We start from the raw sequence: 978,729 nt of genomic DNA, 5'->3' as shown, positions 1-978,729 counted from the left end.
TTAGAGATGGGTTGCGTCTCTCTGATGAGCCACTCCAGAGCTTCCTGTCTGCCCTGTTTCTGCAGTTCCTTCCCGATCACATCTCTGCAGGTCAGGTGGTAATTGTTGAGCCAGTCACACTCTTTGTCTGTAAGAGATTCCACATCTATCATTTTGGTCTGGATCCGAACCAAAGTTAGAGGCTCAAAGGTCAGGCTTCCCCGGTTATTGAAATTATACTTGGTCTTCACGGGAACCACCAGGACTACATTCTCAATGCAGATCCCAAAAGCCCCATCTTCATAATATCCTGGCTCATCAGTGACAATCATGCCTGCCTCCAAGGGCTCGTCAGAGAAAGTTTTATAACTAATGCCGCACGGACCCTCATGATCATTCAGAAAAGATCCAACACCATGTCCTGTTCCATGCAGGTAATCCAGGCCAGAATCCCATAAAGCTGAACGGGCAAAAGAGTCCAGAAGGTGGCCTTTGGTTCCAGTCGGGAAAATGGTTGCACTCACAGATATATGGCCCTTGAGGACATATGTGAAGCATTCCTTCTCATAGGCTGTAGGGGTCCCAAAATGCATGGTCCGGGACACATCTGTGGTTCCATCCTTGATTGAGCGCCTGAGTCAATGAGGTACACCTCATCCAGTGACAAGGTCCTATTCGTCTCAGGGACCGGGGCGTAGTGAATGATGGCGCCGTTGGGTCCCGTACTGGAAATTGTGGGGAAGCTCAGGTCCACAAAGTCAGCCTGTTGCCTGCGGAATTCCTCAGCTTTGTCAGCAGCTGAGATCTCTGTCATGCCACCTTTAGGAACCTCTTTCTCCAACCAGTTAAAGAGTTCACAGAGGGCAACAGCATCTTTAATGTGAGTCTGCCTCATGCCTTCTGACTCGGCTGCATTCTTCACAGCTTTGGCAATGCAGATGGGGGTGTAAGGCATACAGCAGTGGTGATCCTTAGGGATGGCCTCGCTCACGGCATAGCTGGCCTTGTCGCTGATCCACACCTTCTCCCTCGGGGAGAGGTCGGCACACAGGGACTTGAGCTGGCTCAGGATGGACTTGTAAGGAAGCACCTGGATTCTGTATTCAGCCTCCAGGCCCAAGTCAAGAAGCAGGTGCTCCTTCACACTAGGGGCATCTATGCGGTCCCCATCGATGAAGAGCATGATCGTCTCTAGTCCTATGATTGCATAGGAGAAAAATACTGGATTGTGCTCCACATCTGATCCTCGGAGATTGAACAGCCAGGCAATCTCATCCAGGGCAGTGACCACAAACCACACAATGTTCCTCTCCGCCATTTTCAACCGAAGGTCTGCAATCTTGTCCTTCCAGGAAATGCCTGTATAATCCAAGCCCAGCGTGAGGAGGGCTTTACAGGGGCGCTCAGGACGGTCTGTCCAGATTTTATCGACAAGGTTCTCCTTCACAGGAATGAGGTGGTGGCCAGCACTTCGCAGGACCTTGGCCATCTTCTTCCAGTAATCTGTAGGAATGATGAGTGGGTCTACACCCACCCTGGATCCTTCAGGAAGCACACTCACCAGCCAGTCTTCCTGAGTTGGAGTGTCCTTCAGATCCATCTTCATGAGTGTCCAGTTGCTGTCCATCTGCTTGGCAGCCTGCAGAAAGTAGCGCCCATCGGTCCACATGGCTGCATGCTCCCCAGTGATGATGGCTGTGCCCGCAGAGCCATCAAATCCAGAGACAAAGGCCCGCCGACAGTCACATGGAGCAATATACTTGCTCTGGTGGGCATCCCCCGACGGGATAATATAGGCCTGGATTGGTTCCGTCATGTACTCCAAATTCCTCATGGCTTGTCTCAGCTGCCGAAGCAGCTCTGAAGTCACCTTTGGAGCCATTCTGCAACCTGTTTTCCCACCTGTGTCTCCTAAGTGTATCACCTCGTTAGGTTCAATTATTCTTAGATTTCTCAGCTGAAAATCCTGGTGATTTGCCCTTACTCGCGGTGGCTTTCTGGAGGCTGCCATTCGGTGGTGGCGTGCCCCGGCCCACGTCAGGGGAGCGCAGACCAGCTGATCACCCCCGGAAAGGCAGGAAGAGTGGGATTATTTTTCATCCTGTCACCTGATTTTTTTTTTGTGCCCTTGAGCAAGAGATATAATCCCTGTATAAAAAGGGCATAATAATGCCCACTTCACAGGGCTGTTGTAGCAGTTTAATGAGAGCCATATTTCAGACTCTCTGGCTCACACCTGCCGCTCAGTAAATGTTGGTTTTTTCTTTTGTTTCTTATTTATTCATCCATTTATTTATTTATATGTAGTGTTGAGGATTGAACCCTGTGCATCACACATGCTGGGCCAGAGCTCTACTTGCCCCTTTTTTGTTCTTTTCTTAAGGTGGGCAAGTAGAGAGAGAACAAAAGACATATGAAAGTTTTTCCTTTTTGGGTCTCTCTCTCTCTCTTTTTAAAATACCTCTATTTTATTTATGCATTTTTATGTGCTGCTGAGGATTGAACCCTGTGCTTCATATGTATGAGGCAAGTGCTCTGCTACTGAGCTATAACCTCAGCCCCTCTTGGGTGTCTCTTGATGACAGGGAGGCCTTCCTCGAATAGGGTGAGGTTTAGCACTTACATGCTCAGAAGGGGAAAGTAATTTGTGATTCTGTAGCTCGAAGCCAAAGAGTTCTGGAGAAGTCATTTTGGTAGTCTGTTCCTTCCCAGCGGTCCCATGGAATATCTCCTGTCTCGAGCCTGTGACCCTAGGTCCCAGCTCCTGGGAGACATGATGAATGCAGCACAGCCAGGAGAGGCATCCTTCTCCATCCATCATCTCCTGTCTCGCTTAGTGGAGCCATTTGCTTGCCAACAGGTAAGCTGGAGGAGATGGATTACATGTTGTCAACACGGTAAGTAATAGGATGTTGTGGTCATTCTTCTGTGATGTAGAAGTGAGAAACGTTTAAGCATTTCAACTTACGAGCTCAGGAAATGGATATTTATGGTTCTTGACTCTCCCTCCTCTACCTGTCTTACTAGTTTTAAAATTACCACCACAAAGTGCCTTATTCACGTTTTAGTATTTCCTTGGCACAAAAGTATCTGGAGGAAAAAAAAAACACTCTATAAAATTCAACGTTGCTTTGCATAAACAAATATGGCAGACTGAGATCTGTTGTTGGGGTTCCTTGGTTAGTTCTGTTAGATGATCTCCAATCGAAGAGCAACTCTTGGGCAGTTCAGAGCTCAAGATGTATAAAACCTCAAACCTGGGCTTTGCGTGTGTTACAGAAGAGGACTGGAAAAAGCATAGGCTCTGTGACTCAGGAGATCTGGGTTTGAATTTGCATTCCACTTTTTGCTACACATGTGACCTTGGATAAACCATACTGAGCCTAATTTTCTTATTAAGTTGGAGATAATAGAACTGGTTCTCTCTCTCTCTCCTCTCTCTCTCTCTCTCTCTCTCTCTCTCTCTCTCTCTCTCCTCTTCCTTCCTCCCTCCCTCTTTATCCCCCACCCATTCCTTCCTTCCTTTCTTTCATATGGGGGATGGAACCCAGAGGATATTTATCATTAAGCCACATCCCCAGATCTTTTTTAGTTTTAATTTTGAGACAGGGTCTTGCTAAATTTTGCTGAAGGTCTTGCTGAATTGCTAAGGTTGGCCTCAAACTTGTGATACTTCTGCCTCAGCCTCCCAAATCGCTGGGATTATGGGGATTAGCCTTGTGGCTGGTGGGAGCAATTTTTTTTTTTTTTTAAAGAACATGAAGAGATCTGTCCAGTGGCGAGAGAGGTGTGTTGAAGTCTCCCATGATTATGGTATGGTGGTCTATTAGACTCTTGAACTTGAGAAGAGTTTGTTTGATGAACATAGCTGCACCATTGTTTGGGGCATATATATTTATGATTGTTATGTCTTGTTGGTGTATGGTTCCCTTAAGCAGTATGTAGTGTCCCTCTTTATCCCTTTTGATTAACTTTGGCTTGAAATCTATTTTATTTGATATGAGTATGGACACTCCTGCTTGTTTCCGAAGTCCATATGAGTGATATGATTTTTCCCAACCTTTCACCTTCAGCCTATGTATGTCTTTTCCTATCAAATGCGTCTCCTAAAAAAAAAAAAAAAAAAAATGCGTCTCCTGTAGGCAGCATATTGTTGGGTCTTGTTTTGTGATCCATTCTACTAGCCTGTGTCTCTTAATTGGTGAGTTTAAGCCATTAACATTTAGGGTTATTATTGAGATATGGGTTGTTCTTCCAGCCATATTTGTTTATTTATGTTACTAAACATGGTTTGTTTTCCTCTTTGATTATTTTCCCCCCTTTACTGTCCTGCCTCCCACTGTTGGTTTTCATTGTTATTTTCCATTTCCTCTTCCTGTAATGTTTTGGCGAGGATGTTTTGAAGAGATGGTTTTCTAGCTGCAAATTCTTTAAACTTTTGTTTATCGTGGAAGGTTTTAATTTCATCTTCCATCCTGAAGCTTAATTTCGCTGGATACACAATTCTTGGTTGGAACCCATTTTCTTTCAGTGTTTGAAATATGTTATTCCAGGATCTTCTAGCTTTCAGAGTCTGTGTTGAAAGATCAGCTGTTATCCTGATTGGCTTACCCCTAAATGTAATCTGCTTCCTTTCTCTTGTAGCTTTTAAAATTCTCTCCTTATTCTGTATGTTGGGCATCTTCATTATAATGTGTCTAGGTGTGGATCTCTTATGATTTTGCACATTCGGCGTCCTGTAGGCTTCTAGGATTTGGGATTCTGTCTCATTCTTCAAGTCTGGGAAGTTTTCTTGTATTATTTCATTGAATAGACTGCTCATTCCTTTGGTTTGGAGCTCTGCACCTTCCTGTATCCCAATGACTCTTAAGTTTGGTCTCTTAATGTTATCCCATATTTCTTGGATGTTCTGCTCATGGTTTCTTAACAGTCTTGCTGAGCTGTCTATGTTCTTTTCCAGTTGAAATACTTTGTCTTCATTGTCTGATGTTCTATCTTCTAAGTGTTCTACTCTGCTGGTAGTATTCTCCATTGAGTTTTTAAGTTGGTTTATTGCTTCCTGCATTTCTAGGATTTCTGTTTGTTTGTTTTTTATAACCTCTATCTCCCTGTATAGTTGATCCTTTGCTTCCTGGATTTGTTTGCGTAATTCATTGTCGAAGTGATCTTTCATTGTCTGATTTTGCTGTCTAATGTCTTCCTTGATACTCCAGATCATCTGAAGCATGTATATCCTGAATTCTTTATCTGACATTCCATCTGCTGCAGCTGTTACCTCTTCTAAAGTTGTGTTGACCTGCATTGCTTGTGGTCCTTTCTTTCCTTGTCTTTTCATACTGCTTGCGTATCTTTCCTGCAGGCGCGGGCAGCGGCTCTGCTCTCTCCTTATTCCAATTGGGGTGTCGTGGCTACCACGCCGGCAGGTCACTGGGCCTGTTCTGGGCGCTGGCGGCGGCTCTGTTCTGCCCCTACTCCAATTGGGGTGACGAGTGTACCACGGCAGGCCACCGGGCCTGATCCGCCGGTCGGTTGCAGGTTTGCCTACCCTCCAGGCCCGGGCGGCGGCTCTACTCTGCCCCTACTCCAAATGGGGTGACGTGTCTGTCGTACCGGCAGGCCACTGGGCCTGTCCCGCTGGTCGGTCGCAGATCTGCCCACCTTTCGGGCATGGGTGGCGGCTCTGCTCTGCCCCTACTCCAATTGGGGTGTCGTGACTACCCCGCCTGCAGGTCGCTGGGCCTGTTCCTGGCACGGGCGGCGACTCTGCTCTGCCCCTACTCCAATTAGGGTGGTGTGTGTACCACGCCGGAAGGCTCCTGGGCCTGATCCGCCGGTCTGTCGCAGGTCTGCCTACCTTGGAGGCGCGGGCGGGGGATCTGCCCTGCCCCTCCTACCACGCCTGTGGACCCCTGGGCCTGATCTGCAGGTTGGTCACAGGTCTGCTCACCCTGCGGGCACGGGTGGCGGTTCCGCTCCGCCCCCACTCCAATTGGGGTCACGTGGCCACCACACCGGCAGGGCCTGATCCGGGCATGGGAGAAGGATCTGCTCTGCCCCTACTCCAGTTGGGGTGACGTGTGTACCACACTGGCAGGCCACTGGGCCTGACCCGCCAGTCTGTGACAGGTCTGTTTACCTTGCAAGCGCGGGTGGCGGCTCTGCCCTGCCCCTCCTACCACGCCCATGTACCACTGGGTCGCGGGTCTGCCCACCTTGCGGGTGCGGGTGGCAGCTCCGCTCCGCCCCCTCTCCAATTGGAGTCACGCGGTCACCACGCTGGCGAGCCGCTGGGCCTGCTCCGGGCGCTGGCGGCTGCCAGGCTCCTCCCCTCTGGCTCGACGACAAATTGAGGAGACTCGGGTGTCTGTGCCTCACCCCCCCTACCAGGAGACCAACTGTTTCTGTCGCCGCTGGTATTGAGCAAACAAAAGTTGAATAAGGAAACTATAGAACTCAATAACACAATTAATAACCTAGACTTAATTGACATATATAGAGTATACCACCCAACATCAAGCAGTTATACTTTTTTCTCAGCAGCACATGGATCCTTCTCAAAAATAGATCATATATTATGTCACAGGGCAACTCTTAGACAATATAAAGGAGTAGAGATAATACCATGCATCTTATCTGATCATAATGGAATGAAACTGAAAATCAACGATAAAAGAAGGAAGGAAAAAGCATACATCACTTGGAGAATGAACAATAGGTTACTGAATGATCAATGGGTTATAGAAGACATCAAGGAGGAAATTAAAAAATTCTTAGAGATAAATGAAAACACAGACACAACATATCGGAATCTATGGGACACATTGAAAGCAGTTCTAAGAGGAAAATTCATTGCTTGGAGTTCATTCCTTAAAAAAAGAAAAAACCAACAAATAAATGATCTCATACTTCATCTCAAAATCCTTGAAAAAGAAGAGCAAAACAACAGCAAAAGAAGTAGAAGGCAAGAAATAATTAAAATCAGAGCTGAAATTAATGAAATCGAAACAAAAGAAACAATTGAAAAAATTGACAAAACTAAAAGTTGGTTCTTTGAAAAAATAAACAAAATCGACAGACCCTTAGCGATGCTAGTGAAGAGAAGAAGAGAGAGAACTCAAATTACTAGCATAAGGGATGAAAAAGGCAATATCACAACAGACACTTCAGAAATACAGAAGATAATCAAAAAAACTATTTTGAATCCTTATACTCCAATAAATTAGAAGATAGTGAAGGCATAGATAAATTTCTTAAGTCATATGATCTGCCCAGATTGAGTCAGGAGGATATAGACAACCTAAACAGACCAATATCAATTGAGGAAATAGAAGAAACCATAAAAAGACTACCAACTAAGAAAAGCCCAGGACCGGATGGGTATACAGCAGAATTTTACAAAACCTTTAAAGAAGAACTAATACCAATACTTTTCAAGCTACTTCAGGAAATAGAAAAAGAGGGAGAACTTCCAAATTCATTCTACGAGGCCAACATCACCCTGATACCTAAACCAGACAAAGACACTTCAAAGAAAGAAAACTACAGACCAATATCTCTAATGAACCTAGATGCAAAAATCCTCAATAAAATTCTGGCGAATTGGATACAAAAACATATCAAAAAAAATGTGCACCATGATCAAGTAGGATTCATCCCTGGGATGCAAGGCTGGTTCAATATACGGAAATCAATAAATGTTATTCACCACATCAATAGACTTAAAAATAAGAACCATATGATCATCTCGATAGATGCAGAAAAAGCATTCGACAAAGTACAGCATCCCTTTATGTTCAAAACTCTAGAAAAACTAGGGATAACAGGAACATATCTCAATATTGTAAAAGCAATCTATGCTAAGCCTCAGGCTAGCATCATTCTGAATGGAGAAAAACTGAAGGCATTCCCTCTAAAATCTGGAACAAGACAGGGATGCCCTCTCTCACGACTTCTGTTCAACATAGTTCTCGAAACACTGGCCAGAGCAATTAGACAGACGAAAGAAATTAAAGGCATAAAAATAGGAAAAGAAGAACTTAAATTATCACTATTTGCAGATGATATGATTCTATACCTAGCAGACCCAAAAGGGTCTACAAAGAAACTATTAGAGCCAATAAATGAATTCAGCAAAGTGGCAGGATATAAAATCAACACGCATAAATCAAAGGCATTCCTGTATATCAGCGACAAATCCTCTGAAATGGAAATGAGGACAACCACTCCATTCACAATATCTTCAAAAAAAATAAAATACTTGGGAATCAACCTAACAAAAGAGGTGAAAGACTTATACAATGAAAACTACAGAACCCTAAAGAGAGAAATAGAAGAAGATCTTAGAAGATGGAAAAATATACCCTGTTCATGGATAGGCAGAACTAACATCATCAAAATGGCGATATTACCAAAAGTTCTCTATAGGTTTTATGCAATGCCAATCAAAATCCCAATGGCATTTCTTGTAGAAATAGAGAAAGCAATCATGAAATTCATATGGAAAAATAAAAGACCCAGAATAGCAAAAACAATGCTAAGCAGGAAGTGTGAATCAGGCGGTATAGCGATACCAGACTTCAAACTATACTACAGAGCAATAGTAACAAAAACAGCATGGTACTGGTACCAAAACAGGCGGGTGGACCAATGGTACAGAATAGAGGACACAGAAACCGATCCACAAAACTACAACTATCTTATATTTGATAAAGGGGCTAAAAGCATGCAATGGAGGAAGGATAGCATCTTCAACAAATGGTGCTGGGAAAACTGGAAATCCATATGCAACAAAATGAAACTGAATCCCTTTCTCTCGCCATGCACAAAAGTGAATTCAAAATGGATCAAGGAGCTTGATATCAAATCAGAAACGCGCCGTCTGATAGAAGAAAAAGTTGGCTATGATCTACAGTCGGTGGGGTCGGGCTCCAAATTCCTCAATAGGACACCCATAGCACAAAATTAATAACTAGAATCAACAAATGGGACTTACTCAAACTAAAAAGTTTTTTCTCAGCAAAAGAAACAATAAGAGAGGTAAATAGGGAGCCTACACCCTGGGAACAAATCTTTACTCCTCACACTTCAGATAGAGCCCTAATATCCAGAGTATACAAAGAACTCAAAAAATTAGACAATAAGAGAACAAACAACCCAATCAACAAATGGGCCAAGGACCTGAACAGACACTTCTCAGAGGAGGACATACAGTCAATCAACAAGTACATGAAAAAATGCTCACCATCTCTAGCTGTCAGAGAAATGCAAATCAAAACCACCCTAAGATACCATCTCACTCCAGTAAGATTGGCAGCCATTATGAAGTCAAACAACAACAAGTGCTGGCGAGGATGTGGGGAAAAGGGTACACTTGTACATTGCTGGTGGGACTGCAGATTGGTGCAGCCAATTTGGAAAGCAGTATGGAGATTTCTTGGAAAGTTGGGAATGGAACCACCATTTGACCCAGCTATTCCCCTTCTTGGTCTATTCCCTAAAGACCTAAAAAGAGCATGCTACAGGGACACTGCTACATCGATGTTCATAGCAGCACAATTCACAATAGCAAGACTGTGGAACCAACCTAGATGCCCTTCAATAGACGAATGGATAAAAAAATGTGGCATTTATACACAATGGAGTATTACTCTGCATTAAAAAATGACAAAATCATAGAATTTGCAGGGAAATGGATGGCATTAGAGCAGATTATGCTAAGTGAAGCTAGCCAATCCCTAAAAAACAAATGCCAAATGTCTTCTTTGATATAAGGAGAGTAACTAAGATCAGAGTAGGGACGAAGAGCAGGAGAAGAAGATTAACATTTAACAGGGATGAGAGGTGGGAGGGAAAGGGAGAGAGAAGGGAAATTGCATGGAAATGGAAGGAGACCCTCAGGGTTATACAGTGGAGGGGGTAGAGAGAGAGGAGGGGAGGGGAGGGGAGAGGTGGGGAGGGGGGAGGGTGGAGGATGGGAAAGGCAGCGGAGCACAACAGACACTAGTATGGCAATATGTAAATCAATGGATGTGCAACTGATGTGATTCTGCAATCTGTGTATGGGGTGAAGGTGGGAGTTCATAACCCACTTGAATCAAAGTGTGGAATATGATATGTCAAGAAATTTGTAATGTTTTGAACAACCAACAATAAAAAATTAAAAAAAAATTTAAAGTAAAAAAAAAAAAGAAATCATGGAGAAGAGAATATTGTATGTATTATATTTGACTGAGGAACTGCTCTTATTTTTTAAATTTCATAGCATCTTCTGATATGGATATTGATGTATGGCACAGAGTTTGAGAAACATTGTTTTGGTGTGGAAACATTAAAAAGGGTCTGTTAGCAAGTTTACCTCTATTATACAGATTTGCTATTGAGTAGGTTAAGTTATATCCATATCTTTCTAAATGCCTGTTTTAAAAACTCAAAAAAGTATGATTTTTGCAATAATTTAAACTATCTGATAAACCAGAGGTTTCCATCCTGGCCCCTTATTTCCTAGATATCTTTAAAGTTAGTACTTGGAGGCTATTGGTGAAAAAAGGCAGAGAACTCTCTCCCAATGACAATACTTATGAATGTGTGAATAGCATTTTTCTTCAAATTTGAAATGCTGCTCTTGAAAATAAGATGTTAAAAGAACTCAGGGATCTGTGAAGGAGAATCCCTCTTGTATAACAAGAAAGGCTCAAGATGCTAACTCGGGAGCATGCTTGAGTGATAGCTCAGAAGCCTTAAGATAGAAAGCACCATGTGTGTTCCTTGCTGTGAGCATGAACTTGAAGAAAGTTGGCTCTGATTGGATTCACAGCCACAGCTCTAGGTTTAAGATTCAAGGACAAAATGTATGAATCTGGCTGGATACATTGACTGAAATCAATGATGGACTCTCCATTTTGATAATGAGGAAGTGAATATTTGTAATGGCTATTTCTCTTGCATAGCTCTCAGATGTAGTTGCAAATTAAAGAAAAAAAAATAAAGAACATGAAGAGGACTGGGGCTGTGGCTCAGTGGTAGAGCACTTGCCTAGCATATGTGAGGCCCTAGGTTCGATCCTCAGTACCACATATGAATAAATAAATAAAGTGGAAAATCCATTGGCAACTAAAAAAAAATTTAAAAAAGAACATGAAGAACACCAATTGTAAAAGGAAAGTTAAGAATGTATGTTCATAAAAAAAACAATAATATTGAGCAATCTTATTCTCAATCTTACTCTAATTACCTAAAGAAAAGGGGATTCAATTAAACTTTAGGTTTTCTATTTCTTTTTTCTTTTTTTTTTGTGCTGGAAATTGAATCCAGGTGCATTTTACCACTGAGCTACATCCCCATTTCTTTTTATTTTGAGATAGCATCTTGCTAAATTGCCTAGATTGACTTTAAATTTGTGATCCTCCTGCCCCAGCCTCCTGAGTCACTGGGATTACAGGTAAGGGGTTTGGCTATTTCTTTTGTTTCTCCTTCCTTCCTTCCTTCCTTCCTTCCTTCCTTCCTTCCTTCCTTCTTCCTCCTCCTCCTCCTCCTCCTCCTCCTCCTCCTCTTCTTCTTTATATCAGGGATTGAATCCAGGGGTGCTGAGCCATATCCTCATTTGTTTTCATTTTTATTTTTTAAATTTTGAGAAAGGGTCTTACTAAATTGCTTAGGGCCTGGCTAAGTTGCTGAGGCTGGTTTTGATGTTGGTGTTGGGATTTCCCTCTGCCTCAACCTCCTGAGCTGCTGGGATTACAGGTGTGTGCCACTGTGCCTGGCTCTTACTTTCTTGGTACTGTAGTACTTGCTAAGTAAGTGCTATTCTTTCTTCCTTCCTTTCTTCCTTCTGTCCTCCCTCCCCCCTCCCTCTCTTCTTTCTTTTCTTTCTTTAGTTCTTCTTCTTCTACTTTTCTTTCTTCTCCTCCTCCTCCTCTTCCTTCTCCTTCTTTTTTTTAAGAAAGAAAAAAGATTTATTATCCATAATAAATAAGGAGATATGGATGAATGGAAAAAAGTGGCATATATACACAATGGAATATTACTCAGCAATAAAAGAGAATAAAATAATGACATTTGCAGGTAAATGGATGGAGTTAGAGAAGATAATGCTAAGTGAAGTTAGTTAATCCCAAAAAACCAAATGCTGAATATTTTCTTTGACATAAGGAGGCTGATTCATAGTGGGATAGTGATCGGGAGCATGGGAAGGAGGGCGCGTGGGGTTATTAATGATGGTGGAATGTGATGATCATTATTATCGTAAGTACAGGTATGAAGACACAAATTGGTGTGAATATACTATGTATACAATCAGATATATGAAAAATTGTGCTCTATATGTGTAATAAGAATTGTAATGCATTCTGCTGTCATATATAAATTACAAAAAAAAAAGAAAGGAGAAAGATTTATTATCCACAGTGAGTAAGGAGATCACCAGAGGTATCTACAAAGTGATGCTTTCCCAGAATAAAGGAAGCATGGAAGCATGAAGGTTTTATTCTGGGAGTCTATACATATGCATTTTAAGTGCAGGTACAGTCTTGAGCATGCTTAGTTTAGGATGTATGCTTTTTTTAATTGATTTTTTATTGGTGTTTCACAATTATACATAATAGTGTGATTCATTGTGACATATTTGTACATGCACATAGTATAATTCATTCCCCAGTACCTCCCCCACCCCCTGGTCCCCTTCCTTTACTGGTCCCCCTTCTATTTTCATGAGAATCTCCCTTTCCCTCACTTTTTTCTCTCAAGCATCCACATATGAGAGAAAATGTACATCCTTGAGTTTACTTAACATAACTCTCCCAAGTTCTGTCCATTTTCCTGCTAATGACATAATTTAAATTTTATCTATGGCTTAATAAAACTCCATTGTGTATATATACCACATTTTCTTTATCCATTCATCTATTGATGGACACCTAGGCTCTTTTTATAACTTGGCAATTGTGAATTGTATTGCTGTAAATATGGGCATGTATGTTTGTTATGGAATGCTGACTTTAGTTCTTTTGGATACATTCTGAGGAGTGGTAGAGATTATCATTTTGTGATCCCTGTCCTAGTCTTCTGAGGTCTCTATACTCCTAGATGTTTATCTATTTATTTATTTATTTATTTTTTGCTGGGCTTGGTGGTATATGCCTATACCCAGTGGCTCAGGAGGCTGAGGGAGGAGGATTGCAGGTTCAAAGCCAGCTTCGGCAACTTAGTGAGGCCCTGTCTCAAAACAAAAAAAAGTGGGCTGGGGATGTGGCTCAGTGGCTAACCCCCTGGGTTCAATCCTGGTGCTTAAAAAAAAAATTGAAACAGAATTTCTGAGGTCACTATGTTTCTAAGGCTGGCCTTGGCCTCGCGATTCTCCTGCCTCAGCTTCCCAGGGAGCTGGAATTACAGGAGTGTTCCATCACATCTGGCAAACTTTAAGGATGTATGTTTAAGTAGAAAAAGCATGAAGAAGAGAAAGGCAGTAATTACCACAAGCAGTTTTCTGCTGGAGCTGGACAGTACCGCATCGGTCGAGCTGAGTGGCATCTCAATCTGAATCTCTGTTGGTGGTTTGGAATCAGCCATGACCAGAATATTTACGTCATGGAAACGAGCAAGTTCTGCAAATCTCAGCTGTCCTGATCTCCTTTTCCCCTTGAAGAAAGAGCTGTCAAATATTAACCAGCACACCTTTGCATGAAAGTCACGACAATATGACCTTTAGTGGGCAGGGGAGGCTAGGTATTGGGACAAGCATATTTGGGTCTTTCCTGTATCTGTTGTATAGCCCAGTAGTCTTTTTCTTCTCTTCCAAGATTTAATGTGAATTCAATAAGGCAGGAGAAATAAATAGATAATTCCTGGGGAAAGGGAGAACCATCAGAGCCACCCTGTTCGCTTGCCTTGCGGTATGGATCTTTGGGAAAAGAATGGAGTCAGTCCTGTCCTGGGGTATATGAGGTAGAAGATGCCAGAACCAACTGTGGATCAGCATCTCTGAGATGAGGCTGAGATGCTGAGATGAGTCTGTGTATGTGAACCAGAGAGCTGAAGGGGGAAGACAGCAGAGGGATATCCATAGCTCCCTGAGCACTGATGGGCTGGGCCTGACTCCTTCCTGGACCACAGTGCCTTGTTCAGGGACCTGGATTGAAGTGGCATCATCCCAAGATGGACCAGACCCATTAGGACTGCGCAGGGAAAGACTTCAGCAGTGACGCTGTGTGACAACAAGAAGCAGTTGCAGTGGCAAATGGATCATGACCGAATTCTCACCTCATTGAATGTGAGAGCAGGATTGATCCTTTTGGATGAGTAGTTCCAGAAGGGGGCAGGGGTGCATTTTGTGTGACTGTTTCAGTCAGGGCTGTATCAATGGATTCTAAAACCAGTAGGTGCAAAGTTCTTAGGTAAACAGTTCATTCATGTGACCTAAGCATCACCTCTCAGATTACTTTTGAATTGTAAAAGTAAAATGTATTTTTACATTGTAGAGCTCTGGTGGTCTCCACCTTAACCATGTGGTCAAATGTAGCACCACTATTGTAAACAACCAGCGCTATGTACCTCTTGGTGGGACACAAGAGTATGCAGAATATTGTAAGGTATTCTTGACAAATATTGTTAACCCAAGTCTGATAAAGGCCTTAGGCCAAACTTCCAGATTACAGGTTACAGAGGGGACAGAGAAGCCTGAACAGAATAAGAGGAAATAACCACACAAATTCAGAATGTGGGACAGTTAACATCACAGTTGGCCAACACTCTTTAAAAAGTCAGTGTCATGCTGGGGGCTCACCTGTAATACTGGAGACTCAGAGGCAGGAGGATCTCAAGTTTCAGGCCTGCCTGTGTGACTCAGTGAAAGACCCTGTCTCAAAATTAAATAAATAAATAAAATTTAAAAAAAGGCCTTGGGATGTAGCTTATTGTTAGAGCACCCCAATTCAGTTCCTAGTAACTCCCCCCAAAATCAGCATAGTGAAAAATGTGTGTTGTGTGGGTTGCTCTAGTCTAAACAACTGAAGAGTTATATCAACCAAATATGATAATTTGGAAAATAAAAGTAGCCATAAAAATAAATATGGGACAGGTGCAGTGGTGCAGATATGTCATCCCAGCAACTAGGGAGGCTGAGGAAGGAGGACCTCAAGTTTTAGGCCAGCCTGGGCAATCTAAAAATAACAAAAATTTAAAAGGTCTGGGGATATATGGGGATATAGTTCGGTAGAAAGGGGCCCCTGGGTTCAATCTCCACTACAAAAACAAAACAAAACACATGTAAATTTAGAAACAATTTTGTAATTAGAAGTTGGGCTAGATATTATATGGCATTAGGATTATTGTTAATTTTCCTATGCATGATATTAATACTGTGGTCATAGAAGAGGATATCCTTATTTGCAGGAAATAGATGTTAAAGTCCATAGAAGTGGAACGCTTTGATGACTGCAGCTTGCTTTCATCTGGGTTCAGAAGGAAATATTACAGAAAAAGTGAGGAAGCAAATAGACCAAAATGTCAATAACTGTTGGATGTAGATGGAGGGTGTCAGGTGTTTGTTTTCTTGTTCTTTCAATGTTTCTGTATGTTTGAAAATTTCCTCATTAAGTGGTAGAAAGGAAAAAAGAGGGAATGGAGAGTTTTGAGGGGTGAGTTGACTTCTAGCTACAAGATGTGAGGATTCAAAGAATTTGCTGGCAAAACGAAGAGATGTGACAGCAGCTGTTCCCTATGCTTGTGGAACAGTGTTCCTAGTTCAATAAATAGATGAATCCTGTCCAGTGTGACAGAGAGTTTTTGTGTTGTCCCATGGGGTCCTGATGAGAAGGTCTACTTGCTTGAATGTGTGTGGCTTTCTCATCGGTGGCCAGCCCTTAGGGAAGTGGAGGTAGGGACACAGATCTCCAGACACACCGAGATGACTGGCGGGATTCTTCATCTTCGTTTGCAGGCAGAGCTCACCTTTGGAGGGCTGGAGAATCTTTGGTTTGCAGGGGACTGGGAGGGTGCACAGACTGTTCACATTATCCTTGCTCAAATTCAGGATCTGTCTGACTTCAGAGCATGAGTTCAGCAGCTGTGGAGGAGGAGCGAGTGCCTGCTGCCTGAGACACCGTGGTTCTTACAGCTGCCAGCCTCATTTCTTCCACAGACAGATGTTTCAAAACGACTATGTGTGACTCCCATTTTGACAGCCTGCAGGGTGTCTCAGGGCTTTACAGCTGCAAGGACAATTGGTTCTTAACTCCTTCTTTGCAGATTCTTCCCTTGGTGACTGTGGATGAGTTTCAGGAATTCCACGAACGCCTTTAAATGGTCTTCCAGATAGCAGCTGCAACACCCCCACCCAGTCCAGGAAGGGGTCTTAGTAGGTCCTGGGAAGTGTTATAACTCCAGAAATTTAGGAGCCACTGATCTAGTCCAACCTTTAAGCTCCACTTAAGAGAGAAACAAAGAGAGCATATTAGGAAAAATATCAGTTTTTGGAATATCTGCATAGCATTATAGAACTGACCTTGTTTTCTACCACCGCAGACTGAGCTAATGGCCCAGTAAAATTGGTTGAATGAAACAGAGCCACTAGGGAGCTTTTGTTGCCAGCACAGAAACCCCAAATAGCAGAGATGAGTCTGGATGAAATCCCTAAGAAGAGAGACAAATTTAGGAGCAGTCCCTCAGTCTCCAGAAGCCAGTTACATGGGGGAGATCAGCTAGGTTCTTTTGCTCGGATTATATCTGAGCTCTGAGGAAAAAAAATCATTGCAAAATATCCTTGCCAACATATTCTATTCCCTTACCTGCTCTCTTCTCTTCCTTACCTACCCTCTCTACCCCATGTTTTAAAAAAGACAGAGATGGAGAGCCCTTTAGAAGAACCTACACAAAAGAGGGAGCTCAATTTTCTTTTTGAAACAGAGAAAATGAAGCTTTATTGTGTTTACCAAATAAGGTAAGACAGGACAGGTGGGCATAGGCTGAGGCAGGAGGATTTTAAGTACCAGGCCAGCCTCAGCAATTTAGTGAGGCCCCGAAGCAGCTTTGTGAGATTCTGTCTCAACACAAAACAAAACAAAAAAAGGGGGCTTGGATGTGGCTCAGTGGTAAAATGCCCCGGGGTTCAATCCCCAGTACCCGCCTCTTCCATGCTACAAAAAAATAAGAAAGGACAGATTCTCTAAATTTGACTTGAGAATGATGAGTGTGGGCGTGGGGGAGTAATTATAACCAAGAACAATGCCATTTAAGTAAAGTTGAAAAGGTCTTAAGTGTCTGGGAGTCCTGAGACCTCTTCTGCTCCCGGTGGTGAGAGGTCATGGGTTGGGAGGCATGCTGCCCTCTACCTGCAATCTCTCTCCTGGCTTTTCTTGCTCTCAGTTCCTCAGGAGCATCCAGTGACTCGGGGTCTTCCAGAGACCATTCTACTCCAAACATTTTCCCATGGTCAAGTTAGCTTTCATGAAAAATTTTAAATATCCCCTCAGGGACATCTGTTGGATTTTATATACAAAGATATCTGTTCCTTCTAGATTGGGAATGCATGAGGGAAATATTCAGACATAACTTACTGGGGGAAAGTGCTGTGGTGGGCAAAGCACATAATGGCCATGATTCCTAGAATGATTTTGAGGCTAGATCCATTTTTGGGTAAAAGATCCCAGGTATTTTTTATTTTTATTTTTATTTTTTTGTGTGTGTGCCACTAGGGATTGAACCCAGGGGTGCTCTATCACTGAGTTATAGCCCCAGCCCTTTTTATTTTTAAATTTTGAGACAGGGTCTCATTAAAGTGCCATATGATCCTTGGGCCTCAGCCTCCTGAGTCTCTGACATTACAGGCATGCACCACAGCACCGTGGTACAATGGCACTCTTATCATGATATTTCTGGGATTACATTTGAGACTCACAACCTTGGAGTCATCTCCAGCTTTTCCCAAATCCTTATTGTGTCTATCTAACTCATTCTTGTACATTTAAACTATTCTGTGCCCCTTTTTATTTCATTTGCAAGCCTGGTCTGTTTGTTTCCCATTTTGGTTTCAACACCATTTCCCCTTTCAGGTCATCTTTAGTTCTCACCTTGATCAAATTTCCTGAACTCATCTCTTTCCACTTAAGACGTGTTGGCATGTGCTGCAGTCGCCGTGGTCCTACACCTGTTTTTCTGTGCTCTGTTATATCTTCATGCCATTGTGACTTCTCTTGTTCATGTTATGTTCTTTTCCTTGAATCCTTCCCCCTCTGCCTCTCTTTTGCCTCTTGAAATTCCACTCATTCTTCAAGACTGAGATGTTCAAATGTCATCTCTTCTGAGAATCCCTCCTAAACTTTCCTTTGACCTCTCTCTCTCTCTCTAGTTATTGAAAATTTGAATGTACATTAAAGCACACCCTGTACTCTGGACAACTTTGTTTACGTGATTTATTTATGGAGCTTTGAAAAGTCTGATTTGTATAGTGACATTTGACATTTGTGCTTCTGCTGGTGGGGAATTTGCTGAAGGTGGTACTGTGCATTTCTTTCTGTGTGCAGGCATTGAGCTAGGTATTAGGAATGTGTCAAGGCTCTCAGGGTCTGGCTGGGTAAACTTCCCAGTATCGTGTAGTTGGTGATTTCTATGTTGGAAGATACATTTGAGCCTTGAAGCATAGTCAGGAAAAGAGGGTTCATTGTGGTGGGAGAATACATCACAGAGGCAGAGTTGGTTGAGTTGTGACTTGGATACATTATTTTAATAATTCTGAGCACTTGTCTTTTTTTTCATATTCTGAAGCCAGGATATATTTTTTTGATCAATGCATGCATTTAATGTGGCAATGTTTCTCTCCCATCCCAACTTAGTGAGACCCTATCTCAAAATAAAAAATAAAAGGGGCTGTGGATGTAGCTCAGTGGTAAAGCACTCCTGGGTTCAATCCTCAGTGCAAACAAAAAGTTGCCGAGGCTGGCCTTGACCTTGTGATCATCTTGCCTCAGCCTTCTGAGTTGCTGGGATTCTAGGCATGAGCCATATGCCTGGGCAAGAGTCTGGAATCTTTCTGATTCCTCCGTTGCTCCTGTCTCATGTCTATATTTCTTTTTCATTTCCTTGGCAAACTGACTTTCTCTGCAACTCAGCCAACACATAGGAACATAAACACATAGGCCTTAAGTTCTGCTTTTGTTATCCAAAGATTGCCCCTCTCATGTCTGGTCCAGATTCCCAAGGGAAGGACTCTGGCACTCTCAGGTCAATGCCACCTTTGTCAGGGATATAGCCAAAGTTATATTTGTAACCAAAGGGTAGTGCCCTTCCACATTGTATTAATGCTAGCGGGGCGGGGGCATTTCAAGGGAAGTTCAGCTGAGCATACACTAAAAAATAGTCCTCTATGAAGGATGACGGCTTACCAGGAAATTGAGTAAGAGGGTGACATTTCAGAGAAAATGTGCTAGTACTTAGTAGTTTTCAGATATTGAGTATCCAAGGTGTATTTTTTGAACTGATGTATTTCTTTAACCCCTCCCCCCCACATTTGTATATTTATGTGTGTGTGTGTGTGTGTGTGTGTGTCTGTGTGTATGTTGCTGGGGATTAAACCCCAGGCTTATGTTTGCAAATGTTTTACAAATGAAATATGCCTTGCTGCCCACCGCCCCATGCTTTTTTAAAATTTTGAGACAGGGTTTCACTAAGTTGGCCAGGCTGGCCTGGAACCTGCAATTATCCTTCCTCAACCTCCCAAGGAGTTGGGATTGCAGGCATGCCCTACTGCATCCTGCTTCTATGCCATATTATTACACACCATGTTCTTTTTGCCTAGAATTTAGTCATTGCTTTCTTATCACAGAATCAGGTTCTAAATCTGACTCGGCACTGATGTACAAAATGATGAGCTCCATTTCTCCATCTAGGGTAGGAGAATAATAATAAAAATAACCTCACAAATGTGTTGAGAAGAATAAGTGAATATGAGGGATTGTTAGACTTGCTAACACATCTCCTGGTGAGTCCTCTGCTCTGATCAGGTTGGGCTACTTCTGCTCTTCAAATGTTTGTCTCAATGATTCTCATGGCTTATTGTAGTCAGCTGGGACCCAAAGACCTGACAATAACAATTAGAGGAAGAAAAAATTATTTTGGGGCTCATAGTTTCAGAGGTCTAAGTCCATAGAGAGCTGACTCCTTTGCTCTGGGCTTAAGGTGAGGCATAACATCATGGCAGAAGGGTGTGGTAGAAGAAGTGCTCAGAACATGGAACTAGGAGAGAGAGAGAGAGAGAGAGAGAGAGAGAGAGAGAGAGAGAGAGAGAGAGAGAGAGAAACACTCCACTCACCAAGAAAGAAACATATACCCCAAAGGTACACCCCCCAGTGACCCACCTCTTCCAGCCACACCCTACCTGCCTATAGTCACCACCTAGTTAACCAGGGGATTAATGAACTGATTAGGTTAAGACTCCCATAACCCAACCATTTCACCTTTAAACTTTCTCGCATTGTCTCACACAAGGGCTTTTGGGGATACCTCACATCTAAACCACAACACAGCTGAAGCTTTGTTTCTCCTTGGAGGCCTGCCTTGGCCACACCTGACTCTACGCTACCCTCTTCTTTAGTCCCACCCATTCCTTTAGGCCCTGCCAGCCTACCATGAAATTCATCCTTTTCTCTTAATTCCAGGAGAATTTCTAGTCTGTTCAACAAGGAGTCTCTGAGTAGATTATTTAGTCCAATTTCCTACCCGAATGTGTGAAACCATCCACATACTGCCTTCCTAGTGACCGTTTTGCTTCTACTTGAACAGTTTCAATGTTGATGAGCTAAACTTAGGCTGTTCATTCCCATTTTTTCAACAGCTCTAATTAAATAACGAAAACATGCAATTATCTTTTTAGTCATGACTGTCTTGCCTTTTTAATAAAAATTTCAGTTCTTCCAGAGGAACAAAGCAGTGTTCGAAAGGCACTGATTATATTTATGCCTAAAATTATAATTTCATGACATTAGTAGTTAAACCATTTCTACCATTTTCCTTTTCTTTTATTTTAACTTTACCATTCCTGAGGAGACAACTTGCTTAAGTTTATTGAGATGATGCTTACAACAGGTTCCTTTCATTTTCTTTTTTATTGTAGTTAATGTATCAATTGTACAAACTAATGGGATTCACCATTATATTTCTATACATGCACATATTGTGCATTTATCATGTCCATTTACCGTGTGTGTGTGTGTGTGTGTGTTGCTGAGGATTGAACCCAGGCCTTGTGCATGCTAGGCAAGCACTCTACCAACTGAGCTATATCCCTAGTGCCCTCCAATCACCTTTCCTTAATATTCTCCCTTCTCGTTCTTTTCCCCTCAGCTCCATTCCTAGTCCTTAATAGTCCCTCTTCTGCTTTCCACTTTTTAAGTTTTCGCATGTGAGAGAAAACATGAGAGTCTTTGTGTCTGGCTTATTTGACTTAACATGAGGTCCTCCAGTTCTATTCACTTTCCTATAAATGACAGGATTTTTATTCTCTCTTATGGATGAATAATATGCCATTGTGTACATGTACCAAATTTTCTTTATCCATTTATCCATTGATAGGCAATAGGCTGACTCCATATCTTGGCTATTATGAACAGTGCTCTAATAAACATGGACATGCAGGTCTATTTGTATGCTGACATCATTTCTTTGGATAGATACCAGGGAACGGCATAGCTGAATCATGTGGTGGTTCTACTTTTAGTTTTTTGAGGAACCTCCACACTATTTTCTATAGTGACTGTAGTGATTTACATTCTTACCAAGAGTGTATAAGGGTTCTTTTTTTTTCTTCATGCTTGCCAGCATTTTTTTTGTTGTTGTTTTGAAAATAGACATACTAACTGGAGTGAGATGAAATCCCACTGTGGTTTTGATTTCTATTTCCCTGATAGCTAAAGATACGGTGCAATGTTTTTTTTTTTTTTTCCTGATGTGATGGCACATGTCTCTGATCCCAAAGGCTCTGCTCTGGAGGCTGAGACAGGAGGATGGCAAGTTAAGGCCAGCTTGGGCAACTTAGCAAGACCCTGTCTCAAAACAAAATTTAAAAAACCTGGAGACATAGCTCAGTAGTAGAGCCCCCTGAGCTCAATCCTCAGTAATACACACACACACACACACAGAGATATTGAGAAATTTTTGGCTGCTTGTATTTCTTTTGAGAATCCACTTTTTAGATTTTTTTGCCCATTGATTGATGGATTGCTTATTTTTTGTCAAGTTTTCAGAGTTCTTTATATATATTCTGGTTGTTAGACCTCTGTCAGCTGAATGACTGGCAAAGATTTTCTTCCATTCTGCAGGTTGTCTCTTCACTTTCTTGTTTCCTTTGCTGTGCAGAAGGTTTTTAATTTGATGTAATCCCATTTGTCAATTCTTCCCCCAACCCCCCTTTTTTTCTTGAGCTTTTGGAGTCCTATCCAGGAAACCTTGCCTGTGCCAATATTTTGAAATGTTTGCCTGTTTTTTCTCCAATTGTTTTAGAGCCGCATGTCTTACATTAAGGTCTTTGATTTTAAGGTAACAGGGATTTAGTTTTAATCTTCTACATGTGGATATCCATTTTTTCTCAGCACAATTTGTTGAAGAGGCTGTCCTCTCTCCAGTGTATATTTTTGGCATCATTGTTGAGAATCAGTTGGCTGAAGATGTGTGGATTCATTTGAGTCCTGTATTCTGTTCCATTGGTCCATGTGTCTGTTTTAATGCCAATACCATGCTGCTTTGGTTAGTATGCATTGATATTAAATATTGTGATACCTCCAGTCTAGTTCTTTTTGCTCAGGATTGCTTTGGCTATTCTGGGTCTTTTATTCTTCTATATGAATTTTAGGATTTTTTCCTGGCCCTGTAAGGACTGTCATTGGTATTTTCTGGAGGATAACACTGAATCTACAGATCACTTTGGGTAGTGTGACCATTTATTTTAACAATATTAATTCTAGTTCATGATCATGGTGGGAATCTTTTCACCTTTCAGTGTCTTCCTAATTTTTTTTCAGTGACTTGTGATTTTTATTGTAGAAGTCTTTCACATACTTAGTTTTTATTTCTAGGTTTTTAATTTATTTTGTGTGTGGCTATTGCAAATGGTATTACTTTCCTGATTTCTTTGTTATTTTATTATTGCTATGTAGTAAAACTGTTTTTTTTTTTTTTGGTGTTGGTGCTGGGGATTGAACCCAGGGCCTTGTGCATGTGAGGCAAGCACTCTACTAACTGAGCTACATCTCCAGCCCAAAACTGTTGATTTTGTATCCTGCTAATTTTAATGGATTTGTCTGTCAGTTCTAATAGTCTTTTGTTGGAAATTTTAGGTTTTTCTATGTAAAGAATCATATCATTGCAAACAGGAATTATTTGACTTCTTCCTTTTCTCTTTGTATGCTTTTTATTTATTTCTCTTGTATAATTGATCTGGCTGAAACTTGTATTACTATATTGAATGAGGGTGGTGAAAGTGGACACCCTTGTCTTGTTCCTGATTTTAGAGGAAATGTTTTCTGTTTTTCCCTATTCAATATTGTATTGACTATGAGTTTGTCATATGTAGTCTTTATTATTTTGAAGTTTGATCTTTCTATATCTAATTTATTCAGGGCTTTTATCATGAAAGATGTTGAATTTTATCAAAAGCTTTTTCTGAATCTTTTGAGGTGATTGTATGATTTTTATCCTTGATTCTATTTATGTGCCCTATTTACATTTATTGATTTGCATATGTTGATCCATCCTTACAATTGTGGAATGAAACCAACTTGATCGTAGTATATGATCTTTTTAATGTGCTGTTGAATTTGATTTGCAAGTATTCTGTTGAGGATTTTTACATCTATATTTATCAGGGAAATTTATTTATGTTTTTCCTTTTTAGTTGTGCCCCTTTCTTTAAAAGCATTTTTAAAATTTATTTTTTTAATTGTACTTGAACACAATACCTTTATTTTATTTCTTTATTCATATGTGATGCTTAGGATCGACCCAGGGCCTTGCACATGCTGGATGAGTGCCCTACCGCTGAGCCACAACCCCATTAGTTGTGCCCTTTTTTGGTGTGTGGTACTGGAGATTGAACCTATGGATTGCTCTATCACTGAGCTACATCTCTAGTGATTTTTTATTTATTTATTTATTTTTGTAAAACCCAGAAAGGCTTTACAACTGAACCACATCCCAGCCCTTTCATTTCTTATTTTGAATTGCTTAGAACTTTGCTATATTGGCCTTGAATTTGTGATCCTCCTGCCTCAGCCTCCCAAGTTTCTGGGATTACAGGCATGTACCATCTTAGTAGTGTCTTTGTTAGGTTTTGGTAGTGGGATGATGCTGGCTTTGTAGAATGAGTTTGGAAGAATTCTTCCCTTTCTATTTTTTGGAACAGTTTGAGGAGTATTGGTTTAAGTTCTTTAAAAGTTTGGTAAAACTCAGAGGTAAATGTTTTCATTTCTGGGTTACATTTTTGGTTGGGAGACTTTATTATTGATTCAATATCAATACTTGTTATTGATCTACTTAGGTTTAAAAATCCCCTTGACTTAATTTTGGTAGGCCCAGAAAACTGTTTATTTCTTTTAGATTTTTCAATTGATTGGCATATAGTTTTTCAAAATATTTCCTAAAGATACCTTGAATTTCTGTAGTGTCAGTTATAATATCTCCTTTCTCATCTCTAAATTTATTTATTAGGGTCTATGTTTTTCCTTTTTAGTTGTGCCCCTTTCTTTAAAAGCATTTTTAAAATTTATTAAAAAATTATCTTTTTCTTTTGGTCAATTTAACTAAAGGTTTATCAGTTTCTGTTTCTCTTGTCAAAGAACCAATTCTTTGTTTCATTGATCCTTTGTTCTTTTAGTTTCTGTTTCAGTTACTTCTTCTCTGATGTTTGTTATTTTTTGCACCATTGTGCCTGGCTCATTATTTATTTTTGATGAATTTTCCCCTTGATCAATATATATTGACCTTATTTGTCTGTTCTAATAAACAAATCAGACCTATTTGTCTGATTTTATATTTAAGTCTAGTGTTAGAAATAGGTGTAGCTATTACAGCTTCTTTTCAGATTCCATTTGCTTGGAATATCATTTTCCACCTTTGGAGGTGAAGTGAGTTTCTGGTAGAAGCATATTGATGGGCCTAGTTTTCAATCCATTCATTCAGTTTGTGTCTTTTAATTGAAAAATTAAGACCATTTACACTTAAAGTTAGTATATTGACAGATATGTATATGTTCCTATAACTGATTGATTATCTTCAGGTTGTTTAGAATATTCTTGGTTCATTTCTTCCTCTTTTATTCATTTTTATAGTTTGATGGTTTACTGTACCATAATGTTTGATTCTTTTCTTTTACTTATTTGTGTATCTACTCTATTACTGTAATTTGTTCTTTCATGATGGTGTTTATCTTTCTTTCTTTATGAATATAAAATTCTCTTAAATGTATTTTGAGGGGTGGGAATGTAGCTCGGTGGCAGAGTGCTTGCCTTTATGTGCAAGGACTTCAGTTGAATTCTCAATACTGGAAAAACAAACAAACAGAATAACCCAAAAGAAAAAAAATTACTCCCCTTTAAATATCTTTTGTAATGCTGATCTAGTTGTCTTAAGTTCTCTTAGTTTATGCTTATCTTAGATGGTCTTTATTTCTTTTCTCAAATCTGAAGGATAACCTTGCTGGATATAGCACTCTTGGTTGGCAGCTATTTTCTTTCAGGACTTGAGATACAATATTCTCTGCCCTCCTGGCCTGCTGTTAGTCAATTGAGGCTGCATTTAAATGTGATTTGGTGCTAAGCACAGTGGTACACTCCTGAAATTTCAGTGACTTGGGAGGCTAAGTTAGGAAAAGCACAAGTTTGAGGCCAGCCTCAGTGACTAAATGAGTCTGTCCTAAAATTTAAAAAGGGCTGGGGATGTAGCTCAATGACTGAGTACCTCTGTGCCCAATCCCCAGTACTACAAAACAAACAAACAAACAAACAACATACATACCTTTGACTTGGCACTTATCTTTTGCTGATTTTAATATTTATTATTTGTCCTGTACTTATCCCAATTTAAACTACAATATGTTGTGCAGAGGTTCTTTTCTGTTCATGATAATTTGGGATTCTAAATGCCGTCTGTTCCTGGATTTCAGTGTCTTTTCAAAGGTTGGGAAATTTTTTTACTATTATTTCAATGAATAGTTTTTTGGTTTTTGTTTTAATTTTTTTAGTGCTTTCCAACTGTAGCTCTTCTGCCTTGGGTATACTGATAAGCTGGATGTTTGATATTTTAATGGTATCTCAAAGATCTTGTATGTTCTTTTCATTCTTTCTTATTTTTTCATTCTGTCTGAATAATATTTTGAAAGACTTGTCTTCAAGTTATAATATTCTTTCTTCTATTTGATCCAGTTTGTTGCTGAGGCTTTCAACTGAGTTTTTAAGATCTGACTTATTAAACTTTCATTTCTAATATTTTTTGTTTGCTTCTTTTTCAAATTTCCTCTTTCTTTACTGAAATTCTCATTCATGTCCTGCATTGCATTGTCTTCCTTAATTAATTCAATTGTTTATCTGTATTCTCTTGGATTACATTGAGCTTTCTTTTTTCATCCATTTTTATTCCTTTTGAAGTACTTGGAATTGATTCTGGGGCTTTGCATATACTAGGAAGCACTCTACCACTGAGCTACATACCCAACCCTTTTCATTTCATTTTGAGACAAGGTCTGGTTAAGTTGTTCCGTCTGGCCTTGAACTTGTGGCCTTGAACTTCTCTGTCTCAGCCTCTTGAGGAGCTAGGATTTTAAGCGTGTGCCACTAAACCTGGCTTCATTGAGCCTTCTTAAAACCATTCTTTTGAATTTTTCAAAAAGGATAAAGAAGGACACTACACACTGCTCCAGGGAAACATATACCAACAAGACTTAACAATTATAAATATATATGCCCCAAACAGTGGAGCATCTATGTTCATTAAACAAACTCTTCTCAAGTTCAAGAGTCAAATAGACCACAACACAATAATTTCAGCTGACTTTAACACATATCTTTCATCACTAGATAGATCTTCAAAAAAAAAAAGCTGAACAAAGAAACTATAGAACTAAATAATACAATCAATAACTTAGACTTAATTGACACATATAGAATATTTCATCCGTCAAAGAATATACTTTCTTCTCAGAAGCACATGGATCCTTCTTTAAAATAGACCATATATTATGCCATAAAGCAACTCTTAGCAAATATAAAATAGTACAGATTCTACCCTGCCTTCTATCAGATCATAATGGAATGAAATTAGAAATTAATGATAAAATAAGAAATAAAAGCTACTCCAAAACCTGGAGACTAAATAATATGCTACTGAATGAACATTGGGTTGCAGAAGACATCAAGGAGGAGACTAAAAATTTTTATAGGTGAATTCTTTATCTGGCATATCATCCACTTTCCTATCTTTGGAATCTGTTACCAGAGAGTTATGACCATCAGGAGATGGCATATTACCTTATTTTTTCCTTGTTACATTATTTTTTCTTTTTGATTCTAGGTTGAGATTTGTGTGTCTTTTGGGGTAGAAATCTCTTCCACTTTTAAGTGATGGCCTTCTTAGTAAGTGGCTTTCTCTTTATGATGTACCTTGCGATTTGATCTGTTGTACAATGTTGAGATTATTTCCATTTAGAGTCCATAATGTAATCTCTCTGTGGCTCCTTTGGCTGTGATTGATGGTTTGGACAGTGCATAATATGTTGGAATCTGAGGGACCCACTGTTTCTGTAGGTCTTGCAACCATGGGGACCCTCTGGTCATTCAGGCAGGTGTGGTATAGACAACAGACTATGTAGGGTGCACCCTCTGTGGAGTGGAGGCCCTTATCAGGTGATGGGGTTTCCACAGGTGCTTTTGAGAGAGTCAGGGGCCAGTATCATAATTTATTCTTTGAGACAGTCACATCCAGTCTGTTCAGCAGTGTGTGATCTGACAGAGGTGGCGTGACAGATTCAGTACCACACACACACACAAACAACATTAAAAAAAAAACAACAACAACAATAGAAAGTAAAAGGGGGAAATAAAATTAAACAAAAGATAAAAGTAAGGTTAACAACAACAACAACAACAACAACAAAAAGCATAAAATAACTTTCTTTTTTTTTTGGTACCAGGGATTTAACCTGGGGGTATTTAACCATTGAGCATTGAGCCACATCCCCAGTGCTTTTTATTTTTTATTTTGAGACAGGGTCTTGCTAAGTTGCTAAAGGTGGCTTTGTACTTGAGATCCTTCTGCCTCAGCCTCTCAAGCCTCTGGAATTACAGGTATGCACCATTGTGCCTGGCAACATTTTATTTTTTTTAAAGGGGAACAAAAAAGAGAAATTTTTTTTCTTCTCTCTCAAGATGCTCAGATGAGGGGGTGAGGGCAAATGATTGTGAGATATGCCAATCAAATCTTCTCTCCAAGTCTTAGACTGCACAACCCGTGATGGAAGAGTGGCTAGGCTATTTCATCCCCCTCCCCCCTCTCCCATCCTTTCAGTTACAGTGCCAGCCAGGTGATGAGCAAGAAGACTTTGTGGCTGAGGCTTAGCTCTATTTTCTCTCTGCTTCACTGCATATTGGAATGAGCTAGCAAGACTGCAGAGGGTACCAGGCAAAGACTCTGTCCAGAGCTTTTTATGCTATGCCCTCTAGGGATGGGGCAAAAGCTACCATTTTTGTGTGTCTCCAGAAGCCTCTGAGAGTGCATAGGAACAACGGAACAGCAAAGATCTGTGCAGGATGAAGTGATGTATAGATCTGAAGACTGCTACATTCTGGTGCTCTCTGATCTGGGGTCCCTCAGTGGGTCTGGCTGTTCACTCCCCGGTTCTCAGAGGGAGCCCCTGAGCCACTGATTTTAGAGGGAAGCACGTTCTGCTCTCTCTGTTGCAGTCTGGTTTCCCACAGCTCAGGACTCTCAGTGGTTTTGTGTCAGAGTTGCTTCCCTAAGCCAGGTGTCTCATGAGGTGGCTACTCACCCAGGCAGTGAAGTGGAGTGAACTTGAGATCCCAGAGATAGGAAAATTGAGGGGATCTGACCCCCCTGAGCAGTATAAGCTCAGAATATAGAACTGTTCTCAAGATGGCTTCTAATAATAGCACCCTAAGAGTTCTCTGGGAAATGCAAGGAATTCTTCAAAGCCAGCTCTCTGTGTAGATCCCACGTCTCTTACCCGTTTAGACTGTGTGTGTCTGCAAGGTGCCAGATTCTGTGTTAATGAAGCTCCTGGGGAGTCCCTTTCAACTACACCCCTCCCTTGGCCATACTGCTCTACGATGGATTGGTGCTGGGGCACTCTGTTTCTCTGGCAATTCTGTTATCTAAACTCTGTGGGTGTCACTCGGTGTTCATCACTCAGCTGTTGGATTACAGGTCTTACCACACTGCAACAACACCTGTTGTTTTGGTTCTATCTTGTGAAGAAGCAGGCAAGTGTGGGTGTCTCCATTCTGTCGTCTTGTCCACCTGGACTAACGCTGAGTTTCTGAACACAAATGCCAAGAAAAACCTCCTGATTGGTGTCTCTTGACAGTTGATTGAACTCTACTTAGGTCACTTTAGGTTGCTCTTATGCAGCACTTGAATTTTTGAAACAAGCCTCTGTTGCAAAACTTTTACTCCTTTTTGGGAATTTCTTCTGTTTTTTTTTTTGACTGTTCACATACAAATGCATCCCTATTTATATATCTGGTTTATCTGGTTTGGTTTTTACAAAAATTGGGATAAGATCATAGATTTTTTTTTTAATGAAAGCTGAATCTAGAGGTGCTTTACCACTGAGTAACATCCCCAGTTCTTTTTATTTTTTATTTTGAGACAGGGCCTTGCTAAGTTGCTGAGGCTGTCCTGGAACTTGCAATCCTCCTGTATTAGCCTCCTGAGTTGCTGGGATTACAGGTATGCACCACTGCACCTGGCACAATGATTTAAAATTTTTAATGGCTCTGTGTCATGGCATAATTGACTTTTGTCCTATTGATTAACACATGTTGTTTCTGATTGATTCTTGGATTAGAATTCCTTTACTTTAAAAGATATTAAAAAGATAAATGACCACTGTACTTCTGTTCATAAATTCACTGAGTATTATGGGTTGATTTTTGTCTCCACAAAATTTGTATGTTGAAATTCTAGCCTCAAGCTAGAATGTGATCTAAGAATGAGATCTTATTTGGAAATAGGGTCATCAAAAATGTAACTAATTAAGATAAGCTCAGACTAGAGTAGGGTAGACCCCTAATCTATGATGAGATGTCCTTATAAGAAAGGGAAATCTGGAGACAGAATGTGCACAGGAAGAACATAATGTGAAAATGAAGGCAGAGATCAGGGTGATGCTTCTACAAATTATGCAATGCCAATATGGTTAGAAAACACCACAGTGTGAGCAAGAGCATGGGGCAAATTTTCTCTCATAACCCTAAGAAGGAGGCAACCCTTCAATACCTTAATCCACTTCTAGCCTCCCAAACCATGAGATGACACATTTTGGTTGTTTAAGCCATCCAGGTTATGATACTTTGTTAAGTACCATAATTTGCAAATTAATACACCTAATTTTAAAAAAAGCGACTATTAAGTATGTGAGACAAAGAATACCAGAGCAATAGGTTATGGTTTTGAGTGATAGTCTTTCTAGGGTGATTGTGTGGTGTCATATTGTCTATTCCAACAATAGGTTAAAAGATAACAAATGTGATAAAGCCCAAAGCTTTGAGGAAAGGCCTTAAACTATAAGAAAGCAGTATGCCGAATGGGTAAAGGCCAAATTAACAACCAAGGATCAGAAATGGTTAAAAAAGAAGTAATAACTGAGAATTCTAGTGATAAGAATGTGGTAATGCAGGTCTCATAGCCTGGAAAACCATAGTATGGTTTTTAACTGAGTAGGATAATATAAAACAAGTAAGTAATGATAAATTAGCTCTAGAGAATTTACACTTACCCCTACCTCCATCAAGGGGGGGAGGCCTGGGTTGGCTTAAATCTGAGATTTTGGCAGCAAATGATGGTTGACTTGATTTTTTAGGGCACATCATTGAATGTCGTGTGTCATACATGAATATGTATATTCACGAATATGGGCAAATTGCTTCCCGAAAACTGTATCAGCCATTCCATTAAAAAATTGACTAGACAAAGCTAATGGGAGAAGTAAAGATAAAAGGAATTAGTTGGAGCCATGCCCCATTCTGAATACTGGGATCCATGCTGGGGATGCAGCCCATGAATACGAGACTCCCGGATGAAGCACTGTAACATTTGGGTGTTTATTAAAATAATATTCTCTTTACCTGAACTGTCTTCCCTTGCTGATTAGTTAACCTTTCCCTGTACTTCAGGGTACATTCCAGCACAGCCTCTTCCATAAAGCCCTCATTGTCGCAGAACATTGTCACTCCTCTGAACTCCTAAACTCATATTTTTCATGCTCTATTTCTTAGGCAACTAAATGGCAATGATAAGACTGTATAAGATTACATTTTCATTATAACTTTAAAAATCCACGAGAGTAAGGACTTTGCTTACTTTATTCATCTTGACACTCCACTGGACACATAGTAGTTATTTAGAATACATTTTGAATTAAGAAACATCTCTCTCTATACAATTTCTCTTCCCATACTATTTGAAATTAAAATATTTGATTTATAAGGGCGGGGTCATTGCTTATTTTTCTTATCAGGTACTGCAGCCAGGATCACTTAATAGAAATGATATTTAGATCCTACCCCTATCTCTCAGCTTTTCCAAAGCAAATCCAATGGAAGACAATCAATATATATTTTTAAAATAGATAATGAAATCATGCTTGCTGTATAACTTTAAAGTAGAGACCAGTTTGATATGTCTCTTATTAATCAAATTGCTACCCTAAGCTTTTCCTACTTAGAAATTCTAGAGCTGCCATTACAAAAATCCTTTAACACAGGGTTCCAAGTCTCCAGTGCAAATGAAGGCAGTTCAGGTAATGTTAATGAGTGACAGAAACCATAGGTGAGAAAGAAGGGAGTGCTGGGGACTGAAATGTATGCTTCTTCCAAAGGGATATGCAAGAAGCCATGGCTTAGGTTTTATTTTACCAGATCTTCACATTTTTCATGAGGGGCCAGAAATCTAGAATAGATGTGAAACTTATCAATATTAAAATGTTCAATGTTTTTTTAAAGCACTATGCTAACCTGTAACACCAATTCTCTGCTGGTTAGATATGACCCGTAGGCCACCAGTTTGTAACCTCTGCGATGCATGAAGTACTAGGAAGTTATCTCTATGAACCCCCAAAGTTCTCATCCTGAGTATGGTGGAGATCAGATGGAGACAAATAAATGCACGAGAAAGTCCAAGTCATGTTTTGAACTACTGAGTTTTTTTTTTTTATTGCAAAACATTTGTTACAGAAATTTCAGAAAGATTTTCCTGTGGTATCTGCCAACTTCTGCTTTGAATTATATATCTACACAAACAAGCTCAAAGTGCAATGTGAATCCAATAATAGACCTTTAAAAAAGAACAATTCCTCTAAGGATTTATATATATTCATAGTGTCAATAGATATGCAAACCTCTGTCTATCCATATGCAAAGAAGGAAAAGATGTATATATATATATATATTTAGTAAACCCAATTTCAAAATCATTTTATTTATAGGAATTCATTTAAAAATGATATCTGAATAATTTCCCCCATTATAAACTATGGTTAGAACATTTACAAATGAGACTCTAAGTGCTATATTATGAAATGGCTATGAGTACAGTATACTGCACGGACTGTTACACACAGCGGTAGCAGCAATATAAACTCAGGTCAGATCCTGTAGTGACAGGAAGCAGGTAAGTCTTCACACAATGTTATGTTACCCTCTTCTGAATCTCCCTCACAAGGATGTTTGGGTCCAGAATGATGTGGCTATCAAATACACATGCATATATCACCCAGGGGAACCAAAGTAACTCCAAATAGAGTCCCTTTTCCTTGTGTATTTAGTTCTCAGTGTATTTCATGTGCAGCTTTCTAAATTGGAATCAAGAAACTGATCCTGACTGGCTCTAAATCAGAGGTCTCAAACCTTTGGGAATGCTGCTGCTGGCAGACATATTTGGGTGGCTAGCACAGGGATTGAAAACCTGAAGATGAGCCGAGTGCAGAGGCACATGCCTGTAGTTCCAGCTGCTAGAGAGGCTGAGGCAGGAGGATCACCTGAGCCCAGGAGATGGAGACCAGACTGGCAACCCGGTCTCAATGAAAGGGGGGTGTAAGAAAGGACGCCTAACTTTGAATGTTTTTGAGGTGGGATATGCATTTTCTCATGTTTTACAAATGCTATTTCTGTTGTCATTCATTCTTCTCTCTCTCTCTCTCTCTCTCTCTCTCTCTCTCTTCCTTGAGATGGGTCTCACCATGTTGCCCAGGCTGGTCTCCAACTCATGGGCTGAAGTGATCCTCCTGCCTCAGCCTCTCCAGTAACTTGGCCCATAAATGTCTAGTCTTTCTGCTGTCTTCAGGCCCATTCCCACCTTTGCATACTGGATCTGGCCCCCAGATTGGGTTTGCAGGCCCTCACTCTAGCTGCAGATGGTGGGTCCTGATGATGTGTCAGAAGTTGGTGGAGATGTGAGGGACACTTGGGATTCAGAAAGGGAAAGAACTGGATGAGGCAGATGCAAGTGCCAGCCAGTTAGGAGAGGCTGAATTTGTGGGAAGATCAGGCCTGGGCCAAAGCCTGAATGTTTGGCTTTTTCCAAATACTTGCTGTTTTGGCTCACTCTGTTGGGGTCCACAAGGTACTGAGGTGATAGAATCAATGACCTGTTGGTCTCACATAAAAAAAGGAGCTGTGTTGGACTAAGAGGAAAGGAGGAAGTAGAGGGGATAAAGAAGGCTGTACCCCCAGGCCCAAGGCTGATTTACCCCAGCGTGTCCCACAGCTCTTAGTAGCCTGCCTCTCTCTGAGGAAGGCTGGGGTCATGGCTGGCACTGACGCTCTTCAGAAAGCCAATGAACTTCTAGATATCATATCTTGTTCACTTTTCAGCATACACAGTGCAAATGGGCAAATGTGCAGTCCTAAGGTAGCTGGTTAGACTGGGCGAGTTAGGGAAAGGCACACATTTACCTCACTTTTATTGCATCTGGATAACCTGGTCACCTAAATCCTCTCTTAGACGACACACAGAACTTGTAACATCTTCCTTTTATTTGCAGTGATAGGAGCAAGGAAATTATCAGAGAAAAGATAACACGAAGGCCCTCTGAAATGAATTAAAACCCAGAAAAGACAAGGAAAAACAAAATCTTGTTTTTCTTAAATCAGAACCAACTCCTTTTCTGGCTGACTCCAGTCTGAGAGTCAGCCAAATATTTGGTGAAAAGAAGAGAAAGCTAAGGTCAAGGAAGGCTAAGAGTTCTCCCCACTCAATTTAGGAGCAGTTGCTGTGCACCTGGGCTCTTCTCTTTTCCAGGTGTTAAAGAGCTTCTCCTAATAAAATGGTGATTTCTTTAAAAAAGTCAGCTCTTCAGAGTCACCCAGTGCTCTGTCACCTGCCTCCCACCCAGAGGTCAGGCTCATCCGCAGAGCGCAGAAAGCCACAAGATAAGGAGGGAGTCACATACCCTAGTGCAGAACCACTCAGTCACGTGACCCATGCACTTCTGCCCTGTCACAAATTGACCTTTCATGTTCATCTCTGGTGAAGCAATTTTCAGTCCTAAAAAAATCTGAAGCATGCTTCTCATACCATGGCTGACCAACGCCGAGACCTTGGTAACCCCAAGTGGTGCTGGTTTGCCATCTCTGGGTTCCCTATCATGCAACCTGTGGTTAATACTTTATTTCATATTACTTGTTTGGAGGTTTACAAAAAAAAAAAGAAAGAAAAATTGAAAAACCCCTTGATTCCTTGTTTTTAATTTAAAAAATGAAACATAATCCCTAGTGTAAGAAGCCCGACAATTTGAGTGAGTTCCTAACTGGTTTAAGCATCGCAGCAGGCAATAGTAAAATGTTAAGTGCCTTAGAAAAAGTCAAAAGAAATGCATAAAGCAGTGCATGCATTTTGTTGACACAAAATTAAGACTGGGTTTGGAGAGGAATTACTTCATTTAAGTCACATTGTTTAAGGACAGTGAGTTATAAATGCAATATCTAGGCCAAGTATATAAACCACCTACATACTAGCATCACTTTAACTAGAAATGACATAATGTCACTAAATGAACATATTTATAAAATACTATACAATGCCTCTGCATTGGGTCAGCAGATGTAAACAAACAGCTAATTCAACTGGAGTTTAAAATATTATTTGAAGTTCATTTGTCGTATACTCTTTTGCATAACATGCCAGTTCATCTTTCACAAAATCACAACTTGCCTACCACAGCTTGCAGGACTTGGTAGAGGAAGTACATCAGCTTATACAAATATTTTACAGTGGTCTGAAGGAATATGAAAAACAAAGTGGATCGGGAACAAAAATGCCCATTTCACGAGGAAGCTAAATAACATGGAATAGGGAACATAATTAATCCTTGCAACATGTGCTTCTTTATTGAATGTTACAGATTTATAAATGATTATAAAGCTGTCCTGTAACGTTCATTAATACAACCACATGCTACAACTATGCTGGGTTAAACACGGGTTACATATATGTTTACATATGTTTTATAATACAGCATTGCCCAACATATCTTATGGTATAGCCTACAGATATAGCATGATGGATGACTGGATAATATTTTATTATCTTTAAAGAAATTAAACAGCCCAAACATTTAGGAAGATTAGACTGTACAGCCTCAGAAAGAAGAAAAAAAAGTACTATCCAGTTATCTACCATAGTATCTATAGAAACCATATTTTAGAATACATTTTGAAACATTCAGAAGAAACACACTTTGTGTTTTTACAAGTACATTTTTTCCCATTTAATTATACTTATATATATTTTTTAAAAGGGGAACTTTCAAAGTGCTAAATATTGTCCTGGCCTCAGAAGCTTAGACTTAAAAAAAATCCAGTTCTGTAAAGTGCTGTGTTCTGACTGCTAATACACCTTTTGGCTTGCAGAAATACAAAAACTAGCCATGCCAAGTGCACTCAGCTTTCCAGCTCCTCGTTCAAAGCCGTTATATTTTTCTAACGATAAATATAAAGTATGTTGGTTAATCAGGAAACCTTCACAGTCATTTTCATAAAACATCCTTAATTTTTTTTCCGAAAAGAACAAGCAATTTAGAACAAATCATTACCTATAGTAGTATATAAAAATTGGCACCTCTGAAGCAGATGATTAAACAGAAGCTATTTACTTCCTGGAGCTATGACTTTATTTACCGTCCTCAATAACTTGCTGCTCATGAGTTGCTTAATTCACATAGACAGGTAATTAATGCTCCCTCAATCAGGGACATGGTGGAATAAATGAGCTGAGCACAACCTGACTGTACAAGGCCGCAGAATCGATGCCACGCTGGTGCACAGAGGACCCGGAAATGGAAAGAGACAGAGATCAACAACTCACACACACACACACACACACACACACACGCATGTGCACAGGAAAGAGATGGCTTGTGAGGATTACGCAGTTTGTGTCTAAAGTCATTTGAATTTGGTTTATACATGTCACACACTTCACCAAAGATGTTAACGTTTAGTTTCATGCACAACCAAAGAACCAGGTGTTTACAAGATCAGGACTGTTAAGTATTTAGTTTCCCAGGTCCTGTTCCTTTTCTCTCTGGAAATCATGACGAATGGAAACACATGCGCTCATCATTTCTTTCCCTCACTTCCAATCTGGTCCAGAACGAGGCTCTGGAGGTGCTTGTCCTGCTCTATGGTCAAAGAATGGCTTCACCTCCTTGGATTCCTCCAGAGACTCCCACAGAGAGCCTTCAACTTTGTGAGTGTGCTCACCGCTTAAAACCATCAAAACATTAGCACGTAAGGGTATCCAACTAGTCACATCTAATCTAAGCAATGAAAATAATGAAACGGTGGTTCAAATCTGGTGCTGAGACTTGGCCTTCCTGAGAATCACAGGGAAATGGTCTTAAGATGTAAAGTGCCTATTGCAACTATACTGATTATGAGCAAATGTCATTCCTTTTTCTCATTATCAATCAGTATAGACCAGGAGGTTATGGACTTTTTAAAGTTATATTGCAACTTCACATGTATGTACATTTTTAGGGAGTTGGGGGAGAAGACAGTGTGTTCATCAGATCCTCCAAGGGACTCATCACTCTAGGAGGTTGAAAGACGGCTGATTTATTCTCAGACTGAAAGCATATCTACTGAGAGGGAAAACTCCAACATAGGGCCCAGTAAAGCGAAACTGTCTCCAGAACAATTATAAATGAAGGGCTTGGGTATTTGTTATTGAGTGCCCTACCTACTAAGGAGTATAAGGAATGCAGAAGGAATTCTTTACACACGTGACCTTGTCACTTTGTACCAAAAAGCTTGTTCAGTTTTTTTCTTTTTTAATATTTAAAGGCTAGAGGTTTTTGTCAATAAACTTACTTGATTTCTCAAAATGGGATATAACCTAATGTTTACAACTACAATTGAAAAAAATAACCAGGTAGGATCTTGGGCCAGGAACATGAAGTTATTTTTCTTAAAGGTTTCATTCTTTTTAAAATTTCAATGATCCAAATAGGAATCTGAAGATTTGGGGTCAAGATTTCTTTATGTCACTTCAAACCATGACTGTGACTTTAGAAGAGAAGCTTATGCTTATGCTTCTATTCTAGAGTTCATCACACTAGCTGGTTTAGAATTGCACATCTATTCAGATTGTACTTGGTGTAATAGCTTTGTGTGGGAGAAACCAGAATAAAGGCAATATCATGAGAGTGAGTGTTTTTGGACAAAAAGGGGCAGAAGGCAGGGTGAGTCATTTTGACAACTGTTATTTGGTACATGGAAAAGTTAAGGTGATCAGAGATTTAAAAAGTCATAGTTTCAACATTTGGTCTAATGGTAAAATGAACTCTTTCAATGGAACTTCTTGGATATTAAAAAATCTTGGTTATACCTCCAGGAGATAGAAAAGTCCAAGCCTCTTAAGAAAGCTCTGTATGTCTGTTTATATACTATATATAAACATGTGTTGCTATGTAAATGCATATATATGTATATAAGCAGCATATACTAGAGAACTCTTTATATGGTTTATTTGCTTTCTATTTTGGCCTACTATATCTTTTTTTTTATAGCTCTGTATATAAGAAAAATATTCATGGCATGCCTGCAACTGATGGCTTTGGATTGATACCAAACTCCTAGTCAATTCTAAAGTTATTTATGGTTTTGAAACTTCCTTAAAAAGTACTTTGGAACATTTCCATAAAAAAGATACCAGCCCTTGAAAAATTCCAATTAAATTTATGCTGAGCTCAGATTAGATGGCAAAACTCTAGGTATGAAAATAGCCACATATAACCAGGTTTTTGTATACAAAATGGCCATACGATGAGTGGTGTGAAAAATTGGCAGTTACACCTTGAGGTGATCAAAGGACGCAGTAGGTGGAGTCATGCATATGAAGAAGGTCACACAGCAGCACAACACATGACATGAATGGAGAGAATACAACAATATTCCATATGGCAATTTTAGGTTAGTTCTGCTCACTGTTTTTTTTTTTTTTAAGTTCAACATTACATATTCAATGAGTGAATTCACTGATGACAAGAGAGATACAAAATAAATTAAGAAATATAAAGTTATTTAATTACATTCATCCTGAGCTTGCTTGACTATACTGGAATGCCCACCATATATGATATACATCATGTGACTGTTGCTTCTAACATCAACTCTTCTATCATTTCCATTGCAAGACCAAAAGGCATTTCTGTTCCCTTATTTTCTTCAAAAAAGATAAAACAGTTGTGGCACCAGAAGTGAATATATAAGAGACAGGTGAACTATGACTGTTACCTTGTTTTTTTCTTTATAATGACCAATTACAGAAGTGTTGGCATGAGAAGGATGTGGGACGTTAGGTAGAACTGCTTGCTGCCGGCTTATACTGAATAAAAAGGATGCTCTTCATCAGTCACCAGTGATGGAGCCAATGTGAAAAGAAAACAGAATTGAAGTTTAGAATATCTCATTTTGTATGCTGGCTATTTTATTTTATTTTGCAATTTAGCCCTGCATCCTAAAGCTCTTGATAATGGGTAGAAATCACAAGATGCCTCCTGGCGTTGAGAGTGCTTGAAGCCCCTTGGTTCCCCAGAGCTCATGGCTTTCTGCAGTGACTGGTGATACACATTCATCTCTAACCCTTCTTCTCCCCCCATCCCCTCCCTACCCAGCAAGTGTGAACATGCTCCAACTACCCTGTGTTTGGCACTGGGTCAGATCAAATGTTTTCTTGATCTGTGGCCCAGAAGTCACCTTTGATTTAACATCTCCCAACACATTGCTTGTTTTGCTCAGCTAAGAATAAAGCGGGTGTGATTCAAGGAAGGGGGAAAAAGGTGGAGTTTGGGGAGAATTTAGGGCTGGATTCTCGAGCCTCCTGCAAGGCATGGTAGGAAGAGTTAGTTGTGCTTGCTTTCAAAGCTGTGGAAAGCCGACGTTCTGGACAGTCTCCTCATGGACAGGCTGTCCCCTCGGCCATCCGGCTTGGAGGACTTACTCCTCTGGAAGGGATTTCGCAGGCTTGCCGTGTTCCGCTGCCTGTCGAGCTTGTCACTGATAGAGAAGCTCTTCCTGGTGTGTGCATATGGCACGCTTGGCTCCTCTGCTGAGTAGCTGTTGGCACGCTCTATCTTGGGAACCGTGATGTTGTTGGATAGGTTTCTGTCTGAGTTGTCACCCTCCTGGGAGGACATCGCGATGGCTGCTCTCCGGCCTCTGGCCTCATTCTCCTCACTGTCAGAGCTAGGGTGGCTCAGTTCTGCTTCTCGCTCAGGATGACAGCAAGATAAGTCCTCTACTTTATCGCCAAGACCTCCGGGGAAGGTGGCTCTGTCTGCAATCGCTTGAGGGGTATTGACACACCTCGTGTCAATACAGTCCGTAATACTTGTATATTCTGCTGTTTTCACAGGCACCCCAAAGTTGGCGTAATAACTCCTCGAAGGAGAAAACATAAAGCTATGAGATTTCACTATGGGGGCCTCTTCTAGAAGAAAGGGTGTGGCGGCTAGGTAGCGGCTACTCTTGGAACGCTCAATGGTGTGATACATAGGGGGGTCTGAGTCCCAGGGGTTTTGGCATTCTGGAATGTGGGTATAGTCTGAAGAAAAAGATCTAGTGTCCATGGAGGTGATGTCTTCAAAATCGATGCTCCGGCTTGGAGGTCTGTCTGTGGGTGCAAGGGTTACATAGGCACTGCTTGAAGGGGCTGTGGAAGGTGCTGGAACCGAAAAGCTTGGCTCTCCCAACCCAAGGATGTTCACGGAATTGTCCAGAGGGTCTATGTCACAGTGAAGCTCATCCATGGCAGAGACATAGATGTCTATGCATGACGATGGTCTTCTAGAATCAGGAACAATGGCCAAGGTGTTTGCAGGGGCTGCAGGAGCTTTGGATTCTTTTGCTACTGAGTGGGAACTAGTAGCTCGGTGTAGGCTCAGGGACCTTTCTTTAAAAATACTTTCCAACTTTTCTATACCACCTTTGTCTTTCATATTGACTGAATAGAAAGAATGGCTTCGCATACGGGGCATTAAGGTTGGAGAGGTTGGGGACATGGTCTCCTCACCTGCAGGGTCTATACTCTCTTGGAGCTTGAAGGTGTTTCCCTCCTGGCTGTTGAAGCTGCTCTGGCGGACGATGTAGGCTGCGTCTGTGCAGTCCGAGGAGGTCCTCGAGCGTATCTTGTTCGACTCAGCTCGCTCCAGACCCGTCAGGCGCTCCAGGGCTGTGGCCATGCGCCCGATGAGGTCCTCAAGCTGTGCCAGCCGGATGTCCACGGTCTGGAGTGAAGCCTTCATGGAGTGCTCTCTCTCATTGACCTCCTCCAGCCGCATGGACATGTTCTCTACCCTGTATGAAAAGGAGAGAATGACAGTCCCTTGGGTCAGGTTCCTCTCCTGGGGGTTTAGAGAGCAAGGATAGAGGGCATCAAAGCTCAGCTCACCTAGAGGCCACCAAGACTCTTTTCCCAGAGGGAATCTGAGGGATGACAGGTAGTTAGAGGGGCTGAGGAGAAAAGAATGGCATTGATGTGTTTGCTGAGAAATAGAATTAAAATCTTTTTGTGCTGGAGGATCATCCAATCTGTTTGTTTGTTTTTGGTACTGAGGATTGAACTTAGAGGCATTCGCCCACTGAGCCACATCCCTAGCTCCATTTTGTATTTTAATTAGAGACAGCATCTCACTGAGCTGCTTAGTGCCTCGAAGTTGCTGAGGCTGGCTTTGAACTTGCAATCCTCCTGTCTCAGCCTCCCAAGCCTTTGGGATCACAGACATGCACCATTGTGCCTGGCTCGTGTGTGTGTGTGTGTGTGTGTGTGTGTGTTTTGGTGATGCTGGGGATTGAACCCAGGGAGGACCTTATGCAAGTGAGGCAAGCACTCTATCAATTGAGCTATATCCCCAGCCCCTCCATCGTCTTTTTAAAAAAATTTGTTTCAATATGGGACCATACTGTTTTTTCCCAGGCTGGTCTTGAACTCCTGGACTCAAGTGAGCCTCCTGCTTCAGCCCCCAGAGTTGCTGGGACTATGGATATGCACCGCCAGGCCTGGTGTAGTAGGTTTTGTTGTTTTAGCTTTTTTGTTTAACATATCCTAGGTGCTGGGTTCTATTAACTTGCTGGAGCTAGAAGAACAAGAAAGGGTAGAGCAGTTTTATCCCTTTTCTATTATTTTCAGGGCCATTTATATACGGTTGATATTTGAAAAAGAAAAAGATGCTCTTTTGGCATAATTGCACATGAATGATCACTGGTCCAAGAGCTGTGCAATCTCTCCTCACTGCCTGTACCGTGGGGCCTCTCTCCCATGATCCACCTCCCTTTGGCCCCAGGATCCAATGTCAGAGAAAACTAGCAGGTGAGAGATGGAGCTGAGGTGCCAACAGCTGGCAGCAGAAGACCTGTTGTAGGCAGGAAGCTGGACACAGACTGAGGAGCCCAAGGAGGACACAAGGAAGTCAGGGGGTATAGGAAGAAGAGGTTCTTCAGGGAAAGTCAGGAGAAGCTGGCAGGAGCCCCAAGAGTGAAAACAACACGGTCCCAGGGAATGGAATCAGGGGAGGAAGGACTACACAACAGGGCTGAAGAATCATTCTTCACCAACTTCAGTCTCCTCTGGGCTCTCAGGTGCGTTGAAATGTAAGCCTTTTCTTTTGGTACTGGGGATTGAATTTACAGGCACTATACCACTATCTTTTATTTTGAGATAGGGTCTCAGTAAGTTGCTAAGGCTGGTCTCATACTTGGGCTCCTCCTGCCTTAGCCTCTAAATAGCTGGCATGTGCCACCATGCCTAGCTGGAAAGTTAGTCTTGCCTAAAATAATAATAATAATGAATTGTCTCATGCATTTTCCTGCAGAACTCTGGGTGTTCTTGACTATGTAAACATCCAATTGTCTGAGACATTTAAGTCATGGACCTAATAGGGTTTTTTAAAAAATAAAAGGGGTAGTGATTTTTTTAAAAATGAAATATCCTAGAGTCCAATTTACATGTTTAATATGTAACCAGAGTATTTCCCTTACTCTTTTAAAAATTCTTCTTGAAAAGTTAAGTTAAACAGGTATGTATCCCATATAAATAGGCCTGAGGAGCCAACCAGGGGTTTTGGGTCATGATTGTAGCCACTAGTTGCTGATTTTGATCGAATAACTCAGAATTTAAAATGGAGGTGATGAGAACTTATGGATCAACAGGGATCCCCAAGGTGACATACAGTGACCAAGTATAAAAAAAAAAAAGAAAAAGCCCTATGGAAAACAAGAGGTTCCATGCAAGGAACTCTTATTTATCTTTCCCTCTCTGAAATCTCCAAATCTTGAGTGGCTCATTATGGCATAATCACCAACAGGGTCCAGGAACACACGATGTGGCAGGTGCCCAGGAAAGGGAGCAAGCTTTCAGTGTTTCTAATTTCAAATCTCTGTATTGGGGTTGCCTAACATAAAGGTTGAATTATGTAATGTTCTCTGTACTATGTAGAATGTGCACAGGTAACTTAGAATGATTCAACCACATGTATCTGTCCCAATGTGTATCTACATAATACACATATGTGTATCTGTCTCTTCTCTACCAACAGAATGCAATCAGGACATGTGACATCTGCTGCCACTCCGACTCAGAGAGGGCATGTCCTGGAGATGTGTGAGATGGGCAATATGGATCGACTCATCCTTTGGTCACACTCTCTTCCCTCGGGCACCCCAATGTTTCTGTTGTGCTGAGTGCAGTTTTGGTGTTGAAAGATATTTCTTTTTAATATGCTTCCAAAGGCAAACAAAACAAAATAAAACAAAACAGAAAAGGACAGCAACAGGAAACAATCAAAATAAAATCTCCAGACAAGTGCAGAAGAAGCCACAAAACAGAATGAGGATTGGCGCAGGGTACCTGGGCTTGGTCATGAGGGCATGTTGATTCTCCAGGCCTATTACTCCAGAATGCAGGGAGGGTAGGCTCTACACTCTGTTCTGGGTTTCTGCAAATTGCTCACCTTTCTCACCCTCTCTGAGGATGGGGCTCTGTAACCACCCAGACAGAACTGGGTCTTGGGGAAGGGTTTGCAGACACAGGCTCCCACCCAGTGCTATAGTTCCCTACTGTTTCTCTATAGAAGGAGTTGGTGACCTGGTCACAGTGCGTTCACATGTGCTGCTGTCTGCAGCTCCTCACTCTAGTTCCCCGAAGAGACAAAGACTTCCTGCCTTCTTCTTCTCCTTCACCTTCTTCTTCTTCTTCTTTTTTTTTTTTTTTTTTTTACTTAGGATTACACCTAGGGGCACTATATCACTCAGCTACATTCCCAATCCTCTTTGCTTTTTATTTTGAGACAGAGTCTTGCTAAATTTCCCAGGCTGGTCTTGAATTTGCAATCCCCTTCCTGCCTCAGCCTCCGGAGTCTCCAGGATTACAGGTGTGCACCATAGCATCTGGCTTTTCTGGCATCTTAACACTCCTTCCTCCCGACCTTTTTTTTCCTTCAAGGTCTAGGGCTTTCCCAAATTCAAAGGCATTTCAAAGGCCTGTAGATATAAGCTTTGGAAAGATGCCCGAGCAATGGTTATGTGCTTACATGGCATAATTTTCTGGGACCCACATAGCTATCTGTCCATTAATAAATAATTTTTTCCAAGGCCTCAGAATGGGAAAGACCTTCAGATTTGTAGCTATTTCCTCTGCTTTCCATTGCTTCACATGATATCATCACAAAATGCTCTCTTTTTAGTGACAAATGTGTATAAAATCTGCATGGCTTTAAATTTTTTTACTACTGACTTGGTACCTATGGATACAATCACTCAAATGCATACACACACACACACACACTTACACACACACACACCACACACACACACACACATATTCATTTAGACTGCATTCTCCAAAGAAATAAAGGGCCAGGGTTATTCATTTAATTTCTACATTCAGTAGAGAATGTATGAAGTGGATAAGCAGGCAAAAAATGTCATGTTTTTCCAAAAATGTCATTTTATGAAAGCTAAAAGTGACTGTCTTGAATCTTAGAATCCTGATTCATATTAGATAAAGTCATCAATATATATTTTTCTACACTATTTATAAGTAGCTTTTGCCATTTTCATATTGCAAATGGCTAAAATGTAAATCTACACTCATTCTTTGTTATACTCTGAGTGTTCTTTAGAACAATAGTTCCCAAGTACACTAGGATTGAGTTTTTGTAAGTCTACAATAAAACAAGAACAACAAGAAAATATATGAGCATTTGCATAAATCTATTGTAGTAGATTTAAAGGATTCTCTTCTTTTTATTTGGAGATTTTTTTCCCTACTGGCTCTCAAAACTACTTGGTCAATGAGATCTAAAAGTATATAACCACAGGGTAGAAAAACCTGCTTTTATTTTATTTTAGTTTTTATCTTGTTCTATAAAGAGCAAAAACCAAAACAAAACAATTCTGGGGAAAAACCCAATAATGATTCTCACTAATACACAAGTCTCTTGCTGTTGTTTATCTGGAAAGTACTGAGTACACATATAAGCTAGGCCCTAGTACCATTCTACTCTGCCAGAGAAGATGCTCAGTGCTCAGTGAAACTGTCAGAAAAGTGTAAATTCAGAATGAGTCTCTCTTGGTTTGTGTCTGGGTCAGAATTTTCTAGTTACTGGTCTGAGACAGCAGCGCCAGCCCTGGACTTGCCAATCTCTGCTGTCCAGGAGGGCCGCTGCTACTGCCTGCTGAAGAAGCCTAGATCTCCAAGACTGGATTTGATCCATAGCACCTCATGCAATGTTCTGTCCTCTCAGAAGCTCTATGCTTTCTTGGAAAATAAAAAATAAACACAAGGGGTCTCTGATTGGGGATCGTAAGAATGAATTCAATGGGTAAAGAGGACCACGCCATAAAGCATCTGCAGGAGGCATGTGCCCAGGGAACACACCTTTCTGAAGTCACCCGTATCCTCTCATCATTGGATGAGTTGAATCGATCATCCTTTTCTCTGAAATATTCCTCTATGCACTGCTCTTCAAAATCGTGTACTTTTTTGAGCTCGTCATCAGTTATGAAGAGTTCTGTGGAAAAAAAAATGAGAGCCATGAGGCAGGGAAACAACAGTGATGGCAGGAATCTGTGGGCCTAATGAAGTTCCTAATGTGAATCAAGGCGGGAAAAAGGGGCCTAGCGTCTAGTCTCAAATGAAATCCAAATCCAATTAGGTGACTTGCATCACTGCCTTCTGAACGCTAGATTCGATCAGAGGCAGCTATTCTGTGGCTATGAAACAAGAGAGCACAAAAGGAAGAGCTTAGCCTAACAACTGAAGTCCTCTGGGCCCTTGACTTCAGGGAACCATCCTTGAGTCTGGATTATCCATCTCCTTACTTTTTGTTATGTGAGAAAAACAAAGCCATATTTATTCGTGCTATTGTTACTCTGGTTTTCTCCTTATAGCAGGTAAACTTATTCATCACTAATAGAGCATGAAAAGAGCCCAGTAGAAATGTGAGACTTTAAATGGGTTCATGAATTAGGGTTGGGCTGAGAGAGCTAGTTTGGAAGAACCATAAATGAGCAAGTCCTTCTTCTAATCCTGTGCCCTAGAGGTGCCACAGGAATCATCATCTTAAGTGTTTGGAATTCTGAATCTTAGCTCTTTAGGAATTTTCTGTCTTCCTTGCTTTGAGGCTTTTGTTTGAAGTTGCTGGGGGCATGGAAAATATGAATTTAAAAGAAGATGAGAGTAAAGAAAATACCAGAAATCAGACTGCTTTTCTTAAATATGGCAGACTTCTTGAGGTGAATATAGGGTCTTGATTTAACATTTGAGCAGCCATCTTAAATGTTAACTGCCGTCTTATAAGTTTAGCTTTCCTGTACTTCCTCTTACCTGAACTCCTCCCACCCCCATTAGTAACCTACCCCATGGTACCATAACCCTAAGTCAATCCCAGAAGGATGCGACCCCTTTGATCTGAAAAGCCCCATGGTGCCATGGACCTAAGCCAATCCCATGCTATTCCCCACCTGCCTAGCTCTGACACAAGCACCCCCCAGTCTCTCCCACAGAGCCACAACGACAACTCCAGACCCCTACCCCACAAAAGCTGAGCACCTGAACATCTGGGGCCTCTCTCCTCTCTATAGAGAGATGGCCTTATATTTGTCAGCTTTGACAAATAAACCTTTGTGTGGGTCTCTGTCTGGTCTCTGTCTTTCATTTCTTGCTCACCTGTCTCTCACTTTCTCACTTCCCTTTCAGCGAGGGAGGGCTTTCTCAGAAGTGGACATTTGAGGTTCAGTCATGAAATTACATAGAGCCTTGGGTGGGAGAGAGACCCATGAAAAGAGGCCAGGCATCGCGGCCTGCAAAGTACAGACTCCTTCTTACTATTGCTATATTTGAGCCCAGAAGGAGTGTTCCAAATTCTTACTCTGTTGGCACCTTAATAGCACTTCCTTTGACTTCTTTGGCTAAATGTAATGTACTTTCTTAAAAAAATAAAATATTATTTAAAAAAAAATCCATCAACATGTCAAATTTTGCAATATAGCTTACATTTTACACTTCAGAGTGCTTTTATCTGAGGCTCTGCAAGAACCTGGCAGTGCCCCGGGATATTTTAATTAAGGCTACAGATTGACAGTGAAAAGTTCACTTTCCCTTGATTGATATATATATAACACAGTGCTCTCCTGTCTCCTCGTCATCCTTTCTGACCCAGCCACAGCTCCAAAATCTTCATTCTCTGAGAAATCTCCCTTCCATGTGCGCAGAGACCTGATGAGGGTTTCATTGCCACTATGGGTAACAGCAGTGAGAAAACTATGAGCTAGAGCCTTATGGAGCTGCCTCCTACCTGCTCCAGTGTCTGGCTGGCTCTGGTCTTCTGGTCTGTGAGGGGTGGGTCCTGGAGCAGAAACAGGTCTATGGACTGCTCCACTTTCTATGTTTAATTTCACACTCCTTCCTGAGTACTCTGGATAAGTGACGATCTCCTTTTACTAAAAATGACCCATGCTTTACTGTAAATGATGTTGGGACCTCCAGTTCACTCTCAACTGAGTGTCCATTGCAGGGTATAATTCATTGTAACATTCCTCTGCTCCTGATTTTGCAACCCATCATCCTCCATACTGGCCAAAGTCCTGAATAGAAAAGTTCAGGGTTCAACTTGCAGATTATTCTTCACCCCACCCACAACTTTCTATTTGCCTAAATTTGTGTTTCAGATGGAACCAGTGATTTTGGATGTCCCAGCTCTTTCCAACTCCCCAGTTTTAGTGTCTAGAAAGAAGTAGGGAATTGCTGTCAGGGACATAGTTAAAAGCTTCAGACTTGGAGAAGGACCTGCTTAAGTAGCTTTGGTTTTAAATGTAATCTATATACAGGTATCACACAGAGAGAAGTAGACCACAATTCCAGAGGTCTTGTTCATAGATTTAATGTGAGTGCTTGATTCCATGTACTTGGAGAAACCACAGTAGCTGATCTGTATGCGGCTGGATTCCCAATGTTCTTAACTGAGTGGAGTTGGTACCCAAAGGGCATTTAGGAATCTGCAGGAGCTACTGGTACTTAATGTGGGTGGGTGGATATGCTAATTTTCTGTGATGTGTGGCACAGTCTTACACAAAGAGGAATTGTTCTACCCCAGTGTCAACAGAACTTCCTTTAGAAACCCTGGGATAGAAGATGGATGGTGGAGTCTCCCGTTTTGTTCTTTGCATAATAGAAAGTAAGGCTTGTTTCTTCATGAGGTCATGTGGGCTCAACTCCTAAGGCTCAGGAAAATGCTTAAGACCTGAAAAAATTATAGATCCAGAAATGACAATGGAGGATCAAACTGAGTCACTGAAACTCAACTCATGTCACAGTGTGTAAAAATGATATATTATGCAGCGTTTGATGCATATTAATATGGTTTATATATCTGGAGGTGGGACCCCTGGGAAGTAAGACGCTTAGGACCTATGAAGGTGCTAAAACAACCCTGCTGGAGACCGATTTTATCTTACTAAGAAAGATGTGAGACTAGGAACACTTAATATCAGCTTCTACTGTCTTCTTTCTGGTACCGTTTCTGCTGCAAGCAGATCTTCCCTTGTGCCCCCTCCCCTAGTCTTCAGAGGGGGAGGAGCCAGTCAAGCCAGGACCCTGCATGGCTGCCTGTAAGAAATGGATGGGGTTTCTGACTGTGGTGGTCTGGCTGTCAGGCTATCGCTTGAGTCTTACTCAGGCCATAGTCCCTTTCATCTGGGTCGCTCTCGTGCTTCCTCCATCGACAGCAGAGGTGCTGGAATATCATGGTCATGTGGCTGAAGATGATCAGAGGTGGGGGCAGCACTGGCCTTTCATGGAATGTCATGATGAGCTGATATCTCTGAAACTTCCACACTTGGTTGGATATCGACTTTACCTCAAAAAATGTATTGCTGAAACAGACCAGAGAGAATCAAATAAGAAAACCTGCTGCTTTCTAGAGCATCAATTCCCTCCACCCCATGACCACCCCCCATGTGCTGCAGAAGGGTCCACTCACTTAAAGACAGCAATGAGGAGGTTGACCAGCAGGATGTTTGCCACCAAGAGGTAGCAGGCCATGATGGCCGGCACAATCCATGCTCCTGTCTTGCATGGGGGCAGCTGGATGATTTTGCCATCCTCTCGGGTCTCATTCTGTCCACAGGGAGCTGGGGAAGCAACACAGACAAGAAATGAGAGACTCTGGCTACTTGATTTAAAAACAAAAGAAAACTGCTTTGAATGAGAGCTTTAGATGCAAGAAAAATACAGCCATCTCGAACAGGAAAAAAAAAAGGTTCTAAAAAAGCCAAAATAGAAAAAATGAAAGCTGCATGAATATCATAAAGAGCTGCTTCTCCCGAGGGGAGTCAGTTCTCCCTGCTTCCCTGGGCTGTCATCCTATTGGAAGGAGGTTCCTGCTTGCTCACTCTGTCCCTTGACCCCTGACATTCAGTGAGGGATACTTGGTGTTGGAGGATGCCTGGGGCGCGCAGAGAGTCCCACCTCCCCAGCAAGTTACTTTCAAAATGTGCTGTGGAGGCCATCAGCTGTCAGCTTAAGAGCAGCAGTATTGAGGGGCTATTGATTGGGAATTAACACTGGGGCAGCTGTTAATTGCTGCAAGAAACAACCCAAGGGCTCAGAGCTAACGATTTACTGTCTCAGTGCAGGAGGAACAACACAGGGCAGTGCCTTGGGAAGTATTTAGAGGGCTTGTCACTCAGTGCTATTGATGGGTGGGGTTTTACCAGAGGACAATGGGTAGGTGTGTGAGTGTGTTGGAACCACAGAACCCACAGCCACCTGCTTTTCTCCAGTAGCATTTCCATTCTGAAAATGTGCTTTTCAGGACATGGAGAATAAAACCTGACTGCAGTTAAATAAATGGGCAAATAGGACAAAGGGAAAAAAAAAGATCTGGAGGTGGGGTGAGGAGGAAGGTGATGTGTGGGACTAGGTGAGCGTGAGTAATATGCTAATGAGAACTGCTTGGAGCTTCCAGGTAAATGCAGGGGGGAAAAATCCTTGATGAAGCCACTGACAACGTGGCTCGTGGAGTGAGAGATGCCCACAGGAGCCAGCTCCCTGATGTTGGCCTTAGGACATGGTCCTTCTGCATCTACCGTGAAAGGGAGTTGGGGTGGAGGGAAATAGGAAGAAGCACCAAGAGTAGTGGCCACAGGGTGCTTTTGGTGATGTGCCTAGAAGGTTTGCAAAGCCCACCCAGAATCTATTTGGCTGGAGGACCTGGCAAAGGCAGTCCATTCCATTTTTTAGAGTTCCCGTTGCTAGGCTGTGTTTTGACAGTGATTCTCAATCCTGGCTTCCAGGGATCACCTGGGGAGCCTGAAAAAAACACCAACACTGAGCTGTGCCATCCCATTGGATTAGAATCCCCAGGGGTGCCCTGGGCATTGGCATTGTTTTTCAAACTTTCCAGGTGATTCTCAGTTGCTGCAAAGGTTGAACCCACTGAACTTGAATTAGGCTGGTAAAAATGCCATGAGAATTTCTGATAGGCTCTGATTACCAAAACGCATGCTCTCAGGGTAGGAGGGTTTAATGACATCAAGCCACCTACACTCTGTCTTTATGGTCAGGACAAGATGGACAAAGTGCTTCCTCAGGTTCTTCCTGCAAGATGATTGGATGTTGGAACTGGATGCTTTTGAGAAGCAGGAATCTTTTTGTTATTGGCAGTTGAGGCACCGGCCACCCAAGACAGCCCTGTAAGTGGTCCTCATCATTTCCTCCCTTGGAAGGAAAACCCAGTGTCAGAGACCACACTGGTTTCAGGATGAAGCCCAAACTCTGTGTGTGGCTGGCCCAGTGCCATCTCCTGCCACTTCCTACCTCTCCCTCCTGGGCACCAACTGGACTTTCTTGCAGATAGAAATGCCATGCTCTATCTTGTTTCCTGATTTTAAGCCATGCTGTTTCATCTACTTCAAAAGGCTCCTTGATCCCTACAGTCATGCTGGGTGGGTTCCATTCATTCCTTAGTGCTCATCCAGTGTGTTGAAGCCCATTGCAGCTCACCTTCTACCCTCTTCCAGCCATGATGGTGGTAGGTAGCTTCCTTGCAACCTCAGAGCATCCTCTGTTTGTCTCTTGGGGGGCTCTAACTCTGTACTGCCATTAATAATTTACTCATCTACATGCCCCCCAAGATTCCAGTGGGAAAATAGTTCTTCCAGGTTTCCCATCACCTGGCTCAGTGCACACACAGCATACCCATATGCACCCATACATGATCAATGCTTGTAGAAAGAATAACACAATGACACAATTTGGTTGTTGAGCAGTAACACACATTTCCCACACCTGCACAAACCTACTCATGATGCATAGTCCTAGTTCTGGGAGGTTATTAGCTCCTTACACAGGTCCCTTCAGAAGTCCTATCCAGCTTGACAAGAAGAATGTGCTTTGGCTTCTCATATTCAACCAAACTTTGGGATCTCTGTTACCCACTTGACCACAGATCCTGGAATTAAAATTGCTATTCCCCACCTATTCCTCATGCTTCCTCCTGGCCTGACAGTCTGATGGGATGGTTGCTTCCTTGTTCTGCCCTTTCCTCTGGTTCCTGCTCAGATCCCTCTGGGAAGGCAACAGAGAAGAGCAGAAATAATTGCCTGGGGAAAGTCACAAAGCTTATATAATATGTACAAATGCATCTTGGTCTCCATTTCTAACTTCATTCTGAGAAATGTGAAAAAACTTGTAAGAGGCAGAGCTTACCCATCTTGTGAAGCATCTATGCATCTATGTGTGTTTTAAATATATATATATATATATATATATATATATATATATATATATATATATATATTTTTTTTACTTGTAGATGGACACAATACCTTTATTTTATTTTTATGTGGTGCTAAGGATCAAACCTAGTGCCCTCCACATGCAAGGCGAGCTACAACCTTAGCCCGTGTGTGTGTTTTGTACTTGGATTGATCCTAGGGCCTTGTGCATGCTATACAAGCACTCTAACACTGAGCTACATTCTTAGTCTTTTGAATTTTTTATTTTGAGACAGGGTCTCCTTAAGTTGCACAGGCTGGCTTTGAACTTGTGATCCTCCTGCCTTAGCCTCCTGAGTAGCTGGGATTATAAGTGTGCACCATTTTGTCTTGGCCATCTTATTCTTTTCGATCCCATATTTAGAGAAGGCCATGCAGACACTTCTTTTCTCCAAGCTGAGAGGGGAAACCAGAGAGAAAAGTAGGTGCTTGCATTTCCACTGGCCTTTGGACAGTGCCACAGACCCATCTATAGGTTTCTTGTATTCCTCTGTCTGATTCCTCAAAGATTCTCATTAGTTAAAACTTGGACCAGCCTAATATCTTTATATAAGATTTGACTTGATGTCAATGTGGTTGGCCCTGGGAATTACCTGCCAATCCCTTGGTTATTGATTGATCCAGCTTCCCCCACCTTTCATACTTCTTGCCTTGATAGAGACAGCACTAGTTTAGTGTCTAGAAACATACATGCATCTTAAAATGCATTGACTCCACCATTTTCAAGTGACCTGACTTTGGCTTACTCTGCAAATGTCACCTTCTTCAACTATGAAAGCTGGTAGCAATACCATATCAAGATTATTATGTGGGATAGTGCATGCAAACCACATGGCTCAGTACCTAATACACAGCACTTGATGAACATCAGTTAATGTCATCATTACTATAATTATTTTTGTAATTAATGGGCTACAGGCTTCTTGGATTTAGGGACTATGTCTTATTTTTATTAGTTTTATAAACATTAGGTATGGCACTTATTACATGGTTTTGATATGCTGGGTACAGGGCATATCAGGAATCAAAGAGAATTCTCATTGTTAAGGAACCCACAATTTAGTAGGGGGCACAGACAAGGAATGAAACACCACATTATTGTGTGGCATGAGCTAATGTGGGTTCTGAGGGGACCCTCCTGCTTGACTGCTGCAGTTCCACTAGCCTGGGTCACATGAGTGGACTGGGAGTTGAGACTAGCCTAAGAAACATCATTTATATTCTGCAGCAACAAGTGCAGTGTAAATGAATTAGATGATCCTTGTGACAATGATCATGATATTAAAAGTGAATCATTAAGAGATAGCCTTCATTTGGTAATAGCAGCAAAAAGGCAGTGACATTATATATATGCAGGACCTAGTGTAAAACATTGCTCTATAATGGATTCTAATGATAGCCTTATTCTGGGTATTTATCTACTCAAGATATGATTCAAATTTACAGATGTCTACCACTCATGAAGATGAACTAGGTGTCTTAAGCCCTGATGAGCAGTATATTTCAGGATGGAGGATAGTTATCTGGATTGTCATCTGGCACCAACCAGTACCTGGGGCTCATGCTACCAGGGAAATACCCCAGACACATATTTAAGACAGCCCATGGGTGAACAGTTAGGGACTTGTAGGTTGGTGGCTACCACTGTGTCTCCTTCTCTGCTTTCAGAACCTGACACTTGGGTGGTGTTTCTCCCAGTTCTCTTGCAAAAGCAAATGTATTGTCACCACTGCCTTCCTATCATGTGGCATGTTATCGTTGTCTTCTTTATTGCTGTCAGTGCAGAGTCTCCTTGTAGTGGATGTCTGCAAATTCCACTTGCCTAGTATAAATTGCCCATTCCTCTAGTAAATGTACCCTGGTTTCCCTTTGCAGATTCTCCCAACACCCACTCTCAGTTCATTAAGTTTGGGTAAAATGAACTCCAATTCCATATCTAAAAGAAGATTAACCATCCTGCTTTATCCCTGATTTTCGTGATTGGTACCAGGATGGACATATAACCTGACCTGACCAATCACAGCCAATGAGCATCAGCTTTGGGACTCTTGTTGAAATTAGAAAGTATTGAAAAATATCTTTTTATAATGTAATGTAAGGCCACCAAGAGTTATTTCCTCACAAAGAAAAGAAACTGATTCTTGACCCAGTCATGCCTGAAACTAGCCCTCTACAGTTACATGAGCCATACAATTTCTCCTTTCTCAGGTCAATTTGAATTGGGTTTCTATCACTTTCTATTAAGAGTCCTGCCTAATACAGTCATCTCCACTTCCACCCCTGTCCACAGGCCAATAAAAGATGCTTATATTTTGGGTACCTTATTTCTGAAAAGCTGCATTTGAAGTCTTGGAATAGCATAGAAAGACTTGAAGGAGCAACCAGGGACACAGAATCTGACCTGATAACTTGGTTGTACCAGTGTCGGAGTTTCAGGAGCCAGAGACCACTGTTCCCTTCTTTCCCAAAGCTTAAAATAAATTAAAAAGTTGACACTGACGATGTTCAACTAGTTTTTTTTTTTTTTTTGGTCTGGTTGGGGTCTTGGACTCAGAAACTAGCAACACAGTTGTGATCTTTTATAGAATTAAGAGGGTAAATGCAGTTGGGAAACTTTGGCCAAGCACCTACCAGCTACCCCTAAAGTGAAGAAAACTTATTCTTGAAACTGATCCTAGATATATTAAGCCACAGGAGCCTCAGGGTGAGTGAAGGCACAGAGGAGGAAGCATCTATGCAGTTGTAGCCAAATTAGAAAGGATCTAGCATTTGGAGATTTAGATTCTCTGTGGCTGATTTATGTGGGTCACACTGACATACTGCAGGGCAGAAATCTGGCAGCACAATTTCTGCTAGCTATGTATTAATAAGTAGAAATGGATAATTGGGTTTCAGAACACACTGATAGCCTGTGTAGTCACAATCCAGTCAGGGTGGAAAATAAGAAGAAAGTCCTCCCATCGGTACATGCTATGGAGGTTTTGGAGCATAGCCTTGCAGTGGTTGGATTTTTTTTTCCTCTTAGTACTGGGAATTGCCCATGCTAGGGAAGCTCTCTACCACTGAATTACATCCCTTTTATTTGGAAGGGGATTGCACATACTAGGGAAGCTCTTTACCACTGAGTTATATCCCTTTCTTTATTTTGAAGCAAGGTCTCACTAAATTGCCTAGGCTGGTTTTGAACTTAGATCCTCCTGCCTCAGCCTCCCAAGTACTTGGGATTATAGTTGCTTGTCACCACACCCAGCTTGCAACATTTTTTCCCCCATAAAAAAGCTTTTATAATAACTAAAGGGACTGGGAGTATAACTCAGTAGTAGAACACTTGCCTAGCAATTCTACAGCAATACAACCACCTCAATGTTTATAGCAGCACAATTCACAATAGCTAAATTATGGAATTAATCCAGATGCTCGTCAATAGATGAATGGGTTGGAAATTGTGTGGTATATATACAATGGAGTTCTACTCAGCCAAAAAAAAAAGTAAAAGAAATTATGGCTCATGGATGTACATGGATAGAAGTGAAGAACATCATGCTAAGTGAAATAATCTAAATTCAGAAGGTCAAGTGTTTCCTCTCATATGCAGAAGCTAGAGTAAAATAAAGGAAAGGGGGAAGGAAGGATAGGTAGGATAACATAAAGATAAAGGGAAGATCAGTAGTGTATAAGGAGATCAAGACGTAGAGTGGAGGGATGGGTAAGGGGAACAATGTGGAATGAATTATTAGATAATCATGTTATGTGTATATATAAATATATGACAGGGAACCTTACCTTTATGCTATGTAGAAAGAACCAATCAAATACAAATTAATAGATACGAAAAAAGGAAGTCTAGTAGAGTAGAGGAAGGAGAATGGGAAAGGGGAGGGAAGACAGGAAAGAAAAGGTGGAGGGAAGATTTGGGGGGGCTTATGAACTAAAATTGAATTCTATGCATGTATGAGTTTGTTGGAATGAACCCAACTGCTATGTTTAACCATAAAGCTCTAATTTAAAAAAAAGAAAAAAAACGTAAAGGAAGAATATTTGCCTAGCAAGTGTGAGGCTCTGGGTTTGATTCCCAGCACTACCACAACAAGAACAAATACTCCCCCAAATGAAAACTAACATGAGGATCAACAGCATCCTTACTAGACTATAAGCTCCAGGAGGGCAAGGCTTTTGTCTCTTTTGTTCACTAAACACTTGAGCACAGCCTTTAGAACACTACCTGATATATGGTAGAGGCTCAATAAATATTTATTGAACAGATGTAGCAGGAAGGGCATAGACTGTACATCTGGCTTGCAGTACTAGTTCTTAAAAGAATTATGCCTGATGTGCTGGGGGCAGTGGTCCACCCCTGCAATCGCAGCATCTTGGGAGGCTGAGGCAGAAGAATCACAAGTTCTAGGTCAGTCTCAGCAATTTAGCAAGACCTTTATCAACTTAATGAGACCTGGCCTCAAAATAAAAAAATAAAAAATAAAAAGGACTCAGAATATATCTTAGTAGTAGAGTGCTCTGAGTTCAGTCCCCAGCATGGGTGAGGGGTCTGAGGTGAAAAGTCACTTCTGTTCCCTGTCAGGATCCCTATGTCCACACGCACTAGTGGACACCAGACTAATGGCCCCTCTCAGTTGCCCAGGAACCAAAAAGGAACAGTATCAGACATCCTGCTTATCTCTGATGTTGACATTTCTGACAAGGTACCACTCTGATAGTACTGTGGATTTTATCAACATCCATCCTGGGCCCGAGGACCCTACCCACTGCCTGTTTTAAAAGAAAACTTTAAAAAAGGGTGCTACTCCAGAAAACCAAAGGCTGAATATCTATAATGGTGGGGAAGGGGTCGGGGGAATGGGAAGAATGGAGAACCTTTGGATTGGGCAAAGGAGAGGGGGTAGGGGAGCGGTCATGGGGGAAGAAAAGATGGTAGAATGAGATGGACTTCATAACCCCAGGTACATATATGATTGCACATATGGTGTGACTCTACATTGTGTACAACCAGAGAAATGAAAAATTGTGCTCCATTTGTGTACTATGAAACGAAATGCATTCTGCTGTCATGTATAACTAATTAGAAAAAATTTAAAAATGTTAATATAATTTTTAAAAAGGGTATGACTCCAGAAAATGCTAATTCTAGTTTTTCTTGATCTGAGATCCTCAGATTGGTGAAGATTTGGAATAAACATCTGTGGAAAGCATAGTAGGTGCCAATTTCTATGCTCGGCACTTCATGTCAGCCATTGTACTTACACTTCCTAGCAGCTCCATAAGGAATACATTGTCCTTGTTTTTACAGCTGAGGAAACACATGCCGAGGAGTGCACGCCTTACCCAAGACCACACAGCTAATCAGAGATAATGCCAGAATCATTGCATTTGTCCAAAAAATACCTAGTTCTTGCTAAGTGCCAGCAGCAATTGGCACTGGAGATTCTATTACAAATAAAACAGAAATGTAGAGACAGTTTAGAGGCACTGGCTTTTGGCTTATTCCTGTTGACACAAACAACTGTGGCCTGAGCTATGCAGATGAAGTATCAGGTATACGGAACACTTTAAAGTCCAGAGTGCAGAGAAAGAATTCAGGTTCATGTAACAGGTGTCAGGTATAGGTACGCATACCTCCCACAAGGAGACACTTGCCATTTTCATTTTAGCTGATAATGTGCAGGGAAAGGAAATGCTTACTTATTTCATGTGCTTATTTTACATTGTTGCCCCTAAAGTAAGAGAAACTAAAAATGAAACACTGGCTAGTGTTTGATATAATCAACATTATCCTTAAAAATAAGATGAAAGGATATTTCTTGAAGATTGTTCCTTCTCTCCTATCTGATGATATGCACCAACAGCTTATTTCAAATTGCAGGCAATGGAATAAAGAGCTTAGTTGAATATCTGACTACATTTATCCTATTTTATTTTTTAAAGAAAAGATTTTCAACTAAAAATCCATCTTGAAAAGATAATGGGACAAAGAGGATTCCTCCATCTCCTTTTGAAAAATCCATATTTCACTGTGGAGGATTTAGCATTCCATTAGCACAGCTCTGCTGGCTTATTCCAAGAGTGAATTTGATTTAGATAACGCTGTTCCTTGGCCTTTTCCTGATACAATACTCTCCTTGATGGGATAACAGAGATGCTTCACTCTGTGTGGCCACATCCTTCCAGAAGTTTCCTCATCTGAGGGCCTTGGATTGTGGTAGATTCAGGCAGAAGCCATCTCTGTGGACACATGGGGGACACTTCCTATTTCTTTAGTTTATGATTGCCAACGTGCCCTAGTCATGGAGGTCTGGAAGAGCAGAGGTCATCAAAAACAAGGTAATTTTCAAGTCCATAGAGTTGGAAGCACCATCAACCAGCTCCCTGCATTTGTTTCTTTGGTGGTTTACGTCTTTTCCCTTCTCCTAATCCAACTGCTAGGTAAGATGCCAACTGGTCATGATGTGGCACACAGGCAACCACTGGAAACTAGCAGGAGGCCTCAGATCCTCCATCTCTGGATGACACTCCCTATAGCATGGTAGATACATAGCTCAGGAAGTCCACGAGTAGTTTGAGACACAGGGACAGGGTGTTAAATAACACTGAATCAGATAGTAATAGGGTGATGACCTTCTCAAGACTCTTCTGTTGTCCTGTCCCCATCAGAGAGAAACTATCAGTAAGAGAATGATATTTCTTTTAACACTTTTCTCACCATTGCTAAACTTCCTTCTTGGTGAAGTCTAGGTGGGCTGAAGGTTCAAACCTCTGGCAAGAAATTCATACCAACCTAGTGCTTTCATTCTGTTTATTTTATAGTATCTTCTATTTAACTCATAACATACTGATTTTCAATTTATGGCCATGTTATAATTTTTTAAAGAGTTTTAAAAAATGAGTCAGTTTAAAAATTTCAAAGAATAGAACAGAAGTTACAAAATAGTGAACAGAATTTGTGACCAATAAAATGTTGAGAAATGCTGGATTGAAAGATTGCCCCCAAACCCTATAGATGCCTAACAAATTCTATTACTCCACGATTTCATGAAAAGGAGCAAATATCTCTACTAATCCCCAAACTAGGGTCCAACGACACAGTCTCTAACTCTTTAGGCCCATCTTGGCTTGTAGTCCATCTGCTATTTACACAGTTTCGGCTTTGAGCTATTCAGAAAGCACTATTAAGTTGAAATTTTGCTTTTTCAAATCTAGTGAATTAGAAATCAGGATGTCTCAAGCCTATGTATGTTGTGCACATGTTGGAGAGTCTTCTGGAGGGAAGGGAGAGGAAATTCCATTCTCTTTGTATTCTTAGTTCTGTGTTCTTGCTATCTATAAATCTAGCTTTATCTAGATACAAAAATTGCCATTTACTTGCTGTTATTTGAGCCTTCAACTTTCCAACATTGGTAGTTCATTATTTTGTATTGGGAATTCCTATCAGAAAGACATTGTACAAATCTTGCTGGAGAAGCATATACGTGTATGCTAGTCTGCTGTACATGTTGGTGAGTTTGCTTCCATGATATAGCAGACTGACTGTATTAACAGATCAAGTTTCTCTTCCCTCCCTGTATTCAAGTTCCTTTGCCAAGTGATTTCTGTTTCTCTCATTGAATGGGTAGAATGTATCTTTTTGCCCATTGATTCTGAATTTGGTTACATTGGTTGGTTTGGCCAATAGGATGTTAGTAAATGTGACCCATGCAGAAACTTGAAAAGACCCTTGAGGGTTTCTGTTTCCGCAGTTCTACTTCAGCCATTCCCATGACAGACACAGCTGAGCTAGCCAGCTGGAGGATGAGACACACAGAACCTCAGCTCCTAGTGGCTTCTGTTGTCTTGAGTTGAGGCTGTTCTGGATCAGCTGATAGCCGACTGAACACCTTGGCATATGAGAAGCCTAGCCAAGATCAGAAAAAACATCTACCCAACCCACAGGCTTGTGAGTGCAACAAATGTTTTTGGCTTTAAGCCATTGAGTTTGGTTTGCTCTACAGCATTATTGTGTTAATAGATACCTGATACATGCATTCATCTTTCCTTGCCTTGCACACAACTGGAAAAGGCAGCCCTAGGTCCTCTAGGTTGACAAAGCCCTTTCCTCATTTCTTTCCCCACCCACACTTCATTCAGGTCATGGTCGATTGGAGCAGATCCCATCACTGCTCAAGGAGGGGTGAGTTCACTGAATGACTGATGACTAATCAGAGTCCTTGTGTTTAGAAATTAATCAGTGCAGAGACTTTAGTTAGATGACAGCAGCTACTTAATTGAAAGGTCATATACAGCCAGACCACACTGGTTTTATAAAAGTAAAGTAAGCCATCTTTACTGAGACAGGAAGAGGAAAGAAGGGAGGGAGGGAGAGAGAGGGAGAGAGAATATGAGAGAATGAGAGAGATGATTGACAGACAGAGGCTGAAGAGAAGTAGAGAAGAAAGCAAATATTGGCCATGGCTTCAGATGCTGACTTTCCAAAGCCACTTCCAGGTTCATTTCCAGTCAGTTCATGTCATGCCTTGTTTCCTGTCTTTGGATGCCTCTGCGGTTTCCTCTTACATGCTTACAGTCAATCTTTGTTTAATCTAGTTTGAGTGGTTTTGTTTTCTTGCAATCAACATTTCCCTCTAGTGTGTCATTAGCACCTTCCAGAGAAGCAGCTTCAGACCAGGAGTTCAGCAGAGGAGGCGAAGATCCAGAGTGCCCGGAACTCTGGGATTAGGGAGTAGGCCACTGAGATGGCAGGAGAGGGCTCACAGAGGATTGGAAATAAAACCATTTAACTCACACTTTTATTTTACCAAGGGCTTGACTCCTCCTCCTCCTCACACTCCTTTAAAAAACTTGCCTAAACAAATAGGATTCAATTAGCTTTTTTCTTTGCACCAAAATAGCAACAAAAAATTCAGAAAAAAAGTGAAATAAAACAATCTACTTTTCTAGATTTATCATACTGCTGTCCACTTCCATCATAATTCTTGATTGCAATATTCTCATGGAGACTCAAGTTGCAACAATACATCCTCCAGAGCTCTGAGGGCAGAAGGAAGGCTCCTTTCCATCACAGGGGCAGCAAAGCATGACTCTGCTTGCATTGTGCTGACCATGGAGAGCTTCCCCTGAGTGTCCACACTACCTCAGTCTCCGTGAAACAGATGAAAATGCACTTGTTTTGTTTAAAATTGGATCACATACTTTTTTCAGAAACCCATACAACTTTAGGATATTTGAAGAAGTAAGAACCAGGGCTCTTTTCAAGAGGGGTTGTCTTATAAAGAAGAAACCAGCAATGTGGTTTCAGGGCAGTCTGTGCCTAGAAAGATCAGTGCAGTGAGCCAGACGGTGCATCTCTGTGCAGATGTACCTCAGGGCACACGAGGCTATACCAGCTCCACAGAAATGATCCATGGCTCCCAACGACTTTCATTGGATTGTGCCAGAGGGGTTATATGACATCTACAGAAGCAATCAATATGGCCCCTAATATTCAGGAATGCCTCTGTAAGCAAACACAAGTTCCCGCTGACATTATTTACAATAATGACAATGTAAGAAATTGTGACAAAGCAAGAAACCCATCTGTATTCATGGCTCATGCTCTTAGTTCTGATCTGCTGGCATAATGCCCTCTTAATGCTTTCATTTATTTATTGCCATCCAGCTCCTGAGCTCTGTTCTTTCTGCCTATTATTTGTTTATTCTTAAACTAGAGCTTTTCGACCCTGCAAGTGATTATCCTCAAACATCAAAGAATCTAGGTAGCATGCAGTCCATGTTCTGCTTAGAACCTAAACAACTGTTGTTAGGTTTAGATGCCAGTGCCCAGCACTTGCTATTGTGTTGTGAATCCAAGTGCAACGTACGCTGGATATAAACACACTATTGTTATGATAAAATAAGTAGGTGACAGTACACTCGTGTAGAGTGTTCTAACATTGACATGTTGGTTAAAATAAAAAAAGTGAACATTTTTATCTTGATGGATTTATCTGTTAAAAACAATAAACTCTAACACCAATCAAGTGGAGAAATGGGGTAAGGGGACATAGGAAGAGGGAAAGGCACTCAGCTATCTTTGATGGTTTGGATATTTAAAACAACTGCATTATTCCATGTTTCCTGTTTTGGTAGCTACCCACAACTAATTATTAAAATCATTCCTTGAAGTCAATACAGACAGGAGGCACCAACTCAGGTTTAGTTTGAGACCTAGATCTAACATTGTGTCATCTGTGTACTACTAGGTAAATCCTTTGATGTTCCTGGGCCTCAGTTTCCTCATCTCTAAGCCTCATAAAATAATGATAATAAAATTAATATTTAAAATGATGATGATACGTGCCCAGCTTCCCTCATTGTTCATCCAGAAAGTATTTGTGGAGTTCCTATTAGGATCCAGGCACTCTTGTAAGTGCTAATAATACACCAGAGAATAAGACACCAATATCCCCACCTGCCACAGGCAGATGATGGGAAGCGATGATGGTGATAGGGGTGATGGTAGTGGACAAGAAAAAAAAAAACAACAACAGCTAAAAATGAAAAAACTGAGAGGGGTGTTAGGTGATAAGAAAGATGGGAGGAAAGACAAAGTAGAACAGGGCAGAGGGCTCAGAGGATGCATGAGTGGCTAAGAGTTAGCATGACGTAGTGGATAGAGTTGGCCAAGAGGCTTGGGGACAGGGTGCTCCAAGCAGCAGGCCCTGCTAGGCAAAGGCCTCGAGGGAAGCTTGCCTGCTGTGTTCTGTGGACCCAAGAAGGTCCCTGTTATCTGAAGTCATGTTGAAGATGCAGTGGAGGGGAGAGAAGAGTGCTAAGGGGTAGAAGGAAGAGGGCGTCACACAGAGCCTTTGGAAGAACCTTAGATTATTATTGATTGTAATCCTTTACTGGATTGATTTAGAAAGTGAGTCATTCCCCTTCCTCCAGCTTTCTCCTGATGGTTTCTTATCTGTGAAGCAAGCCCTCTCTCCATGGCTTCTGTTTTCCCCAATAGTTGGAGGAGCACTTAAATCAATCAAGGAGCACCCTTGCACCCCAGTGGATCACTGGAAGCAGCTCCGTTTTGTTGCCCTGCCATCCTCAACAGTGACTCTCAGACTCCTTTTCACATCCACCTACAAAGAGGAAGTGGAGCGCTAACGAAGATGGGTGCCAGGGCTCTTGCGGGTTTCTCTCAATTCCACCCACACACAGCGATTCTGCCTTTATTGGCCAAACAGCAGTCTGCCCAAGGAAAGCTGATTTCTAATCTGTTTGAGCAAAAGAAACTTTTATGGATAGACGAAAACCTCACAGCATGAGGCTTGGGAGAGGGATAGGTTCTTATTGATGGCATCAGGGCACAAACCCAGCTTTTCTCACTGCAGCTAAACTCCATTGTGATTGCTGTTCAGCACACACTGTTCAGTACACCAACTGGGATCAAGAACAATAAGCTTAGGTACAGGCAAAACCTCTCCATCCTTTAAGTACCTTACTCTTTCCAAAGGCAGGAAATTTAACCCAAAGCTGTAACCATGGGCATCTGAAAATTTTCTAGACAATTCTACTAAATGGTGAGCATATTCATCATAAAATATATGAGAAGGATAGATTTAAATTCTTACTTCCCTTCTTCATGAAGACAGAGAGGTTTTACTTTTGTTGTTATTAAGTGTAAGAGATGGTTTGCAGAAAATCTGTATTCTTCTGTTAGGCCAGAAACCCCTCTCTCCAAAATATCAACTCCATTCATCACATTCATTAGAATATTTGAAAATAAGGTGGTTTCACTTTCCTGGTGTACAAACACTCCAGAGTATGAGCTGGTGACACATGAAAGCTGCCTATGTTTGTTTTTTTAAAATGTAGCCATCACATTTTAAATAAGCACATGCTTCATACAGCTCTGCTCTGAACACGGTGTATGAAAGGCGTTTTCTTTGGCCAAGCTGGTCTGAATAGACCTGTGGGAAAATCCTAAAACTAAACCACAAGCGGGATAAAAACTGGCCAGTTTCTAGGTCCTATGCAGAAAGGAAACAAGTTGGTCTTTTTCTACTTATATCCCTTGCCTAATTGTAAAACAAAAGCCGTTCACTGGGCTGTGATGGATTGGTTCTCACAGGGTGCAAACTTGGGAAGTTTATAAAAGAATATTCTCTCTTCCTCTGTATCTTGTGTGACTATTTAGTAGAAGGAGTATGGTTAATGTTCAGGCTTTGGGCCACATTCTTAATGATCATATAAATGCAGACAATACACAGACTCACATTGAAGAGAAAGAAGAAAGTGAGAGAGAGAAAGAGAAGAGAGCTGAAAGAAAGTTAAGAGGTCAAGTTCAACTTGACTTCTAAGTTTGCTAACAAGATGCATAGGAGTGGCCTCATGCATGCATGACTGCAGTCAGATGCTTGCGTAAGAGGCAATTTAAGGCTACATAAAACCAATCTCGAGTGGAATGAGCATGGTGATTGTTCATTGGGGCCACAGTAGGATGTGCTATCTTGTAAAGACACAAAGCAGATGGCAAAGTTTTTCTCTACCACTTTTCAGAGAGCAGGGTTGATATGGATCTGATAAAACAAGTTTGAAATTCCAGTGCAACAAGCACTCATAATTATCTAGCAAGAAATTCTAGTTTCAACCATCCACTTCTCTAAGACGTATCAGGTTCTAGGTCAAGTGCTTTTACACATAGCACCTCATTTGATCTCCACAATAACCAATACATTTTTATAAAAGTATTAAGGTCCGAGAGGCTGATCATTAAAAAAAAATGGCATAAATTCTGCAGGAAACATTTTAGAATTTCTGACTCACTCATTTACTTTAAAAAATGTTTTGTTTAAGAATACTTATATGCTATATTCTAGGCACCATTCTTCATGCTTTCTAAATTTTAGCTCATAAAATTAGGAGGAAAAAATGTGCATTTCATAGATGAGTAAACTGAGCCACAAATAGGTGAGTAACTTCTTAATGGTACACAGCTGCTGGATTCAAATCTAAGATCCACCATCTTAACTACTGTGCTGTATTATTTCTCCTGGTGAGGAGTTTGAGAGTCAGTTTAAAGGCTGGCTGATTTAATGCCCAGATATCTGCATTTAGATTTCCCTTGCTATCCTTGTGTCTGAGATAGTGGCTATAAAATAATGATGTCCATAAGTAACACTCTTGCCATATTATAGTGATTTTAGAGAGTGAGTTTGTCTACAAGGGATTTTGGCCAACATGCCCTCTTTCAAAACACATTTTGGTAGATAATACATTAAATGCAAGTGGAAAAAGCTTATTAGCACAAATATAATGAATGAAACCCAAAAGCCCAGTGTTCATTTTACTTGTTATACAATAACTCCTTTGAAAATAAGTAAATTGATACTCTGGCAAGGACATAAACACTTTCGGCTTCAGAAATGTTATTTATAGGGTATTAGACAAAGTGGTTCCCTCCACAGATTCAAAGACTCAGTAGAACACCCCTTCGGGTCTTGTTTATCCTAGATCTGTTTTAAATTCATGGAAACAGAGACCTCTCCATTTCACTACAGTGCAGATGGACCCAACAATAAGCATTCTGCTTAGACATAGCTCTTTGCACCTTGTTTAAGGATAGCTTCATTTGGCATAGTAGGACTGGGTTTGCACTAGGATCTCCATCAAGAAGTGGTTAAAGACCAACTAATGAGGCTTATATAAGCAATGAGCAAAGCAAAATCTTGTTTTGCTGCATGTCATGAAGAATATTCTATTATTTCACGTTACTAGGTGATTGAAGGAACTGATTATATAGATGGTTGTCATGGATATGCACTGCTCCAACTGGTCCTAGATTATAATAGGATCCTGTAATGTGAAGTTTAGTAATCTCAGGCAAAAGGCTTTGGCTTTGTGAACTGGTAGAAGCCTGTGTGTCAACATCTGAGACCAATTAGGATGCTCTCAATCATGTTTATAGGCTCCAAGGTCCAAGAGGTAGAATACTACTGCAGACACACACACACACACACACACACACACTCAAACACACTTACACACACACACACACTTTTTAAATTAACTTTTTTTTTTTTCTTATTATGCTTTGTCTCCAAATCTAAGTTACGTTTCGGTGGAACTGACCCGGACTGTTGATCTGTGAACAATGGTTCATAGGACTGAATTCACTCAATTCTGAGATTTAAAGAGATAAATTTAAGTATGCTTCCATCTTTGTGTACACTTGGTAGTCTGAACTACTTAGTGCTCAAAATCAGGGTTACTTTAAATTCTGGAATTCTCTGTATACAATCTTCATCCAGCTATTTTTTTCCCTCTTTCCCCAAGAAAATCTTGGTGTAAATTAAGTAGACTGAAATATTGGGCCATTATGAGATGCCCCTTAACTACTAGATAAAACAGATCTAAGCACCAAATGTCCATGAATGGATCAATGAATCATTGGAGAATAGGGAGAAGCTAGTTAATTTCAAAGAAATTGCTCAATTTCAAATATCTCTAGGATGGGAACACTTGAAATACCTTTGTAGTCTATCTTGCAATTGTTCACATTGTTTTTACCCCATTTTCTTTCATTTTCTCATTTCCTTGTTTATTTTGGAAGAGATTAAAATTTTGATTTCACCTGAACAACATTATCAGTCATTTTGAGTTGGCCAGAAAAATATGTCTTCCTCCTGTGAATCCCACAAATTGGAAAACCCTGAGCAACTGCCTGGAGGTTAGACAGGAAAAACCTCATTTCTCCAGACTCTCCATCTACAGTCAAAGCTTGTCTCAATCCAAATCCTGCCGTACCTACAAACACACAAGAGACAGAACACAAGGCTCGGGGGTCAGGTGGTGTGGGTTCAAATCCCAGCTCTTCCACATATTAGCTGTGTGAGCTGTGGCTGGTGCTTCAACTGCGTGGGCTACTGGTTCTTCATCTCTCAATTGGGTGATAATGACACCTACCTCAAGAGAGCTGTTGAGAAGATGAATGGGTGGTTGGCGGCACAGGTAAAGCTTTAGCACAGGGCCTGGCACATAGCACATGCTCAGGGAATGCTATTTCTGGGAGAGGTGCCAGAGCTGGAGTCTCACAGCCCAGGCATCTGAGGCAAGTGCCAAAGTTTAAAGCCAAACTCTGCCCTTGAAAAGCCTTGGATTTTAGGCAAGTTACTGATTAGGCAAATATGAGCCATAGGAACTTTCTGAGAGTAGACCATTTTTGACCTGCAAAAAAATGGCCATTTGCCAGGGTCTGACCGAATCCATAGGTGCCTCAGTGTTTTTACCCACTAAAAATAGGTGAAGTAATCATTTCATAGGTTTCTTATGGGGTTTAAATGAGTCAGCATTCATAAAACATGCAGGGCAGTGTTTGATATATAGAAAGTGCTCTTTAAGTATTTACTATTATTATTTTTATCACCCTCATATATCATTACTGCCTGACACAAGCTTTTCTCAAGAACAGCTTGCTTATTAATCCTTCTTTTCGCTTCTGTCAATCAGCCTTTCTGTGCTGCTTTCAATCCCCCCTGGCTCCTTCAAAGCTTGGTCTCAATCCATTTGACTGACCCACTCACTCAGTTCCTATTGTCTCTTGGCATTTGTGTACTAAGGAAGACCTGAGGTTGCACTTTAGTTGTCAGTGGCTCCCATAGACTATGGAGGTCCTAGAGAAAACAACATTTCTTCAGCTTTAATTATGCCTTTTTTATGATGTAATGGTTATTTTGTATCTTTAGAAAATTTCCTTCAGTTATATTCAAAGGATCTCTACTGTCTTCTTTATATTTTTAAACAATCTTAAAAAAATAGAGCAATTTTAGGTTTATAGAAAAGTTTGCAAAGATAGCACAGAGGATTACTGTGTATGCTTTGCCCAGTCTTCATTAATATGGAAGCCTTGCATACCGATTATATATTTGCCCAAACTAGGAAATGTACATTTATGTTACCATTTTACATTATTCCTTTTCTATTTTTTTTGTGCTGAGGATCCAACCCAGAATGCCTTGCATATGCTAGGCAAGCATTCTACCACTGAGCTACATCCCCGGTACATTATTCTTAACTTAACTCAAATTTCATCAATTTTCTACTGGTATCCTTTCTCTCTTCCAAGAGCATTCTATCCAGGATGCTACAGCATATTTAATCATCATATGTCTTTAGTGCCCACTGGTTGGGGAAAGTTGCTTATTTTTTCTTCCTTTTTCATGACCCAGCTACTCTTGAGAAGTTCCAATTGAGTATTTAATAAAATTTAATAAACTTGAGTGTGTTTAATTTTTTTCTTCTCATGATTAAACTAGGATTATAAATTTTGGAGAAGAATATCACAAAGGAAAAGTGGCTTTTTTATTATGTCATATTAGGGGGCAAAAGATACTAGGATGACATCTCACTATTGGTTTTTGGTTTGTTTTGGTTTTGGTTTTTGCAGTGCTGGGGATGGAACCCAGGGCCTTGTACATGCTAGGCAAGTGCTCTACCACTGAGCTGCATCTCAGCCCCCTACTGGTATTGTGAACTTTACTAACTCTATATCATTTAACAAAATAGAATTTGTACATAGGATTCTCACAGGCTAAAGTTACCAAGAGACTGCTGAAAGGTAAGAAGTAGCCAGATTCCTAAAACTGCAGCTTTTTGAAATCACTGAACAGATTTGTTCAATTGTTGTCAACTTTCATCAGATCTAACACCCTGTTTTTTTTTTCAGGTCAATCTTCTGGCTTTTATTCCTAGATTTCAACATGTTCGGCCAATATCTTTACTTAGGTTTGTTTGGCCCACTGCTTAAAACATTCAGGGCACTTTTCGAAGTCATTTATTAACTTTGCTCAAGAAATTAGACATGAAAAGATAAGTCAGCTCCTTCTAATCTTTCATATAAGCTTTCTGGAATATTCTTGATGTTTCAGCTGTTTCTATTGGTTTTTATTAAAAAACCAATATCTTCTAGAGAGAAACTCCTTAAGATTTGTAATGCTTTTGAGATGTTTCACTTCATGTCATGAATAGAACCTAAATAAGGTTCTCAAGTGTTCATGAGCCAGGTTATTTAATTTCAACAGCCTAACAGTTACTAAGATTAAGGCAAATGGTTTCATGTATTATTTAAAAAACTGCTACAGTAATATTTAATGGTTAAATAAGTTAGCATTTTTTTCTGGAGGCGGGGAAATGGTCACCATCAACACAAGTACCTAAAATGTTGCCAATCTAAACTGCAGCTATACAAATTCCACAGGGGGAAAAATGGAGAGAAGAAAATACTAAAGTCCTAAGATTCTTTCCTTTTAGGATGAAAGTAATTGGTTTTTGTTGTTGTTTGTTTTTTGGTACTGGCTTATTTTCTTTGGGTAAAATACAAAAGAAGCTCTTTTCTGTTATAGCAAAATAGTATGAAATATACTATTTTGCTATAACAGCCATTAACACCCTGTTTTTATAATACATATTTTTTACTGCCTCCTTGAATCTTCTAAAATGAAATTTACTGATGATATAATTTATCTGTACATATAACCACAGAAACCAACATATTATTCTAATTTTAATATAAAGGAGAAATGAAAGGACAATGATTTACTATATAGTAATATATATCTCAAGCTATAAAAGTTCAGACATGACTATTCTAGAAGCCATCACTAAGTGGATATATATATATATATATATATATATATATATATTTCCATAAATGGGACATACATAAATGTAGACAGATTTAAGACTCAAAAACAATGAGCAGGTTTGTCAGAGGTGAGCTGATTTTCCAAAACTATGAACAACACTTGAAAAAGTTTCAAAGCAAACAAAATACCAACTCCCTTGATTTTTATGCTGGTTTCATTAATGGAAAAATCCATGACTTATTAAGAACATGCAGAAATATCATATATTTAAATATAAATGGAGTTAAGCTCAGATAATTATAAACAGGATTTTCTTTTTTAAACTACATGAATATCTGGAAAGCTGTGTGGATGGAGAACAATGCTTTATTGTGAAAGCCTACCCACTAAATGCCAATGGCACCCGCTAATCAGGAAGGGCAAACAAAACACCCCGCGACTTTCTAAGATAAAATTTCCAAAATATGGAGGTCATGGTGCCCCAGTTGAGAACACCACTGGTAAAGTCAAGTCCAATCACTTCATTTCACAGCTAGGAGTGGGGCTGTAGTCCATGTAGTCAGCACAGAAGAGCATAACTGAACCTGGACAGCCATGTGTGGTGGTGCACACCTGTAATCCCAGCTACCCTGGAGGCTGAGGCAAGCAAATCACAAGTTCAAGGCCAGTATGGGCAACTTAGCAAGACCTGTCTCGAAATGAAAAAAAAAAAAAAAAAAAAAGAGGTGCTGAGGAGGTAGCTCAGTGGTAAAGCACTTGAGTGGTGTGTGTGAAGCTCTGGTTTCAATCTGTAGTACCACAAAAAGATACTTGAAAAACCCTCTGGGCTCAGTGGCTTATGCCTATGATCTCAGTCAGTGATTTGTGAATAGGGAGGCTGAGACAGGAGGATTGCAAATTTGAGGCCAGCCTGAGCAATTTAGTGAGACCCTGATTCAAAATAAAAGCATAAAAAGGACTGGGTGTGTAGCTCAGTGGTAGAGTTCTATTGGGTTCAATACCCAGTTACACTCATACACACTTCACAAAAGCAACAACAACAACAAAAACTCCAAAACTGAATTTAGAAGTTAAATTTGCCAGCTTCTAATCTGCAAGCTCTGGTAATTTTTGATAAAATTGTAAATATCTATGGGGAGCTGGGATGTGGCTAAGTGTTAGAGTACTTGCCTTGTATGTGCAAGACCCTAGGTTTGAGGCCAATCACTGCAAAACACAATGAAACAACCCTGGATTGCTGCTGCAATGGAGAGCAAATCATGCAATTCATCACACACACACACACACAAAATCCACCATCATCATTATCTCCCCACCAACTCAATTCCTGCACACAGGCCTTCATAGGTTTCTCAGAGAATGGAGGAGAAACTTCAAGTTCTTAGGCTGGTCTGAAAGGCCCTGCAGGACTCGGCCTTTGTCTGCTTCTCCAGCTTTATTTTGTACCATTTTCTCCCTTGCACTTTCTGCTTCCAGAGTGATTTTGCTCTGTCACTGGCAGGAGTTATCCTCCTGCCTGCCTCAGGACCTTGGCACAGACAGTTATTCTCCCTAGGCTCCTCCACACTTTGCTTGGCAAACTGCTTATTCTGTGTAGCTTGGCTTAAAAGTCACTTCTTAAGAGAACCTTTCTCTGAGTCCCTAAAACATCTTGTTGGATGTTTTCATAGCGCTCTTGTTTCTTAATCACATGCTTACCAGAGCTTATGATTAAGTATTTATTTGTGTGATTCTGGATTTGCTATCTGACACCTCCACTGGGCTGTGAGCTCCTGAGGACACAGCAGTTTTGTCAGTTTTCACTCATTCCCAGCACACAGCATAGTGCCTGGAACAGAGTAGCTTCCAAATATTTGCTGGATCCATGAATGGATGAATAATTGGGTTTCCTGCCCAGAGTGACTTTCAGGCTGGCTGGAAGGCGGACACCATGGGGGAGACATAATCATGTTTTTTTACGACGAGCAGCAGCATAATATTTTGCTTTGATTTTGCCTCAAAGAGAGAGAGAGACCTGCTATTTGAGATTGCTTGTTCTGACTTGTTTTCATAGTTTGGTTTTAAAAGAACACAATGGAGTAGACGCACCTACTCCATTGATGTGTCCAGGGTGAGTGGAGGCTCTTGCATCCGTCTGGAGCTGGCTTTCCTGCTGGAAGGGCCTGGACTTAATAGCATCTTTGCAAGCTTCAGATTTACACAATGCAACCTTATAAGTATCCTTCCACTGTTACTAGCAATAACATCTTCTCTCTTAATATTATGCATTTTGCTTCATATTTTTCCCCTCCGACTTTGGTCTTTGGATATCACTTTCATTCATTTGGCACCTCTGTACATCACCAGGACTATTATTTATTGATTTTTTTCTTTGAGTACATCACATCCTGACATCAATGCAGCTCTCACCTTTAAAAAAAAAACAGTAATATGCATGAACTCCAAAGTTACTGGGTTTCTCATATTCACGTGGGAAGGATGCTCTTTTTCTTAGCAGTGTCCCTGTGAGGGAGGCACACCGAGGCAGGCCTTCTTCCTGACCCCAATCTGTTAAGAATATTGAAGAATGGTTTCGGCAATTTGCCCCCAATGTCACAGAGTTGGTGGAGGTGATGGGACTAGGATTCAAAGTGTGTGGTTTCAGATGCTGTCCTGGGTTGTCCCTGTCATACTCACACAAACCATTCATAACTGGGTTCTCCCCCCACACCAGGCCTTCCAGAAATATGAATTGTTATGGGACTATTGATGTCTTCTAAAGGGAAATTTATCTCCAAGGTTTTGTTCCCTGAGCTATACTTTTTAGTTGCCTCATCCCCATTATAATTTTCTGACTCATCTGTGAGCCGTGTGTCATCTACAAAGGCTGCATTCTTGTTGGCAATACCAGAATGTTCAGTTTTGATGATGGATGCCGTTACACACACTTGTAGAGACAGGCAAGTCTGCCTTCTCTGGGGAGGTACAATGTTTGTTTCATGCTAGTGTCGAATTCATCCACGAGGAGTGCTTCTCAGAGTATCCAAGGTGTCACTCTCCCAGTGCCATGGCAACCCTTCTGGGAGGCCACAGTCTGGCTCCAACACGGAAGGCATCTGCCTTGCTGATTATGGAAGCCGCTGACTTCTGGGAGATTCTGCTTTCTCCTGACAGTCGGCTCGATGGCAGCGTGCTGTTTCCCTCACGGTTGCAGAGTCATGGCTCCAGTCCTTACATCCTGTTCTTGTTTAGAATGAAGCCACATACTTGAACACAGGGACTCCACCCTGACAGGCCATCCCACTGTGAGCTGCCTTAGCTCCTAGCCTGCAGTCACAGTGGCATTCTTTCTGGCCCTAGTGGAACATTTCTAGGTCACTCCTACCATGTGGCTTTTGCCCTTTCCATTCCCTCAGTCTGGAATGTTCTTTTCCCATCGCTTGCCACAACTATCTCTGTCATTCACATTTCAACTTAGTGTTCTCTCTTTAAGGCCTTCTGTTGTCTATCCTACATAAAATAGTACCCCCAACTCCTCATCCCAGTGGATCTATTTTCTCCGTGGAACTTACTACCACAAAATATCTTGCTTGTGTGTTAACTTATGGTCTGTCTTCCTCCTGCCCCTTAATAGAATGCAACTCCACCAACGGATCACTGTGGCCTCAGTTTACCACTTCCCAGGGTTAAGCAAGGCATCTGACAAGTGATTGCCAGGTAGATAAATGCATGATATGATCCAGTCACTGCATCGAGGTGCGGGGGAAGGAGCAGGACTGTGGAAGAAATTAAGATCACGGACTTAGGAGCTAGACAGGCCTGGGGTCCATTTCAACCTTTTCTCCTCTGTGGCTATGTGCCTTTGGCAAATTACTCAACCTCTGCTCTTTTTGTTGTTTTGTTCTTGTTTTTGGCAATGGGGATTGAAAGCAGGAATGCTTTACCACTAAGCTACATCTCCAGGCTTTTTAAAAATCTTTTGTGAGATAGGGTCTTGCTAAGTTGCTGAGGCTCGCATGTAACTAGTGTTCCTCCTGCTTCAGCCTCCCTAGTTGCTGGGACCACAGGTATGCACTACCATGGCCAGCTCCACCTCTGTTCTTTGTATCAAGACTGAGTGGCAGTATATCATGTGCCTGGTTCAGTGCCAGTCACTGTAGTAGGATCTCAGTAAGCATTCATTGACTCTCCTTTCCCTACAAATGTCAAAGAAACTCACGAAACCCATGACGCTGTCTTCGTAACATACTTGATAGTGAATACAGAACTCAGACATCCATATATTTAGTACGATCTGCTTAAGCATAACTGCTGCACACTTTGCAAAAAGCAGTGACATTTTTGACATTTGGTTATTTCATGTAGACTCCTGATAGGGTTTGTAATCTTAAATCCATTGAAAGAATTGAGTATTTTAGTGCAAGACCTGTTTGATAGGGGTGTCCCTGCCTCTGTGCATTCAATTATTTTCTCTATAATAGAACCACATGCACCTTACATACTTCCTTCGATAGTTGAACATTATGTTCCTCGGGTGGCATAAATGACTTTGAAGTACTTGTCAGCAACTGGCTTTCCTGTATGGTGCGGTGACCATTCAGTTCACAGTGGCATTTTACTTCTGAAGCTGTTGTTCAGAATATTAAAAAGGGCACGAGACAGATTTCATTCCTTTGCTTCAAGGACTGTGATTTTGCAAAGCTGGACCCCGTTGTCTGCTTGGGAGGCTCCAGTGCATGTTTAAACCCTGTTTTGAATTTGGTCTAGTACTTTCCCCCTCCCTGCCCATCTTGATGCGGGGACTTTTTAGATTAGTCCTGTAGGACTTTTCAGATGTTGAGACAACTAGAGTATACCATTTTTCTTTGAAAGCAACAATAAGAAGTTGCATTTTGGATTCTGTTTCTTTCTTTTTCTCTCTCTTTGTTTCTTTTTGCAGTACTGGGTGCTCTACACTGAGCTCCATCCCTGGCCCCTTTATTTTATTTTGAGACAGGGTCTCACCAAAATTCCCAGGCTGTTTTTGAAATTCTGATCCTCCTGCCTCAGCCTCCCCTGTGGCTGGGATCATAGACATGTACCACTGTACTCTGCTAAATTTTGGATTCTCATAGGTCAGGCTTTCTCGGTCTCAGCACCACTGATATTCTGGGTTGGCTAATTCTTTGTTTGGAGAGCTGTCCTGTGCACTGAGGCATGTTGAACAGGCATCTTGGGCCTCTCCTTGTAGATGTTGGGACCACACTCCAAGTTGTAACAACCAAAATAGCTCCAGGCAGGGCCAAATATCCCCTTGCTAGGTGAGGGTGGGGATGGGCACAGTTGCCCCTTGTTGAGGACCACTGAGGTGGAGCTTCACTGTGGGAGATTATCACCATCATTAATAGTAGCAATGGTAGAATTTTGTGCATGCTAGGCAAGTGCTCTACCACTGAGCCACACCCCCAGCCCCTGGGAGATTATTTTGTGGTCACAAGAAAGCCTCTGAGTGTACTCTGGCTTCTCTTGGCTACCCTGGGGACTTTCTGACTTCTGAGTTTCCTGGGGAATAGATTGTGATGTACTTGTAAGCAGGTGAAACAAGAACTAATAATAAAAAAGGAAATGGTAAGAGGGAGAGGTGCATGGATGCATTCATTCTTCTCTCTTGCTTTGCACCTCTGTTAGTCTTCCAGAAGGGCAGAGATGGATTATCCAGGAAGAGAAATCTGGATGAACTGGAGAAGCTGCAACTGGGAAGCCCAGAACCTGAAGATGGAACTGGGGTGGGGGCAGGGGGTTGGGGAACTTCAAGTAACCCTGATATTTAAATTGAGGTGTCAGCAGTTTGCTGCAAACAGCACTGAAGAGGGTTTTTGGAGGCAAGTCAGACATTTGCCTGGGCTCTTGGTAAAAACCGCAATGTGTGAAAAGTCATTTTTGCCACCACCTCTGTTTCTGAGCCTCCCCACCCACCTCCTCTTTCCCTGCTCTGCAGACACATTGCCTCCTGCTGCCCTCTGGTTGCTCAAAGTCCACCTCAGCCAGGCTGAGCCATCTGTGCAGTGTGACTTGCCTCCATTTCCACTCTCCTTCCCTGAATGCTAATTTCAGCTGTTTCTCAAGGGTTCAGGGTAAAGAGGCAAAACCTTCACACTGAGGGCAGAAGACTCGGCAGGTTTGACCTGTTTAGGAGATGTTTGGATTCTTAAGAGAGAAGCTTGTTACTCCCCTTTTAGAAGATGCTTTGGATGGAACAAAGAGCTTTTGCATGGCATATCTAGTTTCTCTGAAGGAGCATCCTGGTGTGCTGCTATCTCCCCACCCCTCAATCACACATATGGATTCAATAAACAGGAGATATCACCAAGAAAGAGACCACACGAGGTGAGTTGTGAAACAATCCAAACTCCTTAGTCTGGCTTATAAATCCTTTATGATAATCTGCCTTTCTAAACTCATCTCCATTCATTCACCAAAATAATAGTGGAAAAGATGGACACAGACCCTGAACAAAACTCCCCTCTCCCCATGTTACCCAATGAGATACACTCAAGAAACCAGGCAAAACAAGAGGGGGCAGTGTGTTAGCCCAGGATAGGTATAGGTGGCTGGTGAGCACCTTGTGCATGCAGCTAACCTGGAGGTTAGTTCCTGAGTGGTCCAGGGAGGACATCTCGGCTCTCCCCAGCCCCACCTGTCTATACCTGGCATGCTTTGTCACCCTTCTTTGTCTTTGGACAGGATAGTCTCTCTCTTTGGAATACTTTTTCATTATCTGACAAATTTATATCCCTTAGGATCCAGCATAACTGTTACTTCCAAAAGAATTTCTCTGACCATTCTTTGCTTTCCACAGTTTTTCTTTTTGCCATGTCCCCCCCTTCTTATAAACCAAATGTACTCTTTCCTGTAAGTCTTTATGTATCACCTCGATGGAAATGTACATCACATCAATTTGTAATGATTCACTTATGTGTCAATCTTTCCCATTAAACTTTCCTCAGAGATGAAGTAATGAAGTATTTTTTAACCCCCAACTCCCAGCACAGGGCCTGACACACAGAATTACTTAGTAAATATCACTGAATGACCAACCGATGAACCTGATGAACACATTCAGACTAGTGATAGCAAGAGGCCTCCTGTAGGCTTCCTTGTATTCTATTCTGAGATACACTGTATATACAGAAGAGTCCATCACACACACACACACACACACACACACATACACCTCCAGTGTAAAATGAAAAGTCACATAAACACAGCCCAGGTTACAAAATAACCCCTCTATTCTTAATTTATCAGGGATGTCATTGACCTGAATTGAGGATGTCACTCAGATAAAGATGCAAAACTTTGTATTTGACCTGAAGTTATTGGAGTCTTCTTCTAAGCAAATACTCATCTTGAACCTTAGGTATGGTATTCTTTTTTTAATATTTATTTTTTAGTTTTAGGTGGAAACAATATCTTTATTCTATTTTTATGTGGTGCTGAGAAATGAGCCCAGGGCCTCATGCATGCTAGGTGAGCTCTCTACCACTGAGCCACAACCTCAGCTCCAGGTCTGATATATATATATTTTAATTTAGTTTTTAATTGTAGTTGGACACAATACCTTTATTTTATTTATTTTTACGTGGTGCTGAGGATCGAATCCAGACCTTTGCATGTGCTAGGCAAGTGCTCTATTGCTGAGCCACAACCCCAGCCCCAGGTCTGATATTCTTGATACTAAATATTTGGCCAAAAGCCAAGCAGTTCAGTCGAACATCATTCGGCCAACGTGGTCTGAAATCTAGCTGCAGGAAGCTATTCGCTCCACTGGACAGTATCTTGCAAAAGATCTCTTTCATCTTCCTTCCCCTTATATATTGAGTTTGCAGGCTTTTGTGGACTCTGTCACATTTGAGGAAAAACAATTAATGTGGGAGCCTTGCTGGGACTATCTGCTGATAGTTAACTTGTGTGCAGATCAGTCTGTTTGTGGATTGATGTTAGTACAGATAGTTAAACTCTTGCCAGGTTATTCAGAAGGAGTGTACTCAGCTCTGCTTTCAGTGGAAATCAACCATCTGCCTCGCTGCGCTGGGTCAGAACATTGTGCCTTTGGAAAGGCCATGGTTACAGGAGGCATGGCAACCAGCTCCGGTGTGGCACAGTGTGGAGCTGGCAGCACTCTGCATGGGTCTCATCCGGTCCCTCTGCTGGGCTCACACAGCCCTTCTTCCCTCCTCTGCTGCCCTCAACAGACGAGGGCCATCCTCCCTCCCTCCCTCTCTTCCGCCCTTACTGCTTCTCCCCCTTTCTTCCTTAGCTGTCCAACAATTCATCTCTATGCATGTACTAGCATGATGGTTTATTCAATGGAAAATTCTTGAATCTGACTTTAATTTTCTTAAATACAAGTTTGACTAAATTTTAGGATATTATTGACTTTAGGATTCCCTTTGGTTTTACTTTCTCTCACCCCTTCACCCTATGCATGTGTGTACCTTGAATCCATGTTCATGTTCTTTAATTTAACCCCAATTTTAAATTCCTTTATAACAAATCTAACTTCTTTTCATTGTCTTCAATAACATTTCAGGCACTTTGGTTTTTCTACTTCTTTCACATGTCACTGAAGTTTTTTTTTTTTTTAATTTGATTGATAGTTAAAAAGCAGATAACATCATTCTTCTTCTTCTATGTTTTGCTTCAAGGAGTTCATTCATGCACAATCTATTTCCTGAGCACCTGCTTTGTACCAAATACAGTTTGAGAGGTTGAGGGTGTAGCAGTAAACAAAATAAGTGCAATCCTTCTCTCATGGAGCTGGTAGTAGAAGGGAGTTTTATATTCTAGCACAGAACTGTCCAATATGATGCCCATTAGAGACATACAGCTATTTAAATTTAAATCTCAATTAATTAAAAATTCAGTTTTCATTCACGACATCCATATTTCAAGCACTGAATAGCCATGGGTGACCAGCAGCTATGGTACTGGACATCAGAGATCTGGACCAGCTCCATCACAGGAGATTCTGGACAGGGCTGTGATGGAGGAATTTGTGAGAACTACCTTCAAGCTGTGAGTCTAAGTCCCATGGAGCAATACTGTGAGATGATTAATGGTGACACCAGATGATAATTACTTCACATACAATTCTCCCTTTGAAACACGTAGATTGTGTTCAGTATTCCTGGGACCTATAGGTTTATTTTTATCTTGAGCATCCATTTTTATTTGTAAGATGGTTAAATAAGTGGGTGATAAAAGTTTTTGAAATATAGTTGGCCCTCCATTTCTTTTGACCTTGTGTAAGTGGATTAAATCAACTATAGAAGGAAAATCATTGAAAAAAACTGTGTCTGTACTAAAAATGCATAGGCCTTTTTCTTGTCATTGTTTCTTATTATTCCCTAAACCATACAGTGTAACTGTTAATATAGCATTTACATTGTTTTACCTATTGCTTAAGTAACCTAGAGATGGTTTAAAGTATACAGGAGGATGCACATAAGTTATTTGAGGTACTACTCCATTTTATGTAAGGAACTTGAGCATTTGTGGATTTTAGTATCCATTGGGGTGGGAATGAGGGCCCTGAAACCAGTCTCTGTGGCTACCAAGGAGGACTGAAGTTATTCATTTTACCTTCCCATGTTTCAAGCAAGAATGGGCTCTGTACCCACCATTCCAGGGAAAGGAAGGTAACAGGGCAGAATCCAGAATAGCCTGCGAGTCTCTCTGCCTGCTTTTGTACATGTTCTCAGGGACCTGAGAGTGTGTGTAGAAGGGACAACAGAAAGGAAGATTCAGAGAGCAGATCAGAGGAGCAGGGCTAGAAAGGAGGAGAGAGAAACTGAGCCCTGCACACACACGTGAGGGTGTGCGAGAGTGAAGTCAGCTTGCACGTGTTTGTGGGCTCAGGCAGGGCAGTCCTGGCAGTTCTCTTCTGTTCTGTTCATTAGCAGCATCCCTGAAAGACAGAGTCTGAGCTCTGGGCCTGAGATGGGGCCTCATAACTCCACTGGAACTGAAGCATCATGGCGACTGGGATGATGGACATTTCAGCAGCTGTTGTGTGGACAGATGCTCAACAACTGCATCCAGCCCCACTCCCAGATGTGATCCACCCCCAGGGAAGGTTGAGAGGGGAGTCTGAGTTGGGGATCTTCCCCCAGCTTAGGGAAATGGACATACAAAATGAAAATAAGTGAAATTATGACTTAAAAAGCTGACTTCCTGGCAGCCTCTTCATTTGTGTTCTGGGAGTCATACCCACCCCACCAGCAGCGTGGTTTCCTTCTATACACACTGACTGAACAGGAATAGGCATCATCTTCTCCTTTGGCCTATTTTATTTAAGTTGGTAGAATAACACTTTTCTTGGGAAGAAAAAAAGCACAAAGCAGTGTCATCTTATGTGTTCGGAGAAAACTTGAAATAGTTAGGAAATTGTCTCCATCCTGGTTTCACACTTTCCTCAACTGAACTACATGGGAATGAAGCCAGTGCAGTAACATGACTGGGTGGCTTAGATCAGGGGCCAGCAAACTGCAGTCTGTGGGACAAATCTGGCCTGCCTCCTGTTTTGTAAATAAAGTTTTATTGGCACACAGCCACACCCATTGGTTTACTTACTGTCTATGACTGCTTTTGTGGTACAATGGCAACACTGCCTAGCTACGACAGAGGCCATATGGCCCTGCAGTAACATAGCATCTGGTCCTTTGTGGAACAAGTTTGCTGACACCTGGCCTAGATCAGAAACTCCTTCAAGAGAAGGACCATGTCTAAAGATCTTCCTGTTTCTCCACAGGCCCAATCTGAGAAATGTAGTGGAATAAAAGATGCTAAGGCTACAATGAATTTTCCAGTGTCAAGGATGATTTGTTTTAGTGACTGCTGAGAACATAATGCCTTGAGTTGTAGCTACTAACTTTAGTTCCTAAAGAAGGTGCAATTAAGTCTCCACCAGATGTAATGCTATAGCTTGGAAGTAGTTTGTCCCTAAGAGGTTCATGTGTTAGGAGCTTAGTCCCTTGGGTGGTGGTGGTGCTGAGGTGTAGAACTTTTAACAGCAGCCCAGGTGAAGGTAATTAAGTCACTGACGCACCACCATCAGAAGGGATGAATGCTGGGTCTTGTGGAGTTGGCTTTTATAAAATGAATGAGCCCGGCCCCTCCTCAGTCTCTTGTTTCTTATCTTTCTACACAGTATTTTCTGCATGTGCTCCTGCTACTGTGATGCCATTCGCCATGAGGCCCTCATCAGAGCCAGCAGATACCAGCACCATGCTCATGAATCTCTGGAACTGTAAGCTAAATAAACCTCTTTTCTTTATAAACTATCTAGTCTCAGGTATCTTGATACAGTAACACAAAATCAAGACTTAGACATGTAAAGAGAGAGATAATTTTATCTTGTCATCTTGTTAATGCAGATGACCAGATCAATCATCTGCTTTATATATAATCTGGGGCTTCCTACCCTGTACTATAAGAAGCCTCCAATGCCAGTGATGTCAGGTTGACTCTGTAGGGATCTAGAGCCTGAGTGCCTGTCTCAGGTTGGTTTCTTCAAGAGGCAACCCTAAGCAACAAATTCAAGTGAAAGAGATTTGTTAAGGAAATGCTCCAAAGAGAAACTGAGTAGAAACTGGATGAAGCAGAAAAAGGAAGGATAAAAGAATCCCAAACAAGATGCAATTTCAGATGAAGTCTGAGCCTTAGCCTGTTCCCATGGGGATCTCCAGAGTAGGAATTGCACTTTGCATTCAGGAAGGTATTCTGTAGTTCTGAGGGTTAAGGAAACCAGGCTTTTACTCAGAATCCCTCCCTAACAGGCAGGAACACAGAGTGAAATGCCCCAGGGTCACAAAAATTCTCAGGCCTTCTTAGGTTCTCTGGATGGTGAAGAGGCTCTAAGGGGCCCAGGAAAATTATCAAGGTCACAGGTGAGTCTAGCAATAAAGCACATAGAAACTAGAGGGTAGGTGCAAAACTTTGGTAAAGGGGGATGAGAGGGTGTCTGGGCAGAGCACAAAGGGTACCTGCCACAACACCACATGGGATCTATGCTTACTCCATGTGATCTGAGATTACATTCCATGTTTTAATTATCCATGCCACTTCTAGAGTATGGGTCCTTGGTTATATGAGACAAAATCTTTTTCCTCTTTGGGTCCCCACCCCCACATCTTCTTTTCTCTCAAAAAGTAAATTATTCCTCTGGGGGAAACAAAAAAAAATCAGCTCTTTTTTTGTTGGGGGAATTTTCTTTTTTATGATTATAAAGATGAAATTTTGAAATTCTCTTTGAGAATATATTATTTCTCCTGTAACATCTCTGGGGGAAATAAATCCCACAAGTTATCTGTAGAATGGTATCATGGGACTGGTTGTTCTAAGTCTAACATATTCATACTTCAAGGGATTCTTGGCTGAACTATACTCAGGTTTGGGGACCTGAGTCGTGTTCACTATATCCACAGAGATTAACTTTGGGCTTTCATACACTTAAAGCACATTCGTTTTTGTCTTTCCAGAGTTCAGAGTTCTCATACTCGGATTGCAGATTTTCTTTCCTTCCTTGATTAGTCGGGCTGCTCTTGCTCAGTGTATGTATGTTCTCCCGAAGGGGCAATGACTAGAATTGTCCATAGAGTCCCAGGCACAGTTATGCCACAGCTTGGGCTAGGTAGAGATGGCCCCTGTGTTTTGTTTTTAATACTATCATAGATGATAACATGTTTGACATCATTTTGGATTGAGTTACATTCCATGAAAGTGTCTTTAGAATTTAACCTATAGTGATTACCTTTCCTTACCTATAGCCAAGGAAATACAGCCAGAGTATGGAAATACTAGTGTCTTTTAATGATTAATTTTATCCAGAATATATTCTTAGTAAACACTATCTGCTACTTTTCTGCTGACACACACATAAAGTCTTTCTGAAGTTCCCTCACTGTGGTTTAGTATTGAGCACTGCCATGGACTTTAGATAATTCTTCTGTTAATCTCTTGGGCCTGGCTTCCCATTTTAGACCATTTTTGCACATGTTAAAGAGGATAAGTTCCAGTAGAGTTTTTTTAAAATATTTATTTTTTAGGTGTAGTTGGACACAATGCCTTTATTTTATTTACCCATTTTTATGTGGTGCTGAGGATGGAACCCAGGGCCTCGCACATGCTAGACAAGCACTCTACTGCCGAGCCACAACCCCAGCCCTCCAACATAGTTTCTAATGAAACGTACTGACTTGTTTATTCAGAGGGACAGATATTTTTTATGTCTTTTTCCCACATAGTGCTAAGTTAGCTCCTCATAGATGACAAAGACATCCCAACATCCAGATGGGAGCTCAACTTTTCTCCCTGAGCACAATTTTTGGGGAAGTGGTTTAGAGCTTTTTTGAGAAAGTTTCAAGATTTAGAATATGTCACATCTGCTGATGCTTTATTTTCTACAAGATTACCTAGGACTGCGTTGGAGTATTCGTGGCAGAGTAGAAAAAGAACAGGTTTTGCAAAGGGTCAGGCAAACAGGATGGATCAAAAGGGCTCTGTTAAAGGTAGAGTTACAGTAGAGACTGAAAATGTCACGATGGGCCAGCACTAAATTTAATTATAGGGAAGGTAATAGCAAGTATAGAAAGGACTAAAGAAAAATGGAATATTCCATGCTGATATTGAATTCATTTTTGGGCAAGGTGACAAATGATGATTCTCTAGCGTCACAGGCCACTGCTGGTTTCAAAAGGAGAGCCTCCTTTGAGATGGAGACTTCCAAGACCTTTGGGGAGAGTCACCTTCAGGGTCTGGTTACACTTCACCATTATACAAAGCTAAGTATCATTAAAACCTTTTTTTTTAAAAAAAATTTTGTTGTAGATGGACAAGATATCTTTATTTATTTTTTTATGTGGTGCTGAGAATTGAACCCAGTGCCTCACATGTGCTAGGCAAGCGTTCTACCACTGAGCCACAACCCCACCCCCTCATTAACCTTTTATATTACTACTCTTCCAGTCCTTTCCTGCCTCAAAATTCTGAGGGGAAATCTCTGGGGGAAATAAATCCCACAAGTTCTCTGTAGAATGGTATCATGGGACTGGTTGTTCTAAGTCTAACATATTCATACTTCAAGGGATTCTTGGCTGAAATATACTCAGGTTTGGGGACCTGAGTCGTATACACTATATCCACAGAGATTAACTTTGGGCTTTCATACTCTCCAAGTACATTCGTTTTTGTCTTTCCAGATTTCAGAGTTCTCATATTTGGATTGCAGATTTTCTTTCCTTCCTTGATTAGTCGGGCTGCTCTTGCTTAGTGTATGTATGTTTTCCTGAAGGGGCAATGACTAGAATTGTCCATAGTGTCCCAGGCAACTCGGGAGGCTGAGGCAGGAAGATTGCCAGTTTGAGGCCAGCCTTAGCAATTTAGCAAGATCCTATCTCAAAATTAAATAAACAAACAAATAAAAAGGTCTGAGGATGTAGCTCAGTGGTACTTCATCTGTGCAAGGCTCTGGCTTCAATCCTCAGTGCTTCAAACAAAAACAAAAACAAAACAAAACAACAAAATTCTTATCCTAATTAGTCCCACCACGCTTCCCCTCCCTGTCATCCTCTCTTCCTGCAGTTGGGGCTCCTGCAGGCACCACCCTCTTCTTTGATATTTTCCTCATGTGAAGCTGGGATTTGTGCCTAACAAATTTTCCCAGTATGGTTCCCTTCCCCTCCCCTTTCTATGAGCCTTTTGGAACCCCTCATCACTGGACAAAAATCCCTTTGCTTTTCATACATTTGTGAACGCATTTGGGTTTCAGAGGTAACTAGCTGTGTTCTCTTCAACACTCTTCACCCCTTTCCAACCACTGACTGCTTTTCATTCTTGTGCAAAAAACCCTTAGAGTTTCTGGTCATCCTGATCACAGTCTTCCTGTTATCCTCTCCTGACTTACTACGGACAACTTCAATACCTGTATTGGCATATACAGAAGAACCTAGCTTCAAGATGCTTGACCTCAATTCCAATTTATCATAGAAACCACTTTATAGATATCCCTTCACTTTGTAATTATTCTAGATTACTCCACTTCTTAATTCTGCAATTACCCTACTTCTTCTTCCTCTTCTTCTTTTGGTACCAGGAATTAAACCCAGAGGTGCTTAACCACTGAGCCACATCCCCATCCCCTTTTATATTTTATTTAGAGACAGGATCTCCCTGAGTAGTTTAGGGCCTTGCAGAGTTGCGAGGCTGGCTTGAATTCCTAATCCTCCTGCCTCAGCCTCCTGAGCCACTGGGATTACAGGTATGCACCCCAGTGCCCAGCTGAAATTACTCTACTTCTTAATGGTAAATGCCAATTTATCATTCTTTGGCTACTTCTTAGCATCACAACTCTTAGGATCCCTAGTTCCCAATGTACTTGTGGCTCAGGCTAGAAATCTGGTCGTCTGATCATTTTTTTCCTTCTCAGCTTTTACCAACATTATATCTTTACTTTCTTTTCCTTCTATCTACTATACAGCCTAACCATGCAAATAGGTGAGGTATGTGCCAAGTCAGTGACGTCTCTCATTTCCCCTAGTAGTGTTTACAAGACATCACAGTTCTTTGGGAAACTCCCCTTCATTGATACTTTCTCTGCCCCTCCTCCCTGCCCAATAAATACACCACCTTTCCTCCCTCTTCCCTAATAAATGCATTTGCCTTCCTACTCATTTTCTCTTAAATTACTGTGATTGGTTCTTGTACTCAACACTGAAATGAATATTCTTGGCAAAAAGCCACCAGTGACTTCCTAAACCTCTAATTGAGTGAATTCTTCTAAATATTCAACTCATTGAACTTTTTTCTCTTGCATTCGACGTTGTTCACTACTCTGTTCTCAGCATTCCACTCATGCTTCCTGTCTCTCTCTACTTATCCTCCCTGGCAAGCTCACCTGTCGTGGCTTTCACGATAGTTACATTCTTGATCCCCAATTCTGTTTCACCAGTCCAGCTGTTTCTACTGAGCTCTAGAGTTCTATATACAAAATAGCCTTCTTCATGGTGTCCTGGAATTCCACAGGAACCAATCCAACCCCAGTGGAATGTTGCCCCTGCCTCTCATGAGTCCTCCCAGGTCCTTCCTTTCAGTCAATGACATTGATTTTAGACTGAGCCAGAAATCTTGGAGCAATCCCCAGCTCCTCCATTTTAAATCCTCTTCTGCCTCCCCACAACCACCTTCAACCCCATCTGATTTCTTCCCAGATCCTGATGATTTCACCTTCCTCGAGTCCCATGGTGCCTGAGTTCTTCAGTCCATCCACTACTGCATGACACTGTCCCCTCATTGCTCACTTCCCATTAGCCTGAGAGCTCTGATGAAAATGTGTGTCTGATCGTGGCACTACCCTGGGCATGGAGTCCTCCATGATCTGTTCTCCTGCCTCTCTCCTCACACCCATTTGTCCTGCTCCTGCCTCTTGCCTCTCACCCTGCAGTCAGCCATGCTGAATTGCTTGCTGTTCCTGGAACTTTCCATACTAAGTCTCAGTTTGGAGTGCCATTCTTCTTTCTTCACACCCCCTGCTCCCATCTGCCTAGCGAACATCTGCTCGTATTTTAAAGCTCTCTCAGCCTTCCTTCTCTTTGCAAGGTCCCATCTCTCTCTTCTCTTTCTCTCTTAAGTTAAGGCACGTTTATGTATTTGTTCTAATACATGACAGTAGGATGAATTATATATATTATAAATGTATAATATGTAAACTTGTATATATATTATACATATATGGAGTATAACTTCTCTTTCTTCTGGTTGTACGTGATGTAAAAAATTGGTCATGTCATATATGGGCATAGATAGTAATGTCCAATTCATTCTACTATCTTTCCTATTCCCATTCCATCTCTCTTCCCTTCATTCCCCTTTGTCTAATCCAAAGTACTTCTATTCTTCCCTAATAACCCCCGTCTCCCCACCGCCTTATTGTGAATTATTAGCATCTGCATATTGGAGAAAACATTTAGCCTTTGGTTTTTTGGGGACTGGCTTATTTCACTTAGCATTATATCCTCCAGTTCCATCCATTTACGGACAAATGCCATATTTCATTCTTCTTTAAGGCTGAGTAATATTCTATTGTGTAAATATATCACATTTTCTTTATCCATTCATCTGTTGATGGGCACCTAGGTTGGTTCCATAGTTTAGCTATTGTGAATTGAGCTACTATAAACACTGATGTGGCTGTGTTGCAGCACATATACTAAAATTGGAACCATACAGAGAACAATAGCGTGGCCCCTGTGCAAGGTCCCACCTCTACTGAACCCATACTCTTATCCTAGGTAAATGTGACTGCCTTCTTCTTTAGGCTCCATTTCTACACACATATCATCAATGCCAGTTTGTCTTTCCTGAGATGTAGACACCTTGAAGAAAGTATCTGTGTCATGTGTATCTCTGTACCTCACTTTCCAGTTCATAGAAAGAACAAAATAAGCATCCATCAAATGAAGAATGAATTAATCTAATACAGAGCCCGACCTATGAGCAAATGCTCAGTGACTATCATGACAGTGGAACAAATGTGGACCACAACAATATACTGAATCATCTCAGAGGCCTGTTGCAAATAGCTCTGTTATTCGGAAATCTATTAAGCCTTAGTTTGCACTAGTAAACAAGTCAGGTGGAGTATTGCCTATAATGTGAGTTGACTTTCAGGAACAGAAAATAGGGGCGGTAATGGCTGATGTTGGCTTGCTTCCTTAGCAATTTGCAAAATTAAAACGCAACCAAACAATTCCCCACTTCCTCCAAAGTTGGCAGTGGCTCAAGTTTTTCTTTTCCAGAATACTTTCTTTGGTCAGGCAACACTCCCTGCACTATAGCTGTTAGGCATTTGTGTGCTCTGAATCCATTAGAGAAGGTCAGCCTGGAATACTAAACAGATGCACAGAGCTGAGTTTTGAGAACTAGAGTCTAACGATGGAGATGCATAACAATTGCCATCATCTCCGTTCACAGTGTTGTTGGTTTCCCCATCGGCAGGCATATTTTAAAGACCGGCTCCGTGAGCTGTCCTAATTTCCACACCTGAAGTGAGGAACAATTAATCTGTGGCATAAAAGTAATTCAGGAGAGTGTTGTAGCTCCATATGCACATGCACGATCTTTGTTTCCAGTCAGCGTCACGGGGATAACATGCATCCCAAAGAGTAAGGACTTTTGAAAGATCTAGCAAAGGTTTCTACTCAATCAATCAATCAAATAAAAACGAAACAAGGCAAAACAAAAAACACCCTACTACTCCATACTGACTATTAATTTCAGATGAAAAGCCCTAAACAGTAAGACACAAAAATTGGCCCATGCATGAAGAAGATTGGGTAGTTAATTTGGAGTGAATGGAAATGGCTAGATAATATTAAGTTGTCATGGTAGAAAGTAAGTTTTGGACATTTTGCTTTCACAGTACTATCTAAATTTGTAAAAATACTCAGAGAGGCAGAAAGAAGGACTAAATTTAGACCCTCATTTAATGCATTCAAGAGTATGATTCATTTTTCCCCCGCCTAGGTACAGCCTGGGGAATCTGAATAGACACCAGGCAGCACGTGGATACCCTGTAAATAAATTGAAGTCTCATTCATTTGGAAGCAAGAGAAAGCGAGAGATGCCCCATTTTCTCTTCCAACAAAGTTGCACTTCCAGGCACCCCACACACCAAACTGTAGAACCAGATTTCTAAGCTGGTGAGAATCTAATTTTAACTTTGCTCTGGCCTTGGCAGCGTTGCTGCTGGAAATTTATTCTGCCGCCTCTTTACTCTAAGTGACTTTTACCCATCAAGCTCCAGTGGGATCCTGACCAGCTCTCAGAGGCCATGCAACATGGGTCACCCTAATGAGACCGCCAAAAAGAATGTCATCATTTGGTTTCAATGTATTTAACAACCTGAAGCCCAAATGACCTCACAGTAGCCCTTAACTGGGTCTTAGAGAGCTAGTATTATGTATAACACAAGTACCTGAAGACAATTTGGGGCTATTTAAAAAAATAAAAAAACAATAAAAAAAACACAAAAAACAAATACTAACCAACCAAACAGTAGCAAGTTCAATTCCCATGAGTTATTGTGATTATTATTATGATCATTGTGGTTCTGGAGCACGTTACCATTGAGCTATATCCCCAGTCCTTTTAATTTTATTTTAAGACAGGGTGTCACTAAGTTTCTCAGGATGGTCTTGAACTTGCAATCCTCCTGTCTCAGCCTCATGAGTTGCTGGGATTACAGGTGTGCACTACCATGCCTGGCAAACCCCGTGAGTTAAATCAGAGTGTTAGGCATAGTTTCCAGGGTAAAGTAAACCATCACAGCCCCTTCCCCAGATTCATTATCTTCTTCCAGCCATGTTCTTCCACTCCTCTCTGCTTTCAACACCAAAGAAAATGTTTTAACTTCCACGGATAACTTAGATTAAGCCTGGACTATCATTTGTCGGAGGTGAAAAACACCTTAAGTTATTTGGTGATTTTATGTGACTCCATTTTTTTCTTTTGATTTTAATTTTTAAGCACATTTGGAAAGTAACCTTTCAAATCTAATTCTAGTATCTTTGGCATTATTGGTAGTTCTGTGTTTAGAGCAAATGACAAGAAAAAAGATTAAATGCATATAAAAAAATTCTCACTTAGGTAATATTGCCTCCCAGAAGTGAGGAACATTTAAGCTGTCCTCTATTCTGAGGTATATAATTGATGTTAATGACCCATCCCAAGGATCCCATTGAACATCCCCATATATCTACCCAATAAAGAAAGATCATTTCCCAAACATGAAATGGGTTCAGCAATTTTGAAGTCAAAAATCAACAAGATTTAGATATAGAGCACGTGCATCACGTTTGGAATGAGTTGCCTGAGGTGTGTTTGAATGAGCAGCACTTGGAGAGGCCCACACAGGGTACATCCACAGGATGGGATTGGCAGACCCTGCACAGGGCTGTGGGTCCAGGTGGACATGAGATCCGATCAGCCTGAATACATGCTTCACACACCAACCTGGACACGGCACAGAGAAGAGGCAGACACTGTGGGGCGGCAGAAATGATCTGTACCTTTCTCAAACAGCTTAGTACTTGGGTCTCTTGGGCGATTCTGAACAACCAAGTGGGGTAGTCATGCAATCCTCATTGAGCCCACCTGGTGCCATAGCATGAATAGCAAATCATTTTAGAGGACACGGATGTTCAGTGACTTTCGCCAAACAGAGTGACAGATTTGGGGGCAGCCTTCTGTATCCATTTGAGAAAGGACGAATATACATTAGCACTCTAGACAGAAAACTGGCTGATTTAGCTTAGAACAGTGGCTACTGCTGTAGCCAATTTCAGAACGTCACAAAGGGAGGTAAGTGGTAGGGGGAAGGGCATTACCAAGGTTGCATCCATCCAAGGCTGGGTCAGTTACAGATGGGGATTTGGGGTAGAAATTTATTCTCACACACGTAGAGCACCACAGATCTAATTCACAGTGTGGGGAATCTATTTTCATACTTCATTCACACAAAACACCTCTCTTCCATCTCCGGGGACTGGGGTTTTCAAGTTCTAAACTACAATCAGCCCTTCTTTTAAAATAGCAATAAAAAATCCTCTTATTCAGCCAGATGGTGGTGTTTGTTGCACTAGGCTGGGTTCATAGTACAACATCAATAAATGGCCACTTGTAGAGGGACAGACAGAATCCCATTTATAAAATATATCTACACCTCCCTGCTTCTCCCATCCTTCATTGTCAAACAAACCCATGGGAGCTTCATCTCATTTTGGGGAAGAAATGACAACTAGAAAAGGCTAAAATAGCATAACTAAGTGGAAAAGCAATTTCTAGGGGGGAAAAACATACTTAATCTCCAAGGATGATGATTACAGGTGGGCTTTTTAAGAGTTTTCCTCTAGGGACCATTGGAAAGGAGGCTCTCAAGGATTGTCTCCACTCGCTGGGAAGGTGCCCTGGCAGAAGCCTGGACATTGTCAACCAATTATAACTGGGGGATGGAGTTAAGATTCTTTCTCAGTGAGTTGGCTAAGTCTCATACACAAATATTTGTTCCAATTAGGTGTTCCAAAAAGCCTCGTCTGCCTCCGATAACGCATTTGGAGAGGGAAGCGGTATTTGTTCAAAATCCATCATGAGGGGGAAAATGACGTGCTGGTGTGTTCTGTTGCCAGTGTATACTTGCTCTTCCCAGGACTGGAGGAATCACTCCTGAGTGCTTTGTCTGTGTGTTGCTGGTTTGGCCTGATCTGAGATGGGCAAGGGGACTGGGATGCTGACTAATCTCTGCTCCTGCTTCTAATAAGCTATCCTACCTGGTTATGTAACCCTAATCCATGTCCACAGTCTGGGCTCAGATGGTTGGCCTGTCAGCAAAAACTGTCTAAAAAACGTTAATTCGACAGTGTTGGAGGGATGTTATTTCCAGAGCTAAACTCCTCAGGGAAAATGAGAGATAGCTGCTTCTGGGATTCAACTCCACTGAACTAAAAGATTTTCTCTTTCCTGATGCTTTCTTCCCCAGTAATTTCCCAGTGCCTGGTGCACCCTGACATTTGGTCCAAATAAAATCTTGGAACAGACTCTTAGGCTACAACTATCTTCAAACTCCATACAAAAGGAGTGTTTACTATGGAGAATCAGTATTTTTAACGCTTGAAACATTGGGAGCCTGCTTGTGCTGGGTCCTCACACTGAATCACTTCATGATACTGATACTATTTTTTTTTCTGGCATTTATAGCAAGCAGCTCAGCTTATGACCTAAGGCATTTTCCATACTTCCAGGCAATGAATACTAACTTCCTATGAGTCTCAAAAGCACATAATTTAAGACAGTGGGAAAGGGAATTGGAGAATATTTTCCAGTGCAAGGGAAACACCATACAGATGTTTGCCCTTACCCTTGAATTCTGATGACAAAATTGAGAATTGTTTATTTGGTCTGAAGTCAAACTCAAGGACTTAATTTTTTTAAAAGACTGAGGGTTAAGTGTTGGGTTAGGAGTGGGGAGTTGTGACATAATATATTCATGATACCAAAACATCCAACACATGGCCCTTGGATTTTGAATCACAAAAACAAAAATTTAGATCTTTTTAAATGATTCATTTTTGGATCCAATTTGGTATACCAGATGTCAATTTGTGAGACAGAAAGACATACCTGAAAATACACCTAAGGACTACTTTGCTAAAATTGTATATTCACCTTCTGTAATTTTTTTTTCCACAAGGATAACAAGCTAGGAATCGGTCCTCTATCTTGAGCCATTTATTGAGAACAAATAGATGAACTTGGAAGAGACACAACCCAATTGAAGTTAAATACCTGACTTTGGTGTATGAGAATCATAAACTTGCTTACGGTCTATCTGGTCTGCAAACACTTCCCCATAAATCATCCAGTAGGGCATGTAGAAGATGTTCTTGGCCAGTTTCCATGATGGCTCCTCATTGGGAAAGAGGATGGCTTGCCTGGCGACTCCAAAGCTCATCAGTACCACCAGCATAATGATGACAAAGTACATCATGTCTATCATCTGGAAGAGTGGAGAAGCAGAGGGAAAAACACAAGAAAACCCATGTGATTGAATGCTTTAGTGAATGCTGATGTTGAGGAACATCTGTGAAGGAAAGTCACTTTCTAACTGCTGATAAGGGATGTTTTGATAGGGAATTCTGTCCATATAGGAGGACAGCTGGCCTATTGAGTCCCATGTCCACAGAATCTTTTTTTTTTTTTTTTTTTGGTGGTGCTGGGGATGGAACCCAGGGCCTTATGCATGCAAACCAAGGACTCTACCAACTGAGCACTTACAGAATCTTATCAGTAACTCAAAAAACATTTTTTTTTTAAAAAAAGTACACACCAAATGAAGTCCCTTTGCTTTTCATTGCTTTCTCTGGGACATAGTCAAGTCTAGGCAAGGGAGTCATAGTCGCATCACAAAGGATGTGACATCCACACGAACTTTTTCTCTGCTTTTGGGGGTTGGTGTTGGTAGTGGGGATGGTCTCTTTGGGGCTCTTCTTGGTAGAACTGTAATTGAGATAGTTGAACTATTTCAAGAACTTGTACAATGTAGTAAATTCCCTTTCTCATTTTGAAAAGCTGACAAAGAATTGGAAAGCTCAATAAAATAATTTCTTGTAAATAAAGCCAGTTCTATCATCTTCTTGTGACCACATTCCATTGTTTGTCTAGCACAAACCAGTCTCTCAGAGAACTAGTCTTCCTATACTCCTCCTGCAGGTATCTTATTAGTTATGGATGTTGTTTTCCTAGCATTAGAACCAGGTGGCCTAATGACCTGCACCTGTACCTACTGCTGAACTGATGCATTTTCTCTTTGATATGTTTATAAAATCCTTCTACTGAATTTTAGTACAACGTTGTCTCTTATTCCTCTTCCTTCCTTATTTATTACTGTGATATATGTTATTTGGGATTTGATTCTCAAATGCCAAATTGCTTTCCTTTTATTACCCAAAATAGATGAGGATGCAATGACTATTGATTTTGCCAGGCCAGAACTCATTACCTCCTTCTTTTAGAAAAGTTTCCACCCTTTTGTTTCCCAGGAGAGGTTAATGAAAACACTTCACCCCCTGGCAATGGTGATGGGAGATGGGAAGTGGGTCCTACACAGAGAAGCCAACCAATCCTCGCCCCCCCCCTTTTGGTTCTGAGGATTGAACCCAGGGCCTAATGCATGCTAGGCAAATGCTCTACCATTGAGCTATACTCTCTACTCCCTAGATGAATTTGAAAACTTTTGTTTTGAAAGAGTATATTCCTTGATACATGTCGCTGAAATTCAAACATTCCTGTATGCCTTAGGACATTGGGGTCTCAATATATTTTAGATCAATTAATCAACTTCCAAGGCAACTTCAAAAGCCATTTCTCACTTTGAAACAAAATACAAATCCCTCCAATTTTTAAAAAATATTTACTTTTCAGTTGTAGTTAGACACAATACCTTTATTTCACTTATTTTATTTTTTTTTCAAATTTTCTAGTAATTTTTCTTTTTATAACATGTTCTTTTTTTATTTTTTTATTTTTTTAAATTTTTTATTGTTGGTTGTTCATGGGAAAGGTCACTTATTTATTTTTTATATGGTGCTGAGGATCGAACCCAGGGTCTCGCACGTGTGAGGCGAGTGCTCTACCACTGAGCCACACCCCAGCCCCCAAATCCCTCCAAATTTGACATCCATTTTTATTTTTCATTATCCTCATAGATACATGCTAGCTAGTTATTCCTTCCACAATTTAATGGTCTCAGGACTCTTTGTGTGAGCAAGCTGGCTGTGTTGAAATCATTTTATAGGAAATCTGGATCTGTTTTTCATCTATTCTCTCTATTTTGTAAAATTCTTTCATCACTTATTTACGAGAAGTTCTATCAATAAAAAAGCACACATGAGTCCTTTGTATTATGTTTATTTACATTAATTAAAAAATGGGTGGGAGAGGCCGGTATGCACTCATGAGATTTAGGAACTTGTTTGACCCAAGAAAATTCAGCCAGTAAATACAGAAACCATACTAATTTAATTTCTCACCATTGTTTTCACTCAGATTGGTTCTGATATCTCTCCAGAGGGTCAAAATAACCAAAAAGCAGACATATTCTTCTCAACTGCTTAGCTTTGTATAGTTGAAAGTCTTTACTTCCATACAAATATAAAAATCTGAGCACTATTAATGAGAACAGGGGATGACTCCTTGTGTTTGTAAAGCTAAATCATTCACTCACTTCAATGTTAAGATTTTGCACTATTTTTAGAAATACCTTTCAGCGTGCTCAACACAGGAGAGTATGTACTCTAGTGATTCTGCACATTTTCTCAGGTGACAGACAACCTGGGTTTTCACCTGGGCTTTACTAGCAAAAAAAAGCTAAGTGGAAAAAAATACAAGAAAAAAGTTAAAGATGACTCCAGGAAAAGAAAATAAAAGATTTCTGAACATTTCCCTGACCATTAAAAAAAAATGGAAAAGAAGAAGAAAAGAAAAACAAAAAGGATTGCTAAGTGGCCTGGGGCAAGTTGCTTAATCTTATTATTATTTTTTTATTTTTAAAATGGGGACAGTAATAACATCAAAAATGCATATTATTGTTATAAGAATTAAATGTGATAACATGTGAACACTTAATATGGTGAGTTCTCAATTGCTGTTAATGGATTATTATTAGAGGTGGAAGGAGGTCAGGTGTTGGAATCAGGAGCTAAAATCCTGCCGCTGTCTTTGCTACATCTCAGTTTATTGTATTGCTAAATGAAGATACTAAGACCTATTTCTTGGGGTGTAATGATGAAGACATGTCTCATGTATCTGGCACATAGTAAAGGGTAGTTGCTGATGCTGTTTTTGTTCTGCATTATATAAGTGAGCTGAGACTTGGCTTAGAGACTTGTCTTGATAAATGGATTATGAAGGCAAGGGGTTAGGATTTCAAGCAATCCTGACCTGCAGATCAAATGGGATTTTACTGGAGAAGTGGGTTTCCATGTTAGCACTTGGAACACTGGATTCTTCTGCAATGCAAAGGGACACAGAACCAATTTCAAAATAGTCCTCCTGTGTCCAGGAATCTCAGTGATGTCTGTCTCTAGACTTCAGGGCACAGTGAGTACCTGACTGTTCAATACTGAAACGAGTCTCTCTAATGTTGAGGGGCTTTCTGTGTAAACACATCTGGGAATATTTTGTTCCACTTCCAGCCTGGCAGCCCATCTGGCTCCCTCATAAATTCTACAGACGTATTTTATCTACCTTCTGGATCAATGACTCAATTATTGAACTAATTATCTTAAAATTTCCATAGAAGAGAAGCAAAGTCCTTAAATATTCTCATTTTTCTACCTATTCTTGACTGACAAATGAAGTCATTCATAAGTTAGGAGGTAGAGAAAACGCAGTACATTCCTCTTGCTCAATCCTTAGTAAGATTTCATTCTAGTCAAAACTGGGGATAATTATGCCATTATTAAAATGACAGATGTGGATTTTAACATAAGCTTGCTGTATTAGTGTAACTTCAGTTATTTCAAGTGTTTAAACGCCACCTAGATTCTTAAAAGAATTATATTTGGTCAGTTTGGGTTTTTGCAATTTTTAATTGTTAATATAAGGTGACCATCAGAAAACCAACCAATCAGACTAAATACCCCCACCCCTAGTGCTGTAGTTCTCAGCAGAGGGTAATTTTTGTCCCTCAGGAGACACTCAGCAATGTTTGGAGACAGTTTTGTCAGAACTCTGTGTGTTGGCATCTAATGAGCAGAGGCCACAGCATTGAACAACCTGTAATATATAGGATGGTGCCTCAAACAAAGAATTACCTAGCCCAGAGTATCAAGAGTGTCAAGGTGGAGAAAGCTTAATGTTTTATAGCTGTTAGAGTTCTTCACTGTCATTGGGCCAAGGAACAATTCATTTGAGAATTTCATAAAAGTTTGTCAAGAAAATTCACCTACTACTCATACATAAATTGGGGGAAGGATCCATAGACTGCTCTACTAAGCCCCAACTATAGAATCTGTCCTTAGACAGATATTCTCACCAAAATCTCAAATTCATCATTAAAGTACAAAAAAAAAAAAAGACAACATACCAGGTAGAATAACAGAGTAATATACATATTTTTTTCCTAGCCAAAAAATACTCAATTGAGTTGGGGTTCAGTTTTGAGTGAGTAACTTCAGTTTGAGAATTCAAATTTTTCCTCTCTAGAATGGTTTGGTGATATGTGCCCTGTTATGGTTTGCATGTGGTGTCCCTCCAAAGCTCATGTGTGAGACTATGCAAGAAGGTTTGGAGGAGAATCTTTGAATTAATCCCTGATGGTATTAACTGAGCGGTAACTGGAGGCAGATGTGGTGTGGCTGGAGGAAGTGGTTAATTAGGGTGTGGCTATGGGGTATGTATTTTGTATCTAGAGAGTGGGTTCTCTTTCTTTCTGCTTCTTAATCACTATGATGTGATCTGCTTCCCTCTGTAACACACTCTGCTATGATGGTCAGCCTCATCTTGAGCCCCAAGAAATGGAACCACACTTCTATGACTGAGACCTCTGAAATCATGAGTCCTCAAATAAACCTTTCCTCCTCTACAATTGTTCTGGTTGGATTCTTTAGTCACAGCAGCAAAAAGCTGACTAAAACATACTTTGAATATGGCTGATATTACAAATACCAACCTTCTGTATCAAAAGGTTAAATTTATAGCAGAATAATCATGCTTACTGATATTTCCTTTTTACATTGTACTTTAAAAACGCAATATAAACATAATGATAGCAGATACAATTTATCAACCACTAAACCATGAGCCAGACATGGATGGCCACTTAACGTACTTCTAATGATCCACAACAAACCTACAAGATGCACTTTCATTATTCATTACTACTTGAAAAATGAGTAAACTGAATCTCAAAGAGGTTAAGTACATTGCTTAAGGTCTTCTACTCAATTCATTGTGAATTCAAATTCTTGCAAGAGTTTGTAAGTGATTTTTGTAGGAAGATTTTGTATGTAAGATTCATTTTAGTAGTCACACACCCAGATGTTTGATAAATATTGAGTTGGCAATGATGTATATAGTAAAACTATATATAGTGAAAAAAATTATATATAGTAAAACTATATATAATGATGTATATAGTAAAACTTGAGTTTTTGAAGAAGGATATCTATTGAAAAAGTATAGCTATTAGCCGGGCATGGTAGCACTCACCTGTAATCCTAGCAATTCAGGAAGCTGAGGCAGGAGGATGGCAATTTTGAGGCCAGCCTGGGCAATTTAGCGAGACTTTGACCCAAAATAAAAAGTAAAAAGTTCTGGGGATGTAGCTCAGTAATAAAGCACCCCCTTCTGGGTTGAAACCCCGTACCCCCTCTCTCACACACAGAGAAAGAATGAAAAAGAAACAGACCTCTATTGACCACTTGTTGGTTTCAATATCTCATACAATAAAAATGCAGATTATTAATAAAGAGGTTTCTCATTAAGAGGTGTTCACATAGGTAGGATGGATGTACTTAGCTTTCCCAAATAGGTCCTACAAAGGGGATATACAGAAGAAGTGGGAGATCTGATAAAATGCCTAGTGTTTGGGATTCAGGATCTGACTCTTTGTCTAGGGAGTGTGGGGAAGGAGTCAATTTACTCATGCACTCCCTGATTTTTGTCAGTGCTGTCCTCTAGGGCTCAGTTTTTATGGAAAAAGACTAAAAGCTGGTGTGTGGTTAAGAAATATGGGATAAAGTCCTTGGCCATTTATGAGGAAGCATATTACTTTGTTCTGCTAGGGATTCTATGTTAAAGATTTAGGTGCAGCATTTTGGAGCTTCCCCGCCCCCCCAGTACTGGTAATTGATTCAGGGGCACTCAAACACTGTGCCACATTCCCAGCCCTATTTTGCATTTTATTTAGAGACAGAGTCTCACTGAGTTACTTAGCCTTGCTGAGGCTGGCTTTGAACTCTCGATCCTGCTGCCTCAGCCTCCTGAACCACTGGGACCATAGATGTGTGCCAGAGTGCCCAGTTTTGTTTTTTGTTTTTTTTTAAACAGACATTATTTCCTAGCAGTGTAAGAATACACACAACGTATGATCTTCAATTCAAAATTCAAACTCAACTGAACTCAACTCAAACACACACTGTTTTTCTTCCATTTATGTAGCGAAATGAATCTTTCTATAACTTTTTTTTAAAGCATCTTTAAAAAAAAATCTTTAAAAATCTGTTAAAAATTTGTGACTCAGCTACAACATAACTTTCATGTGAATGCTTTTCTGACCTATATTCTTTTTGTACTTTATACACATCTACCACAACATCCTCACACTGTGTATTAATTACTTTCTTTCTTTCTCTCAATGTTTATTTCATAGAAAGAATCTCTTTGTACATTCAAATCCTAGGCTGGTACCTGGCACAAAATAGATCATCTTTGTATATTCTGTAGTTTGCAAATGGCTAATAATTAAATTCCCCAGTTTTTGTATACAGATGTAGTCAAACTCCCAAACACTTAACGGGAATTTAAAAAATAAAACACCCAGCCAAACTTGGTGGTACATGACTGTAATCCCAGTGACTCAGGAGGCTGAGGCAAGAGAATCACAAGTTTGAGGCCAGCCTAGGCAAGTTAATAAGACCCTGTCTCAAAATAAAAAATAAAAAGAGTTGGGAATGTAACTTCGTGGTAGACCACTTCTGGGTTCATTCCCCAGTATGAGTGGGGCGTGGGGGGGATAAAGTAAAACACCCCTGGAGCTATCTCTTGCAGACTTTGATAGCAGGTCCAAATAAATTATAGTCCTCCTCCTATTATTATAACTCTTCCTCTGAGAACTTAAAACATGGAATTAGAGAGCCCTCCTTTGTGGTGAGCTGCTCTGAATGACCACGTCTTCCAGTCCTGAAGCACGAGGCTTTGAACAATCACTACATTTCGTGGTGACTTGGGTGTTGTCCCAGCTCAGATAGCAAGGCGCGTCTTCAGGTGCAGGCGTCACCCAAGGGGATTGAGCTACACTCACCTATTCCTTTGTAATCCTTCTCCTTGCCTCATTTGAATGGCTTCTTCCCAATAAAATGTTCAGCTCCTCTCTTCTCTCTCTTTCCACGGACCCCTAAGGTCAGAGGAGCCATCATAGGACCCAAAGAAAAAGGTATTTCTCTGTCTCTGTGTGATCACTGCGTGCCAGCCCAGTTCACCTGGGGTGACCCTGAGTGTTTAATTGTGGAATGTGACACTGCTTACCATTTTTCCAATCATCATTACATATGGGCCCAGATACTTGTTCACTCCGAAGATGTCTAGTAAACGGATGTACCAATAAATGATGTTCACGCAATAGATAACTCTCCCATCACTCCTGAAGGGCTGGTCTTGAAGACGAAGGATCATTCCAACAGAGAACAGAAGGATGGCTATGAGGTCTGTGACATTCCAGTACTCCTGCAGCCACACCTTCACTTTCTGCAGCAACTTGCCTGGCTCTGACATCAGAATCTACAAGGCAAGAGAGAGAGAGAGAGTGGAGTTAAAGTGTGGTTTGTGTCTATATTTCAAGCCCAGTTGGAATGTGCTTGGTTTGTTAGCTAATATCAGTAGCCCCCCCACCATCTGTGTCTACTTGAATGCTTGCATGCTAGCAATATACAACTGAGCTAAGCTTAGGTGATCCAAATGCAAATGGTCTAGAAGCAGATATAAGCAATAAGTTTGATCCTTTGGGGGTTTTGCTATAACATTGTTTTTCTTAGTATGCTACAAATCTTTTGCAAAATCTTCCTCCACTTTAGTAAACAGCTCCGCCATATTGAATTACTCAGGCCACTCCCTCAGGAACACTCCTTAACTCCTCCCTCGAATCAACCAGTCCTATCACTTCTAAGCACAACCTGACCATCCACTTCTCACTACCTCCATTTCCCATTATATCTAAGTCCCATTACCTCTCACACATGATTGTGGCAAGCTTCTAACTGGCATCCCTGTTGTCATTATTGCCTACCAGACTGGAATCCGTTCTCTGATCTTCAAAAACCTAAGCTGTGATCTGAATGGTGATTACAGAATGGATTGTTTGTGTAGGCAAAAAACTCATCAAGCTGCATCTTTAGTATTTGTTACGGGTTAATTAGTCCTCATTTTTTAAAAAGGAGAGACTTGAGAAACAAATGAACAACAACAGAAACTAAAGCAAATTATGATAGATGCATACTTAAAATTTTTGATGGCTTCCATTACATTAGAGAAAATCCCAAACTCCTTATTGTGGCCTCATTTCATGTCCCGTCACATGCTCCCTTCCTTTGTACCCTGCATCCACATTGGCCTGCTCTTAAGCACAGAAATTCCATCCCATGTTCAGGACATTGTGCTTATCCCTTCTGTTGGGCATTTCTTCTCCCAGAATGTTACATATTTGTCTCTTCTTCATCCTCAATGTCTCTCCTTGATGTCCTCTACTTAGGAAGGCTTTTTTTTTTTTTTGACCATTTTAGCTGCAGTAGCTTCCATGTCTCCAAGTCACTCTCTAATATATTGCCCTATTGAATTTTTGAAGTCTTTCTCACTATAAAATTATCTTCTCTGTACATGTATATGTACGTTTATATGAATATGTGTATGCCCATCCATCCATCCATCCATCCATCCTTCCTTCCTTCCTTCCCTCTTCACTAGATTGTGAACTCTGGGAGCAGAGCCTTTGTATTCCAGGCCTGTTACATAATAGACACTCAATAAATATTTGTCAATAGACGTTGCGTTGGTACCTGGCAGCAATTCTCCTGTCTTTTACACATTTGAGTTGCGGGGTGGAACTCTCGATTTACTTTAAGCCAAGAGAGACTACCACACGTGGGCTCTAGGAAATGTCAATCTCATGATTCTCTTATGTTTACTACTAAGGTTTCCAACTCTTCACCATGACCGACCCTTTCTCTCACTCAGGATGTCTCAAAGAAGAGGAGAAAAAAGACTGGGGACAGTCATTTCTCTGGTTATTATTGATTATTTCAAATAATCAGCTGTTATTTGATTGAATCCTCATATCCACTATAATGGTTTACCCTGGTCTGAAATACTAAGAAGGGGAAGTTTAGTAAATCAAGGCTTGGGTTTGGAAGGCTGAGCAAGATATCAAGAATCACCTGGTAGCCTTGTTCTTCATCCTCTACAGTGTTTCTCCTCTGACCTCTAGCCCAGGGTTTCTTGAATTTCAGTGTGCATCAAAATCATATTCAAGGCTGGTTAAAACACAGATGGCTGGCTCCACCTTCAAGTTCCTGCTGAAGCAGACCTGGGGTGGGCCAGAGGATCTTCCTTTCTAACATGTCTCTGAGAGCCACTGTTGTACCCATCAGGAGTGTTGCCATTGTCCTGGTTGTTTCTCACTCTTGGCCCCATCTCAACCCATCTCTCTCTCTCTCTCTCTCTCTCTCTCTCTCTCTCTCTCTCTCTGTGTGTGTGTGTGTGTGTGTGTGAGAAGAAGAGGAAGAGGGAGGGAGGATGGGCAAAACCCTGGAGCTTTTCTAACCTTTTGTTCAAACTGTTAAACACAGAGTTATATAGTAAAATTTTTAAATAGTGAAAACATTTTTTTTTGTGGTGTCCCACAACATTAAGAAAAGAGATAAAAGCAAAATAGCTTGGGGTGAAGCAGAAGTAAAAGATCAAGGGTCAAGATTCAGGAATCTCCCCCCAACCCCAAGGACCTTCCTTAGCATCCTGGGACCCTGCAGAGGAAAGAGTCTTGAGATGGTGTGACAGTTTTCAGTCCTAGCCCTCTTTTCCAGCTGTGGATTAAAAAAAAAATTGCTTACGACCCTGAGCCTTGGTTCCCAGACGTGTAAAGTGGGGATGTCATCATAACTGTGCCATTGACCTCACAGAGTTGGGGGGAGGAGGACCGGAATGAGATAACGTCTACAAAGCCATGCTGTAAACAGTGCCACTCTGTTAAGGGATTACCATGGCTTGCCTGGTGACTACTGGCAGAAGTATGTGGTGCTGGGAACGGGAAGGCAGCATGTGAAACCACAGAGCTGTCCTTGTTTATCCCTTGGGAGGCACGGAAGTGCAAACTTTTCCATGTTTCCAGGATCTTGCGTCTGAGCTCCTCAGGCGGGTGTCTAGCGGGGGGTCTTCTTCCCCTTGGTAGTGGAGAATCTCTTGATGGAGTTCAGGGCAGGGACACAGGGTGAGGGGTAACCTCACCAGGCCACAGAGAGAAAGGTCAGACACTAAGACAGTCACTGCCTGGCTCCCCACAGCTTCCTCAGGAGCCAAGACTCTTCCTCTGACCCCCTCCTGACCCAGCTGGGAAGCCCTGCCCTCCTGCCATGACATGCTGCCTGGGGAGAGAGAGAGAGAGCTAGGCCCGGAAGGTCCTGGCAGCTGGCCGGCTTGGCAGTCTCCACCAGAACAGTCCATGGAGTACAGACTGCTCCCTGTCTTCTTCCAGCCTAGTCCCTGGAGAGACTCCAATCTCCAGGCTCCAGTCTCTCCCTCTTCTGCTTGTTGTGGGGAAGGAATATGCGTTAAGTTGCAAGAACGCCAGCTGGCACTGCACAGCCACTGGGTCCCCCGAAGTGGCAGCCCAGTTCTCAGAGCCACACAGAAACCAGAGCAAACTTATGCTGCTCTTAGTTGAAAAGGCAAATCCACAACCTCCGTCCAGAAGCAGAAGGCTCTGTGAACTGGGGGACCTCAGTGTAGACAACCAGCTAGAACAAGACAGGGTACTCCATTGCTTTTGTTTGTTTTTAACTTAATCCAGTCATATTTAATGGGGCTAATATACCTTGTCCTAAGTTCTTGGGATGGAGACATTTTAGTTAGAATTAAAATATCTCCCAGTTTAAAAACCCAAGAGAAAGCCTCTGAATACCAAGAAAAAAATTTTTTATGATTCCAATACAAATGCATCTAATAGACACCGCATGTTTTCTCTGGAGGAGAACATTCTTGAGCTGGAATTCAAGAAGGCAAGTCCTTCTGAACCTCTTTTGGTGAGAAAAATCAGGGTGGATATGTGGATTGTAGGAATCCTTTTTTCGATGAGGTCCATCCATCCCCTGAAGTACAGCAACCAGGATTGTTCCTGAGCTCTTGGAGGTGTGGTGGATGTGACAAGAGCATTGCCTCCAGAACACACCCCTCTGGGCCCTGCAGTTCCAAGGAAAGTGCAGATGAGATGAGCCTGTATCCCCTCACAAGCCTGCCTTTTCTGTGGCTTCCTCTGGTGAAACAGGAGTTTGTTGAACAGGGCTGCAGAGCCCTCTTGTGGACTTTTGCTTGACCACATTCATTCTGGAAGAAGCATTTGGAATCTAGAGCTTTATTTATTTATTAATTAATGAAGTATATTATTTTTTAGAGCAGCAAAATCTGCAGCATGGTACAGAGATTTCTCATGGACTTCCTGCCCCCCCACACACATAGCTTCCTCTACTATCAACACCCCCCGCCAGAGTAGAGCATGAGCTATCACAGATGAACGGAGAGCAACACATCACATCGCTCAGGGTCTAGCCTTTCCACTAGGGCTCGCTCTTGGTGTTGTACATTCTATGGGTTTGGACCAATGTGTACTGACATACATCCACCACAACAGTATCATATAGAGTATTTTCACTGTTCTTAACAGCCTGTGTGCTTCACTTATTTATCCCCCTCCTTGCAACCCCTGGAAACCACTGATGTTTTTATTGGCTCCACTGTTTTGTCTTTTCCAGAATATCATGTATTTGGAAGCAGGTAGCCTTTTTTTCCCCACTTAGTAACATGCATCTAAGTTTCCTCCATGTTTTCTCATCTCATTTTTTTTTTTTGTAGCATCCATTGTCTGGGAGGTTGTCTTGAGTCCAAACAAATCATATAAGGGTGGCATTTCAATAGCTCTTTTAGGTCATAAGGATGAGGGGATAAAAGAGGAACCCCATAGCCTCAACCTGAAGGACCAAAACCGTGTTCAGTTGGCCTTAGTGATTGATCCCTAGGGCTGGTGGAAAGGCTAGTGCCCAGCAGGCTCATGACAAATGTTGACAAGGAGTCAACTAGAGAATAAATTAAATAAATGAACGAGAGCAGACCCCCTGCTAGAGCTGCTGAAGGACGTTTGCAGAAATGACATTGGTATTGGTGGACTGTGTCCAAAGAGACCCAAAGTAAGAGATTGAAATGGGAATTAAAAATAGCCAAATATGAAAAGTTATGTTTATAGGGATAAGTAAAGAGAGGTGTAAATGATGTGGAAGACAACTGGAGGATTCCTTGGGACAAAAGGTTTGTGAGCAGAAAATAGACCATATCCAAAGCGGTCATGGAGTGACAACCCTGTGAACATCAGCCAGGGAAGCCTCCCCAGATTCGTCAAAGGTGGCAGGAAACAGCCTTCAAGGCATTAGAAAAGATAGATTCTGGCTTAATTTGGATCCCAAGCATCCCCTTCTCCCCTCCATCCACAAATATAAACACTCTCCTGCTCTTATGTTTTCTTTTATGAAAGCAGTTACCTCTCTCATCTTTTCTATTCCCAGGGTAAAAATATAGGAAATGACGATCCATTCCTGGGTTGAAGGCCAGCGCTCCATCTTCACTAACACGATATAGTTGAAGAGCATCAGGTATCCGATATATGCCAGCTGTAAGGAAATACAATACAGTGCTCTGGCTGCTGAGGCCCAGGAGCCCTGGACTCAGGCAAGGCCACTGCATGGCAGGACAGAACAAGGTCAGCAAACAGGACAGAGAATTCATGACAAAATGAAATTATAGGCTTTAAACTAGCAAAAGAACTTTTTAAAAAAAGCCTGTAGTATTTGAAATAACTTAATATGTAGTCTTCCTTCTGACCCTCTGTGTGTCTCTGGGCACACAGTATTGGTATGTATATGTCACCACGTATCATTTTGTTTTGCAATGACCTGATTTCTTATGTCTTCCTAGCAAAACAGGGAAACTTTGTGAGGATGGCTCTTGCTCAGGCTCAGATTTGAGATTCCTGGACTATTGCTGCACAGTGGATTTTTGCCTAACACTAGACAATTAAATAATGCCCATGAGAAGGAAAAGAAGACACACGTAATTCCTGCAAATTGGTCAAACCAACATGAAACTAGCCCGGACTTTACCTTAAGACTCCATTTCAGTTTTCTTCTAAGTGAGTGTTTTCCTTTTTTCTCATACTTTAAAGTGTTTGGCTTGTCAGTGAACTGGGAAGGTTTTTCCTGTTTTTCATTGTACTACCTTCCTGCCCTAGCCCAGTTGGAATATTTTGGTTTGTTTGTTTGTTTTTGAGACAGGGTCTTGCTATGTTGCTTAGGTTAGTCTTGAACTCCTGGGTTCAAGTGATCCTCCTGCTTTAGGCTCCAAGGTGGAACTGAAGGCATGTGCCACTGTGCCCAGCTGGAATATTCACTTTTGGTATCTACTTCTTTGAAACAAAGTGAGAGAAGACAACTCACAGAAAGGCATGGGTCTGTGCAGCCCACAGCGACTAGAGAGAGATTTCATCCTGAGGCTCTCACACTTTGAGGGGGAATTCTGATGTGACTGGCTCAATTGATGGATATCAGGAAAAACTCCTCAGGGTTCAAGTTGGTGCCTGTCACTAGAGGATTCAGCAATGTCAAGGTGCATGGAGTGACAGAGAGCTGGTGGGGGCCTTGCAAGAGAAAATTCACCCTAAGGGAAATGGCACAGAAGCAAAATCTTTTTCAGACAAGGCACTACTGGCCTCAGGGGCTGTGAGTAGAAACTCAAAGCTAGTTAATTCACATCACCTGCACTCTTCCAAGGCCACCGTATAGCAAAGAATACCACACTGTGTGGGCAAGAGGATTGCGGCCTCCAGAGTTCTGGGACATGGTGGGAGCTTGGAAGGTAGAGGAAGCTGCAGCCTGGTTGGGAGATATACTGGGGAACTGGAGAGATGCTGCCTTATCTACTGAAAGGGCCTCTTCTTTCCTTCCTTCTCTCTCTCTCTCTCTCTCTCTCTCTCTCTCTCTCTCTCTCTCTCTCTCTCATTTTGGTAAGTGAATAAATAGATTCTTAATATGAATCAAGGGTTTCTGATATCCTAATATATTTGCAGACAAAACTGGCATGTAATTTCCTCACCTCTTTGTGTGTGTGTGTGTGTGTGTGTGTGTGTTGCTGGGAATTGAACCCAGGCCTTTGAGCATACTAGGCAAGTGATCTACCATTGAGATACATGCCAGCCCCCACCCCACCCTACCCCTCCCTTCCATACCTTAAAGGAGAAAATTCGTCAGAGTTAAACAATATCATGAATAAAAGCAATGTCATCACCACAGACAGCCAGTTACACAGATGCCAAGTGTCCTCTGAGTTTTCTTTCCATCCAAGTGATTTGCTTTTCCTCTCCCACCCTGGGACTGTCATCTTTATTTGTGCCTAGGTCCCTACACCTTGACACCTTCAGGAACATTAACAAATTACAAAAATTTCTCAGGAAAGAGTTTTTTTTTTTTTTAAATCATGTAGGATGCTGTATTAGTTCAAGGGATGAGGTATGACTTAGTGATAGAGTGCTTGTCTAGCATATGAGAGGCCCTGGGCTCAATCCCCAGCACTGAAAAAAAAAAAAATAGTTCACAGTCTGACTTGGTTTGCATGATTTTGATTTACCATCATAACACATTGGCACTCACTCCACAGTTTCTGTGAGTATGTATTTTACACAATGCAAAGAAAGGAATTCAGTGGTTAAAATTCTATAATACACTCTTGGTGCCTTCTGACTTGAAATCACTCTCTCTTCCTGGTTGCTTCCTTCTCTTTATTGAATCAAGTTTTATTGATTCTCAGTGAAATGAATTTTGTTAACTGTCCTGGTTTCATCATTTTACCCAATTTCATATAAAACATTCTAAGGCATTATCTTTTCTTGACACTTGTAGGTCCACTTACGCAATGTACCCACTTCTACCAGAACTTCTGCAGCTTAATACTTAAATGACTTCACTAGTCCCGTATGTCCTCTGAAAATAGGGTTAGTGTGTCTGGTATAAGGAAGGTGGGCAGCAAAGTCACCGAGAGTTGGATTAAAATCCCAGCTCATGTTCTTCATCTTGTCTAAAAATCTAACCTGCCTACTCTCCAGGAAAGAGCCCTCCATGATAGCTCTGGGTGCCTATCATGTCCCCTGATCTGTGGCCACTGCACTCCTTGGATTTGAATCCTCTCTAGCTGGATACTTCAAATGGGCTCTCAACTCAGATAGGGTCTGGGAGCCAGATGGGTCCCTGCCTCCCTTCATCTTGGACTAGAAGAGGACCCAAGCTGCTCTCGGGAAATTGCGATCAAGTAGGGTTGTGGGGAAGTGAGATGTGTCCTCCCTTCCAGCACCTTGGGAGAGTAGGAAGGGAAGATTTTGAAATCATAGTGAGAAATACTTTTACAGAGAACCCAACCCAAAGCCAAAGAGACCTTTAATCTAAAGCTGAATTTTATTGTTAAGCATCCCTGGGGAATTAAAACACTGATACACCTCTCTCTGTCCACTTCCTTGAGGACTGGGCTTTGTCAACATGTGGACATAGATTCCTGGCAATTGTATAAACACAACTGGAAACAACTGGGGGATCCAATGTGATGGGTTTGCTGAGGCTAACTCCATCAGCCATGTAAGAAGAGCTGGAAGTTCAGGTCCCACCCTTCAAAGAGTTATCATCCCGCATGCTTTAAAGGATTTAGGCCAAGCAGTGGGTCCTGAGCTTCCCTAAGCATTAATGCACCTGTGACATTCACTAAACACAGCCTCTCAGGTTCCTGCCTGGAGGTTGATTTAGTGAGTCTATGATGGAGTGAGGAGTTGGCGTTTTTAACAAGATCTGTTCTCATCATGGATCTTTTAGAAATATGGGCTAAAAACTAACCGTTCTTTGTCTGGGCCAGTGGTTCTCAGTCCCTACTGACCATGACAATCACTTGGGAACTCTGCAATATCCCAGTGCCCAGGCTGTACCTCACACCAATGACGTCAAAGCTCTGGGAGTAGAGCCCAGGGGCCAGTGTGTTTTAAAAGCTCTCCAGGTGATTCGAATGTGAGGCCGAGGTAGGTGGTTGTAATTTAAAAGCAATCTTGGCTAACAATTGCCTGACATGAGTCAGTGGGGACTAGGGGGAGCACAAACTAAAGTTACTATAAAACTGAATGCAGATCAAGAAAGAGAAAAAGATGCCTTGGAAGGTAAGAGTGGTGAACATTCATATAAGTGATAGAAAATTCTTGACACAATTACTTCTACTGATTTCTTTTGTGTTCTAGATCAGGAGTTTGCAAGCTGTTTCTATAGAGTCCAATAGTTAATTGTAATGGCTTTACAAGTCAAGAGGCTTCTATCACCAGTAATCAACTTTATTGTTATAGCACAAGAGCAGCTAGGCTATAAAGGTAAATAAGTGACTTTGCTTGTGTTACAATAAATCTTTGTGGACACTGACATTTGAATTTCATATAACTTTCATGTGTTCAAAAATTTTATTTCAGCCCTTTAAAAAATGTTAAAAAAACAACAACAAAAACAAAACAAAACAGGGCCATGAGTGTAGCTCAGTTGCTAGCGTGTGCCAGGCTCTGGGTTCCATTCCCAGCACCATATAATAAATAAAGATGTAGAAGCAATTGTTAGCTTGCAGGCTCCAATAACAGGCAGTGGGCTGGATTTGGACCAAGGGCTGTAGCTTGCCAAGCCCTGTTCTACGTTGTGAAAATTGGTGAAGTATAATGTAAGAGCAAGGGCAGATATGTGTATGAGATGATAGTACAAATAATATCTTGATAAAATTGTATGGGTTAGGGAGAGTATTTAGAAAGCACCGGAAACATTGCCTCATACATAGTAAGTGCTCAACAAGTGATACTGTTATTAGTGCTGATGGATAGATGAATACAACGCTGATTGACACGTGTACATTGGGGTGTACATATGGTTCTTTCAGGTCCAGGCATCGTTCTAAGTACGACACCTACTTCAACACGCTGAATCTCCATTAAACTTTACAAGGTATAATATATATATATATATATATATATATATATATATATATATATATACACACACACACATATGTGTCTGTCTGTGTGTGTGTGTGTATATAAAATCCCCATCTTAAGGAAAGTGTGGACAGAATAGGAAAGTAACTTGTTTGACGTTACACAATACAAAGAGGCACAGATGGGATTCCCACCCAGGCTGTCTTACTCCAAGGTCCATGCTTGTCACCACTATGCTGTTTTCTGCAAGGTAAAAATAATGTAGATCTGTATAAAATGTAGAAATAGAAATATTTTTTGCATGCTTCCGTTGAGGGGGGTAGAATTTTTTTTTTCTTTTTAGTAGGCTATATTCTTCCATATTCTCTTTTCTTAACATTAATACATTTGAAGTTTTACTTTACTAAATATAAATGTAATATTTATATTTTCATAATCTCGGATCCTCTTTTGAGACCATACTTTAAAGTAGTGGTTCTCAGCTGATGGCTTTTTTTTTTTTAATCCCATAGGGGATGTTTGGCAACGTCTAGAAATATTTTGATTGTCATACTTGGAGGAAGAGTGCTATAGGCATCTGGTAGGTAGAGGCCAGGGATGCTGCTAAATATGCAACATGTCGGAGACAGCACCTTACGATAAAGACTTACCCTCCCCAAAGTGCTGATATTGCTGAGGTTGAGAGTCTCTGCTATACAGCCAGTGCTAGTTAGCACACAGGGCCACACAAAAAGCACCTCATCTAGACATTTGAGTCATCTCAGCCTCAGATTCAGATTATCTTGTTGCTGACTCAAAGGATTGCTCTGTAGCTGGTTATCAAAAAGGCTAAAAATACAGATGCACTCTCCTTTGTCTTTGCACAGTTCTGATTCTCTGGGGAGAATCAGAGATGACATGGGCCACAAGCTCACCTTAAAATATCATTGAGAAGTAGAAGTGGAAAACCAGCAGTTCATTCCTTTCTACCCTCTCAGGAGGCCTCTTCAGGAACCCAAGGTTTTGTAGGCATGGTTTGTGGGGTGTACATACTGAATAATCTTTGCCATGACTATTGGTTGTTCTGGTAGTTTCTGCCTCTTTTGCTTGTTTGTTGTTTATTGGGTCTAACCAATAAAATTTGTTTGCTGGCAATACTAGATTGGGAGTAGCTATGTGCATATGCTACCCATGCCTAGTCACACCACTTCCACACTGTGCTTGAGTCTTATTTACTAAATGTAAACCCCCACCCTCAAAGAAACAAACAAACCAACCACAAAAACCCAGGATTGGCACCTAAAGGAGGCAACTCTGACTTAGTCTTCATCCATCCAGAACAGGAAAGTGTTTTGAAAGTGGACATCTACTTCCTACTAGATTGAATTCATACTCACCTCACATCTATTTCTATTGGTTCTCACTTTTATCATTTCCTTAAGTTTTTTGAAGAGAAGACATTTAGCCTGTGGAACCTGCCCAACAAACTCCACAGATCTTGCAAAACTATTGGAAAAGCAAGGTCATACAGCTTCCTTTCCTGCAATGTGTGCTACGTATGACTCACAGAGAAAACCACCCCGGTGCCTGAGACGTGAATGTTGGCTCCTGTGGCCATCCACTAGGAAAGGAAAGATACTTACAGTGTAGAACCAGAACTTCACAATGGGTGCATTGTAGAATTCATAGATTTTTCTGCCCAGAGGGATTAACCGGTGCCTGCTCTGAACTTCCTCTTCATCCTTCTTCCTGGATGACTCCCCATTGTTTCGTCCCAACATTGCCTACAGAGGGAGAGAATGGAACTCATCATGGCAGGGCTCTGCAGAGCATATACTCTGACTCGCTTATTTTATACTTCAGAGCTCATTAAACAGAAGAACCTGAGCTCCTGCCCGCCCCCCCCCCAGCAATTTAAAGTTCATGCCTTCCCTAGGTATGTGATTGCACTCTTGTACAATCTATACATTTCCTTTGTTTGGGATGGAAGGTCTTGGGGAAAACTCTTGACCATTTTATTCTATCCTGAACCTTCTGGAAGAGGCAGACAATGGAAAACACACAGCGTTCCAAGAGGGAAGAAGAGTGTAGCGGGGCAGCCACATTGGAGGAATCTGTGCCCCCACCCTGTCCTTATGTATTGTGAGACAGGCTACCTCTGGGTTCAGATTCTCTCTCCACCTACACTGATGACTTTTAAGTCAAAGGTAAATTGAACCAGAGTCCCTACTTGACCCAAAGATCATGAGCCCTCAAGAGGTGAGTTATCTGAAGCACCTGAAGTTGTTAGGGCCATCTGCTCAAACGGTAGGCATGTGCCTTGGTTCTCTGATTCAGTCCTGGTAAAATCTGAGCTACAGTTGGCATTAGTGGTATGACAAGTCCTGGGCATGCTGACTTTCTTTGCAGCCAGGCAACAATAGGAGGACCCTAGTCAGCCTCGGCTTGCAGAAGTCTTCATCTCCAAGCTGTTGGAGATCTTCCCAAAGAATCCATGATTCCCTTCTCATTCATGACAACAGCAACAGCATCAAGAATATTGTATTTTTTAATGTCTTCTTTGATATAAGGAGAGTAACTAAGAACAGAGTAGGGAGGAAGAGCATGAGAAGAAGATTAACATTAAACAGGGATGAGAGGTGGGAGGGAAAGAGAGAGAGAAGGGAAATTGCATGGAAATGGAAGGAGACCCTCAGGGTTATACAAAATTACATACAAGAGGAAGTTAGGGGAAAGGGAAAAAAAACAAGGGGGAGAAATGAATTACAGTAGATGGGGTAGAGAGAGAAGAGGGGAGGGGGGATAGTAGAGGATAGGAAAGGCAGCAGAATACAACAGACACTAGTATGGCAATATGTAAATCAGTGGATGTGTAACCAATGTGATTCTGCAATCTGTATACGGGGTAAAATGGGAGTTCATAACCCACTTGAATCAAAATGTGAAATATGATATATCAAGAACTATGTAATGTTTTGAACAACCAACAATAAAAATTATAAAAAAAGAAAGATTGATGTAGACAGTTTCTCATTCCAAATTGTAAGTGATAAATCAGTTTCCAGTCTTTCAGAATAATGCTGTTAATTTTATCAGAATACCACTGTTTCTCACTATGTATAAAACAAGTATGAGTTGGACAAATCTTTCCACAACTAAGACACTGAAATTCTTTAACATGATAGACAAAGCTGTGTATTATATTAAAGTCAATACACTTTTCTTACAGAACCAAAATCACTATTTTTGGCTCATGAAGCTTCACTTGTGAGGATTATAGGTAGATTTTGAAGCTTATTTCAAGTGTAATATATTTAATTTATGAACCAAAGTTGTTTTAATTGCTCTGTGAGATATGCCTTTAACAACTAAAAACTTTCATTATGTAAAAAAAAAAGAATATTGTATTTTTAATCTGAGATTCAGTTTCTCATTTATTTATGTATTTATTGTTATTATTTTATTTTATTGCAGTGCTGGGATTTGAACCCAAGGCCTCAAGCATGCCAGGCAAGTGCTCTACCACTAAGCTACATTCCCAGCCCCAAGACTTAATTTTTTTTTTAAATGTAAAACAGGGGTAATAAGAGCCCCTGATATAGGGTTGGTCTACCAATAAGTTAGCACCTGGCACATAATAGATGCTCAGTAACTTAGCTAGTTAAGTAACATGAGACCTTGGCTACTCTTCACTGAAATTATCTAGTTGGGATTTTGCACACAAAAAAGTATGTTATTAGAATGTATAGCAGTACAGTTTTCTGACTTTACTTCTTCAATATTGTTCTAAGATAAGGTTAGTTTCATGCTGTTGGGAAATGAGATTTTTTTTTATTAAATGTAAAAATGGGGTAAGATATTATGACTGATGAGGAACTAAAAGGATTTGGGACAAGACAGAGTACTGGGCATAAGAATTTCAAGTTGAGCAATCTAATTACAGCAATAATTTAAGTTTGTCTCGAACTTGAGACTAGAAGTAACTACTACATAATTCTGTTTTCAAATAACAAACGAACCTAAAATATGCAAATATTAGTTTCAACTACTTCAGTCACTGTCTCAAATAACCACTTTGCTCAAATATGTGATGATCACAAATGATTTCTCTCTAATCAATTGAATTTCTGGGAAGGTAACTTCCATCTCTTTGTAGACACTGGCTAGAAAAGGACCTTGAGTTAATTAAAAGATCAAATTTTCCTCCACGGTCTGTCTAGGTGTTTAATGTCAGTGAGCTGAGTCAGTCTTCATGATGGATAACACTAGACCCCCCATAGAATTCTCTAAGTATTGATCACTGATCTCAAGAAACTCTGAAGGTACGTGGTATTTGTCCTTCTATAATTTATAATTTATGTAACATAATTATCCTGCTTCAGTTCTGCTTATGTCTATGTTAGACAATGCAATGCCTTCTGGAGACATAATGAGATAGAAGTAAAGGTAGATTGGAGATCTTTAGGCATCTTGGAGAGAGGCAGCTGGGGCTTATCTCCAGGGACACTGGATTTCCCAAGGTAGCCATCTCTGGGGCTGTGGACATGTAGGTACTTTATCAGGCAAAGTGCAAGGTGGAGACACTTACAAGGCCATTGATTCAGGGAAGGAGAGAAAACAAAGTAACCAGTTTTGCCTTTATGATTCAAATGCCAATTTTAAAAAGCCTGCTCTTTTTAGAGCATTTTTGCCCTTCCATCAATTCCGGCCTCAGCAGCTTCACTTGCCGGATTTGGTTTATTTTTCTTTTCCCTATTGTCAAAATGTTTCCTTTGACATCTCCTAAAGCAGAATTTAAGGGTCAAATTCAAATACACTGTACATTGTGGATTTTAAATCTCTGCTGCCTAAGCACAGGTGTTAATGTAGAAAAAGATCCTTTGACATGAACTAATGATCCTGAACTACTAAACATTCTGAAATGGAATGAACCAAGGCGAATATTTTGGGTTATAGTTTTGGCAGGACAAAGGATGTCCCATTATAAGAGGAGATATGTTAGTTTAACACAGAAGCTCAAATGTCAATCCTATGAAAGAAGGGGAGATATCATCAAGCTGCACCCTCAATCCTGCCTGGGGTGAGCCTGCTGATGGGAGCCCCAGCAGGGACAGAGTTTGCCATCAGGGTCTGAGCTTGCTGTCCTCAAGTCCATCCCTACTTCCTTTCCTTCTCCCTGGGGAGAACAAGCCCAGGCAGCAAGGCCACCCTGTGTCTCCTATGCAGGTTCTCAGTACACAGTACGGGAGGCTGTCCTCTGGCCAGATGACTTTGTTCTCAGTCTAGAGATACATCCTTTATTGTGGCTTCCTGCAGGATCAGATCCTCAAAGCTCTAGCCTGAGCAGGGGAAGCTCCTCCCTTTGCTTTCTTCCTGGAGATCCAATCAGGCAGAAGGCTGAGTCAGCTCCTGGCTGACTTCCTAGGATGTGTGTCTACATCAAGGTCACCTCACACTTGACTTAGGAGGCCTGCATGTTGCTTTTGAATTCTCTCTACTATGTGTTCACCCAAAGTAGCTGAAAGGAGGAAGAAATTCTCTCCTTCCCTGAATCAAAAAAGGGACCAGTGGAGTCTGTTTGCCTGGGTTCTAACCCCAGATTTGCAACTGGGTAAACTTGGGCAGTTTGATCTCCCTGAGTCCCATCTTCCTCATCTGTAAAATGGGGTTAATAAAAACAGTGCTTATTTGTGGATCCAGTGTGAGGATTCCATGAAGAAGTGTACAAAGAATGCTTAGTGTGCATTTGTGAGCATTTACCAACCTTTGTGGTGTGTCAGCTGCCAGTCTAAGCATTTTACATGAATATGTTTTAAACTACACAGCTTCCTGTGAGACACATAAAGTTATTATGCCCACAATAAAAAATGATGAAAGTGCTCAAAATCATACAGCAAGAGGTGATGGGGAGGATTCTGACTCTAGAGAATACACTCTTTACTCCTCTGCTGAGCTGCCCAAGATTCAGCATTATCCCTACCCATGTCAAATCTAATGATTAAAATATTATTTCCTATCCATCGCGGGGTTTAGAAGCCAAAATTATGGTAAGATAATTTCAGGGAAGACCATCTGTATTCCTATAGAGGTGAGCAGAGACCTACGTGGATTTTTCTAAAAATCCTGAAACTGAAACAAAAGTTGGTGTTTGAGTTAGAGATCATGTCTGCAAACAGAGGTTGAGAAGGGGCCCACTGAAGGAAATGTTCTTTGTCTGGAGGAAGAACAATCCTCAGTGGCCCCACCAGGATGATAATGCATAGGCCTTTTGTCACCTGAGCAAAACCAATTTTCGTTTTCTCCTCTCACAGTTCCTTCTGGGTGATTATGGCAGCCATCGCTGGCTGGAGTGGTGAGGGGGGTGAGGCATATCAAGAAAGTCCTTAGGGAGTGGTTGCTTGATGTTTCCTGAGCTATGAAGCCTTATGTGTCCCTTTAATAGCATGGGATATTTTTAGTCTTTGGCAAGGAGCCAGTAACAGTCACGCTGCTCAGGCGGGGGCTGTGGGAAGCCATCTCATGCGCAGCTGCCCATTGGTTCCCTCTGCAGAACAAAGCACCCATGTTCTATAATTACACTGGGGAGAGCTAATAAAAGCTTTCCATACAAACCTCAAAATTCAATTAGTGCTGTATTTGTGAGCCTGACCCTGAAGATAGATTAAGGGCTCAGCTTCTGATCAGCAGAATGGTTCCAGCTCTGTGAAGCTGGCTGCTCCCAAATCATGGTTCTCCTTTCTTGTTTTGCGTGCTAAGACTGCTACATCATCTCCTTGTTTATAAACCTTTGCTGGCCTGGGAAATTGAGGGTGCCTTGCTCTGAATTCTTTATGCACAAATAACAGTCATGTTATTTGTGCATAAAGAGGCATTTTTATAATACTCTGGTCTCAATTCTTAAATGGCAGCACCCATGACTAACTTGAGGATGGGGACATCTATCTGACCTTAAGAACTATTGAACCTTATCAGTGCATTTGGGATTCTCCTCAGGGAAAATAACACACATATAAATAACTGTTATAAATATATGTTGTTATAAAATAAAATATATTTTATTTATTTATTTTTCCTTACAGTCAGTTCCATGTCCTCTTCATCTTTTTCCTTTGTGGGTTTCTCTGGTTCTTCTGGCTCCTTCTCTTGGAGATGGATTTCTTGTGCCTGAGTCATATAGGGCATGTCATCTTTGTTCTTGAACTCCAAGCTGAGAATTGAAGGAGGAAGTAGAATTCCCAGAATTACCTAAAGTAATAATAATGATAATAATAATAATCACATTTAAAGGATTAAGATTAGGTGGTTGCTTAGAATCAGAGGGCCTGGGGTGTGGCGTTTAAGTGTCTGTGTTTGGGTACATGTGCATGTGCACTTTGCACAGGTGTTGTGTGCCCTGTGTGTGGACCTGAACACCTGAATATCTGAAGCACATTGATGTGAAGAAGGTCACTTTGTCCCATTGGAGAAATATTCTGCATAGTATCTCAGTCTAATTTTTGAAGAAACAAAGGGTCGGGAAAAATGAAGCTCAAGGCACAAGACAGGGACAGACCAGGACTGAATGGCCACGGGGACTGGAGAGCAGTCAGGGAGCAGGAAGGAAAGGTGAGGACCCTGGATTCTGGGTGCCTGGCAGGTCTGGTCTCAGGTGGCATGCTGCTGTTCTTAGCCTTCAGGGGACATGACACATTGTCCTTGGAGCTAAGAACTGACTCAGCTGCCCCCTGAGGTCAGGCTCAGCAGTCACTAATAATGCAGCTAGGGAAATGTTCATGTTCTGCTTCATGGAACCTTCTGTGACTCTGGGTCAAGAGCCCACGGGAAGGGAGGAATGGGACAGGGACTGCTGGCTTAGTAAATGGTGGGCAAAGGACACAAAGTCACAGGTGTGCAGGATGAGTAAATCCCAGGATCTAATGAGGACCACAGTTTTAATATCACATTGTATACCGAAAATTTACTAAGAAAGAAGATTTAGGAGTTCTGATCACATTAAAAAAAGAGGCTAACTATACTAGATGATGGATTTGTTAATTTGCTTAACTACAAGAACTATTTCACTATGTATATCAAAACATCGTGTTATATACTTTGAATAAATAAATAAAAAGAAACTGTCATTATAATGAATTAAAACAAAAACCAAAAGCAAACAACAAAACTACATTTTCTTTTGATCTTCCACCTCCCGTTTTTTTTTTCTTTTTCAGTTTAATGTTTTCTTTGAAAAACATTGAAAATTAAAAAATCAAGTCCTTCTTACCATCCTACTTCTCATTAAAACAACAACAACAAAAATTCTAATAAGGTCCATTCAACCTCAGAAGTAACCACTGCATATAGTTTATTCTGTGTTCTTGGTTTTTTTTTTTAATGAATTTATATTGCTATAACTCTGCACATATACATTTTGTAAAAGGGACTCAGGTTATGCAGAATGGTCTGTAAATTGTTTTTCTTCATTTAATAATAGATTAGGGGGTTGAGAATGTAGCAGAGTGGCACAGTATGTGTGTAAGGCTCTGACTTCAATCCCCAACACCAAAAAAAGAAAACAACAGCTCAGAATCATGTAGCAATGCCTTGATATATAAATCTGCCACATATTTATTTCAGTTTAAAAAATTTCTCTTAGGAGATGGTGGTGCACACCTGTAATTCCAGCCAGTTAGGAGGCTGAGGCAGGAGGATCTTAAGTTTGAGATCAGCATAGGCAACCTAGTGAGACCTTGCTTCAAAATTTAAAAAAAGGATGGGGATGTAGTTCAGTGGTAAAACTCCCCCGAATTCAATCCCCAATAATACCACATACACACACATACACAAAAGTCCTCAAGCACATTTGGTAAGATTCAATGTCTCTACTACATGATGTAAAGGACATATGGGGGAAAGGGAGAGGTCAGGCTCCAACCGTGGAGAAGGGTTACCTAGGTGAGGACTCCTGGTATAGCCCGGCTTGTGTCAGAGCAAATGTGTCCCCTGTGGAACCTGTGGAACCACTGCCTTTGGATCTTCTGAAAAACATCAATGTCTAGGCGCTATCTCAAGAGATGCTGATTCAGAAGGACTAGGAGAGGCCCTTGCCTCTATATGAAATTCAAAACACTCCATAGGAGATTCTGGTGAACAGCTGGGTTTTAGTAGCAGCCTCTTGAGATAAAGGAATCCTAATCCCACCACAGATTTGGCTTGGAAAACCACAACCAACCCTCGGGCCCTCATAGCCCACAGGGCCTCCTTGGGCGCACTGACCTTGAGGCCTGAGTTCTTGCGCATGCGGAGCCGACCCATCCACATGTCAGTGAGCAGCATCTGGCTGCACGTGTGTGCAATGAAGTCACGGTGCTTGGCAGCCACAGCCAGCTGCAGGCATGTGGCATTGCTCCAGTTCTTCAATTCGTAGGTCAACAGTTTCATGGCCAGTTGCTCATCCTGCTTGTAGGATTGGTCCAAGAGCTCCACAGCCAGCTGGCCAAAGTCCCTGAAAGAGAGAAGGTACAAAGGAGCCTCAGGCCAGCTTGGAGACTCACATGACAAAAGTGGGGATGGACCTGTTATGGTTTAGGTGTGAGGTGTCTGCCCAAAGCTTATGTGTGAGACAGTGCAAGAATTTTCAGAGGTGAAATGATTAGCTTATGAGAGCTGTAACCTGATTGGTGAATTAATCCACTGATATGGATTCACCGGGTGGTAACTATAAACAAGTAATGGGTGGCTGGAGGAAGTAGTACATAAGACATGCCGTTGAGGTTTACATTTTGTTCCTTGGTGAGTAAAGATCTCTCTCTGGTTCCTGATTGCCATATCCTGAGTTGCTTTCCTCTATCACTCCTTCTACCATGATGTTCTGCTTGTCCTCAGGTGCGCAGTGATGGAGTTGGCTGACCATGGACTGACCTTCTGAAACCCTGAGCCAAAATCAACTTCTCTTCCTCTACATTGTTCTTGCCAGTTCTTTTGGTCACAGCAATGAAAAAGCTAACTAAAACAGATCCACTGGCCAGCCACAAAATGTGGCTGCTGTGTGGAGCAATGGCTCCATGTGAGGTCTCGTCTGTTCATAAATTCATCCAGACAACATCCATTAAGCATCCAGCACCATGTCTAGAGCTGAGGATGTAAGTCCAACAAGACATGATCCCCACACTCGAGCCCCAAATCCAAGGCATATTTATGGGGGAGGCTGTCCAAACAATCAGAGTGCAATGTGTCTTCTTCAATGTGGCCGATCTCAAGTTCAAATCCCAGCCTTGCCAACCATAACTTATCCAAGTGATCTTGGATAAGTTACCTAAATTCTGAATCTCACTGTCCTCAGCTCAACAAAGTGCATAACAATAGGACCTACCTCTTGGGAAAGCTGAGAGGATGACATGAAATCTGTGCATTGGTATGTGTATTACTGTGTACCCTCTGTGTGTACTCTCTGTGTGCACCACTGGGGTGATACTGCCTCCCTTTAATGTTATGTGTTGCTCAGACCTTGGAGTCTTTGGAGACAACCTTCCCATGTTTCCCCTGAACTCCCTGTTTGCTGGGTTGGCCAACCTGGAGTTGTGGTTCAGCTCCTGGGAAATGTCATCAACCATGTCATTTTCGGAGGCCTCGTGAGCCATGGCTTTGCAGAGTTTACAGGCCACCAGGGCCTTGGCCATGGCCTCCTCTCCATGCTGCCAGAAGAACAGGGCCATCTTCTGCCTCTTCATGAGGACAGCCCACACCATCAGCTCATGGAAAGGGAAAGGGAAGTGGTTGATCTCAGGGTCATCCAAGTCGATGTCCACCTCTTCCTCACGTTTCTTGGTGGTCTTTCTTCCTCGCCTCAGGGGAATATCATCCTGTAATTTTAGATAAAAACAGAGAGGCTGAGTTAAAAATGAATCAGTTCAATTCACTGAATAGTTATTGTATATCTTCCACTAGCTCAGCTCTGAGATCAATACTGAAATGCAGTAGGCCAGGTTTCATCCTAAAAGAACTCACAATCTCATTTATGATTAATTTTAAACTAAGTTCTACTTATTGTATAATAAGCATAGTCTCATGGGAATATGTCAATTTTATACTTTAAAGAATTAATTTTAATAGGCATTTTTCTTATTCTATTTACTTTTGTCCACTTTTTCTACTATTAGTAAGTTTTGTATCTCATGATAGACAGCACTCCCCTTTTTTGTCGAAAGGACAAGGATATCCTATACTTGTGTTTTGCAGAAATGAAAATAACCATTTTAACAAAAGATGGGAAACATAGCATGTCTCTCATTTCTGCCTCTCTACAGATGTATCTGTGAAGTAGTTCAGGCTGTTGGATCTGTTGTCATTTGCAAACACCCATGAACGGATTTTGCTTATGGGAATTTGTATGCTTCCTTGGTTTTCAAGTTAGTATTTCAAATAGGACTTATTTCTTTATTTTTGTTTGCAATGCTAACATAACCTCATGGCTGAATTTTCAAAGCCACTGGGAACTGCCCCCATGACACTTAGAAACTTCATTTCCTTATTTTAGAAAGATATGTTAAGTGCTAGCACTGTATTTTTTAAAAAATATGTAATAAAGAGAATAACTGACACTAATAATTTGAAAAATATTTACCTCCATTCCCAGAAGTTTCAAGGCTTTGGGCTGTTAAAAAGAAATGTCAACAAAATTAGGTCTTTCTTTTACAGAAGTAAGAAAAGAATCCTATTATATCATAAACAAGTAATCAATAACTCTAGTGCACCATATAGCATTTATTTTATTTCTCTGAATAAAAGAACACAAAGGGAACTAAATTTATAGAATTTATAAAAGAATTAGAGATTTAATGATTTTGGTGACTCACAGAAAATTAGGAAACTGAAGAGATGTGATCGTCCACAGATAAAGTCTAAAGGTTTATAATATCTTTTGTGAACCAAGATTTCTTTCACTTTCCTATAACCATCCTTCTTGGGCAGAATGTCATGATTTCCAGTACTTGTATGAGTGTTAGAGTCTGAATGTTTTTTTTCCTCCCCAAATTTATATGTTGAAATTCTAACCCCAGGGTGATGGCATTGGAGTAGAGATTTTGGGAAGGTCAAGAGAGAAGGGCCCTCCTGAATAAGGTTGGTGTCCTTATAAAAGAGGCCCAGGGGAACTCATTCGCCCTTCCATCATGTGAGGACACACAATAAGGTGCCATCTGTGAACCAGAAAGCAAGCCCTCACTAGACACTGAATTTGTTGGTGCCTTGATCTTGAATTTGTCTGGCTTCCAGAACTGTGAGTGGTAGATTTACGTTCATAAGCCACCTAGTTTGTGGTATTTTATTACAGTAGCTTGAACTAAGATGAGCAATGAAACAACCAAACAGATAAAATCCCACACATCTCCAACCTCTGAAATACCTCTATTAGTTGGAGAGGAATCAGATATCATTCATAAATACATGTTTTGGTGCTTCCTGCTGGCCATCTCCCTGTGCTGCTGCACTGTAGAGAGGGTGAGAGGGCATGTATGGAGGGTGGCAGGAGGCCCTCAAGGCACAGATAGTGTCAGCATCTGGAAATGTGCACAATAGGCACAGACTGCAGCCAGCAGAGAAGGCCACTTGGCAAATCTCTGATTTATATTTAACAAAGGGAGATACCAAAATACCTTCGGGGGCAGAATCACAAATTCTGTGGTTCTAAGTAGTACAGAATGGTTGGGTGCCATCTTGGAAATTATCTGAGTAAATTGGAAGGTCCCAGCCCTCACAGGTCCTTCAAATTTTATGTGACTATTCAAGTGGGAATAGCTGGAACCTTCTCTCTCTTTCTCTCTCTCTCTCTCTCAGCTTCTGAGATGACCACCAGTTTACAATCTGTGCTATTATTTTTTCTTGTTTATGCTTTTTGGTGTCTTCAAAGTTCCCCAGTAGTCCTGCAAAATACTTTTGTAGTCAGAATAAAGCTTTGTTAAAAGTAAGAAACAATAAAATTTAAAAAAATACAAAAATAAAATGAAAAAAATTTAAAAAATTAAAAATAGAGGAAAACAAAAGAAAGAGAAAAATGATGTCCACTACCAGCTAGGGCAGCAGCTTTCAAAATGTCATCCATGGGTCACGAGGGGCCCCAAGACCCTTTCAGAGGGTGCGAGAATTCCAATCTATGTTCATAATAATACTGAGTTTGGATATTGTGTTTACACTAGCTTAGATGGCACAAAGCATCGCTTCTCCGCCTTTTGGCTAAGATCAAGTGTAGATGGCACAAAGCTGTCGGGAGTAAAACTGCTTGGTGCCTTAGCAAGAGTAAAAACTGTGAAGCCGGTAGGAGCAAAGGCCTGTAATCCCAGAGGCTAAAGCAGGAAGATTGCAAGTTTGAGGCCAGCCTTATCAATTTAGTGACTGTCTCAATACATAAACCCCTCTGAAGATGTAGCTAGAGGTAGAGCAACCCAGGTCCAAACCCCAATCCAAAATAAAAATAAATAAATAAAAATAAAGGTAGTGATACCAAACTTCACTATGGTCATTGGATTACGCTGATAGGCACTTGGAGAAAACAAAAACAAGTAAACAAAATCCCAAACAATTTCCCTTAAACATGCTCTTGAAGCCTTCAATAATTACCATGTTTGTTAAATCTCTGATTGTGTGTGTTATTACCATCCCCTGGGATAAATCGGGAAGCCTGACCCAGAAACATTTGTGCTACCTATGATCTAGAAGGCTGTTCTGAGGAAAAACACTTTGGCATTCTTTGGATTAAGTCACAGCCCCTTTGTTTACATAGAATATCGCTTTTACTTGAAGGGAAGACTGGCAGACAAGACTGGGGCAGACAGACTGGACATTGGGCAGGCATTTTTGGAATGACCCAAGTGAGGTTGTCACTTCAAGAAAAACAACTGATAGTATTTATTGCCAAATTAATTTTTTTTTTAACAGTTTGGATGGAAGAGAGAAGAAGAGGAGGAGCAGTTAGCACCTTCTCAACAGCCTCCCCTACGGAGATCAAGAAGCCACACCCCGGATCTCTCCCAACCTACTACTGCACCACCTAGGTTTGGCTGGAACTCACCCTCTTGGGGCCGAAGAGGTTGTGGTAGAGGGTCCTGAAGCGCTTGCGCGTGTAGTTGCAGCGGTAAGCTCCGCCCATCAGGTACTCGATCACCAGGCCGATGTCAATCAGGCTGATCCTGTAGTCTGGGGGCAGGTTCCCCTGTCAGACAAGAAAGAAAGAAACAAACAAATCCAAAAGACAGCGTGGTTTACTAGGGATTCTATTGCACGTGTTCGGTAACTATTTTAGAGTAAAATATAATGAAAAAAGAAACATATGAATGTATTATTATGCTGGTTAATTAATTCACCTTAAAATAGATCCAACCGAAACCTGGATATTCTCGCTTGGAAAGAAGACATAAGTTAAATAAGAAGATGCAGTAATCGTCGGCAATAACAGAAAATCAAAATATTTATTCAAGTCTTCAGCTGGGGAGAAAAAAACACCAGTGTAGCAGAAAGAAACACAAGGCTAGACATGGCAAATGCTGTCATTCCCAGCCACCAGGAGTAGGGTCCCCCACGTTCCCCAGCCCCCTCTCTGTTTCTGACCCAGGCCTGTCACCACCCTCTAGCAGATGATTTATCTTCTTCCCACTCACTAAAGGAAGACTCCGCCCAGAGGGTGAGGGTCATTACCAGGGCCTGCATTGGGTAGGGCCTGCTTAGAGCCCAGGTATCCTTTAAAACCTCTATTAACCATTTTTTTTAATGGGCAATTTTTCATAAAAGAACAATGTGTAGGGAGGGGAATTGGAATGTCAGGATCGAATTGTATATGAGGAACCCTTGTATTTAAAGAGAAGTGGGGAGGAATAGAAGAAGAAATTTTATCAATGGAATATTTTCCCAGAATCAAGGAGATTTTCCACCTTTTCCTTCAAAGAGAATAGCATTTCTCAAGGACCTGGAGTTATGGTGTATCTTTTATTTTATTTATTTATTTATTTTTGAGATGCTAGAGATTGAACCCAGGCCTTCACACCTGGTATGTCTCTTAGATGTGAGCCAAAAATAGATGCAAAACAGAAAAGCTTTTGTTTTCTACTCATTGTTGCTTTCTACTTCCAAAGGGGGTTTCTAGGGTCTAAGGAAAATCCTTGTTCTGTTAAGTGAAAGAAGAGGTAGTTCTGTGCACTGTGAATTCCAGGGGCACCACTAATTAGCCTGAATAGCTGTGTCCTTCATGCAGGAGGGCATTGGGTACCAGGAGTGGTGGGGACAGTACCATTGGGGGAAGGCTGGTGTGCAAGTCCTTAGATTTCAGAGGCAGGAATCTTTGGGTGCACTTTTTCTTTAATGGATGACCCACCCAGGATGTCACATGAGTTTTCTGTCACTTTGAGAAGAACCTCCTAATCTACACTGGATTTTCCAACTTTAGTGGTATCAGAATCACCTGGGGAGTGGTGACAGTACAAAGTCTTGGGGTCTTCTCCTATTACTTCATCCAAGTACTGGGTCCCTGTGTACCTCATTAGCTCCTCTGGGTGATTCTGATGCACACCAAAGTTTGTGAAGCCACTTCTCTACTAACTGAGTTTCAGGGAGGCAATAGAAGCCTGCATGGCAGAACAGGGACATTCAAGTACAACATGGGGAACACTGTCAGTGGGAAATTCACCTAATTTTTTTGCTGAGCTGAATACAGGTTTCAGTTACCCTTGCTCAGCTTTCCTTTGGCCATCCACATCCCTTCCAAGGTTTTGGGATTCAGAATTAGAGGTGACCCACTGGACCTACTCTTAAAAGCTTGAGCTTTAGATATTTCTTAAATGTTAAAATCTTTATATTGCAGTGCCCCCTTCTTCCCTCTGAATTTCTTTTAATCTACATATTTCCAGTGCTTTTTTTAGTCTTTGTGATATGGTAGGCACTTAGAAGTTTTTTTTTATAAATTAATAAAATAGTGAAATTAATTGATGTGGTTGGGATCGAGGTTGGGTTTGGGCTTTTGGTATTATAGTGTCATACACTATCTGGTCGCAGTCTGTTAGTCTCTGCTGGTTGGGATAGCCCTCTTTTGTAGGGAAATTTGACTTGAAATACATGTATATCACTATACATAAATTCAATAGCAATTCTCAGTGTGGTAGGAATGAAGGGAAAGCCCTGGGAGCACCAGCCTCAGGTGTGTGATCCCACTGGGGCTCTTTAGACTTCCTTGCTGTCCCCAGATTTAGCTCCCACCTCCATCCACTGGGTTCTGCCTCTTCCTGGGCTTGAGGATTTAATGCAAGGCACACAGGCAGGATTGTTAAGGGCACTGTGTATAAAGTGGAAGCACCCTGAGGCAGGAGATGTCTCCTACCCTTGACCTTGGCCCAGTGAGGTCCAGTGTGAGACCCATTGTATTATTTGAATGGTTCCTTCACAAAAATGATCTCTGTTGTCCTCCCCACACTCCTCAGAAATTCGTTCCCCTTTGAAGATGATTTAATCAATCTAACTAGTTAGGCTGTCCTCAGGCTACTAACAAAACCCAATTGTCTGATTTTGTTATGCAAAGTATAGCAAAAAAAAATATTCAAAAGGGAACACAGAAAGTTTTAAGATAGTAACTCTTTATGTATTGCCCTTGCCATAAAAATTTGAGTTTTAAAATATAATGAGGCCACAGTTTCTGTAGCCTCCAGCTCTACTGGACATGAGGCAAAGCTGTTATTTAAAGAGTAGAAGAGTCCAGGAGCCAGGCCATGCCTGGGTCAGTCTATTTGCATGCACATTTGGCTCTGATAAGATGACCTTCCAAGGATGCCCACCATCTGTTATTTTCCTTGGCATTGGGAGGCAGTGGGATAAAGCACACTGGCTTTCAGTCAGCTGTCATGAACCAGCAACTTTCCCTCAGGGTCTCTTCCCAGTAACAGGGGCTGAACACCATGTTGCTTTGCTTATGTTCCAGATTTTGGGAAAGTCCCCCAAAGAATTTATTGTGATGCTATTGAAAAGCAATCAGGACAAGTCTATGAACTTGTGCCTACTTTTCTTTCTTTCTATATTTGTGGTGCTGGAGATTAAACCCAGGGCCTTGCACATATAAGTCATATGCTCTACCATTGAGCTACATCCCCAGCTCTCCTACTTTTCATGTTATAAGAATTTCTAAATTAAAAAGCTGGGTAATAGTGAGCCTGACACCTAGGTGTTTTGTTTTGGGAAACCTACGTACGTGTGAGCATGAACTTGAATTCTAAGTCTGAGACTCCAATATTGCCTGAAGACCAAAAACTGCATGGTAATATTTATGCATTTTAAGTGTCTTTACTACTAGAAATTGTTAGTAAAGTCTTAATAGTAGTAAAATCCAAAGTAAATAAAAAAAATTAAGGGAAAATACAATACTTTTATGGAATGATTTTTATTAATAGAGCTCTTAGTGGCATATACTGCCAAGGAAAGTGCTAAGATATTCTCACAAAAAGTTGATTGTTGTAGCATGATTTCTGTGTAGTCAGATCTGAAGCAGGAGAAAGGACTCTGATTATTTGGGTGTGGCTCTGAGTGAAGGTGACAGGAACTGGCTTGCATTTTGTTTGGTCACAAGGGGGCGATGTTCACCTACCAGAAGCCTACAAGGACTCCAGGCTCACCAATAATTAAATTACCTGCCTACTCTGTTCTGTGTGGTAAGGTGACATGAAGGAGTCCAGAGTGTGCACAGGATTAGAGGAGAAGGACAGGGTCAGATGTTCTTGTTGAAGTGATATCCGGAGGAGGGAAAGGTTAGTTTAGCGAGGCTTGGGTTTGAACTCTGCCTGCAAGGCTGATGACTGGTGGAAACAGAGAAGTTGAGGGAAATCAGCTTTCTATTTCTTATTAGAAGAGTGGAAACCCTTTTGGGAAGAAGAAACAAATTTGACAAAATGAATAAAATTGGGTACAATTTAGATGTCGTGGGAATTACTGTGTCCTGGGTGGACTCTAAAGGGGATGGCATGATGAGGTGCTGGGCTGGTGGCCTGGATCACCTGTGACCTGTAGATGTTTCACATGATGCATTTGCATTGCTTCTCCTAGGACAGCCCTGCTGGGAAGTGGGGGACTTTCTGGTCCTCTAGCAGAGGACAGCCAGAGGCCAGAGACATAGCTACCGAGCGCAAACAGTACTTGGCTGGGCTGTAGTCTTGGCTCTGTCCTCTTGTGCTTCTGGACAGATCGCTTTCTTTTTCTGTACTTCAGTTTATGCTCTGAAAATAGGTGATTTGGACAGAGTTATTTCTAAGGCCATGCCTATGTCTGAAAGTCCAGTTTTAGGATCAGTATCTGGCAGCTGCTCTTATTTCTATACTGCCAGGCCATTGGGCAAAGACACCTGTTCAGAGCTTTCAGGGTTCATGTAGCTTCCAGTTGTCCCTTGGAATTCAGTTAGTGGAACTGGGGGGCTCAGAATCAGGAATGTAAAGGCTTAGACAGGGATGGGCTGTATTCATCGTATCCATCTCCTTTGGAAAAAGCAGAGGAGGTGAACAACCCCTCACATGTCAACAGATAATGTCCCAAAACCTTGTGGAGGAGTCTTCCTTTGCTCAGGGCAAATTCCAAATTTTCAAATTGAAATTTTCTTAGCTTCCTTCATACTGCAATAATACAAATTCTGCCTGCTGTTTCTGTTACCCTCCCCCACCCTTTTGATTATATCTTATTTAAAAATTTTTTTTCATGGAGCTGAGGATTGAATCCAGGTATTTGCACATGCTAGGTAAGTGCTCCACAATAGAGCCTGTCCCCAGATCTCCCTACCCTTTTGATCATGACTGGTCATTGGCAGAGTCTGGACAATGATTTTCCATTTCCTGCCTTAACATCACATTGTAGGTCATGCGGCTTGCTGGAGCGTCTGGGCATGTGGGAAGATACAGTCTGGTAACTTAAAGATGTTGCCTTCTTTTTTCAGACTGTGGAGGACTAGTCTGAAGGCAAATTTTAATCCATGCCATGTTTAACGATATCTTAGTTAAAGAATAGTTCAAGTTCACTTATTAGACCTGCTTTTCAAAATGAACTGTTTTTTCAGAGGTCACCTCTTGATATTGTTATCAGATTTCAGCTATTTAGGGACATTCATTTTTCTTTGAAACTCACAACAAGCCTTCCAAACGAGAGTGTTTCCTTCTGTTGTGTGAAAAGTATAAAATGATTGCTAGTTTTTCGCTTTGCCAATGGTGAGTGAGGAAGACTGTTCTGGGATAGTTTTTATAATAAGGAAAAATACATTGAGTTCCTTTGAGTAATTACCAGGTAATTTGATTTGAGCTCTGGGAAAGAGAGGACATTATTCCACTGTTTGGTAGATTAGCAAGGTAATAGACTGAATAGTCAATCTTTTAAAAAATAGGAATACTTTAGCAAATATGCCTGAATGTAAGGCTGGCTTATGAAAATGTCCTTTCCTCACCCCAAGTGTCAGAAACACTTTTGCATTCTGCTAAGTTCTGGGTCTTACTTCCCATGTAAATGAACTTATCACAATTTCACCACTACTTCTGTATAGTAGTCAAATGTCACCCTCCTTTGGTGGGGAGGGACAGTATAGGTAACCTGAAATATTAGCACACTTAGTTTAAGAAAGAAAAACTACTATTTAAAAACATACAGAGGCACAATTTTAAGCAGACATTTACTAAAATAGCAGGTTATATTTCACAGAAAAGCAGACAGACTTAGGCCACTCTGGTTTCAAAGGAGAGCGCTGGTACATTAATGGATTTATGCATGAATACAGTTGAGTAAACTGGATTGACTTATATCAATTAAAATTTCTGATGCGGAACAGCAACTCCTTTTTTCATTGTTCTAGATTGCTCCCTTGATATAAATAATTTGAGATCTTGAAAACAGTTTGGGAGCAATTCTGCACATCTAGTTTTTTTTTTTTTTTGGTTTCAAAGAATACAAAGACAAGTTGGATTTGGAGATGTCACACTGGGTGACTTTCGATGGTCTCATCATTCCTAAATGCACTTCCTGGGTTTATAGTTATTATTTACATTAAATTTAAAGACACATTATCAAATGCTATGTTTAAGGTCCAGAGCTGTGTTTTCTAACTCATGAGCAGCATTTTGTACTGGAGTTTATAAATTCCTGGTTCATTTTGTCATAGATGAAAACATGTCTATATATATATATATATTTCCCCTGCTATTGTAAAGAGTGCACAAGCTGCTTATTATCATATTCTTCAATTTTGAAAATTGAGTAAACTTCCCAAGACTTCCTTAGCATTTTAAGCCTAGTTTTTGTAGCTCTCAGTATCTTTTCGGCCTACATTGCTGGAAATAGTCTGGAACCCTGTGAGAAAGTTATGCACCAATGTTAATTTTCTCTTGTTCACTTTTTTTGAAAACACAAAACAGAAAGCCGCAGTGCAGCTCCCTTCATCCATACAACATCAACCGCAGGTGCTTCTGGCTCCTTCCACTACTTACTATGGCTATTTCTTCTGGCCCCTCCGGAGTCCGACACTCACCTTGACCACAGAAATCACTTGAGGCTGCGCTTCCTGCCCCCTCTTCTTCCAAGGGAACAAACTAAACAAGGACTTACTCTGCCCTGTTCCCCTCAACCCCCCATCAGCAGTCCTTTTCCCTGGTGGAAGGATACATTGTTCTTAGTTGTTCAGCCCCTTTCTGGGTGATTTTTCTTTTTTAAAGCCATTTCTTTCCAGTTACTAAATTAGTAAGCAAAGGACATGCTTATGTAACTATCTTCTTGTGCCAATACTTGGCTCACACTTAAAAAAAAAATCTCTTAGCTAAAACTCTTTCCTTCTAAATTCTTATCATTCAGTTCTTTCTTTTCTTTTTCAGTACCAGGGGTTGAACCCAGGAGCGCTTAACCATTGAGCCACATCAACAGCTCTATTAATATTTTATTTACAGACAGGGTCTGGCTAAGTTGCTGAGGCTGGCTGTGAACTCAGGATCCTCCTGCCCTAGCTTACCTAGCTCTTGGGATAACGAGTGGGAGCCACCACGCCGGGCTCCATTCTGTTCTTTCTTGTTAGTGTATATATATATATATATATATATATATATATATATATATATATATATATAATTTTTGATGCATATTTTCAGCCAAGAAGCTAAACAAAACAATCAAAAAGAAATAAAAAGAAAAGAAAAACCCCCAAGATATTTTATAGGCTTCTAATAATATAGGCGATGTGAGCAAATACAAGAGGCAGCTCAAGGGATTTCAGAAAAGAGAAAATGATCTTGCAGAGCAAAGTCCTATGGGGAAGAGAAGCTAATAACAGGGATTTTGATCATCTGTAGTCAGTGAGTTCTAACTGCACAAATCCCATTGAAAAATCAGCAAGACGTTGCTGCTGGGAGGGTGGCCGTGGAAGTGGATTAGCGACTTGTTTGAAGGCTGGGTTGGCCAATAGCTGGGACCCAGGGACAGAGGCATGGCCGCCTCTTCAGAAAACCCCACCAACTGGTCTGAGGTGAAGGGATTATGCTTTGTTTATTATTTTAGAAAACCTCAAAACATTTTATTGAACGTGAGCATCAAAGAGCTTGGGGAGAATAAATTGAATGAGGACACTTCTGAATTTAGCTTCCAGGCAGTTTTCAGCCTGGATCCATTAAATGAAACTGTAAGTGTTGAAGGAAAGAGAGATGGGTTTGCATCTGCTTCGCTTGCTTTGAAAGAGCTACGGTTTGCTCACTGACACATATGCAAATCCTTCATTAAGGTACCCCGGAGATGGGAGAAAAGTTTGCAAGGGCCCCCCCAAAATAAATAAATAGATAAAGAAGGTTTTTGTTTTTATATCCTTCACTTATTACTATAAAAGATCTAGTGGGTTCAAATAGATGGATTTTAAACAGCCCCAGGGACTTTGCTTGACCTTTTGAGAAAACAATTTAAAAGTTGCTTCAGAGCACCTACAGGTCAGTTCTTGCCAATGACTTCCTATAATATGAAAAAAAAAAAAAAACTGTACTCTATTTTCAAACTTCATTTTGAGGCTTTCTCTAAGTATGTTCTGTGGACTTTGGTGAAGAATTGCTACAAAGGAGTGATAGTGGGCATATGTGTGCATGTGTACATGTGAGATGGGTAAGGTGCCATCATCTTTATTGTCCTTTGGGGTTAAGGGTTCAGAACCCAAGCTGACCCTGTAGGGCAAAGGAATGAGACCTTTGCTAGGATTCAGCATACACTTCCTATGACTTATTTTCATCTTTAAATGGAGATACTACCTGATAATAAGAAATAATAATAATTCTACTTCATAAAACTTGTTGTGCAGATTAAATGTGTTAAGATGCATGAAAAGCTTACATCAACACTGGGCCTAATCATCACTCCATCGTAGCTCTTATTATTTCATTATTAATTAAAGATCGGGGCTCTGATCCTGATGCTGACATGACCACCCAATGCAGTTATCATCTCCTTGTTTCCTCATCTGTAATGTGTGAATAATTCTACATGACCTATATCTGCCAGCTTTTTTCTTGTGATACTGGGGATTGGATCCAGGGGTGCTCTACCCACTCAGCTTACATTCCCAACCCTATTTATTTATTTTGAGACTTGACAAAAATCTTTCTAAGTTGCTGAGGCTGGCCTTGAACTAGTGAGCCCTCCTGCATCAGGCTCCCAAGTTACTGGAATTACAGGTGTGTGCCACCTGGCCTGGCTTATACTAGCTTCACCCCCTCATCCCCCATCAAATGAGATGATTAGTGTGACAATAGATTCTGAAAACCATGAAGTGATAGAAGAATGCCACATATATATTTGTTTTGGTGCCTGTTCTTTGGAGCTGTTCTTGTTGGTATGCTGGACATGGCACTGTATCAGGAGCTAGTAAATGGAGACACTCCTGTGGTCAGTTTCTCCCCAGGTAGTGAGGGGTGTATGGAAAAGTACAGGGAATGGCATAAATCCACCTGGCACAGGGAAAGCCTAGAGTTCCACTATTCAGAAGCGTTATGTCCAAGGTAAAGCATCTAAAACCATGGCGACTGGAGGTTAAACCACAGCTGCATCATCAGCAGAGGTGTCAGTTAGACAGACGCACGCGCACACCGTTCTGGATGGGGGTCGGGCAGGCACAGGAACACTCTGGCAGCTCATGCAAAACGGGTCGCTTTCTAATCACAGGAAGCGGTCAAGACAGGGCCTCCGACCTGGAGTCGAGAGGATTCTTACCTTTTTGACATCCCTGACCAAGTGGTACAATGTGTTTGAGGGCCCATGTCTCTGAAAGCAATAAAGAAGAATCAAACAGTTTTGCTAGTCAGGGGCTCTAACTGGCAAGGCAAGAAGGTTCTGGAAGGAAGGGTTCTGACTGGTGGAGGGCAATTTGTTACTATGGACCTTGTTTTAGTTGCTCAGTTTTGTCTGTCTTTTCACAGGCAGAATTTTGGATTGGATTGTCGCAAGAAAAGGTGTTGGAGGTCCTAGGTTCAAAGTTTCTAAGGCACATTGTCAATTCTGTAGATGGCTGGGCCCAGACATTATCGAAGGAGTTAGTTTTGCAGCAGGGGAAAACATAAGGGCCAATTTACCAATTGGAAAAATACCTGGGCACATTGTCATTGAGACTTCTTTATTTTCAATAATGAATTAGAAAATTATCTCAAAAAGGGGTTGGCAAATATTTTCTGTGAAATGCCAGGTAGAACATATTTGACGCTTTTTGGACTAGACAGTCTTTATCAAATCAGTTTAACTATTATTATACTGTGAAAGCAGCTATAGACTTTGTTGTTGTTGTTTTCTTCTTCCTTTTTTTTTTTTTTTGGTAGTACTGGGGATGGAACCCAAGGCCTTGTACATGCTAGGCAAGGGCTCTACCACTAAGCTACATCCTTAGCCCTTCTGTTGTTTTTATATAAACAAGCAAGTTTAGCTGTGTTTCAATAAAACTTTATTCATGGACACAGAAATAAAATTCCCTATACTTTAAATATGTTATAGAATATTCTTCTTCTGACTGTGTCAACATTTAAAAAAAATGTATAAAAAGTCATTATTAGGGGCTGGGGTTGTGACTCAGCAGTAGAGAGTGACCCTGGGTTCGATCCTCAGCACCACATATAAAACAAAGGTTTTGTGTCCGACTACAATATATATATGTATATATTGTATATATTCATTATTAGCTTACAGGGTGTACAGAAAAAGGCTGTGGGCTGGATCTGAACTTTGGTGATAGTTTGCTGAAATCTGATTTAAAGGAAAAGCCACAGGCTGGGGAAAAGAGAGAGTTGGTGAAAAGATGTATTTATATTTGAGGTAAGAATAAAGTGAAGTGAGTTTCTATTTTCTTGTCTCAGAAACAGGAATGCTAGATAAAATATAGGATGCCTAATTAAGTTTGAATTTCAGATAAATGCTGAATAGTTGTTAACATAAGTATGTCCCATGAAATATTTGGGATATATAGATGGTCCTTCATATCTGTGAGTTTTACATTCATGGATTCCACCAATTATAGAACAAAAATATTTGGAAAAAAACTGTGTTGAATATAAAAATACTTTTTTCTTGCCATTATTCACTAACCAATACAGTATAATAACTATTTACACAGAATTAGTATTGTATTAGGTACTACAAGTGATCTAGAAATAATTTAAAGTCTATTGGAGGATGTGTGGGGACTCTGGAACCAATTCCAGGCAGATACAGAGGGACAACTCTACTTATACTAAAAACACTCTTTATTGTTTATCTGAAATTTAAATTTAACAAGGTGTTCTGTATTTTGATGTGCTAAATGTGGCAATTTTCTTGTAGGATCTAAAATTGTAATGTCAAATCCTTAAGCAAATGTGTTGTAACACATTTAAGTACTGAAGCAATTCCTGTGTACTGCTTCAATCCTTGTCCATTCATGTGGACACAGAACCTGCTAGAACCTTAATTTTAGAATTTCAGCCTCCAGAATGGTGAGAAATAAATGTCTATTTTTTATAAATTGCCCAATCTTGGGTATTCTGTTATAGCAGCACAAATAGACTAAGACAGTCTCAGTTTCCTTATCTATAAAACAGTGAAATTGACTCTAAAACCAAACCGAACCAAAACAACAACAAAAAAAGCAAACAAAAACTTCTTTTGAGGTAATTCCTAACAAGAGGTATTTTACATCTAATTCCACTGTTGTGGGAAAAGAAAGAACTTCATAGCTCTGAAGTTTACAAAATGACACAGGTACTTAAGTGGCCTCCTTTGATGCTTAGAACTAAATCATTCCTCTTCTGCCAATTGTCACAAATGCCCTCTGGATTTCAGAATAAACTGTGTTCCAATTTCCACAGCCTTGTTTTGTCTAAAAGCATGAGAATAGTCCCTTCAGGTGATGACCTAACCTTCTGCCTTGGATGCTGACAACTGAGCAGTTAAAACAAGTGGAGTCTTGGTGACTTGGTATTTGTTGTCTACAAAGGTCTAAGGGAGTATTGTGAAGAATGATGCATGCATTTAGGGGAGGAAGAGAATCACAGGCATGTTGGGGGCAGGAGAGGGTAAGCAAAAAAACAAAGAAAATAACAAGTGCCTTAGCTTGGCCCTACCGTATTGTACAATTCCTCTAGTCTGGAGATGGTGAGAAAACGGTGCATGCTTACTCCATTCTCTATGAGTAATTTCACAAAATCCACTCTGTCCAAAACTAAGGCATCCAACATGGCTTGTTCCAGAGACCCCACCTGCAAATCAAGTCACTGAGTTAGTCTGCCCCGGGGTCTATGGATGTGGTTCCTTGGCATTTGCCTGAAAAGCTTAAAAATGGATGGCTTGACATCTGGTAAATCTTCAGGACATCCAAGAACATGCTAGAGAGACTGTTCCCAGCTCCAACTTTGGGACAACCATTGTGTTCGGGGGCCTGCCTTTGGAAATAGAAGTCAAGGATTTCAAGGTCCAAAAGCTATTTCTTCCCTGAACCATTTTTTTTCCTGAATCCCGAGAAGGTGCAAGAGTTTATGGGGGCTTTTTCCCCCTTGCCATTTTCTGACCAAATTTCTGCAATGCCCGAGAAGAGCCAAAGTAAGTATTTTACTGTCTTTTTTTTTTTTTAACCTTCTCTGGGCTCTGAATTAGACTCCTGGCTGACTTGAGAAGATGAGCCCAAGGATACAGACCAAAGGGCCTAAATAGATACAGGAGGTGTAGAAATGGGTAAGACAGAGGCAAGCTGGTGTCACCCAACTAAAAAAAAAAAAAAGAGCAACCTAATATCTGGTTTGCCACTGGCTAGGATTCTAGGATTTCTTTTCTGTTTTTTTTTTTTTTTTTTTTTTTTTTTTGTGCTGGGAATCAAACCTAGGGCCTTATGCATGCTAAGCAAGCACTTTACCACTTAGCTTCAACTCCTAGCCAAGATTTTTATTTAATTCCTTTCATAAAAATTTCCCAGTGTCCAGATTCCTTGACAAGTATTTCCATGCTAGCAATTCACTAGCTCTACATGAAGACAACTGCTAAGCTCAGCCAAAGGGTGTTGAGGAAAAGGAAGGGTTAAGAGAAACCTGCCCATGAGTTGTAGGATTCCAGGCACAGAAATGAAATTTTGGGCTGTTGGATTACCTCCTGTGGATGCATGTGTATACCACCCAATGGGCAATTTCGCAAATTTTTATTTTTGGTAGAGTCAATTGAGGGAAACAAACCAAGAACAGTTATATAAAGCTTCGGTTCTTTGTGTTGTTCTTTGGGAGCAGGGAGGACCTGTGCTCAGTCACCAGGACCAGATGGCACCTGCAAGCGGGAAGCTTCTAATTCTGCATCCTGAGGCATGACCCAGCCGCAGACCAGCAGGGGGCGCCTCCACTTGGAAGCAGCATCCTCTTCCTTTTGCCCGCCTCACAGACAATCAGAAACAAACTAATTCCAGCTTTATACAACTTTGTGTTATATGTCTCTTTAAACACACGCTAAAAGATATTATCTACAGCTCTCAAAGGCCATTCAGGGATGGAAATGTATGGCTATTAGGAGATGTGCTTAGTTATAACTTCCACCAGGTGGCAGCATTTCCTCAAATATGAGAAGAGGCGCCCAGGCCAGGTACTCCTGCGCAAAGCAAGATCTCATCCTAAAAAAAAAAGGCAGTAGTTTACTGAGCCACTCTCAAAAGCTCCTTAAACAAATACCCTTGCCCAGGCAACTGGGCTTTTCGGGGGTGACGATGTATACTCTACCGGCCACTGTTGCCCATAAATAAAGATCTGGCTTCGAGCGATGTCCACTCTGTTCCAGGCTAAAGCTAAACTCAGTTGGTCTGGGGCCGAGGCATTGGCACCTGTGTGTAGACAAATGGGGGGAAAGAATGGGAGAGAGAAAACAAGGATCAGTTATTGTAAAGAGAAGACCCACTCTTTCACTCTGCCACCGACCCCCTCCTCCTGAAGAGCAGGCTCAGATATGCAGCAGGGTTTCTCGAACTTGGCACCATTGAATTGGGGGGAGGATAATTCTTTGTCATGGAGCTGTCCTATATATTGCAAATTATTTATTAGAATCCCTGAACTCAGTCTCCTAGGTTCTAGTTAGCACTTTTCACCCCTCCCCTCATTTTCCCGGTTATGACAAACAAGATTGCCAAGTGGCTCCAAAGTATGGAGGCAAACAAAAGCAGCCTACTGAGAACCCCTGCTCTACAGCCTGGCTGCTCAGAGGGTCCCCAGGATAGCAGCATCACTGCTAGAAATGCAAACCTCAGGCCCTCTCCAGGCCCACTGAATTAGAGGCTGAATTTTTGTTGTTGTTGTTTTTTGAGACGGGGTCTAGCTATATTAGACAAGCTGGTCTCCAACTCACAATCCTCCTGCCCCAGCCTCTATGCCTGGCAGAATCTGCATTTTAACCATTTTAAGATGATTCCTGCTCATGCTGTTGTTTGAGAAGCGCTTTTCTAGAACACATTTTGCTCCTGTGGTTAATCTGATTTCAAGAATGGTTGGAATTGTCTTTAGCATGTGGTGGGTCCTCGTCAGCTAGTGGGCCAGTGTTGGTACTCTGGTGAGAAAGAGCTGAGCTCTCTTAAGAGAAACACACACAGAAGCTTAGGTGTACTTTAGGTTGTGGGGAAAAACCATTGGAAAGATTTTCCAGTTTCTCATTATACCCCAGACTCAGTGTCTGGATCCGTGCTGTTCACATGCAGTCATTTAAATATAAATTAATTATGATTGAATAAAAATTAAAATTTCTGTTCTTCATCTATTTTAGCTATATTTCGGTGCTCGAGAGCCACATGTGGCTAGTGGCTGGTGGATCGGAGATGACGGAGAGGACATTGTTATCTTTACAGAAGATCCCATTGGGACAGAGCTGGTCAGTGCAAGCTGCCTATGAATGCAGACTACAAGTTGGCGATGTGAGGCTGAGAGTGGAGGCAGTGTGGTAGGCAGAGGGAACATGGGGTTTCTTGAGTCTGCCATTGTGTGACTGTGTGCATGACCATGGACTTCTCTATACCACTATTGGTCATCTGTGAAATGGGGACCATATAAATATCCTGTTTTACCTGGCTGAGGCTCTGTGAGACTGAATATCATATATGTGAATTCACATGAGAACAGATTTTTCACAATTCGACACCCTTGGTGCGCTCAGGAAAAGATATCCCTTGATATTTGCTCAAATTCATGCTGTTGAATATCTCAAAGTGTGGAAGGAGGGTAAAGAGAAAACAATTCTTTCCTGGCTCAGATATTTTGAAGACTCTTATGTCTTCAAAAGCAAAAGTATGGGGCATTTCCATGCATCAAATGTAGGGTCCTAAATAATCCTGAGAATTGGGTCTTACTGTCTGTTTTGGATAGAGGAAGATACTAAGGTCCAGAGGGGTTGGGGTAAAATGTCAAAGATCAGCTACTAACAGTGGGTGAACACAACAAGTGCTCAGGTGCAGAGGTGAGCCTCACACCCAGTGGGCTCCCACCACTGCTGCTTCTGATGTTGCTGAAGGAGGGAGGGACAGTCATTGCATATAGTGCCCATTCCTATGGGTGATCAGCAGCGGAGAGGAGAAGCAGCAAGGCAGGGGCAGGGCTTTTGCTGATGAAGCCATATGTACCAGTAATTCCCAAACTTTGCCACCCATGGACTCACCTGGGGAGCTTTTAACCATCCCTGTGCTCAGGTTGCACCTCAGACCAATTAAATAGTATTTCTTGGGATTATTGCTAAAGCTCTCCAAGTGTTTCCTATGTGTAGCAGAGGCTGGGAACCTAGACCACTTTCCCTGATTATCCTCACCTCTTCCTTCTGGGGACAATTAGAAAACAGGGTGTTTGCTAGATAGCTCTTCTCAAATTGTAGTGTGCATCAGAATAACCTGAGGCTGTTTTAGGACACAAATTCTTGTGTTCCACCTGCTGATATTCTGACTCAGTAGCTTTGGGTTGAAGCCTGAGTCTTTGCGTTTCTAGCAGGGTCCCAGATGCTGCTGCTGCTGATGATCTGGAACCACACTTTGAATAAGATGGTCCTGGAGAGCTGTAGGGTCATGTTCCCTTCATAGGTGGAAGAATATTTCTGATCCTGGTGTCCACACGTCGAAGGGTTTCATATAAACCACAATCTTGGAGTAGATTGATGAGTGTTTGGATTGATGAATAATAATTTTGTTTGCACAGGGAATTTTCCATTAAGAAAATTAGCTTTCTTCTTGATAACAACAGTGACTAAAACTTCATACCAGGGTAACAGGTATAAATAGTGATAAATAGAAATGTGTCAAAATGTAGTGTCATCAATTTAGAGGGAAAGTAAAAGTGAAGGCTCACTGGATTGCATTTGGAAGGATGGCACTTTACATCTTCTTTTGCTTATTGTTTTCCTTTTAAAAAATATAAATATATTTGAATTGACACATAGTAATGGTACATATTAATGGGGATATAGTGAGACATTTAGATACATGTAGGTATAATGATTAGTTCATATATATATATATATATATATATATATTTTTTTTTTTTTTTTTAAATTGAGACCATTCAAAATCCTCTTGGATGGGCACAGTGGCACATGCCTATAATCCCAGCAGCTTGGGAGGCTGAGACAGGAGAATTGTGAGTTCAAAGCCAGCCTTAGCAATGACAAGGTGCTAAGCAACTCAGAGAGACCCTGTCTCTAAATAAAATACAAAATATGACTGGGGATGTGCCTCAGTGGTTGAGTACCCCTGAATTCAATCTCCAGTACCAAAAAAAAAATTCCTCTTGACTAGCTATTTTGACATTGACTTTTTTGGGGGGATGGGGTACCAGGGATTGAACTCAGGAGCACTCTACCACTGAGCCATATCCCTGCTAAGAGCCAAGTATATGATGCATGACATTTTTGGTCAAAAGGTGACGCCAGCTAGCCATTGAGATGATATGATTATGTTAAGATTTGCATTCATATGGATATTGGATTCCTGCTGTTCACCTAGGCCGGCTACGGGACTCCTGGAGAGTTCCCATTGGTTGGGGAAGTACAGTAGGAGGGAGTTCCGGGGGAGGAGCGCTCTCTGCGGTTCCGAGAGGAGGCCGCAGGGGTGGAAAAAATCTTCCGGGGCGGTACCGGACATTGGCGGCAGTTTCAAAAAATAAACTTTGTTCCTGCTTGAGTGGCTCGTGATTTTGTGCCCAGCCAGACTGCGGCATATCCCCAGCCCTTTTTTATATTTTATTTAGAGACAGGATCTCACTGAGTTGCTTCGCGCCTTGCTTTTACTGAGGCTTGCTTTGAACTCATGGTCTTCCTGCCCCAGCCTCCTGAGCCACTGGAATTGTAGGCCTGTGTGCTGGGTGACGCAAAGAGCTATTTTGAAATATGCTGTTAACTGTTAACTGAACATAAGCTATGGTGCTGCAGAACATTAGAAAGTACCTTCTGCTGTAGCTGCCCCACTGTATCCATTCCCTCATCTCAACCTCCCTGCCATGTCCTTTCTAGGTTCTGGCAACCATTCTTGTACTCTGTACTTCTATGAGATCAACTTTTTAACTTCCACACAGAAGTGGAAACACGTATTGTCTGTCTTCCAATTTCTGGCTTATCTCACTTAGCGTAATGTCTTCAGTTCCATCCATGTTACTGCAAATGACAGGATTTCATTATTTTTATGGCTGAATACTACTCACACATATGGACCACATTTTGTTTATCTGTTCATCTGTTGATTCTGTATCTTGACCATTGTGAAGAGTACTGCAGTAAATGTGAGAGCAGAAGTTTCTTTGACATACTGGCTTTATTTCCTTTTTATACTTAGTGATTTCATTTCCTTTGGATCCAGCATTACAGGATCGTATGGTGGTTCTATTTCCAAGATTTTTTGGAGACTCCATCTCATTTTCCATAGTGGCTGTGCTCTGCATTCCCACAATAGTGTATGAGAGACCCTTTGCTTGTTTTTTGTGGTGCTGTGGATTGAACCTAGGGCCTTGCACATGTGAGGACCCTTTGCTTCTTCAGCTGTTCTCTTGGTCATTGCTGACTTGCTTTAACGGTTTATTCATCCCCCTTTTCATTCACATGTTACAAATGTGCATGCTACCCACGTCGATAAAAACATAAACCTGAGCAAGAACAGAGCAGGAAGCAGTGATTAAGTGTAATCAGAAAAGTGTTGAATGAAAGCATGAAGCCAAAGAGTCTTGACTTTTCAAAAATAGAAAACACATCACTCAAGAATGGTTCTGCATGAAAGTGTGGATCAGTGCAGAGTGAATAACCTCCTGGTTTACCTAGGACAGTTGCAATTTTAGCACTGTGCTGTTGGAGAAGTTTTACTCCTGAGGAAACCTGAACATTTAGTTAGTCAGCTTATCTTTAACTATGACTTAATACTGAAACTACAATAAAACTTTAAACATACTAATTCCTGAGATGCACCTCCAGACATTCTGATTTAATTGGTCTGGGACATTTCAGGTTTAGGAGTTCCCCAGGTGATTACAATTGGAAGACAGGATTATGAATCTCTAGTGTAGAGGAGACATGTTCATTCATTGTTGATTCTGTATCTTGACCATTGTGAAGAGTAAATAATAAAATTTTCATCTTTTACCTACAACCTCTGGTTACTTACAGTCATGGCATTTGCAGATTAATGGATGGAGTTGAAGAATATCATGCTAAGTGTAGTAAGCCAATACCCTAAAACCAAAGGCTGAATGTTTTCTCTGATAAGTGGATGCTGATCTATAATGGGGGTTGTGCAGGAGCATGGAGTAATTTTGGATAGGGCGAAGGGGAGAAGGGGAAAGGGGGAGGGAGCAGGGGGACAGGAAAGATGGTGGAATGAGATGGACATCATTACCCTAAGTACATTATGAAAAAACAAATGGTGTGACTCTACTTGTCTATAACCAGAGACATGAAAAATTGTGCTCCGTTTGTGTACTATACTATGAACTGAAATGCATTCTGCCTACTGCATTTGTTCTAACTGGTCACCCTCTTTACAGTGTTGATGTTCTACTCATGAAGTGTTGGCACCCAGAAAATAAATGAATAGATAATGTACCTTTAGACTGTGTTAGTGCTGTGAACAGGGCCGCCCCAGGGCATGTGTGACCCGTGTCCACATAATCAAATCGGTGCAGCAGCACTGTTCTGGCCACCAGATCTTGCATGTTCCCATGATAGATACTGTGCCAGCGAGCTGGGGCAATACATTGGCCAGTCTGCCTCCCTGAAATGACAGCTGGAAATGGAGTCACTAGACAGACCCAAAGGCACGTGTATCTGTGACCTTTGGGGTATCTGGTTGGAAAATTCCCTGAGGTATTGAAAAGGATCTGGACTCCACATAGTTCCTGATTTGGGCTCAGGATACCCCCCTTCCCTCGCCATATGTCACTAGTTCTCAGGGTGATGAGAGCAATATTTGATTGGAGACCCAATTGACTAGAAAAGCTATTAAATTAAAAAGTTTGGGAAGAACATTAGAGGAAGAAGGAGCATCAAGTGAAATGGCCCTAGTGTAGGAATAAATAAGGTAGGCAAAAGACGAAAATTTCATTATTTTCTCTTTCTTAGGAGGCCAGAGATGATCTAAGTACATAAATAATTACCTGACAGGGTTTGAAGAGATTAAAACGCTTGGTGAATGAGATGAATAAAGTCACTCTAGCCAAGGGAATGGGTTTTGCAAAGATTAAGGGAGTGTAATAGTAAAGCATATTGGTAAGACATTGGATCTCTATGCTTGGGGGGTGGTGAAAGAGAGGGGGAGGGTGTGTGTGTGTGTGTGTGTGTGTGTGTGAAGCTAACACTTGAGGATTTGTGGACTATGTAGAAGAGTTTCCCTTTAACCTGAAGACATGGGGAGAGCACTAAGACACTGTCTTAAGAAGAATGCAGTCAGATTTTTCTAGAGAATTCACTTTGGTAGCACGGTGTGGAGGATGGGTTGGAGGGGTGGGTTGAAAAGTCATTAGGAATATTCTAGGAAGAGGGTAATGGAGTCCTGAAGGAACAACTGGGATGGAGAGATATTTACAGAGCAAAATGGACAGCCTTGGGTGAGTAAGAGAGCAAGGGAGAAGAGAAGAAAAAATGATCCCTCAGTACACAATGACCAGCTGAGATTGGCAATGCAAGATGAAGCCAAGCTTTTTGGAGCAGAAAAATTTCATTCTTGATGACATTGAGCTTGAGATGCTCATGGTATGCATGTGCATGATACATGGTTGGGAATTAGGGTCTGGAGTGGTGGTGCAGTCAGGTCTGGAGATGGGAATTTGGAAAATATTGAAGGTGACAGGAAGAAGACAAAGGATGGGTAACTGAGAAACACCAACATTTAAAAAATGTGAAACTAAAATTGTCATTACAAAGGGACCACAGAAAACAGAGATAGGAGGAGAACCCAGGATCATGGTGCCCTAAATTACGGGATCAGAGTTTTTCAAGCAGGAGGGAGTGGTCAATAGGGCAAAGTGCTGAACTTTGGATGTGGAGTGTCCTGCAAGTTCCATGTGTTAAAGGCTTGGTCCACAGGGTGGTGGTATTGGGGGGCACTTTAGGAAGTGGGTCATTAGGGGAGGTCCTTAGGTCACTGGGGGTGTGCCTTTGAAGAGGGCCGTGGGATCTTGGTCTCTTTCTTTTTTGTTCCCTGGACTTGGGGTGAGAAGTTTATTCTGCCATGTCCTCTGTCATTGCCATCTGGCACCCCTTCCAGAGGACTAAAAGCAGAGTCTGCCAGATTCGTGGCCTGGAACCTCCAAAATGGTGGGCCAGAAAAACCCTTTTTCCTTCATAATTTATTTTAGGTATTTTGTTACAGTAGTGGAAAGCTGACCAACACAGCAAGTAAAAAGGTCGCTATTCCTTCTATGCATTGTCTACCATATAAGATCATGTATCTATTAGTACATTTTCCCCACATACTAGACCATAACTTCAGTAGAACAGTGCTTGATACATAATATATGTCTTAGTCTATTTGGGCTACTACAAGAAAATACATAAAGTGGTAGCTTTTTTTTTAGTTTTTTAATAACTTTATTTATTTTTGTATGGTGCTGAGGATCGAACTCAGGGCCTTGCATGTGCGAGGTGAGCACTCTACCACTGAGCCTTAACCCCAACCCCTAAAGTGGTAGCTTTTAAACAAGAGAAATTTATTTTTCACAGTTCTAGACGCTGGGAAGTCTAAGATCAAGGCACTAGAAGACTCAATGTCTGTTTTCTGGTTCTTAAACAATGCTTCTCACTGTTTTTTCAATATTGGTAACAGGGGTATACATTGGGCCTCTTGTACAAGGGCACTAATCCCATTCATGAGGACCCCACCTTAGGACCTAACCACCTTCCAAAGGCCTCACCTTCTAATACCATCACATTGGAGACCAAGATCTCAGCCTATGGATTGGGGGTGGGGCAAAAACTCTGACCATAGCGTTCAAATGTTTGTTGGATGAATAAGTACCCTGAAGTGTGATTTGGATTTAGCAATTGAGCATCTTTGATGATGTTAGTGTGTGTATGTTTGGTAGAATATGTGTCTGTAATCTCTTCCCTGAGGTCAAGAGGAGTGGGGAGAGGATGATGGGAACAACATGGCAAGTATATATATATATATAGTCATATATCACAAAGAACAAAGTCAAGTGATTAAAAAAAGTTGTACAAATAAGTAGTCCAGAGTACTTCCTGGTCAGTTAGATCAGAAAAATTTTAAGAAGAAAGTAGAATTTGACCAGAGTGGGGAGAGAGATTGGTGGTGGATATTTGAAACAAAATGGATTTTGTGGCAGATGGAAAGAGAGTTCCCCCAAACATGCCATGTTCTATTCCTGGGAACCAGTAAATACGTCACCTTATATGACAAAAGGGACTTTGCAAGGTGATTAGGTTAAAGATATTGAGATGGAGAGATTAGTTTTGATCAGCTTGTTGGCCCAGTCCAGTGCAACCATAAGGGTCCTTATTAATTGGAGGCAGAGGATCAAAGTAACAGTAGATTTGACAGGTAAAGCAAGAAATTGGGTTGATAACAGGAAAGGACTATGAGCCGAGGACAGCAGTCAGCCTCTAGAAGCTGAACAGTAAGAAAATGATTCTCCCCCAGCCTGAGAGGGAACACAGCCCGGCCAACATCTTTTTTTTTTTTTTTTTTTTTTTAATATTTATTTATTTTTTTAGTTTTCAGTGGACACAACATCCTTGTTTGTATGTGGTGCTGAGGATCGAACCCGGGCCGCACGCATGCCAGGCGAGCGTGCTACCGCTTGAGCCACATCCCCAGCCCTGGCCAACATCTTCATTTTCAATTTCTGACCCCTATAATATAATAATTTTCATTGTCTTAAGCTATTAAACTTATGGCAATTTGTTACAGTAGTGCTAGAAAACTAATATAGAGCTATTAAAATATTTTAGGCAGACAAACTATCAAGAAAAACATGAGAAGGGAAATAGGAAGCAAACATCTCCTTTACAATTTAGCTGTGGCATAGAGAAGGATTCCAAATTAAATGATTCACTGTCTGTTTTTTTAAATGGTGGTTCTGATTCAGTTGCTCTGGAGAGGCCCCTGATTCTATTTCTGTAGAAAGTATTCATTAGTTTTCTACTGTGACCAGTAAACTCAGGATAAGGGCCCTTTCTCCTTTCTGCTCCTCCATCACTCAAGTATAGAATGTAAGATTATATTTTTAGTGTTTTACTTTGTGCTGTTAAATATGTTCATATTTCTACTACCAGTATTTTAGCCTCTGGTCTTAAGTAATGTTCCTGATTATAGCAGGCAAAGGGTGCAGATATAATTGTGAGGCACAAAGCCTACCAATTCTACCTCCACCCTTCTTTCTTTAGCTTGTAAATTCCCTTACTGTTTAATTAAGTCTATATTTTTATGACAAGAAACATTTAAATTTCTGTCAATCACATTACTATTTTTGTTTTTATCATAGTTCTATTATATTCTAGTATCAATGATCACAATGAGTCCTTTTGCTGGATTGTATGCATGCATCTCTTGGTTGGTAGGTTGCATGATTCTGGAGTAGGTTTTTTCAAGAAGAATGTATGGGAACAATATTGCCAGAATTCCAGCATGTTTTAAACTTTTTTTTTTTAACGAGTTTTTATATGTGAATGCCTAGTTTAATATTGAATCTGTTGTTCTATTTTCTCCCGGTACTGAATGTTGCTGTTTTTACAGATCTTTCTAGATCTAAGTCCAGCTTGATTTCCTGCCTCATAAGAGACCTGATCCTTTTGATTGGTGGCCCAATTATCCTTTATTTATTTATTTGAAGTTCAGTAATTTTATTAGGATATGTGTGGACATTAATGATTCTAGGTCAGTTTTTCTTGGCATAAGGTGGTTCTTTCAATATCTGACCCCTATAATATAATGATAGGTTAAAAAGTTTTAAATGAAAATTATCCTAAATTACATTTTAAAATTATCCTAAATTATATTTTAAAATTATGCACTCAAATTTAAATGTAATTTAGAAATGTTTTCATTAAAATTTTTGCTCTGATCTATTATTTTGATTTTTTTCTTTGGAGACACTAAGTATGCTTATGTTGAATCTCTCTTTTCTATTATATATTTTATTTTTTTATTGGTTGTTCAAAACATTACAAAGCTCTTGACATATCATATTTCATGCATTAGATTCAAGTTGGTTATGAACTCCCAATTTTACCCAAATACAGATTGCAGAATCACATCGGTTACACATCCACATTTTTACATAATGCCCTATTAGTAACTGTTGTATTCTGCTACCTTTTCTATCCTCAACTATCCCCCCTCCCTTCCCCTCCCATCTTCTCTCTCTACCCCATCTACTGTAATTCATTTCTCTCCTTGTTTATTTTCCCATTCCCCTCACAACCTCTTATATGTAATTTTGTATAACAATGAGGGTCTCCCTCCATTACCATGCAATTTCCCTTTTCTCTCCCTTTGCCTCCCACCTCATGTCTCTGTTTAATGTTAATCTTTTCTTCCTGCTCTTCCTCCCTGCTCTGTTCTTAGTTGCTCTCATTATATCAAAGAAGACATTTGGTATTTGTTTTTTAGGGATTGGCTAGCTTCATTAAGCATAATCTGCTCTAGTGCCATCCATTTCCCTGCAAATTCCATGATTTTGTCATTTTTTAGTGCTGCGTAATGCTCCATGGTGTATAAATGCCACATTTTTTTATCCATTCATCTATTGAAGGGCATCTGGGTTGGTTCCACAGTCTAGCAATTGTGAATTGTGCTGCTATGAACATCGATATGGCAGTATCCCTGTAGTACGCTCTTTTAAGGTCTTCAGGGAATAGTCCGAGACGGGCAATAGCTGGGTCAAATGGTGGTTCCATTCCCAGCTTTCCCAGAAATCTCCATACTGCTTTCCAAATTGGCCGCACCAGTTTGCAGTCCCACCAGCAATGTACAAGAGTACCCTTTTCGCCACATCCTCTCCAGCACTTGTTGTTGTTTGACTTCATAATGGCTGCCAATCTTACTGGAGTGAGATGGTATCTTAGGGTGGTTTTGATTTGCATTTCTCTGACTGCTAGAGATGGTGAGCATTTTTTCATGTACTTGTTGATTGATTGTATGTCCTCCTCTGAGAAGTGTCTGTTCAGGTCCTTGGCCCATTTGTTGACTGGGTTATTTGTTATCTTATTGTCTAATTTTTTGAGTTCTTTGTATACTCTGGATATTAGGGCTCTATCTGAAGTGTGAGGAGTAAAGATTTGTTCCCATGATGTGGGCTCCCTCTTTACCTCTCTTATTGTTTCTCTTGCTGAGAAAAAACTTTTTAGTTTGAGTAAGTCCCATTTGTTGATTCTTGTTATTTACTCTTGTGCTATGGGTGTCCTATTAAGGAATTTGGAGCCCGACCCCACAATATGTAGATCGGAGCCAACTTTTTCTTCTATCAGACGCAGAGTCTCTGATTTGATATCTAGCTCCTTGATCCACTTTGAGTTAACTTTTGTGCATGGCGAGAGGAGGGGATTCCGTTTCATTTTGTTGCATATGAATTTCCAGTTTTCCCAGCCCCATTTGTTGAAGATGCTATCCTTCCTCCATTGCATGCTTTTAGCTCCTTTATCAAATATAAGATAGTTGTAGCTTTGTGGATTAGTCTCTGTGTCCTCTATTCTGTACCATTGGTCCACCCGCCTGTTTTGGTACCAGTACCATGCTGTTTTTGTTACTATTGCTCTGTAATATAGTTTGAAATGTGGTATCGCTATACCGCCTGATTCACACTTCCTGCTTAGAATTGCTTTTGCTATTCTGGGTCTTTTATTTTTCCATATGAATTTCATGATTGCTTTCTCTATTTCTACAAGAAATGCCGTTGGGATTTTGATTGGCATTGCATTAAACCTATACAGAACTTTTGGTAATATCGCCATTTTGATGATGTGATTTGAAAATATATCCATGAACAGGGTATATTTTTCCATCTTCTAAGATCTTCTTGTATTTCTCTCTTTAGGGTCCTGTAGTTTTCATTGTATAAATCTTTCAACTCTTTTGTTAGGTTGATTCCCAAGTATTTTATTTTTTTTGAGGATATTGTGAATGGAGTGTTTTTCCTCATTTCCGTTTCAGAAGTTTTGTTGCTGATATACAGAAATGCCTTTGATTTATGCGTGTTGATTTTATATCCTGCCACTTTGCTGAATTCATTTATTAGTTCTAGTAGTTTCTTTGTAGACCCTTTTGGGTCTTCTAGGTATAGAATCATATCATCCGCAAATAGTGATAATTTAAGTTCTTCTTTTCCTATTTTTATGCCTTTAATTTCTTTCATCTGTCTAATTGCTCTGGCCAGTGTTTCGAGAACTTTCTTTTTAATCCCAATTAACTTTTAATTTCCATTTTATTTCATTTTTGTTCATATTTCTCAGTTTGTGCTCTGTGTCCTGCACTGGGTTTAAAAAAAAATTTTTATTTGATCTTGCGTCATTTCTCATTTCATCTGCAATTCTGTGATGATTTAATTTTTCCCCTCTACTTCATTCCTCTACGCTATTCACATTTTATCTCCTTGCTGCCTCACCTACTCTTACCTGAATCTTGGTATTGTGAGTTTGAACTATTTCTTCATAGATATGTGCTTTATTGAGATTTAAAAATTTTTAAATTTTGTGATAAAATATTCACAGTTGTCCCTCCTTATTCATGATTTTGCTTTCTGAAATTTCAGTTATTTGAACTCAATTTTGGATCAAAAATATTAAGTGGAAAATTCTTGAAATAATTCATAAGTTTTAAATTACACACCATTCTGACTAGGATGATAAAATCTCATGCCACACTGCTCTGACCTGACCAGGACAGGAATTGTCCCTTTGTTCAGTATATCCACACAGTATATGCTACCTGCCTGTTAGTTATTTAATAGAAATCTGAGTTACTGGATCAACTGTCATCAGTATCACAGTGCTTGTGTTCAATAACTCTTATTTTCCTTAATAACATCCTCAAAACATAGGAGTTAGTGATGCTGGCAAATGAGATGTGCCAAAGAGAAGCTATAAAGTGCTTCTTTTAAGTGAAAAGGTAGAAAAGAAAACAACGTGCTGAAGTTTCTATGATCTGTGGTAAGAATAAATCTTCCATCTATGAAATTGTGAAGGGGAAGACGTGCTAGTTTTGCTATTGCACTCAACTACTGAAGTTATGACCACAACATATGATGAGTGTTCAGTTCTTTGACTGATTTCATGGAGTTGAGGCCGAGACACAAAAAGACAGTGTAAATAATAAATAATTGGGTCGGATTGGGAAGGTGGAAGCTGATTTGGGTCTGGGAGGATGGAGGCTGTCTCTGGGGGATTGAAATGCAAATACTTCCAGGGCCCTTCCCCCTGGTCCCCTCAAACTGTTGCCAAGGTTACCTGCCTACAGGGAACTGTTCCTTCCCAAAGGTTGTTAATGAGACACACCCCTGAAAGGCTACTTTCCCTGAACCTTTTGGCTCCGCTATCTTTTGGCCCACCCTTTTGGGGGAATGTGCCAAGAGGGGTACATGACCAAAAGGGGAGAGGAGAGAGGCAAAATGGGGGAGAGGAGGGCATGAGAACAAAAGAATTCTAAAATGTATAAAAAGGAGAGGACACCCCCACTTCCTTGGATATCCAGTTCTGAGGTCCCTTCTCTGCAGAGAAAGTCTATCTCTGTTCTATCCTTTAAATAAAACTTGCTTTCTAGCTTGCCTCAGCATTCCTTGGGTATTCAATCTTCATGTTGGGGAAATGGAACTCAGCCTTGATTGATTTTCATCACGGGCAGTATCAGAATTACAAAGGCATGTTTTATCACATTATCAACCTAAGAAGGGTGCATGTGCTGGGTGTGGTGGCACATGCCTGTAATCTCAGTGGCTCAAGAGGCTGAGGCTGGAGGATGGCAAATTCAAAGCCAGCCTCAGCAGCTTAGTGAGACCCTAAGCAACTTAGTGAGATCCTGTTTCAACATAAACAAATTTAAAAGGGCTGGGAATGTGGCTCAGTGGTTAAGTGCCCCTAGGTTTAATCCCTGGTACTAAAAAATAAAATTAAAAAATAAAAATGCATGTATTACAATGTGATATTTAGAGAAAGAGAGATCACATTCATATAACTTTTATTACAGTGTATTGTTATGATTATTCCATGTTATTGCAAGTTATTGTTGTCAATCTCTTACTGTGCCTAATTTATAAATTAAACTTTATCATAGGTATGTAGGTATAGAAAGAAACAGTGCAAACAGGGTTCTGCGCTGTCTATGGTTCCAGGCATCCACAGGGGTCTTGGAACACGTCCCCCACAGACAAGAGGGGACTACTGTATTCAATGTTCATCTGTTCCCCAGAAACATTTTTGTAAAGAATATTATTCTCCTGTTAATATGCTTCGCTTTTTTGTATTTTTTTCCTTAGAATCTCTCTGTATGTAGCCCATGCTAATCCCTTTTTTATTATTTATCATTTAATGAGTTGGGTTATAATGGGCCCAGGGTACTATTCCAAGCTTGTTATTATTCACAACTGGAAAGCTTTCTTCTGAACTCCTGCAAAGTCAACTCCTTCCTGCAAGCATGGCTTATCTGCATAATTCTTGTGTAGCCCACCTCCTCTGTTTCTATGTACTGAGTCAGGGTCCTTAGAGACTCCTGCCACCAGGCAATTCACTCTTGTTCTGGAACATGCTGTTGCAGACAAAGGCAGGAATGTTGCTTTTTAGGGTGTTCCTCATAACCGGGAATGGTATTTTGTTGGTGCTCTGGAGGACTGCCATGGCTGGTTTTTCTCTCCTGGGTTTTTGCCCCTTCCTCCCACACAGCTCCTGCATACACAAATATTTTGGAATATATTTCCTAGTTTCACTAGAAATGCAGTTTTTTTGTTCTCCACCCCCGTGGCTTTTATTTGTTAGTTTTTGAAGCTTTCTAGGAGAAGAAGAGAATGAGGAGTTTCTGTAGCTGTGACTACACCTGGCGTAATGACTGAGGTACTCTGCAGGTAGAAAGTGTCCTGATTGGACAATGTTAGGACTATTGCTCTGCCTGAAGTAGGGAGGATGCATAGGAATATGGGCAGTAAGAAGCAGGATCTTCCTGCAAGAGGCCACTAAAATCAATCAAATAAAAAGTCCTAAAAGCCTAATGGTGCCAGCAAAGGGGTGCGGGTGAGGATAGCAAGGACAGACATTGTGGAGGCAAAAAATGCCCAGAATTAGAAAGCGTTCTCTTACACAAAGGGAGGAAATATTCGACGGAGGCTTTGAGCCTGGAAACCTGGAAGGAGGGTGTTTTCAGAAACAGAAATGAGGAAACCAGCTCTTGGATAAAAGCATGTTTTTCTTTCTTTTTAAAGACAGCTAATCTGAATTTGAAGAGCCTAGTGATTCCAAGGGAATTATCCAGTAGGATGTTAGGAAAGGGGACCAAGGAGGGAAATGAGTTGAAGGTAAATCTGGAAGTCATTCATGTGGATGTGATGGTGGAAGCCATGGTTCTTCTTTGTACTTTGCAGAAGGCAAAGTCGAGCCATAGGAAGTTCTGCTCAATGAGACAGAGAATTGGTCAAAAGGCAGAATACTCGGTGTCTTTGACAACAAGGAGAAGTAGAAAGAAAGACAATTACCATCATATTGAGAGAGCCAACTACATGCTAGGCATTTTACTTCTATTATCGAATACTGAGAATCTGTACAGGAAGACCTTTTCTCCTTTGCTAATCAAAAAACAGACTCAGAAGTTGAGTAACTTCAGAATTTGGCTTCAGAATTGATCTTCCCTCAAAGTAGCAATGAGTTGCAGTAAGAAGTGGACAAAGTCAACATGCACAAGTTGCCAAGAGGTTCAGGAAGATGACCACTGGGGTAGACGAGCGTGCAAGGTGTTTGGGACCACGCAAAGTGTAGGAGTAAAGCAGGTGGGGTAGAATCGAGAAAGTAAGAATGTGCAGTGTGGCAGGTGAGCAAGTCAGGAATTTACAGTGTGTGGGAGAAACACTGTGGAAAAGCATAGTGCCTTTCAGAGTTTAATGGTTAAGAGGTGGAAAGGAAGGTGCTACCTTGAAGAGAAGAGCCAGGATCTTCATAGGTGACAAAGAGCCACTGAAGAGGGGGACACTGAAAATGTAAAAGGAGGGGGCAAGTATATGAGGGACCAGGTGGTGGAGAAGGCATTGGTATTAGCCAGGAAGAGAAGTCTTCAGCGTGCAAGAGCAGAGGGGGTGAAGGAAAGTAGGATTCATGAGTGAAAAACATGGCAGGAAGAGAGCTGATGGAGCTGGATATTATAAGGAGTACCAGAAGGGACCATCAGCTGAGGGTGGGAGGGAGTCCCGGGGACCTGGGAAGAGTGGAGGAAGGTACAGAATGTCAGAGAACAGGACTTAAAGAAGAAAGAGGTTGCAGAACAGAATTTGGGCCCATTTGAGGTAAGACATCACAAATATGTCATGGCACTCCTGGGCACATGGTACAGAGAGTACTTCCTTGGGGACTTGAGCATCAGTGTGTCGGGGGAGTTTTTTTTTTTTTTTTTAATACCCTGAGGGTTGATAAAGACTTCAACATGTTGTAAATTGAAGTTGTAATGGGAACCCCCTTTTTTTGTGAGAGATGTGAATAAAAAAGTCAGGGGTCTCTTTTGACATGGATAGTTTAAGTGTGGACTTGCTTGAGGGACTGAGGCAGGGATGGGGGCTAGATGTGTTGACCTTGCGATGTTCACAGCAGCGCCACAGTTCTTTAATGTACCGGGGTTGATGCTGCCATGTCTGTAATAATGTTGAGGAGCATTTCTTCTTGTTGATATCTTTGTCTTAGCTAAAGAATCTTGTCTGGATTAAATATTCTTCCTAGGGATCAGATTTATATCTATCCATTTACTTTATTTGTAATAAATGTGACAGCTATGTGCAATAGGATCTCAGTCAATGAAAATCCATCCATCCTTTCATTAAAAGACACCAGATGCCCTGCCTACATGAAGATCATTAAGGTGGAAGGAAACTGGATGACAGGCCCCCTCCCATGGCCCAGGTTGCTAGGATACACCTTCACTCATCTGCCAAAGAGACACTGTCTACCCCATGCACCTCCCTTAGGAATGTGGCTGCTACATAGAGAAAAACCAAATTAAAGGCAGGAAATGCACACACACATTTCAGTAGATGAAGTCTGTGTGTAGTTTATTCTTTGCTCTATTTTCTTTCCTGAATGATAACTATTTCTTCTTGATAAAAATAACTTTAGGTGAATCCCAGGAGAAAGTTAAAAGGAATCAGGAAAAAGTGAATTAATTCTAGCCGAAGAAAGTCCCTTTTGGCTTCTAAGAGACAAACAAAACAGGCAGCTGACTGAAAGAAACTGTTTGAAGGAAGGTGAGGGTTTTATTTTGGTTTACCTTTGGTAAATAGGAAGATAATGATAACTAACATTGCTTTCATGCTTGTGTGTCAGGTACTGTGTCTCAGTGTTAATATACTGGATTCTCACAACAGTTTAGAAGGTGTCCCCTTTTACAGATGAGCAAACCAAGGCACAGAAACTGGTCAAAGTTGAAGTAGCTAGGAAATGTCAGAGATCAGATTTGAACCCAGGCATCTGGTTTCAGAGCTGAAATTTTTGGTGTCTTTCTTTTACTGATTCTGGGCTTGAGACAAAGAATAGAGACAGCCTTTTGGGAAGGGACCTGGATTCCTAATTTTTTCACTTACTCAACCAATTTTATGAAACTCCAATTCTCTACCAGCCTTTATTATGGGCACTGGGGGAACAGGGTTTCTACTCTTGAAGGAAAATTAAAAATTAAAAAAAATGTGTGCACATATATATGTATGAATAAATAAACACACACACACACACACATACACACGCATATGTATATATACATTTTTTCTCCTTTGGGTTCTATTAGTGGGATTTTGTTTTGGATAGAATCCTTTGAAGGCTTACTTAATATACTATGATAGTTACTGAAATGATTCAAAATGAACTCGACACTCATTTTCCTTGGAATAGTGAACACTGGTTCTAAAATGATTTCCGCCCATCCCTATCAGCCCCATTTATTTCCAACTTTCCATCTCAATGGCTCTCTTTCCCTGATAACGATAACTACAGTTCTCCACTTTAAATCAGCATGCTGCAAAACTAATACTTAACAAAACAGCAATTTAGGTAATATTTATTATATATAAATATATGTTTTTCTTTTTTTAATATTTTGGAGGTTTCTCCTTTATGAAAGTACTTATCACTCCTCTCTTAATTAGGAATTTGCATATGCATGTAAAATATGCAGTTTGAATGATAGTTTATAAACACATCGTAAAGGTTATTGAGGGGGTAAAATGATTTGTGGACAAGATGAACCCTGTTTGGGCACTGCGTGTACTATTTATTTGGAGGTTCTCACCTTCAGTATCAATGAGATTTTTTAAAAAAATGTATATTCTTCTCAGGTTTAAATTGCTCTGAGAAAGTAATGGGCATATCATATATTTTGTAATTCTCCAGGCTGTTTATTAGATATAATAGGCCTAGATTTATAGGTAGCATTCTGAACTCTAGCCGAGCATTTCAAATGTTGTTTCCATAATAAAATCTCCCTTAAGCCCAGGAGTCTTCCATTTGAACCTTTGTAGTATTTTTGTTTCCATTTTAAGGTCTGTACTCCTACCATATTTTAAAACTGTTTTTGGCATCCATGAAGATTTTGCAGCACAACAGGTGCTCCTGGGATTTGGTCATTTTCTCCCTGATGTTAGAACTGACCTATATTGGCTTCTTGAGAATGGAAGGATATTCCAGCCATGGAAGATGCCTGGCTCAATCTTAATTTGTGTCAGGTGACCCTTTACTGGATAGCAGATGAGTAGAAATTATACCTATGAATTTATAACAACTCCTTTGGGTCAAAGACACAGAGCATTGAACTGAGTTATCAAATGTGATAGCTTGGGAAATTATAATTCTCTCTAAGACTTAGTTTCTTCATGTATAATACAAAGTTGATAATATCTGCCTCAAAAGATGGCTTTGAAGATTAAATGGGATAATAAATGGAAGAAGATACTTTGCTAAAACACAGTGCCTTTGTGTGTGTGTGTGTGTGTTAGTTACTGGGGATTGAATCCATAGGCCCTCTACTTCTAATAAACATCCCCAGCCCTTTAAAAAAATTTTTAATTTTGAGACAGAGTCTCATTAAGTTGCCCAGTTTGGCCTCAAACTTGAGATCCTCCTGCCTCAACCTCCAAAGTAGGATTACAGGGCATATACCACCCTGCCTGGCTTAGTTCTTACATATTTTTGACAATAAAATTTATCAGGTTAATAATGATAATGTAATAAATGTACCAAGTTAATGATTCCATTACCATGCCCACACTCCTGGACAGGGTAGTTACCAATTATACTATTATTATGGTTTCTACTGTGCTCCGTGTGAATGACTAGTTGTCAATGAATTTTCATGAGACTTCCTATATAGTGAAACAGTCAGTCTTAGAATTAAGTACTGGCACTTCTTAAATTACCCAGGGCTTATGTGCATGGCTATCAGGTGAGCTCTCTGACAGAGCTTGTGGAGTCAATCAAATGCTATCTTCTCATGAGGATTTCTCTTCAGACTTTCCCTTGAGTAAGTGAGTTGAAGCTTGCAGGGGCTAAGATATACACACAATAAGGTAGATCTAATGCATAGGTCTGAATTTAGATGCAGATGCTATATTTGGATTTTAAGAATGTGATTATTTTGTAGCAATGTAATTTAAGAGGGCTAGGTTCATATTTGTGCTCTGATGTCCCAGATCACAGGCACAGGGGATTCTTCTTTTTATCGGTGCATTAAAATTATACTTATAAAAAGATACACTCATACATTGATGGTGGGACTGAAAATTGGGGCAAACACTCTAGAAAGCAGCATGGAGATTCCTCAGAAAACCTGGAATGGAACCATCATTTAAGTCAATTATCCTACTCCTTGGCATAGACCCAAAAGATTTAAACTCAGCCTACTATAGTGGAGTTGCCACAGCAGCTCAATTCACAATAGCTCAGCTATGGAACCAACCTAGGTGCCCTTCAACAGATGAATGGATGAAGAAAATGTGGTATATATAATGGAATATTACTTAGCCATATGAAATTATGGTATTTGCCAGTAAATGGATGTAACTGAAGACTATCATGCTAAATGAAATATGCCAATCCCCCCAAACCAAAGGCTGAATGTTCTCTCTGATATGTGAATGCCGACTCACAATAGGTGGTAGTGGGGGCAGAGTGGGAGAAGATGGAGAAGGGGAGGTTCACTGGATTGGACAGAGCAGAGTCGGGGGCAAGGAGGGGAGATGGGGATGGGAAAGACAGTAAAACGAATCGGACATAATTTTCCTATGTTCACCCATGAAACTCCACGTCCTGTACAATTACAAAAATGGGAAGTTATACTCCATGTATACATGATATGTCAAAATACATTCTACTGTCATGTATAACTAAAAAGTACAAATGAAAAATAAAAAAAATAAAATTATACTTATTAGTGGTATTCACTAGGCTGTATTTGTATCTGAATGTTAACATATTTTAATCAATCTAATTCCCCAATACCTTCCCTTTCTGGGCATCCTTAGGCGCCTTCCACCCCAATTAGGAATGGCACTTTCCTGAAGGCCCCACAGTGCAACAGGAAATCACTCTGAGGTTCTCTAGTGGAATCTGATGCAAGGAGCTGGCAGAATGCTGGCCTCTGACCTGATCAGTTACATTGGCCCATGGCTCCTCAGAGAATGGAGGCTCCCGTTCCTCTCTGGATCGTGTGCACCTGGAGAGAGAGCTGGGCTACCTCCCTCCCCTGGGTCCCTTTGCTTCTTAGCTACTGGGTCTAGGGATGACAGGAAGTAGTAATTAAACTTTGTTTTGATTTTTCTCTGTTTATCAGGCCTGCTCTTTGTGTGCAAGTTCTACTCACTTTGAAGAAGTGCTGAGAGCCACAGCCGAAGGGGCCCCAGCAAACTTCCAGCTGCCAGCAAACTTCCAGCTGCCGGCTGATGATTGGCTCACAGCGGCCCCAGCAACATCTAGCTGATTGGCTCCTCTGCGGTGATGCTCATTGGAGATGCTCATTGAGCTGTTTCCCCCGCCCTTTCAGACTGCCAGCTGATGATTGGCTCACAGGCCCCAGCAACATCTAGCTGATTGGCTCCTCTGCGGTGATGCTCATTGGGCTGTTTCCCTGCCCTTTCAGACCCTGGAGCTGCTCATTGGGGGACTTTTTTGGCTCTGCCCATGTGACCCAGCCAATCAGCCTCAAGAGCAGGAGAATGGGGGAGGTGGAGAGGCTTGTGGTTGAGGGAGAGGCTTGTGGGAAGCTGGTGGTGGCAGTTGGGGCTCTGAGGGTTTTTCCTGAGGAGCTGTTTTGTTTGGCGTGTGCGGTTCTAAAAATAAAGTTAGTTTCTTTTGACAAGTGGCTCCTGATTGTGCCCAGCCAGACTGCGGCAAAGAAGTGTTCTTAGTTTCCTGTTTGGAGCTGTGGTATTAGACTTTTATGGACCAAAACTACATAAAAACCTCGCAGTTAAGTATTTAAATATGAACCTTGTCCCCTGGTAATATTTAAGAAGAGTTTCTACAGTAAATAATTCCACGATTTCCTTGTGTTCTAACAACATATGCACAGAGAAAGGACAAGTGAAATTATATGGTTCGTGATTAATCACATTGCAGAGCACTGTGTTATTTCCTTCTTTTTGCCAACATACCTAAATGGATGTGTCTTCTTTACTGTGCCCTTTGTGCAGTAAAACAAGGCAATACTTCCCAAGTCTCTTGTTTCTGTTTCACGCACAATATACAAATCTGAGAATCCTGCTATTAATGTAAGAATGAGGGAGCAAAAGAAAAAAAATCTAAAAATTTGTCAGGTTATTCTGCTTATGTGTGATACGACAAAGAGGAATTCATTCACATAGGTAGGTTAATGAAATATAACCCTTCTGTATTATCATTTTTTAAAAAAATATTATTATGGCTTTATTTTGATTATATCATAGTATTTACCTTTGGTTTTTAAATATATAATTTAAGTACTTTGAAAATGCTATTCTAGTGAAACACATTAATAGTCAATAATCCAATGATTTCTTAAACTAAAGTGCAATTTACTATTCGGATACTTAATGACTTTTCCTAATGAAAACCTTCCACTAATTATTTACTTAGCTATCTTTTTTTAAATTTTAATTTGTTATACATGACAGCAGAATACATTATCATTCATATTACACATATAGAGCACAATTTTTCAAAACTCTGGTTGTACACAAAGTAGAGTCACACCATTTGTGTCTTCATGTATGTACTTAGGATAATGATATACCCAAAGGACTTAAAAATAGCATACCACAGGGACACAGCCACATCAGTGTTTATAGAAGCACAATTCACAATAGCTAAACTGTGGAACCAACCTAGATGCCCTTCAGTAGATGAATGGATAAAGAAAATGTGATACACACACACACACACAGGAATATTATTAAGCATTAAAAGAGAATAAAATCATGGCATTTGCAGGTAAATGGATGGAGTTGGAGAATATCATGCTAAATGAAGTAAGCCAATCCCCCCAAAAACAAATGCTGACTGTTTTTTCTGAATTAAGGATGATGATTCACAATGTGGTTGGGAAGATTAGATGGACTCTAGATAGGGAAAGGGGAAAAGGGGAAGGAGAGGAAGGGAGGGGGCACGGGGGTAGGAATGATTGTGGAATGAGATGGACATCATTACCTAGTACATATATGAAGACACGAATGGTGTGACTCTACTTTTTGTATTGTGATTTTAAAAAAATTTAGTTGTAAATGAACACAATATCTTTATTTATTTTTATGTGGTGTTGAGAATTGAACCCAGTGCCTCACACATGTGAGGCAAGCTCTCTACCACTGAGCCACAACCCCAGCCCCTGTACTGTTATTCTTTAGCAGCATTCCATAGACACCTATGCCCTGGAGTTCTGAGACATTTCCTGGAATTATCTCATTGATGATTTTCTATTTTGTGTTCTCTTTTTTCCTTCTTGTACTCATTCTGTCTCTTTTTTTGACTACCAGCCAATAGAGGGACCATATACTCTATTTTTACTAATGTTAAATTCAGAGTAGACTCACCAATTCCTCTCAGATTTGCTAATAAAATAATAAGTCTCATCACCCCATCCCTCTCTCTGCTGAGGCAACCACTGTACTTCTTCTAGCTGATTTTTTGGCCCTCTGTGGTAGCTGGTCTTTCAAGATGTTTTCCCAGGAATATAGCTCCCAGGACTCAGGCTCCTGTGATAGCTCCTCCCCTCCTGAATCTGGCTGGTTTTGCTGCTTTACAGTAGCCAATAGAATGCAGCTGAAGTGACGTGATGCCAATTCCAGGCTGGAGCCTTAACAAGGTGCCAGCTCCTGCTTTTGCCTCCTAAGCCTGTCACCTTAGATGATCTTTCCTCCTCTTCCAGGGGGTTTTCAGAACTTCTTCACTTCCCTCCTGTGTGGGAGCTCCTGTTTCTTGTGTTTCATATTTTCTGTTTGTTTTGTTTCTTCTGTCATTCTGATGAAGCGCATCCTATAGTTGTTTATGAAGAAAACTGTTTCTGCTGAGAGTGATTTTTTTGGTACCTCTGATAACTTTACTCTGCATTCACAAGTGGCTGGTAGATTAAGTATAGAGGTCCACATTGAAAATAAGTGTTTTCCAGAATTTACAAGGAATTGAAAACCACATGATAACTTCCTGCATTGTTAGAAGTCTAAAGCATTCTAGCTCCTGGTCTTTTGCATGTGACCTGTTTTCTCTCATTGGACACCCGCCCCCAGCCCCGTGTGTGTGTGTGTGTGTGTGTGTGTGTGTGTGTATTTAAAAGTTTTTCCAACCTCCTGCTTGGAAGATCAAGAATCAACTGCCAGAATACTGGGAATCAAGTGGGAGGGAAATGACAAGGGTCTTAGCATCCAATATGCAATAATTTATTTAGTTTCCTCCCCACAATCTCTTTCAGAACTGTGACCCAGCCCTCATGTAGCACCTGTTGTCTCCTAGACCAGAAAATCTGTTTTACTTTCTTCAGAGAATAACTCTTATCTTTTTGAGTGGAGAGGGCTGTGAAGAGTAGGGAAGAAGACATGGCTGCTTCTTAAAAAGACAACAAATACTTCTGTTTCCCCTTTTGAGTTTCTGGATGTCTCAATTTCTGGGCCTTTTGAAGTGTAAGTCAGCTTGATACCAGCTTCATATTCAGTTTTCTTTCTTTTTTCTTTTTTTCTGGTCTGCTATTTTCTATTCTTCTATCTGCTTCTCATCTTTCAGGTCTAGAAATGATATATGTCACTTCCGATCACAGCTAATGGGTCATAGTCCTATCACATGGTCCCAACTTCTCTGCAAAGGAGTCTGGGATATTTAATCTTCTAGTATGCAAGAAGAGAAATAAGGGGGGTGTACATGAAATATTGCTTCTGTCCTAATGCTTTTAATGAAGAACTCACACATTTGTTTTAGAGGGGTTGAGAGGAGAGTACTAGTAATTCTTTGTTCAATAGGTCATATTCATCTGGTAGTATGTCTGTACTTTGTCATGTCCCAGGAAAAGCTTAGGCATCAGTTATTGTCCAACACATGTCAATTAATATGTGGTCCTGGCCACAGATGTTCAGAATGAGAGTGAGGGTTCTAGACTCAGACAACCTGGGTTCATGCCAGACTCTGTCAACTTCTAGCTGTGTGATTTTGGCCAAGAACTTAGCTTCTCTGTGACTCAGTTTCTCGTACTATAATTGTACCTGCCCCTTTATGGTAGTGTGAGGAATAATGTGGTTAATACTAGACATAATCAGTTCTATATTAATTGTTTTTGTTACATGCTAGGAACTATGGTTCTCACTATTATCTTTATTATTAACGTAAACTATTCCTTTCAGAAATTGTGCTGCTGCCAATCTGCATGATTATGTAATTAAGACCAGGCAATGGTTCATTTAACAAATAATGCTGATTCATTGTTCTCAAGCAAGTCAAGAAGGAGAAAGTGTGATTCCATAGCCCTGCTGAGAAGCCTGCGGTGGTGAGCTCTTTACAAGCTGAGAGTTGCTCCGAAGCTTGGGGTTTCCAATTAACTTAGTTGGCAGACCTCTGAGTGCTCCAAGCTCTGTCCTCCTGCCAAATCAGAGGTATGCGCAAGTCACCAAGTGAAAGGATGCTTCGTTTCTGTGTAACTAGAGACCAGGGATGACCATGCCTGTCATCGGAACTGGCTGCCTGGTGTAGGGAAAGAATAATGGGCATGGGTATCTGCTGACTTGGATTCCAGTTCTTTCTTTATGCAGCAGTAAGGGACTCTCAATTTCCTGGATTTCTATGGCTCTACCCAGCATTAAAATTCTACTGGAAGGCAATCTAGTGGACATAATCAGAACCTTGGAAATCTACTAGGAATGGCCTAAGACTATAGACTTGGGGGCCCTGGTGTCCATGGTCCTGGCAAGCACATAGGTGTACACACTGCGTGGTTATGGCTATGATTATGGCTCTGGAGCAAAGGGCCTCATGGTCTCATCCTCTGAGGAGGGACAGAAGTCCAAACCCCACTCCCTTTCTTACCACACAGATGAAACACTCTTGCCTAAGAATTACCACCCAGATTCTATGCAGAAAGCGACTGTCTTTGTTTGCAAAAACACCTTGCAAAGTTCCCCATGGTTATTGAGTCTTGAGGGCAGGAGTTAAGCATCTGAGAAACTGTTCTATTTGAAAGGGGAAGAAGGTTTGTTTCATTCTCAAAGGAAAGCATAAAAAAGAAGGAAATAATGGAGGAGTGGTAGGTGTGGTGGGAGCCTGTGAGGTGGTATGATCCTGGGGAAGTTGTGGGTGAAGGAGATCCATGAGAAACCCCTCTGTGAAGTACCCAAAGGATGTCAACGTTGGGGATGCTTGCTCTTTAGTTGGAAGTTGTTTGCCTTGTTGAGAAGTAGACCTCTTTTCTATCCTTATGTTTCTAGAAGAGTCTACTCTTCATTAAATGCTTTGTATACGTCAATTTTGGTTTTGTTTTGAAACTGTGGAAGAGCTGAGTTTTACATTTTGACTTTTGTGATGAGTAAAGGAAATAACACCTATGGAATCAGGAACCTGAGGACAGGAGTGACCAATAAAACAGAAGTCCTTCAGGAGTCTGCAAAAATCCTGAGGAGGGTGCAGGACTTGCCCCGTATGTGGATCCTTGGCTTGAGAGGGTGAAGCCCAGCTTACAGACATTTCAAGTGATAGGCGTAGGGAGGCTGCAGCTCAAGTCTGGGTTGTTAAGGTAACAGGCTAGTGATTGACATGGCTGGGACCCAGTGTCACTTGTCTTCATCAATGGTATTTACTCAATTTCAACCATTTGTCAGGAGTTTTGCTGGTTGCCGAGATAGAAAGGCAAAAAAATGACATCATTTCTTTCCTCCAGAAACATCCCAATTGGAAGGTAGATTTGTAGCAGGGTGGTCAGACGTCGTCCCAGTTTCCCTGGACATTTTTTGCTTATTCCAACTGTTCTGGTGTAATTATTAACACTGCCCACTTTCATGCCCAGGAAAGTGCCATTTTGGAGATAAATTATCTGGTAACCATTTACAGATTTATTGTGAAGGTTAACTGATAAAAATTCTGTGGAAAACAAAAAGCTTTGTGAATTGTAAAGCTTTATACAAATACAGATGAAAGGGATTAAGAGATTTAAGTTCCTTTATTGCTTTCTCCTTTGGAGGTGACCGAAATGTCTGAAATTGTTATCTACCTTGGCCCCTGTTAGTGTTCTGAGACCTGTTTGGATTTGCATGAAAATTAATTTTATCTGATGGTGGTTTAGTATGTGCTCATCCATTTTCTAGCTTAAACTCCTTTCTGTACTCTATTTTGCATCCTTACATGTATGTTAGAGTCTTCCCAGATTTTTAAAAATTATTATTTTCAAATTTATGGGTCCTTTTAACTGTAGTCAAAAGATTAAATAATTTTGACAGATTTTGGACATGGGGGAAGTCCCAGTGCCCTAGGGAGTTTTAAAGCCAATTTTAGAAGGGAAAGGGTATGAGGATGCTAGTATTCAGTGTTTACTATAAAGAAGGCAGAGTATCTGTCCTCAAAGAGATTCCAACATAACCATCTCAGTTGTCCCTCATATGAACCCAGAGGAAGATGGTACCATTGATTTCTCTATTTATTCGTAAGAGTTAAATAATGCAGGTAACTGGCCACAGCCAGTAAAGGATTGGGATTTGAAAATTTATTTAATCTGATTCCAAAGTGTGTGGGTTATTCATTCATAAGTTCAGCACATATATATTGAATTCCCACTATGTGCTGGGCATTGAGTACATTGCTGTGAGTGAAACCGATGTGGTCCCTCATCTCTGGCTTGACATTATCATCATCTTGGCAGGCCACATTTATTAAACATATTTTTCCAGGAATATCCAAGTGATTTAGGTTAGAATTGTCATGTTGACTGTGTGAGAGTGATTATGATTATCTCAAATGTATGGATTAGGAGATGGAGGCTCAGTGAGCCTCAAAACTTGTCAAACAAGTTTTCCAGGCAAAGGGAAGTAATGTTTTGACTACGACCATCATTTTGTTATAAGGTGTCACACACCTTTGGCTTTGTGTCTCACCATGGTAAGTACCACACTGAGGGCCCAGGGATGGTATTGGGGCTTGGGGTGGGAGTGGGGAAGACTTTGGTCTTGGGGGGAAAAGGTGGTAAACATGTGATTTCCTTTAAAAATTTTGGCAGAAATAACAAAATGCAGACCATTAAAACTACAAAAGGTAATAGTTATCATTATAATAAATAAGCATTATATAGTAAATAGTGGTAATTAGTGACATATATAGGTCTACCTGACATAAACTTTTTGAATATGACTTGAGTGACTGTGTGATCATCCCTCATTAGTATTCGTGTGAACTAGTTCTTGATTTTGTCTCCCGAATGAAGAATTTGCTCTTGGAACATAGTATTCATTGGAGCTGAATGGGGAATTTGGTCATGAAATTTTTATTCTGGAACTTGATTTTGGGGTGCTTACATTTGAGCAAATCTGATACTCTTCAGTACTTCTTTTAATATAACCATAGACGTGTGTTTCTTCTAATTGCTTTTAGTTTTACCAACATTTCTTCTTTCCCTCTTTTATGGCTATAGAATCTCTATTGGGAACACGTGACTTTGATCATGGATGAGCTGACTTCATCTCCCGTTTCATGGTTATAGGGATTCTCCCAACTGCCTAGCCACAGTGGTAAATTCAGGGGTGGACACTGATTTATGGCAAGCAAATCCAAGTTTTCCCTGTGACCTTTATGTTGTAATTACGAGGAAAAATACGTCTTTTAAATTGGGGTTTTTCCCAAATGGTTGGGTGTGAGCCCTCGCACTGCTGGTGGCTGCTTTGTTCTGCATGTGTATGGGCTAATGTCTAAGAGATGGAGGACAGACCTCGATGATAGCAATCAAGTCCTATATCCCACCTGGCCTGAGCTCAGCTTATCCTTAGATTTTTGTGGTCATGCAAACCTACAAATCCATTTATTTATGTTTGCTTGAGATAGTTTAAATTGTGTCTCTGTTACTTGTTACTAAAAAAGTTCCCAAGTGGTGCAATAGTTCACTGATAATAATTTAGAGAATAAAACAACCATTAGATCACATTAGTGCTTTCTATTACATTAGGTGAAACTACAGGCATTCTAGTTATCTCACTGAAACATTTTGTGTGCAATTAAGGTCATTGGCATCTAAAGCTCTGGTATATGTCCTGAAAATTTTATGCATCTAGATGTTCAGATCTGTTATTTACTTGGAATCCCCTTGGAACCATAGTTGCAAGTGCCTGACATCTCTGTGGCATTGGAAAGCTGGGGAATCTTGGACCCCCTCACCCAAAGCCTCATAAATAGCATACAGAAAACTGATTAGAAGTGAAAGCTTTGGAATTTAAGCTCTGATTCTACCACTGATTTGTAGAATGATCTTAGATTTCTTTGGCTCCAAATGGGTATGACTTCAGGGTAGCTTTGGGATGAAGAAATAAAGTGTACGGGCAAACATTGGTTTTGGGGGGTGGGTAGTGCCTGGATTGAAACTCTTGATGACCAATGGACAATCAAGAAACAAGTGCATTTGAGGAAGACTGATTTATAAATTAAAGGACCCAAGGAAGGCTAAAAGTAACCTGACATAGAGAAGGTTTAAAAACCACTATTAGAAAAACTACATTATAATCCTCACTGGGTGGATTTAGTCTCTAGCTGAAAATTTTCACATTTGGGCCCAGTTTATTCCATAAGGGAATGGCACAAGTTTCCTTTATGTCTACAAATAGATGGAAAATACATTTTGACTTTGTAGATCTTTTTTTTGGACAAAATTCTAACTCCTTCCATTTGTACAATATTTAAGAACTGTAGTATCTTTTACATCTCAAATAAGTGATAAAAGTGTCAACTGGGGTGTCTCTTTTTCTAGCCTTATTAAGGATATCTAGTACTGGGTTAAGAACATAATAATATTAGAAAGAGAGCAATCATGCATGTATTATATTAAAATGCCTACCCATATGGAAAGAAGGGTGGCAAAGACTGTCCAAATAATTAGAAAGAATTTTTATTTTCAAGCAAACAATAATAAACTCTTGTAAAATGCACTCACGAATTGTTTAAACAAGGTAAACTTAAGCAGGTGTTCTCAGTAACACTCCAGGATAAGTTAGTTGCTTATGAAATCTAATTGATGCATAGAATTATTGGACATGGACTACTTCAGAACATATGCCCAAAGTGTTGTTTTGCTAGGGTTTCACTAAACCATTTTTAAAATAAGATGAGCTAGGTAGCAAGATTAGCTGCCTATGAAGTCAGTGCAACTTTGTGATAATAATTCTGAATTTTCTTGTTAATAGAGTTGGGGAGAAACATGCATTTAGACATAGCTTCAAAACATTAATACACTATGTTTTTTTATGTGCTGGGGGTCAAAACAAAGGTGTTATGTGTACAAGGCAAATGCTATACCACTAAATTATATCTGTAGCCCCCACATTTTTTTCTTCTTTTTTAAATCTACCCATATTCTAGGTTTAGTTTTTTTCCCTCAAAGATGCAATTTTAAAGGAAAATGGGTCAGACTATAGTGGTTTTCATTGTTTTGTATTATCTAAACAAATTGACAGTAAGTTTTTATGAAGTTTTACTAAAGTCAGATTATGTTGGTTAATCTTTTCACATTTAAGTATTTATTTCAAACTTTCTCTTTACATTTTAAACAAATTAATAAATGTATGTCTTTGAAAGAAGTTGTCTTCCACACATCCATAAGTAACTAGTTGATTAATTATTTATACCACTGATTATGTCTAAGGAACAGAAATGCATACAATAAAATAAGAACTAGATAATTATCTCTGAAATGATTATGTAAGTACATAGACAAATTTGATTTCATACATTTGCTTTCTTTTAACTGAGCATTTGTATACCTTTTGCTCAGATTCCCTAATGGTATTTCTAATCTTTTCCTAGACTGATAGTGATTAGCTATTATTCATAACTGTGTGATTTATATAGATACTTTATATAGATACTGCCTGCACCTGTCATAGTCCTTTGAATTTATGTATGTCTGACCTTTACAATTAATTCCATAAATAACTATCTCCTTTGTTGTCTTTTTGATATGAAATAGTTTTAGGGTTTTTTGATTACAATATGTCTCTTGATCAGATCCCATAATATATGATAACATATATTTCTTATTTTTCTCTTAGCATTTTTAAAAAAAGTTTAGTCCATATTTATTCATAGTTCCTTCATTCTTACCCTCATATTACCCTTTTTTTCTGCTACAGAATACCATCCAGGAAAGAACAATACATTTAGTCATCCCGTTTCTGTAGGCTCCTCTAGGCAATCTCTCAGACTTCTCTCTCTCTCTCTCTCTCTTTTTTTAAACGACCTTAACAGTTGTCAGAAGGAACATATTGTTTTACACTCTTTTAGCTTTTAAAAAAAACTTTACAGAAAAAAAGTAAGAAGTCAAGGTAACTTTCTCCCCAGGCCTCAGGTAATCTTCTTTACCATTGAAGATGAAATCCAAAGAAAAAGAACTTTTCAGTTATGGAGGACAGTGCTCATCATGTGACACTGTCCAGGGTGGAGGTGAATGAGAGTTGGCTCCTGTGATTTGACTTTATTTATTTAAATCAAGGTCCACAAGAAAAGATGAAAAGAATTGGGGACAATTGTATTCACAGGAAGGGTACAAGGACCCATCTGCTGTGACCAGATATTTTATGGCTTTATTGAGCCTCAGCAAGAGGTTTGTACTGCTGTGTGAGGGATGCACACAGGACAGGAAGCTGAGGGAGCCGGTTGATATGCATCAATAGTTAACTGAAGCAAGTGTGGGGTCCTCTCCAGTGGAAGTCTTCTTTGGGTGATATAACTTAGTTAGGGCTGGCTGAGAGAAAGAGGCAGAGAGAGGGATGAGGGGACCTCCCTAGATTTTTTAGGTCATTCTTCCCATAAAACTTTTCAAGGTGTCTGAAAGCCAGAGGCATTCATGGTGTCTTTTCTGAGTCAGGTAGCCTGATTTAGCAGATAAAAATACAGGACTCACAGTGAGGGTTGAATTTCAGGCAAACAATGTTTTTTTTTGGGGGGGAGGGGAGTAAGTATGTTCCACTTGACATATTCATGCTAACAAAATTAGCTTTTGTTTATCTGAAAATTCAGAGTTAACTGGACATCCTGCATTTTACTCTGTCCTCCAATGTTTCTGTGACAGGGGAGATGGAGGGCTAGTGGAAGGGAGAGGCACAGTTTTTGATTCAGAATACCTCTCTCAGTTACCTCTAGTGAAGGACAATGTGACATTGCGTATTGTCAAAAGTACCCCAGGTCACCATTTGGAGGAACTCTGGGCCTCTTACATCTCTTAAGCAGCCTTCTTTTTGTCTTCTTTATCTCTTGATTTTTGAATAGATAACTGTAAAAGTCTACATTATATAAAGAATATTCTCTAATACAGATCCAAGAAAATCAAACTCAATGGGAGCAGAGATAATGAGCAGCAAAGGTGTATTTTTCCTACAACCAAATGGTTTCCCAGATTTCTTCCCTCCCTTTCCTTTTCTTCTCTCACTTTCTTTCCTCTTCCTTTTGCCTCTGGATTTGTGGGCCAAGTGGTTAGTTTCAAAACTTCCTCTTTCTTCTAACTTCTGTTTTTCTCAGAAATTTATGATTTCTCAGAATAAAAATTAGACTGTGCAAAGATTTCCAGTGCATCAGATAATCAAAAGTCCAATTAAACATTGTTAAATGCCCAGGAAAAACATAGGAAGAATAACATAACAAACTTAAGAATTTGAAACTGATATAAGAATGAATGCTCTTGGCCTCTGAAGAAGTCAGCAAAAATATTATGCTTGATATCCTTCACAAATCAACTGGGTCAATGTCTGAGAGCATTGAAAAGCTTTTGCAAAATAAAGTTGACACACCATAATCTTTTAATGGCATAAATTCCCATTAGCTCAACTGCTGCATAAGTAATGTTCATTATAGTGATTAGAAATGTTAATTTCTTAGAGCGATAATAATTTCCTTTCATCTTTTATGGTGGTGTTTTTTAAACTGCAGGATACAACCCATTAGTAGATCATGAAATCAATTTAGTGGGATACAATCAGCATTCAGGAGAATAGAATAGATTAAAATAGAAAATATTAAATTTCACTGCATATTGTCCATGTAAATATTATTTTAAGTACTTCAATTTCAATTTTCTCAGTGCATATGTGTAGCTGCCTGGTTATGGCATAAAGTGGATTTCATACTGTGTGTCATGCTCAAAATAGTTGGAAAACATGATTCTCTAATATAACAAGTGAATTCTAACACTGATCTAAAGGTGTTGCACAATTTGGAATCTCATAAATGGGTGAAAGGGCAAGAAAATATTTCATTAGAAGATGACAGTCATTTTATTTTTACTGATAATTGGATCACTTCCCTATTTGTTAGGAAAAATTTTCAGGATCATAATATGTTTCATTTCCTATTATCAACATGCTAGGGATATCTTGGTGGCATACCTTAGTGAGGCTATCTAGTTGGACTGTCTTTACCATTTACCAACTTGGGCATGTTTCTGAATTGTTCTGTACTTCAATTTCCTTGTCAATAAACTTTTGATAAATTGGTAACTGAATTTTTATAAAGAACAAATGAGTGCTGGGGTTGTGGCTCAGTGGTAGAGCATTTGCCTAGCATGTGTGAGGCACTGAGTTTGATTCTCAGCACCACATGTATATAAATAAAATGAAGGTCCATAGACAACTAAAAATATTTAAAAAGAAAGAATAAATGAATTTACACATAGGATACACTTAACACAGTGTTTGACATAAAGCAAATACTCAATGTTATTTACTAATATCATTATGTTTTCCTACCTTTATATAAGAAGAGCAAATATGATAAGAGTTACTTACTTTAAACTTTTATTTTTGTCTGTGACAAAAGAAGAATGGGGCCCAGGGTATGTTTTGTGATTCAGCCCATGCACAGTTCCTAGTCCTTTAATTCTTCTGTCCAGTGTGGATATGTTTTTAGCTCATTGAAATGAAATGTTTTAGACCATAATTCTCAACCTGGGATACATAATATACTTTATAGGATTATGAATCTCCTGAAATGTAATCACAATTTTGAATGAATGTGCATGTGCTTTTGAGGAGTGTCCACAGGACACATAGCCTCTATTGTCTAAGGGTTCATATGTGGCATAGTGAAGACTAAGATATACTTGGGCCCAAGAGTAGGTTCACTAATTAGCATTGTAACTTTAGCCAGTTACTTAACCTCTTATAGTTTTACTTAATCTATAAAATGGGAACTAAAAATATCTCCAACAGCAGATAGTTCCAAGAATTAATGTTTATAGGAGTTGTAAAGAATTTAGCACAGAGGTTGCAACATGATAGGTTTTCAAGAAAATATTAATAGTGGAAAAAGAGTAGGTATATTGGAAAAATGGAATGAAATGTTATTCTGAGGTCTAACTTTGGAATACTGAATCAATTGCAGAATCATTGAGTAATCTATAAATTTCTTTATTCAACAAAAATTGATTGGATGCTGCTGTAATTACAGGCGTACAGGTGGTGCATGCCTGTAATCCCAGTGGCTCGGGAGGCTGAGACAGGAGAATCACTAGTTGAAAGCCAGCCTCAGCAATAATGAGGCACTAAGCAACTCAGTGAGACCCTCTCTCTAAATAAAATACAAAATAGGGCTGGGGTGTGGCTCAGTGGTTGAGTGCCCCTGAGTTCAATCCTCGGTATTTGTGCCTCCCCCCACCAAAAAATAAAAAAATAAAAAGAATTGATTGAATGCTGTCATGTGTTGGGGATTGTGCAAGGTCCTGAGAGTGCAGTAATGCACAAGACACATTCTCTGCTCCAAAGAGTTCTTAATCTAGGGAGGCTGCAAACATAGCCTCCAGCCATGTAATAAACCAGCCACATGATGAGCACCACAGCAGGCAAACTTACGGAGCTAAGGGAGGATGTAGTAGACATTTCTGAGAACCACCGCCAACATGGCTTGTAGTTTAGTTTTGTCCTGTGATTCCAGTTTGAATTTTAGAACAGAACAGGCATAACCTTGTTTCATTATTTTAACACTGAAAATTATTAGTCAAATTCATACAATTATTAAGGCACATCAAGGATGAAATTTGATCTGTAAAATCTGGAGGACACGGCTCATCTCTCGGATATGTTACCAGAGACGAGGACAGGTAGTGAGATGTCTATAACACTGGGACTAGAGAATAGGACAAACTCACCATATGAATTAAAATCCCACAACCCAGGGTATTTCTACTTTTGCAGGGAGTAGAGTTGAACTTAATGCTTATTTGAAACAAGTATAGTAGCCTAAATTTTTTTGTTTGTTTCTTTATTTTTTCCCTTTAATGATTTTTAGTTTTTCAATTTTAGTGCATATATTCAAATACACCCTCATACACACATAGATGCCATAGTGAGTATTTTTTGAAAATAGATAAAATAATAATAATTATTAAATGACCTTGTCTTACATTTTATTTCAAACTTTTCCTTATATATTTTTATGATTCAATGGATATGACTAGGGCCATAGTGTATTAAAATTGAGTCACATTGTAACAGGTCTATTACAGAAGAATTTGATAGTAGTAGCAGTAGTAGCAGTGTCTTATGGGAGAGTTCCTCATGTTATCAATAACTAGATGTGTCAGGGAATCATTTGGGATTATGCCCACTAATAGGAGACATGAGGTTGTTGTGTTAATCTATTTAAATCATTTTTATACTCTCTGGATGCAGAAACTCTTTTACCTTTGAGTAAAGCTGTCAGGATAGCTAAATCAATGTCCTGGTGTCCTTCTGATCCCATCCGAAAAACTGTAATCTGCAATTTAAGACAAGGTGATCATTAGCAATGTATTTTTCCCCACAAGAGAAATTAAGTCAATGAGAACACATCTAAACAGAGGCCATTTTAATATCTATAAAGGAGATTCTTAACCAGAGGGCAAGCACATAAAGATGCAATGAGAACATTTTGTAATTCATTAAGAGGGAGATGCATTAGCAGCCTCCAAACAAAGCCACCTTAAATAATTACATTGATTATAGATATAAGAGAAACCAGAAACCAAGTAAAATGTTCTCTTATCATTTCAGTTTTAAAAATAAAACTTGTAGGATTTACAAAAATGTGTAACCTTTAATGTAAATATGAGTGCAGAAATTGTGTTTAAAAAAGAACTAGTTAGTATGCCTTTTAGTAACTGGCCCCACTGTTTGCAACCACCGTCACTGCACTCTCTCCTCTGCAGTGGCTACCTACCCAAGAGTTTCAACATTGTGATGCCTCTGACCCTTCAATCCTCTCAATGACCTTAAACCTCCTTTAGAGTATCTTGAAATCCAGGTTGTAAGGAGTAGAAAGTGGGCAAAACAATAACATTTTTCTTTTTTGGTAATCCAGGGATGAAAAGTATTTTCTGGGGAAGAATAATAGGGAGGAGAATGAAGAGATGACAATGAAGAATTGATACTTGTAGAAGACTTGACTGCTGATGTATTTGTGTGTGTGTGTGTGTGTTGGGGGAGAGCGCGCTAGGAGATGCGTTCTAGAGAAACTGTTACTAAGAATTGATGCCCTTATCGTAAACTAATGTTGGGATAATCTTTACTTTTATGATGTTAAAGAATTCCTCTTATAACCATAACATTTTCTGACACTTAAAGAAAGTCATGAGAAATGTTATTTGTAGGCACCTACTATGGATCACTAAAGGCCTGAGTTTATGTTTCTGGGAGGGAACTTATACGCACACATACAAAATGCCAGGTATCCATGTTGGGCAGAACAAGATAAATTTTTATCTTGTGTTTGAAGTAAGAAGTGAATCCTCTAACCAAAAGGGGTCAAGTAGGCCCCTTTCTTTGCCACTTTACAGGATGAAGATTATAGAGAGAAAGAGTATTCAGGTTTGGGAGACAAAGAGAAGCAGCATCGTAAGGCATGGACGGCATTTTGAAGGAAGAGTTCGATAGCAAAAGGCTCAGTATGAAGGAAGGTTGGAGAACAAGTGCCCCAGGAAAGAATAAGGCTCATTAAATGAGTCCCTGACACACGAAAGGGGTATCTCATCCTAGCACTAACTGTAGGGCACAAAAACAATGTGGTTAAATATCACTAATTCCTAGCCCAAACCAGGCTATCAGATGATTTTAGAGCAAAACTTGGCATAACAACCTGCATATGGAGAATTTGCATTACAAAGTTAGGTTAATCTTTCTCAAGGAATTTTTGGTCATCTTCATAAAAACTTAATTAAGATGCTCATTATGAAAAAGCGCAAAACTTTGCTGAAGAACAGGAAAGGATAAGTGGAGGTATATACTAAGTTGACTGATGGGAAAATGCAATATAATTAATATGCTATTTCTCATTAAATGAATATAGAATTAATTATAATTTCAATAAATATTCCAAAAATATTTTCATGGTCTTTGACGGATTGATTCTAGAATTCACCCAGAAAGGTAAATTTCTTAGAATTAAAGAGCAAGAATGTAGAATTCATCTTACTGGTTATAATGCTTTCTAAAACCATAGAATTTAAAAGAGGAATGAAGGGAGGGAAAAAGATTACACTAGTACTTGTTTCTTTTGTACCTGTTTATGTCCAGAGGTCAGAGCCTAGGATGAATATAAAGCAGAGATTGTGAGGTGAAATGTCTTCATAGGCATTTGGACTAAAACATTTTAAAAATTAGAAAGAACCAAACAAAATCTATCAGTGTGCTATGTTTGGGTTATGGCCATAGTTACAATCTCAGATAAAGACTATCAGTTGGAAGGGTTCCCCAACTCTATTATATTTGTCCGGAAATCTGCTCTGCATAATCACAGGATTGGCCAAGGTGCCAATTTGACCTCGTTCTTCTGATGCCCGCACTTTGCTGCATAATTAGCAATCACTTTTCAGATAGAAATTTTTCTGGAGCAGCAAATAGATATATTTTGTTGGGAGTCGCCCTGGCTCCAAAGACTAACTTCCCCATCCCCCAAGAAGAGCCGTCCAATGGTGAGCCCTGCTGGCTCACATGATCCTGATGTCCAATGGTGAGGGCTCACATGATCCTTACCCACCAATCAGACTTGCCCTGCTGGCTCACATGATCCTTACCCACCAATCAGAAAGCACCCCAGCCAACTGTCAATCGTTCAACCATTAAACTGTCATAACTGTCAAACCACCCCCAGCTCTATAAATATGCAGAGCTGTTCCTCAATAAACGGGCATTTTCTCCAATGGCAAGCCTTGATTGTTCTTTCATTGGTGCCGAAACCCGGGAGGGGGAATGCCTCGCTGCTCGAGGGCCCCCTCTCTCAAGGCTGGTCGTCCTTGTCCACTCTTTCGAGCGCTGCTACTCACACAACACTGGCTCTTCAGTAGGTGAGTTCCACTATCAGGTATCCAACTTCAGACGGGCTATGCAGGGGCTTTGACCGTGATCGTGATCGTCTGGCAAACCTCTGATGCCCAATCTGGAGGAGAGAACGCACCCCACCACGACCTTCATGGTCACGGTGGACTCTCTGGAACCCGGTTCATGAGCGGGAGGTCCCGAGGGGTGGAAGAACAGGCACTCCTCTCTCTTTCTCTCTTAACCACCCTTGTCCCTCTCCTGACCTATGGGGGCTTCTTCTTCCCTCCCTGCAGACTCCCCCTTATTAAATTCTACACACAAGATTGGCCTTACTATCAATTGGACAATCAAAGTCAATGGCCCCCAGGAGGATCCCTAGGTCCAGCAATTCTCAGAGATCTGTTTAACTTCTGTGAGTGCTCGAAAAAGTGGAAGGAGATCCCCTATGTTGAGGCTTTTTCTCTTCTTCGTTCTCACCCCGACCTATCCTGCAGATGAACCTCCTCCCTACCGACCTGCCCCGTCGGCTCCGTGCAGCCCCTCAGGTGCTCCCCCTGACTTGGCCGACACCTTTAGTTCCCCCAAACTAGGTCCCGCCCCTAGTCCCACAAACCATGGCCCCTTTAAGAGAGGTTGCTGGACCTGAGGGCATTATCTGGGTACATGTCCCATTCTCTATGAATGACCTCACGCAACTCGAGCAAAGGTTGGGCTCATTCACCACAGAAGAGAGTTTCAATGGGTCCTCCAGGCTTATAGCCTCATTTATATGTTATTGGCTAGTACTCTCCTTCTTGAGGAACATACCAGAGTCTGGGAACTTGCCAGAGTCCATGCAGATGAAACTCACCAAGTTAATCCCAATCACCCTCCAGGGCCACTTGCTGCCCCAGATCAAACTCCCGACTGGGATTATACACAAACTGGCATACAGAGTAGGGACCGATTCTCTGCATGTATTATTGCTGGGCTCAAAAAAGCAGCACGTAAGGCCGTCAATTTCCAAAAATTACAAGAGACCTCATTGGAATTTCTGGATCGGCTTACGAAAGCCCTTCAGCACTAACCTAGATCCCGAAACCCCAGATGGCCATCATGTCCTTATGACATATTTCCTCTTGCAGAGCTACCTCGACATCTGGGCCAAACTAAAAAAGCTCGAACATAACCCTGCCACCCCCAGACTGAGAAATTTCAGATGCTTGCCCAGGCCCTGCAGGGTGCTTCCTCTGGTTGCCGCCCACCACCGAAAACCCCCCTGGGTGCCTGCTTCAAGTGTGGCAAGGAGGGACATTGGGCCAGGGCATGCCCCGCACCACACACTCCGCATACTCCATGCCCTAAATGTCAACAACAAGATCATTGGGGCTCTGACTGTCCTAGATCCCATAGAAGACCTATGGCCAGGGAACCCCCCGACCTTCTGGGCATGGCAATCAATTGACGGTTCCTTGGGTCCTTGTCCCCGGCTGTAACAATCAATAGACAGGAACCCAGGGTGTGGATTCAGGTGGATAGGTGCAAGATTGACTTTCTCCTTGACACCGGGGCTACCTTCTCAGTCCTGACAGAATTCTGGGGGGCAAACAGTGCCGTCCACCTCTCCTATTGTCAGGGTAGGAGGAAAGACCATCTATCTAAGAAAGACTCCCCTATTACTCTGTTCCATAGACAACTTCCCATTCTCTTAGACGTTCCTAGTTATGCCCCAATGTTAAGTTCCTTTGCTCGGCCGAGATATTCTCTCTAAATTCAATACAACAATCAACATCCAGGCTCCTGGCATCAGTCAGGCCCCAGAATCAGCCTGTTCATCTTTTCTTGTCCTTTTGGCAGAAGACTGGCCATTCTGCTCCACTTGTGAGGCTGACAAGAAACACCATACTAACCTGGTTGACTCGATTGTATGGGATACCCACACCCCCTCCATCATTTCCTGCCCATCAGTTAACATTCATCTCAAAGATCCTAACACCTTTCCCAATCAGGCTCAATACCCCCTGTCCACAAAAGCTCTTCTGGGCCTACAAATTATTATTCAGGACCTTCTTAGCAAGGGGTACTTCCATCCTGCTCATTCCCCTTACAATACTCCCATACTAGTGGTAAAAAAGCCCAACTGGTCCTACCTATGACTTATCAACACCTTCGTTAGGCCCATACATCCTTTGGTTCCCAACCCATACACTCTGCTGTCTCAGATCCCCCACACTGCCACCCACTTCTTGGTCATAGATTTAAAGGACATCTTTTTGCCTTTAACCTGGACTGTCCTTCTTCAGGGATTTTGAGATAGTCCACACCTCTTTGGACAAACCTTGGCCTCCAACCTCCAATCTTTTCACCCCCAGAGCCCCAAATCCACCCTCTTGCAATATGTTGATTATTGTCCAGCAAATCTCTTTGCCCACCTGCGGGGAGGAAAGCACCCCACCACAGCCTTTAAGGCTACGGTGGCCCTCAAGGACTCCTTCCTTGGGCAGATTTGAAAGTCCTAGTCCTCTCACCTTAAGACTTGGCCACTAGACAGACACTTACCCTCCCCTTCCTCTCCCCTCTTTCTGGGCCCGGGAGTATCGACCTCTCCAGAAGGGGTCCCGAAAAGCCTTGGCCAAGGTCTCCCACGGCTCCGGCTCCATCCAGGACGAGAGCTTCGACTGTCAGGATTCGGTGACTACCAATCTCTGCAGCTCGAACCTGCCACTTAGGCACTCCTGATTTTTTGGTTCTAGCGGGGATGCCCCTTTTGGTAATAAATCAGTTTCCTCCTTCTCTGCGTCCTCTTCTCTCCTCCTTACATGGGTAATGTGTCCTCTCTGCTGGTCAACTCTCCCTTACAATGCCTCTTGGATCAAATATAGCACCCAGCCATGGCCCACTTATCCCTTAGACGACCAAAGCAGATGGCCCCTTTTTGGGTCCCTGGATCCCTCCATTCTAAGGGATCTCTTCCAGGCTTTCTTCTTGCTCTGATCCAATCCTGCTCTCTGCACCTCTTGCAAACCTCTACAAATTCTTCTAGCCCGTCCAAAGGGTGCTCAACAGATGACACAGTTCTCCTACTTAATTTCTTGGCCTTAAAGGGATATCGGGCCTCTCCACAAAAGGCCCAAATAGCATGTATCTAGGGTTCTCTATCTCTTAAGGGAAAAAGGCCATTACAGTAGACAGAAAACAGCTTATTGTGTCTATACCTACCAAAGACCAGAGATGACTCTCCTTCTTGGGTTTGGCTGGGTACTTCAGGGCCTGGATTACTTTTGAATTTCTCCCTCCTCACCAGGTCATTATATAATCTAGCCAAGGGCCCCCAAGATGAACACCTACCCTCAGCGGTAGGGAAGCCCTTTACAAAAAGACCCTCCTCTGGGCATCCTCCCTGCATCTCCCTGACCTCTCCTGACCCTTCACCTTCTATGTACATAAAAAACAGGGACAAAGTCTGGGCATTCTGGGTCAAGAATATGGCCCCACATTTGCACCAGTGGCCTACCTATCCAAACAGTTTGACCCCACCATCAGGGGCTGGCCCCCATGCCTCAGAGCCCTAGAAGCAGCCCATGACCTCCAGAAAGAAGCACACAAGCTTACCTTTGGCTCCCTGCTAACCATCTCATCTCTTCACCATCTAAAGGATTTCCTCACTTACATGGGGCTACAGTCACTTCCTCCTTCCAGAGTTCTATCCCTCCTTGTCTCATTCCTTGAAAATCCCTCCATCTCTTTTCAGTCCTGCTCTCCATTAAACCCTGCCTCCCTCCTCCCATCTTCTCTCTCACAAGATCCCATCCACAAATGCCTGGAGGTATTAGAGACGATTTTACCCTGCCCTACCACCATTTCTGAGGGACCCCTGCCCTCTTATACATGAAGGGGTTAAAATGGCGGGGTATGCTGTCGTTTCCCTCTCATCCATCATAGAGGCAAAACCTCTCCACCCAATACCACCAACCAACAAGCTGAACTCATAGATACCACAAGGGCATGTGAGCTAGTGGAGGGAAAATCCCTCTCCCTATATACAGATTCCAAATACATCTTCCATATCCTGATCTCCCACGCAGCCATTTGGAAAGAAAGGGGGCTACCACCAGAGGGACGGCAGTCATTAATTCCACACTTATTTCTGGTCTACTACGAGCCTCCAGGCTGCCTTTCCAACTGGGAATAATCCATTGCAAGGCCCCACCAAACTGACTCCTCTCTTACTACTATGGGGAATTCCAAGGCCGATCAAGCGGCTCCACCAGCCGCCCTACAGAGCTTTACCTCCTCTCCGCTACTCGTTACCACCAGGGATCAGCCCAAAGATCCCCAACAACTCTTCCAGTTTCTTCACTCTCTATTCCATTCTAGTCCACAGAGTCTCATTACTTTCCTTCACTTCTTTTTCACCCTTTCCCCACATGATAAGACCCTCCTACCACAGACCACTTCTGCTTGTCAGATCTGCCAGAGAACCAACACCAATACTCCATTAAAACTTAAACCTTTCCCTTCTCATCAGGCCCACGGTCATACCCCGGCTGCAGACTGGCAGATTGATTTCACCAACATGCCCCGAGTAAAAAACAAGCCTTTCCCACTTCTAACAAGCAGGCCTCCACAGTAGTTGACTCACATAATCCCCCGTTTTTGGATGCCCACTTCTATCCAATCATACAATGGCCCAGAATTCACCTCGCAGGTAACTCAGGGAAAGAAAGGGGGCTACCACCAGAGGGACGGCAGTCATTAATTCCACACTTATTTCTGATTTCCTTCCTGACTCACATGCTATCACTCCCTCGGCATTTCAATTGCCCTTACTGCCCCCAGGCTTCTGGAAAGGTTGAAAGGGCCAATCGTTCCCTTAAACAGACCCTCACCAAGCTCACCATGGAATTAAGCCTGGACTGGGTAAAGGTGCTCCCCTTGGCTTTATTGCGCATTAAGGCCCTGCCAAAGAAGCCTTCTAATCTCTCACCTTACGAAGTCATGTATGGCCATTCCCTTTTTCCTCCCGATTGCCTACAGAACCCCTACTCATCTCCGAAACCTATGCTCTGCCCCTCCTCTTCCATCTACGCTCTGAACTCTGGTGCTATCAAATCTGGCTCCTTCCTGACCCCAGTCACTTTCAAAACCCTACCTCCTTAACACCTGGTCAACTTGTTTACTGTTGCCTACGGGGGGAAAAGCCCCCTCTAAAACCAAAATGGGAGGGTCCTGCTCAGGTGACTATATGCACTCCCTTGGCCACCAAACTCAAGCTGTCTAATAACCAACTTACCCCATAGATTCACATTTCCAGGCTTAAGCCCCGTGCTCCTACCCCTTCATCAGAAGAGCCAATGATCATCACCTGTCATTAAGAACTCTTGTCATCCCTCCCCACAAGATCTCCTCAAGCTCTGCCTCTCCCATGTCTCTGTTCTTAGCTCAATGTTCCATAAATGGGTTCTGCTAATGCTCCCCCCCTCATTTCTGGCCCCTCTTGAGTCCTCTCTTTGCCCTATATTCAAGGCAAGTGACCCTAAGGGTCCCCTCCAGCCAGACCCCCTTCTCTTCCTTACAGACCCCCTACTTGCTTGGATCTGGCTGGTAGTGGGACTGTTGTGTGTTGTTCTTCTGACAAACCACTTAGGTGTCCAGAGCATGGTGACCCCTGAATAAGTGTGATCATAATAGAGCACTTTACCAGTTGCCTTTTGGGCCTAAGGAAGAACATGTGTTTTGTTTACCCTCCCAGTTTTGTAAGAATTTCAAGTTTCAGTATTTAAAGTTGAGGTGTTTCACATAAAACCTGGAGAGATCTGACTGCTCTCAAAGGAAAATATGGTAACAATGGGCCAACATCCTCCCTTGGCCACCTTTGAGAAAAGCAAAGAGAGAAGCAAGATGGTACACCCAGGTAGGAGAGAATTTAAAGAGCAGCCTTAATAGAGAGGGGAGGGAGCTAGATTGGACTAGGAATGAAGAGTGGAATTGAGGGTGTTAGGTGCATGACAGGCTGGTCTGCAGGTCATGCCAAACAAAGGTAGCTGCAGGATGACCTGGCTTCTCAAACCCTCTGTCTGGTTCTTTTATTTTTTTTTTTAATATTTTTTAATCATCAACGGATCTTCTATTTATTTACATGTGGTGCTAAGGATCAAACCCAGGGCCTCACACATGCCAGGCAAGTGCTCTACCACTGAGCCACAACCCCAGCCCCTCTGTCTGGTTCTTTATCATCTGTTTGCTTCAAGCCCAAATGCCCAAGCCCCTGTTCAAGGCTAAACACTTAACCTCCCTTTTGCCAACAAGGCAGCTTGCAGACCCAGAGACCCCATTCGATTTGGGCTATAAAAACTCCCTGTGCTGGTTCCTTCCCTTTATCATAAAGTTCATTCAGACTTAGGTGGGTAAAATTTCTAATCAAGCTTTTAACCAGCTTCTCCTCAGGAATTACCAACTCCTGGCTACTGATGATACCTCCAGTTGAGACTTATGCCGAATGGACTGACATCATCATGGATCTGTGGTGGAAAGGAACCTTCGTTGATACTGTTGATACCGGTATTCTCTGCCCTCCTGTGGGGGCTCCTTACTTCCTTCCTCTCTTTCTCCCACACCGACCCACCCATCTCAGCAGGAAGCAGCCAGAATGAAGTCGACGCCCACTCTCATTTAATAACAAAGAGGGGGGAATGTTGGGAGTCCCCCCCCCCCCCCCCCCCCCCCCCCCCCCCGCTCCAAAGACTAACTTCCCCATCCCCCAAGAAGAGTCATCCAATGGTGAGCCCTGCTGGCTCACATGATCCTTACCCACCAATAAGACTAGCCCTGCTGGCTCACATGATCCTTACCCACCAATCTTTAAGCACCCCAGCCAAATGTCAAACCGTTCAACCATTAAACTGTCATAACTGTCAAACCGCCCCCGGCTCTATAAATATGCAGAGCTGTTCATCAATACACGGGCATTTTCTCCGACGTCAACCCTTGATCGTTCTTTCATATTTACCTTGATATATGAGATCATCAGTCTTTCTCCTAGGAGCACATGTAGATTTGAGGTTAGGGAAAGGAAGACATGTAAATGTAGAGTTTCTAAAGGATTGTAAGAGCTTGAAATGGGTGTTCAAATGCCAAGGTTTCAGAGATTTTCTGGAAAGCTGATATGATGGCAATGGTTGCCCACCTATTGTGCCCCATCCTGGCAAAGACCCCAAAGACCTTGGACTGACACTGGGAGGGAGCGAGCATGCCTTAAGAAGAGGAATAGGGAGCACAAGGGGTGGCTGGAGACCCAAATGATAGAATTCATATAATTTTGCCTTGATTGACCTGGACTATTACATCTTCATCACTGCTCCAAAACTTTTCATTTGAAATTAAGACATTAAAAAACAATTTATATCTCTGTTTCAGGGGAAAAAATGTCAATGAGAAAACCAAAGTCATCTTCTCCTAACATCCCCAGTATTGGTAGAGATGCCAAAAAATAAGGTATTCTTTAATCATTTTGGTGGTAATGTGATCCAAATAGTAGTTTTGGAGTAGGATGTGTTGATATAAAGTTCCTTGGTTTTGATGTAGCATTTTTTAATAACACTAGACTTTACTTGCTAACATTTTATTGAGGACCTTTGCAATGGCATTTGTGAGGTTTGTTCATGTCTCCAGTCTTGTCTGGATTGGTCTTAGAGACACATTAACCATGAGTTGGGAAGCTTTTACTTTTTCCCTATGCCCTAGAGCAGTTTATGTGATGAAGGAAGATTTAGGAAGATGTTCCTGAAATGGGGGTATTTTTAAGGATTGAAGGAGTTATTAAAATAATTGATCAGTTTAGATCTCTGCCTCTCATTGATTCAATTTCATATACTTTCCTAGATAAGCAAAAATTTCATCCAGATTTTCATGTTCACTGGCCTTAATGTTGTACATAAAATTCACTTACTATTTTTAAAATGCTCTATGTCTAGAATTATATGTCATTAAAAAATTCCTCTTTATTTATCACTAGATCAAAATCATGGTCATTTCAAAGAATAGGCTCTTAAATTTATTCATCAATATTATTGTTACTCTGTTTTTACTTGTATCATTTCTTCTACTTTTGTCTCCTTAGCTACTTTTATCCTGTGGTCTTAAGTTGACTTTTTAGTCAATGTATTTTTATTCCTTCCATGTCATTTCATTTTACATGTGTATCTTTTTATTTTTATAGATCTTTATATCTATACATAGGTTGGGTTCAAACTCATACATGTATGGAATTTGATTTCAGTTCATGATACCCCCCTTTTCCCTTCCTCTACTAGACTTTCTTGCACTCCTCTATTTATTTATATTTGACTGGTTCTTTTTACCTATGCATAAAGGTGAAATTATCTGTGGTATATTTATATGTGAACATAACATGATTTTTGAAGAATTCATTCTGCACTGCCTCCGCTTACTCATCTCCCACCATTTTTTTTTTTTTTTTTTTGTATTGGGGATTGATTTTCTGGGAATTGGTTACTTTCCCCTTTTATTTTTGTTCTAAAGGCCCACAGAATAATGAACAGTTCTAAAAATTTTTCCCATTATTTGGATGTTGATGTCTCCTTTTTTTCTGGGACTTCATTCACCATCCCCTCCCCTTACACTGAAATTAACTCTCTGAAGTGGAAATCATTCAAGTTTGATAGGAAATAAATACTTTCTGTAGCAAACAAAACAAAATAAAAACAAATCTTCCAAATTTCTCTCATCATATCTGACCCATGTAACAATAATAGAAAATGAACAAAACTCTAGCATCAGGGAAGAATTAAAGAGGCATGTGTATTTTGGTTTGCCTGGAAACGAGTTGATTTGTGCTTATTACTTCAGCAACCAATTTGCTTTGGCATTTTGTTTTAGATTCTTCATTTTTAAACAAGATACTATTATTAATAATTCCATTAAAGTAAGTTTGGATGACATCAGTAGACTTCTTGGGCTTCCAACTTTTCCATGGCTTTTTTTGCAGGGAAGGGGAATATGTGAGGTACATGTGCAGTGATTTAATCTGAATGATGACAGCAAACAGTCAACTCTTCCCCAACCCTTTTAGGGGAAAAGACTCCAACATATTTCTGTCAGGGTTTGAAAAAAAGCTCACTCAATGAACTCCTTAGGTTTCAAATGGTGACAGGAGACATATTTTGAGACAGGATCTTGCTAAGTTGCTTAGGGCCTCATTAAATTGCTGAGGCTGGCTATGAACTTGCCATCCTCCTGCCTCAGCCTCCTGAGTTGCTGGGATTACAGGTGTGTACTACCATGCCCGGCTCCCCTTACCCATCTCTGTATCTTATAAATAGCAGGAATAGACAATTTTTTTAAAAAAACCAAATCAGAAGTGCTCTCTGTCTTAACTGAAGACAAGAATCTAGCTATGTTTAACATGGCTGATTTTTTTGTTTTATTTCTCCCAACTTATTTTGTTTTCTATACTTTCTTATCATTTCTCTTCTACACCTTTTCTTGCCTTTAAATTTTTTAATTTGAATTGGTAATATATGCACATGGCAATAAAGTATCCTGATAGTATAAAGAGATTGTGGTTAGCATTGAGTACACCCTTCCTGTTCCGCTTTCCAGCACCCTCATCAAAGGCAAACGTGCTACTAGTTCAGAGATGATTTACATAGAGTATGTTTCTTTCTTTTACACAAGTGGTAAAAAGCTTTACTGTCTATTCTATATGTGCTTTTCTTACAGTGTATCCTGGAGAGCATTCCATTCAGCCCCCTAGAGATGGGCATCATTATTTTTTGACTGGCTAAAGTTTCATAATATGCATACACCAAAATTTACTTAACCAGTTTTCTGGTTGGACTATTATCAATCTTTTGGCATTATAAACACTGTTCCAGTGAATATCCTCATACGCATGTGGGTGAGTATATCTGTGGAATGAAACTGGTAGACATGGAATTTCTTGACCCAGTTACTCTGAGGAAAGTTCTTTAATTCATTTCTTTGATTTTTCCTCCAGAGTCCTCACCTTTTCCTTTTTTTTTGAATATTTTGATTCTATATGGAAATAACTTTTCCTGGTATGTACTTTCCTCCTATAGTTTTTAACATTCCAGAAATTACTATAAAACTTCTTGTTTTCTGTTATGGTGGGTGATATATTTTTACCTATCTCTTTATGCTGAGAACTAATAGAAATTCATTTTTTAAAAAAAATATATATATATACATACATATATATTATGTGTGATAGAAAAACATTAAATTATGTAGAGGTATTAATTTAATTATTTCATAGGTGTTTTAGTATGGTTTGATTTTTAATCACTATACAATTGGTATTTTCAACATGCACGCTAGAAATAACTCTCAGACTTGTTTGACATGGTTATCTTATCTAAGCACCATGGGATACAGGGAGATTAACGTGTTCATCCAGAACCAAAAGAAGAAATGTCAAAACGTTTTGTTAAGAAAAATTACCTTAGCATGGATGAAATTCTGATTCTCATATTGAAAGCAAGTGGAATTTTTCAATGACAACATTCCCTTTCTATCCCTTCAACTTTTCTGTCCACCAGATTCTCTGATTATGTTCTTCCTCTCATTTTATATCCTCTTAGAAGAGAGGAATCTTAGAGTAGTTTTGATCTGCATTTCTTTAATTATTAGAGAAGTTGAGCATTTTTTAATATATTTGTTGATCCACTGTCTATCTTCTTCTGAGGAGTGCCTGTTTAGTTCCTTAACTCATTTCATCTCACTCCAGTCAGAAGGGCAATTATCAAGAATACAAGCAATAATAAATGTTGGTGAGGATGTGGGGAAAATGGTACACTCATACATTGCTGGTAGCACTGCAAATTGGTGCAGCCAATATGGAAAGTAGTATGGAGATTCCTTATAAAACTTGGAATAAAACTACCATTTGACCCAGCTATCACACTCCTTAGTCTATACCCAAAGGACTTAAAATCAGCATACTGTAGTGATACAGCTACATCAATGTTCATAGCAGCTCTATTTACAATAGCTAAACTGTGGAACCAACCTAGATGCCCTTCAATAGATGAATGGATGACGAAAATGTAATATACATATATACATACATATACACACACATATATACACATATACATATATATGTATACACACACACACATATATATAATGAAATATTACTCAGCATTAAAAGAGATTAAAATTATGGCATTTGTAGGTAGATGAATGGAGTTGGAGAATGTAATGCTAAGCAAAGTAAGCCAATCCCAAAAAACCAATGGCCGAGTGTTTTCTCTGATAAGTGGATGCTGATTCATAATGGGGAAAATGGAGGAACTTTGATTGGGCAAAGGGGAGGGGGGAGAGAAGGGAGAATGGGCAACAGGAAAGATGGTGGGATGAGATGGACATCATTACCCTAGGTACATGTATGACTGCACATATGGTGCGACTACATCGTGTACAATGTAGAGTCCACTTGTGTATAACGAATTGAAATGCATTCTGCTGTCATGTATAACTAGTTAGAACAAATAAGAATAAAAGAAACAAAAAATGAGGATGAACAAGCTTTAAAAAAAAGGAATCTGTACAAAATTGACTGTTTGAACTCATGTATTGATTATCTCTGCTGTGCCTGGCACTGTCTCAGTGCTGAGCAAGGAGCTGTGAAGCATGCTGACCAATGCATTCTGCTTTCACACTGTGAAAAGGCCCCTACAGCATTGCTTTCCCCTGTGGACTCCCTTCTGCTCTCACTAGCACAGGCTTTGTTCAGCCTGTCGCAACTTCATTTCTGAAGTGCGTTTCTTTACTGCAGTAGTCTTCTTGATTCCAGTCCTGTCTCTCCCTCTTCCGTTTATTCCCCATGCTGCGCTGTTCATGCAATCTTCCTTATTAAAATTTCTTTAATGGCCTCCATTCCCTGTGACTTAAAGCTAGAAATTCTTAGCAAGGCATTCAAGGGCTGTGAGCATTTCTCTTCCAGTTATTTTTCAGTCTCTCTTGTTAGTTAGACCTCATTGCCACGCCTGTTGTTGTCACTGCTACTAACACAGCCACAATTGTCTCACACATCTGATGTCCCCTGGCACAGATTAACTTGCTCCTTTCAGCATCCCGGATGTTGTTTTAGCCTCTCTGCCTGCGTCCATTTGTTCCTTCTTCCTGGAATACCCTTCCCATTTCTTTGTGAGCTAACTGCAAGCCTTTCACTTGACACAGGCCATTTTTTTAAAATTTTTTTTTATTGGTTGTTCAAAACATTATAAAGCTATTGACATATCATATTTCATACATTAGATTCAAGTTTGTTATGAACTCCCAATTTTAAGCCCTTCTAGACAATATACAACTAGCATGGAACACTCACTTTTTCTTTGTGTCCCTACTATGCTTGAAGGCTTGGTAGGACATCAGGTCCAGCTCCTATTTGCACATGTCTCTTTGTATTAAAGACAGGTTCATTTGCAGGCAAGATCCCCAGTCTTTGCTGGAGTATTTGTTGAGAGGATGAATTTATCAGCAAATGCTTGTGCTTAAGAGATTGGTTTAAAGAAAACGAACACTTAAAAGTAGGATGTTCCATTCAAAAATTATAACAAAAGTAAATGAATGGATATGTTAGGTAATAGACCAAGATTTTGTTAAAAGTGGTAAGAATCAATTTTAGCACAAGTCTACTGGAGCTTGTGTTATTGCTGAGAGTTTAAACTCTTAGTCAAGCATGATGTAAAAGAAACTGGGCTGCCTGAGTTATACACATTATTTACTGAGATTTAGTGTGAATCTGATGTTTTCGAGATATTGGCAGAATCAAATAATCCCAAAGTATGTTTCAGTAAGATATTTGAAACTTTGGTTCCACGGAGATTAAGCAATAGTAGAGAAAAAGACTCAAAGGAAGAACATATTATAGAAAAATGAAACAGAAGCATGGAAATGGGTTTGAGGTAGGAATTTTAGGTTTGGATACATTTTGGTTCATTTCCTGGGAAACAAATAAGCATGCTCACTACATAAATAGCAAAATACAGTTTGTATCTGAATTAATCATGAACTTTCCATTTAACCAGCAGGTCGTATGGTTGAACAAGATCAGAGTATGGAAAAACATATTGGGAAATTAAACTGACTCACTTTCAAAGCATCTATTAATTAGTTTAATTTGTGATTTTTATTTATGTCACAGTAAGCAATGAATCTGTGAAAACAAGGCATAGAGGTTGAGTAGAGCTTTTGAAAATGAAAATAACCATAATATTAGACTGAAAAACATCCATAAGCTGCAAGGACACTTTGGCTCAATCTATTAGGAATAGAAAGGGACATTCCACAATCATTTCATGCTGTGTTAGATTTTTAGAGATGATATCTGAGTTTGACAAATGGTTTGTAATATGTCTGAGTATTTTAGAGAAATACTATAACTATGCCATAGATAATCAGCACAGTAAGTTCTTATTAATTGTCTATGAATTTAGAAAAGTCCACTATAATCATGTTTTTCATTATACCTAAGAACAATAAAAATGCTACATCTAGGGCTTGGATTGTGGCTCAGTAGTATAGCGCTTGCCTAGCATGTGCGACACTGGGTTCGATCCTCAGCACCACATAAAAATAAATAAATAAAATAAAGGTATTGTGTCCATCTACAACTAAATTTTTAAAAAATGATACATCTAGATCTTCTATTACAAAAAAAAATATGAAATGTTTTCTAGTTTCCTGTTCAATTTCTTAATAAAATCTGGAGATGTGTTTCCCTAGGACAGGAGCAGGAAAAGAGGGAGAGAATCAGACTTGGTAAGTAATTTGGTCACAACCATGGGATGATTTTAAAAACAACCAGGTTATCCTAACATTTCTCTGATGGATCATTAATATTTGAAATAACATGAAATGATTGAATGATTAATAGAAAACATAAAAATCTACATTTAACAAGATATGGAGTGATATATGACTGCTGACAGGGATCCAAATAGGGACCCTGGTTGACAATAAAAGGGCTTTTGGCAGATACTTACTTCAGTTTTCTCTTTCGCATAATCAAAGGTGACTTGGTACAGGCAACAAAACAAAACAATGCAATTCGTTAAGTAGAACATGTTGCACTCTAAACATACTCTTATTTGACTCCCAGCCTTTGAAAAAAAAAACAAAAACTTTCTCTGGTTGTCAATTTTCCTTTCCTTCCTTCCTTTCTGCAATACTGGGGATTGAATCCAGGGCCTCACCCATCCTAGACAAGTGCTATACCACTGAGCCACATCTGCGGCCTGGCTAGCAATTTTTTTTTTTTTTTTTTTTTTTTTGGTGATCCTAGGGATTGAACCCAGGGTCTCATGCATGCAAGGCAAGCACTATACCAAGTGAGCTATATCCCCAGCCCTAGCAAAATTCTAAAGTTATCATTTTACCAATGGTACTAACTTTTAGAAATGGACATGCTGATTTATATAGAAGAAGGAAGGAAACAGAGGAAATGCAAGCATACCTGCAACTGAGCAATCATAAGAGCATTGGAGAAAGATGTGCAAGATTTTTTATTACAAAATTAATATCATTGACTTCAATTATTTGTCACTAAGTTCCATATCAATTGTAGTTATCCCTTAGTCTCTATGGGGGATTGGTTTGAGCATTCCCTGTAGATACCAGAGGAAGCTCAAATATCTTACATAAATGATGTAGTAATTGCATATAGTCCTCCATCCTTCTGTATACATTACAGCATCTCCAAATTACTTGTCAGATCTTCTTTGATGTAAATAATTGTTGTACTGTATTGTTCAAGAAATTATGACAAGAAAAAAAATGTCTGTACATGTTCAATGCAGGTGCAATTTTTTTTCAAATATTTTCCATCTCTGATTGGTTGAATTTGTGGGTGGCATCTTTAGATTTGAAGGGATGACTGTACTGACTTTCCATGTCAGATTTTTGTAATATTTTTGAAGAAGTCTAAAACTAAGTTCATGCTGAACTGGGTGAATAAAAAGTGATGCTATGGAGATTGAAACTGGGTGAAATTAATATAATTCCAGTATGTCCTATAAGACCTTCATTTGTAAATACATTAGATAAAATAAGGGATAATTTGACTTTAAAAAGGTTATTTTATTATATAAAAGGCTTGCTTGTTTATTTTAAATTTTCTTTCCTTCTACCTTATGTACATGACTCGATTTAGAATACTTTTAGTAATAAACTGTCTTATAGAATTAAGTACACTCACATTAACAAATTCAACTCTGTGCTCTCAGGGGATGCTCATGGATGAACAACTTGCAACTTGGACATTGATGAAGAGGGTCAGAGAATGGTAGGGGTTTGCTTTAGGCTCTGATCCTTTATTCCTTTTCCCGCTCTTTCTTTCCCACTATAATTTTAGGTTTCTTTTTCTTTTTTTTGGTACCAGGGATTGAACCCAGGGGCACTTAACCACTGAGCCACCTCCCCAGCCCTTTTTGTGTGCATATTTTATCTAGAGACAGGGTCTCACTAAGTTGCCGAGGCTGGCTGAACTAGTGATCCTCGCGCCTTAGCCCCCTGAGCCTCTGGGATTACAGGTGTGCACCACTGCACCTGGCTTCCCCCTGTAATTTTGAAACACCAGAATTTATTTCTCCCTCAAAATAATGAATTTCAGAGCCTAGAAGTCTACTGGTTCCAACACAAACAAAAAATTGCTTTCTTATATAAATGAATCTCATGCTTTCCATTAAAATTATAGAAAGTTTAGAAAAAGAAATGAAAACTAATTTGCAACATCCCAAGTCCTACTCCAAGATGATAACTGATGATATTTTAATATACTTTCCTTAAGGCTTGCCTACTCTCCCTCCTACCCTTTTCCCCTCCTTCCCTTCTTTCCTTCCCTTCTTTCTTCCTGGACACAGAGTATATATGGAGCAGAAGGTGGAGCATACTTTAAACACTATTTTTCATTCTTATTTTCTTTTCTGTTCACTTTATGTTTTTATAATTACTGAGAACGTTTCAAAAAGCATCATTTTAATATTTGCAGAATATTTTATCCTATAGATGTATTAGTTTGTTTGATCAATAATGTCATTGTTGAACACTCACATTATTTCTAAATGTTTGATGCAAATAACCAATGTGATGAATATTTTTGTGTATAAATCCTGTTCTGTATTCAGTATTTGGTCCTTGGGATGAATTCCTAGAAATTTAAAGCTTTTGTCACAAATTGCTCCATAGCTGGAAATGAGTATTTTAGCACATAAGAGTGAGTTGAAGTGAAAGAAAGTCTGTGCTGTCCTTGAACCAGATTTGCTGTGATAGCACCCTGACACCATTAATGACAGCCCTGGGGAGAGCTGACAACCCTATAATGATACTGGAAACATAGACATAGACCGATGTAGAGCAGGCAACCCATTCACCTAAAGGCAGAGGAGCTAGGTGCAGGATTGGTTCTGGTCTCTCCCTATCTTCACTGCTACTGACTCCCAGGATGAGCTTAAGCTCTTGTTTCTTGGAAAAGGGTTCTTGGAAAACAGATTGCCCTCATCGTTCTCTTCCACTTTTACATTCCTGACTTTTTCCTTTATCATTGGTCCAAGGGAAATGCTGCCTTATATAACTGGACATATGCAAATGAAATTATGCAGTAACATGAGGTTTGGGAACTATTTTTTAATCACTTAAGTCATATCACAGTGAAGAAATTTTAAAATATGGGTCAGTAACTGAACCAAGTCTTCCTGGATGCATGACTGACATATTGAAAGAACATTTTGTGACCCTAGGGTGATATGTAGGGAGGACAGGAAAAAGCTGCCCAGCTAATTTTGTGATGAGGGCAAAAAACCGGGAAGAGGCTAAACTCTTCATGTAGTAATTCAATGGGGAATTTCACTGGGGTTCTCTTGGGGATTGAAACGAGATGACAACCTGTCATCTACTATCTCCTTCTTTCAGTTATTTTCCTGACAATTGAGTTACCTCTTTCATTTATTATATAACTGTGTGTAATGTACCTCACTTGATGCCAATGTGACAGATGCCACAGGTCCAGCAGTAACACTCCCAGAAGCGCCTTTATAGATCTTAGGGTCTTGGCTAGCAGAAGAAGAATATTTGTTATTTACCATCTTTTCAGCCAACCAGATGGGTGAAAATTCAATTTGATCAAGGTAATATCTCCCATCTCAGGAAGAATATTACTAGACTCATGTGCATTCTTCCACATATTTTAAAAAATGAATAGACATCTCTCTGTGGAGTAATACCCAGGACCACAGATGGTACTTCTAGGCCAACACCATATGTGCTTCTTATTGGGTTGTAAAATTTTTCTTTGCTTTTTTGGGCAGTTTTTCTCATCATCACAGGATAGAACTATGCATCTTTTATTTTTTCACTTCCCTGTCATATTTATCAGGACATCACATATTTCTGTAGTCCAAGCAGTTCTTTGCAAAACTATCACCAGGGGAGAGATTGTCAGGAAGGCATCAGGAAGTGCTATAGACAGAAGCTTTCTCACTTCCTTACTCAAGCCAGTCGGCTTCACCCTGTGACAATGTTATTGACAGTTTCCAAGGTTGATAGACTTGATGCCCTTGGAGTTATCTCTCTGGGAACCTGATTGCCAAGAGGTCACTTCACCTGTTACTGGGCAACCTCATTCTTCCAGAATTTGAGCAGGGCAACCCCGAGACTGAACCAGTGAGAGAGATCTTTGAGGACATAAGGAGAATAATAATTTGGATATTCTTATCAGCTTAGGAAAAGACACATTTTATTTCTCCTTCCCTTGCTGCCCAACAAAGAGGAACACCCAAGACAAACATCTTGAAGATAGGTCATGTAGGGGCACACTTTCCTCCAGCTTGGTTTTCTGCACCTCCCTGGCATCGCAGTGGAGGAGAGCTGCTTAAGCAAAACTTACTTCAGAGCCTGGGAGAGATTCTGCTATGGAGGGTGGGGCAAAATGTCTGGGAAAGAAAAGGCCATTTCTGCCTGTGTCCCTGCTTTCACCTTCCTGGTTTTTCTTTAAAGGGCTGACAGGAGAAAGCTAATTTATTATGGCAGATGACATGAGTTGAAAAACTCTTGGCCTAATGCTCTCAGGTCTCAGAATCTTGGTTTTTACATCTGCATAAGTTTGGCTAGGTGGTCACTGGGGCTTTTTTTTTTTTTTTTAGCAGCTCTAGAAGCCACAGTTTTTCATTCTTTGCACTCAGAATGGCAGAAAATCAGCCTTAGTGCATGAAATAGGTGCAGCCTCCTACCTGATACATTAATCCCTCAACAACAGTATGAGAAGGGATTTTTGACTTTGATAGGCAGCCTGAGTGGAAAACTTATTTCCATTTTCTGTATTATGTAGTCAGTTCATTAGCTTAGGGAAAATTACCATTTTAAAATATTTCCCTTTTATAGTCCTGGATGGTGACACCATAATCTCTGTTCTCTGTCATAAAAAACACATTGCTAACGATTAGTCTACTATATACCCTGCTATTATGCCTACGAAGTTAGTTAAGTGGCACATGATAATTCTTCCCCTATTCAGGAAAACCTGTCACTCTCATACTACCCCATTAGTGGCCATAGCCCAGGATTCCCTATTACAAACATAGCATGCAAATGACCAAGTTCCTGGACGGTCTACATACCCTGTCTGACATCTGGACATATTTTATGCTCTGGTTTGGACAGAACAGACTAAGTACAGAATATGCACTTTGGAATTAGAAGGGAATCATGCCAGTTACTACATATGTAACCCTAGGCTACCCACTGAACCTCTCCAAACTTTGGTTTCTTCCTACATGAAATAGAGATAACTCTTTGTCTCTGAATTTTCACAATATTTTGTATGGGATCACCTTTTAAAATCAGTTTTGAGTGGCAGGCATTGTGGGTTTAGTCATTGTTAACTTCCTTCCCATGTGCTGACCTAGCATGCTCTCTGGATATGTTCTCTCTCTCATCATGGCAGATTTGTCCTGTTGTTCTCTCTACTGGTCTGTCTCATCCTTGAAGCTGTGACTGGCTTCAGTTCCTTATTCCCTGAGGCACAGGATGAGTGTCATCTGCAGTAAGCCCACCTTGGTGACTAGCTCTGTGTTTCCTCAGAATTATGCAAATATACATCTATCCCAGCACAAATGATATTAACATGGATGTTGCTAATGGTTGTTTGTTGTGTATTTACAATGTGCCAAACACAATGCATGAACTTCACAATCATGACTTCAGGCAATCTCACAAGTATCTATAACTTGTTACTGTTATTAATTCCATTTCACAGCTGATGACCTTGAGGTCAGAGACTTTAGATATCATATGAAAGGCCATGCAGTTAGAAAAGCTAAGGTGCATTAGAACTTAGACAGCCTGATTTGATGGCACATTCACCTGTTTGTCTGTCTTCCTTTAGCCTTGGATTCCATGGAGGGCAAAGATAATTCTTCTATCTCAACATTTCCATGGCTCAGTGGTGTTTTGGCATAATGTGGGTGCTCAATGAATATCTGTGGCATGAATCCTCTATTCCCAATCTAAATTGGGCCTGTAATTTTCAGATGGAGACTGTATAAAAATTAACAGTCCTGATTGAGTTCAGGTAGGACTGACCACAGTCTTGAAGTTCAGTATCTGGGTTATGGTGCATGTGTGTCTCTGTATTTTTTCCCATGCAGAGACCAATCAGGTTTCTTCCTGCTATCCCTAATCTCACCAGTAAACACAGAACGGGCTCAATAACACATTCCAGGGGCACTCAAATCCAAAGGGTTAGGACTCACTCTGATTGCAGCCTTAAAAGTTAATCATAAGCTAAAAAGTTATGGCTGTTCAGTCCAGACTGTCCCATGTGGTCACAAGAAACAATATTGAAATAAACTCCTAGCCTGAGAAGTGGAAAAGAAAGAAAACCTTCCAGGCTGCCCTGGGAATGTGTGAAAAACTCCACATTTGAGGGACGTGCTGGGCAATTTCCAGGACATTAGGAAGTTTGTGTCTGGCTCAAGATAATCCTGAGTTGTTTGTTTGAATTAATATATTTGAAAGCTTTGTAAATGAAGCCATCAGATTATATTTTAGTATGGTGTTATTGTCTTAAACAAAGGGTAAAAAGAGGGAGAAAAATCACAAAGGCCATTTACTGGAAATCAAATCTGCCCAGACCCTCCTCTTGCCTTTTAGTTTGCATGCCAGCCAGGGGTTGCTCTCCTGTCCTTTCCTGTGTGCCTGGCCTCAGTCCCATGGGCAGAGAAACTCTCTTGTTTATTTACACAATGCTGAGCCTGGAAACACTGTCGTTTTTTTTTTCTTCCCTTTTGCAGTTTTTTTTTTTTTTTTTTTTCAGTTTGGCTTCCTTCAAGGCCTTTTCCTAGGGCCACTGGAGAAGAATAAGCAGCCAGCAGGGCCCTTTGTCCTATGACAAGAATGGAAATACAAAACGAAACAAAGAGTAGTCCCCTTAAACCAGCTTGGCAAATTAAAAAGAAAGCTGATGGGATAATGAAGTCTTCACATGAAGCTGCATTTTCTGAGCTGACAATGGTAGAGCATGACTGTGGTTAAATGGTAAAAGAGGCTATTACCCCAAAGGCCATTTTATCCCAACCCCCGACAATGAATCTTAGTTTGGAAAGTTTTCTGTTCCTGAAAGCTCCGATGGCATTGATTCAAAAAAAGAACAATTCAGTTTATCAGATCTATTGTTTCTCTCTAAACCCAAGTAATTCCTCTCTCTTCTTTGTGCCAATATGCACACACAACACAGCAGTGGGGTCCTCCCACTGAAGAGTCCAGTTTTTCCTCATGGCCCACCGCATAAGCCATAATTGCTAAAGGCTCCATCTAGGGTCAAAACTCTTTGCATTAAAAACTGCAGGTTGAGTTCAGATTATTAATTTTTTTTAAGAATAACTGTGTAGGAGCAGCAGCATTTCTCTTAATAGGAGTAATTCTTTCCTCTACATCTGTCCTAGGATTGCTTTTGCTCTCAATGTCACATGTAAAAAAATTAAGTGGACCTCTCTGGCAACTTATCAGGAAGTTTCAAGGAGAATATTTGTCAGTAAAAATTATTATCAGTAGTGAATATTGTTAATGGTATTTGGTTCTTTGGCAAACCCAGCTGGCACCTTCTTTACTTTGAATCTAGAATTTAACCACTTCTTGGCATCACCAGGTCGAGGTTACAATTCTCTATCCTGGATTATTGAATTAGCCCAGTAAGCAGTTTCCTTGCCTCTTCCTCAGGCTGATTCTCCACATAGCAGCAAAGTATTGAAGAAAGCAGCCTCTGGAGTCAGGCTGCCTGTGAGTGAAGCTCTGTGCTGTTTCTTAGTAGTTGCACCAGCCTTTGGGCAAGTTCATAGCCACCTTGAAACCTCAATTTCCTTATTAGGAAAATGGGAGTAATTATATCTTTCATTCTCATCATTTTCTGTGGAAAAGGAAAAGATAGTAATGTACACTGGGTACTTGGGGGAGCCCCAGCACAAGTGCCAGCATTGTTTTTATTGAATCACAGGGTAAAAGTGGGTGGGTTTTGATTTGATGAAGGTCTATAGCAAGACCTATAAAGAAAAAGTATAGATCTCATACATAGAAAACATACATCCTCAGCATCAATAATTGTTGGTTCAAAGACACTTGATGGCCACAAAAAGACCAGGGGTTGAGTCCTTAAAAAGAAAAGGGGGAAATGATATAGTTCATTCTGTTTCTTTCTCATCATTAAAGCTGTTAAATGATAAACTGTCTGTGTAAATCCTAGTGTACATTTAGTGGTGGCCAATATGGCCTCTCTCCTTACATAGTTTAAAAATGTTTGGGGAAACATGGAGAGTAAAATACAGTCATGCTTCACTTAATATTGGGGCCACATCCTGAGACTATGATTTTGTCATAGTGTAAACATCATAGAATATATTTTCACACACCTTCACAGACTATTCTCACACAAACCTATGTCACTACAATCAATTTATGTGGTTGTTAGTGCAATCAGAAAATAGAATAAAGAAGAGGTATGGGGTTGCTGCTAGTGTAATATGGCATATGTTTTATAGCCAACCATTTTTATGTAAGTAGGAGGAGCATACCCTAAACAATGATAAGAAGCATAGCCTAGCAAATACATAAACTAGTCACATGGTTGTTTATTATCATTATCACATATTATGTAGTGTGCATAACAGTATGTGCTTTTATAAAACTGGCAGCACAGTAGGTTTGTTTACACCAGCATTGCCACCAACACTCGAGGAACATGTTGTGCTATCATGTCTTGGTGGCTAGGATGTCACTAGGAGATAGGAATTTTTAGTTTCATTATGATCTTATGGCTACACTGTCATATATGCAGTCCAGCATTAATGGAAGCATTGCTGTGTGGTACATAAATACAGAATTAACATCAGGAAGCTGTGATAAAAGTCACGAGAAAATTCTAGCTAGGGAAAGGAATATGAAGGCTAAGGAGACAAAGGTCATTTCTGACTGGTGACAAGAAGACTTCATGGACTGTATTAGAATTTCAATAGGGAAGTTGGTGGTGGTGAGGAAAAGGAAGAAGAAAATGTGAGAGAAAACAATAGTGAAGCCAGGCGCAGTGGTACATGCCTGTAATCCCAGTGGCTTAGAAGGCTGAAGCAGGAGGATTGCAAGTTCAAAGCCAGCCTCAGCCACTTAGCAAGGCACTAAGCAACTTAGTGAGACCCTGTCCCAAAATAAATAATGATAATGAAAAAAAGGGCTAGGGATGTGGCTCAGTGGTTGAGAGCCCTGTGTTCAATCTCTGCTACCAAAAAGAAAAAAAAAAAAAGAAAAGTGAACACTAAAAATGCTATGTGTAAATATGCAATTGGCTAGACTTTTGAATGAAGGAAAGGGAATTCATGAAAGAAGGACAGAAGATTGGGACAATTTGTAGATGATCTTCAATGTCAAGTGATTTGGACATAATTCACTATGTACTAGGTCTTGTGCCAAACACTGTATATAAATTATCCTCTTAATACTTACACCAGCTTTCTGAGACTCAGAGATTAAATTAGTTGCCCAAGGCCACTCAGCTGATGAATGGCAGAATTAAGATTTGGTCTCAGATTGGTCCAGCATTATACTTCCTAAGTTTTCTTGCTAAAATCAAACACTGTCAGAGGCAATTTAAGCTTGCGCTGAGGACCAGCAATGGGGCCTAGTTCCAGGACTGTTCTTGTAGGATACATAAGATAATGAGGGCCAAGATTAGGGTGGCTGTATGCCAGGCGAGAAGATACCAAGTGAGGGAATCACCAGGTGAATTGACTTAAGAGGATGAAGGAAAGGAAAGAGTCAAGAAGATACACATTTCTGAGCCTTGGTGCTGAGAGTATGGGTCCACTATTTACAGAAACAGGGAACCCAGGAAAATTGGGAAAAAATGATGAGCTTATCCAGAACATCCATCCTTTTTGACTAAGTGGAGTGTGAGCCCTGGACAAGACCCTGGAATATGGCAAGGCCAGGGGTGGGTGCTGGGGGTGTTCAGACTGTGCCCTGCCCTGCAGTGAAACCAAACTGAGTGGCATCGCTGCTGCCCACAAGCTCTGGAAGCCTTGGTTTTGCACTAGAAAGCAAGAATGTGCTTTGTTAAAATGCATTTGCCTACAAATCTGCCAAAGCCCAGGGGGCATTCTGCAGAGTGAGGAAAGGGAAGGATCTGGCAAAACTTAAGAGGCTGTCACCAGCCTTTTAGGTTACAGCTGACACAAAGCAATGTGTGTGTATGCAAGACAAAGAAAGCGGAACCTCTCATGGAATTGATCTCTAGAGTGCAAATCCAGAGGGAGGTTCTACCCACATGCAGTTGTCTATCAATGGCAATGAGGAGGTATGTCTGTACACACATGTGCACACATACAGTGGTTTCATGAGCCACCTGACTGGGCAATGATAGACATGTTAAATATGCTAAAAGTTGTTCCCAAAGCAACTCTGGTGAGGGAGGCATTACTATGGGTCTCTGAGACGGCAGGTGTCTCAATTTTCCCACATAGGACCCTCCAAAACATGTCTGACTTACCACTTGAGCCGAATGCTAGCATTTTCCTCACATCTCCCCATTTCAGTGGTTGTAGTTATATAATAATGCTTATTCTATTTAGAGATATTAAGGAATGAAGTAATTTTATGGAAGCCAATTTTCTACTTAAGCATGGATTATCCCTAATCCTGGATAAAAACAAGTTAATTCTTTGGATGGAAACTTGCCTAAAATAAAATAGACATAGTTGTCTTCTTATACAATGTTTTTATTGTATTTAGGATGAAAATTCATTCTTTTCTTTTGGCGTGACTTCATGACATTCCCATTGAGTGTCGGGATGGAGGGGCTATTTGGGCTTATCTAAATGACCCCAGACTGCTTACATCTAGAGTTCATGTGTCTGATATTTATAGTTTCCTGTCTCTATTGTCTGACAAAACTGTTCTAAGCTCTCATTCATTGTGGCTCCATGGTTTCTAACTGCAGTGAGCAGGAAGCAGTACCAGACCATGACCCAGCTGAGGAGCTGGTTTATGGCTGTGTGTAAAGTAGTGCGTGGGTTATCTGATATGAATGTCAAAATTCAAATTCATGTTTTTTTCTTTTATCTTTCTTATTTGTGGCTTTTGCATATTTTCTGGGAAGTTAAGGGTTCCATATAAAGTCCTTTCGATAAATTAGATAGTGCTATAAACTTGGCAGGAACAATTTCTAACCAATTTTACTTTAGCTGTTTCTGCTGATCTCTACTAGTGAAGGAAGGACTGAACATATCGAGATTCTTAAGGAGAACAGTTACTGAATGAAATAAATGTTTGCCCAAGTCGGGAGGAGAATGGAGCTCTTAATAATAACAACATTAAGTGCCACATGCCATTATTCCTCTCAGTATCACACCCGAATAAATCTCAATTTTCCCAATAGCCCTTGGTGTTATCAGTCCCATTTTTCAACAGAATAATAACTGGGGCTTTAGAAAGGTAGAGCCACTTATTGAAAGTCATGGTAGCTGGAGTTCTCATGCCTTGTGCTCACATATTACAGGAGAGCAGCCTCCTGTTTGCTCTGCAGGGTGACTCATCATGATTGTCTGGATTCTTTGGGGAACTGGAATAATGAATGGAAGCCTCAGCAAGGTCAGAGGTATTTGATGTTGATGGGTGTGGTGGCCCACACCTGTAATCCCAGTGGCTTGTGGGGGAGGGCTGAGGCAGGAGGATTACAAGTTCAAAACCAACCTCAGCAACTTAGTGAGACCCTGTCTCAAAAACAAACAGACAAACAAATAAATAAATAAAAATAAGATAAAATAAAATAAAAGGGCTGGGGATGTGGCTCTGTGGTAAATCACCCCTGGTTTCCATTCCTGGTATTAAAATTTTTAAAAAAAGTTATTCAATGTCAATGGCTACTGCTTTCAGGTAGACCAAGGACCTCCTCAGGGAATGGGTCAGAAAGCAGCAGAGCCTGGCTGGTGGCATGAACTCCCAACTGGCTCTCTGCCATGCTGAGTAGAGCAGCCTCTCTGTCATTAAAGCCAGCATCCCCCATTTTTGAACACTCCGCTCCTCGACTCAACGGACCCTTGAGAGAAAGGCCCATTAGAGGTGGGAAGAAAAGAATCCTGACTGTTGACCCTTCTTCCCTTTCCTTTCTAACACACAGAATTCAATCTCTTCTTATTTCATGGAAAATCATCAATTTATAGGACAAGTTAAAAAAAATCTCAGTTATAAAGAAACCGACAGAATTAATGTAACCATGAATCTCTCCTCCGTTGCTTTGGCAAGAACACCTATTGAATGGCCAAATTATCCAAATGTATTTAGCTTTGATCATCAACTTCTTTAAAACTTTGTTTTTCTTAAAAAGAAAATTCCCTAAATTCCCACAAGAAATTCTAGCATGAAATAGAGCAAACTGCTAATAAAAGTCTAATTACAAAACATTGACATGGTAAAATGTATGAAAGGATGTATATTTTTAGCTAGTAATTAAAAATCTACTGCATTTAATTGAGGTAACAGTTGCATAAAGTAGAATGTAATTATTGTCCAACACCTGTTTTTGAGCTTATTACTTTACTATTCATTTTTGGACTTCAGTGAGAGATGTTTTGAATCTTTTCCTTATCTTTCCATTGCAGAAAACACCTCAAAACACCATTTAAAATTTGTACACACACACACACACACACACTCGGGGGAACATTTAAGAAGCATTCATATGCTGAGTCCTGTCTCACACAAACCCTACATTTCTTTTGGTTGTGTTTTCAGTCTCTCCTTTTCTTTCCTCCTTCATTTATTTCTGCCCTTGTTTCCAAAAATATTAATTAGGAGCCTTTGAAGGACCAGATCTATTTATCTATCGCACGGCACAATTTCCAAGTGCTTTTAAGGCAGGCACAGTGAATATATACTGTATGTTGCATACATATACTATGATATGTACTATGATATACATGGATTATTATATGCACATATATGTGTACACACCTGGATCTGCCTTTAGGATCACTTGTATAATTGGGTAGAAATGGGTGGATGCAATTCAATCAACTCTATTTTACTTAACTTTAAGGACATAGTGATTCTTTGTTTCTACATGATAAGAAATACAGCTAGGTAAAGCCCAGAGTTTATAACTTCAAAAACTTCATCATTAGAGAAATTTTATCAGGTTAAAGAACAAATATAATTTTTTAGATGATGAGTAAAATGTGCCTAACAGAGACTTTTTTTGGACATAGCTATTTAAAATAAGAAACAATACCTTACATGACTAACTAAATGAAGCTAAATTTAGCAGTTGGGAAAAATGACAAAATTATGTACTACTCAGTGAGTCTCTGAAATTCTGAATGAAAGGAAAATTAGCAGGTCTATATCAGGTACAATGGACGATTCTAATTCCTTGAAAAGGAACCAGGTTTTATTTTTATTCACTCTTTAGAAACGAAAGTCCTAGTTTTTATGAGGTAATGGAGTCTGTTTGAGAGAATGACACCATTAGTGGCTCTTCACAATTAAGATGTCAGTTTCAAAGAGCAGTTGAGGCCAAGTTCAAGGCATACACGGATATCGTATCATACATGTATATCATAACATAAAGCTTGATAACAGTGAGATGTCCATAAATAAATGCGAAACTGGAAGATTTTTTTTTTAACCAAAAGGAAAAATACAAGAATGATAGGTCCTGCAATTATTTAAGATATTATATTATCAAGTATATCATCCTCTTTCTTAAAAAGGCCAGAACCACCGTGCCACCAGGAGCTAACACATAAGAACAACCTACAGCCACGGGCATCCCTGATGTGCCAAGAGTGGGAAGGCTCAGGGACATTTTCCAGCATGCTTGGTTTTTTGAGCCTGTCTGTCGGGCTAGTTTAATTCCTCCAAGAATTCCCAGATGTGACAGGCAGTCAACAGCTTTGCTGGGCATGACAAGTTTCATTTCAAGGAGTTCAGTTTGTAATCTCAAACCGACTGGCTGCTGGTCTAGGCCCAATCGACTTGAGGCTTCGATTGCTTTTCAAGCAGTGCTTCATTGAGCACACTCAGCAGTCATGGAACTACTGGGGCCAGCGTGGCAAAGACAGAAAGAACCCTCAAGTCACTTAAAGGCAGAGCACATTTTAACAGTTTTCTGAAAAAGTCATCCTAAAAATACTTTTTTTTTTTCATTTCCTTGTATTTTTTTTTCCAAAAAGAATTTAAAAAATTCTCAATTGGCACATAGTCATGGTACATATTTAGGAGTTATGATGTGATATTTTGATCCACAGTCAATGTGCAATAATTAGAAGAGAGTAATTGGCATATCTATCACCTGAAGCATTTATCATTTTTTTGTGTGTGTGTTGGGGACACTCAAAATCCTAATAGCTCTTTTGTATTCTATAGTGTTGTGTGACATTGAAGCCATTCTTCCTATCCAAAGGCACCCATGTGCCTGTCAACCATTTTCTCTCCATTCTTCTTCCCCATACTCTTCCCAGGATGTGATAAGACTATCAAATCTTATCTTCTAGATGAAAGTGAAAACGTGTATTTGCCTTTCTGTGACTGACCTATTTCACTTAATACAATGTCCTCTAGTTCTAGCCATCTTGCTACATATGACAGAATTGCATTCTTTGTTGTGGCTGAATAATATTCCATTGTATAATTATACCACATTCATCTACTGATGGAGATTTAAGTTGATTTCCTATCTTGTCTATGGTAAGTAGTGTTGCAACCAACTAACCATACCTTTTTCTTTTTTTTTTCTGGCTTAACCACTGAACCATATCCCCTCTTGTTTTTATTTTTTAATTTGATTCAGGGTCTTATTATGTTACTTAGGGCCTCACTAAATTGGTGGGGTTGGCTTTGAATTTGCAATCCTCCTGCTTTAGCCTCCTGAGCTGCTGGAATTACAGGTGTGCACCACTGTTCCTGGCTAAACATACCTTCTTATAGTGACCAATCTTGTACTTTCTGGAACTTAAAACTACTTATGGAGTTGGAAAGAACCCATTTCTGGAACAGAGGCAAAACCAGTGAGGAGCCTCTCTTCTCATCAATGGTAATGTATTTGCTGATTTGTAAAAGAATAGGGGAGTTCCTGCTCTCACTACTACTCTAAAATTTTTATTGGACTTTACCTACAGTTTCTAAAATGATCAGATCTTAAAATTTTTACAAATGTTTGACAAGATATTAAACAACAGAAGTTAAAAATGTCATTCTATGTTTTATACATGTACATAGCAAATTCATAATCACATGCACACACTAAACATGCATACACTGACCATACAAATGAAAAATTTCAGAATAGTACCTATTTATGATATTTGATCCAATTGTTAGTGCATATTCAAGAGCGTCTATTCTAGATTTTAGTTTTCAAAATATGCTACTAGATCTAAATAACCTGCTATATTTACTCTGAGAGTAAAATTCAGACTATAATTCAATAATTTTTTTAAAGAGAGAGAGAGAGAAATTTTTAATATTTATTTTTCAGTTTTTCAGTGGACACAACATTTTTATTTTATTTTTATGTGGTGCTGAGGATCGAACCCAGCACCCCGCGCATGCCAGGTGAGCGCGTTACTTCTTGAGCCATGTCCCCGGCCCAATAAATATTTTTTAATACCTCCTTTTGATGCCAGGTTGGTGTTTCAGTTCAATATCATATAAAATCAGGGAACCTTTATTATGTAGGTATTACTTTTTTTTATTTTACTGACTTCTTTCTTTTTTCCCCTAACATATAATGGACTTATTACAACTCTCTCTCTCTCTCTCTCTCTCTCTCTCTCTCTCTCTCTCTCTTCAGTGCTGGGATCATAACCAGGGCCTCAGGGTTCCATATATGGTCGGTGAGTTCTGAGCTACACACCCACTCATATTGCAACACTCCTTAATCAAGTAGTCAATGTATAGAACCTTATAGAAAAATGGATTTTGTATAAATAAGAACTATATTATATATCAAAGTATGTTATATATTTATTTCTTATTACTATTACTCTTTATTAGTTATTACTTTATAACATAATCTGTTTTTTTGTTATATCATCTGTTATAATGTAATAGCATATTAGAGATAATATAATAATATATGCCCATTTAATATATCAGGATACTTAACTGGCTTTGTGGCCTTGAGCAAGTCATCTAACTGCTTGTTCTACAGATGAGGATACTAACAACATCTCCTCCATAAGTTGTTATGAGAAAAGAGAATTAATGTATGTGTAAAATGGTCAGAAAATATCCTGGTATAGTTTTTGGAGAAATTGGACTAGCTTGACAGATTAAAAAAAAATTTAAAAAGCAACCTGGAAAATGTTCAGTAAATGCTGTTGCAATTCCTGTTATTGTTATCAAAGTCTTGGTTTCCTCACCTATAATCTGAAGAGTTAATCTGGATGATTCCTACAGTGTCTTTCCTTCGTGATGCTCTGTTGCCCTGTGCTTTAACTTTTATTGCAGTGACCAATATCATAGATGAGTGGGTTGGGTTGACATTTAATACAAATGAAAATTTACTCCTAGGTGTTAAGAGATCATAGTAGCAAATAAAAGCATAACTGTTTTGTCTTGCTCCATGCAAATAACTTCTGCGTGTTTGCTTTTTTTTTTTTTAATTGCCAGAACGGTGAAATAATAATAAGCAGGTAATTTCCCCTGGGGGTGTAAAAACTTGGCTCAGCTTTGAATACTTTGGGTTTCGGAAAGAAAGAGACTCAGCTCAGCCTTAATAGGGAGTAGAACAGCTTGTCAATTGGTTGTTTTAGTTCCCTGGAGGCTCATTCTGATACGGTAATTTTATGTTATAAATCTAGGTGAATGTTTGGATAGGCTGAGGGCCAGTTGTTCTAACAACTGCTACTGTAAATCCTTCATTCCCCAAATAGTTGCTCTCTTTTTCAAATACCTTCCTATGCAAACTAAATGTCAGTCATGGGGACTATAAACTGCTTAAAATTAGGCTTTGAGCGAGTGAGTGCATCGTCTCCCAGAAAAGAAATTTTGTCTTTATTTTTCTCAGTGTTTTGATTCTACCCAAACACAAGGGCTATATTCTTTGCTCTCAAATGCACACAACAAGTATTTACAAATTAAAAAAAAATTGAACAGTCATAAGAAGCAAAGCAGTCAGGAAGATACAGATTTTCTTGGTACCAACAGTCCAGTTAGAAAGCAAACTTCTTCTGATCAGACATGTGTACTGGTAACACTGCTTGCAAGAATTCTAAAGGAAAAGACAGGAAAAAAAGAAATAGAGCATGCCTGAGGGAGAATGAAGGGGATTCTCTTCGGTGATTCTAATTAATTTCTAACATTGTACCCAACATAGCTTTTGTGGTATGTAAAAGAATATGCTGTACAGGGACCCATGACCTTTTCAGTAATAGGTCACTGTTTTGTTAGTCAATGGCTGGTGTGTAAGCAACCTTGCTGGTTGTATTATATCCAGAAACAGGAGACTTAACAATGGGACTTTTACCAGGGCCAGAATTATAACCTCATTAATGTAGAATGCAGATTCAAACGGAGGTGGGACTGGCATGAGTCCATCAGAGAAACGCTTCATTCATCACAGATGTCAAGACCAGCCTGGGTCTTCGTATTTCTTTTTGTCATGAAATTAGTTCTTATCCTGTGTTTCCTTCACTGGGACTGTGTGTCCAGGGAACAAAGATCCCCCAGTACGCTCCAAATAAGGTCAAACTTCATGGTGCTAAGAGTCTATTCTACTTACTAACTCAGGAAATTGCCCAACAAAGTGTTTGGGCATTAAATGAAGTTTAATTAATTATATTATATAAAATTCATGAGTGGGAACAGCAAGTCGTAAGGGTCCTTTCTGCATTGTAGTATTTAACAATTACCTCTATTCAAGTGCTGCATGATTACAGTCTTCAGTAGATGTTCATAAACAGCATTTGCATGCATTTTTAATGGTTAAGGAGAGCTTTCTTAGGCAGAAATGGGGTGGGCATGCTAATAAATCTTTAGTTTTTTTTAAGTATTCTCAATAGGGTCATAGCACTGATGATCCCAGAGTTCACACCTGCCAAGGCAGATCTTTGGCAGAAAGTTTTGAGAACTAAGGTGGAAATGGGAGAAGTAGATGTTAGTAGATTTGACCTGGGTATCCTTAGAATCAGGATTTTCATTACATCTAAAACCATGGCTGGAAGCCGGTTCCATTGGTATCTTTTCCTTAATCTGAAATTCAGGCTCACATTTTCACTTGTGTGGGTCTCATTTCATGAAATAATGGATGTTGGAAACTTAAAAAAAATGGGTATAATAGTATGAAAAAATGTAAATATTTTATTGCTAAATGAAAACTCTCACTGTATAAATATCTACTACATTATTACAGCTATGTTTAAGACAAATAAGACTAAATGCTTATATATAGGAAATTAAAAAAAAAAACAACCTACCTTGAAGGAAATTCCTATCAGTGGTGTTTGTGGGGTGTGGATGATATTTTTCCCTCCTTTTATATGATGATGGCTTTTATAATCACCATGTTTTCATTAGCATACATTACTTTTGAAATGAAAAAAAAATGGACTCCATTAAAGCCATATTCAAATTTAAGATGGTTGCTCACTGAGAAATGTGGAATTAATTTGAAATATGAAAGGAAACTCTTACTATGGAAATGAACCACAGAATCCAAGTACAGCAGTGACAAATGGAACCTGGACATCATCTAAATACATTCTGTCTTATGGGGTCATTTGAAGGTGAAGTTTCTTGTCTGGAGAGTTAAGTCTATCCTCAGATTAGAAGAGAGAAGTAGAAATAATACAGTTTTTTTTATTATTCAAATAAGCCAAGATTCAAATTTTTTTTTTTTTTTGGTACCGGGGATTGACCTCAGAGGCACTCCACCACTAAGCCACATCCCAAGCCCCATTTTGTATTTTATTTAGAGACTGGGTCTCACTGAGTTGCTTAGCACCTTGCTAAATTGCTGAGGCTGGCTTTGAACTCGAGATCCTCCTGTCTCAGCCTCCTGTGCCGCTGGGATTACCGGTGTGGGCCACTGTGCCTGGCCCAAGATTCAAATTTTGATGATGCTTCTTAACTCTGTGACCTCTGGGCAAATTACTTAACCTCTTTGTGCTTTAGAGAGGAAAGATGACCAGTTCTACTTAAGATAGATTCAGATTTAATCAAGAGAGGCGAATACCTATACATGTTGATTAGCAACCCCCATCTCATCTTCTCCCTGACCCCTGGCAAACACTGCTCTAATTTCTGCTTCTATGAGTTTGACTATTTTAGATTCCTTGAAGTCCTGCGTCTTCCAGTACTGAAGAGGATAATTAGGATCCTGGCATATTTTCTAAGACAAGAGTGGTGATGTCATCTTCTGCTCTCTACTCACCCCACCCCCACGGCTTCCTCTTTGGGGAAGTTTTCCTCAGAAGCATTTTGTCTTCTTGCTGTCTCCACTGCCTTTAATCCCATTCTTTCAGGAATGTGATCTTTCAGGGTTTTCTCCTGCAGCACCTCTGAAACTGCACTATCCAGGCCACCAACGGAGCGAGCTCCATCTTGCTAAGTCTGGTGGCAGTGTTTTAATGCATGTGGCATTGGGCGGATCAGCACGCGCTCACTTCCTCCTGAAGTTCTTTCTTCCCTTGGCTCAGACATCACCCTTTCTTATTCTCTTTCCATCTCACTGAATGCTGCTTCTCAGGTCTAGTTGGTGGAACCTTCCTTCTTTTTCTAACCTTAGATTTCACAGTGCCCTGGGCCGTGGTTCCCCTCTCCATCTGTGTCTCTCCTCAGTCAGCTCATGCTGTTCTGTGGCACAAATACAGATGATAGGCTAATTGACCTCAAATTCATATCTCCCACTCTAACTGCTCCCTGAAGTCCAGGTCCATAAATCCATCTGCTCCCTTGTGCCCCCTTAGGTGTCCAACAGGCTTGTTTTCTTTCTTTCTTTTTCTTTTTTGGTACCAGGGATTTAACCCAGGGGTGCTTTACCGCTGAGCCACATCCCCAGCCCTTTTTATTTTGAGAACAGGGTCTTGCTAATTTGCTTAGGGCCTCACTAAGTTGCTGGGGCTGACTTTGAACTTGTGATCCTCCTGCCTCTGTCTCCTGAGTTGCTGGGATTATAGGCCTGCGGGGCCTAATAGGCTTTTAAAAATTCTCATGTCCCAAATAAAACTCTTGTTTCACTTTCTCCCAAAGGCAAACCTTTCCCCTTCTTCCCCCATCTTAATAGATGTTCACTTTATTCTAATTTTCAGGCCAGAGGTTTAAGAAGCAGTGCTTGACTCTTCTTTTCCCCTCATACTTGTTTTCCAGTCCATCAGGTGAGTCCTGTGGGCTCCATGTCTATCCCAATCCACCTCCTTTCACCATCTCTCACCCCACACCACCATCACCTTTTGTCTGGATTACTTCATAGGCTTATGAATGATTGCCTGGTTTCCATGTTTGGCATGTGCCACAATCATCCTTTGAAAACCCAAATTGCACCATGCTACAACCCTGCTCAGAGACATCTAATGGATTACCAGCATACTCAGAGTAAAGCCCAAACTCTTTGCCATGTTCTGTTAGGCCCTATCCTCTCCTCCCCAGTCTGCTTCTCCAACTACATCTCCTATCACTGCATCACTTGCTCAGTTTTCTTCAGGCACACCAACTTTCTTGCCATATCTCAGACACAATAGGCACAACTCCTGCCTCAGGGTCTTTGCACCTACTCTTCCAGGAAATTTCTGCCTCCAGATCTTTACTTGGCAGCTGGCTCCCCTACTTCTCATCTTAAGTAGCATATTATCAGGGAAGACTTCTTCAATCTCCCTTTGTATAGACTCACTGATTGTGTTTTAGGTGCCAGGGACAACAGTGAACAACCGCCCCCCCCCCCGCCCACTCCACCCAGGAATTTAACTCATCTGATTCTATCTTATTTCATTTCTCTCTGTCTACTAATCCTGCTTTTAAATTTTTCATTGTACATGTCACTAACTGATAATTTTTGGTCAGGTACTCAAGTTTGAACTCATGGGCACTCAACCACCGAGCCACAGCCCTAGCCCTATTTTGTATTTTATTTAGAGACAGGGCCTCACTGAGTTGCATAGTGCCTCAGTTTTGCTGAGACTGGCTTTGAACTCGTGATCCTACTGTTTCAGCCTCTTGAGATACTGGTATTACAGTAATGTGCCACTGCACTCGGCACTACCTGATAATTTTCCATAGGTTTATTTTCTTATGTTTTTACTATCTTTCCCCCAGTAGAATGTAGGTATAATGAGGAGGACAGGTACTGTTGTGAACCCAGCCCTCAGGATAGTATCTGGCCCTCTCTCTGTATTTCTGAATGAATGATTGCAAAGTGTTTTGATGAACAGAAGACTATTGAGGCAACAGGCATTGACTCTACCTTTCCATATGTGACTCAGAAGGGGGCTTTAAGTGGAATGTGAGCGACTGTTCCAAGCTGAAGCCTACCCCATAGATGCCACTATCAATTCCCAAGTACATCCTGGACTTCTGTTCAGTGTTCTATAATCTGTCATGAGTGATGGCTTGGCTCTCAAAAGAGACACATTTCCTACTTGGACTTTTCTGCCATGAGCTCTGGTTGCATATGCCCATGTTTATTTGTGTACGATGTGTGCTGTGCTTGGCATCTGCTCTGCTTCCCGTCCTTCTATGTGCCTGTGCCTGTGGGGCATCTGGGAATTTGTGCCTATTATAAGGTGGTTTGGAAAATCCTCCTTTCTGAGCCCTCTGACTTATCCTATTGGGGCCGAGAAAGCTACCAGGTATTGCTAAGCTGGCAGAGAGACAGAATCAACCCAAGCAAGGAGATAACAGCTGCAGTAGGGGTGGAGAGCTTCTGAGGACCAATGATAGAGGAAGACAAAGAGATTAGGCTCACGAATGGCAGATGGTGGAGGTCTGGTTAGAAATCCGGTTGTCAAGAAACATTTTGTCTTCTCCAGAGCTGAAACATGGGCATTTTAAGCCAATGACAAGTTCTGGCAATCTCAGCTCTCTCTTGTCTCAGGATTGGGGTCCTCTCCTCCATGACTCTGCCCTCATACTGTGTCCATGATGGAATGTGTAAATTGGTCCTTGTGAGGTCTGAGTGTTTGGGAGGCTGGAAGGCATTACCCAGGCCTGGTACCTTTTCCTCAGAGCACTCAGCCATCTAGGGGCATCTCTGTGGTGATGCAGGACTGGGTGTGGTGTGCCAAGGCACTGGAAATGCAGATATCGTGAGGAGATTTCCATGGGGGCCAGGAAGAAAGCTTGCCATTCAACACGACTGTGGGCCAAGCAGTGCCAATAACAGCAGGTTATTTCCCTGTGTTTTCTGCCAACGAAGGTGCATGTTTTTGGACAATGTGAAATGGGAGAACGGGGAAGAAAACCAACAAACAAAACCAGAGGAGGAAAGGGCTGGGGTTGGGGCTCAGTGGGAGAGCGCTTGCCTAGCATGAGGGAGGCCCTGGGTTCAATCCTCAGCACCACATTGAAAAAAATAAATCAAATAAAGTTATTATGTCCATCTACAACTAAAATATTTTTTTTAAAGTAGCTTTGCTGTTCAGTTGTTCAGAAAGATTGTCCATCTTCCCTAATATTCTTTTATTCTTCCTTAGAGAGTGTTGCAAAGTAAAAAGAGCAAAAACATTGGAATTACTCACATCTGTGCTTGACTTTAGATCTCTCAGTTATGGTGTTGGTTTAGGTAAGAAATCTAATTTCTCAAAACTTAGTTTCTTAATCTGTAAAACTGGAAAAATATAACTGTTCACATAGGGTTGTTTTCAGTCTTAAATGATATATGTTCCAAGTGTCTACTGATCGTCTGAAATAGAGCCTTCTTTAAGTAGTTATTAAAAAGAAGAGGATAGAAAGTACAGCCTGTGTAGACATGGGCTTCATTTATTAATTTATTCAGCAAGTATTTAATAATGTGATGGGCAAGGCTAATGGTGTGGATAGACAAAATCGTATGCAAACAAAAAAGTGAGAGAAATGCAGAGCATAGTAAGTGTCACCAAGAAAAAATTAGGAGAGTGAAAGGGGGAACTGTTTTACATTGGGGTGATCAGGAAAGGCTTCCTGGAGAAGGTGATGTTCAAGTTAAGCATGAAGAGTGAGAAAGAGCCAGCTATGAGAAAGGACCCCAGTTTGGCATTGATGGTGCACCTTCTGGACCTTCCTGGTAGGATTTCTGTTTCCCTCTTCACCAAATGAAACTGACCTGGGTTCTCTTGGAGGCTGAGGTACTGCCAGGAAAGCTCAGGCTCCAATTCTTGGCTCTCAAGTCAGCCTGGTCTTACCTGGAGGACTGACCTGACTTTCCTCCCTTCTGGAACAAGGTTGGTGGGAATGGGCCGGGGATGTGGCTCAAGTGGTAACGCACTCACCTGGCATGTGCAGGGCACTGGGTTCAATCCTCGGCACCACATAAAAGTAAAGATGTTGTGTCCACTGAAAACTGAAAAATAAATACTAAAAAATCCTCTCTCTCTCTCTCTCCTCTCTCTCTCTCTCTCTTTTAAAAAAAATGGTTGGTGGGAATAACAAGGAAATTTCATTTCCCTCTTCTGTAGAGTATGTTCTCTGTTCCTGGTTTCACCTCAAAACTGGGTATCTTTGAAGAGGTAATAGATATATGGGAGTGGTGAGCAGAGCCCAAGTCATGCATCTTACTGCCTAAGTGTCCTTGAGCACATATTTACCTTCTCCAAGCACTTTTTCAGATGGGAATAACATTACCTATCTCTTGGCATTGTGGAAGATAAAGGTACAAAAAGCAATCCACATGCTAGGCATCAATTTATTCTGCTACTTCTCTCCACTAGTTAGTGACTCCTCCCTCTTTCCTGTCTTTTATTACTGAATGGCTCCTCTCTGTGTGTACAGAGAGCTGGAAGCATGGCAGTGGAACACAATGGTTATTCTCACCACTTATTATAAGTCATGGTCAAGTGCTTGGAGAAGAATGCGATCACAACATTGACCATCAAGTCAGTTGGAACCGGGCAACGAGGCTTGCTCTCAGGGCATAATGATGCTTCATTTGATGGTGTCCTTGGGAAAAAAAGGTTTCGTGTAAGTGAACTCTTAATTTTTTCCCCAGAAATATTAAACACATATCCTTGTGGCAAAGGATGTCAGGTTTTCTCTAGGCCCAAAGGCATAGTAGGAAATAGAGTACATTAGTGGTAATGGTGCCATGCAAGAATTTCTTTACATCAAAAGTCCCACATGGGGAACTTTTAACACCTTTTGCTACTCAGGACAATCCTGTGACCAATAACTTCAGAATCTCAAAAGAGTGGGCTACAGGCTGGGAGAGATTTTAAAACTCTTCAGGTGATTGTAATGAGCAGCCAGGGTTGAGAACCACAGCTTTATGGTTTCTTAACACTCCACACATCTGGATGTGTCTATGTTTGTATGAATTAAAAACAAAGCAAAACAAAAAGATGACTATAACCACGTGGCTACTACAGGTCAGAGCTATGGACCACAGGGAACCAGGTGACTGAGATGTTGATCAAAGGTGAGCACTTCATTGGGAGAGGCCAACTCCAGAGTGAGACCTGAGCATCGCCACCAGGCCGACAGCCATGTGCCAGTAACAAACAGTGGAACCGGGCAATGGGATCAAGAAAATACAGAGAGGAAGGTCAGATGACAAGGTGTAAGGAAAGGAAATATTATTTAACAGAAAGGCGGCAAAGCTTTAAATTTCATTCTAGAGAGAAGATGGTTAAGGCATGAAGTTAAAACCCAAAGATAAATGATCATGGCAGCGGCACGAGTCTTCGGATAGTGTATGTTTGTTTTCCCCCTGATTAGGATACTTTTCTCAGATGAAGGTTTGAGATTGGTGAAGGCAGATAATAAATTAGGAGACTGATATATTGGGCAACATATGATCAACATCAGGCTAATGGCCCTGGCTGAAACCTCAAAATTTGATGAATGCTTTTATTTACTGAGCATCACCTTTAACAACAAGAAGCATAAATACTGATGTAGAAGGAACCGTGGATGATTGAGTTTGAATGATAGTATTTTAGATGCATTGATTAACTTGGGAAAGGAAGTATTAGGCATCTGTTTTCCAAGACATCTCATAAATAACCTCTGCATATGAATGGCCTCTCTCGCTCCTTCCTGTGTGTCCCCTCTACTTCACCCCCTTGTAACACTATGAGTCAAAAACACAACAAAATCTGTAGATTTGAACACATTTTGCAAAATTGGCAGTGGAAGAGGCAATAAACTGGGAAATACCTATTTTGGCGCAGTGGTTTTCAAACTTTAGTCCTGCAGTCTTTTTGTCAAGTGATGTTACCGGGAAAGGGTTAGAGTACTAAAATAAATTTTAAGCAGAAATGATCTGAATATGAGCATTGAAATCAGGAAATGTCTAAGAAACTTAATCTTTGTGGCATCCCAGCTTTCCTAACTTCTCCTGCCTGCGTTTTCCCTTTGACCTTGTCACACTGCCTCCAAAACCTAATCAAAAGTTCCTTTGCATCTTATGTGTCCTCTGTTGAAAGTTCACATGGATCAGAGGTCAAAGAGCTATCAGTCTTGCACACATGAGTGTAAACTCAATAGTACAACTGGCCTCTAGATCTCAGGTGAAGTTTCTTTTAGTGAGAACATGGAATTTTGGGAGGTGGGAGATAGGTAAGGGCAAAGGAGGAAGATGGGGAAATCCCCTTAAGACATCAAAATCAAAGAGGGTTGGGGGTTGGGGAGCTCCTGGGACTAATGCTACGAAGGAATGGTGGGGTACTGGAAATGAACTTGGCACATTATAATTTTTTGTCTCCTGTCAATCTTGTCCCAATGAAGGGGGTAGCAATCATTTTCTTCTTTCTACATTTCATGCTTTCTTGAGCTTCGTCTCTTTATATCAAATGAGAATTTTACTAAATTACTTATTCTGTTTTATGAGTACACAGATTCTGATTTGTAAATGGATCATTGAATTCTAGCTCATGTATAAACTGATGATTTCCTGAAATGATGGACGAGTGTAGGAAAGAGAACTCTACAAAAACTGTTAATGAATAATGTGGAGGTTCATACCCTAGAAAATTGCTTGGAGACTGTTAATCCAGCTGTGGCACCCCTGAGGACTAGGAGGAGTTTAAGGAACATTTAAAACTTCTGTGACTCTTATTGGCCACCATGGAGAGGTCTCTAATGCTGTAATGGGAGTTTTTGATATCTTTGGCAATCTGATAATCGTGTGCATTCTTCCCATGAAATGTATGCACACAAAATCTTGCATATATTTTCACAGAAATCCCTAAGGACTTTGAGTTGTTCATGGACTACATGCTAAGAATTTTATTCTACTGTTCTACACTGGCCCATGCATTAAAGACAAATTTCTATTTGCAGTTGGCTGTGGGGTAGGGCTGGAGAATCCATCCTGGTGCTTAATGGGTTCAATACATTTAATATCTGAAGGAGGAATCAAGGGCTTACATCCCTCCTCTATGATTCAAATAAAAATGTTGGAGAGTCTGTGTTCTGCCTCAGTATACCTGGGGAATCTATCAAAGATCTTGTGCTATAAAGTGGTGCTATTAATAATCATGCTGGGCCACAAGCATGAACTAGACTGTCTCAGGCAAACAAGACACATGATCACTCTAGCATTATTCTGGGGATTACATGGGGTGGCACATGGGACATTATTGCTTCATATCTGAGGCTGGGTAAATGTTACCTGCTGTGACCAGCATTATGGACACTCACAGGAGAAAAAGTGGTATTTGAATTCAGAAGACAGAGGGATGATTATATCTAAAAATCTGGCATTTATTATGTATTCGTTATGGATTCTCTGTTCAAACTAGTGAAAGAAAACAATTAAATTCAAACTCCTACAAGACAGTCTTTTGTGAGCATGCTCCCAGCTGTCCTGTGTCTCTAGTCTGGTCCCATATCTTTAACTGCCAACCAAAAGTTTACATGGGTTCCTCATGGTGGGCTCCAATTTGACATGTAGACCTCAAGCCTGAACCAGACTCTTTTTGCTCTTTAAAGTTTTCATGCTTTCCTGATTTTTAAAGATAAATTTCTGAAAAATTATGACCTACTACTTGTTAATTGAATCATATTTTTAATAACATGTAAAAATCACTATGCATATTATTAAGTAAAAAATATAGGATATAGAAATATATGTAAAAAATTACTTCAATTATGTAAAAACTTTGTGTAGAAAAAATGAAAAAGGTCCAAAAATTATATTTATGCTTCTTTTATTTATCATGTATTCTATTATTTTCTAGATTTCTACAATTAAATTTTTTTTGTAAGTATCATTGTTAATATTATTAGGTTCATAATAATTATTATTGAAGCTCTAGGCTTATGTCCTAGCTTTGCTGCCTGGAACTATATAGACTTGGACCAATCTCTTAGCATCTTTCAGACTGGGGTTGGCATGAAAAACAATGAATAAAATATCTGTTCTACCTACCATGAGAGGTTGTTTTGGCAATTGAATCTGTGAAGTAATGGCATGATAGGGCTTTGTCAGCTGAATTCAATTTGTGCTAGTATCACGATCTTCCTCAATCAAGTCCCATTTCTGGTAGTGGCATTGCTCTGTTGCTCTGTCTTTGTAGTTGTGGTTGGAGGATCATGGAGGGTCTTGAATGTTATGTAAGAAATTGAAGCTTAATTCTGAAGGCCAGTATGTTCCAACCTACCATTATTTTTGTACAGGTTGAGTAGCCCTTGTCAGAAATGCTAGGAATCTGAAGTGTTTCACATATTGAATTTTTCTTTTTAAATTTTGGAATAATTGCAATACATAATGAGATGCTTGGGGATGGAACTCAAGTCTTAGTATGAAATTTAATTACGTTTCATATGCACTTTATGCATATAACCCTTGCCTTTTGACTGTATCTGGCAAATCAACTCAGGTGTGGAATTTCCACTTGTGGCATCATACAATGCTTAAAAAGTTTTGGATTCTGGAGCATTGTGGATTTTTAGATTAGAAATGCTAACCTTTTACAGTCTTCATCTCCTTGCCATATCTGTACACCAAAACTACAATTAGATATTCTTCAAATTGATCCCCTTTTACAACTTTTTAAGTATTTAGGCTTAATACCTATAGTTTTGTTTTATTACACTTGCTCTCTATACATATGAAAGTAGAAAGATGACTCAGAAAATAGAAACATGAATTTACAATTCACCTAAAGTGATCTATGAAATCAGTGGTAGGCATTCTTAATTTGGGAAACACAGTGAGGGCAATGGAGTTTCTCGACTGGGTGGGAAGTTACTTTCTGGGATGCTCTTTGAAGGGAGCCATTCAGCAGTCATGTATGAATTGGGTTGTGAAGCTGGTGGTGGTGAGACCAGGCAGAGACAGATCATCTAGGGGGAATGGTAAGCTCCTGGCCTGGGGAGGCAGAGGGAAATGCAGGGTGGAGGTGAGATGCAGTCTAGTCTCTAGGAGGATCTTCCTACAGTTGAAATTCAAACTACCAGTTGTCTTGTGTATATTTAAGAAGTCAGCTTTTAACAGGAATAAAATAATAATGTGCTTATTTTTTAATATGTATTATTTACATCTTATTTATTGTACCATTTCTATTTATTTTTCCCACCTAGTAAAAGAGAGTACTTATTATGTTTGCCAATGTCTATAATCTGCTATTTTTTTTAATACCAAGAATTAAACCCAGGGTGCTTAACCACTGAGCTACATCCCCAGCCCCCCTTTTCAGTTTTTTTTTTTTTTTTTGAGACAGGGTCTCACTAAGTTGCTTAGGGTCTCGCTAAGTTGCTGAGGTTGGCTTTGAACTTGAGATCCTTCTGCTTCAGCCCTCTGAGCCGCTGGGATTATAGGTGTGAATCACCATGCCTGGCATGCTAATTTTGTTGATAAATAAGACTGAAAAAGGTCAGAGGCATGTTCATTGATTATAAATGAAAATCTGAGGGCTGGATAGCAAGGTGGGAAATCAGATGGGCGTTTACTTCTTAGCCTTCCCCAATCTGTCTCACTGTTCTGGGTAGCTGACGAATTGACATAAACTCTTGTCCTATTGTTGTGCAGCTCAAATGACAAAGGGAGTGCAACAGAACTTTGTACAAGGCAGTGTCATACATTTTATACCAACATAAGATGAGAGGTGTTATTGTTGCTGTCTTGGCGAAGAATTGTGTGAGTGACATTTTCTTCAAATCCCTTTTTACTTCAGTGAATGTTTTGAGTACATAGAGTGTGCTTACATTTTGCTCATAGGAATACAATGCCACTTAGATGTGGGCAGAGAGTGTCCAAGAATACTGGTCAAATGGAGAGAACTTATTTATTAAAGTGACTTAAGCTAGTTCATATTCATTTAGAATATAGAGTCAACTGGAATATGATGGAAAGAGCCCAGAATTTGCAAAAAGGTGCTCTTGATTCAAGACCAAGTTTATCACTAACTAAATAAACTTAGACCTGTTACTTAATGTCTTTGGTTTCCCTTGGTGAAGTGGAATTGATGCCCCAAGGTTGATTTAGTGTTAACTGAGATAACGTGGAAACCATCTTTGTTAAACGTAAAGTGCTATAACATCATCACCATCATCATCAGTAACAATAAAATATTTATTGAGTGCTTATTATGTTATCTTTGTATATTAATTCACTTAGTCCTTATAATTAATTCCACGATCAAGATATTATCATCTCACTTTTCTGAAGGACAAAAGGTAGGCATCTGAATTTTAAATAACGTGCCCAGTGTCATATTAAATGGTAGATTTGGGATGCGAAGCTGAGAAAGGGCTCTTAGGCTGTATTGTCATTTCTAGAATAGTGATATTTTAATCATCTGAAAGAGCTTCAGAACCTTCAAAACTTTATTAGTAACTCACCATATGTTGGAAGACATTGGGTATTATAGAATATGCTTCTCCTGCTACCCTCTGCAAGGAATGTTCATAGGGTTTGTTGCCTTGGCATCTTTTTGAATACGACTTTAACTTTCTCATACTGGAAGCAGGGCTCAGCCACCCTTGACACAGTCTCCAGGTGGACACCTCAGCCATATGGCTCAAGCCAGTGGCCAGAGATGGGAATGTAGAGGCTGCCCTCCCTGCTTCCTTTAGAACCCACCAAGTCCCTGCCTCTCACATACAGGACATATAAAGAGGTAAATCGAGCAACGAAGTATAAAGCTAAGTTGAGCATAAATATACCCCTACTGTAATTTTATTGCTCAGTTTATGTCTTTGTAGGTGTCCTATCTGTAGGACACCGGGACATTATCAGTTAAAGGCATTCAGGCATTTACCCGTGAATTTAAAGTGACCCACACCCTTTTTCCTTATATATACACTGCTTATTGCGGTACACCAGCTCGCTCTTTCTCTGCTTGACTCTTCATGCCTGGTGAGATCTCCAGATGGAGGACCAAGCTCCAGCCTCATTATGCCTTCCTTGCAGAGATCTGTAAGTAAAAATCTTTGTGCTTATTTCCTATTGTGATGGTGTTTTGAATTTGTGCCTTCTTTTAGAAGAACTAGGGCTTACTCCAGGCTAGGTTTTTCCCTGGGATTCTGGGGTGTGGGAGAGACACAAGATGAGGGTCCTAGCACCAGAGTGATGGGCTGGCATGCATAGCCTGGATGTGGTCGGACAAGAGCCACAAGAGTGTCGACCAGTATATACAGATTTCTAGTGTGAAGGATCCCTGGTCAAGGGTTTGGCAACTAGGCCAGGTGAAAGAAATGTCCCAGGAAAGGCTCTCTGTAAATCCCAACGTGTGCTCCCCTTCAGTGCCCTTTCAGGACAGGCTTGCCAGCCACTCTGATACTGAAACCCTAACTTACTTAGTGGCCTCAAAACATGTCTATCTCATTTAAAATGCTTGGACTTAAATTACATAATTAAGATGACATAGAGATAAAATTTAAAAGTAGCTTAGGTACATTTCTATTTCTTCTCAAACATTGTGTTGGAGAGCACTAGTTTCTAAACTTGATCCATGACTCTATTAAAAAACTCTTTCTCGGCTATAAGAAGTTTCTTTCTCTCATGACCACAAGAGGCCTATTGAGCTTGTTTGGTAATAAGTGTTAAATAAAATTTGTAGGAGGCCATGTATTTGAACTGAAAAACTGTACTAAGCCCAACAAACCAAACCAATATGGAGTTTAATCACAGTAACTGAGCTTTGTCTGGTTGTAGGAGCCCCGTAACTGGTCAACTAAATAAGTCAGAACCAATTAACTAGTTAAGCTGTACCCAATTGACTGGTTGATTGGCCAAGCTGTAGCCAATTAAGTTGTTTTCTCTCCCTTCTGTTATCCTATTAGTGATGCTGACTGATCACATTGTCTGTTGTTGTGTGAGTTCTTCTATTTGTGAGGTTGTTGTCAATTTTATTTTTCTTTATCCAAACACTACTAAACTTAAGTGACCTAAGAAATTTTTCCTTTTAACACACTTGGTGTTTTTAGCAAGACCCTAAGCAGAGCTTGTGCGCCTACCACCTGACCCACAGTATCCAGGTATGGGAATGCCTTGAGCCTGTTTTGAGCTGTTTTCTTGCAGTATCTGGGGCTTGTAAGTTCTCTCAAATTTTGAAGCTTCATGGATTTGTGCTCTGAGGTCTCTGAGCTTTCTTGAGCAGACTTTTATTTTTATTTTTTATTAGAGCTTTATGGTTATCCATAGTAGTTGGGTTCATCCTGACAAACTCATACATGCATAGAAATTGAAATCAGGAGAGAGTTTGAAAGTAGAAATAGAAGCAGGACTGGCTCCTGTATAAGAGGCCACAGATGTCTGGGTTAGACAAAAATCAACTGTTCAATAGAAGCAGGTAAGGCTATTTATTGAAAGATAGGAAGATATGGATGGTTCTGGATTCGGAGAATCTAGAACTCCACCTTTTGGAACTCCATTCAGGTTACTTTACACTTTGAATAAGTACATTCGGTATGGGTACCTAGGGTCAGTTTGTTCTAGGAGAGGACGATGATGGGTTTTTTAGTGGCTGCTTAGGTCAGGCAAACTGGACTGGGCCCAGCGTTTGGAACTCCAGACAATTTCATGAATAAGAATTGCAAGAACTTGTACTTTCTTTTTAGAGAAACGGATGAACTTTACCAGAAAGAGTTGGAATTCAGTGACCAAAATGAGGAAGTTGAAATTTTGAATGGTTTGGAGAATGGGGATCAAAAACTGCAAAGAAATAATGGGATGTATTTTAAAAAATTGTATCCAGGAAAAATTGTTTTTTTCAGTTCAGCTTTTAGATTAATGGGGTCTGCTTCTTTAACCATCTTTATGCCTTGGTTAAAATCTTTTACCTAGAACTATAATGAAAGTATCTCAGTCTGGAAGATGATTTGTTTGCCCTGACCTCAGCAGTTAAGAGAAAATAGACTGGGCTGGGAAACTGCCTATTTTTGTTCTTTTGAGATCTATCTTTAGTGAGGGAAATTTGGGTCCAGTGGAGGAAGTCTCCACTTAGGGGCTGTCTTCTCTGCTCTGTAAAAGAGGAAGAATGCAATCACTAGAAGTGCTCACAGAGAAGTAAAAAGACTTGGGTTTATCCACCATGCCTCACCTTTGACTCTTACTAGGTTTCCTCCTTTTTGCTTTTCTTTGTCTTGACAGGTAATGGTATTTAGGCTCCAAATTTGCTCATAAAATCAGAAACCTAGAAAACAACTTTTTCAGGACAGTAATTAGGTCCATCAAGAAAAGGACAATAGTCCTTTGATCAACCCCCTTGCTGAAATGAGAGAAATGGTCATGGGATGAGGAAAAACTCTTTCGGTATACGGTTTTGGGAGAAGATGCGTGAGCCCTTAGAAAACAGAAAATTAGTTGCAGTATGGGTCTCTCTGGATGTGGTGAAAGTATCCTTCCTAACTTCTTGATAGGAGTTAATTTTCCCAGATTGATCATAGCTGAGTTCCTTTGAGGACTCTGAGTAAATGGAGGGGAACTTGTAAAACCTCACATTTTTCTGTTTTTCAAATTAGTATACCAGAGCAATGTGCTTTGGGGTGGCATTTCCTGAATATCTTCAATGGCTGGCTTTGTTTAATGAAAAACTCAAGCATAGTTAAGAATGAATAAAGTGGTTGAATATAAACGAGATGGAAGTTTGGATGAACTTGTAGTGTCAAGAATCTTTGTCAGTGGCTTAAAGTGTTGGAGTCATGTTGTGGCAAACCGAGTGGTAGAGACTTACGAAATATCTGAGTTTTTAAGTTAAAATACTGGAATTTGCTACTCAGCCATTTGATTTATGTTCTGTGTTGGAGGAAGAGAGTCTGAAGATAGGATTAAGTATGACTCTGACCAGGGGGAGCTTCCCAGTTACCTTTATTTGGGGAAGGCTACTAGGAATTATTCTGAAGAGAAGACAGCTGTTCACTGCTTTCATTGAGAATGTGGAATGTGTCTTGAATAATTTTAAAACGTTAAAAAATACATTCATTTAGAGAGATCTGATTATCTCCTATATGCATAACATTCTACAAGGGCCATGAATATAATGATAACCAAGGTAGATGTTGTTTCTTCCTTCATGGAGTGTCATAAGAGAAAGAAGACATGTGTACCACAGAGTAAGGAAACACAGAAAATTTGTGATCGTTGTAAGTGCTAAGAAGAAATGGGACTTTCCATTCATTCTATCCCTGTTAGTATCTGTAAATAGGTGAATGGTTGTCAGCCATTTTTGTTGCCATTTATCTAGTACCGGACAAGCAGCTGGTCTCAGATGAATGTTTGATAATTAATAGATTAAATGGTGTTCTTCTGCAAAATGTTGGTATAGATCTGTTCAAGATTGTTTGCTTCTTAGGTTTTCACTAGAAATTTGCTAGGAGTTTTTTTTTTTTTTTTTTTAACCTTCTAGTACATGGCAATTAAAACTAGAAATAACTTCTTTTGTGAAGAAGGGAAGGTGTCTCTTGGTAAGTGAAGCTGTAAGGTACAGAAGGCATTTTATTTTGTAGTTGAGGAAGAGTAATTTTTTTCCTAGTTTGGTTGTTCAGAGGTCATTTCAGAATGAAGTAATGTTGAAACTGAAGGGTTAAAAAGGTTATAGAAGGTACAAAAGATGACTCTGGTAAAAGGAATTTTATATGTGACCAAGCTGGCTAAAATTAGAATGGAATTGTAAGTTTTTCTAAGAATAGAGCAAAATTATGTGTAAAACTAGAATCGTGTATGTGTGTGTGTGTTAGGGAATTAGTAGGAAATGGAGCTTTAGTAGGTCTTTTGACCACTGAGTCCTCTCTGTCAAAGATCGGGACTTTTCCCATGGCTTTGTGGTTTGTTTCATATTTGCCTTTGGGTTTTTCACTTTGGTTAAATGAATGGTGATTATTTTACAGTGACTTTTGATTCTATCTTGATCAAGAGCTTTATACCTTTGTTTTGACAAACTTCCCCAAATTGAGTTCTAGATAGTCTTTTGACTAATTTGAGGATGTTCCAGAAGGCCCCTGGAGAGTCTGAAGAGATCTGCTAAATGAATTAGACTTATCAATATATTGTTATTGAGGAAACACTGCCAAACAACAATGCTACGTCTTCAAGCTATATTTGTATGGATACATTTTTGAAATGTGTTTTAGAAACTACACGAATTCACAGAAATATGATGTGGTGGAAAGCTGTAAGTAAAAATTCTGGTTATCTTAAAATGCTGTGTACAATAGAGGTATTTGAATTTTCTTGTCAGTTGCATCAATATCATAGTGAACCATGGTCAGATCTCTAATATTTAGCTTTTAACATTTAGTTATTTTCTAAAGAAAGTGGTCTTGTTCCTCTTTTATCATCCAAGAGGTTACATGTCTCATCTTGACTGTACACTTGCCCATTAAGTTGAGGAGGGAGGGAAGATGGAACCTGAAGATAGAATGACACATCATGGGTATCGACGAATGACCCATTGGCAATTTTAACTAGGACTGCAGAGAATGCCGGGAAAAAGACATCTGTGCTTATATTCTGATTGGTGCCTGTAGTTACTGGTAGAATAACTGTAATGATAACTAAACAACTACTGAGTGCTTCTACACACATGGTTAACATTCTTCACACAAGTTAAAACTCTTAACTCTTGAAACAATCATGAGTGAAGGAGTATTGACAATTCTCAGGAATATGTCCCAAGTGTTGCTGAGGCCTGAGCCTGCCAGGTAACACTAACTACCCTCTGCTCGTGATATGAAGAGACTGACAAGCCTATATCAATCTATCTTTTCTCTCCCCCCCCCACCCCCCAAGGAATTAAACCCAGAAGTGCTTAATTACTGAGCCACATCCCCAGCCCTTTTTAATATTTTATAAGAGACAGGGTCTCACTGAGTTGCTTAGGGACTCACTAAGTTACTGAGGCTGGGTTTGAATTTACAATCCTCCCGCCTCAGCCTCCTGGGTCACATCTTGGACTTTGTGGTTCTTTCTCAGACCCAGGATGCCGATCTGCAAAAGGAGAGAAAACTTCTTTATCTAGAAGTAATGCATGCTTTACTTTTATTATGAAAGGACAGATACATTGTTCCTAAATGTGAGTTGTGCTTCGATGCCAGGAGAGGCTTCTGATCTGTCCTTATGAAAATAATAAATCTACCTGCCTTGGAAAGTAGTGGAGTTGGGCTGCCAGAGGCTCCTTTGTCAAGACACAGACAACAGGCCTCTGTCTTGTCCAGGTCTAAAGGAGGTTCATCAGCTTGAAGCTTAGGACCCTTATGTAGAGAATAGGAAGTTATAATATCTAGTTACTTCTTAGCCTTGCATTCAGTAGGGTATATGTGAAGTCTCAGACCAGTTTTAACATTTTGTGTATTGGTGTATGTCTTGTTGGTTAAAAAAAAAATCCAAGCATAGTCTGGACCAAAAAGAAGAAATCCCTAAGTATGGAAGATCCTAGAAAACAGGGCTATTACTATCACTCTTTTAAAGCTGAGGATTCTGGGACTACTGCTGGTTGAGTCACTCAAGTGAAGCCAGATTTGGAATCTAGGTTTGTCTGCTTTTAGAGTTGTTCCTCACAACTATCAGATTAAGTTCCCTCTCAGAGGTCCAACAATTTAAGCAGATGGGCCTGAATCAAATCTAGGTTCATAAACCGAATCTATAACTCCCTAAGGAGATATGCTACCGTTAGTAGAGATTTTAATGAAATTTATGGATATTGAATATGTATCATCCTCACTAATGTATATTCATCTGAATCTATTCATACACCCACTCATCCATTAAATGAAGATTTATTGAGTGTCTGCGTTGTATATGCTATGGTGCTAAGCACAATTAGGCATGAGTGAGTACAAGGAAAACCAAAAATGAACCAGACACAGATTTGGCTCTCAAGCTTACGTGGGAAATTTTAGATGTATATAAAACATAAATGATAAGGCATAAGCATTACAAATAGGAGTTAAAGTTATCCCAGGTTTGTGTGTGTACACATGCGTGTGTGTATATATAATACATATATATACACGCACACATAAATATACACACATACACATATACATATGTATATTGGATATTAGTAGGACATGGTAGTTTGATAATTGAATATGGCTACAGAAAATGCTCTAAGCTTGAACACATTCAGGAAAGTAGGAAATTAATCAAAGTGATCTCCAAGCATTTTTTTTTTTTTTATGAAGGGTCCTTAAAGAAGGAATAGATAGTATGTACTGAATACTCTGGAAAGTAATTCCCAGATCTTCAGAAATAAAGCTTCTTTATTCAGTACATACTGAATAAGGAAGACTTATATAAGGGAAACAGAGAGATTACCAGTTCTTTTATGAAACACTTAAATATGTACTTTATATACACTGAAGGAGAAACAATAGGTTCATCTATAAATTTAAGATTTAATAAATACTTTACAAATAAAAAAGAAATGGAATTAAAAAATGGACTTGTAGGCAAAACTTTACACTTTATATTTAGATGAATTATGTGATTGACTCTGTGCTTCAGTGAGAAGTATCTAGTGTTATAATGTTAAGATGCAAGCAAATCTGTACTTGCAGATCAAGTTCTGTTCACGGTCTGCTTTTATATCACCAACAAGTTCAACATAGCTTTTACATTTTTAAAGAGTGTTTAAAAACAAATGAGCAAAGAAGAATATGTTATGGAGAGCTTATCTGGCATGCAAAATTTTACTATTTTGCCAACCCCTGTTGTGTAAAAGGGTTGTCAGGTAGATATTTGACTAAGGGAAATCAGGCTAGTTTAAAATAGCAATAGTCTGGGCAAAGAAGGATGTGGGTATATGAGTGAGCGTGGAAGTTGGAAATGCAGAGGCTTAGAGGAAGACGAGGCTAGCTATTTGTGCTTTTGGGAATTGTTTAAATGAAAATGGTAGCAGAAGTCATAACAGTGAATGAAGGGAAAAGAGCCAAGAATGAATATTTAAACATCTGTTTATAGAATGGGGGAGAAATAAGAGGAACTAACAGTGGAAAGGGAAAGTGAATTGTAAGAAATTACAAGGAAACAGAAAATTGAGAGTCTAAATGGAACCCATAGGAAAGTAAGTTTAGAGGGAAGAGGAGGTTGCCACTGTCAAATGCTACAGAAGTTACTAAAAAGGATGCAAAAGTGATAATCTAATGTCTTTGCTTCCACTTATTCCATTAGCACATTTTGTACATCCTTGGCTTTACTGCCTTAAGATGCTCTACCCAAGAGAATATGATGATAATGATATCATCAGCTGCTAAGGCAGAGCAGTGACCTAGCCCATTAAGTTGAGCTTCTCACATTGGGTCTGCATTATGTTCTAAGTAAAGGTAGACACCAAGTCCCCTTAACTCTCCTCTCAAACTACCTCCCTCTCATGTCTACTAGTAGATGTCCATGTGATTGCCATGATCTGAACATTGGTGTCTCCATTATTCATTTATATGCTGAATCTTGATCTCCGGGATAATGGTAATTAGAGGCATCTGGGGAGTGATTAGGTCATAGAGGCTTCATCTTCCTGAACAGGACTAGTGTCCTTATAAAAGAGACCCGAAGGAGTTTACTCATCCCTTCTGCCATGTGAAGATGCAGCAAGAAGTCACCTCCTCTGAGGAAGTCTTCACTAGATGCCAGATCTGCTGGCAACTTGGCCTGGGACTTCTAGCCTCCAGAACTTTGAGCAATATATATATTTTTTTATTTCTCAGCTACTTAGCTCATGATATTTTGCAGCCCGAACTAAAACAGTGTTGTTGGAAGCCTCTGTACTTATGGGATTTAAGGAAAAATCACTTTTTCTTTCCTGTGCATCCTGAGCTGTTGAACTAAGTGCACTTAATACTCTTCTTCAAATGTTGGCTTCTTCATTTAGATTAAACATTGCAAATGAGAACAACTATAATTAAGTAAGTTTTGTTTTGAACCAGGGATTGAACCCAGGGGTGCTCAACCACTGAGCCACATCTCCAATCCTTTTTATTTTTTATTTTGAGACAGGGTCTCAGTAAGTTGCTTAGGGTCTCATTAAGTTACTGAGGCTGGTGTTGAACTCAGAATCTTCCTGCCTCAGCCTCCCAAGCTGCTGGGATTATGGGCATGTGCCATTACATGGAGTGAAAAAGTAGAAAGCCCTTTTACCATACCATGAAGACTATGAAATACATTTCAAAAGTCCCCAAGAAGTGATCAGGAGAATAAGATTTTAATTTTATTACAAATTATGATTAGAAAGCTATTCTCCCCACCCCCCTTTTACATTCAGGCTATGAGGGCTGCAATAAATTCTCAATACATAACATAAAACTAAACCAAGTCATTTGGATAAGTACCTTATTTTAGAAATGACAAGATAGGGTTAAGAAATAATAAAAAAGTTATGATTCTTGAAGAAATTTGCCAAAAAACAAGTAACAAAATAGAAAAAACTGCAAAGTGTCTGGATTCTAAGGTAAGAAGAATACAATTCAGATCCCTGCCTCCTGCCCCCACCCCACCATTTTCTAATGTCATCTTGGAGAAGTCAAGAAATGAGCAAAAACTATTGGTTGTATCCAATATATTATTTTCAACACAGTTAAATGTGGTCTCATATTTTACCTATATGGGGGAAAATATGGATATTAATTATTTTGTGTATAAGAGACATACAATGGATAAAGTTCATTTGCTGTATTTGTAGATTCAGCGGATAATTATTGAGTTTTTTTTTTTTTTTTTGCCAGCCACTGCCAGGTATCTCATTTAAGACAATTACAATTTAATACAGGTTGTTATAACCACTAATCCTAGTAGAGTTACACATACAATAAATCGTGTAGGGAGCCTGTGTGATCAGTGATGCATGGCAGCTTAGACCCAGACTATCAGGCAACCAGATAGAATGACACCATGAACTAGTCTATTGAAAATCACAGTAGACAAGGATGAGATATTACTATTGGATGCTTGCAGCTCCATGTCATTTGAGCAAGTGGAACTGGCAACAGAACAGAATTACTTTTTGGGTTAAGGATACTATGGGAATTTGGAAAACCTGAATTATTTGGGGAACACGGCGGGAAAGGGAAGTAATGAACCATGTAGGAATGAAATTCCAGGCTTCATTCAGACTGAGGGGCCCCAAAGTTACATTAAAAGGTTTGGACACTAGTCAATATCAATAGGAAGTCCTTAAAGCTATCTCAGCAATGCAGGGGCAAAAATCAGAACTGGGTCCCAAAAGATAAAGCCTGGAGAAGTATGTGAAAAAGGCTGGAGATGAAGAGATCAGGTAGGAAGCCCTCCTACCTTAAGTGGTCCTATTGAAGAAAATAATGGTGGTTACTGGAATCAAGGGAGAAGAGGCAAACGTGAGACACACAGCCAACATAAAAACAGGATGACTTGGCAATTATTGTCTGGGTGACAATGTGGTAAGGAGAAGCAAAAAGCCAAGACTGAGGGAACGAAACAAGACTTGGAAGAGGGAGTGTTGTGCAGGCATAGGGTTGGGAGGTATTTGATGGTATTAGAGAGATTGATTTTTGTTCCTGGACCTGTTAAACTTGAAGTGACAAAGAAATGTCCACCTGTAAGTTGCAATTATCATTGTGGAGACAGTGAGGAAAAGGTTAGAGCCAGAGATAGGTTTGTGAGTAATTTCCAAAGAGGACATTGTCAAAGCCAAGAAAAAAAAAAGGATAGTAGAGTGAAATCCTTAAATGAGACTCAGTAGGGGAGTGTATCTTAATGAATAAAACATAAAAGTTATTCAGAGTAAATAGTGCAGAATACATGGAAATAATCTAAATTTATCATTCAATATTAGAGCTTCTAATATATTTTTAGAAAAGGCTATATATCATTTTCAAGAAACCCACATAACAAAGTTGGAAATAAAAAAGATAATGGAAATTTACTTTTTCAGAAAAGTCTGAAAAAGAAGCTGATATAAATGTATTAACATCAGATGAACTGAAAAGCAATTGTCGGGAATAAATAAGGTTGTTGAATAATGATAGAAATATAACTCACTGGAATAAGGCTAGTTTTAAAAGTTTATGAACTTCATAGCAATCTCAAAATACATAAAGGAAAAAACTGGACAGAATTTCAAGGAGACGTCTCCTACTGTGGAAAACTTTAAAATCTCTTAAAAAATGACACAAAAAGAGATTGAGAACAAAGCTTCAGGTAGTGTCAACATTTATGGGTGAAAGCAGCCAGAAAGGGCAAGAAAAAGGGAGGAAAAGGAAGCTGAAGGGCCCAGTGTCCCTGCATCTGTAGGGAGGCGGAAGATGAAGATAGAACTCAATGCAGAGGGAAGAGTGAAGAGGGCTACTGCTCAAAACCACAGATTTTTAGGGAAAGATCACAGAGGAAGTGTTAAGTGATGGGATATGTAGCCCAAGTTTTAAGAATAATCTTAGAAAAAGGATACTAGTTTTTTTGATACCAGATTGAATAAATAAAGCATCAGTCAAGATCCCATATGGAGGGGAAGGGCGTGGGGGGGGGGAAGCTTAAATATACAGCCCTTGCTTTCTTTAAAGGATAAGTCTTCTGTTGAATATTAAGGGCATAAATTAATAATTTTTTGGTTTCTGTACTGGGGGGGGACACAAGCAATCTGACAAACGGACTTTAAAATTTATGAGTGGGGGCTAAAATAGCTGGCAATCCTAGAGAAAAACAACTGGCAGGGTGACTTTTCCTACCATACATCAGGGCTTATTATAGAGCTATGCTGATTAGGAAAGTCCAAAAGACTCAGGTAGGTATGGAAACTGGATTATGACAGAGTGGGCATTATGTGATGTAAGGTTGGACCAATGAGTGGGAAATGCAGGGTGAATTAGTCATCCTTACTTCGTATTATATACAGAAAGCCAATTCTAGATTGGTTGTACATTTCATGTGAAAGATGAAACTAGATACATGGTTTAGAAGAAACTATAGGGCATCTTTTTGTCATTGAGATAAGAGTTTATTAAGAGGCAAAAAGTTCAAAACACAAAAGGCTGATAAACGATTTCTCAACTTAAATGGAAATTTATCAAACTACAAATATAGTGAATAGAAAAGTCTTAAACAGGAAAAGCTAACCAGCACAGGGCGAGCATTTAAAATATATTAAAAATGTGGGTGTGGTTTAAAACTGCAACATAAAAGACTTGGAACAACTGTTGGGAAAGAGAGTGGCTATGAATTAAAGACAAACACAAGGATTGCTCTACGTTATTGAAGGCCTGGGAGAATGAGAACCAAATGGTTCGGCTTTGTGGGTGGTATAGAGAAGCACTGGGACAGAGCAGAGGGCCACACAGGTGTGAGAACCTAGGGTAGAAATACATAGTATGTACTCTCAAGGCACAGGGAAATAAATGAAAGATGCAGTCTAGGCATACTTCCACATGGATTACTTGGGCATTTGGTCTTAGGCTAATGAATTATAGGGAGGCTTGGCATTCAAGGTCAGGTTCAATATCAAGGAAGCAACAGTGTGGGGGCAGGGACAAGTAGGGCAGTTGTGTTTGGAGGAAGAAGTAGGTTTCAAAGCATTGGGTTTTGGAACAGCATCAGCTTTGAGTAAGTTCTAGATTTGACTGGGAGGTGATGGAAAGGTGAATAGCACCATATCCTGGGAGGTCTAGGGGAGGAGAGTCATTATAAATTATTGGCTTGGAAATGGAGGTGGTGAAGTAGCAGCTGGGCCACTGCTGTCTGTCACTGTGACTTTTTGAGGGCTATACGTATTATGGGGCTTGCAATGCTCAGTGGGTCCTTCTCCACTGTAGGGTATCAAAAGGAAATTTTTTACCTCCATATGGGGCTGGTAGGTTGGCAATAGTGATGGGGGAAGAGTTCTGCAGCAGCTCAGAGGGTAGGCAGGAGCCCTGGGAGGCAGCAACAGGAGGAGAAGCTGGCACCAGCCTCTGGAAGGAGGAGGTTTCTATATATAGAATCAGCCTCAAGGAGGGGATGGCCACTTGGGTACTCTTTTCCTGTTTTTGCTCTTCTTTATGGCCAGATGACTCTTGAGGAAGAAGGGCAGTGGGGGATGATTATTAAAGTCTGAACTCTTAAATATGTTCTCAGATTAATATGCTGTTGTGGACAGTTTTTCTTTTTGTATGCAAATAAGTTGATGGAATTATCCCACAGGGTGGCTTCTGGGAGGATACATCTGTTGACAGCTTTTGAGTAAACAGGAGAAATTAATTTCTTCAAAACTGTGAAGTGAGGAGAAAGTATAGCAACATCTCCATGTGGTGATGTCGTGAGGGGTGGCCTCACCTGCCTGGACACCTCAAAGGACCCTCAAGGCATATTTTCCATGAGACCATACTGGCTTGAGACCCATGTGACATAAGCTAAATTCTTAATGTGGGTCTTTTCTATGCAAGTTCATTGGAGTCTGGCAGGAGAAAGAAACCACATAAGCCTTAAAATCAAACCCCTTAACTGAACTTGGCAAATATTAGATTGGGCTCAGAATATTATAGCCCAAGCAGTTTGTAAAGGGAATCAATGGAAACTTGACAAATATATGAAAGAGGAATTTCACTATGTAATGCTTTGTTTTGTGTTATGTGCTATGCAGCCTGGTGAGTGGATAACACTGTAATAAGGCAGTTCTATCTCTCCTTTTCCTGGCTGTGTATGCATTTCCTCACCTCTAAATGTCTCTGCAAGATAAGGAAAAAATGGCTACCTCATATCCACTTTATTTGTAGAACATCTAGTCCTGTCCAGGCACATAAATAGCCCCTCAGAAATGGAAGTTATTTTAATTACAGTTATAATCTTAAAAACCCTAACGTTTCTGCCTAGATGTGAATAGAAGATGACTTACTGCCTGATCAGGATGCATTTACTTAGCCTGGAGTGAGGACTATTTCACATTTCTTATAATGAACAACTTGGATTACAATGCAGCTGACCTTTGTAGCAGAGATCACGATTAAGCAACACAACAGTTATCAGGCAGGATCTTGCAGAACAGTCCCATGAGCTACCCAGAGAAGTCCATTTAGCTTCATTTGGTTTTATGACCTCCAGTAGGTTCCTAGAATTTTACTAGAATTGCCTTTCTGGGAAATTTGCAGGACTGCAATATATAGCTCTGGTAAGTTTTTACAGTGAGCTTTGGCCTCAATATTGGAAAATCATCAGTACTCAAGAAAATCCATACTGTGGCTTGTGGAAGCTCAAGTTTTCGGCACCTCCTTCTTGGGAGGAAGCAAGTGAGCTGAGATGTGGAGAGAACTGAATTTGAGATGGGAGGATGCTGCGCATGGGTGGCACTGTCAGGGATGGTAGAGGCTCTATGGGAAAAGAGCAGTCAGTCAGGTTTGGTCAGTCAGTCTGTCTGTCTGTGTGTGTGTGTGTGTGTATCTGTGGTGGCCAGGCTATGGATAATCAAGATCAGACAAGCCCCATTCTCTCCCCATTTGGACCAGACATGCCCCATTTTCTCCCCATTTGGTTTCCTCCCAAACCCGGAAGCTGACAGAAGACTTCTCACAAAGGCTGTGTGGATCCTTTCCAGAGATGCCTCTTGCTTAATATAATCAATTCTTCTTTAAAATGTTTTGCTACCACTGTCACCAGGTGGACTCAAATGACCTTTGAAAATAGTCTTTGCAAACTGAGGCCTGATGGGAACTGATGGGAATATACTCAAGAGGCGATTCACTACATTGGCCTCAATGAGACAATTTCAAAAAAAAAAAAAAAAATACTGCTGTTTTTGAGTCCTAGCTTCTCATTTACTAATCAAATGAGTCCGTGTTTCCTCATCTGTAAGGTAAAGGCAATAATCATACCTCTCTGATCAGGACAAAGATGGACGAGTTAGTAGATGTCTGGCACCTGCCTGGCATATAGCAAGTGTTAAATGTTTGCTCATGTTATTTCTGTTTACTCTAACCAGAGGGTCTCTCCTTATACCACATTTGTTAGACATTTTTCTGATGTAAAAAATGTTTCAATAGCTACTAGATGACATTTCAGAAACTGCATACAGATATTACTAGCATTTCTTCATTTTCCACCATGATGGATTAGCAGATTAGTTTGGATGCTGTCACTAAAGATATTTGCCCCAAAGGACTATGAATGACTTGCTACTTACCAACAAGTGAAACCCCAAACCCAAGAAAGGATCAACTTGAGCATTTCCCAGGAGGAAACCTATTTTTGCTCAATTCATTTGGTTAAGGCAGTTGGAAGCATTCAGATGAGCTCTAAAAGGAAATTATGCTAAAATCCTGCTGCACATGCTTCATTAAATCCAAGGCTGAAAGACTTGTGTCTTTGCTATTTAGGTGAGGAAACTTGTGGGACCAGTGAGCCTGAGGAGGGTTGTAAGCTCGACCAGGGGGAAAAAATGGTGCATGATTCAAGAAAATATTTGGGTCACATGGAGAAGGCCTCTGCCACCCATGGGGAATTACATACCAATTCCTTCTTTTTCATGCACTCCATGAGGATGATGAACAGATGCTGAGCTTGGGTTCGGGTGTATGTGAAAGTCTTCTGTATAGTCACCAGTAGCTGGTCCCTCAAAGATTCATTTATAAGTCTGCAATAGAAACCAATGTCAAATAGGTCAATCCAGCTCCTCTTTGATATACATTTCTTTTGAAAATTTATTTTTAATTGACACATAATCATACATAGTTATGGGGCATGGTGTGATATTTCAAAACCTGATACATTGTATAATAATTAAACCATAATATTTAGCATATCCAGCATTTCATACAATTAGCATTTCTTTGTGGTAATACTTAAAATCTTCTCTTTAGCTATTTTGAAATATCCAGTACAATTATTGTTAACCATAGTGACCCTAGAATGTAATGGAAATGTTATAGAACACAAGAAAGCACTATGAGGAATTTAGATAATTAGATTGTCTTCCTGTATTATTCTCAAAATAGTTACTTCAATTGAGATAATTTAAAAAGAGTACATTTAAAAATAAATCCCTTTTAATGTTTCAGAACCTAACAGAGTAAAGCAGGAAGATTGATTTCATTTTGTTGTTGTTGCTCTTTTCCTTTTATCCCCCCATATGGCATGTGTTTAATGTCCTCTTCCTCAAATCGTCATCAGAAAATACTTTCAAATTAATAATCTGTATCTTGGTAAAAATTGACAATATCACTTCCCTGTAAATTGCAAAGTTGTCTCTAATTGTGCAAAGAAAAGTTATATCAATCATGAATTTTTGAGCATCAATAAGCAGAAAGAGCATTTATGTTTCCTTAAAAAACAAAGCATACAGGTGGTAGCCTATCCAGCTTATGATTCAGGTCATCACTCTTTACATCAAGTTTTTGCTATGTTGCAGTGAACAAAAGTCTGATCCATAAGAAGGTATCATATTGGCTATTTTATTAAAAGATGGTTTTTCTATAGAGTAATGAATGAAAGTAGGGGAGATGCATCACATCAATCAACACACAGTTACGTTTGAATATGTATCAGTCACAACTAATTTTTAACTCCTCTCTCACTAGCTTGATGAGAAATGGAGCCATCAAATAGCAGGGAATGAAAGCTCATTTTGTTATTAACAGACACTGTTCAAAAGCAAAAGGATCAAAGTTCTCTCAAGGACCAGTGGAACATTTTCCATAATTTGTCCAGTATTTTACAACCTGCACATTGCCTATATTATTGAAGTATCAGCAACTCTTAGATAAAATAGTAAATGATAAGACCCTAATAGACAACAGATTTGTTCAATTCTAAAGCCAGGGCATTTAGCTAGTAGGATCCAAATGTTTAGGGTCACACAGCAAATAAGTGGCAGAGTCAGAACCAGGACCTAGTTTTCAGAACAAGAACTGCTTTTCTGACTCTTTGGCCAGTGCTCCCGCCATCCTACCATGCTGCCTCTTTTTGCCCCAAGTGTATCACATGTCTTCCTCTATTCACTACTGTGGCTACTGGAGTAGATAGTTGTGGGATTTCCTTCAACATGAAAGTAAGACTTATTTTTATTGCTTAAGAGAAAGCAAGATACTTTAGAATGTTGTCTTTTGAGTGCCCTGCTGTGCTCTGGCTTGTGTGGGGTTTATCTGAGCCCACTAGGTTGGATATTACAGTGGTCTTATTTTGAAAAGGATAGCATCCCCCAGGATGGAACCACACCCAGGACCTTCAAAGTCACTCAAATGGATGGAAGATTGAGTTCCCCCTTTACCCTTCCTTCTCCATAAAGATCCAAATGAATATTTAGAAAAAGAGAATGGTCCAGATGGTGTTGGGCGGGGAAATGATACCAAATCTTCTCTCAAGATTTTCTAGGTTATTCTAGTTGGCTCTACTGTTATCTCTTCATTAGCAGATGAATGGCGAATGTCTACTTAGTGCCAGACACTGTAGTATATGCCGAGACACAGGGATAGAAAAGATATATACACTTCCCACTTCAGGGAGTTATGTGCCAGTAGAATATAATGACATTCACCAGCAATTCAACTGCAGTCTCAGTGTTCAAGAAGTAGAGAAGATTATGACAGATAATCTGAGGGGTTCAAGGAAGACTTCTCTGAGAAAGTGCTATTTCACCTGAGACTTGAAGGATGAGCATTCACAGGATTAGAGGTGATGCAGCTGCGAAAGAGTAGATGAATGTGGTATGAACAGGCCTCTTTTTGGAGAAGATAAAAGGAAGTTAGTATGACTGGAGTATGGAGAGTATCATACTTTGGATCCTGAAAGTCCTCCAAAGGCTCATGTGGTGATGGCTTGGCCTCCATATTGGTGCCATTGGGAGAGGGTGGAAGCTTCAAGAACTGGGGTCTATTGGAGGTTTTGAGTCACTGGGGGTGTACCCTTGAAAGTGATATTCAGGCCTCTTCTGCTCTTTATTTTACATTCTGAAATGCCAAACAGTTTGCCCTGCCTCATGTTCTCACTATATAATGTGCTGCCACATGAACAAATAATGGAGCCAATGGGTCACTGACTGTTATGGTTTGGATGTGAGGTGTCCCCCAAAAGCTCACATGTGAGACGATGCAAGAATGTTTGGAGGAGAAATGATTGGGTTATAACCTTAACCCAATCAGCAAACTAATCCTTGATGGGATTAACTAGGTGGTAACTGGAGACAGGTGGGGTGCAACTAGAAGAAGTGGTTCATTGGGGGCATGACTATGGGGTATATATTTTGTATCTGGAGAGTGGAGTCTCTCTTTCTCTGCTTCTGATCATACTGTAAGCTGGTTCCCTCTGCCACACCCTTCTACCATAATATCCTGCCTCACCCCAAGCCAGGAAGAATGGAGCCTGCTGTCTATGGATTGAGACCTCTCAAAGCGTGAGCTCCTGAATGAACTTTTCCTCTTCTACAATTGTGTAGTTCGGGTCTTTCAGTCACAGCAGTGAAAAAGCTGACTGAAACACCAAACTGAAACCTCTGAACGTGAGCCAAAATAAATCTTTTATTTCTACCTTTTATTTATATGGTGATTATCCCAGGTTTTTATTACAGCAAGGAAAATCTGATTAAAGAGAGAAAATTAGAAAAACAGGATGGGGCTCCAAAGAGGGTGAGCAGCCCCATTTCATGGAGAAGATCAAGGGGGAAATCATGTTAAAGCTTTAGGGTTTTATCCCCAAGGCAATTGAGAAGCCATTGAAGCATTTAAGGAAAGTGACACAATCACATTTGTGTTGCCAATTAATTTTCTTGAAGAGCACTCATACCTGGGCATATATCTACTTGACAGGAAATCCAAGTGAATGTGTTTAGAGAGTTCTGCAGTGTTAAGTGTGTGTAAGTGTTGTACATGATTAGCGACAGAAGGGACTCCCCTGATTAGACACTTGATAGGTCTGATCATTCATCTGCAGGTCTTTAATTTTTATTACAATTCAAAATTTGTTTTCCATTGCTAACCATCTGTAATAAAATTCAAATTCCCTGAGGTCATTAACTGTTTGAGAGTTCTGCCTGTCATTTGCATTGTCTGCCACTTTGTAAAAAATTGAGGAATTATGTGCAGTTAAGCTAGTTTAGGTTTTTACTGATTAGGAGAGCTTGAAGACATGAAAAATCTTATACTGATGAGCCCAGTTTCACAACTGGCTGAGGTTACATCTTTGGATAAATCACTTAGCAACAAGGACCACAGAATGCAAGAAGTATGCTGGTCTTTCCCAAAGAGGAAACACCTATTTCTGATAGAACAAAAATGATATGACAAAGAACAAAAGTGTTTTGGTCTATCCAAAGCATTATGTAGTATTCATTAAATGGCAAATAACCAGTATTCCTGGTTCAATCCTTTCTCCATCCTTCTAATTGCATCAGGAAGAAAACATCATTTTGGTGTCATTTTGCTTTAACAGCTCCCTAATATTTCAAATTTCCCCCTTAACAAAGAAATGATAGATATTACACCTCATGCCTTTGACAAACATTTAATAAACTTGTTTTAAATAAGATTACATACAACATTTCCTGAAACCATAGTATGTCATGGTTTGCAGGGTGCAATGCTAGATAACGCTCATAACAATGTTGTGAGGCAAGAAGTTGTGAGTTCCACTTGGTGGAATAGGAGACCTCCCTAAAGGAGGTTAAATGATTTGTGTTACATCTCAGAGCTTGATGACCTCCATGTTGAGTTGAATCTATTTAATGTTGTCTCCATGATGCTGCCTTTCCTATGTATTCTCTCAGTGTGTCCTTAGCTTATTAACGATCTGCATTACAGGTAAAAATTTAAGCTTATTTGTCTGTAGGAAAATGCTTTTCCTTTCTGTATAACACATATGTTGTGTTCAGAGAACATTTGAAGGTGATCAGACAAGTCTAGGGAAGATAAGGGGAAATTGGTAAACTATGACCACAGCGAAGAGCATTTGATAGTTTGAAGATTGCTTCTCACCTTTTTTTTTTTTTAAATAAGTCTTTGCTAAGTTGGATATTTTCTGCTTGGTACAAAGATTTATATTCTATCTTCCTCATAAACCCTCTCTTTTGTGGTCATATTCCTTAGGATTTTGGAAGGTATGTGTGTGTTGCTGGGGATTAAACTGAGGAGCACTTTGTCACTGAGCTATACCCCCAGGTCTTTTTCTTTCTTTGAGATAGGGTCTTGCTAAATTACCAAGGCTGGTCTTGAACCTGTGATTGCCCTGCCTCAGTCTCTTAAATCTTCTGGGATTACAGGTGTGTGCACGCCACTGTGGCTGAGAGCCTGCTTTAAATGATTGTTTTTCTAGCTCTTCCAACTTTTCTTCTGTATGACATTGGAGTAATTTAAGAATGTTGACTGTGATATTTAATCAGCAGCAAAATTAGAGATAAGCCCATTTTAGATTTCTTTTTATGGCACTGGAATAGTGATTGAAAATTTCTTCACATCCAAACATGGTTGTAGTATTATATGAAACTTCACTTTTAGGATTGGCTCTTTGACAAAAGTGGTATTATTTATGGAAACTGTTAATTTGTGACTCCATATGTACCAATGTTATTTTTGGTACACCTAAAATTAGAGTGCTTTGTGATAAGAAGTATAATCATTTAAGTGAAGAAAATGTCTTTACTATAGCATTTGTGTCTCCATTTAAATGCTGCACTTGTGATCTGGAGCCTTTTAGATGAGTCACAGAGTAATTTAAAATAGGTCAATATTTATCCAGGGCTCAGGATAACCAACAAAACTCCCCACAGTTTGCAATTAGTATTCTATTAAAGCACTGGTAATGCAGCCCGCATACAGACATACTTTTCTTAGAATAAATTTAATTATCTGTAATATCCGATTTTTGTTCCTAGATATGAAAATCAGAAAATACATTTAGAATTCAGCAAGACTATAAGAGCTAATCTCAAGTTAATTAATGGCTTTCGAGGAGAGGAGCCCTTCCTGTGACCCCCATAGATTCTATTAGTTTCTTCAGACACAAAATGAGAAAATTTTTCTTATAAAAATAAAAATCTGTTAATACCACAATTTGGTACTTAAAAGACATCATTTCCCACAGAATCTCGAATTCTCTCAAGAAAAATGGAATTTTATCATTTGTTTGAAGCCAAAGCAAATTACCAAGAATTACAGAAAGGACACAGAAAGTAATGTGTCTTGACTATGGTCCTCAAGAATGGCATTTCCCTACTCTCCTTCTGCCCCTCCTTCCCATCCCCTGGGTGACAGTTGCTACTTCCTCCTAAATGCCATAGCTCTGGGGCCAAAAGTAACAGCATGATTCTCTCCAGAGAGGCAGTAGAGCATTGTTAATAGAGGCATCATGACCAGCAGGGCCAGGCTTTCTGGATTTAGGCTGTCACCAGCTGGCTGTGTGACCTTGTGCAAGTTATTTATACTTTGTTCTTTCACATATGTAAGATGGAAATTATAATAGTGCTTATCTCATAGACTTATGAATGTTAAATGAATTCATCTTCATAAAAGGCTTAGAAAAGTGCCCGGCACATAACAAGTCCTATATAAACATTTGCTATTTTTTCAAATGCTATCATGCTTCTTAGGAAAGAGTCCCTGATATATTCCTTTCTATTGAGTAGGGTGATCTGTGGTCTGCCCTTTGTGTACAATGCAGAATTCTCTCCTGAAATTAATAGTGCTCTGCAGACTTGGAAAGTCCTTTGGTTTAGGCTGGACAAGACACTGTTCTACTTAAGGGGGTTTAGAGACCACAAATTCTTTCTTACACTTGAGAAATGAAGATACTTATATTTAGAAAGCTTCATTATATGGAGTTTTGCAAACACCCCATGAAGATATTTACACACTTATTTACTTAGTCATTTATTCAACAAACCATACCGATACCTATTGTGTGGCAGGCACTGTTTTAGGGGTTTAATGGGAATACTATTCAGCTCTACATGGTTATATACCATATATCCTGGTAGTCTATTAATAGGTAACATACCTCAAAACTTAAGGGTATGAAACAGCATTTATTTATTGTTATTTTATGGACCAGACAGAGCATAGAGCAGATGACCTTTTCTTTTGGCCCAGTGATATCTGGGGCCTCAGCTGGAATGGCTGAAGAAGCCTTCATGGGTCAGATGGGCCTGTGTGACTGGGGCCTTAATTCTGCATGTGTCATCTTCTGGGTCTGTAATGTCCAAGTCATTTTCTTGGTTCCAAGTCTGGCACCTGGCCTGGAATAGCTGAGAGAGCTGTAGCTTGAGATGCATTGCTCTCTCCCTGATGAATGTAAGGAAAACTTGCATGGAAATTGGTCTTTCCTACAGTGAGGGTTCCAAGTGAGAGTATTAAAAGAAGACAGGCATAACTTTCAAGGTTTCTTATGACTTGGCTTCAGAAGTCCCAGAATGTCATTTCCTTGCATTTGATTAATCAGGGCAGTCTCTAGAGCAGCCCAGATTCAAGAGGAGGGAAGGAATACCTTCCATCTCTTGATGGGGAAAAAGGCACACTATGTCAAGATGAGATATATGGATGTGATGATGTTGACGACAACCCCATTAAGTTCTCCTGTTCAGATGAGACATTGTGAAGTAGCAGACTGCTTCATGGTTCAGTGGTAATCAGCCTCATCAACCTCTTAGTGAATTCTCTCTTCAACATCTAATTGTGTACATATGTGTAAGTTGAGACGTTGTTATCTTGTTAGTGATGGAATACTCTTTTAGAAAGGGTAGGATAGAATCATGTTTGCTTTAGAGAAGAATCATTCCATCAGTGCTGAACACACGTGTTCCAAACACTGAATCTCCCAAGTCCACCAGACTTTTGCATACCACTATGCCCTTGAACTTGTGTGTCAACTGCTTAGAATATTCTTTACTCCTGAGCTCATCATTCAAAACTCATCATTTAAAACTCAGTTCAAACTCTACATCCTGTGTAAAAGTCTCTGACTACCATTTTTATGATGTTCTCAAAGCACTTGACATCTACTACTATAATTATTACACTGTATGGGAAAATATTTCACATCTCCTCCAGTTATGAACTGCTTAAAGCAGAGATTGCTTGTTTTGCTGGTACCTTAAGTTCTAGAAGAGTGTATGGTTCAATGTTGGCTCTGGAGGGATGCTTGTGAATTGACTGAATGAAAAGCTGCCTGCTCTGTTGGGAGAACATGTTGTCTTTGTTCTCATGGTAGGACCGACTTCAAACCTTTTTGGGAAAACAGGAGAAGTGACATAGTTTTACCTTCCAACCACTTGATTTTCTTTTATCCTTTTTCTTAATCAGATTAATTTCTAAGAATATACTTGGTCTCTTTCTCTCTTTTTTTTTTTCAGTACCAGGGATTGAACCCAGGAGCATTCAATCACTGAGTCACATCCTCAGCCTGTTTTTTATTTTTTATTTTGAGACAGGGTCTTGCTTAGTTACTTAGGGCCTCATAAGCTGCTGAGGCTGGCTTTGAACTTGATATCCTCCTGTCTCAGCCTCCTGAGCTGCTAGGATTACAGGTGTATGCCACTGCGCCTGACTCTATCATTTTTTTTTTAATTTTAATTCATGGGGAGTTTAGAAATTGATCATCCATCTCAAAAGGCTTTGAGTGATTTTATTTCTGGATACTACTTTGGCTCTCCCTTTGAACTGCTTTGTAGTTTTTGTCTGGAACAGTTAGTCTTATGTACTTGCATCTCCCCCATAATGTTTAGGGTAATGTTTTTGCTCATAAAAATGCTCAACAACTGTGTGAAGACCTTAAGGATTTTTGTGCTATCAAGGTGATTTCCCTCACACAAATCTCAGTTTTGACACCTGGAAGTAGTTCTCTCTTACAAGTCAACACAGCATGATACACATTTTCAACTAATTTCATAATATACATGGTGGGTTTTGTAATCTGCTGTAGAAGATGGAGTGAATAATGAAGGTGCAATGATATGGTGCCTTTGGTTGCAATACCGTTCCTTTATTTACTAATGAGAGACCCAAGACAGATTATTCAATCTTGTCTTCTTGTCTGTTGAATGGAAGCAGCATGTCTTTTAAGGTTGATATATTTAGTGATGGTAGAGACGGGAAAATACTGTATGGAAAGCACCATTGTCCTAGCACATAGATGTTGAAAAACTGGCAGTTTTTTGTTAAGTAGAGTCTTCTGCACCAGCAGGGAATCCCATTGATGTTTAGCTAGCTCAAAGCTGAACCAAGGTAACTGGAATGCAAATTAGCTGGAGGGGACCATCACTATGAAAAATCAGATTTTAGTATTTCTATAAATGTTGGATGAAACATTTCTGTGAATGGGATGGAAAAGACCCCAATTCAAAGCCATGTAGCCAGGATGTCCCTGAGGAGAGCCCAGATATGTCGGATCATATTTGTAAAGGTCATGCAAAAAAACAAAGTGTGATGCCAGGATTCCCTGAAGTCATTACCCTTATAAAATTCCATGCCATCTCACTCGACTGTCACCTCCTCCTGCTAATCAGAATTTGAGTTCCTCCTAATCAGAATTTGAGATTTCTGAAGTCTGTATATCTTTTTTTTTTTTTTTTTTGATACCAGGGATTGAACTCGGAGGAGTTTGACCACTGAGCCACATCCCCAGCCCTATCCAGCCCTATTTTGTATTTTATTTAGAGACAGGGTCTCACTGAGCTGCTAAGCACCTTGCCCTTGCTGAGGCTAGCTTTGAACTGGCGATGTTCCTGCCTCAGCCTCCTGAGCTGATGGGATTATAGGCATGTGCCTGGCTTGAAGTCTGTATTTCTTTAGTGAAGGCACTAATCAGAAAATTCTACCAAGGCATTTGAACTTCAAGGTAAAGGAAGGATATAACTTTAGAGAAACCATTTTATGGATGAAGAATCTGAAGCCTGCAGATTATAGCTGATGAAAGTCAGCTGGGCTTAGAGGCAAGACAGTAGGGAAGAATTTCTAAAAATGAATTATGCGAATGTAAATGTACAGGTACAACTCAGTGTATTAATATAGTTAGTGACTTGTTTGGGTACAAATGATTTTGTATCTGAGATAGAATGTTTCATATCATGTGTGAGAAGACTCAGTAATGTGATTTCCAGAATCCACTATTTTCCCAGAATTATTTCCTCACTATATCAGATGGCTAGGGTGTCTTTTAGTTGATTAAAAGATATATAAGTACTTTGTTCAACAATTAGAAGCCCTAAGAATAACTCTTAGGATAAGTGATGATTCATGTTAAAATCACACTTAACTGACTGATGTTGATTTTTTGAGAAAATACTAGTTAGAAAGATGGATAGAAAAGATTAAATGGAACAAATAAATGGGCTTAGGGGTTATTTTGCTCAACTTTTTACTGATGGGCGGATATAAATGGCTCTATCAGCTAAGACCTGTGAAAGAGAAATAGCAGCTCTGATATTGCTTTAGTGTCTAGCCTAGAAAAACTATTCACCTATGCCTTTGTTTTGAGGATTTCATCTGGTCATTTGAGCTAGTTAGAAAGAACTTAGTGAAACTGACCTGTTGAGGGCAGAATGTCTATATAATGATGATACAATTGGGGCTGGGGTTGTGGCTTGCCTAGCACGTGGAAGGTGCTGGGTTTGATCCTCAGCACCATATAAAAAAAAATGGATAAAGTGGAGGTATTATGTCCAACTACAACTAAAAAAATATGATGGTACAATCTGTTTTTTTTTTTTTTTTTGCAAATTTCATTACTGCTACCCACAAAGTGATCATTGCGGATTTTTTTAAAAAATCTTTGTTCTTTTTGATTTTTTCCCCACTCTAAAATACTGAGATAGCTATGGTAAAATAGAAGGCAAAGCTATATATAACAAAGGAAACAGGAGGTAGATGCTGGATGGGGTGGGGTGGAGGGTGGTAGGAGAGATGCTCAGTATCTACTGTAGGAAAAACTTTGGGTTCTGTATTTGCACAGGGCATTTAATAACACAGATTGACCTAAACAAATCCCGACTAGACTGTAAACCCCTGGATACAAAGGCTTCACCTTATTACTTGGCTATCCTCTTCTCCCCTTCACTTAGGACCAAACAAGTTTCAAAGGCCAAAGGCTTTTCTGCTACTTTTATACTGACCCCCCCTTACTCTACTCTTTTCCCCATAGTATATAACCTCTAAAATATTATACAGTATGGTTATTCATCATCTATATAACCTCACTAAAATATAAGCTTCAGAAGGGCAGGAAGTTTTGTCTTTTTGTTTACTGGTGTGCTATTGCCAGTGCTTATACTGGAGCTTAGACCATAATAGTTGTTTAAAAATATGAGTGGCAGAATATGTAATGCTGGATGAAATAATGTAATGAAAATATGAAGGCAGCAATATCAAATACATTGGCAATCTATTAGATGTTCCGGCATTCCTCGTTTGGTGGAATGTAAGAGCTATGCCACCCCATGTAGAGGTTGCTAGCCATCTGTGGCTATTTAAATTTAATTATGATTAAATAGAATTAAAATTTGATTGCTTAGTTGCACTAGCCCCAATTCAAGTGCTCAGGACCTGCCTGGGAGGTCACCACAGATATCTAAGTTTCCATGATGATGGAATCTATTGGACAGCAATGCTCTTAAGGCTGACCGGGCTGCCAGACTCTCCACCTGGGCTAGGTCTAGCTGGATGTTTAGGTATCAGATCCTGAAGAGTGCTGGCTCTGTCTATGCAATTTCTCTTCTTTACTTTGCTTTTTGGTTATGAATGTGCCCAAGAGTAGAAAATGAAATGTTGCCAAAGAACACAGGGACTGTAACATAGTCAGGTAGGTTTTCTGCCAAAATGGTAAGTGGAGCACATCCTCTGTGCTCATTCCAAGTAAAATCCCGTTAGGAATACTGCCCATAGCCAGGCAAGAGGGAGAGTCAAAATATTTATTGTTTTGGGCTCTGCATGAAAGACAGAATCAGAGCTGGCTTGAGATGTGTGGAACCCTCAGGCAGGCGAAATATGGGTGCTCCTTCAATGGGTGGGTTTTAAGTATTGGCTCAAGATTTATTCAGAGATGATAACTAGTATATGGGAGAAGATGGAAGCTGGATGCAGCCTCCTTTGTTGTCTGAAATAGCTCAACTGCAGGGCAAGCAAAATAAACCTCCTGGTCTCATCTTCTCAGGAAGCAATATGCTGTAGGTGCTGAGAGCACAGTTCCGGCCCCAATTTGCCTGGGCAGACCACTCACTAGCTGAGAAATGATTGGCCAATGACAGAACTTTTCTGTTCTCAATTTCTTCATTTATAAAATGGGGATAATAATCATAACTGTTTTGTAGAATTTAACAGGTAACATGTTTAGATAGGGCTCTTGCATGTAGAAGCTTTAAAAACATTAATTACAATGCCTTAAGCATGCTGTTGGAGAGAGGGTCAGGTGTGGGGAGAGAAAACTTTATCTTTCACAAAGTAATTTGTCAAATTATTTCTTCTAACCCCATATGCTACTTTAAGATGTTAGGGCAAATAGTTTTCTCTCTCTTTTTAAAAATTTTTTTATTTGTTTTTATGTGATGCTGAAGATTGAACCCAGTGCCTCACATGTGTGAGACAAGCACTCTTTCACTGAACCACAACCCCAGCCCCAGTTTTCTCTTTTTGTTCCATGTTATGTGATTTATTTCTAGTTATTTTTTTAAAAATTATTATTTCCTATACATTATCCATAAGAAATTGGTGAATTGAACTTTTGTCCTTTGCTCAAGAGCCAAACAGTATTTTGTAGTACAGAGTGTCTTGTCCTTCATCTCGTTTATGTCATGTGTGTGGAAAGTGTCATATCAAATAATTTAGACATTGATGTGCTTCACAGTATTGATTTTAAAAAACAACTTTCCTTTATTTTCTGAGTATCTTTAAGTTAGCTAGGGTTCTTATTTTTCCTGTTGGTTTCAAAATTCAATGAACTACTTGATTGCCTGGCAGTCTTATATACAGGGAGGGTATCTCTAAGATTTTGGCTTTCTTCCAGTGTAAGGTTAGACATTTGTGGTATGTTGACTGTACATTCCTTTCTTTGCCTCAGTTGGCTTTGTTAATCACAGTACTCTCTTCTGTCAGCCCAACTATGGCCTCAGGATCATTCTCAACACATTCTAGGAAGCCACCACCAACAGAGGTGAGCTTCCACTATTTGTCATTTCTGCACCAGAGATGATGATAAAATTTCAAATACATTATCATCAAACAGCAAAAAGTAAGGATATCCTAGACCTAAGGAACTCCAGATTTGAGTCTGTCTCCATGAGGATGAAACATGGATTCTATAAAACATATTCTTGATTAATCATAGTAATCATCAGATTTCAAGCATATATGAAACTGTTTACTCCCAACCTTTGGGAGTTTCTATTCTGGATGGACATATGCTTTGCTATGAATATCCCCAGAATAAATAATAATGTATTGACTCTGGAATAGCTGTACAGTAACCAGGATAATAAAGATCTTATTGAAACCAAAAGGAGACTTTTGTAAACAACAGCAATATGGATTTGAGTTATCTCTGGAATTCTACTTTAATGCATTTTTAGTCTTTCTCTGGCTGAAGAAAGCAGGTGGCCAATGATGTATATACTTTTCATAAATCCCATGGTCCATGATCAGCATCTGAGACTTGCATGGGGAATTAGAGGAAACTCCATAAAGAACATCCCAAACATTATAATTAATGGTACTACTGAGGGTGATGTTAATCTACTACATTTCTAGCAGCAGCAGGTTCTAATGTCAGCCACATTGATTCAGAATTCATGTCCTCTAGAGGAGAGGGAATAAATTATAGGGATTTTTTTGAGCCTTATTCATATGTTTTAAACATACCTATGGATTTTAATACCTTTCCAAAATCATTTCATGAGGGAGAGGATATGTTTTTGTAGAACTGCAGAGAAAAATTTACTAGAAACGAAGTGGGTAAATAAATGTATTTGTCCATCTCATGCATGACAAGACAGATCCGTAAAAGCAGGGTGTACTTGAGAGCAGTGTAGAGGAGCATGAGGTTGGGTTGCAGGGTGAACGGAAGGCTCATTGAGTGTCTGATGACTTTAGAGAGAGGTTGGGGCTAAAATGTACAGAGTCTTGAGTCCACCCAAAGGCAGGGGAAGTTGACCTGGATATTAGTGCTGTCTTAGAGCTGGGAGCCAGGCAGCCACAGGAAGCATTAGGAAAATGGCTCTGGCAGTCCAGTCAGTCCCAGGACCAACAGTATCATCCTCTTCTGGGACTCCTTTGACATGCAAATTATCTGACCTCAACCAGATTTATTGAATTAGAAAATGTCTGGTTGGAGCCCAGCAATTTGTGCTGTTGTCTTTCCTCTTATTTTTAAAATTTATTTTTTATTGACAAAATGATCTATTGTGGTATACAACATTTGATAGTAGACATATTGTAGAATGGCTCCATCAAGCCAATTAATGTTTGCATTCATTCCTATACTTTTTCTGGTAAGAACAGTTAAAATATAATCTTAGCAATTTTAAAGCATATAACATGTTGTTCTTAACTATAGTTGCAACGATATATGATAGCTCCCTGAACTCATGCCTCCTGTTGGGCAATTTGTTTTAGGAAGCTATCTGATTTGGATGATTAGGAGAGCCATAGATCTAGGCCTTCAACCTTAGTTTCAACAGAGTAAATCCCCAGTGTGATCAGGTAAATTTTGACTACCTGAGGTTTCAATTAAGAAAAAGTTCAGAACAGCAGGGACGTTGGTGTTAAGCTTGGGGTCAAGAAGCAAAGCGACCTGAGCAGAGAAAACGGATGGGCTGTCAGATTAGGAAGATGGCGGCGAGGGGAGTGCATTGCCCCCGTGTGCTGCTTCACTGTGTGGGAGTATGACAAGTCAGGACGGCTAAAGGCTATCTTGTTAGGAATTTCCAGCAATAATGGGGTGCTCCGGAACCTGGAGGAAGGATTTCCATCGCACGAGGATCGGCTTCGGGGACTCAAACGTGAGAGGTTTGTCGCACGGAGGGTAACACTGCTTATTCAGCAAATCGCCCCGTGGCTAGAGTCTGCAGTGCGCGCTGGGAAACGAGGAGATAGCGATGCAGGAATACAGCGCTGCAGTTTCTGCCAGCCGTGTAAGCACCGTACTCAGGGCTGAATTCTGGGTTCGAGACGGGGGAAGGAAGCGGTCCATCTCGGTTCTCCACACCGGTCAGACCACAGAGGAGGCCAGCAGCCACCATGTTGGAAAGCTGACGTCACCATCCCTGTGTTCGACTGACCGCAGCTCATTCAGCCATAGAACAGGTAATTTCAGGCTGCCATTCGCCTGCGGCTTGCAGACAGATTGCTCGGGCTCAGTGCCTGGGTGCTTCTTAGAACCTGCTCTTATCGGAGCGAACACCGAACGCGGGGCGGCAGAGTTCCGGCTCCCGGAACCACCCTGGCCCAGGGCTGGGGAGCCTGCGGAGGCTGCTTCTTGGACCCTGCTCCTAACAGAGAATACACCAAGCACTAAGCGGCCGAGTTCCGGCTCCCGGAACTTGCCCCCGGGGCTGCTTCGTGGAGCCTACTCTTATCGGAGCATACACCGAGCACGGAGCAGCCGAGTTCCGGCTCCCGGAACTGCCCTGGTCCAGGGCTAGGAGCCTGCGGAAACTGCTTCTCGGTCCAGGTCCTGCTGAGGGCCGGTCAGGACTCACCCGTTGCTTTCGTTACCCGGCAAGGGGAACGAAATGCTGCCATTCGCATAGGATACCAACATGGCAGAGATCTGATGTCAGCAGAAAGCGGCAGAGGAGAGAACTTCATCAATACCAGAGGCGACAGAAACAGTTGGTCTCCTGGTAGGGAGGGTGAGGCACAGACACCCGAGTCTCCTCGATTTGTTGTCGAGCCAGAGGGGAGGAGCCGGGCCGCCGCCAGCGCCCAGAGCAGGCCCAGCGGCTCGCCAATGTGGTGACCGCGTGACCCCAATTGGAGAGGGGGCGGAGCGGAGCCGCCACCCTCGCCTGCAAGGTGGGCAGACCCGCGACCCAGTGGTACATGGGCGTGGTAGGAGGGGCAGGGCAGAGCCGCCGTTCGCGCTTGCAAGGTAAACAGACCTGTGACAGCCTGGCGGGTCAGGCCCAGTGGGCTGCCAGCGTGGTACACACGTCACCCCAACTGGAGTAGGGGCAGAGCAGATCCTTCGCCCACGCCTGGATCAGGCCCTGCCGGTGTGGTGGTCACGTGAACCCAATTGGAGTGGGGGCGGAGCGGAACTGCCACCCGTGCCCGCCGGGTGAGCAGACCTGTGACCAACCTGCAGATTAGGCCCAGGGGTCCACAGGCGTGGTAGGAGGGGCAGGGCAGATCCACCGCCCACGCCTGCAAGGTAGGCAGACCTGCCACAGACCGGAGGATCAGGCCCAGGAGCCTGCCGGCATGGTACACACACCACCCTAATTGGAGTAGGAGCAGAGCAGAGTCGCCGCCCGTGCCAGGAACAGGCCCAGCGACCTGCAGGTGGGGTAGCCACGACACCCCAATTGGAGTAGGGGCAGAGCAGAGCCACCACCCGTGCCCAAAAGGTGGGCAGATCTGAGACCGACCAGTGGGACAGGCCCAGTGGCCTGCTGGTACGACAGACATGTCACCCCATTTGGAGTAGGGGCAGAGTAGAGCTGCCGCCCGCGCCTGCAGGGTAGGCAAACCTGCAACCGACCAGCGGATCAGGCCCGGTGGCCTGCCGGCGTGGTACACTCGTCACCCCAATTGGAGTAGGGGCAGAACAGAGCCGCCGCCAGCGCCCAGAACAGGCCCAGTGACCTGCCGGCGTGGTAGTCACGACACCCCAATTGGAATAAGGAGAGAGCAGAGCCGCCGCCCCCACCTGCAGGAAAGATACGCAAGCAGTATGAAAAGACAAGGAAAGAAAGGACCACAAGCAATGCAGGTCAACGCAACTTTAGAAGAGGTAACAGCTGCAGCAGATGGAATGTCAGATAAAGAATTCAGGATATACATGCTTCAGATGATCTGGAGTATCAAGGAAGACATTAGACAGCAAAATCAGACAATGAAAGATCACTTCCACAATGAATTACGCAAACAAATCCAGGAAGCAAAGGATCAACTATACAGGGAGATAGAGGTTATAAAAAACAAACAAACAGAAATCCTAGAAATGCAGGAAGCAATAAACCAACTTAAAAACTCAATGGAGAATACTACCAGCAGAGTAGAACACTTAGAAGATAGAACATCAGACAATGAAGACAAAGTATTTCAACTTGAAAAGAACATAGACAGCTCAGCAAGACTGTTAAGAAACCATGAGCAGAACATCCAAGAAATATGGGATAACATTAAGAGACCAAACTTAAGAGTCATTGGGATACAGGAAGGTACAGAGCTCCAAACCAAAGGAATGAGCAATCTATTCAATGAAATAATACGAGAAAACTTCCCAGACTTGAAGAATGAGACAGAATCCCAAATCCTAGAAGCCTACAGGACGCCGAATGTGCAAAATCATAAGAGATCCACACCTAGACACATTATAATGAAGATGCCCAACATACAGAATAAGGAGAGAATTTTAAAAGCTACAAGAGAAAGGAAGCAGATTACATTTAGGGGTAAGCCAATCAGGATAACAGCTGACCTTTCAACACAGACTCTGAAAGCTAGAAGATCCTGGAATAACATATTTCAAACACTGAAAGAAAATGGGTTCCAACCAAGAATTCTGTATCCAGCGAAATTAAGCTTCAGGATGGAAGATGAAATTAAAACCTTCCACGATAAACAAAAGTTTAAAGAATTCGCAGCTAGAAAACCATCTCTTCAAAACATCCTCGCCAAAACATTACAGGAAGAGGAAATGGAAAATAACAATGAAAACCAACAGTGGGAGGTAGGACAGTAAAGGGGGGGGGAAATAATCAAAGAGGAAAACAAACCATGTTTAGTAACAGAAATAAACAAATATGGCTGGAAGAACAACCCATATCTCAATAATAACCCTAAATGTTAATGGCTTAAACTCACCAATTAAGAGACACAGGCTAGTAGAATGGATCACAAAACAAGACCCAACAATATGCTGCCTACAGGAGACGCATTTGATAGGAAAAGACATACATAGGCTGAAGGTGAAAGGTTGGGAAAAATCATATCACTCATATGGACTTCGGAAACAAGCAGGCGTGTCCATACTCATATCAAATAAAATAGATTTCAAGCCAAAGTTAATCAAAAGGGATAAAGAGGGACACTACATACTGCTTAAGGGAACCATACACCAACAAGACATAACAATCATAAATATTTATGCCCCAAACAATGGTGCAGCTATGTTCGTCAAACAAACTCTTCTCAAGTTCAAGAGTCTAATAGACCACCATACAATAATCATGGGAGACTTCAACACACCTCTCTCGCCACTGGACAGATCTTCCAAACAAAAGTTGAATAAGGAAACTATAGAACTCAATAACACAATTAATAACCTAGACTTAATTGACATATATAGAGTATACCACCCAACATCAAGCAGTTACACTTTTTTCTCAGCAGCACATGGATCCTTCTCAAAAATAGATCATATATTATGTCACAGGGCAACTCTTAGACAATATAAAGGAGTAGAGATAATACCATGCATCTTATCTGATCATAATGGAATGAAACTGAAAATCAACGATAAAAGAAGGAAGGAAAAAGCATACATCACTTGGAGAATGAACAATAGGTTACTGAATGATCAATGGGTTATAGAAGACATCAAGGAGGAAATTAAAAAATTCTTAGAGATAAATGAAAACTCAGACACAACATATCGGAATCTATGGGACACATTGAAAGCAGTTCTAAGAGGAAAATTCATTGCTTGGAGTTCATTCCTTAAAAAGAGAAAAAACCAACAAATAAATGATCTCATACTTCATCTCAAAATCCTTGAAAAAGAAGAGCAAAACAACAGCAAAATAAGTAGAAGGCAAGAAATAATTAAAATCAGAGCTGAAATTAATGAAATCGAAACAAAAGAAACAATTGAAAAAATTGACAAAACTAAAAGTTGGTTCTTTGAAAAAAATAAACAAAATCGACAGACCCTTAGCCATGCTAGCGAAGAGAAGAAGAGAGAGAACTCAAATTACTAGCATACGGGATGAAAAAGGCAATATCACAATAGACACTTCAGATATACAGCAGATAATCAAAAACTATTTTGAATCCTTATACTCCAATAAATTAGAAGATAGTGAAGGCATAGATAAATTTCTTAAGTCATATGATCTGCCCAGATTGAGTCAGGAGGATATAGACAACCTAAACAGACCAATATCAATTGAGGAAATAGAAGAAACCATCAAAAGACTACCAACTAAGAAAAGCCCAGGACCGGATGGGTATACAGCAGAATTTTACAAAACCTTTAAAGAAGAACTAATACCAATACTTTTCAAGCTACTTCAGGAAATAGAAAAAGAGGGAGAACTTCCAAATTCATTCTACGAGGCCAACATCACCCTGATACCTAAACCAGACAAAGACACTTCAAAGAAATAAAACTACAGGCTAATATCTCTAATGAACCTAGATGCAAAAATCCTCAATAAAATTCTGGCAAATCGGATACAAAAACATATCAAAAAAATTGTGCACCATGATCAAGTAGGATTCATCCCTGGGATGCAAGGCTGGTTCAATATACGGAAATCAATAAATGTTATTCACCATATCAATAGACTTAAAAATAAGAACCATATGATCATCTCGATAGATGCGGAAAAAGCATTCGACAAAGTACAGCATCCCTTTATGTTCAAAACTCTAGAAAAACTAGGGATAACAGGAAATTACCTCAATATTGTAAAAGCAATCTATGCTAAGCCTCAGGCTAGCATCATTCTGAATGGAGAAAAACTGAAGGCATTCCCTCTAAAATCTGGAACAAGACAGGGATGCCCTCTCTCTCCACTTCTCTTCAACATAGTTCTCGAAACACTGGCCAGAGCAATTAGACAGACGAAAGAAATTAAAGGCATAAAAATAGGAAAAGAAGAACTTAAATTATCACTATTTGCAGATGATATGATTCTATACCTAGCAGACCCAAAAGGGTCTACAAAGAAACTATTAGAGCTAATAAATGAATTCAGCAAAGTGGCAGGATATAAAATCAACACGCATAAATCAAAGGCATTCCTGTATATCAGCGACAAATCCTCTGAAATGGAAATGAGGACAACCACTCCATTCACAATATCTTCAAAAAAAATAAAATACTTGGGAATCAACCTAACAAAAGAGGTGAAAGACTTATACAATGAAAACTACAGAACCCTAAAGAGAGAAATAGAAGAAGATCTTAGAAGATGGAAAAAAATATACCCTGTTCATGGATAGGCAGAACTAACATCAGCAAAATGGCGATATTACCAAAAGTTCTCTATAGGTTTAATGCAATGCCAATCAAAATCCCAACGGCATTTCTTGTAGAAATAGAGAAAGCAATCATGAAATTCATATGGAAAAATGAAAGACCCAGAATAGCAAAAACAATGCTAAGCAGGAAGTGTGAATCAGGCGGTATAGCGATACCAGACTTCAAACTATACTACAGAGCAATAGTAACAAAAACAGCATGGTACTGGTACCAAAACAGGCAGGTGGACCAATGGTACAGAATAGAGGACACAGAAACCAATCCACAAAACTACAACTATCTTATATTTGATAAAGGGGCTAAAAGCATGCAATGGAGGAAGGATAGCATCTTCAACAAATGGTGCTGGGAAAACTGGAAATCCATATGCAACAAAATGAAACTGAATCCCTTTCTCTCGCCATGCACAAAAGTGAATTCAAAATGGATCAAGGAGCTTGACATCAAATCAGAGACACGCCGTCTGATAGAAGAAAAAGTTGGCTACGATCTACATTCGGTGGGGTCGGGCTCCAAATTCCTCAATAGGACACCCATAGCACAAAAGTTAATAACTAGAATCAACAAATGGGACTTACTCAAACTAAAAAGTTTTTTCTCAGCAAAAGAAACAATAAGAGAGGTAAATAGGGAGCCTACACCCTGGGAACAAATCTTTACTCCTCACACTTCAGATAGAGCCCTAATATCCAGAGTATACAAAGAACTCAAAAAATTAGACAATAAGAGAACAAACAACCCAATCAACAAATGGGCCAAGGACCTGAACAGACACTTCTCAGAGGAGGACATACAGTCAATCAACAAGTACATGAAAAAGTGCTCACCATCTCTAGCAGTCAGAGAAATGCAAATCAAAACCACCCTAAGATACCATCTCACTCCAGTAAGATTGGCAGCCATTATGAAGTCAAACAACAACAAGTGCTGGCGAGGATGTGGGGAAAAGGGTACACTTGTACATTGCTGGTGGGACTGCAGATTGGTGCAGCCAATTTGGAAAGCAGTATGGAGATTTGTTGGAAAGCTGGGAATGGAGCCACCATTTGACCCAGCTATTCCCCTTCTTGGTCTATTCCCTAAAGACCTAAAAAGAGCATGCTACAGGGACACTGCTACATCGATGTTCATAGCAGCACAATTCACAATAGCAAGGCTGTGGAACCAACCTAGATGCCCTTCAATGGATGAATGGATAAAAAAAATGTGGCATTTATACACAATGGAGTATTACTCTGCATTAAAAAATGACAAAATCATAGAATTTACAGGGAAATGGATGGCATTAGATCAGATTATGCTAAGTGAAGCTAGCCAATCCCTAAAAAACAAATGCCAAATGTCTTCTTTGATATAAGGAGAGTAACTAAGATCAGAGTAGGGACGAAGAGCAGGAGAAGAAGATTAACATTTAACAGGGATGAGAGGTGGGAGGGAAAGGGAGAGAGAAGGGAAATTGCATGGAAATGGAAGGAGACCCTCAGGGTTATACAGTGGAGGGGGTAGAGAGAGAGGAGGGGAGGGGAGGGGAGAGGTGGGGAGGGGGGATGGTGGAGGATGGGAAAGGCAGCGGAGCACAACAGACACTAGTATGGCAATATGTAAATCAATGGAGGTGTAACTGATGTGATTTTGCAATCTGTGTATGGGGTGAAGGTGGGAGTTCATAACCCACTTGAATCAAAGTGTGGAATATGATATGTCAAGAAATTTGTAATGTTTTGAACAACCAACAATAAAAAATTAAAAAAAAAAGAAAAAGAAAAAGTTCAGAGCCTTTAAATAGAAAAATCAGGCCTATAGGAGGTTGGGACTCTAATGGTGGTTCCTGACAACTGTTGAGTCAAAGGAAAGTGGGGTGGGATGGTTCCAGGGCTGAACTTCTAAAGCTGGTTGTAGTGATTGTGCCTCTTCTACAGCGAAGAGAATCATTGTTCACAATCAACTAGCACCATTTCACTTTGAAATACTTTGCCTTTTCTTATCATTTTTTTCCTTTCTAATTGGTTGGATGGATATTTTGAACTAGTCAGGAAATAATTTATAAAAATGGGAGTGAAAGAAATAGTCTTACGAAATACATGTAAATAAAAATAAATTAAGTCTGTCATTCCTATCCAAATGAGTGTTTTTATGGTATAGCTTGCTCTTTAGGGAAGAATTTCCAAGTCTGATAGATGTTTGGAACCAGGCACAGCTGTGGTAAAGAACTAAATGAGGCGATTCATGGTAAATACACTTTTCACGTCAATTGGGTTCCAGAGACCAAATGCAGCAGAGGGTACAATGTGCCTGGGGCACCAGTACAGTGACTTGTGAGGAGAATGCAATTAAGGCGTAGAAATGGAAGAAGCTATTTTTGAAAACATCAGAGAAATGTAAAAAAAAAAATCTAATTTTTATAAATTGTAATGTAACTTCTGAAAATGTGGTCCACAGATTACTCTCATCGGAATCGCCTGGGGTTTAGTTTCAAATAGTTTCTCGGACCCCACCCCCGGTCCATCAGAATCATAACAGGGGAATCAGGGGAATCTATATGCTCTAAAGCTTTCCAGGTGACTGTTAGGTATGCTGAAGTTCCATAATCACATGCTTGTTGTGAATGTTTTCTGTAAAACAAGTGGTCAAGTGTTAGCTAAGCAAATCTTTGGGGAATGTAATAGATACCTTTGAAATCTTCACCTGGCATTGATGGGTTTTCTGAAAATTGTAGACAATGGTTCTTTAAAAGGAATTTCTCTATAATAACGGATTGCCCAGATATGATTTTTTTGATGTTTACTCTTCATGTTCAAAGACATAGTTTCCCAGTGAGTTGAGAGTGGAGCAATTCTAATGCAAATTAAATCAATATAGGGATCTGTTTTGTTCATTCAGATCAATAACACTTTTCTCCTCCATGACATTTTATTCCCTAAACTAGATAATTGTTTTTTAAAGTCCATGCTTCATTCATAGACTTAATTCATAGAGGGATTGAATAGCAAACTGTAATGAAATAAATGTAGAGTTTGGATACAATGACATAGGTAGCTTTATGTCTGTATCTTTACATGGCTATATTTCCATATCTTTATGAGGCAAAAGTTGCAGTAATCCTCTGTGGAACTTCCTGACTTCTCAGAAATTATAACATTTAATTAAAAATTATTATTATATTAATTTAAATGGAATTGTACACACATCCCTTGAGGAAAGTTCTGCTTCATTTCCTAGTACCCATGTTACTTAAAATAAACATTCAAAAATACCTAGTGATTGATAGAACTGGCTTTTCAAAATCAATCTTCTTATGTGTTTTCAGTTCAATTTTAAACATATAGGTATGTATAAAACTAGAGTATAGGCATTTATATATAATAATTATGATTCAACAGGATTATTATATGACTATGTTAATTATACATTATTAAATGAATTTCTTGGATTAAACTCATTACATTGAACTTAAATATGTAAATTCAATGTAATGATATATAGATATAGATAGACAGACAGACACACAAACACATAAAATACCACCACACCAGCTCAAATAATTTTTCTTTACCAACTTTTTGCAATCCTATTCAGAGTGAATCACTTTTAAAGTTACGCAAGAGAGGACCAAATATTAGTTTTTATTTTCTGTCATCTAGTCTGACCCTCAGATTAGATCCAGATTTTAATGGAAAGGAGAAGAGGAGAAATCAATTATATTGCCATCTTTGAGGACAATTAGCACATTTGAAAGGGTTCTTGTGTGTGTAGGGGGGCCCTACATGGGCATTTTTCCTGGTGCTCTTCCTATATTGTGTGCCATTATCAGAGAATGCATGACCCTCTCATGCATTCATGTCTGTGTGTTTTAGTATCCATTATAACATCCCTTACAGCTAGGTCCAGTTCTTGTTTATCTTCCTGTAGTTCCATGTACATAGTAGGCACCCCATGAATGTTAGGTTGGAAAACAAATTTACAAAAATAATGCTTTTTAATGAATAAAGCTGCTAATGTTTTTGTTTTGTCTGTACAAGATATTACCAAGATTCCTTACTTTCATTCTAAGAAAGTTTCAAAAAAAATCAAGTTTTGACATTTTTTATCGGAAATGCTAGAAAAGAGGCAAATGGACATTTGAAATCAAGATGCTTGATATCCATTTCCTTCTTTTTCACTTGACATTTCAATTATGTTTAAATCATGCTGGAACACAGACCACCAAGATCAATTACTTTCTGCAGGTAGTACAGGGACAAATGACAGGGCTTTGCCATCCTTCAGCTTAAGCTGGAAATTTCTGGAGCAGCAGGAGAAAACATTTATGATCATTGCATAGAATGATAGACCCCAGGGATTAGAGACTTCATCAGGGTTACTAAAATCCCTAGTTTTCTGGTGATTTTCTCCCATCTTTGGTCATTTTGATGTGTATTCTAAGAGAAACTTTCCCCAAATCTCTGCAAATAATTTGTGGTTATATAATTGGAAGTCATGCAACATAGTTTTCCTTTTTCATCTCTAGTGATGTTCCATTTATGCTTTTGCCTCAGCTCATCAAAAAATGTAAGGGCTCTTATCAAGCTCCCTTTAAATAGGAAAGCCTAATTTGTATTTGAATATATTATATATTCTTTTGCCATGAGGAAGCCATTGCTCATTTATTCTTCATAGAATCTAAAACAAATTCCACTGGAACATAAGAATGTGAACAGTCTCTTGTTTGCCTTGCTGATAATTTCCCAAAAATTATAAACCGACTACTAAAATTCTTGAAGGCTTTCTGCTACCAGCTGGTTCTCCTTCTTATCCTAGGATGTCTAAAAATGGTAAATCCAGATGTCTGTTTTGGGGACAAAGATACTAAAATAAACATACATTGGTGATAAAATTTTGATGAACAAGGAGCATCATCTCAGAACATATATGCATTCAGGTGTCTTTTTCAAACTAATATTTTTTTCATTTCAAAAATACTTTCTCCCTGAATGATACATGAAGGACTGACCCACACTTAGCAGTCTGAGACTGGAGGCTGACAATGATCAGGCAAAGGAGTCTCTGATTTCAACATCAGGAGACAGCAGCCTGAAAAGTGTTCTCAACTTTGGGCAATGAATGCTATTTGTCTTACCCAATCAAACACAACCCAAAGTGGGATCTTGGTGTTTAACATCTTATGCAATTCTAACACTAATTGGGTAGCATAGATCTTTTTGCATTTATAGCATTTAGTCATTTGTGATTAAGAAATACAATTTGATAATATTTCTGAAGCAATTAAATCAGTTAGGGAAAGAGATTACTGATTCATTCTAAACCATGACAGATGAGAAACAGGTTTTCTTTCAGGTAGTATATGTTGCAGAGAAATGGAGAAAAAGACAAAAATAAGAATTTAATTGCAGTTGTCTCTTGGTTTATCCAAACTCATTTGCATTGTGATAGATAAGATCTGTCTTTTTCTACCTCAGGTAATCTCTACAAAAGCTAATCAGATTTGCCAATTATATTTTGCTTCCAAATTGATTCTCTTTTCAAATTCATGTTCTTGGAAAGGAATTTAAAGAAAACAGAAGGATCACAAAAGTTAAAACATAAGGTGTGAAAATTTTACTCCAAGATTTTAAATGAAAAAGTATATAGCTGAATATACACATTTACACTCCTTTGACCTGTCTTGTTTAAAAACCTATAAATTAACAATTTTAAATCATAATTATATCACCAAAGTAACTGAAAAGATACTGATTCAATCCTGAAATAGTTTTCATAAATAGGATGTGTATGTTTCCTATATCTAATTTTATATGTACAATGACACATTTGTTTATATGAACAGTTATATTTTTATATTTATAGTGAAATATGTCCAAATATGTTGGACTTTGTCAGAAATCAAAGAAATCCTTCCTGGTGTATATAGTCTAGGTGAACCAGGTCTTCTTTTCAGCAAAAAAGAAAGCACACTACTGCAAAATAATGTTCTTTGGAAATGATTTTTAAAATTGGCTGCACATATGTGGCTAGACAATTTCCTTTCAAGCTAAATAAACATGATTAATTCTGGCAGTTATTCAGATGGCAAAGGAACATTCTGACTTAATTTATCATGATAAATTTATCACTGCTTTCCTAGAGAAGGAATACATTTTTATCATAACACATTTTCTCGCTCTCTCTTTCTCTCTCTCATATCTATATATATAGAATCTGTATATAGAATATGTGAATAGACAGACATGTGCACACACACACAGCTTCAGGCTTCTACTTTCTTAAGCATTGTAAATATTAATGTTTGGATTTAAAGTTTCAAAATATAAAAATATAAAATTATATTTCTTATCTCTGTACTAGTTTATGTACATACTTCATATTCTTTGATAATTAGCCATAGCCATGTTCATATGTTTATGCAGATTCCATATTGTGGGATTGTGGTTTCACATATTTCAACCATAAAATAATTAGAGGTAGGACTGCCAAGTTAAAAGGGCATGGTGTTATGAGTATTGATTTTGGGAATGGGGAAGATGGCCTCTATGGGGAAGGGATCCCCATGACATAGGGATCTTCAATTTGGACACTGGTTGCAACCAGAAATACATTGGTTTTCTCTTTATTGGGATAGAGAGAAAAATAAAAAAATAAAAAATGATAATTCAAAGAGGAAGCTGGACATACCTTTAGTGCTTTTAAATATTTAAAACACAACTTCATTGAAATACTTTATGAGAAATACTGAAGCACATATGTCAAAACACATTTCAGTGACTTTCTATAATATCCTAGAAAGAATCCTAGTCTAGGATTAAGGTATGTTGTGGTCTTAGAAAACCATTTAACTTCTCTGAATATCTGTCTACTATGTTAAACTATCTAGTATACCTCCCAACCATTAAGATGTATCAAATTTCTCCCATATTAAAAACAGGAACAGGAAGGGCAAATTTATGGGAGACTTGAACATTTTCAAGACATACAACCCAAGATAATAATAAATAATAGACGCTAAGTTCCAGCTTTCATTATGTATAGACCTAGGAAGCCTGAAATGTGGAGGTAAACGGCTTATTTTTTCTTTAACATTTAAAAAGGAAACTTGCATTCTGAATGCAAATATGTGTCTACTTTGTAGGAATACAATAAAATAATCTGCAAACATTAGGAAGCACAAAATAAGCCAAAGCTAAAAACTATAAAATTCTTGTTTATTTCTGGAAAAAGACATATTGTTAATTTTAAAATGTGAGGAATATGGATAATTTTTTAATTAAAAAAAGGCAGAGGTTTTCTTGGTATCAACTCTTTAGGCCTAAAACCGTTGTCCCGCTAGAAGCCCCATGCCTTTCATTATTCCTTAATTCAGATATTTAGGTTCCTGTACTAATGAGGTAAATCTGCTCTATGGCTCACCTGGAGGGCTGATCAGCTGGCAAAGACAGAGTTAGGATGGAAAGAGGAGGGGTGGTGTTGAGCTAGAATGTGAAGTCTCTTTACTTTAAGGAAGGCTCCATAGGAGAGGTAGAGGAGGGAGTGTCCTGTGCAGTAGGTCAGCTCATCTGTCATTTTTTGGTAACTATATGCTCACCCATTTATTAGATTGACAATAACTTCTTAAGGGTGGCAATTTTGTTATTTTCATTTTTTATCTCAGCGTATGACATAGTGCAGGGCACTTGCTGGACATTTATAAAAAGCATGAATAAAAGATCCCCAGCTCCTAATTTTGTGTGGTCATGAAAACTGATTGGCTTAAGTTCTTTAAAAACGAATGACTTTCTTGTGTTTCTTCTTTAAACTCCTGAATACTTTGACATGCATTACTTTGATCTGTATATCTGCAAGAATGCTTGAACCCCAATAGTCATTGAGTAGGAACTCAGATTGGAGGAGGCCTGTGAAGGAGTCCTTCAGGGTTGAGGGCTTTGGACTGGTGAAAGCAGCATTAGACAGCAGATGAACCAAGGTAAGTACATGGGGAGGTGACTCAAGAGGATTTCACAAAAAGACCAGAGAAGCTACCATTACAGAGACTTTTTTTTTCCCCCCTAACTTTCCAAGCCAGGCTACAGGGACCTAAGAGCACTATCCATCAAATGCTTTCTAACTGTATTTATTGTAGTATTGGGGATTGAATCCAGGTGCTCTCTACCACTGAGCTATCCTTTATTTTGAGACAGGATCTTGCTAAATTGCTCAGGCTGGCCTTGAACTTATGATCCTCCTGTTTCAGTCTCCGGAGTAGCTGTAATTACAGGTGTGTGCTACCATACTGGGCTTCACCAAATGTTTTGTACAGCAGCTTGGTAATGCTGGAGTTTTGAAGGCAAGCCTGGAAGCTGCACATCTCAGGTGTACTTGGTTACTAACCTGCACTGTTTGGTCCAGATTAGCTGTGCTTAATTTATTGTAACCCCATTCTTGCTTTTCCTTATTTGGAGGAGAAATGAAAGGAAGAGAAAAGATGACCACATCTACAATCTCCTTTCTTCCCCTCACTCTCTTATCAGTGTAGTCTGGTACAGAAGCCATGGAATTTGTCATTTCATGGGACATTTAGGGTCTGTTCCTCTGATTTTCCCCCCAACTCTCCCTCCATATGCATCACTTAGACAATTTGTGCATAGCTGATTCTGATGTGAGGTGTTGGTTGAGCTACTGGAACACTCATCTCACACCCTCTTTTCCAAGCATCAAACACAAGCTTTGCCCTTGGGTCTACATGGGCTGCAGGGGTTACCTACCCGCCTTCTTCTGAATATTTATGCCCAAATGCCAGGATGTCAGATGCCCGTCCACTGCCATCACAGACCACCACAGGCACAGGAGGCGTGTCTCGGAGGTACTCCAAAACGATGGAGATCACATTGGGCCCTCCTTCCACGATGAGTGCCACCACCGGAACCCCTTGTCCGATTCCTGCATTAAAAAAGGAAAAGAAAAGGGAAAAAAGAGAAAAGAACACAAAGCCAGCAAACCAAAGAAACAAAAAGAGAAACAAAAAGCAAAAACTAAAATTACTGAGCACAGGGGAGGTGACAACATATGAAGGGATAAAATATTGAATGAAAATTTACAGAAAACTCATTAGCAGAATCCCACCCCCAGGGCATCCATCTGACTTTGCCCTCTCCCCACAGCTGTCCGGATGCACAAGTCAGCTAAGGCACCAATTACCCTACTTTGCATAGGGGAGCCTACGGTGAGGGGAGAGAAAGGAACCGGTTAACAGAAAAAGCACTGGGCCAGCAGCCAAAAGATTCGAAGCTAAATGTAATCCTAAGCAAGTCTCTTATCTATCCAGTAGTTCCATTTCCCATATAAAAAAATGGCAAGTTAAAAATTGCCACCCTCCTGAAGTTATGAGAGCGATAAGAAAATGTTAAATAGTTCTCTTTATTAAAGACTTTGAATATCTGCAGAGTGGTTGTTGAATCAACTGCTGGCTAAATTGCAGGTCTAGCATCCTGACCACAGGCGATCAGCTTGATTACTGGTGCTCAGCAGCACGGTGGTCCTAACTGATTCCCCAGGAGACACAGCACCTGCCACAGTCAAATTCTTCTCTACTGAGCAAGGCGCCAGGCACGTGATCAGTACACATTTGGTGAATTGAGTTGAATTAAGGGGTTTCACAGATCTTTCTGAAAATCTCTAAGCTATTTATTCCAAGCCATGGCACATTGCTATTTTTAGGTAAAAATATTCTTGTATCAGTGCTGCATGTGTAGTTCAAGCTAACGTATTAAATGGAAGTATTAAAAATGAATGTCTGATGGGACTAGGTTGTGGCTCAGTGGTTGAGCACTTGCCTAGCATGTGTAAGGTACTGGGTTCGGTTCTCAGCACCACATATAAGTATATGAATAAAATAAAGGCCCAACAAGGTCTAAAAAAATAAAAAAATGAATGTCTGACATACATGTATGATATGTCAAAATACACTCTACTGCCATGTATATCTAAAAAGAACAAATTTTAAAAATGAGGCACAATGAGACATTAAATTCATTTTCAAGTGACATTTCAAGTATCATCAGCGTTCACTGATAATTCCCTTTTGTTCAGTTTGGATTTATACTGTGTTTTCTCTCCCTATGTCCTCAGAATAATTAGGAAGTTGAGAAGTAACAGAAAAATTAGAAGGTCATCTTAAAAGTTCTCTTAAAAAGATAAAATTGAAATCTTGCCACTTCTGTAAATATGAACTTAAAAAAACATCAAACCTTTGGTCACCTGGTTCTCCCTTAGTCCCTTTTGCTGTGGTTTTATCTTATATCAAAAAAACTGCTTCCCAATGGCAAATAATAGTTTGGGATTCTGTTTCTTGCTCTAGAGATCTTATTTGACTTATGTGACCTGTTTTACTTTTAACATCTGAGTACTTCAGTCTTGCAGGGCTTTATCTACTCTAAGTTAGAAAATATTTTTTTTTTATTTGAGTTTCATTTTAAGGGAATTTTCCAAATGCCAGATACACCAAAATGGGTGCTGTTCAAATCTACATTTTAAAAATATAAATAAAAGGATGACTGTTGATTAAGCCAAGATTTCTTTTTGTTCTCCAGAAGGAACCTGGGGAGAGAAGTGACCTAGGGTCCTGTTAGTCTTCTTGGATGGTGAGGTTTTGAGAATTATTCCTTCCAATCCAAGTCAGGGAGTGAAAGGTCTTGCTGCTCTGTCTTGACCCAGGATCCCTTAATGTCTTGGACACTAGGTTTCTCTCAAGATCTGGGTATGTATGAAGGGGATACTTTTGCATTGCTGCTGACCATGACCACTAAGTAAATGGAAGTTGCTCTGAAGATGAAAAGCTAAGTTGAAATGTTAGTAGAGCACACCTCTTCTAGGAGAGAACTTGGTGTCCTAAAAAATATCCACCCATATAGGGATTTGTATTTCTTTTCATATACTTTGGAAAACAATGCATCTTTTCCAATGTGAAATTCTGATATGAGGTATTTCTCAAAATACTATATATACTACTTTATTTCTCCCTTTGCTTTGCTCTTTCACAGGCTCCTATGCCTTTTATCAAGGAACAATATGCCATTTTCCTGTTTGATATAAAACTGATATATCTACATTCATTTTAGGATCTCCTCCAAAAATTTGCCCAATTCTGACTCTTGAGCATGAATTTAGTGGGACTTTAACTCTCAGACCAAGTATTATCCACTCTGTATTCTCAAGGAGAAAGAAGTCCTAGAATGAACTTTCTAAAATGTTCCAGTTAGGGTCTACAGGACAGCAAGCAAGATGGCTGGAAAAGTCCTCTCTTTGAGAGGGTTCATCCATGTAAAAGATCGACTTTTTTTTTTTTTTTTAAGGCTAATTTGTATGATAGTAATAAACTGCCAATTTATCTCCTGCCAATATATTTGTCAATGTTGGAAAATGTTATAACCTCTAGAAACATAGAAGCATTTTCAGGTTAGGATTTTCTGTATTGGAATGAGACTGATTATAAAATAGAACAATTAAAGCAAGTATATTAATACAAAGCTCAAAATTAAATAGTAAAAATTGGAGCATAGTATCCCTTTTCTCATAAATTATATGTCTATAACTCCAAATTCTTTCCTATTTCCTTCAGTGATAAAACATTGAAAAATTTATTCGATAGACAATAAAAGCTATGATAGCCTAAAATAAAAGCATTTTTAAATTTCTTAGTTAGGAGAGGTAGAGAATCAGATTAGGTCTAAAAATAGCACGTTTGTTATAAATTAAACTTGCTAATGCATGGTAACACTTTTCTGTCACATCTCTCTTACTCAGCCTTTGTTTCCAGGGAAAAGAAAGTGATACCTAGTGTTTAGCAATGACCTAAAGCAATGGTTCTTAACCTAATTTGTGGAGGCAAGGATCTTGGCACTCTTCTGTGAATCTAGGAGAGCTAGCAACACTTTCTTTAGAAAAGGGAACATATGGATGGATACAAAAATGCCTCCATGCAATTTCAGGGGGTTCACGGATCCTTGAAGCCTATATGAATATCTTGATAAATGGACCTCAAAATCCCCACCCTAAATTATAATATTTTGATGCATCTGTAAAAACTATCAATTTGTTTTTTGTATAGCTCATGGAGTCAAGTTCTAGGATGGGTTTTCAAAGAAAATTCTATGTCCAGGGGAACTATGTCAGGTCACTGCTACCAGTTATATTGATAGTGCTTTACCTGGAAGGTTTAGCCAATCAGGATGTATCTCCTCCCTCCCTCTTTTCCTTGTTTTTCTTTGATTTTTCTGTTCAAACTGTCTTTGCTAAATTATATTTTGGACATAGGATATTCTAAAAATCTCTAGGAAAAATTCACAAATTTATAAGTTAGAATCTGTGGGATGTGAATTTTTAGTAAGCAAAGAGCTTTGTAAAATACCAAGAACAATATATTTTTATTAGCACAAAGAAAACATTTTGAGAATCCCCTGCATATGTAGCAGGACTAATATAGCTCACTGCCATTTTCTTTATGCTGTTAAAAAAATTAATATAATTTCCTTTTGACAAGATCCTCACAAATTCTGTCTTGCTCAGCTAAACTTACAGACGAATTCAACTCCCACACCTGAAAAAATGTGATTTAGATTGACATTTTAAGAAATATGTATTATTCAGGAAAAAAGTTGATCCCTAAGGGAGTGTGTGTGTGTGTGTGTGTGTGTGTGTGTAAATTCTTGTTTATTTTTTGGGGGGAGTTGATTTGGGGGAAAAGTAGATTAGTTCCTTACTTGATTGCAGTCATTTTTCATCTTCTTCTATAACCAAAGTCTTGCAGAAGTTCTTAGAAATTCTATTAGAATTTAATTTTAGAACAATCTTTAAGTTGCTTTAAGCAAAAAGAGGCAAGAGGCTTGCCATGCTCTTCAGCTTTTTCAATTTTGGAACTGGAAACATCGTAGCACACAAAAACATGAGTTTGGATAATGGATTCAGCAGCTGCATTCTACAGGATTCCGGGTTGACCAAAGGCTTTCTAATTACACATGGAGCCCTAGTTCTTTGTGTAAGATAACCTCTTAGACTTTGGTCACACTTCATTCTGACTGCTATGCAATTCATCCAGCACTCCCAATAAAGTGAAAAGTTTCTGTGTTGGATTAAACAAAGACTGGGTTGGGCATTGTGAGGGAGATAGGTGGCAGGAGCAGAAGAATGTCTTACCATTCCAAACAGCTTTGTTTTTTAAAGCATTTCTATCTCTTCTGACATGAAATCATATCTATGATCAGTTCAGGCATTTGTGAAAACATTGGGTATGTTGCAGTAAAATGCCTCAATAGCTGAGAATTTTATTCAAACCAGTGCTTTGGTTTTATGTGAAGATCACCATATATGATCTAAAGTGCTTATAGGGATCATTTATCTGTGGTTGGAAAATGGTTCCTATTTTACAGGAGATGCAGCATAGGAAATTATTTTTAAGTCTTAATGCCCACAGGTCACAGATCATGATTATTATAGTACAGGCCATTCAGAAAGGGTGGTTCCCACTTTGTGTGAGATGACCTCCTGAAGACCTTGCCTAATTCAGGACTGTGTCGATGGTAGAAAGCTATTTCTATTTACCAGCTAAAGTCTTGTAGCAATAATAGGAACTCAGTTAATTATTGGTGCTGCCATCTCTGGGATTATGTGATTCTTAGTTTTTCAAAAGTTTGTGTGAAAAATTCATGTTTCAAAACAATAGGTATTGTGAAACTTTGTCAATGTTTTACTTTATACAGCTTTGCTTACGTGATTATAATTTTCATAACATTAAAAATCATTGAACAAGTGCTCTTCATCTAACCTCTTCCTCAAAAAGCACTGTCTTTGATTCAATGGTTGAGTCTACCAACAGAAACATGGTCACCAACTTCTATATTTAGTTTATATAATGGGGCCAAAACAACTAAGTAAACCCCTAAGATACTAATTTTTGGGCAGACTTAGTGGACGTCAGCAATTACTGTACAGATGAATGGGAAGAGAAAATGATATGAAGCTGGTAATTAGTTGTATTTAAGAATGACAACATAAAATTTTTTTTCTTTCTCTTTAAAGTGTTTCTTATAATTAGGAAGACTCCAGTTTGTAAATACATGAATATTCAGGTACAATTGTGGAAATATTATACAGAGAGAATATTTTATTGTGCTATGTTTGTAGAAGGAAACATTAGAAATCTCTGAACTACTTAGCAAGTAAGCCCTAGAAAATAAATGAGTCACATAAGAAAAAAATACATCTTATTTTAAGCAGAATATTTTCTAGGTCTTCTACAGAAGCAGATATTTTGTATAGTGCCTTTATTTTTTGGAGGTAGGATACATTATTTATTCAAGAAAGAATAATGAAATGTGTCTGACCTTACTTAGAAATGGGTAATAAAGCAAAATATTTTTTAGTGAATTTTGGTGATGTGCCCAATTGTTGACTGCCAGACCCAATGCACCAATCCTTTGTGCTGCTATAACAATTTTTCATTAGTTCTTTTTAGTTATACATGACAGTAGAGTCCATTTTGATATAATTATACAAGCATAGAATATATCTTATTCTTTTATTTGTTCTTTTTAGATATATATGACAATAGAGTGTATTTTGACATATTATACATACATGGAATATAAATTATTCTAATTAGGACCCCAGTCTTGTGGTTGTACATGATATGGAGATTCATTGGTGGTGTATTCATATATGTACATAATAAAGTTATCATTCTGTGCCTAAATTAATGCTGAAGAAGGCATTTAGAAATATAAAGAACTTCATGAACAATTAACCAGTCAAAATAAAACCACATGTAACAAGATGCTTCACTTTAGGACTAAGCAGAGGTAAAATAATGTGAATTTTTTTCTGTATCTTTTCCTGTCATTACCTGTCTATGGCAACTCTTATTGGTATTTAACTTAAAAGAGTTCCTGAATATGCAGTCCTCCCATATTTGAAGCTAATATCAATCTACCACAACAAACATGCCTGTATATTTTATTTTGGTATATGACTTCTCAGAAAATGTGGCAAGAGATACGAGGTTATCAAAATACTGAAGATACAGGGTTTGGATTAATTGAAATACCTCCCTCAGACTGGGGAAAAAAAAAGAAAACTAATGGTTCATGGCATTCCTCATCCTTCAGGCTTAAATGTGAAATCTATTGAATTAATATGGAAAATTCTCTGTCTTCAATACTGCTGAACAGTATTACACAACACTTAGAATCTGGAACTTAATTTTCCAACCCAAGAACTGTACAGAATGTACAATGCAATTTGTATATTACCAGTGCCCTAGATATTTTCATAGGAATCCTGTGCTAGCCACTATCAGCTGGTTTCCATTTAGGCCTTGTCTTTTTGTTTTGCTTTTCTGTCCAGCAACCAGAGGCCAAAGGACAGAACCAGGGAATTGGATGAGTGGGCTGACTGAGAAATCTTGAAAGCCCTTGAAGATGTCTTTGTGGAGGATGTGCTGGAAATACTCATCCTGCCCCTTTACCCACACTCCTCTCTGAGAACTGACCTGCACCTAGCCCTGAAGGGCAGCCTTACTTGTCTTTTTCCAAACCTGATTGGATTAGAGATAGTCATCAGATATGCATTTGCCTTCCCACAAGTGGTGTGAAGATCCGAGCCCAAAGTGAACAGGTGGGAGATGGGCTGCAAGGGTCCTCCATTTTGGGGAGTGAAGCCTCCATTAGTAATGGCTCTGAAGACACCAGGTGAGGGTGAATCAAGGCACAGAAAGCCCCACATGAAGGAAGAAAACAGGAGCAAAGGGAATCATAGAAGGGAGAGATCACATGATCCAAGTGAGTGAGGAAAGCAGGGTATGTGTGAGAGAAGAGAGGCATGAAGGAGATACATAGATCCAGAGAAGAAGGGTGGGGAGAGAGATGCAGACAATGGAAGAGGACCATGGATGGCCAACTCTTCCTATAGACATATATCCCTTTATATACTTTTGAGTGAATTTGTGTTTATTTGCTACCAAACATTCTCCACCCCCAGCTTCACCTCTTCTTGGTTCAAGAAAACAGTCTTTATTACCAGTGCCCTAGATACTTTCATAGGGATCTGTGCTAGCCACCATCAGCTGGTTCCATTTAGGCCTTGTCTTTTTGATTTGCTTTTCTGAAGATCCCCAGGGACACTTTTCTAGGTATGAAACCTGCAAGGAGAGAGTACTTATACTTGAGGGGTTTTTGCATAGGAGGAATTTGGGATAACATAACCACCCCCACCCCTCCGTCCCTGTGTGTGTGTGTGTGTGTGTGTGTGTTTGTGTATGCATGCTTGTGCGTGTGCCTGTAGAAGGTAATATTCAGGTCAGTGCTGGCGTGTGCCTAGTATCTATCAGTATCAGGTGGGGCTTCGTCTGGAGCAAGGTTGATGACTTCATTGGAAGCCTGTTTACCTGCCATGATAAGCTGCTCTGCTTCTCTCACTTAAAGAAGAGCTGCCTGTGTGGCATATCAGAAACTTCCCCTTGGCAAAAGAAAGGAGGGTGATTAGATCTCATCTCCCCAGAAGTCTATGCCCAAGGGCAGAGGGCAATCCTTCCTCTGAATAGCCCAGATTCCTGGAGAACAGAACCACTTCTTACATCCCACCTGGATTGGAACATTTGCCTGTTCCCTTCCTGGCAATGTGGGCCCTGTGCTTGGGCCTTGCTTTGATCTCAGTGGACTTTTCTAGAAGGACTTCCATCATTACCATCTCTATACTTTAGAAGCTTGACCCATCTTGCCCCTCAGATGAAGCTTTTCCTGAGGTCCTTTCTAGCTCTGGACAGGATCATCTCCTTGTTCTTTGTTCCATAAGGGCCTATATCTCTATCTATCTTGGGCTTTCTGTTGACTCCCAGTTCCACCTATTGTGACTGTATTCTATTTTACACCCTGCTACTAGAAATCCGAGATCATGGCTAGACTTCACCAAACTAATAACTTAGGAGCTGGAACCAGGCATGTCCTAGAAGGGCAGAAAAGTAGCTTGATACAGATTCATATACAAAAATGTATTTTCATATTCTATGTAGTATCTAACACACAGACTAGCTATATAATTCATGGGTCATTGGGTCATATGTGAGTTGTTACTATATAGCACTTAGAACTTGGCACTTAAAAAGGACTTTATGGTTAAACACAGGTAAAAAGATGTTTATTTACATTTATTAAACTTATGTTTCTCTTTAAATGATTCATAAAGAAGGAAGAAAACTGAATGCGATTTATGTGATTAAATGAAAAGGATGTCCTGACAAATGTTTTGAAACATGCTTTCCTAAAGTTTGACAACTTTCTCATTCAGACCTGTAATATTCTGAGAAAGCCACTTGCCTTTATCTTGGATCCAAAAGGCTAAAAATTTCTGCTTTCGGGTAAGTGACCTTTTGCATCACTCCCCAAATGCCTTCTCCTTACTGCTTCAATCAGCTTGTTAAGTCTTTTGAGTTCTGTGGGTTGGAAAGAGATGTAAATGCCAAATAACAAAACCCATAAACCAACTTCAATTGCTTACAAACTAACTTGGTTTTTGCCTTAATCAATGGGAACAGTTATTCCCTTATGGTCAGACAGCTCTGATTGAAATATTCTGCTATTAATGTCAGTGTACTATCAGGCCATCTAAGCAGCATCCCTGTGAATCATTTCAATAGAAAGGGAATGTTCAATCCCAAGAGTAGTAAGGCAAATATTACTTTCATAAAAGATAAAAGCCAGCATTATTTTCTTTGGGGTCATTGTTTGAAAGCTGAATGTTTTAATGTAATTGATCTAAGTCTAAAAAAGAAAAAACCTCTCCCAAACAAAGCTGTGGTCTTAGTCTTTACTCTTTTCAAAACACACATCAAAAGGCTGACCTTGCCTTCTCAAATGTAAGGTAAACCGGAGTGATTTGAACTCATTTTACTTTATAATATCTTGCCCACACTCCCTTATAAATGCCAGGCTCTATGTCCACATCCCATGCAAGGTTCTTGGCAAAATTAGAAAGTTACAGAGCAGCCGGGGGGGGGGGGGGTTATGGATAGCAAAAACATGGGAAGACCCAGGATTCAGGGATGAGCTGATAGGGAGGGAAGTGATAGGGGTGAGAGAGATGTTGCTGTTGGCAACATGTATCAATTCATCCTTCCCAAATTATAAAAATATTTTTTTCTTTGTGTTCAGGGAACTGCAATTACTTCTCCCAGCCCCAAATGCAAATAGTTCTTTTCCCTTTAACAAATGCTTTTTTGACCTCCTTTCTGTAAGAAACTTATTCTGTTCTCAAAGACAAGTCTTCTGCAGTCTCCTCCCTTTCACCTCCATTAGGCAGAATTAACCATTCTCATTTGTGTGATCTTACAGCATTAATTTTTTAAAAGCCCTTGCCAATGACTATGCTTTATAAATTTGTCAGTCAACTATGATTGTATAAAGAAAAATTCTCATAGAACTTTACAGATCTCTTTTGAAGTTGTATCTCATTAGTTAGATATCTAGGCATCTCTTCTCTATTATGCAGATTTATCTTTGTGATTCCAGCATGTCATATGATGTTCTACCTGTAGTAGTTGCTCACTAAAATTTGGGATACAAAAGGCAGGCAGGAAAGTAGGCTACCGAATTATCACTCCACTATATGCAGATCTCTAATGATGATGTAATTATTTCTATAGAACATTTTCAATGTTTTATGTCATGAATGATTTTCTGTCAGTCAACTGACCTGAGGATCCACAATACTCAGATATGATTTAAAATTTCATAAAATCAAGAATGCTAAGTACCTAGTATCTATGTTACTTGGTTTTTCAGTGAACTACTGAAATTGCTTCCATACAATGTTCACAGATCTGCTAGTTATCACTCATGAATACTATCTTTCTGTAAAAATCTAGTGGACTCCCATTGCTTATAGAGAAAAGCCCACATCTTTCAGTGTTGTTACGAGGCTCCGCCTGTACTAAACCCAGCCTTCCTTTGCATCCTCAAGTACCTCCAGAGCTCTTTCACCCTGACCGTCCTCTTAACAGACTATGTTAATGATCTGCCATGAGGGATTATTTTTAAACTTCCTCTTAGTCATCCTCATTTTCAGAAAGGAGTATCTTTCCCCTTACCTGTGTTCAGGAGGGTATTTTTCTAAGCCCATCCTTGGGTTTTCTCTGCCCCTTCACTCATTCAGCCCTTTAGTATATTTGAAAAGAATCACTGGGTTTGGTCACCTCAGTCGGGTCCGTTTTCCTCTTGGCATATGCTGCCTGCAGGGAGCCTGAGATCTCCCCGGCCCTCCAGGGGCTCTGACCTGAAGATGTGCAGCCAGGTGAGGATGTGAAGGGGCACTTGGGGTTCTGCCTAATTGTGAGGTGTCATTAAGCCCATTTGATACATAGACCTAAAGCCACATCAGCCCACTATTCCTGGTAAGTAATCAAAATGATATTTTAGGTTCAAACCAGTACTACTTTTATTTCTCAAATTGTTTGGAAGTTGGATGAGGGAGAGGGATGCAATTCATTTTAGCCCCTCAGAGACTCCAACTCAATCTTCAAAGTCTGGTTCAAATGTTACCAGTTCCCAGGATCCATCCCAACTCCCTCGGGTAATATTAAATTTTCATTCCTTTGTGATCCAATGTTCACTTAAAAAACTGTCTTTTGGCAGTTATTTTGTTGTGCCTTGCTTTTAATGAATGCCTTTTTTTTTCCCCTCCCTGCTAACTTATGAGCTCCTTCTGACCGACATTCCCCACGTCTCTTGGGTAACATGCTGGTTCCCATAGTGCCTTACCCTGAGAAGGTAGTTCAAACAAATGCTTGGAGATAAAATAAGAACTGTACAATGTTTAGGAGTACGTACTTTGGGAACAGTATAGCCAAAGTGAAAGGAATAAATTGATAGTTACAAAAGGACTGACTGGCATACCTCAGTAATTGCTGATATGTCCTGTTGAAAATGGAGGTGACAACCATTTAGGTTGCTCTGTGGCATCCTTTTACTTACCTTAACTACTGGACCTAAGCAGTAGTCTGGGACCTAGAGAAGAACATGTTGAAAGACTTGGTGGGGGAAGGGGTGTTTCTATTTCACTTGTCCATTTGGATTATATCCAAAAAACCCAATTTTTAGGGACTGGAATAGCCAATTTCAGTTCAGCTGTCCTACTCTTTTAAATTGAAGCTGTGCAATTTCTCAGAAATGAACCTGGTTAGAAGAACAAAGTGTCTCAGCCACTGGGGAGACAGACATAAACAAAGGTTTACATTCTTCCCCCTTGCTGGAAGGATGCCCATGAAGCTATTATTTCCTCTGGTTGAAATGAATAGGATCTATGAGACTGAAATAAAAACCAAATTCTGATCCCACTGAGGCGATTGATCTGTTTTAGTAGCTAAAGTGCACTAGGCTGGGGATGACCTTCGTTCACTTCCAAGGTTATTAAAATAACAACTGCTGTTATTATACATGAGACTAAGGAAAGGGGCATTGATTATTTTAGATCAATTATTTGGCTGGCTGTGGATGCCATATTGTGGGTTTAATCTCTGATCCAAGTTTTTAAAAAAAGTGATGAATTGTTTGTATTTTATTATCTGGGCATCTTTTCCAAAATATAAGTTGTAATGTCAGGTCTGATCAAATCTTTACTGTGATTAAATCCTCAGAAATAAGGGTGATAAGGTGATGACAATGTTTCATATTTATGTGTGTGTGTGGGGGGGGTTCCATTAGTGTGACATATCTAGCCCATGTCCTTTTCTGTTGTACTCATCTGTATGGGGAATTCATTCAATAACTGATTATATGGCTATTCTCTCTCTCTCTCTCTCTCTCTCTCTCTCTCTCTCTGTGTGTCTTGTACACGCGCATGCTAGGGAAGTTGTCTACCACTGAGCTACATCCTCCACATCTATTGTCTATTTCTTATTTTTATTTGTTTTAATTAGTTATATATGACAGTAGAATGCATTTAAGCACTTTGATATACCATACATAAATGGGATATAATTTCATTTTTCTGAGTGTACATGTTGCAGAATCATATTGGTCATTCAGTCACATATATACATACAGTAATGATGTCTGTTTCATTCTACTATCTTTCCTATCCCCACATCCCCTCCCTTCCCCTCTCATTACTTTCCTCTACCTAATCTAAGGTAACACTATTCTTCCCTAGTGTCCCCCGCCTTATTGTAAATTAGCATCTGCATATTAGAGAAAACATTTGGCCTTTGGTTTTGTGGGATTGGCTTATTTCGCTTAGTATGATATTCTCCAACTCTAATAATTTACTGGCAAATGCCATAATTTCACGCTTCTTTAAAGCTCAGTAATACACCATTGTGTATATATACCACATTTTCTTTATCCATTCATCTACTGAAGGACACCTAGGTTGGTTCCATCCTCGGTCTAGCTATTGTGAATTGAGCTGCTATAAACATTGATGTGGCTGCATCTCTATAGTATGCTGATTTTAAGTCCTTTGGGTATAAACCAAGGATTGCTAGAACTACTATAAGTTCTTCATTGAAGGGGATTTGGCTTTCTTCCTTTGCCTCCAGGGACCAGTGATCTGCGTGAAGGTCTTTGGGAGCTGAGGTGGGTAGGCAAATACATTTGCCCCCTCACACTAAGTCACATAAAAATGTCATCATTAATAAAAATGATACTTTAATTTCCATCCACCTGACTGCCGTGGCTCTTAGTCAATTTGATTCTTGTCAAGAATGGGGTATAGTGTGTTGGGCCTCCTCAAGTTCCAACACTATGGAGTGCAATTCTGCCCTTTCTGTTTCTGCCATTTACTTTGCAATAGCATCTAACAAACTTGAGCTCTGGTTTTACTTTGGGAATCTGGACTTATTTTTTAAGTGAAAATATGACTTTCTCTGAAAGGAAAAAATTAAAATGTCATTATAGTTTTTATAAAGAAACTGGCAACATGTTAAAAAAAACAAATTACAAATGGAATAAAAACAAGGTTGCTTATGAATTTCTGGGTTGCAGTGAAGAATTAAAAGTGTAGTGACTTGCCTTGAGACAACTGATTAAAGGCAGTTTCTCTTTCCCTAAGGGAAGGGGCAGTCAATGAGCACCTACCAAGTGTCAGACATTCAGCCAGGCGGGTAGTCTATGCTTTCTCAGTCTGCTCAACAATCTTATAATAGAGATACTATTATTCCTATTTTACAGTTAAGGAAAATGAGGGGTAAGGAATAAACTGCAAAATTCACACAACTGTAATTGTCTGAATTGAGTTTCAAGCAGAGATCTGCTAGGAATTCTAGAGTCTGTGCTCTATTCATTTGGTTTTATGCACTAAGGGGACAATATCACACTTATCATACCACCAGGACACCTTTGTGGAGAGGTCATCTTTGGTAATTACTCTGATATGACAGGTATGAATTGAGCTACTTAATTCAAACCAGACAGAGTATGTATGGTCACTCTATTTCACTCATATCATAGGGTCTCAAACTCATTTCTGGTAGCTTTTAAAACTTGATGGCAAATTCAGATATTTTTAAAAAGAGGCCTGTGTTTGTTCACTGTACCCCGTTGTTGCATCACTTCCTGGCTTAAAAAGGTCAACACTCCCCGCTTCGGGGTTTCTAGCTGCATCTAAACCACAGCTGTTCATTATCAGAGCGATTCCTTTCTCCAGACACAGGGAGGGATGGAGCTCCAGGGAAGGAGTAGATCATTAAGCAAAGGAAAAGAGCAACAATACAGCAGCACCTGGCATATCCTATATGAGGACAAATACCTAGGGAAACTTTTTTCTCATGTTCTAGCATATCCTTGATGGTGCTGGAACTAAACCCTGCTACTTTTTTTCTTGGAAATAAATGCCTCATTACATTATAGCACTTAAATGCATCCAGTGCATGATGATGAGGAATTGGGAGACAGTTATGACCCAGAGGCATGCAATGGGTATTTTGGGTCTTTAATCACTGGAGTACTTAACCTCATTATCTCACTCTGTCATGTCTGTATGAAACAGCTACTTGGCTCTTCCCCACAGCTGGCACCAAATAACCATTTAACTCCAATAATAACTGCCAATACCATTGTCTACAAAGTGGGCTATCCTAAGGTTACCAATAAGAAAGTAGCACTATAAAGGATGTTCTTAAAATGCTAATTCTAGTATGCAAAAAGGAGTTTGCCCATTGAAAATTATTGTAGCAAGGGGTGTGTAGAAATCACCATTTCAAATCATGGGCTCTTCTTCTCAATGTTTGCTCTAGAACAATGGCTCTCGGTTTTAGCTTGCCGATGAATCACCTAAAAGAGCTATTAAATTGCACACTGCTGGGCTCCATTCCCACAGCTTCTGATCAGTAGGTGTAGAGGGAGATCTGAACATTTATATTTCAAAGGAATTTTCAGGTGATTTCACTGGACCACACTTTGAGAATGAGTGCCCTGACATAAAACTGTAGGGAGAGAGTTTTTGCCTGTTTTTTTTTTTTTTTTTTAATTGATGTGGCCTGAGAACAAATAAAGTCCATGGAGTGGGATTGAAACATTCATGAACAACAGTTTTCAGCAGTCTATTTAAAGTCTAAGGGAGGCATCAGCAAACTTTTTTTGTAAAGGGCCAGATGAGTAAATATTTTCAGCTTTGCAGGCCAGATGGCCTCTTGCAACCATTCAGTTCTGTAGTTAGAGCACAAAAGCGTCCAGAGACAGACCCTACATTAGGAATTAACATGGCTACACTGAAATAAAGCTTTATATTTAAAAAAAAAAAGTTGGTGCCCTGGATTTGGCTTATGGGCTATCGTATGTCCACCCCATGCCTGAGCTTAACTAATGTGGTAAATAAATGATTCATAGAAGGCCACATCTGTTTGCTTGTTAAGCATGTGTTTGTGATCCATTAGATACTCTCCAAGTTGAAAATTTGATCCTGTAAACCAAGAATTGATAGACAGCTTACTTGTATGTTATTGAGATATTGCCCCTATTGGAAGATAATCATTCTTGCAATTCAGCCCCTAAACCCAGCTCTCTGGGAATATTTAAATTAAATATGCTAACACTTCACCCTATTTCAGTAGGGGCTTCACAGTACTGGGGGAAATTGCCTGCAAATGTATTTAGTATATTTTCTACCTAATGCTTTACCTAGAAGTAGAGAATATACTTAATTTTTATTTTCTAGGAAAATTTATTGAGCTACTAAATGGATCTTGTTTGCCGTTGGTTTTTCCCTCCCTTCATTTCAAAAAAGGCCACCGAGGGTGTCTTGTCTTAGGCAAGGGTTGTGGTGCTGTCTAGAGCTACTACAAAGCAGAGCTTTCCTGAAGATGAGCTCTTTGGGTGGCTTTTGTTATATACACACACTATTACCACCACCACTACCACAACCCCAAAGCTCACTAATGTCCTGAAGGGGAAGAAGAGAAAAGCAAGTGTCTTTGGTACTGGGATTGAATTCAGGGGTACTCTAACACTGAGTGACACCCCCAGCCCTTTTTATTTTTTAATAAGGGTGGGGTCTAGCCAAGTTGCTGTGACTAGCCTCAAACTTATAATCTCCTGCCTCAGCCGTCTGAGTCACTGGGATGACAGGTGTGTATCACCACCAAATCTGGCAGTTTCTTTGATGGAGAAAGGTAGGAGTAGGTGAGATAGGGGAGAAATCCAAAAAGAGACTTAACAACATCCCTGATGGTTTCAGTTGGCCATTCTTTCCTCTTGCAAATATGCTTGTTCCTGGACATACAGACAGTTTGCCCTCTTAGTTTTTCTCTTACCTGAATAGCTGCTCTTTCATCTTTTTTTCCCTGATTCCTACTCATCTATCCAACCTGTGATACTGAGACTGTCCCAAGACTCAGTTCTTGGCCCTCCTGGCCCTTCTTGTCTTCCCTACCAGTCTGCTTAAAATTGCAGCTCCTTCCTTGCACCCCGTTTTCTGCATTCCCTGCTTCATTTCTCTCCTCGGCACTTGTCATTATCCAATACACTATATATTTTGCTTTCATCTGACATCCTTATTTTCTATGTCCTTTTCTCCAATGTGTAAGCTCCATGAGGGTGGAAATGACCCCAGGATCCCATTTGAGGGTGACTGCTGCAAAGTACATGGTGAGATGCTGAACTGAGGCTGCTGAGCCTTGGGGGTCAGTGGCAGCAACAAAAGTCCTACTGGCTTTACTTGGTAAGAGCACCAAAGGCACAAAGGTTGGAGAGATCAAGAGGACTTGGACTCTATCAATCAGTGTAACCTTGGCTGAGGGAAGATATCCTTCCCAATTTCCTAAGTTCTCTGTAGGAATGAAGGAGTGAGAGCAAAAAGGTGTGGGTGTATGGGGGTGGGGGGGCCGTAGTTTGGATCTTTAGTATCCCCAAACATCTGTGTATTTGGGGATAGTGAGGTCTTTCGGTCACTTTAGTCCTTGAAGGGGATTGTGAGACTCCCAATCTCTTTCTCGTCCTCTCTTTCACTTCCTGGTAATGAGATGAGTAGTTTTGCTCTGCCACATGGTCACACTATGATAAACTGCCTCACCACAGGACCCCAATCATAGACCCCAATCATAGAACCTCTAAAGCTATGAGCTAAATAAAATTTTTCTTCTTATAAATTGATCATCCCAGGTATTTGTTGTAGTGATGGAAAATGGATTAACATGGAGGGAATAGGGGGAGAATCCTAATAAAGATTAGATTGAATTTACCGAAACCTGGATGGAAAGGGTCCTGGAGTTAGATGTATTTGAATTAAGGAAAATTTTTATTGTGTGACATTTCCTACATACCTAAGTTTAGGAGGAATAATTTATACTTGATACATCAGTTCTTGATTAATGAGAACAAATACATGAATAGAACAAAACAAATCTTGCTCCATGCATGTATGCCAAGTAAATAGAACCTGAGATTAGAAACACAAGGGTGAACTTTCTCCTCCTCCCTAAACTCTTCATGTGGGTTTGCCATGTTCAATTTGCTGCTTGCTTCCCAGTCTCCACCAGGATTCATAATGAATCATAATAAATCCTAATGTGCAGTGGAATCAATATGTGCCCCCTGTGTTGTTCTGGGTAGGAGAAATGCTGCTAATGAGGGTGGGTTCAGCTCCAATTTGGTTGATGACCGGAGGAGCTGACTCCAGTCCTCGCCTCCCTGCGTTGGCAGAGGCACACACCCATTTCTTTCCCTCTCCCTCCTTCCAGCAGAGAATACCCACAGAACCCCATGCGGATCCAGAGGTGCCAAGGCTTATTAGAGTCCCTGATTCCTCAGCCTGTGCTTTAGGACTTGAGTGTTTGCCTTGCCTGCTGGGTTGTGGCATGCAGAACTCGGCATAGCTTTTGAAATCTGGCCTCAAGTGCAGAACAGGGACAGCTTGTTCAGTGAGGGGAAGGGCTCCTTATTTGTTGTAGCTATGGGTGGCATAAGATTCATAATGTTCTGGTTTCTAAACTAAACTAAAAATTTGGCCATTATTAGGGCATAAACTTCCTATTTTCTTTTTGTCAGTTTTCCCCCTCAGGGCTCAAAGATATTGAGCTGAGGTTCAAGGTTAAAAGAATAAAATAATGGCAGCTTGATTAGTGACAAGCAGGAACATTATTTCTCATCATTCCTCAAGTCTATTTGAATTACATTCACTTTTACATCCATGAGTTTCAAGGGCTTGAAATGCTCCAGACACTTTGAAGGGATCAACAAATTATTATAAAATCCTTGGGAAGGGACTTTGAAGGTCCTATATAAATTCCTTGGCCTTAGCCATTCTTAAGCAAATTAAAAATCTCAGCCCACTTTTCTTCTAGATCCCCAGGGAATGAGATACCATATATTTTCTAAATATATCTCACTGTAAAATTGTTCATTATGGCAGAAAAGTACTCAGTACAAGTTTTCCCATTTATTTTATGTTTTTCTAACTTTCTAAAGTGAGTATGCATTTCTACCCAATAGATTGATCAAAATCTAGATTGAAAAGCAGCCACCGGCAATGATCACTTTGAATAAGTGGGGAAAAGTCAATAGTTATCTTATTCCATTTAGGTGGAAATACCTGAAGCCATGATGGCATTGGATACTACAAAAAAAAATATTCTTAGACTCTCATAAGATGGAAATGATTTATCAACAATCATGATTTCATAGGAACACAGTTAAAATTTCCCAGACTAAATGCTTTCATGCCTAATAAACAGAAGTAGGCACAATGGTCTTTGCCTGTACATATTCCTATTTATTTTTCCTCCGTGGGTTTATGTTGCTGTCATTTTGTCCTTCTTTTCTAGATTTTAATATTAAACGCCTCTATTACATTTTTTTGGTATCAAATTAGAAACCAGAACTAAAAATTGGGCTAGGTAAACCAGGTGTTAATATTTACAGCAGTCATTTATTGAGCACCTGCCGGGATGTGCCAGACACTGTACTAAGTTTTGGGGATGATAAAAATAGACAAGAGACATGCCCTGCTCTCTAGGAATCCACAATCTACATGTGATGGGGGACAGAGCAAGAAGATGGGAAGACACTCTTCTTACCGAAAGAAGCAATGCCATGACAGAGTGACATAGGAGCACAGCAGAAGGGGTGAATGTGGGTCTGTTAAAATCAGAGGAAGTGAGGGATTGGGATGGGCAAAGAAGAGATTTTTTATCTGAGACTCAGGAGTGTAGACAGGTAGGAATGGGAGAGGATCAAATTTTAGCAAATATCAAAAAGGAATAGAAAGACATATAATGGGTTGAGTTATTTAAGAAAAATTGCAAGTATTTTGGAATGGGTGGGACAGAAGGTCCACATGATATTATGGTGAATAAGAAGCTAGAAAATAATGAAAAATATGGAAGGATTTTCAGTTAGCAATGAAACAAGGATGAGATTGTATCCCTTCAGGAAGGTCTCCAAATCTGATGAACAACAGTAATTTTTCTGACCTTGAGATTAAAAATGCCAGTTAAACATTTGCAACCTAAATCATTCTGTCTGCAAAGAGATCTCAAAGTTCTTCCCTGCAGGTAAAAGTGTCTACAACATCGGATGAGAATGGTAGAGAATTTCCCCTGTTCAGACTTATTTGTTTATAAGAATTGTCTCAGTCCCTGAATAATTCCGATGTGGAAAAATTTTTGCTGAAAAAGAGAGAATGCCCAGATTGCATAGGAAGAGAGTCAGATGAACAAGATAGGCAGACTCCATGAAACTGTTTTTATTAAAAATTGTTCTGTTCCTCAGAGTGATTTTGACTTCATTATCTTGATAAAGTGGCTTCTCATTAATGAGCATTGCAAGATACACAGCTGACTTGAGTCAAGTCATTCCATTAAATGAAGACAAGGCAAGGTTTAGATTGTTTTCTTCATCAAATTATTGTCTAGAGGGTCAACCTTCTAAACGGCAGAGAAAATATTGAACAACATTGTCAGTTGAGAGCATCTGAAAAATGGCAAGTCTTCACAGTCTTGTGCAAAATGATCATGAATTGGTATCTGCAATTTGATATTTGGTCTTGATTGGTCGAGGCAGTAGAAAGTCTGCATGATTGGGCTGAACAGATGAGAGCATCCACAGAAGACAGTAAGATGTCGATAGACACATAGCCTGCTCAGAGAAATATTAATTTTCTGTTCAGGTCACATGGTTTGAAGTTTTGCAGTTAGTCTGTCACTTGTTCCCACTTCCCAAGATCCCTGGATAAAATTCTATCATGAATTTAACATAGAGTTGTTATCCCTCTCATGGGACAGTTATGGGCTCAGTGATGGAAAATATCATGTCATGGTTATCCCAATGCATTGGATGATGGTGCAATGATCAAAAAAGATGCCAGTGATGACAATTGAACGTCCCTTTGCCTTCCCAGCCTCCTTCATATATTCTCAGGCATAGGATGACAAAGGGAAGTCCACGAGTCACATGAAGAAAGACTGTAGCCATGAGGACACGATCAGGAGCTCCAACTGCCTGCACCCCAACCCATCACCTCACCCACTTTGTCCTCCTATTGTTCTACTCCATCTTCTTCCCAAAGTCCTGCTTGATGGCTCCTTGTGACCAAACCAATGCTTGACCCATGTCTGGCACAGAGCTGCTCAACTGATTACTGAATGAAATGATGACCATTAGGTACTCTAAGCTAACAAAATTTAAGGGGATCTTCTTGAATGAGATAATGTTTTCCTATGTGGATGGAAGAAACGAGGGTTTTGGATTCACACCAGTGTTGGTTTACATCTATTTGCCTCACTAAATGGATTTAAGACAAGGACATAATCTCTTTGAGCTGCCATCTTGTCAACTCTAAGAAAGGAAGACAGTTCCTACTTGAAAGGTTTTTGAATGTTTTAAAAGAGACAGCATATATAAAAGTGCCTTGCAGAAAGCCTGGATCATAAGTAAATGCTTCCTTCCTCTGGTAATATCCTAGCAGTGCTGCCAAGCTCTCCTATGTGGCAGCTTTGGAATGACAAATCATGAGGAGTCACTAGTCTCTGATATGGTTGGATGACTTTAGGAGATAGAGATAAATGGCAGTCACAGGAAGTGATAATGTTAGGAATTTTTAAAGGAAATGAAGGCTTCTATGGTTAACTTTCTTGGCTGGGGTTTAAGAGGAAATTCAAGTTGTCTATTAATTATACTTACCAATGGGGTCTAATTGGCAACTACCCCAAAATGAATAAAACAAGCGGGAGTCAAGAGAGAAAAACGGCAGGCATCCTGTCAAAAAATAAAATCTTTGAAATTTCTACAACCCACTGGTTGGATACACATTTTTTTAAAGCAGATGGCTTACCCAATTTGTATACATTTTATAAGTGTGACTGCAACTCACAATGCGCATTCAGACCTATGCAAAGAATCACACAGCATTTCTTAAAGTCATGATTAAACAGATTTTTAAAATTAACCTTCCCTTTACTGGAGGAAATATCCTTTATAATTCTGTTTCAGCTTAAGGGTAGTGAGGGGTTAAAATGCAATGTCTGGCACTTAGTAAATCCTTAAGAAATGTTGGTTGCTGTTTAATTAATTATAATGATAATTATGCATCTTCCAGTTCTGTGCCTTCCCAGACACAAGATCTAGATTCATCCCTTACCTCCTTTAAAAATAATTTTTCTGATCTCTGGAGAAATAAGTGTTCCATTCTCAAGCTATTAGCTACATATGACCTAAAAAACTACCCTTTCAGAGGCTAATCTAATGTTTTTCTTTTTAAAGATGAATTGAAACAAATGTCAATGTGTCATTCAACATGAATAATGTCTTTACTTGACTGGTTCTCTACATGCCACTCTCTTCTTTCATTAGCCAAGATATAGATATAGTCATATCTACATTGCTATATATAAAGTCATCACAGCCATTTCAGGTACATAGGTTTCCTACCAAGTTGGTTCCTCTACACCACACTGAGAGAGAAAGGCAATGACAACATCATGTTTCTGGAGTTGCCAGCTTTCTAAACAAGCATGCTTCAGATTAGATGGCTTAGATAGCATCTCATTTCAAATCTAGGCCTTGGAGGAGAATCCCATGGGCAAAAGCAATGCTTTTTATGCTGTCTTTTTGTTCCCTCCCTAGAAATAGCATCTAGGGAGGACTCCAGATCCTCAAGTTAGGTCTCTTGACCCTAGCTTACTAGGATCATGGTAGACTTCAAGAGCAGCCTCAACCAGTAGCAGTTGTTGAGAGGTAGGAGTTGGGTGGTAGGTAGCTGGTTGGTGAGAGGCATGGTATCCAATTCTTGGCCATTCCTCAGTGCCCACAACCTGGCAGAGTTGACCTCTAGTATTAATGTCCTTATTGGGAAAAGCACAAAGTAATATCCCTCAAAGTACAGGATGTAAAGGTTGGTTCCTTTGGATTCCCCAGACTTCATAAAATAACAAACCAAGAGTAACTATTGTACATTGTCCAGAAAGTTCCTGTTTCTAAGAACATATTCAGCCTGTTTCTAAGAACATATTCAGCTTGCAAACTCATCCCCCAGGCTGCTCTACAACTGTGTATGGCAATTAGACCACTTGCTAAATACTATAAGCAAAGCTTCAGATAGACAGCAACCACACAAACCTTCCTGGAAATATAGCACAAGCATTTGTTAATGGAACTGAGCAAACAAACAAAAAAATGGTTTAGCAACATCCTTCCTGCAGAGTGAACAGCACACTGGTATTTTCAGTTTATTTTACCCCCAGTTATCAAATCCTAATGAACAGAAGTTTAAATGACATTTTAGTGAAGATCATCTAGGATAATATTAGTGGCAAAGTTAAAAATGGAAATGTCTAGATCAGAAGTATGTATTGATTATGTCCATGGTTGTCTTGATATTTCATTAATTGCCCTTCAAGACACAGTAGAGAAAATGGGAAATGTGCTAAGAATTTTTCATTGAAATAAGGTTGATGCCCCACATATCCTACTTCCGTTGGTTGCTGGAGAATCTGAATTCTTAAGGAGTTATACCAAAGAGTAAGAAAGTGCCACCCAAAACTAAGGTGGCACTAGCAGACTAGGAGTTTACAGTTCAGGTTCAAGTTAATTCATTGAATGAGTTGAGGCAGGAGACTTGACCTTTTCCAAGTGACTTTCCTATTTACAAAATAAAAGCAACAAACTAGATGAAAAGAAAATTATAAATACACACTTTCTGTTGTTTTGATTCTGTATTCTGCTTTAACATCTCCCTTAAAGAAATCTGTCAGCATAAGCAAAAGGAAAAAATGAAATATGTATATCTTTCCCTTATGATTTTGATGATTCTATTTCCTGAAAGAGAACTCTAGTTCATGTTTCCTCTTTATTCATGCCTGTAGCTGAAATTTTGTTTATGCTGACAGAAGATTAAAAAAATTAACAAAAGTAAAATAAGTTTAGATTATATGCATTAGACTAAATTTATGGTAGTTGGAAGCTTCCACCCATGTGGCTGGCAATCCATCGCCCCCATTCTGCCTGTCAAATCTTACTTGAAATTCCTCTGACAAGGCACTCCCATGAATTTTCAACCCAGAAATGTTTGAATTACCATTGTACTTTATATGACTAAAAGACTTTAAACACTTGCTGGTCTATAATGCATATCTTTTCATAAGAGAGGCTGTAGAGCAGAGCAGTCCTAGCATTGGCTTAGACATAGACTCCTTGGGTTTGCCACTTACTAAACTCTGACCTTGGACCTATTACTTGGTGTGTCTGTCTCTCTCTCTCTCTCTCTCTCTCTCTCTCTCTCTCTCTCTCTCTCTTAAATTGGTATATGGGAAAAATAGTAGTACCTGCTTCAGGTTCAGTGTTAGGATTAAATCAGGCATTGTTTGTAAATTATTTAGGGTAGCACTCATAAATTGCCAGTTGTTAGTAACTTATTTGTAAAACTAAGTTCTTCAAGTACACAGCTATGTCTTATTTATCTTGTAACCCCTTGTATATTATAGGCCCACAAGTAAATACTTCTAAAGAAAGAGCCCTAAAGTATTGTCAAGGGGAAATATAACAGAGAGCAATCAGTATTTGAGATTTCAAGTTCTTGTTTTGACCACATTTTGAAAAAGTTAAGAAATTGACATGTATTTTGCCTGCAAAGATAAGGCCTTAAAAATATAGTGAAGTAAAGAGTGTCCTGAAGCTACTTTTTCACAGTGAGCATATGGACAATGTTCAATGTGAAATAGCTGTTGAGTGGGCTGCACCATATTGGGGAGAAGGAGCTGGTCTTGGGGGTGCCTAGGAACTTGACCAAGGGAAAATGAACAGTTTGAGCTGCACTAGATTGTTCTCATGGTAGGGACATAAACAGGGAATTTTAGGTCCACTTGTAGTAGATAAGGATGGTGAATAAATTTAGGCTGTCTTGTCATTCACCAGCTTCAAAAAGGTCTCAGTATCAGCCATTATCAAATCTAACACAAAATCTGTTACCTTGGTCTCAATAATTTGTACACCTATTCTTTACAATTATTTGAGAAAATTGTTCTATGTCCTTACCCAACCTCTCTACTCTTAGATTTCCTGACTTGAATTTTTATTAGGAGTAAAGAATTGCCAGAAGTTTGGTGAAACTTTGTTGAACACAGCTGGACAGGTTCCTTACCTACAGGTCAAGAATGATAGGGGCCACCCCTGGGAGTGGGTGGGGAAAGAAAACTGGGACGTCTTCGGAAGATGAACAAGTTGCAAGATCTAATGTACAACATACAATTTGAGGACCATAGCTAATAATGGTGTACTGAATTCAGGATTTTTGCTAAATGAGTAGATTATGGCTATTCTTGTCATAGAGGGAAAATGGGTAACTGCATAACATTATGGGATGTTAATTTGCCCCACTATAGTACTACTTTACTACATATGTGGCTTATAGAATCATTTTGTATAAATATGTATATTAAAATTATTTTTTTTTTAAAAAAAAGATACACATATACTTGTGAGAGGAAGACCCCAAACTCCCACACAAGACAGCCTGACTACTTCCAAAGGTTTGTTCTTTTACAAAAGTAATACCTTTTCAATGTAAAAGTCAACATCAAGAAGTTTTTGAAGATATAAAGAGTATCACTTCTTGCCTTCCCCTCCACAACCTAAATCTCACTATAAATATGACTTGTTCAAGCATATAAATGTGATTATACGTTTGTTTAATATAGTTGTTATACAATAGACTTTATACATATATATATATGTATATATATATATATATTATGTGTATATATATATATATATATATATATATATATATATATATATATGTATAATTTTAGTTGTAAATGGACACAATTCCTTTATTTCATTTATTTGTACGTGGTGCTGAGGATCAAACCCAGGGCCTCACACATGCTAGGCAAGCACTCTACCACTGAGCCACAACCCCAGCCCTGTACAGTAGACTTTTAAGAAAAGAAAAACATATGCTCTTAAATTTCTATGAGTTCAAAGCTTTTGCATTATTCATAATACTTTTAGAATATTTCACTATACATCTACATATAACTTGAACTATTTGCTATTGATGAATCATTGGGTTATTTCCATTTGTTACTAAAATATAATATTGCATATATACACAGAATAAATTCCTAGAGGTAAAATTACAGGACTCAACGGCATACACATTTAAAATTTGACAGAGGTGGCAAAACTATCTTTCACATGTCGTTGTCTATATTTACCAAAATTGGGCACATATTTCCATATATACCGACACTAGATATTTTCAACCTTTGGTTTTTGTCAATTTGATAGGTTAAAAATTTCATTGTCAAATGAAGCTGAGCATTTGTATTTTGTTTCTTGTGAAGATCTTGTTGGTATATTTTATCTATTTTCCCAAAGGGCTTCTCACACTTTTCTTTTTGATTTGCAGATACTCTTTGCATATAATGGAAATTATCCCATTGTCATGGTTATAATATTTTCTTGACTTAGTCATATGTATTTTAAAATTATTTATTTTCCAATGGGATTTATGAATATTATTATAGGAACTTGGCTTGTGTGAATGAACAAGTCCCAATTTTGATTTAGGTTAAACATCCCTAATCTGAAAATTTTACATCCAAAAAAATTTTCAAATCTGAATCGTTTCACTTACTAGTATTTAAGACAATAATACTCAACATGATAGTGATGAAAAAAAAACTAGACCAAAATAGAGCAAAGAAATTATTGTACAATAGAGTATCCAGAGAGCAAAAGCAAAATTTATTTGCAAAGTTCTTGCTTATGGTTTCATTAAATCCGTAAGGCAATTCATTCTCCTAGTTTTTTTTTTTTTTTTTTTTAAACTCTCCAAGGTAAAAGGGAAACCCCAATTGTCTATAAATCATCTAAATCTACCATTTGGGTTTTATTGATCATACAAACTAAAATAAAAATAGGGTTAGATCAATGATACATGTGTTAAAGATGTCAATGGTGCTCTTTAATCTATGTCAATTTTTTAGGGTAAGTGGGTGTCATAATTTAACAATAGGAATATGCTAATACATACCAGGGGTGTACTACAGTCCAGGGAAATAAATGACATGTACTAGAAATGGAATGTAAATTTTTGAAAAACAATGCCTCATGGTGTTTTACTTCATGAATTTATTCATTCACTCAAGATTTATATTTCTACCCTGTCTCTTATGTCCAAAATAAATCTCAGTAATTTGTAGATCAAAAATTAGCATTTTCTTGTTATTCAATTTCAAACTCCATTCTGTTAGAATCTTGATTTATTAAAATAGTCCCTGGACAACACTGTCACTGATTAGATTCTCCATCTCCCTCCCTGGCCCATGGGTAAAGCAGCTGTATCTCTGGGCCCTTGTATCTTCTCCCACATTAGCTAATAACTGTGCACTGCAGGATATTTCTGAGAGCTCATCAATCTGACAGGAAAACTCCCAGCCTTGAGCATATTCCTGGATTCACTGAGCCCAAAATATACAAAGCAGTGGTGCTAAAAACAGCTGCTACTGAATTCGAAATTCTGATCTGATTTACTTCATAAGTTAATTCTACCTGGTAAGCAGGTCAGTGTGTCTCTTCAAATGAAAAAGGACTTCCTGACAGCCATTATGGCAGAGAATCAACTCAAGTTCTTTCACAGTTTTCAAGTATGCTGGGAGCTCTAAGGCGGACGACTGTGGTTTTCACCCAGGAGATAACTGGTTCAAGATTCAGCACCAATGAATTCTGGAAGAACTTCCTGATAGCAAATGATATTAGGATTTAAAGAAGTATCAGATCTGACATCCAGCTTGTGCTTTAAATTTAGGGTATCAGAGTTTTTGGAGGTTGTCAAATATTTTGTATCGTATTGCCACTGTGAAAGAAGTGATGTTTCTTTTACATAAATCTTGAGCTGTGGATATACTCCAAGTAGTATTTCCTAAGGGATGCTGTTGGTGTTTGGATGAGGCAGTTCTTCAGGTGAAAATGTTTTGCATATAGTAGAAGGCAGACATTCCTGCTCCCTCTCCTATGCCATGAATAAACACCAGAAATCATGACCCTAAATCTTCTCTCATATTTTTAAAGGCATCCTATAGGAAACCAAGTCTCCCTAGTTAAGAACGATACTACAGTCATGTTTTAGAATTATCACCAAGAAATGTGGTGAAGGAACCAGAGTGTAAATGATACATATATATAAGTACTTACTTGTGACTAAGTGCAACAAAACCTTGCAACAAAATGCTTTACATTGAGGAGTGTGTGTGTGTGTGTGTGTGTGTGTGTGTGAGAGAGAGAGAGAAAAAGAGAGAAAGAGAGAGAGAGAGAGAGAGAGAGAGAGAGAGAGAGAGAGAGAGAGAGAGATCTCAAACACATACCAATTTGAAGTCCAGTTTAGTTTAGCCAAGTGGATTTACCAACCTCCAGTAACCAACCGGACTTTACTGAGTTACCTTGTGTACCACATGTTCCCAGTATTCACATATCATACATCTCCAAGCAAAGGGGAAATACTTATTCCCCATTTCCCTGTCCCACCCACCGACCCCTAGCAACAAAATCCCCATAACTTATTCTATCCTACTGGAAACCACTCTTATAATTTTTGTTAGTTTGTGTGAATAAGCACATAATCGTATGATTAGGTGCTGGCTTGGGAACTTCATGATAAAATGTTTTTCCATAGACTTCTAAATTCCAATGTGCTCAAATACCAAGTTTGATTGTATTTTATGAATTCTGCAATCATTTCTGCTCCTTATTTACTTGGAAATAAATGCCAAGCTCATTTTAATCTTCTTTAGAGGAGAGTACTCTAGACAGCCTCATTAGGTGAGACCACACTTAAATGTCAGATGTTACTCTGGGGCAAAGAAAGAACAGCATCAAAGTCTCTTCCAAGTGAACTTTGAAGGTGGCAAAAGCACTGGCTCTGGAAATCCAAGCCTATCCAGACACCCCCATCAACTAACATCACACACACACAAAATATATGTATCTGTAAGGTCTGCATGAAGAAATAACCTTAGACTGGATTTAGTTTGACATAGAGTTCCTTTTCAAGCAGGGAGACAGTCAGAAGACTCTAGCTTCTTAAAGGATTTTTCTACATGTGCAGTTGATATTTACAATATAATTAGATATGCAATCCAAATAAAATTTCCATCTGGCCAAGTCTAAATGACAGGCAAATACAAACCATATCTCAAACAGTCCAAAATATTTCTAGTATCCTTTTGGAATAAAGTGGTAAATTATAAGAAAATCTAGTAGTAGACTGAAACTTAATTTTTAAGATCAACTCTGGGCTAATGCACATTCAGCCCCAATTCTGGCACCTGCAACAAGTAGAATACTAACAATCCCACCGATGTATCCTGTTACTCTTAAACACTAAGAATCTGAATCTGCAAGGAAAGCTTATATTTCTCATTATACTGTTTACTCCAGCTGGAGTGACAACTACAGCTTAGAATATATTTTCAACAGTATTATAGAAAAAGACAGTTTTCTGATTATCACTGCAGTGACCACAAAATTGTTCAATTACTCTTTGATAAGCAATGTCAATAGAGACTTGATGACATGGGCCAGGGTATAATTTAAAGCCTCTGTTTCCCCTTGGGGACTTCTCCATAACTACAGGGGTTGTGACTTCTTCAATACCAGAATGAGGGTCTAAAGTAATCTAGTGAAGATATTCTAACGAATGCCCTAGACTTCAAGTGAGTCTTAGGGAGGAACCTGTGACAGGCTGATGGTGACCTCTGGGGTACACATACCCCTGAGAAGGCACAAAGAGAACCAATGTCCTGAACTTCCATATGGCAGAATCCTTTCCTAGGTTGACTTTCTCACAAGACTGAGAGGAATTACCAATCCTGTTCACAGATGCAGAAACAAAAACCTAAGAGAAATACAATAACTTGCCTGAGGTCACAGAGACATGATGATCTAAATTCCTGGGTCTACTTGCCTCTGTCAGTTTATAGGACTTGGAATAGACATCCTCCCCTTTTATTCCCTAAAGATATATTCTTCCTTTCAAACTCTTAGAGGGCAAATCAAAATTGCTGGGGCTTTTTCTAACCTTCATTTTAAGAATTGTAATGTTAGCATTTGTTTTAGATGGTTTCCGGTCAGCTGAGAGTAGAATTGTCTACTAGAAAAGATGATCACCAAACTTTAAAGATAAACTTTAACATATTTTTGAGTCAATATTCATACATTTTTTTGAGCACATTATTGTTAATTCAATGCATGTATACAGTGTGTAGTAATCAATTCAGAGGAGTCATCTCACTTCTTCAAACACTAACCGTTTGTGTGTGTGTGTGTGTGTGTGTGTTGGGAAGCTTAGATTCTTCTAGTCATCTTAAAATACATCCGATTGTTTGAACAAATAGTTACCCTACTGTGTCATAGAAAACCAGAATTAAATCCCCCTCCTGTGTTTTGATGCTCCTGAAATGTGTCTTATTTTTAAAAAGATCTATTAAAGAATGCTTGGATCAACATTTGCTGTTACATTGCTACTGAGTTAAGGAGATACTTGTAAAATTGAGCCTATGTGTGGCCAACACAAGTTGAAAAAAAATACTTTGGTACTGAAATGTGTATGGATGAAATGATATGCTGTCTGGGTTTCATTAATTTCCATAGAGGAGGGAAGTGGTGGGTTTACATATCCAAGAAAGAAACCTGGGCATAGGTTGATGAATACAGAGGCTAGGTGATAGTTTTAGGTTATATGTCAACTAGCAGTACTGTGCCTGCTATGTAATATGTATTACTAATAGTCATAGTAATACCCTGGCCATGATAATGTGCTCTAGTTTTGGCATGTTTGGAATTTAATAATGTTTACAAAATGTATGATGGGGTCTTAAAGCTTCATCAGGTACTTGGATGCTGCTTTCTGGAGTAGCCTATATATATTTTCTATCTTGAATTCTACCATGTTTTATTACCTCTTCTGCTGCCATCCTTATTCAAACCACTGTCCTCTTTCCCCTGCAACACTTCAGTAGCCTGCTAAGAGCATCTCCTTGCTTTTAATCTTATCCCTGACCACATTTTAACCTCTAGATTAGAATTTCAGCGACTTTTTTAAAAATTTTTTTATAAATTGCCAGATCCAAACTCATTATAACAAAATCCAAGTTTTTACCAAGCATTTCCTGCTTTTCATTGAACTCTTGAAATTCTGTCCCTGCTTTAATTCTCCATGGAATGCTCTTTCCAGTCTCTGCCACCCCCCACCAACATGTCTGTCAGCCTCTGCTTCAATGTGACCTCCTCATAGAGGCCCTTCCTATCACCTGATGTAAATGATTCTCTGAAACACATAAGCATGCATGCAGACATATATCTCAAGATCTTGATTTTTTCTTAATAGCACTTTTTACTATCAGACATCACATATTTTCTTATTTATTTCTGTTTATCTTTGACTTAAGATCAATGAATTAAACAATTGTTGCTGTTGCTTTCCAGATCTTAACTATTACTGGTACATGAGCTCAGTAAATATTTATTTATGGACGAGAAGATTGGCCTTGTTCCTTGCATATTAAATTTGAAGATTAAAAATTGCAGATAGTGTTCTAAAGCAGGTAGCTGTTCATGTCTAAAAGGTTTCTCTTTTATAAACAAAGCCCATCAGTAATCCCTTACAATGCTCACTATTGACTGTCAACAGTAGGAATGGGTGGGGAGAAGGGGAGAGAATGAGGTAATGAAGGCCAGAGTGCTGAGAAAAATGGCAAACATTTGGCACTTGTAATATGTTATTATTAATAATTGGAGTGTTGGTGAGAAAGAGCTTATGGGTGTCCTGAGAGGGATTCACTTTATATTTAAGGGAAATACCCTCCAGAGGATTATGTCATCTATGTAAGAAAAGAGGATTATGGGTAGGTTACTGCCACATGCAGCTCACCACTAGTGATCAGGTCTGGCACTTAATTGAAGAAAGTGTCACATGTGTGCAGATGTCCTGGGGCTGTCCTAAGGGTGAGGAGGTAGAGTATATAATCATGTCTCTAATTTGCAGGAAATTGAGTTTCACAGTTGTACTTTAGATTTCCTAAACTTTGAAAGCAAGAAATGAAAATGTAAATGGGATATTCATTTTTTTGTTTATTTTTCAGAATTTATTTTAAAAGGAAAAAAAATTGAAGGAAATATATCTTAACAAGATTCTGCATAGGACTGCTGTTTCTCTAAAATTTAATAATTTCTCTACGTGTCACTATGTAAATGGAATTTTTAGAATAAACTCACAGAATAAAATTTAATTTTTGAAAGAATCACATTATTGCTAATTATGATATAAAGAAAAAAAAGTCTAGATTTAGAAAGTAAAAGTACTGTTCTAAATATTGGCTGAGGAGGATTGCATCAAGGGTTTGTATTCTTAGGCTGCTTTGTGTTATGACCAGGTTCACTTTTTGCCCATCATCTCAGTTCTGTTCTGTAGGTTTCTGTGTTCTCTGTGGGCTCTTTGCTGATGGCTGGAGACCTCTATGTCAGTGAGTCTGGATCACCTTTACACTGTGAGGAGCTTGGTGCCCCTCCCTGCCTTGCGGACTAAGAACAGTAATAAGGGAAACAGATACAATGAGTATCTTTTGAATCCATCTCTCAGTTTTTCCAAGACCAAGGGTACTCAGGGACATGGGACTTTCTGTGCTAAACCTGCCACAATTCCAGGCAAACTGGGATGAGTTGTTTGCTTGCCACCCTTAAGTTCAGGGATAGAACTGGGGTAGGAGCTGAATCACACATCATTTACTACAGCTCATAGGCAAATTCCTTACCCTGTACTGCTTAACTTCCTATGACTTCAATCTCTGTTGATTTCTGGAACCTTCCTCTATTTAATTTCAATACTGAATGGTAGCCTATGGGTTTCACTGATGCCTCAAAAACAGTTACCAAAGTGCCCTGGTTTGAGCTTTGCCCCTACTTTACACCTTAGACCCTGGATTGGTCCTCACTTGTCATGTGCCCATATGCTGCTACCTGTCTCCATGGGTTAGCAAGGGCCTAGTGTCTACACAAATAGAATGTGATGTGTCCATGATGATCTGCCTACCCATAGACTAGCATCTGGTGCCATGTCTTCCAACATTCTTGATGTCCCAACCATCTGCTCTGACCTGCTCTTCACATTCCAGGCTGCTGAGCTCTGCTCTTCACTAAGGCCAGGTCACTGTCCATGAGCCTCCCTGGATCTCCTCTGCAGACTACTCACACATTCAGCACTTCTGCAAGCTTTGGAGAAAGGCATACCTTGAGGTACATTAAGTACATCACAAAGGTATCCTTCCTGGGATGACCAATTAGAAAAGGGCACCTTTCCTCTGGGAACTCTGTAAGGTACAAGGCTCGATAAACAGAGCCCTGACTGGGTTTTAACTCCAGCTTACATCTCTTTGATGGAAGCTTAAGTTATATAACCACACACCCAGCTCTGCTCCCACACTACTGACTAGCTGGCCCAGGCACCTGCAAGCCCTAGCATAATAAAGGTGGTTTGCCTGTCTATAGACAGATTTTTCTCATCACTGAGTTCCTAACTAGACCCTTTATTCTTTTTTTTTTTGTCCTGCTTCTGTGCCTTTTAGTTCTCATTCCTAACTGATGGTAAAAGAAAAGATTCAGTCTGTAAAAACCTAAGTAGATAACACTAATTGCATAACGTTTGCAACTAATTGCCCATTTTATCAAATATTGTAACAAAATTCAGTTTTAGTATTGATAGCAAAACCTGCCACCCATTGATAAGATTGTGTCATTGCATTTGATCTCTGCTGGCCTCTGAATCAGTTTTCTAGTCTTTTCTATTCTTTTTATCCATAAAACATTCACCTTGACCTATTACTGTGTTTCTTCTTTCCAAAGACATTTCAGGAAGGGAGTTTTCTAATACAACTTTTACTTCAGATCTAGGCCCAAAGTCAGTACTTCAGAATTCACTGTGAAAAGAATGAAAGTATAAAACTTGGCTACTAAGCAGCAGTAATTCCCCAAACACCCAAAGACGAGAGTATAGGAAGGAGAAGTTGTGGTCTGGTGGGTCTACCATCCCAACTGTGGCAGGAAGGCCACTGTACCAAGGGGGAGACCCATTTGAAATAGATGCAGGAAAAATATCAGAGAAAAGAAAACTGATTTGGGCACATTGAGCCACATTACACTGGAGTTTTGAAAACTAATGCATGCAAAGAGAATCTTTTAGTATTTGGAATTGCAGGCTTTGGGATTTCAATCAATTATAGCCAAGCTTCCTTGAGGGGGACACATCATACCATCAAGTTTGAACTTGTCATGAAGCCTGGTGTGGTACTTTGAAAAGAAACTGAATTTTATTTTGTGAGGATGGACAGTAGATTGATCACATTTAAACGTAAGCTGCTTAGTGATCTGAGGAGCATTGTTGTTGGTACTCTTTTACACTTAAATGTTTACACAAAAAATACAACATAGAGCCCATCAGCCATTTAAGAAATGTTATTAATGTAACCAGTAGATATGTATTATGTGATGCACATAAATAAACACATGTACCTAAACATATACCTAGAGACAATATGAACATAGAATTATGAGATGAGTTAAAATTTCATCGAGATGGTTTTGCATGATGCTTTAGCTTAGGGGATGTTCAGTGCCCTTGAAATGCCTTTGCGTAGCTAGATCTGTGCAATGATCAAAATACTGTCTTCTTTCCTTTTTCTTGTTTTTAGCCACTAGAAAAGCTTAATAGAGTAAAAAAAAAAAATCTCCAGGGTAACTGTTTCTTCTTGGAGTTCTATGAAAAGGATGTAAAAAAAAAAAAAAAGTTTGGAGGGAAAGCATAGCTGCATTGACATACCCCTCATGGGGTTGAAATGTTCTGCATAATAAATGGGCTTGGGCCAGTCATTGCATCATCAGTTCTTTTGCCTCCATTGCCCTCCTCTGGACCACAGTTCTTTTGCCTCCATTGCCCTCCTCTGGACCACTGTCTCTCATTTGAACCACTGGCCAAGGAGAAAACATGATCCATGTTTTTGCTCAAGTATATGTATTACTGCTGCATGATTTTTTTTTTTTTTTTTTTACTTTTTGTGTACTTTCTACAAGGCATGACAGTGGGACAGTGACCAACTTACTTGTGTTTATCTTCTGAAGTGAAATATGCTTTTCCAGTTGCCTCCGAAGTTTCACTTCGGCTCCGTATTTTCCAGTTGTTCCATTGTCAGCCAGGATGAAATGGGAATGCATGCTGTTGAGAACAGTGAGCTTGCTCATGGGATTGGACATGGTTTGGTATGGCCGGACTACCTGCAGGGAATCAAAAGGAAAAGGCAGAAGTTAGAAAAGCAAACAGGATATGAAAAGAAGAACTGGAAAGAGAGAGAAAACATCCATTCTTTGGTACAGTGGAAGTGTAGTCTGCATTCTCAGAATTGCTTCGGGTAGAAGCAAGATTTAAGGTAAAAGTTCCATTCAAAGCAACACTGTGCTTAAAAGCTTTAAAGAAATGAGTTTGTGCTTTATTGCACTAAAAAAAGCTGTCTAGCAGATGATTGTTTTATTTTGATCTTTTATTTGTCAATGAACCCAAAATAATCTTTAGTTATCTTGTTTTTCTTCTTGTCCATAATTTAATTAATTCATTGGTACTTTATAATCGTATCCTATATAGTGGGTTCATTGCAACATATTTCTACATACACATTCAGCAAAGTCACAATTCTGGAGCAAGCAGAGGGGCTAAGGATGGAGAGAATATGATCTTCTCTATCAATCCCATTCAGCAATCTGAAGGCCTGTTATTTAAAATAAACACTGTTCTTATTAGATACCTTATTTAAGTATGAAACAACTTGAATATAAAATAACTGCCTCTTGAGACAAATATAGATCGGCCTCCAAATGCTCACCTCTTGCTTATTCTACCTTTTCTTGATTTTTACTTTCATGGTGAATTACAGTACCTAAAATAGAAGAATTTCAGTGTGGTCTCTCAGATTTGGGGTATAAAAAGATAATCAACATATATTGTGACCTAGTTGCTTTATGTACATTCTCTTTATTCTTTGCAACAATCCTATAAGTTTCATGCTATGTTCATTTTATAGATGAAGAAACTGAAAAATTGACAGATAAATTGGAAATTCACACTCGGATCTGCCTGATTCCAAAATCTGTACTTTTTCCACACTGTTTAGATCCAATGGAAACATAAGGTGATGTGTTGGAAATCCAGTACTAACATATTTGGATAGAAACTTCACTCAAATCTAGGAAAGGGAACATTTTAACAGGCTCACTGCTACATGGTCTCAGGACAGCAATCAGTGTACTGAATCATGGAAATTGACAAGACAAATAAACGCTACTGGGTTTTTATTTCTCTGCCTTTGTGCAGTGTGTACATTAATTATTGAGTTGAGATGTTCTTGTTCTTTTTCAGTGTGCAATAACTCACCATGAAAAGCTGTACTAAGATTGAGTAGTTTGTTAAATTACAAAATGATTTAGTAAGGGCAGTCTTTGATAGTAAAGATCTCATGTAAGTTATTTTTTAGACCTTTGATTTTGATTCAAAATCCCACATTTCTATGTTCCTGGTAAATAAAATGTGCTTAATAAATAGTGAATGAATGGATAAACAAACTTGAAACAAATGTTTTGTTCAAATCTGAAAAAAAAATCCTCTTTTCTGAATTATTTGGGAATTGATTTAAATTTAAAATGGATATATAATTCTAAGCTTTTAAAAGCTTCTAATACATGCCCCATTTCTCAACATAGCATTGATATGTTAATTCATAGCTTCATTATAGTTACATCTTATTGATAAAGATCATAACTTTTTAGTTATTGCTTTTAGTGATCACATGGAGCAGTAATCAGTTACTGCTTTGTCTACATGAGTGAATAAGAACCCTTGAAAATGCAGAGGCAGTGGACAGCTACACCCATCCCAAGCTCTTTATCACTGGAAGAGTAGGTCACTTGTGGTTGAAATTTCCATTTTGTTGCTACTCAAGTTTTGATTATAAAACATTCATTCTACAGTAAAGTGCAAGTTAATAAATATTAATGCTTTGTTGAAAGAGGCTTAGAAATTCTTTTTCCTATTCTTAAAGTGCCTCTGCATTGTGCTTTTGGACAAAAGAAAATACTTTTGTTACTGTTCTTTCTTTTCTAACAGCAGTTTCTGAAGACTCCATGTGAAGGAGAGGGAAGTTCCAAAGCAGTTCTGTGAGAGGTGGAGCTGACGGATGTTCTAGACGTTATACTGTGTGTGTTTGTGAACCCCAGAAGTTTGTGCTGGCCGAGATACACAGTTTCTAATTCCTGGAAATCCCACTTGAAGACCATTGGAGAAAATAAAATTTTCAACTACTAAAAGTATAGAAATGATTCTGTGCCAAGCTGATGTATTCATCACAATCTGATAATAAAAGAAGGTAATCAAACCATCTGTGTTCTAAATATCTCTTTCCTCCAATCCTGGATTCTAAAGATATTGGTGGTTTGGTCTTCTGCCTTTTGACCCTGTTTTATTGTGAAACATAGCTCAACGTCTCTCTGGGAATATTGAACATCTGAATCAGTCATGGTAAGAAGGTCAAATTTCCAGGGTCTAATTTTTTTCATTGTACTGACCTCCTTTTCTTTTGATTTGGTGTGAAGGCAAATTTAAGGTCAGAGCTTGCTGAATGAAAGGGGATATAAATCTGAAAACTAATTAAAATGCCCTAATCTACTTTCAGACCTTACTGGAGGAAGGTGTACTGAGTCCTGGAACAATCCTGAACACATGGATCATGGAAATTACTGCCAGTGACTGTGAGAACTGGAGTCTCACTTTTTTAATCTGTAAAAAGGAAATGATAAAACCACTTACCTCATGAGGATTAGCTGAGATTATATGTGCAAAGTGCCTGGCTCCTAGCAGGCATTCTATAAATGGCACTTCCTTTTCCAGTTCTGCTCTATCTTGCCAACTATAAGCTGAGTTTCCAGTTGTAAACCAGTGATCAAATTGAAATATGAGACAAATCATCGACTTTTGTTTTATCCAAGACATTTAACTTAATGTAAGGAAAAAAAAAAACCCCAACCATCTGTTGGCAAAATATGCAGTATTTTTTTCTTTGTCATATCCTCCAAGAATTTGTTGACTAACTGAAAGTTTAAAATAACTGCTCAATTACTTCAGAGAAATGCATTTTCGTCTAACTTGCCTGCAAAATCCACTTACTATTCTTTGTTACAAATATGGCAGTAGTTTATTTTTGAGTTGCAATTTGCATATGTACAAAAGATTTGCTGATCTTTCTGTTGTGTTTTGCAAATAGAAAAATAATGCCTTTTTAATAATATGAATACAAATTAACTTTTCCCTCTGACAAAATATTGGAGGTCATGCAAACACTTTCATTGTTAAAAACTCATAAACAGAGAAGGGTTTTTTGGAAGTATGTGCTATTGAGAACGATTGTGATGTGTTCATAACTTGTAGGTATACTGGATTACTGTAGCATGTTTCTCAGCCAGGACTTTGTCCTAATGCTCTATAACATCTATGGCATGTAATGGATCATCTTTTTTCCTAAGAATATAGGATGGTCCAGTTTATATTCCATCCTTGAAAGAACTGAGAAGATAGCCATTCACATAATTTTCTGTATTTCATAGTTCAGATAAGAAACCAGAGTTAGGCAAGGTCAAATTGTATCTGAAAGGGCTTCAAACCAGGTGAGTGGCATAAATGATGAATATTGTAGTATATATACTTAGAAACATAGTAGTATCTGTACCTAGAAATCTAGGATTTTAGACCCTAATAGTCTCTGATCATCATGGGCTAGAGTTCCTCTATGTAATGACATTTTTCTATTCATTCTTGTTCCTCAAGAGTAAGCAAAAAAATTCTTTACTCAACCAATTCCTTGTATAGCATTTAGTATGATAATGATATGATAACAATTCTGGCTTTAAGGCATCTGTGATTATCTTGCCTCTGAAACAAAGAGGACTTGTGAAGTGGGGGCTGTCCAAGGGATTAAATGGAGGTAAAAACCCTTTCATATAAGGCATTGGTAAGGACACCCTCACTGCTAAGAAGAGAGTGAGTGAGATGCTGTAGAAAAACAGAACATCCTTCATGTACTGACACTAGAGTGCTGCAGTTGTGTTCCCTGGATGGACATCAGTCAGTCATTCAGGAGCCAGTCTAAAGTACCTGCTAGAGTTTTCCTACCTGTTTTCAGGAATATTTTGGTCTTACCCAGGAGTATTTATCAGGAAGTAAGAATATCAGGGTTCTTGTTCCTCTGAGTACTAACTTGTGACCTTGGGCAGATCTCTGAATTCATTCATTTACTCATGATTTCTTGAGAAACATAATCATGTGTCTAAGTAATATCTTCTAATAAGTATTCAAAATGTTTTTATTAAAAGTAACTTTAGGGGCATTTTTTTTTCATCTGTGAAGCAGAAGACTTGATGGTAATTTCTGATGGCTTCCTACCTCTACAATTGAATCTGAACAGCCTATGTTAAAAAAAAAATGTACGTGCTCTTTTCTAGTTAGTGCAAAACAAAGTGGGTTGGCAAAGTCGTTCTCTCATGTCCTGAGGTCTCTTCCATTTTGAGGTGCTTTCCTTGATAAAATGGCAATTTCATCACCTGAGATTCTTTATTCCAAATACAATTGAATTGGGCTTAATTAGGTTTTTGTGCCATCAATCATAAGACTTCTACAATCCCACACCCATTACCTGGTGAGTTGTATATCAACATGCCACAGGCCAAGCAGCAGGATAGGAAATATACAGCTCAAGGAGTCATCTCTTCCCTCCTAATAGCACCATGGTTTTTAACTTAAACCAGAAGAAAATGAACATTCATTGACCATTTTTTGTATATTAGGCGTTGTGGAACAATCTATTTCGTATTTATTTTGTAGATGGAATTGGGGACTCAGAAGTGAGGTATCCTGGCCAAATTTGCCTCACTAACCCCATATAGGTCCTAAGTTCCTTTATAAGCCAGGATGCATTAAAGGGGAAGATAGAAAACCCAATCTCATTTTAAATTTCTAGAGAATATTACGGTTAGTTTTGCTGCTGGATATTTTTTATTAGTGGCTCAGCTGCGTGGTGGAATCCTCTGACAGCTGACCAGACTATTTCCAGTTGAGTCATCTAGAACTACATGTATACAGAGGTCAGAAAAGGCACCAGTAGGCAGCAAGATGGGGTCGTGCTTTGGTAAGAGAGAAACAAAAAGTTTTGAGATTCTCTTAGCATTAGGCATCCATTTCTGCTAGGGAAGAGGGGACACTGCTGAGAAGTAAGCAGCCATCTCTGTGTTAGAGATAAAGAAACATGGGGACTAAGAGAATGAAATGAAAAAAGTGAAAGCCTCTGTGTGTCCCCATCAGCACGGAAGCCTAAGCCAGTGGGACATGGATGGTTATTTCCTATTCAGACAGAGGAACTGTGAGTACGGGCATAAAGCAGGTCACACTGAAACTGAGAGTCCATCTCTCAGCTCAGCAGTCCACACAGGGATCAGCAAACCAAGGGACCCATTTCCAAAGAGCACCCAGATACTTTAGCTGTGTGATGCCCACTAAAATTCACAGGAACATCAATTGCATCTTTCAGTAACACTTGGAAAATGTGCCCTTCAATGTGTGTCCTGCAGAGAGTTTTACAGCCCTCGTTTTATCCTTTCCACTTGAATAGATTCACCTCCCTTTGGCCTGTCCTGAGGGAAGCCATGTGCCATTTAGCTATAGGCAGTGGCAAGAGGCTCTTGAATTCTGAAAAGCTTTCTATACGAATCCCAAGTTTCCAGTGGGGGTGATTTTTAAACTGTGTTTGGAAATTCTTTGAAACTCTTCCTTTAGTCTAGGTGAGAATCGGTGATTGGCCTCTAAGGGATAAAACCGAACAGTGGTGATGTATGACTTCCCAAAGTAGGCCACACAAGGTTTTCTGTTAGCTCTCTGCCAGATCACTTACTTTGAAGGAAGCCAGTACCATATTGTAAAGAGAATAAAGCAGCCCTGTGGGGGCTGGGGATGTGGCTCAAGCGGTAGCGCGCTTGCCTGGCATGCGTGTGGCCCAGGTTCGATCCTCAGTACCACATACAAACAAAGATGTTGTGTCCGCCAAAAAAAAAAAAAAACTAAAAAATAAATAATAAAATTCTCTCTCTCTCTATCTCTTAAAAAAAAAAAAAGCAGCCCTATGAAGTGATTTGCATGGCCAGAGACTCCTATAACAAACACCTTGTGGGTGAGTCACTTTGAATAGGGTTTACCATACCCTATTCAATCCTTCAGTTGATGCAGTCCAACCGCCATTTTGACTGTGACCAAAGAGAGACCCATAGCCAGAATCAACCAGGTAATTCATTCACAAATTCCTCACCTACCAAAACTGTGAGACACTGTATGTTGTTTAAGCCATTATGTTTTGGGATGATATTTTACACATCAATTGATTACTAATACAATTGTGTATTATTATCTTTCTTTGAGACTTCAGAATGTATCCTCTCCTATTGTGGAATACTAGTTGCATATAATTTCGTGGCTTATAGTCCCCTCTACCTCTCCCTGAGTCCTCATGCTCCCTGGCATTCTTTCTGTGGGCTCTGCTCAGTTCTAGTTACTATTTCACTAGGGTGGTAACATCTTCCAGTCTCTTCCTATTTATAACCTGAACACCATCCCTCTCTATTCTGGAGAAGATTTGACCCCTGTTTCTACACTCTTGCCAGTGGGTTATTACTACTCTATCTCAATCTCATGTGTAAATTCTGATTAATAATTATAGAAGTGAGGCTTGGATTGTGGCTCAGGGGTAAAGCACTTGCCTAGCATCTGTGAGGCACTGGGTTCGATTCTCAGCACCACATGTATAAATAAATAAATTATAATATGAATAAAAACACTTAAAAATCATAGAGGTACAGATAATCCCCAAATTACAATAGTTCAGTTTAGCATTTTCAACCTTATGATGGCAGGTGCTATATTTAGTAAGTTTTTGTTATTTCAGTGATAAATGACAAATCTCCAGGCTAACACTTGACCGTCCTGACACCAACCTGCTGTGTGTGTAGTCTTGCCTCTTCTCCTTAGGTTACAAGGGTACACACAGGATGTTTTTCTCTCCTCCTCAGCTCAGGACTCCCGTCACTTCACTGACCCATTAGAACTTATTTCCTTGATTACGTCTTCTGTCCTTATGTCCCTTTCTATCACCAATACACAAGCTCCACTCCATCTTTTTTTTTAAAGAAAATTTCCCTCAAATTATGACTCTTTGGCTACCCCATCTCCTCTGATTACAGCCAAACCTCTAAAGTAGCTCTGCTGTCTATGCTGCTTCCTTTCTTTTCCCTCCTCGACCTATTGAAATTTTCTTGTCGCTTCATCACTGTTCTGGAATGATTTTGAAGTTCTTGCCCTCCTCGGCTTCTCAGTGGCCCTTGGCATTGCCCTTCACGCCATCTTTCTGAAGCCCATTTTCCTCTCGGCTTCCATAACTCTCGCCTGTGTTGGTTCTGTGTCTCAGAAATTTCTTGGGCTGTATGTCCTATGCTCAGCTACTGACTTTTGGAGATCATCAAGATCCAGGCATAGGCTCTTTTTTTTACTTCTCTGTAGCGAACCTCTCCACTGAGATTGTTTCAGTTGCCATCTGTATGTGATGCCTTCCAAATCTAAGTGTGCAGCTATATCTTGCTCCTAAGCTTCTGCCTCATATATTTACTAGCCTGTCAGACATTTTCATGTACATATCTCACAGGAGCTTCAAAATCAACATGCCCAAAATTGAGCTCAAATCATTGTCTTCACCAAGACTGTGTTGCCAATGTGAGTGAATATAACTGCTGCCTTGGCAGTGAGCCCAGACCCGAGTGTGGTCCAGGCTCTGCAAACTCTGGCTCTGTCCTCTATAACTAACAGATTTGGGTGTGCTTCCTCAGTTCTGACCTTTTCCTCTCATCCTCTGGCTACATCTTATCTAACCTAGTCATGAAAGACCAATAAACCTCATGCTAGGGTCATTATCGTGTAGTTTTTTTGAGATTGCTATATGAAGTCCTATTTGGCTTGCCTCAAATAAGTGACAAATGTATAAATTGATAACTACATCCAATTAGCCATCAATGGTGTTATTGGCCTTGATATTTCTTGGCTTGAAACACAAAGATGGCATCACCAGAGCTCTTTTCATATAGACATAAGAACTGTGAGTGTTTATAAAACTTAGAATCAATTCTATAGGAAGAGAAGAGAAATTAAAGGAAAGATAATAACCACATGATTCTGTGTTGGAAAATATAGCCAAACATAATGTCCATTCCCAGGTTCCAGTGAAAAGTACTTTGTTTTTTGATTATATCTGGATTTCTAATTTGGCATGTATCTGGTTAATCTAGTTTTGGGGAAATACAAACAATAATGGCTTCAGAATTGTTCCGTCACCTGACACAATTCTATTCAGGTAGCTTTGTAAAGTAAGGAATATAAATGTTATACTAAAATTATAATTGATTGGAAGGTCTTTGACTTTATACTGGTGATACTTTCATAATCATCTATCTAGGCAAATTTCTCTAGGGAGAATGAAAAGGACTCTGATCATTCACAGAGTTTGTTGAAATCTATTTATAAGCATATTTTCCAGTGTCTCAAGTGACAATAAGAATATAATGTTAAAATTTTAAAATCTCACTTAATATATTTTGTTACAGGAATGGACTTTGGAGAGTGGGATCTTAGTTCCAATCCATGTTTAGATTACTCAATCATAAAAAGGTATAATATTGCCTTATAATGACTAGTACAGGCCATTACAATGCATGTTCAATTAGGAGATCAGCAAATTATAATTACTATCATAATTATAGAAGCCATGTGACAATATAGCAAATGTTTTTATAGTTCACTTAGAGATGAAATCTTGTAGTGTTTGCCTGAATACAGTAAACACTGAAAGTATTAGATTAGGGTTTAGTAGGAAACAAAAATCTTTGGGACATTTTAAATTACACTGGTGCAAATGATTAAGTGTTTGTCTCCCAAACTCATATGTTAAAATCCTAACCCCCAAAGTGATGGTGTTAGGATCTGGAGCCTCTGAGAGGTAAATAGATCAGGAGGGTGCAGACCTCAAATATGAAATTGGTGTCCTTATAAAAGGGACCCAAGAGATCCTGAAACTCTTCCACCATGTAAGGACACAGAACTCATCACAGAGCCTCCAGAACTGTGAGAAATAAATTTCTATTATTTATAAGGCACCTAGTCTATGATATTTTGTATGCCTGCCCAAGCAGGCTAAGAAAGCTTGGGAAGAAGTCAGTTGTGGGAAATTAAAGTCAGGGATATGATGTTAGGAAAGAAGTCAATTTTTGCTTTTGTTTCCTATGTAGAAAATCCTGTACCACTGTACCAATGTCTTGAAGTGTGTCTGTTTTCTTCTAGTAGTTTCAGAAATCAGGTTTTACATTTACGTTTGATCCATCTTGTGGATATCCGTTTTCCCCAGCACAATTGAAGAAGCTGTCCTTCCTTCAATATATGCTTTTGGCAACTTTGTCAACCAGTTGACTATATATGTGTGAGTTTATTCCTAGGATTTCTTTTCTTGTCCATTGGTCTGTTTTTATGCCAAATACCATGCTGCTACTATGGTACTGTAGAAAAAGGAAACTGAACTCAGTAAAGTCACAATACCCTTGGCCATCTGCATGATCCCTGATCTATGTATGCCTTGTCCAGTCATCTGCCATCTACCACTGTGGACCTCTGGACTGCCCTGATGCAGAATATCCTGAACTGTCCATGCCCCACCTGACTTTGAGTTACATCCCCCAACTTCGCTCTTTTTCAGCAGGGAGTTGTCGTCACCTATTTTTCTATAGAAATGGAATGTGGAAATGTCACAGTGGTCCACTTTATGCTTTGAATATAGCCCTTGCTGCTCTGCCATTGTCATGTATTTTTAAAATGGACATGTTTCTTTCTTTCCCTATTCTTTTTTAATCTCTTTTCCTCCCTAAGATTAGGGAAACGGGATTACCATTCTTCCCATCCTAGGCAGATTTGTGTCTTTGAGTACACACCCACCGCAGGAACAACTAATTCAGGTTTTGGGGATGGTACCAGAAGATCTCAAAAATGACTATCTCCTAAATTAACAAGTGGATTACAACTCCAACTTTGAATCACCTCTTTAAAAGGCCCCTGTTGGCCTGGGATTGTGGCTCAGAGGTAGAGCGGGTTGCCTAGCACTCTGGGGGATAGGATTTGATCCTCAGCACTACATACAAAAATAAAATTATTATATCCATCTACAACTAAACATATATTTTAAAAAGCCCCCTGTTTATGCTAAGGGGCAGAAACACAGCCTCTAGGAGAGGAGTCCCCTGTGTTTTTCGTTTCTAGCAAAGCAATAAATCCTCTTTTTATTTCTTGAGGGGGGAAAAGGAAAAAAGGTTTGTAAAATCCAACAGTGACGCCATTTGGTCTGGACTTTACTTGGGGAGACTTTATATTCCTGCTTGAATCTCATTGATTTTTATTAGTTTATTCCAGTTTTTTGTCTTCATGGTTTAATTTTGATGAGTCACATGTGTCCAGAAATTTGTCCATTTCTTATAGGCTTGTTAGAGTACAGATTTTCAATAATAATTTCTAATGATCCTTTGTATTTTCAAGGTATCAATTTAGTTTTATTTGGGTCTTTTCTTTCTTGGGTAGTCTAGCTAAAGGTTTGTAAACTTTCTTTTCAAAAAGCTAACTATTTGCTTCATTGATATTTTATTTCTTTTTAAATTTTACTTATCCCTGCTCTGTCATTTTTTCCCTTCTATTTTTGGGTTTGGTGTGGTTTTGCTTTTCTAAGTACTTGAGATACACTGTTAAGTTGTTTGAAATCATTGTTCTTATAAAGTGGTACTTATTGCTATAAACTTCCTTCTCTTGGCACTATATTTGCTACATGACATAATTTTTGGTATTCTGTGCTTCCATTTTCAATTGTTTCAATAAATTTTTAAATCTTCCTTTTTCTATAGTGACCTTTTGATGTCCAAAAGTAAAAAGACATGACTTCAAGTTCAAATATTCTTTCTTCTGCTTCATCTACTCTATTGTTCAGGCTTTCAGCTGTGTGCATACACACATACTTACTGAATTTTTCATTTCAAAGATTTGTTTGGTTTCTTCTAAATCTCCACTCAATTTCTCATTTTTATCATGTATTTTTCTTCTTAATTTCATTGAACTGTTTACCCGTAGTCTTTTAGATATCACTGAGCTTTTAAATAATTTATCAGACTTTTTAACTGTATCAATTTATCTGGAATCTTTTGGATCATGTATCTCTACCACTTTGATGAGGTGGCCATCTTGGGCATACCTTCAGGAGAAAGCTGCTTTCTGTCAGTTATGCAATGTTCACCTTATTTCCAGTAGTGCAGTCTCTTTTGCTGTGATTAATGTCTTTGGTATTGCCTACTGTGATGAAGTAAGAGAGAACCCTTGTTTCTGTGGTTCATGCAAGAATGAGACACACTAGCAAGCATGGTGCAACTTGCGTGCTGTGCTAGGGCTACTCCTACAATTCAGGTGATGGGGAATTCCTCACATACTGCTGATGCTAGCTCTGCTACTGACAAAGGCCTCTGGCACTGGTAGCACCAGCAGTAGTGAGGGCCCTGAATCACTTGTTCTGGTATAGTCCCATGAGACACATGAGGAGAGACAGTGGTGTGAACTGCAAATACCCAGTCCAGACAGCAGTATGTGGTCAGACAAGGTGCAGTGGAACTGTGGTGTACTTCTCAACTGATGGTAGTGCATATGTATAAATGGTGCCAAAGTTCCTCTTGACCCTTCTGGGCACCCATGATTAGCTGTGGAACCATGATGTTTTCCCCAACCCTGCCAAGAACAGGCATCTGAGTGTGGTGCAGGGACAGCAGGAACTATGCAGGCATTGAGTTACATATGGTCATTTATGCCCTTGGTCTCAGGGAAAGTGATCCAAGCTTCTGGTTCTCAATGTTATCACAGCCCATTCCCTTCTGTGTCACAACATCCATCCTTATACACCATCTAGTGGGCTTAGGTCAGTCACTCCACTGGGATAACTTGAATTTTCAAGATGGCTACTTTCAAACTGGTGAGTTTCTGGAAGCAGTTTCTGACCTCTAGAATATCCCAAACTTGGGCAATAGCTTACTTCTTAACACAGAAACTGGCTCCAGCACCGTGGGTATTCAATGGGAGATGATGTAAGATCTTTATCAAAAGCAGTGCTATTGACCAGATTTCAATCCTATTTTAACTGATAGTTTTTTGGGTCTCTTGCCCTTATTTCTGCAAAGTGGAGACTCCTCCTTGCTCGGCTGCGCAGCTAAAGTCACAGATGCTAGGGCATTTTGTTTTTCTTATTATAATGTTCCAGGTTTCTGAATATCCCAAGGTTCCAGTCTAATTTCCAGGGCTCTCCAATTGTAAGTCACCTCACAATGCAGCTTGTTACTTTGGTTCTTTGTGGAATAGCAGGTGAATGTTGGATACCCCCATTCAGCCTTCTCATTTCCTTTTCACTTCCCTCTCTCTGTCAGCTTACCTGGTTCTTTAGGTATAATGGTTTGCTTTTTGTAGCCCCCTGGCAGCAGGGATGATGACTATACAAATTTTTGCCCTCTGTGACCATTTTTCTTTGGATCACTTAAACATCTCTAACCCCTTTGGCATGTAATAGAAAGAAATCTCCAATCTAAGATGAGCAAACACAAAAATGCTTAGAGTAACAAAATTATAACCTTAGTTGCCTATCTCAAGTACAGAAATAAGAGTTCTAAACCAGCCCCACTCGTTGAATAATTATTTAAATTTCTGATAGTGATCCTGAAGCTACGAACATTAAAAATATGACTCAGAAGTTATTTTTGGAACAATTTACATACTATTAAAATGCAATATTAAATGTGTTTGGAGTTGAGGTCATTTTAGCATGTTTTAATTCTTTAGGAAATATATTTGTTCTGGTTCCTAAGTTAACTGACATCCATTTAAAAGCCAATTTGAAATCTAAGGTAAGTATTAGTCCAATTATATTCCGTGAATGACTAGTCTCAGATATTCTAGAAAAGTGTTACTAAATTTTTTCTATCAGTTTTGTCTACATAACATTTAGGGAATAAAGTATGTATAAAATAAAATAGTACTCTGTCTTCTGGATAAATTAGGATTTCTGCACTTAATTTGATAACAGTGATGTGCATGTTTATTATCATTTAAATGTTCTGAAGGAGTTAAAAATCAAATGTCAAAACACAAGGAGTAAACAAATTTTTAAAGAATTCTATACATTGTGTTGGATTGAAATGAGATGGTTGAATTGTACGGCTCCATCATTAAAAGAAACAATTTAAGACTAGTTGATTCATAATCTGTTTTTTTTCCTCTTTTTGGGCACAGACCTCAAGATATGTGGATAAAACTACTTAGCATATTTTTAATACTCGGGCAGGTCTTGATTGGAAAGGAATGACTATTGAACTGATATAGAGAACAATGAAAAACAATTGCTGCAATTATTGGAGGAAACAAATACAGTATGGTAATCTGTTTATGTAATATAACTCCAATTCTTTTAAAATAGAATTTTATGGTTGTTGGAAGAGAAACATTCTGTAAGGGAGAGTGGAAATGACTTTTTTTTTTTTTAAATGAGATCCCTAGAAGGATCAGAAATGAGATGATGACTCATAAAAAATAAGACCAAATGCTCTGGGTTTCTGGGTAAAATTGTTGAACAGCTGGTCAGTATGTGGCCCTGGATATCAGAATGGGAAATAGAGGCTAGGAAAGTGTTGAGCTTGGGCAAGGGGTTTTGAAATTCATGCAAAATAAAGAATTCAACTGTGCCTACATGTTAACTAAGCATTTAGCCCCCCGCCACATACACACACACACACACACACACACACACACACAAAACTGTCCACAGAAGACACAGGCTCCAATGGAAAGACTCTCTGTAGCAATCTTGAGCTGGGTAAGAGGCACTCAAATAATCGATGTTGGAGTCCTGGGGTGACAAGAGGCCATATTTCATGTGTGAGTTCATGTTGCCAAGTGTTACGTGGGTATAGGGTATTTTTAAGATAACCATACCAAGAGCACTTGCAGAGTTTGATGGAAAAGAAAGACCACTGCTTCACTGAAGCAGAAAGGGGGTGATTGGTGAGTTACTTTTCTTGATTAGAATAAAGGACATGGGGTCTACATAGATTTTTAGAAAACAAGTAGTCATCCAATAAACTATTTTAAAGAATATTATGCATATTATGAATACTAACTATACTCTTGTGCTAGCCTCTCTAGGAGAAGTCATGTAAAGGGGCAGCCCCCAGTACTTACATCTCTTCCAATCAGGTCCTCTTGGTTTTCCACAATTCCCCATGGGGCAATACCTATGGTACATATCTTCCCTCGAGATTTAGATGCGTGGTCCTTCAAGGCGTCTCCAACATGCCGAATGACACCTGGGGGCAGAGAGAGAAGTACTATCTTACTTTTTAAAGCAATGACCTTTATATTATTTTGAAGGGTGATAACTTTCTCCCAAGGTGAAATGCATCAAAAGCACAATTTTGATACTTTTGTGTATAAACCACATATTTAGGCAAGAACATAAGATTGTGATTGTGCCATTTATAATTCCCAGACTTGATATAAATGTCAGTAAAAGCATTACTAGAATCTGTATGAAAACATGCCTATAAGAAGAATAAATACAACTATTTTAGTCACTTTTACTTTTTTTGTATAAACCTAATGATTTGTTCATAGGACTTAGGACACGCTTAATGTGTTGATTCTATAGAAAGTACCATATATAATGTTATATTAAACATACACTCCAGATTATGTTTGAGTCAGAATCATTTGAATAATTATTTAGCTCACATTTTTAGTCCTAATTTCATCTTCCTATTTACAAAATATGTAGCAAATCTACTTCATGTTGGCTTATTCTGTAGAAAATTTGTTAAAAATACACCTTTAATCTTCATCATTCAAATTTTCTTCTTCTGTCCTCAACATAGTTAAAGGAAATTTAGTTTAAAATGGTTGTGAACCTATCTCTCACCTTTTCATAAACTATTTAAAGAAGATGTAAAGAAAATGTGGTATATATACTCAATGGAAAATTTCTCAGCTTAAAAGAAGAGTGAAATTATGGCATTTGCTAGTAAATGGATGGAGTTGGAGAATATCATGCCAAGCAAAATAAGCCAATCCCCCAAAAACCAAAGGCCAAATGTTTTCTCTAATATGCAGATGCTAATTCACAATAAGGCAGGGGCACTAGGGAAGAATAATGTTATCTTAGATTAATTAGAGGAAAGTGATGGGAAGAGAGTAGATATGGGGATAGGAAAAATAGTAGAATAAAACAGACATTATTACTTTATATATGTATATGACTACATGACCAATATGATTCTGCAACATGTACAGTCAGAAAAAATGGGAAATTATATCCTGTCTATGTATGATATACCAAAGAGCATACATGCATTCTACTGTCAAGTATTACTAATTAAAATAAATAAATAAATTAAAAAAATAATTTCTAATCTTTTAACTTCCCTCTTGAACAATTATTTTTAGATTCCATTTATCAAAATTCTACCTCTTCCTCAAGAAAAACATCACACCGAGTGCCATCTCCTATATAAATGTGGAGTTGGATTTGATTTCTCAAGTTGGATTCCATTTACACATAATGCAGTTTGCACAGCTTGAGCAGCTCCACATGTCACCTGATCTGTTCTACAATGATTCATAATTATGTATAAGAATGACTCTGCCAATAATAAAGCTCCTTAAGGGCAAGGGCTCAGAAATTGTGTCCCAAACACGCAGAACATACCAGGCAATTTAATCAGGGGAGAGAATCTACATGCTTAAAGAACCTGCTTTTAAAAATCAAGTACCAATGTAGTGTAAATGACCACTAATCCATGTTGCTCTATGCTGGGAGTATGGAGGAGCACATTATTCTCACTTGGTAGTTTGTGTAAGATTTTTCTAAGCGCTGGGTGCAGTGGTGCACACCTGTGATCTCAGTGGCTCAGGAGGACGATGAGTTGCTAAATAATACATGAGACCCTGTCTGTAAATAAAATACAACACAGGACTGGGGATATGGCTCAGTGGTAGAGTGTCCTTGTGTTCAACTGTGGTACTCCCCCCGCCCCCCAGAAAAAGAGAATTTTCTAAGATAGCTTCTGAAAACACTAAAACATGAAAATCTGTATATTAATGATAATATGCAAAACATAGGGCCAACCCTGAACAAGAAGTTTAGCTTCATGGTATGCCTCACTGTCTGCCACAATTTTCTTATTACCTCTTACCTAACTTCAGCATCTGTCATTAGATTGTCACTTTGGTCTTGAACTGAATGATAAGTCCAGAGGGAAGCAGAGATGAACTCTTTGGTTTGTAGTGGGTTTTTTTTTTTTTTTTTTTTTTTTTTTTTTTTTTTTTAGTAGTAGAGATTGAACCCAGAGGTACTCTATTACTAAGCTACATCTACATTCCTTTTTGGGGCAGGATCTTGCTAGTCTGATCTCAAACTTGTAATTTGTTTCAGTCTCCTGAGTTGCTGGAATTCTAGAGGCCTGTGTCAGTTTATAGTATTTAAGATGTACATTTTTTTTGACATTGAATGCATTATGTAAAAGAAGAAAAATAATGTTCCAACTTCTTAGAAATAGATTGGCAGGAGTTTCTTTCAAAATTTAGAAGCTTTTGGTTTGGTGACTGCATGTCAGGAAAGTCTACAGCTGGAGAATCACGGATAGGCGATGGCCACTTAGTAGGGAGCAAAAACATGGGGCTTAAAACCTGAACAGTCACTGAAAGAATTTTGCTCTTTGGATATTTGATTACTAGAGTGTAAACATTAAAGAGCTGACTGAGCAGGTCAATCTAAGATCATGTCAGCTTCGAGACAGAGTCAGGATTTCACATAACAATATGAAGCATGGGCAGCATTCAGTTCATTGCTGAAATGTGCTTGTGCAGCTGTGTCTGATTCCCAAATTCTAGGTATTTAGAATTTGCAGAGCAGATCTCAAACATTGTCCAAACTACAAACAAACAAAAAATTGAGAAAACATGGTATTTAAAAGCAGCAATAGTTGGCCCAAAGTTACGTTCAGAATGTCCCACTAACAACAAATGTGTCTGTGTACAGACTTTGAGCCTTGTAATGAGTTTGCATTAATTTACTACAACTTACTTGTAAACTGCTAATTGGCACATCCAACTCAGGCTGGGGAAATAGGGCAACAAAGTTTACGTGCTTCCAATTTATTATCTGTTGTACATTGATAAGTGCTTATATTCAGAACTTTATATATGTAAGTAAGAATTGATTTGAGAGCATGCCTGTATCACAATATAGAAACTCATTAGGTAGTAGGAAAACTAGTATCTGGGATGAGGTGTGTCTTCTATTGGTGCAGAGATGATTTAATGGAATATTTTAAATAATAAACACACCAGACCCTAGGGTGCATCAGGCCCTGAGTTCCATCCCCAGTACCTCAGCCAAAAAAAAAAAAAGTTACTAGATATTTATATGACAACTTGAGCTACTGAAAACATCCTACAAAACCCCATTGGTCATATTTACAAATTCTTCAGAGTCAACCATTAATCATTTCAACCTGTTACTTAATTCTTAAAAATAATGATACGGTGATCATTTTGGAAAAGGAGGCTGAGAGAGAACCAGGCAGAGGATTTCACATAAACATATTAAAGCATGGGCAGCATTCAGTTCATTTCTGAAATGTGCTTGTGCAGCTGTGTCTTGAGCCTTATAATGAGGAGCAGGGGAGAGGTGGGTAAATATAAATACACTCTTAGAAAATGATCTGAGGCACAACATTCTCATGGCCTTATGATGCCTTTCCCCGTCACACTCCAGTTACCTGTGTTAACCCCTCCAGTGAAGATCCACGCTCCAGTGGTCATGGCTGCTTTGATGAGACCTTTCCCAAAGACTTGCTTGAGTTTGGGCTGGAGTTCAAAGTTCTGCAGGCCCCCGTGGACAGAGATGAGAAGCTTGGGAAGCTCCAGTTGCCATTCCTTGGTCATCAGGTGTAGAAGGAGATCAGGTTTCGTATCAAAGGATACTCGCACGTACTAGAAGAAGAAAGGCCATTTAATGAAATATTTTAAGTAATATATTATTTAAATATTTCAATAAGACACTATTTAATATTTTTATGAGATAGATATCATTACATGTATAAAGATACGAATGGTGTGAATATACTTTATATACAGAGATATGAAAAATTGTGCTCTATATGTGTAATATGAATTGTAATGCATTCTGCTGTCATATAACAAATTAGCAAAAAAATAAAGGAAATGGCAACAAAAATATTATTATTTAAATATTTTAAATAATTGATTAGGGAGATGGGCTGGACTTTTGAGGCTTTTTTTTTTCCCCCTCAATGTAGATTGAACTGAGGGCCACAAACATGCTGTATCACTGAATGACATTCTCAGCCCTTTTTATTTTGAGATATTTCTCCCTGAGTTACTCTGGCTGGTCTTGAGCTTGTGATCTTCCTGCCTCAGCTTCCTGGGTAGCAGGGATTACAGGTGTGCCTCACTGCATCATGTGGCAACTTGTCATATGTGTTGTTACTTGAAGAAAATTTTTATGTGAAATCAGATTTTTATTTTTTTTAAAAGGGTGATCACTTCCTTTACCAAAAGAGCCTTCAAGAGATGAAGAGTTTAGAGGTTTTCTTGAAATTCTGTAACTACAAACTTAAATTATTTGATTTTCTAAAATGTTGTCTAAGCACAACTTTTCCCAAAATGAGTTTTGTCCAAAATAAAGCATGCTAATATTTTACCATTGATTATATTTTGTGGAAGGGCCCAAATAGCTCCAATGTTTCAATGAGTAATGGCTTCAAATAAATTGAATGCAGATAGGCCTATGTATTTTTGTGATCCTACTATTTTGAGAGGTTTTTGAAGATCATACAGTCCTACATAAGGCAATGAAAAATTTGAAATAAGGTAACAGATTATATTGAAGTCTATAATAATTGCATATGAAAATGTTTTATTTTTAAAGAGAATTAATTATTCCCACAGGATAATTGAAAATTAAGTTTTATAGCAGATATCAAGGTTTTACCAGATGCAATTAGAAATAAAATTATGAGATGTAAAAAGAAAATGCTTTAAATACATATGTAAATAAACATTAACAAAAACAGGTTCATTTAGGTCTTCATGTACTTATAAAGATTTTATTCTAATCATGCATAACAAATTAGAATAAATAAATAATTTAAAAAGATTTGATTCTAGCTAGAAACAACTAAAATACTAGGTAAATAGAAAAAAGCTTTAGAAATACATTGCCGAATTGGTCTGAAAAGAAGGGATATTCAACCCTTAAAGTAGAAGCTGTAAACTTGGGAGGTTGCAAAATGTCAAGGCAAGGCAGGTGCTCGCTTCGGCAGCACATATACTAAAATTGGAACGATACAGAGAAGATTAGCATGGCCCCTGCGCAAGGATGACATGCAAATTCGTGAAGCGTTCCATATTTTTGACAATGAAGATAAAGTATTTCAACTTGAAAAGAACATAGACAGCTCAGCAAGACTGTTAAGAAACCATGAGCAGAACATCCAAGAAATATGGGATAACATCAAGAGACCAAATTTAAGAGTCATTGGGATACAGGAAGGGACAGAGTTTCAAACCAAAGGAATGAGCAATATATTCAATGAAATAATACAAGAAAACTTCCCAGACTTGAAGAATGAGACAGAATCCCAAATCCTAGAAGCCTACAGGACGCCGAATGTGCAAAATCATAAGAGACCCACACCTAGACACATTATAATGAAGATGCCCAACATACAGAATAAGGAGAGAATTTTAAAAGCTACAAGAGAAAGGAAGCAGATCACATTTAGGGGTAAGCCAGTCAGGATAACAGCTGATCTTTCAACACAGACTCTGAAAGCTAGAAGATCCTGGAATAACATATTTCAAACACTGAAAGAAAATGGGTTCCAACCAAGAATTGTGTTTCCAGCGAAATTAAGCTTCAGGATGGAAGATGAAATTAAAACCTTCCACGATAAACAAAAGTTAAAAGAATTTGCAGCTAGAAAACCATTTCTTCTAAACATCCTTGGCAAAACATTACAGGAAGAGGAAATGGAAAATAACAATGAAAACCAACAGTGGGAGGTAGGACAGTAAAGGGGGGAAAATAATCAAAGAGGAAAACAAACCATGTTTAGTAACATAAATAAACAAATATGGCTGGAAGAACAACCCATATCTCAATAATAACCCTAAATGTTAATGGCTTAAACTCACCAATCAAGAGACACAGGCTAGTAGAATGGATCACAAAACAAGACCCAACAATATGCTGCCTACAGGAGACGCATTTGATAGGAAAAGACATACATAGGCTGAAGGTGAAAGGTTGGGAAAAATCATATCACTCATATGGACTTCGGAAACAAGCAGGAGTGTCCATACTCATATCAAATAAAATAGATTTCAAGCCAAAGTTAATCAAAAGGGATAAAGAGGGACACTACATACTGCTTAAGGGAACCATACACCAACAAGACATAACAATCATAAATATATATGCCCCAAACAATGGTGCAGCTATGTTCGTCAAACTAACTCTTCTCAAGTTCAAGAGTCTAATAGACCACCATACCATAATCATGGGAGACTTCAACACACCTTTCTCGCCACTGGACAGATCTTCCAAACAAAAGTTGAATACGGAAACTATAGAACTCAATAACACAATTAATAACCTAGACTTAATTGACATATATAGAATATACCACCCAACATCAAGCAGTTACACTTTTTTCTCAGCAGCACATGGATCCTTCTCAAAAATAGATCATATATTATGTCACAGGGAAACTCTTAGACAATACAAAGGAGTAGAGATAATACCATGCATCCTATCTGATCATAATGGAATGGAACTGAAAATCAACGATAAAAGAAGGAAGGAAAAAGAATACATAACTTGGAGAATGAACAATAGGTTACTGAATGATCAATGGGTTATAGAAGACATCAAGGAGGAAATTAAAAAATTCTTAGAGATTAATGAAAACACTGACACAACATATCGGAATCTATGGGACACATTGAAAGCAGTTCTAAGAGGAAAATTCATTGCTTGGAGTTCATTCCTTAAAAAAAGAAAAACCAACAAATAAATGATCTCATACTTCATCTCAAAATCCTAGAAAAAGAAGAGCAAAACAACAGCAAAAGAAGTAGAAGGCAAGAAATAATTAAAATCAGAGCTGAAATTAATGAAATCGAAACAAAAGAAACAATTGACAAAATTGACAAAACTAAAAGTTGGTTCTTTGAAAAAATAAACAAAATCGACAGACCCTTAGCGATGCTAGCGAAGAGAAGAAGAGAGAGAACTCAAATTACTAGCATATGGGATGAAAAAGGCAATATCACAACAGACAATTCAGAAATACAGAAGATAATCAAAAACTATTTTGAATCCTTATACTCCAATAAATTAGAAGATAATGAAGGCATAGATAAATTTCTTAAATCATATGATCTGCCCAGATTGAGTCAGGAGGATATAGAAAACCTAAACAGACCAATATCAATTGAGGAAATAGAAGAAACCATCAAAAGACTACCAACTAAGAAAAGCCCAGGACCGGATGGGTATACAGCAGAATTTTACAAAACCTTTAAAGAAGAACTAATACCAATACTTTTCAAGCTACTTCACGAAATAGAAAAGGAGGGAGAACTTCCAAATTCATTCTATGAGGCCAACATCACCCTGATACCTAAAGCAGACAAAGACACTTCAAAGAAAGAAAACTACAGACCAATATCTCTAATGAACCTAGATGCAAAAATCCTCAATAAAATTCTGGCGAATCGGATACAAAAACATATCAAAAAAATTGTACACCATGATCAAGTAGGATTCATCCCTGGGATGCAAGGCTGGTTAAATATACGGAAATCAATAAATGTTATTCACCACATGAATAGACTTAAAAATAAGAACCATATGATCATCTCGATAGATGCGGAAAAAGCATTCGACAAAGTACAGCATCCCTTTATGTTCAAAACTCTAGAAAAACTAGGGATAACAGGAACATACCTCAATATTGTAAAAGCAATCTATGCCAAGCCTCAGGCTAGCATCATTCTGAATGGAGAAAAACTGAAGGCATTCCCTCTAAAATCTGGAACAAGACAGGGATGCCCTCTCTCTCCACTTCTCTTCAACATAGTTCTCGAAACACTGGCCAGAGCAATTAGACAGACGAAAGAAATTAAAGGCATCAAAATAGGAAAAGAAGAACTTAAATTATCACTATTTGCAGATGACATGATTCTATACCTAGCAGACCCAAAAGGGTCTACAAAGAAACTATTAGAGCTAATAAATGAATTCAGCAAAGTGGCAGGATATAAAATCAACACGCATAAATCAAAGGCATTCCTGTATATCAGCGACAAATCCTCTGAAATGGAAATGAGGACAACCACTCCATTCACAATATCTTCAAAAAAAATAAAATACTTGGGAATCAACCTAACAAAAGAGGTGAAAGACTTATACAATGAAAACTACAGAACCCTAAAGAGAGAAATAGAAGAAGATCTTAGAAGATGGAAAAATATACCCTGTTCATGGATAGGCAGAACTAACATCATCAAAATGGCGATATTACCAAAAGTTCTGTATAGGTTTAATGCAATGCCAATCAAAATCCCAACGGCATTTCTTGTAGAAATAGAGAAAGCAATCATGAAATTCATATGGAAAAATAAAAGACCCAGAATAGCAAAAACAATGCTAAGCAGGAAGTGTGAATCAGGCGGTATAGCGATACCAGACTTCAAACTATACTACAGAGCAATAGTAACAAAAACAGCATGGTACTGGTACCAAAACAGGCGGGTGGACCAATGGTACAGAATAGAGGACACAGAAACCAATCCACAAAACTACAACTACCTTATATTTGATAAAGGGGCTAAAAGCATGCAATGGAGGAAGGATAGCATCTTCAACAAATGGTGCTGGGATAACTGGAAATCCATATGCAACAAAATGAAACTGAATCCCTTTCTCTCGCCATGCACAAAAGTGAATTCAAAATGGATCAAGGAGCTTGATATCAAATCAGAGACACGCCGTCTGATAGAAGAAAAAGTTGGCTACGATCTACATTCGGTGGGGTCGGGCTCCAAATTCCTCAATAGGACACCCATAGCACAAAAGTTAATAACTAGAATCAACAAATGGGACTTACTCAAACTAAAAAGTTTTTTCTCAGCAAAAGAAACAATAAGAGAGGTAAATAGAGAGCCTACATCCTGGGAACAAATCTTTACTCCTCACACTTCAGATAGAGCCCTAATATCCAGAGTATACAAAGAACTCAAAAAATTAGACAATAAGAGAACAAACAACCCAATCAACAAATGGGCCAAGGACCTGAACAGACACTTCTCAGAGGAGGACATACAATCAATCAACAAGTACATGAAAAAATGCTCACCATCTCTAGCAGTCAGAGAAATGCAAATCAAAACCACCCTAAGATACCATCTCACTCCAGTAAGATTGGCAGCCATTATGAAGTCAAACAACAAGTGCTGGCGAGGATGTGGGGAAAAGGGTACACTTGTACATTGCTGGTGGGACTGCAAATTGGTGCAGCCAATTTGGAAAGCAGTATGGAGATTTCTTGGAAAGCTGGGAATGGAGTCACCATTTGACCCAGCTATTCCCCTTCTCGGTCTATTCCCTAAAGACCTAAAAAGAGCATGCTACAGGGACACTGCTACATCGATGTTCATAGCAGCACAATTCACAATAGCAAGACTGTGGAACCAACCTAGATGCCCTTCAATAGATGAATGGATAAAAAAAAATGTGGCATTTATACACAATGGAGTATTACTCTGCATTAAAAAATGACAAAATCATAGAATTTACAGGGAAATGGATGGCATTAGAGCAGATTATGCTAAGTGAAGCTAGCCAATCCTTAAAAAACAAATGCCAAATGTCTTCTTTGATATAAAGAGAGTAACTAAGAACAGAGTAGGGTCGAAGAGCATGAGAAGAAGATTAAACAGGGATGAGAGGTGGGAGGGAAAGGGAGAGAGAAGGGAAATTGCATGGAAATGGAAGGAGACCCTCAGAGTTATACAAAAGTACATACAAGAGGAAGTGAGGGGAAAGGGGAAAATAATACAAGGGGGACAAACGAATGTCAGTAGAGGGGGCAGAGAGAGAAGAGGGGAGGGGAGGGGAGGGGAGGGGAGGGGGGATAGTAGAGGATAGGAAAGGCAGCAGAACACAACAGACACTAGTATGGCAATATGTAAATCAATGGATGTGTAACTGATGTGATTCTGCAATCTGTATATGGGGTAAAAATGGGAGCTCATAACCCACTTGAATCAAAGTGTGAAATATGATATATCAAGAACTATGTAATGTTTTGAACAACCAACAATAAAAAATTAAAAAAAAAAAAAAGAATTGGAGACAATAAAAAAAAAAAAAAAGGCAAGGCGGACCCCGAGGGTCTAAATCCTGGTCTTCCTGAACATTTGATTTGATGGCCTTATGAAGTATGGGGGAGTTTAATAGGAAGCTTGAGTAAAGCTGGCCTACTTCAAAGGACTCCACCCTGAAGCATCAGGAAGAAAAAAATAAGTAACTCTGATGTACAGAAAAAGGCAGCAAAGAAGTTTGCCTACCTCAACCTTGGCTCTGGGTAGAAGGGAATGAAAAAATCTTCCTCTGATTATTTCTAAATACAAGTAGGCCTTCACACAGGTTTTGGCCCACATTCATGCTATCAATTCAGTTTAAGACACACCAAGCATAGTGTTGAAGGTAAGATGGATCTGGTTGAGTAATCCCTCCAGATAACTGGAGAAGCAAATACAGTTTCTTTGTGGAGGGAGGCGTCATTGATCCCGGTGGGAAATAATTCCCATGGGAATGTAAGCATTCCCTGGTCCTAAAGTAAAATCTAATCACAATTATATATGGAAACAAAGCAGCATGAATCAGAAACAGGCAGCAGAGTAACATTCTCAAAGATATTGAAATGATTAGACAGAATACGTAATAGCTATGTTTGATATGCTAAAAGCAAATGAAATGACTGAATGTATGAGGAAGGAATAACCATGCACAATTGAAAAAAGAATGAAACAGACCTTCTAGAAATTAATATGGAGTAATTTAAAGGAAAATTATAATTGAAAAACTACAGAAGAGAGACACTGGTAATAGGTCTGGAAAATACAACAGATACAACCTACAAAGACAAAGGAATTAAAAATATAAAAGAAAAATGAAGACCCTTGAAGGAGATAATTAGAATTGTAGATAGAAATAAAAAATGTGAAAGAGGTAATCCTTGAAGAGCTATTGCCTGGGCATTTTTCAGAATTATTGAAAGATAGTAATTCTCAGGTGCAGAAAGTTCAGTGAATCCTACGCAGGATGGATTACAAAAAAATGAATTCAAGGACACACAGAGATAACATCAAACGGTGGGGGAATATCCTCAAGTAAAAGATCATCCACAAAGAAACAGTCAATAAACCTAGGCTGTGCCCCAATAGCAACAATGGATACCCAAAGCCAGGATCTGTAATGTGCCGTGAGAAATTATCTGTCAGTCTAGAAGTCTGGTCAGCAAAAATTCCTTAACAAGTGACAGCAAATTATAGATACTTTCTGACTGCTCAAACTGAGTTTACCTCTAGCAGATTTTGCTAAAGAAAATTTTAAAGTATATATAACAGGCAGAATTTGTAAGATCTAATATGGATGAATTGGGATGTGAGATGGGATGATAAACTAAGATTTTAACAACTTTATGGTAAGTCTAAAAAAACACTCATGATGAAAATGTCTAATTTTTGGTAAAAAGGGATAGAAGTAAAGCACTGGAAAATCTGGTATACAAATTGGATGAAGTAACTAAAATCATAGCATTCAGAAGTCTGTATGTGCATGGAAGAAAAGAGAAAGGTATTAACTGAGTTTTGACCAATTTCATGTAACTTTTTGAAGTTTGTACGTGGGATCAGATGCATATACATTAATTCATGTATTGTCTTACCCTAAACATTTTTTTTATAATAAGGAGGAATACACTCTCATGATAAAAGCATATTGTAATGATTTCATAGACCAGGAAGTCATTTATTTTTATATATTATGTACTGTGCATAATTGTATATGCTATGCTTTTATAGGACTTGCAGCACAATGGGTTTATTTACACCATGTTGCCACAAACATAATATATTGTGCTTCAACATTAAGACTTTAACGATGTCATTAGGTGATGAGGATGTTTCAGGTCCATGATAATTTTATGGGATCACCATTACACATGTGGCTCATTATTGATCAAAATATTGTGATGATATCAAAAATCACATTACATGCAATGTGCTCTACATGTTCCATTTCATGTACTCTTCTCAGTAATAAAGAGGTTGGCATCAGCCACATTTTCAGATGGGAACAGAAAAGATCCATCATGTTCTCAAGTGCACATTGCTAGTAAAACAGAAATGACAGGATTCATACCCTAGACTAAGCTATAAATGTCTCTTTTCCCATACTTTTCCACCTACAACAAGCAACCAATCTGTGAGTCCTAATGAACCATTTCTCAAAATGGTGCTCATAACTAGGTGTTTCTCTCTTTTCCTTCTCCTGCTGTCTTCAGAATGCATCCTCCTTAAAGGATGTCAGTTTGAATTCTCCCAGAGAATTCTTTGGCTCTGAGCTCTCCATGAGACCACCAACAGGTAGACTATTTCTTCCTGTCCTTTTTGATCATATCATTCATCAATTAAAATCAAGATACCCTGTGTAAATTCTACATGCGGTGATTAGGTTATTCCATAATTTGGAAAGAAAACACTTTACTTCTGAGCTACATCCCTACCCTCTAAAACAAAGTATTCAAATGAATCAAGTTGTTGTTGTTTTGGTTATTGTCTAGCAACTCAAGTAAATGGTTTGGGAATAAACCTAAGGCATAAAACAATATTTTGAAATGATCTAAATAAAACTAAGGCATAAAACAATATTTTGAAATTATCTAAAGATTTTAATTTTGAATTATATTCTTATATCCCCCCAAATCGTGTCTTTGGTAAGTGCTTTGGTAATATTATAGTTAACTCTGCTAAATCAGCAGCTTCTCACTTATAAATGGTTGTGCCCAGAGCAATGAATCAATTACTGTTAAAAGGTCAATGTAATTTAAAATTAGAGAGCTATTTTGGTCGTCAAGGTAAGCAATTTTGACTGTTCACTTGTTTATTAATTGCTGAGGGTTTATCATACTGATAACAAGGAATCCTCCTAATGTTCTTATTAAATTTTGTCACCTGAGCCTTACTCTGATGGGGTACTCTCATTTAGGGATTCCCTGGATGATGACAGCAACACACTCTAGCATTAGACACTGGTTCTATCAGTGATTTGGCCAATTTGAGCATCCTCTCTTGCTAAATGGGGGTGCTCCCAACCACCTTTTAGGATGCTGCATTGATTAAATTGTGGAACATGTATGGCTGAAAAAAGTCCATCAGTAAATACTAGACAAAGGTTATATGCACTACATCTACACACAAATATATATGTATGTGCGTATGTATATGTGTATAAATATATGACTCCTGTGTACAACAGGTCTAAGCAACTTGGTTTTAGCTCTTTGATTAGTAGTGTGCCCTTCAAAATACCCTCCTGCTTTCAATTCTAGATCCGTAGAGAATGGCTGGAAGTCATTATTATTACAGGTGTTTATAGAAGTACCTGCCCTGGGCCACCTAATGCTTCCTTTATTTACAGACCTTTAGTTCACCAGTTTATCATTTCAAGAGAGACACTGAGTTCAAATAACTTACTCATATTTGGAATTATCCACCCTTTCCCCTTCCTATCAATAGTATGCATGCTTGGTAGCAGGATGCTCACGCAAGATGTGTAAATGATTGAATGTTCTGTAGAAAATAAAAATCATGTTTAGTTGAAATCGAATTATTTGACTATTCTTAGGTGTTGTGGAGGTCAATGCACCTAGCATTATTTTCACAAGAAAATGCATTTTGATATCCACATGACAAACTTTGAAATAAAATTATATATGTGAGGGTAGTTTTTTTTTTTTTTTTAAGTATAAAACCTACAGATTTTCTTTCACTTGAATAGCAGAGGGTTTTGGTAACTAAAACTCTAGAGGGTTTTCTCTGTCCGAAACTGAAGTTCTTTTTGCTTAACAGGTGATTTTTTTCAGCATTTTAAAAAAAACTGTAGCCATTCTCACTGCTACAATATTAGATATGTTACTATTCTCTTATTAATCTTGCTGGGATTCACAGAGGTATCAGAAACTCCACACAGGATATTTTTCATCACACCCAGTGGGCAAAGTCTGGGGATAGGGAGTCGGGTGGGAAAGCAGTCATTGCTGCTTAGAACAGGAAAATATTTTTTTAAAAAAAGTATCAGGAAATAATATATAGACTTAGAAAAGCAACAACACGATTTTGACCTGAAAAAATCCCTTTCTTTACCTATTGTTTTCCTCCTATTTTATAGGTTCTATAAAAGTGACTGGAAAAAAAAATCTCTTCCAAAGCTTTTGTTCCAAATCCTGAAGGATTTGATGAAGTCACTCTCTAATTCAGAGTTCTATAAAAAATTCAGTTCATATGTGGATATGAATATACATTGTAAATCAATCACCTGGTATAATTTCATACACAAACAAGAAAAAAGGTTTAGAATAGTTCTCCTGTATTTTAAAATTTTTTGATATTACTGCTTTGTGATAAATTATGTTAAGATTCATTGAATCTCACACTGTATGCTACAGGTTGACTACAAACTAAAAATTTATTAATTGCTCCTAAGTTTTGTTACTACTTTTTAAAATTGCTCCTAAGTTTTGTTACTACTTTTTAAAACTTTACCTTCTCTATTATGAAACATAATAGAAGAACAATCTCATTTTAAAATAAATTTATATAAATGATTGAGAAAAAAAGAGTCTTCCCTCGCATTCTGAACTTGGGCTTCTCTACAGATATTTGGCTCTTATAATTCATCAGTCCCATCTTCAGCCCTAAATTTTTACCCATGTAACTTTGCCCAGTTGTTTTAATGAAAATGTAAAAAAGCTGCAGAATAATACAGTGGCTAACACTCTTGGAAATGTTAAATGTTTACATTCTCTGATTACAGTATAAAGCCATCATCAATTCTTGGAAATAATCACTTGGTATTTGTGAAGAAGTATTTTTTTCTGAGTAATGGGCTTACCATTGATCAGTTTATTTTAACTGTGTCTATAATGCCTTTCTTTCAAGTCTGTAGTTGGAAAACTGCCCCATTCTCCTTTCTGTTGATAAATGTGACAAACATCATCTCATTTCCTAATTTTTTGCAGCCGCATTTCAAGTGGGCACTTGTAAAATTAAAGCTGTGGCCAAGCAGAATATGTCACATCAGACTGCTGAGAGAATTCAGCCGATACTAACTTTTCTAGTCTATAGAGGCTTTTGTTTTACAGTGAGGGTTTAATGCGTATGATGATTTAATAGATATAAAATCTCCCTGGAAAGAAAACATCTGCAATCGAGTTCACTGTTATTAAATCTCTAGTTTGATGACCCACAAAACCTTGGAAGTCAAAGTATCATATTGTTTTTACAATTCCCCTATTAGATCAGGTACTTATAGTAGTGGATGATGATAACTCAAATCTAAAGTTTCAGAAATAATATGTCTTGAAGCATATGAATAGATTATAGGGGATAGTCTATGAAATTTCTGCCGGAATTATTTAGCATACATTTTTCTAGAGGGAAGGAGATGAGATAGTTCCTTGGAGGAGGATTGGTTTTCCTTCTTTATAGATGTATACTTAGGATTGAAAGGTAAGTGATATATTCTAGTTTTATTTTCAGTTTCAGAAAGACCATCCAAAATTACTGCCAGTTTAGTGGACTTGAGATTATTACAATGGAAAATCAATGGAGCAACTATAAAACCTCTCAGAAACTTCACCATGCTTACGTAAAGGACTTGGTTAGCACAGTCTAGTGATCAACTATTTTGTGTCTGTGTGAAGAGGGATACATTTAATTTCCTATTTGGTGTGTGTCAGTCAATGATTCCCAGATCAGATTTGCATAATGCAAAGACAGACAATTTTCGAAATCTCAAATTCAATCCCCGAAGCATTGTAAGGGCATCAGGTTATAGATGCCAAGCTGCTGACACCTCCCTTGCCTCCTGTCTCCCCCTAACTCCTTTACTCCCCCACCCCCATGCTGCTCAGAGAACAAGGCTTTCATCCAACCCATAGTTACAGCTTTGAGTGTGAAAATGAGGGCCAGGAATAATTATCTGAATTATATGAAAACTATAATAAGGGTTTCAACCTGATCTAATAAGCAGAACAAACGGCAAGGGAAAAGCTGAAGAGAATCATGTGGATGACTTGAGGGGTTTAAACACGAGTCCTTAATTAGGTTATACTTACCTGGCCCACAAGTCAGCTCAGCATTAATTAGAAGAGATGATTAGTAAGCAAATAAAGGGCTGTCTATAACCAAGCTCAGCACTGTTTCCTTGTCTAAGCAACAGAGCCCTGGATAAACAAGAGCCTTTGAGAAACCACACAGTGTCTGCCTATGGCGCCATCTTGTTGTTGATAGGGCCAGTTGTTCTCTCAGGAAGGTTTAAAAAATTATAAGGTACCTAATGAGCTGCCAGATCATCTCATAGTCCAGGACTGGCTGTTCTGGGGCTTGCAATTTGGTAGTAGACAATTTGGTATTGAGGAGGAAGTCAGAATCCTTCACTCACTGTCAGCTGCAAAATGTCTCCTGTGTTGCAATTTCTCTCTGTAAAGTGATGGTTTCCTTGCTGTTTGGTGGAGGGTGGGGGTCGGGGGAGCTTGTCAAACCTAGAAATTGAGGCCTGAATGTCATGAAGCACTTGCAAGGGCTCAGAAATGTTCTATTAACCCAGGACGTAATTTCACAAAGACCTCTTCCTGCTCACAGCTTTTGAGTTTAAATAACCTCATTAAATAGTGATTTTGTAATTTTACTACAAAGTTTAAAAAATCCTTATAAAAGAACAAGAACTATAATAGTAAATAGCTTCCTTTCAATTACCTACACATAGCTTCCCAAACAAAATATCCATCATAATCGGTTACAGGCTTACATGTCAGAGAAAGAGAATTGAAAGGAAGTCCTTGGGAGGCTGAGTTTCAGAATTTGGTTGCTAAATGATTGTGTGACACTGGGGAAAATAATTTAGGCTCTCCAGGATTCATTTGCCTTATTGATGATATGCAGGGACTAGGATTAATTAGTATTTTTCAAGATTGGCTAAACAAAATAACCTTGGTAACATTCAAAAACCTATGGACCAGGTTCCATCCTGGATTAATGAACAAAACTCTGGAACTGAGTCTTGAACTTGGCCGTTTTTGATGACCTCATGGGTTATTCTGAGCCTCCAAGTGAGAACCACTGCATCTATGCCCTCTAAAATCTGGTAGCTGAAGTTCTGTGACATATTGCAGTCCTGTCTGTGATAGGACAGATACGACCCATTCCTGAGTAGAGAGATGGCTCTCACATGACCTGTGACAGTTTAGTAACCAGCCCTTCCCCTCCAACTACTTCCTCCGTCTGAACTGCCTCAGTTTGTCCCCAGACCACCTTGGAATACTGAAGACCCAAGGCTCCATCTTGGGATGTTTTAAAGGAAAAAGTTAATATTACATCTTAATTTTTAAAAATTAAATAAAAGTTAATCTGCCTCTAGAGTTTTTCAGCCACTTTGTTAAAAATCATTTCAACTTTCAAGCATGCTTGTCAGAAGCCGGGGACCAAAGGCTCATTAAGTTAGTTGGCCTGTCTCATTGAAGTCCTGGTGAATAATTGACAACGTCCTGCTCATGTAAAGACTGTTCTGCTTTTACTGATTCTCCTCTGTCCAAACCACAAGTTGGACTGCTTAAGACAATGAGAGATGGTGAAAGTCCAGATCTGCACCAAACCAGTAGCCTTCCTCCTCAAATGGGACCTCTGACCTATGGACTACTCCACTTTGTTGAGACAGGAGAAAAGAATAATTTAAGGGTAAGTTGTCAAAGTGAACAAAATGCTATCTGTGCCTAGACGATTAGTTGGGGCTTTCACACATTATGTTTTCAGCGGTAATAAAAAGGAAAACTGTCTTAGTGCGGTGTGGCGTGCCTGTAATCCCAGTGGCTCAGGAGCCTGAGACAGGAGGATAGGGAGTTCAAAGCCAGCCTCAGCAACAGTGAGGTGCTAAGCAACTTAGTGAGATTTTGTCTCTAAATAAAATGCAAAAAAAGGGCTCAGTGTTTGAGTGCCTCTGAGTAACCCCAAAAGAAAACAGGTCTTCATTTGGTTGATCAAGACTGAGAGAGAAAGGCCTGCCTTTGTAGTGCTTACTCTGAGACCTCCTTTGGCCACCCTCAACTCCATTAGCATCAGAGGTGTGCAATCAGGATAGTCACACTGCTCAGAAGGGCAGTGCTTGGGGTTTATGGTTCTAGGCTTCCTATCTTGAAATTCTTCATAATTTTATCTTTGGATTTGTGTTTGGCAAGTGAAGTCTGATGGGACCGAGGAGCCCACAAGGGCTAGGACTATGTGGTCCTGCTCTTGCTTCCTTGATGCCTCTGTTTGGACCTGTGTGCTGAAACATCTGCCCTGGGTGGGCAAGGCCATGGTGAGTTTCTTGGATAACTTGCTGGGAAGTTTACCCACTTCGTACACTGAGCCTATCTCAGGTAGGGGTGCAAAGACCTTGGGAGTGGAGATCACCAGTCACTGAGAGTTGGGGCTGCCAGTCATGGGAAGAGGGGATTGATTCCCCTTTCCCTGTCACAAGCATACATTTTCACATTGCATTGGTGTCCACTAATTAATTGACCTTGCCTAATGTGACCACCATGTGCTCTGGGTTCTAGAGCACTAGGTGGAGCCTGAGGAGGGCTGTCAAAACCAGATATCTGCATATCTTCACTCTTCTGGTGAAAGATCAGTCATCCTCTTTAGACTCTTCTTCCAATGCTAAATGTAAGAATATGCATACAGTCTATATTTGCTATATGACATGGGACAAATACTTTTTTTTTTGTACTCTAGATTGAACCCAGGCAGAGGCACTTAACCACTGAGACATATTCCTAGCCCTTTTTAAATATTTTATATAGGGATAGGGTCTTACTGAGATGCTTAGGACCTCTCTAAGTTGCTAAGGCCGGCTCCAAACTCATGACACTCCTGCCTCAGCCTTCTGATCTGCTGAGATTACATATATGTGCCACCATGCCCAGCCAGACAAATACTTTAAGACCCCAGTATGTTATTATGTCATGTAGACTAATATTCCTGTCATAAACATAAAAAACACAGCTAAGTACCAAGCACAGTGCCAGAAATATAGTAGATATTCAATATATTTTAGTTGCTATTTTCATGATTATGATATACTACAGAATCTAAAATGAATTGCCGAAGTATTTTGATTAATACTTTGAAGGGTATTCTAATAAACTCATTTGATTTTCAGTCTTCAGTTTTTTCAGAGTCTCTCATGTTCATTAGACATTTTCAGGACCAGTAAAGAAGCTTACACAGAAGAATATTATATGATGAGGAGGGATGGGCTGTGTCCATCATAACAGCACACCCACAGCAGCTGTTTAATTGTTGGGGGACTCAGGGAATAAAGCAGAGGGGATACAGGTGACATATTCATGCTCTATTGTGCTGGAATTAGTGGATGCAGGAGATTGATGAATATGGCAGTCAAAGTATATATGTGGGACCAAAGACCCCCTCATCTCCAGTCAGTGGTGGATGGTGTTCACAGTGCTAGCTTCCTGCCAGTGACAGTCAATCAGTGCTGGTGTTCAGAGGACAGAGATCAGAATGCTGACTTATGCAACCAGCTGCTCCTGTGCAAATACTCTAACACATTTTTGGAATCCCAGGAAGTAAATGAAGGTGTTTCACTGCTCTATCACTAGTTTTTCATAAGCAGTTAGTATTTTCACAAATATCTTGAGCACTAGCCCTATATACCATCTGGTTTTTATGTTCTCTTTACTTCTCATAAGCACCAAATAAGGCAACCAAGACTGTTTTAGAGATTTAAAAACAAAACAAAACAACAACAACAACAAAACTTGAGTCTCTACTGAATTAAATGGTTTAACCACGACTTTCCAATGAGACAGTGAAAGAATAAGAGTTTATATCCAGTTCTGCCTGACTTTAAGATCATGCATCTTTGTGTGTGTGTGTGTGTGTGTGTGGTGCTGGGGATTAAACTCATAGCCTTCTGCATCTCAGGTAAGTAGTCTACCCCAGAGTAACTTAGCCTGTGTATTTTCTTCTAACTGATTATGAAGCTTCTCTTTTAAATAGAGTCAGTAAACTTTAACAGTTGCAAATGCTTAGTTATCTTTAAACATCAGGTAATGTTCTACACACTGAACATGTATTCACTCATTTAATCCTGGAGACAGCCCTGAGAAGTAGAAATGACAATACCCATTTTACAGATAAGGAAACTACTGCACTGGGAAGCTAAATAAACTGGACAAAGTCACTTGACCAGTGAATGATAGAGCCAGGCTATTGCTGAAAAGCAACGTTGCTTCCGATTTTATGATCCATCATAGAAGTAGACTATGAGTCAGAACTTCATTTTTTTGGGGGGTGGGGCTTAATGGGGATTGAACTCAGGGGCACTTGACCACTGAGCCACATCCTCAGCCGTATTTTGTGTTTTATTTAGAGACAGGGTCTCACTGAGTTGCTTAGCATCTCACTTTTTACTGAGGCTGACTTTGAACTTGCCATCCTCCTGCCTTAGCTTCTTCAGCTGCTGGAATTACTGGCATGTGCCTATGCAAATATATTAACAGAAAAATTATAATTTGACCTTCTAAAAATAATATACTGAGACACATACATCCAAATGAGTATCCTTTAAAGTATTAGTCAGAGGGACTTTGCAATTTCTTTCAATGCCTGGGACAAATAATGATAGTGATAATAATAATAGTAGCTAAATTAGTTTTACATCTATTTATGTGTCTGAAACTGTGTCAATGTTTTACATATGTCATCTCAATGTTTATGATAATATCAACAGTCTATATGACAGAATAAATAATTGAGGTCAAGAAAACGTAAGTAACTTTCTCTCTGTTACACAGCATTTATGGGATGGTTATGAGGTAAATTTAAACCATGTAAATCCAAGATCTACACTCTTCACTACTAAACTAATATTCTACTCTTTTAGACAGTTTTATGGTGGCAAGCTTTACTTTCAGAGAATAAACTGGACTTGTAAAAACTGGCAGAAGCTATTCATAACTAAGCTCTATGTCTTGTAATTCTTAGGTACTTGAGTTTTCTGTCAAAACTATCATTTGGAGAAAATATAGACTACCATTCTTTTATGATCTATAAATTATCTGAAGTCAGTCCCCAAAAGAGCAACACATTTTTGGACAATGGCATCACCATGGGTCTTCCAAGCTGTTGACCTTGGAGGAACACTCTTACCTCCAAACATATTTGTGTCCATATTTGACCTTGGATATTAACAATGGAGATGATGACCAGACGCTTACCATGTGCCTTCTGGGCTTATGGCATTGCTTTCAGGCACCACTGGAGCACCTGTGAAGTTGCTGGGTGTCCCTCTCTGCAATGATTATTGCTCAATGAGCCCTTTCTCCATAAGCAACACTTTTCATACAGAAAGAACTTACATGACTTTTTAGGCATGATTCCATAAGCTCAATTCAAGGAGTGTTCTAAGTTGGGGATCCTTTGTAATTTTGTGTAGGCAAATACATCCCATATTTGGGTGGGAAAGTTGGCAGCCTCTATTTCCTTTATTTATTTCTACATAGGATAAGACTAACCTATTCCTTTTTTCCCTCAAACCCAGCTGGATGTTACCAATAGCACCCTTTTCTTTCCAATATATAGTTCAAAAATTGGCTTTGATTTACTCTATAGCTCAAAACTAAATTTCTTAAGGAAAAACTGTGAGAATAGCTCAGTTACCCACTCTTGGTAAATAAATTATTGCAGTGAGGAGAGGAGGATGAGGAAAAATGAAAGGAGGAGAGAGAGAAAAAGTGGGAAGTGGCCTCATTGCATTTTTAGCCTGAAAGTCGTGAGTTGACTCTTAGTGAATTTAGTAGTGTGCTTCTCTTAGCAGAATTTTCTCTTCAAACTTGAAAAGCTCTATGGCTTGCCTAAGAGAAACCACTTCCAGCTACTCCACCCTAAGCCAACTCTTAACAGAGGCAAGCTTGTACTATACTATTTCTAGAATTTTCAAAACATATGCTATATTCTATGCCTTGCAGAATCTGTCAGCCATGTTAGGGAGTGGTCTTTGATGAGAGCTGAAATTTAGAAGTGACAACTGTTAAAAGTAAAATTTGTATATTTTCTGATACTTCTTTTAAAAAGTTCTTCTCATATGCAACTTTTCTATTAAGAACTTTACTGAACACAGCTGCTTGGACAAAAAGCATTCAGTATAGATGACAAGATCCTTCAGTACAAATGACAAGATCTCTATTAGGACACGGAAGGAAATAGGCTGATATGATTGTGTCTACTTTGAATAAGGAGAACTGCTACTTTAGTAGCAGAATAAACAGAAACCAAAGGTAACATTTTCCACCAAAGGGTGAGGCGGGGGGAGATTTAGAAAAAGTTTGGAATAGATAAGATACAGAAAATAATATATCAAATAGTGGATAGCTATAGAAAATAAGCCAAACAAAAAGAGAAGTGCAGCATGTTCTCTGTCTCATACATGGAAACTAAAAAATGTGGACCTAATTGTAGAAAGGTGGTTAAGAGGTTGATTAATAGTGATTAGAGGTTGGGAAAGGTGTATATGTGGGGGTTGGTTAAAAGAAGGTTGAATTTGATCAGTGTATATTGTATGCAGCTGTGGAAATATCACACCAAACTCCATTAAAATGTACAATCTATATCTGTTGATCAACCAAAAAAAAAAGGATATCTGTCTTATTATTAATACTAATCACTGTGCTTGATCTTATATTAATTATTTTTTAAATTCTGGGAGGAAAAATTCCCCCCCTGCAGGGGAAGATAATTAGAGCAGGTTGCCCCACCAGAGAGTGGCAGGGCTGAGATGAAGCCACAAGACTAAATCTCAGGGGCTTCACCATTCCTCTGCAGGGCAGGAGGTTGCCCTGGGGAGTGCTGCTTTTTGATTACCATGGCTTTGTTGGAATGGCCACCTCCTTGGAACTCAATGGTCCCAAAAGCATCCGTTGGGCTGAGCTGAGTGTGTTTGCTGATGGACCACTTCTCAGACTGGATGTCATTTCGGGAGAGGCGACTTTCATTTTTCTCATTCTGAAGCACAGAGATACTGGGAGTGAGTCCGACATGCTGGCCTATTAGACGCCCACAGCAACACCTATAACATAAGAGGTTAAAGTGAACCCCTTGTGTGAGCCACTATTGGAATACATAAGCAACTGCTGCAGAAACCTGCAGTTCATATTGACCCATTTCAGTCAATTCTTAGGTAAAATCCTCGAATTATTATTATATTATGTTATATTCTTATATTAGGCAAATGCAAACTCTGGCTCCATATGACAAACATATCTCCTTTTCTCCTCTTCTTTCCCCACTTTGCTTTAGTGATAAAAGCTACAACATGCATCCTGCCTTCTCCAGCCACACCTTTCCCACCTGGCATATTGTTTAGGATAAGACACCTATGAACAAAAAAGTTCCCTAGAATTTTTCTAATTCTTGTTCCTCCCAGCTATCAAGTATTACACGAAGAATACTGAAGAGCTTTGAGGGAAGAATTTTAACATGCTCATTTAAATGAGGAATCTCACTTATACGTGAGTCACAACCTAACTAGTCTCTCTCCAATTGATATTTGCTGTCAAATATCCAATTCCAAGAAGAAAAATCTGCAGAGTTAAGTGTTCTTGAAGAAACAAGAAAGAAAATACTCATGAGATATTTGAAAAGTTCAAATTTGTTCCTTTGACAATGAAAATGTCCTTCATGCACTACTACTACCTCTGTGACAATTATTAGTATTAATAGATATAACATGAAACTACCATTTATTAAACACTAACAATTCATCATCCATTCTATGATGAAATATTTGAAAGTCAGGTGATTTGTTCAAGGTTATAAAGGAGTCTTTATGATGGCATGATCTATACTTTAAACTGTTTTATTATATTGCCAGCTTATAAAAGCATCTTAGACATGGATGTGCTACTTTATTCCAAATGCTTTCTGCCTTACATACTGTTGATCTTCAGGAAGGTAAAGAAGTACCAAAAAAATGTGCCAAGAATTCTAAAGTTCTGCAGTCACACATCAGTAATTTGCTAGGATTTTTTTTTTTTTAATTTTAAAGCATCTTTTTTACTAGAGTGGAGCATGTTGGTATGAACTAAGCATTTTAACAAAATGCTTAGAAGGAAGAACCAGTAACCATAGCAAAAATATATATAGCTCAGTGTTATATACAGTGATTAGTTCCTTCTGCAACAGTATATCTGCTATTCTGTGAAGTCTCTTAAATTCAGAATTAACTGTAAATATGGCATGTTATATAGGGCATACACACACACACACACACACGATTGCTTTGAAAATGTCCAGCAATAATAACAACTACAACAAAAGATATTTACTTTGACATCGTCCCCTGCAATGGGTATTCTTGATACATTAGACACAATAAGATTATATATTTACCTATGGGGGTCTTTGGTGCTGGGTATGATGTGAACACATTCTCTTTTATAAAATGCTCTTTCTATCCAGGATTTCTGTGCCTGAGAAAGAAAAAGAGAGAGAGAGGATGAATATAACCTTTAAGTATTTTTGACTAGAAAGCAAAACTTCATAATCACATAATAAACTAGTATATTATAAACTAAATGGAAATTGTGGTTGTTTCACACATAAACACCGAATATAATAAAATCTGTGCCTCCCAGTGCCTACTAATTTGGTTAACATTATAATATTGAGAGTTAAAGGGAACAGCTGTGTTAAAAATAGTAGTGATGGAACCATGTATAAAATACTAATGGTTTTTGAAGGAAAGAAACAAAGCTATTTGCTGAGAAAATGAACCTGGAGGGATAGACATTATGTTTGTAATCTTACAGAAAGAGAGTATTCAGGGTAGGAAGACATATATCTAAATAAAGTTTTCATGGATGATACTTCCATTAAATTTTCCTTATAGAAGGAAAGAAGAAAATGGTCAAGGGAATTGTATACCTCAACAGCCACAACCTATCACCATGCTGTTCTAAAATCCAAGTTAGCAATGCTGAGGTATAAACAAACAAACAAAAAAGGAAATGGAAAGAGGAGGGAGATAAAGTTCTTCACTATAGTCCCAGATTTCACAGGTAATGTCTTGGGGAGAAAATAAGACAGACTTCCCTAGCCCCCATTCCACATGCCCTACACATACACAGCAAACACAGTTTCTAAAAACAGCTTTTGTTGAGACTATGCACCCAGATGTCCTGCCCCTGCGATTGGGTTCCTGGATGAACAAAAGATGTTCTGGCGAACTGCAGGATCTTTGTTCCAAAGAAGAGTGTTCATCCTGCATCCTCAACCTCTTTCTTTACCAGCATTTGAAATGGTAGAGAAATCTCCTATGAAGTCCAAGAAGCTATTCGGAAGATTCCTTCCGTAAGCACTTAAGATGGAAGTTGCTAGAACAACCTGTAATGTTCTTTCTATATGCTATTATCTTTTCTCTAACCCGGTATCAGTTCTAAATTCATACTCTTAAAATATACAGGGTTAAGGCAAAATTGAGCTGTTTACTTGAACTGTCTCAATCACTGGTGTTAACTGTTATGGGCCTCTGTTTGTTGGATGTAATCAGTCTTGAAGCCAATGGCAACTCAAACATCTGTATAGAAGCTGTGCTGGGTTCTGGTTTGCCCTTAACCCCTTGATCTCATACAATGGAGGCTTATGCAAGCACGTAACACTGACAGTGGTGGTTTTTTAACACTTGTGACAATGCACATTTTACAAGTGGCAACATACGGGATCTCTGGGGGCCACCAAGCAACTGCATCCTGTTTCAGTGATGTTTACAATGGGGTCACATAATTCCTGGGTATTCATGCATTGTCTGCATGGAAAAGAGTCCCACAATGCCTCAGATAGCCACAGGTCCAGATGGACCCTTGAACCCTCATGCTGCAAAGGGTAACATTTGCAGGGTTTTTTTTTTTGTTTGTTTGTTTTTTCAGTCAGCTAGACAAAAAGGAAAATATTCTCAAAGATTTTTCTTCCCAAACATGTAGGAAAAGTTAATGGTGACATCTTTGCAACAGGAAAGAGCTTAGCAGCAAAGATAGCTAGTCTTAATCTTTACAAAAGAAGCTTGCAAGCTTTTTTGTAAAGGCCATGATTTTCCCTAGACATTGAATACTTTTGTTGATAATATCTCTTGGCAGAAAGATGGTGAAATGCTCCTCACTGGATATTTGAAACCCACTTTCCCTACACCTCAGGGAACAGAAAATGGAGAATGTACTTCTTTTTTCTTTTTATGGTCCACTTTGGCCAGCCTTTAGAAAAATCTTTTTTGGGGAGCATCTGGGAATTTCAGAGAGTGCCGATCAATCCCCCTTGAGAAGAAGTCGGAAAAGCAGTATCATGGGTAGAATGTGGAGTTTGCAGTTAGAAAAACTGGCATGAGTGGGACTCTGCGTCATGGAGAAAGTCAGATGAGTTCTTTGTTTCTCAGTTTTCCTCAACTGTAAAATGGGCACAATGATAATACTGATGTTCAAAGTTGCTGTCATTATTTTAGGAATACCATGCTTTCACTTCAAGAAGAGGGAACGGTCCTCAGTTGATTCTAGTACTGAAAACGCAAATGAGGATAGTTTGAAATCCTATAGCAATGATCTAGATTGAGCTTCTCTTGTGTTGGGGGTCATACAGTCCCTCACTGGTCATTAATGAGGCATGTAAAAAAGTTACTTCTCTGAGTCTCTTTCATAACATGTAGTTCATCGTAATTACTCTGGAAGTTTTGGGATAATCAGATAAAACCCTTGGCACATAGTAGGAGCTCAATAGGTAATAACAATAGCCAATATTTATGAAGGACTCATTATGTGCTTGGCATTGTGCCACATATGCACTATGTACAGATCCTCAGAACCACTCTTTGAGGGAAATGCTACAATTATACCAATGAAGAATCTCAGGTGGTGAGATAAAGCAGAGTTTGAAAGTCAGTGTTTGAACTTGAGCAGCCTGATTCCAGAGTTCACTATCACCAATTCTCCAAGTGCAATATTGTTGATATTAAACATCCTTGATGTGGCAGTGCCATCTGGGCATGCCTGGGAGTCCCTTGGTATTTGGAGAAGGCTGGACGCTGGAGGCCTGTCTAGGACCAGCTCAGGCATGCTCCTTTCACATTCTCACTCCCCACTTCCCAACCTCAATGTTATCTGTTCTTCCTCTCTCCCTGGGGATAAAGGAGGGGGTGGGACATTAGGAAGAGCTCAGAATATGAGAAAGAAGTAGAAACGGGGAGGCCGTTATCACGGCTATGGAAAAGATATGAAATCATAACGGGACTCTCCAATTGAGAATCTGGGGGACCACAGCAAATAGATTAGTCTTTTCAAGGACACCTTCATTACTCTTTTCACTTACAGATCCCAGTTTCATTGAAAAGTACTGGAAATTTAAGTAAGATGGTATTGGGTCAAATTTACTAGTATGGACTCCCACTTGTCTTTCAGCATACAATAACTTCCCTTGTGTTCAGTTTAGCAAATTAATTACCTTTCAAAGGTGAAAAGCTACCTCCATGTTAGCAAAAGGACTAAAGATTAGTTTCTATTTCTTGTTACTAGTAGATTAATAATTTCTCTTGCCAAGGCACAGACAACTAAGGGGTAGGGGTGGGGGAAAAAGAGAAACAGAAGGTAAATCTCTTCTCTTCATTCATAATTAGATTGAATTCTCTGTTTTTGAGAACAGTATAATGCACAATAGAAAGAATGCATGTGTAACACATGAATTAGGAATTCTACAAAACATCATGCATAATTTAGCATGCTCTGTTATGGGCTTTGCTTTATTGTGCTTTTATTCAGGTCTTTAATGTGGACAGATACTAGATTTTTAAAATTATTTTCTCGGAGAGAATGTATTTGATGTATGATCATAGTTAAACTTGTTCCCTAAACTAATTCCCTTTTCTTTTGTTCAAAGGCTTTAAACTATTCTGTGTGAAGTTTTATACTTTCCTTCAACATTCAACTAAAGTTAGCCACAATGATTATCCTAGTTGTTAGAAGGTATGAAATAAATTTGACACACTGTGTTTCTAACTGACCTTGTAATTCTCTTCTAATGCAAGACATCAATGGCCAGTTTGTCTGAACATCTTTTTCTTTAATATGCTTTGGAGGGCTCAGGTTCTCTTAGAAAAGATGGCTTCTATCAACTCTCAGAAAAACCACTTTTGTACATTCTTTTCCAGAGGTAGAATGGTCACATAACCATGGCTGAGTCTCTGAAGGGCTATTTTCTTCTTGTCTTTCTGCATTATCAGTCATGTGTGATGTGTTACAGGGAAGTGTTTTTCAAAGGCTAATAATTAAAGGACATCTTATTCAGAACAAAAATGAGAACACTCACATTTTTTAACACAGTATAATAATTACCCTCAGAGAATAAAACAAGTTCAAATTTTGAAAACGAAGTGTGCAATCAATAAAGCATCAAAATGATCAAAACCCAAACAAGAAGGTTGTAAATATTGCCTTAAAAAGAAGAAGAAAACTTGAATAATTTCATTTAAGCAAGTTTCAATTCTTTCACAAAGGCTCAGCCAACAACTTTAGACTCCAACTTTAGACTACTTTGAATCTTCTTTCTGTGCAGTCCTGGCTAGCTACAAACCAGACCTTCTCTGCGAGGGAGTAGTTTATGAGTACACACACAGAGAATGTATGAAATCCATCAGAAAGCAATTGCAATCGTTTTTTTAGCAGAGCAATATAGAGGGACAATAACCCAGACCAGTAATCGCAAGGTTGTTTTTTTTTTTTTAAAGTACATTAACTTTATAGAAACAAATTACAAGGAAGACTTTACCACCCTCCTCATGTTCACATTTTTCTATTTCAGATAGACTCTCTGTCTTGATTACAGCAAATACCAAGACCCAAAGGGACTGAACACATATGTCCATTTGCACCTTTTGCTTTCCCTCAACAACTCTCTGGTTGTCTATTTGGTCTTTCTCTAGGTCCCCAGCTCCAATGCTGAGAAGTTAAAGAAGAGAAAAGTTAAGCTGAAATCATTTTACCTGTGCACTGACTCTGGCTGGTGGCAACGGCAGTCCCTGGAGCGGCTCCTGTTGCTTTCATTTTGCTGTGGCCGGGGCTGGTCATCCCGTTAATAATGCTCTTATGACCGCCCACTGAAAAAAAAGTCACTTGCCTGGCTCTTCCCCCAAGAGACGTTTCAAGTAAGCAATGAACTTGGGCAGATTAGCCCCTTGGAATGTGCCGCTGCTTCAGGATTATCCTCACTAAGAATCCCATGGACATTCCCTTGCAGTCCTCCAAACACTGCTTGATGTGAACATCTAATCTGACGCCAGAAGAAAAACAAATCCCCGGAGAGATCGGATTTAACTGGCACAAGTCCTAACAGGCTCCCCCCCCCACCCCTTTTCTTTTTTCCATTTTCAGAGAGAAAGCTTGTGAAAGTGTGATAAGGTGTTCTGAGTTCGGAAAGTTCAACTTTGGAAAGCAAATCCTTCTGAAGAAAGAGTGTGTTAATGCACCATGTGGTTTGAACACACAAGCGGCATTGTTCCCCTGGCTGCAAAGAATGGAATGATAGCATTTCTTTAAAGAGAAACTGCAAAAAAAAACTCAAGAGAATTTCAAAAGGATATTTTGGTCCCTAAACATGAGCCCAAGTAGAATAAAGTTGGAGTTTGCCGGGGACCTTCCACAAAACTTTTCAAATGTCAATGGTAAAACTTGCCTGATCCTACTTCTCATTCCGATCCCTCCCCAACAGCTGCAAGTGTATGATTAGAAACCTACACTCTATTTCCTTATTAAAAATGATGACCTGTGGCCTCTACAGCTCGTGGATGCAGATGGAAAGTGGTGACCCTGTGATGTGTTTATCTGGGGTGGCTCCACTGTGAGATTCCAGCTGGTATTCACTCACACAGAAAGGGCTCTTTCAAATACCATCCAGGAGTGAATTTTTTAGACAATAGGAGTTCTTCTTAACCAGATAAGTGAATACATCAGAGGAGAAAAGAGTTCACATTTCAACAAGGCAAAAATGCTTTTTAAAAAGGGAAGATATGAGCACTGCCTCTCTAAAGACTGACTCTTGCATGAACAGAGGCTGGAGTTGAGAGGTGGCACTCTTCACCTGTAAATCTGTACAGGCAGTAAAGGTCTGATTTTCATTTTTCTACAATCTTGTATCAAAGTGACTATTATGTGTCATGTCCACACTGAATAAGAGCAATAATGGTAAGTGAGTGATTTACTTCACACAAGAATTAGGTCCTGGATCATCTTCTTACCTCTCTGCTCTTTCCAGGATTGATCATCAAACTCTCACATTTTCTGGTCTCTCACCAAGGTTTCCCCAAGGACAAGGGACAATAAACTGCCTAGTGATTTTCAACTAAAGAAACATTATGTTAAGCGAGACTCAAATTAAAATTTGGACCGAGCTTCAGCATTAAATACATGGAGAGAACAAATCCCTTTGCCTGTCCTCAGGAACTGGCTATAGCCAGCATACACACCCTCTCTTCTGTGCACTTATAATACTTCTAAGCATCTGTTCCCAGGCAGTTACTAGAGGTGGGAGCACATGAAGATGTTCCCTGTAGCATTGCTTACAATGAAGAAGAACCAGAGACAAGTCCATCAGCAGGAGACTAATTAATATAAATTGTGCCATTTGTGATCACAATCAGGGTTTAGAAGACTCCTTAGTTACAAAGAGAAATGTTTTTGCTTTATATAAGAAAACTAGGCCATAAAATAGTGCAAAAAGCTATACACTTTAAATAGAGATGATAGGTAGAAAACATTGTAAGTCGTTACTTTATTCTTTTGCTTTCCCATATTTTCCAGTTTACCCCTGTCATTGTGTCTGGGTACTCAGAATGCTATAGTTTGTGTATTCAGAAAATCTATTTTTTTTTTCCATCTGTCAAGTTCTATATTAAGTTAGTAGAAAGGAGGTTATTGGGGAAGAGTCGCTCTGGAAGTGACTGAGGAGGAAGAAGCCTATAGAGACTGAAGGCTTGGGGGGGAAGATTTGGGAAGGAAAATTTTATAATGTGCAGGGTGAATGTTCTGGAGCAAGAGAGAAAGAAGGAGGGGGCGGACGGAAGAAGGAAGGGAAAATGAAGGGGAAGAAAAGGGAAGGCAGAGGCATAGTGGCAGGTGGAGGCCTGGAAGGCCCACTGAGCTGGCAGGCTGCAGTGTGGCTGCTCTGAGCCTGTGAGACTTAATAAGTTGGTCGCAGATAATCTTCCTAATGTAAGAAACGGCCCAACAACTCAGCCCTTCAGTTTTCTTCTTCACTAGAGACTGCTCCAGCCTTCCTTTTATTCAACTCTGGAGATCAATCCCATGATACTGAGTCTTTTAAATATTGTCTATATATATATATATTTTTTTTTACCCCATTCTTTCTAGTCTTACTTGTTTTGCTGTTTGTTTGGTTTTCTTTCTTTTTCCTTCCTAAAGAGAAATGCATATTCAACAGGAAATAAAATATGAGGTGCCTTCCACAAAGTTTACACCAAAGACAAAAGTATTGCTAGGAGTATCCTGGACGACTGGTGTTAGTACCAAAGGAAGCCCCAGGTGAGTCAGCACAGAAACAATTCATATGTGTAGCAGCTCATCCCCAGGACCCTTTGATTTAAGCAAGTAATTAGCTCCGAAGAGACTCGAAGCTCTGGGCCACACTGTGCATATGGATCTTTTAAAAGTCTTGTGTATCACCCAACAATGCTGCTCCCAAAAGGGGGTATTACCAGCCTGCTACAGATGTAATTTAGAGAGAATATAATTTGAATATTAACAGGAGAAAACCACAAAGCATGATGCTAACTGTGGTTATTCTTCACTCCTTTCTCTGTGCAAGGCAGAATAACTTATTCTCCCCATTCATCATTGAAACATTACACTTGAAGAGAATGTACTAAGATTATTCTATTGGTACACAACACAAAATTTTGTAAAAGCTAAATCAGATTTTCTACCAGCAGAAAGTAGATTTTGACATGGAAAACACATATTTCATTATAATAATAATATCCAAAGCATTTTTTTCTGTGATGCCTACATTTGATAATAGCAGCAAAATAGCATGATAGAAGAGGTCAGTAAATGGCATCTGCAAAGAGCCAGATGGTATGTATGCAAGGCTGTTTGGAGACCATCAGGTCTCTGCTACAGTACTTGGCTGTCTCTGTGGTGTAAAAGTAGTTGCAGACAACATACTCACAGTGAGTATGGCTTTGTTTCAATAAAACAGGAGGCAGGGCTATACCCAGGCCCAGCAGCACAGGCCTATAATTTCTGCTACTCAGGAGGCTAATGGAGGATCACAAGTTTGAGGCCAGCCTCTGCAACTTAGGAAAACTCTGTCATAAAGTAAAGTAAAATAAAATAACTGCAGGTGTAATTCAGTAGTAGAGCACTCCTGGGTTCAATCTCTAGAATCACAAAAACAAAACCAGGAAATGGGCTGTAACTGGTGTGTGCTGGTATACCCCTGGTGTAGAATAAAGAGGTCCAGGTTGTCCCTCCTACCTGGACAGCTCCACCTTTAGATATCCCACTATTCCCTCCCTCTACACATCTAGGCAGCTTAAAGGTCTTTGGTGACCATCCTAATCACCGGTATATCTTGTCCTTAGCCAGTCCTTTCTGTTTTTCTTGTAGCCCTTCACCTTACCTGGTGTTGTGCAACACCTTTATGTACCTGTGTCTCTATGTCCTCTACTAAAAGATAAGTTCCTGAGGGCAGTGGTTTGTTTAGTTGCTGATGTTGCCCCGCACCTACCAGCGTGGCATGCGGTCAGCACACACTGAAGCAAACCATTTGATTTCTTGGAGAAGCAGTTATTCCTCTGGAAGATGATGGTATGTAATGGACCAGTGTTTCCTAATGGGGAATTTTAAAATGGTACATAAATGGATTTTTTTCTTTTAATATTTGGGTTTATAGTCGTATATGGTGTACAAGGGATGGTTATACCTATGATTCAACAAACACTGTTGCTAAAAGCTATAATTTCTCCTCCTTGGTGTTGTGAAGAGATGAACTCAGCAAAAACATTTAATAAGTTCGAGTAAAAATGATTTGTAGAAAAGAGAAAGATCATTATGATGTCAAAAAAGAGGAAATTAAAGCAGCAGAGAGCCAGACCATTTTTACGTGTCCTTTTCTTATTTCTTATTTTAATACATGAAAATAAATGCCCGCTGTACTCTAATGTTTGAGTTGCCATTGTCCCAGAGTAAACAATGCTGAGGGCTAGGACAAAGCCAGCCACCTCCTGAGCCACACACCAGCATGTTCTTTCTAAAACAATTGATTATGCCATCCTCATATCAATATCCTTTGATAGCTCTCCAGCTCTAGCATGAGCAGCAACTCAGCACTGAAGTCCTTCAGGATCTGACTCTGAAAGGATCTTATTCAAATCTCTCAGTTTCCCTACAGACCTTCACATACATTATGCCGCAGCAAACCAAATTACTGCTTGTGCCCCTGATGCACCATGATGTTCCATACTTCTTAATCTTTGAAAATGCTGTACCTTCATCTCAAATGCTAGCTTCTTCCTTCTGTACTTGGTAAATGACTCTGTTCCTCAAAACTCTGCATAAAACATTATGTTTCTTGAGAGGGCTGGCTGGCCACTGCCAGGGTAAACAGTGTAACTTACGTTCCACTTCAAAACCTTGCTCACACTCTCATGGGGAAAAGTCATGTGTATTATAATTATATATATATATATATATATATATATATATATATATATATATATATATTCCTTCACTTTTGATTCCCACTGCACAGACACTGGATTCTATGTCTGTTATGGAATACCTAGAGCTTGGCAGCCTCACCTGGAAGACTTCCCTTCTTCCCTCTCCTATTTTTAATCATCATTTCTAAGGGATTTTCAATTCCTCATTCTTAGAATTCACCTTTGGGGGATGAACTATTTATGGTTGGAAATTAATAGTGCTCCAATCAGAGGATGGAGGCCTCTACTTCAAATGTATCCTATATATGGTCAAGGATTAAGTCAGTTTCAACATAACGGCTATTTCTGACAGTGTCTTCAAACTTATATACCACGCACATCCACTTAGGGAATTTGTTGCCTTTGGTGAGCAAAAATAAATAAATAAATAAAATAAAACTAGAAATAACAGGAGTGCCAGTCCTGTGAGACTAGAGTACATCATAGAAATATAGTAATAGGATAAACTTTACCCTCAGAAGGAGAAAATGAAAGACAAGTTTATGATCAAAAAGTGCAAGAGATTGAGGTTAGACATCGCCCTCAAGGGCCAAGAGCTTTAAGATGACAGCTCGTTTGTTAGAAAGCAGTACCACTATGACAATGTCAGCCCGTACCTAGTGACTGGGAGGGTTTTTTATATTCATGGAGTCAGAGCCAGTGGGAACTATAACTGTGTTCTCCATCAAGTAAATGCAGAGCTGGAGCAACACAATGTCCCCCTTTCAGTCCTTAATTCTGTTTAGCTTTCACCACTCATCCCTGCACCATTCTGATTTTGTTAGGAGACCCCCAAATGTGCTGACTCATTAAATTGGAATGGTTTGTGTTAGGTAGAAACATGGAATTTATATGACAAGTTATGTCAGATTCAGAGGCTGCTTTTAATATTGTTTAACTCGTTTGCCCTGAAAAGATGAAGATGCTGAGAAAAGTAGTGGGTGAGAATGGATAAGTAGCCGCAATAGTATTGACTACTGAGGATACACTGCCCTCCCCCCCCGCCCCCGCTTTCCATTGCTTGCACAGATTTTTATTTTATCATCAGTCATAACTATCTAAAAGTATTTTGGGTGCTGCTTTATTTTAATCAATGAGTGATTTCAAATCTAATATCAGGTCTTTATCCTTGCAACGTGCTGACTTAAATTTGGTTGAAAGGTTTCATTTCTGAAATTCCCCTTTTCTTTATCCATTCAAAACAATAGTAAGGCAGTGTGGTAAAAGCATGACGGATTAAGAGTCTCAGGATATATAACCTAGCCATGACAAGTTGACAACTAGGCCCATGACCTTGGAAGCCAGTGACTTAACCTTGGTGATCCTCAAGGTCATCTGTAGCTCCCGGAAATGATGATCCTGGGAATCAGAAGCTCACAGCTTTATTGTTAGTCTCTTATTAATGTGCACAAAATATGTGTAGAGGTTTTTGAAAATAAGGGATTTAAGAAATCTTTACAAATTCATGGAGCTATTGTTCTTTTCATAACGAAGCAAATAAAAATGTTGCAGAACACAAGGTTTTATGTCTATGGGGCACAAAGTACATAAGGAGATTTGAACTGACAAATAATCCCCCAAAGAATTCTTACCAGTCTCCAACCATTCTTAAGAATGCCCCTGGCTGAGCAATTCAGCACATGTGTTAAATTCTAATTCTGTTTCAGTAAGATTTCAAATGTTAAGACATTATTATGATCAAGCAATAATATAGCATTTATTGTTCTGTCATTGAGAGAATTTCAAGACCAGAACCTGGTGTTCTCTTGCTCTTATCCCTACCAAATAAATAAAATGCCCTTACCTCTTACCAAATGAATCAAATCTCAATGTCATCAATCAGATCAAAATATGCAGACTGCCCAGGATTTGTAGGGTTTTTTTTTAATCTAACAACTGAGAATTATTTAATTGGAGGAACTGAAAACAAATCAATCTCATTTGTATCATCGGAAGCAACTTGCAAGCAGACAGATCCAGCAGTATAAAGGCAAAGCTATTCCTATTATCTTTGGAAATGAAAAACTACTAGGTATTAAGTTAATGCAGCATAAATGTGTTTTTGTCTGATAGTCATCTTTCTCTGTCAAGTTACTAGATTGTTAGGTAGAAAATAAAGCCATTCAACCATTGGTGATATTGTTCTAATGTGACACTTTTAAGGTTGTTCAAGGTTATAGGTCTAGCTCAAAAATAACCATCAGTATCTTTCCTTAACACTCATTACCAGTGTTGTGTCTTATTGATTTTGTCTTACCTTATACATTAACATAAAAATCTCTTTGGAAGACTTAAGGGCCTAGAAGAGACTAGACCATATATTATTAGCATTTTTCTAAATATATTAGTTTGAATTTGATACACATAGAATGAACATGAATTCAAAAGCAGTTGTAAAGAATTTTAATAGGTGGTACAAAAATATAGACAGTCTCCAATTTGTGTTCCACTGATGACATTGCAATTTCTTCTGTCCTGTTTTCTGACAACCTCTCCCCTGTACTCCAGAGTTCTGATCTCTGAAACTTGGATGCCAAAATGAATTTCTGATAGCAAGATTCTTCTGAGAGAAGCTATGCTAATTTTAAAAAGAATAGTGTGTTGGTTTCTTAATTGAGTCCCCAATCCATTCTTCACCCAGCAATGAGTCATCTTTCTCCCACTACTTAACTAATAGATTTTTAGAGCAGCTTCAGTTTTATAGAAAAATTGAACAGCAAGTATGGAGAGTTCTAATATACCCCCTCACTCCCTCCCCTACACTTTCCCTTATTGACCACCTCACATTGGTACAGTACATTTGTTGCACCAGAGAAATTGCTATATTAGTGTTATGTTGTTGCAATATTATTCACTAAATTTCATAGGATAAATTAAGGTTCACTATGCTGTACAGTTCTATGGACTTTGTTAAATGCAGGTCAGGGGTCCATCATTACAGTATCATATGAAATAGTTTTCCTGGTGATCCTTTAAAAGGATGATTTCTTTCAAGGCATTTCATCTCCTCCATCCTAAGTCACTCAATGATTTCTTTTTTTCCTTTAGGACAAACCCAGATTCCTTAGCCAGTGTGCCTCACAGGCCTTCTACAGTCACAGCCCAGCTCACTTGTCCAAACTCTTCTATGCCCGGCTGACCCAGCTCGCTACATCCAGTCACACTGACTTTCTTCAAATTCCCAAATTTTCTGAATAAAAACACATAAGAGTAAAACTTATCATGCTATAAGTTAGTCTTTAATTTGAATTCTGCTTTCTGAAGGAATACAAATAATTTTCATGACCTGAGGAAGGGGGCAGAGGTAGGGAGGATCCATGGGCAATTTGATATTTCAAATCCACATTTTTGAAGTAACAACTGCAGAATCACCTCCTTTCAGGGAACTAAAAATTCCCTATAGAATTGTTTCATTTGATAATGTGATTTATTTTAATAATGGCAATTATCTAGAATATAAGCAATAATAAATGTTATTGAGGATGTGGGGGAAAAGGCACACTCATACATTGCTGGTGAGACTGTAAATTGGTGCAACCAGCATGGAAAGCAGTATGGAGATTCCTCAGAAAAACTGGAATGGAACCACCATTTGACCCAGCTATCCCTCTCCTTGGATTATACCCAAAGGACTTAAAATCAGCATACTACAGTAATGTAGGCACATCAATGTTTACAGCAGCTCAATTTCCAATAGCTAAACTATGGAACCAACCTAGGTACCCTTCAACAGATGAATGGATAAAGAAAATGTGGTATATATACACAACAGAATATTACTCAGCCTTAAAGAAGAATGAGATTATGGCATTTGCTGGTAAATGAATGGAGCTGGAGAATATCACGCTAAGCAAAATAAGCCAATCCCCAAGAACCAAAGGCCAAGTGTTTACTCCGATATGTGGATGCTAATTCACAATAAGGAGGAAAAAGGGAAGAATAGGAGCAAGGAGGAAGGTAGGGAAGAATAGAGGAACTTTGTATTAGAGAAGAGTGAAGGGAGGGGATGGGGGATGGAATTAGGAAGGATAGTAGAATGAATCAGACATTATGGCCCTAAATACATATATGAGTATACGACCAGTGTAATTCTACATCATGTATAATCAGAAGAATGAGAAGTTATATTCCATTTATGTATGATGTGTCAAATGCATTCTACTATCATGTATAACTATTTAGAACAAGTATAAAAAGTTAGTTTAAAAAAAAGAGTGTCACTTGGCATAAGAGGGGTAAGTGTGAAAGTATTTTGAAAGTAAGGTAAAGTCATTCATCACTGGAAAATCATGAAGATGTAAGATCTCTTAGGTCTTAGGCCTTTTCAGATGTGTTAGAAAAATCATGAAGACCTAAGACCTTAAGTTTGTAAGAGATCTTAGGTCCCTTCTTCAATATTTAGTAGAACACTAACTTCTTCCTGGTAAATTATACCTAGTTTCTAGCTGGTAACATAACTGCACAGGGAAAACTGCCTCTTCCCCACCCCGTGACACTCCTGACTCTGGCATGCTTTCTACATTAAAACACTATTTATGACCATTCTTTAAAACTGTCACCACTGTGAAAGGCTCAAAATATACTCTAGGGCTTGGTGACCCTCTTATAATATTTCTTTTGTCTAAACAGTTATTTTTCCCATTTATTTTTTCTTTGAATACCACAGGATACAATAATATGTACATTATTAAGTAATGACTTGATTTTGAGAACATACTAGGATCAAACATGGTATTTTTTATTAATGCACATATTTATATAGATCTTTTCCTGCTTATGGTCCCAATGTTAGTTATCTGAAAGTGAATTATTATGAAAGTGAACTTGTATTTCTACAAATATGTAAATCTAATATCTCACAAGAGAGAACCAGACACAGAAAACACCTTGCTGCTCTTACAGTTCCAATGTAAAAGTCTTTAGGCAATCATTGAGAAGAAAATGTAAACAGAAAGTTAGCTGTGGACTTGTTAATGAGACATACTTCACTAAAGTTGATGCTACATGAAGCTCTGATGTTAGTTATTACAAGGAGAACTTGAAAATGGAATGATTAGAGCTGTACTCACATATTCAAAAATACCCACTGAACATCAACCTATACAAAGCTCTCTTAGTTTCTAAAAACATACAAAACTCTACAAAAGTCCTTGTGTCTGCTTTAAGTTGACTGTGTTTTAGAAGAATCCTTCTCCAATGATTTTTAGTGAAAGAACATTTAAAAAACTTTCAATCCTCTATAAAATAAGTTTTTTGAAATGTCACTTGGATCATGTACTTGGATTTTGTGAAGATGGTAAATGGCTCTGGAAGTTTCTACATGTTTACTCTCCAGTGTTCATACTTTCATCATTCACAAGCACCAGTTCTTGGCCTAGAAGCACTTATGAGTCTATAGTCTGTGGCCCAGCAGCATCAGCAACAGCTAGGACATTATTAAAAATGCAGAACTCAGGCCTCCCTAGATCTACTAGAATTGCATCTGCATGTTGATACAATCCCTAGGTAATTCTTTGACATTAAATTTGGAACAATACTGTTCTGGAGGGAAATCAAGTACAGTAAAGGCTATCATAACAATATTAGCAACAATAATAAACAGTTTTATAGCTCTTACAGTAGACCATACAATTGTCTAATATTTTCACAACTAATTTGAACCTCATCAAAATCCTGTAAAGTAAGTGGTTTTATTCTGCACATTTTACAGGAAAGGACACTGAGGCAGTAGAGGATAAACTACTGGTTCAATGTCATTCACCTAGAAAGCAGAACACAGGCATGCAGAATAGCTTAAGTGACAGAAGTGGAGACATATGCCAGGGGCTTCAGAACAAGGAAGAGATAATTTAGGCCAGGAGAGGTGTTTGGGCCTGACACACTGTTGGTGCTGGTAGCAGAAGGTATGCAGTGAAAGAATTTTTCTTGCATTTTATTGAATTAAATAACACGTCTTTCCCTATTTCCATAACTTTAGGGAGATGGTTTCAATTTAATTATGGTTCTCATACTCCCTGCTATCTAAGATTTAGTTTAATTTGTTTCCTTCTCCTCCTGTTACTCCTCATCTTTATAACAGAAAGTGTTCTTCTTCTGAGCTTCCAAGTACTTTCTTCTTTTTCCCGCCTATTTACACTTTCTATCTTGATTAGTAATATCTATTTATCCTCTATCCTTATGTTCCTATCTAAACTCATATAGGGCTGGGACCATATCTTTTAAACTTTTTACCCTCTCTCCTAACTCCAAGTGCCTGGCACCTGGAAGAAGCTCAATAAACATTTGTTAAAATAATCAATAATATTAATCATAAAGAATAATGATGAGTAGTATTAGTCATCAGTCACAGATCCCACAACTGTGGGTGGAACATTCTATAAGATATTCATTCATGGAACATCTTGCTCTTCCTCTATTTTCCTAACATGTTCTGCACAAATAGAACCATCAAGCCTTAAAATATTTAGCAAATGTAACTGTCAATATTAAATTATTGTTCTGAATTGACTGATTACAATGATCACACGACTGTGTGTTGTGAGCACACACATGCTCATACTTTTTTCTGTTGGTAGACATACAAAATTTGTGTTTGCCAATTCTACGATACAGATAACAGTGCTAGTAAACACTGAAAAAAAGAGAAAATTACATATATACATAAAATACATATTTTTATATCAAATATTCCACTTTTCTTTTTGTTGGCATTACGGCTTATTAGCACGTTTGAAGGATAATGGGCCCCCACCATCATTCTTGAATTCCTGGGACTTAAAATTAGTATTTCATGGTCTAAAGCAAAGAATTTAGGAAGGCTCTGGATTATAAAATGGTATTTTGAAGATACATAAATTATTTTCTAAATGTCAGTAGATATCATTATTTAAATTCATTCATTTGTTAAATAACATAATTTCCCATTAATTATGTTTTCCCATAAACTTGAGTCACATGTTTTGTCTTTGTTCCTATTTTTTTCAAGCCTTAAAAAATACAGGCTGAGGGTGGGGGCTGTAGCTTAGTGGTGGAGCGCTTGCCTGGCATGTGTGAGGCACTGGGTTCGATCCTTAGCACCACATAAAAATAAAATAGAGGCATGCAATCCATCTACAACTACAAAAAAAATTAAAGAAAAAGAAAAAAATACAGGCTGAAACAGACTACTTGAAAAACAATTTCAGTCAGTATAATTCAAAATAATGAAAAAGAACACGTTTTTATTTCATAGGCATGGTCCTTTCCCAGCTTTTTTTTACTTTACCCAAATAGAAAATTCTACAATTTCTATGTTAAAAAATAAAACTGCCAGCAGAATCATAAATGGGTGGATTTCAATAGGTATTTCCATATGCAAATATAGATGTGTGTACCCTAGACAGTTTTACATGATTAGTTAGTCCATAAGTTTGAGGACAAAATCCAGATGTGCTTTCTTCAGCTGAATTTTATGGCTCCCTTTGTGTTTTCAGCTGCACATATCCTACCTCATCTGTACTGCTCTGCTCATTCCTTAATATTTAAAACTAATTAATGAATTCCTCATGACAATGTTACTGTCAGCTTGAGCTTTTTATGTCAGATGTCGGTGCAAGTAACTTGCAGAACATGTATGAGAATCCTAAGTTGCTTGGTTAGTGAGTTTGTCTTTACACTCCTCTATTACCTGGTCTATTTAGAATAGAACAGAGAGAGGAAGAGGTAGTCTGCTTATGCTTCCATCTACAACCAGGGAAAATTGTTCCATTGCCTCAGCTTCTCCTTTGCAATCACAAAGAATACTGTTCATCTCATTCCCTCACATGGGTCTGTGGTCAGCATTGATAAATGAGATAATACCCTGGATGCCTCACAAAAACTTGCTAGCCTAGACTACTAGTTTGCCCAACAGACAAAAATGTTCTTTTAAGCTTTCATTTTATAAAAATAGATGACTGAATTTAAGCAGTTTTCAATTACATTCTTGCTTGACTTACACCTAAATGTCAATTTTTTTTTATTAAAAATTACTATAAGAATGATCCACTCACCCCTTAAAAATAATAATTAAAAAAAAACCTATTAGGAATTTTCTGAGGCTTAAGTAACGTGGAATTTGATTACACAGTGCATTCTGAGGCTGAGCCACAGTAGGCTCTTAGGTACCAGGCAGACTGATTACAACTTAGGCATTGTTTCAATGTGATTTTTGCAAAGGATTTCATTTAATGCAGATTAGTACATTTATTAAGCTGTTGATAATTGAAGCCTCTTAGGTTCAATAAGTACCATCCAGTGAGGTAGATTAGTGGGGTTTAATTTGTTGCTCTGAAAGAGCAAATGAAGACTTACTAGAATAATTGTATTTCCTCTGTGGGCTAATAAAAGGCAACATTGCAGTGGTGTTTCTGACCATTTCTGCATCTCTGCAGTTTCCTTTAGGGTACTGTGTTTAGAGTGTTCCCCAGCCCCCTTCAGTGATGACAGAGTCATCACCTGTAAATTACCTGACTTAGGAAGGAATTAAAGATATAGTCACATTTCATGTGTGCCACGAGTGGAGATCTTCATTTTAGGTTAAGCTGTGCCAAGTATGGTCACAACTCTTGTATTTTTTCCTTAAATTTCTATTTCCTTGTCTATACCGAGGGTGGGGACTGCATCTCTTCTGAATCCTAAGCAATTAGTATAGAACCTGGTATACAGGTATTTCTGTATTAATTCACCTGACATTTCAGTATTTGCTTAATTCATGAATGGATTACTATAAATGACCTTACAGTATCCTCCAACAATAATACTATCAACAAGTTTTCAAGTTGTAGGAAGTTATTGTCAGAGAATAAAGGTAACTGTTAGCTGAAGGACGGAGTCAACAAAAGAAAGAGGCTATATCAATGACTCAGATGGTGATTTTGCAGATACTTGGCCACACAAGCACTCATCCTAGGTCAATTACACTAGGCACACTGACTTGCTCTCTTGGCATGCCTGGGACTCATCTTCACTGATTTGGTTACATATCTAAACTGTCTTTGCAAAATAAAGAGAATGAGTCCTCATTCCTCTGGAACTCCTCACCTTGCAAAAATCACAATTCAGAGTAAAAAATGCTAAACTGAGAACTGACATAAATATCATCTCTTAAATACCAAAGCTGTTTGTAATGGCTGGAGATGAATTACTGAAGATGATCTTGGTTCTATTCCTGGATATTTGAATACCACTGAAACTGTCTGTGTGACACTTAAGTCCCAGAAATGATGACTGATTTCTGTTTTCTCCACTGGCTATTCAGAATGTACTTTTTTCAGAATGATAACTGAACTTCAAAGTTAGTAAGAAAATTTGAGTTTTCTAGTGTGTAACATCTCCCTGAAAATTAGTTTTAGACTTAACCTCACACTTGTATCTCCCACCTCATACTTTGATCTCAAAATGTCAACCTGGATAATTGATATAGTTTTCCCTTAAGGATTCTACCAAGTGACTTTGCATGAATGCTTGACTACAGGTCATGGCAACTATTCTGAATGATTTTACAATATTGTAGATAACAAAAGGTAATAAAAGCTGACTTCTTCATTTTAGTGAGCATGAATTTATTGTTGATTGGGTGCCATTTCAACTGTGGGCCCATTTTCTAAGAAAACATCCTGGGCCTATGTGTTCACTATAACATAATAATAAATAATAGTTAATAAAAATGTAATAAATGTCAAAATGATGCCTATGTAAGACTACTAACTCCAGGAATAATAGAGAAGTACTCAAACCAGTATATGTCCCAGAGATCCCAGCCAATGCCTATCTGTCCACTTGTGGCCATTTTTATTGTGATACCCACATTCCCACCCACCACAATGGTCAAGATTGAACAGACCACTGGACTGACCAGTTGTAGTGCCCGATGGATGAGTAGAAAATTTGTAGCCTGGCCATTCCCTAGGACTTATGAACTGCCTCTGGAGAGAAGCTGATCAAACTCCATTTGTTGGAAGTCTGAACTTAGAGAACACAAGCTTAGGGGTACTAATGCAGGGAAGTCTGGAGGCAGACAAAGCCCCAAATTGAAAATGGCACTTATGCATGAGTGGAAATGGAGAGAGGAGAACACAGGCATTATCAGAGTGCTCCACAGCACCTGTGCAGTTAGAAGCAGAAATGCCAGGAATGAGAGAAAACTCAGGTAACTGTGAGGGACAGAGAGATGGAGATAGTAAGTCCTGCTTCAGATGCTTTCCCCATTCCAATTCTACTCGATTTCTAGCCTCACAATAATTTGCCCTCTCCTTGAATGATTGGAGTGCTTCTTATCAGTACATCTAGAAAAGGTAATGGCAAGTTTTATGATCCAAATATAACAAAAAATATTTTTACAGGGTATAGATTCAGCTCACAATTCAGCATCTTGATCTACCTGACCCCTATGGATGAAAGAAACTGGCACCTAGCAACACCAGTACTTAAAGCCAGCTCTTCTTACTTGAAACCCTATGTACTCCAATCATATCACACTCACTCCTCCATGTGGAAGACAGAATCGGCTGGCTTCTAAAATAAGAGTATTTTCATTTCTGGAAAGAGTCTGGATTTGTAGGACAAGTTTAGACAGGTTAAAACATTTCATGTGTATCAAGGACAGGATCTTAGGAATTACCTTACACTTGGAAATGGTTGCAGCTTTAACTCTGAACATCCTTGAGTCTCAGCTATTTCTGTGCTTGACTTAATGTGATTCATCTAAGGGAATTTGGTTTTTAGTATTTGGGTAGTTGTCTTCTAGCTTGTTTTTAATGCTATATTTTAGGAACCTCAAGACATATAAGGACATATATTTATAGTGACATTCAGCCCCTGTAGGTCTTCATTTTTGCCATCCCTAACAAAAGGCTTTCTAGGGAGTCCCTGTATTAGGGCATTGCTAACAATGATCTCATGCAAGGAAAGTGCCCAAACTCAAAAACTCTTCAGTTGCCTGTTTACAAATTATTTTGTGAATTCTTTCTGTCTCACAAAGTTCAAGCTAATTCACTGAGGGACTTTTGGAAAATCTTTATAAACAAGAAAAAAAAAGAATATTCCTCCCTAACCCCAATTCCCATTCAGAAAGAACTCTGGTAACTTGTTGGGATTTGTTCCTGGTAGAAAAGTGTAGAATACTTCACCAGCCTGCAAAGCAAATGTCTGATTTCTCCCTGGGATGCAGTGACCTGGTGAAAGCACGCAGAACTGAATTAACCATTCATCTGAGAATGTGCTGACCCGGCAAGTGGGAGCAGATCTGGCAGTGGCCCCAGCACAGGGCAAAGTGTGCATGCAGCATGTGGCAAAGTGTCTCCTCATTACAGCAGAGACATGGCATTTTATGTAAATTCCCCAGACAGTTCCCATATATAAAAAGCATCTAGTCTTTGGTTCTTGCAATATCCTAAGCACGTTTGGTTTATGTCCTTGGTTCACAGAACTGGAGGATGGATATCTTTTTAATTTAAGTGATTAAAAATAAATCTTGACCATCCTAGAGATAATTATATGAATACTAGTATATGAGAAGACAGGTTTAGGAATCAATGACTTGAGGCAGAACTTCTGCTAAAAATCCTCTCAGTTTGTGAAGAGTATATTATGGTACCTCGCTCACAGATTCTGCATCTGTAGGCGAGGATTAGTCTCCAGAATCTCAACTTCCAAATAATTACATGAACTACTCCCTGAGCAACACTGCTAACATTTTTTCTTCTTCATTAGTTTCTCAAAGTTGGCTGATCTGCAATTGGGTTTACTAGCATTGTGCTAAGCCCACTGCTAATGCATCATTGTAGGTCCTTCTCATCTCACTCTGATACTTGAACTGTAGTTTTATAATAGGCCTCTGTGCCCCTGCTGCTCCTCCCCATCCCATCCTACATGGTGCCTTGAGAATGCTCTTCTTAAACCAGGATTTTTCAAACCTGGTAGTATTACATTTGTGTAATATTGACTATTGAATTGTTCTTTGTGGGCAGATGTCCTGGGTCTTGTAGGATGTTTAGCAACATCTCTGGTCTCTACCTTCTACATACAGTAGCAAGGATATCCCTGTTAGGACAACCAAATTTGTCTTGGGTCATTGTCAAATGTCCTTTGGGGGTAAAATATTTCCTGTTCTTAGTCCTTAGGGATGAGTGGGTTAATCTCTTCCTCCATTATCCAAACATTACCAAGACATTCAAGTACCTATGGATGTGCCTGTAAGCTACATTTCTAGGCTTATCTACCATTAACAGATTTTCAATATTCACCAAACCAAGCCTCCAACAATATACTGGCATTCACAGTTCTGTGCATCTGCTTTTGCTCTTTCTCATATCTGAGTATTCTTCCTCTCCTACTTGCTTTCCCAGGAAAAATTATCTCCTTCAAAGCTTATCTCAAAATCCTTTTTCTCCAGTTTTTTCTTGATTTTTCCATTTATCTCCACTATTTCTCTGTATATTATAGGCCCTTACCAGAGATTACTCCTTCAAACTTGTTTTACAACCAGTTTCTCCTGCCAACTTTTTCTCCCATAATGGCAAAGTCTAGACCCCATTCTGTGCAAGTCTGGCACCTGGAGACATATCTGGCATGGAGCACAAATGAATAAAATTTTGATTTATTATACTTTTCCTTTTGGCTGTAGTGTGGTTTGAACCCAGGGCCTTGCACATGCTGGACAAGAGCTCTACATCTGAGCTATATTCTCAGACCTAAAAGTTTGTCATTTAAAGCATAACACCAGCAGGAATTTTTTTTTAATCTGTGTTTTATAACTGACTCATCAAGATAATGAAAATAAAATCAAATGTTATTGTTATAGACTTGTAAGCATTACACTTTAGCCAGGATATTACTCATCAACATTTCAGAAAATTTCATTTGCCTTGTGCATTAAATCTTTAGGTTGAGTTCAGTTAAAATTGGTAGGAATAAATAACTAAACTATTCATAAGCAACCCTGATTAAACAAAACCACTTCCAAGCAAACCCATGAGCCATGTCCAATTTGGTATTTTTCCTTTAATAAATGTAAATTCACGTCATCTTTGAAAAGTACAAATTCCTTAGGTGCCAGTGAATTGTTACAAAGGGAACTTGCAAGAAGTTCTAGTCTTTAGGACCCACTTCATTATTGCCTTAACAATTACAGTGATCTAAAGCAATTAACTTGTCTCCAATTTTCCCCATTGCTTTGTGTCCTTACCTTATGTTGTATAACAAATATAGCCAGTGATCTCAATGTCCCAACTTAGCTCCAGGTCTAAAGCACTTATTTCCGCTATCTTAGTGATTCTTAGCTGAGAAGAAAGAGTTGGGGACAAGGGCTTGGGGGAAGAGAGAGGACTTTTGAGGAAGAAATATTAGTGATGATAGGATTCATAGGAGAGTATTTCTTTTTACTAATAAGGTGTCAGCATTTAGAACATAGTTGGGAGGGGATGAAGCCATGACAAAGAGTCGGAAGGATGGTGGTTCCTCCACACTGAAATGTGTACTAGTGTTCTGCCTAGTTGCCCATGCTAACTACCGGACTCCTATGTCTTTTTTTTTTTGGTTGTTGTTGTTGTTTGTTTTTCTCAACAGCATGCCTTGTGCCTGGCTGATCCAGTTCCTGCTTAAAAAGAAAGAGGGCAGACAATTTGAGTTCAGGTGGCTTACTTCAGGTCATTCCAGGTCTCAGTCCACATCATGTCAGGTCTACATAAGTCTCTTTCCAACTCATTGTTGAATTTATAGAAGAAAAAACTGAAGTTTATTCAAATTCTGGAAATAACATCAAGGAGCTAATTGTTCACCGAAAAAACAATTCCTAACTAGTGCTAATGAAACCTAGTGGTAAATATTAAAAATGTAAATATAAAAATGATTTTCCTTCAGTTTTCAGGGCTTACTGAAGAAAATCTTATAAAAATTGATGCTATGATGCTGATGACAACATAATGCCCTCCTTTTATGAATCATTACAGAAGGATTTCCTGGCTATCTGGAAAGGCAAGAAGAGAACTCTAAGAGGCAACTGCAAGATTCTTTCTCTTATAGTTATGGTTCTTGCTGTGTATGTTACAGTTGGGGGCATGAGGCAGGCCACCACCTCTCCTGTTTTCTGAGTACCTGGGTATCTGTGCATTTCAACATCTGTTTTTCAAACCTCAACCCATTTCTTCTTTACCACCAGACAGTGGTTTGCTCCTTTTCAATTATGTACATAAACACACACTCTCGTATGCATTAAGGCTTTAATTTGGGCAGACACGGAGATATTATAAGACTCTATTAAATGCTGCATATCTCTCTCGTTATCATCATAAAATGCAAAATAATGTCAACCATTGTGCAACTGCAGTTTGACAAGTGTGAATGCCCTAATTGGGCAATTGGACCAGAATGATGAGGTGTTTTTATTTTTTTAAAAACCAGTGTCACTTCTAATCTATTACAACAGTAATGAACAGCCAAGCAGCCTATTTCCCACGGATATCTTCAAAGCACTACAGATTGCCATTTGAACCATTCTTTAATTGCATCTGGCACAGATTGTAGTGTGCTCCATAGAACCAAGAAGGTGCATTAACTGGATTTGGGTTTCTCCAAGTCACTGTAATGATGAAGCTTTCTATGACTAAAGAAGGCTTACCTTCTGTCTTAACTATGTGCCATTACTACCACTCAGCACATAGTAGGTGTTAAAACCCTTAATTTTATGGCAATGCTTTTTATTTCTTATCTGGTTAAAGGGAGATATTTTGCTCTTATTTTAATTTTTTATGTGTTTTATTCAGATTTCCTTTTTTCTAGATAATTAAGATATAATTAGACATTATGTTTTTCTAAGACTTTCCTTAGTAAAGTTGATGTCTCACTCATTGGGGAATTTAACTTTGGAATTAATTTTTCTATTGACAGTTCTATATTTTTCTTTTCATGTTTACTTATAGTCTTATCTCCACTGCTACTGTATGTTGCATTCTACTTTAAAAAATCTCAGTGTTATACCCTTTGTGCATACCCTCTTCCTTAGCCAGTGATAATTTACTGTTTTCATCTGCCTACTTTGGCTCAGCAGAGAAACTGATGACTCTCCAGCCTACAATGAGAAAAGGAGGGGACATGATTCTCCTCAGGCTAATCTGAGGCCAGGGACTGGAAGGGTAGACAAAAACCAGCATGAAACAAGCTGTTTCACACCACTGAACTTCCAACAGGCTGAGGGACAGAGGCGACAGGCAGGTTTGCAGATTGGAGAATCAATGGGGTTGTCGGACTAGACTCAGATGGGGTACTTGGATTGAAAGTCTTTATAAGCAGCAGCTGAATTTCCTCCTCTTTTCCACAACCCAGTAAATGGCCTTTTCTCAACCCAGGGGAAGGCAGAAATTTATTCTTTTGAGAAGCAGAAACTTAGATTGGGTCCTGAGACATACCTGGAAAAGGTGTGGGGCTCAGAATGAAAACAAAGGAATATGTGAAACTATAAATTGACAAGTGAGATCCCCCAGGATCTTTACCTCTCTCATCTATTAGTGCATGGTCAGTTTGGCTAAATATCTTCCTCACAACTTCCTGACTACCTCTGCTCTTGCACACCTTCATGTAGACATTGGAGGGCTTCTCTTTGGAAATACCAAAGAGCACAAAACAGAGATCTAATAATCTTTTGGACTCTCCTAACAAAATGTTATGTACCCAAGGAAAAGACTATCAGCCAATAATTTCCATGGGGATTAAAATTTTCCAACTTGCATTTTAGTGTCATAATTTTTAGTATAGTAACAGCCTAGAATAGGATTGAGGATAGCATCTTTTATGAGAGACAGAAATCATCAAAATCAACAGTAAAGAAGTGGTGCAGAGAACCATGGGAAGAATTTAACCAGTAGCCTCTGAGAGGTAAAGATGACCTAGCAAAGAAAAGTGAGATTAGATGACAAAGGGCAGTTAAAATGCTGGAAATTAGTACTAGAAAGGTAAGGGATAAGACAGGAAAAAGAAAAACTAAATAGAATTTTTGGAAAATAAAAGTATTGAGAACATTGAAAAATATAACAAAGAAAAATATAAGAAAGAAAAAATAGAAAGATTTTAGAGAATTGGTAATAACAGTTTGCAGGAAAAGAGCATAGAACACCAAGAGGAAAGATTAAAAATAATAGATACATGGGCTGGTGATGTGGTTTGGTGGTACAGCACTTGCCTAGTATAAGTGAAGCCCTGGGTTCCATCCCCAGAACTGCAAAATATAAAACAAAAAGTGACATGAGAAGATTTTCCAGAATTATAGAACATACATTTCCAAACAGAAGAAACTCCTGTTGCTGAATGCAATGGGCAAAAGCCTACACCAAAATATAACTTGGTAGAATTTCTAAAGATGGAGACAATGAGAAGACTCTGTAGCTTCCAGACAGAAGAGAACAGGTTTCAGGTTTCTTAAATAAGATCAAGAGTTAGGGAAATCTAGAAAGCAATTTGGACAGCTTGAAATTATGAGAGTGGTTTTAATCAAGTGTGAGAATAGGATAAATTTTAGGACCTAACATACCTCAAAATTTAACCTCGTATGCAACCTTTCTTTGGAAGCAACTGGAAAATATGTTCCATAATCATGATACAATATGGTATCTGAGGAAGCAGGAGCCAAGCATTGGATAGAGGTGGAGAGAATTCATAGGAATATGAGAAAGCAAAGTGCCAGATGGAATGGCAAGTCTATATAAGACCTGGGAGCAGCCATTTTAGACAAGAGTGTAGGACCAATGTGAAAACAGGATCCAGACACATTTTCCAGAGATGCAGGGGGTGTGGGAAAATATGGCTAGAATTGAAAAGAAAAATGTGCACATGAAAACAACAAAATCAAACACACACAAATAACCCAAAATATTGTTTGGGATAAAAGATTTAATAGTTATTAGAAATAAATAATTTTGCATAGTTAAACAAATGAAAACACTGAATATGATTTGAAAAATAAATTGCTAAATCAATACCGGGAGTAAGGGGAAAAGACAGTCTGTTTCGGGGAAGGAGAATAAAATAGCTAAATCCCATGTTTCACACTTAAAATATCTACTATGAAAAAAGTAGAATTATAAGTATGCTGTTTACAGAGTTTTTAATTCTAGAAAAACATGCTAAATGAGTTGAAAGTGGATGGTATGTAGGAATATGGGTGATGTGGAGTAGGTTTGAGACTATTGTGTTAAGGTCTTGTATTTTGTTTGACTTTTTAAGCATATAATAAAAGTATATAACAAGAATTAAATTAACAACAATACAAATTTTGAGTAATGATGTTGGCCCATTAGCTATTTTTCCAGCTCCTTCTGGATTGTTAAATAAAATGAGCATGTGAAATCTACCACGAGCCAATGAGTTAGGCAACATTTCATTTAAATTTTAAGATGAAAGAATTCCCAAATGAGTAAGTACATTGTACCTTCTTTGGATTCAAGCTTTATACTTACCTATTTGACAACCCTTTGCCCACCCCCACACAAAGGATCAACAAATTAGCCAATTTGCAACCATTTATGAGAATCTCTCATGTTCATGGATGTAGTGTTAAGACCAGTTCTAAAAAAATCTATTTCTGCAGAAAGTTAAAGAGGTTTCAATTAAAGTGGTTATACTGATATCTAAATAGTTAAAAAAAAAACCTAGTAATAGTTATTCCCACCAGGGTGCATGGTAGGATAGAACATCACTTGAACATATTATAAACAACATAAGTTTATAATTCTGGTTCTTGTTTCCCTTCATGTGTCTAGGGAAGTTGTTTAGTTTCTACATGGTTAAATATGTCCATAAAAAATGAGAGAAAAGGGGCTGAGAGCTTAGCTCAGTGGTAGAGCCTTGCCTAGCATGTGCAAGACCCTACATTCCATCCCTAGCACCACCAACAAAAAAAGTTGAGAAAATGCCACACATTCTAACACTGCTTAAGGTCACTGATATGCTGCAACATGAGATGACATATTAAACAAGCACAAAGCACTATGTATCTACCATATATTTTGAAAAGGAGGTGACATTGATGATCTATTTCCCCCATGGAGAGTCCTCTGAACCAGATTGCCATTATAATATAGTGAACATACTGCCTAAGATAGCAATAACGCATCAGCTAATGAAACTCTTCTCCACAGGTTCCCCAATTTGGAAGGACTACATAACCACAATAGGGAGGTTTGCTTGGTGAAACCACATGGGTCATGCCAAGACCTGGGTTAAAGAACTGACTTTGTCAAAAGGAACCTTAAGCAATTCATTTAAAAATTTAGCCCAACTTATCCACAAAATGAGGCCCTGTTTGCTTCATAAGGCTTTTGTTAAAGGGAATAAAGAATATGATAAAAAAAGAATATGATCAGCTAGGTAGAATAAGCTCTTTTATGGATGAAAAAGCACTACAGATATATAAATTATGATATACTCTTAATGTAAGAGTATAACATAAATATCAAAATGTCCCAATCGTGACCACCAAATGTATTGGTATATTTCATGTCATTTTAGTAGCATCTTGATGACTTTGGGATTGAAACTACATCTCTGCAATATGGAAATGTTAGGCTCCTATATCCTTATTTACTGCAAAGGAAAGACTGCAATTTGCAACCAGAGTCACATTACTGTGGAAGCAAAATACCTCCGCCCCAAATTCCACACGTGGCCAGATTAAAGGGCTAATAGTAATTAAAGATTGACACAAAGTGAATAAGATTAATATTAGAAAAGGATTACATCAAAAAAGATTTACATCAAAGGATTCTTTCTCTTTTCTTCCATAGAAGGCCTAGGACACGAAAGAATTATGCAAAACATTCTAAGCTTCTCAGTTACTTTGAAAGAAGCTGAAAAATATGAAGAGGTAAGCACAAATTGATTCCACTGGAAAATGCCAAGTTATAATATACTTAAGATCTTATTCCACATAAAGGAAACAATGCTGCATTAGAGGACAAATTGGGTCATGGATATTCAGGAACCTGGGAATACTGTTTGGAACTTGGGAATATTATTTGGAGAATTGTGGGAGGAGGTCACATTCAATAGACAGAGAGAAAAGGTGGCCATAAACTATTCCACCAAATATCAACATGTGCTCCTTGTTAATCTATAAGGATATAAGTTTCATTGCGTAGTATTATGTACAAATTCAGATGCGTATATGAAATATTATATCCACATTATTACCTGAACAAACAAAAAGAAACACTTTCTTTGGGATTGCCCGATGACTACCAGGTAGGAGCAGATCCATGTGGACCTAGCAGAGGTTTGCTTTGTGATATGGAATCAATTGATACCTGAGCCAGAGAAATGAAAGAGCATCACATGGGCTTTCTAAAACTACCACCCTGGTTTGCTACATTCCACATTTGTATCTCCTGAGACAACTCTTTTTATAACAAGATCCTTGCCTGTAGTACAAAGATCAAGTGTACTGTCATCATCTTTAAACATTTATTTATTCATCAAATGATCCTTGAGCATGGATCAAGGACCAGATGACTTTAGGCACTTGGAAGTGCAGTACTAAGAGAGCATTAGGCATAAGGGTGAGGTACAAAGGTATGTACACTTGAGAATTCTGTAAAGAACAGAAAACTCAACATTGAGCCTCTCTGGGGTTCATGTCTATATCTATTTGGTTGACATTCACAATTTTCATAATATCACAAACTTGCCTATTGGCTGCATAAATGCTAGTCAGGACAGTGCTTCTTCTTACAATCGATCTTCTTGAGGACCTTAATCTTCAGGAAACTTGGTTTTTAGTGCTATACTGATTATAACAGGACCTACTGTGGTGCTGGGGCCCTGCTCTCAAGATTGTGAATATAAAATGAAAAAAAAAAGGGTACACATTTTACAGTCAGAAAATCTATACTGCAGGCTAGTGCTGTGACTAGAGAAGATCTTCTATCTTTTCCGAGCCTTACTTTCCTCATCAGCCCTGAAAGATTATATAGGTAACTGACTTCCACGTGCACTGAGCATCAAGTGAGAGATTACACATGAAAGCACTTTGAGAAGTGCCAAGCGCTCTGTAAATTAGCGGTAGTACAACAATTGTGCATGCCATTATGAACTGGGCTCTGAAGACAACCAATGATACATTCTCTTTTTAAAAGAATTCTCAAGTGCATACAGCTTTGCATTTTGCTTTTATGTTTAGTGACTATTAACTTTGCATAAGGTTCTTAAAATCCTTAATATTTTCTCTAACTGGATAGGATCACCTGGACCAATCTAAGGAAACTCATCTGTCTGTAAAGTGGCTTACACTCCATTGTGCACAGAAATTAATCACCATAATATGCTATCTATTTGAAATGAAACTAGATAATTAATATCTGGATGGAATCCCTTATTTTTTATTTTTTCATATCTGATAATTTATTAGAATAATCTAATACAATAAACTGATCAATTACAAATGATCTGTGGTAACTTCCATATCCTATGATAACTGGAATGTAGAAAATTCTAACTATTCATCAGCAAAGAGAATTTTTATATAATCACCTCCTTTATACTATGCGAAACCATCATTTTCAATGAATTTACCATCCTACACAATATTTAAGATGAACCTGCACTGAGGATGTATTTTATTGGTAGAGAAGGACTTGAAAAGTTTAAACGATCTTTATAACTTATGAAAAAAAAGAGACCATGGACTAGCCTGCAAACAACCAGAAACTACAGAGTATATCTTATAAGGAATAATACACCTGAGAAACACAGAAAATTTGACTAGAGATGGCCAAAGGATTCAAAAACACAATATTAGGAACAAGGGAGAGTGATTGACCAGAGACAACTCCAGTGAAATCTCATTCTAAAAGTATCAAAAAGACACCAAAAAATATAACTGATGGGTCACAAGAAAGATCATCAGAGATTAAGACTACAGCTGCCAAAATACACTAAAATAGGAAGAATAAATCCTAATATTCTACAACAGAGTGGGATGACTACAGTTCACAATAATTTATTACATATTTTATAAAGAACCCAGAAAGAGAAGTTCATTACATACATGATAAAAGTTTAAGAAGGAAATATTAATTACTCTAGTTTGATCATTACACATTGAATACATGTAATAAATTATCACACTATGCCCCATAAATATATACCATTGCTCTAGGCCAGTAAGAAAACAAGATTAATGAAAAGTAGGAAAAAATATTAAAGTAACCTAAATGTGTATTCAGGGTGAAAAAAGAAAAAAAAAAGGGTACACTTTAGACAGAAATATGAGATGAATCCCTCTCCCTAGAAAAGTCTTCTACTCCAGAAAGGTGTACATAGAGGCAGAAGAGTTATAGTTCTAGAGGTGTTCACACCTACCTGCCTGTGAGTCCTTTCTGGATAGAAGTCACGGTGTAGCTCTGCAGCCTCAAAGGAAGTAGGGAATTAGTCTTACAAAGTTACTTAGTTAAACTAATCATTGAAAAGCAAAAGCCCTTGAGAATAGACCCGGATCTGGATGGACTATAGTGATCAAGCTAAGCAGATAACTGCTATATCTTCAATTTCTTTTATGAGATACAGTCACAGAAAATAAAGAACCAGAGGCTGGAAGATGAAGGAATTCAAAAGTATACGTGAATAATAATACAAAAAGAGTGCAAATCCATTTGTGAACAGAGACAATGAGTGCTTTCAGTAACAAAAGAAACAGAAAATAGAGCAGTCTAATCACAACTGATGTTCACTGTGCAGTTATTTTAACATTTATTAATAAAACCTATCACATTCATTGCATATCACTCTTGGATTGAATTAGTCAGATTTTAATTAAAAGATTACTGCTAACAAATAACAATGATGAGATTTGTAGGGACTAACGTTAGTACCAGGAGATTTATGCCTTATTAAAATGAATTTCTCTAGTTTACAGCAGTTTTATAATTGTCAGAGTGGTGTAAAAACAGCCTAAAATCACAGAACATTTGAAAGCTGAGCAGTTTATAAATAATCATTTTGATAGATAAGAAAACTGAGATGTATAAAAGACGGGAGTTGGGTTTTAGACTTAGGCCCTTATTTCCCAGCAATTTCATTTGGAGATTTTGAGTATATTGGACAGTTGTAAAAATTCTCCAAAATCTAGGCTGAACTTTGAAGAAAAAATTGTTTTTCTAGAGGCAAATTCCTAGGAAACTGATAAAATCTGTAGTTAGATGTCCCCAACTGGGAGAAGGAAATAATTTCATTTGGTATAGGGAAGAAGCATAGCATACTAATGGCTTGAAAGATTAAAGAAACAGTGGCTTCTAAATTATGCTGATAAACTTGAAGAAAATTCTCTTTATTGCAGAGTATCAGCTCATTGCTTATTAATAGTATTTCCAGTGAAGTTCAAGGAGGGTCAGACTGGTAAATTACAGCAAGGCCCACGCTGTCTAGGAAGTTGTCATTAAACCAGAAAATTAACAGTTCAAGACAAAATAAAGCATTAACTTCAATTTCTGGAGCTTGCCTTGCTCTGGGGATCCCCTTGCTTGACTAAGATCCCCGAGAAAGGCTACCTAGTGAGGGACTCAAGAGAACAAATAGCTCACAATAGAGTTATAAAAAAACTGTCCTGGTTTCCCGCTACTTCTACCTGTTGAAAGCCTCCTGAGGATACCAAAGACTTCTGATAAAATTTGGACTGAACTATTCTCTGGAATTTGAAAGCTTATGGGGAATGAAGGTGGTTCAGATGGCAACCTTTGAAGGAAAGCTCACCCTTACTGGCAAGTTTCTTCCCAATAGGCAGCTTGAACTACAGAAATAAAGTTCCATCCGTGAAAGGAATTGAAGCCAAGGCCAGTGCCTATATAATGTGTTCAGAGAAACAGAAATTTATACTTCTTTGAAAGAAGCAGGACTTGTTGGTGTCAGTGGAACAGGAAAACAGGCCAAACCCAAATATGTAGAGAGAGAGAGAGTCTGTTTTGTAGAGGAACATGAACTACCATAATTTATTATAAAGCTGTCACCAAACTTTGTTTTATCCATGAAAAATGATTTGTCATTTCTGAGGTCACTTTACTTTACTATATGTTAACACAGGGTCTTTCTGGCAAATCTCACCATATTCTTTAGTTGTGTCCCATTGCCTAAGAATTTGTATCCACACTTCTTATGGCAGCTTGAAAGTTTTCCACTCTTGGCATACTAATCCCCTAATATGTCCCTGTCACTCCTTTGCACCCCACATTTGAGCACAGAATGACTGGGCAGTCTCAGAACTGTTGTATGGGGTAGGTACATCTTCACTGTTTTTTCTTATATTTGCCTCATCTGCTCCTTTTATCCCTTCCTCTGGCTTCATATGAATCTGCTGTATTGCAAGACTCAGCTGAATTATTGTTATCTATGAAGGTTTTCCTAACTTGCACCTCAGGGAGAACTGACCAGTCACTGCTGTATACCTTGTGCACCCCACAGTTGCTTAGATCACAGGAACAATTCCATCTGATGGCATCTGCTTGTTTGTGTGTCTGTCTTTTGTAGACTCTGAACTCATCTGTGTTAGCAACCATTTCTGCTTTATCACTGTAGGTATAGTTTTTACCATCATGTTTGCAAAGAGAGGTCATTAAATGTTTGAAGAATAAATATTGATCAACAAATCACTGGATGAATGTATACTTGAGACTGGACTTAATTATACTCCTGCAGAATTACAGTTACTTTAAAACTTCTGTCGAGAATATAAGACCAATCACTGAATACACTTTACCTTTTTCTTGCTTGGATAGAAAAACCATTTAAGAGAAACTCAGGGTTGGAAGATCCCTTAAAACATAAACTCATCAAAAAAGAAGCATCAAGTTCCAAGTACGGTGATCATAAATTTGATGATAGAGATACAATTGAACATATTAAAGGTCAAGAAATAAATTTCTAGAAAATCAAGTGGATAAAGTAGAAGAATGGGTCATAGTTTTAAAGACATACTGCAGATCAAGGAACTGATGAAAAAAGAAAAATAATAAAATTTGGAATTTAAGGCAAAAACAGGAACAGAACATTGTAGAAATAGATTACTAAAATTAAAAGACAACCAAATAATTACTTTACTTCAAAAGGCATATTCTATAAGTTATAGCAAAAAAAAAAAAAAACAAACAAACAAAGTAGCAATAGATGTCTTTTAATAAGAATTTCTAGTTCTTTCCAACTGTAAGTAGTAGGTTAACTTGGATCAACCTTTATGCGTATGTTCTTCTCACTTTTCTCCTGGCCAAAGTCACTACACAACATGACTATAGGCAGGACTTCTGATTCTGCACTAAATCATGGCAATGGCCCAGCCCAGATCAACCTTTGGTGAGTGACCTGTGGGCTCACCAGACTGATGCTGAGATGAGAAGCCCAGTCAAGAGGAAGACTCTGTCCAGTGCAACCTGGGCAGGCAGTCCGAACACTCTTGTAAGAGCAGGATTTTCCATATGGACATCAGATACTATAAAAGACATGCCTCTGAGGATCATAAAGAGCTTTCTAAACTATTTTCTATCATATGCCCAGTAGGATGTAAAGGGTAACTTTTTCCCAATTGCTTTTAGTGGAAATCACAGATTGGCTTATCTCAACACTATTTCTTGTTTTATTACTATTTATATGTGCCGGATCTGGAAGAAACTAAAATGAGAACAGCATGAAAAATAAATAAAAAATCAGGGTAGGGAACTTAAATGTCACCAGACCTATGGGACAGTTATTGGGTGTGTTTGTAATAATACAGAGAAGAAGGGGGAAAAAGAAAAAGAAAAAAAAAAAAGAGGAAAGAAAGAACAAAAACAAAAACAACCCAATCTTTGAGGTCCTAAGACACAGTATATTATTATATGAAAATTCCTAAAGAATTATTGTCCTCAGCAAAATCTTCCTTATGGTGACTCCAAAAACTGCCAACTAAAGTTGTCCCTCCATATCTGCAGGTTTTACAACTGTGGATTCAAGCAATTGATGGTCAAAACTATGAAAAAATATTTCACCTGTACCCTAAATGTACAGATTTTTTTTGTCATACTTCCTTAAATAATCCAACTATCTGTATAGAATTTACAGTATATTAGATATTATAAGTAATCTAGACAGGATCTAAAGTATACAGGATCATATGCACAAGTTATATGCAACTACTATGGCATTTTATAAAAGGGACCACCAGCTCCATAGTGGGTGCTGGATCAATTCCCCATGGAGACTGACACATCTGTTAATACTAAGAAAATTCTTTTGGAGGCTCCTTTCTCCTCCAATTGTTTATTTTATATGAGTCAGATTAATATGTAACATTCTATATTTTTTTTAAACAAGGAAAGTTAAATGTGACTTTGGTTAGCAATTTTGTGTCCATGGTGGTAAAACATTTTATGGAATTTGAAATGTACTGTGAAAAGAACATACTCAAGAATTTTACTTTATATTCAGAAAATAAATGTAATGAATACATTTGAAATTAAACTGTGGATAAAACTTAAGCAACAAAAGGCCTGGGTTGTAGCTTAGTGGGAAAGTACTTGCTTAGCATGAGTGAGGCCCTGGGTTTGATCCCCAGTGGATAACTTGAGATATGAAAGTACAAGTGAGCACATATTGAAAAGTGCCTTGGGAAGTGTAACCAGCTGATGATGTTCTTCATCATTATGCTTTTATTAAATGTCACCTACTTTGCTTGTTGCTGCAATGAGGATAAGATGACATGGGCACACAAGGCAGGCTTTGTGCACTAACATTCTTGTTCCTTGATGTTTGGGAGTGAGGTTGTGTAGAATTTGAGGATCAACATTGATTATCTACTCAGCAACATGGAAATTTTTATGTAATTTTCCTTTACCAAATCTGCTTCTCTTCAACATGTCTAACTGATAAGGTACTAAATTCACCCAGCCTATAAGCAATGACCCAGAGCAAGGGCAGGATCAGAGCTATCCCAAATACAAATGAGCATCACCTTGCAGGGTTGGTAATGGCTCCAGCCATGCCCCTTCATTTATTCACACATCATACTCAGCAAAGTTGGAGTTTTGCCTGACCTCTTGTACTTGAGACCTGGAATGTCTCATTTCCTTTGTGTCTGACACTGTACATATTCAAAAAACGCTGACTGACTGTGTACATGTTAAGGTTTGTTTTATTACTCTTATGGTGATTTATTTTCACTTGGGGAGAATAAGGGTGGAATGTAGTTTGGATCTTGCACAAGAGACAAATACACTGTATCTATATAAGGCAATTTAGTCAGTTGATTTTCCTTCCTATCTTTCAGCTAATATTTGAATAAGAATCATATCAACTCTTGTTGTTTTTTCTTCAAGTGAAGATATGATGAGCAAAACATAGGGTATTCATGCATTCACATGATTCTTGAGAACATAGTGGTCCCAGTTCTTTAGTAGATGCCTAGGATCTTTGATGTAGTTAGTCAGTGTTCCTAATGTCTAATGTATCCTGTGTGAATGAATGAATGACTGATTTGTGACTTGAACTTGATGTTTCAGGAAAAATAAAAGTTGTTGGCTTGAATTGCATAACAAATCATAGCACCTGCTGAAGGAGCTCAGAGCATTTTTGTCATAGACAGCCAAGTCATCCTAGCCCTGCTCCTACCTCTGGTTCATAGCCTACTACAGGGATTGGCACCAGTACATAAGATACTCTAATACAAGGCATCGTGTGTTTTGCTATAAATGTAAAAGAGAAGGCAAAAGCGGATAGAGGATGTAAAGATGTTATCCACTTAGTTGGCAAGAGAAAAATTACAGCCGGAACTCTTTCCCAGGAAGGAATTCAGAAATCAAATCCAGTACAAAGGAAAGATGACCCCGTGTTGGTTTGTACCTTACTGTCCTTTCCTGTGTTGAAACATTAACATTTTCAGATATAATAGGCCTTTTTTTTCCAGGTCACTAAACACAGACAATGTGCTGGGGGTCTGGACAAAGTTGGCCCATCAGCAGGGCTTTGCACTTAAAACAAAGATCTGGATTTTCCTGGCTGTTTAAATAAGAGTTGGAACATGAATGCACAGACGGATGACTGACATGTTTGGTTGTAGGGATTAGCTCCATTGTATGGAAAAGCCACGTTGGCACCCCACGCTTACATTCTGTACCTTTTAAAGTGTGCATAGAGGCTTCTGTCTCCCTTAAAAGGAAATTTTTTCTTTAAGTGTTCCATTAGAAAAACTTTTGAGGATACTATAGGAGAAAAGGAAAGGAAATCCAGTAACACCAAGGAATTACAATTTAGAAGGCTTTTTTGTTTTTTTAGGAAACTTTAAGAAATTTGCCTTTGTGTTAAGTTTAGTTGTCATAAAGGAAAAGTTACAGCAGAATGCTAAACATAAAACCCTAAAAGGAGTCATTTGAGTTAAATGCCACCTGTAGAATATAATTTTGTTAGAACCAACAGGCAGGAGTGCAGGAGTTTAGTTTGCCTTGGTTTTGGTAGTGGTACCTACATATAGCAGCATCCTTTGTAGATAAAATGTACATAGTGCATAAATTTATTTAAATATTTTTAAGAGTTCATTGTGTATAATGAAGAATACAAGAAATGTTTTCTCTGAAATGTACAGATTTATAAAATTTGAAGTTTATAGAGTTTTTTGAAATCAACTAATAGAAATATGAAGATGCCTCACTTTTGGGGCAAATCTATTTTAAAAAAGGCTTAACTCATAATAATATTTGTTAACTAATACTTTACCAGTTAAAAAAAATCAAAGAAAACCAAAAAAGAATTTAAGTTTCTTGTTTCTAAGTAAAAAAGCCCAACTCAGGGGCTCCTTCTGGGCCAGTCTTCTAATTCACTACCTCCTCTAACAAGTATATTAATGAGGCTTCCAAGACTTCAATACATAGAAACAGTTTGAGGGAGGGCCTAAAGACAAGCAGGATAAAAAAAGAAGGACCTCAAAGGCAAACAGGAAATAGGAATGACATCAGAAAGCAGAGCATGCTGGGCAGTCTAGGGGTGGTTGAATGGACAACAAAAATTAATGGGCCAGCCTGACTTTAAGCATCATAAATTCCCTGATAATCACAAAATGACAGACCTCAAGGAGATGCTGAATTTGGTTTAGTGTAATTAGTTTAAAAAATAAGGTGATTATTTAGAGTATTTTCAAACATGGTAAAATGAACTTTTGTTCACTTACAAAAATTTTAAAAGAGTTCTTAATGGACAGTGTTTTCATTAAATAGTAGTTTCTTTGGATATTAACAAAATCTGAAAGGATCTTTTAAAAATTTTTGTTTATAATTCAAAATGTAAATTTTTCTTCTGGCTGGGGAAATTTTCTTTATAATGATCCCTAAATCTCATAACATCTGCTTCATTCACAGTATTGCTTAATGAAGTGGATAAACAGCAGTTTAATGAAGTAAGCAAAAACTCAATTGTTTTAGCAGGGTCCAAGATATCCCATGGAGATATCAGTGATCCTACAGGACCACCTTCAGAGCACCAAAAACAATTAGTCTTGGCTTCTGTCAATCATGAATCATATGTTTTTCTTCACCTAAATTTCTAAGTCTACATATGTAATATGGATCATATTCTAGGATATATTTTCACTCTCTGTGTCGTTCAACACAATATTCCTGTAAGATGTTGCTTAAAAATGTTCTGAAGTTAAGTATTTTGAGATTGCATCAGATTCCAATCTTCTGGAGATACCCTACATGCTACAGTAAAGAAATATGTTGAACTTCATTTAAGCCAACACTTCCCAAATTAACTTGATTGAAAGTTTCTCGACCTTTGTTTAGGGATGGAGCAACAACAGTTAACATCGTGTAGGAGATACCAAAGCAACTACATTAGAATCTTCACCAGATATCACTGAAACTAACTGAAGAAAATGGCTTCTATTTAGTTCTAACTATACAGTTATACTAGTTTATTACAATAATGTAAATGTAGTGACCCACCAGCAGAACAGGAGCAGCGGCCTGCTGAGAGGCAGAGTTGCCCCCTCCCCCCGCGCCAACAAGGTAGGCGGACTGTGACCACCGGCACAACAGGCGCAGCGGCCTGCTGAAGGGCAGAGCCGCACCCTCCCCCCGCGCCTGCAAGGTAGGCGGAACTGTGACCACTGGCAGAACAGGCCCAGCGGCCTGCTGAGGGGCAGAGCCACCCCCTCCCCCCCTGCAAGGTAGGCGGACCTGTGACCCACCGGCAGAACAGGCCCAGATTTCCGCAGAGGGGCAGAGCTGCCCCACGCGCCTGCAAGGTAGGCGGACCTGCGACCACCAACAGAACAGGCCAGACCTGCAACCGACAGACAGAACAGGCCCAGCGGCCTGCGGAAGGGTAGAGCTGCTCCCCCCCCCCCCGGGCCTGCAAGGTAGGCGGACCTGCAACCCACCGGCAGAACAGGCCCAGCGGCCTGCAGAGGGGCAGTGCTGCTGCCCGCGCCTGCAAAGTAGGCAGAACTGCGACCACCGACAGAACAAGCCTAGCAGCCCGCAGAGGGGCAGAGCCGCCGCCCGCGCCTGCGAGGGAGACTTTGCAACTATACAAGAGCAATATAAATATATAGGGGGAAAATTCAATAGCACAACAGTTTCACCAAGCAGAAAGAAACGCGAACAGTATGAAGAGACAAGGAAAGAAAGGACCACAAGCAATGCAGGTCAACTCAACTTTAGAAGAGGTAATAGCTGCAGCAGATGGAATGTCAGATAAAGAATTCAGGATATACATGCTTCAGATGATCTGGAGTCTCAAGGAAGACATCAGACAGCAAAATCAGACAATGAAAGATCACTTCAACAATGAATTACACAAACAAATCCAAGAAGCAAAAGATCAACTATACAGGGAGATAGAGTTTATAAAAAACAAACAAACAGAAATCCTAGAAATGCAGGAAGCAATAAACCAACTTACAAACTCAATGGAGAATACTACCAGCAGAGTAGAAGACATAGAAGATAGAACATCAGACAATGAAGACAAAGTATTTCAACTGGAAAAGAACATAGACAGCTCAGCAAGACTGTTAAGAAACCATGAGCAGAACATCCAAGAAATATGGGATAACATTAAGAGACCAAACTTAAGAGTCATTGGGATACAGGAAGGTACAGAACTCCAAACCAAAGGAATGAGCAATCTATTCAATGAAATAATACGAGAAAACTTCCCAGACTTGAAGAATGAGACAGAATCCCAAATCCTAGAAGCCTACAGGACGCCGAATGTGCAAAATCATAAGAGATCCACACCTAGACACATTATAATGAAGATGCCCAACATACAGAATAAGGAGAGAATTTTAAAAGCTACAAGAGAAAGGAAGCAGATTACATTTAGGGGTAAGCCAATCAGGATAACAGCTGATCTTTCAACACAGACTCTGAAAGCTAGAAGATCCTGGAATAACATATTTCAAACACTGAAAGAAAATGGGTTCCAACCAAGAATTGTGTATCCAGCGAAATTAAGCTTCAGGATGGAAGATGAAATTAAAAACTTCCACGATAAACAAAAGTTAAAAGAATTTGCAGCTAGAAACCCATCTCTTCAAAACATCCTCGGCAAAACATTACAGGAAGAGGAAATGGAAAATAACAATGAAAACCAACAGTGGGAGGCAGGACAGTAAAGGGGGGAAAATAATCAAAGAGGAAAACAAACCATGTTTAGTAACAGAAATAAACCAATATGGCTGGAAGAACAACCCATATCTCAATAATAACCCTAAATGTTAATGGCTTAAACTCACCAATTAAGAGACACAGGCTAGTAGAATGGATCACAAAACAAGACCCAACAATATGCTGCCTACAGGAGATGCATTTGATAGGAAAAGACATACATAGGCTGAAGGTGAAAGGTTGGGAAAAATCATATCACTCATATGGACTTCGGAAACAAGCAGGAGTGTCCATACTCATATCAAATAAAATAGATTTCAAGCCAAAGTTAATCAAAAGGGATAAAGAGGGACACTACATACTGCTTAAGGGAACCATACACCAACAAGACATAACAATCATAAATATATATGCCCCAAACAATGGTGCAACTATGTTCATCAAACAAAATCTTCTTAAGTTCAAGAGTCTAATAGACCACCATACAATAATCATGGGAGACTTCAACACACCTCTCTCACCACTGGACAGATCTTCCAAACAAAAGTTGAATAAGGAAACTATAGAACTCAATAACACAATTAATAACCTAGACTTAATTGACATATATAGAATATACCACCCAACATCAAGCAGTTACACTTTTTTCTCAGCAGCACATGGATCCTTCTCAAAAATAGATCATATATTATGTCACAGGGCAACTCTTAGACAATATAAAGGAGTAGAGATAATACCATGCATCTTATCTGATCATAATGGAATGAAACTGAAAATCAAAGATAAAAGAAGGAAGGAAAAAGCATACATCACTTGGAGAATGAACAATAGGTTACTGAATGATCAATGGGTTATAGAAGACATCAAGGAGGAAATTAAAAAATTCTTAGAGATAAATGAAAACACACAAAAAACATATCGGAATCTATGGGACACATTGAAAGCAGTTCTAAGAGGAAAATTCATTGCTTGGAGTTCATTCCTTAAAAAAAGAAAAAACCAACAAATAAATGATCTCATACTTCATCTCAAAATCCTAGAAAAAGAAGAGCAAAACAACAGCAAAAGAAGTAGAAGGCAAGAAATAATTAAAATCAGAGCTGAAATTAATGAAATCGAAACAAAAGAAACAATTGAAAAAATTGACAAAACTAAAAGTTGGTTCTTTGAAAAAATAAACAAAATCTACAGACCCCTAGCCATGCTAGCGAAGAGAAGAAGAGAGAGAACTCAAATTACTAGCATACGGGATGAAAAAGGCAATATCACAATAGACACTTCAGATATACAGCAGATAATCAAAAACTATTTTGAATCCGTATACTCCAATAAATTAGAAGATAGTGAAGGCATAGATAAATTTCTTAAGTCATATGATCTGCCCAGATTGAGTCAGGAGGATATAGACAACCTAAACAGACCAATATCAATTGAGGAAATAGAAGAAACCATCAAAAGACTACCAACTAAGAAAAGCTCAGGACCGGATGGGTATACAGCACAGTTTTACAAAACCTTTAAAGAGGAACTAATACCAATACTTTTCAAGCTACTTCAGGAAATAGAAAAAGAGGGAGAACTTCCAAATTCATTCTACGAGGCCAACATCACCCTGATTCCTAAACCAGACAAAGACACTTCAAAGAAAGAAAACTACAAACCAATATCTCTAATGAACCTAGATGCAAAAATCCTCAATAATATTCTGGCGAATCGGATACAAAAACATATCAAAAAAATTGTGCACCATGACCAAGTAGGATTCATCCCTGGGATGTGAGGCTGGTTCAATATACGGAAATCAATAAATGTTATTCACCACATGAATAGACTTAAAAATAAGAACCATATGATCACCTCAATAGATGCGGAAAAAGCATTCGACAAAGTACAGCATCCCTTTATGTTCAAAACTCTAGAAAAACTAGGGATAACAGGAATATACCTCAATATTGTAAAAGCAATCTATGCTAAGCCTCAGGCTAGCATCATTCTGAATGGAGAAAAACTGAAGGCATTCCCTCTAAAATCTGGAACAAGACAGGGATGCCCTCTCTCACCACTTCTGTTCAACATAGTTCTCGAAACACTGGCCAGAGCAATTAGACAGACGAAAGAAATTAAAGGCACAAAAATAGGAAAAGAAGAACTTAAATTATCACTATTTGCAGGTGACATGATTCTATACCTAGCAGACCCAAAAGGGTCTACAAAGAAACTATTAGAGCTAATAAATGAATTCAGCAAAGTGGCAGGTTATAAAATCAACACGCATAAATCAAAGGCATTCCTGTATATCAGCGACAAAGCCTCTGAAATGGAAATGAGGACAACCACTCCATTCACAATATCTTCAAAAAAAATAAAATACTTGGGAATCAACCTAACAAAAGAGGTGAAAGACTTATACAATGAAAACTACAGAACCCTAAAGAGAGAAATAGAAGAAGATCTTAGAAGATGGAAAAATATACCCTGTTCATGGATAGGCAGAACTAACATCAGCAAAATGGCGATATTACCAAAAGTTCTCTATAGGTTTAATGCAATGCCAATCAAAATCCCAACGGCATTTCTTGTAGAAATAGAGAAAGCAATCATGAAATTCATATGGAAAAATAAAGGACCCAGAATAGCAAAAACAATGCTAAGCAGGAAGTGTGAATCAGGCGGTATAGCGATACCAGACTTCAAACTATACTACAGAGCAATAGTAACAAAAACAGCATGGTACTGGTACCAAAACAGGCGGGTGGACCAATGGTACAGAATAGAGGACACAGAAACCAATCCACAAAACTACAACTATCTTATATTTGATAAAGGGGCTAAAAGCATGCAATGGAGGAAGGATAGCATCTTCAACAAATGGTGCTGGGAAAACTGGAAATCCATATGCAACAAAATGAAACTGAATCCCTTTCTCTCGCCATGCACAAAAGTTAATTCAAAATGGATCAAGGAGCTTGATATCAAATCAGAGACACGCCGTCTGATAGAAGAAAAAGTTGGCTACGATCTACATTCGGTGGGGTCGGGCTCCAAATTCCTCAATAGGACACCCATAGCACAAAAGTTAATAACTAGAATCAACAAATGGGACTTACTCAAACTAAAAAGTTTTTTCTCAGCAAAAGAAACAATAAGAGAGGTAAATAGGGAGCCTACATCCTGGGAACAAATCTTTACTCCTCACACTTCAGATAGAGCCCTAATATCTAGAGTATACAAAGAACTCAAAAAATTAGACAATAAGATAACAAATAACCCAATCAACAAATGGGCCAAGGACCTGAACAGACACTTCTCAGAGGGGGACATACAATCAATCAACAAGTACATGAAAAAATGCTCACCATCTCTAGCAGTCAGAGAAATGCAAATCAAAACCACCCTAAGATACCATCTCACTCCAGTAAGATTGGCAGCCATTATGAAGTCAAACAACAAGTGCTGGCGAGGATGTGGGGAAAAGGGTACACTTGTACATTGCTGGTGGGACTGCAAATTGGTGCAGCCAATTTGGAAAGCAGTATGGAGATTTCTTGGAAAGCTGGGAATGGAACCACCATTTGACCCAGCTATTCCCCTTCTCGGTCTATTCCCTAAAGACCTAAAAAGAGCATGCTACAGGGACACTGCTACATCGATGTTCATAGCAGCACAATTCACAATAGCAAGACTGTGGAACCAACCTAGATGCCCTTCAATAGATGAATGGATAAAAAAAAATGTGGCATTTATACACAATGGAGTATTACTCTGCATTAAAAAATGACAAAATCATAGAATTTGCAGGGAAATGGATGACATTAGAGCAGATTATGCTAAGTGAAGCTAGCCAATCCCTAAAAAACAAATGCCAAATGTCTTCTTTGATATAAGGAGTGTAACTAAGAACAGAGTAGGGACGAAGAGCATGAGAAGAAGATTAACATTAATCTGGGATGACAGGTGGGAGGGAAAGGGAGAGAGAAGGGAAATTGCATGGAAATGGAAGGAGACCCTCAGGGTTATACAAAAGTACATACAAGAGGAAGTGAGGGGAAAGGGGAAAATAATACAAGGGGGAGAAATGAATGACAGTAGAGGGGGTAGAGAGAGAAGAGGGGAGGGAAGGGGAGGGGGGATAGTAGAGGATAGGAAAGGCAGCAGAATACAACAGACACTAGTATGGCAATATGTAAATCAATGGATGTGTAACTGATGTGATTCTGCAATTTGTATACGGGGTAAAAATGGGAGTTCATAACCCACTTAATCAAAGTGTGAAATATGATATATCAAGAAGTATGTAATGTTTTGAACAACCAACAATAAAAAAATAAAAAATAATAATGTAAATGTAGTTACTCTGAAGAATAAACTAGCACTGCATAAACAGGCAGAAAGAGTTCTAGCCATAAATAGAAGCAACACTTTATTATCCAGAAAACTAGAAATGTAATGAATAAATTGCCATAGTTTTATAGCAAATAAGCATGCCCAAACGATTATCAATACAAAGATACGATGATCTTTCATGTTTAGGATCTGGATTCTGAAAAGGAATTCATTTGTTGTTTGAGAATTCTCTGACTTTTCTGGTCTTGAAAACAAACAATAATAGCCAAGAGAAAGACAAAGTAAAATTATGACTTTGTTCTTTCTCAATATCTTGAATGATGCTGGATTTTTACTGAGTATTTATTTCTGTATTAATATTTGGGGGAAGAAGTTTTATGAATCATCAGCTATTTCCTATTATAAATAAAGGATCCCAGGTAGAAGTCAGGGATTTTCAGGTTTATACTAATCACAGAAAAGAGATGAGGTGGTATTAAAAAATAAAGACAAGAAAATCTTAAAATGGGTTGATTTTATGTATAGTGAACACTGATGACAATGAATTTCAATTTCTATGATAAGTCTATGAGAGGGGTCAAGTGAGTTACCTTAAATGTTCCTTCAGTGGGCCTGGACTCAGAGAGAATGAGATCAAAGGTGGAGAGGGCTGGTGACCACTGGCACATTCAGTTAGTGCCATCTCTTTGTCAAGTTCCAGGAAGTAAGTACCAGGAAGGTTTGGGAAGTTCCTCAAAGTTTGGGGGAGAAATCCTCCAAGCCTAGAGAGAGCATTTACCTGGGGATTTTAAATCTTATCCAAGAGGAAAATAATGATTTTTTAAAAAGAAGTTGAGATATGAATAGGAAAGTTAAGTAAACTAAGGTAAATAAAAAGTTAAATTGTAGTGGGACAAACCTAGTAATTTGAGAGTCGTATATATTTATTATTTATTTGAGATTTGTAATCCCTTAATTTATAGCACAGTTTGTTGAAGATTGTATAATTTTATTTAAATAATATAGTTGATCCTTGTTTCTCACAAATCATTTATGTTTGATTTTTGCCTACTTGCTAAAATGTATTTGTATTCTCCAAGTTAATTCTTATGGCACTTTTATGGTCATTCTCAGACATGTGCAGAGTGGTAGAAAAGTTGTACTGGGTGCATGTTCCTGGCTGAGGTGGGATGATGTGGTGTGCTCTACCTTCTTGTTTCAGCTACATGCTGTAAATGTCTCATGGTCTATTCATTGCCAAGTTTTTCACCTAAGTGTGCTTGTTGGTGGTAATTTTGTTGTTAAAATGCCCACCAGGAATAGCGCTGAAGTGCTGTCTAGCATCCCTTAATGCAAGGCAGCTATGATGTGCCTCAGGGAAGATGTGTTAGCTAAGTTTCTTTTTCCGAGCATGAACTCCAGTGCTGTTCTATGCTCAATGTTAGTGAATCAACAATGTATGTTGAATAAGTTGTCTTTAAATATGAACATGTTGTGAACTTATTTTATGTATAGTGAACACTGAGGACAATGTTGTTTGTAGGAGCCCCCAGGAACCAAAGCTTATAATTCTTCTAAGAACAATGGTTTTGTATTTAGTGATTCAGTATTCAGTGACTTTATAGAACATAATAACTGTGAAATACAATAATCAACTATTTAATTAAATAATACTGAATTATTTAAATAGAGAGGGAGAAATATTACTTCAGAGTAAAAAAGATTAAAAATATATATATGTAAAGTTCTAAAGACTTTGGAAGCTATCATATCAAGGTAGCAAGAACTTATGGAGCCAAGATTCTGGAGAGAAGGGGAAACCCAGGGGACAAGCAAACAGTATTGAAATAAACTAAAGACCTATATAAATTAGGGTACACCCTACCCCTAACACTTAATATTTTGCCAAAGTGACGCTTCAGAACAGTAGGTAAAGGAAAAGTGATGCTGTGTTAATTGAATATCCACACAGAAAAAAAAAAGCTATCCCTATCTCACATTGTCAAATAATAACCCCAGGTAGACTGTTGATATAATTGAAAAATGTAAAATAAGGCTTCTAGAAGCTTATAAAGTATCTTCACATCTTTGGGGTAGGCAAAGATTGTTTAGCATGACTCACAAGCAAAAAAAAAAAGTTGACTGCAGTATATCAAAGACATAACTTGTATTTACTGAAAATTTTAATACAAGAATCAAAATGGAAACCATGTGGCTGATTGCTCAGTTTCCTGACAGGACAGTCACCTAACTCAAAAAAAAAAAAAAAAGAAAAAGAAAAAGAAAAAGAGGAGGGAGGAAAAGAAAAGAATATGTATGGTGGTTTCTTTATAGCTCCTATCTCTCATTGTCAAACATTAAGTTACATTTTTAGAATTGGTTACCTAGCCTTTCCAGGCAGCCTCTAGGGAGGTGGAGGGAGTGGCCAGACCCTGTAGAATGTAGTAGTTTGGGGCTTGGGAACCAGAATTGCTGTGGCTCCAGGTATAGCAAGCATGAAGGACACCATGCTGAAGCCCAGCCTCTACTTCTGGGGAGGCCTAGGTAGCCTGCAGTGTTGGGAAAGGAGATAACAGCCTTGATAGCTAGGGCTGTCCACTAAATAGGTGGCCAAAGGTCCACAAGTTTGGGAGGTCCATGGGTTAACGGGGGAGACATATATAATGAATCCAATACACGACCTATTGGCAATGTTGGCAAAGGACTGGATGAAGACCTTTGAAGATGTTCAAATGGCCAATAAACACATAGGAGATATGAAATCTCAATATTAATCAGAAATATTAAATTTAAAACCACAATGAGTGCCTGTTCATTCCTACCCTAATGGCTAAGAGTAAAAAGATTCACAATATAAAGTGTTGGCGAGGGTAGGGAAACTGAAACTCCTGAATGCTGTGTGGAATGTAAATTGCTACAATTTCATGTGAATTGATGAAACTACTTAGACTTGTTCACTTATGTTGAACATATGCATATCCTATGATCTAGCAACTCTACTTCTAGGCAAATATATAAATGCATACAGGTCTTCACCAAGAAACATGAATATGAATACTAATGGTACCATTATTTATAGTGGCCCAAATTGGACACAAATTTCTATCAATTAATGAATGGATTATGGCATGCTTACATAATGAAATATCATCCAGCAGTGAAAAAGAACAAACTACTGGTACATGTGAAAACACAGGTGACTGTCACCATCATAATATTAAGCAAAATAAATGAGATGCAAAAAAACATGTAATTTTACTTTTCATAACCTTGGTAAATAAGTAAAATTAATCATGTTGTTAAAAATAAAAATCTCTGGGGAGAAGGGCACAGTGACTGGGAGGGGGCTCGAGCATGGTGGTTAGGGAACTGTCTGGACCTGGTTGGTATTTACATGAGTGTGTTTACTTTCTATCAATTTGTTGAACAATATACTTAAGATTTATGTGCTTTTCTATTTGCTATATTTTAATTAATGAGTTTATTGAAAATGAATTACACTTGGTAAAAATGTACATAAAAAGATATTCCTGAAAAGCCAAATCCTTTATTATTGTGTTATCACTTTGTATTCATTTTTCAGCCTCTAAAAGTTCTACTACAACATACCACTGAATTGCCAAGCTATGAACAAGTTACCAGAGGCTAGTTCAGAACACTCACTGTGGACTGGGCACTTTTGTAAGCAGTTTATATATAGTTACTTTTTTATCCTTCTAGAAGAGCTATGAGGTAATTACTATCATTGCCTGAATTCTTAGCTGTTGCTTAACTCTGCCAAATTCAATATATGGGTTTCAACCCTAATTTGTCCTTGACTTTCCTGCAGCAATTGAAAGCAATGTCTTTCTCCTTGAAAACCCCATACCTTGACAGTTCCTTGGCTCTTTCCTAAGATGTGGTTCAGGAACAATAGTCTTAATGAGGTTTACTGTGTCAGAAAACCTCAGGCTCTGAAGTCCAACATGTTGGGAAATCCCTAGATGACATATGCAATCTTACTTACAGAAGACCTTCAGATGGGAAGTATGTAATAAAGAAATATAACATTCAGCATTGCTCAAATTTGTTTTACCAGTGAATCCAACTGAGGGGATAAGATTATAAAGGTCATGCCATACAGGACAAACTTTGGAAAGGATTTTTTAAGTTACTACTCTAGATTTTTCTGCACCCTTCCAACTATTCTTTCTTGGTCTCCTTTCCAAGGTCTGGATATTCTTAAACCACTTTTAAAACACTAGTTTGCCCCCAGGGCTCCATTTAAGGTGCTTCCCTCATTTATGCCATGCTATACTCCCTTTCTGGGCATTTTTATACAAAACCATGCCTTTATTATTATTTAAAATTTGATGACACCAAAATTACCTAGATCTTTTCTAAATTCTGTATCTGTATATTCAACGGTCTACAAGGTGATGCTTCAAAGACGTCTTTAATTTGATATGTTCAAACATGAACTCATGAGATTCTATGCACCCATGAGATTCTACCAAAACCTATCTTATCTATATTTTCTATTAGTGAACATCATTGGGAGTCTGTAAGTGACTAAATTAGAAACCTGGATGTCGATAGGGTCCTCTCTGTTATTCACATTCTCTCTCACCATCTAAAAGTGCCTAGTCCTATTGATTCCAATCTCAAAAATATGTCTTGACTCTGTCTTCTCTTTGTCTTCATCGCTTATATGACTGGTTTAATTCATCCCTTCAGCTCTTTTTGTGGCATTACAACACCCCCCTCATTGTAACTTCATAATAATTAAAGTGGATTCCCTCATCCTCATCTCAGTTAGTGGTTGATCTGAGGTCAGTCTTTGTGGCCAGTGCAGACAGGGAAAATCAAAAAGCAAAAAAGAAGTGGCCAATAAATATTTAAAAGTATTACTGTAATCTTCTCTTAGAACCATTCCATTGGTTTTCAGTGTTTTGGGCAGTTTGCAATTCTCACTTAGTGTTTTTCCTTTCCAAAGGTATGAAGTCAAGAATATTTGCTAGAGGTTAAACGGTTTCCCAAAGTTAAAATTGTAAAATAAAATAAAACATTGTTTTCATGGATCAAATATTATTAATGAATTCAGGGGAAAATCGTTTTGCCACTTGATTAAAAAATTGAAAATACCTCTCCTGAGATATTGTGAGTGGCAGCCTCAGAGGCTTGATGAAGTGAGGCAACTTTAATTGGTTAAAATAAATTGGAATTTCTTAGTTTAGCTTAGAATTGTAGATAGCAGGTAGGGATGTAAAAACGTGTTTAGGTAGCTTATCATAAAATCAATACAGGTATTCAGAAAACAGGGCTCAGTGCTCAGTGAAAGTAGCAGTCCACAAAAGTAAAACCCAAAGTGGATGTTGCCCCTATCAAGTGTTTGAGAGTATAGACTTGGAGAGAAAGCCCAGAGAAAATGATAAACGATGGGAAGGAGAAGCAAAATAAAATATATTATCAACCAACTCTATGGCAGGCACAGTGTATGGTATTTTAGATTGGCAATGCCTTCTCTCATTTTGTTTACAATTATACTGATGTACAGCTGACATTCAATAAATTACAAATATTTAAAATGTATAATTTGATAAATTTTAACATCATGCAGAATTAATCTTGCATTCCTCTGTACTCATATAATATTTTGTCCATTACTTTATAATATTCTACCTTATCTTTTATTTATGTATGTCCATGATGGGTATTTATTTGTGAAAGTCTAACTTGGTATTCAATAGTCTATCAACCAATATAGCTATCCTTGTATAAATGGGGTTGGGAATACAGAATGGTCCTTCCCCGGATTCACTTAATTCACCTTCAAGAATGTACTTAGCTTTCTCTTATGTAGTCCATCATACCCAAGATTTTTATTATAGATAATTAATTATCCCATGCTCAGATTTTGTGATTGCACAGAAAGCATAATGACCACCTATCATTTAAAAAAATTACTTCCCCCTTGTGCTTTACGTGTAATAGGATACCATTTTTGGAATAAATGTGTTCTTTTCTGCATTTGACAGCAAGCGTCTTGAAGGCAACAAATGTGCCCAGTTCGTATTTGTACCCCTCATAATGCCTTTGTGCCTTGTATACAGTAGGTGCTTGATAAATTTTTCTTCATTACTTAGTGGGTGGGGTCAGTGCTTTAATAAGGCTATTAGGTTTATGCTGTGATAATAAAATAAAATGAAACAATGAGATGTGCTAATGAAAACAGAAGCAAGAACAGAAAATGATGGACCTTAAAATATCAATAATTTTGGCATTTTAAAGTCTCCTCCACCAAAATTATAACTAGAACTCCTTAACATGTAACTAAAACAATTGATTCTGGCTGCTCTATAGTTTCTGAAAGCTTCATATTCATTATTGCCAAAAAGTAATAGAATGCATTGGAAAAAATCCCTGAAGATTTAGAAGGAAAAAACACGAAACTCTCAATACAAATAATCATGCATCTGCTCTCCATACTATTTCATAAATAAAAGGAAATATTAAGACTCACAAATAGGAAAGTTATGGCAGAAAAAGCACTTTAAAATACATTTTTATATTTATTAAAATATTTAATGAATTAATATATTTATTGTTTTATCCTTATTTTACTCTAAACTGACAAAGCTTTTGTTGTAGATCAATATTAGGCATTCATATTTATCAGACTCTTCAAATACAGTTTGCATACTCTAAATGTCCCTACTCACTATGTCCAGACAAGGGTTGCCAAGCAAATTTTCCTTTAGTGTCTCTTTCTTTAAAATCTTCTAGCAACAATTTGACTTTTGTTAGTCCTAAAAATGTGTTTGGTTGCCTCTCACACTGATTTTGTCGACAAGTCCATTTGTCTCAGTCTTGTGTTGTTTTCATTATTTGCCTATGTTATTCTTCATCAAACAACTAATTATACTTCTGTACACAGTTTGTTCTATTCTCTCCCTTCCAGTTTAAATTCTGCTTTTCACTGTGCATTTAAATAAAATTCCATAATCTTCTTCTCTGGGCTGCAGTCCCTTTAGATTAAAGGCTAACAGGAGAATAAAACAGAGTGCTTTCTGCCTCAGTTTTGCTGAGGCCCAAAGGCTGAGCTGTAAAGAACTGCTGACTCCCTTCACATTGTAAAGTGAAATGCTAGCTCAAATTGTCACTGTCAGCATTAGCCAGGCCTCCCACTCCCACTAGTCTGAACAGTCTAAGAGACAGGATATGCTGGGACAGTGTCAAGGTGCTCTGACACTTCTCCATGTGGGAGAGGAGGCAGCTACTTCCCAAACAAAATGACACACTCAAATGGTCTCTAAGTGGCCCATTTGGAGGGATTGATATGTGACTCTTGAAGGGAAGGTAGCACAGGGAGTGACTGCACTTACAACATGGCAGGGCAAAGGTCCATGTCTGTCTTTCTGTCTGTCTCTCCTTCCTTCCATCTCTCCCTTAGGTTCTTTTCTCTTCCGCTGATGAAGCAAGCTACCACATGCATAGTGTGTTGCCATATGGAAAGAACCACAGGGCAAGGAATTGAGAGAGACTTCTTTCTAACTATCAGAATCTTGTCAATAACCACATGATCTTAGAAGAACATCATTTCCCACTAGAGCTTTAAAGTGAATTGGCAGTTCCAGGTAACACCTTGACTGCAGTCTTCCGAGGGACATTAAGTCAGAGGATCCAGGTAGGCCTACCTAGGTTCCTGAACCATGAAAACTGTTAGACAACAAATGTTGTTTTAGGAAATTTGTTACACAGCCACAGAAAACAGATACACCTGGGAACCAACTCTAGATTCCTTTGTGGTCATTTCCTGGTATGACAGATTCATTTCTGAATAAATACCATCTCTCTCAATTCTGTCTTCAACCATAGACATTGTCTCCATGAATTTTGCCATTAAAATTTTACTTGGATATTTAAATACATTAGGCCTCAAAAAATAAAGTTCAATTTTGGTGCTAACTGCACAGTTCTGTGAATTTCCTATGTATTTTGAATGGCACACTTAAATGAACTAATTTTTATATAAATTATGTCTTAATAAAACTGTTACAAAAGAATTTTAAATAGCAGAAAGGTAGCTTTGGCATTTTTTTGTACTTCTTTGTGTCTCTGCGTTTATTTTTCCTTACTATTTGAAAGCATAATACTTTCCCTTGATTATCATTTTCCTACTAAATCAGCTCTTTCAAAATTTATTACAGTTCCTTTAACTTAGCTTGTGGCTAAACCTCACACACTGATATGCCACTGGTGAGAAAATCTCATTTCAAAAAATTGGAAAGGGAAACAACTTGCTCATTTTTATTTGATTTTGGTTATTGTAGTGCAGCTAAGTGGTCTCAGGCTCGTTTTCTTTCCCCATATTGAACTTGGATCTCCAAAGAGGTTATTTTTCAAAAGGAGATTTTGCAGGTAACCAGCATGTTATATAGAGTGTAATATTTGAGGCCTGAGGAAAAAGAAGGCTCTCAAAACATGCTCACCCAAGCTCATCAGCCATGAACTCATCCGAAATGGTGTAACTGATCCACTTATCAAAACAATGGCCACTAAGAATAAAAGCCAAGGGTCTTTCTGGCTCTGGCTTTCCCAAGAGGAGCCACCAATTGGACTGATGATAAAATATGGTGCCTATTCAGAGACAATGAAGTGAACTCATAAATTGTCTGGTTTATTAATTCTTTAGTAATTGGAGGAATTACTAGTCAGTGGAAAAGACTAGAAAATCTGAAGGCAAAGGTCACTTAAAATAGCTATGTAATTTTTATTCTCATGGTATTTAATGCTTTTCAACAAATGTTTACATATATTTTTTGCAATAATGCAAGTTTGTCTCATTTTAAAATGATGAAAGAGACACAGAAAAGATGAATTTTCATCACCTAGAAGCCATGAGATTGAGTCTTTTGCCAAGAAATGGATAGAGTAATATCCTTAGTACAAAAGAAATATTCTTAGGTTCCTAAGGGTCACATGTCAAAAAACCTTTGTTCTATGTGTTCACAGAGAAATATCACTTATGAATTCTTTCTACCTGATGTCAATCGCACTTCCCAAGGATTTCCTTCAGGAAAGACCCTGGAGAGTGAGTGAGTTTCTCCCAGAATTCTCCATTTGATTCATGTAACCAACTTATTGATCCAGCATGGCTCAGTAATGTACAAGCACAAATTGTTTTATTGATTCTTTTTACTACTTTATTTAAGTCAGTGGTTACTCAGGGTGATTTTTCTCCTCTCCTCCAGGACATTTGGCAATTTCTGAAGACATTTTTGGTTGACACATCTGAGTGAAACTGAACTACAGGTACCTAATGGTTAGAGGCCAGGGCTGCTCTTCTGATGCACAGGACAGCAAAGAATTAGCCCCAAATGTTACCAGTCTGTTAATGTTAACGGTTAACTGCTGTTTAACATTTTGTTTTATAATCACCACTATCTCTTTTTCCTTCTTCAATTCCTCTTTCTTTCAAAATTATAATCATCCTAATTATCTTTTATTCTTATACTTTTTTGTGAATATTTCCCCATATCATTATTCTTCAAAACATGACATTAATGCTACACAACAATCTATCATTTGATTTAACTATTCGTTACTGATGATCACCAATTCTATTTCCAGTATTTCAACATCATAAATAATGTTGGTATGAACATTCTTGACCATGAATCTATTTCCATTTCTCTAATGATTTTCTTTGGATGAATTCCTAGAAGTACAATTACTGAGTCAAACTAGATGAATGTTTTTAAAGCTCTTCCTCTTGGTTCCAAATTACTCTCCCAGTTAGCAGGCTCTCTGGTAGTGTATTCCAGTATTTGCCAGGTCTGCTCTCTTTCTACCATATCTTGCTGATTTGAAGTCTGATGTACTAATATCGATACTTGCTCCTCATAACCTGAATGTGACTTACAGGGTACGAAGTACTTTAATAATCTTTTTTTTTTAATTTATTTTTTTAATTTTTTAGGAATTTATTCATTTTTATTTGTTTTAATTAGTTACACATGACAGTACAATGACCTTGACATATCATACATTTGAATCAGATGGGATATAATTAATCTTTTTTTTTTTAAAGCTGGCTAATGTGAGGTAGGAAGTTGAGTTACTCACCCCACCCCAACATCTACATAAGAACCTCTTTTCTTTTTTTGAACCTCTTTTCTTTTCTTTCTTTCTTTTTTTTAAAATAATTTCCTTAAGGTAACTGGATTTGAAGGAAGAAGTGGAGTAAAGTAGAGGAGGAGGCAAAAGAGAGGGGGCAGAAATGGAAGACGAAGACAGAACCACAACTAGCAGCTTTCATTCTGTGTTCTTTGCAGTGAACCACACTACCTCAACATCAGTGAAGTCACACCACTGCCATTTCAGGATATGAATGACAATGACGTGAACACAGATGTACACGAACACACCTGAACCAATCAAGGGTTTTGGCCTCCAGATTTTCTATTTCGTACCTGGCTCACATGAATTTCCCTACCTGCCCCATTCCAGCAGATGGTGCTGTTTTTCCAATATTTAAATATGCTACCCAGCAAATTATAACTTGATTGATTTGAGCCAGCCCACTCAAAGATATTCAATGAAGTCTACTTTGCACATTGGTTTTATTGCAATTGCTCGCAGGCCCAAAATCAAATCTGAAAATGAGAGAGCATACCTCAAATATAAAACCAGTCTGCTCAGTATCGATGAAAACAACATGTTTTTAAAAGTACCAAGGGCAAGTAAATGATGAATCACCACCCTACGGCAATGGTGTATTAAACCAGGCTTTTCTTTTTCCTCGAGACATAGAAGTAAATGTTTTGGGGAAGCTGTGGAATTCAGAAGTGAACCCTAAATAGGGTAGTTATAAAGGATTATGAGTCATTATACAGATTTTATATTGCTTCTATGATAGACATCATGGAACAAATATTAGTGAAATATGGATTAGATGTCTGGGGTATCAGCAGTGAGTCATTTTCTAAAATAATTTTATGTTAAGATGAAAGCAGCAGCACAATATCTCCTTTCAGCCAGTACAAGGGGAGGTAAATTTCTCACTGTCAATACAGGTTAGAAGTCCCCTTTAGCACAATTAGGACTTGGAGGAGAACAGCCTCTTTCCTGGGTTAAGAAAGTATTTACAATGAGGAAACTAGGTCAGTCCAAGTTTTCTGAAAAGAGTGTCAGTCCTGGTGAGGGCTCAGTTTCAATAAGGTACATTGTCACCCATTCAGGACGATGGAAGAAAACCTTCTGCTGGAAAAACCAAAGACCAAAAATAAACAGAAAATCAAACCACCTTTAAAACCACCCCACAATTTGTATATTTCAAACAACTGTCACTGATCCACATAGAAAAGTCAGCCATGTTTTAAGAAGACCAAGATGATACATTGGCTGCTGGCAAATAGACAGATGGTCAATGAGGTTGTCAGGTAATGAACCGTAAAAGTTTCCTTCTCCATTTTGTAATTTGACAAGGAAGGTAAATAAATTAAGAATCTGGTTGGGGAAGATGGTTGTACCATCTTTAGAGTGAGGTACCCCCATCTGTGAAGTTATCCATATTTATTTGTAAAGATCTGTAGTTATATAATTCAGAGGTACTCGTATATGAATGAATTTGTGTGATTTTGTAGTGACTCAAAAAAAAAAGGAAGTGCTAGACATTTGTTACAGAGGCAATTAGAGAACAGGGGTTGGACTACTCTTTTCAGTCTTGAAACATCTCATTTTAAAAAAAGCCATAACTTAATTCCCATATAGTAATGCTTCAAGGAACTAGTTTCTAACTCAACTCACATCCCAATCTGGGCCTTGGAATAGAAGTTAACAAACAGAACTACTTCTCTGTAAGCTACTCTTTAAAGAAGGTACTACTACAATACAATAGTATAATTGCTATTCCTACAATACCTAGCCTTCTCTACCTATGCTCCACCTAATGGACTTTGCTGTTTTGCTCCTTGAACAAACCATAACTGGTGAGCAATCTCAGCCCTGGGTATGCGTAGGGATGGCAATTTCAAAAAATTTCAAAAACATCAGCAAACTTGCAGGTTTGAAATCATAGAACATATCAATTAAATCTTCCAGAGCAGATCTTTGTTGACTGCCTTCCCTGTGATAGGCATTGGATTGTACTGGCAACTTTCCAATAAGAGGTTGAATGCTAACCTAAAAATTCTACATATATAAGGAAATTCCATTTCAAGTAACATGAAAATTTATTCTAGATGTCTCCATGTGTATCAGAGTTGAAGGACTCAGTCTTATTATCAAGGTTTTATACTATACTTTTTTACCAATATATCAAACTGTTTCCCATTTATCATCAATTTGCATCTGAATTCACTGTACTCGAGTTCTCTTTTCATGGGAAGCTGAGGGGACTAGGGTAAAGTAATCTTATATAGAATCTAAATATCTTCATATTTTTATAGAAATTTAAATTTACTTTCATAGTATCAGGTCTGCATGATGAAAATACATCAAGCCATGGATAAGACACAATGGAACATTACCTGAATGATGTTAGCAAATGCCATTTCAAAGCAACTGTTAGCTGTGTAAATCAATGAGTGAAATTTCAGGGAATTCATGGCATAAGAAAAGGTAAAAGAATTTTAATGCCATTACAAAGACTCCAATTTCATTTTGTAAATTAGAAAAGTACATTGAGGTTATTTCATGGTGATGGAGAGGTTGGGGGAAAGAGAAAAAAATGTTATATATACTTTTTGGATTGCCAGTTTTCAGTGGTTGGTAAAAATGATCTTTCCTATTTGCAAGGACTTTCTGAGTACTTTGCTTCTGTATTCTTTCAGTATTTTCCTTGGGCCTGGGCAAAGTCTGGAGTGGCCCATTTTGTACAAAAAAAAAAAAAAGTTTGGCCATGTCACAGTATCTAATAGGCCCTGCCAGCTGGGTCATTTATGGCAAAACTAAGAAGTGGACACAATTGACTTGGGCCTTTTTCTCTTTAGGTATTGCCCATTCTCTAATTCAGGCTTCTTCCTGTTCAACTCTAGTTAAGTTTTCTCACTTGTTACCAGTTAAGAATTTCTAATTTCACCTATTATTTCTAATTTCATCTATTATCTTTATGAAGAGCTTTCTTGAGACATCCCATTTCCAAGTCCTTGTGAGGGCAGGAAGATAGATCTCCCATTGGCAGCCCAGATAAGGGCCTTGGAGAAGGACAGGAGGGGAGGGAGATATCACACCAAACTGGAAGGAGACAGTGGTTCTGAAAGACATCCTGTGACTTGCTGCTCCCTGTCAGCATTAACCACAATGCCTTCTTCTGATCTAGAATGCTTGAGTTCCTCACATCTGCAACCACAGAAGCCCCTTCCTTAGTTACCCTTGTCCTTACCCTTAGCAACAGTCAACCACAGGCAGACCCTCAACCCCAAATGCTTCCTCTTTCTAAAATATCTTTCAAAAAACACCAGGCAAGAGCTATCCTCTTAATTATGTAAATAAGGAATCGGAATTATGCACTTCTGATTAGCTTATGAAGCTCAGAGCTTGAAGAACTTGATTGGTCCATGCTGGCATCCCTTACCCTACCAATCACTTGTGCTCGACCATCAGATATGCCTTTAAAAACCCCTACAAAATGGACCTCAGTTGGCATCTCTCTCTTGGAGTCCTTCCTCTCTGGGAGCTTTGCTTCCTTTCTACTACTCTAATAGAAATTCTGTTATTTTGCTATCACCTTGTGTCTGTGGATTTCAATTCCTCAAATTTGTAAGACAAAGAACCCAACTGCCTAACTCCATGTTACATATGTGTACACTGCTTGCAAGTATGGAGGCTATTTTGGAGACTTTCATTTTTTGAGTTCCTATGACTCCTTTGCAGACCCTCTGTTTATTTGGGTGGTAGACAAAACAAAGAGCATATAGGCTTGGGAGCAGAGAGACAGATATGGAATCAAATGCTATCTCTGGAACTTATTAGAAATGTGACATTGGATGTGAACTTTAATCTCATGGAGTCTGTTTTTTTTTTTTTTTTTTTTTTGTCTGTGAAGTACAGATAATACCCATGTGGTTTATGAACTGTAGAACCACAGGCCATAAAGCTCTACTAGTGACACCTGGCCTTGTCTGAACAGACCAATCCCCTCACTTCTTGTTAAAAATTGTCTCCTCTCTCCTGTTCTTGATAAAGGGATCCTAGAGACAATCAGATTTTATACAGATGGTCTTGAGCCTCAGGCCACAGTGAGAGAATGTGTGGAAACCCAATTTTCTAAGAGAACCTGTCTAGAGATTAAGCCCAGCCAATTATGGTGTCTTTCTTGATAATTTAATCTAAAGGGCACAGAGAATATAATTGATATGGAACACTGGGACTCTGGTGACATGACTATAAATGTCTATGGAAAAATGGGCATCTCATGATACTATCAATGTTTATTGAATGATGGGGATTTCATGACATTGACCATCAATGTCTATGGAGCACTAGAATTCCTGTGATATTAACTGCCAATATCTATAGAGCAGTGACATTCTTTATGACACTAACTCCCAGTGCCACTCTGTTGAGGATCACCTCTCTGCTTGCTTCATTGTGACTGGAAACTGAGCATTTTAATGGATCTTTAAGAGTCATTATGGCAAACCTGAGCCATGGGTGGCAGGAGGACTAGATATCAGGAGGCTTTGAGAAACTTAAACCAATGGAAGACATGGGAGAATAAAGCAGGTGCGTGGACAGAAGATAGAGCATGGATTCTGCAGCCCCATAAAAGACCTAGCTGACCTCTGTTCTTTGCTCTTGTTGTTTGAGAGATCGCCTTGACAATTAGCCACCTCCTTCAGGATCTACTTGGGATGGGTTTCTGTTGCTTATGACCAAACTATCACTGCAAAAACCCCTTGGTTCCTATTCTGATATAGCATGATGGTTCATCAGTGATGAAATTGATTATGATTTCCATTATACCAGCCAACCATCATTTTCTCCACTGTCCAGGAAAGACTGAGTACCTATTTGAGACACAAAGGATTCTGCATTCTCATGGTTTTTCTAGTCATCATCCTAATTTGTGAAAAGTAGCCCCAATCAATTTCATTGGTGACTACATTTCATTTAATAGACTTTAAATATTGCTTTCCCCCTCATTCTTTAAAAACAGTAGTGCTCCCTTATCCAAGAGCTACATTGCAAGACTCCTGGTGGATGACTGAAGTCATAGAGGGTACCAAACTCTCTCTATATACATCATGTTTTTTTTTTTAACTCTACATGTATACCCACCCTATGATAAGGTATAATACATAAATTAGACATAGCAAGAGATTAACAACAATAAAGTGGAGTAATTATAATATCATACTATAATAAAACTTATAAATGTTTTTGGAATTTCCACTTAATATTTTCAGACCACAGTTGACCAGATGTATCTGAAGCTACGGAAAGCAAAGCTGCAGGTAAGGGGGACCACTGTTTAATTGTCTTCATATTTTTATGTCTTTAGAGCCTAAGCCACATGATAAATTGCATTTTGCAAAGTCTTGTGTTCTTAATTTTCCTATATGAAACCATAGGTTCTGCAGTGTCCTGGAAGAGTCTCTTGATGAGTGGCATTGGCAATGGGAAATTCTATCCTTAACATGAAAAATGTCTTCTCCACCCTTTTTGGCACAGGTCTCTGATCTTAACCAAGAGCTTTTCTATGAACATGACCATAATTAAACAGATATTTTTCTCATTTTAAAAGACACTTTTGCCTTCCTTGTCACCCCACCTCCATTCTCTGTAGAATTAGGATTAGAACTCAAAATTCTAGCTCTTCAGCCTATCTGCTAGAAGATAAAGAATTTGGGTAATTTTACTTATCAATCACTAAGATGCATAAAATATGGTTGGTTCATCCCAACAATTCTTATAAGGCAAATTTTTATAAGGCAAATATTTGTATTCCCATTTTCTCTATATACCAACTGAGGCTCAGAGAACAACAACAGAGAAAGTACAAATCCTACATGTGTGTATAGGATTTGTACATACACATGTACTGGGAAGACTAGGAAGCAATGTCTTTGGGCATACCACTCTTTGACTTTGTACACCCCTCTGTTTAGGGTGATGGGAGGAATGAAGAAATCCACAGGAGAAAGTGGATGGCAGGGGTGAGTGGAAAAATGCAATAGCTAGAAATAGAGTCACATGTATAAATTGCCTACCATAATGCCTTACACTGACAGCATACAGTACCCAGTGACAATTTATTCATTACCATCTTTCTCAAAATTTCAGGAAATGGTCTATGTTATCACTAAGGCAAATTATGTAAGATTCTATGTGAGCAACTGTTGGCAGGAATCAGCAGTGCTATGAAAATTGTTTCTCTGGGTGAATTTCTGTACTTCATTTTTCATTACCTTTTTCTTATAACTGGCTTTTGATCATTAAAGAATGTAAAAGTGCATCTTATTGACCTCTTTTACTTTACAAATTTAAATCCTAACATTTAAGCTACAATATTTTAATATTTGAGTCCACAACTTAACCATTAGGATGAGGCCAAGCACCGCACAGTCTTGTTAGTGTCATGTTAGGGGGTGTTACTATGTGAAATGTGGGCTTATCAAGGTGTAGCAATGTCCTGGGACATAACTGCTGACTGTTTTCTTGAAATGAAATGTGATATAAGCTTCATTACATCCAGTAGAAAGAGTGATATTCTTAAATACTTTTGGCAAAGGCAAGAATACTATTTTAAATATTTTATATAAATAAAGAGAAACCTTACCAGAGTGTTTTGTTGAGATGTGGAGCTTGAGAGAACAGGAAAAGCAAAAGAGAACAGCTGAAGGAAATACGTAATGCCCACACTCACTCATTTAGCAAATGCAATAATCAAGGCTGAACAAATGTACATAAGTTAGAACAGAAGAGTTCCAATAAAGTAGCCTCCAAGATCCAGATTGGTTCAAGAAGCATAATATTTACTTTCTACCAAAAGGTGATTTAAAAAAAAAAAAGTAAAAAAAATTACTACCATTGATGAATTATATATGGGTAACAGTATCCAGACTATAGAAACTTACTTTTGGTGTAGATTCTGACATAATAGTAATTATCCAAAGTAACTGTATTGACATGCATATACAAGCCATAAGTGTTAAAAATAATTTAAATTAGTAGAGTTTGTAGTTGGAAAGAACAAGAGTAAATTTTAAAAACTTCTGTGCTCTGAGTGCATTTTAGAAACAAGGACAAAATATGCAAAGGTTATGTAATGTTAAAAGCAGTGTGCTCAGAATGCACTTCAAGGAAAAGATCTTCAAAATTAAGAAATAAGAAATGGCTTCACAAATGTGAGCTCTTGGTTAGAAAGCTTGGCTGGAATTGATTAGAGACAGAACCCAGAAAATAGAGCTGTATCCAAAGATAGATCCTATCAGCTTCCAAATAAGAACAACAAAATGAAGTTTGAAGAACAAACATCATTCAAAGAAGTAAAAGGCAGGACTGTTCGACATTTCACTGTTTTTGTTTTCTGTGATTTTATTTGTTTTACAGCTTGGAAGAATGGAATAAAGCAATGGAAAAAGGAGAATGATGGTATTTTCTCCAAATGACAAAATTTTGTCAACCATGCTTTTTGAATTAATGCAGACCTTAAAGCTCAAAGTTTTGCAATCACACTTGGAGTGTGCCTGTCACTGATGTGTGTGTGTTTCTAGAATAATCAGTGTTTGATTGAATGATGTACACCTGGTATACACACTCTTTTTCTAAACTCAGCGGTGAGGGGAAGGAAGCCACACACTGCATTCTCTGACCTCTTTTGCTTTATCAACATGTTCAATGCTAAAGGGATTTTCTCTCATCTGTCTTCAACACGTGTTTATCAAAACCTTTTCATGAGTATACCGACATTCTCAGAATGCAGAGGATAGCATCAGGATGTGCCGAGTCAGAGGAGTAACAAAGGAGTGACGTGCCTTTGTTACCCAGGAGTAACAAAGAAGGGCCAAGATGACGTCTACCATCCATCATCTAAGATGATATGGAAGAAGAATGCCATTATCTAATGAATCCAGAATTAGGCCTGGGAAAAACAAAGAAGACTTCAAGGTTGCTTGGGGGATCTAGACTCTCTACCTGTTTTATATCATCATATGATTGCCAACCTTCCTGGGGATCCACTGTTGTTTCTTTGGACTGGTCATAACAGGAATAAGGTGAGGGAGTGACAAAAGGGGTCACACACATATTCCCTCGTTTCTTCCTTCTAGCCTGCCTACCTCAAGGTTTTACTAAGCATTTCTATGTTCTAGGCATTAGACTAGTCACTGGAAATAGAATGATGAGAAACCACAGCTACCTTCCCTGCTTGCACGCAGGTTACAGACTTATGACAGAGACAGGAATATAAATATTCAAATGTTTGTATGTGTCATAAAAGTCAGGGATAAAAAGCTCTGAATAAAGAAAATAAGGTCACAGAGATTTCAAACAATGCATTCTGATCTAGAGTTAAATCAAGAGAAGAAATCAGATTAACAGATCAAATGTAAAAGAGTGTGCAAAGATCCTGTCACAGGTAGGAATGATATCTTGAAAGAAGCCAAGTTGACTTGATAGTGGTAAGAGGAGTCTGTTATGTCTCTCATCTTTATTCTAACGGAAGTACTGGATACCTCTGAAGAATTTTTGAGTAAAGAAAAGTGCAGGTGTCAAAATCATGGCTGCAGAGAGTGGACCATGTTGGAAAAAATCTGTGGTGAATGTAAGGCATTTAAGAGGTATTATTAGGCTTTAGGTAGGGATATTTGGTTTAGGTTGGAAGATGAGATGATAAATAATAGGTGGGTTTGAGATATATTTCAGAGGTAAAATCAATAAGATTTGGTGATGTGTTGATAGGAGGTACTAAGGAGAGGATAGCTTCAAAAAGAGCACTTTGTTCTTGGTTTATATATTAAGGTGAAAGTGAAACAAGAAAATAAGATAGTTAAGATTAGAAGGGGTAAAGATTTAGTTGAGAATATAATGCATTCAGCCTTGACTTGCTAAGTTTGAGATGTTAGGTTGGATATGTCCAATAGACAGTCAAGTATGTGACATGAACCCAGAACAGATGTTCAGTGTGCAGATGGTCAATCTGGAAATCTATGGTTTATTGATAGGACCTATATTGGTGGATCCAGATGAGATTGCCTAGGGAGAGAGTGAAGGCTAAGAAGGGGGTCTGAATTGAGACTTTAGGGACCCTTATGTTTAAGGATGAGCCTTCAAAAGTGACTCAGTGTCCAGAGCAGTAGGGAGAAAACCAGGAGAGTGTAGAAAATAGAATTTGAGATCAGACAGCACTCCAAGAAGGTAGGCTAGCGCTGAAATCAGTGACATGGAGGTAGGTTAAAAGTTGTCTGTGGAGTGGGGTGGAAGCCAGATGGGTTGAAGTATGAGAAGCAGTGAGAAAAAGGATGGGCAAGAACAGATGAGGATTTCAGCAGTTTTGCTATGAAGGAAAAGACAGAGTTGGTTTGAATGTGACATATCCCCACAAAGACTCATATGGGGGGTGTGTTTTGTTGCAGGGGTAGATTCCTCATGAATGGATAGATGTTTTTCACAAAAGTATGGATGGGTTAGTTATCATAGGAGTGTGACTTTTTTCTTGTGCACACACTTACTTTCCCTTCTGCTTTCTGCCATGAGCTAAAGCAATATTTCATCATTACAAAGCCCGAGCAGATACCAGTGTCTGATCTTGAACTTCCCATCCTGTAGAACCAACAACAATAACAACAACAACAAATCTCTTTTCTTCATGAATTATAAGGTCTCACACATTTATTTATAGCAGCAGAAAATGGACTAAGAGATGATGATAGCAGAAGAAGGATATAAGACATCAAATGGGATTAAAATAATTGTAAAGCTGGAGTACAAATATTGAAGGGAAGAATGTTAGTTGGGAAAGACAAGTGAATATGAAAAACAAAAAAAGGCATAATTCATAATCTTATGTTCCTGAGAAGGATGAAAAGGTAAATTTAAAACACAGGTACAGGATTGGACTTGGAGAGGAAGAAGGTAATTTCCCATGATTGACAAAAAAAAGGGAGGGCAGGAGTAGATGAAATCAAGGTTTAGCCTGGTAGCAGAAAGCTGAGCGAATTATTTATTATTTATTTTTTATTTTTATTTTTTTTTTGGTACAAGGAATTGAACCCAAAGGTACTTAACCATTGAGCTACATCCCCAAGCCTTTTTAATATTTTATAGAAACAGGGTCTCCTGAGTTGCTTAGGGTCTTGCTAAGTTTCTGAGGCTGGCTTTCAACTCAAGATCCTCCTGCCTCAGCCTCCCAAGTCGCTGGGATTACAGGTATATGCCACCATGCCTGGCAAGAATTACCATCTTATGGTCTTTTTTTTTCTTCTGGAATTAGAGAAAGTCGTAGCACTCATCACTGTGACTCTCCAGACCTAATCTCTTCATGTACTCCATGTGAGACCTTCCCTGAATTTTTTAATCCATCAGCATTTAGTAGTTTCCTGTCTTATCTCAATGTTTTGTTTTTAAAAATGACACACAAATTAGAAATGAATGGCTTATAATAATTTTAAGTGGCCATTCTACTCAGGTCACATTTTAATAACTTTTAGAGTTACAGTGCAAAGAAGTAACATTCATACAAAATTTGGAAGAAGGAAAATTCACCAAAGACAACCACACCAACTTCCATTCTGTGAAAACTACACCAAGTGTGAGGATGTCCCAGGGGAGATTTTCACTCAACTCCCAGGCTGCAAGACCTAACTATGGGAACTCTATTCTCCTTGAATGGAAAGGAAAAAAAAAGACTGTAGCTGCATGGTCATTAGACTCTGGAGAGAATTTGAGCACAAATAACAGTTTTATAGAAAAAACAAAAGACTTAGAAATGAACTAGTTTTCAAATCACAGTTCTGCCCTGAGCAAGTTATTTAGAATTACTTAGCTTCAACTTCTGCATCTTAAAATGAGAATAAAATATGAGCTCTAAGATTTGTGAAGATAGAAACACAATATGTGAAATAAGTAGTGCACATGCATAATGCCTGCCTGAAATACTTTCAGTGTAACTTGCAAAACTAGTGTGGCAGTGAATCAGGGCCAACTAATCTGAGCATTAGTTTTCTCAATCTCATGCTATAAATGGGGATTTAATAATTCCTACCATCATAGATCTGTAGAAAGAATTAAACAGGATTGTGTAACATAAAATGCCTACTATAATTGCACCTCCTTTTCCCTCAGAGTAAAAGGTTGTCTTTTTTATTCATTTCTAAAAATTTATATATGACAGCATAGGGCATTATAATTCATATTACACATACAGCAGTCTCTCTTCTTTTACCACCTGTTTTCAATGAGGAGGTGTATAGCTGAGCCATAGCTATGGAAAACGTAACAGCAGAATGTGCTGGACTTTGTCCTCAGGACCTTTGATTTGATGAATAGTGCCATGGAATAACCAGGAAAAATAATTCAGTTGCCTCTAGAGATTCCATAGATGAGAGGTTTGCTGTATAAAGGGGCTTTTCCATGGCAGAAAGTTATTAAAGAATGTCTTGGTCTGTTTTGTGATGCTATAACACAGTACCTGAGACTGGGAAATTTATAGTGAACAGAGATTCCTTACAATTCTGGAGACTGGGCAGTCCAAGATCTAGGGGTGACCTTTGTGCTATGCCATCCATGGAGAAGGCATGAGGAGCACAGAGCATGTATAAGACAGCAGGAAAGGACAGCAATCCCACGTTCACCAGGAACCCACACCCACAGTAACTAACCCACTCTTGGAATAATGATAAATCCATTCCTAGGGCAGAGCCCTCATGACATCATTGCCTCTTACACATTGTTTCCACCTCTTAACATGGTTAACTGGGGTTTAAGTGCCCAACACATAAAATCTGGGGACACGTTGAAATCACAGCAGAAAATAAAATGTAAATTCTTAGAAGCTCTTCACAGGCACATCCCAAGCTACTTCTCAGGTGTGTATTCTGTCACTTCCCCATTGTATGCACCTGAACCACTGCCTCTGTCTCACCTCCTTCCAGCCCTGCCTCTCTGCTATCTGCTTCTCCTCCCCAACTCATAAACTACCCTGCACCCAGTGGCAACCACCTTTTCTGGGACAACTTCCCCAATTTTCTAGGCACTTGTTAATTCTCTCTTATCTAGGCTTACAACCTCTGAAACTTTGAACTTCCTTCATTGCAATATTTACTAGGTTGGATTTAATAAGTTGTTCATCAGTTTGCCTCCCGCCTTGGATTTTAAGCACTTAAGAAGCAAAGGACTCAATTCTCTTTTGGCACGATGTCAGGGCCCGCTCTGTTGCTAGAGTTACAATTGGTGTTTAATATCATGGTGTTGGAGGAGGGAAAGAATGAATTGTGGGGATATTTTAAATAAAAAAGGCTGACCTGCATAATCAGCTGGGATGTTTATTGCTTAGAAAATAACACTATACGAAGAAGCTGGACACAGATTCCAGGCTGCCTGCAAACACATCAAACCTTGGCCTGTAGATTAAAAAAAAAAAGGCAGTAGCCTTTCCTTCACTCACTGATGTGTGTCCTATATATTTGTCTGGGCTACTGCGTACTAAGAATCCTGACAAAATAGCTATATTTAATAATTAGTATGATTCCAAGAATAGGTAGCATTTAAATATGTGGATTAGGCTTAAATATGACCTTGTTTATATTTGTGAACCTTTTAGAAAGTGATGACAGATTTATTTTCTCTCCCTCAGGCATGATAAATATTTCACCAAATATTATCTTTTGGTATGCCATTCACTCAAATTAGTTACCCATTTCCATATTTACTCCAATGTATGTGAAAGCTGCAAGGAGTATTCGTGGATTTATATACCTTCTTTCCATCAAATGCTGTCTGATAATGCCAAAGACCCCTGGCCTTGCCTGAGCAATTGGATCAGCTTTGCCCCCAAAATACAGGTGAGAACACTTTCTTGGGTGTGATTACTTCATGGAAATAACTTTCCAGGTTTTTACCCTCCAAAGTTTTAAAATGATTATATGGTAAAAATGTACTGTAAGTTCAATAAATGCAGTAAATGAGCAAGTAAGTAATTGACTAAGTGTACCCATCTTTGGATATGAGTAAGAGTCTTGCTTCAAATTTATTTAATTTTTAGGGATTCTAAAACAAAACAAATTCCATTCATTAAATTTTGTATGAAGCCATGGAACATTCCTTGAAGGGGTAGACTTATTTCTACCTTCTGCAAAACACTGGCTAAGGATGGAGTTCTGTATCCTACAGCTATGGACACAATGTGTCATTCTATAAAACCTTTGGAGCTACATAAGAAAATTCAGGTTGTATTGGCAGAAATGGGAAACTTTATCTGGAAGGCAACTGATTTTTTTCAGAAACCACCAATAGGTTAGCAGAGCTAAAGTTAAAAGTGGTTATAGAAGTGTGTAGCAAAGAAACACAGACTGAGCTTGGAATTGGATTTAGATTCTAGTTTAACCTCTAGCTTCCTTCACAGCTGAGCACAAGCTAGAATCTTTGGGCAATTAAAAAAAAAATCTCCCTTTCATCAGCATACCCGTTCATAAATGAGTTTTATTTATGAGTAGAAATCAGCACTGATAGTGCTTTGATTCCTACCAGGCTGCTGGGTGTTTTGGATAAGAGGTCACATGATTTAAAAGCTACAGTTTTTATCCCTCAAGGGCCTCCATACCCACAGCAGTTTTGACTCAATAAATAGATTTTTATTATGACTCAATGGGATACATGCTCTTTGCTCAGGAGAGCTGTCCTTGTAGGTAAAGTGAACTTGGATCAGACTCATTTGGACACAGCTCAGCTGGCTGCAGGCTTTGGCACTGAAAAGGCAATTTGGTAACACTTCTCTGCTATCACTCATCTGTCAAGACCTTCCAGACTCAGATCCCCAGACCATATAAGACTCATGGCTGATCACTGATTGTCAATCACTGCAATCAGAAAAACGTTCTGAGGCAAACTCAGCCTACTACACAAATACCTTAAACTTCTGTTTAATATGAACACAATGAAGAATGTGCCATGAGCTAAAAATAGTTTTACAGAAATTAATGAACTTATTTCATAGTATATTTCACTGGAACTTCACCATGTGGTAGGAGGTGATGAGATAACATCTTTTCATAACTATGTAACTCCAAATGAAAGGAGTTTTTAAAAGTAGTAGTTAAACATGGTGAGAGGCATGTAGCAGAGAAACAGGAACTGAGCTTGGAATTAGATTTAGGTTGTAGTCCATAGTTTCCTTTCCTTTCACAACTGGGTACAAGCCAGAATCTTTGGGCACTTTTTTTTTTTAATTTCCCTCCCAACAGTGTACTCATCCTTAAATTAGATTTATTTATGACTCTGAACACTGTCCTTTCAGGGTCTAGGTCATACAGTGTTTCACTAGAAATAGCAAAGGTGACAATGCTTTAGCATATTTAATTTTATTCTTGCTAAAACATCATTGAAAGGTATTATAGACCAGAGTGTTCAAAGTTGCCGAGATAATTTAAATTTTCCTGTGGGCAGTTAAAAAAAAAGTTATTTAATTGACTGCCTCTTTTTAAATTTTTCCTTATTATTTTTTAATGCTGTTATTATTGTAATTCTGCATCATATGCAATCAGAGTGGGATTCTAAGTAGAATAAGTTATACTCTATGTATGTATAATTTGCCCAAATACATTCTCCTGTCATGTATAACTGAAAAAAAAACCCAAATAAAACTATATAAAAAATAAATATTGTCATTCTCTAGTAAAAAATAATAAATAAACATACTGATAAGTAGCAGCTATTTCACTGACCCTTTGGTGAGGGAACCTCATTAGCAAAGCAGCTTTGAAATGTGATTGGCTGAAAATGTGGCCCTTACTAAACAGAGAAATGGACTCTTCTGGGTTGACTGTGAAATCCTCTTTCCAAGTTCCAGGGAAAGGAGAACTCCAGCAACTAAATTCGTGATCCTTTGTGATTCCTGTAGGTCCTACAGAAATCAGCTGACATGGATGAAATTCTACGACTAAAAAGTGGCATTTGGTGTGACAGGCAGAGAGGGAGCTTAGCTTGTAAACAACACATACAATTGAATAAAATTCTGAACATTGACCCCCTCTGTTAATTTCTGAGGATTTGTGCTCTAATTTGCCACTTTCCATGAGAACCCCTGTCTCCCATTGCGTGGCTCAGCATATTTTGTCTAATAAACAAGCAGATGTTAGAGGACCATTTTTAGGACTTCTCAATCTGCTGGGATGGAGAACAGGACCTGGGGGGCTGAACCCCTATCATGATGACCAAGAGCTGGAAACCTGGGGCTAGAGCAGACGGAGTAGAGCACTCAGGGATTCTTGTCTCAAGTTTCAGCTGTTGGGTGAGGCTGCTTCCAGCACTAGAGATCTGGATAGGTTCCAAAGAACAAATTGAAGGCATGTGGTCTGTGTTCTCTCCACTTCCTGAGGTCATACCTCTTCTCACTTGGCTCAGTCCTAAGCCTGTCTCTTTAAGGTGGTCATGACTCACTGTCACCAATTTCACGGTATACTTTCTGTTTGTTATCTTCTTTGAGCCCTGTGTCACCTGCCAATGCCACATGCATCTTCCTCTTTGATGCTGTCTCTGTTTAATCCTGTTTTTACCTTCTATATCTCCGCTGGTTCCCAGTGGTTTTTATTTGTTTTGTTTTGTTTTTTGTTTTTGTTTTTGTTTTTTGCATATTCTTGTCCTTTAAACATTCTTTGTGATTCACACTGTAAAATGTGATAACCTGTGCAAAGGATACCTTACTAAACCAGTAATGTGTTGAAATACATCTGCCTCTCAGAGCCACTCTCCTCTGTTGAAAGGTGGGACATAATAGATGCTGGCTCTCCATTTCAAAGTAACTAGGAAAGGATGGGAAGACAGGACTGGAAGGGTACTAAGAAACACCAAGAATGAGATTTGTCTCCTTTACTGAATTGCTTTAGTTCTTTACTGTTCCTCAGAATTTTTACCAATTGTTATTGTCTTTATGACAACTTTTCAATCACAGTAAGAAGTTCCACCCACTATTGCTGCTGATTACCTGACATCCCCTGAAACTTCTCCCAGATGTCAAGAGTTCTTCCTCCCCTTTCCTCACATGTTAATTATTTGATAGGATTAATGATTTTCATCTGATTTCAACAGTAGCACATATATTTGTCAACCTACCTGCTTCCAGCAACATAGGACTTCACAATAGCAATGAGATTTACCTTAATGCTGCAAGGGACAACTTCCTGAGATAAATCAACAAACCCCTAACTGGGTTAGAGTGCTCAGATATACCCATAAGGGTTGATTTTGCAAGTGAAAGATTTAAAAGAGAAATTTCCTAAGATAAATCCAATTAAAATTTATATGGAACAATAGAATAAAATATCTAAAGGAGAGACAGCTCGATCTCTTAAATTAAGTACTGAATTATGCAATAGGTTTGTTACAACCTTTCCCAAGCACCTTTATTCACTCATTCTCCTGCCCTGGGGAAGTTCCTTTTACTCACATACTCGTCTAATGGTGAAATTAATTAATCCTGCTAATAACATAAAATGTAACTCTTGAAATGTGAAGGGGGCAAGGAAATATATATTCCTTTGGAATTATACTTGGTGAGACAGATTCTCTATAATTATAGTAAGCTATTTTCTAACTAAAGCTAAGATGATAAAGTGAGGAATTCATATTTCCATATTTAAAACAAACAATGCTGGCTCCCAGTTGGGTGACTTTAACCACTCAAAGTGTTAGGGTTCCTGCAGGTTTTGGCATTTCTGAGATCTGGATAGTTTTTTAATGCTGTCATTATTGTAATTCTGCATCATGTACAACCACAAGAGTGGGATTCTAAATAGAATAAGTTATACTCTATGTATGTATAATTTGCCCAAATACATTCTTCCATCATGTATAACTAAAAAGAACAAATAAAACTATATAAAAAATAAATACTGTCATTCTCTAGTTAAAAAAAACAACAAACATACTAATAAGTATCAACTATTTCACTGACCCTTTTGTGAGGGAACCTCATCAGCAAAGCAGTTTTAAAATGTAATTGACTGAAAATCTGGCCCTCAATAAACAGAGAAATGGATTCTTCTGGGTTGACTGAGCTTTTCACCCTGAGGAATAATATTCAAATTCTGGTATGAGTACGTAACATGTATTAAATTATTTAAGGCTAGTTACAATCATTTGAAGTAGATGTAATTATCATCTCCAGTAGATCTATGAGGAAACTCAGGTGCATGAAGGTAAAATATATTGTCACAATTAACTAAGCAACAAAGTGGAAAAACTGGGATTGAGTTTGTTCTTCATCATTAGACCATATTACTTCTATTAAGTTTCTTTGGAAGCATGTTAGAATTCATTGGACTATCAACACAGCATGGTTGGAGAGCAATGGGCAGGGAGACAAGAAAGTGAGTCCATCTCAATCCCTTGCTCTTGCTGGTCCACCAATGCAAATATATCTTGAGTATATACCATGGTGCTAAATGGAGCTCAGTGTTCTACAAAGGGATGAGGTATTCCTTGCCTTTAAGGAGTCACAGTATGGTGGGCAAAGAGACAACAAGGAAATAATCCAAACAACAAATATATAATGATGTGCAAAATAAGTGGTGTGAAAAAATAAACATGAAGCAAATTGAATACCAAGGCACAGACTTGTTTTCATAAGTGGTCAGCGAAGGCTTCTCAGAGGAGGTGGTTTGGGTGCTAAGACGGAAGGGTGAAGAGTCATCAATGAGGAGTTTGGGGAAAGAAATAGAGACAGGAAGGAAAAAGACTTATTATGTGCTCTGGAAGCATCTGTGCCAAGGGTACCTGTGCATATTTAATAACTGAGGCAAGTGCAGAGTGGTTATCTTCATGGGGGACAGAACTACCTCTGTCTGCACACCATTGCAGCTGAAATTATTACTTAAGATTCCTCTTTAAAATGATGAACATTTTATGATGTCTACAGTTTCCATACAACAAATGCAGAAAAAAATAGGATTTTAGAATTACTATGTAGTGAGGGGGGAAATGTGAGTGGGTATCAGTGTGGTACCTGCCCTGGGCTGGGGGTAATCCCAGGGCCCAAAGATTTTGTTGATGCACAGGCTGATGTTGAAAGGCATGGAATGTTTTATGAAAGGTAGCAGACTCTCAGCTTTCCATTTACAGTGGAGAGGACTAGGGGTGCCGGATTGTACCAAGTGAACATCTGGATCCAATTTTATTCTCCTGAATTACAGGTACCTGAGAACTCGCCGTACTCTTTGGATAACTGATATGATTACTGTTTGGCCCAGCTCCTCAACTACTCCAGTAGTTTCTACCCCCAAATCTGATACTTGAAAAAAACTAACTTGTCTTTATCTGTTCCAAAGAGAATCAGTCAGAAGCCCTGGGGAATCTTTTGATACATTTTGCTTTCAACCTGTAGGTTTTTTTTCCCCTAAAATTTTACTACATACTCTTTCAGCTTCCTTTTGGATACTGTGTGGTTTTTATCTCTGAGACAAATGGATCATTCTGTTCAGATTATCAGGAACTAGCAGGAACAATTAGCTACTCTTTAACTGAAATGCTTTCCAGAAACAAGTTTTAAAAAGAGGTAGAGACAATCTTCCTCCTTAAAAGTTCACCCCAGGACCACTTCCTCTTTTTTGGAGATGACTTGAAGACTCTCAAACAAACTCTTATATGTGGACACACAGAGTTGTGCAATAAGGAATCTCATTCAAAGATCAATGAATATATTTAGGCCAAAATGCAAATGAGTCCAAGAGTAGAGGCAAAAGGAAAAGATGAAGAGATGCAGGAAGAGATGCAGAAAGGGATGAGCATTTAAAGCATCCATAGGCACATTGATACATTGAGTGAGTTATTTACAAATCAACTCTGGCTAATGGAGAATCAAGACCTTCTTTGGAAATGTCAATCAACAGTCATCCTGTCTCTTCCATCTTCTTCAGTAATGAAGACTGGCCTTCCCATAGACCAGTATACGACCTTCAGGTCTTTTATCTCCACTAGCATGGTAGTTCAAAGTGAGAAACAAAGACATTGAAAGAGATTGGGTTGATTCCTGGCTCCATTTATCATGTTTTGGAGAAAACTACAAACCTCTGTAGAACATCTGTAATACAAATGTTTTTGACTGATGGTTCCCAAATTCTGATGGAAAGCTAGTGGGAAACACAGAGAACAAATTCATCAAAGGAGGACAGGTCATGAGCCTTTATAGTCTTACCAAGTCCTGCAGGTATTTCTCATACCAACCGAAGTTTCAGAACCACTGCTTTTTGAGATTAAAAATGGACCTAGGTAACAAGCACCTGACCATTGATAAATGTTTCCTAACAGGAATCCTGTTATAAAATGGAAAGGGGTTTTTGTCTTTCGCATCCAGGCTTTGAATTTCTATATGGATTCCATCACTCACTGTGGGAATTCGGCTAAGTCACCTAATGTGGGAAACCCATACTGTCCTCATTTATTAAATAGGGATAATAAAGCCCACATTTAGGGGTCATGACTTTACTTGGTAAGGTGTCTCACAGGAGGTGACTGATGAATATTAGCTGAAGTAGAATAGCTTCCAACATTTGGATTTGTGTTCTGATCTAGAACCTTCTATACATAAAGCTTAGTTAATTTGACTATTAAAAACTCTCTCAAACATTTCCAATAGATTAATATCTAATATCTCTTAGACACAGGAATTGAAAGCATGATTACCCATTGTAGCATAGTTTTGATATAAAAATGTTATATAACATTGTTCCTGAGGGCCCTCAGTTTTAAAGCCTCCATCCTATTTCTCACATCCATTCAATAACTTGAGTCATCTTTTCCTAAAAGACTGAGGAAAGATTTTTTTTGTTTGTTTGTCTTTTGCTTTAGTGGGTTAGTTTTTATGTGCAAATGCTCTTATGACAATATCCAAACTAATCCCAGACATAGGTCAGAGTTGCTAAACTAAGCTTCCAAGTTTAGCTACTTTCTTACTTTATTAAACTAAAAAAAAACTTACCATCTTGATAAAATATTTTGTATAGATCCTGAAGTCTTCAGAATATCTACTCCTGAATACAACTTTATAATGTATTAGTCATGATGCTGATTTAAAAACAATTTCTTCTAACAAGATAGCTCCATCAGGTTATAAAAGTAACAGAAGACAATTCAGTCTGGCCTCTGCCCTCTCTGGTGGTCCAAGGAAAAAAGCAGTTAGAGGAATGGTGGCCAGTGGAGGTGGATGAAGGGAAGCCAGGAAGAAGAACTGTAGCATCTTTAAGGACCACGTTGCTGCAATAATCCCACCTCAAACAAGCAAAAGGGGAGCCACTGCTTAAGTGAAAGCCAGCCTTGGAGCAAGGCTTAGTGTCCCTGTGTTCCCTTATTTGTTCTGACTTCTGAGTGGGCTCAACTGCTTTAGATCAGAGCCTGCATCCCTCTCCACCTCCACACTCACAATTTTCTCATTCTTTTGCCTTCCTGTCCCTTTCCTTTTCTCTGATCTTTTTTTTACCTCCAATAAATGTGTCAAAAATGAAGAGTTATTCTGAATTTTCCTTATAAAGACTTTCTTACTTGACAAATGCCCCTTTTGCCTTAATGGGCCAGGGATGGACCACAGTGTCATTTGACAGCAATGCTAACTATTTATATGAGCAAAGAGATACTGGATTTAAGGATACTCAGTAGGAAAATCATGTACTAGAACTTTATATTTCTCTTCAGTCTTTCCAGGATGTTTTTTATTACAATGATCAGACAAACAACATTACTACCATAAATTTGAAATTTTTAAGTGATTTTTTTTTCAGTTTACAAGGAAATGGTTTTGGTCATTTATGGTTTGGGGGTTTTAACTCCTCCTATTTCATAGACACAGATTGCTTTGCCCATAGGGAAATACCCACATAGAACCCTCAATAAAAATAGGCAAGGACCAGAGTTCAACAAAAGTTTGTTCAAATTTTATCTTAAACACAGGCATTAATAGAAGCAAGTACTATCATTCATTGGGCCACATTCAACTGAGGTTTGGCCTTTAAAAGTATCATGTCTAGTTGAAAAGCTTCCAAGGGGTGGAGCCTGGGCAAAGTTTTTTTTTTTTTTTTTTTTTTAAGCACTTCAGGTGAGTACCATGTAGCCAGTGTGAAGAAGGCAGACCTGGGAAATTTTACAGTGAAGTTCTCAGGAGAAAATGGACCTCCTGTGTGTGTCTACCGGTCACCTTCTATTCTGTTACCTTGTCTCATTCCTTATTTTATAATGTTAAGTACCATATGAAATTATCTTGGTATACTTTGTGTGATTTGTTTTTGGCCAATCTTCTCTTGGGAATGAAAATCCCAGGGAACCCAGAACAGTATTTGGTACACAGCAGCTCTAATGTGTATTCATCAAATAGATGAGATTAAACCTGTTAAACATGAGTGTTCTCATGTGTGTGATGAGAAAAATCATACCACTTCCTATGTTGCCTGATTGGTGTGATGATTCATGAAGATTATATCCATGTAAAAGAACATGGATCATGTGAAATCCTTGAAGAATATTTTTCTAGTTATTACAAGACATTATTGTACCCAAAATATTTGTCCAAATGTTTCATAGTTCAGGAGTTCCCACCTTAGATGACTTATTTGGTTTTCAGCTGACTATTGTTAAAATGTAAATTGCTTACCTTGCTGTAAGAATATTAATTGGATGAGTTCTTGTCACTTAGCAACCACTGGCAACTTTAAAACATAGAACAAATTGATTTTGAATTAAATTTGAAATTTGGGGAAGTGCTGAGTTATTTATAGACAGGGCAGCTCCAGTTATCAGGAAGAATTGGCGGGGGCTGGGAGAGTGTGAGTGTGTGTGTGTGTGTGTGTGTGTGTTGGGGGAGCATGCAGCAGGATAAGGGCACTGTGTCAAGGGGACTTGAGAAGGGAGAAAGCAGCATTTGAATGACAAACTTGACTACATCTGAGCCAGGGAGACATGCTTTTTGTCAACATGAAGTAAATACCTTGTGGACCAGAAATCTGCCCTGTATTATTTCATTTAATCACTTAGGGAAACTCTTGATGTATTAATGTCCTAACTTAAAAAATGAGAAAAGCTAGTCAGGTTAGGTTTCTAAGGAGATGACACAGTATGGTAGTGAAGGACCTTGAATTTTTAGAGAGGCAGCTGAATTGCCCAGATCCAACATGTACCAGTGGGACATTGGGCAAGTGACTTGTGTCTCTGGGTATGTTTTCTTCTCTGGAAATCTCATCATCGTAATTGTATTCTACAATTGTTATGATGATTAATGCACCAATATTCATAAAGCATTCAAAATGCTGGTACAGAGTAGGTATCGATTATATGTATAATCACATATAAGTACATATCCAGCTAGCTATTGGGGGCACACACTGGACATATTCAAGTAACCAGCATCCAGGTCTTGGAATATTACTAGGTTTGAAATCACCCTTTAGTTTTTCTTCCAGTCTCTCCCCGAAAGGCAACCAACATCTTGACTTTCAACACATAGGATTGGTCTTGCTGATTTTTATACTTGTATAAAACTGATCATACGATGTGTAGCCTTTTGTGTGCTACCTCTTCAACATGTTATTCATCAGATTGATTTATGCTGCTGCGTGTAGATAAAAATCATTGACTGTCACTGCCATATGGTATTTCATTTGTAAATTTACCAAAATTCGTGTATCCATTCTACTGTTGACAGACATCTGAATAGTTCCTAGATTTAAGATATTACAAATAGCACTGATATAAACATGTTGCTAACACTTCTTGGTGAACATTGTGTATGTGTTTTATTTGGTACATGCTTAAAGTGCAATTTCTGGCTTGTAATATATGAATATAATCAGCTTTAGAATATACTGTTAAAAAAGTGGTCGTACAACACATTTCTGCTTTGCCTTTCTGACTGCTGCTGTTCCTGTGGTGGGGAGTGTTTTTTCCTTGTGGCTTTACTTTTATTTCCTTGATGACTAATGAAATTAAATACCAGAGTAGTGGGCATCAGGATGTCCAATACCATGAAGTAACACCAACATTTGAATTTTTCTAAACCAAAAGCCTATTCTTTCTATATCCTCACTCTTAGTTTTTAATAACTATCTTCTGTCAAAGCTTTACACAGAAATTTGAGTCCTAATTTAGAAGAAAAATAAGAGGGTATTATTATTTTTATTTTGTGTTCACTTTTTTTTTTCCTTTTGGAATTTAGAGGATTATCTTCTGGTAATAGAGGGAAGAGATGGGGTCTTCTATAAAACACATTTTTGCTCTTCTTTTTGTTGCTATTCAAAGTGAAATTTAAAGAAGAAAAATTATCTTTGCTCTGCAAGCCAGCTCAGAACTGGGTGGAGGGAAGGGGAAGACAATAATGGAAGCTGACCTACTTCTGGAGGCTTCATGACACCATTTTTGGTGAATACAAGGAGCTTTCAAAAGCCAGGTGTGTGTAGGGGAGAAGGTTGGGTGTATCTGTAAGAATAGTGACACCGGGGCCAGCCTGTGGTACTCTTCAGGGAATGCATGATTATAGCTTTGGGTTTTAAGTTTTACTTTTGCAATTAGCATATGCACAAGTATATTCAATTTTCCTGCCTTCATCCAAATCCTTTTGCAGTGAAACTCAGAGGGAAAAGTTACTCTCTTAAATTATAAATATTATAAAACCCTGAGGCTATGCCTGCTTTTTTATATGCTCATAAGAGTGTATATAGATCAGTACATCTGAATCTTAACATATGTGATTTTATGAACACCAGCCTAAGTATTAACAAGGATATGGCTCTTACATTTTTATTCTCACCCACATAAGTCATTTTTTGCCTTTTGGATAGATCATCAAACTGCTCTCTGTTTTCATAAAACAGTTCTACCTAATGAATATATTGTCTTGGCTTATGTTCAAATCACGGTTTTTCCTTTCATGGACTTGAAAGAAACTTGTTCAAGAGATCCTTTAAAAGAAATTACTTACAATATATATTTTTTAATGTACCAAGGTGTATCTAGCATTTAATTGGGGAGGTACCTATTGAGTCACCTGTGTCAATCTGACCATTGCTGAAAACAAAATAGAATTTAATGTTTCTGAATGACTTCATTCAGCTCTATTCTGACCTTCCTTTGTCTTTCACTCTAATCTTGAAAAAGAAATAGCGCTTCAATGACCAAAGAACTATGGATTTGTGGTTTTGTAGCCTGACATGCCCTCCTGCGTGGGGTCTATCAATAAAGCATTGAGGCTGACTTGCAGACTGGGCTCTGGGTTAAAGATTAATGCTTCTACTAATAATTGAATACAATGCCTTCAAAAGCAAGGCTTGGGTCATTGGAAGACTATTAAACAAAAATCACCCTAATTAGGAATTTAGAAGTAGCAAACACAATTTTCAGTGTCCCAGCAGTTGGCATTCAGTCACTATTTCTTCTGGGGGAACCTCACAAAAGGGAGTCCTTTGCTTCCTATGAACTCACATTATGACATTGAATCCAGAGTCACTTCTGACATGGATTTTCCTGAACTACTTACACCATTTGCCTTGTTGCTCAGACTAGGAATCGATGCAGGAAGATGCTAAATTTTTTGCTTCTAAAGTTTGATCAAATTATATCCTTCCTATAGACAGACCCTGTTGTATTGCTGATTCTGGCATTTTTTTTTTTTTTGATATTGTGTTGTTAGCCAGAAAAAGTCAGTACCTTAAGCTGTCATCCACACAAGGCATCTCCTTGACTCAGCAATTATACCTAAATGTATTTGTTCATTCAATTAGTATCTAAATATATATTATCATAAACTGGGCATGAAAATAAGTCCTAGACAAACTGTTCTGTAAAACAGACATGACCTGTGTGCACATGAAGATCAAATGATGCTGGGGGTGAAGGAGGTAGCAATAAATAAGCCCATCAAATACCTATTTTATGAAACTTCGTTTCTTGGAAGGAAATAAATTTCATGCAAAGGTGCTGAAAGACAGAGGTAGTAAGGGCAGACTGGGTGGTCAGGAAGAGTTTTCTGAGGTGGCACTGAACCTCACACTTGAAGGATGAGAATCAGCCATAGGTAGAGATGGAGGAAGGATGTTCCAAGCAGAGGCAGTAATAGATCTGGGGGTTTGTAGTAGAGGAGCATATAGAGGAAGCAAAGTGTCTGAAGGAAAGAGTACAAACTGAAAATGAGGATTTATCATAAGGTCATGACTGTACAACAAAAGCATAGAGCTACCCATCACAGAATTTTTGATCATACTGAAAACAGTCTAAATGTCTAACAGTAAAGAACTTATTAAATAAATTAAGGTTTGTGCTCATGATTTAAAAATATGCAGTCATTAAAAATGAGACTGAAAATGGATAACAGTGTTGTTTGTGGTTCCGAACATCGATTCTGGAACAACACTCCCATGGTTCACATTGAGGTTCAGCCATTTAGTAGCTATGTGATACTGGACAAGTTACATAACTTCTGTGTGCTTTAGTTTTCTTGTCTATCAGATGAAGATGATAATCGTCTAAGGTGGGCTGGTTGTGAAATTTGCATGAATTAATACATACAGTGGACTTAGGAAGTGTCTTTGTCATTATTGTCATCATCATCTATATTTATTGAGAGGGAAAGCTGGCCACTGTGAAATATAAAGTGTAGAATATACAATCATGAAACAGGATGTCTAGTCATTAAGAATACCTTTGCATAAAAATGATAGAAGTGAGAATATTAATGGTGGCTATCTCTAGACGATGATTTTATTTTTCTTCATTTTGTGTACTATTTGTATTGCGTGCTTGGAATTAGCCTCCATAACTTATATGATCAGATCAATAATAGAACTAATTCCCTTCTGTAAAAATACATTTTTATGGCACACAACCCTCCTCTCCAAAGTATTCAGTCAAGTAATTTCAGAAAATAATGCATGAGCTGGGTGTGTGGTGATGCATGCCTGTAATCCAAGTGGCTTGGAAGGCTGAGGCAGGAAGATCACAAGTTTGAGGCTATGCTAGCCACTTGGTGAGATTCTGTCTCAAAATAAAAATAGATAAAATAAAATTAGACTTGGGTTGTAGCTCAGTGGGTTCAATCTGTAAAACAACAAACCAAAAACAAAAGAAAGAAAGTAAAAAGAAAAACTATGAATAAAGTGGTAATGGTGTAATCTCATCTCTTTATGGCTATTAATTTACTATTTAAAAATGCTTCTACAGATCCACCCACACTAGCCTCTGCAAGGACCAGGCACACAGCAGGCCTGGTCCACCCCTCCCCAGGAGGGGCAGACACCAACAGAGCCTGGCCTTTGGTGCAGGACCGCCCCTTCTGACCAGCAGACTACCAGGGGAGGTCAAGCCCAGTGGCCCAGATCTACCCATACCTGCCTTTGCTGGACCCAAGCACACAGCAGGCCCAGTCTATCCCTCCCCAGACACCCGACAGAGCCTACCCTTTGGCACAAGACTGCCCCTTCCGACCAGCAGACTACCACAGGAGGTCAAGCCCAGCAGCACAAATCCACCCACTCCAACTTATACAGGACCCAGATCCAGAATGCAGTAGCGTTCATTGAGGGACACCGGCAGGGTCTGGAAGATCAATATCAAGGTGAGGTACAGACAATCTGCAATGGCTATTATAAGAATATAGGGAAGAAACTATTATATCTCAGATCCACAGTGAAAGAAAGGAAGACACATAGACAACATGAAAAAACAAGGAGGAAAGTGCCCAAAACAAACCAGGACACTACAATAACAGAACCCATGGACAGCGAAGTTGATGTATGTCAGAGAAGGAGTTCAGAAGGTTCATAATTAAAATGATCTGTGAATTAAAGAATGACCTAAATGAGCAAATACAGGCAAAAATTGATCACTCCAAAAGATATGAGAGATATGAGATATGAGAGCAAATACAGGTAGTAAAAGATTACTTCAAGAGAGAGATAGAGACTCTGAAAAAAAAAGAAACAGTCAGAAATCCTTGAAATGAAGGATACGATAAATCAAATAAAAAAACTCAATAGAAAGCATCACCAACAGACTAGATCACTTGGAAGAAAGAACATCAGATAATGAAGACAAAGTATACAATCTGGAAAATAAAGTTGATCACACAGTGAAGATAGTTAAGAAACCACGAACAGAACATCCAAGAATTATGAAACAGCATCAAAAGACCAAATATAAGAGTTATTGGGATAGAGGAAGGCATAGAGTTTCAAACCAAAGGAATGCATAATCTCTTCAATGAGATAATATTAGAAAATTTCCCAAGCATGAAGAATGAATTGGAAAACCAAATACAAGAGGTTTACAGGATACCAAATGTACAAAATTACAACAGATCTACACCAAGGCACATTATAATGAAAATGCCTAGCATACAGAATAAGGATAGAATCTTAAAAGCCACAAGAGAGAGGAATCAGATCACATATAGGGGGAGACCAATTTGTATCTCAGCAGATTTTTCAACCCAGACCCTCAAAGCCAGAAGATCATGGAAAAACATATACCAAGCTCTGAAAGAAAATGGATGCCAACCAAGAATCCTATATCCATCAAAATTAAGCTTTAGATTTGACGATGAAGTAAAAACCTTCCATGATAAACAAAAGTTAAAAGAATTTTACATCTAGAAAACCTGTACTACAGAACATCCTCTGCAAAATGTTCCACAAAGAGAAAATGGAAAACAATGATGAAAATCAGCAGAGAGAGGTATTACACTAAAGGAAAAACCTATCAGAGGAGAAACTAAGTCAAGTTAAATATCAGAAATAAACAAAACTGGCTGAGAATACGTCTCAATAATAACCCTGAATGTTAATGGCCTAAACTCACCAATCAAAAGACAGACTAGCAGATTGGATCAAAAACAAACAAACAAACAAAAAACAAGAATATGCTGCCTCCAAGAGACTCATCTTATAGAAAAAGACATCCACAGACTGAAGGTGAAGGGTTGGGAAAAATTATACCACTCATATGGACTGCAGAAGCAAACAGAGGTTTCCATCCTCATATCAAATAAAGTAGACTTCAAAGTAAAGTCAATCAAAAGGATAAAGAAGGACACTACATTCTGCTCAAGGGAACCATACACCAATAAGACCTTAAACTATACTATGGAGCAATAATAACAAAAACAGCATGGTACTGGCACCAAAACAGACTGGTAGACCAATGGTACAGAATAGAGGACACAGAGACTAACCTACAAAACTACAATTATATTAGACAAAGGTGTCAAGAACATACATTGGCCTTGGGAAGACCAAGGTAAAGATGCTCTCTAGCATCCATAATCTGAGAAGCATTGATTCTAGAAATGCTTGGAAAACAAATGCAATATTGTGTATTAAAACACTGATGAGTCATGGTACAGAATAGAGGACACAGAGACTAACCCACATAATTACAATTATCTTATATTAGACAAAGCTGTCAAGAACATGCATTGGAGAAAAGATAACCTCTTCAACAAATGGTGCTGGGAAAACTGGAAATCCATGTGCAACAAAATGAGATTAAACTCCTATCTCTTACCACGCACAAAACTCAATTCAAAATGGATCAAGGGCTTAGGAATACAACCAGAGACCCTGCGTCTAATAGAAGAAAAAAGTAGGACCTAATTTCTATCATGTGGGATTAGGCCCCAATTTCCTTAATAAGACTCCTGTGGCACAAGAATTAAAACCAAGAATCAATAAATGGGATGGAATCAAACTAAAAGGTTTCTTCTCAGCAAAAGAAACAATCTGTGAGGTGAATAGAGAGCCTACATTTCAGGAGCAAATTTTTAGCCCTCACACATCAGATAGAACACTAATCTCTAGGGTATATAAAGAACTCAAAAAGTGAAACACCAAAAAAACCCAAATAACCCAATCAACAAATGGGCCAAGGACCTGAAGAGATACTTCTCAGAAGATGATATACAATCAATCAAAAAATATATGAAAAAATGCTAATCATCACTAGCAATTAGAGAAATGCAAATCAAAACTACTCTAAGATTTCATCTCACTCAAGTCAGAATGGCAGTTATCATGCATACAAACAACAATAAGTGTTGGCGAGGATGTGGGGAAAAAGGTACACTCATACACTGCTGGTGGGACTGCAAATTGGTGCAGCCAATAATGAAACCAGTACGGAGATTTCTTGGAAAATTGTGAATGGAACTATCATTTGACCCACCTGTTCCTCTCCTTGGTCTATACCCAAAGGACTTAAAACCGCATACTACAGGGACACAGCCACATCAATGTTTATAGCAGCACAATTCACAAGGACACCAACCTAGGTGTCCTTCAGTAGATGAATGGATAAAAAAATGTGGCATATATACACAATGGAATAAAAGAGAATAAAATCATGGCATTTTCAGGTAAATGGATAGAATTAGAGAAGTTAATGCTAAGTGAAGTTAGCCAATCCCAAAACCAAATGTTTTCTCTGATATAAGGAGGCTGAGTCATACTATGATACTGAGTGGGAGCATGGGAGGAATAGACGAACTCTAGATAGGGAAGAGGGGTTGGAGGGGAAGAGAGGGGCCATGGGGTTATTAATGATGGTTAATCATTATTATCCAAAGTACAGGTATGAAGACATGAATTGTTGTGAATATACTGTGTAGACAATGAGAGATATGAAAAATTGTGCTCTATATGTGTAATTAGAATTATAATGCATTCCGCTGTCATATATAAATAAAAATACTTCTAATATTCTGAACACTCTATTGGTTCTGTTGATACAGTAGTCAATCTGATGAGATCATTCCCTTTGAAGTGTTATAATTTACTTGAGATAAACACCTAAGTAACAAATATAATGGGTATCAAGAGTGATTTAATATCTTTGAAAAGCTTTGGGGAGGAGGAGACTCATCAGGTAGGTCTTGAAACACAGGTAAAGACAGATGGAAAGGAGTAGCTTGGCTGGCACAGTATCCTAAAGCAGACACAGCTTTGTTCGGAGGACCAGATAAATGTCCACATAGCTACAGCTTCAGATAGACAGGAATTAAGACTAGAGAGGTTGGCAGGGGCAAGGTCCTGAGAGAGCCTCCCCTGATGTCTGGGAGTTTGATCATAACCTTCAAAGCAACAACTGGGAGCCCAGGGAGGATTTTAAGGAAAAATATTATGAGAAGGAGCAGATATATATTCATGTGAGTTATTAGCAAGAATAATGCAGGGTTCTGGAAGAAATTCAACATTCTTTCATTTTAGTGGTAGAATTCACCTCTTTCACCTGAGATATATGGGTGTCACTGCCTGGACAAGCTTGATCTGCTTTTTTGTTTTCCTCACCCCTGTGCCGAAGCTTCAAGCAAACTGATCCTCTTGATAGAGTCCTGGTGAAATCTGGAAGCTCCCCGAATGCTTATTTGGCACTACCATTTGGAAGAAAACTAATGTAATTTGCTTTGGCATGATTGATGAGATGTTCAGACTTTGTTTACTAAGATTGAGGGGAAAATGATTTGAAGGCTCCCTGTGCAGTTATGATCTTTTTTTCAAACTGAAATGGCAAAGTTTATAACGCTATTGCAATTTCCACAAAATCTTCTAAAGCTGTCTTATTTAAACAATTTAAAAAGCCCTTTAAGTAGCAATATGACTCTACTTTTAAGTAATGTCACAGTACAGATGCATTTCAACTCAGAGCCGAATACAACTTGTAGCCTCAGAAAACCTTTTACGGAAATCTCTATTTGCTCTTAATAAAGAGCTGTCACAAGCTCACAGTGTTATTTTTCAAACGGCTATAATACATTTATTCTTGATGCATCAAAAGTAGAGAAACCAGCCTCCATAATATTTTCCTGGACTAGGGTCACATATTAATTGTGTTTCTGATAGTATCAGTGAAGGAAAAATAAGGTGGTTGAAATAAAATTAAGATTATTTAATATTACATGGATTGCATGGGAATCATCATGAATCTTTGGAAAATATAACCATTTTTTAACAAGTTTCTCTGAATTGAGACACTGGATTGGAGAATGGAGTCCACTTCATATTTAATGAGCAGACAATTTCTGAGATACGGAATCAACCAAAATAAAGAGAAGAGAAAGCCAATGTCATGACTTAAGAATTCACTGACATTTTGAAGAAGAATACCCAAAGGCTGTTAGATCTTATTCAATTTCTCTAGTTTGCATAAAGCTGTCTTTTCTTATATCACATCTATCTTATTGGGTTTTTTAAAATTAAATTTGTTTTTCAATTATTTAAGTTTTCCTGATCTCTTATGTAAAAAACATTTGATTCAATCAACTTAGCCTGTGAGAAACAATTCCTAGATTTTTCATTTCAGGACTCAACCTTATTAGATGCCTTAATAAATAATTACATTTCAGTAGGTATATGGGTAGAACTGTCAAGAAATGATATAATAAATTTCTTAAAACTTTTTCAGCTCAGCTAATAATTCTAAATCTGCAAATCATGTGGCCAAGGTAATTTCTTTAAAGAATAGATATAATGACAGCATTCCACTATCCTGTAAGTAATCAAGTTGAGTTAAAGGGTTTGGTATGAATTCCAAAATATGCATTATGCATGGAAAAGAAGCAAGGAAAAATAAGTAAAAATTAAGGAACAAATAGAATTTTAAAAATAACATTCTATTCAACTTTATTCTATTACATTGCTAGTCTTTCCCACCCGAATGCACAGCATAAATAGGGTGTATGGTACAATTATGAGTAAGAATTTGAGAAACGACAGAACATCATTGTTGCTTACATAATCATGAGGAGTGAAGTGCATTGATAATATTTCTCTTAGATTCTATGATTCAAGTCCCTACAAACTTCCAGGAAATAGATTTCACCAAGCTGATAAGAAAGCCTTAACTAACAGACATTCTAACAAAGGGGATGTAACTATGTTTTTACATTTCAGTTTCCCAGAATTACTGATCAAAAGTTGAAATAAAAAGTTGGACAGAGCTTCTCCCTGAACTTCAAGAGCAACTGGGTCAGAAATGGCATTCTGGTACTGACCAATTGGCCTTGGAAAGACCAAGGTAAGGATGCTCCCTAGCATCCATAATCTGAGAAGCATTGATTCTACCTCTGGAAAACAAATGCAATAGTGTGAATTAATAAGTGCCATCCTCTCAGTCATTGATGAGTCCAAACTTTCTGCCCTCAAATACCTTTCATCTTTTAGCTAACACTTCATTATTTGATGAACTGGTGGCACTAATGGAAACACATCTTTCTTTGGCAACATTTTTATTCCTTATTTTATAGCCCAAATCCATAGCTTCAAAATGGTCTTACTATTATGACTGCAATTAAGTTAAATTCTTAAATCGTGTGTTAGGACAGCTGGCATTAATAATACGGCTCCTACTAGGGACTTTGGTAATGACCAAAAAGGCCCCTGCTTATGAGCTGTTACAGACATTTCTAATAATTGTTTATATTACATAAGGAGAAGACTCTTGCCATTGAGATGAACATAATATAGAAAATGCACAATGATGTAGTTCATTTCAGGTACACCGATTTGTTTGGGGCACCTCTGATACATTAGTCAAATTTGGATGTCCAAGGAATATGGTCAATTTTTGGAGGAGCTTAAAGTCTTCTGAAAGAGAAGCAGAAGTTCACCTGAAAGATTTAATAAGGAAGAGAGGGAAGATGGGAGGCCGGCAGGAATTGTCAGTTGAGCCTGAGTGCTCGGGAAATGGACAGGTTCCCTGAGCTGTAGTAAGAAAGCCTGGTGGATATCTTTGGAAAGGGAGTCTGGGCAGGTGAGTAGGAACCAGCTGCTAAAAAGTCTAATAAAGTCTAGTGAATGATTTTGGACTCAAACCAGAAAATGAGGGAGAGCCACTGAAGGAGTTTTTAAGCAGGGAAGTGGCAAAATTGAATTTAACTCATCAAATAAATGGTTTGGCATTTAAACGATTTTTCCTGCAACTATTCCAAATGCTGAAAAAATAGCTTTTCTACTGACCCAAATAATATAGCACTGACTTTAAAATTGGTGCTCCATTTTTGGTTAAAAGAGTGGATTGGCTAAATTTGGTGATGATCTATAGCAGTGGGCTCTACAATTCTTAATGCTAATCAGTAGAACTTCCATTGGCACCAGAAACAAACAAGATCTGCAACATACTCCCAATCTTTTTTTTTCTTCTTTCATAGTGGCGAGTTTTTCCTGTGAATTTTCATAAGAACCATCCAGTTTCACAGTGCTTTTGTTTTGCAGTCACCTAACCATTTTAACCTCTGAGGATTAGGCTTTCAAGTGTTATTGTTCGTGATAGGGAAATAGTATCCACAAACATTCCTTCAAAGCGAAACCTAGCCCAGAATGAAAACCTGCCCAGAGGAAGGTTATTGTGATATTTTTCTTTTAGTCTCAAACAAACCAGATAAAGTAAGAACATAACAGCATTTTCAGAAAAAAAAAAAACGTGACTTTGTGAAACATTTTTAAATGTTTCATTATGAGCACACAAGCTTTTTTTTTTTTAAGAATCTTGCTTATATGTTACAATGTTTAGAAATTATTTGTTAGGCTATACAAATGGCATTATTCAATACAAGGTGAGATTATTAACAGAATTTAGCTAAGAACCCAAGAGTCTGGGCCATAGCATGACCAACCCTCTGTACCAGTTTCCAAAGGAAATTCAGGTACATATAACCCCCAAACTCCAAAGGTAGAACTATGGAGTGAGCTAGGAGAAGACTTAGGTGGAACTCCTGTTGCCTAAAAAAGACAGAATAAAAAGATCAAGAACAAAAGCAGGATGAAGAGCCCACCCTCCAGACGGGAGCAGAAGGAAACCAAAGAGGGGAGAGAACTAACTATTGCTCTCTAGTGCACCACAGGAAAAATGTGTAGAGAAAGATTGAGTCTCTTTTGCTTCCTCCTTCTTAATTCAGAAGAGTGACAGGTTCTTTCCATAATTCCTCTAGCCCAGAGTCCCGTAACATATCTTCAGCTTGTCCACCGGGTGAAATGCCTTGATACTGACTCAACTTTGTGATAGGTGGATTGAGTGTGTAGGGTTCAGTAAGAAGCAATGAGGGATTTCCAAATTCCTCCTACTTAGAGCTCTACAAATCACAGCAATGTTCTCTTTCCTCATTTTCACACTGTTCACAGCAGTGATTTGGGGATACATTTCATATATTTGATACACATCTTTTATTTTGCTTTTTCCCCTGGGATAACATTAAATTAATGGTACAACCCCAAATCATTGGAATTTTAATTAAAATAGGGTAACACAAGGGCATAGGAGAAACACTAGTTGTACAACTTTCAATCACCTCTGATTTATCATTTGAGATCTGTGGTTTATAATTTTAGTCTTTTCATGCAAGTGCTATTGAGGAAATGGTTTTGAAGAGTAATTCTGTGCCAGCTGTCTGCTGTCAACTACAAATAACTTTTCATCCTGGGGGAGAAGCTGGGGCCCTACACTTTTCGGGATACTTTGACAGCTAGGTTCCAATACAAATTGTGCCAACTGGAGTCACTTGCAGGAGATCTGGAAAGCAGAAGAGGAGCCGCTTCATCCTCCCACAGCACCCTCTGAAATAGTGACAGATGCCTCCATAAAATTTTGCCCGGGGCTTTCTAGGGGAGCTCGATGCTTACTGGGGTACTGCAGGAAATTAGAATCATCAGCAATAGCTCTGTAGGCTTCCAGCATTTTCAGAGTACCTGAAAACTGGTAGTGATTTCTCTTCCTGACCTTTGTTTCTACAGCCCGTTCAACAGTTACATCAACCTAATTCCCTGTATTAGAGACTTTATTGCTTGAAGTTTTGGGAGTGATTAAAAAACATGTAGTGATCACATTCCTCTTTCTTCTGTGTAACACTCCAGCCTCTAGCTGACAAAATTCCTTTAACCACTTAGGGGTACTCACTTTGGGGGTGTTTCTGTGTTAAAGAAGAGATTATAGGAAGACAGAGGACTTGTTCTCTGACCTGATCTAGTTCCCTATCTCATCCAGTTACCTTCATTTGCTTTATTCCTCATGCTCCCATCTTTCTATAGTTTCCTCTTTCAATAATATCAGTGAATTATAACTTTATCTAGTTCTTAATACTATTTTTGAATCATGTTTTTATATACTATTTATTTGATCTTCACTAGACTTGTAACCCAAGTACAGTGGCATTATTTTTTCTTATGTTGTAGGTGGGAAATGTGAGACCTTATATAATTTATTCAAAGTGACACTGAAAATCAGGGAAGGTACTGCGACTAGAATTCAAAATGTTTGACCACGCTTTCTGGGTGTCTGGAATAGCCCACCAACTCACCAAGTAAAATGGTAGGTAAACTCACAAGACATAACTTTGCTCATCCAGGAAAGTATTCTATAGTACAAGCTCCATGTGTTATATGTTATCATCTCTGTTTTCCTGGTAAATAGAATCCTAACCTTTGTCAATGTTTTGATCCCCATGCTTCAAATTAATATAACAGGTTTAATGGTAACTGCAGAATCATTGGGGGCAGCTCTATGATTGTTAATTGGCACATATTAAACATGGCATTATAATAACATGAATGGAAAGATATTATTATCTCTGACAATCTTCCAGTGGCCAATACCAATTAGTCAGTAGCAAATGCCTAGTGAATGACTTATCACATCAGAGGACCTTCCAAGATTCTAATTGGACTATTTGGCAATGTCACTTGAAGGACACCCAACTGAGAATCACAGGGACTCAAATGATTGCTTACTCCAAAATAAGCTCTTCTGCATAAAGATAAAGGAAATTGGCAAGGTTGATTGTAACAGACTACAGGCTGTACCTATTATATGGGTAAATGTAGAATGTAGACAGTTCTAAAGATTAATGCTTTAAAAAAATCAATCATATAAATAAATACAGCCAAATTGCTACCAGGAAAAATATACATTTTCCATTTCAAAAGGAATAGCTTCTATTAATTAATTCAACATTTTCACCCAAGGACAGTAGATTTAAACAGAAAAAAAATTAAGGGAGCATACGTAATCTGTAATAAGTCCACAAGGCAAGTAGGATAGTTATAAGTAACTCTTAAAGATAAAGATGTTAAAAACCAAATTATTGCCAACTAATATCCAAATGAATGAAGATCTTAATGGTTTACTTTTTGCACTTCAAAGAAATTCAATTTTTTAGAGAGAGATAGAGGAGAGAGAGAGAGAGAGAGAGAGAGAGAGAGAGAGAGAGAGAGAGAGAGAATTTTTTAATATTTATTTTTCAGTTTTCAGTGGACACAACATCTTTATTTTATGTGGTGCTGAGGATCAAACCCAGTGCCCCATGCATGCCAGGCGAGCGTGTTATCGCTTGAGCCATATCCCCAGCCCCTCAATTTTTATATTTTTAAAGAAAATGCTTTTTAATTAGACTTGTGCACAATTGCAATGACAAAGTCAAGTTAAAACCAAAACCTGTGACTTGAAATTTAGACTAAGAACTTTCAAATCATTAGCTATGTGTTACCCACTGATCCAAGTGTTATGTACTACAGAGGTGGGTCAAAAGAACTGCATTCAAATGCCAGATATGCCACTCACTAGTTGTAGAACACAATATATTGTGGGTAATATCTTGCTAATTCTTAGTTTTCACATCTATAAACTTCATACCTTCAAACATGACATAAAATGAAAAGTATATTTAAATTATGCAACAGAGTGCTTGGTTCAGTTGATTAATAAATAGCCATTCCTCTCAGCTCCCCTCAGTTCTCTCCATAATTTGAGTATTTTGCTCAAACTCATCAGATTTCCCTTCCTTAAATTCCTGCCCCCTCCCTCAAACTTCATCTGGTAGCCCAATTCTCTGGAGACAGAGTCTGAGTACAGAGGGAAGACAGTTTAACACCCTGAAAACTAAGAATAGTGTATATAATAACTATACATGGAGACTTGCAACTTCCAGATTAAGCACAGAAAGGAGCACAGGGTGACAAAAGTTGATAGCCCTGGGTCACTACTATATTTTGGATCTGAAATGTGACACAGAGGCTTATGTCTTAAACACTTAGTCCCCAGCATGGTGCTATTGGAAGGTGGTATATCCTTTAGATGATGGAACCTTGTGGGAGAGTTTTGGTCATTGAGGAAAATGCCTTTGAAAGAGGGCATGGGACCCTGGTCTCATCCCCTTTTCTCACATCACCACCATGAGGTGAACAGGTTTGCTCTGCAACATATGCCTGCCATGATAAGCTGCTATCCCTCTTCCCAGAGGTCTAAAAGCAATAGGTCTAAACAACAATGGACTGAAATCTGCAACACTGTGATCCAAAATAAAACTTTCCTCTTTATAAGCTGGTTATCCCAGGTATTTTGTTATAGGAACAGAAAGCTGACAGTCACTATGCCCTTGGGGTATATTCCTGATGAGCATTGTGGCTACTATGTGATGGCAGGGAACCTCCCTTCTATTTTACATTCCAAGAATGAGATACAGTTTCAAAAAGCGTAGGCTGTTATTGCTGGTATAATTTGTTTGGTTTTGCTCTGTGTGGGCAAGAAACTCTTTAAAGACAGCAAATATGTACATAAATTCATTAGAGATCTTCACTCTTGATTAAAACACTCAATAATTTTTAACTTCAAATACTCCATTGTAATTATTTTTTTATGTGTGTGTCTCAATCCAGTATATCCCTGTTGCCCAATACACTGAGCCTTAATGAATACTTACATTTTAATACAATCAGATAACAATAAAGTTGATGATGATGATGATGATGATGATGATAATAGTAATAATACTAATACTAATACTACTACTACTAATAATAATAAACACAGCCCTCAACCTGTCCTCTTTGGGCCTCCCACATTCTGAAGTCTGAGTTCCGCATGATGACTTACTGGCAACATGTTCTTGAATGGGGAAAACAGAAAATCTCACTTTTGCTTTGTTTTTAAGAAAGAGAACCAAGGAATACAGAGGAGCATGCTTTTTGGCAGTCAAAGAACCCGTTCCCTTTAAAAAGCAGCCCTCTGCCAAGTTTTTGGCTTCTGTTTATTGTTGTTTTAGAGGTAAACACAATTAAGAAAGAAAATAGCAAGTCTCTAAAAGCACAACTGAACGTTTATGTTTTCCTTCTGAGACTTCTGGGCTTATTTCTGAGCTTTTTCTGTTACTGAACATCGTAACAAACATCACCAAAATAACTCTGCTGCACTATTCTGCTTTGGACAGAGGGGAAAGTTTTAATATTATGATGTCCATTCTTTTTAGATTGAGATGAAATCAAAGTATGAATACTAATAATTTCCTCTCCCATGTCTGAAGACACAGTTTTGTGTTCTAAAAATTCCATGCTATCAATTCTTACCAGGGTTAAGGTGAAGCTATTTGATCTCATCTTAATTGCTTACCATAAATAAGCAACTGAGCTGATGATAGGACTCCCCCTCCCCATGAGGTAATAACCATTTGGGCTTGTTCTTTTCTGAATTCTCTGCATTTGTTTTGCCAGAGAGGTGACTTTGGCTCTTGCCTGTGAGAACTCCCCTAACAATCTCAGTCTACTGTGTGTTAATTCATTGGATTCTTGTGGGTTTTTCTTTTTTTCTTCCTCTTCTTTTCGTTTCACACCTGTGTGGCTCCACAGCTATAGCTAATTCCAATAAAGTAAGTTTCTGATTCAAAACTCGCAGTGTGTGACAACTCATTTCACATTCTGAACAACATGATGGAAAATGGAAAACAACAGGCAGAGTTAATGCACAGCCTCTCAGCTCTGCTATGAACACCATTAATCAAATTGCTTCTGGGTTATCTCCTGTGAGGGACACTACCATCCACACATATGATCTCTCTGGGAGATATTGCACCTTGCATAATCACTTATTACAGACTACTTTTAAAAATCTAAAACATCTTATGATTGGAAAACCCTTGGGAACACCTGGAAACTTCTTTATAGAGGGAGTTCCCAACTCTCTGAATAGCGCATATTTTAATGGATGATGATGATTGCTCTGCAAGCAGAATGTTTATAAATCACCTATGTTTTAAGAGGAATATTGGGAAGCAGAAGTTTCCTAGGCTACTCAGGCTGCTGCTTTCCCATGGTTAGGCAAACACCCACTTGGAGCCAGTTGAGGGACAGGAGGTGTGAGTGGACATGAGGGTGCTTTCTCACGCACACGTGAAACACATGCTGTGTGCTCACAACCCAATGATAGATTCAACACACTCCACGTTGGTCTCATCTCCAAGCTTGTCTGCCCTCCCTTTTACTCTGTGCTTTGCTCACATCTCTCCCCAGATCAAATGAGTCAATGGTTTCTTGCTGTGCAGAATAAACTCAAAGCCTACTGTTTAAATGCCCCCTTTATATGGTACTAATGGAGTGTAGCAGACAGACTAATGATGCTCACACATGCCCACACCCACCTTCAGCCCTGGAACGGAGGAGGAATATGTGATTTTCTATGGCAAAAGGGACTTTGCAGATGTGATGAAGTTTGCATTCGGATAAGGAGGTGATCCCTGTGGGCTTGGTGTAACTTAGGAATTCCTTTCAGAGGAAGGAGTGAATAGGTGTCAGAGAGTAGATGCAAAGACACAAGCAGAGGGCAGAGTGATGTGCTTTGAAGATGGAAGAAAGAGCCATGATTCAAGAAATGCAGGTGGTCTCTAGAAGCTGGGGAAGGCAAACACAGATCCTCCCCTGGAACCTCCAGAAGGAACACAGCTCTGGTCACACCTTGATTTTAGCCAGGAAAACCTGCTTGGGACTTCTGCTCTATAGAGTGCTATAGGATAAATTTGTCTTATGCCACCAAGTTTGTGGTCGTTTGTTATAGCAGCAATAGGAAACCGATACACTCACCTTCTACCCTGTTTCTCCTCCTCCTCTAGAAGTCTTGGGTAAAGTTACATGTTTTCATTTACCGAGCTTTATAGAGCCTGGTGCTGGGGCTCTTATTCATCCTTTCTATATCCTGAAGTGACTCCTGACCTCACTGAACATACCCAGGAATAATTCTGAGACCACCAAAGGTCCTCACTCCTAGTATGTTAGTAATTAACATTGTTATGTTAACACTGCTACTATTATTTTGGACTAACAGGTATCTTTCTGTGACTATATTTTTATCTTCTTCATCAAAAAAATTTTTAACTTCTCTGGATGTTATATCATATTATTTTCTTGTTTTACTCAGATTCTGTAGCATGATATCAAGGACAAAAAATGTATTTATCAGCTTGGTTTTTGTATTATTTATTATAGTAAATAGTGCTGTAAGAGGGTTTTTAAAAATAAAATGTTCAAGTAGACCCTTTTCTGAGCAACTTTATAGGATGAAACCTGGCAGTGGATTGTCAGAGACTCCCTAATTTTTGAAATAGCTTAGAATGAATCTACAGAGCTGTGATTAATGGGAAATAATGAAAAATTAAAAATAGATCAAAATATTGGTGGGATAATAGGAAAGAAACCGTAGAAACCACCAAAATCCCAAAAGACACTTTCCCAGATAAACCATGATGTGCTTTAGTGCAGGTGTAGCCCTATAATAATGGATATAAGCTTTAAATTTCATGATTTCCAATGCAGCATTTATGTGACCTGTGGCCTTCAAGCTCCATTCTATGCCAGATACTGAGGAAATATTCCAGTAAATAGTGGGTTATAATAAAGTTTCCCCTGCTTTGTTTAGCCAAGAACTTCTACAATGATGAATTGAAAGTCACAGATAATAACCTTTTCTAAAGGATTGCAGTAAAGGGGTTGGGGTTGTGGCTCAGTGGTAGAGTGCTTGCCTTACACATATGAGACACTGGTTTTGATCCTTAGCACCACATAAAAATTAAAAAGAAAAAGTTACTGTGTTCATTTACAACTAAAAATTTTCTTTAAAAAAGATTGCAGTAAAAATTTTTAGGATCTGACTGGATCAGGGGATTGTACATCAGAAATTAAGAGTGCTTAATAAACTGCCTGTGTTGAAATCCTAACTCCCTCTTTCAGTGGTTGGATGAAATTCCAAGTCTCTGTAGCTTCAGTAACTCATTTCTATATGGGGAGGAAATGAATACATCTCCAATCTGGCCGGGAAGATGAAATGAGATAATATATGTAAAATTATCAGCAGAATGCCTGGCACACAACGAATCCTCATGAAAGCCAAATTGTAATTATTGTCATCTCAGAAAACCTTTTTGGGTCACTTACATAATCTTCCAGAGCACAAACCAACTAAACCTGCTTGGAAATGAATGGAGAAGGAACAGTTACTCCATGTGGAAGAAATAGCACAGAGGAGAGCGAGCTAATCTGTACTAATCTGTAGCAATAAGGCCAAACTTTGACCAGTAGAACTCAAGGCTGTGTCAGGTCTCTCAAATGTTTCCAAACCCATTTCATCCTCATCACTGGTATTTCACTGCTCGTGAAAATGCAACTAGGGAGAGGGGAAAAAAAAAACACTCATCTTTTCTGGCAAGTGGGTGGAAGCCAAGCCCTTATATGCTGCATAGTCCAACATCATTATTACAAACACAAAATAAGATCATTTCCCTCAAGGTACAGAAAGGCGTCTCAGTGAAAGTGGTTAGATACCAAATGATATGTAAAATTTGAGTCCACATGTACAGACTTCTAAAGAAGAAGGCTCAGCACTAAACTGTAATGTTAGAAGTAAGGAAAGTGGCTGCTCTGGAGAGGAGTGAAGGCCAATGTTAGCAGAGGGCCCAGGAGGAGAGTGTGGGGGTGGTGACCGACTGCCTTGTGGTGGGTACATGTATTTGTTTGGGTAATAATTCACCAAGTTATAAATTGATTATTTTGTGCATTTTTGTTTAAATACTATATTTGTACCACAATCTTTACAAAAATGAGGCTTGGAAGGTTTAAATCATATGTCTAAATTCATACTGAAAACCTCCAGCAAAGCATACATTCTTACCCATGTTTCTCCGAGTGCCCAAATCTGTATTCATCATAAAAATCTGCACTGTAGAGTGGGTGAATAAAGAGGGATTCTTCTGCATCACAATTAGCCCAAGGATTCAGCTAGAAAACTTCTGTGTGAGGTCAGGAAAAACTGTTTTAAAGCAAAATTTGTTAAAAAATTAAAACTAATAAAAGTCAATTATGACCCTAAAGATCCTGTTATTTTTATATGTTTTCTTACAAAATGTGTTTGGTGGAGTTTTTTATCTATCTATCTATCTATTTATTTATTTTTGGCTAGAGAGGTTTTTATCCTCAGTTTTAAATTTTATAGTGCTTTCTTGGAAAATCATCAATAAAAATAAATTTAAAGAGCGATTTCTCAATGGAAAGTGAAATTTTTGTTCACCTAGAAAAGCCATTTCAACGTCATTTGTCCTGTCTGGATTCTCTACTTTGATATCTTCATTTTTATACTTATTATTTCTCTTAGTTACAATTAGATATATTTTGACTTGCTTTTGTATGCCTTTTCTCCTACATCATAAACTCTAGGTGGGCAGAGAATATATTTTTTATTTCTCAGTGTCTAACACACAGAATTAGCCTAAAGAAGAGGTTTTGAGTGAATGAAATCATAAATTAATGAGTGAATTAACAGAAAGGAAGCAGAATAAGAAGGCTTCATAAACTATGAATATTTTGGTAGGTGCAATCAGCACATTGCTCAAGTTAAGGCAACAGTATTGATTGCTGGTTTTTCCTCATGGTTTCTCATTCTGTTGTACTTCTCCAGGTGACTGGGCAGGATAGCAAGGGTTCACTGAGCAGTAACTAATCCCAAGCCCAGTGCATGGGGCTGAGAGTAATCTACAAGCCGTTCTGGTTGGAGAACTCACTGACAAATTTCCAGTTGTATTCCGAGCTGATGTGGATGATTATAAATAACAAGTTTGAATTATAGTGTCAGGTAATTCCTGTCCTTGACTAATTTCCAGAAATCATAATTTGTGTTTGAGTAATGGATACTGTAACTAACTACAAGTTTTAGAAATAAATCACCTTTTGCTTACCAAAGGTTCTGCTTAGGTGTCAAGTTTTATTTTAGCAAATCATAAGAATTTTAAAAATCTACCTTTTCTGGCTGTTTTCTATTATATGAATCAATAAAAATTTGCATCAATCTATTTCTCTGCATCATTTTAAGTCTCTTCCCACAATGTAATGAACACCACATCACATTTATTTTTTTAATCTAATGCTATAAACAAGTACCAGGTAGTGTCTTTGCATCTTTGCTCAACTGTTGCTGATGTTTTGGTTACCTGCTTCTCTAACTAATTCATTCTCCTCCATCTAATTCCTAACTTCTCAGTATAGCTATAGCTACAGCATAACCCCTTCAAACCACAGTTCATGTAGCTCATAAGCCTTCTCCTCTCATAATGTAACATTTTCATTGTCCTGTTTATCCAATAACTCCCTTGTGAAAGCAGTGCTGATATTTTAAACTAGTAAATAACTGTTTTGATTTTAAAATTTTGCAAAAGGCCCTCCCCAATAATTAAATATATGCTAAATTCCTATTAGAAATATTGCATTTCAACACTTTTTTAAAACGTGACTTTGAATATGAATTCACAGACTTCAATAGAGCTGAAAAGTATGAAAAGTTTAGAACAATCAAGAAGTCACACAGAGAAAATTCATTAGTTTTGCAGTTGTAGTTTTAAAAAGATATGAGAAATTTAAATGTGAATCCATGACCATTAAGTTTAGAAGACCTAAACTTAATGTTTTGGGTAAATTGAATTGTGAGTTCAGAATTGAATTACAAGCAGAACACAAAAGAAATGAAACCTTTTCTTCTTGCAGTTCTTCTGCAACTTGAGGAAATGCTGCTTTTCTTTTAAAACTGTGGTTTTCTCACAAATTTCATTCTAATCCTATTCAACTCAGTGAAATGTGGGACATTTTAATTCTGCATAATTCTAGCTCCTTAGAGACTCCTTCAGAGTCCCAGTTCCTCAGGGACAGTCAGTTCTGAGGCAGATCAGAGAACAGAGGCATCCCTGTGGGTAGGAAGGGAGGGAGGGTCAGAAAGATTTTGAGAGACCGGAAATCTTGGCCTACATTTGAGAAGGTTGAGTTTGAATAGTAAGACATCAACTTGAAATATGTTTGTTGTTTTTTAAAAATCCAAGGAGAAAAAACCCTTGGGTAGAGTGAGAGCTAAAGTCAAATACAATTTTTTTTTTTGATCCAAGAAATTGTTTCCTTTGTGAATTTAGTTGTACAAAATAATGTGAATAATCATGCAACTTTATGCAAGCATACAAAGGACTTCATATATATTGGCATTTTTCAAAGTGTGTTCCATGGGACCTGTAAGATATTAATGGATACACTCTGAATAAAGAGGTTCTGTGATAAAATATTTGGGAACTCCCCCCAAGAGTTAAACAAAGTTCAAAAATTTCTTTTAAGCTTTAAATACTTCTTGTCATCCGTGAATATGCATTGAGAACCTCTAACAAGGGGAAATATGGAGCACTTTGCCAATTAATTTTATCACAGAAGTTTTGCCTTCAAAGTCTCAAGGGCCTATCGGTCCCTATCTGTAGTGCACAATGGATAATACAGATTCACAGTATGTGAACTATATTGAAGACTAAATGGTGCTATAAACAAGAACTGTGAGTCTCATAAAATCAAGTCCTCCAGAGAATTGCTCAAATCTCTTATGGAAGCTCTCTAGGTTATACAAATTCTGGTTCCTTGCTTTCATATGAATAAAGATACCATTTACTTTTGCCTTTTCCCATAGGATACAGTATTGCTAATCCTCTTACCCCAAGAATCCTGTCCTTTCCCTGCACTTAAGGGGTCTTGGCGAGTTAGCACACCTGGCATCTCTTGATGAATCTGGTAGGCTCCCTTATGCTGGGATTCAGGTCTCCTTCAAGAGGACATATTCAATATTGAATTGTTCCACATCACTCTGTTAAAAGTGGTGCTGATCATTATTACAGCACATATGAAATACCTTTTGTGAAACTGTTGTGTGGCTTCAGGGCAGAGGGGAAGAAACTCATAATCATTGCATGCCTGTTATTTGTCATGGACTGTGATGAATCATTTGCATATATTTTCTCATTTGACCTTGATAATCACATAAGTGGACAGTATTATTCTATTTCATAGATAAGGAAATGGAGCCTCCGAGTCTAAATAATTTTTTTTTACTTTATAATGACATAGTGGAAAACATGGATTCTGCAGATAGAACCTCTGTATTGAGATCTCCAGATGGAGATCTGCCTCTTATAAACTGTCATTTTACTTCTTTGTGCCTCAGTTTTCTAGTCTTTATTTAGCATCAACAATCCTATGCGTATCTGTGAAGAAAATTACATTGTAAGAAATTACATCAATAAAATCTCTTAGACTAGTGTTTGACACAGTGAATTGTAACTATTGTCACTACTTATTATATTCTAAGATCGTAGTGTTAGTATATGGTAAAGCTTAGGTTTGAAATGAAGTCTGGGTCTTTATGCTGTACAGCAAGATCAGTATCTATGAGGACAATGATAAAACCAGGACGCCAGGGAAAGAGCAGCAGAAAGAGCAAGAACTTTAGCATCAGACAGCTGAATCTGAATCCCCGTAGAAGAGATTACTTACTGTACAGCCTGGGTCATTTAGCTAACCTCTCTAAACCTCAATTTCCTTCCTGATGATGTGGGAAGGTTAGACTCTAGATTGCAAAGCTTTTGAAAACTTAGAGCTAAGGTATGGAAAACATTCCTAACAGAGTGGGTCTTACAAAATGGTTACCTGCATAATAAAAATAAATGGTGCCTACTAGGGTCATATGGAGAAGGAGGTTTGTGAGACCCAGTATCCTAATTCAAATCCTGAGCATTTTCCACTTCCCTAAGGCTGTGTCAGAATCCCTTTAGAGTGATTGAAAAACAAAAGGCAAATTATGACTAATTCCTCAATTAAGTGTGTTTAAAATGCTGTCAGTCACTCCTTCTAGATCTCCATGCTCATTTATTATCATTTGAAATTTTCCAAGGAGAGAACTGGTATGACTGATGGGCCTTTTTGGGGTGGGGGTGGCTACTTTTCTAGCTTTGTTTTTGTCTCCTCTATTCTTTGCTGCTACTCTCCTCTGTGCAGCGATTTCTTTGACTGTTTTGAGCTTCACATTATTGTTATGAACACCATTTTGTCCATCATCTTGTGTTCCATGTATACTAACCACAGTAAACTGTAAGGGACTGAAGCTACAAGGAAAGCCAGGAGGAAGCCGGGTGCAGCAGCGCATGCCTGTAATCCCAGCGGCTGGGGAGGCTGAGTCAGGAGGATCTCGAGCTCAAAGCCAGCCTCAGCAATGGCGAGGCACTAAGGAACTCAGTGAGATCCTGTCTCTAAATAACGATACAAAATAGGGCCGGGGATGTGGCTCAGTGGTTGAGTGCCCCAGAGTTCAATACCTAGTACAAAAAATAAAAGAAGGAATAATAATAATAATAATAATAATAATAATAATAATAATAGCAGCCAGGAGGAAATGGGGCAAAGTGAATTCTTTCAGGCAGTGAAGCTCATCTGCATGGTAAACCACTGACCTAATAAGATGCACCAGCTGGAAAGACCATTGGGGTGACATCTCTGACTCTTGCAAACTGTGTCACTTCCCCTCTTTGTGTCTCAGTTTCCTCACCCATAAATAGCATCTTAATACTATAGCCCTTGGGACACATCCCTGTCCTCATCCTCATCCTCATCCAACTTGCCGAGAGATTTCAGCAAAGAGAACATTTGAAGAAGGGCTTGTCGCCTACAGTGTTGTATTTGAAAGAGAAAGTTCCACAATATGACATTCAGAATTTTATAAAAAGAAAAATCCAAACTGAAAATAGAATGGTTTTTTTTTTCCTTAGACTGATTTGGTAATCAAATGAGAACCACACTGGTATAAAACTATTCAGAGTTTGTCTTCTTTAATCCCACATAGTGTACTATACATTTGATGCTATGTTTGGTTATGGGAGGCTGCCTCAGACACTACCAGGGGATGATGGCATGTCTACTATTTCAACTTTATAAAATGTGAAAAATACTGACTTACGAGAGACTAGATCCAAAAGATTGTGGGTCTGTATGATAAGAAATTTGTTTGTATATTAAAGGTTGGTCTCTTCCTTCTTCCACCAAGGTATGGCAGGTTCCTGCCATACCTGCCCCCTCCTGCCACCATATTGAGCTGACCACAAGGCGTTTCCTGCTACCACAACTCTAGGCAGCATGTTAATATAGTTGAAGCTCATAATTATAAATGCTTTTTGTGTCTTTTTTATTCCTTTGGTGATTCTTCTTCTGATTGTTATTATTATATTACTCACCCTCCTAGGCTCTTCATTCCCTGCTAAGACCTCTCTCTGCTCACTATCCTGTTCAAACCTGCCTAGAATCATGGTGTGAAAAATGGCACCAGCATTTCTATTAGGGAGGTAACTTTCTTTTTGGGCGAAAATATATTCCTTAGAAGAAGAAAGTGAGATTCCCTGAGGGTATAAGTGTAAGCAGGAACTTATGAAAGAAAAAGAGAAAGTTAAATGGTAGGGCATGAGAAAATGAGACCAATTTGTGTTCTGGATTTTATGAGAAGAATCAGGGAGTGGAGTAAATGAGTAGAGGTAAAGAACAATTTAGGAAGTGAATTGTACTGGGGATAATTACAGTAAAATGCCTTGTGGTCAAAAGAACACTGAAGGTCAAAAATGTCTAGAATTTGATATTAGACCAAAGGAATGGATCATGAGATGACTGACTAGTAAAATTTTACTGAGTTCTGTTACCTTGTGGATGATTTATGGAAGAGGAGTTTGGGCGTGTATGGGCGATGTATACAGAAATCAAGGAAGTGCCTGGTTTCCATGTGTGTCCATGTGAGAGCAGAAACAGCATATAGAGATGCAAGCCCCAAAGATAGAGGTGACTATCGTGGTATTAGTGCACAGCCTTTACAAAAGACACTGCGAAAGGGATCAAGGACCTGCACATAAGAGCAAACTACTATTTTTAAAAAGTAAGTTTTCATAACCTTGGATTAGGTAACATTAAAAGCGAAAAAAACAACTGGACTTCATTTAAATTAAAAACTTTTGTGCAAAGAATGCCATCAAAACAGTTAAAAGAAAAAACTCTGGGTAGGATGTAGGACTTGAGGGGATGGAGACTTGGTGGTTAATGGGTACAAGGATGTAGCTGGACAGAAGAGTCACTGCCAGAGTTCTACAGCCCAGGAAACCAAAATGGAGTATTTCAAAATAGCCAGTACAGAGAATTTTCAATGCTCTCACCACAAAGAAATGATATGTCTAATGTGCTCCATATGCCAATCACCTTGGTCTAATCATCATACATCATATACATGTATTAAAACAGCACATGGTACCTTATAAATATGTATGATGACTATATGTCAATTAAAAATAAAATGTATTGGGCCAGGCATGGTGGTACACACCTATAATCCCAGCAGCTCAGGAGTCTGAGGCAGGAGGATCACAAGTTCAAAGTCAGCCTCAGCAAAAGTGAGGCACTAAGCAACTCAGTGAGACCCCGTCTCTAAATAAAATACAAAATAGGACTGGGGATGTGGCTCAGTGGTTGAGTGCCCCTGAGTTCAATCCCTGGTACCCCCTCCAAAAAAAAAAACATATTGTAAAACAGTAGAAAGATATCCATAGAATGAGAGAAAATATTTACAAAGCAATCATTTGATAAGGAACTTGTGTTGCTTGTATTACCCTCACTGGGTCTCTCAGTCAACCTTTTGTGTTCCATCCTTTACAATGGTCAGGACACAAAGTGGAGTTTTGTTTTTGTTTTTGTTTTCAGAGTGCTAGGGATTGAACCCAGGGTCTTGTGCACACTAGGCAAGTGCTCTACCACTGAGCAACATTCTCTACCCTTGACAAGGAACTTGTGTACATAACATACAAACAACTCTTGCAACTCAATGATAAAAAGACAGCACAATCTAAAAAAGGATAAAGAACTTAAATAATATTTCCTTAAAGAAGATAAACAAATTTTCCATAAGCACATGAAAAGATGCTTATCATTAGTCATTAAGAAAATGCAAATCAAAACCATAAAGAGATGTCATTTAATTACCCACTAGAATGGTTACAATGAAAAAATGCAGACTGCAGGAATAGTGATGTACTCGTATAATCCCAGTGACTCAGGAGGCTGAGGCAGGAGGATCACAAGTTCAAAGCCAGCCTCAGCAATTTAGTGAGGCCCTAAGCAACTTTGTGAGGCTCAGTCTCAAAATAAAGAATGAAAAAGGCCTGGGGATGTGGCTCAGTGGTTAAGTGCTTCTAGGTTCAATTCTAGGAAGGAAGGAAGGAAGGAAGGAAGGAAGGAAGGAGAGAGAGAAGAAAAAAGAGTGAGTGGGAGGGAGGGAGAGAAATGAAGAAAGAAGTAAGAAAGGAAAGAAAGAAGCAAGCAAGCAGACAATAACAATGGATGGTACAGATGTGAAGAAATTTGGATCCTAATCCATGGTTGGTGAGGAGGTAGAATGGTGCAGCTGCTTCAGGGAATAGTCTGACATTTCCTCAAAATGTAAAATGGAGTAACTATGTGACTTGGCACTTATACACCCAACAGATTAAAAGCACATGTTCATGTAAAAACTTGTGAACATGGATATTTATAGCAACATTATTCATAATGAAAGCAATTTCAATGTAAATCAGTGGGTGTAGTATATCATTTTATACAATGGAATACTCTTTAGCCCTCAAAAGGAATGAAGTTGTGATATGTATGACAACATAAATGAATCTTCAAAACATCATGCTAAGAGAAAGAAGCCATACACAAAAAGCCACACCATATATAATTCCATTTTTATGTGCAATGCTCAGAATAGGCAAATCTATAGAGAAAGAAAGTAGATTAGTGTTTTCCAGGGGCTAATTGGTATGGTTTTTCTTTTGGGGAGAATGAAAATATTCTGGAATTAGATAGCAGTGATTAAGCCCAACTCTGGGAATATACTAATATTTACTAAATTGTACACTCTAAAAAAAAGAACTTTACAGAAGGTGAATTGTGTTTCAACAAAGCTGATTATATAAGAATAAGAGCATCCATGCTATAGGAGTTTGGTGAAGATCTAAAAGGCAGCTTTACACTTGAAACACTGAAGGGTTTTTTTTTTCCCCCTCTATATCTCAAGGGACACAGAGACCTCAGATGGTATCTGGCTTATATTGCTTCTAAGGTTTCATCCAGTAAACATTATTCAGCTGGGTGCCCATTCAGTCTACCAACATTATTATTTTCTGGGGAAGCTGGGATATCTAAAGCATTGGAAGCATCAGTCGAGAGAAATGTGGTTTCTGCCTTCTATTGTTCTGACTTTGGAACCTAACCCTGGTCTTAAGACACAATCATACTCTTAATACTCTGTTTTTCAGATATGATATGTACATGATGCCCTTTTAAGCATTTTAATATTTATGCTTTCAATCATCATTATTACCAATATAAAGATGAAATAATTAGGGCCAACTACCTTTTTAAGTAGCATAGAGGCAACCCTGGAATTTGGGTTTTCAGCATCTAGTCATCTCTTATTACCTACAGCTACTTAATTCAAATGATTGCCTTTCTTATCACATCAATGACAGGATGTGGGTGGTTAAGATCAGCAAGGTCTCTCTCAGCATAAGACATAGGTCAAGGAGGAGTAAGGTAAATTTAGCATCCTCTCCTGAGCCCAAACCTTAGGAAGTGAAAGTTTTGTTCCCTGTGAAAGACAACACAGAGCAAGGAAGCTCAACTTGTCCCAGGAGGTCTGCAGCTAGTGATTTCTGGGCCAGATGCATCAAGAACCATGAAAGAAAGACACTCACATGACACCAAGTCACCAGGAAAATGTTCAAAGTTTGTGATGAAGTCAAGAGGGTCAAAAGAATCCTAGCCCATCTCAGACACAGCCTATCTAGGCAGCAGAGGTGTGCGTAGTGTGGAGTCGGCTACTGATGCTCCCCCAGTGAAGATTTTTGAGTCCTACTCCAGATTACTGAATCAGACAGTTCTCAGAGAGTCTCACATAATGTGTGATTTGAGGATATCTTCCAAAGAAGCTCATTTCTTTGAAAGTGCATATGTCAATGGAATGCCAGTATAGTATGGTGGTTAGGGGGATGGGTTCTGGAACCACACTGCTTTCGTGAAATGCCTGGAACCTTGCTTTACTAGCTGTGCAGCCTTGGGCAAGCTGCTTAATCTCTTTATGCCTCCATTTCTTTGTCTGTAAAAATGTGCAAAATTATAGTCCCCAACTCACTGGATTATTATGAGCAATAAATGAGATAATGTGCCACTAAACTGGTATCTGGGGAGGGTTTCATGAGTAATAATGACCTCTTGAAGAGTTCTTGCTTGAGAAGGAAGGACCCTCCATGCTGCTATTGATGGACAATGGGACAATCTCTTAGAGTTTCATTTTCTTCATTTGTGAATCAGTACTATGTAAAAAAATGGAGACCATTTTTTTTTCAGGACAGAAATTTATAAAACACACAAAAAAATGTAACAAATACACATGAATAAAAAGACTCTAAGACATTTTCTTACTGTGTGTTGGGAGGAAAATGGGTGCCTCTGTAGAAACCATTTTTCACTCCAACACCCCCTGCCCCACAAACCAGTTCTCCCTCTGCACACCAACTGGGTGTCCAATAGTTCAGTTCAGATCTGACATGAACTACCTGGAGTCAGCACATACCCCTTAGGGAAAGGCTCAGTCCCATAAGACTGCCCCCACTTCAGACAACAACTCCAAGTCAGCTGTATTTCTGAGTGATCAGCTGGCTACGAAGTCAGAGGCTGTGTTAGCTTTGCATCACTGTGACCAAAATACCTGACAAGAACAACACAGAGGAGGGAAAGTTTATCTTGGCTCACAGTTTCAGAGATTTAATCCATGGTGGGCTAACTCCATTCCTCTGAGCCCAAGGTGAGGCAGCACATGTGGCAGAAGGGTGTGGTGGAGAGAAGCTGCTCAGGACATGGCAGTGGGGAAGCAGAGGGGAAGAGGTTGCAGGAAGATGAAGCCTTCTAGGGCAACCCCCAGGGACCCACCTCCTCTCTCCACGCCTCACCTGCCTACAGTTACCACCAGCTAGTCCATTCAAACTTGGATGGACTGATTAGGTTACAGCTCTCACAATCCAATCTTTTCACTTAAGACTATTCACCCGCAAAATGGAAGAGATGCAGAGGACAAGGTGTTTGAGAAGGAACACAGAGCTCCCAGGCCCTTCCTGGGAGTGCCAGCATCTTCCTGTGTTCATCAACCTAGAAGCTCTCTAAGACCTATGGTTAAGGGTGTATGGAGGCTCTACAATGGGGGCATGATTGCTTAAATCATTGGCAACATACAATCGAGTCAGTCCCTCTCTCCTCCCTGGAGGTCAGGGGTGGGGCTGGAGGTTCAGTGCTGTAGTAGTGCTTTGGTCTTTCTGGTGACAACCCCCATCCTGAAGCTATCTGGGAGCCCACCAACAGTGGCCTCCTTAGAATAAAACACTCCTGTTCCCCAGGAAACTCAAACACTTTCAGAAGCTCTGTGTCAGGAGTCAGAGACAAAGACCAAACATAAATTTCCAAAAATCACAGTCACCAAAGCTGGCTACAGTGCAGCTCAGCTTAACCTGCACATGTGAAATGAAAATGTCCCAGATGCAGCTCAGGGCTACTGTCTGCTTTATGTGTTCAAGTCTAAAGCAAATGCAATACAGCAGGTGGAGTTTAAGAAAAACTAACCCATGGTGACTTCACTCTCCTTTGATCTAGTACGATTTACTAGAGTCAGTTAACATTACTCACAAAATTTCTTAAGGGTTTTCCGCTTCTCAAAACTTGTGTTCTTTCTTTTCCAGCAGAAATCCTAATTATTTAGTGCATCTGCAACAGAGTTGCTTTTAGTATTTCAGATATATGGATCATGGAGTTATATCGAGTGCTTTGTTTGTAACTTAAATTCCTGAAACACTGTCTCCACAAAAAAAAAAAGTAGCATAACTCCCACCATGGGGCAAGACATTTCAGTTTGTGTTAATTTGCTATCAAGACAATTTGAATTGTTTCATAAAACATAAGTAGCATGAAATGAAAACATATTACTTTTGATGGTAGGCAGCTTGTTTTTCTGTGAGGAAGTTTTTCTCATGGCTATAGGTTCACTGGTGTCCTGAAATTCTTTTCAACACAAAATACAAAAATACAGAAGTTGACACCACCCATATAATCCAGAAAAATGTCACCCTGATACCTGTTCTGAAAATGACAGAGAAACAAACACTAAAATGAGATTCCCCACCCCCCTCCTCCAATCAGGGAAGAGGGAAAATCAGAAGATTGAGGGTTATTATGCTCACAGGTACCTAGAGATGAGTTATCATGAGGGAAACCTTTTTCTACCACAGAAACAATTTCTAACAAATACAATGGCTTCTGAGGTTGAGTTGGGTACTGCTTCCTGATACCAGTGATAAGTCAATATAGAAGGGTCCCTTTGAGCTAAAATAGTACATGGTTTCAATAGCTCAACCTTATCTCCTCTTACACCTCCCCACTTGCCCAGGAACATCATCAAACCTAGAGAGCCAGAGGGCAGTGGATTCATCTACTTACCAAATATTAACTGCTTGCTTACATGTGCCACAGCATTTTGAATACAAAGTTGAATGACGATGTCCTGCTGGATTTCTAATTCAACTTCACTTCTCCCACTTCATTCTGAGGCATTTCTATGAAATCTATAATGTCTCATAAAATCATCTAAAGAATCATCTCAGGTCTTTTTTTATACCTAACTAGATTGGTAAAATTCAGGAAGCCACTATATGCAAAATGTGAGATTCTGTACTTCTTCTTTTGTTGACTAAGAGTTGTCTACACTTCAGTGGGTGTCAACTGCTTTTGTAAGAGGCTTTCTCTCATATCTCATGAATTATTGGTCTTCTCTCGAGAAACCTGCTTCCTGTGTAGCCTTCTTCTCCACTGATGAATGAATGTTCCATTTCTTTTCCCTTCCTTGGGCTAAAAACAAAAATCCTGTTAAGTGGTCCTTGACTTATGGTCCTTATGGCTCACATTTAATTGGTTAGAAGTCTTTCCAAATATGTCTAGGATTTGATCTCTACTCCCTACCTCACCTAATTACTATCTTATGTCCAGGTAATGACAGTAGCTTCCTACAAGGTCCTTCTCCTCCCATCTTTGGCCTCTTAGAGATTATTCTCAATAGTACAGGCAGAGCAATCAGTGCAAAATATAAGTTAGGTCTTGCCTAACACATGCAACAGATCACCATCATTTCAGTCACTGTCCAAGCCAAGGTCCACCTTACCTCTCTAGCTTCACCTCCAACCACTTCCTGCTTACTCACTCCATTCTCATGCCAGCTGCCTCTTTGCTGGCAGTGACCATCTCAGGTTCATTTTCTAATCCAAGACACTTGCATTAGTCATTTCTGTTCATTTGCCTAGAATATCCTTCCCTTGGGATTGTCATATGAATTCCTTCAAGTCTTTGCTCAAAAGTCACCTTCCTGAGGTTTGTCTGTTTCAAATTGTAGCCTTGCCCCCTCTCCACCTGTGCCAGCATACCCACTTCTACTGACCTGCTTGATTTTTCCTCCATGGCACTGAACACTTTCTTGCCTATTATATAATTTACTTTTTATGCATTTTGATTAATATCTGGTAATCCTGTGTCATGACATTGGTCTTGCCACTGAGTTTTAAGCAGAAGTGGAATGTGTCACTTCCAGGTTAGAGCATTTAAGTACTGAAGTGAGACACCCTAAGACTCTCTTCTACTTTCTATATGAAGATCAGCAGTATGTGGATGGCAATTTTGGTCCTTGAGCGACTCTGGTAAGTAGAACGCCCCCACACTCCTACTCCATCAAATTGTGATAGACGAAGCATGAGCAAGAAATAAACTTTTGCTGTCCTAAGTCACTGAGATCTGGAGACTATTCCATACTATAATATAATGAACCTACTCTGAATGACATATGGAAAATGGTGACATTACTTGCCCAGTGTCATACGTCTGGGAGATTCAAAGATTCCTCTATTCTCATACATATTTTTGACAATGTGTTGGAAAACCAGTAGTCTGAAAGTCAAATAGTATATTTGCATACTTTAAACTGAGGTCCATTCCCAAGGAACAGAAGCATTTTATGAAATCTGACATGTGGCCTGTGCAGATGCTTCTGCTTCAGACACAGGCAACCAGCCAAGAGGTGGAAACTGACAGTCAACTAGGCTCAGTAGACATGACTATTCACTGAGAGGCTGATGAGGACCGTCCCCACATTATGCTTTTCCACTTTGTAAGAAACTGCATTAAATTGAGTTTTGGTTAATCTCTCCAACAAGCCACCTTCAGGGCTGGGTTGATAAGTTCTATCATTCTCAAACTTCAGTATATACGGGAATCACCTGAAGGATTTATTAAAACACAAGCTACCAGGTCACTTGGCCTGAGAATTTGTATTTCCTGTATGTTCCCAGATGATTCCAATCTCCTAGTATAGCAACTCATTTTGAGAATTTCAGAATTAGATTTAACAATAAGCAGACCAAGTATCAACTCCCCCTATAGAGAACAGAGAAAAAAATTAAGAACCTGATGTTTATTAAAAAAAAAAAAAACATAAGTCACCATAGGAAAATAACATTCTTATCCCTCTTTCAGGTTTTAGACTAGAGCAATCACACTTTCCCATTTGTCCAGGAAATTTCTGGTTTATTCTGTTGTCCTGACCAATGTGAATCACTTCTTTCATCCTCACCAGTATCAAGGTTTGGATGATGAATTATATGGCCTCTCCACTTACAGTTTTTTACATGTTACAGTTTGATTTACATGTAAGAAATGGTTATATAATGGCATTAAGGTTTAGAGCCTTAAAGGTCTTAATCTCAGGCAACTTGAAGTTCTGGGGAGAAGGAAGCTTGAGGATCAGTGGCTCTAGGTTCTGATCTCTGGATCCTTTTAGGTTTTCATGGGACCAGTGAGTGGTAGGTAGGAGCAGGGATGGAAATGGGAAGAGGGGAGGTAAGCCTGGGCTTCCCTCCCCTCCTCCTAGCTGGCAAGCATCCTGTAAGAGGTACTCAGTTGATTTATGCAACACAAAATGTGGTACCAGAAAGGCTCCTGGGTGCCAATGTCTAATGCTAAAAACACTGATTATTAAAAAAAAAGTCTTAATCCAGGCACCATCTGCAACAGTGGGAACAGAAGAAGAACTGGTTTTCCTGTTAATGGGACCACTGACATTTTATTCTCCTGACTGGCCCTGAAGCCTTACAGAAACAATTATGTGCTTTTTCCCAGCCTTCCTAATAGTCTTTTCGGAGGTCCATGTTGCGAGACTGGGATATCTAAAGGTGAAAGAGGGCAAGTCTGTAGGGGCACACTTGCAGCCCACATGATGAAGCCCCACAGAGGCCACTATCTTTTGGGGGCAGAGGGAATGGGTCTTCTGGCATAAAGCATGGAGCGTGTATGTGCTGGGCCAAGGTGCCGCAAGAGGCATGGTCCTTCTATCCCCTTTTAACAGCATCTAATTACTTCCAGATTTCTCCCAGAGTTTTTCAATGTGCTGATTAAGGTAGTAGGAAAGGCATCATCTACTCCCCAGGATTGTGTTTTGTTGTTGTTGTTTTTCCTTCCCAGTACTGGAGATTAAACCCAGGGTACTCTACCATTGAGCTACATTTTCAATATTTTTTACTTTTTATTCTGAGACAGGGTCTTGCTAATTCACTCAGGATGGCCTTGAATTTCAGATCCTTCCACTTCAGCCTGCCCAGTAGCTGGGTTGATTACAGGTATGTACCACCATGCCCAGCACTACCTGATTCTTGATAACTGCAGGTGCCCTCACTTGAAACAACTGATGACCACTCACTACAGCTGTAGTCTATAGAAACGCTACAGAATGTGAAGCACCCATGCCTAATCATCATATTCTCTCTACTCTGAGTTATTGGATTAAATTTACTCCAATCTTATCCAAAATAACCCTGATCTTGCAGTCTTGCTTTATCTGGGTCCCTGGTTTCCGTTAAATGGAAGTTTAGGAGAGACAAAAGGGAAAAGAAAAAGGAGATATGCATAAAAGTGAAAAAAAAAAGGCCGAAGACATTTGTCATTGCTAAATTGAAAGAAATCAATTTCACTCGTATTTAGTAGGTAGTTGCTTTACATAAATATTGTGCTCCTTGGAGTAAATAAAGTTAAATTGACAACCTTTGCCTTGTGGGAGTTTTATTCTAACATGGGTGACCTCGATTCCACAAGCACTCTTCCTAACTGCCACCACCTACCCCCACAAACTGTCACAGTCTGCTCAGGCTGGTATGATGGAATATAGACTGTGAAGCTTAAATAACAATTTTTTTTTTTTTACAGTTCTGGAGGCTAAGTCCAAGATCAAGGTTCTGGAAGGATTTGGTTTCTGGGGAGGGCTTTTTTCCTGGCTTGTAGATGGCCACCTTGATGCTGTGTTCTCCCATGGCAGAGAGGGTGGAAGAGAGGAGGACAGGGAAGGAGACCGTCTGTCTCCCTCTTCTTAAAAGGCCACAGCCCTATCAGAAGAAGGCCCTCTGACCTCATTAGTCTTAATTATCTCTCAAAGACATCTCCAGATAAGTCACTATGGGGGTTAGGGGCTTCAACATGTGAATTCTGAAGGGATACAAACCAGTCTGTAACATGCATGTGCTCACATGTATGCATACACACACGGAGCACAGAACACTAATCAAGAGCTGACACTTGGTAAGTGCACCACTCATGGGATACTGATACTGTGGACAACATGTCTGGGTCAGGCCGTGTGGTGACACGTGGCTCAAGCAGTAGCGCGCTCGCCTGGCATGCGTACGGCCGGGGTTCAATCCTCAGCACCACATACAAACAAAGATGTTGTGTCCGCCGAAAACTAAAAAATAAATATTAAAAAATTCTCTCTCTCTCTCTCTCTCTCTCTCTCTCTCTCTCTCTCTCTCTCTCTCTCTCTCAAAAACAAAACAAAACAAAACAAAAACAAAAAACAAAAAAAACATCTGTTCCATTTTTTTTTCTCTTTTTGCCATACTGGAGATTGGTTTTCCACCACTGAACTACATGAGAATGTGTTGTATATATGTTGTATGTACATATGTATGTTGTATCTGGTGATTATATCTAAATAGTATGGGAGACATGCCTATAGCCAGCTAGAAGGAGGAGAGGTCAGCCTCCCTCTTTTCATTGAGCCAGGAAAGGCTTTCTGGGGGTACCAGGATTTCCGGAGATTTCTGGAGAGCAGGAAGACAGATTTGAGTGATAATATAGAGGATGGTAAGAGCAGAGGGAGAGGCAGCCTAAGAGAGATCAGAGTGGCAAGCAAGAGAGAGGAATGAAGTGGGCGGTGGGGGGAGAGTTTTCATTTGTTCCCTTTGCTTTTCTAAAAAAAAAAAAAAAAATTTACATCATGGTTTTCCTTTGTGTTCCTGATGTAGGGAGCTAATCAATGCCGGCTGTGTGAGTAGGTGTTCATTTCTCCAACTCCCTCTGCTCACTTCTGTCGGCTGCACCCTGGGGTTCTAAGGCATCTGCTGCACATTCTTATTTTGTTCCAGTCTCCATCCATATCTGACTGTCTCATCCTTCCATGCTCATGCTTCTTATTTCCCTCTTCTTGATTTTCCACCCCCAGTTTGATCAGTAGCATCCTGGCCCCTGCCGACACCACCCCCGTTTTCAACTACTTTACCTTGAATGTCTTTCTAGAGGTGGGATGAGAGATAATTAAACATTGGCTCAACTTTTTAAATGTAGGAACCCAATCTTTGGGTACATTGTACCACTTTGCCTGAACCTCTAAAGTGGATGTTGTTTCAGCCTAGAGATAGACATACATTTCTCCCTTTTGTATCCTCTCCTACGTGTTAGGACCTAGGAAGTGCCTAATAAATCTAAAGTAATGTCAGTGCACACATATATGTATACACATGCACAGCTTCACATGAGAATGTGTCATCAAAGAAGTTGATTCTCATTATCCTGAGCTTTGAACCCAATAAACTGTATGCCAATCCTCTGTTGCCCCATCCCCCCACCCCCCGACTCATTCACTTCACTGAGAAAGATGACAATGCGATTCAACCCAGAGCTGTGCAAGTCTTGCCTTTAGAGCTACAGTATAGGAAAACATCACTGTTATTTCTTCTGCAGTTTTATGGCACAGAATAGCTTGGGAATGGGAGAGTAAGAGCACAATTAAGACTCTCCCTTTGATTTAGGCCACTGTCTCCAGAAATTTCCTTAATAAATTATTAATATTATGCTTGGGAATACACGATTAGCCCATTAGCAAAGATTTTTTTACTGCCTCAGTTGAAAAGGAGATAGAAGATGTGTCATGTTGGGAAGGAGGGAGTCAGGCAACGTCTGGGTAAGTACAGCTTAAAAGAGAGACAGCTGCAAGAACTGGGAGGTCCCTGAAAGTCACTTTTGCTGATATCACAACATTGCCTGAGTAGGTCTTGGATCTGGTTCTGACTGCATCATTTCCTAGCAGGGGCTGCTTTAGCAAGTGATCAAACCTCTTGACATCTTGGGTACCTGAGTATGTTATGGGGATAGTGATTATATCTAAATAGTATGGGCGTATTCAGAGGATGAGATGAGGTGGTGTAGGTGCAGTGGTTTAGATACGGTTTGATTGTGTCCTCCAAGGGCTCATGAGTTGGAAGCTTGGTCCCAAGTATGGAGACCTTTAAGAGATGGAGCTACGGAAAGGGCACTGAGTCACTGCAGGTGACACATAGGGAAGGAATTAAGGTAGTTATCACAGAACCCTGAGTTTTTTTCAAGAAGACTGCTATAAAAAGAGCAAGATCAGCTCGTCCCCTCACTCTTGTTTCCATTCTCACCATGTGATCTTGTTCTCAAAGCTCCTACCATGATGCTATCAGCCAGGATGTGACATAGCCAAGAGGGCCCTTTCGAGAGCTTATGCTGTTTTTGCCTACAAAACTGTAAGATAACCAAATGTCTTTTATTTATAAAGTACTCTCAGCATCAGGCATTTCATGATAGTATCAGAAAATGAACTGATATTGTTGCTATCATGCAAGAATGGTACTGTTATTTCCCTCATTAGATTTTAAAACAATTCTAAGACACATGAAGAGAAACTTTATAGAAAAGCAAAAAAACATAGAAACATCCTATTTTCTTTTATTATCATGGTTACCTTTCAAGCAGCATCATTTAACAGATGAGAGGTCAGTTCCTTTCAAGAGAACTTCCTGGATGATGGAGATGTTCTATGTCTGTGCTGTCTCTGTCCATTATGATAGATTTTCCCAGAGTGAGCACTTGACATATATCCAGAGTGACTGAGAAATTGACTTTTTATTTTATTTAAGTTTAATTAATTTTCATTTACATTAAGTACACTTAACATTACAAGAATATATGATAAGTATAATAAAAATACCTTCCTACTTGTCCCAATAGTTGAACAGTATCATATCCATTAAATTTAATTAAAATTCATGGACTCTGCTAAATCAACACAAAAACAATGCTGGCATAACTATGGCAACAACAACACCAGTAAAAACAAAAACTGATATGTATTTTAAAAATACAAAATGGCCTTAACCTTTAGCCAAACACTGGACCTAGTAATTAACTGAAGAATCTAAAATCTGTCCAATCCTTTTATATGGTTTTCAAAGATAATTCTGGCTTCATGTAAATTTTGCATTTTCTACCAAATTTTGAACACAGGTTCTGAATAAGATGCAAATTCTATGTACTCTGATGTTGATGGTAATGGAAACATACTGAACATTTGGAATATTCTGCCTCATTTTCTCATTATACCCTTTTATTTCTAAGATCTCTAAAATCTATTATATTACTCAGTATTTCATAAATCAAAATATTTTTCAAGTGAAGTGATCATTTTATTACCATAAAAATTATGTTCAAATGACTGCTTCTGGTAATTTCTTGAAATTTTAAGACCAGATACAACATACATATGTACATACAACATATATACAACACATTCACACATATATGCTGATACGTGGCTAAAAACACACACATCAGGCACACACCTGTAATTCCAGTGGCTTGGGAGGCTGAGACAGGAGGACCACAAGTTTGAGGCCCACCTCAGCAATTTTATGAGGCTCTAAGTAACTTAGTGAGACCCTGTCAGTGGTTAAATGCCACTGGGTTCAATCCCTGCAAACAACAAAAACGAAAACAAAAAGTAAAGCAAACAAATACACACACACACACACGTGCACGCGCACCATGCACACACACACACATACACATCAGTAGTTATGATTTAAAAATGAAGGAAGCTCTTTGAGAATACAATCTGGGAAAAGAAGATCAAAGAGGTTTGTTCTTACTGCTGTGATTCTTCTGAAAAACATATACACAGTATAAGGTATTGTTAATGTGGTAACCTATCAACTGGAACTTTCTATTAAGTAGTACTTCTGTGCATCAATGGAATAGAAATTAATCATCTGTTAAATCATGGAATAACTTCAGTTTTTTTCAAATTTTAATAGTATATTAAAATGTTCATAATTTAAAATCCTATTAAATTTTTATTAATAACTCAGGCATGTCATGTAAATAATTTAAAAACATTTCAACTATGGCATAGAAGAGTGGTTCTCAAATGTCAGACTGAGTGGACTTCATAAATATTTGTTATCATTTCCTGGAAAAATGAGAAAAATCAAGACCTAAAAGATTGTCTTTTATTCTGTATTCACATTCTTCTAAATTTTTTGGTATAAAAACATCTGTTCCAGGGCTGGGGATGTGGCTCAAGCAGTAGCGCGCTCGCCTGGCATGCGTACGGCCGGGGTTCAATCCTCAGCACCACATACAAACAAAGATGTTGTGTCCGCCGAAAACTAAAAAATAAATATTAAAAAATTCTCTCTCTCTCTCTCTCTCTCTCTCTCTCTCTCTCTCTCTCTCAAAAACAAAACAAAACAAAACAAAAACAAAAAACAAAAAAAACATCTGTTCCATTTTTTTTTCTCTTTTTGCCATACTGGAGATTGGTTTTCCACCACTGAACTACATTCCTAGCCCTTATTATTCTTTTTTTTTTTTTGAATTTTGAAACAGGGTCTTGCTAAGTTGCTAAGGCTGGCTTCAAACTTTCGAACCTCTTGCTTTTAGCCTCCTGAGTACCTGGGAGGATAGGCATGCACCACACCCAGCTCAATATATGTTCTGAGAATAATCAAGTTTATGTCAGCCACAGAGATTCTTTGGGATTTCTGGGGAACATTATTATAAAGCAATCATTCCTGAGCCACAGTCTATTAAATTGGGGTATCTTTAAGGAAAGCCTAGAAATAAGCAAGTTTAAGATACTTGCCACAGATTTACGTGCATCCTAGTGTTTGGGAGCCTCCACTATGGAGTAAAGCATGTAGGCCTTGAATTCAGACACCTTTAAGTGTGAAATCTTGTCTTGTCCTTCCTAGCTGTGTGACCTAAGATGTCTCTCAGCCTTCACTGTCTTTTGTAAAATGCAAGGGCTATTAGGAGCATAATATAACTAATCAATGTGACATTTCTAATTCCAAATAGTTTAGAACAGTAACTCAAGACAACTAGTTCTTTACCATTCTCCTTTCCCTGCATATGCTAGATAAGCATCCATCATAGGCTTTTCGTATGATTTTTTTTTTTGTACCATGGATTAAACCCAGGGGCACTCAACCACTGAGCCACATCCTCATTTCTTTTTTGTATTTTATTTTGAGAAAAGGTCTCACTGAGTTGCTTATGGCCCCACTAAGTTGCTGAGGCTGGCTTTGAACTTGTGATCCTTCTGCTTCCGGCTCCAGAGCCACTAGGATTCAGGCGTGTGCCACTGCGCCCGGCTTGGTAGACAGAATTTTAAGATGATCTCCTATAATTTCTGCCACTGCTTATTCAATTAAACATGAATCTGGGTACTTCTGGGAAGGCATTTTGCTCATGTAATTAAAGTCCCAAAGCAGTGCATCTTAATATAGGAAGATTATTCTCATGGACCTGATTTAAACACCTGAATTCTTTAAAAACAGCATTTTCTCTTGTCAGTTGCACAAGAGGAAGTTAGAGAGATGCACTAGGGCTGACCTGGAAAAAAGCCAACATACTTGCTTGTGAATTGTCTCTGGGGGCCATGTGGCAAGGACCTCAGAATGGCCTCTATTCACTGACATCAGTCCCTAGCTGACAGCCAGCAAGGCAAAGGGACCTCCCGTCCTTCCACCAACAGAAAGTGAACAACATCCTAAAAGGGCTCAGAGAAAAAGAGAGCTATTTCTCTAGTTGATCCTCCGAATGATGACACAGTTGGATGATAAGTTGATTTCAACTTTGTAAGACTCTGGGCAGAACCCATTCATGCCAGACTTCCAATCTGAAGAACCAAGACGCAGTAAGTGGGTGCTGTTTTAAGTTTCCAAGTTAGTGATACTTTGTTATGTAGTGATAGGACACATATAAATGGAATGGCATCCTATGTTTTTAAGAGGTAATATTATTTGAAAAATAAACTTCTTTCCTTATTTACAACACACTTCAGTTTATATCTATAACATAAATAAGAAGTGACAGCTCTTCTCTTCCAAGGGACAAATGGAAGGAAGAACAGCATATCCACTGCTTTGACACATCACCAAGGACTACATAAATGCACATCTCTTTCACTCCATCTCCTTCAGTTTGTTTTAAATGCCCTACAGTGAAACAACTTTCCCTTGCTGCCCACAGGGCGTGGCTAAGAATCTAGAAACAGCAACTTGAACTTTTAACTTGGTCAAACAACAATCCCCAAAGGTTTGCAACTGTGAAGAGCTTCCTCCTTATTACTGTTTTCATTGTTCTTCTGTATAGTTCTGGGGATAGACATTGGGACTTTCTACCCTTCTGTTCTGGACAAAGACTAAAATTTTCCTTGAAAAATCTTGGAACTTCAGTAAGACCAGTAATCTTTATATATTGTTCAGGGAAAATCCCAAATGGCTTTGCTTATTTTGACTAGGAACTTGGATATACATCCAAATTATATTTCCTAATGTGATTCATATAAAAGTAAATCATGTTTTCAGTCTTATTGAAATCAGATCTAATACAAACATGATGATCTGCTTTCTCCCTTTACAATCTAAAACAACAATGTATAGGAATCTCTATTTGTGTAGGAAATGTGGGCATTTTCCATTTTGTCAAAAATAATCACACCAAATATTTATTAAGCACTATATGTCGTACGCTGTGTGGGCATGCTACGTGGTGTTGTTGATTGTCAGAACATCTCTTTGAGAAAGGGACTATAAATTCTAACCTTATGCATTTTTTTTACAAAGAGGAAACTTGCCTCAAATCAGACAGTAAATAAGTGGAGGAGCTCAGAATCCAGAATTCTTTCTTTTTGATTGTATATTTATTTAATGCTCATTATATTCTGAGGTAAGATATATTATCGCAGTCCAAAAATCTACTGTATGGAAAATGCAACATTCAGCAAAAGATGCAGGACCTTGGAGTCAGGGCATGTTAGCTGTGCTTAGAGAGGCAAATGAACAAGCAGGAAACAGAGAAACACCTAAAACCAGTCACTGAGTCCAAATATTTCCCTCTCCAAACATTCCTACTCCCTCACCACTGCTATTGGCAATAAAAATGAGAAATGAGAATGCCTGCCTTAAAACTTCGGCCTAGAGCCTAGAAAATTCAATAAGGCACCATAAAAGAGACAGCACAGTTTAAGAGTTTATAACAAGATAGAAGCTTTCAGTTCAAGTTATGAGATAAATAGGTCTTGAAAGGTGATTCCCTGGATCCCTGTTTCTTTATAACATGTTCTTGGATCCGAAACATCTTGTGCTTGAAATGTTTGTGTTGAAATGAAGGCAGGCAAAATTCCATTTCTCTCAGTCCCGGGTTATGTGTTATTATCATTGATGTCATGATTTTAAACACTGTGTGTGTGCACACATATGCACGTGGTTTAAAAAACACCAAATGCAGAAAATAATGCACAATAGGGTTTCCCCCTCCTGTCAGAACAGATTTTAGAATTACTCAGTTTTCTTCTCATTATGTTCCACATGAGCTTTAAAAACAAAAGCAGTACAACTTTTTTCTCCAGAAATAATGTGTTTTGGAAACTTGAATATCTCAAAGTTCAACCAATTGAGTTACATCTTAAATAAAGGAGAGGGGGCACCCATTCACAGGAGACACCCAATGGATCCTTTGGAATACATATCATTATCCTTTAATTGACTGATTTTGAAAGTTGATATATAATGTCATTGGTTTGAAGAAACTCTCAGTTTAGGCTTCTTCATCGCTCACCTGAACTACGGTGAAATCTTTCAAACTGCTTTCCCCATCTTCAGCCTAACAGCCTCCACTTCCATTCTTTCCCTCCCCAAGTCCACTTTCAAATTACCTAGAGCAGGGACTCTCAATGCAGCTCGTGCCATGAGAGAATTCAGTGGCCCATAAACTAGGATGAAAGAAATTGTCTTTATTTTTTACTGATCTCTTACTGGGATTTATCATTTCCTTCCATCACGAATGGAGACAAGCTTCAGTGTTCTATGCAGTATCTGTGACCTTGTCACCAATAAAATCACAGATGTGTTCATATCTCATTACAGTTGTGGCAAATATCCTCAAGTCATTTATGCTCACTGCCATTCAACATTATGATACTTATCAGACCCACTATCAGATTAAAGCAGCACATATATTGATGTCTAACAAATTTGTCTTCTCATTTTGAAAACCATGTTTCAATGTAATTGGTATCCTTTGGAATCCTATGTATTTATTTATTCATTTTTAATCCTGAGAAAGGATCCATTGGCTTTCCCAGATCACTGCTGAGTCCTGTGGTACATGCTTTAGAACTAGATTTGGAACCCTGATTTGGAAGAATATTTCTAATTTTTTTTTTTTTAATTCTGTTTCTCCACTAATTAAACTCCCTTGGAGGTTCCAAGACATGCTCCATCTAGTGGATTTATCTTTTGTGGCTCATGGAAGACCTTTCATGATCTACTCATCTCTGTGGGCTCCCTGTCCATCCTTGTACTCTGTCCTCCATCTGATCCAAACTGGCTCAAGTTCCCAGATGCACTGAGCTCCTTCAGCCCCTTACATCCTGGGCATGTTGTCCCCTTTGATTACAATGTCTTTCCCTGATTTACTGCTAGTAAATCCTGCTCATCATGTGAGACCAAAATCCAGGTCACCTACCTCCCTGTGACACTCCATCTGACATATTAACTCTTCATCCCCTCCAAACTAGGGACACTCAGTAGTTTCTTTGCTCCCTCCTTTCCACTCTGTCTGGGCACAGGGCACGACAGTTATATATTTATATGTCCATTGTTTTTAAAGGGTTATAAGTCTGAAAATTTCCAGTACCATTTGTGCTACAATGTCACAGAGCACACGGTGGGCTTTTTGTGTAGATGGGCTTGACTATTGTCCACAAGTGTTAAATAAAAGAGCAATATCTGAGTTGCCCCCAAACTGGCTTTGCAGTTAGTGTGGGACCCTCTACTGTAGTGGGATTGACTGATTTGTTTCCCTGATAACTTTTTCATAAAGCAGGTTTTCTGTTCCAAATATTAGTGCTGAATTCTCCTGGTTCCTCTGGGTGGATTAATTTACATCTTTGGAATGATCCTGGGAGATTTCTATTGTGACTAACGAGCCTTTGTAATTCAAATGTTTACCTTTGATATTTTTAAGTAAGTACCATCTCCTCATGAAAAAATGAGATCACTTTATCCAATGATCAGATACTTCTGAGAGTCATATGTCCCAGACACTGGGGACTAAGCAGTAAATGAACAGTGTCCCTATCCTCACGAAGCTTGCAATATAGAACAGAACTATCCGCTAGAACTTTCCGCAGTGATGGAAGTGGTCTATATCCGTACTGTCCCATTCAGTAGCTGCCAGCCATATATGGATATGGAGCATTTGAAATGTGACTAGTATGACAGAAGAACTGAATTTTAAATTTTATTTAATTTAAATAACCATATGTTGGCCGAGGATACTGTATTGATAATGCAGTTGTAGAGGGTGTGTGTTAGAAATGAGTACGTGAATAAATGTGTGAATAACAAAGAAAAGAGCCATGTAGCTGAGTAAGGCCTCAGTTATTAAAAACTACCAATGCAATGCAAAGACTTATGCAGTTGGAAACAGATTCACTGTGGTGTCAGGGAATACTCTTTAAGGAGATAACATTTGAGCTGAGACCTAAGAAAGATTCTGCCATGGGAAGAAATGAAGGAAAGAAAATTCTAGGCAGAGGTAACAGAAGCAAGTACAAATCTCCAAGAGCATTATCTTCCTGGCTTGTGTGACGGGTATAAAGCCCCATCTACCTGACGTACAGCAGGTATGGGGTTGCAATAGGACGTGGAATAAGAGGAGGACTAGTGCCATACTGCAGGGCTCTACAAGCCAAGGTAAGGGATTTGTGTATCTTTTTTCCAAGTGCAATGGGATGTGATTGGAAGGTTTTAAGTAGGATATGGCACAATTTTATCTATATTTTTTCTGATGACTATAAAAAATGAATTATAGAATGGGAGCTGGGAGCCCAGTTAGAATGACCACAGGAGCCCAGGTATCTGGTGACGGTGACTTTGTACTATGATCATGGTGTGGTAATAATGGATGGAATCAATATATATTGTAGAAGCAAAGTCAGCAAAATCTGCTACTAGACTGATTTTGGAGAGTGGCAAGAAAGTCAGAGAAGGATTAAGAGCAATTCTTAGATCTGGGGATTCAGCTTGGATAAATGCCATTGACTGAGGTAATAATTGAAGCAGGAAAAGATTTAAGGTGAAAAGTCAAGAGATCAGTTTTAGATATGCCACATGTGAAATCCTATTAGAGATCCAAGTGGAGATGTTGAGTCTGAAGTTCTGAGGAAAGGTCAGGGTGGGGAATGCAGATATGCATTAGGGATGTATAGAGATGGTCTTTGAAGCTGAGGGGTGGGTGAAGGTCACCTGTGGAATGAGCACAAGCAGGAGAGAGAAAGGGCTCTGGGGACATGGGGTTGCAGATGCTGCCCGGCACCCAGGCAGGCTGGCTGTTCCCATCAGTGACCTAACATGCATACACATGGCAGAGGTTACTTGGATTACTGCACTAAGAGGATGGGTTCAGTCAACAAGAAAACCAGTAGTTCATCCATAAGCCCTGGGAGATAAATCACAGCATATCTGTTTCACAGAGGACATAATTGGAATACAAAAACTGGTCAGCAGACCCGAGTTAAAATCTTGACTTCACTTTCTTGGCTGTGTTACCTTGGAATAGATACAAACTTCTCTCTCAAACTTTATGATGGAATGAAACTGTAGAAAGCACAACATCCCAGTCCCTAATACATAGGAAATGCTCAAAATTTGTTTCCTACTGATATGAAATATCTCTAGCAGTGTTAGTAATCCCAGTTATTACATGAGAGGGCTGGGGAATTTATCCAGGTGTGTGCAACAATAGAGTCCGTGGTCTTTTCTTGGTTTCAGAAGTACCTAGTTCAGAAGTACCTGATTCGGGCTGTATTCCTTATTTCTCTTCTGTATTTCTCCAAAGGTCCTCCAAAATCATTTTGAATTTAACTCATTCTTAAAATTGCTGGTAGATCTATGTGGCTTCCTGAGGTTGGCTCTGCCTTCTGCTCTCTGGTGGGCAAGTCCATGGTCTGTGTGTTCCTTTTCAAGTAAACACCCAGGGAAAAAAATTTCCCCTCTTCTACTTCATCTCCTTTTCTTCATAGCCCACCTCACTCCTCAGGGAAACATCACCAGCTTACTCAGCATCCAGGGATCTCAAGGAAGGCACAAAGCACTGCCCTTTTCACAACCTGCCATTAAACATGTGCATTAGGTAAATTCCTGCTGAGTTCGCTTTCATGGTGCGTGCTATTTAATAAACCTCCAGCCACTTTGCATGCAAGAAACAAAGAAATGGCAGTTTATTTAACCCAGCTGATCAATTTGGAAACTGGCAGCCAGCCTGGGGTAGGTATCTTTGAAACTCCTCTCCTCCTTTTCTGCAGAGCATGTTCTCCATCTTTATTTAGTATTTGCACAGGTGATTCATTGGAGTCATGAAGACATTCCTAATGAACAACAGCCACCAAGGCACCCAGGGAACTTTGCAGAAATCAGAGCGTGTAGGTGTCCATGATTCTAACTCGCACTTGGGTTTGCACGCTTGTTCCCTCGTGCCCACTCTCTCATGGGGTGTGTGTGCATGCGTTTGTGTAATCTCATCAGCATTTTCCTGCCTTACACTTGGTTGAAAATTAGCCTTGGAGTCTCTTTAGTACAACACAAGGGTGCTATTTTTAAAATAGTCAGCATTTCCTAAGGTTAGAGAATCTAATTACCTCTTTGAACTGTCCACATCACTTAGGTCTTTTCCAAGAATGCATTCAAATTAGCAGTTCAAGCAAATTTTCTCTGAATCAGAGCAGATGGAAAGTGGAAGAAATGGATCACTTCCTGTTTTTAACTCTTATCTTTCCTGAGCATTCATATTAGATGATTACTTTTTGTTTTATAATTTTCATCAGTTTAATCTCTAAACCCAACATACAGGATCTGTTTTTTTAAACCTCCTTTTATTTTGGCATTTTTTCATCCCTGTACATGCAGCATGCTTGTAACAATTAGGAAAAATATCTGGTGGCATGTTTTGACCTTTTTTTTCCCCATTAGACTGTGGCAGAAACTATTAACAAAGAGTGAGATGTTGCTTGCCATATTCCTCATAGTTCTGCAAGAGCCATTTGTTTTAATTAGCTATGTCAGAGGTTCCTAGCATCTTTCCAGATGTGTGGGCAAGATGATGAATAAATCAGCATGCCAGGCTCTTGAAAAACAATTGCTCAAAATAAATTCCTGAAAAACCCACTTGCTGACTGCTCTAAACATACAGATTCACACACGTGCATATTTACTTCACTGTTGACTTAAATTTACTTGACTATTTTGTTGCGATTGTCCCTAATTTGGTCCCTAACTGCCACCATTTCTGATAATTTCAGAAAGAAATTTGAATCTTATCACTTTTCCCTCTATAATTCCCTGGATCCATTAGGCCTATGTGTCTCTTTCCTGTAATGCAGGATGCATTTTTTAAATTGGTTTGGGCTTGTTTTTCCCAGTGGATTGAGAACTGCTTAAGGGCAATTAGTGTTTCTTATTCACTTCTTTAATCACAGAGTCTAGTATTTCATACACTGAAGGCTCTACATTGTTGAAATCAATGAAAGCTCTGTTTTAACCTTTTCAGGCCCATGCGAAAAGCCAATGATATCCTTTCCTCAGAACAACTGAGTACATGTTCTTAGAACCAGCATTCTGTATATTATTTTAAGGGGTTAAGAATTCTGATCTACAGGGCTGGGGATATGCTCAAGCCCTAGCACGCTCTCCTGGCATGCGCAGGGCGTTGGGTTCGATCCTCAGCACCACATAAAAATAAAATAAAGATGTTGTATTCACCGAAAACTAAAAAAAAAATATTAAAAAATTCTCTCTCTCTCTCTCTCTCTCTCTCTCTCTCTTTAAAAAAAAAAGAATTCTGATCTACACACATGCACTCACCTCATGCAGTCTGTCTAGAGGGTGAAGGCTTACATGGTGCAGTGCACAGATCCAATACTGTAACAGTCAGTTGCAGGGCATCATAGAGGCTCTCCATTTGTTACTCTGATCTATAATGATGCCAAAGGACTTGGTCCACTGCTAGCAAAGCCTGATAGTCAAATCAATTGAATGAGACAGGAGCATTTGTTGGTTTACGCAGGTTTAATTAAGCAAACTAGCAGGCTAAACATACAGATCCACCTACTTTTACATTCCATGGCCACGGCACCTAGATTATATTCAAGGCTAAGAGTGAATTAGCTGACTGAGTCACAGTGTTAGGTCACACTGATTTCTCACTATGGGGTCAGCTCACTGGACCATTTCTACTTGTTCCCAGCGCTTTAACATTTACTATCCAGAATTTCAAAATAACTAGAAACGTGGATTAAAATTTTTTTCTGATGCTCTAGATAGATGAGGGAAGTTTGGGTAAGGTTGCTATTCTTTTTCACAAATGAGAACAAATTTTTAATCAAACAAGAATATCCCATTCATGGGGGTTTATGACCCTTATTTTTCCTGGGGGTAGTATAAGGGTCTGTTTTGCTGGCCAAGGTTAGAATAGTCTATTTAATGGAGCATGTTCAGCTGTTTGCATCTTTGGAAGGAATACATGGACAATATAACTTTCCAATGACAGAGCTCAAAACTGATTTATGACTTCAACACTACTCTCCTTTTTTTTCTCTTTTACATATCCTGTAACACATTTTTTTATACTCACTCATCTTACTACTTTATTTGATTTCCTTCCACAATTTCTAAATTTGACTTTTTCCCATTCTTTACTAGGACTAAATTTCCACTTTGGTGAGCTGGAATCTAATAAACCACAAAAGAGGAATCCCAAAAGCTTTCTCTTTCCCCTAAGAATGGATACTGGTTTTTGTAGAGCATTTAATTGATGTCTAGTGCCAGATGATTTTCATAAGACCACACTCTATCACTAATTTGTCAGATTCCTCAGTGTGTCAAATTCCTGGGTATCAATGTTCATTATAATTCACTATGGATCTCTTAGAAATCTCACAATTTTTAACAAATTTCTTGGGCAAACTGTTGGACCCTTCCTTATCCACTATTTTTCCTACCTTCTCTTAATTGTTGACAGTACACAAGTTTCAGCACTTCTCTGAAACCCACTTACACAGCACCTACCAAGATCACCCAAAGCCTCACTATAGAAAATCCCACAGACTATAGCACATGCCCACAATTAACAAGAAGCACCTAGCCCATATGCCTTCAAGCCTGTTCTTATAGCTCTCAAGTTATGGTGGTTGCTAAAATTTCTGTTTTTAATTGTATTTTCCTTACATTATGCTCCAATGGTATTTCTCAGTTTTTTCTTACCCTTTTTAACTAAATTTTACTTGTATCACTATCACTATTTTAAGACTAAATATTTTATTTTTAGAGCAACTTTAAATTCAAGCAAAACCGAGATAAAAATACAGAGATTTCTCACATGCACCCTATCCCTACACAGGCATAGTCTCACCCATTAGCAACATCCCTCACTATGGTGAGGCATGTGTTAGAACTGAAGATAATACATGAATAGGTCATTATCACCCAAAGTCCACAGTGTACATTAGGGTTCACTCTTGGTGTCATACATCTTAGGGGTATAGACAAATGTCCAAGGACCTGGATCAACCATGATAGTGTCATGCAGAGTAATCCTAAAAATCCTCTGTGTGCTCCTGTTCACTTTCCCCCCATATGATGTTTAGTTGTTTTCTAGTAGGTTCTCCTCCCCCTTCCCCTCCCTCCTTCTATTCACATTATTCCATGAGAAGGAAATATTATGTACTCTTGGAACTCAGATTACAGCAGTGAGAAATGCACCGTTTCACTATTGTAGTCTAGAAGTCCTAGAACTGCATTTACTTTTATAATAATCTTTAAGCTCTCTATTTAAACTTTTATTTTCTCCCTTCTTGTTTCCTGCAAGTCTACACAGTGCACTTATCCTTTTCATACTTTCTATAATTTTTGGCAGCATGTCTGCTCTCGATCAGGAACTGTGGCGGAGGGTAGTCACATTTACCAGCCATGTTCTAGCAAAGCTTCTTATTTCTGCCTGGCAATCACTACCACCTTAAGCTCTTGGTGTCTTTCAGAGAAGGGAGCACCCTGGCATGAAAGCACTCAGCAAAGATGAGTAGCAGTATCTGCCTGTCTCTGCAGGGCCTTACTAGAAAGAAAGAATTACATAGGCATTGACCTAGTAAAGAATGCTGTCCATCATGCCTGAAGCACAGCGCAGGTGTACTTTCAGTTGGATTGAATTTTCTAGGCAGGTGAAAGGGGTAGTCTTTGAATGTCTGTACTTTCTCATTGCTACTCCTACAGGCAAGAGCTTGTGCCAGAATTTGGCATCATACTTTATAATTTAGTAGGATGGACATAGTCGTTTCTTCTTCTCAAAGTGACCAGAAATGATAGGCAGTACTGGTATTACTCTGGATGAAACCACTCTTTTCAAATGCAAAAGGGTAAAGCCTTCAGTAGATAGCACCCAGAGAGTGAAATACTAGCAACCCCAGTATCATTATTCCTGCATAATGATACTTCTTGCGTATACTTGGCTACCATGTGTAGTATCACAGATTTTGCATACTTTAATTGTCCATTATTTTCAGCAAGGTGGCATTTTATGTTTTTGTTCCCTAACTACAGAATGGATAAATACAGCAATTGACTCATCTATTGATCAAGGTCTATTTTTATTCTCCGACACCTTCCACTATCACCCTAGAAGGTGCAACTCTTTTGGGGCAATCCTCCTACAGACCTTCTAAAATATCTATGTGGGGAGCATTCCCATGACTTCCAGAAGCATCTGAAACATACTACAGAGAGTTTTAGCAAAGTTCCTGGGGGGAAATGACTTCAGCATTCAGCTCATTTTTCAAAGTCAGAGCTCTCAGCAAAGGAAGGGTATGTGCCACGCCTTTAATTTCATATACTGGGACAGCCTGATGTTTTGGATCTCACTTATCCTGAGAAGGCTGTCAGGAATGGCCCCTGCAGAGACAGCTGACCCAAATGATGACTTCTTTCAGGGGGAAGCCCCTCCAGGACAAACAGGACATGACTCCTCCTTTCATTGGAAACAAGTGAACAGTTTACTTTTGAATTCAAAGCAATGAAGAATTTAACACACTGAAGTTGGTTTGAGCTCAATGTGATCCTAAAATCAAGACAGATGAATGAGCTTACAATTCAGAGCCTGAAGACTCTATTTGGCTGAATATTTAGGTTCAAATGCTAAATTCTACCTCATTTCAGTTATTTTTTAAGCCATTTCCAACGTGCTGCTAAGTTTTGGAAATAAAAAAGTACTAAAATGGTTTTCAGATCCATTGCTATGTTTTCTGGTGCAAAAATAATCCCACAAGGTATGGTGTTTAATATAAATAAATTGTAAAGTGTATACATACAATAGAAAAAAAATTAACCTTACTGCAAACTAAAAGACTTTAGATTTTCCTATATAATTTATGTGCCTTTCCTCTGGCAATCAGTAGTCAAACTTATCTAGTGTTATTACTTTTAGAGCTAATTAAACACAATTTTCTGTTTAAATAACAATCACCTGTCAACAAAAAGAGGGCAGGCTCTTGCCCTTTACTTCATTAACCAAGACCCTTTACATAGTTAACAAGATGCTAATGATGAAATGTACATCAGCTACTTAGTGCACAAGGCTGTCACTTTCTGAAAAGGGGGGTGATGTATTTTTCTAATTTTTTCATTAGTATGTATAGAATAAAAACATTCACATAATCAAGGTAGCTCACAATTACTATCTTCCAATTTATCAGTCCTACCTTGTCTATAGAAGAAATTTATATTATTCTCATAATTTTTTATTTCTATAAACAATGCCAGCTAGATTACAACCCAAACACATTTCCTTATTAGAGGGATTTCAACAAATTATTTGCAGAATACAGAAGGATAGTTTGCTTTGTGTTCTCAGCACTACTTAATTGTCATTCATTCTGTTAGGTGAAAGATTGGTATAGAAAATGATTAAGTAGTGGTTTGTGGATGGGTGATTGAGTGAATTCTGATTATTCATGCTTTTGGAGCCCAAAGCCAGTTCCAGTCTGCTCTAGTCCTGGGAACAAGGAGTCCAGACTGAATTAAATGATGTGGTCAGGACACCCTTGGCTCTTCTCAGAAGTGAGCCCAATTTGGTGGTTCTGTCTATAACCATTCCATAGTCACGGTGCCTTCTGATTCAGTTCAGGGTTAACCCTGGAGTAACTAACAAATACGGAGGTACAGAAAAAGACACATCTTTCCCCCTCAGGTTCATTCTGTTTAAGGTCATTTAAAACACTTTAATGTATTTTAGCAAACCGAGACTTCAACCAGAAGTTACAAAGTTTCTACCAATTCAAATGCATTCTGTCCATGCACACTGACTTTACTTCTAAATGTCTTGGTACCACTCAATGCCCACTAAGGGGAAAATCCAGGGACAATATGAGCATTGTAAAAAGTAAAACCAAATGTTTTCCTTATTTCTCCTCCCATATAAACAATTCTCTATCCTTGAAAAATGAGCCTTTCTGACATTGTATCCAAAGAAAAAATTCAAGGATGGTACTGTTGAAAACCTGTGTCTAGGCAACTATTCTGTATTCTATCCCAAGTGAAAGCATGAGACATATGTAGCATCACTTGTGTGGTGGTAGCAACTTGGAATTTAATTGGGTCAGTTTTTTTCCTTTGTTGCTTAGTTGGCAGAGGCATATGTAAAAAAGATGGGGACTATCCAACATGGTTTTGTACCACCCTAAGGAACAAAGGAAATGGTTGGGATGTCAAGCATGCCAAAGGCCCAGGTATTGGGTCTTGGGTGCCCCCTGGTGGTTGACATACTAATACAGATGGAAGAAGTATACTGAGCAACCAGGTGCATGAAAATTTTGCTACTCGTCTCTTTAGCCTTATTCCTTGCTACTCATCTTTTCCTCTTCTGTGCTCCAATGATACCACTTTCTCTTAGTTCTCAAATGTTCCATGTCCCTTGTTGTTGTTCTGTTCTTTTCTTTCTTTCTTTTTTTTTTTTTTGGTACCAGGGATTGAGCCTGGAGGGCTTAACCACTGAGCCACATCCTCATCCCTTTTTATTTTATTTTTCTTTTGAGACAGGGTCTCACTAAGTTGCTTAGGGCCTCACTTAGTTACTGAAGCTGACTTTGAACTTGCGATCCTCGTGCCTCAGGCTCCTGAGCTGCTGGGATTACAGGTGCGCACAACTATGCCTGGCCCTCCCTCCTGGTTTTTATTCTTGCTTATGTTCTTCCATGTGTTTAGAGTGCTCTCTCACCCACCTTTTTCATTCTTCACAGTTCTCCTGTGAAACCATTCCTTTATGGAAGCACTCCTGACACCAAGTGTTATGTGCTAAATGCTATAAGCTTCATCAGTTGCTAAAAATGCTTCTCTTGATTGAAACTGGAGCCAGTAGTTACAGCTTTTGAACCTTGAAATGGAATTTGAGTCTCCAGGAAACCATCTAGTATAAGTAATCACGTTTCTTTGTAATGAAAACTCCCAGAAGAAAAAAACAGCCATTTTTTGACACATAACACAATTATTCTATAGTGATGTTGTCACTCAAACTTTATCGAGCAGATTGTTCATTTTTCTCCTTTGATTCTTCTCCTTCCACTATATATGTGTACATTCTCCACTAACTCTACTAAATTCTTTTCTGTTCTGCAATAATCCAGTATAATAAATGTCCAATATAGATTCATTTGGTAAGGATTACCAATGTGTTACTTTTATAATTATTAAAATGTAAGCGCAAATTTTGATCAATTTACAAAGTAAAAGGGCATAGCTCTAATTTAAATGATCTTTTATCCATTTGTCTCCCAACTTTTTATTTGAATAATTTCCAATCTGCCAAAGAGTTGAACTAAGAGTACAATAGGCACCTGTGGGGCTTTGGCTAGACAGATAGATCCTCCAGCTACATATATTCCTCATTTTTCTGAACTATTTGAATGTTGGTAGTAGATATCATGACATTTTATTCCTGGATCCTAAAGCACACACTGCTTAAGAATAAGAACATTCTGCTATATAACCACAGTACTAACATCACAATGAAGAAATATAACATTGATAAATATGATCTAATATTCAGTCTACATTCATATTTTCCAAAAATGTCTTTAATACTTCTTGTTTTGTTGGATTCGGTCTAGGATCCCTTACTGCATTTGGTTGTCAAATCTCTTCAGATGATTTAATCCAGCACAAGTCCACTGCTTTTTATAGTTCTCTTTTTCTTACTATTCGTTGCACTTATACTTTCAGAGAATCCTCGAATCATGTGTCTTCTACAGTGTTTCACTATCTGATTTGTCTAGTTGTTGTTTCCAAGACTAGATTCAGCTTAGACATTTTGAATCCTTTGAACATTTTTTTTTTCATTTAACAGGATATCATAGAGATCCCTGCACAGCAATGCAAGGATACTCTCCAAATACTCTGTGTATCTTTGTGTTCATTGTACTTTACTATGTAAAGTATATGCAAACATTCTTCTCTGGATGGGAATCTGGGTTGTTTTTAATTTTTTATTTCAAATAATGATGCAATAAATAATTTGAAATATAGTTATTTTGTATTTGTTAAGGTTCAGTTTCAGGGTAAACTTCTAGAATTCAGACTACTTAAGAGTAAATAAATACAAGAGTAAATGAATACACACACACAAACATGCATTCTTTAAAATTAGGTTTTAATAAACGTTCCACTTTAGGGCACATTTTTTTTGTTTTATATTATCACCAACAGTGTTCTGTCAGTGTTCTGAATTTTTACCAATCTGATACATGAGACAAATGTCTTAGTGAAATTTGATTTTCATTACTTTTGTCAATAAAGTTGGGTATTAAAAAAATGAATTTTAAAATAAAAATTTTAAAGACTGTATGCATAGTGTTTTTGGTCAGCTGTGTCTTTGGCCCATTTTTTAACAGATTTTTGGTATTTGTTTTCCTATCATGTTTAAGTTCTTTATCAGGAAAAGTAACCCTTCATCAGTGCCATATTTGAAAGCAATTTTTCAAACTTTTATTTTTGTTTTAAATTGTATATTTTTATGTAACATTATTTAATTGCATCTTGATTACAAATCACAACAAAAAGGCTTTCCTACATAGGAGCCACACAGGAATTTTTCTGTTTCTTTTATTACTTGCATGCCTTCATTTTTTTTTTACACTCAGCTCTTATGCAATATATTCAATATTATTGTTTTGAAACTAGGTTTGTGATTTATTTAAAAAGATTATTTTTACATCAGTGATCACAGATGCCCCAGTTCCAGATACTACATTTCCATATGTGTATGAGTTGGCTTCTTGATTTCCTATTCCATTTTTTAGTTTGTCTATTCATGTGCCAGTCCCATACTGTTTCAAATATAGAAACTTTGTAATTTGCTTTCCTATCTAGTGAGGCTAGCCTTCCCCTACTACTTTCCCTTTCTGCAGATTCTCAGCTATTATTATTACATGTTTATTTTCCTAGATAAATTTTGGAGTCAACAAAAATGTAAAAAAATGTAAAAATGTAAAAAAAAGCTTATGTTTTTAATGTTTATCTGCAGGAAGAATACAACTTATTTACTAGGAAAATGTTACATTTATCTATTAACTTGCTCACCTCTATTTTTGTGTCTTTTCATAAAATTTTCTTTGAAGTTTTCTTCATGAATGTTTGGCACACTTCTTGAAATGAGTTTCTTTCCCATTATTTCTTATAACTGCTTGTTTATATACCTGACAGCTAATGATATTTATGTTTATTTTCTATTGTGATATTTTACCAAATTCTTTTGTTTTGTGTTAGTTTTATTACTAAATCTCTAAGAATTTTTAGATATGATTTTATTGGTATATATGGACAATATTAGCTCCAAATTTGCTCTGTATGATTGCTCCTGTTTAATCTCATTGGCTAATACATTCAACACAAACAGTGGGATACTGCCCATCTTTGCCTGGTATTGATGTAAATACCCATGTTTCCTCATTGATGCTGAATTTTGGATATACATGTACAATGGGCATATACACACATAAATGTACACACACACACAAGGGATGAGAGAGAGAGAGAGAGAGAGAGAAGAAGAAGAAGGAGGAGGAGGAGGAGGAGGAGGAGGAGGAGGAGGAGGAGGAGGAGGGAAAAAAGAGAGTCAGTCATGTTAAAGAAGAATCCATAAGTTCCTATTTTGTTGACTTTTGTTTTAAATCAGGAATGTATGATCAATTGAGTATCATTTCCTATGGAGATAATGATATGATTTTTTATCATATATTTTATGATGGTAAATTATATTATACCATCCTTGAATTCCTGAAATAGCTCTTTCTTATTCATACAATGATTTTTTAATGTGCAACTAAATTTCATTTATGATTTTTACATTTATATTTCACATGTGAGACCAGGCTACTCTTGACCTTTTTGTGCTATCTTTATACAACATTTAAAACTCAAGGCCGTACTTGTTTCATGAGAATACCCTTGAAGCTTATGTTTTTTATTTTTATGTGGCTATGAAATAATTTAAGTACATTTGGATGAACAAGCCTTTGAAATTTTCCTAGAATTTGCTTGTGAAAACAATCCCTGTTGTAAAGGTAGTGCTGTGTGTGTGTATGTGTGTGTGTGAGTGTGCGTGTGTGTGTGTTTTACTGGGGTCTGAACCCAGAAGTACTCTACCCCTGAGCTCCATCTCCAGTCCTTTTTATTTTTATTTTGAGATCTTTTTTTTTTTTTTTGATAGTGCTTCACTAAGTTACTGAGGTTGGCCTTGTACTTGTGATCCCAAGTTTCTGGGATTACAGGTGTGCACCACCGCAACCACCAACATAGTGCTGTGATAACTAACCCTATTCTGTGGAAATTCATTTGTTTAAACTTTTTATCACATAAGGTCAATTTTAATAAACAGTATTATCCTAGAAAATTATCACCTTTCAATTAGATATTCAAAATTCATTTGCATACAGCAGTGTTAAATAGATTTAATGATTTTAAAAATTTTATTTTGTTTCATGGTATTTATCCATTTCTTATTATATGCATTTGTAATTTTTCCATAAATTCACACTTTTTGCCCCGATTATGTTTGGTAATGGTTTAATAGCATTTTCACTTCTTTTCTTGTTCCTACTGTTCTGTTTTCCATTGCATTAATATCTATTTTAATAGTAATTATTTTATTTTCTCCCCTCTTTTTTCTTTTTCTTTTCTTTTTTAGCTTATTCCCCCCCCCTTGAAATGTTTTGGGGTGTGAATTTAACTCATTTATTTTATTCTCTAACTTTACTGGTAAAAGTATTTAAGGCTCTTTACTTTTCATTGACCAGTACTTTCGCTGTATCCACAGATTCTGATCTGCAGTGTTTTCAATATTGTTATTTTGTAGAAATTCTGAAATTTTGGTTTATAATTATCATTTTATCTCATGAGTGACTTAATGTAGAGTGTTATATTTAAATTTCCAAGTGGAAAAAAATCTTTATTGTTATTAATTTCCTATTTTATTGGTAGGTGAAAAAAATTATTATTTATTTTTCCACTTTTTTTTAGAATGACATTAATTAAAGTGTACTTTTTGTGACTGTCCCATATACATTCTCTATTATGTGTTACAAACTGATATATATAGCCAAGACTATTTTGTTATTTATAGAGAAAGTTTATATTCTTATTTATTTTTTGTCCACTTGACCCAAGTCTGGGAGTGGCAATACGAACATCTCCTGTTATTAGTGTTCCAACTTCTTGAATCTCTGTTAATTTCTCCATTATGAAATAGGTTACTAGTTGGTAGGTATTAATTACAAAGGACCTTTGGTGTAGATTGGCTACCTAATGCCATTAGCATTATGAAGAATGCTTTTTTGTTTTATTTAGTGCCTGAATTTTATATTAAGTATCAGGATGGCAATCCCTGATCTCCTATGGCTTGGAATTGCCTGACACGTTTTTAACATTTTCTTAATTGTTAGCCTTTTCAAACCACTTTTAGGTGTATTTTCACACAGTATTGAGTTGAGTTTTGATCAGCTAATCTGAAAATATTTTGTTATAATTGTGAGCCCATTTACATGTTCTCGTGTGGCTAAAATGTTTTGTATCAACTGTGTCTTATTAGTGTATGCTATACATACTGGCATTATTTGTCACACTTTCTATACTATATTCAACACTATATTCATAACAAATATTTGTTGAAAATATGCAGTGAATTAACAACTCTCATTCATTGAGTTTCTTTTTCCTTGTCTTATTCCTAAAGGAAAGCTTTGGTATACAAATTGAAAATACAGAATGACTATGAGAGCCCCCAAATGAATATTCTATACTTTTTCAGTTTCTTTTTTGTTGTTATAGAAGAAAGTTTTTAATTTTTTAAAAATATTTTCTTTGCATTAATAACTCTTAAAATGTCCTCATTACTCTGTGAAAACCTTTAAAAAATAAATTCAAACATTCTTTGCTGTAACATATCCATAGATTAAAAAGAATCAAATAGGCTGCTCATTCTCCTTTTGTGTTTGGTACTTGAACTATGAATGGGCTACTCCTTTAAATTCTGACCCACTCCATTTTAAAAATATTATTCTTTTAAGACTCAAATTGCATTAACAGAGAAGATGGCGGCGAGGGGAGTGCATTGCCCCCGTGTGCCGCGTCACCGTGTGGGAGAATGATGAGTCAGGACTGCAAAAGGCTATCTTGTTAGGAATTTCCAGCAATAGTGGGGTGCTCCGTAACCTGGAGGAAGGATTTCCATCGCACGAGGATCGGCTGCGGGGACTCAAACGCGAGAGATTTGTCACACGGAGGGTAACACTGCTTATTCAGCAAATCGCCCCGCGGCTAGAGTCTGCGGCGCGCGCTGGGAAACGAAGAGATAGCTATGCAGGGATACAGCGCTGCAGTTTCTGCCAGCCGTGCAAGCACCGTACTCAGTGCTGAATTCTGGATTCGAGACGGGGGAAGGAAGCGGTCCAATTCGGTTCTCCACACCGGTCAGATCACAGAGGAGGCCAGCAGCCACCATCTTGGAGAGCTGACATCACCATCCCTGTTTTCGACTGACCGGAGCTCATTCAGCCATAGAACAGGTAATTACAGGCTGCCATTCGCCTGCGGCTTGCAGACAGATTACTCAGGCTCAGTGCTAGATGACCCGCGGAGACTGCTTCTTGGAGCCTGCTCTTATCGGAGCATACACCGAGCACGGAGCGGCTGAGTTCCGGCTCCTGGAACTGCTCTGGCCCAGGGCTAAGGAGCCCGCGGAAACTGCTTCTCGGTCCGGGTCCTGCTGAGTACTGTGGAGGTAAATACCAACCAAGCCTTCGTGGGCAGTGGCAACAGGACTGAGACGGGGCCTGTGAGGGCCAGTCAGGACTCACCCGTTGCTTTGGTCACCCGGCAAAGGGAACGAAGTGCTGCCATTCGCATAGGATACCAACATGGCAGAGATCTGATGTCATCAGAAAGCGGCGGATGAGAGAACTTCATCAATACCAGCGGCGACAGAAACAGTTGGTCTCCTGGTAGGGAGGGTGAGTCACAGACACCCGAGTCTCTCTCGCTTTGTCTTCGAGCCAGAGGGGAGGAGCCGGGCTGCCGCCCGGCTCGCTGGCATGGTGGTCGCGTGACCCCAATTGGAGAGGGGGTGGAGCGGAGCCGCCACCCGCACCCGCAAGGTGGGCAGACCTGCGACCCAGTGGTATGCGGGCGTGGTAGGAGGGGCAGGGTAGAGCCGCCACCCGCGCCTGCAAGGTAAGCAGACCTACGACAGACTGGCGGGTCAGGCCCAGCGGCCTGCCAGCGTGGTACACACATCACCCCAACTGGAGTAGGGGCAGAGCAGAGCCTTCGCCCGTGCCCGGATCAGGCCCCGCCGGTGTGGTGGTCACGTGACCCCAATTGGAGTGGGGGCGGAGCGGAACCGCCACCCGTGCCCGCAGAGTGGGCAGACCTGCGACCAACCTGCAGATCAGGCCCAGCGGTCCGCGGGTGTGGTAGGAGGGGCAGGGCAGAGCTGCCGCCCTCACCTGCAAGGTAGGCAGACCTTCAACAGACCGGCGGATCAGGCCCAGCGGCCTGCCGGCGTGGTACACACGTCACCCCAATTGGAGTAGGGGCAGAGCAGAGCCGCCACCCATGCCCGAAAGGTGGGCAGACCTGCAACCGAACAGCGGGACAGGCCCAGTGGCCTGCCGGTGCGACAGACACGTCACCCCATTTGGAGTAGGGGCAGAGCAGAGCCACCGCCCGTGCCCGCAAGGTAGGCAAACCTGCAACCGACCAGTGGAACAGGCCCAGCAGCCGGCCGGGGTGGTAGGCACGTCACCCCAATTGGAGTAGGAGCAGAGCAGAGCCTTCGCCCGCGCCTGGAATAGGCCCAGCGGTCCGCGGGTGTGGTAGACAAGTCACACCAATTGGAGGGGGGGCAGAGCAGAGCCGCTGCCCGCGCCTGCAGGGTAGGCAGACCTGCAACCGACCGGCGGATCAGGCCCGGTGGCTTGCGGGTGTGGTACACTCGTCACCCCAATTGGAGTAGGGGCAGAGCAGAGCCACCGCCTGCGCCCGGAACAGGCCCAGTGACCTGCCGGCGTGGTAGTCACAACACCCCAATTGGAGTAAGGGCAGAGCAGAGCCGCCTCCCGCGCCCGGAATAAGCCCAGCGACCCGCCGGTGTGGTAGACACGTCACCCCAATTGGAGTAAGGGCAGAGCAGAGGCACCGCCCGCGCCTGCAAGGTAGGCAGACCTGCGACTGACCGGCAGAACAGGCCCAGGGGTCCGCGGGCGTGGTAGACACCTCACACCAATGGGAGGAGGGGCAGAGCAGAGCCCCCGCCCGCGCCTGCAAGGTAGGCAGACCGCCGCCCGACCCTGCAAGGGAGAGTTTTCAACTATACAAGAGCAATATAAATATATAGGGGAAAAAAACATTTCAAAAACATAACAGTTTCAACAAGCAGAAAGAAACGCAAGCAGTATGAAAAGACAAGGAAAGAAAGGACCACAAGCAATGCAGTTCAACTCAACTTTAGAAGAGGTAACAGCTGCAGCAGATGGAATGTCAGATAAAGAATTCAGGATATACATGCTTCAGATGATCTGGAGTATCAAGGAAGACATTAGACAGCAAAATCAGACAATGAAAGATCACTTCAACAATGAATTACACAAACAAATCCAGGAAGCAAAGGATCAACTATACAGGGAGATAGAGGTTATAAAAAACAAACAAACAGAAATCCTAGAAATGCAGGAAGCAATAAACCAACTTCAAAACTCAATGGAGAATACTACCAGCAGAGTAGAACACTTAGAAGATAGAACATCAGACAATGAAGACAAAGTATTTCAACTGGAAAAGAACATAGACAGCTCAGCAAGACTGTTAAGAAACCACGAGCAGAACATCCAAGAAATATGGGGTAACATTAAGAGACCAAACTTAAGAGTCATTGGGATACAGGAAGGTACAGAACTCCAAACCAAAGGAATGAGCAATCTATTCAATGAAATAATACGAGAAAACTTCCCAGACTTGAAGAATGAGACAGAATCCCAAATCCTAGAAGCCTACAGGACGCCGAATGTGCAAAATCATAAGAGATCCACACCTAGACACATTATAATGAAGATGCCCAACATACAGAATAAGGAGAGAATTTTAAAAGCTACAAGAGAAAGGAAGCAGATTACATTTAGGGGTAAGCCAATCAGGATAACAGCGGATCTTTCAACACAGACTCTGAAAGCTAGAAGATCCTGGAATAACATATTTCAAACACTGAAAGAAAATGGGTTCCAACCAAAAATTGTGTATCCAGCGAAATTAAGCTTCAGGATGGAAGATGAAATTAAAACCTTCCACGATAAACAAAAGTTAAAAGAATTTGCAGCTAGAAAACCATCTCTTCAAAACATCCTCGCCAAAGCATTACAGGAAGAGGAAATGGAAAATAACAATGAAAACCAACAGTGGGAGGTAGGACAGTAAAGGGGGGGGAATAATCAAAGAGGAAAACAAACCATGTTTAGTAACAGAAATAAACAAATATGGCTGGAAGAACAACCCATATCTCAATAATAACCCTAAATGTTAATGGCTTAAACTCACCAATTAAGAGACACAGGCTAGTAGAATGGATCACAAAACAAGACCCAACAATATGCTGCCTACAGGAGATGCATTTGATAGGAAAAGACATACATAGGCTGAAGGTGAAAGGTTGGGAAAAATCATATCACTCATATGGACTTCGGAAACAAGCAGGAGTGTCCATACTCATATCAAATAAAATAGATTTCAAGCCAAAGTTAATCAAAAGGGATAAAGAGGGACACTACATACTGCTTAAGGGAACCATACACCAACAAGACATAACAATCATAAATATATATGCCCCAAACAATGGTGCAGCTATGTTCATCAAACAAACTCTTCTCAAGTTCAAGAGTTTAATAGACCACCATACAATAATCATGGGAGACTTCAACACACCTCTCTCACCACTGGACAGATCTTCCAAACAAATGTTGAATAAGGAAACTATAGAACTCAATAACACAATTAATAACCTAGACTTAATTGACATATATAGAATATACCACCCAACATCAAGCAGTTACACTTTTTTCTCAGCAGCACATGGATCCTTCTCAAAAATAGATCATATATTATGTCACAGGGCAACTCTTAGACAATATAAAGGAGTAGAGATAATACCATGCATCTTATCTGATCATAATGGAATGAAACTGAAAATCAACGATAAAAGAAGGAAGGAAAAAGCATACATCACTTGGAGAATGAACAATAGGTTACTGAATGATCAATGGGTTATAGAAGACATCAAGGAGGAAATTAAAAAATTCTTAGAGATAAATGAAAACACACACAACATATCGGAATCTATGGGACACATTGAAAGCAGTTCTAAGAGGAAAATTCATTGCTTGGAGTTCATTCCTTAAAAAAAGAAAAAACCAACAAATAAATGATCTCATACTTCATCTCAAAATCCTAGAAAACAGAAGAGCAAAACAACAACAAAAGAAGTAGCAGGCAAGAAATAATTAAAATCAGAGCTGAAATTAATGAAATTGAAACAAAAGAAACAATTGAAAAAATTGACAAAACTAAAAGTTGGTTCTTTGAAAAAATAAACAAAATCGACAGACCCTTAGCCATGCTAGCGAAGAGAAGAAGAGAGAGAACTCAAATTACTAGCATACGGGATGAAAAAGGCAATATCACAACAGACACTTCAGAAATACAGAAGATAATCAAAAATCATTCTGAATCCTTATACTCCAATAAATTAGAAGATAGTGAAGGCGTAGATAAATTTCTTAAGTCATATGATCTGCCCAGATTGAGTCAGGAGGATATAGACAACCTAAACAGACCAATATCAATTGAGGAAATAGAAGAAACCATCAAAAGACTACCAACTAAGAAAAGCCCAGGACCGGAAGGGTATACAGCAGAGTTTTACAAAACCTTTAAAGAGGAACTAATACCAATACTTTTCAAGCTACTTCAGAAAATAGAAAAAGAGGGAGAACTTCCAAATTCATTCTATGAGGCCAACATCACCCTGATACCTAAACCAGACAAAGACACTTCAAAGAAAGAAAACTACAGACCAATATCTCTAATGAACCTAGATGCAAAAATCCTCAATAAAATTCTGGCGAATCGGATACAAAGGCACATCAAAAAATTGTGCACCATGATCAAGTAGGATTCATCCCTGGGATGCAAGGCTGGTTCAATATACGGAAATCAATAAATGTTATTCACCACATCAATAGACTTAAAAATAAGAACCATATGATCATCTCGATAGATGCGGAAAAAGCATTCGACAAAGTACAGCATCCCATTATGTTCACAACTCTAGAAAAACTAGGGATAACAGGAACATACCTCAATATTGTAAAAGCAATCTATGCTAAGCCTCAGGCTAGCATCATTCTGAATGGAGAAAAATTGAAGGCATTCCCTCTAAAATCTGGAACAAGTCAGGGATGCCCTCTCTCTCCACTTCTGTTCAACATAGTTCTCGAAACACTGGCCAGAGCAATTAGACAGACGAAAGAAATTAAAGGCATAAAAATAGGAAAAGAAGAACTTAAATTATCACTATTTGCAGGTGACATGATTCTATACCTAGCAGACCCAAAAGGGTCTACAAAGAAACTATTAGAGCTAATAAATGAATTCAGCAAAGTGGCAGGTTATAAAATCAACACGCATAAATCAAAGGCATTCCTGTATATCAGCGACAAATCCTCTGAAATGGAAATGAGGACAACCACTCCATTCACAATATCTTCAAAAAAAAAATAAAATACTTGGGAATCAACCTAACAAAAGAGGTGAAAGACTTATACAATGAAAACTACAGAACCCTAAAGAGAGAAATAGAAGATCTTAGAAGATGGAAAAATATACCCTGTTCATGGATAGGCAGAACTAACATCATCAAAATGGCGATATTACCAAAAGTTCTCTATAGGTTTAATGCAATGCCAATCAAAATCCCAACGGCATTTCTTGTAGAAATAGAGAAAGCAATCATGAAATTCATATGGAAAAATAAAAGACCCAGAATAGCAAAAACAATGCTAAGCAGGAAGTGTGAATCAGGCGGTATAGCGATACCAGACTTCAAACTATACTACAGAGCAATAGTAACAAAAACAGCATGGTACTGGTACCAAAACAGGCGGGTGGACCAATGGTACAGAATAGAGGACACAGAAACCAATCCACAAAACTACAACTATCTTATATTTGATAAAGGGGCTAAAAGCATGCAATGGAGGAAGGATAGCATCTTCAACAAATGGTGCTGGGAAAACTGGAAATCCATATGCAACAAAATGAAACTGAATCCCTTTCTCTCGCCATGCACAAAAGTTAATTCAAAATGGATCAAGGAGCTTGATATCAAATCAGAGACACGCCGTCTGATAGAAGAAAAAGTTGGCTACGATCTATATACGGTGGGGTCAGGCTCCAAATTCCTCAATAGGACACCCATAGCACAAAAGTTAATAACTAGAGTCAACAAATGGGACTTACTCAAACTAAAAAGTTTTTTCTCAGCAAAAGAAACAATAAGAGAGGTAAATAGGGAGCCTACACCCTGGGAACAAATCTTTACTCCTCACACTTCAGATAGAGCCCTAATATCCAGAGTATACAAAGAACTCAAATAATTAGATAATAAGAAAACAAACAACCCAATCAACAAATGGGCCAAGGACCTGAACAGACACTTCTCAGAGGAGGACATACAGTCAATCAACAAGTACATGAAAAAATGCTCACCATCTCTAGCTGTCAGAGAAATGCAAATCAAAACCACCCTAAGATACCATCTCATTCCAGTAAGATTGGCAGCCATTATGAAGTCAAACAACAACAAGTGCTGGTGAGGATGTGGGGAAAAGGGTACACTTGTACATTGCTGGTGGGACTGCAAATTGGTGCAGCCAATTTGGAAAGCAGTATGGAGATTTCTTGGAAAGCTGGGAATGGAGCCACCATTTGACCCAGCTATTCCCCTTCTCGGACTATTCCCTAAAGACCTAAAAAGAGCATGCTACAGGGACACCGCTACATCGATGTTCATAGCAGCACAATTCACAATAGCAAGACTGTGGAACCAACCTAGATGCCCTTCAATAGATGAATGGATAAAAAAAATGTGGCATTTATACACAATGGAGTATTACTCTGCATTAAAAAATGACAAAATCATAGAATTTGCAGGGAAATGGATGGCATTAGAGCAGATTATGCTAAGTGAAGCTAGCCAATCCCTAATAAACAAATGCCAAATGTCTTCTTTGATATAAGGAGAGTAACTAAGAACAGAGTAGGGACGAAGAGCAGGAGAAGAAGATTAACATTAAACAGGGATGAGAGGTGGGAGGGAAAGGGAGAGAGAAGGGAAATTGCATGGAAATGGAAGGAGACCCTCAGGATTATACAAAAGTACATACAAGAGGAAGTGAGAGGAAAGGGAAAAATAATACAAAGGGGAGAAATGAATGACAGTAGAGGGGGTAGAGAGAGAAAAGGGGAGGGGAGGGGAGGGGGGATAGTAGAGGATAGGAAAGGCAGCAGAACACAACAGACACTAGTATGGCAATATGTAAATCAAGGGATGGGATGTGTAACTGATGTGATTCTGCAATCTGTATATGGGGTAAAAATGGGAGTTCATAACCCACTTGAATCAAAGTGTGAAATATGATATGTCAAGAACTATGTAATGTTTTGAACAACCAACAATAAAAAATTTAAAAAAAAAGACTCAAATTGCATGCAAACTAGCTCTTTTTATTTGCTTTATGTTCCTTTTTGGAATTCATTTTCCTGTTTATTAATAATATTTTAATATACTGATTAGTGTATTACAGTTATACATAATAGTGGAGTTTGTGTTGATACAGTCATACATGCATGGATTATAATTTGCTCCATTATAATCCTCAGTACTTTACTTTCCATAAAACATAATATTCATCAAGTGGACCTAACAGACATATACTGGACATTTCATTCATCAGCAACTGAATTTACTTTATTCTCAGGTGTACATGGGACCTTCTCTAAAATAGACCACGTGTTAGGACACACAGCAAGTCTTAGCAAATAAAGAAAAAAATATAGGTAATTCATTCCATTCTGCCAGATCATAATAGAATGAAATTAGAAATTAATAACAAGAAAATAATAAAAAATATTTTAACACCTGGAGATTAAATAATACATATGTGAATTAGGAATGGGTTGTATAAAAAATCAGGGGAGAGATTAAAAAAATTCTTAGAAACAAATGAGAACAGAGATACAACATGTCAAATCTCTGGAACAATATGAACACAGTTCTAAGAGGAAAGCTGCATTGAGTGCCCACATAAAAAACAGAAAGATCACAAATATAATCTAATGTTACACCTCAAGGTGCTAGAAAAAGAAAATAAATTCCAAAATCAGTAGAAGACAGAGAATAATTAAAAACAGAACAAAAATTTATGAAATTGAGAATAATTAAAAACATATAGGATCAATGCAATAGAGTTGTTTCTTTGAAAAGATGAACAAGACTGATAAATCTTTAACCAAACTAACCAAAAGACAGAGAAGACCCAAATTAACAAAATTAGAGATGAAAAAGGAGATATCACTACAGACACTTCTGAAATTCAGAGGATCATAAGAAACTATTTTGAAAATTTATACTCCAACAAACTGGAAAAACTAGAACGTACTGACAAATTTCTAGACACCTATGAATTACCCAAATTGAACCATGAGGAAATAGAAAACTCAAAGAGACCAATATCAAGCAGAGATTGAAGCAACAATTAAAAGCCTTCTAACAAGCTAGTCCTGGTGGTTAACGCCTATAATCCCAGCAGATAGGGAGGCTGAGACAGGGGGATCTTGGGTTCAAAGCCCCAGACTTAGCAACCGCCAAGCGCTAAGCAACTCTCTAAAAATAGGGCTGGGGATGTGACTCAGTGGTTGAGTGCCCCTGAGTTCAGTCTCTGGCACTGAAAAAAAAAAGTTTCATGTTTTTAGTTTATAAATTTTGACAACTTCTTATAAACCTTTACAAACTGAGAGACTTTCCTATTTTCCTACTGGCTGTGGATTATGCTACTCTGGGACCTGGGATAGTAAACAGCATAATTATCACTCTTGCCAGGGACTGAAATAATTTCCCACATTCCAGAGAACAGATTTACCTAGTCACAGAACTCTGGGGCAAGAAAGGGTTCAGATCTGGTATCAGTCTATCATTGCCCTGGACATGTGCTATAAAAAAAGGAATGGCATAAGCACTTTCATTTAAAATGGTTATATACTGCTATAGAACCTCCGAGAACAGTGATTTGATAACATTTCAAGAATCTCTCCTTTATCCTAATACTATGAATTTTATCATATGGAGTTTCTCATATCTGTTCTGCATTTCCAATTGATGAAACAATGGTTTCCTTATAAAAATAGACTAAGCACCAAGAAACTCAATGAGAGTTATTCAATTTAATCCATGAAAGACTTCGAAAAGATCTTTGTTCAAATGGAATATCCATGTGTCCCAGAGGAGTAGGTGTTTGATAGTTCCTTACATAGAGAAGTAATAAATTCTGAAGATTTCACCAACAATAAGTGGACTTCAGATCTCATTAACATTCCTTTTTAATAATCATGACACACACATATCATAAAACTTAACTTTTTATCAATTTTTAAACATCATTAAGTGTGACTAAGCATACTGACACTGTGGTATAACTATAACCAACATCCACCTCCAGAACTTTTATCTTCCCAAAATAAAAACACATATGCAACAATAAATCCCCATTTCCCCCTCCTCACTGCCAACCCCTGGCAACCACCATTTTTTTCTTTCTGTCTCTATAAATTTGACTACTCCAAGTATATCCTATATAGGAAACCACTGGGTCTGTCTTATTTTACTTGTCTTCAAGGTCCATCCATGATGTAGCATGAGCCAGAATTTCCTTTCTTTTCAAAATCCAATATTTTCTTGTGCATATATATCACCAAATATCCAGGGACATTTGGGTTTCTTCCATCTTATGAGTATTGTGAATAATGTTGCTACAAACAAGAATGAACAAAATTCTCACTCCATTTTCACTTCTTTTGAGTGTATACCCACAGGTGGAAGTAGTGAATCATATGGCAAATCTCTTTTAAATTTCTGAGGGGTTAACATTCAATTTTCCACAGTGGCTGCATGATTTTTGCCTTCCCACCAGCAACGCATCAGGATTCTAATTTGTTACAAATTCACAAAGGCTTCTTATTTTCTGGTTTTAAAACAATAATAGCCATGGCGATAAGTATAAAGTGGCATCTCACTGTGGAAGCCTTTTTGTGCTTGCATTTCTGTTACAATATTAAATTGTGAGCACAAGATTTAGACTCAAACAATTGAATAGACATTGTGCTGCTATGCGCCAGATACTGTGTTATATATCCTTATGAGTATTTTCACATTTGCTCTGCAATTGGAATACCAAACCCAGCTTCTCTACATCTTACATAAATCCATTAGAGAGCCTTTCCACAGTGTGCCCAAGGAGACATACATGTGGCAGCCATGACATATTTCTTTTTTGCTGGGGTTTTTGATCTCCTTAGGTAAACTGATTAGCCTTCCAAATAAAAGAAGGCAAGCAAAGAGAGAAAATAGATATTAAAGATATGTTACCAGAAGAAAAAAATGGTGCAATGATATATTTAACCCCCAATACACAAATAATTTGTAAAATATAAGTGGAAAAAGTTATAACACAGAGACTGACATACTAGATCAGAAAAAAAAAATTGAAGAGGTGGTGGTAAGCTCTGCTTACCCAGGATGGAAGTCCAGAGAAGGTATACCTCTGTGCCTTATTTTTTTTTCAATTTGATAAACATTTATTGAATTTCCCCATGAGCCAGGCACAGGGTTAGGCATTAAGTAGCATTTATTAAAACATAATGAGTTGTTGTTGTTGTTACAAAGACTCTTTGGACAGCATCAGAAAGTTTTAAAAAGAAAAAAAAAAAGAAACCCATAAGACAGCCACCTGAAGATAACTCTGTTAACACTGTGATGTACTTCAATCTGAATTTCTTTTCTAAGGTCTTTGAAAACCTAGATTTTGGACTTGTTTCTAGCTCAGTGGTAGAACACTTGCCTAGCATGTATGAGGCCCTAGTTTCAATCCCTACCACTGAAAAACAAACAAAAAACAACAACAACAACAACAAAAAATAAAAGTTTAATCTCATTATATATAACTTTTTTTACCTACCATTTTTAATGAAATTATTTCTCATGTTACTAAAACAATTTTCTAAACTAAAAATTAATCTTGGGTATAAATATTCTTATCTTTAGGCTTTACTATCTATTATAAAACTGATCTACAAAAAGTTGAATTTATTTACAAATACACCAATAAACTATATAGATGCTCACCTCTATGTATATTCAGCAATACTGTATATTAAGATTCCTTTAAAATATTTGCCAAATTATGTGCAGAGCTTATTAGCTGGGGTTTTCCCTTATTTCCTCCATGCCTTATTGAACAGAATAGAGCATATCTTCCAAATACATGGTAAACTGTTACAAGTGAGAGTTCTAAAATTGATTTTTTTACTTAGTTTCTTCTTCTTTTTTTTTAATGTGGTGCTGGGGATCAAACCCAATGCCTCGTGCATGCTAGAAAAGCATTCTACCACTGAGCCACAATCCTGGCCCAATAAAATTAATTTTTTGAGATTTAATGTCAACTCTGTAAATCATCAGCAGTATGACCCTGGGCAAGTTATTGAAACTTCTTTATGCCTCAACTTCCTCAGAATACATGAATCACACAGGATTAATATGAGGGCGAAATTGTGCATGTAGAGAGAAAAATGCCTGGCATTTAGTCAATCTTAGCTAACTATATTAATGAATCGCAGAATATTTGTCATGCATGACACCATAAGTGATGGTTTCCCTACTTTACTGTTATCATTTATTGCATTTTGATGCTCTGTTTGCCTGCTTTCATTCCATTATGTCCGGGGGAACTGAACTCTGCATCTCTGATTTCTAAGACCCATTGCAAAAAGGCCAAAGACAAGTGTCATGCAGGTGACTGCTTACCCGCCCCTCCCCAAGGTACATGTGATGTTACTTGGAAAGGGAAACAGATTAATCAATACATCTCATTGACATCTCTCCCCCTTTCCCTAGCTTTGACATCCAGCATATCTTCCTTATTTGACTTCAGCAAAAAATATTCTGCTGTTTCTTAACTCTTCCAGCATCGAGGAATTTAACTTCTTCCTTGCCAAAGCACAGGTGGACCTTATGTAACTAACTCTCATTTTCCAAATAGAAGATATAGTAACCATTTTCCAGACAAATCTATCATTTTTTTTTCTTATTTTGCAACTTTATTTACTGATGAAGATTGACAGAGAGGAATGATCTAGATTGATGTTGTTGGCTCTGAATCCCTACAGACAAGATTTATTCTGCCTGTTAGAGTGGAGTGGGAGTAGTCCTAAGGTCCACAGAACAATTGTGAGAAGTCCATGTATGAGAACCTAGAAATATATGCTTCATAAAAAAGAAATAACTATTTTCTGAAACAAGAATACAAGTAATAATAAATGTTAATGTGGATGTGGGGAGAAAAGTACATTCATACATTGCTGGTAGGACTGCAAATTAGTGTAATCACTTTGGAAAACAGTGTGAAGATTCCTCAAAAACTTGGAATGGAACCACAATTAGACCCATTTTTAAATATCCAAAGGATTTAAAATCAACATACTACAGTGAAACAGCCACATCAATATTTATAGCAGCTCAATTCACAATAGCTAAGCTATTGAACCAAACTAGGTGCCCCTGCATCAGATGAATGGATAAAGAAAATACAATGGAGTATTACTCAGCCATAAAGAAGAATGACTTTTGACATTTGCCAGTAAATGGATGGATTTGGAGACTATCATGCTATGTGAAATAAGTTAGGCCCCCAAACCAAAGGTTGAATGTTTTCTCTGATATGCGGAAGCTACCCTACAATAAAGGGTGGAGGTAAAGAAAAGAACAGAAGTTCAGAAGATTAGACAATGGGGAATAAAGGGAAGGGAGGGAGATAGGAAAAGGAAAGACAGTGGAATGGATCTGATGTAATTTTCCTATGTACATACATGAAAACATCACAGTGAATTATACCATCATGTACAGTCACAAAAATGGGATCCCAACTAGAATAATATATATTCAATGCTTGTATGATTGTATCAAAATGGATTCTACTGTCATTTATGACTAAAAATAAATAAATAAATTTTAAATACATGGGTGTGAGTCATACAAGACTCATATTTTCCAGTGAACCATAAATAATATGATCTTTCCTTGGAAAAATAACAACTTGGTTGTCCCAGCACATTTCTTCTTTAAAAATGAGAGGCATTGACATGGCAGCCACTGATGTTGGCAAAGCAGATACAATATGCAACTCATGAAAACAAAAGCTACATGGTCAGAGCATCAGAATCCCATTCATTGAGTGGCTCCTTTTTCTTGATTTTCTAAAAAATTTTGTCTGTACCTTTAGGAATTTAGACATGTAGGCTTGCCACTTTTGCTTTCCCTTAATGAACCCCCAAGATGGCCATCATACATACACTTAACTGTCCTAAGCCCCTTTTCTGTTTATAGTGACAGATGTCATCTTTGGAGATAAGTAGTCGACAGGATTACTACTTGCTGTGCATGGTGACTCTACCATTTACTTTTTCTTAATTTCTAAAAAATCAATTATTTTTAAAAGAAGTTCTGTGTTCCAGAATTTAACAGATCCATCTCCATCTTATTTATACTTTCAGAATTGTGTGGTGCTTTGGTTTTGGTTTGTTTGGCCTTTGCCTTCTCAAATCAAGTCTGAATCTGTCCTGTAATCATTTCAGTTACCCTTCACTGAACTTCCTCCATAATTCATTCTTTTTTGTGGATGTACAGGAACTAGAAACATCCTCATGACATGGTTGTATAATAAGTGGGCATGTAATCAGAATGAGATTGTTGGGGCTTTTTTTTCCTCTCTGAGATTCTTGCTAAAGATGGTCAGGTCTTTAGGGATGGGAGCATGTGGAACAGAGAAAACATTTCTGGCTGCAGAGTCTTGTACTTTGGGAAATGCCTAAAAATGAGTTCCGCATTCAAAAGTCCCTCTTCCAGAATTGTTTTTTTGAATAACAAAAAGTATGAAAAGTAAACAAGTACATAAATAAAAGTATATAAGTTGTACTTATAAAAGTGCATCTGCCTTGTCTTATAGATCTGTTAGAAATAATTCATATTAATCTGGAAATTCCTTTCCTGGATGAGATTAGCATCATCTAGAAGCAGAGTTTGGACACATCCTCTTTAAAACCCTTTGGGATCTCCCTTCTTCTCCCAAGTCTATCCATTTTTTATCCTTCTCTTTTTGTTTTACTTTTAATTTTCTATCTATTTTTTCCAAGTTCTAAGTCATCACTTTAAAAACACAAAATCCCAATGGCATTCCTCATAGAAATAGAAAAAGCAATTATGAAATTCATGTGGAAAAATACTCTTATACCCAGAATAGCTAAAGAAATCCTAAGCAAGAAGAGTGAAGCACGTGGCATCACTCTACCAGACCTTAAACTATACTACAGAGCAACAGTAACAAAAACAGCATAGTATTGGCACCAAAACAGGCCAGTAGACCAATGGTACAGAATAGAGGACACAGAGACTAACCCACAAAATTACAATTATCTTATATTAGACAAAGTTGCCAAAAACATGCATTGGAGAAAATATAGCAACTTCAACAAATGGTGTTGGGAAAACTGGAAATCCATATGCAACAAAATGAGATTAAACACCTATCTCTCACCATGCACAAAACTCAACTCAAAATGGATCAAGGACCTAGGAATTAAGCCAGAGACTCTGCATCTAATAGAAGAAAAAAGTAGGATTTTTCATCATGTGAGATTAGGCCCCAACTTCCTTAATAAGATTCCTATAGCACAAGAATTAAAACCAAGAATCAATAAATGGTATGTAATCAAACTAAAAAGTTTCTTCTCAGCAAAAGAAACAATCTGTGAGGTGAATAGGGAGCCTGCATCCTGGGAGCAAATTTTTACCCCTCACACATCAGATAGAGCACTAATCTCTAGGGCATATAAAGAACTCAAAAATCTAAGCACCAAAAAACTCAAATAACCCAATTAACAAATGGGCCAAGGACCTGAAGAGACACTTCTCAGAAGAGGACATACAATCAATCAACAAATATATGAAAAAATGTTCATCATCTCTGGCAATTAGAGAACTGCAAATCAAAACTACTCTAAGATTTCATCTCACTCCAGTCAGAATGGCAGCTATTATGCATACAAACGACAATAAGTGTTGTCGAGGATGTGGGGAAAACGGCACACACATACATTGCTGGTGGGTCTGCAAATTGGTGCAGCCAATATGGAAAGCAATATGGAGATTTCTTGGAAAATTGGGAATGGAACCACCATTTGACCCAGCTGTCCCTCTCCTCAGTCTATACCCAAAGGACTTAAAAACAGCATGCTATAGGGACACAGCCACATCAATGTTTATAGCAGCACAATTCACAATAGCTAAACTGTAGAAGCACCTTGATGCCCTTCAATAGATGAATGGATAAAAAAAATGTGGCATATATACACAATGGAATATTACTCAGCAATAAAAGAGAATAAAATCATGGCATTTGCAGGTAAATGGATGGAGTTAGAGAAGGTAATGCTAAGTGAAGTTAGTCAATCCCAAAAACCAAATGCGGAATATTTTCTCTGATATAAGGAGGCTGATTCATAGTGGGATAGGGAGTGGGAGCATGGGAGGACTAGATGAATTCTAGATAGGGAAGAGGGGTTGGAGGGGAAGAGAGGGGCCATGGGGTTATTAATGATGGTGGAAGGTGATGATCATTATTATCCAAAGTACATGTATGAAGACACGGAATTGGTGTGAATATACTATGTATACAACCAGAGATATGAAAAATGTGCTCTATATGTATAATAAGAATTGTAATGCAAAAAACAACAACAAAGTACATGTATAAAGGCATAAATTGGCATGAACATACTTTATATACAGAAATATGAAATGTTGTGCCCTATATGTGTAATAAAAATTGTAATGCTTTCCACTGTTGTCATGTATTTAAAAACTAATAAAATTAAATTAAAACAAAACAAAACAAAGTGTAGAAACCAGTGAAAAGATGCTTTTGTAGTCTAAGAAAGTCTGGCTCTGTGTGGCCCATCTATCAAAGGAGTATTATCTCACCATTAAGATAATGTGTAAAACACCATGATAATGCAAGATCTTTTTAGTAGATTGTAAAATAAATAAACAAAAAAAAGCAATCTGTAAAACTCTGCAGGTTATCATCCAATTTTTTAAAAATACAATTAAATGCCTAAGAAAAATATTAGAAGAACATATATCAAATAATAAGTAGCTACTGAGAGAGAGAAATAGGGCCAATATATATAAATCAAAGAAAAATAGGTTGAAGTCAGAATGGCTTAAAGGATGCATTTTAAAATGATGTCCTCTAAATAAAAATATCTGACTGTTAAATTAGATCTTAAAGTTTATCTAGTTTTCCTCTTAGAAAGTTGTTAATGCTCATAAATGTGACATTATTATTATGTCTTACTATGTTATCCTAATCTTTGGGGAACTAAAATAAATTCATGGATGATACTCTTATTCTCAAAACAGCTTTTATGCATAAAATAAACTATCTCTGTTTACAAAGAAAACCAATAGTGAAATACAGCTGTTTAAATTGTAAGCCAGAAACTGGTGACAGAATAAAATATTCAAGCTTTTATTGATATATCAAATACCAAGATTTAGCAGTAGGTCTAATAACTTTCATAATTTCACAGTAGAGATGAATATAAATAATATTTAAGATATCTATAACTGTAAGGTGATAGTTATTTTGTGAAAATAACTGTGAATTGTACCTGTGACAAAGTCATAGATATTGCTAACACTTGTGGTTTGTTGTCTGCATTAGTAGTCAAAGACACTGCTAAACTTCAGCTATAGGTCTTGAATATAAAAAATCATATTTTTTCCTATTCAAGTTCATTCCCCGTTTGAATTCAGTCCTTGGTCCCTTTGGATGTTTGAAGATTGCAGATAAAGCACTCCTGGCCTACAATAAGATCAAAGTATCCTATCAAGAGAGAGGAAATGGTATCAACATTGTAACAGGAACTATTTGTATGTTCTGTGTGTGCACAGATTTCTAGTACTAAAAATGTGCACAATTCAGTGTGGAGTAAAGGCTTTGATTTGAAAGATGACAAAAATATGACAGAAAACCAAGTTGGGAAATATTTTCTCAATAAAATATTCAAGATTTATCCATTCCAAATTCAAATACTCTGAAGATAAGGCAAAGGAAGAGAAATACCATAATAAAGTTCAGATGGTCTAATATTGAGAAGAATTCAATATATATCAATATGTGTATATTGAGAACAGCCCTCCAGGCATTATAAAATCTTTATGAATCAAGGTATATAACGATGTAGTATGAGAGATTTTCAGCAAAAGACCCTATAAAGTCACTCCAGATCATAATATAGATATGGGTTCAAATGCCAATATTACACATATTGATAGCAAACAATATTCAGACAGATAACTGGAATTCAGGAAAATTTGTTTAGGAGGGAAATTGCAGTTGAATTAGGGCAATGACATTGCTTTGGTGGGCTGCTCTTATTTGACTCATGTACCAGGATATTTACTGACCCTATAGCTGAAAGGAGCTATTCTAGGGCCCCAAATATCTGCAATGACATGCTGAGGATTTCTATAAAGACAAGAAGGGTGGATCTACATTCTCTTTCTACTGACTCACATTATCTATAAATAAGGCGTAAGATTTCTGAGCACACACAAACAAATGTTACTGTTTATTGTAGTTATCTTAGGTTCAAAAGATATATTTAACTTCTTACTTTTGATTATATTTTTAAAAATATATTCAATGAACATATGCTACCTATATAGTTAGGGAAAGTTGTTTAAATTATTTGAAAATGCTTTGTCACTGTTTTGTTTCCAGATATGACAAGGACATCATGATCCTTGGTAAGGATGAGTTCTATTTTTCTATTATGATAGAATTCTAAATTTTAATGAAGCTCAAAGATTGCTAAAATGACAACCAGTTTTTCCTGAACTAATCAGGCTGAATGACATTTTAAGAATGCAAGACTTTATTTTATATAGTCAAGATTATTCATTTTGGAATGTGGTTTAGCAATGCTGGCATGTGTATAATGTATTAATACATAATAAAATGTTTATGAATTCAACACCCATGATGTAGTCAATACTGCTTGACAGTGTTACTGGACTACAAAGACTGAGTGAACTTAAAGCTATTTTTCCTAGAACTTTTCCATTTAATTTTTGCACTTATTATGCTGATATTGACAGAAGGCACTTGAAAAGAAATTGCACCATTACAGGGTGTTTATTGTCAGCGGTGAAATTATTTGAATCAAAGGTAGATTACTGAATTCATGAGATTTAGGGATTTACTTCACCTTCTCTGCATATTTGAGCTTTTCCTAGATTACATCTTGGGCTCCTACTGGTCTTTATTACTTCATGCTGAGGAATTAAAATGCTGGTACCACATTAGTCTTATGGTCTCATTAAATGTCTGAAAATTCACCAAAAATATTTGACATTATAATTCTCACTCTGCAGATTAAAAAAAAAAACCCAAAAGAGCTAACAAGAGTTTAGGAAAAAAATTTCATGTATTTCTTCAACTCACACCTATACATAAAATACCAAATAAATCATTAGGTGCTAGAAATAGAAACATAAGCTAGACCAATGTGATCTGTGTCCTTTCAAAGCTTAATATGAGATTGCCATAGTAATAGAAGTGCAGAACTGTGGTTAAACTGAATAGAGTTTCAATATTGGCTCTACCTCATATTTGTTTCTGAGCTTTTCTAATCTTCAGCTTTTTCATTTATAAAAACAAGGTAGTGATAACTCTTTTGTCATGTTGCTATAAAGAATGAAGCAATGTAGGTTAAATACCTAGCATAGTAGTCAGCACATAGCAAATGTTTAATAAGTCCTGGTTCCTGGCCTAAGTAGATACTGAAGAAAGCATACCCATCGTTAATAATTTTCTGCCTGCCATTGGTAACATTTTTAGTAATATTTAATAAATCATTCCAACTTATAGTCCACTAGGACTATGGCATTTCCCATTTCTGAGATCACTTTGTATTTACATACTCCCTTTTCTTATGTAAAAACAACAACTTAAAGAGTCAAGGCTGAACCCTATGGGTTAATCCCACCAAAAATGTGCTTGCTCATTAATTCTTTTATAAAATATATTTCATAGACTATTATTTTAAAACCATTGAAATATAACACTTTGTACTTATTACTGACCTAGAAGCAACACACTGGGATCAATCCTCCATGTATTTAATGGTTTAGGTTTATATGTATAAATATCAGGTTATCAAAGTACTATCAAAGTACACTGTGAATATTGCAGAAATGAAGCAAGCTAACTGCATAAGAGAAAGAAGAGGAAAGATTGCAAAAAGGCAGAACAAGGAGATAGTAATTCAAAGTCTATATAAATGTAACAATATTCTATTAACCAAAAATAATATAAACATAAGCATGATAAAAAGATCTGGAGCAATAGACATAAAAAGTGATTTCTTATATCCAGTTGACCTCGAGCCTGAAAATGTAGTCATGTATTTATTTTTTACCACAATACTGAGGGATGCATGTATGTGTTTTTAAATCTGTTGTACAGTTATTCATGGATGATCCTTACTATTAGTTTTAGCATTCTGCCAATAGATTTTGAGATAGAAAGATATTTCATTTCTTCACCAGAAAAAAAACTCTGAAGGATTACTTTGTTGTTGATTTTGCATTATAAAGTCTCATGAGGAATAAAAGTACATCTAAGTTTTTAACTGGTTTCAATATAGACTTAACTGGGTAGATGTTGGAAAATATTTGTTGATTAGAGGTACACAATTTCTAAACTGTCAATATATAGCCTTTCGTTTTGTTGTTTTGTGTACTACATGGCTATGCAAACCTGTATGGGTTTTTAATAAATATTCATTAACTGAATTTCCAGAATTTGCAAAGGAATAAGTTTCTTTCCTGTCAGATGCTTATTACGTATCTGAATAAAATCTTACCTTTCTTTTTGAATTATACTCTATTATTTTCCAGACTCTAGTTAGCTAGCTACCTATTCATCATAGTTCCATTTACCTTGATTAAAATGCTCTTCTTTAACTTAGTGCCAATTATTGATTATAAGCACAGTGAAACAATCAAATTCTATTTCCATCTGACTCTCTTGGCATCCATCTGATATTACCTTGACAAATCATCTCCCCATCTTTAGCAGTTTGAGACTTATAGTCCCTGAAGCAAGAGGGAGCATAGAGAATAAAAAGAAGGGATTCTAAACTACTGACAAATCAAGGGCCAGACAGTTTTCTTGGATGCAGTTGATGCTAGGGGCAAGGTCCCTGGGAAGAGAGCTGCCTTTAACATATACAAGCTAGGACTTCAGGGATACCCTTTCTGGTTGTCTTGATGGACATACCTCATCTCTGCCTGGAACAGTAGTGATCCAGGCAGCACTCAGGTCAGTAAATGTGGGTCACTGGCAAAATGATAGAGAGAGTAGTGGTTCATATTTATACACAACATTTATCAACTGAATGTGCTTCATTAAATTGAGCTTATGTCCAAAGTCTCATTCTTCTATTGAGTTTACTGAAACATGGGGAAAAGAAGTGAATATTTCACTCATGCAAGTGTAGGTAATTTTGTACTGGAATCTGGCTCACCTCTATGTATGTATAAATCATAGAATTCAATATATCAGAATATTTGAGTTTAAATAAAGTAGCTCACTTCAGCGTGACAGATGACTATATATTCCTTCCCAACTATGCACTCATATGAACTCAGTAACAATACTTTGGTAAGTTTAAAATAAGCCATGGTTGAGAATTTACATCATGGGAATCAACAATGCCACAGATCAGGAATTTTACTGTTTTTTTTTTTTTTTCTTGTTTTTGTCGCTTTGCTTTTTTTTTTTTTTTTTTTCCCCCTGGAGAGCTATTGGGTTGCTAAATTTTTACCAGCACAGCACATGGTACATAAAGTTTGGAAATTTAACATGTGGAAAATTAATTGGAAATAACTTTAAATCTTGCTCTTATGCAATAAAAAAATGTGGTCTAGATAAATAACTTAGCTTCTACAAAATTTCTTAATGCTGTTTCCCCAAGTTTATTCTTTTTTTTTTTAATGTAGCACTTGTTAATAGTGGACTTTTCTGTTAGTAATCCCAGCCCAATTTTCTCTTTTAGTAGGCCAACCCCTTTATTTGGAATCAGAATTATCCCCAAAACTTTCCCTTTAAGTAACTGGCTTTTCTTGATTAGTAAAAACTTGATTGACAACCATTCAGCTAACTACATTCATCAAAAATTCATAGAGTTCAGATTTTTTTTCTGGAGGAAAAAGAACGAATTACCAAAAAGACTGGTACAGTCTACCATTGTGGCAGTGTTGGGACGTGGGGTCTCCAAGAGGTAAACACACCCTTAAGAGGTATTAAAGCAGTTTCCCACTGGCAGAGTGAGATGTAAAGAGAAGCCATTCTTCTGTTTTGCCTCTTTTCATGCAATCAATTGCCCTTTTACATTCTACCATGTTATGTCTCCCTTACCATTTACCACTGCTTTGCTCTTGGATTTCCAGTCTCCACAACCAAGAGCAAAATAAAGTTTTTTCCTTTAAAAATGATCCAGTCTCAATATTTGTATACAATGAATCAAAATGCATTCTGCTGTCATGTATAACTAATTATAACAAATAATAATAAAAAATTACTCAGATATTCTGTTATGTCAACCAAAAACAGACTAAAATAAAGTCCAGTGGATGCAAACACTGAATACTTCCCAGAAAATCTTCCAATAACAACAACTCCCCAAATCCAGAAGCTACTCTCAGAAACTTAACATATCTTAACAACAGGTACCAGGAGATACAAGTTTGGCAATTGATCTATTTTATAAGAATATAAAAACTTACTTCTTCATCAGATTTTCACTGAATATTTGCTATAATTAGTATTTCTTAAAGAAAAAGCTTATAGTCACTCCCCTTGATGAGCTTATTGTCTATTGAGAGTTATAAAATATATGATAATTTTAATTAAATAAAAATAAGTAGAGGATGGTATATTAAGAATTCTATTCTAACCAAACTTATTATATATCAGGTTAAAACCCAACTTGGTGATACAAACACAGGTTTGGGGGGTTTTGTGTGTTTTTTTGTTTTGGCTTTACAATTTGGGAATTTTTTTCAGGTTTAACGAGAAGTAAAAATTACCGATGTAACTTTATGATCTAGAAGTGGAAGATTGCAGATTGGATTTTTCAAGTGTCCATTTTCTAAGTAGTTAAGAAGTTCCCCCTTTGTGACATTACATTTTTACAAGTACCGGCATGAATTTATTAACCCTCAGCTGATTAAAAGAGTCAGCTAAATACAAAACCTTATTCCCTAACTAAACAGAAAAGCTGAAGTGTAATTGTAATTGCTTCTTACTCAGATGACAGAAAGCAATTTCAGTGACTGTTTTACTTAATTAGGATGCATGAAGCACGGACCTCCGGGTCACATACCTTTGTATATTTGCCTCTTCAATCTTCTTGAGAAAACTTGCATGTCTCAGGCATCTTGGCTTGGTTTTTAGTATGAAGCCATATAAACTTCATGCAATCAGATTTTGTATATTTGTGTATATATTATTGACTCAGCCTTCTGGTTTTTTTTTCCACAAACCACAATTCATTTAATTAATTATTTACTTGAACTTGCTAGGTATTGACTGAAAAGTTAAAAGCAAAGACGCTTCATTACCCATTTGTTGGCACAATATTTTTCAAGAAATAGGCAAATGCATGCAGTTGTTCCCTCAATTTATTTTGCACAAGGAGAACTGTGAAACAAGATTTTGGCCCCTTGCCCAGATTAAGGGAAGTCTTGAAAGAAGGCTAAATTGCATTAGTCTGAAGAAAAGTAGTCTGCCTAGACTCATGATGCAATTTGTAAGAGAGTTGCTCAAAATGACAGAATGGGGAGCTAAACAAGGCCCCTGAACCTTGGGGTGTCACCAGGTGGCTCAATGGGGATTTCCAATCAACACTCATTTGAAGAGGAGTATAAAAGCACATTGCAAAGAAAAACACAAACTGGCAGTTTAAAAATTATCCAACATTTAAGATGGCCTACTACGACATGATCGTAAGCGTTTGGTAAGCATCTGTGGTGTCAGGAAGCTGCAACTGAGGTAAAAAGATAAAGCCCTGAGCCATAAAAAACAACCAGAAAAGAGCCCACGTGTGAAATACATACTATATTATATATGAACTCTATTTATTTCCTTTCCTTTTAGCTATTGGGAATTAATTGTATCCTGATCATGCATTTTTGTTGGGAGAGTGTCTACATTTGGACACTTAAGTATGTAAGGCTAGTTTGCTTTAACAAATTAGTATCTCTACCCTAAACCTCAGAGGACATCTAAGGAATTATCACATGTAAAGTTTGAATATATAACACGCATTCAATGTTTTAACTGGATTTAATTTTACCAGGCAAAATCCAAGAGTTTCTCAAATCGAGGTTACATGTTGCCCTTGAATATTTGTGTAAATATGTGAAAATGTACATGTAATATATGACTTCAGATGGGACATACATATATTACATGTACATGTAATATATGACTTCAGATGGGACATACATATATTACATGTACATGTAATATATGTGTATACACACACACAGAGCGTATGCCTGTGTGTGTGTGTGTGTATGTATGTATGTATGTGTGTATACACATAAAAGAGGCCTCAGCCCAATCCCTTGCCTATTCATTCAGCAGAAGTCTTCTAAAATGGAGTACTTTTTGCTTACTCTAGTCTTTAGGCCTTGTAGCTGACTGTGTGGTTCATTTTACTTCTTGACTAACAACCTGCAGAACAATGGTATAATGTGGCAGGAATATGCAGAAGCCTTTCAGTGAAATGTATCACACAAGATATAATCAGTAACATACAAGAGCTTGTGAGCTACAAAACATAAACCAGTCTGCCATTCCTCCTTCCTGTCCACTCACAGTTCTAACAAGCATGGGTGCCACAAGAGAATCCTAATCAAGAAAAACTTAGATAATATCATCAGTCCTCTAGAAAAATGGCATTTTATGTATGCAAATAAATGGCTCAGCCCATCATTCTTGCTGCCAACACTTTTCTGTGCTTTTATTCTCTTCAGTCAAAACACAGAGTACTGACTGATTACAAAAGAACATAGGCCAAAGAATGGATTTTAATGACCCTATGGAGTTTTCAACAGTCTTAGACAGTGAGATACAAGCTGGAGTGACAGAGTATAAAGTGTTTTCAAACAGATTTGCATCATTCAAGGCCATGAATTGTTTTGTACTTTGGGGAGCTGGAAGACAAATTGGAGAGGTGTATATTAGTCATTTTAGAACACTTATCCACTAGCAATTGTAGATCTGGAGAATGAAAGAATTTGAAGAGACCCAGTTGCCTCTTGCCTTCAAAAATCAAACTTTAATTTTACTGATTAAAGAAATAGAGGTCCAGAGAGGGAAAACAATTTATTCAAGGCCACAGAACAGGTGAATGCAGGAGTTAACACTTGAATTCTTTTCTACTGATTTTAGGTCCAGTAATTGTTTTCATTATAATGTATTTATTGTATGAACTGGTTGAGCATTTTTTCCTTCCTTTTCCCCCCTCGCCTCTCTTTCTCCCTCACACTATCCCTCCCTACTTTTTTTTTCTCCTTGTCTCTGTCCTTTTCTTCTCTTTCTTCTTTCATTTTCTCTTTCTCTTTCATCCACTCTACTCATCCATCTACTTGAAATATTATTTATTGAGTGTCTATTATGAACTAGGCAAGGTATTGGGGATTGGGGATTCAGTTGGGGCTCTGGCCTCAGGGAGCTCATAGTCTAAGGGGGTACATGGCCACAGCAGGTCAGGGAAAGCTTTCTGAGGAAGTTATATTTATACTGAGACTAGCAGGAGATAGCTTGTCACAGAAATGGGGGTTTGAGTCAGTTTTTTCTCCACTGTCATTAAAAGATCTGAAAACAGCAATTTTAAAGGAGCAAAAGTTTATTTGGGGCTCACAGTTGCAGAGGTCTCAGTCCATAGACAACTGGCTCCATTTCTTGGAGATCGAGGTGAGACAGGACATCATGGTGAAAAAGTATGGCGGAAGAAAGTGGATCAGGACATGGCTAGGATGCAGAGAGAGAGAGATTCCACTTGCCAGACACAAAATATATACCCCAGAGGTGCATTCCCCCATGCTCACTTCTTCTAGCCACACCCTACCTGCCTTTAGTAACCATTCAGTTAATCCCCATCAGGGGATTAATTCACTGATTGGGTTAAGACTCTCATAACCCAATAATTTCACCTCTGAATAATCTTGAATTACCTCACACATGAGCTTTTTGGGGACACCTAATACCTGAATCTTAACATTGGGGACTGGGGATAACATCCAAGCCAAGGAAATAGCACATGCTGATGTCCCACAGCAGAAAGCTGCTCAGTTGGTTCCCAGACTAGAAGAAACCATTAGGGAGGTCTTGGAGGAAATAATGCACCAGACAACAGTAAAACAATAATATTGTTTGAACCTGTCCTCAATGCCCAGGTGCAACCTTCAGGCCTGAATTCCTGCTAAAATATTTCATCTATGCATACTTTTTAAATATCGAGTTAATAAACTCAGAAGAATATTTTGAAGTAAACTTAAAAACTAAGAAATAGAGGAAAATATATCATTTACCCGTGCTAAGACACTGTCATCATAACATGTGCTGGAGTGCTTCATACCCAGAGATCCTTGCAACCTTGTGAAAGTCCTTGTGAGTGGGTCATGGATTCTGAAATCATACAACTCATGGAATTTGATCCTGACTCTGAACTTCCTGGTGCTTTGATCTGGAGCAAATCTGTCTCTAAACTTCAGTTTTAGTTTCTCATGTGGAGAATCAGAATTCAAAACTGCTCTTCAGAAGGTTGTGTAGGAAACAGGTAAAGAACCCAATAGAATGTGACAGGAACATTATGTACTTAACAGACATTCATAAGTGGGTACAGAGGCATAATACATTTTAACAATAAAAGGTTTAAAAACAGTTATCAGGGGTCTGGGGTTGTGGCTCAGCAGTAGAGCACTCGCCTAGGATGTGCATGCCCTGGGTTCGATCCTCAGCACCACATAAAAATAAATAAAGGTAATTGTGTCCAACTACAACTAAAAAAAAAAATTCAGTATCAGTAGATATGTTTTAATAACAGTAATGGATTTATAGAAATATAAAAATCTATACTATTTACATTGGTACTGCTAAAGATGAAAAAATGTGCATTTTCAAAAGAACATATTGGGTCTGGAAATGCCACACTTAGTCACAAAAGTAAAATATGTTAATAATCCTGTTGGGTCATGGACACAGTTAACTCGTCTCTGACTATTCTCACCAAGGCTCATAAACAAAATAGTTTCCAACTCAGCTTTCATTGGTGGAGAACTTGTAATCCCTGAAAATGAAATGGAATGAAATGAAGTGCATTTAACTTTTCCATGTCTCAGTTTTGTCTTTTACAAATGAGGTAATACCTTCTACGATAGTTTTGGATTTGATGAAGCTATAGATAAATAAGATGATGATGATGATGATGATGATGATAATAATAATAATAATAAATTCTGTATTTGGGGCATAATAGGTACTCAGTAGATGCTATACTTTTTTAAATTTATGAACTATAAAAGTCCTATTTTATAATATAGGTTTGAAATGATGATGCTTGATGATTTGATTTTTAAGGGTAATAATAAAAAACATTTTTCCCCCTGTATCCAATACCTTTCACAGGTGTTATAGAAATCCATGTTTTGTAATAAATTTCAAATAATGGGAAAGAAAGAGTCTCTATGTAGGGAGGAAAAAAATCTGTAGCTCTTTCCAAATAGACTTTGAAGGCATCAAGTGTGCTTTCAATCGTGTACAAATATGTTTATTGCTTGAGCAAAAGCAGAAAACCCAAACTCCTTATGTCTTTAAGCAGAAGGAAATCTTGGTGGCCTGAGCCAGTTTTCTTCATAAAAATAGTTTATTCTGAAGTGCAGAGACATTCCTCAATGTGCTAATGGTAAAAACTGAACAAAGCTTTCTCTATAACAGAAGCATTGAGATGCATAGCTGCTCATCAACCTGATCTTGGCCTTCCCAGCAGCACTTCCCCATGACACTGACTATCACAGCAGGGTGTTAGAAATATTTTCCCATGCTGTAAATAAAACATTTTTCTTCCAGGGTGGCATTTTTAAAATTAGAGTAACTCACATAGAGCAGTAGCTCCCTGAATACACACATTTTTTAAAAAAATATCTTTGACTTGGAATTAGAAAAATCACCATTTGGAATCATCATGGTTATACAGAAAGAAACACCAGTGGATGCTAAAACAACTGGTATAAACTTTGATTACTTATAGGTATGTATGTCATACCATTTATAAAAGCTGAGTTGGAGGCATTAGGATGAATGGCAGCCAACTGCTGCTGGCTTTCATAGCTAAATGCCCAGGCACTCTTTCTTTATCTACTCTCTTCTTCATCCCTACTGTGTTTAGTCTCTATTCAGCACGATTTAGCCAACATAATCCCCTCCATATCTGAAACAGAACACTTCTGCCTGGCTCAGCCTACCTCTTCAGTGACCCCAAATCATATCCCTATCCTAATACCTTCTCTTATATTTTCCCTTCTGCATAAATAATCAATGAGCTCAGCCTCCACTGTGCTGACTTGTGTTGCTATTCTGTGTTAGGCATTGTGCAGCCTTTTCTGCTTAGTGCACACCATGCCATCCAAAAGTCACTCTGAAAAAAATTGTTGTCTTGTCATGCCAATAGATAGTCTTCATGTGAAGAACTGACTATGCCTTATATTTCAGTTTCCTTCACATGTTAAGCAAATTGTAGGTATTTAATAATATCCCATGATAGCAGGCAGGGATATGCTCAGCTTTCTAAACCTCTTTCTCTCTTACAGTATTCCTTAGTAGTTTTTGAGTTTTTTTACCATTACAATTTCTTATATCTAAGCTAATATTTATATGTAAAATAATTGACCTTTGGATGTCCTGAAACTGACTATTTTTTAAATTGGTTGTTCAAAACATTACAAAGCTCATGACATATCATCTTCCATACATTTGATTCAAGTGGGTTATGAACTCCCATTTTTTACCCCAAATACAAGTTGCAGAATCACATCGGTTACACATCCACATTTTTATATAATACCATATTAATGACTGTTGTATTCTGCTACCTTTCCTATCCCCTACTATCCCCCCTCCCCTTCCCTCTCATCTTCCCTCTCTACCCCATCTGCTGTTGTTTAATTCTCTCCCTTGTTTTTTTTTTCCCCTTTCCCCTCACAAACTCTTATATGTAATTTTGTGTAACAATGAGGGTCTCCTTCCATTTCCATAGTTTCCCTTCTCTCTCCCTTTCTCTCCCCCCACTCGTCTCTGTTTAATGTTAATCTTTTCCTCATGCTCTTCTTCCCTGTTCTGATCTTAGTTGCTCTCTTTATATCAAAGAAGACATTTGGCATTTGTTTTTTAAGGATTGGCTAGCTTCACTTAGCATAATCTGCTCTAATGCCATCCATTTCCCTGCAAAATCCATGATTTTGTCATTTTTTAGTGCTGCGTAATACTCCATTGTGTATAAATGCGACAGTTTTTTTTAATCCATTCATCTATTGAAGGGCATCTGGATTGATTCCAAAGTCTAGCTATTGTGAATTGTGCTGCCATGATGTGGCAGTATCTCTATAGTATGACTTTTAATTAATAGAAGCTTCAGCCTTCCCATAGCCTTTGATTATATTTGTGTAAGTTTTCATTCTCATCTTACACAGGTAAGAGTCAATTTTTCAAAGAGCAGAGTCCTTAAATAAGAAAGAAAACTTTTAATTTAAATAAGCATTACCTACTTACCTGGCTGTTGGGGAAAATGAAAGAGCTATAAACAGTTCATCAGGAAGCACCATGGTGTGTTAAATTATAGGTAATAAAATCATAGTGTCATGAAGAAAACTACTACACAGACTTTGAAATGACTTTTCTAAACTGCAAAATTTGTGTTAATTCCTATTTCCGGGGATTACACAGGAGCATGACTACATTTGGAAGGAAGCAAGCACACACGTTCTGCCAAGCTCTTGCAGGTTTATGAGTAGCACTGAAATTTCGATATCTTCGCAAAACAGAACTTGAGCTTTTAAGCATGTAAATGTAAGAATATACACACAGCTGCATTTCAAGGCTAACGTGAAGTCTGACACAGTCTTTTCGACTCTTGAATAGCCAAACTCCCTCAGGAGAACTCCAAATGTTGCTCCATCCCAACTTTGATGGTAAGGGGGGATCATCACTCAATTGATGTATTTTGGATATGAAGTAGAATTTGGGGGCAGTTTCTGGGAAGAAGAGATAGGGAAGCATGGAAGAGTTGACCTCATTAGCTGCATTTAAGAAATCTTGGCTATCAGGGCAAATGGAAGGAATTTTGTGTGTGTGTATGTGTGGGTGGTCCCTGAGTACAAGATATAAGCTACAGTGCTGTGGGTTACTGAAGGGATGGGAAGCAGGTCCCCAGAACTATGGCCTTCTCCCATGTTCTTTTCCAAGGCAAGTATTTTGAACTTGCCATTGCTGCCTGAACAGTTCACTTATTTCTGAATTCTCTTGCATCTATTGCAATCTCCCATCACCTTACTGAAGTGGTTTTCAGAATGTGATCCTTAGACTATCAGTAATGAGGATCAGCTGGGAATCTGTTGGAAGTGGATAGTTTCTGGATTCACTATAAGTCTACAAATTGAAAATTGGGGTGGGATGAAAGGACTGACCAGTGATCCATGTTTTAACAAGCCCTCCAAGGAATCCAATGCAAACTATGGTCTGAGCACCACTACCCTGTTGGAACCATCTCAAAGATTGAAAAATTTCCATTGATTCACCAAATCTAGCACAATTTTTCTTCAAACCTGATCCTTCTTTATTTCTGTATCATGTCACCCCACTCCTTGAGAACTTCTCATCTGTTACATAGTGGATTTATAATATCCAACTGATTCTGTTTTATTTCACAGCACGTCTTAATCTTTCTCATAGAGCCCCCACCCACTATCTGAAATTTCCCACCATTACTTCTCATCTCCTTGGTCTTTGTGCTTTTCCCCCCCGAATGTCTAATACATCTCTATGATTACAATTATTAATTTAGCATAGAGCTTTTAAATTTTTGCTCTTTATTCAAGAATCTCTATTAATCTCCAAATCTGTCTTTCCAATTGTTTGCACAGAAATGCCATCTCTACATTCTGTGGCCTCTTAAAAGGAATCCACCAAAACCCAAACACCCGGTCCTCACCACCCCCAAAGAAGCTGTTCCTATTTCTCTCACCAGACTCTCAGACAAGAAAACTCAAAGATTCAGGTTCATCTGTTTTTATTCACTCTATGACTGTTTACTTGCCAAGCCTTATTGAGTCTGTTTATATTCTTTTCACTTCCACCAACTTTCCAAAACACTCAACTTCTAGTCCTCTTTCACTATTGATTTTTCTAGTAATAGCTTCTCAGTTAATCACAATGTATTATTACAATGTTTTATTATATTATAAACAGACATTTTTGAGCCTCTAATACCTGCCACTACCTTCCATATAAAGTCTCCATTTACTAGCTGGATAGCTGGATATTTAAGGTTATCTTTTATGATTCCAAACTTCTTCTCTGGGATTAGCTAGCACCAGCACAGCTCTCTAGCCACACCAAGACAATGACTCCATAAAAGCCTCTTATATTCCTATAATTTTAGTCTTTCATGCTTTTACCCAACCTGGGATACCATCTTAATTCTTCTCTATGTCACCTTAGATTTTCAGCATTTGAATATTACCTTTCCCCTATTTTCACCTCCTTTATATAGATGTTGGATGAGACATCTGAGTTAGTATAACAATGTGAACAATGGCTTCTCTTCTTAAATAGTTTATTAAGTCATTGAAGACAGATACTGAACTGGCCTTTGTTTATTTATTTATTTTTTGTTCTCACCTGAGTATCTAAAACACAATTTGTTATCTGACAGATGATTAATAAATACTTGTATGTTGAGTGAATAAATTCCAGCTGTAGGTTACTTATGAGATGATTGATGGGTCTCATAAGAGAAACAGGTATGAGAAGGGACAGAGGACATAGAGGATGCAGACAACAAATTTTTAACTTGAAAGAAGAAATACTCGAGTTTTCTTGGAGCAGAAACTTAAGAAAGGAATGTGGATTTGTTTTCAATTGTGAAGCTCTATCTATAGGATAAGGAACACTTAAGGAAGGACATTCAACAGGCTATAGTCCTTAGAGTTTATATATTATGTGACATTAGTTAGGAAAATTAATAGATGCCACCCCATAAAATTGGGGATTCTATGGCCAAATTATGTGGAAAAATATGACAAAAATAAACAGGGTTCTTTATTGTACCATGCCCTGGATCTTTCTTTTGGTTACTGTGTGACATTCTAGGTGGGGCTACCACCAGTGGTACTTCCTACACGTGTATGACCACTCAAGTCTTTTATCACAGAGCAGCCTGTAGGGACAGCACGCCTGAGGAACTCATGCTGGGAAGCACTTCATGAATTACTCTTTTCAGTGTGATATTTTGTGAGTTTTTAAACAAGACCCTAAAGGCAATTTTAACATTGAATGCCTAAGATATGTAATGAATGAATTAGCAGGTCCATCAAGGAAAAGGGTGCTTCTATTTCAAGCATCTAAATATCATTATCTGTTTCACAGCTCCTTCTCCCAAGTGGATTTCACAGATTATTAGTTTTTCGTTTTCTGTTTCCAGATTTCTCTTCCAATACCAACCACTCTCCTTCCCTATTGTTGTTTAGTGAGACACTCCTTTTTCTGGAGGAATCTTCCTAGCAATTTAAGGAGGTAAGAAAAAATAAATTAGACATACAATCCTTAGGCCATTAGAATTTAGAATAGATTCACCATAACTTGAAAGTGTTGCTAAAGGCCATCTGTGGTTTCATCAGAAGGAAAGACTGATCAGGAAGGAAAGGAGTTAATATTCTACCTAATCTTTGATTTCATGGTTATGGTCCTCTCCACCACCCCCCCCTCCAGCAAATGCCATAACGTTTACTTAAGAAATGTTCAAAATAATACTTTAAAGTATTAAACACCAAATATCAAATAGACCAGCCCAAGAGTTTCACAGATATGCCCAAAGAGTTTTAATCTTATAATCCAGATAAACTGCCCCTTGAGCTATCTTGAAAGCAAAATAAAATCTGTTTTTCCATTATTTTATGAAGATAAATTCCTTAGGACAATAAAGAAAAGGGTATGTGTGCCTATAACACTATGTTTTGGTCAAATTGGAAATAAACCAGTGTATATTAGTAAGAATTGCTATGTTCTGAATGTCCGAATACAGATATACTATACTCTTTAATATTTTATGGATCTTCTATTTTAAAAATATTATTCCATGACCAGTGGCTTGGGAGGCTGAGGCAGGAGGATTGCAAGTTCAAAACCAGACTCAAAAACTTAACAAAGCCCTTGGCAACATAGCAAGACCCTGTATCAAAATAAAAATAAATTAAAAATGGCTGGGGACGTGGCTTGGTAGTAAAGTGCTCTAGGGTTCAACCCCTGGAATTAAAAAAAAACATTATGTGTGTGTGTGTGTGTGTGTATATATATATATATATATATATATATATATATATATATATATACACACACACACACACACACACACAAACACACACACATATATGTATAATCCTAGTTTTTGTGTTTTATGTATATATATATAATATATGTATTTATGTATAAATGTGTGTGTATGTGTGTGTATACATATATATATTAATATATATATATATATATATATATATATATATATATATATATATAAAATCCCAGTTTGTGTTAGTTTTATTCTTAACACCCAAATCATCTAGTATTAACTGATCACCAGTTACCAAAATTTTAATAATTTTCAAATAAAATTCTTATGATGTATTTTACATGAATGTCCCAGAATTAGGATCCATCATTAAGAATCTAGGCATGTCAGAAATACTACTGGAAAGAATTACAAATTGATTTTGTACAGAAAGTGAAATCTGGTTGAAGCAAGGCTGTTGACATTCCCTATAATTTAGGCTGTCATCTAGATAAAATAAATATTTTATTATTTCCCTTGAATGGTATCTCTACAAGACATGACCTAGTCTACTCTTTACGCAAGAACACAATCCTTTATGATCACTGAAAGTTAGTCAGGCCAAACATTCCCTAATATAATAACTACAAAATTAAGCTGATCCATATATAATTGCCATGGAAAACCATGCTTTCAAGATGCAAGCCACTGGTTTCACTCCACAAGGTTAAAAATAAATTGTAAGAATCTTTGATTCTCTCCTTTACCAATAATTCACTAATGCTTCATTGAGTGACTGGTAAGTGCTCAGTAACCATTAGCTGAATGAATGAAAGCTTTCATCCTTTCTGCTCTTGTCATATCATGGTTGAACTTCAGTGTAGAAATTGAATCCAATATGTGACTGACACTTTTGTTAAAATTAGGGAATGTACCTTTTCATCATCCCATCCTCCCCCCTCACACTGGACTGGTATCTTGCTCAAAGCAGGTGATCAATATGTTTGTTCAATGAAGGATGGCTAACATTATCTTTTAAGTTTTTGAAGTAGTTGGGTATTCAATTACCTACCACATTTTTTTTTCATAGTTGCAATATTATTCTTTTTTTTTTATTGTTGGCTGTTCAAAACATTACATAGTTCTTGATATATCATATTTCACAATTCAGATAGAGCCCTAATATCCAGAGTATACAAAGAACTCAAAAAATTAGACAATAAGAGAACAAACAACCCAATCAACAAATGGGCCAAGGACCTGAACAGACACTTCTCAGAGGAGGACACACAATCAATCAACAAGTACATGAAAAAATGCTCACCATCTCTAGCAGTCAGAGAAATGCAAATCAAAACCACCCTAAGATACCATCTCACTCCAGTTAGATTGGCAGCCATTATGAAGTCAAACAACAACAAGTGCTGGCGAGGATGTGGGGAAAAGGGTACACTTGTACATTGCTGGTGGGACTACCTACCACATTTTATGTCAAAGAATTAAGTAATTCTTCTCATAATAACTATCCAGACATTAGGCCCTTGCTTAGTTGCAGGTTGACTGGCCTTAAACCCTTATGTCTTTGGGAACTCTTCAGTCTCTGGCCATTCATGAACTGGCAATCTGTCTCATAAGCAGGCATTTTGGGGTGGTACATGCTTTCGACAATAAGACTACAGTTTTCCTTTGACATCTAAATCAGGAGAATTCTCAAGGCATTCTGTTTCCTCTCTAAGCACTTTGTTTATTGCTCTGGCCAGGGGGCAGAATTGTGTCTTGCTCATGCCATTTGATTCTGTGATTTGAAACTGTTGTTTGCTGTGTGACTTAGAATCTCAGATTTGCCCTGGGAAGGAGAGGAAAAAATGCAGATAATTACACTCAAGCCCAGAAACTGCAGGTAAGTCTAAGTTTTGAGACTGATTCAGAAAACTAAAACCTGACTTTGATGCTGACATGAGAGGAATGTCAGAATGGATTTCTATGAGATATTAAATTACTTGAAGGTACTAGAAATCACTCATTTCTAATGTAAAGGGGACATATGATTTTTCATCAGAGGCTTCAGCTATGGCTCCAATTCTGGCCTGCCTTAGCCATTATGAGAGGAAAGCAGATGGAAATTATTCATTCCCTTCTAACTCACATTCTGAAATGCCATCTTGTAAAATAGCTTTACCATGATCTTTCACTTTCAGGGAAATGTGACAAATGAGTCCTTCCAAAGAGCAGGCCAAGAACCATCACCTTCAGCATATTCTTGCACAAGAATTGACAGGCATCATAAGAGACTCCATCTCATGTGACTTTATTATCATGAGGCCCACCCTGACTCTGTCACACAATGCTGTTCTGACATATCTGCACAATTTGATTTCCCTCCATTCAGTCAGATTCAGAGGTAAGTAAGTACTTATCTTTCAGGGCGTGGGAAAGACTTCAGAATAGGTGGAATCTGTGGATCCTACAAAATAGATACTCTATGTACTAAGATATAGTATGTGGTATAGCCAACACAGAGTATACAGTATATATATTCTCCAAAATGTTCATATTAACACTTCTCTGATAGTGAAGTTTTAAGTTCTGAATACTATTTTATAGCGGTACATAAACCAAATTGACCAAGTACATGAGAGGAAAGGGAAAGGGTAGCCCCAAGGAGCCACGCCAGTAAGAAGGCATGTGTGTTACCTGAGTTGAGGTGAAGAAGTGGCTAAATAGGGAGGTCCAAGAAGATGATTGACACTTGTTCATTTTTAGTTTGCTTGGTCATCATAAATAGGTTGTGTTGTCTGGTGGAATGCAACTCTTCGATAGCAGACGAGGTGCTGTGCTATAGTAGAAAAGACTATAGGCTCTAGGGTTTCAGGAGCCTGTATTTAAATCCCATTTCTTCTATTTCTAGTTGTGTGAGTCTGGGAAAACTGCCTATATGAGGTCCATTTACCTTGTCTGTCACTTAGGGTTAATAGCAACCTCCCTCCAGATCTGCTACACAGCACTGTACTTGTATGTTTTATACACCCAATTTTTTATTTTTTTTATTTTTCATTGTCCATGGACCTTTATTTTATTCATTTATATGTGGTGGTGAGAATTGAACCCAGTGCCTGACACATGCTAAGCAAGCACTCTTCCACTGAGCTATAATCCCAGCCCTACATCCAAATTTTGTTAAAAGTTAGAACTTATGTTCAGAGTTCTACACACACACACACACACACACACACACTACCCTTACTGCAGGTTCTTGTGGAATCATACAAAATGAAATAACAACTAGACCTTGAACACAGAAGGTGCTCAAAAACCTTATTAACTGTATTCTATGAAGTACCTTCTCAGTTCATGCACATAGTAGAAATCCAGACTCACAGGAGACTGTTGAATAGGAACCATAACTGTTTTTTGTTTTTTTTTACCATTGTTGTACTAGTATGGAGAATGGTGCTTGTGGAATTGGAAGCTCTCAAATGATATTTATGTGTATGAATAAAATTTATTTTTGTGAGAAAAATAGATACAGATACACTTTGGTAACAGATAATACAGAAATAAATATAAAGAAGTACAATTTGGACTATTGAATTGGACAAGGTACAGTGTTGTTTATAAAAATGGAAGTATTTCTCAAACTAATTCTGAAGCCCTAGCCATATCAGCCAAGAAAGCCATAGTAATGGGGTGGGGAGTGTGTGTGAGAGTGGAGAATAGAGAACAAAGGAAATCTCTTAGGTTATTGAAATATACTTAATATTGAATAAGTTTGAAATGAGAAAAATTGTATCTTATTCATGTTGTATAGATCTTGCCAAAATAAAAATCATATCTTAACATATCACTTGGTGACTTGAAGTATTGATTTCTTAAAACACAGTTCTGTCCATATAACTTATCAAAGTGTATCCACACCTCTGGTGGATACTCATTTTTTTCAGATAATTTTTACCCATCTACAATGGCAGTGGGCCCATGACAACAGAATATGGGTTTTCTACCTCACTGAATAAACTATATAGCATTACCTCACAGCCTACGTCTTACTTGACCCCCCTTCTAATGACTTCAGATGATGCTTTGTAAAAGAGGATTCCTTTTCTCCATATACTTTCACAAGGTAGTGAGGGATCCTGGTAAGGTGGCATGGGAGGAAGCCTGGCACGCCGACTGACTGCCATGGCCAATCAGCTCACAAGAAATACAACCCCCTCATGCCCAGGCTAGGTTTCCATATCTGTAAAACAAGACATGCAGACATCATCAGTGTTTTAAAAACTATGTCTCCTGATCCCTGAGGAGGGGATCAGGTTTCCTTCTCTTCAATCTGGGTAGCTTCTTTTTATCTGTTTTAATGACTGGCTTTTTACAGTAAGGTTTGCTTTGAACTAAGTATTACAATGTAAAGAATTGATTAGGTTGATTATCTTGGCCTCTATGCCTTAACTGATTTGCATTCATTCAACTTGTTTTTGAGCATCTCTCCTAGAACTAAAAATGGTTTAAGTTCTTGGCAGTTTGCTAAATCCATTACTAAATGCACCAAATACCATTCCATGATCTCATTTCAACATTTCATGAGGTAAAAACAATTATCCTCCATTTTGAAGATAAGGAAGCTAAGGCTCATGGTAGCCACGCATTCAGATACCCAGAAGGTTATGGACACATGAACACATGGGTTCTGATTCAAGGTCAGTGGTCTCCCCTATACCACATTCCCTCACCCATATAAGGGACTCTCCTGCTCCAGGCTATGCTATATAAAAGACGGAGAGAAAGAGAAAACAGGAGATTGTATTGTCTTATGAAAGAGAAATCAGGGGATTGTATTGTCTTATTCTCATTCTAAATGTGCTCTGAATATTCAGGACAATATGTTCTTTGGCTGTTTCTCTTTTCTGTCACCATGGATTACTATGGAACACAACTGCATTGTTCATTTTAGTCTCATCTAGGGGATATGAGAGAAAAAATAATTATCATTTCCTTTTATTCCAATTAGTGCTCAAGTCTGGCATAAACTTGAATCTACTTCAGTACAACATCCACATCTCTTCATCAAATATATTCCTGATATCTGAATGTCAAGTCAGAGAGGGAAGGAAACTGGGCAGGGTGGAGAAGAAGATATAAAAGTAGCTCTATCTAGGATGGGCACAGTGGCCATGCCTGTAATCCCAGCAACTCAGGAGGCTGAAGCAGGAGGATTATGAGTTCAAAGCCAGCCTCAGCAACATTGGGAGGCACTTAGAAAGTAAGCAAGACCCTGTCTATAAATAAAATACAAAAAGGACTTAGTGGTAAAGCACCCCTGGATTCAATCCCTGGTACCAAAAAAAAAAATTAAAAATATAACTCTACCCTACCATTGTGTACAACTATCATAAAATGTGGAAAAAAAATTAAAAAGAAATAAAACCATAAAAAGAAAAATAATAGCTCTGTTATGACAGATGATTGTTTCTGTGTCACTGAAGAGAGAAATCTGAGGGCACAATTTCACCTCATGTTAAGATGGCATTGTGTAAATCATTATCCCAATTTCATACCAGAGTATTCTGAAGTTCAAGCAAGTTAAGGAGCTTGGATAAGTTCATACAGTTAGTAAAATGGCAGGTCAAAAATTTTTCCCATAGTTTCTTCAAAGTATTTTTTCAGTTGTGGTTAAAATGAAGGGACAATGAGGAGAGATGAGCTCATTAATCTAAATATGGCAAAATTAAATTTGTCACACTTAGAACCATATCCGTCCCAGAGCAACTGTGTGCCAAAGCCTATTATAAATCATTGGGCCCTGACTGAACTCCAGACTTTGGCGAACAAAGCCTGGGAGATGGCTATGTCCTTAAGCCATGAATACCCTTAACATGAATCACAGGATTAGGTGTTGGCTACCAATTCTCCCTAGTAGTGGCTTCCTGAATTACTCAGAGAAAGTATTCTGGGGCCATGACCCAAGGTGTTAGGAAGGAGCATGATGTTTGGTTGACTGTTTCTATAGGGATAGGGACACAGAAGTGGGGTATGAGGGCTAAAGGTCATTTTCACGTAATTTAAACAATGAAAGTCAATCGTACGTGTTTGCATCTACCTCCATTCACTAGCTGGACCTAAAATCAAATAATCATTTGAAAACCCCTCTAGGTAGCTAAGAGTTTGCTGCAAATGGCGAAGGTACCATCATTCATCCTCTTTAGCACATAAGCAAAATACACCTCACTCAGATAAGTGAACTTCTTCTAAGCCACAAAATGGGAGTCCATGTGAAATAATTATTTTTCATATTGACTGAAATAGCCACCAGAAGATATTTTTTGGAGGCCAATTAATTATATTACATCACAGGAAAAACAAAAACAAAAATACTTTTACAACCACCCACAGATTGCAGTAACTCTTTTGGTACCAATGTTTCATATCGGGCTTCACAATCAGCAAATGAATATATCTTTTCCTTAAAACAATTCTGTGGAAAAAAAACGAAAAGGAAGGAAAAGAGAAAGCTGTTTACCAAGGTTGCAGGAGATGTTTATAATCTATTGTTCAACTCTCTGGAAGGGTCTTTTGGTCATGCATTTCAGCTCCCTGCTGAAGAAGAGTATGGTTGAAGCCTGAACCAGACCGACCCTGTGGAGGACAGGGCCACACTACAGCTTCCAAGTGGACTCACCCCACCTGGTCACTTTCACCTACACAGTGCTGTTCTCCTAGTTTCCTAAGCCCTCTTTTAAGTACTACTTTGTCATTTCAGCTTCATGTAGATTTGGAGAGAAGTTCCTCAGAAATGAGAGAATTCATGTTAAGCACACACAGAGTTTATGGCTCTGAGAAGTTAAGATCTTCTCTCTAGGTTACCCAGAAAAACTGTGGCAAAGGATGAGCATATGAAATGCAAGATTTTAAAGATGCCACCCCAAATTCTACTACCCAATTTTGACAATCATGTGCAATTCTGCAGCTCTGTTGGAGGTATAGAAGTTTTCTGACAATTTTAAAACATAGATGCTCCTTGATTTTAGATGAGGTTATATGCCAACGAATCCACTATAAGATAAAAATAGCATAGGTTTAAAATGCATATAATTACCCTACCCTATCAAATATCATAGCTTAATCCAGTTTACCTTAATCGTGATTGGAAAACTTACATTTGCATACTGTTGAATAAAACTATTTAACAAAGCCTATTTTATAATAAAGTATTGACTATCTCATACAATTAATTCAGTATTATACTCAAAGTAAAAAAAAACAGAATGATTGTATGGGATGCTTTCACACCATCATACAGTTGAAAAATCATTAAGTCAAACTGTCTTACATAGAGACTATCCGAATTGCAAAATTTCTATTTAAGGATTGAATTGCCTTTTGATGACATGGACTTGGCTATAGTAGCTTCTTGATCATCCCTCATCACACTCCTCATATTACCTGACCAACATTTTTCTTAGCATTTGTGAGTCAGACCAGCTAACATAATGGTTGATAGTTCTCAAGCAGGAACTCCAAGGGCTACAAAACTATTCACTAATACATATTACTGACCAACTATGACTATTAAGGTTTGGATATAAATGGTCCTCCCCCCAAATTTCCTGTGTTAATGCAGAATGTTCAGAAGTAGAATGACTAAATTATAAGGACTATAAGCTAATCACTAGATTAATTCACTAAATGGATCAATATTAAAAATGACTACTGAACTGGGTAATAACTGTGGGCACATGAGGTGTGGCTAGAGGAAGTTAATCATTGGGGATATCATATCTTGTCCCCTGGCTTCTCTGCCTCTCTGGTCTGCTTCCTACCATAAACAGAATAGCTTTCCTCTGCCACACCCTTCTGCCATGATGCTCTGACAACCGTTGGGCCCAGAGCAATGGATTTGGCTAACCATGAACTGAAGAAATAAAACCCTGAGCCCCAAATCAACTTCTCCTCCTGTAAATTGTTCTTGTTGGATAATTTGGTCACAGCAATAAAAAAGTTGATTGACACAAAAATGAGTACTAGGAGTGAGGCCATTGCTGTGACTAACATGATTATGTGACTTAGAAGCCTTTAAAAATGGTTTGAGGGAGGAGTTTTAACAAGTTTTGAAATGCAGGCTGAATAAACTTTAACATGTTATAAACAGAGCTTAATGGATGATTTTGGTGGGAGCTCAGAAGACCAGAGTGCTGTGGAGAATATAGACTGTGTTCATAAGGTTTCAGAGCATAGAACAGGAACTCTATTGAAATTTCAACTAAAAACCATTTATGTTACATTGTTGTAAAAAAGTTGTCTACATTATGCTCATGTGTTGAGATTTTCTATGAGACTAAATTTAAATAAAATAGACTAATCAATCTGGCAAAGAAAATGTTAAGGCAGCACAGCATTTAGGCAGTGGCATGGATATTGTTGGCATCTTTTGACCAAGGTTAAGAGAATTGGGAGCAGGGAGCAGAGTGGAAGGATTTTTAGAACTTGCAATTTGGCCAAAAAAGTGCATATAAAATTGGAGACAAGGAAGATGTTAGAGAGATTACTACCATTTAATAGAAGTTAAGTATTGTACATAGAGACAATAAAAAAAGATGACTTGAGGGCATCTCAGGAAAGAGCAAGACCGTACCTATTATAGGCTTAAGGATGTAAAAGTAAAAAATTCTTTGAGAAGAAATGATGGGGCAAAGTGTTCTCCCAGGGGGGCCTAGAAAACCTTTTCCCCAGGATTTGGTTTACCATGTTTAGCCACCCAGGCATTCAGAGGTCACTACAGTCATGACCCAAGGGAGTCCTGCTACTGCTTGAGCTGTGAGCGGACTTTGGTGTTGCGTACATGGGGCTGGTTCTGCAGGAAGGCAGAGTGCTAGAGTTAAGGGGTTATGGCAACTTCCACTAAGATTTTTTTTAAAAGGCCAGGCAAAGTGTAGGAGTGTCAACATGTCTTCAGGCAGCCTCTGTGGGTGCTGGATGAAGTTATGAGAAGAAAACTGAAACTGTGGTGGAGATCTCCAAGATTAAGAGATACTATTGACATGGAAAGTCTGCCAAGAAAAGTGGCTGGCTGTGGACAGAGCCAAGCTAAAAGAGAGGCTGCATGGGCTGCAACCAGCAAGGCTAAAGGGGTACGGGGCTCCCAAGCCCTTTGGAGAACACATCTTGTCACTGTGTGCCCCAGATGCTGTACATGGAGCTACGGGACTTGTTTGCCCAGCTGCATTTCAGCTTTGCTTTGATCCCATCATTCGTTCTATGCCCCTGTTTCTCCCTTTTATAATAAAAATGTTTACTCTTGGTTTTATATATTACATATAAATAACTTAGTTTTTTTTTATTTTTTATAGGTGTTCAGGTCTGAGTCTGCCTTGTGTCTCAGGGGAGACTTTGAACTTCAATGTTTGAGAAATGCTAAAACTGTTAAGACTATGAGAAGGACTCTTGGCGATGGACTAAATACATTTTATATTGTGAGACGGACAAGAGTTTTGGGGGCCAGGGAAAGTTATGGCTTGAATATGAGAGATCTTCAAAAGCTCCTGTATGAATGCAGAATGTTTAGAAGTGAAATGATTAGATAATGAGAACTATAACCTAATCAGTGGGTCATTCTGTTTGATGAGCTAATAATTTGAAATGACTTCTACATCAGGTAGGACCTACAGGCAAGTGAGGCATGGCTGGAGGAGGGTCAGTGGGGGTATGTCCTTGGAGATTATATATTGGCTCCTCCCCCTCTGTTATGCTTTCCAGCTGCCATCAACAAAAGATGTTTTCTCTGCCACACCTTCTGCCATGAAGTTCTGCATTGCCTCAGTTCCAGAGCAATGGAGTGAGATGACAATGAGCTGAACCTCTAAACCTATAAGCCCCAAATATACTTTTCCTCCTCTAAGTTCTTCTTGCCAGGTATTTAGATCACAATGATGAAAAGATGACCAAAACAATAACAAAACATGGTAGGGGGCCGTAAGACACTAGTGTGCAGGAGCCTCTAGGCAACTCAAGAACTTTAGTATAAAAGTACTTTCAGGAGAATCGCTGGATCATAGAGCTAGAAAAACCTTTAAAATAGTAGAGTCAAGACTTAAAATTTAGGTAGGCTTAGAAGGATTCAATGCTGGCTTTGCCACATAACAGCTGTGTCATTTACTAGTGACAGATGTATACTTTTATCATGGTATATACATTAAAAAAATGGTAGGTGGGATTGGGGAAGGATGACTTTTCAGCCTCTTCTCATTTCAGATGAGGAAAATGGTCTAGAGAGAGGAGTGGCTTACCTGGGAAGAATGGTGAGTTGTGTCAATGCTAAGCAAACAATGGTCCCAGGAAGCCTGATGTTGTTGACTGGTTTGAGAGGTTTTCCACATACAGGATTCTGCATCTTTGGTATCATTCAGGATATCTGCTATGAAACACTTCCCTTTGTAGGACGCCAGACCATACAGCAGCAATGTTCTTTCATTTGTATGAACTCAGACTCTGTTAATAGAATCTGTTTATTCTGCCCTTGAGGCAGGCCACTCAGGTAGTTTGTAAAGTGAAATGCAATTTAATTCATACCAGTTTTTGTTTATCTAAGTCTATACAGTAGCACTTGGTGCCACTTTGATTTCTAGTTTTGTATCCTGGTTTATCTGAAAGCCATCCATTCTATCTATTCATCCATCAAACATTTATGGAATACCAGCTGTGAAGCTAACACTATGCTAGAGCTTATGTGTAATAAAACATACACAACTAGCATCTCCTTAATATCAATACAAAGGAGCTTACAATTTTACCAGGGGAGATGCATCTGTGGTACCATAAAGGACTAGCTGGTAGATTTGAATCAGGTTGAGGGACAGGAGGGTGATTTTGGAGTCAGGTAAACCAAACTTGATCACTGCTAGTTTTATGACCTAGGGAAAGCCCTTTCATCTCCTCAATCCCCAATTTATTCTGCAAAATGAAGAGGATAAGAGTACCTTCCAATAATGTATAGAATAATTTTGATGATTAAAAAAAGATGATACAGATAAAGAATTCCATACAATGCCTAGCTGCTGGGAAGCTCTCGATGAATGTTGCTATGCTTATAGTTCAAACAGCAAGATCAGAGTAGATCTGAGGTTTGAAATAAATGAGGAAGGAAGGCAGTAGGTAGTTATGTATGGATTGTATTTAAAGCATTTGAAAGGCAGCTTGCCTGATGATGGAATATTTGTGATTTCACATGGTAGCTTGAACATTTAATCACCCAAATGGGATGCATTGGAGAGGAAAGAGAATAAAGTCAGGGAAACTGGTTATAAAAATAATAATATAGACAAAAGTTAGTGGAAACTTAAGTTTAGTCAGTGCTATTGACAATAGAAGGAGGAGTCTGAATATAATTTGACACCTTTGGAGCTAGAGAATTTTTTTTTTGTTTTCATTTTGGTTTTGGTTTTAATCTTTATTTTTGTTTACAGTGCTAGGGACTGGACCAGGGCCTCAGTGCATGGTAGGCAAGTGCTCTACCCCTGAGCTGCAACCTCAGAGGACACAGAGACTAACATGGAGGAAATTCTAAATACTTGCAAGGTGTCACACATAATGCCTGGAAAAGTAGGAAATTCAGGATGAGTGAAATAGAGTCAAGAGGAGAAAGAAAAGGTATAAAGTTTTCTAGATTTCAGCATGTATTTTTAAAATCAGGGCTTATAAGTGGCTGGAAAGTAATCAATATATATCCTTTCTTATATTCAACTGGAATATTTTTCCAGGAAAGGCAGCTCTGGCTCTCAAAATTCAAACACACACACACACACACACACACACACACACACACACACCTGGGCATTCTCACTTACTGCCTCAGGACACTTGCCCTAGTACCTCCTACAGACTCTCCAGCCCCACCTCCTATTCTGTTGAAGGAAGTGATGATGTAGCAAAAAGTCACTCGGATTCAAATCTTTATACCACTTTCTCAAAGATAATATTAGATGTTCTGGGGCTGCGACAATTCAACGTTAGTGTGTCTTTCTTGGTTCTAAATTGAATGTTGATTTGAATGAATGATTTGGGAGTAAATCAGAAAAATTTCTGCTTTTGACAGAGAATGTATGTTGAGAGGGATCCACCCTTTTCTTTGATTCACCAACCCAACACCCAAAACTCCACCCTCCTCAAATACTCAGAATACAAATTATGCTTACAGCTTTACCTGTCATGTATTGAGCACCTGTTGCATGCCATGCATTGTACAGAGCACTTTTCTCTTATCCCCTTAATCATGTAATTATCATCTGAATTTTATACATGAACAAACTGAAACCTTGACCTGAAAACTTGTTCAAGGTTATTCAAGTATCTGGTGGCAAAGCACGATTTAAAACAAGTTTAAAGGAGTATTAAAATATCATGATTGAGGGTAGAATTTGGACTAGCAAAACTGAAGAATAATGTATTCTACAAAGCACTCATTAGCTGTGAATAGAAATTTATATACCAATCACGGTGTGTTCCCTCCTATTTTAATCTTTTTATAATATATTGAAAGGAAATCTAATTCTATTAATTTTAAAACTTCAGAAAAGGGTGATTGTTGGACTCTGATCCTTAGAATACACTGTAAAGATACGGCTAATTACTCTTCATGAGATCAAACTGAGGCTGTGGTCCAGTCACTGTGAATGCTTTCTTCCCAGGAGCGATTTATACATTTATGGGCTGAGCTGTGTCCTCCAAAATTTATATGACGATGCCCTCACCCCAATACCATAGAATATGATTGTGTGTTAGTGAGTTTCTAATTAATAACTAAGTACCTGAGCTAATTAACTTATAGGAGAAAGGCCTTTTTGCTCACAGTTTTGGAGCTTCTAGTACAAGATTGGGTGGACCCGCGCTTTGGGCTTCTGATTGGGGTACCAGGGGACAATGATGGGGAGTCCATGGCAGAGGAAACTGCTCATCTCATCTGGAAACAGAAGAGGAGGAAGGACCTGGGGTCCCACAATTCTTTTTGAGGGATAACCCCCAGTGACCTAGGAACCTCCCATTAGGTCCTAACACCTAAGTGTCCACAGCACCTTCCAATAGTGCCGCCCTGAGGACCGGGCCTGTTAACACATGACCTGTGGGAAATACCCACCATCCAAAGTATAGCCAAGGAGAGAAGCCTCAAAAGAAATCACCCCTGCTGACACCTTGCTTTCAAAATTCTATACTCCAGAATGGTGAGAAAATAAATTCCTATTGTTTAGGCTGCCCAGGTTGGGGGACTTTATTATGGCAGTCCCAGCAAATTAATTAACATAGCATGCTTGGATTCATCCACACCCTAGGACCTGATTTGCCCTATGAAGGAAAGCCTATCAGCATATTGACTAAGTGGAAAAAGGAGTGAAAAGAAATCTTCTGGAGGCTCATGACTTCATTGCTAAGGCACAGGAGATCTTTTTTAGATTTCAAAAAACAGATAAGGGGATGAAAGATGTAGTTGGTAGTGTTATTTGCATTTGGGTATCTCCAGATGCCAAATCGATCTGCTCAGGACACCCTTGACACAGAGTTAGGCTTCCATGCCCTTCTCAATGCTTCTCTACTTGACAAAGGGATCTGGTGCTCATTTTCTCCCTGTCCTCTGATGGGCTATGGGGTAGACAGTCCCTCTTCTCTGTACCTTTAAATAAAAACCTCATGACATTTTCTGTGCCAATGATTCTCTTTTTTGCATAAGGTCTAGTCTGGACTTGCCCTGATTCTCACACCACTTTTGTATATGAAATTAGTGTCAAATAATTAAGTGCTCTAAGTGGGGTTAGCTAGACTACTGCTTAGCAATATTGATGTAGTCTTGTGGATTTAAATAAAGGGTTTGCTCTCTTAATGTCTTCCTACTAGATCTCTACTCTTTGTTCTCAGTGTTTTCATAGGTATGCCGTTTTCTTCTGACAGATCTAAACTACCAAAAACAATAACTTCTCTTTGGGGAGTGCCTAAAATGTGCCTGGCACTTTATATCATCAGCTCTAATCATCAAAACTGTCCTAAAGATTAGGGTACATGGGCTATATTTCTTACCATTTTCATAGGTAAGAAAGGCAATATCTTAAATGCAATAATGGAGCTGAAATTTGAACACATCTGATCTGATGGTAAAGTCCAGCATTTTCCCATTGATCATGTATTTCCAATTTCAGTCATTCTCATGCAACTGTGCCAACTTTTACCATATCTACATAGTATCTATGTTTTTATTGATTTAATATTTCTTTTTAAATAGACTCAAATTTTTATCTTTGCACTGTCTTAAGCTATAAGCAATTGCATGTTTGATTTAATAGTTATACTTTTAAAATAGAAATCAAAATAAATACAAACTTACATCCCATTTTACAAGAATATGCATTAAAATAAATAAACATATAAGTTCAGAGTAGAAATAATCATCCATGAGGCACCTAACTTTATCTTGTGACTCACCACTGGTACAGATATCACAGCCTGAAACATTTCACTAGGAATTGCTACTACTTTAGCAATAGAATGAACTTGAAGGCATAGCCCCAAACAAACCTTGATGTTGTTCCAGATAGTACTAGATACATGTTTAAAGCCAGTGGGGCAGACACCTGGCAGTAGCTTCAGATCTATAGCTCTGATTGATGTGTATTGCAGGCTTAGACTATTTTTGAAGTGACACACTCCATTCTCTTGTTTTCTCCTGCTGATTCTTCATCTGCTCAGGCCCTCTTGATATTTATATGGGAATTAGGAAACCAAACCACTGACAGAGGTCGCACAGCTGCATAGATGCAGGAGGGCTGGTCCTGCAGGATAATCAAGTGGAAGCCATTCTTGAAGAGGTCAGCCTCTTGACAGGGACAGTGGACAGATTTCAGAAATGGAGAGTAGGACACAGCTGGTCCACCTGCTGAATCCTGTGCCAGTTTCCAAAAATATCTCCCTTCCTGCCTGTCTTTGGAATTGGAAGTTCTGCTGCAATAAATGCATTTGTATGATATGATTTTCAAATTGAGAGTCATCGTTTAGTCTGTAAATAATTAGACTGTAGGAGACATAACACCATAAATCACGTTAAATTCAATTTGGCCTGAGGCTGCCATTATACCTTGAGTATACCTTCAGCCTAACTTAACAGATAAACAAGCAGAAACCTAATTTGAGAGCAGAGGACAGCCCAGTTTCCACCAATCACAAGCAGTGGGTTTCAGCCAATCATAGGTAGCCAACTCATTACACCAGATCCCAATAAAGCATATGTCTGGCTGTAGCCAATCAGGTGATTTCTCTACTCTGATTCTATATTTAGCCTATAAATGCCTACCACTCACACTCTAGCAGAGCTCTCTGAATATCTACTGGTTCAAGGACTGTGTAACTCATGAATCATTCTTTCCTCAAACAACTCCCTGAGTTTAATTGGTCTCAAGTTTTTCTTTTAATAGTTATTTTGATTTATTCTATGCTAGTGGTCTTCAAGTGGTAGTTAGAGACCTGTGAAGAGAAAAGTTTCAGGGGATAGGGAAGGCTGTGTTAAGGGGTATAATAAACAAAATAATGTGTTATCAGTCTCCTTCTCTTCCTCCCAGAATCTTGACCACATCTTTCCCTCCAATTTGGGGCATTCCCTTGTTGTGAGTCACCATCCCATCTGACAACAGGTTCCAGACCTCCTTCTTGCAAAAACAATCCAGTCAGTGGGGTCTGTCTACTTTAAAAAAAGTGAATAACACCTCAGACTTCATTCATGCTGAAGTAGTCTGCAGATCAAGGGATTTATTAATCTCTCTGTCTTGGACCCTGGCCAGAGCAAATGTCTTTGTGCTTAGTTCTGAGCACTGTGGTTTAAGGATATGGCTCTTAACCTACTTGGCTAGGCGATAGTACCCAGTTATTTAATCACACTAATGTTACTGTTGCTGTGAAGGTATTTTGCAGTTGTTGTTGATATCTATAATCAAGACACTTACTCCGAGTTTTGAGGACAAATACTAAATTAAAATGTCTTAAGTATTTCATTACAATTGTCACCAATGTTGAGAAGAAAAGAGTATTCTGAGGGTGATAAGAGGGTATTTATTTCATCTGGAGGATTAGGAAATGTGGAAGAGGAATCAGACTTGTTTTGTGTTGCCCCAGAAAATAATCATGTTCTAAGAGAAGAAGTTATAGCGGGCAGTGAGCGATTAATGCAAGCAAGAGCTTGTTAATGATTAGTGTTGAATCACTTCCTCTTAAAGCAATGAGTTGCTAGGGACCAGCTCAGTAAGTGATCACTAGGGTAAAAGCTGAAGGACTAATGATACTCATATGTAGTGTGCAACATGACCTTGAAATTGGAAAGCACTTGGTACTCTGGAAGAACTGACCATAGGCCAGTGTGACTGACTGAGGAAAAAGACAGTAGTTGAATACAGTGTGGCTGAAGAGGTAGAAATAGGCTACTTCATACAGAGCCATGGAGAAAATATAAAATTTTTAAATGAATGAAGGGCAAAGATAACGTGGTGGTTTGGACATTCCAGTCATATAGTCCTCAGATGTAGTCACAGCTAGAGCTGTGTGGTGTGTAGAAAGAGTCAACTTAACTGGCCCAAGACTGCTATTGTTATAAAGTCCTGTCTGCAAGGTTGTCCCCTTTGCAGGCATCAGGGAACCTAAATCCTGGAAAGGTTCCCACCATTTCCAGAAGGGAAAAGAATGTTTCAAGTTGCTTAAACTGTTTGCACAACAATATAGTTTATGCTAAATACCTGCTTGCTTTCTGGGAATCTGGAATTTTAGGACATGCTAGGTAAAGAGTGTCTGCCTGGCCCATCCCCAGTAAAAATGCCAGGCACTCAGTCTCTAGTGAGCTTCCCTGGTAAAGAACATTTCATAAGAACTGTCACAACTCATTGCTAGACATCCTGGGTGACTCCACTAGGAAGCTTCTTGAAAGCTTGTGCTTGGTTTCCTTCAGACTTGACCTTATATGTCTTTTTCCTTTGCTGATTTTTGTTTTGCATGCTTACTCTGTAATAAATCTTAGCCATGAATATAATAATGAATCCTGTGAGTCTTCATGAATTGTTATGCCTTGGGGATGTTGGCATAGGGTGTGAGCCTGCTGACCTAAAAACCCATAGTGACTATGGAATGAATTCTACCTTTTTTGACCATGGTAGGGCTTAGAAGGATGAAGTGGAATGGCCACAATGCTCCCAGGGAACTCTAGCCTCTGTAGTTGCATTTCTACTCTAAGGGATAGAAATGTCTGCTGTGATCCACAGCTGGGTAATGAAAATTTAAAGACATACACCAACTTCCAATGAAGATCCATAATACATATTAAACAACCACCTGCAATTCCCAGTGCCACTGCCCTAGATTTTCCAGGAATATTCCACATTACCTTCAGGAATTTAGAAAGATTGAAACTATGGAGTATTGCAAAATGGACTGTCTGTCTTTTGTTAAAATGCTGGATTTGCCAATGAGTCTAATAGAGTATTCTTTAGGGCATTTCAATTTTATCTCTTTATATTGAAGCTAAAATATTATGATCTAAAGGACCTCTTTTATTGCGTTAATTCATTATTAAAGATCAAGAGAAATCACTCATGTCTCTGCATTTTAGATTTTGTCAATTTCAATACCTTTCAGTATTAATATAACAGAAAACCATATAAAAACACATTTTACAAAATGTATCCAACTTCACTAGTCAGTGGAGCAATGCTTAAAACTGCTGATTTTGCTTGCTAAATACTTTTGCTTCTTGGAATAAATGCAAATTCAAGATATTTACCAAATTCAAGATATTTCCCAGGAGAGGGAAAAAGACAATAAAATATTGATGAGATAAGAACTGGCATGGAAGACAAATTCTTGCTTTCTGAAGTATCAATAAGCAACATTACAGTTTCTTCTATCTCTGGAGCCTAGCCATAATGGCTATATTATCAAAGCAGATCTTAATTCCTATCACAACATGCCTTCCTCCCATGAAATGCCACTTGAGGAAGTCACAAAGCTCTTGGACCTGATGTCTCTGAGCAACCCGGCACATTCTCCTATGGAGGTTCTCATTGATATGGATCAATGAAATGTCTTCACCTTTGTTGAGTACAGTCGGAATTTTTATGAAGTCAATAAATATTTAGAAGGCATCTACTTCCTAGTACTATTGAAGGTGACATAGTTTTTGGTATTTAGAAGTGGTTGTAATACAATGAGACAATAGAACCAGGTTGGTAAGTAACAGATAAGTTGATATTATAAGGTGAGAAAAGGCAAAACCCGCTATGGACTGTGAAAGTCTTTACAGGAGAGATCTATATTGAAATCTGAGGTTTGGAGAAATTCACTGGTCAGAGGCAGGAGGGCATTTCTGATGGAGTTGAGAATGAGCACACATGTACACTTAGGAGACTGTGAATAGACTAAGATAGCTGAGGGAAGGCATGGCTAGGAAGCAAGGCAGATCTGGAAAGGCAGGCTGACAACAGCCTCAAATGCAATCTACAATTGTCATTCCTCTTGCTAATGATGAAGGATTGATGGTTGTTTTTAAGGCGACATTTCTGCAGATGAGGTTCAGGAAGAGTAGTATGGAAGAAGCCGTAAGTCATTGAAAGAGAGCTCTGGGAGGACTCCAAACTAAAGGGCATCACAATGTGTCTGTTGTAATGAGATCAAATTAGATTAGAAACAGAGAGGGAGTAAAAGACCCATCCACGATAGGCAAAAATGAGGACATAGCCAAGAAGCATTGGAAACTTAGGACATTAAGATCCCAAAGGGAAACTTCTAAAAAATGTTTTTGATCCTGTACTGTCATAATATATAACACTATACTTCTAATTTATAGCGCTCATCATAATTATAATAAAGTAATTATTAATGCCATTGTTGCTTAATTGTGATTCTCTTCTTAGCTCATAAATTCTTTCAGGTCAGGCTGTGCATGGTAGTGCACACTTGTAATCCCAGCAGTTTGGGAGGCTGAGGCAGGAGGATTGTGAGTTCAAAGCCACCCTCAGCAACTTAGTGAGGCTGCAAGCAACTTAGTAAGATCCTATCTTTAAATGAAATAGAAAAAAGGGATGGGGATGTGGCATAGTGGTTAAGTGCCCTTGGGTATAACCCCTGGTACAAACAAAAAAACTCTTTTAGGTTGGGATTGTGTCTCAGTGACTGGTGTAAAATGTGGTATACTACAATTGTTCATAAATAAAATTAATATGTAGACCTACTAGGAGTAATTTAAGCAAGACAAATCAGAGATGAATTTATAGCCAAAGTTGCTTACTTGTAACAGGTGTTAGGTGCTAGGTGATAGGGCTTTTATGGTATGTTATAAGTGGCATTTTTCCAAATTCCTATATAATGGGTTGTGCCATTATAAAAACTGAGTTTTATTGTACAAATAATAGTCACTAAATTGTCTCAAAGCTAATGGATGAAGACAACTTGTTCAAGTAGGAATGTCAAGTAAAAATGACTTTTCATACTGAATTATCAAAAATGCCTTTATCTGGGTGGATGATCTTTGAGCATTGTGAAATATTATGAACCCCTATTCTCCCTTAATATTGAAATCATACATACAAGAACAAAATTATTCTTCTTAAATGGTACTTTAATAACTGAATGAATGCAGAGCTGTGAACATTGGGAGAATGAAGAGATCATCTGGGTTGCTACTGATCGGATACTACTGAGTATCCAAATAATATGATCAAATCACAAACACAGAATTCTGTACCTCAGTCACTCATCCTACATTTCTAAACAACGGAGCCACCAATATGTGTTCTGAGAACATTAAGGACATATTACTAAGTTAAGTGAATTCACTAAAATCATTAAAAGATCTATCCATACTCGTAGCAAAATGTTACTTAACTAAAAAAAAATTGTCTCATTACCTCTTTATCTAAAGAAATCCTGGAATCCAGGAGATTCAGGACAGTAACCATCACATGTCTGTGCATGGATGCATTTTATTCCCAGAGCACAGTCCAGTCTTCACACAGAGCCTGAGTCAAACATGTTTGCTTATCAGTTTTCTACGTCCATGGTAGGAGCAAAGGAACACAGTATGTATGAGGTTGGGCATTTCTAGACTGGCACACTGGAAAGAGCAAGTAATAACATCTCATAATGGGAAACTAAGAGAAGAGATAAAATGTTCAACAAATAAGGACATGCAACGTGAAGTGGCACCACAGCCTGGGACTCATGTATGATGTGACACTGCTGGGTACACCTCATTTCTCAAGAACAATCAGCTGTGTATATAAACACCTGGCCACCCAGAATGCTTGTTTCCGAATGGACAAAACATCATCACATATCTGGGAAATGTTTCTACCCCTCTATTTAAAATTATAGAAAATAAGCTTCAGTAACTTGCAAAATTCAGTCTAAATTTTGCTAAAGTGACATACTTTATATCCTGACGATGCTGATATCTAAACAAGACTAAATTACTAAAATGTTAGAAAAACTACCCAGTCATAATTTGAGAAGTTAACACTACTGAGAAACTGAGGTATGTCTTACTTTCATACCAAGAGATAAAATCCCAAGGATTCTGTTCAGACTTTCCAAGAAATTGCCCCTTAATTTCAGATTCAAAATTCTAATGAACTCCATGGCACAGGCCTTCCTAGAAATAAATAATAGATCCTAAAATGTTTGGAAATGGGGTCTTGGCAGATGACGGCAGTCTTTAAGATGTGCTAATACTGTTATGTGACAGCATAGAACATAGAGGGCCTCTGATGGCCTCACATGCAGAGTGAGGTCACATTTATGCTGCTGCCTCATTACCAACTGCAAATTTTGGCATAGCAAGATTTGCCCTGAAAAATCAATGTCGACCATCAGTGAAAGCTTTTGGATATTAAATTACTTTTTTCCAAAATAAGACATGGAAATCATAGATGAGCAGAATTTATTCTCCAGAAAACCTTTTTGTATGTGTTGTCCCAGAGTCTTTCCCCCTGCCAGTCTCTCCTGTTCTCAATTTTGCCCTCCCAATGTCCACTCTGTGCACCTTGATATACCTGAAAGTTAACTACTATAATCCACCTGTTCATACCTCGCATCAGTTCATAATTTTCAGGTTTGCAGATAAAGGTCTGGAGAAAACCTGTTTCCTTCTGATGGCTCTTGAGGGACTGGTGCAATAGTGCAGCATTAAAGTGGTTCTATCACCTTCAACACCTCACACTCATGTAAAATCACTCCAAAGATAGACAAGAGTGTATCTGTAACCTGACAGCAAATGTCTACAGAGGTCAAGGATCCTTTTAAACAATGTGAGATGGTGCATTTCTAGATTTCTTGCACTGCATACAGTATTTTGAAATATTTTCTTTTTGCCTACCAAGGTAGTAGACATACTCTGCAGAAAATCTGATAAGTAGAAAAACACCAACCAAAAATTAAATTCCTCTATTACATACCCAAAGATAACTGCTGTTATCATTTTGGTATATAACCATAAAACATACTAAGGGTGTTTCTTCATTTGGGGACTAATGTTTAAGTATAGAAGTTAGCCAGGAAAAGAGTCAATGTCACTTCCTCCCATGTTTTGTGAAAATGTGACTGTAAAAAGACTTTGTCATTCTCCTATTTGAAATCAATTATGAATACAGAGAAAGAAATGTCATAGCTTTTGGGGAAGAATATGGGTTGTAGAGCCAAACTGCTGGAATTTGAATCCTGGCAAATAGATTAATCTCTTTGTATTTTATTTTTCTCATATATAAAATAAGGATGATGATGAAATAACAACAGTAATATGCTGTGGGGTGATTATGAGAATCAACAGAATTAATAAGTACTTTGAAAGAGGCTAAGGCACGTGACATGCTCAGCTAACATTTCCTATTAGGAAGATTGCAGGGTTCTGGCAACGGAGTGTTCATTGCTAAGGGCTCTTCTTGGCTACCTTCACATATTATTTTCAAAGTCCTCTCAATCATCAGATATTAAGATCTCCATGTTCTGTTCCTATCCTAGCCATTAATTTTTGTAACCTTGGTAAGTCAATGGATCATGGTTTCATTGTCAAAATACAGTGCTATTCTCTGCAGGTTGTTCCTAATCATTTTGGGTATATCAGAAATCCTTTGATATAGCATTTTATTCATAAATTCAGGGCGCTTGTTAGTACTGGAAGCCCTTCTACAGGCCCTAGGTTAAGAACCCCTTGTTATCTCAGATAGTTCCTCAATCTGCCTTTGTAAGGTGTTCAGTTTCATGGAATTGGCCTCATCCTTAAGATTCCTGACCTGACTATGGTAGAAAAAAAGAAAGGGATGAGAAGGAAGTTCAGGAAGCAACTCTTCTTCATGGAAGATTTCCCTGTTTTCCATCTTATTGAGTTTCCTAATTAAATCTCTTACATACTTTCAATTCCTGATTCACTCAGGATCTGGGAATCTAACAGCACTTATTTATATGCTAATTTGCTGCAGATAATTGTAAACTTTCTCAATCCCAAAGGAACAAGAGATATTTAGCCTCATGCTTTGCTGCTTCCACTGGCGTCCAAGGCAGCCAGTCCATAGCCAGGGTGAAAAGCACCCTAGAAAACAAAGCCTGACCCACAGTACCAAACCAAACCAGGTAGCGATGGGCTGTGGCTACTGCTGATGACAGACACAAGTGATATGAGCCTCACAGAGGATCTACAGTTGTGTATCTTAGAGTGTCGCCCAGGGATCACAGCCCCCACTCATCTGGGTGTAAATTCTAAATGAAGATCACCAAGCAGGACCTCTGTATGTTACATTCTGTGTGAACGGCCATGGTACAGTTGACCCCACAGACTCACCCCAGACACCCTGATGAGAACTCATAAGCATAGAACCTAGGAATGTGCATCTTCAAAAATCTCATTTCTCATGAATTTTAAAGTCTAGAACTTCTGTCATAGAAAAACTTACTTATGGGCATATGAAGAAGGGGATTTTTACTAAGAATATTCAAATTTTAAGAATTTATACTAGGGGCCTCCATCCTGGTGATGTAATATATATCTATTAGACACTGGAAAATAGAGATCACCAAAAAATACTATATAGATTCCCAGAGCTTTGATTTGTCTAACTTCAGAATAGTAATGCCTGTCTTCCAGTGTAGTCGAGGATTTAATTAAATAGTGTACATTAGACAAGATAAATGAACTCTGACATATCCACACAACAGAAAAATATGTAATTCTAGAAAATAACAAGGAGGCTGGTTATGTACTTATTGAAAACTCTCTAAGGTATGGAAAGAACAAAGTGCTTAGCAATATACACACTATATATATGAAACACAGGTAATAAGAATAGGTATTTGCATTGTATGTGTGTATGTATAAAGAAACTAAAAAAATGGTTATTATCTGGGAAAATAAACAGGGTGGATAGGAACAGGAGCCTTTATGCCAAAATTAAATTAAAAACACGCATGTCTTTAGTTTCTTCCCCTAACACTAATCTATTCTGAGCAAGGAAAAGAGACTTTAAAGCCACTGGTCCAATAATTTAACATGTCAAGTTATCACTCTTCTGCTTAGTTTAGATTTTAATAAATGCTACTCATGAAATCATTATATTTAATAGTTGCCAAAACTCTCATCACCCAAATCAGTTTGCAAATCCAGGGGGAGATATCTGGATGAAGTGTTATTATCAAAATGTATCAGTAATTTGTTTCTGAAACAGGAGGAGGAAATGTCCTAGATCAGCAGAAAACAAAATTGGAGCCGTCCATAACCTAGTGGTGAACTTATCTGTGCGGCAGGGTTTCTGCATCGATTGTTAGGCACTTTGTCTACTCCATCAGGTCATGAATGATGCATGGCACTACAAGATGTTCAGCTGCATGGCTCTTTGCTGCTGATTGAAACAGAGAGGACTGTTTGGGAGCAGAGAGACGGGTCTTCACTTTGCTTTTAGCTTTGCACCAGCTTGTGGAACAAATCCACTGCAATTTCTGTAAGCTTTGTTCCTGAAATTCTCTTGGGTCAGATTTCTTATCAGATATATTTTCTTTTTTCAAAAATCAAAACAACACAAAGCCATAGCAAGGGGGTTTGGAAGAACAACCTTGCAAAACTCAGAGTTGCAGAATATTCACTTTCAACTGATACCCTTGCAAAAAACAACTCCTCCCCACCCCTGCAGCCCCGCTTTTTTTTTTTTTTTTTAACAATGATGGCTGAAGGGGGGAGAGGAAGAGATATTCAATTTCTGAAATTATCTTTTCAGTATAATGATTACCTTTTTATAAAGTGATTGTGAGTATCAATCACTATCTCTGTAGCTAACATGAATAGAAATCTCATTTTCTTCATCAAATCAGTAACACTCCATCAAAGATAGTGGCTGGAGATTTTTCCAACTCAATTAATGGTTTTATAATATACAGATTGTTGTATATGCCAAGACCATAAATGTTGCTGTGAAATATTATTTTCAGTTCTATAATTGATATGATCCTATGTTGGCAAGTCTCCAGAGAAAAATTGATAAGATTGGACCTCATCATGAAACACACTGGAATCTAGTCAGCTTCAATACAAGGGACAATGAGGAGCTCAGAGCCTCTTTAGTTTTTAGTCTTAATGTGTCAGAGACACATGATTGTCCCCCAGCACAAATGAGTTAGTTTGGGCCAATAAGATGTGAGTGACAGTAAGGGACCATTTCTGGGTCATTTCCTTGCCTCATACTTCCTCTTTTTCTCTTTTTCTTGGAGAGAGGCAATGTGACGAGTCATGTTTTGAGGATGACAGAATGGTCTGGAGTTGTGGACTGTTAAAGAATAAAGAAAACTCTTGTTTGAGCCACTGTATTTTGGGGCTTTTAATTATAAAAGGATGGCTTGTACCTTTACTAATGAAAATGGCTGGATGTAAGAGAATGTTCTAGGAGAACAGTTTAGCTGTGAATAATCAAGAATGGATAGGGTCACAAGGGATAAAGGATAAAATACAGTTAGTAGGACTAAAATGTTGACAATGAAGTGAATAATACTAAACTAGCCAGAAAAATCTTGAAGAACAGAAACTCTAAAACTTGTAACGGAAATTGTTACCCAGACTCTATATCCATTGCTAAAGGTTCTTAAACAAAGCAAGGCAAAATTAATGCATTATAGCTATATCTTTGTCCACAGATCTTACGTAGAGTCATTAGAGATACAGAATAGGAAGCAGACACAGACTTTGGCATCATATAGAATTTCGGCATCATATATTCTCTGCCACTACTAAACACACAGTATTGGGAGATTCATTTAAGTTCCCTGAACCTGCAGTGTAAGTGGGAATAGTAACACATCTCTCTGAGGCATCAAGGTGCAGGTAGAAATTCTATAAAGTAACTTGGTTTATACAGAGGGAGTCAATCAATCAATGTCAGGCATATCTATCACTCTGCCACTCTTTTGAGAAGGCATCACAGACATCTTAATGCCGGGAGAATAAAAAAGAATGGGTAAGAGGACAGTATAGACAATGGAATTTGGTTAATTTTGTACTAATTCGGTTGATTAGGTCTGAAGTGGCAGAATTAGTGGGCCCAGATCTTTTTTTTTTTTTTTTTTTTAACTTTTTTGTAGTTGTAGATGGACAGAATGCCTTTATTTTGTCTATTTTTATGTGGTGTTGAGGATTGAGCCCATTGCCTCACACCTGCTAGGCAAGTGCTCTGTCACTGAGCTACAGCCCCAGCAGGAGCCCAGATCTTTAAGAAATATTTTCAGAGAGGAGCTAATTGAGACTGATATCACAAACACATTTCTTTACACAGGGATACCAAAATATTTCAGATCTAGTTTCCAGAAGTTTATGGAACACCCACATTAATGGCAACATCAACATTTTTGAGATTTCTCTATTTTCTGTTACAGTTGGTCAACATCAGGAACAAATTTTTGTTTCAGTGTCGTCACCAGTTAATTAATAAAAATGAATTAAGGAAATCTACCATTATTTCTATAAAGCATTTTATCTTAGTTTTTCCTATTTGTATTTCCCTCTGAGCATATCTGTCCATCCATCTCTTCATAGTTAATATTTACTGAGTGCTTACCATGTGCCAGACACCCTTCTTAACCTACATTAACTGATCCTCACAATAACCCCTAGAGGCAGGTACCATTTTCACCCTATTCTACAGATAAAGACAAAAAACAAATGGATTCAGTGGTTGATCCAAGGTCATATGGCAGTAGGGTACAGAATCAAGAGCTGGACCTAGGTAGTCCAGAGCCTGCCTAGTTATACTGTCTCTTCAAGGACTCAAAATGATTTTTAAAAACTGAAACCATACATAGCACACTGTACAGAAACTTGAAGAAACCACAACTGTGAGCAGAAAACTGAAAGAGGGAAGTAATAAAGACAAGGATGAAGAGATGAAGAGAGGGGGAACTTGACAGTGGAAAATATAGGCCTGATGCAAGATCCTGAAATTGAGTCAAAATTTTAACTTCAGAACTTCTTGGCAGTAAGGCCAAAAAAAGGAAAACTGGATATGTGATGTGGTTTTCACTACATAGTAGAAGATATGTGATTATTCCTCAAAGAGAAATATACGGTATTCTTCTCAACCTGTCATTTAATTTCCCAGTTCTGAGCTTGACAAAGGAGAGAGAGGTCCTAACCATGATCAGCTCCTGACACTACCTAATTGCTTTAATTTTGTAGGCCAGAAATGGAGCTTCAACTATGGTTCATGTTCCAAAGTGCCCATCGATATTTTCTTGAATAAGATTTTAGTGTAAGCTGTAATGTTTTTCCCCATTTAAATGCAGATTATCAGTGAACAATAAACCAATTTGGTTAGAAAATTTTATTTCTTGTGTTGCATAATATTAGAGTAGAGAGCCCTGTTATTCAAACTGGCAGCTAAAATATGGCAGGAACTCTATAATGTGCAAATTACATATTATTGAATAAAAAATACAAAAATGTTTGCAAGACATAATGCTAAAAAAAAGAATGCTGAATTTTATTTTTAGTACAAAGGTATTTATGATTATCTTGATGCTATTTCCCTAGATAGCTATAAAAAAGCCGGAAAAAACATTAATAAAGAAGAATAGACTTTCATCATATAAAATTGTTCTAGTTGAAACTTTTATTTTTCACTATTTTCATCTGTATGAAGAGTATATCTTTTGGTTCTATTACATTTAGGTTTTGGGATAATAAATAACTTTTAGAGGTAACAAAATACTTCTTCCTCCACCTGGTTAACAGAGGCTGACGGCACTGTAATTATTAACAATATAACTCAACAGTCTGCAATTAATTCTATTTTAGTAACCAGCAGAACAGGTAAAGTGTATACTGTTAGCACTTATTTAAATCATTTTCTAAATATTGTACAATATTTTTCTGCACAGAAGCAACCTGTACAGCTATTTCTTTCAGTGTTTTTGCTCTGATTAGTATGAGAACAGACCAGTTACTATGGAGAGAATTGCCTGCTATAGATATTTGTTTATTTCTGTTTGTATAATACTTCCCTTATGTTTCAACAGAAAAAAGAATGTGACTTTCTGTTACTTCACCGTAAGACTCTGAGGAATTGTGGATTTTGGTATTTCATGGTGGGCTTGGGCTCTAACATCAGACATCCTGACTCTTGTTCTTTAGCAAGTTACTTAACATCCTTCTATTTTGGTTGCTTCACATCTCAAATGATGATTATAAACATTTCTAATTCACAGGGTTATTGCAAAAACAGAAAGAAATGACATCCTCAAAGTAGTCAGAACAGTACATAGTCACAGTAGAATAGTACAAATAAGTTCTCAATTATTATTATGGCTGTGATTACAAACATAGACAAATAAAGATTCATGGGCTCTGCCCCCCATGTTCCCAAATAAAATCTCCTACATTAGTGTCCAGGGATCTACATTTCCAAAGTTTCCAAATGACTTGGAAATACTCCCCGGTTTGGGAACTGCAGGTTCAAAGCAAGCACTACAGAGGCCTCATTTCAACAGCCAGCCCAGGGGTTGGGACAAGCATCATGACCTGTTGGCCATCTGCCCAACTATCTGACTCTAAGTGCCATCACTTGACTATTCTTTGCATTCCCTCAGGCCTTTTCCAGGTCACCTCTTTCTCACAGAGATATATACCCCCTATTTGAAATCACATCTTTTTCTACTCCTTCATTTCTACTCAGGAACACCTCTCCCTCTGGTACATTTCCATGAATCATAAAAGAAAGACAATTCAGATAACAAAAAGGGCAGAAATCAGGAGAGGTGAGTTGACTCTTCAGGCCTCTTCAGAGAAACAGCCCTGAAAAATCCCAACAGACCTTTCCTTCTTCCATTAGGTACAGGGCTGGATGGTAAGCTACTTATTTAAATGTACTGCTTTTTGCCCATTTTTGCCACAGCACCGTTACCTTCTTTAAGCACAGATGCACAATTTTCCTTATGGGTAAAATACACTTTTATGTGCTGTTTTAGGAATTCAAAGAATGTATGGCTATGTGTCTGGGGGGAGAGGTACACTGGCTTCCAGTGTACTTAACTGATTTTTGGAATTCACCCCATGGCTAACCAGGGAACAAGCTGTGTGTCATTTTATCCTGCCTCACACGTAAATGGTAAATGCTACAGGCCCAAGCAGCAAGGGCAAAGTACAGAAAGGAACTATAAACCAGAGTTCCTCTCCAGCAACACCACACCTAGCTTCAAATCCCCCTCCCATCTCCCAGAGCTCTTGTGAAAACTGTGTTTACCCACAACTCTGCCTGCACTGGAATCTACGGAGCCAATTTCTAGAAACTTATGAAGAAAAATTTTAATAGGACTTGCCTCCTGGGAGGGAGAATAGAGAATTTGGAATTAATTACTGGTGATGAGATGTCATAATAATATTTTTATGGAGTGCTTTCTTATTACTCTTTAAAATTTCACTGAGGCCTGTTACTTTTTTCAATTAATGCTAAAATAATTTAGGTATCAGTGTAATTAAAAGCAAAGAGTTTTAAAATATTTAGTTGCACGTGTATAGACAGATATAGGTACAACATAACATTTTGTTAAATAAACATATGCAATGTTAAAGAGATCACCAAGTGTACTTTCCCCTCATTGTCTTGCTCCTTTAAATAATATGATGGCTGTATTTCTGCTGGGGCTAATAGAAAAGTGTATTATAAAATTTAGTGTATGAGCATAGAATTTCCATAAAACTTTTTTCCATTATTATTTTAATTTAGAGCATAAAAAATACAGGAAAAAAATCTGGAGCAAGTGCCTATGCTGGGTACAAAGCAAATAGGTGGTAAAACTTAGAACCCTGTGCCAAAGGTCAAGGGATACAACCTAGAACCCCCTGCCAAAGGTCGGGATCCTCCTCAAGGAACTCACTGCCAATTGAGTAGAAGGAGAACCACTTTTTCTGTATCTGACCTAGACTCTGTAGTTTTATATCTCCCTGGCATTCCTGGAGAGGCAGGGATAAGAAGGCACTGTATTGGGGCTGGGGTTTGGTTTGCACAAGCCCAACATCTCAAAGGAGAGGACATGTTTGATTGTGCCCATCAGCGTTGGCAGCTGGAACTTGGATAAACCACCAGAGTAAAGCACAAGATGAAAACAGATAACACTCTCTGGGAAAAGAAAAAGCAGATCTGTCTGGTCCATGAGCACTGGCCAGTTGTGGTTTGGAGTGAAGGTGTGACTCTGGGGGTAGCTTTCTATGTTGTTTCCTAGGGTTGGCTTCTGTTCCAAGGAACTTGTGCTGGTCTCCTGAGGAGTGTGTGCTGTGCAAAAAATCCAGGCCAGCCTATTCCTGGAGGCGTGTGAATTTGGATAAGTCAATCAGCTCCGAGGGACTCATTTTTTTTGTTTGGTAAAGCACCTGCGTGGGAAGAGGTGATTTCCAAAGTCCCTTTCACTTTGCATGTTCAGAAGCATACCATTCAGACAGAAGCTGGAGAGTAAATAGTTCTTTATTAAAAATGTATGTGAATCCTCCCAATGGAATGCAGCACTGGGTTATGCAAGTCGCATCCATCTGCTCCCTCACCAGCTCGCTTGGGCCTCCACAGCGTCTGTCAGTGTGTTCACTCTAACATGGTGCAAATCCTCCTTCTGGGTTTGGGGTTGGATTAAAAGGCTGGCACATCCTGAAATGGCCTTTCCACACTGCCCACATGAACATGAATGGTCTTCTGGTTACATTGGGAAAGTTTATAAGGACATAATGGAGACTCTTTGCCTTCTAGGATTCCCAATCTAGTCATAAGAATGAGACAGCAACAATATCAAAGGCTGCTGCTGTCACCCTGTGGTGGCAAGAACAAGAGGTAGACAAAATAGGCTTTAGCTATACTTTCTATTAACTCCCCAACCCCAAAGACAAACCAAATAAACATGGTCAAAGGTTCAGCCTCATGAGTCTGAAACCAGTGGAGTTGTACAGATCCCCACACCCAAAACGGAGAGTCTGCCCTGGGAGTTCAATACTCTGTAGCTGCCATCTTGAAATACTTAGTAATTTTATTATTGGATGTGTATTCTCTTAGTGAAGTCATACAGGTCTATGGAGCCTAGATCCAGTGGCAATCCCACCTTCCACTGCCTCCTTGGGATGGAATCATGGTAATCCTCAACTCCAACACCAACTAGTACTTGCCTTCTCCCTCACTTTCTATCCCAGGGACCTAGATGTATTCACATAGTAAGTATCCCATGCCTTCAGGAGTACAACATGAAAGAGCCAACAACAAAAGCCATGACAGGTTGACAGACTACAAAAGAAAATAATATTTTTTCCCTGCTTTTTGAATAAGAGTTTCTGCAATTTCATTTTGCAGCAAACCTGGTAAATTATGTAGTTGGTCTTGTGTGTACACAGTAAGCATGGAAGTCCCTACAGTCCCTCCTTCCACTGTGATGGTGACACTCACCCTCTTTCCTACCTACATTCTGGTGTCAGTCATGTACCTGATAAGGACAGAAGCAAAGATCAGGATAAAGTGAGGAACAGGGAAACAGCAGGCTTGTTGGAGTGACTGCTCCTTTGCACTGACCTCAGTGAGTCACCTTCCACCTCAGCTTTGTGGACATAACTGAACTGATCTTTAGCAAGTCAGAGTTTACTCTGCCTTTAAGGATATATACAGGCATAATGTATTAGCACACTAGCTGGAAAGAAGGGAGAAAGTCACACCAAATGGTGAATGGAATGCAAGGTGATTTTTGAAAGCAGTTAGGAAGATGAGCAGTCAAAGAAGTTGGCCTGGATTCTGTTCCTTGCTCATCACAAGCTAGCTGCTCACTGTGCCAGCAGACCTCTGCCTTTCACTGTGCTCATCTTTAAAGATAGATAGTAAGAGTAGTCACCTTAGTAACTGTTGAAAGGAATAAATGCTTAGGATATAGCAACTAGCAAATGTGCTCAATCAGTGTTAGATAGAAGAGTGTAAGGGAGAGAAGTTTTTGACAGAGGTAGGGCAATCAAGGAAAGATTTGCAAAGTGCCAAGACAGGTGTTGTACTGAAAGTCTTTGTGGCATTACTAACAAAGTAACTTTGAATTTAATCTTGGTATAATATCTAGAAGAAAATGCTTTATGTCGTTGTTTGAAAACACACACACACACACACACACACAGGAACATTTAGAAATAAGAGACTTAGTTTAACTACATGCTTTGTGTGCTATTTTCTGAAATGACTGCCATTGGTTTTTCCAATCTCACAGTCTTATTCCGGTAGTAAGCAGTTCTAATGAGAGTATGCAAACATCTGTCTTACATTCTGGCTCCTTCCTTTACTACACTGACTCACTAGAGTCACAATTTAGGATGACTCCGAATAAGATAAAAGCCACATCTGCCTACTCACCAACCTTCTAATTTTTCTGCCAGCAGAGCCCTATGTCCCTGCACAGATGAAACAACCTCAATTGATATTTTTTAAAGGAATCCATATTGGAAAGAAAAAGTGCATATTTGGTTATGAGTCTTTATCTGTAGCTGAATGAGTTACTAAAATACCAATTATTTGAAAATTTCTGTGTTCAGTTACTAGTTACATCCTCTCAACTTATCCTATTGCCAATCTTAAAGATGGTAAAAACACATCAGATGAATAAGGGGTATTTCCTTTGGTGTTTACTGAGGCTCATTTGTGTGCTTTGGTTTAATTACGTGGTAATAAATCCTGAGACTGTATGCATAGATAGCCAAATAGCTCATGTTGAAAATAAAAGTTGAGAAACCATTCTAATGACGCTGACCTTCCTAATGCTCATGGAACATTGCCTTCTCAATAGGGCTCTGTGGTCTACTGTTCTGCAGAGCCTTGTCAGGCAATATCTACTAACCTAAGGAATAAAGAGGGGATGCCCCAAAGCAAAGTCAGAGATGTGTTTGAATTTCATTTTAGGTAAACAAAGGGAATCTATGTATGGTGTTAAGACATAAGTTCACGAGATGCCTTAACTTAGAACTTCCATTTCCTGCTGTGTCAAAAGGAGAAAGTGTATTCCCGCAAGGGAAGTAGGGCCCCATGAAAAGCCTTCCAGATCTAAGTCTGGGATTCTGTTGTGAGAGGATTCAGTGACCCAACATGGCCTATCAAATCAAGAAACAGAACAGGTTGTTACTAGAGTTTAAGTGATCTATGTCAGAGAAAACAAATCAAAATGTTAATAAGGTAGCCAATGATCATGGCTTTAGCAGGAACAGTGTCTCTGGTGGTAGAGGCAAGGAAGGTCATATACAAACAATAAGCTATTGAGTTTTACTTCAAACCAGACTTTGGGATAACAAGAAGGAATTCAACAGGCAAGGACAGCACAGGTAATACCTTAGAAGACAATTTAAAAAAAAATATTTACATGGAAATATGGAGATTTCTAGCTTGACCCAATAGCAAAATCTCAAATACCTCTATGTGTATGTTCTAAGGAATGACCTTCAGTTAGATAACACAATATCACAGGTAATGCATTCTACAGAATCCATTCAACTTGTGACAGGGGAGGGGGGGTGTCAGAGTATGGGTCTGAATTCTGGGTGAATTACATGGAAAGGTGAACTGATGGTGTAAGATGAGAATAATTTCATAAAATATAGTCAATGTTAGTCTGATAATTATCATTTATTGAGTGTCTACCATGGATCAAGAACTGCACTGGATGATTTATGCCCATCATCTCATGGAATGCTTGTAACAGCACAGTGGGACAATTTACTTTCTGAATCAACATTTAGAAAGGTAAGCAACTGGGCCAAGGTTATGGGGCTGGTAAATGGGAAGCCCAAAACCAGGTTCGGCTGACAGACTCAAAGCCAATGCTCCTTTCCCTCCTCCATCCTGCCTCTTCCAGTGTCTTATTGGATGAACCAACTTTAAGAGATACTTATTCTCAAAATAAAAGCTTCACAATGCTGTGATAACACACTGAGATGTTTGGGATAGATGGGAAAATATGAAGAAAATGGTAAATATAGTATGTGTTTTTAATAACATACTTTATGCATTAATTATTGTTGCTGTAATTAGTAGGTCTATACATTATACATTGATGGGTATTGTTTTGTAACCAGTATTGCAAAAAAAGCAAAAATGTATTACTACTCTCTATTTATTTATGTGTATGTATGGATGGATATATGTGAAATATATATGTACATATATACACCTATACATATACGTGTGTGTGATTATTAACCAACTCTCTCTTCCAGGTGGTAGTGAAATATAATAAAATCACCGTATTTCCTGGCATAGGATACATCAAGATTTTAATACTGAGATGATTCTACTAAAGTCTTATTTCCCTACACCTTTCAGAAACCAAAAGTGTCAGCTCTGACCAAGGAAAGAAATCAGCCAGCCACCTCACTGATAATTAGAAGAGATGGAAAGTGTGCAGAGTCTCTCTCCAGGTGATGCTAACTTAGTCTTCTAGGTAGGGCTAGGACTAAGGTAAGGTGAGGGGGAGCACTATTTTATGCACTTGCCAGGCTCCAAGAATAAATACCTCCAGAAATTTATACCTGATACATTTCACATTGGCCCTGTTACGAGAAGATAAGAATTTGAAGTATTTCAAAATGTTATGAAATTACTAAATTCTGCTACTTATAATTTCACTCTCCATTGACTTTGAATCACCGATTCTTGCAAACATTTGAATACCAGCATTTGTCTTCTCCTTACTCTTAAACATTTGTATCTCCTTGGTACCTGGGAAATTAAAGGCAGATCCTCACCCTTCACCGTGAAGTTCTGATATGAATCTTGCTTTCTAGTTGCGGTAGTTTGGATCTTGAATGTTTTCCAAAGGCTTGGTCCTCAATTTGGTGCTATTGGAAGGTGGTAGAGCCTTTTAAGAGGTGAGGCCTGGTGGGATCTCTTAGGTCATGGAGGGTGTCCTCAAAGGGGATTGTGGGTTGCCAGTCTCTTTCCTTCCCAGGTGCCATGATATGAGTAGCTTTGCTCTACCACATGCTCCCACCATGATTGGCTGCCTCATGACAGATCCAAAAGCAACAAGCCAATCACTTGGACAAAAGGACAAAAACCTTTAAAACACGTGTCAAAATAAATTTCTCCTCTTTTTAAGTTGAGTACCTCAGGTATTTTGTTACAGAATGCTAACACAGCAGCCATATCTTCTACCCTCTTACCATGCTAACATCCCATAGGTATCAACGAACAGCTTTAAACCTTGCTGCTGCCAGCCCTGATCACAAGTTGGAACTACTTCTTGAAAGTTTTCTTCTTTTTATTTCTTACATTGTATGCTGCTTATGCTGTGTACTTGAAAGCTCAATTCAAATCCCATTTCCTGGGAAAGGACTTTTCACATTCCACCAGAAATTAATCTCTTCCTTCCCATTCTATCATTGCTCTTTGTTTACAACACTGAGAGAACACAAATCTTAGTGTGCTTTTTTATTTAAAAAAAAAGAAAGAAAGAAATTGCCATTTATATCTGTTCTATAACTTGTTCTATAACTGCCCTTTGAACTCCTGAGGGAAGATACCTCTTATTTTTCTTGTACCCTTGTAAAATCCAGCAATGAAATTGCACTTGGTGGGCCCTCAATACATTTGCATGATGGGGTACATTATTTAGTACTGTAAAGTGTACTTGGATTAATAAGTTTTAGGCAGGGAGGACATGCAGGAAGGAGAGTATGAGCAAGTCTGGGAGAGAACAGCTCATTTCCTTCTTCCAGTCAGCAAAGTAGATTTTAAACATAGACTGTTTCACACTTAGGCCTATTTCATTGGGTATAAAGACTAAGAAAACATAATAAATGACCTCAACATCAGCAATTGTATAATTATATTTTTTAAAATTACAATCTGCATCAATACAAATCAAATAAGTCCTGGAAGCCCAAATATTTGAAGGGCTAAAAAAACCTGGACATGATGTTCTTTGGATTTGAATGTTGATGAAGAAATTGCATGTATGGCAGTCCATCTGCCTCAACCCTTCCATTGTCACTCTTTAGACAAGTGTTTATTGTGTCTCCATTGTGCTTGATACTGAGGCAAGCACTAGAAATACAATGAAGACAAGAAAACTGTTCTTTCATGAGCTCTTATCAAGAAGCTACAGTAACACATGTCAGGTTACAGTGACTCCATAGCCAACCGTGGAAGAAGACAGCACTGGTCAACACAATATTCAAGAATCCAGATCACACAGTGGACAGATGCTTAAATACACCAGAAAAGAGAAAGTGGATTTCTGGAGGAGGGAATTCAAACAGATTTTGAAAGTTGAGTGAGATTTCTCCAGACAGCCAGGGAGGAACTGCATTCTATGAAGTGGGGACATAAACAGAAACCTAAATCTGCTCAGTGTATCTTCAAATCTAGATCATGTTTTCAAAGATTGATATAACATACCTTTGGGAACCAACACAACTTAGATAACAATCTAATGAGATTTTATTATACAAACTAAACTGCAGCTACTTGGCTACCAAAATGTTTCCAAATATATCAACACTACTTCTGTCTGGCTCTAGACTCAAGAAACATTACTCAATTTTAGAAAGTCTAAAATTGTCTGTGTTAACCAAGAAGCCAGCTGACATTTCAAGGTATAAGCAGAAGAGTTTAAAGGCAGAAGAAGTTCACCCATTCTTAATGACCCTGGGTAACAGAAGGAATAATGTGGATGTAGGTGAGGTTGTTTCCAGTTCTAAGGTTTTTTAATACTATTTTACCCAAATTTCTTATCTTTGAAATGTTCTTCATGCTTGTTTGAATTTTGAAGTTATTTGACTCTAACTTTTTATTTGAGTTTGTACATTGAGACCAGATGAAAATGTACATAAGCAGAGAGGTGGAATGAGAGTGGGAAGAGATGAGTGGGAAGAGATGAAATGAAGACTGGGGTTGGGTGTGGGGAGGAGGCAGTTTCTGATTTTTCTCTTTCCCAGTTTTCACTGTTTAAAAACAATGATTGTGACCCCGTATTAGCTAACTTCCAGGCTGAAAGGATACTTAATATCAAGCTAAGCTTGTAAATTATATATGTACATTACACACACATATATGTAGGCATTATTAAATGCATTATTTTACATATTTATTTCTTTTGTTCATGTAAATATCGTCCCTATATAACTGTAAAATGATTTTTGCAAAAGTGCTTTATAACCTCTAAGCATGCAGCTTAACACAAAAGAATACATGCACATGATATATATTTTTCTTCAAATAGCATTTCTTTCTCCATATAACTTGTAAGATGGTCTAGTTAGGGACAGATAAAAGACAATGACAGACTCTATGATTATACCATCTGTACCTTCCTTGATATTACCTGGAAGTATTCATCTCCAGCGGGAGGTACCTAGATACTTCAGAGCTAGAAATTCATTTAGGATTTCTTTTGTCAGATACATAAAATAGTACCTGAAAATAACTTCAAAACTATAAAATAGTAATAAAAGTGTGTAAGATCATAGAATCATAGAGTGAAATGAGGTCTTAGAAGTCATATAATAAACCTTAATGCAAGAGTTAGCCACAATAACCACAGTCTTCAGTCTCTATCAAAGATACCCAGAGACGGGAGTGCTGTGTCTCGTGAGGCAGGCCACTCCAGTAGGTGTCCTGAGCATCCTGAGACTCACATCTCTAGTTGTTCACAAACAGCTTATGGGGTTGTGTCAAAGATAAGAGTCACATGAATAAAGGACAGCACAGTTCAGGGGTGGTGATGGACATTGGCACAGTAGGAGTCAATGATGTGGGAGTTCCTGGAAGGAGATGCCAGCATCAAGGTGAGGCCTTGTGGAATAAGTGGCACTTTAAATATTCAAGGGCAGGTCAGAAAGAATGGAAAAGCATTCTGGACAGGAATGGTATATATCCAAGGATAGTTAGTTGTTTGGAAAGCTTTCAGCTGTAAACTGTCTCCCTGAAACATCCAGCAGCCATTCTGTATAGCACAAATATAATTCCATTCCTATAAGCAACTTCTCACAAGTAGGTCAAGTCATTGCATCCTGTTTCCTTGATAAGATCTTCTCATCCAGCAACTTCCAGACCACTCCCTATCTTGGACATCCCCCACATGCCTCATGTTTATCAAGGTCTTCCCTAAAATGCACTTCCCAGACTGTTACATTGTTCTTCCTATTTGCTCTGACAAGCATTGAAACAGTGGGATAACTGCTTTACTTGCTTTGAATTACTTCCATTAATAGAAATGTTTAATGGCAAAGGTTAAATCATTTTCTCCCAAACTGACCTTGATCTTGGACTGAAGTTCAAGGCTGGGTCTAGTACTCATTCATTCTGTGATCTTAGACAATTTAACATCTTCATGCTTCAGCATGAAATGAAGGTAATGACTACCTACTTAATGGGATTACCTGGAAGATTAAATTAGTATTAAAAGTATTTAGTACACTAGTGAACATACAATAAATGGTGAATAAATGTTAAGTACTATTAGTAATACACTCACATGTAGTAATTTTAGGAGCTCCAATTAAATGTTCAGAGTCTTGATTCACAGCTATATTAGGGCACTCTCTAACTTCCCCCATTTCTTTCTTTTTAATAAGCTTTCTTTCTTTTTATTAAGCTTCATAAAAAATTTACTCATTTTATCCATTATAGAGTAATTCTTGCTTAATGGCTGCTGATCCTACCTTTTGACTGACTGAAAAATGAACCCTTGAAATATCAAAACCTGAAAATACAATGTTTGTCATTCCCTTGCACCTAGAGCATTTGATTCTTTGGTATATTGACAGCTTCTATTACAAAACTTGCATTGATTTCATTAAAGGACAGCTGAGAAAGGTCAAATATCTCTTTACAGCTGCTATAGTTAATATCTATTTGTGTGTGTGTGTGTGTGTGTGTTTGTGCTGCCCCAAATTCCCTTCACTCCACTTCTGTTAATTGAACTCCAAGCTTCTGAGAAACCACCCATCTCACAGCCTCAGCCCCTGTTCTTTGGCTGGGAAATCTATCCCAGTTCACAATTGGAGCAGGTTATGCAAGCTTAATCTGGCTGAAACATCACAAGTCCCCCTCCTCGAACAGTGAGTGGTTCAGATATGCACCTGAAACACAGGGTATAAATCCAGAGTTGTTGGAGTCATCTTGAACCACAATAGACCTTGCCTGGGAATGGGTAAACTCAGATGAAGAAAACTAAAAAGTTGAAGTCAGAGAGACTTTGTCGACCTGCAGCCACATAGCTCCCAGGGTTTCCAGTTACAAGACCGAAAAAATTTCTCTGTGCCTTAAATCGGTTGGGATTGAATTCTGCTGTCAATTTCAGCTTGCAAAGTGCCATAGCCAATACAAATCACCAGTTATATGAATTGCTAAAGAAAATTAAGGACATACACTCTACAAAAGACAAGTTTCCAATCATAGCCTAAGTGTTCCAAAACCCATGGAAAGGGATTTTTGGCTACTATGAAAGGCAATGTGTATAAGAGCAATAAAAATTTTTGTTTGGAGGTCCCAAATTAAAAACATAAAAATAGCTTTGGTTTCTAACTATCCAAGCACAAGTATGCTTGGATACTTGTGCTTATTTTTTTATCTTTATTTCACTTATGTACTTGTAGCATTAGGTGATATATCACATCTGTCTGCAAGTACAGATACAGTCACATCAGCTTTGTCTTCATTCTGATGAATAGGGAGTCTATTCTCAGGGCATACCTCACTCATTCACAAGTTTCTGGTTCAGAATCTGACACAGGTACCCCATAAGTGCTAAATTTAAACAAACTATCATGTTAATATGCAAAAAAAAAATCCGGGAAAATTGATTTATTTCCTTTTTTTTTTTTTGCAAAGAGATATCTGTTGCTTTGGCCTAAGTAGTCTATATGAAGGATAGGACATGGGCTGTGGATATCTGCAAATGGTATGAATGGGAAAACAACACCCTTAGGCTCAGGACTCTATTCACATAGATTCACTGTAGTATGAATGGTGCCCTCTAGAGTTGTGCAGTAAGAAATCTGAATAACATTTTTAAACTATAGAAAATAAAACAAGAGTAATTATCTATTTTCATGATATGTATGCAAGAATACAGGTTTATTGGAATTTAAATGTAATTTCTTATAAATGTGTTTTACTAATAGCAGTAAGATTCACTTTTTCAACTTACCAAGTATAGACTCTTCTGCTTTCTCATAATATTTTAGAAATTATAAAATATACCTAATTCAAAATTTTAGGAATTGTCTAAACTGTATTTGCAAGTGATATCAATCATATTTCTTAGGATTGCACTACTGACTTAATAGCGAAGACAAAATCAATTAGGTGTTGGGCTGGGGATGTGGCTCAAGCGGTAGCGCGCTCGCCTGGCATGCGTGTGGCCCAGGTTTGATCCTCAGCACCACATACAAAAACAAAGATGTTGTGTCAGCCAAAAAAACTAAAAAAAATAAAATATTAAAATTCTCTCTCTCTTAAAAAAAATCAATTAGGTGTTTCATTTCTTTCTGCTGTGATTCTAAATTTCCCAAATCTTTAAGACCAATACAGCATTCATTTGAATTGACAAAAGTAATGTCCACTATTCTTTGGTTGTTATTTTAAAATAGCTATTACATTAAATGTGATTAACTTATAGATGGTAAAATATAGACATCCATTTGTTTAAGAATATTTGGTTCCTCCCTTTTCCAGTCTTTTCACTAGAGGCTTGGGCATCCATGGCTATACAGAAGAGACGAGATTTTTCTCCCTTGTGCAAATTGTTTTTGACAAATATTTAAGAAAAAAAATCGAATCTCTTTCTAGTCCTACATATTCCCACTTTATAAGTTTGACTGTTCCATGTTGCTTCCATTTCCAGAGAACTCCTATTATCTTATAAGAGACAGAAGAGCTTAGCAAAAGGAATAGAGGGGGGAATCCAGCTAGGGACCAAGGGCACAGACCAGATTCAAACCTCAACTCTTCTGCTAGCAGTGGAACATCTAGCTTTCAGAGCTTAGTTCTCTCACAGGTAGAAAGGTAATCATATGTCACAGGGATGTAGGGATTGAACACACTAAATGCATGTAAGGCACTGAGCACAGAGCCTGGCACACAGTGGAGGCTCTCTGGTGCCTTCTACATTCTTACAAAGGTGTATACTAAAACCTTCACTGCCAGTTTAATCACTTATATCATTAAGGAACAAATCCATCCATGTAATACAATAGCAATACTCAAGTCAGTGAGACTGCATTGATCTCATGGGATGCAGGCAGGGTTCATAGCTGGGAAGGAACAGGATAACCACAAGCTCTCCAGTTTGGAAGCACACACAGCTCTAGGAAGATCTTGAGACCTCTTAGCACATTCCATTCTGAACAACTACTTGGTATTCAAAAGAGGAAACATATCATCCCCACAGATGACTATCTACAAAATGGACTGTAATCCAAACCCTGGGAAATGCCTGGGCTTTTATCTAGAGCACAGCTCAAAGGACATTTAACTGGTTCCCTTTTTGCTTCTTGGACTTTTGAGTTTCTGATTACATTTGGCTATTAAAATTTATATGAACAAAAACTCTATTGTTTTCATTAACAGAAGAATATCTTATTGAATGAATACAGGAGTCTTACTGACTCCGTGCTTATGTATTAGAAATGAAACCATTTTCCAGATTTCTTTCTTTTTCTGACAAGAACTTGGGGCTGGAGGAGAGGGAGTGAGAGGGAGATCCTTCTAGTTAAGTTCTTGGGTAGTTTCTTATGAGCCTTTCACCACAAACATAAACAGGGAGAAGACACAATTACCTCTTCTAGTCCAGAAGAATTAGAGAATTTCCTGCTAAAGTGTGTTATCTTCCAATAGCTATGAGAATTTTTCCATTACTCACCCAAAGAGCTGCCAGAGATAGGAAGTGGATACTTGAGATTTTCATCAGAACAACTTCTTATGAAATTACAATTCTCCTCTTCCATGATCAGATAGGTCAGCTGTCAAAATCAAGGTGGGTCTGTGGATTTCTTTTCTGGACACAATTATGACTGTGCCCAGTTGAGTACTAAACTAAGGTATTATTGAAGCAAGATAGCTTCCCAAGATTAGCTCTCTTACTTCTTGAGGACTGAATTTGAATGTGAGTGGAGTTGGTGTTCCAAAAATAAGTTCAATCACTTCTATCTTAAAAATAAGCTAGTGATCAAAAATGTAAATTCAGAAGAAAATTACAAATGCTATGTTACTATCCAGAATTAAAACAGTGTAGTCTGTGATTCCCTCTTATTTCAACTGATTTTCACAGCTAGTTGGAATTCTTGTCAACTGCTAAAACTTGGAGGAACTACATTACTAGGATCTGAAGGAAGAAGATAATCATGTCTATAGTCACGATTTTAGTTAAAAAAAAAAAAAGAATAATGTGATGTAGATTAGGAATCCTGAGAGAAACTGAAGATCGTGGGCTATGCTGTCTCTGGATACTGGGAAATTCTTCCAGGAAGAAAGTGGGACCCAGTAGGTGAGAAGCTATAGGATCACCAATTGACAGTGGGAACCCCATCTTCTGGGCATGTGTATGCGCACGCACACACACACACACACACACACACTCCATATACATATATACACTCAATTAAATAAAATGAAGGAGATAGGAGAACCTAGCATGGCAGTAGCAGATTTTATTTACCTGGAATACTGCAATTGTTTATCTGTAAAAAGTCCCTTATAACAAAGCATTAACTTTCAGATAAGCTAGTGATCAAAGGAATGAATGTACATTTCTGCAGTTTCTATGACGAGTGGGAAGTGACTATCTGGAACTATTTGAGAAAATGCACAAATTCAAAATTCACTAGAACAGGTGCTGAAGGACTCTTTTTTGGTGATGCCATAGCAGTCACTTCATTGATCACATACATCATTCTGGCTCAGAATGGCTGATGCTAAAGCAAAGGAGAAAGGGAGAGAAACCAGTTCCTGTGACCTATTTGGCGAGATCCCAGGGAGCACAGTAATTTCCTATGTCCTGCCTGACTCTGGCAGCTTTCATGATTTGTTGTCAAAAAGACTCAAGGATGGATTTGCTTTACAATATTTGTTCCTTTCTATAAAATTACTCCATGCCCATGGGAAAAAAAATGGAAAAACTCAGAAAATATGTAAGAAAATATTCTCTGTAGTTGTGTCATGGAATGATTTTGTTAAAACTTTGGGATGTTTGTGTATATGCATACCCACACATATAAAACTGGCTAATATTTAATGTATATAAATACACTCATATATATGTACAAGTTAGTACAGTTTACATGTTTTTGTAGTATTTACTTACACTTAATACTATGCATATTTAAAATGCATATGCATTTTTAAAAAATTTTCTGGGTTCTTCCAAATTTCTCTGTGCTTAAAACTTACCACTGAGGACTTTCTGACACTTCCCACTCTGTATTTTCCTTCCCTCTCCTTCTCATCGGCAGGATTTGAATTTCTCCTAAAACCAAATATATTCCCTATAGGGGGCAAAACACATCCTGGTGTTCAATCTTATGTGACTCTGCATGACAAGTCCTAAAAATAGCTGAGAAGGAATTCCAAGTGCCCAACAGTGCAATATAGAAGTGACACGATTATCTCAATATTATAGGTGACAATATAACCAATTAATGGTTTTGAAAAACATCGCCAACAGATGAAATATTTCCAGCTTCATCCAAACCAATAGATGCTGCCGCCAAGGGAGTCTTTGGATATAACTAGATGCCAAATATCACAGATGGCCCAAAGTTGGAGACATGTGGAAAGGACAAGATCCATGATTAAATGAGTCCAGTAATGGAATGAGACAGATAAGTCTTTAAAGCCACCAGGATCCCCAAGTGCATCAGGCCATAAGAAGAAAAAAAGAGGACATACAAATTCACCCAATACCAGCATGGCTTTCTTGGTACATACTCATGACTGTTAGAATGTCACTTTTCAATGATGGTACATGTAATATATTTACTTATTTCCTGTTAGTCCCTTTATTAGTATCATGCATTACACCTGGTGTCCTCCCTCTACTAACACAAACCTAAATCAAGACACAATGAAAGACAATAAAACAACAACTAAAAATAAATAGTAGAAATCAATAATTCACAGTGCAAACCTAATGGCACCTCAACATTAATTTAGTATGTAGGCATTGATGAGCCTGTTTTTATAGTTTCAGTCAGCCAGAAACCTTTAAAGAGGGATAATGAGTAGATATGTGTGGGAAAGCAAACCAAGTCAGACTCCCTGAATGCACCTATGAGTGTATTCTGGTGTAAATGTAATGATTGGTATACACTCTTCATCTCAGTCACACTCGATACAGCGCTGGTCAGTAACAGGCACAAACAGTTGTGAATTCTCCCCTATTAACCCAAACTTTGTTAAACACGCTCTTGCTACAGGTGATCCTGCAAAATCACTTAGCCTCTCTGTGCCTCAGTTAAGTGATAAAATTGAACCAGATGACCAGTTACACTATTTTCAAGTCTAACGTTCTACATAATTCCTGTTCCTCTGGAAGTGGTACATGGATGGATATAATTATAGCATGATTCTCTCTAATATCAACCAGACTATTACCAATCCTTCTCAGTGTTGTCCAAAGATCTCTTGAAGTCCCTGGAGATTTTGGTGGAGACTGAAATAGCATTTCACAAGTGCCACCACCTCCAGAGCCACCATTTGGGAACTGATACTATTGCCTCCCTAAGGATCTATACTTCCTTCTCCCCTAGAGCTCATGCCTGTTAGAATGTCACTATAGCAAACACCGGTGCTAGTGCTAATGTCAGTGTCAGGCTGGCTGCTCAGGTGAGGAGAGAAGGGCTTGTTCTCATTCCTTAGGCTCCACAACCTGAAACTGAAGCCAAAACCATGTGAGTTGATGCCTTAGTCCATTTGGGATCCCACAACAAATTACTGTAAATGGGGTAGCTTAGGAGCAGCATACAGTTCTGGAGGCTGGGATGTCTAAGCTCAAGGTACTGGCATATTTGATATCTGGTGAGGACTGCTTTCTGGTTTATAAACGGTGCCTTCTTACTATATCTTCACTTGGTGGAAAGGACAGAGCGTTTCTCTGGGGCCTCTATGATAAGGGCACTGATCTCATTCATGAGGGATTTGCTACCTCCCCAAAGGTTTCAGACCAGAGCAGTTAGTACTTTAAATATTTCAGGCACTTTTTAGGAAAATAGATCTTCCCTGTCTCCTTGAAGAGCACAGGGTAAGTAGAATGCTATATGCCATACCACCCCTCCTCTCTCTTTGGGAGGGAAGGGCCTTTTCAATGATCCAATGGCTTGTGCCTTTTATCTTTACAGGAGGTGTTTTTTTGTTTTGTTTTGTTTTGTTTTTCCCTCCAAGAAGACTGGGGAGAGCCAAATGTATCAGTTACTCACACGCTGTGAGAGAAAATGCAATGCAACTTGGACTCAACCTGAGATCCGTGCTACATCTGTGTTATGTGTCTATGGAAACTTTCATTCATTGAAAGTTTTTTTATGCATTATTTCATTTCATCTTAATATCAATTCTAGAAAGAAGTTGTCATTATTATTCCCTTTACAGATGAGAAAACTGAGGTTTAAAAAGATTAAGTAATTGACCTAAAATTAACAGTGAAAGAGATGAGATGTGAACATATATATAATCTGACTGACCCCAAAGGCTATGATATTCTGCATCCCTTTGGATGGATATTAATGTAAACTAAATGTTTTATGTGTCTTACAGTGTGTTGTAGTATCTCCCATTATTTTTACACAGGAAGAAGTTGAATATGCCTTTGAGAAATGTTATCTATGCTGTTAGGGCCTCAGATCTGAATTTGCCACACTTCAAGGAACAGATGTATTTATGTTTCATTGTTTTGTTAACTTAATTCTCATTTCTAATTTTCTACTCTTTTCATGTCCCAAATTTTAACTCTGTTAATAAACAAATATGCAACTATGATGACAAAGACAAATCTTGTTATTTTCACTGAAGAAAAATCAAAGCTACCAAGTCAAGGTCATTACCCTTAATGAGTACATAATCCATATAGCAATAGATGAAAAATCATGAGGCAATAAGGAACCATCAGACCAATCAGAAGTAAAAGATGCTCAAACCTCTAGTCTCATTTCTTCACTATCAGGTAGCAGATTCTGCCTCTCTGAAGGCAGAATCTAAACTCAAGTCCTAGCTCTGCTAATAGTTCCCTGGGTCTAATTAACTAGAATAAGTCTCACTCTTTTTTAAGTATAAATGATAACAATATTACTCCTGATTCAACTTGTAGGTTTGTAGTTAGGGTTAAATGAGATAATATTAAGTGCATGCTACACTACCTGGAATACAGTCATCATTTCCCAAATCTTTTTTTTTTGAGAGAGAGAGAGAAAATTGTAATATTTATTACCTAGTTTTCGGCAGACACAACATCTTTGTTTGTATGTGGTGCTGAGGATCAAACCCGGGCTGCACGCATGCCAGGCGAGCGCGCTACCACTTGAGCCACATCACCAGCCCATTTCCTAAATCTTAACTCCAGTTTTCTTGGATGATTAAAGCATCCTACCCATCAAAATCTTTGTAGCTTTAGTTCATCTTTCATTGTTTAAGAAGAGAAAGCATCATTCCTCACCCACTAAGTTATTCAAGAGATGTTAACTGTGTGCCTGCCAATTAGACTTCAACTCTTCAGGGAAAGTTCCTTGCCTTGGACACAATAAATGCTCAATAAATACTGGCTATTGTTATTTGTTATGAAATGAATGAAAGGGAGCTTAGACTCATAACAGAAACATCTTAGGTTGAGCCTAAGTTACATTTTCGGTCTTAGCATTGGCATGACTCATTCTTCCTTCTTCCCTAATCATGCTTAAAGTGTACATCTCCATTTGCCCGTATATTTTTCTTATGTGTCTAAACTCCAAATGCACTTTTCCTCTGGGCTGTACAATGACTTGAAGCTTACCTGCTAGGTTTCCTCTCCACTACTGCTAATCCTCTTAAAATAGATTACCTCTGCCTCTTCTTTCTATTCACTCATCCATGAAGGAAACATATGAGCATCTGTGGTTTCAATACAGGTTTCATGGAAAGAACTGTCAGTAAGATATAAATTCCCTACTCTTGAGATGACTGTGGGTGCTACTGCTTTTTAAAGTTTTTTCCTTGAGTACCCCCTCTACTTCCTTAGTCAGTTACCCTTGACCATTCAAACTACTCCTAAGCACTCCCTGATTTCCTCCTTCTATGGAGACTGATGTAGGAAAGTCAGATAAAAAGTAATTATTCAGACCATTTCTAAAAACTAAAGAGAAAGTGGATTTTTATTTGTATGTGTAAGTGAAGACAGAAGAGGAAAGCAGGGAATATAGGTAAGATAGAATGAGTAATTCCCAAGTAGTTAGACTCAAATCAATTTAAGGAACTCTAAAAATTGGCATTTAGCTCTATTGTCAAAGGTGATCAGCAAAAAACAGATTTTCCATTGAATGCAATTTGCACTGCAAAATATAATTAATTTCTTCAAGGTAATAAATACCCAAGACATCTCTTTCTGCAAGAGACCAGAACACTGTCAAAGCACTCTTTGTAGGCATTCTGACCCAGTTTAGTCACTAGTTTAATATTCAAAGGGCAGATGTGTCCTCTTCACTTTAGAAAGTTTGACGTTTAAAGACAATTTAGGTCATTGGCTCTTGTGACAGCATTTCCCCTGTGAGAAAACTACATTTAAGCATCCATCTCTTGTATTATTGATAACAAAACTGATGAAGCCCTACAAAGTCCAACAGCTTTCTTTCTGGATCTTTCAGAAGAGAGTAATTAAATCAAAACTCTATTCCATTTTTTTTTTCCTTTTAGGGGAATTTGTCTGTGCGTTGAACACCAAATCTGTGAAAGTGGAGTGCCATCAAGATTTTTTCTTTTTAAATATATTTTGAGCATTCTCTCCATAGCAAAGCAAAACCAGAAATGACATTACAGATGCATTAGTTTTTGGTAAGCCACATAATCATTTTTACCTTGGTAGTAAATGGAAGGTGTTCTGTCACAAAGTCAACAAAGCTATCATTTACGTTCCAAACTCCCTTGGAGTTGAGCAAAGGGAACCACCTGTCCTTGAATCACCACAGTTTCTATGTTGATTCAGCTCCACTTAGGATTTCTGGGAGTGGGGGTGCGTTTTTATTTATCATTGTGTTCTTAGTGCCTAGCCCAGATTCTGACACATGGCTGATTTCTGTAAATATTTGTCGAACACTGAGAGCGCTGCAGAATGTTTTTTTCGAAGTCCAAACTACTGATCTCCGCACCCGAGGCCCTCCCTTTTCCCTGTCCCAGCCCCTGCCACACCACCTACTTGTCCCTCAAGCCTGCTTTCCTGGACTACACTGATCAACTACAAGTCACCCAGCAGACACACTCCTCGTTCACATCACAGTGCTTTCACACATAGCCAGAATGGCTTTCCCCTCCTCCTTCTGTTGAAATCTTAATCATGTTTTAAGACTGGTCCAAACCAAATATAGTCCTTTTAAGAGTGTCATTTTTCTCATGCAAAATTAGTTGTTTCACACTCTGCTCTTTATATCTGATATATTCTTCTATTACATTTTTTTTTACAAAACAAACATTGATTAATTGTTCATATAACCATCTCCCATTAGTTGGTCAGAACCCAGCACTTCAAGATTATGTCATTTTCATCTTTGTATGGCTCAGAGTTAGCAGGGAGCTTGGAACAAAAGAGCTGTACAAAAATGTTTATGGAATTAAATTGATTTCTACTTTTCAGACTAGCTCATAGGCTTTGCCCTTTCTGATAAACCAGTGCAATTGGCCCTCCATACATGCCGCTTCTGTATTCACAGATTCAACCATTCACGTTTGAAAACAGTCAGGAAAAATTGTTTTGCTACTAAAAATGTAAAGACTTTTTTTTCTTGTCATACTCAAAAAAATACAGTATAATCACTATTTATATAAAATTTATATCACATTAGGTATTATAAGTCATCTACAGATGATTTAAAGTACAGAGGAGAATATGTGTAGGTTATATGCAAATACTGTTCCATTTTACCTGAGGGACTCGAGCAACCACACATTATGGTTTCCACAAGGATATTGCAAACACCACTCCACATACACTGAGCAATGACCACACAAATTGACACCCTTCCAGTATTTGTGTTTAAAGAGAATATAGAGGTCAAGTTTTAGAAGTTTAAGTTAACCAAAGAAGTTGCTGTTTGGTTTTAAATGAAACATTACCTCAAATCCTCTTAGGCATAAGATAAATGCAAATAAATAAAGTGGATGATAACTTTAGTCATTTAAAAATTCACCCAATAAATCACATACTGAACTTCAGTGTTTGAAATTTTTCTCAAACACTTGTATTATTTTTCCTTCATTGACTCCTGTTATAACCAAAGTAAACATCCTATTACAGTTTCTTTGATAAAATGAGTTATTAAAAAGAAAAAGAAAAAATTTTTTAAATAAGGAATCTTAGAACAAAGTGATGTATCTTCTCTCTTATCACCTAAGGATCCTGTGAAAAATCAGTCTTTCAACCTGTAAGGTAGAAATATGACTACATAATTGAGAGAAGCCTGACAAATAAAATCTGAGACGTTAGAAGCTGGAGTTGAGAAAAAATCAAATACTGTCATGGTAATTGGTAGTGTTTGAAATTTATTTATAGGAGATTAAAAAATAAAAACCTGCCCCAAACACAAAGATCTTCCTGATTACAGAGACCTGGAATAAAGATGGAGGGAAATGACCCACTAAGTCCTCAGAAGCATTCCAAGTGTAACTAACAAAGGAAGGAGATGTGATAGGGATGGGGAAATAGAATACCTTCCCAAACCCTCCCAAAGACAGTTCTTCTTTCCTTTAGCTCCATGAAAGCTAACCAAAGATATTATACAAGTGTTTATTTCCACCTCGCAATATTGGATCTTATGCATAGGATGAATCCGACAAGTTTGATGGGAGGTGTGAATCTATCCATCAATTAATGACAGACTCTGACTTCTTTCTGAAATGTGAACACTTTCCATGAGAACCAAGCTCCATGAAATAACTTCAGCAGAGAAAAATAAGACCCATTTGACAATTCCTCATGGGTAACCATTACTACTAATACAAATACATCCCCAGTGGTACAGGCAACATTTTATAAAATTTCTGGATGTTAACTTCAAAGGAATAGGTCTACAGTCTACTCTATCTTGCTTTTCACAAGCTAACTTTCTTTCTTTATAGCATTGGTTTGTAACAGCAAAAATATACTGAATGCCTCTCATGTGCCAGACACTATTCTCAGAACTCTGTATTAACTAATTTATTTCTCCTAACCACAATGCAAAGCAATTAATATTGCTCTTCCTATGTCATTTAATCTCTCTCAATCTCAAATTCCTCATCTGAAAACTGGAGATAAGAAGACTTCATTATTGAAGATTAAATAAGCTATGAAGAATGTATTTTTGCTTTCTAGCAACAATAATTCAATAAATATTCATTTTCCCTGTCTTTCTTCAAATTTACCCTGAAATCTTTTTTTTTCTACCATTATTATTTATTTATTTTTGCATGTGAAAGTTCACATCACATTATTCATTAGGAAGATGCATATTATTATCAGTGAGATACAGAATGGCTAAAAGGAAAGAAAGATAATGCCAATATTGGTTACAGTGTGCAGCAACTGAAACACTCATAATACCATGCTAAAGGGAGTATAAAATGCTATTACCATTTTGCAAAATTCTTTGGTAATTTCTACTAATGTTAAGCATATAGTACCTTATAACCCAGCAAGTCCATTCCTAGGTAAATAACATCACAAATGAGCACATATGTCTCTAAGAATGTTCATAACAACTTTATTCATAGGACTCCCAGTGGGAGATAACACAAATGTCCATTAATATTAAAAAGGACAGGCAGCATGTGATATATTCATGTAAGGCACACACTGAATGATAAACAAAATTAAGTAGATGAAATCCAGAAATAATACAGTAAGTGAAAGACACCATGTACAAGAACGTACATTGTATGATTCAATTTAAACAAAATCTCAGATCAGGCAAAACTAAAGACAGTGTGTTTTGAATAGTAATTTTAGGTGACAGACAGTAAGGTGTGTCCACAAGAAGAGACACAAGAGAGACTCAGGAAAACAGATAATCATGCTTCCAGGTCCTGAAAACAGGAAGCACACATTCCTTGTGGGGCCACACAGAAAAACATGGGGGGTCAGGAGGCAGAAGACAGGAGTGAAGGGAAATTTTAGATCACAGTCCTAAATTTCAGAAAAGGCAAGGCAGGGAAATCAGCTAGGACTGGTGACTTTCAGCAACATCAGTGAACTGTAAGCTACAGGGGTGGTCCTTGGGTGCCTCTATCTGGATCTGTGGTGATTCAGGCAGAAGCATTTTGTCTCCTGAGGTGTCCAGACCAGATGGAGGAGGTCTGGCTCTGGACTGTGAGTTTGTATATCAAAGGCATGGTCCTGGCTGAGCTCTTGCTACCTCTTAGAATTCTCTACTTCTTTCCATCCAAAAGGGTTTTTGTTTTTAATGCCAAAGATCGTAATACATGAAACATTTCAAATATATACATATAAAAACACAAAATTTGGAGAGACTGAAGTCTGACAGTGGTTACCTTGGGAAGGGTGGTTGTGGTGGTATTTACTGGAAAGGACATCAGGGATTTGTGCTAACACAAATTAGCGTGCCCTGATATGGGTGGTGGTCAGATAGGTGATAACATTGTAAAAGTTATGAGCTTATAGTTAAATTCATGAATTGTCTTGATGTAAGTTACTCCTCAATTAAAGAAGGTTTTCCTGACACTATTCTACTGTTGACTTGAGTAGGTCACCTGTTGGAGGTTTTCAGAGGCTGATGGAAGATGGCCATCCTAGAGAATCAGGATGTTCAACAGTGTTTAGTGTCCAAATCTGGAGTTCACCTGTTGACCGGAGACACTGCACACCTATAGATTTCCGCTCAGTGAGAGGCCATTGTTGATAACTGTCAAAACTCATATGTTCTTTGCCTAACATCTCACAGCTGTCCAGAGTAAAAGACATTCTTACCATAACATTTACTATAATTCTCTTAAGGTCATTATCCCTCTGGACAAAGACACTTTAAAATGTGTACAGCAGAATAAAATGTTTTTCTAGATGAAGCAGTTTGCAGAGTTGTTTGGATATGGAAAATGAGTTTGCCAGGGGCACACACACACACAAAAAAAGGAAGGAAAGAAAGGAGTGGGAAGAATCCCTCCTACAGTGTAACCCTCTTAATAGAGCATCCTGCTGCTGCTGAACAGTTCCCACACTTAATGACTAATGAATTTGGGTTCGCCTCTGCATTTGCACAGCTGCGGGCAGTGGTGCTGTCTACAAAGCTTCCAGGCAGAGGGTGAGGAGGTGGCAACACTGCACTTCAACTTGAGCAGCCTAAACTAGGCAGCCTGGTAAGTGAGTACGAGCTGTACACCAGAGTATTATAAATGTACCCTGTACCCAGCACAGAGGCTGGCCCTTAGCTTCCTGTGGTTCCCACGACACTCCCCTTACACATCACACTTCAGGTCCCCTCATGGGGGCTTCCCAAAAGGGCTGTCCTCTCTAGGATGCCTCCCTGCTGGTGTGCATGCCACATTATTCTAATCATCCAGAATGTTCTTTCCACTCCATCTCCCCACAGGTATCTCCTCCAATTCTCAGTTTAGGAATTACGTTTTCTAGAAAACTCTGCCAGCCTTCCTGGCTGCATTCAGTGCCCCTTATCTAAGTTCCCTGATAGGAAAACATATCAAGCCATATTGTCATTTTCGATTTTCTGTCTCCCTAAGTCCGTTATTAGCTCCTTTTGATCAAGGATTTAGTACTTTTCATATTTAAATTTCTAATACTCAGTTTCTGACACACAGCAATAGATGCCTGTAGAATGAATAACTGAGTGAAGAATAAATAAATGAATGGGGAAGACATATGAATTGCTATACATTTAATGCAAAACAATACTCATTTCAACTGCATCAAATTTGTGTGAACTTTTTGTCCTTCCAAAGAACATCACTGAGTACAAATATATAATCCATCATTATGTACAACAATAATGAGTAAAGACCGTGAGAAAATTATAAAAAAGAACAATGAAAACAGGAATATCCAGATTAAAACATTAATAATCCATTAATAATCTCTTTTATGCTGAACTATTTCAAGCATAATTAATTAAAAATACATAAAACCATTCTCACTCATATTCAGTTTACTATCATATTACTTCTGAACCATGTGCTATTTTGTTCTCTTTTTTTCAGAGATATAAATTTGAAATTGTACAATTTTTGTCATCCAAAAAAGTTGACAAAGCTCATTTAAAGTTCCATGGGAAATACAGTTATCTCACATTAGACAAAGGTACTGAAAACATATATTGGAAAAAAGATAGCCTCTTCAACAAAAGGTGCTAGGAAAACTTGAAATACATGAAAATGAAAATGAAATTAAGCCACTATCTCTCACCGTGCACAAAACTCAACTCAAAGTGGATCAAGGACCTAGAAATTAAACCAGAGACCCTGCACCTAACAGAAGAAAAAGTAGGCCCAAATCTTCATTATGTTGTATTAGGCCCCAACTTCCTTAATAAGACTCCTATAGCACAAGAAATAAAGTCAAGAATCAATAAATGAGATGGATTTAAACTCAAAAAAGCTTCTCAACAAAAGAAACAATCAGTGAGGTGAATAGAGAGCCTCCAGAATGGGAGCAAATTTTTACCACGTGCACAGATAGAGCACTAATCTCTATGATATGTAAAGGACTCAAAAATCTTAACACCAAAAAAATAATAATAATAACCCAATCAATAAATGGGCCAATGACCTGAACAGATACTTCTCAGAAGATGATATACAATCAATCAACAAATATATGAAAAGTCTTCAACATCTCTAGTAATTAGAGAAATGCAAATCAAAACTAAGATTTCATTTTACTCATGTCAATATGGCAGCTATTATGAAGATAAACAACAGTAAGTGTTGGTGAGAATATGGGGAAAAAGGCACACTCATACATTGCTGGTGGGACTGCAAATTCATGCAACCAATATGGAAAGCAATATGGAGATTCCTTGGAAAACTTGGAATGGACCCACCCTTTGATCCAGCTATCCCATTCCTTGTTTTATACCCAAAGGACTTAAAAATAGCATACTACAGGGACACAGCCACATCAATGTTTATAGCAGCACAATTCACAATAGGTAAATTATGGATCCAACCTAGATGCCCTTCAGTAGATAAATGGATAAATAAACTGGTATATATACAGTGGAATATTACTCATCATTAAAAGAGAATATAATCATTGCATTTGCAGGTAAATGGACGGAATTAGAAAATATAATGCTAAGTAAGCCAATCCCCCCCAAAAAAACAAATACTGAATGTTTTCTCTGGTATGAGGATGCTAATACATAATGGGATGAGGTGGGGGGAAGCATGGGAGGAATGGAGGAACTTTAGATAGGGCAAAGGGGAGGGAGGGGGCAGGAGGGTACAACAGACAGTGGAATGAGATGGACATCATTACCCCAAGTACATGTATAAAGACACAAATGGTGTGACTCTACTTTGTGTACAATCAGAGACATGAAAAATTGTGCTCTATATGTGTACTATGAATTGAAATGCATTCTGCTGTCAAATATAACAAATTAGAATAAATAAATTTAAAAAAATAAAGTTCCATGGGACCTTATAGTAGAGTACATTTTCTGTTGCTACACACCAGCAAACAGTATATGTTCACTTGAAGAGTGAAATTCTAGTTTGGGATTACTTGTAGTTCCTTTTAGGTCTGGGTGAAGTGCAAAACTACTGAGTGATTATGTATATAGGGAATTAACCACTAATTGAATTAGTGAAGCACTATGCCTATCTCCTTGCTAAGAGAATCTGCTCCCATCCGTATCATTTGCTAGAAGAATAGGTCTAGCAGGCCATACTATCTACATAGCTCTGGTCATTGGATTCCCTGATTAGAGGTAAGTAGATAAGGTGGACATCTGACCAAACCTACATTAATGAGATTCCTTCGGAGAAGGGGAGAGACACTGATGAGATGCAAGAAATACAATAGAACTCTAAGGTCACATAGGACAGGGCACCCTAGCATGTGTTAGCAGAATATACAGCAACAGAGGAAGGTGGTCTACAAAAAGAAGTATAGTGTAGACAGAGCCAGGAAGAGCAGAAATAAGAGGTTCTAGGCCCCCACAACAGAGAATACTACATTCTGTGTTTTCTGTTTCCATTTTAGTATTGTGTACCCTAGAGATTAATTTAGGAAGATAATTTTATTTACATTAGTGTGAGTTAAGTAACAATGACCTATATTATAGCTAATTTTGCATGTCAACTTGTCTGTACCATGATGCCCAGAGATTCAGCCAAACATTACTTGAATGTTTATTTCTATAAGGCTGATTCTGGGTGATGGAACATTTAAATTAGTGGACTTTGGGTAAAGCATATTGTTCTCCATAATGTGGGTGGGCCTCATGTTATCAGCTAAAAGCCAGACTACAACAAAAAGCTGACCTTCAAGCAGAAGGAAATTTTCCAGCACACTGCCATCAGACTTGGGTCCCAACATCAGTTCCTCCTGGTAGTACAACAGATTTGGGTGTCGGGGGCGGGGGTGTGCTGGGGACTGAACCCAGGCCTTGCACAAAAGGCAAGCACTCTACCAACTGAGCTATATCCCCAGACCCTACAATGGACTTGATCTGCAACTTCCTGTCTAAAACACATTCTCTAGCTTGTCCCAGTCCCCAGCCTCAACATCAGGTTTTGGACTTGCAAGCCACCACAATCACACAAGCTAATTGCTTAAATTTTTTCTATATATACTCTCATCCTATTAGCTTGCTTCTCTGGAGAGCCTTGACTAATACAACTTACAGTAACTCCAAAATGAAAATAGTTGTGCAAAAATAATATGAATTCCCTGAGTCCAAAGTATTACAAAAAACATCTTGAATTCCACTAATTCGTATTATACCATTTCTGGTTTTTTAGGTTGAAAGGGAAAACATTTTGTATTTATTGAACACCGACTACAATCTATGCCAACACCAAACATATGTTAATTTGGGAATTATATAATGCATTATTTTTATTATTTTAATTTACAACTCAGGAAATTAAGAATCAGAGAAGTTTTGTGTCTTGACAGTGATCATTTTAGAAATATGCTTTTAATTATTTTTGTTAAGTACCAAAACAATTTGTACCTATCATCAGTGTGAGAGGTAACTCTGTAATCTAGTTAGGTTTCCCAGATGAAAAGGGTGTAAAAGAAGACAGGTGTATGATGCAGATGAATGCAGGGAAGTTCTGAATCAGAAAAGTTCACTAACATGTGGCTGACCCTTATCTAGACCATAATAATTTTTGACCTAAAAATAGTAGTAACTATACCTATTACAGTTGTTCACAAGGTTGTTGTGAAGTTCATTTCATTTCATTTGTAAAACAAAGTACCCTGAAAATTACAAAGGACTTTTCAAGTGTTAAGCTTTTTAAATTATTTCACTTTCAATCCTTATACATTTCAATATAGTCTGGAATAATGGAAACCATTGAAGAACCGAGACTGTATACCTTTCTTAAGATAGAACAAGTATTCTATCCATCACCAGACAGCAAGCCTCTCAAAGAGCATTTGACATCATTATAATGAACAAATGGTTTACTTTCAGCCTCCTTTAGATATCAAAGTAATTTTAAGATAACAAGGGGCATACAATGACTTTTCAGGAATTTTTATATAAATTCAAGAATGTTAGAGCTGGAAGGGACCTTCACAATCATCGCATGGTGGACAAATTATGTCCAGAGGCCAAGTACCATCCATCTTCTGTTTATGTGTAGTTGGTTAGCAAAAACTGTTTTTTTTTTTTTAAATTAAAAATGTGGTTGAAAATAAGAATGTTTTATCATGTATGACAATTATATGAAATTCCAATCTCAGTCTTCATAAACAAGTTTTATTAGAACACAGCTGTGCTCATTTGTAATGTATCCATCTCCTGTAGCATGTTTTCATGCTACAATACAATAGAGTTGAATATTATAAGAGAAACTGGATTTCCCACAAAGTTCTTTGTTACAGAGATGGTCTGATCCACAAAATCTAAAATATTTATGATCCACTCTTTTTTAGAAAACATTTGCTGACCCTATATAACCCAATCACTTAACAGATGAGAAAACTGAGGCACTAAAAGATAAAATTATTTATTCTAGGTAACTCAGTTGGCATGTTAATTAATGCATATTGAGGACTAAAATCCAGTTTTCACGTCCATTTGATCATGCTGAAATTAATGATGGAAAATTAACTTTGGTTATACTCATATTTAAATTATACAGACTCCTTATATAAGTTACTGGATCAATCGTAAATCTTTGATAGCTCACATGAGCTAATGCCATGACAAAAATTCATATTGATGAAGTAAAATATCATCCTCATTTAGCTATTGAAATGACCTTTACATTGTGTTTTTCTTAAACAGTTCTAAGTTAGATATTATAGAAGAAAATAATGGTAAAAATTAAATATTTCACCTTCTACCATCAATCAAACTGACAAATATGCTCTGTTTGCAATTCACAAAACAATATGTATGGAAGGTTTACTTTAAGACAAATTGGCTGCATTCAATTTTCTTATAAGAGATGATTGACAAGAAGGCAAGAAAATAATTCCTTAATCTTTCTCTCTCTCAACCAGTTAATTTTCCACATGGAAGCTAAATTTCAGAACTTTTTTAAGATGGAAAATAAAGGGTATCTAAAGTTAAAGTATTCACTTCATGTGATACTTTGATACTTTTAAGTATCAATTACCTACTCCCCTCTTACCATAAAACACCTGTCTTCAAGGGGAAATGTTTAAAGCAGTTATTGTGAACTTGAGGTGATTTTGCCCTTCAAAGAATTTGTGGTAATATCTGAAGACATTTTGGGTTGTCACAATGGGGAGCTTCTTATAGCTAGTGGATAGAAACCAAAGATCATGCTAAATGTCTTACAATGCACAGGTCAGGTAACTTCATGACAAAGATTTTTCCATTCCAAAATAGCAGTGTGAAGTTGAGGAATCCTGTTTCCAAGGAACATCATTAGGCTTGCTCAAAGCATTAAACATTTCTGCAAATTAAACCACCTGATTCTAAATGATCACGCCATCATTGATTCCTGCACAAGCACTATAGAGCAAAGATTTCTTATGGAAGCTTATCAGCTCATTCTTGATAACATTTTCTTCTAGCAAGGAGAAGGAAAATCAGAAGGATATGCCACAGATGATTATTTAACTTCTTTCCAGCCACATATACTCTTGATCTTAACCAATAAACAGTAAGATAGTTTTCTAACAATTCTGATCAATTCCACAAGAAAGTTATTTTGACTTAAATTTATTTTTTCCAAAGGAAACTGATAAACCAAGATTTCTACTTCACTGTGATCCATGCATGACATCTTCTATAATAAAATAGCCTAATGCCATTTACCTTTAAATAGAAACACCAAGATATTTCAACAAGATAGTGTCTACATAGTTATTGCTACACATTTGCCAAAGATATGTTTAAAGGATAAAGCAGGAATGGGCCCAGCAGTACCAGCATAGTTTTCTTCTAATAGTATTTTCTCTATTTTGTAGTCTAACCCATTCAACAGCATTATTTCAAGAAATATATTAAAGTCTACTAGATCACTAAATTAAGGAATGTTTTTCTATGACATAATTAAAAGATGAGACAATTTCAACCTCTCACTTTCAAAGGAGGCATCTGATCTGACTTAAGTACTATACTAAATATTGATTAAATTATTTAATCCAATTTGGGGAATATATGAAGTAAATAACCTCAAACTCAAGATATTCTTTAATCATATAAAAGTAGGAAGATCCTGTAATACCACTGATTCTTCTAAGTAACCATCTCACTGCTCTGGATCAAGAGCGTATTTCCTCCAACATTCACCCATTCAAGCATAATTCATCTAGAACCCAAAATATCCTAGGCTTTCTGCTAAATTGAATAAGATATGATTTCCAACTTTGAGATGATCTTCAGAAAAGAGGAAAAACTACTAATACCAAAACATGCTAAAAAGCAAAGCTAGAAATACCCACTGATTATTATGGGCATGCAGAAAAGGAGAGTTGAACCTTGCTTTGGGGATTCAGGAAATTGTTCCTGAACTTCTCTTACTTACCTTAGTTGAGCATTAAAAGATAGGCAAGCGTTGGCAAGGAGAAGGTGTGGTTCAGATTTTCCATGTGAGGAAATAACTTGTGCAGAAAAGCCAGCTATATGGAATTCCATAACTTGAGCAAGGGACAAATGAGATAGGAAGGTGAGAAATAGGCAGAGGGCTGATCACTGAGGATCTTGTCTATCATGCAAGGAGCTTCGACTTTATTCTGTAGGAGAGGGAGAATCACTGAAGAATGTCAAATACAGCATCATCCTCATCTTCCTTGCATTTTAAATGGACCATTCTGGTGGCTGTGGGAAGGCTGATTTGAGGTAGACAAGACTGGAGGCAGTTGTAGTATTTTTGGCCCAAGAGAGAGGAGACCAATTTTGGGAACTAGGAACAGACAGAAGGGGGTGGATCAGACTCGTATTTATGAGAAAATCTGGCAGAAATTATTGGTTGATTATATAAGGAATGATAAGAAAAGAAAGCAAAAGGCATAAACCCAGGTTTTCCAATTTGGGTGATTTGGTGAATGGAGAATTCTAGCAATTGATGCATAGAGGAAAAGGAGCAGATTTTGGGGGGTGGGGGCTAATTTGATTCAACAATGGCCATATGAATAGAGCAAAAGCTGTACTCTCTCTGCTGTAAAATTTGTCTGCTGCCAACCATGAAAGTGTATAGTGTTCTAAGTGAACAAAAATGAGGTTGATATGCCATCTCATCTTTTAATTCAGGGAGTTACCTATGGAATATACAATTCTGTCATTTAAATTAGGTTTCCTGCAAAATCCCATACGAAACAATTATAAAAGTCACTCAATTCCCTGTGAGCACGAGGATTTTCAAGATGTGGTTACAATATGAACCTATATAAATTTGTAGAGAGATATATGGTGCTCAGTTTTGAACAATAAAAATAAGATACTGAGGTATGGTCATGACAGAGGCCTAATTTTAATGAGCCAGTGTTTCTCTACTAAAATTTCACACGTTAGAGAATGTTCTCAAATATTACAATGTGTAAGGTTCATCTGGATTGCTTGCTAAATACAGATTCTCATGGTTTCACAGCAGTGTAATTCAGGAGAATAATTCTGGGTAGAATACACAGAATTTGATTCTATGACAGACAATCTTGGATCACACTTTGAGAAGCCTTTCTTCATGATCTGTTTGTGTTGGATAAATTTCTTTTCATGTAAAGCAATTTAATATGTGGAATGTCACTTATAATGGATAAACAACAAGATCCTTCTTTCCATTTATCTACTTATCTACCACATACTACTTACTTACCTACCTATTAAATCTTGAGGAATCTTTATTTGGAGGAGAACAAACAAACTGATCAATGTCATCTCTAAACTATATTCCCTAGGTGCATGTTTCCTCAAAATGAAGCAGAGATGAGATAATGGTTGAATCAGAAGTCCTGAATGCTATTAAACACAGTATTATGTGTGATACACATCATAGTTAAATTTCCATCCCAGAAATTGTTTTACAAAGCCCTCTTTAATCCCCAGTCATATAACTATCTTTACTATGCACACAAGAGACAATTTTGTTCAGCTCTATTTTTCTCCTATGTAATATTTAATACCAAGCATCACTTTTTAAAATTTATATGTATGAAATTAATTTTAAATATGAATAGACTTTTCTAAACAAAATCCCTAGATGTTCTCTTCTTCCGCTTTCCTCTCTAGAATCTCTGGTTGGTCTTTGAAGACTGTAGTGTGGATCTGGTAGGAGGTAGGGGTTCCAGCACAGTGGGCAACAGTTATGGATTCTTTGTCCTCGGTCCACACACAAACTGTTCACTTCTCACTTGGTACTACCACATACCATTGGAACCCAAGGATTATGCACTGAGTGCCACCGTAATTCAATATCATAGGAGAATAATTGGAACATATGTACAATGCTCTAGAAGATCATGGGATACTATCTTTGGGAGTTCTGGTTCAGAACCATATCTCCAAGAAAATTTAAGAGAACAGGAAAATGTGAAATTTTATATCACATAAAAATTCATGGAAGAACTTAAAATCAACATATTACCATGACACAGTCACATCAATGTCTATAGCAGCTCAATTCAAAATAGCTAAACTATGAACCTATCTTGGGTGCCTTCCAACAGATGAATTGATAAAGAAAATATGTGTGTGTATGTCTGTGTGTGTGTGTATAAAATGAAATATTACTCAGCCTTAAAGAAGAATGAATTTATGGCATTTGTCAGTAAATGGATGGAGCTGGAGAATATCATGCTAAGTGAAAAAAGCAATCCCCCCCAAAACAAAGGCTGAATGTTTTCTCTGATATGCAGATGCTAATTCACAATGGGTGGGGGTAGGAAAAAACAGAGTTACTTTAGTTAGGTAGAGGGGAGTGAAAGGACGGGAGAGAGGGTTTGGAGGTAGAAAGGAAAAGAGAATGAATCAAACATTATTACCCTATGTACATATATGACTATACAACTGGTGGGATTCTACATCATGTGCAAACAGAAAAATGAGAAATTATACTCCATTTATGTATGATGTATCAATGTATAACTAATTAGAACAAATTTTAAAAATTCATAAAAGAAAATACACAAAGTAATGATCATATAAGCAAGCAGAAAACAAAGGAAGCAGGACAAAAAAATTTCAGATTATAATGTTATATTATTTACAACCCAAAACAGGGCAGCTGAACTCAATTTATGTTTTCTGTCTGTGCATGATCTTTCATGATTAAATTTTGAAAACCTGTGAACTGTTTACTTAAAACCTTTTGCTTCCACCATTGACTAGCACAAAATCTGTTCTGCCCAGACCCCAGTGTAAGAGAGGCCACTGAATCAAATTTCCTTCCAGCTCTACTGCATCCATGGCATCTTTTCTCATTGTGGGGTCTTCATAAGAGCTACAGGCAGCAGACTCAACTGGGCGAGTGGGTTACAATGCCAATTCCTGGGTGCACAGCCTACCTACTGAATCAACACCTCTGGAGACAGGATTGAATATTTGCTTTTTATGTGAGCTTCCCTAGTGATGTTTAAGCATCATCAGGATTTCACATATCTTTCATCTGTTCATTCACTTGCTCATTCACTAAGTATCTATCAAATACCTTTTGTCAAGCACAATCTTAAATTCTACTTCCTATTAGATCATGGAAAAGGAGAAAGGAAATGATTTAGCTCTCTGAAGATTTGGTACCAGTTGAGGTTACACCAACAGATAGGAGGAGAGAAGGATGTGAAGCCACTGCTGGAGAGGCAGGAAATCATAAAGAAAAGAAAGACGTTGGCCGAGGCATGATGGCAACTCCAGGCGTCCCTCAGTGATGTTGCCACTGGACTTAGACATCCCAGCCATTTCTTTCCTTCTTCTCCACTGACCACACATATTCACTCTTGCATCCACAATAGAGGAGACAGAACGTTCCAGAGAGACAGGAAGGTTTCTTGTAGCCTCAAGAATTCTGCTCAGGCTGCCTGAGAACATTTCACACAAAAGCCAGTCACATGGCTCACTGAGTGGAAGGAACAACACAGCAGACTGTTTTCCTTCTCCCCCAGGGTTGCGTTTGCTCACATTTTCTTTCCTTTTCTATCTTTCTCACTTTTTTTCTTAAGGGAATGGAAGGAAATGGGAATGCACGCTGAGAGATGGAAAGGCAGATATTTCTTTATGTGTAGCCCTTATAACTCTACCTAACAATACACTTTGTTTTCCTAAGAGAAATTTATTCTTCAAGTTTCCCACCTTCAGGCACTTCATGGCACTGGTCCTTAACAAGTTTTGTACCCTTGTTTACTGATTTGTCAATGTGTATAGATATAACAGGTGTGGGGGTCCTCTCTGGCTGTAGATGTTAACTGCTGTTCACCGTAAGGTTCAGGAGTGTCCTGTCCTGCCTAAACAGAAATTCTGGTTTCTTAGTATTATTCTAACTCCCTTATAAGATTCTGAATTTCAGATGTGAATTGGTGGCCTTAGAGGTCATAAACGTAAAACACACTCTGAACAAATGTCAACTGTTTCTTGGAGAACAAAGAGAATCCAGTTTCTGGAAGGCTTTCAAGAAAGAAAGACAGGAACTCAGAAACTATCCTAGATTCTTCTATTATACAAATCAATGTAACAAGCCCCTCTATTTTATATGGCTCACTTTGCCTTAGCCTAGGTTCTAGTAAATTCTCCACTGCAGAAGTCAGACCAAGTTCACCTGGTTATTAAGGTCTCGCTGTGCTTCAAGGGGGACATTATGGACATTGGCTTTAATAGAAGTATAAAGTATCAGCACTAGGGCAAAATTGGAGCTGACCTAATCCCTTCATTCCATCAATGTTCTCTCAAGCAATTCCCTTGAGTTACCCAGTTTACTTTTTTGTAAAAATTAAATTATTTGTTTATTATAATTTGTTTTACATGATGGCAGAAAACAATTCATTTCATATTACACATATAGAGCACGATTTTTCAAGTGAGTCACCCAGTTTACTTTCATTAGTGCTTCTGTATAAAAGAGAAGAGAAAACTAAAACCAATGTCTGACCTTTATGACTGGATTTCCCAGGCAAGGGTAGGGGGAGTTTACCTTAAAAACTATGATAGACTGTATTATGGAAATACAGTGTAAAAAAATTAGAAATGATACTTCTGAATGCAGATTATATACTTCAAAGAATTCTGCTGTTGGGCAGTCACTGGGGCCCACATTAATCTATGGGATGAGGGAGAAAAGGAACCACATTCTTGACTTTCGTCTTAGTCTCATTAGGGAACCACAATGTGGTTCTGCCCTTCTGCGTCAGGACCTTTATTCCAACAGTAGGACCAACATCCTACCAGAGAAGAAAGACAGGAACTCAGAAACTGTCCTAGATTCTTCTATTACACAAATCAATGTAACAAGCCCCTCTATTTTACATTGATCACTTTGCCTTAGCCTAGGTTCTAGTAAATTCTCCAGGCCTGTGGTCTCAGTTTTCAGAACAATTATATAATACAAGAATCTAGTGGTCACCTCACTGCAAAATTTCCTTTAGTTATACTCATTAGTTTCAGCCTTAAGCTTAGTAGACAAGGCCCTCTTAAGATTCAAACCCTGCCATTCATTCAGTCCACCCATTTCTTTTTCTCATTTTAATATTCAATCTTTTTAGCCCAAAGAGACTGTCCTCTTCCAAGCCCCTGGGGCAAGGCAGGCTCCACCAAAGGGAATCACACTTCTGGATCTAAGTCAAGATCCAAACCCTTTACTTTATAGAGAATCCCAAGTTACAGAGAGACTATTTAATTCGCCCAAGGTACAGCTGGTTAGGAACACCATGAATTAGGACCCAGTATTTAGGCCTACTTTCTAAAGTCTAATTTGTTTATTGATGACATTGCTCAAATCAGACAATTTTAAAACACTGCACATTTTAAAACACTGAGAAACTTAACACACTACTGATCATCTGGTGTTTATTAACAAAGTGACTTAAATGTGCCCATCCAAAATCTTACAAATATGGAGCTTCCCTTTCTCCCAATGCAACCCTTTTTCTAGGAGCCTTTCCTTCAGAAAGTCTGCCAGGACTTCAATACTAAGAAAGCTCTCTGCCCTAAAAATAATCTCCAAATTCAACATGAGTTACCAAAATAAAATCTCCCAAATAAAACAATGGTAGAGACAGACCTGATAATGAATATGAAATATGCTAAGAACATTCTGTCACTGAAACAAACTTGACTTTTTTTGTGTGATTAATGGTAAGATAAAATCTTGAAACACAAAAGAATGAAGCAAATGATAACAGAGGAGAATCAGCTTGGAAAGGGTCCCATTGGAAATTTATCCGTTTGAAAACTGGCTCTGTCTTTTGGCCATCATTACCATTTATCTGTCCAGAAATTCATTTTCAAGTGTTATTTCCAAATAAAGTCCCAAATTCAAAATGCAAGTTGGTTGGCTCATTTAAAATTTGCTCTGAGATGGACAAAACAACAAATTTATTGTTTTCAGAAGAAATAATAAGTATATTCTAACACTTATTGTGTCTAATTCATATTTCAGAGGCTGGCCTTCCCTTCCTGATTCTTTAGTATCTTATTTCCATTAGGAAATGGGAAATACAGGAAATAGCATTATGAAGCCATTTCTAAATATTAATATGGTACCAAAGTAAGTTAGCAAAGAACCATGCACTTTCAAGGAAAGGATGAGAAGGGAAATTGGCTTGAACCCAGTCTGTCAGAAATGGTGAATGGTCTGCGTTTAGCTAAATCTAATCAGGCCATCATGCCCTACACTGCATTTACTGATAAGTCAGGGCACTGGAGAGGGCATATCACATCAGAACAGTGCTTGGAAGAGGAACAAAAATTACCTGTTGAATAGGAAAACTAGCTTTCTTAGTCAAGTAATTTGATAAAATTCTTGATGCCAGAGAATCCATCCATGAAAATAACATGGCGGTGGTATGAGAGACGGGGTGGGGGGCGGTAAGAGTCTGAGAGAGGAGGAACTTAGGGAGCAAAAATTAAGGAAGGAATAGTAAGAGTAACTGCTATTAAATATTTAATCTAAAGACTAAGCCAGGAAGAACATTTACACAAAGATGCAAATTATTACTCATGAACTTCCATTTCACTTGAACAATAAAAAAAACAGTGCAAGAATACACTGGCACTGCCTAAGCAAAGACAGAGTAGCACCAATTCAAAGGCGGAAAACACATAGCATTCATATTTATGGGGATAATACAATTGCTCATATACATGAGTAGATTTCATTGCTTTCTAAGCATTGCTGAGAAAACCTGGTAGCACTTTATTTTCTTTAAGAGTTTGAAATGTGCAATCTAAAATCTCATAGGGTAGCTATGATCTTTCAAAAATGCAGATGTCATTTGGAAAGTTCCCAGGAAAACGCATCCTGTCTTTCAAGATATTGAAAGGATTGGAGGAATACTCACTAATGCACTTTGTTAGATGAACTGTTGTCAAGCACCACGTTAGTAAATGGTGACAGGATGGAGCTGCATGACAACAAAAGCACCCACAACAGCCCCTGGGATATAGTACAGACTTCAGATTTAAAAAGATGATAACTCTTAAAAATACACAACCCCACCTCAAGGAGGCACTTCTTTGCTGATTTTGTGACCAGTAAATCAATAATATTTTCCATTTTAAAAACTACAGTATTAATTAATAACATTGAATATTCATTAATAATGTACACACATAATCTTTAAGAAGAGTAAAGCATTCTTTGGGGGTAAAGCCAACAGATGACTTTAACAGAAAAAAAATTTTTTTCTCATTGTACATGGAAATACCGGAGTTGACTTTCTCAGTCATACTTAGATTTGCCAAAACATTCTTTGCCCCAGATTCTTGATTCACTAGTAATTCTGGAGGAGAATTTACATTCATTTGTGAACTCTCTGGCCTCATTCTCTTTCACGCCCTATCACACGTGTCATTCCAATATAGCAAAAGCACACATATCCTAGGAAGCTTCTCTTCCTCTCTCTCTGAGCCCAAACCTGCTTGTCTCCCCAAATATTCCCTTTGGAAAGCGAACCATCTCTATGACAACCTTAAGATGGGGGGGTTGAAGAGCACTTGGGGACAGCCCTTGTGGAAGTTAATACCAGTTTGTGTTTAATGGGGTCAGGGAAACTCAGACAATGGCTAACACTATGGAGAGGAGCCACTTAGCTGTAAGAAATTGATTGTTAAACTTAACCTATTCAGAACACAGTCTCAGAAAAACAATCTATAAGTATGATTTATTCAGGGTTAATTCATTAATTCTCCATTTTAGCTGATTTGCTCAATGCCCAGTGGAAATTAAATCAAAAGATCATCTATGATATGGAAAAGAGAATTAAGAACTTTTAAACTTGACCTAGGCAGAGCCTTCAGAAATACTACTTTTCCCAAATAAGTGTTACCACATTCTCTTTTCTAGGCAAGACTATTTCTTTTCTGTGTCTTTATATTTTAATTGTATTTCTTTCCCTATAAAGCAGATGATGAAGGTGGATTATTATGGAGTTGTATGGACTTTTTCATATCTTTAATACATGTGCTTCTAGAAAGAGAAGAATACGGACACAAGGTGGCAATTCTAGCTCAGGTGTAGCGGGGATCTTTTGTGTGACTCAGAGCTAGAGAGAGCTGCGTTCAATATGTGTTGAACAATACTTTCCCACTACTGACTTCACTCCAGGAAACAAATTATCATGCTTTTTTAAAAAACAGGGGCACCAAAAAAGTCGCCATCTGATAATGTACATTCTTTCTTTGTCTTTACCTGACTGACCACCTAACAACAGGGCTTTTAAAATAATGAGGAGAATCCTTTGTTCTCCCTGGTTCCATTTAAGGAAAAGTAGGTCGAAGGGCTTCCCCAGGGAGGGAAAAAAAAAAAAGCCCAGGAGCCAAACACAAGGGGAGTAAGAGATTTCAGCCCACTCCTGTTCCCACCCTCCCAAAGAAGTTAATTAATTCTGTTTTAGGGATGGTTAACAGAGGTGGGGGGAGCACTCAGGTAGCCCATTCTCTGAGACCATAATCTCATTCTTAAGTGTGGCTCACACCATCCTCCCAGGCAGGGGTGGGGGCAGTGAAGGGTGCAGAGAATGTCTCTCCAGCCATGGGCAACAGAGCCAGTACTGCATGCATTTGCACTCCCCAAAACGTGCATCCCAGCCCAAGTGCGAAGTTGGATATTTAGACCTGAAAAACACAATAAGAGCCATTCAAAGCAGCAAGTTACAGTACCTTAAGGAGTCTTACAGATGGGAGAAAGGCTGCGTGGCACAGCTTCCGGATGGTCCAATTTAGGGGTCGAGAAGCATCAGTTTGATTCATGACCCCTTCCAAATTCCACCGGGAAAACAAGAAACTGCAAACCTGAGCAATGCCTAGAAAATAAATGGTTCCCCACGGCCCTGGCATCCCATGGTCATCTCCACACCTGCAAATTCCATTAGGGCAGAGGCTTCCTGGAACTTGGGAGACTAGTCAAGTGGCGTTTCCTGAGCCCCTGAACCTTCTTAAGAAAGCCACCTCCCCTCTCTCTGCAGCCGTGCTCATGCATACCAAATGTGGCTGAATGAAGGCACACTGCCTGCTGCTTCTGGGAGGGGATGCAGGGTTTTGAAGGAGAGGGACAGCCTGCACAAAACAGCCTGTGGTCGGAGTCGGAGCAGCCTGCTCCGGAATGCACGCTCCCTCTCCCGCTCTCCTCCCAGCAAACGCAGGTCAGGCGTTGGGGGGGAACCCGGGCCATTTGCTTTGCTCGCTCGGTTTGGGGGGGAGCCAGGAAGAGAGCAAAAGGGAACAAAAATAAAGCCAGAATGGGAACTTGCACTTTCTTGCACAAAGCATCTTTGAGGGGCTGGGAACAAGCATGGGGGAGGGGCTAAGACACGAAAGGAGAAGGGATGCCTCTGAATGATAAGATAAAATGCTTCCCTTTTGATTTATTTGGCATACTAAATCGAGAGCTATCATAAAATGGATCTAAAGTAGAAGGGACCCCTGTTTTGTTCTGGGGTTTTTATTAACTGTGATTGACAGTCCTCACTCTGATACATACATTATACAGATGACAGGTAGACCAAACTCACACACACACACACACACACACACACACACACACACACTGGTGCCAATGAGTTATTCCTTTCATAGAAAGCTGTGTAAACTAATGCATACTTGGCTTACATTTTTAAAGTGTCAGTTTCTAAACTAGGGGTTATCTCCTCCTGGGAAGCCACTTGATACCCTTCGTCACCAACAAAAGTTTAACCCTTCAGGTGTTATGTGGGATGCTATTTATAAAAGACCGAATTTCCTCAAGTGGGGATTCCTACTCCCATCATTTTCTAAGGAGACTTTAAGAGAAAGAGTAGCTTCATTGGAATGCATAGTCTTTAGGGCTCTTTTGGTGAGAGAATAAAGGAGAAATTTTCAATTTTAAGGCAGAAATCATATAATTTCATTAGAAAAAGAAAGTTAGAGGAGGATTGGGGGCAGGGAGAGTTTGTGTCACACCTCCTATTTGGAGTACTCATCTTCCAAAGGCATTAGACCTCAGTCAGTACGGTAGACTAAAAGACTCCACCCAGGAGAATTCCATATCCTTAGAGGATTGCTAACTTACTTATGCTTTCTACTTCTTAGCCCTTCCTATGTCTATACTGATTTTCCACTGCCAATTAGCTGGCAGAGAAAGGTAAAGCCCCACTCCAGGACTACTTCATATTCCGAGGCAGAACTGGGAGGGGTTCGAGGAATATGATCACTGCTGTATTTCAGGGTTGGGGACAACATAGACCCACCCTAGAGTGTAATAAATACCTGATGCACTGCATTACAACACCACTTCCATACAGTGCTCCTGAGTCACGGATCAAAGAAGAATATTGCAAAAAAGTGGGTCCATTGGTGGAATACAGACCACTGACTTGTAAATAAAATTCATGTGCCTTATTACCTTCTATTAAGCAGTACTGCTCTAATAGAAATCCACCCAGTTGGTTCATTTTCTGTCACCATTCTATTTACACAAAGGGTTGGAGGTAGTTTTAAAATAGTAACAGCTAACATGTATGTGTCAGGCATGGTGCTGGGCACTTTAAATGTATTATGTAAGTTCATATCAATGACAATGCTATGAAGCAGATGCTGCTGTCATGACCCTATTTCTGGTTAAACAAGTGAGGTCCAGAGAAATTAGTAATAAATCTAACATAACTGGTACATCAGGAGTCTGGATTGAAACTAGTCTACTAGGCTAGTTAATACAAGCTTTTTCTTTTCTCCTGTTTCTTTTATAATTAATGGTACCACAGCAATAAAATCACTGCCTCAGTTTTCTGGTAATTCAACTGTATATAAGAATCAAGCTAAAAGACAGAAGAAATAATGCTCAGCACTTCCTTCAGATTGTCTCTGTGCTATGACATTGATGTAACAGTTAACAGCATGAATTTTGAAGTCAGGCTCCGTGGTTCAAATTCTGATTCTGACCCTGGCCTGGAGCACTTTTTCTTGCCTCCTCTGAGCTTTGGAGTCCTCATTTATAAAATGGAGATAAACATAAAACCACACCCCAGGAGTGTTGTGAAGACTGAATAAGCCTATCAATGAAGCACTTAGAACAACACCTGGCATATTCTAGGGTCCCTTGTACCATGTACCATCTTCCAAGTAGCATGAGCTGATTTGAGGTTGGGAACCCATGGACATTTCCCATTAAGTATGTGCAAGTATGGATACTTACAGAATTAGGTAATGAAGCCAAGCAAGGGAAATTAAACTGAATGCTTCCTATCAGTTATTATGAGTTTTATAAATGGGGTAAAGAGGAAAGTAAAAGAGTATAAAGGCATAGGGACTTCCTAAGCTTTATTGCAGAGTGGTAATCGTCAGTCCCCAAGCTACTGTCTTCAGTGAGGCTATGAGGCTGCAGTCTTTCTAAGCTATTAAATGCCTTTATGTGGTTTCTTTGCAGTTGCCAGAAGTCTGCTCCAAGGAAAGGCTGAAGCACTCCAGTTGCCTACTCCTGCCCTCAATGTTCCAATATGTGAAGAATCCCACACAAAGGACAGCATCATTATGAAATCACATAGCCTTTGATCCTCCTAGCCCCTTTAATTTTTATGGAATCACTTTGGTCCAAGAATATAGTTAGGATGTACATGAAGTGAGGAAGTAGGAGGATTCACAGCCCTCTCTAATGGCGATTAAAGGAGAGAAGCACAAAACCTCCAGGGAATTGATTTGGAGACTACACTGCAAAAGAGGTGAAGATCAAAGAAAGATGAATTCCATGACAGAAAGTTGTTCTTCCATCTTTGGGGTAATTTATGCAGGAATTGTTAGCAAAATCTCTACAACAGTTTTTCAGAAACTTTTTTCCTCCACTTTTGACTAATGGTATTTTCACAGGGAATGATGATGCTGTCCCTGATTTTGGAGGGGAGTCTGATGAGGAACAACAAAGGGGTACAAGTCCATCCTCAGAAGTTAGCATTTTACAAACCCAAAAAACTGGTTCATACATTTTATGAATGTGGTGTTTACAAATATGCATAGAACATTTCAGCAGGCTTGAAACTGACATGATCATATTATTTTTCATTATCCTAAAAATACAGCAAATTTGGTGTATCAAATTTCTGCACTCCAAATTCTGCCTTTCATCAAACTCTAATTCCTTCCCATGTTCCTTAAGCCCTCTTCACACTGAGCACTTTTTATGTCCTTTATAAATGATGATAAATTCAAGAATCCTAATAACATTTGAGCTCAGATTCAGTGCTGACAATGAGCTATGGTTACAGACATACCACCTTTAGGCCTTTGAAGGCCACCTTCCCTCTTTTTAGGAAAATCATGACACCTTAATATGCCTTGCACTACTTTGCTCAATCTTACTATCCCTTAGATATAAAGGGGTTTGGCTGATAAAAACCTAAGAAAAAAAAATGGAAATGGCACACTGACCAGATAGTACAGCATATTCAAAAAGCCTCATGCATATGTGTTTTCTGCAAATCACACACACACACACACACACACACACACTCCAGTATAATTTATAACACTGAAATGCTTCCGTATCTGCTTCGGTATCTGCACTTTAACTCAGCATGCATTTCCAAGGCTCTACTATATGAATGTGGTTTATATGGTGCAGATGTTCAAGCATCCAAGAAAAAGACTGGGAACCAGTCAAGCTTTTGTAGAGAACTTCATCTGCCTCCACATTTTTCAGTCTTAATATTAACTTCCTGTTTGCTTTATGGTTGACCTCAGTGTCAACTTTACCATGTTCTGATAGTTCGCTATTTTTGTCAAAAAACTACCTTCGGAACTTCTGGCAACTCATAATTTTTCTCTAAACAGCATGTTTTTCTCATTTCTTCTAGTGAACTGCATTCAAGTAGATCTATAACATTTTTAGGAATTTTTTAATACTTCAATATTCTCAAAAATATGAATTTCTTTATAGAGTCCTTGGTACTTAGAACAGCTCTTAGTTATTTCCAAGTATATGTTCTTTAAAGAGATTAAATATTTTTTCCCTCCACTTAACATATATTTCTCCTTTTGGTAATTTTTATGATAATAGATTCTGAATTATATTAAAATATATTAAAATAAATGACTCACACTCTTTCTTTTATGCACTAAGGATTGAACACAGGGGTGCTTTACCACTGGAGCTCCATCTCCAGTCCTTTTTATTTTTTTTATTTTGAGACAGAGCCCCAGCTAAGCTGCTGAGGCTGGCCTCAAACTTTCAATCTTCCTGCCTCCGTCTTGCAAGTTGTTGGGATTATAAGCGTGAACCACCACACTCGCCTAGAAGCATTTATTTCATGTAAAATGTGAAAACACCTCAGAATTAGAATGGTCTTCTATTCTAGTTTTCTTCTCAATATTGGGATACCTCACCCGGATTCACTGAGTGCTGTCCACCCTCTGGTGAATGCCTGTAGTGACAAGGACCAAGTGAGTTTGGGGGGCAATTCATTCCACAGTTGAACAGCTATAGTTAACAGAAAGTTCTTTCCAAGGCTTAGATGAAATGGGCCTCCCTGAAACTTCCACGTCAAGTTTTCTTCCAGAGAACAAGTTCCTCAAGTATTATAAAATGCTGTTAACAATCTCTGCTCAACCTCCTATTCTCCACAGTGGACATCTTGGACCATTAATCTTTCTTTAGGATCATATTCAATATTAGTTATAGGGATACTTTAAATATAGTTCATTACTCAACCCTCTTAAATCCTTCTTATTATTTCTCAAAGTTCTCTTGGAGAGTTTTGAGAAGAGACTCACTAATAATTTAGCATCTTTTAAAAAAATTTATGAATAAATTTGTTTACTCAATATAGACTTTTATGGGAAATGGTGGTGGGTGGTGATGGGCTAAGTGAAGCCCATGCTTGAAACAGGAAACAGCAGGATTGGACTATCTGTGTTTCATCCTCCTTATGTTTATCTGATAGCTGAAGGTCAGACAGGCTCAGTTCAAACCTAAGCCCTACCTTGTGCATGCTTTGTAGCTCTGGGCCAGATACATAAACACTCAGAAAATTAGTTTTCCCACTGCAAAAAAAAAAAAAAAGTGCCCCAAACAGTTTCCACCACAAGATTTTTGAGATTAAAAGCAATTAGCACAGAACTGATGAAGTGAAAAATACATAGAAATGTAATTATTGTTATCTCTTTCACTGACTGCTAGCAGTTTATTTGACACAGTGCTTAAGAGCATCAGCTCTATACCCAATGGCCTGAACTCAGACCCTGGATTTAACATTTACATGAAGCTTGGGAAAATTATTTATTCTTACTGTGTTTTGGTTTCTTCGCCTGCAAATTGGGAATAGTAATTCTATCTCTCTCAAAGAAATATTGTGAACTTAATCAGCCAATATTCCCAGAGGCTTTAAAAGAGGTCTACATGTGGCAAAAACTCAAAAAATATTAGTAATTTGATTTTTTAAGCTGAAATCACACAGCTATTGCTTTAAGAAAAGAAAAGTAATAGCATTCAAGAAGATGATAAGCTTAATATATGTCAAAGAGACTTCTCTTTGGAAAGTAAGACCATTTAAAAATAAATAAAACAAAACACCTTCATTGCTCCCTTTGTTTCTTCCAATAAAAGGAGCAGCTGCAGAGGACACAGGAGGAAGTCACACCTGAGTTTCCTTACAGCCTTTCTCTGTGCATCTAAGAGTGGATCATACATCTACTAATAAAATACAAACGTTAATATATAAAATGCTTCACTTTGGAAAACAAAGTTATAGAAGCAGCTTCTGTCTCAGCAAAAATAAAAATCCTATGCACATATGCATGCACACACACACAATGTATAACAGATATTCAAAGGTCTAAAGCTAAAATGCATCCTTATTCAGGTTTGAAATCCTATTACTTCCATCCACAAAGGGGATTTTTTTCCCCTTTTGTATGATTCTGACATTTTACTGAGTCCATGGATGCTTGTTAAAAATATAAGAATTTGAGGTGCTTGTTTTTAACCACTAAATATTCACAGTCTCTTTCTATTTGCAATGCTATTATTATAAATGTTATCTCTCTAATCTAAATACAGACATCTGCAGCACAGACACATGTGTACACAAACATACACACCCCTACAAGCAGAATTTAAGTAAAATTTTCATTATGAAAGTCATAGTCTGACGAACTTGGTAAAGAACTCATGAATTGATGTTTTGGGAAGGAAGATTGAATCAGTGAATGTCCAATTATTGCTTTGAATAAACTGTGCAAATTGGAGGGGCATTCAGCATTTTTCTTGTTAACACTGAAGTTTAAGATAGATTCTTTTGGCCAATGGATGTGGAAATAAGACACAAATTCAAGCTCGAACCTCATGTATATCTTCAGGAATGGCCTCTGACTCCCACCAATGAACTGAGAGTCTGGCTCAGCCACCCCTTGCCTCATGCATCCGGGTTTCTGATGTTAATGGCCGGAACTGTTTTGGACCATAAGGTCTGCTCACCTGGGAAACAGAGACATACTGTGATCTGGAAAAGCCTCAAAGCAGTAACTCTGCTTGGTAGAGCATTTTAATGAGAAAGCTAATGAAAATTTGACTTGCTATCTACTTTTGTCATGCTTCCAGAAAAAAAATGTATTTGTTAATGTTTATTCTGTTATCATATTTTTAACAACCATAAGCCTTCCATTTTATTAATAACAGTGGCAGAGATTACAGTTGTCCAGTTTTTGTTTCATTTTTCTCATGAAGAGCCATCAAGTCAATTACAAAACCACATGGATTTTGAAGTTAGGAAAAACTGGGTTTGAATCCATATTATGTCACTGGGCAATTAATATAACTTTTAGGAGTCCTCATCCTTAAAATTGATACTGGCTGATTATGAAAATATTAAAGAGATGATAGCTAATCTTTTGGAGCACTAGTATGTGCTACACACTGTGCTATTTCTTCTAAGTGTACAGCTCATTTACCTCTCCTAACAAACCAATGTAGTTTGTTGCATTATTACATGTTATATTAAAAACAAGAAAATAGTCTCAGAGAGGTTAAGAAATCTTGCAGAAGTTCACATGGCTGGTAAGGCAACTTGAATCCAGCTCTGATTCTATAACCTCTCCTCTTACTGACTGTAGCACATTGCTACTAATTTAAAAAGCAAAGATTTATGCAAATTTCCTGTGGCCTCCCCAAAAGAAGCCAGTATTTGATCTGACAAACCTGAAAAGAGAAAAAGCAACTCTGTGCACCTAACCTTAATGCCAGAATTCTGCAAAACACAGGACCAAAGGCTCTTCCGATGGCTCTGGCTTTCTTTTGTTTTTTACTGCCGACTTCCATATCCCTTCCCTACCTCCTAGTTCCATCTGGCTGATCACTCTGCTGGGGCGATGATTGTCCACACTCATTTGTTATGCCCGATAAATAACACCTCACCTGTAACACAGTATCTACTAAATGGAAAATGTCTCTAAACTTATGTGGTAGGGGAAATTCATATTACAGATATACTTCTATACATACAGGTTTACATATGTCTGTATATTCATATACATATATTTGAGCTCATCCAATTCTTACTAGTATCCAACTTTGATCCTCATGTACATTTTTTAGATGAGGAAACTGACACATATAAAGGTTAGCTTCTTAAGTTTACACAGTAAGTTTCAGAGCAATGGGGTGAATTCCAATATAAATACTTCACATAGTATATAAGGTTTCATAATGTATAAATAAAAAATAAATAAGACTGATTTTTAAGTCAACTGAATTAGTTCCAGGTAGTCTAACGAGGTATAACATTCTTGATCATTTTTATGGCAACGAGTAGCTTCAATCGCACAAAAGATGCACTCAGCTGAAAAACTTGATACCTGCTTTAGTAAGTAAAAACCACAGGTTTTACAATCATATAATTAAAAGTATGACAACTATTCAAGTTTACTTGACCTTCATATGAAATGAACGAAGTATTTGGGGAGGAAAAAAAAACAACAAAACATTTTGAAACCTCTACTTCCAACTTGAAGCTATCAAGTTAGAAAATGAAGATACCAAAGAAGAATTTGATTATAATAGCTTCTAAATTAGTTAATAAATCAGGTTCAGACTGCTGAGTCTAAATAGAACATGCATTGGCCTGGAAGTTTCCCCCAACCTGCCCTGGAGGTATCCTCAATAAGAAAGTAGAGACATGATTATAGAGAAAGAATAATAATGTTCTGTTAGAGAACACAGGACCAAAGGCTCTTCCACTGTAATGTTCTGTGACAGAACATTATCCCAAGGAAAACACCTTGACTAATGATTGTTTTAGTGAAGAATAGGTAAAACTATAATGTATGAGTTTTTCTTGAACCTTAATTAAATTCTTTTCAAGTAGACTGCTGGCTACAGATCAGATGAAAAAAATGATCAATTCCATTTTATGAAAATACCCAGGATTAAAGCAGATCAAGTGTTCTCCATAAAGTTAGAAAATCCAGACTCTTCCTCTTGGTTTTCAGTGTTGTGACTTCCTTGATCCTGTCCATCTTTCCTGCCTCTACTCTGCACCTTCCCCTCTACTCATCATGCTTCAGCCATTTATTTTAGTCTCTGTGTTTCCTCTCACAGGACCTTCACACTCGCTGTTCCCTCTGCTCCTCGTGTTCCTTCTTCCAGCTTTTTGGAAGATCCATTGCTATTTAAGAGTTAGAACTCAACCTGAGTATAATCTCCCTTGAGAGTTCTTTCTCACTCATTGCAGCCCTTTCTTTGAGTTCTTTTTACACTCTCAGTATTTGCAAGTATGTAATTGGTTGGTTAACTTATTTTTTGCTCTCCATCTCCAACTTGAATATAATTTCTATGGGGCAGTTGTCAACTGCATCTCAGATCCCCCAGTGAATATCTGAACATGGTAGGAGCTAACAAAACTTATTATTATTATTATTATTATTATTATTATTAAAATGTATACATGTTCTTGGAGTACATTATAATTCAGTACATGTAGTAATATGTACATATCATAGTGATCAAATAAGAATAATATGAATTTGTACCTGGTTAACTGTTATTTTATGTATTGAGAATTTCTTACTATTCTTTTCTATTCATTTTGTGATATATCACAGGTTGTTTTGCCAATAATTACCCTGCTATGCTAAAGAAGAACCAGGACTGATTCTTCTACTTTGTATCTTTTGTGTCTCTATTGAATTCCTTTCTGTTCTTCCTTCCTGCTTACCCTTCCCAGTCTCTAGTGATCCATATTCCCTTTTGGTCTTCTACAAGGTTGACTTAGTGTTTTCCTCAAATGAGTGAAAATATGTGGCATTTGTGTATAAATTGACCACATTTTCTTTATCCATTCATTCACTGAAGGACATCTCAGTTGACTCCATGTTTTGGCTATTGTGAATAGTGCTTCAAAAAAGATGGGGGTGCAAACATTGATGTAATGATCTCATCTCTTTGGGGTTAATGGAATTGCCGAATCTTATGGTAGTCCTATTTTTAGTTTTTTGAGAAATTTTCATACTATTTTCCATAATAGCTATACAAATTCACATTTCCACAAACAGTGTATAAGGGTTCCTTTTCTTTACATCCTTGCCAGCCTTTGTTATTTCTGGTTGTTTTGATGATAGCCAGAATTTTTTGACCATAGAAAGAATAAGAGAAGAATGAATGAACAGACAAGTTTGTTAAAAGCATCTCTCTTAGATCATTTAGAGGTAAGCCTGGTGCTCATCTAAAGGCTGCTTTCAAAACCGTATCAATTCTTCAGAGCCCTTTTTCTTCCTCAAGTCTTAACTCCACAGTTTTAAGACATTTAAGAACCCCTTATTTAGAAATCAAAAAAATAACAAGAAGAGATGGTTCTCAGCCTCTAACCTGTAAGTAGAGACTAAGCTCTAAACACAGAGGAATTTAAAAAATAAAATCAAAATAAGAAAAGAGAGAAATAGATATCAGAATTTGAAACTGAAAATAACTCACGCTAAGGAAATCAGCCATTTTCTACTCATAACCATCTGGCACATTCTTAAACATGTCCCCTAATGACAACTCATGAAGGACTTGACATTAGACTAAGTCCTTATGAAGATGACTCTCTATTTTGCATAAATATTATTTTGAAGTTTAGAGGAACAGTGACCTACTTCAGCAATCAGACTCACAAAACAAAAACAGAATTGAGGTGGATGCCTGCCTCACAGAGTGGGTTAAGAAGCATGTTCTGATTCATTGCCCATAACGATGCTGAGAGATGAGAAAGGTATGTCAATGGTGATAGTCATCATTCTACAGATGAGCAAACTGAGAAGGAGAGAATATAGGTGACTTCTCCAATTCCAGTGCAATATTGCTGTTCTTTCCATTAGGCTTCATGGCCTCTTCACTCTAAGGTTGATAATTACAGTGAGCCATGTCCTGAGTAGTTTTTCAAAATATAATCTTTAGAAGAAAATATTGGCCCATACATACATATATGGATGTATCTCAAAATCATGAAATTCTATAAAAGACAAGCCAAGAACGATAAGAAGCAGAATGCTGGCTGCCAGAGATTGCTTAGGGGATTGAACTAACCGCAAAGCAACATAAGAAACCTTTTCAGGATCATGGAAATACTCTACATCTTGAAGTCAGGGGCACTCAACTATGGATCGTCACTGGAATTCCAACTAGACACTCAAAATGGGTGAATTTTTATATATGATAGAGAAAATATATTTAGTCCTTTCTGATTATTATAATGAAACAATTTTTTCATTATGAAAAATGTTTCATTATGAAAAAAAGTTACCTATGCTATAGTTTGGAACTGGAATGTTTTCTAAAGGCCCATATTTAAATGGATTGTTCCTTAGAGTTGCTCTATTGGGAAGTAGTGAGACCTTAAAGAGATGGTGCCCAGTGGGAGTTCTTTAGGTCATTATGGAGGGAGGGATTGCCCTGGAAAGAGAGAGCAGAACCAGATATCCATCCTTTCTCTTTTGTCCTGGCCATGAGGTGAGAAGCTTTGCTCTGCCATGAGCTCTCACTATGTTTTGCCAACACAGGTCCAAAGCATACAGGACCAAAACAGGTCATGGACTGAAACCTCCAGGAGTGTGCCAAAATAAACCTTTTCAATTTATGAGATTATTATCTCAGGTATCTGATACAGTAACAGAAAGCAGATGAATACAACCTATAATTCTATTACTCATCCATAACTATGAAGATGATTTTTGGAAATTTTATCAAGTATTATAGGTATCATGTTAAAAAATATAATGGTTTACAGGATTCTATCGTTACCTATCGAGTGGAATATAATCAGCTTATTTCCACTTTTAATGTTACAAATATTGCTATCATGAATATTTTTGATCATATATTTTGTGCACATTTCTGATTATTTCCTTAAGATACAATTTAGGACGGAGAATGGTTAGTTCATAAATCATGAATATCTTTCTAGGATCTTGACATTTTCATGTTGCTGTTCAGAATGGAGAATTTCACATGCTTTTTGGCATTGTATAAAAATGTTACTAATGAATCATTGATAAGATTAGTCATAGCACTGAGTTTTTGGCCAAGCTGATCACGGAAGAAGAAATGTATGTCCACTTATTTGATTACTTGGTAAAGATCCATTTTTCCTACAGCCATTTATAATTCTTATAGGAAATTGCCTTTTTTCTATTAGAATTTTATTTTTCTTATCAATTCATAAGATCTTTTCTTAAACTAAGGACATTAATCCATTGTCAAGTGAGTGGCCAGAGTTTTTGTGTTTTGCACTTATCTTTTAACTTTTTATTTTTCTTCATATTTTAAGAAAGTTTTAACATTTTTTTACATTCGACTCTGTGGCCATCTTCTTTGTTCCATGAAACACAGATGTTGTATTAAAGAAATGCCATTCTCCACTCAAGCTCGGAGAGCCACTCACCTATATACGTTCTTAAGAGTTGTTCTATGGTCTGTCAGCTACTCTGAACACCATCTCTGCTCCATTCTCCTCCTCACTGACCTCATTATTTTCCCTACTATATGTAAAAGTCTACATGTATATATGTGTGTATGCATGTATCTCTTCATCTCCAATTGTATTTTAAATATTAACTAAAATTTCCTGGCTGATACTTGACCAAACTAGGATCTTCTTTATTATAGGGCCATCAAAAAGATGTGATAAAATTTTCTAGATAACTATTGTGAAAGCAAAGATCTTCAGATCTATGATATTATCTATACCAATTGCTTCGTATTTTTAAATATTATCATGAGATTTGTCTTTCTTGTAAACACAATCTTCATTAATCAAAGAATTCATATGCCTTCAAATTCCTTTTTTCTCAGTCTCAGATTCAGTTTTGCATCATTCAATACTGCAGTGATCTCTGCCACAAAACTGGCTGGCAAAAGCAATGAGTGAATTGAGTGTTAGCCTACTGGCCTGCTACTGAATAAATGAAATATTAATTTTTGAGTTTGCCAGAATCTAAGCTACTGGAGATTTCAAGATCAGAGCCAATATCTTGAACTAAGCTCTGTGGACTAGTAGCCAGAAAATAGAGAACTTATGTTTCTAGAGCTATAAAACTGGTTGCCAAGCAGTTGGAGACAAATCCAATTTGAAAATTCACTAACTTCTTCCAACAGGAAAGATGCGTAAAAGGCTGTCAGATGAATAAGAACGCCAATAAGAGGAACTCTTAATACAAAACCTTACAAGGACATCCCTGTCATCGTGGGTCATCAATTATGATAATTTTCAGTATGCTTGAATTATGTTATTACTTCTCAAGAATTCACTTGGAACCAAGTGTTTATTTGGATCTTAGGCAGGAACTGATGTAATGTCATTTTTTGTTGGCATGTTGCCCACACACTGAATCACTCATTCTCAGTCACCTTTAGCTCCCTAGTCCCCTTTATTTTGACTTCTCTTTAAGTAAACCCTGTCATCTGATTTTTCCAATTATTTTGGTGGAATGGAGAGGAAAGTGAAAAGCAGAAGCCATGAAGACACAATGACAGAGTGGAATAGAACAGAGGACAGCACAATTCTCTAGTTTGTACCAATGAACAACAGTATGAACATTCTGTCAGGCTACCTTGCTCATCTGCATCTTGGGATAATAGTACAAAATAAGAGTGATGTTCATGCTCTGTTGAGTTCTTAACAGAGTAACATTTTATATCTTAAAAACAATCCACTGAGGTATAGATTCTTTTTAACCATTTCTAGTGTTCCACAAATAAAGCATTTATTTTCAGCATTAGCAATTTAGAGTAGAAAGTGAATATTGCCTAATAACATAATACAGAATCCATGGAATAGGACAGCCTAACAGGCTAAACTCACCTAAAGCATCGCGGAATCCTACAGATTTAAGAGGGGAGGGTTTGGCAATGTTATGGAAATTTATACTGTGAAACATCTGCATCAGATACCCATGAGCATATGCTTATATTTGGGCAAAAGGAAAACACCAGCAAATTATAATCTGCTTTATTTTTCTCAGCAGAATGAAAAAGAATTACATTTTCAGTGTTATGAGCATATAATACAAACATTATTAATTGCTGAGGAATTAGATAAATACATTTCTCTAGGAATAGAATTTATCTGATGCTACCCTTGCAGGGTGACCATAAATTTAAGATTGTAGAAAATTTATAAAGATTTAACAATTTAACGTGATTAAATTTGCATTGATTGGACAAGCCAGCCAAATTTTTAGTCTTGTCAGCTTCATTTGAATGTCTGCTGCATGTGGAGCACTGTGCTGCGTGCTGGAGATACACATGAGATTAATCCATAGTGCATGCAAAGATGGCAAACTAACTGAGGAGACAAGAACTGTACATAGACAAGACTTGGCAGGACAATAAGCCCTCTAGAGAAGTTGAAAACAAAGTCTTTAGCTAGTAGCTCAAGAAGGTCAATTCCTTTAAAGAAATCTGGAGGAGAGAATGAGTGACAGATTTGTGGGCAACAATGGAAGATTGTGAGGCTCCGCCTGTTCTTATTGCCCCAAGTCATTCATCTCTGCCATCAAACATGGACACTCCATCAGGTGAAGCAAAACTCCACAGGTAACCAGCTATTCTACTCAAGTAAGGGTTAAGGCCATTGGGAGATGGAAACCTACTTCTGAGGATTTTTATTTGCCAACCCAAATTATTTTCCAATCAATTCTTTCCATCTGCATATCTTCGCTTCCCACTAAGGAGTTTCAACAAATGTAATGTTTCTGAAGAGCATTCTAAGGAAGTTCAACTCTCCATTAAAGAACAGGAACCAGGTTGCTGCTTTTACTTGTGCTCCTGAATCCAGGTACAGATGGAAAGATATACAGAGATGAGGAAAGCATAGAAATAGGAATGCTGGGGAGATGGAATTTCTGTGTTGCTTCTGGAAACACAAGGAATTAGCAAATTCATCCATAGAAATGGGAGACAGTAGAATAATACTGGAAAAAAGCAAGAAAGAAACAGGACCCATATACATCCTGAACACAAGAAGTGTTTCTTTTGTTATTGTTATTATTTGTTTGTTTTGTTTTTTATACCAAAAGTATAGGATGAAATGGGTAATAATGGTTGCTAAGATGTTTGGACTGTATCGTAATAGTGAATAGAGTGAAAGGTGAGGGAGTCATAAAGTTTTTTATTTTTATTTTTATTGATTTTTTTTTAAAAATAAATGGCAGCAGAATGCATTACAATTCTTCTTACACATATACAGCACAATTTTTCATCTCTGTATATAAAGTATGTTGACACCAATTCGTGTCTTCATACATGTACTTTGGATAATGATGTCTATCACATTCCACCATCTTTGCTAACCTCCTGCCTCCTTCCTATCCCTCCCACCCCTCTGCCCTATCTAGAGTTCATCTATTCCTCCCATGCTCCCCCTGCCTACCTGTCTCACAATGGAATTTTACTCAGCAATAAAAAAGAATAAAATCATGGCATTTGCAGGTAAATGGATGGTGTTGGAGAAGATAATACTAGTTAGCCAATCCCCAAAAACCAAATGCAGAATGTTTTCTCTGACATAAGGAGGCTGATTCATAGTGGGGTAGGGATTCATAGAGGTTTCTAATTGTGGCACTTGAATGTGATCAGAACTGCGTTTGAAAATGACCTTAAGACTGGGAGAGTAGGTCAGTGATAGCACTCTTACCTAACAATGTGGGAGACCTGGGGTTTGACACCCAGAATCACAAGGAAAAGAAAGAAAAAGTAGAAAGCTTTCAAAGAAAATGACTTTAGTGTCTGTGTAGAAATGGGCTTGAATGGGCAATACTAGAGGAAGGAAATAAAACCTGTTGATTGTTAAAAAAATATCAATTCTTCATTTTTCACTCATCAAAACCAAATTTTTCCTTAACCTATATAGACCCAGGGATATAATCTTCTTTTAGAGTGGAGGTCAACCTAATACTTCAAGTGTGTGCTTGGTAATGTAAAAATTGTTTTTATGTTGTGGCTTTTCATTAAAACTATTTTTTAAAAGTATTGAAATTGAAATTCACATAGAAGAGGCAAAGAAGAAAAAGATACTTCTTCAAGGAAATAAAGAATAAATGCCAGCATTTTCATGACCTTATACTAAGGCAAAAATCTATTACTTTTGATGTAGCTTTTCCTCTTGTAGAAAGAACATCAAATAAAAATCAAATTGTCTAATAAATATCAAGTGAACAGATTAACTTAAGTACTTCCGTAAATACTTAAGACAAGCTTGTCTGAGCATAAGAATAACATGAATAAATTAGTTCTGAAGATATAGAATTTTGAAGATCCATTAGCAGGATTATAGACAATATATCTGGCAATTGTGCCAATATCAACTCTGGTAAATTGTCTGAGCAATTCCAATTATCTTAATCTGTTTCCTTGAAAAAAGGTAGCCCTTCTATGATTTCTCTTTAATTTTCCAAATGGAAAATACCATGACTTTGACCTTTGATTCTCATGAGTTCCTTGTTTTGATACCACTGCAAGACTCATATGCAAAAGGTTCAGAAGTTCTGCAAAATGTCCAAAAGGAAGCTTCAGGCTTGGATGACACATTTCAAGTATTTTTGCCCTTTTTAAACAATTTAAAATATATGTTGAAGGAATTTTGCAATTAAAAGCAAAAAGTGATACTTTGGGGAAGGGAAATAATAGAAATCATGGAAACATGAATAGGAAGCCTATCAATAAATTCTGTTTTCTCAAACATGCACACCTGAGTCCACATCAGAGGTCTCCCTGGTATCTTCCTCCCCTCTACTCTGTCTCTCTTGCCCTTGTTTATACTAGCTCCCAGATATTTCAGCTGGAGCTTTTCCATTTCCACCTGGAAATGATCCTGTGCTCACATACAGGAGCCTGAGCATAGGACACAGAGAACATGAAATATGTGAAAAATATTTCCAATTTCTTTTTGAGTTTTACATGAAAAACTTGTCCTTCAGTTGATTATTTTAGTATTGGCATGAGTTTCCAGTTGGAAATTAGTAATTTATATGCATTCCTTCCCTTTAAAAAATTCAAGTTATTTATTTAAAAATAGTGATTCTAATAATTGAACTGTACACTATAAACAGTTGAACTTTATGGTCAAATTAGATGTATTTCAATGTGGGTATTTTAAAAACAAAGCAGATGATAACACATATAAGTCTGGATTATAATGGGATTTTCCCAATATTTCACTAGTATTTAAGGCAGAAATTACATCAGGTTTCCTAGGGAGTCTCTGTCTCTGTTTCGCCCTTTGATCCCCTAGTATATTAATAACATACCAAGTAATCATGTACATTTCTGCTTACTCTAATATAAAAATTGATTTTTAAAGGTGATTATTTGTTTTCTATTTACAAACATCAAAAATACCATCGCTCAGGGCTACTGACTGCTGGTAAATGACATGAAGAACATAAAGGTTCGTGATTAGTGCATTTAAAGAGGTCACTTAATTGCCAGCATAACAACTTGGTTGTGGATTTTACTGTTTTGATCCTTCTCCTCTCTAGAGGTTCCTGTTCATTTTGTTTGTTTGGTTTACCACTGTGGTATTCTTACTTGATTCCATGAATACATGCTATTTTATCTTCCCAAATTGCTGCCTCTCTCACCATAATTCATAATGTAACTGAAATAAGCAGTGTCCTCAAAGATTAAATTGATGGAAAGAGTGTATTAGATGAATTTTCCTGTTAGCTAAAGAGTCCACACAGAAATGGCTGAGTGGCAAGGTATTATCTCAGGAGGTTTCCTACTATGAAAATTTTATAACTTAAGAAGCTTTGAGGCAAAATTCAACATTAACTCTTAAAGCTACATTCAAAATAATTAAAACAAAAATTTCCATACATCTTAATTAATATTTTAGGAAAACCACTGTTTACATTTCAGTTCTAAAAATAGGAACAAACTGCTTCTTATATTTGGTTATTTGCACAAAAAAAGCAGTGGAGATAGGAATAAAGAGAAGATGGCAATAAAGATAGTGTGAAAAGGATTGGTGATTATAGTAATGTATGAATTTATAAATAATCTATGAACGAATGTTATGTGGTAAGAACTGGTCTACTTTTCCAAGGAAAACTTGAATTTATCTTGGAATTATTGTGCTTACTGCACTGCAGACTAGCTAATAAAAATAAAAAGAGTTAATGCTTGTTAAGCACTTCCACTGTGCCAGACATGGTGCTAATCAGTAATAATTCTTACAACAACCTGACATATGCTTTTGGCTGGCTACCCAAATGCCATCTCAGCCTTGATGTCCTTTTGCTTTCAGGGAGGTTAAAAAATAAAATGTTTGTTTCTGAGTCTCCCTTAAAATTGGTTCTGATCAATAAAGGAAAGAAATGATGTGGAGATTGGGGGAAAGATCTTCCCTCCTTGAAAGATGAAGAAACCCCAGGCTTTCCTGCAGCCTTGCTATGCCACTTACTGTCCTTCCACTCATGTCCTGCTTTTGGGGTGCTGTTATTTGAGAAAGTGATAACTGATGCTATACCAATCTTCTTGATACCATGAGTGAGAGGTCCAGAGAAAGGAGGAATCATAGCCTGGAAACCTGGCATCTACCATGTTAAACTATTCTCAAATCCCCTGCCTCCAAGATAAGATAGTCAAATGCCTTTACTTAAGCAATCAATAGACTTGAATGTCTCAACACAAATGACTCTATGAAGCAAATCATGGATGAAGAGACCAAAGGCCAACAGCTACAAACTGGCAGACATATCATTTGGACCCAGGCACCATATCTCCAGTGTTTAAAATCCTTACACAACATAGCACTGGGTTTCAAAATAGAGTTACTCTGCTTCTCTTCCCTCTTCATTCCCCTAATCTGTTCCAATTCTACCCTTTCTTATGATAATCCTGACACCTCTCCAAGTTTGGTCATTTATCCCATCCTAGAAGAGTGCTTAAACATATTTTAATGCCATACTATCTTTAAAGCTAAGAGACATAACCTTCCTCAATGATTGCACTAAACTGACATATTTCTTTAATCACTCATTAGTTCATTTATTTATTAATTTGTCTTTTGTGTGCCAGGCACTAAGATAAGTTGCAAGGGTAAAGATGAGCAAGTCTAGAACCTAACAGCCGAACATATATGTGCTTATACAGGAAAATAACTGCATATTAACATATGATATAAATACACAACAATATAAGTGTAAGCAAGCTATGATTAACAGAAGAATAAAGCAACTGGCTCTGTCTAAGGGTATTTGGGGGCTCCAAAGGGACGTGCTTGGACTGGGCATTATCTTAATCAATTTAATTAGTTTCTATGCTGAAAAATAACCAGTAGCCAGATATGAACCTTGATGTCTTGATCACTTGTTATGTATCCATCTGTGTTGAAACAGAAAATTAGATCACGTTTTTTACCTTTGTATACTTACAAGAACCCAAATCAAGTACATAGAACAGGATGCATCTAACTTTGATATTCAAAATTTAAAAATCACCATAAAAAAGAAGAAGCCAGCCTGTTAGCATGTTTTTATGCTTTGATTCTTACTCTGATAACTTTAGTAATTTAATTAGTTGTATTAAGATATTAAAACTTAATTCATTCAATAATCAACATAGTCAGCTTCAGAGATCTTTATAAATAGCATCTTATTGGGTGGGCTAATTATATCCTGGGACAACATCATAAGTATTTAAAATAAATATAAAAAATTCTGTAATTTATGTTCAAGCTGAATTTTGATGTTCACAAACAACCTCTAGAGTTCAAAATGGCAAGCCCTGAACATTTAGTTTTTAATTTGGGGATGAATATAACTCTACTTTTTACCACTGATTCTGCTTTTATTCTTTTACTGATGACTTTAAAGTAGAACTTTCTTAGCAGACTCTTAGTCTCTAAGCATGATATACATACACACACACATGTATGTTTGTGTGTGTGTGTGTATAAACTTGTTAAGTTAAAGAGGCTTATCAAACACATATCTAGAATATTTTGAGTTATTGTGATTACATATCCAATACTGGGTTGTCTGCATCTGAAATAAAATATCACACTTTTAAAAAAAGATCTCTGAAGTCTTGAACAATGGTATTAATAATACTGCTACCATTATAAATTTTTATTGTATTTCCATGGTTGACAACATTTTAAAAATACTACTTTCACTCATGTCTGAATCTGTTAGATGCCATGCTGCAAAATCTCAATTTCTTTGCCATTTCCTTTTGATTTCCCATGAAATGAAGTTTCTTCTTCTGTAAGAACATCTTCAATATTTTGTTACTGTACTTGATATTTTTTGATTGTTTCTGAAATTACATTCACTGAGTCTATAATATATTCAATTTCCTTGTCTAGGAGGGACATCACCCAAAACAACAGTATATAATATCTAAATGTCTTTACAATGAAGTTGAAAGGGTTTTGTCAAAACTGCAGTATTTCATTTTTAATCTTTAGTGCGTGGTTATTTAAAATTTTTGAAGTTAAATACAGTCAAGAATATTACATTTGTAGTGAAGAGGGTAGAATTTTTATTCCATCTCTTCTCTTTGTGACCTTGGACTAGGTGTCAATCTCTCTGTATCCCTGTTCTTTGTAAAAAGAATGGCTTGTGCTGGGTCATCTCTTGGCAGAGCAGCTCCAAATTCCTTTTGCACACTCTTTGAGATGACTTCCTCCTCACTTGGGTTGTGTTCTTCCCAAAAGCAAGGGTTTGCATACAAGTAGCTCATTTGGTAGTTATTTAAGGAAACACAGAAGAAATGTGGGTCTTAAGACTGGAAAGGGAAAAGAGGGGAGGAGGGAGGTATTATCAGGAAGTTATTACCAAAGGCCCCTGGAGCTTCTAAAACCTTGATGCTTTGGGGCATGATATAAAATCTACTCCTCAGAGTTATTCCATCTAGAGTCAGGGGTGGGTGGGGGTGGAGTTTGAGGGCTGGGGAATTTGTATGTCAATGGCTGTCAGTCATTGGTTGAAGGCTACTACAAAAAGAGGGCTTCAACTCCCCTGCACTTGAAGCCTGCACAATAGGGCCTTGGCAACCAGAGGAAGTTCTCCAATAGATGCATATGTGAAGAGTTAGAAATTGGTTTTTGAAGCACTGATGAGGGTTGAGGGATATGGGTGGACAACTGCCTGTTGTGCTACACCCTTCCCATCTCCCCTTCCAATCTATGTCACAGACACCTGATCATTCCGCAAATTAGTGCCAGTAAGTGACACATCCTCTGTAAAACTTCCCTTGATTTCCAAGCTCTGTCATTCCACACTCTTCCATTACAGTGTTAATCCCATTGCATGCCTATCTCCCCATTAATAAGTTTTCTCTATCTCTAGGCTAGCAGTCCATCTATTTGATCAATACTGTTGGATAAGCCTGTGGTTCTTTTGCAAAAATTCACCAAGCTGGCTGTTATTTCTCTAAGAAAACAGAGCAGGCATAAATTACCATAGTGTTTATATCAAATATCCCTCTCTGACTCTTAAACTATTTAGATATCTAAAACATTGAAGTAGCTTATGCTGACATTTTAATGTTGCTCTCAAATTCATAACACTAAGCCATGATGTTTGAAAATTCATTCATCACTAGTGGCTCCAATAAGCGTATAGTGGATGCCTAAGTTCTTCTAGGTGCTTCTTAAGATTTTCTTCCATTATTCTTTATATTTTTATTTGCATAACACACATAGACACAGAGTTTAGCCTGAGATCAAAATTAATATTTAAATTTTAATAATGAGTTCAGATTATCAAAAAAATCAGCCAACTGAACAACAACCAAACTCTTTACAAAATTCAGAGCAACATTGGGTATGCTTCTGGGAATAAAGTGAAAATTTTGACCCTGTCTTCAACATGAAGAATGCATTTGGGAGAATGAAAACATAGAAAAAAAAATGAAAAACAGAGAAACCCATAAGAAAACAAAGAATAGAAAATTCTTACAAAGAGTTTAACTATTTTGGTCATCTGGAGTCTGAGAGATCTGGACATGATAGAAGTTTATAAAATTGCAAAGAGAATGAATTAAATAACACAAAAAGGCTTAAAGCAGATGCTCTAGCTTGAGACTTTCTGGGTTCAAATGTGGATTCTTCTGTTTTCTAGCAATATGACCTCACGCAGAGTACTTAGCCTATCTATATTTCTGTTTCCCCATTTAAAATTAAAGTTAATAAAAGTATTTATTTAGAAAAAAAATCAGCCAACTGAATTCGAACACATTAATGAAAGTAGCATTCTCAGATTTAGTTTATACTGATAACTTATAAAAAAGAAGCTTCTCTGGCAATTTATACTGAAGTTGTCTTTTCTGCTCATGTAAAGATGCATTTTTCATATGCTTGTCACATTCTGTTACTCTATACAAATAGTACACAGTCTCCAAAGTAGTTTCACATTTTTCCAGTAGTAGAACTTGTCCCATTCACTATTCTTTTAGTAATGGAGCTGCATGTATATATGTATATCTATATATACTTCAAAAGAAGTTTCTTTTCACATTGGTTAGCTGTCAAATTCAAGTTTTTCCTGTTACATTTTAACCAAATGATCTCCCTATATGATATCTCCCTTACTTTGTGCTTAACCCTATGGTAAGAAAAAGTGAGTAATAGAGCTCCGAATCTCATAAGAATCACGACTATTAAACTTTTTATCATTCAGGTTTGATGCTGTGCACCTAACAGCATATTTTATTCAAACAAGTTATTTTTAAAAAGGCCTGCCTCATCACTTTAATCTACCCTTACCCACTATCGGCCCATTCAATAAATAAATAAATAACAATCTTTCCCAATTCCTTTCATCCAACTCTGCTCCTGTACAACCTGACCTGGGCGTGGTTCCATGTCTGCACCACCTCATTCTCTTTTTCTTTCCTTCCTAAAATCAGTAATTGTTTCTTTGCTTCTAGTCTGTTCTGAATAATTGTTATAGTGTTCTTAAAATAGGCAGAGCACCAAGAGATTTGGGGACTTTTCTTAGGGAAAGGGAAGAGTTCAATTTATTCCCCCTCTGGGTCAATCAGATTTCTATGAGCTCCCTAGGGATTGGTCTAGCACATTATAATGAACAATAATCTGAGGGTTATATATAAACCTTACTTGAATTATCAGCAGGAGAAAGGAAGACTTGCAAAAGTCAACCCAGCCTGCTGATCAGTCATTTTGACACATAGTTTAAACTGTGCCCTTTGGCAATAAAACATCTTTGAGAAAAAAAAAGAAAAGAAAGAAAGAAACAATTAGCAGCAATATGCTTAATAAAATAACCCTAGTGGAAGTAAAAATGAACAGTATCAGTGTTTTTGGTTAAACTTTATTACATACTAAAAATAAATAGAAGTTTTGTAATAAATTGGTGAAGTGGGCTCTTGCATGCATGTATCCATGGTAACCAGGTTTATATTTTGAGCTCCAAATAGTTGTTCCACCAGAACTATGTTAATGATCTTAAAAGTTTCTTATTATAAGAAAAAAAATATTTGTTTCCATAAATACCTGTTAATAATCCAACAAAAATTTAGCAAATCATAAGTTATGAAATGTTTTCAATATTATTCTTAGGGAAACTAGAAAAGCTGGATGTTTATCTACATAATAATAGTGAAGAAAGAGCTAAGAATCAAGGGTCACATGCCTGTCAGTGTATTATGAAGTAAAAGAGGATATGAAAATAAGTGGAAATGCATATACTAGCCTAAATATCAGATGGAACTCCATTTGGAAGTCTAACTGGGTAACTTCCCTGGAGTTGATCATACCAGAGGTCAAGTGGCAATAGAAGAAAGAGTAAATGTGGGCATCCTGCCAAGAGCTTATGTTACTTTTTTTCTTTTTACAGTAAGAAATACAACTTTCTTTAAATATGAGGTTTTGAGAATGGATTCTGGAATTTTTATGAGAAAACAGCAACTACCATGCCCCTGATTGCTTTTCCTCAGAGTGTTATGAAAGTCCTAATAAACTGTTTTGAAACCTGGGTGTGCCTTTTAGGAATAATTTGAACTTCTGGGAAAATAAAATATAGATAATGATAATAACAACAGACAAAATAGTCATTGCCAATGTCTCTTCTCATATCAAATCCTAATTTTTCTTCTGCGCAACCAGAAAGGCAAAGTAGCTACTGTTTGTATACTATTTGAATTCTAATACACAAAAATCATTTCTGAAAACATGGAGTTTAAATTCCAGATTAGAACATGACTAGTGGTACTCCATATCATGTGCAAACACAGAATGGAAAATTATGCTCCATGGATGTATAATATGTCAAAATACATTCCACAGTCATGAATAACTAAAAATTAAATATACATATGACACCTAAATTAAAACAAAATAAATTCCAGATTAAAATAGTATCTAGAATTACCATGTAACCAAGGAAACATTCCTAAACTAATTTGAATACAAGATGATCATCAAGGGGCAAAATCCCCAAATCCAATGGTAAACATCATAATTACCCACCATTATTAAATCAAAATATTGTAAAGAATTAGGGTAAATGAAAACCCTGCTCACTAACGTGATTCTTTATGAAGTCATGTGAAGGCAAAGTGATGTATGCTGTGATTCCAAGTTAGGTGGGTATCTACATTTTTAGGCAGACATTTGCTGTATTTAGATCAATATCTCCTTTCAAAGGCAAAATGAAGAAATAAATACTTCATATCTTTGTGTATTGGGGGCAGTGGGTAGAAAATGTTACCAAGCTCTGATTTCTCTTCTAGATACCTCCATGGAAGTGTCTTCCTTTGCAAATGCACCTACACCATGCTGTGGTGGAATAAAGTCAGCTTTCAGGAGTCTGCAAGTGGAGAGAATGAGGGAGCTTCGGAATCACACTGGTGATTCTGTACCCAGCATGGTGAAAAATCAACCAGATGCCAAAGACAACATTTCAAATCCTCGAGAAACACTAGTCTGTCAATAACTAACTTGAGAGTCGGTTCTCTTAACACTAGTATTTTCCTGTCACAATAATCCTCAAAGAATGGATTTCTTTTCCATCACAAGCATCTGTGGAGATGTCGCAGGTTCCTCTCAGAGTTCAATTGTGCTCTTGAGTACTCCGTCAGTAAAAGTTATGGGGATTGCTCGTCCTACCCTAACCTGCATCCTTCTTCCTGATTCTTCTGGAAACAATTATTCTACTCTGAGGATAATCAATTGTATGTGTTTCTTATCCTGTTAATTCCACTCAGCCATTGACTAATACATGCCCTAGAGGGCACTGCTGGTTGTAGGAAATGAGGAAATGCCATGTTCTTGACATCTTGAAAAACACATGCTCTTTCCTGAAAATTTAGCAGCTGGTAGCTTTTCATGGTCATTCCCTCCTTGTGGTGGTTTGAATAATAGGTATCTCACAAGAATCTCCTCTGTTAATGCAGGAATATTCAGAGGTGAAATGATAAGATTATGAAAGGTATAACCTAATCAGTCCTTCCTAGTTGGAATGGAGTAACTAGGAGGCAACTGTAGGCATGTGGGGCATAGCTGGAGGAAGTGGGTCACTGAGGGCTTGTTCTAGAAGGGATCATTTTCTCTGTGGCCCTTCCCTTTCCTTTCTGCTTCCTGGCTACGATGAGCTGAGCAGCTTTCCTCTGCCATGCTCTTCTCCCACGGACTCCTAACTCGCTTTGGACCCAGAGCAATGGAGTTGCCCAACCAAGGACTGAACCTCTGAAACCGTGAGCCAAAGTAAACTTTTCCTCCTCTAAGTTGTTCTTGTCAGGTAACTTCGTAACAGTGATGAAAAGCTGACACACTCATTGAACAAATGTTTGTTAAAATATTGTTTCATGCAAAGCACTAACCCTAATCCCCAGATAGAAAAATCTAATGAACTTACTTGCCTTTAAGGGGTTCATAATTAATTAAAAACAATAATTGTGAAAGAAATATACAGATTGATTTGTTCCTGTTTTGGGGTAACTGTGTGTTAAAAACAGACCCTGGAACCTTTAGAACAGGAATTCCATATAGGAACTATCTAAAATATATCTGTACCATTGTCCAGCTACTTCTTTTTTAATATTTAAGCAAAATATATATACCTGTCACTAAATACATCCCCATCACATCCCCTGCCAATGGATATTGTACTGGTTGAGAAAGGGTTAATGGAAATAAAATTCTGCTGCCCTACCCTGAGCTTCCTGAAATCCTATGCACACACTTGACAGAACGCTCAAGAGATCTGTGTTGGGTACTGAGTGATTTTTTTAAACTGATCCCCAGTCAGAATGGAAATCAGGTTAAGACTACACTTTGGAACTCAGCCCATTTCAAGAGCTCTAATCACAGAACAGACCAAAGGAGTAACTTCATTTGCTGACAGTCCTGGTGATTCACAACCACACAAATAGAACATGCTGCCTCTGGTCAAAGGTCGGTGAATAGTTCCTATCTCAGACCTGCTGAGAGAAGCATCAATGCCATCAACAAAGGCCTCACCAGGGGTACTGATTCTGTGACACTGCTTCTGTTCTCTACTTTGACAAAAATCTATCCAACTCAAGTGTCTCCTCACCAAGAAGCCTACAGTGAGGGACCTACCCAAGGAGCCCCCATTTCCCCTCATAATAATAAAACTCATTTGATTCTTAATTACTGATTCTCAAATGAGGATCACAGGGAGTGGTGCAACAGAAATATATGCATTCAAAAAATCCTTTTAGTTATTTTGGCATGCTTACATGCTTCATTTGAGCAAGCAAAGTTATTTCCATTTTCTTGAGTACTTAGAAAATGAGAAATTGCACAGAACAAAAATTTTAAATACATTAAAGTTTAATAATATCTAAAATATTAGAACATGTAAATAGTTCTTTAATTATTAGAAGAGTATTCTAAAACAAAGTATACATTTGCCTGAACTGTTAAAAGTAACATTAAAATAATTCACGCTTCTCTTAGCACCCTAGAATAAGTCATGGATAATATTATGTAGTATGTTACAACAATGCTTTCAGATACAGCTGAGGTACATTGGATGTTGTTTTAAAATGCTTTGCTTTTTGATGCATTAGTTTAAGGGTGTGTGTGTGTGTATGTGTGTGTGTGTGTGTGTTTAAATCTCTCTTATTCACAGAATTCTCCAGAGCAGCATATATAAATTGCTATCTTGAAAGACTTTAGGAAGAGCATGAACCAAAACTTTTATATCCAGCCAAGCAATCATCTGAGTATAAAGGTCATTGAAAAGCATTTTTGAGCATAGAAGAACTCAGATAATATTGTTCCCAGAAAGCTTTCTTAAGGAGTTTGAAATTTCTTGAAAGTCAGAGGATGAATTTCAGCTGAGAGAGAGAAAAACAGAATAAGAACAACAAAATGACAGTAGCTATTGAAGCCACCTAAATTTGGAATCAAACCTATGACCATTATGGAGTGTGTGTGTATGTGTGTGTGTATATGTGTGTGTGTGTGTTATATCATACACATATATATGATAAAAGAAATAATATAAGTACCAAAACTTAAATGAGGAAAAAAGTTGATAGTAGTGACCAAATACTGGTATCCTTACTTTTTTTAACTTGTAAATGGACACAATATCTTTATTTTATTTATTTATTTTATGTGGTGCTAAGGATAGAACGCAGTGCATCATACGTCCTAGGCAAGTGCTCTACCATTGACCTATAACCCCAGCCTATATCCTCACTTTTAAAACTAAAGGATTCAAAAGGCCTTGTGTATAGCTGACCAGTCGATGAACAGAAAAAGAGGTATTCAAAGACATAAATAAAAAGACCAAAACAAATATGTAATCAACTGAAATTGTGAACAGAAACACGGATGAGAAGAAGTGAAAAATTCTAATTAAAATACCACAGAGAAGAAAGTCAAGAGATTTTGTCCAAGTAAATAGAAGAGACTCACATACCACAAAACAGAGAACTGTTCAAATTGGTCTTCCAGACCCTTATAAAGGGAAGTCTTTGCCAGTTGAAAGAAAAGATTTTTGGGGAGTGAAACCTAACTTTCCATTGTACACTTAGGATTATGATTAAAAGTTCAACACACTGAAGATTTATCAGTATATTTGCAAATAAAGTGTAGCATTAAAATCCACAAAGCAAAAACTACAGGAAAAACAGACATAGACACACACCAGTCATTCAGGATTTAAGTTCCATCTTCCCAGAGAAAACAAGTAGAACACACAAAATCAATGTCATCATGTACCTGAAGCCAAAACTCATAGAGTGATTGATATAAATTTTTATAGCCTGTAAAACAAGACAATTTCTTCTGCAGTAATGATGGAATATCCATCAAAAACAAACAAACAAACAAACAAACAAAAAACAGGTATTAGGTCATACAAAACACTTCAGTAAATTTCTCCAAAGGATCATTGCTACACATGCATGTGATTTAAAGAGCAAATAGAAATATAGTTAAGAATACTTAGAAAATACAAATAATGAATACAGATCTGTTTTTTCTGCCTTAGAAATTGTAAGAAACAGCTAATATTAGATATGAGAGGAAGTATATAAATATCCATATTAACAAAAAAGAAAGAAAACTGATGAATGATAACTATCTAGGTTTACCTAAGAGATTAGAAAAGTAAAATGATATTAAGCAAAAGCAAAAGAAAGACACAGTTAAGGAGAGATAAAGAACAAATAATTAAGTGTGCAAGTGTAGATTTGTTTTTAAATACAAGAAATGATTCTTTTTAAAACATACATTAAAATGAATTACAAATACAACCAGTAAAAAGTGCAAGGCATTGTGAGCATGCAAACACACATACACAAAGAGGGAAATAAGCTCTAGTAAAGAGGAAATGAAAAGAAATAAGAGACAGCTATTATTAACATCAGTTTGCAAACAAATATGATAAGCTGCATAAGATGCATGGTTTACTAGGAAAATATAATTTACAAAGTGACCCAGATAAGTGAAGTACATAAATATCCTAATTGGTGAAATAAATTTGAGAAACCAGTAGAGTAGTGATTCTTCCCACCCCTTTTTGTACTTTTGTAAAAGTATCAGTCTCAAGTAATTCCAGGTGAAATAAAACAATAAAGAGTAAATAGCTCCAAAATTATATTCAATTTAAAAATGTAAACCCTTCAAATACTATTGAAACAGATTCAAAGTATTTCTTCGTTTTAGAAGAAAATCTTTCAAATTATTTATAGAAAGCCAATATAACAAGAATGCCCAAATTCAATACAATGAGCCCCTCCTAACACCACAAATCACTAGCACTTGAGAAAACTAATGCACAAACCTTAAATACAATTGCAATATGTTTTGGAAAATTGCATATGGAAAAATAACTGCACAAATAGGAAATGTTTAGAGAAGAAATCTGATGAAATGTTGGGGGTACGCTGAAAACTGGTTTTATTATAAGTCTACTGAAATTAAAATAGTGTGGTTCTGTTACACAAGAAGATCAATGGAACAGCATAGATACAAATCCAAATACATAAAGAAAATTTAGTTTATGGTATAGATCGCATGTCAGATTCACAGAAGATGATTAGATTAAATGATGTTAAGGCAAAAGGGAAGCCAATTGGGAAAAGTCAAAGTTTAATCTCTGCCTCATGTTAAAATAAACTCCAGGTAAAAACACTAGAAGAAAATAGGTGGGAGGGAGGAAGGGAGGCAGGAGAGGAGAGACAGGCCAGGGAATGAATTTGCACTGAGAAACCATTAAATAAAAGATTATATAGGTAAAAATATAAATTTCCTTTATGGAAAACCATATCATAGAATGTTCCAATACAAATAGTAAATGAGAAAATAACATTCACAAATCTTATTACAAAGAGATTTTCCAATGTGGCAAGAGTTTGTACAAAGAGTTTTAAGATCTGGACACATGTTATAAATAACCAGAAGTTCATGTCCTTAATCACATAAAAATAAGACCAACAAGCTAAGAGAAAAATGGACAATACAGAGAGAGTTCAAGAATACATGAAATATATAAACAACTTAAATTTCTCCCATTCATAACAAGAGCTGTGTAAATTAAAAGGGTACAGAGACTACTTTTCATCTGTTAGAGTGGTAAAAATCAAAAAGTCATATGTGAAAAATTATGTGTCTTCTTATACACCTGGTGTGTGTATAAATTGATTCAACTTCTGTGAAAGACAATTTGGTCATATTTATCAAGAATAAAAATGTATAGAACCACAGACTTAGCAACTTTACTGCTAGGAATTTATTCTACAGGGTAGTCACCCTGTGCTCAATGACACATTCACATGACATTCTGTGCACTCCTATTATATCAGCAGAATTTAGAAATAACATATAATTGCATCTATAGGAGACTCGTTAACAACTTTTGATAAATACAAATATAGTAATACTAAGCAATTATTTAAAAAAAAATAAGATAGTTCTAACAGGGCATGAGCCCCAAGGGAATAAATGAAGGTGGTAAACATGAATATTTTATGCTTCCATTTTGGCAAACACATTTGCTGGGTTCTCACGTGAAGGTTCTGAGTTTTTTACTTCAAATATCTGCCATCAAAAAGTAAAAAAATGTACATTACTAAAGCCATACTCTGATAAATGCAGCTTTCCTTTTCAGAATATATAGAGAAACTATGGCTTCTTTTTCAATCAATTTTTGTTACTGCTGAGTTTATGATAATGAGGAGTTTTTAAAGTCTGGACACATGTTATAAATAACCAGAAGTACATGTCCTTAATCACATATAAAACTGTGGACTCCTTGTTGTTAAGAATTTTATCACCTTCAACTTACTGTGCTATAAACTGTGAGGAGAATGATTCTAAGATTTACTGCATAGTAAGTTGGAGATTTATTTTTCAAGTCAAGGCAACCGCTAAAAACCAAGTCACTTGAGAGGATACACGTTACATATTCTCGAGAAAGGTGCTGAAGGTTGATTGACTTGCTCCTGAGCTAATAATGACTTGAACATCCTTCTTCTAACTATTACTGTTCTTCTGTGAGCAAATCTTCATTATTAAAAGGCTTTAAACCCAAAGAAATATTATTTAGAGTGCAAATGTAACTTGGATAAGAAAAAAAAAAGATTATATTTTCCTTTTAACCGGATCATAAAAAGTAAAAATAACATAAATATAGAAGATTTTGATTTTTATTTCTGAATTCCAACCTATTGTATTTCAAGTGAAGTTAAATAGAGAGAGGGTAGAGATTAGGAGGTAATACATATGTTAATAATCACTACAGGCTCTTCCTGGCCTTATCACTGCTCCAGAGTCCTTCACGGGAGTGGAAAAAGGTTCTCATCCTCCTTTATTTGCTCATCTTTCCTATCAGGGCAGAGGTTGAGGTCTCAAAAAATGATAAACATAGCCCCAATTAAGTAACATCTGAATGACTGTGTACATCCATTTCATCTCTTTACAGAAAATCTATTCCATATCAGGCACTGCACTTGGTAGAAAGGATAAAACAACAGTAGTCTTGCCTTGCTCAAAGTCTAGTAGGAAAGATGGTGGATAGATACATAAAGTTAACACAATGTCAAAACTGGAGAACCGAAAAGGAGCTCTGACCATCATGATGGCCAAGTATAAATTGATTCAACTGTATCTATTTACACGACCAGGGAAGCATTTCAAAGGTTATCTCACTTAATCTCCATAACATCCCTGTGAGACCAGCACTGTCAAGAGTGATCTTTGGAAATACTGGGCCCATGGAAAGCAATATCATCAGACCATCTTGGCTATGTACCTCATGGGGAGATTAGTAACAGTGTTTGTCAAATGGCAGATTCCTACCGTAATTATTCTTTCTTGCTAATTAGGTGCTAAATTCATATTCTGCCAATATGTAAATGCCATTATTTTAAAGGCATCATTAAAATTTTCTTTTTTATAAATGCTTATATTCCTTAATGTTGGTGTCCCAGGGACACATGCCTGTTCATTCCACTCTATTTTTATCTCAGGGTACAGCTGACCTAAAGGAGGGTCAGGTTTCCTGGCCCATAAGCTTCAGAGACTTACACTCTTATTGACCTGAGCTGGACATCTGTGCTTTTTAAAAACAACATCTCCCAGTGGGGAAATGGAATTTAATACCCCTAAAATTGTGACCCACAGTTAGCACCTTCATTTTTTCCCTGTAACTTAGCAAACTGACTTTTATATAGCCTAATTTAGTATATAGCTTAATTTAGTCCCTTTCAAACTTATTTTCTGTTTTACAATTTGGCATGTCCATAGCCATCTTTAAGTAAGGTCAATGTTAAAATACCAGGAGTAAATTCATTTTGGTACTGTGAGAGATGTAATGGCAAAGTTCAAGCTTCATAGAGCAAACAAACAAACAAAAAACATAGTTTATGATCCTAGAGTTATTCAAATAAAAGTAATTCTATTTTAGGTATATACACAAAAAGACTTTAGTTTCAAATTGTCATTGCAAATAATCACTTATGCTTTAGATCCTTTACCTAGTGACATTTTTCGCTCATCCATATTTACTTATTATACTTAAAACACAGTATTTGCAGGTTGTACAAATACAAAGCAAAATCTTTTAAAAAAATAATCACCAAAATATAGTAGTGAACAATTTGCTACATTAGCTACAAAGTCAGAGCATGTGGCCATACTGCAAATGCCAAGTAAAGTCAAAGATCTCAACTCATTCCTCCTTCCTGAGATCAGTTTCCTCAGATGTAAAATGAATGATTCAATTAAGGAATCTGTAACATTTCTTTTACCTTTAGATGGATTCTACTGTTATTTTGTCAGCTAGTAAACTTCAACTAGCAGCAGACAGAAATATTTTTAGATGGAATAAAACTATACTGACCTATCCCTCCTATATAATCTAACTGGAAACATCTTTCTCATCCCTCAATAAAAACTAAGCTGATTTTACTTCAGAACTGAGCTTTCTTTTATATTATTCCAGGAATTTGTTTTGTCTTTGATGGTTTCTAGAAATTGCCATTCTGAATAAGCAGACAAAAGTCAAGAGCCTCGCTTATGAGAGATTGTGATCACCTCTGACTTTCCACCTTCCCATCTCTACAAAAGTAATCTTTACTGACCAATTTTATTTTATCCAAAGAGTTGAGTGCCAAGGTCAAAAAGCATTGGCACAAAGAATGATACAGAAAAAATTCAAAGGCCAAGATTCCCTTTAAAATATTAACAACAACAGAATTACATGTAGTGTTACCAGTGATACACATCTATTAAAAAAATCACCTTGGACTTTTGTTGAAGGATAGCTTAAAAATTTAACCTTCCTACATATTATAGATTTATTAATATTGCCAGCTAATGGGAAAATGCAACCATTATTTTCCAGAAACATTATTTCTTCTCAAATAAGCATAACCATCCCAGTTATGAATGAAAGTTCTATCAACTAACATTAGTTTAAATTAAATCCAGAAACCCTCTATCTATACCCTGTGTTCATCTCCTGCAGACTTTGTGTCTAAAATTGGAAGAGAGAGCTTAGTTTATAATCCAATATTTAGGATAAAATGTATCCTAAATTTTCTTTTTTTATTGATTTTTAAAATTTTTATTGATTTTTTAAAAAATAAATGACAGCAGAAAGCATTACAATCTTATTACACATATACAGCACAATTTTTAATATCTCTAGTTGTATATAAAGTATGTTGACACCAATTCATGTCTTCATACATGTATTTTGGATAATGATGCAGCACAATTCACAATAGCTAAACTGTGGAGCTAACCTAGATGCCTTTCAGTGGATGAATGGATAAAAAAAATGTGGTATATATACACAATGAAATATTACTCAGCAATAAAAGAGAATAAATTCATGGCATTTGCAGGTAAATGGATGGCGTTGGAGAAGATAATGCCAAGTGAAGTTAACCAGTCCCAAAGAAACAAATGCCGAATGTTTTCTCTGATATAAGGAGGCTGACTCAAAGTGGGTTAGGGAAGGGGAGCATGGGAAGAATAGACCAACTCTAGATAGGGCAGAGGGGTGGGAGGGTAAGGGAGGGAGCAGGGGGTTAGCAAGGATGGTGGAATGTGATGGACATCATTATCCAAAGTACATGTTTGAAGATACGAATTGGGTGTCAACATACTTTATATACAGAGATATGAAAAATTGTGGTATATATGTGTAATAAGAATTGTAATGCAAAAAGAAAAAGTATATGTATGAAGACATTAAAAAAAAACATTGATGTGGCTGTGTCCTGATCATTCATTCATTCATTCAGATGTTTATTGAGGACTTAACCATGTGCTGAAGTCTGCAGGGATACTCCCAGATTAAAACAAGACAGACCCTGTTCATGTGTTGCTTTCATATATTGTAATAGCTCCAACAATATTCAAGGAAAAATAAGATAATCTCACAAAATCAAAGTGGTTTAAAGAAAAATTTTAAAGGAACAGAATGAAGAATTTTCAGGCAGTTCCTCTGGGAGATATCCAGAGAGTCTCTGAAGGAATATTGGAATGGAGACCTGAATGATGACAAGAAACCATCTGGACAAAGCTTCACAGGATTTTAGTCCAATTGAAAAGACTCTGAGACTGAAGTGAGTTTGGCCCATCTGGGGTTAAACCTTTTTAGCTTAACATATCTAAATATACTTATATTATAATTATTTAATGTTCAAATGTATTAAAAATTAAATTTGAAAAAAAAAAACCTAGAGCATTTCTCCAAAATGCTAGTATCCTACATGACACGGTTTGTTTTATAGATTCATCTAAATCTTGGTTGTACATTAGCATAAATTTGAGAACATTTAAAAAATGCTGGTACTGAGATCCCATCTAAGACCAATCAAACCAAAATTCCAGTATGTTTCAAAATTCTCTAGATAATTCTGACGTATAATTAATTCAGATACTTCTGAATTATCATTATTATTCATCAGATAATTCTTACGTACAATGAGATTTGCAAACTATCACTCCAAATTAATCTACAAATTGTCCTGTTCTGGTGACAAGTTTGTGTATTGGGATCCTTTGCTCTAATAGGTGGACTTTTATTAGTCCAGGTGCAGTGATAGTTTAAGAAAGGATATCAAGTGTGATGTTTGAGGCTGTGAGTTCTGGAATCAGGTCTCTTCTGGATTGAATACTAACTCATCAGCTCTATAGACTTGAAACATCACTGAATTCTTTAAACTGCTGCTTCTTTATATTAAAAAATGGGGATACCATCAGTATTTATCTCATTGTTCATTAGCTAAGGTATATACAGGGATGATGACTGAACCAGGCACATTAGTAACTGATCAGTAAATGCCAATGATGGTTATTAATAATCATGTGAACAGCCTAGTCTTTTATCTATTTAAAATAAAAACAAGCCAGGAGTAGTGGCATGCAATATAATCCTAGCTACTCTGGAGGTTGAGGCAGGAGGACTGTAAGTTGGAGGATTGCCTGGGCAATTTAACAAGATCCTGTCTCAAAATAAAATAAAAAAGGATTGGAGGTGTAGTTCAGTACTATAGTATTTGTCTAACATGTAGCAGGACCTGGGTTTAATTCCCAGTACCATAAGATAATAATAAAAAATAAATGTAAAAATCCAATTTCTTGTTTTCAGAACTAACTTTTAATACTTTAAATGAAAAAAAACTTATTGTGATTAGGTTGCCACCAATAAAATCCCATGTAATTACTTTATTAAATGGTTTTCATATTACAAAACAAAATGTATCAGTGTTTCTAAGTCAGTCATTACCATATTTAGGAACTTGCTATAAACATTCTTCAGGATTCTTAACAGATTTGCAAATTTAAGATTTATCTCTAATATACAATAGGAAAAATTTTGTCTTCTCAAAAACTTATAAACCCTTATGAAAGAGAGTTCAATGACACTACAAATGCAATCTAAGCTGGTTATGACAGTTTGATGGAATAGTAGATGCCTTCATGACAACTATCCTCTAAGATCAAACCAATTGAACACATTTAAGTCACAACACTTGTTACAGTGATGTTTCCATAGGAGTTGGTAGGAGAGTATTAAAGTCCCAGTGTAATTTCCACAAAGCATATTTTATTAAATATTTAAAAGACCCACTTCTGCCTCCTTCCCACTCACATGGATGAGTGAGGGCTTCCCTGACTGTAATAATCCACACTGAATGTACTAGCTTTCTTAGACTCTACATTTATTTTCTAAACATTGGTAGGAAATGAATACCAGTACTTTATCAACAAAAAAGCATAACACCTACACAGTGCTGATGGAACACTTTGGTGTTCTGAACTAACAAATGTTACAGTTCTGAAAGCAAAGAATATTTCTGCTAAATAAATGTCAAAGTCTTGCAACTTAAAAAGAATCAGAAGCAAGTTGCTATGTGTCCATACTGCTTAAATTCAATCTTCATAGTATTACTTTTCATTTTGAAAAGTCCTAAAGACCAAAACCATTAATTTGAAGATGTTAGTTTCTAATTTCTTATACTATAGCCACCTAAACGTACAGTTAGTATTGTTTGTTCAACTCTTAATCTCTTTTACAGAAAGAGAAGGATGAGATTAAGCCAATGGAAATCTAAAAATTTTTATTACGCTATACAGGTGATATAAATTAAATAAATCAAAGCAAAGCCATTCTGCCTATTCATACATATGTGATTATTCATATGTTTGTGTGTATACATATATGTACCAAAACTCTGATCAAAGTTCAGTTATTAGCCATACTATGAGCCACAAATGCATTGGTACATGATTAGTGCTTTTAAGTATTAAGAGGAAACAAAACTGAGGAGTTTTGATGGCCTAGCTTTTTAACTGACACCATTTGACTACAGATGGATGCTAAGCAATAAAAGAAATTAGGTTAAAGATATGCTATTTTTAGTTTTTCTGTGGTAGGTAGGAGGAATCAAGTAGTTTAGTAAGAGGAGATACAAGCTGAAGAGCACATAGACAGATTGTTGAAACTGAAATAATTAAATTATGCAAAAACTAAGAGGACAGATTGTCAAAAAAATGTCTGCATTTGGCACCACAGAACACTTGACTGGGTTAAATGAGGTTAGCACAACTTACCATGCAAGACCGGTAATGAACTTTTCTTATTGAAAGCCTAATTAGAACATAATGCAGTGAGACATGGTACATGCAATCTTCAAGTTGTGACATAACTTAGATTATTAATTCTTGATATAGAAACATTCTTTGACTGTAGAAATATTCAACTGACAAAAACTGAAGTCTTATGTGGTCCAAAATATGCCCTTATTTAATTCTCTCAACAATTCTGCACTGTAGATATGATTATCCTCATTGCATAGATCAGGAAATAAAAACTCAAGATTATAAAATAACTTGAACAAAGTTACACCATAATGAGGGGCAAAGCTTGGATGTGAATCCAGGACTTTTAAACCCATATTATCTAAATTATTCTAGGGTTTCACATCCAGGAAAGATGATAACAGTACCTATTAACCCATGCATAATTTATTTCTTCTACTGGACTCTAGTTTTATATTGTTCAAAGACAGTTAAAAGGAAGACAAGCACTCAATTAAGTGGAAATTACAAAGGATTTGGAGTCTGAGAAACATGACTTGAATATTATAGTTTCATGGTCTATAAGCAGTGTAACTTGGGCACAATTAATTAACCATTGTTGGGTTGAGATAACTCTTCTCTAAAACTAGAATGGATATTTCCCTTTTATGGAGGCTATGATGGGTAATTTTATGTCTACTTGATTGGTCCATGGGAAGCCTGGGGCATGTCTATGAGGTGCTAGATTTGTGGGTTTAGTAAAGCAGAGGACCCTCATTTGATCTGCTGAGGGTCTGAATAGAACAAAGAGGAGGAGGAAAGTTGAATTTTCTCCCTGCCTTAAGTTGCAACAGTGATCTTCTAGTACTCTTAACCCTCATTCTCAGGCCTTAGACCAAGACTAGAATATACACTACCAAGACTTTCCTTGGTTGTTAAGCTGTCTTTGGGTTTCCTATGTCTCCAACATGCAGATAGCAGATCATGGGACTATTTGTTATAAGGATAAGGGAGAGAGTGTAGTGAAAACAGTATTGGACAGAACAGACCATAGAAAGACATATTCTCAGACACACACAAACATGTTTTTATATATCCCTGATATAGATAGAATCATGTGATAAACTAAGGCCTGGATATACTATCTGTGTGAATTAGAAGAGGAATCTACAATATCAGCATGTTGTATCAAGCACACATATTTCAATGTTTGACCCATAAAATACACATATGTTTAAAAAACTCTAATAAGCATAAAACCTATAAACATAGCCTTTTATCTTCCCATATTTTCAAAAAAGTTACTATATAACTGCCTTCTTTCTAACAAATTTCCTTTGAATTTCCTGGGGTAAAAACTCACTACAGTTAGAAATAACTCATACCTGTTGATTTTATGGCAATATAGCTAAGTTTCAATAGAGAGAAACTTTTAACGACCTGAAATATTGCTTCCTTTATTTTTGAACTCTATTAAAATCATCTCCATTTCAGAGATTTATGAGGCTGAATAAAATTTGAAATAATAAGAGAGACTATGTTGATTCCATCTGCTGGCATACAAATAGATGAATCACCACATCCCTTCCAGGGGAAAGCTATGGCAGAACATTTACTCCACATTTTCTATGAGATAACAAAACTGTGTACCCACTGAATATTCTGCGAGCCAATTCTGAGTACTGGAAGAGGGAAAATTCTTAAACTTCCACCAGATGTTAGACTAACCAGCACGCTTGATGCCTCATACCACTTTACCTCTTTGTATGTTTCGCTCCTCTCCTGTGCCCTTGACTCAAGTGATACTGGCCTCCATATCACTCCTTGGGCACACCAGGCACAATCTAGCCTTGTGACTCCTTTCCTGAAACATTCTCCCTTAAGATCCCTGAAAGGTTTCTTCCCTCTTCCCTTTAACATCACCTTCCCAATGAATTATACTTGGCCCATCCAGTTTAAAAGTTTGCATCCTGCAAGGCTTTCACAATCCCCCTTACCTGCTTTATTTTCTTTTGTTGAATGTTGGCTGCAGAACAAATTAATACTTTTCCTTACCTCACATCATACATCTCTGCCCCAACTCAAGAACACTCCTTGTTTTCTCTAATTCCCATTTGTTGTTGTTGCTGTTGTTTGCAGTGCTAGGGATTGCACTCAGGACCTTGCACATACTAGGCAAGTTCCCTCCTAATGAGCTACACCCCCAGCCAAACTCCATATTTTTTGATCACAGAATAGTTTTATCTAAAACTCTCTGTACCTTATTTCTACTTGTTAAAACCCAGCCTGTCTTCAAAGTTCTCTGCCCTCTAGAGGCCTCAGATTCCAGTATTCAGGATCAAATCTTTCTTTTTTCCCAATATAATTGGACCTTAGTAATAGCATTACCAAAATTGCTTTTGTGTCTCTTTCTCAAGAAGATATAGTCTTTAAATGCTTATTTTCCTCCTAGAGCTTAAACGGCGTCAGGCACTTTTTAGGTATCCAATTATACTTAAGAGATTGAACTGGCCATCTCTTTGTGGTTTTGTGCTGTTAGTAGATAAAATATTAGACATAAGTAAACCTTATGCTTTGTAGCCAATGGTACTTCACTTCTCCCAGTTCAGTGTACATCAATTTGCTGATTGATTTCCCACTTAATGCCATTTCACAGAAATCTCAATATTTTTCTTGAAACTTTTACAGAATTATATCAAGCCTTTCTACGAAACAAATAAAAAATTCACTTTCTGATTTGTTAGTCTTGGTTTTTGTAACTACCCTTCAACTTAGTCACCACAGGGTAAAATGCTTCTTTAGGAGGAAATCTCAACTGTTTTTACAGAATCCACACCCTTCTCTATCTCACATTTACTTCTAATTTGGCCTCAACATCCCAACAGAACACCTTTCACTGCAGTGATAATCAAACCTGACTCCAGGACTCACCTGAGCTGAATGGACCATAAAAGGTCAATGAAAGTTTTCAAGGATCCATGACCTCTTGAACTTGCATTCAATATTTGTGAGTGTATGAGTATGTGCATTTCCCTTCAAAGAGGACCTATGTCAGACTCTCAAGTCTGAGATTGTGTCCATAATCACAAAAAGATTAATAATACACACTTAATCTCTTGTTCTATGTTATGTCCTTTAATATACCTTTGCAAAGACTATATTAGGGACGTTGGTGGATTTAAACTTTTCTACATGTGACATAACTAAAAAGACAAATAGCTTCAAGAACAGATTCAAAATAGTTACTGAGAACCTGCTGAGCACCTGGTACCATGCTAAGGAAGAGGCAAATAGAGGAATCTCTGATGACTCAAACTATACAGAGGTTATTTTAGAAAAAAGCTTAGACTTTAAGAATGATGCTACATTACAGGATGTTGTGGAGTGTATGTGAGGTGTTCCCCAAAAGCTCATGTGTGAGACAATGCAGAAAGGTTTGGAGGAGGAATGAGAACCTTAATCCAATCAGTGAATCAATCACCTGATGGGATTATCTGAGTGGGAACTGGAGGCAGGTAGGGTGTGGCTGGAGGAGATGGGGCATTGGAGGCGGCTTTGAGATATATATTTGTATCTGGTGAATGGAGTCTCTCTCTCTCTCTCTCTCTCTCTCTCTCTCTCTCTCTCTCTCTGTGCTTCCTGATAATTGTGCGAACTGCTTCCCTCCGTCACAGTCTTCCACCATGATGTTCTACATTATCTCGAACCCTGAGGAACAGAGGCTGCTGAGTCTATGTATTGAGACCTCTGAAACTTTTCCTCCTTTACAATTGTGCTAGTTGGGTCTTTAAGTCACAGCAGCAAAAAAGCTGACGAAAACACTGGAAAATTATTTAAAAATGGATTCTTGATCATTTAAAACTTTGTAGAGAGACGACTGAAATACCTAAAAGTTTAGTATATTTGTATTATTGAGCTTCTGCAGATTCCAGAAGACCTTTAAAAAAACAATCTCATTAAACAGAAGTACAGCATAGGAATTAGAATAAAAAATACAAGTCTTCTGATTTCTGGTAAACTGCAGGTTCCTTATCTACCATATGACAACAATTGACAGTCACAACAACCAACAGGATATGACAATAAACAAAGATGAAAACAACACTATAGATTTGCTCATGTAGACCACAGGTTTTTGTTGTTATTTTTGTGTGTGTTTTGTTTTATTTTGTTTGGTTTGGTTTGGTACCAGGGATGGAACCCAGGGACATTTAACCACTGAGCCACATACTCAGCCCTATTTATTTTATTTTTTTGAGACAGGATCTCACTAAGTTGCTTAGAGTCCACTAAGACCACAGTTTTTGTACTAGGTGTTTTTTTATATTCTTTTTCAAAACAATGGCTATGCTTCATTCATAGAGTATTAATTCAAATATGTATTTAATATGAATTCAACTCTTCTCAAAATATGCAGACTTAAAACTATAAATTACAGAAATGGAATGAAATTTCAGAAATGAAACATTCTGCTAGTATCTTAATTTTCTCATTTATTATGCTATTCATTCATTCACTGACCCATTAGTCATTCATTCCACAAAGTTTCATTGATAACCTATCATGTGCTGGGCTAAGTTCTAGGGAGATAAACTGGATAGAATTTGGACTTCAGTATATGAGACAAAAAAAGCAAACAAATTATTTCAGAAGGGTATGATAAGATGTGTGTGCACAAGACGCTGTAGGAGTACAAAAGGGAAGGGCCTCGTCAGCCTGGGGAGGCAGAGATTTCCTACCGAAGGTAAGGCTTTATGTGGATCTCACAGAACAGGTGCAGAGGCTTGGGAGCATTAATCTGCAAATGGCCCATAGTGATGGATACAAGTCACAGAGTGAAAGAATAAATATTAAGAGTGCCAAGCAGGGGCCAGTTTACAAGGGCCTCATTTTATATTAAAGAGATCACTCTGTTCTGAAGAGAATAAACATCTAGGGACAACTTTTACCCCCAAAGGTGACATAATTAGAATTGCACCATAGAAACTCCCTCAGAAGCCACAATGTGAAGGACAGATTGGAAGGAGTACAGATGAAACAGAACATAGCACTCAGCAGCAGTTGTGGTGTTTTGTGTGAAAGCAAATGCAGATCTGTGCTAGGGCAGGAAAAATATATTGTAAGAGAGAGGGGAGGGAGATGGGATGGAGGAGGAGGTACAGGGGGAAGAGGAAGGGAAAGGGAGGGAGAAGAGGAAAGGAAGGAGGAGAGAGGGAGAGGGGAAGATGTGGAAGCTGATTATTGATTCAAGAGATGGAAATGGCAGGATTTGATGGCTAAATGGATACCAAAGGATGACAGATGGAAGAGGCACAGCATGGTGTACCCGGTGGTGAATGATGGTGCCGTGGACCAAGATAGGCAGCATCAGAAAAGAAAATTCAGAAAAGGATGATGGGGTTAAATACTTGTGAGATACTCAAACTAAGATAACAAGTAGACATTTGGACATGTGCTAGGGTTCAGTAGATACAAGAGATAAATTTGGGATTTTCAGTGCGGGAACATTAGTTGAAGCCATGGTCATATGTAAACAAGTAAAAAATGTAAAGTAAGATGGCCAGGAGAACAAAGACTGGGTCCTGGAGAAACATCCCATTAAAGGGAATGAGCAGGTGAAGGAAGATACATAAAGGTGACAGAATGAACAGCTAGAGAGCCCAGAGATTCTAGAAAACATAGAAATAAAGTGTAAGCTGCAGAGAATAGTCACAAGGGGGAAAAGAAGATAATTATCAGGAAATATAAAGATAAAAGTATAGCCACTAGATTTGACCATTTGGAGGTCAGTGGTCCCTATGGTCAGAGAAAATTTCAGTGGAGAATCCAACATCCAGCAGCTTCAGTTGAGACACTTGCTGTCAAACGACAGATGCTAAGTAGCCTGTGTGAAGGTTGTGTTTAGAATCAGCTCAAGAACAGAGATGGTAAGATAGTCGCTGGCATCCTCAGGAGGAGCTGTGCAAGAGGAGAGGCAGGAGTCAGGACAACCAATGTTGATATATCTTGTGTTCCCAGCTGGCTGGATAACCACTTCATTTAAAACCAGTTTTCTAAAAGTTAATTCACCGGCCATTTCTCCAAAGAGACTTGCTCCTTTTAACTATTCGCAATGGTTTACAGAAATGTGTATTGAAGAGACAGGATTTAACAGTTTGTGAAAATTTATGGTGTGTGTTTGGTGCCCAGTTTTCTTTCTTTCATTTTTTTCCTCCATAACAGCAGTTTCCCAAGGTTCCATTTGCTTTAGATACCCAGTGGATCACAGAGAGAGAAAACATCAGTGGAGATAGTACTTAAAATGTAGTTGGTCCACAGAAAATAAGCTGTTGTATTTAATTAATGACAGAATTCAAAATTTGAATCAAATGAAACGTTTAGATGTTATCTTTTAAATGACCACTTGCTCCAGTTGGTTTAAAAACCAGTAAAATTACATCCACATTATTCCAAAACATTTTTTCCTGTGCTCCCTAGATGATTTGCTCATTCATTTCCCTCCTGTCATATTTTTAAGACCAGTGAATATGATACGATGAAATAGACATTATTGTCTTTCACGTAAAATTCACTGCTATTTTCTCCTGATATTCCAAAAGTGTGCACTACAAGACATTAAGAATGCAAGAGTGAATTTGTCAGAACAATACTTGCTTCATCCATAAAACCAGCAAAACTATCAAACGTCATGCCCTTCCCAACAAATAAACTCCATTTCTTTCTCCCATAACAAGTTTCATTCTGAATTCTTTATAAACATCACTCTGCCCCATAGTGATAACATGCTCCTAAAGTTAACAGTCTCCTCCACACAGATGTTAATTTAGAACCTAATTAGCAGCCTCCAGAGTTCTGAGAACCAAAGGCTCAGGGCTAAGGTTCCAATTAAAACCCCCTAATGGCACAAGTGGCTTACAGCTTTATTTATTTATTTATTTTATGGTTGTTTTTTTTTTCTGCTAAGCTTTATGAGGTTTACCCAGTCTATCTTAATAAACCAGTTATGAATGGAATTATGACAGAATATACTGTTCAAAATCTAACAGCATCCTAGTTGCTGTAATGTACAAAAGAGGAAGTAGAAGGGATGAGCAGAAGGCAGGATATGGATGGACTGAGGAAGTTAAACTATAATTTTTATGAGGCACATAATTTTCTTCCCAATATCTGTATAATAGTCTATGACAAATAAACTGCTAAAGAATTGTTTTTGCTCAAGCTGAAAATAAGTATATTATGACACACCTCATTTAGAGGAAGAACTATTATTATCACCTCACAGAGAATATAAAAATGGCCTGCCAAAAATGTTTTTCCCTGCAATGGGAAAAGCAAATCAAATTAAAACTATCAGCCATCATCTTATCATATTTAGTGGCATTGTTTACACTGCTATGAAGCCACCAGTCACTTCTATTTCAAAGTGGCACACACATTGCAATGACTTTTTTAATAGATAACTTCTCTGCTTCCTTCCTTTGAGGACTAGTTTTCACTCTTTTGTACTTCCTAGCACCAGAGAGTAAATCAGGACAGATCCTGTACCATCTGTCCCCTGTGGATCCAGTCTCCATGTCCCCTTGGGTGGAAAGGACGAGACAGCAGTGTACTGAGTGGAGGTTTAGAGTGGTCATGATTGGCCCCACAGCAGCACTGACAGCTTCTTCAGGCCTCCACAATCTTCCTACATGGGTTACACTGTTTACTGGCAATGGTTCCTTCCTGGGGGTGTTAGTGTAATTTTAATAGTAACATTATTCTTTGAATTTTTTTCAAGGCCCACAAACTTAAATGCTTACAAGAACAAGGAAGCAATTTAAATGAGTGAAGATGTCTGGGTAAAGATCCAGACTTTTTTTTTTTTTTTTTTTTTTTGCATTTCATGTGTAAGAATATACTTTACTGACACAAATAAACTAGTTTCCAGTCTGTGCTGGAAAAAAGCTGCTCTCTTCAGCTATCATTCATTTTCCCACAATTAACACAGTCATGGACACGAGAAAATATTTCCTACGATATGAGAATACAGTTGAAGAGAAGAGATGAATGGCAGTTGCATCAGGTATCCACACAGGGAGTAGTGAGGACTATGGCCCACTAAGGACTGGACACCTGCATAAATAAAGTTTTTGCTTCTAAACCCCAAATGATTTTTGCACCTTGTGAAGTGGATCATCTGATATTGACTTATGTGTGAGTATGTAATCTTATAATTTTCCACATTTTGACTAAAAAATATTTTTTTCCAAGCAGTATTGTTCCAAACAAAACATATCTGTAAGTCAGATGTTACCTTCAGGCTTCCAATTTGCAAAGTGTGTTTTTTAGGTTCAACAGTGGTTGGAAACAGGACCACAAAACTGATTCTATCTTAGATGAGACAATGCAGATTTTGAAGGGGAGATTTTTCTAAGTGAATGCTATTTATCTGCAACAGACAAATGAGGTGCCAAATGGGCTGTGCATACAGATCAAGGATAGAGACCAGGAAAGCCAATTGAAAACTGTATCTGGAAAGAATTCCCCCCCCCCACCACCAAAATCTACTTTTGCACATGATGCAAGTGCTCTAAACCTTTGTTTGTTTCAATTAGACAACCATTTAATTCTTTACTGATGTTATAAATCTATAGTTCCACCCCCCAATCAGGAAGGAAGGCAGGAGTGGAAAATACACAGAGATATAAAAATCCAAATTCAACCTCTACTAGTTACTTTCTAATTTCTAATTATAGTGGCAAGTGGGAAAGAGAAGGGTGAGATACACAGCATGGGAAATAAGGAGAAAGAAGCTGAAGAGGAGAAGCTGGAAATGGCAGGGTTTTGAAAAGATTCTGATATTGTTTAATGAAGTTAATGAATCAGGAGGATGAGGTGATACTGGCCAGTGGACAAGGGTTCAGCAGAGAATGAAAATATAAAAGGACAGAGAACAGAGGATGTCAGAAGTAGATAAGACTCAGATGATCTGAAAACCCAAATATCCAAGATATCTTGGATCAGGAGATGGAATTTACTGGGGAGCCTAGACTGTTGGTCCTGAGAGTCAGGGTGAGTGATAGTGTAGATAAGGCTAAGTCTTTAGAGACATCATCACTCGGGTATGGATTTTACAAAGAGGTTCCACTCAACATCATATTTTGTTTTTGCCAATAATAAAACAAATCTTTGCCATGGACTGACTATGGGTCAGCAATCAAGTCACTAAGTGCCGGGTATGTAATTGCATTTTCCTTGTGCCTTGACTGTCTATCCTGTGTCATGAAAAGACATCAATGATGACTAGGAGTAGAAAATGGAAAACAATTACAACACTGTTTTATGACTGGAGCATTGTAACACCACCATGTGCATCTGCCACCATGCATTCAGCCTTTACAAATGTCACTAGTGAGGAGAATTCTTTCCATATCCCAGAATCTATTTGACCTTGAGCACCACTGGTGAGCAAAGGAGATTTTCCTGAACATTCTGCAGCCTAATTGGAAGAAAATTGTATCTTTATCTGCACAGCACACTCCATAGTACCCAGTTAATATATGTTACTTTTTCTCTAGACCCTTCACCCTGCCTTCCCCATTCTCAGTTATTGTTAACTTAATCTAAATTTTCCATGTCTCCAGTCCGTCCCATTTTCTGTGCATAACAAAATTTGCCCCAGAGTCTCCAAACTTCCTCGCTCAATTAACAAAGGACTCTCCCATTCCAAACACCCATCTCCTTAATAGGGTATTATCATTAATTTTTCTTAATAAATAGGAAGAACGATGAGAGAAACAAAGATTGTAAATGGCAAACAGATTTAGTGTTGGTGAAGAAATGACTTACACTTCACAAGATTGTAGTACCTGAAAACATAGTTTGTAAGTGCTACCCTTGCATTTGGCAGAAGAAAGATCTATGGCTGTATATTAATGGAGATGCAAACGGTCCTTATGGAATATTTCATGGGGGCAGGGCACAGAGGGAAGCAGATCACTACATGTCAGTAAAGGAGATTTTTTTGAGGTGAGCACATGAAGAACAGTCCAAATATTGTGGGTTTTTTTCTACATTCATCTAAGGTAAGAAGGATATTGAAATAGCCACAGGACTCTTTTGAGTCAACTTTTAATTTGTTTCTAGATTTATTACCTAGAAAAACCAATTTAGTTCTGGAAATAGCTCTTCTTACTTGTGAGCTTTTACGTGTAATAAAAACAATGGATTTGATGAGCAGATAATTGACAAGATCTGGGCATTGCTTTGCCTTGTAAACTGCTGAACACGCAGTCATCCCAAATTCACACTACTCAAAGACAAGCCTGCAGTACAGTGTAGTTTCTAAGGAAAGTATTCGAAAATCTGAAGTGATAGCTGACACTGCATGTGACTATCTTAGTAGCAAGCCAAAGGAATTTGTCTTTTCTAGTACTTCTATTTTTCTCTGAAAAATTAAAATAAATTTGGAAATGAAAAATCACTCAGGGAAAGAATATTAAAGGGGAAAGGTCCTGAGAAAGATACTTGATTATATTGTAGGCAAGCTAAAATGAAAGAAATGATAGGAAAATTATGTTGAAATGCCCAGCAGGCCTTTGAAAATGGCGATGTAATTTTGAAGAGAGATCTGCAGGGAGGCTTATTTTGGGGCATCCTGCAAATATAGTTAATGGTTGGGGCCTCAGGAATTCGAAGCAAAGAACCAGGAGTGAAACCAATCAAGTACACACTTTTAAAACATTTGTATTTAGACTCTGGGGGTAAAAGTGAGCTGGGAGGTAGGTGGAGGAGAGACGGAACAGAAGCATGGGCTCATCATCATTGGAAGCCAGAGTCCAAAGACAGAAGAAGATGCTGATGTGAAGATGGGAGTCACACACACCTGTAGCTCAATACACAAGGTGGAGCTCTGTAGGAGAGCACCAACCAAGGCTAGCAATTAACTCTCACTAGCTGAAAACAAAAGCTGTTTCATGGTTTTGTTTTCAGCTAGTGAGAGTCAATCCTGTTAAAAGAAGAAGAAGGGGTTCAAGGCCATTGGAAAGAAATGAGAGATGAAGGGTCTTCAAGCACTAATAAGAAAATGGTAGGCAGACAGAATCCCTTGGAGGCATGAGGTGTAGGGACAGGAGCATTGAGAGGAATAGATGGAGGTGAAATTGACCCACCAGACTGCAGCAATCTTTGCAATAAATTTGGAAGTGGGGGAAGAAAGGACTGAGAGTTAGAGATGAAAAAGCAGGTCTCAAGTGACCTCTGTGAAAGTGAGCTTAGGGTTACACCAAAGGGAAGTAGATGGCTTGTGAAGCTTCATCAACAGCCAGACTAAATTTGTGTGAATCTGTCATAGGCTCAGGCTGTCTAATCTATGCTTCCCTCCCATCAAGTCTAGAAGACGATGAACAGAAGAGGAGAGAGCCCGAGCTGAGACAGTCCCAAGGGTTATCAGTGCATAAGGGAGACTGAAAGACAGGTCAAGGGTCAGGGAACTGTGGGTGTGAAAAATAAATCTCTAATATCATGAAGACTGAAAGCCAAAGGCAGAGAAACACAAGATATGCTAGAAGGCTGCCAGCACTCCGATGTGAAGATGTGCAGAAGGGATGATGGCTTCAGGGATGGCAGGCAGCCAGGACAGCATTAGAGGGGAAGAAAGAGGCCTGGGGAGAGAGCTCCAAAGCCAAGTCCTACCCAACAATCAGGACTGGTATGTGTCTGGCTGTGCCATCAAGGAAGGATCAACAAGTGACAAGAGGAGTTGAATCAGTTTCCAACATGGAAATGGAAATCACCAAAGGGTAAGGTGTATGAGTAGACTAGGCATTGAAAACAGAACCCAGAGCAGAAATGTCAGCAGGTGTGCAATCAATGATTATATGCCATAAATGGAAAATATTTGTCTGATACATTCAATATTGAAATTTTCACACATATAAAGAGAATGTTTTTTATTCATTAAGTCAACCTGGTCTGTTTCACAAATCTTCAACTTTAGGAAGACCCAACTAATATTCTGAATATTATAAAACATACCCAACCAGGCCCAAGATTTCGATTGGGTCTCAGATTTTTAGCTGGTTTCCCTTGGCTTTGGCACTAATGCATCATGGCTTAGCTCCTTGTTCTGTGGGAATGCCACATGGGACTCTCTTCCATGGACTTTTTTATGAAGTTTTCACTGGCTGTTTTTCTTAACTTACCTTCCCTAAGCTATAAGGAAACTGTATTTTTGTATCACAATGGGAAGAGTAAAGGAAAAAAAAAAAAAGAAACAAATGTGTCCAGTGAACTTTCTTTTGCTAATAGAAGATGTTTTATATTAAGATGAGATATAATCTTAAACCAAGTACAAGTATAAACATTATTCAGAGTGTTAGGCCTTGGAACTTATTTTCTTCCAGATAAGATTTTTATCACACAATTGTACTAGCAGAAAAGGTATATAATAAATGCATAAACCCTCACAATGGCAAGTATAGCAATGTGTGAGGTATGGCCTAAAGCGTACCCCTGTATTCAAGTTGATAAGAGCACAATTCAGGAAGAAGTTCCTACTCATATATTATGTATATTTCCCAACTTAAAACACATCAGAATGAAACATGTTATAGAGAGTGAGTACATCAATTGTTTTGTTTTAGACAGTATAAACATAACGAGAATATAGTTTTTATAGTAGTTTCATATAAAAACTTCTGAAATCAGTAAATCATACATTTAAGACATTTAAAATGAATGGGGAAATGAAAACAAAATGTAGTTTCTCTCCCTTCTATAGGATCTCCGGGAATTTAGTTTTGGGTTCGAATTACTCATCACTCATCATTACCCAGTGAAATCCGTATCAGATGAGATTTTTAGACTTGTCCATATCAAAGACTTGTAAATTTAAACAAATCTATGATGTCATATGATGTTTGCAAATAATTAATTTGAAAAGATGATGGAAATATCTAGGACTATTTCTTTTAGGATATGATATGTATGACATTGGTAGTTAGAAGCTGTTATTTAAAAAAAAAACATATAATCATGAAAGTTCAAGCAATTTCAGAGAAGAAGAATAATACACTCAAGGGGAAAATTGCAATTTTGTAAGATTCATTTCCTAAGAATATTTTTTAAGTAAACAAAGGCACGATGTTATAGCAGCCACATCTATTTCATAATCATAAACTCTGTATTCTTGTTATTCCAATCTGCTGTGGAAAATCCTGCCTCCTCCACTGACAGATAGGCACGCTCTACTTACATTGGAGGAGTTTATACTGTGAAGTCAAGGTAATTAACGTGCGTCATTCCCTAGTGACACTCCAGCACCATAGAATCAAGATTCTCAGAATTAACTTTTATTTTAAAACATTTTTAACACTTTAGATGATGGTTTAAATCTTTAATAAGTCAAAGTTTCATGCGTTCGAATAAAGTCCATTAAAAAGGAATTTTCACAAGATACTAAACCACGAATTTCCTTGGTCCTTACACTCCAGGTGTCTCCCTACCTTCAAGGAATTGACAAGCCTTTGGGGAGAAAAAAAGGGAAGTTAATTGAAATAGAGGAGTTTGGTGCAAAATGCACTGGACCAACTAAACGTGCATTGCAGCTTCCCATGTGAGGGACTGGCCCCCAGGGTCAGACTGGGTCTGAGAGAATTTGGAGAACTAACCTATGGTTAAAAGCCAAAGAGAGGCAAAACCCCTCTGTAGTAATCCAATCATGATCTTGAAACTGAGTAAGAGTCCCTAGCAGCCTTGCTGTTGTCTGCAAAGAGCAACACCTCCCCCACCTCCAAGGTTTCAGTATCCTCCCTCCTGCTCTTAGAATCCATGCCTGACATTGCTTTATTAGGAACCAAATCCAAATGCATACTATGTATAATAAAATGGAAGGTTTGTTATCTTCTGGGAAATTTAGACCATCTGAGCAAATATCTAGTTTTTTTTTTTTTTTAAAAAAAAGCTAGTAATAACTGAAACTGTAAAACAAAACTGGTGTTGAATGAGGCCAGGCAATCAGGAAACTACAGACTCCATGCTTTATCTGAAGAGGCAGGATGTAGACCTAGCTGGAGACTTCTTTGACTTGTTCTAGTCTAGAAGCCTTCACTTATCATACCAATGAAACATAACCTACTCTTCTTCCCTTTTTCTCTCTCAGGGAAATTTCCATTTGGGGAATATTTTTCTATAAATAGTCTTCTAAACAAAATTTTAAAATCATAATGAGACTTCTCTAATCAAATCTGCCTCCCAAAATAGGAGATAAATTTTAGTGGCTTACCTAATAATAGCAGCAGGACCTACCATCACCATATGGCATTCATGGGCCTGGGATGCTTGAGTTCACCACAGGAGGAAATTGCTTAGTTGAACCACCATGTTGGAAATCATCTCGATCTCAACAGAACATAAAAGGTTCAACACTACACAGTACAGTAAGAGAGTCTGATCATCTATCTTTCTTAGAAAAGAATATCCTTCCCAATGTATTTCAAAATCAGTTCATCTGAAAAGGAATTTAACCTTGTCATGATGTCCTAAAGCATGGGTCATGCCTGATCCCATTTTTAGAAAGAAGACTATACATTGTAAGTTCTGTACTTGAAAGAAACATGAGTTCCAATACTTCAGTCCTTGACAGGAATCCATAATAGACACTCCAAGGTCAAATTAATTTCTGAAAATGTGTCCTTCTGGATATCAGGGAAGGAGGCATGGTGGATACAGTTCCCATAGAATCTGTAGTGAGTAGCTGTGAGGATAAGCAAGGTATCTTTCTGTGTTGCCAGAGAAATTTTCTTTAATATTATTTTTATCAAGTTAAATAAAGACTGGATGCATCACAAAGGATTTCTCTTTTGTATAAATAAGATGTGAAATTTTCTGACCTTAGTTGAAACTTCTGAATGATAAAATTATGTAGGCAGAGTAAATAAAAGGTTGACAGTTTTTGAAAACAGGGTCCTGACCTTTTCCCAAAGTCTGGCATATTTGATCTTCTAATTACAGAATAAAATTCCATTTAAAGGTTCAGCTTTTCAGTTCTGTGAGAATTAAGTTGCCAGAATAAAAGCAAACAGTTCATGAAAGCTCTAGAGTGTTTATTTTCTTCTTGTTAATTTAGTCACAGGGGGATGACAAGACCGCCCTTATTGGAGGACCCAGATACTTCAGAAGTCAGAGTCATTCCCATTAAAATTAACACAACTGTGTCTTTTTAACACCCCCACTTTATAAAGTAAGGGAATTCTGTGCTCTTCCTGAGAAAAAAGGTATTATCCCATCACTCACCCTTCAGATCATCCCAGTTCTCTTTTAAGTTGAATGAAAACTGATCTTGTACTACCACAGCACCCTAGAACTTTGAACCCTATATGGAAAAGTATGTGTCTTTTTTCTAAACTCCAATTTCTGTTTTCATTGAAATGATTGGTTTTTAAAAAGAATAATGGAGTAGGAAACTGCTGTTTTTCTTTTGATTAGAAGAACACTTCTTCGAACCACAAAATGGTAAGATGACAGCTTAAGCTGTTAGGTCAACTTACTCTACTCAACATAAAGCAGCAAATAAGAAATTTATGGTAAACAATAGCTGATGATTATAAATGAGGAAAATGCATGGCATTTAGTAAACATTTTATCATCAGACACTATATGGAAGACTATATGAAGTATTTTACACGACAACTACCTTGTTTTTGTTCCCTTTGAGGTATCATTATTGTACAGTATTGCATTTCTACAGTTGAGTTTTTCTTTTGGAAACTTATTAAAATGATGTCAAATTCACCACTGTTCTTTAGCCACAGAGGGTCATCCACTGCTGTTCCTACAAACACGCCCCACATGGGACTCTAATGGAATTAGTTGGGAATAATGCTGAGGTCAAATTTTTGTTCCAATGTCAGGACCAGGTGATCCTCTCCCCACTCAGCATTAGATGATCCCTCTGTGTTCCCTGGATAGAATGCGTCTTAACCACTTGATGTGTCTGGTAATATAACTTTCTAGACCACTCCAAAAATGCTGGATCAGAATCACCAGGAGGGTCAAGGATTCTGCATGCCTAGCAAGTCTCCTCAGACACATCAAATGAAGGAAATCAAGGTTTCTACAGGATTCATGTCCCAAACTCTGATTGCATGTATTACTCAAATGTCTTACTTATTTTTTAGAAGGACACTTAGTCTGATGCAAACAGAATATAAAAATTCTTGAAGTGTGTGTTTAATAATTGTTCCATTATCTTTTACTGAATATATATTTGCCACTAACATTTCAGAGAAGTTTCTTAAGTTCAAGTCATAGCACAGCATAAGATATAGAACAATGTTTGGGGTATGAGTGAGTGAGTATGTATGTATATATGTGTGTGCACACGCAAGACACAAATACTGTTGATTCATTAGCCACATTTCTATGTTCCATCCCATTGAAACTCCCTACTCAAATGATAACTTCAGAAGGAAGAGCAGTCCTCCAGGGTTCTATGCCTACAAGAGGAACTTAAGTTTCTTTAAGTTCTTATGTTAGTCTACATGGCTAAGCAGAAGAATTTTTATTTTATTCCATTTAACTTACAGGCAGGCACTACCGAAGAAAATGGTGTTAATTTCATAAGTATTTATAAAAAAAAAAGATAAAAACCATTTGTCCTAAAATACATTTTCTGCAATTTTGATTTTTTATTTGATCAAATTCAACATAATAAAACATAAAATAGTAAAATGGTTTATTTATGCTAGAAAAAAATGTTCACTGGTGGAGGAAAAAATGCAATAGAATGATTTAACTCATTTCTCAAACCATATAAAAAAGAGACATTAAGTAACGTGGGGGTAGATAGAACATATTGGACAAGGTAGTAAAGAGTGAGGAATTCTGGTACACTGAAAAAATGTACTTTGTGAGTTTATCCATTATCTACCACTTAGGAAGGACTTAAAATCAAATAAATGTTTGGGATACAGAGCTGATGTGTGCAGTATTACAATAGCGAAGGTCATGAACGGTACAAGGTCAGGACCATGCACACACTGTGGGACTGGCTTCCACTACCACCTGTTCAACCCCTGCTAGGTTCTCTAAGCATACAGAAAGTCAAAGAACAGGAAAGAAAAGCTCTCACTTGAATCAGATCTTTCTCTTGGAAGCAATGCTGGAGGCTCTCCCTCTAGCCAACCATTCCCTTTGAAAATGCTTTTTTCTTCCGCTCTTTAATTTCCTGTCTTACTGCAATTATTGGCTCCTTCTCCTGAGAACCACCACGAGCACAGTTGCATTTCATGATTTTTGATGTTATATAGCTGCCTATTCTTTTCTAAGCTTTGCTTATTAATGTCATGCTAATTTGTAGTTAATATTAAAGATAATTTATTTGGATCACTTTCACATTCAAATACACACAGCTTAGAAAAACCTTCCCTTCTTGAGTTTCGAACATTGCAGCTAATAACACTGCTATCTGAACACACTAATAACATGAATGACAAGGGTGATATAACTTTCTCGTTGCCCTTAGTTATTGAACAGGTATGTATATCCCAGTTTAACCTACAGGGTCATTTTAAATAAAAAGCACCAGGAAATCTCCTCAGTAGGAATAAAGACAAAAGAGTAGAAAAGAAAGCATAGTTAGCATTTTTAGGCCTCACTCATATGCCAAGGAACTCAACAGTGGTTCCTTAAGTACCCACTGGACAAACAGTGACCAAGGGTACTTCAGCTTTGCCACATCCTTGCTAGGAAATGTCAAGTCCCACCATCAGCCCAGCTGTAAGTCTGGACAGGCAGCCAGCTTTCAGTATAGTCCTCAAGACATAGCTTTTTGGGGTTCTCTTCCACTTGTCACCAATGTATTATTATCAGAGAAGAAGTAAGGAATATATCCCATGAAGAGGTCTCACTGTTAGTGACACGCCACATGGAAGTGGATCAAAGCATAACTAAGATATTAGTCAATGCCAGGGATGAGGTGCTCCAAGAGTGCCCATTTGCCCAATGCTCATTCTTATAAATGGCTGCAAATCTAGACTTCAGGCTTAGGGCTTGGGGTATAGTTCAGCAATAGAGCAATTGCCTGGCATGCAGGAGGCCTTGGGTTCCATCCTAGCTCCATAATAGACAGAACTCTGGCTAGAAGAAGAAAGTGTTAAATTGTTTCTCTATGAAAAAGAAGTAGAATGTAAACATGTAAATCTTACTACATTTTTTTTTTTTGGACAGGGGTTGGATACTGAGAATTGAACTCAAGGGTACTCAACCACTAAGCCACATCCCCAGCCCCATTTTGTATTTTATTTAGAGTATGGGTCTCACTGAGTTGCTCATCCCTCATTGTTACTGAGGCTGGCTTTGAACTCCTAAACCTCCTGCCTCAGCCTCCCTAGCCACTGGGATTACAGGCATGGTTTTGTCTGCTTCCCTCCCTCTGTACCAACCATCTTCAGTATTGTTAAAGCCTTACAGATGGAAGTAACCCAGGTCTCTCTCAATATCTGCTAGTCCTTGATTACTCTCATCACTGCTCTCTGCAATAATACTATTTGGACAGATTCCATGTCTGCACAGAGCAGCTGGACAACATTCTTGCTGAGTAGATTTTGTCTAGAAGCAGCCTTGGGCAACATTATGAAGGAGGCAAAACCTTGTTCTGAGCAGTCTCAGTCTTTGCTTTTCTTTTGTCTTGTTGCCCAAGCCTTCTCCCTATATTTACTTCAGTCTCTGACCCATTAAAACCTGCTCTCAGGCAAGGGCTTGACAAGACCTCACCCAACGTAACTACAGTACTGTTTACTATAGAAGAATTTGTACCCAGGTCGTATTTGTAATCGATGAGGAGGTTTGTTTCACTCTTATAAAAAAAGGAGGGTGGGAAAGAGAAACAAGTTGTCAAAACACAACACACCACACATTGTGTTGTGTGTACAAACATTCAAAATAGCAGTGGCAAGATGCATGCTGCCTATGATTTGTCTGCCTTCTACAACAAGCAGACATGAAAGTACATTCATGGGCAAATTAGGAACATTCTTAGAGAAACAAGTATTTTTTCAAAGATTGGGCTCTCATGTGGCCTAGAGGGAACTTTTGAGGTACAAAAGGTGCTGTGGGGGAAACTACAAACTCTAAAGCAATAAAATCCAGTGTTCAACTGATGCATGAAAGGAAAGAAGAGATGTTAAGGGAAAAAATCAATTCAGAGAAACCCTTAATATAATACTAAGATATAACCACAGGCACCTCATATCCACCTCTTTCATTCCTGATTCCTACTATTGAAAGGCACAATCCCAGCCCTGAACCTAAATTCAAGATAGTAACTTGTAGAAATTCCACAAATATCTATGCAGTATTTTCATGCAGAATGGACAAAAACCGAAATAAAACAGAAATGACAAAAAAAAAAGAAAAAAGAAAAAACAACCCAGAAACCCCCAAAGCTTACTTTGGCAGTAGGGTGAGTTTCTTTGTTTCCTGTTGGGCTGTTTGAGTGAGGTGGAAAATAAGCCCAGTTACTGACCTGGACCTGGCTTCACGTACTCAGAGACTAATTAGAATAGACTTTGGACAAAGCTTCTCCTTGAGCAATCTGCTGTCCTGCTCAATTCACTGAGAGGTAATGCGAGAGACCTCACATTTATTTATTATGTATGTATTGTGTGTCAAGTCCTGCGCTGTGTACGTAATGTGTGGTCTCACCATACAACACTGCTATCAAATTGAAGTCTAAATATTTTGTGGATCAGAAAACAGGCTCAAAGAGACAAGGCAACTCATGCTTGAACTCAGTGATTACTCTAAATAGAAAAGCTTGCAGAGAATGGGTATTGTTCATACAGAAAGCATCATAATCTCATATTTATTGAATATTCATTTCCTGGGTCTACTTTAACAAAGTACCACAAACTGGGTGCCTTAAAACTTCAGAAATTTATTGTCTTCATAGTAGCCTTGAGGCTAAAATTCCAAAATGAAGGTGTTATCTGCAAGGCCCTGCTCCCTTTGAAACCTGTGGGGAAGTCCTTTCTTTCTTCTCCAAAACTTCTAGTGGCTTGCTGGCAATCTTTGGTGCCTCTGGGCTTGCAGCTGTGTGACTGTAATTTTGGCCTTCAACATTGCATGGTGTTCCACCTGTGTGTCTCTTTTCACAGAGCTGTCCTCTTACAAAGATGCCAATCATATTAGATGAGGAGCTTGCTAACTCCAGGGTAACCTTATATTAGCTAAATATATTTGCAATTACCCTATTTCCAAATAATGTCACACTATAAGGTGTTATGCCTTCAACATATCTTTTGGGGTGGGAGTATAAGTCAACAAATAAGAAAATCATTCTTTTAATATAATACATAATCTAGGATGTAAAATATTTAAGAAATTTTAGAGATTAACTATTCATTGTGTTCAAACTATTTGCAAACTAAAAAATTAGAAAAATCTAAGTAATCATTTTATAAAGGATAGCCAACCCTCCATTTCCTTCTAATTTTATGCCTGCTCTGCTCTTATGACATGTGCTTTTTAATTGCAAGTGCTATATCTACCTTAATGTCCTGTCTCTAAGGACATTTAGTTTGTAAATTAGCCTCCATGAAGGAAACTGATTAATGTCCAGAGATGAGCTGCCTCTGAGGAAAAACATAAATGAATCTTGGCAATATGCAGTGAAGCCCAGACCAAGATGAGGAATGAAATCTGTTAGGATTCTACAAAAGTGTGTGATGTTCTTAATTAGAAAAATAAGAAATGCAGAATTTACAAAATTTGTTAGAAATATAGTGGGAGCTGCTAATTTTCATATTTTGTCCTTTAAAAATAATGATTTGAATGTCTACAAACCTTTCCGTTCTTCTTACCTATATTGATGCTTTGTCAATGAACATGAGCTAGAAAAAGTCTCTCTCATTACTGCCAACTCATCTGTGAGTAAATCTGAGAATTCCATTGGATTTTAAACAGTATCTCATATTTTCCCCTATTAGTTAAAAACTTCTGAAAGATAATTTTATTTTGTGGGAATAAATAACTTTGAGACAACTTTAATTAGCAGATGGGTCTGATTTATAATTGAATGTTTGCATACCAACAACTAGGTCAGTAAATTTTTAATAGGAGCTCTATAGAGCAGATTAAATAAACTTTTGAATATCTTTATAACAGTACTATATGCCTGGTAAATATTTTCTGTAGATCAGATAAACATGAGTTCAACATATATCCCATTATTTCTAAGTCATTATTCTTAAGGGACAAAATAAAATTAGCTCCCACTGTATTTCTAATAACTTTTATAAATTCTGCTTTAATATATTTCTTATTAAAATATCATACATTTTTGTAAAATCCTAACAAATTCAGTTCCTCATTTCCAACATAAGTCCTCATTTCTAATTAGGAATGAGCTCCCTTTATTTCTAGTTGATCAACCTATAGTTAAGAGGTTACATGTTGGCATCACAATCTTTGTTTCTAAGCAGTTGGTTCCCACTGAGTTCTCTCTCAACACATAGGTTTGTTTTCTCTTCCATCTAGGCAGTGCCTACTCACAGTACCAACAGAAGTCTGCCCTCTGTTATTCCGAGGCATCCTTCTAGATACTCAGCATTCTAAGCAAAAGCCCACAGACTGGAAGAGGGCATGAAGGGGATGGAGGAAGAATGTGCCTAGCATCTGCACATTCAGTCCATCAAGAAGATTCTGAGGAAGCTAGGCACTGTGATGCAATCCTGTACTCCCACAGCAGCTTGGGAGGCTGAGGCAGGAGGATCACATTTTCAAAGCCAGTCTCAACAATTTAGTGAGTCCCTAAGCAACTCAATGAGACTCTGTCTCTAAATAAAATATAAAAAAAAGGGCTGGGGGTGTGTCTCAGTGGTTAAGTGCTCCTGTGTTCAATCCCTAGTACCGAAAAAAGAGAGAAGGTTCTGGGGAAATGGAAGAAGGAAGACTGAATGAACTAGAAAACACAGAATCGTCTTCAGGATAAAATTGTATCTCAATCAAGTGATTATATTTAAAACCCCAAATTGATTTTTATCAGTGAAAAACATTCTTTGTAAAATAAAAAATACAAACAATATAGAAGAGCATTAGCCAAAGTTTAAAAGGCATCCTTCTATTATCTAAAGCTGGAGTGTCGTATCTTCTGACACGGTCTGAGAATATATGATCATATGCAGGCACACACTTTTCACAGCATGAAAGAAAACATACCATCCATATTATTCTACAACACCCTTGTCTCTGAACAGATCATCTCTCTTCATTTTGAGACAGAGGAAAGATTTATGGATGGATGGATCTAGAGTGTATGTTCCCTCATTTACATGCCAATACCAGGTATCATCAAATATCCAGATCTTTTCCAATCAGAGCAGGGAAAGGGGGGCTTTAAAAAAAACTGAAAACATTATAGAGACAACAACAACAGTGCCCATTTAGAGAGTTGCTATCCACAAGCTGATCACGGTATGCTAGCAATTTTATATTTCTCTCTTCTTGTTTCATAGTTTAGTTCTGTTTGTATGATTACAGTGTTGCATCATATAAATATCAAATTATAGAGTTTGAAGAATCCTGGGGGACAGGGTCTAAGAGCATCCAGGTATTGGTGAGAAAGTCCATGTGTCTCCCAAACCCCAGGCTATATCCAAAATCACAAATCACCTTGGAATCTTCCTGCCTCCCCACTAGTGTACGAATCAGGTTTGTGACCATGAGCAAGTTATTCTACAACTCTAAGTTTTGTACCACTCTTCTGTACAATGGAGATAAATAATCCCTATCTCTTGATCTCTGAGTTACAAATAAGGATTAAGTAAAATAATGTACATGAAATTTTCATATTTTCTGGTATGAAGAAATGTAGAACATTGATATTTTTATATTACTATACTTTTTGATTTTTTTTTTGGCTCATATGTTCTGGAGAACAATTTTGAATTCCACAAATTCAAGAAGGAAAGAACCTACTATCATCCCTGAGCCTTGAATATATACAATCCCCAAAACTCGTTTTAAATCAATCGTCTCAACATCACTTCAATAAAGATGTTTCTGAAAGATGGCCAACAGCAAAAATCTCTCTCTGGTGTTCAGAATTGGGAGACAAAGGTCAGCCAGTCCCTAAATATTCTCAATTCTAAATGTCCTTCTACCTTCAGATGTCTCAAAATTCAAACAGGATCATCCATTGACTTTGCTCACTCGACTTCAGAAGTACAGTTTGCTTTTGCTTAATCAGCAATATGATCAGCTTTTTGTTTTGGACACTGGGTGGTGGGCTGTTCCTTCAGCAATATGCGTGGTACATTTGGAGAAAAGCAAGGCTAACATATGCCTCTCATGTGACGCATAGTGAAATCCACCTCCTTCCCCTGCCCTATTTCCAGAATAAGCTAGGTGTAATGAAAGGAAAACATCTTGGAAAGTGGGAAATAAAAGCTCACTGTTTTCTCAAATTTTATCTTATTCCCTGGAAAGAGAAGAAAAGCTGATTTTTCAGTGGAGAAACAAGGTAGATCAGTTTTTATGAAAATCAGTTTTCTTTGCCACATTAATCAGCCAAGAACAGGAATTTGATTTTGGTCTACATGAATTTGTAGAATTAAAAAAAAATTATCTACATGCTAAAGCACTGGGCACTAATATTTAGTGGATGGATATCCACATGAATATCCATGTGTCCTCAAAGTTGCTATCTGTATTGCTCACTTATTGGATGTACACATTCCTTAGCTCTAAAAAATAATAAAATAAAAAGATTATTTGCATTCTAGAACAATTTTAGCTTTTATGTTTTAATCCCAATTCTTCCACTCCCAAACTCCACCCTCCAGGGTCTTCAGGGTTTCCTAATGGCTACTACTTTTTCACATCTTTGTGTCAGTGGCCAAGCTGTCCTTCCTGCCTAGAACAACTTTTTCCTCTCCCAACCACCACTCATTTATTAAACTCCTGCTTATCCTCATAAGTCCAAATCAACTGTCTTTTCAAACCCTTTGCCCTGATCCCTCCCTTTCTTCTACAACACTGTCTCAAGTCAGCTTTTGCAAAATGTATCTTGAGTATCTCTCCTCCTCATTTGAGATTATATATCTCTTGAGAACATTTATGTATCACGTGTTTTAAAATCTTTTATCTATAGGATTTTACATATCAATAGTCACATAGTCCCTTTACCTGTCCCATAAAAATTCATCTGTAGCCCACAGTAACTAGAAAGACTTTGAAAAATCAGCAGATTTATTTTATTCTCTAGATTGATTTTGGTGTCATTTTTATACATTTCAACTTACAAACTGATTTCCCCAGTGGTCATCAAAGATGAGCAGATGTGAAAGAGGAAACCAAATGCTTTGTTTGTCTTGACTTTTGAATTAAAAGTCTATAGGATCCATTGTGTCTACAGTTTATAGTACACAAGGAATGAGCAGCAACAGGGCCATGTCATTGTTCACAGTAGCTCACTGGAGCCATGGTAGAAATGGTAATGGAATTCCTATTTGCACTGGGATCTACAAGTTATCCAACATGCTAAACAGAGCAGGTCAGTCCACCCTGCCCAAAAGAACTTATACATATACCTATCTAAATAATAAGATTTAAATTAATAATTGCTGAGTGGATACTAAACCTTTTTATATTACCAACAATCAAAAGTTTCCCCATGAATGTCCAATATTAAAACTTTTGCCACAAAGACTTGGTAGCAATTAGCTCCAAGACAATAATCTTTTGTTCACATGTAAGAATTTTACTTAATTTATGAAGTATCTGAAAACAGAAGTCTTCCAGGTATCTGAGGTCTTTCTATAAGATGGACAAGCAAGATAATGAGCAGCTGGGGGGGGGGAGGGAGTATTCAATTTTGTACAGATACTTGATAAATTTCTGGGAATCATGTCAGAAATTGCTCAGGTTCACAACACACATTTCTTTTTGAAATGGCTTCTCCATATCTATGTAGATACAGATACACAAAATGAATTATCCCAGAATGCCAAGCTTTAGTAGCCACCAAGGTGACTTACTTGTCCTCTCATACAATCCACCTGTTAAATAAACACTGTGATCATGATATTTGCCTGGACAGAAACCCCTGAAACCTGTTCAGGACTCCCTGAAACCTGTAGACTGTCTCCATCTTCCTCCAACCATTCATAGGTTGCTTCTAACCAAGCACCTGATCAAAGTTCCTTCTCTTCCACTAGATGTAAGCTCTAATCCAGAAAAGCAGTATCCATTTTCTGAGCCTTTGCTATTTTGTTTGCATATTTTTATTCCATAGACCCTGTACAACAGCCCTGCCAAGGACATATTTTGCCTTATACTCAGAGATGAGAAAACCTGTAGACTAAAATGATAGTATAATTTTCCTAAAGCCACACACCTAAAAAATAATGTAGCCAGAATATGAATAATGGTTCCAAGCCTTCTTAAACCCACAGCTGCATTGGACATGCTGTGATTTCCAACTTCAACTTGTTCGTATCCTTAGTGGCCATCATGGTGCTGCATACAGAGCAGACCCTCCATAGAAGCTTGCTGAATTGGTCAGGAGTCTGTGATTTTGCTTGCTTGCTTTCTGGCTGTATTGACAAAGCTCACCCAGCCTTCCCTCAACTCTCCTTTAAGGTCACCTCCTCCTACAGTGCTTCCCATGACTGACCAACTTCTTCAACCCACTCCCATCTCTCCTTAACTCCTGGTCTCTACTATACATTTACAATTAATGCTCCACTGCCTTTCAATGCTTATGTATTTGTTGTCCTTTCTCATTTATTTCTGTTCCCATAGTTTTCATGCCTGGAGCTCAGGGATAGCTGATTCGGCATTTTCTGTGCCAGGCTGTACTATACTCACCTGAAAGGCTACGAGATGAAAACTATTTTTGAATGTTGCAATTTGCCCATTTAGAGCAGCACTTTCCCAAATGTAAACACTGTCTCTTTTGCTGTGGAGGAAATAATTTTGACTTTAATCTGTTTATATTTCCTTAAGAAACAATAGAACAGTGACTTTTTTGTTTTTAACCTACCACATCACCAAGGATCAAAACACTTGAAGTGTGAATTCCAGTCACCAGTCACCGGCAGCCTCTGCTTCCGGATAATGTCATGTTTGTGAGTTAAATTACCTTTCCCTTCCTACAGAACTGCTGAGGAGGTGACTCTGGCACTTCACGACCCCCACAGAAATGAATGTACCCTTCTAACAGATGTGGTACTTTCTTACTCTGCCTTTTTAGTCTTAGAATACAAAAAGAAAAGTCAAAAGTATCTCATGTACAACAATAACCTTTATTTCTGAGCTTAAGAAAAGCAGAGTCTTAAATCTTGATGTAAAAATAGCAAAGCACGGATTATGGACCCAGAAGTCCAGAGGGTATCAAGGGTGTTGGCCTTCACACAGCATAGCTGATATTCTCCTCCAATTCTAGATGGCCGAGGGTGAGCGGGGAGAAGGCATGAAGCTTTGCTCTCTGAAAGCAATTTAAGGGCTGTGCCTAAGAATGCTTATGAAAGAGTGGAAATTCTTTCAAACAATGTCACAAAATTGTGCCATAACTTTTTATTTACTTTTGTTGTTAATCAACAAATAATAATTGTATTTGCTATATGGGGAAGTACAACATGGTGTTCTCATATATGTTTATAGTGTAGGATAATTAAATCAGACTAATAATTCCATCACCTCACATACTCAATCACTTCATATTTAAAATTTATTTTAGCAATTTTTGAAATATATCACATACTATGATTTATGATAGTCACTATTCTGTGCAATAGAGTACTAAAGCTTTCTCTACTAAGTGAAATTTTGTATACTCTGATCAACATTTCCCCTTTTCTCATTCACTTCCCTCCCTCAAACTCTGATAATCCTCACGCTAGTCTTCACCTCTATGAATTCAACTGTTTTAGAGCCCAGAGACAAGATCATATAGTATTTGTCTTTCTGTGGCTAGATTATTTCACTTAGCATATTGAGATATTTTTAAGGCTATCTAGTATTCCATTATATATACATATACACATACACACAGATGGATTTATGTATCTTCATATATGCTTGTCTGTTTCCATATCATATACATATACATATATAGAACAGTGATTTTTTTTAACCTACCACATCACCAAGGATCAAAACACTGAAGTGTGAATTCCAGTCACCAGTCACCAGCAGCATTCAGGAGATGCTATTAGGCTACACATCTTGTTTATATCTCCAACTCTCACCTTTATATTCATTTCCAAAACTGAAATTTAAATCATCCATATTTTATTTACATATTGATTCCATATCTTGGCTATTGTGAATAATTACCATTAATAAACATGAGTGTACATTAAAACAGTCATTTTCCCCTCCTACCTTAAATTGGGTATTTAATTTTGCTATTTCCTTATATTTGATATTTACCTTATTTTTCTATTTCCCTATATTTGATATTAACACTTTAGTGAGTATATTGTTGGTAAATATCTTCTCCTATTCCACAGCTGCCTTTTCATGTTGTGGTTGGTTCCTTTGTAGAAACATTTTAGGTTGATATAGTTCCCCGTGCTTATTTTCACTTTTATTGGCTGTGCTTTTTTGGTCATACCTAAAAACAAAAATTTATTGCCAAAACCTGTCATGAAGTTTTTTTTTTTTCCCATAGATATTCTTCTTGGAGTTTAATTAGCTCAATTGATTTTACCATCTATTTCAAGACACTTTTTTTGACACTTTGTACAATTTTTATTTTTTAATTATACCTTAATACAGTTGATAAAAAATGAATTCTGTGTATTTAACTTGAGCTGTAAAGTATCTTTAAGGAGATAATGAGCACTATTTTAAAACTATTTATGGTACTAGAGACACCTTGCCAAAGGTGAGAGAAAATTATTTTGGACTTCCTCATGAATCTACTCCAGAAGTGCTTCCTTCAAGCCTTTGTCATTCTGGTGATGTGCAATCATCTTTCATTTTCCATGCGGCCATCACTTTTGTTCCCTCCCTGCTCTATGAATCCATCTTAAAGTTTTCCACTTTCTGCATTCTCCTGAAAATACCTGCAATAGGTCACTAGGGCCCTTCTTGGGCTCCACTTAAAATCGTATGTAGCTCCCTGTCCTCTTTCTCAGTTCTCATGACTGCACTCCCTCCTACCCACCCACACTCTCAAACCCAGCTCTTTAATGGATCCAAATTTTCCAAAACTCCCTCTCATCTCTCACCTTCCTCTTTCTCAGTGCTTCTTGAAATATCTATTTCCCTCCAGTTGAATTCAGGAGATGCTATTAGGCTACATATCTTGTTTATATCTCCAATTCTCACCTTTATATTCATTTCCAAAACTGAAATTTAAATCATCTATTAAATCTGTCCACACAATATCTCACATCACAAAACACAAAATCCATTTTATTTCCAAAACTTTTTATTCTCTTGTGTTCCCTCAGTTGGTGAATGACATTGTAGTCATTTTTGCAAGAGATCTAAAATGTAGAAGGTCAGTTTGGATTATGGAAAAAGTGCTACTAATGAGTGGTTTGATATTGAAAAGTCTCTTGCTCTTATTGGAGCTCAGTTGCCTTATCATTAGAAGTCATGCAATTCTCACAATTTCAGCATTCATTAAAATATCCACTAATGAGTGTTCAGTGTATAGCCAAGCCATCAAATTTGGATATAAAGTTAATATAAATAAATATACCCACATACATACAAATTTTTTAATAAAAATAATTTTACAGGTGTGGGTGACATTGAAGTATTTCATATTGTGGAGAGGGATGACATTGTCTGGAGTTTTGTAATTTGTTACCATTGTGGGTAGCTTGAATCAGGCTTCCCTTCTAACCTATTTTCCTTCATTCCTACTAAATTAGGAAGTACTATTCACAATTACAGACCACTGAAATATGTATTCCTTTGTTGACTATTTTTAACAGTTTATGATTTATGAAAAGGTGAAATTATTCATGTGTGGGAGAAATAGTGAAATAGATCATCTATAGACTCTAAAAGAGTCAACTGTCACAGAGGCTGTAGGCTCCATGAATCCTACTTCCTCTTCTTCCTTAGTACATGGCTGGTATGTGTTTCCCAGCCTCTAAGTTAGGTCTTGCTGCTGAATCCCAGCCAATAGAATTTGACAAAAGGATGCATTCCATTTTACAATCTAGTTGGTCCATGAAAACTCCCACAGATGATCTGATCAACTGGAGTGAACATGGTCCCCAAGGTTAGCCTGGGCATCATAAACTAGTGGTAGTGAACCCACAAGGTAGATAAGGCCTGGGTCTCTGAATTTCTGCATGGGGGAGAACCATCCAACTGGGACATTCTCACAGAACTCTCGCATAAGAGAGAAACTCTTACTGTGTGAAATCACTAGGTTTATCTGCCACAGCAGCAAGCTTCTCCTTAACACATGCATTAGAAAGTATTTTTATCCATGTACAACTGCTTTGAGTACAGTATTAAACGCATACCCTACAGTTGGCAGTATGTGGAAATAATTTGGGAAAAAATTCCAATTGCAGGTTGAAAATCCCTTATCTAAATTGCTTAAGACCAGAAGTATTTTAGATTTCTTTTGGGTTGGAGTATTTGCATATACATAATGAGATATCTTGGGGATGAGACCCAATCTAAACATAAAATTATTTATATTTCAGAAACATGTTAGTCTCAGAGCCTGAACATCGTTTTATACAACATTTTCAGTGCACCCGAGTTTTGACTGCAACCGCAAGGGACCAGATGTGGTATCTATTACTGTAATGTTATATTGATGATCAAAAAATTTTGGATTTTGGAGCATTTCCAATTCCAAGTTTCAGATTTTTAAATTCGGAATGATTGATCTGTAGCTCTAAGAACTCAGCTAGACTTGAGGAAGGGATCAGATGTAACAAAATTTAGGCAACAAAAATCACCACGAATATTTGTGCTCAACAAACTTTTAAGTAGGTGGCTAATTAAGGATCATGACATATACATCACACAAAGAAACATGGACATCATGTCTCTGGTTTCATTGTGTTAACTGTAAAGAAGCAATACAAAATTATGAAGGCACCTGGAAAAGGCAGAGGGAAAATGTCCAGTGGGCTTCTATTAATTTTTTAACACATTTTAACTTTTGTGCATGGTGTTCTTTAGAAAGATCTCACATTGTCAGCTCTAAATTCCTTTGTTATATCAACTATGTTATTTTATGAGTATATTTGATGAGTAAACAATTTGAAATATTTCAAAAAAAAAGAAGAAGAAATGTAGAACAGGCACTATTATCTGAAAGAATATTGTAATAAACATACACACACAAATTAATGTATTGAACTTATTTGCTTTATTTTTAGCATACTTATGATTTCCTGACTTCTAGATACTAATTCTTCATTTTACTGTTTTAATACTTTATTTTGTAGAGTATTAAAATAACAAAGCCAGAAACATCATCGATACCCTCATCCTCAAATGCATTTTTCTTTTTATTTTTGCCACCTCTGGTCCTTGTTCATGTGCATATTCAATATTTGCATTTCAGCCTTAATAATCTAGATGGAGTTTTATACTGCACATTTTCTGCTAACATAGCATGTGTATTTTGCCACATTCCCTCCTTCTTCCCTGTCCTGCTACTGTCCCCTCTCTCCTATTTCCACCCCAATCAGCTTCCAATATTTAGTTACCTAATTGACACCAGACAGTTAAATTCCTGCTATATTTAGCTATTTAGCAATGCTTGTGGAGCTTTTATTTATTTCCAAAGAAAGTTAAGGTATGAAAAGGAGTCTGACCATCTACACATGGATGTGCTACTGTACAACACTGTTTGCTATGAAGCAAATACACTTCAGTATTGTTGGTTGTAAAATTTTAGTGAAGTCTGATTTTTTTTTAAGAGCCCAGATGATGGAGCCAAACTTCCTAGGTTTGAATGCCAATTTTGTCATTTGCAATGCCCTTTACCCTTTGTATCTTTCTCAGTAAGATAAATCTACTGGTACAGCTTACTTCATATAAGTTTGGGGAAGACTAAAGGAGAAAAAATGGTATAAATTGCTTAAGATGGTAACTGGTGCATAGCAAATATTTTTTAAAAGTTCTCTGAAAAAGAACATTATACATATTGAATAATTCATTTATTTTTGTAAAAAGGAAGCCCCTAAGTTGGCCAACAATACCATCGTATGCCCACTGCACTGACTTTATGAAAACAGCATTAATTATTTAAAGCCTGGTTGCTAATCGGTGGCCTGCAGGTTGGTCCCAGAAGCATCTGGTTTGGCCAGTGTACACAGGTAACTGGATCTGCTTCTCTGGTTTGTATCAACTAACACACACTGAGGAAGATCTTGTTCCAGAAAAACAGAGAAGCCCTGGAGAAGGACAGATCTGTTTAGAAGGCTGTCTTCACCACTTTTAATGTCGCCTTGGTTACACTTTCTAACCTCTCTGTGCTTCGTTCTCCCTTATCTAAAACTCTCCAAATTTCCCCCTTCACAGGAGTACTGTATCTTGTTAATAATGAACATTCAATAACACTCTTGTTCCCCTTTCTCAACAAGTAAATTATGGTCAAATCCATTGTATTTAGTTATACTAAAACATGGCAGACATACATTCCTGTCTACTTTAAACTTTTATTGGATTATTTGTTTATTCAGTCAAAAAATATGTCTTGAACGCCCAATGGGTATCCCTGAATAATACTAGAAAGGAAGAATCAACCTGGAGAGGTATGGTTAATATCCCAGCTCTGCTACCAAATGTCTGTGTGACTTTGGCCATGTTACTTGACCTCTCTGTGTCTGTTTCCTTATCTGTAGAGTAGTGATCGGAGTTCTATCTACCTCTAAGGGCTACTATGTGGATTAGATCAGTTAATGTGTCTAGCACTTTGGCTAATGCCTGGCACACTATTAGGAATTTCATACAAATACTTATTATGATCCTTCCTACCTTCTTCTTCCTCCTCCTCCTTCTCTTATCTTCAAATTCAGTGCCATAGATATCAATATAATTGCTAATAATACCATTTAAAAGATTTGAATGTAAAATGAGGAAAATTATACAAAATTAAGTACTGATTTCTATTTTTACTCTGTGCTTTAAAATAGCTACTTATTCAACCCAAATTGAATTTTGCATGTTCTCCTCTGAACTTGCTTGGGTTTCATGAGGGTCCATGCCTAGGTTTGCTTCTCACCTAATAGGGTAGAGACTGACTGGGGAGTAATGAAGCTGGCAGGGAGAGTAAAGGAGATGGAAAGGCATCTGTGCAAGCTTGTTAGCCAAACACCATTCAAATAAAATGATATGCAATACTGTGCAAAGCGTTAAAACACATTGAGTTGTTTGAGGACAGAAAAATAAAAGCTATACTAATTATATTCTTTCCAAGTAACATATGTTGATACATCTTGAACTATACACTATGCAGTCGGAACAATATCAGCTCAAAAAGTAATTACTCACCCTTCCCAAATTTACATTTCCTGTAGTGGTAAATGTGATTCATTCACACGAAATAATAAATGTCTTTCACCTTAGACTGTCATCAGAATAGACAAATTAAACTGTCTACAGGTAGTTTCCATGAGAAATGACAAAAATCCCTATGTTTGTACACCTCGATCTCAATACAAATCAAAGTGTGAAAGAGTCACCTCAGGGGAAGAAAATAAGCACAGGAAGCCTTGGCTCCTATTCTGAGAACACTCCTCAGAATCTGAAGGGAAAATAGAGTTTAAAGATGAGGGATATTAGAGAACAAGGGTAGAGAGACAGCATACAGAGTGAAGAAAATACACAGATTTACAAAATGCTTTGCAGAAGAAAATTGATTCCTAATGCACCCAAAGTTTTCTCCATCTCACCCCAAGGACTGCATTACCATGCAAAGGCTGGCTCATACAGCACACTGGGAAAGCCCCTCTGACAGCAGTTGAGTTGCATGCAGAAGCAAAGCAAGGACACTGGAGAACAGCTTAGAGTAGGAAATAAGGAGCTGATATTTCAGACGAGACTGGGCGTGTTCGGGGTATGGCTGTAGACAAGAGCTGGTATTTCAGATTCAGGTCTTTACCACACAGCTGTGCATCTAAAAAGTGACTAGGAATGAGAAACTTGAAATTTTATCAAACAGCCAGTTTTCTACAAAAATTCCTTTTTTCTTTTTCTTTCTTTCTTTTTTTTTTTGTACCAGGGAATGAACTCAGGGGCATTTAACCACTGAGCCACATCCCAGCCCTTTTTTATATTTTATTTAGAGATAGAGTCTTGCTGAGTTGAGAAGGGCCTTGCTGAATTACTGAGGCTGGCTTTGAACTTGTGATCCTCCTGCCTCAGTCTCCCAAGCTGTTGGGATTATAGGCCTGTGTCACCATGCCTGGCTCCCCCTTTTTTTCTTTAATAAAAGGATTATGACCCTATAAAAATATCTAACATGCTTCTAACAGTTATAGGCCTAATTCCTAGGATGAATCTCACTTTATTTTTTTTTTTAATGAGAAAGTGTATTTAGGGTTAAAAATAATTTTTTTAAGGATTTTGTACCACAATCCTTAGCCGTATTTAAATTTTTCACTCCAACACTATCAAAGATGTGACCATTTAAATGTTATCACATTATAACAAGATGATAGCTAAGAACACAAGCCAAAATTAAAGAATATATTGAGATTCTTTGATAGATAACCCATTAAGTCAAATTGGCCATTTTTTCCTAAAATGACTTTTGGCACAAGAGCTAAAGAAATAATTGAGATATCCTGAATAGATTTTCTGATAGATATTATACATTATCTGGTTAATTCTAGTACTATAAATTTTCTATATAGTAATGGATAGGGTATTAACAGAAATTCTGTGAATCAGATATTATTAAAAATGAAAATGAACTTTAAAGTAGTTTTGAATATATTAAACAGTTGGTCTATTTAAGAATTTTTAACAGATCTTCATTGCCCCTTCTAAAAATCAATATGAAAGAATAAAGAGTGGAGATATTTCAAGCTTTTCTATTTTCACCAGTTCCCAAATACATGTTAATGTCATTTTATTTATTTTTTCTTAAACTGCTCCAAAATTACATCAATACATTCTTTAAGTTTTTCCACATCCCCAAAACCCTCCTTTCTTGGTCCCACACTTGACCCATGGGGTAAGGTGTCTCACATTACAGGAAGGAGGGCACATACAAGTTGGGAAGAGCAGGACAAATGCCAAATGTCTTCTCTGATATAAGGGGGTGACTCAAAATGGAATAGGGAGGAAGAACATGAGAAGAGGATTACCACTAAATAGGGAAGAGAGGTGGGAGGAAAGGGGAGGGAGAAGGGGAATTGCACGGAAGATGGAAGGAGACCCTCATCGTTATACAGAATACATACATGACGATGTGAGACAAAAAAAAAAAGAAGTGTGTCACATTAGATTGGGTAGAGAGAAGTGATGGGAGGAGAGGGGAGGGGAAGAGGGGAATGGAAGGACAGCAGAATAAAATAGACATTATTATTGCTGTGGGTATATACTGATTTTATGACCAATGTGATTCTGCAACCTGTACACTCAGAAAAATGAGAAGTTATACCCCATTTGATTCAAATGTATGATATGTCAAGATCATTGTACTGTCATGTGTAACTAATAAAAATAAATAATTTTTTAAAAAAAGAAAAAGAAAAAAAGCAAAAAAAAATTTTAAATTTTGGGACTGAAGCTTTTGAAACATTGAGAAAACATCAGAACTTGACTTGAATCCTTTACCACAAATCTTGGAAATTATTTCTGTAGTGGAAGATCAATATTTGTGGGGGAGAATAGGTGTTAGGAATAAACACAGGGGACCTCCTATGTCTGCATATCCACAAATTTAGCCACAGATTGCAAATATTTGAAAATAATTGCATTGAATTGAACGTGTGTATATAGTTATCTTTTTCTATAATTATTCCCTAAACACAGTATAACAATTTTTTACATAACATTTTATCATACTAGGTTTAATTTATAACAATATAGCATAATAATTATTTACATAGCATTTCATTATATCAGGTATTATAAATAATCTAGAAACTATTTAAAGTACACAGGAGAATTGCAAAATTTAGATACAAATACTCCTTAATTTTATATAAAGGACTTCAGCACCCATGGGTCCTGGAACCCATCTCCCTCAGATATCAAGGAAAAACTATAGTTCATATTGCTTTACAGATGCCTACTTTGGTTTGCATTAATGAAATATGACAAACTGAGAGCAGTTTCTAAGAAAGAAAGGAACTTACTTCGGTCTTTGCAGTCAATCAAAATAAATTATTATATTTGTGTTAATGTTATCAGTACTCAGAAAAAGAAAATAATATGAAGTTTTCCTAAATTATCTCATTAAAAGTATGTACTAACATAAGAGTGGCCAAAATAATCTTCTTTTTATAATATCTGCTAATTTATACACTATAACACCTCCTTTTTTTGTTTCATTTTCCAAAGTAATAATTCAGGTGATCAAGGACATGTAAACATAAGTGCAACCCTCTGTAATTTTCACATTATTTTAAAGTTTTATTACAGATCTTGGAAATCCTTGTAAACTGGATATATCTCCAGTTGTTCAAATTTCAAGACTTGAAGAGAAGCCCATGAAACTATTGGCTAGTGAAGAATGTGAGTGAAGAGAGAAGTTTTAGCCCATCCAGACCCAATGTAAATCATGAAACCTCAGTCCTTTTAATTATTCATAGCCACAGCTAGAAGTTGAGTTCTGGCTGATATCAGAATGGGGAAGGACAATTAGCAAATAATGCACATTTCCATTCTGCTTTGTAACTGTTAAAACCAACTGTTTGCTTTGTAAGAAATAAACTTTCAATTTCTATGCAAATATTAGGACACAAATGTGCATTTTCATAAGCAAAATGATATTTAAACTTAACTCCCTGATGAGGAAACTGATGCCAAAAAATGAATTTTGTGAGTTTTAACCTATAACTGAGAAAAGGAGATTTGAGAAAGCAAGGGAGGGGCTTTTTATTTCCTTCTTTAACACAAATATCAGATCAATTAGGCCAAAACAGGAAGTGAATATTTTTTTCAAATATAATCTCAAACAAAACAATAGCAGGTATTAGAGCCCATCTTGTTTTCTCCATGATATCTGCTAAGTGTTATTATTGCACAAATAAGACCAGTGGGCTTGGCAAAATTTGAGGCAAAGGTAAAGGGTGCCTCCTACAAGAGGTGAGGGAACTACCTATAGCAGAGCCAGTAAACTACTGCCCACAGGCCACATCCAGCCTGCTGCCTCTTATGTCTGACCCATGACCTAAGAATGGTTTTACATTATTTAATAGTTGAAAAAAAAAACTTCTAAGGAAGAATATTTTATGGCACATCGAAATTATATGAAATTTAAACATTAATATTCATCAATAAAATTTTACTAGAATATAGCCATGCTCACTTATTTACATTTGTCTATGGCTGCTTTTGAGTTATAACAGCAGAATTCAGAAATTGTGATACAAAGTCTAACATATTTCCTGGTTGTGTTACAAAAACTGTCTGCCAACCCTAGAATTTTAGGAATCCCAACAATAAATCCCTCAGTGCATTCCTAGGCTGACTTCCCCTGGTACCTTTCCTTACTTCTGAAAGACCCTAGGGTTTTGGTCTACTGTTTTCTTCTGTAAGGGGGTAATCTCATCTGTATCAAGCTGATTCAAGAGTAGAATATAATTGCCCAAGATTCGGATATTATTGCTTTTTTACATATAGTTAGCACATAGATCTTGTCTCAGTCAGTTCTGGTTGCTATAACAAAACATCACAGACTGGATGGCTTACGCAACAGAAATCTACTTCTTACAGCTCTGGAAGCTAGAAAGCCTAAGCTCAAAGTACCAGTCAATTCCATTTCTTGTGAAAACTCTCTTCCTAGCTTGTAGATGACCATCCATTTGCTGTATCTTTGCATGGTAGAGTACACACACTTGTCCCTTCCTCTTCTTACTAGCGCATCATCCAAGGTTAGAACTTCACCCTTTTGGCCCCATTTGCCCATTATCATTTCCCCACAGGCCTTACCTCCAAGTGGAGACACATGGCGGTTAGCACCTGAGTGTATGAATTTGGGGCATGAAACAATTCTGTGGCAGATCTTTTAAGTGCTGCTTCTGTTCATGATGGAGAACCACATAGGTAAAAAAAAATGCAGTAAACTCAATCTGATCCCAGTTTCCCAAAGCTCTGAAGGAATCTCACTGTCATTATCCCTTATCCCTAAGTTTTAGCTCTTTCTAAATAGTATCAAGAAGTTTCACTGGTCCTTTACTTTTTTTCTATTTCTATCAGGTACAACTGTTTCAAACCCCATTTTCCTTCAGTTTGCTACTCTTCTCTATATAATCATGGTCCTTTCTTACAGATATGGCAGTATCTTTCTCCATGGGGTCTGCATTGAAAACCATAATGCCAATACAAAGTTTCACATCCCCCAAGTATTACTTTGCTAGGGCTGCTATAGCATAATGCCACAATCTGGGTGGCTTCAAATCAGATGGTTAGTTTCTCACAGTTCTGGAGGCTGGAAGTTTGTGATCAAGGTGTCCATGGAGTTGGTTCCATCTGAAGGCTGTAAGGGAGAATCTGTCCAAGGCCTCTCCTGGTATCTGGAGGGTGACTGGCCGTCTTTGGCACTCCCTAACTTGTACAAGACTCACCATAATCTCTGCTTTCATCTTCTTGGTATTCTTCCTATGAGTATCTCTGTGTCCAAGTTTACCCTTTTCCTAAGAATACCAGTTATCTTGGAATAAAGGCCCATCTTACTCTGGTGTGACATCATCTTTAATCACAACCACAATGATACTATTTCTAAATAAGGTCACATTCTTAAGTGCTGGGGGTTAGGACTTCAAGCAACCTGATTGTAATTGGGGGAGACACAAATCAACACTTAGCACCTTTCATACAGAGTGTACCTTGAAAGTTCATTTTATAATCTCACTTATATAAATTATAGGACCTTAATTACAATGGATTCTACCAAGAGGTTGGGCTAGGAGAGCTTAGCTGGTATGCCAGAGAAATGGGCCTCAGGCTCCCTTCCCACAAGCTGAGGCCTGGACAGACATTATGTCATTTGTTTTTTCATTGAGGGTCTCTGTAACATTGAGTTTCTAATTTCGTTCTCTTGATAAAAAAGATACGAAGAATCAGTGTGCTTTTGTGTTTCCCCGAGTTTATTATTGATACGTATTATATGATGAAAAAATGTCTCCGAGGGAAAACACTAAATCCAATAATTTCAAGCAAAGTCTTTACCATAAGGATTCTCAGAACCTTTAAGATATAGATGTGTGTTATGGATGGAGAGCAGGCTGCATTGCTTCCCAAATGTACTTGATTGCTGAGTCCAATTAGGAGGTCCGTGACTTGAGACCAGCATTCCCCAATAAATGCTCCATTTAGAAGAAAGACGATTTCAGTATAAATACAAAAATGTGAATGTACATGAGGTTAGTGATAATTATTAACAGAAGCATTTTCTGAGAGGAAAATGGCTGGGGGCAAAACTATTTTAAAGCTTTTTCCTTATTGAGACTTTATAATGTGCTATGAATGATCACATTCAGCTTTAGCATGTATGCATGTATTGTAACAATTCATAACTAGAATAAAATGTGAAGTTTACAGGCATATATTCCAGGAGGTGGAGAACAAAGTTAATAGTAAAGACAAAAATAAGCCAAGATTTCATAACCAAAAACAAATAATAATGCATTTTTTAATCAGATAAGTAAGACCACAATGAGTTTTATGAACAGGCACCTGCAAATGTTTTGTCTGAAGGACCAGCTAGAACATATTTTAGGTCTTGCAGGCCATACAATCTCTGTTGTGGCTGCTTCACAATGGTATCGTCTCGAAAATGCAGCCTTAGACAATATGTACAGAAATAAGTGACCACGTTCCCATGAAAGTTTCTGGGAGAATACTGACATTTAAATTTCAAATAATTTTCATGTGTCTCAAGTTATTCTCCTTTTGATCTTTCTCAATCATTAAAAATGCAAAACACCAGTGTTTGCTTGTGAGATGTACAAAAATAGTCATCAGGCTGGATTTTGCCCTTGAGCTTTGTCAATCATTGAACTAGATATTTGGTTTTAATTCCATCTTTGGTTTCTCATGTTCAGGCTCAGAATAAATAAGTTTCAAAAATATGTTATAGACTCAGAATGATATTACTAATTGTCCTACTACTCTGTTTTGTCTTTTTTTTTTTCTCTTAAAGAGAGAGAGAGATGGGCTGGGGTTGTGGCTCAGTGGTAGAGCGCTCACCTCACACGTGCGAGACCCTGGGTTAGATTCTCAGCACCACATAAGAAAAAATAAGTGAAATAAAGGTATTGTTTCCGACTACAACTAAAAAATAAATATTTAAAAAAATCTGTTTAGAGAGAGAGAGAGAGAATTTTTTAATATTTATTTTTTAGTTTTCGGTGGATACAACATCTTTATTTTATTTTTATGTGGTGCTGAGGGTCAAACCCAGCGGCATGCCAGGCGAGCGTGTTACCGCTTGAGCCACATCCCCAGCCCTTGTCTTTTTTAAAAACTTTATTCTTTCAAGAAAAATAACTGAGATGGAAGCATCCATTGTATGGGATACAAGGATATAGCAGGGCTTTCAACAGATACCACAAAGATTTCCAACTTCAAATTTCCACCAAAAGACTAAGGCATGGCCCACATATATTCTTTTGGTCCAAAATACTTCTTGTATAAAGGAATGATCAATCCATTCACTTTTTGAAAGTCAAGCATAGTCTACCTATTTCTTTCTGGCACAACAAACACATAATAGAACGTGTTTGGCAGAGAAAAGGTTGGTGAAGATTTATATTTACTTTGAAAGTATAAGCCCAAAGCTTCTTGGGTTGTGATTTATTTTATCTTTTCTTCAAATGCTTCATTTTCTGCCTCCACAGTTCAAAGTAAAGTCATTTTACTTGAGGTTATGAGATGCTTTCTCTTAACCATTCTCTCAAAACTCATAATTTTCTAAAACATGTGGAAATGAGTAATTATGTACTAATCCTTTTTGGAAAAAATTGCCTCCCACTCATTTGACTTTTATAAACAATGTCTAAGGCAATCTTCCAGCATTCCCAGAAAGAAGAGTCTAAGAGAATAGAAATATTTTATTCTTTAATTATTAATTATTCTTTGTTTGAATAGGAGGAATGGAATCCAGATCTTAACAACATATCTGCTACATCACAATGTCCATGCACCCCCCTTCACCTGCAATGTTAAGAATAAGAAAATAATTTAGATATTTCTTTAAAAGTTAATGTTTATTTTACAACCTAGCATTTCCACTCTTGGGTATCAGAGTAACAAAAAAGCACTTTCACACAAAAAGTTGCAAATGTTGACGGCAGCAAGAACCAGAGAAGACAACCATCTCAAATGTCCACCAGCTGCACTAAACCCTCTCACTATAGATATCAAATTATCCATTCATTTTTTTATGGTGACTCCATTCACCATTCTCAGATTTTTATCGTATTATGTCACTTCCCTTTTCAATCTCTGATGGCTCCCTACCATTGCCAGGACACAGACTAAACTATTGACCATGGTACACTACTAAATCTTCTTCATGGATATCATCCTTTGCTCCCATACACCTTGTGTTCTGCCCACAGGGGCTAATAATCCCTGAATATTCCCATACTTCATAATTCCATCTCCCTCCTTCTATTGATTCCTCTGCCTGAAACTTACTTCCCCATCTTGTTCACCTGGAAACTGATCTTTCCAGATCCAATGAAATTGCCTGTGTTTTCTTGTGCTTTCCTTAAGTATTTCCACTTTCCCAGGTGAATTCTCCTATTATTTTATACCTAGAGGCCTCTTCATTATAATCATAATTCTTTTTGTTGCTGATAGCTTTTTATTTTTTTTAATTTTGCAGCAGATACTTGTCCATCCTCTGCAAGAAAAAAAAATACAGCTCAAAACTGTAAAAGCTGTTAGGACAGGGGACAATGCCTTACTTGTGCTTAGCACAAATGCTTGACAAAAAGTTATGGTTCATAAATTTGTTAATTAATATCTCAGAACACTACTGCCAGCCTTGTTTTCTAAAATTTACTCCTCAATGTACCTTAATAAGGCATTGGATTTGGCTTGCATATGGAAGAGATGTTAGAAGAGACTCATTTTAAAGTATGCAAATAAGGCAAGAGTAAAGACAAAGAACAATATTTCATGGCCATGTGTCAGATTTTAAGAGGCATTCCAGGAGCCTATTTTGTAGACTGAAAAATTAGTTAGACTTGGGAGCTCTGCTTTGCAATCCACAGTTGCTCAACATCCCAAGTCTAATTTTAGAATCCATGGGATTTCACAACTTCCTAAAGTCCTCTTATTTTGTAGCTTAAGAGATTTCTTCCAGAAGCAACTAGAATTTAATTCAATTTGCTTTGAACTTGTCTTAACTAAATGCATTCTTGGATCACTACCAAAGAATTCATTTTTTGACATCCTTGGGAATTCAAGTAAGACAAGTATTAAGAAACCAGCAAATTTAGGAGGTAGGTTCACTTAAGGATGAAATGAAAGAGAATGAAATAAAGAACTCAGTTCCATTTTGGGGAGGCAGTGATTTTCTTTCTTTGTGATTTTAATTAGATAAAGTGCTTGCTCATTTACTGTTTTCAAGAGTATTCTATAGATTTTGTTTTTTTGTTTTTAATGTCAGCATGAACCAGCATATCAGTGCAGAACAGAAAAAGTAATTTCCTACTACAAAGTTGCAGGGAGACCCTCAAAGTTATACACAACATTATAAAGAAATCAAAAGGAGACAGAAGCAAGGTGCAGAGGCAAAAATGGCTGCTCCTCCTAGCTGCTGGCTTTATTTATACCAATAGGTTACATCAAAGTCATTGGCATTATTAGTGCATTATTGTTCATGTGTCATTAGGCAGGTTACAAAGTTAACAACATTATGTAGCTTATTCCTCAGGTACATACTATAGTTGCAATGTGCAATTTTAGAAGCTTTATGTAGCTCTCAAAAAGTCCATTTTCTAAAGTTACTGTTACGTGGACAGGTTCAGGAGCAGCAGAGCTTGGTGAAACATTGTTTAGCAAGAGAGTTCCTTTATTCCCAGGAGCTGAGTGTCTGAGATCAAGATGGAGGCTGATACCATTCTAGCACAAAGTCTCCTCAGGGAGGGCATTACCACAGCTAGGGATCCTGAACCTTTGCACAGAAACTTTCCCAGGCACCATGGGTGTCACAGCCATGAAGTCACCCCCCAATCTCAGACACTGCCCTCCCATTCACTGTCACCGCTCTCCACAACCAGAGAAAACTCACTGTCTTGAATACATTTCCACAGTCAGAACCATTACACAACACAGGGGAATGTCTTCCCCTAGTAGCCTCACAGTACAGGAGGGTAAAGGGACATGTCACAGCTAAAGATAGATCAGTAACTAATAGCCTGGAACCAAAGGTCTAGTACATGTGTGTTGTGAAAGCTAAGTGCCTAGTGGCTTAAGTAAAAACCCACACCCCGATTGCAACCAAGTTTGAATTTATTGACAGAATTTTGCTCCCAACTAAGGGGACCTATAAATATTTTTTGCTGTTTATGAAAAGATGTGAATATATTAAAAGTGGGAGAATAAGTCCAAATGATTAAATTGTAAATTGGTTTCTAACTAACAGGAATGATAATTATTCTTCTACTAACTTGTGCATTGATTAGTATGAGTTGATCTCATAGATACCTATCAACAGATAAAATGGATTCAGGGATATTTCTATTTCTTTCTCAAATTATTTGCCTAGTTGTTTGTGAGAGGAAAAAGAACAAAAGATTGTAAATCATTTTCATACTGCACTTGCCTAAAGAGCTAATACAATTATTATACTTTAATCTACATAAAGTAGTAATGTATAGCTATTGTCTTTGGTAGAATGTTCTCAATTTACTATGGGCCTCTATGTTCATATATCAGTACATGTGTCCACACTGGGAAAAAAAAGGCAGTTACTATATTAATTATTCATTCAAGATGAACATAAAGTAAAGAGCTAAAGAGGGGGTACTCATGCATTAACTCAGTTCACTACCTAGCATCCTTGTATTTAGTTAGATCCTCTTTCTGGTAAATTTCTTGGGGGGGAAAAAAGGTAAAGGTGTCTACCTTACTGTAACTTAATAGCATAGGGCATATACTAGGTGCTCACTTCATGTTTGTAGCATCAAATTATGCACTAATTTACTCATATCACCAAATACTTTCATGGGAAGAACAAATACTTTCATTCTGTCCCCCCCCCCCAAGAAAATCTTCATGAAAATACCCAATTAAGATGCCACAGCAGTGACTTTAAATTGGCTTTGTGCAGACATGTTCAGTGGACGTTACTTAAAATACTCTCCCTCTTTTCAGTGGACTATGGATAGTGTCATGGAGTTCATGCTCATGTTTAGCAAAGACACACCATGGAACAGTCACCTTGTTCCAATTTTGCAGGTACTAAAAGTGTATGGGGGGCAGGAGGGAGAAGAGGTAGGCAAGGAATTGAGGAACATTTGGTGTTTATCTTCTATGACTGATTAAAGGACTAAGCATGGCCAGCTTTCACTCAACCACCTTAATCACTACTTTATAAAGCCAGAATTTATGTACATGTTATTTTGTGCAGCATCATCCTTATAATGTGCACAATAAAAATATATTGATTGATTAAAATCATTTAATAAAATATCAGGTTAAGGAAAAATAGAAAAATGTTGACACATAAAGGTCTAATGAAACAGTTTCAAGTCTGGACTGAAATTCAGCTCTACCCATTAAATCTTCTCTATTCCAAATACACAGAGATTCAAAAACAACAGTAACACACTGGCACATAATATGTCAGGTGCTGTACCTACATTGACTTATTTAATAATAATGATAACTGAATCTACATAATGCTTTAGGTTTGTCCATTTTTGAAACCAAATGGATCAAACAGACTAAGTTGAAGCACAGTATAATTAAATAACAAGCCAAATTTCATACAAGTAGTAAACAATAGTGACAGGATTTGAACTTAGGAAATCTAGCTCCCAGGTCCCTAAGTCCAAATTTACTGCTTATTCTCTTGTGATCTACAAAATTTGCCAAAGAATATTGCCTGGAATGAACCTAACTTTTTTATCACAAAAATTTCAGCCCTTCATTTGGTTATCTGATATGACCATAATTATGGTTTAGATATGAGGTATCCTCCCAAAAGTTCATGTTAGAAAATGCAGGAATGTTCACAAATGAGAGCTGTAACCTAAATAGTGGATTAATCCATTTGAAGAATTAGTAATTTGATTGGCTTACTGGGTGGTAACTGTAGGCAAGGCATGGCAGGAATAGTTGGGTCACCGGTGGTGTGGCCTCACAGATTGTATTTTGTTTCTTGCTCCTGGCTTTTCTCTTACTTCTCAGCAGTCATGAACTAAGCATCTTTCCTCTCCTATGCCTTTCCACCATGATGTGTGCCTTATCTTGGGCCCAGAACAATGGAAACAGACTACCATGAACTGAACCTCTGAAACCATAAATCCAAAATAAAATTTTCTACCTCCAAGTCATTCTTGTCAGGTATTTTCATCCCAGCAATGAAAAGCTAACTGATATAGAGACTTTTTTTGTAGTTCTGGGGATCAAACCCAGGGCCTTGAGCATGCTAGGCAACCATCCTATCATTGAGCTACATCTCCAGTCCTTTGGTCCTTCTATGGACATGGGCATTTATCCATTCACTCATTCAACCTAAACACATTTATTGAATCCCTAATATGCACAAATGACTGTGCTTAGAGCTAAGGATACACAGATGATAAGACCAAGTTTACAATCTACTGAGAAAGGCTGACTCATATTCCAATGAATTCTATATCTATTCAGAATTATACAGAAGCACAAAAAGATGGCTGGTTAATTACCTGTCAGTCAAGAAAACTTTTCACTGTGAATGATCATTTAACCAAGCCTGAAAGGGTAAGAAATATATTGACTGGTGATATTATGACTATATTATGATTGTGCTCAGTTTCCCACTGAGAAAAGTTTGCATTTTTATTTCTGTGCAGGGAATCTATTTGGAGTAACCAAGCTTTATTAAAAGATTTAAGGCAAGTTGGAAGGCTTTCTCATGGTTCTTTTTTGCTATCATGTACTTTCCCAAAATTTTAGGACTTGCAAATAATATCAGATTTGACACAAAATAGCATGCATCAATGTATTCACTAATCTCTCAAATGTACATATTCCTGACATTCTTAATAGTCAGCTGTAGGAGGTCTCAGTGATACGGTTTGCTATTTAAACATATGTGTTGAATTCTTAAGAGATAGCATCAGCTAGCTTAGCCAGTCATAAAATATCTAGACCATTGATTTTTTTAAAAAGTGACTGGCATGCAAGAAACCAATAAAATTTTCCTGAATCCAGGAAAAAACACTATTTTCATTTCCTGCTAACACAGGAGAACTAAAAAATGTACACCTTTTCCACTTTCTGTGTCACTGTGGTTCTTGGCACAAATATAGTATATCAGATATCTTTCTAGAGTTTAAGAAACTGAGACTTAAATACTAATATACTGAGCATAACGTAGATACTAATATACTGAACATAACATTCATCTTGGAACTGGGAACTAGGGAAATATGGGTGAATTTGGGAAAATCAGATTGCTGAGTAGATATTACAGAAAAAGGTCAACAGAAGATGTAGAAGAATGATACAACTCAGGGGTCATAAAATATAACTAAGAGTGGGCTCCAAGGATCTAGAGACTATCTGATAATGGGTATAAAACTTTGTATGTATTCAAAGCTAAAATCCCTGGGATTGACTTTTATGAAGCTTAAAATGGTTTGTATTCTTTCCTGGATCCTCTCACCAAAAATAAATAGTTTAAAAACAGACTGTTTTCACTAGTGAGAAAGAAATTAATATCCCCATTGTTTTAGAATTCATTTTCATTTTATTTATTTATTTATTACTCATCGTGTTTCTGCCTGGTCAACTGTGTGATAGATGTATATATAAAGTGCCCTGTTTAAAAGCTTTCCCAGTATTGGTTTTTTTAATAGCTAGACTCAAAAGAGTTAACCACGGTTTAGGAAGAACCATTAATCTCATATGTGACACCAGCCACTCTCTGCAAAGACAATATCTAGACTATGAGATACTATGAAAACTCTGCCTTTGGGATATTAGATTACTTTGTAGATATCATTACTTCCTTCTTTGTCCACTATATTCAATATGAATAAATAATGCTTTTTAATTTTGAAAAGCCTGATGCAAAGGGGGCTCATTTTACCAATTGACCTAAATAGGTGTTAGGGAAGAAAAGCTAATCCCACTCCATTTGCACTCAATATCCTTTAATTTATTAACTAACTCAAGGGCCATCTGAAATTTTCTTATTTCCTACCCTGTTCTGAGATTTCAATTTATGCCTTCAGACATTTAGGACCTTCATGGGAAACAATGCAGTTTGGGCAGAAAAATGTGAACTTTGGTCTTGGGTATAAAACTGGTGATGTGTACTCAAAACTACCTTTCTCTGCCTTGTATTTCCATGTCAACTGCAGTGCTCAATATTCACATTTGGCCTGTGGGTGGCGTGACACAGGGTCTGTCCATATGTCCACCTGTGGCCATAACATGAGGACAGCAGTGGCCAGGAGATCAGACCTTGGCCATGTCAACACATTAAATTCAGGCAGATTACCTGTGGGAGCCCATCAGGCAGGAAGTAAAGTTAGAGCCAATGTGAGACAAACCAGGAAGTAAAACCCAGGTAAGTTAGAACATGCTTGAGGGAGACAGATGAAGGGGAATAATAGTCCCAGAAGATGAAGATGCTCAGACATTCATTGAGCAAGTATGTACACCAAACTGCTTGAAGTTTAATAACATTAAATGTCAGTTTCCCTACCACTTATATTTGGAATAATTCCTATATTTGAAAGAAAAGAATTATGTTACTTCATCTTCATATGTGATCAATATACCTACCAGGCTGCGTGGCTCTCTGAATGTGCTTACAGTATATTAGTTGAAGCTGAAACTGTGGGGAGTGCTGTGCCCTGCCCCGAGTTGCTCCATTTTATAAAGCAACAGTTTTCCCTGAGCTACTTCATTTTGAGTAGAATTGCTAAGACAGAATGATTTGGAAATTTGTCTGAGAAAATAGATAACCAACAGATGTTGGACGTATAGAATTTAAAAGAATAACTGAAGCTGCATAGTGCAATCATAAGGCACAAACTAATAAATTAATTGTGCTAATAAAAAAATGATCACTTATGGACTTATCAAATTAAATCAGAAGCATATGGATGCACGAGTGGATCAAACCCATATCATAAAAACCAGGCCTGTGAGCTTACAAAGCATAGCAGACCATCTGATGATGAAATCCCTTTACCTGAAACACTTAAAAGGAGGGGCACCTGAGATAGTGGTACCTGAGATAAAGGGGCACCTGACCCACTGACCCATCATCTCATCAGATCATTTGGAGATTGCTTCAGTAGGTCAACATGTAAGAACTCCCAACTCTATCCCCAGGGCTTCAGTTTAGTTATATCTCCCTGTTGACAACGCCCACATCAAAACTACTGTCGGGACCCTTACCTTGAACAGCTGCATGCCTCCAACAAGTTCTTCCACAGGTTTGCAAATCTTATCCGACCAGCTACAGTGATTCCTTTGCATCTGTATCAACTGCCTTTGCTCTCTTTAAACCCTGTGGCCACTGTGAACCCTTTTATAGACATTTTATAACCCATATATCAATTTATAAACTGTGATGTGTGATTGAGTAGTATACATATCAGTAGTCAAGACTGAAATGGATTAAAAATGTGTGATTTCCCTGGTCATGGCTGCCAAGTGAACCAGGAGTACTTGGCGAATTAACACCAATGAAAGTGATGTGTCTTGTGAGTTTATTATTATTCAATAAATTCTGACATTGAAAAGACACAATGTGTCTGGTCTATGTAAATGGCCTAGCTCTTTCACAAAAGAAATTGAGCAGCACACTGTCAATAAGTCAAAAATGGATAAATGACTGAGTGAATGACTAAACATATAATAAACCTGGCTTTCGGTGATCTTAACAGCTCAATCTTTCTAGGATGCTTGGAGTGTAATAAGGACAAGAGTCTGAAGGTGAAAGAAAGTCCCAGTGACAAATAGCAAACATCATTCTGTTAATTGAAGAAGTAATCCTTTGTTTATTTGGTGGTTTCTTTCATGGGGAGGTAGATTGAGCAAACAGATATTCTCAGTGCTCCTGACCAGTCACCCACACATATGCTTTCTAATAACTGAGACAAGCAATTTTAACAATACAAATACACAATTGCTTGTAGGCCAACTCTGCAGCAGAACCCTTTCTCTCCCAAGTTCTGCATTTGCAAAATGGACTTGATACAGATTGCTCATGTTTTTTTCATTAAATTAGAATCCTGTTCTGCATAGATTCCAAGGCAGGAAGATTCTAATTTGAACATAAAATGAAGACCACCTGAGGTTAAAGTCAAGCTTCTGGATTACAAATGCTATTCAGCAGCTTTCCAAGCCTCAAGCCTCTAAGTATATATTCCTCTCTTGGCTTCTGGATTATCTTTCCTCCACATTTAAAAGGTAAATTCAGCTGGGCACAGTGGTGCACACCTGTACTCTCAGCAACTTGGGAGGCTGAGGTAGGAGGATTGTAGGTTCAAGTCCAGCCTGGGAGAGACTCTGAATCAAAATTAAAAATGAAAAGGGCTTGGGGTATGGGTCAGTGGTAGAACACCCATAAAGTCAATTGCAAATATTGGGAAAAAATAAAAATAAAAATGGGAAACTTTATATAGCTCATATCACAGGAAAGTATTTGAGACAACATAGAAAAAAATAGCTACTACTCTTAATTTTTACTAGGTTTCAGAGCTGCAATTTAACCAGTATCACCCAGTTATAATTTCCAGAAGTAACATAGGAAATACAATTGTGTCCTATTAAGGAATAGAACAAGCTATTTACATAGGCACATATTGTGGCAGGCTAAATATCCCTTCCAAAAATGTCCATATTGTCTCCCCACAGCCTTTATATCATCCTATCTGGCAAAAGATACTTTACAGATGTGATTAAGTTAAGGTTCTGAGATGGGGAGATTATCCTGCATTATCTATGTGACCCATTGTAATCCCTGAGTTTTATAAGATGGCAACAGAAGGGTCAGATTCAGAGGAAGAGATGTGATAGAAGAAGCAGAGGGTAAGAGAGAGATGAAAGATGTTACATTGCTGGAACCAAGAAACACAGCTGGCCTCTTACAGCTACAAAATTAAAGCACTGATTCTCCCTTAGAACCTTCTAAGGAATGCAGCATTCCTGTTCCATTTTAGGACTCTTGACTTCCAGAATTTTAAAAAATGAGTTTGTGCTTTTCTTAAGCTTCTAAATTAGTAGTCATTTGTTACAACATCAAAAGGTAATATGTGTGTGTATGTGTATATATATATATATATATGTCTATACACAGACATATTTATACATATATTTATTATAATGAAATTAAAAATGAAATGATGAATTTTTAATAAAATTAAAAGTCAAATTTTACATTTGTATTAGTTATTTCAAGAAACTGAACTTAAAGAACTCCTAACACATTATGTTTCTTTGGAGGCTCAAAAGATTCCTGCTAGCTGTATGTTAAAAATGGAGGCTAGCTTCAGAGAACAAGATTCAATAAATGCTGATATCAACGGGGCATAGTCTAAAAAGAAAGAGGATAGAGCAACTGGAGGGAATCTGAGCTTTCAACCTAGCAATGGACTGGCACCAGCACCATTTATACCCATTGCACTTTAGTCCAGTCTGAGCTAGGTATCTGTGGCACCATCCTAACAACCTGCCAAAGTCATACACACTATTAATTAGTAAATGGTTGAACTGGAAGCTAAACTGAAGCTAATACAATTCCAATGTACAGGTTATATCAAAGCTTTACCATCAGCCTCTGAAACATTCACTACAAGAACATTGCATGTTTCTTTCCCTTACCCTGCCCCCTCTCTGATGCATGATCTAATGCATTTATAAGCAGATTCAGTGTGGAAGCACCCATCCTAAACCTGCACCCTCCTCCTTTCTACATTTAACTTTGTGTTGCCTTCCATGCCTTTGCTATGATGAACGAACACTCTCCTCCCCATTATCACACTATTGCCCTGGGACAATGCATACATCATGTTCCTTCTGTAACTAGGCTTATATTTGCTACCTTATATTTCCACGCAGGAAAGGCTGTAAACCTCAAGCACCTTCTAGGATCAAACTGAAAATCCACATGTAGCCAGGAAAAGGCAATCCAGGCTCTTCATTTTATTGTGCCACCTAACTCTTCAACAATTTGCATCATCCTCACTTAAACTGGCATAGGGCAATTGAACCAACGAACCTAGAAGAGATAATGTCCTTTACAAATCAAATACATCTTATATTCTATTTCTAAATTTTTTAACTGATACATAAAAACAAGAAAATTGAACATATTAATAGGGAACCATATAAGATTTTGATACACACTGTGTAATGTTTAAATCAGCCTTAAGCATTCATCATTTCATTATAGTGAAAACTTTCAAAATCCTTTCATCCAGCTTTTTGAAACATACAGGACATTATTATTACCAGTAGTCACTTGGCTGTGCAATGTGACTTACTCCTATCTAACTGTAATTTTTCCCATCAACCTTTCCCCATCCCCCTTTTTATCCTCCCTTTAAAATTCACAAGGATGACAGAGTCATGTTCTGTCAAAGACTCTATGCCCCATTTTCATTTTGCAAAAGCTGTAATCACTTAAAGCCAACAGACATTCATTTGTCTCCACATAACAATTTGATAATTAAAGTTTCAGTACCAAATATTCATCTTCCAGTCAATAGCAGTTTTAATTATATGCAGATATCTTCAATTGCTCAATTCTTGATATAAGTATTATTTGCAAAATTAAAAGACATTTTAAGATGGGAAGAAATCTTGTTCTACTTTGCAAAGGCATCATCTATGCCATAAAAATAAAAGCCATTATCGTATGCATTATTCCATGGGGAACGGCTTTGATAATTTTAGAAAAGTAACTGCAAATTCTAGAAAACTGCAGAAAGAATTGCCATCTTCCAAATTAAGCGAGGAAGTTCACAAGAAAAATGTGTTTTAAATCAGAGCTAAATGAATCATATGGGTTGTTATTAGCATTAAAAAGTCTTTTAGAATTTGTAAACAAAACAACTTTTCAAAGACCCTCTAGCCAAAAAGTCAGGTAGACCTTTGAAATGTCATTCCAGGCTCAGGATTTCTCTGCAGCAAAGTTTAAAAATCATTTCCTTTAATTCAGACTGAATGAGCTCCTGTTGACCTACTTTCAGATTCTCAAAGAAAAAATGTAGTATATTAATGAGGCCATTTTTTTAAATTATTATATTACTAATCAGTCGGTAGGGAACAGATATCTCTCAGACTGAGTGATTTACAGCAACAATATATGTTTAGCCAGACCTAGAGGTCGGGAATAGGGATGCAGCTCAGCTGGGTGGGTCTAAGCCTAGGAATGAGGCTGCAGTGACAGTGTTGGCCAAGCTGACTTCCTGCCTGCTACTCTCCCACATGCCTGTTATCGGGGGTCTGGGTTCCCTGCCATCTGAACCTCTTTATGGGGCTGCTTAAGTGTTCTGTACAGAGCAGTTGGCCTTTTCCAGAATGACTGATCCAAGAGAAAGCAAGGGAGAAGCCCGGCATCACTTTGACCCAGCCTTGGAAGTCACCATTATTTTCTATTGGTATGTGGGGAACCACACTGGGGTGGGAATACCTGGAGGCAGGCATTTTGGTCGTTCAGTCTCAGTGGCTGAGAGTCTGATGACTCTTATGTGTGGGTCTGCTCAGGCTGCCCTAACAAAGTACCACAGACTGGCTGGCTTAAACAACACAATTCCCCCCTCACAATTCTAAAGGCCAGAAGCTTGAGATCCAAGAGTTGACAGTGGTCATTTCTTCTGAGGCCTCTCTTCTTGGCTGGCAGGTGGTTGTCTTCTCCCTGTGACTCCCTGAGGTCTTTCTTTTGTGTGTATCTGTATCCCTTCTTATAAGAACACCAGTCACAACGAATTAGGGCCTACCTCGAAGTCCTCATTTTAACTTATCTTTTTAAAGACCTCATCTCCAATATAGTCAAATTCTGAGGTGCTGAAGTTTCGGAAACTCAGCCTATGAATTTGGAAGGGACACAGTTCAGCCCAAAGCATCCTGTTATCTACCTTCTTCATAACCGGCATCCATTGTCCTTGGAGTTATCAAATATTCAAACTACCTACTCAGAAATACATGTGCCCTTCACAAATAGTGAACAAATAACTATTTTGTGTTTGTCTACATATGTGTCACAGGTTTCAGAGAGAAAGTTCTGAGCAGGTAAGGATTACCTTCAAATTCCTTGTCATGGCCTATGGCTCTCCTTATGTGCCCTGGCCCCTGCTAATAACTCCAACTTAATTCCATGTCACTCCACCTATTCTCCCTCCGCTTCAGCCTGCTGGTGGCCCTGGAGGATCTCCACCTGTGTTGGCCTCTGGAGTTACGCTGCTGCAACACTACATGTCAACTTCACTGGCTTATTTGAAACTCTGCTGAAATGGCTCTCTTCAGAGAGAACTTTCCAGACCCCCATTTTATATAAACATTCTTCCTCCATCCCAGCCACTCCCCAAACCTTCACCCAAATATGTCTTGTCATATTATATTTTTAATGGTTTATTATTGGTCTCCCATATTAGACTATGAGATTTACCATCGTGGAGGCTTCATTTATTCTTTTTATTATGTTGACCCAGTGTCATAGTGTATCGTACATAAACTAAGTATTTATTTGTTGAATAAATGAACCCATGTCTGTATCAATTAGGTTAATTTGGGCAGTCTGACTGACAGAACAGAGGAGGAGAAATTAAGGCGGTGCCTGTTTTGTGATTTACATCTTCTGGGTTTCTGATCAGTAATAGAATACGTTTGTTATCAGTAAATTGCTTTAATTACATTGGAAATTGCCAGTAAGTGTTTGTTTTCCTCAGATATGGGACTCAGACTCAGATATTACATCTGCAATGTTAACAGTCAAACACACAAATGGGTGCCAATCTGGATATGTTTCCCAGAAATTCTCAATATTGAAAGATTCAAGTTCATAGACTTGCAAAGGACTTCCTCTTAAGTCATAAAACTTTTGTACATTTCCCCAAAACTAATCAATGAAGGCAGAAAATGATTATTTACTCTATTAAAAATGATATGGCTTAGGATTATGCTTCCTTTTGTGTTGTACATGAATTTTTACATGAAAATAATTTGACATGGTGGTGACAAAATTATTGGATGGATCAGCCACTTTCTATGGTCTACAGATGCCATAAGATAAGTTAATAAACATAACTTACAAAAACACCTTCAGAGACAAATTATCTGTCCCCATCCTCAAATTTTCTGTGTATTGTAGAAATGCCTCTTGGCTGAGATTTAGAGCACCTGATTTCCAGTATCAGGTTCCCATGTGTGGATTGTGGTTAGTTATTTAAATTCTCTGGACATCAGTTTCCTTTTCTATAAACTGAGGTATAATGGTTCAGTCTGTACCATTTCTTTCAATTCCAAAATCTAATCATTTTCTTCTCTTCCTCACTCCACCTTTCTGGGCCACTCCTCCAGACTTGCAGTAGAAGATAAAAAGAAGTAACTGGAGTTGTTTTTAAAAAGTGGTTGTATATAATTAAACAATCCTATTTCACTTAAAAAGACTTTGAGTTTTATTAACTATTTATACCTCCTCAATTTATGCTCCCTAAACCTCCAGAGAATCCTCTGAGGATAAATTAAGTTATAATACTTCATGTCCTAAGAGGTAATAAGATATACATCTATTTATTGGCCCACCTGGAAAAAAAAAATGCAACCCTCTGTGTAAATGGAGTTACCTGCTAAAATGAAGGTGAGCATATGCTGAAATAATTTTGTGCTGAGCCACACAAGAAATGGGTACAATTAGACTGTGATTTCAAGTCTCCCCAATTCATAGCATTGATCTATTCAGAGTCTTTTAAGTATGCTCTTGAATCAAATGCTCTTTGCTTTTGTGTGAATGAGGAGATAAGTCTGAACATAGTTTCAGAGCATGTTAATATGACTTCAACATTTTCATCAATTATAACATTTAGAAATACCCCCCCCCATCTTTTAAGTAGTATTTCCTTATCCAGGTGCACTGCTATAGAAACCTGCTTCATTTACTTACAAGGTAGATGAGATAAGGGATGTGGATAGCAATAGGAAGTCTAAAGTTTATGCATTTATTAGGTGGTGTAGAAGATGATTTCTATTGTGGGCATTTCTAATGGGATTTTAGTGTTTTTGTTGTTTGGACATCAATTTCAATGTAAACATAAATTCTCCAAGCAAAAGATAGAAGACTCTCAAAAAATGATTGGCAGGTTTTTCTCCTTCATTTTTCATGTGAATGGAGTAGGTTACACCTATTAAACTCTAAATGGTCATTGCAAAGAAGGGTTTGCTGAAATTTACAGGTTTTGTAAAAATAACACCTTTTCTGCATGTCCATAATACACTGTAATGCATTTCTATAAAAGAATAAAGTAGTAACATTAAATTATTAGGGACACTGATTTTCTCCTCAGTAAATGTAATTTGATTCCATCTCACATAGATCATGAGTAACACCTGCTAAAAATGATGCCTGATTTCTCAGGGATGAAGTCTGGTTTCCCATTCTACATATCATTCTCTTACTCAGGTGAAATTTTAACTTTCTCTCCCTCATCCAAGCATTTCACAATGTACAAGATAAGTTATCAACTCAACCTCAGGAAAGAATTTCAAAGTTAAACCAGGCTATGGTGTCCCCCTACTTTATTTTGTGAAGTCCTCAGTTAAATTTAATCATCTCTTTCCTTCATCTCCCTGGTCTCTGGTCTCAAATTCCCAGTGCTCTAAAATAAACTTTCTTTCCTTCATTCATAATTACTGAGTAAAGACGCCCTTTTCCTAGAATTTCTGTGATTAAATATTATCAATATCACATTAGATATCTTTATTCTTCAGGGTCCATTAACTTTAAAGAGACCTTATAAACTCAGTGCATCTCTAATTGGTAGAACTTTAAGCAGTGAGACCACATGAAGGTTACCAAGAAATCAGAATGCCTTTTAGAGTAAAGGGGATCTTCTATTTTTTCTTCTTCAAGGAAAGGAGACAGGAAGAAAAATAGAAGAATAACAGCATCTTAATAATCCAAATATGGAATATTTAATATTTATTTTGTGGTGAAATTCCACAACTTAAATTAATTGATATTGATCCCATTTCCCATAAAAGAAGAGCCTTCCCACCACAATTTTTGGTATGCAAAAATTATCAGCAAATTTTTTTAAAAATCACCTTTCTACATCAAAGGTCATGAGTTAAAATAGGGTTTACAAGTTACAGGAAATATTTACCTGTTTCCTTTGAATCAAACTAATAATATAATTCAACAATAATAAATGCAATATACAATTCATTGTTTAGAATAGCAATACACTATGAATTCCTCAAATGAGTTTTTGATGGCCTTTTTTTGAATTAAAAAGGGATGGGAAAATCATACTTTCACACATTTGATCAACTCCAAAACCTTAAGAATACTAAATACAAAAAAATTGTGCATTGAAACTAATTTATTTCACCATGATAGAGTTTCATGGACTGAAATTTTCAAAGATTGCTTTGCCTGTTTAGGTCTTTTTCAAAAAGAGGGGTTTCGTTGTATTTAGAAAATGGAATTAGTTAGGGCAGCCTGTGGAATTTTTTCACAACATTTGCTACATGTGAATTTATTTGCTTGAAAGGTTTCATTCTTTTGTCAAGGATTAACTGAAGAGAAGTTTATAGCATCTAAATGTAGCTCAGAGGGATAATTTCATGCATCTTAAAAATCATTACATAAACGTGCAGATTCTTTTTCTCTATGGAACTGGATCAGACTTATATGTACCACATTTTACACCTATGCCAGATTCCTTATTAAAATAATATTTAATGAATTTGATGAATTTAAAATTTTTCTACCTCATCACTGAATCATTTTTTTCTTCAGGGGAAATTTTTCATTATTGCTATAATCTGAAATGAACATCAGGAGAAGAGATTGGCTAGATTACTAGTTCCTGGAGGGTAGGAACTACATCATTTTCACTTAGAATATTTTTAAACAACAAATATACCTTCTCTTTTTTTTTTGAAACAAAGATAGGAATTTGAAAAATACAATGTCTTTTGTTGAAAACTTTACAAAAGACGTCTTAGCGATAAGGGAAATCATCGGGGCAGGGAAAAGGAAGAGAGAACTGTCAACATTTTGGGGTAAAAGACAAACTCAAACAAAATAGAAGAGTCTGTAGTCTTCCCATTTTAGGATTAGTCTGCTAAAAAGAATTCATAGAGTGGTATCTAGGTCATGCCAGGGCTAAAATTTTAATCAAACTCTTTTGGCTCCTACCAGGATACCACATTTCCTATGTTGAGAATTTCCTATGGTGTAGATTATGCCTTATATTATTAGTTGATCATTAGCCCTTTCATAAACAATGTGTCCTTTTTAAACTATCTTTCTTTCTAAACATATAAATAAAGCTTTATTAATGATTTGGATTACTTGCATTCCAAGAGAAATGCAAATAGAAGAAAATACCTCAGAATTATCACTCTTTTGTAGGGTTTTAAGTTAATAGCACGTTACGTTACTTCATCCAAATGCAGCAGCCTTCAAACAGAACTTGAATCTCAGGTAACCACATTCTCACTGATTCTTGTTTTACACCTTTAGATTTTAAATCTTCTCCAGGGGTAAGAAGAACAAAGTTGCCAGAGCTTTTTTCTCCTCTTTCTCTTGGTAGCTCCTTTCTTAATAGTCCTAGTGACTTTTTCTTAATCATGTCCAGACAAAACTCCCATTTGATTTAACAAATAAAAAATAACTCTGGATTGAAATCTTTATCCATATAATAATTGCAATGCACTATATTGCAGTTGTATCATCTACTGCATTAATGATTCATAAGCTTACTGATTGGACTTGCCATAATAGTTAAACTCATTTGCCAAAAAAAAAAAAAAAGAGAGAGAGAGAGAGATAGATAGAAATACACTGAATGATATAAACAAACTTACTTTAAAATCAAAGCTTTAAGAAATGGACCAATTTTGACTTTATGCAAATTAATATTGATATTAAATATTCAAGGAAACATCTAGCTCACATGATTTTATTTAGGACATTCACTTCATCAGATATCCAGTGGTGATGTTCATCGTGCCAGTGAGCACAGAGAATCAGAATAACTAAGGTATATTATTGCTTTTGCAAGGAGGTTTTAAGACAAAAACATCACTCACATTTTTATATGTGTCAACTTGGGAAATCACTTCCTCTTTAAAACTTAAAATTTTTTTTTTTTTTTAAGCAGACAGATGTAGAAAGCAGTGTTTTAGGCAAAAGATTCTGTTGTCCCTCAGTAGCATAAGGTACAGGACTCCACACAAAGCGTTACTGTGTCAGCAGCAAGAAACCACGATGAAACCGAGACACCTCCAGCTGAGGTCGCTAACTTCACAAAGTTTTTTTTCAATGGCAAAAGATTCACTGGACCCACAGGAGGACTTACAGCTCTCCGTGGCTGGTCTATGAAACGGTCAGTTAATTGAGGAAATGCCCAGTTCCCCACACCTGAACAGCCTGTATAATCTTGTAGTACCACTCTGAAAAGTCTCCATCACTACCAGGTTAAATGCAGAGTACGACCTATTTACTTGACTTTTGTTTACAGAATGAAATTCAATGAAGGAATTTAGGTTTTGATGCAAGAATGCAATCTAAGTTGACTCTCTGAATGTTGGTTTTTCTAGTACTCTGTTCAGAATTGGGCATAGAAAGATAAGCCTCTTTGTTGCTATTGCTATTATTGCTATTATTTCTGATATTGATCTTATTTTTATAATTACTTTTTTGTCTTTTTAACTCCTTTTAATGTTAGGCATCAAAAGAATTTTAATATTTGCCTATATATTTAAGAATGTCATGGCGCAGGTGGATTATTTCCTAGTTATTTACAAGATGAACATATGCACTTTGTGCAATATTTCCAGTTGAAAATTTTCAGTGAGACAAAACAACAGTTCACTTTAAGAAATTATTCAAATTAAAGCATAATTTAATTCATTTTCCTTGTTAAATACATATGTAACACAGAAATAATCAGAAGGTCATTATAACAGGAAGATAGGAATAGAGAGTAGAACATGGGATTAGCAAATTCATCACCCAATTAGACTTGTGGCTTAATGTATTTTAAAATTGCTTTCACTTGAATAACAATTAAAAAAAGAAAAAAAAACCAAGAATCTATAAAACTATAGACTAAAATGATTGGCCACCAATGACTGAAACATACCAGTCACAGTTCACAGTTGATGCTGTATTTATTTTCACCTTAGAGATAGCTATATGTTTTATAATTATTTTATAATTACTACCACTTCAGCTACTATAGCCATTGCTATCATCATTGCTGCATTACTTCTTGCCTGGGCTTTATGTGAAAGCCTCTTTACTAATCTCTCTGCTTCTACTTTTGCAACACAGTAAACACAGGACTTGATAATGTCTATTTGTATTTTCTGTACATCTGTCATGTCTGTTGGCAATATTCCATATCATTCCAACTCCAGTCATGCTGCTCTGAGGGGTAAAGGAATCAATATCTAGACATGGCAAAAGTCCCATTTGGGGTTGAACCAGTGCATTAAAACCCAGAAAGTTGTGCACTCTATTTTTCATAATAAATTTTATAAAATTATAAAGATCACATCAAAGTTACAAGCCATACTATTTTAATAACAGGTAATTTTATTCCACAAATGTTACTGAGTTCCTGGCATGAGCATAGCACTCCGCTAAGTGCTCAGGGCAGGGAAGTGGGAAGATGTATCAACTAATGGAGAAAATGCAAATGAGAACCACTGGATCCAATAACAGGCAGGATGAGTGAAGTGATTTTATAGTATCACATGGAATTTAGCTTAGTAGTATAGCATATGTTTGTGCTGTGTTCTAAATTCTGACTTGTGGATTAGGCGAAGGGGTTTATGAGAATCAAGATGGCATTCAAAATGGATCTTAAGAAATGAGCAGGACTTTAATCTTGGTGAGGAGGACGTACTAGGTTCCTAGAACAATATGAAAAGAGTCCTAGCTGTCATGACAATGCCAATACTGTACAGAGCATCACTAAGGACAACGTGGGTAAAATAAAGGGAACATTCTGGGAGACGAGTTTGGAAAAGTAGTTTTGTTCCAGACCAGGGAGAGCTATGAATGAAATGTGAAGACACCTGACTTTTATCCTCCAGATCACAGGCAAGGAGTATTGAGATAACGACTAATATAATTCCATTTTTTTAAGAACCCAGCTGAGAGAAATTATAAGAATAAATTAGCAGGAAGCAGGGCATGCACATGAGGTAGGCTTCAACCAGGGCAACAGCGGTGGAAATAGAAAGTACAGGTAAAAGCAGCTGAATGAATAGAAGTGACCAATCACGTGAAAAGGGGCTCCAGGAAAGGCTGACTATCATTTAAAAGTGTCTATTCTGGGTAACTAGAAGGATGGTGGCCAAAAGACTCAGGAGACGGGAACAGACATTGAATACATGGGGTTTGGAGTTAATAATGGGAAGAATTCGTCCCAGCTGCCCCAGATAGGGGAGGAACACGAGAGAGATTTGCAAGAGAGAAGAGGTTAGGGATGTTTGATCAAGCTAATGAAGACTGGCTTTTATTTTCTTAGTAAATTGGAACCCAAAATCAATGGATAAAGAGGAGATTAAAGTATGATTAGGGTTTTAAATAATGCTTTAAAACTTTAAAAATTACACAGTGGAACTTAGGTGGAGGTCTGGAAAATACATTGCTGGGTAATTTGGATTATTTGTGTACCAAATATTCCTTTTATGTGAACTAACAATTGGAGGAAAAGTAGTTCAGTGCAACAGTCCTAACACTGTCGAGGTTTTCCAAGAATGTTTAATGTTCTACCCCAGGGATTGCTGGATTTTTTTTAAAAAATGATTTTCAAAAATTTCCCTGAGTGTTTATATTTTAGAAAACAGTTAGAAAAGATCAGACACACTTGCCAAGTCTTCAAACAAGACTGGTCACATTTTGGATTTGTGAATGGACAAAAGAAAGAAATCAATCAATCAATGAAAAGGAGAGAAGTCAATGGACCACTGTATAAAAACTAAATAAAATTACTTAAGGTGATGACCCTTTACACATTTCAGAACATTGTTTCTGGAAACAAAGCCCCTCAGTCTTGGCCATAATTAAAAAAAAATGCGATTTTCACTAAACAGAGAAAAAGGAAAAGAAAAGCAAACAGCTTTACACAACAGCACCCAGAATTGAATTGCCCTTATTTAATAGCCATTTATACAAATAACTGGTTTCACAAAATTAACTGACATTTGCTTACAATTACATCAACCTACTTTCAGGCCTGAATAATAACAGGATTTATTTTGCCATCTCAAAATTGGCCTCTGTAAATTCAAACAGTTCTAATTTATCTACCCTAATATCATGAAGATTTGGTTGTAAGACACTTTAATTAGTGCTCTCTCTGTACTTGGTAGTTAGTTACTACCATTTCAGTCTATTCAGGTTTTATGTGCACCACGTAATTCTAGTGCATGGCAAAGCAAATATAGAATACCAAAAGGTTACCTCTTGGAATAGTTAATAAAGCTTAAAAATAGAAAAATAGAAACTCTATTGCAAATGCCAGACTATAGAAAAGCTATGTTTGGGGAACAGTCTACTGAACTCCAAGAAGAATCAATAGGAGTTGCCAGCTCATTATATGTGGGGTCAAGGAAAGGGTCAGAGACAAGCCCAAATTGTCTAACCTACTTGTCTTGGAGATGAACTGGAATGACAAGTCTCAAGGAGTCAGGAGAAAAAGCCAGGAATCCAAAACACTAAATGAGGAATTAGCATTGGGAAGAAGAAGAATCCCATCCCCAAAGATGGGAGTGAAGATGGAGAGACTCAGAGATGAATAATGGGAAGATCGTTTGATGGAACACCTAGAAGTTGAACTTTGTATTCTCGGTGATCCTAGGTAATCAACTCGGAGTAAGGGAACAGCTGCTATGGTGCTATAGTTTGAATCCTAAATGCCCTTCAAAGGGCCATGTGCTGAAGGTTTAGTCCCCAGTCTCTGGAGATATAGGGAGGTGGTGGAATCCTTAGTAGGTAGAGTCTTGTGTAAGTAAATTAGGTCATTGGGGGGCATGTCCTTGAAGGGGATATTGGGATCCCAGCCCTTTGCCCCCCACCCTCTCTTTGCTTTCCAGCCTTTATAACATGAGCACCCACCTTTGTCACATGTTCTTTGCCATAATGTGCTTCCTCACCACAGACCTAAATCAAGAGGGCCAAATGATCATGAACTTGACCTTCAAATTGTGAGCCAAAATAAACCTTTTTGCTTTTTAAGGTGATCATCTCAGGTATTTTGTCACAGTGATGGAAAGCTGACAAATACATGTGAGGATGGAAAGAGTGGAATGCAAGAAAAGATTCCTTTCTGATGCCTGGCCACTGACGATGGCCTAGGGTCATCTTCTATTGTAGAAATGTGAGACCAAACAACTATGAACTCTAGAACAAGAAATCCTAGAAGCTTAACTCTTTATTTTATAATAAATAGTCTACTAGCTAGAATTAAGACTTTAACATAGGTGTAACAGTGATATATTTGAGGGGGATAAAAAAGAAATCAGCTTTCCCTAGGCTGATAGTAAAATCTCACAGGCTGATGGATTTCAAAGGGTCCATGATCCAAGAACATTAAAATTACAGATTTTTCATATTCTCACTCTTGTCTAATTACTGAATTCATTCAAGCTCTCCAAAACCTTCAATAATTGAAAGGTAAGGGTCAGAAATTTTGGTTGTTGACCCAAATCCCATTTACCCTTCTTGAATGCTTTCAATTGGGAAATTCTCCCCACAACCATGTGACTCAGTGGCAAATTGAAGAGTCTAAGCAATGGTGGAAATCAAATTGCTTTTCCATGGATTAGGGTTAGACAGGAATATGCAGCCAACTCTGGCTACTGAGATCTTAGAGAGCATAGCTAAGTGGTGTCTCCTTCTTTTGGACCTTCTAGTATTTGAGTATGACCCCAGGAAACACAATCATCTAGTCACCATGAGGGCACAAGCCAGAAGACAACACAGTCAGATGGGTGGTAGAAGTCAAAGTCAGAAAGGATACCATTCAGACTCTGTATTAACCAACCCGGACTATTATTCCCCAGGCCCTCTTTCTAGGTAAGAGGACATATTTTTCTTGTATTTTAACTTACTTGGTTTTTACATTTGGTCACTCACTGAAAATCCTATCTGAATTGATTTAAGGGGTCCACAGGAGAGAGAAAGTCCCTTTCCCCAGCCCAGCTAATCACAACTTTCTCTTATTGTCTATTTGATCTTCCCATCAAACCAAGACACTTTCAATGGATCCCTGCTGTAAGTGTTGTTAGTGAGTGTCCAATTATTGCTACACACTTACATGGCCACCTATGGTCGTCAACCTCTCTGAACAATCACATTTTGGAAGAGCTCTCAAGATCATAAATATAAGCTCTGTGTAATTTGGAAGCAGGCGCTTTGAAAGAAGGGAGCCTTATTGCACAAAGCACAAGGAAAAGCCACTTGAAGATACACAGATAAACATTTTCATGTAGGAAAAAGAGGAGAGAGATTTAATTCAAAGCAGATTATCTCTAATGAGCTTTAAGAAATCCATGATTTGCTTTTAAACAGTAGGCAATGAAAACAATGTTTCATGTGGGATATCCACTCTGATTTAAAAATAGCCCTTGCAAAATTTGCTCATTTCATTTGCAGACTGTTAATAGCCAAACTTGTTGGAAGCATCTTTAAAATGCTATGAAAGAGTTGTCATTGAAAACATGATCGTCTCTTTGTTTTATAAAGTCTCAGTTAAAAATTCTATTAGATCAAATCAAATAAGTTAATGAGACTAACTAAGCTCAAAAGAAAAACTACCAGCCTTTTAAGAAAAACATATATATTCTAAAATATTCATTTACCTGCAAGTATTAGAAATCCAAAATCTAAATTACATGGAGCTTGACATGTTTTTGTAGTTCACCCTAAGTGTGTGTGTGTGTGTGTGTGTGTGTATATATTTAAATCAGAACTTGTCATAAACAAAGAATGATCAAAGAATACAGTTTGAAGGTCCCTGGGTGGAATCATAATATAATGTAGCAACCTGATATTATTGTATGAACTGATTAGAAAGCTTTAAAACATCACCCCCACACACTCTTTTTTTCAGAGATATATACATTTAATTTTCTCATAAATTTTAAAGAATGCTATAAAATTTTCAGTTTCCTTTAAATACAGAAGAAAAAAAAATCATTCTGCTACCACTTGTAGTTTCTACAATTAAAATGAAAAATTTTCACAATGAATATCCTTCAAAGAAATGTTCGGAAGATGTTGTTCTTAGGAAACACAATACAGGATTGGAATTGCATGTGGGAGCTTCTGTGAAAGGGAGGAAGTGCAGAACAGAAAGCCATGCAGGCAGAGAACACAAAAGGAATCTGGAGTTGGTCAAGAATTCCTGAAAACAATGGAGAGATGCCACCAAGTGGCTGAAGAAGGAATTCTTCCACAAGTCAGGAAAGTTTTCCCTGAAACATCGCCATCTGGTGGCTAATTTTGGAAAACATTTTATACTCTTAACACTGTAATGTAAATATTGGTCTTTCAAATGGTCCATAATTTAAGTCTTGATAGTACCCCATAGCCATTAACAGAATAAACCTCATTTAAAAATTTTATAAGATCACTTAAACTAGTGACAGAATCATATGAAATGTTAATAATGGAACATCCTTGCAATTTTATGAGAAATGGGAAGTATTTTTAAACCTAGTTCAATAATTTTAGGGAATTTTTTCCTACAATAAATCCAACTTGAATAGATATTCGCACTCGTATTTAACCTTGAAGCTAGGTCATTTTAATTAGTTTACCAAATTTTAACTTTTCCTCCCTGCATTCACGGCAGACTAATAGTAGGATCACAGGTTGCTATTTTTTAAAACTGAATTAAACCTTATAAATAATATGATTTCTTAAAAAATATTTTACTGAAAGTAAATAAATACATAAATAAGGAAATAAATATCAATTGATTTTGCATGATGCTAAGTGGCTCTCCTCACTTAAATTTCATCTATTATTTTAATAGGTTTCTGTATTTGGGCTACAACATATTTATACATGATATAATTAACAGTTAAAGAAATTTACTGTTTGGGCTGGGGATGTAGCTCAGAGTGCTTGCTTAGTATTATGAGGCCCTGGGTTCAACCCTTCACATGGGGCAGTGGTGGGGGGGGAAGAAATATATTATTTAATTTTTTTCACACAGCTTTTCCTATTTAATTCTTTTATGAATATAAACATAGTGAAATTTTGTGGTATAAAATTATATATAATGAATTTCTATCCCTGAAGTTTATTTCATTCTAATAAAAAAACCCTTCATTTTGTATTAAATGGATTACTATTATAAATGTCTAAAAAAATATTTCTTGTTATTTGTTGAACTGGGAACTGACCTAGGCATTGGTTATTCAATGATGACCAAAATAGATATATACCCCTTGCCCTTAAGAAGCCTATGATCTACTGTAGGTAATAAATGCTTGAAGCAATGTATTTTTATTTATTAAAATCTATGTACTGAGGATACACCATTCTTGTACCTTGTTCAGGAGTACATTAGTGAGGAAAACAGACAAGGATTCCTACTCTCGAGGAGGGCTTTGAAGTGAAATGAATGTTGTAATAGGGAGCTTCTCTAGGGAAGTGACACTCAAACTTTGATTTGAAACATGAAAAACCACCAGCAGATGGAAGGGCAAGAGCCAGAGCAGAGGGAACAAAATTTTAGGGGCATATGCAGAGGTACTAAGCTGGGAGTAAAAGGCAGATTAGCTGGAGGAAGGGATCAGTGATTTAAGATGGGTCAGAGAGACAGGAGGGGCAGCTCATGGCAGCATCCAACGCTCGTGGAAAGGAGTTTGGCTCAGTTTAAAAGCAATGGGAAACCACAGAAGGAACCTGATCATGGGAGTAACATGGTTTGTATTGTTTCAAAAAGATCAGCACACTCTTGTTTGGAAGTTGGATGGATGGATGGGTAGATGAATGGGTGGATGGATGGAAAGATAGATGGATAAGATTTATCTACCTTTTATTGTTTCTCTCAGAGAAAAAAAACAAGTTTTACCATCATTTATGTTGCCCTATAGTTTCCTATAGACTTCATTAATATGGGGTTGATGCTTTTTGACCTGCAAGTGTTCCTGAGATATCTTCATGCGCTCAGAAAATCAGAAAGATCAAGAGTTGATGCTCATGTTGCCTCTTTCAGTTACAATCCTTCATTTCTGCATCTGCACTGCCGTTGCATGCTGATCTCAGCCTCTAATGAATTAACTTGGTTAACAAAGCATTAGATAGCCAAAATGTCAAAGTGCTAAGGTTGGATATTTGACGTTAAAGTTTCAATTACTCTTCACATGTGTTAAAATGGAACAGTGACACCCAGATTTATCCTACTAAAATGGCTTTTGCACAGCCATTATGAAAAACAGTATGGAGAGGCCTTAAAATTTAAAATAGAACTATAATATGATTCAGCAATCCCAGTACTGGGTATATATCAAAGGAAGTGAAAACAGTTTGTTAAAGACCCCTGAACTTCCAAGTTCATTGTAGCATTAATCACAATTGCCAAGATATGGAAACAACCTATATGTTCATTAGCATGACTGGATAAAGAAAATGTGAAATATATGCCAAATGGAATACTACTCAGCCATTAAAAAGAAGAAAAGTTAGTGACTTGTGAAAACATGGATTAGATAGGAATATATCATGTTAAGTGAAATAAGTCAAGTACAGAATGACATATACTGCATGATCTTATTTTTATATATGGAATCTAAAAATATTAAACTTGTAAACATAGTCTAATGGTGGTTACTAAGGGTCCTGGGAGTCAGGTGTGTTGCAGAGATGTTGATCAAAGAATACAAAATTTCAGTAATGAAGAAGAAATTCAGGAGATTCATGGTAACTATATTTAATAACAATGCATTATAAAACTGAAAATTGCTAAGAGAGATTTTAAGTGTTCTCACAGCAAAAAGGAAATAGGTAGTGGAATGTGTACATTAATTAGCTAGACTTAGCTGTTCCATATTGTACACATATTTCAAAACATCATAGTGTACATGATAAATGAATGCAATTTTTGACATTTCAAAATTTAATTTAAAAAAGGAACTCCTATGGTTTTTATCAAAAGTAGTAAGATCTCCAAAATTATTATTATTTTTTTGGTATACTGGGGATTGAACCCAGGGCCTTGTGCATGCAAGGCAAGCTCTCTACCACCTGAGCTACAGCCCCAGCCTGCTCCAAAGTTATTTTTTAAAGGTTGAATACAATCTGCTAAACATGTTAGCAATCTGGTCCTTCACATATTTAGATAGACTGTAAAAACTTTATATGTTCATGATGAGATCAAATGATACACACACACACACACACACACACACACACCCCTCTAAGGGGAAGAGGCAATAAGAGAAAGAAGAGAAGAGAGCCAGGAACAAAAACTGAGACCAGACAGACTCCTCTATTCTCACTTTCCACCCTGAGAAGCACTACTGGAGTTCCTCAATTACCAAATGGAAGGCCCCATTTCTTTCATAGAGAGCCCTCATTTTATCAAAACCACATCCAATTTTAGATTCTATGATTTCTGTAGCCACAGAGCCTTGGCCAGTCCCATTTAACCACAAGAGGACTGTGTCTTTTCCTATAGCTGCCACCATCCATGGCTCCACCTGCTGTAAGCAAAGGTATCTAGAACCTACCATGGCAACAACCTATATTCATTTCCACATTCCCACTGCCTTAGGTCGGAGCCATCTAAACCACTGGGTGCTTCCATAAATGGTAAAGCGTTTTTCTTGTGTTTTTATTCTGGCGAATTGTCTTTCACTTTAAAAATATGCTGAGTGATGAGTCAATACCCGGGGTCTCCTTCACTAAGACACCAGAGTAAACGAAGAGAATGCTTTAAATCCATCTTTGAAGCCCTCCCAGTACTAGTTCATCTTAACACCTGTTGTCTAGCCAAGCATTCACCCATTCTGCCCACATCGACCCTTCCTTCTTCACTCACAGATCCATCTTCTCCACATACCTCTGCTCAAATGACCTAGTACATTACATGCCAATTGGTGTAAAATTAATGTTATACACAAATGGAAGGTAAAGAGAGTCAAAACCTTGCCAATACTATTTTGCCTGCTCTTGAGGTCTACTCTTACTACTTGAGTCTTTCTTGAACCATGATTTTAAACAGGGATAAAAACACATCTTTGCAACCTACAAAATGTGAAGTTCTGATTATTTTAACTTTGGATGAGTCTTCTAAATCCCGTGACCCATCCATTTTCTTATGCGTAAAATTACGGGTTCTATATACCCATTTTAATTGTCAAAACTCTAAAAGGTTATTATTCTGAACAAATTCATTATCTTAATTTCCTTTCTTTTGGAGAAAAGCCAACTCCATGGCTTGCTTCTTACAGACAGCTGTTGCCACATTATCTTGTTTTCAAAACTGAATGATCTGGAGCCAACCAAGAGTGAGTGGTGAAATCAAAAGGGGGAAAAAAAACCTATTTATTGCTGCTTCTTTGATCGCTTTCCAAGATCTGAGATGTGACATATTCAATAGGAATTTCAGTCCCTCTGAAGGCCATTTCTCTTTTTTTCTGTTATTTAGAGGTATGGAGACCACAAGAGTGAAAAAGAGATATAGTAAAAAGTAACTTTCAAAGCTTCAAAGGCCCTAAATTTGATTTGAGGACATCTTTTTTAGTAGGCAGTGCAGTTGCCTGATTCAGATGTGTTCCTACTGATACTACTTCCATGGCTGAAGTCATCCTGTGTTAGTAAACACAGACTTGACTCTGAATTCATTATAGTCCTAAATTTTCTTACTCAGAAATGACTATGCCACAAATGCAGGGCACACAGCATTGAAGAACCCTGGCCATCAATCCCTCCAGTATACACAGATGGTTTTCATAAATTGTGATGAAGTATACAAGAGAGAAAAATTCCAGGGGTGTAGAGGAAGAAGAAATCGTCAGCTTGAGTGGTCAGGTACTATTTATACCCGATTTGAGGGATGAAGCAGACTTCATCAAGTGGACAAGGAATGTACTTTAAGTAGAGAGGGGAGAGCATGGAAGCCATCACAATAGGCACAAAATGGGATCTAGAAAGAGTTTGATGGGCCAAAACTAAAAATGTGTTTCAAAACAGCTCTAGCGTACCTGGCCAGGGTGATAGCAGAGGCTGACCATGCAGGCTCTGGTCAGGCACATTAAGGAATTTGTGCCTTGTCTTGTAGTTTGATGTGAATTTTAAGGGTTTGGAGAGACAAAAAACCAGTATAGGACAAAGTATATTCCACAGAACAATGGTCCTCTCTGTGCTGTTTCAAAAATAATACAATAAGTAAAATTTAGGAAAATTTAGGTATTATAATATCCTCTCAGACATTCATAATGTATAAGTCCTAAAAATGCTAAAAATTCTTATAGTGAAGAAGCCTGTGTGCCTAGCCTTGACCAAATGTACCAACTTTGACACTGTACAGAATGAGTGTTGCAGAGAACTCTGGGAAATGCCAAGTAATGTAATTAGGTTAGCATGTTAGAATTGCTTTCAGGTCATCCTTTTAAATTAATGTCACAGATGGCCTAGAGGGGAAATCCCTTAGAAAGTGCTGAAATAGTACAGGTGAAGATGATGAAAGTCTAAGATTGACAGGAAACCAAAAGAGATGGGCACTTTGATGGGAGCTATTTGGAGGAGAGACCTGAGAGAACATGGTAAATGATGGGGTGGGAGGTGGAGACAGGGTAAGGGAGAGAGTGTGCAAGACCAACTCTGGGTCAGTGGATGGTGGTGTCATCTGTCAGAAGAAGAAAACAAGGAACAGCAGATTGGGATAAAGACTTGAGTGCTGGTACCATAAAAATCTTTATACCAAGTACTTGATGGTTGGCAATAGAACTCTGTGATAGTGATGATCAAAAAAAAATTATGTGTAAAACAGTTTTTCAATATGATAGCAATAGTGTGGGTCTAATTGAGCTATTTAAGACATTTTCTTTAAATGTTTACAATTATGACATACAAAATGTATCGATTTATGTCATAAGAAATTGTGTATTTATGTAGGAAATACCTTCATGAAACCAGTAATCTCAGATGAACTTATCTTTGTATTAAATCACACTTAACACATATACGTGATTTTTGAAGTTGAGACAAGAATGGTGCCACTGGGCTTTTTGATAGTATCACGTGACAGGACAGTTCCCTCCAATACAGCTATTATGATTTGAATACAAGATGTTCCCCCAAAGTTCTCATGATAATACAGGGATGTTTGGGGATGAAATGATGAGTTTGTGAGAGCTGTAATCGAATCGTTTCATCCTAGTTTGAATGAACTGACTGGGTGGTAACTGTAGGCAGATGGGTGTGCCCTGGGAGGGCTCATATTCCCTGACCTGTGGCCTGTTCTCTCTCTGCTTTCCAGCGGCCATGTCCTGAGTAGCTTTGCTCTGCCAGACCCTTTCACCATGATGTGCTGCCTCACCTTGGTCCAAAGCAATGGAGTCAGCCAAGCACAGAATGAATCTCCGAAACCATGAGCCAAGATAAACTTTCCCTCTTCTTGTCCTAGTTGTGTATTTTGGTCACAGTGACAAAAAGCTAACTAATACAACAATTGATAATTGGGATAATTTTTTTTTTCTTTTTAATTCTCACCTAGAGTCCTGATTGCTTAACATCCCATGAACGAATCTTTTCTTTATCGGATACACAAAGCAGGGGGAGGGAGGATTTTGTGTTAAATTGCTCTGCAAGACAATTTGCTGTGCTCACTCAGTAAGTATTTATACCTCAAGAATTTAAAGATTTCTCACCATCTAAAAGCATCAAAACATACATTTTCTAAGAACTATATTTTACTTTATTACCTCTGAGTGGTGTTGCTCAGCAAATCAAAATTAAATAAAAGGCTAAAATTATGGAAATGACAAAAATTCACAGGCATAAAACTTCACGGGCAAATTTTCTAGAAAATTACATGGCAATCATTTATGTAGAAGGCAATGCTCTCAGCTCCCTGCACATATGGACTCATTTAATTCTTACAATAACACCATAAAGACAGTGCTGCTGTTAACCCCACTTTATAGATAGAGACACTGAGGTTAAGTAGGGTATCCAAGTTATTGCAGCAGGTAGCAAACCTGGTACTGGAACCAGGTAGCCTGGCACAGTGCCTGAGTTCTTGAGCACCTAATTTTGTAGAGTATTAAAATATTAAAAGTTACCCTCTCTTGTTTTTTTTTTTTTTTTTGGTACTAAGGATTGAACCCAAGGACACTTTACCACTGAGCTACATCTCCAGGTCCCTTTTTAAAAACATTTTTTTTTATTGGTTCTTTTAAGTTACACATGACAGTAGAATCTATTTTGACATAATTCTAGGCCTTTTGATTTTTTGAGACAGGGTGTCCCCTAGTTGCTTAGGGTCTTGCTAAATTGCTAAGGCTGGCTTTGATCCTCTTGCCTCAACCTCCCAAGATGCTGGGATTACAGGTTTGCACCACCATCTTTTATATTTTCATGTTCAAAAATAAATTAACGACTTATAGGATAATGATGATTTGGCATTTACCTTGAGGATCTTTCATTTTGAATTTCCACCCTCCAAATAATGTTACTTTTAGTTAATATGTTAAATCTTTAAAATATATTAATATATAAAATTAATAATTTTATGATATTTTTTAAAATTATAAAACTGTGATTGCTGACCATTAGGTATTGTCACTTATTTAACATGCATTATCTTACTTAATCTTCCCAACATCCATGGAATATTTTTCAGATATTCTCCATAATACAAGGAATTGTGAGACAAAAAGAGATAAATTTTCAGAGCCAGGGACACTGGTGCATGCCTGTAATCCCAACTACTCGGGAGGCTGGGGCAATAGGATTGTGAGTTCAAGGTCAGCCTCCACAAATTAGTGAGACTTCATTTCAAAAATAAAATTTTAAAAAGGCCAGGGATTTATCTCAGTGGTAGAAGGCTGTCCTAGTGTGTGCAAAGGCCCTGGGTTCAAACCCCAGTACCCTCCCCCCCAAAAAAGCAGCAAGAAAATTTCTCTGATCTCAGCATTCTGAAAGTTTTCCTCTTAAAAATCAGACTATTTACTATTTGGGGACTCATGACAGATTTTAACCTTAATTTCCTAGTGACAGTAATAACTGTAGTTGAATATCTAAAATCTGTGATTTTACTTTTAACACTACATTTGAAAACACTGAAATAGTTTAAGGAATCTTAGAAAAACTAAAATCAATAATTACACAATTCCCACTGATTACCACTATTTTAAAGTATTTTTTCTCTTCTATTAAAAAGTATTATCCCGATTTTTCACTAGACATTATAGCACAAGTGTTTTTGTAATGATTATTTTTAACAGCTTCATCTTATTTTATTTATAAAATAAACTACAATTAACTTTTCTCCAAGTTTCCTTGCATTCAGAAAATATTTTAAAAATATTAGTGACCCAGTTTATATGAATATTTTCCCTTGTATTGAGATAATCTCAAGATTAAATTTCAAAAGGGAGTAGATAATACAGAGACTGTTTATTTTATTTGAAATTTGCTTCCAAACCCAAGAGAAAGAAATTTCCCCAAATAGAAGTCTTACAAAGACTTCAGAGTCTATAATAGCATAATTTATCAGAAGATCATTCTTTGAGCAGCAATTCTCATGGCCTTTATCACAGATCTCCATGGAGGTGGAAGTTAACTTTATATGTTTGCAAGGATACATTCCTTAGGTACAAGGAACGCTCTCTCATTTCAGCCTCTGCAGCTCTTAGATTGTTCCCCATAGATGGGGAAAGTGTAGCCCATGCATGTGCACAAGGGCCACAGGATCAACCAATGGTGCATTCACCCCAGATCTCAAATATGCAACATCTCTTACCTGTTCTCATTTCAGGCAATTCTTACACCCAATTCTACTCCAAAACTAGTGTGATTTACCTTTTATTCACTTGTGAAGATTCTTAAGAAGAGGGGGAAACAAAGTGACAAAGGGCGAAGAACTGAGGAAGAAGACACTTCTTGGATGACAATATACAATCAATCAACAAATAATGAAAGAGTGTGCATCATCTCTAGCAATTAGAGAAAGGCAAATCAAACCTACTCTAAGATTTCATCTCGCTCCAGTCAGAATGGCAGCTATTATGAAGACAAACAACAATAATTGTTGCGAGGATGTGGGGAAAAAGGCACACTCACACATACACTGCTGGTGGGACTGCAAATTGGTGCAGCCAATATGGAAAGCAGTATAGAGATTCCTTGGAAAACTGGGAATGAAACCACCATTTGACCCAGCTATCCCACTCCTCAATCTATACCGAAAGGACTTAAAAACAGCATACTACAGGGACACAGCCACATCAATGTTTATAGGAGCACAATTCACAATAGCTAAACTGTGGAACCAACCTAAATGGCCTTCAATAGATGATTTTTTTAAAATGTGGCATATATACACAATGGAATATTACTCAGCAATAAAAGAGAATAAAATCATAGCATTTGCAGGTAAATGGATGGAGTTGGATAATATAATGCTAAGTGAAGTTAGCCAGTCTCAAAAAAACAAATGCTGAATGTTTTCTCTGGTGTAAGGTGACTGACTCATAGTGGGGTACAGAGGGGGAGCACGGGAGGAATAGACAAACTCTAGATAGGGCAGAGGGGGATAAGGGGAAGGGCAGGGAGTTAGCAATGATGGTGGAACATGATGGACATATGAAAAGCAGTATGGAGATTCCTTGGAAAACTGGGAATGGAACCAAAGTACATGTATGAAGTACATTTATATAGACACAAATTGATGTGAACATACTTTATATACAACCAGAGGTATGAAAAATTGTGCTCTATATGTGTAATATGAATTGTAATGCATTCCCCTGTCATTTATTTTTTTTAAAAAATCAATAAAAAGGTATATTTTTAAGAAAAAAAAACAAGGAAGGGGGCCCCCTCTCAGAAGCTGGAAAGAATTTACACCTGCACATGCAGATGGCACCTTGCCCCACCTTATCTACCATATGATATGACCAGGTAACAAAAGGGAATGGCAAGGGCTGGGGTTGTAGCTCAGTGGTAGAGAGTGTACCTAGCACATGTGAGGTGCTGGGTTCAATCCTCAGCACTGTATAAAAATAAATAAAATAAAAAGGTATTTTAAAAAAGGGAATGATGAGAAAACTCAAATAGATAAAATATTTATTTGTCAATTGTACCTCAATAAAGTTGGAGGTGGTGAATATTTCAGTTTCATCAGCACAGGAATATTTTCCTTTTAAAAGAAAATAATAGATTCTGTGTAATCGATGAGACTCTACCAGGTATGCTCACTATTTTGTGAACTTTACATGCACACACACACACACACACACACACACACACACTCTCTCACTGGACCCTTACAAAAGCCCTATGAAGTGGGCATTGCTCCCACCCACTCTTTGGGTGAGGAAGCCAAGGGTAGAAAGGTTAGGGAAACTCGCTCAATGTGGCCCTTGAGCAGAGTTTAAGTAAAAATGAACTTGGGCGTCCTGCAAAGCTACATAACGATTCATCGTACCACTTGCCTTCTTTTCTCCCCACCTTATGAAAAGCATTTCATTTTCAATACTCTACATCCTAAAGCAGATTATCTCTATCCTGAGTAGTTTGAAAATCTGTGTAATGCCAAATTTAAGAAAACATATTTTTAGAAGTGTGCTGATTGCATGTGGGTGTATCATTTCTCATTAATACTACAGAGAACATGTTTAAAATCCTACCACAAGATGTTTTAACAAAGAAATACATTTAATTTGGATGATAGCAAGGGAAGATATATTTATAAGTATGAAACACCCACTTGATTCTCTTAAATTGCTTTAATATTTTAGTAGGAATTAAGGGAAAAGATGAATTAGAACTTTCATGGCAAAAGTTAATAAACTCCCTCTCATATATTATCCACAAAATATGTTATACATTTGTTAAAGAGCAGAATCATTTCATGATTTTTAAATTTTCTTTGAGCATAATACTGGATTCCTATAGTGGCCAGATCAACTATTAGAATACACTGTCTTTCTGATAGTTGCTTAAATTCGTTATGTTGTGTGTTAAGATTGTTTTCTCTCACATCCTTTAAAAGAGGAAATCATTTGGACAAGAGGTAGAATGATAAAGTAATAAAAATTTTGCTTTAAATGGTGACTTTTTAGGATGCATAAAATGAACATGTGTGCTAAATAGCTATTGTTTTATTGTCCCATTACATTCTATACACCACCAAAGTTCAAGGCACGTGATTCCAGTCTCTCTAACTTTATTTCCTTTAGCCCATTGGCTTTTTGTTGTTGATGATTCTGTTTTGGGTACTGGGGATTGAACCTATGGATGCCCCACCACAGAGCAACTCCAGTCCTTTTTGAGACAGGGTCTCACTAAGTTGCTGAGGCTGGCCTTGAACTTGCAATCCTCTTGCCTCAGCCTCCTGTGTCGCTGGGAATATAGGCATGTGCCACTATACCTGGCATCCCATTGATGGTTTTTAAACATCACTTTACAAAAGTTGTTCAAGCTTCTTTTACTTGTTTTGTGTCCTCCATGATATGCTACTGGTGAGTTGTGATGGATACCAATTCCATGATATGCTACAGTTTAGAGCTACTGGTGAGTCCACTGCGAGTGCTGAGCACCATGGGTAAAGGCCCTTGAGGTGGATGACAGCCATCTCTCTCACATGCTCACATTTTCCTTTATAATGTACAATTGGATGAGTTATTTGACTACTTATTATTGTCGTAGTTCCTCCTCACACTGTCACCTCACCTTAATCTCTCTCTGTTCCTCTTTTTCCTCTCATATTTTAAATTCAAGTGACCCACTCAATTGAAATCTAACACTGTCACAAGTGTGTCCCATTCCAGCCTCCCTTTCAGTATGGATAACCCATCTTATGAGTAAGTGTCAACCAATTTGTTATGCTGTCCCCTGACTAGAGAGGGAATTGGTATCCATCACAACTTCCAGTCATGAGCAGCTGAGGCCTACAGACCTCTCAAAGTTAGAGTCTACTGCAACCAAAACTGGAATCTTGGGTTTTGGCTATTTCCTGGCTACTTTTATACGTAGCCCATCACCTTACACACCACGACAGACACAGACAGTATTAGCAAACTAAGGCTTTCCGGGGCTCTTGCCTTCATTTTATCCAGCCCTCACAGTTATCTGATTCTGGGCACTGAAACCCAGAGAATAATTTATTTGAAGATGTCAAAATAAAGAAGAATTGAAGGCGGTGAACACGAACTAACCTAGTAATTTTTATGTTTGGAGGGAATGATAAAAGACAGTGCCCTGAACCTTGAGGCTCCAGGAAGAAAGGACCAATCCATTTTTTTTTTAGTAATTGGAACACACCGTCCATCACTATACTTGCATTTTGTTCTATCTGTTTTGTGATTTTGTTCCTCCCATAATTATTTCCAAGAGTCCTCGTTTCTCTTCCTGTAAGTGGCCAAACAAGCCCAAAAGCATAAAGAAAACTTTTAGGGTGTTCTTTGTTTTTATCATATTTTTATATTTTATTCTATTTTTTGTGGTAAGAACACTTAAAAATTTAAGAGAGTTGAGGTCTCGTGTTAAGTGTACAATACAGTATTGCAGATGAGAGGCACAGTGGACAGTAGATCTTTAGAAGTTATTTAATTTATTTTAAATGAAACTTTATGTCAATTGTTAGTAACTTCCCAGTTCTCACTCTCCCCAAACCCTGCTAATCACCATTCCACTCTCTGATTATGAATTTGACGACTTCAGACACCTCACATTCATGGAATTATGCAGTATTTGTCTGTGACTGGCCAATTTCATTGAGCATGATACTGTTTTATTAATGAACATAATTTTAATCCTTTCAATGTCATGTCTCCTCTCACAAATACACACACACACACACACACACATAAGAAAAAGAAAAAAAAAGTCATGCCAAATAACAAAAGTAAATTTTAATGTTCTAGGAGTCAAACTCAAAAATAAGGAAACAGAAACCAAGACAGCCAACCCTATTGGTCATCTATGAAAAACTCATGGAGAGTGTCAAGGAAGCCAGGAATCCCTTGGCCTTCTCCTCCCCATGTCCCATCTCCTTTGCCCCACTGCCCTCTCCTTCAGGGCTCAGCTTAAGTGTCACCATCTTCGAAAAGACTTCTAAGACTTCAGTGAAGTTAACGCCCACCTCCACTGTTTTGTAACACCCTGGAATATTAAACACAGCATTTATCAAAACTGTAGCAATTAAATTACTCATTTTGCTTAGAAACACCATGGGGGCAAGACCTCTTTCTGTTTCATATGTCAGTGTGGCTCCAACACCCAGCAAATGGCTGCCCCTGGGAGTTCTTGGTAGATGGCTGCCAAAGGAATGAATAAACACATGGATAAATTCATGGATGTCAGTTCCCTGAGTGCTCCAATTCCATCTCTCTCCTGGCACTCCCCAGGGCCACACAGATTCAGAAGGTCAGGGAGGCCTTTTGCTCAGACTCTACCCAGAATCTCTGCTGCTCCCCCAGAGAATCAAAAATTCCATACCTCTCACTTCAAGTGCCAAGACTCACTCTTTTTTAAAATGCCCATAGATACAAGCAAATATCTGTTCACTGTCACATACTCTAAATGGACATGACAGAAGACGGACTTACATGATTTTTTGCTAATATTCCCAGGGGGTGACAAATGATGTGAACAATCATCATATAAAACGAGTCTCATATCCCCAACAGTTACTGGAACTTCTAGGGTACCTAAGAAAAGACAGGGATTGTTTTCCATCTCAGTGCATTTAAGATCTCTTGAGGTAAGTCACCCTGAAGTGTTCATATTCTTTAAAGCTGTTATGGGATTCTGATGAGCAAATGACATAGGAGAAATTTTGCTAGGAAACTTTGAATCCTTCAAGTTGATTATTTAAAATGTTTTCAGGCTATTAGTTCAGAAAATAAGCTTTATTGAACCTAGAATATGTCAGGGATGGTGAACTGAGTGATAGATTTAAGCAACTGTGGTTCTAGAACTAAATGCTCTAAAGGATCCCTGAATACCCTGGCGTGAGTTCTTGAGAACAGGTGCTAGATCTGTGAATAGGGATCAGAAAAAAACCTTGGGGAAAGCATTATTGTCGCTGAGCTTTGAAGGAGAAATATGAATTCACAAGAAAGTTTAGAGGACATTTCAAGCAAAGCAAACCACACTTACAAAGCAGTGTAATCAGGAAAAGATGTGGTATACTTAGAGGAAAATAAGATTGAGGGGGCAGGCAAGGGTGGAGAGTGAGCCAAAATATGGGACTCTACAATAATAGAGGCATATTCTTTGCCTAAAACTATTTTGAATAAAAGATAAACAACATTTATAGATTCACATTTGAAGAGTTGGTACATTGCATTTAAAGACCTAAAAAGCACAGGTACTCCTTAATTAAGAAAGAAAACTATAAATAATCAGAGGAGATTGAGATGTTGCATCAAACTATTATACCTGGAGAAAAGGCTTATTTTGCATACGTGGTCAGGATCAGAGATTGTGAACCTTTGTGTGTGTGTGCTACAGCCTATTACCACTGAAATATTTTTAGAGGCATGGCAGAAACATGTTGAGTATGTTCGGCTTAAGAGAAAAACTGAACACATTCCTTCTGTAAGTCAGTGAACCGTGGCCAGCATCTTAGCACCTGCACAGAGCAACAGAGCAGAATAATCTCATTTGAAGTAAAATTTACTTTTCATTTACTTTGGAGGTTAAAACCACCTTTTAAAGACCAAGACTCTCCATTGGCCAGTGAGCTGGGAGAGCCGGATATGGAATGGAAAGAAGAAAGAACTCTTCTTTTGTGTGAATTTTTAAAAAAATGGATTAAAGCCTGCCTTCCAAGAGCATGAAAAAGAACTGGAGAAACTGGAGTGAATGATGCTCTAAGAAACAACAGGGAAGCATCCCACTGCTTCAATGGGAAAGACAGTGGCCCTTGAAACAAGATCTCATAGGAATATTCTTGCCTGAGATTCCCTTTGGATTTTGGTTCCTGGGGATGCTCAACAGATCCACCACTTTTATGGTGGCAGAATGGGAGATCAGGGCTGATGAAAATTGCTTCACACTTACTTCCTTGAACCACTTTAATTCTATCCATCAAGTAGAATAATTATGCAAATGTCTCATTTTATCTGAGTTTCCATAGTATGACCATGAAGGGTAACAATCCTAATCTATTGCACTCTCTTGAGTGTTGTTATTCTACAGGTCCAATTCAGTCCTCTCCTTAGAATTGCACTTTTGTTCTCAATGCATGGTCATGAAGTTTATGACACTGCTTGGAACAGCTTCAACTCTTCCAACAGTTTCAGTTCACACTCAAAACATATTACCTTTAGATCTGGGTAATCCCTTTTCTCACTGAACTGGGAACTGCTATTTTTTTTACTGGAATGCCCTTCTCCCTAAGTATTCCATTAGCAGGTTCCTTGCAATCACTCTGGCCTCAGTTTAACTCTGGTTTAGTCAGCTTTATCACCACTGTGACAAAAGGACCCAACCAGAACAACTGTAGAGGAGGAAAAGTTTATCTGGGAGCTCATGGGTTCAGAGGTCTCAATCCATAGACAGCAGGCTCCATTCCTTGGTGCTCAAGGTGAGGTAGAACAGCATGGTGGAAGAGTACGGTGGAGAAAAGTGGCTCACATGATGATCAGAAAGGAGAGAGAGAGAGAGAGAGAGAGAGAGAGAGAGAGAGAGAGAGGATCCACTTGCCAGATACAAATACATACCCCATAGCCATGGCCCCAATGCCCCACTTCCTCCAGCCACACCCACTTGCCTTCAGTGACCACTCAATTGATCCCATCAGGTGATTAATGCACTGATTTGGTTATGGTGCTCACAACCCAATCATTTCCCCCCTGAATCCTCCTGCATTGTCTCGCATGTGAGCTTTTGGGGGACACCTCACATCCAAACCATAACACTCTCCCTTCTGATGGTAGCCAGCATCCAAGGTGTCTCCTAAGGATCCTCACCTCCTGGCATTCACATCCTGTAATTGTCTTCTCCCCAGCATCAGCATCAATCTATGTGACCAATAGAATATGATAGAGTGATATCATGTAATCTCCAAGGCTAAGATTTAAGATATACTGCTATGCCTTACTCTCTTGGGTATTTTGTTTAGGGAGAAACCATTCAACATGTCAAAAAGACACTCATGCAGCCCTAATGGAAAGACCCATGTGTTGACTGTGCCAACAGTGGTGAGACTACACTACATCATCATGGAAGCAGATTCTCCAGCCCAGACCAGCCTTTGGATACTGGCAAACTCCTAAGAGAACCTGAGATATAACTACCCAGGTAAGTCGTTTCTGAATTCTCATCTGGAAAAAAAAACAAAAAACATGTAACAGAAAAAAGAATGGCATTTTTCAAGCTTCAAGTTAGGGAAATAATTTGTTACATGGCAATAACAACTATTATGCCATTTCACATAGGTGTCCCCTGATGCCCAATCTAACCAGACCTGAACCTGTAATGTATTATGAAATTATAATTTTATTTTCTTTCCCATACTATGCATAGCCTGTTAGCCTCATTTTACTATGTATTTAGTTATTGTCCATCTCCTTCCACTGGATTATAAGCTTCTTGAAGGCAGCAAGATTGTATGTTTCAATAAGGTTTATGCCCAGATTGTATCATCTAGAGCAGATGCTCAATAAAGGCCCATTGCAAGAATAATCTACGCTCTGAAAATTCTATTTTACATATTTTTTCCAAAGAACATAGGAGTTTGGTTAGTTAGCTCTCTGCCCCAATCAATATGGTGGCTTCACACTTGATGCAAGATTAAGAAGAGTTTTGTACCTAGCAGAGATTGGGAGCCAGGACTCTCAACTATCCTTTGATCAAAACTTCATGTTCTGAACCGAAGAAAAGATGAATATTTTTTAATAAAAACCTGTGTTTAGAGAAGACTTTAGAGTACAGGAGATCTAGTAGAAATGTACAAGAAATATAAAAGACCATTGTTCAAAACAAGAACAAATTGGACGAAATATGAGATCAAAATTGGACATAATATTAGATCAGAGTGAAGGTAGATGAGATATCATCAGAAAATCAAACAATGAAGAAGTATTTATTTTAATGAGACAGAGAAATAACTCAAATGTAAAACAGGTAATTTTCTAGTTATCTTCAAACTGTCTCAAAGATTTACAGCTGACCTGTTATCCAAAGCTGTTTGAAGAGTGTGAGGCAAGAGAAACTTGTCCTGTATCCAAATACTTTCTCTCTTTGTGTAAAATACATATCTTTTTTAAGATTCAACATAGGTACATGGTTTCAGACTTTACAAGCTTATAGTAGGTATTGTATATTCAATTCCATGACCAAAATAGGAAGTTAAAAGATCTACACACATACAACACGCATGTCTCCTATTTGCGCAGCATGTACTTTCACCTGTTTTCTTCCAACAGTTCAGTGGGGAAAACGGAGCTCTTTCTTGGCTTCATTCCAGAAAGCCCTTTCAGCCTCTCTGACTTGGATCCTGTCATCTGTAAAAAGTCACAGCTGCAGAGAGTGCCTTTTAATCACTGTTCTCAACAATGAAGCAACATTATACCCCCACACACCCTCACATACCACCCCCACGCATTCCTGTGTAGTATGATGTTTCAATTATGTTGTTCTAGGAAATATGTAAGTATTCATATGCCTGTAAAAAAATACAAAACATTCGATATGTCAAATCCCAAACAAAATGTTCAAGTAAAATTTAAAAAAAAAAAAAGATCTCTTAAATATAATATCAGACATATTTTCCATGCAGATAAATTCTGTGGGGAGTTGAGTTAGAAGAGGCTTGAGGAAGTATACTAGCCCATAGTTTTCAACAAATGCTAGTAAGAAAATGAGTCTTGATTGATAGATACAAGAAAGAGTATTTTTCTTACCCTCATACCCAAAGTTCACACACACAAATAATTTCCCTATATTTAAAATTATTAAGGCTGCTTTTGTTGTAAGATTTTGCTACTGCAGTCAGCGAGTCATACTGGAAAGGGTCTCAAATTTTTTGACTTTATACATTATCTGAATTTCCCCACTGTGAATACAAACTTAGCACTGGCTCATCAGCTCTGTGAGAAGAGGAAACAGAGAACAGTCCTGCAGCAATCAGAAGAGAGGAGTCTGTTTCTGAGAAGCCGTTTGAAGTGAGGAACACACAACTCCCTCAAGGAGCAAAGATTGTGAGGGCGGGGGTGCTGGAGTAAGTATGCCAAAATATGAAAGAACCACAAAGGGGCTCTCAGTGGGGCCTGGTCTGATTGGGTAATGACTAGACTGGCAAACACACCTCTGTGGAATTCTCCACGGGAGGTGACAGCATCATCCCCAGCAGCCCCAGACACAAAGAGAATAGTCACTTTTCCACTTGATGAACAGTTAACAGAAGCTGCCTCTTTGAATCAAAAGACATGAAAGAAAGGGGTGAACAGGGGTGTGATGAGAAGAGAAAAAGGATAACGTTCTATTCATTCTCCATCCCTCCTACCTCTTAGGAAGAGCCAATTCAGTACCACTTATTCTGCCCTTCTTGTGCCAGCTGGATAGGCTGAGACATAATTTGGGGTAACAGAAGGAATATGTTATGATTCAAAATTCTGAGAAAAATGAAAGTTGTGCTTGAACATTTCCTTGGCAATTGAGCCTGGCAGGTAGTAAATTTAAATTGAAATGTGAATGCATCACATTCAAATAGTTGTCTGGGTATAGAAGAATTATATTTTTTTCTCTTCAATGACCAAGACATCAAGAAAGAAAGGCCTTGCAGAGAAAATGACACTGTTTTAAAGGTGATTGTAATTTCACTTAGCTTAACTCTTTTTTTTGCAGGGGGGTCCTGGGAATTGAACTTAGGGGCACTCAACCACTGAGCCACATCCCCAGCCCTATTTTTTGTATTTTATTTAGAGACAGGGTCTCACTGAGTTGCTTAGCACTTTACTTTTGCTGAGGCTGGCTTTGAATTTGTGATCCTCCTGCCTCAGCTTCCCAAGCCACTGGTATTATCGTCATGTGCCATCATGCCCAGCTTACTTACCTTAATTCTAAGCAATGGTAAAAATGCTTAAGAAGATTCAAGTATATATATATATATATATATATATATATATATATATATATATATATATATTAACACAAGGGTATAAATAAGTGGCAGTCTATTTGTTGATATACTGAACAAATTCAAAATAGGCCAAAATAAACTAATCACTTTTCCTAGAAAAATATCAGATATGATAATATTCATATACTTATGAATTTGCTCATTTATAAATTTATTCACTATTTATTCATTCAATATATATTTAGGGACCCGGGAAGACACAAAAATGAAACAGACTCAGAAGTCCATGATATATAATGAAAAGATTAAATTCAGCCATATCTACTAGTAAAGGCTCATATGCCTACTTGTAGTTTAGACTAAGATGCCATGAAATTAGGTAATTCATGACAGAAAAAACAAATAGGAAACATTATTTACATATCCTAATACTATGCTTTTTATTTTATGTGATCATATACTTACTGCACTACTGTATTATTTATTCAAAATTATGCCCTGTATAAAGAGAACTCAGATATATCATCATAGTTAAGAGAAACAGGAACTGGGATTTAAATATGTGCAGGGGGGCTGGAGTTGTGGCTCAGGGGTGGAGCGCTTGCTTAGCACATGTGAGGCCCTGGGTTCGATCCTCAATACCACATAAAAATTTTTTTTAAAAATTAAATAAATGTATAAAAAATAGAATAAAATAAAAAAATAAATAAATATGTGCAGGGATGTACAATATAGAATGTTAATTCTATAACAATAATTTCACATAACCAGATGTCTGACACTGAAAGGACAAATCAAAATTTGACTTCGGTGTTCCCGTTTTTCAGTGGATACACAATCACCTCCAGTTACAGTTCAACTACCACAGAAAAGCCCGGATTTCTACACCATGGTATTGACAAGAAACAGGCCAATGTTAGAGGAAAGAAAAAGATAGCCCTGTCATCTGATCAGTCACTATGAATTCTGTTTTCCTATCTTCTGTTCTTTTTTATTGTTTGGCACAGAAAGATGGAGATAGCATTAGCAGGCTGAGTTGCCATCAATAAGGTATAATTTCAGTCTGTATTTTTCCATTATGGTTATCATTAAAAATGTCAGTAATGTCACACCTCGGGTTTATAACATCAAAAGGAAGGTGTTCTTTGGTCCTGAGAACTCTAGAATGTTTACTTTTTTTAAAATTGTATTTGTTCTAATTACTTATACATGACCGTAGAATGCATTTTGATATATCATATGTAAACAGAGTACAACTTCTTACTCTCTGGTTGTACATAATCACACCTGTCGTGTAATCATATATGTACATAGGATAATAATGTCTGATTCATTTTAATATTCCTTCCTCCATATCTCCTCCCCTCCATCTAACCCCAAGTACATCTATTCTTCCCTAGTCCCCACCCTCTTATTGTGAATTAGCATTTCTCTGATACGATATATCAGAGAAACTATTCAGCCTTTGGTTTTTTGATATTGGCTTATTTTGCTTAGCATGATATTCTCTAGCTCTATTTATATACTGGCAAGTACCACAATTTCATTCTTCTTTAAGGCTGAGTAATATTCCATTGTGTATATATACCACATTTTCTTTATCCTTTCATCTGTTGAAGGGCACCTAGGTTGGTTCCATAGTTTAGCTATTGTGAGTTGAGCTGCTATAAACATTGATGAGTCTACATCACTGTAGTACACTCATTTTATGTCCTTTGGATATAAACTGAGAAGTGGGATAGTTAGGTCAAATAGTGGTCCCATTCCAAGTTTTCTGGGGAATCTCCATACTGCTTTCCATAATGGTTGCTCCAATTTTCGGCCTCATCAGCAACATATGAGTGAGTGTACCTTTTTCCCCACATCCTTGTCAACATTTATTATTGCCTATTAGAATATTTACTATTAATCTACTTTCCCAAAGAGCTGATTTAGCAATATTATGCCTGTGATGATTTGGAACTGCTGGGGGAGATAAGGAATCTCTAAGATAATGTCAAATGTCCGTGCCTTAGCCCAAGTTATCCTGTCTTTCTCACATGTCTCCCAAGCATCATGACATGTATCCTGTAAGTTAACCTTGATCTCTTCACTGGTAGCTTCATAACCTCTGAGTTATATTCTACAGAGTTGGCCATGACCGTCTTCCTTGACTCACCCTGTATCTCTCAATTCCAGTTCCTGTCTATGATATGGGAAATGCCACCTGTTGTGTCTTGTTATATAGATAACACGCCTTGGGGTAGCATCCATCGTTCACAAGTTCTCTCGTTGCCAGTGGTTCTGAACAGTGTGCATTCACTCCTTCCTCAGGCTGTGAGTGTGTTAACTGTCTCCCTCCTCAGGTCACCCAAGCTTCAGGCTGCTCCAGGATTTCAGCTCACTTCGGCTGCACTAGTGTCCTGGGCAGAGGTGTTCCTCAATTTATTACTTCTTAGGTTTGACTTCTAAAGTCTCCAAGTACATTTCAAAAAGAGGTATATCTACTCTACAGAAAGCCTGCCCTATGCAGGCCTAGTAATGAAAATTCTGTTTTTATGTGTGACGGAACTGAATGGCTTTACTGAATGAGACCACAGAACATCAGATTCCCTTTAGATTGACACAGCTGAGAGGACTATTCTCCTGCTTTCCACCAGACACAGCTAGTAAGGTGGTCATGGAAGAACACACCAGGCCCTTCATACACTTACAGGTCAGGTAAGGGGTCCCACAAGCATCTGGCGACCTTCCCTTCCTCCAGGAAATGCTGCAAAGGCTAGATAATCTGTAAGCCACTGCCTGGCACTCAAATAGGGAGAATTTCACCAAGAAACTCTTAAAGAGTCAGTCTGCTGAGAGCACCAGAAAACACTAACATGAAAGTCTGACAGTACTTTCTGTACTAGGGTGTCATTTCCTCACATAGAGGGCATAGACTTCAAGACACAAACCTAGGTATACAAGGAGCATATCACTATATTTTTCCATAGTGGAAATTATTTTTTGCTTTGAGCTCCTAGCATACTTTATGGCAGAAGCACAATGTTAGGTTGGCATCTCCCCTTTCACCTTCAGTGATTTTACCTAACTTCTTAGGTGTGTCCATGTTAGGGCCCAGTCCAGACAGGGAAGCCCTTCTGATTCTTAGTGTGGAAATACTGAAAACATTTCCATTGAGTTTGAAAGAAAGGCAAAGATACCTGCTATTAACACGTCTGCTCATCTTTGCCTCAGTTCCATAAATAAACTAATGTGAGAGAAAAACGTATAAGATTTGGGGGGCTAAATCAAAATAATTTCTATTTAACATGATATGATTATGCTTACAGACAATAAGAATATTTCAATAAATTATTATGACTATTTGTAAGCAAAATTAGGAATAAATGAAGGACAAAAAATTCATGTGAATTTATATTCACCATCAATGAAATTTTAAAAATGAAAACGTATAAAAATACCACCATAAAAAATACCAAAAAAATTGGGTTCATGAGCTCTACAGTGAGAATTATAACATTTATTGAAAAACACAAAAGAGTAGTTGTAGAACTAGAATGGAATATTCAGTAGTTCAATAATGTTACTTGGTCACAAATTAATCTGTAGATTAATTCTGAGCACAATTCCCAGCACTCGCTCACTCGCGTGCTTTCTCTCTCTCTCTCTCTCTGTCTCTCTTTCTCTGTGTGTGTGTGTGTATATGTGCATGTGCATATGCATTATACATGAAACCTGGCAAACTGATTCTAAAATGTATAAGAAATTGCCAAGTTCCAATAATTACATAAAATAAGAAAAGAAATAATGTCATGGGACTTGACTACCAGATTTCAAAATTTACTATAAAGCCATATTAATACAGAATGAGCCTGGAAACAGAATGATGGATAATACATGCAGCAGTTTATAATTCAGAACACTGGAGAAAGGATAAACTGTTTAAAGTAAGTGGTATTGGAGCAATTTGGTATGCATATGGAAAAAAAATCCCTTGCTCTATTATGCATGTAAATCAATCCCTGATTAATCACACATACAAATGTGAAAGCAAAAATTTTAAAATCAATTTAGGAAAAAAGAATTTTTAAACATTTGGGGTGAGTAGAATATTATTTCTTAAACAAGGCACAAAGTAAGCAAATTAAATAGGGAAATAATGGTAAATGCAATTACACATACACACACAAAATAAGAACTTCTATCTTCAAAAACCACCATAGAATAAAAATAGAAGCTATAAGTTTGGATAAAGCAACATATAAAGATTACTATATACTACACAAAGAATTCTATCAAGACAAAGTCAAACACTGTTGAAAAATGGCAAAAAGAAATGAACATGAATTTTTCAAAAGTGAATAAACAAATGACTGGCAGGCATATTAGGGGGAAGAGGGAAAGAGACATTCTGTAAATTAGACAAAGGAAAATGAAGAGAAAGGATGGGGAACAGAAAAAGGAAAGAGTGGGATGAATCCAAAGTAATTTTCCTATGTATTTATATGAATGCACCATAGTGAACCCCACCATCATGTACATCCATAAGAATGGGGTCCTAACTAGCATAAGATATTCCATGCTTGTACAATTATATCAAAATGAATTCTACTATCATGTATGACTAAAAAGAACCAATAAAAAAGATATTAGCTTTTTTAGTAATCAGGGAAATATAAATTAAAATCATGATGAGATACAATTTATTTCAGTAGGCAAAAATGTAAATGTAGAATAAAAGTGTTGCAAAGAATACAGGGCAAAAAATAGTTTCATGCCTTGAATTTGAGTATATGAAGGAGGATTGGAAAATCATGTAGGAAAGTTAAACATGTGTTAGCCTGTGGATTGGGAGATTTACTACTAGGTATTTATCCTTTAAAAAAAAAAGTTTTCCCATGTGTACTGGTATATATATGACTATTTACAACTATCCTACTTACAATAGCAATAAAATTGGAAAACCCATATATGTATCTCATAAGTAAATTAAGAAATAAGTTGTGACATATCCATAAAGGCATATTATATTATATTATGAAAAAGGATGAATTATAAACAAAATAAATAAGTCTCAAGAATGTAATGCTGAATGGTATCAAGTTACCCAAGAACTCATGCAGTGTGATAATATCATTACACAAATTGTAAAAACAGATAAAATAACATAATACTTAGGAATTCCATAAAAGTGTTTTTTAAAACTTGAAAAAAGGCAAGGGATTTATTAACATGATATTCAGGATACTGAACACTTATGAAAACCTGCACAGGAAAAACAAAAAGATGAGGTTTAAATGATATTTTTTCCTAGGGGCAAATTATACACAGATGAACACTTCTCTTTTTTTTTTAACTGCATATGGTTTACTGAATTTTCTTATCTGTAGCCTACATAACTCTAATTATAGAGTTGTTTTGTTATTTTCATTTGTTTTTTAAAAACAGTTTACCATGAGTCATTTCCTCTTGATATTATATTCAACAGGAATCAATTTTAAGCTTGGGAAAAATTAGTGGGACAAATCAAAGAAGGATTGCATTTGGTAATTTTAAACACATATTCGCTAAGAGATGTCGACAGTTTAAATATGTTGCAATGTGGGAAATGCTGAAGTCTGCAAATGTAATGTAATTACCTATGATATGTTCACATGATCAATATTCTGGTTTGGATCTTTAATGTCCCTCCAAAAGCTCATGGGTTATTCAATGCAAAATGTTCAGAAGTGAAGTGATCAGATTATGAGAGTCATAGCCATCAGTGGATTAATCCATTTGACAGATTAAAACTTTGAGTAGCCTACTGGATGGTCAATGTAGGTAATTAGCAGTGCCTGGAGCATGTCCTTGGGGACTCTATCTTGTCTCTGGATCCTCTACCTCTCTCCCTATGCTTCCTGGCTGGCATGAGCTGAGCAGCTTTCCTCCACCATGCCCTGATGCCAGGGTGTTCTGTCTCAATTTAGGCCTGGAGGAATGGAATGAGCCAGCCATGGACTGAGACCTCTGAAATCAGGAGCCAAAATAAATTTTACCTCCTCTATGTTGTTCTTGTTGGGTATTTTGGTTACAGTGATGAAAAGCTGACTAACACAATCAGGTTAAAATGCAGAGTATTTTGCCAAATAGAAAACGCCTGGAGTTCAGTCTGAACAAAATGATATGACACTTCCAATGCTATTTTTTTCAGCAAATATCTATCCTTTAATTAAATAACATGAAAAGTTAAACACTTGATCTATCTATAATATCCTCTTACCCCTGAAAGAGTTAAGCATCACACTCCACAGATGGATTTCAGGAAAAGATGATGTAAAGACAAGGTCAGAGACTTGATTTTTTAAATATATATATTTTAGTTATAGTTTGACACAATATCTTTATTTATTTTTATGTGATGTTGGGGATAGAACCCAGAGCCTTGCCCGTGCTATGCGAGCACTCTACCGCTGAGCCAAAATCCCATAGAGACTAGAATTTTAAGTCAGAAGAATATTTACCAAAAACAAAACAAAAAACATAAAAAGAAATGAATGAGAAGGAAGACAAAGGTAAAGAGACCTAACTCTACAGAGTGTAGGATAACAATGCAATATAGTCCCATACAATTCCTTCTGGTATTCTTATTATTTCTATTAGTGCTGGTACTGTGGATGCTGCTTGGATGTTGATCACATATCATTAAACATAAGTAATTGCTGTATTCTGTGGGCCCCCTGCTCAATTAATTAAATTTGGGTAAAAGGAAAAATAACCACTGACCTAGATCCTAGGACTTGGAAGTAAAGCGTGGTCCCAGACTGGAAGTAGAGAAATCAACGATTTCTATTGACGTGGTAAATTCCACAGCAGAAAATGTGTAGGGTATCCCACAGAAGCACAGAGCTTCTACATAGCCAAACTAATGTGGTCCAGGAGGCGTCACAGAGGGGATGATGTCAGAGTGGAAACTAAAAGGTATTAGGGAATGCTGAAGACCCAAATCAGAACAAAATGAATATATGCCAAATTAGATGAAACTAGACCATGCTAGAAGAATTTTTTTTAATACTCTAAGGAGGAATACAGTGATGATTTTGCCATGTTTGATGGACAGAAGCAGCAACTATATATGGCTCAACTTGATAAAAATGAAATAGATGGACAGATTTGACCAAAAATAACCTGGAAACATATGCTTGTATCCTAACATATCCATAGGTAATAAATAGCAATCTTACCTGTTATTGAAAAAAGTCAAAACACAAAAGAAAAAACAGGTAAGAAACAAGAGGTAATGCACGAAGGAAATATCAATGACCAGTGATTTAGAAACATAAATAATCCATTATAATGGTAATCAAAGAAATACAAGTTAAAACAATAATAAAATAGTACTTTCTGGTCTTCAGATTGGTAAAGATCCTGTTTATTTTTCAAGTTCTCTTCCCAGAAAACTTATCCTGTTTAGATACAATAAAAATACCCAGGGATCATTTATGCTCATTATTTTCTTGTAGCCAAATTGTTGAAGAATACCGCATAGTGGAAATAAAAGGAAGTAACTTGGCTTCTTCAACAGAGTGGCTTTTGCTACAAATATTTCCTTTGGCCCAGCTACTAAGTCCAAAATGTGCACACAGGCAAAGAGGGCAACCCCTTCCTGTGAAAGTATCAACAGTTTGGGATGATATCCACTGGGTAAAAAATATACTATGAAAAATAAAAATCTCCAAATATGGATAGTTATACAACAAAGCTCAAAGGTGTGTTGGCTTACTGAGTTTCTCTAAGGCAATAGAGGGTGTAGTTAAATATTTTTCCATCTGGCACTTTTGAAAAATATTTGCAAGAAAGAAACTGAATCTTCAATTAAAATGAAAAAAAATCTTCATCAAAATGAAAAAAAAGTCAAATTGTTGTTCTTTACTAAGCATTGTGTTAATAGAAAAGTTTTGAAAAGGGTGCTAAGCAATTAATGGAGGGTGCTATATGACATGGAGGACTATTGGGGACTGAAAAACATCATAAGAAGAACAGAGGTAGGAACCCTTGAAAGTTCTTGACCCCCTGAAGCATGCTCAGAGAACCATTTCTGAGGCAGGAAAGAGTCTGGGTGGCAGGACTCAGGGTAGATGGAGATCATTCAGGGAACAACCTGGATTCATGCTTTGTCAAAAGTATTAGCATCTAGCATGGGTGGAGATGATCCCAAGGCTCTTGAGGGAATTTGTGGAGGAAAAATAATAATAATCTATTAAGTCCTCAATATTTATTTTGCTTTAAGAAATAGATCCAGCTCATTCTATAGTCCATCCCTAACTCAATGCCACAAAAGCTTCAGTGTGATTCTTCATCATGCCTTTTTTGCTCCCCCAAGCTAAGGGTCTTGGCTCAAGTAAACACATATCTTCATGAATGCAAAAATAGGAATATTTCTTCCTTTCTTTTTTCATATCTAACTTAAATTTCACATCATAAGGAAGAATTCTCTGACCACCATATATAAAGTGTTCTTTTTTTCCATTTCTTTAAAGCACTTCTCGGATAGACTTGTTTGGGGTTTTTAATTTGTTTTATTGTCGTTGTTTTTCCCTATCTAGAGGATAAGCTCTGTGCAGTCAAGGATCTTGTCAGCACTTGGTAATGTGCCTGACATGATGTTCTCAATCAATATTTTCCAGTGAACACACTGGAGGAAGATGCCCTGACAGACACAATCAGGACTCCAAAAGTGAGGTTGGGAGGTGTGTCAATATGATGAAGACCTGTGTGACTTGTCAAGGCTAGCCTATATCATGGAAGAAGCCAAGGAGGAGGCAGCAATTCAGGATACAAGGGACAGAGGCAAATATAAGCAGGAACAGTGACAGATCTTAAGGGACCATGAAAAAGATTCCATAACTGAGACACGTACTGGATCAAGCTTGGAATACCTTTCATCCAAACCATTTGTTTATCTATTTTGTTTATTTTCTGGAATAAAGTCCCACTGAAAAGTATGTTGTCCATTGCTCTGTCCCCGTTGCTCTGGTGCATATGTGCATTTAGTAAATACTTTACAGTAGAATGAACTCTGCTGGTGGGGAATTAGAGTCAAATCTATCTTTATTGTCACTTTTATTGCTATATACATCTCTTTAATTGTATTCTTCCTAATCTGGAGAGGTATGCTCTTCTTATTGTTTTACAATTTGCTGGATTCCTGGCAATCTTATCAAGTTTATTACTAAAATCATAAGAATAAAAACAGAAGAAAGGCACATCTGAGGGTCCATGCACATCCTGAGCAATGGTAAGGAAAATCCACATGGAAAATTGTAACTAAGCAGAGGTTCACTCATCATAAGTGGTTGAGAGTGTGCTGCTATTTTTCAAAACAAGAGGAAATGCCCAAGCACTACAGAATCTGCACATATTTATGTTTGAAATTTCAAGTCAAATTGTGATTTTTTAGAAGCCTGTTGTTTGGAAACATCTGTTACCACCATCTGCATAGAAATTCAAAGTTAAAATTAACAGCATGGTCTTTCTTATTTGAGGCTCATCAGCATGAGAACTCAAATCGGTTGTGTCACTTTTCTTCCTTGAGGAATATTATCACACCTGCTGTCATCCCCTCCCAAAGTGAAATAACTCATCTACTAGCTTTCTGAAATATAATCAAACTCCCCATGTGGTTGATGTGAGCAGATACTTTAAGGTCAGTGTGAGGTGTACTTGTCCAAGGGATGGGTGTGTGTAGGTTCTACCAACATCAGCAGCTGCCCCTGGTAAGGATGTCTGTCCTCCTACTCGGGCACGGCCACATGGTGGCTTCCCATATTATTGACCAGTCTACTAAGTCTCACTTTCAGGCCACCTTTTTACTCTTTCTCAGGCTCCATCTTCTGACCCCTTCTCTCTTACCTACAATTCCTTTCTTAGACTCACATATTCCTATGCTTTTAAAAATTATGCCAAATATTCATAATGTAACATTTACCATCATAGCTGTTTTAAGTGTAGAACTCAGTAGTGTTAACCACATTCACATCATGGTACAACTAATCTCCAGAATGCAAAATCAAAACTCTAAGAGTCTGACTACTGTAGATACTTCATGTAAGTGGAGTCTGTAGTCTTTGTCTTTCTGTGACTGCTTTGCTTCACTCAGCATGTGTCAAATTTTTCTTCCTTTTTAAGGCTACATAATATTCTGTGTGCATGTGTATGTGTGTATCACATTTACACACACACATCCATTTTCTTTATCCAGTTGTGTGCTAATGGACACTTGGGTTGCTTCCCTCTTAGTTATTATGAATAATACTGCTATAAATATGGATATACAAATATCTCATGGACAACTTGCTTTCAATTTTTTTAATGTATATCCAGCTCTATTCTTTTAATTTTCATTATACCACTCTTGAAGACTGTAAGACTCTGAGTCAAGTACACTAATATGTCAATCTCTCTATGAGTTCTAATATATCAATATCTCTATGAGTTCTGATGTTGTCCTCTTATATCTGGGTTTTATAATTGTGTCTATGTTCCTTTTTTTATTATAATGCACAACTTTGTCACATGCTCAATCACCAGTGGGTTTACTCAGGACCATTTGATAGGGCAGCAATATATCAGGAAGACAGATTGCCTGGATTTGAGCCCTGATCTGGCACTTGCTAGTCAAATGGCCCTGGGCAATTTACTTCGTCTTCATGGTCTTTAGTTTACTCATCTGTATTACCGTTCTCAAAGGATTATTATAAGAACAAAAGGAAATAATACGTGGGAAATTTAAGTACCCAACAATGCACAGGCTGGCACCTGTTATCAAACCAAAATGCTATTATTATCTTAGGCTATAAGCAGAAATACTTGCAAAAATAAAATTTGCATTTTTTGATAAAAGACACTGATCCACATTTATAGTCTGATAGTTCTAACACTCCAGATAATCTGCCTCAGTGTTAGTGGAAATCAAGAATTTCAATTAAAAATTTTTTTTTTTAAAAATTGGCCATCCTCACATATGAAGAAAACATGTAGAACACAACTCTTGACATGTCTTTGGCAGAAGGGATTAGTCCAGATGCCTGGTAAGTTCTTTTGACTTGTGTCTCAGAATGTAACAAGCTCTTCATGGATACATTAGCTTGTGATTCTTCTTTTTTTTTTTTTGTTTTTTTTTTTTTTTAAAGTAAATACACAGTTTTATATATCCATCAGCAGTGTATTAGATAGCATTCCAGTTCATCCACTCCAATGACACTTTACTGTGCCAGAGTGGTGCCTGTAGCTTATGACAGAGTAGCCCCAATTCTTCCATTGTAATATTGCTGTCATTTATTTCATTTGTCCATATGCTATAATCACAAAATATGCTGTTTCTATTATCACTTTAAACAGTTACATTTTAGATCAATTTTATAAAGAAGAAAACTTAAAAGATTTTATTTTCTTTTGTTCCTTCTACAAGTTTCTGACCTATATCATTTCCCTCTGCCTGAAGAACATTTCTTGTAGGACAAGTTGACCAACAATGAATTCCTTTAGTATTTTTTTTTTTTGCCCAGAAAATTTTTGCATTTCTCATCCCTTTTAAAGGATAATTTAACTGAATATAGAATTCTATCTTGGTGGTTTTTTTCCTTTAAACATTATATTTTTCACCTCACTGTTTGCTTGACTGGTTTCTGATGAGGTGCTGTAATTCTTATCTGCATTCCTATGTGGCTAAAATGTTTTTTTCTCCAATTTCATTTATGAATTTCTCTCTGCCTTTGGTTTGCTCCAGTTGGAATATGATATGCCTAGGTGTGATTATGTTGGTCTTGATTCTGCTTCTCATTCTCTGGATTTTATGGATTTCATGTGTGTTATTTATTTTTGGAAAGCTCTTACCATTATGACTGCAAAGATTTCTTCTGTTCCAGCCTCTGATATTCTAATCTATGGAATATCCATTCTCTGATATTCTAATTATGAATGCTTTATACCTTTTGAATTTATCCCAAAGTTCTTATGCATTGTGGTCTTTCTTTCTTTCTTTCTTTTTATTCAGGGAGGTGATGGTTTCTTTTCTTCAATTCTTTTTTCTCTTTGCATTTCAGTTTGGAGATTTCTACTGATCTGTCCAAGCTCACTTTTCTTTTTTTTTTTTTTGTCTTTCTTTCTTTTTTTTTTTTTTTTTTAATTTTTTTATTGTTGGCTGTTCAAAACATTACATAGTTCTTGATATATCATATTTCACAATTTGATTCAAGTGGGTTATGAGCTCCCATTTTTACCCCATATACAGATTGCAGAATCACATCAGTTACACATCCATTGATTTACATATTGCCATACTAGTGTCTGTTGTATTCTGCTGCCTTTCCTATCCTCTACTATCCCCCCTCCCCTTCCCTCCCCTCTTCTCTCTCTGCTCCCTCTACTGACATTCATTTGTCCCCCTTATATTATTTTTCCCCTTCCCCTCACTTCCTCTTGTATGTACTTTTGTATAACTCTGAGGGTCTCCTTCCATTTCCATGCATTTTCCCTTCTCTCTCCCTTTCCCTCCCACCTCTCATCCCTGTTTAATGTTAATCTTCTTCTCATGCTCTTCGACCCTACTCTGTTCTTAGTTACTCTCCTTATATCAAAGAAGACATTTGGCATTTGTTTTTTAGGGATTGGCTAGATTCACTTAGCATAATCTGCTCTAATGCCATCCATTTCCCTGCAAATTCTATGATTTTGTCATTTTTTAATGCAGAGTAATACTCCATTGTGTATAAATGCCACATTTTTTTTATCCATTCATCCATTGAAGGGCATCTAGGTTGGTTCCACAGTCTAGCTATTGTGAATTGTGCTGCTATGAACATCGATGTAGCAGTGTCCCTGTAGCATGCTCTTTTTAGGTCTTTAGGGAATAGACCGAGAAGGGGAATAGCTGGGTCAAATGGTGGCTCCATTCCCAGCTTTCCAAGAAATCTCCATACTGCTTTCCAAATTGGCTGCACCAATTTGCAGTCCCACCAGCAATGTACAAGTGTACCCTTTTCCCCACATCCTCGCCAGCACTTGTTGTTGTTTGACTTCATAATGGCTGCCAATCTAACTGGAGTGAGATGGTATCTTAGGGTGGTTTTGATTTGCATTTCTCTGACTGCTAGAGATGGTGAGCATTTTTTCATGTACTTGTTGATTGATTGTATGTCCTCCTCTGAGAAGTGTCTGTTCAGGTCCTTGGCCCATTTGTTGATTGGGTTGTTTGTTCTCTTATTGTCTAATTTTTTGAGTTCTTTGTATACTCTGGATATTAGGGCTCTATCTGAAGTGTGAGGAGTAAAGATTTGTTCCCAGGATGTAGGCTCTCTATTTACCTCTCTTATTGTATCTTTTGCTGAGAAAAAACTTTTTAGTTTGAGTAAGTCCCATTTGTTGATTCTAGTTATTAACTTTTGTGCTATGGGTGTCCTATTGAGGAATTTGGAGCCCGACCCCACAGTATGTAGATCGTAGCCAACTTTTTCTTCTATCAGACGGTGTGTCTCTGATTTGATATCAAGCTCCTTGATCCATTTTGAATTAACTTTTGTGCATGGCGAGAGAAAGGGATTCAGTTTCATTTTGTTGCATATGGATTTCCAGTTTTCCCAGCACCATTTGTTGAAGATGCTATCCTTCCTCCATTGCATGCTTTTAGCCCCTTTATCAAATATAAGGTAGTTGTAGTTTTGTGGATTGGTTTCTGTGTCCTCTATTCTGTACCATTGGTCCACCCGCCTGTTTTGGTACCAGTACCATGCTGTTTTTGTTACTATTGCTCTGTAGTATAGTTTGAAGTCTGGTATCGCTATACCGCCTGATTCACACTTCCTGCTTAGCATTGTTTTTGCTATTCTGGGTCTTTTGTTTTTCCATATGAATTTCATGATTGCTTTCTCTATTTCTACAAGAAATGCCGTTGGGATTTTGATTGGCATTGCATTAAACCTATAGAGAACTTTTGGTAATATCGCCATTTTGATGATGTTAGTTCTGCCTATCCATGAACAGGGTATATTTTTCCATCTTCTAAGATCTTCTTCTATTTCTCTCTTTAGGGTTCTGTAGTTTTCATTGTATAAGTCTTTCACCTCTTTTGTTAGGTTGATTCCCAAGTATTTTATTTTTTTTGAAGATATTGTGAATGGAGTGGTTGTCCTCATTTCCATTTCAGAGGATTTGTCGCTGATATACAGGAATGCCTTTGATTTATGCGTGTTGATTTTATATCCTGCCACTTTGCTGAATTCATTTATTAGCTCTAATAGTTTCTTTGTAGACCCTTTTGGGTCTGCTAGGTATAGAATCATGTCATCTGCAAATAGTGATAATTTAAGTTCTTCTTTTCCTATTTTGATGCCTTTAATTTCTTTCGTCTGTCTAATTGCTCTGGCCAGTGTTTCGAGAACTATGTTGAACAGAAGTGGTGAGAGAGGGCATCCCTGTCTTGTTCCAGATTTTAGAGGGAATGCCTTCAATTTTTCTCCATTCAGAATGATGCTAGCCTGAGGCTTAGCATAGATTGCTTTTACAATATTGAGGAATGTTCCTGTTATCCCTAGTTTTTCTAGAGTTTTGAACATAAAGGGATGCTGTACTTTGTCGAATGCTTTTTCCGCATCTATCGAGATGATCATATGATTCTTATTTTTAAGTCTATTGATGTGGTGAATAACATTTATTGATTTCCGTATATTGAACCAGCCTTGCATCCCAGGGATGAATCCTACTTGATCATGGTGCACAATTTTTTTGATAAGTTTTTGTATCCGAGTGGCCAGAATTTTATTGAGGATTTTTGCATCTAGGTTCATTAGAGATATTGGTCTGTAGTTTTCTTTCTTTGAAGTGTCTTTGTCTGGTTTAGGTATCAGGGTGATGTTGGCCTCGTAGAATGAATTTGGAAGTTCTCCCTCTTTTTCTATTTCCCGAAGTAGCTTGAAAAGTATTGGTATTAGTTCCTCTTTAAAGGTTTTGTAAAACTCTGCTGTATACCCATCCGGTCCTGGGCTTTTCTTAGTTGGTAGTCTTTTGATGGTTTCTTCTATTTCCTCAATTGATATTGGTCTGTTTAGGTTGTCTATATCCTCCTGACTCAATCTGGGCAGATCATATGACTTAAGAAATTTATCTATGCCTTCACTATCTTCTAATTTATTGGAGTATAAGGATTCAAAATAATTTTTGATTATCTTCTGTATTTCTGAAGTGTCTGTTGTGATATTGCCTCTTTCATCCCGTATGTTAGTAATTTGAGTTCTCTCTCTTCTTCTCTTCGCTAGCATGGCTAAGGGTCTGTCGATTTTGTTTATTTTTTCAAAGAACCAACTTTTAGTTTTGTCAATTTTTTCAATTGTTTCTTTTGTTTCGATTTCATTAATTTCAGCTCTGATTTTAATTATTTCTTGCCTTCTACTTCTTTTGCTGTTGTTTTGCTCTTCTTTTTCTAGGATTTTGAGATGAAGTATGAGATCATTTATTTGTTGGTTTTTTCTTTTTTTAAGGAATGAACTCCAAGCAATGAATTTTCCTCTTAGAACTGCTTTCAATGTGTCCCATAGATTCCGATATGTTGTGTCTGTGTTTTCATTAATCTCTAAGAATTTTTTAATTTCTTCCTTGATATCTTCTATAACCCATTGATCGTTCAGTAACCTATTGTTCATTCTCCAAGTGATGTATTCTTTTCCCTTCCTTCTTTTATCATTGATTTTCAGTTCCATTCCATTATGATCAGATAGGATGCATGGTATTATCTCTACTCCTTTATATTGTCTAAGAGTTGCCCTGTGACATAATATATGATCTATTTTTGAGAAGGATCCATGTGCTGCTGAGAAAAAAGTGTAACTGCTTGATGTTGGGTGGTATATTCTATATATGTCAATTAAGTCTAGGTTATTAATTGTGTTATTGAGTTCTATAGTTTCCTTATTCAACTTTTGTTTGGAAGATCTGTCCAGTGGTGATAGAGGTGTGTTGAAGTCTCCCATGATTATTGTATGGTGGTCTATTAGACTCTTGAACTTGAGAAGAGTTTGTTTGATGAACATAGCTGCACCATTGTTTGGGGCATATATATTTATGATTGTTATGTCTTGTTGGTGTATGGTTCCCTTGAGCAGTATGTAGTGTCCCTCTTTATCCCTTTTGATTAACTTTGGCTTGAAATCTATTTTATTTGATATGAGTATGGATACTCCTGCTTGTTTCCGAAGTCCATATGAGTGATATGATTTTTCCCAACCTTTCACCTTCAGCCTATGTATGTCTTTTCCTATCAAATGCGTCTCCTGTAGGCAGCATATTGTTGGGTCTTGTTTTGTGATCCATTCTACTAGCCTGTGTCTCTTGATTGGTGAGTTTAAGCCATTAACATTTAGGGTTATTATTGAGATATGGGTTGTTCTTCCAGCCATATTTGTTTATTTATGTTACTAAACATGGTTTGTTTTCCTCTTTGATTATTTTCCCCCCTTTAGTGTCCTACCTCCCACTGTTGGTTTTCATTGTTATTTTCCATTTCCTCTTCCTGTAATGTTTTGCCAAGGATGTTTTGAAGAGATGGTTTTCTAGCTGCAAATTCTTTTAACTTTTGTTTATCGTGGAAGGTTTTAATTTCATCTTCCATCCTGAAGCTTAATTTCGCTGGAAACACAATTCTTGGTTGGAACCCATTTTCTTTCAGTGTTTGAAATATGTTATTCCAGGATCTTCTAGCTTTCAGAGTCTGTGTTGAAAGATCAGCTGTTATCCTGATTGGCTTACCCCTAAATGTGATCTGCTTCCTTTCTCTTGTAGCTTTTAAAATTCTCTCCTTATTCTGTATGTTGGGCATCTTCATTATAATGTGTCTAGGTGTGGGTCTCTTATGATTTTGCACATTCGGCGTCCTGTAGGCTTCTAGGATTTGGGGTTCTGTCTCATTCTTCAAGTCTGGGAAGTTTTCTCGTATTATTTCATTGAATAGATTGCTCATTCCTTTGGTTTGAAACTCTGTCCCTTCCTGTATCCCAATGACTCTTAAATTTGGTCTCTTGATGTTATCCCATATTTCTTGGATGTTCTGCTCATGGTTTCTTAACAGTCTTGCTGAGCTGTCTATGTTCTTTTCAAGTTGAAATACTTTATCTTCATTGTCTGATGTTCTGTCTTCTAAGTGTTCTACTCTGCTGGTAGTATTCTCCATTGAGTTTTTAAGTTGGCTTATTGCTTCCTGCATTTCTAGGATTTCTGTTTGTTTGTTTTTTATAACCTCTATTTCCCTGTATAGTTGATCTTTTGCTTCTTGGATTTGTTTATGTAATTCATTGTTGAAGTGATCTTTCATTGTCTGATTTTGCTGTCTGATGTCTTCCTTGAGACTCCAGATCATCTGAAGCATGTATATCCTGAATTCTTTATCTGACATTCCATCTGCTGCAGCTATTACCTCTTCTAACGTTGAGTTGACCTGCAATGCTTGTGGTCCTTTCTTTCCTTGTCTCTTCATACTGTTCGCATTCCTTTCTACTTGGTGAAACTGTTGTGCTATGGAATTTTCCCCCTATATATTTATATTGGTCTTGTATAGTTGCAAAGTCTCCCTCGCAGGAGCGGGCGGCGGCTCTGTCCCTCTGTGGGCCGCTAGGCTTGTTCTGTCGGTGGTCACAGTTCTGTCTACTCTGCAGGCGCAGGCAGCGGCACTGCCCCTCTGCAGGCCTCTGGGGCTGTACTGCCAATGGGTCGCAGGTGCGCCTACCTTGCAGGCGCGGGGGGGGGGGCGGCTCTACCCTTCCTCAGGCCACTGGGCCTGTTCTGTCTCTTGGTTGCAGGTCTGGCCTGCTCTGATGGTGGTCACAGTTCCGTCTACCTTGCAGGCGCTGGGGGGAGGGGGCGGCTCTGCCTCTCAGCAGGTCGCTGCTCCTCTTCTGCCGGTGGGTTGCAGGCCTGCCTACCTTGCAGGAGTGATTGGAAGCTCTGTCCCGCCGCAGGCCACTGGGCCTTTTCTGTCGGTTGTCACAGTTCCCCTACCTGGCAGACGCGGGGGGTGTGGGGCGGCTCTGCCCCTCAGCAGGCCGCTGGGCCTGCTCCGTGCATGGTCACAGTTCCCTCTACTTTGCCGGCACAGGGGGAGGGGGCGGCTCAGCCTCTCAGCAGGCCGCTGCTCCTCTTCTGCCAGAGGGTCGCAGGCCCGCCTACCTTGCAGGAGTGATTGGAAGCTCTGTCCCACCGCGGGCCACTGGGCCTTTTCTGTCCGTGGTCACAGTTCCACCTACCTGGCAGGCGCGGGGGGTGGGGGGCAGCTCTGCCCCTCAGCAGGCCGCTGGGCCTGCTCTGTGCGTGGTCACAGTTCCCTCTACTTTGCCGGCACAGGGGGAGGGGGCGGCTCAGCCTCTCAGCAGGCCGCTGCTCCTCTTCTGCCAGAGGGTCGCAGGCCCGCCTACCTTGCAGGAGTGATTGGAAGCTCTGTCCCACCGCGGGCCCCTGGGCCTTTTCTGTCCGTGGTCACAGTTCCACCTACCTGGCAGGCGCGGGTGGTGGGGGGCAGCTCTGCCCCTCAGCAGGCCGCTGGGCCTGCTCTGTGCGTGGTCACAGTTCCCTCTACTTTGCCGGCGCAGGGGGAGGGGGCGGCTCAGCCTCTCAGCAGGACGCTGCTCCTCTTCTGCCGGTGGGTCGCAGGCCCGCCTACCTTGCAGGAGTGATTGGAAGCTCTGTCCCACCGCGGGCCACTGGGCCTTTTCTGTCGGTGGTCACCTGGCAGGCGCGGGGGGTGGGGGGTGGCTCTGCCCCTCAGCAGGCCGCTGGGCCTGCTCTGTGCGTGGTCACAGTTCCCTCTACCTTGCCAGTGCAGGGGGAGGGGGCAGCTCTGCCTCTCAGCAGGTCGCTGCTCCTCTTCTGCCGGTGGGTCGCAGGCCCGCCTACCTTGCAGGAGTGATTGGAAGCTCTGTCCCACCGCGGGCCACTGGTCCTTTTCTGTCCGTGGTCACAGTTCCACCTACCTGGCAGGCGCGGGGGGTGGGGGGCGGTTCTGCCCCTCAGCAGGCCGCTGGGCCTGCTCTGTGCGTGGTCACAGTTCCCTCTACCTTGCCGGTGCAGGGGGAGGGGGCGGCTCAGCCTCTCAGCAGGTCGCTGCTCCTCTTCTGCTGGTGGGTCGCAGGCCCGCCTACCTTGCAGGAGTGATTGGAAGCTCTGTCCCACTGCAGGCCACTGGGCCTTTTCTGTCGGTGGTCACCTGGCAGGCGCGGGGGGTGGGGGGGTGGCTCTGCCCCTCAGCAGGCCGCTGGGCCTGCTCTGTGCGTGGTCACAGTTCCCTCTACCTTGCCGGTGCAGGGGGAGGGGGCGGCTCTGCGTCTCAGCCGGTCGCTGCTCCTCTTCTGCCAGTGGGTCGCAGGCCCGCCTACCTTGCAGGAGTGATTGGAAGCTCTGTCCCGCCGCGGGCCCCTGGGCCTTTTCTGTCCGTGGTCACAGTTCCACCTACCTGGCAGGCGCGGGGGGTGGGGGGCGGCTCTGCCCCTCAGCAGGCCGCTGGGCCTGCTCTGTGCGTGGTCACAGTTCCCTCTACTTTGCGGACGCAGGGGGAGGGGGCGGCTCAGCCTCTCATCAGGACGCTGCTCTTCTTCTGCTGGTGGGTCTCAGGCCCGCCTACCTTGCAGGAGTGATTGGAAGCTCCGATTCTTCTTTTTTTAAAAAAAATATTTATTTACTTTTTAGGTGTAGTTGCACGCAATACCTTTATTTATATGTGGGTGCTGAGGATCGAACCCAGGGCCTCACATGTGCTAGGCGAGCGCTCTACCACTGAGCTCTACCCCAGCTTTGGTAGACTGCACATTATAGTTTATATCTGGAATCTCTTCCAAATCTCACATGTTGAAGGCTAGTGCTCAGAGGTAGGGGTCTTGGGAAATGATTATTGGACCACCAGTACTCTGACCTCATTAGTGGATTAGCCCATCAATGGATAAATAAGTTGATGGCATTATTGGGAGGTAGTAGAAATTGTAGGAGATGGGGCCTCTTGGAGGAAGATGACAGGGAGTGTGTGTACCTTATGAGGTTTATCTTGTCCCCAGTCCTTCCCCCTACCCTATGCCTCTCCCTGCTTCCTGAGGTGAGCAGCTTTCTTCTGTGACACCCTTTCACAGTGATGCTTCTGCCTTGAAGCCTGCTAGTCATGAACTGAAACCTCTGAAACCTCAGTTTTAGGAGAAAGCTTTTGTATTCAAGACTGAATCAACATTTTCCCCCTCTATTCAGCAGGTTATGTCTGCCACTTTGCAGATTTTCAGGCCTATTTGCAAATTCGAACATTTCTAACTATAAAAATTATATTTCTATAGTTAAGTGATAAATATAACTTAGCATGCATATCCCTAAAATAATCTGTTCAAATTGTTTACTAAATTTTAAGATTTTAGGGGAATCAAAGGAAGAAGAATGGAATACGGGAAGAAAGTGGGATGAATCTTATCTAATATTCCTATGTATGTATATAAATATACCACAGTGAATCTCACCATCTAATACATCCACAAGATACTAATTTAAAAAAATAACTTAAGTAGCAGAACAATTGGTAGACAGAAGGGAATAGAAGGAAGGATCAAGGATGGGCAAGAGGGGGTACCGGGGACTGAATAAGAACAAATTATATTCCATGCTTTTATAATTATGTCAAAATAAATTGTACTGTCCTGTAAATAAAAAGAACCAATTAAAGAAAGATTTTATAGGTTAAAGACTAATGTGTCATACACTACTTAGTACATACAGATAGCAAATAAAAGAATATTCATTTTTAAGAATGATTTTAAAATATATGAGTTTCTAATAAGGAGGAAATAATTGAAAATTAAGTCTGAATTTTGTATTGCACTTCAAAGTACTAAAGTTTTGTCCAAATTAGATTTATAAACTGAAAATCTATCCATGCTTTTGTAAGATTAATATAAACAATATAATTTACATTCTTTTTAAAAGGTGCTTCTCAATTGTGTAAGCTTTAGGCCCCTCTAAACTCATACCCAATCCCCAGGAGCTTGCTTCTTGTATCTGAAGGTTAGAAATAATCTGCCCAACTCCCTGTTCAAATTACCTGCATTCTTACTATCATCCACTAGAGGTCCCTAGCTGCATTGTGTAAAGAGATGGCTCTTTGCCTCCTTTTCTATTCCTTTTTGTGTGCCCAACAAGCAAGGAAACTCTGAACAAACAGTATAGCTCACAGAGTTGAAAAGCTGCCTATTAGCTCAAACTGCTGCCATCGAGAGACTGATGTGGCAAAAATGTCTTGCAGTGTTTTGCGGTTGCCAATCCTTTTACTTGGCAAACTCAGAGGAAAGCAAGGCCCAGCATGCCCTTGTTTAACAAAGTTGAATGAAAAGCCATTTCATCTCAGGCCTGTTTGGTCCAAATCAAATAATGTCTAAGCTGTCTGGTCCAAGCCATCTCAAGTGCTCAGACATTACACAAGGTTTTCTTTGCTGAGGATAAGCATCAACCCCACCAGTTTCTAGTCACATTTGCTTTCCCTGATGATCTTTGTAGCCTAACTTCCCAGCTAGAGTTTGTACCAAATTTCAGAATCAAACCTGAGGAGTGTCACCTTGACTCCCCTGGACAATCACTCTGCAGGTGCAAATTAACCCTTTTTTCCTTCCTAATTTTCAGACAGTGGCACATCCATTTTATAAAAGTAGAAGACTGACAATGCTACAAAATAATTCATATTTGCCTATAATTTTCCTCCAGATCTTGATTTCCTTCAATAATTATTTCCTCCATGCAAAAAAATGTGATTTTCATAAAATAGTGATTCATGTCATGAGACCTATGATCCAAAAAATCAAGGGCCTCACATCTATTTATGAGAAGGTTTGAGAATATTCCAAACAATTATGAGAAGTCTCTTTCTTAACCCCTGATGATGCATGGGTAAAGAGATGTGGTAATCACTGCAATTGTTTAAGGTGTCATCGAATCAAGTATAGTAGTTTTATAGCTTCCTAATCAGCTTGTTGATAAATCATGATTAACAGTTCAGGAAACTCATATTACACAATAGTAATTCAAATTAAGCTAAGCCAAGGGAGGTCATGTAATTTATTTGGATTTGCAATCTGTTTATTGCAAGAAGCCAGAATCTTGCTGTGATCTGCCCTTCGATGTGCAAAGCTCACTTTGCAGAATCCATCCTCCATAAAAGAGGGAAAACTCTACCCAGAGCACCTATACCCTTATACATTTCCTCTTTGATATATAACTAATTATTCATTCTGTTGGTCACTAGTACTCAAAGGAGTTTTGAAGAGAGGGGAAGACTGGGATAATAAGAGGTGTTCACTGACATCAATATCTTAGACACAGGGAGAAGAGACAAAATGAAATAGAAGTCAATATGGCAAGTTCTGTTCATCTCCACCTGGAATTGGGTTAATAGAAATCATATATCAAGTTATGTAGTCATTATAGTCTTCTCACATTTTATGTGGTACCACTCTATCCCTTGTTTATTGTGTTCCAGATACACTGGCCTTCTTCATGTTTTCAAAATGCCAGTTTCTTTCCCCCTACCTCGATTATTCCTCTCATATCCTCAGATGCTTCATCTTGTTTAATTCAAAGCTCAAATGCCATCTCTCTCAGCTTTCCCTATCCACTCACTATTTACAATCCTTGTTCATTTACTCATTTTCCTGTCTCCCTCTAAGCCAATGTAAATTCCATGACAGCAGAGCCTCACAGTTCTTGTTCATGAATATAGACCCCAGAGCCCAGAAATTGTAGGTATCGTTTATTAGGTGCTCAATACTTGTTGAATGGATTAATGAGATTATTCTCAAAAACTTAATATATATTGAGAAATTAACATAAGAAAAACTGTATCTACATTTACATTATCTGGAGACTTACCATCTAAATTGAGAAATACAGTGCATAAGAGAAACAATACCCGGATGTATTGTACAAATGTCAAAAAGAGGAAGAATTACAGGAGTCCTGAGAAAAAGCAATGTCTTGCTTTTCCTTCCTGAGTCTCAGGTATCTCAAAATAAACCTCAGTGAGCTTTTGTGGTTGCATGTCAGATTTTTATAGTGGCAATCACTGTGAGGTTGGGCCACAAAATCCATCTTATTTAGAGAATAGAAAAAGCATTAAGCTAGGTTCAGAAATCTATAAGTGCTTATGGTAATAGACAATATGCTATATAAATGCTAAGCAACTTTGGAGAACTTTATTTCAAGTGTATATTCCCATTTGAGGCAGAGAGAAAGACCTTCAAAAGTCAACTGCTGGAGCCAGGTATGGTGGTGCACACATGTAATATAAGCAACTAGGGATGCTGAGTTAGGAGGATTTCAAATTCAAGGCCAGCCTCAACAACTTATTGAGACCCTATCTCAAAATGAATATAAAGAGTGCAAAGGGCCTGGGAATGTAGTGGTAAAGTACCCCTATTTCTCATAGCAATAGCATGAGAATGGTGTATTTATGCATTTATTATTTCCATTAGCCCATTTAATAAATAAAATGATAGGGAGGTTAAGCAATGCTTAATCCTATATCAAAGATGTAGTAAGAGTTGTGTTCAAACTCTGGAAATAGCCACTCTGCAAGCAAAGTTGTAATTCTGAGAAATCCTAAGTCAAGTTTCCTAGACAATCATGGGCACTGCCAAATTACCCTGAATGTGAATGTCCTAAACAGCAGTAAGCCTATGCTAACTGCTCCTTCTTTTTTCCACATTTATTGGTGCATTATAGTTGTACATAAGGATGTTAGTTGTGTGTAACAACAAATTCCAATATCAAAAGATGAACAGAATATCAAAATCAAAAGATAAGTAGAATAGAGGAAAGGAACCAGGGTATGGAAGGAGGGGGTAGAGGAAGGAAGTGTTCAGGAGTGATAATGGCCAAATAATGTGATCTGTAGTGTATTTTTTCTATGTAAAGCTAAAAATTTTGATTGTTAAAGTCCACTAATAATATCCATGCACAGCATTAAATTATTATACCATTAAATGTTTATTCATACATAGCAATAAATTAAATGTGCATACATAGATACAGAGAAACAAAAAAAAATTGCTTATCACAGAAATTTCTCCAGTGAAATGTGTGCATTCGGCTTTCAGGGGCGTAGTAAACTAGTTTTACACTCACAGACACGGTTCAGCAGCATAGAAGAACTAAAAATTATTTTTTAAATTACTTTAATGCAGGGCTGAGCTAACAGGAAAATGAAGACATTTCTTTGGAGGGCAGAAATGACAAGAAAGAATGAATACAAAGAGGTGAGCAGCACTAAAGCCAGAAATCACTCTGGAGTTTCTGTACTTCCACAGTAACCCAGGGCCTAGTTTGCTGAAGACTGTGTGAGCAGAAAACAGAGAAGAAAAGCTCAGGGTCCAGCAGATGGGAGGTCACACAGAAGACCTGCAGAGAGGAACTTGGAAAGCCTCAGATAGCTGAGCTAGAAAAACAGAATTTCCTATAAGGGGAAACAGTGGGATATCCAGGTTTTCTTGGTCTTTATTCTAGATGAGAATGGGGTTGGAGGGACTTTTCCTAAACACTTTCTACACTGAAACCCAATCATGTATTGGGAGAGCACAAATCATACAACCTGAGAGGCTCAACAGTCACTAATATGCTCTGTATTATAAAGAGGTAGCACAAGACACCAAGTACAAATCCTCTTTGGAGGAACAATTTAACTCTGGGAATGGAGGGGGGGTAAATCAAACATATGGAAGAAAACAGCACAAAATGCAAACTATAGGGTCTGTCCTGCAAATTCCACAAATATTTAGTTTCTCTAAATGTGTTTAATACAAGATAATACTGAGCATGTCAAAGGAAAAAAAAAGAAATTGTTAAAGAATGACCACAAAGTTTTGAAAAAGCAAGGTATAACACTTCTACAGCATTGCTCATAATAGAAATTAGAATCTCCATGAATGAGTAGGCACATGACAGAGTAGGCACATCTGGTCAAAAAAAAAAATGTGCACTTAAAAAGAAGATGGAAGAAATGACCCTAAATACAACACTGAGAATCAGGTAAGGGCAAATGGAAAAGAAGCTAAGAGGTTGGAGGACAGGATGAAAAAGTCCAACACAGATGTGACAGTTAATCTGAATTGCCAACTTGATTGGATTAAGAGATGTTTAAGATTAAGAGGCTTCTGGGTGTGTCAATGAGGGTGTTTCTAGAAATGACTGGCATGTGAGCCAGCAAACTGAGGTGAATACCCACCCTACGTGTGGACAGCATAGTCCAATATATTGGGAACCTAGATGGAACAAAATTTGAAAGAATAAGGAAGCAGGACAGGTGTGTAGGCAAGCTCCATTCTTCCTGAGCCAATTCTTGATTGCTGCTGTGGTCACCTGAGCACATCAGACTCCAGCTCCTTCACTCTTGCAAAATAGTCTCTTGACAAGTGATTCTCCAGGGAGTCTCCAGGCCTTCAGTCCTGGACTGGTGCTGCATCATTGATCCCTCTTGCGTGGAGACTCCAGCCACTTGGAGTGAGCAGGTACTGGTTGCTCTGGTTCTCCAGTCTGCAGATGGCTATTATGGGACTACATAGCTTTTGGTTTATAAGCCAATCTAATAAATCTCCATTTTATAATGATACACATATAATCTCAGGATATTTTATATATTTATAAAATCATGCTGGTTCTGTTTCTCTAGAGAATCCTGGCCATTAAAACAGATTTATACATTCAAAATTCACAAAAGAGAAGACAAAATGGAGAGAAACATTTTTTGAGGAAGAAATGACTTTGTATTTCTCAGAACTAATAAGACACTGAGTCATACATTTAAGATGTCCAGGACATCCCGTGAGTAAAAAGAAATGAATCTTGGTATTTGGAACTGTGAAGTTTCACCAAGAAATAATTTTTTAAGTGGTAAATAAAAGGAAAGATGGATATGTGAAATAATTATATTGAATGATGTTTTACTTGCAAAAGTTGAAACCAATATTTTGAATAAATCTTTCAAATTACTGTGAGAGAAAAGTCAACCAAGAATTTCTTGTCTGGTTGAATAAGGGTGAAGCGATGATTTTTCAGATCAAACAGAACAGTTTAAAAATCACAAGACTCTAAGACTTTTCTAAAGGATATATGTCAGGAAAAAAAATAACCTCAAGGGAATATAAGATTCAAGAAATGATAAACAAAGGAAATTTGCAAACATATGAGTAAACCTGTGTAGAAAAACAATAACACGTGTTTTACTTTTAGAGTTAAATAAACAAGACAAAGCTAAAATTCAGGACAACTAAGTCAGAAAGCAATAAAATTAAAGTAATCAGATTAAATTTTTCTAAAATCCTTATAGTGTTGGGAGGATATAAAATATGGATTAGACTTTGCTAAGTTAAATATGTTTATTTAAATGCATATAACCTAAAAGAATACTCATAGCATAGTATAATCTCTAAGTTATGGAGAATAATGAAATAAACATAAAATTCTGATCATCTCCTGAAAGCAATGCCTCATTTGGCAGGATTAGCAGCATTATGTGCAATACTTATGGTTTGTATATGTCAATGCAAGGATTCAAGAACCAAATATGGTGATAAAAAGTAATTCCATAAGTATTATGGTTTATCACTTTTTCTATTGACTTCAAATTCTTTAAGTATCTTAACCAAAAACAGAATTAGTTAACGAAAGGAATCCTCAATCTTTCAGTGAAGAAATAAAATATTGCTGTTTCCTAATATATAAATATCTGATCAACTCAATAGATGCAAAAGAAATATTTGACAAAATACAGCACCCCTTCATGTTCATTCCCCAACATTGTAAAAGCTATATCAAAGTCAACATCATTTTAAATGGAGCAAAATTGAAAGCATTCCCTCTAAAATCTGAAACGAGAAGAATGATGATAAAAAGTAAATTGAAACTTAAAAGGAAAAGTACATACATATACCTGCACATGACAAAAATAGGTTAAGGAATTAACTTAGGAAAAATGGTTTATTTAAAAGTTGGCAGAAGAAAACAATATCATGGAAACCAGAAGTAGATGATTAAAAAAAATGGCAACAGAAAACAAAGATACAACAGAAAGGATTAATAAAGTAAAAATCCATTTTTAATAAATTGAGTATCTCTAAAAATATTGTTTTTTAAAAAATAGGCAGAAATTAAGGAATGAAAAGTAATAAATTCAAAGGTAAGAAAATATTATAAACAAAATACAATTAAATATAAAACACAGTGGAAAGGAAAAGTCTCAGAATTATATGAATTATTAAACTGACTTAAGAAGAGAGAAAATCTGAGTATTCCTAATAACACTTTTTTAAGTCGGTTGTTTACTGTCTCCTTTCAAAGAAAACATACCCAGAGCAGCATTTTACAAGTAAGTTCTTACAAACTGTCAGGGAATCAATAGCCTCACTACACTGCTAAGGAGAGGAAGGGAAGTAACGTTCTCCAAATCATTTTGTAAGTCTAACCTTTGACAGTAACCTCAGACAAATAGGTACCAGGAAAAGAAAAATAACAGGCTACTCCTAACCATATATAAATATATTTATATTTAACTAATATAACTAATCAAACACAGTAAAGAATACCCAAGAAAGTAAACACATTATGACCACATTATGTTTATCTCAAGGAAGGTAATGTTGGTTGAACATTAGAAACAAAAAATGTAATTCATACTGTGACATTTTCAGTCAAAAGGGAGAAAAAAAACATATATTTGTCTAGTGAAAGCATTCTACAAAATTCAAGAAAAACTTTTTGAAAACTAGGAATCAAAGACAATCTAAGACCTCTTTTAAATCTCTATAAAGGTCATCCACCAAAAAAAAAAAAAGTAAGAAAGAAAAAAAAAAGAAATTAAATAACAACCATTGTATTTAATGGTGGAATTTTAAAATCCTACCCAAAATGTCCACTATCATGTCTATACATTATCTTTGATGTTTAAGTCGGCACAATAAGAAAAAATAGAACACACAAATGGTTTGTAAATGAAAAAATAAAACTTCCATGATAAGGTTATTATGTACTTAATAAAATTTCAAATTATTGAAACTAATAAATGTACATTTTGGGTTTTTTTTTTTTTGTACTAGGAATTGAACCCAGAGGCACTTAACCACTGAGCCATATTACCAGCCCTTTTTATATATTTTATTAGAGACAGGGCCTTGCTGAGTTGCTTAGGGCCTTGCTAAGTTGCTAAGGCTGGGTTTGAACTCACTGCTTTTTAATATAACAAATTTTGAATGAAATTTTAAAATCTATCCTTTACAAATCCAAAAAGGGAATATCTAGGAATTAAGGATTTGCACATCTTAGCTTTATGTAGTAAGTACAAATATATTTCCAACGTAATTCCAGTGAAAATCCCAACAGAATATTTCGCAGAACTGGGCAGAAGGGTTCTAAACTTTCTAATGGAAAGGATTAAGAAGATGATGAAAAGACTTGTCCTACACATTATTGAGATTTATTATAAAACTATAGCAGTTTTAGAACTATGGTGTTTTTCCTGGGTTTGACAATAGGTCAATGAAATAAGAGCCTAGAAATAGACTCAAGCACATATGGAGATTTATTTAATATATACCAGAGCTAGTACTGCACATCTTTAGGGAATGGATGGAGTTTTAAATAAATTATGTGAAATATTACAAATCCATAGAGAAAGCAAAATAAAATTCTTTACTTGGAATTTACATGAAAATTTATTCCAAAATTTTAACATGAAGAGTTAAAGACTTTTCAGAAATGTGCACAAATATCTTTGACATGAAAAATGTTTTATGTACCAATTTGAAAGGAAAAACAATGATACACATTCAACTACATTGAAATTTAAAAACATCTGTTTATCCAGAAAAAACATAACAATCCCCAAGCATAATACATTTGCTGTACATATGACAAACAAAACCCCGAAAGTATCTAGAATATGTAAAAAACAAAAACATAAAATCATTAATCAGTAAGATAAAGACAAATAACCCAATAGATAAAATGTGAACAACCATTTCCCAGAAGAGGAAATGGGAATGCCAAATAAACATATGAAAAGATGCTCAGTCTCTTTAGTGAGCAAGGAAATGCAGATGAAAATCTCAAGGAGATCCATTTTACACCTGCCTGACTGGCAAGACATGAAAAGGATGACAACTTTCTTGACATGTGCAGGAGGATATAAAAACCCCATGAATTTTCATGTTCCACTGGAGGGGGTTATCATTTGATATCACTTTGGAAAACAAGTTGGTATTGCTTAGCAGAGTTGAATACAGGATATTTTACAAAAAAGAACTCTCAGTATAAGCCTTCAGAAAACTCTTACACATGTATACCAAGAGACCTAAGAAAATGTTCACAACATCATCATCCAGAACAGCAACAGTCCCCAAACAGCCCAAATATCCATCAACAAGGTGATGGAGAAATAAATTGTGATTTACTCACACAATGCAATTCTGTACCAAAGTGAGCATGACTGAATCAATTATATTCAACATGGAGGAATCTCAAATCCACAATGTGAAATGAGAAACAGATTTCAGAATAATACAAACAACATGATCCTATTTGTATGGGAAATTGACAGAAACAGACAAAGCTAAACCTATGTTATTGGGGATATAAAGAAAAGTAAGGAAATGATTATTGCCAAATTTGGATGCAACCACTTTGATAAGGGGAAAGAATAGACATGGAGAAGAATACACACCTAACAGGTGCTATTTTTATAAACTGGATGGTAAAAATAGAGATGTTCACTTAATTGTTCTTTAAACCATACATATGCTCATCGATATACATATCTTTGTACATTTAATAGATCTCATAATTATGCATAATGAAAAAGGGTTATCTCAGCAATATAGGTACCTGAATACAAATCTTTATTAATTCATTATGCAGATAACACAAAGTTTAGCAGGCTAGAACAAGAAGTTATTCTTTCTGAGAAAATGATGGTGGTAAATACTTTCAAAGTATGGAAATAAAAATTTTAAATTACACCAGGGAGCTGAAGTGGAGAAATTATACATGTAATAGTATAGAATGAAAGCTCATGTCAGTTGTTGAATCTTAGATTTTAGGGGTCTGGTAAGTCTCTTTCTTTGGGCACTTGAGTGACTAGAATAGGCAAATGGTTATAGAAGTGGCATAAAAATAGCAAGAGATATAAGTACAGATGCTCACCAGCTTCCACGTGCTAAGTGCAAATCCTGACTGCTTCACTTGTAATTTTGCTTTTAACCTTCAAAACAAATTGGCAACATGAGTAATGTTTGGCCTTTACACAAGAATGCATTCAGCCATTAAACAAGTACTGAATATATTGAAATGGAAATAATAATAGTGATGATTCTAGAATCACAGATGTCTGTGAACTAGACTAAGAAGGTCCCTACTCCCTTGTAGCTTTATACTCAGGTAGAAGAAAGATTATTGAGTAAACAAAAAATCAGAGTATGTTGGGGCTGCTTTTACCTCAGATGATCTCTCCTAGAAGGTAACATTTGGACCCAGGCAAAGCGACAACAAGGAAGCAGGCTTACAAAAGTCTGGGCAGGGATGCTGAAGGCTGAGGAACACCAAATATGGAAAAACCAAGGAGAAAACAAATTGTGTGTGTTTGACCAGGCTGACCAGCTCAGGCTGAGCCATGGGCTGAGATTAGGGAAGAAGATGGAGATGGTGAAGGTCATGGTTAGATGTTTGGATATTTTTCTAAAGCACTGCGAAATCCCAGGCAAATTATCTGATACATGTTTTATCAGCAGCAACTTGAGTGTTTGTTTAAAAGAATTATGGAAACCATTAGAAGATTATTTCAGGACAAGAGGAAAGAGAGAGCGGTAGCAATAATACCTTGAGAGAGCTTGTTTGGAGGTATATTTTAAAGGTGGAAGGAACAAACTTACTGATGGGGCTCCTAAGTGTGGAACATGAGTTATGGACTGCAGGGTCATGCCATTTACAGAGATGAGAGACTGGGGAAGTGAAATTTAAGGAGATGAAAATTGAAACATGCATGAACAAACACAGGATGCAAGTCTTTTCCTTTCTTCTTGGTATCTCCCAGGAAGGAATCAACAACCATCTTTAATGATAATCCTAGCTGGGTAACATTAATAGAGAATATACTAAGGGTTCGGGTAAGGAATAGGGGTCAGCACTAAGCTATCCATGTTATTAGACTCGTTTAATCAATGGTAAAATAATGAAGCATCAAGCTTCTTCACTTGATCTTCACTAGATCTCATGGCTAGTCCATGGCAGAGGTAGTTTGCATCCAGGCAGTCTGGTCCCATGTTCTTCACTCCTGGCCACTTCAGTACACAATGTCACCATTTCCTTAGCACACCTGTGATAGGACTGACCCTCATCCATAATAAAAGGTGAATGGACTAGTTCAGCAAACTAAGAGCTGATAACCAACTCTTCTGTTGTCATGAATGCATTTTTGGAGTCACAGTAGCAAAATGTTCAGTTGGATTTAGAACGTATTAGCCTACATTCTGCAGGACAGTCCTTGGTAGATCTGTAAACTATATCATCAAAAACAAGAAGTTCAGTAAACTGAGTTGAATAAATCTAAACATGATTTTTTACTAGAGGATGTCATGAGTCCAGAACATCTAAGAGAAGTACAGGATGCAGTGTATCCTAACCATATTTGATCTATAAATCCTTAAAATATGCATTTTTTTTCTTGTTTGGCATGCCATCAGGGAGCATAACTCATAGACCCACCTGAATCAGTCCACCACTTCCTCCTGGGCAGATCGGGAAACCCATGCATTGAGAACTTTGCCCAAACTCAAGGGGTAAAACATGAGTTTATGGTTCTGCTCATGGTAAATTTTGATCCCCCAAAATAGTCTGGTCCAATCTTTTTCTTACATAGATGGGGATATAAGGATTGCTGGATTTTCATTTGTTCAGCAACAGTATATGACCAACATAGTCCTTTACTAATCCCACTTACTATACTGTCATTTTTTCAATTATGTTTCTCTCAATATAGGAATTCAGAACCCAAACAGATGCCCCATTATGGCCTGGCCAGGGCCCAGTAGCAAACGGCAGGTAGCAAGAGAGGAAAGGCCTTCTAATGTCACCTCCATACTCTCTCTCTAGCTCTCTCAAGCTCAAAACAGGCCTCCTTCAGAGCACTTGCGTCACCAGGCAAATGTGCATTCACCTGCAGAATAGGTGTGAGTATTTTTGTAGAACCTTCCATTTTAAGGAAAAAAGAACATGGGAATAAGAACCCATTCAACTTATAGCCCACACTGCCCGGCTTTGCTAGCTAGAGCAAACAACTCGGTCTTTGATGCCTCTTATTCTCACCAATATTAAAATGTTTGCTCTGAAAAAAAAAAGAATAAAAAGCACACTGCTGAACTTTGTTTCCTGATGTCCTTCTTGAACTCACAATACTCATTTCTACTCATGACCAGAACTTTCTAGTGTACACTGCATGATGAAAAGCACTGATCTTGCTCAGGGTCTTGGGGAGCAACCGACAGGACAGCAAGCAAGGGGTGTTACTATGAGCTCTCTGTGTGTACTAACTAGATGAAGTACTTTAAGTCAGTCCAAGAACACCAGCACTCTGGAGACTAGTAGGGCGCTGAGATTCTAAGTCTGTGCATCTTCAGTGAGATGTTGATTTTAAGAACAAACAATACGGGGCTGGGGATGTGGCTCAAGTGGTAGCACGCTCGCCTAGCATGCGTGAGGCACTGGATTCGATTCTCAGCACCACATAGAAACAAAATAAAGATATTGTGTTCACCTAAAAACTAAAAAATAAATATATTTGAAAAAAAAAACAATACATAATCACCCAACTTCGCTATATTCCTGCTGCTGAGCTAGGAGCTGGTGCATGCCCATCTCTTCATTTTCAACAACTGTCCAGTATCGACAAGTCCAATATTCTTTGTTTTCTTAGAGATGAGGAAATTAAAGCCCAGAATTTTTATAGGAATGCTACAATTCCCTCATTTTAAGATGAGAAAACTAATTTCACAGGATGTGCATGTAAGTCCTTACCATGGAGCTTGGATTTTATTCTATGATCTAGATACACGTTTTCTTTGTATGAGATACTCTTAGGCCAGATAATTTTTTCACCAAGACTCTAAACCAAATGAAAATCAGATAAACAGGGCTCTTTGTAAGTACTTAGAGCCAAAGAATTCAGTACTTATATCCTAAAAACTTAGTCATTAAAAAAATAACACATAAATTGAAAGAAAAAAATTTATTTCACTCTGAAGTAGTCACATTACTTACCATTGAGATGTGTATAGGTAGGTACTTCCCAATTTCATAGATTTTGGAATGAGATTAGCTACTGCCACCTTCCTGTCATTTTTTTTTTTTTTTTGCTTTACATTTATGTGATACTAGCGACATATCATAGCAACCACTGAAAACCTAGCTTTGTAGATGACATCATTGAAAAGAATATAGCGGATCCATTGTTGAAACTGCATTACCTCAAGCTAGTACAAGGTGCTCAACAGATGTCAAGTATTGTTTTGTTTTCCCCAAATAATTGAAGTATCTCATGTACATACGCATGTTTGCTGCAGTGCCTGGGCACTTTCCTACATAATTTGAGGACCACGGCCCCAGGCAATGAGGACTTACACAAAGATTTGAAGCAGAATGGCATGATCAGATGTACATTCTGCAAAGAGCATCCTGGCCACTGGCTGGAGAAAGGATGGAGATGTCAAGACTGGAGATAAAGAGAATGTTCTAGCAATGGTTTCAGCACTTCAAGAGTAAATCTGGGCAATACTAAGCCACAGTAAAGCTCTGAAAACAGCTTCTTTAATTGGATTATTAGAGAAGATTTTTATTTAAAAAGCCATTTATATACTATCAGAGTATGAATAAAGGTAAGGGGTAGAGGGGGAAAAAGGAAGATATTACTTAAAGTCATTTCATTATATCCTTGTGAAATATGTATTGCCATTGTCAATACAGCAATTTTGCTAGATAGTACATCTTAACTGGTGTTGGAATAGAAGGTTGGGGTAGATGAAAGATACAAAAGTATTTTGATAAATGAACCATCATTATGTGAGATGTTAACTTTGGGGAAAATCAGATGAATACATGAAAATACTTTGTATTATCTTTAAATTCCACTCCTCTGTAAAATTATATCAAAACAGAAGTTTAAAATGCAAAAATAAAAGCTTTACAAACAAAGAAAAAGTTGAATTTCTCATTGAAAAATCTCTCTCTGTACTTGGAGCTATGAAGAATCAGACATCACAAATACGGCTCCTCATTTCGTGGTTCTTAAAGAACCCTATAATAGTGACATATTATTAATCATGAGGCAACCAAATAAATAGTAACTTGAAAGTTATAAATATTTCAGTATATTCTTACTGGTGGTCAAAACGCATTTTTTAAATTCATGAAGATATGAGCTACTTTTAATGGCTCTATTAGGGACCTGGGATGCCTGCCTATTAATTGGTTAGTAAATTATTTAACTGGATTCATCTCTCCATTCAATTGTAAAATAAACTCATTTCTTAGATTGCATAAGGTATCTTATCAACTTCCTAAAATCTCTTTTATCAAAAAGAGAATTACACATCTAACCTCAACTGTTGACATCTGCTCCTTTCAACTCAGTTTAGCCTGAATGGTGAATATAGGTTTTTGTTTATATGGTTATTTCTAAAGATATCAATATATTTTTAATGGTACTTCAAATAGAACCTGGGAACATTCAGAGGTAGAATTATCTCTGAACTATATCCCCAGCCTTTGTTATTAATTTTATTTTATTTTTCCCTCACATCATCATATATGTATTCTGTATAAAGAAGGGGGTCTCCTTCCTTCTTCCATGCAATTCCCCTTCTCCCTCCCTTTCACTACCACCTCTCTTCCCTATCTAGAGGTAATTTTCTTCTCATGCTCTTTCTCCCTACTCCATTTTGAGTCACCTCCCTTATATCAGAGAAGACATTCGGCATTTGTTTTTTTGGGATTGGCTAACTTCACTTAGCATAATCTGCTCTAATGCCAACCATTTCCCTGCAAATGCCATGATCTTGTTATTTTTTAGTGCTGAGTAATATTCCATGTGTATAAATGCCACATTTTTTTTATCTATTCATCCATTGAAGGGCATCTAGTTGGCTCCACAGTCTAGCTATTGTGAATTGTGCTGCTATAAACATTGATGTGGCTGTGTCCATGTAGTATGCCGTTTTATAGTCCTAGAAGAGGAATTGCTGAGTCAAATGGTGGTTCCATTCCCAGTTTGCCAAGGAATCTCCATACTGCTTTCCAAATTGGCTGCACCAATTTGCAGTCCCACCAGCAATGTATGAGTGTACCTTTTTCCCCGCATCCTCACCAGCACTTGTTGTTGTTTGACTTCATAATGTCTGCCATGCTTACTGGAGTGAGATGGTATCTTAGAGTAGTTTTAATTTGCATTTTTCTGATCACTAGCAATGGTGAGCATTTTTTCATGTATTTGTTGATTGATTGTATATCCTCTTCTGAGAAGTGTCTGTTCAGATCCTTGGCCCATTTGTTGATTGGGTTATTTGTTTTTGTGTTGTTTAACTTTTTGAGTTCTTTGTATACCCTAGATATTAGAGATCTATCTGATGTGTGAGGGGTAAAATTTGTTTCCAGGATGTAGGCTCCCTATTCACCTCACATATTATTTCTCTTGCTGAGAAAAAACTTTTTAGTTTCAATTCATCCCATTTGTTGATTCTTGGTTTTAATTCTTGTGTTACAGGCGTCTTATTAAGGAACTTGGGGCCTAACCCCATGTGATGGAGATTAGGGCCTACTTTTTATTCTATTAGATGCAGAGTCTCTGGTTTGATTCCTAGCTCCTTGATCCATTTTGAGTTAACTTTTGTGCGTGGTGAGAGATAGGGATTCAATTTCATTTTGTTGCATGTGGATTTCCAGTTCTCCCAGCACCATTTGTTAAAGATGCTATCCTTTCTCCATTGTATGCTTTGAGCACCTTTGTTTAATATAAGGTAGTTGTAATGTTGTGGGTTGGTCTCTGTGTTCTCTATTCTGTACCATTGAAATATAGGAAAAGAAGAACTTAAACTAGCACTATTTGCTGATGATATGATCCTATACCTAGCAGACCCAAAAAGTTCTATCAAGAAACTTCTAGAACTAGTAAATGAATTCAGCAAAGTGGCAGGATACAAAATCAATACCCATAAACCAAAGGCATTCTTGTATATCAGTGACAAATCCTCTGAAATGGAAATGAGGAAAACTATCCCATTCACAATATCCTCAAAAAATAAAATAGAATACTTGGGAATCAACTTAACAAAAGAGGGAAAGATCTATACAATGAAAACTATAGAACCCTAAAGATAGAAATAGAAGAAGACCTTAGAAGATGGAAAGATATACCTTGCTCATAGATAGACAGAATTAATATTATTAATATGGCCATATTACCAAAAGCATTCTACAGATTCAATGCAATTCTGATCAAAATCCCAATGGCATTCCTCACAGAAATAGAAAAAGCAATTATGAAATTCATCTGGAAAAATAAGAGACCCAGAATAGCTAAAGCAATTCTAAGCAGGAAGAGTGAAACAGGTGGTATCACTATACCAGATCTTAAACTATACTACAGAGCAATAGTAACAAAAACAGCATGGTACTGGCACCAAAACAGGCTGTTATTATCTTTATGATAAATAAAATAATAATAATAGTAGTAATAATAGAAGTCTACTTTCAAAGCAAGATATTTAAAAGATGCAAATGACTCAGCTTGGAATGGAGGATTGCTCGTAACTAATTTGCACAACAGCTTGCTGATGTGCACAAAACCACCCGCAAATTGTCAGCATATACTTAGCTTACACTGGCAGATATTAAGAATAAACTCCCCCACCGGACCCAGCACCGTCCCTCTTACTGCAGCCTTGGGCATAAACAAACTAGATTGGTCCAAAGTTAGCCCATATCTGCTTTTTAAAATAATGTCCATATTTTTTTATTGGTTGCTCAAAACATTACAATGATCTTGACATATCATATTTCATACATTTAGTTCAAGTGGGTTATGAATTCTTAATTTTACCACCTGTACAGACTGAAGGATCACATTGGCCATATTTTTTAAATTTTTTATTCTAATTTGTTATATATGACAGCAGAATGCATTACAATTCATATTACACATATACAGCACAATTTTTCAAATCTCTGGTTGTATATAAAGTATAGTCACACCATTCAGATCTTCATACATGTACATAGTGGAATGAGATGGACATCATTACCCTATCTTTTCTACCCCAATGCTCCCTCCCTTCCTCTCCCACCCCTTTGCACTATCTAGATTTCATCTAATCCTCCCATGCTCCCACTCCCAACCCCATGATGAATCAGCCTCCTAATATCAGAGAAAACATTTGGCATTTGTTTTTTGGGGATTGGCTTACTTCACTTAGCATTATCTTCTCCCACTCTATCCATTTACCTGCAAATGCCATGATTTATTCTCTTTTATTGCTGAGTAATATTCCATTGTGTATATATGCTACATTTTCTTTACCCATTCATCTACTAAAGGACATCTATGTTGGTTCCACAGTTTAGCTACTGTGAATTGTGCTGCTATAAACATTGATGTGGCTGTGTCTCTGTAGTATGCTGTTTTAAAGTCCTTTTTGTATAGACCAAGGAGAAGGTTAGTTGGGTCAAAAGGTGGTTCCATTCCCAGTTTTCCAAGGAATCACCATACTGTTTTCCATATTGGCTGCACCAATTTGCAGTCCCACCAGCAATGTATGAGTGTACCTTTTCCCCCATAGCCTCATCAACTTACTGTTGTTTGTATTCTTAATAGCTGTCATTCTGACTGGAGTGAGATGAAATCTTAGTTTTGATTTGCATTTCTCTAATTTCTAGAGATGTTGAACATTTTTTCATGAATTTTTTTGATTGATTGTATATCCTCCTCTGAGAAGTGTCTGTTCAGGTTCTTGGCCCATTTATTGATTGGGGTTTTTTTTGTTGTTGTTTGTTTGTTTTTGGTGTTTAGTTTTTTGAGTTCTTTATATACCCTAGAGTGCAAGTGGTAAAAATTTGCTCCCAAACTGTAGGCTCTCTATTCACCTCACTGATTGTTTCTTTTGGTGAGAAGAAACTTTTTAGTTTGAATCCATCCCATTTATTGATTCTTGATTTTAATTCTTTCACTATAGGAGTCTTATTAAGGAAGTTGGGGCCTAATCCAACATGATGGAAATTTGGGCCTACTTTTTCTTCTATTAGATGCAGGATCTCTGGTTTAATTCCAAGGTCCTTGATCCACTTTGAGTTTTGTGTATGGCAAGAGACAGGGGTTAATTTCACTTTGTTGCATATGGATTTCAAATTTTTCCAGCACCATTTGTTGAAGAGGCTATCTTTTCTACAATGTATTTTTGGACATCTTTGTCTAACATAAGATAACTGTAATTATGTGGGTTAGTCTCTGTGTCCTCTATTCTGTACCATTGGTCTACCAGTCTGTTTTGGTGCCAATACCCTCTGTTTTTGTTACTATTGCTCTGTAGTATAGTTTAAGGTCTGGTAGAATGATGCCACCTGCTTCACTCTTCCTGCTAAGGACTGCTTTAGCTATTCTGGGTCTCTTATTTTTCCAGATGAATTTCATGATTGCATTTTCTATTTCTATGAGGAATGTCATTGGGATTTTGATCGGAAGGAATTGCATTAAATCTGTATAGTGCTTTTGACGTATGGTCATTTTGACTCTTGCCTATCCAAGAGTAAGGTAGATCTTTCCATCTTCTAAGTTCTTCTTTGATTTCTTTCTTTAGTGTTCTGTAGTTTTCATAGTAAAGGACTTTTACCTCTTTTGTTTGGTTGATTCCCAAGTATTTTATTTTTTTGAGGCTACTGTGAATGGGGTGGTTTTCCTCATTTCCCTTTCAGAGGTTTTTATCACTGATATACAGAAATGCTTTTGATTTATGGGTGTTGATTTTATATCCTGCTACTTTGCTGAATTCATTTACTAGTTGTAAAAGTTTTCTGGTGGAATTTTTTTCAGTCTTCTAGGTATAGAATCACATTGTCCACAAATAGTGCTAACTTGAGTTCTTCTTATTCCTATCTGTGTCCCTTTATTTTTTTTTCATCTAATTCAATTTCATTGATTTCAGCTCTGATTTTAATTATTTCCTGTTTTCTACTGCTTTTGGTATTGATTTGTTATTCTTTTACTAGAAGGTGTAATGTTAGGCCATTTATTTGTTGACTTTTTCTTCTTTTAAGGAATGAACTCCATGCAATGAACTTTCCTCTGAGTACTGCCTTCATAGTGTCCCACAGATTTCAATATGATTTATCAGTGTTCTCATTTATCTCTAAGAATTTTTTAATCTCCTCCTTGATGTCTTTTGCATCCCTTATTCATTCAGTAGCATGTTATTTAGTCTCCAGGTGTAGGAGTAGTTTTTATTTTTTATTTTGTCATTGATTTCTAATTCCATTCCATAAAATTTCCTGATAAAATGCAGGGTACTACCTCTACTTTTTTGTATTTGGTAAGAGTTACTTTGTGGTATAATATATGGTCTATTTTAGAGAAGGATTCATGTGCTGCTGAGAAGAAAGTGTATTTGCTGGTTGAAGGAAGTAAGTCTAAGTTGATTGTATTATTGAGTTCTATAGTTTCTTTGTCCAGCTTTTGTTTGGAAGATCTAACCAGTGCTGAAAGAGGTGTGTTAAAGTCACTCAAAATTATTGTATTATGGTCAATTTGACTCTTAAACTTGAGAAGTATTTGTTATTAGGTTATTCATTCCTTTGGTTTGGAATTCTATTCCTTCCCCTATCCCAATAACTCTTAAATTTGGACTTTTTATGCAATCCCATATTTCTTGAATGTTCTACTCATGGTTTCTTACCATTTTCAAGATTATATATTTCGTCTTCATTGTCTTATGTCCTGTCTTCCAAGCGGTATAATCTTTTGTTGATGCCTTAAAGTGAACTTTTAATTTGGTTTATTGTTTCTTTCATTTCAAGGATTTGTGTTTGAATTTTCGTTTGTTTCTAGAACCTCTATCTCCCTATTGAAGTAATTTTTGCTTCCTGTATTTGTTTATATAGCTCTTTATCTAGATGATCTTTTGCTGCCTGAATTTTCTCTTTTATATCATCCTTTAATTCACAGAACATTTTAGTTATGTACATCCTGAACTCCTTCTCTGTCATTTTTTTCTGTTGTGCTGGCCATGGATTCTAATAATATGGCATCTTGATTTGCTTGGGGTACTTTCCTCCCTTTTCATGTTGCTTGTGTGTCTTCCCTTCTGGCACTGTGGATCCAAGGTATTACTATTTTTACCCTATAGGCTTATAGTGTCCCTGTAGGGTTTCAATACCTCTCCTAGCCAGTCAGAGTTCCAAATTGGGAGTTGCACCCACTAAAAGATGGTGATGAAGGTGACCCAAGATGGAGGTGGCTGCTTTCAGTGATAGGCAGTCAGGTCGGGTTGGGGGAGCCAGGTGATGGTGTTGGATGTGGAAGATGTGTTCAGAAAGAGCTCTGTGGCATGCAGTGTGTGGTTTCAGCTGTCTTCAGAGCCTGTGTGAAGTTCCCGGGTGCAGGCAGGCTACCAAGCATAGAGGACCATCTCTGTTGCTGCAGAGTCCCAAGATGGAATTGACAGGGAGTCCCACGTTGGTACATGGGGGTTCAACAGGAGTGGTGGCCGGAGTTCCCACATGTGGGTACCTACTGGGTGTCCTGCATAGGAGTGGCTTCTGGGATTTCTGCTCAGGTGGGTGCCCAAAAGGTCTACGTGGATGCTGATGCTGATGGCACTGCTAGAGCACCCAGGAGTCTTCTTTGGTCGAGTAGTTGGGAGACCTACTCTGAAACTGAGGCCTGGAGCCCTGGACTGGCACGATGGCTGTGCTTCCTGCACCGGAGCAGGAATATCACTCACAGAGAAACAGTATTCTCACTACTTGAGTCCCTCTGGCCCGCCATCTTGGATCCCATCCACATCTGCTCTTTTTCAAAGATATGCCCCTAGATTTGATTGGTTCAGGGGCCAATCAAAAAGGGAATAACCTCATAACAAAACTTAGGCACTGTCGGGGAAGATTGTAACCCCATAGTACTCAGCCTATGAGGAACCAGGGAGGGACCTGCATGCTAAGGAATGAAGTGCTTGCTGTAACTGATCCAGGTGTGCCTGCTCATGAGACATTCCATCTTAAGAGACTGCTGTCTGCTCTACCTTGTGTCACAGAGTCCATTCTTTGGGTTTGGGCAGGTATGCATGTGTCTCACAATTATTTCATTTTGAGACAGGGCCCTGCTAAGGACCCCAGGCTGATCTTGATATTGTGATCCTCCTGCCTTAGCCTCCTGAGCTGAGATTACAGGTGTATATCACCACACCCAAAATCCTAAATATTTCCCAATTTAGGATCTTTAACCCAAGGTCAGTCTTTATAATTTAGAAGTGCATTAAAAAATATTTTTTTACTTATGGTTCTTTTTATTTAATACATGACAATAGAATCAATCTTGATATAATTAGAAAAGCAAGAAATATATCTTGTTCTAGTTAGAATTCCATGCTTCTGGATGTACACGATGGTGGAATTTATTATGATATTTTTATATGTACATAGGACAATTAGATTCATCCTATTGTCTTTCCTTTTCCTATCTCCCCTCCCTTCTCTCCATTCCCCATTGTCTAATCTACTGAACTTCATATATAAGTTGCCAGTTTTTTCTCCAAATTTCATAAATAATTCCTAGATCATGTTTCTAAAATCACTGTAATCATGAAACGGAAATAAAAGAACCTAAAGCCAGTGATGTCATTTGACAAGATATATGGGATTTAGCTTTTATCTGCTATGACTCAGGTTCACAGATTCACAATGGACCCTCAAACAAGTCTCTAGAAGCACATTGAAATTTAATTCAATTAATTAATATCAACATATTAATCAGTGTGATATCAATATGAATATATATCAATACATACTCCATCACCATCATATGAATACATACACGTAAGGCACTTCCTATGTATATACCATAAACAAATATAAAAAGAAACACAGGAAAAACAGAAAACCTGCCCTCAGGAGATTGGTATCATGGTAGCATGTGACAAACTTTTAATTTAGTGCTGACATCTGATTTGATGCAAGGGACCATGCCTTACTAAACTGTCTCCTGAGCAAGTGACACAGGACCCTGCCCAAAAGCACCTAAGATGTGTTCACAGGCTATGAGCAATTTTTCACTTTATGGATAGGGAAAGCATTCAAAGGGAAATCTATTTCTAAAATAATTCCCAGAAGAGAAACTGATGCTTTGTATATTATTATCTTCAACTCCCAATAGTCATTTAATTTGTGCCAAAGTGTTGTACTCAATTATTATCAAAATTGCTTACTGATACCCAGTTTCAAAGATATATAGTGAATCAATATATTTAAAAATTAACTTTTCACATTTTATGGTAAAATGTTATAAAATTATATTTCTACCCAATCATTTCTTGATTATATGGTTAACGTTTTCCTATAAGTGACTATCTTTTAATAAAACCAGCTTATTCAAATATTGTCTGCCGCCCATCTGAGAGAGGGAAAGATGATTTTTTTTTTGTGTTTGTTAGTGGATTATAGGGGAGAGGCCTAGTTTTTGAAATTCTAGTTTGGTTATGTACCAGTTGCTTCATTATAAAGTACTTATTGTAAGATCTACTTACCTAGTAGGGACTAAATAAAACATCACATATATATGAACCTTTAAGTAGTACTTGACATACAATGGAGGCTCCATAACAATTAATTTCCTTTACATTTCTGTGGAAACATGGATTTTCTCCCAGGAGGTTTTCTTGATTCTTAGAAAATCTGATCAATTATTCCCCCTACCAACTCTGCATTGATTGAAATAGCTTTTGTTTTTATGCTCCTCTTTATTCTGAATCATTAGAAATAACTGCCATAGCTTTGGGAATAATAGAACAAACTCCAAATGTCTATATAAAACAAAAAAACAAGCACAATTTGGTGTCACAAATCAACTCCTACACTGTGGGATTTTAAATTACTTTCTATATAACTGTGGTTTTAAAAATCTGCACAGTTGAAAAATCAACTGCAGTTATTTTAATCACAGTTAGAATAAAGGTCATTGCAGATACTCTAATATGTATGGGATCATAAAAATTTATCAACAAATATTAGCACTATTTTGTGTGACCTTACTGTCACGTTTGTACGTTTAAAATTGTATCCTCAGAGTATTGGAGGATAAAACATTGCCTTAAAAGTCCAAAACCACCCGAATGCTCCACAGAATATTGGACAAAACCAATATGCAGGAACTGTAACACTTAAGCTATTTGAATTCTGAAATATTTTTTGAGACAATTTCATTTCTCCAATTCCCAATCACCTAGTCCATACTCCTTGAAATTAAGGTATTTTCTGGTTCAGGAGAAAAGTGGAATCTCTATTTATTTATTAACCAAAAAGGACAGGAAAGGAGGAAGAGGATGAGGAGAAGGGGCGAGTAAGCCCTTAGTAAGCGATGTACATTATGAAGAGTTTACAAAGGGAGAAGCCTAATAGGCCACAGTGCCTGCACCACTGAGAAAGGCCAGGGACAAGGCCAAGGCCCAGGAGCAAACTGCATAAACTCCAAATGGACTGATCATAAAAGTAGAGGAGCTTGTTGCCTAGCTTACAATTGGGGTTCAGAGAACACCTGGTGACTACAGGAAAGTCGAGGCAGACGTTCCTGACTTTGGGCATCTCAGGACATGGTACACTAGTGGGGACTCAAAGCTTAGGGACTGTGTCAATATAGTTCTCTCCCCCAATGTGTCCCAAGGGAGCCCATCCTGCCCATCCCACCACCATGGTGTTATCTAAGCTTCTTCCTGGACTTACTACCTTATCAAAAGCCTAAACCATGCAAAGGAAGATCAAATAAGTTCCTTTGAAAAAGTAAGACAGAGCTTGTTTTCTACCACCACCAACAGAAACAGGAGCTCATGACCACGTTGAACTTAATTATAGAAAATGAGGTTACATTTCTGTGTATCTGTGTCCTACAGTGTAAATTTTAATAGGTCACAGTGTAATTCTAGATGTTAACTTTTGAACAGTGGTGGAATGGAGAAGCAGCAGTATCCAGTAGGTATCTCAAGAGATCCAGACACCAGGTGGGAAATCAGAGCCAATGAAGGTAAAAAGAGGCAAGAGCCTCTCACACCAGAAGCCATCATCCCAAGAATTTCTTAGCAATTCACTGTTTTTAAATATTCAGCTCATTAGTGAGAAGAAGAGTTATGCTCCCTGAGTGGGAGAGGAGGGTGTTTGTAAACCCCATAGGAGAAAGCTCAAGTCATGCCCTGAGTGAGGCAAAATTAAATCTAATTACCTAGCTTGTTCCACTGGCTTATTAAAATATAAAGGAAACAGAAAATAAAATTCTATTATCAAAACCTCAAGAGAAAAGGTAAAATATAACAGTTTTCATGTTATTTTAAATAGGTTTTTAACAGAAATACTTAAGGAAAAATTATGTTTATGTTTATTACATTGCATTGATTTTATTTAAGGTTTCTTCTGTGAATTATAAAAAATGAAAAACATTTTCGAACCTATATAAAAACACGTGTAAACATACTTTGACTATTGGAACATGTATCCTTGGGACCAATGTAGAAAAGTCCTAGCTTGAAGAAACTGTACACATAATTAATGCAACAGCTTAATGTACTGAAATTGGCTATGCTGCCATGCATAGTCATATAATATGTTACAGAGTTAAAGTTATATTGCATCCATGTTAAATTAACATACTGAAATAAGAGTAATTAGAGTTCTCCAGGTCTGGTTTTGATTTTGGTTTTGTTTTTCACATAAATGTTACATCTGCCAAACTCACTGCTGCTTCAAGAAGCTGCAGGAGGCTGCTGTTGGAGACTTCTGTGTGCATCTGCCTCATCTGATGGAGGTGGAGCTCCAAAACACCAGATCAAGTCTGTATTGTAACTGCTGGCTTAAGCTGTGAATGAGAATAGTCTACCCCAAGCATTAGCCACATGATAGTTAGATGAAGATTTACAAACCTCAAACAAGTTCCAGCTAGCTTACATTGTGAAGATAATCCTTAAGTTCCATTCTCAATTAAGCCTAAATGAACTCTTCAGGACTCCAAATCTCAAATAGCGCCTAACAGACATTCGTACTCTTATGACAATATAGAGAGTTCTAAAAGTTAGGTCAGCAATTTACAAAGGTTGTTCAGAGCAGAGATCTGGCCAAAGATGCTTTCTCAAGGCAACTTAAATACTTCAGAGCAAGGACAAGATTAATGAAGGGGAAGCAGTAAAGCCATGTGCAGACACACAGTTACATAATAGTGCTAACTAGTTTGTTTCTGTAACTTGAGTAAATCTCTAATTTTGATCACGATCTCCTCTCTCTACACAGGATTCCAATAGCTTCTTAAATCCCACCACCATCCCCCAAAATAGGTCTTAAATTTTAGCGGTCACCAAAACTGAGGACTTGGTCTTCCTTTGTGCTCTTACTCTTTGCAAGGTCCCTGTGAGATGGGCATTACTTTCCCATTTTACAGATAAGCTATCTGGGGCAGGATGATATCAAATCATTTGCCTAAATGTTTTTATCTAGTAATAAGAATACAGGGACAAGTATTTCTATGAAGAATATGTTCTTTTTATTACAGTAGAAACAGAGATATGGACATTTGGTGTAGTGAGAAAACCAACATACATATGTTTTTAAAAGTTTAATTGCAATCAAAAGGCATTTGGAATGCTGCAGAATCAAAGGAAGACAAAGAACCAAAATTTGACATCTGCTAAGATTCATTAGAATGGAGACTGATCCTTAGACATATTAGTAAAAATAACCTTTCTGAGAATAGCCTTGGAACAATAACTAAATTTATTATACTAAGGGTGGGGTGGAGGTAACCCAAAAATTTCCCTGTGTTGATCTAATTTATTTTAAACTCCCTGATGCTGCTGTTATTTTTCTTCAACCTAAGGGTCTAGTGACTTACCAAAAAAAAAAAAAAAAAAAAAGAAAGAAAATCAAGTTGAAAAATATCAGCAAAGATAGAGCTATTTGAAGGTAATAGATGCAGGTAAAAATGGCTAAACTGACAAATTTTGAGATATGATTTATAATTTTTATATAAAATTAATTTTCCAGACAATGAAATGGGTTCCAACATAACTAGGAGCACACTTCTCAAAATGATTTTAGTCCATAAGGAAATGTTCATGGTGAATTTTAGGATTATTCTTTAACCTGGTAGAAAAGCTGGAGCTAATGAAGTCACTAAGCAGAGTTTAGAGAAAAGGCGACCTCTGCCCACTTGGCAGTGCTGTCTGTAGTACACATCATCATCACTGAGAGCAGAGGTCCTTGACATGTGGTCCAGCAGTATCAGCATCACCTGGGAGCTTTATTAAAATGCCAATTGTCAGGCTTTAAACACAATCATAAACTCTAGGGGTGAGGTCCAACATTCTATGGTCTAATAAGTCCTCCAGGTGATTCTCATGCAAGCCAAATTTTGGAGCCACTGATCTATGTAGATTTTAAAATATACAATGCCATGCTTCCTGTAGCATTCAATTTAATTAATTGGGAGTGAGCCCCAGGCATTTTTCTCCCAGAAGTTGCTAGGAGATTGTAATTTTTCTGCCAGAGCTGAGAAGCACGAGCCTGTTTCTTATAGGATTTGTTCCAAGTGATACTAATACACATAGTATCCCCTCTGGAAAACAATACAGAAACAAAATACAATCTGGCTGAATTGAATATACTAATGCTCTCCCTCTCAGTAATTCTGACCTCCAGAGAGTTCAATTACTGGGTCCATTCCACCCTGACAAATGGAGTTCCACTAACTAATATCATAATAACAAGGAAATCATACACAGCTTCCAGGATGTGCCCCACTGATTCAACTGTCTTAGAAAATATCACCAGATATATAAAGACATAAGAAAAAGATACTCAACTTTCAATTGTACAAGCACATGTATTTGAACTATACAAAGTATGGGCTTTGTGGATCACAGGTCCCCACCATCCCTATCACACGATTTGGAATTATAAAATCAGCATCCATTGATTGTTATAAAACACAGAAAAACAATTATATGAGTAAGAAAATCAAGTGGTTCTTGAAATTGCCAATTAGTAAAATTCAAAGATCATCAACCTTATCAAGACATATATTATTAGTTCCCCCTTATCCACGAGATATTTCCCAAGACCCCCAGTGGATAGCTCAAACAGTAGATAGGATCAAATCATACAATTTAATGCCTAGCCCAATTTAACTAAGCATTTACCAATCAGTGTGAGGTATGATAACAAAACTAGCATGAATTTCATTTTCCTTCATAATATCATGGGGAAAAGATTCATTCTTACCATTGCTCTTAACAACCTTAACATACATTTTTTTGTTGTTGTTGTTATTGAGCCAAGGACTTTTGCCTTTTCACTTAGTGGGGTTTTTTTTTTCAGCATTTGCATTTAATTTTACTCTAAGAAGAACACTGACAAGTACATTTGAAGATTATCATTTCCCACTGACTCAGAGATAAAGGATACAAAACCAGTCAGTGGGAAAATTAGAATTAAAGATCTAAGAACTGAGGATCTGAAGATGTGGTGCAGCACATCCTGGAAGCATGTTAGAAATGCACAACCTCAGGTCCCAGTCCACTCTTCTGATCCATCTGCTTTAATGGTCCCTCCAGAGACTTTCAGTGTGTGCTGGAGTTTGGGAACTAATGTCCTATAAATGAACCATTCTATTATGGTCTCTCTGGCCAGGGGAGGAATTTTTTTCCTCCAAATTCTCCCCAAGGACCAATGGGATGAAAAGGACACATAATAGACCAAGTCAGCTTTTTGATTAATGGAACCAACTGGCTCCAGGTATGGTTTCCATATGAATTGAGCCATGGAAATACATCAATGTAAAGACTTTTCAAAGTCCATAGAAAGATGTTTGATTGATTCTTACTCTCCCCTTCTTCCTTCTAACCCCTCCCTGTCAGTCTTTGGAACTTACCTTGACTCTCATAAGAGATGATTTAATGTCATTATTTAGGGTCCTTCATTATCAAACCTCTTTCACCAGTAGTTTAACTCTGACCATGTGCCTTAACTCTACTTAGGCCTTATTTCTGACAACAGGTAAGTTGTGTAACTAAACTCGTATCCTATTTATTTTATATCCAACGACTGATTCTTTCTCAATTATGCAATAAGATCAACTGACCATGGGACCTCAATAAATATAAACTGTCTTTCTGCCAACCACATTTTACCTATGAGCAAAAAATACCCAGATACGTTGTTTGACTTACATTGTGGATCCACAGTGAATTTTCTTCTTTAACAATGAATTCTCAATACTTAATGTGATGGACTTCACATGCAAATCTGAATCTGTTTTCATCTGGATACCCACAGACTGAGGTTGAGGAGCAGGACCATTAGTGTGACTTATGGATTTTAGTTCTTATGATTACATTAGTGCTGACATTTTCACGTAGTCAATTGGAAAGTGAAATATTTCTTATGTCCAAGCCTCTATCAAAATCAGGTAGATAAGATGAGTTCCAGCAGCCATGTATTTTAAGAAAGAAAACTTTTTTAAAAAAGTACAAACTATTCACATATGTTTACTACGTAAGCAAAACATTTGTATTGAAAGAAAACTACTGAAGACACCATTATGGGAACAGTATGGCCAGATTCACCCACCGGCATGGTCAGAATCACAGATATTTGCATGTGCAGCCCCTAGTAGATGAAATAACTGTCTAACCACAGGGTCCTGATTCTCAGCATTGGCTGCATATCAATGTCACTTGGAGAGATTTAAAAATACTGATGCTTGGGTTCCACCCCCAGAGATTCTATTTTAATGGGTCTGTATCATGGTCCAGATGTCAGGATTTTTTCTGCACTCTAAGTTGATACTAGTGTGCAGCCAGGGTTGAGATTTGTTCTCTACCTGAGGGGTATGTGAAATGGGAGTCAAGTTTAGAAGTTTGGGGAGATCTTACTGTGCCTTTATCTCTCTCTCTCAAGTTCCTTATTGGATCAGGAATTTTTTATCATCCAATTTTTCAGGGCTTTTGTTTGCAATTCTAAACTCAAGAATAACATCTAAAAGGAAAAAAAGTGTCTTGTTTTATACATTAACATTCTCATTCTGCATTTCAAGTTGACAGTTAAATCCTCCTGCAGAGTTCAACAACTGCCATAAATAAGTACAATGGATGGTCATGCACATACATGCATGGTCTCTCAAGCAGAATGCAGAGGGGACATGGTGTTGCTACTTGGTAACTATCACCACAAGCTTATTTGCTTGATTACAGTTTAGCAAATGGGAAAAGAAACATTTAGGTTGCTGAAATCAAATTATAAGCCTGTAGCCTAAATTCTGGACTGAACAAGAAATCCCTGAAGATTTGATAACTTCTCTGTAATATGACTAACCCATCTTTTCTCTCACACAAGTTCTTGGAGCCCTGGAGCAAGTGATTTGTATTGTCTTACAAAGCTTCCATTTGTAACTATGGTCTCTCTGCAGAGAAATTCTGCCTACATTAAACGAAGAGCTTCTATATGATTATTTTTTTCTTCTCTCAGTCTGATATTTTTATAATGGACATATGTGGTCAATATAGAAAAGTTTCCTCTACTTCTCAGTTTGTTTATTCTTTTCTGTATTAAAATATCAAATTTAGAAAATAAATTACCTACAAATTTATTATTGTAATATGACATCTATAAGCCTTCCATACATTTCTTTTCAAATATAGGTTTACAAATTTTTGAAGTATGTGTTTCAGGATTATTTCCATATTGCTTCTTAGGTATCATTGTTACTGTCTATTAAATATTCCCTTGACATCACTATGAAACAATGTAACACTTTTCATATATGTCATTCACTGCTTAGTTTGCTTCCAATTTTTTTCACTACAACAAATTCTGCTATGCTGAATATTTTGAGTGTGTTTTGTTCCTGCCTTGTTTTGACTATTTCTTAATTGGGAATAGCAGAGTGGGATTACAAGGTTCATGGCTGTGACACTTCTGTTAGTACCCATAACCTTCAAAGTTTGTTTTTTGTGGAACAAAGCAGCGTCCATGAGAACAATAGCTTCCTGTCAAACTTTTGGGATGGGAACATTTTCTTCCTTTTCATTTAAATGTTTATTTATTTTTCCTCTGCTCACTCCTACATTTCTTTCCTACTACAATGTGTGCTTGGATCTTTCCTTGTTTGCATCTCTATTTGCAATTGTATAATTAAATTTGATTTTTTAATTTTTCCTACACATTTAGTTTTTTTTTTCTTGTAAAAGCTGACAAATATTTTCTTTTCATTTCTTTTTACATATTTGCATATTTATTTTTGGAATAATTAAAGATTATTGTAGTAAATTTCATAAAATATGCATCTAATTTTTCCTTTAAACTGCTAAACATTTTATGTTAAACTATTTCCTATAGTCTCTCTTCCCATTTTTTTCTCTCCCCTCCATTTTAGGAGGCGAGGATTATGTGTATTATAACTGAATTTATTCAGTAGTTATCTAGTGTGTTCCAATAATTCATGTCTTTCCTTAGGTAAAATCATTATTTTAAAGATATATTCTGGATGACTGACATTTATAAATTTTAGTTTTCCCACTAGAAGTATATCTATTTACTTAACGCTTGCTTTTTATACTCTCAGTTGAGTTTTACAGAAAATGAACATTCTCTTTGCTGATTATCTTTTAGATATTTCATACATATTTGCTACAATGATTGATATTGATATAGTTTCTAGTTGATTCTTACTAGTAAAACATTTAGTTTGTTTAAAAATTTTTTTCTCTTGGAGGTTTTTGTTTTATACTTTTGCTTTTGGTGCTGAGGGATTAAACCCAGGACCTCATGAGTGCTAAGCATGCACTTTACCACAGAGCTATATCCTCAGCCCCTAGAATCTTATATTAAATGTTTTTTTTTAACTGTTTGCATTAATTTTCCTGGTTAGTGTAACACTGATTTGGCATCAACATTTCATTTATCAAATTACCCCCAATATTTAAAATCTTATATTAAAATCATAACAAACATGTTCTGCATTTTATATAAATAGAAATTTTTATACTTAGCATAATTACATATTACTTTGGAGTACTTGTTAACTAGTCCAAGGAAGTATTCATATATTTATATTTTGGGTGGTTAAATAAATTTGGGTTAATTTTTATTGAGCACCTTTTTCCCTTCTATAAACACAAGCATAAACCCATTAGTTTCTTCCAGTTATATCTCATTCATATTTTAATAGTGTTTAATTTTGTAAACGTTTTAATATAGTTTGACATCCCTGGCCTCCCAAACATCAAGAACATAATTATAGTCTATATGAAAGTATGACATCAACAAAAATTCGCATCTTAAAAAAAAAAGCTATGACTATTTGTTTTTGTAGTTTGTCACTGACTAACCTAAGTATAGATCCACAGCAGGAATTGAGGAGGATGTTACCAAGGATGTTTATAATCTAATTTAAACATCGATTTGTGACTACTAAATTTATCTAGTCTTATTAGCAATTCAGGCAGAATCTAGTTGTCATAACTCTTTAATGATCAGTTATCACTTCATTAAGATGCGTATCCTCAAGGTAGTATTTAACACCCTTAAATTAAAGAAACTAATCATTTTCTTTTTTGCAGGACCAGCTGGAGGTTAGGTAGGACTTTGGCTGACTGGAATGAAAGCTATTTTACACCTCAGCAAACAAAGTAATGGGTGGTTTTGACTTAAGTAGCACTGCTGTGCTCTGTAATTAAAGCTCAAAGATGGACCATAAAACCACAGAAGCAGAAAAAAGTAAATTTTCAATGGAAAGAAATAGGTGCCAAAATTGCTTCTGTTTAACCCATTATGTCCCATCATCCTCTGTGTTGAACACCTATAAAAAACAAATTAAGAAATTCTGTAGGTACCCTAAAGATGAAGGATGATTGAGACATAATGGATTAAGATTGAATCCAAATCTTCAGGAACATGTGACTACAAAGGCAATTCTAATACACAGGGATCTTGCACTGATCATTCCTTCCTTAGCGTTACTCTCCACGGACACCTCCAGAATATATCATTCACACATGAAATAACATCATGTCATTAGATGATTGGGGCTTCAATGGGCTATCAGAGTTTTCCACTGAGTAGAATCCTGTCTTTGTCTGGTTACTCTCTAAAGGTGTCTATGTGTTCCATAGCATCCTAGGACCCACCTAATGAAACCAGATACAGTGTGAGATACGTACATATCAGCATCTGAAATTCATTTTTAATATTTTAATGTTCATAAAATAGTGTGCCTTTATCAGATTATTTCTTTTTGAAAAGAATCACAACAACTCATCTATTAGCCACTTCTTTATAGCCATGTTTTGTGTATTGTATCCAAAGAAAGATTTACACTGGTTTCACATATATTCTTAATACAAATATATTCAATGTAGTATTATATATAATTATATCTATGATATAGCATGTATTTATACTACATACTATAAGTATGCCTTATTTTTTCTACAAAGACTCCATTCCAAATTTCATACGTATTGCAAGTAAAATGGACATGTCTCAATATAGATTTCTTTTTTTTCCCTTTTTTTAATTGGTTGTTCAAAACATTACATAGCTCTTCATATATCATATTTCATACTTTAGATTCAAGTGGGTTATGAACTCCCAATTTTACCCCATATACAGATTGCAGAATCACATCGGTTACACATCCACTTTTTTACATAATGCCATATTAGTAACTGTTGTATTCTACTACCTTTCCTATCCTCTACTATCCCCCGTCCCCTCCCTTCCCATATTCTCTCTCTATCCCATCTGCTGTAATTTAATTCTTTCCCTTGTTTTTTTTCCCTTTCCCCTCACAACCTCTTATATGTAATTTTGTATAACAATGAGGGTCTCCTTCCATTTCCATGCAATTTCCCTTTTCTCTCCCTTTCCCTCCCACCTCATGTCTCTGTTCAATGTTAATCTTTTCCTCCTGCTCTTCCTCCCTGCTCTGTTCTTAGTTGCTCTCCTTATATCAAAGAAGACATTTGGCATTTGTTCTTTAGGGATTGGCTAGCTTCACTTAGCATAATCTGCTCTAATGCCATCCATTTCCCTGCAAATTCCATGATTTTTGTCATTTTTTAGTGCAGAGTAATACTCCATGGTATATAAATGCCACATTTTTTATCCATTCATCTATTGAAGGGCATCTGGGTTGGTTCCACAGTCTAGCTATTGTGAATGGTGCTGCTATGAACATCGATGTGGCAGTATCCCTGTACTACGCTCTTTTAAGGTCTTCAGGGAATAGTCCGAGAAGGACAATAGCTGGGTCAAATGGTGGTTCCATTCCCAGCTTTCCCAGGAATCTCCATACTGCTTTCCAAATTGGCTGCACCAATTTTCAGTCCCACCAGCAATGTACAAGAGTACCCCTTTCCTCACATCCTCGCCAGCACTTGTTGTTGTTTGACTTCATAATGGCTGCTAATCTTACTGGAGTGAGATGGTATCTTAGGGTGGTTTTGATTTGCATTTCTCTGACTGCTAGAGATGGTGAGCATTTTTTCATGTACTTGTTGATTGATTGTATGTCCTCCTCTGAGAAGTGTCTGTTCAGGTCTTTGGCCCATTTGTTGATTGGGTTATTTGTTATCTTATTGGTTAATTTTTTGAGTTCTTTGTATACTCTGGATATTAGGGCTCTATCTGAAGTATGAGGAGTAAAAATTTGTTTCCAGGATGTAGGCTCCCTATTTACCTCTCTTATTGTTTCTCTTGCTGAGAAAAAACTTTTTAGTTTAAGTAAGTCCCATTTGTTGATTCTAGTTATTAACTCGTGTGCTATGGGCGTCCTATTAAGGAATTTGGAGCCGGACCCCACAATATGTAGATCGGAGCCAACTTCCCTGAGATTGTTCAATATAGATTTCTTAAAGGTGAAATCTTTTTACTTAGTGGACAGATGCAAAGGATCCAGGTTATCATTATAACCACATATCACCCACAAAGCAAGTAATATGCTTGGCAACATTCACCATAAATTTCATTTCCCAATCCTTAATCTTTAGTTATTTTCTTGCATTTATAATTTTGGTATAATTCTGAAATAATGGGCATATGAAAAACATGCCGTACTAAATCAACATTTCAGAGAAAAACACAACTTGAATACTGAATTCATTGTTTCTATCATCTTAGAATTATATACTTCCTGAAACCAATATGCTGACATGTTAATTTACAACTGAAATGCACACATATTCATTTTCATCAAAATGCCACGAAAATATCATGGCAGAGTTGACAAAAGTGACAGCAAGAAGAAAAGCTTCTCTCTGCATGCTGTTTCCCTTTTATTTTCTAATGGTGGTTTTGTGGGATTCAAAATTGAATGAAAGATTTCTATCATCATTCAGCCCATAAACCGAATTATAAAAAAACTTCATAGTAGAAAACAAACCTTTCTTTAGAAAGAACTTATCTTTCATAAAAGAAAATAGATGTGACATAAATTAAAGTAGATAGCAAAAATGCTGAGCTATTAATATTTGCAAACCCTCAAGATAAAATATAAAATTAAAATGTTGATCTTAGTCTATCATTCAATATGTTACAGGAAAGAAAATAAGCTAAAAGAACAGAATGTAGTATTAAATAAAAGTGTAGCAATCTCTGAAATTAAACAAGGTATGTATCAATACACAATAGGTAAAATTCATTGTAACTAATGATATTCATATTTTTAGATTTTCTTTTTAGGAGGACATATCTCAGTCAGCAAAAAGAACCTATGACAAGTTCAGAAACTAATTTGAAATATACTATGATCTTGGAAGCCGAAACTAACATTTCATAAAGGATGATTTAATAACAGTATATTATAGTCACCGTAACCCATCTAAAGAAAAGAATAGTAAGCTGAAATTTTTAAGGAGAAATCTAGGCCACCTCTTTAGTAATTATAACAGAAAATCTCTAGAGGGTGAGAGGGTAAATTTTCAGCCTCTCTTAATTGTAAATAAATATACATTAATATTCAATTCTCACTTCTTTAATTTCATGGCCTCCAAACAAGTTTCCTATCTATAACGTGGCCACTGGAGTGCGTCCACTCATCCAAAGGGGAGTGTCTTGCTCAGTTAACTGATCCAGTTATTTTATTAAATGTACTCCCATTGTTAATTAATGAGTGGGAATTAACATTTATAAATCAGTCTCATGTGTCTTTGGTCACTATGAATCAATCACTCAGGTCATTTCTCCTCCAGCTGACATGGTCCCATGTTTCAAGCAGAGGACAATGTTCTGAATAGCCCTTTTCAAAATCTAGTCATCAAATAAGGCTTAACCTGAAATAGCTTAATGGTCTTCTCTTTACCAGAATGGAAGACATCAATTAAATGAGATGAAAGAAGTAATCTGTTTATAATTTTATGCTGATTTGTTAACTTTTCAATCTGTTCCTTCACTGGGTTTTACTCTTATAGAACTCCTACTAAAAATAGAAAGATTATTTTGAAATTGTAGTGAATGAACGTTTTCCTTTTAGTTCTTCATCTCTTCTTCCATAATTTTTTGGAGAGTGATTTTTTTAAAAAAAAAAATCACAGAAATGTAATCTGATCTCATTTTAATAATTTATTTTATATTAATTCTTCTAAGAAACAAATGGTTTAAACACTCATCCACAAATAGATACAGTTAAGAAAAATGGTTTATAAGAAGGTTTTTGTTTTGTTTTGTTTTGTTTCTATTTTTGCAAATTTGCCTTCCTGTTCAATACCACAAGTTCTTAAAGACACTAGAACCAATTTCTACACTGGAGAAATACATTCTACAAGGATGTCATTGTTTTTAAGAAAATGTGTCAAACTCAAGTAGAAAAGTAAGATATCTTCAAGTAAGTGCAGTATTGGCAAAAGAATAGATAATTTTATCAATGGAACAGACTAGAGAGACCAGAAATAGACCCATATAAATAGTCAACTGATCTTTGACAAAGGTGCAAAGGAAATACAACAGGGAAAACAGTCTTTTCAACAAATGGTACTAAGAGGACAGATGTTCAAACAAAGAAATGAATCTAGATACTGACTCCCAATCTTTCACAAAAATTAACTTAAGTCATGATTGTATAGGTAAAACTAAAAAACTTCTAGAAGGTAGGAGAAAATCTATATGTTCTTGGGTATTAAGATGACTCATTAGATTCAACTCCAAAGGCACTCATTCTCCATGAAAAATAATTGGTTGGTTTGAATTCATTGAAATTAAAAACTTCTCAAAGACAAAGACAAGAGAATGAGAAGATAAGCTGCAAACTAGAAGAAAACATGTTAATGATATATCTAATAAAGGGCTTTTGTACAAAATACACTCTTAAAATGTAACAGTAAGAAAACAAATAACAAAACTGTGCAAAATATCTGAACAGGCAACTCTCTAGAGAAGATGTACAGAGGAGCAACAAAAAGATATTCTACATCACATGCCACAAGGGATATGTAAATCAAAACAAGAATGAGATATTATTTCACATTTATTAAAATAGCCAAAATTCAGAACACTGATGTCAAATACTGACAAGGATATGGAGCAATGAGTACTCTTCTTCATTGACTGTGGGAATACAAAATAGCATGGCCACTTTGGAAGAGAGTTTGGCAGTTTCTTACAAAACTAAACAGTCTTACCATCCAATCTAGCAATCATACTCTTTGCTTTTATTTAAACGAATTGAAAACTTATGTCCATACAAAAATTTAAAGGCATATATTTATAACAGATTTTTGGTATACACAATTAACCAAAAGAAAAGCAACCAAGATGTCCTGTAGTCAGTGAATGAATAAATAAACTGCCGTACATTCTGACAATGGCAAGTTATTCACTACTAAAAAGCAGTGAGCTCTCAAGCCATGGACAGGCAGGGAGGAATCTTAAACCCAGTAGTAAAAGTAGTTCATTTGAAAATACTAAATACTATATAACTCCGAATACAGACATTCTGAAAAACTATGGAGACAGTAAAAAGAACAGTGGTTGCTAAGGGTTGGAGGGAGGGAGAGATGAAAAGACACAGCACAGAGGACTTTTAGGGAAATGAAATTATTCTGCATGGTACTGTGATAGTAGGTACATGTTATTATACATTTGGTAAAACCCACAGAATGTGTAACTCCAGAAACTGAATCCTATTGTAAACCATGGACTTTGTATGATAATTTATCAATGAAAGTTCATTAAATTGTAATCAATGTACCACTTGGTGTGGTATATTGATAGCTGGGGAGGCTGTATGTGGTTGGGGCAGAGCATAAGGGGCAACAGGAACTCTCTGTACCTCCTTCTCAATTTTGCTCTGAATCTAAAATTGCCCATGAAAGAGCCATTAAAAAGAAACACAATGCTAAACATTTTAAAAGTAATACCTATAAATTTACATAATGCTTAATGATGTTGATATGTCAATCAAATATTTAATAGACTTGAAAATATTTTATAATTGGTTCCTAAATTTCTGTATTTTTTTTAGGAGAGAGGTAATTTTATTTTAAAGGAATGACTTATTTGGTTTTTCTTAGAAGTAATTTTATACTAAAGAAAATAATTACAAGGAAGAACACAATAATACATTAAGATAATATTTACAATTCATTTCAAGATTAGTTGATGTGTGTGTATATATGTGTGTGTGTGTGTCCACAAATAAATCATATTTTAATGTTTAAAATGTGTGCCTCATAGGACTCCTGATATCCCTCATCTTGACTTATTAATTGAACTTTTGTTACATAACTCTTCTAATTGCTTTTTCCTTTTGCTGAGATAACATTGTGCAGGTTTATATTCATTACCTGGATCTCACTGGCTTTAATATAAACAAGAAGATCACAGAATTAACTTGCAGCAATAAATCCCATTTGGCCAGAAGGGTATTTATTTCTCATTGGTAACTTGAAAATACTCAAACTCTTCTATTCCTCCCCACCCCTTTGGTTTTTTCTGGTTGTAAATACTAGGAGAATATAATAACACAGGGGGAGAAGTCAGCAAGAAGCCAGAACTCCCCAGGCAAACAATGTTTTAGTACTTTTGTTCAGAATTTTTATTAATTTTCCTAATTACAAAATATCATATACCTAACTTTTGATCTTATTTTTAAATTATTGTAACTTTTTGCCTGTTAAATTCTTTAGAAACACCACTTGTTGTAGGCTGAATGTGTCATACCAGGATTCAGTAGATTTTTTTTTAAACCATTTTCCTGTGCTGGCCATTACAATGTGAATATCTTTTCATGTTAATGCCAGCCTACATTTAAAATATCCCTTGATGGGAGTTTTTTGAAATAGTATTAGATTGGCCTGAAAGATAGTTCACATAACTGTGGTAAATAAATCATGTACACAATTAAATCATTAAGTCCCCTTGTTCATTGCTGTGACTAAAAGACGTGACAAGAACAATTATGGGAGGAAAAGTTTGTTTGGCTTACAGGGTTAGCGTCTCCATCCATAGACAACAGACTCTATTGCTCTGTGCCTGAGGTAAAGCAGCACATCAGGGAAGAAAGGTATAGAGAAAAGCAGCTCGGGATGTGGCCACCAGGAAGCAGAGAGAGCTCTCATCAAGGACAAAATATAAATCCCAAAGACATGCTCCCAGTAACCTACCTCCTTCAGCCATACACTACCTGCCTACAGTTACCACCAAGTTAATCCACATCAGGGGATTAATTCACTTACTGAGTTAAGGCTCGGATAACCCAATTGCTTCACTCTGAAAATCCTTGCGTTATCTCACATATGAGTTCTGGGGGACACTTCATATCCAAAGAATGACATATATAAAACTTTTATTTGATAAAGAATAATATATCTGTACTTATCATTTTTCTGAAGCATTCTCCACATATTACTACCTTCCTCATGCCTTAAGACAGCGGTTCTCTTTCAGTGTCCTGTGTGATAATTTCTTCTGCTCTCTAGATTCAGTTTCAAAGTTCTTTTAAAAAATCAGGAAAATATTTTTGCTCTCCACCCAACCACATTAACCCCTAAGGAATGTGAGGACCGGAGTAATGGAAAGGAATGTCATGATCTGCAGGGACAACTCACACCCTGGGCAGGAGAGGGACAATTTGAGCTGAAGTGCAACCATGTTCCACTTCCAGGCAAAGAGCATGGCACGTGCCACATTCCATGTGTTCCCAGAGGAGGTTCATAACTCAGGAGGGAGGCCACAAGTTAGAGGACTCAATGAATCACATAGGTAGGACAGCAAGAAAGGCCCAGCAACTTGAAGGCATTTGATTTGTGGGCCCTGGGCTGTTAGGGGATCCTATAAATCTGTCAATGTGAGAGATTTTGAGGAAATTGGCTTGCCTTTTCTTTGTGGCTGGCACTGAGATCTGTTTGAGAAAAGGAAGCAAAGAAAAAAAATGTGCCTCAAAGTTCAGGTAGTCAGTATAGAGGTGATGAGAAAAAATAAAGCTTAGGGGTCCAGCCTAGGAGAGTTCAAGCCTGCTTAGGGTGTACTTGACCTTGCACAAAATTACTGGCCATCATTAAACCTCAGTTCTCTCCCTTAGATAATAACTGCCTCAAAGAAGTTGTGGGGATGCTTGTAAAGAGAAAGCGGTGTATCTTTTTTTTAAATAAGCATTAATTCCCTTCCCTGCCCCCAAATTCCTTCAATCCTTTTCAGCCTAGAGTCCAGAAAGTGTGAGATCAAGGGGGTCAAAGAACTGTATAAGTCAATTTGTCAGTAATTTATGTTCCTGTATGAATTAACTTTTAGGAGTAAATAATTCTACTGCATAATGCAGATATTCATTTTGTATAAAGCCAGAGATTGTTTTTACAGAGAATAGTAGTGGGAAGAGGCATTTTGGAAACTTTCTATGCCTTTGAAGATGAAGAATTTACCGTGACATGTTAAATTGTCTTCCCGACCTTCTTGGATTTCTACTTTACTCAACTATGACTGATTTTAGAGCTGTGTTCTGAATTCCAAACTACATATAACTTCAACACCATCAAATCCAGCGACACTTGTAGTTTTCTATTAGGTGAACATAAATATTAATTTCATCTAGCTCATTTATTAAGATCAATTTTAGTAAGGAAAAAAATGCAGTTTAAAAGGATTCTGCAATAAATGAAAGGCATTTAATTTACTAAAACAAAGAGGGCATGACCCTACAATGTTTCAAAAAGATTTTTAAAGTGTAAGCTGCCTTTTTTCTTACCATTTTTTTCTAATAAGTGGAATATATTATTGTGCTAATTTAAAAACTAGAACAAAAATTTGCCTTTCTTTTGATGTGTGTGTATCAGTTTCATCTATGTAAGTGAAACAGTTTTCTGAAGACAAAATTTGATTTGTAGTTTGTTTGGTAGTTAGTTATTGTTATTCTCCCATGGATCCTCTAGACAAGAAATTTTAGGTTTAAAAACGGTCCTTTTTATCTTAATAAATTTCAGCCAATTTATGTACATGTTTACTGCAGAACTTCAAGTCCCTAAATGATGGAGTTACATCTGCTACCCAGATTGAGAAACAGATGACAGAATAGGCCCATTAATGTAATTAGTTTATTTAAATACTGAATGAACAAAGAGTTTCTCTGTGTGCAAAGTGGGGCAACTGGAAATAAGAAGTGTAATCCTAATACCTACATTCCTTGCTATTGATAATTCTTTTCCATTTCTTGATGTTCTTATTGAAAATCATACTAACAGACACTCTCAAAAGTATTCCCAGTAATTCAATCTCTCTCCTCCTCTCATTCCTCAACTGTTCTAGTATTTTATTCATATGGAAGGCAAAATAATGACCTCCCAAAGAAGTCCATGTCCTCCTAATCCTTGGAACCTGTGAATCTGTCACCCTATATTACAAAGTTCCCTTTGCAATGTGATCAAAGTTAAGGACCTTGAGACAGGAACATTATCCTGGACTGTGTAGGTGGGCCCAAACTAATCACAGAAGTTCTTACAAGAACCTTTCTGTTTACGAGTCAGAAATCAGACACACAGGGTGTTGTCTTTGAAAATGCAGGAAGCCAGGAACCAAGGAAGGGTGGGCATCCCCTGGAAGCAAACAAAGGTTAGTAAACTGGTCCTGTCCTGGAGCCTCCAAAAGGAGCATAGCCTTCTGCCTCCTCAGGGTTAGCCCAGTGATACCCACATCAGACTTGACCTCCACAAGTCCAAGATGATACATTTTTATGACTTAAGACACTAAGGATGTGGAATTTAGTCACAAGAATAATAGAAAATGGAAAACAAAACCCTTTAGGCCAACTGACTACAAGCTTTTCAAATGGTTAATGTCATTCACAACTCTACAATGGAGCTTAATTCTTTTCTATTGAGGAAATTTATATATATTAAGTCCTCAACTTTTATGCTGTTTTGGTTTCTGTCACTTCGCTCTCTCTTTCAGAAGACTCCAAGATGTACTTCAGGATGTAATTCTGACCCATCTTATTATATTCACTTTAAGGCCATGTGATACCAAGATTAAAGGTCCCAAAGACAAACATGTGAACAAGATTAATCAATTGCTTCTAGTGAAAAAGGAAATCAGTCATATATACATTTTTTTTACCAGAATGATAATGTTTTGCTAAGTAAAAGAATTCTGAATGATAAATAAAAACAATGTCTTTGTGTATTCTATATAGTCAAGAAAAAAAATTGTTCAAATTATGGAACAAAAAGTATCATTTTATTCTATTTTTAAACTATTATTCTCACTCTTTCTATTAAAAAAATATTTTACTTAAGAAAGCAATAGCATTTATCAAAAATAGCATTAACCATGTTTATTAAAATCTTGACCCATCTGTGACCACATACTTGAAATACAAAACTTATAAATGCATTCTAGAAAAAGTGAAGTCAGAATATAGGACTTCAATATTTCAAATAGAGCAGGATAAGAATGAAGCTTTGTAAGTCATGTTTATTAGTACAAAGTTCATGATAATTTACATACACTTGATCACTATTGAATTAAAAAGTCATTAAAAAGCAGCCCAAACCAGGGATTTAAAAATACAAGATGCTAATAATAAAGGCTTACCTTCAAATAAAATCATGTTCGATTAATACTTTCTGACTACTGAAATGGTATTTTCTTTAAAATTTTACATTTTATACACGTGGACAGGATTTACACAACTGTATGATGATGAGGTTTGTTTACAGAACAATTGAATGTCAAGTGTTTGATTTTTCAATAATTGTGTTCACATCATATACACTTCTTCAACCAGCATGCATATTACTATTTCAGAGATTCCTTTCTCACCAGATAAGGCTCTGAGGAGGAAGAGACCCTCCATTATAAAATAAGTTGTTTGGAATTTGCAACCAGTTACCATTACCAACTGCTTTTAATGCTAAAAGCAGATATGGGAATAACTTTCATGTTTTCTCTTTTTTTTTCTTTTTTTTTTCAGTGCACTGTAGTTATACATATTACTTGGCTGCATTTTGACAAAAATCATACATGCATGGAATTTAATTTACTCCATTCTGGTCCCTGGTGATCCCATTTTCCTCTCCTTCTTCCTCCCTTTCTTCTTCTTCCTCTACTAGTCTTACTTTTCATGTTTTTCAAAATTATTTTATTTGTTTTAATTAGTTATACATGACAGTAGAATGCATTTATGCACTTTGATATATCATACATAGATGGGATATAATTTCTCATTTTTCTGAGTGTACATGTTGCAGAATCATATTGGTCATGCAGCCACATATATACATATAGTAATAATGTCTGTTTCATTCTACTATCTTTCCTATTCCCACATGCCCTCCTCTCCTCCCCTCACTTCCCTCTACCTAATCTGAGGTAACGCTATTCTTCCCTAGTGCCCCCCATCTTATTGTGAATTAGCATCTGCATATCAGAGAACATATTCAGCCTTTGGTTTTGTGGGATTGGCTTATTTCATTTAGCATGATATTCTCCAACTTGGAAGACAATGAAGACAAAATATATAACCTTGAAAGTAGAGTTGAACATGTGGATAAGATGGTAAGAAACCATAAACAGAACATCCAAGAATTATGGGATAACATGAAAAGACCAAATTTAAGATTTATAGGGATATATGAAAGAACAGAGATACAAACCAAAGGAATGCACAATCTTTTCAATGATGTAATAGTAGAAAATTTCCCAAACCTAAAGGATGGAATGAAAAATCAAATCAAGAGGCTTACAGAACCCCCAAATGTACAAAATTACAGAAAACCCACACCAAGGCACATTATAATGAGAATAACCAACACAGAGAATAAAGATAAAATCTTAAAGGCCATGAGAGAAAAAAAATCAAATTACGTATAAGGGGAAACCAATTGGGATCGCAACTGATTTCTCAGTTCAGACCCTCAAAGCTAGGAGGTCCTGGAATGATATATTTCAAGCTCTGAAAGAAAACGAATGCCAACCAACAATTTTATATCCAGAAAAATTAAGTTTCAGATTTGAAGATTAAATTAAAACATTTCATGATACACAAAAATTAGAAGAATTCACAACTAGAAAGCTTACACTACAGAGCATTCTTAACAAAATATTCCATGAAGATGAAGTGAAAAAAAAAGTGTACACCATCAAAAGGAGGATCTACACTAAAGTGACATTCAATCAAATGAGAAACTAAGACAAATCAAAACACAGAAATAGATAAAAATAACAGGTAATATAAATCATATCTCAATAATAACATTGAGACTCACCTCATGGGCAAACACATCCACAGGCTGAAGGTGAAAGGATGGGAAAAAACTTATCACTCATATGGATTGTGTAAACAAGCAGGGGTTTCCATTCTCATTTCAGATAAAGTAGACTTAAAACCAAAGTTAAGCAGAAGAGACAAAGGAGGACATTTCATACTTCTTAAGGGAAGGGAAGTATATGTAAGCAGGATATAACAATTATAAATATTTATGCCCCAAACAATGGAATATCTATGTACATCAAACAAACCCTTTTCAATTTCAAAAGTCAAATAGACCACAATACCATAATACCGGGTGACTTTAACACACCTCTGTCACTACTGGACATATCTTCCAAACAAAAACTAAATAAGGAAACTCTAGAACTAAATAATACAATCAATAATTTGGACTTAACACACATATATAGAATATTTCATCCATCAATGAGCAAATATACTTTCTTCTTAGCAGCACATGGCTCCTTCTCTAAAATAGACCATATCTTATGCCACAAAGCAACTCTTAGTAAATACAAAAAAAACCAAAAACAAAAACCAGAAATAATACCCTGCATTCTATCAGATCACAATGGAATAAAATTAGAGATCATTTATTTTTGATTAGTGCTTTAATAGATTTATATAAAGGTGGAATTCACTGTGGTATTTTTATACATGCACAGACCATAATTTTGTCCAATTTATTCTGCATTGAAAATAACTTAAAGTGTACTTTACCTTCAGTCCCCTCATCTCTAAAAGAGAGTCACTGAATATGAGAGTTGGAAGGAACTTTGATATTGTTTCCTTCCTGGGTAATACTATTTTTAACAAATTTCATTGAAGTATTATTAAAATAAAATAAACTTTTAAATATTTAAAATTCAATTGGATTAATTTTTTATTTGAAAACAAAACTGGAATCAGGATAATGAGCATCTGCATTATCCCCTACAAGTTTCCTTGTGCCCCTTGGTAATCTAGCCCAGGCCTATCCCTAACCCCCAAATCTCAGCTCCAAGCAACCATGTGATGGCTTTCTGTTACTATAGATAAATTGGCTTCTTTCACTTAGGACAATGATTTTGACATTAACGTATTTTATTCTTTATAGCAGTAGTTTTTTTTTCTTAGTATCCCTGTAAATTCTTAAAATGCACGCAAGCCCAACGGGTAGATTAGTGAACTGAGATTCTAAGTTATCTCTGCAGCCAAGTACTTTGTGCCTGCATTAGTCAGGTTTCTCCAGAGAAACAGAACCAAGAGGGTACACATAGATACATAGATATTTATCGTGAGGAATTGCCAACATGATTGTAGAGAATGAGAGGTCTCACAGTCTCCTGCCAGCCAAAACCCAGAAAGGTAGTGTCATTTCATATGAAACCTGAAGGCTTGACAACCAGTGGAGCAAATGGTTTAAGTCCTGATCTGAATCCAAAGGCCTAAGAACCAGGAGCACCAATGTTGAAGGACAGGAAGGATGAATGCAAACTTCCTCTGCTGTTGTGTTCTGTTCAGGGTTTTAATGATGCCTGTGCACCATGGTGAGGGTGATCCTTCCTTAACGTCCACACATGAATGCTAATCTCTTCTGGAAATCCACGTGTGCACACGCATGCTCCCGTGCGCGCGCATACACACACACACACACACACACACACACACACACACACACAGTAATAATGCTTTAACAAGCTTTCTGGCTATCTCTTAGCTCAGTCAAGTTGACACATGAAATTAACCATGGCAGTATGCTCTACAAGACATTATTAAATGAATATTATATAAAAACGTTGACTTCAGCCTCAGAAATCCCAAAGCTTTGGCAAAAAGCAAATGGCCCACAGAGGTCAATTAGGCCATGGCTATTACTGCATGAAATGGGAAGGGCTTTTTAAGAGAAAACAAAAACTCCTCTGTGCTCTAGTTTGATTTCTAAGATACCTGAAAAAAAACCATAATTATAAAATTTTAATATGAGAAGACTTTACATCATTTAACTTTGTTATTTTAAAAAAAATGTGCTACTGTAACTAGAACTTGTGGTAAACGAGAAGTTAAAAATAATTCCCGATGAAGTTTCTAGAAGAATAGGGATTTGAGTAAGGGGGTGGGGTATCTTCTAGAGCATAGCTATCCAGAAACTATTGTCTACCTTAAATTATAAAAGGTCTGCAAACCACAACAACAACAACAAACAAACGCAAGGCAAAGTGAAGCTCTAGAATTATCCTTTCTATAATTCTACTGCTGCAAACATATTTTCAATGTTAATTAAAAAGTGAATACATATTCTATGGTCCAAACCCTGAGCAACTATTCATTGAATAAGAATTCTCTGTTTATGAGAAGAATCTCCAAGAAGGGACAAGAGCAACATGGAACAGTGTAAAAGTAAGAAAATATCAGTGTTGCTCACAAGAGAGGAAAGCACACACCTGTGTCTGTGTTCTCTATTATTTGGTCTTTATCACTTTTCCTTTATTGCTCCTGCTCGGATGCAGCCCTGGCCACTCTTCCCCCATGTCCTTTGCAGATTTAACTAGCTCCACTCAGTGTGTCAGTGCTCAAGTTTCTCTCAGTTCCATGGCTAGTGCTCTTTCTGGAAATCTTATCCAGTTTCATACCTTTAATTCCCACCTACACATGATGACTCACAATTGTGTGTCTTCAACCCAGATAGTCCCTCATAACTCACCTACTCAAAAAATCTTTTTGAGTATTTGAAAGCCATCTCAAAACCGACATGCCAAAAAGATACTTTTCTCTTCCTCCTACACAAAATCCTGTTCCACACTTTTCTCTCCCAATGATTTATTACCTAATCCCACACAGGGGTCATTCTTGACATTTTCCTCTCCCTTGTCCCCCTTCTATACCCAAGCCTGACATCACCATTTCTAGTCTTTATTCCCTGAACACAGCATCTCTTGAACTGGTCCACTTCTACCCATTTCCCAAGTTCCCATCAGGGACAACAACAATTCCAGAACAAGTAAATCCACATCTCTTCTGGGTTCCTTTATTTATTCTCTGAAATGCAATAGCACAGATCTTTCAAAACCAAACCACTCCCTCTTGCTCAACATACTTGAAATCCAGTCATCACTTTTAAGATTTCTACCTCTCCTGAGTCGATGCACTTTCCTCCAATCCCAATGACACTAAACTGGACCCAGACATTGTCATCTCTTGCCTAGATGATACCAATTGCTTCAAAACTGATCTCACCTCCAGTCTTTGCCTCTCTGTTTTTACATGTGAGAAGGTTGTATATCTTCAGCACAGTGGCACATACCTATGATCCCAGCAGCTCAGGAGGCTGAGGCAGGAGGACCATGAGTTCAAAGCCAGCCTCAGCAAAAGCGAGGTGCTAAGCAACTCACTGAGACCTTGTCTCTAAATAAAATACAAAATAAGGCTGAGGATGTGGCTCAGTGGTCAAGTGCCCCTGAGTTCAATCCCCCAAAAAAGTTATGTACCAATCAATAAATAAGAGACTATTGTATAGGCAAAACAAAAACAAACAAAAGATTATGTATCTCCCTGGCTTAAACCACTTAGTACAAATCAAATAGAATATAATAGCAACATGAAATTTGGAGTATACTTAAATATCATTTTCACCTCACACGAGACTCATAATTCTCACTCACTATACTATAAGAGGGAAGAAACAAAATAACATTTACAATTGTATATACTTGCTAAGAAGATGTAAAATTTATTATTTTTTTTCACTGAAGAAATAACAATAGCTTCTGTGGAAAGAGCCTCCTAATAGACATGAGTGACTAGATGCAGGAGATGAAAAGTGTTTCTGAGCTGCTAAGGGGTATAAACTGGTACTGTTATCTATAAAGAAAAAAGTCACCATTCAGTAAACATTTATGGAACAGCTTCTACGTGTACATTAATTTTATGAGCAATTTTTAGCATATACAACGTATGGGAAATTGTCCCTATGTTCAAGGTACTCACACTGCTCTTACGAAGACATGAATAATAAGAAAAAGTTCAAAAGAATTCAACTAAAAGATATCACAGAAGGAAAAAAAATGAGGTGGCAGAAAAGAGATTAATAGATTAATATGTAAATCAAAGCTTTGTAGAAGACAAACAGAAGTAGAAAATCTAAATGTCAAGAAAAAGTTCTAGATAAAATAGCCTACTGCTTGAAGCAGAAGCTTGGACTCATGGAAACTTTCATAAAGATTTTTGGTTGTATGAATGACTTGGATATTTTTTGTTATAATAAGCAATAGAAGTCTGCAATACATTTTAATATTTGAAATTCCATCACATGTTTAGTAGTGGTCTTACATCCCAAAAGATTTTAGATCACTAAAGTAAGCTTTCTATTTGATCATAGCATTCTTAGATGTCAAGAGAGACCTCACTGATGTATTAAGTAAACATTAGCCTGTAAATTTTTCCCAGAAAATTTATTAACAGACAAACCACCCAAGTAGTTCATCTAATCATATTGGTAAAATATCATTAAATATTGTTGTTCAAAAGAAATAATTATTATTCAAAATAGTTCTTGTAGGATTTCAGTAAATTACCCTAAGTTATTTAGCATCTTCATATGCACCTAACAATCTAACCTGATATATTAGCCTAGAAAGGACTCTTCAGCAAAGTCTCATTGCCTTAGGTAACAGCCAAGATAGATTCTACCAGCATTTCTGTGTAAGTAAGATGGTTGCAAGGAAAATGTCAAATCCTGTGTCATGAACACCACTTCGGGAACAAGGCTGAGTTGGTTGGCCTTTTCCAATTTATATTTCAGAGTGTCAATGGAGACCATCAAAATATAAACTGTATTAAAGATTTAGCCTAGAAGTTCATGAATAAGTATCACATTGACTAGTTTATTTTATGTACCTTATCTCTAAATTTAGATTTATTTTCAGAATGATGTGCTGCACATTTAAGCAATTCTCCCTAGATAACACTGATTTATTTTTTTTCAAGGCAAAGCATTAAATTTAGTGCACTGACTTGATAGAAAGTAGTTCAAGTAACAGTTAATTCAAAGTTAATACTTCAGCTAGAAAGTATGTTTGCTGATAAAAATTAGCTACTTTTGTTCACCTTTTTGCAATATTTCCAAGTCTTTTTTGTCCTCCACACTAAATGTAAATGTCATGATTGGGCAATATAGCAAATATATCAACATTTGGGAACACAAAATAGCTCTATTCTTTCCCTTTAGTCTTTCACACTAATTTGTGCTGTTCTCATAGTCTACCATTTAAACAGTACAGTCTCGGTTCTTCAAAAACACCTTTATCCTTTATGCCTTGCAGCAGGATTTGGATTAAAGTCTTTAAAAGGAGTTAGATTAAATTTAAAGGGAAAAGGCTTTAGTGTCAATTACATAAGTTGGTAAATGCTTCAACTTAGGAACCACTGTCCCCTAGAGTAGCTCTTTCTTCTAGTTGAACTCTATAACTCAATAATCTCACACAAATAATTTTACTTCTTCTTCACATTATCCTTTGAAGGTTGTGATGAATGAATAATTATGTATGTGTGTATACATATATATGTATGTATACAAAAATACTCACATATATATATTTCTCAGGCAGAGGAAATTGATTTGAATATTAACCAAGTCAGTAAGGATAACATATTAGACATGGTTAATGTCTGCACCTTTCCCATCCAAAGCAGTTAATCAGGAATGCATAATTGATCCCAAAACAACAAACATTGAGTGTAAATATCTTGAGAATTTGAACCAAAATAAAGAGACCCCAGTCAGTTGGACATTGTCATTGAAATGAAAGGCCACCATATAATCTGAGGGACCAAGAAATGATTTGGCTAAGTCATATCCAACGTATGACCAAGCAAAAGAAGCCAATTAATAAAACGAAGCTGACATGTCAAAATCAGAGAGAAGATAACATGAAGGAAAGCATGCATACTACAAGAGAGGAATAAAGGGACCTCATTCTTGGTTTTCTACCCAGAACTCTAGAAGACCCTGTTGTACTTTGCTTCCTGATCTTGGATGACAGTGAAATTGAATACTGGGGGCTCACACCAAATCCCTTGGCTTAACCTGGCCTCGGTTGTCTCCATCACACCAAAGCTGCCCTGACTGCAGACCAATAGAGCCCTGACCTGACCTATAAAGGCTCTACACTTTATTCCCAATGCTCGTTGTCATGCACAAAACCAAACTTTCTCTTTCTCATGGATTACATTTATTGGATACTTTAAATAAAGGGAGTGTCAGAATGTGCTCATTTGGTGTGAGTTTCTAATCAATCTATAGATAGAAAACCATAAGCTATATAATCTACCTATGCATGCAATACAATTACTGTTTATATATTTGTATATACACATCTACCTACTTATATTTATATGCAAGGATAGATCTACATTATATATATATATATATATATATATATATATATATATACACACACATATATATGTATATATTTAAGAAAATTATAATTAGGAAAGGAATCATAATTAGGAAGAATTAAGGAAGCAATACTTAGGGTAAAAATGAAGAATCTTAGAAAACATAGGTCTTTTAAGTGATACAAAATTCAGGTTGTAGGTCCCCCTCCCAAACAAAACCAGAAAAACAGACTTTCTCTAGTATAAAAACAAAACAGGTCTCCACATGACTGTGGAACAAGTCTCATGTCAACAGTAGCCATGTTCTACATTTTGAGGCAATGTGGTAAGTGATAAAATGTGCTCATGTTTTTCAAGCACCAGCTTGTAATTATCATGTGACATCTATGAAGGCTGCTGGTTTATTTGTGAGTTTCACACATGCTTATTAAATTCTCACAAAAACCTTGTGAAGAAAGTGTTACCCCATATTCTTGTGAGAAAAGTGAGGCTCAGGGAGACCAAATATCAAGTCAAGGGACAGAGACTGTAAGTTATAAAATCCCCTTTTGTCCAGAGAGAAGACAAGCAGATTACATTTTAAAGACATCCTCTAACCTAATAGGTAAATAATTTGTTATACAATAAAAGAATTTCTTAGAAAGAGTAAGGGCAATAACTAAGTATCCAGATCTTCAAACATGCAGATTCCCTCCTTTCTTCTCAAAGATGCTAACCCTATTCCCTGGCAAAATACACACACACACACACACATGCACACACAATGATGCTGGATTTGTTATACTTTATTAAATGAAAACAGTAATTTGATAATGATTTTTCTGTTGAGGTTTGATTTCTCTATTCTTGTAACATTTTAATAACTAACATAACTGGATCCACCTAGAGATTTCACACATTTGTTGCACATTTGAGAGGAATCTAGACTATCTTTTAGAAGATATTTTCACCACAGCATGAATTCCATCTAAAAAATCAATTCTATAAATGTCATAGACATTACAACATATCTGATGTTATTTATTTCCTCCAGTTCAATATTTGTCCATGTTAGAAAACAGCTTGACTTCCTAGGTTTGAAAGATTTAAAATACAGGCATTGAGTCTAATGACCTCAGATTGTGGGTCAGGTGTTTGCTAACTGTGGGGAAGAACATATACAGTTTCAATTGACAATATGCTGCTATTTTATATCCAACAAAATAGTTTACAATCCTAAGAATCATGACATTTATTGATAGTAGCTCAGAAGGAATCAGGAGACAGAAGACCTCTAGAAGAGCCAGGAAACTACTGTATGTATTATTTCCACTTTTAGATAAGGAAATGAAGGTTTTTCTCAGGTGACCAGAAAATTAACAATATTTATCAGATGCTTTGGTATTACAAGGTTAATTTGCAGATTAGAACCTCTTGAGGGGCGGAGAATGTGTATTTTATTTACCTTTGAATCTGTAACACCCAATAACTTGCCTGACTCAGCACTAGTGTGCTGTTTATGTTGGTTGAATGAGTCACATTCATAAAAAGCAAGAGACTGCTTCAGCATGAGTTATAATAAAGGTGAGGAAGTAGGTGATTGCTATTTTTATAATGCAAACTTTGCCTTCGTGGATGTTGCCATTTAGTGTTCCTAGTGGGTTTGCAAAGAAGCCCAGGTACATCCTTTTGTGAAAGGTAGATGAACAGAAAGAGAGAAGCCAGCTGGAGCTTCCCCAAGTCCAGAAACACCTTTCCCACCCTTAGTAACTCTGAGGTTCTAGCAATAAATGAGAGTCCCTTCTCATGACCTTCTAGAACCCAGCAGATGAGAAACAAGGCAGTGTTCCTGTGCAGCTCCCAAGCTCTATTCCTACTGAGTGTTCCCAGTAATGACTTCAACTCTCAAGATCACACCAGGACTGTGTCTCTGGACATACTGGCCAACCATGTGCACTGTTTTCACAACCTCCAGTCTTACCGAAAATGCCTTAGTTATAGACTATACGATCCAACCTGGACTAGGTGATAGGATCTGCTGTTTGGAGTTATTCTCCATTTTCCTTGGACCATAGTATCTGCCTTCTTATTGTATTGAGGCATAATATCTTAGCTTTCGTTATGGGGTTCTACAGATTTGATATCAAATTAGAATTCTGTTTTCATCTTATAAGGACCAAGAAATCATTAAAATGAGGCTAGCAATGGAGAGCAATGGGCAACTGTCCAATGCCTTTGTTCTTGTGATTTAATATGCTTGTCTTTCTGAGAATGTCTAAGAACCATTAAACTGGAGCAGATTGCCTGATCGGCCACACCATATACCCTTTGTCTCCACAGGTCATCATCCCTCGAGACAAGAGGCAGCGACTTTCTAGGTATGCACGAAAGGATTATATGTGCTGTATGTCACATGAAGGCACTGAGATGAACTTCACTGGGTAAATGTGCTACATGAGATTAGCACTCTGAAGAGATGCAACAATGCAATACAAATTATTCATTAGTTGTCAACCCCCCCAAACGTACAGTGAATGAACCAGTGTTTCAAAAGGTTTAAGTAATATAGTGTGGCTTTTAATTCTGTGTACCAAGAACAAAACACACACTGTTCTCAGGTTCCTCAACCCCCTTTCATCCATGCAACATCCTCTGAATTGCCTTCAGAAGTCACTTTGCTTCAGAAGCAATCTGTGCCTGCTAACATCTCCCTGAGAGGGTCTATCAATGTTTTAAAATTCTGTGATGTATTAATCATCATACTTCCACTGCTTCCCAAAAGGATGTAAGAGGGATGGTTTCATGTGTGCCAGCCAGGTGTGGCACTTAACCTGAAATAGTACAACAGCAACGGCAGCCCTTCAAATAGCCAGTTTGACTGCCCTGGAAGTGCGTAGGTTGGATTCATTTGGGAGATGAACTGCCCTCTGGTATCAAAGAGAGGAAATGATTACAGACGGCATTAGCCAAAGAAGTGGTAGATCACTTTTCAAAGGGAAAAAATGCTAAAATGACTAGAGTGAAGAAGTCAAAGGGTCCCCAAATCCCTGTCTACATTCTGATTTCTCTTTCATCTCTGCCACTTCCCTGGGAGCCCAACCTGGCCAGGTTAGTCCCCAAGATGTTCTGCTACACCACCTCATGTTTCTTTCTGATTATTTCCTCTCCCTCTCCCTTCTCTTCTGGCTGGGGGTATAATGACTGACGTATGGTCTCTCTGAAATCTAAAGTCAAGGAGAAGAATGTTTTTAATTACTTAGCTAACACCCTAGAACTAATTGACCACAACAATCTAGAGGTTGCCTGTCACTATTTCTAAGGGACTGACACCAGGTGTCCTGCAAACAGGTTTGAATAAGTCCACAAATAGCTATTGGAGCAGAATATGATTAAACAATTAAGGGGATAAAACTTAATTCTAAGAATATTTAAAAAATCACAAAAAAGTAAAACAAATATGAATTAACTTTCCACATATAAGTAATTAAATTCTCATTCAATACTCCTCTGACAAGCCTGGGTAATTATTACAGATTTAAAAATTGCTATTTAAATATATTCAGCACAGAAGAATATCCATTTTTTTTACAATGTCTACCAATTCTGAGAAAATAAAGTTGATGGAAAGGTGATTGGAATACTGAGTTCTATTCCCAGATGTATATCTCTAGCCCTGTAGTCTAGAACAAGTCATTATTCCTAAGCTACAGGACTACTACCTTTTCATGAGTTTCCTCATCCTTTCTGATGGGAATAGCAATACATGTAACACTATAGCTTATAATCAATTCATATCAACAGTAATGCATATGAAGCAGCTTTCAAAATACAAAAGATGAGACAATTTGTTATTATTATATCTTGTGTAGAATTACAGGCTTCATTTGTATTTTAACAGCTACCGTTGATGCTATCACAGAAGGAAGTACATCTCTATAACCATGTCCCAGAGGCTAAGAGCTTCCATAAGCACATATGGACAACTCTGAATCCCAATGCAATGTAATAATCAAGAATATGAACTTAATGCAATTCAAAACTCAGCCCTGGTATTTATGGGTGAGGACTCTGACCTCTCAGTTTTAGTTTCTTTTTTATATAAAATACAACGGAGCTGTTGTGAGGATAAAGTGGGATGAGGCTGGAAAAATGCTCGCTAACATAGTCCCCCTTATTTGTGGTTTCAGTTGCCTGCAGTCAACTGGGTGGTATAGTGCAATAATATAGTTGGATAGAGAGTGAGACCACTTTCATATAACTTATTACACTGTATTTTTTAATTGTTCTATTTTGTCACTAGTTATTGCTGTTAATTTCTTATTGTGCCCAACATATAAACAATCTTAGGTTTGCTTGAATAGGAAAAAAGAAAGCATAGTATATATAGGGGTCATATCTGTGGTTTCAGGCATTCACTAAGGATTTACAATGTATCCTTGTGGCAAGGGGGACACTACTGTATTGAATCAATGTTAGCTAATATTTGTTAACTTTGCAGCACACACAAACACTAACAGCAACAACCCCCAGAACAGCAATGCAGCACTACTTAATTACCAGCTGCCTTGATAGTTTACTCTCATTTTGTTTATCTCTGAAACTAGCACCGGGAGAGAAGTGATCTTATAATTTTCTGTGTTTCGTACGCCATCTAATACGACTCCAAACATTCAGTATGGTCAGAATAAAATAGTTTTAATTATCCAATAATTCTTAAATATTATAATTGATCAAGGAGTATTGCATATGGATTACCTTATGGTTTAGATGTGGTGAAAGCTGAAATGTGAGACAATGCAAGAAGATTTGAAGGAAACATGATTGGGTTATAGCCTTAGCCTAATCAGTGAGTTAATCCCAGATAAGATTAAATAAAGTGGTAGGGTGTGGTTGGAGGAGGTGGGAATTGGGGCATGACCTTGGTATATATATTTGTATCTGGAGGGTGGACTGTCTCTCTCTGCCTCCTGGTCACTGTGATGTGAGCTGCTTTCTTCTGCCACCCTCTTCCATCATAATGTTCAGCCTCATGTCAAGCCTCTAGGAATGGAGCCAGCCTTCTATGGACTAAGACCTCTGAAACCATGAGCCCTCAAACTTTTCCTCCTCTATATTTGTTCTGGTCAGATCTTTTAGTCACAGCAGCCAAAAAAAAGTGACTAAAACAGATTACTTCAAAGTCATGTAGCTGAGCATCAGGGATTCAGAAAGTGTCTCAAAGGAGCCAACTAAAGGAATTAAAGGAACTTTGATTTATAAGAGATCTGAATAAAATTAGGTAAATGGAGATGTGTTTAAAAGAAGAGTTGAAAACAAGTGCCATGGATGATCAAAATAACCTGCAGCCATAAACATAAATCAATATGTGCCTTTAATTTCTTACATCAAACCAAGAATTTCTAGATTCCTGAGTTGTGTTCTGTATTCTTCCTGTATTTTTCTCCTGAGTAAAAAAATATGTGCATGGCCCCAGAACGTGGGGATACCATCTTCTTATAACATAAGAAGTTCCCAAATTCTATTAAAAGAAAGAATTATAATGCATTCCACTGTTGTATATAAATAAATAAATAAAAATAAAAGAATATTCCTGTGCAGAGAGCATTAAATTACTCCAATTTAAGTACTCATGAACCAGTGTTCAAATAACTGTAGAAAATTTCTTGGAAGCATCATCTTCTGAGTTTTAATTTGAAAGAATTGTGGGATGTAAGTTGGCAGACAAGGAAAAATGAGCAAGAAGGAAAAAGGGACCAAATTTAGCAAGACAATAGAGGAAGCCAACCCACTAGACATCACAGTCTGGTAGCAGCTGCAGCATGTTCCCAACATAGCACCTAAAAATCATCCTCCTTAGGCACAGGCCTGCTGCAGCCTTCTTGCAGACAGCTCTTGTGTCAATGAGATGACACGTACGAAAGGTTCAACTTGGCTTGACTACCCAGAGCCGAAGCTGCAGTATGAATTCATGCAAAACCAAGTGCCGTTTTTTTAAGGTTACACAGTTTAATTACTTTCAAGAACACACAGTAACCCAATTAGGCTAACAAAAACATTTTATTCATATGGGGCCTTACTTTAATAAGAGAAAAACATTCTTAGAATCCTTATATAGATTCATACATTAATGGTATTACTAATATTCAGAATCTTATACTATTCACCTAAATGAAGGATAATGAGTATCATTTATTGAATACCAGTCACCTACTAGTTATTATGCTACTAATACAGAATCTCTAAAATGTTAGAATTTATTATTTTGCTAACAGCAAGGATTCAATTTTCATTATAATAACATAGAAAGAAACAATAACTTTGATTTCTCCTTCTCAGAGAAACAGCTGGAGGGTATTTTGAAGGTTAAGAATAAGGTATGTTTTAAAGGTTGTACAGGAGACAAGGATGTGGGGAAGGGAAGGGGGAGAGTCATGCAAGCCATCCATCCCAACAACTGGTACAGCCTAAGAGGCTAAAGGATGTCACCGTGCAGCTGGGCAGACTTCCCACAATGCACTGTTGGGGACACACTTCACACTGAAGTGTTGTGAGTAAGGCTCCCTGGAAGGGCGCAGTACCTAGCCTGTGAGACCCAGGAATCTTGAGTAGGAGGCAGCAACAGAGTGGGATCAAGGACACCAGAGGACTGAGGAAGATTCAGACAATGGGAGGCAGAGGCTGCAAAAATTTCAGAGTCAGGAGGGTGCTGCGGTCTTTCCAGGTAGGGTTTTCCTTAGCTACAGGTGTGGCCAGAGCTCATGGAAGCACTGACCTGGCCCAGGTAACTCTCCATTTTTCTAAAGGGATTAGCCTGGGACTCAGGAAAAAAAAAACTTGATTATCTTTAGCAGGACAAGTTAGAACTTCAAAACAACTATATAATTTTATATCATTTGATTTTATAGAATATCAATAACACTTAAAATAATACTTCATAATCCTCAATATGTATTAATTACAACCCAATAAAAATAATCCTAGATTGGTTTAAAAAGCTTCTTGTGAAAAATATTATATGACAGAAACAAAGAAAGTTAGTTTGAAATAAACTCTTAATAATATTAAAAAGCATAAGAAAATTTTCATTATTATTCAGATAAAATAGCTACATACAAATTTTTCCCAATAGTCTCAATGCTAAGTAGTATTTGATTTCCTAACAGTTACTACATATAGCTGCCACAATTTTCTACTATATTCTACATTCTACATAGACATAAGAAGAGAATTACCAGTTCTTACTAAGTAAGGTTTTCATACATCACTTTATTTAACATATTTTTTACTATTTGTAGTGTATAAATTAACATTTACATGTTATTGTGCATAAATAGTGTTTATAAATTAAATTCTCTATAACATAGTGAAATCAGAGAATAGAAAATTATGGTTAATTGAATATACTGACCAAAGAGCTTAATCAATATATCTGGAAAACTGATAACCCCTTTACTACAAAAATCACAGGCATATTACAATCTTGAGTTATTTAAAAAGACACTTCAGAATCTTGTTGTTGCATATGGATTTCCAGTTTTCCCAGCACCATTTGTTGAAGATGCTATCCTTCCTCCATTGCATGCTTTTAGCCCCTTTATCAAATATAAGATAGTAGTAATTTTGTGGATTTGTCTCTGTGTCCTCTATTCTGTACCATTGGTCCACCCGCCTGTTTTGGTACCAGTACCATGCTGTTTTTGTTACTATTGCTCTGTAGTATAGTTTGAAGTCTGGTATCGCTATACCGCCTGATAAACTCTTCCTGCTTAGAATTGCTTTTGCTATTCTGGGTCTTTTATTTTTCCATATGAATTTCATGATTGCTTTATCTATTTCTACAAGAAATGCCGTTGGGATTTTGATTGGCATTGCATTAAACCTATAGAGAACTTTTGGTAATATCACCATTTTGATGATGTTAGTTCTGCCTATCCATGAACAGGGTATATTTTTCCATCTTCTAAGATCTTCTTCTATTTCTCTCTTTAGGGTTCTGTAGTTTTCATTGTATAAATCTTTCACCTCTTTTGTTAGGTTGATTCCCAAGTATTTTTTTTTTTGAGGATATTGTGAATGGGGTGGTTGTCCTCATTTCCATTTCAGAAGATTTGTTACCGATATACAGGAATTCCTTTGATTAATGCGTGTTGATTTTATATCCTGCCACTTTGCTGAATTCATTTATTAGCTCTAGTAGTTTCTTTGCAGACCCTTTTGGGTCTGTTAGGTATAGAATCATGTCATCTGCAAATAGTGACAATTTAAGTTCTTCTTTTCCTATTTTTATGCCTTTAATTTCTTTCATCTATCTAATTGCTCTGGCCAGTATTTCGAGAACTATATTGAATAGAAGTGGTGAGAGAGGGCATCCCTGTCTTGTTCCAGATTTTAGAGGGAATTCCTCCAGTTTTTCTCCATTTAGAATGATGCTAGCCTGAGGCTTAGCATAGATAGCTTTCACAATGTTGAGGTTAAGTTCTTGTTATCCCTAGTTTTTCTAGTGTTTTGAACATAAAGTGATGCTGTGATTTGTCGAATGCTTTTTCTGCGTCTATCAAGATGATCATATGGTTCTTATCTTTAAGTCTATTGATATGTTTTTGTATCCAATTTGCCAGAATTTTATTGAGGATTTTTGCATCTAGGTTCATTAGAGATATTGGTCTGTAGTTTTCTTTCTTTGAAGTGTCTTTGTCTGGTTTCGGGATCAGGGTGATGTTGGCCTCATAGAATGAATTTGGAAGAGCTCCCTCTTTTTCTATTTCCTGAAATAACTTGAAAATTATTGGTATTAATTCTTTTTTAAAGGTTTTGTAAAACTCCACTGTATACCCATCCGGTCCAGGGCTTTTCTTGGTTGGTAGTCTTTTGATGGCTTCTTCTATTTCCTCCTTTGTTATTGGTCTGTTTAAATTGTGTGTATCTTCCTGACTCAATCTGGGCAAATCATGACTTAAGAAATTTATCGATATCTTCGCTATCTTCTATTTTATTGGAATATAGGATTTCAAAATAATTTCTAATTATCTTCTGTATTTCTGTAGTGTCTGTTGTGATATTGCCTTTTTCATCCCGTATCTCTCACCATGCACAAAAGTTAACTCAAAATGGATCAAGGAGCTTGATATCAAAACAGAGACTCTGCATCTGATAGAAGAAAAAGTTGGTTCCTACATACTGTGGGGTCAGGCTCCAAATTCCTTAATAGGACACCCATAGCACAAGAGTTAAAAACAAGAATCAACAAATGGGACTTACTCAAACTAAAAAGTTTTTGTCAGCAAGAGAAACAATAAGAGAGGTAAAGAGGGAGCCTACATCCTGGGAACAAATTTTTACTCCTCACACTTCAGATAGAGCCCTAATATCCAGAGTATACAAAGAACTAAAAAAATTAAACAATAAGAAAACAAATAACCCAATCAATAAATGGGCCAAGGACCTGAACAGACACTTCTCAGAGGAGGACATACAAACAATCAACAAGTACATGAAGAAACGCTCACCATCTCTAGCAGTCAGAGAAATGCAAATCAAAACCACCCTAAGATACCATCTCACTCCAGTAAGATTGGCAGCCATTATGAAGTCAAACAACAACAAGTGCTGGCGAGGATGTGAGGAAAAGGGCACACTTGTACATTGCTGGTGGGACTGCAAATTGGTGTGGCCAATTTGGAAAGCAGTATGGAGATTCCTTGGAAAGCTGGGAATGGAACCACCATTTGACCCAGCTATTCCCCTTCTCGGACTATTCCCTAAAGACCTTAAAAGAGCGTACTATAGGGATACTGCTACATCGATGTTCATAGCAGCACAATTCACAATAGCTAGACTGTGGAACCAACCCAGATGCCCTTCAATAGATGAATGGATAAAAAAAAATGTGGCATTTAAACACAATGGAGTATTACTCAGCACTAAAAAATGACAAAATCATGGCATTTGCAGGGAAATGGATGGCACTAGATCAGATTATGCTAAGTGAAGCTAGCCAATCCCTAAAAACAAATGCCAAATGTCTTCTTTGATATAAGGAGAGCAACTAAGAACAGAGCAGGGAGGAAAAGCATGAGAAGGAGATTAACATTAAACAGGGACTAGAGGTGGGAGGGAAAGGGAGAGAGAAGGGAAATTGCATGGAAATGGAAGGAGACTCCCATCGTTATAGAAAATTACATATAAGAGGAAGTGAGGGGAAAGGTAAAAATACAAGGGAGAGAAATGAACTACAGTAGACGGGGTAGAGAGAGAAGATGGGAGGGGATGGGAGGGGAGGGGGGATAGTAGAGGATAGGAAGGGCAGCAGAATACAACAGACACTAGTATAGCAGTATGTAAAAACGTGGATGTGTAGCCGATGTGATTCTGCAATCTGTATACGGGGTAAAAATGGGAGTTCATAACCCATTTGAATCAAATGTATGAAATATGATATGCCAAGAGCTATGTAATGTTTTGAACAACTAATAATAAAAAAAGAATCTTGTTGTACCTCAGTTTTTGTTTTAGATATTTATAATTATTATAAGGAAGAGAAAACTAAAAGCCATAAAATAGTCAATTAAAATAAAAGTTAAGAATAATAAAGTTTATTTAGAGAGATATTTTGCTAACATTTTTTAATCCAAAGGAATTCTCATCCAGATAAGTGATTTTTAATGTTTATATTAGCAGCAAAATCCTTGCTTTCATAAAAAGCTTACCCGATATGGCAATCAAACTAAAACTGGTATTTTGTTAGTAAATATATTCACATTTTCTAGGAATTACTCATAGAATAAGTTAATGAGAATATATTTTATTCTGATCAACTACAAAACATGAAATCAGGGGACAGAGAAAAGTAGAGTTATATCTGCTTCTTTACCAATATACTCATATATATCATTTTACTTGCATTAAGTCCATGAAGATCTTGCTTCACACCACTGAGAACTCATGTACAATGTTAAATTTTTCCTTCTAAAAAGGCTAAATCAGGGCTACAACCTTCTAATAGCACATTTAGAAGAACTTAAAAATTATGTGAAAAGTAGAAACTTCACTTAGAAAAGCACAAATTAAGCTTTGTTGGAATTTAAGTTCAATGACTTTTACGTAACATATTCTAGTAGATATTCTTAAAAAATTTTTTTAAAGTTTAATTTTATTGTAATAAAACTTGTATCAAAATTTGGAAAATTCCTAGAGAACTTCCAAAAAACCAAGAGGTATATGTTTAACAACTGATCTGTATTAAATCTGGTGCCTTTCAGATCTAATATGCTGATTCCATGTGGTAGTTATGTATCCTTCGGGAGGAGTGTGGAAGCATTTGGAATTATGGATCAAATATTTCTACAAAAAATAAAATAAAGATAATTATGATGATATTAAACAGAGATTGCAAACTCAACTGCATTTAGCAGCAGGGAACACAAGTCTTTTAAGGGGACTGGATGAAGCTGACTTAGATAACCCTCTCCCCTTCGGCATGGGCTGGACCTAGTAACTTGCTTCCGGTGAAAATACACAGCAAAATTAACACAATGTCAAGACTATGACTTCTGTCCTGGAAGAATTTTCCCTAGCTCTTCTCATTTTTGCTCTGATGAATCAAACTTTCTTGTAAGGAACTGCCCTATGGAGAGGTCCACCTAAGAAGGACCCAAGGGTGGACTTTGGCCCATATTCCCTTAGAAAGTGAACCTTCCAATAACCAAGGGAGTGGGCTAAAATGATCCCTCTCCCAGCAGAGTCTTAGATGACCTCAACTACAGCAGAGGCCATGAGTGAAGCTTTCTGAAAAGCTACTTGGAGCCAGAGGGCCTAACTACTCTCAACTTGGATTTCTGATCCATAAAAACTGAGATAAAAATGACAGTTGTTTTTAATAGTAGCTACGTAATAGAGTGTCAACCGATTTTCCAATTTTTTAAGAGCAGGCTCAAATCTAGATTTAAGTGTATGAAATCGCCTATATCTTTAAAGTAGAAACCAATTTATTAATAGATAAATATGTAGCACAGCAGCATATAACAAATCTGAAAGCTAAAAGAATAGAAAAATCCCATTTTTCGAGAGATACACTACCAAGGGCCATGCCAGAGATGATGATCAAAAGTGAGCATTCATTAATAAACACATGGAGTGAGGAAAATCCTCTAAAACAAAAAAGAAAACTACTTTTCCTGCTACTGATGAAGCATAAATGTCAAAAGAGATAGTATATTGAAAGGTCAGAAATTCCTGTTGCAAGTATGACAATCATTAATAAAATTAAAGCCAAAAAAATAAATAACTAAGCAATGCACCAGACACCTTGAATCAATCAAAGTGCTCACATTAAACCTGCTTAACCTTCTGCTCATGTGTTTCCAAAGAATGGTAATAAGCAAGCACTGGAGAAAACTCAAGGGATTATTTTTTTTTCTCTTTTTAAATTTGAAAGACTATACTATGGTTAATATACATGAGTTGCAAACTGCTAGGAGAAAAAGGCCAATTGCTAATACAGAAATGCACTCAGGGATATAAGTCATACTAAAACATTTTAAGACAAAATGTTTCTATAAATTTGTGCCACAGAATTACCATAACATCATCTGCTGTATTATAGATGATGGCTAATCCTGTCTAACCCACTCTCAACATTTCATCCATCACTTCTATGAGAATGAATCCCAAATAGGCCTTTCTATCCTTGGCTACGTCCCTGAACTATAATCCTTTATCCCAAATTGTATTTTCTCTTCACTATCCTATTTCTTATTCAACAGCCATCTTTCTCCCCAAATTACCTCCTCCTGCACCATTCCACCACAGCCATTTCTTCCAGTTACCAAATCTGATTAGATATTCTTTAATTTTATTTCTTTAATTATCTTAAATATTACTTCCTTTTTATCTCTACAAGAAATGAGAGTGTTTCAAGGCTTTACCAGCTAACACCCTACCCACTATCCCATTTTCTTTCCAACAGTTTACTCTATTATTAGCTTATTATATGCTCACAAAATAATACTGAGTTCTTTAGAACATTATTTAAAATAAGATATCAATTATTGATAATGATAAAATTTTATGCACATTACCAAAAAATAAACTCATCATTCAAATTTTAACTGGCATAATGGAATGGAGAGCTAAGAGTTAATAGGAAGGACATAATGGATAACCAAAAAATTATGGATAAAAGCAAATATAACCAACTTCAATGATAGGAAAGTTTATTAGTAAGTTTGTAAACCTGAGATGTGGTCATCACTGTGGGGACCTGGGGTCAGCTCTCTTGGACAAGGTTTGCTAATTATAACAGATTGCAGTAAACTAGGACCCTCCTCTGAAACCCTGGGCAGAAGTTTGACAATCAATTTTTTATGATTATATTTCAAAATATCAGACCACTTCTACAAAACCAACATTAAGGAGATAATGCTTCATAATGCTTAAACTTAACAGCTAGTAGTTAAATTTTTATATATGGAGTACTCTAAAAATAAAACATGCCTTTGTAATCTTCCTATTGTGTGACTCATGATGCTACAGATGAAAGGATCTCTTCATGATATAATTCTGAAGACACTTGCCAAAATTAGGCTCACCATTTTTCCATTCAAAATAATATAAGAAATAAATGTCTGCTGTTTTGCCTCTGAGCAAACTGTGTATTATTTGAAAGAATAAGCAAATTAGCATGTTGTAAATGAGTTCTTTTCTGTATGATCATCATATTTTTTCTAATTTTTTGAATAAATTTTGTTAATGTAAGGATTGACTGGTAGGATCTAATATCATGTAAAATCTATCAGAATCTAGCATGTAGAAACTGATTTTGAGCTGCAATACTAAAAATGTTAATCTTTAGGCATTTTTAGAATTCAGAAGAGATTTATGCTCTTTTGCATGCAACTCTGCATAGAAAGTGTGCAGGAGCATCAGACAAGTTCATTAAAGTCAAAAAAGTGACCATGGGGTCACTAATCAGTCCAGAAGGAAATATCCAAACTTATTATTTCACCAACTACCAATCAATTCATTTAAAACAGAAAAACCACTCGTTTATTAACACACTCCAAGAAGACCAGATATTTCATGGCAACCTAGCTTTGAAAGATAACCTGACAATAATAAAAATCATTTCTCATACCTAGAAAGTGCCAATCAGAGTCGTTAGGACAGTGGTAAAAAGGAAAGAACAGGCACTACAGAAATAATCCCCCTGAAATTAGTACTAATTCTGGCTTTCTGGATTCAAGTAACAGAAGAGTATTTGTACCAGACTCAACTTCTTGACAATAACATAATAACATAAAATTTTAAAATATATATATATTTTTCATGTGTTTGGAGAAATTGGAGACTGCCCCACAGTAAACAGGAAGTGAAAAGATCCATCCCTTGGAAGAAGAATATGACACTGTGGAAGATCTCCATGTTCCAGTAGAGCAGAGGAAGAAGAGTGGGTGAGGGAGGACTGAAGAGAAAACCAAGGTACTAGGGAATGAATTGACCCAATTTTACTGCTAGGTTGTAAACATATATGAATATTTAATGATAAATCCACTATTATGTATAATTATAATGCACCAATAAAAATATTTTCCTATGCCTACAGCCATTCCTCTGAAAGCACCACCCATTCTTCGCAAATGAAGGCCTAGAACTCATACAGAAAATGGCAATGGATTGAGAGCTCAAAAGTCTGAGGTCTGAGGTCTCCAGGAACTACATAAATCTAGGCTGAAAGATAGGAAACTGGGGAGCCCCCCAAATCTGCACAATCTTCTCTCAAAATGTTTAAATGACTCCTTATTGTACACTTTAATTGTACTTAAGACTCCAAGTAGTTTTTTTGGGGAAAAAAAAGATGGAATGCTAAAAGGGCTAACCAGAAACTTCAGCAGCTGCCTACAAATTCAAAGAAGCTTGGTAAATACCTCAGTCATTCCATTCAGTTTCTATTTAATCATAGCCCATGCCATCAGACTAAGGGCAAACCTGATTTAGGAACACTCCAACAAAAATCTGAATCCAAGCCTCCAGGTCAAAGTGATCTGCCAGCAAGTCAACTGTTGGTTAAATCAACACTCAACACCCTTGAGAGGGAAATGATAGAACACAGTCTCCCTAGTGTGTCAACCATAATATCTAGAATATTAATAAAGAAACATGAAAATACAACTGATGGCCCCCCAAAAGATCAGTATGAATAGACCCAGTTATAAGACATATTTAAGAATTTATAAAATATTAAAAAAACAGATGATTAGATGATCAATGTTAAACTATTAGTAAATGTGAATGTGTGAATAAAGAGATGGACATTTGTCCCGTGGCTTGGGAGGCTAACTCAGGAGGACTGCAAATTCAAGTCCAGCCTCTACAAATAATTGAGGACCTAAGCAATATCCCCTGGCTTGATCCCTAGTTTCAAAAAAAAATTTTAAAAAGTGGGGGTGGTGAGAGAGATGGGGATTTCATGGTTTCATAAGAGATTAAAACTATAAAATAAACTAATGGAAATTCTAAGATGGATAAAAATATCTGAAATAAAACACTTAGTGGGTTTTATTAGCTCTTGACAAAAATTCAATACCTTTTATTTATGTTTTTATTAGTGCCTTATAGTTACACATAATAATGGGATTTATTTTGGTATAACATGAAGTTTGCTCATTCTCAATCCCAGTACTTTCCCATTTCCCTCCCCTGCTTCCTCTCCCTAATCCCTTTCCTCTACTCTACTGGTCTTCCTTCCATTTATTTATTACTTTTTAAATTGGTAGGTCATAGTTATACATAAATTAGACCTCATTGTGATGTATTCACACATGCATATAGCATAAGTTGGTCAATTCCATTCCACTCTTACTTCCCTCACCCATCCCTCATTCCTAATCCCTTAATCACCTTCCTCTACTCCACTATTCTCCTTTTAATTTTCATGAATCCCCTTTATTTTTCTTTCATTTTTTAAATTTGTGCATTATATTGTACATAATAGTGTGATTTGTTGTTACATATTCATACATGTACACAATATAACAATATCATTTGGCTAATATAATTCCCCCAAATTTCCCCTTTTTCTCCCCTCTTTCCTCCCCTCTGGTCTTTGTCCTCTACTCTATTGATCTCCCTTTGCTTTGCATGAAAGGCCTCCCCCACCTTTATTTTCCATTTTCCTCTCTATTTCTACATATGAGAGAAAACATGACCAATGACTTTCTGAGTTTGATTTATTTCACTTAACATAACATTCACATAACATAACATTCACTTAACATAATATTCTAACGTTTCATCCATTTTCCTACAAATGACATAATTTCATTCTTTTTTAAGGGTGAGTAAAACCCCATTGTGTATATATACCACATTTTCTTTAACCACTTATCAGCTGATGGACACCTACACTGGTTCCATAACTCGGCTGCCATAAACATTTTTAATAAAAATTCTTGATAGAAATAGATGAATACATACAGACATACACACACACACACACACACACACACACACCCTCAGCCTCCATTAAAATCTTACCTTCAGAGGAGAAATTACTGACATTCCTTCCAAAGCCAAGAAAAAAGCAGGTATTACAATACTACTTAACATTGAACTGCAGGGATTAGCCAATAATACACTTATACATGAGAAAGGAAGAAAGCTATTCCTACTTGTAGATAGTGTGACAGTGCAGATCTAGAAATGCTTAGAGAATTAATAAAACTAACTCGCATATAAAAGAACTAGCCAAGATAGTAAATTTAAGGTTGTTATGCAAGATCAAAATTCTTTAAAGAATGTTAAAAGACTAAAATGAAAAACAATACACAATAACAACTAAATAAAAATAAACTTAGACAACTTCAAAATACTTATGAAATTATAATACCTTTAAAATATATGAATAGACTTGCATAAATTAAAACTATCCCTTATTGTTTTTAAAGTCTCAAATATCAAAATGTAGGACCTCTTTGAAGTTATCTTACTAACTTAGTGTGATCACAAAATAGTTTTTACAGATCTAGACAAGTTGATACTATATTCAAATGAAAAATAGGCAAGAATAGCTAGAAAAATAATGAAGAAACAAAAACTATGTAGGAAATATACCCCTACTCGATACCTAACTACAAAGCCCCCTTAAATATAATACAAAATTATACTGATATGAGTAGACAAACCAATAGAAATGGAAAGAAGCCCCAAAATAGATCCAACAACTTATGGAAATTTAACATATGATAAAGGTGATACCTCAAATTGCTCGGGAAAAGATACACTCAAATAGTGTGGGGATAATTGTACAGCCATCTGGGGAAAAGATAATATTAGATCAACTCATCATGCAATATACTAGAATAAACTCAAAATGCATGAGATACAAATTTTTAAAATGAAATTATGCAAACACTAGAAAGAAAAAAAGTGAATTCTTTTGTAATTTCAATGCAGGATATGCCTTTCAAATATGATACCAAATCTATATTCAATAAAATTATCTATAGTAACTGATTATGTGCAGATAAAATATTTAGTGTGAACAAAATACCACATTAACAGAATGAAAAGACTGTCCATACACTGAAAGCAAATAATTGCTAATCATATTTCTGAAAAAGAACATATGTCCAAAATATATACAGAATACTCAAAGTCAGTACAAAAATACATGAATTTAAAAATTGGCAAAGGAGTTAACAGTCTATCTCTATTATTATAGTCAAAGGAAAAGATGGAGTTGGAAGAGTAGGAGGAAGAGGAGGAGGAGGAAGAGGAGAAAGAGGAAGGAGGAGGAGGAAGAAGGGGAGGAGGAGGAAAGGGAGGAGGAGAAAGGGGAGGAGAAGGAAGGGGAGGAGGAGGAAGGAGAGGAGGAAGAGGAAGGGGAGGAAAAGGAAGGGGAGGAGGAGGAAGGGGAGGAGGAAGAGGAAGGGGAGGAGGAGGAAGGGGAGGAGGAGGAAGGGGAGGAGGAGGAAGGGGAGGAGGAGAAAGGAGAGGGGAAGAGGAGGAGGAGGAGGAAAAAGAGGAAGAGGGGGGAAAAGAGGAAGAGGAGAAAGAAGAGGAGGAGGAGGAGGAGGAGATGCTGACAAGAAAATGAAGTAAATGCAAAACTGATGATGTGAATGCAAAATGGCAAGGCTAGTCTTGGAAATGGTTTGGCAGTTTCTTTTTGAAAGAGAAACCTATCATACAAAACAGCAATGTCAGCTCTAGGTTTTGACCTAAGAAAAATGAAAATTTATCATCATAAATCTGTACATACATTTTTTAAATTTTTTATTTATTCTAAATACTTATACATGACAGTTGAATGCACTTTAACAATCCTACATAAATGGAGTATAATTTCTCATTCTTCTGGTTATATATGATGTAGAATCCCACCAGTCATGCAGTCAAATATGTGCATAGGGAAATAATATCTGATTCACTCTGCTATCCTTCATGCCCCCATACCCCCTCCCCTCCACCTAAATTTTTAATAGCAAACTTACTCAAAAATCAAAAATTGGAAACTACCCAGAAATCCTTTAGCCAAGGACAAGCTGGTACATCCATAACGTGAAATATTACTCAACAATAAGAAGTAACAAAATATTGACTGCAATCTGTACATATGGGAAAAATAAGAATTCATACCCCATTTGAATCAAATGTATGATATATGTCAAGATCATTGTAATGTTTTGAGCAACCAATAAAAAATATTGATTCATAGTAACAAAAATGAATTTTAACCAGTTGTGTTATGTGAAAGATACTAGATTCAAAAGTATAAATATTATATAATTTCATTTATCTGATACCTTGAAAAAGCAAAGTTATAGGGTTAGACAAGAGAGCTTTGGTTGCCAGAGGAGTGATAGGTCAGGACACTGACTTTAAAACGATGTCAGGATGCATTCTGGGTAATGGGTCTGTCCTACACGAACTGATATCAGATAGAGGGCATCCTACACAGCCTTACACAACTATACACCACAAAGATTTTTTGTATATATAAATTAAAACAAAAACAGGCTGTAGAGAAAGATGGAATTCAGACTGTCAAACTAATTTAACTGAATTATAAATGAATCACATAATCACACAGAAGAAAGTAGGGAATAAAAGTGACTAAAGCATCTTTGAAACTGTTTAATGAACATTATAAAGCTAAAGACAACACCATTCTTGGTTGGTAAACCAATGTTACAGTTTAGTGTTTCTGAAACTAATTATGTGTACACACATATATTGTATACATATACACACACATATGCTAGGGTTGAAGAAATATATAAACACATTATAGATAATGAGAGCCAGATTTATCATTGCAGAAAAAGAAATAACACCTAAAGAAATGGGGAAGAGTAGAATAAACCCAGAAGCTTTGGGCTAGAGTGGGAGGTAACACCATGGACTCATGGTTTTGTTATACACACATATATACAGAGATGAGTAGTGTGTGAGAGCGTGAGTTGGTTACACCCAAGTTGGAAGGAACTAAAGGCAGTGGTAACTCAGGAGCAATCAAACACACTTAGCAACCAGATCTTTATTTCTAATGACCACTTTCTAACAAAATGAACTAGGGCTCCTTACTAATTACAACAGGAAAAATGATAACTTCAATGAGGAGAAACTTGGCAGATACCAACTTAACCAAATCAAAGTTAACACTGCTAGTAACCAGAATCATCATGTACTCCATGATATTTCATTGAGAAGAGCACATCACCTCTGTTGTGTTTTATAAAATAATGCACAACCTCAAACTACTCACTAGAAAGTATCAGATGATCTCAAATTGAGAAACATTCCACAAAAGAAGAGGCTAGTACCCTTCAAACTTGCCAAGGTTAGGAAAAGCATTGAACTATCAGATTGGAGAAGATGAGGGAGACCTTATGATCAAATACAATGTGAAATCCTAGGTTGGATCTTAGAAGATAAAAGTGAAACTATTGAAAAAAAAAAAACAGTAAAATCTGAATTAAACCTACAGTTTAATTACTAGTATACACCAATGAACATTTCTTAGTCTTGGTAGTTTTTATATGTTTCCATAACATGTTAATTTAAATGGAAACTGAGAAAAGGATATATGAACATTCTATTAATTCTGCATCTCTTCTATATTAAAACATACCATAAACAAAGTCAAAATTCAATTGGCAATTTAAGAATAAATATTTGTATGATGTTCACATGTAAGAAGGAAGATACAGATATGGAATGGAGGAAAGTACAGAAGAACCTGATGAGATTCATATTCCTGCTCTGTTCACTAGAATAGGCCTCCAATTAATACTATCCCAGTGGCAATGAGTTCACTTGACATCCAGAAATTAGTTTCCTAACACGGCATTTCCCTTTAGAGGGGACCAAGGACCCAGGAATCTTTGAAGAAATGAAATATTCCAATGATGAGGTAGGGGAAATAGAAGAGCTTGTGCCATGTTTTTCTTTTTGATAGAGATTGAACTCAGGGGTACTTAACCACTGAGCCATATCCCCAGCCCTTTTTATTGTTGTATTTTGAGACACAGCATTGCTAAATTGTTGAGTCTGGCCTTGAACTTGTAATCCTCCTGCCTCAACCTCCCAAGGTACTTCTACCATAGGTATGAGCCATGGCACCCTGTTTGTGCCATTTTTTATTCCAGAGAGGAAAAAAGATGTTGCAAAAATTGATGGAGGTATTTCAAAAGGAATGAAGACTCAGCATGAATTTTTCACTCACTGATCATACCTGGGACAGTTATTATGATCTATTGAATAAAACAGAAATCTATTGTTACATGTTGATTAAATAGAGTGAATGGATTCTTCTTACACATAATAACTGATAAATAGATTTGGAAATCTTCCATTATTAAACTACTAAAGAAAAAATTAATTGGGGCAAGAAATAAACAGACCATAAAAATGGATGAAATATAGAATAGGTACATGACCTTTACACATCTTTCACAAGTTGCTTATTAATTGCAAGGGAAAACAGTAGCTATATTAGTAGAGAAATAAAAAAGCTAAAAATATAAAGCTTTTAGAAGAATACCATCACCATGTGATTGAAAGATTTCACAGGATTCAAAATACACTGCCTAAAGGCTTAATCAAAATTAAGAACTGTTGTTCATGACAAAAACTACTAAAGAAAGTGTAAATGAATGCCATAGACTGAGAGAGAATATTCGCCATCAATATAGCTGACAAATGATTTATAACCAGAATATATAAAGGACTCCTGTGATTCGAGAACAAGAAAATGAACACACAAGTTTTAAAAATGGCAATATTGGGATAAACATTCCAAAAGAAGATATATGAATATATTAAAACTATATAAAAGATGCTGAAAATTACTAGATATTAGGGAAATGCAAATTAAAACCATGCAGTGCATCACACACTCACAAGAATGATTCACACTAAAAAGTTGACAAAAGCAATTGGAACTCAACTTGATCAATAGACTTTGGAGAATTGTTCAGTGCATTTTTCTTAAAACATTTGCTTATTAAAACTTAACTGAATAATTTGACTATATTCCCAAAAGAAATTAAAGTATATTTCCTTAAAAAGAGTTGCACAAGAACATTCATAGCAGTTTTGTTCATAATATCCTCAAATTGGAAAAAAAAAAGTCTACCAATAGATACACAAATTATGATGCTCATACAATGGACTATTATTCATCAATAAAAGGGAATCAATTATTCATACATAAAGAAAAAATTGATCTCCAGACATAAAATCAGTACATTTTATTACATGCAAATTAAAGACCATTTTTTTTTAATTTAAAAAACAAATGTCAACTCTTCTTGTTATGCCTTTTTTGTACTATACTTCTTGCATCTCCAGCTCTATGGATCTAGAAATTTTTACTAAGAACAGAAGTGCCTGCTGCTTCTACCTTTTTATGAGATAACTTTAAGAAATACAACAAAATAAGCACAAAATCTAGCATAGGGCCTAATTAGCTTCCATCAGCCGCATACTAAACCCACATCTGATTACCCACAGGGAGCTCAAACTCTGTGAAGGAACCAGTGTCACTATCAGCCATTGTGAATTAGAAGAACATAAGAAAAAAAATCTAAGAAGAAGAACATTCTGGGAAGGAGAGGAGTCACTGGATATAAGCCAAAGGAGGGCTGGGGATGTGGCTCAAGCGGTAGCGCGCTCGCCTGGCACTACGGGGCACTGGGTTCGATCCTCAGCACCCCATAAAAATAAAATAAAGATGTTGTGTCCACCGAAAACTAAAAACAAATATTAAAAAATTTTCTCTCTCTCTCTCTTAAAAAAAAATAAGCCAAAGGAAGCAGAGAAGAGATCACAGGAAAAAGGGGTTGGTCTCAATAATAATAGAATATTACAAGACACGAAAGTTAAGATGAGGGACAAAGGGCATCTCCATCTTGGCATCTGGATTGAAAAAGAACCAAAGGGAGAACTACCAGCTATATGCACAAGGGATCAGAGTGGGGGTAGGGTACCTGTCTGCTTTAGGAGAACTGCAACTGTGGGGAGGGTGCTGTCAAGATACAGAATCTGTTTTCTAATTATCTGTGCATGGATGATTAGGATATAACTTTGCTCCCATCACTTGGCAAAGAACTGTGGCACAAACCATGAGCAAACACCAATGTGGGAAATTGACATTTCTGACATATTGGGAAGCCTGGTTATTAAGCAAATCCCTAAAAATGTGTGGGAGAATGGGAAGTCCCTATAAAGAAAAAGGAAGTAATGTGTGATAACTTTATATTCTGCTTTTCACAAGACAGCTCCAATGAATTCCCATTGTTCAATATCACACCTGGTTTACCATGTTGGTGATTAAATGATATCCCCACTTGGACAATAAGTTGTATGGCCATGCAAGCATAGAACATTGCTATTAAGGTTTACCATGATGGATGTACAAATGTCTGATATAAAATAGGCATTCGGTTAGTGTCAGTTGCTCTTGTAACGCTCCTTGGAATTCTTTTTTCTCATGAAAGCCCTGTAAGCATCTGCATTTTTTTCTTCCAGAGAGTTGGCACTTTCATCTTTTATTTTCTGCCTGGGCATTAGAAGGTCTTTGTCCATGGCTTTTACTTAGGTCTCTTCATTTTTTTTTAAGTTAATTTACTTAGCACTACTGAAGTGCACTATTATCAGGAATAGGAGAGAATGGTGGAATTTAAAAGGTTTTAAATTTTTTTATGGATACAATGGCTATATAGTCTTAAATCTATAAAATATATTTTGGATTAAATAGCTTAATTTTTATACACTAGACAATAAACTAAACTACAGCTTAACATGACTTTTAAAAGAAATTAATTAGGCTAAAAATTAAAAATAAATGTTATATTTTAATAGGTTAAATTTAAAGATATGTGACTTGATTTCTCATTTCTTGAAAAGTTCAAAAGGACACATACACATACACAGTAGTAGGCTCTCCTTCGGTTGAGGAAAATGTTAAAATAAATGAGTGTAATGAGTTTAATGGGTATTTTATTTCATAGAAATTATTTAGAATTATTATTAGAACAATTATTTAGAAAAATAAAATTATTTAGAACAATTATATTAAAACAATTATTTAGAAAAATAAAATTTGTCACTGGCTATAATTATTTACAGAGTTTTCAGTTATAGGTTTTAAAGGAAGAATTACTTTTTAATTTTTACTTTTTAATTGCCTTTATGGTTAAGAATTTAAGAATTACACAAACACACTTTAGTGAGCAATGGTGGCTAATAACTCACTCCAATTTTAATGATTATTCAGAGGTTACACAGAAAAAAGTTGTATGGCTTATTAGGAAATTATTGCCATATGTCATGTCTATTTGACTTTTTTTTCTTTTTGTGATCATCTCCCTTTGATTCTTTTTCAATCCAGATGCCAAGATAGAGATGCCCTTTGTCCCTCATCTTAACTTTCACGTCTTCTATTATTCTATTATTATTGAGACCAACCCCTTATCTATATTACTTGTCTATATATTCTCAGGTAGTTGTAACTGTGCTAAGCACTTCAGGAACATAATTCATTTAATTCTCCAAATAATTCAGAAAGAAAAATGTTACCTTTTCCATTTTTACAGAGAAACTATTTCAAAAATTCTTCAGTTATTCACTTTGATAGTTTGATTGTTGACTTTTCCGAAAACAATTATTTTTGACAGATAAGAAAGGTAGCCATTCCTAGAATGGCTACTAAATCTGTTTTTGTGATTTTTGCTAAATAAAGCTATTGAAGAATAGTTAGGTTAACCAACATGGACAATTGAAACAGCTAAAATATCCTATGCTTTAAATCCCAGCTTCCCAGACTTCATGTGCATAATATATTTGAGAACATCAGATATATTAGATACTTCAGAAAAGTACTTATTTTCTTAGAAGATTGGCTTCTCTAACAGTGCTGCAGATTAGAAAATTAGAGATAGAAATTATGTAAATCCAGAAAGTTATCTTAGATCAGTATTATATGGCTCTGAAATTACCTCTCTGAGAATACAGATAAAACTCCTACCAACATTTCTGACTGAGAAAAATTTAAAAAGCATGTCTTCAATACTAGGACTTTATACTGTGTTGAAGTCTCAATAGAGTAAGGGTTGACTGGTAGAGAGAAAGGAGAAATCTACCTTAAAACACCATGGAAATACAGATTTCTAAGGCTTTCCCAGAACTGAGCAGAGTCCGGCTCATGGAGCAACTCACAGCCAAGAATGCCAAGGAAGAGAAATTCCACCAAGGAGATTTCAGCATGGTGTTTGGAAAATGATCTTCTTTAATGGAACCTGGCTTTTTAAATCCTAAGATATTCTACTTGACTATAGTATATTAACTTTGTGAATTTTCCAGAAACAAAACAATATAAATCAAAACTTATATTTAAAGTTAATGTTCTTTCATAGGTTCATTTAAGCATGATTCCAATAAAAATTCATTTAAATGTCTTCTTTTGACTAATGGGAGAATGTGTTTAAATGTCTTCTTTTGACTAATGGGAGAATGTGTTCTATCAATGTTGTGGAATGTCTCTCCTACATGATTCCTATATTGCTACAGAATTAGGACCCGTTCAACTCCCCTCATACAAATTACCCACTACTCCATTCCTCTATTTGCCTCTGAAAGAAGGAAAGTGATAGACTGGGAAGTGCGGAACCATCACCATATATATATATACAACATTCATACTGTATAGCACATACATATATGAACCTTGAAAATATCCTGCATGGAAGCTACAAAATTTACTCTCTGGTACTCATAATTATCTACTGTCTATCAATAGACTGAAGAACATATCAAATTGAGTTTGTTTTTCATCTTCCTTTTTATGACTTGCCCTATCTGGAGAAATTATCATGAGATATGAATACAAATGAGCAAATAGCTTATGTAGTCTAAGAAAAGGAAAGTGAGAGTTTACGCACTGCTTCCATTCAACTTGTGAAATTATTCTATGTCAATTGCTGATCAATCATAACATGAGGATTGTGGGTGATTGCAAGAAAATTAGTTTTGCAAAACTTCAATGGCTCCATTTCCAAACTTTTCAATACTGTGGCCACTGGATCTCTTTAGGAAAGTTCCAGTATTAAAAAAGAACAGTATAAATTCTAGAACTACAAACAAATTTCCAGGTATTGTCTGATGAGTCCCTGAATATAGTAGGGTGAATACCACTTCCTTTGACTGAGATTTTACTTACATATAAAAATATTTATGGGGCCTTAAGTTTGCATTCTTAATTTGACAATTATTAAACTGCTGGCTCACATTAAGATTGTCATCACATTTTTCCTCACACATTTTTCACATGAAAACTTGTCAAATATAGTTGACCCAGTTCAATGCTTTTTCATTAAATTTTGAATTTTTCCATTCATTCTAGTTCAATTTATTTTGCTGATTTGTGGGGGTTTTTTTCTTCCATCTTTTGTCGTATGAAGGCACCCACTCTCGTCATCTAACTTCAAATCATTTGTCAAGATTTATGTCATCCCCTAAATTTAATAAGCATTGTCTTTAATCAGCACAAAGGATGTTTCTTCTGGTGAGAACATCTGAAACTTCAATGATAACTGATGAGGAAGATACATTGGGAGGGAATGATTTTATGTACATACTCATGATCAGGTCATAATGCTAACTAACCCCATAAACATAAAGCAAACATCTCTAAAATTTCCTAGAAATTAAGAATGACTAAAGGGATTTTTGTTTGTTTTGATTCAGAATTCAAGGTTGAAAAGGCCAAGCGTGTGACAGGATCTGATTGGGTGATCGTTTATTTCAATAAGTAATGCTTTGAAAGATGATTGTGCTGAGCAGGCCTAAAGTTAATATGAAACTATTTTTCCTGTAGCCAATTTACTTGGCAACTTTATATAAGATCACTGGAACTAGGAAATTCGGGATAATGGAATACAATCAGAACTTTGGATTTATTATGACTAACCAGTTGTCTCCACTTAGAAAAAGTCACTCTTAGTGCCGATAATTAGATTAGATACACAGTGTTTGAGCTGTAATTGGACCAATATGTTGCTAAGTTGTCTTTGTTTTCCTTTTCCTTTCTGAAACGATGGTTCTATAAGATAATCAGTGAAGATGAAGAAGGTAACTATAAATGACAAAGACTAATATATATTTAAGTAAAAACTTGACATTTAGGTTGTTTCTAACATAAAAATCTATCTTAGGAGAAAGAATAAATCATGCAATTTTAGACAGGAAAATACTAGAATTCAGTGAAAATGAAGTGATTTATATGTGTGTGTACAGATAGATAGATAGATATTTAAAATAAAATGTTGAACAAGAAAAAGCTTGTGAAAGATATATACAGGAAGCTGTAATTTGATATTTTTTTTTTCAAGAGAGAGAGAGAGAGAGAGAGAGAGAGAGAGAGAGAGAGAATTTTTTAATATTTATTTTTTAGTTCTTGGCGGACACAACATCTTTGTTTGTATGTGGTGCTGAGGATAGAACCCGGGCCGCACGCATGCCAGGCGAGCGCGCTACCGCTTGAGCCACATCCCCAGCCCTGTAATTTGATATTTTAACAATACAAAATTACAATATATTTTTAGTGTTATACACTTACACAGAAAAATATCAAGTTCAATAATAAAGATTATAGAAAGGGAGCAATGAAAAGGAAGGAGAAATTGAATTAGAAGTATTTACGGTGAATAATGTACATACAGATGCACATTATTCATTTTACCATTTTATATATTAGAAAATTCCAAAACATAGTAAACAGTTGTAAGGTTTTTGAAAAGGAAACCTCCTTTAAAATATCTCATATAAGTACATCCAAAGCAACTCTACATACACAATGACTTCAGATATTCACTGTAATGAACAATGGATTTTTTTATCTTTAGAAAAACCTGGAAATAGCATAGAGCTATCACTGAGACAAGTAAAATTTATATTTCCTGATTATATTCTTTTGGGGTGATTTACTGGTAAAAATAGGGTATGCTATCATAGTATTTGACCTATGAAATTCATGAAAAATACTTACAAATGGTGTCACAACATTAACAGGCAGTTGATCTCATGTTCACATGTGGACAAAGGCATTTAATTGAGCATTACTCATCCTGAGATGCAAGCTGGTCACTAGTCCTTGAGAGTTAAACACTTTCTAAAATATTTTTTTTCTTCAAAAAACAAGGAAATATGTCCTGTCATGTCTCCTCCAACTTGTGGGCTCTCATATGACCCATGTGCTTCTAGACTGTTTACAGAATATCTAGACTTTGCCTCAGACAACATCCAAATCTCCCCCAGAGCCGAGAGCCCCCGTGGAGGTCATAATCTTTCCTACCTACAAAGGTCCCTTTCCTGACCCCTTCCAATGGAACTTCCAAGCTGGGCCTCAGGACTACCTGACTCCTTACAGGTCTCCTGGAATCAAATCAGCCTGGCATCCAAACCACTTTGTTCATAGTGTGAATATCATGCTCATCAGTTACCACCCAAAGCAGAATCTCCACTGATGCTTAAGCATCCAGATAGACACGAGTCCTAAGCATAAACCTGGCTCTAGGTTCTTAGCACTTGTTCCGTCTACTAGAAATACTTTCCTTTCTTCTCCCACTCCTTTCACGTTCATCCTTCAATTTACAGCTCAAATGCTACCTCTAAGATGCCCCACTCCTCTCCATCACCCACAGGTGTTCTTACTACTCCTGCTTATCTCAGCATGTTTCACACTGTATTTTAGATGCTGTTTAACTTCCTGTGTTCTGAAATACTGAAAACCCTGTGAAGGCAGGACCTGGGCTTCTTGTGATAAGTTATGTCTTAGTGTCTGGAACTGTATGTGACATTCAGCAAGCGCACAATAACTATGAGTAAATGAGTAAGTACCTAAATTTGAGAGAGGTGCAAAGTCATTGCTGTGCCCTAGCTTTTCCTTCCCACCTACTGTTCACATTTCTCCATGGCAAGCATTAAGAAAGCCAGGATTAAGGCCAAAGGCCCATGAGGCTATCTCACCACTGGTCATGTTGCCTTTGGCAAGTTATTTCAACCACATGTGGTTCTTTTTCTCCCCCAGGATTGTTTGAAGAGTAAACAGAGCAATTTGCATAATGTATCTGCTGAATATGTCTTTATTATTATACTTGATAAATACTTATATTATTTTTATAATGATCCACCATGTGTAATTCTAAACTCAAAATCAAGCGACTTCTTTATAAACATTTAACAGTTTTATGAAATAAAGCTCTCTTCGATGTTGAGGACTGCCCATCCATATGAATCATCAACCACATGGTATTGATGAATACAAAGTTGCAAATGCTCTCAAAATGGTAGTTTCCAGCTAGAAAGAAACTTAGAAAATACCAGGTTCAATGTTAAAAATAAAAAATAAAAAGAATGATCTACCTAAACAACAGAGGGTTGATGACAAAACTGGCCCCAAACCCAGCTGTTCTGTCTTTCTATAACTCCTGACCTTTCATCTGCAATAACTTATGACTTCCTCAAGGGCCACTTATCACCTGCAGTAGCTACAGTTCTTCTTTTACTATCTCCAATTCTAAAATGTTTTTTCACTTTTTGCTGACATTTGTGATTGTGATGCATATAAGTTCTCACCAACAGTACCTGCTATCCCTCACTCCGGGGTACAGGCAATGGAGAAGAACATAGCCAAGTTGTAATAGGCCATGCAGAAGTCTTGCTATGAGACAACAACTTGTCCTGCAACCAGAGAGGGCCCTTGATAAAGGTTGTTTGCAGACGTACCCTGTCAATTCCTGTATCTTGCCAGTTGGCAGACAATATCCATACTCCCTGCATTTCAATGACCTACATATGCATTAGGTATGCCACGTTCTTGTGATGTTCTTTGCTTTGATTTATGGATCCAGAGCCACCCTTGATATTAAATTCATAATTCTAAGCTCACTGTGGATACTTTAAACAAGGTTCTGATGAGGCTTGCTTCTTAACCTATGAGACATTTATAACTAGGCATTTTCCACAGCTCATTTTATCCAAATATAATTATTTGTCCTTAAACAGCCTTTTAAAACAAAGAAATTTTATTTCAAAAGATACCTGAGTAATAGTTAACCAAAAAAGGCATATTAACTTTTCAATTCATCCTTTTTTTTAACCATCAACTTATAGTACATATATTCTTTATAACACTATATCATCAATCTTAAGAAGTCCCTGTAACTAAAATATCTTATCCTACTTATTTCTAACTTATCATCTGTTGCAATTCCCACCAAGAGGATAATTGTATCCCATATAAAATTCTCCCATTGAATAAAGGGCCTTAGTTTCTATTTCTGTCCCTAAGTTCTCCAAAATCCTGTTTCATTTTGCCATGATGTAGTAGAAATAAGTTAATAAGAAACAAGTAGAAATAAGATTCACTGAAACCACAAATATCCTTTGTGGCTGTTTTCCCAAATGGTATCTCTGCTATTCAGGCTAAACTATTTGTTTTTTATTCATTGTCATGTCTGTCTTAATTCTTTGAGCTGCTAATCTTTCTTAAACTCCTAACTACTTCTTTTCAGATGTGTCTCAGTTTCAAATTTCAATAGAATGTAGCAGTCATTGAAGCCTTTGTCATCTATTTCTATGTTTCTACCTTCCAATCTCATGGTACAATTGTACTCCATGGTCCCCAGTATTGGTTGAATTGTGTTGTCTAAAGAGATGTGACTAATTCCTAACCCCTAATTCCTGCTAATGTGAACAGGTTTGGCAAAGGGGTCTTTGCAAGTGTGTAAATTAAAATGAAGAGTTTAATTAAAATTAAATTAAAATGAAGAGTTTAACCCAATGCCTAATGTCCTTAAAAGAGAGAAATTTGGAACTAGACTCACACAAAGGAGACCATGTAAAGACAGAGGCAGAGATTGGAGTGATGTTTCTATAGCCAAGAAATGCAATGGATTGGCAGCCACCACCGGAAAGTAAGAGTAGATTCTCACTCAGACTTCTAGAAGGACCCAAACTTAGCAACAGCTGGATGTCAGATTGATAACTCAATCTGAGAGATTAAGTTTTTGTTGTTTGAAGTTACCTAGTTTGGGATCATTTGTTAAGGTAACCCATTGAAACCAAAATGATCCCCTTGTAGTATTTTGGGACCATGTGACTATCTCTCTCCAATATAAGAAAACTGTAAGAAACACATGGAATCATTGTAGGCAAGAGCATTTGACTTCCAATGGGAGACCTACCTCTGGCTTGGATCTCTAATAAACTGCAATGGATGTGGATATACTGTATGATCTAGATTGAAACCTCTGGTATTACAAAAACACTGATATTTAGATTTTTTTACCTTGGTAAAGCAAAGATATTATTCCCTCTCCCCCAAGGCTATGTTGCTGTGATATTCTCTAAAAGTATACAATATAGTGATAAAATTTAAGATTTTTTAATAGACAACTAAAATTTATATTAAGGTCCAAATGATCTGAACTACTGCACTTAGAAAAACCACAGTTCAAGAAAAAAATCTTCTACCTGGTGGCTTATTAGACTTAATTATATTCTCATTCCTGAAGAAAAATCCAAATCGTGAAATTTCAGGGAATAACCAGTGGGTACAATCAAGCCTACACAGTGATGACATTTAGCCAATGGAAACGGATACATTGACTGTGGCCTGTGTTTTGAACTGAACCATTTCTGTGTAAAGTCTTTGAAAACTTTTAAGTTAGTGTCTCTGTATTATGGGATGGCAAAATAGAGAAGTGGTTAGGAGGATGAGCTCGAATTCAAATCTCAGCTTTTTCCCACATATATGGACATGTTATTTCACTTGGCTAAGTCTTCATGACTTAGTTGTCATGAACTTCTCATGACTATAAAATAAGGGTAATAATTCCATTAGGTTGCTGTAGAAATTAAATGAGAATTTATGGAAACCACTTAGGTTGGTGTCTGGCACCCAGTAAATTTCAATCAATGCTAGCAATTATTATTTATTATGAACACTATAACTTCTGATGTAATAGCACAAAATTTGGAGAGTTCTACCATTTTCTTTGTATTATCCATATTTAGTTATGAATCTTTTTAGCTTCTTTTGTATCCCATCTCTGAACCTCAAACAAAGAGATCAGTAAAGAAATCAGAAACCACAACATAATTAGAGTAAGTGGGAAAAGGAAAACTTTCCCAGGGCAGCTCTTGCCAAGCCATGATATTAGTTTGATGAGATCCATGAAAAACAAAACAGTGAAAAAGGACAGCAGCATATAACTGAGAGACCCCACTCTACTGCAAACCTGGCACTGAGGGTCTCTCCCAGTACCATGTATGTTCACTCTGGGAAAAAAATTCTAAAAAATGAACATACAACTCAGTTACAGTTTATCTCCTTGACCTATCTTTAAACATTTCAAGTTTTACCTCTTGCAGAATCAATATTTCTTGTGTAGTGTGTTATTTCTAAAGATGCAAAAGGAACTGTGTGAAGACACAATTTCATGTCATTTTTCATCCAACCAAAATGATAATGATTCCTAAAAATCACATTCAACATTCTTCAAGTGACACTGTTTCAAACGGTGAGAGTTGTGTAATTTGACAAGGAACCAAAGCTCAAGGATAAGCAGAGATGTTGTACTGTACTAAATTCACAACCATCCTCCTGAGCACAAAGATAACACTACTGTCCTCTCACATTGGCATCAATTCATCTCCATCAACAATTTCTGGTCCAGCATCTAATTAACAACAGTATGCATTAGCCAGATGTTTTGCAGGAATTGAGAACACTGTCTGCAGTCATGTCACACACCAAAATTTACAGGCCTTCTCTGCAATACAAATCATTCCTTCTGTTCACTGCAGCTATGCCCTAAGTGGGCATACCTACTCTGCCTCATAACCAAGTGATAGGATATCTTCAAAAGAAATGCACCCTTTTTTTATTCCCATTTTTTTTCCCTTAGTCATACAGAGACAATTCAGAGCCAAAAAACTGGTCAGTTGTACAATTTTTCCCATGCATCTGTTATAAAGGCTAGTGGTTCCAAAAGCACCTACAAAGCAATTTGAAAGATGATATTTTATGTTTCATACAAATTACAGCTTGTCAAAATGGTCTAGATTATACTCACTCCATATTTTCATCCCGGTTTTTAATGCAACCATGACCTTGGGGAATACAGAAAGTGAAGAAATGAGAATATAATGGGAGTAAATTTTTTACTATATAAATTTTTTTTCTCTGTAAAAGAACACAACATTTCCTCAAAGGAACCTACTTACTAACTAGAAAATATAACAAACCTGTCAATAAATTTGGAAGTTGGGGTTCAAATCTCGTTTTTGATAAAATAGTCTGAAAGATTAAAAACTACCAGAATAACAACTTCCTTTGTTATTAAACATTATCATTCTCAGTAGTGGCTTGTTGTTTTCCCTTTTCTTTTTTGGCTTTCTCTGTAAACAATCCACTCATTGGTAGCTTTTAATGAAGCAAGGTTATAGGCTCAATTGCCACATGGATCTGTTGATTCTACATCAATTTCAAAATCACAGACTTACAATCTTTAGAAAAGCTATTGAAAAATTAGTGTTATTTTTCAGCCAGTGCTAAGTAAGATATACAACTGGATGAATACAATCCCCAATACAGGAAAAACAACTAACAGTCTACCCTACTGGTTAGTTAGGATATAATCTCCAAAATCAAGGATATCTATTTGCTCAAGCTTCCCATTTTCTTCAAATTAAATGGGCCTAAGTCTAAGTGCTTTATTATATATTGACAAGTCCTCTAATAAGATTTGCCACATTTTAAGCCCTGGATATGAAAGGTGCTGGAAAGAAAAGAAGGAATATAAAATAGGGTGTAAACCAAAATACCAAGAAAGAATAACAAACATGACAAGGTAAGAGGAGTGTGCAGAAGTTTTAAAGCTGAGATGTGCATCTATATTCTACCACAAAGTACCTTAACACAGAGAAATAAAACTTGTAGTTCCAACGATATAGCTTTATATCATATATTGATATCATACATTGCAATACATAGATGCTATCACCAAACATATAATTGCCAAACTTTCTGCAAGCTACCACAATTCCTCATGGCCTAAATTTTCCTAAAAATAATATATGGCTTTTAAAACATCAAAATAAATTCAAATAGAGTCAATAATTCAATCATACATCTTTTGATTCTATGGGACCCCACTGAATTTCTTGAAACAAAAGCTAGTTATCATGTATGTAAGGATTAAGAACTAGTATTTGGGATTGAGTAACTATTGCATCCAAAGATAATTAGGGGATAGTAATCAATATATAAAAGAAGAGGCTTGGGGCTTGAATGTGAGACAGTGAATCTGTTAGAATTAGCCCAACCCATTTAGTGAAGAGTAAAGTATTTGTAAATTAAAGGAGGAATTTAGGGTTTTTTTAATACCATATTTGAGATGATCAAGTATGGTTGCATCCATGAAGAAAGGAAATTTTTCTTAATGTAATGTTTTCCAGATTCATTCATGTTATTGCAAATGATAGAATTTTGCTATTTGGAGTGAGATGGGGGAATAAATACTGCATGATCTCTTTCAGATGTGGAATTTATAAGTAGACCTCACAGAAGCACAGAGTTGAATGGTGGCTAGTACAAGTGGAGTCGGGAGGAAGGAGTGAGAATCTGGTCAACGGGTGCAAAGTTATAGTTAGATGAGGCAGGAAAAACTCTGTTCTATTGCATAGGGTCACTAGCTCACAATGTCACATATGTTTCAAAATACCTGCAAGAAAATGTTTTGAATGTTCTCGTCACAAGTTAATGATTAAGGTAGTGGACATGCTTATTACCCTGATTTGATCATTACATAATGATACAATGTTTACATGTGTTGAAAAAAAATCCCTTTGTACTCTTTAAATATGTATGATTATGTGTCAATTAAAAATAAGCTAAATCTTAAAACTTACTTAGGAGAAAGCCATTTGAACAAAAGGAAATTTTGAATGGAAGTCACTGAAACACTGACAGAAAAATTTTAAATATGCCTATACAAATGCTTCAAGTTGACTTAATCCCAAATTAATCTTAAACATAATTTAAATGGATACCTTAGGACTCATGCTGCCCTTTATTATTCTAAAACACCAATAATTTTAATCTACTACATGAGTTTTTAGTTTAATTGTTCACGACAAATATTATGGTTAACCACTCATAGCTCATATTATTCCCATATTTCTTGGGTTCTTGTTTCCAAAAATTTTTAAATGTTCTTGGAGCTTCACTTTAAGTTAAAAACGTCACTATTTTCAGGACTCAGAATAATGAGTGGTCACACAGGTGATACTTCCTGAATATCAAGCAAGAGTGCCAGAATGGTCTGAGGTAGGGCTAACAATTAAGCATCATGGTAGATTTCAGTCATAACACAAATGCCTACAATGTCTTACTGTCTTCAATTCATTTTGGAGCTTTTCATGGCTGTTCTGCAGATGAATTTTTTCATAGAAGACTTTGCAATTTAGGGTCTTTGAGACCCAATTTTATAATATCCATAACACTCAGATGTCATAGCTAACAACTAAGGAGAGAAATGATGCTCACTGTACATGAAGCCTTTAAAAGGAAAAATGAATCTAACTTTAGATTTCTGCATACCTTTGTTTTGCATTTAAACTCAAACATCTGGTCAGTCAGCATGTTTTCTATGGAATGTTTGAAGAGAACATGTTTGTTGTTAAATGCAACTTGTAAATTTCCATGTTGTCAATTTCTGCCTGCTCTAATCAATTTCGGTGGCTGCTGCCTATATATGTTACATCCTAATGTAATCTTGCTCATTTGGCACAAGGGATATGTTCAACTGTGTCCTATAGCCTACCTTTTCCTCCCATATGAAAGCTATTTTTAAAAAAATGAAAGTCAAAGTGCCTACATTTGCTTGTGATACGATTTAAAAATCCAAAAATCCATTTATTTCCCTCTAATTTTTTTTTTTGTATTGGATGTCTTAGGACCCATCAACTGAGCAGCTCAAAGAACAATGGAAAGGAACAAAGCTGCTCTGTCAGAAGTTCCCTGGAAATGGGCTAAACCATATGGCTACATAATGTGTTTTGAGATTTGTGGTTTCACTTTAATAATGAAATCAAGAACTTCAACAAGAAACACAGCATAGCAGTGTGGTTAATATAAAACTTTGGAGTTTGATATTGAAACAGAGTAGCATTGTGTCTGATATGGTTTATTAAACCAGACCATTTGGGTTCAAATTTTGGGTGTCACCTCCTACCTATGTGTCCTTGGGTTTAAGAAACTTGAATGTTCTGTGAATCAATTTCCCCAATCACAAAATGACAATAGCAAGAGTAGCTATTCATGAAGTGGCAGAGTAGATTCAAAGAACGGGATGATTTATAGAAAACATACTTTAAGATTGGTGCATGATAGTGGGAATTTGGGTTTTTCCTTATTGCTAGCAAATAATTGCTTATTGTTTATTATCCCAGCAGCAAAGAGAATACCTGGCACTTGGTAAGAATTAAAAAAAATTACATGAAGGCAAAAGAATGAAGAGTGTTGATGGGAAAGTGGCTGACATCCAGCTACAATAAGTGTTACTGATTATTATTTTTAGCTTTTTCATTCATTAGCATCCTAATCTTTACTTCCCAGTTGTGGGACCTCAAGGTATCCATTTAATTTCTAAGTTTCTCTTGGATATTAGAAAGCAGTGTGAGATGATGGGAAATGACCTGTCCTAGGAGTCTGGAGTTCCATTCTAACTCAACCAAGTGCAATTATTCAAACTTAGACAAATCATTTTACTATTTCACTAATTAACTCAGTTAATGAGCTGATAGAATCACTAATGACAAAATTACAACATTCATAATGTCATTCTAAGCACAAAGATCATGAGAACTAAACAATAAAGTATTAATAATTTCAGAAGGATATATTAATTTCACTGAAATTGGCTAAAATAAATCATACTTGATTATAAGGCACTGGGTGACATCCTACAGTTGAGATTAAAATGGTAACAAAGATTCAATTTCCAAATTATTTTAGTCTCTAAATTAAAAATAGCACAGATATGAAGTGAATTAATCTAAAAAGTGCTGCTCTCATGGGTTTACAATCAAGTAGATGATTCACACATAAAATGATATCACACACTAACTCTTACAGACTGGTTGCATAGCATCATCTCTTTGGATTCAGATAAAACAACCTATTAGTAGTTCTCTGACTGGTTGCATAGCATCATCTCTTTGGATTCAGATAAAACAACCTATTAGTAGTTCTCTGTAGAGTAACCTGAATTTTTATGAAGTTTATTAGCCAGAGCACAGCACTATACCATCAAGGTAATATTTTTTTATAAATTATATGGTGTAGTTTGCATTAAAATTCTCTAGAAAAATAGTCAAGAAAGGTTGCCAGAGTATTTAATTATGGAAGCTAAATAATATACATAGAGTGGTTTGTATTATTCTCTTTTTGTATATTAGAAATTTTTCATACTCTTAAAAATAAGACATTAACAAATCTTAACTGTCTTTTTCTGAAATGATATTCAATTCCAAAAATTAATGTATCGGTACATTAAATGTCTCTATGATTGTTTTATTGAAGCATTATAAATATACATAGTGGGAATCATTATGCCATATCTGTACATCCTCATAATTAATCTCATTCCCCTGTACTTTCCTTCTCCCTCTCCTGCTTTCCCTCCTCCATCTGTTTGGTCTACTCCACTAACCCATCTATATTATTTTAGTAAGTGCATTCTAATTATTGAAAGATCATAGCATAAGAATAAAATTTAACTCTCAATCAGAGAGCTTTAGGAAAATTAAATGAACATGGGTGGGCAAAATAAAAAATAAAGAGAAAGGAACTGGAATAATTGGTTCCCAAGATGGAATTGTTTGATGGCACATATTTGGTTCATGCTTTGTCCTCCTGACTGACCACAGCCAATGCTCTTGAATAGTTCATAGTAGCTAAAGGAATTTTACATAGGAGGGCTTCAGGTATGGCCAGCTGGTTGGAAGAGGCAGGGTGTGTTCTCTTGCATCTGTGTTCATATACAAGCTCCCTTTTGTGACTTGACTGTTTACTGGTGATCTCCCTGTAGCATTGTCACAGCAATGGAGAAACTTCTGGCACATAAAAAATGTCTTTCATTGTTTCTAGTGTCTATGTATTATTCTATATGAAATTACTCTTTTAGAGCCTAGACACTTGCACTAAAAGCTGATGCTAATTAAACTGGATTTATTATAGAGTTAGAGGTTTTAGTCATTTTTCCCTAACCAGTATTAAATATATTTGAAAAATAAAATCTTGTCCTTAAAAAAAAAATTGCAGTCCAGTGGAAGAAAGAGTGTAAAAAGAAATGAAACAGATTATAGAATCATAGAATGCTCAAGTCAGAGCCTCTTCATTCTGCAGGTTACAGAAACATGGTTCAACAAGGAGGTGATTTACTTTAAGATCACCCATCACTTAATGCCACAATGGGATGGAGCCTGAATCACTGATTTTTAGGTAACTCCCTCTCTGCTGCTTTCATCATGCCCACAAATGAGGCCTTAGAAGGCCACACTCAACTATATGGGGTACTGAATTAATTTTAGACAAGATTCCTCACTCCCCCATCAAAGTCTGTACACATGGCTTGAACATCTCTCATTGCAGAAGTTTAAATTTTTCTTATTCAGGAATAGTTAGTTATAAAACCAATGCACCAAGATGGGGTGCGCTTATAGCCATTAGTAACATAGACCCAAGGATACTGATTTCTGGGAGAGCAAAGCCTATGAACAGTAAGGATGCTGACCTTCAGAATAGCAAGGAGGGTTGTGATACCAGAAGCTGTTAGTGAACACAAAAAAAGCTCTAACTCCTTAACTATTTCCTAGGTAACCATCCCCACATGCTCATATCGTTGCCTGGTTGAGCAAATTTCAACAAGGAAGCCAGTGTACTTTGCTCTCTAAAATATACGAGAATTGGAATTAAAGTTTCAAACTACCTATCATCAGAAAGATCTCCTGTATTTAACATTACTCCTGTCTCTATGACTACAGGTAAAGCTTTTGAACAAAATAGATAACTAGACTTATTAACTTTTAATTAAATACATTTTCTTCTATCGTAATGAATTAGATCTAAAATTTCAAATTAAACAGTATCTGTAGCCACTAATAAGATACTTAAGAACACAGATACAGCTCTAATTACTACATGTAATTTAGTTTAAAACTTTTAAGGATAAAAAAATTAAAATAATTACTATGGAATTAAGCTTAGTGGGCATGGGCTTGGAAAATCCCAGTGGCATTTCATTGGGATTACTTAAGACCAAAGAATGAATCTTTCATTTAAAACAAGCAAATAAAAAGCAAAATCATTTCCAGATCGAGTCTTGGAAAATAAGAAACCTTGCTAAGGTTGAAAAATCAGAAACACTGTTCTCATTTTTCTACCTCTACTAGTACTGAAAGAGCCTTTGGATACAATTTTCATAAGGCAAAATTTCTTCATATTTGCTCCAGTGGAACCCCCAAAATTACTATTGAATAGTTAAAAGCATATTAATATTGATGGCCAGCAAAAAAAGAAGACACTTGCTATTATTTCCAAGAAACTCTTATTTTCAGATTAATAACAACCAGTCTGCCATCATTTCCTGGTGTGGAAATACAGTTGTTACTCTCAAGTCCTATCTATATAGTCAAATAAGTAGTCCATCTGCCAACAGACATAGAGTTGTACCTTTTTCCCCCAAGCCAAATTGAGATATTTGCCTTTAACTGAGCCATTGCCCTATTCTTATCATGTATTAGAGTTTTATATTATTGTAATTGACATGAAATTTCTGTGGTGAAGCTATTATTATTCCCATTGTAGAGATGGGAAAATAGAGGCTAGGAGGTGTTACCAGGTTAGTATGTGGTAGAACCAGAACATAGAGTAACTGAGATCTGCATTTCCAACCTTCACAGTGATTGCTTTCCATACACATGTTGCTTAAATATGATTTTCCATAGAAGTGTTTTCCATAGAATATGAAGTTGTTAAAAATGCTCAGTTCCACCAACTTTGTTTTTATAAAATAAATAAAACATAGAACTATAAAGGTATACTATGGAAAAATCATAGCAATAGAGGAGCATTCAAAAAGAAAAAGAAAAAGGTAGGCTCTTGAGTTCATAAAGAATATATAAAATTCACATTGTAAAATTAACTTCATTTGGATTCACTGCTAGTTTCATTAAATTTCAATGATCACCACCACCTTTCCTGGCTTGGGGTAGTCTGGTTTTGAAAAGGTATCCCCATGCTATGTCATCAATAAGGGAGTAAAATCTATCACTCACTTCAAATGTCATTCAGTAGGCTAACTTGCTCAGTGGACTGTTAATGTGTCACATAATAATGTGATGGATGGCTTTCAGATACTGTTTTAAGAGTCCTGAATCAGTAACATAATGATACCATTTAGACAGGTTAGTTTATATGTCTTTCAATCTACAAGGAAATCTTGATAGAGGAGACTGAAGACATCATAGTTAAATCCTACGTCCAAGGGCACACAGGTCTTAAACAGCAGGGATGACATTTAAACCCAATCCCCGATCATTCCAGCTGCATTCCAATGACATGCCACCATACTGCTCCACATGTTTGAACTATATATTAAGTTTTATTTTCAACTCAACAAGTTGTTTTTTTTTCAAAAAGCTTTCTGTCCCTAGTCATCCACAACAAATGCATCTGCCAGAACTAGAAGCTCACAGTCCCATACATATATGGTTTGTAAAAAAAAAAAAAAAAAAAAAAAAAAAAAATTAGGCTAACTTGTTCTCACCCATCTAATCTCAGTTTAACATTGCACTCCCTCTGAGAATTTCTCTCCCTTCTGGCCAAGAAGGCTCAGGTACATATTTCCATAGGCCAGAGCACGTCCCTTTAGATTTCTGTTTTCTGCTGATGTCTGCTACCCCACTGGCTTACAAATTCTGTAAAGATAGACCTGATCCTAGCTTAGACCCTACTGTGTCCCCAGGCCTAGCACATAATAACTGTACAAAAATATTTATAAGATAGATGGAAAATACTAAATTTAAGGTTTAAACTTAAGGCATTTAAGGTCATTTGGTTTTTGAAAGCTATTTTCTTAATACCAACCAGAAGGAATAGTAAGACTAGAAATTTGATTTAGAGCTGTCTCATAATGAGAAATTATGCTTAAAAATGAAAAAAGGAAAGCAAATTATATGGGCTATGACAACAATAAAAAATGAGTCGGGCTCACATTTACAGAACCAAAACCAAACCAAAAACATGTCATTCTCGGGGCAGTCTTAACACATTTATTCATTGCTCTTAGGATGTATCAGTTAAAAAAATATATATTGGAAGCTAATTCTTGAACCATTTAGGGACACTTTCAAAGATAACACAAGACATATGCAGTCACTGTTTGTGTATGCCTAATTAAATGGGATCGTCTCCTGGACATTTTCAACCACTAATTGGTCAGGGTAAAATGTGTGTGTGCTGAGCAGATTACCTTAACACATCTGCCTTTAGCAGTGTCAGGAAGAGTCATTAGAAGAAGGTTGGCTAATTTGTTTGCTTATCTCAGAACCCAAATGGTCATTCCAAATAACTTAAAGGATTATAAATCCTCTTAAGAGTTTAACATGAAGTTCAGAGCTAAGCTAAGACAGAAAGCTATTTTAAAATCTTCAACCCTAGGAGGTAGAGGTGGTAGGAATCCCATGAGACAAAACAATAAAAGAATATTTGTATCTAACTGCTTGAAAGTAGTATGTCTCATTAAATAAAATATCTTTTATCATCCTGGGAAATTACTGACCCATGATGACAGAGAAGTCCACAATTAAGCAAAGCAGTAAATGGGAATCACTAAAGATTTACTCAGACAGAAGAATACATCCCTTTAAACTGAATAATCACAGGAATGTTCATAAGCATTTGCCTAGCGGGGGGGAAATCTATTTTTTGAAGAAAGTAAAATAAAATAATAAGATACAATCTTGTTTCTCACTAGAATCTGCTCATTTTAACAATGTAGAACCATGGACAAAAGACCCGGTATTATTGACACCAAGTCAGAAAGGAGAAAGAGGAAAAAGAAAGGTACAGAAGGAAATAAGCTAACAAGGGACTTAAGAGCGGAACTCATTTCTCCTTTAGCTCAAGGGAGATGACAGGCAAAGTCCCCACTTCCTTCACCATTCTGCGACCCTAGAGAATAAATGAGCAAATGGAATTTACCTACCCACTGCCACTGGTTTATAACGAATGGCTTTTTTATATTAAATTATGTAACCGCGTGCTTTTGGTGAGTTGTTTTCCTACTAAGATGACTCAGGCTCTGTATGAAGATTACAATTAAGAATTATTTTTCAGCCAGCAATGGTGGTGCATGCCTGTAATCCCAGCTACTGGGAAGGCAAGATGATCACGAGTTCAAAGCCAGCCTCAGCAAAATGAGGCACTAAGCAACTCAGTGAGACCCTGTCTCTAAGTAAAATACAAATACCGAATATTTTCTCTGATATAAGGAGGTTGACTCATAGTGGGATTGGGAGGCAGAGCATGGGAGGAATAGATGAATTCTAGATAGGAAAGAGGGATGGGAGGGCAAGGGAAGGGGCAGGGGATTAGCAAGGATGGTGGAATGTGATGGACATCATTATACAAAGTACATGTATGAAGACTTGAATTGGGTGTTAACATACTTTATATACAAATAGATACAAAAATTGTGGTATATATGTATAATAAGAATTGTAATGCAAAAAAAAAAAGAATAGTGTTACCTTAGATTAGGTAGAGGGAAATGAAAGGAGGGGAAGGCAGGGGATGTGGGGATAAGAAATATAGTAGAATGAAACAGACATTTTTACTTTATGTATGTATGTGACTGTATGACCAATGTGATTCTACAATATGTATACTCAAAGAATGAGAAATTATATCCCATCTACGTATATCAAAGTATATAAGTGCATTCTACTGTCATGTATAACTAATTAAAATAAATAAAAAATTTAAAAAAATAGGGTTGGGGATGTGGCTTAGTGGTTGAGTGGCCCTGAGTTCAATCCCTGGTACCCTTCCCCCACCAAAAAAAAAGAATTCTCTTTTTCAGTAGTCAGGTCACATATTGGACTGATCTTCATAGTGTTTCTCTCACTGTATAATAATTCTCCCTGTAAGGTGATTTCATTCAAGATATTGCTTTCTCTTAGAGTCTGAAAATTTCCCAAAGAGCAACCTAATTGGAGTAACTATACAGATAGCAACCTGTAGAGTATGATTTTAGGAGTCCTAAAGGGTATGAGTGACTTCACAAAAACTGTCGCTTAAAGAGCTATGTTACAAGCCATCTCTTTGATTAGGGTCTCTTTGTTATAGTGGGGCTGGGAAAAGTTCCCTAAGAAATAGAGTTGAAGCTAAGTAACCATGGATTCTCATTTCTCATCCACTTTCATATTTTCTACCCAGGTGGTCTGAACTCATCACTTCATTTCTGATCTCAGCTTCCTTAACTGTGGAAATACCCCACTTCATTCAACACATAAGTATGTTGCACCTATTTTCTAAGACTGGGGGCACACTGGCACATAAAATGAAGCTTATTTTTCTATAAGGCTACCAATTAAATGATATAGCAGAAAATATGCACATCTTTTATATGACGTTAGTGTGATAAGTGATATGAAATAAAATGGACAGAAATGGAGATAATGGAAGGGCACCACGTTAAACAGGAAGGTCTGAGGTTACACATGACATGAAATGTGACTAAAATGAGGAGAAGTCTCTTAAAGGAACTTTGCAAAGATTGATCTTAAGGGTCTAATAGGACAGTCACTTAGCCCATAATAAGCGCTCCAAAATATAAGTTGTCATATAAATCTTGAGTTCATTTCTTTATCATTAAGGATGAATATTAAAATACAAGCCTGTTGTTACCTGTAGAACACCCTAACACCTTGTCATAGGCTGGCTTTATCCTGTATGGTTTCCTTGGAACAGGGCAAAAATGGAATTAGAGAGCATGAGGGAATGGAACTTTGTGATGGCCCTGGGGAGCCGAGCTCAGAGGTATACGAGGCTTGAGACACATGTTGGCTGACTTGCTGGGGAGCATGTTGGGCTCTCAGCCCCTCCGCCTAAGCTGGGGTCTTACTGCACAAGTACAGAGCGTTCAGGTGGTGCAGAGAGAGAACCATCATCTCCATACCTAAGCTACCTGCATAACCAGTTTGCTTAGGACTTACCTTGTACAGTTTTATAAAGCTGTCTTTGTATCTTAAGAATTACTGTCTTACCACATCTCTCCAAGAGAGCATTCTCCTAATTATTTGTTTCATAGGGCAACGGGTCATGAGAAGATTTTTTTTTATGTTTAAATTTTTGTTATTACATGAGAGGTCTACCCTAAATGAATTCATTAATTTCAATGCAGATTAATCTCTAATAGAAATAATTTGGTAGTGGTGAATTCATACATTCATAACTTTTAAAAGATCATTATTAATTCAAATGGATGTATTATAGATGAGTTTCTACCAACAGAAAGAAATTGAAAATCTTCATAGGGCAAATGATTCTGTTTAATTGACTGCTTTAAAAGTGTCAGACAGAGGCCCTAACTTTTATATGATGGATAGAATTAATAAGGAATCTTAATTCTTTTAGAACTGTCTTATTTTAGCAAGAAAATGAACAAAACAAAATCACTCTGAGAAAAAACATTCAATGCAATCTTAAAATCCAATTTTATTCCTTAAAATAATACTTGGAAAAATCTGAAGAAATTGGCAATGCCTTCCCCCAGGCTACGAGCACATTTTGAGAAGACTATATATGAATAATCAAAGAGTCCACGCATACACAGTGTTTGGGGAAGGCTTGCATAAGAACAGCTGATCACCCTGCAGTACACCTCTATCCCAGATGAGTGGGACAAAGCCACTAATCCTCAGAAGAACTTGAGGAGGAATATTTTATTACTATATCCAATTTATAAATCTGGAAATGCACATTTGCTAAAGTTCAGTGTGCTGAAATTCACCACTAAATGGCAAGTTTGTAAATAACATTTTGTGCAGCTTTTTAAAATTTTTCTTTTGATTAGGAATAAAGCTGTGCAGCATATAATATTTTAAATAGTTACAGGAAGGGGGAAAAAGCCCCTAAGTTCTAGTTATGGGTTCACTTCTTCAAACCCATTTTTAAAAACCTATTTTCTCATTCAAAAATATCTAGTTCAGATCCAAACTTACCAACACCATCTAATAAGAAGCAAAAGTGCTCTGTAAATCCAAGAGGATAAGGCATGAAAATCGGCAATTTTCCCATGATGTTAAAGTATTGCCAGAAATTCCATAGGGAAGTGATGGCCTCCCCTGGGGAACAAATGCAGCTAGTGTGTGCACTGCCCATGGGGAAATGTTCAATTACTCTTAAGATAGTTACCAAAAAAGCAACATCTATCTTCCTGGTAGATACTTACTCTTACTACAAATGTTTCTATAGTTGGTCTCTCAACTTGCTATCTTAGCCTCTTTGTAAGATAATATACATTCATGTATCTATACACACACATACACACAAAATATGTATTTAGGTTTATTGACTGAAGAAGTGTCAGTAACAAGGGTTGCACCTAAATCTTTGGGAAAGAACCATGATTTTAGAGGTACTACAGTGACCTTAAAATAAATTCTTTCTCCAGTAAATTGTGATGAGGTTACCAATGGTGCTATTTCCTCTGATTGTGAGCAAAATTGCAGAAACTGATTTGGACCATCTGATTACTTGTTTGACAGCTGCAGAGTTGATCCATTAGCTTAAGGGAACTACTGCCACACAGACCCTTTTGCTAACAAACCTGAGTGATTGGAAAATTCCCTGGCAACCTGCCAAACTCCAGGCCTGAACCTCCATATGAATCCTAGTGACAGCAAAGAAATTTCTCCCAAGAACTAAAGGGGAAAAAGTTCTGCCAATGGATTTCTTCTTTGTTTGAACTGAGGGAGGAGGGCAGGGCCCTACCTAGTAAATGGAAAGTACCCCAAGAACAAGGATCAAGTCTACCTTGTTCAATCCTCTTTGCCCAGCAGGAAGCAGAAGGGCTAGCACATAATGATGTGCTTTAAAATGTTGAATGAACAAATGCACCTGCAATGAAATAAGAGGTTCTACTCTATGCAAAGCTCCTGAATATTCATAAGCTGACTCTGAGCTAACAAAAAGTAGGAAAGAAGGCAGAATTTTTTTTTTTGGCAAGGGTCCCACATTAAAAAATAATATATGATTGTGTTTACCATTATTTATGCTATGACTTGTTCTATTAAATTTAGAAATAGAAATCAGGATTTTCTAACACTCTCAATGAAGCCATAAGTTGTTCTATGTCCTGGAGTTTTCTGAATAACTTTCATCAAATCACATATTGTTTTGACCCTACTACAAACATTGCTACACTGCAATGTAGAATATGGTCACATCTTTAGCACATATACTCATTCAGAGGTATCATGAAATAATGTAAATATACAGCCTGTGTACTTTAAATTATATGCTTGATCCAACTATCTCACTTTTCTTCTCTTTCCTTTCCTTTCTTGCTTGAAAAGAAAAAAAAAACGCTCAATTCAATAGCTAAGTTTACTGGTTGATTTGCTAGCTTGACAGATAATGCCTATTTGCAGCACCCACTTAATACAATCTAGTAGTAACCAGACAATAATAATCTAAACTATATATAGTTTAATTTTCATATTTTAAACTTAGGTAATGATTACCAACAATCCATGGTCCATTTAAAGTGGGGGAATAAGATTGTCAAGACAGAATACTTTTTTAGTCTTTTAAATTCTAGGATCTTAGAAGGAAAGAAAATGTAAAACTCAAAGAGGCTTAACAATCACAAGTTCAATTTGCTCACTGACTGAAGCCATTTCAACAGTAACAAACAACCCATCATGGGACAGTAGGATATGGTCATAGTTGCTGTTCATACCTGAGAAGTGCTTTGGAAAAGACAGCAGTAACAGAGTAGTCAAGTAGCCTAGATGTCATAAATACCTATTCCAGGCCAAAGAGTTCTACTTCACTGAAGACTTCATTTTTTTCATGAAATCTCATTCTTTCAGATTATTCCCTTCCCGCCTCCCTTCACCAGCACCACCGTACTGCCATATTGGTAAGTGCCTTCAACAAACTGTATCCAAAAGTTGCATTTATAATTTCAAGCTGAGGAAAAACAATAAAGACATAATTTCAGAAATTCTAAAAACAGATTCAGTGTGGTATTGAAGCACAAATAAACATTAATCCCATTTTTTTAAATTAAGGGATTTCATTTATTTGAGTGGTAACTTTAAAAGTCAAATATTTTATTATCCCAAATACCTAGAGCATTGCTTTAAGAATATTCACAATGGGGCTGGGGATGTGGCTCAAGCGGTAACGCGCTCACCTGGCATGCATGGGGCACTGGGTTCGATCCTCAGTACCACATAAAATAAAATAAAGATGTTGTGTCCACTGAAAACTGAAAAATAAATGTTAAAAAGTTCTCTCTCTCTCTCTCTCTTCTCTCTCTCTCTTTAAAAAAAAGAATATTCACAAATTCCTCAAAAGAAAGTATAAAATATATCACATAGTTTTATGAGTATATAAATTGCTACCAACATGTAGCAATTTTTAAATTCTGATCGCTTTACCCTAGGAAAGTGCAGAAAAGTGAGCTAGTTGGATTAAGAATGTAGTTTAAAGTACACAGGCTGTATGTTTACATTATTTTACATTATTTCATGATACCTCTGAATAAGTATATGTGCTAAAGATGTAACCATATTCTACATTGTAGTGTAGCAATGTTTGTAATAGGGTACAAACAATATGTGATTTGAGAATGTTCTTCAGAAAACTCCAGGACACACTGGTAAACTAGCAAAAACACCAGCAAAGAGCTATTGAATTAATAAAATTTTCCTTTGTGATTTCTTTTTTCATCACAAAGTAAACAATTTTTCTGCCTAACAATGTAGTTGATCTTCATTATAGACATTATCTGTTTTATGTGAAAATATACAATGACATCAGATTGAGTCAAAAATTTGGATTGCCTTTAATTAATGAAATTTTTCTTATTTAAAATGGAAGGTTAATTTTACTGCATTTAAAAATTATTAAACCGGGCTGGGATTGTGGCTCAGGGGTAGAGCACTCGCCTAGCACGGGCAGGACCCGGGTTCAATCCTCAGCACCACATAAAAATAAAGGTATTGTGTTGTGTCCATCTACACCTAAAAAAATAAATATTAAAAAAATATTAAACCATCTTTTAATGTGTAGAAATATGGAATTATGAATCATGAATTACTATCATATTGCTCTTCAAGAGAATTCAATGTATCATTATTTTTGCCTTTTGGGGCCAAAGTTTCACTTTATTAGTAAAACTTAAATAGCAGTTTTTAGACTGCATATCTATTAATTTTACCTGTGTCTTTCTAAACCTCAAAACATGGGAAAAATTCCCTTCTCATCACCTATAAATTATATTTAACACCCCTACAAGAGCTCCAAATAATCACCCATTTTAAGGTCAGGCTAAAACACACTTTATCTTTTATTATGTATGTATGGATTATGAAGATTTTAGAATAACTAATAAATCAAGATAGAATAAGATTTAACATGTAGTATTACTTATAAATAATACTTTTGTTTTATACGTATCTCTGGCCTTAAAACAATTGTATGCAAGAGTTTTAGTAAACTTAGGCGTGAGAACAAAGAAATGTTTTGGTTAGGTTTATGAAAAAAACTAATCCTTATGATCCTTAACAGAAAAATACATAACCTATAATAATGGACTTTAGAAATTTAAAAAAAACAAGATGGGTAAGCATATGATTGATTATAAGTATGGTTGTATAGACGAACATTCTCTGGCTACTATTAGATTGTATTAAATAGCTGTAGCAAGCATTCATTATCTGGCTAACCAACTAACTGGCAAACTAGCAAAACCACCAGCAAAGAGCTATTGAACTAATAAAATTTTCCTTTGTGATTTCGTTTTTCATTTATGTGTTGTTTATTTGAGATTTTCTATTTGTTAAATAATTCCTTTTATTTAATGTTTCATTTATAACAAATAGAAAAAATCCTCAAGATAATACAGATCAAAAAAGGAAATTGGAAAAAAAAGTGAATTGAATGTAAAACATAAGACATACCAAAATATGTAGGATACTTAAAAATCCCCGCTTAGAAGAGATATTCTTTTTGCAACATATGTATTTAAGACTATCTTTTAAAAATTTTAAAAATAAAAATCAATAAACTATCTTAAGAATTTAAAGACCCACAAATTAAGCCCTCAAAAAACTAGGAAGAAAAAGGCAATGAAAACTAGAACAGAACAGAGATGAATGCAACAGAAGTATATAATCAGAGAAATTATCAATGAAATTGTTTACCTGAGAATAAAATTACTTCCTAACAATGCTGGTTAAAAGGGGAAAAGAAGGAAATACTAATCTAATACCAGGAAATCAAAAAAGGATATTGTATAAATACAAGCTTTTGAAAAACTATATCGGTACACTCAACATAAATGAAATAGACTACATATTTAATAAATCAAAACTTGAGAAAATGAAAAAGCTATAGCTTCATTTCTAGGTAGGCAGCGGCTGGGAGGAGGCTAGAGTGGGTTTCTGAGTTGCAGGCAATGGTCATAAATCCCATGGTTATAAAGGGGTTTGAGTAATTATCTTCTACATTTATAATGTGTATACTTTTTTGTATATATACCATACTGCAATAAAATATTTCTTTAGGGAAAAAAATCAAACCATGCAAATAGAAATTCCCTGACAGAACTAGAATCTCATTCTCCAAGCAGACTCATTTTCAATATCTTCTCCAAGCACATAGACTATAATTTTTAATATCAGTGGTGAGGGGACATGTATATTTCATCATTTTCATTTAAGAGTAAGGGAGATTGAATCATGATGCAGCTTTACAATTTTTAAGGCCAACTCTTTACAACTCTAATAACACTTTTCCCCTTGCAAGTAATTTACATATTTCTTAATAGGATTTTATTTTAAATCTATTTCATTGTGTTTCATCATTCCCAGTAAATATATAAATAATTCAGATAATTTTCTAAAAGTTCTATATTCATAGCATGTTTAAAATGATGTCTTACCCTCTTTCTTTTCTAGTTACTACAATGAAAATGTATTTTATTTCGTGCAGTTGTTAGGATTGGATAGAAAAAGTATACCGAACTAACAGCAGTGTCTAGACACAGTAAGAGTTTCTAATTACTGGATATTGTATCATCATCATCATCATCTTGCTCATTAGAATCATAATTCCTTTTCTCTAAATAAAATGTATACATCTAGGTTCTTTACATCAGATTACATAATACAATTTATACTGAATTCTACAATAGCACATTCTCTCTCTCAATCTCTCATGCTACAATATTCTTCCATTTCTATATTTCTATCACACTTTGCAAGATAGTTTGTTTCTTCTTCATCTTTTTCAACCTCCTTCTTAAGAAGCTTATTCAACAATTACATATCATGGAATCTTTTTCCACCAGTCAATATCACCTCATTAAAAAAAAAATTTTAAAAAATAGTATTTGTACTATCCTTCAGCTTACATTATTATTGATTGATATGTGTTCTATTAAACTTGGATGCACTGAATATTAAATATATAATAAGCAATTTATATGATTTTGGGAATACCAAAACTCTGTTTCTCAATATTTTTTGATTGTTGAGACAAAACAGACATCTTTCTGACATCCTTTGGGTTTTCATTATGTTAAGAGATAAATGTTGATGCCACTATCAGAACAACGACTTCATTTTGACACCAAATTTGAATCACTTGGGGATATTTGTAAAAAAAATGTCTAAAATAAGCTAATTGACTTGGTGTGAATGCTGGGTGATGCAACAGCTTTGCAGATGATTCTCAGATACTCGTGGTTGTAAATCACTACCTACAGGATGTTTTTTCTTTTCCAGAGTTCACTTTTTAAATCCAAGGAAATATTTGGTCAGACTTTGTTGAAAGGCCATGAGATTATGTTTTTAGTAGAAATCGAACATGCCCTGACCCTAATGACTTTAAAATCTAACAGGGAAGGAACTCAAACAGTCTATCTTCTGGTACTGTTCTTATAAAATGTATCAAGAGAAGCCACAGGGTCAGCACGTCATTCACTTCTACAGTAGATTCCAGTAATCCCAGATATGTCTAAAGTTCTCTTGTTAACCTCTTTGCCTTGCCATGTGTTCATTCCTTGATCCCTGGTTCTATTTTTGTCTAATTTTAAGCTAAGGCAATGCAAGGCAGAGTCTATCAATCTCTTTCTGACAGTATATATGTACTTGCCAATCAAGAAATAATTTCAAATTATTAGGGTTGAGCATCCCCCATATTAGAAAGAACCCTAGTTTTTCTTTGATGTGCAGCAGTCTTCTGAGCTATTTGCCTTAGGAAATTCCTCCAAGGAAATGATAGGCTGCTAAAATATCACTGATATTCTTTGGAGCTTGGTATAGCAAGTCATGGACCAAAATAGAATGTGTACAATGTACACAACAAAGAGGAAACAAAAATGATTCACAAATGCTTTAAATCTCTCCCTGTGTTCTAAGAAATCACTCATGCTTGTGAATTTGTAATATTGCCAATTAGAGCATGAGTTAACCCAAGTCTCAAGTACCATGATTGAGGATGGGAAAATGTAAATTTGTTCTCATTTTGGCTAATCATGTCACTGACTAATGAGGGTGATAGGTTATCCTGGTCCTGGAGAAGCAGTAACTAACTCAGGTCCACTCTTCCTGAGGTACACAGGTCTTCCCGGGACAGAAACTATCAGCAGAGTCCAGAGGTATGGCTAACATCTGGTTATTATTTAATATGATCTTATTAAATAAAAGTGACTTTACTTAAAAGGTTCATTTCCTTTGAGCCTTCTCTTTAGTTTCTAAATCATTCACGCACTACATCATAAATAAAACCTATTTGGCAACTTAGGATCTAGGCAGGGAAAGAGTGGTCTCATGACCTTTGACCAAGACCTCAGAAGCGCTCAGCATCCTGACCCAGAAGTGTTCACAATTTAACATGGAAGAAGTTTGCAGCTTAGCCAGGTAATAAAGGAGAGAAGGTATAAAAATGAAGGGCTAGAACTACTCTCAAACCCAGCAGAAGGATATTATACACACATTGAGATGAGCAGAGTGAGTGAGGTAAAGGCCAACTATGGACTTAATATAGGTCATCATCACTGCCCTTAAGCTTCACCCAAAAAGAATGACACCAAATGCCCCCATGCAGCATAAGCTACATTATATATGACAGAACCTACAAGAGCCAGATGAAGTGCTATAGGAGAGGAAAGATTTTTTTTTGCGGGGGGGGGGGGCACAAGAAGCAATATTAGAATTAAATATTAAAAACTAGAGACATTCAGATTGGGAGAACAAACAAAAGAATATTTATCCCAGATGAAGAATGAATATAATAGAAATCACAGAGGTAGAAGATAGCGGGTGGTACAGCCTGGGGACCAAAGTGAAGAGGGAAATAAGGCTCCCCATAAAAGGTCAAGTCAGGATGTGGTCATTTCAATGACTGGGTAAGGCCTTTGGGTCACTTAATGCTTTCCAGAAAGGATGAAGTGGAACTCCAGACAACTGTCGAGTTCAAAGGTAAAAAGGTATCTGGTTGGATTGAAAATCAGCATGAAATCATTCTTATTGCTAGCTACCATGTATTAAATGTATTAAATGTAGCTGTGTATTGCTAGCAGTGTACGTGTACTAGCAACATAATGACAAAGCCACTATTAATTATGCTCACAGGTATGCAAACCAAGGCTCAAAAGTTAAATTTGCTCAACAAACAAGAAAATTAATATTTGAATGTACGTCTATCTCAGAGCCCATGAATTCACTATACTACACTGCTTTCTCTAATGTCGGGATGCCTTTAGTTCTGGACCAGGGGATTACTAAATATTCTCTGCACGTTCTTCATCTTTTGTACTTCTTACCCTTACTTGGGTAAGGAGACAGGGTATTATACTCACGGACCATTCACCAAGACATAATCCATAATACTTTTTCTGAAGACAAAGAATAGACATTAAAATAATATCCACTACTATTTTGGTAATCTTTTCTAGGATTGTGAAAAGGGGCATTATTATTTACTTTACTTGATATAAGCCCCAAACAGTATTAGTGTTAAGTGGACACTGGATAAATGTTATATAATTAGAAATGGAACTCATTACTTTAAAAATATTTTAATTAATATCCCACATGTGTAACATTCAATTTTGCTTTTATTTTTGGTAGCATATAAAAGAAATTATTTTCTCTAATGTTTGTCAATATTTATGTTACTCTTAACTCATACTGATTTACAAACACACACATTTATGCAGATGTGTATATGTGTGACGTTTTCTTTCTTGATACTTTGAAATAAATGTCATTTCTGGTGTGCTGCATATGTTGTGTTTGCTTTTCCAGATTCTTTTCCCACCCTTCTTTTCCTTCTCTGTGCCCTTCAGGACTGATCTCTATGGATTCCCCCTATTTGTGTCTTTGTCCTACGGCTCAGGAGACCAAGAGGGCAGAGAATGGTTTGCTCTCAGCTCTTCTATGACGGCTCCAAGTTAGTTTCTGGGCTCCTCAATGAAAGGTGGCAGCTCCTGTCAGGGGGCCTTTTCCCATAGCTACTCTAAGTTCTTGGATGGCCTCTTTCCCAATGTCCCTTCTGACCAAGGAGGTCTAACTGCTCCTAACCAGTACTAGCTCTGACCAGCCTTCTTTGCTTTTCCTAACTCTACTCAGTTTTCTAAATTTAACATTCCCTCACTAGCAAAATCAAATCAAACTTACAAAGCAGATCAAAAAAAAAAAAAAAAAGAAGAAGAAGAAGAAGATTACACAAGCATCTGCCCATGAAACAAAACCAATGTGTTCGCTAAGTGTTTTAACCCCTAGGCAAAAGGCCAGTATTTATTTATTTATGGGGTTGAGTAGATCTTTCACTAATATCATCTATACATCATTAAATATGGAGGCAACAAACTATAAGTCAAATCCATTTCCTTACATTTAAGTTAGGGTTTTCAAAAGACAACAACAAAGCTATAACAAACTGAAACATAAGAAGAACTTGCGTATTAGTTTAAAGTATTCTATTCTATGAATGCTATAATAACCCTGTCTTCCTGATGCAACAGAAGTAGGCTTCGATATTTTATGCATTCCAATAGTTGCTTTATCTTCAGAAATATTAGGAAGTTTAAATAACACCATAGTTGTTTTTATATTTGGAGGTGCTGCTCCCTGAAATAAATGTTTAAATTTCAAAGTCAATATATTTGAAAAAATCTGCATTCTTTGAGTTTTTTTTTTTATTTCAAAAATTCTGTCAAAGGAGTTATTTGCAAATCAATGACCTCTTTTGTAAAACAAATATTAAGGAATCTTACTTTCTCTAAAAGAGCAGAACAAATGGAATCTCTTATTTTGACTATGTGTTTAGAAAAAATAGAAAGTAAAACGTAATTGAAAAGATATTGATTTGGCAAGGATTTTCTTCTAAAATAACCCAATAGGCTTATAAAACAAAATCTCATGAGCATACATTTCCCCATTCACACTGCTGTCGTCATGGAGACCAATCTCTGGCACATTTGATGGTGTAACCTACACATCTTTCTAGCCTGAAAATTCCGTTGTTGCCATGGAAACTGCCAGTCAGTAGCCTTTCTATTCCTTGATGCTCCCATAGATACCACTGAAATTTCAGCTATGATTTTCCTAGCCCTTCACAATCTTAGGGCTTTTAGGTACTGTCAGAAAACAAAACAAAATTCTTTGTGCCTTGTACCTAAATGTAGCAGTTTATTTTGTTCCATCAAATTCTATGCAATGAACACAATATTAGGAATGATTTATTTTAATAGAATCCCAGGTGATCCTTAAAATTGTTTAGGTACTCAAGAGTTTAAAAATCAAAGATTTCTAATGTCATTTTAAAAGAATCAAGTCATAAGTTAGGGTTTAAGTCATTTTTCAATTAAGCAAAATCTTTCAAATAAAAGAAAAAAATTTACTTAATGTAATGGAATTTAAGTTTGTTGAATATTATAAAATGTTGTCTTTGGTAATGTATTCTGCTGTTGTGTATTTGAAAAAAAATCAATAAAACTAAAATAAATAAATAAATAAATAAAAGTATATTATTCAAAGAAAAATGTTGAGATAACTTTTGAGATAACTCAATGGAGACAGTTACACTAAATATCATTTGAGGAATGAAAAGAAAAGTTATCCTTGATAAAGGGAAAGATAAAGTTCTAAAGCTTGGAGCAGCACATGGGGAGCCCTAAATCTGGATTACAGAGGTTTGTTCTTGAGGTTCCAGAAAATACTCCCAGAATATGAGGTAGAATATTACATTTGTCTCTTCAGTATTCTCAAAACATTAATCTAGAAAATGAATTTCTGAGTGGTAATTAAGTTATTTCTTTAACAAGTACTTATAAAAAGGAAAGTTTAAATGTACATGAAACTTGTATATGCCCCAATCAAAAACTAATACTCCACAGGGTAAATCTGATGTACAGAACTTGACTGGCCTGGCATTTCTTAATCTGAAATAGAAGTTTACTTTTAAAAATCTTAAATTGACACAAAGATCCACATGTCTAACCTCTCATAAAATATTGGAGGACCTAAAAACAATCAAATGAAACTTCCATACACCTACTCGTCAGCTTCTAATCATATTACAAGCAGACCATAGGAGAGAAATTATAAAAATGAAGGGCTAGAACTATTCTCAAACCCACCTGCAGGATATATACACGCATTGAGATGAGCAGAGCCCCTACCATTCCCAATTATATTACAAGCAGACCATAACATTCATTCATTTTAAAAATTAGCCCTCATCTAAAATAAAAATGTATCTGTCACTAACTACATTGACACTCAAATTATCTGTTATTTTTAAATGATTCTTAATTTTTTATTTATTTTTTGGTATTGGTACCACTGAGCTACCTCCAGGCAATTTTTAATTTTTTTAATTTTTTAAAATTTTGAGACTGGGTCTCACTAAATTACTGAGGGTCTCACTAAGTTGCTGAGGCTGTCCTCAAACTTCCCATCATCCGGCCTCAGCCTTCCAAGATGCTATGATGACAGGCATGCACCACTGCACCCAGATATACTTAATATATTTAGGCATAAAATCATCAAGAAATAGTGATTCCAAATTCCATACCATACCAACCAATGAAAAAAATGGAATTAAGAATGAGTCCAAGATTTCTGAGTTAGTTGAGAAAATAGGTGAAAAGTGGCATGCTATTCTCTAAGAATACAGGAAGGGAACACATTCTAAGGTAAGAGAATTGATGATAATAAATATAGAAAAGTTGGCCTTGTAGTATCTGTGCAATACTAAGGTATTGATACGTCTGATTGTCAGCTGAACGTTGGGGGTATGTATATAACTAACATTCGTTAATTTCCATACTGGTAATGCCAAGAAAAATAAGACCATATAATATTATTTAGTGTATTAGTACTACTAGATCAGCCATTATATATTTGGCCTGTATGTTAATCCAAGGATCAGACCTCAAAATGTAAATTCATAGCAAGTAATTTTAATATTAAGCCAGGGAAAATATTATAAAATTATTGAAGAAAATGACAATGTTATATAAAAATTAGTTTGAGTCTGAGTTTATCATGTAGCTGGCTGACAGACATATACACAAATACAAACATTTATCCTTTCCTAGTATGTGACCTTCCATTGGCACAGAGAGCAAACGCTGAGTGACAGTCAGGATGCTGGGAGACGTGCTGATGTGCTGCTTCTCCTATAGACAGCACCCACTCAGCACACGGTGAAGTTCTTCAACACAGCAGTGGAAGTTGGGTCGAATTTTTTCAGGAAAGAAACTGCAATTCAACAGGTGATGGGAGGGGAGGGGAGGGGCAGGGGGATAAGAAGGGCAGCACAATACAATAGACATTAGTATGGCCCTATGTATAAACGTGGCTGTATAACCAATGTGATCCTGCAATCTGTACACGTGGAAAAATAAGATTATGTACCCCATTTGAATCAAATGTACGATATGTCAAGATCATTGTAATGTTTTGAGCAACTAATAAAAAATTTTAAAAAAATATGAATAAAATGAAATACATAGTTATAAAGGAAAACAAAATCTATTAAAATTAATTTTAAATATTTAAAAATATTAGACCTGGCAGTAGGTATAGTATTAGACAGTCTTTTACGATAATGATGAACATGAATATCTCAAGAGGTATGCAAAAGTCTGTCATATGAAAACATCTTCAATTCCTTTTTATGTAACGCTAATACTATGTGGTTATTGTGTCATTATGAGAAATGCTAAATTTCAGATGAAATTGGTAAAAATAAAGTTCTCGTATTTTTTCCTACCAAAAAAAAAATAGCTCAATGATCTATGAGTTTATAAGGAGACAAATCAGACCTGACTTGAAATTCGGATTGCATAGGAGGGCAATGCTTTTTCCATTATGGATGGAATGTAAGCAAGCAAGAAGTTTCCTCAGCAGACTCAGAACACCAGAGCTACAAGCCGTCAAACATCATGATTTCTGAATTCTAAATCCTTGTGGTCTAATAAAACCAGATATCAGAAGCTGATTTATACTTTGATAGCAGGAAATTATCTGTAGGCTATCTCTCAGGGAAGGAGCTCATGTGGGCAGATGCACAGATGGCCAAAAGTGACAGGACCCTAAATATCACATTTTAATATAAATTAAAATGGCATTTTGCATCTATAAATTGAGTCTATGAAGAGATTTCTTGAAATGCAATACGAGAGAGAGAGAGAGAGAGAGAGAGAGAGAGAGAGAGACAACATCATGGAAAAAGGAAAGTTAATGCCACAATATCTCAAATACCTGATATCTATATACTTTACTTTCAGTGTAGTTGGCAAGTGAGAGAAAGAAAAAAGTACCATTCTTTTAAAATAATGTTCTTCATTGTTTTGATTAAATATTACTTCTTATTTAAATGTGTATAACATTAATGTGAGAAGTGAAATGATTCAGATTAGGCCTTAACAATTTTTTTCCACAAACATCAGAAACCAAAATACCATTTCCAGAGGTGACCACTGTTAGCATCAAAATGCATATTCATTAACACACACACACACACACACACACATATATACACACACTAAGACTGGCACACACAGGTTTGAGGTTGTGGCACAGTGGTAGAGTTGTCTCACATGCGTTAGGCACTGAGTTTGATCCTCAGAACTACATAAATAAATAAAATTAAAGGTATTGTGCTCATCTCCAACTTAAAAAGTCTTTTAAAAAAAGACTGGCACACAGATGTACAGGTATTAATTCCTCTCTTTGGATAAAAGATCATACTGGACAGATTATGTTATAACATGTTTCTTCACTCAAAGATATGTTGAAAATATATTTCCACATCAAAATGTATATTCATCTACATTCTCCAATAACTTTTCCATTGCCAAATAATATTCTTTGGGCAGCTCTGTTTCTAAGAAGTTAAAGGGTTCTTTTCCTGTCTTCAAAGAAACCACAATAATCAAAGGCTTGTTAGTCTGGGGTTTGTGTTCTACTGTCAGGAAGATCTTGGCAGCTCCCACTGTATATAGTTAAAGAAAAAGAGGAGCCACTGGTTACTTGATGAACCAGGGAAATCTTTGGGCTCACCTTTCAGGCTTCTTTTCACCATGTCACATGTAAACACATATAGGCGCAAAAGTTTAAGAGAATAAAAAGTCAAAAAGCATCATTTCTTTTTTTTTTTAACTACAAAATCTGACTATCTAATCACTTTTGTCTGAGGGAGCTGAATTAAACTCAGACTATGAGAAGCACTTAAAATTGAAAAGTGAAAATTTTACGACGATCCTTCATAAAATTTCTGAGACAGAGCCTTTGAGTACGTGCATGGAATTTGCAGTATTAACTCAGACTCATAATATGGAAGGCACAAAGTCAAGTCAATAACAGCATGGAAAAATCCCCTAAGAAAAATGCAAGTCATTAATGGTGAAGCAGAATTAATTCATGTTCCTATATGTCTACCTACTTCAGCCTGGAGAATAGTTGATATACTATGTTAGGGCCTACAAGAACAATTTACTGGCTTCTAAATTTTTAAACAGCTCTACATATATCAGCCAAGGGAGACTTTAGCTTCAAAGAGAAGTTATTTAAATCCTAACAACAAAAAATTTTGTCTTCAATTTCCCTAATGTGGCTTTCACATCCCAGGAGAGATTACCCTAATGATGTGAGGAAACGCACATTTGCAGTCTAGAGCCCAGGGATCACCAGAGTCCACTGTTTTTCAGAAACCCAAATGAGAAATCTGGGGATGTAAACTAATGTGAACAGGTCTGACCATCAGAAAAGTATCAGATCCTGCTGTAACAATTATAGCAAAGCAATAACTTCTTATAGAAAAGAAAAAAGCACAAAGTGATATATGATAATAGGAGAAGGTCTCATCTCCATCTAAAATTAACCCATATAGAAATCACAAAACATTTTGGACAAAATGAAATTGAAAAAACACATAAATATATAAATGTATATTCAAATACATACACCCATACATATCTATATGCATCTTCAAATGTAGGTACAAGTATAGATATTGATATATAGAGAGAGATACAGATATCAATAGATTCTATTTCTATGAGGAATGCCAATAGATCCATCTCACAAAACAAAGCTTAAGGCAAAAGCTACTAGGAATTCATTCATTAAAAGAAAGAAAAGAGGAAGTCCAGGGGAGAGGAAGAATAACTTAATTGTGTCGAGTTTGTTATGCACATCTACAAGGGAAAAAATAAAATCAACATAACAACTGAAGTTATGACTTTGTTCATGTGAGTCAACAGTGGAACTTGGCTCTGAAAGTTACTTTCATTTTGTTGCATATAGATTTCCAGTTTTCCTAGCACCATTTTTGAAATGGCTATCTTTTCTCCAATGTATGTTTTTGGCACCTTTGTCTAATATAAGATAATTGTAATTTTGTGGGTTAGTCTCTGTGTCCTCTCTTCTGTACCATTGGTCTACCAGTCTGTTTTGGTGCCAATACCATGCTGTTTTGTTACTATTGGTCTGTAGTATAGTTTAAGGTCTGGTATAGTGATGCCACCTGTTCACTCTTCCTGCTATTTTTCCAGATGAACTTCATGACTGCTTTTTCTATTTCTATGAGGAATGCCATTGGGGTTTTGATCATAATTGCATTAAATCTGTATAGTGCTTTTGGTAGAATGGTCATTTTGATAACATTAATTCTGCCTATCCAAGAGCAAGGTAGATCTTTCCATCTTCTAAGTTCTTCTTTTATTTCTTTCTTTAGCATCTGTAGTTTTCAGTGTATAGATCTTTCACCTCTTTCATTGATTCCCAAGTATTTTTTTAAGGCTATTGTGAATAAGGTAGTTTTCCTCATTTCCCTTTCAGAGGATTTGTCACTAATATACAGAAATGCCTTTGATTTATGGGTGTTGATTTTATATCCTGCTACTTTGCTGAATTCATTTACTAATTCTAGAAGTTTTCTGGTGGAATTTTTTTTGGGGGGGTCTTCTAGGTATAGAATCATATCATCATCAAATAGTGCTAATTTAAGTTCTTTTCCTGTGTGTATCCCTTTAATTTCTTTCATCTGTCGAATTGCTCTGGCAAGTGTTTCAAGAACTATGTCAAGTAGAAGTGGTGAAAGAGGGCATCCCTGTCTTGTTCCAGATTAGAGGAAATGCTTTCAATTTTTCTCCATTTAGAATGATGTTGGCATGGGGCTTAGCTTAGATAGCAGTTTAACATATCTCAACATCATAAAGGCTATCTCTCACCATGCACAAAACTCAACTCAAAGTGGATCAAGGATCTAGTAATTAAACCAGAGACCCTGTGTCTAATAGAAGAAAAAGTAAGCCCTAATGTTCATTATGTCAGATTAGGCCCCAACTTCCTTAATAAGACTCTTTAGTGCAAGAATTAAAATCAAGAATCAATAAATGGGATGGATTCAAACTAAAAAGTTTCTCCTCAGCAAAAGAAATAATCTGTGAGGTGAACAGAGAGCCTACATCTTAAGAGCAAATTTTTACCCCTCACACATCAGAGCACTAATCTCTAGGGTATATAAAGAACTCAAAAAGCTAAACACTAAAAACACAAATAACCCAATCAATAAATGGGCCAAGGACCTGAAAAGATACTTGTCAGATGAGGATATACAATCAATAAATAAATATATGAAAAAAATTTTCATCCTCTCTAGCAATTAGAGAAATGCAAATCAAAACTAAGATATCATCTCACTCCAGTCAGAATGGCAGCTATTATGAAGACAAATCACAATAAGTGTTGGCGAGGGTGTGGGGAAAAAGGTACACTCATACATTGCTGGTGGGACTGCAAATTGGTACAACCAATATGGAAAGCAGTATGGAGATTCCTTGGAAAACTGGAAATGGAACCACCATTTGACCCAGCTATCCCTCTCCTCGGTTCTATACCCAAAGGACTTAAAAACAACATACTACAGGGACACAGCCACATCAATGTTTGAAGCAGCAGAATTCACAATAGCTAAACTGTGAACTAGATGCCCTTCAGTAGATGAATGGATTAAAAATGTGGCATATTGGGCTGGGGATGTGGCTCAAGCGGTAGCGCACTCGCCTGGCATGCGTGTGGCGTGGGTTCGATCCTCAGCACCATGTACAAACAAAGATGTTGTGTCCGCTGAAAACTAAAAAATAAAAATTTAAATTTAAAAAAAAATGTGGCATATATACACAATAGAATATTACTCAGCAATAAAAGAGAATAAAATCATGGCATTTGCAGGTAAATGAATGACATTAGAGAAGATCATGCTAAGTGAAGTTAGCCAATCCCAAAAAACCAAATGCCTAATGTTTTCTCTGATAAGGAGCCTGATTCATAGTTGGGTAGGGATGGGAAGCATGTGAGAAATAGACATACTCTAGATAGGGCAGAGGGGTGGTAGGGGAGGGAATAGGTAGGGGGTTAGAAATGTGATGGTAGAATGTGATGAGCATCATTATCCAAAGTCCATGTATAAAGACACAAATTGGTGTGAATATATTTTATATATAACCAAAGATATGAAAAAATGTGTTCTATATGTGTAATAAGAATTGTAATGCATTCTGCTGTCATATGTATAAAAAAATCAACAAAGAAAATATGCATGATTTTAAAAAAAAGATACTTGCATTTCTAGGAGTTCTCCAAACTTCAGCTTGTCACTTGCAAATGTTCTGACTGTTCTGAATGCAAAGTTCATGTCCCCAGATTGGCTAAAGACAAGCTTCTCCTTTTTATCAACTCCATAATAAGAAACAATAATGCCCTTTTTTAGAAAACGTATAACTAGGAAATTACCTTGTGATGATTTAATAGATCCCTACTCCATCCATGGTGGACTGTGCATCCACCACTCTAGATCTCTATCTAGAAATTCACTAATTAAATCTGTTAGGCAGTTACTGATTGTGAAAATGCTTATTAAACACTTCATTTCTATGGTCCAGGTTCTAGGCTTGGTTCTGCAGATGCAGTTGTGAATAAAATCATCATGATCTGCATATTGGAGTTTTAAATCCAGCAAAGGAGGAGATATGAAGCATTAAACTACATAATGACTTTTACATTGCAATTGTTACAAATGCTCTAAGGGAGAAAGTATTACCCAATATTTTCAAGATATTTGTCCTAGTGACTGCAGGGGAAATTAAAGCTCAAGCAAAGATTAAGAGAACACTTGAAGTTAGCTAGAATAAAAGGAGCAGCAACAGAATGAAGAGGCAAAGGGTGTTGAGACACAAGGCCAGAGATAGTTATTAGGCAGATCCAAAGGAATAGAACATGTATAAAGAACATGAACTTCTCTCTATATAGCCTTGATTGCAAATTACCCTCATTTGTCACTAAATTCCCCATAAGAGCACTTTTGCCTGAATAATGAAGAGGAAGGAAATGAACATGAGTGTCTTTTATGTACTAAGCGCCATCTTTGGGGTCTTCATATGAGTTTTATCATTTGATCCACTCAACAGACCTGCAAGAAGAATATTGCCATTATTTCTATTTTATACAAGAAGCAAACTAAAAAGATGAAGTGACTTATCTAGACTTAGAACTCAAGTTCAGATAGCTGACTATACAATGACACTCGAGCATCTATAATTTTCTATTTCTCTCTGTCTTGGGAAAAAAGTTTATTGGTAAAATAGATTTTTCTAAGATCCTATCTTTTCTCAAAAAAATATTCTCTCTAATTATAGTTATATAATGTTTATTATTCATACACTCAGATTAAAATGACTTTCAAATTCTATTTTACATATAATAATCAATCTATATTAATTATTATTTGAATTTTTCATGTGAAGGATGCTAAATAAGTTAACACTAAGCCACAGAATTTTTAAAAAAAATCATTTGGGGAGGTTGCATAGTTTTCCAAATTGGAAAAAGAATTCTTTAACTATTATGTCAAACCATTTAAAACTGCTGACATTAAATCAATGGACAAACCAAAATGGTAGGGATTTTTTTTCTTAATACAGCTCAATTTAATATCTGCTGCACTTATGCAGAGCATAAGAAATTTCTTAGAGAATCAAAGGTTATTAATTGTGTGTAGCTCCTTTATCTTGCTGAAGAGACAGGTATAGTAGTTAAAACATTTAAGGAATTTAATTGCTCAATATAGAGACATTTCAAGCCACACAGGATTTCCAACTGAAGGCAGAAAGCCAGAATGATTGGAGAAGAACTTCAAGACAAGACAGAAGTCACTTCCATCTACTAAAGTGGCAATGGGTGGCAGGGGGACTCAAGATAAGATTTAATTTCTGGACACATATTAGGTACTAACATTGAACCAAGAGGATGTAGAAAACCTAAACAGATCAATAACAAGTAATGAGACTAAAGCAGTGATAAACGGCCTGCCAACAAAGAAAACCCCAGGATCAGATGAATTCTGAGCTGAATTCTATCAGAACTTTAAAGAACCAATGCCACTGCTCCTCAAGTTATTCCATAAAATAGAAAGGGAGAGAACACTTCCAAATTCATTCTATGAAGCCAGTATCAACTTCATACCAAAACCAGATAAGGACAACTCAAGGAAAGAAAACTACAGATGAATATCCTTGATGAGCATAAATGTAAAAACACTTAATATTAGCAAATGAAATTCAACAACCATTAAGATTTTACATCTTGATCAAATTGAATTCATTTCATAGAGGTAAGGATGATTCAACAAATGAAAATCAATAAACCTAATATGACATATAAAAAGAATTGAGGACAAAAATCACATGATCATCACAATAGATGCATGAAAAAGCCTTTGACAAAATTCAACACCTACTCATGATAAAAACCCTTGAAAAAACAAGGGACAGAAGGAACTTTCCTTAACATTATAAAGGCCATTTGTGACAAACAGAAAACCAACATCATACTGAATTGAGAAAAACAAAGCATTTTCTCTAAAATCAGGATCAAGACAAGGATGTCCACTCTTGTCATTCCTATTCAATCTTTGAAATATTAGCCAGAGAAATTAGGAAAGAGAAGAAAAAGGGATACAAAAGTAAAAGTCAAATTGTCCTTGTTTGCAGACGATATCATCCTGTAATAAGAGGATCCTAAAACTTTTAGAGCTGATAAACAAATTCAGCAAAGTAGCAGGGTAAAAAAAAAATCAACATAGAAAAATCTGTAGCGTTTCTTTGCAAATACTAAATACGCTAAGAAATAAAAAACAATTCCATTCAAAATAGCTTCAAAAAATAAAATACTTAAGTATAAACCTAACCAAAATACAATAGATCTATACAAGGAAAATTACAAAACACTGAAAAAAAATCAAAAAAGATACAAGATGGAAAGATATCCATGTTCATTTTTTGATAGGCAGAATATTGTTAAAATAGCCATAATACCAAATTGAGATATAGATTCAATGCATTCCCCCATAAAAATACTAATGATATTCTTCTCAAAATTACATTAAAAAATCCTAAAACTTTATGACAGAAGACCCATAAAAACCAGAATAATTCTAAGCAAGGAGAGTAAATCTGGAGGCATCACAATCAGAACTTCAATTATAAAAATAGACTTGTAGATCAATGAAATGGAAGAGAAAATAGAGACAAACCCATACAGCTACAGTTATCTGATTCTTGACAAAAGTGACCCAAAAAAACTTACACTGGAGAAAGACAGTCTTTTCAACAAATGGTGCTGGGGAAACTGGATATCTATCTGTAAAGGCTGAAACTAGATCCTATCTCACTCTGCACAAAAGTCAACTCAAAATTAATGAAAGGCCTAAGAATAAGACCAGAAACTTTGCAACTGCTAGGAAAAAAGCATAGAATAAACACTTCAACATATAGGCATAGGCAGCAGCTTCCTCAGTAGAATTCCTATAACTTAGGAAATATTACCCAGATCCAATAAATGGGATGGCATCAAATGAAAAGCTTCTGTATAGTAAAGGAAAGAGGATGAGGAGAGAACCTACAGAATGGGAGAAAAATTTTGCCAGCTACCCTTCCAACAGAGGATTAATATCTAGAATATATAAAGAACTAAAAAAAATCAACACTAAAAAAACACCCCACAAAACAAAATAAATAATTCACCCAATAAATGAGCAAATGAACTAAGCAGACATTTCTAAGATGAAGTAACACCATTGGTCAACAATTATATGAAAAAATGTTCAACATCTCTAGCCATCAGGAAAATGGAAATCAAAACACTGAGATTTCATCTTATTCCAGTTAGGTTGGTAATCATCAAGAATACAACAGCAATAATTGCTAGGGAGGATGTAGAGTAAAAGAAATTCTGACACACTGTTGGTAGGAAAGTAAATTACTACAGACACTGGAAATAAATACAAAGGTTCCTCAAAAGACTAGGAATGAAACCTACATATAATTCAGTTATATCATTCAGTGGTATAGCTTCATTCTTTAAAGAATTAAGGTCAGCATACTGTAGAGCTACAATAGCACATTTCATAATAGCCAAGTCACAGAACCAGCCTAAGTGTCCATCAGTGGATGAATTTTAAAAAAGATGTGGGATACACACATACAGGTGCACACGTGCATGCACACACACAAAAAAAAATAGTTTTGTTCAGGCATAAAAAACAAAAATATATGTAATTTTCAAGACAATGCATGGAAATAGAGAGCATACTGTTAAATAAATAAGCCTGACTCAAAGTAAATGGTTGTATGCTTCCTCTCAGATGTTAAGGCTAGAAAGAAAAAAAGTGTATTGGGGTAGAGGAAAAGAATTAGGAAAAGAAAAAAGGGAGGGCAAAGGGAGGAACTAGATTGAAATTGATCAAATTATGTTATGTTCATGTACAAATATGTCACTATGAAACCTACTCTTCTGTATAATTATGATATACCAATGAAAACTTAAAAAATAAAGATGCAACTGAATTAGAATCAACTCACAGGGATTGCAAATTCAAATGTTGACAAGGCTTGGGTAGGAACTACAAAGAAAAGCTAATTAAAATAGTCTAATAACAAGTTAGAAGGAAAGTGGTCAACTAGAGGGTGTATGCCCCACATTCAGGTACTGAAATTTAATTTCAAAAACAAACACTGTACTATAAAAAAAAATCTTCTGAATTGGAACATCAGATTTACATCTATGAACTTTGGTTAGAGTGAAAATTGAGAGGCTACTAGTAGAAAACCAAAGAAAAGGCATGGAGACAGAGACCAAGGCCCCATCAGATGGGATGCATAGGCCAAAATGGCTAGGAGAGATACAAGTCCCAGAAAGCAAGCTAGGCATGTATGAATGTCCCTGAACATAACACTACCAAGTTTGAACTGGACAATTTAATGTTGCCCAAATGAGCCTTAACTCTGTATGGGTCTTTTCCATATTAACCTCTCTACTTTCAAAATCAATTGCCCCATTTCTTCCATCATCTAAATTCTGGGGGGTTTTTTGTTGTTGTTGTTATTTTTTGTTTGTTTGTTTTGAGATGGGGTTTTTTAAAGTTGTATCTTCCACCAAGCCTTCCTAATATTTTTTATTCAGAAGGAATTATTGTCACTCTGTCCTCTCATATTCAAAAGAACTTTCTGTGTCTCTCTCAAAACTTACAGGACCTACTATTTCACACTGTAGTTAACTATGTGCACCCTGATTTTCCTACTAAGCCGTGAGTTTAATATCCCACATCTAAATCATGCTTGTACCCTCTAGAGCATGGAGAATGGCATTTGAAATAGGTTAGTTGAATCTTATTCAACTGAGAGCACTTTACCCTCCAGCAAATGAAGAATCATTAAACGTTTTAGAGTATATGTGTAATGTGATCCAAATAATGTTTTAGAAGGTTATTTGGTGGGAATATGGAAAAATATAGAAAGAAAACAAATCTAAGTCATAAGTTACTGCCCTACAGCAATATAAATTAAGAGAAGAAATGAATCATAGCTTATTTGTTTTCTAAGAAGAATTAGATACCAGGGTTCTAACTGACTACTGAGAAGAAGATATGACTGGGTGGCTTTAAATCTGGGGAGACTGGAGTAATGTAGAATAAAAAGAGAGACTAATTCACACCAAGAAAGTAAAAAAAAAAAAAAGTGAAAAAACGTGAATTGAATTTTAGATCTATTATATGTGGAGTTTCACCTGTAGTTTATTCATATATGAACAAAGAAAATTTACATCCAATTCATTCTACTGTCTTTCCTAATCCCATCCTCCTCCCTGTTCTTCATTCCCCTTCATCTAATCCAATTTACTATTCTACACACACACACACACACACACACACACACACACTCGTTAGCATCCACATATCAGAGAGAACATTTGACCTTTGGTTTTTGGGGGACCGGCTTATTTCACTTAGCATAATAGCCTCCAGTTTCCATTGCAATTAAACAGTCAAGAAAATGCACAGAATTGAAGTTTGAGAATGATTATAGTGTTTCAACGGACTTTGAATGGCATAGTATGATATGAGAAGCACCATATATTGTGAACACAACATTTGTTTTTTTTTTCTCATGTCCCAGGAGATTTCCTAACCTAGGCTCAAAAGTATAAAATAGATGAGATAATGACAGGCATGAAAAGAAAAGGGAAATGCTGGTAAGTGCTATATAAGAGTGTCTGGTAAAGCTTCACTTTGGGGGTAGAATATCAATTACAAGGATGAAAATAACTAAAAGATAAGAGAACATTAGAGGAAATCTTTGGATACTTTTTAATTGAGCACCAAGCCAGCAGAGTCCACAGAGAGAATTATCACCAGATCATGACAATTCATACCCTTCCAAAGCCACACAGCAATTCCATCAATAAAAAGGTTCTGGTACAATGGCCCGGAATAAACAAACTCTAAAGATGGCCTCAGGGTGTCAAATAGTTGGCAGCAGTACACCACCCAGCATGCCAATCATCAAGTTGCGTAGAGACCAACAAATGACAGACATCTCAATTCTACCATTAATTCCTCCCCTAACTTTCCCCATATCTAAAAGAAAATTCTAGCTGAATAATTGGAATTCATACTCCAGGATCTATATTTCTTTAAGAGATCTATAGATAGTCTTCAGGAGGTCTGGAGACTGAAAAAAATTATGTATATATGCATATCTGCCTTTTTCTGAGAAGCAGAAAGAGATGCCGGAATACAAGAGATTAGGAACCACTACTGAAAGAGAAAATTAGTAATGCCAATGCATTTGGGTTGATTTAACATAAGATGTTTCACAGAAAGCTGTAGGTAGAGCTCAGTAGTGGAGCACTTGCCCAGAATGGGAAAAAAAATCATAGAACTGATAAATGAAAAATATCACAATTGTCTCAATCATCCTTACTTAATATTTAATTGATGCATTATAAATAAAGAATTTTCAATATAATTGTAAAATATTTTTATAATTTTAAATGAAAAAAGTAGGAAGCTCAATTGGCTCAGCATGATTTCAATCATAGAAAATATATTACAATAAAAGAGCCCCACATTGTTGAGGTAATTTTTGTTACTTTTTCAAAATATTTGGTGTTCTCCAAATTGTCATAAATGAGCATATATTGGATTAATAGTATAATTGTATATAATTTATAAATATACATGGAGACTACAGGTTTCCAAGACTAGTTGTGCAATATTTTTTCCATCTGGGTATATTGGTCAGCCAAAAATGGCCCATTCTCATATTTTTCTGGAAACTCACCAATTTGAATGTTGTATTTTATTGGTGCCTAATGCTGTCCTCACACAGCCCAGTCTTTCTAATGACATATGATCTGGCTTTTTCCAAGATTTTTTTCCCCATTAATCCACAATAAAGTTTCTCCTGCTTAACTGAAAAACTCAGATTGAGAAATAATTTTCAGTGAAAAATCCAACCTATCCTTTTAAAGCACTCATGTCAATGTATTCTTCTACAACATGTTACATTATCAATAAATGCTTCACTTCCTACTATGTAGCATAATTCACTCTTCCTGGGAAGCTCAGTAGTGGAGCACTTGCCCACAATGTGCAAGGCCTGGGTTTGATTTCCAGCACTGAAAAAAAAAATTCATAGAACTGATAAACGAAAAATATCACAATTGACTCAATCATTCTTACTAAACCAGGACTACTCACAGGTGGGTAGCATGTCCAAATATGGCTCTTAACCAAGGGCAGTGCAAATATTTTAGAACTGTGTGGGATTTGATCCCTACTTCAATCAGAAGATACTGCTGTCTATGAGACCAGGGATACTAAACATTCTGTAATGCCCAGAGCAAACCCTCATAATGAAGTCCTTTACTACCACATTGCCAAGAGCACCTCTACTGAGAATCACTGAGCCTTACCAGTGCTCTTCCCATTGTGTCCTCCTTTACTAGAGGGCTCAAGTCCAAATCCATCTCCTCCATGAATCTCCCCCCAAAACACTTTGGCACATCCTTTATCTGTATAGAAATCCATTGTGCACAATTCAGTACTTAATTATGTGATTTTTTTCTAAAAAAAAAAAAATTAGCAGCTTTATATGTACATCCTTTGCCTTCTTCAACTGTGGGCTCCTGAAGCATCTACAACAATCAATACTAGGAAATTTCCCCTAGGAAATTCTAAAGACTACCTGAATCAATCAATAGATTATATTGGGAAAGGTCAGATATCACAAAACCACCTCACTTTCTGGAGAGAATGCGTTTTGAAAGAAATAATCACATGCCAAGATGCCCTGGGATCATTTCAGTGGTGTAACAGATACCAGCAGCATTGTACTCAAGAAGAATTGGTGCAAAAGTGAAGGACCAAACATCAATAAAACATTTTCCTTTATATTTTTGTAGCTATTAACAAATTAATAGACATTTACATCAATATTTTGATTAGACACCAAAATGTTGACTAAGGTCTTAAATTCCAGCCTAGTTAATTCTTTATCATCATAATCAAAAGCACTGACTGGTACAAGTAACTGTGCTGGGCAAGCTTCGTATCAATTAAAACTGACCTAAGGTCTATCATTTAGTAGTTTTCCATCAAGTTAATAAGAAAGTAAAATTTTACCACGCATGAAAATAAAGCACTGAAGTTAATTTTATGAGGCTACAATGACAGGGTCAGGGAGAGAGAGGTTTGAAGCCAAACAAGGAACAAGGAAGAAATTGCATGCTATAGAAAAAGCATGGTTAAAGTGGAAAATATCCCCCTCTCATCAGAAAGGTAAGACATGGAGTTACAAAATCTAAAATTTTAGAAGTTGATGTTCTGGAATCAGGACAGTTTCCACAGGATGTGAATTTGGGAAATGCATTAGGGAAGAGTGGGGACAAAAGTCAAGGAAAGCCACTGTTGAAGAAAGCCATCTAAAAAAGGCAGAGAAAACTGAGACCAGGAAAATGAGAGATCGACTTTGAAGGATTTGGCAATTCAGTTTTAATTCCATAACCAATGGAAAAAACTACTGGGACTACTAAAAGGATTTAAGCATGCAGGTGACAAGCCATTTTTTAAATTGTGTCCTACAACCTGGCTTGCAACATTTAGAAGTAATCACAGTTTATTCAGAGATATGTGTTTTCTATACTCAAGTTTACAAACTTTGCTTTTAAGAAATATTGTTCAAAAACATTCTTGATGTACAAAGGGTTATACATTAGTAATAATTATCAAAGCACATCTTTATTTAACAAACCACTTTTAAGGATACAGAGAGTGACACAGTTTGGTTTTAAAGACTACAAAGGAATTACAGCTTTCAGAAACTTTTAGTTCTTATTTTAAGTGATAGTGACAATGGAAAAGAATATTTTAAAATCAGAAGACCACAGCTTTAGATACAAGTCATATTATTACACTCTCAATGGAGAAATTTCGAACATGGGAGTACCTTTTCAGGAGAATGAAGCTTCCAAGAACCAAGACTGGATAATTAAAGTCAATGTTTTTAATAACATACCTGAACCTTATGTATAGTTGAAGGAAACTATACGCAAACATTTCTTTGGAGAGAGGGCAATGTTTATCATACCTAAATATGATAATTTGTGAAATTGGGAAAAAAAGTCTCATGTCACAAATAAAGATAACATATTTCTACACAAAGAATTAATTTAGGAACATTAGTGTAGATAATTCTAAATAAAAAATGATACAGGTCTGGGGTTGTGGCTCAGTGTTAGAGTGCTTGCCTTGCACATGTGAGGCACTGGGTTCGATCCTCAGCACCACATGAAAGCAAATAAAATAAAGGTATTGTGTCGATCTACAACTAAAAAAATACCTAAATTAAATTAAATTAAAATGGCACAGTTGGCAATCAGGATAAAACCATGACCCTCCAGCTTTTAATACTATTCTAATACCTGTTTCCCAATGCCTTAAAGTAGAATCACACTTGTCTTTTCATTTTCACCCTCAAGAATATAATGTCTGAAATCCAAGAGTCTGAAACCATATCCAAATATCTGATTCTTGACACCCTAAGGTCTGCAAATATTAAATACAACACCACAGTGACAGAGTGTTCATGGGATTAAACCTTAAATAATGCAAACCTCACCAAGGGAACATTTGGGCATTTTCCCCTTGCATGGCTTTCTTTATATACATTCTTTTCAAAGCAGAAATAATGACAAAGAATTTAAACTCTGGCACTAATACTCTAATCACCTAAGTCAGAGGAGCTTGAAATCCAATTACAGATGAGAAAATGAAATTTGAAATGTGGTGACCTAAACTCTCATGAGTCTAATGTTACAACACATTTATGCAGAAGTCTCATTCTTCTACCATAAAGAGAATGACTGAGAAAGGGAAAGATGGAGAATCTATATTATATATTCCAGAATTACTGAGCAAGTTCAAACTTCATTGGATTCATAGAGAAAATCTTAGTTGACAGAAATTGCTTTGAAATGCAGATCTGAGCCTTGTCTAATAGACTCCTTTCCAAGTCAAACTCTCATCCAAATGTTTTGAGTTTTCCACCACAGCATGTGTTGTCCTAGCAACTTTAACCAGGTTACTCTATTTAAGTTGTGTCATGCATTTACTGAGCAACTGTGCCTTGATCCCTAGCCTGTATCAAGCACTAGCATAGCACTCCTATGGTTTCAGTTGTGTCCCTTAGTGATTCATGTGCTGGAAGCTTGTATGGAGGTGTAGGGACTTTTAAAAATTGGGACCTACTACAAAGTAATTAGGTCATTGAGGGTACAGCCCTCAAGGTATTAACAGTTTTCCAGGGACACTATTTAGTTCTGGAAAGAGCTACATATTATAAAAAGAGTGATGCTGGTTCCTGAATGTCTCTTAATTCCTTTTCTCTTCATATCATCTTTCATACCACCTCCTACCATTGTGATAGACCATTGCCAATGAGGACCTCAAGAGTGAAAAATGGGGCTGCCCAATCTTGACATTCAGCCTCCAAAACTGAGCTAAATCTCTTTTCTTAATACAGTAGCCAGCATCAGGTATTTTTCATAACAGAAAAAATAGTAGTACAAGCACTAATAATCTGATCATCATTGGTTGTTCCATGATAAGCTGCACATGACATCAGTTTAATTAAACCCGCCATTCCTATGTAGTTTTAGTTTCTCCTTTATCCTAAAAATTCAAAAATTGCTCCTTGAAAGGGTTTTTTCTTTGTTTTAAGCTAGAGCAGTGTCAAGGAAAAATGTTAGGTAAATAGTGAAAAGTCCAGTTCTGGTACCAGTTCCATCTTTGTCAGCCCATTACCATGAGCAAATAACAACTTTTTACATTTCCCTTCAAATATAGAATAGGGTTCACACACTACTGTTTCTCCCACAATGTTATTACAATGATTAATAACACTGAGTCTATAAATCACTTTGTTTAGCTGTTGAGTTTATGAATCACTGTAATAGTTTTAGCTATCACTTTTGCCCCATTAATCCTAAACTCATAATAGTTATTTTTCTTAAAACCAATAAAATATATAATAAAGGTTTTTGATCAAGAATAGAATTGTTGGGAAAAACATGGCAGAACCAAATGGTGAAAAATTAGGGGGATGTTTTGTTTGAACTAATAGTAAATTGTAAGATGTAATATAATAAAGCCAAATAAGCACAGTTGATTGTTCTTGTTGATGCCCAGCACAAAACAGAAAATATCCAAGACACTAGAAGCAAAATGTAGAGTAACATAACAAATCCTTACTTCAGGGAGCTTAGAGTCCAAGTGGAAAGATCTACATAAAAAACTAGGTTTTATATGGTTACAGTAAGTACAGTTAAATTACATAATGTACTATCATAGACAAATAAAAGACTACAAAGACATCTTTGAAATGAGAACAGGTTATCTTAGAATAAGTAGGAAATAGATGTTAATTTAAATCCCTATACTTTCTTCTATTTTCCAGTAATTTTTTTTTTATTGAACACGATTTATTGTTTTTCCTGGACAGGATATAATTACACACACACACACACACACACACACGGAGCCTCAATTTGTGTTGGATAACCACTAATGTCCTTTTTAAAACTGACTACAGTGCTATGTAGTTATCATGAGGAAGATCAAGTTAGATGACAGAATCGTATAAATCTAACTCTGGTTTGGGACATATGCTGATGTTTATTTTATGGATACTAGAAGTTTTCTTTCTGGGGCTAACAACAAGTATTTGAATCTAATAAAAAAACACAAATTGAGATATTTTTATATTATACACAAAATTTACTTTGATATTCACTAGGATGATCTGGAGATTTTTGCTACTTATTCCCTACTTACTTTTCTTCAGTGTTGAAACCCTGTTCTCTCCTTAACTGGGTGAAAAAAGGGTCGCATAGGAGATAAAGAGAAATCATAGTTAAAATACTTTGAGATGAACAGAAAATATTTTTAATCTTTAATTTTTTACACTTTAATTTTTCAGAACTAATTTTTTTTTAAATCATTGCTAATTCTTAAAACCAAGGAGCTGTCACAGTTTACCATGTCTGGTAAAGAATTACAATTTCCTTTAAAATATTAATATTATGCAAAAAGAAAATGGTTTGGTCCTACTTTTAAGCATTAGGCAATACATTTTACTAATTCTTATTTTAAGCAAATTTCAGAATCCAGAGGCTTTGATAAAATGAAATAAGTAACTTTGAGTATAGATACTCAAAGTACTACAAAGAAAGACATTCTAAATATCATTAATAAAATCAATCAAATGCTGATTAAGAATGAAGGATATGGCCAGTAATCTCCATATAGACAGAACAGGGTTAGGTTTTATAAGTCTAAAGTCAATTTGGAAGTTTTCTGTTGATGAGAAATATGAGGATTCACTGCATGTTCAGGAAAAAAAAGTGATATTCTGAAAGTGGCATTTTAAGAAACTTCATATGCAAGGTGGTTGGAGAAGTAGCTGGAGATGTGAGGCAAATCATGAGGCTCAGGCACAGAAGAGCTGAACTTGAGCAGTGACAGACAGAAAGACAAAGTACCTCTCCTTTCAAAAGATACTAGACTCGAAGATTTCCAAGGCTATGTCAAAGTAAAGTCAGTCCTCAAACCTAATGATGGACTATTGAAAAATTTAGGAATTCTTTCAACATAAATGATTTATCCAGCTGAACAGCCTTCAAGTTCAGGCAAAGATTGAAATTCCAAAAAGTTAACAAATCACTCACAAGTTATTGAGGAGAGTTCTAAAAAGCACACCACACATGCCCAGGGTGTAGGTGCTAAGGTGATAGTTGGTCTTCATAGCAACTCTGTTTCTGACAACTTTCAGCCAGCAAGGTTGAAAGGAAGAAGGAAATGAGTATACAGGCAAATTGTCAATTATTTATCACAAATTAGGATCAGCATGCAAGTTTACTAGCCTAGCACTTTACTGCTTTCTTATGTCAAAAATAAATTGAAAAGCAAACTATTTTACATATCTAATTCATTTTTATTTATCAAGACAATTTTTTAAATTATTTGTTCTTCCTAGTACGTGATAGTAGAGTCTATTTTGACATTTATACAAACAAGGAGTATATCTTATTCTAATTAGGATCCCAGTCTTGTGGATGTACATGTAGAGATTCACTGTGGTATATTCATATATGTACATAGGAAAATATGTCAGATTATTTTCACTGTCTTTCCTATTTCTAGCACCCCTCCATTACCTTTTGTCTAACCCATTGAACTTCTATTATCCCCTCCCCTACCTCTTGTCATGCATTAGTATCCAGTTATCAGAGAAAACATTCCACCTTTGGTTTTGTTTGGGAATTGGCTCATTTCACTTAGCATGACAGTCTCCAGATCCATCCATTTACCAGTTAATGTCATACAGGCATTCATCTTTATGACTGAGTAATTTTCTATTGTGTATACAAAACGTTTTCTTTATCCATTCATCTGTTGATGGGTACCTAGGTTGGTTCCATAGTTTAGCTATTGTGAATTGTGCAAAATATAAAAAGATGGTATGTTTTAATAGTGAATATTAAGAAGTACAGTAAGTATAATAATCTGAAATTGGAGAAAAGGAGTCAAATTTCATCCATTTCTGTCAGATGATTTTCTGTGTCTTCCAGACCTATTCTTCAAGTTCTGCTAGAGCTTGTCTCTCAACTTCCTTTCTACTCAACTATCCAGAGGTTGCACAAAGGTCTTGTCATAGAAGTACCAAAAATCTATATTTCTCCTGTTGTCTCAATAATATACTGGCAGGTGTTTCCAAACCTATATTTATCAACATCCTTTTCCAAACTATTACCCCCAGAACACTAGATTTAAAAAAAAAAAAATCACACTTAACCAACTTATCCTAAGAAATAAAATAATAGTTCATATTGAATTATTTCAATTTAATGACCACTGAAAGTTGCTCTCTTTGGTAGGGACAGTAATTATTTTAAAGCAAACTTAAAAGAGTGTATAGGCCTAATTTGTGTTATCTGTTTGGCAGGGAGGCCACACCTTTCTCAACCACAATCCATGCTGATTTGGCCTCAATTTGAACCTTCCACTAATCTTATCAGCTTAAACCAGATTGTTTAAAAAAAAAATGAATCACAGAGCCAGGGTGCAGAATTCTGTTAATGAAATTCATCCATCCACTCAAAAAATATTAACAAAACTTCTCCACCATTAAAAAAAAATTAGAAAGAGATTAAAAAAAAAAAGATGCAGTCCCTGTTCTCAAAGTTCTATCTTGTGAAAGAAGGACATAAATCATTTCATGAGTGTAGAGTGCTCCGTTACAGGTAAAGACTGTAAAGACTCACCTTGTAGGTAGACTCACCTAGAAGTTTGACCCAGAACTTCAAGAAAACATTTTAGAAAAAAAAGGTTGGCAAACTATGCCTACAGGTCAATCCAGCCAGACATTTGTCTTTGTAATTAAGTTTGTATTGGAACCCAGCACGATTATTTCTTTAAGTACAGTCTACGTCATCACAGAATGCAGTTACTGTCTGGCCCTTTGAAGAAAGGCCCTTTTTTAAAGGGAAAGGGGCCACAGAGGATTTAAACATAGGGTTTGCCCATCTCAGCTGCAGAAATACAAGCAAAGATAGAAAAAAATAAAAGTTGTTTGTTGTTGTTGTTGTTGTTGTTGTTTGTTTGTTTGTTTTTTCTGGGAGTTACTTGTGGTCCAAAGTGGGGATGAATTCAGCTGGGAAGATAACGAAAGACCAGATTTCAAAGTACTCCACACTTAGGTGGTTGAAAAAAATCTCAGTGATTACCATTTTGAATGTTGACTGTTTATTCCAGGTATTGTTATGCTAACTATTATCTCACATTATCTTATTTACACTTCCCCACAGTTCTGAAAACAATAACCTTTATTTAATGAATGAGCAAACAAATGCACAGAGAATTAAGAAGAGGTTACATAGCCAATCATGACAAAGGAGGGGGCTGAACCCAGGCAGTGTGACTCCCAGGCTGTCTCCCATTTTCAAGGCAAACATGTTATTATCAACAGTCCTCCGGAGATGCCATCAAAAGAACTAGGACCTTGGAACCCCACAGATTACTGCAAGATAAGAACACGTGCATCTCCCTAAGGGGAATTAAGGATCCACAGGAATCAAATTTAAGTAATTCAGAGGACATCAACAAGCTGGCACTTTCTAATAGCCAATTAGGAATATTTCTCCTTTCAAAATCCTGAAAACACAGTATATATAAAATTCTGAAAAACAGATGAAGAACAAGCTAGTAGGATTTAAAAAAAAAAGATGAGTTTTAGAATCAGAAATGTCCAATTTTGTCCTACTAATGAAACCTATTACAAGTTCAGCATGTTATATAGGAAACAGTGACTCAGAGCGGGGGCCTCCTCATCTATACACTACACAGGGCTGTGACACACGTCCATAATTGTGAAAATGGTAAAAACATCTAAGTCCTTAGCATGACGCCTAACACAAAGTAGTAGCTCAATGATAGGTGCCTTAATTGACTTCAGGGAGAACTGTCCAACACAAAAGAAATAAGCAGGTGTTCAGTAATTATTCCATAAACATTTTCATCAGGAAATAACTTCAGCTTAAAAAAACAAAAAAGAAATTTTGATGAGATGCATCTCCACTTGAACAACATACCATAACTTTTTAGACTTGAAATCATCTAATATGTCTTTGTCTTACTCATCTTCTCTCTCCTACAACTCTGTTACTCAAATTTGTTCAAACCTACCTTACATATCTTAAGTCTCTCCTCCCCGATCTTGTCCTTCTGCCTCAGGTCAGATAACATTAGTCCAACTAAGAGATGGCCAGGGTCTATCAATTGCTGATTATTTTTCCTGCCTCCTTTCCTTTCCACTCCTCCGCCCCATTCTCCAAATTGGCTGATGGTACATTAATGTGATGTCACTAGTCTATTTCCAACCTCCACTGGTCCCTGTTGCACAGAGAATGAAGTCAGCTTCACACAAGAATTATCACTACCTAGCCCTCCTCTAACCATCACCTCTGCTTTTCCACAAATCAGCTTCTTTTGTACAGCTTGGGTTTTGCACAAGCTATCCTCTCTGCCTGGGATATGCTTGGCTGTTCAATACCTGGGGGTGCGGGAGAAGGGAATGCTCTGGATAAAACAAATATCCCACTGTCCTTTGTTCTGTCCTCTTTAACTTATTCAGAAAGCATTTGGTCCATGATCTCTCCAGCTCTTGCAGTACTTGGCAACTGTCCACATTTTAGTATTCCTGTATTTTACTGTAACTCACATGTGTCACATCTAAACTCTGTGGGATACCTTTAAGTCATGGATTCTGTCTGATTTGACTTCACAACATCTTGTCTATTTGTCTCATACTAATTATCAGCAGATATTTGTCAACTGTTAATTGATAATTACTACTTGTCTGTCTTCATAGATTCTACCATCATATAAAACAACTTTATCCTAAGACCGTTAAACTTCTGTACCTTCTTAGTTACTGTGCATATATAATGGAATATACAACATCCAAAAAATGAGGAATTTAAGAAAGAGCACAAGTGATCATTAAACATTGTGTTAGATCAGGTAGAGATAAAAACAACTGCCCATATCTTCTAATTCCCAAAGGTATTTAGACACTAATTGGCAATTGCCAAGTATTCCTTGCATGGAAATGAGATCTTACCCTGAAACTCCAACCATACATGTGGATGATTTTCCTTTCATTAAATGTTGTGCAAATAGATCTATGCCTTTTCGTTTAGTAACATGAAAAGACAAAGCTTTCATCACTGTAAATTCAGAGCCCTGTTGGAACAATTTTTGTTTGTTTTACATATTGAGTTCTATTATCATTGCTTTATAACAAAATGTCATTTTATGAATTTCATCTCCTCCTGGTGGTTCTCTTTTTTCACGGTGCTGTGTAAAAATTATCAGTTCTATTTGTCTTTATCCTCTGCACCCAGGCTGCTTCAAAGAATAGTAATTAATATTTGGCAGATGACAACTAATACATATTCAAAACAGAACTATTTTACGGATGCCAACGTACCTATTCTTCATTGTTTCACATCTAAGTACAGAAAGAGTCAAAGGCAATAGAACAAAAACAAGAAAGACAAAGCCTTTCTTCATTGAATATATCGGTCTTTTTAAACTATAAAAAGTTGACAAATGAAAAGATCCAACCCTATTTTTTAGTGTTCCATCTCTTGCCTAGAATAGTACCTAGCTATAGGGAGTGCTTAATACATATTTATTGAATGAAAGAATAAAGACATGAATGAAGAACAATGCAAAAAAGAAACACAATACAGTCTCTCTCTTTAGAAATACAATCTACAGAAAAGAGAAACGATAACTAACAAAGATCATCCTTAAGGAGTAAAGGGAACATGAAAAATGTTGGGAAGGAGAACCCTTCAAGGGAAGGCCACATGTGAGGGCTTACTTGAATAACCTTGGCCAGCCTCAGTAGTCAACTGGGTCACACCTTCCAGCTCACCCAGTGAAAAATACACCACACAGTAAAAGCAAATCAGTCCTTTTAATAAAGAAACGAAAATTCTATCCATGGAAAAATCTGACTAAAACTTCTCCAGAGCTTTAGAGTGACTTGAAATCAACATAGCATCACCACTTTGCTTTGTTGTAGTAATGTCATCTGTGTCACCACCTTCATGGACCACATCTGTAATTTCAAGTGGATTGGGGAACTTTCTTTTGGGACGCTGAGTACCCTTAGAAAGTACAAAAAGTGGTATTGCTTCAGGAATCAAGGAATGAACTCTAGAAACAGAATGTGGAGTTAAGGGGTAAAGGTTTAGAGCAATGGTTAGGGCCAAGATAGGGGATTCAAGGATCAGTTTGGGGATTCCAAAGAAGCTCTGATCCACATTGAAGGAAAAGTTTTTGTTGAGTAGGGGCACTGAATATGATCTACTTATTAATTTGTATGGAAGACATGGCTTAAATATGTCAAACTGGCTATTTTCTCCTATTTGGTTTTCATGTTCTATATTCAGCTCAGAGTTCAAAAGTCATTAACAACCCAAATTTATTGAGCAGTGAATATATGCAGTCCTAAGTGCTTATATACTTCACATAATATAACTTCAAAGTTAGGAGACAATTTTTATAATTGTCTCTTTTCAATAAGTTAAAAAATACTTTGCAAGCTGAAATTAACCAATTTTTCCAAGATCATAAAATTAGTATACGGTGATAATGGGATTTATACATAGGCATTCAGGTCCCCCAAACTACACCTTTAACAAATCTTTCATAGAGAATCTTGGTATGTGTTCAATGGAGAAATGAACTTGCTGAAGGCCATGGTCTGATGGCTCCTCTAAAATTCATGTTGGAAACTTAATAAGCACTGCACAGTCTTAGCAGTTATGGTTTGGGATATCTAGGTTGTGAGGGCTTTACCCCTACGAATGGATAATGCCCTTATAACAGGGCTTGCAGTAGTGTGCTCACCTACCATGTTCTATTTCCAAGTGAGGACATTCTTCTCCTCAGTGCTCAGAGTACCTTGTTAGAAGCAAATAGAGCCCTAGCCCGTCAATGACTTGATCATAGGCTTCCTAGCCTTCAACACTGAGAAATAATTTTCTTTTGCCTACATATTACCTAGTCTCAGATATGCCATTATAGCAGTATAAAACAGACACTGAGCATCTTTCTGATGGGCTCAAACCATATCCACTGACATTAATCTAAAATGGCTTTCCAAGTGCGACCTTTTACTTTGTAATATTCACAAAGCTAGAACAAACCATAACCTTTTAACTGTGTTGTGTAAAAATAAAATTTAATTTGCACCATTGTATTGTCATCCTTTGTAATGTATATGGAAGCTCTAACCCGTCACACGCCAGCTGCATGTTCTGTGGTCTACAAAGCTGAAAGAGACTATAAAGATGGGAAAAAATGATACCATTAGAGGGCATAAGCCAGCATCTAAGTGAGACCATGGAAATGAAATTTTAATATGATGGATCTTATTTCTGCTACATCAATGCCTTATTACAAGAATCAGTTCATCATAGCAATAGGTTGTTATAATTTGATGTTATAAAATAGACTTGATGTTGCCACTCTTAATAGCTTATTCATTGATTACCTCTACTTCTTTTCACAAAGGGAAAAACAGAAGTGGAAGATGTAATGAACCAGCTTGAAATAAAAAGAAATATTATTTTCTTGACTAACTACTGTTAAAAGGCCTATTCTGTCCTATGATCTGTATATGATCATTGCATTGAGTCATAAATATAACACAGAATTGATACATTGGTTAACAACAGTTTAACAATATTTTAAATTGGTACCATCAGGTAAATTCTCAGGTTGCATATGGCATAACAAGGCATATAGGTCTTGTGTTTAAAATCTTTACTATCTTATGAGACAGACAAGATACTAACACAAAGCAGAAAAAACACAACTCTTATAATTATTATGAATGACAACAGACACTGACTTATTCAATATCCTTACCCAGCCTTTTCTGAATAAATATATTTCAAGTACAAAATGTGTATGAAAGACCATTTCTTTTTTTTTTTTTTTTTTTGAGAGAGAGAGAGAGAGAGAAATTTTTAATATTTATTTTTTAGTTTTCAGTGGACACAACATCTTTATTTGTATGTGGTGCTGAGGATCAAACCCAGGCCACATGCATGCCAGGTGAGTGCGCTACCACTTGAGCCACATCCCCAGCCCCCAAGACCATTTCTTTTGATGAGAAAAAGAGCAATGCCATTAAAACAGCAAGGCTCATCTTTTGGTCATTACTGTAACTTGACTAAGAGCCTCCAAAGATATGAGGTCCTAATCCATGGAACCTAGAAATAATATTTGGAGAAAAAGGATCTTTGCAGATATAACTAAATTAAAGATCTTGGGATAGGAAGATTATCTCAGATTATTTGGGTGGGCCTCAAATGCAATATGATGTCCTCGTAGCCACTGATGTGGCTACAAGCCAAGAACACCAGTGCTCAACCAGAAATGAGAAGATGCAGAAATGTCCAACAGCCTCTGGGGAGAATGTTGCCCTCCTGATAACAGTATTTCAGCCTGTGGTAGTAATTTCAGACTTCTGGCCTCCAGAACTGTTAGAAAATAGATTTCTTTTGTTAAACCACCCAGTTTGTGGTCCTTTGTTACATTAGCCAACAGGACCACAATATAGGCATGATTAGCTTCACATATATCTTCAAATATATTTTTCTATTTATCTAGTCCTAGTAAAAATAACCTTTAAAAAACTTTTTCATATATCATAAATAAATCAATTAGGGTGATACTAAATATGCTATTAAGGAAATAAAACCTCAAGTTTCAGAGCTAAAAATAATTACAGACTTTTCAAGAATCTCTAACCCTTGGCTGCTGTATCAGCCATTAAATTCTTAATTTCGAAAACAGATTAATTCCAGCTTACAAAATACTTCACCTCCCTTCTGTTGCTGCTTCAGTGAGAGTTCTCTCTAGCAGCCTCTTAGAGGGAATTCAAGAAAATCTTAGCAAGGAGGTCTCCATCACTAATGGCCTCTCTAGATTCAACATGTAAAGATTTTTATAAAATGTAAACACTAAGAATAAAATAGCATTACAAAAGAACTGGGGAAGAAAATCCGAGCATACTATTTCCCATAAACCTACTCTGAAAAAAAAATGGGTGGTAGAAAACAGTGAATTCCTATTATTGTTTGAGGTCTTATACTTTGCATACAATCAGAGATATGAAAAATTGTTCTCCCTATGTGTAATAAGAATTGTGATGCATTATGCTGTCATATATAAATAAATAAAATAACCTTAAAATAATCTTGTAATATTTCAAAGAATTTTTTACTTTCCATTAGTGGACAATAAGGCTGAGAATTTTCCTTCTCAATAAATGAATGCTTAATATAGAAGTGTGGGATACAGAGGATCAAACTAAGGGCCTCGTGCATGCTAGGCAATTGCTCTACCACTTAGTTATACTCCCAGCTCCTGAAAGTCCTTTATTTCAGTAAAGGGGAGAAAATAGACATGTCCATTTTACCTACCTACAGAATCAAGGGATTTTTCAGGATCTATCTGGCAACTGTTAAAAGTTGTAGATCAATGAAAAAGATTTACCAATTTAGAGCAGGTATTTAAGAAAGCAGGAGAAAAGTTAATACATTAGTGTGATTTTTTTTCCTACAAATTTTACTAGACTCATAATCAAGTATTAAACAAAATATTTAAAAATATTTAAAATGGCTTTTTATATTTGATAAATTGTCAACCAATACAAACAACTTTATCATGTAAGAGGATTTTTGCTGTTTTAACATTCCCCCCAAAACTCACAGCACAAGTTATTTAAAAACACGAGGGTTGTCTAACTCTTGTTCCACAATTTAAATACTGCTTATTATAAGTAGAAAAATATAACTGGCTTCCTGAATAATTTCTTCATCCTACATCATTGTTGATAAATACAAATTAATGTTTATAGATGTATTTTAAACAGAACCTTACTCATTAAAAATATAACTGGTCAGTGCACCATGATGTTGCCATTTTAATTGCAATCACATTTAAGATAAGGTTCAAAGTGTGGAAAGGACAGTGTCCACCTATGATTTTTGTAATTTTATTGAGGTATAACTTATATAGAATAAGATGTGATTTTTAATGTACAAATCAAAGAGCTTTAACTAAATTATACATTTTTGAAAGGACTACAAGACATAGAGTACTGCTATTGCACCCAAAAGGTTGTTTTTGCTCCCTACCAGAACATTTAACCCCCACCCCCAGCCATATGTAATCATTTACCTACTGTCACTCTAGATTAAACTGCTCTTTTCTGGAGTTTCATATAAATAAAATCATTAATTAAGTACTTTTGTATTTTCCCTCTCAGCATATTTTTAAGATTTAACCATGTAGAGTCTGGGGTTGTAGCTCAGTGATAGAGCACGTGCCTAGCATATGCAAGTTCCTGGGTTTAATGCCAAACTTTAAAAAAAAGATTTAAACATGTAGTTGCATATCAGTATTTAATTACTTTTAATTGCTGATTATTTCATTATATATTGATACCACAATTTATTATTTATATATTAATGGACATTTGGGTTATTTCTAGTTTGGGGCTCTTACAAATAAAGCAGTTATGAACTTTCACATGATAGCCTTTGTGTCATAAAATTTTATTTGACATCACAAGGCCATAAGGTAAGTGTATGAATAATTTTATGGAAAACTTTCAGGCTGTTTTCTTACATGTTCTGAAGTATTGTACATGTTTAGTCTCACAACCAACATATCTAAATTTCAATCTCTCCATAACTTGCCAATATTGACATGTTTCATCTTTTTAATTTTAGTCAAGCTATTGGGAGCCTAGTATAATTATATAATTATTGTTTTAATTTGCATTTCTTTCTGGTACTAATGATACTGATCAGTTTTCATGTGCTTATTAACCATATATTTTTTATGAAGTTCCAACTCAAATCTTTTGGGGGAACAATGACCATCCATTGTGTTAAAAAATAACTACCGGGCTGGGAATGTGGCTCAAGCGGTAGCACGCTCGTCTGGCATGCGAGAGGCACTGGGTTCGATCCTCAGCACTACATACAAATAAAATAAAGATGATGTGTCTACCGAAAACTAAAAATAAATAAATAAATAAATATTAAATAAAAAATAACTACCCATACCCCAGCCCAGTGCCTACCCCAATAATAGCTGAATGAATTTCTGTTGGTATTTCAAAATCTTATATCATAATCCTGTGAAATCAGTGCCCTAATCTAATTTAATGGACTAGGATGTAGCAAAAAAGAATTATTAAAAACAGATACCTGAGGAGGATGTAAAAAAAAAGTAAAGTACCAGCAAGATGGAAATATGAGAGTATATATTTGTATTTGTGGTAAAAATGGGAGTTCATAACCCAATTGAGTCAAATGTATGAAAGATGATATATCATGAGCTTTGTAATGTTTTGAACAACCAATAAAAAAAGAAAAAAGAAAAAAAAAGAGAGTATATAATCCTGGGCTTTATTATTTCACATAAACTTCTAAACTGGAAATACTATTTTCTAAGAAAATGACTTTATAACATGAGACATGATCATTCTGTAAGCCAAATGTCAAACAATTTCAGTGCATTTTTATCTAACCACTTCTGCCTTCCACAAAAGCTGTTTATTCTCCTAAAACAAATGATTATGTCCTTGATGAACCATTCCTCTTTGTCATCTGTCAGTAGAAAACACCCAATGGAAAAAAAAAATTCAACTTGGTTCTTTAAGTTTTAAGAAGATTAAAAGAAGGACATAGGAAAGACTTTTTAAAGGAAAAAAATAGGGAAACCATTTTCTGAAACAAGATGAGCAACTGTTGCTTATAATTCGGCTTTAATTGTGCATTTTAAAAGAATCAATCAATATTTGTTAGCTGTCTGATGGACCGTAATAAGCCCTGGGAATTCTGGGTCCAGGCACCAATTTCTACCACACTGACAATAGCAATGTCTTGTTTTGGGACGGCAAGGAACAGAAAAATCCTGGCAAACTACAACAAAAGGGGATCTTCTAAGAGGATATCACATCATCTCCAAGAGGTTCAAGAACCTGGGAAAGACAAGAAGGAACTCTGAACATAAGAAGCTGGAAGTTCAGCAGATCTCTATGGAGAGGAACTGACCTCTCCCCGTCTCCTGGGAGCGGGCCTCTAATGCCCATGCTTAGGGTCTGATCACTGCCTCCATGACTAGATATCTGGGGTACCACATGACAGCCCTGAGAGACTATCAGGGGAAGAATATTAGTGTATTGTCAGAGAGGGGAAAGGTCCTGAGCAGTCAGAAAATAATCAGTCTCCACATGACCTCGGGGAAACTAAATATCAGGATCTATCAAACTCCACTGAGTTACACACACACAAACAGTGCTTTGAAAGCCATAAGGCCCTCAACACATGAACTTAACAATGCTATGACTTTCAAGGGGAAGTAGAAAAACAGTATGCAAATATGAGGACATAAAACTGAAAAGCCATCATAAGATGTGAAAATTTGGAGCCTTTATGGGTTTTGTTCACTCTAATATAGCATCTAATTTCTAGAACAATTTCTCTCCTGAAATAACTTACAGGAACAGTAAATAGAAAAAGCTTCAGAGTTAGGATTTAATGCAGCACAATTATCGTAGTAGTAATGTGTGAATAATGTGTTTTTTTCCAAAGATCATTTTCTTCACATAAGAGACATGTTCCCCCCACAAAAGAACCAAGAAAACAAATGGCTGCTCAAATGTTTGAGGAATGAGAAATTTATTAAAATATTTAGAAGATATCATTTTCTAGTCGCTTTATTTGCAAATCAATAGGTACCTCTTTGCCTGAGGAATGGAGTTCTGAGGTAATGTATTCCTAAGCAAGATGAAAAATTAGGTATCAACTCAGTTAATTTCTATGGGCCACAAATCTTGGATTCTTTTAATGTAACCTTCATAAGGTGTTAATGGCAACACAGAAAACCCAAAACATTTGTAATAAAAATTGTAAACAGGTACATATCACAATGTATGCATCATTCAAAAATATGACTTTCTTGGTGTTCATATTTCAGCACATTTTTCAGTTAAAAATTTGAAATACACTTTTACCAAATGTTCTGATATAAAGCATCCCAATTCATCTTATTTCCTTCCCATAATATTGGAAACTAATGATTTATATTCTATATTAATGTCAGGATAATAACTATGCTCTTACCTTGATTGAGATACATATTTCAGATATAATTCTGATGTTCTGAACATTAAAGCTTCTGACATTTATTCAGTGAAATCTTAAAAAAATCTGATTCTTTTAAATCAAAATATTAATATGTTATTAATAGGCAACCAGTCACTGTCCATTTGACTTTACATTTACATTAAGAATTTTCTGCTATGCCTCATTCTAAGAATGAGTCATGGTTTTCATATTTCAGCTCTCATTAGCATTAGCCACACTCCTTATCAAGAGTAACACAGCACAGGAGAGAATAAAGGATCAGAGACAGCACAAGAGGTGGTGTTGTGGATGGAAAGGCTGGTGTGGAGGGGGGTGACAAGGAAAATGCTGAGTGTGGGAATGTGACATTGACTCTGCTGAAGTTGTCTTACGTACCCAGCCTCTGTCTACCATTAGTTCCCCCATATGTGAAATTTGCCATCCTGGAGAGTCAAGGTGCTTTTCCCTAGTCTTATCATTTTTCTAAAAATATACTGTTCTTTGTTGAACATGCAATATAAAAGTTCTAAAGCAGGCTCTTAACAGTTACTCATTGAGTTTTCTCCCATGTATGTGTGAAATATGTGTCAATAAACTTCTATTTGTTCTCTTATTTACCTGTCTTTTGCTACGGCAGTCTCAGATAAGAACTTAAAAGGGGAAAGAGAAAATTACTTTTCCTTCCCTACAATAGCAAATAATAAGGTACAATAATATGACTATGGTAACATACTAAATATATATATATATATATATATATATATATATATGAATGTAATTAGTGTTGAACATGCAAAGAAAATGTGAGAATTATTTACATAGTTATAAATAGATACAGCAAGCAATACTATCTGGATGTTTTATTTAGGACAATGGTTTTCTCCTTTGACTCAAGGGATCATCCCTTTGAGACCTTTCAATCTTTGTGTGCTGCTGGATTAGGGCCAGGTAGCAAAGGGTTGTGACCCCTTGACCACATGCCTAATTTCCTAAATCCCAAGACAGATTTTATAAAAACCTGAGGTTTTACTAAATAGTTTGAAAATCCTTGCCCCCTTATCCTTCACAGATAAGGGAACTTGACAGATGTTTCTAGTAGTAACATCAAAAGACTTCCAAATGAGCTAAAAGCATTTCTAGGATCAGTGAAATTAAAAAGGACTCCAAATGAGACACATCAGCTGACCCAAGTCATAGTGCTAGGCTTGGTTTCTTAGAAACAGTCTTTAAAAATTATTTGGCTGATAATTAAAACACATGATTTGCTATTTTCCAGTATCTCTGAACTTTTAAAATAAGTATATGTTCTAACCAGATCCCATTTTGCTCAGTGGTAATGTAAGAATAATTCTAAACTTTTTATCAGGAAGATAGGTGACCTTTAAGAGCCTCAGATGCTCATTACCACATTGAGATGCAGAATCTACAAAGCGAAACCTGCTAGGTCCAAACATCAGCCCAGTAAACTGAAAAATGTATTCTATGACCATCGTCTGTGAGCTCATGATTAAGAGTTTTGTTCAGTTCCCAACACTTTCATTTCAGTCTAACATTGTTCATCTCCCAAAGCAAAAAAAGAAAAGAAAAAACCTGGAGAGAAACTCCATTTCCTGCAGTAAGTTGCTTTCACTAACATTAAATCACTTCTCAGGTTTGTAGCAGAGTTTGATTTTGAAAGACAAATTTAAACCGAAAACATTTTAGGAAATAAACAGGAAAGAACCACTGAAGGCCAGAAAATCCATAAACAGGATTTTTTTTTTTTTTTAATGAACTGCTCTTTAAGAAAAGTCAAATTTTACCATTTTTGTTTTCAAGGTCCATTCTTTTTGAGACCATGTCATCATGTGACCTGCATAACAAGAGATGCGAACATTCCATTTAAGCAATGAAGAAAGCTGGCTTTCTGAGCAACCATTCCTTTGTTTTCTGAGAGTAATTTACTGTTACTATTTTCTGCAAAACTAAAGAACTAAACCCTGGCACCATGAAAGCAGTTTAAGTTTGTTTTCTCAATATTTTATACTCATTACTGAATATTTGTGGGTAGAAAACATTATCTATGCTCTTCTAGAAATAAAAACAAAACAGTATGCTTTTTGAAGGCTATGAAATTTAAGAAGTATATACATTTCAAGAAATCTAGAAGGGCAATTGAGGATACTAACACAATAGTGAGGTAATAGTTGTCTAATCTATTTAAGAAAATCTCTGCTATTTCTAACAGTTTATTTCTTCCTAATTTCATAACAGCTCCTAATTTCATAACCCACAGAGAAGCAATATTTTCTTAATGAAGATAAAATCATTAAAATGTCAAACAAGCCTTGGTGTAACTAACCTACTTTCTTCATCTGCTTTCCTCCCAATCAGGCAACAGCTCTACCATGTCAGTGATGACTTGATTAAAGTGGCTCAATAAAATTAAGCTACCCCAGCTTCTAGACCTTGACTGCTCCTAACTGAAGCAAGCACAGCTCCATAGCTTTCCAACATTCCAGCGTCTGCTTTTGGTTTCTACCCAAAGCTCATGTTGTTCAGATTTTTAAAGATGCCTTATAAACTACCTTCAGCATTGCAAAAAATCAAAGTTCCCTACAGAGAATTCAACTCAGTTGGTCTTCTGTGAATACCATTTCTTTATTGCCTTATACAAAAATCCAACAATCTCAGGTGTCCATTTGCATTTATATTCATATATATTCATATTTTGGTATCCTATGGCAAACAATTATATGGTATTTTTTCTACCAACTTTTTAAAATAGATCTGGATTCAAATTCCTTTTTCTCATGACAACATTTTGATATACTCATATTGACCACACACATGGCCAACACACTGTGCTAGATATCAGCAGTTACGTGTGTATAATCAGATTATTTCTCCGTCTCTGGCAAGTTAAAAATCAAAGAAACAGGGCAGGTAAAATTTAAGGATAAGCAATATGATAAGGTAGGATGTAGTTCGTTTCAAGCATTATTGGCAATGATAAGTTTACCCTGGTTCTCTCTTTTCAGTGAGTCATTTTGCTTTTTGTGTAATTTTGTTTTATACAGGACCCATCTGCTCTGCCCTTCTAAGAGTTTGCATTTTGTAAGTTTCCATCTCTCTTCCACCATCATTCTCTCCCTATGATATTCTTTCAGCACACAAGCATACCCTGGTATTAGCTTCAAAGAAAAACAGTACTTTGACTGCATATGCCCTCCCAGCTACCCAGCTCATGTTCTGTTCTCTGGTACATTCTCAATAGGTTGAATGCGGTCATCATCTTCACTCCTGCACCTCTCATTCATTTTTCAGCCTACTCCAATCTGGCCTGTGTCCCCATTGCTATCAAGTAATTGCTCTTGAAAATTTCACAAACAATCCAAATTGCCAAATGAATGGGTTTCCTAATATCTTCATCCCTTTTATCTCAGTAGCATTTAACTCTTGCTAACTTTTTCTTTCCAGAAAGTCTCTCCTCTCTTGACCTGTGTGACAATTACCTGTACATGTTTCTAGTTGTTCTGTTTCCTTGGATGGCCCCTCTATGGAAGAGGTCAACAGAGTTCTTTCCTAGACCCCTTCAGTATCTCTTTGTGTAACATCATCTTAATTAGTCTCACTCACTCCTAGTTTATAGATAAATATAGATAACTCTGACATCTCTTAGGGCTCCAGCCACATAGATTCAAATAACAAACTTGATATTATTATTTTAAAATCAACCTGTTTCATATTGGGCTTTTGACTTTCCTCCAAGGTCAGTTTGTCCCCAGATCTTCATGATTTCTGCGAATATTCCAATCTACTCAGCTGCCCATGCCAGAAACTTCTGATCATTCTCAATTCATCTGTCTCTCAACATTCGCAGGCACCCTAACTGCAAACCCAATTGTCCCTGTTACCGAAACACATTAGGAAAATCATTCAATTTCTTCCCATCTCTACAGTCACCAATCTGGTCCCGGCCTTCATTGTGTGCACCAGTTTTTCTCCCTCCACAACAATCTCTTCTTTTCTCCTCTTCCAACTATTCTCCACAAAGTATCTAGAGAGGTCCACAGTATTCCTCAGCTCACATCAATTCTCCCACTGAAAATTCTTCAACTGATTCCAGTCATGCTTAGAATAAAATCCAGACTTCCTATTTCACCTCCAAAAGTACTTCTGGGATTCGGTCTGAAAACAGATTTTACAGAAGGCCACATCATCTGGCCCTGTGTTTCTCCTTAAATTCATCTGCTACCTCTGTCCACCTCATACTCTGGCTCCAGCCTACTGTCTTCATTCAGTTTCTCAAACAGGTGAATGCCTTTCCTGCTTAAGATTCTTCTGCACTTGCAGTTCTCTCCACCCTAAATATGCTTCCTATAACTAGTTTTTCCTCTACCATTGTAACAGCTTCAATGTCAACTCTTCAGAGAGGTTTTCTCTAGCCTACCACTGAAATCATACCCCTCTGCCGGTTCTTCACAATTATATTTTCATCTATTCATTTACTGGACTGATCTGCACAAGGCTGGCCATGACCATAGTGTCTAGAACACTGCTTGGCACATTATAGGCATGAAACAATAATGTGTTTAATGGTTTAGTCGACTGTATAAGAATATAAGAAATGCTACCCATAGTGAGAAAATCGACAATCTCTCCAGTCCTATTAACCCTTTCTTCTTTTAGGGTTTTTAAAGTTGCTTTTTTAAAAATTATTATCTGCCATGTCATTCTCTACTATTATGATGTTCACATATTTTCTAACTTCCTTTTCCTCAATGAGAATAAGAATTATTCTTCAAACTGTACATACCAAGAGAAGAAATGAGGTACAGTAGGTTTCTCAGGATGATGCAGAATGTCAGGGATGAAATTCAATACTAGCTTGAAATTCAAAACTAGCTAGAACTCCAAATCTTTCCTTTTTGGTACCAGGGATTGAACCCAGGGGCACTTAATCACTGAGCCACATTCCCATCCCTTTTTTATTTTGATAAAGGATCTTGCTAAATTGCTGAGGCTAGCTTTGAATTCATGATCCTCCTGCCTCAGCTTCCCAGGCTGCTGGGATTACAGGTGGGCACCACAGCACTTGGCTCAAACTCCAGATCGTTCCAAGTTGTTTTTTTGTTTGTTTATTTTGTTTTGTTTTGTTTTGATACTGGGGAGTGAATCCAGGAGTATTTAACCACTGAGCCACATCCCCAACGCTTTTTTTTTTTTTTTTGTATTTTATTTAGAGACAAGGTCTCACTGAGTTACTTAGGGGCTTGCTAAATTGCTGAGATTGGCTTTGAACTAGCAATCCTCCTGCCTCAGCCTCCTGAACTGCTGGGGTTACAGGCATGCGGTTCAAAGCTGTTTTGATTACACTCAGGGAGGGATCATGGGCATTGAGCCCTTTTAGGTGCAAAGAGTCCTCATACTTTGTTTTGTTGCTGCCATCTTTAAATTGTTACTGCCTCAATGTGGGGCTTTGCATTTTCATTTTGCACTGGGCCCCACAAATTATGTAGCTATTTCACAGGTTTTATTATGAAGAGCTTTAAAGTTTATTACTATCAGCCTGGCATTTTCTTTCTTGCAAGAATTTAGGATCTAAGTACTCTAAGTGATTTACCACCATATTCACAGTTGCAAAGCATTCACCAAAATGTTAAGGAAAAAAAAAACAACATTTCCAGACCTAATCCCAGAGGTAATTCAGTGTTTCTTTTTCTCTGTCTTGAGAAATGCCTGCTATCTTCTTTTTATTCCTGTCATTAAATCTGTTCTCATCCTTGAATAAAAGATTACCTCCCCACTTCCATTTTTTTCCTTTCCCATGAAACTACATTATTTTAAAAGTTCATAGATACCCAACAAAAGGTTTGTATAATGTGGTATTGCCCCTGGTTAGCCCATTATTCACAAACCCACTAAAAACACAAATAACTAAATTGATTAATTATACCTTAGAGAAATAACATTGTCTTATTGTAATTTTTTCTTCGGTAGTCAGTGATTCTATCCAATACCCTGGAGTCCTCCAGATGGTTGTTAGTGAAAGCGGTGATATTCATCTGTCCTATAGCCCCCCCTACCCCAATTCTCATGCAGAAGTTCTTATAAGTCAGTGGTTTTCAAAGCGTGACGCCCCAGCATCCCCTAGGAACTTGTTAAAAATGCAAATTCTCAGACCAGTCCTCAAGTTTATTTATTTAGAAAGTCCAGAGGGTGGAGCCCAGCAACCTGTGTTTTAACAAGCCCTCCAGATGATTCTGAAAATTGCTAATATTGAGAACCACCATGATAGATAACACTCATTAAAATATATTCAGATTCGGGTTATCAGCTAAGTCACCTGGGGATCTTACGGAACTCCAGTTTTCCAACTCTGCCATAGAGATAGAAAGTCCACAGGTATGGCATGGTTCATCCAAGGATTCTGCATTTTTAAGCAGTCCCCAGGTGATTCAAAGAACCCATAAGGTTTGGGAGCCGCGTTCTCCAATGAAATGACTATTTGAAATCATTTCATCAAAAATTTCATCAAGAATTATTGGACCAGTGTATTTGTTGTAGTTTTTTTTTACTGTTGTGTGTGTGTGTGTGCGCGCGCGCGTACACACATATGTATCTCTGATGAATCTCTACAGAGCTTGACAAATTTGATCCACACATACTTGTTATGATGTTTTTGGCATGTTTCGTCAGCCAATTTGCAAGTGATACTAGCCTAAAAGCTTCTATTAATGAAAAACACAAACGAAAAATCTACTGATAACAATAACAGACAAATTTATACTCACACCTGACTCCTTTTAATCTTTGAGCACATACTGAATACCTTATACTTATCAAGTTGTCCCAAGTTGCAAGAATTGACTGCTTGGCTTCCTTTAAATAGAAAGATCCTTTCAAAACAGATTTAAAGAACCCTTTATAGAGGAACCAATGTTTGCATGACACTGTACCTCATTTATCAGTTCCTTTTTTCCTTCTGGGTATTGGCCAGAAGTAAACTGACATGAGAAAAAACTTTGACTAAAAGTGCTTTGGGGGGTTTTGTTTGTTTGTTTGTTGATTTTGTGGGTTTTGTTTGTTGGTTGGTTGGTATGGGGATTGAACCCAGGGGTGCTTTATCACTAAACCACATCTCCAGTCCTATTTATTTTTTTTTTATTTTGAGAAAAAAAAAGTTGCTGAGGCTGGTCTCAAATTTGTGATCTTTTTGCCTCAGCCTCAAAAGGTGTATTTCTACTATCCTTCTCAACTCATTCCTCCATGTCTTCCTTTTATATTCTTCAGAGAAATAAGAGTAAATATCTTTCCTGAGAGCTCATTTGTCAAACTTTGCTCCATATTTCAGAAAATTTCTGAGTAAAAATTAAAAATGCTCTACCTTTTCTTCAATTCTCTATACTTTTGTTTTTTGAGGGTGGGTACTAGGAATTGAACTCAGGGGCACTTGACCACTGAGCCATGTCCCCAGGCCTATTTTTGTATTTTGTTTAGAGACGGGATTTCACTGAGTTGCTTAGCACCTGGCTTTTACTGAGGCTGGTTTTGAACTGGTGATCCTCCTGCCTTAGCAACCTGAGCTACTAGGATTATAGGCATGCACCACTGCACCTGGCTCTCTATACTAGAGTACAGAATGTGAAACCAGGCAGCCTGGTTTCAAACCAAAAAAAAAAAATATATGACATTGAGCAACTTAATACCTCTCTGAGTTTCCTTGTGTATAAAATGGATACAAAGAGATTGCTAAAAAGAATAAATGATTCCATATACATAAATACCACAGTAGGGTTTCTGACACATGGACTTCAATAGGTGTAATATAATTAGAAATCCTGTCACATGTTCTTTTCAATCTGCTCTTTGCAGTTTGATTCTGCAAAGACACAGATTATAGAATCCTGAACCATGTTATCCTGCCTCCAACAAAACATTCTGTGATTCTGTTCTTGATTTTCTACAATACTTACAGTCTATATTGCAAAACCTAGGGTTGTTTTTGATGCCCTGTATTATTCTCTAGTTGCTACACTGCTCCTCCAGTTCATAGTCTAAGAGGAGCATTGAGCACATAGTTTTGGTTTCAGATAAACCTATATCTCCCTTCCCTCTGCTCACTCTGCTCCAGTCTTTTTTTTTATCTTATTGGTTTTCAGTGGACACAATATCTTTATTTTACATTTATGTGGTTCTTAGGATGGAACCCAGTGCCTCATGCATGCTAGGCAAGCACTCTACCACACGGCCACATCCCCAGCCCCTTTTGGGCTTTCTTCCATTCCTCAAACTTACCAAATGCTCCTATACCACAGGGCACTTGTGCCTACTGTGGTCTCTGCCTTGACTGCACTTCCTCCGGGTTGGTGTCTCCGTGGTTTGTTCCTATGCTTCATTCTGGCATCAGCTCAACAGAACCAAAGAGCCTTTCCCTCCAGCTAAGATGGTGACCCCCCTCATTCCCTAGTTATGTGCCTTGCTTTATGCTTCCTCATGACACGCATAATCACTAGACGGTTCATTATGGACTTATTTACTAGCCTGTGTATATTCAGCCAGTCCATACTGGAATATAAACTCCACAGGGTTGGAATTCAATAAAATTGAAATGGTAATTGTTAGCCAGTTTGTTGTGCACACAGAACAAGACATTATATAAAATAGTGAAATCTTTGTAAATATAAAAGGAAAACGTGAAAAACAAAATTCCGAACACACAGCAAATGTTCATTTTCTCCCTCTTCTCATCAGAAAAGAAGAGGGTGGGTATGTTTTGCTTTTCCTATATCCCTACCACCAATGACACCCCACAATCAGGGTCCCAGAGACTGGAGAAGAATGAATAGTAACTCTTCCATTTTATGGTCACTATTTAGGTTAACAGTAAAAATCATCACATTTTAGTTAGATTTTTTAAATACTTTGTTATGAAGATGTAAAAATATACTTTTTATAAGAACACAGAGTGAGATTAAATAAGAATGCTTGTGAAATGGAATTCTTTTGAGTAAATGATTTTTCTAGTTTATCAACTTATTTTCTTTCACCCACTGCTGTTGAACATCTTTCTCTCTGATCTTAATGCAGTTTCTCTCCTTAGTAAAAAACATGAAACATAAATCCAGCTTCACCTTATGACTGAGCATAGTTTATTGGTTGAGGGTCATTGTTATGGACACCAAATTTCATTTGATATAATTGAAGATACTGAAGATACAGATTATTGGCCTGACTCTATTTTAACCTGGAGACAAACCAAAGTGATTACTTTCTCCAATTAAAGTAGTGAAGGTTCATAATTGTCTCTTGTTTGTCACATTTTTAATAGTAGATATTTCACACAAAAACAATCTATTTAACAAGAGTTTTGTATTAAGTTTCACTTGATAAATTTAAAGTTTTTGTTTGTTATTAACATCACAAAGAAATAACCAGTGTTAAATAAGCAATACAATTTAAAATTTGAAAAGTGATTCCATACTAAAAGTGATTTTTAAAATAATTCACACAACTCAAATTAAATTGCCCTATTCTCACCTAATAATAATAACGAAGTATCATCAGTAATTCACAAGATTGCTAACAATATATTTTCATTGCTTTCATTATTAAATAATGCCTTGACTTGGTCTCACTATCTATAGTAACCCTTAAGCACCTTCAAGTGCAAATCATCTTTCTGAGAGAAAAGATGCACATAAACTTGGTGTTTTTCTAAACATCTTGGCCCTAACTCACAAGTCAACAGAGTACTGAAACAAACAAACAAACAAAAAATTAAACGGTGATTACATTTGAATATCTCGGCTATCATTTCTGAGTTGACTTTGGTAAGAACTGACTTCACTTCTCTGAAATTTAGTTTCTTCATCTGTTTTGGACATCCAAATAAAACCTTAACAGAATGATGTCAAGATAACACAAGAGATTATTGAAAGTGCCATGTATTTAGAAATGCCAGAATTATGTTCATCCCCACCTCAATCCCCTCTGTCCAGGACATGAAACACCTAAGTTCAGAGCACTTTCACTGTCCTCTGTCACTTCACACACAGTCACTGAGTTTCCACAACATGTCAGGCATTAAGCAAGATTTGGGGATACTCTGACAATGAAAATACACTCTTTTCTGAAGGAGCTCCTAAATCAAAGGACTAGATGATATTCTGACTACATATGATTTTGTTTGATAATCAAATATTTCCCCCCAAAAGAAATAATTCTCAGGTTTCTACAATATGTATGATTCACAAACTATGCTGTAATATAATACCCAGTGAATTACCTCACTGCTCAGATCAGTGAAGGACTGTGATATAATCCTACTAGCTCAGTTGTCTGTCTCCATCAGGGCACCAAAAGGCACCAGTTACACAAGATGCAGGATGATTGCAGAATGTTCTACCTCCCCAAACTGCATTTAATGGATAATGGAACAAAAGTAGGACTGAACCATTGCTTCTCTTTGGTTCCTTCTGCATTTATTTTTCATAGTCTATTCATTTGGAGTGTTTGCTCTAAATAACATGAATTAAGCTCTTGTTTTAGTTACTGTTACCACTGCATTCTATAGTTACATCCAATAACTTGATGATTCTTTTAAATAATGGGTTCTTTTAGTAGCTGTAATCCAAATCATTCCCACATTGTCCCAGGTCCTAGTAATTTGAATCATCATTGCTTATCTTTTAAGAAAAACTAATTTCATTTAGAGCTGGGGTGTCAAACACTTTTATATGCTTAAAAGCTCATATTTTTCTCACAAAATGACTGCCAGTAATTTAAAATAAAGGAAAGTGATTGTAAAGCTTATCTTTTTGTTTGAAATGTGTCTTTACATGGAGAGATGACTGCAGAGGCCAGAGCAAAGGGAATAGATCTTACTCTGAAACTGGGTAATGGGTTGAAGACAACAAATGTTTGGAACAATTCTACGACTTGCTCTCAGTAAATCTTGAAGAGCTTCACAAAAGGCTTTGTACATACCACAACACAATATAAGAAATACAGTGCTGGGCTGTATAATATCTCAGTGGTAGAGCCCTTGCCCAGCATCTTATATTAGACCCTGGATTCCATCTCTAGCACTGAGAAAAAATAAAAATGAAGAACAAGAAAAAAGAGACAGAGAAAAATATGATGAATCAATGAATATAGTCTACTCACCAATTTCCTTAAATTCAATCATATATAAGATACCATCATCATCATCATCATCATCATCATCATCGATCCCAATAGCTACAGCAAAACCCCTACCCAGGAATGATAAAGGGACATGTTTCTGTCTTGATCCCAGGTCCAAATCCTGTCTTCAACTTGGTTCTGTGACCTTGCTCTGAATCCAGTTTTTAGCTTTCTCTAGTTCCTTCTCCACCCTTTTCTGGTCCTTCTTTGTAATTACCAACTGCAGAATTTCTGAGCCTTCATGACTAACCACCTGCATAGAACATTTATCAGCTTTATATTTACAAATACTTTAGTTTATTTTTCCCTAATTCTGAACAAGTACCAAAATTTCCATTTCAAATTGTTCCCCAAATGCACAAATGACTGTTGTAGATACACATACAAGCATGTGTGCTACAAATGCTATAGACAGGGGGTATTCTCTCTCTTCCTGACTTTCAACAGGACAACAGCAGCTCCAGATCAGGGTTCCTACCACCACCTAATTCTTTGCTTTCCCAATCAGGAGACTACAGGAACTTTGGAACTTTCCTAAAATTCATCAGAATATCCATGTGCTATGGAGTGTTTCCTAAAAATCTGTATGTTGAAAGCTAACCCCCAATGTAAGAGTCTTTAGAAGTGTGGCCTCTGGGAGGTGATGAGGTCATGATTGGGAAGCCCTTATAAATAGGACTGATGCCCTTACAAAGGAGAATTCAAAGGAATCCCCACCCTCATGAAACCCTGTGAGGGAGGTTACAGTGAAAACACCTCTGCCTATAACATTTCCCTCACCTGCCACCAAATCTACAAGTACCCTGATCTGGGACTTTCCAGCCAGAAGGACATTTATTTCTTACAGTTCATAAACTGCCCAGCCTATGGTGTTTTATAATAAAATCCCAGACTAAAACACCATGACAGACACTCTGGGGAGAACAACCTACTTTCTGAAGTTTTATAGCTCAGTGGTTTTCACTGCCTGTGTGGTTGAGGCAATCACAGTCTGCTACCCTAGAAAATTATTATCAACTACTGTTTCAAAGATATACTTCCTTTGGGGTAAATATTTCTTCAGTTTTATTTGGGGTACTTTCTGTGTACAGGGCCTCAGTTTTCTAAACTTCTTCACAAAACCACACTTCCTTAAAATGGCACAATTTTTAAAAGAAGGAGAGTCTCAACTTCTCACCTTATTTGACATGAGCATTGAAAACAATCCATTGCCAGGTCCTTGTTGAGTGCTAACTTTTCACCCTTCTTTCTTTCCTATTAACAGTGATTTATAATAAGTATCTATTGTTGTGATTTTTATTTGTCAGTATATACTAGGCAAAAATGGTAAGAGCTCTTTTTAAAAAGTACTTCTGATTCAAGATTCCCAGTTTAGGGTTATTTTCATTTACTAAGAAGGAAAAAAAACAAAAGGCTGGTTTTATGAAAAAGTAAATAAAATTGACAAACCCTTAGCCACCCTAATGAAAAAGAGAAAGAAAACTCAAATTACTAAAATTCATGATGAAAAGGGAAATAATATAATAGTCACTATTGAAATACAAGAGACAATTAGAAACTACTTTGAAAATTTATACTCCAGTAAAATAGAAAACCTAGAAGACACCAACAAATTTCTAAAGGCATATGACCAACCCAAACTGAGTCAGGAGGACATACACAATTTAAACAGATCAATTTCAAGCAAGGAAATAGAAGATGCCACCAAAAGCCTACCAACCAAGAAAAGCCCAGGACCAGACGGGTTCACAGCTGAGTTCTACAAGACCTACAAAGAAGAATTAATACCAATACTCCTTAAGTTATTCCATGAAATAGAAAAGGAGGGAACCCTTGCAAACTCCTTCTGTGAAGCTAGCATCAACCTGATACAAAAACCAGGCAGAGACACATCAAGGAAAGAAAATTTCAGACCATTATCCCTGATGAACATTGATTCAAAAATTCTCAATAAAATTTATACAATTATTTCTTGTACTTTAAGAATCTTTAAGGAAGCTGGAGCCTAATCTGACGTGATGAAGATTTGGGCCTACTTTTGTATGCAAATTGCATATAAAAACATATTAAAAAATAGTACACCATGATCAAGTGGTGTTCATTCCAGGGATGCCGGGTTGGTTCAACATACAGAAATTAATAAACATAGTTCATCACATCAATAGAGTTAAAGATAAGAACCATATGATTATATCAATTGATGCAGAGAAAGCATTTGACAAAATACAGCACCATTTCATGTTCAAAACACTAGAAAAACTAGGGATGGTAGAAACATACCTCAACATTGTAAAAACTATCTATTCTAAACCCAAGACAAACATCATTCTAAATGGAGAAAAATTGGAAGCATTCCCTCTAAAAACTGGAACATGACAGGAATGCCCTTTTTTTAACCAATTCTGTGGAATATAGTCTTCAAAACTCTAGCCAGAGCAATTAGAAAGATGAAAAAAATTAAAGGGATACAAATAGGAAAAGAAGAACTCAAATTATTATTAGCCTAGAAGATTATTATCAACTATTGTTTCAAAGATATAGTATCCTGATGACATGATTCTATACTTAGAGGATCCAGAAAACTTCTAGAATTAATAAATTAATTCAGCAATGTAGCAGGATATAAAATCAATATCCATAAATCAAATGCATTTCTATACATCAGTGATGAATCCTGTGCAAGAGAAATTAGGAAAACTACTCCATGTACAATAGCCTCAAAAAAAAAAAAACTTGGGAATCAACTTAATAAAAGAGGTGAAAGACCTCTACAATGAAAACTACAGAAACTAAAGAAAGAAATAGCAGAAGTCCTTAGAGGATGAAAAGATCCCTCAAGCTCTTGAATAGGCAGAATTAATATTGTCAAAATGGCTATATTTCCCAAAGCACTATACAGATTCAATGCAATTTCAATTAAAATCCCAACATCATTCCCTATAGAAATAGAAAAAGCAATTGTGAAATTCATCTGGAAAAATAAGAGACCTAGAATAGACAAAGCATTCCTTGGCAAGAAGAGTAAAGCAGAATGCATCACAATATCAGACCTTAACCTGTACTACAAAGCTATAGTAACAAAAATGGCTTGGTATCCACACCAAAATAGACACATAGACCAATGGTACAGAATAGAAGACACAGAGACAAACCCACATAGATACAGTTGTCTCATATTAGACAGAGGCACCAAAAACATACATTGGAGAAAAGATAGCCTCTTCAACAAATGGTGCTGGGGAAACTGGAAATTCACATGTAGCAAAATGAAACTAAACCCCTGTATCTCACCATGCACAAAACTCAACTCAAAGTGGATTGAAGTCCTAGGATTTAGACCAGAAACCCTGCACCTGATAGAGGAAAAAGTAGGCCCAAATCTTCATCACGTCATATCAGGCTCCAACTTCCTTAACAAGACTCCTAAAGTGCAAGAAATAAAATCAATAATCAGTAAATGGGATGGACTCCAACTAAAAAGATTGTTCTCAGCCAAAGAAACGATCAATGAAGTGAAGAGAGAGCAGACATCTTGGGAGCAAATTCTTGCCACAGGCATGTCAGATAGAGCACTAATCTCCAGGATATGTAAAGAACTCAAAAAACTTAACACCAAAAAAAAAAAAAACAACAACCCAAACAATAAATGGGCTAAGAGCTGAACAGACACTTCTCAGAAGATGATATACAATCAACCAACAAATATATAAAAAAAGTTCAACATTTTTAGTAATTATAGAAATGCAAATCAAAACTATTCTAAGATTTCATCTCACACCGGTCAGAATGGCAGTTAGCAAGATTACAAATAACAATAAGTGTTGGCAAGGCTGTGGAGGAAAAAACACACTCATACATTGCTGGTGGGACTGCAAATTGGTACAACCACTCTGAAGAACGGTATGGAGATTCCTTAGAAAACTTGGAATGGAAATACCATTTGAACCAGTTACTCCACTCCTCAGTCTAAACCCAAAGGACTTAAAAACAGCATACTATAGTAATGCAGCCTCATCAATGTTTATAGCAGCTAAATTCACAATAGTAGCTCAACTGTGGAAGCAACCTAGATGCCCTTCCACAGATGAATGGGTAAAGCAACTGCGGTATATGTACACAATGGAATATTACTCAGCACTAAAATAGAATAAAACTATGGCATTTGCAAGTAAATGGATGGAGTTGGAGAATAACATGCTAAGTGAAGTAAGCCAATCCCCAAAAACCAAAGGCCAAATGTTCTCTCTGGTAAGTGGATGCTGATCCATAATGGTGGGGGTTGGAGAGAATGTAGGAACTCTGATTAGGCCAAGGGGAGGGAGTAAAGGGGAGGGGGCATTGGGTAGGAAATATGGTGGAATGAGACAAACATCATTACCCTAGGTACATGTATGACTACACATGCGGTGTGACTCTACATCATGTACAACGAGAGAAATGAAAAGTTGTGCTCCATTTGTGTACAATGAATTGAAAAGCTTTCTGCTGTCATGTATAAGTGATTAGAACTAATTTTAAAAGCTTTACAAAATGGTAAAAATTGTATTTTGCAACATCTATGTATAAAATATTAAATGAAAACATCAAAAATGTTATTTCATCTGTATAGTTTTGATTCAATTAATCAAAAATTGAAAAATACATCCTTTATTCATGAGTCTAATCAATTGGTGGGCCAGTTTTACCAACATTTAAGCAGGCTAATAATATAATTAATATAAGTTTAGTATATTTATAATATGAATAATATAGTAAATATATATATATTGCTATCTAATATATTATCTCATGTTCTATACAAAATTTTCCCTCTCTCTATAACAAAGAAATATTTCAGAAATCTTTTTCACATTTTTTTCTCCTGTAATGTTTGAGGCTTTACCTTGTACATAGTGGTTGGTTGTGAAAATGCAAGTCAAAACAAAACATTTGTATATCCACGTTTACTAAGTGTCCACTAGCAAGGAAAGTTTCCACTTCTGCAACTATGAATCCAATACTCAGAAAACAAGAGGGTGCAATGAGTTCTCATTATTTTGTTGTGTTGTCTGCCCTCAAAACCTCATCACAAAGAGATGAGTATTCATCATGGAGTTTAAGGCACCTCAGAGAGGATGTTTGGTGCTATTATAAGAGAACCCAGAGAGATCCCTCACCCCTCACACGAAACCATGAGAGTTTACAGCACAAACATGGCTGCCTAAGAGGAGGGTCCCACCAGTCTTTGAACCCAGAGGTGCCTTGATCATGGACTTCCCAGGCCCCAGAATTATAATAAATAAAGGATCTTTCACTGCAAACTTCATAACCTCGTCTGGTAGAGTTAACAAACCAAAGAGTAATATTGTAATTCCTGTGCAGGCAGAATAAAGGCCTCCCAAGGAGGGTCACCTTCCCATCTCCAAAACCTGTAGATATGTTATTCTGTGTAGCAAAGGGGAATTAGGGATGTACGTGGAGTTAAGGTTCCTAATAATCTGACTTTAAAATAAATTATTCTGGCTTATTCGGGTGGGCTCAATGCAATCAGGATGGTCCTTAAATGTGTTTGAGAGAGGCAGAAGAAAGAGTCAGAAAAAAGCAATGTGATGAAGGCTAGAAGGGACCAAGGGATATAGGTGGATTCTAGAAGCTGGACAAGGCAAGTTGATGGATTTTCACCCAGACACTACAGAAAGGAAAGCAGCCCTGCTGGCTCCTTCACTTCTAGTCCAGGGAAAACCATATCAGATTTGTAAACTACAAAGCTGTAAGATAATAAATTCATGTTGCTTTTCGCCACTAAGTTTATACTAATTTCATGGCAGCAGCAGAAAATTCACACAGTGCCCAGCATTTTTTTTTAATTCTGAAAGCCAACACTTTAATACAGAAATAATTTGACAATGTGTTTTTACATATTCCATTTCTTAATGAGATTTTTAACTGACCTCCACAATTAAATGGCCAAATATTTTCTGCCAGTGGAATGAACACAATGACCTAATTAAAATCTAAGGTCTGACAGTACACTAACATGCCAACGCTACCACACAGCTGAGTTCTACTTTATAAAAACCATCTCCCAAGGATTTATCTTGAGTTTACTGTCTGAATTGTAACTCGGTATAAGCAAATAGTTCATGAGGAGAGTTCCTGTTTTCTAAAGCTAATAATTGAAAAAAGGAAAGGTCTATAGTAATATAATTCTTTGTATCATCATTTTGCAGTCCCCTGGTGAAATAATTCATACTGGTCAGGAATCAGCAAACTTCAGCCAAGAGCCATTCTGTCCACTGTTGGCTTTTCTTTGCCTAGGAGGTCTGAGTGATGTCTTGGTGAATAATGTTGAGAAAAATCAAAAGAAGAAGAATATTTTGTGGCATGTAAAACCTATATGAAATTCAAATTTCAGTATTTACAAATGATGCTTTATTAGAACACCATGGTGCCCGTTTATTTCCAGAATGTCTACGGCTGCTTTTGCTCTATGACAGCAGAACTGAGTAGTTGTAAGAGACCTGATGGCACATAAAACTTTAAATATTTACTCTTTAGCCCTTTACAGAAAAAGCTTGCCAACTCCTGCTCTAAGCAATAATCAATGGTAGCTAACCCACAAAATAAGAGGCAACCAGATGCCTGTGAACTATTCTTGCCAAACAAATCAAAACTGATCAAGGTCCCTGGTTAAACTCCCAGTTCATGGGAAATACAACGAACAGAGGAACATGTAAGATGACACCTCTGGGGTGTATTAACAAATTATATAACGGGAGAAACTCTACAGAATAAACATATTTTCTCTGACAAATAATTTTCAAAGAAAAAAAGATTGAAATAGGAAAGCTATAGATTAAAAAGGACCATTACAATATGCCATTTAAAGCTGAATTTTTATTCAAACAAACTGAGGGCAAAAAAACAAATTATGAAATAATCAAAAATGTAATCCTAACTTCCTATTTGTATGGGCATTAAGAAATTAATTTATTTTAATTTCAAAATAGTGTTACAGTTTTGTTTTATTTAATAAGGGACCCTTAGGGGTATAGGGATGTAGCTCGGTGGTAGATCTTCTTCTTAGCATGTGCAAGTCCCTGTGTTCAATCTCTATTAACCAAATAAATAAAAAATACAGAGCCCTCATCTTTCAAATGTTTTTAGATAAAGTGATATAATACCTGAGATTATCTTGCAAATCTGGAGGGAAGAAATAAAAAAATTGGAATATAAATTGAAGCTAGTTATAGGCTTATTATTCTATTTCCTCTACTTTTGCATATGTTTGAAATTTTCCATAATATACATATTTTAAAGGGCATTCTTTCTCAAAGGATTTCAGCTTCAAAAGAGAATAATTTTATAATGATGATTTATCTCAAAGCATAAAGAAACCAATAATAAAATGCCAAAAGCAAAAGGTATGCTGTATCTCAATATATATGAATTTCACATTTTAGTTCCAAAAATGTCAATAAATTTACCTTCAGTAAAAACATATAAGAATAGGGATTTCAAATAACAAGATTTGCTATGGAAAGCAATGCCTTTGAAAAGACAAGCTGATTTTATTTTTTTAAAGCACTTTCAAAACCACAAGTCCCATGCAATCATTAGCCTTGTATTTCCTTTTGGCTTTACCCAACAAATTTCTAATTTCAGAAAAAAATAAATATTGTAAACAGTATTTCCCTGTCAAACCAGGGCAGCTGCTGCTTTAGATATTTGTCATAATATCTCCAGTTAACTCTAAGAGTTACTTAGGTAACTGCTTTCATTTAATGAGTAGCTCAGACCAGACTGAACTAGCTATGCATATGATATATGTATCATTCATACTTCATCTTGAGGGCAGGCATTTCCATCCTCATTTTATGATGAAAGACCTAAGACACAGAAATATTAAGTTGCAAAACCAATGAATGAACAGAGTCAGAATGCAAATTGATGCTGTCTAATTCGAATGTTTATAGAGTCTTACATTGGCAGACTAGCACTGCTGCCTTTTATCCCCTTGAAAAATGTTGTCTCAATTTAGAGATTAGGTCTGGACAAGCTTACTATTAAAGGAAAAAAAAAGTCTAAAGAAGGAGAAACCTCCCCATCTTTGTGTCTTCAAAATAACAACATCAGTTCCTGAGTTTAAACGCTTTCAAAAGTATTTGCAAGTTAAGGAACAAAGAGACAAGCAAAAAATTATGTTCACTGAATATATGGTCTGTAATGGCAAAATTAATTAATTAATTAATTAAAATAAATTTTGTCCCTAAGGGAATAAACTATATGTAGTATAAACATACTTTGGAAAATATGCTGCATCTATATATAATCCCTCAATATACCTCAAAAAGCATAATGTTGAATTGAAAAATTATGAATAATGCATACTATACAACACAATTCATTTTAACCACACATAGTCACAATAGTTACATATCTTTATGAGTACATCATTATGTAATAATGCATAAATATGTATATTTTTAATTGTTTGAGAATGAACTTTGATTTGAGAGTATTTCTTACCTTTAAGGAAAAATATCAAGAGAATGGAAGGGAGATTGCTTAGCTATATTTATAATGTTTTCTTTCTTTTTAAAAGATATGAAGAAAAGACAACAAATTATAAACCTTTATTTAATATATGTCAAGATTATGACAACCCTCTTCATAATATTTTCTATAATATTTGTATATTGGAGACTATTTAAGCTTTAAATAAAAAATAAACTGCTATAAATATGTTTCCTTTACAAGAAAAGAATCCTGAGTGAATATTAAATTCAGTAGGTAAGGAAGAAGGACTGTTCTAATAGAAATGGTGAGACATCCAAATTATTCTGGGTTAGTTTTTCATCCCTATGACCAAAGTGCCTAACACAAATAATTTAGCTGGGAAAAAGATTTATTTTGCTTCACAATTTCAGAAGTTTCATTGCATGGACAGCTAGTTCCATTGTTTTGGGCCTGAGGTAAGGCAGAACATAATGGTAGAAGGCTATTGAAGATGAAAGTTTTTAAACTCAAGGCAGCCAGGAAACAGAATGTGTGTGCAAGGAAGAGGTCAGGGACAACATATAGTCCCCAAGTGCAGACCCCTATTGACCAGACTCCTTCAGTCATGTCCCACTTGCCTACAGTTTGAACCACCACCTCTCAGTAGTCCATTCAAATTATTAATTCATCAAATGGATTAATCAATTTAATTAATTAATTAATCCATTGTGGACATGCTGCTTTGGAGACTGAGATTTTTATCACCTGAGGGTGGGGAGTTCTGAGTTGTTCGTCAGTGGTAGATCACTTGCCAGGCATGCATGAGGCTTTACGTCTTGATTCCTCAGCACTGCACAAATAAAAGAATGCTAACATATGACTTTGTGGAACAGTATAGATACAAATCAAGAGATCTTACTGAAGTTTAGGTAATTTCCCAAATCCCTTGGTATATTTGAAGAGGTCATAGAAAGACATAAAATGATATTTCAGCAATCTCTAAATTATTGACAAGGAAAACCATAAAAATACATATTTTCTTGCATGACAACTTGAAAATTAATACACTAACATTAACATTAGCTAAATATTACTAAGTAAAACCTGCAAAAGAATCAATAATCAGAGCATGCTACAGGGACACTGCTACATCGATGTTCATAGCAGCACAATTCACAATAGCAAGACTGTGGAACCAACCTAGATGCCCTTCAATAGATGAATGGATAAAAAAAATGTGGCATTTATACACAATGGAGTATTACTCTACATTAAAAAATGACAAAATCATAGAATTTACAGGGAAATGGATGGCATTAGAGCAGATTATGCTAAGTGAAGCTAGCCAATCCCTAAAAAACAAATGCCAAATGTCTTCTTTGATATAAGGAGAGTAACTAAGAACAGAGTAGGGTGGAAGAGCATGAGAAGAAGATTAACATTAAACAGGGATGAGAGGTGGGAGGGAAAGGGAGAGAGAAGGGAAATTGCATGGAAATGGAAGGAGACCCTCAGAGTTATACAAAAGTACATACAAGAAGAAGTGAGGGGAAAGGGAAAAATAATACAAGGGGGACAAATGAATGCCAGTAGAGGGGGCAGAGAGAGAAGAGGGGAGGGGAGGGGAGGGGAGGGGGGATAGTAGAGGATAGGAAAGGCAGCAGAACACAACAGACACTAGTATGGCAATATGTAAATCAATGGATGTGTAACTGATGTAATTCTGCAATCTGTATATGGGGTAAAAATGGGAGCTCATAACCCACTTGAATCAAAGTGTGAAATATGATATATCAAGAACTATGTAATGTTTTGAACAGCCAACAATAAAAAATTAAATAAAAAAAAAAGAATCAATAATCAGGTCCAACTTCCACCAGGCAAGTGTATGAAGACAAAGAGATAAGGCAAAACTGAATATAAGACAAGAAAAAGTAGGTCTTCAACTCTCCCATAAAACGAATGACACCTCCCCTAAGCTGAATGACTAATTTTTCACTGAAATTATCTCTTCTACTTATCTAAAATTTCTTCTCCAATAAGTTCTTCTTTCCCAGGCTGGGGATGTGCCTCAGTGGTAAGTGCCCCTAGGTTCAATCCCAAGTACCACACACACACACACACAAAAGTCCTCTTAGCCAATCAAAATGCTCAAATCTCTCTTAGCTTACAAAACAAGATATGTCCACCTCTATTTTTTTCCTTAATAGACTAGAGTCTGAAATCCACCTTATATGAATTGGATAGTATTACTTTTATTAACGTACTTATTAATAGATTAATTTATTTGAGTGCTTACTTTGTGACAGGTACTGTTCAAGGCTCTTGGTTGTATTAGTGAACAAAACAAAAAAATCTCTGGGGAACTTACATTCTAATGTAATAAATAATGGAAGTCCTAATGGGAATGCAGGAAATAGACAATTACACATGGTATGTACTTAGGTAGGTGTGTGGCACACAGCAAGCACTGCATAAGTGTCTGCTCTTACTGTTGTTACCTCTCTTTCCCCTCTATTTTGCCTCCCCTCAACTGTATTCAGGCATCTGCCTTGGTGACTCATTTCAAATGACTCTCCAAACCCTATCAATGCTTTCTCTCTAAATTGCCAGATCCAAGAAACTTTTTCTTCCTCATCTTCTGAGAATCAGGCATCATGTCTAGGAAGCTTTGCTCAAAATATCCCATCACTACCTTTAAAGAAGCATTGACTACTTTAAAGTTTGCTCCAGGTATCTGACTTATAAAACCTAGCACCAGAAATCTGTCTTGTTGTTTTACTTAAGGTTTCCTCCATAGTTAACTTCTCAGTTCTACTAGGGAAGCTGTCTAATACCTACCATGGTGCCTAACATTTTTTAAGTGCTCAACAAATGTTAGAATAAGTTTCTATAAACATTTTCTCTAATTCTTTCATTTTTGCTCTACCAGATCTCCTTTGGTTTTGCAAATGAAAGAAACAAAAAGTAAAATGAACACAGAGACCATCACAGCTGGTCTAATCAAATGAATATTATTATTTTTTTTTGCTATTTATATTTTTAATGATTTGATTGTTTTTAAAGATCTCAATAAATAATGGCAGGAGGAACTGTTCTAATATATTTTGGAATAATTTGAAACCAATTTAAAACTATTGCCATGCAAATATATTTTATTCCCCAAATATAAAATGCTTGAAATATATGTTTCCTAATAGAGTCGTGGACCTCAAATTGAAGATGAAATTAAATTAATTAAACTAATTTTTTTTGCTATGGTAATGTTAAGGGAAAAAACCCTATTAGTTATTAAATTAATTTATTAGAAAGATATTTCAGAAATGCTTAAACACAATGGACCATTATCAGAAAATGTTTACTTCTTCATAAAAAAAATCATGATAACAAGAAAATACAACAGTATTCCTGAGCAATACAATATTGTTCTTTTCTTAATTTTTTTCAGCACAGTGAGACAAAAATCAACCTGTCAAGAAATGGTTTACTCAGTAATGGACTAGCACTGTAGGAGATTCGTTCTGCTTTCACCAGGGAAGCCCTTTGTATATCAAGAACAAACTATTAAGGGTTGAATGACACTGCAATAGCATGTTAGACACCGAAAGGGGGAAAAAGGATTATTCTCACCAAGTTGCACTTGGTTCTACCACAGTCACCATGGAACCTTCCATCCACACAAACCTCAAGCAGGCACTGAGCTGACAAGAGTTTTTCTGACTTTAGCCCTGAGTTAAAATCAGCTTTTTCTTATTCATTTTCAGATCCTGAGGTATCCACCTTTTTGCAGGAAGAACTGGAAGTCATGTACTAGGTCCATTCCATGTCACAAATGGAATGAGGCTTATTCATGGGTTCTCCCCTGCACACACAGCATCTCAAACAGTGAGGGAAGAGTAGATTTGGTAACCAGCTGAGATGGACCTGCCTACTGTGGAGCACTGCTGATTTTATATACTCACTGCTGCTTCTATATGCTCTTAGTTGCCCACTTGCCTGCACAAGGTGTGACAGTCTACGGTTGGCACCTGCTGATCAGGGTAATTATAGCATTAGTGGAAGCAAGCATGCTAGCTAAGGTCGAAAAACAAGTCTAATTACAGATACTCTATCACTTCACTCCTTTGGAACTGTTTCTTCTTTTCTTCTTATACAAAACTTCCTCAGAGATTAAATTAAATTTGCATCTATTTGAAAACAAGTCTTGAAATAGTTGTGAGTCTAGAGGAAATCACCTTTTAAAATTAAAAACACATAATTCTGAATGAGCATTTGGTATTTGTAACACTAGACAGCACTTACTGAATTACCTTCAATAGTTCTCCACGCATTTCTGTGCAGCTAAAATCAAAAATAGGAATGACAAACACAATACTTAAAGGAAAAATATGAAATTGAGATCTTACAGAAAGAAGTTTTAAATTATTTTTATGCCTATTGACAAACTCGACAAAACATTATTTAAAACACTAATATCCAGAAACTTAATTTGTAATCCAAAATTCAGATATTTAGCTTTCATACTGTTCTAATAAATTTGACATAAAATTCATTTGTTTATTTTAAAATACTTTCTAGATTTTAAAACAATCTCTGACCAATCTTAGAGACGAACAGTTTCCAAGGAAGGAATATTATTCAATTCTACCTCACCTATTAGAATTTTTTGATTGGGGTATAATTTGCCTACCAAAGCAACATAAATTCATAAAACTTCCATTAGGATTCCATGAACCCTAAAAAGAAGAAAGAAAAGTGACTTGCAAAAATATTTTCAAATCAACAAGGATTGATTTGTTGGGAATTCCCACAATTGTGGCCCCGACTTGAAAACATACCTTTTAAATGCCACCGTGAGGACTCAAAACAGCTACTGCCCCTTCTCCAGCTAGTGCTCCTTCTGCCAGAATAGAAGCAGATCCCAGAGAGCTCTGGCCAGAGATGGCACACATTGTCCTACGCCAGGCCTACCATACTCCCTGAAAAAAACAGAAGACCACACTCTACACACCAAAGAGATTGCCAGGAATGGAACTTCTGATTCTAATATGGCCATCAAAATCAGGGAGCCACTCAAACTCTAAGAAAACCCCTAGTTATCTAGACCTAAGTAAGTAGGAAATCTAACCAAAGTTGAGTCAAACCTCTCCTATATTTCACATTCAAAACGCTAATGACTCAAATCATAGAAAACAGTCCTCTGAGCAGCCAAGATTGTGACAGAACTCTCATTGCTGAAGTAAATATCTTCCATTTACCCTCATGTATGCTTGTTCTTTGTGAGAATGAAAAATAATGCAATTATTCAGTTTGGGGAAAGTGTCATGGGCTTTGCCATTCCCTGGGAATAACTTTAAATGGAAGTGATTTCTAGACTCTACTTAAAGCACAGAAGATAGAAACAAAGACTGCTTTAATAAAACTACTACATACTCATTGTATGTTCTTGAAAGAAATGGGAAAGATGTAACAAAGCCCCCATGTTTTATTTTTAACCAAATTTCCCCACATTTATCTATTTTGCTTTTAAAGGGAAGAAGAAGATTTTTCTTCAAGTGATTTTTATCAGAAGGGAAGTCACAGTATTTCTGAGTATAACACACAATGAAAAAGATGCCCAGCTACATCACAGAATATCTTATTCATCCATAATAACAAATTAAAAGCAATATTATTTACATAAAAAGCTTTAATCTCTAGAGTTTAATCTATTTTCCTGACATAAAATACAAATAAAGTTGAAAAAACACCAGCTCACCTTAAGTGGGAGAAAAATTGTTACCTTGAAGATTAATTAATAACTTTTATGAACTTGTCTGCTGCCATCATTATTCCCTCCCTCTTGTTTGCAAAAATAGACTGGATATTTACTAATGAAGTCAAAAGTTTTGTTAACAACTAAAGGAATCAAATCTTGGCTAAAAACTATGATCCCAGGTGTAAGATTTATAAAACCTAATTATCTTCAGGTTTTTCTTGTTGTTTTCATTGTTATTGTTATTCTTGTTTAGACATGGGTCATTAAAATCACAGGTAGGAGATGTGTTTTTTATTTTTAGAACAAAATCCTAACCAAACTTGCCATGCAATATGAGAATAAGAACAGGATTTTGTCATAACTGGTTCTTAGCTGAATTAGTAATGTTTCACTTAACAAACACTCTAGAGTAATACAGCACAGTCGTCACCCTAAGAAAGCAGGAAGACAGCTACTTTCCAGATGTATCTGGTTGTCATGGCATCCTCTTATGCCCTCTCACACTTAATATTTTAGGTAAGAAATCTGCAAGCTATTTAGTCTAACTTATAGTTATATGAAAACTGAATATGTATAGACTATTCACACACCTGTTGAACAGAATCAAAGAAGCAGCATGAGAAGTTCCTTAGAATAACACTTGGACTTTTATATAAAAGGGGATAAAATTAATTCTTAATTCACATAATTGATTTTAAAAGTATCTTAAATTTTATATTTTCTATGAAATTATTTTTGAAAACCCTATCTTCATATCAATAGTCTCCTCTCTAGACATTCTCAAGTCTGCCTTTCTAAATAAACAATATTTCTATGCCTGAAATAAAAATAATACATTTTAAGTATACTGCATCCATATTTAGATGAAAAAGCTGCCCGCAAGAGATATTAGATATTTGAGAAAAAAATCCCCAAACTTTACATTTTCTGCTACTAGTTTTTGTAAACAAGCAAGCAAACAAAAGCAATATGCTAAAATTGTGTTTATATTTATTCTCCGGAAGTAATGTTTAAACAACCTACATTTTAGAGGTTTGTAATCCTTCAATAACCACCCCTCAAAAACATAACAGGGTTACATTGCTCATACTATAGTATACAATGCTATGTATCAACCATTCTTTAAATTAATTCAAATTCTCTTCACTATGCAATATCTGCATCAGTCCCTGTAGATGTAAAAAAAATTAAGTACAGATACATAAGCTGATATTCAAAATGATGTTTCAGAAGTTGAAAGTGGTATACCCTCCTTCGCCATGAGCAACAGGAGTGCTATGCAACTCTCTTCTAGAACAGAGTTCTCTCCCTCTACTACAGGGAAACAGATAATATTTAAATACTAAAAATGCAAATACTTCTCTACACACAAGATGCCGATATTAATTTCACTTGAGTGCTTTTATTGCACCAATTAGACATTGAAGAGGATTTGACACATGGGAAAACTGTTTTGTGAATGCGGTATATGTTGAACAGTAGGATTATAAGCACCTGGGTTATTCTTGCTATTCTCTGCATGCCAATGACTTCTGCAAACAATTAAACGCACCCATTAAAATAGTGGGAGAATGAGATAGAAAGAGCAAGTGTTGTGTAAAAATATGGCATGCCCTTCCTATTCCGCCCTCATTCAGCTGATGCCAAGTACCTTCAAACATGGGGCACAGACCCTCGAGGACGTACACATGAGTCACAACAATGCACTCGACAACATCTCACACGCTCTGTTAATTACAAAACTCTAATGATCTGACAGCGAGCCCTTCTCCTCTCAAACATGTTTTCCATTTTTGCAGAGACGTCAGGGGACTCCCCTGGCTAAAGGGAGGGAAGGCGCTCCTTCTTGCCCCTCCTCACAGCCCCCAACACTTGTTTCATCAGAAGCGGCTCCACAAGTTCCTGGTTCGACCGCCTAAGGAGGCAAGTTCAGCACCATGGAAAGGGCTCGAGTCGCGCGCAGAGGGAGAAAGGAAAGAGAATACGTGGGCTTGTCCCCCGCCACTCACCGGCGTCTGCTGCGAAGGCAGTCCCGAGCGCTTGGTGGACCCCTGCTTGGAACTTAACCTTTTCCACGACTCGGCAAACCTGCCCCGGCTGGCGCTCCGGCTGCGCCTGCGGTTCTCCGCGCTGTCCTCGCGGTCCGAGCATCCCCGCTCCATTTCGGCTGCATCCCTCCACTTCTTCCCCATGCTAACTTGGCCTCTCTCCTCGGGGAAACGGCCCAGCGCCCTGCGCTCTTTGCCGCCTATGTCTCCAGCCTGCGCTCAGCTCTAGGTTGGCGCCGCCTTTGCTTCTGCTGGCTCCTGCCAGAGCCAAGCGCTGGGTTACCGCCGCCGCCAGCAGGCTGCGCTTGCGCCCGCGATTGGCTAAACTGTGGGCTGGGGCTGCAAGCGCCACCTGCGCCCAAGCCAGCTTCCTTTTGCGCCCCCAAATCACTCACACTCCGCAGCCGCAGCCTTCCCTGGGGGACCCACGGCCCACGCCTGGGGCTATGGATGCACCACCGGGTGGCTTCACGCAGTCGCCCCACCCCGCCCAGTCCCCCAGGGCTGGCGACCAACCTTGCCCTTTTCAGAGCTGCGGGCAGAAACCCGGGCACACACACTGCGTGGGTGGAGACTCCAGTAGACTTAGACAAAGACAGCAAGCGTGCAACTTTGTCCTCTTTCCTTTGCTCTTCCCTTTCTTTTCCTTTCAACAACTGTCTTCTAAGTATCCGTGGGGAGAGTCCAGCTCATCTCCTTGTCAGATGCCACGCTAATTCTTTCTCGCGCTTGTTCAGATTAGCCCACTGGGCCTCAGACTTGGCTACACACGGAAGTTACCTGAGTAGTTTTTCATTATAAATGTTTTTAAATGCTGATATTCCTTAGAGAATCTAATTTAATTGGCCTGACTCTGGCCTGGGAATCAGGATATTTAAAAGCTCCCCAAAGGGCTAAGGATTAACTCCGTGGTGGAGCTTTTGCCTGGCAAACTCCAGGCCCCAGAACTGCAAAAATCAAGTAAAACAAACAAAAAGCCCCTCCTCTCCTCCATCCACAATTAAGCCCCAAGGGCCTGTGGGGGAGGAGCAGAGGAGGGTTCTTGGAAGGGAAGAGGTTAGTGCTGAGGCATCAACTCATTTTTCTCTTCAGGGGTAGGAGTGGGTATTCAGTTTACCCTTTCGCTCCTCGAAAGAGATTGGGTACAGCAGTTGAGGATGATTGGAAATGGATTTGTGGTAGTATTACAGTGTGCTGTATATTCTTTGTCAACTCCACCTTGTCATCCTTTCATGTATTTGCCATCTGCTCATTAGGAGAAAGTCAGGCAGTCTCCAAAGGCTTGTGTCGATTATTTTATCAGGCTGAGCTGTCCTCATGTTAAGGTATGCCTTGATCAGATGGAGAGGGCAGTTGGGGGGCATCACAAATTTACAAAAGCTGAAACAATGTCCTTACTTATTATTAAAGGGGGTGAGGCCTAAAACCTCTCCTAGTTGAAAAAGGCTGACTTGTTGCTTATCTGTTGCAATAATAACAGATAAAATTTCATTTCTTTCCTAAATCAAGCATTCTCCCTCCTATTTGAATGCTGCCTGGTCCTCCCAGGGGGAAAGGGGAGGGGGGGTGAAAGAGGAGGGAAGAGGGTGAGAAATACTGAAGAAAATGTTGGTGTTGTGGTACAAGTTATGAAAATCACTGTCAGATGGTCAGTCTGATTAAGCAGATGTTTTGGAATTGGCCTGTTTATGAGAATGGAATACAGAGTTCTAAAATCCCACAGGTGTGCACCTATGTGAACTGCTGCATTAGTAATAATCCTATCAGTTTAAGCAAAAAGACTTAGGATGCATATATCTTAACTTTTTCAACAACCCTTTGTGTCCATAAATCACATATCCATATTAAACCAATGAGACTGCATAATGTTTGAAGCATCAGTGACATTTAATGGGATAGCCACAGGATCCATTTTCTATTTTCTTGCTCCCTAGCTAAATTCATCAATTTGAAATTATTAATGACATTTCATAGAAATACAATAATTCGGTATAAATTTCAAATAAAACAAAATAATTATGCTGAGTTTATAAATTATACAGTTATGAGAACTAAATTGCAATTGGGAGTAGAATGAAAGTCCACAAATTAAGGAAAAGTAAATATTTGGTTTTTCCTTTAATTGCCTACAAAGAGACATAGAGATGAAAATCCTGTGTGCTAACCTGGATAACTCAAAAGTTTACCCTTTAGATGTAAGTGATAACATCCCTGAAAAGGAGCTAAGAAGGAGTCTTCTCAGATGTATCAAGGCACATCATCCAAGAACACTCACCTCATGGAGCCACAAGACCCTGGTTTCCCCATATCAGCCTGTTAAGAGAAAAATGACCCTGCCATCAAGGGTAGCTTTCATAAAAGACCTTACCAGCATGTCAATGAGCACTCAGAGCAGCTGGTGAGTTTTTTTAAATGTACTTAGAAAAATTTAATGATGAGTAGTGATTGCATATGGCATTTTTTTTAGCTGTTTGGTCTAAAAATGAGCTTTCAATTGCCCTTATCATAGAACACTGTTTTTAAAGGCTTGTTTGAAGATGATCTCTGCATTTCTTTTTTCACTTGACAAGTAGCAAAAGTGCCTGGGAACTGTACAAAGAGGCTACATTATATATGATTCTAGACAAGCAAAAATGGGCCTTTTCCCCTTCTGATGTTCATTTGTCTTTCCAGAGATCCTAATGGACAGGAACTGGAAAGCTAGGTTGAAAGTCTATGATATTTCTTATGAAGTCTGCAGAGAATGGCAGTGTCAAAGCTAAGAACATGATGAAATCCCCAGGATTGAAATACTGGCATCAAGGCTAGAAACTGTTTCCATTCTCCAGAGCAGTTTAGCTTTACTAGAAAAGAATCACTGAGATTAAAACTGAAGGTTAATAAATTTTAAAATCAAATGGGAAGTATGACATGTCCTCATTCCTAGATGTTAAAGAAATAGCAAATTAATTACATAATATTAAGGCTCTTAAATGATTGATCTTTTATATAAAATGAAATGTTAATGTAGACATTTTATATGTGTGTCAATAAAATATAACATTTTTAAGGATTCTGGAAAATAAACTTTAAACAGTATTTTTTTAAGAAACTCAAGCAAATATCAAATGCTAACAGTCCTCCATTAGCCCAGGCACTCTCCAATCTGAGGCCTTCATGGTTATACTAGCCTGTTGATGAGTCTATAATCAGAGGAAACCCTCCAAACCCCATTTTCTCTAGGTCACATGGTCTTGCACTTTGTTGCAAGAGCTAATAGGCAATATCTTTTCCTTGGTTATTTCCAGGACATGTAATCCCATAGGCATACCCAGGGACTAAATAGACCAGGAAGATGTGAGGGAGAGGGAAAACATTGAGAAATGATGAAAACTACCAAGCTGTGTTGGATCCCGAAACACTCCTGATAAAATAAGAGACTGTGAATCATAGTTCATCAATTTTAATACTTTCATTTTTTTCACATTTTAACCTCTGAAATCAGGATGCTTTTTGTAATAGATGACATTTCAGATGGATTGTAATATAGTATATTGATTCACAGCATCTTGGAGTGAGATGGATGTGAAGAGGTCTGACTTTAAAAATCTGACAAGCTATCATTCATCCTCTGCCTAAACATTCAGCCTTCAGCATTAAGTATTTTCTTTCTCATAAGCAGAACATTTCTTTATTAAATAGGTTTAAGTATTAGGAAGCCCATCCTTATAAATTAAGCTGAAATCCTTGCTTTCTATCCTTATTTTAAATTCTGGAGACATTTTAAGATATGTTCTCTTCTTCATAATAATCATCAAGTATTTGAAGATGGTCTTTATTCATCCCCTATAATTTTTCTTCTCCTAGACAAACAATGCTTGGTTCCTTCTGTCATGTCCTTCCATACATCAGGACCAGTCAGAGTCAGCATTCTCCCATACTAAGAGAAACTTGAAAATGGTGTTCAATGAACTTGGGGCAATTGCTTTGTGAGTTCACTGAAAGCTTAATCACTCTGACTAGACTCTCTGTGAAGTGGGATTAGTCAATACCCAGGAAGCCGAAGACAGGATGTAGGATTTGTATTTAGTCATGATTAGATTCTCTTCAGCAGACCTGAGGGCTGAGTTTCATACAAGCCCCAAAAGTGTGAGAGTTGAAACGATTACCCCTGTAAGTCAGGCAAAAAAATCACCCAAAGCCTATGACTATTAATCAAGAAAAGGAACAGTAGGGTTATCCCGGTTTATGTAAATTGGTCATCTATGTGGATGAAATTCTCTGAGTAATAGTTCCCAAAAATATCCTCTTTCATGGGAAAAACAATCTCCTATCTCCCCTGCCATACCTTCCGTCAAGCCTGCCAATGGCTACATTCATCCTAAAGTCCTGACAGCAGAAGGCACTGCAAGCCAGAGAGCCTGGCTACCCAACTGTGCACCCTCTTTCCCTCCTTCCCTCCTTGTCTATAGGCCAAGCATCAACATGGTACAAACCAAATCCTTCAGGTATCCAGGCTTTCTTCTCTTTAAATCACAGAATGATAGTAAGAATTTTTAGAACAAACCTTTGTTTTTCATTAATGTATTTGCATAAATGTATATGTATATAAAGTTTTTTCCTCTTTATAAATCTGTAGGTAAATAGTTTTCTAAAATTTTATTTCGAGATTAAAATATAATTGCTAACGTTAACAGTATAAGAACTCTAAAATTTAATAATGACAGAATTAAAAATAATATGACCATTAAAATTGTAGGAAGGAAAGGGAATAGAAAAGGGATGAAAGGAGGATATAAGTTGCCAAAATTTCCCTCGATTGTTAAATAATGTCAAGTAGATAAACAAGTTTATCAGAATGGAAAATGTATGCAGGCATAAAATTTAAGCAAACAGAAAATACTAACTGTCATCTGAAATGTGGAGCAACTGAAATTATTGTACACTGCTGGTAGGTGTATGTATACTGAAGCAACCACTTTGGAAAATTGTTTGGGACTATCTACTAAAGCTGTGACCCAGCAATTCTATTCCAGTCTATATACCCAACAGAAATGCATACACATGATTAATAAAAAAAAAAAAAACTTTAAGAATGTTTGCAGCAGCTCTATTTGTAAAAGTCTCAAAGGAGGAGCTACAGAATTGTTCATCATCAGCAAAATAAACAACTGATGATTATGTTGAAACAGTGGAATACTACCCAGTAATGAGAAAGACTCAACTACTGGTACATCAAGGCCATGGTGGTAGAACAACACTGAGCAAAAGACAGACACAAAAGAAGGCATATCATATAATTTCATTAATGTGAAGTTGAAATTGGACAAAAACAAGCTATTAGAAGTAAGGAGGCTTGTTATCCCAGTAAGATAGCCTTCAGGGCTGTTCAAGTGCCAATAGTGTGCTGCTTCTTGACCTGGTTCCTGGTGGCAAGGGTGTATTCCTTTTGGAGAATTTATAGAGATACACAGCTATAAAACATGTACTTTTTGTATGCATGTTTCACCTCAATAAAAAGTTTATCAGGAAAGAAGGAAGAAAGATGTACCTAAATATGATTCCTTATGTTAGAGTCATTTTATATAAATTGCTCATTATATTTTTCATAACCAAGGATGTATTATATCACCATGCATGTGTTCTTATATAACCATGACATTTAAAAATGCCAAAATAATTTTATGTGTTACCTCTTAAGATATATATTATTACCTGCCTCTTTCCAAGAGGAAATGGGCTGAGTGTGGTTACCTGACTTTTCTGTGTTCTCCCAGCTAATGTTTAAAAGTCTGAGCATTGAACCCCAGATATTTAGCTTCCAAGTTCTCTTTTGCCTATGGTGTATCCATCTTTATACACTTTTATATACTATACTTTTATATCACTATAACACAACATTTTGTAGGTAACTTGTGTTTATATATTAATAATGCAATATGTTATTATATTACACTATATTATTAAATTTTAAGTATGTATTGTAGAAAAACAAGTCACTCAAACTAAAAGATAGATAGTCTATGCAGTGTGTATTGCCTTTGCTGCTTCCTGCACTTTAGAAACATTTGGGAAAAACTTAGAAATACTGGAGAGAGACTCCTCTGAGATTATAGGAAAAAAGCCCATTTGGAAAAGTGCCATAAAGAACTCCCTCCCTGGAACCCCATGCGCTGAGCCAAAGCTTTAATAGAATGAAGAAAGCCTCTTACTCGACCTCCACCCAGCTGGCATGAGGAACAGATTTCTCTTCTTCCTGATACTGGAACATTAATAACTAATCAACTGTTCTCTGATGCACCCACACTTTTCTGCCTCCAATTTGCATTATATATTTTCTAGGTGTCTGCTGTGTTTCTTTCCAAGCCTATTTACATTAGTATTTATTATAATTATTCAATTTAACTAAATATGTTTAAAATCAATGCAAGATAAGAGTAAATGCTATCATTTCTATGAAAATCAAATTAAATGTTTTGGAGAGAAAGAAGTCATCCTTCTCCAAATTTTAAAAAATATGCAGGTATAACATGTTGTGGACAAGACAGTTGTGAAGGGAAGGAAAGGAGAGAAAACATATAAGTTGATTCTCTCAAAGTCTTCTGCAGTTATCTTTAAAATACGTATTTTAAAAAACCCTGGAAATTATAGATCCTACATGATAGTTACGGTTTATACAAAAAAGATAAGCCAGATATAATTACTAGAAACTTATTCAGAGAAAAGACTATCCTTACATCAATAAGCTTAACCAACTTTTCAGCCTGTAGAGAATTTAGCTATATCAGGAGAGCTGGCCTTATTTCCAGTCAGAGGTATGGGATACTATCCTTCTAGTAAAGTCACATTTTTTCTCAAACATCCAACATCACAGACGCATGAACTTCCACCTTTGCATTTCATCACTTACACTTCTTAGAAAACACAACTCCTAGCCAGGCACGGTGGTGCACACCTATAATCCCAGCGGCTCAGAAGGCTGAGGCAGGAGAATCATTAGTTCAAAGTCAGCTTCAGCAATTTAATGAGGCCTTAAGCAACTCAGTGAGACTCTGTCTCTAAATAAAAAATATTAAAAAGGGCTGGGGATGCGGCTCAATGCCTAAGCACCCCTGGGTTCACTCCCTGGTACAAAACTACACCAAAACAAAATAACAATAAAAAAGAACACAACTCCTTCTACGATGACCAGTCTTCTGAATTTTATCATTGTCTGTGGCTGGAATTTTTGGATGTGTAGTAAGAATTGCAGGAGATTGATAGAGAAGGATACACAACACAGAAGGCGCAAAAAGGGGTGCAGAATTCAGAGTCTGGAGGTTTCTGAAGGTAAACTACTGTTTCTTTCCTGATCTTGAGTTGTGACCCTAGAACATGAGGCAATCATTTTTGCTAAAGTCCAATTGCTTCAGTTTTATTGTATAAGGGGCATGAAAACATCAAAGGTTATCTTGAAAACTCACACAGTCTTAGAGGCATTAGAGAAGTCATTAGGTTTTCCTCTTTTTTCATTTTTAAGGAAGTATGAATTTCTCAAAGTACCATACAGGTCAAGAAAAATTTGCAGCACTATCTGAAGCAGTCGGATACAGTGCTCAGACATGTCTAAGTCTCCTAAATGTAACTGCACTAAATGATCTTGTGAACCTAAAATTTATAACTCTCCTTTTTTACACTTATTTTGCATGGAAAAACAAAGAGTAATGACATTTGGTCCATTACAAAACAATATGAAAAGGAAACATAGACGTTACCATGCAAAATTCACGTATTTCTTAGAGTCACAATTTCCATTTGCTCTGAAAAAAAAATTAAGTGCAATTGAATCTGAGCATTTAATTAGAATCCTATTAAGCATTTTTTTCTGCTCAAAACAGAACAAATTTGTGCATTTTCCCCTCTAGAGTATAAAGGTGAATGAAGTGAAAGCAATTAGTTAAACAAGAAGTAGCAGCTTAGTTACCTTTTCATCTTCAATGTACTTTCAAAATTCATTTCCCCAACTCTTACAATATCATAATTGGAACCTAAAAGGATCTGAAAGCTGAGGCTCACAAGCTAACTAAAATACCCAAGTGCTTCACATGTCTCCTCTGACTTCCACAAAGAAGCAAAACCAACAATATGCTAAAAAATGAGAGATGCTATTATCATCCACGTGTTGTATTTCACTGAAATTATCTTTGTCTGATGAGTGGAGGCTTGGAACATTTCATAGAGATTCCAATGCCTGCTCTGACACTTGGGGTTAAATAACGGTTTATATTAAGTTGGGCTGCCACAGAACACATTGTACCAGATGATGCAGAGTTCTGCCAGTTGTTGAGTTAAAAAGGAAAGCTCATCTGACTTCCTGAAATGTATGATGTATACAATGACAATGAAGAGGTCAGCAGTGTTTTATGTTCAGATCAGTAACAGGGAAACAAAACTCATCAGGATGGTGAACACAAGATAAAAGAATGCCAAGCTGGTTGAAATAGGAACATATCCAAAATGAGAAAGGTAAATGGGAAAGCCATGGTCTTCCTAAATTCTTCCTTTCCAAAAGGATACACAAATAAATGTTTCTTTTACTTAAATGTTTGGAGGGGGAGGTTGTCCATTAATAGTTTACAAACCTGTGGGGGCGATGAGTTCTCACCCGGAAGAAAAGCATAGCTATACATGCTTCCAGACTTTTGCACACAACTGTAGAAAGCCCAAGACCCTAGGTGAAAGAATTTGCCCTAAGTGATTTGTGGGAGAGATCATTCATTACTGAATCATCCCTAGAGAATGACAAAGGTGTCTGTCTACAGCTGAGAGACAACTCCTGGCTCTGCACAAGGTAGTTTGTAACAGGGACCCCATTAGAACTTTCTGCCCTTGGGAGCTCATTCTTGTACCACTTGTCTTCATGGAAATCATCCAGCTTGGCAGAATCATAGAGGCCCACAGTGTTGCTGAGATAGAAATTAGAAAGAGGTCCAAGAGACCCTGAGACTTTTCTGCACTGTGTGTATACAATGAGCCAAGGGGCCCAACGGTTGGTGTTGCATTCTTTATTTCCTCAGGATACTTTATCTTCATATCAGTATCCTCTGAAAGCATGACAGAGTTCTCTTTTTCTTCCTTTTTTTTTTTAATTTGAGGCACAAGGGTCTCAATATGAGTTTTATGCTTAAATCATTATAAATTCTCCCTAAATTTCAGCAGGATTACAAATGACCAGCATCTGAACGTTTGGCTCAGTGAATGTTTATATAAGAATCATAGAATCTGACCCTAATTTTAAACTCCTGTTTCCACTGTTTCTTTTCGTCATTTGATCTTTCATCATTTTTCTTCCTTTACATTATTTGGTCTGATTTATTACTTTGGAATGAAATCAAAATTCCAAAATATTCTGAATCTTTATTTTATGCATCTGCTTTTTTTTTTTTAAAAAAAGGATAGGTGCACAAGAGTGTTATTTAATTCTGTTTATCAAACTAGCTATCAAATATTTACTTATTCTTTCTCAGTAGCATCTGCCTTCTCTCAATTTCATATTAATGTGACAGAGTAAGTGATTATTTCTAAGTGTGGAGTCACCTCTGAGACGTCCTCTGTTTACAAAGGGCTTTGTACTAAGTGTAGTGGTGCATTTTTCAGTGATTTAATGAAAATATTACCCAAGCACAATTTTTATTACCTTCAAGAGAAAAAGAAAATTAGTTAAGCCTCCCAGTCTCTTCCTCTCTATTTTAGTTTCTTAAGCCTCTATGGGGGCGGCGGGCAAGAAATTGAAGAGAACTTTCCTTTTCCATCTTTTCCATTTGTAATATGAACAAATAACCTCAAAACTAGAATCTTTGGCTTTCTTAAAGAATTATAAAAAAAATCTCCTTTTTTAAAGTCAATCATTTCCTTCAGTATTTCCCCTATTGTTTTCCATGTATATTGAATTCCCTTTACTCTAAAATGCCTCCTGGCTCTAGAGTTCACCACTAAACCTTTATGTAACTTTTATGTGCAGAAACAGTGATCTTAATAAGAAATACTTTGCTGTTGGGAAGGATTATATTCAAATATGTGCAAATCAGTGTGTTTGAGAATGTGTATGTGTTCCAATCTCAATGTTAGCCAATAAATGACACAAACAACTTTCAATTTACCTTTGGTCTCTTTAAAAGCTAATTCTGTTTCAAGATATTATGAGGTTGAGACCAGATTGAACAACCCATGGGGAAGCAAGAGCCAAGGAAGCCCCAGGAATTCCTGAATACCTAGAGGTATTCTAGGTCTTACCAGAGTAGATCTATCGCTTTGACCCCTACTCTCACCAGCCAGAAGCCTAAAAGACCTTTCAGCTCTGCCGTGTTAATTCTCTCACTGTCAGGACTCCTGCAGTTAAGGACACTCTAGATTTGCCCTGCCTTTGGAGAAGGTGGTGACTGGAGGTGCACACAAGCTGATGGGTGAGAGGAGGCTGGTAAGCTCTTCTTTAGTATGCCTGTCTCCAGGATCCCGTGGCATCACCGTGATCTAATACTCAGCGCTCTTCTCTGGATGTCAAGTGGTCTACCACTTCTTCCCACCACAGACATATCATATGGCACTTTAATTCTCCCCTAGAAAAAATACCTGGCACTTAAAGCTTTTTACTCACTGTAAAAGATAATTGAGGATAGTTTTATAATTTCTAATCAAAAAAATATATTGTGCCAATCTGTGTTAACAAAGGTATATTTACAATTTTCTGCACATTCAAGAAGTCTCTGAAGAAAACACTCCCGCCATTACAATAGCCCTAAGTGATCCAGCACAGCAGTTGAGGAGGTTTTCTTTCATAAGATTACCTTTTGAAACTGACAGAGGTTCCCTTCCTGATCTTTCCCTTGACTACCACATTTATTTTTTCAAGAAGGACATGCTGTGCTTGTAGCTAAAGTTGAGCTCCAGAGAGACCAAAAACAGTTTGACCTTCATATCTTCCCTCTCTTGAAAAGGAATTTCTGTCTATGGTGGGGAAAAATTAGTATAGAGAGCGTGATTTGGGGGTCAGCTAGATTCTAGGTTGAGACTCCACTCCTTACTAGCTGTGTGATTTGGAATAAATAACTTTACTTATCTGCCCTACAGTGCCATTTGTGTAGAGCTTGGTGCAATTACTTATTGTAGGTGTACTGTTTCCAAAGTTCTATGTTGTTTTGTTATAACTTGTTTGGAACTGACTCTTAATCATTTTGTTGTGTTATTTTCCTATGCTTTCTACAAAAAGAAACAAGTCTTGTCCCTTTAAAAAGATTTCTTTTATTTTAGCAAGAAATGTATTTGCTTATTATTTGTGGCCTGAAAAAATCTGTTGAATCAGGATTCATAAGATCTAAAGCATCTTTTTCTAATAAGCCACAATACAATAGATACCACAATGGCTTAGTGGTCACAAATTTGCTCCCTGCATCCTGCCTCTGAAAAGAGATTTTTCAATGATCTTGTTAGTATCATAATACTGTGGCTTTGAAAATAAAGTGAAGGAAATAATACAGAGCAGAGACACACAGAAAACACACATGCACACACACAATTAATAGCAAATTAAAAGGTGGTTTGACATTATTAGAAAAGTAACCACAGAAATCCAAACACAAAAGAGCTGTAACACAAAGTTTGAAAGATGAAAAAAAATCACTGAATATTTGACACACAATTTCAACAGTGTTATAAGAAAAAAAAAATACTAACATTTAAAGGTATAGGTTGGTGGATTTAGGTATGAGGTGGGGGAGTTGTATGGGTTTGGATTTGGGTTTGGGTCTTTTGTTGCTTTGGTGATATTGGGAATTGAACCCAGGGTCACTCTACCACTGAGTTACATCTCCAGCTCTTTGTATTTTTTATTTTGAATCAGAGTCATGCTAAGTTGTTGAGGCTGGACTTGAACTTGCAATCCTCCAGCCTCAGTCGCCCAAGTACTATAATTACAGGTGTGCACTACTATGTCCAGTTAGATAGAAGTTTTTAAATATTATATATTTTGAGGTTTTATCAGAACAAAAGATTTAAAACTCCTATATATTTAACTTTGAAAGGAATAGAATGTTGAAAGAGAATGGCTTCAGCATATTAGAACTATTAGAGCTATTAGAACATTGAAGCACTTGTTCAACATTTGAAGTAATGATTTAACAAAGTCAGTCTGTCGTCTTTGGCAGGCTCCTTTGAAGCCTTGTAGCTGAGAACATTCAGGCCCTGTGCATGCCCCAAATGCTTAGGATGTGAAGACAGGAAAATGAGGAGCCACATTCCTCCCTGGAAGGACCTAAACTCTACCTATTAGGGCCTGCAGTTTCCTGCTTCAGTGAAGAAAAGAATGGAACCTGGTGCAATGGCGCACACCTATAATCCCAGCAGTTTGGGAGGCTGAGACAGGAGGATCACAAGTTCAAAGCCAGCCTCAGCAAAAGCAAGGTGCTAAGCAACTCAGTGAGACCCTGTCTCTAAATTTAAAAAAAATACAAAATAGGGCTGGGTATGTGGCTCAGTGGTTGAATTCCCCTGAGTTCAATCCCCGTTAGCCTCCCAGCCCCCCAAAAAAGAATGGAATGAATCACATTGACATCTTAAAAGAAAAATGTTCACTTCTCCTGGGGTTCTTGATTCATGTAGTTCTTATTTTTTTTAATAGCAAAATGTCACACTTTAGGGAAAGGGTATTGTTGCTTAACTTTATGCAGAACACTGGGTTAAAAGGATGGTATTCCCTAACACTTTTTTATTTTGTTCAGCAGTGATTTCTTAAGTGAACTTATTTTGTTTAGCAGTGATTTTACTTCAGTTTCTCAGCCTAGAAGGAACATGTTATGCTACACTGAACACAGGGTAAGTCTTCTGTACACTAAAGGACAATGTAGAATCAAAACCTTTCAGTGCCTTCTTCCAATAAAGCTAATTTTGCCAAGGGAAAACTGTCTTTAAACCTATTCCTGAGTCAGAGGAGACATCTCCTCTTAGTGAAATATGTAAATAAAATGTAAATAAAAAACATATGTATGTTTTATATATATATGTTTATATATATATACATGTGCTATGAAATAGGAACTATTCTCAACCCTTTAATGACTACATAAAAGTGATACTTAATATAATAGCTAACACTTAAAGAACCACTATTTCAAGTGTTATCTCTATTAGCTGATTTAATCGTCCAGTAACCCTATGATATAGGTGCAATAATTATCCTCATATTACAGAAAAGGAAACTGAGGCACAAGAGATCAAAAGATTTACCCTTTATCACACCTCAAGTGAATGTCAGAGCTAGGACTCAGTCCTCAACTTCTCTGATTCCAGAGACTTTAAACCACCACCACCTGATTCCTTTCTATTTAAGGAATAAGGATTTTTCACTGTTTCAGTGGGGTATTTAATGTTCCACCTACGAAGGATATGTCATAGAGATAATCAAGAAAATAAGTAGCAAATGGCTCTGGAACTGACAGATGACGAACTCCATGCCAAACAAGCATCCACCAGGAAATTCTATTGTGACTTCACCTCCCTGGATTGCACTAAAATCTAAGCATGATGACATCTCTTGAAACCTTCTGCTTTGTTGCTCATCCCAAGCTCATGTTCTTTGTCCAGGTTTGGAAGCCTGGGTTGCAGAGTTGGTGAATTCATTTCCTTGAAAGCTGGCCACCTTCTTGAGGCTCTGCCATGATTGGATGCTCAGGTCCCCACTGTTTCAGAAAGCCATGGCCTTGAGTTCTAAACCCACCTCTCTCTCTCTCTCTCTCTCTCTCTCCCCCCCCCCTTTCTCTCTCTCTCTCTCTCTCTCTCTCTCTCTCTCTCTCTCTCTCTCTCTCCCCCTCCCTCTCTCTCCCCCCCATCCCCTGCCAAAGCATTCATAGCTTCCCCTCCATCTTGGGACACCCTCTCCTCAGTGAGCTTTGGCTCTTTTAACAAAGGAGAACACCCCTTGATGACAGGAAGTTCCTTCTCAGGGGCCTATAAAGTTCCCCAAAGAAAAGAAATATCCCTAGCCAAGCTTCTCCTTGAAACAGAGATAAGAGTAAAGCACAAATTAATATCATTCAGAAGACAACAATATTTTCCCCACCCCCAACAACAAAAAAAGGAGCTCTTCAACAAATTCTCTGAGATATTGGGTTACAAGAAACATTGTTTGAGGACATCTCTAAAAGAGAATAATATGAATTCACTCAGACACAGTAATTTGAAAGTCTCTAGGTCTCCTTATTGTCTTAGGGTTCTTTGTAAGTGCAAAGAGAGGTTAGTGGGAAAGAGAACATGCAAAGCTACAGAAACTTCTGCCCCAAATATAGACTTCCATTTTTATCTTCATAAATTCATAAATTGGATTCCATGTATTTTGTATGACACACACAAACAAAAGTTCATGTATACCTGATGAAATCTGAATAAGCTTCATGTTATACCAATGCAGTTTCATGGCTTTGATATTATGCTATAGTTTCACACAATGGTAATATTGGGAAGGCTATGGAACGGGGGTGCAAGGGACATTATTTTGCAATTCCTGAATATCTACATTTACTTCAAAAATTTTTTTAAACCCCCCACTATCTTTTCTCAAAACAATCTAGCCTATACTTTGTGAAAAATGTAGTGTTTTGTTCTTTTTAACATTCATATTCTCAGTATAGCAAAAGAATTTATTGAAAAATATTCGAGTATAAGTGATGCTACTATTCCTGAAAACAAAAAAAAGGGTTTGTTATTTCTTTTAGAAAAATACGGAAGTTTCTGTTATTAAATATAACTTTTTAAATACCTACTCTTAACTTACTAATATATAATACTTATATTTTAGTTTTGTTTTAATTAAGATTACCTTATTAGATGGAGCATAGAAAAATCATAGTTAATCTTTATTGCACCCCAAAATTTGAGCTATTCATTACATGTAAAAATACCTTCACTGATAGTGAGAATGATTCATAGAACAAATAATTGAAAAACGATATGACCAACACACATTTACAATAATAATGTTTGGTACTTGTATATTGTTTCCCTTTTTACTTAATCAATTTTAGATCCTCCCAATAGCTTGTGAGGTTGGGATGATACAAATATACATATATAAAGAGTTTTATGGCAAATACTATCTATCTGTCTATATATCTATAAACATATAGATATATAGATATTTGGTATTTCATGGATAAAAGTCACCCAGTTCTTCATTTCTGACTTCTAATACAATGTAGTGATGTTTCTGGGGATTATGAATGATGATAATGATGATGCATTTATCTATATAAATCTCTACTACTTGCAAAATATGGTAACGCCTTTTATGCACCATTTGGTTTTGTCGTAATCAAGGATAATGTCATCAAACATTTCAGTGCTGCAGGAGATACTCCCCACCAGCCAGATTCTTAACCAAATTTTCAACTAGCAACAAAATATTACATAAGGTCTATCACCCCACCACCCCCAGCCCTGCTCCCCAGGGCTATGGAAGATGGGCAGTGAGTCATGGAGGCAGTTGGTAGGGAGGTGGCAGCTCTACCCACCAATGATTGTTGTTTAAAATAACTAAGGGTTCTTGTCATGCTTTCAGCTGATAATTGCCCTGCCTCCACCATACACAAACCAATATGGTGAGGTCCATATTGGTTTGTGTATGGTCCATTTTTTGCTTCTTTTCATTTTAGGATTTATTTTAGTGGAACTTTTTTAACATTCTGATACTAGAGTAGAGAAGAATGTTGGCCCTGGCTCTTTATTTCCCTCAAAAATTCCAGGACCCCTAAATTGTACTGCTTTCTGGTGTCATAATCCTAAAACAGATTATTATATTCTTCTAAATGAGGGCATACTACAAATATTGCTTATTTGCTGCCGTGGTGAAATTCCAAGATCTAATAAATACTGTTACCTTGCCCATGAAAAATAGAAAATGAAAAGATGAAAACTTGAAACTCCTTTCATCAGCATCTTTTTGGAGTCAGGAACATGTATGAAGTACCTCTTGGATTTATTCATGGAGTTCTTGATAGACAACCATTTAATCTAATATGATGTTCAATTCCCTCCCTGCATCCTAGCTCTATGTACTTATTAAGAGAAGTGCAATGCAAATCCCTGACACTTGCTATTTTTTAATCTTCACACCCACTTGCTCCCCCTCAGATGTATCAATCTGCCACTTTGTTCAAAGGTGTGGAACTCGAGGAAGCATTTGTCATTCATCATAACAGGTGGATATTTATTGAATGTGATGAGCTTTACCAGTTATTGGGTTTTCTCAGATAGCCTGTCTTCTAAGGAATAAAATTAACCTGAACTTTTTATCCATGTTTTTTTTTTTGTGCTGCTTATTTATAAGTGGAATTGTTTTTCATTATAAGTGGAATTGTTTTTCTTACTATCCTAACCATTGCTTTTATTTTTCCTTTTCTCAGCAAGAGACCCCAACTTCTGTCTGCTTCAACTATAATTAGCTTTTCTGTTTGGTAAGATTATTTTATTATATATTTTGAGTTTATTCTCTTCTGTTTAATACTGCTGCAAAGGAAGTATTAAAATACATGATAATACATTTTTAATTATTTCATACTCTCAAATATCTTATTTAGTCTTCTCTTCTCCAGATTTACTCTACCTTGCACTTAGGTTGTACTTAGCAAATGCCTGCTTTTATTCTCAGCCTGTCCCTTAATGGATTAAGTCATGAAGAATGCAAGTAAACATTAAAACTCACTTGAGTGGGAAAGAAAGCGACAAGAGTGGAGCATGCTCTCTCTGACATGGAGGATGGAGGGCAGTCCTGGAGCTGAGATGGATCCAAGGAGAGGTTTAGATTCACCTTACTAACAACAGCAGCTTTACAGGTTAGCATGCAGGAATTTTTGGAAGAGGATGACATAAAAATGAGAGAAATTAATTATGGGAAGATAAAACCCCACATGGCATGTATGAGGACTGCCACAAGCCAGGCTGAGAACAAAAGTAAATTTGTCTTCTCTATCTGCCTCTTTTCCATTCCACACTCTTATATTCAACACACACACACACATACACACACACACACACACACACCTCTGTCTTTCTCTCTTTTACACACACACACATATGCACGTATCCTGGGGGCTTCTCTTAGTCATTGAATTATTACTTTTTAAAATTTATTTTTAAATAATTGTAGATTAATAACATTTGCAAATATTCTATTGAATGGGCTCATGTACCCTTTCACCATTTTCTCCCAATGGTGACATCTGAATAACTGTACTATATAAATATCAAAAAAGAAGATTAATAATTGTATTGTAACATTCTATGCCATTTTACAAAATGTAAATCCCAATAACCAGCATAAAAATCAACATACGAAACTATTCCAGAACCACAAAAATGCCTACTGATGTTGGCACTTTATCAGAGTAAAAACTGGTATCCATTTACACTCTTTACCATCTTCTATTTATAATATAATTGCCCTAAATATTTCCTTCCCATGCACTGAGATCTATATTAGGCAACACTAACACTTTTTTGCTTGGAACATCAAACACATTTGAAAAACTTCTGAGAAAATATTTATTGTGTTAATCCATATTTTCTCTCTCTCCAATATTCTTTCTTCCTTTCTCATGTTCCAAGATATCTTTTCTCTTTCAAAAACGTCCCTTTAGCCATTCATTTTTCAGGATGAATCTGCTGGTGAACAGCCTTTTCATTTTCCCATGTCCCATTATGCCTTTATTTTCACCTCATTCCTGACACTTTTGCGGGATTCAGGACTTGGGGTTGAGGGTTCTTTTCTTTCAGCCCTTGAAAGTGTTGTCCCATTTATGCCTCCCATGGTTTCTGATGACAAATCTAAGGCTATTTGAATTGTCTTTCCAAATGTCTTGTTTTTCTCTCTTTGTTTTCAAGTTTTTTCTTTGTCTTCAGTTTTCTGAAGCTTAATTGTGATTTAAAAATAGCATGAAAAAGAATAAAATACTTAGGAATAAATTTAGCCAAGGACACTGAAAACTTGTACACTAAAAACTATAAAACATTTTGAAAGAAATTAAAGATCTAAATAAGTAGAAAGAAATTTCACAGTTTTTATTGTTAGCCCTAATATTGTTAGGATAGCAACAACTCTCAAAGATCAAATTAACATCAAAATCCTAATGGCTTCATTTTTATTTTATAAAATGGAAAATGTAACCCTAAAATTCAAGCAAGAGATCCTACATAGTCAAAATCAATCTTGAAAAAGAGAACAAAGTTGGAAGACTTACACTCCCTGAAGTGAAAACCTATCACAAAGTGGCAGAAATCAAGAGAGTCTGGTACCAACATAAGAAAAGACAGAACAATAGAATGTGAATCTAGAAATAAACCTTTGTATTTGCAATCAACTGATTCTTCAAAGAGTAATCAAGAAAATTCAATGGGGGAAAGAATTATCTTTTCAACAAATTATACTAGAAAAAACTATATCCATGTGCAAAATAACGAAGTTTGAACCCTTCTCATGACCTATACAAAAATAACTCAAAGTGCATCAGCAACCTAAATGTAAAAGCTAAATCTATAAAACTCTTAAGATGAAACCATAAAGGTAAATATTATGACTTCATATTAGGCAATTTTTAAATATATGATAACAAAAACACAAGTCAAGAAAATATATTGTTTCATCATCATTAAGCTTTTTGTGCTTTAAGAAATACCACCAAAAATAAAAAGATGATCAATACAATGGAAGAAAAATATTGACAAATCATATAGCTGATGAGTCCTAATTGCTCTGCTTAGAACCTCCAGTAAGTACATTGTTGACTAGAACTGGAAGAGGCGACAAACTTGTGTTTTTCCTGATCTTTAGGGGAAAGAATCCAGTGTTTTAACATCAGGTATCATATTAGCACTGGGTTTTTCATAGATCCTTGATCAGGTGCAGCCTTTACCTGTTACTAGCTTGTGACATACTTTTAATTTTTAATAAATGGCATTGAACTTTGTCAAATGTTTTTACTGCATCTGTTGAGATGGCCATTTGCTTTTAAAATGTTGTCCCATTGATTTGGTATATTATATTAATTGAATTTCAGTGTATTGCATTGATTGAACAAGTCTTGCATTCCAGGGATTTCCCAGTTGTGTGCAATGTATACCCCTTTTTTTATGACTTCTGGATTAAGTTTGCTGGTATTTTATTGAGAATTTTCTTATCCTTCATATTTATAGAAGCTATTTGTGATTTTCTGTTCTTATGGCATTTATGTATGGTTTTGGTATCAAGATCTTACAGGCCTCAAAGAATGAGTTGGAAACGTTCCCTCCTCTTCTCTTTTTGGAATAGATTCTTTTAAAATTAGCATTAATTCCAATTTAAAATTTTAAATTTAAAAAATAAAATTTAAATAGTACTAATATTTAAATAATAAAATTTAACTTGAAATTTAAAAAATACATTTAAACAATAATAATTTTAATTTTAAAATTAGTATTATTTAAAAACACGGTAGAATTCACCAGTGAAATCATCTGAACCTGGTCTTTTCTTGGTTCAGATGGTTTCACTGGTGAATTTATTTATTCTCTTTACATGTTATACATTATACATGTGTTCAGGTTTTCAGTGTCTTCTCAGTTTCAATAGTCTTTGTCTTTGTGGGAATTTATCTATGTTATTTAAGTTACCTAATTTTTAGAATTTTTGTACATAGTATTTCCTTATATAACTTTTATTTCTGTAAAAGATATTCTTTCATTCCTGACTTTAGTAATCTCAGTGTGTGTGTGTGTGTGTGTGTGTGTGTGTGTGTGTGTGTGTGTGTGTCTTTCTCTCTCCTCTCTCTCCTTGGTTATTATAGCTAAAATTTTGCCATTGTTGGCCACCCTACCAACTAATCAACTTGTGATTTCATGTATTTTTTCATTGCTTTTCTGTTTCATTAATCTCTACTTCAATATTTATTAATTTATTGCTTTCTTCCTTCTGCTTGTTTTAGGTGTGTGTTTGCTCTTCTTGTTCTAGAGTATTAAGGTGAAAATCAGATTATTGATTTGAGGGTTTATGTTTTTTTAATGTAGGTGTTTATAGCCACAAAATTTCCCTGAAGCATTGTTTTATCTGCATCCCATAAGTTTGTGCTTATTTTGTATTTATTTTCATTCATCTCAAAGTAATTTCTAACTTCTCTCATGGTTTACTCCATGGTTATTAATGTACTATTGCATTACTAATATTTGTAAATTTTCAAAATTTCTTTCTATTTCTGATATTTAACTTTCATTCAAAGAAAATACTTTGCATTATCTGAATCCTCTTAAAGGATGATTAAATACTCTTCCATGGTCTAGTGCCTGGTCTGTCCTGAAGAATATCAGGTACACTATAGGAGAATGTGTCTTCGACTGGTGTTGGAATGGAGTGTTCTGTGGACACCCTCTAGATTTAGTTGGTCTGCCATGCTGACATGGGTGGAAGAAGCATTAAAGTGGTCATTGTCTAACAGTTCTTGATATTGCTGTGTTGCTCCTTTTCTGATCATTTGATGAGAATCAGCAAGTTTTGACTATCTGTCTTCTCATTAGCATGTGGGCAGCGTGCCTCTCTAGCACACTGTGTCGGATATACCAGGCAAAAAGAAACCCTTCATGTCTGGAGCTCCAAAGCTTGTCTACCCTCTTTCCACATTTCACAGTCTCCCTGTATTTGTCTTTTATTTAAAATCCTTACTTTACAGAAAGAATAGGGCAAAGTAGTTCTAGTTCATCTTGATCCAGAACCAGAAGCCCATTTTCAGTTTTTTAGTTCACACTTAATTAGCTGTTTTAATAATAAAGTAAAATAATCTTCATCCAGGTAACTTAATGTTTTGAATTTCTATTAGCTAAGAAATAATGGCTTCCAGTATTTACTATCTGGGGAATCTGCATTTTAATGAAGAATCCCCAAACCCTGAAAATAAAGCAGTACCCAAGTGAATTATCCCTGAAAGTACAATCTTAGGTGATCTCTCCTGTCAGAGGAGGAAATGATGTTTACATGAAACAGACACCAATCGCTGTAACTAGTTCTAAATTCAGTCCTTAACCTTGGCATATAAAAATTAAAATACAGGCTCATGAACTGTATTTTAAGTATATTTTGGCATCAGCTGTGGGGAAACATCAGAGAAAAACTCTAGGACCACAATTAGAGGTGAAAGAAAAGTTATTATTGGTCAATAAGTTTGACAACATTTTTTGCTTTTATTGATTTTTTGACTAGGAAGAAGTGATGATGATACTATTCATTTCACATCTACCTAAATACTCTGTATTCCCCAAGACTCCTTCTATATATGCCTGTAATAACCATTTCTGCCAAGGCTGCCAGAAGATGATGTAACCTCTGACCTGTGTACTACCTCTGTAAGTGACTACACCTGACTCTTGCTTGTGTTTATAAAAACAGGTGGTTGCTCTGGGCACAATGACATAAGGAGAGCATTACGGAGAATAGGAGGAGGATATGATCATCAATCTAATTAAAATGAAGACAAGTAGTTGACCCAATGATCTCACTCCAAGAGTAAACAAATAAAGGAAATTTTATTTTTATGTGTACTCTGAGGACATAATTAACTTTATGGGGTGAAATGCAAGGTATTCCCAACCTTATAACCATACACAATCCCCCATCAGACTGCAGCACACAAGCCTACCATTTTCCAGTATAAAAGAAGATGAGAGATATAAGAAGGGACATAAATACATCCACAGGAAAGGATTAATTATGGATAAAGTCTGTTCTTGAAAAACATAGTCTGGTTTAAATCTTCTCCTATTCTCTGTAGCTATGCATGCTATTTTTCCTAAAAAGAGATAAGCATCTTTTAATTCCAAAAGTAAGTCTTGTGAATTCTGCAAATAATTGTTACCATGGAGCTCCAGATATCCCATAGCAAGCTAATGGGTTCTTGGGGCAAATACTGTATTGGCATTTAATGTGCTTGCTACTTTAATAGAGAAACCTGGAAGGAGAAAAAGTGTCTCCATTCCCAATTATCTCCTTTTAACACATTGGTGTTCCTACTTCTGCAAAACTGTGGGGGTTTTTCAAAGACTCATAGATGAGAAAAAAATTAAGAAATAATTTATTCTTTAGAGGCTTTGTTTAAATGTATGTTGTGCAAATCTGAGTGTGGAAAAATCAAAGGGACATATAACTAAGGAGATAAGAAGTAAGTTAAAAGTACTTTGTACAATATGTTGTTGAATGTCTCAAGAAAAAAACAATGCAACAGAACATGCTGTTATTAAATTGCTTATAACACCTTTCATCCAAAGCTTTTAAAGCATGTTACAAATTTATCTATCCCACAAATAATCATGGGTGGGAGAAGGAAAAGAGAAAATAGATGTAGATCCTGGACATTTGCCCTTTTTCAGTATTATTATCATTTCTTGGATGATACAGCAGTTATTTGATCAGCCTCAAGAGAAAAAAAAAGATTGCCATGTTCAAGTGTAAAAGATTACTAAAACTACTTCATCATGGGAACGTGAGGGGAGAAATATATGATTTTTAAAGAAATTATCGAAAAGTTTACAACTCAACAAAACCTCTTGGTTCTTTTATTATTATTATTATTATGAACAATGTTGTTTTAAATATATATACCTTGCTCTATAGGTCAAAATGAATATTCAAATATATTCTTACTTAATCTTAAGAAGAATCTTATATAATATGAAGGCAGGTATTATCTTCATTGGGTATATGGAAAACCTGAAATTTAAAGTGACTGATTACTTGCCCAGGCACATACACCTATATTAAAGAAGAAAACAAAATTTAAATCTGACCATTAGAACATCATGGTTGAGTGCATAGGTTTGAGAACCAGCCGCTTTTGAGTTCAAATCTCAACTCTGCCTGCCACTTGCTATCTGAGTCAACAGGGCAAGTTACTGAACATCTCCACACTTCAGTTCCCTAGTTGTTATAAGTGTAAGATAAATTTAAAGTGCACATAGAAATATGTGCATATGGCAAACACTCAAAGAAGTTAGCTCTTCTTATATTCTAACAACTCCTTGATGTTCTAGATTTTCAGTGTTGGTGTCTACAACGTCCCACTTTCCTTAGAAAGCAAACAGGTTTTCTATAGCCCAGCTTTAGGCAGCCATCCATGGATGATAGATTAGACCAAGATACAGACACCTCACAAACTTAGCCAACCGCTGCAAACAGATGAGGTGGGCCATTCTTACTCTCACGAAATCCGTATTCTGCAAATGGGAACAGAAGAAGGAGAAGGAGAAGGAGAAGGAGAAGGAGAAAGAGAAAGAGAAAGAGAAAGAGAAAGAGAAAGAGAAGAAGAAGAATGCCTATAAGCCCAAACTGAGAGGATGTCATGAAGAAGAGAATTGGCCACAGGAAGTCGAGCCTGGAGTTGTGAAGTACAAAGGCACAATGAGAAAAGAGCACACGGTCTTGGCATTCCCTTGCTTCTTATTCCCACTTCCATTCCACTTAGAGCTTTAAAATATTTTCCAACATCAAGTTGTAAATTTGGCACACTATTCCATTCGCACGGATGGTCCATCTGTCCTTTCAAGGCATTCAAGTGACTCTCCCCATAGTGGCTATGTTTCTACCTGCTCCACTCTTGTTTTTCATCAACTAACTTCATCATTTCCATTTCATTTACTAGATCACTTTTACTTCTGAATCACAATCTCTGTCCCTTCATAGATCCATCTTGTCTCACAGCTCCAAGAACTTTATAGATCATGTTAACCATTCAATTGTCAAAGGAATGAAAGAAGGTATCGATTATGAATGTATATTCACAGGAACCCCATCTGTGAACACCAAAGACAGCTCACACAGTCTCATCAGATGGATATAGAGAAGGATCTCCAATCTAACTGATGAAAGATAAATGCTTTCAACAAGTTATAAATTGACTTTTTCATCATGAGAATTAAGTCATAAAATGTAAGAACCACTGGGAGAATAATTAATTGTTTTCCATGTCTACAAAATTAAAGGTGCTTTCCTGGAAAGAGAGTTTGAAGAGTGAAATGAATTAGCTACCCAAAGAAGAAGGTGCAGTTGGGGAGAAGACAACTGAGAAAAGACATATTAAAGTGGGATAATGACTATGTTTCCATGTGCACTCTGCCAATCCCTCTGTTGTTAAAATTCAAACCCATAGATTTAATCTATAATTCAAGTTATAAAATACTTAACTTGTCTGAACTTTATAGCCTGGTGATGTTTAAATAGTCACATTTATAGTGAGGATTAAATAAAATTTATTTTATGTGAAAAAAAATCCCTTCCTCAACATTCCCTTTGCATGGAAAATGGACCATTTGAGTGCAGAAGGAAAGGGGAAGTAAAGTCCGGCAACCTAGATTATATGTAATTTATTTATTATTTGCTATTTTATCCATTTATTTATTGAATACTTTCTGTAAGTAGATCAACACGCAAATAGCTCAATTACAAGGAATGTCATGAAGAAAATACCTCTGTTGCCAAAATATCAGCTTCTTGTGACCAGAGCCTATATCTTGTATCCCTAGTTTTTAATTTAGTGCCTGGTAGACAGTTGGAAGTCTTCATATATTTTCTGAAAACTGGAACGTATTTATTAATACCAGACCATACCTCTGAAAAAAGGATAGAAACAACATAACTCATCTGTTTATTCAAGTATTGGAAGGGAGAAATATCTTACCAAGTCCATTTATTTGATAAAATGAATTTTTTTTCATAAGCCAAATCTTTTCCAGCTCTCCTAATCCACATCAGAGTGCAGAAGGAGGCTAGGAGCACTGCCTGCCCATCATTCTTAGCTCAATGAGACGTTATTAAATACTTCCTTGATTGGACATTTTGAAGGCTCATTTTCTAAACTGATACTTTCAAAAGTAATATTTAAGTTTAAAATTTAAAAAGAACAATGTTTGCAAGTCCATAGTTAGACTTTTCTGTATACAGTATGTGAATTCAGCTCTGAGTTTGAAGACAATCACTCCCGGAAGTATCAAGCTAAATTGTTTCATCCATCCTTCCTGTGCATTAGCCATAAATGGCTTTTCCTTGCCTCTACTTACTTTCTAAGCCTTCACAGTTAAACACTTCCCAGATGACTGCTTTTCTAAAAAAAGAATTCTCCAGTGTGGGCAGCTTCTATTGTACTGTGGCTAATAAATACACATTTTGTTTAAGTAGAATTTCATTGTTTACATCAAAGAGATTAAATTTAAAAATCCTCCTGTCCAATATTTTAAAAGGTTTCAAAATAACAAATTTTAGAATTTATAATTCATTTTATTTACAAAATGTCTTGAAATGCTCTCCCTATGAAACACTGACAAAATAAATGAAACATCTACTCAACAACTCAAGATATAGACAGGCTACCGATTAAGGATCCAGAAAACTCCAAATTAATTAGAAAAATTATGTCATCAACATTTCTAAATTCATATGGCTTCTTACTAATAACATTATGACAATCACAAAGTTAATGAAAGATGGATTTCCTGACTTACACTGTTACTGTTGTTATGTCTCCTGTGCCATTGCAATAGCTCCCCAGCTGATTATATCTACACACATCCTCACATGCACAGACATAAAATACATGTACACACACATACACAAAAATGAATCAAGCAGCATGCACACTTTTTACACAGTCACACTTCAGTAATTAACTGTACCATGATTTGTTTGCATTAAGTAGAAACCTGAAAGTCATCTTTGATCCTATTCTTTTCTCCATCCAGCACTTCCTATCAATCTCCAAGCTCATATATCCACTTTAACCTATCCACATCTGACTGGATTATTGCAAAGGCTGCTTCACAGATTTCCTTCCTTCCAGTCTTAGTCCATTCCAACACTTTTATTCACTTCAGCAATATTAAATTTCTAACATGGAAGTATTATCATATAATTTTCTCACTAAAAACCCATAATAGCAATGCTTTATCTTCATAATAAAGTTACAACTCTTAATGCATGCTGACTTCTGACCATTCTTCCAACATCACTCCTTTGGGTTTTCTCCTTTTTTCAATTCTATACCCCAGTTACACAGAACTTCTTCTGGGTCTTGGGGAGCTCCATTAAAGGTTTTGGTCCCTTCTGGATCTATGCACATGTCACTCCCTTGTTTATAATATTCTTTATCCTATTTGCTACAGTAATGTCTACACATCTCTCAAGTCTTACCTCAAAAGTCACTTTCTCTCTAAATCTTCTTGGATATCTTCCCTAAACCCACACTAGGTTATTCTCTCTGCCATAGGCTCTGTCTCTTTTCATTGTACACATTTCACTGGATTGTATCTGCTTGATTAACTAGCTGTCAACCCTGCCAGATTACCAGCGCTGAAGAACAGAGGCTTCCTCCACCACTCTTTCCATTTCCCTTCAACAAACACAGAGCAAGTATTTAATCAGTACTTTTCATGTTATGTAAATGAGCACATAACTACCAGAATGGTTCTTGCAATATACAGCTTTTCCATTAATATAAACTGTCTATATATTCAAAAGAAAGAACCAGAAAATTTACCCAGGCTAGTGACTTTATGCTATATTATGTACTGTTTCTGGAAAATGCCATTTTCCCCACACCTAGTCTTCATTTCTATTTCCTTTGCTCATACTGAACTACTAGTCCTCACCATCTCTACCTGTTAAGTTCTACCCATATCCCAATAACTAATCAAGAACTAACCACATTTTCAGTGATTATCATTTCTTTCTGAAAATTTTATGCAGTGGCTAATTGTCTTTGCTATGATAATACATTTTTGAGAATATATGTCACATTCTGCTTTGGAGTATATGTGTCTAGACATTTGTTTAAAAATAGACAATATGTACCTTGTAGATAGTTATATTTTTTTCTGTATGCTTGACTTAAAAAATGAAAACAGTAGAAACCAAGTCTCTTTCATTTGTATCCTCTAAATAGCTAGTATAGTGTGTGGAACATTGCACAGAGATAGTGAGAGAGGAAAAAATGAAGGAATTTAAGTCAGGTAAATCTGGACTCTGTTCTATTCTGTTTCCAATTAAATATTTGATCTTGAGCATGTTACTTGTTATTTGTTAGTCAGCTGGGTGTGTTTTTTTTTTCATTTGTAAAATGAGGATAAAAGGGTTCCATTAATATTTGTTGGATAAATCAATACTTGATATATAGCAATATAAACACCCAGGCAGTATTCTAGGTGTTTGTGATATAACTGAACAAAATATACAAAGATCTCAAGACTTGTGAAGCTTACATTCTAGTGGGGAAAGAGAGAAATTATTTTATATATATATATATATATATATATATATATATATATATATATATACACATATACATATATATATATGTATGTATTTTTTCATTGGATGTTAGATAGCAATAAATATTATAGAAATAAGCATTACAGAGAGAGGGAAAGGTGTTGAGAAATGCTAGGGGTGAGCAGGAGCCAAGACAGACCTTATTGAAGAGGTAACAAAGGCACATTTCCATGAAGAATCAAAAAGGCAAGGAAGATGAAGGAGTGGCTCTGTGGCTACACAGGGAAAACTTACTCCAGGCAAAGCAAATAGCAGTAAAAGGGCCTAAGTACAAATATGTTCAGGATATTGCAGGAGGAGCCAGGAGAACCATAGGGATGTGACCAAACTAAGCAACTATGGGGTCAGAGGGGCATTGCAGAGTCACTTGTTGCGGGACTTTGCACTCCATTCTAAAGTCTCTTGGGTTTTACTCTGAATACAATGGGTAGACACAAGAGTTGTCTCAAACAAAGGAGTCCCATCACCTGATATGAATTTTAACAGGGTCTCTTTGGCTGCTATGTTACAAACTGTAAGGGGGCAGGGATGAAAGCATGGAGACCAATTAGGAGACAATTATTTGTCAACCAAGAGATAATGATGGCCTAGATGAGGTGATTAAGAGTGGAGGTCCACAGATTCTAGGTAGATTTAAAAATACAAGTGACATGATTTTCTAACAGATTGAGTGCAGGGCATGAAAAAAAGGGAGGAGTCAAAGATTACCCAGTTTTTGTTTTTCTTTTTGGTTTTCACTTGAACAATCAGAGGCATCTATTTGTCATGAATTGGAATGAATGATACTGAAAGCAGAGTGTGTTTAGGAGACTGCAGAAGTCCAGTTTCAACACGACAAGTGTGAGCTATCTACTGGACACACAGGTATTGAGTAGGTATGTGTCTGTGGAGTTGAAAGGGGAGCGGTTGCCTGGCTCAAGGAAGTTGAAACCTGTGCGTAGCATTTAAAGACATGAGACTGAATTATCTACTGGTAAATTAAAAGACCTGGAGTCTCTGCAGGCAGGAAGCTTATAGTCTAGGAAAAGAACGTAGTAACTGCTCCCACAATATTTGTCCGTTTCCTGAAACGCTGCTATTCAGTGTATGCTTCAGAGAGTACAACATTAGCATCACTTGGTGATGACTGTTAAAAATAAATATTTCTAGACTTTGTACTGAACACATTGAATTAGAAATTCTGGGCGTGAGATACTGGAAGCTGTATTTTTAATAAGCCTTCCAGGTGATTCTGCATTTGACATTTGAGAACTACCTTTAGAGAAACGTAATGAGTATTTGCTGAACTCATTCACATTTCTAGGCCCTGATTTCTTTCCAATAACAATGTGACACTTAGAGATCCAACTTGGTTTCATTTCTGATCATAATTGTGAGGCTGAATTTCAATCCGTATCTTGCCGATTAGGGCTAATACTTCCAAGCTGTTGAGCATCACACCGGGAGAGCTCAAATGAGAGCGGGCAGAGAAAAAGCCCAAGTGACTCTCTGATCCTCACCTCCTCTGCTGACATGGGGAGGAAGCACTGGAATTATACACTGTGTCATCAACAGGGAAGAGGGAAGAGGATGGGGGGTTGGGTTTCTTCCTGTTTTCTGTGTCCTGGTTTCTCCACAGGGGATAAGGCCAGAAGATTTCTCAGAGGTCTTGATTTTCTCCCCTGAAATTTCTAGGAGGAACACTCAAGAAAGCATCACCCTTGATTACAGGAGATATACACGCACAAGAAGACATTTCTGATTTCCAGCCCAGTGCTCTCTGACACAGTCTATAGATGAGTGGGCAATCCCATGGGCTTCACACAGCAGTCACCAGACACAAAGGGCACGGCCACAGTCTGAGGTTGACCTTAGAAGAAAATGCTAAAACAAAGTACCAAGTATCTTTCTAAAATGCCTGTGATCTGTCAACCAAGAGCACAGAACAACAGGCCTGTGGAGCAGAGGAGCAGAGGTGTTTGGAACTTAAGCTGATTATACTTAGCCAAAGACATTATGTTAATCTAACCAGCATCTCAGTCCTTCACTTCCCAAGCTCTGATAAGACAGAAGAATGAAGACTTTTCATCCTTAGCATCTGTTCCACTTAATTTCCGAGCCGATCTATACCTGGTTGGGGATAAGTTTGGCTCCCACGGGAAGCAGATTTTTATTATCTACATGCCCACAGAATTATGTTTCCCTTAACTTCTGCTTAGCTTGCCCAAATACATGATAGGATTTGTTATGATCAGCACTCCTGCTTCCTCAAGAGACAAGTGCCCTTTCCTGAGTACCAACTAGTTTGGCCTGGAAGGAGAAAAGAAGGAGGGATAGAGTCTGACAACCTGCCTAGCTCTTACCTCAGCCTCCTTTCCTGAAAGGATGGACCTCATCCCCAGTACAGGGCTGATAAGTGGAAGCCTCTGCTATATTGGCCAGTCCCCTGGACCACAGTGCAATTGCTCACCAGCTTTGAGCATCACTTCCTTGCTGAGAATGACTTTCCTGTATCCCACTAGAGCAATGTTTCTCACTGCTGAGTGTATATCAGAGTCACCGAGATGATGTCTAAAATCACAGAATACTGGTTCTGTTCCCAGAGTTGCTGCTTCAGTAGGTCTGAGCAGGGCTTGAGGATTTGTATTTCTCCACACGATACAAATGGCACTAGTATAAAGATTAGACTTTGAGAACCTCTGCAGTAGAGCCCTTAGACCACTTAAATATGGAATGAAGCCTGCATGTGGTTTATATTTGAGGAGACAGAAAGATGGACAGAGAAAGAATAGCTAACATTTATTGAGGACCCTATGCTAAAGACTCGACATTTTTTTCTCTTATATCTCACAATCCTCTACTGCAGGTATTATCCATATCTTCATATTACCCTTTGAATTTTGGCTTAGCAGTTCACACAAGCAGTAGATGGTGGAGCTAATTATAATTACTCAGATCTCACTTTTTTATAACAACTACAATTTGTGTTTCCCTATTTATTGATTTTAGCTACTCCCTGGTGGCCATTGCAATAGCCAGGAGCAAAGCAGGTCCCCTTTTTCTATTCACCTGCCTATTCCTTCACTCCCCCACCATTAGTGTTATCAAGGTCTCAGCAAATCCATATACCTAAATTATGACATCTCCATCTTCAGGACTTCAGATTAACAAAATAGCCAAAAATATGCCACAATGCATATTTAATTTATAGTCATCAAATTTAATTTGATGACCATAAATTAAATCATTATGTGATCCAACAGAATTCAGTATTAGTCATAGTTGTAAGCATGCATGGGTGGAGCAACTGCTTGATTGAGAGATCTCTAGCATACTTTCTGTCTTTTTAATCATATGTTACAGTTCAGTAGCTAGAAGGTGAATGCCCAGAATGAAGTGTTAGATACCCAGCCCCATCCACTCTAATCTGTATATATTTAAACCTACTAAGAATTAACAGCAATTCAAATCCAAGGATACATGAATGCTAGTGAGGATTCAGGATGATCTGGGAGATTATTAGGGCAAAAAAACTGTGATGGTGAGAGGCAGACAACTAGGTAATTGCTCAAAGGAATCTATGCTAATACAACTTTATATTAAGGATCTGGGATGAAATTATTATACAATTATCTCTCAGTATCCATGAGGTACAAGAAAACCTCCACTCCCTGCAGATATAAAAAAAAAAATCCATGCTACTCATGTCCCTTATATAAAATGATGGAGCATTTGCATGTAAACCTACACACATCCTCCTTTATACTTTAAATAATCTCTAATCTTGGTATGATGGCTCAAGACTATAATCCCAGCTACTGAGAAGCCTGAGGCAGGAGGATCACAAATTCGAGGTCAGCCTGGGCAACTTAGTAGTAGTAGTACCCCATCTCTAAATAAAAATGATAAGATCTAGGAATGTAGCTCAGTGGTAGAGCACCCTTGGATTTAAAACACACACACACACACACACACACACATACATACACACACACAAATAATAATAATAATAATAAGTTAATCCTTATTACCTGTAATGCCTAATACAATGTCAATGCTATGTAAATAGCTGCTGTGCTGTATTATTTAAGGAAAAATTTTCCAGAGATGTACATGTAGGTATGGAGGGCCAATTGTAGTTTGAACACAAGTAGATTTAAGTATGGTGGCATCGTCACCGTGTATCTGAGTCATCCTCTCTACAATCTAGAGTCTATTTGCACGTATCAGGGCCAGATAAAAATCTAGCGAGCAATGGGAAGAGAAAAAAAAGAAGATAAAAGGAGGATAATAAAATGGGAAGCAGAAAGGAAACTGTTATGGCTGTTGGCAAGATTTTCATTAAATCCCCAAACACAAATAGCCAAGTCAAAATGATCCTGTTTCCCTTTTGCCTATACGGATTAATTACATGTTCCTCTTCTTCAAATCTGTGTTGCAAAATTGTTTTTCTCTCTTTTAATACATCTATCCAACTCCTATTTTAGTCAACTAGGTTAAAGTTGCTCCTGCAGAGCCAGTCTTTGTCATTTTTAATTTTTAAAAAGTAGTTAACAACATCTCCACATCTCTGCAGCCCGCCCTTGCTTATCCTTCTATCTTTGCAATCTCTGGGAAATGTTTATTGCACAGAATACCAGGTGGAGGTCAGTGTAGTTCCCTAGGAAGAAAAGAAAAAAAAATGAAGAAAAAGGTGGAGGAGGAGGAGAAGAAACTACTTCTTATTAAATTCTTGTTAGTGTGAAAACACAATGGATTTGATTTCGATTTTTTAAAATTTTTTTATGAAACCAACCTGCTGGTCTGGTCAGCCCACATTGGATCTGAATTTTTTTTTTCTGACCAAGTAATGAGTCATTCTAAATCAGAGAACAAATTTATTTGTGCCTCTGAAAGTAAGACTGTGGCTATAGGTGTATCAGCTAGAAGCAGTGATTGGGAGGACACTATCTGAAAAGGTTAATGCAGGCAACTCTGCTGTATAATTTTGTCAAATATGAAAACTCAGAAATTTTGAGTCATACATAAAGAGAGAAAAATGTATTATATGGCTCTTTTCTTGTTTTCTCTATACCTAACACATTAGATAGTGTCTTCTACCATAATAGACCAGAGTGAAGTATCACCTGGGAATTTGTTAAAAATGCAGATTGTCAGAGCCTACCCCCAGACCTCCTGGATCAGACACTCTGGAGGCAGGACTCTGGAGCCGCTAACAAGTCCTCCTGGCAACCCTGATGCATGATGAAGTATAAGAGCCACTGCCCTATGAGCTCCAGTTTTCTAAAGAATCCAGAAACAACCTCAACATGAGCTCATATGTCTGGCTGATGTGAGAGGCTCTGTCAGTTCTTGAGAGAAGATACACCAACCACCAGGAGGGGATCTAGCTGGAAGCTCTGTGATAGAGACCAGGCCTGAGCTCAACAATCTGGCCACCAGATGGCTGTTTCAGCCTTCCCACGTTCATCCAACAGCAGCCGTGGCCCACAATGGAAGAACTCTAAAGAACACCTTCACGTGTGGGCTGCCTGCCAGCCACCTGGTCTAGATTTTACTGTGGAATAAAAATGAAGCAGTGAGCTTCCTGTTGCCATGTGGACTGCTCCTGATGCTTCTCACACACGTGTTTTTCCTCCTGTTGAGCTTTGCTGGGATGAATTTGGGGTTTCATTGTCCCACCCCACATTCCACACTCTTAACAAATACAAAAGATGGCTCTGTTGGAGGGATCTGAAGCTACAAATACCACACCCCTGTTCTGGCTAGCACAGAGCTTCCCGGCTCTCATATCACAGCCAGCAAAACTCACAAAAATAAATCTTTCTCCAGTTCCTTTCTACTTAGTTATTTAGCTACTTCTGCCTCCCAGGTATTCATTCTTTCTGATGTGTATTATTTGTTATGATAAATCTATTTTACTAAAGAAAACTTTAATTTTCTCCAATAAATAGGAGAAATAGGGTAGGATAGGATGTAGGAAGAATGTAGACATGTATTTTCCTCCTTTTTATAATTCTACTTTTGTCTTTACATACAAAGGTACAAATATTACCTATATGTCCTCTTGGAAAAATAAATCCTCAAACTATGACCTTTGTTCCTCAGATATGCAGTTAAGCCACTGCTTTTTTAGACATATTCCTTTATTTTTTCAATTGTTTTTACTCTCTAATTCTGGCTCTTACTAGTTGATAGCATGTTCCTATGTAAAATCATAGGTTTAAAGCAATGGAATAAGTTTAAAGCAATGGAATAAGTTTGATGCTTGATTGTAAAATTATCCTCAGTACCTCGATGTCACAACTCCTGTAAGCACATATGTGTCTATTGCTCAACAGAAAACCTTAGATGTCCCCAATTCAAGTACTTTTAACAAGTACTGAAAGGAATATTGCATAGTCCCGTCCTTGTACTCTTGGAAAAGGTAGATCATGGTACTTTCACAAAACAGGGGATTCTTTCCTGGGAACAGTTAATTTCCTGAGACTGTGGTGCTAGGAATTGTGCACAACCAATAGCAAATGTTTGACTGAACAAAGTACTACATGAATAAATGAAGACTTTATGAATGAATACTTGGAATCCTAGCAGCTGAATGTGTTGCTAGGGCTAGAGACTTCTCTGGACAATGTCTTAAAATAGTTTGAATATTTTCTTGCCCTTCTAACAGTCCTTCCGTGATTCGTGATACCCAGCCACAAAGCTCCCAGAGGTGGCTGTTCATGAGCCCTTGCTTTCTTTTTAGCCTCCAGCTCTTGCTGCAGTGCCATTCCATGCCAGATGTCCTAAAGTAGACACCAATCATAAAGGATGTAGGAAGTGCAAAGCATTCCATGAGAGCTAAATCCAGAGCAAACTCAACTCCTATCTTTGGAGCATGAGATGCCAAGGGTAAGTCAGGTACAAATGCCTTCTTCCCCAAGGCATTCATAGAGTGGTATTTTTAAAGAAATGATTTCTTCAACTGAGGTGTTAGGTACAATATGGAAACAGGGCTAGGGAGAGGGAAGGCAGGGAACAAAGCTGCATTTAATCTGCCATGGAACAGGGAGTTCAAAAAGATGAAGAATTGCTTGTAAATGAACTACTTTTCCTTGCCCGTAAGAAATAGCCTACAAAAAAGACACTCTGGTTTGGGCTACAGAAAACCAAATAAAGTCATATTAAAATGAATTCCCATAAAAATCTGGTTTCATTTTTTTCTTGGTATAGAAAGCAGTATTTACAGGTTCTATAAATGACTGTATTAAAATGTTCAACATTAAGAGATTCCAAATAATCAAAGCCTTAAATAAAAAAAAAAAACAATTATCTTGCAATTTTAAAACTTTACAACAAAAATCTAGATATTCTAATATCCAGTGTTATGTCACTGAAATATTCAGTTAGAGATGCTGTTCCCGTGAAATCCTTCAGAAGAGGCAAGAACGGAAACTCAGACTGAGGGAGAAATTGAAAAATAAATATTTTAGTTCCAAAGTGGAATGACACTTTTGATGATGGTGTCCTTTGATGCCAAAAAAATCAAAATGAAGCCCTGTCACCTTTCCCCTATTCCCATAGTTGCACTGAGTCCGTGAGCAGAGAAACCACGTAAATCGTGCATGAAAAAAAGGGCTGAAAACATCATCTGTGACATTTACCTGGAACCCTCCCTGGATTTGGGCCATGGCCTTCTCTGCTTAGTCTTAACACCAGCCTAATGATCCCAAGGAAACAGGCTTTAGAAAAGTTGTGACTTTTTAAATTGATCCTCTTTGAAGAAGAGGTGCCCCTGTAAAATATTACTACTTATTTATGTTTTTTTCATGAAAAATAAAGTTGTGGACATATATTATTTGGGAAAAAAAAGACATAAGAACATTCACATGTTCTAAAATATGACTTCTTAATACACATGCACAACTATTTCTATACATTGTATGGACATCACATATAAAGGAAGCATGCATTCTACTGTCATGTATAACTAATTAAACAAATTAAAATATTGCTTAAAAAGTAGAGAATATTTTATTGAAGACAGAAATTCTGAGTTTGCCAACTCCAATGCTGTGTGATGGAGATAAGTATTTTGAGCTCTCTGAGCTTCAGTTTTCTTATTTATAGGAGTGCTTTCCCTTCCCCCTTTCACTTGAATTGCTTCATATCCTATAGAGCGTCTAGAAAGAAAGAAAAAAAAAAGCATTACTGTGTTTACTTCTCACTTCATGTTGTGTTAATGCCAGACTGTCAGCCTTTTTAGAAGTACATGTGCCTTTGATAGTTATCTTTTTGTTATTAATTTAAATGTTTTCACATTAGAATATACGAAACCCTTTGTTAAAGAGTAAACCATTTGCTTTTCTTTAAATTTTCCCTTACTGTTTACTTAATGAAGAACAATCCAAAATGTGTTATTAAGGCTCTAGAGAAGGCTTTCTCAACCTGAGCACTGTTGACATTTTGGCTAGATAGCTGTTCTTAGGACTGTCTTGTGCATTGCATGATGTTTAAGAGTATCCCTAGCTCCTACCTACTAAAGGTCAGTACCAATTCTCAGACTGTCATGAGAAGCAAAAAATGTCCCCAGACATTGCCAAAGAAGAACATGAGGGCAAAATTGCATGTGGTTGAGAACCCCTGTTCTCAAAGCAGAGTATTGAAAGGAGGGAAAAACTGATTAGAAATCTTTGGAACTCCTGATTCCAGTCCAACCACAGTCTTGTCTCTCACTAAGCAAGCTTTAGCAAGTTGCTAACCTTTCTGGGCTTGGTTCTACCTCTAAATGAAAGACTTGAACTCGAACAGGAGCCTCTCATATATCCTCCATAAAATGAATTTGTCTTTTCCAGAAGTAGAGACTTAGGGCCAGAGCTGTAGCTTAGTGGTGGAAAACTTGCCCAGTATTGCAAGAAATAAAAAGTAGAAAGAGAGAGACTGGGATTTTATGTCCTTTTACATTGCAGCAAAAGAACATGCACTTCAAGAATAGTTTCAGTGTTAGTGATATGTAATTGATAAAAAGTTACTTATTTGGTTGGAATAATGTTTTTACAATTGTGTTCCACCGTCCTATAGCTGCACTTCATATAAGAAAAATGAACCCATGTAGGTGGACTTGGAACTGATTGCTTAATTAACTGTAGACTTTCTTCCTTCTTACTAATCGCACTACCTTTTATCTGTAGCATCCGTTTGCTGCTGGCTATACATCAAACTCCTAAAGAAAAGCCTAGTTTCTAAAATCTCTTGGAAGCAATTCTTTTCCCCAAATTGATGAACCACGAGAAGCAAATATCAAAAGTAAACCTTGTTCATTGACTGCAGGGAAGATAGGAAAGGCCTAACAACTTTTTTCCCCCTCTCAAAAATTAGGGATAGGTAGGTAACCTCCACCGTAAAGTCTTGAGAGTTATGAATTACAACGATCCTATTCCACTGACAACAGAACCCTTCCAAAGTCTGGCTTCACAATCTGCTAATGGAGTCTCCTCTTTCTTTTTCCCTCCCCAAATATAACTCTCATTGTTATCTTCCCAGTCTCTGCAGAAATACTGCCCCCTAAAGGATCTGAACACCATGGAGTAATGACACTCTAGCTTAAGGAACCCATGCGGAGTCACAATTGAGAGTGCAGGGCTCTGGGTAATGCAGAAATCCAAGGACATGTGTAAGGCAAAAACTACTTTAGGAACCATGTGCTGGGGTAGGAAAACCAGAGTTGTAATTGGAAAATAGTTAGAAGCTCAACGTGCTTATGGACAAGCCTGAATTTTAAAATTCCGGGAGATCCCATTATGCTCCTCTTCCCCCCCACACACACTTCTGTGTTACCTTAGGAACTCAATCAGGTTCTCACAGTAAATGCTTGAGAAAAATATCCTCAGGCTTTCAGCAGGGGGAGGAAGAAAGGAACCACATTGAAATAGAATAGAGCACTCTGTTCTTAATAAGGTCTTCTCTGAAAAGAAAGTACTTAACAGTCCCTAAGCTGCTGAAGTTGCGTTTTTTTGGGGGGGAGGTGGGCGCTTTATAGAAGTATATGTATTTCCTTTACCTTATCATTTAGTACATCCTACATCTTAAGAAACTTTTTTTAAAAAACATGAACTATGATTTTAAAACAAACATTTGCACAATTTATATCAATGTATCTCAAAAAAGTTAAGTCAGCAAGAACAGATGGATAGTATGGAGATTCCTCAAAATACTAGTATGGAAGTACCATGTGACCCAGCTATACCACTCCTTAGTACTTATCCAAAGAATGAAACTCATCATACTACAATGATTTATGCATAACAATGTTTATGGCAGCACAATTCACAATACCCAAACTGTACCAGTCTAGGTGTTTATCAATAGCTGAATGGATAAAGAAAATGTGGTGTATATACATGATGGAGTTTTATTCAGCTATAATGAAAAATGAAATTATGTCATTTGTAGGACAATAGGTGGAACTTGAGAACATATGTTAAGCAACACAAGCCAAACTCAGAAGGGTCATTTGTTTTCTCTCATATGTAGAAACTAAAAAGGAAAAAAGAAAAGTTGAGGGGGGAGCTCTCATGAAAGTTGAAGGAGATCATTTAAATAGAGGAAAAGGAGCAGGGAGAGGGAGGGAAAGATAAAATACTGGAGAATGATATTGATCAAATTACATTGCTATATGTATGCCTGTATGAATATGTAACAACAATTCCACAGTTATGTACAACTACAATGCATCAATTAAAATATGGTAAACATAAAGATAAAGATACAAAATAAAAGTGAATTCCTTGGTAGAGGTCAAGAACTTTTGTTCAAATGTGCCCAAGAGAAGATTGAATTCCTTGCTGAATTTCTCTCCTTCCAATTTAAAGTTAGAGAAGTACATAATATTGCATGGACACCTGAATATAACATGGTTTAAAATCCATATACCTGTCACTATCAGGATCTCTATTCTGTGGGGGTTTGCAAATAAAAATGTTAGACTGATTTTTAAAACTGTACCATATCATATAATTTGATTACTGAAGAAAAAGATTGAATCACAATAACTCATTGTAGCATGTTTTCTGATACAAATTAGAAGGACTTCACTTTCATAGTCTTTTTTGAAAAAGTAATATTAATGTAATGCAAATCAGAATTCCAAGTTAATACAATTAACAATAAACCAAGGCAATTTTGTTACATAAATTGACATATGTTTTGTAAAGTAATGATGTCTTAAGTGGTGGTAACTTCTACTGGTTTCCTAAATTCTTCACTTTGACTTGACCTTGATGGTGGAAGTGGTATTAAAAATGCAGGCACCACAAGCCACTATTTTCATACAGAAACCACACTGACAGATCCTCACAGCCAAAAAGAAGCAAGTTTACTTGCTGTGCTGGCAGATTCCAATTTTTTTTTCATCATTTTCAGGAGGGCGGCAACAGAGTGGGTCCTATATTTACCAATGACTTTCTTTGTGTTTAACCATATCACCCTTATCCATATAGAACCCAGAGAGAAAGAGAGAGAGGACCTGCTGCAGTGTTAGCAGAGCCTACCTGACCTGGGGAAAGCCAGATGTAGCTTTCCATATGGGAAGAGGAAATGCCCCAATCCCACCCCCTTTAACCCTCCTGTCCCACTTGAGCAGGGGAGAGGTTGGTAAGAATTTGTGAAGTTAATTCACAGCCCAGAGGCACAGGCTCACGAAAAGACTAAGACTTAATCATAGCACTATAGAATAAAGAAGAAAATAAAAAGAAGAAATATTTGAAAAAATAATAACTTGGAACTTCCCTACATTAATGTCAGACACCAAACCACAGATACAGGAAGTTCAGAGATCACCAAGTAGAATTAATGCCCCAAACTACATCTGGGCATATTCTTTTCTAACTACAGGAAACTAAACACACACACACACCAAAAAAAAAATTCTTAAAAAAAGAATAGGCAAAAGTACCTAATTTACAGAGGAACAGAGATAAGAATTGCTTGAACAAAGATAAACCACACAACCAAAAAGGGTGGAACGAAATATTCAAAGTGCTCAGAGAAAAAAATACCAACTTAGAATTGCTTACCCTAGAATTATGTGATTATTCTTTTAAAGTGAAGTAGAAATACTTTCTCCAGCAAACAAAAATTGAGAGAATTAGTTGCCAGTAGTTCTGTCTGGCAAGTAATATTACTGTGCGTGTGTGTAATGAGGTACTAGGGCCTTGTGTGTAGGCACTTGTACTAGGCAAGTGCTCTGTCACTGAGCCACATTCCTAGCCCTAAAAAGTATTTTTTAAAAGTTAATTTTATTTTCCCCATATGTTTTCTTTTTTCACATTTTTATTAGTGTATATGGTTATATATAATGATGGGATTTGTTGTTATATACTCATACATGCACACAATACAGCAATATAATTTGACTATATCATATCCATTACTTCTCGCCTCCCTTTACTCCTTCAGTCCCTGGTCCCTTTCCACCAATGATCTCCCTTTGATTTCATGAGATCCCTTCTGCCACCACCCCTCTACCTTGCTTTTCCTTTTTCCTCCCTAGTTTCCATATATGAGAGAAAACATATGACCCCTGACTTTCTGAATTTGACTTATTTCACTTGACAAAATCTCTTGTTACATTTTCCTGAAAATGACATGATTTCACTTTTCTATGGCTTAATAAAACTCCATTTGTATATATACCATATTTTCTTTATCCATTCATGCAATGATGGACACCGAGGCTGGTTTCATAGTTTGGCTATTGTGAATTGTACTGCTATAAACATAGGTACACATGTATCACCATAGTATAATGACTTTAATTAAAAGAAGTTATTTTTTAAAAGGGAAATAATATAGGTCAGAAACAGATCTTCATAAAGATAGGAAAGTGATTGAAGAAGTACTAAGTAAAGGTAAAACAAAAATTTCATTTTTCTTATTCTTAATTGACTTAATAGATAATGGTTAGTTCAAAACTATAATGACAACAATGTATTCAAACATATATGTTTATGTATAAATTATATGTACATATATGTGCATGCCTATGTATACTCATACATATGCAAAATAAATGATATGAGGGTACAAAGGATGAAATAGAAAAATTGGTGTTATTAGAATGTGAACTTGAAATAGTTAACAATATATATTGCAAGTCGGGCACAGGGTGCACAACTGTAGACCCAGCAACTTGGGAGGCTGACGCAGGAAGATCTCAAGTCCAAGCCCAGCCTGTGTACTTAGTGAGACCCTGTCTCAAAAAATAAAAAAACAAAAATAAAAAAGAATTGGGGATGTAGCACAGTGGTAGAGTATCCCTGGGTTCAATCCCTAGTACCACCAATAACATTAATAATAATAATAATAAATGTATGTACAAATTCTAAAGCAACACTTAAAAAGTTTAAAAAGAAGTATAACTGATAAGCAAAGGGAAGACAAAATTAAATAATAAAATCCTGAATTAAAATAATAAAAGGGAGAAAAACAGTGGAAGACAAAAATAGGAACATAGAACAAGGGCAAAAAAAGAGAGAAAACAACAAATATGATACATATTAAACCAACTAATCAACAATCATTTTGAATGTAAGTGCTCTGAATTTACCAATAAAGACAGAAATTACCTGGGTGGGTCAAAAAACAATACCCAACTATATGTCATCTACAAGAAACATACTTTAAATATAAAGATATAAATAGATTATCAAAGATATACCAACTAACAGTAATCAAAAGAAAGTGGGAGTAACTATATTTATGTCATATTTCTTTTACAAAGAAAGAAGGGCACTAGACAATGATGAAAGGGTCAACACTCCAAGAAGACATATCAGTCCTTAGCGTGTATTCAACTAGCAATGGAGCACCAAACTTCATGAAACAAAAATAGAATTGCAAGGACAAATACATGAATCCATTATTACAGTTAGAGACATCAACACTGCTCTGTCAGAAACAGAAAGATCAGGCCGGCAGAAAATTGGTAAGGACATAGTTGAACTCAAAAAACCCATCAATCAACTGGATATAGTTGACATAATAGCTGATTAAACATTTTTCTCAAGTCCCCATGGAACAGTCTACTTTCTGGGCCAAAAAACACATCTTAACAAATTTAAAAGAGTAAAAATCATATGATGTCTGTTCTCAGATCATGATGGGATTAAATTAGAAATCAACAGCAGCAAAAAAAAAACTGAATATAACAAGATAAATGTACAGCAAACAACACACTTCTAAGTAATGAATAGGTCAATAAAGAAATCACTAGAGAAATTTTAAAATAAATGCAAAATAAAATACAACTTATCAAAATTTGTGGAACACAGAAAAAGCGCTTAAGTTTATAGTATTGTCTGTGTGTGTATATATATATTTATTAGAAAAGAGGACCATCTAAAATCACTAATCTAATAAACTACAAAAACACAAACTGAAGGAAAAGAAGAAAATTATGTTAAAGAAGAAACATCTAAAGTCAGTAATCTAATAAACTAGAAAAATAAAGCAAATTAAATCCAAAGTAAGCAGAATAAGCTAAATAATAAAATGTAGAGCAGAATCTATGAAATTGAAAACTTATATAAATAAAAATTTTAGAACAAACTATTTCTTTGAAAATATCAATAAAACCTATGCAGTTTAAATAAGAAAAAATGACGAATGAAAGAAATCACCAATCTCAGAAATGAAAGGCAGGGACATCACTACAGAGCCCAAGAGACTACAAATGATAATAAGTACTAGGTATTACTTTATACTCACCAACTTGATAAATGAAATGGACCAATTCCATTGTTTTAGTCAGGTTTTACATCACTGACAAGAACAATTTAAAGGGGAGAATTTATTTTGGCCACAGTACCAGAGGTCTCAGTCCACATAGATGGCTGACTCCATTGCTCCAGGCTGAAGATGAGACAGAACATCATGGCGGGAGGGGCCCAGTGGAGAAAAGCTGCTCTCCTCATGACACAGATTTCTGTCTAGGGGGACACACAGGGAAGGTGAGCCCTTTTAGGAATGCCCCCTGCCCGGTGACCTATTTCCTCCAGTCACACTGTACCTGCCTACAGTTACTACCAGTCAGTTCAAACTAGGATGGACTGATTAAGTTATAGTCTAATAATCCAATGATTTCATTTATAGACATTCCTGTATCATCACAGGAAATTTTAGGGGTATACCTCATATCCAAACCATAATATCCATAAAAGATAATCTGCCAAATTTTACATAAGAAGAAACAGACGATCTGAACAGTCCTATATGTATATATCAAGAATAGTGATTAATATTAATAGCTAAAGAAATTATACCAATTTTCTATAATATCTACCAGAAAATAGAAGCAAATGAACACTTCCTAATTCATTTTATGAAGACAGCGTTACTGAAATACCCAAACCAGGTCACATTGCAAATACTCAAGAAGATAGATTTTGAAAATCCTCAACAAAATATTAGTAAATCAAATCCAACAGTGTATAAAAAGAAATGTACATCTGAATGAGAGTCCTGGGAGTCTGTGCCTAGATCTCAGCAGCCTTCCCACTTTGGGTTTTGCAGCCCCCATGTTTTTCTTAGTGCACATGCATTTCAAGTTTTAAAGAGGACAGACACCAGCTGGCTCACTAAATGTTATAACTTTATGTTTTAATGTGTTGTCCATGGCTGAGTTTATCAGCTGCTCATGGGTTTAGTTACCACAGAATGTTTTATTAAGAAACTGTTTCAAAAATAAATTTGCTCTGCTAATTTTTCTTGCCCTGTTCCTCTCCATTAAACAAGGGTAAAGTGCTCAAAAAATCCTGATTTTTAAAAAAATATTATTATGCAATGTAAGATGTCCTTGGTAGAAATCTCCCCTGTGTTCAGGGGAGAGCCAGGCTGAGACCAGTCTGCTGGCATTGCAGCAAAGTACTTTGTATCAGGGAAGTGTACAAGATTATCTGTTTTCCTCTTCACAAGCTGAACCATATGCACATAATCTAGATTTTGTTTTCATAGTTTTGCACTTTCTATAGCTTATTTTTGAAGATTAACACATTTGCAAGAAGATTGATTCTGTCTTTGTCTAATCTAGTAAGTGTTACAGAAAGCTTGCTGTGACTGTAAATGTAAATCTTAAAAGGGGATATGTGATAATAGCAGGCTGAAATTTAAACCTGTAATTTTTTTTAAATCACCAAATCTGTTTGAAAACAACTCAGTTTGTGTTATGCTGAAATTTGGGGGGTTTCAGATCTCTCTTTTCCAACTACATTTCTGAATGCATAAAAATATCAATTTTTCCCACAACCCTTTCTTTAGATTTCAAAATATATATTTTTTTGTCCATCAGTATTAACTGTTGAGATACTACTGGTTTTGTATCTGTTTTTTTCTTTGCAACAATGGTACATACAATACAGGCACAGTTGGTTGGATTTTTATTTATGTATTTATTTCATTTCATTTGATTTAATGTTGATACTTAAGTTGTCAAACAGAAGACATTACTTGTTTCATTTATGATATATTTCAGCCTAAAGTTATGTTATTATATATGGATGTAAATATAAATTTGATGTTTTGCAAAAGAAAAGAAAGAAAGAAAAGAAGAAAGAAGGAAAGAAAGAGAAAGAGAAAGGAACAATATGATCATCTGGATTTTACCCCAGATGTGGTTGTCTGGTTAAGCATCCAAAAACAATTAATGTAACATATCACACCAATAAGCTAAAGAAGAAAAAGCACATGATCATATTAATAGATGCAGAAAAGGCATTTAATAAAATCAAGTACTTATTCATGGTAAAAATTGTGAGCTAAGTAGGAATAGAGAAGAATTTCTTCGACCTCATAAAGAACATAAAGACATAAAACCTAAATCTGACATTATACTAATAATGAGAATCTCAAAACTCTCCTGCTAAAATCAGAAATGAAGGCCAGAATGTTCCCTCTGACTGCTTCTTTTTGACCTTGTTCTCGAAGTCCTGGCCAAGAAATAATAAAAGAAAAAATATTAGGTATGCTATTTGGGGAGAACAAAAAAAAAGTACCTTTGTTCACAGACGACATGTTCATATAAAAAATCTGAAAGAATTTACCGAAGAAGCTTAGAATTCATAAACAATTATAACAAGGTTATAGGATCCAAAAATAAATTGCTTTCCCATATAACAATTGATAAGTAAAATTTGAAAGTAAATATACATTGCAATTTATGTTAGCACTCCAAAAATAAAATACTTACTTATAAATCTAACAAAATATGTAGAAGATCTACAAAATATGAGGAAAACTACAAAAGCCTAATGAAAGAAATCAAAAAAGGACTAAGTAAATGGAAAGTTATTCCATGTGCATAGATAGAAAAGCTAATATTGTCTAGATAGTAGTTCTATTCAAGTTGACCTAGAGATTCCACACAGTCACAATCAAAATTCTGGCAAGTTTTTGGCAGATATGGAAAAACTGACCCTAAAATTTATATGGAAAGCAAAAGACCCAAAATAGCTAATCAATACTACATCAGAACAAAGTCAGAAAACTGACACTGCCCAACTTTAAGATGTATTTTAAAACTATAGCAATTAAGACAGTGTGATATTGGTCAAAGAATAGAGAAGTGAATCAATGGAGCAAAGTAAATTAATGGACCACATTCATAGTGCCAACTAGTTTTTTACAAAGGTAAAGAGGCAACACAGTGAAGGAGAGATGTAGATGTCTTTTCAAAAAGGGTGCTGGGACAAGTGAATATCCCCAAACAAAACAAGACAAAATAAAACAAAAAAAAACAATTAATCTAAATACAGACTTCATATCCCTCATCATAATTAATTCAGAATGTATCATAGACCGGCATGTAAAATACAATCATAAAACTCAGAATATAACATAAGGTAAAATATAAATGCCCCCCTATATGCCAATGACATATTTTATAGAGAATACAATCCATGATGGAAGCAATTAGTAAGCTGGACTTCATTAAAATAAAAAGCTTCCACTTTATTAAAGATAATGTCAAGAAAGTCAGAAGAAGATTGGGAGAAAGTATTTGTAAAAGATGTATCTGATAAAGGACATCCTTTAAGTACACAAAGTACTTTTGAAAGTCAACAATAAGATAATGAAAACCCATTAACGAGTGAACAAATAACCTAAAAAGACATCTCATCAATGAAGATATGCAGATGACAAACAAGTATATGAAAAGTTGCTCCACTTCACCTGTCATCAGTAAAATACAAATTAGAATAATGAGATACCACTACGCACCTAATAGAACAGCCCAAATTCAGAACACTGAAGCACCAAATACTGGCAAGGATATGGAGCAATAGGTGAAATGGAAAGTGGTATGGCTACTTTGGAGGACCATTTGGCAGTTTCTTAGAAAACTAAAGGTACTCTTACCATACAATCAATTGCAGTCTTGGGTGTTTACCCAAATGAATAAAAAATTTATACTACACAAAAACCCACACACACATGTTTATAGCAGCTTTATTAACAGTTCCCAGAATGTGGAAGCTACCAAAATGTCCCTCACTAGGTGAGTAGATCAATGAACTATGGTATATTCAGACAATGGAATATTATTTGATGTTAAAAAAAAATAAGCAAACAAAGCATGAAAATTCATGGCAGAGCCCTAAATTCACATTATTAAGTGAAAGAACCCATTCTGAAAAGGCTATGTAACAATGTGATTCCAACTCTATGTTTCTGGAAAAAGCAAAACTATAGTGATTGCAAAGAGATTAGTAGTTTCTAGGACTTGGAGAATGGGGAAGATGGGAAGGCAAAGCATAGAGAATTTTTAGGGGAGTGAAACTACTCTACATGATACTATAATGTCTAAACTATAGGGTGTACAACACCAAGAGTGAAACCTGATGTAAACTTTGGACTTTGGGTGACAAATATGTGCCAATATTGGTTCATCAATTATAACAAATGTGCCACTCTGGTCAGATGCTGATAATGAGAAAGGCTATGCAAGAGTGGGGTCAGGGGGCTGGAGTTGTGACTCAGTGGTAGAGCGCTTGCCTGGCACATATGAGGCACTAGGTCTGATCCTCAGCACCCCAAAAATAAATAAATAAATAAGTAAATAAATAAGTGAATGAATGAATGCATTGTGTTCATCTACAACTTTAAAAAATACTTTAAGAAAAAAAAGAGTGGGGACAGGGAGAATGTATGAGACATCTCTGAACCTTCCTCTCAGTCTTACTGTCAACTTATAATTGCCCTAAAATATAAAGGCTTTTTGAAAACATCTGTGAAAAGAATATGCATTTTAAAATTCCTAGTCAATGAAACTGAGCATTAGCCTACAAATAGACTTCGAAAGATGTTGTTTTGTTTGGTAATTATGTATGCATATTTTATTTTTAATTGACAAGTGAAATCATATATATAACATAACTGATATATATATATATATACATTGTGAAATGGCTAAATCAAACTAGTAAATATATCATTACCTCAGACATCACTTTTTTTGTGTTGAGAACACATAAAATCATCTTTTTTTTTTAAGAAAGAGAGAGAGAATTTATTTACTTTTCAGTTTTCAGTGGACACAACATCTTTATTTTATCTTTACATGGTGCTGGGGATCGAACCCAGTGCCCCGCACATGCCAGGCGAGTGCATAACCGCTTGAGCCACATCCCCAGCCCATAAAATCATCTTCATATCAATTTTTATCCATATAATATACTGGTATAACTATAGTCACCATGATGAAAAAAGATCTCTTAAATTTATTCCTCCTAACTAAAATATTGTGTCATTTGACCAATACTTCCCTAATTCCCTCACCTAAGCCTCTGATAGTTTGCATTCTACCATTTGTTTGGGTGATTTTGACTTTTGAATAATTCATTTATAGTAAGATAAGCAGTATTTATGACTCATTTATTCCATTTAACATAATGTCTAAAGGGATTTTTTTAATGCAAATGTCCTCTAAACAGTTTCAAAATAGCTTATGAATCTGTATCAGTCCTTAACCACAATATTTTTTTCAAGAAGTATAGAATGCATATTAATAAAGCAAAAAGAGACCAGGAAAACAATATGAGTTTTCTCATTGTTTTTCCATTTCCCCTCCATGAATAGCCAATATAATTTTCCTTTCTGATCGTGCAGTTCAAAGGTTTAAAGACCACTCACATCATTGGACAGCTTCCTTTTACAGTGAGGATCATTCTCTCAGGTTAATCTTGAGAAGGGTTTACTTGTTTTATGTGCAATGACAATTACTCCTTTCTGTGCTTTTGAGATATACTTTATGGAACAACAAGGCCATGGCAAATGTCCATTTTCAGATGGAATAACATTTCCATTTTGCACAAGTTTTACTGCAATATTAGGCATTGGGTCTCTCAGGCACCATAACACAAACTTTGCCATATTAAATAGGGACCAGTCACTAAAACACCCTCTAACAACATCTATTCACTGATGCTCTAGATAAAATCCATTGTAGATCTGCAACTTCCCCCAGAAGAATCTGGCCTTGCTGTGCACAAATAATGTCATAATCCAAAATTCGAACAAGGTACCCACTGTACCCATTTGCATTATCTGTGCCCTGCAGTCCCATATGATCTTCTTCAAGCTTCAGTTGTTAATCTTGGCCTTCCCTGACCCTTTTTAAATGCATCAACACTATGTGTGCAAATTTCCTTACAAATTTCTCCCTGCATTAAAGAATTTTTTGAGGTGACTTTCCTTATGCTGATATGAGAAGATCCAATGATCACCTACAGATCAAACAGAGATAATTTCATGTCATCTCAACCCAGTGTGGTGGTTAAGAATAGACCTAGATAAAATCATGAGATTTGAATACAGCTATGCTTGTACATCTACATTCCTTCTTTAAATGTCTCCTTCTTCCTCTAGAATTTCAGGGTTCTCAATTACTTTTGGTCCTTCTGCTACAAATAGTGAACTGATGAATGTGCTCATGTTGCATCATTCTCTATATTTTAGGATACAAACAGAGAGAGTTGAACATTTTAAACACCAACCACACCATCAAGATGACTACTCATTTCACCTCCACATGACAAGCCATGGTTCCATGACATAGGCAGGCTTCCCTGACAAGACCTGAAGCAGATTTCAAGATTTCTCCTCACGCTACTAAATTCAGTAGCCAAAGAAATAACAGCCAAAAACCAAAGTTGACCCAGTTCTGCTCTGTCCAGGCCTAAGAGCTGTGTGGGATCTGAGACGATGGGCAAGTTGGCATGACTCTTACCCATATTATGCTTTCAAATGCAAAGACACCAAAAGTGTTTCCCTCATTGAATTGAGTTAAAGAACAACCATTATCTGGCTGAAAGGCCTTCTGGAGAAGGCAGCATATGTGCAGGACTCTAATAGCTGGAATAACTCAAATCCACAGCAGGAAAGCAGAGTGGACTTTTTTTTTTTTCTTTTGGTATCAGGGACTGAACTCAGGGGCACTCAGCCATGAACCACATACCCAGCCCTATTTTGTATCTTATTTAGAGACAGGTCTCACTGAGTTGCTTAGCATCTCACTTTTGCTGAGACTGGCTTTGAACTCATGATCCTCCTCTCTCAGCCTCCTGAACCACTGGGATTACAGGCATGTACCTACATCTGGCTGAGATTGACTTTTTAAGTAACTTTTCCCAGTGAGGGCAAAAGTAAAGAAGCATACGGAGATCAGTGTAAAATACCTTCAGCTGTCAACACCTGGCAGACAGTCTGACACTATAGGCACCTCACAGTCCATGAGTATGGGGGGTAAAGATGGGAGGTTGAAATGTCCTTTTCTAGCAGTAAAGAAAACCCTGAAGACATGGCTACTTCAACTCCCAGTGTCCTGCTGTACTTCCTCTAGGACCATAAAAACCCAGCATAGAACTCACTGCATCTTTTCATTGTTTTAGCTGCCTGGAAAATTTGAGGAGTTGCTAGTTCAGTTATTACAAATAATCAAAATTTTATAGTCTGCAAATTTGTTCTGTTTTGACTATCTTTTTTTTTACTTGAATTGTGTTTTTAAATATCTACCTTGTCTTTCATTGTTTCTTTGCTTGCAATACATTATTTTTATGAAGTGTCTGTTCAGTTCCTTTGCCAATTTGTTGATTGGGTTATTTGGGGTTTTGGTGTTACGTTTTTTGAGTTATTTGTATATCCTGGAGATTAATGATCTACGTGAGATGTAGGTGATAAAGATATTCTCCCATTCTGTAGGCTTTCTGTTCTTAATTGTTTCCTTTGCTGTGAAGAAGTCTTTTAGTTTAATGCCATTTCATTTATTGATACAAGTAACAACATACGTTGGCAAGGATGTGGTTTAAAAAAGGTTCACTCATACATTGCTGGTGCGACTCCAAACTGCAACCACTCTGGAAAGGAGTAATGGAACCACCATTTGACCCAGTTATCCCACTCCTTGGCTTATACCCAAAGGACTTAAAATTGGTATACTACTGTGACACAGCCACATAAATGGTTATAACAGATCAATTCTAAAATAGCCAAGCTTTGGAACCAATTTAGGTGCCCTTCAACAAATGAATGGATAAAGAAAATGTGGTATACAATGTAATATTACTCAGCTACAAAGGAGAATAAAATTATGGCATTTGCCAGTAAATGGATGGAAATGGAGAATATCATGCTAAGTGAAATAAAAACCAAAGGTCAAATATTCCCTCTGATATGTGGATGCTAACCCATAACAAGAATGGGTAGGGAGAGGGAAGCATAGAAGTTAATTGGATTAGACAAAAGAGAATGAAGGGGAAAGAGAAAGGATGAGAATAGGAAAGATAGTAGAATGCATCAGACATAACTTTCCTATGCTCATATATGAATACACAGCCAGTGTAACTCCACATCATGTTCAACCACAAGAATGGAATCAAAATTGTAATGGGTTGCACCCCATTTATGTAAAATATGTCAAAATACACCCTACTGTCATGTATATCTAAAAACAACAAATTTTTAAAAAACAATTACTTTTAAAGCTAAGCTTGTCTTAAGCCACTTCTACATTATTAAGTCTTTTGTTGTAATGAAGCAGAAGAAGTTATAAAGGAAACAGATGCAGTGATGCAAAGATGTATTCCTTTCCTGTGAGACAGTTTACCTTAACACAAAGGCCCAGTGAAGGCTATAGCAAGGTGTGGGCTCATGACCACTGCAACATTCTCCCCTGCAGTGTTTGTTAAAATGCTGATTTTCAGGGTTTTCCTAGAAATCATACAAAGTTTTAATAAGCAACCCTGAGTATATACTTACTTGTATTCAAGTCAAAGATCCATTGGTAGAGGAAAAGACCTTGTGCTCTACTGGCATGTCCTAAACAAAAGTTAAAGCAACTTTAGCTTGGAAAGTTAATATGAACTTGAAGGACTGTTCATGTCTTTCATTGATTTTCATCCAAATAAAGGAACTATAATTTGTATAATTTCCATCTTTCGAACAATGTGATGATAACAAGAAGAATACAAGAATTAGTTCAATACCAATTTATAAAATTGAACCGAATCATTATTTAACCTGTCTGTGAAGGGCACCTTTATGTTAATAATAATAATAATAATAATAATAATAATAATAATAATAATAATAATATAATTTGAGAGATAGCAAAGTTCCCAGCCAGGGTATTGCCTTTTCCATTATCAGCAGGTACAAATTATCTGCCAATGTTTTGCCTATTTCAAAAAGTGTTAGCTCTAGGGAATTATGCCCAAGTTTCATTTGCATGATACCACATCAAATTCATTCCAATAATGTTAATGGTTTCATACCATGGTATGCAAACCAAGTTATTTTGTCTCATTTGTTTTATAAGGACAATGAATTTCTGAAATTAGAACTAATGGACTGGTACATCCTACCAAGACCTGAATATTTATATTAATTATGTTTTCTTTTTCATTTGGCATTTAGGTAACTTGGGTGAGAAAAATATTTATTTATTATAAACATTAATGAAAGAAGAAAAGATGAATTGTTATTCCAGTCAAAAGTTGATCTAGTCTAATAATATTTAGAGCACTTGTAATTAACGGAAATATCTCAAAGAATGCTATTATCCTTTTGAAATCATACAGTTTTCTTATCTGCCAATCATTATTAATTCATTTGTTCTGTTTTTGCCAACTTGATGATCCCATTTGAAGCCAAGAGTCCAAGCTTTGCAAATTTTGCCAAAACATTCATTGTAACACACTATGATAAATTTATTCTTGTACTGCTAAATCATCAGTCTGTTAAGTCAAACCTTAAATCTAACGGGCAGTTATGGTTTGCAACTTTATGAATATTCTTTATAAACTATCAAAGTCATTTGAAGGTTTTTTCCCAATATCAGACTGTAATAAAGTTATTCTGAGTGCAATTTTATGAGCAAAATGGAATCAGCTGACCCCTAATTTATCCAAGTTTCCTTAAGTAAGCATGTGAGCCTCTTCACAGATTAGACAGTGAAACACTGCAATCAGTATCTCCTAAATGCATTTACCTGTTAATAAAGAAAGAAATCTTGTGTGTTGTATTCCTCTTTGTTCCTAATAGTGCATTTCCAATTTCATTAGTCTAGTAATTTGACCATGTACTGGTAATTTTACTCTAAAAACCTCAGCATGCTATTCAGTTTCATGAAGAATGATTACAATTAATATTTGTGTCCCAGAATCAAGACAGGTGGAGCTGACCTGAGTCCAACACACACTGAGAAGCCAATTTCAGTCAGACTTACAGCATGAAGTAGAATGACCAGCCAAGTACAGTCTAGATTATCTGAGCCTCTGCAGATTCACATTCCACATGCATGTAGAATAAGAATAAATGAGTCACAGTGCAGTAGGTGTGATTTGTTACAAAGCAATGAGTGACTGATACACATATCTTCTGCAAAGTAAGATAATTTGCCTATCATAGACTGATCAATAACAATGTTAGAAGCCAAAAGTCACTTAAATAATGTTCTCAATGTGCTGAGATAAAAATAACAGCCAACCTAGAATTCTATGAACAAAACAACTATTTCTAAATAGATAAACAGGGATAAAAAGCATTTACAATCAACAGATATTCACCAGAAAATCTTTGGGAAGGAAGTACGTGATTCCCAGAAGGAAATTCTGAGATAAAAGAATGCTGAGCAAAGACATTGGGAAAATATGCAGTTAAGTTTAAACCAACATGACTGATATAAAATAAATTATGTGCAACAAGGTGTCTTTTTTTTTAAAGAATAGAATTAAAATCCTGTACAATATCAGGGTGAGGGTAAACTTTCTGACATTCTTGTAATAGTGAAGAGATTAAGATAGTGACTATATATTTTGTTAAGTTAAATGCACATGGTGAGATTTCAAAAGTAACCACAGAAAGAACAGAAGTCAATCTGTAAAACTTTCACCAACTTGGGAGGAAAGTTATATAAGAAAAGCTAAGCAAGCAAACAAAAAACCTCAAATGATTTTTAAAGGCAAGAAAAAAGCACAGAGAAAAGAGCAAAAAAAGAGAAATTCCACAAACAGATGTAGGCACGTGTGAAAATTCAGCATATGATGTGATGATTAGACAGTAGCTTATGTACAAGGGAAAAAAAAGAAAAGAAAAGAAAGAAAGAAATTGAGTGCCTATCCCACATTATTTACAAAATGTAACTCTCAATGTATTCAAGAAAAATATGCAGAACATCTTCATTGCTCTAAACTTTAATTCTTAAAAAGAAACCCTACTTATAAAAGGAAAAGCAATAGAAAAATTCAAGTACATTAATAATAAGAATTTCTATTCTTTAACATCTACCAACAACTGAAAAAAAAAAAACACAAAGCACGTACAACAAAGGATTAATACCAAGATAAAGAACTCACAGAAATCAACAAAAAAAGACAAATGACCCAAATATTAAACTGTGACTTGTGTGGAACTCAACCTAAAACTTCCCAAAAGAAGGAACATAAAAATTAAAAATATAAAATATTGCCCAGACTTGTTTGTAACTAAAGCAATACAAAAAATTAAATGACAGATCCAATTTTAGAGTCACTAGATTAGCAACACCCAAAGTTCATAAAGATTTAGTTAAAATGATTTTTTTTCACACTGCTGGTGGGAATGAAAATTGGTTACTTCCCTTCAGAAAATAGCGGGCAATAATATTGTAAAGTTTGTAAAGTTGAACATTCACATATCCTGCTGTCCATCGCTTAGAACCCAAAGTGCACTGCCTAAGGAATTTCTCACACAGTGCAACGGAAGGCCTGTAGGAGAATATTCATAGCAGCATCAATTACAATTGATAAAGGGAACTTTATAGAGCAATTAAAAGGAATGAAACAAAGCTATTCGAAATAATTTGAATGATTTTTTGGGACAGTCTTAAGAAGAAAACATTTTTTTTTTTGTGGTGCTGGGGATTGAACCTAGGGCCTTGTGCATGTGAGGCAAGCACCTTACCAACAGAGCTATATCCTGTGCCCTGAGAAAACAATTTGAAGATGATTACTACATTAAACAATTTTTAAAGCTTAGAAGCAGTTAAATTATACAATATAATGTATAGAAAAGTATATATATATATATATATATATATGCATAATAAAATTATATTTTTTAAAATTAGGATAATAATAAATACAAAATTCTACATAATATTTACCAATAGAGGAGGCCATCAAGATACAACATTATCAGAAAGGTTCTGGATATCTAGTTGGTGGTGAGTTTGTGAGTGTTTGTTACGCTTTACAACTGATATATATTTCACATTTATTCTGCTTTACTCTATCTAAGGACACAGTAAAGGGACTAAGTTGATAGAATTGATGATATAATAAAGCAAAACTGTTTTTATGAACTCTAGTTCAGGTCTACAGCAAAGAATTGAAGAGAGGTAGATGAGAGGTTGGGTAGAGCTGTTCAGCAGACAATTAGTAATTCCAGGATAAATAAAGTCTTTGTACTAAGATCCAAAGTACATACTAGACAAAGGCAAGAGTTAGGAAATACATACATTCTTTGCAACTGCACCACAAATGTAGAATTTTGCTAAGGGATATGGGTTTATACTGATTTAGGGTCATAATGGAATCTAGCTTCAACTAGCTTTACCTACTAATTACATGTGATGGCCAAAAGGAAAGGGAGTGGCTGAATATATAAAATGGATGTTTCTCAAGGATTTTCCTAGAAGCTATTTTGAAACTGTGGAGATGAAGTTAGGGATGATGAGGGAAGGAGGTTGCATGAATGTAGGCAAGGTGCGGCTAGACTTTCTTAGGGCTGCCATGTTCTGGCTTAGAATTCAATGAGTTCAAGAACTTTTTTTAAAAAAAATCTAAAATTGATGAATAAATTTTGCCTCTATTTATGGTATGAATAAAATTTGCCTCCATTTATGGTATACAATATGATATTTTCATATATGTATACATTTTGTGATGACTAAATCAAGCTGATTAACATGGGCATTATCTCATATACTTTGACTGTGTGTGTGCATGTGTGTGTGTGTGTGTGTGTGTGTGTGTGGTGAGAACTCAAAATGTACTCTTAACAATGTCAAGCATACAATATATTCTTATTACTCATAGTAACAAATATTGTTGGCCCTACCTTCTGCCCCTGCCTAGAGAAAATAATATTTCTTCTCCACCTCTGGCTTTCAAACCTCTCTTCAGTGACACTCCTTAGATGACTCTCTGAGCACTACAGGAAAAGGATCTGGAAAACATGAGTCCCTCCATCTAGAAGAAAGTGGTGGTATACTGCTTTGACAATCTGCAATGCAGAAATTGCTGAATATTTTCCATCTGTATCTTCAGATCCAGTCACCACACTTTTCTATTTACCCCACGCCCTTGGATGCTCCCTTGCTCCTGGTTTTGTGTTGAACTGGTCAAGTGAGTGTACCATAGAAACTAGGAAGAAAGTGAGTTCAGAGAATTTCCCACCCTGGATCTTTCCCTGCTAGGTTGCCACAGGTAGATGTGTCTCTCTTCTGTAAGTCACAGCTCCTGCCCTCTCTAAATGGCTACTTTGTCTGGGTAGCAGTTAAATATTCTGTCCCATTGCCCTCTCAGTCCTAGGGAAGATAAAGACCCTATGTGTTTCCCTCAACCCTGGCCACACATTTTCCTTTTATTAAATGCTCTGTAATTACTCATTTTGAGTCTTCCATATGTTTCCTGATAGATATCTGACTCATAAATTCAAGGTTTTGGAAAAAAAGTACTAAGGAACAAGGAAGGAAAGGATAGGTGGAATGAAGGTGTCTTTCCCAGTAAGAACATAATTTCAGAGACGGAAAATCAAAACATGCTTTTTGTCAAAGATAAAGGCACAAGATTGTATGTGCCCAATCTTATGTAACAGCAGCAGCCTTCTCCAGGAGAGAGGGCTCATTGTTCACCTTTGTTTTGGTTTTCCATCTTGTCGAAAAACTAAATACCACTATGATTAAAAAACAAAACGAACTGTGACTTATATTCCCAAATTTAGGGTGGCTACATTTACATTTCAGCTCCTGTCAGATTTCTGACAGTTAATAATTCACTTATTTCTCTACTTCATTAGGCTGGACATTGTAATATGAGAACACTATAATCTGGGAACACAGACGCTTATTCAAAGGGTAATAAATTCTTAATTTCACATCAGGCAATTAACTGACACTGTTAAAGAGCATTTCTCTTTACATATATTACACGGTACCACACACATTGAAAGTGGCTAACAAATGGTTATTAGAAAAAGTAACACGTAAGTCAATGTGTAAATAGAAAGAGAAGAAAGCTATTCACAGAGTAATGACATCAAAGCACTGAGATTCTGAATTAGCTTCTGAATCACCAAAGAAGGGCTAAACATAATAAGTTCTACTAATCAAGGTATTTGAAGGGCAGAACATCTTATTTTTTAACCATGACTTATTTCAGAGAAATTGCTATATATAAAATTTTACATTAATTAATGAAATATATTTTGGAAGACAGAAAAATGAGACAGTCATACCAACAAATAACAAAAATAACTCATTTTGACAAAGTGCCTTTTTTGTTGTTGGCCTTATCATCACCTTGGCTACAGGAAGTAGAACAAACTGACTTAGAAAGCAATGTTACAATCCCCTCATTTTAGGCAGATTCTATGGAACATTCACCACCTCTGACTCCAGTGCAGAGAAGTCATCTGCTCTGACGTATCGGCTCATTAGAAGCCAGCAGCAGTGCCTCCAGAGTTGAATCCCTTTCATTCATTATTCAAGATTAGTATATTTTGGTATAAAGGACTTCATACATTCAAAACTTTTCTTTTAAATGAAAAATTCTTGGATTTTACAAGTGCTCAGCCATCTTCTATTTAAATGTGTGCTCTACTTAGGAGATTTAAAAGTAGCACATGGGAATGGAAAATAATATTTTTAAAGTTTTCTTTCTTCTTGGGTTTATGTTTTATTAGCAAGATCCTTGAATACTGAATCTCTGTTACTGGTCTTCAATATACCTTGTTCCAATTGCTTAGGTGGCTCAAAAAGAACTTTCTCCAACTTAAAAACCAACAGATATACTTGAAAAACAACTGGTCAATTGATAGAATCTGAAAATGAAATTGCTACTCTAGTTTTAGTAAATTAAAGTAGTAAAATAGGGTCTGTGAGTCACTTAACATCGAGTGCCAACATGTAAATGCTGTGTCATAGCTCAAAACAGGAAAGTGGCAATGTCATCTTGAAGTCAATTTTTGTTATAAAAGTCAGATTTATTTCTTTCAGTAAAGTACTCATTGACAATGACTTAGACTCATTCATTTTTGTTAAGATACATACTTAGAATGTCCATAAGCACAAGGAGAAAAAATAAAGAAAACCCTAAAAAGCCAAGACTTGATTATTTATTATCTTTCCTCTTGGTATTTAAAATTATTTTTAAAAAATTCAATCCTATTTGATCATCTGAAAACGAATACTATTTATGCCCAAAGAATAAAAAGGGCATATCATAATAATCAAAATAATAAAACAAAAGAAATATATTAGCAAAGAGCTCATTTAGGCATCTCTGCCAATGTCCTAAAGAAGGTAGACTCTGGGGCAGGAGTTGGAGGTGAACACTTAGCAGGTGGGAACAGCCTTGAGTTTCCCAGGTTTTGAAGGTCTTTAGCCTAAAGGCGGCTCCTTCCATCACCATGCTGACTAGTACAAACCCACAATTTTACTAGCTTGATGAAGAGAACAGATATCAGGCAACAATGGGCAACTGAAAAGTGAGGAAAGAAGTCCCAGAAAAAAAAAGAGAAATTTCCCCAAAGAAGAGAGTGGTGGACAAAAATTCTGTGTATGAGTTTTACCCAAATCTGTGGTTAACCTATAAAACACTCATGAGTTGACTAGACTCAGCTAGGGCTAATAGGCTAATAGAACTGACCCGAGAGATAACCTTCTACCCACATGACGGGGAGGGACAGTTTCACCTCAAACTCTAGAGATGAAAGTTTGAATCCAGTCTATTAAACTGCTAGAACAAAAGGGATGGGGGCATGAAAACTGCAGAGAAACACAACAGAATGCAGAGTTTCTACAATGTATAATCACAATGTGCAGTATGCAATCCATAATCACTAGACGTGAAGAATCACAAAAATGTGACCTATATTCAAAGGAAAAGTAATTATTAGAAACGGGTCCCTAAATAACCTCGATATCGAATTTAGTAGAAAGAGATTTTTTTAAGCAGGTCTTGGATCTATTCCCAAAGACTAAATATTTAGAAGTTATAATTCAAGTCAGCAAACTATTAAATAAAATTTATTATGCCTCCTGCCTTAAGAAAAATGCCTTCGCAATGACTTGAAATACCAGATTTAAATTTAAAGTTCTTGCACACTACTGGATTGTCAGTACAGCCATTAAGGAAAACAGTATGGAACTTCCTCAAAAAAGTAAAAATGGAGCTATCATATGATTCAGCATTCCCACGACTGCATAGAGAGTCAAGTCAAAGGAAATGAAATAAGTATATCAAAGAGATGTCTGTATTCCCATATTTGTTGCAGCAGTATTTCCAATAATCAAGATCGGGAATCACCTTAAACACCCATCAAAGGGTGAATGAATAAAGAAAATGTATTCACTATACACAATGTAACACTATTCATTCTCCTTGAAAAGAAGGAAACTGTCATTTGCAACAGCATGGATGAAACTGGAGTGTCAGGGGATGCCATGAACAGGAGCTGAGCTCATAGGAGCTGAGCACGTACACTTAGCCTTGAGCAATGGAGGTGTGAAACTGGCTTCCACTCGCAGCACCAAAGCAAGCAGACCTCACCTTCACTCAGTAAGGAATTCCAGCTCTGGGAGTGGGCGTCACCCAATGGGACTGGGCTACACCCGCCTGAAGCCCAATCCCTTGCCTCATTTGGGTGGAACTTTCTTGAGTGTCTTCCCCTCGATAAATAGGATGGTTTCAGGTGTGCTCTAAACTCTTTTGCCAGCCTCCCTTGTCTCCCTTTTGGAAGCTGGGGTAGAGAAGCCAGCACTGAACCCCAAGGAAAAGGTACTCTCTGTGTCTATGTGATTATTTAGTGCCAGCCCAATTCACCTGGAATGACCCTGACATTACATTAAGTGGAGGACATTACATAAAGTGAAATAAGCCAGCCACAGAAATACAAATAACATAGAATCTCACTAGAATGGTGATTACTAGGCACAGGTGGTGAGATGGAAGGGATTGGAGAGATGCTGGTCCAAGGATATAGAACTTCAGTTAGACCGAATACCTTCGGGAGAACTATTACACAACATAGTTACTATGGGTAATAGTAAAATATTGCATACTTGACATTGCTATGGGTAAATTTTAAGTTCTCACCACACACACACACACACACACACACAAACTATATGGAATGAGATAATGCCCATGTTAATTAGCTTGATTTAGTCATCTCACAATGTATACATATATGAAAATATCATATTGCACACCATAAATAGAGGAAAATTTTATTCATCAATTTTAGAAAATCTTAAAAAAAAAGTCCTTGAACTCCTTGAAGTTCTAAGCCAGAACATGATAGCCTATGAGAGTCTAGCTGCACCTTGCCTACATTCATGCAACCTCCTTCCCTCATCATCCCCAACTTCATCTCCCAACTCAAGGTTCCCCAGGTGCCCACCTGCAGACCCTCCAGCTCACAAGTCTACCTGGGATGTGCACCCCATGGATGGCTACTGCTCAGGAGGACCCTCTGGGGAGATCTGTATAACCTTGGAAAGCTGGCTGGGCACCTTTTGTTCAGAGAATCCAAGGTCCTGAGTATCCAAATTGTGATCTGGTAGTCATGGCCTCTGCCTGAGCATGTCCACTGGGCTCCTCAACCACTTGCCTTTGAGGAAAGGATACTACCAAAGCAGGCTTCAAATAGATCCTGTTAAGTGTGGGATGCAGGGAAAGGGGTAGGTATAAAGTGAAGCAGGCCACAGAAGACTTTGGTCTTTGGATTAAGACAGAAACACTTCCAGCCTGGATCTTCTACTTTCTTATGTAAGCTTGGACAATTTGCTGAGCCTCTCTATGCCTCAGTATCTACATCTGTTAAGTGGGAATAATGCTAGCCCTTAGTGTTTTATAAAGATTAAATAAAAATCTTGCTGTGTACAAAACAAGCTTTCAATCTTAATTATTCCTTTTGTTTTTCTTATAGTTATTGCTATGTTGTACTATTATTGTTATTTCCACTTATCTGTAAGATTTACATCTCTGAATGGTTTTAAGCTATTAACTTTTAAGACCCCTATAACATCACTTTAAAAACTGTGATATGTGAGCTGAAAGTGAACCTTTCAAATTCTTCTAAGCTTCCAGATACTGAATAATGCACAAGTTCTTGCCATCATCCATAGTGAATGAGAGTGCTTACATTTATTAGATATCTATTTAATGCTGGCTCTGGGCATACACTTTCATATACAGTACTTCACTGAGTATCTTTAATAAAGCTGTGAGGCAGGAATTTTCTCCATCTTATGGATGAGCAAACTGAGGTTCAGAGTTTAACATACAGAAGGTCCTACAGTTAATAAGTCAGCAAATTGAGATTCAGATCAAGTGGCTTCTATGATTTTTTATTCAAATACTTTGAAAATTGCTACCTATTGTTAGAAGTGCCCTTAAGCTAGCACATGCTTTAAGGAAAATAAAGATAATTTGATGTCAGGTCCTTTCTGATCATGATCCCAAGCTGATAGAATATGGGTAAATAATTACATACACATTATGGAGATATAATAATTACCCTTAAATTGAAAGATTAGATCTATTTCTTTCTACCTGCACATGTATAAGGTCCAAAGGCAAACTTCAAGAATTAGGAAATCATAAAGAAACTACTCAAGTAAAAGAGAAAGAGAGAAACAAAACTCCTATTGAAATGAGAGCCTTTGTAACTGCATCGGGACATGTAGTAACAGTGATCTTACGCAGAGAAAGAAATGACGGCAATACAAAATCCCTCCCAAACACCCTGCTTTCCTCTTTCCATCTACAATTCTATTCAGTCATCGGTACCCCTTCAACAATCTCTTAACAACATTTGAAGATGTTAATAGAGGCCCACAGTGACCCTGCAGTGAGGAAGATTCAGAATATCCCAGAGTCCAGGTATATTTAAGACCTGCACCGAGCACCCCTTCATTTATTAGCATTGCTCCCTGTCTCTAAAACACAACATGTAACTTGGCACAGTGGCATGAACCTGTGATCTCAGCTACTCAGGAGGCTGAGGCAGGAGGATCACAAGTTCAAGGCCAGCCTGGATAACTTAGCAAGACCCTGTCTCAAAATAAAAAATAAATAAAAAATAAAAAGGGCTTGGGATGCAGCTCAGTGGTACAGCACCCCTGTGTTCAATCCCTAATTCCACACACCACACATATGATACCCCGTCTCATCTTCATGACTTCTCCATTGCATACAACCTGAATATTTCATACACTCTTTCTTATTTGTCTTGTTTTAGGCTTTGGTTTGTTCCTTACTAGTCCAACTAGAAGGCAGGCCTTTTTAACAGGCACTTTGCTTCCCACCAGCCTTGTTTTGTACGTGGCTTCTTGGCAAGCCCGCTGAAGAGTTGAGCTAATACTCAAAGATGCCAAGTGGGGAAAAAATAATGTGGCCAAATACACTGTACTTGGGCTTCTTTTCCAATCCTTCTTGGTTTTCTCAGAATTCTGTATTTACTCATTTCCTTGCTTACTGTGTATCACTTTTTTCTCCCACCAGACTGTGAGCTCTAGGACAAAAGGGAATCAGCTCTTCTTTGTTCACCACTGTTCTCTTAGAATACAACACAGCGGCCTGGATCCTAGTGGGCCCTGAGCACATATTTGTTGAATCAGTGAGTGGATGGGTGGCAGGATGGATGGGTAAAGGAGTCAGATGGCATTTTCTGTATGCAGATTCCTGAATTCCCTTACACTCTACAAGAGGGCATAAAAGAGAGAGTGTGATGTCTTCACTCTGCCAGCTGTGATCGTGGGTGGGGCAGATGGGAATTTTCCAGACAGACGGGTATTTAAGAACTATTTTTAAGGATACAGGGAGTGAGAAAGAGTGGGTTGGACTAATGAACTGACAGTTGGTCACAGGATAGTCAATAGAGGCCTCACTTCAAACTGCTTCAAACTACATATTTACTAAATCCTAGCTGTGCTGCCATCTGGGTTGTGAGGACTTGAGTGATTTTATTTTTCTTCTTTTTCTTCCTACATTTTTCTTAAAGTTGTTTAATGAGTTTGCTTTTTGAATTAAAAAAAAAGTCATAATTATCCATCATGTTTATTGAGCACCTACTACATGCTCAATTTTGTGACTGATAGGATTAGAAAGGCACAAAGAAAGAAAGAGGCATAGTCCCTGCCAAAAAGGAAATTTGAATTTAGCTTTAACCTTCAAAGGGCCAAAATCTGTTACTGAGTTGGGTGCATTGCTGAGATCTCTGCACAGTCACCTCCTCTCCTTATTATCAGCCTTGGTATCAAATTAGTGCAAACTTATTTTTCTAATGCAGAAACTGCAGAACAGAGGCACAAAGCCAAGGAGTCTCTCTCATCTTCCTAAAAACAAAAGACAGACTACTCTTAGATTTGTAAGGGAAATCTGGAGAACATTATTTGAAGATTCTGGGGATAAAGAACATTCTTGAAAGGGGATTATAATGATTAATGGATTTTTCTGAAGGCTGGGACTCTCTTGGTTTCAAAAATGTTCTTTGACAGAGATTTTCATTTTGCAGCTGAAACTTTGTTAATTGATATTGAATTGACAGTTTTAAAATTCATGGACATTTTGATAAGAAAGGTGATCCATCTACCTTTTCTGTCTCAGAGAAGCAGAAGCCCAGAGGTGTCTGGGAATGACAGGATAATGCATTTGCTCCTTTTGGGAGAAGGCAATACGGTTGGACAAAGAGCAGCACAGCCTTGATGAGGAGCTCTCTGCTTGCCAGTGTGAGTGAAGAATGACATGACAGCAAGCTTTAAACTATTGCTATTGCAGGGGACATTTCTGCACAGCAGCTGCTCACTATTGCTTCTGAAAACTACCTTGATTTTATGGGCTAATATTTGCTAAAGATAGGAAGACGTGAAGTATCACAGATTATCACAAAAACAGTGAGGGAGAATCCTACAGAGTTGAGAGGTGATATTGACATAGCAGAATATAACTTCTGGATGGGTAAATATGAGTCATACGCTTCTCTGGGGAAAAAAAAAAAATCCATCCATAAAGGTAGATCCATAGGAAATCTAGGCTTTTATCCCTTAGCAATGTAGCTGATGATTTTTACACAATTCTTTCTCAGGATTCTTAAGAAAGATGAGCAGGGTGAGAGAATAATGTGGTTAAAGAATATGTCAGGCACAGAGAGACAAATACCACCTGTCCTCTTTTATATGTGGAAGCTAAAAAAGTTGTTATTTTTAGAAGTAGAGACTAGAGTGGTCATTACCAGAAGCTGGGAAGAGTAGGGGAAGAGAGGGTTGGAGAGAAGATGGTTAATGGGGAAAGGTGCTTTGAACAGGAGGAATAAATTTTGATGTTCTGTTGCACCATAGGATAAGTATGGTTCACAATAATTAGATGTGTATTTAAAAATAGCTAGTAGAGAAAATTTTGAATGCTCTCAACACAAAGAAATGAGAAGTATTTGAGATGATAAATATGCCAGTTACTATGATCTGATCACTATACATTGTATACATGTATGGAAATATCACTCTTTAACCTATAGATACGTACAATTATTATGTGTCAATTAAAATTAAAGTTATAATTAGAGTTTTAGTAGAATAAAGGACACTGTTAAATGAAATATCCCTGACCCTACGCATCTTATGGGATGTGTGATACTAGTGACTCTTTTTGTTACTGGAACCAACTCGGACAATACTATTTCAACCCAAGTATTTATAATTCTACTCACAGAAATGAGTAAATAAACTGAAATACCTTCACTCATAGAAAGTGCAAGTATCTGAAGCATATTTTCCACATACAACAGCAAATCACGAAAGCAAAATCATGCCCTCATCACAGGAGAGGTCATGATTTCTTGCTTGCTATGATGATAACCCATCTGTGGATCTAAAAGGAGAACCCAGCCATTTAGATATACTTTTGGAATACCTTTACATCAGGCATAGCAAGAGACCAGTTTATTTTTGATCCATTTAAGGCTGTTAAAATGCAGGCTTTCACAAACATAACTAAAAAAAAAAAAGAAGAAGAAGAAAGAAAAGTCACGCATGCTAGAAAAATTAAACCAGTAAATAAAAGGTTTTCCTTGCTTTAGTCTCATAAAATGGAAGAATAATAATTAACTATAACTATAGCGGTTTCCACCGAAAACATTCACTTTCTAAATATCAGATAAGAAAGGATTGGTTTTTGTTGTTTCGTAGTTATATAGTTGTGGGGTTGTTTTGATCTGATCTGATTTAAAAGGAAGTGAAGAGGAGAAAATGCATCAAGTCCCTAAAAACACTGAATGTTGCCTTGTTTGATAGCCACAGGGAGAACCTCTGATTCCCCTAATCCCAGAATATAAATTAGCACTTTGTCAAAATAAAAATGGAGGCCTTCTCTCCCCAGAGCATTCCTCCTTCAGCACTTCTTTCTAGAAACATACCTTTCTTTGTGCCTCCAAATCTCTACTGAGAGCCACAGTCCACATAATTCAAATATTCAAATGTCAGCGCTTGGGGGACATGGGAAGGAGCCTTTTTCATTTTCAGTTAACATTGCAAATTTTTTCCTTCACTCCATTTTTTTTCTTTTTTCTTTTTTCCTTTTTTTTTTTTTTACATCAGCAAGCTGTAGGGAACAATCAGAAATGCAAACCCATCCAATATGTGAATAAATGCATGTTGGATTAAGAAGACAACACTGGGAACAGCTATTGAATTCCCTAGCATGTAGTGTGTGTAATTTTTTCAGTATGGAATGTGCACAGGGAGTAGAGAAGGCCAAAATTTCTCCCCCATACACTCCTTTGTTTATGGAGCTTTTAAAACCACAAACAGCTCCCTTCAACTGACTTTGGAGGGTCTTCATGAACAACGACCATAAGAGATCAGGGCCGACTCCAAAGTCCAACCCAAAGGGTTGTCCGACATTTGCATTAATTCAGCCTCACTTGAATTCTTTGGTTCTGAAAGGGAAAAAGAACTTGACAATCTGGTTCACATCTGGTTTTCTGGCATTAACTTAACACTTTGCTGCAGTTCTCAGTTTTAAGATGCTGTGGAACTCCCTGTAGATAATGCCTGATCCTGGAAAGTTTAATGAAGCAGATGGCTCTCTTAAATAGAAAAATCTAGCTGCAGGAGGCAAGCACCCAACAAGCTCCCTCAAAGGAGCAATTGTTCTCTTCTCCAACACCCACTCTGCTAGCACCATACAAAATCACTGTAATACTTGTTACCAACTTTTAAAAACTGCAATAATATTTGAAAACCAAAGTAGTTGATTATAGCCCTTTATCTCATTTTCTGATCCTTTAGTTGCTTTGCATCTTCTATAGCTCAGAGAGTCTCAAATTTCTTTCCCAAAGAAATCTTACCAGGATAATTTGATAAATTTTTAGTTTTATTTTTCTTTTTTCTTCTTTTTTTTTCTTTTTCATTAAAACAAAGGAACACCCTTTTCTCAGAACCATCTTCTACACTGAGGTTTTTGTATTTTTTAAAAAATCAATTACTTTCTTTAATGCATCAAACAAATTTCTCATGGCTTAGAATGCACATAAAAGGAAGCACCTTATAATTAGATGCTCCATAGTAAATAAATGGCTCTGTGTTCCCAACTCTTTCCAAAACCTCAAAGGAACAATTTAGCAACTGTGACTAACACCTTAAATCAGCCCCAAACACCATAGGCATAATATTTTTCTCTTAAACAAAGGTGAGCAAAAGCCATAGTCCTCCCCACTTGGTACATGAATGAAATTCTCAAATCTATGACTTTGTCAAAATAAAAATGGAGGCCTTCTCTACCCAGAGCATACCTCCCTCAGCTATCAATAGCAAAACTACCTGCAGCTCCTTAGAATGTCAGCTTCTGAGTTATTTCAGTAATTATTAAGAACCTCAATATGTACTGGGCTAGTCATTCCACCAAACAAGACACAGGTCTTGCCTCACACAGCTCATAGTCTAGCAATGGTTGGTTTTTAATGTTATGCTGTGATACGCATGGTAGATGAAGCACAGGGTGTGAGACACTCCCACAGGTGTTAAAAGTTATAGGCAGTTCCAATTTGTACTCTCATATTATACAAACAAATTGATTACACAAGTGCAGATAAATTATTATATACATGCTTTGAGAATACCCAATTTGGGGGTAAAGGAGACACTGGAGCCAGGAGCACTTTACCCTCGAGCTACAGTCCTATTCCTTTCTATTTTATATTTTGAGACAGGGTGTTGTTGAGCTGCTAAGGGCCTTGCTATGTTGTCGAGGCTGGCTTAGAGCTGGCAATCCTTCCTGCCTGAGCCTTCCAAATTACTGGGATTAGAGGCATACACCACCACATCCAATTCCTGCTCTAAATATTTTTTTTAAAAAGTAATTCCTAGGGGCTGGGATTGTGGCTTAGCATAAGAGCGTTCCCCTAGCATGGGCGGGACCCGGGTTCGATCCTCAGCACCACATAAAAATAAAAGGCATTGTGTTGTGTCCATCTACAAAAAAAAAAAAAAATCTTTCTCTCTCTCTCTCTCTCTCTCTCTCTCTCTCCTTTAAAAAAAGTAATTCATAATTGTTGGATATTTATGACTAGTAATAAATGACTTCCAACAGCTCTTGCCATTTATCAATTTTCTAATTCTCCCAAATCATGATGGCACTTCTGGGTCATGTACACAGGGACTTAGAACCCCAGGTCTAATTATCTTTTCTTGGAATTATTTTGCAGGTTATAAATAAGTTTTACTCCCCATATTTGATTTCAAGTTTGTGACTGCCTTGTAAGGTAAGTGAGGTATGTACTATCAGTCCCATCATACAGATGAGGAAATCATAGCCCAAATCACTCATGTAGACAGCGACTAATACTCTTCTATGATATCCTGGTGATACCCTTATCACAAATGTATGTGTGTGTGTGTGTGTGTGTGTTTTGTTTTTCTCAGCTACCCAGATTTTATATATAATATAATATAATATAATATAATATAATATAATATATATCCAGATTTTATATATATAAAATCTGGGTACCTGAGAAATACAAAAATTCTGCATCTGATAGAAGAAAAAGTTGGCTCCGATCTACATATTGTGGGGTCGGGCTCCAAATTCCTTAATAGGACACCCATAAAACAAGAGTTAATAACAAGAATCAACAAATGGGACTTACTTAAACTAAAAAGGTTTTTTCTCAGCAAGAGAAACAATAAGAGAGGTAAATAGGGAGCCTACATCCATGGGAACAAATTTTTACTCCTCACACTTCAGATAGAGCCCTAATATCCAGAGTATACAAAGAACTCAAAAAAATTAAACAATAAGATAACAAATAACCCAATCAACAAATGGGCCAAGGACCTGAACAGACACTTCTCAGAGGAGGACATACAATCAATCAACAAGTACATGAAAAAATGCTCACCATCTCTAGCAGTCAGAGAAATGCAAATCAAAACCACCCTAAGATACCATCTAACTCCAGTAAGATTGGCAGCCGTTATGAAGTCAAACAACAAGTGCTGGCGAGGATGTTGGGAAACGAGTACTGTTGTACATTGCTGGTGGGACTGCAGATTGGTGCAGCCAATTCGGAAAGCAGTATGGAGATTCCTGGGAAAGCTGGGAATGGAACCACCATTTGACCCAGCTATTGCCCTTCTCGGACTATTCCCTGAAGACCTTAAAAGAGCGTACTACAGGGATACTGCCACATCGATGTTCATAGCAGCACAATTCACAATAGCTAGACTGTGGAACCAACCCATATGCCCTTCAATAGATGAATGGATAAAAAAAAAGTGGCATTTATACACAATGGAGTATTACACAGCACTAAAAAATGACAAAATCATGGAATTTGCAGGGAAATGGATGGCACTAGAGCAGACTATGCTAAGTGAAGCTAGCCAATCCCTAAAAAACAAATGCCAAATGTCTTCTTTGATATAATGAGAGCAACTAAGAACAGAGCAGGGAGGAAGAGCAGGAGGAAAAGATTAACATTGAACAGAGACATGAGGTGGGAGGGAAAGGGAGAGAAAAGGGAAATTGCATGGAAATGGAAGGAGACCCTCGTTGTTATACAAAATTATATATAAGAGGTTGTGAGGGGAAAGGGAAAAAAAACAAGGAGGGAAATGAATTACAGTAGATAGGGTAGAGAGAGAAGATGGGAGGGGAGGGGAGAGGGGATAGTAGAGGATAGGAAAGGTAGCAGAATACAACAGTTACTAATATGGCATTATGTAAAAATGTGGATGTGTAACCAATGTGATTCTGCAATCTGTATTTGGGGTAAAAATGGGAGTTCATAACCCACTTGAATCTAATGTATGAAATATGATATGTCAAGAGCTTTACAATGTTTTGAAAAACCAATAAAAAAATTTAAAAAAAATAAAAAACAACCCCCCAAGAAACATGACAAGGGCTTTGCAGACATCAAGAGCTACAACTAAAACAAGGGTTAAAAAAATAGGAAGCAGAACTATGAGGAAGTTGATAGTTCAGGCTACATACTGTGTAAATGAGTCCTAAAGCACATATATAGTGTCCAATGTGGTTTAGATTAATATTCATGGAAGATGAGTAGATCACTTCTTCTAACTTCATTGTTAGATAATGTGCCCACCTCTTCCTCTTGGTCATCAGTAGCCTGTTCCCTGCAGAATGGGCAACAAGTTCTGAGTACCACTGACTGGACCCAGAGTCGACATGAGATCCAACAAGACCAACCAGATTCATCCAAAATTTAAAGGCTGGATTTTTAAGGATATGGAAAGTCAGAAGAGCCTGCCATACTCAAGACCTGAATGATGGAGAGTTGGAGGAAATCCACTAATAAAAATAGAAGAATAAAGTAGAATATGGGAGAAAGAGAAGTTCCAGTGAAAGGCAACAAGAAAATAAATACTTTCACTCCTTGGGTGTTCCCTCTGGAGCCCAGGGCTCTGTGAGACCAACAGGGCATCTTGCCCTCAGGTAGATTTCTTGAGACACACCTTCATTCTTTCCGTGAATTTCCTTTCCTTTTTCATCTTCCTCTTTCTTTCTCTGCTTCCCTCTCTTCTTCTTTTCCCATCTAGGTGGGGAAAGTTTCTGTCTCTCAAATCCAAGAATTAGTCAGGGCCCTCATAAACATTTCTTTTCCAAACCAGGGAGGCTAGAAATCTTTCTGTGTGTTCTAATCTATGGGAGGAGGACCAAGACCAATCATAAATAGTTCATAGCCACTCTCACAGTTTAGAAGAAATCTTCCCTCCCAGAAAATTCTGCTCCCTAACAGAATTTTATTTTTTGTTTTTTATTCTGTATTTCATGATCCAAGACCTCTATATATTTAGTCCTACTTCCTAGGTTTAGTCTAGGTCAACCTCTTCATAAAAAATTTTGTGTTGAATCAGAATCTTTTTTTTAAACTCTGTACTCTTTAGTCATCTTCTTAGGTTTAATTTTTGTGAGTTTCATGCTCTCATTCTTCCCTACTGCCAATTTCAGCAAAGAATGTAGGCCACCATATTTCTTTTCATTCCATTACCATAGCCTTCAGAATTGTGGAACTCAATAGTGCTCCTTGGACAACATAAAGAAGAATTCACCTTAAACACAAGGCAAGAATAATCATGATACTATGTTAGCCAGGACATTGAGAACAAAAAAATAGAAGTCCTATTCAAATTGGCTGAGGAATAAGAAATGCATTGGCTTATATATTTTGGGAAGAACAAGAAAGCAAGTATTTGTCAGGATCCTCTCATTTCTCGTTTCTATTTCCTTTTGCCCAGATGATTTTATTTTGTCTTCTCAGGGAAGGGTCTTTGCCACATGACAGGACAACTAGCCATTAATCTCCTAAACCTCATGGCTTCTTCCACAGAGCAGACTGAATTATGGCCTCTGGCTCCACTCTGAAAACTTGCAGGGGAGAATTCTTATTGGCCTACTTTGGATCAGTCGTCCACCTGTCAGCCAGTCAACTGTGGAAAGTAAAGAAATGTTTGTATGATTGGCAGCCCTCATCAGAACCAGCTGGTTGGAACAGGGATAGGAGCAACATTGCTCAAAGAAGAGGAAGTCTGCCAACAATCCCACTTCTGGGTATATAACCCAAAGAGAGGAGAGCAGGGCTTCAAAGAAAGAGCTGTACACTCAGATTCATAGCAGCAAGGCTCACCATAGCCAAAGGTAGAAGCAAGCCAACTGTCCATTAACAGATGAATAGTAAACAAAATGTGGCACGAATATATACCATCAGATATTATTCAGCCTTAAAACAGAAGGAGATTCTGACACATGCTACAACACAATGAGTTTGGAGGACCTTATACTAAGGAAAATTTTAAGCCAGTTTCAAAAGGACTTCAAAAGTGGCTGATGATTAATTTTATGTGCATTTTACCATAATCTAAAGAAATATTACATGTATGAAGATGTGAATTTGGTGTCAACTTACCCTATATACAAAGAGAGATATGATAAATAGTGGTATAAAAATGTATTAAGAATTGTATGCAAAAAAAAATAAGAGAGCTCATGTATAATGGCATAATTTGGTGTGAACATACTTTATATACAGAGTTACAGAAAATTGTGCTGTGAATAGATAATTATGAATGTAATGCATTCCACTATTGTCATGTATGTAAGAAAGAAAGAAAAAAAATTTTTAAAGAAATATTTAATTAAAAAGAAGGAATAGGGCTAGGATTGTGGCTCAGTGGTAGAGCACTTGCCTAGCACATATGAGGCCCTGGGTTTGATCCTCAGCACCACATAAAAATAAAATAAATAAAATAAAGGTATTGTGTCCAACTACAACTAAAAAATGTTTTTAAAAAAGGAGAAAGAGGTAGTACTATTCTCAGAAGAAGAAAAAGATTATAGTCAGATAAAGCATCAGTGGTCACCACAGTTACAGATGGGAAGGATTGCTCAACCTGTTACAAGTGAGAAAGGCCTTAAGGGGCAGTTAAGCAAAAGAACCTGGAGTTACACTAAGAAGCTGAAGGAATCTTGGTTAGTCTACGTGCACATGATCAGAGCAGGGAGCAAAGACAAAAACACGGGTGCTAACAACAACATCTTCATGCACACAGATGACTTATAATTATAAGTCAGAGCCTTTGTTTAAACATGTAGGGGAAAAAATAAAAGAGAAATTAGCAACAGATTGTATTTTCATTCAAACGTTTGATTTTCTGAATATGCACTTTCAAAAAATTAAATAAAAACCAAATTCAAAGTAATAATTTAAGAAAAGTTGAAAATTCCAATACTCTTAAGATTGAGTAATTCTACTTCTAGATGTATACCTCAGAGAATCTCTTACTCATATGCACCAGAGGACATGGAGTAGGAATATCTCTAGGAATGATACCTAAAATAATAAAATATCAGGACCAACTCAAAATGTCCCTGGACAAGAGAGGAACTGAATAAAAAGTGAGGGCTTATTCCACCCCCCACCCCATTCTGGAATACTATGCAGTAGGAAAATAACCAGCTATTGACATTAACACAAATGGATCTTGCAAGCATAATGTTAAAAAAGCAGACTATAATCCATTTATATAAAGTTCAAAACCTGCATGCTCAAAAATTCTGAAAACACAGATAAAATAAAGCTCTAAAGAAAAGCAAGAAGTGATAATAACTTCAAAGGTAGTTATTATCTCTGAGTATAGAGATATCAAGGTGTAGTATCAAGGGAAGGGCGTTCAATGGTCTTGGTATTCAAAATCTGTTTCTTAGGCTGCTTAGTAAATACACAGATACCTGATTTCTTACTGATCTAAACTATACTTATTTGTTACACCTATGTATTATACAACCTTTGTAGAAGGTTTATTTAATATAAAAGCGTGTTTTTAGATAGCTAAATAAAGAGAATTCTTTTTTATGCATCTCATTGTGCTGTTGCTGTAGAACCAAATTATTGTTTAGAAGATACTGGACCCTTGTGTGCAGTGGTGTGATGCAGGGAGCTACCTCATATTGAAAAATGTGACACATGAGGTTAGATTCCTATTTTCTGTATATCTCTTAATGCACTTCTGTTTTTATATTATTTTCTGACACTTGGAAGACAAAAAGAAAAAAAACTAATAGAAAAGATTAACTGAGAATTCAGGTTGACATCTGTATGCATTGACCAAGACACAAGTAAAGTGTGTGTCTGCACATAAGCAGCCGGGAGAGCAAAAATAAATATGGATCTGGAGACCTGATTAAAATATGTCCTCATTTCAATGCTTTATTGCTTGCAATGGGTGGTTTAAATCACAGCTCTTAGTGGGTTATGTAAAGCCTTACCCCATGAGTGAAAATATTTCTGATTAGAACACTCCCCAGGTTACCCACTGTGTTCTATTTATTCAGCTTATTTCAAACATTTGCAGGGGAGGGGGCACACAATTTACACAGAGAAAAGGGATGAAAGCTGTGACGTGGATTTCTCATTTGACTTGGCAAACTGGAAGATGCCCTTGGAAAAAAAATATCCAGATATTAAAGTTCACAAATACTGAAATTATCTTTGTCTTTCAACCAAATCTTTTGCTAAAAGTTTTAACATCTGTTCCTGGAGTGGTTAACCTTTGCTGGAACTTAATATGTGTTTGAAAAGGTCTCCACATGAGGGGATTAAAAAATAAGTAAACTAGTAGCTAATGTGTGCTATCTAGGGTGATGGATCTCATTAGAAACTTGTCCAAGCAGCTGGAACAGTTCACTGACAATTGCATTCAAAACCAAGTCTTTCTGCCTTAATAGAGGTGGGAGAGTTTTCACAGTTTCTAGGCATTATTAAAAGAAAAGTTCCTTACAGAATGATCTCCTTTATTTTTTTTTCCTTTAAAAAAAATTTTTTTTATAAGTGGGAAAACATGCGGGGGAAAAGGTTTATACAACATCTGTTCCCTCTGAGCCTCTCAGAGGAAAATTGTCCAAGAATATTAGATACCAAAGGGAAAATAAAATTGGTGACCTCGCAACAACTGGAAATGAAGACAGGACACACACAAAATGGTATGCGCAGGAAAAATTAATTTGAGGCCTCTGCTCTTTTTGGCAGGGTCACAGACATGAACAACAGCACAGGAAAGGCTTACTCAGAACTGTATAAATGAACTACACTGTACAGAGCTTTCAGAAAAGGTCCAATCATTGCAAAACAAAAGAGAAAGCAATCCAAAAATTGCCTAAGATCACATTCCTCAATCCTCAAGTCAGTCCAAAGAGACAAGGCCAATATGGAAATATCGTGTGGGTTAGATTCCAGGACCTTCTTCTTGGAGTGTCTCCACAATACCTATTTGACACTCAGGCAATATTTATTCATTTCTCCTGAATATACTTTTCCAAAGTTAAGCTCCCTTAAGAGTTGTCCTATTGAACTGCCTGGAAGTGAATCTTTTTGAAAATAACCGAGAAGACCTTTTAAATTAGTAAGGTATATTTTTGATATATTTGCACGTCACACCTCCCGTAGCACTGTAACACAGCCGAAAACAGCCCTACTGACCTCACGGGTACAGAGGGGCTGAAGGTTTGGAGCACAGGATATGGTCTGGTACTCATAAACACATGGCCTAAAACTTCTCTTTAATATAAACATTTTTAAGAACAATTTTGTTTTTTTATAAACGAGGTCTCTTGAATAAAACAAAGATGAAGCCAAACTAACTCTTGGCCATGAGTTTACGAGCAGATAGAGTCAGAATTAAGATACAGCTAATATACCCCCACCTAGACATTATGCAGGGCTTTCAGAAGTGGTGGGGTTCACTAAACCCTTCACCCCACTTGGCTCCCCCATTCCCTGAAACATTTGGCATTCAAAAACAAAGTGAAAGTATGGATTATAAACTTTAAATATTCGGCCCTTGGTTTACATCTAGCATATTCTAGAACATGCTAGATGTTCTAGCCCATTCCTCTCAAATAGCTGGGGGCTTTTCTTTTGGCTGATGGCTCCTTTTAATCTCTGAATATATGTGAGCTCTTTTCCTATGTTCTAAGGGTAAACTTTCCTCTCCCTTATATCCCATAAACACTACTTCTCTCTCTAAATTTTGTAGGCTCTGATAAAACATATGAATCAAGCTAAAATTGGTTATCTGAAACCCAACAGAATTCTTACAGGCCAGAGGCCTCCTTCTGGAGGTGAGTAGTAGGGAAAGCTAACCGACATGAGAAGCCCCCTGTGTTCTTCTCTCCTGATTGTTCTTAACCTTTATAAAAACTTACCTGGAATCTGTCAGATAAAGCTCTTCTGAGGTGTCTTTAGGTTGGGATTTTTGCTTCCTAGGTGTCACATGGCCTTATTGTTTCCAAAATGTACAACAACCCTCATTCTAGAAGATCCTTATGAAATCATTCTAATCATGGTTTCAGACACAAGGACAGAGAAATTATTTTTGGTTAGGGTGGCCCTTCCTCACCATTAGATGACTCCAAGAGGTAGGTGTCTGCTCCATCATTTCTGAGATCTAAATATTTTCAGGACTTTACAGTTGTATATACAACTAAGTTGAAGACAGAAGCTTCTGCAGAATCAGGAAATTCCAGAAGAACTAATTCAGAAAGAGAAAAATTCTTTTTTTAAGAAATATGTCCCAGAATATTTTTTTAAGGCTATCATTGCAAGATACAGAATCTAAATGTTCTGGTGTATTGAAGCCTGTGTGTTTGTCACACAGAAGACAGCTAGAATTCAATTGTCATTTGCCCAAACTCTTAAATTAGATAAAGACTCAAGGTGTCCTTCAAGTAAGGAAAGGCAGGAGATAGCTTGATTAGGGAAAAGACCAAATGCCTTTATGAACTAGAATTCCCCTGGGATCTAGCCATCCTCTACCTGGGTTTGCTCATCTGCTGATGATCTCCCATACATACAGCCCCGTACTGCATTGGCTCCATTCTCTCAGCCTTTGCAGACTCTGTTTTCCTTTTTTGGAGAGATCCTAATTCCTTCCCCAGCTAAATACTGTGCATTTAAGAATCAGGGACTGTGTTCACAGGGAGCCTTCCCAACCCTCCCCTCATTTCAGATATGGCCTTTGTCCATTGTGCCCATATACTGCTCCCTAATACCTGGAGGATTACTTGACAGTCTTTTACCACAAAACTCAAAAATTTGAGGGTAAGAACAATTCATCTATTTTTTTTCCCTCCAACTCTAACTCAGAACTGAGTGCCTAATGGAATCACACTGATATTTATTAAGGAAAAAAAAAAAGCATTTTTATTTAAGTAAATGAAAAAATTGAATGGTTAAATAAATGGTTGAGTCCAAGGGACAAAATAATGGAATAAGTTTCTACAGTGAGATGGGGAGCAACACAGAGAAAAAAGATCCGAAAAACAGTATTAGGAACAGTATTTTGTGGTCAGGAGAGTTTGCAGAAAGAAAATCCAGTCCCTGGCAGAGCTGGTGTAATAAACAGGGTCCAGTGTTACAATGGCATGGAGAAATTCACTAACTGGAGAAGGAGAGTAAAAAGAAGAGGTCATGAAGTTTCTAGTGGTCAGGTTGGTGTCACCATAGAGAATAGGAGAAGGATTCATTCCTAAATGAATCCAGTATTAAGCAGTAAAACAGGAACCTGTGAAGTGAGGGCTTACCGAATATGGGGTGAGGCCAAGAGCAAGATGGATTTGATGTTGTGTAGATGAATTCCATACCCAGGGCTCCCTAGGCTACTTCCACCTTTTTAAGAGACCAGTTCCACTATATCAAGCCTAACGTGGAATTTCACTTAGAATGTACATCAAGGGTGATCAACCTCCCAGAAGAGGTGAATTTAAGGACAGAGTCAAAAAGTCAAGAAGAAAGACACTAAAGCTTTATTGTTGCTTATTTAATAAATATTTACCACTCCATATATCTTAGTCCTGAATATGATTAATGCTTTTTTTTTCCTCTGGTGAGTATTTATTATTGTTTTCCAATTTGGAAATTTCTCTTCCTCTTTCTAGTGGAAGCCTTGTTTCCACTAGAAAAGGGACTAACATGTGACCCAGACTGATCAATCAGATTACCATCCCCGTCTCTAGGCAAAATGGCTATTCAAGGATCAGCAGGAGGCCCAGGTAGGGCTGAGCAGAGTTCCCCCAATAGATTTTGCTGAAACTCCTAGCAGAAACTAAACCTAGACTAGATCAACCAGTAGCCATCTTTGTATCTACATGGAAAGAGTCTTCTTGAACATAAAGCCAACCCAGAGGAAAGCAGAACTAAGACTGATTCTCACCGATATCGATTGTACCCCCAAATCCATTGCACCACAGTCTGATTTTTCACATACATAATAAGACACACTTTCTGTGCTCACACACATTTTTGTTTAAACTAAAATGTTTGGGATCCTTATTACCTGCTACCATTAAAAAAAAATCTGAATATTCTCTAATAAAATAAAATTCAAAAGACCTAGCAGGGCCCTGGGTGTCTAGGCCCTATGTTAGTTTTTTACCCCAACCACATAATCCTGATGTTCATTTTTCTTTCTTCAGCTTAAGTATATCCTTTCATCAACCATGTATCTGCATTCAGAAAGAACTCTTTTGTGCACAAGGCGAAAAAAAAAAAAAAAGAGTTTTAAATGGGAGTTCCAGTCATTTTTAGGAATTTGTATTTTCTTAAGTCATGAAGAAATCCATGATCAGAATTTATCCCAGGCACCTAGATTTCATTAGAAAAGGAGAAGCCAAATCATACATGAAATCAATTATTCTGTCCTTGAGGAAAATGTTTATTGGACATTTTTATTATTATATTTCATGTTTTCCTTAAACTTTTCAAGCTTTCATTTGATCCAAAGTATTGTTTGACCCAAAAAGTGGTTACTTCTATGATCAGATTATTTTTGTAGCTGCTGCCTGAAGCAACTGCGTTAAAAACTCCAAAATATAACCACACCTTCAGGATCCTAGTAACAATGAATGTGCTCAGGTACAAAAATCCTCCTTAATAGACTCCACTGTCTAGTCTCCATTTATGAGGTGAGTTTATTATACCCAAGTAAGAAGTTATGGGATCACCAAATAGTTGGATTTATTTATATCACTGAGTAAAATATACAAACATGAAAAAGCAAGAACTAAGAAACAAGCTAAATCACAACAGCAGACCGATATTTGGAATCTCACTATATCACCATCATTTTACTCCTTAGCACATGATCCTATTAGAAATAAAAATATTGTTATGTGCATTTCTTCTACAAACAAATCCCCTTACAAAGAACAAGATCAGAGAGAAATTAGTACAAGACAACTCTGTTAAGCAGCACAGAACTACAAAGAAATCTATGAACAATTTAAAATAATAATACAAGAAGTAAATAATATTAGATACATTTGTACCAGAAATATCATGTAAAAAATCATGATTTTTTAAAAAAGTAAACCCATAGAATAATAATGTAGTAATATTAGTTAACACAATACCTGCCACATACCATGCACAGTTCTGAATCTTTACGTAAACAGATTCATCTTATCCTCACAGTAACTCTATGGGATAGATACTATTATTATCCCCACTCAATATATAAGGAAACTGAAGTTCAGAGAAGTTAAGTAACTCTTTGAAGTTCACACAGCTAATTGGTGGCAGATTTAGCATTCAAAAATAGTGAATGAGTATGAGCTGTAAGTTCAGAGGAGGAAGAAATCATTGGTTTGAGTGGTTTAGGAAGACTTCCCAGTTTGGACGACATAAAATAGTTCTCAAATGAAGAGTAGGATCTGGTAAGAAGGCATTAGAAAATGCTGTGGGGAAGGTAAAGGAATTTGATCAGGTTTCCTGCAGTATAGACATAATTCCAAAAACATCTACAGTGAAAGGGCAGAGACCAATGTTCCTCACCCAACTATGTAGACTGGCACCTGGTAGAAGCTTACTAAAGAATACTATTAGATATGGAAAAGTACTGGCAATAAGGCGAAGAAGTAAATTGGAGTAATATTTTAGAATCTCTTTGAAGGAAGTCCAGGCTAGAAATTAAACTAATGGACTTTGGAATCAGGAAGGACTGATTTAAATCCCAGTTCTACCACTTATGAGCTGTGTGACCATAAGAATATTTCTCAAGCTCTTCTGAGCTTGTCTTTTATTATATATAGGAGAGGGACAAAGATATTACCTCACAATTTTATTGCAAGGATTAAATAGCATAATGTACATACACAGCTCCTGGTATCTATTAAAGTACTGAATAAATGGTAACTACTTTTTACTGGTAGACTATGTAGCTCATACATCATCTCTTTGTACAATGAGATATTGATTCATTGAAATGGTATTAATATCAAGAAAGCATTCAAAGAAACTTAATCTAAGGAGGTGGAATGAAGTAAAGGGAGGAGACACAAAGGAAGATAGACAGCTTAATATACTATTACAATAGTCCAGCCATTAAATAAGTGTGTAAATTGGATCAGGACTGCAAAAATAGGAAGAAAAATTGGAAAAAGACTCATTGTTAAACCAATCTTCTATGATTTTTCCCCTTTGTAATGTATTGAACTAATATTCCAGTTTATTAAGGAATTCTATGAGATATATATATTAAAATATAATCCTAACCATTAATATTAACTGTTAAATTATTTGCAAACAAAAAAGTTGGGTAAAAAAATCAACAAATAAGGAGAGATCCGACACAGACATTGCCATCCACCGTGCCAGCCCATCTTTCATTTGTAAGCTCATCTATTTCAATCGAATCACAGCATTTATGTTATTCACACCTTGACAGCAAGAAAAACTGGAAATTTGTGTCTTCTAACATGAACTTATTGTCATGACTGCCTGCTAATGGTATGTTATTTTAGGAGGTTTTATGGACTTTTGTGAAAAATTACTAGTTTGCGAGCAAAAGAAAGAAAATCTGTGAAGCCTGACACGGTGGGTTAAGGCTCTCCAAGTAAAGTACATTGTAATTATAATGGAGTCAGCTTTGGGTTACCTACAGTAGCAGTGTCGGCATAATTAGATCTGTCAAATGTTAAAAAATAATTTTGTAAATTACTCATTTAATTGTTTTCATCTTGGATATAGAGACATTCTTTAATTAGGCATGAGTCAACTATTTCTCAGGCTAATTTGCTGATATGAGTAGAGTTTATACAAGCAGCACAGAGCAATGCTGGAAGATGCTTTTTATAGACCTTGCAGTCTTGCAAGAGTGCTCCAAATGTTGCCTTCTTCAGCCTGAGCATCGTCTCCATGTGTGGTAAGCCACTCCTGTTAAAGCCAAGCAGAGTGCAATATGTAAGGTGCCATTTTCTAATTAAGAATTAAAAAAAAAAGGCCACTTTGTAATCTTCCTGTTAAGTACTACAGGTCCAGGTATGGTCATATTGCTGAGCTGTTTGGACAAAAACTGAATTTTTCAGAACCATCCAGAAATGCAGAATAAGAATTAGAATCTTATTCTATTTGTCCACCAATAAGCCTGACTCCACATTTGTGTGATTCCACAGTTGATGACAGTCCTTTGCACAGGTGAGTGAGCTACTATAGAAAGTTCTCCCATTTATTCTCCTTACTGTCTCCTGTTCCAAAGCAACAGGCCCTTTTTCTGAACGTATTCTTTTTCATTTCATCCTTTCTGCTTCCAGAACTGGGAAAATTTACCAGTCTCACTTCAGCTAGTTTGAGTTACATCTTTACAAAGAAGGACAATGAAATCATTTCCATTATCATTTTCTTTTTTTGGGTAAACATTATTTTATTCGTTTTTCAGGACCTGTCCTATAACTGCTCCATCCTTGTAGCAGCACTGACCAGTAGGACTGAAGTCCAATTTCTTCAAGAAATTTCTCAATCACCTTCTTTTTGCTTCCATCTCTAACATTACATTGAGATTCACTGATGAACAAAATAAAACAACATGGTGGCCTTCTTGGTAGAAGGGGAAAAATTGATGGTCTAATAAGGACTTTATTAAATTGACAAACACGGCCTGGGTGTCACTTCCATTATTCTCTGAACAGAAATTCATCTCATGGTTGCCAAATAGCATTTTTTTAAAGTGTATGTTTTAGAATAAACTGGTCTTACGTTTCCAGTCCAGATTTGCACCTTGACAGACACAATCATGAACAAAGTGTCCAGATCAGTGCATTCAGGTTTCCTTTTCAGGCTTTTCTCCAATATAGGATTCACCTATGTGAAGAGTTACTGGATCCACCATGGTTCCACATAGCTTGGGGTGATGGTGGCATTGGGAAATGTGTGGGACCTGCTGTGGTAGTCACGAAGGCTGTGAGACCAGAGACCAAGAGGGTTAACCCCATGACTGCTTCAATGCAGAAATGGGTGTCAGACGACTTGACAAAAGAATTGTGAAAAACTATGTACCACTCATATATGTTTAAATTAACACTTAAAATTATATCATGTGTTTATTATGTATAATAGTTGCAATAGATATAATTTAAATAGTTGGTCTTTAAAACTTTTTTTTTTCAAAACCCCACAGCTGAAGACTTCACTTTTGTGACTTAGGGAAGATATATGTCATGTAACCTGATTTGTAACACTGATACTTGCTGTCAACTCATCGACTAAATTAGATTTATGTTCCATCCCAAAAAGCCTGGTTTCATTTTTCATTTTAAACTAATGTGTTAATATACATCTCTGTGACAACCATCTCACTTCTAATTTCAATTCTAAGATAGAAAGGAGCAAGAAGCTACAAGGTCTCACCAGGAGTTTATGCTGGTTAATACAAGGTGCAGTCCCTTCATTAGTTCTTACTGAAAGGGAACCCTGCTCATCTTTCTATTACTAAGTATTCCTTAAGGAGCTATGCATTTTCTCTTTCTGTTTGTTTGGCACTGGGAATTGAACCTAGGAGTGTTTTTACCCCTGAGTTACATCCCCAACCCTTCTTATTTTTTGAGACACGGTCTCACTAAGTTGCTGAGTACTGGCCTTAAATTTGTGATTCTCCTGTCTCAGCCCCTCCGGGGTCTCTGGGATTAAAGGTGTGTGGCACTGGTCCTGGTGAGCAATACATTTTCAATTGCACTTTGTTTGGTATCCAAATGTCTATTTAACTGAGGTTTAGTCATCATGGCCAAATTTGGGAATTGGTAGACATTTGGCTTCCTTTTATAAAATAGGAGAATTGAAAGGTGACTATACAGGTGGTTTTGTCCAAAGCTGTCTTGACTCACACCAGTTGCCTTCTATAATTATTAATAGTGCTTCCATTCACCCTCAAAACTATTGCATTTATAGGAAAAATAAGATGGTAACTGAAGAGAGGCAATCGTGGAAATAAAAGAGGGAAATCTCAGACCTCAGACACATCAATTCTAAGGGAAAACACATATGAATATTAAGTAAGACTATAAAACCCTTCATGCACCTCCACTGTTTGTATGAACCCCAGTGGAACTTTATTTTATCTGGCCAGAATTTTTGCTCTGAAACTTTTATACACAGGCCCAAAATTATAGACAAGTTACAACTGTGACCTAAGCACATGCCATAACAAATTATTTATTTATAATCCCTAGTTAGAGCTGTTCCAAAATACATTCATATTCTAGCTAATGAAGAGGCATTGCCTGGTGCCTGTCCATCACGCTTCAAAGACAGGGAGCATGCACTTAAAAATTTAGTTGTTGTCATCCTTACAATGAAATAATACCCTAACACTTTTACCAGAACCCAATGATCACAGGTTCTTGAAAGACCCAAATACCATTCACTCATCAGTGTTACCTAAAATGACTAAATAGGCGTTCCATAAACATCTATTTTTCAACTACTTCTGGGCAAAGTTCATTGCCAAAGTCCACGTGGACTACCTCCCTAAAGATCAAGGCTCACGACCAGCATGCTATGCAGGAACAGAAGGTGCCTGTGTATTAAGAGAACCTCCTCCAACACCAAAATGGAGGCTGGCTGAGCAGAAATGCTGGGAGTCCAAGCCTATTGAGCATCTATTGGTTTGGAATGCCTTCATTTTTGCCACAGTTTAAAACATCAATCCAGAAGAGATGAGGAGAGCAAAAAGCAACTTCCGACCAGGAATGGTCTTACATTACCCTAAAAGCCATCTCAGTTTGTCACTCACATTGCCACAGACCCACTCTCACCCCAGAACATCCATCCTGCCCATGACCACAGAACAATCAACAGATCAGAATACACATACCCCTTGCCAGCTCCTCCTCACACACGAACATGCAATCTATAGAGAGTTGCTGTAGTGATAAGAGAGAGAGAGAGAGAGAGAGAGAGAGAGAGAGGAAGGAAGGAAGGAAGGAAGGAAGGAGCAAACACATTATTAAGCTCAAATCCCAGAGAATTGCAAAGGTATTCTGGCCATGAGATTTGCTGGCTGTGTGTCACTGGTAAATTAAGTTAGCTTCCCTGACTGTCGTCTCTCCCAGCAGAAACATGAGATGGTGTTCAGGCTAGTGGTCCACAGCTAGAGAAGGGTGGCAGAACTTGAGAGCTTTCTTCAGCATGCACATGGCTCCTTCTGGCTTCATTGAAAAGAGCATGCTCCCTGTCTTTGAAGCAGGATGGACAGGCACCAGGCAATGCCTCTTCATTAGCTAGAATATGACTGTATTTTGGAACAGCTCTAACTCAAATAGGACAGATTTAAGCATATGGTACAATGGAGTATTTGCAAAAAACATCATGAGGGCCTTCACGGCCTGTGCAGATTTGAGGACCCTGTAAGAAGTTCCCCTGGCCTAACTAATACCTTGGCTTTAGTTACAGGCTTTTTGTAGTGCAGAAATGGAGTTGGCAGATGTTCTGCTGCAGCAATATCTTACAGTTAGGAAAATCCACATCACAAAAAAATATGATACACCAGAGCAGGTTTTTAAAACTCCCCAGGCTCTACCTTAGAATTTTTGATTCTTCAAACATAAAATAAAAACCAAAAATCTATATTATTTATAGATACTCCCCATTTTTCCTAACACAAAGCAATTTGGAGATACACTGCTATGGAGAATAGGAACTTAACATAGATCCCCTGAAATACTTAATTCAGGAGGGTTACTGAAATTGGTTAATGTAAGATATCAGCACATGAGGGAGAAAGTCAATTCACCAACTGCTTCTCACTAAATGATCTGAGGTCATAAAACATAGTCACAGCCAGTGACATACTGGGAATGATTGTCCAGTTACAGCTTCTAAATAACTGCACATACCACTGGGGCTTGATACTAAATAACAAAAACAACCCTTCATATATATGATTATTGACCCATATTTCATGAACTTCAAGTATTGTTTAGGAAGAGTAGGTCACATATGCTGAGGTACCAGGTATAGTTATCCAAGTTATATACTGCACGATTCTAGGGGCGGCCATTCACATTTATAAAGTTGCATGGTTCAAAATGTGCACAAGTCTATATGGTAACCTGACATGGAATCAGGGAGGGACATAAAACCCACATGTTTCTAAAACCTCAAGAAAACAGTGTCACTCTCCTTTTATACTGCTTCATTTTTAGGTACCATATTGTAAATTTCATTTTTAATTTTTTAAGCAGAGCCTGAAGCAAAGGAATATCTACAGAATGAAGTAAAAATTGAAAATTTCCCAAGCAATATACTTGCTTTCCTCAAAAAATGGAAAGGATATTTAGAAGCTGCCAGTTGAAGATTGCATTGATTGCATAAAAATGTTATTGTTTTAGGAAAGTTAGAGATATTAGAATCTGTGGGTTTTTTCTGGTACATCATGGAGACTCCACTCATCCATTCAAATGTTTATAGTATCAATGAACTGATTATTGAGCATATATTTTTGCTCCTGGCTTTCTTTCTCAATACATTTAACTCCTCATCCTTCGCCTACAGCACCCAGGGAACACCTTCTGCCTTGACTTAAGCTAAGGTCCATTAGGTCCCTCTCTCTTCGTATTCTCTGCTTTATGGGCAGGCTTCCTGTCTGTCCCAGTCTCCTAGGCAGGACCCACAATAAAACATTATGGAAAGAGACTCAAAACCTGAAAGAAATAAAGATTGCCTCCAAAGAAGGGATGTTAGTTACATTATAAAATTGCAGCAACCACACAGGTGCAGACATAAGAAACAGAAGCCTGTGAAATTTTAGGAGGTTGATTCTTCACACCTATTTGCAAGACTGCATTGTAATTTTATAGCACCTTCTTCCATCTGCTCTTACCATTGCAGTGTGAAAGCTTTCAGGAACCTAAAATGCAGTCCCCAGATATAATCAAAACTATATTTGCAGCTCAAAGAAAAAGACCACAGTAACTGATTTTACATTAGAAAGAAGTAATAAATGAAAATTGTCTGCTGATAATTCTTGGCATACTCTCTGATTTTATGCATGCATTTATACAATTATACTGCTTCTGATTATTAATGAAAAATTGTGTTTTACATGAAAATACCATTACGCCTTCGTGTTGGTTGAAAATGATGATTTTACTGGAGAGCAAACAAATTTTTCAAAACGTTCTATTTCAAATGTCTTTTATTTAACCCCACTTAGCTTGTTAATTAAAGTACCAAAGACTTAATTCATGTGATCTTATTTCAATATTTACATTAGAAAGTCTATAGCATTTTGAAATCTAGAAAGGAAAGTCTGTCGTTAATATTTAGATAAATCTGCTTTACATACAGAAAGTAGTATAAGGACTTAAGTATATGTGAAATTGGGGTTGAAGCCAATAAAAGGAAGATTGGGAATGACTAAGTAGAGTCTCTGTAATCCTTGACCAAAATATTTGGACCCTACCTGTAGACCAGACCACAAAGTTGTGAAGCAAACACATCTGCAATGCAACTATATGTACTAGTACTTACTGATGTCATGTAGAAGGGAGAGGGAGAACAAAGGTGCAAACCATAACAATACAGAGCAATAGGTGCTATTAAAAATATGGGACTGACTTAACTCCCAACATATGGATGGAAAAAGAAAATCTTACAGTCAAGTGTCAAAATGCTAATAGTTAAATTAGATTTCACTCTCTATGGCCAGTCCACCAAGAAATATTCCCTACCCAGAGACAAGTAAATTTTCTCCATGTATTAAAGACATATTGAGGCAAATGATAAGCCAACAGGGGGCTTGGCTTATGGGATACAAAACTGAATGTATAAATTGGAAGGAGTCAAAACAGTATAGCAGAGTTGTTGTTACAACCAGCCAGAGCATACCCCATGAGTAACAGCTCTGCTATCACAAAAAGTTGCCATTGACTCTTCCTCAATGTCTATCCATGACTTTATCTGTCATCATATTCTCAGCTTTGGCTGTACATTGGGAAATACCTGGAGAACTTTGTAAAACTATAAACACCTGAAGAAAACACTTAAGAGTTATCAACATATCCATCTGGGATAAATCCCAGGTATTGATATGATTCTTATCAATTACTCAGATGATTCCAATAAACATCCACAGATGAGACACACTGTACCCTAGAATAGTTTTCAAACTATGGTTCAAAAAACTAGTATTCACAAAATGAGATGGAAGAATCTTCAAACAATATAAAATTTCTCCAATTTTTAAATAAAAACAATGGGTAAATGACAAAAACAGTTTACTAAATCATCCCCTATAAATTTTCTTCAACTTTTGGTTAATGCTACTGTTTGATTTTAAGAGAATCTAGTATGAGACAAAGTCTGAATGAATTCCAAATGTATACTTAATTATTCTTTTTTTAAATATATTTTTAGTTGTTGATAGACCTTTATTTTATTTATTCATATGTGGTGCTGAGAATCAAACCCAGTGCCTCACACATGCCAGGCAAGTGCACTACCACTGAGCCATAGTCCCAGCCCTATATTTAATTATTCTAAGTTCCTTTTATTATTGCTATGTTGTGTGCCACAAAGTACTTTCTAATGTGCAGATTCACAGCTATCTGAATAAGTTGGGGAAACAACATTACAGTAATTCTGGGCAGCACCTGGTAAGGTCAACATTTTCTGGAAAAAGATTCACTGTGAAATGGTGAGATGGATTGGCTGTACATAAAATATAAATAAGAAGGGACCAGAAATGACTAGTATATCTTATTACTCTCAAATAATCACATGTAAAAAGTTCAATGTAGCAACTTTTTGCTCACCAATCAAAAGAGATATTTCTACAAGATGCCTCACAACTCATTCTATTCATTAAAGAATCACCACAAAGCAATGACTCAGAAAGGCAGTAGGATTGAATTATTTTATGGCCTGATTGCTAAAACACTTAAAGATTTATGCATAAAACCACTTATGGGGAAATTATTTTGTTGTCATTCTTACAATCTTAAAGTCAATGACAGGAAGTTCAGATTCTATAAGCATAATGCTAAAGCAATCATTTATCTTCAATTCTGGTGAATGTCAAGTAGGTTAGAAATTTCATTCCTAATAATAAAAATAATTTAGATAGGGAGAGGGAGCATGGGAGGAATAGAGGAACTCTAGATAGGGCAGGGTTGGGTGGGGAATGGAGGGGGCATGGGGTTAGAAATGATGGTGGAATGTGAAGGACATTATTATCCAAAGTACATGTATGAAGACACAAATTGGTGTGAATATACTTTGAACCAGAGATATGAAAACTTATGCTCTACATGTGTAATAAGAACTGTAATGCATTCTGCTGTCATATATAATTTTTTTAAAGAATAATTAAAATTAAAAATTATAAAAATAAAAATAATTTAGATAGGCAAAGTTTTCTAAAAGTAGTGACAGCCACAAAAGTAAGCAAAGAATAGGATAATCCTAAGTCACTTATTTCTTGCTGAAGTATTAGATCTTTTCTACCTTGAGAATGTCAGCCTTCTTCCTGTAGCTGTATGTGTTGCATATCATTGATAAATATAGAATTGTTGTTCCAATGATTGACAGGTGCTTAGCAATCTCTGCCTTTGAAGGAAAGTGTCATAGGTGATGTTTGACTATGTTCCACTGTTAACTTTCAAGAAAGAGATTTAATTTGTTTCTTAGTACCCAATGGTCTACATTTAATCATAAAGTTCTTACTAGTGTGAATTTTGTTCATTAAATGGTATTTTCTGTCTCCTGCTTTCCAGAGGCCTCTACTGTCTTTGTAACCATAAGTTTCATACATTATCTATCTATCTATTTATCTATCTATCTATGTATCTATCTATATATCTATATATATACACACACATATATATATTTAGTTGTAGATGGACACAATATCTTTATTTTTGTTTATTTATTCTATGTGGTGCTGAGGATTGAACCCAGGGCCTCATGCGTGCAAGGCAAGTGCTTTACCACAGAGCTACAACTTCAGCCCTCATACATTATCTTTTAAGGAAAACTAATGCTGATAGTTCTTATCACTTATCTACAGCTTTTTTTTTTTTTAGTGCTCACCCTGAAGAATTTAAACTGAAATTCGATTTGCAATGTTAATATAATAACATTAAGTTAGAGGTGTAGCTTGGTGGCAAAACACTTAACTAATACATATGAGGCTTTGGTTTCAATCCCTTGTACCCCCACAAGAAATACTAATATATAGATGGATATAGTTATAGATGACAGAGATAGAGACACATAACTAAAGCAGTATTAGATGGCCAGGCTGTCTTATCCACACACTTCAGATTACATGGCAAGTGCCCTATTGCAAATGTGGACGACTCTAAACAGATCTACTTAATAAAAGCATAGGTTTCTCTACTTTTTAAAGTAAAACTTGATAAATTTAAATTATTCATTAAGTAAAAGTCATTTTTTAAAATTCATGCTAGAAAGCAAATGTTAAAGTTGTTTCTCATTAATATGTAGGGCTCCCTTTGACCACTCACCCCAAACTGTCCTTAGTCACATGGGGAAATGCTCCTCCAGGAGGTTTGCTCTAATCTTTCAGTGTGGTCTAACATCAACCTGGCCTCAACCTTCTTCTCATTATGCATTATATTTCTCACTGTGCAACACATACTATCACAAAAATAAGGCTGGTATTCTCAAAGCAAAATGATCTGATAGTTCAAAAAGAAATGAGAGGAACTCATAATGAGTTACTCTTCAGTTAACAATTATTAAGTCTAAACACTTCGCATATTTATTCATTTAAAATGTAAGATCTTCCTTATCTTCTGTTTGTGAATTCTGTTTTTCTAGTTACAGAAGAAGAAATGGTTATGAGGGAAAATAATCAAGTGGAACCCAACCAACTAGCCAACCTCAATAGCACGAGCTCTCCTCCATAGAGAGACACACGGTATATTGTTGGTAGACATATCCGTTGTCTATTCTACTTTTTAATTTCACACTGTCATGTAAGTACTTCTGTACATTCTTTCTCATTCTCCAAAAACTTAATTCAACACCATTTCCAGAGCTAGTTGTTTAAAAGTCCTGACTCTCTAAAACTTCAACAAAGCATGTTAAAGAACATTTTTTGAAACATTTAATCAAAACCCCAAACTAATTTCACTGACATATAGCATTTACAGATGGGAACACAGAAAATCAAGATATCCAAAAGCCACTGACAAAAGTTAAATTCAAACCAGTGAAAAAAATCACCTAAAAACACACCTGATTCCCAGATCATTTATCATATGGATCAACAACAATGATGTCATGCTGACATTTCTTAGGTACAAAGTATCAACAAGTAGCTAAAGCAAGAACTGATGAGTTCTCCAAAGTCTCTCAGAACTTCCTCAAGCAAAGAACTCTGCCTCCGGGCTCTGGTGTTACCATTTATGTATTTTAAATGGCACATGGTATCATAATTGTGGGATTACACATAGTTGCAAGGCATTAGATTTTAGAAAATCCTCACAATTATATGCTTTGTCTGCCCTTCTGGAACCCTATTAAACACTATCCCTCTCAGACCACTCACTTTCCACATCCATGTACCTTAAGCCATGTCAGTGATTTTACTAATGAATTTATGTATTATTTTAAAGTCCCAAACCAGCAGATTTTAGTAGTTTATGCCTCTCCTGTTGAGATTACTAACCTCATTTTATTGTCTTCAGTAGTGTATGGAGATAGCATATGCTATGTTTACCTTTGAATATTCGTATATTTAACCATCTCTTTGGCTTGTGAAGAGTCTCTTAGGCCAATAGTTAAATGACCAAAATTTCAGTTGAAAAACTACTGACACAAATGACTAAATATTATATGCTTTTATTTTAGCCTTGACTTGTTTTCATATTGTAATTTTTTGCTATGAGTTTTCAGCTCTCTGTCAGATCTTTCTTACATCGTAGAAACCATTTAGACCCCCTAGCTCAATGCCATTGCCAAACTGAACATGTGGCCCAATGGTAGATCACCTGACTAGTGTGCACAAGGGCCTGGGCTTGATCTCTAGTGCTGCAAAAACATAATATAAATAGCCATCACTAATGACAATATTAAGGACAATGACTGACAGTAATATTGAAGAACTGACCTCTTATTTATAAAACTCAGGAAATGTCCTAAAAACTGTTTACCTCCACAGCTATTATACCTATATTGATCATTTAGGAGTAGCAGACACATCATAGCAGACATCATCTCGGCATGAGCCTGTGGCAATGTTGGGTAAACTAAATTCCTAGATAACCTAATTTTAGTCATCCACATTAATTTCTCCCACATGAAATTTTTGTTCAAAATGCAAATAAAAAATCAAAACCGTGTGTGTGTGTGTGTGTGTGTGTGTGTGTGTGTATGGAGTGAGGGGATGATAGAGAGGTATTTTTCAACCTCCTTTTGCAGCATGGGAAACAGGAAGTGATGACTCTGGACACACTTTGAACCATGATAAAGCCCACCTGATGATCTGGTGAAAAGGCCAGCCCAGTTCCCACCTCCAGCATTGTGATTTTGCTCCTACTGTGATAAACACTGATAGTATAGGTTGCAAAGTGAAATAAGAGCAGGAGAAAGCATACATGGAACACAAATTTAAATCAGCCCAAATGGCCACCTTACCACCACCCCCATCCCCCGCAAAAAAAAAAAAAAAAAAAAAAAAAAAAAAAATTGAAAGCGTGTCCAATCCCCTACTCAAATTTCACTTTCCAATTTGGTATAAATTCTGTAGATGGGAAAGTCATGACTAACAAATGGTGAAAAACACAAGGTCTTCATGGAGAAAACAGCAGCCATAGTTTGGCAGATTATGCTACACACATCCAACAGTATTTGCTGTAAATTAATAATCCCAAAGGGATTATGTCTTCAAAAATCACCAGATCAAATGACACTCAGAAAACAGTTTGCCTGTGAAATATCAGCCTTTCTGAGACAACATTTCAGTACATTGCCAGATTGTCAGTTAGAACTGGCAAAGTGTACATTTGCCAAATTATCAATTTAGAACTGGCAAAGTCTCCCAGTGTTTACAGAGAAAGCTGATGAATCAATATACAAGCACTCCATCCAAAGAGGCTAACAGAAATGGAACCAGCCAACAAAGAATACAAGGAAAGAGGAAATAACCATTTCCTCAAAATTTCCAACTCAAATCCATACATCACCTGGGATATTACACAATTCCAATCCTTTTAAAAATCCAAGTTGGGAAGTTCTCTCTGGTCCTTTGAAGGCTTGTTCAATAGAAAAAGATACTCTTGGCTTGTGTTTTATTTTCACTAAAAACCAAACTAAATTGTTATTTTAGCGACCATATTCAGATTGAAACAACTTAAAACAGTTCCTATGTATTAGTTCTCTGAATCATCGTTTTCAAATACCTCTTTGGATAGATGCACATCTACAAAATTTGCTTTCAGAGAGATGCTTCAGGACTTCCAGATAAAGAAACAGCAATCCCAAAACTTGTGTCTGTAAGGCAGAATATGGCCATTTGAAACAACAATTGGGGATAGGGACCAGGTTGCAGAGGACCCCAGCTTTCCACACCTTACTCCACACCAGGCCACTGTCAACTAACTAATTGTTCTCCCACTGTGAATAGCCTAAAACAATTATGACAACTACTCCCATTGAGCTCAAATAGCTACGGCATTTAGCCAAAGATACTTATGCTATTTGCTGTGTTAATGTTGTTCTGACTTTATATAAAAGTCTCAATTGGGAATAAAGTCTCAAAGATGGTGGCCATGGCCTAGACATTTGAAATGGGTTATGTTTCTTCTGTTTTAGAGAATATAGAATCTCTAGTAGAAAACAAATTCATGCAAACAGCCTTATTGATTACCTAAAAGTGGAGCTAAATAATGCAGAAGACAGTTATAAATTGTCTGTGGTTTGTTAGTGTGCACCACTTAAATATATGATTGAAGTTTTCATTTTGCATGTGTGTGTAATTTTTCTCATGAGCTGATCTAGTGCAAGGACCACAGCTTCTAGTCCCTGCTCAACACAATTAATCTTCTGCTTTCTGGGTGACTGGCTAAACATGAAACTGATTTCCCAAACAAGGTTCTGTTTCTCAAACACCTAACACCTCTGATTATGCTGAACACTTTTTTTTTCTTCTAAAAACGTTTAAGGACTTTTTTGCTCTCTGTGGGGCAACTTAAATTCAAAGAGAAAATTTAAATCAATGGAAAATCAAAAAGAAATACCCTAGATTTTTAATTATTTTCACAATGAAAATATCCTGAAGATAAATCTTTAGATTTTCCAACATCAATATAATATAACCATTAATATGGTTGTAAACTGTAAAACTAGTTGTTAAACCCAGCAGACCAAGATGATATTAGCCAACTTGCTAGCTCATTGTATGTGTATCTTTACTGACCTAAATCTCAGTTATTTACTTTCAAAAAATTCTTCCCTAAAATTAGTTTTTGTTAACAGATTCTGAAGACCATATGAAATACAATTCTACTTTACAGGATATCTATCAAACAAGAAATCTAATAACTTTCAGAAGTTACCACACACTTAAATTTTCCCAATTTAATATTGTTAAATATCCCAACCACTGATGTATGTTCAGTCAGATGGATTTGTTTCATCTTGTCACTGTAGAATTGCTGAATTACATAAACATTTCACAATGTTTACAAATAAAGCTTTTATATCGCTTTCAACCATTCAAAGCATACACATATGCACAAACACATGCAAGAATTTGTATGCACAAGAAAAAATATTGAACATGTCATACAACACTCTTAAAAAGTTTCTGTTATTCACATTATGACTTGTCGTGTACCTTTTTCTTAATATAATGGGTGAGATTGCAAAGGCTAGGTAGAGAATACAGCTACCCAGAAAAGCCTTTAAAACTGAAATTTATTTCAAATAACTGACAAAGGCACAATGATGTAGAGAATGCCTTCAGCCCATCTTCCAATGATTTAAAACCTGCTGATGCCTCAAAGAAATATTTAGAACAATATTGTGCTTGGAGGGGGTTTTATTTTATTTTTCATTTTGTACTGCATCCATCTGGAACAAATCTCCCTGGGTGTGTTACATCTTGAAAACACTATTAAAAACATTAATCGGATCTGGCCCACCAGATCACATAACCCTGGTTGCCCAGCACAATCACATTCTCTAGCCAGACCAAGGGGGAAAATTGCTGAGATTAAAAGAGTTGTTTCAGGTGTGGCTTCTGGTGTTGCTGCTCTGGTAAGGAAGAAAATCTGAATGACCATGCAATCCTTCTCCCCTCACCAGTGTGCCTGAGCAACTCATGTGTGACAAACCAAAAGGTGACTGTCACTAAGCCTTCCAGTCAAAAGAGAACTGTTGTTGTTGTCTCTTAGTAGACAGACTTTGAAAGAGTCAAGAGGGAGGCAATCATGATCTCAATTACACTATTAGTGCAAAATATAAGACTTGCTTTAGTCACTTTTATTTTCTTAAAGATAATCTTTGATAACTAAAATATTATCTTCAGATTATTTGTTTAAATTTAAAAAATTATTACAGTTAAAATCATTTTATAATCTCCTTGATCTCACCATCCAGAGAATAGTCAGATGGTTTACCTTCCAGAGTTTTTTAAATACATCTGTTATTTAATGGAATTGCACTAGATATCAGTTTTAAAAAGTTCAGGCAGGAGTTTGTTATCAGACAGGGAGGTATGAGAAGATCCCTTGGGTTATTCTAAGTCACATCTCATGTTGGTCACATCCCCTTCTCAGATCTACAATTGGGAGGTAGACAGATTTGCCCAGCTCAGGTGCCAGTTCCTAGGATCCTAGCAACACTTACACCACAGTTCTACCAGCCTTGGTACTTTTCCAACCTACATTGTCCAGTTCCTCACTCTCTAAAGACAATGCCACTACTAGCACATGCTGGAGCTTTGTATGATGCATGTGAATGTGCACACATACTACACACACATACAACTTCAAAAGAACACTTTCTTTCCTCCTCCTCCTCCTCCTCCTCCTCCTCCTCCTCCTCCTCCTCCTCCTCCTCCTCCTCCTTCTTCTTCTTCTTCTTCTTCTTCTTCTTTTTGGTACTGAGGATTAAACTCAGGGGCACTAGACCACTGAACCACATCCCCAGACCTATTTGTATTTTATTTAGAGACAGGGTCTCACGGAGTTGCTTGGTGCCTCACTTTTGCTGAGGCTGGCTTTGAACTTGCTATCCTGCTGCCTCAGCCTCCCTAGCCTCTGGGATTACAGGTGTGCACCACCGAGCCCAGCGGACACTTTCTTTTTTAAACAGCCCATCTGCTCTGCTCATTTGGGGAAGAGCACCAACTGGATGGTCCTAACTCAGGTATCCCTAACTGAACCTATGTAGTGCAAGAACTCCCTGGACTTCATCTGCAGGGCTACCAGGTTCTGCCACTCCCTATGTCTGCCTGCAGAGCTTCACTGAGGGGTGGGGGCCACCACAGCAGCTGTTAATCCTCCATCCTCCTCCATAGTCATTTATGTGGTCTGCCATATCTGACAATCTTAAAAGGAATGCAGATATCTGGGAGAACTGTAGACCAACAGTACGTGGGCCTCCTCGGAAGCAGTACCAGGTAAAGGAATGGAAATCCAGCTCTCTTTTGGATATAGTCTGAGAGATTGTAAATGAGGAGTTAGACATAAGGAAAGATGGAAGGTGGATTTCTGCCTATTGTTTTCAATCACACTGAACCTTAGGTCACTGATGTATTCTAGTGCATTGAAAGTTCTCACAGGTAATGGTACCAGTACTTTAGAAGTATTACAAGTTGATTTTTTTTTTAATTGGTACTGGTGATGGAACCCAGCAGGGCTTAATCACTGGGCCACATCCCCAGCCCTTTTTTATTTTTTGAGACAGTGTCTCACTGACTTGATTAGGGTCTCGCCAAGTTGCTGAAGTTGGCCTCGATTTGCGATCCTCCTGCCTCACTTCTCCTGAGTTGCTGGGATTACAGGCCTGTTCCACCACTATAGCTGGCACAAGTTTATGTTTAAAACATCTTCCTAAAGCGGAAACTGTTGAGTTGAGGACTGCTAGCCAGATACTATTTTAAACTTGTAGCTGATAATTAGTTTTTTAAAAATCCATCACCCCCTACTGATTTTACAACCCACCTGAAACCACAGTCCTCAGGTGACACTCCTACTATAGTAGTTTCAAAAGTAACTTGAGAATTTTAATAAAGCCAAATATTCCTATTTGCTTGCAAATATGCAAGTATAAAGGTACCCTTCAGAGAAAAAAATGTTTTAAATGATTTCCAAAGGAGAATCTTTACAAGGTGTTTCCGTGATGTATCAATAGCCTATTAAGTCTTTAAATGAATCTCTGTAGAACTCAGTCAACATTAGCTATAATAAAAGATGTTTGCAATGTTCATCATTAAAATTAAAATGAAAGTATAGAAATCACATAAAGAACCTCCTCTATTCATTCCATACTGAGATATCCCTTTATGGAAAAGAGAATACATCCAGATTTGGGGAGCAAGGAAGAGTCAGTGCTTTCAATACCTTAAAACATATTGTACCAAGAAAATCTTGTATCCATTTTAATATAAAATGACTTTTAAAATATCAACTAGGTAATATTTAAAAGAATCATGATATGGCTATTTAATACAATGTTATGTAGTAACTAAAAATTGTCATGAGTACTTGGAAATAAATGTTTTATGGGGGAAAGCAGAATAAATTTGTATATAATATGAGTCAAATTTTTTAAAAATATATGTACTTCATATAAATACACCACAATATTAACAATTGTCTCTGTCTGTTGAGACTGAGTTGTTTTTATAACCACCTTGTACTTTTTTGTATCTTCTATCTACAATGAACAAATTTCATGTTCAAATATTTTTTCAAAAACAAGACATATTTTGCTTTGAACTTTTTTTTAATGAACTAACATTTTCAGAAAAAATTTATTTACAGAAGTATCTATTTTTTTATGCTTTGAACTTAAAAGCAACGACCCTGAAAAACTTTTTAACTTCCATGTATCTTATAAAACAGAAATCTCAGTTAAATGTTTAGTGAAATTAAGTTGAAAATATTAGAGGATTTATTTTAGAAATTCAAAGATTTTATTTTAAGAACATAAATTAGAAAATGAAAACTTAAATTTATACCAACATAAGAAAATCAAGGGCATTTTACATAGAAGGCAGAAACTAGATAATCATAGTTTCCTTCCAATGGTCCAATTATATGCCTACCACCAAATTAAAATGTTCATAAACAGACCTTCAAATTGGAGGGGGGAGAAAATAAAAATGGCTTTTTTGATGAATGAATATAGACTATTTTAAAGTTCTAGGCACATAGTTTAAAAATAAGAATTTTCTCTTTCAGTTATATAGGTATAAGTATTCTATTGCCTTCCATTTGAAGACCAGCCAATGCAAGATCTCAGTCATCTGACAAGACCACCTTGAGACAGGGAGACACCAACCAGCATCTCATACGGAATTTGATAAGCTATGGATAGGGATCTGAAGTAAAAACCTACCTTTAAGAAGTCCTGTCCTCAAACCTACCTTTTATGGAGCTAATATCCCAGAGACTAAAAATATGGAAATCATGACAACAGAAGAAATAAATACACCGAGGAGGTTAGGATTTATTGGAGGAAAGACCAATATCCATGGTCAGCTGTGATTTAGAATTATTATAACAGTTGCGAGTGTTTGATGTTTAACCTTTATACATTTTTAATTCCAGGCTTCTTTCACACTCACTTTTCCTCCCCCCTTTAAGTCCCTTAGCACTGGCAAAAAAAAAAAAATCAATCAAATAACTAGCTATTAAATAGTTTTCAGTGAAGTTTGTGGATTAAAACAATAACAGGTGAATATTAATTTTAATATGTGATTTTTAGCTAGGAAAAAAATTAATCAAAAGTAACTGAGATTGGAAAACACATAGAAAAAATCTTCTATTAAGGCAAGATAGATTTTATCAGACATACAAATATTATGAACAATAACAAATGTATTATAGGACGTATTTGCTCTGTTTGTTCTATCCATATAGCATTTTAAAAATTTCTGCTTCTAATTATAGGAGATGGATCAAGAAGTCATTTTAAAGCATGTCAGATTTTTTTAAATGACTTTAAAATGCAAATCATTTGTAAGCCAGCCCAATAACCAATTTGAATCAAAATAAAACCAAAACTATAACTTTAAATAATAAAATGTTTGCAGTTTTTATATGCTCAGAAAATTTTAATACTGAAATACTATAATTTACTTTTTCTATTGGAATTCACTAAAAGTAATTTTACATTCTTTTATGAATAAAAATGTTAGGAAAATTAGCAACCAACTGCTAAGGCACTAATAGAAAATAATAAGTACACTTTTTTTTGCCCCAATCAACTGGAGTTTAGGCCATTTAATATACTGTAACACACATATAAAATAATATGCCAGTTACTTAAACTATATAGTACCTTAATATTTCAAGAGATAACTTCAAATTGGGAGCTAAGATTCAATTTCATTTCAAAGTACTGAAAGTATTGAATGAATGAGAACACGTTTCTTCTTCAAGAAATTAACAATTCATAGGCAATCACTCCTATTATTTTATCACTCTGCCTATTAAATGCATGTTTTCCAACTATGCACTTGACTCCTGTCACCAGACCTCAGGGCTCACCCTGTCACATTCTCCACAGAGATCAGCAATAAGGACACTTAATGAGCTTCACAAAGAACTTTTCACAATTCAAACCAGTTTAATAGACCTAATCCTCTTCCACAACTTCCTTCTAAAGTTTGCTAACGAATCTCCATTAGGGATCAAGCCAGGAAGAACACTTTGGTGCCCTGAATTTAAAAGGCCCCTTTGATCTCCTACACAACTCAGCAGCTGCATTTCTGTACACTTAAAAGAAACATGAAACTCACCAGATTTGTTTGTTTGTTTTTCATTTGGGCAATCTTCAAACAGATGAACTATAATGACTCCAGCTGTCTCTTCACTTCATTCTGCCAAAACCGGGAGGTGCGACAGGTGCGGGGAGAGCTGCAGCCAGCCACAGCAACCGTCTAGGAGTACTGAGGGGGAGGGATGCCACTCCAAGGGCAGTGAGGGAGACAGCCAGGCAGGGGAGCCTGCCACAGGTTGCCGTGATTGGCTTTGGCAGCTCTGTCTTCTAGCTTTGCTTCCAGTCTGTGGTGAGTTTGCAAATGATGGCTCACTCCTGTGCTCCAAAGGCTGACTCCTAGAGTCAGCCCAGTACCCCTGTGTCAAGTGTGGAGCTAAATCATCACAAAGGGGAAAATTAAATTAATAACGAATATCTTTCAATCGGTCACACCAACTGCCACAAAAAGAAGTCACTTCTTTGTTTCTTCCACTGGATAATTACCCCAATCCTCACCTTCCACTGTCTGTGTAGTGCATTGATTATTAATACTTGCATGAAACGTTTCCTGACCAAGGTCCTATTTATAGCCAAAGTCTCTTTTGTTTACAGCGCCCTTGCGGGATCAGGAGGGAATATACCATTTACCCTGCGCAGCAAAAGGCTTTGCCTCACCAAGTGCCATTACTACACTAAATATGAAATATGATGTTTCGGAGTAGTGACAAAATACAAGGAAGTAGCTGGTGGCTCCATCATTGTTGCCTTTACCTGTTTGTGCATCTGTGAGTGTGCACTGTTAAGGTGCACCAGCTGAACCACCAGCCTCCTGAGAGTGACAAGAAGTCACCGCTTCTGACGTCGAAATCTCACCTGGGGGATGTGCACGGTCCTCTCCAGAGATTCCAAGATTTTGCTGTTTTCCTATATTGCATGATGCTCCAAAAGAAGACGTAGGAGCCCACCCAGTCCACTATTCACAATCCTAAAAATGTTCCAGAAAGTGAAATTTGTGTTTCCTCTTTTTCTGATATGGATTATGTCTGGTTTTTTTTTCAGTTTTACAATAAAATTTCTAGCAGGTAATGATGATGATAATTATGTAGTTTTTTAAAACACCTTTCTGAGCTTCTTTAATCAAAATCTGAGAATGCTGATTTGAATGGATTTTTACTGTTTTTTTGAAGGTTGAAGAATAATGACAAAAATAAATAAATGAAATGCCTGGCTAATTTAAAATATCTGAGAATAATAAACCTTATATTCGATATAGTAAACATCCTGTGGCATTTAACATCAATATTAGCCAGCAAATGTTAATAGCAAGAACTTTAAGAGATCTTGAAGAGAAACTGGTTTCATATATCAGGTTACTAAAGCCCCTAAAAATTTTTTATTGGTTATTTTTAGTTATACATGAAAACAGTGTCCATTTTGATAAAATTATACATGCACGGAATATAGCTTATTCCAATTAGGGCCCCAAGCTTGTGGATGCAATGATGATGGGATTCATTGTGATGTATTCCTAGATGTACACAGGAAAATTATGTCAGATTATTTCCACTGTCTCTCCTATTCTTATCCCTCCTCCCTTTCCTTTATTACCCTTTATCTAATCCTAGCTTCTATTCTTTCCTTTACCCCCCTTATAGTGGGTTCGCTTCCACTTGGCAGAGAAAACATCCACCCTTTAGTTTTTTCTGAATAGATTATTTCCTTTAGCATAATAGTCTCCAGATCCATCCATTTACCAGCAAAAGTCACAAGGTCATTCTTCTTTATGGGTGAGTATTCTCTGATGTATATATTCCACATTTTCTTTATCCATTCATCTGTTGAAGGGCAGGTAGGTTAGTTCCATAGCTTAGCTATTGTTAATTGAGCTGCTATTAACATGGATGTGGCTGCATCACTGTAGTATGCTAATTTTAAATCCTTTGGATAAAACCAAGAAGTGGGGTAACTGGGTCAGATGGTTGTTCAAGAATCTCCATACTGCTTTCCAGAGTGGTTGTACTAATTTGCATTCCCACCAGCAATGTATAATGAACCCTTTTCCCCATATCCTTGTCAACATTTATTGTTACTTGTATTCTTGATGATTGCCATTCTGGTTGGAGTGAGATAAAATTTCAGTGTAGTTTTAATTCACATTTCTCTAATTGCTAGAGATGTTGAACATTGAACATTTTTTCGTATATTTGTTGACCATTCATTTTTCCCTTAGAAGTGTCTGTTCAGTTCTTTGGGCTATTTGTTTTTATGGTGTTAAGCTTTTTAGATTTTTGTATATCCTAGAGATTAATGCTCTATCTGAGGTACGGGTGGCAAAGATTCTGTAGGTTCTCTCTTCATGTTCTTGATTGTCTCCTTTGCTGAGAAGAAGCTTTTAAGTTTGATACCATCCCATTTATTGCTTTTTATTTTACTTCTTGCACTTAGTCTTATTGAGTAAGTGTCTTCCTAAGCTGACATGTTGTAGTGTTGGGCATATATTTTCTTCTGGTAGGTGCAGGGTTTCTGGTCTGATACGTAGGTCTTTGATCCACTTTGACTGGAGTTTCCTGCAGAGTAAAAAATAGGGATTAAATTTCATTCTGCTACATATGGATTTCCAGTTTTCCCAGCACCATTTGTTGAAGAGGCTATCTTTTCTCCAATGTATATTTATAGAGCCTTTGTCTAGTATGAAATAACTGTATTTAAGTGGGTTTGTCTCTGTGTCTTCTATTCTATTCCATTGGTCTTCACGCCTGTTTTGGTGGCAATACCTTGCTGGTTTTGTTACTATAGCTCTGTAGTAAAATTTAAGGTCTGGTATTGAGATGTCTCCTGCTACACTTTTTCACTCACTAAGGATTGCTTTCACTACACTGGACCTCTTATTTTTCCAAAATAATTTCGTGACTGCTTTTTCTATGAAGAACATCATTGGAATTTTAATAAGAATCACATTAAATCCAGGTAATGCTTTTGGTAATATGGCCATTTTGACAATATTAATTCTGCCTATCCAAAACATGGAAGAACTTTCCATCTTCTAAGGTCTTCTCAAATTTCTTTCTTTAGTGTTCTGTAGTTTTCATTACAGAGGTCTTTCACTTTTTGTCAGATTGATTCCTCAAAATTGTTTTTGTGAGGCTACTGTGAACAGTTTCCCTAATTTCTCTTTCAGCTGATTCATCATTGGTGTATTAAAATGCCTGATTCATGGGTGTTAATTTTGTATTCTGCTACTTTGCTGAATTAATTCATGAGTTCTAGAAATTTTCTGATGGAGTTTTTTTGGATCTTCTAAATATAGGACCATGTCAGCGACAAATAGAGATAGTATAAGCTCTTCTTTTCCTTTTCATTATCCCTTTTATTTCTTTCTTCTAATGCTCTGGCTAGAGTTTCCAGGACTATGTTGAATAAAATGGTGAAAGAGGCATCTCAATCTTGTTCCAGTTTTTAGAAAAAATGCTTTCAGTTTTTCTCCGTTTAGAATGATGGGGGCCTTGGTTTTGTCATATATAGTTTTACAATGTTGAGTTGTGTTCCTCCTATTCCTAATTTTTCAAGTGTTTTGATCATGAATAAATGATGTATTATGTCAAAGGCTTTTTCTGTGCTTATTGAGATATTCATATGATTCTTGTCTTTAAGTCTACTGATGTGGTAAATTCTTGTCTTTAAGTGTATTGAAGTGATAAATTCATCTCTATATATTGAACCAAACTTACATCCCTGGAATGAAATCCATTTCATCATAGTGCACTCTCTTTTTAATGTATTTTTGTTGTTGTTGTTGTTGTTTTGTTTTGTTTTGGTTTGGTTTTGGTACCAGGGATTGAACTTCTCAGGGGCACTCGACCACTGAGCCATATGTCCAGCCCTATTTTGTATTTCATTAGAGACAGGGTCTCACTGAGTTGCTTAGCGTCTCGCTAAATTGCTGAGGCTGGCTTTCAACTCACCATCCTCCTGCCTCAGCCTCCTGACCTGCTGGGATTATAGGCATGTGCCACCACACCCGGCTTTAATGTGTATTTGTATGAGGTTTGCCAGTATTTTATTAAGAATTTCTGCATCTGTGTTCATTCAAATATATTGGTCTGAAGTTTGTTTCCCGTTATGTGTCTTTCTCTGGTTTTGGTATCAGGGTGATATTAGCTTCATAGAATAAATTTGGAAGGATTTCTTCCTTTTCTGTTTCATGAAATAATTTGAGGAGGATTGGTGTTAGTTCTTCTTTAAAGGTCTGGTAGAACTAAGCTGAGAATTCATCTATTCCTGGGCTTTTCTTTGTTGGTAGGCTTTGATGGCATCTTCAATTTCAATTGAAATTGATATGTTTAAATTTTCTATGTCCTCCTGATTCAATTTGGGTAAGTCATATGTCTCTAGGAATTTGTCAATGTCTTCATAATGTTTTAATTTTTTAGAGTATGAATTTTTAAAATAGTCTGATTATCCTCTGTACTTTGACAGTGTCTATGGTAATATTTCCTTTTTCATCACAAATTTTAAGAATTTGAGTTTTCCCTCTTTCTTTTCATTAGCTTGCCTAAGAGTTTATCAATTTTTTTCTATTTTTTTGAAGAAACAACTTTTTGTTTTGTTGATTTTTTTGAATTTTTTTAAAATCTCAATTTAATTTGTTTTGCCTCTCATTTTAATTCTTTCCTGTCTTCTACTGATTTGGGTATTGATTTGTTCTTCTTTTCCTAGGGCTGTGTTTAGAAGATTCATGTGAATGATATACTTTTTCCCATACTTTCACCCTCAGTCTTTGGATGTCTTTGCCTATGAGGTGAATCTCTTGGAGACAGCATATTGTTAGTTCTTGTCTTGTAATACAGTCTGCCAGCCTATGTCTTTTGATTGATGAGTTTAAGTTATTTACATTCAATGTTATTACTGAGAGGTGACTTTTATTCTGTGTCATTTTGATATATTTCTGGTTTTCAAGTTGAATTTGATTCTCCTTTAATAGGCTGTTCTTCTAGTGTAGTGCCTCCATCTGCTAGTTTTCATTTTTGTTTTGTTTCTTCTTCACAAAATATTTTATTATGTATGTTTTGTAGTGCAGGCTTTCTTGTTGTGAATTCTTTTAACTTTTTTTATCATGAAAGGCTTTTATTTTATCAAAAATTCTAAAGCTTAATTTTGCTGAGTATAGTATTCTTGGTTGGCATTCATTTTCTTTTAGAGCTTGGCATATAGTACTTCAAGACCTTCTAGCTTTTAGGGTCTGGGTTGAGAAAACAGCAGAGATCCAGATTGCTTTACCTTTAAATGTGACCAGTTTTGCTCTAGCATCTTTTAAAATTCTATCCTTATTCTCTATGTTTGGCATTTTCATAATTATGTGCCTTGGAGTGGGTCTGTTATAATTTTGTATATTTGGATTCCTGTATGCCTCCTATATTTGATTTTCCATTTCTTTCTTAACATTTGGAAATTTTTCTGATATTATTTCATTGAAA

General features: G+C 37.5%; 2 protein-coding genes, 2 non-coding genes and 1 pseudogene across 16 annotated transcripts in view; 2 read left to right on the top strand and 3 right to left on the bottom strand.

Annotated features, from left to right (window-relative positions):
- Positions 1 to 2,034, bottom strand: part of LOC124102936 (xaa-Pro aminopeptidase 1-like) — a 2,466-nt gene extending 432 nt beyond the window's left edge. The window contains 2 exon segments of the mRNA XM_046459384.2: positions 1 to 604; positions 607 to 2,034. The exon segment at positions 1 to 604 is cut by the window's left edge and continues 432 nt beyond it. Coding sequence (XP_046315340.1) covers positions 1 to 604; positions 607 to 1,990 — 1,988 coding nt within the window. The 5' untranslated portion in view covers positions 1,991 to 2,034.
- A 33,510-nt stretch (positions 2,035 to 35,544) lies between these two features.
- Trpm3 (transient receptor potential cation channel subfamily M member 3) lies at positions 35,545 to 571,791 on the bottom strand. Of its 13 annotated transcripts, XM_058584023.1 has the most exons (28): positions 571,373 to 571,785; positions 334,737 to 334,816; positions 333,210 to 333,414; positions 313,691 to 313,904; positions 310,098 to 310,222; positions 295,777 to 295,948; positions 282,311 to 282,385; positions 261,422 to 261,596; positions 232,800 to 232,923; positions 171,683 to 171,755; positions 136,418 to 136,518; positions 134,789 to 134,923; positions 132,417 to 132,467; positions 123,548 to 123,583; positions 123,256 to 123,396; positions 120,814 to 120,843; positions 119,763 to 120,052; positions 118,467 to 118,695; positions 116,289 to 116,456; positions 110,855 to 110,995; positions 104,725 to 104,853; positions 99,458 to 99,709; positions 92,033 to 92,207; positions 49,220 to 49,370; positions 48,913 to 49,112; positions 45,619 to 45,751; positions 40,756 to 41,039; positions 35,545 to 39,087 (listed from the first exon to the last, which is right to left on the bottom strand). In XM_058584023.1, exons 1-28 carry the CDS (start codon positions 571,547 to 571,549, stop codon positions 39,065 to 39,067), a joined length of 4,089 nt encoding a protein of 1,362 aa, XP_058440006.1. In that variant the 5' UTR covers positions 571,550 to 571,785; the 3' UTR covers positions 35,545 to 39,064. The 13 variants fall into 13 exon arrangements, with proteins under 13 accessions (XP_058440006.1, XP_058439996.1, XP_058439998.1 ...); XM_058584013.1 differs by having other exon boundaries at positions 35,545 to 41,039; positions 571,373 to 571,791; XM_058584015.1 differs by having other exon boundaries at positions 35,545 to 41,039; positions 134,843 to 134,923; positions 571,373 to 571,791.
- On the top strand, positions 86,848 to 86,941 carry LOC124103029 (U6 spliceosomal RNA; annotated as a pseudogene).
- Trnav-cac (transfer RNA valine (anticodon CAC)) lies at positions 93,789 to 93,860 on the bottom strand. Its single transcript has one exon. It is a non-coding gene; the product is annotated as a tRNA-Val (tRNA).
- LOC124103027 (U6 spliceosomal RNA) lies at positions 315,241 to 315,347 on the top strand. Its single transcript, XR_006855057.1, has one exon. It is a non-coding gene; the product is annotated as a U6 spliceosomal RNA (small nuclear RNA).
- Positions 571,792 to 978,729: the final 406,938 nt, after the last annotated feature.

This window comes from Marmota monax, unplaced genomic scaffold (genome assembly GCF_021218885.2).
Source record: "Marmota monax isolate L192 unplaced genomic scaffold, Marmota_monax_Labrador192_F-V1.1 WCK01_AAM20220418_F8-fsc00059, whole genome shotgun sequence".
In the NCBI taxonomy this organism is placed as follows: domain Eukaryota; kingdom Metazoa; phylum Chordata; class Mammalia; order Rodentia; family Sciuridae; genus Marmota; species Marmota monax.
This window is presented reverse-complemented; position numbering and strand designations above follow the sequence as displayed.

Coding starts and splice junctions, on each gene's coding strand:
- Trpm3 (XM_058584013.1), bottom strand. CDS start 571,549: ATGCCAGGGCCGTGGGGAACCATTTATTTTCTAGGCATTGCTCAGGTT. Junction 313,905..333,209: donor GCCATTCCAACAAAGCCATG/GTAATCAAAAAG, acceptor TTCTTCTTCTAG/TACGTGCGAGTATCCTTTGA. Junction 136,519..171,682: donor CCTGACAGCTTTACTCAAAG/GTAAAAGAGTTT, acceptor GTCTACACACAG/GTGCCAATGCCTCGGCCCCA.